Here is a 1,033,216-nt window from a genome sequence, read left to right on the forward strand (position 1 = left end):
GGAGGAGATGAAGCGGTGGTACGATCAGAATGCCACTCTGGTCGAGCTTCAGCCTGGACAGGAGGTGTATGTCCTGGCCCCAGTGGAGCCCTGTGCCCTTCAAGATAAGTGGACAGGACCATTTGAGGTTGTGGAGCGCAAGAGCCCCGTGACATACTTGGTGGACATGAAGACGCCCAGGAACCCTTTGCGGGTCCTACATGTCAACCGCCTCAAGCCCCACTTGCGAAGGTCCGAAGTGGGCATGTTGTTGGCAACCGATGACGGAATGGAGGAGGAGTCGGAGCCTCTTCCTGACCTCTTGGTGGCCTGTGAGAAGGATGGGTCAGTGGATGGAGTTAACCTCTCACCCTCCCTGACCGCCGAACAACAGGAGGACTGCCGCCAGTTGCTGGGGCAGTTTCCAGACCTGTTCTCCCTGGTTCCGAGTGTCACAGATTGGTGCGTCCATGATGTGGACACTGGAGACAGCTTACCGGTGAAGCATAAGGCTTACCGGGTAACTGACAGGGTACGGGCCTGCATCAAGGAGGAGGTCTCCAAGATGCTTGCCCTCGGGGTGGTTAAGTTTTCCAGCAGTCCTTGGTCCAGCCCCGTGGTCTTGGTTCCGAAGGCTGCTGCGCCGGGAGCCACACCCGAACTCCGGTTCTGTGTGGACTACAGAGGACTCAATTCAGTCACGAAGACTGACGCGCACCCCATCCCCAGAGCTGACGAGCTCATTGATCGGCTAGGGGCTGCCCGGTTTCTCAGCACGTTTGATTTAACGTCTGGGTACTGGCAGATCGCCTTGACCGATGGGGCAAAGGAGAGGTCGGCATTCTCTACACCAGATGGGCATTTCCAGTTCCGGGTTATGCCATTTGGAATGAAGAATGCCCCTGCCACCTTTCAGAGATTGGTCAACCAGGTGTTGGCTGGACTGGACGAGTTCAGTGCCGCCTACCTGGATGACATCGCGGTGTTCAGTGGCACCTGGCCCGAACACCTGCGGCACCTCTGGGAAGTGTTGATGGCCCTGCGCAGAGCAGGCCTCACAATCAAGGCAAGCAAGTGCCAGATTGGGCAGGGTTCAGTGGTGTACTTGGGACACCAAGTTGGGAGTGGCAAGGTAGCCCCCTTGCAGCCCAAAATCGAAACCATCCTGGCTTGGGAACCCCCCAAGACCCAGACTGCAGTGAGGGCCTTCCTGGGGCTCACTGGGTATTACAGGAGGTTTGTCAAGGGCTATGGCACGATCGTGACCCCCTTGACGGAGCTGACTTCGAAAAAGCAGCCCAGGAATGTGATTTGGACTGACACCTGTCAGAAAGCTTTCGACACCCTGAAGACTGCCATGTGCACGGCGCCCGTGCTCCTGGCCCCCGATTTCTCCAAGGAGTTCATTGTGCAAACAGACGCTTCAGAGCATGGTGTAGGGGCTGTTCTTTCACAGATGACTGAGGAGGGCTTTGACCAACCCGTAGCCTTCATAAGTCGGAGGTTACTTCCACAGGAAAGTAGGTGGAGTGCAATAGAGCGAGAAGCATTTGCTGTGGTCTGGGCGCTGAAGAAGCTAAGACCCTACTTGTTTGGGTCTCACTTCCGAGTTCAGACGGACCACAGGCCCCTCAGATGGTTGATGCAAATGAGGGGTGAGAACCCGAAACTGTTGAGGTGGTCCATTTCTCTACAGAGTATGGACTTTACGGTGGAACACCGCCCTGGCACCGATCACGCCAACGCTGACGGTCTGTCCAGATTTTTCCGCCTTAGTGATGTGGAACTCCCTGGGGAAGGGTAGTTCCCCCCACATTTCAGCTGGAGGGGACACATGTTAGACCTGGCACCTTGGCGTGAGTCTCCCTTCCACTTTTTGCTGATGTGCCTCCGATGTTTTGCTGGTTTTCCGATACTCAGGGCGCTGCGCCACGGCTGATCCGTGCCGCAGTGCAAGTGCTCCCTACTGTAAATTGTACATACGATTGGTATCCCTGATTGGTGCATTGGATTTACTGTTAGTCCCTAGTAAAGCGCACAAGAGAGTGCCGGGGCTTGTAGATGCCAATACTGCTGGTGGGCCTGCAGCGCTGATTGCGCCACCCACCGAAGCAGCCGTAAAGATGTGTCTGGGAACTGCGACCGCAGAACCCGCGTGCGGTCTCGTACTGTCACGCTAGCTGGGCAAGTGTCCCCACTTGCCAGCACCGACCCTTCCCTTGACTACATATTAGTCACCCCTATGGTAGGCCTGCGGGCAGGGTGCGTTGTAGGTATAAGGTAGGACAAGCCCTGATGTGCGTGGCATGTCCTAGTAGTGACTTACAACCAAGACCGTATTTCACTATTGGAGGCTACCTGCTCCATTAGGCCAGACTGAGCTGCGAGGATTATTACCCCCTATAATCCCCGCAGGCTCAAGGAGCATGGTAGCGAGTCATGTTTAGTATGCCTGAACTCAGGATGATAAGATATTTCTTGTAGTCAAGTTTATTTTAGTATCCTGGGTTTGCAAATGCTACTTTTAGAAAGTTAGCCTTTGCTTGCTTAACCATTTCAGCCGCCTCTGCTGGTATGTGTATCTGACTGTCTGGGATGTGTGAGTGACAGGGCTGGAGGGGTGACAAGGGGTGAATGCGCAGATTACACCTTAGTGGGAGGTAGGAGTGCCTCTTGACTCGAACTGTCACTGTGCTCGACCACCACAATGCTGGCTCCACCCTCCTGGGGAGCGGCGGATGACTCTGCCGGCACCTGGCCCAGGAAGGGCGAAGCCCCCATCAACAAGGTACTCTGGCCACCCCTGTCCGGACAATGCTGGCTCCACCTCCTGTGGGGCGTCTGATGCGCCTGCCCCTCACACTGAAAGCAGAAGCCGGAGTACACCCGCGGGGGTACTCCAGAACTGAGAGTGGCTATGCAAAGGCCCCCCTGGCCTGCGAGAACAAAGGAATTGGCCTATAAAAGAAGGAGCCCTGCTCCTTGAAAATTAGATCCGGTTTGGGCCACAGAAGGACTCTGCCCTACGAGAAGGACCGTGAGAGACAAGGAAGGGTGCTGACTCTTGCCTGTGTCTGGTGCCTTGCTGCTGAAGGAGAGGAAGACAAAAAGACTACGAAAAGACTTTTGCTCTACTTGTGCCAAACTCTGTGTAGGAGAGTAGGGTCTGCAATCCCATGATCACCCAGATTTTTCGCTTTTGTTTCACTGGTTTACGACTTTCTCTGGCTGTGGGCCTGCCAATCAGACCCACAGCCTGGCTGTTCTCTTTCTAAATTACGAGATGTACCCTAGGTGCATATACCAATTGGTACTGGGCCACCTTATCAGACCCTGTAACCCAGGGCGTAGGTGTATCCAGGGCCGCCAGGGGCTGCAGCATGTATTATGCCACCCCTGGCTGGCCTCCTAAATTTGACACAACTGGCTGCATGACAGCTGGGGCAAAGTCGTGTAATCACCCTTTGCTTTAGATATAGTAGCCCTATATCTAACCCTCCAATGGACACCCGAGTCCCTATCAGTCACTCCTATGGCAGGCCTTGACAATCCTGAAGGCAGAGTGCATGGGCTCGCGTGAACTAAGCTCTGGCCCGAGCCGAGCCCGGTTGCAGCTTGCGGAATCAAGACCCAATGGCTGTTCCATGATAACGCGTACCATATCGGTAACTTCGGTGTCGCGTTATCAAGACATGTCGAGTAAGGTGTCATACGAATCGGGATGCTGTCCTCTCACCAACTCTGGCGACAAGGTTAGCATTCCGCCCTTCTAGAGGGACACGACATGTACGTAACTGTGAACCCCGGTTAAAGTTAACGAAGGCCTCAGTTCCACAAAATGGATGCTGCCACCACAGACACAAGTCTGACCTCCTGCTGCTGGGAGTCCTTCCAGCGAGGAGCACTTGGACAAAGGGTTTCCTGTCGAGGGCGGTGTTCGCACCGTCCCAGACAGGGTTTGTGTATTCTGGGTAGGTAGGGCTTTTGCGAGAAGGTGACTGCGGAGTGGCACCCCGGTGCTCACTACGCATCTGCCGGTTAGAACCAGTTCCAGGGGCGACAGCCCTGGCCTGGGGAAAGTCCGGCAGGGGAGAGGGGTGTAACTACCCCCCTTCCTGGTCCCACCCTTAGGGCAGGACCTAGTCATGTACCCACCCCTTTCTTTAGGATAAAGGCCGGAGCGGGGACCCTTCCAAATTAGATCATCTTTGAATCAAGAATACTTTCTACGAAAGGACTTCAAGACTCTTCTTAAGATTTCTCCCTTGTGACTAAGGAGTAGTCACCCTGCATCAGCGGGCACCATCTAAGAACTCTGCGGTTTGCTGTAAGTCCTTCCTCAAGGAATCCGACGGCCCAGCTCGACGAGAACCGGCTTCCCTGGCACCTCTGACCTCTACCCACGTCATCAGCTCAGCTGTGATCTGTGGGTGCGACGAGACCTCGAGGGACCGGCCATCATCAGAACCTGCACGCTCTTAAAAACCAGCACGACCATCGAGATAACTCTCTGGTGAGTGCTCTGGGGTCCGAGAAGCCCCGACCCTGAGCCGCTCTAGCACCGAAGTGCAGCCTCCCAGCATCTCCACGATCTGCGTGGGGCCCTTCTGCTCGCTGCTCAGCACGTTGTCTGGTCACTAGCCGCTGGCTTGTGCCCTTCTGTGACGACGACCAAGAATCAACACTGCCGGTCTGGTTGCTCCAGACTGGCCCTTGCTTCCATCTTTTGAGAAGCACCCCGGACCCTCCTGGTCCACTCAAGACGCCGACAGCGACATCCGTCGTGGGACAGCTCGCACCTCCACCGTGGTCGCCGATAACGCCTCCTGGTCCGTGAGACTGCAGAGCCTAGCGTCGCCCACTCACCTGGTCGAGGTGACGGCCAACCGGTGCCTTCCTGGTACCCTCTAACTACTGGCTAGTAGTACGAACTTGGTCCCCTCTGCTTTCAGGTTCCATCAATCTCTACGAACTATTCAACACTGGTCGCCGGCCAGCAACTCCTTTTCTTCCGGCTCCTGGCTCGTCAGCGAAGACCCCGACGCCTGTAAGACTTGTGCAGCCGCAGCCCTCGTGGCTAGGTAACTCGGCATTTCGGTGCCTGCATAGCCTCCTTACTCTAGGGTCCCGAGTCCCTCGCTTCCGACTTGCCTTAACCTTTCCGTGTCCTCGGACACTTGTCTTTAAACTGTGCACTTGAAGTATTTGCTAAAGAGATTTGGTTTGTGCTTAGTACCCTGTCCTCATAAAGAGTACAGGGCTGTTGTGATTCTTAATAAATATACTGTTTATTTTCATAACACTTGTGTGGTGTCCTTTCACTGGGTGTTCAAGGGGTACATGTGTGGTAAACAGCTGGCTTAACGCGCCCTCTCGAGTCTTTAGCCTTAGACTGCTCGTATCCACGCTACTAGGATAGCTGGTCTATAGGTTGACTTACAACCAAACACCATAAGGGTCGTTGGAACGATACATAGCGGTCGCTAGAATAGCGAACGTTGCATATCGGGCCAACTTCTCACATTGGTGAGCAGCGGTTGGGATTTGAGCTTGCTGTTGTTTTACCACACGTATCCTAAGAATATCTTGTTGAAAGATCGCACAAGTACTGTTAGTACATATAACTAAAGCTTAGAATACTCTGAGTTCTACTGAACCAGCTGTTGTAGCTCCTCAAGGCTTAGCACACCTTGGCTACAGCTCTTAGCAAGGGAAAAGTAGGAAAACACGTAGTGTAGGTAGGTGCATCACTTACACCACACTAGAAACAGTATGTCGGGCCAAGGAGGAAACCCCGAGTCTCCCCTTGTGTCAGTTGACCCTCCACAGGTCATCCCTTCAGGATATACTGTGCTGAGCTTCAAGGAGTTAAGACGATTGTGTCACTCCCGGAAGATTCAGCAGGGGTCTAACCCCACAACGTCCTTTCTGATTGGTCTCTTGGAGACTTATGATGCCAGGCGAGCTGAGAAACTTCGTAGCTCTTCTAATCCAGAAGGAGACATGCCTCCCCTCGAGGGAACCCGGGACGATCCTGACCTCATTCACCTCGCAACCGAGAACGAGGATGTGGAGGAGGATGAGGATGAGGATCTCTCTGGGGACGAGGCAGATAAGGGACAGGTAGAAGTCGGCAGACTAAGCAGGTCCAACTTAAGCAAACATGATAGCGGTACTGGGGGACCCCTGGGGCCACTATCAGGTCAGCTTAACATGGGGAATGGACGAGCCAGATCTCTATCAAGAGGCTCTGGCAGATCCCTTCATACCAACGGCTCTCACAACTCTTCTCAAAGAGGGATGACGTCCCCTCAGAGGAGAGTGTACGAAGCGAAAGAAAGGGCAGCTAATCTGCGGATCGAAAGGGAAGAACTTGCCCTGGCCAAGGAAAAGCTTGCTTTCGCTAGAGAGCAACAGTTAAGTGGGACAGTCCCCACTGGTGGCAGCAATGTACCTAGTAATAGGGAGAAGAGTTTCGATACGAAACACCTTGGGAAGATAGTGCCCCCCTTTAAACAAGGGGACGACATCCACAAATGGATTACTGCTTTGGAGAGGGCCTGCACTGTGCAAGGCGTTCCCCAGAGTCAGTGGGCAGCTATCTTGTGGCTCTCCTTTGAAGGTAAAGGAAGAGACAAGCTCCTCACCACAAGGGTAGAGGACGCCAACAATTACCAAGTCTTGAAGAATACACTCGTTGAAGGGTTCGGCCTAACCACTGAGCAGTACAGGGTGCTGTTCAGGGATACCCAGAAAACGCAGTCTCAAGATTGGTCTGATTTTGTCGATTGTGCCACTAAGGCTTTTGAGGGCTGGTTGCTGGGCAGCAAGGTTACTGATTACAAAGGATTGTATAATTTGATGATGAGAGAACAAATTTTAAACAATTGTCAGAACCAGTTGTTGCATCAGCATCTTGTCGACTCGGATCTGACCTCTCCTCAAGAATTGGGGCAGAAGGCAGACAAATGGGTTCGTACGAGAGTTAAACAGAACCAGGGCCAGAATCAAGGTGGTCAGAAGAAAGCAGACCAGAAGGGTAAAGATTCTAAGGGGGAACAAAATGACCAGAAGTCTTCGACAGGTCCCCAACAACCCAAAGAGGGTGGGGGTCAGGCTCCCCAAAAGAAGAAAGAAGGCCAATCCAAACGATGGTGCCAGTACTGTAAAAGTAAGTCTCACTGGTTTAGTGAGTGCACCAAGAAAGGAGGAGGGCAGACTCCTGCCACTGCAGCCCCTAAGGCACCTGTGCCCCCTAGTACAGTCAGCAGTGGTAGTGCGCCTCCCAAGGGTTTAGTAGGGTTAACCCTGGGTTCTGAGGGGCGTGACAACTTAGTTGGCACACTCACTCAGGCTGTCCTTGTCAGTACCGGGGACGCGGACGTGTCCCCTGACGTAAGCCCCAATACGTTGGGCAAATACAGACAGACGCCTTTTATCAATGGAAAGATGGCTCAGGCCTATAGGGACACTTGTGCCAGCGTCACCATGGTGACGCCTAACTTCGTGGACCCTGGACAGATCATGCCAGGTACAGAATTCCTGGTGACCAATGCAAGCAATGTCACTACCAATCACAGTATGGCAATTGTAGCTTTCTCCTGGGGAGGGGTAACTGGCCAAAAGAAGGTTGTAGTTAGTCCAGACCTCCCAGTGGATTGTTTGTTGGGCAATGATTTGGAGTCGTCACAATGGTCAGAAGTGGAGCACCGGACTCACATGGAAATGTTAGGTTTGCCAGCACATGTGTTCGCTGTGACTAGGTCACAGGTCAGGAAATGCCCCACTGAACAGGTGCTGGATCCTGGAACAACGGACCAGACACCTCCCAAGAAAAAGAGCAGTAGGGTTAAGGCTGCGCCTTCCCCCTTGCCCCAGGTCGAGGATCAAGTCTCAGAGGAGGCTGACCTACAGGAATTGAGGGAAACTGAGCCGAGGGAGTTCGAACTTGATCAAGTTGAATTCTTGGGCTCAGGGGGACCCTCAAGGGAAGATCTGGGGAAGGACCAATTAGACTGCCCTTCTCTTGAACCCCTCAGACAGCAGGCTGCTGCTGAGGCTGCTGGGAACGCCACAGGTACCCACAAGGTATACTGGGAAGATGGACTCCTGTACACTGAGGCAAGAGACCCCAAGCCTGGCATGACCAGGAGGCTGGTCGTCCCCTTGTCTCAGCGTGGTTTCCTACTTACCTTGGCCCACGAGATTCCCTTAGCAGGTCACTTAGGCCAGACGAAAACGTGGGACAGGCTTGTCTCGCACTTTCACTGGCCGCACATGAACGAAGATACCAAGGAGTTTTGCCGCTCCTGTGTCACTTGCCAAGCCAGTGGTAAGTCAGGTGGCACGACAAAGGCCCCCCTTATACCACTGCCTGTGGTGGGGGTGCCCTTTGAACGGGTGGGGATCGACATCGTCGGTCCCATGGAACCACCGACAGCGTCAGGGCACAAGTTTATACTGGTGGTAGTGGATCATGCCACCAGGTATCCTGAAGCTATTCCCCTTAGGACCACTACAGCACCTGTTGTGGCAAGAGCCCTAGTTGGAGTATTCTCCAGAGTGGGCTTCCCTAAGGAGGTCGTCTCCGACAGGGGTGCAAACTTTATGTCGAGCTACTTAACTGCTATGTGGAAGGAATGTGGTGTCAACTACAAGTTCACTACACCCTATCATCCACAATGCAATGGGCTTGTTGAGAGATTCAACAGGACCCTAAAAGGGATGATTCATGGACTACCGGAAAAGCTTCGGCGTAGATGGGACGTCCTGATCCCCTGCCTCTTGTTCGCCTACAGAGAAGTCCCACAGAAGGGGGTTGGCTACAGCCCTTTTGAACTTTTGTACGGGCATCCTGTAAGAGGACCCCTGTGTTTGGTGAAGGAAGGATGGGAGAGACCTCTCAAAAAGCCTGCAGCCAACATAGTGGACTATGTGCTCGGCCTCCGCTCGCGGATGGCTGAATACATGGAGAAGGCATCCGAAAACCTTAAGGCCAGCCAAGAACTCCAAAAAGCTTGGCATGACCAAAAGGCTGTCTTGACTGTTTACCAGCCCGGGCAGAAGGTGTGGGTGTTGGAGCCAGTGGCCCCAGCAGCACTCAAGGACAAATGGTCCGGGCCCCACACCATCCTGGAGAAAAAGGGAGAGGTCACCTACCTGGTCGACCTAGGAACTCCCCGGAGCCCCCACAGGGTGCTTCATGTCAACAGGCTAAAAGCATATGTCGACAGGAAGGACATGAGTTTGCTCATGGCCATAGATGAGGGACAGGAGGAGGAGAGTGACCCTCTCCCCGACCTGCTCTCTCAGAATCCTGACGATGGCTCGGTAGATGGTGTTGTCTTTTGCGGCAGCCTCTCCGACCATCAACAGAGCGACTGTAAACAGGTTCTTCAGTCGTTCCGACATCTGTTTTCTCTGACACCCAGTCAGACCGATTGGTGCACCCATGAGGTCGACACTGGTGACAGCCTGCCCGTAAAGAGTAAAATCTACAGGCAGCCTGATCACGTCAGAGACTGCATCAAAAGTGAGGTGCAGAAAATGTTGGAGCTGGGAGTCATTGAACCCTCGGATAGCCCTTGGGCTAGTCCCGTAGTTCTAGTGCCGAAACCTCACACCCAGGGTGGTAAGAGAGAGATGAGGTTTTGCGTAGACTACAGGGGTCTCAATGCAGTCACTAAGACTGACGCCCACCCAATACCAAGGGCAGACGAGCTTATTGATAGGCTGGCTTCGGCCAACTACTTAAGTACGTTTGACCTGACAGCTGGGTATTGGCAAATCAGGTTAGCTGAGGACACCAAACCTAAGACAGCATTTTCAACCCCTGGTGGGCATTATCAGTTCGTGGTGATGCCCTTTGGTCTGAAAAATGCACCTGCCACCTTCCAACGGTTGGTGAATCATGTCCTTACTGGGCTGGATGACTTCTGTGCGGCGTATCTTGACGATATTGCTGTCTTTAGCTCCACCTGGGAGGATCACCTGGTCCACCTGCGGAAGACGTTAGAGGCACTGCAAGCAGCAGGTCTCACTATCAAGGCCACCAAGTGCCAGATAGGGCAGACACAGGTTGTGTACCTGGGCCACCTTGTCGGTGGAGGTCAGGTTCAGCCACTGGAGAGCAAGATACAGTCAATCAGGGACTGGGCTCCTCCAACCACCCAGACTCAGGTTCGAGCTTTCTTGGGCCTGACTGGATACTACAGGAAGTTTGTCAGGAACTATGGGTCCATCGTGACACCATTAAATGAACTGACAAGTAAGAAAATGCCAAAAAAGGTTCAGTGGACAGCGAGCTGTCAAAAAGCATTCGATGACCTAAAGCAGGCCATGTGCACGGCGCCTATCCTCAAGAGTCCGGACTACTCCAAACCATTCATTGTCCAAACAGATGCTTCTGAGTTGGGTGTGGGAGCTGTTCTTTCTCAACTGAATTTTGATGGTCAAGACCAGCCCATTGCTTTTATAAGTAGACGGCTGACCCCTAGAGAGAAGAATTGGTCAGCTATTGAGAGGGAGGCCTTTGCTGTGGTTTGGGCCCTGAAGAAGCTGAGGCCATACTTGTTTGGCACTCACTTCAAGATTCAGACCGACCATAAGCCCCTCTTGTGGCTAAATCAGATGAAGGGTGAAAACCCCAAACTGCTTAGGTGGTCCATTTCCCTACAGGGGATGGACTTCACAGTGGAACATAGACCTGGTACTGATCACGGCAATGCCGATGGGCTCTCCAGATATTTCCACTTAGAACAAGAAGACTTACCTGGTCAAGGTTAGTTAGTTGTTCCGACGTTTGGGGGGGGGTCATGTAGGAGAGTAGGGTCTGCAATCCCATGATCACCCAGATTTTTCGCTTTTGTTTCACTGGTTTACGACTTTCTCTGGCTGTGGGCCTGCCAATCAGACCCACAGCCTGGCTGTTCTCTTTCTAAATTACGAGATGTACCCTAGGTGCATATACCAATTGGTACTGGGCCACCTTATCAGACCCTGTAACCCAGGGCGTAGGTGTATCCAGGGCCGCCAGGGGCTGCAGCATGTATTATGCCACCCCTGGCTGGCCTCCTAAATTTGACACAACTGGCTGCATGACAGCTGGGGCAAAGTCGTGTAATCACCCTTTGCTTTAGATATAGTAGCCCTATATCTAACCCTCCAATGGACACCCGAGTCCCTATCAGTCACTCCTATGGCAGGCCTTGACAATCCTGAAGGCAGAGTGCATGGGCTCGCGTGAACTAAGCTCTGGCCCGAGCCGAGCCCGGTTGCAGCTTGCGGAATCAAGACCCAATGGCTGTTCCATGATAACGCGTACCATATCGGTAACTTCGGTGTCGCGTTATCAAGACATGTCGAGTAAGGTGTCATACGAATCGGGATGCTGTCCTCTCACCAACTCTGGCGACGAGGTTAGCATTCCGCCCTTCTAGAGGGACACGACATGTACGTAACTGTGAACCCCGGTTAAAGTTAACGAAGGCCTCAGTTCCACAAAATGGATGCTGCCACCACAGACACAAGTCTGACCTCCTGCTGCTGGGAGTCCTTCCAGCGAGGAGCACTTGGACAAAGGGTTTCCTGTCGAGGGCGGTGTTCGCACCGTCCCAGACAGGGTTTGTGTATTCTGGGTAGGTAGGGCTTTTGCGAGAAGGTGACTGCGGAGTGGCACCCCGGTGCTCACTACGCATCTGCCGGTTAGAACCAGTTCCAGGGACGACAGCCCTGGCCTGGGGAAAGTCCGGCAGGGGAGAGGGGTGTAACTACCCCCCTTCCTGGTCCCACCCTTAGGGCAGGACCTAGTCATGTACCCACCCCTTTCTTTAGGATAAAGGCCGGAGCGGGGACCCTTCCAAATTAGATCATCTTTGAATCAAGAATACTTTCTACGAAAGGACTTCAAGACTCTTCTTAAGATTTCTCCCTTGTGACTAAGGAGTAGTCACCCTGCATCAGCGGGCACCATCTAAGAACTCTGCGGTTTGCTGTAAGTCCTTCCTCAAGGAATCCGACGGCCCAGCTCGACGAGAACCGGCTTCCCTGGCACCTCTGACCTCTACCCACGTCATCAGCTCAGCTGTGATCTGTGGGTGCGACGAGACCTCGAGGGACCGGCCATCATCAGAACCTGCACGCTCTTAAAAACCAGCACGACCATCGAGATAACTCTCTGGTGAGTGCTCTGGGGTCCGAGAAGCCCCGACCCTGAGCCGCTCTAGCACCGAAGTGCAGCCTCCCAGCATCTCCACGATCTGCGTGGGGCCCTTCTGCTCGCTGCTCAGCACGTTGTCTGGTCACTAGCCGCTGGCTTGTGCCCTTCTGTGACGACGACCAAGAATCAACACTGCCGGTCTGGTTGCTCCAGACTGGCCCTTGCTTCCATCTTTTGAGAAGCACCCCGGACCCTCCTGGTCCACTCAAGACGCCGACAGCGACATCCGTCGTGGGACAGCTCGCACCTCCACCGTGGTCGCCGATAACGCCTCCTGGTCCGTGAGACTGCAGAGCCTAGCATCGCCCACTCACCTGGTCGAGGTGACGGCCAACCGGTGCCTTCCTGGTACCCTCTAACTACTGGCTAGTAGTACGAACTTGGTCCCCTCTGCTTTCAGGTTCCATCAATCTCTACGAACTATTCAACACTGGTCGCCGGCCAGCAACTCCTTTTCTTCCGGCTCCTGGCTCGTCAGCGAAGACCCCGACGCCTGTAAGACTTGTGCAGCCGCAGCCCTCGTGGCTAGGTAACTCGGCATTTCGGTGCCTGCATAGCCTCCTTACTCTAGGGTCCCGAGTCCCTCGCTTCCGACTTGCCTTAACCTTTCCGTGTCCTCGGACACTTGTCTTTAAACTGTGCACTTGAAGTATTTGCTAAAGAGATTTGGTTTGTGCTTAGTACCCTGTCCTCATAAAGAGTACAGGGCTGTTGTGATTCTTAATAAATATACTGTTTATTTTCATAACACTTGTGTGGTGTCCTTTCACTGGGTGTTCAAGGGGTACATGTGTGGTAAACAGCTGGCTTAACGCGCCCTCTCGAGTCTTTAGCCTTAGACTGCTCGTATCCACGCTACTAGGATAGCTGGTCTATAGGTTGACTTACAACCAAACACCATAAGGGTCGTTGGAACGATACATAGCGGTCGCTAGAATAGCGAACGTTGCATATCGGGCCAACTTCTCACATCTGCTAAAGAGATCTCCAAGGGCTTGCAACTGAACTTGCCCCCTGACCAGCGTCCCAGGACCAGTGGACGCTACCCCCTTGGAAGAAAGCGACTGCGGGTGCTGACCATCGCCGCAGCTCTGACGGAGGAATCTCCTCTAAGGCATCCACATCCTCCCGACCACCGTGACCGGGGCCCAAAGCAACAGCGGAAGCAAAGTGAGGACCAGCCGCCGCTGGTCCGAACACCGTGACCGCAACTGCACCGGGAGCCCGAGAGCAAAGCAAAGGAGGACCCGTCCGGTCCGAGCTCCCGAGGTGACTGCATAACGAGCAGCCACTCACCTGCAAAGACGGACAGTTGCCCTACGAGAATCCGCAAGGTCGGTAGCCTGCCCGACAGCCCAGCTGTGAGCCCACAGCTGCACCGGCACTTGGCTGGGTACGTCCTGCACTTGGGGACCGTACTGCCACGTGTCACCACCGCACAGCCGCCACCTCCAGGGTCGGAGCGGACGACGAGGAAAGGACCCTGCCGCCACAGAACACCGCTGCCCCGGACGACCAGTGACCTGCTCGGCCGAAGAGCCGCAACGATCAGCGACCCCGGGAAGGCAACGCGACGTGGGACAGATCCCTTGGAAGCCGCCGGCTCCACAAGAACTTTGAGTAACACCGGCCTACGGGCCTCAAGAGAACTGCGATAAGAACTGTGGTAACCCGAATTAAGTAACCTGCAACCGTCTTCATAAAGTTATTGACTGTATTCCCAATCCTGCCTAAAATCTATATAAAGATATATATTTTTACAAGAATACGGTCTGGTCTCGTTGTGTGGTGGGTTGGTTGTAAAGGTGTACTGTTGCAAGTGTTTAACCCTATGTGCCCCAAAGATTAGCCTACGACTGCTTAAGCCACACTACCTAGAGGGTAAGCAGAGGTTGTCTGGAAGGTAACCCTCAGCCCTGACGAGGAAGAGAGAGTCCCTGCTTGTCGCTAGTGTTGCACTGCGCCAACTAGAGTCTCCCCCTTCCTACAGGCCCATTTATATTACTGTCCACGGCGCAATCCATTGCTAATGACCGCATTGTATGAGCCTTTTGCTCATGGTGAGTTGGATCTTGGCTCTTGTTTGGCTGAACCTCCACTGGCTGTGGTCACTTCCTCGGTGGCTGGATGGGAACACATTTGCTCCATAACCTGCTAAAAGATGTGCCTCTGGGACCATTGTCTGCGGTTGCTGGGAACAGAAATGTTTTGTCTACCATTCAGAACACAAATATTTGGCTATTCCATTTGGTGGAAACTTTTAATTCGGCCTGTTTTTAACATCTTAAATTGTTTTAAATTGGATTTTATTTGCTTTATTATGTTTTTGTTTTTTTCTTATTTTATTTTCCCCACCAAGCAGCATCAATGTACATCATACATGCATTATCTTTTTTACATGCATGTCCTACTTGCTCTGTACTTACAATGATATATAGAGAGATGAATCGTATAATACAATCTGTGGCATGCAATACATAGTCTATATCTAAAGGGTTACAAACAATGCTCTCATCTCTTAATCTCCCATGCTATAGCTACGACCTGCCATGTCATTTACATTAGTTCCAAATTTGCAAAACGTCTCCAATTCAGCAAGTATCCTCCTCCCATCTAAATCGACACCTGAGTCCTGTAGTCAAGGTTCGTCTTGAGTCTGCTTCAGATAGTCCATTAGTGGTTGACAGAAGTCCTTGGGTCTGGAGGCCTGAGCTAAGTCCTCCGCATACACCCCTAGTGTTTCTTTACAGTATATCATGTCTGTTATCCAATCTTTGAATCTAGGTGGTCATTTGTTACCCCACTTCATAGCTATTCGTCTTTTTGCGAGTAAGAGTGTTACCACCAGGAATTTACGTCTTTTTGACTAGTTTGAGTTTGCGGATACCCAGCAGACATACCAGGGGTGTGTTTGGGATTTGTTATTTGCTTTATGTTTTTAATAGCTTTTTGGTGTTTTGGCTTTCAAACTGGAAGATTGCCTTTCTTAATTGTTTTTTAAAAAGATTAAAAAAAACATTTTTATATATATGCTGTTGCATTATTTGACATAGCTTTCTTCCTATTTAGTCGACATATGTTCGTGGAGTGGGTATCATGTGTTTCAATTAGGCCCAGTGGAAAACACTGCCATTTTACAAACACACGTTTTTCTCAAAGTGACTTCTCCTTCACACAATGACTTTTGACATATATTTACGTGAGTGACAGGATAGGATTAATTTCCATGAAACTACATTTGCTTACTAATTCCACTTTGCAAGAGCACTATCACGACACCTTGAACATCCCATACAAGGTCTGAACATACATTGTACAAATGTTATTGTTTGTTGTTCGTCCATGCGACGTTGCAGCTATCTATAGAACATAAACAATGGTTGCCTGACTAAAGTCTCGGCTCAGAGCAAGGATACTTTTTGTTATAAATAAACAAGCATTTCCAGATTGGGGCAGAGGAGCACTTGCTGTCATTGTGAAGAACTACATGCTGAAACCTCTGCCCAGCTGATTGTTGATTCCTCTGCAAGGAGGGATTTCTAACTGGCGACCAAGATGGGAACCAAGATGGGAGCCTACATACTTTCCTTTAGGTAACGGGGGTTGGGTCATCCAATAGGGGATTCCTGGCAGAACACACACGCACACCCTAGATACTTAGGTTAGGGAAAACATAGTTGGACTAAGCTATCTAGATATTCTTTAATATGCTTGCATATATACATTGTTTTAGCAAGATGGTGAAACTATTCATTCTGTTTACTGTCCTTATACTACTAATTACTCTAAACTGCTTCTGTCTATTGAGCATTGCGGATCATACATTATATACAAGAATCACAATAAATATTGAAAACGCACCTATGTGTATTCATTGTATATTTCTCTGAGAGAGAGCACAAGTGACTGAGCGAGATGTTACCATGATTCCTGGGGAGATCAGGGTTGTCATGTTCTGTGGTAGCCCAAGCCTTTTGCTACCTAACTAGGTTTAGGAGTGCTTATGGTGGCACTGTGAGTTAGTTGGCCTATATGACAACATATCCTGAGGGATACATGGAATCAGTCTGACACCATCCCAAAGTCTATGTTTCCCAAAAAACACACAGTTTCTACTGGAAAGTGGAAACTACACAACAACAGCACACAAACTGCCTTCCCAAGTCAAGACTATGATGAAAGCAACTGGGGACATGCAGAGTACACTTGACACATCACTTAAAGAGCTGGCGGATAAAAAGATTCGCAAGGCCGGTCAACACAGAAGTCATGCAGTTGGCAGCTCTAGGACAATGCTTAAGAGTAGATATAACGCCCTTCAATAACCAAATAAAAATTACGGGAAAAGAGTTACAGACCTTGAATCACGCATGAACTTCTGTCATGTGCCCGAGTTAGGCTCAATAGGAAATAGTGGCATTTTACATATACACCATTCTTTCCATTGATGCCTTCCCTTTTGTCACATCAACTTTTGACACACATTTGCATTTGTGACACTTGGGTTATTTCTAAGAAACACTGACCTTGCTGACACAGAGGTTTCATGTGAACACTATCATACTGCTTTGGCATTACGTGCATGATATAAATGTGTTAATTATTTCGTTCACATGGCGACACAACTATCTGTGGAATGCAAACAATAGCGGCCTAATCACAATCATGGCGCTAGGCAAGGATACAATTTTCAATATTTAACTTTTTGTTTCCAAATACAATCAGAGTAGACACTTCTGCTGATTTGAGGGGTCCCTGAATGCTGGAGCTTTTCACCTAACATCTGCCTGACATCTCCATGAGGGGTGTCCAGTTCATGACCAAGACGGGGTCCTATACTCTTACCCATCAGGTAAAGGGGTTAGATCATCCAGATGAGGGCTTTTGGCCAAAACATACATTCACACCCTAGACGCGTAGGTAGGATTTGCATCGTAGGAGTATGCTAGATTTTAAAAGTATTGTATATGTATATCTACATAAATTGTCTCAGCAAAATGGTGAAACTTTTTGTTCTATTTACTGTTTTGACACTTCTCATAACTATCTTCTCCTTCTGTCTATTGATCATTGCAGCACATATGTTCTATACAAGAATCACTTTGGTTTAATAAATATTGAAAACGCCACTTTGTGTATTCTTTGTATAATTCTCTGAGTGAAAGAGAGCATGAGTGACTGATTGAAAAGTTCTAGGTCTGTCACTACAATTACTGAGGAAACAGAGTTGTCGTGTTCAGTGGTTGCCAGAATTGGTACTCCCTGCCTCAGTTTAGGAGGGCTAACGGTGGCACTGCAAGCTCGCTGGTACAATGTGTAGGAGAGTAGGGTCTGCAATCCTATGATCACCCAGATTTTTTGCTTTTGTTTCACTGGTTTACGACTTTCTCTGGCTGTGGGCCTGCTAATCAGACCCACAGCCTGGCTGTTCTCTTTCTAAATTACGATATGTACCCTAGGTGCATTTACCAATTGGTACTGGGCCACCTTATCAGACCCCGTAACGCAGGGCATAGGTGTACCCAGGGCCGCCAGGGGCTGAAGCATGTATTATGCCACCCCTGGCTGGCCTCCTAAATTTGACACAACTGGCTGCACGACAGCTGGGGCGAAGACGTGTAACCACCCTTCGCTTTAGGTATAGTAGCTCTATATCTAACCATACAATGGACACCCGAGTTCCTATCAGTCAGTCCTATGGCAGGCCTTAACAATCCTGAAGGCAGAGTGCGTGGGCTCGTGTGAGCTAGGTTCAGGCCCGAGCCGAGCCCGGTTGCAGCTTGCGGAATCAAGACCCAATGGCTGTTCCATGATAACGCGTACCATATCGGTAACTCCGGTGTCGCGTTATCAAGGCATGTCGAGTAAGGTGTCATACGAATCGGGGTGCTACCCTCTCACCAATTCTGGCGATGAGGTTAGCATTCCACCCTTCTAGAGGGACACGACATGTACGTAACTGTGAACCCCGGTTAAAGTTAACTGAAGCCTCAGCTCCACAAAATGGATGCTGCCACCACAGACACGAGTCTGACCTCCTGCTGCTGGGAGTCCTTCCAGCGAGGAGCGCTCGGACAAAGGGTTTCCTGTCGAGGGCGGTGTTCGCACCGTCCCAGACAGGGTTTGTGTATTCTGGGTAGGTAGGGCTTTGGCGAGAAGGTGACTGCGGAGTGGCACCCCGGTGCTCACTACGCATCTGCCGGTTAGAACCAGTTCCAGGGGCGACAGCCCTGGCCTGGGGAAAGTCCGGCAGGGGAGAGGGGTGTAAATACCCCCCTTCCTGGTCCCACCCTTAGGGCAGGACCTAGTCATGTACCCACCCCTTTCTTTAGGATAAAGACCGGAGCGGGGACCCTTCCAAATTAGATCATCTTTGATTCAAGAACTACTTTCTACGAAAGGACATTCAAGACTCTTCTCAAGATTTCTCCCTTGTGACTAAGGAGTAGTCACCCTGCATCAGCGGGCACCATCTAAGAACTCTGCGGTTTGCTGTAAGTCCTTCCTCAAGGAATCCGACGGCCCAGCTCGACGAGAACCGGCTTCCCTGGCACCTCTGACCTCTACCCACGTCATCAGCTCAGCTGTGATCTGTGGGTGCGACGAGACCTCGAGGGACCGGCCATCATCAGAACCTGCACGCTCTTAAAACCAGCACGACCATCGAGGTAACTCTCTGGTGAGTGCTCTGGGGTCCGAGAAGCCCCGACCCTGAGCCGCTCCAGCACCGAAGTGCAGCCCCCCGGCATCTCCACGATCTGCGTGGGGCCCTTCTGCTCGCTGCTCAGCACGTTGTCTGGTCACTAGCCGTTGGCTGGTGCCCTTCCTTGACGACGACCGACAATCAACACTGCTGGTCTGGTTGCTCCAGACTGGCCCTTGCTTCCATCTTTGCGAGAAGCACCCCGGACCCTCCTGGTCCACTCAAGACGCCATCTTAGGTCCACCACGTGGCCCTGAGATTTGCCAAGGCTTGTTGCCCCATCCTGGGCCCAGCGACGCCGACAGCATCATCCTTCGTGGGACAGCTCGCACCTCCACCGTGGTCGCCGACAACGCCTCCTGGTCCGTGAGACTGCAGAGCCTAGCGTCGCCCACTCACCTGGTCGAGGTGACGGCCAACCGGTGCCCTCCTGGTACCCTCTGACTACTGGCTAGTAGTACGAACTTGGTCCCCTCTGCTTTCAGGTATGAACACCCTCTGATCCAAGCTTGGATCTCTACGAACTATTCAGCACTGGTCGCCGGCCAGCAACTCCTTTTCTTCCGGCTCCTGGCTCGTCAGCGAAGACCCCGACGCCTGTAAGACTTGTGCAGCCGCAGCCCTCGTGGCTAGGTAACTCGGCATTTCGGTGCCTGCATAGCCTCTTTACTCTAGGGTCCCGAGTCCCTCGCTTCCGACTTGCCTTATCGGGTCCGCCCGAGACCTTAAACTTTCCGTGTCCTCGGACACTTGTTTTAATTGTGCACTTGAAGTATTTGCTAAAGAGATTTGGTTTGTGCTTAGTACCCTGTCCTCATAAAGAGTACAGGGCTGTTGTGATTCTTAATAAATATACTGTTTATTTTCATAACACTTGTGTGGTGTCCTTTCACTGGGTGTTCAAGGGGTACATGTGTGGTAAACAGCTGGCTTAACACGCCCTCTCGAGTCTTTAGCCTTAGACTGCTCGTATCCACGCTACTAGGATAGCTGGTCTATAGGTTGACTTACAACCAAACACCATAAGGGTCGTTGGAACGATACATAGCGGTCGCTAGAATAGCGAACGTTGCATATCGGGCCAACTTCTCACATTGGTGAGCAGCGGTTGGGATTTGAGCTTGCTGTTGTTTTACCACACGTATCCTAAGAATATCTTGTTGAAAGATCGCACAAGTACTGTTAGTACATATAACTAAAGCTTAGAATACTCTGAGTTCTACTGAACCAGCTGTTGTAGCTCCTCAAGGCTTAGCACACCTTGGCTACAACTCTTAGCAAGGGAACAGTAGGTAAACACGTAGTGTAGGTAGGTGCATCACTTACACCACACTAGAAACAGTATGTCGGACAAAGGAGGAAACTCTGGGTCTCCCCTTGTGTCAGTTGACCCTCCACAGGTCATCCCTTCAGGATATACTGTGCTGAGCTTCAAGGAGTTAAGACGGCTATGTCACTCCAGGAAGATCAAGCAGGGGTCAAACCCCACAACGTCCTTTCTGATTGGTCTCTTGGAGACTTATGATGCCAGAAGGGCCGAGAAACTTCTTAGCTCTTCTAATCCAGAAGGAGACATGCCTCCCCTCGAGGGAACCAGGGACGATCCTGACCTCATCCACCTCGCAACTGAGAACGAAGATGTAGAGGATGATGAGGATGAGGATCTCTCTGGGGATGAGGCAGATAAGGGACAGGTAGAAGTCGTCAGACTAAGCAGGTCCAACTTAAGCAAACATGATAGTGGTACTGGGGGGCCCCCGGCGCTACTGTCAGGTCCGCTTAACATTGGGAAAGGACGAGCCCGATCTCTGTCAAGAGCCTCTGGCGGATCCCTTCGAACCAATGGCTCTCACAACTCTTCTCAGAGAGGGATGACGTCCCCTCAGAGGAGAGTGTACGAAGCTAAGGAAAGGGCAGCTAATCTGAGGATCGAAAGGGAAGAACTTGCCCTGGCCAAAGAGCGGCTCGCCTTTGCGAGAGAGCAACAGTTAAGTGGGGCAGTCCCCACTGGTGGCAGCAATGTACCTAGCAATAGGGAAAAGAGTTTCGATACGAAACACCTTGGTAAGATAGTGCCCCCCTTTAAACAAGGGGACGACATCCACAAATGGATTACTGCTTTGGAGAGGGCCTGCACGGTGCAAGGCGTTCCCCAGAGTCAGTGGGCAGCTATCTTGTGGCTCTCCTTTGAAGGAAAAGGAAGAGACAAGCTCCTCACCACAAGGGTGGAGGACGCTAACAATTACCAAGTCTTGAAGAATACACTCGTTGAAGGGTTCGGCCTAACCACTGAGCAGTACAGGGTGCTGTTCAGGGATACCCAGAAAACGCAGTCTCAAGATTGGTCTGATTTTGTCGATTGTGCCACTAAGGCTTTTGAGGGCTGGTTGCTGGGCAGTAAGGTTACTGATTATAAAGGATTGTATAATTTGATGATGAGAGAACAAATTTTAAACAATTGTCAGAACCAGTTGTTGCATCAGCATCTTGTCGACTCGGATCTGACCTCTCCCCAAGAATTGGGAAAGAAGGCAGACAGATGGGTTCGTACAAGAGTTAAACAGAACCAGGGCCAGAATCAAGGTGGTCAGAAGAAAGCAGACCAGAAGGGTAAAGATTCTAAAGGGGAACAAAATGACCAGAAGTCTTCGACAGGTCCCCAACAACCCAAAGAGGGTGGGGGTCAGGCTCCCCAAAAGAAGAAAGAAGGCCAATCCAAAAGATGGTGCCAGTACTGTAAAAGTAAATCTCACTGGTTTAGTGAGTGCACCAAGAAAGGAGGAGGGCAGACTCCTGCCACTGCAGCCCCTAAGGCGCCTGTGCCCCCTAGTACAGTCAGCAGTGGTAGTGCGCCTCCCAAGGGTTTAGTAGGGTTAACCCTGGGTTCTGAGGGGCGTGACAACTTAGTTGGCACACTCACTCAGGCTGTCCTTGTCAGTACAGGGGACGCGGACGTATACCCTGACGTAAGTCCCAATACCTTGGGCAAATACCGACAGACGCCTTTCATAAATGGAAAGATGGCTCAGGCCTATAGGGACACTTGTGCCAGCGTCGCCATGGTGACGGCTAACTTTGTGGACCCTGGACAGATCATGCCAGGTACAGAATTCCTGGTGACCAATGCAAGCAATGTCACTACCAATCAAAGTATGGCAATTGTAGCTTTCTCCTGGGGAGGGGTAACTGGCCAAAAGAAGGTTGTAGTTAGTCCAGACCTCCCAGTGGATTGTTTGTTGGGCAATGATTTGGAGTCGTCACAATGGTCAGAAGTGGAGCACCGGACTCACATGGAAATGTTAGGTTTGCCAGCACATGTGTTCGCTGTGACCAGGTCACAGGTCAGGAAATGCCCCACTGAACAGGTGCTGGATCCTGGAACAATGGACCAGACACCTCCCAAGAAAAAGAGCAGTAGGGTTAAGGCTGTGCCTTCCCCCTTGCCCCAGGTCGAGGATCAAGTCTCAGAGGAGGCTGACCTACAGGAATTGAGGGAAACTGAGCCTAGGGAATTCGAACTTGATCAAGTTGAATTCTTGGGTTCAGGGGGACCCTCACGGGAAGACCTGGGGAAGGACCAGTTAGACTGCCCTTCTCTTGAACCCCTCAGACAGCAGGCTGCTGCTGAGGCTGCTGGGAACGCCACAGGTACCCACAAGGTATACTGGGAAGATGGACTCCTGTACACTGAGTCAAGAGACCCCAAGCCTGGCATGACCAGGAGGCTGGTTGTACCCTTGTCTCAGCGTGGTTTCCTACTTACCTTGGCCCACGAGATTCCCTTAGCAGGTCACTTAGGCCAGACGAAAACGTGGGACAGGCTTGTCTCACACTTTCACTGGCCTCACATGAACCGAAGATACCAAGGAGTTTTGCCGCTCCTGTGTCACTTGCCAAGCCAGTGGTAAGTCAGGTGGCACGACAAAGGCCCCCCTTATACCAATGCCTGTGGTGGGGGTGCCCTTTGAACGGGTGGGGATCGACATCGTTGGTCCCATGGAACCACCTACAGCATCAGGGCACAAGTTTATACTGGTGGTAGTGGATCATGCCACCAGGTATCCTGAAGCTATTCCCCTTAGGACCACTACAGCACCTGTTGTGGCAAGAGCCCTAGTTGGAGTATTCTCCAGAGTGGGCTTCCCTAAGGAGGTCGTCTCCGACAGAGGTGCAAACTTTATGTCGAGCTACTTAACTGCTATGTGGAAGGAATGTGGTGTCAACTACAAGTTCACTACACCCTATCACCCACAATGCAATGGGCTTGTTGAGAGATTCAACAGGACCCTAAAAGGGATGATTCATGTACTACCGGAAAAGCTTCGGCGTAGATGGGATGTCCTGATCCCCTGCCTCTTGTTCGCCTACAGAGAAGTCCCACAGAAGGGGGTTGGCTACAGCCCTTTTGAACTTCTGTACGGGCATCCTGTAAGAGGACCCCTGTGTTTGGTGAAGGAAGGATGGGAGAGACCTCTCAAAAAGCCTGCAGCCAACATAGTGGACTATGTGCTTGGCCTCCGCTCGCGGATGGCTGAATACATGGAAAAGGCATCCGAAAACCTTAAGGCCAGCCAAGAACTCCAAAAAGCTTGGCATGACCAAAAGGCTGTCTTGACTGTTTACCAGCCCGGACAGAAGGTGTGGGTGTTGGAGCCAGTGGCCCCGGCAGCACTCAAGGACAAATGGTCCGGGCCCTACACCATCCTGGAGAAAAAGGGAGAGGTCACCTACCTGGTCGACCTGGGAACTCCCCGGAGCCCCCACAGGGTGCTTCATGTCAACAGGCTAAAAGCATATGTCGACAGGAAGGACATGAGTTTGCTCATGGCCCTAGATGAGGGACAGGAAGAGGAGAGTGACCCTCTCCCCGACCTGCTCACTCAGAATCCTGACGATGGATCGGTAGATGGTGTTGTCTTTTGTGGCAGCCTCTCCGAACATCAACAGAGCGACTGTAAACAGGTTCTTCAGTCGTTCAGGCATATGTTTTCTCTAACACCCAGTCAGACCGATTGGTGCACCCATGAGGTTGACACTGGTGACAGCCTGCCCGTCAAGAGTAAAATCTACAGGCAGCCTGATCACGTTAGAGACTGCATCAAGAGTGAAGTGCAGAAAATGTTGGAGCTGGGAGTCATTGAACCCTCGGATAGCCCTTGGGCTAGTCCCGTAGTTCTAGTGCCGAAACCTCACACCCAGGGTGGTAAGAGAGAGATGAGGTTTTGCGTAGACTACAGGGGTCTCAATGCAGTCACTAAGACTGACGCCCACCCAATACCAAGGGCAGACGAGCTTATCGATAGATTGGCTTCGGCCAACTACCTAAGTACGTTTGACCTGACAGCCGGGTATTGGCAAATCAGGTTAGCTGAGGACGCCAAGCCTAAAACCGCATTTTCAACCCCTGGTGGGCATTATCAGTTCGTGGTAATGCCCTTTGGTCTGAAAAATGCACCTGCCACCTTCCAAAGGTTGGTGAATCAAGTCCTTACTGGGCTGGAAGACTTCTGTGCGGCGTATCTTGACGATATTGCTGTCTTTAGCTCCACCTGGGAGGATCACCTGGTCCACCTGCGGAAGATGTTAGAGGCGCTGCAAGCAGCAGGTCTCACTATCAAGGCCACCAAGTGCCAGATAGGGCAGACACAGGTTGTATACCTGGGCCACCTTGTAGGTGGAGGTAAGGTTCAGCCACTGGAGAGCAAGATACAGTCGATCAGGGACTGGGCTCCTCCAACCACCCAGACTCAGGTTCGAGCTTTCTTGGGCCTGACTGGTTACTATAGGAAGTTTGTCAGGAACTATGGTTCAATTGTGACACCATTAAACGAACTGACAAGTAAGAAAATGCCAAAAAAGGTTCAGTGGACAGCGAGCTGTCAAAAAGCATTCGATGACCTAAAGCAGGCCATGTGCACGGCGCCTATCCTCAAGCGTCCGGACTACTCCAAACCATTCATTGTCCAAACAGATGCTTCTGAGTTGGGTGTGGGAGCTGTTCTTTCTCAACTGAATTTTGATGGTCAAGACCAGCCCATTGCTTTTATAAGCAGAAGGCTGACCCCCAGAGATAAGAATTGGTCAGCTATTGAGAGGGAGGCCTTTGCTGTGGTTTGGGCCCTGAAGAAGCTGAGGCCATACTTGTTTGGCACTCACTTCAAGATTCAGACCGACCATAAGCCCCTCTTGTGGCTAAATCAGATGAAGGGTGAAAACCCCAAACTGCTTAGGTGGTCCATTTCCCTACAGGGGATGGACTTTACAGTGGAACATAGACCTGGTACTGATCATGGCAATGCCGATGGGCTCTCCAGATATTTCCACTTAGAACAAGAAGACTCACCTGGTCAAGGTTAGCTTATTGTTCCAACGTTTGGGGGGGGGGGTCATGTAGGAGAGTAGGGTCTGCAATCCTATGATCACCCAGATTTTTTGCTTTTGTTTCACTGGTTTACGACTTTCTCTGGCTGTGGGCCTGCTAATCAGACCCACAGCCTGGCTGTTCTCTTTCTAAATTACGATATGTACCCTAGGTGCATTTACCAATTGGTACTGGGCCACCTTATCAGACCCCGTAACGCAGGGCATAGGTGTACCCAGGGCCGCCAGGGGCTGAAGCATGTATTATGCCACCCCTGGCTGGCCTCCTAAATTTGACACAACTGGCTGCACGACAGCTGGGGCGAAGACGTGTAACCACCCTTCGCTTTAGGTATAGTAGCTCTATATCTAACCATACAATGGACACCCGAGTTCCTATCAGTCACTCCTATGGCAGGCCTTAACAATCCTGAAGGCAGAGTGCGTGGGCTCGTGTGAGCTAGGTTCAGGCCCGAGCCGAGCCCGGTTGCAGCTTGCGGAATCAAGACCCAATGGCTGTTCCATGATAACGCGTACCATATCGGTAACTCCGGTGTCGCGTTATCAAGGCATGTCGAGTAAGGTGTCATACGAATCGGGGTGCTGCCCTCTCACCAATTCTGGCGATGAGGTTAGCATTCCACCCTTCTAGAGGGACACGACATGTACGTAACTGTGAACCCCGGTTAAAGTTAACTGAAGCCTCAGCTCCACAAAATGGATGCTGCCACCACAGACACGAGTCTGACCTCCTGCTGCTGGGAGTCCTTCCAGCGAGGAGCGCTCAGACAAAGGGTTTCCTGTCGAGGGCGGTGTTCGCACCGTCCCAGACAGGGTTTGTGTATTCTGGGTAGGTAGGGCTTTGGCGAGAAGGTGACTGCAGAGTGGCACCCCGGTGCTCACTACGCATCTGCCGGTTAGAACCAGTTCCAGGGGCGACAGCCCTGGCCTGGGGAAAGTCCGGCAGGGGAGAGGGGTGTAACTACCTCCCTTCCTGGTCCCACCCTTAGGGCAGGACCTAGTCATGTACCCACCCCTTTCTTTAGGATAAAGACCGGAGCGGGGACCCTTCCAAATTAGATCATCTTTGATTCAAGAACTACTTTCTACGAAAGGACATTCAAGACTCTTCTCAAGATTTCTCCCTTGTGACTAAGGAGTAGTCACCCTGCATCAGCGGGCACCATCTAAGAACTCTGCGGTTTGCTGTAAGTCCTTCCTCAAGGAATCCGACGGCCCAGCTCGACGAGAACCGGCTTCCCTGGCACCTCTGACCTCTACCCACGTCATCAGCTCAGCTGTGATCTGTGGGTGCGACGAGACCTCGAGGGACCGGCCATCATCAGAACCTGCACGCTCTTAAAACCAGCACGACCATCGAGGTAACTCTCTGGCGAGTGCTCTGGGGTCCGAGAAGCCCCGACCCTGAGCCGCTCCAGCACCGAAGTGCAGCCCCCCGGCATCTCCACGATCTGCGTGGGGCCCTTCTGCTCGCTGCTCAGCACGTTGTCTGGTCACTAGCCGCTGGCTGGTGCCCTTCCTTGACGACGACCGACAATCAACACTGCTGGTCTGGTTGCTCCAGACTGGCCCTTGCTTCCATCTTTGCGAGAAGCACCCCGGACCCTCCTGGTCCACTCAAGACGCCATCTTAGGTCCACCACGTGGCCCTGAGATTTGCCAAGGCTTGTTGCCCCATCCTGGGCCCAGCGACGCCGACAGCATCATCCTTCGTGGGACAGCTCGCACCTCCACCGTGGTCGCCGACAACGCCTCCTGGTCCGTGAGACTGCAGAGCCTAGCGTCGCCCACTCACCTGGTCGAGGTGACGGCCAACCGGTGCCCTCCTGGTACCCTCTGACTACTGGCTAGTAGTACGAACTTGGTCCCCTCTGCTTTCAGGTATCAACACCCTCTGATCCAAGCTTGGATCTCTACGAACTATTCAGCACTGGTCGCCGGCCAGCAACTCCTTTTCTTCCGGCTCCTGGCTCGTCAGCGAAGACCCCGACGCCTGTAAGACTTGTGCAGCCGCAGCCCTCGTGGCTAGGTAACTCGGCATTTCGGTGCCTGCATAGCCTCTTTACTCTAGGGTCCCGAGTCCCTCGCTTCCGACTTGCCTTATCGGGTCCGCCCGAGACCTTAAACTTTCCGTGTCCTCGGACACTTGTTTTAATTGTGCACTTGAAGTATTTGCTAAAGAGATTTGGTTTGTGCTTAGTACCCTGTCCTCATAAAGAGTACAGGGCTGTTGTGATTCTTAATAAATATACTGTTTATTTTCATAACACTTGTGTGGTGTCCTTTCACTGGGTGTTCAAGGGGTACATGTGTGGTAAACAGCTGGCTTAACACGCCCTCTCGAGTCTTTAGCCTTAGACTGCTCGTATCCACGCTACTAGGATAGCTGGTCTATAGGTTGACTTACAACCAAACACCATAAGGGTCGTTGGAACGATACATAGCGGTCGCTAGAATAGCGAACGTTGCATATCGGGCCAACTTCTCACACAATGGACAACATATCCTATGAGGGTGCACGGAATCAGTCTGGCACCATCCTAAGTTTAGGTCGTCCAAAAACACGCTGTTCCTACTGATCAGCGGAAACTATAAGACATGGATCAACCGAGTAGCTCACTTGTGCTTCCTCGGAGACCCCTACACACCTTTTAAACCGGAGAAATCTGTGGTGGTAGGGAATATCCTCCTCAGCTGAGTAGGTATACCCTATGTATTGGCTGTTGGAAAATTCAAGCTTGAAAGGATCTACTTCCCACTGTGTTAACCGAACTCTGAAATTTAATCTTTAAAAACCATGGCACAAAACATTTCTGAGAACTGCAGACATGCTTAAAAATTACTACAACATGGCCTCACATGAGAGGGTGGAGATGTTACCTTTGTGGTAGCGGCGCACAAGGCATAGAACAGTGGTATGGTACTCCTGTGTTAAATTCCCAGCCAGGGATGATGCTTCACTGGTATTTAATGAATATGCAGTAGGCAAAATACCAGAAGAATACACTCCATATGAGGAAACAGACATTCCTCTAACTTACCAAGAACATTCTAATTGGTGTAAAGGTGCCCTCCCCAATAGTTTACAAAATGTGAGACTGGGCCCACTCAGTAATGAGGGGCGACATGGCCAGTCCTAGCCTGTTATATGCTATATTCTGATATTGATCTTTTAACCACAGGCCAGCTGTAGGGATTACATAAAAAATGTAGTAACAGTATATTGAAGTCGAACACAATTTGTGATGTGAACATTTACTCTTACAACTACTGACTGTTTAAGCAATAACCCTACAACTGACTACACCAGGCATTATCCCACAAACACTAAATGCAATAATGGGAAAGGTTCAAACCACCAAAAGGGAAGAAATTCCATTTTGGACTGCCCAGAAAATAAACCAGCTTGAAGCAGTATTTCCCCATACAGGCCTGCAGGAAAAACACAGAATACTACCAATTTGCTTGCCGATGGGAATGGCTTCTCTGATAGAAGCCTGTACCACTTGGGGTATGATCTTTGCTGCAGTATATACCAGAACACATGGTACCCCTTCTTTGGCAGTTCTACCTGAAGTATTACAAAAAGGTACAGAATGAGCACGGCACAGAACCAGCCCTAGACTTAGGAATGAAACTAATGGGCAATTTTGGCTGCACTATCTGCCATAATGTTGAGAAACATTAAGGAGGTGGCAGCAGCATTAGTTATACTTCAGTGCCAGAGAGATTTAGCACATGCTCAACCCCAAATTATCAAAGAAACCTACGCTACGCTGGGTAGAGATAATTTGGGTGCCAGACCTGGGAAACCACAGTTAAAGAGTAATTCAGAAAAGGATAACTCTAATCAAACACCAACTCTACAACAATGAAGAAATGGGACAGTGGGAAAAAATAAGTATAAGACATAATCGTAGGATGGGTCTCCTACACAGGAATCTACCGAAAAACGTTACAATTTACATAACCAGGATAATGTTAAACAGCCTGATAGGTATCAGGATACTGATACATGTTCCTCTTGTTCCTTTCATAATTAATCTTACAAACGTTCATTAGAGAGAAGGAAAATCAGAGTGCAGATAAGAAGAGAATGAGAACGCAAGTAAGTACTTACATTGCATGTCTGTCCACATTATTAAACAGGAAGATAAGCCTAAAATATCAAAACCTCAATTTAAAAAGATGGAAGTAGCCGAACTAAATGTCAGGCATGCCCCAGATTTTGAGGAGTCTGCGTCGGAATGGGGAATGGACATTGACAATGCTGGACAGCGTGGCTAAAGTCACAATAGTTCTCCAGAACCTGATGGATTGTCTGCTGGTAGTAGCGCTGAGTGAGTAGATAACGATGAAAACACTGGATACCAGGGAAGGTGTTCCACATCGTTTAAACGAAATCCAACTAAGGTTGGAGGGGGACATACCTCGGTTCTTTATTGTTCTCTTTTGGGAGGAACTCACTCAAGGATACAATATTCTTTTGGCCGAAAAGGATTGGCCAACAGATTAAGTGATGGATCATTTAAAAGGAGAAACTGTAACTTTACCAGCTTTTTCCAACCTCGTTCCAGAATCAATTAAACACTCATACCACAGGGAGTGGGCCTTAGTTCTAACCCCTGCATTATAGCGCAACCATGTGGGGTGGGATGACGGTTTACCTTATCATGACATACCCTTAAACAACCCCACAACCTCAGAGACAATATCCCATAAAGAATTAATAAAAACAACAAGTTAGGGAAATCCTCAAACAACTTCAATATCAATGTGTGATTGAAAGTTGCACCTCTTCAATGAATAATCCTGTGTTTCCTGTAATAAAACCAGATCAATCATGTCATCTAGTATTAGATTACAGACACCTGGACACAGCTACTCGCACATTTGCAGTAAAATCACACAGTGCCACACTAATGAATAACATTGTGTGGAAAAAATACAAAACGACACTGGATATCTCAAACGGATTTTGCTGCCAAAATATAGCACATGGAAGCAGATATGTGACTGCCTTTACAGCGCTAGACTCTCAGAGACATTTCTGTTGTTTGTCCTTGGGGTATAAGAATTGGCCGGGCTCTTTTCAGTCAGAGTTAAAGAATTACTTGGAAAGTTTGACGACCAGGCATTGTCATATGTCGATGACATATACTTAACAGACGATAACCTGATGGAACGCTTGACTAGAGTAGACCGTATAATTTTGGGTTTTGATCACATTGGCTATAGATTCGATTTCAAAAAATCAAAAATTGCCCAACTCAGTGTCCTATTTTTCGGATATGAGCTGTCAAGTGAAGGTAAAAGCCTGGAAACTCATTTTTTTTTAAATGTGCATTTCTCCAACCTCCAACAACGTTGAGAAGATTACAATCCATTTTAGAATTTTTTAATTTTGGCAAAACATATATTCCTGATTACTCAGAATGGGTTAAACCATTCTACGACTTAAAACGTCCAAACTTTTCAAGTACACATTGGACACAAGAACATATGGAAACCTTAAAGTTCCAGCCAGGCTGACATGATTGCTTCCAAACATTTACACACACGTGTGAACACAACAAACCTGGTGATCCCTGAAGTCGCAGGTACATCAGGGTACAAATAATTCACGTTCAATAAATATGACACAGAATTAATTGCTAGATGGATACAATGGGCAAACTCCGTAACTGCTACAGATGTGAACTGTAGATTTGACACTACATTACACACACAAGCATTTCTCTTATGGATTCAGGGATTCAATTGGCTGCTCAAGTTGCTTTGGGAACAGGTGGCAAAGATGAAAGAATGCTTGCATGGCCTCATGTCATTCATATACTGAGTCATCAATGTGTTGGCATTCACGTTGCAGAGAATTCATTGGTGGATGAAGCTGAAAAAGCGACAGTTCGTGCTGCTGCGGTTGCTGCAATAATTCATTCTAGTGCAAGGATTGACAGAGACATCATGGCGTCCGTCACTGCTGCGCGCAATGCCACACGCCTGCCAAAAGGCTTTCCACTCAAGCACACCTACAAGGTAGATACACAAAACACACTGTATGTTCAGATGCCAGGAGGGGGGACAGAGTAATACCAAACAGTTATCGCTGTTTGGGATTAATTCTAGCTGCACGTCAGAGTCTGGCTTCTGCTCATGCAGGGGTGTCTTTTACAATTTCATTATTTTTACAACGCTTTTGGTGACCAGGTCTATACAAACAGACCAAGGACGTTGTCCTGAGATGCGACATCTGTCAACAGATAAAGGGCTCCACGTGGATCGTCCAGCCCAGACACCTCTTTTGAGTTCAAAGAAGAAATTGCCTGTGTTGACTTGGACCATTGCGGCCCCCTATTATCTGATGCTGCCTACAAGTATTTCTTGGTGGCAGTGGATTTCTGCTCTCAATTCCTGTGGGGATGGCCACAGCAATCGGCTGATGCCCAAACTGTTACAAAGGATCTGCAAGTCTTCATCTGGACACATGTAGTTGGCACATTACTTTCCAACCAGGGTCCAGTGTTTAGCTCTCGGGCTTACAAAGATGCCATGGAAGGTTTGGGTGTGACTCTGCATTTTTCATCTCCGTACCATCCCAAGAGAAATGCGATTGTGGAGAGGAAACCCTGGGACTTAAAGCAGTCTTGAACAACAAGGGTATTAGGCTACGCCGCAGTTCGGTTTGTCACCTATATGGGGTCCAGAGGGCTTTGAATAATATACCAAGAAAGTCCATGGGTGTCAGACTGCTTATGAGTTCCTGTTTGGGGTTAGGTTGTGGGTCCCAGACCTAGATGATTCCAGCACAGTGGCGGCGGAAACACTGTTTAATATCTATGAACAGTTGACAATTTTACGAGAACTGAATGATTTCCAGGATGAACAAAGCAACTTCTAAGTAAAATGTACCACCACTGAAGAAGTGATCTGATCAAACCACACTATGTGGCCGATTCTCAACAGTAATCCATGTGGATTCCTGGATAGCTACCAATTTCTTCTCACTGCCTACTACAATTGTGCAGTCGACAAGTACAGAAACACAGATTTCTATTCGGAATCCAGAAAATAATCAATTTTCAATTGGTCAATGTACCACAGATTGAAGCTGCATCAAGTTCAACACAACCTGCGGAGCTGCCAAAGACTGACCGGACTGCTTCTGGTTATTTAATCAAGTTTGATTACTTCTCCACTGACTCCTCGGAGCAGCCTCTGCCCCCACTGCCTCTGCTTTTCGAGTTAAAGGCGTGTGCTTTCTATCTTTGGCTGAAAAGAACATACTTGGTTTCTCCATGGCTACACTTTGGAATACAATTTCAATACTTTTCCTGATACTCTGGATTGGTTTGTGACTGTGTTCTTTCTCCTTCTCAATGGACACTTTGTCCCGGAAGGCTCTGCAGTACACATGGTTAACTTGGTTCTAGAATCCACACGCATCATCACACCATGAAGAGACTTGCCCCGGGTGAACATTTCAGTTGTTCCAGTTCAGGATGGGATTTTATGGGACATGGTATCATTTGATGTGTACGGTCCTACTGTACTATTACAGATTTCCCATTTGTTTAAAATTTCTTTGAATGATATCATCACCCCAGTACTATTTCTGATGATTGGGACAATAATACAGTATAAGAAATGTTAGAAGATCTAGAACATTGAACTGTGTTTTCTTCAGATGAGTTATATGATGGTACAGCTAATTGTGATGAGATGTTCTGTTTTTAACATTACTGTCATCATTTCCTACATAAAGCTAGTACACCTCATGAAGTTTTTAACTTTACACAATGGGAACATTGCTCCACACCACAATGGGGAGGTTCAAAAGCATATGCACAGAAGTTTGACTATTTTTCTAGTTATGACATATCTGACACAGCCTCGTTTTATTATAGGCTAGCACCAGCACCTGCAAAGAAAAGTATGTTAACTGATCCCAAGCTGTTATACTCTGCTTCTTTCCTTTCCCAACTCTCTGAACAAGGTTTTTACTTTTGGAGGGACACAATAGATTGGCAGGTTCAGGGAACTGTGGCTTTATTTAGAGCCTGTTTAATACCACAGTAGATTATTTTCCAGAATAAAACTGTGCAACAATGTGTCTTGGCATGGCCAAGATAAAAGATTTAAACACACCACAAGTTCGAACACTTACACAATTTCACAACTGGCAGCAGTTAACACCTTATGTTGAAAATACTATGAACATCATGCTGCGTAAGAGTAGACATAACTCATCAGATCCCAATTGGAAGGGATGGCTAGTATGGCCACTGGACACTAACAAATGTCGGGATAGGTTCCTGGGTAAAACTGAGGGCATTACAGCCCATAGACCTGGCATGAGGTATGTGCAGAGTGATCCTTCGTGGGGCAGGGGGCTAACAACTTACAGTGTTGGGAAGTTGTGCCTTGATTGGCTAAAAACCTCAACACTTTCTCAGGTGAAACAGCACTTGTCCCTTTTATCTGATGACTTGAAATTACAAGAGACTTCTAGTTGGGTCCTCAGAAACCACATCAAAAGTGCTTCGTATATGCTGTCTATAGCGAAATATGGAAAATATCTCAACAGCAAGCTGCTGAGAGGTTGAGCGAGATTGACAGGGCCAATTTAGAACAGGTTTTTAAAGTGGTGGACAATATCAATGCTTTATCATCTAAAATTAACCCTTTGGTTAACATTGTCTCATCTACTATAGATGTGTTTCAGAAAGACTTTTCTGCATTACAACATGTGCAGTCCCAGCTTAGATCAATTCTTCTGTTGAGCTAAACACTACAAACACGATGGTCTGGCCATGTGCTGTGGCGACACATAAACATCAAAAATGTGTTTCCACCTTACCATGTCTCTGAACAACAGATAGCTGTAGCATGTAAAGATGCTAAATACATGAAGTTACACACTGAGAGGCTTGAAAAGAATTACCTTTTATTGTTGCAGAGATAGCATCCTTGGATTGGGTAATCCATGGGTACATTGCACTGCCAATCTCGACTTTTCACTTTCTGCACTGTCTACAACACCATCAAAGCATTATGTGAAGGGTTCATACATGAGCAATGGGAGCTTCCTTTCAAATTCGGAATAAAGAGATGAGGTGTTTCCCAACAGCTCTGACTGCAGGAATACTTTAAGTGGGTCCCTACTGTGCAAGAATGTTTCATTGCATGGGACATGCAATGCGTCTGTAGTGAACCTGTCTTGCTACTTGAAAGGTTCTACAGCGGGCGTGATACATTAGACTTTCAGATTGCTCTTGAATAGGAGTTATCTGAAGTTGAATTTTCGAGGCTGCTGTAGAATGAAATCGGGTTTCGTATTTGGTGACTGTTTCTTCCATTGTTACATGTTCTGTTTCCGCTTGCCCGCGTAGTTAGGGAGGATAAGCTATGGCCTTCCATTAATCTAACAAACGTGTGCTTTGACGCCCTGAGCAAACTGAAAGTCATATTGTTTAAAAAAGATGCGGCCTTAACTTCGGCTAAGGAGACATTTGATCTTCAGTTGGCATGTTCCTTTTCTGAGGTACAGGCGCTTCTCTATACCAACTTCCGACGACATTTTGGCGAGTTGATCCATCATATTTTTAGAGCATGTAGTACGACTAGGGTTTTAGGGTATTTTAAAGCGCATAGGCTCTGGGTTGGTAAGCAGTTTCCAGATGCTGTTTGGGATTATTCCATCCTTTATCCACTCCATCTTCTGGAGCATCTTTGGAGGTATTCCGCTGGTCCCTATCCCAGTTGCAGGGATCTTACTTCTTATATTTCTGCTCCACAATGGATGTTCAAGTTCAAGATCAAATGGAGCTAGCACTGCTTCACGTTTTGTTGTGCCCTGAATGCATGGTAAACTTCTTTGGCGCACCTTTCCTTCGAGAACTGGATAAGCATAGGTCCTGTTGTTTCAGCCTATATGGCTTAATTGCGTACAGCCAGTGTTCCGCTGTCTCCTGTGCAATTACGGGTGTGCTCTGGATTTGTGCTTGGGTTTGCAATTGGTTGAACTTAAGGACATACACATACTGGTGGAAGCACTGAAGGCCCATTTGTGCTGCTGTCCCTTAAGGATACCTCTTCTCCTGGCCGTGTTCTATGAGCTTCCCTGGGTAACTTCCGTGCCTAGTGGTTTGGATGTAAGCTCTGTCCCTACAGAATATCAGGTGCCTGTATTCCCTCCCACAACAGCTGCTGTGGGGGTTGGATGAGAACATATTTGCTCTATCAGTTTGCTCTGAGGTGTGCCTCTATGAATGTCGTCTACTGACACTGGGAACAGCAATTTTTCACCCGCCTCTCGAAACATGTAAACATCTGGATCTCCTTGTGGTGGGAACTTTTATTAAGCCAGTAAAACATTGTTTTTAATCATTTGCCTTTAATTTTTACTGCTTTTATATTTGTATTTATGCGTTGGGCCTCCAATTAGCACAAGTGCCTGATTTTAATGCAATTTTATCATATACACATTGATATAATTTTCCTTTATATATGCTGATCCCATTTTTAGGTTTCGACCTGGCCGTAGCACCGCAGGTGCTACGCCCAGGGCGAAAGCTTTTGTTTACACTAGGGGGAATTGAACACTCCCCTTCTTCCATTGGCTAGCTCCATAAATGGAGGCTAGCCATTGGAAGACATCAGCGTCAATCCCTTTCTCCCGGTCAGAACGCGAATCGTGGGCGTTTCTGACTATTTTTTTAAATCCCGCCCCTTGATGTCGTGTGTCCCGGGCCGCGCTGTGATTGGCTGCCGGCCCGGGACACCCCAGTGACGTCATTTCCCGGGCCGCGCTGTGATTGGCTGCCGCCCGGGACACCCCCGTGACGTCAGCCAATCACAGCACGGCCCGGGACCTGACTTGTTATTTTGGCACTTAATTTTTTTTCTTACCACATGCAGCTATAGAAGCAAGAGTACAAAGCTGTGCGAGTTCAAAAACAAGTATTAAGCTAACTGAACATTTTGGAAAAAAGAGCCACCTGCAGACATCTTTTCATGACTCACCTCACCTAAAATAAAATATTATTAACTTGTCCTGCGTAAACTAAAACGGCTTCTTTCGCCACTCTAAAATATCCCTCGTGCTAACTGCATAGAAATAAGTACATTAAAAGGCAAACCTTTCTATTGCAAAGGATTTACTCATTTTGGCATGTTTTGCATTTAAGCTTATAGTAATTCACAATGATATATTCAAACACACAATAATAAAAATACAAATGTTATATGTTGTGTAGCTTGCTCTGTTCAGTTTTTGAATAGTTATCTTTAGTAAACAAGCTCCTTTTGTATTTACGAATCAAACACAAAAAAGTGTTAGTGTATTTAACTGTGTAGTAAAATCGCAGATATATCGCGCAGTTATATATAATTCAATATTTACAATTGTATACCTTATTGAAATCGCATGAAATGTGCCTTTGTTGCCCTTTCGATACGCCTGCACTTAGATTTTAACTATACTTTCTGCCAGCACATCTCACCCCTTAAAACGCATACGTCAAACTCAGTCCATTTGAATATGTTCTGCGAAAACACAAACGATTTGGATATTTCACGACACACCCACATACGAACGTGCGCCAATAGGCTGATATTACTCAATGTTGGGAGCGCGGTGAGCAACGTTTATTATGGTGATCTAAATATGCCGGTCATTTTGGAAAAATAGCGAGCCGGTGTTTTCGGTTGGAGCGAATAAGACACGACCCTCATTACATTACAGCGTTTGCAAAATATAGTTCTTAAATGATATGTGTAAAAAGCTTACAAAAAGTGCATAAATATAAAAACCGTACAGATGTAAAATATGTGTTTTGTGTGTTTTATGTGTTAATTAGCAATTTTTTCTCCGGAAATTGCAAACCTCGAAGCACAGGTCTATGCCAAACAAATACAAATGTTAAACTACGAAATCAGGTAAGACTAAGATGGCGACCGTTTTTTTCTCCCCTCTATCTTGAAGCGGCGCGGGTGGATGACGTTGTGCGACAGGGCAGCGCGAGCGGTACTGCTGCTGGTTCTCTTGCCGGGGAAGGAGAGGCTGGAGGTCGGAGCAGGGAGCCGAAAGGAACCGCGTGTTCCCTACAGCCGCTGGAAGCCCTGAAGCAGCCATGTCTTACTGCCGGCAGGAAGGTGCGGGCAAGGAGGGTTGGTGTGACCAGGGGGTCTGCTCTGAGAACTGACCACTTGGGGATAGGTGGCACGTTTTCAGGTCGTCTATGGGCGACGTTTCCATTTGTGGTTATGTATGATACTTAAGGCGACGCGATATTATCTGCGAAACCAAGCTGATGCCTCTGTGCAATGAGAAACATTTCGGAAATTATGAAGTTTTAGAATTACAATGTGAAGCTTTGGAAATACAAGGAAAGGTATGGCGTATAGAATGGAAGTCCTGGCCCCAGACAGCAGGTAACTTCCGTGCCACCCTCTAGAGAATCGGTATTTAATTAGAGACTTGCAGTAGAGTTAAAAGCATGCTACCTCTTCCATGTGATTAGATCGCAACAGGGGAAGGCGCTGCTGGCATACAGTGGAAGCAACTGAATTCTGGTCTTGTCAGTTCTTGGGCTGGAACCGGGTCGGCCACAGTGAATGACCTAGAGGTGGTCTGCTGCTGTGTGCTCTATGGAAGAAGGGTCCATACATCCGGATGTATATTAAGCAAGATGATTTATTAAGATGTTGAGTTCAAGAGATGTAATTAAGAGCCCCACCAGGAGCAACCTATCTGCTACTCAGCCCATCCTTCAACTGACTCCCACATTCTACAGCCTCATCACACACCAACATCCCAAACGAACCGTACAGCAAGGCTGCCCTCAACAGCAGATATACTTGTGACGCTCTATGACCACTTATTTTTAACAGGAATCCCGAGGCAAAACATGGTCGCCCTGTGTGCAATCCGTACAACATGTCCGCCGCCTGCGAGGCTTCGATCGTAAAGCGCTGCTGTTTTCTCGCTTTACGGTTTGTTGACGCAGTTGTCGTAAGCCGGTGAGTCTGACTGTACTCCCGGGCCGCCTCTGGTGCGCAAGTGATCGGTCTCTTGGCCTTTAGTCGCAATCTGTCTGAGGTCACAGGTCAGGAAGATTCCTGTCACCATGGACCCGAACCGGATCATCCAGGCTCTTAAGGGTACCATAGACCCCAAGTTACGGATAACCGCGGAGAATGAACTTAACCAGGTAGCGAACTGAGCGGAGAAAGCGGCAAACGCACAGGAACTAGCTGGGGGAAGAGAGGTCTGGGATTGTGTGTTGCTATCCAACTCATTGCCCATCACCACTTTAGCTCCTGCGCGCACCCTCTTTCCCCATCTCTTATAATGGCCCATTCTCTTGATTTTACCCCATTCCCTCCCTTCTGTCCTCCAATCCTCGCTTCATGCCCTATTGTCGCTCATCCATCCAATGCATGTGTATCATTGATCATTTTAAGGCACAGGATATCCCTCATCAAATGCAACAGGTACACAGTTCTGTTCATAGGAAAGTGCCCTCGGTAGCATATTGGCACCGCGAGCATAACTCGCTGGTACCATTAATGAGTCACCTCTTACTATTGTTCCTCCCCTCTTCCCCCGAGAGCGAGCTCCCTGTTGTGGAGCGAATTATACCAATTGCAATGTATGAACGTGAAGTGTAAATTGGAACAGCAGGATCTGAGTGTTTTGTCCAGAATATGATGAAGCTTAGGTACTTAAGGGTCAATACCACGTCTTAGCTGGTCGAAACATCAGTGCTTACACAACCACTTTTTAATTTTAACTTACAGTTTGGGAACGTAAAGCATCAGCGTTTAGTTTCAATTTCTCTAGTTCTGCGCTGGACCATAAGACGAGCCTTTGGAACAATGACCAGTGTACTAAGACAGAACATTTTAAATTAAAATGCTAGGAACCCGGAAAAAAGTGCAAGGCTGTATGGCCATAAGAGCTGGCCTAATGTCTCTCTTCTGCAGTTATTTCTCACTCTGTCATTCTGAGTTACTTTGAGATGATGGAGGGCAGTGGTTGCTTATATTGGTGAGGGGGTGTCGTTTAAAGTAATCGTTAAACATTATTTAATTTACAAATAGCAGTAAAATTAGTTTGTGTGCACTTACGGGCCTTATGGGACACTGACAATATTTGCTGAGTAAGGACCCTTACCTTTCTGATTATGAATGTTTTTTTTGCCAGTGATCCACTGAAAACAGGCAGGGGTCCGAGTATTCTGTGTTTCCAGAGGAAGTAAATTGCTTCAGAAGTAAATTACTTCAGTTTAAATTACTGGAATTTAAATTAGTTAAACTTAATCTAAGTTTAAATTATATTTAGAAAGTAAAACTTTAAAATGCTTCTGGATCACAAATGACTGGCAAATAATGTAAGCGCCTGTAGCAGTGCAAAGATGGTTCAGAATGATGTAGGAGAGTGGGGAGCGCTTGAAATCTCCGTGTTAAACTCAGCAGTTTCTGTCAAAACAAGTTTACTTTTCTGAAACCTGATGCTCAAAGCATCCGATCCATGATGCAGTTAGTGATATAGAACTGGTTTGAATACCCGGTCTAAAAGTATCCAGTAGTTTATGCTGCCGCTCATTACAAGAACCATTTAACCGTAGTGTTCTAATGGCTCACTATAAGTTAAGCAACATGTCGGTCGAAACCCACAGTAGTTCAGTCTCTGTTGTGTGCTAGTGTCTGAATCAAGACTGGGTGGGAAAAGACATTGAAATTGTTCTAGACATGTCCAAAATGAACAGTAAAACCTTCATGATTTGATGTATATGACTAATATGACTTCTAAGAACTACTGCTTTTTAAACCAACATTTTAATTTGTGTTTTTGGTTAGTGTGTCTCACTAATATTTAGACCCTGACTCCGACAGCACATGCACTGCATGCGTTCTCGCTTGCAAGAGATATTGTGTTTAACAAGGGGCATGCAGCCTGCTCAATACTTGGCATTCATTGGATTCATTGTCACTCTTATTTGCTGTCTTATAATTGGCCAGCGCATGTTGGCTTTACTTCTTCTTTCGGATGGGGCATGGACCAAGTTCTGATTGGTTCTGCTTGCTTGCTGTCCTTCAGCTGATCGTGCGGTAATTGAGGCTCTACTTTTATTATTTCTTCTTCATTATTTAGCCTCTTCCCATATGTCACATACACTTAAAGGAAGCAATTTTCTCCTTTGAATTTATGTTTATTGTGACAACAGTAGTTATCTGCTTTTATTGTGACAACAGATGATATCTGCTTCCAAATTAATTTTAATTAAGACATGGATGAAATTACTTTCTTTATGTGATAGATTTTTTTTGCCAAATTACATTTTTTTTCTTTTTCACACCCGGGGAGACTAACTGATTTACTCCAAATCACAGGGGTATTGTGGTGAAACCTAATAAGGCCCGATGATGAAGCATGCCACCAACTAGGTTGGTGGGTGAAGGCTTCATGAGCACACCTACCAGGTGCCACTACCCCCTGACGAAACATAACTGAGTCACTTAAATTTTAAAATTAAATTTTGTTAATCCTCCCCCCGTAACTTTAGCTAGTCTCTTTTTGATTAAACTCAATGTAAATGACAATGCCATTTATTTATCTGTGTTCAAAACCAACACATAAATACAAATTTTGTCATTTACAATGCCAATAGCGCAAACTTTTCCAAAGGCGAAACCGTTGCATTGTAAATGCTTGTTAATGGATGAGATTAGTTTACTTTAAATAGCTACTTAGCCGTATTGTGTATGTGGAGTGGGTGTCATGTGCCCGAATTAATCCTGGCAGGAAATAGTGCCATCTTACATATACACGGTTCTTTCCTTAAGTTGCCTTCACTTTTGTCACATTGATTTTAGACACACATTTGCATTCGTGTCACTTGAGTTAGTTCTAAGAAACATAGATCTTGCTGAGTGTAACGACCTGGCGGTCCCGGGATCGGAGACAGACACCTACAGAACACGGGACAACCAGATAAAATGCAGGGTATTTAATGGTGAGTTTAGGCAAAACAAAGAAAGCAACTTAAATAATGTAGCTGGAACCCCCAGTCAAATACGATACCAATCACAGCACCGGAGGCTCTCACCGTCCTCCGCATGTACATCGGTCCCAATGTACGCCAACGGAGGGCACTGTGCTAAATAGTGGCCGACAATGCCGCTCGACAGCTGTGATGGGTTGTTTAGTCTTGTTGGCAGTGTATGGGTCTTGAGGGACGTGGGAGTCACCCAGCCGGGCTCTCAACCACTGGTTTTGACGTGAAGACAGGGAGCAGCCGCTCCACCTGTTCCTCTCTAGAAGCTGGTCCCTCTGTAAAGGCCCAATGCACGTAGACGCTGCAATCACCTCCTTGGTGTGCATCTTCTGTGCCCTGACACCGAACTTTAAAGAAAACAATGCCGAAGAGTGGGGCCGAGAGCAGCCGCTCGATCGCACCTCCTATCTCTCCTGAACTTTCACTGAGACGCGGCAAACACCTCCCGGTGTGCGTCTCAGCGTATGGCATGTACTAGCAAAGTACGGGGGCTGGGAGCGTCCGCTCCCACCAGTCACCGTCTGACCCCTGCTCCACGCCGCGCTGACTCGTCCGAGTCGTAGCGCAACCCAGCAGTGATTTCCGGCTATTAGGATGGGTTTGAAGACACGGGGCGCAGAGCGGGTGCTCCTCGTCTTACTTCCGGTCTACGATAATACCTCAATAGCCGCCAAGATCCCGATGTGAAGCCCACAGCTGCTTGATACGTCGGTGTAGAATCCGAATATCCGACGCACTGTCCTTCCCGTCTCCTCCTTAAATAGGCGGTCCTACAGCGTTATGCAAGCATGTTACATAACCGCATTCCCCGCTAAGCCTTATGGGATCTGTAGTCCGCGCCACTTGCGGCGCGCTGGATACGGCGGATTTCCCTCTGGGGAGGAATTTCTTGACAGTACATCCTCCCTCCATCATCTCCTCACAACAGGGCCAGCACACGAAGGAAAACGGCGATATAAGGAAGACACCAAATGCGGCGCGTGAACCCCAGCAGCCGGTTCCCACGACTGCTCCTCCGGGCCATACCCTTTCCACTCCATGAGGTACCACAGTTTGCCCCGACGCCACTTGGAATACAGGATGCCCGCTACCTCGTACTCCACCTCCGAATCCACGCTCACCGGCACCGGTGGCACCGGTTTTGCAGAGGTCGAGGCTTTCAACAAAGAAACGTGGAAAACGGGATGGATCCGTAAGGACTGTGGCGAGCACACTTTCACATTCACTGGGCCGATGCACTTGGTGATCCGATAAGGGCCCATGAATCTGGGATGGAACAAGCTACGTTTTCTGAATCGCATGTTCCTCGTAGAGATCCAGACATAGTCTCCCACCTTGTATACCGGTCCAGGCCTTCTCTTCCTGTCTGCCATTGCTTTGTACCGTACCTTGGCCTCATTCAGAGAAGCACGGGAACGTATCAAGGTTTCCTTGATGTGAGCCACCCTCTCTGCGGTTGCGGGTAACTTGGCTTCCTTGACGGGGTGGATAAACGGCAAGAACCTGGGGTGGTGTCCGTAGTTGCTATAGAAGGGGGAAGCCTTGGTGGAACTGTGAGTGGCGTTGTTGTGGGCTATTTCCGCAATCCACAGCATGTCCACGCATTCATCCTTCCCCTGGTCGACAAAACAGCGCAAGTACTGTTTGAGTGACTGGTTCAGGCGTTCCGTTTGGCCGTCCGTCTGGGGATGATAGCTCGTGGATAGGGCTGACTTGACGTGTAACGCCGAACACCATGTCCTCCAGGACTGGGCGGTGAACTGTGGTCCCCTATCGGACACTATCACATTGGGCAGGCCGTGCAGTTTCACAACATTCTTCAACAACAATGACGCCAGCTCACCTGCCGAAGGGACCTGCTTGCAAGCGATGAAGTGCTCCATCTTGGTGAGGTAGTCCACCACCACCAGGATAGCCATTTTCCCTTGATCCGCTGGCAGACCCACAATGAAATCCAGAGAGATGTTCTCCCATGTTCTGCTGGGCGTGGGAAGGGGCTGAAGGAGCCCTTGCAAACGTCTGTGATTGGCTTTCATGGAGGCGCAGACGGAACAGTCCGAACCCCATTTCTGAACGTCCGCTCTCATGGATGGCCACCAGAACTGCCTTCCCAGGCTAGCCACCGTTTTCTCAAACCCCAGGTGACCCGCACATGGGGATACATGGCACCAATCGAAGGCCTGTCTCCGGAGTCTAGGCGTGGCTAACAGCATACAGCGGCCTTTCACAGGAATTCCATCCGTCAACCGCCATTCCCTGTGACTGAGGAGCCACCTCCTCCACGTGAACGAGCGGATCCCTCTCTGGATACCCCTGAGGAACATATCAGGTTGTATAACTCCCAAGACCACCTGGGGGGGAATGATGGAGTGTTCCGCGACAGACATTGGGTCCTTGGTGTCCGACTGCCTTGACAGCGCATCCGCTTTCCGGTTCTCCGATCCAGGCCGGTATGTAATGTGGAAGTTGAATCCAGAGAAAAAGATCATCCACCTCAACTGACGGGGAGAAAGGTGTCGGGTTGCCGTCATGAACTGTAGGTTCCTGTGGTCCGTATACACCGTGACCACGTGCTGGGCCCCCATCAGCAGATGCCGCCACTCAGTGAAGGCGTCTTTGATCGCTAGGAGTTCTTTCTCTGCGATATGGTAGTTGCGCTCCGCGTCGTTCAGTTTCCTGGACATATACGCCACGGGATGGAACAACCCCGTTCCTGGATTTCGTTGGGACAGTATGGCACCCAGTGCCACTTCAGACGCGTCCGCCTCCACCACGTAGGGAAGAACCGGATCTGGGTGAGCCAAAACCGGAGCTGTACCGAAAGCCTTCTTCAGGGCCACAAAGGTGTTTTGCGCATCCTGGTTCCACACGAACACCTGGGATTTCCTTAGGAGCTTCGTGATCGGGGCCACCAATCCTGAAAATCCCTCGATAAAACGCGTATAAAAGTTGGCGAAGCCCATGAAGCTCTGGACGTCCTTTACACCCCGTGGGACCGGCCATTCCTCCACCGCTCTGATCTTGCGCTCCGTCATCTCCTGTCTGTTTGGGCTCAGCATCACCCCAAGGAATTCCACTGATGTGACGTGGAAGTCGCATTTGCTGAGCTTGCAGTACAGCATGTTCTCCCTTAACTTCTGGAGCACCGATGAGACGTGTCGTACATGATCCTCTTCGGTGTCAGAGTAGATGAGGATATCATCGATGTATATGACTACGTATATGTCTAACACATCCCTGAATACCTCATTGAGGAAGTATTGGAAGGCCGCAGGGGCGTTGCAGAGCCCGAACGGCATGACGAGGTACTCAAAAAGGCCGAACCTGGTCTTGAAGGCGGTCTTCCACTCGTCGCCTTCCCTCATGCGTACAAGATGGTATGCCCCCTTGAGATCAAGCTTAGTGTAAACGCGGGATTTTTTCACCTGTTCCAGGAGAACGCTTATGAGCGGTAGGGGGTATCTGTTTTTTATGGTTATCGCGTTCAAGGCCCTAAAGTCTACACACGCCCTCAATTCTCCGTTGGCTTTTGGAATGAAAAAGAGGGGCGATGCGGCCGGGGACTTGGATGGTCTGATGAAGCCTAGCCCTATGAGCTTGTCCAGATACGAACGCAGATGTATGTTCTCGGGCTCTGTCAGGGCACATAGTCTGCCGCTGGGAACACTTGCCCCTGGTACTAAGTCAATCTGGCAATCGTATACCCTGTGTGGAGGGAGCACCTCCGCCCTTACTTCATCAAAGACATCCTCATAGCTGTGGTAGACGCTGGGAAGTGTGACGAATTTCTCGGCTGCTGTGGCAACAGTATGACTTCCATTCTGATGGGTGTCGTGGGGTTCCCGCCGCATACCTCACAGTTGTCTACAAAACGGTGAAGACATCTCGATGTTGTGTGTTGCCCAATCCACCAAAGGGTTATGCTTTTGGCGCCATGGCAGACCCAATATGACTCCATATTGTGGGGCTCCGATGATGCTAAAATCGATCGTCTCCTTATGCCATTTTCCGAACTTCACTGGTAGCTCTCCCGTGTGATGCCCGATAGGTCCGGTCACTAGACGTCTCCCGTCTACGGCATAAACGTCTTCAGGTCTTAGTTTGGGAAGGAGAGTGATTCCCAATCTCCGCGCTTCATTATGATCCATGAAGAGGCCTGTGGCCCCTGAATCCACCATGGCTACCACAGGGATCCATTGATCCTGGACCTCCACGTGCACCGTGATGAACAAATGACGTTGCCCCTTTCAGTCTGAGCTAGACAGGGAAGGAATGTAGGTGTGACTCCAAGAGGCCCCTTCCTTAGTCCTGGAGTCCTTCAGTTTTCCGCCGGCGCGTCCACTACGGCCGTCACAGACCTGTTGTTTCGATTCCGACTGTTCTTTGGCTTGGCAGGACACTCGCGGACGTAATGTCCCTTCTTCACGCAATACAGGCAAAGACCCTGTTTGCGGCATGATTCCTTTTCGGAGGCAGTCAGGCTAGCCCTATGGCTCCTATGTCCATGGGCTCTGTCTTGACGGCTGAGGTGGTTTCAGGGCTTCCCATCGAGACATATGAAGGCAGAGCCTTCCCTTTCTTCTTATGGTCTCCTTTTCTTTCGCTCAACCTGTGGTCCAAACGCAGCTCCAGACTGATGAGGCCTTCACAGGCTGGGGGTCTATTTGAGCCACTACGTCCTTGAGTTCGTCGCATAGCCCTTGGTGAAAGAGAGCAGTTTGTTTGGCGATAGGCCACTTGGTTTCAGCCACCAACCTTCGGAACGCATTGAGGTATTGTAACAAGTCATTGTTACCCTGTTTCAGCTCTAGCATCTCTCGGTCAGCAATATATATGAGTCCGCCCTATGGTCAAAGACTCGGAGGAATTCCTCGCGGAACGCCCCCCAGTCACACAAAAGGGGGTCATCCCTGCTCACCATAGGTACTGCCCATTGCGCCGCATCCCCGGCCAAATACGAAAGAAGAAAGGCCACCCTAGCTTGGCTGGTAGGAAAGGCCTTTGATTTGCATGAAAGATGCAGTGCTACCTGCGTGAGGAACACCTGCACCGTGTTGGGGTCTCCACTGTACCTCTCTGGTGTTGCCAACGGGATGGAGACAGGCATCTCTACCACCACCGCAGGGGCATGGGTCGTGGAGGTAGGACCAGGCATCAAAGGGTCTCTCGCATTGCGTCCAGCTTAGCCCTCACATCAGCGGTTTCCTGCCTAGAGGCAGTTAGCTCGATTTGTAGTGTAGCCAAAGCAGCCATCACCTCCTCCATTGTAGCTATGTCTGTCACCCGACCAGGGGATAGTTAAGGTATGTAAGGTCGGATATTCTGTAACGACCTGGCGGTCCCGGGATCGGGGACAGACACCCAAAGAACACGCGACAACCAGATAAAATGCAGGGTATTTAATGGTGAGTTTAGGCAAAACAAAGAAAGCAACTTAAATAATGTAGCTGGAACCTCCAGTCAAATACGATACCCAATCACAGCACCGGAGGCTCTCATCGTCCTCCGCATGTACACCGGTCCCGATGTATGCCAACGGAGGGCACTGTGCTAAATAGCGGCCAACAATGCCGCTCAACAGCTGTGATGGGTTGTTTAGTCTTGTTGGCAGTGTATGGGTCTTGAGGGACGTGGGAGTCACCCAGCCGGGCTCTCAACCACTGGTTCTGACGTGAAGACAGGGAGCAGCCGCTCCACCTGTTCCTCTCTAGAAGCTGGTCCCTCTGTAAAGCCCTAATGCACGTAGACGCTGCAATCACCTCCTTGGTGTGCGTCTTCTGTGCCCTGACAACGAATTTCAAAGAAAACAATGCGGAAGAGTGGGGCCGAGAGCAGCCGCTCGATCGCACCTCCTATCTCTCCTGAACTTTCGCTGAGACGCGGCAAACACCTCCCTGTGTGCGTCTCAGCGTATGGCAAGTACTAGCAAAGTACGGGGGCTGGGAGCGTCCGCTCCCACCAGTCACCGTCTGACCCCTGCTCCACGCCGCGCTGACTCGTCCGAGTCGTAGCGCAACCCAGCAGTGATTTCCGGCTATTAGGATGGGTTTGAAGACACGGGGCGCAGAGCGGGTGCTCCTCGTCTTACCTCCGTTCTACGATAATACCTCAATAGCCGCCAAGATCCCGATGTGAAGCCGACAGCTGCTTGATACGTCGGGTTAGAATCCGAATATCCGACGCAGCGTCCTTCCCGTCTCCTCCTTAAATAGGCGGTCCTACAGCATTAGGCAAGCATGTTACATAACCGCATTCCCCGCTAAGCCTTATGGGATCTGTAGTCCGCGCCACTTGCGGCGCTCTGGATACGGCGGTTTTCCCTCTGGGGAGGAATTTCTTAACACTGAGACAGAAGTTTCAAGTGAACACTATCGCATTGCCTTGACATTATGTGCAAGGTCCTCACGTGTGTGATACAAATGTGTTATTATTTTGTCCACATGGAGACACAGCTTTCTTGGAATAGAAAACAATAGTAGCCTGATCACAATGACGGCCCAAGGCAAGGATACCATTTTCAATATATAAACTTTTGTTTCCATATACAATCAGAGGAGACACATCTGCTGACTTTGAGGGGTCCCTGCATGTTGGCGTTTTTTTTGCCTAACAGCTGCAAGAAATCTCCATGAAGGCTGTCCAGTTTGTGACCAGGACAGGGTCCTACACTCTTACCCATCAGGTAAAAGGATTAGATCATCCAGAGGTGGGTTTCTTGGTAGAACATTCATTTGCACCCTAGACATGTAGGTAGGGTTTACATTGTAGGAAAACACTAGATTGTTGGTACTTTTTCTTCTAGTTACTGTTTTGACACTTCTCATAATTTTCTTCTAATTCTGTCTATTGAGAGCATATATGTTCTATACAAGAATCATTTTGGTTCAATAAATATTGAAAATGTTTCTTTGTGTATTCTCTGTAGAATTCTCTGAGTGAAAGACAGCACAAGTAACTGAACGAAAAGTTCTAGGTCTGTTACCATGATTCCTGAGGGAACAGTCATCATGTTAATGTTAATGTTATGGGTGTCTTGTATAGCGCTCGGCTACTCCGAGGAGTGTCGCGGCGATTTCTAACCCACAACAGACTACAGAGGGCAGGCAAAAAAAGAGAGAAAGGGAAAGCAAATTACTGTCCATAAAGCCACGTCTTCAGACCCTTTCTGAAGGCCAGCAGGTTCGAAGTACTGCGGAGTGACAGAGGAAGGGTATTCCATAGCTGGGGCGCCAAGCGTTTAAAGGAACCAGTGGTTGCCAGAACTGTTCACTCCTTGCATCTGTTTATGGGGCTAATGGTGGCACTGTGAGCTACCTAGTCTAAAGGACAACATATCCCGCAGGGTTGCACTGAATCAGTCTGGCACCATCCTAAGTTTATGTCGCCAAAAAACGTGCAGTTCCGACTGATCAGTGCAAGCTACACAACACTCCTTGCCAGAATAGGTCCAGATATGTGAAAACTGCACAATAAAGATGTAGACCTGGATAATTGAAGTGAGAGAGACAATGAAAGTGTTGCAAACGAAGATTTCTTCTTTGTAGGCATCTAGTTAAGTAGCCAAGTCAGGGTAGATTTATTGAAGATGATATCTCTTAGTTACAGGTTAGGTATAAATAGCCCCACCAGAAGCAGCATCCTCATTTCTCAGCCCACACTCTCCACATGACATTCGTACCAAACAGGCACTCATCCACATTCAATGACATCACACACACACACTGGCTGAGCAGCAGGAAAAGGGGAAACTGCGGAGAGTATGCATAGCAACAAAACAGGTTACAACACATCACGTCGCCTTAGAAAAAGAATTGAAAATACAAAGGGACGTAAGATTCAAATGAACAATCACTCAGTCCTAAATATTCAAACTCATAAATCATCAACACAGGTAAATACACTTTGAACAAATGAAGGACAGAGACAAACAACAGAGACTAAGCACTCAGCAATCCGGCAGAATCTGTCTCAAAGTGAACCACTAAGAGAGAAAACAAGAAACGGGGTCGGATGCTGGCCAAAAGGACTGTGAGAGAGAATAAAGCCAGGCACAGTGCACTTAAGTATGCTCTGTTCAGGTTAACACAGAAGTGGAGACTGTCACACTATGAAGTTCCCACCCCTGCTGTAGTTAGTGGTCTAATTGCCAAATTCGCGCCCTTTCCCTGTCTAAACTGGCTAATTTTTATGATTCCTGTGGGGAGTGATGGTGTGATGAATGGTTTTAGCACATGTCTTCAAGCGATTACCTCTTAAACCCCTTCCCTGATTGCATCTGTGCTCAAATCCTGACATCGTGATGTTTTTTTACAAAAACAGAGCAAGTATATCACCCTCACAAAGGGATTATTACTACAAAGATTTTCACTAAGCCTCATCTTAGAGGCACCTATCATTAGGTCAGAGTCAATGAAGGTGATGAGTGGAATACGCCTTCCATATTACGTTTGGTTTATTCCAATTCCAGTTCCTTTAGACTCTGTTAGGTCCCAGCAGCTTTTCACTTTTTTATTGATGAGGTGTCAAGAGGGTTTTTGGACATTGTGTACTTAGATATTTTGATTTACTTTTTTTCCTTCGAGACATATGAACAACATGCTCAGGCACTCCTGCAGAGGTTAAGAGAAGATCACCTTTTTGCCAAAGAAGATACGCGTGTGTTTCATACAACTTCTGTAGCGGACAGGGTTGGAGTGGGATCAAAATCAGCCCGGGCACACCCAAAAAATGTGGCCCACATTTGCATATTGCCTTTCTGCAAAATGACTGCTTCTGCGAAGTTTTATGAGTGCCCTCGTTATCAATCTGACACTGTTGAGGCTCTGGGTTACGTGATCAACCCACAAAGCATCCAAATCAGTGAGGAAAAAAGTGTCAGCAATAATGTAATGGCCTAGATCTACATCTGTTAGGGACATACAAAGGTTCATTCACCAATTTAAAAAAAAAACACGTTATTTTAGGTTTTATTACAGTAGTAGGTATTACATTTCAACAAGACCGGAGTACTGAGGAGGCAATTAACAAATACAGTGTACAGTTTACAAAGTGCAATGCCAGCCGGGGGATATGCTCAACACAGGAATAGATGCAGCAGGTCAAAGTTCTACCCTCCACAACTCCCAATTTTGCGATGACTGATTTATCAAGACATATCAGGCTCTTGTCCCTCAATGCTGCCTGTTGTTTGGGGATCTGAAAGTTTCATTAATATTTCTGCCCATTCTGCCCGATACTGTGTCACTTTGTCATCTAGGTGAGACTGTTTCATATGGTGTTCATGGGCCAGAGCCCATTCCATGAAGTCCCTTTTCCAGCGGTCTGTCCCCGGGGCTCCCGGAGGGACCGTGTGTAGCGATCCGTCTCTTTGCCAGGACAGTACCCAGGGCCCGCATTTGTAATCTCATTTTACAGTTTTGTTTCTGAGAACCTATAGTCAGCAAACATGTTTTAATAGATTTTGACATTAACTCGCTAGGTTGTTCCATTCGAAATCTTCACCAGCTCATTCCAAAACTCTGCGATTCTAGGGCACGCCCATGTCATGTGTAACAAATCAGCATCAGAAGCATCACACCTGCCACAGAGAGACGACCTACCTGAAAAGACCAAGGCCAGTTTGTGGCGTGTCAGGTATGTTCTATGTAAGTAATTCAATTGTATTAGATTAAAGCAGGCACTAGGGAATATACATTTGACTTGTTCACACACCTTTTTCCATTCAGACCATGTCTGATCTTGTGGGCAATTAGTTGTCCAGAAGTCCCTGGCTTTAATAGTAATTCTGTTATCATTCCCCCTGAAGTCATGCCAGCATGGAGTTGCGTTTCCCATAAAGGGGCGTCCTCCAGCCAATGCAGTACATGCTGTAATTGCACTGCAACATAGTACAGAAACAGATCCTGAAGACCCAGGTCTCCCTCCACCTATGGAAGTTTTAGTATGTCTAACTTCACTCAGCTAACTGTTCCTGCCCATACATATGTGCTCAGCAACTATCTAGCCTGCAGAATGTCGTCATCAAGATCTGGTACAGCGTATGCTGCAGGACATATAGACGCAAAAACAACAGTTGATGGACTGAATGCAGAACAATGTCATACATTCACCCCAGTACAGAGATCTGGGCCTCAATCCATCGGGGCAGATTTACAAGCCCCTTGTGACACTTTTACACCCCTGTTGCGTCACTTTTGTGAGGCAGCGGCGGTGTAAACAATGCGCAACGTTGCGACTTATTTACAGCGTGACGCATCTAGGCAGATGCTTCACGTTGTAAATCCCTGTGCCACATGAAACCTGCGTCAGGTTTCATTTGGGCGTTCTGTCGCAGGGCAGGCGTTCCCTCGCAGGAAAGCCCAGTAAAACTGACGCAGTGAAATCTACAAGATTTCACTGAGTCAGTTTTACGACGCTGCTGCATCAAATCCTGCTTGAAGCAGGCGTACGGAGTGACGCACGACGTTGAGTATGGGTGGCCCCTGTGCATTGCAGGAGTTGCGTCGCGCTTGCGACGCAACTCCAGCAATGCGCCGCCCGTACGCCACAAGATGCGTCACGCATCTTCCCTTCCTTGCACTATGGTGTGCCGCATTGTAAATGCTGCGCATCTGTGGTGGCGAAAGGAGGGGATTGCATGACGCATCTGTTCTGGCGCATCCCTGCTGATTTGCAGAGATGCGCCAGAACATGTAAATATGCCCCATCGTTTTTTGCTCACCATGCCATTCCAGTTTGAACCCAGCCATATGCAAATCAGTCTTGACCCTGTGCCCCATGGGAACAGTCCAGCACGACTGCCAAGCCAGGTCCTTCCTGGACTGGAAACAAGCATCCTAGGACCGCTTTCGGGCTTTCAGCCCTAATCAGCCAGGATAGCTTGATTCCAGTGGCATGGAGATATATAGACAGCAGGCAGAAACACCATTTTTGCCACAGCTATGCGGCCTACAATTGGGAGGAGGAGCATGTTGCAAAATGCTACGGAGTGCTCTAGTCTAGCCATCATTATGCCCATCCTGAGCGTATATTGGGCTAAGCGGGCAGCTTTTCACCCACACTCCTACATACCTAAAGGGGTTGCATTCCCAGTTCAATCCTACATGTTCGGGAAGATAGCCTTCAGCGCACCCTAAGCGACGCGAAGGAAACAGGAGAGATTTTTCATTTTTGGTACGTAGGCTCAATACTGCTGCAAAATTCTCCTGTTTGCCCAGTAAGATTGGGGTCAATCTTTCTGAATCTCTTCAATATACTAGTGCATCATCCACATGCATAGAAATCATGTGTCTCATTTCCCACTTGGATACCCCATGGGTGTCGTTTTGCCCACAGACCACTCAGTGAGGGCTCAACATTCCATTGCGAATAATAATGGTTATAATGAGCATTCTGTCTGGTTGCACCATTCCTTGAGCCATGATTCAGACTCAATGATTCCTGCGTACTCTGGCTCGAGGTTCCTTGCAAAGAAGTTGTACCCACCTTAGATAGTATGAGCCAAATCCCATACCTGCCAACACGGGCCAAAGGGACTGAAAGTTCACCGTGTCAAAGACACGTTCCAGATCCTGAGGCTTCTACTGCTTGCATCACATGCACTAGTCTACGCATGTTATATCCAGTATTCCTACCCAGAAGAAATCCTGTCTGACCAGGGAGAATCAGGGAACCAAGTATCCCATAAAAAGTCTATAGGCAAGGGCTTTACTCACATTTCTAGATCAGTATTGAACATCGATAGTGACCAGTAAGACATAAAGCTCCGAATCTTTGCCTTCCTTAGGGATAAGCACTATTATTGCCTCCCTCTACAAGTGAAGAAGATGGTCGCTCTTCCGTGCCTCGTTAAATACAGCCACTAACTTCTAAAACAGGATTGTAGGGCTCACCTGGTAAAACTCCACCAGGATGCCATTCCTTAGCTTTCTCCATTCCCTTTAAATTACTTTGCTTCTTCGTAAAAAGGCTGATGGGTTTTATTTTTAAGAAAACGTTTTCTAATGTCCTATTTTACAGTATCCAAATGCAGAACCTCCATTTGTTGTAGAAACTAGTGTATCATATTATAATGCCATGGAGGAGTGTTGTCATAGGAAAACAATGTAAGTGAACACAGACATTTACAGGTTCTAAAATCATTTAGGGTGATACTCCTATTCAGCTCATGAAGATATTGTTCTTTTCTGAGTATGATTTTGTGATTAACTAAAACTGATCCAAATAATGGGATGGCAGATGGCTTACACACAAAAGGCAACCTTAAATTGAAATTATTGCCAAATATACTTCAAAACATTTATTTCATAGCACTGATTTAATTTGGCTACCTTATTGGAGTTACAATCTATTTTTAAGAATGTATGTCTTATAGAAAAAGACAAAATACGTTAAAAAAAGGATTAATAACTGTATCAAGGAGAGACTTTGTGTTTGCCTTCTGCAAAGTCAAGACAATAGGCTATGAGTTAACTTCATGATTCTAAAACCACAGGTCAAACGGAAAATGTTAAACTTAGGTTGCCGTAAAAAAGTATTCCTGATGGCCACCTTTGTTTACTGATGTCAAACATTATGTGCATATGTGCTATTTGTACCCAGATAAAAAACTCCAACAAGAAGCTTGTGGGACTTTCAAAACACTTGTCTGTTCCACCTAAACCTTGGCATACAGTATCAATGGATTTTATTGTGCAATTACCCAAGTCTAAATTGCAGTGATACTGATTCTTTTGAATACTGGACAAAGATGGTACTTAATTGGGTTGCATTCCTCTAAGGACTTAACATAGACTTTTGTCAGTCATCTTATTTTTACATGGGATTCCATAGGTGTTGATAACTGACAAAGGTTCTCAGTTGACATGAAAATCATTCTGGGCTGCTTTGTGTAAAGAATTGGACCTGCACCCTTGTTTGGTAACTAGTTATCACTACGCTATTTACTGACAAGAGAATATGTGGTTGGTGAAAACATTTAGTTACTAAAAATGTACAATTAAAAAATATTTCTAAGTTGTAACCCACATTTGTGGGTCATTGTACCATTGAAAGTGTGGTGAATCATTTGACGGCCCCTTTCAAATTGCTAGTCTATGAAGAATCATCCGGTTTCTTGCTAAAACGCTGTTCTGCATGAATGAATCTTGCTTCAAATCCAGAAGCAATTTAGGTTAAGGCTGAAAAAAACACATGAAATACAGAATATTTGGGATGCAGGAAGTGCTAGGAAACCATTACAGTATTTGACTGATTGGAAGGGTTTGGCCTAGAGGAACAATCATGGGAACCAGCCTCTAATCTTCATGCATCTTGCCTTATAACAGAATTAACTGCATAAATCAGCCGCCTGGTTGCCAGCGAATGAGGGGGTGGGAGACACTGTCAGGATGCAATGTAAGATGCACTTACCATGGTGTGCTGGTTACACTAGACATGTTAATATGAGACTCTTAAGCATGCATGTTTTTAGGAGTGCAGGGGGACTGAGGGGTGGACAGGGTCTGGCTGACGCTTAACATAAACCTTGACGCTTAGAATGATGCATTTTCTGAAACACCCAAGTAAAGACAAGGACAACATGCCCCATGAGCCCATAGGGCTCTTGCAAGACTTGCCAAAGTTTCAGGTTACTTAGTCAATGAAGGGAAAACCAAGTTCATGGCATGGAATATACCATTAGACACAACCCTGAAAAAACAAAAGAAGAAAGAGATCAGGTTTTTAGGCATACAAGTGACGAAACAAATGGATATCATGGCTGAGACAAACTGGTCAAAAATCATTAAAACAACCAGAAAGCTCCTAAAACTTTGGTCCCACCTACCTTTATCGATCATTGGCAGAACCAACCTTATCAAAATGATGCTCCTCCCAAAATGTACTTTTCTGTTTAATGTGTTACCCGTGCATTTTGAGACTAAGTGGATTAGGAAGGTACAGGGTGAGCTGAGTAGTTTTATTTGGGCAAATAAAGCCGTCAGAATATCATGGAAAAAGCTGCATGAAAAAAAGTCGATGGTGGAGTGGCCTTGCCAGACCTCCAAATGTACGGTTGGGCCTTCCAATTAAAGCACTTTAAAACTTTGTTACCAAACAACTTCCAATTGAGGTGGCCCTGCTTTGGAGCTCTAACTAAAGACCTGGCAGAGGAGAGCGGCCACTTCCTATTAAAATGTGGTCATCCCAAATATTTTTAAAAAGTGCGACTTAGGGTTTTGATTGCGGCATGTAAGCTGTGGATACAGGTTAAGAGAATCCTTGGAATCCCCTACTATTGTCATCTGGCCCCAATTTGGAAGTCCCCGGGAACTCCGTTATGCCTACTGGATTCACTGGCTACCCCACATATCAAGACCGGAATAGAAAAACGGGGGCAGTTGTTGGGGGAAGAGAATGCAATTTCATGGGACTGTCTTTTTTTAAATCTATTTTATTGATTTTTAAGTTAGGGTACAGCAATTGGTATACAGGATCAAGCACTGTTTGGGGGGACACCCAGCATATTTGGTGCAGTGTATGCATACATTAGAGTAACAGTTTATGCCTAGTGTAGTAGGCGTAGTAATCAAGGACAGAGCTTACAAGTACTTCTGCGAGTTGACAGTAGCAACCAGGTGCACATAGGAAAAATTTAATAATTCAATTGGGTAAGTACACATTATGATCATATCTGCATCTTGTACATTAAGAGTCCTTCAAAGCAGGAGCACTGGGGAGCGTCTATTACCACATGTCTCTGCATGTATTGTCTCATAGGTCCTGCAGGAAAGCTGGTGTTCAACCATAAATGAATGTCCATCATAGATTCATAATTAGAGAACAGAAACTTGGAAACTGTGTGCATAACAGGGAATGGAAAAACAAATAATAAAGGAGAGGGAATACGCTACACATGTAACCAATTGAACAGCCCATATCTCCCCTCCTCATTTCTATGCGCAGAATTGCCTACAGCTCATTGAGCTAACAACATCCGGCTACCACCTCATACCCAGGATGTGCTCCTATTGAGTGTCACAGTTAATCTGTGCATATCTGCTAGAGAGTGTTGTGGCTCATACGCTACAGTCGCCCGCCAGGCCGCTCACTGTCCAAGGTTTGAGCGCCAGAGGGCCCGAGAGTGGTGTGTCGAGGCTGCGTTGCAGCACATTGTATATAGTGTCCCAATATGTGGCAAGATGGGTTTTCCGCAATCCCAGGGTCTCCTCACGTTTAATGGCTAAACCTTCCGCTTTGGCCCTTGCAAGCATAGAGTGTCGCCAAGCTTGTAGGCAGGGGGGGTTTGCTACCTTCCATCTTTTGCTGATCAGCCGCTTGGCCACTATCAAACCCAGATCTATGAATATGGAATCTGGATGTAACTTTTGTGTTGGGGGTTCTGCGACATTTATGCAGCAAATATGTGGGCCAAATGAAAGGCAGTTCCTGGTCAGTGCATTCTTGTTGCAGGGTGGCCACTTCCCTCCAATATGTACCCACCATTGGGCAAGCCCAAAACAAGTGTAGCAAATCATCCCCTGCCTCCTCACACCTCCGGCATGCAGCATCCTCTTGACGAAAGTATTTATTGATGTTTGCCGGCGTGAGGTATGCTCTGTGGATAATGTAGGTCTGTATCTGCCTAAAACGCATGTTCCGAGGGATGCCTGTGGGGCTTTCGAGTATTTGGGGGCCAATTCTTTGTCTGTGAGCTGGGCACCCAGATCTTGTTCCCACTTGTGGCGAAGAGGCGTGAGGCTGACTGCTGCATGAGCTCGGAGCGAGGCCACAAACCACTGTGTCAAATGTCTGCCCCGTCCCATGATGTGCAAGTACTGTATGGTGAGATGTGTCTTCAGTTCTGATGTGACATCCCCCCACCTGGCCGTGAGCGTTTCATGGGACCTCCTTGCTCAAAAAACAAACAATTGCTGTCAAGGTTCAAGTACTTGCATTTAACAAGTTGGGCTTGTGAACAACCAGATGCAGGCCGCTCCATGGACTTGGTGGAAAACATCTGTAATACTAACTGCAAAAGAAAGAAATCTCAGTCTGGTACTGGATACTGATCCATGGAGAAGAGATGGCCCTAACACCCTACCAGAAGAAAGATGAAAGGAAGATCTACCAGCAGCTGATATATCATCTCTGTGGCAAGGATCTATGGCCACTCTTTGGTCTATTGTTAGATATGCCCAATAAGAAAGAACCATCTGTTAACTTCCCATAGGGCATATTGGTCCCCCTTGAAATTGTCTAAAATAGGAGAGAAAATTGAGCACAGTCCGAAAATCGATGAGGAGAAAGGAGATGACGTTCATATGTTCTGGAAATGCCCATTAATGCAAACCTACTGGCAGGATGTTGGTAAGGTTTTGACTATCCTTATGGAAAGAATAATAGAGGTAAGCCTACCACTGATTATATTTGGGGTCTTATAAGATGATGATCTTGTGGGAAGGGCTAGGAGGCTGTAAGAACAACTTTTACTTACCTTGATAATCATTGTATGCAGGGAAATATGTATTAAGTGGGTCTCATGCATATCTCCCTCTTGCGCAGAATGGTTAACATCCGCTAAACGCATTTGTAGATTAGACTGCTTAAGTGGGTCACTGAAAAGAATCAAAACCTGGAAGAAATTAGTGGCATTAATGTCTGAACCAACCACATAGGAGCAAAATAAAGGTCCAAGGATTAAGAGCTCACCTCCAGAGAGAGCCTGGGCGGGAGATGCCATTACCTCTCGCAATGGAGTCGGAAGGTACATCAGGAGTAAAGTTGCCCGGCCACCTGCGGGCTTGGGAAGCCAGAATCATATAACACCTGATCATATACCTTTGCAAGTTGTCATATATGAGGACCAATACATTTTTTTTAAAAAAGACTTGCGAAAGGTGGTGGCCATCTTGAAGCACAGAGTATAAATTCATCTTGGCCCTTTGCATCCTTATTGGGTAATCATAATACATAGCTACTGCTGCTGGGACTTGTTGGAATCCTGTCAGCTGTTCTTTTGTGAAGTCAATAAAGACATTTGGGAACCAGAGAAGTATATAGTGAAGCAAGGTCCCTACTTCCCCCCACCACCAAGACTGACTAACAATATCAAAGCTAATCAAGGTGGAATGGGGAAGGGAAGAGAAAAAAACACAGGTCCCACGGAGTCTGTGCCAGGAGGTGTATTGTGCACAGAAAGTTGCTATGTGTCTCCTTCATACAAAGAAGATAAAGCCAGACACACAATACACACGCTAGCGGAAACAGACTGGATGGTCAGGCAAGAAAATACCATCTTTCTAAAAGGGGTATTTTCAAAGACAGAATGTTAAAATCACCTTTCCTAAAAAATGCATCTTATCATTCAGGCATACTAAACTTGCTTCTCTACCTGGTTCCCTGAGTCAGTTAGGATTATAGGATGCTGTAATCGAAACTAACCAGTCTGGATTACAATAGTGAAAACCGCGCTCAGGTGTAATTCACTACCAAGTCACGCCACACACTTCAGGGCATGACCTGCCTCCTACATACAACGCGCCCTGCCCGCAGGCCTTCTGCAGGGGTGACTAACATGTTGCAGAGGGAAGGTTCACAGACCGGCAAGTGGTGGCACTCGCCGAGTCACACAGCGCCACAGGCTGCGTACAGCGCTCTGCGATGGCAGGCCGGAGTCATACTTTATGAGCTACTCCGGCGGGTGACACAACCGGTGATGCAAGCCCACCAGTAGCTTTTGAATTACAAGCCCCAGGCACCCTTGTGCGCGATACAAGGGTCTGACAGTAAATCAAATACACCAATCATGGAATCACGAATTAAACATTACTTTACCCAGGGAGTACTTGCACTGTGCCCTGGATGGCAGTGGCGCAATGCCCAAATCATCTAATCCAGCAAACATAAAAAAAGAGGAGGCAATCCGTCAAAAAGAGGAAGGGAGACCCATGCCAATGGTACCAGGTCTAACACTTATCCCCTCCAGCTGAAATGTGGGGAGAACTACTCACCCCCTTGGGAGTTCTCTTCACTAAGGCAGTTAAAATCTGGACAGATCATCAGCATTTGCGTGTTCTGAACCAGGGCGGTTTTCCAACGTGAAGTCCATCCCCAGGAGGGAAATGGACCACCTCAACAACTTCGAATTCTCACCCCTCATCTGCATTAACCATCTGAGGGGCCTGTGGTCTGTCTGAACCCAGAAGTGAGTCCCAAACAGGTATGGTCTCAACTTCTTCAGCACCAAGACCACAGCAAATGCCTCACACTCTATTGCACTCCACCTCTGTTCCCGTGGAAGTAACCTCCGACTGATGAAGGCTTCAGGTTGATCTATGCCCTCCTCTTTCACAGCCCCCACCCCATGCTTTGAAGAGACTGTCTGGACAACAAATTATTTCAAGACGTTGGGCGCCTGAAGTACGGGTGCGGTGCACATGGCAGTCTTCAGGGCGTTAAAAGCCTTCTGACAGGTATCAGTCCAATTCACTTTTTTGGTCTGCTTCCGGGAAGTCAGCTCTGTCAAGGGAGCAATGATGTTGCCATACTCCTTGACAAACCTCCTGTAGTACCCCGTGAATGGTAAAAAGGCACTCACCTGCATCTGAGTCTTTGGGGGTTCCCATGCCAGGATGGTCTCGATCTTGGGTTGTAGGGATGCCACCTGGCTGCTCTCCACTTGGTGCCCCAAGTACACCACGGAACCCTGCCCGATCTGGCACTTGCTTGCCTTGATCGTGAGGCCTGTCTTTCGCAGAGCCATCAACACCTCCCAGAGGTGCTGCAAGTGTTCTTCCCAACTAGTCCTGAACACTGTGATGTCATCCAGGTAGGCGGCACTGAACTCTTCCAGTCCAGCCAACACCTGGTTGACCAACCTTTGAAAGTTGGCAGGGGCGTTCTTCATCCCAAAGGGCCTTACTCGGAACTGGTAGTGCCCATCTGGTGTGGAGAACGCTGACCCCTCTTTTGCCCCATCGGTCAAGGCGATCTGTCAATACCCAGATATTAGATCAAACGTACTGAGGTACTGGGCATCCCCTAGCCAATCCAAGAGCTCATCAGCTCGGGGATGGGGTGCGCGTCAGTCCTCGTGACTGAATTCAGTCCTCCGTAGTCCACACAGAACCGTAGTTTGGGTGTGGCACCTGCCGCTGCCGCCTTCGGGACCAAGACCACGGGGCTGGCCCACAGGCTGTGAGACGACTCAATCACCAAGGCAAACATCTTGGAGACCTTTTCCTTGATGTAAGCTCTGACCCTGTCAGTCACTCGGTAAGCCTTGTGCTTCACCGGAGGACTGTCACCAGTATCCACATCGTGGATACACCACTCAGTGACAACGGGAACCAGGGAGAGCAAGTCAGGAAATTGCCCCAACAAGTGGTGACATTCTTGCTGCTGCTCTGGGGTCATGGTGGTCGAGAGGTTTACCCCATCCACTGATCCATCCTGCTCTGTCGCCGACAGGAGGTCCGTAAGAGGCTCGATCTCCTCTTCCATCCTGTCATCCGTCACTAAGAGCATGCCCACTTCGGACCTCTCTAAGTGGGCCTTCAGGCGGTTAACGTGTAGGACCACAAAGGGTTCCTAGGAGTCCGCAAGTTCACCAGGTAGGTGAATTCACTCTTGCGTTCCACCACCTCGAAGGGTCCGGTCCACCTGTACTGGAGCGCACGGGGTTCGACAGGGGCCATGACCCAAACCTTCTGTCCAGGTTGAAGCTCGATCAGAGTGGCATTTTGATTGTACCACCGCTTCATTTCCTTCTGGCTGGCCTCTTGATTCGCCTGAGCGAGCTGTCTGAAGCGTCGAGTTTGGTTTCTGAAGGCCAGCATGTAACTGTACACATCCTGGGGAGGTTTCAGGGAAGACTGCTCCCAGCCTTCCTTGACCAAACTCAGAGGTCCTCGTACTGGGTGCCCGTACAGCAGTTCAAAGGGACTGAACCCCAGGGAATTCTGTGGCACCTCCCGGTACACAAACAACAGGCATGGCAGGAGGACGTCCCATTTACACCTCATGGGTTCCTCGAGACCCATAATCATGCCCTTGAGGGTCCAGTTGAACCTTTCAACCAGCTCGTTACCTTGGGGGTGGTAAGGAGTGGTGAACGTGTACGGTATCCCACACCCCTTCCACAGAGACTTCATATAGTTCAATATGAAGTTTGTACCTCGGTCAGACACTACCTCTCGAGGAAACCCCACACGGGGAAAAATCCCCATCAGTGCACGTCCCACCACGGGGTCGAAACTGTTCGGAGAGGTTAGGCTTCTGGGTACCGGGTGGCATGGTCCACCAAGACCAGGATGAACCTGTTGCCCATGGCTGCCTTGTGGTCCAGTGGCCCCACAATGTTCAATCCCCACCCGTTCAAAGGGGGTACTGACTACCAGGAAGGGCTGGAGAGGGGCCTTACGCTTCCTCCCGCTCTTCCTACTTGCCTGGCATGTTTGGCAGGTCCTACAATGAGTGTATGCACTCTTCCGCATGTGGGGCCAGTAAAAATGGGTGACAAGCCTTTGGAAGGTCTTGTCCTGTCCCAGATGTCCAGCTAAAGGAACATCATGATCCAACCCCAGTAGGAAGGCTCAGAAGCGCTTGGGTACCACCAGCACACGGGCTGACCTAGGCTCCGCAACCTTAGGCTCGCTATATAGGAGGTTGTCCTCCCAGTATATTCAATGTGAACCGGTCTGATCACCTGCTGCCTGGTTTGTGGCCTGTCGCCGCAAACCCACGAGAGAAGGGAATTTATTTTCCTCCGCGCAAAACTCTTCCCTGAAGGGCCCTCCTTCTTGCTGCCAAATGGTCAGCTCAGGTAGGTCCCCCAGTTCAGCCACTTGTTCCCCTGTCGGTACCAGGGCATCCCCCTCAAGGTCTGCCTCCTCCTGGACCGCAGGAACGGTGGGGGGTGGCTTCCTGCGCCACCGCCCTCTTCTCTTCAAGGCAGGTCTCTGGGCCATACTTTCAGGCTCCAGAGTCTCTTGAACACCCTTACCAGCTGCCATTGCTTGGGTGGTCACACAGGCCCACTCCAGCAAACCCAACATTTCTAAGTGTGCAGTACGCTCCACCTTTGCCCAAAGGGAGCTCTCCAAAACCTAGCCCAACAGACAGTCTACAGGCATGGCGCGCCTCACAGCTACTTGAAGAGCACCCGAGACCCCCCCTTCCCCAAAGGGAACCTGAGCCACCTCACACTGGCTCTGCGAGTTGTCCGCTGCAACTACTGGGTAGAATGCATGATGGATCACCTGCTCCTTGGACACCAGCCAACAACTGACGGCGGTCACACTTGCCCTGGTGTCTCGTAGAGCCTCCACCCTATGGCCATTGATGGTCACCCACTGCCTGTATTCCTTAGGGTTATCAGACAGTTGGATCCCTGGGACAATCTCACAGTCTCCTAGTTAGACAGGGGACATTTCTGCAGGACCCCACCCACCTTGGGCACCCATCTCCTCCTCTCCCAGAGCTACACTCACCATCTGACGGGGGTGCACGTGGCAGTGCCTTGGAGTCCTAGCCAGGACAGTCCGCACAACGGTGACCCACCTGGCCACACGTAAAGCACGTGAGGGGGCCCCTCTGAATATGTGTACCTGTCGGGGCCTCCGGTTTCTTTTCTTGTGAGGCTGGGGACCTTTCCCCTGGGAATTACTTTGGGGCCCTTTCTTGAACTCCCACTGTTTACCCCTGTACCCCCCACTCTTCTGCTGGGGACTGTGGCCATCTTTGGCGTAGTCTCCCACGTGACCCTTGTGTACCCTGGTGCTGACCTAGCGGTTCGCTTCCTCAGCAAGTTTCCTCTGGTTTTCCAACTTGCCATCGATCAAATGCTGGCGTAGCTCTGGAAAACAGTTGGCGGACAAGTGCTCCCATGCAAACAAGTTATAGAGCTATTCAAACATTTCCACTTTGCTACCTTTTACCCAACTATCCATCTCTCTGCAGAAAAATGACTGATACTCCACCCAGGTAGTTGCCTAGCTTCCTACAGTTCCTAAATCTCTGTCTATACATCTCTGGGGTCCAACCATACCTGGTCATCAGGGCACCTTTCATGTGGTCGTATGACATCCTATGCTCGCTGGGCAGGTCTAACAACGTATCCCTCCCATCACTCATAAAGCGACCCCACAACACCGCTCCCCAATCATTCTCAGGGACCCGGTGGGCCATAATTGTGATTTCGTAGGCTGCAAACCACTGCCCTATATCTGCCTGTCTGTGAAATTCCTTTATCACATCTTTTGGAATGTGGTCTCTGCCTTATGCAGGCATAGACAGTGCGCTGCCACCAGAGGGATTGAGCTCTAGACCCCTCGTCTTGATCTCTAACTCCCACAATATTCGCTCATGCTCCAATCGCATTCTCTCCCTTTCTAAGGCCACCCGGCTATTCTCTAGGTCTCTCTGACCTTCTATTGAGAGCTTGGCCACCTCCAATGTGTGCTTCCGATCTCTCTCCCTGTCCTTCAACTCAGCGTGGGACAGGCCCTTGGAGGAGACGCTACTGCCAGGCGGAGACTGTACCCCTGCCCTGTATGCAATCGACGGGCCATACGGTTGCCCTTCTCCGTCCCCGGCTGGTTCCACCACCAGCGCGGATGCATTTTGTGCTTCGATCCAGGCCCTCAGCGCCTTTTGGTACTCCTCCTTCCGGGAGATACCAGGGGTCGCATCCTTCAATGTCCCGCAGAATTGCTTCAGCTGTTTGATGTTGTAACATTCCAACCTCTCTTCTTCGAACTCGATATTCATGGATGCGTTTTGGTCTGCACTCACTAGTAGTGTTCATCAATCACTGTACATGCGTCACAAATACAAGTCTGAATCCCTACCGCTGACCACCAATGTTAGAACCCGGAGTCTCTAGTTGGCAACGGTATGCCCCTTTGTCAAATAGAGACCCTTCGTCTACGTCAGGGGAAGGGAGTTACACGCTATAGATAACCCCTGCTCACCCCCTTTGTAGCTTGGCACGAGCAGACAGGCTTATCTCAGAGGCAGTGTGTCAAGCATTTGTGGCCACAAAGTAATATAGATTAACCACTACAAACGGACACCACACCGGGATGTATCAAGAATAAATAAACTTTATATATTTAATACAAGACCTTAACTACAAAAATCCACAGTACAAATATGCTTTACGGTTACTCAAAAACAGGCTTTAGCTTTAAGTGTCTTTGGCAACGGATAACCACAACGGGAGTTATCGCTTCAATGCACAACAGGGTTCTTGGGGTACAGCCAACCTGCGAGGAGCGCAGCATCGGGCACGGAGTCACAACTAGACTCTAATGGGACAGTGCCTCTAGAAAAACAGACAATGGCTCTTCTCGATGTCAGGGAGCTGCGATGTTGTGTGGCACGTAGTAGCGTCGGTTCCTTGGTCCAGGTGAAAGCGATGCGGCGGGGCCCTAAATGTGGACGCAGACAGGGGGCGGCTTCAGTCCTTACCGGAGAGGAGGTTACAGCAGTGCCGGCATCACAGGTCGTTGCTGATGTCTTTGAGTCAATGAGTGCTTGGTCACTCTTGTCGATGATCGGCTTCGTCCAGATGACGATTTCGGGCTGGTTCCAGAGTTCCTCTGTAGCAGCTGAAACCGCAGTTCCAGTTCCACTCAGTCAGAAGAGGGCAAGTCGTTATTAGCCCTGCGTCTTCGAACAGGAGGCTAGCTCGACTCTAACCCTTGGAGAATATTCGGCAAGATGATGAAAGTTTCTTCCTTGGTCCTTTCCACCTCTCCTTGGCAGTGAGCAGTCTAAAAATCGAGAAAAAAAAATTCGACCTAAACTAATATCGATGTCACAATATCGACGGGAAAGAATATCGATGTTAGGAATATCGATGGACAGAATATCGACCCTAAGGTAAGTAACATCCATTTTTTTTATATAGATGTAATATCGAAGTTAGTAATATCAATATCAAATTCATCTATATTACTAATATCGATGTTACTAATATCGATATTTATATTATTGTTATGTATTTTATTATGTATTTAATATGTATGTGTTACATGTGCTTTGTTAAGTTTTCTACTTGTTTCAAAATATATGTATATAATTTTTATATGTTAATAATGTTTTTTTAAGTTATTTTTGTTGTTTAGTCCCGTAGCGGGTTGTGGGTTTATAGGGGCATAGGGTGGGAAGTAATTTAATTATACTAAATGACTTATTAATTTTTTGGAATTATAAATTAATTTTAATAAATTTTTGCGTTTAATTTCTGTAGCGGGTTGTGGGTTTATAGGGGAATAGGGTGGGAAGTAATTTAATTGTAATTAAGTAATAATTTATTTTAATTATGTGGTATTAATATTTATCTAATTGTTAAATAATTAATAATTGGTAATTAATTGTTTTTAATTGGTGACACATTTGTATTAATTGATTAATTGATAATTATGTTAAGTGCATGCATTTATTATTGGAGTGTGTTGTGTGTTTATAGGGTAATCGTTTTTGAAGAAATTTAAATGTAATTAAATAATTATTCATTTTTGGGGGGTATTGATGATTAATTTATTGGACATTAATTATTATTTGGTAATCATTATAATTTATGATTTTTTGGTTATGAAAATTAATGTATTGTTTAATCACTAATTGGCAATTAAATATTAAATATTATTTATTGATAAATGCAATTATTATATTAATAAGTAATTATTAATTGGTGGTTAATGTTTATTTTTTTTGATAATCAACTTTATTGGGTATATAAAACAGCAAAAAAGAATTCATTGGTTGCAGCTCATAAATCAACATATACAGCGGATCTGACTCAATAAGACATAAAGGCAGGGTCAGTCCATTCCAGTCCAGCACCTCATCCTGCATTACAGTAACGGTGGAGCATAAGACATTCAGTACAACAAGAATTATGGCGGGATCATTTTGAACCATTTCCCCCATATTTTGTGGAACAATTCTGGGGAGCCTCGGGATTCGAACAGGGCCTCCTCCTGGGTGCCACACCAGTCCACCCCCCTCCTCCACCCCCTCACAGTAGGTGCAGCGGCACGCAACCAGTACATGGCTATGTCCCTTTTGGCCACAGCCACCTCCGTCCCCAATAGGCGCTTGTCCATCTTGGAACCATCTAGGCCATCAAAGATCCCCAGCAGCATCTGCAGCGGGTCGTGAGGAACCTCCCATCCCAGGGCTTGTGTGAGCTCCCGCTCCACCCCCTTCCAGAACCTCTCCAGCACCGGGCAGAGCCACACCATGTGGTAAAAATCAGCGGGGGATGAGACGCAGTTCGGGCAGTCTGGAGAGGGTCGCAAGCGGGCACGGAAGAGTCGCTCTGGGGTGAGGTAAACCGCGTGTAGGTAGGATATCTGCACCAGGCGTAGCCTGGAGGATGTGGTTAGGGTTCTAGGGTCCATAAGGGCATCTCTCCAATCTGCCTCTTCTAGGGGGCCCACCCAACCCTCCCATCCAGCGCGCAGCTTATCTAAGGACGCAAGGCATTATTCACTAGGGAGCGATAGATGCGGGACACTCCTCCCTTGCCCAGGTTCCCCATCATCACCTGGGCCTCTAGCGGACTGAACTCTGGGAGGGCAACTGGTGAGGGGAGGTGTGCATGGATGGCATGGCGCAGCTGCAGATATCGAAAGTGTTGGGCGTGGGGAAGGGCATGGGGCTGCTGTAGGTCTGCAAAGGCACGGATATGGTCCCCCACCCAGACGTCTCCAAGGACCGAAATGCCAATTAGATCCCATTGGCGGAATCCGTTCAGGGCCGAAACCTTCCGAAGCCAGGTGCCATGCCAAAGCGGCGTCTGACGTGTGAGGCACCGGGCATCCGTATAGGAACGCCTGGATCCGCGGAAAGTCCGTAGTCTCAAGCTCCATGCGGTACGCTGGGCCGGACCAGCTGCCTGCATACCAGTCGTGGATGACTATCAGTTTAGTGGCAAGGTAGTAGAGGTAAAGGTGGGTCACCCCTAGGCCCCCTTCGAAGGAGGGGGTGCGGCTGTGCGCCAGGGACATCCGCGGCCGTCTGCCACCCCAGAGGAATCGAGACAGGGTCCCGTCAAGCTCACGGAACCAGGTGCAGGAGAGGGAGATGGGGATATTTTGTAAGATGTAGAGGAAGCGGGGGAGGACCATCATTTTGAAAGGAGCGCTTCTTGCTAAGGGGTTGAGGGGGAGGGTTTGCCATTTTTTTAGATCCGCCTTCATCCGGGCCACCAGGGGTGTGATGTTCAACGCCCACTCAAGTTCCGGCAGGAGGGCCACCCATATCCCAAGGTATTTAACCGAGTGGTGTCTGAGGGGAATAGACGACTGCCAGTCATAGCACTCCCCGGAGGGATGCAACGGGACCAGTATGGATTTGGCCGTGTTAAGCCGGAGCCCGGAAACCCTTTCGAAGTCAGCGAGGATTCGCAGGCACCTGGGGCCCGAACCTGCTGGGTCTGCCACGTATAGGAGCACGTCGTCAGCGTAGAGGGCTTTTTTGTCTACGTGGCTCTCGTTCCAGGTCCATCCCTGGATGAGGGGGTCCTGCCGGATGAGTTTTGCCAGGGGCTCCATCGCTAGCGCAAACAGGAGTGGGGAGAGGGGGCATCCCTGGTGCGTGCCTCTGCAGATCGGAAAGACCTCGGAGAGCGTCCCATTGACAAGCACCAGGGCCCTTGGGTTGGCATAGAGGAACCTGATGAGGTGGCGAAACAACGGGCCGAAGCCCATCGCCTCCAGTCCAAGCTCGTCGTGTCGAAGGCCTTCTTGAAGTCGAGAAAGAGGAGGGCCAGGTATGGGGACAGGCGGGCACGGTGGGCCAAGGCCAGGTAAAGGCGGCGGATGCAGTGACGGGTGCCCCTGGCCGGCATAAACCCGCATTGGTCGGGATGGACCAGATCCTGTAGGAGAGGCTTAAGCCTCTGGGCTAGTATTGTGGCGAAGAGCTTGATCTCGGTATTGATAAGTGAGATTGGGCGGTAGTCCGCACAGCTCATGGAGGGCGGTTGGGTCTTAGGGATGTGAATTACATAAGAAGTATCTAGGAGTCAAACAGTAAAAAAGGGGAACTCTATTCACCAACGAACCTTGACATGACAAAAGCAAGTATTGTGAGTTAAATCATTCGGTAACAACACGTGAATCGATATGACACAGTGCATGTGATTACTCTACTGGGAAAGACAAACCCAAGGATAGGTGAGAATTTTCCCATCAGTTTTCGATCTGTACCGCCACTTTTACATCATATGGGTTCTCCTTACCCAGGAGCTAGTGCAATCACAGTCACAAGAATGTAGAAGGACTGTGAGAGCCGAAGACCCTTTGTTAATATCTGGTGGGCGGTGTCAGTGGGAAAGGACAACTGAAAAAAGCAGTGCAAATATGTGATTAGGGATAGAGTGAAATTGGGTAAGACTGAGTAGAAGTGGAAATTGTAATAATTTCTCTCAGCTCCCCAAACGTAAAAACAATAGTGAATAAACAGATTTGACAGAATATCTGTTCAGCAAATAGTGGTCAACATGTGACTGCATAGATGGAAAGTACCAATGCATTCATCAGGACCTAGGTGTTGCTACTGCTGATGAATTAGTGAAAAATATAAAGGTAAAATGGAATCATTTCACCTGCTTTTCAGGTTCAGAAACTCCGCCACGATCTAAAATATCGTCATGTCAAGAGGGAAGAAAGTAAAAAGAGACACACATTTTTTGGAAAAATACGCTCATTAGTAGTTGTATTTCTTTAACGAATTTTCGTTAATCAGCTTTTAAATATATCAATATGTGTATATATCAACATATTGTCACTCACCCAATTTGTGTGGGGATAGCGCCTCACCTCGCCTGGCTGCAGCTCAGGTAATGAGGAGCACCGCTCTGTTTTAAAAAAATACATATATATTCGTAAGCATTCCACTGTTTATCCCACATAGAAGTGAAAAACAACCTTACTGAAAGGTATTTTGAATTAAATTCGAAAGACACTAGGGTAGTATTCGCTGTCTTTGATGCGTTATGATATGCCATGTGATGATCTAGTCATTTCTTATAAACAGACAGAATCTCACTGAAGTCTGACAACCAGGTTGCACCTTGCTAATTCTGCCTCTGAGATCAAACCAAGGCTAAGCAGAGAAACGGAAAGTGGTTCAAACAAATGTTTCTGAAACTTAAGTGCGCAGTTTACACGGATCGTATCATTGCAGTGACCCGTAATATTGAATAAATCCAAAGCTTATTACTCAGTATCGGGCGAGGTAGCTATATTTAGTGGAAAACTCCTGTTACTCCCGTTAGCCTCACTCAAGTCTGACACTCAGGTTAACCCATGTTTGTTAAGCCTCTGGGATCGGGACAATGCAGAGCAGAAAAACGGCAGATATTTCAAACAAATATTTCTGAAAACAGGATTGCCGTTACACAGATCGTATCATTGCCGCGACCAAAAGTCTTGGATGAGTCCAAAGCTATTACTCGTTGTCTGGCGGGGTAGTGGTATTAAGTAAAGAAAACCCGTTGTTCCCACTTACCTATCCGTCAGTGTCTCTAGGCGTTCCTCTGCGCTAACTGGGGAGGCACCGAACGGATGTAGAAAAGACTATTTGTTTGTTTGTCCACCCATGCGCTCACGTGATCGCGCTAGGGATGATGGACTATGTAGTTTGATACAAAAGTTGTTAACAGTGGTGTAAAAGAAGCTCTCGTGGAGTAGTTTGAAGTCTGTTATCGCGCATAGAGTTAAATTTAGTTTATGTGCGTACAGATCAGACATCAATCGGATGCATTTTTAGAAAAGGGAATAACTTTAATAGCATGTACTGGCGCGCTTAAATTACCACCCTCTATCCTGGGATAGGGCAAATGCATGCAACTTCAAATGTTTGTAACTCCCAGAAATTTCATTTGCACATTAATCGGAATTGCGGCACTAATGTTGGATATTATTAATGATAAATGGTCATTTTCACTATCCTAATATTGCGCCCACGTACCGAAATGCAAACACATGTGAGGACTGACCATTTATAAACGCATAAATACATGCGGAGAAGTATGGATGTGTTGTATGTTGAAACAACATTTTCAGATATTGCTGTTGATGTTTCCGTCAGTATATGCACTTCACTCTATTCCATTACAGCGACTTCCAGGGTATTGGTTCATTTAAACCCTCTTTGTCGCTGTTGAGCTTATAAACCCATTTTTGTTCTTTTTTGAATAAAAATTTACTCACATTGGGGCAATGCTCCGGAATGGTGGGCTGTTCCAACACAGTCCATGTTAAATCATTGGGACCATGTCCCACCTCTAGAAAGTGTGATGTTAAGCGCGTCGCTTGCTTCCGACACCGTACTGTACTCTTGTGTTCGCATATACGGGTTCTTATTTTTCTTGTCGTCATACCTACATATCTCTTTAGGCATGGACAAGTAATGAGATAGATGGTATTTTTACTATTGCAATTTGTGAATTTGCGCTGCTGCCAGGGTCGGCCTGTCCCAAGATCAACCGTGGTGGACTTAGTTGTTTGTGGACAGACAGAACAATTTCCACAGGGGTGATGTCCTTCTACAGGTGGGAGATCCCACAGGGTCCCCACCTGTCTGCTGATTTTGTTTTTGGGTCTGGTATGTACCAGCTGATCTTTTATGTTCTGGCCTCTTTTAAAAGCAAAAAGTGGTAAGGGTAGTTTGTCACCACTAGTGTTTAGAATAGACCAGTGTTTTTTCACTATCTTTTGGACCTGATTAGACTTAGTGTGGAAAGTGTTCACAAAAGTTATCCTGTCTGTCTTCTCTTTAGGTACTGTTATGTCTAAAAGGGCTTCACGGTTGTTGTTGGATGCCCTTTTCTTGGATTGTCATATGATTTTATTTGGGTAATTCTTCTCCCGTAGTTGTTCCGACAGTTTAGCCGAATGTGCCTCAAACGCCTCTTTAGTAGAACAGTTCCTTTTGAGCCTAAGGAACTGGCCAAAGGGCAAGTTGTTTCTGAGTGCTCTGGGGTGGCAACTCTCATAACTTAGGAGTGCATTCCTTGACATAGGCTTCCTGTACAGTTCTGAAGCCAGACCTTCTGCACTAGCCAAGATGGTGAGGTCTAGGAAAGGTAAATGGGTTTTGCTGGATTCAACCGTGAATTTAAGATAGATGTTGCGTGAGTTCAACCACTGGTGAAAATTCATGAGATCGGATTGCGAACCGCGCCATACCACAAAGATGTCATCTATGTATCGCTTCCAGGCTCGGAGCGATACATAGTAGGGGTTGTCATGGTTGAGGACCTTGGTCTGTTCAAATACATGAACGTAGAGTTTCGCTAAGCTGGGAGCAAAGACACTACCCATGCTGGTACCAGATGTTTGAAGGTAGGTAGTGTCTTCGAAATTAAAATAATTCTCCTTCATTGCTAGATCCGCTAGGGTCATGATGAATGGAACTGGTGTTACAGACTGCAAGTCTCTATCCTGTAAAAGAGTGTTGATGACCTCAAGAGTCTCTGTCTGGGGAATCGATGTATATAGTGATTCTACATCGAATGAGACGAGGAGGTCAGTTGCAATATCAAAATCGATCTCGGGAAGGATCCGCAGGATATCTTTCGTATCTTTAAGATAAGTAGAAATTTCTCTTACCATCGGATTCAAAAAGTGATCCACAAAAGTGGATAATGGTTCTAGCACTGAACCAATGCCGGAAATTATGGGTCTCCCAGGCGGTGGTCTCTGTTGTTTATGGACCTTTAGGAGACAGTAAAAATATGGAATCGACAGGTGGGAAGTACACAGATATTGGCCTTCCTGAGGAGTGATCCATCCTTCCGCTGTAGCCTCTTCCACTATTTGACAGATCCTAGTTTGTAGTTTCTCTGTGGGGTCTTTTTTCAATGGAAGATATGATTTGCGGTCATGGAGCTGCCTCAGACATTATGTTCGATAAGATTCAGTGTCCAAAATGACAATCGCACCGCCTTTGTCAGCGGGATTTATTGTGATAGTCTCATTAGATGTTAAAGAGCGCAGAGCTAGTTTTTCTCTTTTGGGTAAGTTCACTTAGGAACTGGGTGATGTGGTCTTGAAGAGCGTGTCAATATCATTCTCAACTGCCTCTTCTCAAGTCTGGACCCTTGCTGGTAGACCAATGGTCGAGGGATACAAGTAGATGTTTTTTTTAGGCCAGTGTTCATGTTTGACTGTTCAGTTTCTGTCGTGTCTTGTTTGGCAAAGAAATAATGCAGCCAAATCTTCCTAAAGAACTTGGCTAGTTCTACTTGTGCTGTGAAATGGTCTCCATTATTAGTGGCAACGAAACCGAGCCCTCGGTTTAGAAGACTCTCTTGATCTGCCGATAGAGAGTAGGAACTAAGATTAATCACGAGGCTGTCTAGTTTGTTCCGCTGCTCGTTCCTGCATTCTCCTGTGGTATCTTTTTCCCGTTCCTCAGGTCCATTGTTGGTTGTTGTACCAGTGTTGTCCAGCGGACCTGTGGTCCCTGCCCTTGTCTTCTCCTGCCTCTGTTCATCCTGGGGCCAAACCCTAAAAAAGGCGGGAACTCTTTCAATTTCAACCAAAACCATTTCCAACCGTTTTGGCAGCCGGGCCCATGGATGTATGGTCCTAATTTTCCTCCTCAAATGGGTGCTTCTTTCTTTCCCCAACAAATGCAACAAGCCTCAGGAGTCCTGCCTTTTTTAGGGTTTGGTCCCAGGATGAACAGAGGCAGGAGAAGACAAGGGGAGGGACCACAGGTCCGCTGGCCAACACCGGTACAACAACCAACAATGGACCTGAGGAATGGGAAAAAGATACCACAGGAGAATGCAGGAACGAGCAGCGGAACAAACCAGACAGCCTCGTGATTAATCTTAGTTCCTACTCTCTATCGGCAGATGAAGAGAGTCTTCTAAACCGAGGGCTAGGTTTCGTAGCCACTAATAATGGAGACCATTTCACAGCAGAAGTAGAACTAGCCAAGTTCTTTAGGACGATTTGGCTGCATTATTTCTTTGCCAAACAAGACACGACAGAAACTGAACAGTCAAACATGAACACTGGCCTAAAAAAAACATCTACTTTTAATCCCTCGAACATTGGTCTACCAGCAAGGGTCCAGACTTTTGAAGAGGCAGTTGAGAATGATATTGACACGCTCTTCAAGACCAAATCACCCAGTTCCTACGTGAACTTACCCAAAAGAGAAAAACTAGCTCTGCGCTCTTTAACATCTAATGAGACTATCACAATGAAGCCCGCTGACAAAGGCGGTGCAATTGCCATTTTGGACACTGAATCTTATCGAACAGAATGTCTGAGGCAGCTCCATGACCGCAAATCATATCTTCCATTGAAAGAAGACCCCACAGAGAAACTACAAACTAGGATCTGTCAAATAGTGGAAGAGGCTACAGCGGAAGGATGGATCACTCCTCAGGAAGGCCAATATCTGTGTACTTCCCACCCGTCGATTCCATATTTTTACTGTCTCCCAAAGGTCCATAAACAACAGATACCACCGCCTGGGAAACCCATAATTTCCGGCATTGGTTCAGTGCTAGAACCATTATCCACTTTTGTGGATCACTTTTTGAATCCGATGGTAAGAGAAATGTCTACTTATCTTAAAGATACGAAAGATATCCTGCGGATCTTTCCCGAGATCGATTTTGATATTGCAACTGACCTCCTCGTCTCATTCGATGTAGAATCACTATATACATCGATTCCCCAGACAGAGACTCTTGAGGTCATCAACACTCTTTTACAGGATAGAGACTTGCAGTCTGTAACACCAGTTCCATTCATCATGACCCTAGCGGAACTAGCAATGAAGGGGAATTATTTTAAATTCGAAGACACTACCTACCTTCAAACATATGGTACCAGTATGGGTAGTGTCTTCGCTCCCAGCTTAGCGAACCTCTACGTTCATGTATTTGAACAGACCAAGGTCCTCAACCATGACAACCCCTACTATGTATCGCTCCGAGTCTGAAAGCGATACATAGATGACATCTTTGTGGTATTGTGCGGTTCACAATCCGATCTCATGAATTTTCAACCAGTGGTTGAACTCACGCAACATCTATCTTAAATTCACGGGTGAATACAGCAAAACCCATTTACCTTTCCTAGACCTCACCATCTTGGCTAGTGCAGAAGGTCTGGCTTCAGAACTGTACAGGAAGCCTATGTCAAGGAATGCACTCCTAAGTTATGAGAGTTGCCACCCCAGAGCACTCAGAAACAACTTGCCCTTTGGCCACTTCCTTAGGCTCAAAAGGAACTGTTCTACTAAAGAGGCGTTCGAAGCACATTCGGCTAAACTTTCGGAACAACTACGGGAGAAGAATTACCCAAATAAAATCATACGGCAATCTAAGAAAAGGGCATCCAACAACAACTGTGAAGCCCTTTTAGACATAACAGTACCTCAAGAGAAGACAGACAGGATAACTTTTGTGAACACTTTCCACACTAAGTCTAATCAGGTCCAAAAGATAGTGAAAAAACACTGGTCTATTCTAAACACTAGTGGTGACAAACTACCCTCACCACTTTTTGCTTTTAAAAGAGGCCAGAACATAAAAGATCAGCTGGTACATACCAGACCCAAAAACAAAATCAGCAGACAGGTGGGGACCCTGTGGGATCTCCCACCTGTAGAAGGACATCACCCCTGTAGAAATTGTTCTGTCTGTTCACAAACAACTAAGTCCACCACGGTTGATATTGGGACAGGTCGACCCTGGCAGCAGCGCAAATTCACAAATGGCAATAGTGAAAATACCATCTATCTCATTACTTGCCCATGCCTAAAGAGGTATGTAGGCATGACGACAAGAAAAATAAGAACCTGTATATGCGAACACAAGAGTACAGTACGGTGTCGGAAGCAAGCGACGCACTTAACATCACACTTTCTAGAGGTGGGACATGGTCCCAATGATTTAACATGGACTGTGTTGGAACAGCCCACCATTCCAGAGCATTGCCCCAATGTGAGCAAATTTTTATTCAAAAAAGAACAAAAATGGGTTTATAAGCTCAACAGCAACAAAGAGGATTTAAATGAACCAATACCCTGGATGTCACTGTAATGGAATAGAGTGAAGTGTATATACTGACGGAAACATCAACATCAATATCTAAAATGTTGTTTCAACATACAACGCATCCATACTTCTCCGCATGTATTTATGCGTTTATAAATGGTCAGTCCTCACATGTGTTCGCATTTCGGTACGTGGGCGCAATATTAGGGAAGTGAAAATGACCATTTATCATTAATAATATCCAACATTAGTGCAACAATTCCGATTAATGTGCGAATGAAATTTCTGGGAGTTACAAACATTTGAAGTTGCATGCATTTGCCCTATCCCAGGATAGAGGGTGGTAATTTAAGCGCGCCAGTACATGCTATTAAAGTTATTCCCTTTTCTAAAATGCATCCGATTGATGTCTGATCTTTACGCACATAAACTAAATTGAACTCTATGCACGATAACAGACTTCAAACTACTCCACGAGAGCTTCTTTTACACCACTGTTAACAACTTTTGTACCAAACTACATAGTCCATCATCCCTTGCGCGATCACGTGAGCGCATGGGTGGACAAACAAACAAATAGTCTTTTCTACATCCATTCGGTGCCTCCCCAGTTACCGCAGAGGAACGCCGGGAGACACTGACGGATAGGTAAGCGGGAACAACGTTTTTTCTCTACTTAATACCACTACCCCGCCCGACACCGAGTAATAGCTTTGGATTCATCTAAGACTTTTGGTCGCGGCAATGATACGATCTGTGTAACGGCAATCCTGTTTTCAGAAATATTTGTTTGAAATATCTGCCGTTTTTCTGCTCTGCATTGTCCCGATCCCAGAGGCTTAACAAACATGGGTTAACCTGAGTGTCAGACTTGAGTGAGGCTAACGGGAGTAACGGGTGTTTTCCACTAAATATAGCTACCTCGCCCGATACTGAGTTATAAGCTTTGGATTTATTCAATATTACGGGTCACTGCAATGATACGATCCGTGTAAACGGTGCACTTAAGTTTCAGAAACATTTGTTTGAACCACTTTCCGTTTCTCTGCTTAGCCTTGGTTTGATCTCAGAGGCAGAATTAGCAGGGTGCAACCTGGTTGTCAGACTTCAGTGAGATTCTGTCTGTTTATAAGAAATGACTAGATCATCACATGGCATATCATAACGCATAAAAGACACCGAATGCTACCCTAGTGTCTTTCGAATTTAATTCAAAATACCTTTCAGTAAGGTTGTTTTTCACTTCTATGTGGGATAAACAGTGGCATGCTTGCGAATATATATGTATTTTTTTAAAACAGAGCGGTGCTCCTCATTACCTGAGCTGCAGCCAGGTGAGGTGAGGCGCTATCCCCACACAAATTGGGTGAGTGACAATATGTTGATATATGCACATATTGATATATTTAAAAGCTGATTAACGAAAATTCGTTAAATAAATACAACTACTAATGAGTGTATTTTTCAAAACAATGTGTGTCTCTATTTACTTTCTTTTCTCTTGACATGACGATATTTTAGATTGTGGCGGAGTTTATGAACCTGAAAAGCAGGTGATATGATTCCATTTTACATTTATATTTTTCACTAATTCATTAGCAGTAGCAACACCTAGGTCCTGATGAATGCATTGGTACTTTCCATCTATTCAGAAACATGTTGACCACTATTTGCTGAACAGATATTCTGCCAAATCTGTTTATTCACTATTGTTTTTACGTTTGGGGAGCTGAGAGAAATTATTAAAATTTCCACTTCTACTCAGTCTTACCCAATTTTACTCTATCACTAATCACATATTTACACTGCTTTTTCAGTTGTCCTTTCACACTGACACCGCCCACCAGATATTAACAAAGGGTCATTGGCTCTCACAGTCCTTCTACATTCTTGTGACTGTGATTGCACTAGCTCCTGGGTAAGGAGAACCCATATGATGTAAAAGTGGCGGTACAGATCGACAACTGATGGGAAAATTCTCACCTATCCTTGGGTTTGTCTTTCCCAGTAGAGTCATATCGAATCACGTGGTGTTACCGAATGATTTAACTCACAATACTTGCTTTTGTCATGTCAAGGTTCGTTGGTGAATAGAGTTCCCCTTTTTTACTGTTTGACTCCTAGATACTTCTTATGTAATACATGTCTTTATTAGGGGCGCGTATCTAGTGGTGAGTCTTTAAACCAGCCCTTGGACCCTCTTCTATGTAGTGTGTTTTATAGGGTCTTAGGGAGGACCACTATCGTGGCCAGGTCCGATTTAGGGAGGAAGGAGCCCCTCTCCGCCACATGCCGGAAGAGGACCATAGGTCGGGGAGCCAGGATATCCCGGAAGGTAGCGTAGTACTGCTGTGGATACCCGTCCGGGCCAGGCGTCTTGCCAGGGTGGATAAGGGGGATGGCATCCAGAACCTCGTCCAAGGTAAAGGCCCACTCCAGGGCTTCTGCGGACTCAGGAGGGAGAGAGGGGAGCCGAGCATTAGCCCCGTCTAGGAGGGTGGTCAGGGGCGCATTTGCTGGTCGCGCCGCGTAGAGGTGCGCATAAAAGTTTGCAAAGGTTCTGGCTATGGCCGTGGAGGTCACCTGAAGGGTACCGTCTTGTGCATGAACCTCCGGAATAATGCGATGAACTTTGGGATAGGAGACCATGGAGGAGTTTGCCATTTTTGTCCGCCCAGCCATACACCTGCGCCACCGACGATCGCCACAGCATTTGGGCCGAGTCCAATGAGATCTGGCGGATTTCTTCCCGAACCAGCGCTAACTGCTGGGTGGGGTCCGCGAGCCCAGTAGAAGTTTGCTCTGCCTACAGTCACGCAGCCTGGGACTCCAACTCCGCAAGCCCGGGCCAGTTGGTCTGCCCATTTGGCATGCACAAGCCCCCTCACCACCCCGTGAATCACAGCCTTGCCAGCCTCACACAGGGTCCCCGGCGAGGGAACTGAACCCTCGTTGGTAGAGAAGTAGTGGCTTAGCTCCTGTCCCAGCGCGTCTACCAGTGTATGGTCCTGCAGGAACCAAGCATTGAGACGCCAGACCGCCCACGGGCCCGTCTGGGAAGAGCCAAGTCGGAGGGAGACGGGGAAATGGTCGGACAGTCCCCTGGGCAAGATAAGCGCTCCAGAGACCAGGTGGCAGTCAGTGGCCGGAAGCAGGAGAAGGTCGATACGGGAGTTGGTATGGTGGGAGGCCAATGTGTGGGTATATTGTGCCTTGCGGGGATTCCAGACTCGCCATACATTACAGAGCCCCAGAGCCGAGGCCCAGCTCGATAGAGCAGCAGCAGAGGAAATCCAGATCATGGACGAAGTCCCGGTCATGTCACGTTGGGGCTGCATGACGGCGTTGAAGTAACCTCCAACCACCGTGAGGCCATGCGGAAGGGAAGAGGGAACTTGTGTAAGGCATTGAAGCGTTGGGGGCAGGAGGGCGGGCGGGATGTAGAGATTCAGGATATTTAGAGGGCAACCCTCCACCATGCCCGATATCATCACATAGCGCCCCTGTGGGTCAGTGTATGCCCTGGTCAGGGTAAAGGGAAGGCCTCTCCTGAGCAGGATTGCTACTCCTTGGGACCCGCGCATAAACCCAGAGTGCCAGACCGTCGCAAAGCCGTACCGGGCCAGGAAGTTGCATTGCGTGCCTAAGAGGTGGGTCTCTTGGAGAAGAAGGACATCTGCCGCATGGTGGTGGGCCGCCCGGATAATGGCTGCACGCTTAATACAGTCCAGGAGACCATTAACGTTCCAGGAGAGAACGTGGAGGGGTCTAATCAGCGTGTACGCCATCATGGGAGGAGAAGATGTAGGGGGACAGGAGATCGCCGGGGAGTGCACCCAGATAGAGAGGGCCAGGAGCACCGCGTAGAGGCAGGAGGAGTCGATCAAGATCACTCAGTGGAGCAGGAGCACTGGAGGCCCGAGCAGGGAGCAGGGGGGGAGCGACCGCCCACAGCCACCCCCCGTGGCGGCCCATAGGCGGCTGCAAATAACAAAGTATTGGGCAACAGGAGCCGCGTGTCAGGCGTGGACCCATCCACCACATTTCATCAAAAAGGAGAGCTGCAACCAACCACCTGCAGGCAGCACCAACAATGGTAGAGGAGCGGCTAAGAAGAGCTGAACCAAAAAGAAGCCCGTAGGTGGCTGAAAACAACAAACCAATGGGAGCCAACGGACTCCCCCCCCCGTACCCCTTAACTCCCCCCACCCTACACTTCGAAACAGGAAGCATCTGTCGCCCCAAATTCCAATCAACCAAGAAAACCCCTGCTAGGGGAAAGGTACTAAACTAAAACGGTTAGTGGGGAGCAGTAGCACCAGTCAAGAGTTTGCTAAGGAGGACCCACCTCCATATCACAGGATAAATGCCAACAGCTTTAAACACAAGAGCTTCAAAGATGAGTGTAAGTCAGGATATCAGCAACAGTCGCGCAAATGGCAGAAAGGATGTGGTACAAAGAGGAAGAGGAAGACAAGGCAGGAGCACAAACTAGGAGAAAGTAGACAGTTCGGGGCCCTTCCCCCTCAGGGAACCGCCATGGGCGGCCAGTTCTCCAGGCGGTGAGCAAGGCTCAGGCGGCTGGACCGAGCAGACCCGGCAGGTCGGACCCAGCCAGCAAGACCAGACACCAGGTGATGTTGGTTCAGACCTCCACAGCGTCCAGGCTGCCGGACAAGTCTGAGTCCGATCTTGCCTTCCGTAGGCCCGCACCCGACTCAGAGGCCCCATCGATGACTACCAAGGAGGAGGATACAGCAGAGGGGGGGCTTCCGGATCCGTGAGCGGGGACGGGGCCGCTGGGACCTCCCCCTGTTGAGTGAGAGACCCCCTCTTGACGGCGGCCTACAGGAACCGGTTCGGCGCTGCCGCAGCCTGGGCACTTCGTGGTTCAGGTGGATTGTAGGCCTCCGGACAGGGGATGGGGCCCGCCCAGGCAGGAGGGGGTGCTCTTCCGTAAGCCAAGTCCATGCCGCCTGCGGGCTGTCGAAGAAGAAGGTCTTGTCTTGGAAAAGGACCTTAAGGCGAGCCGGGAAAAGGAGACCATACCGCAGTCCCAGCACCCTGAGCTTTTGCTTGACCTCGTCGTAAGACCTACACTGGGATTGGACCTCTCTGGAGTAGTCCGGGAAAATCACTATTTTAGAGTTCTGAAAGAGCAGGGGGCCCAGGTCCCTGTCAGCCCCCAGGATGGCGTCCCTGTCCCGGAAGTTGAAGATACGAAGAATGATGGGCCGGGCCGGGGCCCCAGGAGGCGGTTTGTGCGCAAGCGAGCGCTGGGCTCGTTCTATCGCGAACCAGGGGGAAAGCTTCTCTGCAGGCATCCAGGAGCGGATCCATGTTTCGAGGAAGACGGCGGTGGATCCCTTCTCCACTCCCTCCGGAAATCCCAGGAGGCGCAAGTTGTTTCTGCGAGCCCGATTTTCGGCGTCCTGCGCCCTGTTATGGAGTTCCGACGTCAGCCTCTGAAGACGGGCCACCTGGGTTTTGAGGATGGTCAGGTCATTCTCCGCCGTGGAGATACGGGATTCCTCTGCTGTGATTCGTGCCGTGGCGTTTCGGAGTTCCTGTCGGATGAGGGCCACATCCACCCTCACCTCTCCAATCTTATTTTCCACGGAGGCCTGGGATGTACTGATCGCTTGGAGGATTGTGGACATATCCCCCTCCTCAGCCCCCTGCGGAGGCAGGGGGCCGGCACTGGATTCATGGTCTGGTTTAGTGAACTGGTCCATGCGCATCTGGGTCGGGGAACCGGAGTCTGTGTGGTCTTTCCCCTGTCCATGGTCGCAGCGAGCCGGATGACGGCGTGTAGGGGATGATTCTGTCCCAAGGGCCCACTCCAGAGGGTCAAGCCTCCCGGCTTCCCAGAGGATTCAGAGACTCCGGGGTCCGGTGGTGGCGCGACAGTCCTGCAGCAGGCCAACAGGCCTCCCCCCGCGGCACAGGCGGCAAGGTCCAGAGAGCAGGGAGACAGGAGGAAGGAAGGGGAGGTGTCGCTCCTCATACAGTGAAGGTCAGAGCGAGTGATCTCCCGGCGACCATGCAGGGTGGTGCGCCGGTCCCCAGTGGACTCCGCCGGCACCCAATTAGGCAAAGCGGGCCCCAGTGAGGTGGTTCACGGACCACGGTGTCCGCCGCGGTCCCCCACACCACCGAAGCCTCAGGCGTTGGGCAAAAAGTTACAATAACAGCAACGGTAGGAGGGCGCAGCACCCCGGGGCCTCCAAGCTCGTGGAAAGCAGGTCTGGAGGCAGGCGCCCAGTTGGTCCGATGTGCCCTCCGGCTCGACACCTCCAGGGCCCCAAAGGCACCGGGGGAGGCGCCGGGGGGCCGTCAATGGCCGGGCGGGAGGGCTGTCCCCGCCAGCAGTGAACCCGGGGCTCTCAGGCCTCCCAGCCTGCTCGAGCAGCACACGGGCGAGGCCAAAGGGGAGCCCCCTGCCCCATCCCACGCCTCTCCTCACCTCTGGGGGACTGCAGGAGGACTGCCTCAGGCCTCAGGCCACGGGGCAGGATCCACCGATGCGACAGTGCAGCGGCAGGTTCAGGGTCGGCCTCGCGGAATCCACACGCCGTCCCAGCGGCCCAAGCGGGATGTCAGTGGGGGGGCTGTCACTGCCGGTGGTGCGCCAGGGGCTCCCAGGCTGCCCAGCTCGCTCGAACAGCACACGCGCGAGGCCAAAGGGGAGCCCCCGCCCGTCCCAAGCTTCTCCTGACCTCTGGGGGGCCTGCAGCCGTCCCCAGTCACCGCAGGCCGCGGGGGCAGGGTCGGCTGATGCGGCGACACTGCGGCGGACGCAGGGCCGTTTTCGCGGGAGCCACTTGCCATCTCAGCAGCCCGGACAGGATGCTAATGGGAGGCCGTTGTAGGCGCTGCAGGCCACCAGTGCCGCGCCGCACCCTCAGCGCCAGGCAGGTCCGGCACAGCGGCTCCGGGGAGGACTTCGTTGTCTGATGGGGTGGGCGTCGGCGGGGAGCAGGTCACTTCAGCGGCTGCACCCGCCCGACGGGGACGGGGAGCCTGTCGGACAGCCGGGAATCGCCGATCGGTGCTCCCAGTGCCAGGTCACCTCGCTGGCTCAGATGGGGGCCGCCATGTTGCGTACCTCGCGGCCAGGAAGGATCGGGCCGGCCGAGGTGTTGCCAAGCCTCGGAGAGACACTCCGTGACACCGGGGAGTGCAGGGCAGCCAGGGGAATCCGGGAACACAGGGGCTGCACGCCGATGGCAGCTGCTGAGGGAGGATGATGGATGGGGGTCCGTAGCACTCTTAGAGTGCGACCGCCATCTTTACGCCTCAAGCCACACCCCCGGTTAATGTTTAATAATAATTATTTTTTGTTATTACAAATATTTTATTTCTCAATATTTATTATTTGGTAATGTGTATTTATTCATTAGTATTTATTAATATTTTATTGTAAATTCATTATTCATTGGTAATTATGTTTTATTAATTATTTATTGCTATTTGTAAATAGTTTAGAGTTATTTAATATTTAATTCATTAATTAATTTAAATAGGTATTTTATTTATAAGTATGTTATTTTTTACTTCTACGCTATCCAACACTTTTCCTGCTGTTGCACTCTCTGGAGTGGGAATAGTAATTTTTACCCTTACGCTATCCAACGCTTTTTCTACTGTTGCACTCACTGGTGTGGGAATAGTCATTTTTACCCTCCCGCTATCCAACGATTTCCCTACTGTTGCACTCTCTGTAGTGGAAATAGTAATTTATACCCCTATGCTATCCAACAATTTCCCTACTGTTGCACTCTCTGGAGTGGGAATAGTAATTTTTACCACTACGCTATCCAACTCTTTCCCTACTGCTGCACTCTCTGGAGTGGGAATAGTTATTTTAACCCCTACGCTGTCCAACATTTTCCCTACTGTTGCACTGTCTGGAGTGGGAATAGTAATTTATACCCCTACGCTATCCAACTCTTTCCCTACTGTTGCACTCCCTGGAGTGGAAATAGTAATTTTTACCCTGCCGCTATCCAATGCTTTCCCTACTGTTGCATTCTCTGTAGTGGGAATAATTATTTATATTCCTACTCTATCCAACACTTTCCCTACTGTTGCACTCTCTGGAGTGGGAATAGTAATGTTAACCTCTACTCTATCCAACACTTTCCCTAGTGTTGAACTTTCTGGAGTGGGAACAGTAATTTATACCCCTACGCTATCCAACGCTTTCCCTACTGTTGCACTCTCTGGAGTGGGAATAGTAATTTATACCCCTACGCTATCCAACACTTTCTCTACTGTTGCACTCTGGAGTGGGAATAGTAATTTTAACCTCTACGCTATCAACACTTTCCCTACTGTTGCACTCTCGGCAGTGGAAATAGTAATTATAACCTCTACGCTATCCAACACTTTCCCTACTGTTGCACTCTCTGGAGTGGAAATAGTAATTTATACCTCTATGCTATCCAACACTTTCCCTACTGTTGCTCTCCCTGGAGTGGGAATTGTATTTTTTTCCCCTATGCTATCCAACACTTTCTCTACTGTTGCACTCTCTGGAGTGGGAATAGTAATTTAGATCCATACAATATCCAACGCTTTCCTTACTGCTGCACTTCCTGGAGTGGGAATAGTAATTTTAAGCCCTACGCTATCCAACATTAGCTTTAGTGTTGTTTTTTTTTTTAGTTGAAATATTAGTTTATTCCCTCTGCTATTTAATATTTTTTGTATTATTTTAGTTAATGTAGTATAAAATTAATTTGAAAGTTTTGAAAAGTAAATTAACTTTTTTGAATTTGTTATACATAATTATTTAATTTTCATTTATGTTATTTTGTATGTGTATAGATGTATTTGTAATTTATAATATTTTTAAATAATGTATAAGCTATTAAAATAATTATTAAAACTGAATATTAAGTGTATATAATATTTATTATATGTATATGTTTAATTAATGTTTCATAAATGTTATATATTTATTAATTTTAAACATTATTAAATATTTTTAATTATGTTTATTTTATTTGTAAATATTATTTGGTTTATTTTACATATTATTTTTAACAAAAAAACCTTTATTTTTAATAGCGATATTTTTGACTTTGATATTTTTTTCTCGATATTTTTCTACTTACCATGTTGTAGATATGGTGTCGATATTCTTGATGTCGATATTTTTGCTTCGATATTTTTGTAGGTCGATTTTTTGACCTTCGATATTTTGTCAGTGATCTATCCTTGGCACGAGAGACACCACCACAGGCCAACTCACTACAGCGCTCTGGCAGAGGGGTAGTACAACTACTGCGGTCTCCGGGTGCTCTTCCTCGGCAGAGGGTCGTCTTGTTCATTCCCAAAGTGATCCTAAAGTTCAGTATCTATGCAGAACAAGATTTTGTCGCTTTTTCATCAAGGTCGTTTAGGTATGTCATCTATGAAATGTTTCATTAGAACACATTTTTGGTGTCCTGGACTTGATAAAATGGTGGACAGGACTGTTAGGGAATATCCTGAATGCATAAATAGTGATAAAATGCTACATATTTCCTCGGCACCACTCACACCAGTGCCTTGGCCAGATTTTCTGTGGCAGAAGGTGGCTTTTGATGTTTCAGGTCCTTTTAAACAGTTGCCTTTTAATGCTCGTTTTGCTTTGGTTATTGTGGACTACCACTCTAAATGGCCTGAAGTTAAATGTGTAGCTAGTGCATCATCTCAAGCAATTATCAATTTTTGTAAAGAAGTTTTCTCTCGTGATAGGTCCCCAGAAGTCATTGTTACTGATAATGGGATACAACTCATGTCTCATGAAATTAAAGATTTCTTACACACGTGTAATATCAAACAAATTACCACATCATTGTATGAACCAAGGGAAAATGGCCAGGCCGAACGATTTAATCGAGTTCTTAATGATTGTGTTTAATCAGTTATTTTATCTAGCGAACCTTGGGTGGATGTGGTTAGAAAGAAATTGTGGATGTATCGCATTACCCCACATTCAGTTACTGGAGTAAGTCCCTTTAGACTTCTGAAAGGTAGAGAACCTTCCTCTGAGATTTGTCCATGGTGGATAAAAAAAAATTAACAAAACTAATGATAATATTGATGTTGATCCTATTGCAAAACGTGTGGAAAACAAACAAAACAAAATGAAAAGATTATTTGATTCTAAAATGAATGTTAAGGTTCCTAGCTTTGTTGTGGAGGAATGGGTCAGGATCAAGAAACCTGGATTTTTAGCGAAAGACTATTCCAAATTCTACCATCCTATTAAGATTGTGAAAGTTTGTAAGAATAGTGTTATAATCCAAGACGGGAGAATATGGAATATAAGAAGAGTTGCTAAATGTAAAATGTCAAACAATGATGGATTTTTTTTTGCACAAGTTTGACAATATTTGTGATGATCTCCTTCCTCCTGCGCAATCTATAGCTAGCAGAGTCAAATGTAACGTTCGACCTATAAAATTACCTGGAAGGTACTTATCTTAATTTAAATTTTTTTGTGTGTTTTCTTTTCTTCTTTTTGTTAAGGGTAAGATGTGTTACATTTCCACTTTTGTTTTTCCCCTCAACATAATTTTATTCCTTCTTCTCCTGTAATATGCCTAGAACATGGAATGTTGTAATAGCGTGTTATGTATTGTTCTATGTTCCAGTACTGGCAGTTGTCATTATTTTCTGTTGCAGCCAGACGTGCTGTGCCTCGTGCTCAATAAATATTTTAATTTTACCTGCTTTTGGATTCCTGCATTTTACACCAGGGTTTGACAAATGAGACTTAATTGGCCTTTCGAAAGTGGGTGACCTATGGATAAAGGGGAGGTTATCCCGTTTGGTGACTTACAAATTCAATATCAACTTCAGGTGGGGGAAACTTTCCGATAACTCCAGGTACGAAGTGCTCTACATAAACCACTACCCAAAGGATCAGATATGCCAGCCTCCTCCCCATTAGAAGATAGGCTATTGGATGATTATCTCCCATAAAAAGAAGTTTCATAAATGAATTGCAAAATTCTGAATAACTTGCCTGATTCCCTGTGTAAAATATGTGCAAAATGGACTGATGAGGTGGGAGAGCTTGATGAAGAGGACTGGAGGGCTGCCTTGGAATCACCCCGGGAGGTGGCTATCTGTTTTCGCTTCAAGCTCATACAGCTCAAAATATTCCCCTAGCATATTACACCAGTTTGGCACTTGTTAAGATGGGCCTTTTAGCATCCCCGGCCTAGCCCCGTGGCTGTGGGCAAAAGAGAAATTGTTCACATCAATGGTGGGAATGCCGCAGCCTTCAGATATGTTGGGGACTTGTTGTGCCAGCCATGTCTCAAATAGGTCATAAAACGATTGAAGCCTCCCCACATCTTTGCCTATTAATTATTTGGGAGGCTACAGACTTAACATGGTTTGAACAGATCTGGGTCACATTACGTTGCATGGTAGCAAAACATAATATTGCCAGAACATGGAAGGGTGGTGTTGGATTGCGACATACCGATTGGGAATCAGACATGGATTGGTGTTTGCAAGCGGAGAGGGTGGTGTATGAAAGCAGGGGATGCCCTGGTAAATGGACTAAAATATTGGGACCCTGGAACCAGAGTAGAGGTTTTATGTGTACCCCATTTAATGATGCGCTTTCTGATTCTGTAGAGAATGAAACACCATATGTTTCTTATGTTGCATAGGCTGATGATACAATTGTCTTGACTTTGATCCAATGTATTGTTTTGCTTTGAATACAATTTCTGTTTTCCTCAGTAACTTTTCTACGTCTTGGAACTGCACCGTGTTTGTTTTTTGTTGTTTTATGTACATTTCTTTAATCAAAAGATTAAAAAAAATAATAATAAATAAATATTTACCATCGCGGTCGGTGGGAAAAGCAATGGAAGTGTATAGCTGTAATCGAGTTCAGTCGGCCGTCAACATGGTTACTGTTGTGGTCACTGGAAGCCAAGGGATTCGAACACTGCCAACCCAGCGTGTGGTTGCTGGAGGATGGTGTGGATTCTAGTAACAGAGGACCGCCAACTCAGTTACCGATGCGGTTACTTGAAGGAGGACTCCGCCAAGGAGTTTCGGATGACCACGATCCCTTGGAATGTAAGAGGTCATCTTCACCAGTGGGATGAAGGTCTTTGGGGGCCCAGGACAAGGTACAGAAAACAGTCTGGTTGCACCTTGAGCAGCTGGAGACCAGGTAGTAGCCAATGGGCTGACTTCCTGCAGGTTGTCCACATCCTCTTTTTGCACACCCCATGGGCCGGGTGGGCATATCCTGACTCCTAATAGGATACTATCCCCATACTCATGATAGCGGATAGTGAAAAGTGGGGTTTACCATGCCTGCCCAACCTGAGGGGGGGTACAGTGTGAAGGCAGACCCACCTCCTACTTTACCTCATTTTCTCACCAGTCATCTCGCCAAACGTTGAGCAGGACTGGAGGGTTGCTATCTGCTTCTAACATCAGTGGCTGGGGGCAGAGTTTAAAGGCGGCATGGCCTTTGAAGTTCCTGCTTCTGCCAAGGCAGATCCTGCAGGAGGGAAGGTGTGACCAAGCTTTGTTTCTGGATCCATAGAGCGCTGCTCTTTACCCAGGGGTCCAGAAACAGATCCGGTGATAGCAGGCTGGGTAAAACTAGACAGGGATCACACCAGTTCTTAGTAAGGTTTCAGGGAACCCCTCTGAAAGGGCCTCCTGTATGAAATTATTAATAAATCCGATACTGGAATCCGCAAGGATTCATTAAGACAAGATGTTTGATACCAAACATCTTAGAAATCAGTGAAGCTATCATGGTGCTAGGAAATTCCTGTGTACAAGTATCCAGCCCATGTATTCTCTATAGCTTCCCTGTTCACTTACAACACCCAGAATGGACTGAACATTGTAGGGGCATATCTGCTCATGCTGATATGCCCTCACATAGGATATAATGCGCCCTGCCTTATGGCTAAAAGGCCTTCCGTAGGGGTGGCTTACCTATATCTTATGCAGTGTAAGGGTAGCATGGTACACAGGGCTGTGTGTCATGTCGACTCTTCGGTTTATCCGGCACCTGGACACGCAGCCTGTGATAGCAGCACCACCTAGTCCGGGTGATGGGTCCCTAGGGGACCTTCTTCCATCATGAACACAACAGGGATTGGAGGGTCCAAGGGAATGTTTATTGACCACACACTGCTATAGCCCCCAGGAATACAGTAATAACAACAAATAATAGCAGTGGGTCAAGGCAATAGGGAGTGACTAACTATGCAACTGACAGACTGTGCTCTCAAACCATGTGGTGTGAACTAACAAAACTGGAATCAACGGGGTACTTCATTCAAGTTTGAAGAAAATACCCATCAGTATTCGACCTGTACCACCATTTTCATCATGTGGGTTCCTTCATACCACGAAGGAAGATAGTCTACAATGGTTGTTTTTTAGTGGTAGACTGAAATGTGACCCAGTGATGTATAGCCAAGTAGTTAGGGCGACAGGAGACTACTGTAAAGCAGTGCATGTGAAAAAGGTGTGATAATAGACAAAAAAATGTATTACAATTAGATAGACAGGAGGAAAAGAACTTTAATAAACACCTCGCTGCTTCTAAGTCAATAAAAAAGTAGTGCGAATCTAGTAGTTTTAACTAATAGCTACTAGTGTATTCTCAACTGGTCGACATGTTGAGAATACACTAGTAGCTATTAGTTAAAACTACTAGATTCGCACTACTTTTTTACATAGTTAGTCACTCCCTATTGCCTTGACCCACTGCTATTATTTGTTGTTATTACGACCTTCTTCCATCCCCATGCACTGGGTACCAGGCGTACCATTTTACTGGGGCTTACATGGGAAAGAGAAGTTACTCCAATCGTGGTACAATTTTACGGAAAGGACATATGGCACTAAGAACTTGGTTAGCAGAGACTCAGTGCACTTACAGTTAGAAATTACATCAGACATCAGGCAAAAAGTGGGGGGCTAACCATGTAAAAAGAGGAACTTTCCTACACCCTTGCAGAGGCATTCCAAATTGAAAATGCCTTTTCTACATTACTTTTGGCAACCACACTGAAGCAATGAGGTTGTTACTGCTGGTGACCACTAATGTAATCTTGTCTTATGTTGTCACTAAACCAATTCTAGTAATGTTAGTAGCTAGTGATGATGTTCATTGAATATAAGTCGCTCTTGTCACAGGAAAAGTTGGAGACGCTAGTCTAGACATGCCGTGGGATAAAATCTGTATGTAATAGTAATGATTTGCTTTCCATGAATTAAGGAAAATAATGTATGTTTATGACATAAAGACAGAGAATTTAAGATTCTGAAAACGCCTTGTTACAAAATAGCAGCCACACATCTGTGATACTTTCCACCTCATATCTCATCATACATTAACCACCCCCACTAGATGCTGCTTTCAAGGACTCCTTTTTGGACTCAATAGCAAACACTACTATTGATCACAATCTATGTATTCTGGGGAACCTCAACATCTGGATAAATAGGCCACCACACTAAAGCACGTTCCTTTCACAAATTTGTCACTTGCCCCACTCATTCAGCTAGGCACCCCCGTGATGCTATATTTGCTTCAATTTGTCTTAATCTTTGTCTTTTGTAAGGAACAAATTGAATGGCACGATCATCACACTGTCCATTTCTCACTGATATTTACCATGGTAATCAACCCTTCTAGAAGCTCTACAACTACCATAGCTACTACATTCTGGAAGACTCCCTTTGCTCCACCCTAGTCTGCATAGGATAGGTCTTCAAAACATTGACAGGGGTTTTTAACATAGTGGTCCCTCTGAAATGCTTCGAATCTAACACAAGGAGAGCTGGTTTGTTCTTCTTGGATGTTAAACTACAGAACAAACAGAAACCAGATCCCTAAAAAGACTCAGAAAGAAAATGCTCAGCAATGATGCAAGACAGTAGTCAACTCTATTGATCCTGCAGTCACACTTTCTCCTATAAAGACCTCCTAAGTCCTCCAATTATTTAATTAAACACATAGCCAATTATATCTCTCTCTTTTAAATGCATTCACCCAACCACATTCTGTTGGGACGACATTAATATACATTGGGGTAATATCAAATCTAAACTCTTCCAGGTTTTACATAACATTACAAAGATCTTCAATATGATGCACCTCTTCTCTCAAGCAACTCACACTAAAGGCAGAACCCTAAACTTGATCATGCACTCCTTTGACAGTATCACTCACTGGACTCCCTCAAAAGCTGACTGGTGCGATCACCTCCCTATTAATTTATCCAGTCCACTCAGTTCTACTTTGATCTCTCGACTTCTCCAGAGAGATAAATTCCATGTATGCAAATACAGAAACTTTACAGAGAAAGCACAAAGATTGATACATTGGACATTCACTTTGACATCAATATTTTAATACATTGCTTGAAAGTTGTAAAAATATTTGGTGACAAGCTGTGGGTTCCCAAAAGATGTAAATACCCCAGGAACATGCCCCACAATTAATGCAGGTGTTCGTCAGGAGCGGGCAACCTCAATTTACTTGTGAACTGCTGTTGGGCTGGAACTTTGAATCTCACAGGCGCAGACACGTCTTTTCAATATAGCAGGCAGGACAATAGAGATAGATATGGAAACCACTAGCAGGAGTCATAATGCGAGCCCCACAGAAACTTAAGGCTGACACTAATAATGGCCAGTGGAAGAAAATGAAACTAGCAATCTTAATATGGTGTAGTATGCATCATTGATAGTACAATCATTTGAAGTGAAAATCAATAAGCTTGTTCAAACTGTAAATTTGCAAATGCAGCAACTATAGAGAATAAACCATCTGCTTTCAGAAGATCGATTAAAGATGCCTGCTGTCCGGCCTTCTGGTGAAAGTTCTGGTGCCTCCAAAAGCTGGGTAACAACAAGGGGTATGCACTTCCTAAAGCACGAAGAACGAAAACACAAAAAGGTCGGTGCTTAAAACCGAGGACCCAGACAAAGGCATCTGAATGCTCAAGAACAAGAGCCCTCACACACCGAAACGGGTGTCATGCTTCATCATAGGACATTGCTCCTCATCTGGCCAGCCCAACGAGCACCCAAATAGGGGGCTGTTTGCTGGGATTTTGCCTTACGTGAAGCTAGGGTGTATGTGAAAGGGTTCTCAACTGTAGATTTGTCTGAGTGAGTTAAAATAGGGTAAGATGTACCCTAATAATATTTTTATTCAGTGGGTCTCCTTGTCTAGGTTAAAATCAGATGTGATGGCTGTAACCAGAAGTAGTGGTCTATATCAGCTCATAACAAAGTGTGTGAGTTGGTCGACATGTTTCTTGCAATAGTAGTCATAGTGATCACAGGCAATTCATCAGGACCTAGATTCCTAATCTACACAGTTTTTTTTGTCAACTCTGTTTATTGGCATTTGTTTTTTAAACAAAGAGAACAATTCAACATTGCAATAGGGACAGCATTATAGACAGTTTAGTTCTTCAGCCATGCCCGGCCTGAATTACCCAATCGCCGCAACATAACCATAATGCATTATGACTTTACACACAGGTAATATGCAGTGCCTCATTGGGCGCCGGAGAGTGTACACAGTATAAAGAAGTCAATGCTCCCTAGCCTCGTATAAAGTGACAAATCATATATATACATAGCAACTACAAAATATTGATTGTACCAGAACAGAAACGATAAACTGCGGCATCGCTACATAGGTGCATTACTGATCGTCCCCATGCCCAACCCCGGAGCCCCGCCCCCCCTCCCTCCCCTACCCAACCCCCTGTAGGCCCACTTTTCTCAGCTACTTTGCTTTCTCTACGTTTGTTCATGGCGTGCACCAGTCTGTGTGTCAGATGCGTTGTCCGCTTCGTGCCCACCCACAGCTCGCTGTGTCTGACTAGTCTCCTGCCCCCCTGCGCTCGGAGCGATGTCTGTTGTCTGTAAAGCGTTGAGCATGCGCTCCCATTGCTCTGCCATGGGTTCCCTGCGGAGGCCCACTGTTTCCTCTCTCCGGATGGCACTCCACTCCGCTCAGGCCCACGATTGTAGGGACAGAACCCATGCCCGCACATTTGGCGCAGGAGGTGAGGCGCTAGGATGTCCCTGTTCGCCTTATAGTATTCAGCTGGCAGGCCGTCAGGCCCTGGTATTTTCCCAGTCGCCAATGCTTGGATCCCGTCTCCCACCTCCTCCAACATAAGTGGGGCACCCAGGTCCGCCTTCTGACTCTCCGCGGTGGCGGGTAACGCGACCGACTCCAAAAAGTCAGCCAGCATGTGCGCAGGGCCTGTGCCTCTAGCACTGTAGGTCCTGGTAGTATCCTGTCATCGCCCGATGGATCTCACGCTGAGTGTATACCCCCGTTCCCTCCCCCACGCAAATGGCGCCGATCGGGGTGTTACGTTCTGCCTTCCTCACCAGCCAGGCCAGCAGGCGACCAGCTCTATCCGCCTTATCATGTGTCCTGGCGGTGTGTGCTTCATAGTTGTGGCACTACAGACGTTCGATGAGAACCGCGTGGTCGCCACGAAGGTCCCCGAGTTTGCTCGCATGCCTGCCAGTCCCCTCCCCTTCCCTCTCATATCTTAGAAGTTCGGACTCTATGCGGGCCAGGGAGGTTCACACCTGTGCGCGGATGTTCCATGTTGCACCTATGCAATGCCCCCGTATGGCCGCCTTATGGGAATCTCACTCCACTACTGGGTCGCTCGCGGAGTCCTCGTTCTCTCCAAAGTAAGCCAGTATGGCCGTACCCAGCGAGGACCTAAACTCGACGTCCTCCAGCGTTGCCGGCTGCAGCCGCCACGTGGGCACCGGAGGTCGGTCCGCCTCCCAGCTAAGTTGGAACCAAAGGGGATTGTGATCTGAGTGCGTTCTGCCTAGATACTCCGACTTGGTCAGGAGCGGGAGCAGGTATTGGGAGCCTACTATTCGGACCAGGCGAACATGAAGGTCGTGCACTGACGAGTAATATGAGTATGTTTTGTCTGTAGGGTGCTGCGCGCGCCAAAGGTCATGTATGTCCCAGTGCGATAACCAGTCCCTCATAGCCTGCGCCGTCGATGTCGCTGCTGCTGCGCATAGGGGTGGGAAGGAGCGGTCCAGGTGCGTGTCTAGGACCATGTTGAAGTCTCCGCCTAGTAGCCAGGGGAGGCCCATATACTGCTGGAGGACATGATTCAAGGACGCCAGGAAGACAGGCTGGTCCGTGTTGTGGGCGTAAATGGAACCTAACAATATCTCTTGCCCATTGAGCCTCCCCTTTGCAAAGGTGTATCTTCCCTCCGGGTCTACCTGGGTGTCAGTACATATAAACGGGACACCTACTCGTACCCAAATCAAGGTGCCGCCAGCATGCGCTGAGTAAGTTGTTCCATGTACCTGACCTCTCCAGCGTCTACGGAGGCGGTCCAATTCCACTGGGGACATATGGGTCTCCTGGAGGAGCGCTATCCCCACACTATGCTGCTGCATGTAAGCAAAGACAGAATACCGGTGCCACGGATGTTCCAGGTCATGATGTTGGTTCAAGCCATAGTCGGTGTTGAAGTGTGATCTCTTAGGGGGTCAGGGGGCCGGACTCCCGGGCGGGGGTGTGCGATTGCCGCCTCTGAAACATGTGAACTAGAAATAACAAGTTAACTTCATGGGCGAGTTCCCAACGGGGCATGCGTTCAACTAGATGGTGTATTAACCTTTTAGTGTAACCTGTCCGCAACTCAGGGGAGTGCGGTGGAGCGCGCAGCCAGCTGTTACCTCGGGATGTCCCTTGACCAAGGGCCCTTAGGTCTACTGCGAGATGTTTGAGGATAATTAAGCAGTGTAATGCCCCGAATTGGCGCGGGTTGTCCGCGAAAGGCCCCCTCGTGTGCGCCTGGTACCCAGCCTCCCGCTAATCAAGAGCGCTGCGGCGTGTCTGCGTCTCGCCAGCAGTACCTAGTGTCCGGCCCACACAGAACGCTAGAGCCGGCTTCCAGTGTTTAACAGCGCGCCGTGGCAGACACATAAAGGATACAACTGACAATATGCTGCATACATAGAGTCCATCAGTCAATCTCGGGGTCGTCCCCAGTCACATTATGAAGTCAGCTGTCTGGGGTGTCACCACCGGCAGGGTAGTGTCGTCTGACATCTCAGTGGAGGGCGAGGACGACCCGCTTGCGTCAGCGTCACTCTGTGGCCTGGAGCCCACACCTCCTTCAGCATTCTCTACCCCCAGTGTCGCAACCGCTTCAATTGCTTCCTGCCGTTCTTGCCGTATTTTCTCTGAGCTGGGCACTGCTTGTCCCGGGCCTGCAGCCTGCCGGGCCCTCCTCTTCCTCCTCCTCCTTCTGGAGCGTTGTTCGTGTCAGCCACTCTCCTCCGGTCCCGCTGGCCGTGCTCCCGACCATTGTCCAGTCTCTTCCAGCCAGTCCCAGACTTCCGATGGGTCTTCGAAGAAGCGGGTGCTCCCCTTGGCGACCACTCGCAGTCGGGAAGGGAACAACAGCGAGTACGGCAGTTCCATGTCCCGCAACTGTTTCTTCACTGCCAAGTACGAGCCGCGCCTCCTCTGGACTGTGGCAGTGTAATCGGGGAAGAACATTACGTGGCTGTTGCCCACTTTGAGGTCACTCATCTTCCGGGTCTCGGGGAGCACAGCATCCCGGTCCCGGTAATGGAGGAGTTTGAAAAGGAACTGGCGAGGACGGGCACCGGGTCTCTGTGCTTGCGCTGGCACTCAGTGCGCTCTTTTGACCACAAAATGCGAGGACAGCGTGCCCGCCGGCAGGAGCGTCTGCAGCCAGATCTCTATCTAGTGTTCAGGGTCCCTCCCTTACTCTCCCTCCGGCAGGCCACCACCCGGACATTGTTGCGTCGAGAACGCCCTTCCGCATACTCTGCTTGGTCCTCCAATGTGCGTACTCTGTCTATCAGGTCCTGTAGCGCTGAGGCATAGCTGTGTACTACCGGCTGGAGTTCCTGGACCAATTGGCGCTGCGCGGTGACTGATTCCGACAGTTTGCGGTCGTTCGCATGGAGCAGCATGAAGTCGGACGTGACTTTATCGATTCGTGCTTCCAGGGAGGTCTCGGTTTGCGTTAAGGTGGCTCCGAGTCGTTCCACTGCCGCCAAAACCGTGTCCATCTTGGCCGCCAGGGTGGCTGTGGGTTCCATGTCCGCTCGCTTCTGCTCCTGTATAAGGTCGGGCCACTTGCCTCATACTGTTTCGTCTGTGTCTTGTCCCGAAGCCTGCCCATTGCTAGTTGCTGCGCCGTGGGCATCAATGCGTCCGATTCCGTACCTGTCGACGGCCGCAGGGGGGATCTTCTGCCCCAGCAGTCAACTTTATGCGCGGGGTGCGGGGATCAGTAGTTGGGTCCAACCCCCCCTCTCGGCCTGCCACCATCTGGACGTTCAAGTGCAGTCAGTCGCCAATGTCAGCACTGCGGCGCACCTTCCCACCTAGGCTCGCGAGGAAGGAGAGTCGCTGTACCCTAGGTCCGCTCTGATTTCGTCAACTCAGGGGACCCACTCGTCACCCAGTCTGCCCGCAGTAACGGCAGGGAGGAGAGCGGTCCACGCAGTCTAGGAGCAAAGGCCGCGCGATGCCGGGACCAACAAAATGGTGCCTAGAGCAAGATGGCGCCCACTTGCTGCAGATCTCGTTTGGGGACGCTTTCCTCTCCTCCTTGGCCGCAGACACCTTTACCCCTCTGTCATCCCAGGGCCAGCGTCCAGCGCCCCCGCAGCTGTGCACAGACCGGCATGTGGTGGGTGAGCAGCTCCCCGCTGTCTAGCGACCCACTTAGTGGCGGCAAGCAGCTCCAGCCGCGCTACGCCTCAATTGTCCATGGCAAGCTATGGGTTCCCGACCAGGATCGCAGTGTGCGCCCCTAAGTGGCGTGGGAAGCGTTGCAGTGCTTCGCAGGGGTCTTGTCTGGCCGTTTCTGTGCCCCCTGTTGCTTCTCTGGTCCCGGGGCGCTCCGCCGCCAAAATGGCCGCCCTGCAGCCGGTGTTGCCGCTTCCCTCTTCTCTAGCAGCAGGGGGGGGGGGATCCGTCTATGGCAGGGGGCCCACCAGTGTCCGGGCCCTCGTCTTTGCCTCCCTTTGCTCTGCCGATGCAGTCCTGGGGATGCGCTTGGTGGGGCCCCCCTCCTTCCATGTTCCTCACCTTATCGCAAAAGGCAGAGGGAGACCACTCGAAGTTTGTCAGCAAGTGGCTCCTGCTGCATTTCTTTTGTTTAAAAGGACTCGGCTCTAGGGCACATTGTGTGCTTTTTTAACCCGTTGGCTGCTTCCGCTGCAGTGCGGCCGTTTTAAAAAACGGGCGGGGTCGCGTCAGCCATTGGCCGGCGGCAGCACCAGCGAGGTAGTGCTGCCGTCGGCGATTGCCCGACGTCAGCATGGAAGGGGTTAAAAAGTAATCATGTTAGGACAGAGGGACAGCCAGAAGGCCTCATATGAAAACCTGCAGCCTCACCCCGCTAGACTGCATAAAGACTGACTTCTGGGCCCCACCCTCAATCATGGGCAGATCTGCGATTTTCAATGGTGGACTCCCTGTCTTTAATTTTAACTGCAAAACTTTCTATAGCCCATACTTAAGATCTTCTTCACTACCCTAGATGCAGCTCTGCAACAGTTCTTATGGAAGGGGGGGACCAGCTAGAATCGCACTACCCAAATACTATAAAACAACTTTTGAGGGCGGCCTGGTCACACCAGACATACAGTCATATACAGAGCTGCACACCTGATGGTTCTTAGTGAGTGGTGGTCTGGTAGATTAGACACTCCAGCATACTCAGAGAGAAGGGCCATACAAACCACTTCAATTGCACACATCCTCTATTAAGGCGCCCCTCCCCCGGCGCGTCCCCCATCAATGACAGTGGTATTTTAGGTCAAGCTGGACACTCTCCAACTTACTTTTAGCGTGGAATAAATGCTTAACAAGACGAAACTGCACTGTGGGCGGGATGCTGGCTCCTGCAGGTAACGTTATGACAGAGACAACCATCAAATCGTTCCCCGACCTCCAAATAGAACATGACATCCACCAACCTCAAATTACCACTTTTTACAGCTAAAAGATGCACTCCAACCCTTGCATCTACGGCATGAATGAGCTTCTAGAGGTTAGCCCTCTGGAGGCGCTCACCATTCCTATCCCGCACAGTCTTTGCAGACCCTCAGAGCGTCATGGACACGAGACCTTGAACAGATTGACGACAACTGTCCATAGACCCTGAGCTCCCAGTGAGAGGCAGCTAGTGCAGCCCAATATTGGTGACACATTCTACATTGGGGGAGGTGGGGTGACTGCCTCCCTGGCGTGCCTACGTTGTTCTGCTCAGAAGGGTGACTTCCTCCACACAGTGTGGGGATGCCCAGTCCTCTTTTCTTTTTGGACTGGGGTCCTGGTCCATCTGGGAGAGGTTCTGGGTTGGCCCATTCCAAAGGATCCCAATTTGACTCCACTACACATTTCAGACAGTGTTGAGGGCAATAGATACAAAAAAAGTGTTACTGTGGATTGGACATAGAAAGATACTGGCAAAGGGAGATAGTCTGGTCCCTGGTGGAGAGGAAATAACACTTGCACAGATACATGGATCTGGAATAAACAATTTACACTGCCAGAGGTTGCTCACAGAAGCATGAAATGGTCTGGGGGGATTAATACCGATACCGGGGATCACACTCATACATCTCATCTCTCCCCTTGATGTCCTAGACTATGACAAACTGACATACAGGACTCAAGCAGAAGGGCCAACACACACTCCCGAGATGGAGAACCGGGGCATTCATCAATCTGTCGAGAAGAACTAGGGAGGATTTACGAAGCAGTCATTTTCTTTTTTTCATTGTGATTACTTTGGCTACTGGGATAGAAGTTATTATATTGACTTATCTGTACAATGTACTACAAATTTTATTATTATTGAAAAAACAATAAAATATATTATAAATAAATAAAAAAAGCCCTATCGAAAACAAACAGAGGCCAGAGTCAGACTGGCAGCATAGTGAGTGCAGCGATTTCCAGCTCCTCAACAGCTCCCAGCCTCGCTCACTGCCTGCAGTCACCATTTCAGGTCGTGACTCCATCCCTTCTTCTCCTTCTCACCACAACTCCCCTGCTCTCCTCAAAAGGTCCAGGTGGTGTGTAGTGCATGCACTCAGGGTAGGCAAGAAACAGAACGTGGTTCGCGTTCACTTCGTTCCAACGTGATCCTAACCAATCCTGGAGCTGATCTCAGCATGAAAGAAGCCCCAGGAATGGTTTGAGCAGGCTAACCTAGCGCTCCTTTTGAGCCTAGGTCCCTGTGCCTGCAATACCCGGCAGTTTAACAGCTGTGCGTTGTGAAGTGTGTATGTCTAGCTGGCCAATCTGACATGCGCACTGTTCTGCCAGCTTCAAAAATCACCCCGATCCTGCTGCTGCCAGCAGTTCTGTCCCGGCCTGAAACTCCGCCACTCACCACTAGAACAGTGCTTGCGTGCCTGACTGCCTATGATAATTATAAGATAGCAACAATGGTATGGTCTGAAAGGTGGGGCAGAGTCGCCGCAGGCGGGGCAACGTTCCTCCGTCTTTTATAAGGCACCGCCCCTGGGGGTCATAGTAGATACAGTGCCCTGGGGGCCCAACTGGCGCATGTGCCCAATTTCTTCACACAGCACCATTTCATTTTAGGCCAAGCTCCTGTTTGTTTTTAGGTCAAGCCTGGGCAGCGCATGTGCTGTTCTGCGAGGCATGCTGTATTGAGGTACGGCATAGAAGCTCTGTCCATTTCCCGCCCAACTTGGCTCCTGTTACGGTCCTTACAAAATCATTGCTTTTCATTCGTGAATAGGCTTAGTAGTCCCTCCTTGGTACCGCCTTGTCTGCATTTGTATTCTCCCATAACGACTGGACTTTTTACTTGTGTTGTTACACAGTCTGCTTTATCTAATGGATGAGCACTGTTTTCTTTAATGATCTTCCCTATTTCGCCTACGATGTTGCAGCACGCCGCCACCTTTTATTTCATGTCATTTACTCATGTATTTTTTCAATTTCAGTGCAGTCCGTTTTAACTACAGCGGCTGCGCTTATTTCTTTAAATTACGGCGCTGTCCACTTACACTTTAGCAGCTGTGCTTATTCATTTATTTAATTTACAACGCAGGCCGTTCACTTTGGCGGCCACGTTTATTTATTTATTTAATTCACAGCGTGACCACTTTCACCTCAGCGTCCGCGCTACAAAAGCTTTCTTTCTTTATTTATTTTTATTACACTTACCCCACAGGCATTTTCACTTTAATGTTGACCACACCCCTTTCTTTAGACGCTCGGTCTGGTTCCTGGCGCACATAGCCTTTGCTGCAGCGCATAAAGACCTTACAGTGTTGCACACAGAGGAAAAAAATTAGAGAGAACATTGGTTGTGAGTGCCATATTAAAGGAGACAAAGGTAGGGGTTGGCCGTAGTTGCAGTGGCCTCAAATCGGGGGTCATATGGGGAACTTGCTGAGCAAACAAGACAACAAGAATGAAGGGGCGGAGTATCCCTTTACTGGATGGATCAGTATACATCAATACATCAAGTGAAAACACACACATCATTGTGTACCAATGATTCTGGTTATTCTATGAATCCAGGCATTGATAACGGTGTCTGTATGGGAGGACAACCAACGGAAATCATAAGTACAGTGTACTGTACTTAGGTGTGCTGCACATTGATCGTTGGAGCAGGGGGTCAGTCATCCATTTCACTACATGGTATATCTTCATTGCAGGCGACCTTATGGGTCAAATGGCGGAATATCCAATTCTGCTCACTTCTGAACACTGTGCCTTTCATTAAGTGTTGGTGTGCTTCTAGTATGGTCCAGCGAGTGTCCTCAGTGGGTTTGATTTAGATCGATAAAGTATGTGCTAATTTAAGTGGTCAGTTTTTTGCAGCGGATGTTGCTGCAGTGTTCCATGATTTTCATCTTGACAGGTCTGGTCGACATCCCAATTTATTTTTTGTCACATGGCCAGGTAATTATGTATACACAATTTTTTAAATTACAGTTTGTGTGTCTTTTGGATCCAAGTTTGTGTTGCATCAAGCCTCATTTCTTTAGGGACTTCAGTGAGGGGACAGACTGCACATGACCCATAGGGAAAGTGACCCCTTACTGGGGGAAATCTCAAAGAGGGCGTTGAGCCGCCCTTGTGGTTTTGCGTGGTCATGTGTGGACAATCATGTCTTTTAAATTGCTTGTGTGTTTGTAGGTAAAACCTGGTCTAGGAAATGTCAGACTACCCAAGCGAATCTACATCACCCAGCACCTGGAAGACCTCCATTGGCTCCCAGTCCAGAAGAGATTCCCTTTCAATCTCCAGGCCCATGCCTACAACGCCCTCCACGACCAAGGACCGGCCTACTTGAACCAGTGCCTGTACTTCTAGAGACCCCCCTCCTCCCGCCACCTCTCAGGTACCTCTGCTCTGCACACCTCACTCTCTCACAGGTCCCTCACATATGCCACACCGGAGGATGCTCCTTCTCCCATCTCACCACCAAAGCATGGAACACCCTCCCTCTCCGACCCACTTCAGGAAGGAGCTCAAGACCGGATATCCTCTTGGGTGATAAGCTACGCTTTACAAGTACTACTTGATTGATACAATGGTCCAATGTTTTCTGATTTTTTTTTATATGTCATTGGAATTAGGTGTGAATGTGATGACACTTGTTATCACATCTTAGTGTATGCAGGTATGTGGTTCTAGCAGTGCTGCCATGTTGTTGGTTCTTGACCTCTGTGTGCTGTTTTTACACCATGGGGTGGATAGTCACGTGCCACCAGATTATTGGTCAGAGATTGTGCTTGTATATCTCAGTCTTGCGTGGTGCTGCAATTGCGGTGGAGCCACAGATATTGGCCAAATGGGACGTGGTTCCGGAGTGCTTTCGGGTGATGGCTTCTGTATAAAAGCAGACTGTCTGTGTGTTTTTGTATGTAGTGGTTGTCAATCTGGCCTCCGTGATGGTGATCAGAAGGTCTAAGATGTTCTTTGTGAACTTTATGTAGGGACTGAGCGTATTCACCCAGTTGCAAAAGTTTTCACACTCAATTCTGTCTTCTTTCCAGAAGATCAGAATATCATCTATATATCTGCGCCAAAGTAAAATATTCATTAGGTTGGTCTTCTTGCAACAGCTGAAGTGAATTTACATTTTCTTTGGCACCTTTTCTGGGATTGCTGAGTGTGCCAGGTGAAGTTCACAGGGTTTTAATATTTTTGGGGACAAGTTGACCCAGCATATTTTTGACACTGGGAATTTAGTTACGAGGGCACCTGAAGGACAACCATTTTCTGCGAGGCATAAAAATAGTCCCTCAATTTTTTTGGATGTCTCTCTTACGTGTAAGCGCAGTATCTCTTTGTCAAATAAAGCAGGCTTGGTATTTTTTTGACTGCGTTTTTATTACAAGGGCACGATAATTTTCTATTCGTTAATAGGCAGCGGGGAATAATATGGGACGGATTCTAGTTTTCTGTGATAAAAGACAAAAAAATGCACAGTTTGTGAGCCTCCCATTACATGAGGAAGGTTACTGTTTTCTATAACACCGGAATGGTTAAAATGATAGAATCCTAGCCTTTTTCCGTGACACGAATAATACAGTGCCTGCGTTTTCTTTAACCTTGCTGAAGGGGTTGGTATTCTCTGCGACACCTGCAACGGGGGAAGGCGGGTCACGGTGGTGTTCGGATCGTTTCCTTCTGGGGAAAGAAACTACAGCCGTCTGAATATTCTGTTGCCGGTATCGGCAGGCCCCTCCTTCCCGGTTTTCTCTGGCTTGGAAGGGAAACATGTAGGCTCCGGCCGCCGTACAAGCGCGCGCCGGTCCCGCCTCTGGGCAGTACACTGAGTCCGGCTGCAAGAGACCCCCTCCCCCGCCTGGCGCGCGCTTCAGTGCGTCTCGCGCGCGCCTTCCCCTCCAGTATTGCTTCTCTCGCGCGGCCTTGACGCTCATGGTGCCCGTATCGCCCCCGTGAGGCTGCGCTGCGAGACGGCGGCGCATGCCCCCCCACCAATCCAGTTCACACCTTTTCCAGTCACCACGTATCGTCTGCCCTGGAGCACCCCCCACTGCTTGCCCCTCCCCTGGGTAGGAAATGCCAGTGTGACCAGCAGTCTCCACGGAAGAAGCCGGACTAACGCTGGCGGGGCGCCGGGACCTAGGGGATGTGGCGGGTGGGGCGGAATCAGATGCCCCACCCGGGCCGGGAGGCGAAAGCGCGACCCCCGGTTGCAAGCCCCAGGTGAGTGTCAGATTACCCCTTCGCAAAGCACAGGTATTTATTATCAGGTTTCAAATCTGTCGCCATCTTGGTTTCTTTTCTGAAATAAATAGCCCCGCCCTTTCTCCCTGTTTTTGAATGGTGATTGGTGGATTTTAAAGCGGCGGAGACAACCTTCTTCCTGGATGCAATAGGCTTTCTTGGCCGCCTGTCACCCAGATGGGGGCAGAATGTTGTAATTGTCTATCATGCCTGTGCATCACTGAGAGTGGGCGGGATTCCTTAGGGCCACGAAGCTAATTGGTCGGCTGCTGTTCCTGTCTGCTCAGAGTAAGGGAGGAGCTTGGTTTAAAGAGACAGTGTTGATCTGGAACGTTCTTTAGGAACAAGTTAGAGCTATGGAAGGTGATAGGTTAACTAATTTTATGGGCGGGTCGTAACAGAGAAGGTTAGCATGGGAAGCATGTGATTTTAGAAGATCTTTTGGGACACAAGTCTGACTTATTTGGTGTGAGGTTTACACTTTGAAGCACAATCTAAATCGTGACCTTCCACATTGACTGACTTCATCGACTTCACTGTAAAATACTTATGGTATAATCAACATTTTATATAGTTCAGGTGCTTCCAATAAGTAAACGGGGTTAGGTTGATCCAGTAGAAGCCTACAGCATACCAGTGGCCTTGAAAGCCATCAGAATGTATGTGGTTAGTTTTTTTCTGGAGTTTGGCCCAGAGGAAATTTTCTCAGTTTAGAAGTACACTAGCTTGAAACCTTATTTGTTTTTGCAATAAGAAAAGAATAAACAATTCAATTTTCGATTAATTATATATAAAACTATTATTGATGCTGGCTATCCAGCAAACCCAACTAGTTGCCGCTCTCAACAACTGATTATGGTCTCTCTGAGAGTTCAATCATTTGTAATCATATGATAACATAGATTGCACTATGGTGTTTATTAGTGTTTCGTAACCTATTAAGATAACCTCGTGTTGTGGAAATCATAATTTCATACATTAGATTGTGGTATAGTTGTCTCAGTACCACAATCCATGATATGATTGAAAAGTAAGCTATTCAGGCATTAATAAAGACAACAGACCGAAAGCTGTTGGGAGACCCTGGATGTACCTTCAGTGGCCCTAATGTGTTTTTGAGACGCAAACATGGATCAGCAAAGTTACAAATAATTGTACTCACTCTAGCTGCCTGACGTCCGAAGCCTTTTGAAGGATTTGAAAGCAGTAAGTGATATGTAATAGTGTTCCTGCGTCCACATAACCCTTCAGAATATGTATGGTTTAGTTGTTGTGTCCTGACGTTTTCCAAGAGTTGGCCCAGAGCATTGTTGCTCTACCGGTTATGTTTTTACAATAACAAATGACTAAATTCAATTCACAATAAATTATTTATACATTTCTTCAAAATTTTACTGATGCTAGCTGTCCAGAAAATCCAAACATTTTGCAGCCCTGAAGAACAGATTACGGTCTCTCTGTGAGGTCAATCATTTGTAATAATATGGGAACACAGATCTCACAATTGTGTGTAATAGTGTTACAAATGCAATTATGATAACCTCTTGTGTTGTTTAAGTCCTAACTGTGGTGTTGCGCTCTAGTTTACCAACGTGTACGCGATGACGCGTCACGGGTAAACGAGAGCGTAGGACGCGCGCAGGCGCAGTGGAGGGAAAACTAAGAGCGCGAAGGCGAGAACGGAGTTGGCGACCGGAGCGGAGGCATAGTTATACGCTCAGCGCTCTATTAGCGTTTCACTTGTGTTAAAGCTGAATAAATATGTTATCATACTCCAGCTGACTCAGAGTGCTGTGTGTAGGACTTACTAATATCATCACAGTGGCGACGAGGACTGGGATCACCCCACTGTCCACACACAGCCAGCTGAGAGCAGAGCCTGAACTCGAGAGCCCATTCCAGGCCCAGAGAGCAGTGAATACAGCAGCACATCGTGGAAGCATAGAGCGTGGCAGCAGCACGACCACCTCCACCCGGCAGAGGCGCAGTCACAGATAATCCCCAGGTCAGTGCAGCCCCGCAAGAGGGAGGTTCCTCAGCCAGCACACTGGCAACCAAAAGCGACGACCAAGAGCCAGAGAAGGGCGAGCAATTGACCAATCCACAACGAGAGACAGGGGACAACACCCCGGGCAGTCCCCGAAACCAAGGAGACACCGCAAGTGTAGCGGAGACCCCCAGCGCGCCCAGCAGCCCCAGGGCCCAAGCAGAAGCACCCAGAGGCGAATCGAAGATGGCGAACCAGTCCTCAGCGTTGATGGCCCCTATCCCTTTCCTACCCCGACCAGGGGAACCACAAATGAAATGGGAAGACTGGAGGGAGTACTTCAGGAACTACATTGAGGCGTTAGAGGACGAGAATGGGGAACCATATGCTCCAGCAAGGAAGAAGAGGTTGTTGCTCCACAACCTAGGTCCCGAAGGGGTGAGAGTCTTTGCCAACATAGTGCCCAAGGAGCGGGAAGCAACAGAGGACAACGTTTTCAAGAACGCAGTAGAAGATCTAGACAACCACTTCCGACCAGCAGTGTGTGTGTCCATAGACCGCTACAATTTCCAGCAAAGGAAACAAGAGGCTGGTGAGTCGATAGATGATTATGTGGCCGCACTGCGACGTCTGGCCATCACGTGCAAGTACGGAACACTGCAAGATGAGTATATAAAGGATCAGATTGTCATGCATACTACCAACAAATCGGTCCAGGACAAACTTTGGGCACAGAGCGAAACATCACTCAAGGACGTCATAGCCATGGTGAAGAAAGCAGAGATGTCCAAACGCTGTGCGGATGCCGCCAAACGTGAAAGCACACAGAAGCAGATGGTCAACAAGATCGATGAGGCCCCGATCACGTACAAACCAAAGGGATCACAGGGTGACCAGAAGTATGATCAAAAAGGGGCAGCGAAGCAGACGGGACGGCAGGTTGCAGACAGCAAGTTCTCATGTTACAGGTGCGAGAGCACCGCTCACTCGGCCCAAGACAAACGTTGCCCGGCTTTTCGCGCCAGATGCGCGTTCTGCGGCCTGGTCGGCCATTTTGAAAAAGTATGCCGCAAAAAGGGAAAAAGGTCCACTGTAAAATGCGTGGAGTCGGCACCGTCAGAATATGGAGGAGAAGATGATCTGGAGGACGGCGACATGGTGCTGTGTATAGAAGGCCAGGTACTGGACGTCAATGGGAAACGCACGGACAAACCACGCACGGACATGTTCATAGGCGGAGTGAAGGTGCACGTGGCCGTCGACTCGGGGTCTCCCTGGACGATTGTGCAACGATCCATTTGGGATGGTGACTTCGTACCTGTAGTAGGGCCTGAACTACGCCCGCCGGACATCCGAGCCATATCATACACGGAAAACACGATTCCCATGATAGGCTATAGTCCACTAAAGTTCGAGTTCAGAGGGAGAACAGCGACCTGCAAACTATATGTGGCCGAAAGAGGACTCTCCGTACTGGGTTGGAGAGATGCAGGAGACCTAGGAATCAAATTGGATCCTGGCGGCAAAGAACAAATCCTCCTAAATGATGAACAACGCACCACCAACGGTGAGGAGTGGAAGTCAGCCTACCCCAAGGTGTTTGATGGAACAGTAGGGAAGCTGGACAAATTCGTCCACAAGATGATACTCAAGGAGGGGGCTACTCCAGTGTCCCACAAAGTTAGGAACATCCCACTATCCACCATTGAAGCGGTACAACAAGAACTCCAAAGGCTGGAAAGACAGGGCATCATAGAGCCCATAGACAGTTCCGAATGGTTGGCTCCCTTGGTCGTAGCCAAGAAGCCCAACGGCAAGGTCCGTCTATGTGTGGACTTACGCGAACTCAATAAGTGCCTCGTGGTGGAAAAGTTCCCCCTTCCTAGAATTGAGGAAATGCTGGCGAGAACAAAAGGTGTCACTCACTTCTCCACAATCGATCTCACGTCGGCGTACCACCAAATCGACCTGCATCCCAACAGTAGGAAGTACACCTCCTTCATCACGCCGTTCGGGTGCTACCAATTCCGCCGCATGCCATTTGGCCTGGCGTCGGCGGCCGCGGTCTTCCAAAAGTTGATGCACCGGTTGTTCAAGGAAATACCAGGTGTCCAGTATTTCCAGGACGACCTCATGGTGATGGGGTCCTCCCAAGAAGACCACGACGAAAAGCTAACCAAGGTCCTCACCGTACTGCAAGACAGGGGACTCACGGCGGAATGGGACAAATGCAAGATTGGGATGTCATCAGTCACCTACTTGGGACACGAGATCGGTACACGCGGCATATCCCCCAAGGAACGGAATGTGAAAGCCATCAAGGAAGCCCAAGCTCCGAAAACCAAAGAGGAGGTCCGGTCGTTCCTCGGCATGGCCGAGTATTATAGTAAATTCGTGAGACACTTTGCCACAAAAACGCACAGGATGCACCAGCTCATCCGAGACAAGTCCAGGTTTGACTGGGACTCAGAGGCACAGAGTGAATTTGAGGCCGTCAAGACAGACATCAGTGAAGCCATCCCCTTGCAGGGATACGACCCCTCGAGCAGCACGATCCTAACTACTGACGCCAGCGACAAAGGCCTGGGTGCGGTGCTCGCACAGGAGAGGGCGGATGGCTCTATAGAGACTATCAGCTTCGCCTCACGTGCTCTCTCTCACACGGAGCAAAGGTACAGTGTCATAGAGAAAGAGATGCTAGCGGTCACCTGGGCAATGTGCAAATTCCGACAATTCATTTGGGGCACCAGGTTCAAACTCCAAACCGACCACAAGCCTTTGGTCAAAGTCCTGACGTCCTCAGGCCATGACACCGCTACCCCGCGCATTGCAAAAATGACGCTCAAACTACTGGACTACACTTACGATGTTGAATACCTACCAGGTACCCAGAACAGGGTAGCCGACTACCTCAGTAGAGCCTCCGCCATGGAGGATGCTCCAGAAGTGGCACCGGGCATGGAGGAGATGGTAGCAATCATGGCCGACAACGAGATGACAATAAGCAGGCAAGACTGGGCAGCAGCGTACGAGCAGGACGTGGTGAAGTCAGAAGTCAAACATCACCTCACGTCAGGATGGCCTGACAAACGGAGACTCACAGAGGAGATACGGAAGTTCTATGAAATTCGGGAGGAACTGTTGTTGAGCGACACAAGAGTCTTCCTGTACAGAGGCGAGAGAGCCATTCCTCCGGAAACCCTGGTACCGACGTTATTAAACCAACTGCACGAGGGACACCTGGGCATCGTAAAAACAAAAGCCCGAGTGAAACAAATGTATTGGTGGCCAGGCATGGACCCCCAGATAGAAAGGCAGGTGAGAGAATGCGAACAATGCCAAGGAGCTGACAAGATACTTCGTCCCCTCAGGCCAGCGCTGGGGAAATTTGAGAACCCTCAGAACCCGTGGGAAGACTTGGCCATTGATCTCTTAGGACCAGTGTTGGACAACCGAGGAATAAATAAATACTTGTGTGTGGTCGTCGACAAATATTCGAAATGGCCGGAAGTTGATGTACAAGAGTCCATGGACACGGAAACAGTGTTGAAGTTCCTGACAGCCCTGTTCGTAAGGGAAGGAATACCAAAGACTATACTCAGTGACAATGGACCTCAGTTTGTGTCCGATAAATGGACATGGTTCATGAAGAGGAATGGTATCAAAACCAAACACACTGCCATTTATCACCCCGCATGCAACGGCCAAGTAGAACGGTTTAACCGTGTGCTCATGGGCTCGATACAAGCGGCGATCATGCAGGGCAAGGACTGGGAGACTGAAGTACAGAGTATGGTGTGGGCGTACAGGATCACGCCCACTGGGGTGGGGTACAGCCCCTTCCAAATTTTGAGAGGCCGTCTCCCGTACACCCGGGACAACGTGGTGTGGAGAGAGAAATCTGTGACCAGCAAATGGTCCCCAGCAGTGGTGCAGCACAACCTAGAGAAGGCACAGAAGGTGTATGCGGCCCATTACGATAGGCGGCGTAACACCAAAGAAACAGCGCTGGAGGAGGGAGAATGGGTCAGAGTCAAACTTCCCACCCTGCAGAAGAAGGGAGAGAGCAAGTATAGCCAACCCCTACAAGTCAAGGAAGTACGGGGCAGAGCCGCCCTACTCAGTGATGGCAAGGTGTGGTCCCAAGACCGCATGGCGAAAGTCAACAGGATCGTACGATGGCCCAAGTCCGAGGAAGAAGAGACACGCATAGGAGGAGAAGAAGGGAGGTTCACCGAAGGAGAGAATCCGAGAGAATCATCAGGAAACCGAGAAGAAGGAGAAGTAGGAGAGGCACAGACAGCTGAAATTGCGGGTAACCACTCGACCACAGCTACCGACGGAAGGGAAGAAAATCCAAAAGACAATGAGAACTGTTCCGGAGGGAGCGAGGGTGAGGAGAGCAACCTGGTAAGACGCACCCGTTCAGGCAGAGCTGTCACCTTGCCTTCTAGATATAGAGACTTTGAGATGAATGGACATTAGATAAGGACTAGAGCTCTACATAAAGTTTTGGTGTCAAAGGGGGGAGATATGTGGTGTTGCGCTCTAGTTTACCAACGTGTACGCGATGACGCGTCACGTGGTAAACGAGAGCGTAGGACGCGCGCAGGCGCAGTGGAGGGAAAACTAAGAGCGCGAAGGCGAGAACGGAGTTGGCGACCGGAGCGGAGGCATAGTTATACGCTTGGCGCTCTATTAGCGTTTCACTTGTGTTAAAGCTGAATAAATATGTTATCATACTCCAGCTGACTCAGAGTGCTGTGTGTAGGACTTACTAACATCATCACACTAACGTGCTGCATTACATTGTGCTACAGTTGTCTCATTACCACATTCATGATATGATTAAAAGAAGGCAATTAGGTCAGCCATTCATAGAGATAATAGACCAAAAGCTTCGGGAGACTGGAGGTAACCTTCAATGTCCGTAGTATTAATTGGGCTGCAAACATGGTCCTACAAAGTTACAAGTCACAAAGGATTGTACTCACTTTAGCTGCCAGACGTGCAGATTTTCCCCGCCGTAAGTGATACCTAAAAGTCCTTCAATTTGCAATTGCAAGGTTCCCCACCATAAAAAAAAGTTTTTTCACCTTTAGTAGCGGTTCTGATGGAAGTCCACTCACTACATAAAGGACATTGGATATTAAAAATTATCTGGTAGAGAAGTATAGACGCCCTTCAAGCACCATCATAACGTATGCCTTTGGAATCCAAGTTTCCAATTTTATAATTAACCAGTTTGATACTCTACCTATGACTGTCTATGAGACATGCTCAAGGTTTTGAACTTCATTGCATTTGGCAGCTTTCTCATTAAAACTGGCTGTTGTAAGGAGGTAAGAGAGCACAGTTGTTTTTTTCAGAAGGCTATAGAAGTAACTTTTGGGGCTCAACTTTTGTGTTGGTGTTTTCTCACAACACTAATGGACGTACAAGTGAGACTAAGCATAGTGCAATTGCTTGATGCAAGAATGTCCAGTAGAACTTCTTAGATCTATAGGGACTGATGGTCATTTGTACTGGGTCCTTGGTAGCAGAAGAGGAGATTCTTATTGCATGAAGGCAGAAGTAGGACCTTTAAGTAGACAAATTGACTGCTGGCGCTTTCCCCAGTAATGTCCTGTTAGTTTTACCACGTAAACTTAAGATGCTCAATATCTCTATTACCCTTTTTTGTCACATACTTTATCCAGCAGCTAATTTCTTCCAAAATGTTAATTGTTTTCTCCTGTTGTATTTCACCTCCAAGTCTGCTTCTAGGGCACAGTACATCACACAAGGCTCAGCTGTTTTCCAAGTCATACATTGTATGTGTTGCAGAAACGTAGCTCGCTCAATTTCTCCTTGAAAATTAGTAATGTGGAAAAAACAAACTGATTAGCTTGAAGATGGATTCCAATATTGGTGACTCATGTCATTCCTTTTTTCATCTACAGCAAATTATTGTTTGCATCAGTGACTCATCTACCCAGTGTATAAGTTTGAGGAATGAGTTTTATAGCTCTTTCAGTTGTCTAAGTTCCATGGGAGAACTTGTGATGCAATCTGGATCTTCTCTCCGGACACTAAAGCAGTTTTCTCTCCATAATGTAATTGTTCTTTCTACTCTTACATGGTCAAGCTTTAGTTTCTTCTCTTGCATGCAGAACTGAGTTCTGCAGTCTATTAAAGACCACAACCTAACTTTCTTTCCTCAGTAACATCAAGTTTTAAAGTACAGAACTTTTGGCATTTAATTTCCACATAGATTTTTAATCAATTCAGTACGGGATCACATAGATTTGTTTTCCTTGATTCCTTAAATCTGGCTACAGGTGTTTTTATTTGGGACATTTGAACCTAGTAGCATAGCTTATTAAAAACACTTTCTATAACTGCTTAGCCATGGCTAGGTTAGAGGCTTTAAAAAACCCAACCTGTTCTTCTGGTCTGGGTTATCTTCCCAATATGGATTTAAAAGTTAACCTTTTCAACTTGATCACCTAGCTTAGTTGTGTCACTGATCTGAGGCTGTACTAATGTTACGTTCTATTCCTGGTGGCTTGTATATTCGTCAGTGTAGTTACTAGCATGCAAACTCGGTGATTACGAGTATTTAATTTGTTATCACATATGAATTAAGACATCTTTGTCTACAGTCATGTTTTGTTTGCTTTCATAAATGTATGCCTCTTAGCTACTTTTTAAAATCTCTCCACCACCTACCCCATAGGACATAGTTAACTCATTTATAGTGCAAAAGTAATCTTGACCTTTGATTGCCAAAGACACTGACTTTAAAGGAAGAATGATTGAACAGTGATTATGTCTAGACTAGGCCCGCAGCACTTGATAATTTGTTGATTGAGTGCGTGGTCTTTATTTGCCTTATAAGTCACTAAATAAGTCCTTACGACATAGGTTGGGGCTGGACCCTGTTGCATGTTGTAAGTGTAGGAATATGAAGCTTGCTTGCTTGGATTTCAGAATGTTTCTATTGAAATAATTTGAAAAGAAGCGGAGTGAACCTTAGTTCAACCAGAGCTAGATTCTTCCATAATTTGTCTCGAAGACAGTTGCTAAAGTTCCTTAAGCTTTCTTTTAGTTTTACATCCTCCAGTGGACAGTCAACATGAACTGAGAGAGGCTGCCTTAAAGTGAAAGTGCCTTTTTATTTCTGTGTAGGTCCGCATACCTATAAAAGCAATTTCCTTAATTTTTTGTCTTTAAAAAAAGGGAAAACCAATATAGCTTGGGTTGCAAAACTGCTTCATATGCTTATAAACTTTAAAACATTTTTCATTTTCAAGTGGCTGTTCTTGGATATTGAGATAAAATATTACTTGAACAATAAAACATAAAAGGAACTGTTTCTTTCAGGTAGGCGTTTAGTATGTAATTAGAGGGTGTCTCTTTCAAAGTGTTCCAGGTTTTGGCACCCAGGTTGGAGATATTCAGTGCGTAGAAATTTAATGAAGAAAGCCATAGTGGAGAAATGGTATTACAGGAGAGTAACTTTTTCTTTTTTGGCATATGCATTTGCTTTCATTTTATAAATGTTTTGAAAGTTTAACATATACCATAGTTCTAAACAATGTGTCTTTGATCCTTTTGTAACATATTTGTACCCATTTAACCTGTATTTTCGTGCTGTGTTTTGCAGGCTCTTGCATTTGGAGCCATGAGGAAACCCAGGAAAAAGTCCAAACTCAACCCGGAGGGGAGGCGATCGCCCTCCCCTTACAGTCTAAAATGCTCACCTACACGGGAAACCTTGACATATGCCCAGGCGCAAAGGATTGTGGAGGTTGATATTGATGGACGCTTGCATCGTATTAGCATTTACGATCCTCTAAAGATCATAACCGAAGACGAGTTGATGGCCCAAGATATCACAGAATGTAACAGCAACAAGGAAAACAGTGAGCAGCCACTTTTCCCTTCTAAGTCCAAAAAAACACCTTCCAAGGGTAAAAAGAAGGAAACATGTTCTAAGCATGTTCCTGGAACCTCCTTTCAGTTACCTCAGCCTAGTTTCCGTGTAATCGACCCAACCTGTCCCTCTGAAGCGCCTCCACTCCCGGCAGCATATTATCGTTATATTGAGAGGCCAACTGAAGAGATCGAGGCAGAAGTGGAGTATGACATGGATGAGGAAGACCTAGCTTGGTTGGAGATGATAAATGAGAAAAGGCATGATGAAGGTTACAGCACAGTCTCCCCTGATCTCTTTGAGATGCTTTTGGATAGGCTAGAAAAGGAGTCATTTTTGGTAAGCCGCAGTAGTGGTAACCAGCAGTCTCCAATTGATGAAGATGCTTGCTGCTGTGTGTGTCTGGACGATGAATGTCACAACAGCAATGTCATCCTCTTTTGTGATATTTGCAATCTGGCTGTGCATCAGGAGTGCTATGGTGTGCCCTACATACCAGAGGGACAATGGCTGTGTCGGTGCTGTTTGCAGTCCCCCTCCCGCCCTGTTGACTGCATCCTATGCCCTAACAAAGGTGGGGCATTCAAACAGACTAGTGATGGCCACTGGGCACATGTGGTATGTGCCATCTGGATCCCTGAGATCTGTTTTGCCAACACTGTGTTCCTAGAGCCTGTTGAGGGCGTTGATAACATTCCACCTGCCCGATGGAAGTTGACATGCTATATCTGCAAGCAAAAAGGCATGGGTGCTTCTATCCAGTGCCACAAGGTGAATTGTTATACAGCATTCCATGTGACTTGTGCCCAGCGCGCTGGGCTTTTTATGAAGATTGAGCCTATGAGGGAAACTGGCATCAACGGTACGACATTCACTGTGCGCAAGACTGCATACTGTGATGCTCACTCTCCACCAGGGACTCTAAAGAAGGAAGTGACTAATGAAGAAAAAGAGCATATTACCGTAGAGACAATGGCAGAATTAACGGCACAAGTAAAAGCGGAGGTAGTTGAGGATGAGGAAGATGAGGTTAGGAAGAACGAAGAAGACGTGGAGTGTGATAAAGGTGCCAAAAAAGGAGCCCTGAAGAAGGGAAAAGTGAAGTTAAAACAAAAACTGAAGAAGGATGTTTGTGACACAGTTGAGGGCCATTCCTCTTTTCCAATGCTCACAGTTGCACAGATCCCATCGTGCAGGTGAGTTTCTGTGTAAAGTTCTTATTAATGGTGCTAGTGTTATAATGTGAACACTGGCTTCCTAGCCTCTGCCATACAGCGTTTCAATTTAAAACAGTGGCATTCAGCACTACTAACGTCTGTGGATTTGTGGTAACCAAACTTGTAAAGATGAGGGATGCTTTTAAGGAGGTCGAATTTGGTGGTGAGTGGCCAGTGTTGAATTAGTATAGACACTATTAAAGGTAGCAAAGATGTGTTCTACAGGCTTAATTTGAGTAAAAATGTGTGCAGGGTCCCAGCGTTTTTCTTAGTCGTCTTCCACCGGCACTGCCAAATGAAAGGTATTGCACATATGTAGGCCCCTTTTCTCGATTCTACTTCATCCTTTAACCACTCTACACTTCTTGTTTCTTTATTTAATTTTTATAAGTTCTTTTATCCCTTCTTTTCTCCTATGTTATTGTGTTTCTCTTCCTCCATTTTTATTTATTTAATATGTTTATTTGTATTTAACCCGTTCAGTGCTGCGAACGTTCAACGGTCGTCGCGTGCACTACCTCGCTAGTCCTGCGCACGACCGTTGAACGTCCGGATCCCGTTAGCGCAATCGAACGTCCGCACTGGGACGGAATTTGCGGCGCGCTTAACGGGTTAAAAAAAGAAGAGAAAAACATAAACAAAAAAGCAACCATCACAGGCATTATCAAAATACATATCATCAACAAAGTGCATGTTCTTTCTTACATTCCATCAGCAGCATTTGTTTTAGTGGTGTTTCATCTGTAACGCAGATTCTCTGGCGGCCTTCTTCTAATTGTGTGCAGACACATTTACCCATCACAGCCTCTAGTAAACACAGACCTTCCCGTGTATCCTACCATGAGTTTCCATGTGTGCCCGACCATCTTCAATTCAAGTCGCCTGACAGAGTATCTACAGGAATCGCTTCCGTAGCTGCTACGCTCTCAGTTTCTGCATCCCCCCCTTCGTCTCCAGAGTCATTCTGTGTCTGTCTACTCTCTATAAAGCAGGACCAGAAGTTTTTGAGTCTATTCCTGGGTGGTAACAATTCACTATAGAGTTCTGTCTGTGTACAACAATACATAAATTCCCTGGTCCAGTGTTGCAGTCTGGGGGGTGGGCCCTTTATCCACCTCATTGCAACGCACCTCTTCGCTAGCAAGAAGGCCATGTCAACCAACTGTCTATGGGCCGGGTGTAGGGGCTTGGAATATCCCAATATCGCTAATAAAGGGTCAGGTGTCAATGTTGTCAGCCCCACCGTACTATTTACCTCCCAATACACTGCCTGCCAAAAAGCCTGTACCTACGGGCAGCGCCACGCCACGTGCAGGAAACCCGCCACCAGCGACCCGCATCTCTCACAGGCAGGGGTGTCTCGCAGCTTGTATCTGTGGAGCCTTTCCTGCGTGTAATAGGTTCTGTTCAGGTATTTGAAATGGACTAACCTGTGTCTGCCATTTAGCGACATGAGCTTGGTGCTGGTACAGTAATATCGCCATACCTCCTCATCCAGGTCCCTTTGTAGATCAGCCTTCCACGCCAGCCTCGGCTTAGCGTATTCTGCCGTTCTTTCCGCTAATGTAATGGAATATAGTCTAGCTATTAATCTGACAGGTGACTTGGCAGCAACCACGTAGTCAAAGGCTATGACAGTTTGTGGCTCCTCCATCTCTTCTCCCAGTAGCGCCCTCAGCGCATGGCGTACTCTGTGGAACTGAGACTGCCCCAGCATCTGTCCGCCATCTTCGCCTACTTCCACCTGGTCCCAGGAGCGCGCCACCCCTCCCTCAAACATTTCCCCCATCGTGTGTATATTCAGGGCTTTTAGCTCTTTCCTTTCTGCCCGTTCCTTACATGGAGACAGCCAGTAGGCCCATTTGATTGCCGCTCCCGGTGCGTACAGTAGACTGCACGCCTGCGCCTCCATGATGTGGTGCCAAGCGTGTACAACTGCATTCAGGGAATCAAGAAAGCCGGTTCGCCGGTCTCGCGGAAGTGTCAGCAGCGTCGGTAACGGCGTGGGCTCAGCAACTATTGCCTCCACACGGACGTGGGGTATGTCCCTCGGGCCATGTATCCAATGATATGCAGGTGCAGCCTGCCCCGCTCTATAATATAACTCCAAGTACGGAGCATTCAGTCCTCTCGGGCCTTATGAGGATAGACCAGGCAACCCTAGGTTGCTTCCCCGCCCAAGCCAGGCTTACCATGAGAGCTCGCAGCTGTGCAAATAAGTTCATGGATAATACCATGGGTATGTTACAAAACAAAAACAGTAGTCATGGCAGTACTACCATCTTCATAAGGGCCACCCTCCCCAGAAGTGACAGTGGCAATGTTATCCATCTTTCAATATTGTCTTCTAATTTAGAAATTGCGGTGCCGTAATTTTCCCTCAATAGTATGTATCAATAGGATCTGTATGCAATCGGATCCCTAAATATCGCACTGAGTCAGTGGTCCACTGTATGGGGTATTCCGGGTCGAATCTCTTCGTAGCCGGAGTAAGTGGGAACATTAAGTATTTGTTCCAGTTTACGCATACACCAGATAGTGAGCCAAATAGCACCACTTCTCGTAAAACCGCTGGTAGATGGGTTTCTGGATCTCTAACATACAACGACGTTTCATCCGCGTATGTTGAAACTATCAACTCGTATGTGGGAAACCGTATGCCTCTATGTCTGTGATATTCGCGTAAGGCGCAGGCCAAAGGTTCTGCCACCAAGGCATATAAAATGGGGGATAGAGGGCATCCCTGCCTCATGCCCATCTCTATCCAAATAGCGCCAGTGACCAATGATCCAACTCACACCCGAGCCGTTGGAGTGGTATATAGTGTAGCCAGGAGGTGTAGGAAGAGTTGCCCCACTCCCATACGGCTCAGCACATGCTGAAGAAAAGGCCACTCAACTGAGTCGAAGGCCTTCTCCATGTCCAAAAAGACTGCTATCGCTGAGACTTCCGGGCGCATATGCTGAAAGGCTGCGAAAACCGTTCTCAGATTGTAGGTGAGGTTCCGCTCCGGAACAAAACCAGCCTGTTCCGGGACCACTAACTTGGTAACCATAGGGCGAAGTCGGTTAGCATTCAATTTGGCGAAGATCTTCGCATCGACATTCAATAACGAGAGTGGTCTGTATGATGCGCACTCACTCGGGTTCTTACCAGATTTCAGAATGGTCACTAATCTCGCCTCCCGCATTGTGGGTGGCATGGTGCCCGAATCTGCCATGTCCTCAAAGAGGGAAAGCAGCCTGGGGAGCAATAGATCCAGGAAGGCCTTCTAAAAGGCCACCGTGATGCCATCACTTCCTGGCGCTCTTCCGGACTTCATGGTAGATAGTGCCAATACTATCTCCTCTCTTTCTATGGGGCGTACTAGGAACCTCCGGTCCACGTCGTAAGCCCAGGCATCTTGATATGAGACAAGTAGTCGAGAATTATCTCTTCCGAGGCAGGGCCTCTGGAGGCATACAAGCCTGCATAATACTTCTCGAATCGTTCTGCCACCTGCGCATTTGTAAGCGGCTCCTCCGAATCTTCCGTTCTCATCTCAGGTACCCCTCCACCGTTCCTTCCCCGTTTCGCCAACTGTGCCAGCACCGCGCCTGGCCTCTCACTTTCCCCATACGCTCTAGCGGTAGCGTATTTCCCCAAGTGTTTAAACTCTAGATCTGCCTCCTCGTTGTAGTCTCGCAGTGTTTGTTAGTTCTCTGGTAAGGGTTTCGCTGGGATTGTGCAATTGGCTTCTCTCCAGTTCCCTGAGTTTGGTTTCCAGTATCTGTAGCCTGCTCATAATCGATTTCAGAACCCCAGAAGGCTTGGTTATGGTGACCCCTCTTTATGTAGAGTTTAAACGCCTCACAGACGGTTTGTACAGACTGCACTGACCCCTCATTAGCCTCAAAGAATGTGTCGATATCTGTAGCCAGTTCCTCCTTGAAGGAGGCGGAATAGGGGGGGAAATCGCCACGTAAATGGCGGGATCCTTCTCTCCGGCGTTGCTATAGATATCAGTACTGGCGAGTGGTCTGAGTACGTGTGAGGTAACACCTCACATCGTTGTATGGCCGAGGTCATATACTGCGTGGCCAACCAATAATCTATTTGGGTATGTATATTAAATTGCGCTGAGTAATGTATATACCCTCCCTGTGTGGGATATCTATATCGCCATATATCTCTCAGGCCCATGTGCTCCATGTGCGTTTCCAGTGCCCTAGCAGAGGCAGCGGGGCGTCTATTAGGGCCATCTGACCTGTCTATATGTGGGTGTCTGGTCATGTTGAAGTCCCCACCCCAGAGTATTTCCCCACCTGAATATGTCGCAATTTTAGCTGTTATTTCAGAATAAAACTCTGGATTATCATAATTGGGCACGTACATGTTAACTACACAGAACTCTAACCCTTTACCACAGCATCTGGTAATAGTGTACCTGCCATCTCTGTCTGTCGCTAAAGGTGTCCATGTCATACGCGCTTTCGGGTTGATCCATGTAAGGACTCCCATAGCATGCGATGTGAAACCTGCAGCGTGGGTATTGCCAAGTAGGCCCCTATATCTGTGTATGCGACTGTCTGGGCAAATGCTTCTCCTGTAAAAGAGCTATGTCTACTTCGTATCTAGCTAAGTACTGTAGAACTTTCCTTACTTTCCTGTGGTCATTAAGGCCTCGTATGTTCCACGTGACCAACGTCAGCGTATTCAAAACGGTCTCTAATCTGGTCGATTCAGATGTCATCCCCCATCCATCTCACTCAATAATGGAGTCTGCACATGATGTGGCCCTGAGCTATCTGCAACTGGCCTGCATGACAATGTGTAAACAAGAACCTCAAAAACCAAACTGTTGGTGGGCCGTCGTCCCCAATCCCATCCGGCACCACTCCCCACCCTCCCAGTGACTCCCGAACCTGCCCATCCCCAACTAGGCCGCGAACCCTCTACTGCAAGGGTCTCCCCGCTCTATGCAAACACATCTCCCTCCCCCTTAAGGGTTGTACCCTCGCCAACCAAAGTCTGTGGAATACACTTGGGGCAGAGGTAGCAAGCTGAAGTCTAGTTCTGTTAACAAAATAAGAAAACACTTGTGCTTATTGCCGCTTCCGCCTCCCCCGTCTCTGTCTTCCAGTTTCTTGAGCGTGCCTTTAGTCTATAAACAACAGCGCATGTCCTACCATATTCCGTGGGCAGTCCCCAATCTCTTCGGCAGTTCCTGCAAAATCTGTTCGTTCCCTGTAGCAACATGGCACCAATTACCGCAGCATAGTGGCAAGTGAGCAAAGTGTCATTCCTGCTCCTCGAGCGAGATTCCCGCTTCCTCAGAACCCCTGTGTGGGTAGCATCTCGACTCCTTCTTCCACTCCTTCAGCGCCCGCTGCAATTCTTTGGGGGCCGTGAAGTTGAGGGATTTCCCCTGTTGGTTGATCCTTCGCTTCGTCGGGTACAACATAGCATAGTCGGTTCCCATGTCACGCAATTGTCTCTTCATCGGGAGAAATTGGCGCCGTGCCTCTTGTACCTTTGCAGTAAAGTCTGGGAATAGCGAAATGGTGGAGCCCTCATATTGTAATGGTTGCTTCTCCCTTGGCAATCGGAGCGATGTGTCCCGTTCTCTATAGTTTAGCAATTTGGCGATTATTGGTCTTGGTGGGGCCCCAGGCTTGGGTCGTGGGCCCAGAGAGTGATGCACCCTCTCTACGACGAACATATCTGAAAAGACAGAGTCTCCAAGCAGAGTTTTGAGGAGTTTTTCAATGAATAGCTCCATGTTTCCCGTCTGTGTAGTCTCCTGAAGGCCCGTAAGGCGGAGGTTGCAGCGTCTAGAGCGGGCTTCTAGATCTTCCGTCTTATCCATCAATGCCTGCATGTCTCTAGCCATCGGTTTGTTATCCGAGTCCAGCGTGGTCTGCGCCTCCTCCACCTCCGTAATACGCCGCTCCGCCATGTCCACACGTTCCGCTTGTTTATCTAGTCTCTCCGCCATCCGGTCCATGCGGTAGGTTAATGCATCCATCTTAGTACCCAATGATGCTATGCCTCCCTGTAGGCCCTTTTCCATGGCGATCAGTAGTCCTCTGATACCTTGCGATGCAGCATCCTCCGTCAGTTCACTTTCTCCAGCACCCCTGCCCGTCGTGGTATCGGTAGCTTTGGTGCCTTTAGGATCAAATGACAGCTTTGGCTGGGATCTGTCCGTGCGCCCCATGTTGATGGCTCCAGGCACAGACCTGCCGCCAAGGAAACCCATCGCAATCCAGGTGTACTGCTGTGGGCCTTGTTGTTCCTGGTCTTATGTCCCGGGAAAGCCTTGGCCGGCGGAGGCAGTGGCTTCTTACGTAATGCTCTCTTGTATACACGCAGTCCCTCCTGGCCGTGCTGTCACCTCCCGTGAGCTAGTACCCATTCAGAGACACATAGGGGTGTGAGGGAGCCGTGGAGGGGGAGGTGGATTCCACCTGCAGTTCTTGTACTGACCGTCCAGCGCAGGTGTAGAGTGGCCCCCACCCCAAGACTCCGTGCAGCGGCGTCTCCCTCTTTGGCGAGTCTTGTGGCAAATATCACCTCCCTCCGGTAGCTAAGATGGCGGCCGCCTCCCGTCTTCCTGGGTGAGGTTGAGTGGATTGCTACTCCGGCTGTATCCGGGTAGACACCATCCCGAGCCAGCAATGCATCCCTATATCATGGGGATGTTCTGGGGAGTTCATAGGCTTCTCTGCAGAGGCAGCACGCAGGTCCCAACCTCCAGCGTGGGAGCGTGGATCCTCAATGCCTTCTCAAGGTATGTGGGGGCTTCGCGTATTCCGGAAGTACCAGGCTCTGTCCAGGGCTGCCACTGGCTTCTTCAGCAGGCCCTCACTCCCGGCACTGGGCCTCCACAGGACACAGCAGAACTCCTGCAGGGGTGCCGACTGTACTCGCGGCTTGGTCCGCCGGGGGAGGAACGCTCCCGTCCTTGTTCCCTCTCCGCCTCCGGCCCGTTCGTCTTCGGGCCTCTCTCACCCCGGGAGACAGTTCTGTACACTTGCTCAGAATCGCGCAGGGCTCCTCCTCCGGCTTCCGGGATACCACAGCCACAAACAGCAGGCCAAGCTCAATCGGACCTCGGCACTCCTCCCACTCGAGGTCGCGGCTTGCGCGCTCTCCCCTCCGCTCTGGGCCGCAGTTTCGGTGTCTGTTATTAAACGCTGAGCTTTTGGGGCAGAGTCGATCCCCATCATGCCCCGCTAGTCTCTGCCCTCGGGCACTGCCGTAATCTGCGACTTTTTGTCAGCTCTGCACAGGATATTTGTTCGGATATTTTTCGAGATGGGGAGCTCGCGTACTATGCGGCCATCTTTGTCGCCGGCTAGCTCCGCCCCCCTTCTCTTCCTCCTTTTTTTTCCTCCTTTTTCTGACTTTCTTTTCCTTGTGCTGGTTCAAAATATGATGATGAAAATCAAGTCTACGCCCGATATATCACAGTCGAATGCCCATCTCTTGCAATCAGTCATTCGGCAAATGAGCTGGTAAAATAAGTGTAACCAGTATTTTTTTCATTTTTACAATACAGCAATTAAATGCAGAATAAAGAATGAAAGGAAGTTGAAAAAATGGCTAGATAGTGGGGTGTTAAGTGGACGTTAGAAATGCAGATACAATTTACTCCACAGAGATTCATTCAGCTTTTAAAACTGTCCAATGATTCTGATGTCTGTGTTATTTAGTTGCACTTTGTAGGACAGACTAGTCCGGTATTTTGAAAACCTCCGCATGGTATTCCATTAGACTGCTTGTATCTAATTGTTTGACTGAACACAGAGGGAGTTAATAATATTAGATTGTTAACTTGAAGGTAAATGAAACCTGAGCTCATGTCCACACAGAAAACATTATTCAAAATGAACCTCATTGGAATAGGAGCCTAACGCTTTGTAAGTGACCGAGGTTATAGAAGGACCCCTCCTTGCTTCAACTGTGAAAGGCATTCATTCATAAGACACACCGAAAAGGAGTTCTTAGTTTGCATTTTCAAATATGACGCACAAAACTGTAATGACGAAGAAGAAACAAACATTTTGAGTCCACCAAATTAGGCTTTGTGTTAACTGTAAACAAGGGTGTGCTTGTGGAGCATGAAGATTTGTTTTTGTATAGTTTTTTTTAATGTTTTGTGGGTACATGGGTAGCACAATATGAATAAGTGTGTTTTTGTTTGCTCTTGTGTATTCGTTAAATCCGCGAAAGCAGCTAATTGTTGTACAGTCACAGTTTTTCTAATTTGCAGGGCCAGAGGAATAATCTGATTTTGCAGTCGGAACGTTTTCTGCATAATTATGGATTTGCCGTATCTACCACATAATCTCCCATTTGCTGCATCATCTGCAGACTTTAACAAAAATATTTTGTTTCTATTTCAAACAGATCAAAAGTTAATTAAAATGCATTAATACATGTTGCGCGCAGTGGAAGGCCCTTCCCAAAGGTTGACCGGTCACTTTTCTGATGTTTATTGCTTTTTGGTGGTAATAATGAGGTGAAACATTTGCCGAGACAGTGTTAACATGTGTAAACAAGCATTTATAATGCAATAGGTCTCGCAGCATTAAAGTTTGAGTTATTGGCATTGTGTATGACAATGCGTTGCATAAAATGTTTAGCAAACTTTGAATTGGTGAGCAGTGAGAGTGTGTGCAAGAGTATGCTGTTCTTGAAAGCAGTGTGGTAGAGAGTGCAGGAATTTGGATGACCTGAGCAATGTGGATGATGCACCTCACGCACGGGGCTGACGTAGTTATTATTCACACAGCTCTGATGATGCACCTCAGGCACGGGTTCACAGCTGTTATTCTTCACACAGCTCTGATGATGCACCTTAGGCACGGGCTCACAGCTGTTATTATTCTCACAGCTCTGATGATGCACCTCAGGCATGAGGCTGACGCAGTTATTATTCACACAGCTCTGATGATGCACCTCAGGTACGCGTTCACAGCTGTTATTATTCTCACAGCTCTGATGATGCACCTCAGGCATGAGGCTGATGCAGTTATTATTCACACAGCTCTGATGATGCACCTCACGCACGGGCTCACAGTTGTTGTTCACACAGCTCTGATGATGCACCTCACGCACGGGGCTGACGCAGTTATTATTCACACAGCTATGATGATGCACCGCAGGCGCGGGCTCACAGCTGTTATTATTCTCACAGCTCTGATGATGCACCTCAGGCACGGGGCTCACAGCTGTTATTATTCACACAGCTTTGATGATGCACCTCACGCATGGGCTCACAGCTGTTATTATTCACACATGTGCGTTGACACGGACCCAGCCCACTGGCATTTAAAAAACACAGACCTGTGTACTGTCAAAAAAGTGACCATTTCTTAAGGGCCTTAGGTTCTTCAGGGGCTATTAAAGATCTTGCCTGAGTCTGACATGGTGCTCACCCATCCGCACCAGGATTCTGAGGCACAGACCTCTCGGGATATATTAAGATGACCCATAAGGCAGACTCTCACCCACTCCCACTGCACTGTCGGAAATCCTCTGTCGGCCCCGTTTTGAAATGCGTCCCTGCACCCGGCCTGGCCTTTTATCCTGTGAGGTGGACTGGAGCTCTGGAAGTCTCAGGCCAAGTTTGAAAGCACGGGGATGCTGCTGGTACCTCTAGCAGCTCTTTCCGCAGCTCACCGAGATTAGTAGCAGCAGGCACACGAAGCTTCAAGAAACAGAGAGGGAACGGGGGGCTGCTTACGGTTGCGAGTACCCCCTGAAAGCTCCAACTGTTAAAGCTTGCAAAACAGTACTCCCGAAATTGCCTGGGATATCTGCAAATGTGTGAATCTATAACCAAGCAGGTAGTTGTTCCCCGTCATGCTCCTGGGAGGTCTCCAGCAGGAACCAAGGTGGGCGGGGAGAGAGAGGAACCCCGTCCAAAGGTCGCATAACTATTGGAACATCTGACTCCTCACAAAGGCAATTCATTCTACTGGGAGACCTTAACTTTCACCTGGAAAATAGCAATGACAGCAACGCCACCACCCTTCTGGACAATCTCGCCAACCTCGGACTCAAACAACTTGTCTCCTCATCGCTGCTTCAAAACCCCCTTGTCCACTCCTCAAACTCCGACCAAGCAGCCATTAACTTCACCCAATGGCTATCCAACAGCGCCGACCTCCTAGCACCGTTGAAAAAACGTCAAATCAAACTAGGCAGCAAAAACGCCTCCTGGTTCAACGATGATCTTAAGAAATCGAAGAAACTCTGTCGCTCCCTCGAGAAGGTCTGGAAAAAAGACCCTAACAACAGCACCAAGGACGCCTTAAAAAACGCCACCCGCATACACCACCAACTGGTCCGGACTGCAAAGAAAGCCGCATTCAAAGACCGACTAGACAACAACGCCCACAACAGCAAGGAATTATTCAACATCGTCAAAGAGTTTACCAACCCCTCAGCCAACTCCAACGATATCACCCCCTCTCAAGCCCTCTGCGACTCCCTAGCTTCGTTCTTCCACAACAAAATCGCAGACATCCACAACAGCTTCGACAACCAATCCGGAGACCAACCCACTCAACCTTCTGCCGCACCTGCACCCCCCTTGAACATCCTTAACAACTGGAACCCAATCTCCACTGAGGACACCATCCGCCTGATGAACTCCATCCACTCAGGATCCCCCACAGACCCATGCCCTCACCACATCTTCAACAAGGCAGATTCCATCATAGCACCACACCTCCGAGACGTCATCAACTGCTCCCTCAACTCCGCCACCTTCCCGGAAAGCTGGAAACACGCCGAACTCAGCGCCCTTCTGAAAAAACCCACAGCTGACCCCACCGAACTCAAAAACTACCGCCCCATCTCGCTCCTTCCATTCCCAGCCAAAGTCATCGAGAAAGTTGTCAACAACCAGCTCGCCGCCTTCCTCGAAACCAACAAATCCCTCGACTCCTCACAGTCCGGCTTCCGAGCCAAACACAGCAGGAAACCGCCCTCATCGCTGCAACAGACGACATTCGAACTCTACTGGACAATGGAGACACAGTCGCCCTCATCCTCCTCGACCTCTCCGCAGCCTTCGACACAGTCTGCCATAGCACCCTTCTACAGCGCCTCAGAAACATCGGAATCCAAGGAAAAGCACTGGAATGGATCACCTCGTTCCTCACCGGAAGAACCCAGAGAGTCCGCCTCCCACCATTCAAGTCAGAGGCCACTGAAGTCATCTGCGGCGTACCACAAGGATCCTCACTCAGCCCCACCCTCTTCAACGTATACATGAGCCCCCTCGCAGCCATCTCACGCCAACACAACCTCAACATCATCTCCTACGCTGATGACACCCAACTGATCCTCTCACTCACCAAAGACCCTAACACCGCCAAAACCAACCTACATGATGGAATGAAAGAAGTAGCCGAGTGGATGAAGCATAGCCGTCTGAAACTGAACTCAGACAAAACAGAAGTCCTTATCTTAGGAACCTCCCCCTCCGCCTGGGATGACTCTTGGTGGCCAGAGGCCCTTGGAAAAGCACCCATCCCGACGGACCACGCACGGAACCTGGGCGTCATCCTAGACTCCTCACTCTCGATGACCAGACAAGTCAACGCCGTTTCATCATCTTGCTTCAACATTCTTCGCATGCTCAAGAAAACATTTAGCTGGATCCCGACCGAAACCAGAAAAACGGTCACCCATGCACTGGTTACTAGCCGCCTGGACTACGGAAACACCCTATACGCCGGTACCACCGCAAAACTCCAGAAAAAACTCCAACGCATCCAGAACGCATCAGCCAGACTCATACTAGACATCCCGCGTAAAGACCACATCTCCAGCCACCTGAAAAAACTCCACTGGCTCCCCGTCAATAAGAGGATTACTTTCCGCCTCCTAACCCACGCACACAAAGCACTTTACGAACTTGGACCTGACTGCCTCAACACACGACTTTCCTTCTACACCCCCCCCCGCCAGCTACGATCCTCCAACCAAGCCCTTGCTACTGTACCTCGCATCAATAAAACCACCATGGGAGGTAGATCCTTCTCCTACCTGGCAGCTAAAACCTGGAACTCACTCCCCACTCACCTTCGTCTCACTCAGAACCACCTAGCATTCAGAAAGCAACTTAAAACTTGGATATTTGACAAGTAATCCCCCACCCTTCCTCAAGCGCCTTGAGACCCTCTGGGTATGTAGCGCCCTATATAAATCGACTTGACTTGACTTGACTTGACATCGCGAGGCCTAATACACCAAGGGAAGGAATAGGAGTGCACCACAGGAAGGACTATGCGGTCACCCCTGACGGAAACCAGCGAGAAAGGCCTGGAGGGTGCTCCCTGCCTCCCCCGTGAACGGGCCAGGTGAAGTCGGGGACTGTGCGGGTCGCTCTTTTCGGTTCCTTTCCGAGACTACAGAAATAGTAGCGCCCACTTTCCAAGCACAACTCCAAGCCCGAAATACCCTCTGCGCTTCCCTCGCGCACGACCCTCACCGGCACAAACAAGAACATTAAAACAAATTGTATTAGCTCCAGGACTCTGTCCAGGAATAGCCCGCGCCCATGTCCCTTTATCGGTCTTTCTTCTATGTCTTACAGAATCCAGCAGGCACTCGCTTCTGGCTCCTAGATGTGCTGCGATCTGGCCACATGTTTGCCCACAACAAAAGCAGTCAGCATGGTGAAGCTTGGCATCCGCAGCAGACAAACCTGACTTCTACGATAAGGCGCCTCGATCACAAGTTTAGTCGAGGCTCGGTCGCCACTGGAACAAAGCTGTGCACACACAAGAACCCTGCAGCTCAGTTTCCGACCTGCCGCTGCCAGTCCCAACAAGCATTGAAGAAAGCTGTTAAACGTGAGTGAAACCGAAACCTGTCGTGGGGCGGGACTTCCGTCTTCTGAAGCCCGCGCCCACGGAGTAGCTGCCCAGAGGAGGAGTGGTGACGCGGGGCTCCCATGCCAGAGGGAGAGCCCCGCGGAGGCTGAAGAAGCCAGGAGTGGCTGTAAGTGGCCCTTTAGTTGTAGGAGGGGGCGGCGGCGGCGGCGGAGGTGTCTCTGTATGTGTGCGTGCGTGTAAGGTTTTGGTGCGCTTGTGTGTGTGTGCGACGGCGGGGGGGTGTCTCTGTGCACATGCGTGTGGGGGGGGTTTCTCTGTATGTGTGCGTGCGTGTATGTGCGCTCGTGTGTGTTTCTCTGTGTGTGCGCATGCGTGTGTGTTGTAGCTTCCCAGGAGACAGGAGATGGCCACAGCGAGCGCGTTCGCGCGCACGTGGCCCGCTCCGATCGCCTTCTTCAAGAGGCGCGAGGCCAGCTCCTGTCTCCTGGAAAGCTGTGTCGCTGACAAAAGGTCTCTGGCGATACCGCGCGGTAAACGCCACGAGACCTAAAAATGACAAAAAAATTAAGTAATACTGTCACAAAATCTGACACATTACGCCGCATATTTTGTCTTTAGTCGCCACATAATTTAGTCAGCCCTGTCACATTATGTGGTGCTCACCTGCACATAATTCCAGTGGCCTTGCTAATACAATATAATAACTTTTGTCTGTTTTACAATCTTGCTGTCACTTCCTCACATTTCTTAATAAAGAATTTAATGACATTTAACATTAACAAAACGAAAGGTAAAAAGACTAACTAGCACTGTTATATCCATGAAAAGGAGCAAGTAAGGACACATTTCTTACATACTATATACATAATGCATAAAGGAAAGAAGTATACAGTTGTCTTCAAAAGGCTTAGTTTAGGAATTCATATTTATGTGATTATCGTGTCTCCCAAAGAAGTTTGCTGTAACAAGCGCTTCTGCAGGAGAAATGTATATTCTGAAAAACAGTTCAGAACCCCAAGTTTTAAATAGAAGATATTTAAAGTATTAGCATCAATAATATTATACTATTTTTTTTAACCATAATACAGCTAAACACATCCAATTATAGAGATTGTTAGTGACTAGACGAAAGTCGAACCATGTGCCTTCTTGGTAATAGCCAGTGACTCCATTATGAAACAAATACGTGGTCTGTTTTGTTAATCACCAAGAATTAACGTCGTACCCTCGCTTGTTAGTGTGAAATGCACTGGGAGACATAAAAAATCCCCCTTTCCACTCCTCATCAAAACATTTTCCTAACATAATGAAAGCGGTAAGAAACTAAACCTAGAAATTAGTAAACCAACCACAATGGTGATGTTTTTTCAAGTGTTTAGAAAACATCTGACATTTTTGAAGATAACAATTTTCGAAATTACTGCATTCCAGTGCTAATACATTGCACTGACCTACACAGCTGTAAATGGTACACATTTGATAAAATTCCCTCCCGCCCATTAACTTTGCTGCTACAGTGCTTTCTTTATAATTCTGGATTTTGTCAGCACAGCTATCAAACAGACTCATTGATTTCAATATACATAGTAGGCTTTGCGGTAGCCCCCTTCCATCCATCGTCTTACTTCAACCATCCTTTTTCAATCGTTTACTTGCCAATTTATCTATTTTTTTACTGAGATCTTTTGAGTAATCATATTTCACCATATACTGTTGACTGTTTGATTGCATCCTTCCACCTCCTCTTGAGTGCAAGAGAGAGACTACTTTACAACGGTAGACCTATCTGCTCCTGCTTATTTGCCTTGCTCTAATGTTGTAACGCACATTAAAATCGAATCTATTGACTTTGCCAGTGCTTGTTATCTGGAAGATGCAGGTCCTCATTTGTCGTATACAAGCAGCTGCTCAAGTGCTTGCTGAGAAATTTGAATTGTTACAGAAGTACTGAACTCCACCCTCTAGATATTCATCTAAAACACTAGCCTACAATCTTGATTACAATGATCGAACTATTCCCCTCTATCCTGAATGCCCTGAATGAAACATATTGTGTGGGCTTTTTAGGTCTTGCTTGAGGCAGCTCTCCTGCGATAATCGGTGTATGGTACTTTTTTATTGTAGTTTTTTAGGTCGAGCCTAGTGCAGCGCGCATGCGCTGCTTGGTGAGGCATGCTATAGCTGCTATGTGTGGTTGAAAAACCTCCCATCTTTCCTATTGGTTTTTGTTAGTGCCCTTCTTAAGTGCCTGCCATTCCTTGGTGGATATTGTAAATTAGTCCTGCCTTTTGCTGTTTTGGACCCTCCCAGGCGACTACCCCAGTTACTGGGGCATTGCTCTGTTTTTTGTATATGTTTGTTCCTGCACACTCTTTTTTTCCTTTCCCTTCTGCTCATCAGCAGGGCTTCACGGACGCACTTATGTTCCCTTCTGTCTGCCTGTTTGTTTGTGGCTTCACGGCAGAGAGACCTCGCACTGTGAATTCCTCCCCAACCCCACCCTACACTCCCCCGCAACCTACCTCTGTTTACTCAAGCAGCAGCGGCATATGTAGATGGTTAACCCTTTCTTCCCCCTTTTTAGGTCTCGGTATCGAGACCTATTGTCATCGAGTTTGCTCTCAAGGGAGATAGAGCGGTGCACGAGCCGACCAGTGTCTGTGGACACGCACACACACAGGCAGGCAGGCAGGCACGCGCCGCGAACACACAGACACACACACACAGACAGACACACACCCTCCCTGTCTGCCCACTCCCTCTCTGCCCCCCCCTCTCTACCCCCACTCACCGGGCTCTTTCCCTCCGCAGCGGGTCAGTCATGGCAGCAGGCTGACTCGGTGTCTTCTCCGGCGATCTTCAGCTGATGTGCACGCCCAAGCTGCGTCTCGTACGCGCCCACCGTGCACGCCCAAGCTGCGTCTCGAACGCGCCCACCATGCTGTTTCGCGCCAGTTGATCCTCAGCTTGTTCCTTACAGCTAGTTGGTTGGAACACAGAAATAAAGTTTGAAAGAAAAGTAAGTGCTAACTTTTTTTCTAATTATCTCCATAAGAGAATTTGACGGTTGTTGGTACAACCGTAAACTTGCCTGCTTTCTCAGTGTTTTGAAGTTCATTTGCCATCATAATATGACGCTGGCATTTTTTAAGACTCTTATCATTTTTCTTCTCGTCATGAAGTTAATTGGCGTGCGTGTGCGGAAGTCATGTGCTGTTGTGCTAGTTTTAAATGTGCTGTTGAGGAGGGCGAGAGTGAAGGAAATTATTCAAAGATGAATGGGGCATCACGCTAATAAAAGCATTAACATTGTTACTTATTAAAAATGTTCAGAATGTTTTGACAGCAAATATTTTTTAAGACTTGCAAAATAATGTCTATTGCATGCTGGTATTTTGTAATAGGAGCAGGGTTTGCTGCTATTAAGAGTAATTCCCCAGTCCCCCATTTCCTCAAAATTGTGGGCTTTCAACACAATAAGTGTACAGATATAGCTTCACACTTGCACGGTGCCCGATTTTGGCCTAACCTATCACCACTCTGCACCAATGACCTTCGATCTGGGGGACTTAGGAATTGTGTGGAAGTAGAGTAAGTTCCTTGGACGGAGTACCGAAGCTTTATCAGCCACATTAGTAATGACAATGGCATTTTTCTAAAACTAATGTACTCGACAAAATATCCTTATATAACTAAAAACTGAGCATCATCTTCATCTCACGTTTGTAAAGGTAACCATGAACACCAATTGTGTTAAAATATATTGAATACGATAGATCACCTTCCACTCGCCCATACATATACTTTAAATTCCTTATTCATGATTTATTAGAACAAAGCAACGCAGAAGATAATTTTTGGTTGTCTGTGGGTGGGGACATGGGGTTAGCACTCTTTGCCCTCTTTTCCTATCATTGACTCTTTGGCGCTTATAGGAAAAACCCAAGCTGCTTATACTTGAGAGGAATTCTGCATAAGGATTATTATAGTGTGAGTGCAGAGTGCGCAGAGTGCAGAGTGTGAAGTAGTGAGTGCAGAGTGAGTGTGCAGAGTGCAGAGTAGTGAGTGCAGAGTAGTGAGTGCGCAGAGTAGTGAGTGCGCAGAGTAGTGAGTGCGCAGAGTAGTGAGTGCGCAGAGTAGTGAGTGCGCAGAGTAGTGAGTGCGCAGAGTAGTGAGTGCGCAGACTAGTGAGTGCGCAGACTAGTGAGTGCGCAGACTAGTGAGTGCAGAGTAGTGAGTACAGAGTAGTGAGTGCAAAGTAGTGAGTGCAGAGTACAGAGTAGTGAGTGCGTAGAGTAGTGAGTGCGTAGAGTAGTGAGTGCGTAGAGTAGTGAGTGCGCAGAGTAGTGAGTGCGCAGAGTAGTGAGTGCGCAGAGTAGTGAGTGCGCAGAGTAGTGAGTGCGCAGAGTAGTGAGTGCGCAGAGTAGTGAGTGCGCAGAGTAGTGAGTGCGCAGAGTAGTGAGTGCGCAGAGTAGTGAGAGTGCAGAGTAGTGAGTGCAGAGTAGTGAGTGCAGAGTAGTGAGTGCAGAGTAGTGAGTGTGCAGAGTGGTGAGTGTGCAGAGTGGTGAGTGTGCAGAGTGGTGAGTGTGCAGAGTAGTGAGTGTGCAGAGTAGTGAGTGTGCAGAGTAGTGAGTGTGCAGAGTAGTGAGTGTGCAGAGTAGTGAGTGTGCAGAGTAGTGAGTGTGCAGAGTAGTGAGTGCAGAATACAGAGTAGTGAGTGCGTAGAGTAGTGAGTGCGTAGAGTAGTGAGTGCGTAGAGTAGTGAGTGCGTAGAGTAGTGAGTGCGTAGAGTAGTGAGTGCGTAGGGTAGTGAGTGCGTAGGGTAGTGAGTGCGCAGACCAGTGAGGGCGCAGAGTAGTGAGTGCAGAGTAGTGAGTGCAGAGTAGTGAGTGCCGAGTAGTGAGTGCAGAGTGCAGAGTAGTGAGTGCAGAGTAGTGAGTGCAGAGTAGTGAGTGCAGAGTAGTGAGTAGTGAGTGCAGAGTAGTGAGTAGTGAGTGCAGAGTAGTGAGTGCAGAGTAGTGAGTGCAGAGTAGTGAGTGCAGAGTAGTGAGTGCGTAGAGTAGTGAGTGCGTAGAGTAGTGAGTGCGTAGAGTAGTGAGTGCGTAGAGTAGTGAGTGCGTAGAGTAGTGAGTGCGTAGAGTAGTGAGTGCGTAGAGTAGTGAGTGCGTAGAGTGGTGAGTGCGTAGAGTGGTGAGTGCGTAGAGTGGTGAGTGCGTAGAGTGGTGAGTGCGTAGAGTGGTGAGTGCGTAGAGTGGTGAGTGCGTAGAGTGGTGAGTGCGTAGAGTGGTGAGTGCGTAGAGTAGTGAGTGCGTAGAGTAGTGAGTGCGTAGAGTAGTGAGTGCGTAGAGTAGTGAGTGCGTAGAGTAGTGAGTGCAGAGTAGTGAGTGTGCAGAGTAGTGAGTGTGCAGACTAGTGAGTGCCGAGTAGTGAGTGCCGAGTAGTGAGTGCCGAGTAGTGAGTGCCGAGTAGTGAGTGCCGAGTAGTGAGTGCAGAGTAGTGAGTGCAGAGTGGTGAGTGCTGTTGAGTGCAGAGCGGTGTGTGCTGTTGAGTGCAGAGTGGTGTGTGCTGTTGAGTGCAGAGTGGTGTGTGCTGTTGAGTGCAGAGTGGTGTGTGCTGTTGAGTGGAGAGTGCTGTGTATTGGCAATGTAAATGACAATGCCATTTATTTATGATTTAAAGAAAAAAAAGAAATGTCATGAGCAATGCCCATAGCTCCACCTTTAATGATGCCGAGACCATTGCATTGTAAATGCTTGTTATTAATGGATAACAGTGAACTAGGGCGGAGTCACTGCTCTGGTGAAGCAGACCATATAGTCGTAAATTGCCTAGGTGATGTCAGACTGCAATGCCTCCATCCTAGGAGTGTAGCCCTGGGAGCGGTGAAATCCTCCACTTCTGCTCTCTATTCCCAGTTAACCTGCACGCTCTACAAGGGTGCCCCTAAGGCATAACAGAGACTCTTGTGCACACCTGTGCCCCGACTCATGCCTAGCGCACTGCTGGATGCCCCTATGGCCACAGTCCTGGTGAAAGCAGTGGCTCTAAGTTTCTGCAGGACCTACAGCCCCTCGGAGAAGCCCCCTGGTAGGCAACACAACGCATTGCTTTCCATGTTCATTTAATGCAGCTGAAGTACCTGCTAAATTAAAAGGAGCAAATGTCACTGATCCTTGTTTGTAAAACTTCTTTTAAAATTGAAAGGGCATGTACTTTCATAGTCTGTGTTAGGTCTGCATTTTTCACAGCATAGCCAAATAACACCATGGTTGTCTTTAATGTGAAACCTAGTGCGTATTAAATGCTTTTTTTCTTGGCATTTTAAAAATGCGCTGCATGTAGGCTTGCGGGCATGTCGGTTCGCTAAGGTGTTGGAATAGGCACTTGGAGCCCAGTCTGATCTTCGTCGCTACCACCTACAATGCAAGTGATACGCAACACGTCAAAGTTAATTGGTAGTACATCTGTCCGCCTCTTCTGAGCATGTCGATAACTAAAATGGAGTTCACTTTAGTTTGGAGTAAAAAAAACCTGCCTCTCTCAAGAATGCTTAGAAGCAAATAAGTCATGCATTGTGTGCTGTACAAACAAATCAACACAAGCCTTTATCTCACGTTTCTTGTATAGACGTGAGTCCCATGCTCTCCACACCACTGGATTCAAGCAAGCCGGGCTTAAGACGGCTGGAATGCCAGAAACCGGTCCTCAGAAGCTTGTTTCCGGTCCAGGGGTCAGACTGATATGCATATGGCCATGTCTAAACTGGGGTGGTGTGGAGTGCAAAAAAACAATGGATTTAGGCCCAGATCTCTGTACTGGGGTGAATCTATGACCTTGTTCTGCATTCTGTCCAACTGTGGTTTTTGCATTTGTCACCCCGAGTGGGATGGGTATGCTCAGACGTGAGTCCCATGCTCTCCACACCACTGGATTCAAGGAAGCCGGGCTGAAGACGGCTGGAATGCCAGAAACCGGTCCTTGGAAGCTTGTTTCCAGTCCAGGGAAGGCATGGCTTGGCAGTTCGGGCTGGACTGTTTCCATGAGGCACAGGGTGAGACTGATTTGCATATGGCCATGTCTAAACTGGGGTGGTGTGGAGTGCAAAAAAACGATGGATTTAGGCCCAGATCTCTGTACTGGGGTGAATGTTTGACATTGTTCTGTATTCTGTCCATCAACTGTGGTTTTTACATGTGTGCAGATGTGGCACACATACATGCCCTAAGGGCATGTATGTCTGCCACATGGCACAGTTGAAAACGCACAGATTTGCATTTTCAAAGGTATTCCTTATTTACCACCAACTTATAGTTGGTGGTAAATAACGAATCCTAAAATGGGAAAAGCACTCATTTGAGTGCTCCCTACATTGCAAATTCGGTAATTTACCGATTCAGTATTTTTAGGAATCAGTAATTTACCAATTCCTTAAAATACCAAATCGGTAATTACCGAATTTGCAATTTAGGCCACCTACATCCCAAATGCCCAATACCGGTCGGTAACGGCCGAAATTCAGTAATTTCGGCCGTTACCGACCGGTATTGGGCCCCCTACATCTGGCCCATAATTGTTTTTTAACAACAACATTGTTATCCGTTTTTATAGGAACAATATGGGCATAGCCTGACAAGTACAATATATTTAATGAAGAAGACCTAGCGGGCCAAGATGTAGGTTTTGATATAAACTTGGCCTAGAGAACACCAGGCCAGGTAATTAACACACCGAACCCAGCTAACCGTTCATAATTGCAGGATCGTAAGATATATCAAATGAGAGCGATAAGAATTATCTGCCTCTGATGTACAACTGTATTGCATGGTGTCTCTTGAGGGCTTAAGGGGGTCCGTATCTGGCAAGGGGAGGGCAAGGTAATGCCTCAATATGTCACCCAGTGGGACCAAATCTTCCTATGCTTCTGTGGGCAACCCCATGCTTGAAAAATGACCATTTCGGCTCCCATACACCTGTCTAAGGCCCTTTTCCACTCTCCTAGCCCCGGTGGGGCAGACGCCTTCCGCTTCTGGGGGATGTCCCTTTTGGCCAGGGTAAGGTATAGGGAAAGGAGGTGCTGTTTGTAGCGATTACTCCAATCTCGTCTGTGCTGTGGAGGAGCAGTTGACTGGGATCAAATGCAATGGTCCCGGCCAGCACCTAGGTCAGGCAGGACGCCACCCTCTTCCAGAATGGTTATATTACCTCACCGCTTCTATTCTGTATGAAGAAATAAACCCTCCTCTTTTGTACAGCGGAGTCACTGGGGGGACAGGATATCCCCAATCTTCCACAATCGGTCTCGAAGAGACCACCGCATGTCGGGGGCTAGCTAGGGCCTCGGTCTAATCACCGTCGGTCAAGGTCGGCATGTCAATTTCCCAGGCAGCCCTGGTCTTATGTAATTTAGTATGGGTATGCGTGGTTAGAGTCTGATATATTTGCTTAATTTCATGCGCCCCTAGGTCCTCCATTATTAACCAGCCTTCTAGCGGGTTGAATTCTGGAAGGGACTTCAAGTGTTGAATGTGGGGATTACGAGCATGTCGCAACTGTAGATAACGGTGGAATTGGGATTTATGTAGGTGAAACTCGGTTTGTAGTTGCTGAAAGGATTTGAGGATACAACCTTGCATAAGATCACCTAAGGTGGATATTCCAATGAGATCCCATTTACGGAAACCCTCCAAGCCCGAGACGGAATGTATGCAGGTTCACAGCCAAAGGGGGGTTGTTTGCATAAGTTTCCCCATCCAGCTCATGGTCCTCACTGTGCGTCTCCATAGCTGTATGACGGTTTTGCTGTCCGGTGGCCCAATAAAGAAGATAAGGAACCTTTTACCCCAGCAGGAAGTCAGGGCACCCAGTCTGAATAGGACGGGCTAAAGGAGAAAAGTCGCGTCATGCCTGCCGCGGCCACAGACGCTAGGCCAGGAAAAGCTTCCCTACTCCCAGCTGTGGCCGCCAGTGCCCTCGATGCTGCCTCCTGTTTCCCAGACGGAGCCTGTTGGACAGGCCACGTGAAGGGCCGCTCCCCCTCTGCCCGACCAGGCCCGAGCCCGGTCCCTCAAGTGTCACACACCACCACTTCACGTTTTCCGTCCCCTCCGGGACCCTTGCCTCTAAACATATCGACCTCGTGGGCCCGATCCACTACCGGCCCGCGCGCCCAGCCTGGGCGCCATCTTGGACACTCCACCACGAGGCCGCGTGGCCCCCGATCGACCCCAACCCTGGGCCTGGCCAGGCCTCAGACATCCCGGCACCACCATCCACCCAGGAGGTGAGCGGACTACTTGGCAGGTCAATGGGAGAAAGAGGTGTCGATGGCTCTCCCCCGCCAGGTGCCGCTCGCCCACAACCTCCCCGGGCGCTGGCTCCACCCCCCTGCTGGGTGTCTGGACTCCTTCATCCCGGACCCCCCGACCTCCAAGTGCGAGGGTCCGGACATCAAAGGGCACCAGCCCTATAACTGGGGCAGCTCCAGAGCAGGAAGGCAGTTGTATCCTGGAGTCGAGAGACGCAGAGAAGAACTCATCCTTGACGGGCTACTGGCGCTGCCGTAGCTCTGCCTTGCGAACTATCGTCCTGCCTGCTGGCGCTGCCGCAACCTTCGTAACCTTCATCGTCGTCGGGACCTGCTGGCGTGGCTGCGGACCGTTTGTAACTACCATCTCCATCGGGACCTGCTGGCTCCGCCGCGGACCGTCGCTTCCTTCATCCATCTCGGGACCTGCTGGCTCCGCCGCGGCCCGATCATCTAGAACGCCGAGCTCGAGGATTGAGAGCTATTTTCATCTATTGGTAACAAGACTGTCCCGCTACCCTTTTCCCAATCCAGAGACCAGAATCGAGGGGACCCCTGAGTCCAGACCTCCTTGTATCATTTTACCGTACTTAAAGAATTGCTTATAAAGTCTCGTTAAACCTTATCCTGGTGTGGTGTCCGTCTGTGGGGGGGAAGTTACTTGTCTGTACGATCGCTGGAGACGGCTCTCCCCGGAGACCTCTCCCCTTATCCTCGGCCGACCCTCCCGGTCCGTCTAACATTGGTGGCCAGCGGCGCGATCCGAATCACCGCATAATCGTACAGAAAGTAGCTCACCCCACGACGAAATCACGATGACAACCAAAGAAAGCGGATCCACCGAGAAATTTCAGATGGAGAAATTGGACGAGTACAGCCATCGTGAATTAAAACAATTCTGCATCGAACTAGGTATCGCTACCACCGGTCTAAGTACCAAAGACGATTTCAAGCATGCCCTAGAGTCCTGGGCAGAAACCGGGGCCGTCGGAACCACCGACCAAAACATCGCAGCAGTAGAAAAAAACACCACGGCCCCCGAGGAGCGAAGAACGGGTCTCTCGCAAGACGAGATCCAGGAAAGAGAAAAAACACGACTACATGAACTAGAAATGGCCCGGCTCGAAATGGATGTTGAACTTAAGTTGGCCGAACAAAAACTGAGCTTAGAGCACCTGCGTCTCCGAGAAGAAAGAGAGGAAAAACAGAGACAAAGGGAGCTCGAGGAAAAGAGACTGGCATATGAACACGAGCGCAAATTAGCTGAGATAGACTTACGCAAGCAGAACAAAGAATTAGGGGTGCCCGAGCAACCCCACACCCAAGGGACAACAGATAAGAAGGTACACATCCCCAAGGATGTCGTTCGAGAATACTTCCGAGAGGACGACATCCAGCAATGGTTCAAGGCCTATGAAATCGCTATGACCGCCCACCGGATCGATCGAAGCGACTGGGGAGCCGGTCTATGGGGAAGATTCCTCAATGAGGGCCGCGATGCCCTGCTACAGCTCCCGGACCATCAGATGACCTCCTATGACCACATGAAAGCTGCCCTCCTCACCCGCTATGGGCTCACACCCGAGATGTACCGTCAGAGGTTCCGAGACTGCACCCGCATCCCGGGTACAACTTGGGTGGACTACGTGAACTATTTTAGCCGAGCCTTCGAGGGCTGGATCAAAGGAAGCAATGTCACAACTTACGAACAACTCTTCAATCTCATGGTGTGGGAGCATCTATCAAACAATTGCTTCATTGAGCTCCGGCAGCACCTCCTCGACAGCAAATTGACTGATCCACGGCAGCTCGCAGCCGAGGCTGACCGGTGGGAAATCACCAGAGTGGGCCGAAATGGATCCTATGAACAGAACCGGAACAACAACGGTCAGCACCGTCCCCGAGGAGGAGGAGGGGGCCAAGGACGAGGAAGAGACAACGCTCCGGTCGCCCCCGCTACCAGCACCACCCCCCCGGCCAACCGGGGCAGCACCCCGGCGCGACCGGGATACAGAGCCAATGTCACGTGTCACCGGTGCCAACGAGTCGGCCACTATGCAAACGACCCAAATTGCCCACAGTACCAGAGCCCAAGACCCCGCCAAGTGGCCGCTGCTGCCCTGGGGGAAGAACAGATCTCCGAGGAGCAGGAAGAATATGAGCAAGAGCATCAAGAATGGGAGACAGCCGCCATGGCTCTAGCATGCTTAGGGGGGAAAGACATGGTCCCGCGGGTCCCCCTACCCGCTAACACCCGGAAGTACAGCCAATGGGTAAGCATCAATGGACGCCAGGCCGAAGCCCTCCGTGACACCGGGGCCAGTGTAACAGCCGTCCGCTGTCACCTGGTGACCCCAGAACAGTTCCTACCAAACATTCTCTGCCCTGTCTGTTCAGCCGATAACTCGGAAAGTCTGTGTCGGATGGCCTGCGTCCCTTTCGAATGGGGAGGGGTCTCCGGCATGTTGAAAGTGACGGTCCGAGATGATGCCCCCGTAGACTGCCTCCTGGGAAATGTCCTTGAAAGCTCTCCGTGGGCAGCCGTAGAACGAAGAGAACACCTGGGGATGTTAGGCATCCCGGACTGGGCGTGCGTCACCACCCGGTCCATGGCCGCCCGTGCCAATCCCCGACCAGAGGAACCCGAATGGCCGGCGCCTCCTCCCCCGGTCGCCCCAGTCGAAGACACCGACCGTGCCGTCCCCCCAGAACCAGCTCAACCTCCGGACCTCGCTGGCCTCGACCAGTGGCATCAAGAGGGGGGGCCCACACAGGAGCAGTTTCGCCAAGAGCAGAAGACCTGTCCCTCCCTCGAGGGACTCCGCCAACAAGCCCTCGCCCAGAGCGCAGGGGATACCTCCGGAACACATTGGATCTACTGGGACAATGATCTGCTATACAGTGAACAAAGGATCGCGGAGCTGGGGGCCAGCCGAGTGCTAGTGGTGCCCCTCCGTTTTAGAGACTTCTTGCTAAACCTGGCCCACGATGTCCCCCTGGCTGGACACCTGGGTCAGGATAAAACCTACAGCCGCCTAGTGACCCACTTCTTCTGGCCCAAAATGAGGAATGATGTACTCCAGCATTGCCGATCTTGCCCCACGTGCCAAGCCAGTGGAAAGAGCGGCCGCAAACTAAAAGCCCCCCTGCAACCATTTCCCGTGGTCACCACCCCGTTCGAGAGGGTCGGGATAGACATTGTGGGGCCCCTGGACCCCCGTACAAAACAAGGACATCGGTTCATCCTGGTACTGGTGGACCACGCCACCCGCTACCCCGAGGCTGTTCCCCTGCGAACTGTGACAGCCCCGGTAGTCGGCCGGGCCCTGATGGGGATCTTCTCCCGTGTGGGCTTCCCCCGAGAAGTCGTCAGCGACAGAGGCACGAACTTTATTTCCAAATATATGAAGTCCCTCTGGCAACAGTGTGGGGTCACCTATCGATTCACGACCCCCTATCACCCTCAAGGAAACGGACTCGTTGAGCGGTTCAACCGCACGCTCAAAGGGATGATTGGGGGGTTGGAAGAGCCCCTCCGTCGCCAGTGGGATGTGCTGCTGCCGTGCCTCCTCTTCGCATATCGAGAGGTCCCCCAGAAGTCCCTCGGCTTCAGCCCGTTTGAATTATTGTATGGACATCCCGTACGGGGGCCTCTCAGTCTAGTCAAGGAAGGCTGGGAAATGCCCCCTCTAAAGAACCCTCCAGATGTCTTCAAATACCTCCTAACCCTCCGAAACCAGACCCGACGGTTCAGAGAGCTGGCAAAAGCAAACTTGGAGGCCAGTCAAGAGGACATGAAAAAGTGGTATGACCAAAATGCCTCCTCCATCGAATTTGAACCCGGACAACAGGTATGGGTGATGTCCCCCACCGAACCCTGCGCCCTGCAAGACAAGTGGACGGGGCCCTTCAAAGTAGTCGAGCGCAAGGGTCCTGTCACCTATCTCATCGACATGGAATCTTCACGGAACCCCCTCCGAGTCCTCCACGCTAATAGACTGAAACCCCACTTTGTCCGTTCAGAACTCAGCCTCCTGATGGCCACAGACAATGGAGCCGAAGAAGACTCCGAACCCCTCCCTGACCTCCTACGGACTCGGGAGAAAGATGGCTCCGTGGATGGGGTCCGACTCTCGGAGGCCCTCACCCTGGAACAACGCCAAGAATGTCGAGACCTTCTGTTGCAGTTCGCCGGCCTGTTTTCCCTCACCCCAGGTGTCACTTCCTGGTGTGTGCACGACGTGGACACGGGGGACAGCCCCCCTATCCGCCACCGGGCCTACCGCGTACCAGATCGGGTACGGGCCTGCATCCAGGAAGAAGTAACCAAAATGCTCACGCTCGGGGTCATTGAGCCCTCGGACAGCCCCTGGGCCAGCCCAGTAGTACTGGTCCCCAAAGCAGCCACTCCCAGCACCACACCGGAACTCCGGTTCTGCGTCGACTACCGGGGCTTGAATGCGGTCACCAGAACGGACGCACACCCCATCCCCCGAGCAGACGAGCTAATCGACCGCATGGGAGCTGCCCGCTACCTCAGTATTTTCGACCTGACGGCGGGCTACTGGCAGATCGGCCTCACACCCCGGGCCCAAGAACGATCTGCATTTTCCACTCCTGATGGCCATTATCATTTCAAGGTCATGCCCTTCGGCATGAAGAATGCTCCAGCAACATTTCAGCGGCTCGTCAATCAGGTCTTGGCCGGGCTCGAAGGATTCAGCGCCGCCTACCTAGACGACATCGCTGTGTACAGCCACCATTGGTCCGACCACCTCCACCACCTCCGAGCGGTGCTACAGGCCCTTCAGCGAGCTGGCCTCACGATCAAGGCCAGCAAATGCCAAATTGGTCAGGGGTCAGTAACCTACCTCGGACACCAGGTGGGAAGCGGCCTGGTGGCCCCTCTGCAGCTCAAGATTGCCGCCATCCAGTCCTGGCAGCCCCCCATCACCCAGACCGAGGTACGCGCCTTTCTGGGACTCACGGGCTATTACAGACGGTTCGTGAAAGACTATGGTACCATAGTGGGGCCCCTCACAGAACTCACGTCCAAAAATCAACCCAAGAAGGTCAACTGGACCCCAGATTGTCAAACAGCCTTCGAACAACTGAAGGCCGCCATGTGCTCCGCCCCTGTGCTCCAGGCCCCCGACTACAGCCGGGAATTCGTCGTCCAGACGGATGCCTCCGACCACGGCATTGGGGCGGTCCTGTCTCAATTGAACACCGAAGGCCTTGATGAGCCAGTGGCCTTCATCAGCAGGCGACTCCTACCTCGAGAACAACGCTGGAGCACCATCGAGAGGGAGGCCTTCGCCGTGGTATGGGCCCTCAAAAAGCTCCGGCCCTACCTCTTTGGCACACACTTCCGGGTGCAGACCGACCATCGACCCCTGCAGTGGCTGATGCAGATGCGGGGGGAGAACCCAAAACTACTACGTTGGTCCATCTCCCTACAAGGGATGGACTTCACTGTTGAACACCGGCCTGGGCCAGATCACGCCAACGCGGATGGCCTGTCCCGCTTTTTCCGCCTCGACGAGGAGAGTCCCCAAGAGGATGGGTGACTCTCCCCGCCTTCAGCTGGGGGGGACGCATGTTGGACAGGCCACGTGAAGGGCCGCTCCCCCTCTGCCCGACCAGGCCCGAGCCCGGTCCCTCAAGTGTCACACACCACCACTTCACGTTTTCCGTCCCCTCCGGGACCCTTGCCTCTGAACATATCGACCTCGTGGGCCCGATCCACTACCGGCCCGCGCGCCCAGCCTGGGCGCCATCTTGGACACTCCACCACGAGGCCGCGTGGCCCCCGATCGACCCCAACCCTGGGCCTGGCCAGGCCTCAGACATCCCGGCACCACCATCCACCCAGGAGGTGAGCGGACTACTTGGCAGGTCAATGGGAGAAAGAGGTGTCGATGGCTCTCCCCCGCCAGGTGCCGCTCGCCCACAACCTCCCCGGGCGCTGGCTCCACCCCCCTGCTGGGTGTCTGGACTCCTTCATCCCGGACCCCCCGACCTCCAAGTGCGAGGGTCCGGACATCAAAGGGCACCAGCCCTATAACTGGGGCAGCTCCAGAGCAGGAAGGCAGTTGTATCCTGGAGTCGAGAGACGCAGAGAAGAACTCATCCTTGACGGGCTACTGGCGCTGCCGTAGCTCTGCCTTGCGAACTATCGTCCTGCCTGCTGGCGCTGCCGCAACCTTCGTAACCTTCATCGTCGTCGGGACCTGCTGGCGTGGCCGCGGACCGTTTGTAACTACCATCTCCATCGGGACCTGCTGGCTCCGCCGCGGACCGTCGCTTCCTTCATCCATCTCGGGACCTGCTGGCTCCGCCGCGGCCCGATCATCTAGAAAGCCGAGCTCGAGGATTGAGAGCTATTTTCATCTATTGGTAACAAGACTGTCCCGCTACCCTTTTCCCAATCCAGAGACCAGAATCGAGGGGACCCCTGAGTCCAGACCTCCTTGTATCATTTTACCGTACTTAAAGAATTGCTTATAAAGTCTCGTTAAACCTTATCCTGGTGTGGTGTCCGTCTGTGGGGGGGAAGTTACTTGTCTGTACGATCGCTGGAGACGGCTCTCCCCGGAGACCTCTCCCCTTATCCTCGGCCGACCCTCCCGGTCCGTCTAACAGAGCCCGCCCTGGGTGGGGAGCGTTAGGGCGCCGCTGCCTGCTTCCCATGCACACAGCAGCAGCAGCATCCCCGAGCTGAGGCTGTGGGGGTGCATGCCGCTAGAGGATGTGCGGCTGAGAAGGGAGGACCCCCTCTCCTGTCCGTCCTTGGCTCTGCCCATGACTGTGCCTGGCTCCTAGCTGCCGAGGACGGCCGGACCCGACACCCCAACCCTGCTCCTCTCTGGGTGCCAGCGGGGGGAGAGCGCGACCCCCGCTACCCGTGCCAGCAGCAACCGAGGGGCAGCGAAGCCTTCAAAGTGGACGCAAGCAGGGAGTTCGTGGGGAGGCACCATGAGGAACACCGCGTCCTGCTGCGTGTCGTCCAGGCACAAGCTACGCAGAAATGCCCATTCCAGGCTGGAGTCCTACCAGCCCGAGACAGACCTGAGCCGGGAGGACACGGGCTGCAACCTGCAGCACATCAGCGACCGGGAGAACATGGATGGTAAGAGGAAGCGCCGGGCTCTGCTTCATGGAAAGAGCCCCTACTACCCACCCACAGCTATCCATTGTGCTAAACAAAGAACCCGTGTCATTCTGTCCCTGGTGTGTGTGTGTGTGTGTGTGTGATAGGTTGCAGGCATGTACTCCGACGTCAATGACAGGGTGCACAGTATGTTCCTGGGCAGCGCTTGAACTGCATCCCATGATGGAGGGATAGGCGACAAGGTCACGACTGGCATTTATTGCACTGCAGAGACCGGCGTGTTCACTGTGTGCCCTATGGTTCGATTTGCCCACCGAGCTAAAATTGATTACAGAATCACACAACATGTCCAAGTGGTCGCGCCGGGATTTAAACCCAGAATTTTCGGTCACAATTCAGTGGTCTCCTTTTTTCTCTAAAAACTGTCTCTCGGGAGCTAAAGCACTACCCTGTGACCATTAATACTGACTCGATGAATATAAATCGGATAACAGATCATCTTGACACTCATATTAAATATTACATCATATTTTCTCCTGGAGAGAGACCTGTGAAGCCCATCTTGCATGTAATCCCCAAACTTATTTTACCTTTCGCGTTCTGCTTTTATTTTGGACGATATTGGTGCAGCGAGCACACAACACAAATTTTAGATTTGATTTGTTGCCATACTCCGTTGAAGAATCACTTCGTCATTTAACACGAAGCAGTTTTTTTGTTGTAAAGAACTGCATTAGGGAGGGGCAAGGGAGGCCAGCACCCTAACCCGGTAATAGGCAGTAATCAATAGGTGCACAGAGCAGAGCGAGACACCTGCCTTAAGCCAGACCACACCTTCTCTCACTTCCCCACTTGTACCTTCTGCATGGGTGCAGTTTGCAGCCCCAGGAAATCTGGACACTGATTTATGAGGGCTCGTTTTGGTTGGCCTTCAGGTTAAGGCGAGGTGGAAAGGGTTGTAGGACAAAGCACAGACAGGAAGTGAACTTTGGCATTGCATCCTAATCCGCTACATCTGCACTTATTAGTTAATATCCGAAGGTGATACAAATGCATAGAAAAAGTAAAGGCTGCTTAATTCTGTACGCACTGTTAAATATTTGAAAACACTATAACTGCTGATAATAGGTAGTTGGTGTTTTTTTCCCTGTGTCGGGGGAGGGGCTCTGTGTGTGTGGGTCTGTGTGTGGCTCTGTGTGGCTCTGTGTGTGTGTGTGTGTGTGTGTGTGGCTCTGTGTGTGACTGTGTGTGGCTCTGTTTGTGTGTGTGAGGCTCTGTGTGTGTGTGGCTCTGTGTGTGTGGCTGTGTGTGTGTGTGTGTGTGTGGCTCTGTGTGTGTGTGTGTGTGGCTCTGTGTGTGTGGCTCTGAGTGTGTGTGGGTTCAAATGCAATAGGTCTTGCATGTGCGAGAGATTAAGCTATTGGCATTGTAAATGACAATGCCATTTATTTATCTGTTTTCAAAACCAACATATAATTAACAATTTTGTCATTTGCAATGCCAATAGCTCTAACTTTTGCAAAGGCGAGACCGTTGCATTGTAAATGCTTGTTTATTATTTTCACCAGTCCGTAATCAAAATACAAGCGAGATTTATTGGCTTTGCCAATGCTTGTAATAGATTTTTGCATTGATAGGACAATGTAGGTTTGAGACCCGGCTGTTGATTTGAACCGTCTCATGCTAACATTTCTCTTAGTTTCTAAAATGACAGCAGGCTATAAGATCTCCGTTCGGCTAGTGCTCGGAGACAAACATTGGTATTGTAAACCTTAGACTGTCACCATACATCTATACCAATATCGTGGGACACAAGGAGCTCTACCTGTGTATTGCAATCATAAACTGCCAATCGGGAAACATCTCATTCAAAATTTCTGTTTTTATTCTTGTCAGTTTCCTGAACAGCAGTACACTCCGAGATCTCCACTAGGCTAGTACTCGGAGACAAATATTGCTATTGTAAAACTTAGATTGCGACCATACGTCTCTGCCAATATTGTGTGACACAAGGAACTCTACTAGTGTATCTCAATCTTAAACTGCCAGGCGGGAAATTTCTCACAAAAGCATTTCTGTTTTTATGTCTGTTAGTTTCCAGAACGGCAACACACTCCAAGCTCTCTGCAAGGTTAGTACTCAAAGACAAACATTGATCTTGTAAATCATAGATTGCAACCATACATCTCTACCAGTATTATGGGACACAGGTGGATCTACTCGTATATATATATATAAATCCTAAAATGCTACAATGTCTAGTGTTCTAGTTTGTAGCTCTGTCACCCTGCGCTACTGAGGAACCTTAATTCAGATATGTAACCCTCTTGTAATTCCAACACTTCATGCCTCCATGTAGCCCTGCCAGTATACCTCACTACTGCAGCAGCCCTGCAGCAAAGTGGAAACAGTATTCCTTGCATCTCTACCAATTTACTTAATTGTGAGAAGTTGAACTGAATGTTATTCCAGTAGAGGAACATACACAGCCCAGTGCACACACCTGTTGTTTCTGTATGTACCGCAGCTCTACTACTTCTCCTCACGTGCAGAACTCTATTTACCAATATGCCACGATGAGTGGGTATCAGCGATAACGTCACTGATGACGTCGAGCATAAGTGGCAGATATGGGCTAGATTTAGTGCCATCGCAGAGTTGGAGTTCTCTATTGGGACAAGATGGCAGCGCTGGGCCCGTATGGTTGATCAAGATGAGACACAGCAACGAGTGAAATTGTAGGAGAGTATGCGCTTCGGTTGGCCCAGTCATTACATTGCAAGCACAGCTGCCAACTTTTCAGTTTAAGATTTCCAGGTTTTAGAGTTCTTATCTGTGACATTAAGAAAACTTACTTAACACACAAAAATGTTCACCTTAGTATATCTGATTATATCTCTGCATCAAGAAGTATTTGTTAAAAGTGTTAGTTTTAAAAAGGAATTGAGAAACATTCCTGCCTCTGCCTTGATGATAATGCTTTTAGTGGGCTAAAGTATTAAAAAGATACAGTGGTACCTCATCGAACCATAGCTGCAGTGAAAGAGTCTCCTCTAGCCTCTGAGACAGCCATTGTTCACTCCAGGTCTCTACACACATCGGTGACACATTAATTTGTTCTCACGTCATTCCCTGATGGTCTTCGACCACTTGGTTTAATCCTCAGTAACTTCCTCTTACCAGTGTGCAATTATTTCTCGGGCATGAATTGTTAATATCCTTATGATGATCCTAATATTTTGTAAGGATCGAAACGTCGTTGACTTCCGCACATTGACCCTACTGTAATGTATTTAGTAATGAACATAAGGGCAGAAGTGCTGTTCTGAATTGTGACTACTCTATTTTTTTTATTTCTGTCACATACCAGTACCCGAGTTTCCTTGTTAATTTAACTATTTGTCGTTTGTGTTGTCACCCACCTATTTCATGAAACCGTTTAATAAATGAGATTTTAATCTGTCCATTGGACACCGTTTATGGGCATACTGTTTTCCCTTTGCATTATCAACATGTGGCCTGATAAGGGAACACTTCCTTTAAAATACTATGTACCCCATGTCCCTTGATATCTATGGGTTTCCCTTGTTCTTTATATACATTAGTGAGCTAAAGGGCAGCCATTTGTAATAGTACCCAATATGTGATCTATATTCCTATTATACACAGATAAAAGACTCATTATGGTTTATTAAATCAAACACTTAGTGTCGGTTCTGGTGGTGACTGCTGCTGTCATTTTACATTATCTGGAGAACTCTGGCTCAGGAGGGCATCTAAGGTGTGAGGCTACAGGCAGCCCCCAACCTGGATACTTTGACAAAGAAGGCCAAATGGGCCCTTAAGTTCGACATTTGATATGGACCAGTTGTAGTCTCAAATAACAAAAAACCCATCCCCATCTACACATTGCTGCTCGGAAGGAAAGCAGATAACTTACACCGGGACGAGTACAGCATATTTTAGAGGGGGTCTTACCAAAAGGCATTCAAAATCACCGTCCAGGTTGCCAGGAGTGTTGCTGCTGGAGGCGGAGCCCCTGTGGGTGTACCGCGCCGGTCTCCCTCCGCCGTTGTTCGTGTAACAGCCGCCGAGAGGGTTGACAAACTACCCTTCCCAGCTGCCCCGTGACCAGGAAGAGAAGGCGAGACCTGAGAGCGCGCTGCTGGCGCATAAAACAGACGAGCCCCACCCGCGTCGCGGGAGCACCGGGCAAAGCCCGGGCAAAGGGCGGGCCCTCTACGGCCCTCCAAGGCCAGACAAGGCTGGGCTGGGCCACACTATTAACATCTGGCGGCCTGCATCGACCTGCTGCATTGAAGGTACAGTTGGGCCCATTGGGTGGCCCAGGACTTATATACTGTACCCTTTCTCGTCCTAACTCTACAAGCCACCATCAGACTCATACCACAAAGAGGACATCACGCTAAAATATGAAGAGAGGATCTAAAACAAGCAAAATGCCCACATTAAGATCAAATACCAGACAGAAAGGCGACAACTCACTGCCGCAGCCTCTCCCAACTTTAACAGCGATAGATAAAATGCTGCAACAGACAATTGGGGTCGTGGCAACAGCTATTGAGAACACAGAAAGGCGACTCTCATTAGCACCCACAGTAGCTATCCATGATACAGAGGAGGGCAAGGTGATATCCTTAATAGATAACCCAGACGTAAGTTTTTCATTAACCTCCTCGTATGTAGAGCTCCCCTGTGCACAGCCAATCCCAAATACTCCAAATAACACTGCTGGAGTCACAGATCCCATAAATTTAGAGCAGTCACCTCGGGCAACTACACAAATTAGCAATCCAGGCAAGCCTGCCCAAAAGTCTAGGAAGAAGAGTGCTTGCAAGCCGAATAGTAAAAAGGGGGGCAAAGAGCACCCAAAGGCCAACCATAATCTGATAACCCCGATGGCTAACACCGTATCTGGCATACCCTGTTGGGTAGCCAATATGGTTTCAGACTTAAAGGCAGAATTAGAAGAGACCATCAGGGTACAGATTAAGCCCTTAATGGCCAAACTGGATAGATTAACATCTGTCATAAACAACAGAGTGGTAGGACCAACTAGACAGGCGCCCCAAGCATCAACAATAGCCTTAGGTAACCCTAATAACTCTGGATCAGGGGTTGAAGAGCACACAAACAAGGGAAAGACAACCTCTTACACAAATACCGGCAAATGTATAAATAATACAGCTCCACAAAACAACACGCCGGTGAAAACCAATACTCACCCAACGACTAATATAAAGGGCGTAGTACCACAGGAAAATATAAACCAAGGGAAAAGCCCCACGCCATTCGCTAAGGCCAGTCAAAGTAATGCTAAAATAGGAAACTCCACCCAACCTAAAACTACCACCCCTACAGGCGCCCCCAGAGAAAAACCTGGAGTGTGGTTCCACTCCATTAACCTACCACCAGAAGCACTACCGTACGTAGTGGTGCTAACAGGAGTACCCTACTAAAGGAAGGGAAAAGAGAACATGAAGGGGAGCTAAGGAACAAATGCGTTCAATGGCTAAGGTCCAACAAACCATTGCCCTTATACATGTCCGGGGAAATATTATCTGTAAGAAGGGGGCAATGGATAGGAAATGGTGCAAAAACTGTGGCGGGGGACGTTATTGCAATTAACTTCAGGGACACCTCGCTAGTTACCCATATATGCAATTCCCCCTCGATGGGACCACAAACAAACATACACCCTCTACCTTTATCATACTTCTATCCCTTGCTTCCGAATCATGGACTACCATATACAAATAGGGCACGAGTGAATAGGGCCCCACAACCCATGCAGTTCCATAGAGTAGAAAATTGGCAGACCCCCTGGCTGGCACCCCCCTTCTATGATCCAATAGTCGTAATGCACGCACACTGGAATAGGTTCTGTACCTTGGACAATGTTGATTGACTCCAACAGAATAGGGTATGTAATCCCAGTCTAACGGAGGACAGCGCTATGAAAAGAAGGCGAAAATCAGGCCGCTCGCCTCTTACCATCCTAGCAGAGCTAAGCAGTCCTCCTATTGTACCTACTCATGAATCTCTAATAGTGAACACCAATGACAATCTAAAGTCTGGGCAGAAAACTGTGTCAAGGGGAGGTTCTTTACTAAACAAAATGGGCACCTCAGAGACATCGGGAGAGGCACCAGTCAACTGCCTCATGGCTGCTGGTAAACAAAAAACGGAGTTTGAGAAAGGCATAAGAATTTTATCATGGAACATTGCAGGGATAGCAGCCAAATATAACGTAAAGGAGTGGAGAGAGTTTGTAACCAATTTCCACATCATCTGTCTCCAGGAGACCTGGACTGTCGACCCCAGTCAATTTCCATTGGAGGGGTTTAAAAGCTTTGGGGTCCCTGCAGCAAAAGCACCATCTGGAAGAGCTATGGGCGGACTAATTACATATGTGGACCTTCGCATCCAGGGGCACTGGTAAAACCTAAACTGTGACTCTATAAATATGCAAGCGATTGGCTTCTCGCACAAAGGTCTAAAAATCATCCTGATAAACTGGTATAACTCAGTGGGCACACGGCATAGAAATAAAACCTTGAAAGAACTGGATGATTATTTCAAAAACTTATCCTCAGCTAATCATGCCAAGGGTTCACCATACACCATTCTAGCAGGGGATTTCAACTGCCACCTTTGTGAAAAACTAAGACCTATAAACAAGGATTGGTCACGGTGTACGGAGGGAAAGGGGCCCCACTTTGCCCACACCATCGAAGGAAAGGAGATGGAGAATTTCACTAAGAGGCATAATTTATTGCCCGTAATGGATCTTATAAAGATAGACAACAAGAAGGAACCCAACCCAACGTACAAAGGAAGAGGTTGTCACTCTTACATAGACTTTATTATGGTGTCCCCAACACTCAAAAAATGGATCACAAACTTTGACATCATTTTCAGCCCCTTCAGTGATCACAACCCACTGAAGTTGGATTTTAAATGCATGAATCTCAGAGTGGCAGTGGGTGTACCTGAGGCCATAGAACAGGCGACATTACAAGGGCGAAGGCTGAAATGGGCCAAGATAAATGGAGATAAATTCTATCTTGACCTAGTGACGAAGGGTCAAAAACAATTGCAAATATGCCTGGATGAAAACATGGTTAACAAAAAAACTCTGGACCCACGCAGCCAATATGTACTACGTGGCCAATGGAATTATATTCCAAGAGAATTTATTTTCATTTAAACTTAGATTTCATTGGTTTCAAAAACAACAGACATAAACGGAAGACTGTCAGTACAGGTAGTTCAGCAACATGCAATCGTGTATACAATATATACAAATATATACAAATATACAAATGTACAAACAATTAAGGTGAAGAATCAGACAAAAAACATATTATCATACCAAACAAGATAGAACGCATACTATTCCAAATCAATTGGAATTGATTTGGAATAGTATACGTTCTATCTTGTTTGGTATGATAATATGTTTTTTGTCTGATTCTTCACCTTAATTGTTTGTACATTTGTATATTTACAAAAGCTAATTGATGGGTTTGTAAATTTCATGAACTCATTGGACCTTTCAGCAAACCTGGAAAAGTCTTTTTTCATGACCACAGGCCGGAACCCAAAAAACACTTTCTCGTACAGCATAGGTAGACCTAAGTTGGGAATAGTTAAGTCATTTTTCTACCTAGGCGTTCTCTTGGACGAGAAATTGGAATTCAAGAATCTGGCGGAAAAACACTCATCCAAATTGGTGGCCTCAACGGGTGCTATAATGGCATTCGGAAGGAGGCTAGGCAGGTGGTCCCCGGAACAGATATTAAATCTATACAGAGCCGTATCCTGTGCTAAGGTGTCATATGGAGCAGAAGTGTGGGGCTGCAAAACCAACAATGTACAGCAGATACAAGCTGAGGAAAACAAATTTTTAAAAAAAATACTTAAGGTTCCTCAGAGCACCCCCGCACATATAACTCACTTGGAACTGGGCGAGCCCTATATCGAGGACAAAATTAAGATTCGACCTATCATGGCCTGGATCAGGATTTGGACAAACCCAGAGGCTTGCCTCAGCAGACAGATTATTATAGATTGCTTGAGCCGGGATAAAGGGGAACAAATCCCATGGCTCAAATATGTAAAGGACACCTTGGACTGTATTGACTGCAAACACCTGTTCTCTGATCCAGAGCTGATGACCGCACAGAATAAAGCACTGGTCAAAAACGTATTCAGTGCATGGTCATCAACAAGGAGGGCCCTCACTGAAAACAAAAAACCCTCGGTGGTGGCACATGGCTCAGTGGTATCTACAAATTTCAAAATGGAACCATACCTAGCGGTAATGCATAATGCGCAGGAAAGATTTTATATGACTAGGTTCTGTTTGAATCTACTTCACCATTTATTGGCAGTTCCTGCAGGTTTCACACTTACTGTAGAGGCGAAGGGTTCCTGCGGCTGCGACACTAGGTCTCCGCAGGATACCCTTCACTTTGTTTTATTATGCTCTTTTTACTCAGAGCCAAGAAAGCAGTTTTTAGTTAGGATTCTGAAAAATCAAAAACTGAAGCATGCCAAAGCAGCCCTCCTTTTTTTGCAAAAAGCATCAGACCCACACACTCTGTTATGTGTCATAAGCTTTATCAAAGTTGCTATAAGACTGAGGAACACCAGGGAAATAACTGTATACTCTGATCCGAACCCAGTTTGAGACCCCCACTGAATGAATGACGTACTCTTTTTATATATGAACTTTTTTATCTGAAAATTTTCTTACAAAATTCTTTTAACTGTTTTTTAAAACTGTATGTATGTATTTTTTATGCTCTTTAATGGTATCTTTTTAAGTACCGAATAAAGATAATTTGAATTTGAAATCAAACACAGAACAGGTTTTTGTAACTCGCACACCATGAACTCATGCTTTTGATGGTGCTCTGCTATGTAATAATGGACAAAAAGGAGAATGAGTGACAAAGCATTTGCCTATGATCACACAATTTGGTCACAGGGCCGCTCGCATAGATCCGAGATTGTCTAGTTTGATGCTGTGCAATTCAGCCACTAGATGGGAGGTTTTCAGTCACTCGCACATCTCTAGGCCATATGTACGACAGGATTTTGCATGCACAAACGGGTTTGCGACCAGTTATCCCTGAGGGCCATGTATTAACACTATTTAGTGTATATAGTGTTTAGCGACTCGCAATTAGGAAGGGGCGTTCCAAAGGAATCCCTTCCTAATTGCGACTCGCAGCCCTATGTATGAATGTTTTGTGACTACAATTGCGGTCGCAACACACTCTAAATTTACCGCCCTCTTCTATAGGGTAGTAATGCAGCCGCAGATGGGAAGGGGTCCCATGGGGACCCCTTTCCCTCTGTAAATACAGGGGAAAATGTTTTTTTGGGGCAGGCAGTGGTCCCAGGGACTTAAAAAATGGAAAAAACTTTGGGAGGGCCTGCTATTCTCAATGGGGTCGCAAATTGCGAGTGCCTCATTAATATTCATGAGGCATGCAATTTGCGATCTCATTGGAAGTTTCAAACAGTGTCTCAGACACTGTTGTACATTGGAAATTGCGACTTGCAATTTGCGACCCGCAATTGGGCGCAAATTCCGAGTCACAATTTCCAGTGGACGTACATCTGGCCGTAGGTATTATCAACGGCATCTCTGAGTATCAATCACTTTCCATTTTAGGAATATTTTAAAAAGCCAGCTGTTATTGAAGTGCTGAAGCCTGAGGTATTCCACACTTATTCCATGGGGAAACGGCCTTTTCAACGAAGCCGTTTCCACGAAATCTTTAACCACGCATGCAGTACAACGCATGCGTGGTTACCACTAAAGCCTTTACCACGCATACCTTTACTACGATGTTTGTAGTAAAGGCATATGTGGTAAAGGTAAAGAGTAAAAAAAGGGGGGTTTGGGGGGTCTCCCCCCAAATAAAAAAACTCACCAGAAGTCGCGAAGGAATCTGCACATAATCAGCGTCGTTTAAGAGAAATCGGGGAAAAAAATCCGTTTCCTCTTAACGACTTATGACGTCACCACGCAAATAGTCGAGGAAAAGGTTATGCGTGGTAAACGAATTCCGTTGTAACGCATGCGTGGTAAAGGCATGCGTTGCAACGGAATTCGTTGTAACGTCATACATTCATTCCATGCTAATTAAGACTACTTTTAATTACTTCCATGTAAAACTCGCATTTTAACTAGTTCTGTGTTCTTCAGTGTTTCCTTCTCTTTCAAGGCACAATTAATGCGCTTGAAAGCATAACCTTCAGTGCAGCCGAGATATGTAAGAAAACCGACAGAGTGAAAAGAAACTCGGCTTCTAGAAATCAGACTACAGGCCTCACGCCTCTTGTAGCTCACCGCCTACTGGAATAAATATTATTCAGCAGCGCCGGTGGGAGGAGACCGGGCCGAGGGACCTTCTAATGAACCGGATCATGCACAGATAGTAACAATTTTTACCTTCATTAATGTTTCTAACAGCCTAGTGCAGAGATCAAAACACACACACAGTGTGATGGACCTACGAGTGCCTTTGGAACTCTGAAGAAAATTGCAACACTGTGTTAAAGTTGTTACTAAAATTTTACGTTTCTACAAATTAAGTTCTTTGCTAAACGTTGAGGTGCAATAGTCCACTACATTGGGCTCCAAAATGTTTCTTCCCCAAACGCCTTGTTTGTGTTTTTTTTTTTGGAAGATGCCAAACAGCATCGGCAAAAACATCGTGCTTTAAATCAATCATGTTCAGGACTGCCAAAAAGTCATTGGCAAAGCCAATAGATCCCAAAGGCGAGACCTATTGGGGTTACCAATGATTGCTGAAATTCAGAATGCAATGTGTGGCAGATATTGCAGTTGAAGGTGTCTGGGTTAATGTTCCATTTGATGAGTGTCTGTCAGTCCTGTGGCAGAGGTCTTGAAACTTAGATTCCAATTTATCGTCCATGCCCTTATTTTCTGCCGTGTAATGAAGCACCACTGAAAATATCTTTTGAATTATTCAACTTTTGCTTGTTATGATGCATATTCTTTATTGAGGAGGGCTCCTGAAAATCACTCACTATCTAGATTATTTTTTATTGAAACTTCACAAAGTCAATACGTTTAGATTTTTATTATTTTTATGTACTGACATTTGGGCTGAATTAAAAAAATATTTACAGTTTTGTTTTTATGGAGTTACTATGTTTATTTTATGTGGACTTTATTTTGTAATTGATTTCATAGGGTTTTTAACCCCATCAATCAAAGTCAATAAAATGTAAACTACAGCCAGGAAGAGGCTGAAATTCATTAAGTGAATTCAGATTGTGTCTAGTTGTCACTTGACAATTTTGTCTGGTGTGCATTAATACATTTGGAAGTTTGGGAGCTTTGTAGATGGTTGTGAGAGTGACCAAGGTTTGGTGTTAGTTCAGGTTGGGATGGTTGCCTGAGCAGTAAATTATGTATTTTCTTGCATGGTGTACTCTACGAAATGGCAAACAAACTCTGGTACATGGGGCCTAAAGTGATTTGTCCCAGAACACACAACTTGAGTGGATAAGCTGGCATTCAAACTTAATCCTTGAAGTTCTGAAGGTAGCTCTTTACCCACTATATCACAAATCTTCAAATTTGAATGCTCCATTTGGAAAATAAAATTCACAGACCAATAGCGACATAAGCAGATTCTGCTACTTAACATACTTTAGTTGCAGAGGCGCAGCTTATCAATATTCCCAACAACGGGTCTCCATATACCTGATCTCTTGCTTCTCGCTGATCACCTGTTCCCGCAGTATTGCTGTATGGCATCTTTACAATATATTTCAGCAGCAAATGTTTACCTAACTACTTGAGGCAATAGTTAATGACTTTATCATGACCCAAATCTGACAGGGCACAGCAAAGGACATTACACCTTCTCACGCAGTATAGTGTTCAACATAGGACACCACAGAGTACAGTTTTCTTTTACTTGGTAAATACTGCATTTGTTTCTTTACACTGAAGTCTCAGTTAATTTTAGACAAAGTGCTTGTTTGGTGGATAGTATCCCTCATCTATAACTTGTTTTCTCTGGCATTCTCAGCAGCTGCCTCCTCATAGCTTAAGTAACTAGTAACTACTTTTATTAAGTGAAGTAGAATTGTGGAAGGAAAGTTAGACCAGTCACTTATATTAATTGTTGCATGATTCATCGACACCAAATACCGATTTGGTCTGTTCTTGGTTCGTAGTGTGCATCAAATGGTCACCTTGTGCTTTGTTGAGAGCAGTGTAATTATCGATCAACAAATAAACAAGCTCCTCTTGAGAGCACTTTTGCTTCTATGGGATTAGTCGTGTCGGGCCAGGATTAATTAAGTGAATGGTCACTGCCATTGTTGGGATACATACTGCATATGTATAACATTGTGATAAAAAAGTGTGTATACGTATTCCATGTATAATGTGGGGCGACGTGGATTCCTGCAGCATCAGTTGCAGCCTGGGCATGGTCACTGAGGGTAAAAAAACGCGTTACTGACTTACCTGAGAGTTGATCCTGCTGCTTCGTGTTGGATCCGTTGTGTGTTGTTCAGTGCAGTGTTAGAGGCGAAACCTTTTTGGGAGAATTATGCGGTATTGTTTGGTTTCGTTCTGGCAAAGTGGCAAGCTACGCAATCGCACAATTTCACTGTGCACCTACTTCTGATCCCAATTTCTTTTTTTGTAGCATTTGCATGCAATGTAAATTAACGTGGAGCTGCATGCTTAACTGTGGGTCGGACTGTGCTTGTTCATCAATACAAACCTAATCCTCTGTAGAGACCCAAGCAAAGTGGCATGTGTAAGAGTTTTGGAAGGTTGAGATGCAATATTGTAGAAACACCATATTAATGATGTTGCTAGTATCCATCTTTGAGAACTGAAAAATGTTTTAATTATTTATCATTGAAGTTATGTTAAAGCAAAGCATGGTCATCTTTTTAGGTCTCGCCTAGACAAAAGCAAAAGCGAAAGCTTTTGCTGTCTAGGGCGAGACAACTTATGTTATCACTTTTGGGGGAATGTGGACAGCAGACTGTTACGCGCTTCTCCTGCCGGAGATTTGACCTCGTGTGCGCGCTTTGGCGCCTTGGCTGCTTGTTGTGCTCGTGCGCGTGTCAGTTTCGCTTTCATTTATGTGCCATCAAAGGGGCTGGCGTCAACAACGCGGAAAAGGCTTGTTTTTATTCTACACAGACACGTATACAGTTACGGCAGGGACACACCAATTTAAAAGTGCCTTGAATTACTGGATGTTACGAATAACGTAAGAATGATGGTACACACAATGCACGCTGTAAACAGCCCTTCTATATGAGCTATGGCGCTCTACATAAATATGCGATATTAGGCAGCGTCGGTACAGGGGTTAACAAATCTACATACTCATTTCCAGAGAACAGTCGGGGCTGATTGTTTCCTTTCAAGGCAGCAAAATTGGACCTCCGGTCGCGGCAAATTGCTCAGCCCGCCTGCCCTCGAGCTCCCACCAGGAGATGGGATGCTGTGAAATGTCTCGAGTTGCTTCAGTGCCCCCCTCCCAAACACACACACTTCCTGCATACATTCCGCGGGTTAAACACCCAAGGAAACTGCGGTACTCAACTCAAGCTCCCACCAGGAGATGAGATGCTGTGAAATCTCTCGAGGACCTTCGATGCCCGTCCAAACATGCCCCCCCCTCTCCTCCGCCCCCCCCCACCCACACATGCATTTAGTCCGCAGGGTAAACACCCCAGGAAACTGCGGTACTCAACCTCCCACCAGGATAAGATGCAGTTAAATATCTCGAGGTCCTTCGATGCCCGTTCAACACCCCCCCCCCCACCCCCCCCACACACACACCACACCACACCACACACCACACACACACACGCAGGCACCCAGACGCAGGCACACACATACAGGCAACCCCCTCTCCCCTCCTTTCTCTTACCTAACCGGGCTTCGGGCTTCTCGGGAGCTTCGCAGAGCACTCGAGCTGCTCTGCCATGCCTGCAAGATGCGGGGCTCTCCCCTTAGGCTTGGGGGTCCTGCAGTCTCCCCGCTGGTCTTCACCCGGGCCCCCTCCTGGGTCCCGGGACTTCAGGTACGCACTTCGCTGTCGCTCCGGGGCCGGGCTCGCGCTCCGACCTCAAAACGAAACTTAAAAATGTTGCGCATGCGCAGGCAGCCCCCGCCCTCCCACTCCTCCCAGCCCGGATACTAAGCTTGTTTGCATTTGACATGTATGACTCCTTTAGGTCTAATGTATAGGGCAGCTGAATGCGTAATGCTAAATTTTTTCTATGAACTTTGCTTTTTGGGGCGTTAGTCCAAAGGACGTTGATTTTAAACTAAGTCATTCTTTGCATTATGGTGAATTGAAGCCTGGCCTGTAGTAGTGCTTTCACTACTGCCCTGCATTTTCTCTGTTTTGTTGTATTTTCCCAGTGGATAAGAACTGGTGCGAAGGGCACACAAATGACGTTTTAGCAAGTCTGATACCCATGGCAATGTTCACCCTTACTATCTAACAAACTCATTATCAGCTAAGTCTTGGTGTCAAATAAGTACTTTACATTCAAAGTTACTTGCAGCTCCTATTGTCGCTGCTTGTGTTAGGTAGAACATTCAAAGATTGGTACTTTCAATGAGAATTGCCCTACAGATCAGCTACTGCCTCGTGTACCACAACCAGTGCAAAGTGGCATAGTGTGGGGCCTGCGTGTGACCTCATGGTCACAGGATCAAGTCCCGGTGGGCTTACTCAGCTTTTCATCCTTCTAAGGTCGGAACAACCAGTACCAATGAGTTGTTTAACAATGAGCACCTGCTATTCTGTGCCAAAGTGCCCCCGGGTGAACGTGCTCTTTACAAGTACACGTGACGTGGTATGTTTGTTATGTTAGTCCACACACACAGAGCACTGCCACTTACAGACCCTGCAGCCCTCACTGCATGCAGCCCCCCCACATTGCACCCCCGCCCTCCGAACCGGGCATGCGGCAGAGGGCACCACTGCCCAGGGTGGGGCGTAACTACAGCAGCGCCATAGTGCACCCTCACTGCTACCAGGGAGAGTGAACATTCACACCCAACACATCCCACTCACCCCCCCCCCCCCCTCCACTCAGAACAGTGACATGCAATCTGTGGCGCAGTGCCCTGCACAGCTGGCACCGCATCATTCTGCCTCCCGCAGGGCCTGGCTGTCCGGGGCTTTGTTAGCACCAGAACAGCAGCGGTGGGACCAGTTACCCCTGGGAAACACCGGGCGGTGGGAGTCACGGTAAATTGAGCAGGAGTGCCCTCTATAGGACAGCGGGGTGAACTGCCCGCACCTGGTATTAACAACAGACCAGTTACCGCCAGTGGGACCAGTTACCGCACGGAAACACTGGGGAGTGTAAGTCACAGCAACTACGCGCGGTACAGTATACAACACATATCTGAAAATGTTTTTTAAGATAATATTTGCATGATACATAATAAAACATTACTTAAAATGTTAATATTAAAAATGTATTGCTAAAGAATTATAGTTAATTACCACCCCACCATTTATCCCTACAAATAAAACAACTCACACTAAACATATACATTAAACAAACATTTGCAATGCAATAGGTCTCACATTTACGCAAGTTTAAGCTATTGGCCTTAAAAATAACAATGCATTTTATTTAGGTTTTAAAAACGGAAGCAAAAATAAAAGGCATTGTCATTTGCAATGTCAATAGCTCAAACTCACATAAATGCGAGACCTATTGCATTGCAAATGCTTGTTCATTTTGCCTACATTATTGGTGACAGTCCCACCTGTATGAAAAACTGAAGTCTGCATTTCAAGCCTGCACTTGTGGCGACAGGCACACCACTTTAACAAACAAAGGCTGCATTTTAAGCCTGCACTTGTGGCGACAGGCACAGCTCTACAGAAAATAAAGTTTAAAACCTCATTAGATTGACTGGCCACCTCCAGTACTTGTGATATACGCAAACAAGGAGTGCTTTATATATTTTGTTCTAAGAAGGCAGCAACTCACCCACGCAGGGTCACCTTCATGGAGAAAATAGCACTTCTTCAACCATTGCTTCCTGTTTCAGGTACTTCACTGAATTGGCGGGGATCCTTTGAGGCTTATTTGGAGGCAATTGATGGAAACACTTACATTTCTAAAAAGGAAACAAAGCATGTTTAGTTTACAATCTGAGTCTGGAGGGTAGAAGCATTTGAAAAGACTGTTATGGGTGAGGATGGGGATGCTGTGGATGTTATGGATAGTTACTCATCTGTTATCAAAACTGAACAAAAAATGTAGTTCGCTGAAGAATACTGTTTCAGAGCAGCCCAGGTTTTTACAACATACTCTGCAACACTCTACGCGACTTCACACTATGCCTCTCCAATACACAACATTGCCTGCCACTCCTTTCTACAACACTTTACTCCACTCTTTGCCATTCCACTCTACGACTCTCGATGCCACTTTCCATCTGCACTACTAGATTTTAGTCATAAGCTTACAACATGGCTAAAACACATTGGCAAAGCCAATAGCTCTTGCATAGGCAAGACATATTGGCTCTGACAATGCTTGTTGTATATATACTACCACTAAGATGGTGCTCTATCATGCGACCGAGGTCGTGAGAATGGCCAAAACGCGTTATCGTGGTGATCACCAATAAATTAATTTTGTACGCTCCTAGCACCGTCGGATCTGTCTTTTGGGGGTTTGGCATTTGCATATATGGAATTGCTGGTACCAAATATTCTGAGGCGCCCCTCGTTCAGGCAGCACCGTGGCAGCCAGCAAAAGCATCAAAAGCCAGAGTGTGTGGGAGGAAAAAAAATATGCACACACATATATATATATCCGGTACACCGCGTCTCCACCCAGTGGTAAAGTTCCACCACCGCTGCAAAAACTGAACGGACACGGGCCAAGTAAGTGCTGAATACCTTTATTTGTGCAAATTCAGCCGCATGACGTTTCGGCTCCGAGGAGCCTTGCTCACATGACAACATTCAAATGTTGAGAACGCCCATTAAAAGTGCTTGTCCTAGGTTTGAATTGCGTCACATGATCAGGCTGATAGTTGACATGGACAAAATACTTAAGGCATATTAACAAGGCAGAAAAACAATTTCACTCGTTTACAGAGACAAATACATTGTAAACTTTCAATTGATCGGATATTATTGTCATTCTATCTGCCTGTTGAATAGTAATTATTATTGTGGATAATAACATATTAAGGCTCAATTTTGAACCCCAAAAAAAGAATCCCGGTAAAATACCTGTTTTCACCTAAAGAATCACGGTTAAATACCTGTGCTCAAATCAATCTTGTAACTACTTTTCAATGTATATGATTATTTGTCATCCTATTTCAATCGAGAATAAATCGGTGCAAATTTGTTGCTACATATTAAAGTACATGTGGAAATCACGCAATAATGCAAATCACGCAATAGTGCAAAATGTTTCAACTTCAGTTCATAATTAAGTCGGTTTCCTGTGCAAATTACGCAGTTGTGCAATAGGGTATACTATCCTAATTGATAGCGAATAAAGTGCAGATAACAATAAATATGTGCAAATGGTAGCAAACTCACTTGATCTATAATCTTAACTGTCTGACAAAGGAATACATAAAAGTAAAACTACGGAGTCATCGGAAATCTATTCAAATATTAAAACAATTAAATCATGTTTCAATATAAAAATAGAAAAAAGGCCCAAGTTAAAATCCACAATTCCATCGCATGATGTACCTCGTTGTATGTCCAAAAAAGTGCTTATTTCTCACAGTGTGATTAAAATAATTTGGTAAACTCATCTAAGACGGACCATTCGGGTTTGAGGACCCATCTGGTCTGTTAGATGAATTTAGCCCCTCATTAAAAGAAACCTAATTATTTTAGACAGCAGCAAATACAATGTTCAGTAGATCAGGTAAGTATTTAATTATCTAACTTCAAGTGCTTAAATAATGAATAGTTCAGAAGTCATCCGACTCCGAACCAGCAATATCATGTCCCAGCCGGGACACATCCCCATATTTTGTGCTCTATTCACTCATGAGGTTTTCTAGGTTTTGTGCAACACCAGAGGATATTGTAACTATGGGAGGCACGTATACAGATCTTCAGTCACATTTAATCCTCCAGGGGCCTTGGTATCGAGCAGGAGAATATAACAGGTCTCCAGTTTGCGCAACAGCGCTTCCCTGTCTCCACCCCTTCTAGTGGGCTTGACCGCATCAATGACATAATATTGTAAAGATGTATTAACACTTTGGTGATGTTCGCGGAAGTGCCGAGCTACCGGATACTTATTGTCTCCATTAGTAATCGCCCTCAGATGTTGGAGGATGCGCTTATGCACCGGTAGTTTGGTGCTTCCTACGTACCTGAGTGAGCAGGGACATTGCAATACATATATTGCAAATTCAGTTTTGCATGTTAAAACTTGTGATATGGGATGTAGTGAGCCACTGAATCCATCGGCATATGTCTTAACATTTATGCCGTGGGTGCACGCTTTGCAAGTCTTGCATCTATAGAATCCCTTATTATTCTGCCACCAAGATGTTTTTTCAATGGGCTCAGGGTTGGTATCAACTAGTTGATCTTTAAGAGAGGGTGCCTTGCTGAATGTTAATGATACTCTCTTCGGTAAACTAGCTCCAATAATTGGATCACTTTTTACAATAGACCAACTCTTGTTGACAATCCTGTAAATATCTTTATGCTGCTTGTTATAGCCTGTGATGATTCTGAAAGTTTTTTCTTTGTCAGTAGGCTCCTTCCCTTCAACATGCATAACCGTTGTTGTGGTCTTTCTATTTAAAAGCTCCTCTCTAGTTTTTGTCATAGATTTAGTTCTGGCTTTCTCAATACACTGTTCTGTATAGCCCCTGTCTAAGAAGCGATCTTTGCTCTCCTGTTGGGATTTATCTAGATCATATATATATATATACATATATATATATATATATATATATTTTTATATATCTATATATATATATATATCACACAAGAAGACCGGCTGAAAACCGGTAAGGAGGCACTCACTCAGGCAATTTTCAGTTTTAGACCAACTGCTTTATTTCCAGCATACTCGTCTTAACAGTGATCAAGCCTTCGGCTGAAGGCGAAACGCGTTGGGTTAAGACGAGTATGCTGGAAATAAAGCAGTTGGTCTAAAACTGAAAATTGCCTGAGTAAGTGCCTCCTTACCGGTTTTCAGCCAGTCTTCTTGTGTGAAATATTACGACTGGTTCTGTCATTGGAGGAGGGCACCACGCTACAATTAAGAGCGCCGGCGTTCTACATAGAACCAAACTTATGAAAAAAAAAAAAATATATATATATATATATATATATATATATATATATATATACTATTTTACTGCTTGAATTAATTTATTACACACTCCTCTGCTAAAACCCGTGTCGGCCATCTGATACGGCCTTGATCACATGATGACGCAGCACTATTTTTTGCTCCATAAGTAAAGTGCAAACATTAGATAGCGAAAGCATACTATCCTGTTGTATCGCCATGCTGTGCATCTATTTGGTTACAATAACATTTTTGAATTGCATCAATCTTGCCCAAGTGGGCTTTAAAAATCTGCACCACATGCATCACATCACCTTATGAAACATAATACAATATTTATTTCCCTACTTTTACTTCCTTTGTCTAATTAGAGTGGGAGGTTGTATTACAACTACCCTACCTATAGACAAGTGTACATCTCTTCCTCAGCATTGAGGCCATTCAGAATCTTACTGTCTACATTTATAATATATGTGGTTTCCAATTGCCTTAGCAATTGTTCTCTGTTACCACCTCTGTATTGTACTTGTATTGAATCTATCACTTAATATTGCAGCTGAGTCACATCAATATAATGTTGTTCATCGAAATGTCTGGCCACCGGATATGTGAAAATTTTATTTTTGATGGCCCTCCTATACTGTAAAATTCTCTTGTGTACCTGGAGTGTGGCGCTACCTACATATCTTAGTTTGCAACTGCATGCCAATCCATATACAGCATAGTCTGTTTTGCAGTTATATACTCCCTCTATTTCAGTGGGCTTACCATAGAATGGGATTACGTACTCTAAGATGTTAACTCCAGTTTGACAAGTGTTACATCTGCACTTTCGGAACCATTTCTTTTGTTGTAGCCAAGTACTCCGAACTGTCACTGGGCTGCTTTTGACTAAAGCATCTTGCATTGAGTATGCTCTTCTGTAATGGATTGAGGGGTTTCTTGGCATCAAGTGACCTATTACTGTTTCTCACTTAATTAGGTGCCAATACTTACGGATTAGCGTTCACATTGCCTTATCCTGGGTGTTATGTCATGATTAGTCTAATAACTGTTGTCTATGTTCTTCCTTTTATGTGAGAACAAAAGTGAATCTCTTTTTTTTTTGTTTATTGATTCCCTTGTAGTCTCCAAGAGTTCCCTGACATACCCTCGCTGTCTAAATCCGATTGTCATTTCATCTTGACATAATGACGCAAATTACTCACGGCTGCAATTTCGCCTGATACATAGCATCTCCCCAACTGGGATGCTAGTTTGAAATTTCTAAGATGAAAACTAGTTGCATGCAAGGTTTCATTCAATGTAGTCTCCTTCCTGAATAACGTAGTTTCCATTTTACCACCCTCTATGAAAACCTCGAAATCTAAAAACTTAACTCTGGTTTGACTTATCTGGCTTGTGAAGTGTACATTTACAACATTACTGCTAATCCTTTTTACAAATACATTTGTGCCCTCCACAGAGCCACATCAGATAAAAAATAAATTATCAATAACCCTGGTCCAAAGTATCACCTGCTCATCCCAGTCCACCTTGTGGTCACTGAGGAGCACCTGCTCCTCCCACCAGCTCATATGCAGATAGGCATAGCTTGGGGCAAAGCAGGTACCCATCACTGTTCCCCTTTACTGGGGGAATACTTCCCTATTAAATAAAAAAAGAACTGTTTTCAGAGTAACACTGGTTCATTGAGAATAACATTTTAGTATGTTTGCATAAACTTAAAAGTCGTCCCTTGAAAAAATGTTCCACTGCATGCAGTTCGTCTTAATGGTTAATGCTTGTATATAGCGTTGTCACTTCCATTGTTACGAACACATAATCATCTTGCCACAGAATGTCATAAATTCTCTTAAGGACATCCCAAGTGTCCTTTATATATGACGGTAGGCTGCTCACATTGTCTTGGATAAAAAAATCAATATACTTGGAAGTGTTATCAAACACGCTGCCACTTGCAGAAATAATGGTTCTCCCTGGTCGTTGTAGAGATTTGTTGTGCACTTTCTTAATTAGATTGAATACTGGGATCTTTAGGATGATCTTATCATCAAAACATATAATCATCCTGATTGAGCAGGCCTGCTTTTCTCCACGCAATCAATTCACTCTGATATAAGATCCTTGCTTTACCAACTTCCCTTCTATTTATTCTATCATAACATGCAGTATTGTTTATTTGTTTGTACTTTCCTTTTCCGAGTTCCTTATGACCAATTGTTTTTCTGCTTGCAGCTTCCTTATCAATTTATTATAATGTTTTTGACAAGAATTTTGTCTCATCTATGCTTTTTTTTTTTTTTTTTTTTTAAACCTTTATTTGGAGACAAGCAGGTACAAGGGAAGTGTACATTCAAAACATACAATCACATTCGGCCATTACAGTGGTACGTCAGTGCCTAGAAAGCATACAAAAAATAAACAAGGAGACACGAGGAAGTACAGGGCAGGGCATCAGTCAATACAAGGAGCAACAACGAAATGTGCAATAGATATTAAAATACAATGATCCAGCATGGGCAGGCGAGCCAATAAGACAATGCAGTATGAATACAGTACATTAGCGGAGAACACGTGAGCCAGGGGGGACACAAGTATGAGGAACACAGGAAATAAAGGTGCCGCATAGGGATACAATCTGGATTCCCAATAAAATACCAGTCCGAAGGGAGGCTCCCACCCCCCAATAGCTCGCAGGAAAAGGAGACAGTCAGCCCCCCCCCGATATCGGAAGAACAGCAGGTGTCGTGTAAAATCCCAGCCCATCACGTTGTCATCAACCTATCCCCTCACGGTCCTCAGGTTCAGAATCAGAGTCCCGCTCAGCCCTGGTCAGGAGGTACACCTGGAGCGGACTCCAAAAATCCTTTGGTCTGCATCGAACAGGCATCAAGTCAGAATAGATATTATACTGATCCTGACAGTAAATGAGGTCAGTCACCCAGTCTTGAAAGCGCGGCACCCTACCACGACCCCAGCAACAAGCAACCCTACGCTTAGCCAGCAACAGGGCCATGTCAACAAATCTACGGTGAAAGGCAGGTACGTCCTTAGAGAAGCCAAGTAACATCACTAAGGGGTCAAACGCCACCCCGTCCTCCGCCATAACCTGCAGGGCTTCATGAACCTGAGTCCAATATTCCAAAACCCCCGCACAGCTCCAAGCCAAATGCAAAAAGTCAGCGCCTTCCGCCCGACACCTAGCACACCTGTCATCCTCCGCCAAATGAAACCGCAGTTTCCTCGCCGGGGTATAGTAGTACCTCTGAACAAACTTGTAATGGATAATTTTAAGGCGACAACTAGAAGAGACATTGGCCGTGAGCCCGCAACAATATTTCCACTGCTCGTCTGTAATAGGAGCACCCAATTCGGCAACCCACTGCTCGCGCACCCGATTGGTCGGGACCGATCGCTGTCGGCGAATAGCCCCGTATAACTTCGACACCAGGTGTCGCCCATCTGAAACCAGCAGCACGTGGAGGGGGAGGGTAACCCCAGGCTCCGAAGGGTAGTCCGGTAGCAGAGCACGCATGCCCTGCCGCAGGCGGACAAAGTAGAACAGGTCTAGAGGGGAGCAAGCAGCCGAACCGAAGAAATGAGCCTGCGTACGGAAGGCACCTTCATGAAACAAGTCGCCCCACGTGAGGATACCTAGCCGCTTGCACATTCGCTGAAACCCCGTCTCCAACAACAGCGACAGGTCCGGATGATAAGACAGAGGCAAGGCCGGCGAGTAGAGAAAGGAAACGCCTAGCAAATGAGCCATCCGCTTCCAAGCATCCACCGTGCACGTCACCGTCGTGCGGGGCGTTTCCACATCTGACACCTTGCCCAAAACCATCCCCTCCAGTGGGAGGGGGTGGGCGACCCAATGCTCAGCAGCAATCTGGGGCATGAACGGCGTGGGGCGCATCCAGTGATAGGCATAATGCGCCTGAGCGCTGAGATAATAAAGTTCAAAGTCAGGGACGTCGAAACCGCCATCAGCATAAGGCAACGTAAGGGTAGCCCAGGCCACCCGTGGCTGCTTGCCCCCCCAGAACAATCGCAGAAGCTCGGAACGAAGTCTACGAAAGAAATAAGCACCAGGATGATATGGGAGGTTTTGAAAGAGATAAAGAAAGCGGGGCAGAACTACCATCTTGATAAGAGACGCCCTACCGGCCATGGAGAGAGGCAAAGACATCCACCTGGTGACATCATCCGCCAGTTTAGTAATGGCCACACCATAGTTGAGCCGAACCGCGTCTCCCCTGTCCAAGGATATGACAATACCGAGATATCGCAACTCCGAGTCACACCATTCCAGAGGAAAGTCAAGGGGAAACCTGGCCACCGCAGCTGTGAGGGGGAAAAATTGAGATTTCCGCCAGTTGATATGAACCCCGGAGACACCTCCAAAAGCGACCAGCTCCCGCAGGAGCGAATTAAGGTTGTTCTCAGGGTCCTTGACATAGAGTGTGACATCATCGGCGTATAAAGAAATGCCGACCTGCCGCTGAAGACAATTAAAGGCACTCTGCTGATGAAACTGACGTATCCTACAGGCTAGCGGCTCAATGGCGATAGCAAACAAGAGGGGTGAGAGGGGGCAACCCTGTCGGGTCCCTCTCGTGAGAGGGAACGAGGGGGACAGCACCCCATTCACTACTACCCTCGCCATCGGATCAGTATATAAAAGCTTAACCCAAGAGATGAAAATCCTGGGGAAACCCATCCGACAAAGAACATCAAGAAGGTAGCCCCACTCGACAGAGTCAAACGCCTTAGTGGCATCAAGAAAGATAGCGGCAACCGGGACAGTGGGAGCAATGGTCGACACAAGCGAAAACAAAGTGCGAAGATTGTGAGAGGTAGCGCGGCCGGGCACAAATCCCGACTGATCAGGCAACACGATAACGGGCATGAGTTCGGCTAATCTCACCGCCAAGACCTTCGCGAGAATTTTAACATCGCAGTTGAGCAATGAGAGGGGCCTGTAGGAGCCCACATCCAGTGGATCCTTACCCGGCTTGAGCAGCGACGTGATGGCGACCTCCCGCATGGAGCCCGGTAGGCGTCCCTCCTCCAGAGACTCCTCGAACACCTCACGAAGCACAGGGGCCATGATGTCAACATAACACTTATAAAATTCAGCAGGCAGGCCATCCAGCCCGGCGGCCTTCCCATTAGAAAGAGACATGATGGCATTCCTGACCTCCTCCACCTCTAGGGGCCTGCCTAAGAACTCCCGGTGACCATCCGATAGCCAACAAAGCGCCAACTCATCGAGGAAGCCACCGTATCGAGTCTCACCCGTCTGCTGTGTCGTGTAAAGGTGTGCATAGTGATCAATAAAAATGCGCTGAATCTCCGAAGTGTCTCGACAGCGAGTGCCATCCGGAGACACCAATTCCAACACGTCCGACCCATGCCTAGGATGTCTAGTAAGGGCAGCGAGGACCTTACCGGGTCGCTCCCCCTCGCAGTATCGCCTCGACGTCCAGTATTTCCCCCTATGCTTAGCCTCTCGAGCAGCCTCCTCCTCATACTCGGAGAGCTTAGTGCGGAACTGTGCCAAAAGAGCGGGGTCCGAATTCACCTGCATCCTGCGCTCCAAGTCTCGCAAATCAGCCTCCAACCTCTCGAGGGTCCGAACAATCAGACGGAGTACTCCACAACTTTTAGAAATAGTGACACCCCGGATCGTAACCTTGAATGCCTCCCAAATGACCTCAATGCTTTCCACAGAGCCCTTGTTTCTAGGGAAGAACGCCTCCACCTCCGCACCGAGTTCCTCCTTGAACACCGGGTCAAGCAAAGCAGTCGGAAACAAGCGCCAAGGCGGGCGCGGCCTGTGTAACCCGGGGACGGACAAATCAACCTTCACCGGACAGTGATCTGAATACGTCCGAGCCAAATGTGTAGCCCCCCTTAGGCCAGCCATCAACCCTCTAGAGAGAAATACATAGTCCAGTCTTGCCCATGAGCGAGCATGTGTGGTGTAATGAGTGCCCTCCCTAGTGGCAGGGTGGGTGTACCTCCAGCTGTCAACCATCCCAGCCTCCTCCACTATCCCCCGCAGCACATCCCTAGCCTGTACATTGTACTGAGGGCTACCCTCCGATCTGTCCAACTGGGCCTGAAATGCAAAATTAAAATCACCCCCCCACACAATGTGAGTAGCATCCACTGCAAGGACATGACCCCACAGAGTGACAAAAAAGATTGGCGTATCAACATTGGGAGCATAGCAATTAACAAACAGTATAGTGTTCTGCCCAAGCCGTCCCCACAGCAGCACATAGCGCCCCTCAGGGTCCCCCATAGATCCAAGTTCCTGAAATGCAAGCGACCTTTTAACAAGGATGACAACCCCACGAGCATAAGAAGAATATGAAGCAAACCCCCTGGCCACAGCCCACCTTCCGCCGGAAGTGGGGGAGGGAGCAGGGCGCAGATGCGTCTCCTGGAGAAAAGCAACATGAATAGCATGCCTGTCCAAATACTGGATCACACTGCGACACTTCCTGGCATCATTAAGGCCCCGTACATTCCAGGACAAAACCGAGATCTGATCGACAACAGCAGTCGACATCACATAGAGTAAGGGCCCCACGGGACCCTATAACCAAATACAGGGCATCCAACTACCAGCAACAGCCAACGATAGGTCCACGCCCCAGGGCACGGACAGACCCCCACATACACTCCACACATTTCCCAGTCATCTCCGAAACAACCAAACAAGAACACAACAACCCCCCCCCAACCGACCCATCCATGCAGCAAGCACTCAGGACATACTACGCGCCACGCGCCGCCAAGCCATCCCACACGGCCCACATCTCGCACACGTGCTACGCTCGCAGAGTGCGCCCCGGCACGTGGCAGCCTAAAATGGCGGCCGTCGCACTCGGGCCCAAAATGGACGGGAGCACGGATCCCAGAACCAGTCCCGTAAGATAGGAAAGTGGAACAACCTGGATAGCGGGCGCCACAACATTTCCGTGCACTCAAACAACAGTAGCAGCTATCAAAGCGAACCAGAAGTCCCAGGCAAACAGACATGGACAGCTTCATCCCCCCCCCATCCACCCACCTGACACCACCCCAACTATCAGGCCACGTACACCCCCCCCCCCATCCCTCAACACACATCCAGTCAACCAACAGAGGACTAGAATCCAAACAAAAGGTAAACATGGGGCACACCCTCCGGGGAACCTTCCAGAGGTGCACGACGCCACTCCCTCACGCCACGCCAGTGTCCGCGCCAACGAGTATCAGGCGGCCCCAGGCGCAGCGCGGGGGGGTGGGTGCCCAGAGCGCGACATCACATAACACCATCCTGCGGTGCCACCCCAACCCCACAAAAATAGCAAAATGCACTCACTCATCACAATACAGACACGACCCACGCATCAGCAAAAAAATCAAAAACGGACAATAGCTAGGCCGCAAATACTGAGAAGGAAGCCAGCAGGTCTCAATGCAAAAGATACACGTCCACAATACTCCAAAAACCGGGAAGAAGATAGACAAAGTCCAAAGTCACCAGAATCAGGCGACCTCCTCCTCAGCCGCCGAATGTTCACCCTCCGGATCTCGATCGTCACCACGATCCGCAGCAGCGCGCTCGCGCTGGAGGCGCTTCGCAAAGTCCTCAGCATGCTGTGGGTTGGTGAAAAAATGTTGTTTAGCCTGATGCGTCACTCTAAGTTAAGCCGGGTAAAGCAAGGCGTAGTCCACTTGAAGGTCCCGAAGCTTCCTTTTCACCCCCAAGAACTTCCGACGCTGGTCCTGCACCATCGGTGTGAAGTCGGGGTACATGGTGAAAGACACCCCTTCGAAGGAGAGAGCCCTGTTAGTGCGGGCAGCCTGAAGAGCAGCGTCTCGATCACGATAATTCAAGAGGCGCGCAATGATGGGACGCGGTGCAGCCCCAGAGGCCGGACGAGGTCCCAATGTCCGATGCGCTCTCTCGACGATGAACTGGGACGAGAAAACTTCCGTCCCAATGGCGCCCACCAGTAGCCTCTCCACATAAGTCTCCATTTTGCCCACATTCGTGGACTCCGGCACACCTACAATGCGCACGTTGTTGCGCCTACTCCTCGCTTCCAACTCTTCGTTCTTGGCGGCAATGACACGCACGATATTGTCCATTCTCGCCAGTTGGGTGGTATGGGTGGCCGCCGTGTCATCATGGTCCGAAATGCGCTGTTCTGCCGCCGTCAAGCGCTCCTCATGCACGTCCAATTTCTGAACGACCGCATCCATGCGCGACGATATCTTGTCCACTTTGTCCACTATAGTGGCGAACCCCTGCCTCATCTCCTGCATCATTTGGGCGAAGTCCGGTGGAGGTGGGTGCGGGACACTCTCAGCGACATTCGGGGGGGGGGACCGCGAAGTCCCAGCTTCCTGGAGCAAACGCGCCCCACGCTTGGCCCCTCCAGAGTCAAAGGACAATTTGGACTGTTTAGTGTCCGGCTTCCCCATAACGGTGGTACAGTAGGGGAACGAGGCAAATGGGAGTCAGGATACAGGTCGGACAAGGGACCCGGCCAAGCAGAAAGCAGCTCGAATCGTGGGGGCACGAGCAGGCCAGCACGCCCCGCCACTCCCAACGACGAGTAATGGCCGTCTTCGTTCCCAGCCCAAGGGGGCAAATCCTCAGAATCCAAGTAGAAAATCCGTTGCGCCTCCGTGGGCAATGGTATCTGGACAGGCAGATGGGAGAGCCGAGAGATAAGTCCGACGACAAGGAAGGGCCAAGCGTCTCGCCCGGCCAGCGATCGGGCCTGGAGGAGAAGGGCGGAGCTAGGCCTACACCCCACGTGCAGAGCCCCGGACTGGCATGAACAGTGACGCCGGGCAAGAGGGCATCAGACTTCCAGAGCGCGAGTCGGAGAAACTTGGGACCCTCGTAACTTCGGCCAGCAACCTTCGAATGGCTCAGGAGTTGGACCGTGGGTGGACAGCCGATATCCCAACCGAACCGTGGGGTCAGTTCAGGGCGCAGCGATGGTAATCAGGATACCTAGGCGGATAATAGCTCCGGGCAGCGGGAGCCTCACGACAGTGCGGCCATTCCGCAGTGCGCCCTCTAGCGCCCCCCTCGTCTCATCTATGCTTCACTTGTTTTACTCTGCAGTTTTTTAACCCCTTCAAAAATCAAGTAATTGAACACATCAATAGAGCAATAGAGTCTCGTAGTGTTATTGGTTTGAAGTGAGTGTAGGCTTCCCCAAATACTTTCAACGGCATCGATTCAATATTATATCTTGGTCAATAAAGGATTCCTACATTTTCAATTATTCATTTTCATACTCCTTTAACCCCTTTTCTGCTAGCTCCTCCCCTGTGCTAAGCCTTTTTTTGGGGCTATTTGGGGTAGTTCACACTTAGGCCACTTTAATGTTTTGTCCACAAAAGGTATCCAAGCTAAATTTGCGTCCTTTTCTTCGAACATCTTGAGGATTTTAAAGGTACCCAGAGTTTGTGGATTCCCCTGGAGTGACCGAGAAATTAGCCAAAATACAGCAAAATGTGTTTTTGGGGGGTGGAGGGGTTGCTGCAGAAGAAAGCTTATGTTTTTTTCCCTGTAAATGGTGATTTTAGCACCACAGGCCCTTCATTGATACCCTCTTCCCAGCTTTCAGGAACAGGCAGACTTTTTCTACTACTCTACCTATTTTTTCAGCTTTTTTCTACCTCCTTCCAGTTAATGGTAGAAATAGACAAGACACCAAAAAATGGATCCCGGAAAGCTGTAGCATTCTGAATAGTAGACAAAATTGTGAATTCAGCAAGGGATCATTTCTGTAGATCCTTCAAGATTTTCCTATAGAAAGTAACAGTTAAAAGGAAATTGAGTTGAAAAAAACAGTCATTTGTGCCTGGGTTTTCACCTGAAACTTCTTATAACTATGGTACATTTTTTTTTACAGCAATATACGTTTGTCTGCTGGACCCTTCTGGCTGCGGGGATATATAGGACTTGTGGGTTCACCAAAAACCCGAGGTACCCAGACCAAAAACTGAGCTGCACCTTGCAATTCATTTAGTAAAATATAAAAAGTGAAAAATAGATATCAAGGAAACCTATGTATTTCTGAGATGAGAACAACATATAGAGTTGAGAAGCAGTGGTTATTTTCTAATCTCTGAATTTGTGGGTACCCATTCTAGCACATGAATTGGAGGGTATTTTTCAAAATGACTTTTGTTTTACACACAGTCTTACTTTTGGAAGGCATAAATGCATAGAAATACAATTGGTAAGAACACTTGTTCTACTATTCTGTATTCCACTAAGTCTCCTGATAAAAATGGTACCTCACTTGTGTGGGCAGGCCTAGTACCTGCGACAGGAAACAGCCCAAACTGCAACATGGACACGTCACACTTTTCTACTGAAAAAAACACCATATTTTTGCAATGTGCCTAACTCTGGATTTTGGGCCATAGCTCAACCGGTGTGGCGCGATGGAGAAGGAGACAGCAAGACAGGGAATGGTTGCTAGAGTGTTTTATTAAAGGACTCCACACTCTAGGACAGTGTCTTTTAAACAACAGAAAAAATAGAGGTCGTCTTCACTCTCTCTTTCTTCAGAGAGCAGGATTCCTCCGGGTTCAGGCTCCCGAGTACAGGAGGGGTTGTTCACTCCATGTACTGGTGCCCAGGTCCGGGAATCCATAGTAAAGAAAAGAAAATGAAGGCAAGGACAGGGAAGCGTTTCTGTGTTTTAAAACCAGTAAGAGAGAGGGAGTGAGGGACTGTACACCCGACCACCACAGTGATTTGCGCTAGTTCTTTTTACCAGGGCTTTATACGCTGCAAGGCTTTGTTGGATTTCAGCGGGGTCAGCATACTCAGGAGCCCCGGTGCGTCTTCCCCTTACCCCCGCTCTTCCCATAACCCACACAGCCCCCAGCTGGCTTCGTACCTTGTGGAGCCACGACCCTCCTGGGCCGTGGCCACTTTCAGCGCGGTGCCGGGAAGGGTCCGGCTCCCTCTTTTCGTCGTCCTTTGTCCTCCCACTGGACTGGAGCTCTTCTCCCTTGTCTAGAAAGGTCAGTAGCTCTCCGAGTCCTGGTGCGATGTAAAAAGTCTGGACGTCCCGTTCTCCTATGAACTCGTCGGCTGTTCCTCTCCAGCGTCTCCCAAGCGAGCTCACCATTCCTCCAGTCTCTTCCTCTTTGAAGTGGAGTGGGATCATGTGACCAGGTCACATGGTCGGCAGAGGGAGCCTCTGGTGGAGAAGCCTTAAAGGGATAGTGTTCGACAGGACCAACAGCCGGGGCCTGAAAACAGAAGAGGGTACATGGAGACAGGTAAGGGGGCAGTTGTACGTGTAATAAGTCCGAGGAGGCAGGGTCATTATTCGGCATCTCGTCACAACCGGCAACTGGGGAAACCTTGAAAACCTATACATTTTTGAAAACCTGACACCCAGTTGAATCCAGGATGGCGTGACATGTGTGGCCCTCACCAGGTTCTGTTACCCAGAATCCCTAGCAAACCTCTAACTTAGTAAAAAAAAAAAAAGGCAATTTTTCCTTACATTTCTGTGATGGGAAGTTCTGGAATCTACAGGGAGCCACAAACATCCACCCACCCAGCATTCCCCCAAGTCTCCTGATAAAAATGGTACCTCACTTGTGTAGGTAGGCTTGGTGGCCCCAACATGAAACCACCCAAAACATACTGTGGAGACTTCAAAATTATCGATCCAAAAACGACCTGGTTTTGCAAGGGAGTCATCTCCCCTTTTGGCCCCGGGCTCGTGGATACCCCAACGTTTTGGTGCCAGAATCCCCTGCAAACCTCAAATTTAGCTAAAAAAATCCTGCTTTCCTCACATTTCTGTGTGGGAGAGTTATGGGATCACTGGGACGGCCCAAATTTTCTGCCACCCGGTGTTCCTCCAGGTCTCCCTATAAAAATGCTACCTCACTTGTGTAGGTGGGCCAAGTGGTCATGACAGGGAAGGGCACAAAAAGCATTGTGGAGTCATCAGAATGATCGATCACAAAACAACCTAGTTCTGCAAAGGGGGATGCACCTGTGTTTTTGGTCCCAGGCTCTGTGATCATCTAGGGAAACCTACCAAACCCAGACATTTCCGAAAACTAGATGCGGGGGCATTGGCATGCCCATTCTGAGCAACTCCACCCATACACAAAGTAAAAATAGTCCCTGGCGTCTTGTCAGCTTTCTCTCAGGGGAGCAGATCGGGTGCTGTTGTCCATATCTGCCCCCTGGGGGGGACAGAAAGGCTGTGACCCTTTTTTTTTTTGGGGGGGGTAGTGTTGGAGGCTTTGGCATGCCCCCACCCCTGCACAAGGAAAAACACATTGTCCCTGGTGCCCAGCGGACTTTCTGCTCCCCTGGGGAGGCTATTGCTGCAATACGCCCCGGGGGCCAGAAGTACTGTGCCCATTTTTAGGGCTCGCGCCCTGCGTTGCTGCGTTGCACTGTTCAGCGAGAGTCCTTTTGTCCGGGGTTCAGAAATGGACCCTGGAATTGTACACGCTCATGCGTGTGTTTTTTGTTTTGTGTTCTGTAATTGTAGCTATGTGCCAGCCGACCTGGCACAGTATAACATGTGACTGTAACCGCCCAGTTTCAGCGGTTCCTACCTACCGGTTCCTTGGTATGGATAGCTGTCTGCCAGCTCCAACACTGGTGAGGTGAACTATTTATGAATCGCAAAGCTCGCTAGCAGTATGCAGTTGCTTTCCCGGTTGAACCCACACACGAGGCTCGTTAGCTTCCGATACCGCACTGCCTACTAGAAAGTCAGCTCCTTTTTAGGTCGAGCAGCAGAGTCTGCTCGAGACCTACTGTTGCCCGTATCTGGGAATGTAGACACGAGTGTGCCGTGCGCTTTTCCATTCTCAGTTTTCACCGCGGGAGCGCGCCGCGCTTGCGCAGGCGCACACACAGCCTCTGCTTTCGCTTGGCTTGCATGCAAACACGGCGCGCACACACACAGGCGCGCGCACACATACACACGCTGCCGCCCCCCCACGCCCCCTGCACACACACATACAGACACGCACACACAGACACGCACTCATACACCCGCCGCAGCCCCCAACCCCCCCCTGCACACACACACACAGACACACACCCCGCCCCCCCTTACAACTAAGCCCTACTCACCGCATCGCCACCACTCCTAACTTCAGCCGCCACCGCGGGGCTCTCCCTCAGGCATGGGAGCCCCGCCCGCGTCACCAATGCTGCTCTCTGGCACTCCGTGGATGTGGACTTCATGCAGAAGGTGGAAGTCCCGCCCCACGACCGGCTTCACGCTGCCGAACTTCCGGTTGCTAGGTTTTGTAGAGCGCCTATCCTGTGGTCCATGTTTCGGTGCCTAGCCACAAAAGCGTAGGTAGTTTTATAGTTACTTCTTGTGTGTACATATAAATGTGTCTTGTTTTCGATTGTGCTTATCATGCATACATACATAAGCCTGCGTTGTCTTTAAAGACATGCTTGATCATGGCCAAAGAACTGGTTTGGAATTGGGTTAACAGGGCAATGCATGGAAGCTGCAGCATGTTTTAGGCATTTAATTAGGGATTGGTGCTATCATGACAATTTAGATATCACTTGTAGTCTGAGATAGTTTAAGGCTAACTGGAAAAAATAATTTAAATGCGCTTTCAAAAATACACTCCATACATGGCTCTTTAAACAGCATCCAAGGAGTTGCTTTGTAATATTTGTATTTCACACATGACGTCGGTGGAACCATTTTGATGGCTTTGTTTTCGGTGTTCTACTGTTAATAATCTCCCAAATATTTGTCAATTTTCAGCTGAGCTGCACTTCAAATATGTTTTTGATCCTATTCCTCGTGCGGAAGCCTAACTTTGCAAGTAGACCGGAAAGTGGATTGGTTAATCACCTTTTTTCAGCAAGTATTACCTACTTGTGCTATCCTATATCGGTCTGTGAAGTGGCGGATAAGGAACTAACAAAAAGCAGACTCATTACATTTTTCTGTCAGGCAGCAAATGCAGACACTAGTCCTATTCTGAGACCGTTAATTATCTGGCCGGTTGTTCACACTGGAACAGTGGATTTATATTTACCCACGGCCTGCTCCACCTCAGACATTTCGAGTTTTTGGTTTTATACAAACTGAAGCAAAGCATTTTCATTCCAAAAGGAAACAATTGTTATCAACTCCCAGACCAAGGTGCGTTTTTTGTTTAAAATGGGTATTACGGCTTACATAGTACTGTCTGTATCGGGGAGGCCTATTTCAATTGTTTTTGTTTTTTGGTACAGTTGGTTTTATTGCCAGCAAGCGTTTATGTATGGTAGTAGCATTTGTTGATCACTTGCTTTTTTTTCGTTCCTGCCATTAAGTGTTGGACTCAAAGCATTGCAGTTTGCTTCCTTTGGAGAAGGATTTTAATTTCAAGGTTGATTTTTAGTACCTCTTCTGAAACCCACAGTGAACCAGGACCCGATTTCTCCTTGGATTCTTTTTGTTTTTCCCACGTTCCTGCACGGCTGCTGCCTGGTTTGTACCACTGTGTATCAGAAGAGTGCCTCGACCAGCAATCTAGGTCAACAAAAAGCAGTACTGTGAAGCATTGAGCACCCGATTCCACTTTGGGATCATGACATATATCCTCACCACCTAGTCATCCGTGGTTGCTTATCCATGCTTGCTTAATCTTTAAAAAGAAGTCTGTGACCTGCGGTTCTAAAGCTTTTGACTGTTCTGAACCACCACTGAATCTTTAATAGTATCCAGAGCCTTTACTGAAAACGTGAGACCCTGACTGTCTCAATTGTGATGATTTCAAACACAAAACAACGTGCACAAATAAAGACACAAGCATTAATCAAGCAAAAAACAAATGGTAAAATATTTAATTAAATTCCCATCCGGAATTATAAATTTAAAGTTGAGCTTTAGAGTACTCACCCTACCTGCAAATGCCTTCATTAATGGCTGACTCACTCGCACTAACTATCACACTCTCGCAGACTCTCCCTCTCTCACACTCTCACTGACATTCTCACTAACTCTCTCTCACTCACACTGACTCTCTCACTCACACTGACTCTCTCACTCACACTGACTCTCTCACTCACATGTCTCTCTCACTCACACTGACTCTCTCACTCATACTGACTCTCACTCACACTGATTCTCTCACTCTCACTGACAGACTCTCCCACTCTCACTCACTGTCACTAACAGACTCTCACTGACTGACTCTCCCACTCACTGACTCTCCCACTCACTGACTCTCCCACTCACTGACTCTCCCACTCACTGACTCACTCACTCACTGTCCAGACTCTCACTGACCGACTCACTCACTCTCTCTCACTCACTGACTGACTCGCCCACTCGTTCTCACTCACTGACTCACTCTCAACACACATTGCATTACAAATGCAATAGGTGTCACATTTGCGAAAGTTTAAGATATTGACGTAAATGACAATGCTATTAATGTATCTATTTTCATAACCAACACGTAAATAAAAAAATTGTAATTTACAATGCCAATAGCTCAAACTTTCCTAATGCGAGACATATTGCATTGCAAATGCTTGTTAATGAAGGTAATGCTTTTTTGACTGAGTATGAGATCCATGATAGGGCATACTTGTCCGCCCTCATTTCACTTAGCAACTGTCTGTTTTCCGTAACCGCTCGCCCTGCTCACAGCCAGGGACATCTTCACTACTGCCGACTGCCTCCGATCGCTTTCAGTGCATAAAGTTGCACTTATCTTCTCCAATCCGAAGGCAGAAAGGTATTAACATTTCCAAGTTGAATTGTTATACCGACCCACCACCACCATTGCTGCCCACAATTACACACCAAAAATACAAATACAGAATATTTTGCTGGACAGGTGAAATCCCTATTTGTGCATAGAGGCTGAATCCTGGATTCAATGTGTGAGCTCCGCTTATTGGGCAATTTCTGGGTAGAGAAACTCAGCATGACTGTGGCAAGCCAGAGGTCTGTCTCATCTGATTGGGCCATTATAAGTTAGGCAAGATATCAAAACATAATGTTGTCTCTACAGTGCATACACGTTCGGAATCAAAGCACAGTAATTACTTTTGTTCTAACTGCCCAACTGAGGGTTGGGTAGCAGTCACCGCAAGCAGTGGGGTTCGGACACTGAGTTTTGCGCCCATCTCTACTGCACGTGCATAACCCACTCAGCTATCTCGCTTAGGTACATCAGCTCCTCCGATGATCCCTGACATTTTGCGGCCTGGGTGAGTTCCTCCCCAAGGACGCCTCCCGTGGTGCAAGCAGCAGCGACTCTACATAGGAAGTGAGGTGTTGATTACACTTGAACCTTGACCCCCGTTAGTGAGGTGGCGATAGTCCATGCAGTTCCATAGATTGACTTACACCCAGCGGCAGTGACACCCGCCAAACCATAGCATTACAGTCTCAGTGTCTCTAGGTAGACATACAAAGCACCCCAATACAGGACACAGCGGTGTATTTCAACTTCACAGGGCACGGTGCTGTCATTTATTCAGAAGCCTCTAGGCGCTCACAGACGGGGGCCAGGGAACACTGTGCTGCACTTAAATCACTTTAATTCACAGACAGTGGCCAGGCAGCCCTACTTTACCATTAATTCTAGCAGCCCTGGTGCCAGAGAGCACACTGCCGCCATTTCATTTAAGCGGTACAAAAGGGGGTGGTGATGGACGGAGCATCTGAATCAATCAAACACTCACACCCAGTCAAAAGATCTGGGTTTAATCCATCACCGTTCTTTAGCCCACTCTGCCACCCCAGTTCAGACATGGCTATATGCAAATCAGTCTGACCTTGTGCCTCATGGAAACAGTCCAGCCCGAACTGCCAAGCCATGTCTTCCCTGGACCGGAAACAAGCTTCCGAGGACCGGTTTCTGACATTCCAGCCGTCTTCAGCCCGGCTTGCTTGAATCCAGTGGCAAAGTGAGCAAGGGACTCACGTCTGAGCATACCCTGCCACACTTATGGCGGCCAAAAGCGGTACAAAAGGGGTGGTGATGGGCGGAGCATCTGAATCAATCAAACACTCACACCCAGTCAAAAGATCTGGGTTTAATCCATCATCGTTCTTTAGCCCACTCTGCCATCCAGTTCAGACATGGCTATATGCAAATCAGTCTGACCCTGTGCCTCATGGGAACAGTCCAGCTCGAACTGCCAAGCCATGTCTTCCCTGGACTGGAAACAAGCTTCCGAGTACCGGTTTCTGGCATTCCATTTAAGGCCTCTATAGGTTCCCAAGCATCTCCCCACATCGCGTTACTGATCACCACAACTGTAAAGTCAACACTTAGGTTACTACTGAGAATGGCCAATCAAACTAGAATCACATCACCATACAGGGTATAGTATTTAGGGGTTGTCCTTAAGTGTGGTACATACACGATCAAGTCCTTAAACAAGCATTTGCTATGCAAAAGGTCTCGAATTTGGGACAGTTTGATTGGTTCGCATTGTAATTCACAATGCATTTTATCTGCTTTAATAACACGTTCATCGGCTCGCTCCATGGGGAAAGCACGTGCGGGGCCCTTAACGGAGGCAATGAATTAATGTCTTTGCATCTGGTCACTGCTTTACTTAGTTTCCGCCATACGTGTCCTCGACCACGCTATATACCATTTTACTCTGTTGGGGCCCTCTAATTTCCGCCCGTCTCATATTTTGGATCGGCACATTACGTGTGATCATGGACTCATCACAAAGAGGGTGTAGATTGCTGCTAGACTAGTGAAAGGTCCCTTGCTGTGGAGATGGTGTCCACTCCAAGTAAACATCCGGTACTTGTTGATTCTGTCAGGTCGAACGCCGCCTTATTGGCAAATCTGTTTAGTGGGCAGTAGTCCATACAATGCGAAATACAAGTGTGAATTGGTAGACAATGGTCCAGCAATCTCTTCGCACACGGACTCCTAGACACTGATTGCTCTGCGAATCAACAGAGTCACACACAGGTGACCAGACAACAATGGAGAGGGTCCCTTTTTGTTTGGTGTTGGAGGCGGTGAATTTAAAGTGCCTCAGTCCCGGCACTGCCCCTCTTTAGGCAATGAACAAAAATGTATAAACTGGTAGGTCTGGGTCTCTGCAACCTGTATGCTGTATGATTAATGAGTGTACATTTGCTACGTAACCCTATGGATTTCAATGCAATAGGTCTCACATTATTAAAGTTTGAGCTATTAGTGTTGCATTATTAAGCAATGCCAATAGCTCAAACTTTAATAATGCGAGACCTATTGCATTGCAAATGCTTGTTTATGGAGGCATTGGCATACCAATTCTGGGCAGCCCCCACCCCTAAAATAGGAAGAAAAAAATGCCCCCCAGAAGAAGATCAGGGGCTATTGCCCCCCTGGAGGGCAGAAAGACTGGGCCCATTTTTTTAGGGGGTGGCGGTGTAGAACATAGAAACCTTCTCAGGGGTCCCACTGATACTTGGTCCTTTTAAACCAACAAAGAAGAAATTGGCACAGAAGCTGAAATATAAAAAGAATACATTTATTCACCTCAGATGAGGGAGACTACTTCACACAGAAGCCTTAGCAACTGAATGAGGAAGTCTAAGGAGTACAGAAAACAGGGGCCTTACATATGCTTAGGGTTACATAGTCAGCATAAGACCAAGGGGCAGTCCTGGCTCTTGTAAGCATGCAAAATGACTAATATGGGCATGCAAGATCTGCTTGCTCAACAAAGTGTGAGGAGAGTTACTTCTCCATACAGCAGCAAAAATAGCCTGACAGTTCTACAAGAAGAGCAGGTGCATTCTACTAGTTAGGCCTTTCTGAGCATGTGCGAAGGCGGAAAATGCTAAATTTAGTTTGTATCTAGGCAGATTAGAAGAGCAGTCAACACTGAGGGAGGACAGAGCACATGGTGAGCATGTGGCAGCACATGGCAAGCAAGATGGCTGCCAGAAATACAAAATGGCTTTCAGCTCATGCTAACAAATCCCTGCAATATTTAACAGATGGTCCTTTTAGCATGAGCTAAAGACATTCCTATGATCCAGTAGGAACATAGAAAATATTTGCTCATTAATTTTCATAAATTTATCAATATCCTAATACATTGCTAGGTGGGCATTTTCCATTCTAAACATTTCATTAAGCGGGAGTATATATAAAGTATAAGCAGGAATACAAAGGTAACTAAGCATTAGGTCATAATTAACATACAGACAGTAGGAGAGAGAGTAATGACCACTATTACAAACAGAATTATCATTTTTTTAGTCCTAAGCAAAAGCAAATCCTAAAACCATCTACTAAACATTTTCAGGGCTACGTGTCCATTTTCCTTTTATGAGGGCTAGAACATCAATCATATCTGGGACCAGGAGGACCACACAGGGCCATAAGAATTAAAACAAAGAGCTGCAAAGGGCTGCTCCTCCTCAAAAATGGGACGACTAAAGGAGTACATTATTAACAAGAAAAAGAAGAAGTCCTTGGGGAAATTGAAGCCACTGTACAACCAAGCCAGAGGGGAGTCTTCTCCCTGTGTCTGTTTGAGCCTCACAGGCAGGCTCTTGTTGTTTCCACAGTGGAGCTGCACAACTCGCAACTCAAGAATCACAGCCCAGTTTCAAGCCCAGCCCAGTTTCAGGTCCGTCCGCCGCTGATCCGCGGTGTGTTTTCCGCAATTTGGTGGCGGTGTCTGCAAGACACCGCCAGCCAAATTACAATATGTGTAGAAACATGCTTTTCCGCGGCGGATTGACCGCCGTGGAAAAACATGTGGAAAATTGCTTCTGGGGGGCCCTTGCGGGCCCCCCCAGGGTGTCGGGGGGGTGGGGGGTGCACATGGGGAATACCTATGGTACCCCCCAGCATTTACATGTACAAGGCGGCAGGCACCGCGCGACGCCTGCCGTTTTGTGCATGCAAATGGTAAGCATGCATATTTAACCTTGCGGCGGGTGCTGCTTCAAGCAGCACCGCCGCAATGTTAAATACCCAGGATGTGACCACCAGGGTGGCGGTCACATCCTAATTCGCACGGAGGAACCGCCGCTGCCCTGCGGACGGTCCCTCCACCTCGGGGGTGGCGGACGGACGCAGGTCCGTCCGCCATCCTAATGAGGCCCTAAGTCTCTCATTTCTATTTCACAGACAATTTAGACAGGCAAAAAAAAAATGAGAAAAGGAGAGAGCAACATACATTTTACCTAGCCTTAATTTGTAGAGGAGCTAGCCTCCTTCCCCCATTTTGACAGTAGGAAACCTGAAACAGGTTTCACTTCTGTCAACACTATCAACCCCTATTTGTAGCAACTAGGCATAAACAAAGTTATAGGAGGTAAATAGTACTTTTGAGGAGGTAAAGAAAATAAATACCCAAACCCCAATTCTTTTAGAATATGTACAAGTGAAACATGGGTGAATTAATTCAAACGAAATCCCATTTGCTCAGCCCTAGTAAGCACCAAACTAAAAGCATTAGTGCTGTATATATGGCCACGCTCACATATACAATTTTATTGTGGTATATTCATATGAGTGCATAAAAACTTGCTTTTGCCAACATAAAATAAGCACAACTCCTCCTTCTTTCCCTGCGCGGCCATCTTGTCTTTCAAAAAGTTTCAGATGTCAAAATGTCAAAGCAGACCTTGCTCAGGTAGCCCTGCCAGGCTTCTAAATATTGAACTGACTTTTAACTCTTCCCAGCTGTCCTATTCTGTGTGCGAATGCATCCCCATTCCCCTGTTTGTCAGTTTAATAACTTCTGCTGGTTTTTATACATATTTTCAATTGTAAGCAGTGTGCAATATACTTGTCTAACAATATAGAAGTCAGCTATTTGTATTATACCTAGATGTATGCATTTTCTGAAGCCTAAGACACTTTAAAAGCTGCTCAGAATGCCGAATTTTGTTTTTAAATTAGTGAATTTTGCCCAATTTCGACTTTGATATTTGGGGCACTTAAAAATGAATATCCTATCATTTCTTTGCATAATAGTCAGCCTCAGAATGTTCTCTACAAATCCCAGAGATTTGGGCATCAGAAATATCATTTTTACCCTTATAAAAATGAGTTTTTTACGCCTGCGCAGAGTGAAATTTCATATGCAAATATCCTCATTACGCGGTACAACACAACTTAAATTAAATTTTAATGCTAGGAGGTCACAGTATGAGTATCAAGCTTTATAAATATTAAAAAGCAAATTTAAAAGCACTTATTTTTTAGTAATTTTGTTCATCATTTTTTTTTTATAAAACCAATCATTTTTGATAATTCAACATATGAAAAGCAAGCTGCATCCGATGCCTATCATATTTAGATGCATTCATTCATAAGCCTAAGCACAGAAGCCTAACTTGAAACATGAAACATTTTGCGCCACTTTTTCTTAAAAGGACAGTCATTATTTAAAATCAGAACCACGGATATGCTTATGTAAAAAGGCTTTAGAAAAGGAAATCCTTACTTTAAATGTTTTCCTGTTATCCAAAATAATGAACCTGATTTTTGTAACTTTTTAAAACAGCAGTCTGAAATGCAGGGTTTTATACCATGTTCTGTAGTGACAAAATCCTGGCTGAGTCAACATTCCTGTCTCTCCGTGGCCTGCAATCAAAACAACAGCTCCTGCTCAGCAGTTAAAACACAGCTGTTGTGACAGTCTATTTAAAACTGAGGCATTTCTAGTTCTAAAATGTGTATAGTTCAGCAACATCCAATTTACTCAGATGATGTGTTTGCCTGTTTATATCTAACACAATGTATCTAAGGAAAATATATATAATTGTTTATTTATTGCAAAACACACAATTTCGTTTTAAGCCTATTTTATTCCTATTGAATGTGAATTCTAATTGTATTTTTTTAAGCATTAGCAGTTTGTACATGTGCATAGTTGCTTACTCATCAATTTAATAGTAACATGCAGTTATTTAGCATATCATATGGTTCATTTCTGGATTTTTATTTAATTTTTATTTAATATTAATTATAAATGACATTTTGCATAACAGACTGATGACAGCAAGAAAACACAAACAAACACATTGAGCTCATTCCAGACATATACAGAAGGGGGTATAACACTCAGAATCACATAATACAGCACGCTTAAGGCTAGCAATCCTTACACAAAGAGAGCAATCGCTATTTACTTATAGAAGTACCACTAATGTGAAACCACAAACCACATAGACATTTAAATACACATTTAACCTACAGATCAACACTTAAGACCAAAACAAAGGACAGTCTACAGACTGTTCTTAAACCAAACTATTTGTAAATACTAGTTGTAAGTCATATTTACAAGAAGAGCTTCTTAATAGAATTCCAAAAGACTGCAAAAAAAACAGCCCAACAAACTGTTTTATTTTCAAGAAGCCAAAATACACTCAATTCACTAGCTTTGTGTGGCAGAACACAAAAAATCGCTCTGCATATCTCCATTTATAAACGTGCGCAGAAAAGGATCCTTATTTGTATTATGTCCATATTTGAATTCCATGGGGATACGGAATCCCCAAGGAAGAAATATGTTTTTATACCTAAACCTATTTAGGTATTCCCTCAAAGGAGCCGGCTAATTCAATTCACATCTCACTATGGTACCTCCAAAAAGCAACACATTCTTTGATGTGTGCTTGAAACAGGCATGCCAGATATAGTGCAAAATATGCAGTATTGTAATCAAAGTAGCACTTATGGTACTCTTCGTACGTTCCGCCGTTCAAACAAATTCAAACAGAGAAAAATCTCCTCATTACCTGCCTACATAAATTGCAATTTACATATTACATATTACATACATACTAATCAAAAGTTGGCCAACGCAAATCTAAGCCACAGTAAGTGTAACTAAACTACCTTACCAATACAAGGCATCAATACCAACAGCAAGTGAGGCAGAACGACTCTTAATAAATCAAATGGTTGTCCAAGTTCTAACTGCCAAGTTCTGAATGACCCAATGGTCGTTTTTTAGAATACTCGCGCCAAAAAGGTTCTCAGTCAGGAGTGACATAATTTGGAGGATTAAAATCAGGAAGATCAGAAATATACTGGGCTGCAGAGACAGAGAATCCCCAGAATCTCCGTACACAGAGTACCTCCTTAGTAGAGTCCTGTCCTGTCCTCCACAGTAGATTTCTGTCTCCTAACAAGTTCACTCCTTAGATAGCCACTTCTCTGATGAGGTCCACGTTGGAGCGCCATTTGTAGAACATAGAGACCTTCTCAGGCGTTCCACTGATACTTGGTCCTTTTAAACCAAAACAGAAGAAATTGGCACAGAAGCTGAAATATAAAAAGAATACATTTATTCACCTCAGATGAGGGAGACTACGTCACACAGAAGCCTTAGCAACTGAATGAGGCAGTCTAAGGAGTACAGAAAACAGGGGCCTTACATATGCTTAGGGGTACATAGTCCGCATAAGACCAAGGGGCAGTCCTGGCCCATTTTCCTCCTTGGGGGAAAGGGGGGGGGCAGAAAGGCTAAATATGGCCATAACATTTTTAGGGGAGTAAAGGTCTTTGCCCAAGGGGCTGCTCTCCTGATGTTTAGTGGTGGATCCCTAATTGGGGATCGCCCTGGTAAGGGTACCATTAGAAAGGGTAAATTCTCCCCTTTCCAATGATAACTCTTCCGTCTGACTAGGTGCTTGGGAGGCTGAGATAGTCACTCGAGCTCATAGGCAGTGAAAGTTAAAGGAGACGATCGGCTCATTTCACTTTCCCTATCAATGCAATGACATCAGTGCTTCATGCGCGCCGATCGTCATTATATTTAATAAAATTGAAATGCTTACGGTCGCTCTTCCCCAGCTCCCGAGGCAGAAAAAGAAGACCGGAAATCCCTTTTCTGTAAACAGCAGAGGGATTTCCTGGTTGTGTGCAGAGGACGGAACTGTTCCATCCTCAGCACACGACCACCGTGGCTGAGGACAGAACCGTTCCATCCTCCGTACAGAACTGGTTAATTCTTTCATCAATTGAATATCAGAGATTTTTAGGTTTGATGATGAGCATCACATATTGTTTCTCATGTGTTAACAGGTTTTTTCTTTGACAAGTGAAATTTCATTAAACTGAGTTTACTTATAAATTTAAAGATGTAAATGCGTGTTTTAATAAATTTGAAAGAGCTTCGGGAAAAAATGATAGTCCCAATGACAAAAAGTGTTCTTCTGCCTTGCTTAAAGTAATATCCGAGAGGTTGATGATTGTTTTAGTACTTCTTCCTGTTACTTCTTCCAAACTTGCCTCTGCTTTGATTTTCCTACTGTTGATAAAGTTTCACTGCATTTGTCTTCTCAACCTCCTTTGCCGTTTTTGTGTTTTGGACTGCGTGGTCTTGGTTTTTGCCTCTGATCTATCTGTAAAAAAGCAATTTGTCAATTACTGATAGATTTATAGTTACTGGCATAACTCCACCTGATGCCGTTGCACTGCCCTCTGGGTTGTTCTAATTTCGGAGTGGAGTTCTAATCCTATTCCCCCAGTTTTGCTTCCTTGCAACGGCCTATTGTTTTCAAATAACATTTTCCTCTTGAGGTTATCAAAGCAGTATGCAAAGTTAAATATCTGCCCTCTTTCGTAGTCCAGTTTGCTTCTCATAAATGTTTGTGCTTCCGTTGTTTAATTACTTCCTCATGCTTCTTTAGAAGGTTGATAATGTCATCCAGAAATTTCTTTACCCGCTCTTGTTCTTTGTCCAGCTTGCCACATAATTTGTCTATTTGTTGTTGCACTGCTGCTCTCTGTTTCAGCGTACCTAATCAAGATTTTGCTTAATCAATTGAATGCTTCAATGTTGTTATCCACCCACTCCTTAATAATCTCAGGATTGAGATTCTCAAAGATAGGAGCTGTTAAAATCCTCAGGGCTTTCGACATGCTTCGCATACATAAATATTTCTGTAGGGATTTATGTCCCACCACTTTGTTAATTTCAAATATGTTTCTCCACATGCTTTAATTTATATTTAGTATCTCCTTCATGCAGTCTTACTGCGCATCCTTGGTTTTCTGCATTTAATAGCCTCCCTTTCACTCAGCTTTTTGGCAGACATGTCTAAATACTGAGCGTTAATACTTCAGAGACTGGCATGATTTGCTTTGCTTCTGTGCACAATTAGTCCAACAGGCTGATTCTCCTCACTCACATTGAGTCTCTTACCTCCTGTGTATGTGAATGTACAACACAAGTCTGCAGGGAGGTTTCAGCGACTGCTTTCCTCAGCACTTTGCCAGATTAGCTGCTTTGCCTCATGAAGGAGGGTCTTCAAACGGAGACAGCAATTTCCTCATTCTGCTTTTTCGCAACTCGAAAGAATTGGTTGCAGACACCAAAAATACTAATTTAATTAATTTATCATGTATATATTATGTGTGTCAATATATCTATCAGAAAAGCATGAGGCTGACAAGGCAAGAAAGACATCCTTAGGCCAAGCCTAAATTGAACATAGCAAAAGCGCTGCAGCACCTCAGCTCTTTCTGAATAAGGTATGGTGTCATGTTTTCTGGTATAAAGCATTGATGATCACCCTGATTGAGCTCATAGTTTTGTATATTAGTAGTGTACGTATTACTTTACCAACGGAGCATAAGTGAACTTTGGGATACCTTTTAAGAATCATTGTCTGAATGTTTTGTGCTCTTAAGTGATATTGAAAAAGTTGTTTTTCTCGTGAACGACACTGAATAAGTAACATTGAACACAGTACGGCGTCATCCAGTATGATTAAGTATATTTGTTTAATGGCATGCGTGTTCATGTTATGTAAAAGAAAACGGATGCTTTTATAATCTCTTGACTTCCAGTTTATTTATCTAATGTAAATGTGATAGTGTGCTGTTACTTTAGGATTGGTCATTTGTGTCTTAATGTATATTCTTCGGAGTGATCTACATTCATTGGTTCCGGTTTTGTTGGTTGGTTGTAAACTGCTTTATGCAGCCCCTAGGTTTCCTCAACATGCTGAGAAAAGAAGAGGAAAGGACGGATCAGGTCAGAGGGAATGAGGGTGGAGCTTTGTACTATGCTTGTACGACACCAGTTGGTGGAGTGTAGTATGCTATTGATAGCCAAAGTAGGGTTTGGTTGGCTCGATATGAACGTGGGAACAAAAGAGGCGAGAGAGGAGCACTTGTGTGTTTCCTGCATGGCCCATTCTCTTTTTCCCTATAGTGGCCTAGTTATGTACCTGTGGGCCTAATTTATTTTGCACACATTAGTACATAACCAAGCCTGTGTTTGTGCCACATTGCTATTTCACACAGAACCTGCATATGTTTTTGTGTTCTGTTCATCTCCTGGGATTTAATCTGAACACCATACACGTTACCAAACAACAGTGCCCCTTGTTGTTCTTTCTGGTGAGGCCCTTGCACTTAGACATAACACGGGAATGCAGCTGCTGTTTATGAGCAGACATGTCTTGTCATATAACTAAGGACGGAAGTTTTAAATAACGCTCACTGAGTGATGTTCCTCGGGCTAGATTGCAGTGTCAGCTGAGATGTAGAACGTCCATCTATGTATGCTAAGGTACAGTGTCTGCCACTAATGCCAGGGATCCTTGATATATAATCATTTAGCTTAAGTAAGAAAGGGGAAGGGGTTTAGGCTAATCTGTTTTATATCATGACAGGAATTTTCATATTATATAGTTTGTTAACCATGCTAGCAATATTCATGTTGTCCATTTGTGTTCTAATTGTGGCACAAATACTGCACAATAGTTTACATGAATAATCTAAACTTCCTCTTTGTCTCTTGTTTATCTTATTGTGGACAAGTACAAGTGAGAAAGTGTGTGCTGTTACCGTGATGTCTTAAATGATGATCAAGAGTGTTGTGTTCTGTGTTGCCAAGTAATTTCTTTCTCTGGAAGGTTTACGAGGGCAAGTGAGGCACTGCATAGCTAGTCGGACTCAGGCTCATGGATACCAGTATGGAGGTATGGTGACTCATTCCCTACATGCAAATGTTCCATGGTCCCAAACATAGTTTTGTTCCGGAGCAGAACCCCAGCAACACATGAAGGTGTGGGCCGGAGTGCCATGAAGTAGTCTGTAGGAGAGCGAATCAGCTACATGAGTTTGGGATATGGCAAATAGCCTGGCAGAGTGTACAAAGTTAGAGTAGTCAAGTTTCAAAAGTACACAAGAAAAAGCCTTGTAGAGATGAATGGAGAAAGATTCAGGATCCGGATGTGTGTGTGTTCTCTGTATCTTTCTGTTGATTGAATCACAGCCTCTCACATGGTAAACAATCAAGGTAAGTTTGAGGAATGCGTAACCCAAGAGAAACACAGGGGAAGAAAGACGTGCATTGTCACTTTAAAAAAAACAACTCTTTTGAAAAGCATAAGCTCCATAATCATAAAGTAGAGAGAAAGTCGACAATTGTTACACTTCAATAGATCTTTGGTGCGGTAAGTCAGGACAGTTATTTCTATCAGTGCAAAAGTAGCGCTTTTTCGTCCGATTAACATTTGGAATGCACACATTTCTCCTTGGTTGCTCTCTCTCTCAGCTGTTCCCTAGCCCCTCTTTTATTCTAACCCCCTGTACTCTTGCCAGGCCCCCCACACTTCCTCCCACTTTTTGGGACAATCTCTAGCTTTGTAGATCACTTGTTCTGCCCTTTGGCAGCAATCCAGGTCTGCGCTACAGTCTTCAATTCTTGGTGGGGGAGAGGGGTGGTCGCATCGCTGTACACCCTCACTATATTCCATTTGGGCACCCCCGCAGCCAGATCTAGCACGGTAATCACCAGGATCAACCATTTTGCATCTAAGGGCACCTCCACCGACATGATCCGGGAGATAATCTCTGTTGTGCTAGTCCAGTAGTTCTGTATAAGTGGGCACTCCCAAAGAAAGTGAAAAAAGTAACCTATTTTATGTAATAGCGTATTTGAGTAGTAGGACTTGTGTAATATTTTGAAGTGGACCAACCTGAAATAAGCACGTATGCTATGTCTTTCGGGCTCTGGAGAGCCTTCACCCAATCCTCATCATCAAGGTCTCCCAGGTCCCCTTCCCATGCCATCCTCAGTGGATCCAGTGGTTCGGGGGACTTATTGACCAGTTAACGATAGATCCCTGACATCCCCTTGTCTGGCAATGGTTCTGTGAGTATCCGGTCCTCCAGAGGGGAGGACTCAGGCAGTGATCTCTTTCCTGTATGTGGAACCAAAGGGTGTGTCCTAACTTTAAGTATCAAAAGCGCTCAAATTCTGCTAGGCTTAGGTCTTCAAATCAGATAACGGCTTGGTCCCTCCAGATATCACTCAAGTGTTCTATGCCCAGCAGCACTTCGTGAATCCCTTGAGTCTCCCACCTCGGTCAACAAGGGACTGTGCCAAAGCGGCGTCAAACCTGTGAGTCTCCCTGTCTAGCCCAGGAATCTTGAGGCTTCCCTCCAGACTCTAACCACTGTCAGTGTATGTCTCTGTCGCTCTTTGCCCGGTAGAGGAGTTCCCTCCCTCCTCCATCCCATAGCCTCTCTATCTACTTTGCTGGGTCTTGGCAGTCAACAAAGACTCACTTATTGATCACAAGGAGCTGTGGGGCCAGCAATATCTCAAGATGTTCAGAACTGGCAGCCCCCCCATCCTATACCTCTCTTTGCAATTTGATCAGCCCTATTCTTGGGGCTCCCTCCGCCACATTAACTGATGGACCTTCCGAAGTTTTTTTATAAAATACCTCCGGTGGGATTCTATAGGGCATATTTTGCATGAATTTTCAACAGTGGTAGGCTCATCATGTTATAAAGGGCAGCTTTGCCCATTAGCGGAAAACTGCCCCAATGTGTCACATCTCCCCCGAGCCTCTCTAATGGGGGAAGATGTTTCTTTGGAGTAACTCCCGAGGATCTAGTGTAACATATATCCCCAGGTAACAAAACACTTCCAAGGCAATCGGTGCCCGACAATCCAGAGGCAGCCGAGGGCTTGATCACGAGAGCAAGTAGATCACCGAAGTGGACCAATTTATCAAGTAGTCTGAATGTTCCCCAAAAATGCGGAACACTCTCATAATCCAAACTGTGGAGGAAAGTAGTTGCGTAACATAAAGAAGGACATTATCCGCGTAAAGGGGGATCCGTTTCTCCTAGCTCCCGGGTGCCTGAATCTCTTGTAGTAAGGAATCTTGGCAGACCCATGCTGCCAGTGGCTCGAGCACTATAGAAAATAACATGGGGGAGGGGAGAGAGGGCATCACTGGCGAGTACCTCTCTGCAGTTTAAAGCTACAAGATCTCACACCATTGGCTCACACCTTGGCCATGGGGGTCCGATTAAGTATTTAATTCAAGCACAAAACCGTGGCCAGACACCCAACTTCTCCAACATAGCAAACATGTAGTTCCACTTGACTGAGTCAAACCCCATTTTGGCATCTTGGGCCATTAGGACCGCCTGGTCCTCTGTCTGAGACTCCGTCAAGTAGAGTACTCCATCCAGGCGTCGAAGGTTGAGCCGAGTACTCCTACTGGGCATAAAACCTGACTGATCGGAATGCGTAATCGAGGAGGCAACCCCCTGCAACCTGGTTGCCTGGACCTTCGCCAGTGCTTTGGCCTCCACATTCAACAGGGAGATCGGTCTATAGAACCCACAGTCCGTTGGAGGATTGCCCTCTTTATGTATGACTACTTATTGTTTCTTTTCTTTGGTCCTCAGGTAGGTAGTCGTCTATCCGTAACTCCTAAAGCAACGCAAGCATAGTCTAGGCCCAATGTCAGCCAATCATTTGTACTGCCTAACCGATAAGTCGTTGGGGCCCGGGGGCTTCCCTGACTGAAGCTCCCGCAGCGCTCGCAGTTTGTCTTCCGTCAGACTGCCTCCAAGGTTTCACAATGGTCACCAGTTAACTCCTGAAGGGAGACATCCTTGAGGCCGGCACAGTCAGCAGCCATTATGGAATTCTTGAAGGTATATAGGACATCATTGTAGGAGGCAAAGGCCTCTGCTGTGGCTACGTGTGATGTGTTTGTGGTGCCCGATCTGTCTAGTACTGTCAGTACCTATGAATGTTCCTTATCATGCCTGTCCAGCCATTGTAGAAGCTTACGGGCTTTATCTCCCCCGTCATATCGGCAAAGCTGTGTCTCCAGTGCATGTTTAGGTGCTAGATTCTCCACCAAGACCCAGGTCCTGTTGGCATAGCTGCAATCGGCAGCAGTGCTCTGCCCCCCTTAACGAAGTCCACCTCCTCTAGTTCCTTTTCCATGGCCGAGCACTGCAGTCTTATCTCTTTTGTTCTCCCCCTCCCTTGAACACCTCAACACCCTCCTCTGACCACTATCTTGAATGCCTCCAATGACTTTCAAGTATAAGTCGGCACACTCACATGGTTTGTCCCGCGTTTTCCTATCCTGCAGGTACCAAGTGTCTAGTCTAGAGGGCAATTGAAACTCTACCGGGTCCAGCATCAGGACCTCCAATGAAGAATGGTCTGAAATATCTCTAGCATGATGTAATGGTAACCTGAACCTGGATACCTGGGTGCTTGGAGCATGAATATATGATCTAGCGGGGAGAAACTACAGTGCGAGGGGGAAAAGTACATGTAGTGTTTTTGCTGAAGATTATATTCCCTCAACCGGTCCGCCAGCCTTGTGCAGTTTCAAAGTGAGGCAATGGTCCACCCCCAAACAGCACCATCTGCTCTGTCATTCCCAGCATCCATATCTGCTCCCAAGACCAGGTTCCCAGATAGCAATGTCAGTAGCAACTCTCCCAAGTCAGGGGAAGGTCAACCCATGAAGCTGTGGTGGGACATATACTGAGCACAGGTTTAGTATGGCACCCTCTTAAGTCTCCAACAATGCCACAAAGCAGCCGGGAGCATCGTGCCACACCTGATGAAGTGTAAAAGGCAGCGATCGTTTAATAAAGATCACTAGTCATCTAAAGCCTGTAATGTTCCCGGCGTGGGCCTGCAATGTATATCCATACCTGTCTAAGGCTATGTACAGATTACCCCTCTGGTCTGTATCCTGTAACATCAATATGTCGGGCAATGCCCTCTCAGTTGTTGCAGGACCAGTGTACGTTTTATGTTGCTACTTAGACTGTTTTCCTTCCAGGACCAGCTGGTCAAATTACGTGTGGCATTGTTTGTCCAGACATGGTAACCATCTAGGAATTTACTCCTTTGCTGCTCTGGTTGGCGGCACCCGCCCTCTTGATGCACCAAGCGATCGTGAAGCCCCTGTCTCTCCCTCTATACTCGCTAAAGTGTGTGTTGTTTGAAGCTACAACTGCTTTGAACAATACCAGTAAATGAATCCCCAAAAGTCCGCCTTCCCAGCTACCCCGAATTGTGAGTTCCGAACCACCCTCTCTCCAAACTTGAAGAGTGCTTGTATCCCCTTAGTGAACACTTAGTAACTGGGTTAGGCCATAGCCACCTAGTTGGTGAAAGTTCAGATTATGCTGTAGCATTCCCTATGCAACAGAAAAGTACAAATACTACGCCAGTGCTGTCCTTCCCATATGTGTTGGGTTCGTGCTTGTCACTCCTCCCAGCTGCCCCTCCGTATGTGCACATCCAGGTAAGCATATTACTGTGCCTGCTCCCTGTTACTCACAGCTGTGCAAAGTGGGTCCCCCGCAAGTGCTATTTATGCGTCATGTGAAGAGAGAGGGCTTTGGTCTAGGTGTCCTGCCAAGGGGGAAGTACGTTTGCTCCCCTACCAGCCACTCTCCAACCCTGAAGCCAGTCCCACGCCTTCTCAGGTGTGGTAAAGTGCCAAGTCTTTCCCTCATCAATTACTTTCAGGTTGGCGGAGAAAAGCATCATGTACTTGACTTCTTTGGCCCAATCCGCACCCCACCACCCCGTGGCCATTCCGCTAACCGGCATCACAGACTTCAATCATGCAGTAAGTTGAACACACACAGCGCGCCAAGTCTTCTTTAGTATTAGTGCATATCCGCTAGTGCCTTTTGTGCAGGCAGTGTCCAGGTGGCAGCTCTGCGGGCAAGGCGTGCTTTTTAGTAGTGGCCAGAGAATGTTTTCTGAGGGGGCATCAGGAGTGTGGGTGAGCCCCACTACTTAAATAGCTGCTGGGGGGTGGGGGGTGGTTAGACCCCAGTGGGCAGAGCAAGAGCGCCACCCCACTCCAGACTCAATGGTCACCCCCAGTCTCTCCAAAAGAGGTAATGTGTCTCAGCGAGAGGCCACTCAATCGGCCCGCAGTCTATGAGAAAGAGAATAGGGGGCACCGGGCAGGTCTATCGTATCCTCCGGCCTCTGCTGTTGATTCAAAGACCCCCTCCTGTCATTGCACGTTGGCAGTGCTATAGTGATCAGCTCCAAGCTTGCCCGGTCAGTACTGTTAGGCCCCGGGGATACGCTGTCTCACTAATAAAAGCCTAACCCTCTTACCCGCACACCGAAGGCTAGGGACTCCACCATGCCCTTCACTAGGCCCCCGGCAGTCAGGATGGACAATCTCGTTCCGACGAGGGCTCTCTGCTGCACGACCCAGGGAAGGGCCTCCCTTCCTACTCCCTATCTCAGACATGGCAGGCAGATTACGGCCTGGCCACCAGCAGCTGGACAAGTCTCCCTCCAGCAGCGCAAATCAGTTTCTGTGCCCCCAGGTCTAAGGCCCGCTCATCGTAGCGGAGTTCCTTGAGCCATACCGTGGCTTATAGCACTCCTTCACCTCACTTCCCCACAGCAGCTCCTGAGGTTGTAGGTCTGTTGCGCCACCTCTCCTCCCTCAAGATGCGCTGCCTCCCACCCCCGGTCTGAATTGTCCGGCCACCATGCCCTCTCACTGGGCCTCTTGTGCCCCTTTCACCATCGTCCTCAGTCACGTGGAGCCAGGATCACACTCTGCTCCTTTCCAGTCGCACAGTTCTGGCAGGATTGTACACGGATGTCCAGGGTTTCTCCTGGGTGGCCTCGAAGCCTTTCTAGCTTGCGGCCATCTGCACCGGCTGCTAGCCACCCCCCCACATGCACAATCACTGACAGTCTCTGTACATAGACTAGCAGCATCTTCCTTATCAATACATTTACCTTCTGGGCCCTAAGGATGAATGGTGAGTTGATGGATGTAGGATCATTGTTGGTTGCCATGTTCATTGGTTAGAATAAATCTAAATTTTGTTGTTGTTCAAATGAATGTTCATTAGAGTGAATGTGCGTTAATTTAGGCTCAATTTTAGGTGTTCCAGATAGCTAATAAAGTATGCTTAGAACAGTCTCTTATAATGCCCATTTAATTCTTGCCAAGGAATGAACACACTTGCAGAACTTGCATTTATAATGGCTTTGTCAAGTATTGTTTATGTATGTTTCTCTAGATACTGACCAAATATGGGGTTGCTTTTTCCACGCACACCCAAATATAGATAATTCTTGAATATGCTTAAAGTGTGTTTTCCCAAACAGGTCATGGAGACCATAGTTTATATAGGTATCTCCAAAACTATAGCATTCAAGACGGACATTAGCACTTTTTACTAATGAACAATTGCCTCCCCTTGAAACTCCAACTCACTCTGCCTTTGCTTGTCCCTACTGTCCGAAAGACAATTCTTCACCCTATTATTTATTGGGCCCGCAACCGGAAACTATTGATCCATTCTTCGGTTGCCAAGTTGGAGTAATAAACTAGCCCTCTTAATATGTTGATGTCTCTCAGCCTTCAAACTTTTCTTCAATTGTCCCTTAAATGGTGTTTTAAATCTAGAATGTTAAGCACCCTGAGCCACCTAGTACACAAGCCATATACCTCAGATAACTAGCTTCAGGTTGTTGCCTATAGGCATCAGCTTAAGGCTGTTTCCAGTATTTTTTGGTTGAAAACATACAAAACTCATGTTTTGTAAGACTCCATTCATCTAGGCTGGGGCCTGCTGCTGCTGGGCCTGGCATCGCGAGGCGAGCAAATGGGCAGAAGGCAGGCAGGGCAGCTGAGGGGTGGTGGTGGGGGGGGGGGGAGCAGCGCTAGCCAGGTAGGGGCGAAGGGGGCGAGCAATTTAAATTATTGCAAATAAAGGCCCCACCGGTGATGGACTTCGGAGTCGAACAGTCCTGACCTGAGCGTGCGTCGCTTTCTTTGTCTTCTCTTCTCTGCTCTGCTGCGCGCCTCTGATGCTGCCACACCGTACACGCATTTTTTATTGCGTTTGCGTGATCATTGATGAGCTCATTGCGCAATGCGCATGTGTTGTCCCTGCTGTCCCCCGACAAATGTAATGAGGGGCCCACCAGCCAGCCCCCCTGCCCCCGCCCCCCACGGCGCGCATACGCATCCCAGAAGGCAGAAAGTGAAAGTTAGGAGCAGTTTGAGGAGTAAACAACACCCACCCTGTCCCACCGCCATTGATGTAGAGCCTATCAAGAGTCTCAGGAGGATCCCGGCCCGCGCCCAACCTCTATTTATAAGTGCCTTAGGGGGGCCCGGGCCGGGGTCCGTCCCCGCTGCCCGGCCGCCCCCGTCCATCCAAAATTTAATAAGTGCACCCGCACCATGATCAAGACTGTCCTGCACACACACCGTGTCACCCGCCCGTAATTTCAGCAGGGGCCCCGGCCGGCAGGACCCCGCACCCGCCACCATTCCCTGCTGCAGCCTGCCAGCTTCACGGGCCCCGGCCGGGGCCTGCACCATTCCTTCAGCTAAACTGCTGCCAGCCTCTTCCTCACGGGCCCCGGACGGGGCCTCGCACCATCCCTGCTGCCAGTGCTGCCAGCCTCGCACCATTCTTGCAGTCAGTGCTGCCAGCCTCACGGGCCCCTACCGGGGCCCCGTACCACTATTCCTGCAGTGCACCAATCAGAGCCGCTGCCAGCTCACGGGCCCCGGCCGGGGCCCCCGCCCCCCGCAACACCAGTCAAGAGCCTCAGGGCCCGGGCGGCCCGTCCGGGGCCCAGAATGATAATATACTAAAGAGTGAACTACAGTCTGACTGCCACTGCCTCACTCATCACGGGCCCCAACCCGCACCATTTCTAAGACTCCACTGGGGCCCTGGCCGGGCGGGGCCCTGGCCCTCACCATTTCTAAGACTCCAGGGGCCCCAGCCGGGGCCCCCGCATACTATTTCTAAGACTTGCAGGGGCCCCGGTTGGGGCCCGCGCAGTGCACTATTTTGGCGGACCGTCCATAATTAAAATGAATAATGAATGTCAATCAATGTGCATCATTACAGTGATGGGCCCGGCGGGGCCCCCTGGAGCGCGTGGCCCCCCGCAACGCGGGGGCTGCGGGGGCTTGTGTTACGCCCATGTGTAGGACGCTAACAGGATTGTCTGTGTTTCTAAACTGTTTACCTTAATTGTACTGCAGAACCGATAGTTTGCTGCTCCCAATCTTCTTTCTGTGGTAATGTCCCAATAATTTTGATAAAACAAATACGGGGTGGGTAGTTAGTTATGGGCCTAAGTTGTGAAGAACTGAAAATTCATCTATTCAGGACGAACTCTGTGCATTCACTTAAATTTAGTAGTGTACAGCCAACTTGACAGTGGTGGGCTGCATCTTTCAGGCAGAATCTACTCAAATGAGTTCTGCAAATATATGCATATGCCAACAAGTGTTCAAACCAACAAATGTTTTGATCAAGCTAAACACAGTTAAACAGAAACCATTTGAAGTCTGCTGAGAATTGCTGGTAGCATTTAGGGTGGCTGTGTTGTAAACTCTTGATGAACTCCTGTCTAATGTGAGCAGGCGAATACACGCTTTCATAAATGTTTGTGAAGAAATTCTAACTGGGAGCAACACTCCTCCAATGTTTCCAATGCACAATTAAAATGAGGATGCCAGTAAACTACATTATTGCACGATCCGGCTCATAATTTTCCTGCAAGCTTGACCAGAGTGATCACATATCTCAAAAATGCCAAACAGAAAATGCTTACTTCTCTTCTCTTTTTAAATGCTTGTGAATTCTTCCTTTAAGCAAACAGTCCTTCGTGGAAGCAGACATTCATCAGTTGATTCTTCCTGAAATCGAAGAATGATGCTGTAGGTTCTCCTGTTTAAAAGCGGCAGCGTCTATAATCACAGTATAAACCAAACATTTAGCTCCCAGTCGCACATGCTTGCTTTATTGAGTAGATTTTCTTCGCACAGCTTTCCAGGCTCTGGTAGTAATGAAGGGTATCCTAGGGGCAGATTTGAAAGTTCACCTTCCTCTGTCCTGTTGTGAATTGTGGCCAATCTGGTCTGTGGGGATGTCTAAAAATCCAGTATATGTTCTTATTCTTACAGCACAACAGCATTATGGGACATGTGGTGTATAAAATCTGATTAGTGGTAACAGATGAAAAAATTGAATAAAATGTCATTTCTGCGTGACTTATTAGTCAGAATGAAGTGGTCCGTTAACAGTCATTCTCCATGGAACAGTCTGTACTCTCTTAATATACGTGTGAAGGCTAAACATCATCAAAATTCCGAAACACTGCCCAAGACATAATCCTGATACCTAGATCAAACAGGATTTTTTTGAATCCTTGTGAATGTCTCATCAATTTTGGAGTTTGTTCATCACATTCAAACCTTCTATTAATTTATTAAACAACAATGTATGGTAAGCTTCTTTTCTCATCCGTTGCCTCTCCAAGTCTCCTCCTCTTGTGTCTGGTGGTACAACTAAGTGATGATTTTCCCAAAAATTGTCAACAAGTGGGGCAGTAATGACTTTGCGACTAATGCGCGACTTGTGTTTTGTATTTCTCTGTCTCATTTCTTAGTTGGTTTTCCCTACATAGTTTGTTGCGTGTGTAGTTGATTCCATATACTACATTCTTAGTTTTGGAGTTAGAGACCTCTGTATGTCTCCACTTAATACCTCTCTGTACCTTGGATGGTTTGGTTACAGCATGTGCATGTGCCACATTTATGATGGCCTTTTACTGGTGTCAAATTCTACATTTGTCTCAGACTACTTTTGAGTGTAGATGATGATGTGTATGCTCGTACTACCTGACTTCCTACACTACAATCTTTCTTCAAGGCAAATAAGGGCCTCTCAAAAGACTGATGCGATTTAGAAATCGGAGGCTAATTTTGTAGGACAATGTTCTGAAAATAATTCTTCTGTGGGCAAAACGTGACACACAAACCAGCCAGTCTGTGATCTTTTTGGGTCAACAACGTTTCTCGAGTTCATCCAGGTTCTTTTCCTTGAACTCTTCAACAGTCTTTTCAGGCAGCCATGAAACCAGTGAATGTATTAAAGAATCGTCAGCATTGGCAATTCAGTTTTTTATCTAATGATGGGCGTGTTCCACTTGACAAAAGTAGGGTTGCAGTGTGCAGAAAGTTTTCTTAGTGGATGTGGCATAGATGATGCACTTAATGAGGCTGAAATCTTTGGAAGCAAAACTGTCCAGTCAGTATTGAGCGGAACTCATTATGTTCGTTCATTACAAGGTATGCGCGTCATATCTGAGACTATAGAAACATTGCGTTGGAATGCTTTCTATTAGAAGAAAGCCACGTTAGGTTTTGCATATCTTATCTCAGAGGTTAACAAGGTACAGGGTGCACTTCATTGAAAAGACATAATGTAAAGCCAGGCAATGATCAATATACTCAGTTTAAAATCAGAAAACTGTGAGCCCGTTTCACAGAACTAACTTAAGACAAAATCCTAAACTTACTACCATTTTGGTTTTCACAGAAGGCACTTACTCATTTTGGTATTCACAGAAGGCACATACTCATTTTGGTATTCACAGAAGGCACTTACTCATTTCGGTATTCACAAATGTCATTTAGGAGTCCTAAAGTTAGGAGTCCTACTTTACTACTCCTAAACTGAGAACAATCCTAACTTTAAGACTTTCGGTATTTACAGAAGGCATTTAGGAGTCCTAAAGTTAGGATTAGGAACTAGCGTATCTAAAACTGAATTAATCCATTTATTAAAAGTCTCATAAGGGGTGAAAACATCACCTTCTAACCTAGAAGCAGACTTGTCCAGAGCTGCTTCACAGTTTATAATATCCAGTTTAGCCCATTGTCTGGTTGATTTGACTTGAGCTCTATTAGCTTTGGGCATTACTGAACTGGGAATATGAATGGAACCAACAGGTGATCTGACCAGGTGACTTGCAGAGGGCATTCACCGTCATGGTCGGATTTTTGTAAAGACCGGGTCCAGGATATAGCCCATAGAAAGAGTAGGCATCATAATCAATTGTGCAAGCTGAATTGCTAGTAAATCTGATCGAAAATAACTAGCCTGTATGCATGACTTATCATATATATGAATATTCAAATCCCCCAGCAGCGTAAAGTTGGCTGTTGGAAGGCCATGTGCTGCTACGATTTCTGGCATGGTATGTACAAACCCTGGTGGGCACTATAGGGGTAATCCAGAAAAGGTATATGTCTGTGAAAGTTTTATTGGAAAAAGATTATTTTCACAATCTGCAATGTTGAGAGGGGACAACTTGCACTCCAGATTATCTTTAAAAATGATGGCTAAACCACCTCCTTTCTTGCCTGATCTGTCATTTTTCACAGTTGCATAGCCAGGTGGTACAATATGTGGCCAGCTATCCTTATTCAGCCATGTGTTAAAAATAGAACTTTGACGACATGTTGCTCCACACTACACATTAATCCACGGGCACGTTACGTGACTTTTTGGGAGCAAGTTTTAAGTAGGGACATTTCAGACGGGGAATGGGCACATATCTGGAGAGATATCTCTAAGCACAATAAGTCCATGTCTCTCCGGGAAGCTCACTATAAAGCCTTACATGATTGGTTCCTATAACCTACTAAGCTACGGCGATTTTTTTTTTTCCAGACACCTCAGATCTCTGTTGGCGGGAATGTGGGCTACAAGGGGATTTCAGGCATATGTGGTGGGATTGCCCTAAGATTCGACCTTTTTGAGACGAGATTTTATCTCAAATCAAAGACCTATTGGGTTACCCAATTCCGGGTTCCATTGACTTTGCTCTCCTTGGTCTTAGAGACCCTATTCTGGTCAGGCAAACTAAGACTGATAAAGCGATTATGTGGATGTGTTTGGGGGCAGCCAAGCTCACTATAGCAGCAGCATGGAAGAAGACAGATGCCCCAGCAACATCGTTGTGGCATGCCCTACTGTGGAGGATACTTTCCATGAAACGTCTTGCGGACATCTTCTGGGACAATTACGAAGATTTTGTGCTCCGCTAGGGCCCTCTGGTGGCCTTTCTGTCTCAGGGTCTGCCTTCTACGGTCCGGGCCATGCACCTGTTGTGAATGTATCTAGGACCCTAATTAAATATTCCAGATTTATGCCCTTAAATGGTTATAATAAATCATGCCCCTATAAAGGCATAAGAGTCATACCCATATTTAGTCATAGCCCATGCAGCCCAAATACGGCAAGGCTACTTCCTTAGACTCCTAGAGAGCACAACAAGTTCTTTCAACAAGCCAAACCTCCTGCAACCTGGTAATTCCCCATGCCTTTGCTTTGATTTGTCATAGAAGTCCTGCGAGCACTAAAAGGACGTCTTCTGTCCAGCCTTACGTCAAACATGGTACCTTCCGGGTATAAATATACCAACACTTGCCTTAAGCAACACACAGTGGTGTGGAGCCGAGCGGCTATCTACTTATCCAGAGCCCAGCTGATGCGAGAGCCGAAGGAAGCCGTCCCTCCCCTTTGACACACCGGGAAAGAAGCTGCCTTTTCTCACCCCGAGAAATCCAGCTCCGGTGTTTCCAGTTACCCTTGCGGGTTACTGGGAGATCAAGTCCTGAGATCGAGATACAAGACCTCCTTCATTCTATAAACCAAGGTATGGAGCTGATTCAAACCTTAAAGAGAATTCTTGATTCAGATTCTTGGCAAAAACCCAACTTAACTTAAAACTGCAACTTACTTACTCCTTCCCACGTATTAGGCTTAGGTCAGGTACACCGGGGTAGGCGTATCTAAGAAGCACCAGTTGAGTTCGTTAGTCAATGTTTTTATGTATGTAAATAATCTATCCGTTTTAAAGTATCATATGGCTAAGAAACCATATCAATGCTTTTACAGTATTATTTCATAATACTTCTTTTACTGTACGCACTTTACATCATGATAAGTATTGCAATTTTGGCAATTCATTTCTCTTGCATGAGAAAGAAGACTGCTCAATAAAATAACACCTTTTATTGAAAACGCCAGTCTCTCTATTTCTCTGCACCCTGGTGAAATTAAGCATGTACGATTGACTGAGTGAAATAGCTGTCTATTGTTTTCACACGACTCTGGAGATTTACTCCTTATTCTGGGGGAGCAAAGTTGTCATGTTATATGGTTTTCAGAATCTAATCCCTTCTTGTCTAAATCAGGGAAGTTAACCCCTCCCTATTCATTCGAGAAAGTTTCTAGTGACCTCTGAGCTAGCTGGCAAAACTAATTAAGTCTAACATAGTCAGTAGAGACCTAGATGACCTCAGTCCTACGTCTACACTGCTGTTTGTTATTCCAATGCGCAGAGCCTATTGGGAATATAGGAACTACACTACACACCTCTTCCAACTATAGGTTTTACTTTTTGCCCCGTTGGACCCAGGGGACTCCTAGACTATTTTTTTTTGTCTGCCTTAATCTCTGCACTAGTCAATATGCCAATGTTAAAACTTGCCTTCATTGTATTATGCTTATATTCCTATATTGTTTTTAGTCACCACCAGGTGGGGAGGGGGGGAGGAGAATTTGTTTGTTATGGGGGAGGGGGGTTTTATGTTCTTTAATCCAGCAGCATTCATTCTGTGCAGGGATGTAGCAGGCCTGGGGATTTTGCGAAGCTGAACTCACCATAGCTATTTGTATTGCAACCCCGGACACTACAAGCCCTCTGGTGCCCTTGCGGTCACTATCCTCTATGTTATGCTTTGTTTGATGCTCAATAAAAATAAAAAATTTAAAAATAGAACTTTTGGACGATTGTCTTACAGTAGAGTGTACAGCTTGGGCTATGTTTAGGGAGTGATGTATAGTTTAGAAGGAACATTTGCCAGCCATTAACCAGCTGTTTAAAAGTTGTATTTGCTTTCCCTACAGCATTGGATTTTTCAGTAGCTCTGCATGCAAATTAACCAGACCAGTGCAATTTGCACACTTATTGGGCATGGTATCAGGGTCCAAGGAGTGAGGCCAGTCTTTACTTTGCATGTTATTAAACCTTTTCAGGGCCTCAGAGGTGTAATGTACATGATCTGAGCTTAAAGGGGCAGAGTTTCTGGCTCCTGGCCGTGGACGGGCACAGACTTTCTTGCCTTCTGCACGCCGGTGGTGCGCCCTCTGTGCACGTCTTTTGCGCTGCTGTGCATGGGCCTCATTAAGTAGTTATCAGGGGTAAAAGGAGCTGGACCGTCAACCAAGATTGCGCCCGCCGTTGTGCTAATGGAAGGTAACTGGTTCTCAACACGGCCATGAAGGACTTTGCTCCAAAATTCCCAGAGCACCAGCTTTGAGATGCAAAATCAGCTTCCGACTAACAAGGCAGTAAGTAAACTCCTTACAAGCCCCCCACCCACTCATCTCGTTCTAAATGAACCGAAAATAGCAGCTTAAGAAAATGTGTAAACATGTGTTTTGATACCAACAGTCCAGAGATAGGCAGTTAAGTACAGAACACATTTCGTTAAAAGAGCTTAAAAACATGTTAAAAAGAGCTTAAAAACAATGAGCCTCACTGTATATTGTGAACATGGCTTCTTCATTTTATGCAGCAGCAAGGAAACTCCTTTGAAACAACTGAGCCTGTGTGACTAAACAACTAAACAGTATGTGGCTAACGATATAAAGAAATGTATACTAGATGTCCTGGAACATGGACCAAAACGTTATGCAGAACTGAAGTTATAGAGATATGTATTGAAAGAGAAAAGGCTGTTTGACATAATCACTAAAGCTAAACTTCCACAGTTTAGTTGCCCTAGTAAGAGTTTCGGCCGGCCAACCAGCCACCACAAATCAAGTTAACAAAAAAACAACTTTCGGAAGCACATAGAGAGATGGATATAGCAAAAAAAACCAAAAGGGGTGAATTTATTAAGGACATTCTGTTGCGTTATCTTCTTCCAACAAACACATTATTTAATGGAGATGCTGCAACCAAACAAATGAAGCATAAACTCGAACAATAGCTCGAAAAAAAAACTTTCACCTGAAGAATTTCAATTCGAATAGGTGTCCTTATTGAAAATGGCTGTTGTTGTGGACTAAATGTCACAATTGCAAATGGTCAAGATTTCATCTGTGCCAAACTTCACAGAGATTGTTCAGACTGTTTTACAGATTTTGAAGTTGGTGTGTACCATGCAAGACCTGCACATTGTCTTTGACAGTTAACTTGAACTATCTATCGAAGGATGTGGGAGAATCAGATGTATGTCTACAAGTGGAACAATTGTCCTTGCAAGCATCCAAAATTCGACACCTATACCTGTGCAACTTGTTAAATTCTGTTCATCAACATCGAACAAGATGAACTTGGAGATGTTGACTCGCGAAAACATTACTGATGTTTCAGTGAACATGGAATTTCCAATTATTGCAAGTGAAATGATTGTCAATTAGGGGTTGGTTCCCTTAGCGATATATTCAAAAAGTATGAGCCATATTGTTCAAGAACCCTAACAGCAAATTTGAGGAAACTGATCTTCGTGTTGTGCCACATGTTGAATGGGCTAATCGAAATGGTTCCAATCGAGTCATTGTGCTGTCAAATGACACTAGGGTTATTATTGTGCTACTTAGATTTGTTGCAATGTTCATAAGTCAAGGATTGTCAAAGTTATGAATATGTTATGGGACAGGTGAGAAAAGACACTTAATCCAGATTCATGTTCTGTAAAAGAAACTTGACCTAGAGATGCCTAGTGTTCTTATCAAGGCGCATATTCTTACAGGTGATGACACTATGAGCAAAATTGTAACAAAGCTTGGAGCTTTAACTGCTGAACCTGTGTAGTTTCTAAATTGATTTGCTGAGACAGAAGAATGAGACTTTGAAGACTTAGAAAAATACCTTGTGTATGTGTGTAGAAAAAGTACACACATTTGACGATCTTTGGTACAGTGAGTTCAAGAGATCAGTATTGCTAAGTGATCTTCCACCGACGTCATATTCTGTGCGTGGACACATTAATATAGCGTTCTCCTTGATCAGAAGATGTGTAAATATTTTGGATCATGCATATGTAGAGAAAGACCCATATGAATTTGGTTGGGAAGATATTGATGGGGCGCTAAACCCTACGAAGGTTCTAAAGCCTCTACCCCCAGAAAGTACATGTACTTGCAAAACCTGTGCTACAAAAAGATGTCCCCGCCGATATGCTCTTCTCAAATGTTCAACATTCTGCAAATGTACCACGAGCGTTTGTCAAAAAGAATAAATAAAGTGAACTATGAAAATGTGTCTAAAGCAGGAGTGCTAAACATATATATTTTTTTATATTGAGATCATAAACATTGTTTGGTGTATACATAAAAGGATTAAAAACCCTTATTATTTGTTTCATTTCTATATATGCCTCTTCTTTCTTTATTATAGTCGCCATTTTGGAAAATGGCATAAAGGTTGATCTGTAGAGGTATTTCCTGTTTTTATAAGACTACTTGACCCCAAAACATGTGTTTTGATGTCAAAATGAAGTATATAGGTTTCATTGTTCCTGAAATATTACATCATCACTACAACACATCCACTATTTTTAAAATTGTCGTCCAGAAAAATTCGGCCCAGAACAGCTATGTTTACCCAAGCTAAATTACTTCTCTAATGATCCGAAAACACAAATCAAAAAGGAAAATCTCTGGACCACTTTAGAGATGCCTATTTTGTCGCAGTCTGTGAAACCCTTAGGAGTATTCATTGTCTTGCTTTAACCAGTTGCCTTACCAAAAGTAGCGTCTCTGATTTTACTTTTTTATTACATCTAATCCATTTTAATGCTTTGTCCCAGCAGTTGTACATGAACCTAGTGACTGTAGGCAGCCGACCCACACGTCCTCCTTATATATGGAGCTGCTGCTAGGACTTCAATTTACTGTGCTCAATAATAATAGCTGGATAGTCTCCTCAAAACATCCAGTTATTTATCACAGTTAGCTGGACCTCCGAATTGTATAGTTGGGCGCCCAATCTTTCCAGTCCCCGTAATACCATGACAACATGCATATTAAAAGTGTCACATTAGGTGTCTTATGTGCCCACAGAAATACCAGTTTCTTCCCTTATGTGTGTTTTTTAAATTATAAAGGAATTGGAAAGGGGTTATTTCCTATGAACCTTTCCTTTATTAAACTAAATCTGACTTCACTGAAGGAGTAAACCTACTCCTTTTAAAAGTAAAAAATAACAATTCATCTTATTACCTCACATAACTGATTGCAGGATTTCACATTCTAAATGTTTCACATAAAAAGTATGTTAAGATATTTTAAATGGCAGGATGGATTTTAGCTGCAGTTAATTTAACCACAGTGAAAGTAACCTTCTTTTTAACATTTGTTTAACATATTTATCAGAAAATTGTTTAAAAGGTAATTGAAAATCAGAATCGAAAATAAAGTCCTAGATAATTTCCAGGCTGAAGCAGTAACAATCTTTTGGCTGTGCTGTTCCAACCCTAATCCTAAACTTGAGTCTTTGACAGCTGTTTTTTAAACTGCTATATTGTTGGTGATGGGTTCTAGAACGTGATCACAGCTCTTCTGATATGATCTCTTTGCACTGGCTCCATTTCCATTTTCTTTCTGTGTTTAAAGTAGCCTGCATTAATTGAGGCTTTACTCCGGGAAAATTCAAACTCCAGCGTAATGTAGGTGCTAGGATAAAACACACTATATCATGTAATCCTACATTTTGCATTGCAGCACCAGGACTCTAGAACTCGTCGTTTTTCTATTTACAAGAAGTGCTCCAAATCTTCTTTTTAGGGCTCGCTGCGAAAGCGCGCGAAAGCGCTCTCTCGCTGAGAGCACTATAGCTCTCGGCTCAGCCGACAACGAGGGGAGACAGGAGCTGGCCACGCGCACCATTAACAAGCATGGCAGAGTCAGATTCCGACGCGCGCCTTGGGATTGGGTCGCGCGTGTGTGTTTCTGCCTAGAGAGTTTACGACGCGCGGCTTGTCTTTCCTTGCCCTCTCTCTCACCTCGCTCCTCCACCTGCTCTCTCTGCTGAACCCCTCCCCCCACCCTTCCAAACATTCATGAGGTGCGGCAGCCCCATATCGGCGGTCACGGGCAGCAATCACCGCCGAATCTCGCCAGAACCCCGCTCCCCGTTCCTCGCACGCGTTGCTTTATATTTAGCGGAGACGCACGCAGAGCTCACTCAGCTGTTGGCAGTGTGGGTGGCTGCAGTGCGGGGTGGTGCACAGATCCGATGATGGCGTTGTTGGGCTTGGGCACCCAGGAAAGATGCTGGAGTCAGAAGATGAACGACACAGTGGAATTCTACACTTGGAGCCTGACCATTGCAGGTAACGAGCTCGTTGATGGCCTGTGTGCAGGGAAAGCAGGGGTCATGTCATTAACACCTCCCCCCTTCTGACAGCAGCTGCTCATCAAAATGGCCTCACCGGCTGCTATAAGCACCGGAGTCGCGTGCCTCACCGCAATCCCCCACACAGCCCCCCGCCCCCCCTGCACTGGCTGTAGTAGCACGCCCTACACCAGCAAACAGCTTAATTGTAAGACTCCCAGGCATCTATAGGAGCGAGTGATGGGCAGAATAGGTTATAACAAATACAGTCTATGAATGAAACCTGCATGCGTGCCACGGGTGTAGGCGCCAGGAACAGGCTAACACTGCAAAACACATAGGCATTAGAATAACCTAAGTACTGTGCAAAGGACAGGTCTGTATACATACATTACTGACAAGCAAAGATGCATAATGACACGAATATGCAGGGATCATAGACACACACTAGCATGCAGAGCAGAGTTAATATACATACAGGCATCATAAGAGGCCTACACTAAAACATGACACAAATAAATATTAATTGAAACGTCCGACCATAAGAGCACTACGCACATTAGGACATGCTTACGGGTGTGTCTGTGTTACGATCATGTATGTGGATTATAAACATATAATCAAGTGACAGCCCGGGAACAAGCCTCGTCTGTGTTATGCAGCGCTATATACACTCATTCTGTAGTATAGTAAGCTGCAACGTAGCTGAGACGCACACGTGAAAGGCATGCACATGAACTACACAAGTGAAAGGGGTGGTGCAGATGGCCCCGAAAGTCTCCGGTGTCACTGCACCTGCCGCACCACTGACACCCACGCCTCCGAGGACCTCCTATGCGGCACTGCAGCACAGCACAGATCTGCAGGACACCTTCCCATTCATATGTATGGCTACAGGGGGCAGGGGGGTGCGTATAGGGCATAGTGTTGTATGGCTATTGGCCAGCCGGTTTGACATTCAGGGCGTATACAGACAAGATGAGTGCGCGGTCCCTTTGATAGGAGCTTGCTGCAGTCGTGACAGAAGCCAGACGAATGCTTACATCCTACGCAGGTATCAGAGCGCTTTAAATCAGCATGCTTATAACAAGCAAGACTAGCACTCTATATTATTGCCAACTTAGCTTAGCATAAGCAACAGCTAACCACTAACAAACAATGTTTATATACCAATTGCAAATTAAAAAAAAATTAATGCAAAGCATTGTCATTTACAATGTCAGTAACTCAAACTTTAATGCTGCGAGACCTATTGCATTGCAAATGCTTGTTATGTGTTGTGTTTGACACCCAATTTTACTTTGTATTTTCTTATTGCACATTACTATGTGTACTTGACAGCTTTTTGACATCTATTAGGAGTAAGAAGTGAATGCTCTATAAACATCATTATTATATGCTTAAGGTCCGTGTGTAGTAAAGAACCTACATTTATACTCCTGAAGCTAAAAGGATATTTTTTTCCCTAATGCTTTTCACTTTTCTGATCCACCAAAAAGAATTCCATAAAGAGAGATAACGTAGTTACTAAGTTTCACAATAGTCATAGTCGTATTTTGCTTTATTCTGTATCATGACAAAGAAACATATATAAGAGCAATTACAAAAAATGTAAACATCTCACGAATACATTTCATTTCAAGAATTAAGAACATAGCCAAAACATTGAAAACCATCACTTAAAGGTATAAAAATGATCTGCCAGTGATATATTCAATTTGTTAAATATGGTCCTTAATCTTTATGTATGCAAGTATACCATGTTTACCATCTTAAGTTCCAGTATCTAATTATTCTCAAGGTATGTACTAGCCGTGCTCCTAAGCTATGTGTGCCATTTGACTTGTTCTAGGTATTAGTTAAAATCATACTTTTTCTAACATTTCTAACATAGAAAGGGGCCATAAAAATAGGGACATTCTACAACATATTTCAAGGGAAGGCAAAGATTGTAATTACAAATAAGCAGGACGACATTCTGTATGTGTATGTATGTATGTATAGGCATTTTTATAGCGCACTACTTACCCGTAGGGTCCCAAGGCGCTTCGACCGCTGCGAAACCCTTCCTGGCTTCCCTGAGAGATGGTCCCTTAATGGGTATCTCCAGGGTGAGACCAGGCATCCCCGGCGGTCTGGTGGGGCCGTTAGTGAAGATGAGGCAAGCTAATGCCCAGAGTTGCCGAGTGTGATCGCTGATCAGAGTGGGCACCGAGGCGAGAGAATTATCGAGTCCGCTGACCCTGGTCCAGAAACCTGCCGCGCTGGGAATCGAACCCTGGTCCCGGGCCGTCCTCTGCTCTCGGGTCTGCCGCCTCTAACCAGTGAGCCACACTACTTCATTCTGTGAAGCCTAATTGGTTTAAAATGGGTAAAATGTGCTGCTTCCTTTGTGGAGAATAATAGTTACTCACTAAAGTTCAGAATTAGATGATTAAGGCGTTCCCTGGGGACAATGCAAACATGAGGTCCCGTTGTGAGTTGGAGGCAAAAACAAAATCCCAGACCACATCGGCACAGACATAAAGCAAAGCTACAAGTGAGAATTGGACCACGCTGTTGTATATAACATATTCCAGGTCTAAAGTCCTATTTTTTTTTTCTCCATCACAACGTAAGAAAACAAAAAATGCCAAACCTTGTATACTGATGCCTTCAGTGTATGAGCTGGAGCAAAGGATTTCTTGTTTATTTGATACCATCTGTAGGCCGGAAAAATCACGTAATTCCGGTGCAGTAAGATTCTCAGTGTCCCATTGTGGGCAAGACAGCTTTAGTGTTTGGACTTCATTAACCTGTCTGAAGACCAGTGTCAGTAGTTCTTTCATTACTGACCAGTAAGTCATTTGGGCAGGTACTGCACCACGATCCATCATATATGATTCAGTGAGATTAGGCCCTTAGTTCTAATGGAAGATTACATGGAGATGTTAAAATTAGCTTAGGCCACCTCTACAAGACGGAGCTACAGGAGAAAATGGAAGCAATTATTAATTTGGTTTAGCGCCAACAATCTACAGTTGACAGGATATGGCCTGACACTACAATTACAATTGCATAGAGCACAAAAGTTGTTCACGACTCCGTACTGGTATTAGCGAAAATTGAATCTTGAGTACAATCAAGAAAAGGATGGATCTTGCAATAGTTTTTGACTTTTTTCAGTTTATGACGTTGTGGGAATATGTGCCACAACCGAATTCCAAAAGCAGCTTTTGTCCCCTGTTGTAGAGAAGCAAAAGGCTAGAAGAAGACTCCAGCAACTGGTGGAGCTTAAGATGCAAGAGCACTGTAGGAGGTTGATGAGGGAGAACCAGCAACTCATCCGGTTACAATACAAATGCATCTGTGTAGAATGTGCCGTCCGACTGTCTTCCTTTTCAGGGGGATCTAAAAGAGGATGTAGTATATATCAAATAATTAGTACAAGAGCAGATATTGCTGATCTATCTGCTTAAAGGTATTGTACCATCTTCATGCACTACTTCTTGTGACTACATCTTTTTGGATTAAAACCTGCACACAATAGAAAGCATTGGTTCTTCCTTTTTCTGGCTTCAATCTCTAGAGTACACATTGGTTATGAAATTATAAGAATTACATATGAGTAGACACTCTAAAAACTAGATTTTAAAAATAAGAAGTAATATAGTATAGCCCAGCATGAGACCTCTTTAAGAGCATTCTCTTATTAGTGGGTTTCAGGCACCAAAAGAAAAACTAGTATCAACCTCAAAAAGTATAATTCCAGAACCTTTAGTGAAAGGTAAGATGGATCCAGCAACCACTAGCATCCTTTGGCAAACACTATGCTAATAAGCAGTGAATGTGAGCCTCTGCTGCCACTGACACAAATACCTGTGTGAGAGATGTTTTTTTCTATTTTCCAGCCTGTATAAAAAATAAGGGAACTACACACTGTACAGAAATAATTCACTCTGATTCTGAGCAGTTCCTATTAACATTGAATATTCAAACTCCTATCCTCTGCAATTGAACAAGCTGGTTCAAGAGTTATGCGCTTCTCACATAAGATTAGAGTTTCCAATTCAGGAAATAAATTAATGTTTCTACTACTGCAAGGGTCATGATAAAAAACTAAGAAACCTACCATATTAACTTGCCAAAATGTAGAACTGAAGTGTATTCAGATTAGGAGAAAGCACATGAAACCGCTAATTATGGGTTGAATAAAAATGTCTTGAGCTTTTTTTTATAATAGGGGGATGGGGGTACTGATTAGATGGACATCTAGAAGAAGAGAGTCCCAAGTTGTCATGAATGTAACTTTGGGAAGCCTGAGTGCCAACTCCAATTATTAAAGATTTATGGTAGGTACTACTTTGTCAAGAGTCTTTATTTTTCACAGTTGAAGTAGGCCATAACAGTTATTAACACAAATGAAAGCACAACCTTTACATTTAAAATCCACAATTAGCATTAGAATTACAAACAATAAATTTGCAAGTAATCCTGAAAAATCGACGATTTTGCGATTACAAATATTAATAAGGCCAAAAAGAACCTCTCTTCAGTTACAGGGAAAACAGTAACACACTAAATGCTGTCCAGACCATTACATTGTCACATGCAATGAATATTAATTTATTGTCTCACTGATAAAAATCATTACAATTAAAACACATTTAATAAAACCTGCATTTTAGCAACTGTGCATATATTGTAAAATAATCTTATACCAATCATAATCAAAAATCTGTGCAAGATAATACCAAAGTGCCTAGCTTTAAACCAATTCATTTCACAGAATGCAAAAAATTCCTATCTGATCATTGCAATCATTACAGTTATGACAAGTAAGTTAGGTAATTGTTTAAATAATCTTATATCAATAATGTACAACACATGTGAAAGGTAATACCAAAGTGCTTAAGTTTAAACCAATTAATTCTGCATAGTGCTAGAAATTATTATCTAGTTATTACAGTAATTGCAGTTAATAGGATGTTACGACCAAGAACATTTTCCTGTTGTCTGTTCTCATGCAGGACGCTATAGCTTCATTAAACTTTCTGATATTATATTTGATAAAAAGCAGGCCTAAATACATTTTCTGATTGCTTAACGTTTCCTAACAGAAAAACAAAAAATGGGTTATTGTTTCTAAAACCTCCCAAAGAGGTTCATCACAGTTCTGCTTCCTCGACTGCCTTTGATGACCACCTTTTGATTATTGAAGCTACTTTGCACAAAATGATTGTCATCTATGTTTGTGGGGTCATGGCCTGATGGTGGACGTGGTCTTGGATTCCTGCTTCTCCCCAGGTGGTATGAGCAGATCTATTGAATTTTCAGTAAGTAACATAATCGTCACTATACACATACAGATAACTTCTAACCAATGCATTGTGTGTAATGCTAAAATTATTTTTTGATGTCTACAATCAGTGCAATAAAGACAAATAATTAAAATGAATATTTAAACCAATATACATATACATTTTTTCAATGTTAATCATGTGAAAGATAGTACTAAAGTGCTTAACTTCCAACCATTACATTCTTAAAAGGGCTTTTGATACCACTCTATTAAGCATGTGCAAATCATTCCCAGCTATAAATACAACAAGCTATAGGTGTTTACCATTAACCCCTTGCGTGCGGCCGCGATTCTGCGCCTCTGCGGCACTTCTAAAGAGTGGGCGGGTTCATGACGGCCCCCAGCCGTCATCAGCACACGCCCACTGTGCTGCATGACGGACGGGCCGTCATCAGCATGCAAGGGGTTAAATTGTCATCTTTTGTTTCATTAGCTGTCCCTATTTTAGCATAGGTCATAAATGCACGTTTTATTTGAGATCAAGTAAAAGGAAGCCACATAAAAATGCTAGACATTTAAAATAAAGATGTAAACATTCTTTCTGCTTTGGTCAGAAAAGGTAATAAACCGGCAGATCAAGGGGATTGACATGCCCGTTAAACATAGCAAAAGAGCTTAGCAACATGTTCTTACTCCTGCTTTTAAAAACAATGGTTTAAAAGAATTTGATGTGCGTATAACAGGTTGGAACATGCACAAACTATATGCAATAACGTTTCTTGGGTATACCTGCAGAGTCTAAAGCAGCTAGTTACCAATTGTTGCAGCCATTCCATTTGGGAGTGCCGTCCCTAGTTGCGTATCTGCCAAATCTTACCTTAAGAAATGCATCCTTCATATGTGACAGGACGGATGTAGACATAGAAGGCTAAATTTCCAGTTTCTCGTAGCAAGTTTATGACTGTTCATGCGTGCTTCTTGGCTGCTAATGCATCCTTCGCAGCAATAAATGAAAGTTTTTTATAGCTTGGTTCAAAAAGTGCTTTAAGCAGACTCTATTAATTTCTGAAGGCCCAGATATCTGTAAATTAAACTTGTGATGGCACACTGATAAGTAGGATATCCAAACACCAGCATATTTAAAGTTGTTGATTTCTTGGCAGCACGTATTTGCTAGAGAACCAGGCTCAGATAAATATAAGGAGTGTAAACATTTTAGGAAAGTGGCCTGCTCACCAGAGCTTGGCTTTGGAGACCAAACTCCCATCGAATTTCTGCATGGCCAATTTTTTGGGAATCCTAAAAACAGACTTAAAAGGCTTGATATGAAACAGGTCCAGTAATTTGGCGTCCTTCCCTTGGAAAATGACTGAATCATAGGCTAGCGATGGGATCAATTTAGCTCCCATGATTTTCACCAAATGATCATATGTTGGGCACCTTAATTTGTCTCGTAATGATTTAAAAGCAAAGATGGAGGGTAGTTTTATGTACCTCTTTAAACAATAAAATAACCTTTAAATCATCAAATAAAAAGCCTAGGTATTTGTAGCTCCTAACCGATTCTGTAGGCATCCGTTCCCCTTTTTTTCCATTACCGAAATGTGGAAGTAGACAGCCCTATTAACATTATTTTGGGTTTCTTGATATTCAGTTCCAGATAATTAATTGTCATATATTCTTCAAAGGACGTGATTAATCGGTGTAAGCCTATAGGGGTCTGACTAAGTAATATGGTGTCATCGGCGTATTGTAGACCTTTTAAATGACAGTTTGTAAATTTAGGAGATGGAGCCTTAATATTAGCTAAAGGCTGATACAGATCCGCCATGAAAAAATGGAATAAACACAGTGCAAGTACATATCCTTGTTACAGGCCGTTGAAAATTTTAAATTCACTGTGTCAAACTAGTTCCATCTCCCAACTTGACCTGAACCCAGGTAATATTAAAAAGGAGGATAACCAAATCTAGTAATCTTCTAGGTACTCCCCATGCAGCTAATTGTTTCTATAGCAAGGTTTGTGGAACTGTGTCAAAGGCTTCTTTTTAGAACGACATAACAAATGTACACGTTTTGCTTATTAAGAATTGACCTCTCAGCCATCAGAGTTAGGGTCATTATGTTGGTAATTATTGACTGGCCCTTAAGTAATCCCAATTGATTGATTGGAGGTAAGTGCTGTGATATTGCCCATTCTTCCAGTTTCTCCTATAGTCAGGAGGCAAAAACCTTTGCCTCAACATCTGTCAAAGCTATTAGATGGTAATTTGTTGGATTTTCAGATGGGCCACTTTTATGAACAGGCTACAAAATGCTACCTTGCCATGAGTCTGGACTGATTTTATCCAAAGAATATCATTATATAGTGGAGTCAAGACCTCTTCCCACAGATCCCCATTGATCTAATCTGACTGAGAAAAGTTGATACTTTTTCTTTATTTAGTGACTCCGTACTTAATGATGTGGTTATATCATTCTAGTTACTTAAATTCTTGGGAGGTTGTATATTTCCATTGTCAACACTTCTCCATTGATCTCTAAATAATTCTGGGGAGAAGTTATCCCAGAGAAATCTATGTTCTGTAGGAGATGCAGCCTATGAGCCGTACAGGTTAGTGATGAAGTCTGCCCAGACATTTTCTGTGATATTATCACTACTAGCCTTGTTGCCACTATTCTCGAGGTTGTTAATTATTCCCCAAAAAGGCTTGGTACTATTTGACTTACTTGCACATAGCAGCTTATTCCACACCTCCTGATGGTAAGCAGTCTTTGCCTTCCATAATTCTTGCTTACATGAAAAATTTCAGCTTTTGTTTAAGGGGACAGTGTGTTAATGAATGTTTCTGACGAAAAACTGCCCATGTTGCTCTATTAAGAGCTTTCTTTTGTTGGCACAGCATAGGCATGACCCACTTATTATGAGTATGTATGAGTGAATTAGCCTTTCTTCTATTTTTTGCAGAACATTTTTTAATTAAGGATTTGCAAATGTAATTCCATTTATCCGCAATCAATCTTTGTTACTCCATCAGAGCAGCTGGATCTAATTAGTAATTCATTAAGGCCCATTATTTTGGCCTGTTTGTTAGACAATCTTTTCAAATTTTCGGAAGATGGTACTTGGTGAAGAACATTGGATTTCTGCATACGGCAAACAGGCTGATCCAAAATGAGCACTTGGGGATTGTGATCACTTTCTACTCTTGGTGTTACTGTATATCCAACAACATTTGCAGTCAACTCCTTTTTGATGATGGCATAGTTTATTATAGAGCTATGATTGGAGTATTTAAAAGTTGGTACTATAGTTGGTTTCCTTGGGGAGATTTCTTTAAGCATTACTAGGCCAAGTTGTCCTAGATGATCACAACAAAACTGAGCAATGTTACTTGTTGGCTTATTAGATGGTTTTATTGAAATTCGATGAATATTTAAATCATGGGAGGTGCTTATACTTCCAGTTGGCTGTTGATGCGCTTGTGTTTTAACAATTTCCCACAAAGTAATCTGCGGGTCATTTTGTTATTTCTCCACCTGCTCAAATAGATGTTCAATAAAATCATTGGCGAGGGAAAAGGTAATTTTACACAGTGCCGCCATGTCAGTTGTAAATTAATTGCCTAGACCTTGTCATCTAATTCTGTGACTATGTATATTGAAAGCCCTCATTTGGCACAGCCATGTTGTGATGTACGGCTGGCTGTAAGGGGAAATTTTTGGTAGCCAATAATTGAAGTACTTTGCTCTTTCCATGTTTCTTGAAACATCAGTATTTCAAAGTTTTGTAAAAAGGTTATAGTGTCTGGATCTTACAGCAGCCTTGCAAGACCATCCCCATTTCAGTAGCATAGTCTTGTGCGTGGACATTTGTGGCTTAGCGGAGTTGTTCAGACATCAGTCCTCACTGTCAGATTTTGTTTTAGATAAGATTGACGATAGCCAGGGCTAGTCTCCCAATATCTCCTCATAACAGGGGGAGGGGGGGGGGGGGTCAACTGTTTTGAACTATTAGTTATGGTTGTAGGCTGCCCTTCCCTCTTTGATGGCTCTGGGAGGATCAGTAATGTTGGGTAGTTTGAAAGAACAGATTTCTTGACTTCAATTCCCCATTCTGTTAAGAGTGATCAGCATTCAAATACTTAAGTTAAAATTACGGTATTTGACCATGTGGTAAAAGTAGATTTTGTGAGGGATTAAAGGGATCTTGTTGGAATTTACTAATTCAAGGTCGTCTGACGTAAGATATGATAGAACTGGAATTAAAGCTATCATTTTTAGTATAGTTCCTCGATTAAGAATATCATGCCGACCTCTGGATTCGTACCAAGGGTGAAGAATAATCTTGATATTAATAGCATGATTAATCTGATTTGCACTTTCATATGAACCATTGATGTGCTCCATACCTGGGCTCTGACCTTTGATCGTTGGGCTAATCAAAGTTCCCTGACAGGGGGAAGTTAGTAGTGAATCAGTGGAATTTCTTCCACTTTCAGACCAGTGAAGTTGCTCAGTTTTGTTTGTGTTCAAGGCAATAAAATGTAATAAATTCTTTTTCACAGTATTTTGGTTTGGAGCCATGGATATTTTTGTTTGGCAATCCTCATTATTTATCGGTGGTGGTAGGCCTTTTTTCCCTCTTATCATGGTTTGGCCATTCTGCTATTTGCTGCCCAGTTTGAGAGTTCATTACATTTTGTCTGATTATGATTTAGGGAGTCGTCTCCCATCTCTGCAGCTTTCGGCTGTAATTTCTGGTTAATCTGGGTAGTATATTTAAAAATAGAAAAGCAATCCTTTGGCTTCTCTTCTAACCTTACAGGAATTGCTGATTTCTTGGCTTTATTTCAACGCCTTTCTAAGCCTTTTTCTAGTCTTTCTTGTTGGGCATACTTGCGCATTTGAAGCTTTTAATACATGTATTACGTTGCTTTCTGACTCCTGCACTGAGGGTGCCATTTCAACCTTTTCCATCACAGAAACATTGAGCGTTAGATGTTTTGCTGTGTTGGGGTTTTTACTTCTCAGTACTGGTTGCTCAATTTCACATGGTGCAAATAACATATGGAAGAATGGCGAAGGATACTTAAAATGAATCACCGTATTACTGCTCTAAATTAGCAGCAAAGACGAAAAGCTTCTCTGTTGGAATATCTTGCTAAAATCGCACAATATGTTTTTGCAGCATGGGTTTAGGAGAAAGTTAATTTAGTTTAGAACAGTTGCTTGTTTGGGCCATTATAAAAGCTTTGGGACTCGCTAGTTTTAAGCGAAGGAGATCTTTAAAATAAATCGAGGCCCTTTATCCATCTGTGACTTTAAATTCAGGTAGTGCTTAAGGATTATAGGCAACGTTTTCCAGTCTCATACTTTTGTCTTCCAAGAAGCGTGAAAATAGGATGATACGACCAAAATATTCCTGTTGTCTCATGCAGAACTCTACAGCTTCGTTACACTTTCTGATGTTATATTTGAGAAAAAGCAGGCCTGAATAAAATTTCCGATTGCTGAAGGTCTGCTGACTTAACAACAACATAATGGGTAATTGTTTCTGAACCTCCTAAAGACGTTCAGCACAGATCTGCTTCCTCGACAGCCTTTGGTGACCATGTTTTGATTATTGAAGCTACCTACATTGCATAAAATGAATTCCATCTATGTTTGTGGGGACATGGTCTGAGGATATATGTACTCTAGGATTCCTGCCTCTGCCCTTGTAGCATGAGCAGACCTATTGCATTTTCATTCATGAGAGAGATGCAGTTCATGCTATGAGCGAGGATAACAGAGGACTGATTGATTATTATTTTGGATTTCTTCACCTCGGTAGTGTTGAGTTTGAAATGGTCTTTACAGTTTCATGTGAGGGAAGGTTTGTTGGCTATGAAGGATGCTTCCTTTTTCACTGATACCAAGGAATACAATGAGTCAGTTTGACAAAGGTGGTAGTGTATTTGATATCCTTTGGTTCGGTGTCATCAGGCTAGGCTGTTTTTTGGGGAGTAGCTATTGATTTCCACTGGTGTCCCTGGGCCTTTGGTATTGCGCAGTGGTATTGCATCTTGGGTCTTGATTTTGCAAAATGTAATTCAGTTAAAGGCTTATTCTACTAGTTGATTAATATTTTGATTTCAGGCTCTGCATGGCACAAATAACCCCATATAAAAAAAAGAAATTGTCCAGCCAGAGGTACACCTTTAAGAGTCTAGAACTTTATTTGCAGGAGAAAATTTTAAAAAAAGTAAAATGAGAAAAAACACCTATATAGCCTATCCCCTTCATCTGGATACAACCATAAATAATTTTACATCGTTTACACATTTAGGTGCTATAATTCAGTGTAAAATAGGGGTCAATTGAAGAGTGTTACACAACGTCAAGATTGAGATCCTCTGCAATCTTCTAATAGCTTAATTTGTCTGTTCTTTTCCACAGTCACTGCTACTAAATATCTGGGTGCCAGCACAAATGTTACACATGTATCCAATGTGCCATGATCCTTTGTCCTAATTTCAGCGCAGAAAGGGGGTTGATCATTAGATTTAAACTGAGTGATGGTCACTCAAGCAGATCTCAAATTCTAGAGTCTGAGTGTCCAGGTTAACAAAGTCATTACAGATGTAGGGGTTGGTGATTGTAGGAATTCATGATATGGTTCAAAGGTCGACAATACAATATTCATGCAAGGAGACTCTGAAGCTAGGAATGGACTTTGCACTGTCTGCAGATCCTACAGGGCTGTCAACCGTATAAGACCATATCTCTTACATGGTTGTTAAGTGCTCAAATATTCAGATTGTCAGGTTCACTATGTAATTTGGGGCACCTGTTGAATCTACTGTTGTCGCGTGTTACCGCAGTTTATGGTCAATTTCAAGTGGCACATTGAAATGCAATCTCTGGAAAAATACTTACATCAGAGATGGTTTACATGGGTTTAGAATCATGGTGACTAGTCCCTGTCAGTTGAACTCCCCCTAAGAAACTAGGGTGAAAGGGAATAACTGTGTCTTCCTCTGGATTGGAACAGGGTTACGTGCTCGCACAAAGTCAAGGGTTTGAATGAAAGGTTGAGGCACAATTCAGACTTTCCAGAGGGTAAGACGTTGAATGTCTTCTGCTAATCCACGAGTCTCTGGATGTTCAGACCCCTTTTAGTTTAGTCATTGCTAGCTGGTCTGCAATGTCCTCCTGGGTCCTTGGTGGCATCCTTACTGCATGCAGGAATTAGTTATGTCACACAGCATCCATTCATGGAGGGGAGTGAGGGGGTACCAGATATGCAAGACAGCACAGATTTACTGATAGTCAGCAGACCCCTCTTCATGGGGGGTGCAGATCACAAAGCATGTCAGTCAGATGTTAATGGTTGTCCCAGATAGGCTTGTGAGAGGACAGTAGTGGATCACAAATCCAGTCAGTGCTGCTACCTTTAGTCTAGCCAAGTTCAGCATTCTGCTGTGGAAGAAATATAACCATCGTCCCTGTTTCTCAAAAGTAGATGCGTCTGGGCGAATAGAATAGCAGGGTTGCCTACAAAGTCGAAGCAGAATGTTAATTACCTGTTTGAGGGAATTCAGTTCGGCAACATCTTGTAACAAATCTCACTGGTGCTGCTTCCTGATCTCAACCCTTGTAGAATTTGCTTCTTCCGCAGACTTTTGCTTTAATGCTCCACCTTAATGGTTTCTTGTGTTGTGAGGTGTTTGTACAGTACAAACTGGAGAAATATCCACAACCCTTAAACTCCGCAACCTTTAATATGCCGCAGGCTATTAAATGGCTTGTATTGTACAGTGCAGAGGGTTTTGTTTGGCTGTTGGATTCACCACAGCCATCACAGTTTGTAAATGGCTACATCCAATCTTTGCAGGTAATGTTCTTCGAGAAAGATTTCTCTGATAAAATCTGACCACCGTTGTCCTCACTTATCCATGATTTCCAATTGCTGTCTCTAGCATTATTAGGAATTAGTTCACACTGAATGATGGGCTTTGATTTTATCCTTTATTTCTGATGCTTTTCGATGTGTTTGGTGTGATAAGTTTGATTGGTATGGCTGTGCGGTTTTTACAGGCCCATACATTAAAGATTCAAAATCCTCCGTTTCATCTTTCTTTCATTAATTCTCACAACCTGTCATTCAGAAACTCCCATCCATGTGGAAAATATTTCAGCGTGGTTTTGGGTGATTAGGGATACGTGTATATTTTGAGTGTAACTTAGTTTCTATGGCTTTGTTCCCGAGCCCCTTCCTCTCCCTATTTCCACAAACTAATTCATTGACCATCCTTACCTCTTTACTTTTGTGGTGGAGATTGGAGGCTTCAGCTGTGGACTGTATGATTGTGTTTTAGTTTTTGAAGAAGGAGTAGGTATTACGTTCTAATACGTTTTCCAGTCCATATCTACTTAATCTCCCTTTTCAATGTCTTGATTTTGTTATTTTCCCAATCTGTTTATATTAAATACTTGGTAATGTCTTTCCCGATTATATTTATTTGTTTGTCTTCGCATTCCTAACTTTGGGATCCCCTTAACTGGTCCTTCCAGGTGAATGATGTAGTGACATGGCACGCGTGCATGCACTGAGTGGACATGGTATGAAATGTTGAGTATGGATGCTGAAAGAAAGTAATGATGTATAGAAGGTTGGGGAGTATTTGTGCTGTGGCAGCATTGCTGCTAATTACAATTGGAGCAAGCACGGAGCTCTGGCAGGAATTATGATGCTGTTACTAATGCCTAACTTGCTGTTACTAGGGCCTCCTTCCTCTGTTGTTCTAGACCATGGGTACTCACAAACCTTCTCTCGGGGGCCAAATTTACAGTGTGGTTTGTGTCCGAGGGCCGCACTGATGGGGGGCGGGATCAGGGGCGGGGCTAGAGCCAGAAAAACTGTGACCATGAGGTTGAACACAGGTCCCTGCAGCGGACGCCTTCATCCACCGAGCCACCAGACTCGACACACACACACACGCCTCTCTGACTCTCTCTCTCTCTCTCTCTCTCTCTCTCTCTCTCTCTCTCTCTCTCTCTTTCTCTGTCTCCCTCCCTCCCTCCCTCTCTCCCTCCATCTGTCTGTCTACCTCTGTCTGTCTCCCTTCCTCTGTCTCCCCCTCCCTCCCTCTGCCCTTCCCTCTGTCTATCTCCCCCTCCCTCCCTGTCTCCCTCCCTCTGTCCCCCTCCCTGTCTCCCTCTCCCTGTCTACCTTTGTCTCCTTCCCTCTGTCTGTCTCCGTCTGTCTCCCTCCCTCTCGTCTCCCTCCCTATGTCTGCCTCCCTCTCTCTGTCTCTCTCTCTCCCTCGGTCTGCCTCTCTCTCCCCTCTGTCTGCCTCTCTCTCCCCTCTGTCTCCCTCCCTCTGTCTCCTTCCCTCCCTCCGTCTCCTTCCCTCCCTCTGTTTCCCTCCCTCCCTCTGTCTCCCTCCCTCCCTCTGTTTCCCTCCGTCCCTCCCTCTGTCTCCCTCCCTCTGTCTCCCTCCCTCTGTCTCCCTCCCTCTGTCTCCCTCTCCTTCTGTCTCACTCTCCCTCTGTCTCAATCTCCCTCTGTCTCACTCTCCCTCTGTCTCACTCTCCCTCTGTCTCACTCTCCCTCTGTCTCACTCTCCCTCTGTCTCACTCTCCCTCTGTCTCACTCTCACTCTGTCTCTGTACCGACTGCACGTCTACACCCGAAAATTGATCTCACTAGTCTGCTTTAGTCTGATGTCCTGGAACTACTGGGTCACCCACCATAAAGTGTTGTGGTGTACAGGGGTAGTGTGATTCAGCAGGGGAAGACAGCGCTAAGATTCTGCATATTTCTGCAAGACCACTGGTCTGTTGTAGAAGTTTGGATCCAAGAAGGTACCAGAGGAACAAATCTGAGTGGGAAAAATCAGAGTATCAATACTCAACCGAAAGTCTGAGTGATCTTGATATTACTCATGGTTTTAAGTGAACAATGATACAACATGAGTAATGCAGAGGACTTCATTAAGCTTGAAGTTCACCAAACCTAAAAATATCTGCTTGTGTGCTGAGAAAAAATAACCGGGCGGTTTGCTGTTTGGGATATAGAAATGAAAAAATCGGTGCCCTAAATACATACCAAAAGTGTTAAGATGAAAACCTTTCACTATGAAATATTCTATTTTATAAACACAAAGGCACGGGTTTGTGTTAGGCTTAGGTTTAGCATTGGTTCAAGACATGTTTTAATGCATTTCATATTACTCTTTTAGAATTGTAGTAACAGAAATCGTTACTGTTGTTCAGGTATGGAAATGTAATTTTCAATAAAAATAAATTTACGTTTTTGTCCAGTTAATTAATGTGCATATCTAGCATTTGGGAAATATTAGCTTTCCTAACATCTTAAATTGTGTCAAGTTGAGACAGGAAGGCGGAAGAGCATTGTAAAGCACACTAATTCAATGTAATTGGTATTTTAAATAGTTGGATTATGAAGAGGAAATGCCAACCTATTGTAAAGCGCTCTGATATCCTTCGGGATCTTGTTCGCGCTATGTTAAACTTTGCAAATAAAAAAAAACAACCTAAAACCCCCGTTTACTTTCTGCTTTTTTACTTCTTGCCTTTGTCAGTCAGCAACAAATATGAGGTTATTGATGGAAAAAGGATTCAACAAGCAGGCAACCCTGTGTCTCCCTCCCTCTGTCTGCCTCCCTCTCTCTCTCCCTCCCTCTGTCACCTTACCTGGCGTGCGTGTGTGTGTCGGCCGGGGCTGAGACAAGACAGCTTCCAGGCCGCACCCGAGCACTTCACAGAGGTCTTTAAAAGACCACTTACTTGTTAATTAGGCTTTGATTTGTTTCACCTCTTGGCGCCCCTGCATCTCTGCTCTGACCTTCCCTGGATTCGCCCGGCCGCATAGAGCGCTGCTGCCACCGGCGGAGTTTGCGGACACAGGACACTTAAAAAAAAAAATTAAAAAAGACACAGGTAGGATGGCTGCAAGGTCCGCGGGCCGCCAACGAAGGCTTGCCGGGCCGCCAGAGGCCCGCGGCCCGTACTATGAGTACCCCTGTCTAGACCAAGCTTCTCCGTTGAGTAGTTTGTGAGCTACTGGTAGCTCTCCCGCTACCTATAGTTCTCCTATGTGCTTCTGAATCCGAATATTTTGCTTGGTTGAACTAATGTGTGTGCAAATACTATATATTCAATGCAGAAATGTGTATATTTACAGAACTCATAACCTGATGCTTGAAGAAAAATGGTTGCATTTCGAAAATATATTTAATGCTGATTTTTGGATGATTGATCTAGTCAGGAGACTTACTACTAATATTATTACTTTCGTGGCAGGGGCCCTGCTGTTGTGGCTGGCTTGTATTATCTTTAAACAAAAAAAAAGAGCAAGGAGTAAGAGAATTTACAGCATTCAAAAACAATATGTGTCCGCAAAACCTATAGGTTTTAAAAGAACCACCAACCTAGTTGGTGGCATGCTTCATCATTGAGTTCCTACCTAGGATGCCGAGTACATCCTAGGTGTGCTTCGACGCCTGATTACAGCGGAGCTGGTTTGAAGTAGTGACAGATTGTGCAGGTGGTGAGTTAAAATTGTCTACAAGATCCCCCTCCTTACCAGGAGTATTTTAATAATAGGGTCCTGTGGCAGGATTAAAAAAAGCAGAATGTTACACTGAGAATCAAGCAGTACCAATTATGTCCACCAGAGGGCTTGCTTGAGGCGATGCAACAATGTATTGTGAGTTATATATTGGGATAACCAAAAATCCATAAAATTTCCGAAACAGTCAATCAATCAATCAATCAATCAATCAATCAATCATCGAATTTATATAGCGCACTACTTACCCAGAGGGTCTCAAGGCGCTGGGGGGGGGGGTGGGGGGGGGTCTGTTACAGCTCGAACAGCCAGGTCTTGAGTTGCTTCCTGAAGGCGAGGTGGTCCTGGGTCAGGCGAAGGTGGGTGGGGAGGGAGTTCCCTCCCCACCCACAGTAATTGCGCAGTGAATGAGCTGTATTAAGATATTATCATAGGAATAATGATGGTTTACATTTACTGTCGAAAGGCTGCACTACATGTCCCACAATGCTCTGTGCTAGGAACAGGAAGTGATGTCATTGGTTGCACTTACTTTATTAATTCACTTGTAAAAAAACATTGTGGTTCCTTAACAGTCCTGTGAGCAAGTTCTCCGTAGAGACCAAAACGCTTATTGTTCTGTTGCTGGTTTGGCTGTTATTAAAAAGCAATTGAACTACATTATCTGGCTGGACATCGCTGAAGTACTCTGGGCACAAGGAAATGCCCAGCAGGGAAAGGAATGACAATGGATTTGCGGCTGTGCTCTGCCGTACGACTGTCGTACCGCCATAGAGCGCCCGGGAGCCTGAAAGGGGGCCACTTTAGAATATATATATATATATATATATATATATATATATCTATATATATATATCCAAAAACGCCAAGAAGCTTGAGGCCGCACAGCACTGCAGGTGAGTAACAACTCTATTTAAACCAAGCAGGCAGCTTAACATCCCTTTGAAGTCCATGGCCTGACGCGTTTCGATGCCGCTGTTTGCATCTCCTCAGAGGCCGTGTCATACATATATATATATTTTTTCCACTAAACGTCCCAGCGCTTCGAGAGAGCACTCCCCCGTGAATCTTCCATCCGGACTGAAATACAGACTCTCCTTCGTGCCCCTCATTTACATGTTTCCGCCTGACACATTTCGATGCTGAGATGCATCTTAATCATAGGCTTCTGGATTTCCATGTCCGTAGAAGGGCTCTCTTTTATTTCTATTTTTAATGCAGGTGTTGCCAATTACATTTCGTGCATTCTGGGAAAAGTAGTTCCTCTTGGAGCATAAATTATTACCTAAGTGGGTTTCTATCGGAATGGTAAGTTTAAAATCCACATTTATTCCTTAGTAGGATTCGGAGCACTTAGGAGAGTTTTCTTTAATTGTGATTCCGGTGCTGCACTGCCTCAGAGCAGTTCCGTGGTGCAGCCTCTCTGCATTGTCAAGATGGTGCACCTCCCCAGAGCAAGACTGCCCTGATCTGTATTGTCCACCAAACGTCCCAGCGCTTCGCTTTTTCATGTTGCAGCTCTCAATCTCATTGTGTAGTCCCGCAGGACCGACCAATCTGAATGCTTGTTTTAATGTTTCCATGGGACTCCTGCAGCAATATATCTTAACATTTTGAACCTGAAATTCTCTTAAACGGATGAACATAGTTAAACCAAATCCCAAAAAGCATGCATTCTGATGCAAGATCTGACTTTCTCCAAACTTGGGTGTAATTCTGTTTAGTTGTTTTTTATGTACTGTTCAATTCCTCCGATGAAAAATACATAGAGAAAAAGTGTTGTAGGACCTCCATTTTTCTTCACCCACCCCTCCCCCACTTGACAAATCACCCCAAAACGTACTGTTTTTTAGGTTTTGCCTACTTCATTCCGCAGGAATGAGTATGCAAGTCTAATGCAGCTAAACCACTACTTAAACCCAAGGCTCTCAAAAGGCTCCCAAAAAGCAGAATTTGAAAAATGCACGCCCTCGTGCACGAGCTTGCCCGAGCCTTCTGCCTATCAGCCTCCCTCCCACCTCCCCCGTAATTGCTTTAACTTTCACGGCCTCGAGGCCGTGAGCTACTTGAAAGATATCCGCTCCGCAGCTATGGTCCCTCTTTTAAGCTGTTGGCGCCACAGCTTTGGAACACTTTGCCCCTAGCATTGTGCAGTACCTCTAACTTGCTGAACTTCAGGAAGGGCCTTAAAACTTGGCTTTTTGCCCTTTAGAACGCTCTCTTTTCTTTCTGACTGGTCCGTTTTATTTTACTGTGTTGTGTTTTTCTCTGTTACAGGTTCGTCAATAAAAGCGCCGGGACACTCTATGGAGTAGCCGTGCGCTATAAAAGACTATATTAACATAACATAACATAACATAACAATCTGACATCAGCATCTCTCCCCCTCCCACCGCCGTCCTTTCTGCCCGCCTCGCACACCACATACGAGCTTGCCCCACCACATAATGTGCACCGTGGTTATTTTTTGACATTGTGCGATGCTTTGCACAATATTCCAGTGCATGTTTCTGTTTTTTTTAGCTAGAGATCCGCTCTGCAGCTAATCTGACATCAGCATCTCTCCCCCTCCCACCGCCGTCCTTTCTGCCCGCTTCACACACCACATACGAGCTTGCCCCACTACATAATGTGCACTGTGGTTATTTTTTGACAGTGTGCGATGCTTTGCACAATATTCCAGTGCATTTTCTGTTTGTTTTATCTCGCCAAAGCGCACGTTTTCTTCATCTGCCTACCTAGTAATGCTTCTCTTCCTCCCTGCCTTGTCTCGCCCGTGTGGCTCTCCCCTGCGCCCTTCCATGATGCACTCTCCCTAGTGTGCTCCCCCAACCCACGCTGCTTTCATGTCTGCGTCCTTCTCAAGCTCCACCTTGCTATTGCATGTTTGCTCTCTCTGCACCATCTATATTGTTCTCTAGCTTCTGGTACCCATTTACTTCTGCCCTCCAATGTTGCTTAAGCCACTCTCAGGCTCACCTCCTGCTCCCCGCCCACCCCTCCCATTTGTTCTCTATTCTTGCATTTGTTCACGGCCGCCAGGCCGTGACACCACATCAAAGGTCTTCTCCTCCCCTAATTATTCATGGCCGGCCGGCCAGCCATGCTCTGCGGCTTCTCCTCCCAAAATTATTCATGGCCGGCCGGCCGGCCGTACTTTCAGTTTCCCGGCCGCCCCCCACTTCCCATGCATGTCTTGTTTGACGAAATGTTACTCAATGACCTTGCTTTAAACAAGAATGCCCTTAAGACTTTCTAAACAGGCTTATTCTTCCACCCTTATTCTGCTGCTAAGTGCTGCTAGTTTAACTGGCACAAAGTCACATTACGTAAAGAGAAAGGCTATATCCAAGTGAGTGCTTTACCCATCTCCCACTGAAACTGCTTACCTGTTGCTCCGGCATGTACACAAGAGTGGCATACGCTACGCACTACGATCGCTGCATTGTATGCGGCCATATTGCTTGTGCTGTTCACTTCTGCTAGCACTCCATACTGTCACCAAGCTAGCTCTCAGAGAGTCTCTCGTGTGCTTTAGCCTGCAGTTTATCGATGTAAACATCCCACACATTCCGCTGGGGCGCCACCCCCTGCTGCACAGACAGTGTTCTCTACGTTACCGTTTTGACAGCCGCCACTGTAAGTAAAGCTCTTGAGGCGGAAAGCCGAGAGCAGGACTTTTTTAAAGATTACTTTTAAAAATTGTTTACTGTGATACTGTGTTTTTAAAAACAACTATAGTCTACCTCTTGGCTCCCCACGTGACTCCCTCCCCGCGCAGCCGAGTCAGGCGCTGCAGCGGGTCGCAGGTGAATCGCCGGGACACCAGGGCCACGCCCATTGAAACAGGCCACGCCCCCCTTCACTACAAAAGCGCGCCTTCCTCGCCTGCGCTTGTTGTAAGTAGAGCTCTTGAGGCGGAAAGCCGAGAGCAGGACTTTTTTAAAGATTACTTTTAAAAATTGTTTACTGTGATACTGTGTTTTTAAAAACAACTATAGTCTACCTCTTGGCTCCCCACGTGACTCCCTCCCCGCGCAGCCGAGTCAGGCGCTGCAGCGGGTCGCAGGTGAATCCCCGGGACACCAGGGCCACGCCCATTGAAACAGGCCACGCCCCCCTTCACTACAAAAGCGCGCCTTCCTCGCCTGCGCTTGTTGTAAGTAGAGCTCTTGAGGCGGAAAGCCGAGAGCAGGACTTTTTTAAAGATTACTTTTAAAAATTGTTTACTGTGATACTGTTGTGAGAAGTTGGCCCGATATGCAACGTTCGCTATTCTAGCGACCGCTATGTATCGTTCCAACGACCCTTATGGTGTTTGGTTGTAAGTCAACCTATAGACCAGCTATCCTAGTAGCGTGGATACGAGCAGTCTAAGGCTAAAGACTCGAGAGGGCGCGTTAAGCCAGCTGTTTACCACACATGTACCCCTTGAACACCCAGTGAAAGGACACCACACAAGTGTTATGAAAATAAACAGTATATTTATTAAGAATCACAACAGCCCTGTACTCTTTATGAGGACAGGGTACTAAGCACAAACCAAATCTCTTTAGCAAATACTTCAAGTGCACGTTTAAACAAGTGTCCGAGGACACGGAAAGGTTAAGGCAAGTCGGAAGCGAGGGACTCGGGACCCTAGAGTAAGGAGGCTATGCAGGCACCGAAATGCCGAGTTACCTAGCCACGAGGGCTGCGGCTGCACCAGTCTTACTGGCGTCGGGGTCTTCGCTGACGAGCCAGGAGCCGGAAGAAAAGGAGTTGCTGGCCGGCGACCAGTGATGAATAGTTCGTAGAGATCCAAGCCTGGATCGGAGATTGATGAAACCTGAAAGCAGAGGGGACCAAGTTCGTACTACTAGCCAGTAGTCAGAGGGTACCAGGAAGGCACCGGTTGGCCGTCACCTCGACTAGGTGAGTGGGCGACGCTAGGCTCTGCAGTCTCACGGACCAGGAGGCGTTGTCGGCGACCACGGTGGAGGTGCGAGCTGTCCCACGAAGGATGGCGCTGTCGGCGTCTTGAGTGGACCAGGAGGGTCCGGGGTGCTTCTCGAAAAGATGGAAGCAAGGGCCAGTCTGGAGCAACCAGACCGGCAGTGTTGATTCTCGGATGTCGTCACAGAAGGACACAAGCCTGCGGCTAGTGACCAGACAACGTGCTGAGCAGCGAGCAGAAGGGCCCCACGCAGATCGTGGAGATGCTGGGAGACTACACTTCGGTGCTGGAGCGGCTCAGGGTCGGGGCTTCTCGGACCCCAGAGCACTCACCAGAGAGTTACCTCGATGGTCGTGCTGGTTTTTAAGAGCGTGCAGGTTCTGATGATGGCCGGTCCCTCGAGGTCTCGTCGCACCCACAGATCACAGCTGAGCTGATGACGTGGGTAGAGGTCAGAGGTGCCAGGGAAGCCAGTTCTCGTCGAGCTGGGCCGTCGGATTCCTTGAGGAAGGACTTACAGCAAACCGCAGAGTTCTTAGATGGTGCCCGCTGATGCAGGGTGACTACTCCTTAGCCACAAGGGAGAAATCTTGAGAAGAGTCTTGAAGTCCTTTCGTAGAAAGTATTCTTGATTCAAAGATGATCTAATTTGGAAGGGTCCCCGCTCCGGCCTTTATCCTAAAGAAAGGGGTGGGTACATGACTAGGTCCTGCCCTAAGGGTGGGACCAGGAAGGGGGGTAGTTACACCCCTCTCCCCTGCCGGACTTTCCCCAGGCCAGGGCTGTCGCCCCTGGAACTGGTTCTAACCGGCAGATGCGTAGTGAGCACCGGGGTGCCACTCCGCAGTCACCTTCTCGCAAAAGCCCTACCTACCCAGAATACACAAACCCTGTCTGGGACGGTGCGAACACCGCCCTCGACAGGAAACCCTTTGTCCAAGTGCTCCTCGCTGGAAGGACTCCCAGCAGCAGGAGGTCAGACTCGTGTCTGTGGTGGCAGCATCCATTTTGTGGAGCTGAGGCTTTCGTTAACTTTAACCGGGGTTCACAGTTACGTACATGTCGTGTCCCTCTAGAAGGGCGGAATGCTAACCTCGTCGCCAGAGTTGGTGAGAGGGCAGCATCCCGATTCGTATGACACCTTACTCGACATGTCTTGATAACGCGACACCGAAGTTACCGATATGGTACGCGTTATCATGGAACAGCCATTGGGTCTTGATTCCGCAAGCTGCAACCGGGCTCGGCTCGGGCCAGAGCTTAGTTCACACGAGCCCATGCACTCTGCCTTCAGGATTGTCAAGGCCTGCCATAGGAGTGACTGATAGGAACTCGGGTGTCCATTGTAGGGTTAGATATAGAGCTACTATACCTAAAGCAAAGGGTGATTACACGACTTCGCCCCAGCTGTCATGCAGCCAGTTGTGTCAAATTTAGGAGGCCAGCCAGGGGTGGCATAATACATGCTGCAGCCCCTGGCGGCCCTGGGTACACCTATGCCCCGAGTTACAGGGTCTGATAAGGTGGCCCAGTACCAATTGGTATATGCACCTAGGGTACATCTCGTAATTTAGAAAGAGAACAGCCAGGCTGTGGGTCTGATTGGCAGGCCCGCAGCCAGAGAAAGTCGTAAACCAGTGAAGCAAAAAGCAAAAAATCTGGGTGATCATAGGATTGCAGACCCTACTCTCCTACAACTGTGTTTTTAAAAACAACTATAGTCTACCTCTTGGCTCCCCACGTGACTCCCTCCCCGCGCAGTCGAGTCAGGCGCTGCAGCGGGTCGCAGGCGAATCGCCGGGACACCAGGGCCACGCCCATTGAAACAGGCCACACCCCCCTTATTCCGTCACATAAGGATGTGCTGGTTTCGGAGGCGCAGCGGACGGGCGCAGCGGGCGCGCCGGTGGAGCCCGTCTGCGCCCGTCTGCGCCCGTCCGCGCCCAGACGGGACCAGGGGCCACAAACCCTGGTTCCCCCACTCTTCAGGGCAGGACATACAGCTCGGCAGCCATATACAGCATAGGTAGCACAGCTGCTGTCCAGTGCACTCACATTTATGCACCTACAGAGCTCCCCCCCCGCTGCCCAGACTGCAAACACTCCTTTCGCAACACCTCCCCGTTGGCCTCGTCACAGAAATACTGCATGTATGAGTTAAATTGCCGATCACTGCCGAAGCATAGCATACAAATTGCTATGCTGCTCGAGGAGCACAAGCCAGATGCGATTTTCTTGACAGGGACTTGGCTCACTGCTCAATCTGAGCCAGATATAGTCTCAGCCTTACCCGCTGGTTACCATATCTTTAGATTGGACAGACCGGAAGGGAGAGGCGGAGGTCTGGCTATCATACTAAAGGACCAGTATCGTTGCCGCACTACAGCAGAAACTATCCCTGAGTGCGAGAGTGTAGAATTTTGCATAGAGTTTAACGCTAATAGTTCATTCTCTGGCACTCCGATCTACCGCCCCCCTGAGCCAGCAAAATTGTTCCATAGGTCTCTCCCAGAGATCATAGCAAAAAGAATTCTGTCTTCTGCCAATCATACGGTCTTAGGGGACCTCAATTTCCATTTTAATTCCCCTTCAGACCACATCGCCAAGGAACTAATAGATGACCTTGGAGCTCTACAACTGTCCCAGCTGGTTACTGCCCCGACCCATGAAAAGGGTAATTTACTCGACCCAATTTTTAGCAATTGCATTGATCTGACTGTTGACCAACCCACCCCCCTCCCATGGTCGGACCATTTTTTGGTCCCGTTCACCTGGGTTACTCACAAAACCCCCCAGCTACCCCCCCAAGTCACAACTAGGAGGAACTGGACAAAACTCCCCTTGGAATCCTGGATGCACAACCTGGACTCCACTCGTCCGCCACCCTGCCCAGACCCCAATGTGGCAAACGAAAACTATGTAGGCTGGATCACGAACTCGCTAGATACGATCCTCCCTCTTCGCAGATCCTCCTCAAAGAGAATGCAGAAATCAGCTCCCTGGTTCTCCGACTCTCTAAGAGAGCTAAAACGCCTTTGTAGGCAACGAGAGAGAGCCTGGCAATTAAACTTCGTCCCGGAAAAAAAGGCATCCTACAAAGAGGCGATCAAAGCCTACAGAGAAGGGGTCAGGACGGCCCAGGCAACCTACTACTCTGACAAAATTTTGGAAGCCAAATCAAAGCCCAAGGAAATTTTCCACATAATAAAACAATGCACCAGTGTCAACACTGCTCCCCCCCCCGACCAAAACTCAGGACCAATGCAATGAGCTTGCAGAATTCTTCCACAATAAAGTGTTGAAAATCTACTCCACCTTCCCAACAGTAGCCACAATCCCTGATGCGACTGACCTACCCCCCCCCCCCCCTAGACTCCCTCTTTCCCCAGACCAGCCAACTCTTGAGCACTTCCCTCCTCTGGACCTTGACACCCTTGGCAAAGTGGCACGCCAAGTTAAGTCGGGCTCTCCACGCGACCCAGCTCCACCAGAAGTCCTGATGCAGGCATGCCAAGCCACCCTGCCTGTAATCGTGGAGCTTCTAAACTCATCCATATCCGCATGCTCAGTCCCCACAGCTTGGAAGCAAGCCATGGTGCGAGCGCTGTTGAAAAAACCCAACCTGGACCCTGACGATCACTCCAGTTACCGCCCCATCTCACTCCTCCCTTGGGCTAGCAAGGTGCTGGAGAAATATATAAATGCCCAGCTGGTCCAGTTCCTAGAGAACTACTCCCTATTACATACGTCCCAGACAGGCTTCAGACCGAAGCATGGCACTGAAACCGCCTTATTAGCGGTCACCGAAGAATCTCGAAGGGTACTGGATCAGGGAGGATCAGTGGCAGTGATCCTTCTTGATCTAAGTGCCGCCTTCGATACCGTCAGCTATGCCACCTTGCTGAACCGTCTCTATGACATCGGAATATCAGGTGACGCATTAAGGTGGTTCGACTCTTTCCTGTCCGATAGATCTTTTCAGATCTTCGACGGTGATACAGTGTCATCCAGCAAACCACTTAGCTGCGGAGTACCGCAGGGCTCTTCCCTGAGCCCTGCGCTATTTAATGTATATATGAGACCGCTGGCTGGGGTCGTCGAACCGTACGGCATTAAAATTGTGTCGTACGCCGACGACACTCAGCTAGTGGTTTCATTGGCCCAAGAGAACAACAGGCAATCCCCGGTAGGTCTGCTGAAATGCTTAGAGGACGTCAAGGAATGGATGACCAACTCCTCCCTCAAATTGAACGGAGAAAAAACAGAGCTCATGCTTCTAGGTCCAGCCTCGCCAGTACCTTTCACTTCCTTGTGGCCCCGCGGTCTGGGCTCTCCCCCACCCCTAAGGAAAATGTAAAGAGCCTAGGAGTGTGGCTGGACAAAAAGCTCTCCTTTTCCACCCAGGCCACCAAGTTGTCCGCCACATGCTTCGGCCTACTCAGAACCTTGAGGAAGGTCCTCCCGCTTTTACCTCTGGAAGCCAAAAAGGTAGCAGTACAAGGCCTCATCCAGTCCCGCCTGGACTCAAACAATGCCCTATACGTAGGGGCCCCTGAGATGACTCTCCGGAAGCTGCAGGTAGTACAAAACTGCGCAGCATGTACCCTGCTACAGATTCCGCGAACCCAGTCAGCCAGACCTGGACTGAAAAGTCTGCACTGGCTGCCAGTGAGGCAGAGAGTGGCATTTAAGGCGCTGTGCATTGCGCATCGGGCCTTCTGGAAGACAGGCCCAGCAATCGATGACAACCTTGTCATCCCCTACCACCCAAACAGGAACCTCCGGTCCACAGAGGCTTTCTTGGCAGTTGTTGCTAGAGTGAAGAGAGCCAGGACCGGGGGTAGGCTGTTCTCTCTGAACACCGCTAAGCTTTGGAATGCTCTCCCCCTCCCACTTTGGTCCAACCCAGATCTGCTCTCATTCCGAAAAAAGCTGAAAACACTACTGTTTGCCAAATCCTCCGAGTTCTAACTCCTCTGCTCCGTCACATCTCTGCTTCAACTCAGCGCTTGGACGCCCGTGGGCAGCAACCCCGCTTAACAAATTTATTTTCATTTCATTCACTCAGCCAGAGTCCTAATGTCGGGGCGGGAGTGGACATCCGGGGTATATCTTCACAGCGCTTCAATGGTGCAAACCCTAGTTTCTCTTGTGCAGCAATGTGCCAGAAGTGCGTCCCTGCCTCGTCTTCCCAGCGCCCACACCTACTCACGCCACTGAGCATCAGCGATGGGTGGTAATACGACCCAAAGGTGAGCAGAGGAAATTGCCAGTGCCCATCACACCCAGCAATCGTAGTGCGTAGATCGTAATGGCTTCTGGTAACACAAAGGCACCCAAGTGACTTACGACACACTTAATAGGGCCAACAGCAAATACATGCAAACAATACATTCTGCAGGACCGCTGCTGCACACTGCAACACATGCATTGATGTCAAGAAATGGAAAAAACACTGGTAAATGTAAGCATAATTGTATAATAGCTTTACTGTCTTTTTGGATTTTTAAATTACCTTACAATTGTGATGTTGGCGAATCGATTGTGGTGCATCCTACCACTGCCTGCCACTGTTATCATAGCATACCGATCATTAAAAATGCTGACTCTCAAAGGCCCCGATCTTTAACATTGGGTGAAAGTAGCTTGTATATATAGTCATCTTGTGCTCTCGTTATTCCTCATTACAGAAAACAAAAGAATGCTAGCTAATGGGACAGCAATTCCCCATTTTTTACGGGTTTCCTATTCTAGTTTACTTTTGTAGCTGAAGACTTAGATAGATATATTGTACACTTTGATACGCAAGACCCACAGCACTCACAGTGATTACACCATTCTCAAGGTGCCTTCCACAGGTGAGTGCCATTTAAATAGGTGATAACACGCATCATTCCCTGTTTGTCTCCACATCCACTAGTTTGAACACATTTCCTCGGACCTTGCTATTGGACAGCCGTGTTGTGTTGACGTTAATATAGAACTCTGTGACTGCCTGTGCCTTGCATTCAATACATTAATTAATGCGATCAAAGGCATGCTTGTTGATATTAGATATGTGACACCCTGCGTTGTTCAATATCTGACATGTGATACAGTTGTTATACAGAAAGGTGTTCTGCCTTGGAGCTGCTTACTTCTGAAAGCTAAAACGTCTTTATAAACACACACACAACCACACACACACACAACCACACACAACCACATACACAACCACACACACAACCACACCCAACCACACACACCCAGCCACACACACACAATCACACAACCACAAGCACAACACACACAACCACAACCACACACACACGCAACCACACGCACAACCACACACACAACCACTCACACAACCACTCACACAACCACACACACAACCATACACACAACCACACACACAAACACAACCACACATACAACCACACACACAACCACACCGTCAGTGCATGCTTTCACCGGGCACAAACACCACCAGCTGTCAGTGCACACTTTCACCGGGCACAAACAACACCAGCCGTCAGTGCACGCTCCACCAGGCACACACCACCAGCCGTCAGTGCACGCTTTCACAAGGCACACACACTACCACCAGCCATCAGTGCACGCTTTCACCAGCCACACACACCACCAGCCATCAGTGCACGCTTTCACCAGCCACACGCACACCACCAGCCATCAGTGCATGCTTTCGCCGGGCACAAACATCACCAGCTGTCAGTGCACACTTCCACCAGGCACACACCACCAGACGTCAGTGCACGCTTTCACCAGGCACACACACACCACCAGCCATCAGTGCACGCTTTCACCAATCACACACACACCACCAGCCGTCGGTGCAGGCTTTCACAAGGCACACACCACCAGCGTCAGTGCACGCTTTCGCCAGGCAAACACACCACCAGCCGTCAGTGCACGCTTTCACCAGGCACACACACCATCAGCTGGCAGTGCACACTTCCACCACAGCACCACTCAGCACCACCACAGCACCACTCAGCACCACTACAGCATCACTCAGGGGCACCACAACATCACTATGCGCTACAACAGCATCACTGAACGCCACAGCATCACTTGTCCCCAAAACAACATCACTCAGCGCCACCACAGCATCAATCTGTGCAACCATTCAACAACAACTGGTTCAAATATTTTCTGTCAATGTTTCAAGCTTTATTACAAATGTCATAAAAAGATGTTAAATGTTTTCACTTCTGTTCTTGTTAAATCATTGTGATTTGTCAGATCAATACATGTAAGACAGGGGAAAACTAAACATGTAGCTTTACTAATGCTATAGATGTAACATTTGCTAACTTTATAACTATTGGCATTTCTAATAACAAAATTAATAGTTTTATATTTCGAAAAACAAACAAAAATGTAATTTTTTTTATATTTTACACACCAAAAGCTCAAACTTTTTTCTATTGCGAGACCTATTGCACTGCAAATGCTTGTTTGTATTGGGGGAGTTTCATCAAGATTAGTCAAACAGCGCCAGTGTTATTAGTAAAACAAAAAACGGTCCTCCTCCTATGAAAACTCTGACTCTTGTATAAATACACTGTGGAGAGTGCCATTGTGTAATTTATATATATATATATATATATATATATATATATATATATATATATATATATATATATATATATATATATATATATTATATATCACTTACCTCCCTTTACTGCTACCTTCTCCTAAAACCTAAAATTAGTCTTGCCTCCCTTTACCTCTACTCTCAATTAAACCCTAAAATTAACCTTAAATCCCATTACCTCTACCCACCGCTGAATCCTAAAATTACTCTTTTGCCACTTTATTTCTTCTCTTCGCTAAACCCTGAAATTACCCTTACCACCCATTAGCTTTTCCCGCATCTAAATCCCCTTTTTAAATAACAAATTTTATACTAGGAAAAAAACGTTACCGCATTGTAAAGGATGCATGGTAAAGGTAAAATCCTAGAATATACACTTACTTGCATGATACCTGCGTGGGAAAGGCTGGGTAGTAAAGGCTGAGAGGTTGTACTCTTAACGGCTGGTGCCGTCGACCTCAAATCTGGGGAACCGGGTTCGAGTCTCGGCAATGACGCTCAACATCCTGTGTTTCTTGGCAAATCACTTAATCTCCCCATGCCTAACAAAAATGAATGTGTCCTTGTGTAACGCAACTGGTGCTCATGTAATGCCGTCTGATACCCGATACCTTCGGGTCAAGTTTGTGCTATATAAAGCTAAAAAAAGCTATTTGCGGCTGATACAGCCTCGCGTGCCATTAACACCAGCGTTTTTCTACGCCGACACTCTTGTCTGCGAATCCCAGGATTCTAACAAGAAGTACAGTCAGCACATCTTAATCAGCCATTTGATAAACAACACCTTTTTGTCCCCACAGTCGATTCTTCATTGGAGGAAATTAAGAAAGACTCAGAGACTGCTAAAGCCATGGGGGCATTACAACTACCCTCTAATAGAGGTTCTTTTCGTAGTTCCTTTTATAGGGGTGGCTCAAAGATGGCTGCATCAGAAAACACTTCCTCATCTTTTAAACGCCCCAATCAATCCTCCTCATCCAGAGGATATTTTCGGGGACGATACAGAGGGAATAACAATAGAGGAATGGGCAGGGGAAACTCCACCTGCACTTCCCCTACCACCAAAAAGTGATTTTGTTCCACTACCCCCGAACATTCCATTCTTGTCGGGGACGTCTATCACAGTTCCTACCTGTCTGGAATTCAATCACAACAGACAAGTGGGTCAGACAAATTATCCAGAATGGTTACTGCCTAGAACTCACACCTACCCCCCAAACATTCCTCCCAGACAACGTCCACGGAACATCTTACACTTCTCAAACAAGAGGCTCTCTCTCTCTTACAAAAACATGCAATAGAACCAGTCCCCTTGCTTTACCAAGGCACAGGGATTTACTCCCTCTATTTTCTAATCCCAAAAAAGGACGGCTCTCTCAGGCCCATATTGGACCTCAGACATACCTCTACATTTAGTCAAACCACTTCCTCATGGTCACTCTTCAACAGGTGCTTCCACTACTTCAACAAGGCGACTTTCTTTCCACACTGGATTTAAAGGATGCCTACTTTCATATTCCCATTCACCCCGCTCACAGGAAATATCTCGGGTTCATAGTAGATGGTCAATACTACCAGTTCAAGCGCCTCCCATTCAGGGTGACTACAGCACCCAGAGTCTTCACCAAGTGTCTCACAGTAGTTGCAGCCCACTTAAGAAGACAGCACATTCATGTTTTCCCTTCGCTAGGTGACTGGCTCATAAAAGCCAAGTCACACAGCAGCTGTGTGCAACACACACACAAAACGTTCCAACTGCTTCACCACTTGGGATTCACGGTAAACCTCACCAAATCCACCCTCCAACCGTCCAACATACAACAGTATCGAGGAGCTACACTAGGCACTTCAACAGCTCTAGCATGCCTCAACCTAGTCAGGATAAGTGCCATACAAGCTCTGAGACAAACATTTCAGCCTCAACACTCACTACCAGCGCGGTGTTCATGCAGTTAATCGGGATGATGGCCTCTTGCATTCTCATCGTCCCTTGTGCAAGACTCCTGATGTGTCCCTTACAGGAGTGTTTGGCACGTCAGCGGAACCAGGCTCAAGATCAGCTAACATATCTTGTGTTGGTAAACAACCGCACCCATCGCTCTCTGCAGTGGTGGAACTCACCAAACCTTTCCAAAGGGCGGCCGTTCCTCGACCCGGTTCCACAGGTAGTGCTAACAACGGACGCATTGCTCACCGGCTGGGAAGCTCATCTTCAAACCCACACCATTCAGGGCATATGGACCCCTCAACAAAAACAATTCCACATAAATTACCTGGAATTTTGTTAGCTATCTTCCGAGCATTAAAATCTTTTCAACTCCACTTCCTGAGCAAAAGCTGTCCTAGTCCGTACAGACAACATGACAGCAATGTATTATGTACAAAAACGGGGGGGGGGCACTCTCTGCGGCTTTCACACCTAGCTCAAAGCATATAGAGCTGGGCCATTCCTCAAAACTTATATCTCTTTGCAGAACACCTCCCAGGAGTACACAATCAAATTGCAGATGTACTCAGTCGCCAAAAACAGCAGATCCACGAATGGGAACTCAATCCTCAAGTTCTGCTTCCATTCTTTCAAATGTGGGGCCACCCAGAAATAGACCTGTTTGCCACACACCAAAACACAAAATGCCCAAGCTTCGCATCCAGGTATCCACAGCCATTGTCCAAAAGCAATGCGCTATGGATGAACTGCTCAGGCAAATTTGCTTACCCTTTTCCACCTCTCCCGCTTATTCCGCTAGTAGTTCGGAAGCTCAAACAGCATTCGCTCACAATGATCCTGATTCCTCCTACATGGGCCCGACAGCCATGGTTCACAGCCCTTTTGGAACTATCAGTAGTTCCTCATCACAAGCTACGCCCGTTACCCCAGCTTCTCACTCAGAACCATGGAGAGATAAGACTTCCAGATCCGAGTCAACTCAACCTTGCGATCTAGCACCTGAAATCTTAGAGTTTGGCTACCTCAATTTCCCGCCAGACTGCATGAACATCATTAAAGAGGCTATACGTCCTACCACTAGAGCTTGCTATGCCGCAAAGTGGAAAATATTTGTAATTTACTGTACAAACAACCAAATCAACCCACTAGATGCTGTACAAACAACCAAATCAACCCACTAGATGCTTCTTTTCAAAACATCATCTGTTACCTTTTGCATCTACAACAATGTAACCTAGCATATACATCCATTAGACTACATCTCATTGCCATAGCAGCCTATCTCCAAAATAGATAACACTTGTCTTTGTTTAGAGTACCAGCTATCAAAACTTTTATGGAAGGACTTAAAAGAATAATTCCACCTAGAGTACCACCGCTCCAGTATGGAACTTAAATGTGGTCCTTACCAGACTCATAGGTCCTCCATTTGAACCTATGCATTAATGCGAATTACAATTTTTCACCCAGAAAGTAGCTTTCCTGGTTGCCATCACCTCAAAGTGAACTCCAGGCATTAACCATACAAGAACCATTACTACAAATTCACCATAACGAAGTGGTTCTTAGGACTAACCCAAAATATCTACCTAAAGTCGTGTCTGCTTTCCACCTTAGCCAGCCAGGTGAACTCCCAGTGTTTTTCCCTCTACTAGACTCCGTAGCAGTACGAGCTCTTCACACGCTAGATGTGAAAAGAGCGATACTTTACTTCATTTAAAGAACAAAATCCTTTAGAAAGACTAAACAACTTTTTGTTGCTTTCTCCCCATCTTATAAGGGCAATCCTATCTCAAAAACAGGGATTGCAAGGTGGATTTTTAAATGCATCCAAATATGCTCTGCTAAAGCCAAATGCACATTAACCATTCCCCCTGGAGCTCTCACCACACGTAAACTAGGGACATCTCTGGCTGCCTTAGGGAACAGTCCCCTGGATGACATCTGCAAAGCAGCAACTTGGTCTACACCACACACCTTCACAAAACACTACTCTATAGACGTGCTGGCAAAACAACAAGCTAGTATGGGCCAGGCTGTATTAAGAACACTTTTTCCAACTACTGCAACAGATACAGGTAGCCACCGTTAAAGAGGTAACTAACTGCCTTATAGTCTATGCACAAGTATATGATCTACAGCTCATATGCCTCAAACGGAAAATGCTTCTTACCAGTATGCATCTGTTCTTGGCACGTAGAGTTGTAGATTTGTATACGCCCATCCGCCTCCCCGGATACCTCTATCTGTTCCAGTATTATCTTACTTAGAGACATTACACATGGACATCCTTTTCTATTTTTTACTAACTCCGTCATAACCCTCCATGGCAAAACAATCTGGAGATGGAATCGATGCCCATGCGCACTATCGTCCCAAGGAGAGTCACCTACCTCATGACAACAAAGACTTCTTCCAAGACAAAAACAAAACACAAACATCCAAGCCCAACACCAGTTGGCGATCTATGCACAAGTATACGAATCTACAGCTCTACATGCCAAGAACAGATGGATACTGATAAGTAGCATTTTTCTTACAAACCTTTACCTGAGTTTGAGTGCTTGAATTTCTCTGCCCCTTAGATATCTGAGAGATTACTCTGGTTTTAAATTCAAGGCCACATAGTGGAACATCCAGCTATAAGTTGTGAGGTTTTGTGACTTTGGAACAGTTTTTCTTCTTACCTGAGCCAGGTGGCAGACCTCTACAAATTTAAAAAGGCAATGAAAGGGGTTACTGTTCCTTAGAATTCCTTTAGGTTCTTGAGGCTTGCAGTTTCAGGTGTATTAATTTGATAAACAAATCAAGTTTGCAGTTGGTGCAAGGGAAATATGAAACTCTAAATGAAATTGGTCTGTGTCAACTTCACAAAATCACCTTTAACCAAAAAGCCCTAAAAACACAATTCCTACAATTCACAAAACATGACTAACAAAAAGTAACATGCTCCAGTAGGAAGTTTATTCTACAGTGTGTTGATTCCTAACATTTGCTGGTCTTTTTGGCTGAAAACAGTTGATAAATATTTTTAGTGGGATTTCTGAAATGCCATTTGGAAAATGTGATCAGGTGTAGTTTCATAGGTAGATTTAAGTTGACACCAAGATTTAGCTAATATCAGATGTTACAATGTGGATCTTTACCCTGTGGATATTAGAATGCATTTACCTTTACAACCTAGAGCTTTTCAACAAATTTCTTTATCCTGTATTTCATGATTTTAAGCCTGATATTCTTTAATACATAAAGAATTTATATATGTATCTTTTTGAAATAAGTTTAATAATATATATTTTGGAGAGTCCCCCCCTTCCCATGCACATTTTTCATTTTCAGGTCTCGCTGAACCAACGCGCATGCGTTGTTCTGCGAGATTATAGTGGGCAAAACAGCTCTTGAAACCAGCGAGGATTTGCCACAATGCATGTGAGTTACTCAAGCGCGACGCTTCCCCGGCCCGCGCTTGAGCTCACTTCTTAATCACACCCCATATGGTGTTCCCTCCCACTCGCTCACACATCGAAGGCTGCTGCTCCCCCGCCAATGCGCTCCCGCCCGCCCCCCCACAGCAATGCCAAGACAGCTTGCGACCACTGACAACAATAAACAATAGAGAAATGTGCACATACATACACACACACCAATCTCACAAACCATCCGTTCATCCACATATACTACACACATGCATTATATGCACACTATTTCACATACACAGCTACGCTCGTAATCACTCGCGTTTTTTGTTTTATTTTCATTTCGTGTACCATTTTAATTTTTTTTTTTGCGGCCACCAATGCTTGTTTGACTAGTTCTCCCGAGGGGAGGAGGCAATAAATCAGCGACTACGGTGGTTTGGGGCATTTCCGCTCCAATCTTTGCGTTGATTTTTTATTTTGGCACACCGTGTGTGCAGTGCATTCAACTAAAGTGTGTGGAAACTAAATACCTAGCTGTCTGTTTAGAACTGTCTCCCCTTATAGTGACAACCACTCTACCAAACCTGTGTGCGTCCTATCTGCAGGCATTCCACACAGACCATCCTGTACTCCAGCGATCCTGTATATTCGGGCGCATATGCAGTCACCACTTGCTACCTGGTCTCAAAGTATGTTAGTGTTCGGTTTACTTTATGTTTACATGTTGGGTACTTTGTTCCTTTATGGAACTCCTGTGGAACGTGGCATGGAGGGTCCCTCGTGGCGGTTCCAGCAGTTGTCGTTGGAGCAGCTGCGAGGGAGTGTCCTGTGCTGCCCTGACTACCGTACTAATAAACCTCCCTCTACTCAACATTTCCTGGCTGCGTGGTACCTTCACTCTCGTGGGAGTAAACCCCACAGTCGGCTTACAGCAATTAGCACCCGGCTGTTTCTCCCATACTCAAGCCACCGGCGGGTGTGCTTTGTATCCCCGCTTCTTCGATTCGTCTTGTCTTTAAGCCACGTCTGCACACCTTGCTGCACACCTTGCTGCCCTTGTTTGTATTCCCCAGTCACTAACATGCTGCCTCACACTCAGGCAAGCACGCCCCCACCCTCTTTCACTTTGTGCTGGACGCAATAGCAGCCTTCTGTAGGGTTCTGGCACTACACGCTTCTTGTATTTTATTATTTTTGATTCTCCACAGGTTCACTTACACCCTTCAAACCTGCTCAGAAGGCCACAGCTCTTCCTACCAGCCTAGAACAATAACCGAATACACGTTTGCAAGCAAAGCTTTCGTCCACCACTGAAAAATATACTCCTTAAAGCAAGCCCCGGGAGAATCCAACTCCCTTTTAAAACAAACCGGCACACAGACGCAGCCTTCGAAAGCCCAGTTCTGTTCCTGGTTCAAACCCGTAGAAATGCACAGATTTCCAACACATTGCATATATGAATACACAACCACTCGCCCACCCACGACTCCCCAAAACTAAACCGACCACTCAACTCCTTCTTGTGGTTTCTGCTATAAGGTTTGCAAAGGAATTAGTCACCCACTCAGTTTCCACCAGTAGAGCAATTTTGCAAGAATGAAAATCTATTTCTAAGCGGATGCAAATAGCGTGACTTGATAAACACCGGATGCATGGCATTAGTGCACTGCCAACCTCGCAACACGCAAATATTAGTATGTTAGACTCTCAGAACTTTTATAAACTGCACACACTATGCTGCATAAATCTAAAGCAACAGGACTTACAAACAACCCTCCATATAAATCACTCTGGTGGTTTGAGATAACTGTTGCCTGCCACATGTTAATAGGCAATCAAGACAGACTACACGTTGCCTGAATATAAAAGCAGAATGTGCTTGGCATATTTAACATTCGTACACCCGTTCCTCCTTTGAGATCACTGGGACTGGTGTTTTTTGGTGAAGGGAGTGATATAATACTGTTTTCCATCAAATATTTTAACATTATCATTGAAGTGTTTTACCTTTGCCTGACACAATCTTATTTTACAGGTATTTGGCCCCAGCAAATAGCTGAGTGTGCCTCAACGGCGACTGCCGTGAGTATACATAAGAATAATAATATTTTTACCTTTTTTTACACTAATATCCTCTCGGTCGGATGCACCTTAGCGCGTGCAGACCGCCGGAGGATCACACTACTGGTCCTGAAGAATGCGGAGCGACTCGGGCTCTTTAAGCAGAAACATGTTGACCAAATTCGATTAAATTTATTGAGGACTAGGGGTCTCCATTTAATGAGACTTAACTTATTAGTCCACTCATCACCTGTTTTTAACTAGTGCTGGTTGGACTATTAATAAAATAGTTGACAGTCACAACTTAGCATTTTTTAACTTTCCCCCTTTTTTTGCACTCATTTAGCACAATTGGGTTATTTTCACCACTCGAACACGCACAAAATAACCGGCTCCGCTGTAACCAGGCGTTGTAGCACACTGGGAGGACGCTAGGTCCTTCCAGTGGGAACCCAATGATGAAGCATGTCACCACTAGGTTGGTGAGTGAGGGTTCTTTTTAACTTTAATACTGTTGTTCTGTGTGGTCTTGCTTCACCATTTCCTTTTAGTCTGTCCCTCACATGACTCTTTTGAGGTTTTTTGCTCTTTTGTCGTCTCACTCTTTTGTTGTCTCACTCTTTTGTTGTTTATCAAAACTGAAAGAAGTGCGCCAAGCACAAACATGTTCCACATGTCCAGATCACTGGTGCCAGCACGCACTCCTCTACAAATGTGCTGTTACCTCAAGAAAACGACTTCTAAAGGCCGCCTCACATCTCACACAAGTCGCTTTTGAGGGCCTGATAAAAGCAGTATTCTTTTTCGTAAGTAGTTCAGCCTATGTTATTCGGGGCACTGTGGGTCCACTCAGAGGGGCGAGGGGGATGGACTCTGATATCTATTGAGCCCGTCTCTATGATTTAGAAATATGTGTAATATGTTACCGTCGCCAATCGCTGCCCGAGTTTTTTCTTGCTGCTTACATGTTTTGTGTGTTAATGACGCTCGCTCGCCAATGTCCCTCCCACCCTTCCTTTGATCTCGCTTTTCTTTGATCTTTCAGGCTCCTCTCCGCCCCCTTCCTTTAATGGCCCTCTCCCTCCCCCAGCAGAGAGCGCGCATCGCTTGTTAAACCCTGCCCTTGGAACTACGTATGTGCTCTCGCACACTGCCCCTGCAATTCCACTTAAGGAATTATAAGCAAGCTCACGGTCTGATATCACTTCCTTGGATTCATAAAGCATCTTAACATGACTTTCTCTTGTGGAACGACCTCTATCACTGTCAGTCATCGGCTACCCTATCCCAACAGCACTACTGCTTGTGTGCTTCTCGGCACTTTCGGCTCCCTGTCTCTGTGCCTTATGCTCCTCCTTGCACCCCCTTATGTTATCACCACGTGTACCGGACACTCCCCCTTCCACCTCTTCATTTACAGTAAGTTCTCCTGCCCATCCTTTTCCTGCGTGTCGACCCCTGACCCCGACGTGTACCCCCGGCTGCTCATGCACACATAACAACAAATGTGCTACGTGCACGTCGCTTCCATTTCTTCCTCTGGATCACTCACCTGTATGACCTTTGTCCCTTATGCAATTTGATCACCACTGTTTGACTCAGTGACCCATTAATTACATTTCGGTCTCCAAACATCCCTTTACGGTGTTTCGATTGTTTATCCACCCTTCTTATTTTCTTAGTTAATATAGCCCCCCTCATTCGCCACACTTGCCTCCAGTTAAGCAGTCAGCACCTCTAACTTGTCAGCAGGGTTGTCCCTGGAGCAGGGGCACCGCGATGTACACCAGGGTCGTGATGCTGTTTACGGTATTGCTGTCCCACCCATTTACGCTCGTCACTCTACTCCCCCCCCTTACTCTGGTGATCCGTGCGAAGCCTTATTTTGTGGAGTTCTGGAACTCTATTCCTATATGCATGGGTGTTGTTTATACTTCGTTACCGCTAGAAATTAACCTTTTTGAGTTTAATGCGACACACTGGGCCTCTAAAGACACTTGTTTAACTGTCTGTCACCCCACATCCAAGACAGTGGTGTGCCAGCCCCGTGTTTTCAAATTCAGGCCCCTCTGATCTTAAATATCTTTTGATCTCTAAGGGCATGTCATAGCTTCGTAGTTTCTAGCTAAATGGACAATGCTGTTGGGCACTGGGTGGTGTACGCAGGATGTGTATTCTAGTGAATATTATTCAGAGTATCCCGAACTTGTGGGACAGTATAAAGAGAATTTTTCTTGCAGCTCCAAGAGAATTATTTTATCTAAATGTTGCCTTGTCATATACATAAAAAATGTACTGAAAGTTCTAGAGTATAAGTTTCATACATAGTACACTTATTCGCTTTTGTTGCACAGAGTAAAATTAATTCCTAAAGAAAAGGTTTGTCAGTAAAGGGCCCTACTCGGCATTGCTTAGGAAAAGGCTGCTGTTCTTCTTGAATAGCCTGGCTCTGGACGTGAAGGATGGGATAGCTTCCGTAAAATTCTTTTGATTTGTTAGATTCAGGTCCTGCTCGCACTCCTGCTGTGACTTAGAAATCTTGCCTGCTTTGCTTAAACATTTTCTGATGGGAATACAGCCGCAGTAGGTAGAACTTATATTCTCTGACCCCATTTATGAGAAGAATGACAAATGGCACTTATTTTCAATTGATAATTTTGCTTTTGTGAAGTACTTTGCACTAGTGCTACAAACTAACAATGTTTTCATTTGGTGGCCCAAACTGACCATGTCCCGTACCGTCTTATAGTGCGCGGCTTTTTATAAAGTACAGCATCTGTTAACATTAGTTTCTTAGTAGCATATTTCTGATTTGCTCTCAGTGTCTCTTCTGCCTATTATGCGTTGGCCGATAGAGGAGCTTCCATAGAGAATCCCTTTCCAACAAACACCTGTGTGTATGTGAAGGGAGTATGGTTTGATTTAGTACATACATGTTAAATGCGGGACCGTGGACGTATTTTAAATGTTTGGGAGTTTGTTATTCTTCTGCCACATAGATCAGTTTGGTTGAATGTGCCATTGCCCCGCAGTGTATTCTTTCCTTCATAATGCCTTGGTCTTCTGGTCCATTGCCCATATCGCCTTTTCTTTTTCCACCCTGTCATGAATCTTTGTAGTCTGGTTGAACCTGCTTGCCATCTCTTCACCTTGTTTACAATGGTTTCTTTTGTTTGAAACTGCTGCTCCGATCCCATACCAATGAGATGTATGTTTGTTAAGGTTTTAATTAAAAGTACAATAAATTGTTACTTACTCAACAGTTATCCTCTGGAGGCACAGCACTTGAACCTCCAGAAGAAGTGACAAGCCGATACAGAGAACTAAATATCTATACAAGCCTCTAACAAAGGCGAAACATACTACAGAGGAGACCGGTTTGGCTCAAGATTACAGCCAGTAAATATTATAGTAAATGGAATGGAATAGAGAATAAGCATTTTTCACCTGATTCAAAAACCGAGAAGCATTTACTATTGGAAATGTAAGGCATGGAAACTAACATGGAAAATAAAATGTCCCTAGAAATTAAAGTGACTTGAATCTCTTTGTGCTGGCGAACCAGATAAAAACACTACCAAGAACAATCACATGTAAGAATACCTGATTTATACTGCCCTCCAATATAAAACAAGATGCAATACTGACCGAGAGGACATGTTACCTCAGGGAGCGTGACCGGGAGCGAGGAGCTTCCAGAAGTCCCACCGGCAGACTGGATTTCCCAAATTTAGATCCCAGATCTCAGGGTACACAGTGGTCAAATGGAAAAATAAGTTAAAATAAGCATTGGCAAATCCAATAGCTCTGAACACACCAAGCTACTGGGCTGGTCATTTTTTTTATTGTAATCATATGCCATAACATGAAAAGAAGAAAAGAAGTTGAATATGTAGCCGTCTAAAATATGGCGGCAATATCCATGCTATAAATAATCACGTTTTATATAAATTAACTATTGCAATTGATTATAATGGTACAGGACGGGTGCTTGATGAAAATATGATTTTGTGTTGGCAAATACAACAGGTATTATTGCCTTTCATTATTGTAACCTGAAGACATTTTTTTAAGCACACCAGGATGACTAAAAAAATAAAAATGTATGAAGAATTAAAAGAAAAAAAGTAAACTATTGACCTGCTAATCCTCGCACGAACTTCACTTTCTTTTTCGGGTGATGTGTTCAGGCAATCAGGCAAAACCATGTCCCTCACAAAGCAATGGCTGAAGTGGGGTGACCCATTGCTCATGCTGCGTGAATGTGAATGACAGGTGGATAAGGCAATCAACGAAGAGGGCTAATCTCAATCGCCATTCACACATATGTATCTGTAAGTATTTTTTCATGTAAGAATAGCTTTGATCACCTGCAGCTGAAGAGACAGCTTAAGCTATCTCCAGGCGAGACTTAAGCAGAGAATGGCAGTAAAAGTAATCACCAGGTGCTTGAGATACATAATCAGGGGTGGACTAGAACCTGGAGAAAACAAAATGACAATAAAACTCTTCAAAATGCAGCCACAATCATAGGGCTCAGCTGGCACATGAACGTGTTAAGAAACCGACACTGCCTACCTACCCCAGGAAAAAGACCCTGGCCACCTACCCCAGGAAACAAACTCTTCCCACCTACCCCAGGAAACAAACTCTTCCCACCTACCCCAGGAAACAGGCTCTTCCCACCTACCCCAGGAAACAGACTCCGCCCACCTACCCCAGGAAACAAACTCTTCCCACCTACCCCAGGAAACAGGCTCTTTCCAACTACCCCAGAAAACAGACTCTTCCCACCTACCCCAGGCAACAGACTCTTCCCACCTATCCCAGGGAACAGACTCGTCCCACCTACCCCAGGCAACAGACACTACCCACCTACCCCAGGTAACAGACACTTCCCACCTACCCCAGGCAACAGACTCTTTCCACCTACCCCAGGCAACAGACTCTTCCCACCTACCCCAGGAAAAAGACCCTGGCCACCTACCCCAGGACACAGACTCATCCCACCTACCCCAGGAAAAAGACCCTGGCCACCTATCCCAGGAAACAGGCTCTTCCCACCTACCCCAGGCAACAGACTCTTCCCACCTATCCGAGGAAACAGACTCGTCCCACCTACCCCAGGAAAACTACTCTGCCCACTTACCCCAGGAAACAGATATTGCCAACCTACCTCAGGAAACAGACTCTGCCCCCCCTACCCCGGAAACAGACTCTTCCCAACTACCCCAGAAAACAGACACTGCCTACCTACCTCTGGAAACAGACTCTTTCCACCTACCCAGGAAAAACAGAAAGTGCCCATCTACCCCATGAAAAAGACTGCCCACCTACCCCAGGAAACAGACACTGCCCACCTACCCCAGGAAAAAGATTCTGCCCACCTCCCCCAGGAAACAGCCACTGCCCACCTACCCCAGGAAACAGATACTGCCCACCTTCCGCATGAAACAGACTCTTTCGACATACCTCATGCAACAGACTGCCCACTTACCCAAGGAAACAGACTCTGCCCATCTACCCCAGGAAACAGACGGTGTCCAGCTTCCCCAGGAAACAGACTCTTCCCACCTACCCTGGAAACAGACGTTCCCCACCTACCCGGAAACAGACAGTGCCCACCCACCCCAGGAAACAGACACTGCCAACCTGGCTAGTAAGCCAAGAATGACTAACTTCAAAGCACCCTGGGAAATTTATGAATTTGAGAAGTTGAAGATTTCCCGGCACAAGGTAATGAAGCCAGATGGGAACAAGCATTTGCAATGCACTAGGTCTCGCATTTGCGACATTTTGAGCTATTGGCATTGTAAATGACAATCCCTTTTATTTGTGTTTAAAAAACCTGCATTAATAAAAGGCATTGTTATTTACAATACCAATAGGTCAAACTTTGTAAAATGCGAGAACTATTGCATTGCAAATGCTTGTTATATTTTTTTTTGGGGGGGGGGGCACTGAAACCTTACTTTTTTCCATCCCCTTACCTCCCATTACCTTTACCCACCCCTTAACCCTAAAATCACTCTTACCTTTCTTTACCTCTAACCACCTCTTACCCCTTAAATCACCTTTACCTCAACACCCCTGAACCTTAAAATCACCTATATCTTCCTTTACTGCTACCCACACATTGAACCTTTTAAAAAAAATATATATACAAATGTTATTAAAAAAAAAAATATATATATATATATATTCAAGTGGAGTAAATTACAGCATTGTAATGGATGCAGGATAAAAGTAAAAACCTTTTACATATACTTACATTGTGTTATACTTACCTGTGTGTTAAAGACTGTGGGGGGTAACGACCAGTGGGGAAAGCCTACTTACCAATATCAGCTCTTTCAAATTACATATGGCACAGGAAAGGAATTTTCAGGTCTTTGTGCTTCAAGAAATAAGTATATACATGGGAACATTATGAGAAACATGCATGGCACTGTGCAGTCAATCTGTTATCGGATGCTAGTTGCTTGTGATCTTGTGTCATGAGATTTGTAAGTTGCCCTAAGGCAGTTCTATTTAGCGATTTTTTTATGAACTGCCTAAGATTTGCGTGGTTTGATGCTTCCCATAGAGAATATATGTTCTTAGAGTGTTAAGGGATGACACAGTGTTCATAGAATTGTTCATCTCTCATCTTTGTGTTCTTTCTACTTATTTTAGGTTAAGTAAAATCTTCAGTGGCATTCCCCTCCAGAAGAAGAATCAGTTCATGCAGCGACTACACAGCTATTGGCTACTGAAGAGACAATCACGACACGGTGTCCCATTGATTCGGCGCCTGCATTCTCATCTGCAGTCCCAGAGAAATGCTGAACAGGTAGTGTTGCACTTCCAAGTAAGATAGTCTATGTCTTTGTGGACACATTGGTTGAATACATTGTGACATCTACGTTTGTTTTACACGTCGGTAGAAGTAAATTGTTATTTGTTCAAGAGTGTAGTAGCCTGGTATCTCTTACACTCTGGATTGAGTGGTGCATGGTTAAGCATCCACATTTTTCCAACAAAGGTTCTCCATTGTGGGATCTTTATTAGCAGTCAAAAGCATTTGAATAGTCCCAGTCATGTGCTGATTGAACGATCAAGTCCATGTGCAAGATCCCTGATCACTTCATAAATATAAATTTAAATATTTTGAATGGGTCTTACAGGCTAGATTTCATTTGTGTTTCCTTTTTAAAAAAATGCCTAACTTAGAATTACCACTGCTCTAAATTAAACATCTATTCAAAGTTAACTTCACTGTCCCCATTTCATTAAATATAAACAAGTAAATAAAGTGTCTGTGTCTTGTGTTTCAATCTCTTGATGAGCACAGGTAAATTATCACTTTACTAAAGAAGTCTTTCAGTGACTTCCACTTTTTTACCTAGCAACCAACAGTTGCTGAATTGTATTTAATGGAAGAGCCCAGTAGTAAATATGCACTGGAACCTCCAAAGCAGCTTTGAAAATTCACATGTTCTGCTATTTTTGGTTTATGACTAAACTATGGGCATCAGAATGATAAGCTTTTAGTGATGTTTCCATATTGCGTGCTTTGTGAATGTCATTACCTTTATCACCATCAAATTACTTCGTTCTAGTATAGGGAGCCATAGTCCCTACTGGTACCACAAGAGGCACACAGCCTATGGTAATTTATCGTCAAGATGCAGTCGCATGGTACAGCACGTATTTCAGTGGGAAATGACATTGTACACCCGTTATGTTGTCTCTACATATATTTGTATCAGTAGGAAATGGATATTGTTCCATTACACTTCGTTGACAAGTTTTCCACAATGAAGCCCAAAAATATTAGGCTTATGAATCTTGATACAAAAAGTGATCAGTGAAATGATCCCTACAACCTTAGGTTCAGGTTTTAGAACTTTCCACCGTTAATCCTGATACCTTAGATGCACAAGTCGTCCATTACAATGACACCAATAGCCTTGGTGCGTACAACAGGTAGATAATGGTCAGAGCCTTAAGGTCAAAACCAAACCCATCTGATCGTGTAAGTATTAAAATGAGGAAAAGTCACACGCACACACACAAACCTAAGCTTTGTGTATTTTGCGGTGTGGATCCTGAGGTTACAGGCATGCCTGTATATTGTAAGGTAAAAGTATGCCTTTCACAAGAACGGTTGCTTAACTTCTATCGAGGCACAGTGAATAATGCTCTTTAACAGGAGCGCATTTTATACAATTTCACAAGGATCAGTTCATGTCATAAAACATACACATCTGGCATTCATACCCAATGTGTCAATCAAGTATACATCACAGTAATAATTAAAACTAGAGCCTTAGTACATGAAACTGTTGTAGTACAAAAATATATTGTTTAGACTGGACAAAAAGACTTGGGTGGATAAAACAACAACTTCCTCAATACATCAACAAGAACATGGGATGTTCTAATTCAGATAAGATCCAGAAATTATTCTGCAAGAACATAAGCAGCTATAGTTCCCTTTGGTAAGCTAGATGAAGTCCAGTGTGTAATTTTACACCACATTACTTTGTACACAGAGGCAGGAAGACATTTTGAGGAGGAACGAGCATTCTTAAAGTACACCTTCAAACAAATCCACTTTCAATTTATGGTACTGCTTAAACAGTATAATATTGTTGCCATGTAGCTTTAATAGTTACAAATTCACATAATGTACCTGTGCTCATCAAGAGAGTGAAACAATTAACACAAGAAACAGACACATTGACCAGGTAACATAAATATAATGATAACAACAATGCACAAGGAATTGTCGAGCTCCTTAGTGCAGTTCTCTCCCGGCGCTGCTCATAACTTTCAAAAGTGTTTGACTGAAAACACACCACTACTGCAGCTTTTGAACAGTGCTTGCTAGAGGTCAGCATCGAGTAACTAACGAGTCGCTGAGTCGCGAGCTGCGGAAGAGCAGTGGAGCATGGACCGCGGAGCAGACCAGCGCTCTGGGACTGCAACGAGCCCAGTACCATAGTCCCCAACCGCGAGAACCGTGAGGACGTTGGCAATCAGCAAATGCGGTCCCGGTGAGTCGATTGGGGAGCTATCTTGAGACCGGGCGAGGGAAGCGGGAAGCGGGAAGTACGCTCTGGCTCCAGCTCTCGGTTGCCATTTGCGGTCCCCTGCTCCCGTATGTCCCGCCCCCCCCCACCCCCCGCTCCTGCATCCTAGGCTGCCAGAGTCTCGGGGTCTCGAACGCCACCGGAGCCTCACCCCGCACCCCTCACGCCTGTCTCACGCCCGTTTTGGAACCCGTCCTGCCAGGATGTGGGGAAGCTGAAGGTGATCAAGTCCCTACTACGGTTTGAGGAGAGTGGAGAGTGGAGAGCCCCGAGGCAAAGCGAGGCCATTAAATTGTTGAATTGAGTGCTGGGAACACTCAATTCAAACACTCAGAAGCACTAGAGCCGGAAGAGGAGCTGGGAAAGTGCTGGGATTACAGAGAGCTAGGGAGCTGGAGACGATTAGGAGCCCAGAGCCCAGAGCCCTGTGCCTTTGGACTAAGAGAAAGGACTAAGAGAAAGAGGACCGCACGATTGAGGACTGCCTGGGGAAGTCCTTACAAACACCTGAGCAGAGCTACAACCCGTAAATCCACCCACCAGTTTGTCTCCTGGATTCCAGTGTTAGTCCCTGGCGGCTGGTGTGCTGTAGGACCCATACGGCCAGGTTGCTGGACTCTCGGTATTCACGCTGTGGTTGATTGCTCGACCAGTACACTGTGGGGGCTGGTGGTGTACAGCGGTGAACAGTGCTCGGTGGTTCTTAGGCGGGGCAACATCACTATCGCCCCACCGATATTAGAGCAGCAGCACAACCAAGTGGAGGAAAGAAGCGCACACAGGCTGGAGAGCTGGATTTGTAAACAGCTGGTTTTGTAAACAGTTTGAGCAGTTTGAGCAACAGGGTGAAACTCTTCTAAGACTTGTGACCATCAACTACATCTAAAGGATAAAACAGGCACAAAGCCAATTTTGAGAATACACTCAGTCATAAGGACAGCATATTCTTGGAAGTATGCGATCAGGAAAGGTAAGGACTGCTGGCACAACAACAAAACGCACAAAAAGAATGCAACAATCCTCGGTATCCAAAAAGTTAAAAACAAACACACCAGGGTTGACCCAGTCTCTTATTTCGCCAATAGCACGGATGTTTGAGAAATCAGGTAAAATACTGGACACATTTCAATTTATGAAGGATCCAACCGGTAAAATACTGGACAAATTTCAATTTATGAAGGATCCAACCGGAGCTCTAATGTCAATGCAATCGGATCTGAACAAGGACAAATTACAGACTCCCATGAAACCTACTAGCAGTGAAATTCCCAATATCACACAACACAGCAAGCAATTTGTACAAATAGAACAAAATTCAGATGAATTCCAAATTACAGACCATGATATGATTGAAAAGCAGTCTCAAGGGGCAATAAACCAAGAAACTCCTAAAGAAAGGCAAAATTGTAATACATCACCTGGGATAGAGGTAAAGGCTAAGGATGCTCGCTCTCCTACAAATAAACCTCACTCAAACTCTCCAGAAATCAACCAACAACATTGTGGAGACAGGATGGAACTAACGCTACCAAGAATTCCTATTGAAATCAACGTTGAAATTAATAAAAGGTTGTGTTTAGGCCCTGACGAAACTGAAAATCATCTGATAATCATAGGGCTAAATACGAGAATGTCAACAACAATAAAGACAATAATGATATGGCCTATGGAACAACAAAAGAAGTCAAGTCACTAGGGGAATATGAGGATGGTTAAGAAGCAACTAACGATTCAGATATAAAAATTATGGATAATCATACGGTGGAATGCAAACTCATCCGGGATATCAAGCAATCCAACTGTAAGGCGGTCCAAAATACAGAATCGGGAATAAAACAGCAAGAAGCTGGGATAACATGGGATATCTTCTACCAAACTTCGACCCTCACGCTAGAAGCTCTTCAATACCAATCAAATAAAATGGATATACAAATCGACCTCCTAAAAATGATGGCAAATAGTGTTGTGGGAATTGATAACAAACTTGCCCAACTTAATGATTTGATAATTAGAGCACAGACAGAAAATGAAAAAAACTACTATGGAATGTATCTACTTACCCATAATGGATAAATTAGCAGCACCTCCTGAAGTTTTATCCACTATAATAGAAGATACTAAAAGAGACATCCAAAACAGTAAGGAGAAAGCTAATGCGGATAACACTACTACTAAGGAAAAGAATATAATCGAAATCAGGAAGGGGTCCGAAAGCTATACAGGCCCAGAAACCAAACAACTAACAAAGCAACACACAATACTAAAAGTACATGGTGAAAAAGTAAATCTACCAGTCCTGCAATCACCGGAACATCCTGGGGATGAAATAGTAAATCTAACGGCCCTGCAAATAGACGAATATTCTGGAGACGAAATTATAAGCAAAGAAATGCAAGATGATCAGTCCCACAACAATAACGATACAGACGGTTTTTCAGTGATGTCAAAACGCCAAAGGAAAAAACTACGCAAAGCAAGAAAAAATGGAAAATCGAAACTATGTGTCACAATAAAGAGAGAAGATGACCAGATTCCAACAACTACAGATGCTACACAGAATGATAGAAACAAGTATTTTTCAATTTCTGGTCAAAAACCAACAGCTGGACCAAGTCCAACAAAGTGCCCCAAACGAAATGAAATACAATTCCCAATAAGGAGCAATAGCGGAGTAGTAGAAGGGCGAGTGGCCATTAGGTCCCTAGATAACCCGCCACAGGTAGTAAAACAGGATCCAAAGCAGGAGGAAGAAGCAAGAGGATCAACTAACTCTAGCTTTAAAAAAACGAACGAAAGTAGCCCTACTTAATCAACCCAAATAACTATTCCCCCCAACAACAAAGTACTAACGAAAAAATAAAAAAAGACAGGGAAATGACAGCGAGCGAGGTGGGGAATGAGCCAACAAAAATGCCTGAATGGGATCATTTGCTGATTAAAACTAGGGAAGGGGTCAAAACAATTAGCTACAAACCCAAGCAAAGCGAGAAAAGTAAGGGCACCAATTACCAAATTCCTATGATTAATGAAAAACTTATATTTACACCGGAATTTGAGTCTAGAGGTAGGCACAACATATTAAACCGTGGGAATTTACTCAGATTATTAAAATCAATGGCATCATTAACTAACATTGAAAGTGAGGATATTATCTCAATTGAGTTTATGGAGGGGAATTATAGCAATCGGACTCCAAAACTAATAACACTGATATCACCAATAGTAGCAGAACAGATTATGAATGAGCAAATGACATTCAAAACCTGGGGTATAGCAATAACCAAACAAACCCCAGAGGTATACCCTACTCCTTTTATTGGGGATGAAACAAAACTAAAACAGGAAAAAAAAGATACACAGATCGTTTCAGTCATAAAAAACGCACTTGGTAGATCCCCTATGAAAAAAGAAAGGACCCCTCTGCAAAGTCGAGTAGAAAGCAACTTCGAAATAAATGAAAAATGGAAAAACATGGCATTACATAGCAACAACAAACAATGAGATGATAGACTGAAGCAAGTAGCTCTTAATAGCAATGAGAGGGAATTAATAAGAATGTGTTCATGGAACATTAATGGATTGGGTGGTAAGATCCAGAACGCACAAATAGATTCTATAGTGGGACCATGTCAGATTATTTTATTGCAAGAAACATGGGAAAAACCAATCCATTTCTGTTACATGGATACGCAGGCTACTACGAAAACACTAAGAAAAAGCAAAGGTTTGGCCGAGCAAGTGGGGGTCAGGCAATATTTATTTCGAACACCATACAGGCACACCATGAGCAAGTGGAAGTAAGTAGTACGAACATCCTAATAGTTAAACTGAACTACAAAATAAATGAAAAATCCAAAACTTTATATTTGATTAATGTATATATCCTGCCAACACAGAGTAGGGAGGCAACTTGTGCAACCTTGAACAATTTTTTAATCAATAAAATGTTGGAGGATCCGATAGCAGATTTCCTGATTACTGGGGACTTCAATCTTAACTTAATGTCTCCCCATACAAGAGATGACATAACGCAATCGCAAAACCACAATGGCTAATTCCCCAGCAGGACTCAGGGAAAGAGACTAATTCCACTACGACCAGAATGGGTATACAATTTGTCAATGACATCGAAGCAATGGGATTATGAGTCCTCAAAGGTAGATTAAAAACAGATGTGCCACCAGCATATAGTTATTTTGGGCATAACTCAAAATCCAGGATTGATTATACCATGACTTCATTATATATGTTTCATAACACATTACCTCGTATCAATTACAGAAAGTAAATGAGTGACCATGCCCAGCAGATAATTACAATGAATATCGGAACGAGTACAAATAAAGCATACCAGACTGTTCAGGGCTCCATTGGAACAACTAATTATAAAAAACTGTTCTGGAATGTTGGAAATAAAGAAGAAACAAATGAACAGGTGGAAAGTCTTTTTGAGGCATGCTTTAAAGACACAACACCGGAAACAGTGGTAGAGCAATGGGAAAACTTCACAGGGGGGGTGATCAAAACGCAAAATCAAAAACAAACAAGAAAGAGCCCAAAGTGGAAAGAAGAAAATAGGGAAAGAAAAACTACATAAACCTTCCATACACAATAATGAAACTAAAAAAGACCGAAATAGGATTATTAGGCTATCAAACAAACCTGGGGTAAAAGCTGAAACCCTGGGCAAGCTTAAAGTATTAAATCAAAACCTGAAGAAATTAATATGGAGTGAAAAAAATCAAGCAAAACAGGCAATTTGGGTAAAAGTATACCACGCTAGCAAGCAAAAGAATCCAAGAGAATTCTGGAAAATAATCAACGGACTTGCTAGACCAAATAAGCATGTGGTCTCAACACCATTAACCGAACAGGAATGGGAGACTTTTCTGAGGAAGCACCTAAACCAGGATAATACACAGCTATGGCAAGCGGAAATGCAACCCAGGTGCAAGAACGATAACACGGAAACTCCATCCCATGACAACAATATGATCCCATCGATACAAATTGAAAAAGAGGAGATAATAAAACTAATAAAAAAACAGAAGGACAGTGCTCCCATACCAAATGGGATACTGTTTGCACTTTATAAAGAAAATCCAGATCTATGGGCGACTTACTTAGAGAAACTATATAGAGAAGTCATCTTAAAAGAAGTTATACCCAAGTCATGGTGAGGATCCTTAATTACCCCAATCTTCAAAAAAGGAAACTGGGCACTTGCTGAAAACTCTAGGTTGATTACTCTGCAAGATACAGACGCCAAGTTGTTTGCCAGGATTGTGTTGACTAATCTAACGGAATTGGTCTGGGAAAACAAGTTACTGCCTTTGAATCAAACAGGCTTTAAACAGGCTTTATAAAAGGCTCGGGGACAACAACAAATATAATGGCTCTAGCTTTGCTTATGGATAAATCAATCAGAGCTAAGCAACCCCTGTACCCATGTTTTATTGATTTCAAATCAGCATTTGATTGTGTCAAAAGAAATGTACTATGGAAAAAACTTGAGAAAATGAAAATTCCAGTGGCCCTTTTGAAGTTGATTCGTCCCTTATATACTAAGAATTGGGTAAGGGTGAGGATGGGGGGATGGACAAACACTATCTAAGGAGATTCCAGCTAACGAAGGCCTAAAACAAGGATGTGTCTTAGCCCCCCTCCTTTTTAATCTGTTTCTGGCAGACCTAACCAGGATACTGGACGAGGTAAATGCTCACCCCCCGAAATTAGCTGATAAGCGTATCACTAATTTGTTGTTTGCGGATGATGTCATACTACTAAGCCACACTAAAGTTGGACTACCAGGCTTAATCACTAAAACTCATATGTACGCAAAGGACAACGGGATGGTGATAAATGAGACAAAAACTAATATCATGGTAGTCACAAGAAATAAAAATATCAAGAGAAGATACAAAAGTAAGTGGTTCATGGATAAGACACAACTAGAACAAGTAGAGGTATATAAATACTTGGGTGTGTTATCCAATGAGAAGGGTAATTACCGACTACAAAAAAAGGACGTACAAAGGAAGACTAATGCATTGACGGCAGCTTTCAGAGTTGTACAGAAGTCACTTTCAAGTTTAACTTATGGCTCTCTCCTGACTATCATAGGAGCAAGACTTCTACCAGCCATCACATATGATAGGGAAGTAGCAATGGGTAAGGATACTGAAACACTGAACAAAGCCATAACAAGAGCATATCGGGCCCTATTTCATCTCCCAGCAAATGCGTCACCTGCACAAATAAGGCTGGAGTTCGGACTAACTAATCAACAGTATGTAAGGCAAGGTCACTTTATAAAAATCTGGAACCGAATAAAAAATGACCATGACAATGAGATATCACAGCTATTATGGAGGGAAATAAACAATAACGCAAATTCAACCGCATGGCATTACCTTAAGGGTGCAATAAGGGAGTTTTCAGTCACGTCAATTTGGGAAAACAATACAATCAAGGCATTGTTTAATAAAATAATTAATAAAACTGCGAACCAACTATCCGTCGTAAATGATAAAGCTGTCCTTACAAAGAGAAAACATGCTTGGTCAATAATAAATGGGTATAAGAAAAAGGAAATACAGCAATATTTGGAAACACCCTGGACGGAAAGAAACAAACAGGTGCTCCTTAAAGCAAGATTTGGAATATTGCCTGGTCTGTGTCACCTACCACCGTGGGAGAAAGTGGAAACCCAAACGTTATGTAGATTGTGTAACAACGGTGCGGAGAACATTCTCCATCTATTATGTACTTGCCCGGAGCGCTTACAGGAGAGAAGAGAATTGCTTAAGCTACCTTTTAATGTACGTGGCATAAGGACATGCAGGCAGGCCCTGATTAGGTGCCTACATTCGAATGATATAATTTTGAATGCTACCTTTGTAAAGTTATTATTGATAGTTAAAAAGAAATTAGGAGAATAACTACTGTTTAATATGTAAATTATTACGAAACCTCAATGAATTTATATAGATGTAATGGCATTTTAAGTGTTTTTTAATTTGTACATAGCGTTTATCGTTTTCTTGTTTTAGATCTGTAATATTGTAAGATTTTAAATAATGAACACAATAAAGATTACTTGACTGAAAACTATATGTTTGATGGCATATGTGGCTGTAGATACACATGTTCTGCAGGCTCCTGCCATCTAGTGTTGGGTCAGGATGTGTACAACTTGATCTTCTTCAAAGACGTCTCTCAAAGTCAAATGACTCCTCCTTTTGGTCATATTGCACATGGGCATCGACCCCATTGTTAGATTGTTTTCTTTCAGTCATCGAGCTCGGATGTGTTATTCGCACTCCGGTTCGAGACCACTTTCGGTGCATTGTTAATCCCTGTCGGTATTTATTCAGTTTGTGTTACACCGGTGCCTTTCATAAACAGAAGCAACAGAAGCAATCCTTTGATCATCAATTTGAGATTCTCCAGTTGTGGCATTCACGCCTCGCCTATTCGGGCCTTCTCTATTCAGACCTTCTTTGTCTCATCGGCTTCCACCAATGATGCACTGCTAATGGGCCGACTCCGTTTCGATTCTGTCAAAACTGCCACTCAAAATATTCCATTTGTGTTACACCGGTGCCTTTCATAAACAGAAGCAACAGAAGCAATCCTTTGATCATCAATTTGACATTCTCCAGTTGTGGCATTCACGCCTCGCCTATTCGGGCCTTCTCCATTCAGACCTTGTTTGTCTCATCGGCTTCCACCAATGATGCACTGCTAATGGGCCAAACTCCGTTTCGATTCTGTCAAAACTGCCACTCAAAATACCCACATGCAGGCAGGCTACCATTAGGGTTGCAACCTGTCTGCCTCCTGACCACAACAAGGAAAACTGTGAGGCCTGCTGATCTTAGATTGAAGAAAATGCTGCAGAACTGTTGGGCGCATTGGAAAGAGATGCAGCGCCAAGATCTTGAAAAGAGATGCAACTTCTCTGGCCAACACAATGTCGAACAGACACAGGAGGAACTGCATGAGGCTCCGGCAGCAGAGGAAGAGACTTTTTCAATATCTGACTCAGTATCCGAACTTGGAATAGAGTTTGGCCTACAGATGAAGCACTTGCCTTCGGGACAGAGCACAGTGAGTACCCATGTCCCTGTCCAACTCACTAAGAGCCATTCAGTTTCAATCAAAATTTCGTCTTCCGGGCCACCACTGGTGACAGGCCATGGTAGGCACTGAATATCTGCTAAGAATGGACCTGCACAGAAAGCCAAGCTGACATTTTCTACATTGAGCTGACCAATCTCAGTGCTGAGCAGACTATTCGACACATCGGCACAGAGCACCCAGTCCTCCTCGGCGCCTAAACAAAACTCAAGTTCAGCACCATCCATTTCGGCAGCAGATCCAATCCTCGAAACTACGAAAGAGAGGCTCGATCCAAAGCAGAAGAATGATCGGATTTTGGCAAAGACAGTACAATCAGCGCCTACTTCATTGAAAATTCAGCTTTCCATTTGAGGAGGCTATTCATCTACCTGAACCTCCTAAGAAAAAGAGAAAGGACATTGCAACGTGTCTTATACAACCACCGTGGCCCGATTCTCCTCCACCTCCTCCTACAACCTGAACCTCCCTCACCACCACCACCTCTTCATGACATCACTCTCTTAGTGATACAGGAGACATTATTCCACAGGTTTCCCCTCAGTCTGATACTGGGAGATGACGATGGTCAACAGCCCACGGATTCATAGGCCAGCTACTTCATTGACCCTTCGGTAGATAATGATCCAGACGTTTACCCAGCTAAGCCATCACCACGGATGATGCAACTTCCTGCCAGGAACTTCTAGTTAAGGCAGCTATGTATCTCAAAGACCGCCTAGACAACAATGCACACAACAGCAAATAGCTCTTCAACATCGTGAAGGAACTCTCCAAACCCAGCTCCAACACCAATGACATCCCACCATCGCAGGATCTGTGCGACTCGCTGGCCACCTTCTTCCACCGCAAGATCACAGACATCCACGACAGCTTCAACGCCGCGACCACCCCGGCAACCCCTGAAACCCTCGCTCCCACGACCACCACCCGCACGATCTCCTGAACCAACATTAACGACGACAACACCATCAAAATCATGAACTCTGTCCACTTCGGATCCCCGTCAGACCCATGCCCACACCACATCTTCAATAAAGCCAGCCCCACCATCGCACCTCATTTCCTGAAAGCCATAAACCTCTCTTCGAGACAGCAACCTTCCCGGAGAGCTGGAAGCACCCTGAGATCAACACCCTACTCAAGAAACCCAAGGTGGACCCCAGAGACCTCAAGAACTTCCGACCCATCTCCCTGTTCCCGTTCCGGGCAAAGGTCATCGAGAAGGCAGTCAAAAAACAACTGACCAGATTCCTCGAGGAGAACAACATCCTGGAACTGTCCCAGTCCGGGTTCCGCAGCAACCACAGCACCGAAACTGCCCTCATCGCCGCCACCAATGACATCCGGACACTGCTAGACAACGGAGAAACCACGGCCCTCATCCTCCTGGACCTATCCGCCGCCTTGGACACGGTCTGCCACCGCACACTACGGACACGCCTCCACGATGCCGGGATCCTCACCAAAGACCCCCTGACCGCCAAAACCAACCTCCACGAAGGAATGAAGGCGGTCGCCGAATGGATGAGAAACAGCCGACTGAAGCTAAACTCGGACAAGACGGAGGTCCTCATCCTCGGATCCACACCTCGGCCTGGGATGACTCCTGGTGGCTGAGCGCACTAAGAACTGCTCCAACACCCATAGACCACACACGCAACCTAGGGGGTCATCTTTGACTCGACCCTCTCCATGACAAAGCAGGTCAACGCCATCTCTTCCTCCTGCTTCAACACCATCCGTATGCTCTGCCGGATTTACAAGTGGATCCCCACCGAAACGAGAAGGACAGTCACCCAGACCATGTAACACCTGTCTGGATGGCTACAACAGACCAGTGGGTGCTGGATGTAAACCAACATGGTTATTGTCTTGAGCTCATGAGAACAGCTCCAAACATCCCACCTTGCAGGCACATACTGTCCAAACAACACGAAACCTTGCTCAAACAAGAAGCACAGGCTCTCTTGCAGAAAGGATCCAAAGAGCTTGTTCCTCTGGGAGTACAAAGTTTAGGAGTATAGTCCCTATACTTCCTCATTCCAAAAAAAAAGACAGTAAATTTCCACCCATATTAGACCTCTGACCGTTGAATTAATATATCCTCTCAGAGCACTTCCACATGGTAACTCTTCAGGATGTGATTCCTCTACTACAACAAGGCGACTTTATGTCTGCACTAAACTTAAAGGACGCTTAATTTCACATACTTTCCAAACAACACCAAACCTTGCTCAAACAAGTTCAGGCTCTTTTGAAAAAAAGGAGCCATAGAACCTGTTCCTCTAGGATAACCAGGTACAGGATTGTAACTTTTCCGGATGTGATGCCTCTATTACAACAGGGCGACTTTATGTCTTCACTAAACGTAAAGAATGCTTACCTTCACAACAGGATACATCCAGCTCACCAAAAATGCCTCAGGTTCATCATATCAGGAACACATTATCAGTTCAAAGTGCTTCCATTCGGAGTCACTACATGTCTAGCGATAGTTGTATCACATCTACGCAGACAGAGCATTCATGCCTTCCCGTATCTGGACAATAGGCTCCTCAAAGCCAGTACTCTCATTTGAGAATTTCCAGTGTCTTTGGGGCATTCCAGTTGAAGGAGTATTTGCATGTCATCTGTATAGTTATTTCACGTGAGGTGAAATTGATTGATCAGTGCTGGTAATGACTTCATGTCGATGTTGAATAGCATGGGCGAGATGATAGAGCCTTATGGGACGCCTGCTTTTGTGGAGTACGGTTTGGATGAGAAAGGGGGTATGGATGACATTAATTCTGTTGCAAAGGTAGGATGTGATCCAGTCTTGAGCAGTCCCCTCTATGCCAACTTCGTAGAGTTTTTGTATCAGAGTGCCATGGTCAACTGTGTCAAAGGCAGCCGAGAGGACCAAGAGAAGTAGCGCAGCAGCCCTGTTGCGGCTAACTGCGTTCTTCAAGTAATCCCAAATGGCAAGAAGGGCAGATTCTGTGCCTCTTCCTGGACGGAATCCCGTTTGGAAGTTGAAAGTATGGCATTATCTTCAATGAATTATGGTTATTCTGTGGTATATAAATTAATTTTTACTATTTAATATATATTTCTTAAATTCTTGCACAGAAGGCATAAAAGTCATTTTATACTTCGTTCTGTATCTCATGTTGCTGCTTGTTGGAATTGTGTTAAATGATAGTTTTTTAGGTCGAAGGCCTAAAAGGCTGCGCTTGCGCAGTCTTAGGCCGGAGATTTAATGAATCTGAGTAGCGCCGAAGGTCCCGCCTCCGTGCCCCATTTCTCCTTCATTGGCTGGCTTCCTAAACGGAGGCCAGCCATTGGAGGAGAGATCAGTCGCTCCAATGTAGCCCCGTCCATTTCGGATTTGGGGGCGTCATTTTTGATGTTCTTTAGACAGTGACGTTGTCCGTCACTCAGAACATCAAAACCACGCCCCCAATTTCGAAAAATTTCAGGAGCGCCGGCCGCCATTAAGCTGTTTGTTGTACATGAGGTAGGTCGCATGCTCCCGCTGTCCTCGTTCCCGCCCCGAATCCGAAAGTCGTTGTGGCCGCCGTTTTGTTTTTGCCGTTTTATTTTTCTTTCCCCCCCCCCGCGAGAGTCTCTACCGTCCCCCGAGGCTCTCCCGTCCCCGAGGCTCTCCCGTCCCCCGAGGCTCTCCCGTCCCCCCCCCCCGCGAGTCTCTCCCGTCCCCCCCCCCAGCGAGTCTCTCCCGTCCCCCCCCTTGGCTGGGAAGAGCTGACTCCATTGGGCTCTCTGATTGGGTGTTGCCCTGTAGCTCTTTTCTTTACAGGGTCACAGTGCTCCTTGAAGACGGGTTGAGAATATTCAGCAGGCAAGATATTGAGCAGTCTCGATGAACTTTAAAGTTTAAATCTGCCGCTGCTTTCAATGCATTTCTGTAATCTGTTTTCCTACCCTTCTTTCTGATCAAGTCTAGAACCAATTTTACCCTTTAGTGGCCTTAAGCTTCTATTCAGCGTTAGCATATACCTGTTATATTGTCTAGTGCTTTCTTCTTCAGGACTCGTAATGTTTGTAGATAAAGGAAGAAAGGCAGTGGGAGATGAAGTGATTAAAGAAAGATCGCACAATTCGCCAAGTGGGTAAAGAAAATACACCAGGCGAAGGGCAGTTTGTTGGGGCAGAAACCAGTAACATGGCACCTAGACAACATATCTGCTAGTATTCTATGAATGTCAGTGCATCTCTTAAATGGGGTGAATGTACCCCAGTAGCTAAAATTCTGAAAGAAAATTATCCATTGGATTGTGGTTGAAATGTAGACTTTCAACAAGATGTCATTTGGGGACACCTGGGGGTATCTGTAAGTAAGTGGTGCCCCAGTGCTAAGTATACAAATAATTGAATCAGACCCTACTCATTTAAGAAACTTTTAAAGACTGCGGTAGCTCATTATGTTTTCATGAAAGATAATAGTAATTTCATTGTTTCCACTACAAGGAAGTTCCTGCTTTATTTAAAGCTGTTATACCTAATTGCACCTTTTTTTTGCGTTTTGATTTTTATGCTTTGTCTTATTGTTTTTTTTCTTTTTCATCTGTGAAATTCCCGCCACCTTGACTTTCCTTTGTAGTGTGTCCCCCCCCCCCTTTTTGTGTAACCCTTTTTGTTGGATTTTTCATATTCAACCAGGGTACATACATTTCTGCACCATTTACGTTGTTTTAGCTTTTAGTGCATTGCATTACCGTTGTATGATAATAAGGTGATGAATCTGGTCTCCCATGTGGTGAGGCCCATCAGCCCTGTGATTGTCAGTATCATGGTGTGTACTCCCGCCCAGTAAATCTGCAGTGTGGGGCATGTCCATAACATATGGACAAATGTGCCGTCGGGCATGTGGCAGCATGGTCATTCAAACTGTTGCAGGGAAGAAACACTTTAGTTGCTCCAGTGTGAGATATGCACAATGTAGTATGTTGAATGGGATGTTTTGAAGCAATGGTTACGCAACACTTATTTATGGTGCGCTAGGGCTGTGAGCCATTCATTATCGTGCAGTGCCTGACCGAATTCTTCCTCCCATTTTAATCGGAGCCTCGTTAGTGGCACGCACATGAGATCTATGGTAGATCTCCATAGCCATATGATGTGTTGCCCTGCGCCCATGTTTAGTATCGCATGTAGTGTGGGGTGCGTTTTGGGTTCTCTGTCCGGCAAATCCCATGTCTTCCTAAAGTCTGATATGAGCTGTCTGTGGAAAAGAAACTGACCTGCGAGGACCCCCGCTCTCATCTGCAACACTTCCTCCCCCCGCTCGAGTCTCTCTCCCCCCCCGCTCGAGTCTCTCTCCCCCCCGCTCGAGTCTCTCCCCCCGAGTCTCTCTCCGCCCCTCCCCCCCCTCCCCCTGAGTCTCTCTCCCCCCCTCCCCCCGAGTCTCTCTCCCCCCTCCCCCCGCAAGTCTCTACCCCCTCCCCCGCGAGTCACTCCCCCCCCGCGAGTCACTTTCCGCCCTCCCCCCCGCAAGTCACTCCCCCCTCCCCCCCGCAAGTCACTCCCCCCCCGTGAGTCTCCCCCCCGCGAGTCTCCCCCCCCCGCGAGAGTCTCCCCCCCCCCCCCCCCCGCGCGAGTCTCTCCCCCCCCCCGCGCTCTGGAGATGTTTCCCAGACTTTCTGATATTAAGTGAGTCAGTCCCATATGCCTCGGGAAATTTTCACAAGTGAAAGTGGAGTTGTATTTGACCACTTCTACCCTTAATGCTGTGCATGGGGAAAAAAGCAAAAGGTGGTAACAGACACAGTTTGTGGAGAAGGCGTCACGCCAGCCCCACTTTACATTAATTCTTAAGCCATGCTATTTGCTTCTCATCCCTGATGACCACCTCCACGCATTTCAATTCCGCACCCCTTAAAGTTTTCTTCATCAACATGCTACTCTTTATCATGACTGCTCTTTTAAATGGATTTGAGGCATGTGCAATTTGTGATTTATTCCTACATCCAAACAGCCCCTTGGCATTTGTCAATTGAGGGATCCTTAGGTTTGCGCACACAACCTGTAATTGTAACTAACATATAAAATCACTGAAATCTCTGAAACACCTAGTTGCCTAAAGCCTGCACCTCGTTTCAGCTCTTACAAAAAGTGGCAGGCGTGAGAAACAAACAAAACCAAGGTGGCAACTATACATCATCCGAACTGATTCCCTCATTGACACTTGTGCCACTGTGTATTTGATGTTGTGGATGGACTGTAGGACTCCAATCCAAACCAACACTCACCAAATTGTAAGCATATGGCAAGAAGTGGCTTCACATTGCTGACATCTTCAACACTATAAGACTGTCAGAGCTCCTTAGAATGGAAACTGCTTCCTCTTTGAAAGCAGGCGGTAAAGTTGTGAGTGCAGAGTTGTGAGTGCACAGAGTTGTGAGTGCACAGAGTTGTGAGTGCACAGAGTTGTGAGTGCACAGAGTTGTGAGTGCGCAGAGTTGTGAGTGCGCAGAGTTGTGAGTGCGCAGAGTTGTGAGTGCGCAGAGTTGTGAGTGCAGGTGCAGAGTAGTGAGTGCTGTTGGGTGCAGAGTGCTGTGTATTGGCAATGTAAATGACAATGCCATTTATTTATGATTTAAAGAAAAAAAAAGAAATGTCATGAGCAATGCTGTTAGACCTGACATCCTTGGCGTGGTTTTTCCCCCATCTTTTTGCCTCTGACTCATGTATTTTTGATGCTGTGCTGGATTTCGTTTTTGCTGGTTTAGATGCTTTGGACCCTCTGCCACTGCTGATCAGTGTCAGAGGGTAAGTGCTCCCTCTGTAAATTGTCATATTGATTGGGTATACCTGATTGGCATATTTGTGTCACCATGAAGTCCCTAGTAAAGTGCACTGTGTGTGCCAGGCCAATAGCTCTACCTTTAATGATGCCGAGACCATTGCATTGTAAATGCTTGTTAGTACCTTGGTTATCTTCTAGGATTGTCAGATCTCGTGTTTGGGTGGAATATTTTGCTATGAGTATTTAATTGTAAACTTGAATCTTATCTCATTTATAGGCATGTATTTTTGGGATATTATGTGTACCTCTTCAGAGTTCCGTAATCATAAATAAATAAACTTGACCCTTTTGATGTAACTATGCAAAACGTTATCTGCTGTCTACTGCATTTGCAGTGTTCTGGACAAGCATATCCTTCAATATGCTTGCATCTAGCTGCAGTAGCTGCTTACCTGCAAAACAGACAACATTGATCACTGTTCAAGATACCAGTTATTAAGGCATTCATGGAATGTCTTAAAAGATTAATTCCACCCAGGTTTCCCCCTGCACCTGCTTGGAATCTCATCATTGTACTCCTTAGACTTATGGACGACCCATTAGACTTTGAGCCCCTGCGCATATTTGCCCTCTCTAATTCCTTGTCTTGGAAGGTAGCCTTTTCAGTAGCCATCACTTCTCTTAATCATGTCAGTGAGCTCCAGGCACTGAACTTGAAAGAACCTTTCTTCTGACTACACAGAGATAGGTTAGTCCTTCGAACTACCCCATAATTCCTTCCAAAGGTAGTTTCTACTGTTCACCTAAATCAGTCAGTTGAATTACCTGTCTTCTTTCCTCAACTTGATTCAGTTGCAGAAAGAGCTCTTCATACACTAGTTGTTAAAAGAGCTTTAATGTACTAAAGTGACAGAACTTAAGAGTTTTGTAAAACCAAGCAACTCTTTGTGGTCTTTTCGCCCCCTGACATAGGAAAGCCTATATTAAAATCTGCTATTTCTAGATAGGATATGTTACTCCAAAGCAAAAAGAACTTTGCCCACACCTCCTAGAGCCCACTTTACCTGCAAAATAGGAGCTCCTTTGGCTTTCCTGGGTAATATACCAATATCTGAGATTTGTAAAGCAGTTACATGGTCAACCCCATGTGCTTCTCTAAACATATTGTGTGGCTGAATTATCATGCCAGCAAGCAAATTTAGGACAAACCATGTAGGACAAACCATGCTACTTACCCTTTTCCAAACAACTGCAACACCTGCAGGTTAGCCAACGCTTTCTAGAGGGCACTGCTTGATAGTCTTTGCAAAGCAGGTGTATCTACAGCCGCACATGCCATTGAGCGGATTATGTTGTTTACCCTGCAAGCATCTGTTTGAGGCATGCAGTGCTGTAGATTCACATGTGCCCACCCTCCTCTTCAAAATCATGTGGCCGTTGCAGTACCTTCCTACAATATAATATGCATGGTCATCTCGTAACTAACACACTCCTGCTCAGCTGACTGCAGTAAAACAATCTAACATTGGAGTTGATGCCCATGTGCAATATCACCGAGAGGAGGAGCCACTTTACCTCGTGACTTGAGACTTAGTTGAAGATAAACTACTTGAACACATCCAGACCCAGCACTAGATGACAGGACTATGAAGAGTATGTGAATTTACAGAACTGCAGGCGACACACAGATGCTTACAGGGTAACATAATCATTTTCTTACATTTTTCCCTCACTGTTGTATTCAGTTGTTCAGTCTTCTAAATTTATATGACCCACTTACTAACTCCTCTGCTACCTGTAGTCCCCATGTATCACTCATGTAGTTGGACAAAAAAAATGGAGGCTGAGAGCTTTTCCTTGGGCAAACAGTGTATACAGCTAGTAGGTCTTCAAATAATTTTATTATTTCAGTTTTAAATCTTTTTATTCACATTGAACAAAGATATAATGTGTAACAGTTGCCACAGTACTCAGCAGAAGTACAACGAGTTACCTCACCTTACTGCTGTTTAATCAATCAATATTTCTTTATTTTGGCTGCTCACTGCCATACAAGATCACAATAAACCAATCCATCTAACATTTGATACAGTCCAATAGGAAAATGTACAAAGATCGCAATTAAAGTGACAGAGTAAAATAAATAAAGATTGTCAGCATTAAAAGAATTAAAAAATGTTAAAGTAAAGAAAACAGGCCCAAATACAGATATCACCAAGTAATTCAGTCAATAATCAAATCATCATCATAACTAAGATCATTCCTACGAATACGAAACAACATCATCATGATTGTCTAGTGCCTAAAGACTCATTTTATTTAGTTAACATTTCTTGATTCTCATCTCATAGAAGAACATGTATCCACTGTTATCATATATCTTAAGCTTCAATCTACATGCAAATAATTAGCCTCAGCATTAGCTTATTTAAATAACTTCAATCCTCTCCTTGGGACAGTGGATCCACTAATCTTGTGTCTTAGTCTAAAGGCTACAACAAATATTTGGCCGCAGCAAATGTATATAGATCTATGCTATCTGTGTTAAGATTCTAAGGGCGTTTTCAAAACTTTTCTCTCCCAGTTTTCGACACGCAGGGACAAAGATTTCTTAAAGTCCATGTATGTGAGGCACAAAACCATGAATTGTGCTACTGTTTCAAGAAGAGATGTTCAGCACTGGCAATTTGGAGATATTCTCCGCAGCCCACTCCAAATAATTCTATGCTTGTTCACAGGTAAATTGCATATAAAAACTTCAACTGTAGGGATGTCGCCTCAGGGGCTTCTATTTTTTAAAGAACTTCTTTGAATTGAGGACCACATTTTATTTCTAGAAACCTTTCTGTTAAATTACCTGAGCAAACCCTCAGGTAATGTTGTTATCAACAAAAGCTCTACAGATGATCCACCATCCCCTTGTTGGATAAAGAAAGATTATACCAAAGCTCACTCAGATTAAGATTGGGGAGCTAAGTCTTCATAAATTTGAGCCAAGGTATTCTAGCATCAACATCCAGATCTTTAAATTTCTTAAGCGCTAGTTGATAATGTTTCAAGTCTTCAGATGACCACAGCCTCCACCTCAGGCTCAACCTCATCCTCAATATAGGAGACTAGGATTTACATGTGAGCAATATTCTGCTCTGACAAATCCAGCCTTAGAGGAATCAGAGGGGTACTTTATGGGAGGCCAGAAAGAGAGCGAATAAAGATTTTCTCTATAATTACCAATTCAGATACATTACTGACACCTCAGAACCAGATAGGGCTCCAATGACTGCTTTTGCACTGTATATCTGCAGTGCTGATGATAAGAGGCAAACTTTTAAAGATTTTTAGACCCTCAATACAGGCCCAGCACTGTGCTGCAGCAACACCTTATTTTTCAAGGTTTGTGCCGACCACAAAAGAGTGTTCGTTAGACTGACCCCAAGATAATCAAACTCCTTGACTCCCTCCAAGGGGACACCTTGAGTGTGTTTTATTTGTGTTTAGTTCTAGTCCAAACAAGTCACAGAAACTGGCAACTTTTCCCAGCAGAGTTTGCAGGCCCCTTGGAATTTTTTATAGAAAGAGAGTATCGTCCGCAAACAGGAAAGCTGGAATCTTCTCAACTCCGAATTTGGGGGTATCATTATTTTTTTTTTTTAACATCATTTTTATTGCATCACCAATATAAATGTACAGACAATATAATCATCAGTAAATATTCAGCATGTACAAGATTAGTATGGTCCAGTCCTTCTCCATCCGGGGGGTTCACCTCGTCCTCGTTGTGGGTGACCTCATCCCTGATCACTTCTCGTAACTCCTTACAACGTCTGACCGCTACATTAGGCAAATATCTCTGGGTTGCTATTGTGATTTTCACCCCTCCCCCTCCCCAAATTTCGGTACCCCAACACCTCTCCAAACCAGCCTCCTACCCACCCTCCCCCGTGGTCGCTCTGCGCTGGGTTAACAGTGTAAAAGTGTCCGGTGTGTTGCAGGAGGAAGTAGTCATTCGCTAAGGTGTGTTCTGCTGTGTAGTGATAGGGTCTGCCCGGTCCAGTTCGCTCTCGCCCTCCTGCCCCTCATCATCCATATCACGGAGCGCCTGCACCATCACTTCCCATGCAGTCGCCCTTTCCAGAGCTTTCTCGTCATTCAACCTCCAGGCCATCTGGTACCGCAGAGTACTTTCACACGCGGCCCATCTCAGACACTCCCCATACCACCTTTTATACGCGGGTCCTATTCTGGACTTCCAGTTTCTCGTGATCTGCCGCCTGGCCAGAATAAGCCCTAAATCTATAAATTTACTAGTCGTCTTGTTCCTAGGCGTGTGAGGGAACCAATGGAGGACGCCAACTAACGCTTTAGTGAACTGGATATCCCTATCTGTCGCGCCGTTAAGGGCCCGCCCAACTTCCTGCCAATAGTCTCCCAGAGAGGGGCAATCCCACAGCATATGACCCAAATCCGCCCCAATTGTGTTACATCTGGGGCAAGAAGCGTCGGCCACCCCAAAATACTGTTGGATTTTCCCGGGGGTGAGGTATGCCCTGTGAATGACATAGAAGTGAATTAATTGAAACCTGGCATTTCTCGAGCTCTTCCGTGCCCGCCTTAGCAACTGGCCCCAGGTCGTGTCAGGTATCTCCACTTGAAGGTCCAGCTCCCACTTAGCTTTCAGGGCTGCCAAAGGCTGCAAGGCCTCCCGCTGCATCCTAGAGTACAAGCACGTGACAGCCTTAAAAGTTCCCGCCGCCATCATTGTGTATTGGCAGGCCATCGAGGTGCCCGGTTCCTGCAGCCCTTCCCCCCAGTGGGCTTGCATAGCGCCCGTGACTGCTGCGTGCAGCAAGTAGTCGCCCCTCGGAAGGTCAAATCGCTCCTGCAGGTCCTGGAACGGCAGCAACACCCCATCTTCGTAGAGATCTCCCAGCATTTGTATTCCCGCCTCCTCCCATCCTAGCAAGCGCGACCAGTCGCCTCCATGTGGGAGGGCGGTGACCATCCCCAGCGGAATTTCGGGGGCATACATAAGGCGGACACCCGCCCGCTTACGGGCCCGGTCCCAGCAGAGCCGGAACGTCTGCTCCTCGACCGTCAGGTCTCCCACCCGGAGCTTCTGGTGCAGCGTGATGTACGCCAGAACGTGCCGCGGGGTGCCTTCCACTCTCGCGTCCTCGGGGCCTCTATATACTCTCGCTACCTCCTGAGTAAAAATCTGCAGCTGCGCGGCTAGGTAATACCCTTCAAAATCCGGCACCGCCATACCTCCTTCATCTTTGGGGCGCAACAGAGTGTCGAGCGCTATGCGCCTCCTTCCCGTGCCCCATAAGAAAGCTATGACCAACGACCTCAGGCGTTTGAAAACAGAGCTCGGGATCCATACCGGGAGTGTCCTAAAATAGTACAAAAGCCTGGGCAGGGCTATCATTTTAAGCAGGGAGATCCTACCAGCCAGGGATAGCGGCAGAGTCGCCCAGAAGTCCATGGATCCCCGCAGGGCATTAATACAGCGAGTGATGTTGCCGTCCAGTAAGTCGGTCGGGGTATGATAAACATAGACCCCCAAATAATGCAGACAACGCGGCTCCCACCGGAGTTCCTGTGCGGTGAGTGGGCACGGTTCTCCCGGCCTCAGGGGAAACAGGCAGGATTTAGGCCAGTTGACCCTCAGGCCCGACAACCGGCCGAACTGCCCCAGTAGCTGCCGCGCCCCCTGGAGCTCGGGGCCCGCATCGGCCAGAAACATCAGCAGGTCATCTGCATACAGGGAGATGAAGTGCGGCCTTCCCCTAAATGATAAACCTGCGTAGTGGCGGCCCAGTCTGGCCTCCGCAGCGAAGGGTTCCATCGCCAATGCGAATAGGAGCGGGGATAGGGAACAACCCTGTCTAGTGCCACGCCCGATCGGGTATTGTCCCGAGATCAGAGTGCCCACCCGAACCCTCGCTACCGCCTCGGTGTACAGGACCTTGGTCCATTTTATGTATCCGTCCCCCAGCCCGAAGCGGCGCATCACCTCATACAAGTATCCCCATTCAAGGCTGTCAAATGCCTTCTCAATATCAATGGAGAGGACAAATGGGGAGACGGCACCCGGCCAGTCCGCACCCATCAGTCTCGTAAGTCTTCGAATGTTATGAGTGGTGTCGGTATGAAACCACACTGGTCACCATGAACAAGGCTTGTCATGTGTACCAGCAGTCTGTTGGCCAGAATTGTACTGAGGATCTTGTAGTCCGTCGTCAACATAGACAACGGACGGTACGAGGACAGAGCCGCACCCTCTCTGCCCGGTTTCAAGAGCGGGATCATGAGGGCCTCGCACATGGAGCCCGGGAGTCGACCCCTCGCCTGTGCCTCATTGTACACCTCGCGCAGCCGTGGGGCAAGGTATTCTAGGTATTTACTATAAAATTCGATCGGTAGCCCATCAAGTCCCGGGGTCTTATTTCTGGCCATCTGCTTTACTGCACAACCTATTTCTCCAAGAGAGATGGGCCGACCTAGCTCTTCCGCCTCCGAGTCCTCCACTCGTGGTAACTGTAACCCGTCCAAGAACTCTTCAAGCTCCTCCGCCCCTCCCGATCCACCACTCTCATAGAGCCCCTCATAATAAGCACAAAACTTATTCAGGATCCCGGGTTGAGTGTGGCAGGGCTCCTCCCCTGTCTCCTGGATCCCCATGATCGGCACTCCCCTCCGAACTGGGTTAGCGAGCCAAGCCAGCATCGACCCCGCCTTATCACCCTCCGCATGCGCCCTCGTCATGTACGCCTTATGGTCGAAGCTACGCAGCCGCTCCAGCTCTACCGCCAGCCCCTCCCGTGCCCCGCTAAGCCCCTCCTGCAACTCAGGGTGATTCGGGCGCCTCTTCTCTAAGTCCCTCAGCCGTGCCTCAGCCTTATCTAAGTCATCCAACAGAGTTTTCCGAGCCCCAGCCGTGTGCCCAATACAGTGTCCCCGCACCACCACCTTAAACGCATCCCATTCTACCGCCCTCGTGGAGGCCGAGCCACTGTTCTCCTCAAAGTACCTCTCAATGCGCTCACCCAGGGCCTCCCTGAACAACAAGTCATCTAGGGTGTCGGGTTGCAGGCGCCATGTTGGCACGCAGTTAACAGCCACCATCCAGTCCAGAGATATCAACAAAGGGTTGTGGTCCGATAGCGTCCTGGCCAAGTATTCCGCCCCTCCCACCGCGGGGAGCACACACGCCGAACAAAGAAACGCATCCAGCCTCACATGCAGGTCATGTAGGTGCGAGTGAAAGGAGTAGTCCCTAGTAGTGGGGTGCAACGCCCTCCATGCATCCGTGAGGGCCCAGCTCTCCTGCCATTCCAACCTACGCTTGGCGACCCTATGCACTGGGGACGCGCGCAGCGGGGGATGGGACCTATCTAGTAACACATCCTCAACCGAGTTGAAGTCTCCCCCCAAGAGGACCGGCCCTGCCAAATAACCCGCCAATTTGCCCGAGATGGTAGACAAGAATGCGGGCAGGTCTACATTAGGAGCATACACATTACAGAGAGATATCACCCTGCCTCTCAGCCTCCCCTCCACCACCACATATCTGCCCTCCGGGTCCACCAATGACTTTGTGACCTGGAAGGGGACCCCCGCCCGTATCCAAATCAGTGTCCCCCTTGCAAAAGCTGAGAATGTCGTGTAAAATAGCTGCCCCCTCCAGCGCCTCTGCAGAGCAGCCCCTTCTTGCTTATTAAGATGTGTCTCTTGCAGGAACGCTATATGAACCCCCCTACGCTTGAGGTACGCCTGAACTTTATGTCTGCGCGTCATGGACTGCATACCCCGCACATTCCAGGTCACACATTTCAACGCCCCAGTACTAGCCATCCCCCCCTACACAACCGGACCAGACAACAAAGGACAATGTCCTTACAAGTCCCGCGACCACGGGCCCACCCACCCACCCTCTCCAAACAGGAAGCCGAACCCCTCCAACAACAACTACCCCCCGAGCAACCCCAACTGCTCGCAACTCCCACCCCCCAGGACAGGCCCCCCCGCAACTGGAAGTACCCCCATCCAAACCAACACTCCCGACCACCCCTCAAGGAAAGGTGGTAATGATCGCAGTCCCCACTGCGGTGACCTTAGGGGCCAGTAAGGCGTGGCTCGATGCGATAGAACCTCAAAGCAAATCAGCCCCGCGCACTCCACCCCGCAATCCCCACATTACAGCTCCCCAAAACCTCAAGCCATAGCATTCCACTGCCACGGGCCCAGTGCCCCGGTGTCCAACCAACGAGTTCACTCCACCAGTTCAGTTCAACACGCCTCTAGTATCTCCTCCGAAGTCTGCGGTGTCACAATAGGGCCCCGGGCTCCACCAAATTCCGATTGTCCCGTCTCCGAGCCCGTGCCCGGGTCCTCTGATTCCGTGCCCTTCCCGGACTGACTTCTGGTGGTCCTGGATAAGTCTGCTACCGCCTGGAGCGCCGCCTGCCTCTCCGCCTCCGTCTGCGACACCGATGGTTTGCCGGTCCTCCTGCGGTTCCTCCTGATCCGTTGGGATTGCCTGACCGGTTGCGCCACCTTAGCCTCCTCCTCCCTGGCCTTAGCACCGTCCGTTCCCGCTTTATAAGTGTCCCACCAGTCCCAAGCGTCCGCGGAGGTCGTGAAGAATAGTGATTGTTCATCCACCACCACTCTCAGCTTGGCGGGGAACAACAGGGAGTACTTGATGCCTTCCTTGCGGAGCTCCCGCTTGAGGGACAGAAAGTTTGCCCGAAGCCGCTGCGTCTCAAATGTATAATCCGGGAACATGGTGACTCTGCTGTTGTCCACTTGAAAGGGCCCTGCCTCTCTCGCCCTCTGTAAAAGCCAGTCTCTGTCCCGGTAATGGAGCAACTTGAACACCACTGGGCGAGGAGGAAGGCCCAAGGCTGGCGGGCGCGCTGGAACTCTATGTGCCCGTTCCAGGGAGAAGAAGGGGGACAACCCTTCCGGTGCCACCTCCGTCCGAAGCCAGTTATCAAGGTAGCCCACCATGTCGTCGCCTTCGATTTTTTCCGGCAGGCCCACTAGGCGTACGTTGTTGCGCCTGTTCCGGTTTTCCGCATCTTCGGCCCTCCGTTCCAGCACCTTCAAGCGGTCCATCACGTCCGTCATCTGGGCCTTCATCGTTGCTTGGCCCGGGGCTAATTCCTTAACCGTGGTCTCCACGGACTTCACCCTGTCCTTAAGTTTATCATGGTCGGCCTTCAGGAGGCCCAAGATCGTCGCCACCTGAGCTATATCTTGTTGTAGGGCGTCCTTTGTGGTGGCGATGGCCTCTAGGATACGATCTTGCATCCGCTGCAATGCCGCTTGGTCTCGCTCCGCTCCCTCCGCAGCCTCTGTATCGGTCGCACCATCTCCCTTCCCCTTCGTCTTCCCCATCTGGGCCGGCCCGAGCGGTGGCCTCCGAGTATGTTCCTGGTCGTTCTCCTAGCGTCGCCGGGTATCGCCCTCCGGTAGGGTCCCCGGATCCAAGGTTATCTCCAAGAAGCAGGAACTCCGAACGACCGTCAGCCCGGCTGGCGCCAGTCGTGCCAGGGGCCCGGGGCTTTCGTCACTGGGTCACTGCCGCACTATCGTCGCCACTACCAGGGGGCGGTCCCCCGCCACCGCCCGAGGGTGCGCCCAAGGTCCACTCCGGCACCTAGGGAGAGGCGCGATACAACCGCCAGCACCTCTGATTTGTCAGGGAGCAATCCTTAGTGGGTCTCCGGGCAGATGTCTCCGTCGTCTCCGAGTCTCATGCCACCGCCGCCATTTTAGGGTCTGCGACTTCTCGCCTGGGTCCAACTTTCAAAGTCGAAGTACTGCTGTGGAATGGCTCGGCGTCGTCCTCCGTGGGCACCGGACCCTCCGCAGTACCTTCCAGTACCGGATGATATCGATTACATCGGGGTCCGATCAGATTTTCAGGATATTTACCGGGATCGGGCACGGAGCTCCGAGCTCACGCTGCCTACCTCCTCGGCATCCAAGCCACGCCCCCTGGGGGTATCATTATCACAACTATACAAGTACTCAATCACCCCATGAATGTAGAGAGTAAATAAAGTTGGGGTAAGCTCACAGCCTTGGCAAACACCTCTTTGTTAGGATTTACTGCCGGATCCTCTTGACACCCATCTAACTTGTGCAAAGTTGTTACTATTCAGTCGTACAATCAGGCTTAACAGTGGATCTGAAAAGTCCACTTTTTTCAAGCCAGTCAAAGCAGGCCCCAGTGAACAAGGTCAAAGGCTGCTCTTAAATCAATAAATGCTACATAAAGGTGCTCACACCTCCACTTTATAGTCTTCCAGACCAGAAGGGAAAAGCAGAAAACTTGATCAATTGTATCAGTATTTTCCCCAACCTAGCCTGCAAGTGGGAGGAAACCTTTGCCTCATGCATCCATGTCTTGGACTCCTCCTAAAATCTGTCTACTAAAGATTTTTTGGGCAGTGTTAATAAGACGAATAGGTCGATCGCTAGCCTTATTTTCCCTAGAGCCCTGTGTTATTGCTTTGTTAATAAATTGAACTACTGACCCCAGACAGTCATTTCCGAGTGGTACAAATTGTTTGGTGTCTTGTCTAACCCAGCGGCTTTATCCCCTTCGTAGAATTAATTGCCTTCGCCGTTTCATCTAGCGTGAAGACAATATGGTGTGTGCGGCCTTCGTCTTTACCCATTAAGGACCTGCCAGTAGTATCAACAGTGTCGACGCCCTTATCAGTTAATGTATACAGATCCTTAAAGTGCTTAGACCTTACTTTGTGTTGGATAGAGACTTCATCTATCTTAATAGAGTCAGCACTGCCCTGTGAAAAAATGGCAGAATTCCCACCCCTATTGTATTTCAGGTTATCAGTTAAATCGTGCCATTTCCTTTCCTCCCACTTCCTCTTGTTGGTAATTTGTGTGAACGTATATTTTTTTCTGGTAGCTAAAATCACATCTCTCGTTTCCCCCTTTGATTTCTTTGGTTAGCTCAGGGATAGCCTTCCTGGATAAAGTGTTAAACCTGCCGGCTCCTCAACCACACTTTTTGGTTGTAAGACTAACTTGGTCTTTTAGGTGATCTAACATGAGACCATGGATAACTGTGATAGGATTCCCTCAGGAGAGGATTTTACCACATTTCCCAGGGGAGTTTTAATACATAGCCATGTAATAATCCTTCTGTTGTTAGAATGGAAGACAGGGGAAGTCTAAATGGAAATCTTCTCCCTAACCTTGGAATGGATGCCTGTTAACGAAAGTATGAGGGCATGATCATTAGTATCAGTCCTATCAATCACCATCAAGTCCCCCATATTTGTCCACATGCGTAGATCCAGTAAAATTTTGCTTTTACTCCTGGCCCTCTTAAAAGTATGCCTGGGAGTATGGTCGGAAGGTGATTGATAGTTACATGCTTGTAACCCATGGGCTAGAGCAACTAACCCTAACTGGGAGGCCACATGGGTTGTCTTTTCTATATAAAGGGTATCTAGCTCATGACTGTTCCAGGCCCTATCTTCTTTATCAGCTCATTTAGGGTTCTTTGTGGCTCAAAGGTTGTGTCAAATTCACCCGCAACTAATAAAAAGTGATTGTTAGTATCTTGATTAAGGTAGTCGGCCAGAACCTGTAAGTTCAAGGGACATTCTTGCCATTAGTACAGCGAATGTAAACATTACAACTTTTTACAGAGGGAAATCTCTTAGAAGAAATTAGTAACCCCAGGATATTTGGGGATCTTCTATACAGTACCTTGGTGTTTATAGCAAGCAAAATCTTTATTTCACTTGCCACGGACAATCCTTGAGAGGAGGGATGAATGAGATCACCTGCAACAACTTGATTGGCAAAATAGACAATCTTACAATCTCCCACAATCTCCTTTTCCAGGTGGCCCACCCATGCCACTATGTGAGTGAACAAATTACATAAAACATGAAAACAAATCTTGTTCATTAGTTGGCTAGTATTTTCGATGGCTTGAGGTTCAAGTTTGGGGATGTTGGCTAAAATCACCACATATGGTCAAACAGCTGGTGGTAGATGCAGCACTGAAGATGAATCACTGTCTTTCTTCAGAGCTGATGAAGTGGATGAAACCATTGAGGAAGCTTGAGGGGGAAATTTTTGCTGGTATTCTGCACAAAATACAGAACTATGCGCAGGAGTATGGAACCTTGATGTTTAGGGACTGGGTCTTCCTACCACCTTTGTACCCACAAACCCAGGACCGACTAGCTATAGTGTCTCACTTGCTCTCTTACTCACTTACAGAGAAACAAATGATTAGACACTCCAGAACACAACACTCCCAGATCTCTCAGGAATCCCGGTAACAAGACACACCCTTTCGTTCACACTGTTGTACTTGTCCACAATAAGATCTGACAGAGATACAAAACAGTTTAAAATATTTATTTTAACCAATGTGCCCGAACATGCAGTATAGGTGCCACAAGCAGGAAAAGGCATAGTACTAATATAGTCAGCATAGCAGCTAGTCCATATATCATGAAGGGAGATGTCATCATAAAAAGACAATGGCAATTTCTATAGTGCCTAACCTCCCTCTCCTTGCTAAGAAGAAGTATTAATATATAATAGAAGATCTACATCATAGGTGCTGTCTCGCTCTTCTCACTCGAAAGGTCCCTCTCGAAGTGTGTGCTACCTATTTGTGTATTCTAATAAAACACAAGTACATTTGTCCAAACAACAGCTGCATCAGTATGTTTTTTCTAAGGGCTAAGGTCTGGCCAGAACAGAATAACAAGGGGCATTGTCGTTTGACCTTGCACATAATGTTCAGTCAAAATCCCAGGAACATACAGAGAGTGAACATAGCAAGGAGTTCTCATGTGAAAGCAATCATTGAAATTTTGCAAAACTAAAAAAGTGTAATAACGTGCGCAAAAGCAGCAGTTGCAGCGTGCTCATGCTAAGTTAGTGAAACAATGTCCATATGGGCCACGTGACACCCTCCCCTTGGCCAGGTCGTTAGCCCTGTGCTAAGACAGAAATAAAAAGTAATCAGAGGTAAAGCGTCCCTGTGTTATTCTAATTATGAGAGCCAAGAAGTCACAATTTTTTTTTGCCAATTGGGCACTCAAAAACCCCATCCATCCGTGGTTATTCTTTGCAAAGAAAAATGTTACGTGAAAAGCGGAATGCCATGAACTCCAGAACGTTGTCTGTTCTTTCCATTGAAAAAAGGTATGCCATCCAGTTGAGTAGATCAAACGAGCATACATGCTCCTCATATCCAGAGCCTGTTAGGAGCATCAGGACAACCTGCGTCAAATTCGATGAAACTCTGAGCAATGAAGCGCTGTGCACGGGCACAGGTACTCAAGTCGGCCGTTGGCTCGAACAAAGGATCGCACAACAGGTGCCTATCCATGCCATATTCCTGGTCATGGGCCTTCAGCGGACCCATTAACGTATCGTAATCCTGGGTAGCGCATGTGTTTTCGGAGAGTCAGGCATCCTGGGCCCATTGAAACGGGCACCGGAGGCAGTGGAACACAGGTTGCATGCAGGTGAAGTAGGTATAACGGAAGGTCAGCCAGTAGTCGATGGTAAAGGACTTTGCTGCCATAAATCAAAAAAAAGCTGCCACATTCGATCATGGTACAGCTGCAATTGGGCTTGGTTTGGCTGCTCCACAGATCGAACATCCATTGCGAAGCAATAATAGAAGAACCAGCATGCCGCAAGTCAACAGGAGCACCAGGGGAAACCCTCCAAAGGCGCTGGAAAGAATAGAATGAATAAAGGCCGGTATTACTCCAAAACTAGTTTGAAAGGAAGAAACAAGGCCGGATTCCCACGAGTTTAAAAAAAGTGGGCAAGACCATCAGTATCAGAAGCATTAAATATTTGGTATGGTAATTCTCCAAAATGGAGTGGGAGATTGGTGTTTAGCAGCGAGTGTATCTCAATTGCAGGTCATTGATCTACAATCCTATTCGAGGTGGAAATAGGACATTGCTGCAACATGTAACGTGTTGTGAAACCATTATTATATACCGGACGCCTGCCCGTAAGCCACAGCAGTCGTGGTTATTCAAAATAAGATAACCACCGTTAGAAAGTAAAGTTAATGCAGGAATGAGAGCCGGGACTGGGGTACCTTTCAAAACACAAGCCAGATTAGGGGCCGAAACGTTACAGGCTCTGTGAAGATCAACTTGTTTACAGACTAGAGAATGTCATACTGTGGAATCACAGTCCTCCCTTGTAAGGATAGCTTCCTTCTCTGCGCGCTGACATCTGTAGGTGAAAGGTAACAACCATAATTCATGAATATAAATATTGCCTAGGGTCTCATATCTACCAACGGGATGATGCTTCATGCATGCTGTGAACTGACAAAGTGAGATAGGCAGGGAAATAACCCCATGCATTAATCACACGGCTGAATCAGTCTCGGCTAACGAAAACGGTAACTGTTCTTTCTGATGGATACTTCTGCCTGTGGATTCCTCACCTTTTGAATACCCCCTGCACCAGCATTCCGTGTGAAATTCTTCCCTAGCTCTCCCACGTCGACAAGGATGTCACAATAGACAAGCTCAGCTCGCGGCACCGGATGACATCATCAGAGCCATAAAAAAACCTCGTCGGCGTGCTGACGTCAGTTCCCGTTTTTTCTGAACCGTCGGCGCTTAACGGTTTTTCTAGGGTTCTCCATTTTCAACTTAGAAAACTTTGTATCTCTTGTTTGTTTGTTCCTGATGGCTACTTCTAGGAAGACAGGTTTTAAACCCTGCAGGGAGTGTGACGGGCATATGTCAATCACAGACCCGCACAATGCCTGCCTCTGGTGTTTATCTTCGGACCATGACGTCGAAGAGTGGAGAGCTGCAGGAAGATGAATCCCAAGGCGATTAAGGAACGTGAAGCCAAGCTGTTCATGGCCAAAGCCAAGGAGGAGAAGAGGGGTCGGAAGAGTGTGAAGTCTTCATCTTCTCACACTTCGAAGTCGAAGAAACATAAGAAATCTAAGAGAAGACATGGCTCTCTGCATCGTTCTTTGAAGGCCAGGGCTTCGAGGTCGAGGTCGTCGACTCCGGCTGAGTGACCTCGAAGGAAGGTCTTTATCTCTCCATCACCTTCTCCTCAGGTGACGCCGGTTCCATCTCCGGTTCCGGGGGCCCGGCTTCCTAAGGTTCTTGACAGCATGAAGATTCACAGGCTCCAGCGACGTCCATGGCACCTGGGGAGTCCTCTCCAGGGCGGGTGGCTTCACCTGTGCGGGCGACGTCCCCGGCTCCGCAGCCTCCGGAAGGTACGGATCCATATCCTCCTTATCCTACTCCTGGGTCAGATTCTTCGCATTTTCCCAATGCGATGTTTGGCATGTTTGCCAGGGCCTCTGCTCCATCCGGAGAGTCTACGGGCCCCGTGGATCTTTTGGGCTTTAACCTGGGTGTTCCTCAATTTTATCCAAAGGCATCCTTCATGCCATTCTTGCCGTCGACTCCGGCTTGGCATTTCCCGGCGTCGATATCCTCCACTCCGGCTCCTCGGACTCCTTCGGCTGTTGAATTGGCGCCGCATCAAGTTCGATCAGTGTCGTGGTTTGAAGCTGAGGCTTCTCCGGTGATGTCTTCACCGGCGCTGCGTGTGGCTCCACCGAAGCCTATACCTAAACAACGTTCTAGGAGAGAGGTTCAGAGGCTGCTTGAAGAGGAGAAATATGCACAGAATCAGAAGGAAGGGGAGATTGTTGACTCTATGGATGAGTTTGAAGGCCTTCATAAAGCTAGTGACCTTGATACTTCTTCTGAAAATAATCTTCCATCTGCAAGTGGAGGTGTTGTACAGGACATTGCTCCATATCATGTAGTCATAAGGAAGGCAGCTGATTTACTTGGTCTTCAGCTTCCCTCAGCTGAGGTAAAATCTTACAGAAGTTCTAAACACATCTTCGTCAAGTTCTGAGCTGTTGCTTACTTTTACAACTGAACCAATCCTGGAGGTGTGGCAGACGCCTTTATCTGCTCCTGCGGTTTCTCATTCCATCTCGAGAAGGTACAGGCCTGCCCCTGGTGATCAAGCTTTTTTATCATCACATCCTACGCCAGAAAGTTTGGTTGCCCAGGCTTCTTGTTCGAAGCAGTCTTCTGGTTCTTTCCCTACCATTCTGGGTGAACGGGATTCTAAAAAGAGGGAGCAAGCTGCAAAGAAGGTGTTTTCTTCTGCAAGTATGGCTCTTAAGTCCACTAATGCAACTTGCCTTCTTGGACGATATATCCATGCTTTGATGGACTCAGTTGTGCAATTAGCTCGATGTTGCCTGAGGAAGATCATGCCAATTTCTTAGAAGTCCTTTCGGATTCGAAGGCTGCAGCATGTCAGGTGATTCAGTCGGGCATGGACACTGCTGACTTTGTGGTTTGTGTGATGCGGTCTTCTGTGGCTGCAAGGAGACAGGCATGGCTTACATCATCTGGTTTCTCTGCTGATGTTCAGGCGACTTTACTGGATTTGCCCTTTGATCGGTCAAAGCTGTTTGGTTCAAAGGCGGATTCAGCCTTAGAGCGTTATAAAGACAGCAGGGCTACTGCAAGGTCTCTGGGTCTCCAGGTGCAGTCTAGAGGATACGGCTACAAGCGGTATCGTGGATTTGGGAGGTCTGCTTCTTTTCGTGGCCTCCTACAATATCAACAGAGTAAGCAACAGCAGAATCCCTTGTTCAAGTCGTAAAGAGGGAAGAATAAAAGAGTCCTCAGGGGTGCAGCTCGACAACAATCCTCCTCCTCCTACCTCTCCTCCCACCACCGTTGGTACAGCAGGAAAGCAGTTCTAGATCCCCCATCTTAGGACATGTTGGTCCGGTTGGAGGTTAGGTGTTCCACTTTCTACAAGATTGGAGACTGATCAAGTCTGATCGTTGGGTCTTGAATCTTGTAGACAATGGGTACGCCCTTCCCTTTTTGGAGTTTCCTCCTCCTTACCCTCCTTGCCAGGGTTGGTGTTCAGAGGACCACTTACTGCTTTTACAGCAGGAGGTTCTTACTTTGCTTCAGAAAGGTGCGATGGGGGTAATTCCGGAGCAGGAAAGGGGTCAGGGTTGCTACTCCCGGTATTTCCTGATCTCCAAAAAGGACGGTTGCTTGAGACCAATCTTGGACCTCAGGATTTTGAACCTTTACCTCAGGGAGGAGGAGTTCAAAATGTTGAACTTGGCTCAGGTTTTTCTTACGCTGCAACAGGAAGACTGGATGGTGTCCATCGATTTACAGGATGCGTGTTTTCATCTTCCCATCCTGAAGTCGCATCGGAAGGATCTCCTGTTCACGGTAGGGTCGCAACATTATCAGTTTGCGGTTCTCCCGTTCGATCTTACTTCTGCACCTCGAGTCTTTACAAAGGTGATGGCGGTGGTAGCGGCTCATCTCAGAAGGTTAGGGGTTTCTGTTTTTCCCTACCTGGACGACTGGCTGTTTAAAGCAGAGACTTCAGAGTTGGTTTCGCGCCACTTGCAAGTGACAACTCATCTGTTGTTCAAATTGGGTTTTTCGATAAATGTCCCCAAATCTCACCTGGTGCCTTCTCAGCGCAGCCTGTTCATAGGGGCAAAACTGGACACTTCTGTGTGTTGAGCATATCCTCCTCTGCAGAGGATTCTCGACATTCAGGAAATGATTCCTTTATTTCACGATGGAGAGGTTATTCCAGTCCTGAAGGTCCTTCGCCTGCTCGATCTGTTTGCTTCCTGCATACTGTTGGTCAACCATGCACGCTGGCACAAGAGGGCACTCCAGTGGCGCCTCAGCAGGCAGTGGTATCAGCACAACGGAGATCTCTGGGAGAAGATCAGAATCTCCAGAGAAGCTCACGCGTCAAAAAGGTACCATCAGCTATCAAGGGAATGTGCTCACGTTTTTTCCAGACTTTACAGCTACTGTTCAAGCGGCTAGGAAAACTTTTTTAGGGGGTAAAAAGCTGCTGATGCAAGAACACATCCCATACGCCATGTTTATCCTGCGCGACTGCGCATCGGAGAGGCTGATGCAGCGAAGATATTCACAAATCCCAAGCTGGCTATGGATCATGCCAAATCGCTTCTTCATCGCCGGAACTCCCCAACGCATATGTCCGATGTAGGAGACTGAGAGACCCGCCTATAAATCTGCTATGATTTTTTTCTATTTTCTCCTTTCCCCTCTTTATTCTTGTTACACGTTGTAACACTCACAAGTGTGCTAATTGACGGACTACGCCAATAACTGTTTATTTTTCATGTGTCTACTATGTACTGGGGAGGCAGTGGGAGATCTTTTTTCCTCCTTTCAGTGGTGTTCTGGGCTGGGACCTGCTCCACGCACTATGTGTCATGTAGCGTGGAGCCCTCTGGACCCCTGCCCTCTCTCCGTACTCCGACCGGTAATGGACTCTATCATACCGGCACTCACGCAGGTTTGCAATTCAATTCTCTTGTCAGGTAACTACCCGGATCCCCTCAAAAACACCTTATTAAAACCCTTGTTAAAAAAACCCTCCCTGGATAAAAGTGAGCTAAAAAACTACCGCCCCATCGCTAGCCTCCCCTTTATGGCGAAGGTGATTGAAAAAATCATGAACACCCAGATTTCCGAATTTATAGAAAAACATCAGCTCCTTGACAACACGCAGTTTGGGTTCAGGAAACACCATGGGACAGAGACAGCCCTGATCAAAGCCGCCGATGACATCAGGGTAATCAGGGACCAGGGTGGCACTGCCATCCTGGTTCTGCTAGATTTATCGGCGGCCTTCGACACGGTCGACCACAACACCTTGGTCGACCGTGTCCAGGGATTTGGCATCTGCCACACTGCCAAAGACTTAATTGCGTCCTTCCTCGCCAAAAGAACGCAGGCTGTCATTCTAGGACCCTTTCAATCGGCCCAACTCTCTGCTCCTTGTGGAGTACCTCAAGGCTCATCCCTGAGTCCGACACTTTTTAACATTTATGTGTCGGACCTTGCTAAGACCATCAAAGCACATGGGATGAGCCTAACCTCTTACGCCGACGACACCCAACTAGTGTTGGCAATCAAAGGGGATGGAGAGCAAGTAGCCGAAAAATTTAAGAAAGGGCTCCTAGATATAGGAGAATGGATGGCTACCAACTGCCTAAAGCTAAATTCGGGAAAAACCGAGGTACTCATCTTTGGACCACTCCTACCAGCCTGGCCAACTAGCTGGTGGCCAGAGACCTTTGGTACCCCTCCAACTCCTACCACCAAGGTTAGGAACCTCGGAGTCATCTTCGATGACGGTCTAATCTTCATGGACCACGCCAACAAAACTGTGTCCACGGCACACCTGAAATTAAAAATGATCAGGAAAATACGCCCTTTTCTCCCTGACTCTGCCATCAAGACACTTGTCACTGCCCTTGTCCTCTCATCCTTGGACTATTGTAATGGGCTATTCCTTAATGCTCAAACTAGAGTAACTACAAAACTCCAAACGGTACAAAATGCGGCGGCACGTCTGCTCTCCGGCAAGACAAAGTTTGAATCCATTTCCAAAAATATAAAGGAATTTCACTGGCTCACTGTACAAAAAAGAATTCACTTCAAATCCCTCTGCATTGTGTTCAAAGCACTTAACAATCAAGGACCACACTTCCTAAAAGATCAACTACAACACTACAAATCCACCAGAGCTTTACGATCAGCTACTCTCAATCAACTGGTCGTCCCCTGCACCAAAACAGTTACCTGGGGTGACCAACGCTTTCTGGTGGCGGCCCCCAGACTCTGGAACACCCTGCCTCTCAACATCAGGCAAAGTGCCACGCTCCTTCAGTTCCGTAAACTCCTGAAAACTTGGCTGTTCACTCAATAATCTTCCCCTCCTTCACTGTCCGTTTTAATTAACTGGTTCATAAGCTCACATTTCGTACTCAAATAAATGGTTTATCAGCGCCAAGACGCCCATGGGTATATGCAGCGCTCTATAAATGTTAAAAATAAATAAATAAATAGCGTTTGCTTGGCTCATTATAATATATACATCGCCTCATAATTCTGTGTCTAAGTACAGCTGATGCAGACTTTTAATGAAGCAATAATGCATCCAGGTGTCGTTATAGTGATCCTGTCCCTTACTTGCTGGCTTGATGGGATGATTGCAGGTTGGAGGTTATCATCCTGACCTTGCGGCTCCTCCCCACGAGGTAGGGAGGTATACTGCACCGCTTCGTCCCCTCATCGGTGTTCCCCATTCTTTGTGTTCCCTACTTTTACTTTGGTTAGGCACTTCCCAGTGGGTTCAAAATTGGTTGTGTGTTACTGGGTTGTTGCCCCGGAATGTTGGGACATGCAGGGGTGGAACCTTTGGCAAATTGGGGCAGCTGAAGTGGGTGGGGGGGGAAGAGACAGTTCGTATGTTCACTGCCGCAACTGTTGTCATTGGTACATCGATGACAAGTGTGCTCCTTCTGCCTTGTGACACATACATTTCTCGCTTCATTGATTGTTATTGCTTAGCCCACCATTGTCACAAATGAGGGGTAGCACGATTAAATGTATAACCTGGAATATCCGAGGTTTGAACACACCCAAAAAGACGAGGCAGGTACTTGCGTACTTAGACAGGCATTGACAGACCGAGTACTAGGTTCCTGAGGCGGAAGCTGGGAACACTGTGTTTAGCGAATATTTTAAAAATTGTATTTCGTATTTTGTATTTAAATTTACTCCCTGGACACTTACTTACCCACTTCCACACTCTCGCGCACGCCTGCATGGTAATTTGGGGCCAACAGCAGCCGATTAGGCGCTGCATCGGATACAGTCACTTTCGCTGCCATCTTGGGTGAGTCAGAGGGCGAGCAGACTACTTTCTCGGCCCTCCCACCCTCCCCAGCATAAAACCTCATTGTTCTCAGGCGCTTGTAGCATTGACAGACCGAGTACTAGGTTCCTGAGGCGGAAGCCGGGAACACTGTGTTTAGCAAAAATTTAAAACATTGGATTTTGTATTTTAAATTTACTCCCTGGGCACTTACTTACCCACTTCCACACTGTCGCCCACGCCTGCATGGTAATTTGGGGCCAACAGCAGCCGATTAGGCGCTGCATCGGATACAGTCAATTTCGCCGCCATCTTGGGTGAGTCAGAGGGCAAGCAGACTACTTGCTCGGCACTCCCACCCTCCCCAGCATAAAAGCCTCATTGTTCTCAGGCGCTTGCAGCATTGACAGACCGAGTACTAGGTTCCTGAGGCGGAAGCCAGGATCACTGTGTTAAGCGAAAATTTAAAAAATTGTTTTTCGGATTTTGTATTTTAAATTTACTCCCTGGGCACTTACTTACACACTTCCACACTGTCGTGCACGCCTGCATGGTAATTTGGGGCCAACAGCAGCCGATTAGGTGCTGCATCGGATACAGTCGCTTTTGCCGCCATCTTGGGTGAGTCAGAGGGCGAGCAGACTACTTGCTCGGCCCTCCCACTCTCCCCAGCATAAAATGACACCCCCTTCCCGGAGGCGCAGTGAACGGGCGCAGCGGGCGCGCCGGCGGCGCGCCAAAGGCAAACCCGTCTGCGCCGGTTCCGGGCCTAGGGCCAGCCCCCCTGGCCCGCCCACTTCACGCCCTTCTCCCCTTGAAATCCATTATGACGCTGCCTTTCTGAAAACGCTCAACACTACCAATACCACCTGTACCCCTACAGACTTGGGTCTTTAAAACTACTCTCCTTACACTTGTCCGTACTGTCCCTTCCAAATCATGGATAACCCTCACGCACTAGGCTCCGCCAACTCATCTCACAATAAGTCTACTAAAACCGTCAAAGTTGCACTTTTAAATGTTAGATCCCTCCCCAAGCACAGGTACGAAATTGCCAACTGCATTGAAAGTTGGAACTTAGATATCTTACTCCTTACCGAAACGGAGGGTGACCAGGCTTCTGACCCCGATTTCACCTCTGCCGCGCCGGAGGGCTTTACCAACATCAGACTTGACAGACCTCTAAAAAAAAGGTGGTGGCATAGCGATAATACACCGCGACACCTTCATCTTGCGAATGGAGCCTATAACTACCAACACATGTGAAGCCATGAACTTTACATTTGTTACTCCTTATTCCAGCTCCTTTAGAGGTGTTCTGCTCTGCCGCCCCCCCAGGCTCTCGCTCAGCATTTTTATCCTCTCTGAGTCACCTCCTGGAGCCCGTAGCCGGGGAAAACAACTTCACCATTATTGGTGATTTCAATTTCCACCTAGATCTTAATGGAGACCCCGATACGATTGCCCTCCTTACCGAAATGAATGCAGTAGGACTAAGTCAACTCGTCTACTCCCCTACGCACTCAGCAGGACACACATTAGATGGAATTTTCTCCAATCTCAAATCTCCCTTTATAGAGAAAATAATGCCCCCTACGTGGCGGACCACTCTGCCGTCTGTTTCAACATCTACACTCCTAGTCCTCCTCCCACAAAATCCTGCAACTCCAACACGTTCAAATCATGGAAAAATACCAATATCGATGATTTTAAGAACAAATTATACACGATGCAAGATATTAACACGTTTGATCCAGAAACCGCAGCCACCTCCTACACCAACTGCCTTGAAAGCCTAGTTGCGACCACTGTTCCCACTAAAAAATGTTCTACCAACAGATCATCTAACTCAGCCCCCTGGTTTAATGAGTCTCTCAGGCTAGAAAAACAAAGCTGTAGACGGCAAGAACACAAGTGGCGTAACAAATACGACCCCCATGAAAAAATCTGTAACAAAGAGAAACTAAAGAAATGCAAACATATGGTCATTACTCAGAAAAGTATTTTCTTTAACAACCAAATTGAATCAGCTCAAGACTCGGTTAAGCAACTCTACCAGGTTGTCTCTCACCTTACAGGTCAGGACAAATCAATCCCTAAAGAGGCGTCTCAATCTATATGCGATGCCTTGTCAACGTACTTTCAAGAAAAAGTTTGTGATATTTACTCCAAATTTAACAAGCTTACTGACGACACGACTATCTCCCACACCACACCGGACCCCTTTCCTACTAATCTACCCACTTTTTCTTTCGATCAAGTCTCACCAGATTTAGTCCATAAACTCATGATGACCATCAACTCTGGCTCACCCAATGATCCTTGTCCTCCCTCAATACTTAAATTGGCTCCCGCTACAATCTCTCAAATTCTTGCTGACATCTTAAACGCCATGCTTACTTCAGGCATTTACCCCTCGATATGGAAAAGAACAGTAATCAAACCTCTTCTCAAGAAAACCACCTTAGATACATCCAAGGTCACGAGTTATAGACCAATAGCATGTCTCCCTTTTCCATCTAAGATTATAGAAAAAATCATGAATAGCCAGATCTCCGAATTCATAGACAATAACAACTGTCTTGATGACTCGCAGTTTGGATTCAGAAAGGGTCCTGGCACGGAGACTGCACTAATAAAAGCTTCTGATGAGATCAGAATGATCCTGGACAGAGGAGGTGCAGCAGTGCTTATAATGCTCGACCTTTCCGCAGCATTCGACACGGTCGATCATTCCATCCTTATCGACCGTGTCAAAAAATCCGGAATCTCCACGAATGCTATTTCCCTTCTCTCTTCCTTTCTAGCAGACCGGGAACAATCGGTCTCTATGGGCGGTTTTTCCTCCTGCTCCTTCTCCCTGCCTTGTGGTGTCCCCCAGGGATCCTCGGTGAGTCCAACACTTTTCAACATCTATGTAGCAGACTTAGCGAGGATCATCAAAGCTCATTGCCTAGCAGTTAAATCTTATGCGGACGATACGCAGCTTGTCCTGGCGATCAATAACAACGGACTGGAAGTAGACACTAACTTCCAACGGGGAATGCACGCCATCAGCAACTGGATGAGCAAAAACTGTTTAAAGCTTAATTCGGACAAAACCGAGGTCATGGTCTTCGGAAAGCTCACTCCTAGTTGGTCCCCTACCTGGTGGCCCCAAGACCTAGGACCTCCACCTATCCCTGTCACTAAGGTCAGGAATCTGGGAGTGATTTTCGACAACAAACTCTCCTACATACATCAAGCCAACTCCATAGTCTCTGCTTCTTTCTTCACGTTAAAAATGATCATAAAATTGCAGCCTTATCTCCCCGCGAACACCATTAACACCTTGATTTCCACTCTTTTAATGTCCCTAGTTGATTATTGCAATGCTCTCCTGCTTAATGCTCAAGAACAGATGTTACACAAACTCCAGCTGGTTCAGAATGCAGCCGCCAGACTTGTCACTGGAACACCTAAGTTTAAACCCATTTCAAACATTATTCGTAAACTTCACTGGCTACCTGTGAGGCAAATAATCAAATTCAAGGCTCTGTGCATAGCCTTTAACACCTTGACTGCTAAGGCAATTCCCGCTGGGTGCTGAGCTTATATGAATACCATTGTTCATGACGAGCTGAGCTCGTCATAAGCACACGACCAGTGTACTGCATGACGAGCTGAGCTCGTCATGAGCAGGGAAGGGGTTAAAACAATCCATGAAAAAGGCCCACTCTTCCTAAAACACTCCCTTTGTCCTTACAGACCACTTCGCACTCTTAGATCTGCTAAAGCAAACCTTCTTGAGATAGCCAAAACAAGAAAAGCGACATGGGGAGACAGATCCTTTGTAATAGCTACTGCCAAACTATGGAAAACCCTCCCCATTCAACTCAAGAGCATTCCCACACTCATTCTGTTCAGGAAACAATTAAAAACTTGGTTATTCAATCAATAGACCCTGTGAAACACATATAAACCTAGCCTCTCGATTTCCTGTCTAGCGCCAAGACACCCTTGGGTATTCGTGCACTTAATAAGTTGTATAAAATAAATAAATAAATGTGAAAATTGCATTGTTACAGGAGACTCATCTTAATAAACACTCCGAGGGTAACATAGCTGGAAGATGGGCTGCTTATAAACTAGCTGCATCGTTCTCAACTTACGCAAGAGGGGTGCTCATTCTTATAAAGAAAGGGGTGCCTTTTCTAGCCCTCCACACCAGTGTAGACGCTGAGGGCCGATGGGCAGTTGTGAAAGGTAAGCTCTGAGAGTAGTTACCATTGTTAACATGTATGGCCCTGTTGTAGATGATGCTACAACCTTCCTTCGCATGCTGGATGTATTGCGCTTCTGGCCTTAATCTGTTATACTATGGGGGGCGATCTTAACACTCATTTAGACCCATCACTTGATAAATCTGATCCGACAGGTGCCCGCATGGTTAGAGTAGCCCACTGTGTCAGAGGGCCGATGACTGAATTAGGTCTGGTGGACTCTTGGAGGCTACCACATGCGGGGGTGCTAGCTGGTACACACATTGAGCCGGCATTTAATAGCTGGTCTCGCCTGGATTATTGGCTCCTTAGCGAAGAAGCGGACGCATGGGTGACAAAGGTCGACATCCTTCCGCGGAACCTTTCCGACCATAGCCCTGTAACACTTGAAATGACTGTTCGAGGCATGTGGGCTGCTGAATTCATATCTGTGCATAGATCGCCGCCTAGTGTTGGGTCCGGATGATTGCACATTGTTGTCCTGGAACAGTCTTCGAAGTATCACGAGATAGGTGGCTCCTCCCCTGATCTACAGTGCGCATGGGCATCCTTTCCATCCTTAGATTGTTTTTTTCCGCCATTGGGTTCGGATGTACTTTCTTTACTCAAGTTTGGAATCGATAGAAAAACTTTTCTACAAGGCCTAAAGGCCTTCGGGGTCGTCGGTATTGTCATTTCGATCGGTGCGGAGTACTTTGTTCCAGTTCTTTTCGAGCAGGACGTCGAGGAGGGCCGCGTGGCCTTTTCAACACCAGAGGCCCGATCGTCGATGGAACGGAGCCCGTTCAAACGATGCCCCCTTTGTAATTCTAAGTACCCACACATCGATGCACACCCGGTGTGCAACAAGTGCCTATCTCCGGAGCACAATGAGGCCAACTGTCTAGCTTGTGCTCAATTCAGGTAGAAGAAGACGCTTCGAGTTGGACGCGCAGTGAGGTAGACGATGACAAAGCCAGCGCACGACCCGGTAAATATCTTCCATGAGGAAGACGATGAGGTCGTCGAGACTGAGGATCCAGAACAGCAATCGGATCCTGGTTCGGAGCATTACTTCAACTATTATGAAGACGACGAACAAAATGCGAGGATGAAAACGTCGACGAGGTAGGGGACGACGCATTAGCCATCGGAGCCGTCGATGACGACTCGAGCGATGAACCAGAAACAGCCATGAGTACGGGGCCCGGTACAGACACTGAAAGACTTCCAGGGGCTTAAGTCGAGGCATCGCCGGAAGGCCTTAGCAAAGATCATGACGACCATTCTGTAGCCCCGCGTCTCAGCCCGGCTAAGAATATATCACATGAGCCATCGGTCGAACATTACCAGTCACTGGTTAAATCGAAACCGAAAGCCATGGAGTCGAAACCGAAACTGCTGGAGACAGCCTTCGGATCGAAGAGTTCGGATCCCTCGGATTCGACGAAAAAGAAGGGTGTCGAACTGAAGATCGGTACACTGAATTCCATGACTAAAGTCAAGCACGTCGAACCGACGAGGTCGACGTCGACGGACATCAACACAAATAAGGGACTCGAGTCTCGGAAGGTTCTCGATCCAAAGCAACGAGTCGACAGGTCACAGTTCGTCAAAGGCCTTGTGCCGAAGACCAAGAGCGGCTCAAAGGAGCACGTCGAGTCGAGGCAGAAGAGTGCGCCTCCAACGCAACAGGCGCCGAAGTCGACGCAAGTCCAACAACGTATTGGCGAAAAGACAAAGTTGGTCGGACCAATGACGATGCCGGCCCCGAAGAAGGTCAGTCAGTCTACAAAGACTATGCCACCGATAAAATTCGGACTGCCCCCGACTGCACGGCCTAAGGCTTTCGAACCAAAAACGGGGATCGAAACGTCCAAGAAGGTGTTGATGGGCAACAGGAGTCATTCTCTAGAAGAGGACATTGTGTACCAAGAGCCCTCCTATGATGAGCAGTTGAAGTTACATATCGACTCAAACTCTGGCAAACTTACTATTTATCAGAGGAAGATCAGGCCAGAAAATCCTCTTGAAACATATAAAATTCCACTCAAGAAGAAAAGGGATTCTTCTACATCACCTGTTCTTTTTGAGACTGTAAGGTCCCATAGCCAGGGCACTTTTGCATACTCACCCACACGCGCTGATGAGGATGTGGGGTATAACTACAATGAGGAATTTAATTATCCTGTGGACACGGATCAGGATGACCAGGCTCAAGCCTGGACAGACCCTGTAGACCCGGGGGAGTCACAGACGATTCCTGACACTCATTCTTATCCTGTCAAGACTTCGCCAACAGAGGATACAGCTGCGTTTAACGCATTAATAGAAAGGGCAGCAAACAATCATGATGTGGAGATGCATGCTGACCCAATTGAAGAAGACTTCCTATTTGACACTTTCTCTACTTCAGAGAAATCAGTCAAGACATTGCCAATGTTGAAAGGTGTCCTTAAACACGCATGAGACGTTTTCAAGGAAACCACAAGGGCAAGGGTTGTTAACCCTAGAATCGAAAGAAAATACAGACCGGCACCTGTGGACCCTACATATATAAAGGGACAGCTGCCATTGGACTCTTTGGTGGTATCTAATGCTCGTAAGCGTGCCAACTCCCAAACCACTGGTGATGCTCCTCCTCCAGACAAGGAGTCTAAGATATTAGAGGTTTCTGGAAAAAGGGTGGCTGCTCAAGCAGCTAATATATGGAAAATTTCTAATACGCAAGCCCTATTAGCCAGATATGATAGGGCTCACTATGACACACTAGAGCAACTGCTACAACATTTGCCTGATGTCTACAAGGAGGGAGCAGAAACACCGATACAAGAGTGAAATCTCATATCTAACGCGTCCATTAAATGTGCACTAGACGCAGCAGACACCGCAGCCAGGGCCATCAATACAAGTGTCATGCTCAGGAGACATGCGTGGTTACGCATCTCTGGGTTCAAACCTGAGATTCAAACCACATTAGTAAATCAGCCTGTGAACCCTGATTATTTATTTGGTCCTGATGTGGACACAATATTAGAAAAGATTAAAAAGGACACAGAGACAGCCAAGTCTATGGGTGCCTTGCAGTCACAACAATTCAGAGGAGGCTCCTTTCGTCGCTCCGGTAACAGAGGAGCTACACGAGGCCAGGCATCTCAGCAGACTCCATACAATAAAGAGAGCACGCAAACCACCTATAATAAAAACAATAGAGGTGGATACCGTGGCAACAGCAACAAAGGCAGAGGACGAGGGAATAACAACACCAGATCCTCCGCCAATACTAAACAGTGACGTCTTGTCACTGCCCCCAGAACATGTAACACCGGTCGGGGGACGCTTACAGCAGTTCCTGCCAGTCTGGGAAAGCATTTCCTCAGACAGGTGGTGGGGCAAATTATCCAGTGCGGCTACTGTCTAGAGCTAAGCTCCACTCCACCCAACATACCCCCAAGACACCGTCCTATGTCCGCAGATCACATACACTTATTGCAGCAAGAGGTCATCAGCATGCTGCAAAAAGGGGCCATAGAACTCGTACCTATAGAACAACAGGGTACAGGGGTATACTCGCTGTACTTCTTAATTCCCAAAAAAGACTGGGTTCTCAGGCCAATACTGGACCTCAGGCCCCTAAACCAATACATCTTGTCAGAACATTTTCACATGATCACATTACAGCAGGTTCTACCATTACTCAGTCAGGGAGATTTCCTCGCAACACTAGACCTAAAAGACGCATATTTCCACATACCGATACATCCGGCACACAGGAAATATCTCAGGTTTACCATACAGAATCAGCACTACCATTTCAAGCTCCTTCCTTTCGGGGTGACAACAGCCCCCAGGGTGTTTACCAAGTGCCTAGCGACAGTAGCTGCGCACCTAGGGAGACAGCATATTCACGTCTACCCCTATCTGGACGACTGGCTTATCCAAGCAAAGTCAGCCCAGCAATGTGCCAGCCACATGTCCCGCACTATTCACCTCCTACACAGCCTCGGATTCTCATGAAACTACCCAAAGTCTCATCTTCAACCCGCCCACGTACGACCGTGCCTGGGAGCGACAATAGACACTCTGGCTGCAAAGGCACAGCCAAACTCAGCAAGAATCAACAGCATTCAATTACTGATTCAGAAATTCAGACCTCAACACTCGCTCCCAGCACTGGTGTTTATGCAGTTGATAGGCATGATGGCCTCCTGCATCTTCATAGTCCCTCACGCAAGACTACACATGCGTCCGCTTCAGGAGTGCTTGGCACAACAGTGGACCCAAGCTCAAGGACAATTAAAAGACCTAGTGTTGGTGAACAGTCGTGCATACAACTCTCTGCATTGGTGGAACCCACAAAACCTTAGCAGGGGACGACCGTTCCAAGAGCCTGTAGCACAAATAGTGCTGATGACGGACGCATCTCTCCTAGGATGGGGAGCGCATGTCCTCCATTACACAGTGCAGGGACTATGGACGACACAGCAAAAGAAGATGCACATCAACCTGCTGGAACTGATGGCAATCTTTATGGCAATGAAGGCGTTCAAGGTACATTTATGCTACAAAGTAGTGTTGATCCGAACAGACAACATGATTGCCATGTACTACATACAGAAGCAGGGAGGAACACACTCTCCACAGTTGTCACATCTAGCGCACAGCATGTGGAAGTGGGCCATTCAGAGAAACATATTCCTCATGGCGGAACACCTCCCAGGCAGGAACAACCAGATGGCGGATTGCTCAGCAGACACAGCCACCAGATGCACGAGTGGGAGATACATCCCTCAGTGCTACAACCGTATTTCCAGCATTGGGGTCACCCAGAGATAGACCTGTTCGCCACAATTGAAAACGCAAAATGCCAAAGCTTCGCTGTCTCAGGGCAATGCGATATGGATGAACTGGTCAGGCAGATTTGCGTACGCTTTTCCACCAGCCCTGCTCATACCACTAGTGGCACGCAAACTGCGACAACACTCAATGACACTCATCCTAGTTGCTCCAACGTGGGCGAGGCAACCATGGTACACCACGTTCCTAGAACTTTCCGTGGTGCCTCATCAAAGGCTGCGAATAACACCCAGTCTTTTAACGCAGAGCCATGGAGACATTCAGCACCCAGATCCGCAACAGTTGAACCTTGCAATCTGGCTCCTGAAGTCATAGAGTTTGGTTACCTGAACTTGCCTCCTGACTGTATGAATATTATCAAGGAGGCAAGAAGACCTACCACCAGAGCATGCTATGCGGCAAAGTGGAAACGATTTGTCATTTATTGTAACAATAATGACATCAATCCACTAGATGCATCAACTCAAAACATCATATGTTATCTGTTAATTTACACAGATGCAATCTAGCCTACAGTTCCATACGTATACATTTAGCTGCGGTGGCAGCTTATCTTCAGAACAGGCAGCACCTTTCACTCTTCAGAGTGCCTGCTATTAAAGCTTTCATGGAGGGACTCAAACGAGTGATTCCTCCTAGACACCCACCTTCACCTGTCTGGAACCTAAACGTGGTTCTAACCAGACTAATGGGACCACCTTTTGAACCTCTACACTCGTATGAAATACAATTCCTAACATGGAAAGTGGCTTTTTTAGTGGCGATTACATCACTTAGAAGAGTTAGTGAGCTGCAAGTCCTAACTATTCAGGAGCCATTCATCCAAATTCACACAAATAGGGTAGTGCTACGTACAAACCCTAAATTTATGCCAAAGGTGGTATCCCAGTTTCACATCAATCAAACAATAGAACTGCCAGTGTTCTTCCCACAATCCAGATTCAGTGGCAGAAAGAGCTCTACACACACTAGACGTTAAGAGAGCTCTCCTGTACTATATAGACAGGACAAAACATTTCAGAAAAACTAAGCAACTGTTTGTTGCCTTTTCATCGCAGCACAAAGGCAAACCCATTTCTAAATCAGGTTTAGCCAGATGGATTGTTAAGTGCATACAGATTTGTTATCAGAAAGCTAAACGCACATTAACAGTTCCCCCAAGAGCGCGTTCAACACGCAAGCTAGGGGCATCCATGGCTTTCCTGGGAAACATTCCTCTAGAAGAAATATGCAGAGCAGCCACATGGTCTACCGTAAACACATTTGCCAAACACTACTGCGTAGATGTACACTTCAAACAGCAAGCAGCTGTAGGACAGGCTGTTCTCAAAACTCTTTTTCAGACTGCTGCAGCTGGCACGGCAACCACCGCTAAGGGGGAGACTGCTATACATTCTATGCACAGATATGAATTCAGCGGCCCACATGCCTCGAACGGAATGTGCTACTTACCAGTATGCATCTGTTCTTGGCATGTAGGGCTGCTGCTGCCTTTTTCTCTATCAGATCGTATGGCTCTTATTAAGATGATCGTCCTTCCGAAGTTTTTATATTTATTCTGCAACGTTCCTATTCGATTGACAAAACACTTCTTCTAACAACTTCGGTCTCAACTGGTGCAACTGGTATGGGGGAACAAACGGCCCAGACTCAGTTGGCATACTCTCACACAGGCATTCGACAGGGGGGGGTTCCAGGCCCCGAACTTCTACAGTTATTATCTGTGTAGCCAGGCACAATACACATACTTTTGGTTCAAACAGCATGATGTTTAGCCTCATGTAGCAATATAGGTGGGAGATGCATACCCCGTGCCAGTAAAGGGTATTCTCACTCATGTCCAACGTCATACGGCCAAACACGAGATTAACATTATCGGCGTCACGGTGAGGGCATGTTAGGAAAACCAATAGATTTCCACTGTATGCACCTGCTCTGCCGTTGCATGGACATGCTGCTATTTCGGTAGAGCAGGAACTGGGCCCAATGCTGACACTACGGTAAGTGGGTGTAACAATAGTGGGAGACCTCTACATAGACGGGAAATATGTAACTGATAACGACTTTGCTTATGTACAACATCCCACACCACTCTCTCATTTCACTTGCTTCCGCTTGCGTCACGCGATGAAGGCTCATTACTCTACATTCCCTAATGAACCACAAGTGTCCCAGGCATTACAGACGGTGATCTCCGCTCCTAATCGTAAGAAACTGATAACAAAATGATATACAGCTTGGCCCGCTCGAATTCGATACTGACATCTCCGATTACAGAGGCAATATGGGAACACATATGCACATTGACGGGAAGATTAACGTCTAATAACAACCTTCCCAACATTCACGTCAAATACATACATCAGGTCTATTACTCCCCACTAAAGTTGCATAAGCTGGGATTGCGCGACTTGGCCTTGCTGTAAAAGATGTGGATGGGATGAGGTTGACTTTCTGTATTTGGCATGGCAATGTGGGGCGGTATTCAGATACTGGGAGCAAGTCACTGCACTGTTACACAAGATGACGGGCCAGACACTGCCCTTAGAATGCTTACTGAACTACACCCCTCAATGTAAATCGTTAGTAGGTCGTTTTGTGCGAGTGGACTTGTTGCTAGCCAAAAGCCACGTCAGATAGTAAACTGAAACCAAATGTAAGTTGGTGGCTTAACCCCTTCGAAGCTGATGAAGAGCTCAGGTCGTCATCAGCCACGGGGGGCGTGTGCGGATGACGAGCTGAGCTCGTCATCTTACGCGGCTTTTAGAAAAAAGCCGCGTAGGGGAAAAATAACCGCCGCAGCGATGCGGTTAAAGATATGGCCTATTGTCAGGAACAATTAGAATTGTATTCTGAAGGACTGCCATCATCATCTAGGCCCCCTTCAGGGAATATCTATGGTCTCAAACGGAGCAAGCCTCTGAATGATTGCCTGTCGTGTCAATGATTTTGCCTTATGGGATAAACCTCGTTTTTTATTCTGCTATTACCTCAGAAGACTGGAGTATTGTATGTGGCGTTGTACCCAATCACTGATAATATGTGTTTTGAATGCGGCTAAAGTTTGTTACATTGTACAAACTAGTTACGTTCTCTATTTACAGCGATGTCATTGCTCTATACTTATATACTGTGAACATAGTATGTGCTTTTTGAGTGATGCTTCAATAAATAAAGTTTTAAAAAAAAATGTATTCACTAACGCAGAGCTCTGCGTGTTCTGTACCGCAAAGGTACAAACATGACTGTTCAAATGACCGTAATCCAAAACAATACGATATGAACCATCCGGTTTCGATGTCGGAAAAAGAGGATTGTTCATCGATAAAACACAGAGTTGAACCACACCCTAGATATTCCAATTAGGCCAAGAGTTCACTTAAAGACTCTTTCGCGTCTCGCTTAATTGTATGTTGGGGTTGGGGTTGGGGTTGTGGCATTGATCACAAGAGAATTTCATGTGCTGGTGAATCCTGATCCCAACCAACCTGATTAGGATACACAGTTGGAGCAAGGGCTAATGTCCACTCTGACGCGTAAGCTTGTTTAGCCTCCTCCGAGACAAAATGCAAAAAACTCAGGAGAATGACATCCTCCCCTCTGGGGGAAGCTAGAACAAACGGGGGTGCCAATCGACCTTTGCCAACAAAATATCATAGTAAGAAGTAAGGTTGTCCCAAAAGACCGCCTTGATTCTGTGTTTAATATCACCTTCAATTTGGAGGCCTATCTCATAAAGTCTATCAGGGGGTGCAGCTCTTGTGTCAGATGTTTCCACTGTAATGAATGTGCCAGTTGCTTTCCCCTTGAGACACTGGTGGAGTGCCTCCAGCATTCACTATGGTAACTTCTGCCGCGCTGTCAAGGAGTGTTCCCGCCCATCTCCAATCGAGGAGCAGGGTTCTCACTGTCTAAGGCATGCTTTACAGTCAAAGTGGCAACTTTTTTCTTCTGAAATGGGTCACGATTTGAGGTTTGTCCCTCTGGTTTGGCTTTTACGTCAAGCTGGCGCTGCAGGTCACTTTGTGGCTGCATGGACTCGCCTTGTCTGCGATCCTGACGCTCTCCCCCACCGAAATGTTGGTCCGATAATTCCTGAAAGGAACGAGGATCAGGGATCTGAAACCTCTCAAGAGGCGTAATTTTAGAGCGTTGCGCAATTCATATCTACGTTCAGAAGCGTCCGGTGCTGTCGAACCAGCACAAGAGCCTGGCTTCGGCTTTTGCTGCCGCTGATTTTTATTCCAAGCCTTTTTAGGAGAGACTGGACGATTCTCCTTTTCTGAAGGAGACTTATTTTGTACCTGAGTAAAAGGTCTTACTCCCAAACCATTGCGACCCAATGATGTGTACACAACTGCAACTGCTGCTGCAATAGGCGTTGATGCACTTGTAAGCTGACTGCCTCACCTTTGACATTGGCCAGAATCATATCCGAGACAATAGGGAACTTGCCCACTAATCTCATCCCAATTCCCGGGCTGGGCCAGCCCGTGTTCATCTTGAACCTTCTTCAGAACGCTCAGTAGAACGCTCATGGAGGGGGTGCCAAAGTATAATGTGTACACTGCAGCAAAAAACGTCCCCCTGGTGTTGCAATCAGCCAAAGCGGGAACAATACCAATCTGTAAACTAATTATCAGGATCCTGTGTTTCTCAACAGGTGTAATATGTGGAAAAACAGCCTTGAGGTGTTCACGTTTTTCTGCAAGCCAATATGGTAAATCGTCTCTATTTTGAGGACGTTTGCCCATTACCAAATTAATCATAAGGGGGTTAATTACAAGACCACCACCATGTCCAGGTGGCTGAGGAGCTGGTCCATCCGGAGCCACTTGAATATTACGTGACATAAATTGTATGACACTTCTGTGTATATAAATCGTATGAAACTGACATAGCTCTGCGAGTGTAACATGAAGATAATTTGGATGTGGCCCCATCAACCAATGAGGTGCTTAAACGGACCACTGAAAAAGGGTGAGGAAGGGTGCCAATAAACCAGATGGTATGCTCCCAGGCCGTTAACGGAACTTAAAGCAGGTTTAGATTTAGGGATTTGTAAAGTGCTAGGCTACCCATAGGCATCCCAGCGCTAGTATGAAACAAGACAGGGAAATATCCTGCACATTGGTTTAGGGGAACAGCCATGGTTTTTATTCTCTTTTTAAAGGTCACTTCGTTCTCAATCATTCTCAGCTCTCGGTCCATACTGTTCCCCAGCTTGGGTACCAGGCGTTTGAACGACCTTCCACCCCATCTAGATATCTTAATTCTGGTGGTGTTCATCAGAAAATCTGATCCTGATCTGAGATGACGACGAGGTGAGTACTGGGCGATCAAATCTCGTACCAACGCGGGGCCTTTTCCGTACATAGCTCTATGGGCCAAACAGAGGGACTTGAATTTGATCCTGGACTGGACCGGAAGCCAGTGTAGCTCGCTAAGGGAGGCTCTTACTGACTGATGCCTGGGTATCTTCAGTAGCATTCGGGCTGCTGCATTCTGTACTACCTGTAGTCTGTCTGTGACATATTTGGGGGTGCCCAGGTATAAGGCGTTGCCATAGTCAAACCTCGACACCACCAAGGCTTCAACCACCGTCTTCCTTGAGTTTTCTGGGAGCCGGCTAAGTATTTTCCTGAACATTCGGAATGTCCCAAAACAGATGCTCTAAAGTTTTTTTTCTTGGTCTCCATCGGTCGGTTCTGGACCAGCCACATCCCAGGTTTTTTATGGAAGTTGTAGGGGACAGGGGGGCGGACCCCATTTTGCTGGCCAGGGGATCTACGAGCGTGGGCTGAAGTTACTGCCCAGGATCATAAGTTCGGTTTTATTCCCATTCAGCTTAAGCCTACAGTCGGACATTCAAGAACCAATCTTTTCCAGGCAAGGGGCTAGTTGCCTATGGTCTGAATTGATGGAGTCAAAGATTGAAACCAATAGTTGTGTGTCATCAGCATATGACACAATGGAGAGACCGAACTCCTGTACTATGTGAGCTAGTGGGCTCAGGTAGATATTAAAGATGGGTGGGGTCAGGGAAGATCCCTGAGGAACCCCCATGGGGCTGAGAAGGAATCTGAAAAGATTCCGGCCTCCACACATTGGAAAGATCTACCTTTCAGGAAAGAGGCCAACCATTGGTTGGCAGTACCTCCGATTCCAATATCCTTGAACCTGTTGACCAACACAGCGTGGTCTACCGTTTTGATCCAGTAACATGATCACGGCGGCTCTTCCCTGGTCTAAGATGCTAGTTGTGTGCCATCGGCATATGACACAATGGAGAGACCGAACTCCTGTACTATGTGAGCTAGTGGACTAAGGTAGATATGAAAAAGGGTCTGGCTCAGGGAAGATCCCTGAGGAACCCCCCATTGGGCTGAGAAGGAATCTGAAAAGATTCCGGCCTCCACATATTGGAAATATCTACCATTCAGGAAAGAGGTTATACCTCTGATTCCAATATCCTTGAACCTGTTGACCAGTACAGCGTGGTCTACCGTATTGATCCAGTAACATAATTGCAGCGGCTCTTCCCTGGTCTACGATGCTTTTTAGTTTTTCGGTGACAAGTAAGGCTGATTCAGTTCTGTGTTTTTGTCAGAATCTGGTGTATGGACTCATTGTCTTCTAGAAATTGTGAGATAATGCTTTCCCGTGTTTCTCCCTGATCTTACCAAAGATGGGTAACAGTGAGATTTGGCGATAGTTCGCCAAAGAGTCTGGGTCGAGTTGGGGGTTTTTCTATAGAAGTTTTACAATGGCATGCTTCCACTCTTTGGGCCCTGTACCACTTTCGAGGAATAGGAAGATAAGGTAGGAGAGGTGAGTTAGGGCACATTTCCCCCTTGAGCGAGAATATGAGGTGGCGCCGGGTCTCGGGGGGACCCTGTTTTAATATTCTGTAACAGGGACCCAACCTGTTCCTCACTTAGTTTGGGGAAGGGGAGTAGAACAGGAGGGGAGGGTACTGACTGTTCTGTATTTTTGAGAGGTTCAGGAGAGGTGTTGGGGGCTTCGGTGGCTGCCGATGTTAAGCTTATGTTAGGGTGGAGTGAATTATAAATAATTTCCACCTTAGTGAAATGTAGAGAGGGACTTTACCATTTTAAACAGCTCCTTTGAAGAGTTGGAGGACTTCTCAATTTTTTCTTCGAAAAATGCTTTCCTGATATTCTTATGATATTGCTGGATAGCTAATTTGTAGGCTATTTTAAGCTCAGGGTCATACATTTTCCTCCAGCTTCGTTCTAGCGTTTTGCAGCTTTTCTTTTGAGCGACCAGCTCACGGCTGAACCAGGACGATCTATTGAAGTTTTTTACATTATTTGACCTGGCTTCCTGAAATTCCGATCTATCGATCCGTTTATCCAGGATAACCAATTTTATTGGCTTCTTCTAAATCTTTTGATTCTGGTGGGGTAGATGACTCAAGGTCTGTAATCTAGGCTTCGGGAGCCTGCCTTGTCCATTCTCTCCCAGTACAGGGCTTACATTTTTGGGCTCTGTAATGTGGGGTTTAAGAAACCAGATTGGAATGAAGAAGTGGTCTGTCCATGGCATACGTTTGGGGGCTAGTGGCTCCAGTCTGGGGTCATTTGAGAAAATGGGGTCCAGAGGGGGTCCAGAGTATGGCCCTTTTCGTGAGTGATAAGAACAAAGAGGAGCCCCTTAGAACCAAAGGAATAGTGCACTATACAGTGAAAAAAGGGCAATATCCCTTGGACCCTATGACACTCTCTAATATACCATCCATCTACACCTCGCATTCAACCTGGTATATACTCACCCTTAAACTACATACAAACTCAAGAGAATTATGTCATGTATCTCCCGCGAAGAATACTTAAATCAGGTTTACAAAAATATAAATCGATTTATTAATTAAAAAGCAAGAAATACTACAATAGAAGTTAAAACAAGGAAAAAACCCTCTACCTAATAGACACAAAATATCATATTACTGAATCAACAATATACACATGGGTCAAAAAAAAACAATCACAAGTTAATTCACGGTTCATAAAAAAACACAAACTGACACAAGAGAGTACATAGCACAGACAAACTCAATATGTCCTTTGCTTGTTACGCATCTGTATTTCAACAATGATTTAGGCGTGGATCTTGGTACCAAATACTCGTTGATCTTCGCTTTTCTCACAGATTGAGTACTGTAATGAGCGTTGACACGTTTCGATGGATGTATTGTTTCACCATCTTTATCAAGACAAAACGGTTTATACTCTCTAAAGTTAAAAAGCTATTTTTTGAGCAATGTAGATTTTATAAACACCTGTCTGAATGAAAAAACAAATATCAGTCAGGTCAGTTCCATTAAAAAAGCAACTTCTTTCTCAACAAATATGATGAGCTATAAACATTATGACTAATACTGGTACAGTAGGACAGACCTACACTTTTTTTCAAAACATCGTTTAGTCATACCCTGTCCCACACTTGTCAGTAATTACTTCTACAAAAATAGGTCCACATTGTTTACACCATACCATAGTTGAATCCAGAATAATCCTAAATCTATCTAGGTCGCAAAGGTAACCAAAAGGTTTGTTTTGTTAGGAATTATATGGCACACATCTCTTATTCTCAACTAAAACACTCTATTAATTCAAAATAATTCATTAGGATCATAAGAGCAATCATCTTCAGATAACAACATAAAATGCCCACACATACCGTTCTAGCCAATTCGCTGGTCCAAAACAAAAAACAGAAAAGAAGAGAAGAAAAATGTATTAACATTCCTCACCTCCTATGGGCAATATTCCTCGTTGCCGCGATACTGTTTAAATGATACGAAGTATGGTATCTCAACTCTATGTTCACTGTTATGTTTATTACGAATAAATCTGTGGAGGCATAGTAATATAATACTATTAATATCACCATATTATATACTTGGATAACTTTATGCAAGAGGAGATAATGGGAGAAAGACCTCACCTGAATGATAACAAAACGCATGCTATATAGACACCATATATTGTGGCCAAGAAATCTGTAGCATTTCCATTAATGTGCGAAATCTAAAACACACATTAAAGGTGGTTCAGTTTATTTGTAAACCTATGTGGAGCTTTATTAGCTGGATTCCAGGATTGATATCATGTTACTAATATTACCTCATAAATGTCCTCCGCACCAAACAATTTCTTTAAATTTTTAGTAGGGAAACAAAGCCTCCTTTCCGGATTGGAATGAAGAAGTGGTCTGTCCATGGCATACGTTTGGGGGCTAATGGCTCCAGTCTGGGGTCATTTGAGAAAATGGGGTCCAGAGTATGGCCCTTTTCGTGATTTGGCAGATGTATCCATTGTGTGAGTTGTAGGGCATTCAAGTCGGCTAGACATCTCATTGGTGAAGGATTATTTTTATGGTCCAAATGGATGTTGAAGTCTCATAGCACAGTAAAGGTGCTTTTCCCTATTATCATGCTGGCCAAAATGTTTGGTGCAGCTTCTAGGAATGGTGTACAGGTCCCTGGTGACCTGTAGATAAATCAGCCTGAAAAGGAGCATGCCAGGGTGGGGGATCGTCTAAAAGCAAAGGCCTCACACTTAGCAATATTGAGGGGGGGTGATGACACAGGCTAGATGTGATTTGCAAATAATAGCGATGCCCCTCCTATATTACCCGCTCTGTCAAGGTGATAAAGCCCTGTGGAAGGGTGTTTACAATATCTGGGATGGCGCTTTCTCTGAGCCAGGTTTCTGTCAGAAATAGAACCTCCAGCTCTTCCTCCTCTATTAGGAGCCTAATCTCGATTGCATGTTTTGGGAGGAATCTGCAGTTAATTAGTCCCATCTTCCAATAATTGATGTGGTCTGTCTTTTCCCCTGCGCCCTTTCCCTGTTGCCTCCCAGACTCAGCTATGAATCCGCATACAGAGCAGCTCAGGGGCTCGTTGGCGACCAGAGAGTGTAGGCAGGTGGGATGAGCGCCTGTATTCAATGCCCAGAGCTCTTTATTTGTATATTTTATAAGTTTTGGAGGAACCCAGGTGGTTTGGGCAGGGTTCCTTGTCCTGGACTGGCGCACTCCGGCACAGAGGGGCTTGCAGCGGCTTCATCCCGGTCTTAAATCCAGACCGGGAAGGGCCTTTGCATGAAAACTAGACCACCAACTCTCAAAATACCGTCTGTCTAGTGGCCTCCCGGAAGTGAGTGTTTCCGGCGTATACTTCTCCCTCCACATAATCGACTACAGGAGCTGCGGTGTACCAGGGAGAATCAGGTGCGAGAGAGTGTGGAGGTATTTACAGCAATTCCTTTTGAAAAACGAGTTATGTACAAAATGTTAAACTTTTAAAAGCGTGTCAAATTCAGCAAAGTGCAGAGTGCGCTAGCAGCGATGTAAAAACATCAAGTGACAGCTTAAAAACAGTTTAAGAGCAGCGTGAGTAAATCTTGCACCTTCCAGCATGCATTTATGCAGAACATTTTTGATCAACTGCGCATCTGTGCCATCACGGTCTTAAATCCAGACACGGGAAGTGCCTTTGTGTGAAAACTAGACCGCCAACTCTCAAAATGTCATCCGTCTAGTGGCCTCCCGGAAGTGAGTTTTTCCGGTGTATACTTCACCCTCCACACAATCAGCTACAGGAGCTGCGGTGGATCGCGGAGAATCAGGTGCAAGAGAGTGTGGAGGTATTTACAGCAATTCCTTTAAAAAAACGATTTATGTGCAAAATGTAAAACTTTTACAATCTTGCCAAATTCAGCAAAGTGCAGAGTGCGCTAGCTGCGATGTAAAAACATCATAAGGGCGATAATTCCACGGAACCGCACCTGCTGTATATTCATGAAAGAAATTTTCATTCCTATCCACCACGGGAAATGTAACTCAAGAGTAGAAAACTTTGAAGCGGTAAGCCGCATCCAACTAAACAACAAAGATAAAATCTACCCCCGCATTGGGGGCTCCACGCTGACTCAAGAATGCAGTAACTGCAGCGCGGTTAGGTGCCGCAATAGCGACTGGTTGTGCCATATTAGTAATGGGACAAAGAAACTGAGAAAACGTTTGTGCAAAATAGGGTAAAGAAAAACCTTTTAAAATCCAAGCTTGTAAAACCAATACATATACAAATATTGGAGGCTAAGCCTCCACACCAGGGACATCTCCGGAAACAGGTGTGAGGGGATTGTGGACAAGCACAAGTGCTACTCAGGGGTCTCGTGAATAAGTGCCCGACCAAACGTTGGTAACACAATGTTGCAGGGATTCTGCAAAAATACAGAACGATGTGCAGGAGTATGGGACCTTGGTGTATAGGGACTGGGTCTTCATACCACCTTAGTACCCACAAACCCAGGAGCAACAGGCCATAGTTTATTTATTTATTTATTTATTTTTAAGGTTTTATATAGCGGGGACAAGATCTTTGCAGATATCAGAGCGCTTTACAGAAACAGAAGGTAGGGTAGACAAACTCTTGAAAACAATATAATATTCGGTAGTGAGTGAGTTGCAAGGTAGGGTAGCAATCGCATAAGAGTATTCACACTATTAACAATCGGGAAACCAATAATATAGAAGCCGTACAATGTCTTTGCTCCAGTAGCAATCAAATAAGATTATAGCACCCCAGAAGGTGAGTAAACACACTGTTGAAAACAGTATAGTAGTCGGTAGTAAGTGGATTGCAAGTTAGTAGAGCAATCAAATCATAGTGTAAGCCCTAATAAACAATCTGGAAACCAATAATATAGAATCCGTGCAATGACTTTGATCCAGTAGCAATCAAACAAGAGTATAACACAGATAAACACTCAGGTAGCCTATAATATAGGAGCCGTGTAATGTCATTGTTCCAGTAACAATAGGGTTCAGGTGAACTTAGCCATAAGGATGGCTTTTACCTCTTTCTTGAAGAGTACAGTAGAGGGGGTAAGCCTAGTTTCTGGCGGGAGTGCATTCCAGATCCTAGGTTCCATTCCTGAGAAGGAGCGTTTGTATGTTTTTTCCTTCCGGAATCTACGAGGAGGAGGTTTTTTGTGCTTCTGTTGTATCTTGAGCCTCCTGACATAGTCAGCTTGTGAGTGAGGTAGTTGGGTGACTTGTGGTGTACGGCCGAGTGTGTCATACAGGCAATTTTTAGCTGAACTCTGGCTTCAAAAGGCAGCCAGTTCAGGGCTTTTAAGTCAGGGGATACATGCGAGTGTTTTCTTGAGCCAGTGATGAGTCTCGCGGCCGCGTTCAGAGAGGCTCTTAGTGGTGCCGTTGTTGTTAGGGGGAGCCCGCTGAGAGCCACAATTCTGTAGTCTATGCAAGGAATGACTAGGGCTTGTACAACAGTTTGGAAGTCCTTGGGTGGTAGGAAGGGTTTGAGTTTTCTCAGAGTGTTGATTTGGAAGTCGGCTCCTTTAGTTGCTTTGCTAATATGCTGCTGCATGTTGAGATTGGAGTCAAGTGTGATGCCAAGGGATTTCGCAGAGTCCACGATGGTGGGCTGGACATTGAGTGCGGTTAGATGATTGAGCCAGGTTTGGGTGATGGCCTTTTTCGCAGGAGGTGAGATCAGAAGGAACTCAGTTTTCAGAGCATTTAGTTTGAGGTGATTGTCAGCCAGCCATGCTTGGGTGTTTCTTAGTGTGGCGTTCAACATTTTGATGTCTTTCGGGGATTGTAGCTTGAGGTAGAGTTGAGTGTCATCGGCGTACATATGGAAGTGTACATTTGATGCTTGAAGCAAGGTAGTGAGTGGTTCCATGACGAGGTTGAACAATGTGGGGTATAGGGAGGAACCTTGAGGGACGCCTAGTGTTACGGGCACAGGTGAGGACAGTGCGTTGTTGATCTTGAACTTCTGAGACCGGTTGTGTAGAAAGGATGTGAACCATTTGAGAACAGTCCCGGATATGCCCATTCTGGTATTTAACAGCTCCAGTAGATTCTCATGTTTGACCGTATCAAATGCTGAGGAGAGATCAAGAAGGATGAGGAGGCAGGACTCATTGTGATCAAGGATTTGGAGGGTGTCATCAATTATGTGTGTCATAGCCGTTTCCGTGCTATGTTTTGCTCTGAATCCTGATTGGTGAGGGTTGAGGAGGTCAAACTGATCAATGTCTTTTGTCAATTGGAGTTGTACGCATTTTTCTAGCAATTTGGCCAGAGTGGGGATATTGGTGATAGGGCGATAATTGTTTAGGTCGGCCGGGTCAGCTGTAGGTTTCTTGAGTATAGGTGTGACTTGCCCTATCTTGAGGGAGTCTAGGATGAGTCCTTGTTGAAGGGAACCGTTGATGATTTTAGTCCAGAGGGGGAGGAGCAGGGGGGTGAGGGCTTTGACAGCATTGGCAGGTAGGGGGTCTGTGAGGTGATTAGCGGGCTTCAAGGTGCCGAGCAGTTTGTGAATTGATTCTTCAGAATAGGTGCCGAAGGACGTCCATGCAGCGTTGTTTTTAGGTTGAGTGTTAGTTATGGAGCAGGAGTATCGACTTACATCCTTGAAGAGATCACTTCTTATATTGTCGGTCTTTTGCTTGAAGAAAGCAGAAAAGTCTTCACAGCTTGGAATATCATTTGTTGAGCTGTTAGGTTGTAGAGGTTGCGTCTTGGTTTGGGTTTTGACTAACTCGAACAGTTTTCTTGGTCGGTTTTTTGCTTGGTCCAGCTGTTGGCTAAAGAAGACTGATTTCGAGCATTTGATTTTTCTGAAGTAGGCGTTTCTCTTATTCTTAAGCGTTTTAAGGTGCAGTGCTGAGGGGTCAGATCTCCTCGTGTGCTCTGCCATGCGCATAGCACGTCTGTCTTCATTGAGTCTACCATCATACCATGGGTTCGAGTTCTTGGTGGAGACTCTCTTCAGTTGCAGGGGTGCGGCTTCATTGATTATTGAAGTCATAGTGTCTAGGTAGAGGTCGGTCAGAGAATGAACATCAGAGACGCCCGTCGGGGGAAGTAGGAGACTGCCTGTGTGGGCAGGCAAGGAGTTTGGGTTAGGATTCTTCATGTCCCTCTTCCAGATCTTGGTTTTGGTAGGTTGAGCCGGGTTAAGTTTGACCTTTTCGTTGATGAAGAAGGTGATAATGGGGTGGTCTGACCAGTCACAGGGTTGGATTGCCTTCAGCTGGGTAGAGTCTTCTTTGGCGATGATAAGGTCGAGGATAGAGCCTTTTTCATGTGTCGGACGGTTGCAGATTTGGGTGAGGTCAAGCGCGTTGAGGAAAGTTTTAAGGCTATTCACTACAGCGTCTTTCTGGTCGTTCACACTTGCTCTCCTATTCACTCACAGAGAAACAAATGATTACACCAGAACACAACACTCCCAGATCTCTCAGGAATCCCGGTAGCAAGACCCACCCTTTCGCTCACACTGTTGTCCACAATAAGATCTGACCGAGACACGAAACAGATTAAAATATTTATTTTAACTAACTTACCATAACATCCATGTACGTGCCACAACAAGCAGGAAATGCATAGTACAAATATAGTCAGCATATCCACATACACCAACCAATGTAATATGTATCTTTTGTACCCTACTTTACGTTAAATATTATTATCCTTTTTGCATTATTGTACTGTCTCTATTGTTGTCCAAAGTATGTTTTATTTGCATTTTCATTGATACCGAAACACCCAATAAAAAATTATTTGAATTAACAAATATAGTCAGCATAGCAGCTAGTCCATATATAATGAAGGGAGATGTTGTCATAAAAAGACAATGGAGAAAATACTATAGCGCCTAACCTCCCTCCCGTTGCTAAGAAGAAGTATTATTTTAGAATGTAAGCGCTCTGGGCTTTGTCAGCAGACCCCGTACCTTAGCCTAAAGATGGTAGATCTACATCATAGGTGCTGTCTCGTTCTTCTCCCTGGAAAGGTACCTCTCCAAGTGTGTGTGACCTATTTGTGTATTCTCATAATACCCAAGTACATTTGTCCAAAAAACAGCTGCATCTGTATGTTTTGTCTAAGGGCTAAGGTATGGCCAGAACAAAATAACAAGGGGCATTGTTGTTCGACCTTGCACATAATGTTCAGTCAAAACCCCAGGAACAGGCAGAGAGTGAACACAGCGATGAGTTCTCATGTGAAAGAAATCATTGAAATATTGCAAAAATAAAAACGTCTAGTAATGTGCACAAAAGCAGCAGGCAAGCTGCAACGTGCTCATGCTAAGTTAGTGAAAAACGACAATGTCTCTATGGGCCACGTGACAAGATGGTACACGGGTCTATTGGCGGAGTAGAATTTAGAGCTGGGGAGGGTGCTATAAAGTTATATTGGCTACTTTGGCCCCTACTATAGATGAAATACAGGCAGCAGAAGGTCTACTGGCACTATTACATTGCTCCCTAGCAAGGGTTCCATGTCCAGGATCCGCTGTCATGGACAGTTTTCTTTCTGTTGCTGCCAGTCGTTTGAAGATAGGCAAAATCATAGATAGAATAAATAGAATGTCAAGCATGGAAAATAACAACAAAAAATAAACTGAAGCAAATATACCCTCGGTTGGAAGGATGAGAGTACTGCATCAATGGGGAAGGAATCTGTTCAATAGTAAAAGTCTTACTTCTTTTTTGAAGAGGGATGTTGAAGTGTTGGAACTGGTCTCAGGAAGAAGAGAGTTTCAGATTTTTGGGGCAATTCTGGAAAGGCTCACTTATAGCGTTTCTTTTTGTTGAATTTGTGAGTCTTCATTAGAAGGGAACTTGGGCTTTGAGAAGCTCTATTGCTGCAAAATAGGGTCAGTTTCTGGGCCAAGTAGGAAAGCATGTTGCGGTGAAAAGCTTTATGGCTCATGCAAGCAATTTTGAGAGGAATCCTAGCCTCATAAAGTAGCCAGTTCAGTGATTTGGAGGTCAGGGTTAGTATCGTCACTTTGTTTTGAGCCTATGATGAGCCGAGCTGATGCATTTAAGGTAGCCTTTAAAGGTGCTATTTTTTTTCATTGTCAGTAGGCCCATGAAGATAGGACTACCCACAGCATAGTTTAGAGATCACAAGTGATTGATCTGCATGTCTTGAAATTTGCATAGGGAAGGAAATGTCTTAGTTTCATTAATCCGTGCAATTGATGATCAGCCCCTCTGGCGGAGACGCTGATGTTCTGCATGGAGAGGTTACTGTCCAAGATTATTCCTAGAGATTTTTCTGATTCGATGATATGTGGGGTACAGTCCAGGTCTGTAAGATGTGGGAACCATTCTTTCATGTTTGGATTGACATTGGGCCGCAGGAAAAATAGGAATTCATTTTCGAGTGTGTTAAGTTTGAGGTGGTTACGAGTCAGCCAATTTTGTATTTTAGTCAGAGTATTATTAAGGACACTGATGTCTTTGGGTGAGGCAATTTTCATGCAGAGTTGAGTCTCATCATCATACATGTGCTAAGAGATGTTGGAGAGTTTGAGGATTGTGGTCAGGAACTTCATGGACAGGTTATACAGGATGGGGTAGAGAGTTGAGCTTTGGGGAATGCCAAGCGCGACGGGTGACTTATTGGATAGAGCGAGGTTGATCAAAACACATTGATATCTGTTGTGTAGGAATTAGGAAAAACATTTTAACACGGTACCGGTGAGACCCATCTTGCATTTCAAGAGGTTCATAAGGGTCTCATTTGAACCGTGGGTTGGATGTTTTGATCAGGACTCTTTAATTGGCTAAGGGTAGTGGCATCCATGATGTTGGACATGGAGTTGATATAGTGATCAGTGAGGTCTTGTGCATCATACATGTTGGGGGGGTGGGAACAGGCTATTGTCACTGATAACCAACAGCATGACTGGGTTAATATTACGTGTGTTTCTAATCCAATGTTTGGCTTTTGCAGGTTGATGTCTGGAGAGAAGTGCCCTTTCTGCTATAAAGAAGGGGATGCTATAGTGGTCAGTCTAGTCACATGGTAGGATAGATTCAAATTGTATGGCGTTCTCTTTTGGTATGATTAAGTCTAAAACGGCCCCTTTATCATTAATAGGGCTTTCGCAGGCTTGAGCCAAGTTGAGGTCATGGAGGAAGGATTTGAAGCTCTTCATTACTGGGTTCTTGGTATCGTTCCAGTGAAAGTTGAAAGCGTCGGGAAAAATCTGTTTGTTGTGTTCTCCGTTATTAGAAGAGATGATCTCCATGATTTGCTCGATGAATGTGTGGTTATCTCCCGGAGGATGGTAGATCTTGTGCAGTGTGCACGTTGAGTTGTCTTTGGTGGAAATGTTGATTCTCAGATATTTGCAAGAGGACATTGACAAAGTATGGGTTTGTTTTATAGCAAGATTGATCTGGTAGATGGAGGTGGTGCTTCCCATGGAGGGGCCTGAGCAGTTTAGTCGGATGATGTCATGACTGGAAGGGACAAAGATGTCTAGTATATGGGATAAGGATTCATTCAGATAAGTTTCAGTGTGTATTAGTAGGTCATGGTTAGGTTTAAGGTCAGCTATGTCAGCCGTGTATTTCATTGCTGAGTGACAATTGAGTACCAAACATTTTAGGTATGTTTTGGAAAGATTAGTAGATGAATGTGAATTATGGACTTGTTTGAGGTTTGTTTCATTAATGGACCTAGATCTAGGTTGTACTTTTGTGAGAGGGTGTGTGATAACTGTCCAATATTTTTTCTGTAGACACATCATAGTAGATCGAAGCGGGTTGTATGTGATTAGGGGGGAGAGCATATTGCTAATCGATAAGTGTCCAACCAGCCTATTGTGTCGGGAGGAATGGTCTGGATTTTGATAGCATCTCCAACTAGGTTCAAGAGCCTTAGTGCTGGCATGGGATAGCTGCAGTAGGGAAAGGGATTCTGTGGTTCCGGTGGTGAGTGATTTGAATCAACCAATTATGTTCCAAGGTAGAGGTGATATGCACTAGATTTAGGATGTCAGCCCTTACCATCTGTATATCTGATGTTATGGTATCGAGCATAGAGTAGAGTTGGGAGGTACTATTGAGACTGAAGGAACTGTTGAACTGATTGTGCAGGGGGTTTGTTCATGATTTTGGGAGTGAGAGGGGTTGTCCTCGGATTGAAGTAGTGGAAAGATGAAGATGGGTGAGTCTGGGGGAATGGTTATGGGATTCTGGTCGGAGTCATATTATGATGTATAGCTTGGGGGTTAGATGGAAGATGCTCATGGAGGTTATAGGTATTGATACTCCAGTTTAGCTCCTGACTTTTGGGGGCATTGTGATTTTCCGATCTTATTGAATCTAAAAAGATGGGGGGATGGTAGGATCCACTATCAGAGTCTTTACATTGGATGGCTGATTAGAAGTAATGTACATACTTTCCCAGTTGAGAGCACTGCTGACACAGGGTTCACTAGTAGGTTGGGAACAAGAGTTGTGGAGTGATGTTGTTTTAGGGCATGGTCGACACTCTAGAGTGAGAAAGGGGTATTTTGGTCTGCAGTTATACCATTGGTAGATGAGTGGATGCCTGCCAGGGGAAAGAAGTAGGATGAGATGAGGGGGAGTACAAGGGATGTTAAAATGAATAGGAAGGGAATCAGTGAGGTATTCGGATGATGGGGTGGGCTGTATAAGTGTCTCACTTGTTCTTGATGTAGGTACATAAGAGATTGTTGGAGACTTCCAGATTGTGATTGGATGATTGAATGAGCACGGTGCTATTGTTGTAGATGGATATAGTGGCTTCTGCATTGTAAAAAAAGAGAACGCGATAGTGAGTTTATAGCCGTGGGGTATTTTCTTGTGGAGGTGATGTTGAGTAAGGAGGATGGCATAGGAGTAAATGGGAGAGAGGAGCAAAAATATAACACTCAATAAAAATGGTGGGATCACTGTAATGCCAGCATCCGGGAGGGCCTTGATGAGTGATATGTGACTTCTAGATGGGTGTAGATATAGACAGTCATTGGGGGAAGAATACTTGCATTGCTCAGCAGTGCATTGAAGTATGCTACACTAGGATAGACTATGTTCTCTTAGACAAGAGGCTTTTATAGGGAACACTAGATGTAAGGCAATAACCCATTACGCTATCAGATCATAGACCAGTACAATGAACTTTGTATCAAACAGACTGAGTAAGGAAAAAGTGGATTGGGACAGGGCACCTAAATGAAACCCTGTTGAAGGACCTAGTAGTGATAGATAATGTCAAAGAAAGTATTAGCCACTATATAAAAGAAAACCAAAATAATGATACAAGTACGGTCGCAACATGAGATGCCCTGAAGGCTTTGCTGCAGGGGCCAATTCACAGCAGAGGTGGCCTGCTATAAAAGGATGAAAGTAGCTCTCTTGCATCAGTTGAGGGAGGAATGAAAACTGCAGAAGATGACCACAAGCAATCACAGCCGCAGAAACCTTAGAAAAAATCATGCTATCAGAGGCAAAATCAGGACTATAGAATTAGAGAGAGGTGATTATTTAGTAGCGAAGATAGATAAAAATATTGCGCATTGGGCAATAAACCTGGTAGGTTGATTTCTGATCTCTTGAGAGCTAAATACACACGTAGTTCTATCAGTGAGGTGTGAAACACTAAAGGGGGTTTATGTAGGTTACATTAGGAGAAAGCTAAGTGTTTCTTTGGTACTATTCAACACTATGCCAAAGACTGGACCAAACCCCTGGATCGGCAGGCATTTAAATGGAGGCAGGTTTGCCGAAGATTTCGCCAACAGATAAAAAGGAAGTTAAAAGGTCACTGGATAAAGAGGAAATATCAAAACCATAAGTAGTCTGAATTGTTAAAAGCGCTGGGGTCCAATGGCTTTCCAGCAATATTTTATTAACTGTTTACAAATCAACTGGTGCCATTAATGCACTAAGTATACTTTGAAATGTTCGAAAAGGGGCAAGTAGCTTGAACAATGTCTTGAGTCTGTAATGTCACTAAAATTGAAGCATGATAAGCCTAGTCATATTTGTAACTCATATCTGATAGAGACTTCTAGCTGCAGATTCCTTACTTTTGAATTTCCCTAGTGTCAAGCTGGATCCGGAAACCTTTGCTGAGCAATACCCCTTATACACGACATCGGGAGGCTCTATCCAGCTCCGCGTGACGTCAGCAGCGCCGTTAACGTCGGTTATGATGTTGCGGTGCCTATATAGGCGCCACCCAGGCACGCAGCTGCTTCAGTTAAGCACTGATCCGGGAAGAGCTACCCCTCTGCCGCTTTTGTCAGGCGTTTTCTCTAAATTTTGTGATTTTCCGACTTTGTGTGCCAGGGATGTCTTCGAGGAAGACCGGTTTCAAGCCATGTGGGACTTGTTGATGTCGCTCACCGATCTCCACTGCGTATGTCTGTGGTGTCTAGAGCGCGCCTACGATAGAAAGTTGTGTTCGGACTGTCGAACGATGGCTCCGAAGACCTTGAGGGAGCAGGCAATGAAGTTACTCGCGGCCGACAGTCAACAACATCAAGGAAGACTCGGAGGAGGTCACGTCCGGATCAAAAAAAGAGGAGGTCGCAGGACTGCTCAAGGAGCCCAAAGTCCTCTTCCTCCCATTCGAGGTCCTCGGAACACTCAGAGAAAAGGCATAAGAAGAAGTAGTAGTCCAAGCGGACTTCGTCTTCACCTCAACTGTTGTCCATTGTCTAGAGAGATAGGGAGCACCTCCGCTCTAGGCATGGTTCAGCGGAGCCGGAGCCAGAGTTTACTTCGCGTCTCCCACCCTTCCTGGGAGCCGGGGCAACTCTTGTTCAAATAAAAACATTTTTACAACGCTATGCTCCGCGTATATTAGTGGAACAACGCCTCTGGTGAGCCTTCTGGCCACGCAGAGTAGGGAGGGCCCCTTTGGTTTCGACGCCGTCAGCTCCAGCCACGACACCGTTGGGGCCCAAGGGATCCGATCCCATATCTGGTTTGACACCGGTCATACCAACACGACGCGATGCAGAATCCAAACTCGGTGTCTACAACGTCACCGATGCCCATTTTGGTGCAAGCTCCATCCTCATAACAGACACACAGCGCCAGAACGGCGTCAATCTGATGTCGACAGAACCCGGAGGTTCTATGTTGTCGTCTGAGCATTTTTAGGATGCATTACTCTCAGGAGTGAAATGGGAGGGTCTGGGGAACCTCTTAAACCCCAGGAAGTCTCTGAGGAGAATCTGGACTGGTATGGGGAACTTGGGGAGGCCAGTGGACTGGATACTTCTCCAGATAGTGGCATGCTGTTTCTGCCATCAGTGGCTATGGAGGAGGGGTCATCCTATGCCATTGTGGTTAAGAGGGCAGCCAAGGTCCTTGGACTGGAGCTGCCCTCAGTGCAGGTCAGGACTAATCTCCTGACTGAGGTGCTTCAACCTGAGGCTTCCACTTCATAACTCTTGTTGCTCTTTAAGGAGGCACTTACGGACGTCCTTCTAGGAACATGGTCCAAACCTGGCACGGGACTACTGTCACGTGGCCGATGGAGACATTGTCGACATCACTAAGTTAGCATGGGCACGACAACAATGTTGCAGATCTTGCGCACGTTACTACATGGCTTTATTTTTACAAGATTCTGTTTATGCCTTTCACATGAGTACTGTTTGCTGTGTTCGTTCTCTGCCTGTTCGTGGAGTTTAGTCTGAACATTGTGAGCAAGGTCGATAAACAATGGCCCTTGTTATTCTGTTCTGGTCAGGCCCTAGCACCAAGACAAAACACAATAACGCTGCTGCTGGAAGCTCGTACTTTGGTATTGCGGGGATACATGTTTAGGTAACACACACTTGGAGAGGGACCTTTCCAGGGAGAAAAGCAACACGCACCTGCGATGTAGAAATACCAACTATATTCTAAGGTATGGGGTCTGCTGACAAAGCCCAGAGATAATTTATTATATAATAATACTACTTCTTACCAAGGGGAGGGAGGTTAGGCACTATAGTCCTTTCTCCATTGTCCTTATATGATATCTCCCTTTATGATGTATGGCCTAGCTGCAATGCTAACTATATTCATGTTATGCATTTTTCGGCTTGTTGTGGCACGTATACTGCATGTTAGAGCACAATAGTTAAACATTTTAAACTATGTGTGTCTCGGTCGGATCTTATTGTGGACAGGTAAGAGAATGTGAGCGAAAAGGTGTACCTTGTTACCGCGATTCCTGAGAGATCCCGGAGTTTTGTGTTCTGGGGTGTCTAATTTTTTTCTTCTCCGTGAGAGTGTAGGAGAGCGAATTAGACACTACAGCTAGTCGGTCGTGGGCTCGTGGGTACTAAGGCAGTAGGAAGGCACAGTCCCTATATACAGAGGTCGCATAGTTCTGTGTATGTGCAGAATCCCTGCAACACTCCTGTGAATAGGACGATTGCAGGCCGCCATCGCCCAGCACTGGGCAACCCAAAGTTCCTCAGCCAACACCCCACCCCAGAGAGTTTGGTTGTACAGGCTTCTACGTCCCAAAGCGCATTCCCTTCCGCCTATCTGGATAGGGAATCCAAGAGGCTGGATTCATTCAGAAAAAAGTTGTTTTCTTCCTCCAGTCTGGCATTGCGGTCGGTGAATACTGCATGATTATTGGGCGTTTCTCCCATTCCCTTTGGGAGGCGGTTGCTCAACGTTCTGCTACAAGTCCCGGAGGAGGCCCGGTCTGTGCTCTCCCAAGCTGTCAAGGATGGGAGAGAGGCAGCAAAATTAACCATACGGTGTGGCCAAGATATGACTGATTCGCTGGGTAGATTGATTTAAACAATGGTGGCCTTGAGGCGCCAAGCCCGGCATTGAGCAACTGGCTTCTCTGACGATGTCCAAGACAATGTTATGGAAACGCCTTTTGATGGAACACAGCCCTGGTCAGGTTCAAGGACAATCTAGCTACGGCCAGTGCCTTGGGCTTCTCCTCCATCCCCCGTGGCCAGGCTTCTTTTCGCCCCTTTCGTGGCAATGGAAATGGTTTAATGCCGCGCCAACCCTATCCCAGCCACTGTCCCGCACAGACTGCCCAAGCCTTGCGAGGATGTGGATGCTGTGTTTTCCGAGCTCTGAATGGAGGCCAGAAGTTGTCGACCACACTGCCCCCAGCAGTCGCAGTCGCAGTCTCCAAACACTTCTAGGCTGATTCTTCAGGACCACACTACTCCAGTTGGTGGTAGAATTCGTCATCATCTCCCCCACTGGAGACCCATAACATCAGACAAGTGGGTTTTTCAGATGGTCCAGGAGGGCTATTCTCTACCTTTTTTCCTTTTCTTCCTCCTATTCTGTCAAATCAGGAAGACCATTTAAAGTTGCTTCAAGAGGAAGTTACGGCTCTCTTGCCCAAGGGAGCTATAGAAAGGGTACCGGTTTCAGAAGTAGGCAGTGGCTGTTATTCCCACTACTTTCTGATTCCGAAGAAGAACAAAGGGCTACAGCCCATTTGAGATCTTCACGTCGTCAATTTCTTCCTCAAAAAGGAGAAGTTCAAAATCATTACTCTGTCTCAGGTCTTGTCTGCCCTAGACCAGGAAGACTGGATGGTAGCGTTGGACCTGCAGAACGCATATTTTCACATTACCATCCTGCCGGGCCACAGGCGTTACCTGCGGTTCAAGGTAGGCCACAAGCATTTCAGTTTACCATGCTCCCCTTCGGCCTTACCAGTGCCCCTCGGGTGTTCACCAGGGTGATGGCGGTGGTTGCAGTTCATCTGCGCAGGTTAGGGGTTTCAGTCTTCCCCTATCTCAACAACTGGCTGTTGTAGGTGTCTTCACTCAGGCAGTCGCCTCCCACTTTCAGACTATGGCGAACCTTCTGCGTTCGCTGGGGTTCTCTATAAACGTACCAAAGTCACACCTGAATCCTTCTCGGACGCTCCCTTTCAGCAGAGCTGTTCTGGACACCGTATAGTTTCAGGCGTATCCTCCTGACCAGCAAGTCTATGATCTTCAGGCTATGATTTTGATATTTTAGCCTCTTTCCTGGATTTTGGTGATACTGACACTGGGGCTGTTGGTCCTCATGGCCTCCTGCATCCTGTTCGTGAGACATGCCAAATGGCGTATGCGGGCTCTGCAGTGGGACTTAAAGGTCAGATGGGCACAGCATCGGGGAAATCTCACCTACGTGGTTCAGATATCGGAAGGAACTGCAAAGGATCTGCAGTGGTGGTTAACGAACCACGATTGGGTCAGCTGCAGATCTCTCTCCCTTCCACAACCAGATCTCACAGTTGTGACAGATGTGTCACTTCTGGGTTGGGGCGGCCATCTGGGAGAGGTGGAGATCAAGGGACACTGGTCTTCGCTCTGAAATGCCTTTCATCGCGAGTACAGCACAGGCCTGTTGTACGCCTTTCCGCCCATACCACTCCTGCCCAAGGTTTTGAAGAAGATCAGGAACGAGTGGGCCCAAGTCATTCTTGTGACTCCGGACTGGGCGAGGAGAGTCTGGTATCCAGAGCTTCTAAGAATGAACCGATCCTCCGATCAGGCTGCCTTTTCGGGAGGATCTTCTGTCGCAGCAGCAGGGGAGGGTTCTCCACCCGAACCGGTCAACTCTGTGCCTCCATGCGTGGAGATTAAACAATGACAGTTGATCGCTTTTAACCTTCCTCCCGAAGTCTCTAACGTTATTCTGGCAGCCAGGCAGCCCTCCAATACGACAATATACGCCTGCCATTGGCAGACATTTTTATTATACTGTATGGAAAGGTCCATTGACCCTCTTTCGGCATCTCTTTCTACTGTCCTTTTATTCATTCTAACCCTTGCCTAGCAGGGCTTTGCTTTGGGAGCTTTCCAGGGTTACCTTTCTGCTCTGTCTTCTTATTTGCAGCTGCCAGACCAGCCATCTCTGTTCAAGTCTCCAATTGTAAATAGATTTCTCAAAGGGCTGGCTAACTTAATTCCACCCACGGCCTTTGGTATTGGCTATTGCCTTGGCACTGAGTGTGTCTCAGCCCAAGACATCTGTGAGGCAGCCACGTGGGCTTCTTTGTATACATTTGCAAAACATTACTGCCTTGATGGTCAGGTGCGCAGGTAACTTCTTAGTTTAGGATGCGAGTCTTCAACCCACCGCTAGCATAGTATGGCTCGGGTATCTAATTCAAAGGTAAGGAAACTGCAGCTAGAAGTCACTATCAGATGAACAAGTTACTTACCATTGGTAACGCATTATCTGGTAGAGACTGTATGTAGCTGCAGATTCCTTACAGCCCCACCCATGCCGCCCCGCTTTTGCGGACATATATTGTAGGACTTGAGTTGAAGGCCCCCCCTCCCCTTTCAGGACCCTAGTTTCGCACACGACTGCATCAGTTACTTCGTGGCTCTGTGCTTCTGGCGTGGAAAAATCGAAAAGTACTGACATCCGCGCCCCTGGGTGGCACCTATATAGGCACCGCAACATCATAAACGACTTTAACGCCGACCTCACACAGAGCCAATTGGAGCCACACAACATTGTGCACAAGGGGTATTGCACAGCAAAGTTTCTGAATCCAGCCTTACGTATGGGAAATTCAAAGTTAAGGAATATGTATCTAGATAGAGTCTCTACCAGGTAATGCGTTACCGAAGGTAAGTAACTTGTTCATCAGCCTTTTTTGTTACTTAGCTGGAATGGTAATATATTAAACAAGACAGCCATACACCTGTTTCAGGTGATTCTGAGGAGGATCATAGTCCTTGACCAGACTGGTTTTCTTTTTGGGAACAGGTAAGCAGCCCAGCTTTCCTTTGACACTCAACAGACATTTGGCGGGGTCGGCTGGGTCTTCATGTAGGATGTTTTACAGGAGGTGGGTCTAGGAGAGAACATGTTTAAATCACTAGTGGTGTGATATTGCAAGCCCACAGTGAGCGTGTTGGTACATAACACTTTTACAGAACAATCCCAATAAGTAGAATAACTTAGAGGATAGGATGTGGCTTAACGGCTAGAGCTACCAACTTTGAAGCTGGTGAACCAGGTTCTAGACTGGAGGTAGGCTCAAGCATCCTGTGATTCTGGGCAAATCACATATTCTCCCCATGCCTAAAAATGTATGTGTCTGTCTGTAATTCCACGGGTGCTCATGTAAAGTGCTATGATACCTTTGGGTTAAGTTTGCGCTATATAAAACTGAAAAACAAAAAAAAACTTGACCGTGGTGTTCCCTGTCACTGCTTCTGTTTGCTCCTACCTTGGAACCCGTCACACAACAGATTAGGAACAATATCCATATAAAGGAGGTCAAAATGGGTGGCATACGACCAAGCTCAGCATGCTTTTAAAAAATTATATTTTGGTCTTTCTAACAGACCACAAAACGTGACTTAACTGAGGTGATGGAAGAACTCTGGGAATATCCAGTTTTAAGGTTAATCTGAACAATTTGCAAGGGGTGACAGTCTCAATTTCGAAAACAGCTGTTTATGAGCAGGGCAAAACTGGGTCCCCTAAAATGAGCAGAAACGTTAATTAGGTATTTGGGGATAGACTTAGTTGAAACAATAGCTTTAAATAAAGACACCAGTTTATAAGGACTGACTAAAGTGTTTAAGATCGAGTTAGAAAAATAAAACTCACTTAAAATTATTGTATTGCCAAAAATCTGATAAATGTTCCAAACACTGGAACTCTGTAGTAAAAGGGACTATATTGCACACATACAGATTATGTGCATGGATGTCATTTAACAAGGACAATGGCCCAGGCTTGGCAAAGAGTCCTGCATTACCCATTAAGCAAGGGGGCTTAGAGTTCCCAATTTGCATAGATATTACCTGGCAGCCCACTTAAGATATCCTTTAGAAAGGTTAAAGAAAGAAATGGAAAAAGGCTGGTGCTTGATAGATCACACACTTGGTAGAGGCAATCTGTGGAAAATACTGTATATAAAAAACACTGCTGTATAGTTCATCTATTACAAGTGCCATCTTGTGATATGCAGTGATTTTCAATTGGGCTCGGCATCGCACCCTTTGCCTTTCACTCCATTGTGAGGGAACAAAGAGCTTGCACCGAGGATGGGACAGACAGTGCTTCCAGAGCTGAGTGGAACAGGATGCATTGCACTGCAGGATGTCTTTAGTGCTGCAGAGGTCAAACCCTTCAAGCAGATGCAAGAGGAATTTAGGCTCTCAGAGTTGAAGTGTTACAGTTGTGCCCAAATATGACATTGAGTTGTAAGCCTTCTCATCAGATAAGGAACTGGGAAGTGATTGATGCTGATCAGTAGGGCAATATACAAATAAGAGCTACCTATGTTGCTACACATGCAAGGGACAAAAAGCACTCTATAAAATCCTCTGTAGTTGGTACTACTCCCCAGCTTAACTAGGCCAAATAGGACATCGAGGAAGTGGTTGGGGGTACGGAAGAAGAGGGTTTTCACTGTGTTGGATGGGGTGTGGAGAAATCGGTACGCTGACTCATGTATTGTAGTTATGAAAAAAACTGTGTTCCTTTTGGGAATGTGTGCTTAACCCGGCTGAAGAAGTTCCTGGTTTCCAAACAAGCAATATTGGGGTATGGGGGTAATGCAGATGTAAACTATGTGGATGGCTAAGTTGTGGTGGGTGTTGTCTATGGAGAAGATGACACACACAGTCCTGGGGAGGAAGAAGAATGTGTTTTGAAACCAGTGGAGTATTCTATTGCACCATTTGAGCAGAAACGTTGACTAATTGCGCACATGGCACGCGCCGTATCTTCAGGATTCTGAATGGGCCCTATGTCTCTTGGACATTCGACAGGTTTTAGATTCTGTTGAGTGGGATTATTTGTGGATGGTGCTCACCCTAGATGGGATTTGGGGACGACTTTATAAGGTGATTGAAATTGCTTTACTGTAGACCAAAGGCTATGATCCGCCTCCGGAATCAGGTTTCAGAAGATCTAGAGCTCCAGCGGGGTACTCGTCAGGGTTGCTCCCTATCACCACTTCTTTTCGCCCTAGGATGGAGCCTCTGGTGTTGTTCTTAGATGTCGGTTGAAGCCATGGGTTATCCGGTTGGGGACAATGGTTCGCGTGGTGTCCATGTATGCAGATGACACTATGGTATACCTCCCACACCTCCCACACCCTGAGGCGGCCGTTCCAGAGCTCCTTAGGGAGCTAAACACCTTCGGGGAAATCTCGGGACTCTGTCTTAACCCTGGGAAATCAAAACTTTTCCCTATGGGAAGCGTGCATGACTCAGCGGACAGTGAACTACCTGAGGTGGGAATGAGCTGGGTCGTAGACACGATCCGATACCTAGGGGTAAGGCTGGCCCACAAATTGGTAAACTATCTACAACGCAATGTGGGGAGATGTGCGACGGGGATTCAAAACTCCATTGAGTTCTGGGTTGCCTCCCCCTGTCATTGATGGGGTGGGTCGCCTTAATAAAAATGGTGATTCTTCCATGCTGCTTATACACTATACAAAATTCTCTCTATTGTGTCCCTTGGAAGTATTTTCAATGGCTGGATCGCTTGCTGGTTGACCTCTTATGGGGTTCTAAACAAAGAGGGGTGAAATTGTATACATTACAGAGGACTTGGAAACGAGGGGGGTGGAGGTCCCTAGATTGAGCCTTTACGATATGGCGACACAGTTACAACATGCAGTACAGTGGCTGGACGACAATGATAATTGGTAGAAGCGGCTGCTGGACGGAACATATGGTGGGACTCCTTTACCAGATCTCCTTATGAAAGGATCAAGGGTAGCGGACCAATTTCCCTATCTTATTAGACACGTGGCTGCCAATTGTGAGATGGCGGTGACGACAATAATGAAACGAGCGCCATATGATCTTGAGGCCCTTTTATGGGCAGTGGTACTGTTTAAACGAATATGTCAAACTATTATTAATAAATGGAAGGAGAGAGGCTGCTGTTGGATCGGAGATTTGTACTCAGGACAGCGGTTCCTTACAAGGGAAGAAGCAGAATCCATGTTTGATTTGGGCAGGGGCCAGTATCTTCAATATGCGAAGATCTCCGCTGAGGCATGTGAGGTGAGCTCTGGCCAATGTTCCTGGAGGAACCACCTGTGACTGTCACTATTCAGGTTCTTACGTCTCTGGGAGGCAGATATTATATATATATATATATATATATATATATATATATATATATATATATATATATATATATATATATATATATATATATATATATATATATATATATATATATATATATTCACTGAAAAAACCATAGGTTTCAGACCAGTTATAGTTAGGAATTAGCATTTAAAAAAACAATGAAATCCACTGAAAAAACCATAGGTTTCACACCAGTTATAGTTAGGATTTAGCATTTAAAAAAACCAATGAAATTCACTGAAAAAACCTTAGGTTTCACACCAGTTATAGTTAGGAATTAGCATTTAAAAAACCTATTAAATTCACTAAAAAAACCATAGGTTTCACATCAGTTATAGTTAGCTGGAAATTTTACTGACATAAAACCAATGAAATTCCACGTTATAGTTAGTTGGACTCACTATAACTTGCGCGCCTGCAATGCACTGCTGATGACGTCAAATATTACATCACTCATGACATGAAGTAATTTTTTGGGTTTTTTGTTTTTTTGCTCCAGTTGAGCCAGTTTCAATTCCCTTTTTTGTTTCTCCCCCTAAAAAAATACAAAAAAAATATAAAACTGTTTTGAAAAGCCAAAAAAAGTACAAAATGTTCAAAAAACACAAAAAAAACATAAAACAACAAAAAGAAGAAAAAAAAGTTCTTTTTAGAACTACCTCCAATTTCTAAAAAAGGCTTCATTTTTTAAAAATTCTGTCATCTTTTTTCCTCATAGTACGCTCCCCGGTCCGCTCCCAGGTGCGCGTACCGGGCGCTCCACCCGCGCAAAACGAAAAAAAAAAATATTTTAAATGCCCCGCGGGGCCTTTTTATAGCCCCCACATCAAACCTAGGGGGTCAAAGGGGGTCTATCCCTGACGCCTTATGGTCATTTCCCCCTTTGTTTTAGCCACCTCTTGTGTCTCGATTTGACCGAGACACAAGATGGCGGCCGCTCCGGACTGTTTCGAATGTTAACAGACACCCGAGAGCCAATCAGCTTTCCGTGCGCACCTCGCGTGGCGCGCCCGGAGCGCTCCCCGGGGCGCGTACCGGGGCGCTGCTATAGATATATATATTTTTTTTAACCTAAATTACTCAAAATCCACTGGAGCACATATCTTGAGACATAGCAAAGGCACATCGGGTTACCAGTCCCTACAATTTTTCCAAATTTGGTGGAAATCCATTCAGCCGTTCGGGCTAAAAGTGAAATCGACCGCCCTATGGAAATTAACATGGGGAAAATGCGTTTTGGGACCCCCCTTTTATCTCTGCCCCCGCTTGACGAATCCCCCCCAAACTTTCAGGGAAGGACCGGAACGCCGCAAGGCCATTTTGAGGAAATTTTCTGTTAGATTCGTCAACCGGCACCAAAGTTATTCCAAATAGGATTTTTTTCAATGTTAAATCTCAAAATTCTAACTATAAGTACCTACTGGCGACCGCCAGTAGGATATATATATATATATATATATATATATATATATATATATATATATATATATATATATATATATGTATATATCCTACTGGCGGTCGCCAGTAGGTATATATCGTTAGGATTTTTTCTCTATGGAACTTTTGAAAATTCTATGTCTAATAACTTTGGCGTTTGTGGACGGAATCGGCTGAAATTTTCTGGAAAATGGCACATTTTATTTCTGAGCAGCCCCTGAAAATTTGGGGGGGTTCCGTCAAGGGGGGGCCGAGAAAAAAGGGGGGTCCCAAAACGCGTTTTTCCCATTCATTTTTCCATAGGGCCTTTGGCCTCACTTTTAGCTCGAACGGCTGAATGGATTTGCACGAAACTTGGCAAAATTGTAGGAACTGTTAGCCCGATGTGCCTTTGCTGGGTCTCAATATATGTGCTCCAGTGGATTTTGAGAAATTAACGTTTAAAAGAACAGATATATCTGTGACAGCGTACCCAATAGCGTACCAGTACGCGTACTTTTCGCGTAACGGAGCTTTGCGAAGCGAAGCTGATTGGCTCTCCGGTGTCTGTCAACATTCTAAACAGTCCGGAGCGGCCGCCATCTTGTCTCTCGGTAGGATCGAGAGACAAGAGGAGGCCAAAACGAAGGGGGAAATGAAGGAAAGGGGCAAGGTAGACCTCTTCTGACCCCCTAGGATTGATGAGGGGGATATTAAAGTGCCCCGCGGGGCCCAAAAAAAAAAAAAGCGATTTTTTTGTCGTAGAGGCGCAAATCGGTACGTGAACCGGGCAGCTAACCGGCAGCATAACGGGAGTCTGAGGAGAAGCTGATTGGCTGTCAACATTGTAAACAGTCTGGAGCGGCCGCCATCTTGTCTCTCGGTAGGATCGAGAGACAAGAGGTGGTGAAAAACGAAGGGGGAAATGAAGGAAAGGGGGCAAGGTAGACCCCTCCTGACCCCCTAGGATTGATGAGGGGGATATTAAAGTGGCCCGCGGGGCAAAAAAAACCAAACCAAAAAAAAATTGCGATTTTTCGCCGTAGAGGCGCGTCCCGGTACGCAAACCGGGCAGCTAACTGGGCAGCTAACCGGCAGCGTAACGGGAGTCTGAGGAGAAGCTGATTGGCTGTCAACATTGTAAACAGTCTGGAGCGGCCGCCATCTTGTCTCTCGGTAGGATCGAGTGACAAGAGGTGGTGAAAAACGAAGGGGGAAATGAAGGAAAGGGGGCAAGGTAGACCCCTCCTGACCCCCTAGGATTGATGATGGGGTTATTAAAGTGCCCCGCGGGGCAAAAGAAAAAAAAAGAAAATTGCGATTTTTCGCGGTAGAGGCGCTTCCCAGTACGCCAACCGGGCAGCTAACCGGCAGCGTAACGGGAGTCCGACATCTTGTGTTTTTGGAGCGTCCGGTTTGCGTACCGGGTAGCGGTCCGGTAAACGTAACAAGGGGAAAACCAAGAGAAACAGTAAAATAAAATTTAAAGGAATAGATTTCCACCAAACTTGGCAAAATTGTAGGGACTGTTTGTTTGTTGTGCCTTTGCAAGGCCTCAAGATATGTGCACGTGTGGATTTTGTCTAATTAAGGTTAAAAAAATATATATATATCTGTAAGCGTGCTCTGGCGCGCTTATGTTACGGGTTTTGTTTGCGCTGCAGAGACGATACGTCACGTTTATGCGACGCGTCATGAGGCGTCTCACGTGGCTACGTGATACGTCACGTAATAAAGAATATATTTTACAGCTATAGATATTAGCTTTTAAAAAACCAATGAAATTCACTGAAAAAACCATAGGTTATAGACCATATATAGTTAGGAATTTGCATTTACAAAACCATGAAAATTCACTGAAAAAACCATTGGTTATAGACCATATATAGTTAGGGATTAGCATTTACAAAACCTTAATTTACTCGCACAAAACCATAGAAATTCGCATATATAGTTAGTTGCAATAACTATATATCGCGCACCCGCAATCCACTGCTGATGATGTCACATATTACATCATTCATGACATGGTCAGTGACATTACTGATGACATCACTGATGATATCTCAAATAACATCACTGATGACATCACTGATGACATCTCAAATGACATCACTGATGACATCACTGATGACATCTCATTTGACATCATTGATCACATCACTGATGGCATCATTCTTGTGCTAATGTGATGAACCTCTTCAGACTCTAATATAACCTTAGATACACTCAGTGTATACAGACACTCACACACTGTCACTCATCCATGGAGTTACTCAAACACCTAGTCATTCATGCAAAGAATCACTCACCTCCATTTCCTCAACTATACAGTTATACACACCTTACTTATTCAAACATATACTAGCACATATTTACTCTCCTATACAATCCCTGATACAAGTTCACAATGATCCATACAGCCACTCACACATTCACTGGCTCTCATGCACAGTTACATAGGTTTGAGGCCCTATATATAGTTAGAAATTAGCATTTAAAAAACCTATGAAATTCACTGAAAAAACCATAGGTTTCACACCAGTTATAGTTAGGAATTAGCATTTAAAAAACCTGTTAAATTCACTGAAAAAACCATAGGTTTCACACCAGTTATAGTTACCTGGAAATTTTACTGACCTAAAACCATTGAAATTTCCACGTTATAGTTAGTTGGACTCACTATAACTTGCGCGTGTAATGCACTGCTGATGACATCACATATTACATATTAATAGGTTTTTTTAAATGCTAATTCCTAACTATAACTGGTGTGAAACCTATGGTTTTTTCAGTGAATATATATATATATATATATATATATATATATATATATATATATATATATATATATATATATATATATATTCACTGAAAAAACCATAGGTTTCACACCAGTTGTAGTTAACTGGACATTTTACTCATACAAAAGCATTGAAATTCCCATGTTATAGTTAGTTGGACTCACTATAACTTGTGTGCCCGCAATCCACTGCTGATGATGTCACATATTACATCATTCATGACATGGTCAGTGACATCACTGATGACATCACTGATGACATGGTCAGTGGACGCCGTTGTGTCAAAATCTTGGGCCTGCCTCACAGCAGGCGTAAGACTGATGCAGGCCCTTTCACATAGGACTTGCCCCATGTGAAAGTATATATATATATATATATATATATATATATATATATATATATATATATATATATATATCCCAGAGACGTAAGAACCTGAATAGCATTTAACATTAATTTGTTTTGTGCTTTAATCAGAGCCGATTGTTAATACCGTTTTTTTAGAGGATAACGAACATATTTTAAAATGGCGCCCTCATTATAATCAGCTAAAGGCCCTTATGTAGTAACACAGTCCTATGTTTGTGTTTTTGCAAGACTCTGACAATTGGCGCGTGTTTTGAATGCACAGTTTGTATATAATGGCGGCTGCCCGTATTTTCCCCATCAGTGAGCAAGGACGTCATGTCCGAAACGCGTCTGATGGCTTGCACCACAGCGGATTAAATTATCTTTAAAAACTGAAGACTGGCTTTTGGCGTTATTTTGAAGTCACAAACCTGTCAGTGCAACGAAGCACTATCAAGACGAGTTGGAGAATTATATATATATATATATATATATATATATATATATATATCATTAAGGGAGGATTTAACAGCAGAACCACTTCCAGTTCAGGCAACCTTCTAGTAAGACCCACTTGACTTGAAAGCTTGAAAGGAAACTTAATATGTGCTGCTTGGATAATTTGTAAATCAACTAGAAACATGTAAACTCTGTGCTGCAATGGTTGTGTTTATGTGTAATATCTTGAAAACAAAATCTATTTAGTGAGAAATGGAGATACGTCGATTTTGATGGCAGTCCAAATTCTAATTGCACATATTCAGAATTATGCTTTGTCGTAAATGTATCAATGAGTATGTTGTAATAACTTGCTTTCTTTATTGGTTCTTCTGCAGAAGGAATATGATGAGAAGACAAGTGCAGTGAAGGAAGAGCTGATGTACTGGCAGAAGTTGCGACATGATCTTGAGAGAGCAAGGCTGCTTATTGAACTGATCCGCAAACGAGAGAAACTCAAGCGGGAGCAGGTAAGTCCAAATAATTATACCTCCCATGAACATCAATAACACTGGTTGAGTTCAGACCGCCATGTGCTCAAATATTGCTGATAATAGTACACTGAAGTCTGCCGTGCACTGCTCAGACAGCTTTCTGTATTGACTTTGCATGGGATGCGTTGTGTAGCCTGCTAACTTATGCCTGCAGGTCTCTACAACCTCTTGCTGTTCAGTAAGGCAAAGTTTTCCATCACTAGATCTTTTTTGTAAAGAGTAAAGAATGCAGAATATGACAGCCTATGTCTGGGATCCGAGGGCTCTTTTAGAATAGATATAATCTTTTTCATAAACTTAGATACAAACACATTTTTACAGCTCGTCTGTAGGCTACTGTGACTTAATTTTAACTTTACAGATGCCAACAGAACTTTAAATGACATTAGAGGAAAGCTGGGGCTTGAATTTGAGTTTGGTGGATCAATTTTACTTTAGTGATGGCAGAGAATGATACATCTGCCTTACCGAGGAACTTCCGTCCATTAAATTTAGAGTTGTCTGGTGACTGTACAAACAGCGCACTGCATTTACAGGAACTGCTGTCGTGGCAGTGCCTGTCAACATAGGAAACGTTTGTCGGATAGTACCATCATCCATGACAGCCGGTTGTCAAAATTTTCAACGTTTTTGGTTTGTCAGAAACAATCTCTGAAACTGGAGCTTTCTCCCACAGTTTGGGATCATTATTATATTTTTCTTTCTCCTTACCCGCAGGGTTTTCCTGGTGGGAACAGACCGGAAGACATAAACATTACGGTATTGATGGTAAATAGGACAGTCGAGAGTCCCTTTTTAGGTTTCGCCTGCCCGTAGCACTGCGCAGCAGTGCTCGCGCAGGCGAAATCTTTTGATCTACAGTATGGGGCTTTGTCCCGCCTCTCTCTTCCATTGGCTAGCTCCATAAATGGAGGCTAGCCATTGGAAGAGATTGGTTGTCAATCTTTTTTTCCCGTCACGACGTGATTCGGGGGCATTTCTGGGTCTTTTTTTAAGTCCCGCCCTCTCCTCTTCCCATTGGCTGGAATTTTACCATCCAGCCAATGGGAAGGGGAGAGAACGAAAAACACGCCCCTGAAGTTTCCCTTTCGTTTTGTCAATTGTGTGGTGAAGTCCTGGCAGTGCTCGAGTGATTATGGGCAGTTGTGTTATTTTCATTATTCGTATGTCTTATTGTAAGCGTTTTATCTTGTCCGCAAGATGTGAGGAAAGTCTCGTGAATGCACAGTCGATTGGGTTTCTCCGTTAAGAAATGTCAGCTTTTTTTGTTCGTGTTTACCCCCCTGTGACGTCGTTGGTCAATGGCCGAGGGTTAAAGACTTTTTTTTTTGGTAAGCGAAGTTGTGTGTGTGTTTTCTTTAGTGCGTTGTGATTGGTGTAGTATGGGATTAATCCTGCACCCTGTGTGGCGTCATTTGACACTCCTCGTCGATGGAAGGCAAGCCCGTTATTTTTTTTTAAAGACCTTTATTGAATGTAATCTCAGAGGTGATAGATACATGTCAGGGCCTACAACCCACCGGGCCGGCCGCCTCAGATATACTCATCATTAAAACTGTTCGTTAGTACACAGCCGTAAGGCCGACAACCCTGGGGTCCGGCGGCGTACCATAGAGTCATCTCCTACCTCTCATCCTCCAATTCATGTTTATCAGTTGTAAGGTCTTGTCATTTTATTAAATTTTTTGTCTGTGTCATCAACCATAACTCAAAACTGCGGCCAAGATAAATACTCGCACTCGGCGGCTATTGCCATGTCTGCTTCTGTCCACTGATTAATGCCTTCGTATACAGTGATGTAATCAAGAGCTATGTCAAAATAACGGTGTTACACTTAGTTCCTCTTTTGAGCTGTACCACCCACCGCGCCCTCTAGATACCCTCCTCGTCATCATCTGAGTTTACTTTGTCATCCTCTGGTAAGGGTTCACACAACTCTCCTCTGTAAACATTCCATGTGGACCACACTTTGTTCCATTTACGGGGGCAGGCCCTAAGCACATACACCGCTCTCTCCGTGAACATTAATAAGTCCATGTTTCTACTCCACTTGGATACTATGGTAAGGTCTGAAGCTCCCCATTTTTGTGCAATGTCTCTTTTGGCCACCATGAAAGCTAATGTGGCCCATATGAGTCCATATCTAGTCAGATCGTTCGGTTCCCAAATATTTAATAGGCACTTGCGTGGTTCAGGGATGAGGGAAACTTGAAGTGTTTGTGAGATAGTACCCATGACTTGTCGCCAAAATTCTACTATATGGGGGCAGTCCCAAAGCGTATGGAACAGTGTATCCTCTTTCCCCCAGCCGCGAAGACAATGGGGGTGTGGCGCTCTGTGTATCTTGTGTAGCATGCACCCTGTGTAATAGATGCAATGTAGGATTTTGAGTTGCACTAATCTAAATTTTGCCGAGATGGCCACTTCTTTCGGGGAGGCTAGCGCCTCATTCCACTCTGAGTCGTCAATATCGCCTACGTCTCCTACCCATTTCTCTCGTAACACCAATGTGGGGTCTTTCAGATTATTGATCAATTTCTTGTAAGTGAGTGAGGTAGCTCCCTGCTGCATGTAGTCAGTAAGTAACCTGTCTTCCAGTGGTGAGGAATCTGGCACTTCGGTGCCCAACGGTATCGCCTGCAATAGCGAGTGCCTGATTTGAATGTACCTATAGATTTCATTCGGGCCTAATCCATATTGTTGCTGTAGTTGTGCGAACGTGATCACAGTGTCTTTCTCCCACAAATCTCCCACCGTGGAGATACCAATGCTATCCCACTGCGCAAATCCCTTACTGTGCCTCAGGCGCCCCAGAGCCTTCGTGTCTCAGAGAGGGGTTAGTTTGGTGATTTTCCCCTTCCATCCCAGCTTCGCCTGTGCTGCGTGCCATAGAGTGACCGTGTGTTTTGCGGGCCCTACCAGTCGCGAGACCTGTTGTTTATTGTACAGCGGTGACAGCATGCAGTCCGTTCCCAGCTGCACCCGATCGGCTCTATATGCAGGGTCATCTCTCAGCGCGTGTACCCACTGGTTCACAATTTAGAGTTGCGCCGCCCAATAGTATAAATGTATGTCTGGTAAGGCGATACCTCCCTCGTACCAACTTCTCGTCAATTTGTCATGTGCGATGGGCGCCGGACCATTACTCCACAGCAAGGTGGAGACCAACGCCTTTACTTGTTTGAAATAACGCGGCGCGACCAGGTACGGTGTATTCTCCAGGGCGTACAAAAATCTTGGGAGATCTATCATCTTGTACAGGGCCGCGCGTCCAAGGAGGGTCAGCGGCAGGGCGGCCCAGTGCCTGACGTCTGCTCGGAGACGTTCCAAGGGGGGCTTCAGATTTTTGTCGAAGAAGACTGGGGCGTTATCTGTGATATGGATGCCCAGATACTTAAAGGAGCCCGATGTCAGAGCAAGCGGGCAGTCCAGCGACAGCACAGGCTAAATCACTGACTTTGCCCAGTTCAGTGTATAACCCGCCGCCCTCTGTGTGTGTCACATAGTGCTAAAAGCGCCGGGATGCTCCTTTCGGGATTCGTTAAGTAAATCAGCATTTCATCTGCATAGAGGGACACACAGTCCTCCCAGCCTTCCGCCCATCCTATCCCCCTCAGTAATGGTGTTGTTCTGATCAGTAATGCCAGTGGCTCCAATACTAAGGCAAAGAGCAAGGGGGACAGGGGGCAGCCCTGTCGAGTTCCCCGTGCCAGCTGGAATGTTTGCGAGATGTGACCGTTGACGGTAACCTGAGCAACAGGATTGGTATAGAGGAGTCGGATCCAGGAAATGTATTTAGGGCCAAAGCCCATACGGGCCAGGACAGAAAATAAGTATTCCCATTCCACCAAATCAAACGCCATCTTGGCATCTAGAGAAAGGATCACTGTCGCCTCCGACAGGGAGTGGGCTCGCGCCATCACCCCGTGTACCCGCCTAAGATTAAGGGCTGTGCTCCTATGAGGCATGAAGCCTGATTGATCCGGGTGGATCAACAGTTGCAGGTGGTTTCTCAGTCTGTTGGCCAGTAGCTTTGCTACTATTTTTGCTTCTACGTTAAGAAGGGATATGGGGCAATATGTGGAGCATTCCGCCGGTGGCATTCCCGGTTTCGATATAGCCACGATCGTCGCGGTACGTTGGTCTAATGGAAGTTCCGCCCTCTCCAGGCTGTCCACGTACATTGCCAATAGGGGCTCACTAAGGGTCTCTGACATGATTTTATACCATTCTATGGGTATCCCGTTGGGGCCCAGCGCCTTTCCGGATTGGATCGCCTGGATTGCTCGTTGTATTTCATCTCCTGTCAGATCTGCCTCAAGCTCTTGTACCGCCTCCAGCGGAAGTGTGGGGATGTCTATGTTATTGAGGGAAGCCATTGCTGCCTGTGCCGTGACTTCCTGTTCTGGAGTATACACATCCTGAAAATGTTCCGCCAGGGTGCGCACTATATCCTCTGGGTGTGTCTCTAGCTGCCTCTCATGAGTAGGTAGGTGTTGTATGCCTCTGCTACCCCCTCTTCTCTTGTCCAGCCATGCCAGCATTTTCCCCGCCTTGTCCCCGATGTCATAGATCCTATGTGCAGTGTTAGATATGCTGTCCATGACTTGCGACTTGAGGTGGTCTCGGTATTGCTGCTGGCACAATTTCAGCGTGTGTGCAGTTTCCGTCGTGGGATCAGCCATGTGTGCTGTGTCAGCCTCTTGGAGCGCCAGCTCCAGCTCCGAGAGTTCTTGCCGGTATGTTTGTTTGTGTCCCAGGACTGATGCGATCGCTCGCCCCCGCAGGACTGTCTTATTTGCCTCCCACAGAATCGAGGGGGAGGACACCGACGTTGTGTTTTCTGCAAAGTAGTATTTGGTCGCAGATTTAAGGCCTTTTTTGATCTGGGGGATCATGAGATAATTGGGATATATGGGGTAAATTCTCGGGCGTTTTTTCTCCTTAGTGGAGAGGGATAGCAACACAGGAGAGTGGTCAGAAATTCCTCTTGGCAGTATGTCTATGGTGTCCACGTCCCTCATCCCATCACCAAGGAGCAGAAAGTAGTCTAAACGGGACAGACTATTGTGCATCGGAGAGTGATATGTTTATTGCTTTGCTGTGGGGTGGATATGGCGCCAGGCATCTTTCAGTCCCAATGCCTCCATGAAACCCGGGAAGGCAGAGGTGCCCAACGCGCGTGTCCTGACGGGAAACGTGTCCAGGGCTGGGTCTGCGATAGCGTTGAAGTCCCCCCCCTATGATCGTGTCTCCCGTCTGGAGATTCAAAAGAAACTCTCCTAGTGCCGGCAATGTTATGGAGTGTAGTGCTGGAGGAATATATACGGACACCACATTCAAGAGTTTACCCTCCCACTGCCCATGAACAGCTGCGAAGCGGCCTTGATCGTCCACCTTGTGTTGTAATACAATGAAGGGGGAGGTGTTTTTCACCAGGATACCTGTCCCCCGTGACCCCTCTGTAAACTCCGCGTGCGCCGCCATTTTGTAGCCTCGTCTATCGAGTGCACGACATGCTGTCCCCGTGAGGTGAGTCTCCTGTAATAACACTAGCGCGGGGCCCTGGCGTTTGATTGCTTGTAGGACCAACCCTCTCTTTATTTTGTCCCCTAATCCCCTAACACTCATGTGAGTAGTCAAAGGGGGGCCAGCGCCGTGGAGCGCGGCATGTCCTCAGTGGCTGCTGTGTGGGACTGGCGAGCCATTATGTGGTCTTAGGAGCGTGTCTAGTTGTCGCATCAATTGCGGTATCATGTGTCTGTTGCCATCCGTGGATCTGCATGTGTAGGATGTGACATGGTGTGCCATAGCGTGTGAATCTTGAACCAAAACCAACATAACTAAAACTCCCCCGCCCCCCCCCCCCCGCTTCACGGACATAACACCGCCCGCTTCCCCAACTTTGCAGTGTGATTAATTCCACCCCAAACCACCTTACTTGCTCGTGGGGGTAAAGAGTCCCGGAGCACCAATGGCTCAGTCCACCTTACTCGCCTTCACCCAACCGTGAGTCCAGGGGGCATAACATCTGGTTGCCGAAATGTGCCACGTCTATTTTACGTTGTCGCGGAGAGTTAGGAGTCGGGTGGTTGCCCACCATCCTCTGATCTCGCCTCTGATGTCCTCTCTTGAGGTGCCGGTCCCTCCGAACGCGGCTCCTCTCCTGTCCCGGCCTGCTGGTTTCGATGTCCTCTGTTGGAACGGCGAGGCCCCTCCACTTGTCTCCAGCCATCGATCCAGTCCTGTGCAACCTCTGGTGTGTCGAAGAACCACGTCTTCCCATCTGCCACGACTCGCAACTTCGCTGGAAACAGCATGGAGTAGGGCAGCTCCTGCGCCCGCAGTGCCTTTTTGAACTCAAAGAAGGTTTTCCGGCGTAGGGCCATCTCCGCCGTGTAGTCTGGGAAGAAGGCCAGTGTGGAGTTCTGAAGTTTGATGGGTGGTGAGACTCTTGCAGCCTGCAGTATTGCGTCCCTGTCTCTAAAATTGAATAAACGGGCTAGGACTGGTCGTGGTGTGGCGCCTGGCCTCGGTGCTCCACCAGGCACTCTGTGTGCTCGTTCCACCGAGAAGAAGTGGGAAAGGCCTGTAGGCTGCAGTTTAGTTTTTATGAGTTCTTCGACGTATAGATCCATGGCTCTTTAACCCTCTGTTTCTGGAATGCCTAGGATTCGAACATTATTCCGTCGGGAACGCCCTTCTTGTTCATCCAGCTTCGCTTGTAGCTGTTTGGTGACCGTCTTCATGTGTTCCATTGCGATCTGCAGTTCTGAAGTGTCCTCCACCAGCGACTTCGCCACTACCTCCACCTGTGCCACCCGTTCTGACATTTTATGGAAATCAGCACACAGTAAATTGACATCAGTGAAGATAGTCCCCACCGTTGTTTGAACACGGGAGAGGGTTTTCATAATGTCTTCCAGCGTCACCTTTTTGCTTCCTTCTGTGTCCTGACCATTGCCCGTGGATGCACGGCCTTCATTCGACGATTGGTTATTTTTCTCGTATGCATATGTACGGGATTGGGAGCGGGAGAGGTGGAAGGGACCGAGTCTGACACGTTGAATAAAGTTTTCAAAGAAGGCTTTATTTTTAAGTAAGCTTTTCGCCTTCTAGCAGTTTGTTTAACATGAGCAAATTCGTTGGGATCCGTCCTGACTCCTTTCGGAAACGTTGACAGTTCTAGGGCGTTTCTTCCACGCAGCTGCTGGTAGTTCTCCAGACCGGAAGTGGGGAAGGGTCTTCGGGGCCTGGGTCCTCAACTCCAAGCATGAAACGTAAGATAAGAAACAACAGGGAATCAGGCTGACGTCCTCACCGGACAGAAAGGGACCAGGGGTGAGGGACACCGAGTGAAGGAGTGCCAATAAACGTAAATACTAGTGCCTATCCGTGCTCGTGAGGGAGGGGGACAAAGAGGCTACGTTTTAGCAGCATTCACTCGCTTACTACGTTACTACGGTTCACCCAGCCCGCCACTTTGCCCCGTACCTTAGCAAGCCACACTCCTCCCGCGGGAGTGTGGCGGGGCGATTCGCAGAACCGTTGGCCTCCTGGCTTGTTGTCCACTGCTGGGCTCATCACGGCTTCTTCTCTGCAGGGCTCCGGTTCCGTAGTTCGTCTCCAGCCTCCGTCTTCTTCTGGAAGAACGATGTCCGCCGCTTCACCGATTCCGCCTTCTTTTGAGCGTGTGACGTCCCAAGTGGGTGGAGCTTCGGTGGAAGAGTTAAAGGGACCGTAGGCAATTCCAGTCTCGTGCCCCCAGGTGGCTTCTGCGCTTGCGTTAGTCCATTCGTCGAAGCAAGCTGAGTCCGGCTGTTTGTCAGAAACAGAAAGGGGAACATCTGACCACCAGTTCTTTGGGTTATCGTGACTGTATGTTCCGGACACGAGTCCCACCCCGTCACAGCATATTTATCGAGTTTTGCTTGCGTTGACATGTTTTTCGGCCCTCTACCCGCCATGGCGACCGACTGCACCTGGCTGTGGTTATGTACGTGGGGCACTGTAGCAAAAGGCGGCAGCGTAAGAGCTCCATACTGTAGTCCCCGGCGTGCAGTGCCTCTGGCGGTGGCCCAACACGGGGGAAACTGCCACGTTGTCGTGTGCCCACTATGGCTGGAGTTCTGTACTTCTAGAGTGTGTCAGTCCGTTAGTACTCGGACACCGCGGCGTGCTCCTGCGCACTGTGAGTTGTTCCTGTTATCAAGACGGCGGCTCCCAGGACGCCACCACGTCCTTTTCTTGTCTAGTGATGGTGTGGCCTTGTTTCTATTGTCCTATATTGCTGTGTCCCAGCACATCCTTTAATTGTTTCAGGGCTATCGTGCTGTCACGGCCCCCAGTCCATGCATGCAGTGTGCTTTTGTGTCAGGCTGCTCGCTCACCTGGATATTATGGGTAAAGGCCTCCGGTCGTATGTTGCCCGCTCCTCAATGTGCGCACGGCGCCCCCTAGTGGAATCGCCTTGCAAAGAGTGTGGATCTCTGATAGCTGTGCACTTGGGGTTGTAACAGTATTTAGTCCCGGTTGTTATCCCGGTTGCTATCTCAGGTCCTCCAATTAGTGCTCCGTCGACCACTTCCCTCCTCCCCTGTGGTCAAAAGACCTAGAAATCAAGCAAAGTCAGTCTTGGGGCATGTGAGGTGAAGATGCAACTTTGTCGCAGCGCTTCAGCTGCGTCCTGTGTCTCGGCTGCGGTACTGCCGACCTGCTTTCCTTCGCCTCAGGGCACCGCTCGCTACAGGATCTTGTTAGGGGGCAAGCACTTCCACTTCCCGGCCTCCGGTGTCCCCGTCCAGTTTCCGACGTTGCTTCCAGCGTCCCTCCGCCTCCGGTCAATTGCCCAGCCATGCACCGCTCACGGCGCAGGTATTGCAGTCTGTTGGAGGATGGAGCATGCAGGCGTTTCTATCTCTCCCGTAATGGCCCTTTCAAGGTCGCTGTATGTGTTTCGCCGCCGGCGGTGGACCTCAGCTTGGGCTCGTCCCCCCAGGGCGCGCTGGCTGCTTCTCTTCACTGGGGGAGTTCTGCACCCCAGTAGGCCGCACCTCGCCCCTGCTGGTCAGGATGAATATCGCGGGGTCTGTTCCTTAAGTCCTGCTCTCGCTCCCCTTCAGAGCAGCGAGAGCAGGACTCACCCACCGGTTGACCGGTCAGTTGCCGACTCTTTCCTCCGTTCAGCCTTCACTTCCGCCCGGCTCTCAGTCATTCAGGCTGGTGCTGCATTGATGGTAGCAGGCCCCACTTCTTCTCTCTGCTTCCGGACCTGTTCCCGACGCCAGATTTTGATCGGGATCGTATCCGCTGATGCCGGCTGTTCCCAGGTCTTGGGTTCTGCCTCTTCAGGTGGTAATGTATCGGATGAATTGGCCGGATTTATTAAATAAGCCTCAGTGCTCCGGGAGCTCTTTTATCACGCAGCCGCCATGCTTGGCCGCTAGCCACGCCCCCCGGCCCGCCTGGTTTTTAATGCGAAGGCGTCAATGTTGTCTGGGTAACTGCAACGAATGTGTGTATATTTCTTATAGCGCGCACCTCTGTTGTTTTTGTATATTGGTGTTACCGCGCTGTATGTGTGAATTTAAATTCATTGAAAGCGCATTTCCGCTGTATGTGTTGGGATTTGCAAATGTTTGTTAGAAATGTATTGAAAGCGCATTTTCGCTCTATGTCTGCATATTTTGCGTTCTAAATTTATTGAAATCGCATTTCCGCTCTATGTGTGCATATGTAAGTGTGTTGTGAAGTCGCTTGTTCTAAATTGAAAGAAGCCTCTAAGGAGCTCTCAGGCGAGGCCACCTCCATGTGGGAATGTAATGAAAGGGGCGTTTTCTTAAGAAATTGTGATACTCAGGTGAAGTATGTCCATTCTCGCTTTCCGTCCTCCTCGAGCAGAGAGAGGATGAGAGAGAGAGGGGAATGCCAACCCCCAGCTGCACTTGCACGCTTCTCCCAGAGTCAACACCTGCGCCTTCTCTTTGCAGGCATCACAGGTCCGCTGCGTCCCATGAAGAATTTCCACAGATGTCTCTTTACTGCTCATGCAGACATTGCCCAGTCTGCTGCTCATGCAGACATCGCCCAGTCTGCATCTGCACACATTCTAGCCCCGGGGGCATAGGCACGCATCTCTCCAATTCTCTCGTTATGCCCATAACCCCCTTCCCCTCCTCCCGAGGAAACATTTCGCGCGTAAATTGCATCTGCACGAGCACAGTCCCCCAAGGTTGCATAGACACAGGCCTCCCGCAGTATGGTCATTCATCGATCACAGGACTCGATCCTGTTGCACAAAAGCCCAGATCTCACCCAAGCTGCACGAGCACGCGTATCTCCCCTGGGTGTGGGAGCGGAGGGGGAGCTGCACATGACATACCACCTCTCCTCCCCCTCCCCTCAGCTCCGGTGCTGTCAGGAAGCAGGTGTCTTTGAGAGCTGGCCCGGCCTCCCCTCCCTCCCATCAGTATGCCGCATGAGGTGTTGTTCTCCATGGCAACCTCTTCCTTCCACCCCTGTGAAAGCATTAAAAGCCTCTCCTCTGCCTCCCCAGCAACAGCAGCCGTGGCCCCGAGGAGACAGCTCACCTCCTGGCACCCACAGGTAGCTGACCTTGCAGCGCCTTCAAAGACTGCTTTTAATCAGAGGCCTTCCTCGGATCTACCCCTCCAGCTCGCGGGCCTGGGCGGAGGCCTCCCCTGCACCGCATCCGGCCCCAGCGCACCATCAAGGGCAAGAGTGGTGGAAATATCAACCCAGGGACACGGAAAGCAAGCCACGAGGCAGATAGAACCTAGACAGAAAACACAGTCCCAAACCAGAAGCAACTCCACCCTACTTTCGGAAATGTAATGCTAATTAGTTGGTTTTTTTGTGTAGTGCTTTAATACTGCATGCCTGCTAATGCCAGATGCTGCTATAATTGACGATGGAAGACCGAGTCAATCAATTGGTAGATTTGTAGAGTGCTACTTGTCACCCGTGAGGGTATCCAGGAGCTGGCAGGGTCCAGTTGGTTAGCCGAATGGCCAGGTCTTTAGGGACTTTCGGAACTCTGGAAGAGATGGGATGTCTGCAGATGAAAGGGTAGCTCATTTTGTCTTCGCTGCTAGGTAGGAGAAGCAGCAACCTCTGCATCTGCTACATCGGATGCAGGGTGAGGATCAGAGAAAGGGACATGGAGTGGAGGAACTCTGGTGGGCTGATGTAAGTTCAAGTGGTGGTTGGATTCAACAGTGCCTGGATTTAAACTTGTGGCCTGCAGATTATCACATAGGTCAGCAACAGCCGTTTAACTCACTGAACCACCCCATTCCGAACCACAAACGTCCCGGAGAACAGAGGTAAGCATTGCAGGAAAAACACGTAGTATGGCAGCCACAAGTCTTACTCGAATAGAAGCTGCTACAGAACACATCTAACCCAAGGGCTCTGGGTGTGTGTGTGTGTGGCTCTGGGTGTGTGTGTGTGGCTCTGGATGGGTGTGTGTGGCTCTGGATGGGTGTGTGTGGCTCTGGATGGGTGTGTGTGGCTCTGGATGGGTGTGTGTGGCTCTGGGTTGGGTGTTTGTGGCTCTGGGTGTGTGTGTGTGTGTGTGTGTGTCTGTGTGTGTGTGGCTCTGGGTGTGTGTGTGTGTGGCTCTAGGTGTGTGTGTGTGTGTGTGGCTCTGGGTGTGTGTGTGTGTGGCTCTGGGTGTGTGTGTGTGGCTCTGGGTGTATGTGTGGCTCTGGGTGTGTGTGGCTCTGGGTGTGTGTGTGTGTGTGGCTCTGTGTGCATGTGTGTGTGTGTGTGTGTGTGGTAGTAATTGCTGTCTGCTGAGCTCGTCCGTAGGGTACAATAGGTCTCACATTTGCGAGAGATTAAGCTAATGGCAATGTAAATGACAATGCCATTTATTTTTCTGTTTTGAAAACCAACACATAAATACAAATTTTGTCATTTACAATGCCAATAGCTCTAACTTTTCCAAAGGCGAAACCATTGCATTGTAAATGCTTGTTTTGGTCCAGTCTCCGTCAAGCTGTCAGAAGATGTATTCAGTCGACAGAGCCAACGGGAGCTCTGTTGACAGAATGCTTACATTTCGTCTGACTTTAAATGAGGCAGGCGAACTGAGGGTTTAGTTTTAGTCCACAGGATTCTCTGTTGTGTTTGCAACGGAGTACTGTTCTGGCCAAATTCTAAATTGGACCGTAAGCTACTATTTATATCTTTCATGAACCTTTTCAAAGGAAAATGAAAGAAAACCATGTAATTGAGATAGCCAGCCCTCACCAATCTGAAATCAGCCACTGCTCTTGTAAGAGGTTCAGCAGCTCCACAATCTCATCATGTGTTGAACTGGTAGTTCACTTCTATTTCCTAGCTCCTGTAATCAGGATCTCAGTCCATAGATTTGCATTAATGTCTTTCCAAAAAACACATTTTTATTTTACCCGAATGTCTAGGGGATAGAAACCTTCTTTTCCAGCAATTGGTGACTGGAATGTGTCTTTCCTTTCTTGTTCTCTCACGAATGTCTTCTCTGTTTGTGAAATAAAGCTAAGACTGAGCCCCACACATTGTGCTTAGTCTGTCAGGCAGAGCACTGAAGGATAGAGTGGAGATGTATCTTTGTTGCAGATGAGAAGAATTCAGAAGATGCTTGGAAGCATACAAACCATCGCAATGGGGAGGGGGGGTGGGGGTCTAAACGCCATGCTGGACAGAGCGGGCTGAAAGTCCTTGGCCCCGAGAAATCAGCTTTTGTCGGCTGCCTTGGTGCCCATCCTGCCTACTAGGGAGTCGGTGCTTGACCCAGGCCACCTCTGGATTCTACAGAGGGGTCTCAAAGAGACCAAAAGCTGCCATGGTAACTGACGATGACTCTGGCTGCACCGACTAGCGTAGACCAATTTTGGCGGTCACGCAGAGAACTCAGCTAGTAAGTGCATCCCTTTAAGTCAGGCCTGAGCTTGGATGCCACCTGAGCTGTAGACTGCCCCTCGTAAACGGCTCCTAGGGCCGCTATATTCTGTTGCCCTGAACGCCCGACAGCCTGCTTCCCTCATCTGCCTATTGCTTCCCATGCGAGTGGGGTCGCCAGTGTGGAGGAGAGCACTGGGAGACTTGTGGATTCCCCAAGCTGTTTAACCTTCTTGATTGGGACTGGCGCGCAGCACCTCCAGCAGCCTGTGACCCTGCTCTGTTGCCCCACTTAGGGGAGACATCCACTGGGAGCAAACTCCATAAAACCAGTCTCTTTACTGTACAAATCATTACAGTGTTTGTCCCTGCGACCTGTCAACCAGACCAAATCATTGTAGCGAAGCAAGCTCTGCCACACTCTATTTTCTCTTCCCCCTTCCCCGTTGTGCATGCACTATCAGTGATGGGAGGACTGTACACTCCGGACCTGTGATACAAGGAGATACCTTGGTGCCTAGCCTCAGAACACCTACTTGCAGCCAAGAGGAATTCCTCCCAAACATCCCCAAATGGGTGTTCCCAATGAGAGAGGCACTGCAGCAATAGGAATAAAACAGACTGAATCCTTCAGTTGAGTCTGAACTTTTTGTTCTGGGACCCACATCTTAAACTCACACAGCCGAACTGAGTGCACCTATGCGTAGGATAGAGAAATTCGAGACACGCATCGACAACCAGAAGGGGAGGGCCAGACAGAAAGTGGACCTGCCAGAGCAGAAAGTGATAATCTATACTCACATGTTTGGAACACTGGCTACAAGAGGTGGTAGCCCCAGAGGGCCTGGCCCAGCATTATGCCTTCAAATGAGTGCACTCGGTGCCGGCTCACCCCGTGCCGGGCCGTCCCCACAACTGGTGGGGGCACACCTCATTCAGTACAGAGATCGAGACTTCCTGTTACGACAGGCATGAAGTATCAGCCCCTTCAGGGTTGATAACGCACAAGTCTCAGTCTTCCCTGATTTCACTTCTTCAGTTTAAAAACAGATGGCTTCCTTCAGGCCGCGAAATCTACTCGCCTACTCGCTATGGCAAATACGTTTTTATCAAGGTGAGCTCATTTTAGGGCTCACTGGCCCATTTTGGCGAGCTGATGTTTATTACAAGGGTTCTGTTAGTTCAGAAATTGAATAAGCAATAAAGAAGTCTTTACAACTTGTTTTTATGTTGTTACATTTGCTCTGCGTTGAGAGATCGAGGTGAAGTGTCAGCTTATCTCTTACAATTTGCAGTCAGAGAAAGAAAAGTAAACGCAACCTCCAGGATAAAATAAGCAGCAAAGTTAGATGGTTTTGTAAAGTGAACTGTCTACTAATAGTACAAAGAGTAGGATGTCTATTTTTTTCTAACACACATTTAAATAGTTTGTAAATAAACTATACAAACCCATCAAAATATATCTTTATAGTTATGAAAGTACTTTTTCGAAATTCTGTGTGATGAATAACGTTTTTTACAGGATGAAAGCCAATCAAAACACTTTACTTGGTCATGTGCACATGATAAACATTTGAGCTGAAACCCAATTTCCACAGACTATTGTTTATACGCTATATAGGTTTTTCAATAAAACTGAATGTTAATGGGAAAGTATGTGGCCATTTCAATTTAATATCTTTAATTGTCAATGCGCTACTAAATCATGTTTTAGTAATACATTTATTAAAAGTGAATTTTTAAAAATGAGCTGAGTAACGCTCTTGCCACCGTCCTGATGACAATGCTATTAGTGAACTAAGAAGCAGGCCAGGAGTTATGTGTGCCCTAGAGGTGGGCTATGTTCTAATTATACATGGATCACACAATTTGAAACCAGGTAGGTCGAGTAGATTATTCAAGTCACTAGATCTGCAGTTCTAGTAGGGATAGACACTACAGCCAGCTAATTCCCACGCCAGAGGGGGCAGCCTGTGACACCCCCTTGCGGTCTGTGATACTGAGGGAGACCCATCCCCTGAGGGGTGTGCCCCAGGATCCTGCGACCCTGCACTGCTCTGGGCCCACAAGACGGGCTACCTGCCCCACCAGCGCCCCAAGTGACCCCCGAATAAGTGGCAGAGGCGACGTGGACAACAAAGTTCAGCCGAGCGGAGCCTCGCGTAGCAGCCGGAAAAAGACACTACACGGACCTGAGGCGCTCAGCGGCTGCTCTCCAAGCGCGGTCAAGCAAGATGGCGGCTACCGGGTAGAGCTGCTGCCGCACTCGAGCGCCGTACATCCCCGTGAAGAAGCGGCTGGGGGGTCTTGGAGGATTGCCTACTGTCACATAGCGGGTGAGGGGGCAGAGCGGTTGGGGCGATTAGCACATTCCATCGGTGGGGCCTGCAGAGCCTGACTGAATCGCGCGACTGGCTGTAACCCATCCCCTACAGAGCGGTCCCATCGCCCCTTGTGTCACCAGGTACCCTGGACACTACTGGAGCGGGCCGCGTGTCACCCTGGAGATACCTGATGCCCAGGTCGCTGCCCTGTGGTGACAGCAGCCACGACCCTCTCCCCGCGAGACCCTGGCGACGCCCCCGTCAAGGACTTTACCCCCGACGAGACGCCAGCCGAGGTACCGGACCATCATTGAGGAGAGCCAGACAAGAGACTCCACGATTCAGGGTGGTTGGAGGGCCGAAGACCATAGCCCACCCCGATGGCGACTCGGAAGCAGGCCCAGCATAGCAGCCACCGGCCTACCCGCCGTCACGCCAGGATGACATCAACGGCCCGGACTACGGGACACGGAGCGCCTTTGACACCGGGGGCGCCCCCCCATCCAGACCCTTGCAGCATCAGAGTCAGTGGCAAACACGAGAGAGGAGGCAAACCTCTGCGGCGCCAAGCGGGACCACAGAGTCCGGCGGCTCGAGACGCGCTGCCCGCCGCCATCCCTGCAACATCCAACGGCGACCTCATTGCCACCCACGATGGGCCGCAGAAAGGCGGGAACTGCGTCGGGCACAGACCCACAGAAACTGCAAAGCCAAGTTCCGCCTCCGTCCACGCAAAGAGACGAGCAGGACAAATCGGATACCATGTCCAGAAAATTAAACCAAGTGCTCGCAGCAATAGAGCACTCCAGAGTGGCGATGGAACACAAATTCGACTCCTTAGCTACAGACCTCAATCTTCTCCGTGACGACCACAGGAAATTGTCGGATAAAGTTACCCAAGAAGCACAAAAGCTACAAACACTCAGCCCACAGGTCCAACAACACCATCGCGACATCACTGACCTCCAATCCAGACTCAAAGCCTTTGAATACAAAACGGACGATTTAGAAGGGTGCTCCCGTAGGAGTAATATCTGCGTCATGAATCTACCGGAGGGGGTGGAAGGGGCTGACCCCGTCCACTACATCACGGACTGGATAAAAACCTTCATGACAGACGTGGACCTGACCCCCTACTTCTCAGTGGAAAGAGCGCACCGAGTCCCTGCGCGCAAGTCCAAGCCGGGCCTACCCACACGACTGTTCCTACTGAAACTCCTCCACTTCAGAGACCGGGACGCAATTCTCCGGGCAGCCAGAACACACGGGCGGATTCAAGTGAAAGACAAACAAGTCATGCTCTTCCCCGACTACTCCCGGGCTGTACAACAACAGAGAGCTACCCTCCAAGCCATAAAGCGGACACTCCGGCAAAAGAATATCCAATATAACTTCTTGTTCCTGACCAAGCTCAAGATCATCCATGGAGGCACTACGCACTTCTTTACCGATCCGAAAGACGCAGACACCTGGGTGGAGCGACACACCCCGCGTCACCCCGCGCCGGCGGGCTCGCAGAATGATCTGCCGGAGCGAAGGCCGCGGCGACAGCACCGTAAGATGACCCTGACACAACTCAGCTCCCGATCCACACCGACGGTGAGCGGCTCCCCAAATCTCACTCAAATTAACGCAGACGAGCGCTGGCGGCAGTGAGGGCGCTCGGCCCCACAGAGGAAGGATCGGACATGGACAAAGGTCCGCATCTGTTTAGCTGGGAGGAAGAAACCAGTGATACCCGGGCCTCCCGAAAAGGGTCCCAGTCACCCCCAACGATGACACCCCAAACCTCAGACTTGCTGATGTGAAACGGATAGACACACTGAGGTCACCCCGCAGTTACTCAACCTACATTGTGCGGCCCCACCGGCACCTGACGGCTCAGACCGTTGTCAGAAGGGTAGGATCAATCAACGGAATCCCGGATGCAGCTGGGGAGTTGTCGTTTCACCCTACACATAACTTACAGAGCTAGACAGGCTGGCAGAACCACTTCCACAGTCAATCTCCCTTGATAGCGGAGCCGGCGGCGCATGGGAGAAGGCCCGGCCACTACCCCACAGCAACAAACTAACAAACTGTCATGTTCCATTTTTTGGACGTGTTGCCCAGTGCCATAGGTCCCCCTAGTTGGGAATGTTTCACGGAGTTCAGTTTGACCCCCTGGTACAATATAATTTTCCTGGACAATGTGAAAACGGGTGGGCAAGGAGGGACGGAGCTGAGGTGTGGGTCGTTGGGGGGGCGGGGGGTGGGGGGCCGGGGGTGGACTGGGGGCAGGGGCAGGGACGGGTGGCTTACGGGACCCTCACGCAACACATCTACTCATGGAATCCACTACGCCACACTCGGATCTTAAATTGATGACATTAAACGTCGAAGGGATGCACACAGCCACAAAACGTTACTCAGTCTACGCCTACATTAAACGACAACAGGCGCATGTGGCCCTCCTCCAGGAGAACCACTGAACAGATCAAGAGGTAGGCCGACTTCACCGGAAATGGCGGGGGGAGTATATGCACCACGAAATACTCCGCCTTCACGCGGGGCGCCCTCATATGGATACGACCGGGTATGCCCTTTAGAGAACAAAGCAGACTGGTGGACAGTAGTGGGAGGTACGCCCTTATCAGCGGTCTCATAGAGGGCCAGCCAATACTATTCAGTAGTATCTATGCACCGAACACAGAGCAGGACAAATTTTGGGAGGAACTGACAGGGGTCCTGGCCCGCTTCACTGCGATTCCATGGCTTTTGGGAGGGGACTACAACTGCACACTTGACCTACTCCTAGAAAGATCGCATCCCCCCGCAGCGCTCCCCGGCGCACAAACAAACAGAATGTTTCCCCAATTGGGCGGAACGCTGGGCACTGACAGATGTCTGGAGAGTGCAGAACCCCACGGCCCGACTATACTCCTTTCATTCCATCCCACATGATCTAAGGGTGCGCCTGGATAGATTCTTATGCTCCACAACACTCCTGCAGAAAATACAACACACTGATTATCTTGGCCGGATAGTATCGGATCATGACGCGCACGTAGTGACCCTGTGCTGGCGACCACCCCACCCCCGGTCCCCACATGGCGGCTCCCCCAGGAGTGCCTCACGATCAGGCCTTTTGCCACTCACATAGTGATTTCATCAGTGCACACTTTCAGCGCAATGCAGGCTCTGCCTCCTCTAGAGGCTTAGAATGGGACGCATACAAGGTCACTGCGCGCGGACATTGTATCCAACAGGTGGTGGGGGTACGGAGGACTCTGAAGCGGGCATTGGGTGAGGCGGAGGGGACGTTGGCGGAACTATCCCGCGCTTTGGGCCAGGGAGGGGCCACCCCGGAGCAAATTGAGGAGGCAAAACTGACCCATGCGGAGACGCTCCGGGACCTACGGAAATATAATTTCCGACTGTACGCAACCCGGGTACACAGGCAAGGTAATCAGGCTGGTGCCCTCCTAGCATGGATGGCCAAGCAGGACACGACCGCGCAACCGATCACGGAGTTGCTAGACGAAACAGGCATGCTTCGCTACTCGCAAATCGACATCCTCAACATATTCCGCGTCTACTACACCAATATATACCGGAACCCCGACCGACGCCACACGCCACGCTCCAACTATTCTTGGGCGTACACCAACTCCCCACCATATCCCCAGAAGGTAAACGAGATTTAGATAGCAAAATCACAGCTTCAGAAATTAAACACGCCATCGGGTCCCTAGTGCGCAAGAAATCACCAGGGATGGATGGGTTCCCACTGGAATACTATAGCACATTCAAGGCCCAGATAGTACCCCATCTCGGGCTCATATACGAGGAGGCCCTGTCCACAGGGATTCTACCCGCATCGTTTAGGGAATTTGTCATGGTGACGTTTTTAAAACCCCACAGGGACCCCGTGCACCCCTCGTCGTACAGACCCATTACGCTCCTTAATGCGGATTGCAAAATCCTGGGGAAAATACTGGCCGATCGATATAACCAACTCATACCCACTCTAATCCACCCCGATCAGTGTGGCTTTGTGCCTGGGCGCAACACCTCCCACAATCTGACACGGCTATTTCATATCCAGGACAGGTTGCAAGGCAGGTTCCCCCGTGTAGAATGCCTGATATTCGACCTCGAAAATGCGTTTGACACACTGCTGTGGTCGCACCTGTTTGCGGTCCTCCAGGCACTGAATTATGGCCGGCTCCTGATAGCGTATACGCGACTCCTCTATAAGGGGCTCACCTCCAGAGTCCGACTCGGCAAGCTCATATCGGATCCCTTCCCAATTGAGAGAGGCACTAGGCAGGGGTGTCCTCTCTCCCCCCTCCTGTTCGCGTTAGCGGTTGAACCTTTGGCCGTACATCTACGGCAGGAGGGCGATGCCTGGGGGATTCCGATAGCAGGGACGATGCACTGCGTATCCTCATACGCTGATGACCTGCTGATCTACGTCCGAGACGTGACGGGAGATCTGACTCCAATTCGGTATACTTTGCAAGCCTGCGGCGCTCTTTCTGAGCTCAAGATAAATTGGGAGAAGTCCACTGTATACCCACTCGGTCCCCATCTGGCGCCACACACAGTGACACTTGGCACCCAGTTGCTACAATGGAGCTAAGCGGCCCCCCGATACCTGGGGGTGCGCCTGTCCCAATCTCCGGCTGACTTGTACGATGGTAATCACCGCAAGGCCTTAGCTGGTCTACGGTCGGCGGTGGCCTTCTGGAAAACTCTGCCCTTGGCACCCTTTGGCCGAGTGGCCCTAGCAAAAATGATAATGGTACCCAGACTCCTCTATTACTTTACCAATCTCCCGGTGATCCCACCCAGGTCCTTTTTCCGGGAACTAGATACCTTGCTCACCACTCTTATATGGGGAAAGGGTCGGCACAGAGTAGCGCTTAGTAAATTAAAGTTACCCACTACGCAGGGAGGCCTCGTAGCTCCATCATTTGAGTCATACGTCCTGGCAGCACAACTCCAATGGTAGTCCCATTGGACAGCGGAGCGCCATTTAGTGGAAACTACAACAGAAATGGGCAGGACACCTCTCCTGGTCATCAGATGTCTGCTCCTCCCGGGCACCAAGCCGTCCCGATCCTACCTGCTCCAGGTCTCCACAGCACGCAAATGTATGATGAGAATTCACCGACTGTCCAGGGGCGAGCCACTGTAGTCCCCGCTGTTGCCGTTAGTGGTACAAAAGGGGGTGGTGATGGACGGAGCATCTGAACCAATCAAACCCTCACACCCAGTCAAAAGATCTGGGTTTGATCCATCACCGTTCTTTAGCCCACTCTGCCACCTCAGACGTGAGTCCCTTGCTCACTTTGCCACTGGATTCAAGCAAGCCGGGCTGAAGACAGCTGAACTGGGGTGGCAGAGTGGGCTAAAGAACGGTGATGGATTAAACCCAGATCTTTTGACTGGCTGTGAGTGTTTGATTGATTCAGATGCTCCGTCCATCACCACCTCCTTTTGTACCGCTTTTGGCCACCATAAGTGTGGCAGGGTATGCTCAGACGTGAGTCCCTTGCTCACTTTGCCACTGGATTCAAGCAAGCCGGGCTGAAGACGGCTGGAATGCCAGAAACCGGTCCTCGGAAGCTTGTTTCCGGTCCAGGAAAGACATGGCTTGGCAGTTCGGGCTGGACTGTTCCCATGAGGCACAGGGTCAGACTGATTTGCATATAGCCATGTCTGAACTGGGGTGGCAGAGTGGGCTAAAGAACGGTGATGGATTAAACCCAGATCTTTTGACTGGCTGTGAGTGTTTGATTGATTCAGATGCTCCGTCCATCACCACCCCCTTTTGTTGCCGTTAGTGGGTCTCCCACGGGGAGATCGCCTCTACACCACCAGGAGATTACAAATCTGGAATGATCACGATGTGACAGAGGTGGAGGCGTTGTTCCAGGATGGAAAACTGCTCACCTACGAGCAGTTGGTCGATTGGTATGACCTCCCACGCGGCTAATTCTTTACGCACAGACAGCTCCTGGAGCATGTACGACCGTTCTGGGACCTCAGAGAAGGGGAACCGCCCACACACCTGGTACTTCACACAGTACTAAGCATGGGAGCCGGTAAACACCTAATAATGTGGCACTACAAGGCCATCAGGGAACTGACTAACGTCTCCTTGGACACCCTACGCCACTCTTGGGAGGACGATATAGGCAGAGTGTTCCACGACGCTGAATGGAAACGCGCCCTGGAATACACCAAAAAAGTGTCCAGGAATGCGGGATTTAAGAACATACAATTTAATATTATCCGCCGGGCCTACCTTACGCCAGACAAACTCCAACGTTATTATCCGGACACGCACTTTCGCTGCCCGCGTTGCAGCCTACCGGCTGCAACCTTCAAGCATATGCTCTGGGACTGCCCCTACCTACTCCAATACTGGCCCACAATCCACCGAATCCTCCTGGAGTTGGTTAACCTGCCGTTGATAGACTCCTGGGAAGCTTGCGCGCTGGGGACATAACCAGAAAGAAATCGGAGAAACTACAATGGAAGTTCGCTTCCTTCGTCCTACTGTTGGCGAAAAGAGCTATCACCATGCATTGGAGGGCCCCCACGGGTTCCCCGGAGGCGGCCTGGACAGGAGCGGTAAACAAAATGGGGAGCAGCAGAGGAGGAACTTTTACGGGACGAGGAAGTGAAGGCAATGCGTAAGAACCCCATATCCCTAGAATGGGCGCAGATACTCATACGCTTTAAGCAAGAAACAACCCCGTAAGACACTGCGGATCCGTCCCCTCCGCGCCCGGGCCTCTCCGCGCCGTCCCACCCGGCCACCTGATACACAGGCCCCCCTCACGCAGAGCGAACCAGATTGATGGGTGGCCTCTCTGGGGCTCGGCGCCCACTGCCCTTGACGGGTCGCCCCTCCGCCCGGGCCCCCCTGGCGGGCCCCCTCCCCCCTTTTTTCTTTTTTTCTTATTTTGCTCTGATCTTTAGCCCACTGGCTACGAAGCCCTCCACAAATAAAGCACCGTCATCCTGTCCAACCCGTTACACACACTTCGAACCACTCCCCACACCAGGAAAAATTTCCCTTACGGTTTCAAGTTTTTAGTTACAAGCCGGAAGTTCCGAACCGGCACACATTCCCTTGTTGGTAGCTATCACGAGGTTACAAGTATACACTAACTCACACGGGGACGACATTTACAGACACCTCCACCAGCACACAATTCCACGACATTGGAACCGAGCACCCTGCAATCGTGCTCCCCCCCCCCCTGGTTTCCACGTCAGCGGGCCATTGGATACCACGCAGCTGACTGAGGTCCAGACTGAATGATACAGAGGAACACTGTTTGTACTTCCATTGATTTCTATGTAATCTTAGACTGTGCGGAAAATTGGTATTCATGTATTGTATCACCCCCTCTGGGGGCTTGTTTTGCAAAACCTCATTAAGAAAATATAATAAAAAAATCAGCAGTTCTAGTAAACGTTTAATGGTTTTTCAAGGCCTGGAGCATAACCCTATGCTCAGGGAACATTCTTATTACTCAGTAATGCATAACCTCTTTGTCCGTCTAGACAACTTGCTTAGTAATCGACTATTATGTGACAGGTAAACACACTCTTCAGTACCTCCCCAAGAACCATTCGGGGCACAACCCCTTCCTCTCGACGCTTCGCTGGGATTCCCCTAGATCACCAATCTCGGCCTGAGAACTCAATACGGATACCCTGGAAGACTGTGTCATTCAGAACTCCTTAGCGACTACCCTCTTATTATTGGATGGAAAAGAGGGCACTGCATCCTCATTCCTGGCTGAATGGGAAGCACTCAAAGTGGGTGTTCGGGACACAGTATATCTACAGGGATCCACACTCAACTACACCGCAAGATCACACAACACGAACAACTGCTTAATGCATATGACAGGCAAGGACCCCTTGAATCCTCTGAGAACCAACTGGCAGGCTCTGTCGAGGAGAACTTACTATCGTAAATAAAGAAGCTGAGGAACATGACTGTTGTTAATACATTACTAACACCCATTGCAAACAAGTTAGGACTGGGTGACTATTCCATGGCTCGCTAACTCCCTCACCTCAGACATCAAGTCCAAATATGATCTTTTTATTTTTTTGTAAAATTTTTATTTTGAGTTAAACAGTGTAATAAACAGGGTAAGGGCCTCCGAGGTGCCACACATTTCCACGCGCAGGGGGCACATTTATAAATCGGCAGTGTTGATATCACGTAGTGACAGAAGTACGTCAAGTTCAGGCCGATGTAAGCAGGCTCAAAGTTCTTAGATCAGCAGTCCGATTAGCTCTGTGATGGTATTGTGAAAGTAAAAACTACTTAGCGACATGCAAGCCTAAGTTCCTGTGCAGCTAAAGTAGAGGGCAGTAAGCCCTGCAATATGCACCCCAGAAGGCCCAAGAGTAAAAGAACAAAAAGCATGCCCCCCCTCCCATTCCTCCCCCTCCCTTCCCATGGTGGTGATTCCATACGCCCCAACTGACATTCCATCATTCACGCTAGACTTGAAAGAGGTGCAGTGATCTTATGGATGCGGGACAAACAGCTGAGGGCAACCCCTTAGAGAGAAAGGCAACCAATGGACCCCACTGAAATTGAAAGTTCTTGAAGTTACCCAGGAAGATGTCCGCCATTCTTTCCATACTCAAAAGCTTCCATAGCCTTGCGTGCCACAGGGAAATTGCCGGTGCCCCCTTCTGTTTCCAAGCGGCAGCCAACGTGAGCTTGGCAGCCCCTAGGCAGAGCCACAAGATCTTCTTGTCCGCCCGAGTCTGATATTCCAGACCGGGTTCCCGCAGGCCCAACAGGACAGAGGCAATGGAGTTCTCGACAGGGTAGTGAAGAATGTCCTTGATATGCGAGAGAATTTCCTCCCAGTAAGGCCGAATCACTGGGCAGTCCCACCATATATGGCGGAAGTCACCAAGGAGCCCACAACCCCTCCAGCATTTGTCGTACGTGGCCGGATATATGCGATGGAGCCTAGTTGGGCAAAGATACCATAGCATAAGTGTCTTAAGGTGTGCTTCCCTTAGATGCAGTGAGTGATTAAACGCAGTTAGATCCCGCCATAGTGCAGACCACTCGTTATCAGAAATATCTCTCCCCACCATTTCCTTCCACTGTTCCATGTAACGAGACCTAGGCGCCACAGCAGATTGAAGCAGGAGCCGGTACAAGAAGGAGATAGTTCCCTTCATGGTAGATGTCCGCAGTAAGAAGGCCTCAAATGGTGATGGAGGTCTTGTAGCTGCCTCCAGTATTCCAGGCGACGTGGCCCAGTGGAGCAACTGCACGTGGTGATACCGTTCAGTCTTGGGGATCCCATAGTCCCTCATACAGTTAGTAAAGGAGAGAGGATCTTGCCCATGAAACAAATGGGTCAACGCTCTACAGCCTCCCTCCCTCCAAGCATCAAAGGCTCCCTCTCGGAGCGCCGATGAGAAGGCTGGGTTGAAATGTATGGGTGTGAAGGGTGAGGGAAATGTAGTCCACCGCTCATCTGTGGCAAGTGTGTCCCAGACCTTCAATGTCGTACCTGTAGGGGTGCTGATGTAAGCGTTAAGAGGGCGGTCTTTCTTTGGTTTCCACGCCAGGTCCCATACTGATCTGCCAGATACGCTCCGGTCCATGTGGAGCCAGTGCCTGTCCGACGTTTGCTGCGACCACTCCACTAACACCCTCAATTGTGCCGCTTTATAATAGAGCTGCAGGTCCGGAAGTTCTACTCCTCCCTCAGACTTTGGCCGACGCAAGACCGTAATGGGAAGACGCGCCCGCCCCCTCTGCCATACAAATCGCAATATCTGAGTCCTGAGGCGTCGAAAGAAATCGCTATCCAATGGAATGGGCAGCGCCTGAAATAAATATAGATATTTAGGAAGGAGAACCATCTTTACAGAATGGATTCTGCCCATTCAGGACAAGAATTTAGGTTTCCACCTATCCAATTCAGCTCGTGTTTTCGCTAATAGAGGGGGGAAGTTGGCTGAGAACAATTTGCCCGCCGTCGGAGTCAAATGGGCCCCCAAGTAGACTATCGAACTAGTGGCCCACGCTAAGGGCGTCAAGAGACGGACCCGCTCCACCTCTGCCTGCGATAGGGTGAGATTCAGGATATATGACTTACTATAGTTGACCTTGAAGCCGGCCACTGCTTCAAATTGCAACAGGGCCTCCCTGATGCAGGGTAAAGAGTGTTCCGGGTCCGTCACCGAAAACAAAATGTCATCCGCGAATAGCGTGATTTTATGTTGTTCTCCCGTGAATGGAATGCCCCGAATCCCCTCGTGTTCCCGTACCGCCAATGCTAAGGGTTCAATGCTCAGTGCAAACGGGAGGGGTGAAAGAGGGCAAACCTGCCTGGTACCCCTGGAGTGTGGAAAGAACGCCGATAAATGTCCATTCACCGTCACCCGCGATCTGGGACTGCAAAAATTGGCCCTCACCATAGTAATAAATTTATCCGAAAAGCCAAATGCCGACATAGTGTTAAACAGGAAGCCCCAGTCCACACGATTGAAAGCCTTTTCGGCATCCAACCCAACAAGGACCGCCGGGATGCGGAACCTATCTGCCTTTTCAATGAGATGCACCACCCTCCGCGTGTTATCGTGAGTCTGGCGCCCCTTGATGAATCCGGACTGGTCAGGATGAATAATTGCCGGCATCAGGTCTTGTAACCTGCGCGCCAGAATCGCTGAATATAGCTTAGCGTCTTTGTTAAGCAGCGCTAGTGGGCGGAAGGAAGCACACTGGGTAAGATCCTTCACCGGTTTCGGCAAAACTGTAATTACCGCCTCCGCCAGAGATCAGGCCGAGGAACCAGAGGTGGCCATGTCATTAAAGAGGGACACTAAGAAGTCGCAAAGTTCGGTGGCGTATGTCTTGTAGAAGACGGCTGTATAGCCATCCGGCCCGGGTGCTTTGTGTAGTTTCAGATTTTTGATGACCTCAAGTACCTCTTCCCTGGTGACTGGGGCCTCCAACAGTTCATTCCACTCCCTCGAGATCTGGGGGAGTGGCAGGCGCCGCAGGTACTCCCTTTGTGCTTCCGTATCGAGACCGTCCCCTGCGTAAAGGTCCGCATAGAAGCGGCTAAAAATGCCCGCCTTCAATTCGTCCCTATGTTGTAGCACGCCCGCGTCATCCTTAATCCCGCCGATATATTCACGCTCCCTCCTGTCACGCAGCTGACGCGCTAGGTGTCTACCCACCTTATTCCCAGAGGAGTAAGATTGTCGCCCCAGCCTCAACATCGTGAGTTCAGCCCTGTTATTGTAGTGGGCTCTCAGTTTCCCTCGAACCGCCGTAAGCGGTCGTAGGGTCGCCCTCGACGGATTGAGCTTGTGCGCCTGTTCGAGTCCGGCCACCTCGGCCTCCAAGTCCTCCCGGTCTTTCCGCCGCAACCTATTAAGATTGGCATTAAGGCCTAGACATGTGCCCCTGATGGATGCCTTAAAGGCGTCCCAAGTATTACCTACCGAGGTATCTGTTGTGGGGTTGACGTCAAAAAACTCCCTAATGGCTTCCCGCAGTGCCTTATTTGATGCGTCATCCCTGACCACCGAGGCTGGGAAGTACCATTTCCGCTGTCCGTTACCGGACATTGTCCAGCGAAGGGTGAGCACCAGCAAACTGTGGTCGGAGACTGAAAGCGGGAGGATGGTGGAATCCAGGACATCTCCCCCTAAGGGCCTGACTGAGGAAAACATAATCTAGTCGGGAGTAGGAGTGGTGTACATGGGAGAAGAATGTGTAGTCTCGGGAAGTAGGGTGATAAAACCGCAATCCATCAATCAGCCCCAATTCTCCCACCAACTGTTGTGTTGTGCCCGAAAACACACCCGTGTCAGCCCTGTGAGTCCTAGAGCTATCCACAACCTTATCCCACACCAAATTAAAATCCCCCACGAGGAACAAGTGCCCATCAGCGAAATCCCCCACCTTCTGCAGCAAGTCCTGTAGGAACTTATTTTGGCCAGCATTAGGGAGATACAACACTACAAAGGTACACAATCGTCCCTGAACAACCCCTTTCACCATCAACCAGCGGCCATCCTTGTCATTGCGTACCTCCACAGGTTGGAAGTGCAGCGCAGCGCGGAAGAGGAGAGCCACCCCTCTGTGTTTCGTAGTAGCAGAAGACCTGTAAATAAGAGGGTAAGCCTTATGCCTAAGGCGCAGCTCGTCTTTGCGTGCTAGATGAGTCTCCTGGAGACCCACCACATCCAGCTAATGATCAATCACATATTTCCATACTTTCTGTCGTTTCTGCGGCAAATTAAGCCCTTTAACATTCCAGGTCCCTATACTAACAGGCATCACACAATAGCATCCCAGCACCCGCTAATACCAGCTCGTGAGTTCCCCCTCCCAAAGGCCTAAACTCACCCGCCACATGTAGTGCCGAGGGACTACGCGCCGCCCCCCTCCCTACGCCGGGCAACAGGTCATCTTGAACCTTGGGTACACCCCCTCCGCCCCAACCCACCGTAGTATCAACACGCATCTCAGCCATACACACCACATAGCATCCTTGTCACCACCATGGACCCTCCCCTACCCCCTCCCCCTCTCCCCAACTCACCCCACAACAAAAGGAACAAGAAGAAGAAATAACTCAAATGACTGAACCTGAACCAATCACCAAACAGTTCCAGTAGGCCATAGTTCGACAGGTCCTTCCTGGACTGGAAGCGGGGCAGGGGGACCAACTCGGTGACCCCAGGGCCACGGTCCGAGGCGTCTTCTCCAAAAGTACAACCAAAGCCCCGGTACCTTACGGCCATAGCCCCTCCAGCGCCAGACCCTAGTAAACAAAAAATCAGGCCGCTCCAGAGCTTTGCTGGGAATCTGCTAGCGTCGCTGAAGCCACCGAAGCCACTGCATCTCCCCTTTCCTGCAGGCTAGCAGCACGATCCGGCCGCCGACGTCCGGGAGACGAGCCCACTCTATGCCATGAGGACGAGCGATGGCGCCTCCTCGATGGCGACGTGGTAGCCTCCTGGGAGGGTGCGACGTCATCCAGACCTAGGAGATCCTTTGCCACCTGAAGGGAGCGAATTTGCGCCAGTCTGTTCTGCCAGCGAAAGATGATACAAAAAGGATGACCCCAGGAGTAGGAGATGTCACGTTCCCGCCGAAAGGAGGTCACGGGGCGAAATTCCCGTCTCTTCCGAAGAGTTGAGGCAGCGAGATTCTGGTAGAGCTGCGGGCGGTGGTCCCTAAACTGCAAAGACGAGAGGGCTCTGGCCTTCCGCAGGATGCGCTCCTTCACTTGAAAGTCGTGAACACATACGAGGATGTCCGGAGGGGGCCCCCCAGCCGGGGCAGCCCTACTCTGTGCACTCTGTCCATTCTTATGTCCTGCACATCCTCCTCATCCAAGATCTGCAAGGACAGGGCCTGCACGTAACCTCGCAGGTCCCCCGCCTCCCCGTCCCATGGCACCGCCCGAATGCGAATGTTGTTCCTTCGGGAACGATTTTCCAAATCCTCTATGTGGGTTTGCAGATCCAAGTTCTGTTCTGTGAGGCGGATGATGTCTTGTTGTAGTAGATGCACATCGTTCGCCACACTCAGGTCGTGATCCTCCAGTGTTGCCACTCGCTCTCCGATGCCATCCACGTCTCTCCGCACCTCCCTCAAATCGGACGCCAATTGCGCACGCAATTCTGAAATGTCCTCTTTAATGGAGGCGAAGAGCTCTGTCATAAAGGCCTTAGTGGCAGGTGCCTCGTCATCCGATTGCTTCGACGAGCTACTGGCTCCTGGAGAGGCTGGTTGCTGCGAAGATTTAGGGTCTCCGTCTTTCCCCGGCCTTCCCTTGCGTAGCGTGGTAGCCATCCTGTAGCCGCAGTTGTGGCACGAGGCAAGGTGTTCCACACTCTCCAGCTAAGTCCGGCAAGGGCGTACAAAGGCAGCGCAGGCCCACCCCCTCAGCCGATCCAGACCCAGGGCAAGCGACACAGGCAGGTCGGCCGCCAGGCCCAGCGATCAGAATCAGGCCTGATAGTGCGACAAGCGTGCCCCGCCAGAGATATTGTCGCGACTAGACAGTACTACACCCTTGCGCAGGCCAATCGAGCCTAGTCCAAGCTTGGGTTCCAGGGTCCGTGCCGGTGCACCAGTATTTGTGCAGGTAGGTCGCTCCCAGCTTAGCTTGCCTCCGCAGCACCAGTCTAATCGGCAATAGGCAGGGGAAGCGTCAGTATGAAACACGCAGAGTCTGTGACTGACTGACCCCGATGGCCCACCATCCGTGCAGGCTCCTCGCTGTCCGGTTCCCCACCCACGGTTGTCCACTCTGTACCACCTCGTGCTCCCAATGTTCAATGCCGGTGCACCATCCAGTGTGCTGCCCCCGCTCCAGGGGGGGAGGGGGAAGGGTCAAGCCCTCGTTAGAAATCTCCGTCCCGCTGCCAATGGTGTTCCCCCCAGGCCGGCCACCATGCCTCGTGGTCTGCACTGACCCTTCAGTGTCCGCAACAGAGGTCGTGCTCCTCCGTGATCTTCAACCAGGACCCCGATTGGGGATCCAGCCACCAGCGCTGTCCCTCGCCTCAGTGCCCGGCACCAGCCACCCAGGGGGCCAACTAAGCTCTTTCTGGACCCCACCGGGGGCCGCTGCACTCACCGTCGCCCCCAGGAATCACTCTCTCCGCTCGCGCCGATCCACCGCTCCAGGGGCCAATCCCACGCCAGGGGACCAAGCAGTCGTGTGAGGTCGGGGGGCGTCTCCTTCGCTCTCCGTGGTAGGCCACAGTCCTCGGCCTCGAGTAGCCGGCCGGTCACGTTGCGGCGGTAGAATTGCCCGGCCGTCAGGCTCCTCCTCCTCCCGGGACGTCGAGGTCCGGGTAGTGATTGGGCACTACCGGAGGTCCAGCGGCCTCCGCGACACCGGACACGTCGCCCAGAGCGGCTCCGCCAGCCTCCGCTCTTCTGCCTCCACAGGCCTTGTGACGCCGCGGCCTTGCGTAGCAGCCCGACCAGCCGCGAATGCCGCCGTCAGCTGCAAGCGGCGCGATCCAGCTCCGACGCCCCGGGAAGTTCCCTGCTGGCAGCCGCCGCCTCTCGGGTCACTCCGGAGCAGCCCGCAGCCCAAGGGAGACCCCGGGGCCGATGCTATTAGCTGTGTAGGGCCTGGCTCCGGAGGGGACTAACAACACGTCCTACTCCGCCGCCATCTTGGCCCAAATATGATATTTTATCGACCCCACAGGACACAGAGTGTTTACAGAAGCAAAAAAAGTGCCATGTTCTGGTTGTATTACTCTCTCCTGGTCACTGCCTGACCTGGTCCTACACCACAAGACTTGCACTCATGTTATAGACTCTGCGACTCATCGGTTGAGGCATGACATAGCCATCCTACTGGGGGAAGACATTCAGGTTCAGGAGGTGAGGGATGCTATCAAGGCATCGACCAGGGGTAAGTAGTGGGGACCGATGGATTACTTGCCGAATTTTATTCGACTTACATGGATATCTTAGCACCCATACGACCAAACTTTACAACACCGCAAAAGAGCGCAGTGCCATCTTCTCACCATGTGTGAAGCTGTGATCGTCCTGCTTCTAGAGCGATGCAAAGAAAAGGATTGTGTCTCTTCTTACAGGCCATTATCTATGTTTTTTATTTTTATTTTGCAACTTGCAGCATGGTCCTTAAAATCAGAAGACTTGTTCATGTTTTACATTTTTTTCTTTCAGAGTACACCAAGGCTTTAACACTGGCAGTTGACATAGAGAAATCTTTTAACTCCATATATTAGGACTTCCTATACATCGCTAAGCCCGTCATGGGCCTGAGTAGCAGTTTCCTTACATGGACGAAATTTCTATACAGAGCTCCATCTGCACACGTAAACACTTGTGTGTTCATTTTGTACCTTTGTACCATTGAAGGAGGCATCAGACAGGGCCGCCTGCTGTCTCCGGTGCTGTTTCCATGGCAGTGGAGCCCAGTATGTTGACAGACAGGGCCACTCTTTCTGCGGTCTGTGCCTTGGTGAAACTTCCATATACATGTCTCTTTATGTGGATGATGTGCTGCTCTATCTCTGTGGGGAGAGATTGGATGTAGAGAGCATTTGCACAGCACTCTCCAAGTTTTCTGAAATATCCGTCCTGCAGGTGAATTGGGGAAAATCCACCGTCTACTCCATACATGCTCAGCAATCAGAGGCTAGACTTGGAGAGCTCGGGGAGGAGATACATTGGAAATTGTGTACCTTTTGCTATTTGGGAGTACAAATCTATCACTGAATCCCAATTAATTGAAGGTACTACAACGGCAGCCCTGGCTTCTCTGTGTCAATCTGTTTCCTTCTGGGACACATTACCCCTGTCTGTTATGGGTCGAGCAGCTCTGGCGAAAATGGTAGTTCTTCCACAGTTATTATACTTATCCAGTATTGGGTCCTTCATAGATTTACATGCTTGGAACATTCCCCATCGTTGAAGTGGGAGTCCAAATGGTGGGATTCCCACTTTGATGACCGGAGATTGATTCCAGCATGTGAATCTATGAAATCTACCAATACCGAATAACTGCAGTTAGAGGTAAGTAACATATATATTTTTTTGCATCTCTTTCCATCAGTGAACCTTGGGCTGTCTTTTGAGCATTTTTGCTGTGGGGCACAAACCGACGTAGGATCTTACTGGCCATACCCGACTCCCTGCACCTGAGGGCAGACTATTGGTCCCAGACTTTGTAATTTGTAATTTGTAACTGTGTTTTGTATGGCGCCAACTCACCTACAGGTCTCAAAGCGCTACTGAACAAGTACAGCAACAAAGGAGAAGAGAATATAGGGGTGTCTGATCTGGTAGCCGACTATTGAGGTGGGAATGCGTCTTTGAAGAGTAAGGTTTTCAGGGACTTCCTGAAAAGGAGGAGATTAGGTTCTTTGCGAAGCGCTTCCGGTAGCTTATTCCAAATAGTCGGAGCCTGAACTGAAAAGGATCTGCCACCTTTTGTTGTTAACTTGAAACGTGGACAGGATAGCAGAAAGGATCCGGATGATCGCAAGGCGCGCTTAGGTTCGTATATCTCAAGCCTTTCTTTTATGTAGGCTGGCGCCTGTCCGTGGATTGCTTTGTGGCAGATACACATGCTCTTAAATTCTACTCTCTGCGTCATAGGCAGCCAATGTAGCCTATAGAGCAGGGGGGAGGCATGAGTCCTCCTCGGCAGTCCAAAGATCAAACGTGCTGCGTCGTTCAGGATAACCTGAAGACGGTTGATGGAGTTTTTTGGAAGGCCGAGGTACAGCGCGTTGCCATAGTCTATTCGAGACACTATGGTGGCGGAGACAATAGTTCGCAGCATGTTTCTCGAGAGCAGAGGGGCGAGTTTGCGTAGTTGCCTGATCAGGTTAGTACAGGAACCAACTACAGCGGATACTTGGTTGACCATCGAGAGTTCCTGGTCAATTTTCATCCCAAGACTCTTGACACTAGGGCACGGTTTTGGGGTGGGTCCTAGTTCTTGAGGCCAAAATAAATCATTCCAGGGGGAAGTAGAGGTTGAGACTACGAGCACTTCCGTTTTATCTGGATTGATTTTCAGCAAATTGGACGACATCCAATTCACTGTAAATCGTAGTATGTCTTGGGCCAAAGACTGAGCCGATGGTGTATTATCGATACTCAGCAGCAGCTACGTATCGTCGGCATAATTAAAGACTTTACAATTCATGTTTGCCAGGGACTCTATCAATGGTTGTAAGTACAGGTTGAATAAGAGCGGAGAGAGTGCTGATCCCTGCGGGACTCCACAGGCTAAAATGCCCACGTCTGAGACCTGGTCTGCCAACTGGATCTTCTCCGTCCTTCCTGTCAGGAAAGCTGTTAACCATTTGAGGGCTTGCTCTCCTATCCCAAACCTAGCCAGTCTGTCCAGGAGCAGTGCATGGCTGACGTATCAAACGCCACTGAAAGATCTAGTAAAATCAGGGCGCTTGGCTTTTTACCGTCAGCCATGCATCTTAGCTCATCTAGTACTGACAGCATTACTAGTTCCGTGCTATGGTGGGCACGGAAACCAGCTTGCCGCTCCTGGAGGAGGTGGTGAGATTCCAGGAGGGATGACAGAGATTTTAATACATGCTGTTCTAGTACCTTTGACAGAAATGGCAGCTGGGAGATTGGCCTATAGTTCTTCAGGCTAGTTGGATCTGCTCCAGGCTTTTTTATCAGGGGTCTGACGCGTGCCTCTTTAAAGGTAGATGGTAGTGTTCCAGTGGCTAATGAGGTGTTTAGAAGATCTAGAATTTGGTCTTCTAGAATCGGCATTGCTAGCCGAAGGATGTCGGGCGGGCAGGGATCAGCAGGGGAGCCTGATTTAGTGGATGATACAAGTTGTCTCAGAATGGTGGAGTCAATTTCAGGAAAGCTGGTGAAGACAGGGATTAAAGAACATGGAGGAGGTGGTTGATCGATATAAGAGACTGGGTTGTCCTTCTTGATATCGGATAAGATGGTCGCTACTTTTTCGAGAAAGTAACCTTGAAAGGTATCGCAGTCGATCTGGATATCTGCCTTTTCCTCCTTCTTACTCAGCTCTTTCAGTATTTGAAAGGTCTCTCTCTGGATGTTGGTAGCATTGTTAATGCGTGTCTCATAGTAATCCTTTTTAGCTGAAGTAATAAGCTTTTTATATGATTGAAACAATGATCTATATGATTCCCTGTCAGTATCCATTTTAGATTTCCTCCAGCATCTTTCGAGGTGGCGGAGTTTTCTTTTTTGTTCACGTAAACCTTCGGTGAACCAGGGGGCTCCTTTCTCTGCGCCCTTTACTTTTTGTATTTTTTCAGGAGCTAGCTCATCGATTGATTGCCTAAGGGTGGTTATTATCGCATCATACTTTGAGTCTAGGTCTGTGCTATCAGAGAAGGTAGTAAGATCCTGTTTGTATTTGGGCAAGACTTTGGTTAGGGTTTCTGAATTCACTTTCTTCCATTGGCGCACTTTTTTTGTTTTTAGCGGTAATTTGGCCAGATAGATATTTTGCGGTAGGTCGTATAAAATAAGGTGGTGATCCGACCAGATACAAGGTGAAATACTTGTGATGACCGCTTTTGGTGTCGAGGACCAAATAAGATCTAAAATATGGCCTTTTATGTGAGTTGGAGCTTCCACAAGTTGTGTCAGTCCAAGTGCGGTCATGGTGGTCTGTAAAGTCTGGACGGAAGAGTTTAGATCCCTTTTATCCCAATGGACATTAAAGTCACCCGTTACCAGAATGTTTTTATAACGTGTGCATAGATCTGATATGATGGGAGAGAAGAGATCATTGAACATGGGGGTACTTTGAGGTGGGCAGTATACTGTTAGGATAATAAGACAAGAGTTGTTCGAGGTAATTTTTATCCCCAGTAGGTCAACGGTGTTTATGGTCTCTGCTAAGATTTTGGTTGCCATAAGTTGCCTTTTAAAGATCGTTGCTACACCCCCACCTCGGGCCCCCTCTGGTCGATTATGCCAGATCATATCATACCCGCTGGGAAGGGCGGCGATGATATCCGGAGAAGAGGCATCACTCAACCACGTCTCGGTGAGTGTTAGGATATCGATAGTCTCGTCCTGTAAGAGGGTGAAGATTTCCAAGTGGTGTTTCTGCAATGACCTGGTGTTGAGGGTGGCTAGCTTTATGGGGGTTGAGCGGCTTAAGTTCTTACGGCTAGGGGTGTGCAAGATATGATTTTCCTTAAGAGTGGCATATATAGCTGGAGATATAATATACCTGTCAGATTTCAGTGTTAGGAGGTCTGCTGAGGAATAGCAGGTGCGCGTGCCAGAGTCCCTAAGCCCTAGGCCTGGTCGTGGGCGGACGGGCGCAGACGGGCAGGACTCTGACACGACTCCGGCGCAGGTCCGGCGCGTCCGCTGGTCGCGTCCGCTGCGCGGAGCCATTATTGCCTGTTTTTATAGTGCTTGTCTATGGCCTCCCCAACCCAGCCCGACCCAAGATGGCCGCCAAAAACCGGCGCCCAGCCCTCGGCGTCAACACTCAGCCGAGGGTGGGACCGGAGCTACAGGGAGGGGGTGAAGGATGATTTTAAAGCGCTGCTAAGCGCTGGGGGGTCTCTACACAATGCTCTTAGCCTAGATAATAAAATTAGCGATCACGAATGTCCGGCGAGTAAAATCACAAAATTACAATTTAAAAATCAGAAAGGCAAGAGACCTCCCGGCTTCCGCCTCAGGAGGGGAAAGGTGTGTACAAGTTTCAGAATTACCGCTTTCCTGGTGACTGGCGCCTTTTATAGCGCTTGTCTATGGCCTCCCCAACCCAGCCCGACCCAAGATGGCCGCCAAAAACCGGCGCCCAGCCCTCGGCGTCAACACTCAGCCGAGGGTGGGACCGGAGCTACAGGGAGGGGGTGAAGGATGATTTTAAAGCGCTGCTAAGCGCTGGGGGGTCTCTACACAATGCTCTTAGCCTAGATAATAAAATTAGCGATCACGAATGTCCGGCGAGTAAAATCACAAAATTACAATTTAAAAATCAGAAAGGCAAGAGACCTCCCGGCTTCCGCCTCAGGAGGGGAAAGGTGTGTACAAGTTTCAGAATTACCGCTTTCCTGGTGACTGGCGCCTTTTATAGCGCTTGTCTATGGCCTCCCCAACCCAGCCCGACCCAAGATGGCCGCCAAAAACCGGCGCCCAGCCCTCGGCGTCAACACTCAGCCGAGGGTGGGACCGGAGCTACAGGGAGGGGGTGAAGGATGATTTTAAAGCGCTGCTAAGCGCTGGGGGGTCTCTACACAATGCTCTTAGCCTAGATAATAAAATTAGCAATCACGAATGTCCGGCGAGTAAAATCACAAAATTACAATTTAAAAATCAGAAAGGCAAGAGACCTCCCGGCTTTGAGCTATATACTTGGCAGCGAGGCTCACCTGGGTATAAGGGAGGGTCCGGAGGGCACCCCTGGGGCAGGGGAAAGCTGGCCCTCCCCCCTTGTATCACATTGTTCTCTTCCAGGGGATCCTCATCAAAGTCATAAGCATTAGAATATTCCTGCCCATGCGCGTGACCCCGGAAACACTATATTATATGTGCCCCACATATAAATAACTATATATATATATATCAGTCCAGGTTCCGGAAAGATATCCCGACCAACGGTCGGGACCTCAAAGAACCTCGTAACCAGCAGTTGACTTGAGCCTCAACAAAGTAAATCCACCAGTGGAAAACAGGGAAGACGTTGTTTATTAAGGATGACGCGTTTCACTCTACAGGAGAGCTTGATCACAACAATATGTATATGTATATATATATATGTATAAAAATAAGCAATTACAACCTAATAAACACCAGAGCTGAATCATGCTGTAAAGAATTTCCACCATACATCAATAACATGCATTACAAACATGAGAAACAACAACAAAGTTTGTTTAGAAACTGTTTTAATGCTTAGAAAGCAGTAAAAATTCTCATAATAACACTGAAAGCATAGAAAGCTCCCAGGCTGCATTGCAAATACACATCCTAAAAAGAATGACAAGCTAACCCGTAGCTGTATAGCAATAAACTAACACCGTGCCTTTAAGGCACTCATGACCCCCAGCTTCCCATAATGCCTTAGGGGTGACAATTAGGTCAGTTGTTCTTTCCGGCTCCTTCAGGAAGGATCCTGGCAACACAGCTCAACTCTTTTTCTGATTTCTTCAGAAAATCTTTTCACTTTTGACAAATTTTATTCCTTACTTAGACGTTTTTCATCTGAAGAAGTAAGAGGCTGTCTTTTTTTGACAGGTTTGGGCATTTTTAACATCTTAAAATGCCATCTCTTTTTGACTCTTGCCCTTCTTGTGGTAAAAAGAAGGCCAAAACAGACTCTCATGAAGTCTGTATCCTTTGTCTCCCTGAAGATCATGATCCGAAGACCTGCCCTCACTGCCAGAACCTTTCCAGAAGAAGAACTTTGAAGGACAGGGAGAGAATTTGCATTTATGGCCGAGCAGAGAAGTCTAGAGGAAGGTCTCCAGTAAGGAAGGGCTCCAAGAGGTCTAGAACGTCTTCTAGAAGTAAGTCCTCGCATCCGTCTGCTTCAGCTTCGGGCTCGGCGCTGAAAGAAGATCTTCAGGTGGGTCATTTATCAAAGAAAAGACCCTCGACAGCGGGCTCGCCGTCGAGAAAAGGTATGCCGCGACGTCGAAGATTCGAGTTCCTCTGCCGTCGTCAACCGGCGGCGATCAGCGTCGAGAGACAAGACTTTTCCGCCGTCGTCAACCCGGCAACGATCTGCATCGAGGAGCAGAGACCCTCCGCCGTCGTCAACCCAGCTACGATCGGCGTCGAGGAGCAGAGACCCTCCGCCGTCGTCATCTCGATGACGATGGGCGTCGAGGAGTGTCACCCCTCCGCTGTCGTCAACCTGGCGACGATAGGCGTCGAGGAGCAAAACCCCTCCGCCGTCGTCAACTCGGCGACGATCAGCGGCGAGGTGCAAAGACCCTCCGCCGGCGCCGGCAAGACGTTCGGCGTCGAGGGCAGGCTCTCTTCTGTCATGGCAGTCCCATCAGCGATCGACGTCGAGAACAAGGACCCCTCCGCCGTCGTCAACTGGGCAACAATCCGCGTCGAAGATGAGGTCTCCGTCTTTGTCTCGGCGGCATTTGGCGTCGAGGGCGAGGAAAACCCCTCCGCCGTCGTCTCGCAGACCTTCGACGTCGAGATTGGATGCAGCTCCGCCGTCGTCTAGAAGACACTCGGCGTCGAGTGAGAGACATCCGTTGTCGGCTTCTCATCGCCTTTTGACGTCGAGACAGCACTCACCTGTTTCTCATCGGCAGGTCGAGCAGATAGCAGGAGCCTAGATCGACGTCTGGAGTGCGTGCTGGTTCGACGTCGAGGCAGGCCTCGGTGAGGTCTGGAGATGGATCGGTGGTCCTGGTGACGGTGTCAGCCTCACGCCATTCATCCTCTAATTCTTCCAGGAGGGCTGCTTCAAGGTCGGCCACTCCTGAACCTAATACCCACGTCCGCAAGTCTCCTTCAAGACGAAAAGAGACTCCTGCTGCATTTCAGTTGTCCCCAAGATGGCAGCTGCCTTTAAGTCACTGACAGGACACTAGGGCAGCAAGGAGGATGCAGGAGTATGCCAGTTATGTGCATAGGTCACCTCTTCAAAGACTGGTGGACGAAGCGGACAGAGTCAGCCCTCCTAGACACATGCATGAGAGGTCTCTGGAAAGTAGGCACTACAGATCGCGTTCTCAGAGACGTGAGGAACGCAGTCATATCCCGAGAAAGGAGGTGTAGTGCACGCCGACGAAGTAGGAGAACACCGTCTACTTCCTCGACTTCCTCTACCCGGTCCTCCAGGAGGTATTACTCCCCCACACTATCGGACAGCCCGATTTCCAGGGTCTCTCCCATAGATGACATTAACACCTACCATGAGGTTCTGCAGAGAGGTGCGCAGAAGCTCAATATTGAGATGTCTGTCCCGCAAGTCACGACAACAGTGATTTTCGAGACTCTCCATCAGAAGACAGGGGTCTCGACCTTTGCTTCCATTGGTTCCTGGGATCCTTGACCCGGTCATGGACACTTTTTTAACTCCAGCAACCATTAAAGCGGTGCTGGCTCGCCTCTTGAAGAAATATAAGCCGGCTACCTCGGATCCGGTCTTCGTCAAGACGGATCCTCCAGCAGACTCTGTCATTGTGGCGGCAGCAAAGAAGACGCATGCTGTTTCGGCCACTTCTGTTCCACCAGACAAAGAGAGCAGGTCCCAGGACTCGTGGGGTCGCAGGGCCTGCACTTTTGCTGCTGCATCCCTTAAAGTCTCCAGCGTGGCTGCGTTGCTTGGCAGGTATGACAGAGCTCTCTGGGACTCCTTGGAGCGTTTCAAGACCAAGCTCCCAAAGGAAGACCAGAAGGATTTCGCTGAAGTAGTCACAGAGGGATCTTTGGTGGCTAACCAAGTGAAAAGCATAGCGGCAGATGGTGCGGTGCTATCAGCGCACTCTTACGCGCATGGAATATGCGCCAGGAGATCGTCCTGGTTGCGATTGACAGGACTGAAGCCAGATGCACAACAAAGAATCCCGAACCTCCCGTTCTCTGGCTCTTCTCTTTTCGGCACTCATGCTGACGAAGAGATGAATAGGATGAAAACCGAGTTGGACACGGTCAAGGCGGTTGGGTTGGAGAAGAAGAAAGAGTTTAAGCGCCGCTACAAATCCAACCAGCGCAAGGGTCCTCAACAGAGGGTTCAAACCCCTAAGTGGTCCCAAAACAAGAACCAGGGGAAGACCCAGTTTCGAGGAGGAAAGTCCAACAGAGGTAGAGGTAGAGGTGGTCACCAACAGCAGTCCTCTACCACGGCGAGAGGCGGAAAGTCATGAGCAGTGGCTTCCTCCGCCGCCGTTGCCCACTCCAGTGGGAGGTAGTGCTTTTCAACATCTAGCAGAGTGGGCCAGTATCACAGGAGATCGCTGGGTGCTGACTATACTACGCAATGGATATGCGCTACGTTTCCGTGCGCTTCCAAAGGACATTTCACCAAAAAAGTCTCGTCCTCATCAGTTAAAGCTGCTTCGAAAAGAGGTGAGAGCTCTTCTCCAAAAAACTGGCGATAGAGGAGGTTCCACCCTCTCAAAGAGGAAAAGGAGTTTACTCCAGATACTTTCTTGTCCCCAAAAAAGATCAGGAGGACAAGTTTCGACCAATCCTGGACCTTCGACTTCTGAACAAGGTCATAGTGAAGGAGAAGTTTCGCATGTTGACCCTTCACCAAATATGTCCACACCTGCAAGTAGGGGATTGGATGTGTTCGGTGGACCTCCAAGATGCGTACTTCCACATCTCCATCGCAAAACGTCATCGGAAGTACCTGCGGTTTGTGGTCGGCCACAAACATTATCAATACAAGGTCCTGCCCTTTGGTCTGAAGTCGGTTCCGCAGGTCTTCACCAAATGCATGGCAGTGGTGGCAGCCTTTCTTCACAGAAAAGATCTCTTCGTCTATCCATACTTGGACGACTGGCTGCTGAAAGGTCCATCCCCACGGCAAGTGGAACACGACTTCCAGTTCTGTCTGCAGCAGCTGCACGACCTCGGGCTGCATGTCAACATGCAGAAGTCGGTGCAGCAACCCACCCAGTCCATCCACTACCTCGGCTCCATTCTGGACACAAGTGTGGGAAGAGCGTATCCTTCGTAGGAGACACTGTCTTCCATGAGACAGAGGTGCAGGCTTCTGCTCCAGGTGCAGAATCCGACAGTCCGGCAGGTGGCATCCCTGCTAGGATCCATGGCGTCTTGCATCTTTCTCAATCCCAACGCCAGGCTGAGGATGCGTCCTTTGCAGCAGACTTGGAGGACCAGTAGGATCAGTCCACAGGTTGCTGGGAGGATCAGATCTCTCTCTCCCAGGCAGGTGAGGTCCTCCCTCTCATGGTGGACGCAGAAGCGGAATCTGATGGTGGGAGTCCCTTTTCACCAGCCACTACCGGTACAATCGGTGGTGACAGACGCGTCCCTGCAAGGCTGGGGGGGCACACATGGGGTGCCTTCAGATACAAGGACGGTGGTCGACAAAAGAACAGACCTACCACATCAACATGCTGGAGCTTCGAACAGTCCATCTGGCTCTGAAAGCTTTCCTGCCTGCAATCGAGTCTGATTCAGTCCTGGTTCAGACCGACAACACGACAACCATGTTCTACCTGGACAAGCAGTGTGGAACTCGGTCACGTCCTCTCTCCCTGGAGTCACAAACTATCTGGCACTGGCTGCTCGCCCGGAACCTCTCGTGGTGGCAGTGCATCTTCCAGGAGAGCGAGGTGGTGGCGGACCTTTTCCATCGTTGGGGTCATCCGGAAAAAGATCTATTCGCGGACGAAGAAAACACAAAATGCCACACCTTTGCGTCCAGATTCCTCTGTCCATGGACAAGGGGGAATGCTCTTTTGGTGGACTGGTCAGGGACCTTTGCCTACACCTTTCCTCCGCTGCCCCTGATCCCGAAGGTGGTGTCCAAGCTACTCAGATCCAGCATGACCATGATTCTGATAGCTCCAGACTGGCCACGGCAGTGGTGGTACCCGGACTTTCTACATCTGTCGGTACTTCCACACAGGAGACTACCTTGCAGGCCCGACCTGCTGACCAAGATGGGAGGGAGGATTCTTCATCCCAACCTTCCCTCACTGAACTTGACAGCATGGCTCCTGAGGTCCTGCAATACGGACATTTAAAACTGCCTCCTGATTGCATGCATATTTTAAAAGAAGCAAAAAGACCCTCCACAAGAACGTCATACGCGTTTAAGTGGAAGAGGTTTTTTCTGTGGTGTAGAGAACATCACTTTGATCCTACGAAGGGGCAGGAGGATTTCATTCTCCCTTACCTTCTGTACTTAGCAAGATTGGGTCTGAAGTATGCTTCTATCAGAGTGCATTGATCTGCCATTACGGCGTACAGGAAGTCGCCTAGTCAGCCCTCTTTTTTCAAGATGCAGGTGGTCAAGGACTTCTTACAGAGGTTGAAGAAAGTGTATCCCCCTGTTTGAAACCCTTCTCCTCCGTCGGGAGTTGAACCTGGTTTTATCAAAGTTGATGGGCCCTCCTTTTGAGCCAATCCACAGACCTTCCTTGCAGCATTTGTCTTGGAAGGCCGCTTTTCTGGTAGCCATTACATCAGGGCGCAGAGTAAGCGAGATCCAAGCACTGTGTACCAATGAGCCTTGCACTGTTTTCCACCATAACAGAGTAGTCTTGAGGGTGCATCCTTCTTTTCTCCCTAAGGTGGTGTCTGATTCAAATATCAATCAGTCCATTTCACTGGCATCTGTTTTTTCCCTAATCCAGGGACCCCGGCTGAGCGGTCGCTTCATTCCTTAGACCTTAGGAGGGTGCTTAAGTTCTACCTAGAAAGTACCAAGGGCATAAGGAAGACAGATCAATTATTTGTCAATTATGGCGCCATGAGAACAGGCTTCCCAGCCGCTAAGAGATCCATTTCGAGATGGATTGTGTCCTGCATTAACTTAGCTTACCAGCTTGCGAAAAGACCCTTGCCGTTACCTCATAAGGCACAATGCACCAGGGGGAAAGCGGCCACTGTGGCTTTCTTACATGATGTCCCTATGTCAGAGATTTGCAAGGCCGCAAACTGGAAATCAGTTCATACTTTTACAATTCACTACTGCCTAGAATCTGATTCCAGGGCTGATGCTCAAGTAGGCCAGGCCTCCTTGAGGAATCTTTTCGGATAGTGGTTTGCTCTATCCAATCTTGGTTTTTTCTAAGCTTACTGATCACGTTTTTCTGTGTTCTCCTTTGCCCACAGGGAGATGAGGTGAGGCTCGCTATTCTATTCTAATGCTTATGACTATTGATGAGGATCCCCCGGAAGAGAAGGATTAGTTACTTACCTGTAATCCTAGTTCTCTTCCAGGGGTATCCTCATCAAAGTCGTAAGCAACCCTCCCGCCTCCCCGGGCAAAGGACTATTTTAATTTAGAGATATTGATAACCTCCTTGTTCAATGGTTTTTTCAGTCTCCGCAAAGAACAACTGACCTAACTGTCACCCCTGAGGCATGATGGGAAGCTGGGGGTCAGGGGTGCCTTAAAGGCACAGTGTCAGTTTATTGCTATACAACTACAGGTTAGCTTTTCAGTCTTTTTAGACTTTGTATTTGCAATGCAGCTTGACAGCCAAACACTCTATGCTTTCAGTGTTATTATGAGAATTTCTACTGCTTTCTAAGCATTAGAACAGTTTATAAACAAACTTTGTTGTTGTTTCTCATGTTTCAAATACATGTTATTCATGTATGGTGGAAATTCTTTACAGCATGATTCAGCTCTGGTGTTTATTAGGCTGATATATATGGCTTGGTAGTTTGGTCTGCCCTGTTCCCATGATGCACTGGGCCAGGGTCAGACTAATTTGCATATAGCCAAGTTCTGAGCTTGGATGGTGCAGTGAGCTAAAAAACGGTGATGGATCAAGCCCTGATCTTTGGACTGGGTAAGAGTGGTCTGTTTAATTCAGACACTCTGTTCATCACCACCCCCTTTTCTGAATCATTTTTGTCCACCATAAGCGTGGAAGGGTATACTCAGATGTGAGTCCCTAGCTCATTGCACCATCAGGATTCAAGCAAGCCGGGCCGAAGACGGCTGAAATGCCAGAAACCGGTCCCCGGTAGCTTGTTTCCTTCCCAGTATAAGAATTGGCTTGGTAGTTTGGTCTGCCCTGTTCCCATGATGCTCTGGGCCAGGGTCAGACTAATTTGCATATAGCCAAGTTCTGAGCTGGGATGGTGCAGTGAGCTAAAAAACGGTGATCGATCAAGCCCTGATCTTTGGACTGGGTAAGAGTGGACTGTTTAATTCAGACACTCTGTTCATCACCACCCCCTTTTCTGAATCATTTTTGTCCACCATAAGCGTGGAAGGGTATACTCAGATGTGAGTCCCTAGCTCATTGCACCATCAGGATTCAAGCAAGCCGGGCCAAAGACGGCTGAAATGCCAGAAACCGGTCCCTGGTAGCTTGTTTCCTTCCCAGTATAAGAATTGGCTTGGCAGTTTGGTCTGCCCTGTTCCCATGATGCACTGGGCCAGGGTCAGACTAATTTGCATATAGCCAAGTTCTGAGCTGGGATGGTGCAGTGAGCTAAAAAACGGTGATGGATCAAGCCCTGATCTTTGGACTGGGTAAGAGTGGTCTGTTTAATTCAGACACTCTGTTTATCACCACCCCCTTTTCTAAACCTGAATCACAGCAGCGAATCCTGAATCTTCAGTTTTCAGGTACAACTCTTTTCGGCACTCACGAGGATGAGGAAATGGCCAGGATAAAGGCAGAAATTGAGATGCTAAAAATTGTTGGCTTGGAAAGACCTAAGGAGCAGCGTAAATATTTTCGACCTTTTCAACGCGGCTATTCTGCACGGCGGGTTCAAACCCCTCAGTAGAATCAGGGCCACCAGACAGGTATGCAACAGCAGTACCAGGGCTCCTACCAGCCTTATCAGAAACAACAAGCAAGAGGAAGATCAGGACAACAATCTGCTCAAGGAGGCAAGATGTCAGCACGGTCAAAACCCTGAATCCTGTCTTCCTCCTCTTCCTCTACCCGCTCCGGTAGGGGAAAGCATCCAACATTACTTGGCAGAGTGGTAAAAAATCACGCAAGACAATTGGGTGCTGAATATTGTTTGCAATGGATACTCTCTCTGATTCATCAGCCCTCCACCGTCAATACCGCCGAAACAATCCAGATTCCAACTGCACCAATTACAATTGAAGGTGAACATTCTCTTACAGAAACAAGTGGTGGAACCTGTTCCTCCTCTACAACGAGGCACGGGGCTATACTCAATATACTTTCTTTTCAAGAAGAAATACAAGCACGAGTTCAGGCCCATTCTTGATATAAGGACGGCCAATTGGTATTCGCAGAGAAAGGTTCTGGATGCTAACATTGCATCAAATTTACCCTTGGCTACATAAAGGGGATTGTTTATGCGCAGTCGACCTTCAAGACGCATACTTACACATTCCCATCATAAGGAAGCATTGCATGTGCTTGAGGTTTGCAGTGGGGAACAACCACTATCAGTACTGTGTACTTTCATTTGGGCTGAGATCAGCACCCAGGACTTTCTCTAAATGCATGGCAGTGGTAGCAGCCCATCTGAGGAAACACAAAATGTTCATTTATCCCTAACTCGACGATTGGCTAATTAAGGCATCCATGTCTCAGGAGGCTCAGCTGCACTTCAATTGCACCACCGATCTTCTCCTTCGGTTGGGACTTCATGTCAAACTTGATCCCTGTACAGTGCCTGCAATATCTGGGAGCATCCATCAATACTTTCACAGCAAACGTGTGTCCTTTAGAGGGGGGACGCTTATCGATCCTTCGGAAGGCTCAGGCTCTCATGGCAATGTCTCACCCAACCGTGAGAAAGTCTCCTCGCTCCTGGGCTCGATGGAAAGCTGTAGATTTCTCACACTGAATGCACTCTTCCACATGAGGCCCCTGCAGTAATGCCTGGAAGACCAGTGGGACCAGCGAACAGGAGATTGGGATGACCAGACTTGATTGTCTCAGCCTGCCCTTCGGTCCATCGAATGGTGGTGCTATCCTACCAATCTACGAAGAGGGATCCTTTCCGCAAGGAGATACCTGTCCAAACCATAGTCACAGATGCCTCTCTCCAAGGATGGGGAGCCCACACAGGCCAACTTTAAATTCTGAGCAAATGGTCATGCAGAGAATCCACTTACCACATCAATCTGCTACAGTTATGAGCACTTCATCTGGCGCTGAAAGCCTTTCAGCCATCACTCTGCTCCAACTCCCTGCTTGTCCAGACGGGCAATACAACAACAATGTACTACCTTCTAAGTGTTGAGTTTTGCAAGTTTAAAATATTCACTAAAAAGCAGCCGAACAACGAATTCTGAATTACTCACCTGTTATCAGGAGAGATCCCAGTGCTGTATCTTTCAGCCCAGCACTGAATCTGAAAAGTAATTATAACCGTGATTTACTGTTAACTCAATTTTCCTCCTTTGGAATACATTGCCTGGTTTTTACCAGAAAATCTTCCAAGTGTCAGCTTTTCAAACTTACAAATCGGAGTTAGAAAAACATATGTAAAGTAATACTACTGCATTTACTTAAAAACCTCCATTGAGCTCAATGCTATTTTGTGTTTAAACTTGTGTTGCATAGTGCAACAACTGTAACTATTGCATTCAAAAGTCAGCTGCTATTTAAAAGTATTCTATTGCAACATCTCATTCTGAGGAAGTATTTATGATACCTACTGTGGTTCTAAAATAAAGTAACTATATATTTTTATATACAAAACAATTGGCCTAGAGTTCAGTTCTTGAGTGTGTGAGTCCATTTGCTGACTGTGTACAACAAATGCTTTACCCTGTCCTCTGATACTGCCTTACTGCTCGACCAAGCTACCACTTTAGAGAGTACTGTTATATCTCACTTTATCCTCTGCCATACCTTTGGGGACTGTGGACTATGTGCACACTGTCCAGTATATACAGAGCCACTTTCTTACACATGCCACAAGAGAAGAGGCATTACTAACAGAGTTAAAGTCCCACAATGGCAGAAAAGCACTGATAACAAAACCAACCCTTTCCTCTGCAAAGACAAACTAGAGAAAGAATGGGTGGTCACCAACATCATCCTCATCATAAAGTTTATTTTGGTTAAAATAAAAAAACTTAAAAACAACAAATAAATTCATATCTCAGAAACAGAGGTAAAATATCATCAATAGTTAAAACAATTAAAAGTTTCAAAATAGCTCCTAAGGAACATCTACGCATTTAGTCAGGACAATGACTGTTAGCTTTAATTACGAAGAGGAAAAAGCTACTCACAACAAACAAAGGAGTAGACATTAGCTGCATATATGACAGAGCTAGACTACAGTTAACAAAACCACATCTCATCATGGTGTAAGATTTCTCTACCTATTTAAGATGTAGAGAAGAAAAAAGTGCATCAGTGTCTTAATCAAGGAATGGTCACTAAGGTATATATTATAGCAGTAGCAAGCACACATCATTTCAGTAAAGATGTCATAAAGTGAATGATACCCGTCCTGAGACTGGTTAGTAAAAAGCTTTCATGAGCTTCTGAAATCTGTTGCATCGTCCCTGAAGTTTGCAATATTAAATGAGATCTAAAAGGGGGCTTGCATGGTTCAACAGAATCTCTATAAATGCACCTCCATTGTAAAAATGTATTCCTTACCTTAAGATTATCTTTCTTCTAATGTGACCCAGATGACATAAGCTATTTGGGCCGGCCTAGTTCGGAGCATACATGACTCATCAACTCGAGCCAAGGAATTTTGAGAAAAATATCCAAGTTCATACAATCCTTTTTATTTTCACAGTTCAGCTGTGTAGCTCTGCTTAGAAATACTGAGACCCACAGAAGTAAAGATGCCTATTTAATTCTGTCCTCAAAATAAGCACCAGCCCAGTTTCTAAGTGCATGGGAGAATTTCAGTGCTATGAAACCTAGAATCTGTCTGCAAAGCCTATTTTCTTCCATCTGGCGACTGTCCATATTGGTGAACTCCAAATGCCAGCACCATAACGCACAGCTGAAATACATTGCTTCTATAGATATCCATCATGTAATTTATTGCATTATCACTTAGCCCTGCTGCAGAATTAAACATAGTCCTGAGGGGTGTACAAACCTTAATCTTATTTACACAAGTTCTTACCAAAAACGGGAACTTCTGTGCTGTAAGCACAACAGCAGCTTCCTATTGAATCCAGAGCTCAGTTCACATTAGTTTGCCATATCACCCACAACTCCCTCCAAACAGCGACATCCAGCTTTGTGGCTGAAACTCTCCAGTGAATAGCGTCTTTGTCTTAATCATTTTCTGGTAGTGCGAACAGACTTTTGAACTTAGAACGTCCTGTCTTGCACACTCTTGTCTCAGAGACATTTACCCTTCTGATGCTGCAGACTCAACTACCCTGTTCCTGTCTGTCATCTTTAACTTGCATATTTATCTGTGTTTGTTTTAACCTTCCGCAATACTTGACTCTCTTTAGTTTGTTTAGTTCAATTCGACGAGCTTTATTCGGTATGTACAACAACCACAAAAGCAATTACAAGTTTAAAATAGATTCTAAGAACAGTGTCGACCATACATAAGACGATCCAATTAGTTACATGTAAATCAGTTAAGAGTCACAATGCTTTTTCTTTCATCACTTGCTTTTTGAATATCTGACGCAACATAAATTATGTTTAATAAAAAATGGTTTCAAATAAAAATTGCAAAAAAGCACAAAGTTCATTGTTTAGATTTCTCATCACAAGGGCACGGGTAGTGGGACGCATTTTCATTGTGGGGAAAGCGACTAAGTATTGTGCTATTCCTAATCTCAGCTTAATCAAAACAAAGCAATGTGAGGGCTTGGTAGTTATAGACCGATAATCTTGAAAACCTGTTCTGCGTTCGATTGTTTGGTAAAATATCAATGTGGATTGCTTACCTACTACTCTCATGCAGATCTCTTTTTTATGGGCCAAAAACATATCCTTTATCTCCTGTTTTGCTAGAGTTATCACTTGTCCTGGATTTAAATAAATCTGAAACTTAAATAATTTACTATATGAGTCAATAATGTATTTTAACCAGGGGATACGTGAACTTTTATCCAGGAGTAGACAATCCTTGATAATGGTTTGAGTACATTTAATTTCATCTTGGGCCCAAATAGATCTCCATAACAGTAGTGACCGCACAGCACTCAGATCTGATACATAATTTAATCATACTTCTTGATGAATTATTTCAATTGTGCCACCCCCCCACACATCTGGCTATATATATATATATATATATATATATATATATATATATATATATATATATATATATATATATATATATATATATAATATCTACCATATCCTTTGTATGGCGGTCGTCTAGCTTTGATGCAAATCTGAAAATCCCATGTGCACTCTTTATCATCTTTAAACGGACGTTGGTTAATTCATGCTTTCAGTTCCTATTGCCTGTGTAAGTTACTCCCAGGTGGCAAAAATCTCACTGGGGTGCTATCAATGTAACTTTTTTATCGCATTTCTTGCGTTTAGGATCACACACCATAGTAAAAGTTTTTGCTTTATCGATTTGCAATTTCCTACTTGTAATAAAAGTCCTAAACTTGTCCATTAATCGTTGTAGGCCAACCAGTGTTCTAGAGAGCAACACAGCATCATCTGCATACATCAGGACTGGTAAGGGACTGCCAGCAATTTGCAGTGCATCCGCCTGCACCGATCGAAGGGCTTTGTCGACCTCGTTTATAAATAGTGAAAAAAGCTGTGGTGTTAAGACGGAGCCCTGGCGAATACCACATTTGACTTCAAAATTTGGTGTGCACTCACCACGCTGCCCATATTGAACTTTGCATGACAGTTTCCCATATAACCTTGCAATAAAAAAGATTTAATGTTTGGGAGCTCCAGGGTTAAGCAAAATTGGCCACAAGATGGTATGATCAACAAGATCAAAGGCACTACTTAGATCTGAAAAGCATAAATATAATCTCCCCTGCTTTGCACACATATATTAACCTATTAAAAGTTCTAAATTAATGCATTTCTCTATCGTTCCTAGCCCTTTTCTAAAACCATATTGTACTGGGGAGAGTATCTCATTCTCATGGGCCCACTCTCTAGTTTCACCAGTAATACTTTGTTCATCACCTTAACTGATGAGTCTAGGAGCAAAATGGGGCGAGTTTTTATCTTTCGATTTGTTGCCTTTTTTAAAATAGGAATAATAACTGATTGACCTCATGTCAATGGTTTATACTCTATCACTGCTAAATTGAAAACTCTAGTAAGGATGGGTCCCTCTAAATCTATTACTGCTTTATAAACATCTACTGGGACCCCATCTGGGGGGTGCTTTCCCGCCCCTGGTTCCAGTCAATCCTACCTTTACCTCATCAATTGTAATATTTAAAGGTAAAACTGGCCACTTACTCTGTGTTGGACTTCGGGCCCTAGATGCTTCATGGTCTAGAGGATTAAAAAGACTTGAGAAATGTATCACCCATGCTTCGTAATTAACATGGGATAGTAATTCCGGGAATGAGTCGCACTTTAAAAACGGCAAATTCACAGTTTCTTATTGTTAGCTGTGTCAGCTGCCATGAATAACTTGTCCCATTCTAATTCCTGTAACTCTCTTTTCCTTGCTTTAAGGACAGATTTGTAATTAAGACATACATTTTTAATTAATTTGTTATTCCTAAGTTTATTATGTAAAGCCTGCTTCAGTTGCTTTCAGGCCTGGGTACAAGTGTGATCAAACTATCCTCTACCTTGTTTACTTTTTTACCTAAAGGGAGCAGTCAATATCCCTTCAATGACAGTATTAATTTTACTAAAATTGTCTAATAACATGGGAAGGCTAACATCCTTATTAAGGCAGTAGGAAATCTCTGCACCATATTTTGTGATAATGTCATACAATACTTTTGTCGGAACCACATCCGCCCCTTTTGGTTTGTGTCTCGTTCGATTTAGTAGGGGCGATGTTAATAGTAGTATTTTGGTGTAATACAACTTTTGAGCCCCAGACAAGTGCTGACATTATAATGCAATTATGGTCACTAAATACTAACTGGGTAATCCTTGGGGTGCAAGACATATGATTAATACTTGTTGAAATTAACACATGGTCAATAACGGATGCAGCATTCCTGCCTATAAATGTTGGTATTAAACCACCACTACTGTCACGAGCACGCTGTAACAATTCGAGGTTGTATTTGGCCATCATGGAGTTTAAGGCTCCACCATAATCATTGTGTGGAAAATGTATACAAGCCATCCTAGTGAATCCTTTTTGCTCATTAGGCCGGCGATGTTCCAAGTTGCAATTGTATATCCGTTTTCTATTATCTTCCCTGGGTTGACATTAAGGCACTCTCATTTACTTGCCGTATATACACTTATATGTGGGGGTCTCTACATGTATGCTGTCTGTTAGTGACAGCAATTAGTTCATTTTCTGGTAGGTTAATAGCAACTGGTGCTCCAGATTCATAACCAACTATAGATTCTCCAGTACAAAGGAGCTCCATGCTAGAGGAACGGGCACTTCTTTGTCAATCATTATCTTGTAGAGGCGGAGTCACGCCAGAGTCCAGCCCGTCTGCGCCCGTCCGCGCTAAGGACGGGCTAAAGGGTGGGATACTCCGGTCCCTGGGTGTACTCGGTATGTCTCCCTTGGCAGATCCTCTATATTCTTATCAGGATTTCGCCCGTTTGAGACCTGCATGGCTTCCATGCCATTTCTCCTGCTCGCCGGACACTCTCCAAGACGCCTTTTACTGTACCTGTTTTAGCACCTGTGGTAAGTCATCAGCAGCTTGCCCTTATAGGGCCCCTCCCCTTTTCTGCCACCTCCCCTATGTTGCCTCCTCTGAAGGAATCGGGCTTCCTGATTAACACTAGATCCCTAGTGAAAAACAATATCGTTTTTCGCGATTTTGTTACAGCAAGAAAGCCCACATGGGTGTTCCTTACCGAAACCTGGGCCACTGAGTCCTCGGGACCTGACTTGGTCGAGGCTGTGCCGGATGGGTACTCCTTAGCTAGACTGGATAGAGTGGGGCGTAGAGGAGGCGGCCCTGGAATCCTCTATAAGACCTCCCACACCTGTCACACTACTCAACTCTCCAGGCCCTCCGAGCTCTTTCAAGCCCTGCACTTTCTTATAAAATCTCCCGATGCCGCTCCTTTCGTGGGTACCCTGGTGTACAGACCCCCCGGGTCCAGGACAGACTTTAGTCAATCTCTTCTTAATATTCTAGAGCCCTACTTCGGAGCTACCAATTTGACAGTTCTGGGTGACTTAAACTTTCATTTAGATAACCCCGATTCTAAAGACTCCTTAGACCTTTTGGACTCACTATCTGCATGTGATCTCGTGCAACTGGTCAAACACCCTACTCATCAGGCGGGTCATATACTAGATGCGGTTTTCTCTAATGACGATAGGCTCAAAATAGACGATCCCATCCCACTGGCTTGGTCTGACCACTTTGCTGTTCCTTTGGAGCTTTTGGTCGCCTTGACGCCTGCAAAGACTGGTGTCCCTAGTCAAACCAAATTCAGGAGGAACCTTAAGAAAATCACGAGCACCTCGTTGGCCCCACTGATGCAAAATTACAAAGCTGACCTCTTTGAGGATATCAATCTAGCCGCTTCGGAATTGTCCAAAGCCATTAGTGCAGCAGTTGATGTGTTGGCTCCTCTCTCTTTTTGCTATTCTGCGAGAAAGAAACCCTCTGCAACCTGGCTCATGAGACAAGGGTGCAGGAAGCAAGAAAGGGAAAAACACAAGAAACTCCTCAGGGAGTACAAGTTGGAGATCCTCAGAGTTAAGCAAGAGTACTTTGCTAACCTGACAATGGCTCTCTCCTCTCCCAGGAATCTTTTCAAAATAGTGGACTCGCTCTGCACGTTACAGATGCAGGACCCTGTAGTAAGCACCCAGGAATTCTGTGATAAAATCGCAGGATTCTTCCACTCGAAGATTGCGGACATCTATTTGAATCTTGAATCACAAAGATCTGTCACCCCTCCTCCGCCCGTCCCCTCTTCTCCGCTCTCGAAGGAGGTCTCTCCCACCACGTCTAAGAGTCTGTCAGAGTTTCCGCCTCTATCCTATCAGGAGCTTGACCTGCTCTTAAATAAGACAAGGTCGGGGTCCCCATTGGACCCTTGTCCCCTTAAAGTCCTGAAGGAGTGCAGAGACCCCTTACTCCCCTTTTTGCTTGACATCATGAATAGGGCTATGAGAGAGGGCACTTTTCCATCTCAATGGAAGAGTGCGGTGGTCAAGCCCCTCCTAAAGAAGTCTACACTAGATCCCGAGGTGCTTAAGAATTATCGCCCCATTTCTTTGCTCCCAGCGCCGGCAAAGATGCTGGAGACTCATCTCAATCAACATCTGGCGGCATTTCTTGACTCCTCGGGTCTCTTAGATCAATCCCAACACGGCTTCAGGAGACACCATAGTACCGAGTCAGCCCTTACGGTCGTACTGAATAACATCCGCATGGAGGTAGACCAGGGACATACCACCGTCCTGGTCCTTTTGGACCTCACAGCCGCCTTCGATACCCTATCCCCTCGGTCTTAACATCTCGCCTGAGGGAGATAGGGGTGGAAGGGGCGGCTCTGAGTCTGCTGGCCTCCTTTCTGGACCAGAGGGTACAGAGGGTTAAGCTGGGAGAGTTCCTATCTCCATCCCTACCTGTGCAATGTGGGGTCCCACAGGGGTCGGCATTAAGTCCGACCCTGTTTAACATCTACGTGACCCCGCTTGCCAGGTTGGTTAGATATTTTGGGATGGAGTTAGTCTCTTATGCTGATGACACACAGATCCTGGTGTCCCTCTCCCATTTGGGTGGCTCGTCCCCGTTCAACTTTAGGAACTGCATGGAAGCAGTGTCCCAGTGGATGATCTACAATTCACTAAAGTTGAACGGGGAGAAGACTGAGATCTTGGTGTTTGGCCCTAACAATAACATCTGGTCACCTGAATGGTGGCCGCCTTCGCTGGAGACCTGTCCCACTCCCACAAAGTCAGCACGGAACTTGGGAGTATTGATTGAACCCGCCCTCTCCATGACCTTGCAGGTTAACAGAACTGTTGCTACCTGCTGGGGCATCATTAAAATACTCTGAAAAATAAAACATTACCTGTCCCCTCAGGCGCGGAAGCAAGTGGTGGTAGCACTTGTCGCTTCGCGACTTGATTATTGTAACGCCTTATACATCGGCATGAATAAGAGCTTGATACAGCGTCTACAGACTGCTCAAAATGCGTCAGCCAAATTTGTTCTGGACGCCCCCAGATTAGCATCATCAACGGCAGCCAGGAAGGCCTTACATTGGCTTCCTATTGAAGCGAGGATTATCTTTAAAACACTCTGCCTGACCCACAGTGCACTCTCTGGTAAGGGTGCGGGGGGGGGGGGTCAAGAAACTGCTGCTTCCCTATGTATCGGGCAGACTCTTACGCTCCTCCTCGAAGAACCTGCTGATGGTACCTCGTTTTCGTAAGAGTAAATGTGAAATTAAATCTCAGTCCTCCGTTTTGCTTTTTCGCAAAGCATGGCTGTTTGCAAGGGCGTACCCGTAGTTACTCTTCATTTTTCCAATGTTTTTTTTCTGTTAGGCGCCTTGATGCCTTCGGGCTTAGTTGCGCGATACAAGATTCTCTTCATTTCATTTTATTTCATTTCATTTTAGAGTACTCAAGGCTTGGTATCTATTCGACACTGATAATGTGTGTTGGGGTGTGTTGTCAGATCGGGTATTGTGCGAAAATGACCTCCATCGACCGCCCTATATTGTGTCAGCCTTAGATGTTGAAAATGCAATAGGTCTCGCCTTTCATTAAGTTAAAGCCATTTGCTTTGCTATACAATACCATTAGCAAAGCAAATGGCTTTAACTTAATCAAAGGCGAGACCCATTGCATTTTCAATGCTTGTTCTTGTATGTGCATTGTCTGTGCAGGGTCGGACAGGGACAGAGAAACAGGTCTGGATACCAAAATAAAAGTATCCGCCAACAGTGAATCAGTAACTTGAAATAAATGGGTCTCAATCTGCAGAATGGAACACCTTTGATCTTGGAAAGGCACGCTGTTTCCAAGGTGTGGGAGACTGCACGCATTTGTGCTTGCTGCAGGCAATGTTTGTGATAACATCGGGAAAACAACAGTAAAAACTAACCCCACACACCATATAACGATCCTACGAACAGCCCAAAAACTGGCCTCGACCATGACCTGTCAGTCCAGCACTTCTAACACTGCCAGATTGCTCCATGGGCCAGTCCGTCCTGTCCTATGATGGGCCTCTGTACATATAGATGGGCACAATCATGCTTTCTGCCTGTTGGTATGTGCCCTCCAGCACGTTTGATTGCATACCTTTATGCCCGTTGACCTGTGTTCGTAGGTGCCTTTGCACCTTCTGGACTGTGGTTAACGAGTGATGGTCCGTGTGTTGGCCGATGTGAATCGGAACACAAATCTTTGTCTAATGCGTTGCATGTATGATTGTAAGTCTGTGGACAGGCGTGTACGGCACAGACCAGCACAGTTCCGTCCCTCACCCATCTCTCTAGCCTTCTGTCAGCCCATCTTCTCCTCAGTCCATGTGTCTGTATGTGTGTGCCAGTAAGTGTGTTGTCTGTGCATGAGTGCTGTTTATGTGTAAATGTGCCTCTGTGTGTTGTTTGTGTACATATATGCATGTTGAATTGTGTTTATGCATCTGGATATGTGTTGAATTGTGCATATGTGTGATTGTAGGTTCGTTGGTTCATGTGCATGTATGTGTAAGTGCCCATGTCTGTCAGTCTGCGTCCTGAGTGGCTGTAGGTGTGTGATCTTCATCTAAAAGCACGCATCTTTGTTGTGACTGTGAGTATAGCAGAATATACAGAGGGGGCCCTGCTGACTTTAGGGAGACGTCTGCTGAGGGGCACATCGGCCTCAGCTCCTCTTAAAGAACTGAGCAGTTGGGTAAGCATCATATGTGTGTGACACTGTGAGCAGACATTTTTCAATGGTTTTGTGCTGACTGCTCAAATGAAAGCCAAAGCTGCGCCACTACAGGGGCGCCCCGGGCTCAGAGAGGAGATGCAGCGTGCACGTGACCCACATACATGGAAAGAAGCTACAAACCGTTTCATGCCAGCCAACTCTGTCACAGTTTGCAGCAGGACCCCGAATTATCTGCTTTTCAAATGTGTGTATTTTTTTGCCTCCTGCACGTCCATATTGAGAGATCTCTGTGACACCCTGCCACACCCCCACCAGAGCAGAACTCACGTGCACGTAAATACAAACCTCACTGCACAAAGGCAAAGGCTGCTGACGCACGAGTACTAGGTAGGGCACATGCACCTATTCCTGCGGAGGGGTGCGTGCAGCCGGTCTCTGGGCGTGAGAGCATACAAACGGCAATTAATAAACTGTCATTTGTAGAGGGTCCCAACAACGTCTTTAGGTAGGCTCGTAATAAATAACATCTACTAATATTTATTTGTGTTTGAAGCGCTTATTACAGCGAGCTGACTTTTTTCTCTCAATTATTGTTAATGCATCCATCTCGCTCCTCGGTGCAGTCTACTGGGCTAAAAGCATAAAACCTAACAAAGTGCGTTAAATGCATGTGTTTACATTCTCACAGTCTGCCTTAAAGCAACCACATGCGTGAAACACATCCCTCTCTCTTACCTTGGTACGTCGGGAGCGCCTCGAAGACTGGCGTTAACTGCAGCAGAAACTGCAATAGGAAGCACAGGGCCGCCTTCCGGGAAAACATCTTCTCTTCAGACCAGAGCTCCAGTCAGGATAAAGGGAGGCCGGCCGGGCTGGCGCGCAGTGCACGCACACATGGCAGTGTGCTTTCACTTTAAACAGTGTGTAAAGTGAAAGCACGCAGTGTTTAAAGTGAAAGCACGTGTGTTACTGAAATAATAAGCAAGCGCAGCGCAATGATGCTTCTTTCTCTCTGCTTTGGGCGAGCAGGGTAAGCGCTGTCCCGAAAGAGAAAGAGGATCGCGCCGGCGCTTGTCTTTATGGGGCCATGTGTTTGAAACACATGGCCCCATAAAGATAAGAAAACTTTGCGACGGGAGGAAAGCAGGCAAGCCCGTCCAAATGGGCCGTCTGAAAAAGCCAAAGGGAGGCCACATGGAAAGCTCTATTCCAATGGCTGGCCACCGTTTAGCATAAACGGTGATGCCAGACAATGGAAAAGAGGGGCGGGCTTAAAGCCCTTTACTGAAGCTCCTCAAAAACAATAAATCTCGCCAAGCGAGCTGCGCATGTTTGCAGCAACGCTAGCCGAGACCTAAAAACAAAAGGGGTTGTAATGACATGTTCTGGTCAAATTGCAATGGGGGGATTGCTCTATCCAGGGTATTTCTAGCCCAGCTAGGGTTTCTAAAAGTAATGATTATGCAATCTCCTTTAAGACTCTTTCGTAAGGGGCCGATCCAACTGACTCTTCTCGTTAAGAGTATCTGACTTGCTCCTGCCACTGGGTAACCACAGTTATTATCTAGCCAATGCACCACTTTGTTTTTTAGTGTATCATGTGTCTCCGGTTGGCCTGGCTGCAAGAGGGGCACATTAACCATGACAAGAACAAATGAATAACATTCAGGTGGTAAGTTTATGGATACATCAGCTCTTCCCTCATAAGCCATGTTGTCTCTTAGCTTAGTATATTTTATTGTTGATTGATCCAACTCAGACCCCTCACCTCTGATTTGGTGGAATTGGTTGATCAGTGCCTGTTGTCTTAGGGGAATAGAGTATACTAACTCACTTCTTCCGTTTGTACTCCCTGCAGTTACTGAATCATGGGATCCCCCAGCTAGGACTCTGCCTATCTCCTTGATTGTTTCCTTATCTGTGGTGGCTGTTACCTGGAGCGGGCAATCAGTTGACCCTTCATTTACTGCATCCCTCTTTGTCCCTAGGTTGGTGCTTGTATTTCTTACCAGGCCACCAATCTTGGTTACTTTGCTGGTCAGTTTGTCAAGTTTATCGCAAAGTGGTTTAAGCAATGCCTCTACCTTCGTTGCTATAAGAGCAACAATTTGTGTGGCTTGTGTTTTTAGTAGGGTGCCTTGATCAATTAAGCTATTACACCCTTGATCTGTTGGGTTCTGCGTGGGTCCTTTCCTAGATTTGTTACTCTCCACCATTGCTTTATTTTCTCTTCTTGCACCCTCTCTTTCTTTTTGGGGTTGGTGATCCTTCAGGTGTATACATGTGTGGGCGGTCAGTTTGTATATGGGATTCTGGCTCAGGTTCTTTTGTAATTTCAGAAGTTCTAAGAGTTCCTTGTTGCTCAATGTGAGTTATTTCCCTTAATTGTGCACTCCCTTCCTGTTCTAAACCGCTATCATCACCTGCCAGCACTTCTACCACCATGCCTGTCCCAGGAATAGACGGCGTTCTGTTCTATCTATTTCATCGGTAATCACACTAAACGATCGTGGGTTGTCAGTTAAAGATTTTTGTATCTTGCGCTTAACCATTTCCGTCCCTTAGCTGGTGTATAATGTCTTACCCGAAAAAACCTTAGGGTAGGAGGCAACCAGCTAAGTTCTTTAAAAAGGAAATTAGAAGGGATGGGAGTACAAAGTGCCAGGTGCCAGGTGCAAAGTGCAAAGCCTTAGGATTAAAGTGCAAAGGGCTAGGTTCACAGTGCAAAGTACAAAGGCTAGTCTAAAAAAATGCAAAGCGCTAGTAAACTCTAATGAAAGGAAGTGTAATACAATAATACAGTTGTTAAAAACCAAGCCGAGATAGTTGAACCCTGAAAAATGTTTACATAACTAGTATTTGCAATGCAATAGGTCTCGCATTAGGAAAGTTTGAGCTATTGGTATTGTAAATGACAAATATTTTATTTATGTTTTGGTTTTGAAAGTAGCAAAATTAATAGCTTTGTCATTTACAATGCCAATAGTTTTAACTTTCGCAAATGTGACACCTATAGCATTTGTAATGCAATATGTGTTGTATTTACGTGACTTAGATGCATTGATATTACAAATAACAATGACTTAACATTTTTTAAAATAATTAATACTTAAATAAAAGTGATAGTAATTTATAATGGCAATAGCTTAAACTTTTGTAAATAACTTTTGTGAAGATTATGTTCAATGTATTTTATTGTGACGAAAATCCAAGAACAGAAGTGAAATATTAACATCTTTTTGTGACATTTGTAATAAAGGTTGAAACATTGAGAGAACATATTTGAACCAGTGATGCTGTGGTGGTGCTGAGTGATGCTGTGGTTGCACTGAGTGATGCTGTGGTTGCGCTGAGTGATGCTGTGGTTGCGCTGAGTAATGCTGTGTTTGCGCTGAGTGATGCTGTGGTTGCGTTGAGTGATGCTGTGGTTGCGCTGAGTGATGCTGTGGTTGCGCTGAGTGATGCTGTGGTTGCGCTGAGTGATGCTGTGGTTGCGCTGAGTGATGCTGTTGTTGCGCTGAGTGATGCTGTGGTTGCGCTGAGTGATGCTGTGGTTACGCTGAGTGATGCTGTGGTTACGCTGAGTGATGCTGTGGTTATGCTGAGTGATGCTGTGGTTGCGCCGAGCGGTGCTGTGGTTGCGCTGAGTGGTGCTGTGGTTGCGCTGAGTGGTGCTGTGGTTGCGCTGAGTGGTGCTGTGGTTGCGCTGAGTGGTGCTGTGGTTGCGCTGAGTGGTGCTGTGGTTGCGCTGAGTGGTGCTGTGGTGGTGCTGGGGTGGAGCAGGAGTACACGTACAGGCTGGGGTGTAGCTGGAGTGCACGGACAGCACACAGACAGGCTGGATTAGAAGCGAGGGCAAACGGACAGGCTGGTTGAGAAGGTGGTCACACGGGCAAGTTGGATGAGGATGTGGTACACATGGACATGCTTGGTGAGAAAGTGAGGCACACGGAAAGGCTTGGTGATGAGTGACACTTGTACATTTAAATGTGGGTCACACAGACAGGCTTGGCTTAGCTAAAGTCATAGCTAAGACGTCAGGAAAAAGAAGGGGCACTGAGGTTGGATGAGGAGCTATAGCACACAGACTGTCTGGGGTGGAGCTGGAGTAGACAGACAGGCTGGGGTGGAGCTGGTGTACACGGACAGGCTGTGGTGGAGCTGGAGTACACGGACAGGCTGAGGTGGAGCTGGAGTACACGGACAGGCTAAGGTGGAGCTGGAGTACACGGACAGGCTGAGGTGGAGCTGGAGTAGACGGACAGGCTGAGGTGGAGCAGGAGCACACGGACAGGCTGGGGTGGAGCTGGAGTACACGGACAGGCTGGGGTGGTGCTGGAGTACACGGACAGGCTAAGGTGTAGCTGGAGCACACTGACAGGCTGTGGTGGAGCTGGAGTACACGGACAGGCTAAGGTGGAGCTGGAGTACACAGACAGGCTGAGGTGGAGCTGGAGTAGACAGACAGGCTGAAGTGGAGCAGAAGTACACGGACAGGCTAAGGTGGAGCTGGAGTACACTGACAGGTTGAGGTGGAGCTGGAATAGACGGACAGGCTGAGGTGGAGCAGGAGTACACGGACAGGCTGGGGTGGAGCAGGAGTACACGTACAGGCTGGGGTGGTGCTGGAGTACACGGACAGGCTAAGGTGTAGCTGGAGTACACGGACAGGCTGTGGTGGAGCAGGAGTACACGGACAGGCTAAGGTGGAGCTGGAGTACACGGACAGGCTGAGTTTGAGCTGGAGTAGATGGACAGGCTGAGGTGGAGCAGGAGTACACGGACAACCTGAGTTGGAGCTGGAGTAGATGGACAGGCTGAGGTGGAGCAGGAGTACACGGACAGGCTGAGGTGGAGCTGGAGTACACGGACAGGCTGAGGTGGAGCTGGAGCTGGAGTACACGGACAGGCTGAGGTGGAGCAGGAGTACACGGACAGGCTGTGGTGGAGCTGGAGTAGACGGACAGGCTGAGGTGGAGCAGGAGTACACGGACAGGCTGGGGTGGAGCAGGAGTACACGGACAGGCTGGGGTGGTGCTGGAGTACACGGACAGGCTAAGGTGTAGCTGGAGTACACGGACAGGCTGTGGTGGAGCTGGAGTACACGGACAGGCTAAGGTGGAGCTGGAGTACACGAACAGGCTGAGGTGGAGCAGGAGTACACGGACAGGCTGGGGTGGTGCTGGAGTACACAGACAGGCTAAGGTGTAGCTGGAGTACACGGACAGGCTGTGGCGGAGGTGGAGTACACGGACAGGCTAAGGGGGAGCTGGAGTACACGGACAGGCTGAGGTAGAGCTGGAGTAGACGGACAGGCTGAGGTGGAGCAGGAGTACACGGACAGGCTGGGGTGGAGCTGGAGTAGACGGACAGGCTGGGGTGGTGCTGGAGTACACGGACAGGCTAAGGTTGCGCTGGGAAACACGGACAGGCTGAGGTGGAGCTGGAGTAGACGGACAGGCTGAGGTGTAGCAGGAGTATACGGACAGGCTGGGTTTGAGCTGGAGTACACGGACAGGCTAGGGTGGAGCTGGAGTACACGGACAGGCTAGGGTGGAGCTGGAGTACACGGACAGGCTAAGGTGGAGCTGGAGTACCGGACAGGCTGGGGTGGAGCTGGAGTACACGGACACGCTAAGGTGGAGCTGGAGTACACGGACAGGCTGAGGTGGAGCAAGAGTAGACGGACAGGCTGGGGTGGAGCTGGAGTACACGGACAGCCTGAGGTGGAGCTGGCACTGAGGTTGAATGAGGAGCTATAGCACACAGACAGGCTGGATTTGAAGTGAGGGCAAATGGACAGGCTGGTTGAGAAGGTGGACACACGGGCAAGCTGGGTGAGGAGGTGGGACACACGGACATGCTGGATGAGAAAGTGAGGCACTTGCACAGGCTTGGTGAGGAGTGACACGTGGACATTTAAATGTGGGGCACACGGACAGGCTTGCCTTAGCTAAAGTCTTATGTAAGACGTCAAGGAAACGAAGGGGCGCTGAGGTTGGATGAGGAGCTATAGCACACGGACAGGCTGGGTTAGAAGTGAGGGCAAATGGACAGGCTGTTTGAGGAGGTGGGCACACGGGCAAGCTTGGTGAGGAGGTGGGACACACGGACATGCTGGGTGAGAAAGTGGGGCACACAGACTACTTGTATTATATTAAAATAATAGCACGCAAGTAATGGCAGCCTGGTTGGGGAGTGCAGGCGGGGGGCGGGGAGGGAAGCCTGTGGGAGGCTGATGCCTTTGATGTGTGCCTTCAAGGCAGGAGGTGTCTACATGGGCTGGGGGGAGTAGAAATGCGAGTCACGGCCTGCAGCCGTAAAAAGTGAAGTGAATAATTAGGGGAGGAGAACTGGCAGAGGCCGGCCGAGCGCACGCTGGAGAAGCCTGTGGGAGAGAGGCTGATGCCTTTCACACGGGCAAGCTTGGTGAGGAGGTGGGACACACGGACATGCTGGGTGAGAAAGTGGGGCACACGGACAACTTGTATTATATTAAAATAATAGCACGGAAGTAATGGCAGCCTGGTTGGGGAGAGCAGGCGGGGGGCGGGGAGGGAAGCCTGTGGGAGGCACACAGACAACTTGTATTATATTAAAATAATAGCACGCAAGTAATGACAGCCTGGTTGGGGAGTGCAGGCGGGGGGCGGGGAGGGAAGCCTGTGGGAGGGACGCCTGAAAAAAATGACAAATGGTAGGATTCCATCGTTCGATACAGTTTCGAAGCACAGCACCAGAACAAGCAGCAATATCGAGAGGTGGTGGGGGCAGGGTTAAGGGTTAAGGGGTAGGGGGAGACAGCACAGACTGGGCAGGCTGTGATGGGCTGGTGGGAGGAGAAATGCGAGTGAGTCACAGCCTGGCGGCCGTGAAAAGTGAAGTGAATAGTTAGGGGAGGAGAAATGCCAGAGGCCGGCCGAGCGCACGCTGGGGGAGCCTTTGAAGTCATGCGAGGCTTAGACAACAAGGCAGGAGGCAGGCAGAAGGCTTGGGGATGTGCTTGTGCATGAGCAATACAAAATAGTAATACACCAAAAAGTAGCTGAACAAAACAAAATGCCCATGACAGAACACACAATGAATACACTAACAACATAAAACATAACAATGGAGTGGAGTGAGATCTCTGCGTGGAATTCGAGGAAGCCCCCACTTGAGATTGTAACACAGCCCTGTGCGGTTTCCATGTTTGCAGTACATTTCCAGCAATGAAGGACTCTGTATAAGCGCTGCGTGTTTGGCTGCTGCTCTGTAGCCACCCCCATTTCCCGCCAGCCTCTAAGGTGCCGACCGGGAGAGGATAAGGCGCACACCGCTGAGCTTCCGGCTTTGGAATTGGGAAGCTGCATTTGGAAACTCCATTGAACGTCCTGTGATTCTGCGCAAGTCACTTACTGTCTCCGTGCCTACAAAAATGAACGTGTCCTTGTGTGATGTAACTTTTGCTCTATGAAGCGCTCCAATGCCTTTGGGTCAGGTTCGGGCTATGAACGTGTCCTTGTGTGATGTAACTGTTGCTCTATAAAGCGCTCCAATGCCTTTGGGTCGGGTTTGGGCTATGAGTGGAAGAGGGGAAGTGAGTAAACCTGTAAGCCTGTGGGAGGGAAGCCTGTGGGAGGCTGAATCCTTTGATGCGAGACCAGGGGGGTGTAGAAATGCGAGTCACGTTCTGCGGCCGTGAAAAGTGAAGTGAATAATTAGGGGTGGAGAACTGGCAGAGGCCGACCGAGCGCACGCTGGGGAAGCCTGTGGGAGGGAGGCTGATGCCTTTCATGTGGGGAAATGCGCGTGCTTGTGGTCACGTGATTCACGTGAACTGTTGGAAATCCGCTTTTGGGGAGCCTTGGGTTTAAGTATTGGTTTGACGGCATTAGACTTGCATATTCATTCCTGCGGAATGGAATAGGCGAGACCTAAAAAGGTACTATTATAGGGCAAATCTAAATAAAATCTGTTAAAATTTGCGGACGACACCTCTAAGGTACAATCCTCATTACAGGTGCAATAGTATATATTCCGACAAACATTAAATCCTTCTCAATTTTGCTTCCTTCTTTTACTCTTGATACACCATTAACTTGCACCAATATTTTAGGGTTGTCGAACATTAAACAGTCTGTGAATTAAAAGGTCTCACACATTTTCCGTTAGTTTTCAGGACTAGCGGTCCTCACCATGCTCTTGTCCACAATATCCTCATTACGTGTTGCCAGGACCCGGAGCATTAATATTGCAGGAGGAAAAGGATGTATAGATAGAACCTGGATCACAAAACAATGGAGGGTGGCCCAGCAGGGCCGCGGACAGGCACAAACAGGCTCACCCTTGGCCCGGACGCGGCCCGGGGTGGCCAGGTTGCTTCTGCTCTGCCCTTTAAAAAAAAATTCTTTGTATTAAAAAAGCATCAGTAAAAAACACATTACAGAGGGTCCGTCATGTCCGCCGAGCACACAGTAGGGGGGCGCAGGAAACACAAAAAGAATTGTGAAGGAACTTCACGGGGAGGGGGAATCGCAAATAACAGCAATCGGGGGTGGTGTACAAATATCCCCTCTATAACTGTTCCAGAGCCCCCACACCAAGGACCATTTGCAAAGGCTTCCCCTCAATAGTTATGTAGTCTTTTCCCTAAACATACACCAATCTAAATTCTTTTCCCACACTTCCAGAGTGGGAGATTGCGCAGCTCCCCACATTTGGGCTATATTTCGTTTGGCAATCGTAAAACCCAGAGTAGCCCATTGGGTCTGTGAGGTCTTGAGGTCAGTAGGCTCCCAAATGTTGAGCAAGCACCTCCTCGCCTCCGGAAGTAGGGAGATCCCCAGTACTCTATGCATTACATCATGTATGCTGCGCCAATATGTGGTGATGTTTTCACATTCCCAGATAATATGAATAAAAGCACCAACAAGACCACACTGTCGTTTGCATAATCCCATATCTGAGAGCCCCATGATTACTAGTCTGGGACCAGTGAGGTAGACCCTATGTTGGATTTTAAGTTGAACTAGTCTCAAGCGAGCTGGAATCGCAACTTCTTTGAGGGAAGACCTTGATATCTGCCAATCCTCTTCATCCAGCTCTATACTATCCTCCCTCCATTTATCCCTTAACGCCTCAAGAGGATCTGAACTATGATTAACCAGCTTTTTATATATCAGGGAGATTGTTTTGTCAGGAAGGTATCCATCTAATATCCTGTCTTCAAGGGGTGAGGCCTCTGGGGGCACTGTTTCCTGGGGCAGAGCTGAGAGAAGGGAGTGACTAACCTGCCCATAACGAAAGTATTCTGAATTTGCCAGTTTATATTCCGTTTGCATTTCCTCAAATGAATTGATTTTCCCCTTACCCCAAATATCTTTGATCGTAGAGATCTCTATTAGGTCCCATTTGTCAAAACCTTTTGTCTTCCAGAGATTACCAAGTTTTTCGGAATCCCACAGTGGGGTGGCCATAGTCAGTTTGTTTTTCTAGCCCAGTGAACTCGTGGCATCAGGCGAAATCTGAACCGAATGCTTCGTTGGCCCAGTTAATGCTACTCTAGTCGGCCGAGAGTACAATGCTCTGCTATATCTGCCCCCCGTAAGGAGCCATTTATCCATAGTCTATCTAGGGTCATGAACCCGGCCATATGTGCCATGGTTAATAGCCGCTAGTTGGAAGGCCCAGTAATATTTTTTGATGTCTGGGAAAGTGTTAATATGTGTAAAGCAATGCGGAGACTGCCATCTCACAGTAAGCTCCGCTGCAGGCTCTCGATCTCACGGAAGTATCTCAAAGGCACTACATCCATGGTATTTTGCAAAGCATAAAGAAATCAAGGAAGAACCATCATTTTAAAAAGGGCTGCTCTACCCAACAAAGAAAGGGGAAGCTTCCTCCAGTTAGAAACATCACTTTTGAGCCTCTGCAAAGGTGAGAGGAGATTTCGGGAATATCGAATCGAGGGATCTAAAGAGACAAAGATTCCTAAGTATTTGAACCCTTCTGTGTTGAGCTGTATAGGACAATGCCGCGTAGGCACTGGAGGGTCTCCCCTCAATAAGAACAACAAGGATTTCTCCCAGTTAATTGAAAGTCCTAAATTTCTCCCGAAGGAGGCCAGGACTTCGAATACAACAATGAGGGATTTCTGGGGAGAGCCCAAATAGAGTAGTATGTGATCCGCATACAGGGATATACGGTCCTCCCATTCAGGGGACCCCCGTAAACCCTTAATCGAGGGTTCCCAGCGTATCTAAGCGGCGAGAGGCTCCAGAGCCAGCGCAAAAAGAAGGGGGGACAGCGAGCAACCTTGACGGGTGTCCCGCCCCAGCAAAAAGGGAGCGAAGCTCTGTTGTTTACAAAATCTTGAGCGAGCGGTTCTGAGTACAGCAGACGTATCCATCCGATGTATTCGGGACTAAATCCGAACCTGGCCAGAACTGCCCATAAATAGGACCATTCGATTGTGTCAAAGGCCATTGTTGCTTCAAGTGACGCAATTATGGCTGGTTCCCGCAGCGTATGAGCTCTGGCCAGCACCCCATGCAGTCTACGCATGTTTAAGCCTGTGTTCCTATGGGGCATAAAGCCCGATTGATCAGGGTGGACTAAATCACAGATAACTTTTCTCAGTCTGTTCGCCAGAAGCTTGGCCAGAATTTTCGGCTCAGCGTTTAATAGAGAAATAGGCCTGTACGAAGAACAGGCTGTTTTGATCTTACCCTCCTTATGAATCACCGCTATTGTGGCTTTCCTCTGATCCCTAGGGAGAACACCCCTGTCTCTGGATTCAACAAACATTTCCTTCATGTAAAGTGCTAGTTTATCTGGTCTAAGTTTATAAAGCTCAATGGGGAGCCCATTGGGACCCAGCGCCTTTCCAGAGTTTAGGGAATGATGGCCAGGGCAATTTCATCAGTTGTTAGTGCACTATCCAAGAACTTCCGGTCTTCAGGGGAAAGACAAGGGAGCCTAATGTCTCGGAGTAACTGATGAGAGTCAGCCTCTGAAAGAGGGGAAACCAATGCATAGACTTCCCGGTAGTGGTCAGCGAATTTATCAACTATATCCTGAGGTGCGGTAAGTCGTGTACCTTCTCCTGTTAGAAGCTCTGGGACAAGGCGCGAAGCCCAGTCTCTTTTTATCAAGCCAAGCGATGAGCTTCCCTACCTTGTCCTCCAAGTCGCAAAGCCTGCCCTGCTGCTCCCTACCAAGTGCCTTAGTCCTCCCAGTGACCAAAGCTTTGTAATCGTGTTGTTTCATGCAGAGCCAGCTATCAGAGACAGGGCCTGACCCCTGATAACAGTTTTAAAGGCCTCCCATAGAGACCCGGAAGAGGACAAAGATCCCACATTGTTAGCAAAGTAGTCCTCCAACGCTGCGATGAGATCTTTGCGAATTTTAGGGTTGCACAAATACCACGGATTTATTGGGGCCACCTTACCCGCTGTACCCCGAGCTACAACTACATGGATCCACAGTGGAGAATGGTCCGAAATGCCCCTAGCTAAGTGTGAAGCCTCTGTGATGTAGGATGCTTGCGCAGCAGGAACCAGACAATAGTCCAGTCGCAAGAGAATATTATGAGCTCCAGAGTGGAATGTATACTGCTTTTTATCTGGGTGGTTTACAAAAAGGGGGGTGCTCATTGCACCATCAGGATTCAAGCAAACCGGGCCGAAGACGGCTGTAATGCCAGAAACCGGTCCCCGGGAGCTTGTTTCCTTCCCAGTGTAAGAATTGTCTTTTGTAGTTTGGTTTGCCCTGTTCCCATCATGCACTGGGACAGGAACAGATTAATTTGCATACAGCCAGGTTCTGAAACTGGGATGGTGCAGTGAGCTAAAAAACGGTGTTGGATCTAGCCCTGATCTCTTGACTGGGTGAGAGCTTTCTGCTTAATTCAGAGACTCTGTCCCTCACCACCCCTTGTTGTAAATATTTTATCTGGGTGGAGCAACCTCCAAGTGTGTAGCGTGGGTTGGGGGTCAGGAATAGACCGGAGACCTTTTCTGGGTAAACTGGGTTTTATTTTTAACAATGTTCTTCTGCTGCGTGAGGTCAGTCTTTCCCGGGCATATCCGGATTGGTCCGTGGCCGCGGTGGATGAAGCCTGTTACGGCTTGGGGAACCCTTGCTGGCCGTAGGCGGTTTTCGGGAGTCTTCTCCTCACCTCCCCTCGTTAGCCAGCCAAAAGAGAACCAACAAGAGGGACCGCCGTTAGTTCAGCTGTTTAATACTGAATTCCCTGGGGGAGGGAACCGGAGTGACAGGGACACCGCTGATATGTGCTTTACAAGCTGTCTACAGTGACGGGGCAGCGTGAGGTAGGAGTGAAGGTAAAGTCAAGGGAAGGATGGCAGGTATGGTAGGGTAGGAACGCGGGAAGGAAGGAACACAGGAATGGGAAGCTAGAAGAATATCTACACTATTTACACACAGGAGGGCCGCCTCTCTTCCCCACCCAGGCTGACAAACGCCTCCGTACCTGCTGAAGCCACACTCCTCCCTCGGGAGTGTGGCACGGTGATTCGAGGGGACGTTGGCCTCCTGGCTGTCTCTCGCCGTCTTCGCCTTCCCTCCTCTGCTCAAGGGTCTCCTCGTCTCTCCACACAATTTCCGGACTCCGAACTCCTCTCTCCCCTTTCCGACCGTCTTCTTTCTCCGGGGTGACGTTGCACACCGCGTAGAGGACTTACTCACTCTTCTCCACTCCGGACTCCGGCACGTCATCAGTGGGCGTGTTCTCGTCTTCGTCGGTGAACGCCCAATTAAAGGCTCCTTCCTCCTTTTCGGTGTCGGTGTCTCTCTGCCAGGGCTCCCAGTCTCTCTGGAGGGAAGGAGGGGATTCACCATCAGCGACTCACCAGTCCTCAGGGGTCGGCCCCCCCCCCACCTCGCTACAAAGTGTCAATTAGGCCCATTGCTTCTATAAAGTCTGGCAGCCACCTCATTGCCCTTCCCGATTCCCGCGGGGGATGTCTGCCTACCATACCAGAGACGACTGCATTAAATTCGCCCCCTAAAAGTAAAAGCCCATCAGGAAGTGATAGGAGGACCGTCCCCAAATCTGCCAGCGTTGTGCCCTGTAATCCCGGGGGAACGTAGATGGACTGTGAGGACATGGACTCTGTGGATGCCCGCTCGGGGCACTTTTCCCCTCACTGTTCTCCCATTCTATGTTCACAGAACGTCCCCGGAGAATTCAGCCCCTTTAATTCCTCTGCCTGGGCTGATCAGCTGATGGGGTCACGTGGTGCAGGCATTCTGAAAAAGGAAGACGCCGAGGGAGACCGTCTTTCTTTAGGACCTGCCTGTGAGGAACAGACGCTGGTGACGACCTTTGAAGTGCTGCCGTGGAGCAACGCGTCGCAGGAGGAGCCGGAACCAGCTGTTGCCGAGGAGTCTTCAGTACGGGACGAGAGAGCGGACGAACGAAGAGAAGGGCAGCCAGACCCTAGCTGGCAACACGCTGAAGCCTGCCACGGCCCAGGAGAAGGGTCGTGGCTTAACAAGGTATGGGGACGTCTCGGACTGTTACCGGGAGGGACCTGGGTTTAGGGAAGGCTGGGGGCAGTACGGGTGAGAAAGCCTAGGAAGCCCGTTATTTGCCGTAAGAGCGCTACATGTTGGTGACGGTGGTGACTTCCCTTCACTTCCCCTGCATCCCGCGACCTAGGAAGGAAGGAGAAAACCCTTCCTGACATTTCTTTTCTTTCTCTTCTCTTCTTTTTGGCCCGGCGCAACGTGGAGCACCAACGAGCCCCGAACCGGGAGACGCTTCCACAGGACCCAGAGCTGTTCCTCCCCCGAACTGTGAAAGAAAACAGCGGACTACAGCTCCCATAACTCCCTGGGATAAAAAGACAACCTGTAGATTATAGAAATCCCAGACTCTGTGAGAACAATTTCTTTCCGTATCCTGTTTGAAGTCCGAATAAACAGCCCTCTATTTAAAAACCACCACATTTAGTCGTGGTCTACTTCTCACTCACGTTACATGGACAGAAAGGTTATACACTGGCCCTCCCATGTGCCTGTGACACCAACATATCTGCCACTCCCATCTTCCCATGTGGTAGTGATTGCCAATGGGAATGTCTTACGAATCAGAATGCCGACACCTCTGGAGCCCGACGTAAACCCTGAGTGTGCAATCAAGGTGTATCCCAGTCTGTGTAATGCTTTGCATGAATTTCCAACAAGATGTGTCTCTTGAAGCAGGACCACGTCTGGTGCCTGCCTCTTGTGAAACTGAAGGACTACATTCTGTTTAATTTTATCCCCCAGCCCGTTAATGTTCCAACTCAGCACCTTTATTTCTCTACCCCCCATCATCTACCCGGTACAGTCGGCAAACCCCTGCAGTTCGTCTATAGAACCAAATTATTGATCTGATGCTACCAACAAACCAACCAACAAATAAACTAAACATTTCCCCGCAACATCCCCCCACCCCGCTGCCCTGCCCAATGGGCTCCAACCTCCCCACTGAAAAAGCAGAGTGCCTGTCGTTCCAAAAATTAAAGAAAGAAAAAATGCAGAAGGTTCGGCCCCACCTTCCCCACCCTCGATCCCTATCTGAACAACTGGATCCCCCCCGAGCCCCCCATCTCGGCACCTGGTCAATCCTACAGAGAGTCATTCGGCAGCCTGGAGGCTTCACAGTCACTGACATCCCCCAAACCTCAGTCAAACCAGGGGGCAAAAGATAATCCTATTCCTGTTCCGCCATCGCCTGCTCATCCATCCTGTCCGGTGTTTCTGGGCCATCTCGAGGAAGAGTGTCCATCCAGTCGGCCACTGTATCTGGGGTGTCAAAAAACCAGGCTCGCCCGTTGGCTTCCACTCGCAAACGTGCTGGGAACATCATGGCGATTTTCAGCCCCCTGTTTCTCTGTTTCTTCTTGACAGCCAAAGAGTTGCGGCGCTGCTTCTGGACCGCCTGAGTAAAAGCAGGGAAAAAGGAGAGGGCAGCATTCTCATATTGTAGGGGGCCCCCGGTCCTCGCCGCCTGCAGGATTGCGTCTCTGTCTCTAAAATTCAGGACTCTGGCGATCATGGGGCGTGGAGGGGCCCCAGGCTTCGGCCTCCCCCCGAGACTCTGTGGGCCCTTTCAATCGTGAAAAAGTTACTCAGGCCTTTAGGTTGGAGATACTTGAGGACGAGATTCTCCACAAATAAGTCCGAGACGGGGCCCTCCGACCTCCATATTCGTCCAGTTTGCATTCCGCCAGTTCGTGTGAGGATTGAAGAGCACGCATATCTTGTTGCAGTTGGGACACTTCATCTACCAAGCTGGCCGTCTTAATGTCAAGTGACTTGACCTTCTCGTTAACCCTGGTAAGGTCCACTCTTATTAAATTGACTTCAATAGACACTCTGTCCAGCTTGGAGTCCAAAGAAACCATCTGTTGTCCCAGGGTGGACTTAGTACTGTCTATTGCCGCCATGACATCTTGTAGTGTGATTTCCGCCACCGGATCCGGGGGCACCCCAGCGGAACCAGCCGAGGACCCCAAGCCAGAAGGCGAACCCTTCGTCGATGTATACTGGTCCAATTTATTAGATTGCACTGTCTTCGAGCCCTTCAGTCCCCTGTAAGAATGGCGCTCTCCCTCTGGCTTGGACGCCATCATCTGTGGCAATCACTAGACAAACTGGCCACCAGTCTGACCACTCAGAGCCGGAGATTGCGACACTGTAAGTAATCCGTCACTGCCTCCTCCCCGTCAGGGTCTCCAAGCAATCCCTTCACCAGTGGGGGACCTCTGTCATCAAATACTGACTGATTTAGTTGGCAGTCACTGGCTCCGAGACACCTCCCCTGCCATCACTCTTTCCCAGGGTCACCGCTAGTATCAGCTCCTAATAGTCTCATAGTCCCGCTTGGTCCCATTCACTAGTTGGCTGGCGACTGCTCACCGGGGGATAGTCCGGGTGGGGCCCACCATGCGGCCCCGATCCACACCCACCCCCGACAAGGCCAGGACCCTCCTGTTTGAAGGGGGGGCAGGAGCAACACAGTGCCACTGATACAATCTGCGGGGGGACACAGTGTGACCCCGATCTATATCCACCCTCAGCCAAGGCCAAGCAGCACTGCAACAGTCTCCTTGGGTATTTGGTGTTTCGCTGATTTCCAATCCTCCCCGATGTCACAATGCACAGTCCGGAAGGGGGGGCAGGGGTCCCACAGCACCGCTAGTGTTTTCCACGGTCGCCGTTGCCCTCAGTGCTCTCACCCCAGGGGACCCGACCGGGGACTTCCGGTGTGGGTCCCGGCTGTTGTTGGCTTCGGGAGCGGCCTACCCGCTACCCAAGCTCCCGGCTGTTGTTGGCTTCGGGAGCGGCTGACTCGCTACCCGAGCTCCTGGTTCCATCCCTGAAACAAGCCCAGAAACGAGACGGGTCTATCTCCGGCTCTATGTCACGCAGGATCTCCGGGGGCAGCTCCAAACAGTCCGCAAGGCCTCCGGTGTCGGTCCCGGGGCCCGGAGGTCAGGATAAGCCACAGGATGTCCTGTCCGGCCCTGCGGGCGGACTCAGCTGAGCCGAGAGCTCACGCGGCCATTTTCTGCAGGCGCTTAGCTCCTCCTCCCTGCTCTGCCCTTTTTAAGTGCTTCCTTGCGCGGCAGGAAGTTGTTGGAGGCACTTGTGCTGCAGGGACTGCTGGGATATGTGGTCCCCGATCCCATTCTATCTCCCTTCTCTCCCCCATGCTGCGGGAGCCTCAGGCCCTTTTTGAGCGCCTCCGGGCGCAGCAGGAAGTCGGTGGCGGTACTCGTGCCGCAGGGAATGCCGGGATATGTTGTTCCCTATCCTTTCTCTCTCCCCCTCTGCGGGAGCCTCGGCCCCTTTTTAAGCGCCTCCATGCGCTGCAGGAAGTCGTTGGCGGCCCTCACGCTGCATGGAATGCTGGGATATGTGGTCCCCGGTCCCGGTCTCTCTCCTTTCTCTCTCCTCTTCTGTGGGAGCCTCGAATAGGAATGGCAGTTTAATATGTTCTAAATAGTCTAGGATTTCATCGTCCATCTCCGAGGAGCAGGAGGCGTACAATTCCGAATAATATTGTTTGAACCTGTTCGCAATGTCTACCTCTTCGGTCAGCATTTCGCCCTGTTCCGATCGGATCTCAGTAATCAGAGTTTTACTGCGTTTAGCTTTCAAAATGTGTGCTAGCACAGATCCAGGCCTATCTCCCTCAACATAGGCACGCGCTGTGGCATATTTGCCCAGGTGTCTTACTTCACTGTCTGCCGCTTCCTGATAGTCAGCTAGCAAATCCTTCATTACTCCTGCGACTTCATCACATTCTCCAGCCGACTGACGCACTTCCAGCTCCCTTCACCTTTGCTCCAGGGTCGCCAACCTCTGACGTATGGAGCGAAGAACCCTTGAGTGATTAGCCATGGCCACCCCACGAATGTACACTTTGAAAGCCTCCCATACCGTTTGAAAGCGGTCTACCGATCCAATGTTAGTAGCGAAAAATGTATCTGTAGCATCTGCCAGCTCCACTTTGAAGAGAGGGTCTAGCAAATGAGTAAGGGGAAAACGGCATGTAAATGATTGTATTGTTTTCTTAGGTTTTGCCAGGACCAGCAAAAGTGGTGAGTGATCGGACAGAGTACGCAGTACAACCTGACAGGTACGGATGTGGGACATGAGAGAAGTCGAAGCCAACCAGTAGTCTATGCTAGTTTGTAGATTATAGAAGGCGGAATAGTGTGTGAAACCTCCATTATTCAGATGCAGCTCTCTCCATACATCTCTAAGGACCTTACTAATCATAACGCTTTCTATAGTTCTAGCTGCAGCAGCTGGTCTCCTCATCGGGCCTCCGGATCTATCTAATTCAGGGTTTCTAACCAAATTGAAGTCCCTGCCCCAGAGAGTTTGTGCTGTCGCACAACTGCTTATTGTGTTAGCCAATGTTGTAAAGAACTCTGGGCCGTAGACATTTACTATGATGAGATCCAATCCCCTACCCTGGCATTTGGAAATCACAAATCGACCTTCCACAGCCGCCAACAACTGGTATATCGTGTAATCAGATCTGGGGTTGACCCAGGTTAATACCCCTCGAGCGTGAGTTGTGAAGCCTGAGGCGTTGACATTACCCAAAAGTCCCCTGCTGCGCAGCATTGAACTATTTAGTGGAAGATGAGTCTCCTGGAGTAAGGCAATATCTATATTATGTCCTGTTAGATAATTCAGCACTTTACGTAATTTAGGATAATCGTTAAGTCCTCTAACGTTCCACAACAGTGCGCGGAGGGAATCAATTGCTCTCGGAGCAGTAGCTCTGCTAGTTGTTGCCATCTACATTTCAAATCTAGTAGTGCATTCTGACATATGTAGCGTGCATGTATTATATATACAGTGCAAAAACCGAACTAACATCTCTAACATCAAAAATATTACCCCTACCTTTCCTCCCCTCCCCCCTCCCACAGCAGACCACCCACAACTCGGTCGCGCAGCATCCCCTAAAACACCCACCCGGTCCCCCCTGCCTCCCGTGGGCAGAGGTCACTCTATGCGCAGTAAACTGTCAAATGAAGTCGTTATCTTGTTCCAACCTCCGCACGCCGACTTGTAGTTTAGCAGCCCCCACTATAGAGAACTCCGAGTCTGAGTAGACTGGAGCTATGTAACGTGATCTATCCTATTTCCCTGGCCAGTACCCTGTGGCCTGAAGGGAGGTCCCTGTACCGCTCGTTGTGACTGAGATAGTACCACTATTTCTAGAACCAGTCTAAGTTACGCTCTTCTGTTGCAGTCATCAGCATCTCAGTCGTATATATGTAGCAGTCCGCAGGGTACACGCTCGTCTGTGTAATATATGGAGTCCCAGCACACCCCAAAAAAGTGCCTCCAGCATAGTCTACCTGCTCTGTAGCAGTCAAGTAATTAGCAGTCCATTGGCTTTTCGCCCCCAACACTACTTCCTCCTCCCCACACCCGCCACACTCCCATAATACTTATCAGCTGAAAGTAAGTAAGTTAGTGTCAGTCTTGCTCCTCAAGCGATCCTCCAGCCTCTTCGTCCAGTAGGTGTTGTTCCGAGCTCTGTCGCTGTTCTCTGGACCAGCCTTTTAGTGCCTTCTGTAAGACCTTCGGGTCCGTAAAGCTGTGGGAGCGACCTTGTTTGTTCACCCATAGGTTAGCAGGATACAGCATGGCATAATCCAGGCCCAGGTCGCGCAGCTGCTTTTTCATGGGTACAAATTGTCTATGTGCCTTCTGCACTCCAGCAGTGAAATCCAGGAAAAGCGAAATGGTCGATCCTTCGTATACCAATGTTTGTTTTTCCCGCGCCAATCGCAAGGCGGCATCTCTGTCCCGGTAATTGAGCAGATTTGCTATGATTGGACGCGGCGGGGCACCCGGTGGCGGACGAGGTCCCAGGGAACGATGACCTCTCACCACCACAAACATATTGGAGAAGACACCTTCCCCCAGAAGGCTTACCAATAGCTTCTCTACAAAGTGTTCCATGTTACCAGTTGGTGTCGTCTCCAGAAGACCAGTAATTTGTAGATTGCAGCATCTCGAGCGAGCCTCCAAATCCTCTGTCTTGTCTTGCAGGACTTGTATGACCCTCCCAAGCTGTTTGTGGTCCGAGTCAACTGTAGTGTGCGCCTCTTCTACCTCCGTGAGTCTCCGCTCTGACATATCCAACCGCTCCGCATGCTTATCCAGACGTTCCACCATTCTGTCCATCCGGTATGAAAGGGCGTCCCATTTTTGTGCCTAGGGAGGTTATGCCATTCTGCAAACTTGTTTCCATCGATAGGAGCATACTCCGGATATCTGGGTCGTCCTCCGCAGGGGCTAGAGTCCTAGTGGCCTCCTCAGTCATGGCGTCGTGTGACTTAGTGCGTTTCTGCTCAAAAGTGAACTTGGGTTGCGTTCTATCCGTTCTGCCCATTATCCCATTATCTCGACTGGGTTAGTCTGTTTTGCTAGGGATGAGTTGCTGTTACCCCTAAGTCCTGACCAGGTAGAGGCCAGGCAGAGGCTATTAACTTTAGTTGTTCATAGCCCTGTTGTCGATGGTGATCAGGTAAGATGCCCCTTCTAGCTAGTTCGTTCAGTTGTTCTGGGGACTAGTTACCTCGTCTCCTGCTAGTCTTGTCGTCACTGACCTCCAGAATGCGAAAGTGCCAATACCCGTCCAGCCGTGCTGTGTTGCCTCCAGTCGCTCATCCGGACTCCGACTCCTCTCAGGAATTCGCCTCCAGTGCTACACTCCGCTCGCTCTCCACAGCACAGCTCTGACTCTGCGCTTCTTTATGCCAAGTCAGGCCTGGTATCTCTGTGACCGTAGTCTCTCTGTGAGTGTGAGCCCCTGTTCAGTGTTGCCTTAATACAGCCAGCATGGTACTCCTGTGCGGTGCTCCTGGGGACTCAATATTGCAGGATAGGAGCCACTCACCGGGGTGCAGATGTGCTCCACGCTGCGCACTTCACTCTGTTTGGTGCATTGTCAAGCCCCAGCTGCAGGCACCCCCTGCGCGCCTACTACAGACCGTTGGGATCCCAAGGCTAGTGCCACTTTGTAAAATGGCAGTTCCCCGTAGTGGCAAAGCCCTACCCGTCTCCTCAGCTTGAGGCTCCTTCAGTTGTTTCCCCAGGTCCTCTCTTCAGGAACTCCCAGAGCCTGTCGCAGCGTTCTGTTTCTGCTGCCTGGCCACAGACTACTCAGCCCTAGCGACCACTCATATGCTGGGGGTCACCGATCCGTCACCAGTGCTGGGTTTCATAGCGCCATTATCACTCTGTGCTGCATGTGCTTTGGCCCGGCGTGCTCCCCAGCATAGCTGGAGTCCCCTAGGTCCGATGTTTGTCGCTGGTGGAACGGGAACCCCAGAGTTGAGAGGTTCGGTCGGAACCAGCAATCGTTCGCGTCACGTACACTGACGCTGCTCCGCCCCCTGGGCTACTCGGGACGGGGATTACAGGCCTTGTTAAATCTCCGTATCGTGGGTGTGCTCCGGTGACTGAATTTGAGCCGGGAGAATGTTGAGCAGCAGCAGGCTGTCGGATATAGCCAGGATATTGTGTCAGCGTTACAGAGCCCGAGACCCAAGCAGCCATCTTGGTCGCGAGCTATCCCCCCCTGCAGTGTAGTTTGAAACTGGATTGGTAGTGCTGTAGAAGATTATTCTGCTGAGGCGTTCTTGTACCTCAGTAGTAACTGCATTTTTGATAATTTTTCCTACGAATTTATAGGGCTGAATTTGGTGAGGTATAAGGTTGGTTATATTAGTAGGGATACGATGTGTCCTGTGTTAAGTGCATCCAGAATTGCCCTTTTGACTGAGGGCGGAATTGATGATGCCGAAGAAGGGTGTGTTTGTATCTCCTTCAGCAAATTTGACCATTGAAGATGTTAAAATGTCATCATGTGTTGGCCTGGAGAGAGTTCTGGATGTTGGAGAGTTCAGTCTTTGGGATGGGTTAAACTCAGATCTTTTTTTACAGATATAGTGATGGAAGAAAAGTGAAAGACTATTCTTCCCCTGGTCTGGACAGACCATTACGCTATCATATTTAATATTATTACTGACAGAAAATCAATATCGAACACCGCTCCAATTTCCCTTATACCCACTAAAGCTTGGAAGAGTATGGAACCTGAACTACTCAAAGCACATCTAACTCTTACCCATCCGGAACCCTGCCCAGATCCTGATTTAGCAGCATCAAACTACTCTAAGTGGCTGAATAATGCATTTGATTTATTGGTGTGGAAAAAGACATTCTCGAAAAACCGCTGCTCCCCATCAGCCCCCTGGTTTTCTGAAATCCTGAGAGCACAGAAGAAAGTTTGCAGAAATCACGAAAGGCAGTGGCGTAAAAACTACAATAATCAAGAGAAAACTCGTTATAAAGAGTCGCTCAACAAATATAAACTGTTAATTGCTCAGGAGAAAAGCAAATATTACATCACTCAGATTGAGACCGCCCAAAACTCCAGTAAACAGCTTTATCAGGTAGTTGCTAAATTATCTGGACAAGTCTCAAACTGTAATCCAGCTCCTTCTCAGTCACTGTGCGACTCCCTTGCTGATTACTTCTTTGAAAAGGTTAACGACATCTATACCAATTGCTCATCTCAAACTCAAAGAGATAACCAGCCACTGAATCAAGAACCCCCGGAATGCGAACACTCTTTAGCAATATTCGAAAACACCACAACTGAGCAGATTTCAAACCTAATCACTATTATTAAATCTGGCTCTGCCATTGACCCCTGTCCCCCATCAATACTTAAGCCACTAGCTGACTTAGTTGCATCAACACTCTCTAACATCTGCAATGTAATGTTTGCATCTGGCACATACACAAAGATAAGGAAAAAAAACATTATTAAACCACTACTAAAAAAATCTAATCTAGGCATCAACGAACCTAAGAATTATAGACCAATAGCAAGTCTTCCTTTCTCTGCCAAAATTTTTGAAAAAGTGATTAACACCCAGCTCTCCAAATATATCGAAGATCACCAACTCTTGGATGATACTCAGTTTGGCTTTCGTAAAGGCCACGGCACAGAGACTGCGCTAATTAAAGCAGCAGAGGATTTAAGAATCATCCTCGATCAGGGAGGAACTGCTGTTCTTATATTGCTGGATCTTTCAGCAGCTTTTGACACGGTCGATCACACCATCTTGATCGACCGTGTCTCACATATGGGCATTTATCAGACAGCCAAAGTCTTACTATTCTCCTTTCTTACCGACAGTACTCAATCTGTAAACATTGGCCCCTTTAACTCCTCTCAATTGGCCCTCCCATGTGGTGTCCCCCAAGGATCATCCTTAAGTCCGACACTCTTTAATATCTATGTGTCGGTCTTAGCTAAAGTCATCAAATCACACGGGATGGGACTCACATCCTATGCGATGACACCCAATTGGTGCTCAATGTACACAATGACGGTGACATAGTAGCAGCTAAATTTCAGAAGGACATGCTTGCCATCAGTAGTTGGATGACCACAAACTGTCTCAAACTGAACTCTGAGAAAACAGAGGTTATGATACCAGTCACCAAGCTCAGAAACCTGGGTGTCATATTTAATGACAGGTTGTCCTTTGTACCCCACGCAAATACTGTGGTATCATCATCATTCTACAAGCTACGAATAATATAAAAAAACTACTGCCATACCTACCCTAAATGCAGGGAAAACATTGGTTAGCACTTTAGTAATGTCTACCATCGACTACTGTAATGCTCTTCTTATGAATGCTCAAAATAAAGTCATTAGCAAACTTCAACTTGTTCAAAACTCCTCAGCCAGAATGCTATCTGGAACCCCAAAACAAAAATCTCTCTCTGACGTTATTCAACGTTATCATTGGCTTCCTGTGAGAAACCGCATAAAGTTTAAGGCTCTGTGTATTGCTTATAAGGCATCTCGCAAATCTTGACCTCTCTTCCTCGACAATGCTTTAGAAGCCTATGCTCCCTCTAGAGACCTCCGGTCCTCTACGGCTAATCTCCTCATGGTCCCCCGCACAAGAACGGTTTCCTGGGGAGATAGGCGTTTTACCGTGGCCACGGCAAAACTCTGGAACACCCTCCCAGCTGAGATTAGATCCAGCCAGTCTCTATTGGTCTTTAGAAGAAAGACAAAAACCTGGTTATTTAACCAGTAGCTCCCTGCTATATAGCACAAGTCCATGGTCCTTCAGCGCCGAGACACCCATGGGTATTTGCACGATTTATAAATCTTAAAATAAATGAATAAATAAAGAGTGGACATTGTTGTTGTCTTTTCAGTTTTGGAGTGGGTTATTTTGATGTGTTGCATGATTTCCAGAGTGATGATTGTGTAGAAGGAGTCCTTCATCGATTTAGTATGGTAGTCTAGTATGTTGAAGTCTCCATCCAATGTAGGGTCTTAGGAGGCTGACATGTTTAGTTCTGAAATTTCGGCTTACATTTCTAGGCTCTGTGGTGGTCTCTAGAACAGATAAACAGGAGGCAGACAAGGTTGCTGTGAAAGTGAAGTGGCAGGTGAGAAGTTCAAATGACTTGGGTGCTTTAATTCTTGGTCTGCTGAAGCCAGGTACACTTATATATGACAGTGAGTCCCGTCTTATTTAGTGCGGGTGGTGTATATGTTGGGTGCTGCGGCCTGTAGGGATAAGAAAGTCTAGAATGTTTGTGGCTAGGAGTGTGAACCAGTGTCTGAGATATATTTCTAACCATATGTAGCTACACTCCATCACTTCCAGAGCAGAATGTAGCCTTCACAGAGCTGCACACTGGCGCAAGGGAGCACTGTTATGAAATGTTTTCAGAGCCAGTGTGGCACCCGTCGAATATTGTAAGGGTGAGGAATGTGCTTTAAGATAGTATATCTCCAGAAAGAGCATTACAATCAATCAATCAATCAATCAAGACATCTATACCGCGCACTACTCACCCGGAGGGTCTCAAGGCGCATGGGGGGGGGGGGTCTGCTACTGCTCGAACAGCCAGGTCTTGAGCTTCTTCCTGAAGGAGAGGTGGTCTTGGGTCAGGCGCAGGTCGGTCGGGAGGGAGTTCCAGGTCTTGGTGGCCAGGTAGGAGAAGAACCTTCCTCCTGTTGTCGCTCTTCGGATGCGGGGGACGGCGGCGAGGGCGTGACTGGTCGATCGGAGATGGCGTTTTGGAGCGTAGAAGTTGACGCGGCTGTTGAGGTAACTCGGGCCTTGATCGTGTAGGGCTTTGTGTGCGTGGGTGAGGAGACGGAAGGTGATTCTCTTGTTGACGGGGAGCCAGTGCAGGTCTCTCAGATGTCCGGAGATGTGGCTGCGTTGGAGGATGTCGAGGATGAGTCTGGCTGAGGCGTTCTGGATCCGCTGGAGTCTTTTCTGGAGCTTGGTGGTGGTTCCGGCGTAGAGGGCGTTGCCGTAGTCCAGTCGGCTGGTGACGAGGGCCTGGGTGACCGTCTTCCTGGTCTCGGTGGGGATCCACCGGAAGATCTTACGTAGCATGCGCAGGATATTGAAGCAGGACGAGGAGACGGCGTTGACTTGTCTGGTCATGGAGAGGGAGGAGTCTAGGATGAAGCCCAGGTTGCGTGCGTGGTCAGTCGGTTTGGGTGCGGTGCCCAGGGCGGGGGGCCACCAGGAGTCGTCCCAGGCGGAGGGCGAGGAGCCCAGGATGAGGACTTCCGTCTTGTCTGAGTTCAGTTTCAGGCGGCTGGTCGTCATCCACTCGGCTACGTCTTTCATCCCTTCGTGTAGGTTGGCTCTGGCGGCGGCAGGGTCGTTGGTCCGGGAGAGGATCAGCTGGGTGTCGTCGGCGTAGGAGATAATGTTGAGGTTGTGTTGGCGTGCGATGGCCGCAAGGGGGCTCATGTAGACGTTGAAGAGGGTGGGGCTGAGCGAGGATCCTTGGGGGACGCCACAGATGACTTCGGTGGCCTCTGACTTGAACGGTGGTAGGCGAACTCTCTGTGTCCTTCTGTCGAGGAAGGAGATGATCCATTCCAGTTCCTTCTCCTGGATTCCGACGTTGCTGAGGCGCTGCACTAGAGTGCGGTGGCAGACAGTGTCGAATGCTGCGGAGAGGTCTAGGAGGATGAGGGCCGCTATTTCTCCGTTGTCGAGCAGGGTTCGGATGTCATCGGTGGCAGCGATGAGGGCGGTCTCGGTGCTGTGGTTGGCTCGGAGGCCAGACTGCGAGGGGTCGAGGGATCCGTTCGTCTCTAGGAAGGTGGCCAGCTGTTTGTTGACAGTCTTCTCGATGACTTTGGCTGGAAACGGGAGAAGCGAGATGGAAACGGGAGGAGCGAGATTACCAAAGGTAAGTAACCTGTTCTTCAGCTCCTTATCAATTATGCAACTGATCACACAGGTTTAGATTGGTCCAAACAGCCAAACAGTAGGTGAACCATTTTATGTTGTTATCAAAAAGTGAATAAGTCAGTTTTTGGTAGGCCAAAAGCTCACACAATAAAGGGAAAAAGAGGCTACCACAATCCAGCAAAATGTTATGATTGAAGGCATTTGTAAGACATCTACCCAGAGACCTACGTATGGTTACCACGTCGGTAATTTGCAGAGCAAATACCTATGTGGGTCAGATCTCCTATGAAGTCTCTCTTATTAACAAATTTCCCTATTATTGTTTATGATCTTGTTGTTTTCTTCCTCTCCCCTTTTTCGAGGAATGGCTTGTTACTCAATATAGTTTTATGACTATTAATTTATAACCCATGAAGGAGGGAGATTTACTTTTAATCCTAGCTCCTTGGACATTTATATTGAAGTCCTAAACAACCCAGTTTTCTCTCCAGAAGAAACATAAGGATGAGGTCATGGTATTAAGGTCCCATGAAAGTGAAATTAAGTCGCTGCTATAGTGGGGCATGATGGGGTAGAGGTGCTGCTGATGTACTTAAAGGATCAATCACAGATTTCTGTATTGTTTAGGCTGATGTCTAGCTAGCTCTATTACCATCGCTTTCATTTATTTCTTTGTCAAAAGTGCAAGGAAGATAATAATAATTACTTAGTTTTTTGCTAGTGACATTTTAAGAATAGTTGCCTTCTTTTGTTCAATATTTTTTTTAAAAAAGTGCAGTTTCGTTAATGTAGCTCTTATGCAAGTGTTAATGATATATTTTATACCAACACTGACTTTTTACATATAAGTTGAAATCTAGATAACAAGTGACTAATTTTCTATCTTTATTTACCCTTTCACTGTTCTATTCAGGTGAAGGTGCAGCAGGCTGCTTTGGAACTCCAGCTAACTCCATTTAATGTGCTGTTGCGTACAACATTGGATTTACTGCAGGAGAAGGATCCGGCCCGCATTTTTGCAGATCCTGTCAACCTGAAAGAGGTGAGTAGCCTTGCCTGCAGAGTATGGCCTCTTTTCTGTATTAAGCCATTTTGGGGTGTGTTTGTGGGAACCATCCTACTACTAGAGTACTAAACATGGACTTTTGTTTTACTCACATTTACATTGGGTGCTGAATATGAGCTTGTGCACTGTGATTGATTACTCTTGAGTGAATTAATTGTTGAGGGAGGTTTTGAAGAGACAAATGGCTATCGCAGCCTTTGAAAGAAGATGATCTTTCTTCTCCAGTGTATGTGATGTTATTTGAAATGTATCTTCCTGTCTGTTTCTGATTTGTAGTGGTTATGTTTGGGAGGAAGTTCAAGGCTATATTTCCCTATTTCCCATAGCCTTCTATTTCCCCCGGTCAGGTTGAGTTTTTCACCTACTTGTGCGTAAATCGAATGAAAACATCTCTTATTAGATTGCACAGCCATTCCTATTTGTAGTGTGTTCCCTTCTATTCTTGTGGATAGAGCAGCGGTAGTTACGGGATTGTCTAGTATGTGGCATGGCAGAAATATATTCTCTAACACTAACAGCCCACATTTGGTGAGCGCATTTAGGAATATAAAGGTGTTGTTTATAGCTTGAAGAACTTTTCAGTGATAATGGATGGGTGTGAGTGAGATAAATGTTAAAAGAAGCTAATTGGCCATCTTAGTTTCTCTTTTTCTTCCTGCCTTCACATGACCCTCACTTGTTTTCAGGCATATGTGTGCACAAAATGTTTCTTTAAGATAATGGTTAGGCCTGGGCGTAGTTCACGGAGTTCCGCTACACAGAACTCTGCAATGTGACAAAAAAACTCAGTTGAGTTCCGCAAGTGGCAAAGTGCAGTGCGAACTGCGGTTCACACGGTATTCCTGCCGCTCGGGTAGATTTTCTACCAGAGTGGGAGCTTGCTCTCGCCAATTCACCATTGGCGATCATGAGCAGGGTACTTACAATTGGTGATTGCGAGTGGAGAAAAAACTACAAAAACTCCACGAACAGAGCGTAGTTCACCGCCCAGGGTTAGTAAGGGTGACTATTTTTATTCCCTGTCAAATTCGGTTACAGTAGCATCCATGGTGATTGAATTTACAGATCTTATTTTTTCCGATGAATAATATTTTGCTGGTAGATTACAAGTTTTCAAGTTTGTTCTCTATGTCTTTCTTTTTATATGTCATTCCAGTTTTTTATTTTTTACTTTGGGACGCTTGGGACACTATATTTCAATTCCGGCAGTTTTCTTAACTAGATGATGATGGTCACAGGTGAACACCATGAATGAGTCCATTAATCTGATAAGAAACATGAAATAAAGTAATATAAACATTACCAAGTACTCAAACTAGCACGTTATAGAAAGCTGCATATTACTAATAGTTTTCATTCAGTGAGAAAAGCCCAGTTAGAAACATACAATTATTTTACTGGACATAGTGAATGTATTTCTAATTAGTTGATTCCAGTTCACCCCTGAGCCGGCAAATAAGAGAACATCGCTAATGAAATTGAATTCAGCTTATGTAAAGTTTAGCTTTACTAGTCTAGTAATTTCTAATACAGTCCTATTGACAACCACAATATGTGCAACAGATATTTTGTATCTAGGCTTCCAGGCCAACTTTAGATCATGTAAAGAGTGCGAAACAGGATAGGTGGTACTAGGAGTACAATTATCTTAATAGCTGCTGTGTTAACGAGGCAGGTATGAATATCAATCTGTTAGATTGTTTTTTTCTGCCTTTGGGTTCGGACGTGTGCGCCTCTGCTCTGGTTCGATACAGTTGTCAGGCTCTTCTCGGATACAGTCGGTATTGTTTTCGATCGCTGTTCGATCACTGCTTTTCTCCTTATACTATCAATGTCGAATTTGTCTTTCCACCACGGCCCCCTTAGGCTTTTGCACTTGTGGGTGGATTTTCTCTTCAAGGTTCACTCCAACGGACGTCCAATTGGTGATCGAAGGACACCTTTCGATTTTTTTCCTTTTTGTCACGACAAATTTCCACGCACTGACCTACACCTAGTGTGTAACGGGCGTATCTCCTGAACACGAGGAAGCAACCTGTGAGGCCTGCGGGTCTTTTTAAGATTGAAAAAAAAATGCCGAGAGAAGGATGTCCACTCCGAGCTCCGTGTTAATCACAGAGAAGATGCGGCAAGACTGATGCGATCCACAGCGACGCACCGCCGCTCGGCCCACCTTGTTTAGAAACGTTACAAGACGGGGATTTGGATATTGTTCGCCCGCACGGCCTGTATAGAGACATTCCAATGGCTACATAATTTCCCGCCAAACACAGAATCTGCAAGATTAAAGTGATCTTGAGCGACGGCCCATTTGATTAGACAAGATTACGTTTGGAGTTAGCCCTCACGGGCATATAGATATCACCTCATGGACACACGGGGCTGATCTGGATACAGTCCTGTCCCTTGCTCGCTCTGAGCATATACTGTAGTGCACCCTTGTTGTTTACCCTGTCCTGATGAAGACCCCGATGTAAGGCTTTTAATACGCCTACCATTGTAGCGTGGGGTCGAAACGTCGACGGCTACCTCATTATCTTCCTTCAGTTGACACGCCCTCATTAATTTGAATACCTCTGTGTCAACAGAAATTATTTAAAGCATTGGGGAGATGTTATGATCCCCTATTTCGGCTCAGGGATCTGAAGCCTTGAAAATGTATTGTATTTTGAATTAATTTCGATAAAAATAAGTTGTCACCAACTTTACTTCCTCACTGTCCTTCTCCTTCACAGCATCACGCTATCCCACTCCCTTTTCTTTTTCTGGGGCACTCTATGTACCAAATTATATGGTTTATTCATTGTGATCAATTGACAGTGATTTTGTATTTTTACCACTTTGAATTTTTGTAATAAATAAGCAAATTTATATACTTCTACAGGGACCCTTCTTTTATACACCGAGAGAATGATGGGCTCGGAGACTACAAATGTTTCAACAGGGCGTCGATTATACGCAGGAGTTCTTTGGTTTGGAAGATCCAGAACTCGAGGTAGAGGCATATCCATCGGCTGCACATGAATGCAACATCTCCCAGAGGAACATAAAAGCAGGGCATACCAGATTACATCGGAGGGCCAAGTCGTATCTAACACAACTATACCTTGTGCACTTGACGCAACTGATACAGCTGCTAGAGGCATTAATTCAATCCTCTTTCTAAGGTGACATGCCTGGTAATGTGGATCAGGTTTTAAACCTGAAGTTCTACAGTACTTGTTAGTCCTCCCCTTTGACAGTAAATGTCTTTTTGGGTCGCAGAGTGATACCCTTTGAGAAAAGATAAAAAAAGATAATGAGACGGCAAAAGTGAGGGTAGCATTGCAAACACCAGCACAACGTGGCTCCTTTTGCCGCTCATCCTATTGTGGACGGTCCAGAACAACCTTCCCTGAGGCATCCACCTCTAATAATAAGACACACACTCAGACATACTCCCCAAAATGATACTATAGGGGTTCATATAAGGAAACAGTTCTTAAGGTGGAGGAGGTTTTACCAAACCTTCCACCTCCACCACCAAGACTTGATTTGCCCACCATTCCACCCCGATTACACTGCACCTGTCGGGTGAAGACCCAAACAATGGGTGTAGGATATTATCAAACATGATTATTGCCTGAAGCTCACTTCCACACCTCCAAACATTCCACCTCTTACCTGCAGACTGTCAACAGACCATCAAGAACTCCTCAAAAAAAGTTATTCAAGCTCTTTTACAAAAGGGAGCAATAGAACTTGTGCCATCATACCAACAAGGCATGTGTCTATTCACTTTACTTCCTTATCCCCAAAAGGACTGGCCTTGAATTCTAATCTTCCACCTCAGACCCCTAAACAATACATTCTATCAGAGCACTTCTACATGGTCACTCTTCATGCTGTCATCCCGCTTCTACAACTAGGCAACTTCATTGCCACACTGGACTTAAAGGACGCCTAATTCCACATTCCAATTCGCCCAGCAGATCGTCAGTACCTTGCATTTTTAGCTCAATGTGCTTCGATTCGGGGTCACCACAGCCCCCAGGGTGTCACCTCAGCTATCTCATCTTTTTTAAACTATCTGGAGTTATGCTCTCCAACACAATATATACCTCTTAGCAGAGGACGTACCGGGGATGGGCAACGACTTTGCGGATCTCCTCAGGAGGAGACAACCAAGTCCACGAGTGGGAGCTTAACCCACAAGGCCTCCACCCATTCGTCCAGCAATAGGGTCACCCAGACATAGACCTATTCACCACAGCAGACAACGCCAAATGCCCAAACTTCGCCTCCAGGTTCCCACAGTCCAAGGGCAACACACTATAGATGAGGTGGTCAGGGATATTTTCTTACACTTTTCCACCTCTCCCACTGCCTCCGTTTGTGATTCTCAATCTTCGATAGACGTCTCTGGCACTTGTTCTGTTGGCTCCCACATGTGCCAGACAACCGTGGTTCACCACACTACTAGACCTCTCAGTATTTCGCCGGGAGGTTTCTCTCAATCTTGCAACCTGGCTCCTGAGGTCTTAGAATTTGGATTCTTAAATCTCCCTCAACAGAATATGGATATTCTTCAAGAAGATCCACTACCAGAGCCGGATGTGTGGCAAAGTGGAAGCGCTTTGTTCACTGTTGTCACTCAAAGGATTTAACACCTTAACAGCAAAGCGTCAAAGCGCCAAGACATTGTCTCTTACCTTCTGCATTTACAAACTCTTGGATAGCCTACACTTCCATAAGACTACACCTAACAGCATTCACAGCATATCCCCAAAACAGGAAACAAACTATATTCAGGATTCCTGTCATTAATGCTTTCTAGAGGGCCCCAATAGAGTTATCCTGCGTAGGGTTCCTCCAACACCAGCTTGAACCTCAATGTTGTATTAAAAAGGTAAATGGGTCCCGCATTTGAACTTTTGTACTCATGCCGTCTCCAGTTTCCAGCCCAGAAAGTTAATTTTCTCATTGCAGTCCCTTCACTCAGACGTGTCCGTGAGCTTCAGGCATTAACTGTAGGAGAATAATTCTTCCAACTTCATATGGACAAATTGGTACAACATACCAACCCTAATTTCCTACCAAAAGTGATCTCACAGTTGCACTGGACAGGTGTGTGGAGGAAGAGGAGTTGGAGGCAAATAACCTCCCCACTGCTTATAATATAGATACTCTTCTCTGCTCAAAATGTCCATGTCTTTTTATGTCCCCTGAAGAGGATATCCCTCTTCTTTCAGGTCCTCACTTTGATGAGGTGTGTGTATTTGTGGCACTTGTCCATAAAGCAATCTGGGCATTGGAGTTGTTGATTCCGTCTGCCGACCCCAAATTCAGCATGCTTGTGGAAATCCTCAGCTATCCTCCTCAGTTCCAGAACCTCTTCTACCTTTTAACAAGCTCTCCTAAAACACGGGCTGGCTGCCTGGAAAAAGTCCTTTTGGGCTAGGCACTTTACAAGTAAATTGCTTGGTGCATTATGCCCACTTCGGCTGAACCAAAATTCATGTTGACCCAACCATCTGCAGGGAATTTGGTGGTTCAAGCATCTTTAGCAAAACTGAACCCCACGCTTTAACTAGGACATCACCAGATCATGGTGTCAAGTCATAATGACTTGATTCCATGGAACACAAAGTTTTACTTCAGGCAGTTTTACTTTGTGCACTGCTAAAGCCTTGTGTCTCTAAGGACGATACATTCACATCCGGTGCAAACTGGCAAAGGTAACTTTAATAAGCCTCCCCGAATATGTAAAAGGTCTGTTTTCCGAGTTGGTAAGATGGTCAACGGCCTTCATGCCACAATGCAAATTCTCGCACTGTGGCCTGTTCTCTGGTTCTAGTTTTTACTCCACACAGGAGGGATGCGTAGAAGCTCTTAAATGCATTTACTGGGGGTGTTCTGTCTCCGCTAAAGGATATACCTTTTGATATGAGGAGACTCTTTGGTGGGTTCCTCCACCCAATATCCTCTTTGATTTGCCTCAGTCACTCATTTTCCTGTTAATAAAGAACCTTCACAATGATTCACTGGGTGATCCTGCTTATTCACAAGGGGTATGTCCTCCCCGTTCAATCTCAGAATCATGCTCCTTCTGCCAGAAAGTGCAGTTTATCCAATGACTTTATCTTGGAGGTAGAACTTCTTGCTTTCCTGTAAAAATGGACCATTGAGGAGGGTGCAATGGACTCAAACCCATTTTGGGCCTGAAGTCCCAGAACCTCTTTGTTCACCATGACAAAATCAAAACAATATTTCTGAGTTAGGGTATTGTTGAGCACAAATGCTTAGGATTAGATGGTGTATTTGGAACTCCATGACACCTATTTCCATCCCTCAACCCTCAAATCTCACAGGCATAACATCCACCTCATGGTTGGGGTCCCAACAGTGGCAATTTTAGTATCTACCCTATAGTCATATGACTGTTTTTCCAAGTCTCCATTGAAGTGCTGGCTTTGGCGGCCTCACTCATGAAATCACACGCCTATGTATTTGTATACTTTCACAGTCAGCAGCTGCAGGCAGAGTTTTGCTGCATTTTTGTTTGAGCACCTTGAGCGCACCATGACCCTGCATCATCAGCGGAACTCCCACTTTGTTCCGACGCAGAGAATAGCATTAATTAGAATTGTTCTGTACATCGTCTGCATGATCTAATGTTGTTTTCTTTCTTGTAAACATATTTTTATTGGATTTTCAAGGTACATAATAGGGGATTGCAGGCAGTAAACATGTGAAACATCGGATATATCCATGGTAAGTTTGTGAAAAACTGGAACCCATGCATAACATTGAAACCCCACAAAATAGATTAAGTTGGGATATATTCGACCACCAGTAACAATTTAATAGTGTCTGATCAATTCAGGGACCGGAATCCTATGAGGGAGCAATTCTATACAAGGTCTGTGTTCGATAGAGGCGGTAAATCAATACCACAATAATTCGCCCATCTGGACCATATTTTCCTGTGTTTCTGGGGGCACCCCGAGCCTGAAAGACTGCTATCTCTGCCCCCATGCAACAGTCTAGGGTCTTCTTCCAACCACCAATTGTCGGGGGGATGTATTCTTCCACTGCTGTGCGATGTCACTTTTGGCCAGGGTGAGGGCCAGGAAGAGTAAGTGCTCTTTATATTTGTTCCCACCAATCCTGTCAGTATACTATGTGATAAAAATAGTCTTGGGTCAAATGGAAGGTTCCATGATACGACATGATCTAAGCAGGACTGGCCAGGGCTTCTGTCCAGTCATCATCCGTCATGTCTGATAAATCTCTTAACCATCCCACCCGTGTCTTATGGAAAGTAGTCTTGTATATCTGACGTATTTTGTGTGCCCCGATGTCCCCCGCAAGCAATCTCCCTTCAAGGAGGTGAAATTCAGGCAGAGTTTCAAGCGAGTGCAGTAGGGGGTTGAGTGCGTGTCACAGTTGGAGATACTTATTAAACTGTGTCTTGTGCAATTGAAACTCTGTCTGCAGCTGTTGGAAAGATGTGAGTGTAGTTCCCTGCATGACATCTCCCAATGTAGATATACCCAGTAGATCCCACTTCTGGAACCCCTCCAGCACCGTAACAGTGCGCAGATATGTGCCGTGCCATAGAGGCGTCATACCTGTTATGCGGCCTTGCCAGCCCATATGTCGAACCACAAATCTCCATATTTGAATCACTGCCCTGCCGGCAGCTGGCATAAAATCTACGTTTGTGTGGTTGTATAGGAGCTGGAGAAAGGGGTTATGCTCCATTGCCCTAGGCTCCAGTGTATATGCCGGATCCGAGGGTGAGTTGTGCCACCATTCGTTAACAACAAGCAAGTGGGATGCTGCATAATAAGCATAGACGTCCGCAGCCGCGATGCTGCCGCAGTTTGAGGACTGCGTGCAGGTGCTCAGTGCTAACCTAGTCGCCCCTCCATTCCACAAGAATTTATTGTGGATGGCGTTAATTTGTGAGAACCAAACGTGTGGTATGTCATAAGGAAAGTTCTGAACCCTATATAGAATATGAGATAGAGAGACCATTTTAAAAATCGCCGACCGCCCATACAATGATAGCGGAAGGTAAGACCAAATCGCCATCTCGTCCCGCAGGCCGGCCATGAGGGGGGTGATGTTACGGGCCCACGAGATTTTCGGGCTGGGTGAGGCAAAAATATTATCACAACAGAAAACACCTGGGGGTCAAAAATAAGAGGTGGATCATAAAGCCAATGCAACACAAAAGACACCAGTGAGTGAGCTTCGATAGTGACCTGGTTGGTCGGTAAACTCGCCCTTAGACCCTACTCTAATTGTTTGTTGTGTATGAGGCAAAAATACCCAGATATTTGAAGCCTGCAGTTGCATGTGACAGCTGTGCTGTCCAGGTGTTGTGGGCCTGGTCCCTGCACACTGGGAAAATAACTGATTTGGTGGGATTAGTATGGAGGCCAGATGTTTCTCCAAATACTCATAGAATTTGCAGGATACAAGGGCCTAAGAACCAAGGGTCTGTCATGAAGAACAGCATATCGTCGTCATAAAGTGCGATACGATTAGCGCAAGACCTCGACCACTCAAATCCCCGGATCACGGGGTTACTCCGTACCCATGCCGCCAGGGGCTCCACTGCTAGGGTGAAGAATAACGGTGACAAGGGGCAGCCTTGTCTTGTACCTTGGCCGATCGTAAAAGGGGCCGACCTGTGACCCGCCACCCTGACTGCGGCGGTTAGATCTGTATATAGCAATCGTACATAGGCCTGAAAGCACGGGCCAAAATTCCCTGCTTCTAAGAGTGGGAATAAACATGTCCAATTGAGAGAATCAAAAGCTTTTTCAATATCAGTGAGCAGAGTCGTCGCAGGGTGACTTAGCTCCTGGGCCTTTGCCAGAGCATTATGGACCCGCCGTATGTTGTCTGGTGGAGCAATGTGGCATAAAGCCGGATTGGTCAGGATGAATCAAGTCCTAGATGCATGCACGAAGGCAGTCAGCTAGGACTTACCCAGAAGCTTGGGTTCAAAATTTATGAGAGAAATGGGGCGATATGACGATGAGTCTTCTGGTGGGAGTCCGGGTTATAAAAACAGAACGATCTCTGCATGTCGCCCCAGTCCAAGGGCCACACTTGTCCGTCGTATGCCTCATCTAATGTCACCCGGAGATGTAGGCCAAGAGCACCCATGTGTGACTTAAGGAATTCAGCGGGAAACCCACTGGGTACAGGATCTGATATTTTAGTTTTTAAATCTGATCTTCATTTTTCCGTTTTTTATTTAATCTTTTGGGCTTGACTCCTTCCTGTTTGTATTGCATGCCAGATGGCTGATAATATCCCATCAGTGGTGTCTCTGGAGTGAGTGGCTTCAGCATCAAAGGTGTCTCTCCACTTGTGTATTTCTTTCACTTGTTCTGTCGGGTTTGTATAGTAGATGTGCCCCTCGAATTTCAGAGTCGAGCATTCCTTCAGTGCAGCGCATTCATAGCTGCAGTTGTTACAGGCATGCTTTTGTTGGGTTGGTGCTTTCATCTGAGGGAGATGTCAGTTCAAGGCCCTTAGTGCCCATGTGATCACTAAATGCAAATCTGTGGGCTGGAGTTGTGAGCCATTCGCCATATTCTGAAGACATTTTTTCCCCTCCATCTTGGGTTGTCTTGTGCATACCCTTTTGGACAACATTACTGCCATCCCGTATATCAGCTGGTTGGGCATAGTGGGTTCATTCACTCTGTGCTAGAAGGATTTCTGCCTGTGACTTTGGACACTTCCACTGGTTATCTTTTGAGTGACAGCAAATCTTGCAAGCATGAAGGCAAATACTGTGAGTAGTCTATCTCACAAATGGGAATGCTAACCTAATGTGACCATGTTCTCACAGCTAGGGCTTCCCTTCATCAACCTCTTGGCAAAGGATCTGTACCGATAATGCCCTATCCGTAGCTTATGTGGCTGCAGATACACATGCTGTGCACACTCCTGCCTTCTAGTGTTCAACTGGGACTTTAAGAAGTTGTTTTTTCAAGAGAGTCTTTTTATTGTTGGTGTGACGTCGAGTCTCCACTTCCTCGAGGGAAAGTGTATGTCCAATGCTCCTTTGTTAGATTCATAATTTCCATCCTCAAGTTCAAACAGATTGCATTGGAGCACTGTGCAGCTTCGACGCCTAGGCAGTCTACGGATGTCTAACAGCTTGGGGACCGCATCTACTCCTCGGATACGAGTACTACGAATAATCGGCGACTAGTGAAGCCGAGTTCTTCAGACGATGCAAAATTTCTACAGTTGACTTCTCAAAATTGCCTTCAAGGATCCATCGAGAATGTTGAGCTCCAGGTGATGAAGTGAAAAAAAGACAGGCTCTTCCATAAATGCTCTCAATGTGGGGCTAAATAAGCTTACTCAGACACACACTAAGCCTGTAATCTCTACGTGTTGCCTGAACACATGGAACTGGACTACGCAGCCTGTTCAAAAACAAAAAGACACTTGATGAGATGAGACCCACCATTAGCCCTTAATAGGGAGATGTCAGTTTAAGCAGAATTTTCACAAGAAGAAGAGGAACAACAACTTCAATCCTCCGGAGACGAAGGAGGTGGTGATGCAACAGAAGGTGCCATTGTTGCCAGTCCACACCATTTTCAAAGTCTCTCCAAAGGCTACAACAGTTATTAAATGATTTCAAATGTTTTGGTGACAAGCGTGGTCTGGAGCTCAATAACTTAAAAACAAAGTATATGGTATTTTCAAAAGGCACCACGACGATAATCAAGAGATGCATGTACGTTGAGGGCCACACTATTGAATTAGTCCCTGTACTTGATTATTTGGGGATTCGGGTAACTCCAAATTTGTTTTGGACCCCCCCAATATAGAGACAACACGTGTCCCTAATTCAGCAGACTGCCCATATAACTAAGATCCATAGAAGTACAATGTCTAGGGAAGTGGCCTCAGCGTTAGCAATATTTAACACAAAAATCCTAGGAGCGATGTGTGGTGCAGAAATTTGTGGGAGTGGAAATACTTATTGTCTCTTTGTGACTGAACATCGTTTTGTAAGATCACTCCTCAACCTGCCAGTTAGATCCCATTGACCCCTATCCTTTGACTTGGCCCAAAGAAAAATTGTACTGTAAGCACTTACTGTTCTGGCACAACCTGTGAACGACTGTTGATCTTGCTCCCTATCGAGTTGTTGTCAGGGACCTTATGATACAAACCAGGATAAGTAAAATGCAATGGTTTCATTCCCTTAGTGAACTATTGAGGGAATTGGGGCTGGAGGAATATTTGATAAATCCGGAGGAGTTGAATACGATTTCAAATAGTAGGGTAAAGGCCACTTCTCTTCCAGGGGATATTCATCAATAGTCATAAGCACTGAAAAGTCACGGCCACGTGAGGGGACCCCGGAGCAATAGCCAATAATATGCATATATCTACATATATATATATATATATATATATATATATATATATATATATATATATATATATATATATATATATATATATATAGATATATAGATATATAGATATATATATATATATATATATACACATACATACATACATCCCATATTTATAGATAATATGCATAAACTTGTACATTAGCAGCCTGAAAACATTACTAGGCTCAGAACTGGCCTCATTGCATTTAAATCTTTTACATTTGAAAAAATAAAGACATACAAGTCATAATATACATATGATATATATAAAGAAAACTGCCCTGAGTTTGCTTTGAAACACACAACCTTTATTTTCAAAGGTAAAAAGGCAAGATCATAGAGGCAGATTAGCCTAGAAAGGCTGCATAGAAAACAATTGGAAAATTGGTGCCCTGACTTTAAGACCTCAAGGAACCCCCAGTCTCCCATCATGCACCACAGGTGACAGGTCAGTTCTTTTTTCCGGCTCCTTCTGTAAGGATCCTGGAGCATTGAGCTCGCCAGTTAGTGATTTTATATCACTTGTTTCTGTTTTTTTAGTTTCACTCGACGTCTTTAGTACTTAGCTTACTAATACTACTATTTTTTCTGACTTTTGGCTATTTTTTCCTGTCAAAATGCCGGCCTTATTTAATAAGTGCCCGGCCTGTGGAAAAAACATGGCTAAGTCAGACCCTCACTCGGTCTGTATTGCTTGTCTACCTTCATCTCACAAGCCAGACCAGTGTTACCACTGCAGCAAGTTTTCTAAAAGAACCCTTAGGGAAAGGGAGAAGATTAAGCTGCACTCCATGCAGGAGAGAGGAAAAGAAACAGTCAGTGGGTGAGAATAACATCCCACAAGGAAGCCCTCCTCTCAATCAAGGTTGGAGCGCAAAGAAAAAGGTGAGAAAAGGAGACATCGGTCTCATACCCCGTCGAGGGACAGATCGGCATCAAAAATACCTTTGTGCTCTGAGTCGGTGTCGAAATCGACATCGAGACGTCCTTCGCCGTCGAGACAAAATGAGAAGACCCATAAGACATCAACGTGTAGGCGGTCCAAGTCTGGCTTGCCTATGATGTCAAGAGGCCGGGGCTCGACGTCAACACATCAACGTCGAAGCCCGCCGCCGAGAGGGACCGTGGCAACGTCAAGATTGCCTCAGACGTCGAGAGGTCCAACTTGCATCGACGTCGAGCCAAACACCTAGGGCTTCGATGCCGGATAGACACAAGCATTCAACGTCAAGACACATGATTTCGACACATTCGTCGCCGAGGAGGTCGACGTTGAGAAGGTCACCGTCTAGGAGACAGACGTTGAGATCTCAAGACACCCCCTGTGTCTAGGAGAAGATCTAGGTCAACGTCGAGGAGGTTGACGTCTAGGAAATCACACTCAAATCATGGGTCTCTGCCTTCAAAGAGACCTAGGACGGCGTTGAGAGATTGTTCGATGCGAGACGCCCAGGTGGTGACAGCAAGGAGGGCTTCTTCATCCCCAGGACTTCAGATAGTGCAAGTCACTCCTGAAGTGTCTCCAGCCCCGCCAACTAATATCTCGCCGATTTGGCTAGGGGACATAAGAAAGTGGAAGATACGCAGGATTACAAGACTTCCACATTCCCCTACAAGATCCAGATCACCTTCTGAAAGACATGAGCGACATGCCACTCTACAAAGATCCCCATCTTTATGAAGGAAGTTATGGCGTTCTCCTAGGAGTGGGCATCAAGATCTCAACACCGCTCTCCTAGAAGACGGAGCCATAGATCTTCTTCATGGATTAGACTCCAAGGCTGATTATTCTCCTACTCTGTCTTCCTCTCCTCCGAGTAGAATATCGCCCATTGATGATATCCTGACCTTTAATGAGGTTCTCTGTCGAGGGGCTGCGAAACTTCACATTGAAATGCATGTCTTCACCACTAAGACATCAGTCATTTTTGAAACACTACACCAAAGGTCTTCCTGTAGACCATTGCTTCCCCTAGTGCCTGGCTTGCTGGAGCCTGCTCAGCAAAAATTCCTTACTCCAGCATCGGTGGGGGCAGCCCCATCTCGAATCACTAAAAAGTATAAGGCTCCTAAGAACGACCCCTTCTTTCTGTGGGCTGACCCTCCACCTGACTCCGTTATTGTTTCAGCGGCACTTAAGAATCAGACAGGGGCAGCATTGTCTGCGGTACCCCAGATAGAGACAGTAAGGCCATGTATTCTGTCGCCAAGAGAATGTGTACTACCTCAGCCTCTTACATGAAGGTAGCCAGCGCCTCGGCCTTACTGGGTCGGTATGACGTTCTCTGTAGGACACTCTTTCACGCTTCACTGAGAAGCTCCCAAAAGAAGACCAGCAAGATTTCCTGGAAATCCTGCATGAAGATGGCTTGGTAGCCAATCAAGTTATTAGTGCAGCGACTGAGGCTTCTGATCTCGCGGCCCACGGTTACGCACATGTGCCCATCGCTCTGCCTGGCTAAGATTGACAGGTTTGAAGCCAGAGGCGCAACGTCGCATTCTCAATCCCCCTTCAATGGCACATTGCTCGTCGGCTCTCATGCTGATGATGAAATGTCCAGGATGAAGACCGAACTGAACACGGTAAAGGCGGTTGGGCTCGAGAGGAGGAAGACTTGACGCGTCTGTACCGCCCTTACGATCGACGACAATACCAGCAGAGGGTTCAAACCCCTCAGTGGTCCTCCCAGCAAAATCAAGGAAGATCACAATCCTACCACCGTCATCCTGGTAGAGGAAGAGGAGGGAACTCCAGACAGTCTACGCCTGCTGCCAAGCAACAACAGAAGCAGTGAGTGCTTGCTTCCCCTAACTCCGTTACCCACTCCGGTGGGGGGGAATGGTCCGTTTCTACCTGGAAGAGTGGACCAAAATCACACTAGACAAGTGGGTGCTGAATATGTTAAGAATGGGTATTCCATCAGGTTTAAATCCCATCCACCTTCTATTCCTCCTCAAAAGACTGTCATCCATCGCATAAATCTTCTAAGAGAAGAGGTGTCCGCCCTACTCCTAAAGGAGGCCATCGAGGAGGTCCCAAGGCATCAACTTCGGCAGGGGATCTACTCCCAATATTTTTTGGTCCCAAAGAAAGGTCCAAACAAGGAGTTCAGGCCTATACTAGATCTCAGGCGTCTCAACAAGTTCATTCTGATAGAGAGGTTCAGAATGCTGGCATTACATCAAATAATCCTGCATCTCAATCAAGGGGACTGGATGTGTTCCATAGATCTTCAAGATGCCTATTTCCACATCCCAATCTCTCCAAAGCATCGGCAGTTCTAAGGTTTTGCAACCAGTCAGACCACCTCCAGTTTACCGTCCTTCCCTTCGGTCTGAAGTCGGCTCCTCGCACATTCTCAAAGTGCATGGCAGTAGTAGCTGCTTTATTGAGGAAAACGCAAATTTTCGTCTACCCTTACCTAGACAACTGGCTTTTCAAGAGTGCGTCTGCAACTCTTCTACAGCAGCACCTCACATTCTGAATTCAACAACTACATCGGCTCAGTCTACAGGTAAATTTAAAAAAATCCATCCTCAATCCAACACAGTGGATACACTACCTGGGCGCAACTTTGGACACAGTAAACTCAAGAGTGTTTCCTTCGGAGGAAGGACTATCATCCATTCTCCACAAGTGTCATATTCTCCTGAAGATACTTCAGCCCACAGCCAGGCAGATCTCATCTCTGCTGGGTTCGATGGCCTCGTGCATTTTTCTGGTTACAAACGCCAGACTTCTTATGAGACCTCTACAGCAGACTCAGGAGGATCAGTGGTCCCAAATCTCCAATGGTTAGGAGGACACTTTACCTCTGTCTGTCCGGCTCTCCATCAAATGGTGGATTTGATGGATTCATCTCCTCGTAGGAGTCCCTTTTCAACAGGAACTGCCCAAGCAGACTCTGGTGATGGATGCGTCCCTTCAGGGATGGGGCGCTCATATGGGACAACTACAGATCCGAGGACTGTACTCAGAGAAAGAGCAACTATACAACATAAACATGCTGGAACTCAGAGCGGTACATCTAGCGCTCAAGGCGTTTTTTCCTTCTATCAAATCAGCTACTCTGCTTGTTCAGACGGACAATACAACAACGATGTACTACCTGGACAAGCAGGGGGCACCAGGTCTAGACCCCTGTCGCTGGAAGCACAGGCAATTTGGAAGTGGCTTCTGGCACGAGACATGAAAACCTCTGCAATTCACTTACCAGGAGTCCTCAACGTCCAAGCGGACGGCCTAAGCAGGCATTTCGCAGAAGCACACGACTGGGTGCTACAACAGGAGGTGGCGCAAGACATCTTCCGCAGCTGGGGAACGCCAGACTTCGATCTCTTCCGATATGCAGAAAGCGCAAAATGCCACAACTTCGCCTCCAGGTACCCGCAACCAGGTTTCAAGGGGAATGTTCTGTTGGTAAACTGGTCAGAGATGTTACTCTAGGTCTTTCCACCAATTCCCCTCATTCCCATGGTGATCAGGAAACTGTACAATAACAAAACAGAGATGATCCTGGTTGCTCCAGAGTGACCTTGCCAGTGGTGGTACCCTGACCCTCTTCATCTGTCCAAGGTACCGCACAGGAGGTTGCCATGTCATCCGGATCTGCTGACCAGGGCGGGCGGCAAGGTGTTCCATCCCAAACTGCCGTCCCTGAGGTTAGCAGTATGGCTCCTGAGTTCATCCAATATGGACATTTAGGTCTCTCTCAAGAATGCATGCAGATCTTGAAGGAGGCTAGGAAACCTTCTACGAGGAACTCTTACGCTTTTAAGTAGAAGCGTTTTTACTTGTGGTGTACTGCTGAAGGTCATTACCCTATTTGTGGTCAGGAACAGGTACTGTTACCATACTTACTGCATTTGGCCAAAACAGGTTTGCAATTCTCCTCCATAAAGGTTCACCTGGCAGCGATAACCGCATATAGAAAGTCTCCCACTCAGGCTTCGTTCTTTCAAATGCCAGTTGTTAAGGATTTCCTGGAGGGTCTCAAGAAAGTCTATCCTCACATTAGGGCTCCATCTCCTCCCCGGAAGCTGAATGTAGTCCTCTCTAAACTAATGGGTTCTCCATTCGAACCCATTCACAAAGCTTCCCTTCAGCATCTTTCGTGGAAGACTGCTTTTCCTGTGTCTATCACATTTGCTCAGAGGGTAAGCGAGATACAAGTCTTATGCTCCACAGACCCTTATCTCGTTTTTCACGCGAACAGAGTGGTGTTACGTACTCACCCGAGGTTCCTTCCTAAGGTGGTCTCGGATTTTCACATCAACCAGTCAGTTATACTTCCTACTTTCTTTGCAAACCCTGTCACTCCTGCTGAGAGCTCTGCACTCTCTAGATCTGAAAAAGTGTTAAAATTCTATCTTGATAAAACAAAAAGTATACGAAAGTCTGACCAACTGTTTGTGAATTATGCTCCGCTAAACACTGGTTTCCCTGCCTCTAAAAGGTCCATTTCTAGATGGATAGTGTAATGTATCATGTTATCTTATCAACTGGCACATAAGCAGCTCCTGGGCAAGCCGAGAGGTCATTCTAAAAGAGGTAAAGCTGCTACGATAGCGAATGTACCTATTCAAGAAATTTGTGAATCAGCCACATGGCGTTCAGTTCATACTTTCGCATGCAATTACTTCCTTGATTTTGACACTGAAGCGGATGCTCAGTTGGCCAAGCATCTTGTTTGGTAAAATGGTTTTGATATGTTGGTATTTGTCCACAGGGTACGGGGATGGGCTTGCTGCTCTATTCAGTGCATAGGACTATTGATGAGTATCCCCTGGAAGAGAAGGATAAGTTACTTACCTGTAATCCTAGTTCTCTTCCAGGGGCATACTCATCAATAGTCATAAGCAACCCTCCCTCCTCCCCGGACGAATACCCTGTCCATATTTATGTACCTGTTACCCATACTGTGATTACACTGTTATGCGCAGTCCAAAAAACTTACCTAACTGTCACCTGTGGTGCATGATGGGAGCCTGGGGGTCTTAAAGATACGGCGCCAATTTTCCAATTGTTTTCTAAGCAGCCTTTTTAGGCTAATCTGCCTTTATGATCTTGCCTTTTTGCCTTTGAAAATACAGGTTGTGTGTTTCAAAGCAAACTCAGGGCAGTTTTCGTTATATATCATAAGTATATTATGACTTGTATGACTTTATTTTTTCAAATGTAAAAGATTTACATGCAATGATGGCAGGTTTGAGCCTACTAATATGTTTTCAGGCTGCAAAGGTATATGTTTATGGGTGGAGACGAGCTTGCCGGTGGCAGAGGCAGGCCCCATTCGCACGTGCACGCTGTGAAGGATATTGCTTGGCGCTGATTCAAGAGCGTGGTTGCTAAAGCCATTACTGCTGTTTTAATTTCACTGCTTTAGCGATTACTGCTAGCTTTTTAAAAAATCACTGTGCTCTATTTTTAAATTCTAAACTCACGCTATTGACTGTACATCATAGGGGCTGATTTGAGAGCCCAGTGGGGTCACTTACCTGCTGCACCCCCGCCCTGTTCCGCCGCGTCCATTGTGGGCGTTTGATGCGGAGGGTGAGGAGGAGCCCAGCACTTCCGGGCTCACTGCAGACAGTTCAGCGCTCTAGTTGCGCTGGGGTACCCCCTACTTAGAGTGGGGAGGTGCACGGCCACTCTGTGAAGACGAGCTTGCCGGTGGCAGAGGCAGGCTTCATCCGCTTGTGCACGCTGTGAATGATATTGCTTGGCGCTGATTTAAGAGCGTGGTTGCTAAAGCCATTACTGCTGTTTTAATTTCCCTGCGTTAGTGATTACTGCTAGCTTTTTAAAAAATCACTATGCTCTAATTTTAAATTCTAAACTCACGCTATTGACTGTACATCATCGGGGCTGATTTGAGAGCCCTGTGGGGTCACTTACCTGCTGCACTCCCGCCCCGTTCCGCCGCGTCCATTGTGGGCGTTGGATGCGGAGGGTGAGGAGGAGCCCAGCACTTCGGGCTCACTGCAGACAGGTCAGCGCTCTAGTTGACCCTCTACGCTCCCTACTTAATGAGGGTGGGTCAGTGGCCGCGTGCGGCGGGCGCGTCAAAGGCAAGCCCGTCTGTGCCCGTCCGCGGCCGACCGGGGGCCGGGGCCAAAACCCCTGCTCAAACCAAGCAAGATCGCACTTACTACGGGATAGATGAACTGTTACAACTTTGTCCACTGGTAATTAAGGAATGCAAACACTCCATGGGGGCATTGCAGCTGAGAAGCTGCATACACTGCCCCTTTAGGGGAAGTAAAGAGCCGGACTGTGGGATTGGCAATAAGACGCTCCTGGTGGTCTATTGAACTGCAGGTCCCTAAGCAGGCATAGTATCCAGATTTGGGAGCTATTGACAGACGAAAGGCTCGATGTACTGTTCCTGACAGAGACATGGCTGGGATCTAACTCAGACCCGGACATTGTAGAGGCCCTCCCCCCTGGCTACACTATAGCCAGGATAGACAGAGCAACGGGAAGGGGAGGCGGGATCGCAATTATTAGCAAGATACCCTATGAATGCAGCTTAGAAGCACTAGCGGTAAATAATTGCGAGGCAGGTCTTTTTGGGTTGAAGATAGGCCCTAAGTCCTCCATTACTGGGATCCTTATCTACCGTCCTCCTGGAGGGCTTGGCAATTTTAGTACGAGTCTTCAAGAAGGGATTACCCACCTGGCGGTTAGGCGGAGTAGGCTTCTTGTACTGGGTGATCTGAATCTTCATCTGGAGGACTCCTTGCACAAGGAGGTTGCAGAGCTGAGACAGGATCTACAGACTATGCAGCTGGAACTCAAATCCTGTGCCCCCACTCATAAGCTTGGTCATCTGTTCGATCCGGTATTTGCCAGTTGGGAGGGGGTGGTGGTGGGCACGCCGCTTCCAGTCCCATGGTCGGACCACTTCATGATACCTTTTAATATTAACATAATTTCAGAAGAATAGCAGAAGTAGGGACATAGGAATTATCCCTGTAGGAAATGGAAGACCTTCTCGCAGGACGCCTTTAGTAGGGTGCTGAGGGAAGGAGGCCCTCCAGGAGGGGCTGATAGTGAGAGTGCCAATGAAAAATTAGATGAGCGCATTCTGAAGGCTCTCAATGAGGTGGCTCCCCCACGGCTGATGAGACCTGACATTAGACCTAGGAAATCGGCTCCTTGGTTCACCCCCGACTTGCAGACAGCTAAGACTGAATGCAAGAGATTAGAAAGGAGCTGGAGGAAGGGACTGGGCAGTCAGGAAAAGGAATTGTTTCGAATAGCCCATAGGAAACATCAAGTGCTATTGAGAGGGGCCAAGGCTTCTCACTATAAAAACAGAATAGGGGAGGCTGAGAACTCCGCCAAGGAACTCTTCAGAATCTTTAAAGAGATATCTACGGTGGCCAGCTCCAATGCACCTGGCAACGATTCAGTAGCCGAGTGCAACAGAGTAGCGGATTATTTTGCGCAGAAAGTTAGGAACATCTATGCCTCGTTTTCGAGCTGTCCTGAGAGCGGTCTGGTCTTTGAGGAAGTGATGGGAGACAGTAAAAAGGGTTTGAGACTAGAACAGTTTACATTCCCCCCTCCAGAAACGCTGAAAAACATTGCCTCAGCATTAAATCTGGGTCCCCAAAAGACCCAGCTCCGCCCAAGGTGCTAGAAGGTAGCCTGGTGGTTCTGGAGCCTTATATTAGATATGTCCTGGAGACCTCTTTCGAATCCCAGACACTGCCAAGGGCCTGGAAGAGAGCGGTAGTCCTACCAATTAGGAAAAAACCCAACATCAGTCATGACGTCCTAGAAAATCTTAGACCTATCTCACTGATGCCATATATAGCCAATGTAGCTGAGAAGGTGGTGAATACCCAGCTGATGTCGTTTTTGGAGGGGGGCTAATCTCCTGCACCCCTCTCAATCGGGCTTTCGGGCTGGTTATTCCACGGAAACGGCCCTGCTAAGAGCCACGGAGACCATCAGGCAAGGAGTGGACGCCGGACACACCATGGCACTGATTATGCTTGATCTCAGTGCGGCGTTCGACACTGTGGCACATTTCACCTCTGAACAAGGGGGGGTGTCGGGCCCAGCTTTGGGCTGGCTGAAATCCTTCCTGACGGGCCGGAGTTTCCAGGTCCGGCGGGATTCCTTTCAATCCACAGAGGTTGCTCTAGAGCAGGGGGTGCCACAGGGCTCTGCCCTGAGCCCCACTCTGTTTAGTCTGTATATGGCCCCCCTGGCTGAGGTGGTGCAGGCATATGGAGGTGGTGCAGGCATATGGAGTGGAGTTAGTCTCTTACGCTGATGACACCCAGTTGTTGATATCACTATCCCAGGCTCCCTCGGCCGAGGCCTCCAACTTTAGGGCATGCATGCAGGAGCTTGCCTCCGGAGCTTGCCTCCTGGATGAATAAAAACTGCTTAAAGTTAAATGGAGGAAAGACCGAGGTGATGGTGGTAGGCGGGAACACACTCAGCTGGACAGATAACTGGTGGCCTCAATGCCTAGGCACCACACCCACTCCTTTTAAGGAGGCTAAGAATTTAGGGATATGGATGGATCCCACCCTTTCCTATGAAGCTCATATTCGGCGGCTGGTAGGAAAATGCTTTGGTGTCTTAAAAACTTTAAATGAAACACTGGATTTTCTCCCACTAGGGGCCAGAAAAAAATTGACACAAGCGCTTATCACGTCCCGCCTGGATTACGGGAACGTGCTATACTTGGGAGCGTCTGAAAAGAATCTTGGTCGCCTACAAGTTTTACAAAATGCAGCAGCTAGGTTGGTAATGAGATTACCTAGAAGAGCGGCCTCCAAGCCTACCCTGGCAGCCCTTCAGTGGCTTCCTATCAAGAAATGGATCTTGTTCAAATCCCTGCTCGTATGTCATCGTATCCTCTGGCACAAGGCTCCCTCCTATCTAGGAGATCTGGTTCTGTAGTAGGGGATCTCTGTGTATAGTCATAATCTAGTGAATAGTCCCGCCCATGTGCGTGGACCCCGGCAATCAAAAATAATCTCTTAAGTTGTCAAAATAAGGCAGAAACTGCAAAGACACTTAAGAGAGAATTTAAAGACAAATAATGCAGCCTATATCCACAGGCTACACTGTCCAGTACTTCAACTAGAATTTCCACCAAAAAAACACCACACACAACACAGCCTGCAGTTTCTACCATAGAGAAACTTGCCTCCCCCAGTCAAAGACTCTGGAATGATAGAGAGGAAGGTAGGGACAGACAAGCCCCATAGGCTGCCATTATGTGGCTTAAATAGGATACTGTGCCTTTAAGAGAACTTTCCAGAACTTCTCCCAGTATCCCAGAATGCATAGCAGGTCCCTCTTACTTCAGTTCTTTTTTCCGGCTCCTGCTTACAGGACCCTGGCATTGAGCTCTCCCTTTTACAAGGGTTTATTGAATTCGTTTTTGCACTTTTAACTTTTAAAAGTGTTGCTGTTACTGCTTGGTGTTCTCTTCTCACTTTTGTGCTGTTTTTAGGCGTTTTGGGGCTCCGAAATGCCTGGCCTTTTTGTCAAGTGCCCAGCATGTGAGAGGAAGAAGGCCAAAAGCGACCCCCATGATGTCTGCATCGTGTGCCTTCCAGACGATCATGGCCCTGAGGAGTGTGTTATCTGCCAGCAACTTTCTGCTAGGACACTCAGGGACAGATTGAAGATCAGGCTGGCTGGCCTGGACAGGACAGTTAGTTATTCCCAGGTTTCAGAAAGCGAGTATGGGCAGCCGCTCTTTCAGATTCCTAGCCGCACAAAGCTGGAACAAACTCCCGAAATGCCTTAGGCTGGAAAGCTCTGAGTCCAGGTTTAGGAGTCTTCTCAAAACTCACCTATTCACTACATAGTGCCGAGCAGGAATCGGGGTCCGCTCCTTGACTTCTGGTAGGTCTCCCCTCTCCACAGCGCGGGGACACGCCGGGAAGGCGTTACCAGGCGCTCTATAAGCTCCTTTATTATTATTATTATTAGCTATATATATGGGATTATGTGTGTGTGTGTATATATATATATATATATATATATATATATATATATATGTATGTATGTATATGTGTATATATATGTATATATATATATGTATGTATTAGTATATATATGTATGTATGTATATGTATGTATATATATATGTATGTATATATATGTATGTGTATATATATATATATATATATATATATATATGTATATATATGCATATATATGCATATTATTGACTATTGCTCCGGGGTTCCCGCACGTGGGCGGGACTATTCAGTGCTTATGACGAATGACTGAGTACACCCCTGCAAGAGAACTAGATTTACAGGTAAGTAACTTATTCTATTTGGGAATCAGTCCTGGTGAAGCATGTGTTAAATCCCCTTGGGCTCACTCACTCGAGAATTTGTGGATTTTAAACCTTTCCCGCTCTTTGAGGCCACTATTGATGAAATTGTTCCCCCACTTGCAAGGAAGTGTTCCCCCAATTTATATATAAGACTCTTCCCACTTAATTGTTTTGCAGCTAGTGGCGTTGCAATGTACTTTCTGATGCTTTATGCCTGTCTTGCAAGGGAAGCCCCGAATCGTTAGTCCATCTGCTGTCTTTTTGCCTACATTATAAGAATTTGTGGGCCAAATCGATTATTCCCTTGCACAAGCTTACTGGACCGGGACATTATGTAGAAGTGCTTAGAATCCTTAGCAGAGACACTACCAGAGTAGTGGTTTTTGGCCTAGCTAGATTCTTGTTGGCTCTATGGATTAGACTATCAAGGTGCCTGGTCTAATATATCTAGATTCTAGTTTTTATAAACATATATTCTATATTAATGATATGTATTTTTTATATGGTTTTAATATTTATATGGTATTTTTAAGTGTCCTTTTTATAGACTGATTTACGTTTTGTCATTTTATAACCACCCTGGCATATGAAATATATGTATTTGATTGCGATGTACTTTTTAAGAACTTTATGATTGAAATAAAGTTATGATGATGTATTCCAATACCTAGACGATTGGCTGATCAAGAGTTCAAGCAAACAGAGGTGCTTGGAAGACACACAGGCCACCTTCAATCTGCTACACAAACTGGGATTCACAATAAATGCCACAAAATCTCTCTTATAACCTCTACAGATACAACCATATTTGGGAGCGCTACTGACACTTTTTTAGCCACATTGTCACCTAACTACCAGGGCAGTGATGCACCTTCTTATCACAGTAGCCTCTTGTATAGCAATAGTCCCACATGCCAGACTACAAATGTGCTAATTATAGGAGTGTGTAGCATCTCAGTGGTCACAAGCATAGGGTCATTTGGAGGATCTAGTGCTGGATTTGTACTTAGCCGAACCTTGTCTGAGAAAGAATAGGACATTTTACCCCACATGCTTTACTCTGCAGTGCCACTACCCCTCAGTTTTTACACTACAAAATCTTTTACAACAAAGGGCTTAATACAGCAAAATCTTTTTCAACGCAGGGCTTTATACCGCAAACTATTACAACGCATTCCCCAAAGTAACGCCGGTAAATTGAGATGTAGGTAGCATGTCTAACAGTGCTACAGGGCATTAAGAATTCGGTATTTACCATGCAATACAATTGCATGGTAAATTACGAATTCATGTGTACATGCACATCTGTGCATGTACACCTGTGCCATGTGGCACACAGACATGCCCTAAGGGCATGTCTGTGTGCCACATGGCGCAAAAGCCAGTTACAGGGGTGCAACAGGGTGTCAAAGTGACACCCTGTCCCCCTTAGCAATTCGGTATTTTTACCGATTCGGTAAATACCGAATCGGTATTTGCTATTGAATCCTATGGGCTTCAAGGCCCATAGGATTCAACAGCAAATACCGATTCGGTATTTACCGAATCGGTAAATACCGAATCTTACCGATTCGGTAAAAAATACCGAATTTTTCCCTACATGTCATTTACCGATTTTTGAATACCGAATCGGTAAAATTCGGTATTTAAAAATCGGTAAATGACATTTACCTACATCTGGCCCTTGGTCTTCATTACATAGGATTGGCAAATTTTATTGTCCGGTGGCTTAGCCGTGTGATGGATACTTCACTAGAGCTAGGTTACTAATTTTCTTGGTTAAATCAACACTACACGTTTTGATTTTGGACTCATTTATAGGGTCAGGAATATGAGGGAAGAAGTATTCATCAGAAGAAAAAGTTTCTTACCTTCAGTAATGATATTTTCATAGCATGTGTGGCTGTAGGTGCACATGCTCTGCATACTCCTGCAATCTAGTGTTGGGCTCTGGCATTCGCAAGCTGTTTTTGTTTCAATAACTCTGTGGTATTCCGTTGTGCTGTCCCCTCCTAGCCCATATTGTACTAGGTCAAAGACTCAACCTTAAGATTGTTCTTCACACCATCTGATTAGGACATTTTTCTCAAACTCTGGGACCGTCAATGATTTTCCGTTCCTTTCGACTTCAGTTGTCAATGCAATTGGTCATCCTCAAAAGAAGCATCACCATTCAACATCAGTAACTTCTGTTTTTAATTTCAAACTGCCTTGAGGTTGCTGTGTACTCGGGTTGTATTTAAAATGACTGTTCAGAGGATGAAAAAAACACCACACCGGTTTTGTCCAAGGTGCAATACAAAATAGCTGTGGTCCAATTCACATGATCTGTGCAACCTCTGCTAGTCTCTGGAGTACAAGGAGGCCTCCTTTACTGCTTGCCAGGCAGTTAAAAAAGAAGACCCTTTGGTACTTATGCATTAGCTGCTGGGTCCATCACAGCATACTGCACCAGGACTCCACCAATGTATTGGCCATCTTCAGCTCTGGAGGTTGAACAAGAAAGCAGGGGCCAAGGCAGAGAGATACACAAGTACTTCGACATTGAGGAAAAAACGCCACAGCCTATCAAGGAACCTAGGACAAGGGCTACCCCAAAAAGCCACTATTCTGCTACCCCAATCTAAAGAACGACCATGGGGAATCCGCCTCTAAAAAGGTTTCCCCTGGATGTAGTCTAGCAGCAATCTCAGAGACTGGAAACAAAAGGCTCCAAACTTTGGGCTGATTTTCTAGCTTTAAGACCTCTCTACCTCAAGAGGCCCCCTTGGTTCCAGGAAAGCTTTTGTCAAAGGGCACCACACCTCTGTGCCAGCCCACACTTGTTTGGCCCCGAGTCGCTGAAAACTCACCCTTGAAGTTTAAGTTGGCACCAAAGTTTACTATGAAAGACACTACCAAGTCTACTCCGAAAAAACCTTGACACGAAGCTTGCGTACACCACTTCAGGAAGTCACACATACGCCACAGTCTACATCGACTAGGAAATTAAAGTTCACTTTTGAGGAACAAATATCAGGATAAAATGAGCTCCAAAAAGAGACAAAGCCGGTAGCCCTCCACTAGTGTCCTCCTCTCACTCCCCAGCCTCCGCTTCCCACCTTGCACTCAATTTGTTTCCTTGCCTCATGAATCTGTCCACTCATGTCACACAGAGTTGAATTCATGGAGTCCCTATGACACACAGGACCCTTATCTAGAGGGACCGAAACCTGGAGGGAGGGTGGGGGGGGGGGGGGGGGGGGGGTGGAAGATCTGGAAAGATTACCATGTTGACCCACATGATGGCACAGGTTTAGAGCCATACCTCATCAAAGCTTCTCCTCTTTCAGAAAAACTAAACAACTGTTTGTTGCCTTTTCACCACAACATAAAGGCAACCCCATTTCAAAATCAGGTATAGCCAGATGGATTGTTAAGTGCATACAAATTTGTTATCAAAAAGCTAAACGCACGTTAACAGTTCCCCCAAGAGCGCATTCCAGACGCAAGTTAGGGGCATCCATGGCTTTCCTGGGAAACATTCCTCTAGAAGACATATGTAGAGCAGCCACATGGACTACCATACATACATTTACCAAACACTACTGCGTAGATGTACACTCCAAACAGCAAGCAGCTGTTGGACAGGCTGTACTCAGGACTCTTTTTCAGGCTTCTGCAGCTGGCACGGGCAACCACCGCTAAGGGGGAGACTGCTATACATTCTATGCACAGATATGAATTCAGCAGCCCACATGCCTCGAACGGAATATGCTACTTACCAGTATGCATCTGTTCTTGGCATGTATGGCTGCTGACATTCATATCGCCCTCCCTCCTCCCCAGTGCCTGTCGCAGCTGTAGCACTCAGAATTATTCTTAGCATGGTCATCACGTACTGTATCATACTCCATCCCTGCCACAATGGCGAAAAACAATCTGAGGATGCCCATGCGCACTGTAGTCCGGGGGAGGAGCCACCTATCTCGTGATACTTCGAAGACTCTTCCAGGACAACAATGTGCAATCATCCGGACCCAACACTAGGCGGCGATCTATGCACAGATATGAATGTCAGCAGCCCTACATGCCAAGAACAGATGCATACTGGTAAGTAGCATATTCCTTCTCCCACCGGCATTTGGAAAATATCCACCCCATCCAATCCTCCCTGAACATCTTTCCCTCTTGTCTTCGATAATCACCCTCGCCTCTTGATGATTGGCATAGCTGCGTGCCTCTGGCTGTCCATCAATCCTGCTAGCACTCTGACAACAAATAATCTCTCACCTTTGAAGAGTTCTTTCTGGCCTCTTCAGGGTCACCGTTCCCTAACCCTCTCAATAGCCCATTTTAGTCTATGTATCCAGGGGCACCACCACATCACTCCGGGGCACCACCACATCACTCAGGGGCACCACCACATCACTCATGGGCACCACCACATTTTCAGGGGCACCACCACATCACTCAGGGGCACCACCACATCACTCAGGGACATCACCACATCACTCAGGGACATCACCACATCACTCAGGAACACCACCACATCACGCAGGGACACCACCATATCACTCAGGGACAACACCACATCACTCAGGGACACCACCACATCACTCAGGGACACCACCACATCACTCAGGGGCACCACCACATCACTCAGGGGCACCACCACATCACTCAGGGACACCACCACATCACTCAGGAACACCACCACATCACGCAGGGACACCACCACATCACTGGGTCAAAACGTAAACGCACCGTAGAGGACAAACTGTGAAGAAAATGTAGTCAAAGGGAACGACAGGCTCTGGAAAAAAAACACTTTCTTGATGCTTGACTGCAAACAAGGGTGCTTGACATAGAGAAGAAAAAATGTTGACTTAAGGCTGAAATGACAGCCCTAATCCAGAAAAAGGAGTTTGATGAATCTTTCCAGGGGTTTAGGATCCGTGCTAGAACACTGAAGAGTTGCACTGGAGATGAAGACAGGTTTTTTCAGAACCCTAGCAACCCCCAAACCTTAAGAAGAGAGGAAAAGCACTTCTAGAATGAGTAGAAACAGAACCATTAACCAATACAAGGCACATTAGACTACAGCAGATACATTGATCATAAGCTAAATCAAACCAGCACCAAAAGAATATGACTGAAAAGTTGAAGACAATCAAGTTGAATGACAGAATGGTAGGCATTCATCATAGTTACGTTTGAAAGCAGCCAACAGGTTTCCCAGTTGCGCAGCAATTGCCAGTGGTGGAACTTAGATCTGCACACTTAATCTTGGCCACCATCACACTTAAACACAGAACCACAACATCCCAAAACTCAAGAATGATCACAGTTGAAAAGGGCATTGGAGGTAGCAACCAGCCTCTTAGTGACGTCAGAAAATTTCAAACTCTTGAAATTGATTTCATTGTGTTCGAGGCATGTGGGCTGCTAAATTCATATCTGTGCATAGATCCCCGCCTAGTGTTGGGTCCGGATGATTGCACATTGTTGTCCTGGAAGAGTCTTCGAAGTATCACGAGATAGGTGGCTCCTCCCCTGGACTACAGTGCGCATGGGCATCGCCTCCATCCCCAGATTGTTTTTTTCCGCCATTGGGTTCGGATGTGTTTCGGTTCCCTCTGTCGGAATCGATAGTTGTAAAACTTTTCTGACTCGAGACCAAAAGGTCTTTAGGCTGGGCGTCGGTATCGTTTCGTTCGGGTTTTGTCTGTTCTCAGCTCCGAACTCTTGCTACCCATCCGCGTGCTCTCGGCGCGGACGGGCCTACTCGACGCTCCAGACATGGAACGAACTCCGTTCAAAAGGTGCCCGGTGTGCACCTCCAAGTATTCACACCTCGATGTGCACCCTGTGTGCAACAAATGTTTGTCACCGGACCATGATGAGGCCAGGTGTATGGCCTGCTCGAAGTTCCGGTGTAAGAAGACTCTCAAGATTCGTCGGGCCGCTAGACTCCAGGCCCAGTTATCGGCACCCCCGGCGCCCCCGCCGGACGACATCTTCGAAGAATTTGTTGAAGACGACTATGTCCTACAGGTTTCAGACTCTAGCCCCGCGTCTGAAGGGGATGCCTACGACGCGGGAGACGAGGACTTTGACGAAGCCGGCGACGAGGTAGGGGACGACGATGGGGCCATTGCCACCGTGGGGGATAGCTCGGAGGAAGAGCATCCCCAGACTGACTCAGGGGTCGACCCCCTTCAACCGGCCCAGGTCGAGGGATCGCCTTCGGGCCTTACCCAAGACCTCGTTACTAGTCCAGCAGCCCCGCCTCCGGGCCCGGTCACGGACATTTCTGATGCGCCACTCCCGTTAACAAAAACGAAAGTGAAGCCATTGGGATCCACTCCTCCGGTTTCGAAACCGAAAGTGAAAGCTGCACTGGTGCAGAAGGCGCTGGAGGCATCGACTTCCAAGAAATTCAAAATGGCCGACTTGAAGAGCCGTGCCAAGATGGCCGACCCGAGGGCCTCGGGGTCGACGCCGAAGGCGAAGTCGACCGACACGGCCGCGTCGGCGCCGAAGATGGTCGAGGTCGATGACCCGAAGAAAGCTTCGAAGAAGCGTCAAGGCGATTCCACGGCTCCGCCTGTCGGGGACAAGGAACGTGAACTGTCGGCTCCGAAGACGACCCGACTCCCGACTCGGGGAGATCGCTCGGGCCGGTCAAGCCCTCTCCAGCCTTGACGAAAAAGGTCGCGGAGTCCCTGCAACGGATTCGGAAGGACGCTGTGGTTCCCGAACCAGGGGATGTGGTGCTGAAGCACACAACGAAGCCCACAAAGGCGCAGACGCCTATCCGCTTTACCCTGCCGCCGAAGTCGACGCCAAAGGCTTTCGCTCCGAAGCATGGGGCAGGCGTGCCCTCGAAGGAGGTGTCGACGCCCAAAGCGGCATCGGTGGTGTCGAAGCCTCGGCTCCAGCCACTTGCAGAGGAAGAGCGTCGCGAGGTCATCATCGACGCCAATACCGGAAAACTGTCTCTCCTCAAGAGGAAAATCACCACGGAGCCGGTGTTGGAACATTTTCGTATTCCTCTCAAAAACAAGAAGGATTCTGCGGGTGCTTCGGCCCCGATAGAGCCTGCATCTCCACAAGCCTTAGAACATTCGCCAACGCGTTCCAACGCAGGGGATGGTGCCGATGACTAGGTCGAGTACAACTATCCGGCGTACTCGGATCCGGAGGAGGAACATGAACCTTGGTCTGCCGGGGGCGACCCAGAGGACCCGCAATCGGGTCAGGAACCGCAGCTCTTTGCAGCAAAGACCTCACCGACGGAGGACTCGGCAGCCTTCAACGCTTTGATTGAGAGAGCTGCAGCTAACCATGATGTCGAGCTGCATTCGGATCCTGTGGATGTGGACTTTTTGTTTGACACTTTCTCAGTGGCTGAAAAGTCAGTCAAGACATTGCCAATGCTCAAGGGAGTGCTAAAGCACGCGACTGAGGTCTTCAAAGAGCCCACTCGGGCGCGTGTCATCAATCCTCGCATTGACAAAAAATATAAGGCAGCGCCCTCGGATCCAACATACATCAAGGGATACTTGCCACTGGACTCTTTGGTTGTATCCAACGCACGCAAGAGGGCGAACTCGCAGACCACTGGTGACGCTCCTCCCCCAGACAAAGAGTCAAAAATATTTGAGGCCTCAGGGAAACGGATTGTTGCGCAGGCAGCTAATATTTGGCGAATCTCAAACACGCAGGCCCTACTTGCACGCTACGATAGGGCTCATTATGACACCCTAGAAACACTGCTGCAACACTTGCCTGACCAGTACAAGGAGGCAGGGGAAATGTTAATTCAGGAGGGAAAGCTCATCACAAACGCTTCCATCAAATGTGCGCTGGACGTGGCTGATACAGCCTCCAGGGCAATCAACACTAGTGTGTTGCTAAGAAGACATGCATGGCTTAGAATATCAGGTTTTAAACCGGATATACAGACAACCATCCTGAACCTAACAGTTAATCCTGACCACCTGTTCGGCCCTGAGGTGGATGCGACACTGGAAAAAATGAAGAAAGACACAGACACTGCTAAGTCTATGGGGGCCCTCCAGTCTCAGCAGTTTCGGGGTGGTTCCTTTCGCCGCTCCAATACCAGAGGCACCTCAAGGGGTCAGGCATCGCAGTCCACACAGTATTATAAAAGTAATACCCAGACCTCATACACCAACAAGGGTAGAGGTGGCTACAGAGGCAACAACATCAAAGGCAGGGGACGTGGAAACAACAGCTCCAGGTCCACCACCGCAAACAAGCAGTGACGTCTTGTCACTGCCCCCCGACCACACAACACCGGTCGGGGGGAGACTCCAGCAGTTCCTGCCCGCGTGGAAATCCATCACCACGGACAGGTGGGTCAAGTCTCTTATCCAGTACGGTTACTGTCTGGAACTTACTTCCACTCCACCAAACATACCTCCAAGAAGCCGTCCTATGTCCGGCGAGCACTTGCACTTGTTGCAGCAGGAAGTTCAGGTCATGCTGCAAAAAGGGGCAATAGAGCTCGTCCCACTGCAAGAAAGGGGAACAGGGGTCTACTCTCTGTATTTTCTAATCCCCAAAAAGGACGGATCCCTCAGGCCCATCCTGGACCTCAGGCCCCTCAACTGGTACATTCTCTCGGAGCACTTCCATATGCTCACGTTACAGCAGGTACTCCCTCTGCTTCAACAGGGGGACTTCCTGGCTACGTTGGATCTAAAAGATGCATACTTTCATATCCCCCTGCATCCTTCCCACGGAAAGTATCTCAGATTCACGATTCAGGACCAGCACTACCAGTTCAGGGTTCTGCCGTTCGGGGTCACCACAGCGCCAAGGGTCTTTACAAAGTGCCTGGCGACTGTGGCGGCGCATCTACGACGCCAAAACGTCCACGTCTACCCTTATCTGGACGACTGGCTCATTCAGGCAAGAACAGAACAGCAGTGCGCCGACCACGTGTCCCGCACCATTCATCTCCTGCACGATCTGGGATTCTTTCTGAACTACCCAAAATCCCATCTCCAGCCCGCCCATGTACGACAGTATCTGGGCGCGACGATAAACACTCTGGCATCCACCGCGCAGCCAAATTCAGTGAGAATCGCCAGTATCCAAACACTGATCCAACGATTCAGACCTCAACACTCGCTTCCAGCGAAAGTGTTCATGCAGTTGATAGGCATGATGGCCTCCTGCATCTCCATTGTCCCGCACGCGAGACTACATATGCGTCCGCTTCAGGAGTGCCTAGCACGTCAGTGGACTCAGGCTCATGGGCAACTGACAGACCTAGTGTTGGTGAGCGGTCGGGCATACAACTCTCTGCATTGGTGGAATCCACAAAACCTTTGCAAGGGCCGACCATTCCAAGAGCCTGTGCCCCAGATTATCCTGACAACGGACGCTTCTCTCCAGGGATGGGGAGCGCATGTACTCCACTACACAGTGCAGGGACTATGGACACTACAGCAAAGGAAGATGCACATCAATGTGTTGGAACTGATGGCAATCTTCATGGCCTTGAAGGCGTTCAAAGTACATCTGTGCAACAAGGTCGTGTTGATCCGGACGGACAACATGACAGCCATGTACTACATTCAGAAGCAGGGAGGCACACACTCTCTGCAGCTGTCTCATCTGGCTCAGAGCATGTGGAAGTGGGCCATTCAGAGGAACATCTTCCTCATGGCAGAGCATCTCCCGGGCAAGGACAACCAGATGGCGGACCTGCTCAGCAGGCACAGCCATCAAATGCACGAGTGGGAGATACATCCATCAGTACTCCAGCCGTACTTCCAAAAGTGGGGTCATCCAGAGATAGACCTGTTCGCCACAAAGGAGAACGCAAAATGCCAAAGCTTCGCCGCCAGGTTCCCACACCCGCAATCACAGGGCAATGCGATGTGGATGAACTGGTCAGGCAGATTTGCGTACGCTTTTCCCCCAGCACCTCTGATAACGCTGGTGGCACGCAAGCTCAGGCAGCACTCGATGACTCTCATCCTGGTTGCTCCAACGTGGGCTCGCCAACCATGGTACACCACGTTTCTGGAACTCTCCGTGGTACCGCATCAAAGGCTTCATCTCACTCCCAGCCTTCTGACGCAGAGCCATGGCGACATTCAGCACCCAGATCCGCAACAGCTCAACCTGGCGATCTGGCTCCTGAAGTCCTAGAGTTCGGCTACCTCAATCTTCCCCCCGATTGCATGGACATCATTCGGGAGGCAAGGAAGCCCACTACTAGAGCTTGTTATGCGGCTAAATGGAAGCCTTTTGTCGTTTACTGTGTAAACCACGATATTGACCCGTTAGATGCTTCCATTCAGAACATCATTTGTTACCTGTTCCACCTGTACCAATGTAACTTGGCGTATTCTTCCATACGCATTCACTTGTCTGCAATGGCAGCATACCTCCAGAATAGGCAACACCTATCACTTTTTAAGGTCCCTGCTATTAAGGCTTTTCTGGAAGGACTCAAAAGGGTTGTTCCACCACGGACACCACCAGCTCCGGAATGGAACCTCAACGTGGTTCTTACTAGGCTGATGGATCCTCCCTTTGAGCCACTGCACTCTTGTGAGCTTCAGTTTCTGACTTGGAAGGTGGCTTTCTTAGTAGCAATCACATCGCTACGGAGGGTTAGCGAGTTGCAGGCGCTCACCATCCAAGAACCTTTCTTCCGAGTACACGCTAACAGGGTGGTGCTCCGCACTAACCCCAAATTCTTACCCAAGGTTGTATCTCAATTCCATATGAATCAAACAATTGAGTTGCCAGTGTTCTTTCAGAACCCAGAGTCGCTGACGGAGCGGATGCTCCACACCCTTGACGTTAAAAGAGCCTTAATGTACTACATTGACAGGACCAAAGATTTTCGTAAGACCAAGCAACTTTTTGTTGCTTTTGCCTCACACCACAAGGGAAACGCTATCTCCAAAGCTGGGATCGCTAGGTGGATTGTAAAATGCATTCAGATCTGTTACGCTAAGGCCAAGCGCACTCTCACAATTCCACCAAGAGCCCACTCCACCAGGAAGCTGGGGGCCTCTATGGCTTTCTTAGGTAATATTCCCTTAGAATATATCTGTAGAGCAGCCACATGGTCTACCACACATACTTTCACTAAACATTACTGTGTAGACGTGCATTCCAAACAGCAAGCAGCTGTTGGTCAGGCTGTTCTCAGGACACTTTTTCAGACTGCTGCAGCTGGCACGGGCTGCCGCCAATAATGGGAGGACTGCTATGTATTCTATGCACAGATATGAATTCAGCAGCCCACATGCCTCGAACTGCAAATGCTACTTACCAGTATGCATCTGTTCTTGGCATGTAGGGCTGCTGACATTCATATCGCCCACCCTCCTCCCCGGCGCCTGTAGCAGCTGCAGTCTTCATACATATATATATGTTCATATATCTGCTCATAGCATGGTCATCACTCACATACTTCACTCCATCTCTGCCAATGGCTAAAAACAATCTGGGGATGGAGGCGATGCCCATGCGCACTGTAGTCCAGGGGAGGAGCCACCTATCTCGTGATACTTCGAAGACTCTTCCAGGACAACAATGTGCAATCATCCGGACCCAACACTAGGCGGCGATCTATGCACAGATATGAATGTCAGCAGCCCTACATGCCAAGAACAGATGCATACTGGTAAGTAGCATTTGCATTACCTTCATGATCCCTTTGAGCAGACTGAAAATGTGTGCTTCTAGACTAGCTACAAAATCCAATGGACTCCAACCAGTGAGAGGAAACAGTGTGCATAACTGACTGTGTCAAGGAAGCCTTGACGCGGTGTACTAAAAAGACCAAATTCTCTAGAGGGATAATTACAACATTAATATATGAAAATAACTTTCTTCAGTCAGATTCGTAGTCTTATTTCAGAGAATTTTCAAATAAACACGTGAATCTAGGAAATATGCTACTGATAGAGAACAATAGGCTTCTCCATTTGCTGTTCGTTTTGTACACTTGGTTGCAGTAAAATTAATTGTTTTGTACAATTGGTTGCAGTGCAGTTAAATGTTTTGGGAGAAGAGTTGTTGGCTCTGCTGCAATCGTCTCTTTTCTCTTCTCTTCTCTTCATTTTATTTAATTTTAGTTTTGTCTCCTGCTGAGTTTTCTTTTTATACCCTGGATGCAAATGGTGTTAATTTTTAGAGGCAATATATAATTGACTCTTCTTGCATAACGTACTAATTAATGGCCACTCATCATCTTTAACATCACATTTGCACCATCATAACGAGATCAGTTTTCTTTATTGACCATCCTCCCTAGTACATAAAAACTTCAGTTGAAATTGGTAGAGAAGAAATGTCAGATCCAACACTGTGCTACTGTTTCGCTAGTTTTCAACAACGGTTGCTTCTTTCACACTCAACTTGTACATAAAATGATGTTGGGTTGGGGATCTGCTCTCCCACTCATTCCTTTGCACAAGAAGAAAAGGATAGGCACTCATAGTTGTGAGCTATTTCAGAGGACTCCTCTGTGGGCACTGGTATCTTGTATTTGAAAGCACAGAAATCAAAACAAATAATCCTTCAGAGGATGTCTGGGACATCCAAAGCAAATCTTAAAAAGAGGTATGTGGGTAGATAAACAGGAGGGGCTAACATGTTGACATTTAATACAGTAATATAATGTGTTTATCATGAGCATTATTGTGAAAAACTAACTTTGTTTTCAGTATTATTGTCTTATAGAAGGATACTACAATACAAAGAGTTTTAAAACAAAAGTTTGATTATCCCTTTTAAACACGGTGTACAAAGGATAACGTTTGTAAGTGCAGCTATTGGATTGGCATGGTTTGTTTGTATACTCTAATGTGACTGCTGCCTGTTTTTGCAGAAACCCATTGTGCTGAAGCAGCATTTTGAGAGCCCTTATGACTTTGAAATATAATGGTGTGTTTTTTCAATATGTTGTAAACTCAAGATGAATCAATTTACCTATCCATCACAATCTTTCTTCAGCGTTAGGTGTCTTCTGTAATTCCTAATCACACCTTTCCGTCCTGGTGTGTTCCATACCATACTGTTCATGCTGTATATGAAAATTTAAATTGTGACAGGTGAGGGGGAAGCAATACACGTGGAAGCAGAATGATGTGTAAGGCAATTCAGAGATGAAGGTTTCACATAGGGTTTAAATATCATCCCTTTTCTAAACCTATTGATTATTTTAAAGATACTACTACGGGAGAACGTAATTCAATTCTAGGTAAATACTACTTTTTAGGTCTCGCCTGAGCCAATGGGATTGTGCATTGCGCTGGCGATATTATAGTAAGCTGAAAAGAAAAGTCTACCAAAACGGCTGCGGATCGCATACAGTTCATGTGATCTGTGCGTGTGCACACCATCATTTGTCTGTGCCCCCCTCGTGCACATCGCGCACCACCATTTGTCTGTGCCTCGGCATCAGACTTCAAAGTCTGCCGCACCCCCCCTACCCCCCAGCAATGCCGAGAGCTTGTTTTTTTTATCTCTGTCCTTCTCAAACTTACCAGTCTCCCATTCCCAATCTCTTTACGCCCGCTCTTTTTACCCCCCTTTCCCTGTATGTTCTGATTTTGTCCTACTTTCCTCCCCTCCCACTTCTGAACTTTCCCCATCTCTCACAATCTCATATAGTTTGACCGGCTCTTCTCCCCTCCACTTCTCTCACTTCAATCTCTTGATTGCTCCCCCATTTCTTCCACCCTGCTTTGTCAATCTCTCACACTTTTCTTCCCTTCCATGTATTCCAGTCACTTCTTCCAATACAATTATTCTCTTTCTTTCACGTTTCGCTTATGTCTTTCTCTCCGTTTTCTCTGATCTTTTTCTTTATCGAAACCCTCACCCCCGTCCATTGCATCTGTTTTTATTTATTATCAAAATAATTATGGGTCTTGGGGTGCTCGGGAGCCATGTTAGCACACACATTCCAGCAATCCAGCGAGGTGATGGAGCCCCCGAGCCCTACTCTGCACCGCTTCCCATCCAACCCCTCCTTCCACTCGGCAGCCTCATATACTCCACTCTCCGTCCAGTCTGATGTTTGTAAACTGTTCAGTGCATCTCTTCCATGGACCCTCCCCTTCTACAATTTACACCCTGCTGTCTTCCTGTGCTCCTGCCCTCATTTGCTGCGTTTTTGCTCAATCGTCTCCCTTTAAGCAAATAACCCTCTTTTAACTTGTGTCCTTCGAACCCCCTTGCACCTGTCTAATCCACTTTTCTGCATAATCATAGCACAAGACTACAGGTCACCAAGTACTCTTTCTCTCTTCAATGCTGAATTTTCATTAGCAACCTAAAGCATTCTGGGAAGTGTAGTACTAGTCCGCTTCAGTTGCTCTATCCCTAAAATGATGATTGGTAAAAGAAAAGGCCACCAACAGCTGGAGCACTGCTACTTGTTTAGTTTGCAAGGCTCATTGCTTAATAGAGTGTTCCTCTATAAACGCTTTCAAAGAGAGTGACGAGCGCATTTGACTGCACGTCTATGGCACGATTACACAACATTCATTTGGCACAACATTCATTTGGCTTTTAGTGGGGATAGCGGTTCTTTCTTGCACGACTGTGTGTTTGCGAGGATGGTGGCCTCTGGCTGCAGCCTTACGGCCCTCCCTTTTTCCCAACAAGGATGGCCGTGGAGGGGATCAATTGACAAGGCCTTATTCCCCTTCCAAGAATCAATGCTTGCGACCCTTGTCGCCAGATGGAAGCCACGTCTGTTGCAATGTTGACACAACTGGCCATTAATTAAAGAGTCTGGCCAAACCACAGGACGATACGAGAGGTACATTTCCCACTTCCCCCGCTCGTTATTAAACACTAATATACACTGGTAACCGAAAGACACTTTCAATTTGTTTCTTCGGATGAATTTTTATTTATCCATCATATTCCTGGAGGATTCTAAGCTCATGAGCTACTAAGGCAACAAACAATCCTTCGGCACTGCTGGCATCCGTGTTGAAAGACTTTATGGGGACTTCAAAGCGGCGTGCTGGTCCTCCTTTCACCCACCGCTCTCCCTCCCCCCTCCATTTCAATCAGTCACGGACTCCAGCTACACACCCACTCACAAACACACGCACTCGCAAAGAGACGCAATCGCAAAGACACGCACTCGCAAGCACATGCACTCGCAAAGACACACACTCACAAAGACACGCACTCACAAAGACACGCACTCACAAACAGGCTAGCACTTAGATGGCCCACTTGTTTGACAGCTTCATTGGAAGAGACTGATTATTTATGGCGAAGATGTGGTGTCATGGCAGAGCTAAATATACAAACAATATCTGGGCAACCTCCTCATCAGCAGTTAATCAGCAAAGCTTCTCCCATTTAACATCGGAGCACTATATTCTCACAGAAAGAGCTGGTCTTGTGGTCTTTCTGAAACTCTAAAGGTGGTTGTAAACCTGCAGGCTTTGCTTGAGCTCACGTGCCCACATTTCCACATTTATTGCAGAGCTTAGACGATAAAGGCGGCAGGTTGGAGTGCTCCTTTCAGCAAGGCTTTAAGTGTGATGAACGGGGAGGGTCTCGGAAAGTGGCCTGGTCAATGTAATTAGGGGCGTGGCTTAAAACAAATCTGGCCTTACACATATCTAGCGCCCTCACTCTATCTATCGCCCTCACTGTATCATCATCCTCACTCTATCTATCGCCCTCACTCTAGCGCCCTCACTCCATCTATCGCCCTCACTCCATCACCCTCACTCTATCTATCTATGTATCTATCTATCACCCTCACTCTATCTATCGCCCTCACTCTATCTATCTGTCGCCCTCACTCTATCTGTCGCCCTCACTCTGTCGCCCTCACTCTATCTTTCTATATGTCGTCCTCACTCTATCTATCTATCGCCCTCACTCTATCTGTCGCCCTCACTCTATCACCCTCTCTCTATCACCCTCTCTCTTTCTATCGCCCTCACTCTATCGTCCTCACTCTATCTATCCCCCTCACTCTATCTATCGGCCTCACTCTATCTATCGGCCTCACTCTATCTGTCGCCCTCACTCTATCTGTCTCCCTCACTCTATCTGTCGCCCTCCCTCTATCTATCGCCCTCACTGTTCTTTTCTCCCGCGCTGATCTGCTATTCTCTTCCACCCGCCTCCTTCTTTAACTCCCTGTTCTCTTGTGCTGATCTACTGCTCTCTTCCACCCGCATCCTTCTTTAAATCCCGGTTCTCTTCTCCTGTGCTAATCTGCTGCTCTCTTCCTCCCGCCGCCTCCTTTAACTCCCTGTTCTGTTCTCCCGTGTTGATCTGCTGCTCTCTTCCACCTTGCCATCTTCTCTAACTCCCTGTTCTATTCTCTTCTCCTGTGCTGATCTGCTGCTCTCTTCCAACCCACCTCCTTCTTTAACTCCCTGTTCTCTTCTGCTGTGCTGATCTGCTCCTCTATTCCACCCAACTCCTTCTCTAACTCCCTGTTCTCTTCTCCTTTCTTGTGCTGATCAGCTGCTCTCTTGCACCCCGCCTCCTTCTTTATCTCCCTGTTCTCTTCTCCTGTGCTAATCTGCTGTTCTCTTCCACCCCCCCTCCTTTTTAACTCCCTGTTCTCTTCTCCTGTGCTGATCTGCTGCTCTCTTCCACCCACCTCCTTCTTTAACTCCCTGTTCTCTTCTCCTGTTCTGATCTGCTGCTCTCTTCGACCCGACTACTTCTTGAACTCCATGTTCTCTTCTGCTGTGCTGTTATGCTGCTCTCTTTCACCCGCCTCCTTCTCTAACTCCCTGTTCTCTTCTCCAGAGCTGATCTGCTGCTCTCTTCCACCGCCTCCTTCTCTACCTCCCTGTTCTCTTCTCCTGTGCTAATCTGCTGCTCTTTCCACCCCACCTCTTCTTTACCTCCCTGTTGTCTTCTGCTGTGCTGATCTGCTTCTCTCTTCCACCCACCTCCTTCTCTAACTCCCTGTTCTCTTCTTTTCTCCCTCTGCTGATCTGCTGCTCTCTTCCACCCGCCTCCTTCTTTAACTCCCTGTTCTCTTCTGCTGATCTGCCTTCCCTGCCACCGCCTCCTTCTCTAACTCCCTATTTTCTGCTCCTGTGCTGATCTGTTGTTCTCTTCCACCCACCTCTTTCATTAACTCCCTGTTCTCTTCTCATGTGCTGATCGGCTGCTCTCTTCCACCCGCCTCCTTCTTTAACTCCCTGTTCTCTTCTGCTGTGCTGATCTGCTGCTCTCTTCCACATACATCCTTCTCTAACCGCACACACACATACAACCACACACAAACACACATACAACCACACAAACAACCACACAAACACACACACAACCACACACACAACCACACACAACCACACACACAACCACACATACAACCACACCCACACACACAACCACACATACAACCACACCCACACACAGAACCACACACACCCACTCACACACCCACACACACAACCACACGCACAATCACACACAGCCACACACAACCACACACACAACCACAAACACACAACAACACTCCCAACCACACACACACCCACACCCAACCACACACACAACCACAAACACAGCCACACATACAACCACACACAACCACACACAAGCACACACACAACCACACATACAACCACACACAAGCACACACACAATCACACACCCAACCACACACACAACCACACCCAACCACACAAACATACAACCACACACAACCACACAAACACACACAACCACACACATCTATCTATCGCCCTCACTCTATCTATTTATCTATCGCCCTCACTCTATCTGTCTGTCGCCCTCACTCTATCAATATATCTATCTGTCGCCCTCACTCTATCTATATTTCTGTCTATCTATCTTTCTATCTATCTATCTATCTATCTGTCTATCGGCCTCACTCTATCTATCGATCTATTTATCTCCCTCACTCTTTCTATCTATCGCCCTCACTCTATCTATCTATCTATCTATTGCCCTCACTCTATCTATCTCCCTCTATCTATCTATCACCCTCTATCTATCTATCGCCCTCTATCTATTGCCCTCACTCTATCTATTGCCATCTATCTATCTATAGCCCTCTATCTATCGCCCTCACTCTATTTATCTATATATCTATCTATCACCCTCACTCTATCTATCTATCGCCCTCTATCGATCTATCGCCCTCTAGCTATCTATCGCTCTCACTCTATCTATCGCCCTCACTCTATCGCCCTCACTCTATCTATCGCCCTCACTCTATCGCCCTCACTCTAGCTATCTGTGTATCTATCGCCCTCACTATATCTATCGCCATCACTCTATATATTCCATCGCCCTCACTCTGTCTATCTATCTATCGCCCTCACTCTAGCTATCGCCCTCCCTCTATCTATTGCCCTCCCTCTACCTGTTTATCGCACCATCACTGCATCACTCAGGGGCACCACAGCATCACTCAGGGGCACCACAACATCACTATGTGCTACCACAGCATCACTGAACGTCACAGCATCACTCGTCGCTACAACATCACTCAGCGCCACCACAGCATCAATCTGTGCAACCATTCAACAACAACTGGTTCAAATATGTTCTCTCAATGTTTCAAGCTTTATTACAAATGTCACAAAAATATTTAACTTTTGTTCTTGGATTTTCCTCACAATAAAATACTCTGAACATCATCTTCACAAAAGTTATTTACAAAAGTTTAAGCTATTGCCATTATAAATTACAGTAACTTTTATTTAAGTATTAATAATTTAAAAAAATTAAAAGCCATTGTTATTTGTAATATCAATACATCTAAGTCACGTAAATACAAAACATGTTGCATTGCAAATGCTATAGGTGTCACATTTGCAAAAGTTAAAAGTATTGGCATTGTAAAAGACAAAGCTATTAATTTCGCTATTTTCAAAACCAACACATAAATAAAACAATTGTCATTTACAAAACCAAAAGCTCAAACTTTCCTAATGCGAGACCTATTGCATTGCAAATGCTTGTTATCTTTCTATATGGTTGGCAAACTTTGTGCATAATTTTTAAATACTGTGGATTACTTTATATGCAAGTGATTTTAATGTCCCCATATGTTTGTGTAAACAAGGAAAGAAGTGTGTGGTTGGTGCACATGTGTGAAGGCCTCATCTGAACACACTGTTGTGTTTTTTTTTATAAATGTTTGTAATCTTTTACGTGTATGGCTGTTAAGTCATCAACCTCTTTATTTGAGGTGAATATATAGTGCAAATTACAAAGCAAAAATACAACGGTAATCGAAAGCAAATCACATGGGGACACTAAACATTGTAGAGGGCGTAATGGAGAACAAAGCAATTTTACAATTGAAACTTTTCTGGTTGCTTAGTTAGAAAGTTTTGGAAAATATAATATCATACATTAAAATATCAATTGCACAGGTTTCCATGGTGAATTTTTGACCAACTGTGAAAGGCATGGTTGTTAGATGCAGAAAAGATCCTGAAGTTTAATCCCTTTGCTTGTCTGTAGGCCAGCCTCCGGTTTTTGCCTATGTTCCATCTTTTTATTTGAGATTGTCTGTCTGTGGTTGTATGTGGTATCCCCGATGCGTGGTTCCTTTATTTCTGTGCAGGTGTGAGCTCGGGGTGAATTCTGGTTGCCTAGTAAATGGTTTTTGTAATTGTACAGGTTTTATATGTTTAGGTTCCAGATTACCTGGAATTCATTTCACGCCCAATGGATTTTGCAACAATGAGGCAGAAAGTGGAGTTGCATCTCTATCAAAACCTGGACGACTTTGAGGAGGATTTTAACCTTTTGGTTACCAACTGCATGAGGTATAACTCAAAAGACACTGTTTTCCACCGGGCTGCAATGAGAATGAGAGATGTGGGAGGAGCAATTCTTCGGCATACACGGCGTCAGGCTGAAAACATAGGCTATGAAACAGAACTGGGAATCCATCTTCCGGAGTCACCGAAAAATGAAGATTACTACAAATTCTCGTGGGAAGATGGTGAATTTAAATCTTTAATTTGCCTCACCTTTATAGAGTCATTCTGAAACCTTCCCATCCTAACTGTTCATTCTATGTTTTTTTTTTCCTATCGTCTTGCAGTGGACAACATTCTTATGCCTGAGAACCGGGCCCACCTATCACTGGAGGCTCAGTTAAAAGAGCTTCTGGAGAAACTGGATCTTGTGAGTAGTATGCGGTCCAGTGGAGCCAGGACCCGGCGTATGCGATTATTGCGGCGTGAGATCAACTCGCTACGACTAAAGACATCGCAGCAGCAAAGCCGGACACAACCCAGTGGAGAATCACCAATGTGCCTTGAAAGAGGCACTCAGGATGAAGAAAGAAATGTGACTGTAGAACGTGATGGAGAAGCTGATAAAGGTGAGGTGCTGTAAGGAAGAAAGAGTTGTGGGACACAATTTATTATTACGGTTGTAAAAATGTGTTCTGTTTCTTTTTTACATTTAGGACTGCAATTCAGTATGATGAATAGAAAGTGATTGAGGTTAGAGCATGGACTTCCTGAACTGTTTGTTCCCAGTGTTAAATATGGAGTGGAAGTTGGTTGTTTCTTGTATATGCATCCTCACAATTTCGGTAGCTACTGGGTAGTGTAGGAGATACAAATAAACAACAATTTTACGTTTCAAAGATTTCATTAGTTTTTTTTAAGGTTTAAAGCTCTCATCCTTTTCCACCCCATGAGCCAAGCTGTTTCAGTACAAAGTGTACATTACATATGTAACTACTCGTTATCTGATTAGTGGCAGCTTCTTTAATCTTGAGTTTCACTCATGTCTTGTAAATAGACTATCGGGGAGACGAAGCCTTTCCACTAAGTGCCCATGCACAGGTTTGCTGGTAATCCCACCCAAGCTAAAAACTTCAAAATGGAATTACAGATAATGGTTCTACCACACTTACAGCCATATTCATGAACATGAATTGCGCTCACAAATGGCCAGATTCTGAGAATCTGGCCGTTTGCGAGTGCGATTTTTGCATTTGGGATTCATCATCCCAAATGCAAAAATCGCTATTACCGAAATCGCATATTTGCGAGGAATTGGATTTAAGGAATCTCTAATAGAGATTCCTTAAATCCAATTCATCACCCATTTTGAAATTGCGAATTCGCAATATTTGGTCGCAATTTACCACGAAATCTGACTTTGTGGTAAATTGCGAAAAAAGAGTAAAAAGCACTTTAGTGCATTTTTTTCTTTTGCATGTTACACACACACATGTCCTCTGGACATGTGTGTGCGCAACACCTGTTCAAATGTGCATTTGAGGGGTGCTACAGGGTGTCCTTTGGACACCCCTGGCACCCTTCAAATCGCAATCTTATTTGCGATTAGCAAATTGCTAATCGCAAATAAGGAATACTCCCCATTCATTCCTATGGGCCTTTTGGCCCATAGGAATGAATGGGGAGTTTTTCCTTATTTGCGATTAGCAATTTGCTAATCGCAAATAAGGAATCAGTAGGAATCGCAATAATTTTTCCTAATCCTACATGAATCCCGTTTTGCGAGTCCTTAATAGCGAATCGCTATAATTCGCTATTAGGGCCTCGCAAAAAGGGAGATTGATGAATATGGCTGTTAGTTGCACAAAACCCAATCACAGTTCCACCTGCCAAAATAAGATCAAATATATGATGAGTAACAAGCCAGTCATGGAGGAAAACATGCAGAAACTGGTGCAGTAATTTCACACCCCACATTCTAGACCAAACAACTTGGCATGTTAATAGTGGGATAATAGTGCACTGAAATAGTGATTTTAATGTGGATTTACCTACCCAGCATTTACCAGGAAACTTGTTAGTGGGCACTAACAGTCTAAACAGTGGCAGTCATCAAATTCTCCTTGGGTGTGTCTAGTAAGTTAGATTTATTGTTGTAAACAATAAATGAACTCCATGCTGTACAGAGCTTGACAAACTGTTTCTATATAGATGTGGTTATTAATGTAGCTCATGCCTAGCTAGAAGCAACGAATAAGTGAATTATTTACTGGTCATAATTGTTCGAAGTCTAGAATATCTTCTATCATTCATTGAAATAGGTTTAGAATTCCACTGGCTTGTAATAGTCTGTTTCTCAACAAGACATAATTCGCTAATGAGACTGCATCTTTGATTTTGGGGGTAGGCAATATGCCTACAGTTCACCGAATAAAATAATTAGGTGATCTATTGAGAGTGTCACCTGTAATATACTCTGACTAGCTTATCCATTCATAACTCTTTCAAGAAATTCCAGATACTAGAATACCAAAACCAAATATGAAGTGTCGTCTTTTGATCACGTCCTTTTTGTGTTTCTCCACGAGCCTTGCTTTCACTGTGCAGATTCTTGAAGTCCTGTAGAACCCATTCATGACAAAATAGGCCTTCTAATCATGAGAAGAGTTTCTAGCCTTTGATTAGATCATTTGTCTCCCAATTAGACATGAGAGAGCCACTTACAAGGCACCTTTTCAGGATAACCGGTGACTATGTAATGCTTTTCATACAGTCATTGCATTTAAATGTATCTTGTGTGGCTGTCTTAAATGCTTGGCATGATTTTATTGAACATACGCTAGACACCCTGGGGCTACGTACTCTTCTATCGGTTCTATTTGACGTCATTACAGGTTCCCAGGACCTCCCTTCAACTCAGAGCTGCACTCAGAACTATACCTGTGGAAGTTGAACTTGTAGCAATTGGTTATTAGACACCTGGGCGTTTAGCCTTTTATCACATAATGTTGCTGCATAACAATTAAATGTAAATGTAACTGTACATGTATTTATATAGCGCAAATCACTGACCGAGGTCGCTATCTAAGCGCTTGCTTAGGGAACCCGTCCTGGTATTCCCTTGTTAGATAACCCCGGCAGGGTATCCACAAGGTGAAAGCCAGGCATCCCGCCGCGAGGGGCCGTTGTGTAGATTAAGCAAGCTATTGCCCAGAGTCGCAGAGTGTGAACCCGTGAGTCGAGAAGGCACCGGAGCGAGAATTATCGAGTCCGTGGAATTTTTTAGCCCAAGACCCGCCGAGGCGGGGAATTGAACCCTGGTCCAGGGCCGATCTCAGCTTCCGGGTCTGCCGCCTCTAACCCCTGAGCCACACTTCTCCACTAACAATATATGTATTATTTCTAAACACTTCATACTCTTCCCAAAAACTCCTTAAAATCATCAAGAGGACTAACTGTTTTTGGAAGCTAGGGAGTACTGTTTCTCCATGCTCCAAAATCATATCTCCATTAGGCTTGGGTGAAGTCTTTACACAATTGAAGAGAGTTTACTAAAGAGGAATATATGTTGTAAACTTCTATTTCACTGCTACTATGTCTTCATTTGTCATGATGATCTTAGTAATCAGTGAGGCATTCAGAAAGCTATAACTGTTTTCACATACCCACAGTATTCTTCAAAGTGACTTTGTTGTGACTATTAGGTACCTGTCGATTGCATGTTTGTGTGTGTAGTTGCATACAAAATTTAGTTGATCTGCTTGATAATACTTGTTGGTGTCTGGGTGCTGAAAGAGAGTCCTCACCTCGCTTTGGGAACCCTCTAGGCATCTTAGGCCTTTGGCAATTCCATATATCGATAGACAATTTTACCGGTATTTGTCTAAGCCCTTCTTGCTCCAGAACCACCATGGTGAGCACAAAAAACCTATAAGAAGTATTGCATTATGCTTATCTTCATCAAGTCAGCATAAATATATTTATCTGGACTTGCATAATATGCTATTCCATTATTGCAAAATATGTACCCATATGTTTTGACCATTTGACGGGTAGGTGAGGATTACATTCAGAATATGCTTCCTTGACATTCAAGTTAAGTCAAAATAACTTTATTTGGTACCAAGACCATAAAAGTTTGACAAACACATTACAGGTTAAAAATGTATAAATCCTTATTAATAAAATCAGATAAATAAAAAATAGCACCACCCATAAAATTTCAGAATACTTATAATTACACTGTAAAAGATTTTCCTCATCCTATTCGTTTGCTATTGTTCATAACGCTTTCTAATTGCCATTGCAACTTTGATATAATTTGAGACCGCAACAGAGAAAACTGGAGTAACAAATGTTTGCAAATAGTGGAACCCATAAACGTATGTACAGGGCCGGATATCCATTAAAAGTGATGCTAAAAATGTTCCCCTTGCTTCTTTGTAGAGTGTTGGACCCGGCCTCATGGCGTGGTCCTCGCTGATCCCCATAACCCCAGAACGACGGTTGGAACCGATTCCCGTCCACCCAGAACTATACATGAGACTCTTACACCGGACCTGAGACGACCTCCAGACCGCGTGCCTGCACCCGTGCACGTGACCATCAGACTCCATGTTTGGCCACCCCGGCCAGCCGGCCGCCTTCTTCCCTTTCGGCAGCCTCCGGCCGCTCCTTGCTGCAGCTAGGCGTGCGCGTCCGGCGCGCCCAGACCCGCCCGGGGGGTGAACGACTCACCAAGTACCCGAAACCAAGACTTCCATCACACCTCCGGCCCCCTCCCGAGGAACTGGTTTCCCTCACACCTCTGAACCATCCCTGGGGGCTGGTTTCGATCGCACCCTTGGCCTCCTAGCGAGCTGGCTCCAGATCTTGATGAGCGTCTGGGATCCCCTGGACGCATGGTCCAAAAGCATCAAAGACCCAGCCGCCCATACAATCGGCTGCCTGGCCCTCGGACCTTCGGCCTCCTGCCTCTGAGAGTCCGGACATCTAAGGGCTCCTGGACTATAAGACAGCCTGCCTCCCATCTAGCCGGCAGTTGTATCTTGGACAAGAAAGCCCTGCTGATCTGATCGCGGCTGACCTTGAGGAGAACAGACTCTGACCCACCGAGCCCTGCTGATGTCGTCGCGGCTCATCCTCGAAGCTACGGAACTGAACCACCGAGCCCTGCTGACGCTGTCGCGGGTCCCTTGTGAAGAGTAAGACCTGAACCATCGGAGCCCTGCTGACCTCGTCGCGGCCCACTCTTGAGAACGAGAGACTCTTGCTACCATCCTGAGCCCTGCGGACGCTGTCGCGGCTCCACCTGCCTACGAGTACTACGGAGTACTCCTGATCAAGCCCTGCTGACCTCGTCGCGGCTTAAAGAACCCTCTGGTCCGGCTGGACCATTGACGCTACCCTCACGACAATCTTGAACAGTAGTGAGTCGGACAGAAAGTACCATCGCCAGCCCCCGTACCCCCCAGTTCGAGGATTGAGAACTGTGCGCAGGGTGCGTGGCGTGCCTACTGGCCCTCTAAGACTGTCCCGCTTCCCCGTTCCCTGGTTACGAGACTTTCGCGATCCCTCGATCGCTGTGTATTGCTTCTTACTTTTACTTTGATAAAGTTCATACTTGATAAAGATTCACGGTGTGGTGTCCGTTCGTAAGTGTGGTGTGTCGACAGTGTGTACGATCAGTCCTCCCCGGCTAGGACTTCCCCTCGATAAGACTCGGCAGGAATTGTGGGAGAGGAGGGTCTCGGGTGGTTAAGAGAGCAATCTTGACCCCTGGGGTCACCGCCTTCCAACATTGGTGGCAGTGACGAGATACGAACCTACGTCTGGAGATCGTACCACTGACACACTACCTGAACCCACACGCAGCAAATCACAAGAAAGGAAGAGTAATAATGTCGTCCACAGAATCCGGTGAGAAGACGACATTCGATAAAGACCTATTGGAAGACTACACCCATAGAGAGCTAAAGCAGTTCTGCAAAGAACTAAGTATCGCGAGTACCGGACTAAGTACTAAAGAGGATTTCCAGAAAGCGCTAACCGCTTGGGTAGAGTCTGGAGCATTCCTTCCCCCGACCGAAGACAACGAGGGAGGGAGACCACAGACCGAACCCAGTACACCGGCCGGTGAAAGAAACCAGCAACCAACCCGGAGCCCAGCAACCGGGAGGGATCGGTCGTCGGAAGAGATGGCCGACCGAGAACGTGACCGAAGCCATGAACTAGAACTGGTGCGCCTCAAATTGGAGGGCAAACTCAAACTGGCAGAGAAAAAGTTGGCAGTCGAGCAATTGCGGCTCCAGGGAGAGCTGGAAGAGAAGAAGCTCCAGAGGGAGCACGAAGGCCGGAAACTCCAGCACGAGCACGAGCGCAGCCTCCAAGAACTAGAGTTGAAAGCCAGAGCAGAGGCACCCGGACCACCGGGACTCGGAGAGCAGGTGGTCCCCCGAGAAACGAAGGTGCACATCCCCAAAGACGTCGTGAAGGAGTTTTACAAAGGAGACGACATCCAGCAGTGGTTTAAGGCCTACGAGGTCGCCATGTCGGCCCACCGGGTCCCGGAGAAGGACTGGGGGGGCCGCCTGTGGAGCCGCTTCCTCAGCGAGGGAAGAGACACCCTGCTGGACCTACCGACCGCACACATGAACGCCTACCCCCACATGAAAGACGCTCTCCTATTCCGCTACGGCCTAACGCCAGAAATGTATCGCCAGCGGTTTAGGGAGTGCAAGAAGATTCCTGGCACCACATGGGTGGACTATGTGAACTACTACACCCGGGCCTTAGATGGATGGATCAAGGGCAGCAATGTGACCACCTTCGAAGGCCTAGTCGACCTAGTCGCTTACGAGCACCTGTCGGCGAATTGCTTTGTGGAACTGAGACAGCATCTCCCGGACAGCAAGCTCGCCAATCCACGAAAACTAGCTGTTGAAGTCAACCGCTGGGTGGCCACCCGAGTCCAGAAGGGGCCCGGGGGAGACCCCCCACGGAACGACCAAGGATCTTCCCGCCAGCGGGGTGGGGGAGGTCGAGGTAAACAGCAAGGATCTCAGTCAGGGCCCCAGCGTAGCCCCCCCAGAAAACAGGCCCCCCGTTCTCCTCCCTCCACACGAGCAGCCCCGAGCGTAGGTCCCCCGGGGCTCCGCCCCAGCACAGCGTGCTTCAAGTGTCAGCAGCCTGGGCACTATGCCGGTGATCCCTGATGCCCCATGTCCCAGAAATCCACTCCCATAGGCCCCTCCACCAGACAGATATCCTCGGTAGCCCTAGAAGAGGAAGAAATAGAAGAGCAGGGGGAGTGGGAGCCCGCAGCCATGGTCTTAGCCTCCCTGGGGAATAGCGAGATGGTCCCGGGAGATTACCTGCCCGACAACACAGAAAGGTATCGTCAGACAGTTAAGGTTAACAGGCGCAGCATAGGAGCCCTTAGAGACACAGGAGCCAGCATCACGTCCGTTAGATACACGCTAGTCCCTGAATCCATGATCATCCCCCACACCTCTTGCAGAGTGATAGCAGCTGACAATTCCGTCCGCACCTGCAGGATAGCACAGGTCCCGTTTGAGTGGGAGGGAGTTTTGGGCGATCTACGGGTAGCAGTCCGCACGGACATGCCTGTAGACTGCCTCCTGGGGAATGTCCTAGAGAGTTCGAAGTGGAAAGATGTAGAAAAAAGAACCCATCTAGAGATGTTGGGTCTGCCCCATTGGGCCTGTGTGAGCACCCGAGCCATGACCGCCAGAATGACCAACCCCGGGAACGAAGAGTCCGAGTTCCCCAGTGCAGGCTCTGATGCCCCAGAGGGAGGCGAGCGCCCCACGGTCCTCGACCAGCCCTCCAATGAAGGAAGCGAATCCGACAAAGGTCCCCTCGGACCCGCCGTCGAGCCGGTCCCCACCCTAACAGATATCCCCGAGTTGGCCCAGGGGCGCCTAGAAGGAGGACGGTCCCGAGAAGAGTTCTGCCAGGAGCAGACCTCCTGCCCAGCCCTTGAGGGGCTTCGGCAACAGGCCGCAGCCCAGGCTGCCGGAGACCAGTCCGGCTCCCACTACCTTTACTGGGAAAACGGCCTACTTTACAGCGAACAGAAAACCGCGGAACTAGGGTCAGCCCGAGTGCTGGTGGTACCCCTACGTTTCCGCGGCCTCCGCCTCAACTTGGCCCACGATGTGCCCCTGGTAGGACACTTGGGCCAAAATAAAACCTACCAACGACTAGTGACCCATTTCTACTGGCCCCGCAGGCGGGCCGATGTGGAAAACCACTGTAAGTCCTGCCCCACGTGTCAGGCTAGCGGCAAAAGCGGAGGTAAGCCCAAGGCTCCCCTCCAGCCCTTTCCAGTTGTCAGTACCCCCTTTGAGAGGGTGGGAATCAACATTGTCGGACCTCTGGTTCCCCGGACCTCCTTAGGTCACAGGTTCATTCTTTTTCTTGGTCGATCACACCACCCGATACCCCGAAGCCATCCCCCTCCGGACAGTGACGGCCCCGGTCGTGGGCCGGGCCCTCATGGGGATCTTCTCCCGGGTGGGATTCCCGCGGGAAGTGGTGAGCGACCGAGGCACAAACTTTATTTCCCGGTACATGAAGTCTCTTTGGCAACAGTGTGGGGTGTCGTACAGGTTCACCACCCCATACCATCCCCAGGGTAACGGCCTGGTTGAGCGGTTCAACCCCACCCTGAAAGGAATGATCATGGGTCTCGAGGAGCCCTTGCGACGCAAGTGGGACGTCCTCCTGCCCTGCCTCCTGTTCGCATACCGGGAAGTTCCCCAGAAATCCTTGGGGTTCAGCCCTTTCGAGCTGCTCTATGGGCACCCCGTCCGGGGTCCCCTCAGCCTGGTCAAGGAAGGCTGGGAGACAGCCCCCCCGAGCACACCCCCCGATGTGTTCCCCTACGTCCTGTCGCTCCGGAACCAGACGCGGAAATTTCGCGAGCTGGCCGAGACCAACCTGGAGACCAGCCAGGAGGAGATGAAACGCTGGTACGACCAGAATGCCACTCTGGTCGAGTTTCAGCCCGGCCAACAGGTTTGGGTCATGTCCCCAGTAGAACCTTGTGCCCTTCAGGACAAGTGGACTGGACCCTTTAAGGTGATAGAGCGCAAGAGCCAGGTCACATACCTCGTCGATACGAAATCGGCCAGGAATGCCCTGAAGGTTCTACACGTGAACCTGCTCAAACCCCACTTTGTGCGGTCTGAGTTGGGATTACTCCTTGCCACCGACGACAGAGAGGAAGAGGAAACGGACCATCTACCGGATCTCCTGTGTGCGAAGGACCAAGATGGCTCCGTAGAGGGAGTGAGTCTATCCTCCTCCCTCACCCCCGTGTAGCATGAAGAGTGTCACCAGTTGTTGGGACAATTCTCAGACCTCTTCTCCCTCACCCCCGGCGTCACCAGTTGGTGCGTCCACGACGTGGACACCGGGGACAGCCCTCCTGTACGGCACAGAGCCTACCGAGTCCCTGACCGAGTTCGGGCCTGCATCAAGGCCGAAGTTGACAAGATGTTGGCCCTGGGAGTAGTAGAAGCCTCCGACAGCCCATGGGCTAGCCCCGTGGTCCTGGTTCCGAAGGCGGCTGCTCCCGGTACCGTTCCGGAGCTGAGGTTCTACGTAGACTACCGCGGACTCAACGCAGTCACCCGAACCGACGAACACACCATCCCCCGAGCCGACAAACTTATTGACCGCCTAGGGTCGGCTCAGTACCTTCGATCTCACCAGTGGCTACTGGCAGATCGGCCTCACGGAGAGGGCCCGAGAAAGGTCTGCTTTCTCCACTCCTTTCGGCCACTTCCACTTCAGAGTAATGCCCTTCGGCATGAAAAACGCCCCCGCCACCTTCCAGCGACTGGTCAACCAGGTCCTCGCCGGGTTGGAAAGTTTCAGCGCGGCGTATCTCGACGACATTGCCGTGTTCCGTGCCCACTGGCCCGAGCACCTGCACCACCTCTGGGAGGTGTTGGACGCCCTGCGCCGCGCCCGGCTCACCATTAAAGCTAGCAAGTGCCAGATAGGACAAAGCTCCGTGGTATACCTCGGGCACCAGGTCGGAAGCGGCCTCGTAGCCCCCCTCCAACCCAAGATAGACGCTATCAATGCCTGGGAGACCCCCACGACCCAGACCGAGGTGCGGGCCTTCCTAGGACTCACAGGGTACTACCGTAGATTCATCAAGGGTTACGGGAGTATTGTAGGCCCCCTCACAGAGTTAATCACACAAGATTCAACTCCTGAAGGGGGAGAGAAAGGGGGTCACAGGGAGAATATTTAAAGACCATCCAGTTTTAATCCTCAATTCTACTAATAAACAACACAAGAAAACTGCTGGTCTAACAAGGGAAGAAGGAAGAAGAAAATGTCACAGAACACGAGTAAGAGAAAGACCCCAAGCAAATCATTTGCCTATATGACAGCTAGTAGTAGTAAGAAGGTTCTGACACAGGTGCGACTCTGTGACAGAAGAAACCCTGAGAAGGGGAGAGAAAAATAGTGAGGATTTCCATCAACTGCCCTTTGTGGCTAGTGTCATCATTTGGAACTCCAAAAGTACCCCTGCCAACTCAGCTCTTCTGGCAACAAGCCAAACGCTGGTGGACTAGGCGTGATGTGAGGCCAATGATACCAAGATGAAAAATGACAGACTGAGTATCTCAAACAAGTATACTGACCAGGCTAGTCAAAAAATGCAGTGCAAAGGCAAAATTGTGAATGTAAGTGAGTTAAAAAAGATACAACAGTGGTCCAGGACACATTTATTAGTGACCACTGGTGAGCCTATTAAAAAACACAGTGTCGGCTTCGAGTTTATCTACCGAAAGAGATGGTCTACTAGTTTCAGCCGTAATGGGCTCAGGGACCCCGGCTTTCTTCAGGACCTAGTTGTTAAAACTACTGCATTAAGTGCAATTTTGAAACAGTGAAAACAAAAAAGCATCAGAAATATCACAGTGTAATTACACGTGACCAATCACAGTACCTCTATGCAGGATGGAAGATTATTCATACCTGTAGAGATAAAGCAAACATCAAACTACAAAAAAAGGGGCATTTACATGCACTTTCACTTAAACAGTTCTGTGACAAAAAATAAATAAAATACAGAAGTCAGCGTTCACTCACCTATCCTGTGTGAGGTAACAGGCCTCACCTCACCTGGCTCTGACTCAGGTCAAGGGAGGCACCGCCCTGCAAAGTAGAAGAAAAAAACAAAAAAACACAAAACAGCCCTATGAGCCACCTGTCCTGTCATGGATGTATGTGGACAGAGTGATGTTACGTGTGCGGGCTGATTTCTAAAAATAAAATTACATGGGTCCTCAATAATAAACTTATAAAATCATGGCAAGAGGCCTGTTACCTCACACAGGATAGGTGAGTGAACGCTGACTTCTGTATTTTATTTATTTTTTGTCACAGAACTGTTTAAGTGAAAGTGCATGTAAATGCCCCTTTTTTTGTAGTTTGATGTTTGCTTTATCTCTACAGGTATGAATAATCTTCCATCCTGCATAGAGGCACTGTGATTGGTCACGTGTAATTACACTGTGATATTTCTGATGCTTTTTTGTTTTCCCTGTTTCAAAATTGCACTTAATGCAGTAGTTTTAACAACTAGGTCCTGAAGAAAGCCGGGGTCCCTGAGCCCATTACGGCTGAAACTAGTAGACCATCTCTTTCGGTAGATAAACTCGAAGCCGACACTGTGTTTTTTAATAAGCTCACCAGTGGTCACTAATAAATGTGTCCTGGACCACTGTTGTATCTTTTTTAACTCACTTACATTCACAATTTTGCCTTTGCACTGCATTTTTTGACTAGCCTGGTCAGTATACTTGTTTGAGATACTCAGTCTGTCATTTTTCATCTTGGTATCATTGGCCTCACATCACGCCTAGTCCACCAGCGTTTGGCTTGTTGCCAGAAGAGCTGGGTTGGCAGGGGTACTTTTGGAGTTCCAAATGATGACACTGGCCACGAAGGGCAGTTGATGGAAATCCTCACTATTTTTCTCTCCCCTTCTCAGGGTTTCTTCTGTCACAGAGTTGCACCTGTGTCAGAACCTTCTTACTACTACTAGCTGTCATATAGGCAAATGATTTGCTTGGGGTCTTTCTCTTACTCGTGTTCTGTGACGTTTTCTTCCCCTCACAGAGTTAACAGCCAAGGCAAACCCCAAGAAGGTTAGTTGGACCCCCGCCTGTCAAAAGGCGTTTGAGGAACTGAAAAAGGCCATGTGCACCGCTCCAGTACTACAGGCCCCTGATTACTCCAGAGAGTTCGTGGTCCAGACCGACGCCTCCGAACATGGCATTGGAGCCGTGCTCTCCCAGGTGGACGACCAGGGGATTGATCACCCAGTAGCCTTTATTAGCCGGAGGCTACTACCCCGGGAGCAGAGATGGAGCACCATCGAGCGAGAGGCCTTCGCAGTAGTCTGGGCCTTGAAGAAGCTGCGGCCCTACCTGTTCGGTACCCACTTCCGGGTCCAGACCGATCACCGTCCTCTCCGGTGGCTCATGCAGATGAGATGAGAGAACCCTAAACTGCTACGCTGGTCCATCTCTCTCCAAGGGATGGATTTTACTGTGGAACACAGGCCTGGTGCCGACCACGCCAACGCCGACGGCCTGTCCCGCTTCTTCCGCCTCAGTGAAGAGAACCCCCAAGAGGATGGGTAGTTCACCTCATCTTTCAGCTGGAGGGGACGCATGTTGGACCCGGCCTCGTGGCGTGGCCCTCGCTGATCCCCATAACCCCAGAACGACAGTTGGAACTGATTCCCGTCCACCCAGAACTATACATGAGACTCTTACACAAGACCTGAGACGACCTCCAGACCGCGTGCCTGCACCCGTGCACGTGACCATCAGATTCCATGTTTGGCCACCCCGGCCAGCCGGCCGCCTTCTTCCCTTTCGGCAGCCTCCGGCCGCTCCTGGCTGCAGCTAGGCGTGCGCGTCCGGCGCGCCCAGACCCGCCCGGGGGGTGAACGACTCACCAAGTACCCGAAACCAAGACTTCCATCACACCTCCGGCCCCCTCCCGAGGAACTGCTTTCCCTCACACCTTTGAACCATCCCTGGGGGCTGGTTTTGATCCCACCCTTGGCCTCCTAGCGAGCTGGCTCCAGACCTTGATAAGCATCTGGGATCCCCTGGACGCATGGTCCAAAAGCATCAAAGACCCAGCCGCCCAGACAATCGGCCGCCTGGCCCTCGGACCTCCGGCCTCCTGCCTCTGAGAGTCCGGACATCTAAGGGCTCCTGGACTATGACAGCCTGCCTCCCATCTAGCTGGCAGTTGTATCTTGGACAAGAAAGCCCTGCTGATCTGATCGCGGCTGACCTTGAGGAGAACAGACTCTGACCCACAGAGCCCTGCTGACGTCGTCGCGGCTCATCCTCGAAGCTACGGAACTGAACCACCGAGCCCTGCTGACGCTGTCATGGCTCCCTCTCGAAGAGTAAGACCTGAACCATCGGAGCCCTGCTGACCTCGTCGCGGCCCACTCTTGAGAACGAGAGACTCTTGCTACCATCCTGAGCCCTGCGGACGCTGTCGCGGCTCCACCTGCCTACGAGTACTACGGAGTACTCCTGATCAAGCCCTGCTGACCTCGTCGCGGCTTAAAGAACCCTCTGGTCCGGCTGGACCATCGACGCTACCCTCACGACAATCTTGAACAGTAGTGAGTCGGACAGCAAGTACCATCGCCAGCCCCCGTACCCTCCAGTTCGAGGATTGAGAACTGTGCGCAGGGTGCGTGGCGTGCCTACTGGCCCTCTAAGACTGTCCCGCTTCCCCGTTCCCTGGTTACGAGACTTTCGCGATCCCTCGATCGCTGTGTATTGCTTCTTACTTTTACTTTGATAAAGTTCATACTTGATAAAGATTCATGGTGTGGTGTCCGTTCGTAAGTGTGGTGTGTCGACAGTGTGTACGATCAGTCCTCTCCGGCGAGGACTTCCCCTCGATAAGACTCGGCAAGAATTGTGGGCGAGGAGGGTCTCGGGTGGTTAAGAGAGCAATCTTGACCCCTGGGGTCACCGCCTTCCAACATAGAGCGAGCAAAGTAACAAAGTGCAGCTTGCTCTGGGTTGCCACATTGTTGGAAGGACAAGGAATGAATTTGTCAGCACACCCAGATTGTCTAGGAAATGCCACTAGAAAGTGCAATGTGCCTCAACGCAATCTGGTTAGAAAAAATTGTGTCTGTACATTAATAGTAAAAGTTAAATAAAATTGCAGATTGGCAGTGAACGTGCAACTGGGACCTGTCGCCTCCGATTGCATGTGGCGCGCAGTTTCCCAGAAATGATGCGCCTCTTTTATGATGGCCTTGGCGTTTGTATGAATACTCGACAGATTGTCAAAGTACTCTCCCAGGCCTATCTCAAATAACCTTTCCCTCACAAATCGAAGCCAGGGCATCGACAGTGCTCTGTCCAAATTGGTACAATCTTTAATCACCTCCCTAGAGAACAATAAGACCTCCTCCGACCAGATTTTGGCCCATAAGAGCAAAGGGGCGACGTCAATGCGATTTTCTACATATTCTATCCCCAATTCTCGATTACAAAAAAGTGTGTGAGCACTATTTGGGGGTCATCAGTAGCCTTTTTATAAACTTATTTTCCATAACTTGTAGAGGGTGACTTTTATGGTGCTCCCAAACCCCTGCTCCGTTAGACGTAACAGATAAACATTTTGTTTTATATAAGGTGACCAGCTCAGTCATCCGCTTATGGCCTAGCTTGCGGGCAAAGCGGAAAAACCACTTCACTACCCTGCTTGTCTGCTGAGCTCTTACAGTGGCAAGTGGTTCCTACTTCATCTCGTTGTTAAACATGTTCCGTAAATAAGTAAACATTTTTAGCTTCCCAATACTCTTGCCCCTTACAATTACATTTGTTTTTTGTCCTTTTAGGGCCACACAACATGACATAAGATTTTGTAAAGTTAACCTTTGGGCCAAGAGCCAACATAAAATCCGTGAAGGCATTCAGTGATTTTTGTAGCCGTTTGCCGTCAAGGCCATAAGCATGGTGTCATCCACATATGAAAGTAGCGGGACTGATTTCCCCCAGTACTGGGGAAATCAATATTCTTTCCTAATAAAAATGCCTCTAAACCATTAGTATAAATCAAGAAAAGAAAAGGAGCTAAAATGCACCCCTGCCGCACACCCTCTGTGGAGACAATGGGCCTAGTCTTTTCCTGCTGTGTACCATATCTTGTGGCCACAGTGGTGTTAGCATGAAGTCTTCTCAGAAGGGAAATCAGTGCTTCCTCTATGCTCATTTCCCCCATTAGCGCACCTAATTTTACCCTGTTATGGTATCAAAAGCACTGGACTAGTCCATGAAGGCCAGGTTGATAGAACCTCTCCTGGCCCTCATGTACTTGCCCATGATCAGGGACAAATTGAGGTACTGCTCAGTGATACCCATCCCCCTCCGGAAACCGTATTGGGATTTTGAAATGACCCCCTTGGGGCTTGCCTAAGCCTCAAGTCGAGCAAGGACAACCTTCCACAGCACCTAGACAGTAGCGTAGATGAGAGAAATTGGCCTATAAAAGGCAGAGTCTTTCCTATTGCCCTTTTTATACACAGGTATGACAATGGCCTCCTTCAAAGAGGCGGGGTAGGGGGCAATCACAACTGATTTAAAAACATTAGTCAACAGGTGTGCCCAGAGGTTGATATTCCTTTTAAACAGATCTAGTGGGATCCCATCTGGACCTGGGTCTTTCATACAAATTCCTTTTGCTAAGGCTTCTTCAACCTCTGCCACTATGAGAGAGGCACTAAAATGGGAGGCCAAGGTTAAATCCACGGGCAAATCCTCACTACTCCCAGTTAGCTGCAAGCAGTTTGCGTTAACTGTGGCCGAGAAGTGCGATTCCCAGGTATCGCCCAAAATCAATGAACCCATTTTTTTCACCTCCTTCGTAAATTGTGTCCGGTAAATAATATCCCAAAAACTTTTACTGTCTTTAAGGGCACTTTCAGGGAGGTGGGAGCGCACCAGACACGCCCCAACGAAATTACCTTTTGCATGATGGTTCATGTAGTTCATTATTTTTCGCTCAGTTCAATTCAAAGTGTTCATAGCCAGTGCTGTATTATTAGTTTCAATTCGTATCCCTAGACACGTGTTTCAAGATTCCTCAATCGTCAGTAGGGAAAAAAAAGCAAAGTTCATAGGTTGCAGGGCATGCTGCCTTATCTCTCAGGACCAGTTCCACTCACAGCATGAAGGTGCAGGCTCCCGAGCTCGTCAGCTCACAGGAATTTGATACTTTCAGGGAGCCTGCACCTTCATGCTGTGAGTGGAACTGGTCTTGAGAGACGAGGCAGCACGCCCTGCAACCTATGAACTTTGCCTTTTTTCCCTACTGATGATTGAGGAATCATGAAACACGTGTCTGGGGATACGAATTGAAACTAATAATACAGCACTGGCTATGAACACTTAGAAATGAATTGAGCGAGAAATAATGAACTACATGAACCATCATGCTTGAGGTAATTACGTTGGGACGTGTCTGGTGCTTTCCCACCCCTTGAACTGTTTAAATGTCTTAAAGGGCACTTGCTTTCTCCAAGTCCTTCCAGGCTAAACACCTCAAATCCTCTTTTCTTTTGTTAATGTTACTTTATTAATCGTCTAGCACATTTAATTTGGGTCCTTTTACGAGGGTAGGCCTGAAACGCAATTTTTACATTATTGTGGGCATTAGAGCATTCAGCGTTAAACCACAGTGCCTCTTGAGCTCTTGAGACTCCTTTAACCTAACAGGGCGAGTTAGTCTATTAGCTACGTCTGGACAGATCCTTTTAAAATCGCTAACAATCTCGGCTTAGGGGGAACCTTGTTTGAGGCACCACATTATCAGATCATAATTTATTTTGACTGTTTCAGCCTCAAATTGGGTAGGGTTTATCTTGTCCCAATTTAATCTTACCCATTTATTGTGGTTGTAAGGAATCAGGCGACCATCGGCCATCCCTGCCTGAGCTAGTATGTGGGTTGTGGTCACTAGAATAATTGGGTACCACCTTGAAGTCACTGACAAACAATGAGAACTCCCTAGGAAATAAACATAAAATCAATAAAACTTTTCCTGCCACCACCAACAAAAATGGGATACTGGATTGAAGAGCTGCTAATCAAACTATCTAGGTCGTTCTCAATGATAATAAATGTAATGCCTGCGGTGTATGGATAAAATGCGCCAGAGATTGGCCCTCTGTAGCCAAGAGGCCACAAACTCGATTATTGCTATGCACACAAGATGTACAATTAAAATCCCCCACCCAAAAGATACATAATGGCTGCCACTTTCCAGAAGCATTATTAATTTATCTCTGTAAATCTTCTATAACATGACAGCTATTTGAATCAAAAATATTACAGTACTAATTAACCAATAATACCCTGACCTGCGTCTGGTTTGAAATCATAATCAGTTGAAACCAAGGTGACAAACTTACACAGAGGGCTTTTTATGGAACCGTATTTGACTGTAATTAGTGTCACAAACCCTCCTTTGGGCCTCCTAGCCGACAAAGGGGTGGCAAGAACAATAAAAGCATGATATCCGTCCAACACAATGCCCTCTTTAAGCCATGTTTCCTGCAAGCAGATGATGTCAAATCCTCAAATATACTTCAACCAAACCTCATCTGATAATGTAGGGCGAATACCTGCAATATTCCAGTATATTAATTTAAAAGGAAGGGTGAGGTGACCCTCATTAATATCCACTGATGTAGAAGTAATAACGGGCATATTAACTAGAGCTATTTGGCCTAACCCCTCACCTTCATAGTTATCCTCAGTAATTAAGTTTGGGAGTTGGGAATGGTTTGCAGGGTTGTTCATATTCTCATTTACAGAAGTAAAATCATACAAATATGTGCCAGAGGATTTTGGGAGTTTTATATGGCCTGGTGCATCTTCATTAAACACTTTCCCTGAGTCAGAATACTGGAAACCACTACTTCTGTTGTCGGCTGGCTGTCCAGATCGTATAGTCAGTCCGTCGATCTCAGTCAAACCTGAGAGGGCATCTAAACTTTTGGGATGGGTGAAGAGGGGCTGGGTGGGGGGTATGTACTCTGTCTTAGCTGTACATGCCGCTGACGTATTGAAGAAACCTGGTTGGGGGGATAGAAAAAACCCAATGGGCGCACCTTTATCAATTCGCCAGGTGAATTCCTGAGATGTTTTTGAGCAAAATGCACACACCTCGGGTCACTAAAATTCAGCACAACCCACTCCCCTTGTATACTTTAGGTTGGGCAACCCACCTAACTCACCCGCCTGGCCATGATGATATATTCAAACCAGTTTAAATGAGAGGGAGTTTTCTTGGAACACCAGTGTACTGATTTGTTTATGAGGCTTTGACAGCATTCTTGTTGACTGGTAGATAATGACGGGACCCCCGTCAGAATCAAAGTGTATGGTGTACTTTCTGGGGGCAGGTTTAATGTTTTTGAGCCCCCATCCACTTGCTGAACCTTGTGGTCGATTGTTTATAATTGTAGCTCCAGGGAGGGGTCTAACTCCGCCCACCAGGTCAGATCTTATTTGGTACGGGGGCCCATGTCCCAAGTTTAGACTATTTCCAGTGGCGTCCCCTGGGATGCAAAATCCCTTGGTATCATAGCCGGGGGTTAATATTTGTGGTATTGGGGATAGGATCTTGGAAAGGGGCCATATTATTTGAAGTCTGCGCCCTGGTTGTAAGGTTGCTGAGCGGGCCTGGCGCCTCCAATATAATGCGGAGGCTAAACTCGCCTATAGGTCAGCGGTTAAGGCCTATCACCGAGATATTCTTGGTGCCAAGCGGGACTATCTAGCCAGGAGGATTGAGGCGTCGGCGAACTCCTGCAAGGAGATCTTCACGATAGTGAAGGAGTTCACGTCCCCTACCTCCTATTCACCCCCGCCTGTATCATCTGATGCGTGGGCGTGTGATCTTGCCACTTTTTTCACCAACAAGATTAAGGCAATTCAGGTCTCCTTCTCGGAGAGCTTGATGGAGGATTGCTGTGGTCCTGGGGCAGGACTTGGTACATCGTCCGTGCCCACGGCAGTACTGGCTGACTTTCCACCTGTCTCCAGTGACATGTCCCGGACTCTGTTGGCCAGTCTTAAATCTGGCTCGCCACTTGACCACTGCCCCGCCAAATTTTTGGCGGGGATGGCGGCAGTGGTGGATCCTTTGGTCAACCCGATCCTCAACGCTTCCTTGAGGGAGGGGATTGTCCCACGCACCTGGAAAAGGGCGATGGTGATCCCCCTCCTGAAAAAGCCTGGTCTTGATGCCGAGGTTTTGGCCAATTACAGGCCAATTTCACTTCTCCCGGCTCTGGCGAAGATCACGGAGAAACATGTCCATGGCGTCTTGTCGAGCTTTCTCGAATCTAACAATTTGCTCCATCCATCCCAATCCGGTTTCCGTCCGAATTTTAGTACGGAAACGGCGTTGGTGGAGGTCTCAGAGATCATCAGGGAGACCTTGGATGTGGGTGGCAAGGCCATGTTAGTCATGTTGGACCTGTCGGCGGCCTTCGACACCGTCCCCCATGAGGCGCTTCTCGCCAGGCTTTATGACATCGGCCTGAGGGGGACGGTGTTCAGATGGTTTACATCTTTTCTGGAGGGCCGCCGCCAGACGGTCTGGGTTTCCCAGAGCTCCGCCGAGATGCCGCCACTGGGAGTCGGGGTTCCACAGGGATCTATGTTGAGCCCGACATTGTTCAACATCTTCATGTCCCCTTTGGCGGCTGCGGTGGAGGCCTACGGAGCCCAGATCGTGTCCTACGCCGATGACACGCAACTCCTCTTCACTTGTGGCAAAGATCAGCCATTTGATGGGGAGAGAATTCGGGACTGTCTGGACATGGTCTTCGGCTGGTTCCAGCGTAATAGTCTGAAGGCCAACACCTTATTTTTCGGCTGTGCTACCGATCCCGAATGGCGGCAGTGGTGGCCGGCTGCTATGTGCCCCCCGGCACAATCCTCCCTGGTTGCCAAGAATCTCGGTGTCAAGCTTGATAACAAGCTCTCTTTGAGAGCGCACGTTCTTGGCCTGTCCGGCACCTGCTTCGGCATTCTGAAAATGCTCCGCAAGTTTCTTCCTTTACTATCTGCGGAGCACAGACGGATTACGGTGCAGGCGCTTATCGGATCCAGGCTAGATTAGGCCAATGCCCTCTTCCTAGGCCTACCGGACTATCTGGTCCAGCGCTTGCAGGTGGCACAGAATTCTGCAGCCCGTGCGATTTTTGGTCTGCATAGACGAGCACGGGCTTCCGGGCTGCTGCAGACGCTCCATTGGCTGCCGATCCGGAAGCGGATTATGTTCTAATCCCTGACGCTGGTGCACAAAGCTCTGTTCGGCTCAGGCGTGGGATATTTGCAGAAGAGATTGGCTTTTTATCGCCCTGCCCGCTCTCTGCGCTCTGAATCCCTTTTTACTGCTGTGGTTCCACGTGTGAGGAAGGCCCGCATGGGGGGGCGTTCTTTTAGCCTTAAGGCCTCCCAGTTATGGAACTCGCTTCCATTGGCTCTTCGCAGCACTCCCAATTTGCTTCAATTCAGAAAGAATCTGAAGACTTGGCTTTTTAATCTTTCTGTTTAGGTGGGTTTTTCTTTTTCTTTCTTCTGGGATTCATTCTTCTTGTTATGTTGTTCTACATTGTAGCGGACTGTGGAAAGCGCCGGGACACTCTTCTAGAGTAGCCGAGCGCTATATAAACGCATTTTAACATAACACATAACATAACAAGTAGATGTGGCTCTTATGGGGGCCATCCCAGTCGAGGAGACACCAGAAATAACAACACCCTGCCCTTCGGCTATGCTGTTTAATTGAATTACCCTTTCAGCCTTTTTTTTTGTTGGCAAATTTTCCGCTAGCTCCTGAAGAACTCAAGTTAGTTGCTCATCTACACTGACCAATCTAGTTAGAATAGGAGCCCAGTCCTTCTGAACTATTTTACTAAATTTTCCAATTGAGATATCAAGCCCATCCTGTACATACCTTTTTCCCCCTCCTGTACGAGATTTACACACATTTCCTAGTGTATGCGTTTGTTTAGTTCTCTTAGCCCTTGACGACTGGCCATTTAAATTATGGGCGACCCCTGCCATCTAAGTTCGTTTTCTCTTTCCTCCTGGTGCTGTCTGTGGTCCAGTCTGCTCCACAGTTGAGCAGATGGTAGACTCAACTTCGTCCTGTGTAGCACACAGCTCACCCTTGCTCAAAACTATAGCAGTGGGCGAGATTGGAGGTTGAGGCCTTTGGTCAGTGACTATTTCAGGGATGTTCCGACTGGAGATCATTGTCAACAAGAACAGAGGGAAGTGAATCGGGGCTTGGGGCTAATGAAAGTCTCTGCTCTGCACGTTTAATTTCTTTGCTAATAGCCCCTACCGCCTTTTGAAGGAAACCATCAAGAGTAGTGTCACAGGTTTTTGGGGCAGGTTTAGGCTTCTGTTTCCTCATAGTTCAAATTACCTTGTGTCTGCTCAAAATAGGGGGAAATGGTATGGTTACCTTATACCGTCACATGGCTTCAGGAGCAGGATATCACCAACACAGGCCAAAAATCAGAGTCTGAATTTAGCAGGGCCAAGAGAATGGGCCCAGCCTCCTCCAGCCTCTGACGGGCGCAGATGGGCCCGCCTGGCGAGTCCCGCGCCTCCGGAGCTCGAGGATGCCTTTATGCGCTTCCAGCGCGTAGGTAAACCTGTTGGCGCCTCCTGGCGCTAAGGATGGCGGGGGATGTGGTCCCCATAATAAAGTGCTGGTGCTGGTACTGGCCGGTGGCGTGCTCCCTTGACATTCACTTCAAAGCCTAGGTCTTTATATGCCAAGATTATCTTTACTGGTTAAAGGAGAGAAGGTTTCAGATTACACAAGACATAGTGTCTGTAAACCTAGAAGGTTTAAAAGATGTATTTTCCCAAAGCACACCCGTGTATTGTACTTTGTAAAGGAGGCCATTGCGAGGTAAATAACGCTCAGGAGTGTAGACAACCCTACCTGTTCCCCATCTGCAGGAGGATATTTTCTGGCCCACATCCAATCATAGATACTTGGCTGCTGTTCTTGCACAGTTGGTAAAATGCCTCTACATAAGCTCTAGCTCAGATCTCATCCATGACGGACCCTGTCAAATGCATTCTGTGCATTCAGTCAACCAAGCAAAATGGTCTTGTTTTTTAGCCTTCTCTCCTAAATATCTGATCGTACAAGTATTGACAAAACCTCGTCTTTTAAACATATATCTAGCCTTGTCCAGGTCCACTACAATTGCCTTAAGCAGCATACTGTAGATCAATACTGCTCTTATTGAGTGCAGTAGGCCTAGGAAAGGAGTTCTCTACCATGGCTTTGTAACTAATGGGATTATAGTTTCTGACTGGATTTCATATACACTACCGTGCAACAAATCTAGTTTTTTTGTGCGCTGTGGGGAGGTTAACACAGATCTGTTTCAAGCATCTTAAAATATCTGGGTACTCCCATTAGAATTTGGGAACTGTTACATTCAGTGATTTGCATTGCATGGACTCCCTAATACCGAACATTTCCTGTAGCACTCTTAATCATCAAACCACTGTGAATAATTACCCTGCTTTACCGGCCAATGTAATCCGATGTATAAAATATTTATGAAATCCTTCAATTTCTCCTCCCCTGGATTTTGATATCTTTATTGAAATATCTTACTCTTGGGCCAATGTGGTTTCAACCTTTCCACCAGGAATCAACTAGCTTTTCTCTTTTTGCCCGACTCATAAAATTCCCATTTCCTCTGAAGAACAGCACAATGTGTGCTGTCCGACCAGGGTAAATTTAGATGATTTATTAAGTGTGATCCTTTTAATGCTGATTTGTAAGATGTCATATTGACATTGTAATGTTGACGAAAGGTTTGTTTTTAGCAGGACATATACTCAATATACAAATTGATGTAGTATGCCGTGCATGTTACTTGTTCTTGAAAGCATTCTAAACGCTTTCTGATGCAATATTGGGAGTTGCAGTGTTTGATAAACAATAGTAGTTTAGTGATGGGCCAAAATATAATGGAAACTTTTCTGTATCCTGTAAACCATTACATCAGCTGACACCCTATTATTTGCTTGCTTTTCTAAAATGCTTTCTATTCCCCACTTTAGCTGGCGATACAAAGCCTCCCATGCCTCCAATGCTTGAGCCAACAGGGCCAGCTCCCACTCTGTCAGATGTGGATTCTCATCAAGATCCCCCTACATTAAAACCTATCAGTGAAAGCCGCCCACTAAACCGCTTGCAGAAACGACTTAAGTCAGACAGCCAGCTTTGCAAAAAGAAAACAATGCAGCGGGGGAGTGCGAATTTTCAACGCCTGCTAAGTGATAACGGCATAAACGGTCTAGCTCTCCAGGCAGAGGATGCATTTTCTGGCTCCCCTTTCTGTGGGGTCGGACGGAGGACGTCTGTCCTTTTTAAAAAAGGCAAAAATGGTGTCAAGCAGCAGAGGAGCATGGACTGTGCACTAGAAAATGGAGAAGACTTTAGCCAAATGGAACAGTTGTCCCCTAGCAGTATGGAGGAAGGTGAGCACCACTGCCGTAAACATCCTGAGAGCAGGAGCTGTAGCGAGAGTGATGAAGAGACTTCAGCCTTGTTGTCCCCAGACTCTGGTGAGTTTCCTTTGTATTGCTCTTGAAAGTATTGCAGAAGTTTTAGTGGTGGAAGACAATGTGTGGAAATATACACATGTTTTTCGTCTCGGCTTCTAAACAGTTAAAAAAAAATGTGTATATATATAATACACTAACTGGCTGACATTGAAATCTAGCTAGAAACGTTGTATGCCTTTGCCCTTTATGAGAATGCTTGATATTGGCATAATTTCTCTGTCTATGCAGTTTAATTGTTTTCGATGGCATAATGCGGTCCTGCTCATTTATAAATATATTTTAAAAATGTAGATGTACAGTACTGAGATGCAACATTTTTTAAAGATTTTATTAGCATTTTCAATTCCTGCATCATAGGATCTTAATTGATAACGGTTGAATAATTGTGCGGTGCATGCTTCTACCCTAAAGCAATTTTCCATAGATATGTTGTCCATTAAATATAAACACAGGGTGCTAGTGTCTATATGACGAGCAGCACCTTTTAGGAGCCAATCAGATAATTCTTCTCATTCGCGCAAGGAGACCGCTAGTAATTATGCGCTATACAAACATGACATAACATGACATGACATAACAGATAACACATTTCAAGCCTGCATTGCAACATCTTAAGTACAAAGAGGTTTGAAAGTGCATAATAACAAAGAAAAAAAAAATAAACCTGATAGACCTACATTGAAAAAACTGAGAAAAGGGAATCCTGTCTCTTTGAGATTCCAAGAACTTTCCCTATCCATGATGCATTGTACTGGCAGTTGCATCACAGAGCAAGTTCTTTTTTCTGGCTCCTGTAATTAGGATCTCAGAAGACAGAACACACCTCATATTTTTTGACATGATTTTCAATTGGCTCTACTATTTTTTTTCACACAACACCTTTTAAATCCAGCTACAGAGTGAAATTATTGTTCGAGGCATATGGGTGGCACACCACACACTGTTGCATTAGATCACCATCTGGTGGTGGGCCCGGATGATTACACTTTGTTGTTGTCTTGGAAGAGTCTTTGTCTGCTGGATGACTCCTCCCTTAGACTGTAGTGGGCATGGGCATTGACTCCATCTTCAGTTTGTTTTTTTCCGCTATCAGCGCGGATGTGTTTATCGTTCGGTCCCGTTACGGGTCTCTTTTCAAATCCATAAATCAATCTACAACATCAACATTGTCTTCGACACTGATTCCGGTTGCACGCGTCGAAGAAAGGCTCCACTTCTCGATTCCAGCGCTCGTCTGGGCCGTCGGGCCCAACTGCGCCATTGGGCCTTTGGCTCATGAAAAGAACACCGTTCAAGAAGTGCCCTCTGTGTGGACACAAGTATCCCCCACACCGACCTTCATGAGGTTTGCAACCTGTGCTTGTCTCCAGAGCACAAGAGTCGAGACTGTGAGGCCTGTGCTTCGTTCCGGTCCAAGAAAACAATCAGGGACCTCCAAGCTCGAAGAGCTATGGCACAGTCATCGTCGTCGACACCCAAGAACAGCAAGACGTCGCTTCCAAAGCAGAGGAGTCAGCTTCCGGAGACGACGATCGATCCGAAGATGACGATCTTCTTCCAGCTGGTCAACAGGTCGTGAGTAAGAGCGTCGACCCTGTTCACCCCCCCACACTGGGACAGGCTTCGGTTCCACCTCCGGAGGAGCACACTGATCAAAACATTCCGACGCCCCGCCTTCAGGCTCGGCAGCGAAGGGCACTAAAAAGCCTCCAGTCGACTCGGGCTCAAGTCAGTCTGTCGGTCCCGAAAATCAAAAAGTGCTTAAGCCGAAGTCAACACCGGCACCAAAACATCCATCGGTACCGAAGGTAACCGAACAGAAACCAAGTTCGACCCCGAAAGACGTTCCCAAAGTTACTGAACCGAAAACGACCCCTGCAACGAAAAAAAGCGGACCCGAAAGCAGTTCCGATACCGAAACATACTTCGGCTCTGTTGGACCTGGCACCATTGGCTTGGGTCTCCCTTCCATTTTTGCTGTTGCCTCATGTGTTTTTCAGGTGTTAGATGCTTTAGGCACTGTGCCACTGCTGTCCAGTGCCACAGTGTGAGTGCTACCTACTGTAAATTGATGTATTGATTAGTGGTTCCATGATTGGATATTTGATTTACTTGTCAGACCCTAGTACAGTGCACTGAGTGTGCCCAGGGCGTGTAAATCCAAATGCTGCTAGTGGGCTTGCAGCACTGGTTGTGCCACCCACAGAAACGGCCTTGTAAAACGTGTCTAAGGTCTGCCATTGCAGAGCCTGCGTGCAGTCTGGTACTGTCATGCTGACAGGGCAAGTGCACCCATTTGCCAGTCCCTAAACCTTCCCTTTTCTTTATATTAGTTACCCCTGTGGTAGGCCCAAGGGCAGGGTGCATTGTAAGTATAAGGTAGGACAAGCCCTGATGTGTGTGGCATGTCCTAATAGTGAATTACAGCCATTTTCGTTTTTCACTATTGCAAGGCTACCTGTTCTACTTAGGCTAGAATGGGCTGCTGGATTGTTACATGTTTATAATCCTAGCAGACTCAGAGAACATGGTAGAAATTCGAGTTTAGTATGCCTGGACTCAGAATAATAAAATACATCTTTTAGTAAAGTTTATTTTAATATTCTGTGTTCGCAAATACCACTTTTAGAAAGTAGGTATTTGCTTGCCTAACCATTTGAGCCCGCCTCTGCTAGGTTGTGTATTCCTTGTCTGGGTTTCTGTGTGACAGGACTGGGGAATTCCAGGAGACAGGCTGGGGCAGCCCGGTGGTGAATAGGGAGATCTGCAACCAGATGGGAGGGAGGAGTTGCACCTGGGACCTGAATAGGACTGTGCCCGCCCCCCACAGTGCTGGCTCCACCCCCTGTGGTGCGTCTGATGTCTCTGCCCTGCACACTGAAAGAAGAGAAGGAAGACTGTCAACAAAGTGCTCCTGGACTGTACTTGCCTTCCACAATGCTGGCTCCACCTCCTGTGGGGCGTCTGATGTGCCTGCCCTGTGCTGTGAAAGGGAAGGAGAAATCTGGTAAACAGAGTGCTTCAGAACTGGCTTGAACTGAGCGCAGGCCCCTCTCCCCTCAGAGAACAAAGGATGAGGAGAAGGAACCTGAAGAAAGTGAGGAGAGACTATTCCCAAGCTGAAGTGCTGCTTGGGGGATTGGCCTGCAGTGGTTGCCTGGCTGCCTAGAGAGGAGAAAGGACTTTGTGGATTTTAACTTTGCTTTTCAACTTGTGCTAAAAAGATCTCCAAGGACTTGGAAGAGAGCTTGCCCCCTGACCGAAGTCCCAGGACCAGTGGACTTCACCAGCCTTTTCTGAATTGCTACTATTCCAGTGGCTACAGAGGCAGGGAGGTGTGACCGACTCTCACGACCGGCCGGTGTCCTGTTGGCACTGCACTGAGCAATGTCCGCCTCGAACAACGCAAGCTCTACGCTCCCCGACTCCGTCTCAACGCCGTCAACGAGCCGTAGTCCTGCACCGTGACTGCACTTACATACGGATCCAATAGAAGAAGACTTTCTAATGGGCACACTGTTAACATCACATAAGACCACAACCACACTTCCAATACTTAGTGGAGTGGTAAGACACACACCAGAAATATATAAAGACTCAGTCAGGGCCTGTGTAAATAACCCCAGACTGGAAAAGAAATACAAAGCAGCTCCATCTGATCCTGCATATATTAAAGGACAGTTGCCACTAGACTCACAGGTAGTGTCAAATGCGTGAAAGAGAGCCAACTCGCAGACAACAGGAGATGCTCCACCCCCTGACAAAGAGTCTAAACTTTTGGATGCTTCAGGAAAACGCACCCTCTCACAAGCAGCCAATATATGGAGGATTGCTCTGTTAGCAAAATATGACAGAGCTCATTATGATGAGTTAGAGTCACTCATGCAACACTTGCCAGAACAATATAAGGCTAGGGCTTCTGATTTAATACAAGAAGTCAAAGTTCTGTAGTAGGGGATCTCTGTTTATAGTCATAATCTAGTGAATAGTCCCGCCCATGTGCGTGGACCCCGGCAATCAAAAATAATCTCTTAAGTTGTCAAAAAATGCAGAACTGCAAAGACACTTAAGAGAGAATTTAAAGACAATTAATGCAGCCTATATCCACAGGCTACACAGTACTTCAACTAGAAATTCCACCAAAAAAACACACACACTGCACAGCCTGCCCAGTTTCCTCCATAGAGAAACTTGCCTCTACCAGTAAAAGCCTCTGGAATGATAGAGAGGAAGGCATGGACAGACAAGCCCCATAGGCTGCCATTATGTGGCTTAAATAGGATACTGTGCCTTTAAGAGAACTTTCCAGAACTTCTCCCAGTATCCCAGAATGCACAGTAGGTCCCTTTACTTTCAGTTCTTTTTTCCGGCTCCTGCTAACAGGACCCTGGCATTGAGCTCTCCCTTTTTCAAGGGTTTATTGGATCTTTTGTGCACTTTTTGGATAAAAGTGTTTTCAGTTGTTATAACTTGGTGTTTCCATTCACTCCTGTGTGTTTGTTCAGGCTTTTTAGGGCTCTAAAATGCCTGCTCTTTTCGACAAGTGCCCAGCATGTGGCAGGAAGAAGTCCAAGACTGATCCACACAAAGTCTGCATTATCTGTCTCCTTGAAGCAAATGTCCCTGAAGACTGTGACATCTGCCAGAACCTTTCAGCAAGGACCCTGAGGGAAAGGCTGAAGATTAGGCTTCAAGGCCTGGAGGAGAGACGACTGCAAGCTGCAGGTGGGTCTGGGCAGGATGGGAAGGTTCCCTCTGCCTCTGCTGAGGCCTCTGGGGGGCTCCCCAGAGGCAGGAAGACCAGCAAACGGTCCCGGTCTCCTTCGGCGTCGATTGCATCGACGACGACGTCGAGAGGGATGACGACGGTGTGTTCCCCATCTCCCTGGCGCTCCGGGTCGAGACGGCGTGAAGGATCGACGTCGAAGGGCCTGGGTAGGCCGCCGTCGAGACCACCATCGACGGCGTCTTCGTCGTTGTCGTCGACGTCAGCGACAAGCTATCGGCGTCGAAGAAGGAGCGACAGCCATCAAGGCGACACCGCCTGTCGCCGTCGAGAAGACAGTCGGCGTCGAGGACCTCAAGAAAGCGGTCAGCGTCAAGAAGGAGTCGACGCTCATCGTCGAAGACTGAACGTTCGACGTCGCGGAGGCGGCGTTCGGCGTCGAGGAAGAAGCGATCGACGTCGCGGAGGCGGCGTTCGACGCCGGAGTCGCGGAGGCGGCGTTTGACGCCGGAAAAGCGACGCTCAGCGTCGAGAAGGAAGAGGTCGGCGTCTCGGAGTTGTTCCAACTCTCCTAAGCGGCGCAGAAGGAGTTCTGGCGCCAGAAGTCACGCTGGGTCTGGTGGAGGGCGCCGGAGACGGCGATCACCTACTAGAGGGGCTGGTTCGCAGTCCCCTCCCCCGAAGAAGTCACCGGGCTCGGTGTACTCGGTGGTATATACACCACCTCGGCCGAAGACGCCCCCTCCTCCTGTACCTAAGGAGGATCCTCCCATCAACCCTCCGCTCCCACCACTTCCGCCCTCAGGACAACCACCACCACCGCTTCCGCCGCATGGGCCCGCTCCTCGGTCGGAGATACCTCCTGTTCCTCCGCCAAGGTCGGTGTCACTGCCCCCACTTCCTACACCGCCTAAGGGGACGCCTAGACCGAAACCCCAGGATAGGCCACGTAAGACGCCTCCACGGAAACCTGCGGAACGCCCACAAACTGGGAGGTCACGCTCTTGTTCCAGGAGGAGGGAACGATCGTGCAACAGGTCATCCACGCGGTCGAGACTACGCCACAGGAGGCGCAGGTCTCGTTCCCATACGAAGTCCTCCGGGACCAGGGACTACTCCCCGACTTTGTCGGGGTCACCGGAGACAAGGGTGTCACTGGTTGATGATCTGGTGGCTTTTCACAATGTCCTGTTAAGAGGTGCAGCAAAATTTGGCATCTCGTTGACGGTGCCCACGCCCAAGACATCGGTAATCTTTGAGACACTGCACCTGAAACATCTGTCTCGTCCTTTATTGCCACTGGTACCGGGCCTGGAGGATCCGGCCATGGACCTTTTTCTCACCCCGGCGGTTACTAAGGCGGCCCCCTCGAGACTACAGAAAAAATACTGGGCTCCCGATTCTGATCCGGCTTTTCTAAGAGTGGAACCCCCTCCAGACTCTGTGATAGTGACGGCGGCTCGTAAACAGCATGCCACCACTCCGTCATCCACAGTCCCTCCAGACAAAGAGTCTAGATGGCTGGATTCAGCTGGGAGGGAGGTGTGTGGGACGTCGGCGACCTCCATGAAGGCTGCGAGTGCCACGGGCTTGTTGGGACGCTATGACCGTGCCCTCTGGGAATCCCTCCAGCAGTTTGCGGAACACCTGCCTCGTGAGAAGAGAGAAGATTTCCAGGAGGTGTTAAATGAGGGGATGTTGGTGGCGAATCAGGTCATCAGCGCTGCAGCCGATTCTTCCCTCTTGGCGGCGCATGGCTTCTGCCATGGGATTAACCAGCGACGGCACGCCTGGCTCCGCCTCACGTCACTAAAACCTGACGCACAACAAAGGGTTGCCAATCTACCATTCTCTGGCGAAACCCTATTTGGTAAACATGCGGATGACGAAATGGCCCGCATGAAGGCGGAGGCCGAAACACTCACGGCTGTGGGTCTGGAAAAGCCCAAGGAGACAAAGAAATCGTACCGCCCGTTCCAGAGACAGTTCGTTGGACAGGGCAGAGGGCGTGGCCAAGCTTCGGGACAGCAGCAGCAACAACAGCAGCAGTTCTGAAGGCCGTTCCAGAAGCGCCAGAAAGGCAAAGGCGGCCAACAGTCGGCACCAGCGACCAAAGGTCCGGCCGGGTCTAGGCCCTGAGCGCTTACTTCCCCTGCATCCGTTACCCACTACGGTGGGGGGGGGGAGCGTTCAATTTTTTCTGGCAGAGTGGAGCAAAATTACTCAGGACAAGTGGGTGCTGAATATTGTTTGCAATGGATACAGTCTTCGGTTCACCAGCCCGCCTCCAGCAATTCTGCTGGTCAGCTCGCAGTTTCAGCTGCGCGAGCTCCAGGCGGAGGCCGATATCCTGTTAAGGAAAAGGGCGATAGAAGACGTACCTCTGTCTCAGAGAGGAAGAGGTCTGTACTCCCGGTTCTTCCTGGTTCGCAAGAAGGACAAGAACGAGTTCAGGCCCATTCTGGACTTGCGACAGGCAAACAAGTGGATTCGCAGAGAGAAGTTTCGCATGCTGTCGCTGCATCAGATTTATCCTCAGTTGCAACAGGGAGACTGGCTATGTGCTATAGACCTACAGGATGCGTACTTCCATGTGCCCATTGCACACTAACACAGGAAGTTCCTGCGATTCCAAGTCGGCGCCAATCATTATCAATACACAGTACTCCCATTCGGACTAAAGTCTGCGCCGAGAACATTCCCGAAGTGCGAGAAGTGTGGCTCAGGGGTTAGAGGCGGCAGACCTGGAGCTTGAGTTCGGCCCTGGACCAGGGTTCAATTCCCCGCCTCGGCGGGTCTTGGGCTCAACAATTCCACGGACTCGATAATTCTCGCTCCGGTGCCTTCTCGACTCACGGGTTCACACTCTGCGACTCTGGGCAATAGCTTGCTTAATCTCCACAACGGCCCCTCGCGGTGGGATGCCTGGCTTTCACCTTGTGGATACCCTGCCAGGGTTATCCCACAGGGGAATACCAGGACGGGTTCCCTAAGCAAGCGCGGAGATGCCCCAGGGTAAGTCGTGCGCTATATAAGTTTCATTCATTTCATTTCATTTCATGGCGGTGGTACCAGCACACCTGAGGAAGAACAAGGTGTTAGTCTACCCGTACCTGGACGATTGGTTGATCAAGGCCTCCTCCTTCTAGGAAGCTCGAGCACACTTCCAGAAGACGTGCGTTCTCTTGAACAAGCTGGGGTTGCACATCAACATGTCCAAGTCTGTCCCGACTCCGGTCCAATGCATACAGTACTTGGGAGCCTCCATCAATACGCTGTCAGCAAGCGTGTCTCCTTCGGAGGAGCGACGATTATCACTCATTCGGAAGGCTCATGCTCTTATGATCACTCCATCTACAAAAGTGAGGACGGTGTCTTCTCTACTGGGATCGATGGCCTCTTGTATCATCCTAACGCCACACGCACGACTGCACATGAGACCGTTGCAAGAGTGCTTGGAGGACCAGTGGGATCAGAGGAAAGGATCTTGGGACGACAAGATACGACTGGTTCTGCATGCTCTTCAGTCTCTGAAGTGGTGGTGTTCAGCGGAGAATCTCCTCAGAGGGGTTCCATTCCACAAGGACCTTCCCACGCAGACTGTCGTGACGGATGCTTCTCTCCAAGGTTGGGGGGCGCACTACGGAGACTTACAGATTCAAGGAACGTGGTCCCCGATGGAGGCCACGTATCACATCAATTTCCTGGAACTCAGAGCTGTTCACTTGGCACTGAAGGCTTTTCATCCGTCCTTTCAGACCAACTCTCTGCTTGTACAGACAGACAATACGACCACGATGTATTACCTCAACAAGCAGGGGGGCTCGAGATCACGCAATCTGTCGCAGGAGGCGCAGGCGATCTTGCACTGGATTCTGGCCAGAGGACTGACGATAACGGCTACCCATTTGCCAGGTGTGCAGAATGTTCAGGTGGACGCACTGAGCAGACTCGTTCAGGAAAACCACGAATGGGTCATAAACTACGAAGTACTAGAAGTCTTTGCAAGGTGGGGGACTCCAGACGTATATCTGTTCGCCACCGCCAAAAATAGCAAATGCCGAGACTTCGCCTCCAGGTACTACCAGCAGGGGACGCTGGGGAATGCGCTATGGATCAACTGGTCGAAAAGCTTTCTGTACGCTTTTCCACCCATTCCCCTGATTCCAGCGGTACTCATCAAGCTGGCCCGGTCCAGGGCGCGGATGATACTCATTGCTCCGGAATGGCCCAGGCAGTGGTGGTTCACGGGCCTGCTTCACCGGTCTCTCCTTCCTCACATACGGCTGCCGTGCAGGCCGGACATTCTCACGAAGTTCGGGGGGCAGATGTTGCACCCCAACCTCTCGTCTTTGAGTTTGGCAGCATGGCTCCTGAGATAGTGCAATATGGCCATTTAAATCTGTCCGAAGATTGCATGGACATACTGAAGGAGTCTAAGAGACCTTCCACTCGGACTTCCTATACTTACAAGTGAAAAAGGTTCTGTATCTGGTGTAAGTCCAAGAACTATGACCCGACGACGTGCAAGGAAGATGTCATCCTTCCTTACCTTCTATATTTGGCGCAGTCTGGCCTTAATGTTCATTCCATTAAGGTTCATCTCGCTGCATTGACTGCCTACAGGAAATGCCCTTCACAGACTCCCTTCTTCCAGATCCCTGTGATCAAAGATTTTCTGGAAGGCTTGAAGAAAGTATTCCCTCCTTTCAGGCTCCCTACGCCTTCATGGGAATTGAATGTGGTGCTGTCCAGGTTGATGAAGGAGCCTTTTGAACCTATTCATAAGGCTTCTTTGCAGCACCTGTCCTGGAAGGCAGCGTTCCTCGTGGCCATTACATCGGCCCGCAGGGTGAGTGAAATTCAGGTGTTGTGTTGCCAAGAACCTTATACTGTATTTCATGCTGCTAAGGTTGTTATGCGTACTCACCCTAAACTTCTTCCCAAGGTTATTTCGGATTTTCATGTCAACCAGACCATAACTTTGCCTACGTTTTTTCAGAATCCTTCATCTCCAGTTGAAAGGTCTCTACATTCCCTGGATGTTAGGAGGGTGTTGAAATTTTATCTGGATAAAACCAAAGATATTCGTAGGTCAGACCAATTGTTTATAAATTATGGATCGGTCAGGACGGGTCTTGCTACCTCTAAGCAGTCCATCTCTAGGTGGATTGTGTCCTGCATACAGTTGTGTTACCAAAAAGCTAATAAGACCTTAGGGGGTAAACCTAAGGCTCATTCCACCAGGGGCAAAGCGGCCACGACTGCTTTGCTCCGTAACGTTCCAATTGCAGAAATCTGCAAGGCGGCCACTTGGAAGTCGGTCCATACCTTTGCTAAGCATTACTGCCTGGACACTGACGCCAGGGCGGACGCTCAAGTTAGGCAGGCTTCGCTGCGAAATTTGTTCGCACAGTAGTGGTGTTAATTTTCTTCTCTCCACCGCCACTTTGGTGTGGGGATGGGCTTGCCATTCTATTCACTAGATTATGACTATACACAGAGATCCCCTACTACTAAAAGGAGTAGTTTCTGTCCTGTAACTCCAGTTCTGTACTAGGGGTATCTCTGTTATAGTCATAAGCGCCCGCCCTCCTCCCCGGTGGAGAAAGATATTCATGTAAGGAATGCTACAGGTCTGGCGTGATACGCCTTCAAAAAGAACTTAAAGTAAAGGGACCCGCTGTGCATTCTGGGATAAGTTCTGGAAAGTTCTCTTAAAGGCACAGTATCCTATTTAAGCCACATAATGGCAGCCTATGGGGCTCGTCTGTCCATGCCTTCCTCTCTATCATTCCAGAGGCTTTTACTGGTAGAGGCAATGTTTCTCTATGGAGGAAACTGGGCAGGCTGTGCTGTGTGTTTGGCTTTTTTGGTGGAATTTCTAGTTGAAGTACTGGACAGTGTAGCCTGTGAATATAGGCTGCATTATTTGTCTTTAAATTCTCTCTTAAGTGTCTTTGCGGTTGTGCAGTTTTTGACAACTTAAGAGATTATTTTTGATTGCCGGGGTCCACGCACATGGGCGGGACTATTCACTAGATTATGACTATAACAGAGATACCCCTACTACAGAACTGGAGTTACAGGACAGAAACTACTCCTTATAACAAATACCTCCATAACATGTGCACTAGACACTGCAGACACAGCATCTAGAGCAGTAAATACAGGGGTACTGTTGCACAGACATGCATGGCTGCGCATCTCTGGGTTCAAACCAGAAGTACAAGCAAGTATCTTAAACCCAGAATTTGACCAACTACATCTTTTCGGTCCAAATGTAGACAGTTCAATGGAAAAAATGTAAAAAGATACTGACACGGCAAAATCAATGGGAGCTTTACAAACTCAAGCCCATAGACCTTCCTTTCTTCGCTCCTCACATAGGGGCGCCTCTAAGAGTTTCCAGACTGACAACACCTCCTCTACTTACAAAGCGCCCAACCAAACCTCGCCCAGTAACGGATATTAATGAGGAGGGTATAGAGGAAACAACAATAAGGGTAGAGGAAGAGGCAACAACAATCGCAATGTCTCTACTCCCAAACAGAGACTTCCCTTCCATTCCCCCAGACCATTCCACTCCAGTCGGGGGGAGGTTACAACAGTTCCTATCTGTCTGGAACTCCATCACCACAGACAGGTGGGTGAGACAAATAATTCAGTCAGGTTATTGCCTGGAGCTCACTTCCACTCCTCCAACAATACCACCCAGACAGCGTCCCATGTCACATGAACACCTCATACTACTAAGACAAGAGGTAGAATCTCTACTGCAAAAGAATGCAATAGAACCAGTACCGAAAGAGCATCAGAACATAGGGGTATACTCTCTTTATTTTCTCATACCCAAAAAGGTTGGATCTCTCAGACCTATTCTAGATCTAAGACCCCTAAACCTGTACATACATTCAGACCATTTTCATATGGTCACACTACAACAGGTTCTACCGTTACTAGAGAAAGGCGACTTCCTTGCCACATTAGACCTCAAGGGCGCATACTTCCACATTCCCATTCATCAATCTCACAGAAAGTACCTACGGTTTGTACTAGAAGTTCAGCACTACCAATTCAAAGTACTCCCCTTCGGAGGAACAACAGCACCTCGAGTGTTCACAAAGTGTTTAGCAGTAGTAGCAGCACACTTAAGAAGGGACAACATTCATTTCTTCCCATATCTCGACGACTGGTTAATAAAATCCAAGTCATACAACCAATGTGTACAGGACACGCATCAGACAATCTGCCTGCTACACAAGTTTGAGTTTACAGTGAATCAAAAGAAGTCACAATTACAACCGTCCCTGTCTCAGCAGTATCTAGGTGCCACAATAGATACCTCCAAGGCAATAACGTACCACAACCTAACAAGAATACAAACTATGCAAAATCTTATGAAATGATTCCAGCCACAAAACTCACTACAAGCTCGAGTGTTCATGCAACTAATAGGAATGATGGCATCTTGCATTTTCATAGTACCATACGCAAGACTACAAATGCGCCCCATACAAGAATGCTTAGCAAGTCAGTGTAATCGGGCTCAGCAAGAAATAACAGATCTGGTGGTGGTAGACGACCGGACATATCGCTCTCTGCAATGGTGGAAAACCAAAAACCTTTCCAAGGGCCGGCCGTTATAGAAGCTGTTCCACAAATCATACTAACTACAGACGCATCTCTCACGGAATGGGGAGCGCATTTACAAAGCCACACAGTGCAAGGTACATGGACACTGCAACAAAAAGTACTCCACATAAATCATTTGGAGTTACTAGCGATTTTTCAAGCTCTAAAATCGTGTCAACACTACCTGTCAAACAAGGCTGTACTAGTCCGGAAGGACAATATGACAGCAATGTACTATATTCAAAAGCAAGGAGGGACACACTCCCTACAGCTCTCCCGGCTGGCGCAGAGCATTTGGAGGTGGGCCTTTCCTCGAAATATTTTTCTGTTAGCAGAACATCTACCAGGAGTTCACAATCAATTGGCAGATCTATTAAGTCGTCAGAGACAACAGATACACGAATGGGAGCTTCATCCTCAAGTTCTTCAGCCATTTTTTCAAAGGTGGAGCCAACAAGAGAGAGATCTGTTTGCTACACACTGCAACTCCAAATGTCCAAGCTTCTCGCCGCCAGATACCAACACCCATTATCCAAAGGCAATGCGGTATGGATGAACTGGTCAAACAAATTTGTGTACGCTTTTCCTCCTCTCCCACTAATTCCATTAGTGGTACGCAAGCTTCGGCAACATTCTCTCACATTGATTCTCATAGCAACAACGTGGGCGAGACAACCATGGTACACCATGCTACTACAGCTCTCAGTAGTACCACATCACAAACTAAAACTCTCCCCACATCTACTAACACAGAACCATGGAGAGATTATGCATCCAGATTCAATGCAGCTCAATCTGGCGATCTGGCTCCTGAAGTCTTAGAGTTTGGATATCTAAATTTATGAATGTCATTAAAGAACCAAAACGTCCTACAACTAGAGCATGTTAGGCAGCAAAGTGGAAAAGGTTTGTTGTATGTTGCACAAATAACAACATCAACCCCTTAGATGTTTCCATACAAAACATCATATGTTACCTGTTACATCTACAAAGATCTAACTTAGCGTACTCCTCAATCAGGTTACATATTGCTGCTATAGCTGCAAATCTCCAAAACAAGCAACATTTGTCATTGTTTAGAGTACCTGCAATCAAAGCGTTTATGGAAGGACTTAAAGGGATAATTCCTCCCAGAATACCACCCTCTCCAGTGTGGAATTTAAATATTGTTCTCACAAGACTTATGGGTCCTCCTTTTGAACCATTGCATAAGTGTGAATTACAGTTTCTTACATGGAAAGCTACTTTTCTAGTAGCAGTTACCTCACTAAGAAGAGTAAGTGAGATCCAGGCATTAACAATCCAAGAACCATTTATACAACTTCATCACGATAAAGTGGTTCTTAAAACAAATCCAAAGTTTCTGCCAAAGGTCATTTTACCGTTCCATCTCAACCAATCAATTGAGTTGCCAGTATTTTTTCCACAACCACAAACAGTTGCAGAACGAGCGCTACACACACTAGATGTAAAAAGAGCGCTTCTCTACTACATTGATAGGACAAAACCTTTTTGTAAAACTAAACAAATGTTTGTGTCCTTTTCACTTCCACATAAAGGCAATCCCATTTCTAAATCAGGCATTGCCAGATGGATTGTTAAGTGTATTCAAATATGCTGCCAAAAAGCAAAACACACTTTTTCCATTCCTCCTAGGGCTCATTCTACCCGTAAATTAGGAGCATCTATGGCATTCTTAGGAAACATACCATTATATGATATCTGTAAAGCAGCTGCATGGTCTACTACGCACACATTTACAAAACACTACTGTGTAGATGTGCAGGCAAAACGACAAGCAAGTGTGGGCCAGGCTGTACTGAAAACATTATTTCAAACTACTGCAACAGATGCGGGTGGTCGTTGCTGATGGTGAAACTGCTGTGTAATGTATGCAACAGTGTGTGGTCTGAAGCCCATATGCCTTGAACGGAAAATGCTACTTACCAGTATGCATCTGTTCTTGGCATGTAGGGCTGCAGAACCACAAATGCCCACCCTCCTCCCCAGCTACCTGTGTCTGTTCCCGTAGTATCGTATTTAGATACACAACACATGGTCATCTTTATCTATACTCATGCAACTCCATAATTTGCCCAATGGCGAAAACAATCTGAAGATGGAGTAGATGCCCATGCGCACTATAGTCTAAAGGAGGAGTCATCCAGCAGACAAAGACTCTTCCAAGGCAACAACAATTTGTAATCATCCGGGCCCACCACCAGATGGTGATCTAATGCAACAGTGTGTGGTTATGCAGCCCTACATGCCAAGAACAGATGTATACTGGTAAGTAGCATTTTCCTTCTCCTGGATCAGTAATTGCTTTCCATCAGAATTCCTCTTGAAGAAAAAAAGGCAGTCTCAGACCCACACGTGTTCTGTGTGGTATTCACACAGTGATGGAAAAAGACTCGGAGGGATGCTTTGAGACATAGGGAAAGGATTAAGCTTCCTCTTACGCTCCCTCTAGAAGTAAGAGAGCTACTGATAAGGACTCCTTTTGGAGGAGTTCAAAGGACAGAAGGGCAGACTTGTAAAAAGTATCACTGACATCACCACTATTGATGTCGCTCAAGACCGACATCAAAGCTCAGGGCATTGATGCTGAGCGTGTTTGTGTGATCTTCTCAGTCTAAAGTGGGTTCGATCAGTACATTTCTGCCATTTAGACTAAAGACAACATTCACACAGAGATTGGACAATGACAAAATATAAGGCATATTGATCTGCTTTGACGGAATCTCTATCCGTGTTGAGGAAGACCCAACTGTCATTGTCAACAGTTACATCATCACTGTTGAAGAGGAAACAACCCTTAATATCAAGGTAGACTTCGTACCTCTTGACATATTAGAGACAACAGTGAACAGATTTGCCTCATTCACTTTCACTTTCGATGTCAAGAACATCCAGAATGGAGACATCTCCCTCTCCATCTCGGTCCATGGCAGTGTCGGGCACTCTTTCATTATTATCTGAAATCTCAGTAGCCTCCTTGAAATCTCTACATTCTACAAGGGTTACCTCATCAGACCACACATCTATGGTTCTCTACTTCTTCTCTCCCTCCAACACAAAAGAAAAGAAAACTTTCAGACCATACAGGACACTACCCTTCAAAAACATTTTTAAAAGTAAGCATTTCAACTCCTCAGGTCTTCTCACTTTGGATCCTCATCCTAAACCATTAAGACCTTTGTGACACACTATTCAATTTGGGGACCCACTTCAAGAACCTTTGCAATTCTCGCCATCAAGAATGTCCAAGACCACGTTAAGGTCTCTAATGGAAAGAGTTGCGAGATCTCCATCTTTTTCTTCTAGACTTCCATCATCGTTAAGGGATATATTGTTTACTCCACAGAAAGAAGAAAACAGATCCCTGACAAGTTCTGGTTCTCTCGTAGGGATTTCCATGTATTGCCATAAGCATACATTAGATATAGCTTCTTAAGTGGGTATTTTTCACCTTTCTTCTGGAAGGCCTGCAAAGACACTTAATAGATAGAGAGACAATAATGCAGCCTAAATAAATAGGCTACACTGGCCGTATCTTCATCTTGAAGTGAAAAAAGGTAGCCAGTATACTATATTTTGTGCAATTTTTGGGGTGTTTAAATCACAGAAGAATCCCCTTAACTAAACTCCTTTTTTCATGATAGACATGGAAGAAGAGGACAGAATAGCCCCATAGGCTGCCATTATATGTCTTAAAAATAGAAGTTGTGCCTTTAAGAATCCAGAGACCACCAGTATCCGTTCATTCAGAGCCAGTGGCATGGGTATTGCCACAGTGTTGCACTTTGCCGGCACTCATGACTGCGCCTGACATTGCTTAATCCTGAATCACAGCAGCGCATCCCGAATCTCCGGTTTTCAGGTACAATCCTTTTCGGCGCTCACACAGACGAGGAGATGGCTAGGATGAAGGCTGAAATGGAAATGTTAAAAGCTGTTAGCCTGGGAAGACCTAAAGAACAGCATAAATCTTTCGTACCATGTCAACGCTGCTATTCTACACAGAGGGTTCAAAGTCCTTGGTGGTATCAGGGCCGAACAGTCGGGTACGCAACAACCGTACTAACGCTCCTACCAGCCTTATCAAAAACGTAAACCAAGAGGAAGGTCAAGACTGCAACCTGCTCAAGGAGACAAGATGCCAGCAGGGTCAAAGCTCTAAACCCTGTCTTCCTCCTCTTCCGTTACCTGCTCCGATAGGGGGAAGCATCCAACATTACTTGGCAAAAAATCAGGCAAGACAGTTGGGTGCTGAATATTGTCAGATTCATCAGCCCTCCACCGTCAATGCCTCCGAAGCAATCCAAATCTCAACAGCACCAATTACAATTGGAGGTGAACATACTCTTACAGAAACAGGCATTGGAACCCGTTGCTCATTCCCAACGAGGATCGGGCTAAACTCAAGATTTTTTTTCTTGTCAAGAAAGAGAGACAAGAACGAGTTCTGGTCCATTCTCGACCTAAGGACAGCCAACAAAGGGATTCCGAGAGAGACATTTGTGATGCCAGCTTTGCACCAAATCTACCCTCCGCTATATTGAGGAGATTGGTTATGCGCAATCGACCTTCAAGACGCATACTGCCACATTCACACAAAGTGTTTGTCTACCCCTATTTAGATGATTGACTAGTCAAGGCTCCCATGTATCAGGAGGCCCAGCTACACTTCAATTGGACCTCCTATCAGCTCCTTCTGTTGGGTCTTCATGTCAGCCAGGCGAAGTCATGCTCTTTTCTTGTGCAGTGCCTGCAATATCTGGGAGCATGCCTGCAATATCTGGGAGCATCAATTGATACTCACACAGCAAACGTGTGTACTTTGGAGGAGAGACGCTTATTGTTTTTTTTTTACAGAGTTTAATATAGCGCGAACTTGACCCAAATCGGGTATCAGAGCACTTTACATAGCATCAGTTGCATTACATGAGGACACATTCATTTTTGTTAGGCACGGGGGGAATAAGTGATTTGTCCAGAAACACAGGATGTTCAGTGTCATTGCTGAGACTTGAACCCAGTTCCCCAGATTCGAGGTCGACTGCCCTAGCCCTTAGGCCAACACCTCTCCCCAATCCCCGGGGAGGAGAGCCCGATAGTGTAGGAGAATATGTTCCTGTACTCAAAGAGGAAGTGTCCTTCGGAATGCTCAGGCTCTCATGGCAGTGCCTCACCCAACTGTGAGGAAGGTCTCCTCGCTCCTGGCCTCAATGGCATCTTGTATATTCCTCACACTGGATGCACGTCTCCACATGAGACCCCTTCAGGAATGCCTGGAAGACCAATGGGACCAGCCAACAGGATATTGAAAAGACCGGATTCAATTGTCTCCGCATGCCCTCTGGTCAACCAAATGGTGGTGTTATCCCACCAGTCTTCTACTAGGGATCCTTTGCCACAAGGAGATACCGTTCAAACCATAGACACGGATGCCTCTCTCCTGGGATCGGGAGCCCATACAGGTCAACTTCAAATCCAGGGCAAATGGTCACACAGAGAATCCACTTACCACATCAATCTGCTAGATCTACGAGCAGGTTATGTGGCGCTGAAAGCCTTTCGGCCATCACTCTACTCCAACTCCCTGCTTGTCCAGATGGACAATACAACAACAATGTACTACCTTAACAAGCAGGGCGGCTCGAGGTCCAGAACATCATCTCGGGAAGCCTAGACGATCTGAAAGTGGCTCTGGCCAGAAACTTGACCATAACAGCAACTCACCTCCCAGGTGTTCAGAATTCTCAGGCCGACTCTCTCAGCAGACTCCTTCAGGAAAACCACGAGTGGGTCTTAAATAACAACGTGGTCCACGATATCTTCCAAAGATGGGACTCTCAGGAGGTCGCCTTGTCACCGCAGAAAACAGCAAATGCCAAAGGCTTGCGTCGGGGTGCTACCACCGGGAACCCTGGGGAATGCACTATGGATCAACTGGTCAGGCAGATTTTTCTATGGCTTTCCTCCAGCTCCCCATATCCCGGCAGTCCTCATCAAATTGTCGCAGTCACAGGCCAAAATCATACTCATAGCCCCGGAGTGGCCACTTCAGTGGTGGTGCACGGATCTCCTTCACCTGTCTATCCGTCCACATCTCAGGCTTCCATGCAGATCAGACCTACTAACGAAGATCAGGGGCCAGATGGGGCACCCCAACATCTCCTCTTTGAATTTGGCAGCATGGCTCCTGAGCTATTACAGTATGGACCCTTGAACTTACCTCAGACCTGCATGGACATCCTCAAGGAAGCAAAGCAGCCATCCACACATTCCGATTATGCTCATAAATGGAAGAGATTCTGTATTTGGTGCTCTTCAAGAATGAGGATCCTACCTCTTGCCAGGAAGATGTCATCCTTCCATATCTGCTCCTTCTGGCACAATCTGGCCTTCAATATTCGTCCATTAAGTTTCACTTGGCTGCACGAACTGTCTACGGGAAATGCCCTTCACAAACAGAATTCCTGTCATCCAATATTTCCTGCAGGGTTTGAAGGAGGTTTTCCTCCCATTAAAAGTCCTTCTCCCCTTGGGAGCTTAATGTGGTCCTCTCGCTGCGTATGCAAGAACCTTTGGAACCCATACATAAGGCGTCTCTTCAGCATCTGTCTTAGAAGTCAGCTTTCCTTGTGGGTATTTCTTCCGCCCACAGGCTTAGTGAAATCCAGGGACTTTGCTGTCAAGAGCCCTACACAGTTTTTCATTCATCTAAAGTAGTTATGAGGACTCATCCGAAATTCCTTCCTGAGTTTCAAGTGAACTAGAAGATTTCCTTACCTACGTTTTTCCAGCTTCCATCTACTTCAGCGGAGAGCTGGATGTTAGAAGGATTTCAACATTCCACCTGGATAAAACTAAGGATCTACGGAGATCTGACCAGTTATTTGTAAACTATGGCTCTCTCCGTACTGGTCTAGCGACTTCCAAGCAGCCCATCTCCAGATGGATTGTTTCCTGCATCTTACTCTGTTACCAAAAAGCTAATAAATCGCTTTCCAGTAAGGCTAAAGTTCACTCAACTAGAGGGAAGGCAGCTACTGCGGCCTTGCTTCGTAATATACCCATTGCAGAGATATAAAAGGCTGCCACCTGGAAATCTGTTCATAAATTCAATAAACAATACTGCCTGAACTCGGATGCAAGGCAGATGCTCAAGTAGGGCAGGCTTCCCTTTGGAACCTATTTGCTTAAATCTGGATATCACTTTTCTCTGTCTCTCCCACCGCGTTATTTAGGGATGGGCTTGCTAGTCTATTCAAGTGCATATATACTTTTATACACGGAAATCCCCTACAAGAGAAGGAACAGTTTCTTACCTGTAACTCCAGTTCTTACGGAGAGGTATATTTCCATAAGTCATAAGCAACCATCCCACCTCCCTTGCGGAATAGACAGAGGGATCCATAACATAGAAAATGCATTCACTTCTCATCGCCCTGAGAAAGAACTGAAGTTACATCCACTGGCTGTGCATGATGATACACTGGTGGACTCTGGATTCTTAAAGGCAAAGCTTCTATTATTAAGACATAAAATTGGCTGGCTATGGGGCTATTCGGTCCTCTCCTTTTGTCTCTATCATGAAAAAAATAGTTTTGTGAAGGGGATTCTTCTGTGTGTTAAACACCACAAAAAATGCACTAAATATAGTATACTGGCTACCTTTTTTCCCTTCAAGATGAAGATGCGGCCAGTATAGCCTATTTTTTTAGACTGCATTAGTGTCTCTCTATCTCTTAAGGCTCTTTGCAGGCCTGCCTCAAAAAAGACGAAAAATACCCAGTTAATAAGATATATCTAAAGAAGTGCTCAGGGGTCTCCGTACGTGGGCGCTATACTATTCAAGTGCTTATGTCTTATCATGGAAATACCCCTACAAGACAACTGAAGTTAGAGGTAAGAATCTGTTCCATCACTCCATGTGGACTCAAATTAATCTCATTCCTCCTACACTCCTATTTCACCATTGGCATCCCTCTCTTGAGGCTCACCCAGAGATGATAAAACTACCTTCCATCTGATCTTGGCGATAGTAACTTTGAAGCTTAATATCCCTCTAGAGCTTTCTCAGCATACTGTGTCAATTACCTTAAAGAGTCATTGCACCTGAGAGCAGCTACCGATCCTCTTTTTCTATTGGTAGCTGCTTTATTGGCTATATCAGAAATTCCTGACACCTGGTTCAGTCGAAACAGCAATCCTCCTCTGCTTAAAAAGTACAGAACTCCTCAGCATGATTATGATTTTCTGAAGTTTCAAGCAAAATCAGACTCTATAATAATCACACCATTTAGGCGTAAACACATCTCATATCCAGAAACCATCCTACCCCAGAGAGAGTGAGTAAACGATCGGATGCTAGATACAGGAAAATTTGAAGGATGGCTGTAACATATCTTAAAATCATCAGTGCAATGACTCTCCTGAAGAGATAACTGTGAGAAAATATGGATAGCCTTAGCTCTTTCATAGATGATTAGTCAAGGCATTGCCAACAAGATGTTTAAAAGGGGGTCAGTGAGAGTTTGGTCAATTTAGGAATCTGAGTGGGTCCAAACAAACTCCGCAAGACCATTTTCATGGCTTTGAAGGTGGATGAAACATGTAGACCAGACCAAAGATGCTTGAGTGAGTGTAACTCGAAAGCATCACCACTTATTTTTAATCTTGCCCTACAGACCCATATTAAAGCTAAAGACCATGGTACTGTGTAGGCAGTTTAATATTTTAGATCGACATCCATTACACTAGTGCTCCCTGAAAGAGTGATGTTAGAAGCACACTCCAATGCTGTCTACTTCAATAAGCACTCTATGATGAAACATGTCACTGTAATTATCAGTGGGTGAGAGTTCATTTACATAAAGTAAGGTATTTTCTTGGGTGGATTTAGGGAGTTCTCATTGCCTAAACTAGTGGGCTCTCTCATGATTTCTCATTGACTCTGATCCCTCGTATTGATACCTCTTGATGCCTTGGTCATATTTTCGGTGTACTTTTCCTCTAGGCAAGATGATTTTAATAGAGCCAGACTGTGCAAGACAATGGTGATACCCGAACCTTATAACCATAGCTGCCTTAGATCATACAGGACACTACCATTGAAGTCCAATCTGTTGAAAACACTTAAGGGACAGGTTCAACACCCGAAGTTAGATTCATTGAGTTTGACTGCATGGCTCTGAGATCAGACAAAATGAATGTCAGAACAATAGACATGACCTTATTGCTTGTCAAGGGGACGTTATAATACTTAACCCTTTGCATTAAGCACAACTCAAACTACGATTCCCCTTTATAAAAGTGCATTTGGCAGCAATCAATCCCTACAGGAAAGTACAAAATCAGATTTCCTTTCTCAAATATTCTGTAAGTACGAATTCTTAGAAGACTCAAAAATGTATTCCCATCAAACTGAAGACCGTCTCCTATGTGGGACCTGCATCTTGTTCTATTAAAAATAATTGGACCTCGTTTTGATCTGATTCACATGCATGCATTGCTGCATCTTTCCTGTTCAGCAGCCTTTTAGTAGCCATCACATTTGCTTGGAGCGTGAGTGAGATGCAAGCTTTGTTATCTATAGAGTCCTACACGGTCTTCAGCGTTAACAGGGGAGCGATGAGGACACTTCCTTCCTTTCAGAGGTTGTTACTTTCATGTTATTCATTACACTATCCACTTTCTTCCCTAATCCCTTGACACCAGCTGAACAGCCCCTTCTCTCAACAGACATACCAAGAGTGCTTCGAATCTACCTTGAGACTTAAGACCGGAGAAATCCCAGTCAGCTATTCGTTAATTATGTCCATCTTAAACACGTTTTCACAACCTCAAAGCAGTGTATTGCAAGATGGATAGTGGCTTGCATTACCACATACTCTCAGTAGGGAGCCAGGCCCCTACTAGTCTAACCTAAATCACACACTATTAGAGCTAAAGAAGCCACAACAGCATTGCTCCGAAACATTGCAATTGTTGATATCAGCAAAGCAGCAACTTAGAAATTAGTACATACACTTAACTTGAAATTATTGAATAAACAGAGACACTCAATGCAGTGCAAGGATAGTTCAGAAAGTTCTTTGGAACCCATTCAAAAGACATCTAAGGATAGCCTTTGATTACACATATTCATGTTCCTTTCTTGGTGCCCAGCAGTGGTTCTCTATAACTAGCTGACTGTTCGAGCATTTTTGACTATCAATAAAGACCCTGTGTTGCAGAAGAGGCAAACACAGTGCAGTGCATCATGGGCAGGGGAAGCTTCTGGAATCATAAATGGACATGTTTGTCAACCCAGGCCTGTGAGGCTGCATTTCCTTCTTCCTAAGATGCTGCACTAGGAAACCGTTTCCTCTGTAAGGGCTCCAAATGGGTGCTGTTTATCATATGGACATTAGCACCCTTTGTTTATATTCAGTGGACAATATACCTGTGGAAAAGTGTTCTGGGGTCAATGCATGCAGCGTGGAATTATTCAGACGTTTGACTTCAGTGCATATTTCTACAATGCAGAACTAGGATCACTAGTAAGTAATATTTGCATGCAACGTGGGTCAATGCATGTGGCGTGGAATTATTCAGACGTTTGACTTCAGTGCATATTTCTACAATGCAGAACTAGGATTACTAGTAAGTAACATTTTCTCATAGGGGGCACTTTACGTACTTTACATATCCCTGAATTTAACATCTTGAACTAATTGTGGAATTAGATGCTATATAGCCCATTGCACACATTTTGTTGTTGGAAAAAACACCTTGACCATTTTAATTAATAGAATTGGAATCTCTAATATCAGATTTTCTTGATCCAGAATGTTCCTGTCATCTGGTTGACTAGAATAGTTCGAATGGTTTAGATAGCCCAGTTGCGTTATTTATAGGTCTGTCTATTTTGTGTTGATACAAACCTATTTAGTCTGTCTCCAGCAGTCATACTACACTTTTTTCTTCAGGGTGAAGGTTTTTCGGAACTATGTTCAATCTATGTAGGAAGCTTACCTTTGTTTTTGAGTGCAAATATATTTAGTTTCATGCAGTTGTGATTTTAAGTCGGTGCACTTTCTTTAAATTGTATGTTTGCTGCTTGACTTAAATACATTTTTGTTTGCCATTATTATCTGCATTTTTTCAGATTTTTGTCACCTTTTTAAAAACTGTTGCATGTATTTTGTAAACTATTTCAGACAGTTTAAACTAGGGAAAATATTGACAACCCTTTACCTGTACATTAGGAGCATAACATTTTCTTCCTGCAGCAGGGATTTTTCCTGAGCTAATATAATCTCAAGCCTCTCTACCTAAAACGAAATTCTATGACTCCTTATGTTCTCCTTAATAAGCCTGACACTCCATAACAGGAATCAAAGGCTAGGCATTACAGTCAAGTCCTGGTGCAGTTCATAGGCACAATTTCATATATACAGTGTACCATTCGTCTTACTATGTTTCTATAGTGAGTATTGGCACTGTATGATTATCTGCACGTAATCCAACATTGTGCTTCTGTACTGTGCCTCAGGCAACATTATTTGCATATCCCTCTCCCTCGCCATTGTATTTCGACTCATCTATTCCTAAAAAACATTCTGTATATTCCTTCCGCTTATCGTGCTGCAGACCACCCTCTTTTGTGCAGATGCCCATGCTAGTGTGTTCGAGGCATGTGGGCTGCTAAATTCATATCTTGTGCATAGATCGCCGCCTAGTGTTGGGTCCGGATGATTGCACCTTGTTGTACTGGAAGAGTCTTTGAAGTATCATGAGATAGGTGGCTCCTCCCCTGGACTACAGTGCACATGGGCATCCTCTCCATCCTCAGATTGTTTTTTTCCGCCATTGGGTTCGGATGTGTTCCGTGACTCTCGTTCGGAACCTATAGGAAAAACTTGTTTTCTTCAGGCCAAAAGGCCTCTTTAAGTGTCGGTATTGTACTTCGTTCGGTTCTGAGTTACCTTATCTGGTTTCCCGGATACTTGAGCACGCGTGCTCCCAGCTTTTTAGGCCCGATCGAAGATTGACATCGGCGATGGAATTCCAGGCCCCGTTTAAGCGTTGCCCGGTCTGTAACGCAAAGTTTTCTCTCTCAGACGTGCACCCTGTGTGCAACAGGTGTCTGTCTCCAGACCACGACGAGGAGAGTTGCTTGGCCTGTTCGAAATTCAGGTCGGAAGAGGCGCTCGCTCTTCGACGTGAGGCGAGACTCCCGGCGCGGAGAGCGTCGGATGTGGAGGATATCTTCGAGGCTGGGGACGACGAGGGCGTCCAAGAGGAGGAACCAGAGCACTTCTCCGACCCGGCCTCCTGTCAAGAATCTTACTACGGAGAAGAGGTAGACGATGAGAACATCGAGGACGATGAAGCCGTCGAGGTAAGAGACGACGGTATGGCCATTGGAGCCGCAGAGGGCGGCTCCAGCGATGAGCAAGACCCAAACGAACCTTCGGGGGTCGACAGTGACACTGTGTTGTCAAAGGCTCAGGTCGAAGCATCGCCAGAAGGCCTTAGCCAGGATCTTTATACTCATTCTACAGCCCCGCAATCTGGCCCGGCTATGAATATTTCAGAGCCTTCGGTGGGTACGCCTTTGAAAACGAAAACGAAACTGACTAAAGACAAATCGAAACGGAAACTGAAACTGGTCAAACCAGTATTCGTTTCGCAAAGCCTCGTTCCATCGGATACTAAGAAGGCTCAGAGTGTCATTGCCCCTTCGGGGTCACAGAAGGGTGCCAACCCGAAGATCGGTACATCCAAGAAGGTGCCAAAGGCCCAAAGTGACGGAGCGACGTCATCTAAGGCTGCCCTCGGGGGCGTGGACACTGAAGACGGACTTGAGTCGCAGCCGCCCCTCAGTCCGAATGCATACAAGTTGATGCTGGTGAAGGTTCTCGAAGACAAGCACAAAATGGCCACGTTGGAAGGTGACGCATCAAGCCGCTGCCATTTTGGGAATCCCAGCGCAACACCTGGCTCGAAGTTGGCGATGGCCGTGAAAAAAGTCAAACAGCCATCGGGGCCTCCACCTATAGTTTTTGGACTGCCTCCGACTGCAAGACCTAAAACGTCTAAGCCGGCACAGGGCACCGACCCTGGTAAAATGATGTCAAAACTTAAGGGAACGACCGCCACTCCTGAAGGCGTCGGTTCCACTCCACCTACTTCTGAAAGCTCAAAGAAGTTGTACATTGACTCTGCAACCGGAAGACTCACCCTTTTCAAACGGAAGATCTTGCCGGAGAAGCCAATGGAATCCTATCAAATTCCACTCAAAAGGAAAAGAGACTCTGCTTCCTCGCCAGTTCTTTTCGAGTCCGTAAGGCCTTATGGACAAGCCTTTACTCATTCCCCCACACACACTGAGGATGGTGGGGGTGATGACAAGAATGACGAGCAATTCAACTATCCTGATGAATCCAATCAGGATGACTCGCAGGATGTGCTCGACGATCAAGGCACGGCGGACACCCAGTCTTACCAAGTAAAGACGGCCCCCGCAGAGGATACTGCGGCGTTCAATGCTCTAATTGAAAGGGCAGCGTTGAACCATGATGTGGTCATGCATGCAGACCCAGTTGAGGAGGACTTTCTGTTTGATACCTTCTCTACGTCGGACAGATCAGTGAAGACGCTGCCGATGCTGAAGGGTGTCCTTAAGCATGCCAATGACATTTTCAAGGACACAACCAGAGCGAGGGTGGTGAACCCACGTATTGAAAAGAAATACAGGCCTGCTCCTGTGGACCCTACATATATCAGGGGTCAATTGCCATTGGACTCTTTGGTGGTCTCCAATGCCCGGAAGAGGGCGAACTCACAAACAAGTGGTGATGCTCCTCCCCCAGACAAAGAATCTAAAGTATTAGAAGCCTCTGGGAAGCGGGTTGCTGCGCATGCGGCGAATATTTGGAGAATAGCCAATACACAAGCTCTACTGGCTAGATACGATAGGGCTCACTATGATACCCTAGAGCAATTGTTGCAGCACTTGCCTGATGCATATAGAGAGGGGGTGGAAATCTTGAATCAGGAAGGGAAACTGATATCAAACGCTTCTATCAAGTGTGCCCTAGATTCAGCAGACACTGCAGCCAGGGCCATTAACACTAGTGTAATGCTAAGGAGGCAGGCATGGTTACGAATTTCAGGGTTTAAGCCAGAAATACAAACAAGTTTGCTCAATCACCCTGTTAACCCAGATTTCTTGTTTGGGCCTGACGTTGACACGATTCTTGAAAAGATCAAGAAGGACACCGAGACGGCTAAGTCTATGGGGGCCTTGCAGTCTCAACAGTTCAGAGGGGGTTCTTTTCGTCGCTCAGGTAGTAGAGGGCCGTCAAGGGGGCAAACATCTCAGCAAATACAATAAAGGTGGTGCACAGACCACCTTTAACAAGAACAATAGAGGTGGATACCGTGGTAACAGCACCAAAGGCAGAGGACGTGGAAATAATAACACCAGGTCCTCAGCAAATACCAAACAGTGACGTCTTGTCACTGCCGCCGGACCATATAACACAGGTCGGAGGACGACTCCAGCAGTTCCTGCCAGTCTGGGAAGGCATTACCACAGACAGGTGGGTGAGGCAACTTATCCAGTACGGGTATTGTTTAGAACTGACATCCACTCCACCCGACATACCACCAAGACACCATCCTATGTCCGCAGAGCACTTAACCTTATTACAGCAAGAAGTGGCCAGTATGCTGCAAAAAGAGGCCATAGAACTGGTGCCACTAGAGGAGCACGGAACAGGGGTGTACTCTCTCTATTTCTTAGTCCCAAAGAAGGACGGGTCTCTCAGACCCATTCTGGATCTGAGGCCCTTGAGCCTATACATCCTTTCAGAACATTTCCACATGCTGACTCTTCCGTAGGTCCTGCCATTGCTCAGTCAGGGGGATTTCCTGGCAACTCTGGATCTGAAGGATGCATATTTCCATATACCCATACATCAGGCACACAGGAAATACCTCGGGTTCACTATTCAGAACAAGCATTACCAGTTCAAGGTGCTACCCTTTGGAGTGACCACTGCTCCCAGAGTGTTCACCAAGTGCTTGGCGACAGTGGCGGCACACCTTCGGAGACAACACATTCATGTCTACCCTTACCTGGACGACTGGCTTGTGCAAGCGAAGTCGGCCCAGCAGTGCGCCAGCCACGTGTCCCGCACAATTAATCTTCTGCACAGTTTGGGATTTTCTCGGAACTATCCCAAGTCGCATCTTCAACCCGCTCAAGTACAGCAATACTTGGGAGCGACGGATACTGTGACAGCTACAGCCCAGCCGAACTCAGTGCGAATCGACAGCATGCAGCTGCTGATTCGCAAATTCAGACCACAACACTCACTACAGGCGCGAGTGTTTCTGCAGTTGATAGGCTTGATGGCCTCCTGCATCTTCATAGTCCCACACGCGAGACTTCATATGCGTCCGCTCCAAGAGTATTTAGCACGACAATGGAATCAGGCTCAAGGACAATTGAAAGACCTAGTGTTGGTGACCGGTCGTGCGTACAACTCTCTGCATTGGTGGAATCCACACAACCTTTGCAAGGGACGACCATTCCAAGAGCCTGTACCAATAGTAGTGCTCACGACGGACGCATCCCTCCTGGGGTAGGGGGCGCATCTCCTTCATTATACAGTGCAGGGACTATGGTCGGATCAACAGAAGAGGATGCACATCAATCTGCTAGAATTGATGGCAATCTTCATGGCACTCAAGGCTTTCAAGATACATCTGTGCAATAAGGTCGTGTTGATCCGGACGGACAACATGACGGCCATGTATTACATTCAGAAGCAGGGAGGTACTCACTCTCCACAGTTGTCACACTTGGCTCCGAGCATGTGGAAGTGGGCCATTCAGAGGAACATTTTCCTCATGGCAGAGCACCTCCCGGGCCAGGACAACCAGATGGCGGATCTGCTCAGCAGACACAGCCATCAGGTGCACAAGTGGGAGATTCATCCCTCGGTGCTGCAACCATACTTCCAGCAGTGGGGACATCCAGACATCGACCTGTTCGCCACAAACGAGAACGCAAAATGCCCAAACTTCGCCGCCAGGTTCCCACACCCGCGGTCTCAGGGCAATGCGATATGGATGAACTGGTCAGGCAGATTTGCGTACGCTTTTCTGCCGGCCCGCTCATACCTCTGGTGGCACGGAAACTCAGACAGCACTCGATGACTCTCATCCTGGTTGCTCCAACGTGGGCGAGGCAAGCATGGTACACCACGTTCCTAGATCTTTCCGTGGTGCCTCATCAAAGACTGCGTCTTACACCCAGTCTTCTCACCCAGAGCCATGGCGAAGTTCAGCAACCAGATCCGCAACAGTTGAACCTTGCGATATGGCTCCTGAAGTCATAGAATTTGGGTATCTGAATCTGCCCCCTGATTGTATGGACATCTTCAAGGAGGCAAGACGGCCTACCACTAGGGCCTGCTATGCTGCCAAATGGAAACGTTTTGTCATTTACTGTTCCAACCATGACATAAACCCGCTGGATGCATCAACACAGAACATTATTTGTTACCTGTTACATTTATACAGATGCAATCTGGCATACAGTTCTATACGTATTCATTTGGCGGCAATAGCGGCTTACTTGCAGAACAGGCAACACATTTCACTGTTCCGAGTGCCAGCCATAAAGGCTTTTATGGAGGGGCTCAAACGAGTAATTCCACCCAGAAGGCCACCTTCACCGGTCTGGAATCTTAATATAGTTTTGACCAGACTGATGGGACCTCCTTTCGAACCTCTCCACTCTTGTGAGATACAGTTCCTAACTTGGAAGGTTGCCTTCTTAGTAGCGATCACGTCGCTGAGACGGGTTAGCGAGCTGCAAGCCCTAACCATTCAAGAACCTTTTATACAGGTTCACGCAAATAGGGTGGTGCTACGCACTAACCCTAAATTCATGCCCAAGGTGATTACTCAGTTCCACATTAATCAAACTATTGAACTGCCAGTTTTCTTCCCTAATCCAGACTCAGTAGCAGAAAGATCACTGCAAACACTAGACGTCAAACGAGCTCTCCTGTACTATATAGACAGGACGAAGGATTTCAGGAAGACTAAACTACTTTTTGTTGCTTTTTCACCACAGCACAAGGGCAAACCCATTTCCAAATCAGGTATAGCCAGATGAATTGTTAGGTGTATTCAGATTTGTTATCAGAAGGCTAAACGCACACTAACAGTCCCCCCAAGAGCGCATTCCGACCGCAAGCTAGGGGCATCCATGGCTTTCCTGGGTAACATTCCATTAGAGGACATATGTAGGGCGGCCACATGGAATAAGATACATACATTCACCAAACACTACTGTGTTGATGTACATTCCAAGCAGCAAGCTGCTGTAGGACAGGCTGTTCTTAAGTCCCTCTTTAAGGCTGCTGCAGCTGGCTCGGGCAACCACCGCTAAGGGAGAAACTGCTATTTATTCTATGCACAAGATATGAATTTAGCGGCCCACATGCCTCGAACGGAATATGCTACTTACCAGTATGCATCTGTTCTTGGCATGTAGGGCCGCTAACATTCATATCGCCCTTCCATCCTCCCCGGTGCCTGTCGCAGCTGTAGTAGTCAGAAATATTTGTAAGCATGGTCATCTTGTATTGTATTGGACTCCATCTCTGCCACAATGGCGAAAAACAATCTGAGGATGGAGAGGATGCCCATGCGCACTGTAGTCCAGGGGAGGAGCCACCTATCTGGTGATACTTCAAAGACTCTTCCAGGACAACAAGGTGCAATCATCCGGACCCAACACTAGGCGGCGATCTATGCACAAGATATGAATGTTAGCGGCCCTACATGCCAAGAACAGATGCATACTGGTAAGTAGCATATTCCTTTCCTTGACTGCATATTCCCATAGCTCCTGTAACAAGTTTCTGATAGAGACGTCTAGCTGCAGATTCCCCACCTTTTGAACATTCCCCCAGGCGTCAGACTGGATCGGGAAGCTTTTCAGTAGTACCTCTGCATGCTGGAAGGTGGAGCCAAGCGTCTCCACACTGACGCCAATCCACTCCAGAAGTGACGTGTGGGGCCTATATAGGTGTAACCCTTGCTCCCTGTCAGTTCCTTTCTTCCCATGCCTCTCGATGTGGATCCAGAGCTTCTCTTGTCTCAAGAGTACCGATTTGTTTTTCACAAATGTTTCACTGTGAAAGGGATGTCACCTCCCTAAAACGATTTCTAAGCCCTGTGAAGACTATCGCAAACAGATGTCTGTGACAGATCCTCACCAGGTTTGCCTTTGTTGACTGAGATCGAGCCACAACACCAAGACCCGTGGGCACTGCGCGTCAGTGAACCATAAGGCCATTGGGGAACACAAGGCGAAACTTTACGTCATCAAGCACAGGAAGACGCAGCGCGGGGACCACTCCAAGTCCTTCTCCAAATCAAAAATGTGTTCCTGGTACCACTCCTAGAGCCAATAAAGCTGCTCTTGTTGCAGTCAGAATCCTCAGGTAAACATTAAAAGCATAAGAACTTATTCTTCTTCCCACTTATTTCTCAAAGCACATGGGTGAGTCCTCTGGTCCAATTCCCGATCCCAAAGTCAGCCGACTTCAGAGCCAACTCCACAACTGATGCCGGCCCAACCCTAGTTTCCAGGGCCTTCAGCATTGCCGCGCCAAATGGAAGAGTTAAGCTCAGTTATGCTACAGACCTTCGGTTCTCTGCCTACTCCCTCTGGCGGTCCTTTGGGTCCTCTGGTCCAATTCCAGATCCCAAAGTCAGCCGACTTCAGAGCCAACTCCACAACTGATGCCGGCCCAACCCTAGTTTCCAGGGCCTTCAGCATTGCCGCGCCAAATGGAAGAGTTAAGCTCAGTTATGCTGCAGACCTTCGGTCCTCTGCCTACTCCCTCTGGCGCTCCTTTGGGCCCCAAGGAGCCTTTTTGGTGTGAAAGGATGTCCCCAAAGTAACCAGCTGTTTTCAAACCATGTGGTGGTAGTCACAGGCACATGTCTATGGCAGACCCACACTTGGTGTATTTATGGTGCTTGGAGAGGAATCACAACTCCAAGACCTGCGCACACTGCCGTACCATGCATCAGAAAGAGCGATCCCTCAAACTCTACCCTGACGACCTTGTGACGCTCAAGATCCCGGTTGCGCACAGAACAATTAGCGGAGCTGCACCCCGCGATCGTCGTCTCACTCAAAGTAGTCAGTTAAGTCTCACAAGCAAAAGAAGTCAAAGAGGCCCTCTACTTGGACGGTCGCGTCGAAGTCTCCTAATGAGGCTTGGGATCATTGGCAACCCAGACTCTGCACTTTGGCGGAGCCTGAGTCAGGGTCTGTTCTTGCCTGACTTTCTCTGATTTTCCCGAAGCGGGCATCAGACACTCTCCCCGTCCCCCCCCCCCACCCCCACCCCACCACCCCCTTCCTTTGAAATTGACAGACCTGGAGACTGAGACAAATGGGAGGGGTGTGAGGACACTTTGAATATCATCCTGCCCTAGATGAGAATGAGGACAAATGGTATGAGGAGCTAACAGTGCCAGTTAGTTACATACCCTCACCTGATACTGGCCTGGTCTCTTCTCTCTGTTAGAGGAGGGAGCCATTTCACTATGGTGGTGTGTAGCGCGGCTGAGATTTTGGGCCTTCAGCTACCCACTCGGACAGTCAAGATGAAAGTTTTGACAGGGGTGCACCAGCCGGGAATTGCTCCCTCTGAACCAATACTCCACTTTAATGAAGCTCATATCGACATCCTACTTGGGGCCAAGCCCAAGCCCTGTACAGTGGCTCCTGTGCTTAGGGCAATTGCCCGCCACCTGCAGACCCCAGTTTCCTTACCCAGTACCCCACCCTGGAGAGTTTAGTGGTCCAAGTGTCCAACTCTAGGATCAGCACCGGTGCGTTCCCCACCGCTCAACTGGATAGGGAAACCAAACGGCTGGATACCTTTGGCAAAAGAATGTTCTCTTCAGCCAGCCTTGCACTGTGGTCCGTGAGCATGTGTGCCTTTTGGGCCTTTTGGGCCAATATTCCCATATTATGTGCGATTCGATTTTATTGTCGGTGGCCTTGCGGCACCAAGCCTGACAGAGAACTGCTGGCTTTTCAGGGAATGTCCAAGCATCGCTTATCGACATGCCCTTTGATGGCCCTTGTCTTTATGTATAGAAGGCGGACCCAGGTCCTTGGGCTTGTGTATGGCCCCTTGTCTCTCCCAGTCCACCCACAACCCCTTTAGTGGCCACAGAAGGGGTTCCCAACCATTTACACACATTCCCAACCTCCACAGCCAACAGGCTTCCAAGTGGTTTTGTGACCGAGAACACAGGTCCCTTAGACCACGTGGAATAGGTAGCAGAGGTCGGGCCAGTCCACCATCCCCCAGCAGCGGCATCCTCCAAAACACTTTAATTTGCGCTCTGACCATCATAGGCATCCAGTGGGGTGGTGGCAGGATATGCCATCACCTGCACAAATGATGGTTTCTAACATCGGATACTTGGGTTTGCAAATCCTCCAAATTGGCTACTCACTTCTTTTTGTGACTACCCATGCCACCCACCTACATCCGGCTGACAGAGGCTCACCTCTCTTTGCTCCGTCAGGAAGTATTGGCACTCTTGGCGAAGGGGGCCGTAGAGAGGGTGCTGGTATCAGTAGTAGGTCATGGTTGCTATTCCTTCTATTTTCTAGTGCCCAAGAAGGATGAAGGCCTCTGTCCTATCCTGGAGCTGCAGCTACTGCTTAATCTTTTCCTGAAAAAGGAGAAGTTCAAGATACTTAAGCTTGCACTGGTTCTGTCTGCCATAGATCCGGGAGACTGATTGGTAGCGTTAGACTTGCAGTACTCACATATCAACATTCCCATCCTGCCTGCCCAGCCGTTACCTGTTGTTCACAGTGAGGGAAGAGCCCTTTCAGTTTGCTGTCCTCCCCTTCATCCTTATTAGCGCCACTTGAGTGTTCATGAAAGGTTGTGACTCATCTGCGGAGGTCAGGGTTTTCAGTCTTTCCCTACCTCGACGATTGGCTGTTGAAGTTGGACTCGCTCCAGGCAGTCGTCTTCCACCAGCAGACTACAGCGAACCTTTTGTACTCCCTGGGTTTCACTAACAAAGTACCAAAGTCACACCTAACTCCCTCTCAGATGCTTCCTTTCATCAGAGCCATTCAGGATATAATGCAGTTTCTACCCTATCGTCCCGAGCAGCGAGTCGAAGATATTCAACCTCTGTCCTGGATTCCCGTGTCAATGGCAGATCTTCACCCGTTTTTAATAAATATCATATCATCAATACCAAAAGTTAAAGGCTCCACATTACCCTCACTCTTGAATGCAGATTAGGCTGTCTTGATGGCACATACACCAAGGGCCCGGAGCCTTTTAGTTCAAGATTTTGTGGATTTTATTGCTCAATTGACCTGCAGGCCAGTTTTACAAAGTCATACATTATGGCCTCTGGCCCTAAGAAACTTGGTTTGTCTACCCTCTTAATAGGCAATGGCGCTCTGAACTGCACTAGTACTTTTTAGGTCGAGCCTTGGCAGTGCACGCTGCGAGGAATGCTGTATTCAGGTATGGAATACAAGCTCCGCCCATTTCTTCAATTGGCTCCTGTTACTGTCCTTTCAAAATAGTTGCTTTTGATTGATACATAGGCTTAGTAGTACCTCCTAGATACCGCATTGTCTGCATTTGTAACCTCACATGAGGACTGAACTTTTTACTTGTGTTGTTACACAGTCTGCTTTATCGAACTTGTGAGCACTTTTTTCTTTAATGCTCCACCCACGATGTGCTTTCCTACAAGGCAGCACGGCGCCCACTTTTAACTTTTTAATAGTAATATATTTATTTAATTTACTGCGCAATGAGCTTCAACTATAGCGGCCACACTTATTTATTTATTTCATTTACGACACTGTCCACTTTAACTACAGCGGCCACACCTATTTATTTAATTTAAAGCGCATTCCACTTTCACTATAGTGGCCCCGCTTATTTATTTATTTAATTTGCAGTGCAGTCCGCTTTCATTTTAGCAGCCACGCTACAGAAACTTTCTTTATTTCTTTTTGCGTGAAAGGGCTCCATACCGTGCTTTCACTTTAATGTTGGCCTTGCCCCTTTGTTTAGGCGCTGCTCACTGTCCTGAACACAGTAAGCAGCGTTTAAAGAAAGGGGCGTGGCCACCATTAAAGGGTTCTAGCATTTGCAAGAGTTTGAGCTTTTGGCATTCAAAATAACAATGCCTTTAATGTGTGTGTTGCTTTTAAAAACACCGTAAATGAAAGGCATTATCATTTACAATGCCAGTAGCTTAAACTCTCGCAAATGCGAGACCTATCACATTGAAAATGCTTGTTCTTAACTAGACATTATATTCAATGCTATCTGCTCTTGGACACTGCACATTGCACAAAGCAGAACAAAACTTAGTAAGCATTTGACCCTTTACTTAGTCTTCCACAGCCTACGGGTGAGGGCTCTAAAGTGCCTCTACTACATATTTATAAAACTCATAATGTGTAATCACTGCAACGTATGGGGCTGCAGTTTGGTGTATTCATATATGCAACACAATCCAGACTGAAGAAAATATGTTCATCAGGAAGGTTTTAATGGCACCCATTTCGTACTACCATTTAATTTCCACAGCGAATTGGGTTTTCCGCATATAGAAGACTATATGAGAGCTCCCCCACTGTTATTATGGTTGGCCGTCTGTAAAAACAAGGAGGTGACTTTCACTAGAGGCATCATTAAAGACTGCCTCAGCTGTGATAAAGGTCATAAGATCCCTTAGCTTGCTAGCATGGAATCTAGCCTGCGCTCAGTTAATCTGCAGCAGGCATTCTCTGAATCTTTACAATTCTAAACAGTTATGCCAGGCTTTATATGATCTAGCAACCAAAGAGCGATTGCTCATTGAGAGACGGAAAAAAAGTGTTGCTTTCTACACTGATTTTGTATCGTTGGGCCAGATTGCAGGATATATGACCAGAACAATAGGGCTTTGGTAACGGAGCTTATTGTTTTGTTATAGGGCTACAAAATATTTATTATGTTTTCTATTGAGTCCCAACACTATCTTAATTTCTTGCCATGCCCTTATGATGGGAATCCTGCCCAAACAATGTTGCATTTCACATAATTTTGTGGATTTTATGTTATGAATGCTAGGACTTTTTTGATTCCCATTATGAGAAAATAATGCATTAATGCACAAGTTACTTACCTTCGTAATAATATATCGTGTACGCAATATTAGTAGTTATAGATTCCTTACCTTAGAATTACCCCTAGGTGTCGGACTGGAACCAGTTTTGCAGCGCAAATCTTTCTGGATTCACTATGCTGTGCATTATTCCGTGGTCTATTGGTTGGGTCCGGAATCGTAGTCTTTTTCTCTTTTTTTTTTGTAGCCCAGGTGGGCGCCGACATCCCACTTTTGGTGTCTTTCCTGTGACGTCGGCACGCTTCCTTTGGAAGCTCCCACCTTTGGGCACCATCTTCAGATTCTTTTTTCCGCCGTTGGGTCTGGATCGTCACCAAGAGGCTCCAGAATTTCTGGAGAAAAGAAGAAGGAAAAGACTGAAATCTACCGAAAAAGATTGGAGATTTCATCCAGAAACAAGACCACTGAGCTGGGACGATGAAGAAGTAGGAGAACATCGAAGACTTCGACGTCCAACAGAGAATGCGCACACAGGGGGCCCCCTGAGTGCCAGAATGGACAAAACTCTGTTCAAATTCTGCCACAATTGCCACCACAAGTACGCGCAGAAGGACCAGCACCCGGTTTGCAACCTCTGCCTGCCGGTCGACCACAAGAGCAAGGATTGCAACGCCTGCTCGTCTTCACCCCGAAGACTATCAGGGTTAGAGAGAGACAGAGGAGAGCCAACTACAACATGCAAGGCCAAGATCAACCTCCGTCGCTTCAGGACTTGGGCCTCTCCGGTGAGGAAGAGGACAACAACGCCGAGGAAGCAGATGACTACACTGTCGTAGAGACCGATAAGAAAACATCAAAAGAGGTAGGAGAGACGTCGACCCCTAAAACCCCGACAGACTCTCGAAAGCCTGAGTCAGACTCTCGAAAAACAGAGTCTAAGTTCACGAAAGGAGCACTGGCGCCGAAAATTTCGACGGCCGCAGCTGCATCCATGGACAAAGAGCCCAGCTGATCCTTCGAAAAGGACTCCCTGAAGGCGAAAATACAAGTAAAGCCTAGGTCACCGAAGCACGTCCCCGAACAGGCACGCTCGACGCTGAACGAAAAGGACCTGAAGGCTACTTCGACGTCTACGTCGAAGAGACTGTCTGAATCCCTCAACGCCGAACAGGCCTCCGAGATGGAAAGGAAAAAGAGAAGGCTCGAGGCCAAAATGGATAACATCCTGCAAAGGAAAAGAGAATTTGACAAGCGGATGAAAAGGTTCAGATCCCGTCGAAGCCGGCGACGACGATCGTAGAGGTCGAGGATGAAGAGGAGTACGACGCCGGAGAGCCGCCGAAAACTCCCGAGCCCCATGAACACCAAGAGGAAGAGGGCCTATACTATGACGAAGAAGGCAAGGAAAACCAGCACACAAGTTTGGGCTCGGCATCCTCAGTGGCGCAGGACCTGGATTGGCAGGACCTCGACGCCGAAAGCCCAGAAGAGGCCGTAGAGACGTATCCTTCGAGGCCTTCGCTGTCAGATGACATTGGTATCTACAACATGGTCATCAGGAACGCAGCAGCAGCTTATGGAGTGAAACTGGAGGAAGAAAAACCAAAATCCTGCTTCCTCTTAGAGACCCTGCTCCCCACTCAAACCAGGAGTCAATTCCTCCCCATTCTACCAAGTGTACTGGACCAGGGTGGAGAGGCATTCAAGGAACCAGCAAGCTTCAGGTCTGTCACACATAGGACAGAGAAGAAATACAAACACTCCTCTAAAGATCCTCCCTACATCCAGGGATCCGTCACGGCTGACTCAATCATTGCAGCCAAAGCCAGGAAAAGGGCCAACGTTCCCACAAACTCAGGCCCACCACCAGACAAAGAAAGTAAGAGGATAGACCTCACTGGAAGGAAAATAGAGAGGAATGCAGCAGTACACTGGCGCATTTCCAACTCTAATGCCCTACTCAACGGACATACGTACCAGCATTGGGACGAGGTCGGACAGCTGCTCAAACACCTCCCTGAGCAATACCAACAGAGAGCAACACACCTGGTGGAGGAAGGCAAGAATATAGCAAACTCATGCATGAAATCTGCCCTGGATGCGGCAGACACATCCAGCAGGCTCATGATGATCGGGGTCACAGAAAGAAGGCATGCCTGGTTGAGGATCTCCGGCTTCAAGCCGGAAGTACAGAATAACACCTCCTTCAATGGTGAAACCATGTTCGGAGCACCAGTGGATGAGAAACTCACCCAACTCAGAAAAGAAAATGAAACTGCAAGGTCCATGGGGGTCTTGCAATTCAGAGGAATGATAAGAGGCACCCTGACACAGAGGCCAAACGGAAGAGGGGGAAACTAGCCGGGAACGTCACATCAAACATTCCAGCAGAACTACCAGGGCGACAATCAAGCGCGGCAGGGCCAAGAAAAAGAAACCTGGCAATACCAGCCTCGGGGCCAGTCCTTTCGCAGGAGGACGAATGGACGAAGGCAAACAGGAAGAGGGAGCCAGCAAGCCACCTCAAAGTGACTACGCACCACCAAGCGTGCACACCCACACAACACAATAAAGTGGCACAATAAAGTCAACAAAAAAGGGTACACAGACTAAAGATCAACGAACATGTAACACCAGTAGGAGGAAGACTAAAACATTTCTTACAGGAATGGAAAAAAATAACAACAGACAAATGGATACTGAATATCATACGGTTCGGATTCTGCATAGAACTGGAAAAGAAACCACCAAACAGGAAGCCAAAAAGAAAAGTGCGCTCAGCAAAAGAACTAGTGCTACTCATAGAGGAAGCACAAGAACTGCACCGGAAAGAGGTCATAGAAACAGTACAATTCAAAGAAAGAAACAAAGGAGTGTACTCAAACTACTTCCTCGTACCAAAGGTGGACGAAACGTTAAGACCCATCCTGGACCTACGGTTCCTAAACCAATACATAAAAACACAAACATTCAAAATGACATCCCTACAAGAAGTCATTCCTCAGATAAGGGACGGAGACTTTATGTCCACCATAGACCTAAAAGACGCCTACCTACACATTTCCATGAACAGGCAGCACAAACATCTACTGAGATTTGCCATCGACAAAGCACACTACCAGTTCACTGCCCTGGCCTTCGTACAAAAATCCGCACCAAGGGTCTTCAGCAAGTGCCTCGCAGTCTTGGCAGTGCACCTACGGAGGGAAGGGATTCATGTATACCCCTACCTCGACGACTGGCTAATAAAAGCAAATTCCTACAAACAATGCAAAGAACAGGCACAGCGGGTCAGACAAACGCTAACAGAACTGGGATTCTCGATACACTGGGGGACATCCTCAATGGAACAAGAACAAGTGAAGATCTTCCTAGGCGCACAGATCAACACCATACAGAGCAAAGTGTTCTGTAGTAGGGGATCTCTGTGTATAGTCATAATCTAGTGAATAGTCCCGCCCATGTGCGTGGACCACATACTGTGCCTTTAAGAGACCTTTCCAGAACTTTCTCCCAGTGTCCCAGAATGCATAGCAGGTCCCTCTTACTTTCAGTTCTTTTTTCTGGCTCCTGCTAACAGGACCCTGGCATTTAGCTCTCCCTTGTTTCAAGGGTTTATTGGATTTTTGTCACTTTTGTGTTTAAAAGTGTTTGAGTTTAGCTTTCTTGGTGCTTTTCTTCTCTCCTGTGTGTTGGTTTAGGCGTTTTAGGGCTCTAAAATGCCTGGTCTTTTTGACAAGTGCCCAGCATGTTGAAGGAAGAAGGCCAAGAGTGATCCACACGACGTCTGCATCGTCTGTCTCCCTGAAGAACATGTCCCTGAAGACTGTGACATCTGCCAGCAGTTTTCAGCAAGGACCCTGAGGGACAGGCTGAAGATTAGGCTTTCAGGCCTTGAAGAGAGACGTCTGCAGGCTGAAGGTGGGTCTGGGCAGGCTGGGAAGGTTCCCTCTGCCTCTGGGGGGCTCGCCAGAGGCAGGAAGACCAAAAAACGGTCCTGGTCTCCGTCGGCGACGATTGCATCGACGACGACGTCAAGAGGGATGACGACGGTGTGTTCCCCGGGGCTCCGGGTCGAGACGGCGTGACGACTCGACGTCGAAGGGCCTGGAGAGGCCGCCGTCAAAGCCACCGTCGATGGCATCGTCGACGTCGGAGTCGACCTATCGACGTCGGAGACGAAGCGACAAGCATCGGCACTCGCCGTCGCACCGCCGATCGCGACAACGGTAGACGTCGAGGGGCTCCTTGACGTCAAGGACCTCAAGAAGGAGGAATCGACGCTCGTCGTCGAGAACGGAACGTTCGACGTCGCGGAGGCGGCGTACGGCGTCACGAAGGAAGAGGTCGACGCCGCGGAGGCGGCGTTCGACGTCGTGGAAGAAGAGATCGACGTCGCGGAAGCGGCGTTCGATGCCGGAGTCACGTAGGCGACGTTCGACGCCGGAAAAGCGACGCTCAGCGTTGAGAAAGAAGAGATCAGCGTCTAGGAGTCGCTCCACCTCATCTAAACGGCGCAAGAGGGATTCTGGCCCCAGAAGTCAGACTGGATCTAGTGGAGGACGCAAGAGGAAGCGATCACCTGCTGAAGGGGCTGGATCTCAGCCCCCTTCGCCTAAGGGGTCACCGGGCTCGGTGTACTCGGTAGTATACACACCATCTCGGCCTAGGTCGTCACCTCCGCCTGTACCTAAGGAGGACCCTCCCACCAACCCTCCACTTCCGCCAGGCAGACCACTTCCACACATGGGCCTGCCCCTCGGTCGGTGATACCTCCGGTCCCTCCGCCGAGGTCCACGTCGTTACCACCTCTGCCTACACCTCCTAAGGGGACACCGAAACCTAGACCCCAGGAGGAACCGAGGAAGACTCCCCCACGGAAACATGTGGAGCGGCCACGGGATGGCAGATCTCGCTCTCGCTCTAGGAGGAAGGAGCGATCGTGCCACAGATCGTCCACGCGGTCGAGACACCGCCATAGGAGGCACAGATCTCGCTCTCACACTAGGTCCTCCGGGACCAGGGACTACTCTCCGACCTTGTCGGGGTCACCGGACACGAGGGTGTCTCCGATTGATGACCTGGTGGCGTTCCATGATGTCCTTTTAAGGGGCGCTGCAAAGTTGGGCATATCCTTGACAGTGCCTCCACCTAAGACTTCAGTCATTTTTGAGACATTGCATCAGAAACACCTGTCTCGTCCACTGCTACCTCTGGTGCAGGGCCTGGAGGAACCGGCCATGGCCCTTTTTCTCACCCCTGCGGTGACAAAGGCGGCTCCATCAAGATTGCTGAAAAAGTACCAGGCTCCCGATTCGGACCCGGCCTTTCTAAGGGCGGAACCTCCTCCGGATTCTGTGATTGTGACGGCGGCCCGCAAACAACATGCCACCACCCCGTCATCCACGGTTCCCCCGGATAAGGAGTCTAGATGGATGGATTCAGCAGGGAGGAAAGTATGTGGAACATCGGCGACCTCTATGAAGGCTGCGAGTGCCACGGCGTTGTTGGGACGCTACGACCACGCCCTCTGGGACTCCCTCCAGCAGTTTGCGGAACACTTACCTCGCGAGAAGCGGGAGGACTTCCAGGAAGTGTTGAATGAAAGGATGCTGGTGGCGAACCAGATTATCAGCGCTGCAGCAGACTCATCCCTGTTAGCGGCACATGGGTTTTGCCATGGAGTTAACCAGCGACGTCACGCCTGGCTCCGTCTTACGTCCCTGAAACCAGACGCACAGCAGAGGGTAGCCAACCTGCCATTTTCTGGCGAGACCCTCTTTGGGAAACATGCGGATGACGAGATGGCCCGCATGAAGGCGGAGGCCGAAACACTCACGGCTGTGGGCCTGGAGAAGCCTAAAGACACAAAGAAATCGTACCGCCCATTCCAACGGCGGTTCGGTGGGCAAGGCAGAGGACGTGGCCAAGCTTCGGGACAGTCGCAACAACAACAACAGTTCCGTAAGCCGTTACAGAAACGCCAGAAGGGCAGAGGAGGCCAGCAGTCGGCTCCGGCGACCAAGGGCCAGGCTGGGTCTAGGCCCTTGGAACCTACTTCCCCCGGATCTGTTACCCACTCCGGTAGGGGGAAGCATTCAATTTTTTCTGGCAGAGTGGAGAAAAATTACTCAGGACAAGTGGGTGCTGAATATTGTTTGCAATGGATACAGTCTTCGGTTCACAAGCCCGCCTCCAGCGATTCCACCGGTCAGCTCGCAGTTTCAGCTGCGCGAGCTTCAGGCGGAAGCGGATATCCTGTTAAGGAAAAGGGCGATAGAAGACGTACCTCTGTCCCAGAGAGGAAGAGGTCTGTACTCCCGGTTCTTCCTGGTTCGCAAGAAGGACAAGAACGAGTTCAGGCCCATTCTGGACTTGCGACAGGCAAACAAATGGATTCGCAGGGAAAAGTTTCGCATGCTGTCGTTGCATCAGATTTATCCTCAGTTGCAACAGGGAGACTGGCTATGTGCTATGGACCTACAGGATGCTTGCTTCCATGTGCCCATTGCACACAAACACAGGAAGTTCCTGCAGTTCCAAGTCGGCGCCAATCATTATCAATACACAGTACTCCCATTCGGACTAAAGTCTGCTCCGAGAACATTCTCGAAGTGCATGGCGGTGGTAGCAGCACACCTACGGAAGAACAAGGTGTTTGTCTACCCGTACCTGGACGATTGGTTGATCAAGGCATCCTCCTTCTCGGAAGCGCGAGCACACTTCCAGAAGACGTGCGTTCTCTTGAACAAGCTGGGGTTGCACATCAACATGTCCAAGTCTGTCCCGACTCCGGTCCAATGCATACAGTACTTGGGAGCCTCCATCAATACGCTGTCAGCAAGCGTGTCTCCTTCGGAAGAGCGACGATTATCTCTCCTTCGGACGGCTCAGGCTCTTATGACAACTCCATCTACAACAGTGGGGACGATGTCTTCTCTACTGGGATCGATGGCCTCTTGTATCTTCCTGACGCCACACGCACGGCTGCACATGAGACTGCTGCACGAGTGCTTGGAAGACCAGTGGGATCAGAGGAAAGGATCTTGGGACGACAAGATACGACTGTCGCTGCATGCTCTTCAGTCACTGAAGTGGTGGTGTTCAGCTGAGAATCTCCTCAGAGGGATTCCCTTTCACAAGGACATTCCCACGCAGACTGTCGTGACGGATGCTTCTCTCCTGGGATGGGGAGCGCACTCCGGGAACCTACAGATTCAAGGAACGTGGTCACCGATGGAGGCCACGTATCACATCAATTTCCTGGAACTCAGAGCTGTTCACTTGGCACTGAAGGCCTTTCTTCCGTCCTTCCAGACCAACTCTCTGCTTGTACAGATGGACAATACCACCACAATGTATTACCTCAACAAGCAGGGGGGCTCGAGATCACGCACTCTGTCGCAGGAGGCGCAAGCGATCTGGCACTGGCTCCTAGCCAGAGGACTGACGATAACGGCTACCCATCTGCCAGGTGTGCAGAATGTTCAGGCAGACGCACTGAGCAGACTGGTTCAGGAAAACCACGAATGGGTCATAAACAACGAAGTACTAGGAGAAGTCTTCGCAAGGTGGGGAACCCCAGACGTAGATTTGTTCGCCACCGCCGAAAACAGCAAATGCAGGGACTTCGCCTCCAGGTACTACCAGCGGGGGACGCTGGGGAATGCGTTATAGATCAACTGGTCGAACAGCTTTCTGTACGCTTTTCCTCCCATTCCGCTGATTCCTGCAGTGCTCATCAAGCTGGCCCGGTCCAGGGCTCTGATGATATTCATTGCCCCGGGGTGGCCCAGGCAGTGGTGGTTCACGGACCTGATTCACCGGTCTCTCCTTTCTCACATTCGGCTGCCGTGCAGGCCGGACCTTCTCACGAAGTTCGGGGGACGGATGTTACACCCCAACCTCTCGTCTTTGAGTTTGGCGGCATGGCTCCTGAGATAGTGCAATATGGCCATCTGAATCTGCCTGCAGATTGCATGGACATACTGAAGGAGTCTAAGAGACCTTCCACTCGGACTTCCTATGCTTACAAGTGGAAGAGGTTTTGTATCTGGTGCCAGTCTAAGAACCATGACCCGACGACGTGTAAGGAAGATGTCATCCTTCCTTACCTTCTACATTTGGCGCAGTCTGGACTTAATGTTCATTCCATTAAGGTTCATCTCGCCGCATTGACTGCCTACAGGAAATGCCATTCAGACTTCCTTTTTCCAGATCCCTGTGATCAAAGATTTTCTGGAAGGATTGAAGAAAGTATTCCCTCCTGTCAGGCTTCCTTCGCCTTCTAGGGAACTGAATGTGGTGCTGTCCAGGTTGATGAAGGAGCCTTTTGAACCTATTCATAAGGCTTCGTTGCAGCACCTGTCCTGGAAGGCGGCGTTCCTCGTGGCCATTACATCGGCCCGCAGGGTGAGTGAAATTCAGGCGTTGTGTTGTCAAGAACCTTATACTGTATTTCATGCTGCCAAGGTTGTTATGCGTACTCACCCTAAATTTCTTCCCAAGGTTATTTTTGATTTTCATGTCAACCAGACCATAACTTTGCCTACGTTTTTTCAGAATCCTTCATCTCCAGCGGAAAGGTCTCTCCATTCCCTGGATGTTAGGAGGGTGTTGAAATTTTATCTGGATAAAACCAAAGATATTCGTAGGTCTGACCAGTTGTTTATTAATTATGGATCAGTCAGGACGGGTCTTGCTACCTCTAAGCAGTCCATTTCTAGGTGGATTGTGTCCTGCATACAATTGTGTTACCAAAAAGCTAATAAGACCTTAGGAGGTAAGCCTAAGGCTCATTCCACCAGGGGCAAAGCTGCCCCGACAGCCTTGCTCCGTAACGTGCCGATAGCTGAAATCTGCAAAGCAGCCACTTGGAAGTCGGTTCATACCTTTGCTAAGCATTACTGTCTGTACACTGATGCCAGGGCAGATGCTCAGGTTGGGCAGGCTTCGCTGCAGAATTTGTTCGCACAATAGTGGCGTTAATTTCTTTCTCCACCGCCGCTTTGATGTACGGATGGGCTTGTCATTCTATTCATTAGATTATGACTATACACAGAGATCCCCTACTACAGAAGGAGTAGTTTCTGTCCTGTAAATCCAGTTCTGTAATAGGGGTATCTCTGTTATAGTCATAAGCGCCCGCCCTCCTCCCCGGTGGAGATAATTCTTCATGTAAGGAATGCTACAGGTCTGGCGTGCTACGCCTTCAAAAAGAACTGAAAGTAAGAGGGACCTGCTATGCATTCTGGGATACTGGGAGAAAGTTCTTGAAAGTTCTCTTAAAGGCACAGTATGGGGTCCACGCACATGGGTGGGACTATTCACTAGATTATGACTATAACAGAGATACCCCTACTACAGAACTGGAGTTACAGGACAGAAACTACTCCTTCCCCAGCGACAAGAGAACACTTGCCCTGCTGAAGGAGACCCGTCAGTACCAGAAGGGGCGAGCTCTGACAGTGAGGAAAGCGAGCAAAATCATGGGGATGATGGCGTCCTGCATACACCTAGTCCCCAATTTACAGCTCCACATGAGACCATTACAGAAATGGCTGCAACAACAATGGTCACAAGCTACAGGGAGTTGGGAAGATCTAGTGGTTGTAACGCGCGCAGTGCAAGAGGAGATAGAGTGGTGGAACAATGAGAAGAACATAACAAAGGGGAAGCCTTTGACACCACGAAACCCAACCGTGACCATCACCACAGACACATCCCAGAAGGGATGGGGAGCACACATGAACCAACTCAAGGTGCGGGGCCTGTGGACTCCAACAGATGCGATCAAGCACATCAACTACCTGGAACTGAAGACTGTGTTTCTTGCCGTAAAAGTCTTCCAGAATTAACTGTACGGGTAAAGAGTGTTGATACAAACCGACAACACCACAGCGATGTTCTACATCAACAAACAGGGAGGAACACAATCAGTCGCACTATCCAACCTAGCACAGGACATATGGAGATGGGCCATCCCACTCAAGATAGACCTCCCAGCTTTACACCTACCAGGATAGGACTACGTGGAGGCAGACTGGCTCAGCAGACAGACATCGGCATCCCACGAGTGGGAGCTCAAGGCACAAGAAACACAAAGGCCATTCAAGAAGTGGGGGACACCAACAATAGACCTATTTGCAACACACCTGAATGCAAAATGCCGATACTTCGCATCCAGGCAACCAGGGGAACAATCCCAGGGGAATACCCTTTGGATAAGCTGGTCAAAAAAATGTGCCTACGCTTTTACCCCGATACCACTGATACACAGGGTACTCAGCAAATGCAGAACCAGCAACATGACGCTGATTTTGGTGGCACCACAGTGGGCCAGGCAGTCATGGTTTTCACAAATAGTGGAGATGGTGCAGGGACCACCTCACCTCAGAGCTTATGAAGGCGCCTTTTGAACCCATCCATAAGGCCTCACTGCAAATGCTCACGCTGAAGACAGCCTTTCTAGTGGCAATCACCTCACTACGCAGGGTAAGCGAACTACAACACTAACGCTACAAGAACCTTACATCCAAATACACAATGACAGGGTGGTGATGAGAACAGACTCACACTTTATGCCAAAGGTGGTGTCAAGGTTTCACATTAACCAGACAATACAGATACCATGCTTCTTTCAGAAACCATCCCAAGCGCAGAGAGGGCACTGCACACTCTGGATGCTAGAAGGGCAGTAATGCATTACATGGAAAGAACTAAAGAGCACAGGAACACAAAGCAGTTCTTTGTGTCCTTCGCAAGCAGTTTCCTGGGTAGACCAGTAACTAAGGCCACCAATGCACGATGGATCGCACAAACGATACAATTCTGCCACAAACAGGCAGGTCAAGAACTAACAGAGGGGGCACAATCCCACTCTACCAGGAAAAAGGGAGCAACAATAGCCTTCCTGGCTAACACACCCATTCAAGACATATGTCTGGGGGCAACATGGGCTTCAGTGCACACGTTCACTAAGCACTACTGCGTAGATATACAAATGAACATGGAAGCACAAGTAGGACAGAAAGTGCTTCAACATTTATTCAACAACCAACGCTCATCTTCCACCCAGCTGCCACAAACATAACAAACCGCTACAAAATCTATGCACAGCATAGTGAATCCAGAAAAACGAATAGTTTCTTACCTGTCGGTGTCGTTTTGCAGCTTTAAGACCTTTCTGGATTCACTAGTGAACCCACCCACCTCCGCCAGAAATATGAGGCAGGAGAAGAAGGTGGAAATACAAGGGCTATATACAAACAGACACGTTAAGAGACAAAGTGGAAATTCATTTACTTTAACCCCTTCGAAGCTAATGACGAGCTGGGCTCGTCATGGCGCTTACCTGCCGTGCGCGGATGACAAGGCCAGCTCGTCATGAAATAATGTAAAACAATAATTTGCAGCACAGGACGGGAAAACGCCTAGCAGCCATGTGGTTAAGAAAGAACTTGAAAACATTGCAAAAGAATTCACGAACATAACACCTGGGCTACGAAAAAAAAAGAGAGAAAAGACTACGATTCCGGACCCAACCACTAGATCGCGGAATAATGCACAGCATAGTGAATCCAGAAAGATCTTCAAGCTGCAAAACTACACCGACAGGTAAGAAACTATTAGTTTTTCAGCAGCAGTACCCCTGCTCGTCGATAGGCGTCGTCGTGCGGCTCATCACGCGTCGTTGGAGCCCGGATGACGTCGCTGGAGCTAGTTAGACACGCCCACGCACGCTGACATCAGTTCTGTACATGACTTTCCGCGCCAGGAAGGCAGAGCCATGCAAGAAATTGACCACTGGTGCCATGAAACTAGGGCCCTGAAAGGGATGACTTTCACCCTAGAAATCAGTTCGCAGAATGGGGAGGATGGGTGGGGCAGTAAGGAATCTATCTGAAAGAGACATGTTAGTGATAGATTACTTACCTTAGAATAGTACCAGGCGTCAGACTGGATCCGGAATTGTTTTCTGCTTAGCAGTACGTCTGCTTGCCAGTAGGTGGCGTCCTGCGGCTCTGCGTCCGTCACTGTCATCGTAGACGCCGAAATGACGTTATGGAGAGTACTTAGGTGCCACCCATGCGCACTGACGTCGGTTCTTTATCTTTTTTTCCGCGCCGAAAGCGCAGATCCAGATTGAGCACGTATCTCGGTTATTTTTTGCCCACTTTTTGAGACTTTTTTGTCTCCTCAAATTGTCCCCTGGCGCACGTAGGGTTGCCCGGCTTTAAAGTCTTGTGGGTCGTGTCACCGTAGTATGTCGGTGGCGGACCCCCATGGTGTCTGCCCGTACTGCCTGGAGACCGACCATGACTCCCGGGATTGTCGAGACTGTCGAACCATGGCCCGAAGGCCTTGCGAGAGTGGCGCTGGCAGTTGCTGGAGGACCGGCACTCCTCCCGCTGCCGCTCAGGGTCTAGAGGCCGTTCGTGGGACCGCTCCTGGGACCGGAACCGTTGCTCCTCGGGCTCATAGTCTTCGCCTTCAGATTCTGGTAAGCGATGCTATAAGAAGAAGTCAAAGAAGTGTGCTCGCTCTCTGACATCCCCCCGTCGCTCCTTGGAGGCGGACGAGCGGCTCCTCCGGAGCCTCAGAGTGCCACGGCCTACCCGCCATACCCGGGTCGTCGGCGACTCCCAAACAGAGGCAAGAATTTCTTGCTGCCATGGACAGCCTTTTTAGGCCTCGGGCTCCCGCCGGCGCACCTGCGGGCCCGCGGTCCTGTGTCCAGATCCTGTTGGCCTGGCAGCACCGCCTCTGGCGCCGGCCCTTGAGCCACTGGATCCAGCGCCCTTGGCTCTGGCCACGGCGCCACAAGGTGCAGCCCGCTGGCTCCGGCTCCAGCCCCGGCGTTGCCCTTGGCTCTGGCCCCTGTGCCGCCCCAGGCTCTGCCACAGGCGTCTCAGTGGGTGCCGTTTATCCTGCCCCTGCCTCGGTTCCCGGACCATTTTGTTCCGGCCTGGGATCCACATTGGGATGCGGTTCCGGTGCGGCCCCGGCTGGCTCCATTGCCGGCGCCGCTTCCGGCGCCGCTGACCCCCTCTCCAGCTACGGTCCTGCCGCCACGGCCTGCTCCTTCTACCCCGGAGCCAGACGAGGACTGGGATGGCTCCGAGGAGCCCTTGCGCGGCAGTGTGATTCCGAGCAGGATTGGGTGGATGACCTTCAAGATGCGTGGGAATTTGATGTGTCTTCTGACCCGGGGTTTGCCTCCCCTCCGCCTACTATGGAGGAGGGCGCTTCCTACACTATGGTGTTACGTCGGGCTGCAGAGGCTCTCCATCTCTACCTCCCTACGGTGGACCTTAAGACCAACCTCTTCACGGAGGTGCTCCAGACAGCATCTACGTCGTCTGAGCTGCTGCTCCCTTTCAATGAGGCCCTCACGAAGTCCTCTTGGGCACTTGGTTGCGGCCGGCCTCTGGAGCGCCGGCGGATAAGAACGTCGCTAGGCATCATCGCCCAGCGCCTTTTGATCCTGCCTTCTTGACCACTCACCCCACGCCTGAGAGCCCGGTCATTCAGGCCTCGACTTCGCAGAGTGCCTTTCCCACGGCTCCGCCAGATAAGGACTCTAAGAGGCTGGACCAATATGGCAAGAGGTTGTTCTCCTCGGCCAGCTTGAGGTTGCGGTCGGTTAACACTGCCTGCTTGTTCGGCCGCTACTCTCAAGCGGTGTGGGATTTGGTAGCCGAGGTCTTGCTTCAGTGTTCGGATGAGGTCCAGGCTGTCCTTTCCCGAGCGGTTGCAGTTGGCAAGGATGCGGTGAAGTTTGCTATCAGGTGTGGTCTGGACACCGCTGATTCGTTTGGCAGGGCGATTTCCACAACTGTGGCGTTGGGGCCCCATACCTGGTTGCGATCTACCGAGTTTTTGCCCAATAGCTTGCTCATGGACATGCCCTTTGATGGCTCCCGCCTCTTTGGTGACAAGGCTGACAATGCCCTGGAGCTCTTTAAAGACTCACGGGCCACAGCCAAGTCTTTGGGTCTTTCCACGAAGAGCCCTGCCACGTCTTGGTTTCGTTCCCTTTGTGGACACAGTGAGAACACCCTAGCACGCTCCTCCACTAATCCGAGCTTCACGGGGCACCCCACGCAGGTGGGTGGCAGGGTACGTCTCCACCTCCACCACTGGCGTGAAATTACCTCAGACAAGTGGGTGCTGCAGATAATCTGACACGGTTACTCGCTCATATAAACAACAGACTATCTCCTCGGGTCTTAATGCAAAAAGGCCTTTGCTGGGCTCAACAATGCGGTCTATATCTAGTCTCTCTCAACAAACATCAACCAAAAAATTTTGTTTCACAAACAAATTTGCGGAAAGGCAGTAAGGGGAATTTTTTCCTTAAGGACTAGAACCCTCACTCACCCGTAGGTGACATGCTTCATCATATGCGTTCCTCCTTACCAGTAGGAAAACCCAGTCCTACTGGGAGCTACGACTTCATCACTGTGATGAAAGATCTCAAAGATGTTTTCTTATAGTTATTACTATGGGGGAGGGATACTAAATCCCATATGTGAGCTTCAAGGAGTAGCGAGGGTGCAGCACAAAAAGAAAAAATTAAAATGATGTGATAAACTGAAATAAGAGCGAAAAGGTTAAAACTGCCTAGGTTGATGCACAACCACAAATTTATTCACATGCTCTCCCTGACAGGATTAAAACGCAGTACGAATCAGTGGTATACATTTGAAACCACTATTAGAACAAGGTCAACATGTTTCAGCCATGTGATCAGTTTCCTGTATTTGTGGCTTTCTTCAGGACCAACAAGAATGAATAATTATATTTGCTGCTGCTGATATATACAGTGTAAATAAAGAGAGAAATAGTGATACAAAACCAGTATACCTGCGTCGTTATATCAGGTAATACTTGGAATATCTGGAAAATAAATGAGAGAGAGAAGAAAAAAAACACCAATCATTTTAAGGTGCTTTGCTACTGACATGATCATGTCTTGTCACATTGTCAATGGCCTTAGATATCAATAGTAGATGATACTTCACTTACCCTCTATAGTAGGATATTCAAACCTCACCTCAACCTGGCAGGCAGCTCAGGGAAGGAGGCCCAGCTCTGTGGGAAATAAATTTAAAAACTATAGGTCACACAAAAACAGTCTTATTTGGGTGACTCTAATGCTCCAGTGTACTCAGATGTGACAGACTACCACATGTCAATGAACAAATCTATTGTTTAAAAAATAAAGAAGCCGAATTATCCAATGTACACATCTAACTCCCTCATAAAGATAGTGTGTGTAGCTTATTAGCAGAGAGAGGTTGGCTGTATCCCACCATTCTGTATTATTAAAAGCCAAAGTTAAAGAATATCTGTACCCAGTTGCCTTTAACATTGCTAAATATCACACAGTTAAAAAACCAGTTGGGTTGAGGTTTTTGCTGGTTTCTCTTGGGGTCCCCAGAGTGAGTCACTATGAAGGGGCACTGAGTCGGTGCCCCAAACCATGGCACTGTCGCTAGTGCTAATGCATCCTTTTAACTTTTTATCTTCCATTTAAATCCTTTGTATTTCATTATTTCTTTACTTCAACCAACAGTTATTCAGATTCATCCACGGGCAAGGAAATGCCAATTTACTTAGATTTCTCATATCCTTGGTGGGCCATCCGAGCCTCTTCATTCAAAAATACGTACTGGAGGCGTGTTTCATCATAAGCAGTTTAATAAAAAAGTGAGTGCCTAAGGTCTCTAAAAAGCAAGAAAAGGGCCAACGCCCGTCGGGAACAAGGTCACTCTTCCTTCCAAAACCAAGAGCTAACTGTAAAGCGTCCTTTCAATCTAGATGACTATCCAGCAAAAAGGGGGATTCCTGACGCAATTTTATCACTAAACAGTTTATCTGGGAAGCGAGGCACTTACCTGTCCGTCGGTGCCTCTTGGCAAAACAGAGCTTGCCCCGGGAGGTACCGACCTGACAGGGGTGCCCGATTTTATAGTGTCTCTAAGTTACCACGGCACAAAATTCTGTCGGGTCCACAGGTAGCTATATCAGTGCGTGTAGGACCTTGAACACATTGCGCGTGTGCTACGATAGTGCGTTTTGATGTATGAGCATGCGCTATGGAATAGTGTTTGTTCGGACCAATGACGCGCATGCGCAATGTTTAGTCCACAAAACGGCAATTCTGTAGTAGGGATCTCTGTGTATAGTCATAATCTAGTGAATAGTCCCGCCCATGTGCGCGGACCCCGGAGCAATCAAAATAATCTCTTAAGTTGTCAAAACATGCAGAACTGCACAGACACTTAAGAGATAATTTAAAGACAGATAATGCAGCCTATATCCACAGGCTACACTGTCCAGTACTTCAACTAGAAATTCCACCAAAATCCACAAACAGCACAGCCTGTCCAGGGTTTTCCACAGAGAAAACCTTGCCTTTAACAGCAAAACCCTCTGGAATGATAGAGAGGAAGAAGTGGACAGACAAGCCCCATAGGCTGCCATTATGTGGCTCAAAACAGGATACTGTGCCTCACAGTATCCCAGAATGCAGTGCAGGTCCCTTTTACCTTCAGTTCTTTTTTCCGGCTTCTGCTAGCAGGACCCTGGAGCATTAGCTCTTCTTTTTTGAGTTTTTTCTATACAATTTTTGTGATAATTTTGGATTTTTGTAGCTTCATTCGACGTCTTTGGCCTTTATATACATTCTGCTGTGGTTTTTTTGGCAGAATTTCTGTAGTTTTCTTGTCTTTAGACTGTTTCTAGTCTGACAAGTGCTTTGTCTGCAGCTGAACTAAAGACCAAAGCTGAAGCTCACAGGGTTTGTATTCTGTGCTTGCCTGGGTCTTTTGACACCTGTCTTCTCTGTACCTTCTTTTCTAGGAGGCTTTGGCTTCCAGGTTTCAAACAGAGGAGTTTAAAGGCATCTTCAGCCTCTAGGTAAGGAGAGGGTAGGTCCTCTACCGAGTCCCATGCTGTGATCTCTGGGGTTCTCCCCAGTAGGGCACGTCTGAGCTATGACGCGGTTCCGGTCAGCGTCGGGCCGTCATGGAGGGCCTCGACGTCATGGAGGGCCTCGACGTCATGGAGGGCCTCAACGTCATGGAGGGCCTCGACGGCATGGGGTGCCTAAACGTCCTGGAGTGCCTCGACGTCCTGGAGTGCCTCGACGTCCTGGAGTGCCTCGACGTCCTGGAGTGCCTCGACGTCATGGAGTGCCTCGACGTCATGGAGTGCCTCGACGTCATGGAGTGCCTCGACGTCATGGAGTGCCTCGACGTCATGGAGTGCCTCGACGTCATGGAGTGCCTCGACGCCATGGAGTGCCTCGACGTCATGGAGTGCCTCGACGTCATGGAGCAGTAATGCTCGACGTCATGGAGCAGTGATGCTCGACGTCATGGAGCAATGATGCTCGACGTCATGGAGCAGTGATGCTCGATGTCATGGAGCAGGGATGCTCGACGTCATGGGGCAGCGATGCTCGACATCATGGGACAGTGAGGCTCGACGTCATGGGACAGTGAGGCTCTACGTCGTGGAGCAGTGATGCTCCTTTTGGGGTGGTCGCTCGGGTCTCTCTCTCTTCCGTTGGGTCCAGACGTCACAGTTAGGGAAAGCTCGGCTTGTCCGTGTTTGACACCGTAGTGTCATTTTGACGTCTGAGTGTTGGTTGTCGTAGAGACAGTCACTGTCTTAGTGATGGTGACGTCGTAGTGAGGTCAACATCATGGGTTACAGCCGCAGAATACTGCCGGCTCTTGACGCCTGGGTCTTGTTCCAGGCCTCGTTCCGTGGTGAGCCCCTCTTCGTAGGAAGGGACCGTCCACTCACGACGCAGAGCAGTTGATCAGCGTCGAGGAACCCTTCTGATGGGGAGTTTGTGGCTAATCACCACGTGTAAGCGAGGGACGTTGGTCCTTTTGCTTAGTTTTGAGTATTTGCATACCTACTCATCGGCTAGGTCGCCTCCTGCTCAACCTCCACTGGTGAGACCACCGGGGATGTTTCGGAATTCTCTCGGTTCCCTCTCCCGCCCACCACCCCAGGGGCCTTTGGCCCCTCAGTCTGCTCCCCCGTGCCTTGATGCCAGGGATGTGTCTTCCATGAGTACAGGGAGTCTCTCTCCGACTCTTACCTGGTTGGCGGGACTTTACTTTCATCCACTATCACCTGACAGGAGGTTCTGGCTGCGACCGTGCTCCTGACTTGGTCGCAGGGGTGGCGGCATGTAGACATCATGCTGTGGCCCGCTGTTACTGGACCGTTGTGGAAAGATCTCTCTGTGGGGGTGTTTTCTTCACCGATTTGTGGTTCCCCTGCCGAGAGACAGGAGGGAAGCCTTACATGATAGTTTAGGATCTATGCATCGGTGTCGGAGCTGAGTTTTCTCTCCTGCCGACCCCCAGGTTTTGTGGGTTTGCCCTACGTTGCCAGACTTTTATTCGTCTGACTTCTCTGCAGCCTGCGGCTCAGCAGTGTGCTCCTACTCTCCCGTTCTTTGGGCAACCCTTGGGCTGCCATGAGAGTAGTGAGTGGCTCGCGTGAAGTCTGAATCGGTGACTTTTGGACGGCTGCAGGTTTGGGGTGTGGAGAACGGCTTTATGCCTTCTGCCCTTTCGAGCGGCGTTTTTCCTCCCAGGAATTGTCTGTGGTCCCGGGCCGCCATTTAATGCTTTACAAGTATATTGTGCGCATACGCGGGAGAGCTTGTTGCTCCTCGGCGAACAAAGGCCGGCCGGGTCTAAGTCAGTCTTCGGTTCATCGGCCCTCCTCCAGCAATTCCTCCGGTCAGCTCGCGGTTTCAGATGCGCGAGCTCCAAGCAGAGGCCGATATCCTGTTAAGGAAAAGGGCGATAGAGGACGTACCTTTGTCTCAAAGGGGAAGAGGTCTGTGCCCCCGGTTCTTTCTGGTTCGCAAGAAGGACAAGTATGAGTTCAGGCCCATTCTGGATTTGCGACAAGCAAACAAGTGGATTCGCAGAGAGGAATTTCGCATGATGTCATTGCATCAGGTTTATACTCAGATGCAACAGGGAGATTGGCTCTGTGCCATAGATCTACAGGATGCGTACTTCCATGTGCTCTTTGCACACAAACACAGGAAGTTCCTGCGATTCCAAGTCAGCGCCCATCATTATCAGTACACAGTACTGCCAGTCGGGCTGAAGTCTGCGCCCAGAACATTCTCGAAGTGCATGTCAGTGGTAGCTGCACGCCTGAGGAAAAACGAGGTGTTTTCTCTACCCGTACCTGAACGATTGGTTGATCAAGGCCTCCTCCTTCTCGGAAGCCCAAGCACACTTCCAGAGGACGTGCGTTCGCTTGAACAAGCTGGGGTTGCACATCAACATGTCCAAGTCTGTCCCGATTCCGGTCCAGTGCATACAGTACTTGGGAGCCTCCATCAATACGCTGTCAGCAAGCGTGTCTCCTTCGGAGGAGATATGATTATCACTCCTTAGGTAGGCTCAGGCTCTTGTGACCGCTCTATCTACAACAGTGAGAACGGTGTCTTCTCTACTGGGGTCGATGGCCTCTTGTATCTTCCTCACGCCACACGCACGGCTGCTCATGAGACTGCTGCAGGAGTGCTTGGAGGATCAGTGGGATTAGAGGAAAGGATCTTGGGACGACAAGATACGACTGTCTCTGTGTGCTCTTCAGTTTCTGAAGTGGTAGTGTTCAGCGGAGAATCTCCTCAGAGGGGTTCCCTTTCACAAGGACATTTCCACACAGACTATCGTGAAGGATGCGTCTCCCCACGGCTGGGGGGCGCTTTCCGGAGACTTGCAGATACAAGGAACGTGGTCCCTGATGGAGTCCACGTATCACATCATTTTCCTGGAACTCAGGGCTGTTCACTGGGCACTGAAGGCGTTTCTTCCATCCTTCCAGACCAACTCTCTGCTTGTACAGATGGACAATATGACCACGATGTATTACCTCAACAAGCAGAGGGGTTCGAGATCACGCACTCGGTCACAGGAGGCGCAGGCGATCTGGCACTGGCTTCTGGCCAGAGGACTGACGATAACGGCTACCCATCTGCAGGTGTGCAGAATGTTCAGGCGGACGCACTGAGCAGGCTGATTCAGGAAAACCACGAATGGGTCATAAACGACGAAGTACTAGGAGAAGTCTTCGCAAGGTGGGGGACTCCAGACGTAGATCTGTTTGCCCCCGCCGAACACAGCAAATGCCGAGAATTTGCCTCCAGGTACTACCAGCAGGGGACACTGGGGAATGCGTTATGAATCAGCTGGTCGAACAGCTTTCTGTACGCTTTTCCTCCCATTCCCCTGATTCCGGCGGTACTCATCAAGCTGGCCCGGTCCAGGGCTCGGATGATACTCATTGCCCCGGAATTGCCCAGACAGTGGTGGTTCATGGACCTGCTTCACCGGTCTCTCCTTCCTCACATACGGCTGCCGTGCAGGCCGGACCTTCTCACGAAGTTCGGGGGGCAGATGTTGCACCCCAACCTCTCGTCTTTAAGTTTGGCTGCATGGCTCCTGCATTTGAATCTACCAGAAGTTTGTATGGACATACTGCAGGAGGCTACGCAACCTTCCACTAGGACTTCTTATGCTTACAAGTGGAGGAGGTTTTGCATCTGGTGCAAGTCCAAGGACCATGACCTGACGACGTGTAAGGAAGATGTCTTCCTTCCGTATCTTCTACACCTGGCGCAGTCTGGCCTTAATGTCCAATCCATTTAGGTTCTTCTTGCTGCGCTGACTGCCTACAGGAACTACTCCTTCGCAGACTTCCTTCTTTCAGATCCCTGTGATCAAAGGTTTTTTTGGAAGGCTCACAGAAAGTGTTCCCTCCTGTTCAGCTTCCTTCGCCTTCATGGGAGTTGAACGTGGTGCTGTCCGGATTGATGAAGGAGCCTTATGAACCTTTTCATAAGGCTTCGTTGCAGCGCCTGTCCTGGAAGGCGGCGTTCCTCGTGGTCATTACATCGGCCCGCAGCGTGAGGGACATTCAGGCGTTGTGTTGCCAAGAACCTTATACTGTATTTCATGCTGCTACAGTTGTTATGCATACTCTCCATATATTTCGTCCAAAGGTTATGTCTGATTTCCATGGTAACCAGACTATAACTTTACCTACGTTTTTTTTCGGAATCCTTCATCTCCAGCGGAAAGGTCTCTGCATTCCCTGGATGTTAGGAGGGTGTTGAAATTTTATCTGGATAAAACCAAAGATATTCGTAGGTCAGACCAATTGTTTATCAATTGTGGATCAGTCGGGACTGGTCTTGCTACCTCTAAACAGTCCATTTCGAGGTGGATTGTGTCCTGTATACAATTGTGTTGTCAAAAGGCTGATAAGACCTTAGGGGGTAAACCTAAGGCTCATTCCACCAGGGGCAAAGCTGCAGCGACTGCTTTGCTCCGTACTGTTCCAATTGTAGAAATCTGCAAGGCGACCACTTGAAAGTCGGTCCATACCTTTGTTAAGCTTTACTGTCTGGACACTGATGCCAGGGCAGATGCTCAGGTTGGGCAGGCTTCGTTGCAAAATCTGTTCGCACAGTAGTGGTGTTATTTCTCGGTTCTCCACCGCCGCTTTGGTGTGGGGATGGGCTTGCCATTCTATTCACTAGATTATGACTATACATAGAGATCCCCTACTACAGAAGGAGTAGTTTCTGTCCTGTAACTCCAGTTCTGTAGTAGGGGTATCTCTGTTATAGTCATAAGCGCCCGCCCTCCTCCCCGGTGGAGGGAGATATTCATGTAAGAAATGCTACAGGTCTGGTGTGTTACGCCTTCAAAAAGAACTGAAGGTAAAAGGGACCTGCACTGCATTCTGGGATACTGTGAGGCTTCTGGAAAGTTCTCTTAAAGGCACAGTATCCTGTTTTGAGCCACATAATGGCAGCCTATGGGGCTTGTCTGTCCACTTCTTCCTCTCTATCATTCCAGAGGGTTTTGCTGTTAAAGTCAAGGTTTTCTCCCTTGGAAAACCCTGGACAGGCTGTGCTGTTTGTGGATTTTGTTAGAATTTCTAGTTGAAGTACTGGACAGTGTAGCCTGTGGATATAGGCTGCATTATCTGTCTTTAAATTCTCTCTTAAGTGTCTGTGCAGTTCTGCATGTTTTGACAACTTAAGAGATTATTTTTGATTGCTCCGGGGTCCGCGCACATGGGCGGGACTATTCACTAGATTATGACTATAACAGAGATACCCCTACTACAGAACTGGAGTTACAGGACAGAAACTACTCCTATTCACTTGTCAAAAAAAAAATTTCATCGGCAATATTACAATACAGACAACCTGCTATTTACCATGATAATCAGGCGTCTTTTAGTTATAATGATGGTACCTATAGCCCGAAGAATTATAATGGAGCCTTGTGACGGCCTCATTATATGCAATCCAAGTACTAAGCATGCGCGAGGGAGCAGTGTCGTCAACATGGAATCGTGCATGCTCGGTGTGTCAAGAAATGCATTATCCATCAAAGAATGAATACTAAATCCTGCCTCACTAGCACATCGAGTCCCATATCGCGAATAGCGATATAACTTGATTTATCAAATAAATAATGATTCTGTATCCAAATTGTGTGTTCTATCTGTTATGGTTATTTTACTTCCCATACTATAATTTCATATAAGCTGTAAAGATTTCTCTTAGTTTGAACCAAGGATCAATTATCGATAGTACCAGCAACTACAATCTCCCATTGCCAATGCAAAATGCATGCATATAGGATCTCCCAAGAATCTTTGTTTAACTGCATGTTACTTGGTAAATTATATGCAAAGAGTCATCTGAACTGAGTATTCTCTAGTACCCCTCCGGGACCGTAGCAGTTGTATACGTGTGTCCCTACTCAAAAGCAGAGTGTTGCAGCACCTGCATTACTAAGGCACTTACCTTATCTTTTATGAGTTGGTATCTTGTTTCTAGAGTCAGTAGTATTCTACACGCTTTACTAGGGATAACAGATCAAAGCTAAGGGGTGTGAGAGTATATCTTCTTGAGCCATAGTTGAAAGGTGTATATGAATAAAGGCATGTTCTTTCTAGATGTAGGGTCCTTACAGGGCTAACCACGGTATTTCGTCGTTTAGGCCTTCAACATCAGTTTTCAATTTGAACACCCACTGTTGTTCTCTTCTTAGTAAGAATTTTGAAACATCTGTAATATGAGAAGGAATCCAAGGTTGTTCCAAGACAACCCAACGCAGATCAGTTTCTGAGTGGTGTTTGTCAACAAAGTGATTTGTCAATTTGGTTGATCTTTTACTGCACCGAATAGTTATGTTCTTGTATTTTGGTCTTTATTTTTCTTGTCGTCATCCCGACATAATGAAGTTTACACAAACACCAAATCAGATAGATGAATTTCTCACTGTTGGTATGTTTCATAATTTGCCACGGTCTCTCTGCGCCGATGTCAATTTGTTTTGTCTTCTCTGTCTGTGGACACACTGCACATGTTCCACAGGGAAAATGGCGTGTTACCGGAGGAAGGTTCCATAAAGAAGTTTGTACCTCCTTAATCTTGTTCCCTTTTGGCCGAGTATGAACCAGCTTATCCCCAGTGTTGGCACTTCGCTTATACGCAAACATCCGGACCGGAAGTTTATTATTCCCTATATTTGGTGGAGAAGTGTGGCTCAGGGGTTAGAGGCGGCAGACCCGGAAGCTGAGATCGGTCCTGGACCAGGGTTCAATTCCCCGACTCGGCGGTTCTTGGGCTCAATAAATTCCACTGACTTGATAATTCTCGTTCCGGTGCCTACTCGACTCACGGGTTCACACTCTGCGACTCTGGGCAATAGCTTTCTTAATCTCCACTACGGCCCCTCGCGGCGGTATGCCTGGCTTTCACCTTGTGGATACCCTGCTGGGGTTATCCCACAGGGGAATACCAGGACGGGTTCCCAAGGCAAGCGCCTTGATGCCTTCGGGTGATACGTGCGCTATATAAATCGCAATACATCTTCCAATGGTGGATAAAACTCTTCTTTATCTGGTTTGAGTAGCCCTAGAATATATTGACGAAGGTCAGTCTGGGATCATTTTCTTTTTCTTTTTCCAAAGGGATCTCCAATAGCGCTTCTCTATTGTTGTTAGCTGCTCTTTTTCGTGACCTGCGAATTGTAGGTGCTGGATAATTCTTCACCTTCATGTCTCTGACAAGAGCATCAGCGTGTTCGTTATACTTTTCCATGGAGGAGCAATTACGCCTCATCCTAAGGAATTGCCTTAAGGGCAGATTTTCACGAAGCGCTTTCGGATGATAGCTTTGGTAGGGAAGCAAAGAGTTACAAGACATTGGTTTCTTGTATAGCTCTGTTGCCAAACCACCATCTTTAGGCAAGATCTTAACGTCCAAAAAGGACAAATTTTCTTTAGAAAGCTCCTGAGTGAATCTTAGGAACGCACTCCTCTTATTTAGCCAAACATGAAAGGCTTTTATAGTGTTTTTATCTCCTCTCCATATGACAAAAATGTCATCATTATATCTTTTCCAGACACGAATGTGCCTAAAGAAAGGATTACTCTCTTGCAAAACCATAGTCTGTTTGAATTCGTGGACATAAAGATTCGCCAAACTTGGGGCACACACACTCCCCATTGATGTGCCTGATATCTGTAGGTACATAATTTCTTCAAATTTGAAAACGTTTACTTGTAAGAACATGCAGGCACACAACATAATGAATGATACAGGTGTTACACTCTCCCAGGATCATGCTACCAGCATTTGTTCTATGGTCAGTAGAGTTTATTCCTGTGGTATGCACGTGTATAAGGACTCAACGTCAAACAAGACCAAGAAATCTTGGCCTCTGTCGAACGTAATCTCTAGAAGGAGTCGCAACAAATCTTTCATGTCTTGCAAAAAGGTAGGCATCTCCGATACCAAAGGTCTGAGAAAAAAGTCGACAAATGTTGATAACGGTTTAAATATTGAACCAATCCCCGAAGTGATGAGTCTGCCCAGTGGAGGATGTTTCTCTTTATGTATTTTGGATAATACATAAAAGTCGGGGTGGTAGGAGATACTGTCACCAAGTATGATGCTTCGTGTTCAGTGATCCAGGATTTTTCTTTCGCCTCATCTACCATTCTTTTTATCTCAGCTGTAAGGCGTTTTAAGGGGTCCATTTTAAGTAACCTATATGATTTCCGGTCACAAAGTTGTCGTAGGCATTCAGATCTGTAGGTTTCCATGTCCATTATTACTATGGCTCCCCCTTTGTCTGCGGGTTTTAGTATCACATTCTCGTTCTGAGACAATTGTTAGATTCTGATACTGACTGATATTTTTGTCCATCATAAAGTACTGCTTCTTCAAAAGCAATGATCTGTGCAGAATCTAGATGCGCTGGAGGGTTAAACGTTGAGCGAGTTCTCAGGCCCGTATTATTACTGATTGCTTCTTCCATATCAACACATGCTTTGTCTTTAAAAAAAGAGTTTAAGCGAATTTTTCTAAAGAAACCAACCAGTTTTTGACTCAATGTGCTATTGAGGCACGATTGAGTATTCATACTGTGATGGATAATGCATTTCTTGACACACCGAGCATACGCGATTCCATCTTGACGACACTGCTCCCTCGCTCATGCTCAGTACTTGGATTGCATATAATGAGGCCGTCACACGGCTCCATTATTATTCTTCTGGCTATACATATCATCATTATAACTAAAAGAAGCCTGATTATCATGATAAATAGCAGGTTGTCTTTAATGTAATATTGGCGATTAAAAAGTTTTGTTTGCCGAGTGAATATTGCCGTTTCGTAGACTAAACATTGCGCATGCGCGTCATTGGTCTGAACAAACACTATGCCATAGCGCATGCTCATACATCAAAACGCACTATCGTCGCACATGCGCAATGTGTTCAAGGTCCTACAGGCACTGATATAGCTGCCTGTGGACCTGACAGAATTTCGCGCTGTGGTAACTTAGAGACACTATAAAATCAGGCAGCCCTGTCAGGTCGGTACCTTCCGGGGCAAGCTCTGTTTTGCCAAGAGGTACCGACGGACAGGTAAGTGCCTCGCTTCCCAGATAAACTGTTTAGTGATAAAATAGTGTCAGGAATCCCCCTTTTGGCTAGATAGACATCTAGATTGAAAGGACGCTTCACAGTTAGCTCTTGATTTTGAAAGGAAGAGTGACCTTGTTCCCCACGTCTCTTGGACCTTTTCTCGCTTTTTATAGACCTTAGGCACTCACTCTGGGGACCCCAAGAGAAACCAGCAAAAACCTCAGCCCAACTGTTTTTTTTAACTGTGTGAAATTTAGCAATGTTAAGGGCAACTGGGTACAGCTATGCTTTAACTTTGGCTTTTAATAATACAGAATGGTAGGATATAGCCAACCTCTCACTGCTAATAAGCTACACACACTATCTTTGAGTGAGTTAGATGTGTGCATTGGATAATTCAGCTTCCTTTTTTTAAAATGATGTGTGTTTTTTCTTCTCTCTCATTTATTTTCCAGATATTCCAAGTATTACCTGATATAACGACGCAGGAATACTGGTTTTGTATCACTATTTCTCTCTTTATTTACACTGTATATATCAGCAGCAACAAATATAATTATTCATTCTTGTTGGTCCTGAAGAAAGTCCCCGATACAGGAAACTGATCACATGGCTGAAACATGTTGACCTTGTTCTAATAGTAGTTTTAAATCTATACTACTGATTCATTCTGCGTTTTAATCCTGTCAGGGAGAGCACGTGAATAGATTTGTGGTTGTGCATCAACCTAGGCAGTTTTAACCTTTTCACTCTTATTTCAGTTTATCACATCATTTTCATTTTTTCTTTTTGTGCTGCACCCTCACTACTCCTTGAAGCTCACATATGGGATTTAGTATTCTTCCCCCATAGTAATAACTATAAGAAAACATCTCTGAGCTCCTTCATCACAGTGAAGAAGTCATAGCTCCCAGTAGGACTAGGTTTTCCTACTGGTAAGGAGGAACGCATATGATGAAGCATGTCACCTACGGGTGAGTGAGGGTTCTAGTCCTTAAGGGATAAATTCTCCTTACTGCCTTTCCGCAAATTTGTTTGTGAAACACAATTTTTTGGTTGATGTTTGTTGAGAGAGTCTAGATATAGACCGCATTGTTGAGCCCAGCAAAGGCCTTGGTGCATTGATAAGACCCGAGGAGATAGTCTGTTGTTTATTCTGTCTAAAGGGGAAATCTCTTATTGCAGGTCTGTAAACCTGATTCCCTGGGACCCCAACCCCACGTTTTGTTGTTACACGGTTACTCGCTCCCCTTTCTGTCCCCCCTGCAGCCATGCCACCTGTAACGACCGGATTCTCAGGACAGGCAGCTCACCAACCGTGGCTAACCCAGTTGTCACGTAACAACACTCTTCTCAGGCCACTATTTACAATACATCTAGAATACTCACCTGAGAAAGTGAAAAGAAGCTATTTACATGCCTGTATAATCAAACATACCACTAACACCTAATGGATTCCATATCTTATCCTATACTTACCTCATTTTATATTCTTTAACGTCTCCCGACGATATCTTCTATATTTATAGTCCCGTAAGACTGTCTCTATCTTTATAGTCCCGTAAGACTGTCTCTATCCTTATAGTCCCGTAAGACTGTATCTATCTTTATAGTCCCGTAAGACTGTATCTTTAACGTCACCCGACGATCTACACTAATGGGGATAACTAATGGGGATTCACCTTTAAGAGTTATTTCCCAAATGAAGTTCACACTCTCCCCCAATCGTCAGTTACCTTTGCAGAAGGGCATATCCCTTCCTTCTGCGTGTCAGCACCTGGTTAAAAGGAAAGGTTAATCCCATTCATGAAAACAACATTCAAAGATATTGGTCATTAAATCTTTATTCTACAATCAAACATGACAGAATGAGCAAAAGACAAATGAATTAAGTTAGTCGCTACCTATAACCTAAAAGGGGAATAAAGATGAATAGTTAAATGCATTCTACACTAAGCTCAGAACGCCTCACCTTAGACATGTGTCTTTCCATCTCAGCAGCGGAGCTGATCCCTCTCTCTCTCTCGTTCTCTTCTATGCGCTTGGGACTCTGCTCTCCCTCTATGGCTCACGAATACACGTCTGCACCGCTATGCCTCATCTACGCTGCCATGGTTCTAGGATACTCGAACCCTCTTCTGGACTTAGTCTCTGCCACTCCTGTATGATGTCACTACAGGACTTTCAATCACTCTCCTTCTTCACTTCAGGATTTCAATTAGCTGATGGTATCAATCTCTATGCACCAGCCTTCGGACCAACTTCTTCGGTCTTCTGCACACGTTGCTCTTTCTCTCTTCCCTACTCGCTCCTTGATAATATAGAGCTCACTTTCTCTATGGAAAATTCCGGTATTAGGCCGACTTCCACCGAATTCCTGTACCATTCCCCGGCTCCCTTCGCCATCCACAGTGGCCACCTGCATATTGCGTCTAGAGCTGGGGAGACAAACACATTCCTTCGATAAGGGCCAGTCTTGACCGGTTTCTCTCTAGCGAACAACAGGATGAACTCTAAACATTACCTTTACCCTGCAAGCGCCTCGGACAGTCGAGGCAGATATACAAAATGGCTTCTCTCTAGCTTTCGGGCCTGTAGCCCGAGAAAACTATAAAAGGCACTAAACCCTGTCAAAGCACATGGTTAAGCCCTACAAATGAACGCAAATGCAATTAGGACTGAAATGGTAGTAGATTATAGTCACCACCAGCCTGAAAATAGACTAGAATTACCCTGTCGCTACACCACCTCGGTTCCACCAGCTGTCGGGGGATCATTTGGCTCTTCTCCATCAGGAACTCCAGGCCCTCCTGGCCAAGAGGGCCATCAAGTGCTTTCCCGATCAAGAAGTAGGGAGTGGTTGTTATTACCACTACTTCCTGGTACCTAAGAAGGACAAGGGGGACCTGCGCCCCATCTTGGATCTCCGGGACATAAATCGCTTCCTCCGGAAGGAGAAGTTCAAGATGCTGACTCTGGCTCAGGTCCTGGGTGCCCTGGATTCTGGAGGCTGGATGGTAGCTTTGGACTTGCAGGACGCTTATTTTCACGTCCCAGTCCTGCCGGCCCACCAGCGCTACCTGTGGTTCACAGTAGGCCAGGAGCATTTTCAGTTTGCTGTGCTCCCCTTCGGCCTTACCAGTGCCCCCTCGGTGTTAACGAAGGTGATGGTGGTGGTCGCAGCTCATCTGCGCAGGTTGGGGTGTCAGTCTTCCCCTACCTAGACGAATGGCTGTTGAAGGCGGGCTTCCCCAGGCCGTCGTCACCCACCTCCAGACTATGGCCGACCTTCTGTATTTGCCGGGGTTCTCCATCAATGTGCCGAAGTTGCACCTGAGCCCCTCTCAGAAGCTCCCTTTCATTCGGGCTGTTCTGGATCCGACACTGTTTCGGGTCTATCCTCCCGAGCAGCGAGTGCAAGATATTCAGGCTATGATTCCATTCTTTCGACCTCTATCCCGGGTTTCAGTCAGGATGACCCTCTGGCTTCTGGGCCTGATGGCCTCCTGTATCCTGCTGGTGACACATGCAAGGTGGAATATGCGGGCTCTGCAGTGGGACCTGAAGTTCCAGTGGGCACAGCATCAGGGCAAACTTGCCTATCACGTCCAGATCTCGGAGGGCGCTGCTCGACTGTTGCAGTGGTGGCTCACGAATCGCGATTGGGTTAGTGGCAGATCTCTATCCCTTCCCCAACCGGAGCACACAGGGGTGACAGATGCGTCCCTCCTGGGATGGGGAGGCCGCATGGGAGAGGCGGAGATCAGAGGCCTCTGGTCTGTCCCGGCTTTATATCAACCTTCTTGAGCTACGGGCGATTCGGCTTGAACTGAAGGCATTCCTTCCCTCTTTCCAGGGAAGTGTAGTGCAGGTGTTCACGGACAACACCACTGCCATGTGGTACAGCAACATACAGGGCGGGGTGGGGTCCTGGACCCTATGTCAGGAGGCTCTGCGCCTCTGGACATTGCTGGAACATCAAGGCATTACCTTGGTGGTTCAAGACCTGGCAGGTTCTCTAAACGCCAGGGCGGATGAACTCAGCCGCAGGTGCTTGATGGATCACAAATGGCGTCTGTACTCGGGCGTGGTGCAAGGTCTCTTTCAGCAGTGGGGAGAGCCTTGGTTAGATCTATTCGCCACCGAAGAGAACGTGCAATGTCATCAGTTCTGCGCGTTGGAATTTCCAAGGCGGCCCTTGCTCAGTGACGTTTTTCGTCTCGAATGGAGCTGCATTCTGTTGTACGCCTTTCCGCCTATACCACTTCTGCCCAGAGTACTGAAGAAGATCAGGCGCAACCGGGCCCAAGTCATTCTTGTGGCTCCGGACTGGGCTCAAAGAGTTTGGTATCCAGAGCTACTCAGCATGGCGATCGATCCCCTGCTCCGCCTGCCCCTTCGGGAGAATCTTCTTTCGCAGCAGCAGGGGACCGTCCTCAACCCGAACCTGTTCAGCCTCCACTTCCATGCTTGAAGATTGAGCGGCGACAGTTGACACCTTTAGATCTTCCTCCCAAAGTCTGTGATGTCATTCTGGCACCCAGGCGTTCCTCCACCAAAACAGTGTACAACTGTAGGTGGAACAGATTTGTGGCATGGTGCAAAGCTAAGACTGTGGATCCCCTTTCTGCCCCTCTTTCTGAGGTTCTTCTGTTCCTTCTCTCTTTGGCCCAGCAGGGCTCTGCTCTGGGCACTATCAAAGGTTATCTTTCTGTCATCTCTGACTTTCTACGGCTTCCAGATCAGCCTTCTCTTTTTAAGTCCCCGTTTGTTAACTGTTTTCTTAAAGGCATTACGCATACATTCCCACCTTTGCCCTTCATCATGCCTCAGTGGGACTTGAATCTTGTCTTGACTTTTCTGATGTGCACACCCTTTGAGCCCCTTCATAACTGTCCCTTTCGTCTTCTTATTCTCAAGATAGCTTTCCTGGTAGCTATCACCTCTGCCAGGAGAGTGAGTGAGCTCCAGGCTCTTTCTTCCAAACCTCCTTTCCTTTCTGTTCATCCGGACAAGGTGGTTTTAAGGACCCGTCCTTCTTTCTTGCCAAAGGTTGTCCCGCCTTTCCACATCAGGCAGACCATCACTTTGCCCACCTTTTTTCCGCCTCCGCATCCTTCCAGGGAAGAGGAGAGGCTCCACCATCTGGACCAGAAACATGCTCTCACATTCTATCTGCAGTGTACACAGCAGTTCCTGGTGGATGATTAACTCTTAGTTGGCTACGTGGGCACCAAAAGAGGTTGGGCGGTGCACAAACTGACTATCTCCCGGTGGGTCGTTCTGTGCATCAAAGCATGTTACTCCTTGGCCAAGAAGGAGCCTCCTGTGGGGCTGCGTACCCATTCGACCTGGGGAACTGCAGCCACTACTGCCATGGGACGCGGCGTTCCTTGGAGGACATTTGTCAGGCCGCTACGTGGGCCTCGCTGTGCACATTTACCAAGCACTACTGCCTTGACAGTCAGGTCCGGAGAGACGGCTTCTTGCCCATTTTGTGCTCTTTGACTTTCTGTTGTAATCTTGTTCGGAGACCCACCGCCGGGATTGGTATTGCTGGGGTATCTATTCTTAGGTAAGGAGTCTATCACTAACGTGTCTCTCTCAGATGCACAAGTTACTTACTTGTGTAAAGATATATCTGTAAGAGACATTAGTTAGTGATAGATTCCTTACCGCCCCACCCATCCTCCCCGTTCTGCGAACTGATTACTGGGGTTAAGGTCATCCCCTTTTAGAGCCCTAGTTTTATGCCCTTCTTGTCAGTATCTTGCATGGCTTTGCGTTTCGGCGCAGAATAGTTGTGCACAGAACTGGCGTCAGCGCCCATGGGTGGTGCCTAAGTACTCTCTGTGACATCATCTCGGCGCCTACGACGCCAGTGACGGACGCGGAGCCGCAGGACGCCACCTACTGGTGCGCAGAGGTACTGCTAAGCAGGAAAACTTTCCGGATCTAGTCTGACGCCTGGGGATATTCTAAGGTAAGGAATCTATCACTAACTAATGTCTCTTACAGATATATTGTACACAAGTAAGTATCTTGTGCATCTCTACTAATATTACTTACAGATATACTGTTACCGAAGGTAAGTAACTTGTGCATCTGAAAGAAATACTTAGTGATAGATTCCTTACCTTAGAATAGATACCCCTGCAATACCAACCCTGGTGGTGAGACTGCGAACCAAGATCACACCAGAAAAGTCCTGGAGAACAGAACGGCCAAAGAAGCCCTCTCTCTGGACTTGGCTGTCTAGGCAGTAATGCTTGGTAAACGTGTGCAGTGAAGCCCACGTAGCTGCCTGACAAATGTCATGCAAGGGAACTCCCCGTACCAAGGCAGTAGTGGCTGCCGTCGCCCTGGTAGAATGGGCGCGTAGCCCCACTGGAGGATCCTTTTTAATGCAAGGGAACTCCCCGTACCAAGGCAGTAATGGCTGCCGTCGCCCTGGTAGAATGGGCGCGTAGCCCCACCGGAGGATCCTTTTTAGCGAAAGAATAAAAAGCCTTATTGCACAGAACGACCCACCGAGAGATGGTTCGCTTGTGCACGGCCCAACCTTTCTTGGCGCCCACGTAGCCAACAAAGAGCTGGTCATCCACCCGAACTGTTGTGTGGGGTTCTGGTAAAAGCAGAGGGCACATTTTGTGTCCAGACGGTGGAGCCTCTCTTCCTCATTTGAGGGATGCGGAAAGAAGTTGGGCAAAGTGATGGTCTGACCGATGTGAATGGCAGTGACAACCTTTGGTAGAAAAGATGGACGAGTCCGCAGAAAAACTTTGTCTGGAAGGACTGAGAGAAATGGAGGCTTAGAAGAAAGAGCCTGGAGCTCACTCACTCTTCTGGCAGAGGTGATGGCCACCAGGAAAGCAGTCTTTAAAGTAAGAAGACGAAGAGGACAGTTAAGAAGTGGCTCAATGGGAGCACACGTCAGAAGAGTTAGAACGAGGTTCAAGCCCCACTATGAAAGGAACAGGAGGGAAATGATGAGAAATGCCTTTTAAGAATCTATCTACAACAGGGGACTGGAAAAGGTAAGGCTGATCTGGAAATGTCTGCGAGATAGCCCTTGATAGTGCCTAGAGCAGAGCCCAGCTGGGCCAAAGAAAGTAGAAAGAGGAGGACCTCTGAAAGAGGGCAGTAAGGGGATTCATAGCCTTTGCTGTGCACCATGCCACAAATGTATTCTACCTGCAGGCATATACAGTTTTAGTGGGGGACGCCTGGCTGCCAAGATTTCATCACAAACTTAAGGAGGCAGGTCAAAAGACGTCAACTGCCGCTGCTCAATCTCCACGCAAAGGGGTGGAAGCTGGACAGGTTCGGGTGGAGGACCCTCCCCTGCTGCTGCGATAGAAGAGCCTCCGGAAGAGGCAGACGGAGCGGGGGATCGATCGCCATGCTGAGTAGCTCAGGATACGATACTCTTCGAGCCCAGTCCGGAGCCACAAGTTTGACTTGGGCCCGGTCGCACTCTGGGTAGAAGTGGTATAGGCGGAAAGGCGTATAGCAGACCGCAACTCCACTCACAACGAAAAGCGTCGCCTAGCAAGTGCCGCCTTGGAAATTCCCACCCGCAGAACTGATGAAACTGCGCATTCTCTTCGGTGGCGAATAGATCTAACCAAGGCTATCCCCACTGCTGAAAGATACCTTGCGCCGCATCAGAGTTCAGACGCAATTCGTGATCCATCATGCACCGGCGGCTGAGTTCGTCCGCCCTGGCGTTCAGAGAACCTGCCAGATGTTGACCCACCAGGGAAATTACCTGATGTTCCAGCCATGTCCAGAGGTGCAGAGCCTCTTGACATAGGGTCCACGACCCCACCCCGTTTGTTACCGTACCACATGGCAGTGGTGTTGTCTGTGAACACCTGCACTACTGTTCCCACGACAGAGGGAAGGAATGCCTTCAATGCAAGTCAGATCGCCTGAAGCTCCAGAAGGTTGATATGGAGTCAGGACTCCGCCCGAGACCAGAGGCTTCTGATCTCCGCCTCTCACATGTGGCTGCCCCATCCCCAGGAGGGACGCGTCCGTCACCACTGTGTGGTCCTGTTGGGGAAGGGAGAGGGATCTGCCATTGACCCAATCGAGATTCGTGAACCACCACTGCAATTGTCGTGCAGTGCCCTCTGGACGTGATCGGACAGGTTGCCCTGATGCTGTGCCCACTGGAACTTCAGGTCCCACTGCAGAGCCCGCATAGGCCATCTGGCATCATCTTGTATGATCCACTAGCAGGATGCAGGAGGCCATCAGGCCCAGTAGCCGAAGGGTCATCCTGGCCGAAACTCAGGATAGAGGCTGAAAGATCGGAATCATAGCCTGAATATCCCAGACTCGCTACTCGGGAGGATAAACACCGAATTGCGCAGAGTCCAGAACCGCTCTAATGAAGAGGAAATGTCGACAGCACATCTTATCCCTATCTTTGCTTTATTCAATGTGGTGTGGGATAGGTGTTTTTTAGGTTCTGTTGAGTCACGTAGTAATTTACTTCTGTGTGTACCCACAGTCCTAAACTTTATTTGTTTATTTATCTGTATATGAAGTCACTTATCTCAATTAATTTTGACAAAACAATTTTTCTTATACACCTTGTGTCTTTGTTTGTATGTTGTGTTTTGATGAAACGAAGTTTCTATATTGAATGTTGAGTTAAATAGTATTGGATTGGTTTGCAATAAGGATTATTGATTCATCCTTCTATAACTAATTTGAATTACTAAATACATAGAAAATAAATTCCCTTGAAGGCACCATTACCTTTCCAGTACTGTCTGGGCCTCTTCCGGACAGTTGGGCAGCACCTGCGCAACCATGTCCCACACTGAGTGGGAGTAATGGCCCAAGAGGCATGCAGTGTTCACCGACCTCAGCCCTAAGCTGGCAGTTTAAAACAGCTTCTTGCCAAGCTGCTCCAGCTTCTTGGATTCCCTATCCAGGGGTGAGGAAGGGAATGCGCTCTGGGATGCAGAGGCTTGGGCAACGAAGCTCTCAGGGGTGGGGTGTTGGGAGAGAAAGAGGGGGTCGATGGCGTCAGGCCACACTCTTGTCCACAGGAGCCCCTGTGTTGGGCCTGGACCAGGTGCCCAAAAGAACGTCAGACAGTGTATCATTAAAAGGCAGCACGGGCTCCAAAGAGTTTGACGCCGGTTGAAGCACTTCGGTCAGGAGGTTAGTCCTGACAGTCACTGTAGGGAGTTCGAGGTAGAGAGCCGTGGCCGCCCTACGCAACACCACTGCGTAACTTGCTCCCTCCTCCGTAGCCAAGGAAGGAGGAGACAGCATGCCAAGGTCAGGCGAGGTGTCTAGACCACAGGCATCCCCCAAATCCTCTTTCCAGTCCGGGTCATCACTGCACTGTTGTGCGAGAGGGTCCTCAGACCCCTCCCAGGCCTCCCCTTCCTCTGAAGTCTGTGAAACAGGCTGAAAATAAGGAGGACGTACGTAGGGTTAGAAAGGCCCATGGGCGTCGGAATCAGCGTTGATTCAATGCCGTTCTTACGCTGCGTCCGTGTCTGGGCTGAAACCGGGGGAGACTTCAACGGTGGTACCGGTCGATGTCGGAGGTGATGCCGGGGGTGGGGTTGACACCAGTGGAGCTGTGATCAGGTCAACCGGTGTCTATCCGAGCCCGATACATGGAGGTGCTCCGGGGTCTAAACCGCCATCGTCGGAAGGTCAGGACCTCCAGTCGGGCCCAAAGGCGCGCCGGCGGGGCCAGACAGCCCAAAGAGTCGGGCCATGGCAGCAAGAAACACTTGCACCTGTGCCGGCGTCACCGGCGGACCCGGAAAAGGTGGGTAGGTCGCAGCGACAACGCAAGCTCCGCCGGAGCAGCAGGGGTGGCACCACCCACACCCTCACGTACCCGGACCTTCAGTGGTGCGGAGCCGACTGCCAGACTTCCAGCCAGGCCCGGACTGGCCGTTGCGGGCACCGGGCAATCCCCCGGTGCACCGCATGGGTAGGGGCCGGTTTTGAGCCCTGGGGGCCGTTTTTGTTACAGGGCCGTTTTTGCAGCATAGCTGCAAAATCGGCCGAAAATCAGCCCTACCAAAGAGCTCGGTCGCACCCCGACCCCCGGGGGCCGGCCGAGCACTTTGCCAGGGCTGGTTTTAGTTCTCAGTCTGGCCCTGCTTCCAGCAACTTTCCAGACCGCTACCACAAAGTTTTCGGTGCCATGGCCTGGCAGTCGGGGCACGACTTGGAGTCCTGGTCACACCCCAGGCAGTAGACACACGCGGTATGGGTCCATCACCGATATCATGCAGTGACAGTTCCCACAGTTCTTGAAGCCAGGCATCCCTACGACACCGGGAGTCGATCGACTCGAAGAAATAAGGTAAAAAGGCTTGAAAAAGCTCAGTCAAAAAACGACTGGGCGTACTTGCTCTTCCCGGATCTGCGCTTGCTGGCACGGAAAAAGAAAGAACTGACGTCAGCACGCGTGGGCGCATCTAAGTAACTCCAGTGACGTCATCCTGACTCCAACGACGCACGCCGGGCCGCACGCCGATGCGTAATGTCGCGCAGGGGTACTGCTGATGAAAACCTTTCCGGATGCAGTCTGACGCCTGGGGGTAATTCTAAGGTAAGGAATCTATCACTACGTGTTTCTTTCAGATAATATATTGAAGCCTCGAATGTCCTTTGCCAACTAACGGACGATGCAGTCATAATCCATGTAGGTGCTTTTCTGAGAGCGCCGGTCAGAGATCGTGGCTCCATGAACACTGATTAGATTTGTTGGAATTATTGGAAGTACTATTGTGAATTTGGTTGTAGAGGAGTTGAACTTTTAACTGTTTCATTGTGTTTTTTTACTTATTTTACCGTACCTATTATATTGTATTTGTCTGTACTTTTATTGATACCTCCGGTATTAGAATAAAGTTTTTGAATTGAATTGACCTTGAGGTTATTGGGCCTCATGGCCTCCTGCAGCCTGCTTTTAGCTCATGCCCATTACGATATGTGGGCCCTACAGTGGAACCTGAAGTCCTGATCTCAGAGGGACCTCTGAAAGTTGTGGCTGATGAACTGCAATTGTGTCAGTGGCGGACGCCTCTCCCTTCCCCAACCAGAGCAGACTGTGGTGACAGATGTGTCACTTTTGGGATGGGGTAACCAATTGGGAGAGGGGGACATCAGAGAACTCTCGTCTCTGCCAGAGAACAAGATCCACATCAACCTGTTGGAGCTTAGCTTCTAGTTATTAGCTTTGCATTAAAAGCGTTTCTTCCTTCGATCAAGGGAAGGTTGGCAGAAGTGTTCATGCACAACACCACCACCATGTGGTACTGCAACAAACAAGGAAGGGTGTGTTTGTGAACCCTTTGTAAAGAGGATCTGCGTCTCTGGACATGGCTGGAAGTCCAGGGCATGTCCTTGGTGGGTCAACACCTGGAAAACTCTCAAATCACCAATACGGACAAACTCATGCCGAAAATGCCTAGTAGATCAAGAATGCCGTCACCACCCGGAGATGGTTCAAGACTGCTTTCTGCAGTGGAGAGAACCTTAGTGAGATTTGTTTGCCACCGCTGAGAAAGCGCAATGCCTGTCGTTTTGTACAGCAACGTTTCCAAGGCGACTCTTGTTCAGAGACGCTTTTCGTCTCGAGTGGCCTACTGTACATTTTTTGACCAGTACCACTCCTGACCAGATTTCTCAAGAAAATCAGGAATGACCGGGCCCAAGTTATTCTTGTGGCTCCAGATTGGACACAGAGCATCTGGTAGCCCAAGCTGTTGAGCATGACAATCGGTCCTCCGATCAGAGTGCCTTTCAAAACGTTGTTCCGTCTCAGCAATAGGGGAGGGTTCTCTAACCGAAACTGCGCACCCTTCACCTTCCTGTGTGAACAGTTGACTGCTTTTGACCTTCCTCTCATAGTCTTCAATGTTATTCTGGCAGCTAGGCGGCCCTTCACCAAGTGGGTATACGCCTGGAATGGGGATAATGTAGTGATATGGTGTGATTCACACATCCTTATTCAGCATCTCTTTCTAAGGTTTTTCTGTTTGCTCTATTGTTGGCCCAGTAGGTCTATGCTCTGGGCACAGTATAAGGTTATCTATCAGTCATTTTGGCATTTTTGTGGTTGCCTGACCAGCCTTGTTTATTTAAGTCACCTGCTTTGATTAGTGTTCTTAAAGGCTTGCAGCACATGTTTCCCCCCCCGGCCATTCATCATGCCCCAATGGTATCTAAATCTGGTTCTCACTTTCTTTCTTTTTTTTAAATAAACTTTATTAGTCAATTTGCACAATAGGCGTATGACTATGTACTCCGGAGTCCACTGCAGTATCACATTACATAGGCATATGTCAGCAATTGACTTTTCAAAAAAACAAGATAAGCAGCACAGTCAACAGCGAGAATTACTTAGAATAACAGCCCCCTGCCCCAACTATTCCCCTCCTCCCCCAACCCCTCAGAGTTGCGCAACCACTACCGAAACCCACCCACCCGAGCACACACACACACCAGACTACCTCCCACCCTGCGCCAGGCCCAACCACCCCGTCCCTGTCCACATTCCATCGAGATATCATCTGTTTCAGCCGGAGGCTCCAGCCACAAGCCCCTATAGTCAGCCCAGCGCTCCCAAAGTTTGAAGTGCTTACGCGGGCACGCCTGGGCCACAAAGATCGGCTGCTCCAACCCCATGCAGAGCTCTAATCCATTTTTCCAGGCAGCCGCCGAGGGCGCCCACGCATCCTTCCACATCTGGGGGATATCACGTTTCGCCAATGTGCGGCCCAACAGTAACAAATGCAGCTTATAGATATTGCCCCCGATCCCTTCCACCACATGCAATAGGGCAAACTGTGGTGTACGTGGAAGGGACCACCCCAGGACCTCCGATAGGCAGGCGAATATCCCTCTCCAAAAACGGTCCAGCGACAAGCATTGCCAGACGGTATGTAGAAATGTGCCTTCCGTCCCACTGCACCGGAGGAATTCCAGGGAAGCCACCAGCCCCGCCCACCACAATTGCACCCTTGTAAAACAAACTCGGTGGAGATATTTAAATTGGATGAGGCAGAGACGCATTGCTATGGCTGCCCGCCGAGGTGCGGCTAAGGCCTCCCTCCAGTCTTCTTCCTCCAAGACCCCCACATCCTCTTCCCATGCCCCCGTAATTTCTCCATTTGGGACGCACTGTGGGTGACCAGGGTCTGATATATTTGCGATATCTTTTTGGTCTCTAGGTCTCCCATAAAAACTTTGGCTTCCAGCAGACTAAACACAGGTATAGGGTCAAGGCCCTCCAGGCTAGGGGTGAGCGCGTGCCGGAGCTGGAGGTACCTGAAGAATTGCAACTGGGGCATGCTAAACTTCACCTGCAGATCTCGAAATGATTTGAGGGAGCCATTATGCACAATGTCGGCCAAGGTGGAAATGCCAATGGCGTCCCAACCCTGTAAGCCCCAAAGGGCCGCCAAGTCGGGCAGGCGCCCATTGTGCCACAGGGGGGTTTCCTCCGTAAGTGTGTTCCACAACCCCGTACGCTTCAGAGATTGTCGTCAAATCTGGAAGACTATTTTCGTAGCCGGAGGCAATGTACCACGAAGTGCTGGTGAATAAAGTATCGTATGGAGAGTGGACTGCCCCATCAGGTATTGCTCCAAAGCATTGGCAGGGTCCCCCCTGTCTCCATACCAACACTCGTTGAGGACCAACAGGTGCGAGGCCTGGTAATATGAAAGGATATCCGATGTCGCAAGACCTCCACAGTACGTGGAGAGAAAGCACTACGCAATGCAAAGCGCACCGCTCCTTCTCCCCAGAGAAACTGCCCCAGAGCCGAGTTTACCAGCCGGAACCATCTGGGCGCGATCGGGTGCGGAAGGCTCTGCAATTGGTACAGCAAGCGTGGGAGTGCGACCATTTTAAATATCGTTAGTGGCATTCGAGCCCATGTATTGATATCCGCCTGTACGCGCTCCCAAACTGGCACCACATTCAGCTCCCAGGACACCGCTGGCACGTCAGATAGGAAAACGCCCAGATATTTAAGGCCCCCCCCCACTGCCACCTGTAGCGTAGACCCCCACGTACCCACTCCATCCCGAGCCCCCAGCACCGGGATGGAGTGTGTCCACGCAGCATAGGTGCCACGCCGTGATCCACCGTCCTCTCCTGTAGCCGCGCCGCTGTTCTGCTCCTACTAAAGTCACAGGGCACCCCGGGGGGGCAGACACCAGGCCCGGCCAACCTCTTCTCAGGCCCTAGAGCCCCCACTGCGGGAGCACCACAGGGTCCACTCGCCGCCTCCACTACCAGGCCTCAAGGATCACAAAAAAGTCCAGGCAGCTCCTTGGAGGCCTCTCTCTAGCCCCCCCAGCGCAGCCCGATATAGCCGCTGGTCCCCCGACACCAGCGCCAGTCCCCCAAACACCTGAGGGAAGGGCTGTTATTTATGGGAGATACCTCCTAGGGTACCAGTCCTTCCTTCGCCTGGAACACTGGTACTCATAGTACGGCCAGCGGGCCGCCAGTGGCCCGGTAAGGCTTTCTTTGCGGCCCCCAGACCTTGCAGATATCGTACCCGTGTTTTTGAGAAAAAAAATTTGAGTGTATGCAAACACTGAGGGTTTCAGCAGCGCAACTCTGAGAGACTCTGCTGCGGGGCTGGGGCGATTCCAGTGATAGCGTGGAGCTGCAGGGGCCTAAGAAGAGGTGAAATGCAGCAAAGCCCCATTAACAAGCAAATGGTCTTTTAAAGACCTGTGAAGTGCTCGTGTGTGGCTGTGTGTGTGTGCCCCAGAAGCTATCTCAGCCAGGGCACACACAGGCAGGGCGGCCGAAAACGGACTGGGCGGAGCTGCTGCAATTGCGGAAGGCAATGCCAGGCATGCACTCAGGGTCATGCGGAGCCCAGTGGGAGCCCGACCCAGGAGCGGCTGGTAGGAGGGGTCCTTCCGGAGAAGATCGCCCCGAGAAGTCTGGCGGCTGTACGATGCAGATCCAGGCCCCCTGCTTGCTGGTGAGGTGGCCCAGTCCTTTGTGATGCTGTCTACGAAGCGAGGGTCGGGTGAGAATATGGAGCTCTAAGGGTGCCCCCCGCCAAGACCAGTGAGCGCGGAGGAAAGTGTGGACCCACTGGGGAGGAGGGTGGTTCCGGAGCTCGCGGCTGCACTCCGTGGATCTGTACGGCACAGTGTGATCTGTGCGAGCACAGCGGGATCACCCCACGTCGTGCAACAGAAGAAGGCATAAAATACGCGGGATGTCCCAGCCCGAAGGAAGTGCTCCCTGCATCTGAGTGGCGTGTCCTCCTGTAAAGCACCATTGACCATATACAGTGGGCCAAGCTAAGTCCTACAAAAGACCACAGGAACCGCTCAATCATTACCGTGAACTAGGAGATAACGCTTCCTTGCACGCAAAAGGCCAAGGGGGTCTGGAGAGACTTCAACACATCGCAACCTTACCAATTCTCGTCCAGCTGCACATCGTCAAGATAGCAATAGCCTGAGACTAGGCGGCCGGGGGCATAAAGGCAGTGATTCATCGTTGCTTGTACCTGTGAAGCATGGGAGGGAGAGACACCAGGAACCTGAGGAGTGAGGAGGAGAGGGTTGCTACCTACCCCCATTTGACCAACAAGCTAACAGGTGGGACCAGGGTGCGCAGTGAACACAACCCCATTCAGCTGAGACCCAGAGCCGCGCAACCCCCGCCTGATGCTCAGTGACATCTCAACCCTTGGGACCAACATAGAACACCGGAGGACGACAGAGAAGGCATTTTGAGGCGGCGTGTCTCAGTCGGAGGGAGAGGGAGGGAGACAGAGGAAGGGAGACACAAGGACGGAGATGGAGAGAGGGAGACAGAGGGACGGAGACGGAGGGAGGGAGACAGAGGGTACGGAGACAGAGGGAGACAGAGGGAGGGCGATAGACAGAGTGAGAAAGACAGAGGGAGGAGGGTGACAGAGGGAGGGTGACAGGGAGGGTGCCAGAGAGAGGGAGACAGAGGGAGGGAGACATGGAGACGGAGGAAGGGAGAAAGAGGGAAGGAGGGAGGGAGACAGGGGGAAGGAGACAGACAGAGGGAGGCGACAGACAGACGGAGGGAGACAGACAGAGGGAGGAGGGCGACAGAGAGTGGGAGACGGAGGGAGACAGAGGGAGAGAGACAGACAGACAGAGGGAGACAGACCGAGGGGGACAGAGTGAGGGAGAGGTAAGGAGATGGAGGGAGACAGGGAGAGAGAGGGAGTGAGACAGAGGGAGACAGGGAGAGAGGGAGGGAGACAGAGAGAGAGATAGAGAGACAAAGAAAGAAAGAGAAGGAGAGATGAGTGTATGCCGGGTCTGGTGGTTCAGTGGACGAAGGTGTCCGCTGCAGGGACATGTGTTTAACCTCATGGTCACATTTTTTTTTCTTTAGCCCTGCCCCCTTCCCCACTGACCCCGCCCCCACTTGTGCGGCCCTTGGACACAGACCACACTGTATATTTGGCCCCCGAGAGAAAGTTTGTGAGTACCCATGGCCTAGAAGGTGCATGCCCCCTTTCTGAAAGCCTTAGGCTGCTGTCCGGTCCCGCTCACTCCAATGACTGCAAACTCGCGGTGTGATCTTAGCTAAGATGCCTGGGAGGCAGGTCTCGAGTCGGGGTACCACGCGGGTGGACGGCGTCAACCCACTTATTTTACCAGGGGGACGCCATCCCCCTTGCCAAACAGCTGGACTTCACTCTTTGGCCTCTCTGGGACGAGGAGCTCGGCACCTTTCGTGCCGTCACTTCCTGTTGTGACGTCACTTCCGGTGACGGAGTCCCCCCACTTCTTTTTTCACAACTTGTGCCCTGCTGGGAGGGCTCTAACATTCACTTTATATGTACACCGCTGTGCATAGCCACGTATTCTTTGTTATTGATGTCCACGCTTGAGGGGAGGCATACAAGCAAACTGCTTGTTTATGTGGATATACAATAAAACGTACGCTAGGGTGACCAACCGTCCGTAAATTTCACGGACCGTCCGTAATTGGGACCTCACGTCCGTTGTCCGTGAGGATCCCTTTTGCAGACGCCCTTTGTCCGTAATTTTGGCCATCACAGGGAGCAGCGCTGCTCTCCTGTGAGAGATCCCATCCCCCTGATGTGCCACCTCGTACTCCTCCTCGAGCACAAGAGCAGCCCCACCCGCCCGTTGTCATTCTGTACGCTGGGTAATTGCCACATACAGAATGACAATGGGGCAGTCTGGGGTGTTAAATCATGTGGTGGCTTTCTCCTGCCTCAGTGTACAGCAGGGCATTCTGTTAGATAAAAGGTAAAACGCCCATGCTGCAACGTTCGAGAACAGTTCATTTAAAGAAGCCTGTAAAACAAGTTAAAAAGAAGGGGTTATCCTTCTTTCTGTGTCTCGTCATTTTTCAACTGAAGTGTTTTCAATATTATATTCAACAAAGCCATGGTTGCTGCTTTTTATTTTAAGGAACTAGCAACCATTGACAAAGTCAATATTCAATTCAAATTCAAATGATCTTTATTCGGATTTAGTACATCCATAAAAGTACATACAGAGTGAAAATACATTTAAAAAACATTTTAAAAACACGCATTTTAAAAAGTTAAAAACAAATAGTCCAATTAGGTTAAGCAGCATATATGGCTTAAAGTGCATAATATATAAAGTGCAAAATGCATAATACATAATACTAAAGGAGTATTAGTCCGTTGATGTCCACAGTTACCAAATATAGTTGTATGCTCCTACGCATGTGCAATGGAATCACTATTTAGTAGCCAGTACAATGGTAAAGTACACAAGTACATAGGATAGCATAGTACTATTGTCCATTATCCGTGCTCCATACTTGCCCTCGATTTCACACAGGCCTTTATGAAACAACTAACAGAATAAACGACATCATCAGTATGCAACTTTTGCAAAAATTGCAGAGCGAGAATGGAGTCTCGTAAATTGTATTTACGTAGGATTGGTCTTAAATATTGACAGGTATACAATTTATAATGGCCACAAAAGAAGAAATAGTGTAATAGATTTTGTCGTCCACCTTGAGAACAGGGGCAATCCAGCTCTTCTAATTTTTTATTGTAGCCAATAGGAAAGCTAAGCAAATAAACTATGCTTCCCTTCCGGAACCTGAATAAGAGACTCCGATTCCATCTACCTATAGGCATTGTCAAGTATCTTATAGAGTTATTTGGATTATCAACACCTAAATCAATAGTACGCAGGTATCTACTGACCACTGGTTTAGTAGATTCAGATCTCTTCCTTTCCTCAGTATATAGGTCCATAAGTGCCCGTTTAATGCTGTTCTTGTGAGCGGGTACAATAGAATCAGGGGAGCTAAATAAAGATCCTTGTCCCACATGCTGCAAACTGTTTTTAACTGCATTTAGCCAAGGTATAAGGTGAGATCTATCACTAGACAAGCAGTCAGTTATAATACTGCGCGTTAATGTTGCTGCTGGGTTTAGCCATATTTTAATCCAAAAAAGGGCAGGCCTCGACTTAATAAAATCAACAATATATGGCAGCCTTAGTTCATTGTGACAAATCAGAGTGGGAGCACAAGGAACTCCCCCTAGCACCCTCCTACAAAATCTATTTTCCTCCACCTGGAGGGCCAAGCTGTTACAATAGCCCCATACTTCTGCACCATAAGTCCCAGTTGGTCGACATTGGGTACGGTAGATGGTAAGAAGGGGGGTGACAACGTCAGCCAATTTTGGTTGACGAAGGGATAAAATCGAATTAATTGACTTGCCAATTTTGTTACTCGCAAGGGCTGCATGTTGCTGCCATGAGCCTGAGTTAGAAAATAACAACCCTAGGTAAGGAAAAGTGCTAGTGCAATTTAAAATGTTATTACCGGATTTAATGGATGTGATGTTATACTTCTTTGGTCCGCAATTCATTATAAAAGATTTTTTTAAATTAGTATTTAGACCAAGGTCGGACATGAAGGTAACAAATCCAGAAATTAAAATGCGTAAAGCATTCGGTGTGCGCCCCATTAATACAGCGTCATCCGCATAAAGTAGGGTAGTAATGGGGGAAACGTTTATTATTGGAACATCCTTAATAATCTCACTCAAAGTATTACTTAACCTATTAATATATAAAATAAAAAGCAGTGGGGCGAGTACGCAGCCCTGTCCAACCCCTCTGCTGATAGGGATATCGTCAGATAAGTCGCCATCATTATTAATTCGTACTCGCGCTTTTAAATCCCTATGTAAATAAGAAAGAAAATACACCAGTGAGTCGTCTAAACCATAATCGAGCAAAAGTGACCACAACCTAGAACGGTTTACAAAATCAAACGCAGAACTCAAATCCATAAAACCTAAATAAAGAGGGGATTTTTTGACAATGATATATTTAGCCATAATCAGGTTTAAATTTAAGCATTGTTCAATAGTGCCCACCTTACTTCTGAATCCCAGTTGGCTACAGTGGAGAACGTTGTTATCTTCAGCCCAATCCCTTATCCGTCTAAAGATTACTCTTCCCAGGACTTTTAACGTGTTATCGATCAGTGAGATCGGACGGTAACAGGCGGGATCCGACCTGTCACCTTTCTTGAATATAGGAACGATGACACTGTTCGACCAGGATTCGGGAATTGAGCTGTCGTTTAGGTTATTAAATAGGTTGCATAAAAGAGGGGCCCAGAAATTAATTTCTGATTTTATCTGGTCAATAGAAAGACCATCAGGGCCTGGGGCTTTATTACTGGCACTGTCAATAATAGCATCCTCGACCTCAAGTAGTGAAAAAGTCAAGGGTTCAGCGCTATAGGGTAGAGAGACAGTATCTAGAGGGGTAGCTGATATGGCGTAGACTTGGGAGAAGTGCTCTACCCACGCCTCGCCTGTTATATTGCTATTAATTGGATTGATGTTAGAACCAAAAGATCTTAAGGACTTAACTTCTTTCCAGAAACCCATTGTGTCCTTTAGTTTGGCGGTGCGCGTAAGAGATTCCCAGTGATTAATTACTAGGGCTTCAGATCTAATTCGTAAGACACTTTTATATTGTGATCTTAATACTCTTACGAGTTGAGGGTCCCTTGGGTTGGTATTAAGTGCGGCCCTCAAATCCCTATTGGCCCTGGAGCAAGAAAAATCAAACCAGCGGGGTCCCTGGGAGATGTTCTGCCTAGCAGGTTTGGAAGATTCAATTTTGATTGCCCTGCATAAGTCACCAAAAGCGCCAACCACCTCATTGCTTGGACTTATATAAGACAGGCAAATCTCGACTGTCTCGGGATGTTTTTTAATTACTCTGGAGAGAATTCCTTTATTGTCAGCTCCCTTCCATACTAGTCTCAATCTATCCGTTGATAATGCTAGATTTTGAGGCCCTACCTCTTGCTTCACTGCAACCCTTGAGGTCTGGGGATTGTGTAAATTAATTCTAAGCGGATAGTGGTCGCTATACGCGGAACAGACAACTTCTGCTTTTAAAATTATTTCACCTAATTCAGGGCATGTAAAGATATAGTCTATCGTAGAAGCACAGCCCTGACCTATGAAAGTGGGGGTTGTTATATTGCTTGCACTTGTACCTGCGATTTCCATAGCATTAACTAGGTCACGGGAAGCTATATAATTTTTCAATTCTTCCCCATTTTTACATATTGGGCTATGGCGATACATGTGTGCATTAAAATCCCCTCTGATGCAGATGCCATCAAAAGGTCCGTACTTTTGCCCCCCCATAATTTCATCTATAAAATTAAACAATAATATAAAATTACCATTTGGACGACTAACAAAATCATTATTATAAAAATTAATAATACATAATTTCAATCTGTTAATGTACTTCATAGCCATAAAACAGCAAATACCCGGTGTAGGGATCAACTTAGTTTGCACCCCACATTTTATTTTGGACCAAATAGATAAACCCCCACTAGGTCGTCCCATGGGAGACGGGGAAGCCTTGAGATTATAACAGCAGAAACCCTCAATTGTTGGTGACGTTGTACTCCACGTTTCTTGTAGCAACAATATATCACAATTATTATCGACCCAATTGAACCACTCTATGATTTTCAGTTTAGAATTTAAGCCTGCTATATTCCAGCTAACAAGAGATAGTTCTGAGTCCAAAGGCAAATGAGTAAGGTTCTGAGGTGGTTCACTCAGGGTGCTTTGAGGCAAGGATTCTGAAACAATCAGGGGTTCGGATGCCGGTGGTGGTTCGGCAGAAGTAGTCGAAGGTGGTCAATCTTGCATGTCCAGATCCGAAAGGGGTGCAAATCTATTATACGTTTGAAATGGGAAATAAGGTTGATGAAATTGCATAGGTGGCGGACGAAAATGCATAGGTGGTGGTTGAAAATGCATAGGTGGTGGTTGGAAATGCATTGATGGCACTGGGAATTGCATGAAAGGTGGGCGAGGTTGTGTAGCCATTTGTCTATAGAAATAACTCAAGGGTAACATAGTTGCAACAGTAGAAATGGTTGAATAGTTGCAATTTCTGTTAAGGAGGTTTCTCACTGTTCCAGGGTTTTTAAAGTTAAGAACTATGCAGTCACCTTCCTTGTCCTTGAGTAAAGGGCCAACCCACGATACCCTACGTGCAGATATAATCTCTCTTGAGATGTCAAAGCCAACACCTTTGTGTTTGGTTAGCCAGTCTATGCTCTTATTTCGCAATTGCACCCATGATTCCCCCTGGTCCTCCCTCAATGGCGGGACACCTGCTAGAACCAAAACAAAAGGACAAGCATCCGGTGGCAAATGTAGGGCTGGTCCTTGATGTTTAAAAGATTTAATAGTCCCTTGAGAGCCAGTACCCACGTTGTTGTTTGCAGCAGTCGGTTTTGGAGCTGCAGTTGGTTTAGTTGGGCCAATATTGCTGTTTGGAACAGGAATGTTAGAAGTGGCTGGATTAACAACTTTCCTAGGAGCAGGTATGGGAGTCGGTTTTGTGGATAAATTAGCCTTATTCATAGTTGGCCCTCTTTTAGTAGTTGTGGGTTTGATTATTGTTGGTACAGTGGGTGGAGATGAGGATACAGAATTGCTCAATACCCCACCCAAAGTACTGGTGATGTCCTGTTTCTTTGATGACAGTATATTGTTTGCAGTTTCCAATTCCTTCAAAAGGCGATCTGCTCTGACTTGGTCCAAAATAATTGACCCCTTCCTTTTTATTTCACCAGTCTTAACCAGGTTGTCCAATCTATCCAGTCTTTTAAAAACGTTATTAAACTGACTGATCATTTGTTTTTCAATCCGGTTAAAAATAGTATCGACTATAAAAGTCAATAGTCCTGGCTTGCTGTTGGTGTAATGATACTTGCTGTATTATATATCTGGTTGCAATGACAGAAATTACATAATACAAGTCGAGCGCAACACTATGCTGAGCGCAGATTTTTTGCCTAAATGTTTTAAACCACGCTCTTAATTACATCAAACACCCTCTTTGAAGAGACCCCCAGTTTTTTTTACACCACTTAAAGCCCTGGAAACAACACCATGTCACAGTCACCTCACATCCTGGCACTGTGCATCATACATGACTCATGACTTCTATGTTTTCAGTCTGTCTATGTGCAGGGGCATAGTGAACTCTCCCCCACCGCACCCCACCCCTTGCTTTAGGAACTACAGCAAGGCGAAGTTCTTGATGGGCCTCTTCTGTCTGCAACTCTGCAGACAAAGGCTCAGCTCCTAATGTGAAAAGGTGGGTGAGTAAATAAGTGAAGGAATGTGTGAATGGCTGGATGGATTACTGAAAGGAAGAATGGATGAATGAAAGGGGGAATGGATAGATAATGCAAGAATGGATGGATGCATGAATGAGTGGAAGTATGGATGAGAGAAAATGTAAGTAGATGGATGTATGGGTGGAAGGGTAGATGGATGGGTAAAAGGGTGGATGAGTGTGTAAAAGAATGGATGAGTGAACAGGTAGATGATGGGCGAGTGAATGGGTGGATGGACGAATTGATAAGTGAAGGGGTGAATGGATGGTTGAGTGAAAGGGTGGATGTAAGTATTGATGAGTAAGTGAAAGGGGTAGATGGACAAAAGGATGGATAGATGAGTGAAGTGAAAGGGTGGATGGATTAGAGAACGGATGGCTGGATGAGTGAAAGGATGGATGTGTAATAGGATCAATGGATGGATTCATGAATGTATGAGTAGATGGGTGGGTGGATGGATGGATAAGTGAAAGGGGATGGAGAGAGAAAGGGAGGATGAATGACTGAAATAGTGAATGGGTGGAAGGATACGTGGCTGGATGGATGGATGAGTAAGTGAATTGGTGGATGGATGAGTAAGTGAATGGATGGCTGGATGGGTAAAAGGGCAAATGGCTGGATGGGTGGAAGAGTGGATGGATGACTGTACGGATGGATGGGGTGAAAGTGTGGGTAGATGAATAATGGATGAATGAGTGAAAGGGTGGCTGGAGGGATGGATGAGTGAAATGATGGATGGAAGGATATATGGTGGATGGGTTTGCAAATAGTTTAATATGTTTGGATATAGATTGGCACACAGATGGCAGGACAGAATGAATAGTGAAAGACTGAATGATGGATGAAAGAATGATTGCACCTTGGAGCACCCATTATCTTAAGTAACATTTCCTATACATTGACTTTCATGTTAATATGAGTATTGTCTATGTAATGTGTGTGTGATGTAACGCACTCCGACATCCTGCCTTACATACTTGGGATGAGTAACACTATAAAAGAAATGTAATACACATGAGAGACCGTCTAAGTGAAGATGAGGGGCACCATTGGAGGGTGGTAGCAAGGCTGGATTGGCTGGACCTGGCATCGGATGTTTCCCTGGGAGGCTGGAAAGGGGGGGGGGGTTGTTACTGGGGGCTGGCACTGCAAAGTTCCTTGTATATCAAGTAGTTTTCAGTCAACAATAAAAGCGGCCTCACTTTTATTCAGGTGTGGTTCACCATTGTCTGGTGACTGATGTACCTGCTGGAGCGAGATGCGAATTTTGAATCGTCTCAGGTAGCAAGCTGCGGCCATACTGAAAAAAACGTGAAGTGCATGATTGTCTCAACCTAATATAAACGTATTTAGACTTGTACTTAGGTGGTTGTTTATTTACTTACTTATATACTATTGCACGACCACCTCTGACATGTCTGTAAAACGAACCTTTTGTCCTGAATTTTAACCTTTTGTCCTGAATTTAGTCCCTTTGTCCTGAATTTGTACACTCACCGCCCTGAATTTGCACCAATGCCAGTTGGTCACCCTAACGTACGCCTCTTTAGAGTCACGACATGTTTTGCTCAGAACAAGACGCATGTCGCCACTTTGATAAATTAACCAGCACTGCAGGTTGTTTATTGGTGCATGCGTGTCATGTAGTGGAGGCGCACAGCCGCCTGACCGAGGGGCCCGGAGGCACATAATACAGAAGGGCCCCAGCGTGGTACTAACATAGCCTTGAGAGTTAGCGCGTCAGTGGTCGAATCTGATTGGGTAATAAATAAATATAACACGCAAGACTTTAAGTGAAATCACTATACAAGCACCAGGCTGTTGTTAGTAATCCTGCGCACGCACCCCAGGTTGGGTCAGCAGCGCAACGCCTCGAGTAGAATAAAGTCTTGGACAGCATCTCTCTCACCCCTCCCCCCCCCCCCCCCCCTCCACCCAATCTCCGCAGAATGTGATAAGGGACTGTTATGTTTATTAAGCTATTGCTTTGGTCTAATGTATACACGCGCGCTATGTTCCCAGCACGCGCTACCTGCCGGTGCATTGTGACGTCAGGGTGTTCTACCTGACCACCGGCAGGTTGACAGTTAGAATGACAGTTACTCGTTAGTGGCGATTGCAAGCAGACGTACTTTGGTGTCAGGTGTTTACTTGAATAAAGACTTTACCACTTACCTGCATCCTGGTCATCTTTACAAGGGACCCCGTAGTTTGTCATGTTTGGTAGATATCCAGTGGTTTGGGACTGAACATAGAACTCTAACCCCCCCCCCCCCCCCCCCCCCCTCCCCTCCTGAGGTTTGGGTGCCCCTTAAAGCCACCCCCTGCGTCTCAGGGGCCTACTTTAATCCCCTGTCTTGTAGCGCCTCGATGTATCCCACTGGAGTAGTGGAAATGGCAGTGATGGAACGCGATTGGCAAGAGCAAAGCTCAGAACTGTTAAAAAAAAAAAAAAAACTTGCAAGGTGTTGTAGGGGTTTTTTGGTATGTGGCAAAACAGTGCTTAGCTGACAATAATGAATACATCCGAAAACATTGCAGAAATGGCGTTTCCGGTGCTAACATTACCGGTAGCTATTTTTCCAACATTTTAAGCATGTTTGCAGATTATGGGAGTATGAACGGAGCAAGCAGTGTTTCATCTGGTTATCACAATTCTCCCCAGTAAAATCCTGTTTGTTTTCTTTTCTTCCTACAGTCCTGAACCCCTGCACGCTGTCAGGTTTCACACATATACAAGTTAACAAAGTATCAGAAAACAGGCACTCGCTTTTAACATTTCAGAACTTGTCCTCGAAAACCATCGAGAACCCATTCTAAATACGTCATAGAAAAAGAGATCCCAGAACCTTTTAATCAATGAGCCCCTCTTGTGCAGCCTGTCAATTAGGAGCATGCTGGTGTCTGCACACTGTGAATGTGCAATCAGTGGCCATCCATTAGTTACCTCGATTAACTCAAGTGTGAAATCCAAAGGGAGCTTCACTTGGGTCGGAGTGTGGAGACTTTGAGGATATTCAAGAACAGGGCCTAGTCCTATCTCCACAAAGACAGTAGTAATGCAAACACGTGTTGCTGTTGTATATCCCAAACCAACTAGTCTGCAATGGATGCAATATATTGGATGTAATCTGAGAAAGACTAAACTTCTGCCTGCCTCTTCCTGGCGCACGCCTCATTCCCTAAGAATGAATACATGGTATAGGGACTACAAGTGACCTTTTCATATGGGAGTACTTCACCTACTCATATTGCCGCAGATAAATATTAGGGTAAACATTTATATTGACAGCCCTATTTTTTTTGTTGCTCTCTTCACTTTATTGGGCCACACAGCCTACTGCAGTTTGGCATGTCTTTGCACCCACTTTTGCTCAGTGAAAATGGCCACAGGTTCACCACAGTGAAATAGAAATAACTGGCAATGAATGTGGCTGAGTGTGGAGAGGGCCTGACCACCAGCCTTGAAAGCGACATAACTCTCCAGTTAAGCCAGACAGCCAAATAATAAAGTCATCATTCATTCTGATGAACATCATTTTTTTGTCGTTTTCTACAGCACAAACTCGACCCTAATATATCAGAGCGGTTTCATGAGCACCAGGCACATTACAGATGGACATATTCATTTTTAGGTCGAGCTTGGGCAGCGCATTGTGCTGCACTGAGAGGCATGATGTGTTCAGGTAAGGACTTGAAGCTCTGCCACTCTCCGCCTATATTTTTCATTGGCTTGTGTCATTGTCCACTGTAAACTGGCTTTTCATTGGTCAATAGGCTTAGTAGTCCCTCCTAAGTACAGTTTTTTCTCATTTTGTAACCACCCATGGCGACACCCCCTGGTACGTGTTTTGTTACTCAGTAGGCTTGAATTACAGCCTGCTTGCTGTTTCAGGCAGGACAAGCTCTCCCAACGCTTTTTTTATTTTATTTTTATAGCACGGGCGCTAAATGCATTTGCAATGCAATAGGTTTTGCATTTGCAAGGGTTTAAGCTACTGGCATTGTCTAAATGACAATGCCCTTTATTTAGCTGTTTTTAAAACAACACATAAATTAAAGGCATTGTCATTTACAATGCCAATAGATGAAACTCTCGTAAATGCGCGACCTATTGCATTGCAAATGCTTGTTTGAGAGGGTCGGCTGAAAAGGGTTGGTGGTATTTTTTATGTTTCGCAAAGCAGGGATAGCAGCTGTTATAGGAAAGCAATTTAATTAATATGCATGCAACTGGCTTAAAAAATGGCATTTCCTATATTTTCTTACCGCCTTTTCTGTAATTTTCTGCTGAGGAGCTCTGTCATTCTGTGCACATTGTTGAAGTAAAATTGTAGTCCTTCTATTTTTTGGAAATGTCCCGGTTTTTTGCTTTAAAATTCTGGTCACCCTACCCATGGGGAAACCAAGGACAGGCAAACATAACAAGGGATCGTAGGGTGTCCATGCATGTAATGCAGGCTTTACAGCCTGGACAGATCCTCATAAACAAGGGCATCACTTTCCAGGGGCAGGCAGAGGCCCTGGCATGCGGCGCGCTATTCTTGAGCCTGACAGGAATTCCAAAACTATGCATCACAAACCAAAGTGAATTCGGGCTACAACAGCGCCACCTATGGACCAGAGGGCAACACTGCACTCTGCCTACTCAAACCAGGGAAAAAATGTCAAAGTCACTTAGGAGCGCAAGTTTGGTGCTCGACTCGTACCGCATGCATACCGAAGCAGGCATACAGTCAATAATCATCCATCATTAAGTGAGAAGGAAAACAACACTTATCTTTGGCTGCGAGCAGCGAAGAAAGAGGATTACCAGGACCGAGACAAGGGACTATATGGTGGATCCTGACTCCTGATTGGATCATGGGACTTGATTAATTATGTTGTCTGTTCTTCGTGTTGACCAATTTCCTTGTGGTTTCTAGAAATGTGGTTTGGTTTACTACTTTAAAAATGGCTGCTGTGAAATTAAAGTGAAGAAAGTAAAGCATAATCCGAGCCTCCGGTCCTGACATAGCGTCCGGTACCGCTCACAGGACCCTTTGTTTTTATGTTTAACAAAAGGTCCCACTTAATAAAACTTTCAGGGTCTCGCTTCGTTTTTTATACCACACTTAAACCAATCTACATCACACAGCACCTCCACTTACCCTTCATCACAGTCTTATTTTAAAAGATCCTCTTCAAGGGGCTCGTTTGGCATTGCAGGGCAAGCCCAATGAGGAGCTTCCCGATGATGAAGCATGACACCCATCTCGGTGCGTGAGGGCTCTCCCCATCCCGACTCACTACGTTTTCTGTCACTTCTTCTGATTCTTTTAGGAGCTGCATGTTCGAGGCATGTGGGCTGCTAAATTCATATCTTTGCATTAGATCGCCACCTAGTGTTGGGTCCGGATGATCGCACATTGTTGTCCTGGAAGAGTCTTCGAAGTATCCTGAGATGGGTGGCTCCTCCCCTGGACTACAGTGCGCATGGGCATCGGCTCCATCCCCAGATTGTTTTTTTCCGCCATTGGGTTCGGATGCGGTCTCGACGTCTCTCCGTCGGAACCGAATAAACATTTTTTTTTCACGGCCTAAAGGCTGGGTTCTTAACGTCGGTATTGTTTGCGTACGGTCTCGAGTTTCTTCCGTCTCCCGGAGCCGGAATCACCGGAGTTTCTTACAACTCTTCGGACATCGAGGCCTTCTCATCGCGACTCGACACTAAGTTCCCAACATGGAGCGGAGTCCGTTTAAACTCTGCCCGCTCTGTGGGTCCAAATACCCACATATAGACGTACACCCGGTATGTAATAAGTGCCTTTCGCCAGACCATGACGAAGGAAGTTGCCGGGCCTGTGCGAAGTTCAGGTCGAAGAAGACTCTCACGATTCGGCGCGCGGTGCGCCTTGTGGCCAAGCAAACGGCCCCGGATCCAGATAACATCTTCGATGAACAAGAAGAAGAGGACCAGAGCCATCATCTTCAAATCTCCCCGCCTGAGACGGAGGTCGAGGCCGATCCGGAATATGACGACGACGGAGTCGTGGGTCAGGGCCTTGAATACGTCGACGAGGTAGGGGACGACGCCATGGTTTATGGGGCCGAGGAAGATAGCTCAGAGGACGAGCTATGCCCCGAAGTTGAAGAACATCACGAGGGGGTCGCGGGATCGCCTGTCGGCCTTACCCAAGACCCTGTAGCGCAAGCCACGGCCCCGCCTGTCGGCCCGGCCACGGACAAACTTGCTGCGCCTAGGGTTTCGAAACCGAAACTGAAAGCAACGGTCTCGACTACACCTAAAATGGCCGACCCGAAACCGAAACCGAAAGTGAAGGACTCGAACGTCCCTAAGATGGCGGTCGCTACGGCGAAAACAAGTAAGACGACGGCCTCATCGACTCCGTCGACCTCCGGTCCACAGAAGTCGAAGAAACACGGCGATTCCACAGGGTCGAAATCAGCGCCAGAGGAGAGATCCTCTAAGAAAAGTGGCACGCACAAGACAAGCTCGCCGGCGCCGGCGAAGCCTGCTAAAGCAACCGTCACAGCACCGGCTCCAGCGGGGACATCTGCGCTTCGCTCCAAGGACTCGGGGTCGGCGCCGTCCATCCCTCATAAAGACCTCCGGAACGTCGCATCCGAGGGCAAGGTCACCACGTCGGTGCCAAAGTCATCGGTCACCGACGCATCTCTCGTGGCCGCTTCGCTACAAAGAATTAAGGACAAGGTTCTTTCCTCGTCGACGCCAACGCCATCGACGCAGAAGGCGGCAGATGTCCCGGACAAGCCGGCAAGCAAGCTCCTCTTCCTTCTGCCTCCTAAGGTGGTGCCAAAGGCTTTTTCCTCTAAATCGACGCCAAAGAAGTCGGATTCTTCTACGGTGGGAACGTCTTCAGGTCAAGGGATCGACCCCGAAGAGGATTCGGAGTGTTTTATAGATGCGGACACGGGGAAGTTGACGCTTTACAAAAGAAAGATCACTTCGCAGCCGGTGGAATCCTACGTCATTCCTCTGAAGAAGAAGAAGTTTCCACAGGACGCCCCTGTCCTCATGGAACCTATTCTACCTCCTCAGGGAAGGAGCCCAACACCGTCTCCAGACCACTCTGACAGTGGGGACTATGGGGAAGATGAACAATACACGTTCCCAGTAAATGAACCTGATTCACAGCCAGATTCTTACTATGGCATTGGGGACCAGGGCAACCAAGACGTGGGGCAAGAGCCACAGTCCTTCGGTACACGTGCATCCCCTACGGAGGATTCTGCAGGTTTTCACGCACTAATGGAGAGGGCAGCTGCCAATCATGATGTGGACATGCATGCTGACCCAGTTGAGGAAGACTTTCTATTCGACACTTTTGCAGTGTCGGAAAGAAATGTAAAGACACTGCCTATGCTCAAAGGGGTCCTCAAGCACGCTGCGGACATCTTTAAAGAGCCTACCAGGGCGAGGGTGGTCAACCAACGTATTGAAAAAAAGTACAGACCAGCGCCTGCAGACCCTGCATACATTCGTGGACAGTTGCCGCTTGACTCCTTGGTGGTAGCAAACGCACGCAAGAGGGCCAACTCCCAAACAACGGGTGAAGCTCCTCCCCCGGATAAGGAGTCCAAGGTGCTAGAGGCAGGAGGCAAAAGAGTGGCTGCACAGGCTGCCACCTTCTGGCGTATTGCTAATACACAGGCACTACTGGCACGTTATGATCGTTCACATTACGACACACTAGAGCAGATTGTAGAACACCTGCCTCAGCAGTTTCAAGAGGGCACCAAAATGCTTATACAAGAGGGACAACTGATCTCCAACGCGGCCATTAAGTGCGCACTTGATGTCGCGGACACAGCTGCTAGGGCAGTTAACACCAGTGTCATGCTCAGAAGACAGGCTTGGCTCCGCATATCGGGGTTCAAACCTGACATTCAAACAACCATACTTAATCAACCAGTCAATCCGGATAGACTGTTTGGTCCAGATGTTGACACCACCCTGGAAAAGATTAAAAAGGACACTGAAACTGCTAAATCGATGGGGGCCCTACAATCTCAGCAGTTTCGGGGCAATACTTTTCGTCGCTCAGGTGCCCGTGGAGTCACCAGAGGACAGATGGGTCAACAGTCGCAGTTCCCTAGAGGTGGAGCACAGTCCTCGTACCCCAAACAAAACAAGAGGGGCTACAGGGGAAACAGCAACAAAGGACGTGGCAAAGGAGGCAACAACTCACGCTCCTCTGCCCCAAGCAACCAGTGACTCTCTGTCACTGCCCCCCGACCATTTAACACCTGTCGGGGGGAGAATACAGCAGTTCCTGCCCGTCTGGACCAACATCACCACAGACAGGTGGGTGCGACAGCTTATCCAGTACGGTTATTGTCTAGAGTTAAAGTCCACTCCACCCAACATTCCACCAAGGCAAAGACCTATGTCCGCAGAGCACTTGCACTTATTGCAGCAAGAAGTGTTGGTAATGCTGCAAAAAGGGGCAATCGAGCTCGTGCCGGTGGGGGAAGAAGGCACAGGGGTTTATTCCCTGTACTTCCTCATTCCAAAGAAGGATGGATCTCTGCGGCCAATTCTGGATCTCCGTCCCCTCAATCTGTACATACTGTCAGAGCATTTCCACATGCTTACACTGCAACAGATTCTTCCTATGTTAAACAAAGGAGACTTCTTAGCAACCTTAGATCTCAAGGATGCTTATTTCCACATTCCGTTACATCCGTCCCACAGGAAGTACCTCAGGTTCACTATCCAGGGCACGCATTATCAGTTCAAAGTCCTACCCTTCGGAGTCACAACTGCCCCGAGGGTCTTTACCAAGTGTCTGGCGACTGTAGCAGCGCACCTCAGGAGGCAGAACATCCATGTCTACCCCTACCTCGACGACTGGCTCGTTCAAGCCAGATCGGAACAGCAGTGCGCCGCGGACATGTCGACTACCATTCACCTCCTTCACGACCTGGGTTTCTCGTTGAATTACCCGAAGTCACACCTTCAGCCGGCTCACGTCCGGCAGTTTCTGGGAGCGACAATAAATACCCTGACGGCCTCGGCACAACCGAACCAGGTCAGGATAGACGGCATACAGACTTTAATCCAGAAGTTCAGACCGGGACACTCACTTCCAGCAAGAGTGTTCATGCAGTTGATAGGCATGATGGCCTCCTGCATCTTCATAGTCCCTCACGCACGGTTGCATATGCGCCCGCTCCAGGAGTGCTTAGCAAATCAGTGGACACAGGCTCAGGGACAATTAACAGACCTAGTGTTGGTTACCAGTCGGGCATACAACTCTCTGCATTGGTGGACTCCACACAACCTTTGCAAGGGCCGACTGTTCCAGGAGCCAGTGCCACAGGTTATCCTGACAACGGACGCATCTCTCCAGGGATGGGGAGCACACCTGCTAACTTACACAGTGCAGGGACTATGGACGACGCAGCAACAGAAGATGCACATCAACTATCTGGAACTGATGGCGATCTTCATGGCGCTCAAGTCCTTCATTGTACATCTGTGCAACAAGGTGGTGTTAGTCCGGACGGACAACATGACCGCGATGTACTACATCCAAAAACAGGGGGGCACCCACTCACCACAGCTGTCTCACCTGGCTCAGAGCATGTGGAAGTGGGCCATTCAGAGGAACATCTTCCTCATGGCAGAACACCTCCCGGGGAAGGACAATCAGATGGCGGATCTGCTCAGCAGATACAGTCATCAAATGCACGAGTGGGAGATACATCCATCGGTACTCCAGCCGTACTTCCAAAGGTGGGGGCGTCCAGACATAGACCTGTTCGCCACAAGGGAGAACGCAAAATGCCAAAGCTTCGCCGCCAGGTTCCCACACCCCCAATCGCAGGGCAATGCGATATGGATGAACTGGTCAGGCAAATTTGCTTACGCTTTTCCCCCGACACCCCTGATACCACTGGTGGCGAGGAAACTACGGCAACACTCCATGACACTCATCCTAGTTGCTCCAACGTGGGCGCGCCAGGCATGGTACACCACGTTCCTCGAGCTCTCAGTGGTCCCGCATCAAAGACTGCGCCTCACGCCCAGACTTCTGACGCAGAACCATGGAGAAATTCAGCATCCAGATCCGCAACAGCTCAACCTAGCGATCTGGCTCCTGAAGTCTTAGAGTTTGGATACCTGAACCTACCTCCTGAATGCATGAACATCATCAAGGAGGCAAGGAAGCCGTCAACCAGAGCATGCTATGCCGCAAAATGGAAGCGTTTTGTCATTTACTGTGCAAACAATGACATAAACCCGCTAGATGCATCTATCCCTAACATCATTTGCTATCTGTTACACCTTTACAAGTCCAAACTAGCGTACACTTCTATTCGGATACATCTATCCGCCATCGCAGCTTACCTTCAAAATAGGCAGCATCTCTCAGTCTTCAGGGTGCCAGCCATTAAAGCGTTTCTTGAAGGACTGAAACGAGTCATTCCCCCAAGAACACCGCCAGCTCCCGTGTGGAACCTCAATGTGGTCCTCACCAGGCTGATGGGACCACCGTTTGAGCCAATGCACTCGTGCGAACTGCAATTCCTAACGTGGAAAGTTGCTTTCCTAATTGCCATTACGTCACTAAGACGCGTAAGTGAGTTGCAAGCACTCACGATACAGGAGCCTTTCATCCAGATTCATCCAAATAGGGTGGTACTACGTACTAACCCCAAATTCCTTCCAAAGGTGGTGTCACATTTTCATCTCAACCAAACTATCGATTTGCCTGCATTCTTCCAAAACCCACAAACAGTGGCGGAAAGGATGCTCCATACCTTGGACGTACGGAGGGCATTGATGTACTACATAGACAGGACACAACACTTTAGGAAGACAAAACAACTCTTTGTTGCCTTCTCACCACAACACAAAGGCAACCCAATTTCCAAAGCAGGAATAGCCAGATGGATTGTTAAGTGCATCCAAATCTGTTATCATAAAGCCAAGCGCACTTTAACAATACCCCCAAAGGCACACTCCACACGCAAGTTGGGGGCATCCATGGCTTTCCTGGGAAACATTCCTCTAGAGGATATTTGCAGAGCAGCCACGTGGGTTACACCACATACCTTTACAAAACACTACTGTGTTGATGTACATTCCAAACAGCAAGCGGCTGTAGGGCAGGCTGTTCTCAAGACACTTTTTCAGGTTTCTGCAGCTGGCACGGGCAACCGCCGCTGATGGAGGGACTGCTATGTATTCTATGCAAAGATATGAATTTAGCAGCCCACATGCCTCGAACTGAATATGCTACTTACCAGTATGCATCTGTTCTTGGCATGTAGGGCTGCTAACATTCATATCGCCCACCCTCCTCCCCGGTGCCTGTCGCAGCTGCAGATATACTATTGTATTCAATCATTAGCATGGACATCCTTTACACTTGCCACTCCATCCTCTGCCACAATGGCTAAAAACAATCTGGGGATGGAGCCGATGCCCATGCGCACTGTAGTCCAGGGGAGGAGCCACCCATCTCAGGATACTTCGAAGACTCTTCCAGGACAACAATGTGCGATCATCCGGACCCAACACTAGGTGGCGATCTAATGCAAAGATATGAATGTTAGCAGCCCTACATGCCAAGAACAGATGCATACTGGTAAGTAGCATATTCAACTCCACTTGCATACAGGCTATTGTTGGTACAATCCGTGAGAGCTGCTGTTTGTACCTCAGGCACACACACACATTTTATTTTAATTGGGGTTTCAGCCATTCTTTTGACATGTTCTCCTGACCAATTTAGTGTGTGCTTTTTTGTGTATTTTTGATAGTTCTATTGACAAGAGATGCTAGCTGGTATGAATGCGCTTCTCATAGACCTGGCTAGTTTGTCAGTGAGGCACTCTCTTTTCTTTAGTGTTATGGTTTGGTAATCTTTGCTTGCACACAACAGTAGTGACTTGAATGGGTGGATAGAAGTGAGGGCGGTGATAGTAAGGTCATAATTTCTATTGCCAATTATGGAGTAAGCCTTTGAGGACAGTTTCGAGAAAAATGAGGGTGACTCTGGTAAGGCGACAGACAGTAGTCTGTTGCTCCCATGAATGACGGAGAGTCTTAATTCACACACACATTTTTTTCCCATTACAGGAGTTAAAATAAAGTAGCACAGTTAATATAGAATCATTGTAGTTTTCCATAAGGCATGAGCAAATATACTCTTATGTTACATGTTATCGAGACAAATTGGTTGCCAGAGTTGGCGATCCTAAACCTACTACAATCAATGAATTTCATCTTGGTAAGATTGAGTTTAAAATATATGTATGACATTCATGTCTGGATTCAAGAAAGCTTGAGGACTGCTGACAATACACTGATATGTAGTTGTGTATTATCAAATTATTTGTGGAGTGAGACCTTTTGGTTTGCAAGCAGGACACATAGGGACTCCACCTAGATATAAGGACCCTGCTGGATAAGAGGGCATTATTTTGCGAACTAGAAGTATCAGGGAAGACCTAGTATATTGAGGATTACATGTTGATGAACTGGTGAGAGGTCTAAGGGAAGGGGCAGTTCAGGACTTCGAATCTAGATCAGAGTCTTGCAGTGAGTTGCTTTAAATACGACTGACCAGTCTCATTTGTTCTAAATCCAAGATCTGAAGTGCATCATCAATTAGAAGGTAGGGGTACAAACATCAATCCTTGATTTTTGGAGACAAGTATTAGCTAGTGCTAAAAACATTATGGCTCTGTCCTGAATTTGAACACAACGGTGGAAACTCACACTGGTAATGCTTATAGTTACCCATGGAACAAAGATGCTTCCTGTGTTTTATTTCTTATCAGAGAGTGCAAGTAGGTATCGTTGAGGTCTATGGGACTCAGCAAGGTTATGACATTTTAATGTACCTGTTGATTATTCATCGTTACAAATTTGTTGTTTGTTCTTCACGTTCTAGTCTAATACTACATTCTTTAAAGAAGTGCTACGACGTTTTTCTGTGCAAACGTCTTGAGAGTGATAATACAAAAGCTATATACATTTTTAGGTCTCGTAGCGTTACAGCACGTAAGCGCTGTCTCGCCGAGATCTATTGTCACTGGGTGTGCTTCACAGGAGACAGCACCTGGCCGCGCGCATTGCCTCTTCACGGAGGCGATTTGAGCCGGACACGCGCTGGCGAACGCGCTCAGCTGCTGTCTCCTGGGAAGCACCAACACCACACACGCATGCGCATAAACAGAGACAGACACACACCCACACACACACACACAAGCGCCCATGCACGCACGCACCCACACATACAGAGAACCCCCCCCGCCGTCGCATACACACACAAGTGCACCGAGCGCCCGCCCACTTACCGCCACTCCGGACTTCAGCCGCCACCGCGGGGCTCTCTCTAGGGCATGGGAGCCCCGCGTCACCAGCACTGCTTCTCTCCGTGGGCGCGGCTTCTCTCCGTGGGCTCGTGCGCGGGCTTCCGAAGCCGGAAGTCCCGCCCCACGGAAAGTTTCAATTTGTTTTTAGCTGAAGTGTGACACACTGCACCGAACTGCAAGTATAAAAGTATTTAAGGGAAATAAGTAACTGGGGTCCCGAAGATAAAGTAGTTAAGTGGGCGAAGCATAGACATGAGATGAAGCCAAGAAACTTGGCTTATGCAGTTTTCCAGATCTCTTTAAGCTTAATAATTTTATCGTCATTATTTTTGGATGACCGTAAACAAGATGATTTGTTTGCATTCTTTGGAACCCTTTATTTTGACTTTGATGGAGCATGGGAGCCGTTCAATTTGAACTATTTTCGTCCTCTAATTCCAGGCACTTTGCACCTTTTTACATCGTACGCTGAAAAAGATTGGCCTCACTAAATCGTACTCTCACCGAATCGTACTCTCACCATTGTTCCTGTACTATAATCTTCACTGCTTAAATACTTTTCTATTAGACAGTGGGGCTACGTAACCGTTTCTACCAATTCAACTGTTCATTTGACAGGAGACCGACAACAAACAATAAGTGTGTAAATCACAGTAAATAATTTTGAAAACATTAAGATCCGTCTTTTATTTTTTCCTTGTATTGTACAATTTTTATTTTTATGTTTCGTTTCACGGATCTAGAGATATATTAGTGTTTGTTTTCTGACTCTAGCGCAAGCTGTGATGGCGGACCCATTACCGTGCGCTGTCTCTGTGCCCCTGTTCCATCCTCCCTGTACGTATATCAGGGTGTCTTTGCGTCTGCCAGAGCATGTCGGTATATCAACACGAGTGTCCGTTAGCGTCTCCTGTGTCGCTATCTACCGTTTCTGAATGAGCCTATCTCTTCCTGCCCCAGTACAATTTCAGTGTTGCCTGTTAATACTTTGTCACACTGTTCTGTGCTCGTGCCTGTTAAACGCCCTGTGACAGTGTCTCCTTCAGACAGTGCTGTCCTTGATACCCGTCATTGCACTGTCAGTGTCTCATTGCCCAGTTTCAGCTCGTTAGGACAAAAAGCGTGAAATAGTCACAGCACGGTCTCCCTATAGTGTGATGTCTCCCGACTCCCTGTAGTGTGCTGTCTCCCTGTAGTGTGCTGTCTCCCTGTAGTGTGCTGTCTCCCTATAGTGTGCTGTCTCCTCTCCTAGAGTGTAGTCAGTCTTCCGTGCCCAAGTGTAAGTGAATGTCGGCCACTTGACTCAATGCCTTGCAATCCTAATGCACATAAGTGTCTCCCTAATTGAACATGTCAGTGTCTCATCTCCATTCTGTCCGTTTCCAATGTCCCAGTGTACTGCATGCGACTCCTGTCCTAGCGGTCACCGCCTCTTGTTCCAGTGTACAATGGTGTCTTATTCTCCAATGCTGCATAAGCAACAGCTAACCATTCACAAACAATGTTTATATACCAATTGCAAATTAAAGAAAAAAAAATGATTCAAAGCATTGTCATTTACAATGCCAGTAACTCAAACTTTAATGCTGCGAGACCTATTGCATTGCAAATGCTTGTTTAAGGTTACATACACAGTGGAGAAGTCAGGCATGTTTTGCAGCAGTGGTGATCTAGAATAAGAGGTCATGAGTGGAAGTATCTGAGGATAATATAATGGCGACTTAAAGATACCAATACTTATAGTGGAGCAAGCATGTATATTCCGACGTGGTTGTTGTACGATTAATGGGTTGGGTTAGACTAACACATGGAAACAATGACTGGCCCATGTAAGGTGCCGGTTTGTAGCAACAGTAGTGAAACAAAGCCCAATTTGAAGGACAGAAAAGTTCTTGGGTTGAGGAAATAAAGTATAGTAAGTATAATGTGTCCAAAGACATTAATAGATGCCTTACAGGGCCACAGTGTACTATTTTTGCAATTAGTGTGTATTCCTTGGGGCAGTAAGGAAATGTTAGAACTAGGTACTGAGGCTTAGGCCTTTTTATGTGATGTGCATGTGGGACTTCATTACAGTAACAAGAAAATACATATACCTGTTGTAGTTTGATGGGAAATGTTTTAATGATAACTAGGTAAATTTAAACAATTGCAGCGTCACTCGTGTGATCATTAACTAGTAGTGCTCAGACCTTTGTTTGTGTATTCTCAGCAGGTGTGCCCAATGGCTTTGGAAACCATGCAGAGAGTGGGTCAGAATCTGAGTGCAGCTCCATCCTTGGCAGTGGCCTCACCTTTGAGACCTGTAGGTAAGAGGCTGCACAGATTGTCTAAACATCCATTTATTGAATCCCTATTTTTTAGGTCTGGCAAAGCCAACCCATAGAGTTCAATACACAGAGAGTGGGGTTTTTGTTACCCCTTCCTTTCAGACACCGACTTGAGACTTTGCTAGTCACGTCTTGGATCAGCCCAAATGAATATTTTTGTAGCACTGCCATTCCATTTGCTGTGTGGGTGTATCCTTCTACCTGCTAGAAGGCGTGGTGCGTCCATTGGGGCGTTGCCCGCCCGCGCCCGCAGCTCCCTTGGCGTCTCTGAACTTATGTATACTAACTCAGTTTACTTAAGTTCAGCGATACCGAGGGAGAACTGACAATCATGTCAGTCAGAATGACGTCGGACCGCCCACCCCCTTCGGAGTCTGAAGGGGGTGGGCGGTCCGGCATCATGTTGACTGAACTGCATTGTCAGACCATTCAGGGACAGGCAGCAGCACAAGTGCGCATGAGTGGGGAAGGTCAGAAAATGTTTCGCCCGTGCCAAGTCATGCACACTTTTTTTTTTGCACTGGCTTGCGCATGCCCATTAGGAGCCCCTTGGTCTCCTAATGGGCAGGTGGCGGGCGAAGAGTAATCAATCCCTAAGCCAATCCTGGCGCTGCTAGCTGAGGGGTTGCCACTTCAGTGCTGTTCCTGTTTGAAGAGGCGCCAACACGGACCCGGCCGAGAAGCGGCGGGGACCCCGGACAGGTCAGGTAAGTTTTCTTATTTTATTTTAAATTCCCCCGGTAGCAGCGTCTGGATTGTCGGTGTGCCGTTTGTTTTCCATTACTTTCAGTTTTTGGCACTTTGTGGAACCTCTTTGGACATGGGTGGCATCGCTGTGTGGCTGTATGCAAGTTAGAACGTCTTTCACGATACTGCCCCTTGTGAGGGAGCGCACTAGTCAGAAGAGGAGAATGGGTTTGGGGTGCTTACAACATCGAGTATTACTACATCTGCCTGAAAAAGTGAGCAACGCATTATATTGTGATTCATTATTATTGACTGTAATCTTAAATCATAAACTGTCAAAACTGGTTAAGGCAGTGAAAACCACCCAGACAGTACTTTTTAGACAGGAATACGAGCGGGTTTATTAATATTATGCTTGTGGAAGGGGCTGTTACCACTTTGACGTGACGGCCTTTTTTGTTAGAGCAATTAAATGTATCCTGGCATTCGTGTGAATCCTTCAGTGTATTACAATGAGAAGGAGCCATTCTTCACTTCTGGGGAGAGAGACAGGATGCAAGGTGTGAAGGGTTGAGGGCTGCGTGGGGGCAAGGGTGAACAAAACCTTTAGATTTCGAATCAATATGGCAAAACTTGTTTTTTTTAATGTAAAATGCTGCACGCAGCACTTTTTATTTTTATTTGTTACTACAAGGAGTGTGAAGACAACACAGATCTTTGTCAGTTTTAAGACAAAGTTCAAACATGTCTTTCGTCTTATGAGGCCCTGTCTACTGCTAAGCAAAGAAGGGTCATATGAAAAACATAAAATGAACGTAAATTCAAGTGAAATATCTGGTGGACGTTTGAGTGCGGTCTATTGGGGGGTATGTGATGAATATTCCCATGTGTATAAAATGTTCGCCCTCTGACTCGCACGTTTTAAGTTTTTTTTAATGGCTGTGTTCCTTAGTAAAATTGCAAAAAATCGTGATAATATAGGACTGTAAAAATTGGATTTTTTTTAGCTTTGAAATTGTTTTGGTCCATAATTAGTAATGTGGATTTTTCAAATGTTAAGAGACGCGTAGGATTTATAGTGAAGCAACAAGGCCAACGATAAGTAAAGCAGACATTTCTTCAGGGTATGGGTACATGTCAGTTTGTGTTGTGCCTGTGTTAGCAGTACACACATACGCACATGTTCGTCAGTAGATTGACGTTGAAAAGTGAATGGCAGCAGCGTGAATGCCACCGATGTCTGTGAGACGTGAGCATGCGCTGAGACCGTTGCTTTGCTCTTGGTGGTGTTTAATGGTGGAGGTGGAAATACACTTTGGGGGGTATTCTGGTTGCTGAACGTCTGGGGGACTGATGGGGTGGGGGAGGAAAATTGTGCAGGTGATGCGTGCTTCACATTTGCAGCCCCCTGGGGGTGCCAGTTTTGAATGAGAGCCAGATTTGCTGCGAGTCGGTCGGTCCCTTGTACCAGAGTTGCACAGCGGTATGCTTTTGGCAGTGTGGTTGTCTAGTCTATTAATGTAATAACTGGACTGTTCGAGGCATATGGGCTGCAGATGGTACATTATGAATAGATCGCCATCTGGTGTTGGGCTCGGGTGATTGCACTTTGTTTTTCTCTTGGAGAGTCTTTTGTATCTTGGTGACTCCTCCCTTGGTTGGTAGTGCGCATGGGCATCGGCTCCATCCTTAGATTGTTTTTTTCCGCCATCGGGTTCGGATGAGGATCGAGACGCTCCAGATCAACTTCAGGGGAAAGTGATTTATCGGCGCGTATTCCCTTTCCAATTCGACGGTATTGTTATCAAACGCGTTTCATTTCCATTCCGACGCGTTGCGAATTCAAAATCGAAGAAAAAACTTTGATCTACATCGACGAACAGGAGGCCTTTCTCGACAGTCAAGCCCGGAGTCCATGGAAAGGACTCCATTCAAAAAATGTCCAACGTGTGGTGCTAAGTTCCCACACAAGGACCTACACGAGGTGTGCAACCTCTGTCTATCGCCTGAACACGAATCCAGGGACTGCAAAGCCTGCGCAGCATTCTCCTCCAAGCTAACGATTAGAAATCGTCGAGCTCGAAGACACGAGGTTTCCAGAATGCGGTCGGAGGCGATCCCGGAGCTGTTCGGAGACGAGCAAATTGAGGAAGAAGAGGATCAGTCGGGGTCGGAAGGGGACCAGTCGGATGTTGAAGAACTCGACGTGCAACAAACCGTGAGTGACGACGTCCCCTTACCGAAAAACCGACCCCGTGCGGTAACGACCCCGCCTTCGAGCCCGGTCAAACCGCAGAAAGAAGTTTCCGACGCCCCGCCCTCGGGCCCGGCAACGAAACCGAAACTGAAACCGAAACACTCGGCCTCCCACCATGTCGGATCCGAGAAAAGGTCGACACCGACTTCGACACCGAAGCTCCATACAAGGGAAAGCTCGGTATCGAAACATTCCATGTCGAAACAGAAACATGATTCGTCGTCCAAGACTCACTCGATACCCAGGAAGTCGGAATCGAGTAGACACTCGGTGCCGAAAACACCGAACACTGACGATCGAAAACATAAGCACCTTTCGGAACCAGGGCCTTCGGTACCGATTCAGGAGCAACAGACAGATCCCAAACAAAAGATTTTGTTTATCGATCCGCAAACTGGCAAAGTAGTGACGAAGAAGAGAATGAATGAACAGACAGAAGATAAATCGCTTCCTTCAAAAAAGAGAACACTGGGGACAAATACAACTCCTCCTGCTTCTCCTCGACCTAAAGTCACACCCTCTTCTCCTATTCCTCACACTATGCCAAATATTCCTACACCTTCCACACCAAGACCATCTACACCTCAGTCTGATGTAGACAGTGATCCAGGGGAGGGAGAACCTCAAGGGGATGATGAAACCATCCCAGATGAGGATGACCCATGGGAAAATTATGACGTAGGGTCAGATGAGGACAACGACCCAGAGTTATATCCCTCAAAGCCTTCACCACCTGATGATAACACAGGGTTTGTACAGCTTATTAATAGGGCAGCAAAATATCATAAAGTAGATATACATACAGAACCTCAAATAGAGGATTTCCTGTTAGAGACGCTACCTAATGCACAAAGAACATCAGGTACTCTTCCTATGTTGAAGGGTCTTCTCAGTCACACAGAAGAAATATTCAAAGACCCAGTGAGGGCTAGGGTGTTAAACTCAAGAATTGATAAAAAATATAAGGCGGCTCCAAAGGATCCAATATTTATCAAAGGGCATGTACCTCTGGACTCGCTTGTAGTCTCAAACGCTCGTAAAAGAGCAAACTCATTATCTACAGGAGAGGCTCCTCCACCTGATAAAGAGTCAAAATTAATAGATGCATCAGGCAAGAGAGTAGCATCACAAGCGGCAAATAGCTGGCGTATAGCCAATACACAGGCACTACTTGCACGTTATGACAGGGCACATTATGATGAATTAGAAAAACTCATCACACATCTCCCCAAAGAACATCAGAAAAAGGCAGATCAGTTAATACAGGAAGGTAAAATAATAACTAATACTTCCATTAAGTGCGCCCTAGACGCAGCAGACACTGCCAGTGTCATGTTAAGGAGACATGCATGGCTTAGAATCTCAGGATTCAAACAGGAAGTACAAACGTCCTTACTGAACCAACCATTTGATCAAAAGACACTTTTTGGTTCAAGCACAGATGAGACCTTAGAAAAAATGAAAAAAGATACAGAAACGGCGAAGTCAATGGGAGCATTGCAACAGCCAACACAAAGAGGTTCCTTTCGTAGATCCACCTATAGAGGGGGCTCAAAAAATACAGGAACAAATCAGCAATCCACCTCTTTCACACCTACATCACCCAAAGGCAATTCAAGAGGAAATTACAGGGGTAACAACAACAAAGGTAGAGGCCGCGGAAATAACAACCGCAACGCCTCAACCCCAAAACAGTGACTTCATAGAACTCCCCCCAGACCACATAACACCGGTCGGGGGACGTCTATCACAGTTCCTACCTGTCTGGGAAAACATCACATCAGACAAGTGGGTGAGACAGATTATCCAACATGGTTATTGCCTGGAACTCACAGCTACCCCACCAAACATCCCCCCCAAACAGCGTCCAATGAGTCAGGATCATCTGACATTATTAAAAGAAGAAGTACTAACACTTCTACAAAAGCATGCAATAGAGAAGGTCCCACAAAATCAACAAGGGACAGGAGTATACTCTCTATACTTCCTAATCCCCAAAAAAGACGGGTCCCTAAGACCAATATTGGACCTCAGACCTCTCAATGCTTACATAAATTCGGAGCATTTCCACATGGTCACGCTCCAACAAGTACTCCCTTTACTGAAGAAAGGGGACTTTCTTTCTACACTGGATCTAAAAGACGCGTACTTTCATATCCCAATTCACAAAGCCCACAGAAAATACCTAAGGTTTGTAGTAGAAGGACAACACTATCAGTTCAAAGTCCTTCCGTTCGGTGTCACAACAGCACCGAGAGTTTTCACAAAATGCCTAGCTGTGGTGGCAGCACACCTAAGAAGACAACAAATACATGTCTTCCCATACTTGGACGATTGGCTAATAAAGGCCAAGTCACAAGAAGAATGTCTTCACAACACACAGAAGACAATTCAATTGCTGCACCACCTAGGGTTTACGGTGAACTACAAAAAGTCACACCTGCAACCAAACCAGATTCAGCAATACCTGGGGGCTACGATAGACACAGAAAAGGCAATAGCATACCCCAACCCAATCAGGATACAGACAATGGTCGGGTTAATACAAAGATTTCAACCACAACACTCACTACCAGCACGAGTGTTTATGCAACTGTTAGGCATCATGTCCTCCTGCATACTGCTAATACCACATGCCAGGCTACAAATGCGTCCACTACAGGAGTGTCTAGCGACACAGTGGAATCAGGCTCAAGGTCAGATTACAGATCTGGTGTTGGTAAACGACCGGACGTATCGCTCTCTGAAGTGGTGGAACACAGAAAACATTTCCAAGGGACGGTCGTTCCTAGAGCCAATTCCACAAGTAATAATAACAGCGGACGCATCGCTCTCCGGATGGGGAGCGCATATGGACAAGTACACAGTGCAGGGGAAGTGGAGTGTGCAGCAAAAGAAACTGCACATCAACTACCTGGAACTATTAGCAGTATTTCTAGCACTAAAGGCTTTCCAATTGCAAATAACAAGCAAGGCAGTCCTGATCAGAACAGACAACATGACTGCAATGTATTATATTCAAAAACAGGGGGGGACACACTCGCTCCAACTATCCAAACTAGCACAGGACATTTGGAGATGGGCCATTCCTCAAAAGATCTATCTGTTAGCAGAACACCTACCAGGAGTTCAAAATCAGATAGCAGACATCCTAAGCAGACAGTCAGAACAAGTACACGAATGGGAGCTGCACGACCAAATACTGCAGCCATTCTTCCAGAGATGGGGGCAACCAGAGATAGATCTGTTTGCCAATCATCAGAACGCAAAATGCAAAAACTTCGCATCCAGGTACCCACACCAACGGTCCCAGGGCAATGCACTATGGATAAATTGGTCCAACAAATTTGCTTACGCGTTCCCTCCTCTCCCACTAATTCCGTTACTGGTTCGGAAACTGCAGCAACACTCAATGACAATGATACTAGTGAAACCCACGTGGGCAAGACAGCCGTGGTTCACCACGCTACTACAACTCTCACAAGTGTCACATCAAAAACTAAGATTATTACCCATGCATCTTACACAGAACCATGGAGAAATAATGCACCCAGATCCCAAACAACTGAACCTAGCGATCTGGCTCCTGAGGTCATAGAGTTTGGATATTTAGATTTACCACCAGAATGTATGGAAATCATTAAACAAGCAAGACGTCCTACCACCAGAGCATGCTATGCAGCAAAATGGAAGAGGTTTGCTATACACTGTAACAGTAAGCACATCAACCCTCTGGACGCATCCACTAAACAAATCATTTGCTATTTACTACACTTGCAGCAATGTAACTTAGCATATACCTCTATCAGAGTTCATCTCGCAGCCATAGCAGCGTACCTACAAAACAGGCAACATCTTTCCCTGTTTAAAGTACCAGCAATTAAAGCTTTCATGGAGGGACTCAAAAGAGTCATTCCACCAAGACGACCACCTTCCCCAGTCTGGAATCTCAACATAGTACTTACCAGACTAATGGAGCCACCCTTTGAACCTATGCATAGGTGTGAAATACAATTCCTCACATGGAAGGTGGCCTTCCTCATAGCTATCACGTCACTTAGAAGAGTAAGTGAGTTGCAGGCTTTTACGATTCAAGAACCATTCATGCAGTTACACCAAAATAAAGTGGTTCTTAGAACAAACCCAAAATTCTTACCCAAGGTAATTTCGGCATTCCACATCAATCAGTCAGTGGAATTACCGGTTTTCTTTCCAAAACCACAAACAGTAGCAGAAAGAGCCCTACATACATTGGATGTTAGAAGGGCAATATTGTACTATATAGAAAGAACACAAACTTTCAGAAAGACAAAACAGCTATTTGTTGCGTTTTCTCCTACACATAAAGGAAATCCCATCTCTAAAGCGGGCATTGCCAGATGGATTGTAAAATGCATTCAAATATGCTACTTAAAAGCAAAGAGAACATTAACTGTTCCTCCTAGAGCTCACTCTACACGTAAACTAGGAGCATCTATGGCATTTTTGGGAAACATTCCACTAGATGACATATGCAAAGCAGCTACCTGGGTTACACCGCACACCTTCACAAAACACTATTGTGTAGATGTGCACACAACACAACAAGCTAGAGTGGGACAAGCAGTATTAAAAACTCTATTTCAGACAGTTGCAACAGACACGGGCAACCACCGCTAGGGAGAGAACTGCTGTATAGTCTATTCATAATGTACCATCTGCAGCCCATATGCCTCGAACGGAATATGCTACTTACCAGTATGCATCTGTTCTTGGCATAGAGGGCTGCAGAGTGGTACATGCCCTCCCAGCCTCCCCGGAAACCTGTGTCTGTTCCAACATTATCTTATTTAGATACACTTACATGGGCATTCTTATCTGTATTCTATCATACTACTCCATCTAACCCTACTATGGCAAAACAATCTAAGGATGGAGCCGATGCCCATGCGCACTACCAACCAAGAGAGGAGTCACCAAGATACAAAAGACTCCAAGAGAAAAACAAAGTGCAATCATCCGAGCCCAACACCAGATGGCGATCTATTCATAATGTACCACTCTGCAGCCCTCTATGCCAAGAACAGATGCATACTGGTAAGTAGCATATTCCTTCACAATTGCTTCATTAACCTTGCTTCTCAAATTTACTTGAAAATGCACCATTTACCCACTCTTTTTTTCAGAATTTTCAAGAGGGGGAACCCCAGAACCCCCCTTAAGATGTTCGGGCTCGCTCGCTCGCCACAGTGCACTCCAACACAAAGTTTACGGCGCACCACTTCCAAATGTCACAAGCTGCCCCTGCCTGCTAGGAAATGCTTCCAGAATAATGCATGAGGCATTTTAAACCTGAAAACTATCCTCAGTGATTACACTTTTTGACACAATCAGTTCTTTATCTCATACCTGCATTCTATACAAAAAATATTTGTTCAAGGCTTTTGAGCTGCAGATTACACAGTATGCAAAGATGGCCACCTAGTGTTGGGCCTGGATGTTTGCAGTTTGCTTTGTTGTAGAAAAGTCTTTCGGAGTCACGGGATAGGTGAATCCTCCTTAGGATGATACTGCGCATGGGCATCGGCTCCATCCCCAGATTGTTTTTTTCCGCCATTGAGCTCGGATGTGTTTCCAGCGCTCCGTATTGGAACTGATTTCCTGTGGCGCGCAATCCTCACCAAACTACAAAACTAAGTTTCGAACGCTAATCTTCAAACATCGAGGATCTCGATTCCGGTCGTCGTCGACAGCCTTCGGGCCTACCTAGGCCTCAACTCCAGCTCATGGAAAGGACGCCATTTAAGAAGTGTCCTCAATGTGGATTGAAGTTTCCCCACACCGACCTACATGAGGTGTGTAACCTCTGTGTCTCTCCGGAGCACGAGGCGAAAGACTGTTCAGCTTGTGCCTCTTTCCGCTCCAAAAAGACTATCCTGGACAGAAGAGCGAGGAGAACAATGGCTCAAAGATCTTCAGCTCCGATTCCGGACGGCATCTTCGAGGAAGGCGTCAGCGTCCCTGAACAGCACAACGTCGACAGCAGCTCCAAAGCAGACGATTGCGAAGTCGAGGACATCACTTCAGCGCAGCTTGTCGTAAGTAAGACCGTCGACCCAACCCCTCCTCGACACAGAAGGCCCCGGTCACACCCTCGCCCTCCAGCTCGGGTGCACACCGTCAAACTGCTTCTACTGCCCCACCTTCGGGCCCGGCTAAGAAGCAAACCAAGCCTTCAGGCAATTCAAGTTCGAGTCGACCTTCACACGGTGCCGGCGCACACACACCGGCACCGAAAAAGACATCGGCCCGACATCCAAGCCATCGGCACCGAAGCCCACCACTACTCCTTCAGCACCGAAACCCAGACTGGAACCAAGCAAGCCCGCTTCGGATTCCAAGACACCACCGGAACCGGAAAACATTATCGGATCTGAAAAGGTAATCGGATCCAAAAACCGTACCGTAACTGAAAAAACACACGGAAACGAAAAAAGCTACAGAGCCGAAAAAGACGGCTGCCTCCCCAGTGAAAGACATTGCCAAGAAACCAAAACAGGCCATCTCGGTGCACAAGACTTCCTCCGCACCAAAAGATCAATCCCCTGCAGTGGATGTATCCTACCCAGACCCTGCTCAAAAGACTTTGGCTAAGACCCAGTCACTGGACACACCAGCTCTAGCTCCGCATTCAAAGAAGGACATGGCTACCTCTCCCTTAAGACTTCCTTCCCCTTCTCTCTCGCCTATACCATCACCACCAACACAGCATTCTCCAGCATCCCCTATCACACCACACAGGGATGATAGCTCTGACGATATGAGGGGTAACACACCTGATCCAACAACGCCGACAGGATCCCCAGAACCGTGGGACAATTATACCACCCCAGATGTCCAAAATGTCCCTCAGGATGACATATACCCCTCAAGGCCTTCCCCACCAGAAGACACTATAGGGTTTAATTTATTAATTCACAGTGCTGCACATTATCATGGGGTAGATATTTATACAGACCCTGTTGAGGAAGACTTCCTGATGGATACATTCGATAATGCACAAAGGTCTTCATCCATCTTGCCCATGCTCAAACGAGTGATCAAGCATGCTCCTGAAGTCTTCAAAGACCCAGTCAGAACTCTCGTCATTAACCCTCGGATAGAGAAAAAATATAAAGCTGCCCCATCAGACCCAGATATAATCCACATTATATGCCACTGCAAATCACTGACCCAGGAGCGAACACTTTTTCTAAAGAACATTTTTAAGGCCAAAGGTCTACGCACCTGTAGATCTGCCATTATTGGTGCCTTAGACTCAACAGACCCAATAATTAATTGCAAATTTATAAAATTCTTGATAGCCTTTGAAAAGCGGCTGAAATCTCTTGATATTTTAAAATAAGATGTTCATTATTATTAACTATTTTAATGACAAACAATCGGATAAAGCTCCTACCAGTATCATCTTAAATTTTGCGTTTTAAACTGTACGATGCAGAAATTTTATTGATTTTATAGTAATGTTAAAATCTCTTCCATGTTCGTTTTGTTATGGTATTAATTAACTAAACAATAAAGTTTTTTTTTTATGCATCAGACCCAGCATATATTAAAGGCCCAGGACCACCAGACTCACTTGTAGTTTCCAACGCACGCAAGAGAGCAAACTCACAAATATCCGGTGAGGCTGCACCACCAGATAAAGAGTCTAAGCTACTTAACGCATCTCTAGCAGCAAACATGTGGCATATCGCCAGTACACAGGCACTGCTAGCCAGATATGACCTGGCACATTACGATGAGCTAGAGTCACTAATGAGGCACCTCCCTGACAATTACAAGGATAGAGCAAACAAGCTCATCCAGGAGGGGAAAAACATCACAAACACCTCTATTAGGTGTGCCCTTGATGCAGCAGACACAGCCTCTAGGGCAGTTAACACAAGCGTCTTTCTACGCAGACTCGCCTGGCTGCGCATATCAGGGTTCAAACCCGACGTACAAAGCGCCATTCTTAACCAACCCTTTGACGAACAAAACCTGTTTGGACCCAAGGTAGATGTATCATTAGAGAAAATGAATAAAAATACAGAGAACACCAAATCTATGGGAGCCCTGCAGTCGCAAGCTCCCAAACGTTCATTTCGTCGCTCAAACTATCGAGGTGCCACCAGGGGATATATTTCAGACACAGCTGTTACCTTGTACAAAGCCCCTACACAGTCTATCTACAGTAAAGGCTACCAAAGGATGGGTACAGGGGTAACAATAACAAAGCCAGAGGCAAAAATAACAACTCCCGCTCTGCCTCTACCCCTGCCCAATGACTCCCTTCCCCTTCCCCGCCTAATCCACTCCGGTCGGGGGAAGACTTCAACAGTACCTGCCAGCCTGGGAAAACATCACATCAGACAGGTGGGTGCTCCAAATAATTCAATCAGGTTATTGTCTGGAACTAACATCTACCCCCCCAAACATACCACACAAGCAAAGTCCAATGTCACAGGAACATTTAACATTGCTCAGACATGCGGTAATATCCCTCCTGCAGAAAAATGCAATAGAAATAGTTCCAGAGCATCAGAAAAACAAAGGAGTATATTCCCTATATTTCCTAATACCAGGATCCAAGACCCATCCTAGACCTCAGACCTCTAAACATTTACATACAGTCGGATCATTTTCATATGGTCACACTACAACAGGACCTCCCATTACTGGTACTAAACGACTTCCTTGTCACTCTAAATCTCAAGGATACCTACTTCCATATTCCCATCCACGCAGCACACATAAAATAGTTCAGATTTGTGCTAGACGGACAACACTACCAGTTCAAAGTGCTCCCATTCGGAGTCACAACAGCGCCATGGGTGTTTACCAAATGCCTAGCAGTAGTAGCAGCACACTTAAGAAGACAGCACATTCACATCTTCCCATATCTGGACGACTGGCTCATAAAATCCAGCTCATACAAACAGTGTTTGCAAGACACTCAAGCTACTATTCAACTGCTTCACAACTTAGGATTCACTGTAAATCACGTCAAATCGCCCCTGCACCCCTCACACATACAATAATATCTCAGAGCTACAATAAACACCCAATTAACACTAGCCTATCCCTCTCCAGCCAGGATAACAAGTGTACAAACTCTCCTAACAAAATTCAAACCACAACACTGGCTAACAGCTCAAGTGTTCATGCAACTCATAGGAATGATGGAATCTTGTATATCTGTAGTACCTCACACAAGATTGCAAATGCGTCCACTTCAAGAGTGCTTAGCACGCCAATGGAACCAGGCTCAAGGTCACTTAACAGACCTAGTATTGGTAGACGGTCGGACTCACCGTTCTCTGCAATGGTGGAACACCAAAAACCTTTCCAAGGGACGACCGTTTCTAGAGCCAGTTCCCCAAGTAGTCATGACAGTAGACGCATCGCTCTCCGGCTTGGGAGCCCATCTACTGCATCACACCATGCAGGGCAGGTGGACACCGCAACAAAAATTACTCCATATAAATCATTTGGAGTTGCTAGCCTTGTTTCTAGCTCTAAAAGCATTTCAAACTCAAGTGTCAGGCAAAGCTGTCTTAGTCCGCACAGACAATATGACAGCTATGTACTACATAAACAAACAAGGAGGGACACACTCTCTGCAGCTCTCAGTTAGCACGGCAGATATGGAGATGGGCTATACCGCTAAAAATCTTCCTCTTAGCCCATCACGTCCCAGGAGTACAAAACACTATCGCAGATCTGCTAAGTTGACAAACGCAGCAGATCCACGAGTGGGAACTTCACCCACAAGTTCTTCATCCGTTCTTCCAAATGTGGGGACAACCTCAGATAGACCTCTTTGCCACCCACGAAAACGCAAAATGCCCAAACTTTGCCGCCAGATACCCACACCCATTGTCCAAGGGCAATGCGATATGGATGAACTGGTCAAAACTATTTGCGTACGCTTTTTCTCCTCTCCCACTACTTCCGTTAGTGGTGGGCAAACTGCAACAACATTCCCTGACACTCATTCTAGTCACTCCAACTTGGGCCGGACAACCGTGGTATACCACGCTGCTGCAAATGTCTGTGGTGCCACATCAAAATCGAAATCTATCTCCACGCCTATTAACGCAGAACCATGGATAGATCAGACATCCGGACCCAGTTCAGCTCAACCTAGCGATCTGGCTCCTGAGGTCATAGAGTTTGGTTACCTCAACCTTCCTCCAGAATGCTTGAACATCACTAAAGAAGCTAGACGTTCTACTACCAGAGCATGTTATGCTGCTAAGTGGAAACGCTTTGTCAAATACTGCCAAAACAACCAAATAGATCCCTTAGACGTGTCTATACAACGCATCATGGGATATTTATTACACCTTCAAAAGTGTAACTTAGCCTATACGTCTATCAGACTGCACCTTGCTGCCATTGCAGCATACTTACAAAACAGACAACATCTGTCTCTTTTCAGAGTACCAGCTATTAAAGCTTTCCTGGAAGGACTCAAAAGAATAATTCCTCCCAGAACGCCACCAGCACCAGTGTGGAACCTGAACCTTGTTCTTACAAGGTTAATGGGTCCTCCCTTTGAACCATTACATAAATGTGAATTGCAATTCCTTACTTGGAAAGTAGCTTTCCTAGTAGCAATTACTTCTCTTAGAAGAGTTAGTGAACTACAAGCATTTACCATTCAAGAACCCTTTTTGCAAATGCATCATAACAAAGTGGTTCTTCGTACTAATCCAAAATTCCTGCCTAAAGTCATTTCACCATTCCATCTAAATCAATCCGTTGAGCTGCCCGTATTGTTCTCGCAGCCTCAAACAGTCACAGAAAGGGCTCTACACACTTTAGACGTTAAAAGACCTATGCTGTACTATATCGAAAGAACACAATTGTTCCGTAAAACAAAACAACTTTTTGTGTCTTTTTCGCCGCCACATAAAGGCAACCCTATATCAAAATCAGGGATCGCCAGATGGATAGTTAAATGCATACAAATTTGTTACCAAAAAGCAAAACACACGTTAACAATTCCTCCAAAAGCCCACTCAACAAGAAAGTTAGGGGCTTCAATGGCATTCTTAGGGAACATCCCCTTAGATGACATATGTGGAGCAGCTACATGGCTCACACAGCACACATTCACAAAGCATTATTGTGTAGATGTGCAAACTAAACAACAAGCCACTGTGGGCAAGGCTGTCTTTAAAACATTGTTTCAAACAACAGCAACAGATACGGATAGTCGCCGCTGGGTGTGGCTACTGCTATACAATCTATGCATAGTGTGTAATCTGCAGCTCATATGCCTCGAACGGAAAATGCTACTTACCAGTATGCATCTGTTCTTGGCATGTAGACCTGCAGAGTTACACACGCCCACCCGCCTCCCCGGCTGCCTTTATCTGTTCCAGTATTATCATAATTAGATACAAATCATATGAACATCACTACTTATTGTACAGCTTCATCACTTCCCTAATGGCGAAAAACAATCTGGGGATGGATCCGATGCCCATGCGCAGTATCATCCTAAGGAGGGGTCACCTATCCCGTGACTCCGAAAGACTTTTCTACAACAAAACAAACTGCAAATATCCGGGCTCAACACTAGGTGGCCATCTATGCATAGTGTGTAACTCTGCAGCTCTACATGCCAAGAACAGATGCATACTGGTAAGTAGCATTTTCCTTTTGTCCTTTTTTTCACTGCTAGACACATTACTTCACAGGGGAGTGGCATTCCCTTTGCCTCACCCCCAGGACAAGGTTCTGAATGGCACATTTTCATGTTTATGTAGTCCACTGGACACATAGGCTGAGCTCTTTGTTGCCTAAAATCTTTGGTAGGCAGTTTACAATTCAGCAGTAGGGTTGTGGGAAAGAAGACTGTTGCTAAGGAACGATATATAAATTAAATTAGGAGTAACCCGATATTCCTAGGTAACTGGGGTACTGTAAAATAGCTAAAAATGCACATTGATTCCTTTTGACTTAATCAGAGGGGATCAATTTATAAATCACCCAAAGACATAAAGAATAAATGACTACTGAAATAGTTACGAGCAAATCAAGTAATATTTATCTAGTCATACTTTTAACTCCTCAAGTAGGAATCACAGGTGCTACAAAAAGAAAGGGGTTGGCTCATTTCTAATATGTTGTGTCTGTGATTATTTATCGAGGAGATTAAAGTAGGGCTATATAAATGTTACTTTACATATTTATGTACACATTTATTCTCTCATTTTGCTCTCACATTTATATCTTACTAGCAGCCCGCCCCAGCGTTGCCTGGGGCTGGGGGCAGTACACCCGCTCCCGCCCGACCCCCTCCCGCACCGACTCCCTCCCGCCCCGACTCGCTCGCGCCCCCCTCCCGCCCGACTCACTCTCGCCCCCTCCCGCCCGACTCACTCGCGCCCCCCCCTCCCTCCCCGACTCACTCGCGCTCCGACATTTGCATTTGCATCACACAGTCTCACTTTCCCTTTCCTTACCTGTGCCGCTGCTCCTCACTGCACAGCCGCTCGTCACTGCACCGCCCTCCTCCTTCGTCATCACGCACGTCGTGTAGCGGCCAGCGCTAGGTCCCGGCCGGCGCTACTTTCAGGGGACTACTTTGTTTACAAACTTAATTTTTCTAATTTACTTTTTTATTTTTATTTATATAGCCTATGTCCATCTACACACCCTGACATTTTCATAGATGTATAGGGTGTGTAGATTGGCGCTGTGGTTCCCGAGTTTACCTGGACAAAAGGTGCAAGTTCTCTCTTTATAATAGTAGTATAGATTATGACTTTTGGGTGAATCATTAATTGGCCCAATAAAAATGTTTGGTTATCTATGAATAAGTCCTAAGGAACCATGGTGCACCTTTAGCTAAGTGAGATATGCCTCCACATGAACAAAATATTTGAAATTGTATGTGTGGTTCCTTATCGTGGAGTCTTCACTATTAGGGTGAGTGTTTGAGGGAACTACAGTGAGCCTTAGGCTCATCTTGCATTTCTGACTGTGGCGCCAATATAAAAAACCTATTTACAGAATTTAAGTTGTGTATATTGTAATACTCCAAGAATGCTTCTTCCTTATATGTGAATAAATGCATTATTATGGAAACAGTATTGGGGGTAATTAAAATTTACCCAAATATAACTAGCTACTTGAAGAAAATATTAGATCTGAAAGAAACACGTTAGTGATAGATTCCTTACCTTAAAATTCCCCCACGGCGTCAGACTGGATCAGGGAAGTTTTCGTCAGCAGTACCCCAACGTGTCGTAGGCGTCGTCGTATGGCTTCGCGTTCGTCGAATGTCAGCTCCGCGCCGATCAAGGTCCCGGTCCCGTGGAAGGTCGAGGTACCGGCCGCTGAGCCACCACCACTATCGTGCGGCGAAGTCTTCGCACTCAACTTCAGGTAAGGAGAAGCAGAAGAAGTCGAAGAAGCGTTGTCGCTCGTCGCCTTCTTCTCGCCTGTCGCGTGACATGGCTGAGGGGCAGGTGGTGCCACCCCCACAGCTCCAGCTGAGCCTTCGCAGTTGCCGATGGCCTACACACCCTTCCCGGGTCAGTCTGCGACTCTGGCCTAGCTACAGGACTTCCTGTCAGCCATGGCCTGACCTTCACTTCCAGATCCATATCGACCCCAAAACCACACTCCGAGGCACTCTCCTCTACAGACCACCAGGACCCCGCGCAAAATTCAGTGAAGACATCACGGACTTCATCACCCCACACGCGCTCCCCTCCAAAGACTACATCCTTCTGGGAGACCTCAACTTCCACCTTGAAAAGATCAACAACCGCAACACCGCCACCCTCTTGGACAACCTCGCCAACCTCGGACTTAAACAACTGGTCACTTCCCCCACCCACATCGCAGGTCACACACTCGACCCCATCTTCACCTCCAGCAACCATGTCTCCTTCAGCCACACTACGAATCTCCTCTGGACTGACCACAGCTGCGTTCACTTCACCTACAACAAGCCGAAACCCATCATCCACCTCCAACCAACTCTACAAAGAAACTGGAACAAAATCACCACGGATCAGATCTCCACATCGCTCCTTCGAACCTCCCCAGCCCTCTCTTCTAACGCCAACGAAGCCGCATCCAACCTCACCCTTTGGCTATCCAACACCGCCGACACCTTAGCACCACTGAAAAAACGTCAACACAAACTTGGCAACAAGAAGGCCTCATGGTTCAACGATGATCTCAAGAAGTCCAAGAAACTGTGCCGCTCCCTTGAAAAGGCCTGGAAAAAAGACCCATCCACCAGCAACAAGGACGCCTTCAAAAGTGCCACCCGCACTCACCACCAACTGATCCGAAAAGCCAAGAAAACAGCATTCAAGGATCGACTTGACAACAACGCCCACAACAGCAAGGAACTTTTCAACATCGTCAAGGAATTTTCCAACCCCTCGGCCAACTCCAACGACATCACCCCCTCTCAAACCCTCTGCGATTCCCTAGCCTCTTTTTTCCACAACAAGATTGCTGACATCCACAACAGCTTTGACAACCAACCCGGAAGCCAACCCACCCTACCATCAGCTGACCATCTTCCCCTCGTTAACACCCTTAACGCCTGGAACCCAATCTCCACTGAGGACACCATCCGCCTGATGAATTCCATCCATTCTGGATCCCCCACAGACCCATGCCCTCACCACATCTTCAACAAAGCAGACTCCATCATAGCACCGCACCTCCGAGACGTCATCAACTGCTCCTTCAACTCCGCTACCTTCCCAGAAGACTGGAAACACGCTGAACTCACCGCCCTTCTGAAAAAACCAACAGCAGACCCCACCGAACTCAAAAACTACCGCCCCATCTCGCTACTTCAGTTCCCGGCCAAAGTCATCGAGAAAGCTGTCAACAACCAGCTCGCCGCCTTCCTCGAAGCCAACAAATCACTCGACCCCTCACAATCTGGCTTCCGAGCCAAACACAGCACTGAGACCGCCCTCATCGCAGCAACAGACGACATTCGAACTCTACTGGACAATGGAGACACAGTCGCCCTCATCCTCCTCGACCTCTCTGCAGCCTTCGTCACAGTCTGCCACAGCACCCTTTTACAACGCCTCAGAAACATCGGAATCCAAGGAAAGGCACTGGAATGGATCACCTCGTTCCTCACCGGAAGAACCCAGAGAGTCCGCCTCCCACCATTCAAGTCCGAGGCCTCTGAAATCATCTGCGGCGTACCACAAGGATCCTCACTCAGTCCCACCCTCTTCAACGTATACATGAGCCCCCTCGCGGCCATCGCCCGCCAACACAACCTCAACATCATCTCTTACGCGGATGACACTCAACTGATCCTATCTCTCACCAAGGACCCCAGCACCGCCAAAACTAACCTACACGAAGGAATGAAAGAAGTCGCCGAATGGATGAAACAAAGCCGTCTGAAACTGAACTCAGACAAAACAGAAGTCCTCATCTTAGGTAAATCCCCCTCTGCATGGGACGACTCCTGGTGGCCGGAAGCCCTCGGAAATGCACCCACCCCGACAGACCACGCACGGAACCTTGGCGTCATCCTGGATTCTTCACTCTCAATGAACAGACAAGTCAGCGCCGTATCCTCTTCCTGCTTTAACATTCTTCGCATGCTCAGAAAAACATTTCGCTGGATCCCCACCGAAACAAGGAAAACAGTCACCCATGCCCTGGTCACGAGCCGACTGGACTACGGAAACACCCTCTACGCAGGTACCACCGCTAAACTCCAGACGAAACTACAACGAATCCAAAACGCCTCAGCCAGGCTCATATTAGACATCCCACGCAACAAACACATCTCTGGTCACCTTAAAGACCTCCACTGGCTACCCGTCAATAAGAGGATTACTTTCCGTCTGCTTAACCACGCACACAAATCACTCTACGACATCGGACCAGATTGCCTCAATTCTCGACTGTCCTTCTACACCCCCTCCCGCCAACTTCGCTCTTCCAGCCAAGCCCTCGCCACTGTACCTCGCATCAACAAGACCACCATGGGAGGCAGATCCTTTTCATACCTGGCTGCCAAAACATGGAACTCACTCCCCGCTTACCTTCGCCTCACCCAGAATCACCTAGCGTTCAGAAAACAGCTTAAAACGTGGATTTTTGACAAATAACCCTCCTCCCCTTCCTAAGCGCCTTGAAACCCTCTGGGTATGTAGTGCGCTATATAAATTTTATGACTTGACTTGACTGGGGTCCTCTCTCTTCTTAGTCGCCGGACTCAACGTCGTCGACAACTCAGGTCTTTACGCCGCGGGACCCCCATGGATCCATGCATGGATCTCAGCTGATGTTGGGTGGCCTCGTACGACCTCCACCCACATCGACATCTGTGGCACCACCACCGGCATCACCCGGCTCCATAGCTGACGCCGTCCCCTGCTTCCACGCCGACGTGGAGACAGCGCGAGACCGCTGAGTGGGAATTTCTATCATTTTCTCCATCCACCTCCCTCTTTCCTGCCTGCTCGGCAGGTAGGGGAGGACTGGGAGGGGTCTGAGGACCCTCTCGAAGCCCAGTGCGAGTTAGACCCGGACTGGGAAGAGGATTTGGAGGATGCAGGTGACATGGATTTTACTCCAGAACCTGGCACATTGTCTCCTTCTACCGTGTCTACAGAGGAGGGTGGTACGTATTCTGTGGTGTTGCGTAGAGCAGCCGAGGTGCTCCACCTCGAGCTCCCTACGGTGACCGTCAGGACAAACCTCCTGATAGAAGTACTCCGGCCAGCGTCTTCCTCTACGGAGCCGCTGCTGCCCTTTACTGACGCACTTTCAGACGACGGTCTTTTGGGCACTTGGTCCAGGCCCAAAGTAGGGGCACCTGTGGATAAGAACGTGGCCCGACGCCATCGCCCGGGCCTGGGTGACCCCATTTTCACCAAACCCCTGAGAGCTTGGTTGTCCAAGCCTCTGCGTCCCCAAGCGCATTCCCTTCCGCACCTCCTGACGGGGAATCCAAGAAACTGAGAAGAATCTGTTTACTTTGGCCAGTTCAGGGCTGCCTTCTGTGAACACTGCATGCCTCTTGGGCTGTTATTCCCATTCTGTGTGGGACACCGTTGCCCAGGTGCTGCCTTAGTGTCCGGAGGCGGCCCGGACGGTGCTCTCCCAAGCTATTGCTTAGGGAGAGGCGCAGCCAAGTTCACAATTCGTTGTGGCCTTGATACTGCCGACTCGCTGGGCAGGGCGATTTCCACGACAGTGGCACTATGTCGCCGCGCCTGGCTGAGGACAAATGGCTTTTCCCGGGGATGCCCGGAACACTCTGGACATGCCCTTTGATGGCACTCGCCTTTTTGGTGACCGTGCAGTGCTTTGGAGCATTTTAAGGACTCACGGGCTACGGCCAAGTCCTTAGGCCTTTCTGCCACGTGTACTCCTTCCGTTTCTGCTTTTTGCTCCTTTCGTGGCCAAGGTAGGACCGTCCAAACACGTTCGTTTCAGAGGCACAGGCCTGTGCAGCAACAGTCTCAGTGCCAGCGGGCGGGTCAGTCCACCACCGCCACTGCCTCCAAACCGTCCTAGTCCAGTGTTTCAGGCCCATCAAACGCCAGTGGGTGGGTGGATTCGCCATCACCTCCCCCACTGGCGCACCATCACTTCAGACAGGTGGGTTTTACAGATAGTCCCTAAGGGGCTACTCCCTCCCCTTAGGGACTACCCCTCCAACCATGCCGCCTCAGTACCACGGCATGTCAGGGATCACTTGGTACTTCTCCAACAGGAAGTTGCGGCCCTCTTGGCCAAGGGGGCCATTGAGCGCGTTCTGATGCCAGAAGTAGGTTGTGGTTGTTACTCCCACTACTTCCGTGTTCCACAGAAGGACAAGGGCGTGCGTCCTATCTTAGACCTTCGGAACGTCAATTGCTTACTCCGGATGGAGAAGTTAAAGGTGCTCGCACTTGCTCAGGTCTTCTCTGCCCTAGACCCGCAGGACTGGATGGTAGCGTTGGACTTGCAGGACGCTTATTTTCATATTCCCATCCTGCCGGCACACCAGCGTTACCTGTGGTTAACGGTACGCCACGAGCACTTTCAGTTCACCATGCTCCCTTTCGGACTTACCAGCGCCCATCGGGTGTTCATGAAAGTGATGACGATGGTCACAGCTGATCTGCGCAGATCAGGGGTTTCAGTCTTCCCCTATCTCGATGAGGCAGTCGTCTCCCACCTCCAGACTACGGCCGACCTCCTGCATTTGCTGGGGTTCTCCATCAACGTGCCTAAGTCGCACCTGGTTACCTCTCAGAAGCTCCTCTTTATCGGAGCGGTTTTGGACACAGCGCAGTTTCTGGTTAATCCTCCCGAACAGCGAGTCCGGGACATTCAGGCTATGATACCGATCTTTCGGCCCTTGTCCTGGGGTTCGGTCCAGATGACCTTGAGGCTGCTGGGCCTCATGGCCTCCTGCATCCTGCTGGCCAATCATGCCAGATGGCATATGCGGGCTCTGTAGTGGGCACAGCACATCCAGATCTCGGCGCACACTGCAGAGCAGTTGCAGTGGTGGCTCACAAACCAACATTAGGTAAGCGGCAGAACCCTCTCCCTTCCCCAACCAGAGCACACAGTGGTGACGGATGCGTCCCTCCTGGGACTGGGTGGCCATATGGGAGAGGCGGAGATCAGAGCCCTCTGGTCTCCGGCGGAGTCCAGGCTCCATATCAGCTTTCTGGAGCTCCGGGCGATCCTACTTGCACTGAAGGCATTCCTTCTCTCTGTCAAGGGGAGAGTAGTGCAGGTGTTCACAGACAACACCACCGCCATGTGGTATTGCAACAAGCAAGGCTGGGTGGGTTCGTGGACCCTATGACAGAGGGCTCTGCACCTCTGAACATGGCTGGAACGTCAAGGCATTTCCTTGACTGTTCAACATTTGTCAGGTTCCTTGAACGCCAGGGCGGACAAACTCAGCCGCAGGTGCATGATGGACCACGAATGGCATCTTTACTCAGAGGTAGCGCAAGGTCTCTTTCAACAGTGGGGAGAGCCTTGGTTAGATCTATTCGCCACCGAAGAGAACGCACAATGTCATCTCTTTTGCACTTTGGAATTTCCAAGGCGGCATTCGCTCGGCGACGATTTTTGTCAGGAGTGGAACTGGGGTCTATTGTATGCCACCGCACAGACCCCCTGTGCGCCGCTGCTTCTCCTGACTGCCTCGTTGCTCCTTGTGTGCCTTTGATTGCTCACTGTTATTTCATTTTGTGATTCATTTCTTTCCCTTCGTTTTTCACTCCTGGTGTGCCCCTGTGTGCCCTTCTCTGCCTGCCTGCACTGTTATTTCATTTTGTGAATCTTTTTTTCCCTTCGTTTTCGCTCCTTGTGTGCCCCTTCTCTGCCTGCTTGCACTGCTAATTCGTTTTTTTGACTCCTCAGTGTGTCTTTAGCCTTCTCCACTGCCCTCTCCCCCCCAGCCCCCTCTTGCCTTCTGTATCACCTGCTTCCCGCCGCTCGTGCTCCCTGCTACCCCGCCCCCCGCGTCCCATTGGCCGCCCCGCGCCCGCCTCCCAGCTCCTCCTCCCTCCCTCTCTCCCTCTTATGGAGGCTGTGCAGCGGCCGCACGCAGCGGGCGCGCCACCGGCGCGCCTTTGGCAAGCCCGTCCTCACCCAGTCCGCGCCCGGACCGCGCCCAGCGCCAGAACCCCTGGCCCCCGTCGAGGACAGCCCACCAGACGAATCTATGATACCACCACCCTCTACGCACTCAACACGGGCCGGACCACTGCCTGCCACCGAGCAACCCCGAAACGCACCCACGGACCCTTCACCTGCCAAGCCTGCAAATTCACCTGCCTCCGCACCTCCCCACCACCCGCCGGACCAAGCATCAACAACAACCACCTCAAGTGCATCCTCCTCAACACCCGCTCCGTCCACAAACACGCCGTCGAACTATGGAACCTCATCGACACAACAGCACCGGACGTTGCCTTTCTCACAGAAACCTGGATGAACACCTGCTCAGCCCCCGACATCGCCATAGCCATTCCTGATGGCTACAACATCACTCGGAGAGATTGCACCAACCAAACCGGAGGAGGCATCTGCATCGTCCACAAAAACACCATCCGCATCACGAGCAACTCCGACGACACCCTCACCACGTCCGAGCACCTTCACTTCCAGATACACACCGACCACAAGACCACCCTCAGAGGCACCCTCATCTACAGACCCCGGGACCACGCACACAATTCAGAGAAGCCATTGCAGACTTCATCAGGCCACTTGCCCTCACCTCCTCAGACTACATCCTCCTAGGGGACCTCAACTTCCACCTGGAAAACAACAATGACAACAACACCACCACCCTACTGGACAACCTCGCCAACCTCGGACTCAAGCAACTGATGGACACCCCCACCCACCACGCCGGGCACACACTTGACCCAATTTTCTCCTCCAGCAACCACATCTCCTTCAGCCACACAACCAGACTACACTGGACAGACCACAACTGCGTCCACTTCAGCTTCAGGAAAACCATGACTCACCACCACCCGCCTCAGGCCCCCCGAAGATGCTGGGGTAAGATCACCACCGACTAGCTCACCGCCTCCCTGAGCCAGAACCCCCCCAGCAACACAACGGACTCCAACGAAGCAGCCCGCAAGCTCACACAGTGGCTCACCAACTGCGCCGATGCCCCTGCACCAAATAAGAATGCCCTCAGCAGACCAGGCAGCAACAAAGCCTTGTGGTTCACCAACGACCTCAAAATATCCAAGAAATCCTGCTGTACCCTCGAGAAAGCCTGTCGCAACAACCAATCAGCAGAAAACATGACAGCCCTCAAGAACGCCACCCGCAAACACCACCAGCTGATCCGCATCACCAAAAAGACGTCATTCAAGGAACGCTGGATAACAACACCCACAACAGCAAGGAACTCTTCAGCATCGTTAAAGAACTCTCCAACCCAAGAGACAGCAACAACAACATCACGCCCTCATAAGACCTCTGCGACTCACTCGCCTCATTCTTCCACCGCAAGATCGCCGACATACACAACAGCTTCGGCGCCCGCACCACGCTCCCATCCACCGAACCAACACCCCCTACCACCACCCTCCGCACCTGGACCCCCCGTCGGCACTGAAGACACCTCCCACGTGATGGACACCATCCACTCCGACTCCCCAGCCGACCCCTGTCCACACCACATCTATAACCAAGCCAACTCCATCATCGCACCCCAACTCCGGAACATCATTAACTCCTCCTTCGCATTTGTATTGTTTCAAGTCTGGAGAAAATTAAACATCTTGCAGAGACAAGAAGAATAACATCAAAGAACCTGCTTCCGCGTTTCCTTTGAACTTTGGGTCATTGTACCTTGCTTATATGTACTTAAATGTAGTTGCGAGAGCTTGGCTTTGCATCATTGTTTGGTCTTGTTGACTTACCTAGACGGTTAAGGGTGTTTTTCCGTCTGCTCTTCACGCACTACATACAAATACTATCTTGCCTCTCAAACACTTTTTAACGTCTCAACCCAGGCAGTGCGCCCCTCTAGTCCTATTTTCTAAAAAACCCTACATCTTACGAAATTTCCTCCTTCGCACCCGCCACCTTCCCAGAAAGTTGGAAAGATGCGGAGATCAGCGCCCTCCTGAAGAAGCCCACCGCGGACCCCACGGACCTCAAGAACTTCCGCCCCATCTCGCTCCTCCCGTTCCCCGCCAAAGTCATCGAGAAGATCGTCAACAAACAACTAATCGCCTTCCTTGCGACAAACAACTCCCTCGACCCATCAAAGTCAGGTTCCTGAGCAAACCACAGCACCGAGACTGCCCCCATCGCAGCTACTGACGACATCAGGTCAATGCTCAACAACGGGGAAACGGCTGCACTCATCCTCCTCGACCTCTTGGCCGCCTTTGACACTGTCTGCCACCGCACCCTAACTACACGCCTCCACCACGCCGGTATCCAAAGAAAAGCCCTGGAATGGATCACCTCCTTCCTCGCCGACAGATCCCATCGAGTCCGCCTTCCTCCCTTCCACTGGAGAAGTGTGGCTCAGTGGTTAGAGGCGGCAGACCCGGATGCTGGGATCGACCGTGGACCAGGGTTCGATTCCCCGCATCAGCGGGTCTCGGGCTCAAAATTCCACGGCCTCGACAATTCTCGCTCCGGTGCCTACTCGACTCACGGGGTCTCACTCTGCAACTCTGGGCAATAGCTTGCTTAATCTCCACAACGGCCCCTCGCGGCGGGATGCCTGGCTTTCACCTTGTGGACCCTGCCGGGGCCTCTCACAGGGGAATACCAGGACGGGTTCCCTAAGCAAGCGCCAGGATGCCCTTTGGGCGACAGGTTGCGCTATATAAGTACACCTACATTTACATTTACATTACACTCAGCAGCCACCAAGCTCATCTGCGGCGTCCCTCAAGGCTCCTCACTCAGCCCCACCCTCTTCAACGTCTACATGAGCCCCTTCGCTGCCATCGCACGCCAACACAACCTCAACATCATCTCCTACACCGACGACACCCAGCTGATCCTCTCCCTCACCAACGACCCCGCCACTGCCAGAGCCAGCCTCCAGGAAGGAATGAAAGACGTTGCTTAATGGATGAAGCTCAGCCGTCTGAAGCTGAACTCGGACAAGACGGAAGTCCTCATCCTCGGACCATCCCCCTCCGCCTGGGACGACTCCTGGTGGCCCCCTGCTCTGGGCACCGCCCCTAAGCCCATGGACCACGCACGCAACCTGGGCTTCATCCTGGACTCCTCCCTCACGATGACCAAGCGTGTCAACGCCGTCTCATCATCCTGCTTCAACACCCTGCACTGGCTCCCCGTCAGCAAGAGGATCACGTTCAGGCTCCTCACCCACGCACACAAAGCCCTCCACGACATGGGCCCCAAATACCTCAACAACCACCTCACGATCTACACACCCACCTGCCAGCTCCGATCCGCCAGCCTCGCCCTCGCCACTGTCCCACAGATTCGCAGAACCACCACCGGGGGAAGATCCTTCTCCTACCTAGCAGCCAAGACATGGAACTCCCTCCCCACCCACCTACGGCTGACCCAGGACCATCTCTCCTTCAGGAAGCAACTCAAGACCTGGCTCTTCGAGCAGTAGCAGCACCCCTCTCCTAGCGCCTTGAGACCCTAACGGGTGAGCAGCGCGCTTTACAAATTAATTGATTGATTGATTGATACCACTTCTACCCACAGAGTGCTGAAGAAGATCAGGCGCGACCGGGCCCAAGTCATTCTTGTGGCCCTGGACTGGGTTCGAACAATTTGATATCCCAACCTACTCAATATGAGCATGGATCCCTGATCCGACTGCCTCTTCGGGAGGATCTTCTGTCGCAGCAGCAGGGTACTGTAATCCACCCGAACCTGTCCAGCCTCCTCCAACATGTGTGGAGATTGAGCGGCAGTTGATTCCTTTTGACTTGCCTCCTGAAGTCTGTGATATCATTCTGACAGCCAGGCGTCCCTCCACTAAATCGGTGTACACCTGCAGGTGGAACAAATTTGAGGCATGGGCACAGCAAAGGCTGTGGATCCCCTTTCTGCCCCTCTTTCAGAAGTCCTTTTGTTCCTTCTTTCTCTGGCGCAGCAGGGCTCTGCTCTGGGCACTATTAAGGGCTATCTTTCGCAATTTCGGCCTTTCTCAGGCTCCCTGATCAGCCCTCTCTTATCAAGTCCCCTGTTGTGAATAGATTTCTCAAACTCATTACTCACCTTTTCCCTCCTATTCCGTTTGTGATGCAGCAGTGGGACTTGAATCTGGGTTTTACCTATTTGATGTGCGCTCCCTTTGAGCCTCTTCACAACTGTCCTCTTTGTTTTTAGGTTTTGACTGGCGATGCGTACTTCAGTACGCATGCGCCAAAAAACCTTTTGATGTGTGTGTGTGTGGGGTCGGGAATACGCCCTCTCCTCCCATTGGCTAGCTCCATAAATGGAGGCTAGCCAATGGGAGGAGAGGGGGGGGGTGTAACAGAGAACATCACAAAAAGTACGGGGAGGGGCCTATGGGAAGACATTAAACTGGGTTACGTTTTAATCGGCAGGCTCAAATATGGCATCTGTCACATGGCACAGTCAGGAGACTAACACGAATTAAGGAAAGGGCAAGCAATATGGGGGAACACATGTGTGTGGTGGTGGTGGGGGGGCTGGGGGTCACTGAAGGGGAACACTGTCCTCTGGTCCTGGGGTCGTCACTTGAGAATCCCAGCTGACAGACATGATGGGGGCAGCGTGAGCCCGGGTACCAAACGCATCACATGTAACAGGCAAGGAGGCAATGCTGTGGCAACGAGGCGCACAAAAGACCCCGGGAGGCGGTAGGCGCTTAACAAATTGTGTCACATTCTCAAGATAGGTTCTGGACTCAAGCGAGACTCCGCCCCCCGTAGGAGAGAGAGCTCAGAAAGTTTAATACAAGGCCTGCGATGTTCAGCCCGCCCTGCCTGATATCCCAGCGCTGGCGGAGGGGAAGGGGTGGGGGGTAGACCTTTAAGTGTTGAAATTTCCACCCCACTTTGCCCAGGGTCGGGCAGTGCCGTAAAACCGCCCTGACGGGGATTTCCCCAATATTGAAATAAATAGGACCGGTTTTAGGGCAGTACGACTGGTGGTCGGGGGAGGGATTGAGAGGGGGCACAGAAGTTCTTTTCGTTCTACAAGGAGAGATTTGTATATGTTTGCTTTATGTTTCTCTATGTTTATTAGTTCTCACAGGTTGCAGAGATCTCCAAGGCCTGTTCAAATCTGTCCCATGGAGCCGTGGTTTAAGGCTCCCATCATCGTTTGTCAGCAGTCGACTGGCAACCCAGTGAGTTTATTGGGGGGGGGAGGGTCCTCCTCTATTGGTTGGGGTGATCCTGCTAGGCACCAGAGTCTAGGCGCTACTGTTGAATGTCCGAACGGAAAGGTGGAGCTCTGTAACCCAAACCCCGTGGCGGGAAAAATAAATTGAGCAAAAGTAACGTGAGGCGGAGTAAGAGTACAGCTTTCCTACAAGGTGCTAGAGCTGATGTCAGCTGGGAGCGAGAAAGGGGTCAGGAAAGGGAATGAAGGGGCAGGAACGCGACATGGAGAAGGAGGAGGTAGGTAGGGGGGGGTAGCAGAGAACAGCACAAAAAGTACGGGGAGGGGCCTATGGGAAGACATTAAACTGGGTTACGTTTTAATCGGCGGGCTCAAATATGGCATCTGTCACATGGCACAGTCAGGAGACTAACACGAATTAAGGAAAGGGCAAGCAATATGGGGGAACACGTGTGTGTGGTGGTGGTGGGGGGTCTGGGGGTCACTGAAGGGGAACACTGTCCTCTGGTCCTGGGGTCGTCACTCGAGAATCCCAGCTGACAGACATGATGGGGGCAGCGTGAGCCCGGGTACCAAACGCATCACATGTAACAGGCAAGGAGGCAATGCTGTGGCAACGAGGCGCACAAAAGACCCCGGGAGGCGGTAGAACATTGTCACACACTACACCTGCTCTACCCTCTCCACGCTTGCACTACCACCATTCCTCCTTCCTTTCAGTTGTAGATTTACCCCATCGGAACCTGTGATTTATGAAAATTCCATCATGTGACAGTTACTGCAATGTAACTAGCTGGAATAAGATGCTGTATGCTATTCTGAAGAAATTAAAGATGCTAGACTATAATCTAAGTTCACGCCTGCTTCGTTGCAGTCACTGATTCATGTACCCCAATTGCACCCTGTCATAGCACTGAACTGCCAGTGCCTGTAACCCTGCAACCAAACACGTCAGTACCCACTCCACCACCACTGCACAACATCCCATCAAAGCCAAGTACCCATTCCATCACTGTGAACCACAACAGCTTCCCATTGCAGCAAACTAACAAACTCCCACACAATTACCATTCTCACCCAAGACCATATTATAGTTACTTGATTTCACCCATACACCATCGTGTTTCATCAGTGCACTTTGAATATGCCATTGTAATACCAGTAAACATTAGCGCAATGCCACCAACAATCCTCGCTTTGCCAAACCCACCACTCTTTGTCTGGGACATGCAGCTCTGTATAAATGCAACTGCAGAACAATAGAACCAAAACTTTTATAATACCACCCCCATGAAAGCATTGTCACCTTAACAGTGCCCCATTATCACCCTCCATCAACAGAATATGCCCAGCACCGCCATAACCTGCCTCTGCTTTACCACCCTTAAAAACCACACTATATCTTCAACACTGCAGACAAACTGCAATTGAGATACAGAGTGACATAACACTAAACAGCATGATAAAATAACACAATAAAAACCTTCATAAGTACCACACAACATAGTAAAATTATAAGTTCCAGTTTCTTATTCACTCATCTGATTTCTTCTGGGAGAGGTGTAAAGTAAGGGCTAGAATGTTCATGCTTGAATTACCAAGACTCCAGATTGTGATACAGAGCCCTTCACAGTGCTTAGCTGTGTGCACTGAGCCTAAAGTAGCACAGTACAACCAATCCACCACACATTTTTTCTTAACAACAATAAAGTAGTTTTTTTGTGCGAAAACAAAGGAAAAAAAGTCCAAACAATGTAACAACATTGGAAAGCATTTCAGCACAAGGAACCCACAAACACTTGAAAATTACAGGTCTTCACAGCACAAATCCTGTTAACGCTTGGGTTTGTGAAACTATTGACCTTTGGGTCATACCTGACTGCCTTTATCACTATTATTTACTTTGGTGGTGGGCACACTTGTCTCTTCACATTAGTTTGGTTGTAGACTCCAGCTCCACCGAGGCACCCACCACACAGCTCCACCGATGCACCCACCACACAGCTCTGCGGATGCACCCACCACACAGCTCTGCGGATGCACCCACCACACAGCTCTGCGGATGCACCCACCACCCAGCTCCACCGATGCACCCACCACCCAGCTCCACCGATGCACCCACCACCCAGCTCCACCGATGCACCCAGCTCCACCGATACACCCACCACACAGCTCCACCGATGCACCCACCACACAGCTCCACCAATGCACCCACCACACAGCTCCACCGATGCACCCACCACACAGCTCCACCGACACAGCTCCACCGATGCACCCACCACACAGCTCCACCGACACAGCTCCACCAATGCACCCACCACACAGCTCCACCTGAGTGTGAAAAAATGTGCGTGCAGTTGGGCGGGCACACATTGCACAAGGGCTGTCGTGACGCCGTCGTGCCCCGAGAGGAGTGCACTATCCCAGGACACATTCTGTGTGTGTGGGGCTCGCAGTGTGTGGGGGGGCTCGCAGTGTGTGGTGGCTCTGTGTGGGTGAGTGGGGGGGGGGCGCTGTGTGTGTGGGGGGCTCTGTGTGGGTGTGTCTGTGGGTGTTTGTGTGTGGCATTTGCGAGAGATTAAGCTATTGGCATTGTAAATGACAATGCCATTTATTTATGTTAAAAAAAACATAAATAAAAATAATGTCAAGAGCAATGCCAATAGCTCTAACTTTAACAAAGGCAAAACCATTGCATTGTAAATGCTTGTTTGACTTTGAAGACTGCTTCCCTGGTTGCCTTCACCTCCGCTAGGCGCGTGAGTGAGCTCCCGGCTCTTTCCTGTAAGCTTCCTTTTCTGTCGGTCCATCCAGACAAGGTTGTGCTTCGCACTCGTCCTTCCTTCTTGCAAAAGGTTGTCACTGCCTTCCACATTGGGCAAACTATCACCTTGCCCACCTTCTTTCCGCCTTCGCACCCTTCCAGAGAGGAAGAGAGGCTACACCATCTGGACCCAAAACGTGAGCTTTCATTTTATTTGAATCACACACAACAGTTCCGGGTGGATGACCAGCTCTTTGTTTGCTACGTGGGCGCCAAGAAAGGCTGGGCTGTACACAAGAGGACTTTCTACCGCTGGGTCGTCTTGTGTATCAAAGCCTGGCTAAAAAGGAACCTCCGGTGGGGTTGTGCGCCCATTCTACCAGGGCGACAGCAGCTACTACTGCATTGGGATGTGGTGTCCACCTGCAAGACATCTGTCAGGCAGCCACGTGGGCCTCGCTGCACACTTTTATTAAGCATTATTGCCTTGACAGTCAAGTTCAGAGAGACAGCTTCTTTGGCTGTTCTGTTCTCCGTGACTGTCTGGTGTGATCTTTGTTCGCACACCCACCGCTGTGGTTGGTTTTGCTGGAGTATCTATTCTAAGGTAAGGAATCTAACTCCAACGATGTACGCGGAGCCGCACGACTACGCCTACCGACGCACAGGGGTACTGCTGACGAAAAAACTTTCCGGATCCAGTCTGACGCCTGGGGGTAAGTCTAGGGTAAGGAACCTATCATTAACTAATGTTTCTTACAGATATATCGTTACCGAAGGTCAGTAACTTGTTCATCAAGGTTATAGGTATTCAATTACAATGTTGTGCAATTTTTTTATTTTGATTGCCATTTCTCTGTTGCATCGTTTAATAAAAGGTGTTTGAATGGCTGCATTTAAAAAATATGTATTAGAAGAGAATCATTGTAAAACCACCAAGGTCTACATTATGGACAGCATGTAAAAGATATTAAAGTAATAGCTCCATTCGTAAAGAAAGTCACAGAAGTGCTCTTGCATTTCTATAAACTTGCATTTGTGTAGAGTCACAGCTTTAAAGAATTCACAAGAATTTACAAAAGTAGTTCTAGAAACCATTCTCCTAAACAATTTTGCGTGAATTCCATTTCCATATGAGCAAATAGACAACCTTTTGCTCATGCGAAAACCTGCTGAAAAAGTGCTGACTTTTTACACTTTCCCTGCAGGGGGAAAGTATTATCCCTCACTGACTCAAAAGCCCCCGTCCCTTGCGATAAACTAATTTTCCATCACCACTAGTTCTGGGTTTTCTTGTTTTGTTTAGTAGGGTTGTGTTCCCTCCACATATGTGCACCCCCACCAGTCTGTTTATTTGCTTACCATGTGGTAGGTTGGAAACTTAATAAAGCACTTAATAATACAATGAATTGTTCAGTATTTACTGTGAACAACTTAATCCTGATGTCCTAAAAAGCAACCCATGTGCATCCAGATAGCCTTACTTGAGTTGAAACTAAAATTGCCAAAATTCATGAGTCAGTCTTCAGCACCTTAGAACTTTATCTCTTCCCGCGCATTTTCCCACCACTGTTATACTCTTTCTTGTCATAAAGACCTCTAGAAATCACAGAGTTGATAAGCGAGGCTTCCAAAACAAGAGTCTAAACTAGCCACAGATGACTACTTTTAGCAATTCTCCCTTCTCTCACACATACAAAAAAAACATGAAATGCCTCTGTGCTCTGGAGTAGTGCCAAGCCCTCTAAAACATGCTGTCCTCACCAATTCCTAAAAGAATAACAGTTGGCCCAAATATCTTGTCAAACTCTTGGCCAGTCTCATACCTCCCACCCGTTTTCTGTCAAGCCATTTACTATCAATTGATCAGTTAATGTATAGAATAAGAGTATATTGAGCTAAATTGATTCCTCCTTGACAGTTATACTCTATAAGTTGCACCAGATGAGCCCTAACTAACATAAGGGAGTAACTCTTCGTTTCCATGGACAAAGACAAGAAAACAGTCCTTGTACTCCTCTAACTCTCTGTGGCCAACAATACTGTCGACCATCCAATACTGGTGGAAAGGCAAAGGAGATGCAGCTTAGCACATAGTGCTGCTAACGGACTAGAACAGCTGTAGCTGACTTCATAACTGGTAAACCAGGTTCGAATTCTGGCCCTTGAATTCTGTTATTCTGCAACGTCTCCGCACCTCATAATAAATGTGTAATTTTTTTTTTTTTAAATAATTTTTTATCCTCATATGCCACCTAGGTTCTGATTGTGCATCTTGCCGATATACAAACACCATGCTGGCTCAGTTCTTTCGACTGGTGGGGAGTATAAAGACGGAACGGGGCCTTCATCCCACAGCAATAGTGTATAGACCAGCTTTGCACACACAGAAAACCGTATGGAGATCCCAGGAGTGCAGCCAAGAAAAATGCTAGGGTAGCAATAGTGTCCGGCTATGCCCAGTGATGCGGTTGATGGCTTAATCATTGGACCTTGGGAAAGAAGAAAAATAAAAAAAACCCAGGCTGTCAATGGTCCCACCTCAGAAGATACCAAAATGATCTTTTGTCGCTGTTCCCAGCTCTAGCCAAGTCTAACCTGGAGACCTGTAGTACAGAAGTGTACCAATCATTAACTGATCGAGGAAGAGAGTCTTTCCACTTCTTACAAATCTCTCTTCTAGCAAGCAGAATAGTGTAGAAAATCAACTTCCTTGCCGCTGCCGGAACACTGTCCACAATGCCAAAGGTTACAGAGGTGAAGTCTAGAACAATGTTAGTGCCAAGTGATATTGAGAGGGTCTTACTTATGTCTTCCCAGAACAAAGAAAGATGAGGACACTCGAAAAACATATGTATGTCCGCTGTGGCTAACAACCCACATCTCGCACAAGTCACTATTTCCCTGATTACATTTGGAAAGTCGTTCGGGCGAATAATAAGCTCGATGGATGGTGAAGATATGGTTTCTACGTAGCCATGCTGGTTTGACAATGTCCCACATCATACCGCATGATGTAGTCCAAAGGTCTTGGAGGTTGGGGGTAGTTAAGTGCGGTAACCAAAGCTTTTCCGGAAGCGAGAATTCACCATCCAGTTCTTCCAGGATTAGTTTATACCAAAATGAAACATCCTTCTTAGTGGGAGATTTGTCAACTAGAAGAGTGATAAGATTACTATGTCTACCCAGTAGAAACATAGTTCCTAGAGATTGTGAAGCTTTATATGCACTGGACCAACTTGATATTTGCGTGTATTTAAATCTGGAAAAGTTTGGGCCAATTTTGTTTCTTAAACAGTCCCATGGTAGCAGAGTGCCATCATCGAATAATTCTCCCCATACCAGAAGTCCAGCATCTCCACCACGCCGGACATTCTGGAAGACCCCACAGAGGCGTTCTACTACCATAGTACCCTATTTTGATACATTTTGTTAACTGGCCCCAAATTCTTGCCATACCCCGTAAAACTTTCAGTTTGACTTTTTTTAAAAACTTAGGATCTCCAAATTTAAAAAGAAAACCTGACAGGCTCACCCCCTCTGCCTCCAATAAAGTAGTAAAAATAGAACCAACTCCATGATCTGATGGATTCTTTAATAAACTCTAGCATGAGACAGCTGGAAAGCCCAAGCATAGGTCCGGGGCTACCAGCCCACCCTTATCCCTGCGTCTCCTGATTTTCTTCCAAGAAATTCTCACAAGGTGATTATTCCAAATGAAAGTATTAATATCAGCCTGTAATTTTTTAATAGGAAGAGTTTCAAAGAATACAGGAATAATATTAAATAAGAAAGTAATCTTCGGTAGAATAGACATCTTAACAAGATTAATTCTACCTAACAAAGACCGCGGGAGATGGGACCAATAAATGTGTAATGTCTTGTTCTCAAGTAAAGCAGTCTAATGTCCTTGGGCAAAGTTAACTCTGAATACAAGTTAAAAAAATGAAGTTAGATCTGTATACAAGTTAAAAAATTAAAAAAAGGGCTTGACCAATTGTGAAGAATAGCTAGATCGGCTCTGTCATTGTTTTATTTATATCTGCAGTAAAGAAAAGTTAGGATCAGGTCAATTAAGTCCTGGTAACCTGCTGCCATCCCCCTCTTGCTTGATGTTCTTCTACTTGCCTGCTCAGCTACTAAACTTGCACCAAGTCGACTACCAAATTAATCTGGATGGTACACAATTTCCCTTGACAGCCTTTCAGACAATCCCACAATTATCATCTCTTGAACCATGTACTCCACAGGATTTGGAAGAATGTCCTTTTTTATTTTTATTTATGCGTTTTATATAGAGCAAACTTTACTCGAAGGTTATCAGAGCGCTTTACAATTGAACCAGTTACATAAGGACTTCAGAATACATGAATAATATAAAAGATACAAAAAGATAAAGTCTAAACTCCCAAAAGAATGGTAGTAAGTACAAAAATCTACTACAAATATTAGTGGTTAGAGTTAAATATGTACAAGTTGAAAATTCACTCAAGATTACGTTTTAAGAAGCGATAAGGTTGGACAATTATATATTACATATTTATAGAGCATGATCGCCTCGCCGTCCGTTCAGCCAGGTCTTCGGGGTTCTGTTGCACACACGGGCTGTGAACTTGGGCCTGGAGGGTTTCCTGAGCTGGTGATGAGCGTAAGGGTAGAAGGCCGCGTGGTGGTGGGCATAGACGGCATGCAAAATCCTGGGGCTGACCTTTGGCTTGTGCTGGGCTCCGGATGTGGGAAGGGGGAGGGCACTCAGAGCAGGCGGATCTGTGCCATGAAGTCCAGTCTCTCGCTGGGCTCAAGCACCCACAGCGCCACTGTTTCCTGACCTCCACGCCGTATAAAACATAGATGCTATTTTTGGGCTTTCTATGTTTCCATTTTTCTCATGGTCTAGGAATCCTCTACCTGTGGCCTCCTTGCCTTCCAAAAATAAAATCATAAATATTGGGATACATTGACTTTCCTTTCCTGGCTGTTGTAGCAGCACATCCTTCTAGTCGGTGTATTTATATCTAACCTTTAGCTGAACTTTTGGTTATTTAAGGAGAGAACAATAAGATATGTCAAGCTCACAGGCAAGAGAAGGCGCATTTGCTGCACAACTTTCAGTTCACAACCAGTATCTCATCTACAGCTTCTCCAAATACAAACTTTTTTGGGATTTACTCCTAGTTTAGAGGTGCCAAAAGCTTACCCAACAAAAGAGACTGCACATCCTCCAAGAGTGATAAGCTAACCAGCAGTCTTGATCAACTTTGGCCTGATAGGCCTAGTGGCACTGTTGACGTGGGAGCAACACAGACAACAACAATGGAACAAACACACTATTGCAGAGCATACTTTATATAGATCCTCAGGCCCAACTGACCATCACGACGGAGCCGTGCTTAATAGGGTGGTATGTACACATACCAGACTTGATAAATCAGGGCAAGTGGGCAGCAAATGATGCCCAAGACCATATAAGGAAACTGAGCTTCACTAGAATGGCACTAGCAGATTTCCCAAAAAGTATGTAGTGTTATTACTTTGCATGACAATGGTGTATTACATTCAGAAACATGGAAGCCCACACTCTTCAGTTATCCAGAATGGCACAACTGATTTGGCATTGGGCACACACTCATCAGGTTTACCTTCTAGCAAATCTAACCGGGGTGGATAACAACTTTTCAGACCTGTTGAGTAGACCCATAAATGAGAGATGCATAAATACCTAAACAAAAATGTAGACAGGTTGGGAATCCCAGACATAGACCTGTTCTCAACAAATGAAAACAAGGAATGACCGAGGTACATCTGGAGATGTCTGAACTCCAGCCACTGATAAATGAATATTCTGTGTGTAGTAACTTACACTTGTCCTCTTTTACCTCAGCTATCATGTGCCATAATAAAGATACTTGAAGCCCCTGTGATGATGGTCCTCATTTCTCTGTGGGCTCAATTTTTTTTCTCCTTTTGAAAGAAAACGTAAATAAATCCATTTTGCAGGACACCGAGCTTGACAAACTTGTTTTGCCAGGAAGGAGGACAGCTATTAAATCTATCGCCTGTCATCCTAGAGCTTATAATTTGGCTATTTAAATATTCAGAAGGAGCGTATAGACATCTGAATTACAACACCTGAACACTAGAATATATTGTACAGGAATATGGAAACGGTTTGCAAACTACTGTGTCAAGTTACACACTTGTCCCACTTCAGAACAAGACATTATCAAATACCTTTAAAAGTTACGGGGCTGGCTTACTTGCTGATATGTATTCAATTAGGAGCCGCTGCAGCGTATTGCAGAATGGATAAGATGAACCCATTTCCAAATATTTTATATTAAAGCCTTCATGAAAGGTCTTAAGAAATCGTCCAACCTAAAATGGGGATTTATATATTCTTGCAATACTTGTGTGTGTCAACATTCCAAACTGGCACTCTCCTGCACATTACAGCAGTTCATGTGGAAGACAATAATTTTATTTTCATTAACATCATTGCTTACATAGTCAGTGAGTACAAGTGTTAACAGTTGACAAATCATATTTACAGCTATGTAAAGAAACGTTTTTTTTAAGTATCTCCCCACCGTTTGTACCTAACGTGGGGTCATATCAACCTGTTGAATTGTCTTTATTTTGTAATAATCCATAAATTGGGGTAAAAAGTTTGACTTCAATGGATCTCCATTGAAGTAATAAGAAGTGAATAGCTCTGATCACATGCGGGATCCTGGAGTACTTTAAAAAATAACAATATGCACTTTTCTATAGGAATGACATTTTACCCCTTATAAAATTAAAACAATTTTGACAGTCTGTTGTTGGCAATTTCGGTCTGTTTTCATTATTTTTCTTTAAAAATAAAAGATTACCAATCTAAATTCATAACAGGCCACCAAATAAAGAATGACAATAAAAACCCTTTCACAAAACGTTTCTAAAGTAAAGTGAGAGAAAAGAAGTGCAATATACCTGGATAGGCTGCAGGCTAAAGAGGCTGAAAATACATCACTGCTCCTTTAACAGCAATATCTTGTTATACCCCATCAGGGACTGTTGCTACAGTTCATTTTTCCAGGGCTTCCGGATACAGGATCCTGGAGCACTGAGCTCAGCCTATTTGGCTTTTGTGTTGAAAAATCTTTCCCGACCTTTGCATAAAGCATTTTGTTCAACACCTTTCATCATCCGGAGTATGTATTTTTTGTTTGTGACAAAAAATATTATTATTCTTCATAGAAAATGCCATCTTTATTTGTAAAATGCCCTTCCTGTGGTAGAAAGAAGGTGCAGACTGATCCTTATGACGTCTGCGTAACTTGTGTCCTTGATGCCCATTGTCCTGAGAAGTGTTCCAACCTCAGAGGAAACCAAGAAAAACCCTCCAAGACAATGGAAGATTTACCTACATGGTCTTGAAGGGGGATCAGTGATGTAGGCAAGTCAACCTCTTGGAGGCATGAGGGACATGGTGAGGTTGCTCCCATTGTCATAGCTCTCTTCTTTTTGTAAGGACTCCACCGGAGGTGGATCTAGAGAAATATCCAGGCATGAAAAATATTGTTCCCAGTTGATGTTGACAATAGACTGTTGCCGCCTTCTTGCCCTAGAGGGCAGGATCGATATCTGGGCGTTCTAGGTTCTGGAAGTCACCTCGACTATCAATGTCGGAGTCAGCCTCATCATCGAGACATTCAACACCAACTGTGACGCCGAGCAGGTGGCACTTATTTACGCATCGGTTAAGGAAGCTTAAGATAAAGGATATTCCCACAGCTTCTTATTCCAAGTATTCTTTTGCGTACTTTCTTTCCTTGGAGGTATCTCCAGTAAATATTTTATTCTCACCATTGCCTCCTAACTCACCCCCAAAAAACATCAGTGCCAACTTCCGTGCCTTCTGCACCTATTCCATCTACTTTTGTAGCATCTGTAGTATTTCCATTTCCATTTTCAATAGTGCCACCACCCACACTTCCATCAGTGGAGCACCCACAACTTTTAGCATCTTCTTATCAAGCTGAATATTCCTCTGCCCACAGTGTCAACCTCATCTGTCATTTTTGAGGCCCTGCATTTCCTCTGGTTTTACAGATTTTACAACCTGCTGTGGACCTCTTGCTGACAGTAGCTTCCACTGAGGTTCCGTGAATTCTGAACCCGTTTCATAAATGTCATGGTTTCCTTACGAATTTGATAGTAGCGAACCGTAACTAGCAAGTACAAGTGATTTTGCTATGTTTGACCGATGGAATCACTGTGTATTTAGGGATTTTGTTCCGAACCCTGGGTTCCATTTTGTGTATGGCAGCCATTTTGTGGTTGCCCTCACATAGGCCGATGACTACGGCCGAACGAGTCTTTAGTACACGTACACGTTAGCTGACTTCTGGATGACCCGAGTGAACTGACCTTGTTGCCTTAAGCTGACCTTGCTAAGCCAGTTCCTTGCCCGGTAGTTGATCAAGATTGAGAATTAAAGCACAGGACATTGTAGAGTTTATTACACACACACACACCCCTTATCCTGCTTCTTATCTGTTTCTTCTTTTATGGTCTATTTATGATATGGGTTGTGGTCTTTTATTATGGGTTTGTTCGGCTTGTGCAAGAAGGAATGTTGGGCTTTCCCGTATAATTAATGGTGGGCCGGACAACTGAAAAGTGGGTTTGTCGTCATGCGATACCTTTTGTAATGTTACCTATGATTGGACAAATTGTAAATAGTGGGTGTCTGTCCAGAATGTGATTTTTGGCATAAAAGAGGATGATTCGCCTTACGAATTTGAGCAGTCTCCTACGAATATACCTGTGTTGTACTTCGTGGACTTCTGTTTCTGGTTGCAGCTAATAAATTCGATCTTTGACGCCACCGAGAAGTATCCCGTGTTTATGTATTCTAAGACAGGTGAACCCAAAGACTTTGGGCACCTGGCGCCGCTGGGTTCTAAAACCCGGTTCTTCACCACCAAGAAAACTAGAGCTAGGCTGAAAAAGAAACACAAGGTCTTAGATCTGCTTTTCTAAGAGCAGACCCTCAACAGATTCAACAATTGTGTTGGCAGCAAGTAATTACCACTCAATTGCACTAACTTCTTCTATAAAAGGAAAATAAGCACTTACTGTGAGAAGTTGGCCTGGTATATGATGTTCTCTATTCTAGTGAGCACCTTGCACCAGTCCAAACAACCATTATGGTGATGGTTGTAAAGTCAACCTTATGGACCAGCTATCCTAGGGGTAGCATGGACAAAGCAGTCTTAGGCTAAACTCAAGAGGGCATGTTAAGCCAGCTGTTTTACCATATGCAAACCTTTTAATACCAAATGAAAGGACACCACACAGTTTATATATCCAAAATATATATGTATTCATTTCTAAATCAATCCCCGGAACTCTTTATGAGCACAGAAGCACAAGCGCATAACAAGTAACTTAATATAACATACAAAAGTTGCACAAATATGGATAGGCCTGGGTGGCCCACTAAACCATATACTAAAATAGTGGTATAAGAAACACGTCACGAACAATGGTTAGGCCTAGGGCCTTGGGAATCGCTGGGGCTACACTGGGCTAACAATAGTTAGGGAGCAGGAGGCCCACGGGATGCGGGTACAGTGTCTAAATGCACATGCGTGCACACATAGAAGTCAATGGGTGTGTAAAGTTAGAAAGTTAAAGATTTGGGAGTCTTCCGACTGGACTAGAATTTACCACTTGAAACTAGGACATTAGGAGAGTTACTCTTCACAGGAGCACCGCAGTACTCGCGTTACCTCTCCCACAGGAAGCGGGTGCGTAGGTCCCAAAGTGTGTCGGGTTTCGTCGTGGAGTTCTATGGAGCATTGGAGAAAAGATGCTGCAGGCGGCCAGAAGAGAAGAGTCCGGGTGGATCCAAGGGTGGATGGAAGGTCGGCGGTGTCGGCTTCAGGATTGGAGTCAACAAGCCTTGGCAAAGGCAACCCACGCAGGATACGAAGTAGGCTTCTTACTCAGACCAGCAAGGTCTGAGGGGCTGCTTCTTTTGAGGAAAGCAAGGTCCAGTCTGGAGCAACCAGACCTGTGGTGTAAATTCAAAGGATCGTCGCCAAGTTGGCCACTAGCCAACGGGCAAGTGACCGGGCAGACGAGCCGAGCAGGAAAATGCAAAAGGGCCCCACGCAGAACTTGTGTAGGGTGCAGGGCTGATCTTTGGTGCAGAGGCTGCTCGGGGCTGGGGCTTCTCAATCCCCAATGCACAGCTTCGAGGAGGCCTCGGGGGCTGCACAGTTAGCAAGTCGCAGACTTTTCAAGATGGCCGGTCCCACGTCTCTCGTCGCCTCCACGGGTCTCAGCTTTGCAGGGACTGTGAATCGGGCTGTTGGATGTCTGGGAATCCGGTTCCTGTCAGGCTCTGTGCTCGGGCTCCGGCGGGAGGCGGCGACAAAGCAAGCTGTTGATCGCTGGATGGTGCCTGCTTGTGCAGGGTGGTCACTCCTTGACCACAAGGGAGATTCTTCAGTCGTCTTCTTCAAGTAGATCGTCGAAGGTCCAGAGTTTCGTTTCAGAGTTTCAGTCAGAATTAATCTAAAGTCTTGGGACTCAGCTCCGACCTATATACCAAACTTAGGGGCTGGATTACCTGCTAGGTACCTCCTGTGGGTGGGACCAGGGAAGGGGGTGGTTACACCCCTTTCCCATTTTCCAGTATTGCGCCAGAGCTGGGGCTGGAGTGCCCCAGCACCGGTTTGAACTGGACAATGCATGGGACACCTTGTGTGCCCCAGGCAGTGTCTCATTCCTTTCAGCCCTCACTGTCCCAATACACAAAATCCTGTCTGGGGTGGTGCTAGCACCTCCCAAAGCAGGAAACCTATTGTCCAAGCCTCCCTCGCTGGAAGGACTCCCAGCAGCAGGTCAGACTTGTGTCTGTGGCAGCAGCATCCATTTTATGATGCTGAGGCTCTGGTTAACTTCAACCGGGAATAGTAGGAACAACATGTCTTCTCCCTCTAGAAGGGTGGAGTGCTACCCCCTGTCGCCAGGGCTGGCGAGGGGGTAGTATTCCAAATCGTATGACACCTTTCTCGACATGTTTTGATAAAGCCAAACCAGAGTTAGCATCTGACCGCGAGGTTCATAATGCACTTAAAAGTATATGGTATGGTACGGCAATATCCAAGAACAGCTAAAAGGACATGGTTCTGAAAGATGCAGACAGGCTCAGCTCATGCTAGAGCACCATCTCACATAAAACCAAGCACTCTGCCTCCAGGATTGTTAAGGCCTGCCATAGGAGTGACTTATAGGTGTATATGTGTCTAGATATAAGGTTAGATATAGGTATACTATATCTAAAGAAAAGGGTGATTACACCACCTTGCCCCAGCTGAGTGGTCAGCCAGTTGTGTCAATTTGGGTGGCCAGCCAAGGGTGGCATAATACATGCTGCAGCCCCTGGTAGACCTTGGATGCACCTATGCCCTGGGTTCCTATAGTACACTGTACAGGGGCTCATAAGGTGACCAAGTATCCAATTGGAGATGTACCTAGGGTACATGGAGTCCATTTTAAAGAGAGAGCAGATAGCCTGGGGCCCTGGTTAGCAGGATCCCAGGCCAACTAAGTCGAAAACCAGCTAAACACTAGGCAAAAATCTGGGGTACCCATAGTCAGGTATCCATCTTCCTACACTTACTTAGATCCTTTAGGACAAAAATGTGTGGGACTTCTGCTACTGCCATTAAAACGGCCAGTACAACAGCTTGACCTGGCAGATATGAGAATGCACGTCCTCTTGCTTGCACACCTTCCGCATGCTATGTAGAAACATCAGGTGGCTCCCTGTCAACACCAGAAAGGCCGTCACCCAGGCCCTTGTCATCAGCCTGCTAGACTACGGGAACGCTCATTACTCCAGCATCTACGGTCAGATTGTCAATAGACTCCAGACCATACAGAACCCAGCAACCAGACTCATAATCGACTTTCCCAAATGAACCCACATTACCCCCCACCTCAAAATTTCCACCGGCTCCCCATCTAGAAGAAATGGCAGTTTAAGCTTCTGAGACATGCCTACAAAGCTTATCTGATAGAGATGTCTAGCCACAGATTCCTTAACTTTGAATATCCCAAAGCGTCAGACTGGATCCGGAACATTTTCCGCAGCAGCACCTCGGGTGGTGGCTCCCCCCTAACAAGTACCCTACCCCCTCCCCAGGCTCCACCCATGCGCCTGGCTCCGCCCTGACGTCGTCTACGGACATGACTTCAACGGAGCCATATATGCCCCTCCCGGAGCGCTAACGTCAGTTTTCCTCTTTTCCGCGTCCGAGAGCGGATCCTGGAAAACCAGCAGTTCCTTGGCCTGGTTTTTGGGCCTTCTACAACACCTTTGGTGTCGTGGGAACAGTGTGTAATGCCTTCCGGATTTAAGGCTTGTGAAGCTTGTGCGCGTCAGACGCCTGTCAGAGGATGAAACCAAAGTACTTGAGGGCGCATCACATGAAGTTGCTGGCCGCATGGGTGTCTGGTCTGGCTCCCTTCTGTGCCGCTCTTCTTCTTGGGAGTGGTATTGTTCCCGAGGTCGCTCCTGCAACTGCTGTGTAACAACAGGTGAGCGTAAACACAGGTGTCGCTTACGGAGATCTTCATCCACTGTCCCTGCCGCCCATTCCTCTCGCACTGCGCCAGGTGAGGGCGCACAGCAGCCTCATTCTCCGTACCCACCCTTTCCGGGTGTTGGGGCAACGCGTGCCCACTTGGAGACTTATTCAAAGGCACTCCAGGCTTGTTTTGAGTCGTCCCCTCTCCCTGGTGCGCCTTCGGGTCCCACAGAGGTAGCTGGCACTCATGCCGTGTCTTCGTCTGTGGATGTTTCCCCGGCACCGGCTGTGTGTGTCGACTCCGATTCCGGAGTCGATACGATGCCAGGGCCCAGAGCACAGCCCACCCACTCAGTTAGCGCATAGCCCTGTGCGGCTTCCTGCGCCGACCTCGGAGACTGCGCCGGCGAGGCCCAGGTTGACTCCAGGTATTACACCAGGCTCGATGTCAGTTCTGGCACCTTGTGGTCCCTCCAGGCAGGTTGCTGTGGGCTCTGCGTCAGTCGCTGTCCAAGTCGAGTCCTCTGTGGAGGTCGTCGACGTCCAGGGAACTCTGATGCCGGCATTGAGTCTGCTTCCCTTGGGGATTGCTCCCCCGACTCCTCGGGCAGCAATGGGTTTCCACCGCAGCGTCCGCTGACGCTGGTGCTACTATTTACGCCTCCACGCTTGGAACCTGATGTTTCCTGGACTCCCCCGATCAAGGTGCCCAGGTTCAAGTACATGGTGTCGCCTGGCCTTCGGGTCAGTCTCTGGCTCCTCCACTGCTCATGTCCAGTAGAATTAGCCTTCAACGGCCTACCACTGACAATTTGTTATCTCCTACTCGGATGACAACTGAGTCTAGTGCTGCCTTTGCGCGCGCTATTCATGGGGTTTCCGCTGTGTTTGACTTTCAGCCTCCTATGGTGCCTCTCCTCTCTGATCCTTTGTTGGATCTGCTCCATTTGGAGCCTATCGAAGTAGAACCTTTGCTGCCCTTTGGAGACTCTTTACTTGATATCCTGCATGGCACACGGTCCAGACCCTCTTCAGGTGACCCTGTTGATCGGGCTATTGCTTGTAGACACCGCCCTGCTCCAGGTGAACTTCTTTGTCTGTCTCTTCACCCAACAGCTCAGGGACTGGTTGTTCAGGTAGCTTTTAATTTACAGTCTTCACCCTCTTTGCCCCTGTTACCTCCCACCAGGGAGTCTAGGTGGCTCGATGATTTTGGTCACCAGCTTTTCGCCTCTGCCAGCGCAGGCGTCCGGGCTTTAAATACAGCCTGTGTGTTTGCACGCGCATCCTCCGCTCTTTGGGACTCATTGCTCACCTCCTCCCTTCTATACCAGAAGGTCCACAGACAGAATTGCTTAGTCTACTGTTGCATGGTAGAAGCATGGCACAATTCTTCGTTTGGTCATCCCTGGGGTGCAGCTGACTTTGTGGGAAAGGTCCGTGCTCGCGCTGTGGCTTTACGCCACCATGCTTGGCTGCGAGACAGTTGCTTCCCAGATCATATCCGGGATGCACTCAGAGATCTTTCATTCAATGGAGTGGATATTTTTGACCGCCACGCAGATTCTGCGGTCTCCCGTCTCTTGTCAGGGCTGCCATAAATCTGGTTGCCATATTCGCTGCTTTATTTTCAAGAGCCCAACCTAATGCTCAGGTTGGTTTTTATTGTCCGGTTATTGTTCATGCCTGGGTTGCCATCTCTATGTTCGTTTGGCGCAGCCGTTTGGCTGATTCTATTCAGACCTCTGAATGCGTGCTTAACCCAAGATTACGTCCCTTCTGGGGATTAGCCTTACCCTATGTGGGGTATTTCATAGTATTGGGTTCTGCTTTTGCCTTGGTTCGCTCCTACGGAGTCTACAAGCAGACGTCCTGCTGGAAGTCTCTTGTCTCTTCCTACGAGTTCTTCGTATAACTTGCTCTATTGCACCTTGTGTTGGTCTGTCTGTACTGCATTGGAACCTGGCTTGGGTTCCGTGCTGTGTGGTGTCTATCTCACACACCTAGTACGTCACCTTGTTGTGGCAATTCGTTCACAAATGACACCCTATTTGCCGCTGTACGGCCTGCTTCTTGTTTTTATTGGTGAAACTTGAACGTACAGCCCCTTTGGGTTTGTCCCCCAAAATGGTGGATTAGCAGCTGTTCTCTGTTCCCGTACGAGTGTTTCCACGCTATTGCTTGGATTCATTCTGTGCATTCTCAGAGGGGCGTGTTTTCCCTGGATGCTCGCTCCTTGAGGTCCTGGTCCTTTACATTTGTCCTCACTTTTGCCACTGTAGTGACTATTTCTTTTTCCTCCTCTGTCTTGCAGGGGACTGTGGTTCCTCTCAGGCAAGGGGCAGGCATTTCTTACTGCTCTAGACATTGCCCTACCCAATTTCCGCATGTCTGTAAGTATGTGGAGCGTCCTCTGGACTCTTGTTGGGTCACGCTTCATTGTTTCAAAGTTTTTCCTCATGCTCTGTATCTGCTCTGTGTTCTTACAGAAATGATTTATGCAGGCGCTTTCGTTCATACAGTGTCCGTGGTTCCTGGCCTGGTCCACTTGTACCAGCAGCTCTTTTGGTGTCTGGCTTGATGGTGCTCTTCTTGGGCCATAGCCCTCTAGCCTTCTTACGGTTGTGGGCCTCTGAGCCACTATGCTACCCTACGGGTAGTCTTTGCTTACGGTGTATGGTTCCAGTGTCCACAGGGCATGCTTAGGTCCCTTCCGGTCTTCGCTCCTATTAGTTATCGCTCAACTGCTTGTTATCAGCCCTTCACATATTTTGACAACACCGCCTAGTCCGGCGTGTCTTGTGCTTTTGTACTACTGGCATCTTGTGCCCATGAATTGGCATTCTGCCACTGCTGTCACTTGTGTCTTCTGGTACAGGTTTCAACAGGGTTCTTTTTCGCTGTTGTACATATCAGGCCGATGTTCCATGTCTCTCATACCAGTTGCCGTCTCTCGAGACTTTGCTGCATCTGGCATCCGGCGGTTCTCTCACCCGCTCGGGTTAGCTCTACTTCTTACGAAGTCATAACCTTCGTCTTTACCTCCAGTTTATCTGGTATATGGTTTCTTCTCCATGCTGGCACTTGCTGGGTAAGGGTCAGCCTATTGCCACTGCTGCCCCACGTGCCTTTACAGGTACAGTTTCCATAGTGCGTTTTACCACTGTTTTTCTTGGTCGACCAGTAATGGGTTTTGCTTTCTGTCAAAACCTCGGATACTGTGGATTCTTCAAACCCAGGATTGGTTCATCTCCTTTTTTGAAATTATGAACTCACTTCGCCCTGAGTATTCTGGCTGTGTGTTTTCCATCTCTAAACCCGGTATACACAAAGGTTTTTTTTCGTGCTGTTCTTGACGGCTTCTAGTGCCTCTGCCTACCATGGCTTTCCGCTCTCTCTAGAGCTTTATGGTCTGGTGGTTAACTGCGCTAACATTATTGTCCTCATTGTGATTCGTCTCCAAGGTTAACAGTGCTGTTAAGTTACCTTAAGGACGACTAAGTTCTTTCGGGAACTTGGTGACTTGGCGGGGTTCAGTCGCAGACCTGCCTCTTCTATGGGTATGGCTTTGGTATCTATTCGAAGTTAAGGAATCTGCGGCATGATGTCGCTATCAGATGAACGAGTTACCTTCGGTAACGATGTATCTGGTAGAGACTTAGTCTAGCTGTGGATTCCTTAATGCCTGCCGGTCCTCCCCGTTCTGCTAGGACCTTTTCAGGTTGAGGCTTTCTATACTCGCCTCCTTTAGGATGGCTTGCCCTTTGGCAGGGTGATATATTCTCTCACTCCAACACAGACTGCTTTGTTGTGTTTCTCTGCTACTTTCTGGCAATTCTGTAAAATTAGGCGGTATGTTAATAGATCATGTGTTCCTTCCAGCCCCTGGCCTGGTTTGTAGGGTATGAAATCTATTCATGCTTTTTCCCACCATCCCGCTTTCCCCTTCTACAATGCCTTATGGTATTTGCCACCTCTGCGGCCTTTTCCTTTAGGTCCATTGACAATGTACATTTATGGATATTTAATTGGGATTGAGACGTCTCTTTTTGTTGACGTCTTGTGGTAAACTCTTCCTAATCTAGTGTTCCGGACCTGTTCTCCTTTATGGGTTTACTTTCAGGATGTGGACTTTCTATTCTCTGCCAGGCTGTTTTTCCACATCCTTGTCTCCTTTTAATGTTGATTGAGCCTTCGCTCTTGTGGGGTGGCTTCTTTTCAGAGCAATGCTCGGTCTCACCTGTCGATTTCTTCTATTTTTTCATCATTTTTGCACACTTCCCGTATTCTCACAAGTTTCTCAGACGAAAACGGACGTCAGCGCGCCGGGAGGGGCATGTATGGCTCCGCTGACATCATGTCCGTGGATGACGTCAGGACGGAACCGGGCATGGCCCCCCCGGTATGCAGAGGTACTGCTGCAGATAATTTTCTGGATCCAGTCTGATGCCTGGGGATATTCTAAGTTAAGGAATCTGCGACTAGACTATGTCTCTACCAGATACATTGTTATCGAAGGAAACTACCTTGTTCTGCACGACAGACTTACCACAACCACCACGTAAATTTGCATAAACCCACCAAAGAACTGCGCTACTCCACCCTGAGCCTCGCACACTTGCATCTATCGCAGCCTCAGTGGGGGTCAGTCCTCCTCCTATGTCACCGCTAATATATGGACCTACTTGCTTCTTCGCCTACGATCAGCTCCCTCCCTGGCGGACTTCAGAAGCAGACTCAAGACCTGGCTGTTCGACTGAGACCTGCGAAACTTTAGCTCCAGGATGCCCTCAGGAGTGATAGAGCTGCTCTATACCAATACTGATTGATTGATTGATAGGACAGATTCCAATGGGTTTCATTACAAACTTTCTCTGACGAACTCCCTTGAGAAGTCAGAGAGGGGTCTCACTTTTTATTAGAGTGACTGATGGTCTCAAATTGGATCATGCAGTTGTGCAGTCTTCTGTCCTTGCTGCTTATGGATTGTTTCATGGTTTATTTTGATTATGTGAAAATACAGCAGAATTATGCAAGATTATGGGAGAAGCATAACCCAGCATTTAATGCTGCCTTAGAAGCACAAAATTAACCCTTGCGTTCAAAATGGACCTGAGAATGCATTTCCCGGTTAGAAAATATTGCTAGAAACAGCAGAAGACAAACAGCGGCAGCCGCTTGCGTTTGCTAAGCTCGCTGTTCCAGTAGTAGGATTTGTTTGCCAACTTAGTCATAATTACATGAATGAGTCTCACAAATTTGCTTCAAAAGAGTAACACAAAATTGATTCAATTAATTTGGTGAAATTAAAATTTCATCCAGCTCCTCTAATCCTAAACTTCTTTCTGCAATTACCCTTCGTGATTCTCAAGCTGGTGAGGGAATCAATCAAATAACCGGGATGAGGACCTTGAAGGCTGTATATCTAGAAAGAAGACAGGATACCAGAACAATTACTGTCCTTATGATTGCTGATACTTGCCTCATAGGGTTCAAACTCATTAATAGTTTCAACATTAGAAAGCACAGTACTTAACATCATACTAACCTAAGATGTTGTAAAGAGTCAGCAGTGGCATCCCTGACTTCTCCCACCTCCCTCTTCCATGCACCACTACTCTCTGAAAAGCATCATATAACATCTATAAGAGTAGCAAAACATCACAAAAGAAATATGAATGCTGAATATTGTAATACTATGGAGATTCTCTGAGGTTCAGATTGTCTCCTCCAGACATTTTTCCAAAGAAGTCTTCCAACTGGATGGACGTTCACCCTGCTAGAGAAAGAAGCTATAGAATTGGCCCCATCTTCCCAAAAAGGAAATGAGCCAAAACAACAATTCAAACCTATTCTTGATTTGAAATTGCCCAACAAATGGATTAAGAGGGAAAGTTTGTGGTGCTGACTTCTTAAATCTACCATTAACTCAGACAAGGAAAAGTGGGCTATACACTTTCAAGAGTCTTACTTTCGCATTACTGTGATATAGAAACATCTAATGTTCCTGACGTTTTTTCGTCAAAATCATCACTACCTATATGTGGTTGTTTGATTCGGAGTCAACTTTGTCCCAATCTCATTCTCAAAATCTATGGCAGTAGTAGCTGTCCACCTGAGAAGACAAAGATTTTTAGCTACCCATACTAAAACCACTGGGTGATAAAAGTTTCAAAATCCCAAGAAGTGTTGTCTCATTTCCAAACAACTCTAGACATTCTAAACAGTTGGGGATGTGAGTCAATTACCCATGTACATTTGAAGCCAGTCCATCCATTCACTACCTAGTAGCAGTTCTGGATACTGAGGTGAAAAACCTTTGGAGGAGAGACTTCTCTATCTGTCTGGAGTGTTGAAATCTGAAGACATCCCAAGTAATGGCTCATCAGATCCAGCATTTTTCTAGTACGTCTCTCTCATGTTCAGTTGAAGCCATTCCAGCAGTGTCAGGACAATTGGAAATGCCAGTAATCCAGACAGTTGGGAATTTAATTTTCGAGGCATGTGTGCTGTGGATACACATGCTTTGCATACTCCTGCCATTTAGTGTTGGGTCCGGATGTTTGCAAGTTGTGTTTTTTCCGAAGAAGTCTTTCCTAGTCACAAGATAAGGTGACTCCATTGTTAGATTGGTTTTTAACTCCCATTGGGTTCGGGCATGTATTGTGGCGCTTCGGTTCACCTCGATGTGCAGTCCCCTTTACACTCAATGATATTGTTTTCGTATGCGTTTCCCACCTCTCCGCGTATCGTTTCGGAATGTACTTTTCTATCGGAAAGCTTCATGGATGACCTTTGGGCCTATGTCAGCTCTCCGTCGATTCAACGGACACAGTTTAAATTCTGCCCTCAATACCACACAAGATATCTGTCAGTGACTCCCGTCTTGTGCTCGTCTCCGGACAGAAGAAACCTGCTACGCTTGCAGATCGCTTTGATCGAAGAAAACTCTTCGTGAGCGTCAGACTCGATGTCGGGAGATTCAGCGTCAAATCATCGAAGAGACGCCGGACATCGTCCGTGAAGAATCTGGTCAGGAAGATGTTGGTGCATCAGTGACAGAGGAGGAAGAAGCCTTTTCCGTGCAAGACTCTGAGTCTGAGCTAGAGATAGACCTCGATGCTGAAGAACTGTCACAGGGACAAGGTGACCTGAGTACGGAAGACCCCTTGCCCCACCAACTAACCCACAAAAAACATAAGGCTTCGTCACCACCTTTGTCTTCTGGCCAAGATCGGCACCAAGATGACCTTTCCGATGCCCCGCCTCCAGAAACACCCAGTCAAGCTTTCCAGCTCTGTACAGAGTCACCAAAAATCCTCCTCGGAACCAAAGCCTTCCGGCTCTAAACACAAATCCGGCTTGGAGCCGAAGCCCTTGCCTAAAACAAAACAGTCTTCAGAGCTGAAATCTCTGAAACCGAAAGGCCAGCCTATGCTGGCACCGAAAACGCCAGCGCCGAAAACAAGGGATGCCCCTTAGAATCCTGATCTAGATATTGTTCCACCGAAAAATGATCCTAAACAAAAGAGACTGTATATTAACCCTGAAACAGGCCGAATTCATACTAAACTACCTCAGAAACACAAGCTTCCTGTTGAAAACATTCATTAGCAGATTACTTTAAAAATGCCGTCCCCTCCACCACCCAATCCCCACCCTCAAATCCTTTGGAAATCACACCTCCGGATTCTCCACATTCTCACCATGATGATATTGATGATGGGGGTACACATTTACCATTGGATCAATGGACAGATTACACAATTGATCCTCCAGCAGATAATGACCCAGATCTTTACCCTTCCAAGCCATCTGCTCCAGATGACAATGTTTCCTATCGAGGGGTGGCCTTGCACAAAAAATCATTAGAAGAGGATTTTCTGTTCGAGACTTTAGGATCCACATATAGGTCGTCACAAACATTTCCTATGCTTAAGGGGATGATGAGGCACGCTGACAACATTTTTAACACCTTGGCTGCTAGAGGTTTCCCCCCCCCCCCCCCCCCCCCCCCCCCCCCCCCCCCCCCGGTGCTGGAATCACAGAGTTACCTTTATTCTTGACGAGCTCAGCTCGTCATAAGCACAGCTCAACCGTGCCTCATGACGAGCTGAGCTCTTCATGAGCAGCGAAGGGGTTAAAGACCCTCTTCGTGCACGCATGTTGGCTCCTAGAGTTGACAAAAAGTAAAAAGCCTCTCCAACAGATCTAGTATCTATCAAAGGCCAGTTGCCATTAGATTCCCTAGTAGTGTCTAATGCTCGTAAGCGAGCTAATTCTCAAATATCAGAGGACGCTCCTCCACAAGATAAAGAGTCCCAAGTTATTAGACGCTTCTGACAAGCGCATAGCTGCTCAGGCTGCCAATCACTAGTGCATTGCAAATACGCAGGGACTTTTAGCCAGGTATGCCAGAGCACACTAGGATGAAATGGAGCAATTGCTCCAATATCTCCCAGATGAGCATAAAACAAGGGCACCCAATTGGGTAAATAAGGGAAAACTAATTTCCAATTCTTCCATAAGGTGTGCTCTAAATGCTGCTGATACTTCCGCTAGAGAAATCAACACTAGCATTTTGCTTAGGAGACATGCGTGGTTAAGGATCTCCGGGTTTAAACCCGAGTTCCAACAATTCATTCTAAACACGCCATTTGATAACAACAATCTTTTTGGCCCTGAGGTCGATCGGGCACTATAAAAAATGAAAAACGACACTGAAGTGGCCAAATCCATGGGAGCCCTTCAGTCCCCTTCAAACAGAGGAACCTTCTGTTGCTACTTTTATAGAGTGGGGTCCAAAACCACATCCTCAGGCCAAAATACCTCCACCTACAAGGGTAATAATCAGTTCTCACTTCCAAGAGGCTTTTTTCAAGGAGGTTATAGAGGGGACATCTCTAAAGGTAGGGGTAAGGGTAACACACCCTGAAACACCCCTTCCCCTAATAGGCAGTGACTTACCCATGCTACCCCCCGACCATACCACACCTGTCGGGGGAAGACTTCAACAATTTCTCCCCATTTGGCAATCTATAACAACCAACAAATGGGTGATTGGAATGATCCAACATGGTTATTGCCTGGAGCTTACCAAAAATCCTCCAAACATTCCAACTCGCTTTCACAAATTGTCTCCACAACATGTGCAATTGCTTGAACAGGAAGTGCAATCTCTCTTACTAAAATGAGCTATAGAACCCGTTCAAGTACAATACCAAGGTTCAGGGGTTTATTCTCTGTATTTTCGGATTCCCAAAAATGACTGTTCCCTTAGACCTATTCTGGATCTCAGAGAATTAAACCGATATATACTGTCGGAACACTTTTACATGATGAGCCTTCAACACATACTTTCACTTTTACAAAAAGCAGATTTTATGTCTACTCTAGACTTAAGACACATATTTTCATGTTCCAATTCACCCAGCTCATCGCAAATACCTCTGATTTGAAAGCAGGCAAGCATTATCAATTCAAAGTACTTCCCTTTGTAGTGACTACAGCACCCAGGGTATTTACCAAATGTCTGGCAGTAGTCACAGCTCATCTCAGGAGGCAACATGTTCACATCTTCCCTTACTTAGATGACTGGCTCATCAAAGCGAGCACTTGCCAAAACTGTCTGCGACATACTCAAATGATAATAGACCTACTCCTTTAACTGGGTTTTATAGTCAATGCTCAAAAATCTCACCTGCATCCTTAACAGATGCAATCTTACTACCTGCTGCCTGTCTTATTTGGGCACCCGTATTTATCACACACAGTCTGATCTCTTGGAAGGTAACGTCCACAAGGCGATAAGGGGCCTTAGGGGTAGCATGGAATTTTGGAGCACCCTCCCTCTATCGGTTGCTGGCCGGGTGGCACTTTAAAGATGGTGGCGCTGCCGCGCTTGCTTTACTTCTTCTGCACATTGCCTGTATGGATTCCGACCTCGGTCTTCCGGACGCTCAGGGCTCTGACCGCGGGTTTTCTTTGGGGCTCGGGTAGGCGACGAGTTGCGCTGACCACTCTAATGCGACCAAGGGCTGAAAGGGGATTGGCGGTGCCTGACTTCAAATGGTATTATTTGGGAGCACAGCTTCAGTGGCTTACGCTGGCGGTGGCTCAGGAGTTCCGGGGACCGGAGGGACACTGTGGCAGAGTGATTCCTCGGCACGTCTTATCTTTCATAGTCCTTCAACAGAAGGTCGACCTTACCCAGCTCACTTTTGAAGAACGCACTGTCCATTTGTGCTGGAATCGGAGTCAGAAACGAGTAGATTGCTCCTGCCCGTATGCCCCGGAGATACCGTTGGGCATGTGTACGGCCCTTCCCCACAGGGGTAACTGGTCCGCACTGGAGGTTTGGGAGAAGCTCGGCCTCCACATGGTGGGAGATCTGTATAGAGATGGCACATTGTTGTCCTTTCAAGAATTACAAGACGTGTTTGAGTTACCACGGGGAGACTATTTATTGCACGCTGCATTGGTGGTGGGGTTGCAGCGCCGCTAGAAGCCTGCGCTGCAGGAACCTCAGACTTCGCTGGGTTGTCAGTATGTTACCATGGCGGCGGGTACGTTTAAAGCTGTTACTCTATCAACGCCTATCGCACGAACAGCTTCCGTCCCTAGATACCCTGAAAGGTAAATGGGAGGCAGACATTGGCAGAGCCATACCGGAGACGGCGTGGCCCCACTTGTTGCGGCGGGCATGGAAGGGTACGCGTAATGCCCGGTTCCAGCTGGTACAGTTTTTTACGCTACATAGGGCGTATTTGACCCCGCCCAAGATTCTGCGGTACTTTGGTGTTTCCCACTCAACATGCCCGAGATGTAATGCAGACAGTGCTGATTTCCTGCACATGTTCTGATCCTGCACAGGGTTGGGATCCTACTGGGAAGAGGTGGTGATGTGCCTGAACCACGTGACAGGGCGGACATTAGAGGCTGAGATAGCGACTTGTCTGTTGCTCTGGTTTCCGCATACCCCCAACACTAAAGTCACTAGTAAATTATATGACTTGGGGCTGATAATGGCAAAAAGGGAACTCACCATGCATTGGAAATCTAGAACGGGCCCTAGCTATCCGAGATGGCGCGCAAATTTCTTGACTTGGGCGAGTAGCGAGGAGACGCTCCGCCTATGACAAGGCCCTAGAAACAGCGAGAGCGTGGGAGGCGCTGGTGGCCGAACTGCAAACCCCGTCTGCAGATACCGAGGAGGAGGATAGAGAGGAGAACGCTGAGTCTACTCAGGGGGACCAAACGCCAGTACCAGACAGATAGAGAATGCACTGAGTGAAGATGAGGTGTGTGGGTGAACAGGAGGGAAACTCGGCCGCGATTCAGGGCTGGTGATGTTAGTGGATTCGGCTGTGGTCGTAGGGCCCTGTCTGTCTTCACGAAGACGTTTTAATTTGATTCCGCATCTGTTTTCTCTATGTTTAACTGACTATGCATCTGGATAGTCGGTTGGTGTCCCTGTGACCTACTTAAGTGAGGCACACTGACGGGGGGGAGGAGGAGGGAGGGGGTGTTTGGGTTCTTTGGGGGAGGGATAATTATTTGATATTTGCTTCCTATCCTGTGGCAGCATGCGCCATCTGTGAAATGGTGGCCTTTGTACTGTGGTTCTCAACGGTTTTCTATGCACAAACTAATAAAAATTTGTTTAAAAAAAAAACAAACAGATGCAATCTTACTAGGAGCCACTATAAACGCAGTCAAAGCTCTAGCCTCTCCTAATGTAGCCAGAATTCACAACATTCAGTCTATAATACTACAGTTTGAATCCAACCTAGCCTTACCAGCCAGAGTGTTTATGCTACTGCTGGGAATGATGGCATCTTGCACCGCTATTGTACCCCATGCAAGACTTCACATGTATCCCCTACAAGAGTGTTTGGCACGCCAGTGGAATCATTTACAGGGTCAAATAACCGATCTAGTGTTATTAGACCGCCGTACCCCTCGCTCTTGCAGTGGTGGAACCCACAAAATGTATCAAAAGTACGGGCTTTCATCGACCCTTTTCCACAAACCGTGCTCACAGCAGACGCATCTCTAACAGTTTGGAGTGCCCATCTCCAAGATTACAATACAAGGCAAGGCCTGTGCAACAAGCACAAAAGCCTCCACATCAACTATATAGAGATTCTAGCATTCTTTCTAGCGCTCAAAGCTTTTCAAACACACCTGATACGCAAAGTTGTCCTAGTCCGAACTGACAACATGACAGCAATGTACTATATACAAAAACCGGGGGGGGGGACACACACTCTCAAACTGCCATGCCTCTCTCAAGTCATTTGGAATTGGGAAAGCCATAACAGGATTTATCTTCTGGCAGAACAACTTCCAGGGGTGAACAATCAGATTGCCAACCTCCTCAGCAGACAGACACCAAATTCAGGAGTTGAAAATGCATTTCCAAGTTCTCCTTCCATATTTTCAATAATGGGGATTCCCACAAATAGACTTGTTTGCCACAGCTGAAAACGCAAAATGCCCAAACTTCGGCTCCAGGTTCCCACACCACTCTCAAAGGGCAATGCCCTATGTTTGAACTGGTCAGGGATATTTGCCTACACTTTGCCACCTTTCCTTTCTCTCTCATTCCATATTTGGTTCGTACTCTCAGACAAACATCCCTCACACTAATTCTAGTAGGTCCCACATGGACCTGTCAATCAATCAATCAGCAGAATTTGTATAGCGCGCTACTCACCCGTTAGGGCCTCAAGGCGCTGAGGGGGGGGGGTCGCTACTGCTCGAACAGCCAGGTCTTGAGTTGTTTCCTTTAGGAGAGATGGTCCAGGGTCAGCCGTAGGTGAGTAGGGAGTGAGTTCCATGTCTTGGCTGCCAGGTAGGAGAAGGATCTACCTCCGACGGTGGATTTGCGGATTCGTGGGACGGAGGCGAGGGCGAGGCTGGCGGATCGGAGCTGGCGGGTGGGTGCTCCATGGTACACTACCCTGTTGGAGCTATCTGGTTCCTCATCAAAAGCTGACCCTCGCCTCCAGCCTCTTCACACAGACCCATGTAGAAATCAGATATCCAAATCCCAAGGAAAAGAATTTAGCAATCTGGCGCCTGAAGTCATAGATTTTGGTTATTTAAATCTACCACCAAACTGTATGAATATTATAAAAGAAGCGAGAAAGCCTACCCCTGGTGCTTGCTACGCAGCTAACGGGAAAGGTTTGATGTCTACTGCAATAACAAAATAAACCTGCTAGATACTTCTGAACAAAACATTATTTGTTACCGGTTACACTTACAGCAAACTGGACTAGCTTATACATCAATTTGTTTGCACCTTGCAGCAGTTGCTGCGTATTTGCAGAACAGGCAACATTTATCACTATTCAGAGTTCCAGTGATCAAAGCCTTCATGAAACGCTTGAAAAGGGTAATACCACCAAGGATTCCTCCTGCCCCAGTATGGAATCTCAACATTGTTCTTAGAAGGCTCATGGGTCCACCTTTCGAACAATTGCACAAATGCCCGTTGCAGTTTATCTCATGGAAAGTTGCTTTCCTCATTGCAATCACCTCATTTAGGAGAGTTGGTGAGCTACAGGCATTAATATTGGAAGAAGCCTTCTTTCAGGTACACAAAGACAGGGTAGTTCTCTGCCCCAACCCGAAATTTCTCCCCAAAGTTGTTTCTGCTTTTCATATAAGCCAATCGGTTGAGTTACCCATGTTTTTTCCTCAACCTGATTCTGTTGGAGAACGCGCTCTGCAAATGCTGGACGTAAAAAGAGCTTTATTGTACTACATAGATAGGACAAAAGGCTTACGCAAAACAAAACAACTGTTTGTTGCATTTGCTCCACCTCACAAAGGCAATCCCATTTCTGAATCTGGTATTGCAAGATAGATTGTTAAATGCATTCAAAGATGCTACGCTAAAGCTAAAAGGACTTTAGCCATACCCCCTAAAGCGCATTTCACTCGCAAAATAGGGGCTTCTGTGGAATTTTTTTAGGTAAAATTCCTGTTGCTGACATATGTAAAGCAGCTACAGGGTCTACTCCACACACATTTACTAAACACTATTGTGTAGTTGTGTTAGCACATTAACTACATTCATACCATTGACAACTCTGTACTACACTTACTTACTCCACTCTCACTTTCTTGCGGGAAACAATCTAACAATGGAGTCGATGACCATGCACACTATCACCGAAAGGAGGAGTCACCTTACCTCATGACTAGGAAATACTTTTTTCGAAGAAAAACAACTTGCAAACATCTGGACCCAACACTAGATGGCAGGAGTATGCAAAGCATTTGAATTTACAGCACTACATGCCAAGAAGAGATGCTTACTGGGTAAGTAACATTATCCTTACTCTTACTCCAGTGGTAATTCAATCACTTCCATAGTGGTGCATGTTGAAAAATCTGCTCGAAGAAATTCCATTTAATCAAGACATTCCGACTCTGATAATCAAAAGGGACACCTCTTTAATTGGGAGGGCGCTCATATGCAAAGGCCACTGGAAGTATGTGATTCTGCGGCTGCGCTGTTTTCCACATAACTTTGGATTTGCCATGTTTGCTACATATTCCATCATCTGCTGTATAATATGCTGGTTGTAATAAAAAAAAAGTTTCATGTTCAGATGGATCGAAAGTTACCAAAATTGTATCCCCGTAGACTGGATAGCCATTCGCAAAGGTCATTTTCCAATTGTATATTGCTGTATTTGTATGTTAAACTGGTACTAACAAGGTAAAATCTTTGCCCAGACAGTGTTACCATGTATAAAAATGACAAATTAATTAACATGATCACAAAATGTGCCGCATTACGCCACATAATTTGCCTTTTCTAGCCACATAATTTAGTAAACCGTGTTGCATAATTTGGTCCTCCCTGCCGCATATTTTCATTGGCCCTACTCATGAGTTTGAAGCACATGGTCCCACAGAGACCTTATCAGCTTGCTGAAGTTGAGAACAGTCCATCTGGTGCTCAAATCCTTTAATCCTGCTTAAAGACCAACTTCTTGCTGGATAAAATGAACTTGTTAAAATGGACAATATGACAGGCATGCTCAACAAGGAGGGAGGGCCCATATATATGAAATATGCCTTTTCTAAGTGGTACCCTAGATTTTTCACCTTTTGCTAGACCTTTTATTTTTGCTGATGTTAGACCTTTGTGCACTTAAACCCTGTTAACCAGCGAAATGTGCCTATGCTCTGCCAGTATAGTATTTAGAAGTAGGACATATAAAAATGTAATATTGACATATCCTTCCTTACAGTAACTAGCACCCAAAAGCTATTTTTCACTGTGCCAGGCTTAGCTGTCCTGTGTAGAAAACATGGTTACACAATAAAATCCTAATACTGTATCTCTGGAATGGGACTAGCTAGAAACATAATTAAAAATAATTTTAATGGTTAATAGATTCAATTCAATGGTGAAGTCCGATTTAAAATTCATATTAAGGAAAGCTAATTTCTGGAACGTTACCTTTTCCTTGCTTCAAGTTATTGAAAGCTAAATTTGTATTTGCTCTCCCACTTCTGCCAACCAGTAATTAGAATTCGAATAGGTGTAGAAAAGGTGCGAAGAGCACTCCAGAACCACACAATAGGCAGAATTTTGTGAATCTCATCATGTCCCTATACTCACCAGTAATTTTGAATGTGGTAAGTGAGATACAGCTGTAAGGAGAAAGCACATAGTCTATCAATCAGTATAAATTGAGTAACAAAATGGTGCTGCACTGAACAAAAACCTACTAACTTTAATTTACGGCCCCACCATGTACTGCTTATGACCTCACATATATCACTCTTGATATGCTCTATGGCATGACTCATGACATCATTCAATGAGTGTGTTAATATGTTTTATAGTTTACATAGTGGCAGGTAAGTAACATATTACTTCTCTGCCTAATTTTGTACAGCTTGAGTCCAGCTAATCGGTGTACGTGTTTATAAAACAAGTGTGCTCCAATGCACCATAGGTGAGTAGAATTGACCACTTTATAAATCTTTGTACTCTAGAGAACTCTGTGCAAGGTGACAGTTGACTTACATTTATTATCTTCCACACAAGTTTTTTAGTTCTGCAGAAAAAGTTTCCAACAGGAGAAAGATTCTGTGTAGTAGATATTAACTTCTATTAGCAGCCCGGAGTTATTAGAGAGAATTGTGTCAGCATGGCACTTTCTACTTAAAATAGAAGGCTGTGAGCACCAAGTACTAACCTATGTACATGGGCTTGTCTTGCTTCAGAAGATGGTCTGTTTTCACCACAGTATACAGGCTGCAGGTGGTATGATCTTTAGCACCTTACAAATCATGTTTTTTTTGTTGTAAATAGTATCTTTTTGACAACTGTTGCATTGAGTGTACACTGTTCTCAATAGATTCTTTTTAATACTCAGTGGTGTATTTCTCATGAGAGTTTCACTGATTTGCAATCAGTGTGGTATAGAATATACTCTCCATAGAGTAAACACAGTTTACAGTACCCGGGACCAGATGTACGACCGCAAATTGCGCTCAATTGCAAGTCTCAATTTGCGAGTCGTTAATTGCCATGTACAACAGTGTCAGAGACACTGTTTGCAATTCCCAATGTGGTCGCAAATTGCATTCCTCATCAATATTCGTGAGGTACTCGCAATTTGTGACCCCATTGGGAATGGTTGGCCCTCCCAGGTATGGTGGCCTGCAGGGCCCAGAAGGCCTGCATGACTGGGACTGCTTTTAAATAAAGCAGTGTTTATTAGGTCTTGGCCTGCGTAGGCTGCGCTTGCGCAGTCTCGCTGGCGAGAAATTTTGTTTTTCAGTATGGGGGCTTGAACCCGCCCCTCTTCTACATTGGCTGGATTCCTAAACGGAGGCCAGCCATTGGAGGAGAGGGGCGTCACTCCGTTCGAGCCCGGATTCGGGGGGTGTTTTTTAGGTTCTTTCACTCCTCTTCCCATTGGCTGGAATTTTACCTTCCAGCCAATGGGAAAAGGACAGAACGAAAACCACGCCCCCCAATCACAAAATGACGCTGCGTTTCTCCAAGGCATTTCGGCTTAGCCTCGGAGAAACATGGTGGTCCTACCCCCCCCCCCCCCCCCCCCCTCCTTGTGCTGTTCTTGGGCTCTCTGAGTGTCTGTCCCTCGGGGCCAGGCTGGCTATGTTAACATTTTCTACCTTGACCTTCTACCTATTGATAGAATGAGGGAAGGAGACAATGTATAGATAGAATGAAGGGTGAGTCCTTGCAGAGAGGGAGGGAGACGAGATGTACAAGAGAGGTGGTGACAGAGGCTACAGACGGGCGACTACAGGCTGGAAGTGAATCACTGCGCACTGGCGAGAGAACACGCTGTCCTGATGGCGGCGGCCTTCGCCGAGCACGGCCCGCGCCGCGGTGAGCATTAACAGAGCTCGGGCGCTGCAGGCTGTTAACTGCGCGGTGCTAAGCGGAGCGTGACGCCTCCGTAGCGGCCTGTGCTCTGCCGAGCCCGTGCTGGGTGCGTGATGGTTAAGGAGAGGCCCACGGCCCTGACAGCCGCACCAGACCGAGGGCCCCAGCACTGGGGCTCAGTACGTCCATGCGGGAGCTTTCCAGTCACTCAGGGGGCTCTGCTGGGGTCTCGGACGCCTACCTGCCCCGCTCCAGTGCTTTAAGTATTTCCTCGCTCCTTGGAATGTAAGGGAAGAGATACTACTGCAGCTCACTGAAGCGCCAAGAACCTGCTCCTTAACCTTTGACTCTGAGCGGCTACGGAAGCCGAACAGACACCACTTGCTCTTGAAGGGGTGGGGGCGGTTTTGAAAATGTCTGTCTCAACCAGCACACGCATCACTGAAAATTGATCATTAAATGTTCTAGCAGTGCTCTGTTTTTGGTATAACATATATTACAGAGGTTTTGGGTGAGAGCTGCGGCCCTGTCTACTGTATGCAGCATTCCCTTTCCATGTAATGCGGGTAACTTGTGCTGTAAGAGGTATATTGTTGAGGGAGAGCACGCTGTGTGTGTGTTTGTCAGGCCACGCCCCTTTTTGGTCTGTGTATGCTCCGGGATTCCTTGCTTTAGTTAAAGCTAGAGCTGCATACACAAAACTACGGAAGCCCGCATGCACTTGCCTTCACATGAACTACGCGTAGCAGAGATTGCAGCGCGCGCCCCAGTCTCATTAAAATGAAGTGCTTCAGTGTATCTGTGTGATGGGTGTGGAAGTGCTTGTGAGTCAACGTGTAGAGGGCGCCTCACCTTGAGATTACAGTTTCTCACACCCCTGTGCTCCCAGCAGCCACAGATCTCTCACAATAATTTTTTCAACTGAAACCGACTTTCCCCATAAAAGGAAGTGGAGGTGGAGAACGGGGCTGCCTGGGAAGAACCTGTTTACCCCGGTCCACCCCAGGAATGTGGGCGCTGCCTCCCGTAGAGCAGCATTATTATGCATTCATTTGCATCGGGCAGCTTTCATCTTTGAGTGGAACTCGCTGTTCCACGTGTGCTGTCTGAAGAGAATAATTAATGTAGAGGCATTTAAATGAGTCTACACTCCCTGTGTCTGCATGCCTGGCTGAGGTGCATTGGTTGCGCCTAGCAGCATTCCACTACAATCACGGTGTTTGTATGCCTGGATGTGGTGCACTGGAGGCGCATAGGAGCCTTCCACTACACTCAGTGTCTGCATGAATGGAGTTAAATTGTGTTTGTTCCCTTTTCTGTGAGGTAGTATGCTGCATGTCATGTTCGAGGTGCACTGGAGGTGCCTAGCAGCATTGCACTACACTACGGTGTCTGCATGCACAGTGTTAGGTTGTGACACTTCACTGTGCTGAGAAGACGCATACAGCGACGTTCCAGTTGGGGTTGATTGCAGGTGACGCTTCTAGTACATTACCTGTTGAGAGCAAGGCACATTGACTCTGCTTCTCAGCGCTGATGTACAGTGGCCTACTCCCTGCACGCGGACGATGCGCACTGCATGGCATTATTGAGATTCATGGGGCCTTTCAGTGCACTAGGGGACGGCTAACAGTTGAGGGTGGGGTTGTGGTGCACTAGATCTTGACTAGTGAGCTTCCATGACGAAAGCGCTTTGAAGCCGCCCTTTACACATGAAATGCTCCAGCATATCGAGAGTGATTGAATGAATGAATCAAGGAGGAAGTTTAAATATAGGGCTGCTCCGAAGAACTGCTTCCAGGCTGCGCCACTAGCGCTCTGAGAGTCTTAGCAGATTATCTTCCGGTAAATTCCCAGCCTCTGTGCACCTCTTTGTAGCCAATGATATGGGAGCTTACAAAACGCATGCAGCTCTTGCAACAAGTCCAGCCTGTAAAACTGGGTATAACTGGTGAGCCTGGGTGCACCAAGAGGCCGCTAACCTTCAGGCCTCTGTCTCCCGGTGCCACTGCACCACCTGCACCGATGGATGCTACGCCCCTGCAAGGGTGAAACTTTTCTGATAGTGCCAGTAATTTATGTTTCGTAATTGAAACTAGTAACTCTGTGTGTATGTGTGGCTCTGTGTATGTATGTGTGGCTCTGTGTGTGTGTGGCTCTGTGTGTGTGTGGCTCTGTGTGTGTGTGTGGCTCTGTGTGTGTGTGTGGCTCTGTGTGTGTGTGGTTCTGTGTGTGTGTGGCTCTGTGTGTGTGTGTGGCTCTGTGTGGGTGCAAATGCAATAGGTCTCGCATTTTCTGGTTGTACTCGTTTTTTTCTTGCGCCTGTTCCCTGGTTGTGCTCGCTTTTCCTGCCTCTGCCCCCTGGTTGTGTGTTGCTCTGTGTGTGTGTGTGTAGCTGTGTGTGTGTGTGTGTGTGTGTGTGTGTGTGTGTGTGTGTGTGTGTGTGTGTGTGTGTGTGTGTGGCTCTGTGTGTGTGTGGGGGGCTCTGTGTGTGTGTGTGTGGGTGCAAATGCAATAGGTCTCGCATTTTCTGGTTGTACTAGTTTTTTTCTTGCGCCTGTTGCCTGGTTGTGCTCGCTTTTCTTGCCTTTGCCCCCTGGTTGTGTGTAGCTCTCTGTGTGTGTGTGTAGCTCTGTGTGTGTGTGGGGGGCTCTGTGTGTGTGTGTGTGGGTGCAAATGCAATAGGTCTCGCATTTTCTGGTTGTACTAGTTTTTTTCTTGCGCCTGTTGCCTGGTTGTGCTCGCTTTTCTTGCCTTTGCCCCCTGGTTGTGTGTAGCTCTCTGTGTGTGTGTGTAGCTCTGTGTGTGTGTGTGGCTCTGTGTGTGTGTGTGTGGGTGTGGGTCTGTGTGTGTGTGTGGGGGGCTCTGTGTGTGAGGGGGGCTCTGTGTGTGTTTGTGACTCTGTGTGTGGGGTTCTGTGTGTGTGTGTGTGTAGGTACAAATGCAATAGGTGTCGCATTTGCGAGAGATTAAGCTATTGGCATTGTAAATGACAATGCCATTTTGTTATCTGTTTTCAAAACCAACACTTAAATAAGAATGTTGTCATTTACAGTGCCAATAGCTCTAACTTTTGCGAAGGCGAGACCATTGCATTGTAAATGCTTGGTTTTAAATACAGCCCGTTTTCCTTAAAGGAAGACGCCAATGCATTTAAAAAAGAAAAATGAAACATTTTCGTTTCATTTTTTAAGTTCGTGTAGTCGTCCCTGGGACCACTACCTGCAAAGGAAAACCGGATGCATTGAATAATTAAATGCTTTTGTTTAATTTTTAAGGGCTTGTAGGGGTTCCTGGGACCACTGCTTGCCTCTAAAAAAATATTTTCCCCTTCATTCACATAGGGAAAGGGGTCCCCTGGGAACCCCTTCCCATTTGCGACTGCTTTACCACCCTCTTGAAGAGGGTGGTAAATTGCGAGTGTTTTGCGACTGCAATTGCGGTCAAAAAACATTCTTACATAGGCCTCTGACTCGCTATTAGGAAGCAACGCCCTTGGAACGCCCCTTCCTAAAAGCGACTCGCAATTCCTATTTAGCGAGTCGGAAAAAAATTGCGACTCACTTAATAGGGATTGTGCATGGCCCTATTAGATTTTGCATGCGCAAACTGGTCGCAAACCCGTTTGCGATTGCAAATTAGGGTCGTACATCTGTCCCCCAGGTCCTTACTGATATCAACTTTATCTCTCAGTGTAAGTTTGGTTAGTTGCAGGGGATTGATACAGATAAAAGCTGTCCGTAGTAGGGCATTTGTTTTGGAACTGGCATTCCTTATTTTTAGGAACTTGTCTTTCTATGGACAATTGTATACATATTAAACACCATACTCAGAAGGTTTCCCATATATATGTGGTTGATTGCTAAGCCTAAGAGAGTTGTATCGGTGATGGCACTAATGATTCCTAATATTCTCCTCAGCTATTTTGTGCTTGACCTGTCAGACCTCTAATGTCATAGTTATTTATAGAGCAATATGTCATATATGATGTCATAGAACATGTCATGTGTGAGGTCTTAAGAAGTACATGGGGGCGCAAGTTATAATTAGTGCTGGTAACTATAACTAGGGAATTTCTGTGTTTGTTTAGTTTTAACCGTTAATGTTGTCATTGAAAAATTCACCTGCCAATAGCATTACTTTAAACTTTGCTTGTTCAGTGAATCCCCCCCCCCCCCCCCCCCCCCAATTTCTTTTTTTTTCATGCAAGTTGATCTTTTTATCGCACCTAACTATAATGTTACTTTAACCTTTGTTTTTTGGGTACATTTCTAGAGTTTTGTTTAAAGTAAATAAAAAATGTTTTGGGTGTATATATGATAGAATAACTGAAGAATATATCCTGTTTGCAAAACAAAAACATCTTTAACGGGTTACGTGAATGACACACACTTGGTGTGAACCCCCTGGGTTTTCTTCTGGTATGAAATATGTCAAAAAGGAGTTGAGAATTCAATATCAAATCCCTGTTTTGAGAATCTGCCTAGTTCAATACTGGACAGAAACGAGCAAATACAACTGGCAACACGAAGTTGCTTTAGACACTAGTGATGTTTCTTTCTTTGCCATAATAAATATAGTTGGTTTAAAACAATATGCAAACATACAATATATTTTAAATACCATGGTACAAAATAGCATTTACAATTATGGATTATAAAATAATTAATTGAAAAATAATAGATCAGCTTGTATAGAGCACAGAATATCTAAATGTTTTAGAAAACTCAAATGCACCACCACAACAACCATTATATTGCTATCTACAATCCCACTATGATGAGAGCATGGGCTCACCAAAAAGAAGCAGAACTGGGACAAGAGTGTGTTCAGGAATCTCAACCTCTTCCCTTTGCTCAAAGGTAGCTAGTATTCAAATGTCCTTAAAAATCTTCCAAACATGCCTTTTTTGAGTGGCTGGTGTAAGTTAAAGTTACAAGGGAAGAGGAACCAATGGCCAATTGAGGTTGTGCACACTTTAGAAAGTATTCATGATGTAACTATTCATTTCACTTTGTTACAGTGGTCTGTCTCCTCCTAAGCGCAGTAAAGGAAAGCCTGCACTTTCTCGGGTCCCATACCTGGAGTCTGTTAATGGGGACGTGGATTACAGTTGCACAGGTGAGACCAATTTCGTATACCAATGATAAGGTGGAGGGTACGAAATGGAGATGGCCGGACTTTGATTGTTGAGCCCGCTGAGCTGCTGTTAATGAAAAGACATTGAACTTGCTATTAGATTTGCATTGATAGTAAGGCGTTGGACTAATATTTATGGGGCATGTTGTGCCAAAGGATGCTTGGCTTAAATCCTGTAGTATTGGCTCCTAGTTTGTAAGGAATGGGGAAAGTGTTTTGCTGAAACTGACTGATTTGGATGGATGTAGGGTGGTGATAAGCAAGCACAGGTGAATGGTTTTGGGTGGTGCTTAATGTATAAAAACTAAATAAGTGCAAGGGCCCTTGTCAGGAGGTCACTGCAGCATACACCACCCATTGCCACTACTGACAATGATAGTACCTACACAACTACTAACCATGACACTCCTACAAGTGTGATAAATCAGACCAATCCAGACCCCAAAGCTGTAAGAAAGGCTTAGGCGGCAGGTATTAGTTTTTTGAATTTATATTGGATTAATAAACAACTGTTGTTCTACTCATCTCTGAATTAAACAGACAGCGCCTCATTGTGGCAGATGTCATAAGACCTGGGGATAACAATGAAGTGCTGGTGCCTAGCACCGGAAACCACTGGCTCAAATTAAGCACTGGTTTTGGGTGATTTAGGGTGATGTGTGCCAAGCAGATGCCAGGATACTTTGTTTGGGTCATTCAGGGGAATGTGCTCAGTCAATACATAAAGAGGGTATTTGGCCAAAGCAAGGGGGTGAGTTAGATTGTTTAACAAACAATATCTAGGGTGTTAACTGTCTTTTAAATAACCAGGTTTGGGAGATTTGTTTATTAGAAATAACTCCACATGATGAACGAATTACACTGCTCATAGTGTATCAGTGATTCTTGTTTCTTGCTTCTGTCTAGGTAAGGCATGTTAGGCACTGTCCATGCCTGAAATGTGTTTATCATTGATTTACTGAGAAGAGCATAGAGAGAGCTAAGTATTTTGACAGATACTATTCTTTCTGGAAATTTGTATCAGTTTAAAAAATCCACCTCCAGTCTAGTTCCTGGGGGCATCGTGGAAATGTAGGAGGTGGGTGTACTGGGCCCCCCTCCTGAGGCTATTCAAAGCCCCGGGGACCGCCACCTCCCCAGGGCAGTGTCATTAATAAATGCGGGGGAGCCTCGTGGCTGCACCGGGGACCGCCACCTCCCCAGGGCAGTGTCATTTTATATGCGGGGGAGCCTCGTGGCTGCCCCGGGGACCGCCACCTTCCCAGAACACACATGCAATAATGAATGTCACGCCCCCTTTCTCCACAACTCTGCAAACGCACCTCCTGGTGCGCTTCTTGTTGGAGAATGAATTCCATTTTACTCCTGGGTAGGACTACATCCCCCAAACAGTAGTGCGCCAGGAGGCGTGTTTGCAGTGTGGTGAGAGAAAGGGGGCTTGGCCTCTGACAACTTGGCAGCAATCCAGCTTGAGGGTCTTACAGGAGGGCGGCAGGAGAGATAGTTGTCCCAGGGGATCCTCACGAGCCAAGGGAACTTAATCCCCCTACTAGTAGTGCCCCAGGAGGCGTGTTTGCAGAGTGGTGAAGACCGGGGGCGTGGCCTCTGACAACCTCTCAGCAATCCCTGGGACTTACTGGAGGTAACAGGAGTGGTAGTTGGCTCCAAAGGCCGTCCTAGGGGGCCAACTACCCCTCCTGTAAGTCCCACACAGCGGGATTGCAAAGAGGTCGTGGGAGGCCCCTTCCCTTTTCTCCACCACTCTGCAAACACGGCTCATGGTGAACTACTGGTTGGGGGATGAAGTCCACTTTACTCCTGAGGGACCTTGAGGGCCAAGAAGCCCTCCTGGTACCTCCGGTAAGTCCAACACAGTGGGACTCCTGAGAGGTGGTCGGAGGCCCAGGCTCCATGCTCCAGTACCCTGCAAACGCAACTACTAGTTTGCAAACCAAAAAAATTCCCTGAAAAGCAAAGGTTACATGGACGTTACAGTTCGGAAACGGGAAAAAAAAGCCTTAGAAATTCACTGAAAAATCACAGGTCACAGAGACGTTATAGTTAGGCTCAGATGTCACTCGTACGAAACCAGAAAAATCCAGCCATTATAGTTAGTGAGCTAACTATAACTCGCACCCCGCAATGCACTGCTTATGACCTCACATATATACAATATATATATATATATATATATATATATATATATATATATATATATATATATATATATATATATATATATCACAATCCTATCTTCCAAAATGCCCATGCATTAAGAGGCGCACTCCTGCACTCCTCCAGCCGGTGAGTAACAACTCTTTATTATCACAAAGCCGAAATACAACTCTAGCCATTTCCGTCCATCAGCCTTACGCGTTTCAGAGCAAACGTGCTCTTTCATCAGAGGCAGTTTTTAAAAGGCACCATTGTTTCTGGATTTCTCAACAGTTCCTTGCATTTCATTGATTTATAGGCTTCAGGTGTGCCTTTTCCGGTTAATCCGGTAACTTCATTTGCATGCATGCTGGGACTTGTGGTATTTCACATCCTGCTCTTTCCCTTCGGTGGTTGTGTGCTTTTTAAAACATGGCATGGACCAATTATCACCCTCCAGTGGGCCCCAGAGTTGCAGTTCTGTCTTGAAATGAAGAGCCAGCTGCGCCTTCCATTCCCGAAATTTTCAGAAATAAGGGCCCCATTCTGCTTTCACTGGGGTGGTGCGATCTCCAATGGCTTGGACGTGCCGTTCGTAAATCTTCCAAAATGCTCGTGCATTAAGAGGCGCACTCCTCCAGCCGGTGAGTAACAACCCTTTATTATCACAAAGCCGAAATACAACTCTGGCCATTTCCGTCCATCCGCCTTATGCGTTTCAGAGCAAACGTGCTCTTTCATCAGAGGCAGTTTTTAGGGCTCGCCTGCTGATGCGCTTGCGCATAGCTGGCGAAGCTCTCTAGTGGCTTATCCAGAGTTTAATTACTGGCGATTCCCTGCAGTGCATGTGCTTTTTAGGTCATTGCGCAAGCGCAAGCCCTAAAAAGCGCATGCACAATGCCACCAGCCGCCTGCCTGCCTGCCTCGTATTACCACATCAAAGGCAGCCCAGCTTCCCTCCCACATCCCCTAATTATTCACGGCCGGCTGGCCGTACTTTTAGTTTCACTGCCGCGTCTCCTTTTATTCACCTTTCTTAGTCACACAGCTGCACAAATGTTGCCATATATTTAAACTAGCAAAGATATCTCTGTCCTGGTGTTAGACGGTCGTAAACTAGCCGCCTGGACTTTAAACTGTATTAGGACTGTATTTTCTGGTTACTGTTTTAAACCAGGCAAAAACACATAACAAATGAGGCTCGTGTTTCCTGGATCAAGAGAGTCTTAAAACGTCTTCGAGCCAGCGATAAAACATTCTAAATTGTGTAAGTGTGAGCATCCTTTGGAAGGTTGCATTTTGTAGGTTTTCATGCGCAGGGTCAGGATGATTTTTTAATGAAAACAAAAAAGACGAGTTTTGCGAAATAATTGGGTTAATGCCACTCCTTCCTTTGCGTACTTGGGCATACAGTTTCGAATAGACTTGTTAAATTGGGCCACTTTAATTGTTATGCACCATCTCAAAAGAATGAAAGAATGCGTGCACCCGGCCAGACTCGAAGCAGACACTGCAGTGTGCCAGAGACACAGGAACCCACTAGGTATATTGCTGGCATTGATCGTAACCAAAGTCACGAACAAGCAGCCGAGAAGAGAATCAACCCGCTTGTCCCTGCTGACACAGGGAGACATGGCGAGTATGTATGTTTTTAATGAAACCTTTTCATAGCACGGTCCGCCCGTGACTTTACAATAACCGCTAGGTTAGCACCTGCTGCCAATTTGCTAATACCGCAAAACCAAGGCGCACCTTCTAACATTTAGCAGGGGACTTTAAATCCCACCACCCGCGGCGTGAGACAGCTCTACATCGGGAGTGTAAGAAACACAACATTTCTGGGGGACAGGGGCAGCCTTGGGGACTTTCAAATTACCCTCTACAAATCACCCTTTGACTGACAACCACAGGCTCCATTAAATGTATACAATCGCATAGTTCTGAAGTGAAACAGTGAGAAAGGCAGGCATGTATTCACAGTTTGAAATTATACTTTATTGTTATTTACATTCACAAAGTAAATAGACCAAATGTGAAAAAACACATTGATGAACCTTGGATTTACTGGATGTGCAATTTGAGCTCTGACTGGATACAGACTGGGTCTGCTTTTTGAGATATGTTCCTTAGTAGGGAACCTTTACCAACTGTACTCAGTTCTGTAGTAGGGGATTTCTGTGTATAGTCATAATGTAGTGAATAGTCCCGCCCATGTGCGTGGACCCCGGCAATCAAAAATAATCTCTTAAGTTGTCAAAAAATGCAGAACTGCAAAGACACTTAAGAGAGAATTTAAAGACAAATAATGCAGCCTATATCCACAGGCTACATTGTCCAGTACTTCAACTAGAAATTCCACCAAAAAAACCACACACACAGCACAGCCTGCCCAGTTTCCTCCATAGAGAAACTTGCCTCTACCAGTAAAAGCCTCTGGAATGATAGAGAGGAAGGCATGGACAGACAAGCCCCATAGGCTGCCATTATGTGACTTAAATAGAATACTGTGCCTTTAAGAGAACTTTCCAGAACTTCTCCCAGTATCCCAGAATGCACAGCAGGTCCCTTTTACTTTCAGTTTTTTTTGAAGGCGTAACACGCCAGACCTGTAGCATTCCTTACATGAATATCTTTCTCCACCTGGGAGGAGGGCGGGCGCTTATGACTATAACAGAGATACCCCTACTACAGAACTGGAGTTATAGGACAGAAACTACTCCTTCTGTAGTAGGGTATCTCTGTGTATAGTCATAATCTAGTGAATAGAATGGCAAGCCCATCCCCACACCAAAGCGGCGGTGGAGAGAAGAAAATTAACACCACTACTGTGCGAACAAATTTCGCAGCGAAGCCTGCCCAACCTGAGCGTCTGCCCTGGCGTCAGTGTCCAGGCAGTAATGCTTAGCAAAGGTATGGACCGACTTCCAAGTGGCCGCCTTGCAGATTTCTGCAATTGGAACGTTACGGAGCAAAGCAGTCGTGGCCGCTTTGCCCCTGGTGGAATGAGCCTTAGGTTTACCCCCTAAGGTCTTATTAGCTTTTTGGTAACACAACTGTATGCAGGACACAATCCACCTAGAGATGGACTGCTTAGAGGTAGCAAGACCCGTCCAGACCGATCCATAATTTATAAACAATTGGTCTGACCTACGAATATCTTTGGTTTTATCCAGATAAAATTTCAACACCCTCCTAACATCCAGGGAATGCAGAGACCTTTCCGCTGGAGATGAAGGATTCCGAAAAAAAACGTAGGTAAAGTTATAGTCTGGTTACCATGGAAATCAGACATAACCTTTGGACGAAATATATGGAGAGTATGCATAACAACCGTAGCAGCATGAAATACAGTATAAGGTTCTTGGCAACACAACGCCTGAATGTCCCTCACCCTGCGGGCCGATGTAATGACCACGAGGAACGCCGCCTTCCAGGACAGGCGCTGCAACGAAGCCTTATGAAAAGGTTCATAAGGCTCCTTCATCAATCCGGACAGCACCACGTTCAACTCCCATGAAGGCGAAGGAAGCTGAACAGGAGGGAACACTTTCTGTGAGCCTTCCAAAAAAACCTTTGATCACAGGGATCTGGAAGAAGGAAGTCTGTGAAGGGCATTTCCTGTAGGCAGTCAATGCAGCGAGATGAACCTTAATAGAATGAACATTAAGGCCAGACTGCGCCAAATGTAGAAGGTAAGGAAGGATGACGTCTTCCTTGCACGTCGTCGGGTCATAGTTCTTGGACTTGCACCAGATACAGAACCTCTTCCACTTGTAAGCATAGGAAGTCCGAGTGGAAGGTCTCTTAGACTCCTTCAGTATGTCCATGCAATCTTCGGGCAGATTCAAATGGCCATATTGCATTATCTCAGGAGCCATGCCGCCAAACTCAAAGACGAGAGGTTGGGGTGCAACATCTGCCCCCCGAACTTCGTGTAAAGGTCCGGCCTGCACGGCAGCCGTATTTGAGGAAGGAGAGACCGGTGAAGCAGGTCTGTGAACCACCACTGCCTGGGCCATTCCGGAGCAATGAGTATCATCCGCGCCCTGGACCGGGCCAGCTTGATGAGTACCGCTGGAATCAGGGGAATGGGTGGAAAAGCGTACAGAAAGCTGTTCGACCAGTTGATCCATAGCGCATTCCCCAGCGTCCCCTGCTGGTAGTACCTGGAGGCGAAGTCTCGGCATTTGCTGATTTCGGCGGTGGCGAACAGATCTACGTCTGGAGTCCCCCACCTTGCGAAGACTTCTCCTAGTACTTCGTCGTTTATGACCCGTTCGTGGTTTTCCTGAATCAGTCTGCTCAGTGCGTCCGCCTGAACATTCTGCACATCTGGCAGATGGGTAGCCGTTATCGTCAGTCCTCTGGCCAGAAGCCAGTGCCAGATCGCCTGCGCCTCCTGCGACAGAGTGCGTGATCTCGAGCCCCCCTGCTTGTTGAGGTAATACATCGTGGTAGTATTGTCCGTCTGTACAAGCAGAGAGTTGGTCTGAAAGGACAGATGAAAAGCCTTCAGTGCCAAGTGAACAGCTCTGAGTTCCAGGAAATTGATGTGATACGTGGCCTCCATCGGGGGCCACGTTCCTTGAATCTGTAAGTCTCTGGAGTGCGCCCACCAACCTTGGAGAGAAGCATCCATCACGACAGTCTGCGTGGGAATGTCCTTGTGGAATGGAACCCCTCTGAGGAGAATCTCCTCTGAACACCACCACTTCAGAGACTGAAGAGCATGCAGAGACAGTCGTATCTTGTCGTACTTAGATCCTTTCCTCTGATCCCACTGGTCCTCCAAGCACTCTTGCAACGGTCTCATGTGCAGTCGTGCGTGTGTCGTTAGGAAGATGCAAGAGGCCATCAATCCCAGTAGAGAAGACACCGTCCTCACTGTTGTAGATGGAGTGGTCATAAGAGCCTGACCCTTCCGAAGGAGTGATAATCGTCGCTCCTCCGAAGGAGACACGCTTGCTGACAGCGTATTGATGGAGGCTCCCAAGTACTGTATGCATTGGACCAGAATCGGGACAGACTTGGACATGTTGATGTGCAACCCCAGCTTGTTCAAGAGAACGCATGTCTTCTTGAAGTGTGCTCAAGCTGCCGAGAAGGAGGAGGCCTTAATCAACCAATCGTCCAGGTACGGGTAGACGAACACCTTGTTCTTCCTCAGGTGTGCTGCTACCACCGCCATGCACTTCGAGAATGTTCTCGGCGCAGACTTTAGTCCGAATGGGAGTACTGTGTATTGATAATGATTGGCGCCGACTTGGAATCGCTGGAACTTCCTGTGTTTGTGTGCAATTGGCACATGGAAGTACGCATCCTGTAGGTCTGTAGCACATAGCCAGTCTCCCTGTTGCAACTGAGGATAAATCTGATGCAACGACAGCATGTGAAACTTCTCTCTGCGAATCCACTTGTTTGCCTGTCGCAAGTCCAGAATGGGCCTGAACTCGTTCTTGTCCTTCTTGCAAACCAGGAAGAACCGGGAGTACAGACCTCTTCCTCTCTGAGACAGAGGTACGTCTTCTATCGCCCTTTTCCTTAACAGGATATCGGCCTCCGCCTGGAGCTCGCGCAGCTGAAACTGCGAGCTGACCGGCGGAATTGCTGGAGGCGGGCTGGTGAACCGAAGACTGTATCCATTGCAAACAATATTCAGCAGCCACTTGTCCTGAGTAATTTTTCTCCACTCTGCAAGAAAAAATTGAACGCTTCCCCCCACCGGAGTGGGTAACGGATGCAGGGGAAGTAAGCGCTCAGGGCCTAGACCCGGCCGGGCCTTTGGTCGCTGGTGCCGACTGTTGGCCACCTCTGCCTTTCTGGTGCTTCTGGAACGGGCTTCGGAACTGCTGCTGTTGTTGCTGCTGCTGTCCAGAAGCTTGGCCACCCCCTCCGCCCTGTCCACCGAACCGTCTCTGGAACGGGCAGTACGATTTCTTTGTCTCCTTGGGCTTTTCCAGACCCACAGCCGTGAGTGTTTCGGCCTCCGCCTTCATGCGGGCCATTTCGTCATCCGCATGTTTCCCAAATAGGGTTTCGCCAGAGAATGGTAGATTGGCAACCCTTTGTTGTGCGTCAGGTTTTAGTGACGTGAGACGGAGCCAGGCGTGTCGTCGCTGGTTAATCCCATGGCAGAAGCCATGCTCCGCCAAGAGGGAAGAATCGGCTGCAGTGCTGATGACCTGATTCGCCACCAACATCCCCTCATTTAACACCTCCTGGAAATCTTCTCTCTTCTCACGAGGCAGGTGTTCCGCAAACTGCTGGAGGGATTCCCAGAGGACACGGTCATAGCGTCCCAACAAGGCCGTGGTACTCGCAGCCTTCATGGAGGTCGCCGACGTCCCACACACCTTCGTCCCAGCCAAATCCAGCCATCTAGACTCTTTATCTGGAGGGACTGTGGATGACGGAGTGGTGGCATGCTGTTTACGAGCCGCCGTCACTGTCACCGAGTCTGGAGGGGGTTCCACTCTTAGAAAAGCCGGATCAGAATCGGGAGCCCGGTATTTTTTCTGTAGTTTTGAGGGGGCCGCCTTAGTCACCGCCAGGGTGAGAAAAAGGTCCATGGCCGGATCCTCCAGGCCCGGTACCAGTGGCAATAAAGGTGAGACAGATGTTTCTGGTGCAGTGTCTCGAAGATTACCGATGTCTTGGGCGTGGGCACCGTCAACGAGATGCCCAATTTTGCTGCACCTCTTAACAGGACATCGTGAAAAGCCACCAGATCGTCAACCGGTGACACCCTTGTCTCCGGTGACCCCAACAAAGTCGGAGAGTAGTCCCTGGTCCCTGAGGACCTCGTATGGAAATGAGACCGCCGCCTCCTGTGGCATCGTCTCGACCGCGTGGATGACCTGTTGTGCGATCGTTCCCTCCTCCTGGAACGAGAGTGCGACCTCCCAGTTCGTGGGCGTTCCGCAGGTTTCCGTGGAGGCGTCTTCCGTGGCCTATCCTGAGGTTTCGGTCTAGGCGTCCCCTTAGGCGGTGTAGGAAGTGGGGGCAGTGGCACCGACCTTCGCGGAGGAACAGGAGGTATCTCCGACCGAGGAGCGGGCCCATGCAGTGGTGGTGGTTGTCCTGAGGGCGGAAGTGGTGGAAGCGGAAGGTTGATGGGAGGATCCTCCTTTGGTACAGGAGAAGGGGGCGACTTCGGGGGAGGGGACTGCGAACCAGCCCCTCCAGTAGGTGATCGCCGTCTCCGGCGCCCTCCACCAGACCCAGCGTGGCTTCTGGCGCCAGAACTCCTTCTGCGCCGCTTAGGAGAGTTGGAACAACTCCGAGACGCCGACCTCTTCTTTCTCGACGCTGAGCGTCGCTTTTCCGGCGTCGAACGCCGCCTCCGTGGCGTCGATCGCTTCTTCCTCAACGCCACCTCCGTGACGTCGAAAGTTCAGTCTCCGACGATGAGTGTCGACTCCTCCTTGACGCCGACCGCTTTCTTGAGGTCCTTGACGTCAAGGATCCCCTCGGCGCCGACCGTCTTCTCGACGGCGACCGGCGGTGTCGCCTCAACGGCGAGCACCGATGCCTGTCGCCCCTTCTTCGACGCCGATAGCTCGATGCTGACGTCGACGAAGACGCCGTCGACGGTGGTCTCGACGGCGGCCTACCCAGGCCCTTCGACGTCGATCCTTCTCGACCCGGAGCCCCGGGGAGATGGGGAACACACCGTCGTCATCCCTCTCGATGCAATCGACGCCGACGGAGACCGGGACCGTTTGCTGGTCTTCCTGCCTCTGGGGAGCTCAGCAGAGGCAGAGGGAACCTTCCCAGCCTGCCCAGACCCACCTGCAGCTTGCAGTCGTCTCTCCTCCAGGCCTTGAAGCCTAATCTTCAGCCTTTCCCTCAGGGTCCTTGCTGAAAGATTCTGGCAGATGTCACAGTCTTCAGGGACATGTGCTTCAGGGAGACCGATAATGCAGACGTCATGTGGATCAGTCTTGGACTTCTTCCTTCCAAATGCTGGGCACTTGTCGAAAAGAGCAAGCATTTTAGAGCCCTAAAAAGCCTGAACAAAGACACAGGAGTGAAGGGAAACACCAAGATATAACAACTGGAAACACTTTTGTCCAAAAAGTGCACAAAAGATCCAATAAACCCTTGAAAAAGGGAGAGCTGAATGCCAGGGTCCTGTTAGCAGGAGCCGGAAAAAAGAACTGAAAATACCCCTACTACCGAACTGGAGTTACAGGACAGAAACTACTCCATCCCTTCAAAAGAGTTTGTACAAGGCTGCCAGCTTTTGGTCAAGTTATCTCCCTGCCAGAATACCCAGCTTTTAAAGCAACCATACCCAATTTGATTGGGCATGGTGGCTCGATCAAAAAAAAATAATTCTTTTATAGGTATTTAGCTAACAGTTGCTTATAAGGACCAGATTATGTTTATTCCATCACTTTCAGTTTCCTTTGTGTAGAAGAAAGCTCAAACAATTATATCAGAAGATTCTACGTTGGAATCCTGCATGCCAACATTTCTCAGAACACGTCCCAAAAATATATAACATATTTTGAATTGGATACGGATGCTGGACACAGTTAAATCCCATCTAGCCTGCACGCTGCAGCACTGACTGTACTTTGCATATCAAGTGAGAATTCTGTTGGGAGGAGTCCTTGATGTTGCCAAACTGGTGCCAGGCAAGGGGGATGGACCATTGCTTCGAAGAGGGGCAGGCATACCGTCTTTCTTATTGTTTGTGGTGATGGAGCCAGTGTAAAACAAATTTTCGCGTTTTGTACCATACTGTGTGCTTGGCTTAGGGGAAGTTTTGCTTTTTTTCCTGCGTGCACTAGGGAGGAATGGGGTCGGGTTAGCTTGCCCAGATGTGTGGCGTTGCCAGTTGTAAAAAATAAACAGCTTCTGGAAATGCATGTGAAGTTCAGGATAACCGCTTAGACTAATGGCGAAGCTTTATAGCAACGCTTTCAACACTTTGCAGCCCAGAGGCCAAATGCTGACCTCTCTAGCTAAGAGGTGGGGATGTTTGTCTTTTGTTCCCCCAAACACAGGAGACTGAATTAGAAAGTCGCCTTTTGAAGGTCAAAGAAGGTGGTGTCTTTGAACGCATTTCATCAGTGGCACTTTAAACACATGCAGAATTAAACATATGCAGGATTTCAGTTACAATCTTGTAGTAAAACTAGCAAATATGCTTCTTGCCAGGAAAAATCAAGCTAAAATTTCGAGCATCCATGTTAAACACACCATTTTATTTTTCTAATTAAACGTTCTCCGCAGCCATATGCACATCTGTATTGGTCCTGCTTCAGTATGAACAGCCCCTTCAAGCACTGTTATCTTAACATTTGTGTTTCTCTCTGTCTTATGATGTCTGCCCTGCCACCATTTACTTCGGATCCTCACCCTCACACCTCACCCTCACAGACTCACACCCTCTCACTCTTACACACCCTCACACACCCTCACACCCACCCTCACACACCCTCACTCACCCTCACACCCTCACACCCCCTCACCCTCACACCCGCTCACCCTCACACACCCTCAACCTTGTCACCCTCACCCCGTCACCCTCACACCCCCTCACGCTCACAACCTCACCCCCCACCCTCACAACCCCACACCCTCCCCCTCACAGACCCTCACCCACCCTCAGCCTCACACCCCCACACACCCCCTCATCCTCACACACACACACCCTCATCCTCACACACACCCTCACCCTCACACACACCCTCACCCTTACACAACCTCACCCTCACACAACCTCTCACCCTCACGCCCCCTCACCCCCCTTCACCCTCACATCCCCTCACCCTCCCTCACACCCTCACCCTCACCCCCCTCACCCTCACACACCCTCACCCTCACACACCCTCACCCCCACACACCCTCACCCTCGGACACCCTCACCCACCCTTTCACCTTCACACACCCCCACACCCTCACACCCCCTCACACACCCCCACACCCTCACACACACCCTCATCCTCACACACCCCCTCATCCTCACACACACCCTCACCCTCACACACCCTCACCCTCACACACCCTCACCCTTACACAACCTCACCCTCACACAACCTCTCACCCACCCTCTCACCCTCATGCCCCCTCACCCTCACCCCCTTCACCCTCACATCCCCTCACCCTCGATCACACCCTCACCGTCACACCCCCTCACCCTCACACACCCTCATCCTCATCACCCTCACCCCGTCACCCTCACCCTCACACCCTCTCCCCCTTATACCCTCTCACCCTCACACCCCCTCGCAACCCCACACCTTCCCCCTCACAACCCCACACCCTCCCCCTCACACACCCTCACACCCCCACACCCTCACACACCGCCTCACCCTCACACACACCCTCACCCTCACACACACCCTCACCCTCACACACCCCCTCACCCTCACACCCCCTCACCCTCACTCACCTCACCCTCACTCACCCTCACACACCCTCACCCTCACACACCCTCACCCTCACACCCCCCACCCCTCACACCCCTCACTCTCACACACCCTCACCCTCACACCCCCACACACCCTCACCCTCACCCTCGGACACCCTCACCCACCCTTTCACCTTCACACACCCTCTCACCCTCACACACCATCTCCCTAACACCCCCTCACAACCCCTCACACACCCTCACCCTCACACCCTCTCCCTCACACCCCCTCACCCTCACTCACCCTCACACCCTCACAGACACTCACAAGCAGAGCATACCAAAACATAGCATAGCATAGCATAACAAAACACAGCATAGCATAACAAAAAAGCATAGGTTAGCAAAACATAGCATACCATAACAAAACAAAGCATAGGAATGCAAAACAAAAAAAAAGACACAACAACAAAGCAGGGCATTGCATAACAAAACACAACAAAACATAGCATAGCATAACAAAACATAGCATCGGCTGGAGGAGTGCGCCTCTTAATGCATGGGCATTTTGGAAGATTTACGAACGGCACGTCCAAGCCTTTGGAGATCGCACCACCCCAGTGAAAGCAGAATGGGGCCCTTATTTCCGAAAATTTTGGGAATGGAAGGCGCAGCTGGCTCTTCATTTCAAGGCAGAAGTGCAACTCTGGGGCCCACTGTAGGGTGATAATTGGTCCATGCCATGTTTTAAAAAGCACACAACCACCGAAGGGAAAGAGCAGGATGTGAAATACCACGAGTCCCAGCATGTATGCAAATGAAGTTACCGGATTAACCGGAAAAGGCACACCTGAAGCCTATAAATCAATGCAATGCAAGGAACTGTGGAGAAATCCAGAAACGATGATGCCTTTTAAAAACTGCCTCTGGTGAAAGAGCACGTTTGCTCTGAAACGCGTAAGGCGGATGGACGGAAATGGCCAGAGTTGTATTTCGCCTTTGTGATAATAAAGGGTTGTTACTTCTTCTTCTTCAGAGGAAATATTTCTGCCTTCCACAGAGGAAGCCCCCCCTATCCATGGTGTAGGGAGGAATTGTGTACCCTTACCTACCATTGCGCAAGTAGAGTGCCAGGTCCCTGATGATGGATCCTCTCCCCACCCCAGCCTCTCATCAAAAAACATGATGCCATAGCCACTATCAGAAAGTCCTGCAAAAGAAGATAGTCTAGGAGCAAGAGGTTGAGGGTCCATTTTTTAGCCTTTCCATAGAATATCAGATTGATACCAGGTCTTTTTTAGACATCTTGGTGACTCAGACATCCATCTGAAACGTCCTCAGAAATTTTCCTCTGATTTCTTAGGAGATCTTATGAATCTGTTCCTTCTAGTCTGGTCCCTTGTAAAATTTGAACCATGTTTCTTTGGATTAATGCTTGGCCCTTCAAGCCCATGGACTCCTGCAGCTTGATGATTCTTTCTCCTAGACGCCTCTAAACCATACACTGCATTCCATAGGACAAAGTGTTCCAGATGATTCACCCCAGTTTTGTCCTCAAGATTTACTCTTTAAGTTACATCTGAATGAGCATAATATTCTTCCAGGTGAAAAGAGCTGGTTGTTTTGTTTGTTGCACCAGGAGTCATTAAAATTGGTGAACTGATTGACTCAAGAGTGTCACTCAGTTCGTAATTGAGATGTGGCAGGAGTGGTTTACCTAAGAAGCAGGCACCACACAGTTGGCTGAGCGTTTTAGTAATTTTGGAACTGTCTCTGCAGAGATAGAATTTACACTGCTGCAGCCGCCTGACACCAGACGAAAAGGAACAGAGAGGCATGTCCTTGTTCAAGTCCTGGAGCAAAGTTGCCAGAAAGCATCCCCGGACTAGGAAGAATCTTAGAATAAATGTATATCTTTGTGAATTAAGTGTCACTTTGGATTGTGTATGAAAGTGCATACATTCAACAATCTGACATGACTATAAAGTGACAATTGAGTCAATGCCTGAATATCTGCTATACAGTACAGTAAATTGGAAAACACACAGAGGGAGAGATCACAGGCAGTCAATGATTTATTTGATGAAGAAGTGCTGTCACAAAGAGATACACGTGTTGCAGCATTGGTAACTCACAACAAAAGCTCGAGCTTGTTATTAAAAAAATAAAACAATTGAAAAAGATTAAGATTAAAAATGAAATTAACAAGTGGTGGAAATTACATCTTTAGAAAGGTATCTAGAGGTCAACAAGGTCACTGAGGCATAACAATTTGTTTTGATGCCTAACCATAATGATGTGTCTGCATGAAAAGGCCAGGAATGGGGAAACAACCGCATGACATGCTCCTAACACAAATTTGAGATCTTAATTAAATATGACCAGATTGATCTTGATAAATTGGAAAAAGAAATCAATGATTTAAAGCAAGATATTAAAAAAGGGTAAACAGGAATGTTAGAAATATTGTTTCTGGTTGGCTAGAGTATACACCTAAGCCAGGCAGAACCCAACACTGCAGTCAGGGTAAGGGAGTTACATACCTAAGAGCTTGGCAGAGCAATCACGCTTATCCCAGAGGCGTTGTATAAAGCGTTTGCCCAACACACACACATACCAGTGACACACTAGGCAAACCACAAAAAGAGACTGCACACAAGGATATATAAAAATGGCCTTTGTATTATATAGAAAAACCAAAGGTGGTGATGGACGAAGCGTTGACAATACAAACACTCACCCCCAGTCAACTGATCTGGGTTTAATCCATCACCGTTCTTTAGCTCACTCCGCCACCCCAGTTCAGACATGGCCATATGCAAATCAGTCTGACCCTGTGCCTCATGGGAACAGTCCAGCCCGAACTGCCAAGCCATGTCTTCCCTGGACCGGAATCAAGCTTCCCAGGACCGGTTTCTGGCATTACAGCCGTCTTGCATCTAAGGTAAGGATATTCTTTTCGTACAAACGCTCATTGACCAAGCCTTAAGCAGATACCAGGCGTCATTTTTGCAAAAATACTGGTTTTACACTGCGGAAGGACGAGTATTCAAATCAATTTGACATTTTTGCCCACTCTTAATAATAAGAGTCCGTCGTTTCTCAGATGGCCTGAAAGAGGCCTACCCCAGCTCACATAACGTACAGATTGCCACATGTGGTCGCCGGCCTGGGCTCTCAGGTTTCATTTCTTTTACAGTAAACGCCTGGGTACTGGCTTGTTCCAGTCAATAGCTCTTCACTAACCATGAAGCCATGATCCCAGAAGCAGTTTCTACAATAACCCAGCTTGATTATCTGTGTGTGAAACCAGGATGCAGAGTGAGAGCCGGGGATAGACCTTCACAAGATGGACATGACGTAAAAACCATGCTTTACTAAATATTTACTAATTTACATTCGACTGACTCAGTACTGACCTTGTTGTTCAAAACTGCAGAGCAAAAAGCTCAACGTCACAGCTTGCTCCCAATAAAGCAGCCTTTTGCGCACAGGACAGAATGGTGACATAACGTTTCCCCTTCCAAAATAGATGGAATTTGACACCAGCGCCTTGTCTCCACTTTTGCCTATTTGTACAGTAGTTGTATTCCACCAGAATGAACATTTAACCAAATGCGACGAGGGAGACTGATCCGAAACAAAAGAGACACACGCAAGATGCACTCTGCACGCCGAAGCCCTGAGCATCCAAACAATATCCTAATAGCTCCTTTCATTTCCCGACACCCAGAGACTACTCCGCACTTCTCACCCGATCCAGCAGCACCTCCCTGTTCCTCAAGTGCCTAGAACTGGTCCCTCATCTACAACTCTTCCAGCAACATTCCTCACATAACGGGATCTGTCTGGTGGCAAACTACTCACAATTAGTCATGGACGGTTTTAACAGGGACCTGTAATGGTCGGAGCACAGACGTCGGCATTGCACCACAACAGCAAAGCAATTCTATTATCATCAAAGTCTCAGCTGCTCTGCAAATAAGTTTGCAGTGAAAGCCACAGTGTTTTATTTAAAACATAAAGTGCAACGACAGACCTTGTAAGCCAACACGCCGTAATAATACGCAGCCACAGCACCGCCACCTGCACACTCTAATCAGGTCAGAATTTGCTTGGTGGCCCAAGTCACTTAAGTGTTGCTTAGCTTTTCGAAGGAAATTTTCATTAATAGGCTGTCCGTGTAATATGCACTCAGTGCAACAAAGTGACACTTGTTTGTCGTTTGTGGTATAAAGCGCTCTGCCTCGACGAAAACCTGAGTGAAGGGTTTGCTTCAACAAGGTGTGGACTAGCCAGCGACTGCGATGTTTTGCTGCTAACTGCCCGTCTCATTCAAAAACGTGGCATGGGTGTCAGGGGCCTGGCCTGGAAATGTCATCTTAAAACCATTTACGGGATCCTCGCAGTCGCTGCTCGCGGGGGGGCGGGGGGGGGATGTAGGTGGGGGGGGGGGTGTCGCACAGGGTAAAATAAAATTTTAAAATCCTTCCTGAGCAGGTCTTCGTCGCCCCGGGCCCGTTGGCGCCTACAGCCCCTTGCTCTCTGCCAATCCTAGCTTAGGGCATGCCATATAGCCATGATAGGTGATTGGCCATGCAGTGCGGTAATCATCAATGCAACCCAACACCCACGCGCGGCACCATCCTGCTGCAGCAGCCAATCCTGGTGCAGTGTTAACAGCGCCACTGCGCCAGGATTGGCTACGAGCAGGATACGATTCTGCCCATATTGAGACTGGGGCCCCGAGTCCCTGCCTTTGTCGCTGAGGAGGGAGGGAGGGGGGGGTTTCTACCACACTACGCATGCGCGAACCAGTCTAAGTAGTGAGTACTCCTGGCTTTCACATGCGCAGTATGTACCCTGCTTCTCTCTCTCTATTCTGCCTGTGCGCACTGTGTGCCTGCCACTCTCTGCCGCAGCCCCGCCCCGCACGGCCCACTTCCTAATGCGTTGCCCGATTCTGTCGGGCTTTTCCCGCCGGGGCCGGTAGTGCGCAGTTTAAGTGTGCGCGCTGCTCAGATTTATTTAAAAGCATACTTTAACTTTAATAATGTTGGCAGTGCCGTGCGGTCGCGTCCATGGCTAGTGGGGCAACGCCCCAACGCCCCCAATGGACGCACCGCCACTGATTATGGGGCTGGATTCAACAGTGCAATTAACAACATAGTATCAGCTCTCCCTCTGATCTGGGAGAGCCGCAGGGGCTTTAGGAATGGGTTCCTCTGGGTCTAGTGGAGGTGCCCATCCCACCGGGCACCTCAGCAGTGGTCTCTGGTGGAGGGCAGCTCGCGGAGCCAAGCCCCGGATGTCCTCGCCAGCTCCCTGCCCCAGCAGCACCCCCGCATGCTGCCGCAGGAGCCGGCATAAGGTATAGCGGTTTGCCGCTGGCAAACGGCAGCCATCCGCTGTCGCCTCCCTCTCCCCACAAGCAGAGGGAGCAGGGAGAGCGGGCCACGCGGGCAAGGCAGTGGCCCTCCTCTGTCCTTACTCTCTGGGAAGCGCAACGCCCCCACCTCAGAAAGAACACGGGGGCCCGAAAATGGGGTCCCAGGCCCCTTTACCATATGTCAGCCCGGGGGATGGGGTCCCTGTGTGAGATGGAAGCATGGGGAGGGGAGACACATGCACGCCTCCTCTCCCAACGTAACACGTTAGCACAGCAGCTCTCCCCTGGCCCACCCTGGGGGAATCCGATAGAATGGCAGTGGAGCTCCACGCTCTCCTGCTGAGGAAAGATCAAAGGACTCCAAACTTTAAAAGGGCATACCTTGGACCCTGTTGGGCCGATTTGGACGATCTGGGGCTCATTTTACTCCTTGCAAGGTATCAAAATAATTTAAGGGAAATTGGTGCAACGTATTTTGGCATGAGACACTTTCTCAAGCCATGAAGTGATGTCACTTACACCACTTCCTTAAAGGTTATGAAAATAAACAAAAGACTTTGTACAAATTAAAAAAATCTTTACAATTCTTACATGTCACTCTGTGGTCTTGGGTAGATTTGAAGGTTTCAATAGCACCTCCCAGAACCCGTTCGCAAGAGGGAGTGGAAGGAAATGTTTGTCAGTGGAAACATTTGCTGTGCTCTTGAGTCAGTAGATACCACATCACAGAAGATGAATACTAGCATCCTTCTCTGTTGCGATGCATTGCTTAGGGTGTCCAGGTACAGCCCAGAGGTTCAACACCACCTCATTAATGTTCCCTTCGATGGAGAAGATTTGACCCCAGTTAGATAACATTCTTGAAAAAAATAAAAAAGGACACGGAATCACCTAAAGCCATGGGGACCCTATAGACACCAATGCCTAAAGCTACTTTTCATAAGGAGGGGGAGAAAAGTCATCAGCCTTGTTTATTAAATGGATAGCAAAAAGAACAATTAATGGACAGAATGCAGAACAATGTCATACATTCACCCCATTACAGAGATCTGGACCTAAATCCATCGTTTTTTTGCTCACCATGCCATTCCAGTTTGGACCCAACCATATGCAAATCTGTCTTGACCCTGCACCCAAAGAGAACCGTCCAGACTGAACTGCCAGGCCAGGTCCTCCCTGTCATGGAAACAAGCATCCTAGGACCGGTTTCAGATGCATACCAGCAGCAACCACCCTTCTAGAAAGCCAGTTGTCCAAGGCCTTTGTAAGAGGTGACTACCTTGGTAACAATTGAGGGAAAGGTTAAGGTGGCTGCAGCTGGGTTGCCTCCACTTCAAAGCAATGTTTTGCCTCTCATTCCCCAATCACACAATACCTGTCTGCGGAAGGTTGCAATTATTCTTTTGTCAGTGGGAGAAAATACCCTAGACCAATAGTTCTCAAGGTAGTACGCCAAGAGTACTGCTTTCAGTCCCACCAACAACCACCAAACATACCAACTCCTTGCTGTGCATTGTATCAAGACCATCTTGCAGTGCTGCAGGAGAAAATAAGGCCCTTCTTATGAAAGATGCAATCAAGCCAATGCCCCCACACAATTCAACCCCCTGTACTTCTTCATACCCAAAAAGGCTAGAACCCTGTGGACTGCGCGAGATCGCAAGCCTCTCGAGAGTTACACCCTGTTGGAACCTTCCAAAATAACCATCCTGCAGAGCATGATTCCACTGCTGTGCAAAGGGGAGCACATAGGGATCCTTAACCTGAAGGATGCTACTTCAACATCCCCATCCGTCTTGCATTCACCAATACCTGTGCTCTCTGGTGAGTGGACAACACTTCCAGTTGAAAGTTCTTCCCTTCAGGTTCACAACAAACCCAAGGGTATTTACCGAATGTCTATCGAGATCACTGCACATCTGTGGAGAAAAGCCATTAAAGTGTTTCCTTACCTGGATGATTGACTAATAAGGAGCAGCAGCCAAGAGCAGTGCCTAGCACATGCTCAGACAACAGTGACCCTATTGCACAAGTTAGTATTCACAGCCAGTTCTAAAAGCCATTACTCGTACCACAGGAGAGCCAGCTTTTTCTGTAGGCTGTGTTCAATTCAGTCACAGTAAAAGCCTCCCCCAACTAAGGAAGGGTGATGGTACTACCCAGACTGCTACCTCACTTTCAGACACCATGTCCTCTTACGGTGAGGATAGCAGTGAAACTGCTGGGGTGTTGGTTTCATGCATATCAATCATGCTGCACAAAAGACTGCACATGTGTCTACTGCAAGACGGTCTACCAAGGCAATAGTCAGGCCTGGGATGATGCGAAGATTATCTCGACTTCGCAGATTGGCTGACTTGACCGGTTTCTGTCACAGGCACTAGGCCAAGCTACATAAGTAGGGTACCGTTTTTATAGGGAGCAGTGTGGAAACGGAGGGTGGTAGGAATTTTGTGGAACCTGCAAATGTCGGATTTTATCCCCTCAGAAATATGACGAAGATGTGCAATTTTAATAGGGGTGGCGGAATTTGCTTAGTCGCGCTACGCAAAGCTCCAGGAAATGGTAAAAAATCTCCGTGAGTACGCGGATATTCCGCGAACACGTGGAATTGATGGTTCGCAATGCTTTTTCCCTGTTCGCGAACGCTGTTTGCGAGCTTGGGTGGAAATATCTTGCAAACGCGCATTTTGAGAACGCGAACAAGCAAAAAATTCTGCAAACCCGCGGAACGCAGAATTTTGGGCAATTCTGCGTTCTCCGCGGAACGCGAACTTACCCAAGTTCCGTGAACGGAACGGAATTTAACGCCCAGGCCTAAATTTTAACCGATGTTTGATGTTTACATGGCATTGTGGGTAAGAAAACGTTTTGGGATTCACGCAAGTCTCACCACCCTGGACTTGCCTGAGTGTTGAATTTTTAAAAAATGTCTTCCTTTGGTTGGTTTCCCTTGATGGTGGCTGAGCTCTGGCCCAAATATCCAGCTACCAACACCCATGAAAGTAGGTCAATTTTGATAAGGAAAATTTGATGTCTCCATATTGCGTTTTGGAGCCATTAGTGGGGTACCGTTATTATTAGAAGTGAGAGATCAGTGGGTGATTGTAATTTAGTGCACAGCCACAGATTCTGGAAGCTTCCCTGACAGAAAATTGAGGAAAATATGTGATTTTAGCCAAAGTTTGAGGTTCCCATATCATTATGGGTAAGAAAACGTAGTGGGATTGATGCAAGCCACACCATCCTGGTCTCCCCTGGGTATCTAGTTTTCGGAAATGCCTGAGTTTAGTAGAGTTTCTTGGGTGCCAACAGACCCTGAGCTCAAAAAGAAATTGTGATTCCCCTCCTTTTTAAATTTCTTCACAGCCCACGTTACCAAAAGGACCGACCTAAACACTGGTTCGTTCAAGCCAGCTCATATTGCAGTGCCAGAGTGCCCAGCGGGCCAATCCAAAACTGCTGCTACCAGATGCAAACCTTTGTTATGGTCTCGAATTTTCTTTTACAAACACTGCAGGTTACCAATTTCTTTATAATAGGTTTTCTGTCTGGAGGAAACTTTGTCTTTTGATTGGTGTGTGACAGTGTGGGTTATGGATTTTCATAGAAGTGTAGTTCTCTGTTAAAGCCTTTGTATGAGGGTGGGGAGAGGGGAAGTCTTTTGTGGCACTTGAGGATTATTGTGGGGGATTCCAAGGGTGACCTGGGGGTTAACAGTGACACTGTTGGTGTCTAAAAAACATAATGTGATGTTTTATGTTTCTTGGAGACCATGGTGTATGCTGGTGACACATGGGTATAGAGGGTGTGGAAAATGGTTAGGATTTTTTATCGACAGTACATGAATTTAATGGTGGGTTATGAGAGTCCATACACGTGGTAGTATGTGACATTTCAGTGGGGATTTATTGACAATGCAGGTCAATGGTGTAGCACTGGATGTTCCAACAGTACCTAGAGATTGTGGTGATGTTTCTAATCTATTTCTTTAAGTCTTTCTTTGTGTCTTTCAGGAAGAAACCTTTTGATGCCGTTTGAGAGGGGTATTGAACTAGAACCCTTGGAACTTGTTTGGGCAAAGTGTCGAGGATACCCTTCATATCCTGCTTTGGTAAGCATTCCCAGTCTTTCTATTTTTTTCCAGGCTGCCATACTTGGGAGGTACTGTTGTGTGAATAAAACATTTAGGAAATGAATAACTGAGTGGACATAAATATACATGCAAAAAGACCACATTTGAGGAGTAAATTATTAGAAAAATATATATATTTCTAATAATTTAGTCCTCAAATTTGATCATTTTGCATGTATATTTATGTCCACTCAGTTGTTCATTTCCTAAATGTTTTATTCACACAACATTACACTCTTACTTACTATTCCCTTCACCTTTTCTCTGCTTAGTTTTACTGTATTTTTTCCTTAGAACCTACTTCAAGCATGTTATATTTATTTTTCCCTTATGCATAGCTTTTCCTTGTTCTTTTATTCTCCCATAACAAGCCCTTGGTCAAATTAATTCATAGAAGTTTGGCTGCAAGGTCTTCTGGTTCTGCCAAGTTACATTTCTTACTTCTGATCTGCACAAATGTTGCAAAAGATGGTGTAGGACTCCACACCTAACCATGATTGCAGGGTTTCTGATTCTTCTTCAGAAGGCTTATGAGACTTATTAGACAGTTCTTTTCCCAGGGACTTTGTCTTCAAACCTAAAGATGTAATATTTCAGGTGTCCATTCGTGATGACCTGTTTTTCTCAGAATCTAGTTAATGGTTTAGAAAATGTGTTCAGTTTCTGCACAAATTCTCTGAAAAGCCTTCTGCAGCCGATACCTAGGGGCTGTAGCCTACTTCTTTGGCATCCAGATGTAGACCACATCCTAATAAAGACTAAACCCCCCCAGTACCTCCTACCCTAAACCCTGTCACTGTCTACCCCCCACACAACCGCCTACCCCTCCAAAGAAAAACACACAAAAAACATTCCAGACAATACTACAACTTATCGCAGGCAATATAACGAGCGACTGCCTATCACAAGGTAGATATGCATGTTATTCCTGAGGGGGAAGACTTTCTGTTTGAAACACACTCAAAATCGGAGTGCTCAGTGTAATTCCTCTCTATGTTCAAGGGAATGCTTAAGGCTGCCCCTGACATCTTTAGTCAATCGGTCATAGTCCTACTCCCCACCTAGTGGCAAAATGTAAGCCTTCTCCATCCAATCGCTTACACATCAGGTTCATGTTCTCCCTAACTCTCTGGTAGTTCATACTATATATTATCGAGCCACTGGGGATTCACCACCACCAGATAAGGAGAGTTCATTGATGGAGCAGTGAAGAGTGTAGCTATTGGGCAGACACTTACTGGCACATTGCTAATTCCATTGACCTCCTCCCTCGCTATGAAAGGGTTCAAGATGGAGGTATTCATTCAACAGCTCCCTGAAATAGTGGCAGAAGAGAAAATCATTTCCAATGCCACTATAAACTGCTCCCTTAACTCCGCTGTCACTCCTGGCTTCGTGTATCTGGCTTTAAACCAGAGGTCGGGCAACATCTCATTAACCTGACATTCGATGGAGAGCATCCCTAGTGTGGCTCACTGGTTAGAGGCGGCAGACCCGAGAGCAGAGGATGGCCCGGGACCAGGGTTCGATTCCCGGCGCGGCAGGTTTCTGGACCAGGGTCAGCGGACTCGATAATTCTCTCGCCTCGGTGCCCACTCTGATCAGCGATCACACTCGGCAACTCTGGGCATTAGCTTGCCTCATCTTCACTAACGGCCCCACCAGACCACCGGGGATGCCTGGTCTCACCCTGGAGATACCCATTAAGGGACCATCTCTCAGGGAAGCCAGGAAGGGTTTCGCAGCGGTCGAAGCGCCTTGGGACCCTACGGGTAAGTAGTGCGCTATATAAATGCCAATACATTTGGTCTCGGGTTGATGAGGTCCTATAAAAAATCAATAAGGATACCAATACTACAAAGTCTTTTGTGTGACCTGCAAATCCCAGCTGTCAAGGAGTCCTTTTATGAGCAGCAGTATAGGGCAGTAGCCGAGGCCACCTACCCTGAGCAGACACACTCATACCAGAAGAAGCAGCAGTCTTACTACCAGGGTGGTAGGGATATGGGCTTGGGCTTTCAAGGGTAACAGCTCCCTACAAAGGTTGGGGTAGTAGGGTCTCCACTAAGGGAGCTTCTATCTCTAAACATTCACCCACTCACCCCGCCATGCCCTACCCCGAGGTCACACAACACCTGTCTGGGAGGCTGGAATATGTCCTTCTATGCTGGGACTGAATTCTTGCAATCCTCCCCAATGGGTATTACCTAGAACTTCTTACAGTCCCACCAAACATCCCCCCCACCCACGTACCATGACCTAAGAACACCTTTGCCTTCTACATGAGGAGTTCCAAGCCCTTTTACCGAAAGGATCAATAGAGCCATCCTCACCGGGGCCAGGGAGGTTACTCCTGATATTTCCTTATCCCCAAAAAGGATGACTCCCTCAACTCAAGCCCCTCAACAAGTACATGCTGTCCACATGACCACTCACAGGATGTCTACTGCAGCAAGGTGACCTCATGATGGCACTAGAGATAAAGAATGCCTACTTTCACATCCCTATCCACCCTGCTCATTGGTGCTATCTCTGCTTGATGGTATAGTGGCCCACACTACCAATTCAAAATGGTACCTCTTGGGGTCAAAACTGTCCCAGCGTTTTTTACAAAATGTCTTGCAGTCGTAGCCGCCCACCTCAGAAAGGTGTGGCGGGGGCACACATGTTTCCTTACCTATACAATTGGCTGAATAAGAGTCAATGCAGTCAGAAGTGCCTAGCCAACACCTAAGCTGCCATCTCTGTCCTCCACATCTTGGGGATTACCATGAACTCCACCAACTCCTATCGTCAACCCCTGCAAATGCAACCTTTTCTCGTTCCATCCTAAATGCATACCCAAACCATCAAAGATTGTCAGCTTTTCAGCAGCCCCTGCCTCTTTTTCAGCCAATTTGTCAACTCTCAATCACAACAGTAATGCACCTCCTGGGCATGCTGGCCTCTTGTATAGCCATTGTTTCCCATGCCAGGCTCTGCATACTGTCAATTTAGGAGTGGGGTACCTCTTAGCACATTGTTAACAGTCAAAGAATTACTGGGAAGATCTAGTATTGATAAGTACCAGTAGCCATTGCTCTCTGCAGTGGTCGAACAGCAACAACTTCATAGACCCCATTCAGCGAGTGACCATCATCACGGATGCCTACCTGTTGGGTGAGAGGCATGTTTACAAAGCATGACAATACGTGGTTTGTAGTCTCCATGCCAAAGAGGTCTCCACATCAGTCATCTATCTCTCAAAGCCTTCTTTCAGGAAATATAGAGCATGGTAGTCCTTATCACCCACTCTAAGCAGCTCTCAGCATTAGCACAGCGAATAAGGCACTGGACCATACACCTTCTAGCTGTTTATCTTCCAGGTGTGAACAATTACTTTGCAGACCTGCTCAGCAGGCTTCATCAACAAGTCAATGAATGGTAGCCCCACCCACAAGTTCTACTCCCATACTACTTTTGCTGAGGCCTATTTCCTCAAGTAGACCTCTTCATTACTCACAAAAACACAAACTTAACAAATTCAAAACTCCAGGCTTCCACACCTGCAGCTCCAGGGCAGTGCACTGTGCATGAATTTGTCGCCCCCTCTCCCACTTCTGCCCCACTACCATATGTAGTCATGAAGCTCAGACAAACATCCCTCATGCTCATTCTGGTAGCTCCCACCTGGACCAGACAACCATGTTTTTCAACATTTCACTAGGTGTCTGACGATCACCATGAGAGTCTCCCTAACAGGCCAGACCCTCTCACACAAAACCAAGTTAGGATCAGGTCCCCATATCCCAGATAGCTCAACCTAGCTATCTTAGAATTTGGTTATATCAGTTTGCCACAAGATTGCCCGGACATCCTTAAAGCAGCTTGCAAACCTATCACATATTCTTGCTATGCTGTTCAGTAGAAAGGGTTTTCCATCACTGTATTAAAAAACAAACTGATCTCCTTGAACCCACTGTCCAGGATATTATCTGCTATCTACTTCACCTTCAGAAGTCAGGGTTAGCTTACACCTCCATATGCCTTTACTAAGAGGCAGTGGCCACTTATGTGCAAAAACAGGGGACATTCCTCACTATTTAGAATTCCTATCATGAAGGCTTTTGTGGAAACCTAAAAGACTTATGCCAATCAGGTTCCCACCTGTGTGAAACCTCCATTTCCTTCTGCAAACCTAATGGGGCCTCCTTTTTACCCATTAATTAACGATTAAAGTCTTCTCCTTAACAGATCCTCACTTGGAAAGTGGCTTATTTAGTAATTATCACATCTTTAAGGCGTATTGGGGAGCTACAAGTTTTTACCTTGCAAGAGCCTTTGTTTCAGGTGCATAATGATATACCCGTCCATATGACTAATACTAACTTCCTTCCCAATGTCATATCTCATTTTCACCTAAACCAAACACTTGAGCTCCCTACCGTTTTCCCTCACCCAGACCCTGTTGCCGGAAGAGCTCTTCATACATTATATGTTAAACGCATTCAAATGTATTACATTGAGAGAACCAAAGCTTTTCGTAAAACTCAGCTACAATTTATCGTTTTTGCTAATCCCCATCAAAGCAGGCATATCTAGATGGATTGTCAAATGCACCCAAATCTGCCACCACAAAGCTAAACGACCATGCCTGTTTATCATAGACCACTCTCTACCCATAAGAAAGATGCAAGAGTTGCTTTCCTAGTAAATATGCCCAAAGCTGGTATTTGCAAGGCAGCGACTCCACATATTTTATCTAAACAATATTTTGTTGATGTCTTAGGCTACTAGCAGGCTACAATTGGCAAAACAGTCTAGAGAACCTTACATCAGACATTTGCATCCTCCTCTGGCTAACTACCACTTACAGGTACTACTTTACAGTCTATGCAGAACTTCTGTATGTACAGCCACACCACACTTGCTAAAAAAGGAAAATGTTACTTAACATCTATGCATATGTTTGTTGAGTGTAGTGCTGTAGATTGACATTCATCCATCCACCTCCCCGGGAGTCAGTGGAGGTTGCACATGTCCTCATCCTTACCATTTAATCCTCATACATATAATATGCATGGCCATCATACTATCCTCACTTTCCTGGCGATATGTATGCTCACCCCCTATACGATAAACAATCTAACAATTTAATCAGTGTCCATGCTGTATACTTTCATAGGGAGGAGACACTTCTCACCCAGTGATTCAAAAGACATCTTCGAGCAAAAACAACTTGCAACATCCAAGCCCAACACTAGATAGCATGAGTATGCAGAGCATGTGAATCTACAGCACTGCACACTACGAACAGATGCTTACATGGTATGTAACATTTTCCTTCTGTTGAATTTCCCTTATACGCCATCAGCAGCTTATATATTCATGATGTCTTATATGGGTTTATTGGTATATGTGTATTACAGCCTTCAGACATGGCTGCCATTAGATGGCCCAGTGACCAGATGTGGAGACTTGATAAGCAATCTAGAAGTGACAGAGAAAGAGGAATCTAAGTGACAATTGATGAAGGCCTGGAGTCTGACAATGATAGGCCAAAAAAGGAGATACCTCAACTGAGATGTAATAGAAAACTGTTGGAGGTTGACAGGAGCAGTTGTGTGCCCTAGAAAGTAGGGTAATGCTGGTCTGAACATTTGTTGATGGCCATTCAAGTCACAAAAGTGCCCGTATGTGATAGCCAAGAAAATCAGGTGCAAACCTGTACACCTCTGCCATCGTGGGGTGTCAACTCTTCAAATATAAGGGAGTGTGTGCTGTAAATCGGATACAGCAGGTTCACTTGTTGGCAACCTTCATGACTTTTATGAAATATTTTTTTAATTGATCTGTTCTTTTACAGTTTTTCAAGATAATGGTGAAACATCCACCTTCCTTTTTTGCTTATCCTTCTCCACAAATATGGAGCTCTTAGTGGAGAGTGCAGAGTTATTCCCACCATTTCATTTTTCATAGATGAATTGCTGTGTTTGGCCTGGCTGTACACTGAGCAGAGAATCCCCGGCTGTGTGTAAAAGGGCCAGAGCCTGGAAACAGGTTATTACTGAGTGCTGGAACCCAGGTGTGGCGCGGTGGAGAAGCAGACCAGGACAACTAGGTTTCTTTTAAGGGTTTTTAATACTAAAGTGTTTAAGGTTCACTTTGGGAGACAGTCTTTGGGGGGGAAATCACATAAATAATGAGTCAGGAATTCGAACAACAGTCTTTGCTGAAAAGGATTCTGGGGGTTGTAGTTTGGTCCGGTGACGTCCTGGTCTCTGGGTGCGTATATATATACATACATATATATCCGCTTCTCCCCTCCTGCCCCACTACATACGATCCATGCTGGCCGCCTCTAATTCTCTTCCGTATTTGAATTTCAGTAGCAAGGCAGAAGAGGGTGAGATTCTCCTCCAAGGAATCCTCATCAATAGTAATTAGTATGACTTATCCTACAAATGAGGTCACTTTTCAAATATAGAGGAGTGTTTTTCGAGGTGCAGAGCATGGGGGCTTTCTGGTGCGCTCTCTGCCCGCTGTGCCCTTTTAGCCCCCATCATGAGTGAACAGCAGCTCCTGGGATGTAATGAGACCGGGAGGAGAAGCTGAGTGATGAGCGGAGCAGGGAGATTGAAGCTAGGGTCACCAATAGTCAGTGCTCTCTGTGCAGAGGCTGTAGCCATATTGCGACCCGGTGGAGAAACGAGGAACAAAGCAAGGCTAGTCTTTATTAGATTGGCAGTCCATGATAAGACTCTGCCTTCTGCCTGTGTCAATGATGTGAGCAATCAAAGTTAATAATAAACGGAAGCCCCACCTTTTTTCTAGATATAGAAGAGCCACACTGAAAGGAAGGGTGCCCCGTCCCTGAAACAAGTAAAAGCTATGAGTGTAAACAAGAATATGGCAGTACTTCAGATTGGTACCCCCCTATCAGCTGATGCCAGTTCCAGACGGCACAGTGTTTTTCCTTAGAAGCAGAGATCCTACATTTTTAATAGGTATCTGAAACCTGGTTGAGGGAAAGCATCTGAGGGTATTTCCTGAGAGCCACAGCCCTTCACTTACCTAGTGCAGCGTCTAGAGCATAGGTTGTTAAGGCCACCTTCGCATGGTTCCTGGGGCTCGACTTGGTGGGTGCTGTGGAGTTAATAACAAAAAGACCTACAGAGCTGCCTCTGTAACCTGCATGATAAAAGTTACAATATGGTCATCACAGAAAATGCAAGCACTGAAATCCAACATGGATTGCCTCTCTCTGACTTGATAAAGGTTTTGAGGCACATGGTAAACAGGAAGTCTCAAGATTTGTAGGAGGTGGAGGAACTTAAGGCATTGTGGAACAAATGCAAAGACTTCACAGACTGCTCCCAGAGAGACAATATAAGAATTCGAAATGTAAGTGAAAATGAACGGTCAGACAAAGTCTAGTATTGCAAACAATTGTTCCGCTCTATCTTTAAAGAGGATCATTCCTTTGAAATTACCATCATAGGTGTCCATAGGGTGGGAACCCCAGATATACTCCTGGAGCTCGCTGCGGAGGTATTGTCCGTAAACTATTGGTTCAAGGCTTATGAGCTGCAGATTACACACTATGCATAGATGGCCACCTAGTGTTGGGCCCGGATGTTTGCAGTTTGTTTTGTTGTAGAAAAGTCTTTGGAAGTCACGGGATAGGTGACTCCTCCTTTGGATGATACTGCACATGGGCATCGGCTCCATCCCCAGATTGTTTTTTTCCGCCATCGGGCTCGGATGTGTTTCCAGTGCTTCGTGTTGGAACCGATTTCCTTCGGCCCGCAATCCTCACCAACTTATAGAAATTAAGTTTCGAACGTTTTTTCAGTCGACGCTACTCTTCAATACGAAGACTTCGATTCCGATCGCCGTCGACGGCCTTCGGGCCTAACTAGGCCTCCACTTCAGCTCATGGAAAGGACGCCATTTAAAAAGTGTCCTCAATGTGGGTCAAAGTTTTCCCACACCGACCTTCATGAAGTGTGTAACCTTTGCCTCTTCCCGGAGCACGAGGCCAAAGACTGTTCGGCTTGTGCCTCTTTCCGCTCCAAAAAGACTATCCGGGACCAAAGACCGAGGAGAACAATGGCTCAATCTTCATCTTCGATTCCGGACGACATCTTTGAAGAAGGCGTCAACGTTCCAGAACAACACGTTGTCGACAGCAATTCCGAGGCAGAAGACTCCGAAGTCGAGGACATCACTCCAGCACAGCGGGTCGTAAGAAAGACCGTCGACCCCGACCCTTCCTCGACACACCCAAAGAAGGCCCCGGTCACACCCTCGGGCTCGGGTGCACACCGACACACTGCTTCTACTGCCCCACCTTTGGGCCCGGCTAAGAAACTAATTAAGCCTTCAGGCGACTCGGGCTTGAATACAGCCTTTGCACGGTGCGGGCGCACACTTACCGGCACCGAAAAAGATAACTTCACCTGCTACGCCAACATCCAAACTATCGGCGCCGAAACATACCACTATTCCTTCGGCACAGAAACCCAGGTCGGAACCAAGCAAACTCGCTTCGGATTCGAAAAAAACACTGGAACCGAAAGAACCATCAGATCCCAAAAATATACCGGAGCCGAAAAAATCCTCGGAACCGAAAAAAGTTTCGGAGCTGAAAAAGACTCCTGCTTCTCCTGTTAAAGACATTGCCAAAAAACCGAACAAACCACTTCGGTGCCGAAACCTTCCTCTGCACCAAAAGATCGGCCTCCTGCAGAGGACTTACTTTATCCAGACCCTGCTCAGAAGACTCTAGCTAAAGATCCAATCACTGGACAGCTAATTTTCGCATCAAAAAAGCGACCACTGGACACACCATCTCCAGCTCCGCATTCAAAGAAGGAGGACATGGCTACCTCTCCCTTAAGACTGCCTTCCCCTTCTCTTTCACCTGTACCATCAACACATCCTCCCATATCACAACATTCCCCAGCATCCTAATATCATACCAGACGATGACAACAGGGATGATAGCTCTGACGATATGGGAGTAACATACCTGATCCAGCTACTCCTACAGGATCATCTGACCCCTGGGATGATTATAACACCCCAGATGTCCCAAATGTCTCTCAGGATGACATATACCCCTCTAGGCCTTCCCCACCAGAAGACACTATGGGTTTCAATCAATTAATTCACAGAGCTGCGCAATATCATGGGGTAGACATGCATACTGACCCTGTAGATGAAGACTTCCTAATGGATACCTTTGATAATGCACAAGGTCCTCATCCATTTTACCAATGCTTAAAGGAGTGATTAAGCATGCCCCTGAAGTCTCAAGGACCCAGTCAGAACTCGGGTCATTAACCCTCGTATAGAGAAAAAATATAAAGTTGCCCCCTCAGACCCAGCATACATTAAAGGCCCAGTACCACTAGACTCACTTGAATTTTCCAATGCACGCAAGAAAGCAAACTCCCAAACATCAGGTTAAGCTCCACCACCAGATAAAGAGTCTAAGCTACTTGACGCATCAGGGAAAAGTTATCGCCAATACACAGGCATTATTAGCCAGATACGACAGGGCACATTATGACTAATTAGAATCATTAAGAGGCACCTCCCTGATAAGTACGAGAATAGAGCAAATGAGCTTATCTAAGAGGGGAAAAGTATTACAAACACCTCTATTCGATATGCACTTGATACAGCAGATACTGCCTCTAGGGTAGTTAACACCAGCATTTTATTACGTAGACATGCCTGACTACGTATATCAGGATTCAAACCTGAAGTACAAAGTGCCATTCTTAATCAACCCTTTGATGAGCAACACCTATTCGAACCTAACGTAGATGTATCACTTGAAAAAATTAAATAGGATACAGATACCGCCAAATCTATGGGAGCCCTGCAGTCGCAGGCTCCCAGACGTTCATTTCGTCGCTCATCCTATCGAGGGGCCACCAGGGATACTCTTCAGACACAGCTTCTACCTCGTAAAAAACCCTTACACAGTCCACTTACAGCAAGGGCTACCAAAGGGGTGGTTACAGGGGTAACAATAACAAAGGCAGAGGTAAAAATAACAACTCCCACTCTGCCTCTACCCCTGCCCAATGACTCCCTTCCCTTTCCCCTGTCCCATTCCACTCCTGTCGGGGGAAAACTTTAACAGTACCTGCCAGCTTGGGAAAACATCCCATCAGACAGGTGGGTGCTCCAAATAATTCAGTCAGGTTACTGTCTAGAACTAACATCCACTCACCCAAACATACCACCCAAGCAGCGTCCAATGTCACAAGAACATTTAACACTGCTCAGACAGGAGGTAATATCCCTCCTGCAGAAACATGCAATAGAAATAGTTCCAGAGCATCAGAAAAACAAAGGAGTATACTCCCTATATTTCCGAATACCAAAGAAGGACGGATCTCTAAGACCCATCCTAGACCTCAGACCGCTAAACATTTACATACAATCGGATAATTTTCATGTGGTCACACTCCAACAAGTCCTTCCACTTCTGGTACTAAAAGACTTCCTTGTCACTCTAGATCTCAAGGACGCCTACTTCCATATTCCCATCCACACAGTGCACAGAAAATATCTCAGATTTGTGCTAGCACTACCAGTTCAAAGTTCTCCCATTCGGAGTCAAAACAGCGCCAAGGGTGTTTACCAAATGCCTTGCGGTAGTAGAAGCACACTTAAGAAGACAACATATTCATGTCTTCCCATATCTAGACGACTGACTCATAAAAGGCAGCTCATACAGCCAGTGTGTACAACACACTCACGCTACAATTCAACTGCTTCACGACTTGGGATTCACAGTAAATCACACCAAATCGCATCTGCAACCCTCGCACATACAACAGTATCTCAGCGCTACAATAAACACCCAACTAACACTAGCTTATCCCTCTTCAGCCAGGATAACAAGTGTACAAACTCTCCTAACAAAATTCAAACCGCAACACTCGCTACCAGCTCGAGTGTTCATGCAGCTCATAGGAATGATGGCATCTTGCAACTTTGTAGTACCTCATGCAAGACTGCAAATGCGTCAACTTCAAGAGTGCCTAGCACGCCAATGGAACCAGACTCAAGGTCAACTAACAGACCTAGTGTTGGTAGACGGTTGGACTCATCGTTCTCTGCAATGGTGGAACACCAAAAACCAAAGGGTAACCGTTTCTAGAGCCAGTTCCTCAAATAGTCATGACAGCGGACGCATCGCTCTCCGACTGGGGAGCTCACCTACTGCATCACACCATGCAAGGCAGGTGGACACCGCAACAGAAGTTACTCCACATTAACCATTTGGAGTTGCTAGCTGTGTTTCTAGCCCTAAAAGCATTTCAAATTCAAGTGTCAGGCAATGCTGTCTTAGTCCGGACAGACAATATGATAGCTATGTACTACATAAACAAACAAGGGGGGACACACTCTCTGCAGCTCTCTCAGCACAGCAGATATGGAGATGGGCTATACCACTAAAGATCTTCCTCTTAGCCCAACATGTCCCAGGAGTACAAAACACTATGACAGATCTGCTAAGTCGACAAACACAGCAGATCCACAAGTAGGAACTTCATCCGCAAGTTCTTCATCCGTTCTTTCAAATGTGGGAACAAATGTGGGGACAACCTCAGATAGACCTCTTTGCCACCCACGAAAACTCAAAATTCCCAAACTTTGCAGCTAGATACCCGCACCCATTGTCCAAAGGCAATGCGATATGGATGAACTGGTCAAAACTATTTGCGTACGCTTTTCCTTCTCTCCCACTACTTGCGTTAGTGGTACGCAAACTACAACAACATTCCCTGGCGCTCATTCTAGTCGCTCCAACTTGGGCCAGACAACTGTGGTACATCACGATCTTGCGATGTCTGTAGTACCACATCAAAAACTAAACCTATTTCCACGCCTATTAACACAGAACCATGGCGAGATCAGACACCCGGACACAGCTCAGCTCAACCTAGCGATCTGGCTCCTGAGGTCATAGATTTTGGTTACCTCAACCTTCCTCCAGAATGTAGAACGTTATCAAAGAAGCTAGACGTCCCACTACTAGAGCATGTTATGCTGCTACGTGGAAACGGTTTGTCATTTACTGCCAAAACAACCAAATAAATCCTTTAGACGTGTCTATTCAGCACATCATAGGATATCTAATACACCTTCAGAAGTGAAATTTAGCCTATTCATCTATCAGACTACACCTCGCTGCCATTGCAGCATACTTGCAAAATAGACAACATATATCTCTTCTTAGAGTACCAGCTATAAAAGCTTTCATGGAAGGACTCAAAAGAATAATTCCTCCCAGAACGCCACCTGCAACAGTGTGGAACTTAAACATTCTTCTCGCAAGGTTAATGGGACCTCCCTTTGAACCATTACATAAATGTGAATTGCAATTCTTAACCTGGAAAGTAGCTTTCCTAGTAGCAATTACTTCTCTCAGAAAGGTTAGTGAACTACAAGAACTTTTTCTGTAAATGCATCATAACAAAGTGGTTCTTCTTACTAATCCTAAATTCCTTCCTAAAGTCATTTCACCATTCATCTAAATCAATCAATTGAGCTGCCCGTATTTTTCTCGCAGCCTCAAACAGTCGGAGAAAGAGCTCTACACACCTTAGATGTCAAAAGAGCATTACTGTACTATATCGAAAGGACACAAACTTTTCGTAAAACAAAACAACTTTTTGAGTCTTTTTCAACGCCACATAAAGGCAACCCCATATCAAAATTAGGGATCGCTAGGTGGATTGTTAAATGCCTACAAATATGCTACCACAAAGCCAAACGTACATTAACAATTCTTCCAAAAGCCCATTCTACAAGGAAAATAGAGGCTTCAATGGCATTCTTAGGGAACATTCCCCTATATGATATATGCAAAACAGCTACATGGCTTACACCGCATACATTCACAAAGCATTACTGTGTAGATGTGCAAACTAAACAACAAGCCACTGTGGGCCAGGCTGTACTAAAACACTGTTTCAAACAACTGCAACAGATAATGGTGGTCGCCGCTAGGTGTGGGTACTGCTATACAATCTATGCTTAGTGTGTAATCTGCAGCTCATATGCCTTGAACGGAAAATGCTACTTACCAGTATGCATCTGTTCTTGGCATGTAGCACTGCAGAGTTACACACGCCCACCCGCCTCCCCGGCTACCTTTATCTGTTCCAGTATTATCTTAATTAGATACAAATCATATGGACACTACCTCCTGTACAGCTCCATCACTTCTTTAATGGCGAAAAACAATCTGGGGATGGAGCCGATGCCCATGCGCAGTATCATCCAAAGGAGGAGTCACCCATCCCGTGACTTCCAAAACAAACTGCAAACATCCGGGCCCAACACTAGGTGGCCATCTATGCATAGTGTGTAACTTTGCAGCTCTACATGCCAAGAACAGATGCATACTGGTAAGGAGCATTTTCCTTATTGCCACTTAAAGATAGGGTTTTGAGATACGTCAGAAAGCTCGACCCTGTCAGTTTCCAGGATCAGACCGTTGCTTTCTTCAAGACAGATTGCAGAGTGCTTTGATCAAACCCTGAATAACCACTGAACTATGAAGGAGGCAGATTAGTTACAGAGGGACCTTCCCATTCACTATATAGATCCAGATGGACTCTAAACTCCCCTTACTCTTAACTTAGATACGAGCAGGTGATCGTAGGTCCAGCTAAAGAGAGTCAATGCGTGGGGACGAGCGAGGAGGAAAGTAGTATGACGAAGCCTAAAGAAAATTGGAAAAAGACATGAGCCTCAGGAAGAGCAACTCACAAATGAGAACGGGAAATCAAAGTACTTGGTGGGGTAGGTGTAATATAGCTGCAAGTTGTGAACTGCTAAAGGGGGTTAAAAGTTACTTTTCCTTGGGGACAAAAGAGGGGCAAAGAGGAGAAATGTACAAGTAGACCATGAACACTATAATTGACTCCTACTATCAGTTAATGTTGGTGCTATGGGTTTGTGAAAGAAGGAGCAGTATGAAGCGGTTGGGGGAGTTGGGAAGGAAAGTAGCAGATTATCATGTGCTTCACCACCATGTGGGGGAGGCATATATCCCGTTCCTGCTAAGAGAAGTGGTGGGTGTGGGAGGGGAGAGTGGGATTTGGGAGGTTGCTTGAGGGGGGCAGTTGTGGATACAGAATCAGAGAATTTTAGGTTGAATGTCCATAGAGGCCAGTATGAAACAAGGCCACTACACTATGGCCCTGTTAGCGTTCCCTGACAGCTTATCCTTAGAATCATGGTGAGAGTCCTGTCATGGAATATGCGAGGTCTGAATTCCCCTATTATGCAGCATATTTGGTAGGAGGTTTTTCCCAGATGTGGTGTGCTTACAAGCGACCCATTCGTGATCATTGAATGTGCACCACATACAGAACAATGTCAATCGCATGCAGTTTTTTTCAGCTACAAATAAGAAAGGGGTGTGCGGGGCTTATGATATCGATACATACATATTTTCTATTGGAAAATGTGAAAATAGTAAAGGATATGAAAGAGGGTCATTTCATCTACCTGCCCCAAGCAGCCCTTTCATATTCTTAATATATTGGTCTCAAAACGGCTTAAGAAACCTTTGTCTCAGCGATCATAACTAAAATAAACGCATTCAGTCAGAACTTATCCCCCACCTTGTTGAAACATTTTACTCCTTCCCCCTCTCAGCTTCGGGTTTCAACCATTATGACTGAGGGCCAAATAACACAAGGCGAACTGGTACACTGGTGTGAAGCGTACCATCTTATTGCTCTTTTAAATGCGGATGCCAAAATCTTTACAAAGATGTAATCAAACAGATTGATGTCGAATCTGCTATATTTAGTACATCCGGGTCAATCAGGGTCTACCCCTACTGGACAGACTGCAGATGTTATCCAATAGGTACTTCATTATCAAGGAGATGAACTATAGGAATGTCCCTCTCGCTGTCCTCTCATTATATACTGAAAAAGCATTCAGCAACAAGTTGGCCTTTTCCTCAACAGATTTGTGAGAATGTAGGATTGGGTCAACATTAATTGACATGGGTATAGGTCAACTATAAAAACACACAGGCATATTATGAGTCTCTATGCTCTGCTCTTGTGCAAGTGCGACACAAATTAGAAATGGGCTGTGTAAATCCACACAAGGCCATCTTGCTTGGTCTTGAGTGGCTTTATAAATCCTGAATATTGCAGCTCAAATCACTGTTGTGTTACTCTGCCCCAGGGAGGCGTTTCCATGGGTGTTGCGTGGGTTTTCCCATGCAACATTCATGGATTTTGTTGCAGTTCCAGATTTAACAGGATTGGTAGACCTGAAAATGCGCCAACAACCTAAGCCTCCCAGGTAAGGCGTAACTAGGAGAAATATGTTTATAGTACTAACCTGACACGAAAATTATTTTTCTCACAAAATGCCTTCACTGTTTGTGAAATGCCCTTCTTGTGGTGACAAGGTGGCCAAGTCAGAACCTCAAAACCTCTGTATTCTATGCGTTCCAGAAGAACATCATTCTGATGACTACTGCCATGGTCAGATGATGTCCTGGAAGACTTTATAAGATCAATCTGTGAATTTGTAAAGCGCGCTACTTACCCGCGAGGATCTCCAGCTCCAGGCGGGAGGCGGACTCTCTGGGTTCTGCCAGAGAGGAAGGATGTGTTCCAGTCCAGGGCCTTCTTCTGGATTCCTGCTTCTTGGAGGCGTGTTCTTAGTGTGCGGTGGCAGACCTTGTCGAAAGCGGCTGACAGGTCTAGGAGGATGAGGGCTGAGGTTTCGCCGTTGTCTAGCTGGCGCCTGATGTCGTCAGTGGCGGCGATATGGGCAGTCTCGGTGCTGTGGTTGCGTCTGAATCTGGATGGGATGGGTCTAGGATGCTGTTGTCCTCGAGGCGGCGGGTCAGCTGCATGTTGGCGATTTTCTCAATGACCTTCGCCGGGAAGGGGAGCAGAGAGATGGGCCGGAAGTTCTTGAGGTCTTTGGGGTCCTCCTTGGGTTTCTTGAGGAATGCGTTGATTTCAGCGTTCTTCCAGCTTTCCGGGAATGTTGCTGTGTCGAAGGAGATGTTGATGATCTTTCGCAGATGGGGTGCGATGGTTGCGTCAGCTTTGATGAAAACGTGGTGTGGGCAGGGGTCTGATGGAGATCCTGAGTGGATGGAGTTCATGACCTTGTGTGTCTCTTCGTCGTTGACATGGAACCAGGAGGTCAGCTGGTTGGTGCAGGTGGCGTTCCGGGTGTGGTCTGTTGCAGTCGGGCGGATGAGGAGTTGAAGCTGTCGTGAATGTCGGCGATCTTGCGATGGAAGAAGGTGGCCAGTGGGTCGCCAGCTCCTGCGAGGGCGGGATGTCTTTCGTGTTGGTGTTGGTGTTGGCGCTGAGGTTGGAGAGTTCCTTCACTATGTTGAAAAGTTCTTTGCTGTCGTGTGCGTTGTTATCCAGCTGGGCTTTGAAGGACGATCTCTTGGTTGTTCTGATGAGGTGGTGAAGTCTGCGGATGGCGTCCTTGTGGGCTGCGTGGCTGTCTGGTGCGCGGTCGTGGAGCCATTTCTTCTCCAGCTTACGGCATGTTCGTTTGGAGATCTGGAATTCTTTGGTGAACCAGGCGGCTTTCTTGCTGGGGTGGTTGATGGAGGGTTTCTTGATCGGGGCGAGAATGTTGGCGCAGTCGTTGATCCACTGTCTGAAGTTTCGGGCGGCGGCGTCTTTGTCGGTGGGTGGGTTCTGGGTGAGGGTGGAGGTCAGCTGGTCTTCTGTAACTTTGCTCCAGCAACGGCGAGGCAGCTGTTGGGTGCAGTGGTGCGTGGTTAGTTTCTTGAAGGTGAAGTGGATGCATCGGTGGTCAGTCCAGTGGAGTTCGGTGGTGTGGTTGAAGGTGACATGGGTGCTTGTGGAGAAGACTGGGTCGAGCGTATGGCCGGCGGTGTGGGTCGGTTCGGTGATGAGTTGTCGGAGGCCGAGGTTGGCGATCAGGGCGGTGGAGTTGGCGTCGTTGTTGCTCTCGAGGTGGAATTTCAGGTCCCCGAGGAGGATGTAGTTTGTGGAGGCGAGTGCGTGGGTGATGGCGAGGTCGGCGGTGGACTCACTGAACTGAGCCTGGGGTCCGGGGGGTCTGTAGATGAGTGTTCCTCTGAGGGTGGTGTTGGGGTCAGTGTGGATCCGGAAGTGAAGGTGTTCGGCAGAGTTGAGGGAGTCGTCTGCGAGGGTGTGGACCTGGAGAGTGGACTTGTGGACGATGGGTATTCCTCCTCCCAACCCATTGGTGTGGTCTCTGCGGGAGATCTTGTACCCGTCCGGGATGGCTATGGCGATGTCAGGTGCCGAGGAGTCGTTCCACCAGGTCTCGGTCAGGAAGGCAACATCTGGGGCGGTGGTGTTGAGCAGGTCCCAGAGCTCGACGGCGTGCTTTCGTGCGGAGCGGGTGTTGAGGAGTATGCAATGAAGGTGGTTGGGTCCATTCCTTGGTGTTTTGGTGGTTGTGTCGCAAGTGAAGTTGTAGGTGTGGCAGGGAAGGGTCTGTGGGTGCGTTTCGGGCGGCCTGAAAGCAGCGGTGGTCTCGGCCGGTGTTGAGAGCGTGGAGAGAGTTGGTGTCGTATCGGATTCTGGCGTTGTGCCGTGTGCGGGGTCCAGGGGTTCTGGTGCTGGGCGCGATCCAGGTGCGGACGGGCGCAGACGGGATTGCCTTTGGCGAGCAAGTGGCGCGTCCGGGCAGCGGCCGCCATATAAGCCGTTGAGGGAGGAGCAGCTGGGAGGCGAGAGCGGGGCGGCGAGGGGGCGTGGCTACAGGGGACAGCAGTGGGAAACAACAGGTCACAGAGAGCAAAAGTGGAGGTGGGGGGGCAGAAGAACAGGCTTCATAGCCTATTCCAGGGTCTACATCTTTCACTTCAATGAGGTCTGGGGAGCAAGGAGAAGGCAGATCCTTTTACTCTCTGCATGGACTGTGAGCCAGAGGGAGACAACCTCACAGAAAATGGTGCTGCTTCCTCTTGATGTCAAGGTCCATGATGTCGAAGACAGGTACAGTAGCAATATGCTCGCTGTCAAGACATTAGACGGCAAAACACTCATCTAAAGCAACTGCACATTCAACATCTGGTTCACTTTCAACATTGAAACATTCATGGACGTCGAGCCCTACAGGATATTTCTCATTTAGACCACTGTTGTCGTTGTGTACCCCTGGTCTTTAACCTTCTGGATTGGGTCTGAGACATCTACGGCGAGAAGATCACTGCATTTAATTGCTGAGTGGGTGCAAGAATTACAAAAAAGTAGAAGCTTCTTCCCACTCCCTACAGGTCCTGTCTCCTCTAGCTTCAGGTGAAGTCTCATACGCTCCTATAGCCGGACCACAGAGGCATGGGAGCTATGAGAAGGCCAGTTTGCTGGTTCTTTACTAGGATTGCTTCCAGTCAATCTCTCTGTGCCCAAAATGTGTGTAGAATGTAATCCCCCCTTGATGTACACAATGTTGGAGAGGATCTCACAACCCCTCACGTAATGTACAGCACTCCGTAGCTTCACAGCTAGCTTGTATTAAATATGTACCATTACATACATCCTTGTGAAATGTGAACATATGTGATACATTTATATATAGACTCACACTTTCTCTTAACACCTCCAATATTACTGCCCCAACGTTTAGTTCTAAATAAAGATTAAAAGAGTCTCAGCACGAAAATATCACTAGGTAATCAGTGGTACATGCAAGATGAAAGAGTGGTACTTTATTTTTAACAAAATAAACATATATATTTTTAAATAATGATTTATTGTAGTAGTGACAAGTTTTTTCTGGACTTTAAGCTAGGAATCAAACATCAATATGAAAACAATCTCTGAGTAAGGTAATTGCTTAAATTCTGCATTTCTCATATATTGCTCCTTGTTCTGATGTCTAGATTATTGATAGCAACATGCCACGTGAAGGACTCTTGCACAATGGAATCCCCATCCCAGTTCCACCACTCGATGTGCTGAAGCTGGGAGAGCAGCGGCAAGCAGAGGCCGGAGATAAGCTCTTCTTGGTCCTTTTCTTTGACAATAAAAGAACCTGGTGAGGAATACTCCTTTGTTAACTACTCAAAGTATAGTCCTACTCTCTGACCAGTTCCTGCTAGCCTCATGATGCCATCTCTTATGGTTAACTGTCTTTTTTCCGTTTTTGTAGGCAGTGGCTTCCTCGTGATAAGGTGCAGCCACTCGGTGTGGACGACACAGTAGACAAGCTGAAGATGTTGGAGGGTCGTAAAACCAGCATTCGCAAGTCTGTGCAGGTGGCATACGACAGGGCCCTGATCCATCTAAGCCGCGTGCGAGGAGACCATTCCTTTGTCACTTCCAGCTATCTGTAGAGACTATTGAAGTCTGGTTTGCTGCTTATAACTCGCCACCTGCAGGCAAAAAGGAATCCTACGTTCCTAGAAAAAAGATCCTGGTGTGGTCCTTCATTGAGGGTGGGAATCACTGTGTGGTACTGAAGCTCCAACAGGAGACCATGGAATGTACAAAACATTTTACTGACTAGTGGTGGGAAAGCAAATCTTCCTTAAATTTCCCCATGAAGAACCACTGCCAACCAAAGGAGGAATAGAAGCATGAAGATGACTTTAGGGTCATTGTTGCATGCGGGAGTTGCATTGCAGTTTTTTACCTCCTGCACTGTACTTCATGCCATTTACAGTTGTGGGTCTCAACCTCCGGCACTGAAGAATTCTTATGAGGATGTTTGTAATTAAATCTTTAGACTTGTGCCAAAATTGCAGAACTTACAACAGGCTGTAGCTGGCCTTTTCTATCTACCACACTTCCCAAAATTACTGCTTTTAACTTGTTCCCCTGTATTTTGTCATGCTCAGGTAGCACATGCTTAACTATTGGTTGGGTTAGGTTTTGTCACATTCAGCAATGTGGCCTGGGTTTTGTCACTTTTATCTAGGCATAAACGTATTTGTCAACATGTTTATCAACCATGCAAGTCTGTGCAAGGTCTTGACATTTAGAACCATTCCTATTGCAGTGAAGACCTGCCTATGTGTTAGACCTACCACTAAATAAGTCTCAATAAGACTACCTGGTCCTGGACCTTCGAGCTATGCCTGCTAGGACGTGGGCTTCAGTCTGAGCCACATATGCTGCTGTATGAGCCTGGCTTTTGGGGGCATGTTTGCTGTTGTGTGGGTGGGCTCTTGAGCCAAACATTTTACCAGGAGCCTGGACTCTTAAGAACATATGTTGCCATGTTGACCCGGATATTCCTGCTTTGATCCCCCGAGCATGACTGCTGGCATATGGGCCCACAAGTTGGTGTGGAGCCCAGCTCTTGTGGACAGGCTACTACCTAGGATTTGTTTGCTGAGCTTTTAGATTTGTCCAAGAGTAGGGCAAGGCCATTAGGCGTGGCCCATGGTTGGCTTGCCTGCATATTAATGCTGTTCATATGTGACTTTTAGAACAAATACACAATCCAAGGGAGAGATGGACACAGTTATATGGGCATCATCCACTTCCTTCCACTGAAGCAAGCTAAAGCTATTGCCAGATCCACAAATCCAAACCTCCGACACCTCATCGTCATTTTTAACCTTATCTCAGATATATATATATATATATATATATATACACACATATTTTATTTCCTTCTTTTAATTAATTTATTTTAATAACCGTTTTTATTGCCCAAGATGGGATACATTTAGAATACATTGTATTTAGTCACTGCATAGCTGACTAGAATTCTTAGTGGCCCCACTGACGATGGGAGTAGATCCAAATTTCTACTGGTTTTCAGGCATTTACACAGGCATGTCCAACCAGGCATATTTGATGTAATAGACTCTGGGGAAGTTAGGTTGAGAGTTTTCACTTGTTCAACACTGATGTGTATGAGAAATGTGCTGACAGCAGTGTTTGATGTCTATTACCAAAGATGCAATTTTGGGAGTTGTGATGTTGAAATTAAGGAATGGTTAGTAGTGGGTCGCTGATGCGAGACTGTTGCTTTCTTACATCCTGATTTCAGTCTTAGGCATATTTGAAAACAAAAGGCGTTCAACATTTTTATTATTTTGAGTATTCTACATCAATTTTAGTCTTAAAATGGCTAAGGTGAGAACAAATTGCTTAATGGTGTCCTGGAGACTGAGAAAGGCAGATGTCCGACTTCGTGGTTCAAATTTGGCTCAGATGTCTGCAAGTGTTAGCTAAATGTATGTCAGTATCTATGTGGATGACATTTTGAGTGGATGGAGATGTATGTGGGAGTGTTTACGTATTTGTTTAGAGATTGCTTTTTCAGATATGTAGGAGTGAGAGATGTTTTGTCTTTAAATCAAGTTGCATACTCTTTCATTCTTCCATACATTCGCCAGGCAGTGTAAGAATCTTCTTTAAATAATATATCTGTGGTACAGTAAGATCAAATGGAAATACATTATTTTTACAGCCCACATCATCAACCATACATAAAGCACTTAGTGAACGGAGGCCCAATCTGCAGTTTGGAACTTAACTGAAGAAGTGTATTCTGGCCTCTTCAACTCTCTGGAAACTTTTTGGATTGGTTATTTGGTCAGCCTAATCCTATTTCATTAGTCACATTTTTTTACTTTTCATTTTAAAGACATTAGAATATGAAATGGAGGGAATGTAATCACTGCCATATGTGCTCTGCTGACGTTTTTACAATCCGCAAAAGTCTTAACGTTGCAGCACGAGCCTGCAACCTGGAAAGAAAATCAATCTGCAAGGAATATCTTTAGGTGCAAGGACTTTGGTACACCTTTCTGATGCAATGGAGGGTATCAGAAATTGCCCGGGAGGGAGAATGGGACTTGGGGAGGGCACTGTAACATGTAAATAGGTGTAAAATATTATTATAATTTATTGCTGCCTGTTGTTCCCATTCTTGCAGTCCTCCGTTATGTGGCAGGGTGCGTGATCTTGTGCCCCATTTAACAGAGAATGACACTTTTCTAGGTAGTAGCTCAACTGTGGACTTTGTGACATGTGTCTATCACTGTTTTAGACCTTTTTTCAATCCCCTTTTAGACTTTGTGTTGGTGGCCATGCACCAGAATTTTAAGTGTTGCTGTCAATCTGTTGTAAAGCACAGAGCATTCTATTTATTGCAGAAAGTGAGTCTTTTTGCTTTCTAGAAATTTATATCAGAGGAGTTCTAAATGTATGCTTGTAAAGAGAAAAATGCAAATTTTACCTACTATAGCCTCACCGTCTGAAACTCTATTTTCTCTTCTATTAAAATAAATGTTCTATTGTTAATCTGTAACTGCATAGGCCTGAAACTTTGCTTTTCCTTTTCTGCACCTGTGTCTCTAAACCAATGTTACACTCGATAAAATATAAATCTTTTGTAACCAGTGTAATAATTGGCCATGAAACACAACTTATTGTCTCAGTGTTATGTCGTCACATCGAAATTAAAGTCACTCTTACTAAGGAATACAATAAGATATTTTCTGGGTCAAAAAAACAAAGCTGAGCGGAAAGAAAGCATATAGAAACGGCATGACCATACTTCATAGATGATTGGATTCAAGCTAGGGAGAGCCACAGATCGACTTAGTAAAGGGTATTATGACCCACTCAATAAGTGTGTCAAAGACAAAGTAAAATGGTCGGGGTGTAACACAGGGCTTCGACTCAACTTCAAAATATAATTAAGTTTTGATAAATAGTCTGCTACTCATCTTTGAAAGAGGAGTGCTCGTAAAAGATTACCTCAAATCAACCTCCAAGCAAAAATCTAAACCCACAGAACTACTAGCTGTAGGAAACTAGGTCTTTATATAGTGGACCAAAAAGAGGTACACTGTGTAAAGAGTCCAGGCAAACCTCAAAGGAATTACAGAGGCACAAATGGCAATCCAAATGCTGTCTTTTGTGTTAGTGTAGGCGAGCAATTAGGCATATCATATGGTAGTGCTAAGCATTTATTGCATACACGAAGGCAGTAAATACGACACACATTCAATAAAGAAATCCCACACCAGTTTATAAAAAAATAACACATATTTGTATATGAATTTAGATACCAAGATCATTGGAATCAGGTAAGTACTTTTTAAGTTAATAATTTTTACAGTTTTCAAAAGTTGACTGCAATTTTTGGGAGCAGTAATGTTATCATATTGAGGGTAAAACATAGGACCAAAGCCACATCAACAGGTCAACTCGGGAGGCTCTGGGACGTCTGGGTTCAGAGGTGTCACAGCGAAGGGTGTCCCATTCACTTCAGTGGGGAACGGTCCACGGTCTGGGGGAGCCACAGGGGAGCTCGACCCTTTAAACGCTCAGGCACGTGGGTACAACTTTGTTCCACTTCTCCTCTGGCTGTGGGTCTCAGGTGTAGTGGTGTTTCAGGTCCGGTGCTAGAGTCTCTCTCGGTTGGAGGGGGCCGCACAAAGAAGCTGCAGGGAGCAACTGAAAGTCCAGTCTGGCCAGACCCAAGGATGGGCTCGACGCTTGTGGGTCTAGGGATCCCATTGATATAGTCACCTCCCTTGGACTCGGGCTCTGAGGCGCAGGTGTAGAGGTACTTTGAGACATCGGGTGGCAGCAGTCGCAGACTCACTTTCCTTGTTTCTGCTGCAAAGGGGAAACAGGACAGCTGGGCCACTCTCGATGTGCATCTCACTGTCCCTGACGTGCAGGTCGTTCTTCCTCATCATTAGTGTCCAGACTGGACACAACAAGCCTTGGTTGCTGCATGGTCTCCATTACTCCAGGTATAGGTGTTGTGCGGCTCCGGTCAGTCCTGGCAGAGGACAGATCTGACCTGTAGGAGCACTGCTAGCTCTTCCTGGGTGGCAGCTGAATGCGGTAGGTCTGTGTACCGGGCGTTGCTTCTTTAGTGCCTGGGCTGCCGGGGAGTAGCTCCTCTGCTCCAAGGGAGTTTCTTTGGCGCTTGACAAAGCACTGGCATGTATCTGGGGTTCTTGGAGTCTCCACAGCAGCACGACGAGTTGGATGCTCTACGAGGGTCAGTTGCAGCAACAGGCTGGCAGGGTTGGCACCAAGTCAGTCGTGCTCCTCAGTTCCTAGGTCAGCAGTCTTATTCCTTGTCCACATCATCTCTATGTCTGTCGAAATCTGAAGACCTGTTATCAGGGGGTCTCCTAAATACTCTATTTAGGGGCGTTAAGGAGAATGAGGGTTAGTAGCCAATGGCTTACTTACCCCTGGGGCACTACACCCCTTAGATGACCACTTCCTTTGGTGAGTGGGCATCACCCTGTCCCAGAATTCCTAATTCCACTGCGCACAAGATGGGGGGGATTCCTAATTTCATGTTCACTTAAAGTTGGACACCCTAGTGGTGTGTACAGCCTGGCAGCGCAAGACGCCTCCTGCATAGCTACTTTTTCCACCTGTCCTGGTGCCAGATGGGCCTAGGGCAGGGGTAGCATTTCACCAGTCTGGGGAAGCCTTAGGTCTCATATCAAAGGCGGCAGAGGCCTTTGAAGCCTCCAAATTTGATATGCTGATTTACCAGCCTTCCTGGAGGAGGAGGTGATAACTCCTTTCTCCAGAGCAGGTATTGTTCCTGACCTCCTGAGAGCAAGGGCTCTCACCCCTGGAGATCAGAAACTCGTCTGTGGTGGCAGGCTGGGCTGGACTAGTGAGACCGCACACTAGAGTGCTGGTAGGTTTCAGGGGGTACTCCTAAGGTACCCTCGGGGTACATGTAGTAATAAATCCATCACTGGAATCAATGTGGGTTTATTATTATGAGGTACCAAACACCATAGGTTTCAATGAAGCCATTATGTAGCTGGGAAACATTTTTTGACCAGTGCACAGTACTTACCTAAGATGGCTTCGCTGTTCAGTTGTACTGTCTGTAATTGAACTGGCCAGCATAGGGGCATATCTGCTCATGCAGATATGCCCTCATATTTAATATAATGCATCCTGCCTTAGGACTTTAAGGCCTGCTGTACAGGTGGCCTACAAACATTACATGCAGTGTTAGGGGACATGTCACACAATTGTGTCCCATGTCGTGTATTCAGTTTTTGAAGCACCTTGTCACACTACCTGCAGTGGCAGTCTGTGTGAGTTTTGTGCTGGGTCCCTTAGAGGTACACAATATATGCTGAGCTCTTTTTGGTACCTATGCCCTAGGTACCCGTTGTACCACTTACTAGGGACTTGAAGGTGTACTAAAGGCCTGGTCACTTGGGGCTCAAGTAGCCAGTTGTCTTCTTGTGGGGAATGAACACTGGCTCTGGGGACCTGGTTAGCAGGAACCCAATGCACTTCAGTCAAAGTTGCACCAAATACCAGGCAAAACGCTTGGGGACTAGTGCAGCAAAACCCCAAATCAACTTCCAAAGAGGATCAAGTTCAAAGATTTTATCAAAAAAACGATTTTTCACTCACATTACTCACAAAAAGTGAATTAGCTCATGTACAGGGTGCAGGAAGCTGTCTCTCTATATACTGTACCAAAGTAAGGTACAGTGTGCAAAGAGTCCATTGGATAACTAGAGGCTTTACAGAGGCTACAGTAGATAATACTAATGCTCTCTTTCGTGGAAGTTTGGGCGAGCAGTTAGTCTTATCAGAGGACAGTACTAAGTATTTGTTGTACACACACAGGCAAGAAATTAAACACACTCAATGACTAAGTCCGAGACCAATGGTATTTAAAAATATTACTTTTAGTGTATTTATTTTATAGAATCAAAGATACTTTGTTGCAGTAAAATACTTTTTGCAATGTCACAGTATAATGTTATCCTATGGGAGGAAACACAATCAGCAACATATAGGTAAGTGAACGATTTACGATATTGAGCTTTTGGATAAAAAATCAGTACCAGGTGAGTGACCTCACTGCACCACCAGCGGCACAGGGGCAGCTGGGTGTAGAGGTCAAATTCGGGATCTGGGTGCCAATGTTTTACAATGGAGAAAGGGCATTAGAATGGGTACTACTTACAGGTAAGTAGAACGGTTTGGTAACCCAGTCTTGAGGGGTTAAGGTAAGCTCAGGGGGACTACAAGGACGCTGCCAACGTACACTCTCAGCGGCACAGGGACGGCCGGGTGCAGGGTGCCAACACAGCGTTGGGCGACTAATGCAAACAAGTGGAGGCTCTTGAAGTCGGAAAAAGGCTGCAGGCTCAGTCCAGGAGGCTTGACGAGAGAAACCTACACCTGAACAGGTAAGTTGGGGTGGGCTAAAGCGTCTGAACACAATTGGGACATCTCCCCAAGGCCGTTGAGGGGGGGGTCTTCGGGTAGAGGCTGCAGGCGTCAATGTGGAGTCCGGCAGGGGTCAATCCACAAGGGACTTTTGCTCAGGATCGCTATGGAACCTTTTCTGAACCGGTGGGCCACTTGGACTCAGGCCGTGGTCATCGGGTGCAGAGGTGGTTGGTTTTGTAGTTCCACTGGCCTAGCACTTTGTTTTTAAAGTTGTTTTTCTTCTGGACAGGTCTACTGTCAACAAGATATTAGTAGTCTTTTTAAAAGCAGACAGTCCTTCCACGGTTCTGGAGTTCGTTGGACTGCGCAATGAGTCGTGCTTCTTTAGCAGGGTCTTTGAGGGCTGCAGGCAGGCCGGTAGGCCAGGGGCCAGATCAGTTGACGTCTTCAGTCTTCGCTGCTGCATGACTCTTCTTTGTCCTTTGTAGGTCATCAGTAATATGAGGATTAAGGTTCAATGGTGCCCCTGAATAATCAATTTAGGGGCACTACAGGGGTTAAAAGGGAATTGTCAATGGGCTACCTCTATTTATGGTGTCTACACCGTTTGTATGTCCACACCTTCTGGGTAGGGGGTATATCCCTAATCCTCTTGGCTAGAATCCTCTAAAACAATGTGTGAGGATTTTGGAAGGAGGGTGTCACTCAGCTCAGTGCACCTTAGGGGTGGCCATGGCTGAGAAGGGACACACTTCTCCTGCTTAATAATTTTCCCGCCAACCTTGCTGCCAAACGTGGGGCTCGGTCGGGGGGCGGGCATCGCCACTAGCTGGAGAGGCCCTGGTCAGCATGACAAAGGACAGGAAGCCTTTGAGTCTCACCGCCTTTCACTGCTGTTCCTGCTTGGGGGTAGATTGGAGGCACCTCCACACAGAGCAGGATTTGTTTCTGACCCATGAGAGCAAAAGACTCCCACCTCAAGGAGTCAGAAACATGTTTAGAAGTGACAGGCTGGTGCTGACCAGTTAGGCACACACTAGTGGGTTGCTAGGTTTTCAGGTGCATTTATTAACAAATCCAGCACTAGCATCAGTGTGGGGTCATTAATCTCAGATGTTAGGTACCAAACATCTTGGAATTCGGTGAAGCCATCATGGAGCTGTGGAACTCGTAGTGACAAGCTCCCAACCCATTTACTTGGTATGGCTTCACTGTGCACTTATAATATCTAAGATTGGACTTGGACACTATAGGGGCATATCTGCTTATGCAGTTATGCCCTCACATGAGGTATAGTGCACCCTCCCTTAGAGCTATAGGGCCTACTGTAGGGGTGACTTACCCATGCCTCTAGCAGTGCTGGTAGGCCTGGCACACAAGGATGTGTGCCAGATCAAACACAGGGATTTGTGCCAGGTCGGCTCTTCACTTTTCTCTGTACCAAAACACGAAGGCTGCAATGGCAGTGTGCATGTGTTTGGTGAGGGGGTCTCTTAGGGTAACACAATACATTCTGCAGCCCTTAGAGACACTCTCTGGTCACAATGCATTTGATACCTGGGGTACCATTTACAAGAGACGTATATGTGGTCACAGTTTTGGGAAAGAACGCAGGCACTGGGAACCTGTTTAGCAGGAACTTAGTGCACATTCAGTCAAAGATGCATCAGCAAAGCAAGGCAGACTACTCATAACAGAGAAAGAGCAGTAAGCACCCTAGGCTGAGTACTTCAAAGAAGTCTTAAACAGATTGGTACCAACAAGTGAAGTGAAGATCGAAGATGCAGGGATGGAATTGGATGTCAACACCGCTCCATCACAGAAAGAAGACAAGAAAAAAATCACTGCCATCTGATCTGTGAAGAACAGAAAAGTTCCTGGCCAAGACCATCTAAATGCAGAAATGTTCAAGGCAGACCCTGAAGAACAAGTAACTTACCTTCGGTAACAATGTATCTGGTAGAGACATGTTTCAGTTGTAAATTCTTTACCTTAGAATTTACCCTAGGCGTCAGTCTGGATCTGGAGAATTTTCAACAGCAGTACCCTTGCCCATGGGTAGGTGGCTTCGGTCGGCTACGTTTCCGTTGTCGGCATCGTGGGTAAGCATGGGCGAATTTTGCGAATCTGGCGTTCGCGAATTTGCGTATTTGCGAAATCGCAATCCGCGAATTCTCGCGAATTTTCGGATTTTTTTGTTTTTATAGTGTTCGCAAGGGTTTCTGCCAGTTCGCGAGGATTTTGTACCAGTTCACAATTGCGAACTTTCTTGTCGGCACGCAACGGTCGCGACTATGTTGTTTCTACGTCTGGTTCATCATCACAGGTTTACAGCACCCTCTGTTTCAACACTGCCACCCTCTGTTTCACCCATACCACCCTCTGGTACATCAATGCCACCCTCTGGTTCATCATCATCACTGTAGATTATGGGGGGAAAAAGCAAGCACACCTGCCCTGCTTCAACTGACATGAATTAATTTGGGGTTGATTTATTAATGTGTCACTGTTTTAAAATTCCAGTCTGGCACCTGCTTCCTTATCTGTAATTTGCTTTCTGTTGCAGTGCAATTTTTTTTCCAGGACCTTTGTGGCCTACTTGTAGCTATTCTATGATGGCTGTGAGGGTCAGAGCAGGGTCATACAATTGTTGCAACTAGCAACTGAACTCTGGAGGGGCCCCAGTCAGGAAGCACTACAGGGAATGGTTACTAATGATGAATTTGAACTTTTGCACCTGCTGAGTACTTTCAGTTTAGCAAAACTCTTTTTTCTGCAGAACAGCAAATATAATGCCCCAAACAAACTTACTTGTGAAAGTTGATTTCTAATCCAAAAGTGATCCAAAGAAAGTCAAAAGGCCTCAAATCCAAAAAAGGGCAGGCAAATGTCAACCTGAGGAGTTATTCTGATAAAAATCATTATTTTCAGAAGGTATATGCTGCTTGCTAGTGGATTTCTTGTGCAGAATTGCAAATTTTGTAATTTCGCGAGTGCGAGATTGTTGCTGCCCGCCGCACCTACATGTTCGCAATTGCGAACTGACGCCGCACGCCGCAAAATTGTATCACCAAGAAAAAAAAATCCGCTGCGTGCGGATTTTCAGTAAATTCGCGAGCGTTCGCGGATCGCGAATTTACCGAAAATCCGCAAAATCCGCGAGCGGAACGGATTTTCCGCCCATGCTTAATCATGGGTGCCGGGATGACATTGCAGGATCTAAATAGATGTGTCCATGCGCGCTGATGTCAGTTCTTAACACGACTTTCCGTGCCAGAAGCGCAGAGCCATGAAATACACTAACCACTATTACGTCAAAACTAGGGCCCTTTAGGTGAGTCCCTATCCCTAGAAATCCGTTCGCAGAGCGGGGAGGATGGGTGGCCGGTAAGGAATCTACAACTAATGTGTCTCTACGAGATACATTGTTAATAACAGTAAGTAACTGTTAGAAATGGGGGTCTCTAGTTGGCAATGGCTGGCCACTGTCCAAGTAGGGACCCTTCTTCCTAAGTCAGAGTAAGGGGCTACACCCTTTGATAACCCCTGCTCAATCCTTTGGTAACTTAGCACGAGCAGCTAGGCTTATCTCAGATGCAGTGTGTAAAGCATTTATGATCATACACAGTAACACAGTGAGGAACACTACAAAGGGACACCACTCAAGTAGTTATAAAAAATAAGTATCTTTATATATAGACTTAACCCAAGACCAATAATGGTAAAAAGCCACAATACTGTAAAGTAGGATTATTCTTGAAATGCTGTAAAAATAGTTCAGAGTGTGCAAATAGGAGTTCAGTTCAAGGCAGTGGTCTCGGCGACCCTTTTACTTACAAAGTACCTGGATTTCGTAGCAAAACCAACAAAATGTCGCAAACGAGCTGTAGAGATGATTTTCCTCACGCGAGGCCGGTGATGCGTTGAATCCTTGCCGCAAGGGAGGATGATGCGCCGATCTGCCGATGCGTGTGGGACAAAGTGACAAACTTCTTCACGCTAGGCCAGCGATGCACTGAATCCTTGCCGCAAGGGGGGATGATGCGCTGGGCCTGTCGCGTGTGCGATCCTGTAGTGAGGAAAGAAAATGGCGCTCCGTGAGGGAGCACGCTCCGGGCATGATGAAAGGAAAATGGCAGACGCACGGCGCCCGCACTGCGATGCGATGATCTCGATGCAATGATCCGGGGTGAGCGAGCACTCAAAAAGCCCGCAAACGTGCAATGCAATGATCTTCGGGTGTTAGCGAGCACTTCGTGGCCCGCAAGCATGCGATGCGATGGTTTCAGGTTTGTGAGTGCTCGGCGGCTGCAGTGCGGTGATTTTTCTGACACTCTTCAGCTGCGGCGGCTCGCAAACGGGCGTTAGCGGCGATTTCAGCACTCTCTTCTCTGGAGTAGAAATAGAGGCCCTGGAACTCACAGGGACCTCACCTTCCGATAGAAATCCTCGCAGGGAGGAATTAGGAGGCTGGTGGGGGAGTCAGATGTGCCTGTGACTCCAGTAGGAGGCTAGCTCTCTTCTATCCCTTGGGTGATTGCTTAAGCAAAATACAAGACTCTCAAAAGTCCTTTTCCCTCTTCTTCCAAGTCCTGGGGAAACTACTGCAGGCCAATCCAAGAAATAGCACACAAGCACAAGGACAGTCCTCTCCTGCAGAGTCCTTCAGTGAAACGGACAGAGGTTCTTCTTGACATCCAGGAGCAATCTAAATATCAGGGGTTTGGGCACAGATATTTATACCCCAAAAGTCTTTGTTCTCAAAAATCTCTAGTCACTGAATCCAGCCAGAACCAGTTCTGCTCAGGCCTGGAGCACTTTGTTTACCAGGCTGCATCCTTCCTTTCAGAAAGAGGGGGTCTGCCATCAGACACACAGTAGGAGGTGGAGCCAGCATTCACCTTGCCAGGCACAGCCATATTCAGGTCAAGGAGCTACCCCTCCCCAGTACTCAATGCAGATCTCTCTATTCAACCCAGGTCTGACTCGGCCTGGCTTGCCCCTCTAAACCCAGACAGTCAATACACATAACAGTAGAGCCCACTGGAAGGCTTAGGCAAGAAAATACCTACTTTCTAAAAAAGGGTATTTTCAAACACAGAATATTAAAACCAGCATTGCTAAAAGATATATTGTATTATTCTGAGCTTAGGCATACTAAACTCGTATTTCTACCATGTTCCCTGAGTCAGTTAGGACTATAAGATGTAATAGTCAGACTGCCCATTCTAGCCTATGGAGAACAGGTAGCCCTGCAGCAGTGAAAAACAAAACGGAGGGTAATTCACTACCAGGACATGCTACACATATCAAGCCATGTCTTACCTTACATACACAATGCACCTACCATAGGGGTGACTAACATGATGCCAAGGTTCAGGGGCTGGGAAGTGTGGGCACTTCACAACCAAGATGGCAGTTCTGGACTGCACACAGACACTGCAGTGGCAGGTCTGAGGTACCATTTACAAGCTGCTTCTGTGGGTGGCGCAAACCAGCGCTGCAGGCCCACCAGCAACATTAGGGTTACCAGCCCTAGGCACACACAGGCCACAAAACTAGGGGCTAACAGGTAAACCATATAAGCCAATCCGGGATATACCAATTCACGGTCATATCATATTTACACAGGGAGAGCATATGCACTTTAGCACTGATAAGTAGTGGTAGTGCAGAGAGTCATAAAACCAACAACAACAGGTCAGAAGAATGCAAGAGGAAGGGAAAAAGTTTAGGGATGACCCTGCAAAAAGGTCCATTTCCAACAGTAATTTGTTCATCTGATAGACTATTAGTTGTAGATTCCTTACCTTAGAATAGATACCCCAGCAATACCAACCCCGGAGAAGGGTCTGCAAACCAAGATTATACCAGAAAGTCCTGGAGGACCGAACGGGCAAAGTTCCCGTCCCTCTAGACTTGGCTATCCAGGCAGAAGTATCTGGTAAACGTGTGCAGGGATGCCCACGTCACTGCCTGACAGATATCAAGAACTAGGACTCTGCATGCTAACGCAATTGTTGCAGCTGTTGGTCTAGTAGAGTGAGCACGCAACCCCACAGGAGGTTCCTTTTTCGCTAATGCATAGTATATATTTAATGCAAAGGACAAGCCATTCGGAGATGGTCTGTTTTTGCACAGCCCAACCTCTTTTTTGGTGCCCAAATAGCCAATGAAGAGTTGATCATCCATCCGGAAGTCTTTGGTATGATCAAGATAAAAAGACAACACACTTTTGAGGTCCAGATGGTGGAGTCTCTCCTCTGCCCTGTAGGGATGCGGGGTGGGCAGAGTGATGAATTGTCCCACATGAAAGGGCGTAACCACTTTAGGGAGGACACAGTCTTTGTTCGAAGCACCATTTTAGCTGCATGGACAGACAGATAAGGGGGCTTGGAAGACACAGCCTGAAGCTCACTAACTGCAAGCAGAGGTGATGGCAATAAGGAAAGCAGTTTTAAGACTGAGAAGTCTGAGAGGGCAATTATGGAGAGGCTCAAAGGGAGCACACTTAGGAAAGGTCAAAACCAGACTTAAATCCTATTAGGAGATGAAGGAAACAAGTGAGTAAGGCCCTTAAAGAACTGATTTACAATGGGAGACTTGAATAAGGAAGGCTGATCTGGAAGTCTCAGAAAGGCAGAGTTTAGTTGCAAGATACATTTTAAGGGTGCCCAAGGCATAGCCCTGCTTAGCCAAAGAAAGTATGTACAAGAGAAACTGTGGAAAGGGCATCAACAGCCTTTGCTGTTCACCGTGCCACAAACTTGTTCCATCTATAGGCTTATACCGGTTTATGGAGGTACACCTGGCTGCCAAGGTGACATCATAGACTTCGGGTGAGGGTCGGCAGCTGTCATTTGCCGACGCTCAATCTCCACACAATGAGGTGGAGGCTGGACAGGTTCCAGTGAAGAACCGTCCCCTGCTGCTGGAACAGAAGATCTTCTTGAATGGGCATTCGGATTGGAGGATCAATGGCCATACTCAGAAGGTCAGAATACCAGACTCTTCATTCCTATTTGGAGCCACAAGAATGACTTGAGCCCGGTTGTGCTTGATCTTTTTGAGCACTCTGGGCAGAAATGGTGTAGGCAGAATGGCATAGAGGAGGCCGAAGCTTCATTTACGACTAAAACTGTTGCTGAGCGAGCGCCGCCTTGGAAACTCGAACGTGCGATACATTGCGGGTTCTCTTTGGTGACGAACAATCTACCCAAGTCTCTCCCCATTGCTGAAAGTGGCCTTGTACCACCTCTGTATGGAGACCCATTCGTGATCGACCAGGCACCGACGGCTGAGTTTGTCCGCTCAGACGTTCAGAGAACCCGCCAAGTGGTTAGCCAGAGTTACGCCCTGATGTTCCAGCCATGTCCAGAGGCAGAGAGCCTCCTGACAAAAGGTCCACCACCCCACCTGCCCTGTTTGTTACAGTACCACATGGCGGTGGTGTTGTCCGTGAACACCTGCACCACTTTCTCTTTCAGATAGGGAAATAATGCCTTTAGTCTCAGTCTGATCCCCCAGAACTCCAGAAGGTTGATATGGAGAGTGGACTCCGCCGGAGACCAGGCGCCTCTGATCTCTGCCTCTCCCCGGTGGCCTCCCCATTCCAGGAGTGACGCATCTGTCACCACTGTTAGATCTGGTTGGGAAATGGAGAGAGATCTGCCTCTGACCCAATCTTGGTTTGTTAGCCACCAATGCAGTTCCTTCTGCAAACTGGACGCAGTCAGAAAGATTCCCCTGTTGCTGCGCCCTCTGGAACTTCAGGTCCCACTGCAGAGCCTACACATGCCACCTGGCATGATCCACTAGCAGGATATAGGAGACCTTGAGGTACAGCTACTCAGAATCATTCTCACAGAAATTGGTTATAGAGACTGAAACATCGGTATCATAGCCCGAATATCCCAGACACGCTGTTCGGGAGGATAGGCCCGAAAATGCACAGAGTCCAGAACTGCACCCATAAAAGGGAGTGTCTGAGAGGGAGTCAGGTGTGACTTTAGCACGTTGAAAGTAAACCCCAGCGAGTATAGGAGGTCCGCCATAGTCTGAAGGTGGGAGACGACAGTCTAGGGCGAGCTCACCTTCAACGGCCAACCGTCAGGTTAAGGGAAGACTAGTGCCTATGACCTGCGCGAATGAGCTGTGACCACAGCATGACCTGGTAAGGCCAAAGGGGAGCTCTGTAAACTGAAAGCGTTTGTGGCTCACCGTGAGCCATAAGTAACATCTGTGGGCAGGCAGGACAGGGATATGGAAGTAAGCTTCCTGCAAGCCCAAAGCTACCATCCAGTCTCCTGGGTCGAGGGCAGGAAGGACCTGGGCCAAAGTGAGCATCTTTAATTTCTCCTTCCGGAGGAAGAAGTTGAGGGTCCAGAGTTCTAAGATAGGACTCAGGCCTTTTTTTTTTTCTTTAGCACCAGAACGTAGCTGGAATAACAACTGAGTCCTACGTGCACAGGATCCCTCTTTATGAACCCTTTGGACAAGAGATACGCAACGTCCTCGCGCAGAGGCTCCAAATGATCTTCCGACATTCAGACGTAGAAGGGTGGCATGGCGGGAGGGTTAGTCTTGAAAAGGAGGAAATAGACCCTTCAGATGACCTGCAGAACCCACCTGTCCAACGCAAAGGATTGCCAGTGATGGTGAGTCCTGCGAAACTGGGCGTTGATGGGCCTAAAACTTCAGACTAGGAAAGTGTGGAGGCGGTGGCAAGGGAGGGGGGTTGACTAGCCACCTGCTGGCTCCTTAACCCACGAGAACGCGAGGTCCCACGTCCGCTGCCACGCAGACTCTAGACAGCTTGCATGACTCTGGCTGGCCTGGGCAGAACGTGGCTGAGTGCCCCTTCTGTAGCCACAAAAGGCCGACTGAGGTTGCTGGAAGGTAGCCGTGAGGCCCGAAGATCTGTCCATAGCTCGGAAATCCTTGATTTACTCAAACGATGAGTCTGCCTTGTTGCCAGAAAGGTGAGTGCCATCAAAGGGCATGTCCATCAAAGTAGACTGGACATCCCCCCGAGAAGCCGGAAGTCCTCAAACAGTCGTATCGTCTGAGTGCTATCGACGAGGCAACAGTTCTGCCCAGTGAGTCGATGGTGTCCAGTTCGCAATTTAGCTGCATCTCTCCCATCTGCAACTACCTAGGAGAGAACGGCCCGGGCCTCCTCCAGGCTCTGAGGCACCACCTGCTCATCCATATCCCAGATGGTATGAGAGTATCGGGCCAAGAGGCATGTGGTATTCACCGACCGCAATGCCTAACTAGAGGAAGAAAATATCCTCTTCCCAAGGTGGTCCAGCTTCTTGGATTCCCTATCTGGGGGTGCAGACTGGAATGGATCCTTTGAGGATAAGGCTTGGACAACCAAACTCTCAGGGGAGGGATGTTGTGTGAGGAACGCTGGGTCCCCCAGAACAGGCGGTGACAGTAGGCAATTTTCCTATCCACAGAAGCAACTGTGCTGGGCTTGGACCAAGTGACCAGAAGGACATCGGTGAGGGCTTCATTGAAAAGGGGCTCTGAATTTGTAACCGCAGGCTGAAGCACCTTTGTCAGGAGGTTAGTCCTGACTGCCACCGAAGGGAGCTCGAGGCGAAGGACCTCGGCTGCCCTTTTCACCACCAGGGCATAAGAAGCTCCCTCCTCCGTAGCCACGGTACCCCGGTAGGGGGAGAAAGCAAGCCAGTATACGGGGAGGTATCCAAATCACTGGCCTCACCCAGGTCTGTCCACCAGTCCATATATTCTTCAAGCTGGTCAATTAAAAGATCTGACTGCCCCTCCCAGTCCTCTTTCCCACCTCCTGGCACAAAATCCACACCAGGTATGAACACATGGACAAAAGTCCTTCCAGCATCAGAATCTACGCGGAGCGATGTCGGTCCAGCCCCGTTCCCACGTCTGGGACGAGGATAGGGTCGACGCCGATCGAGGGCACTGTTGATGTCCGAGAAGGTCGAGTAAGATTGACTGGCATCGCTCCAGATCCGAGAACGGCTCCATGGTGGCACTGCGGCCTCAGGGCCGAAGCCGCATATGTGGAAGGCCTAGGGCCCCCAATGGACTCTTAGGGGCTTGATGGCACACCAGCAGAGCTGGGCTATCCATAAATGAGGTAGAGGGCCTCATAGAACTTTTGAATTTGGGCAGGAGACGCCCTGGCTCCCGGAAAAGCAGGGAGGCGCTGATTTGTCTCAGAAGGAGGCTTCAGGGACGAAGCTTTCGGGCAGCAACGCTCAGAGTCCCACGTTGTATCAGCCGACTGTGCTTCTTCAACCTCTTGGGCTTACCTGACATCCCCAATAACTTGGAATGCGACGAAGAGTGCGGGCTCTGTGACCGTTCTCAGGACCTTCCTCTCGAACGAAAATGGGAACGACGTGGAGCTGAGCTGGACCTCCAACAACTTTCGGGACTGCTCCTGCAAAGCCTTCAGATTCATGGCCCAGCACGTGGAGCACAACTTCGGGTCATGGTCGAGCTCCATGCACCAGAGGCACACGAGGTGTGCATCCGTCACAGACATCATCCAGTGGCAGGAGCCTCCGGGCTTGAAACCTGTCCTACAAGAAGCCAACAAGAAGCCGAAAGAAGCTAGCTAAAAATGGCTAAGGGGTAGCTCTCTCTGGATATATGCTCAGACTGGCGTGGAAAAAGAACTGACAGCGTGCATGGGCGGCATCTAGATAGGTCCCATGATGGTATTCCAGCACCCACGATGGATGCAGAGCGGACTTTTCCCACTGATTTACATGGTGGGGTACTGCTGTTCAAAATTCGAAGGTAAGGAATCTGCAACTAATAGTCTCTATTAGATACATCAGCCAGGATCCTCCAACCACTGTTTAAGTTTTATTAGGTGATTATTTAACTAGAAATAATAAAACAAAATACATTTGGTAAAAACATTAAAGTGCTAGAAAAAGCTGATGCAAAATAAAGGTGACTTAAGTGTCCATTACGCTGAGCATAAAAACAATAAAATACAGAGAGGCTGATTATTACAAAGTTAGTTATAAAATTTCACCACATGAAGCTCCAGGCCTGATTAATATTTTTGCCGGCTGATAGACCATTATAACAAGAAGACAATGGTTCCTGTGGAATAGTATATATCTATATATAAATATACTAGTGCACAATCGCGATAGAAGGGTTATAATGATGTCATAGAGAGAGGGACCAGACACACTAAGGGTTTTGTTATACACATATGTTTGTATTAGTCACATCATATACAAAAATTATACAAAAAGGAAAGCATTTGTGAAGAGGTGTCCCAAGTGTAGCATGAACCTAACAGTTAAGTGACACAATGTGACAATATTTACAAGGTTTCACGTATGTTTTCTACCGAAAACGACCATATCTGAAATTTTCACCACATATGCAGTAACTTTATACAATAATAAGTGTTGTGTCAGTGGTTCGTTTTCATCAAAATTGTCGACGGCGTTTCGACCCTCTCTAGAACGTGGGGTCTAATCAGGACTTATGATACTGGGGACACCCATAGAGGGGGTAAACTGGCGATCAAGATGACGAAGAGGAGATGTAGGTCAAATTTCTGACGCATCTGTCAATCCTTGCACCACGGTGCGCTGTATTGTAAATACGGCGCATCCATAGTGGCGCAAGGGTTTCTTAGCGTGGCGCATGGAAAGTGACGCATGTTTACAGATGCGTCACTTTGTTGTAAATCTGTCCCAAAGTCTGAGAAGAAATGGTGCTGTTCCGGCATTCTTGGGCCAATTCATGCTGAAGTCCAGGAGCCAGAGAGTGATGGACCAGGTACTCGTGGGGCCTTACTATGATGGCCTTCATAATTTTGTTTGGTGCATTCTTGATGCACTGCTATAGATTAAAGGGGGCTTTTAATGCAGTTATGTAGTTTTGAAAAAAACAACTGTGTGACTTCATCAATAACACTTCTTTTAAATTTTGCAGCTTACAGCGTGATGGATCGGGTGAATTTGTTTTGGTCCCAGTGCCGGCTCTTGCTTCTGTGGAAGTTGGCTGGTTGAGGGAAGATCCCCCTATGTCTGTAGCTGTTTGTGCTTCCGGCTGGTTACCTGCACAGGAAGAGCTGCCTTTTTGAGCTTCATCTGCCATAGGTTTCATAGTGCCGATGATTCCTATCATAGTTGAATTTTGGTTAACTACCAAACCCTCTGTCATTTGTATGTTGGATTGTGTTAGTCTATGTAATGCTATTTCTGCGTAGATGTGGGTTAGAAGTTTTGACACCACTGTTTACATTGATCTGTGAACAGATGACTGGAACCAAGGCAAACGAAGGGAGCATTAACCAATTGTAACAACTGGCTTGGAACCACACTTCTGTCAGAGTAAAATCCTGGCCAATATCATCATTCAGCACATTTCTGATGCTGTGAACAAGCAGTTAAGGAAAAAACAGGATGGATTCCAAAAACGGTAGAGGGTGTGTTGGTCAGTTTCTTACTCTGCCATTTCGTACCCTGCTCTATGATGTGTAGAGACAACTATACATCAACTTAATTGATTTTGAGAAAGCCTTTGACTATATTCACAGTGACAGCCTTAGCGTATGCCATACCACAGCAGATAGTTCTACTGATAAATAACTTTTATTATACTTTTACCTGCAAGATGCGAGATAGTAAGTATAGCTTCTCGGTCAAGACCAGTGTGAGACAGGGATGCGTGATGTCAGCGCTGCTCTTTAACCTAGAAATCAACTGGGTGGTGCGACGCACAACTGAAGATCAATCCAGAGGCATCAGATGGACCTTTTTCTCTACAATAGAGGACCTTGACTAAGCTCTCTCTCCCCTACCAGCATATGTAGGGAAAGATCTCACCTCAAGATCTTTGCACAGCAAGTGGGCCTGAAGATCAACACAAAGAAATCAGAAGTCCTGCCACTTAATATCCCAAATTCATATCCCAAATTATTCACCAATCAAGGTGGATAAAGAATTCGCCTATCTAGGCAGTAGTATCAGACACGGTTGAGGGGCAGGTAGTGACATTAAGAGCAGATTGAACAAGGACAGGAATACCTTCAGGATACTGAACAATGTGTGGAGGTCATCTCAGTACAGCACTAATACCAGAGCTGCATTCTGTCCACATTCTTGTATATGTCAGAGTGCTGGCAGATGATAAAAGGGACCTCACCAAACTGTACCTTTCACACCGTAACCTGAGAACAATTTTGTACATTTTCTGGCTGCGAACCATCTCTAGCTGCTCACCAGACGCAATGACAAGAACTGGACATCATCATAATGAGAAAATATGAAGCTGGATAGGACACACTATCAGAAGAGAACAGCTCTCCATCACAAGAACATCTCTCCACTGGAACCCCGAAGGCAAACATAAGAGAGGCAGGCCAAAGAAACCTGGAGACAAATAGTGGAAACAGAAATGAAGACCCTGAACCACAGTTAGGGCACAATACAGAAACTAGCGCAAGACAGACAGAAGTGGAGTTCCTTCCCTACAGGCCATTTGGCATAACAAGCAGTGAGAAATATGGAACTCCCAGACAGGGAAAGGGAATGTACCAACTAACACTCATGCAGGATACGATGGCTGAGGCAGTTCCCAGGAAGAGTGAACAATCACAGTAAGATATTGGGTCCAGTCAATCCCTAGATTTATTAATCAGTGTAAGTCACACATTGTGCTCAGTTAACTACCAAAATGGTAAATCTCAGCCTCCAGATGGGTCAAGTAAAGGCAGGGACAAGTGTTTTCAACTTTACTAAATATGAGGATACACATTAACTAGAGATACCTTTACACTGGGCATAGAAATAACATATTAAAATAAACTTGTTCTAAACAAAGTATGTGATTCAAACCTTCTAGGGCTATCACATCTTCAAAATTAGGGTCCCAAGTGCTTTTGCGAACAGCACTGTCTAAGTATAGTCTTGAAGATACTGACAGTGCCACTACAATGTGTATGCACACATAAGAGTTAACAAATCTCCCAACTCCTACGCAGGCTGAAATAATACCTATTCTATAAAGTGATCTAAAAGAATAGATTCACTTTCAAAATGATACAAAAAATGTAGGGCCTCATTTACAAGGACTGCACCATGCTGCATCACTTTCAAAGCACAGGGATGCGTCAGATCTACAAGAATATGACTGATCCCTTTGCTCTCCCCTGCGCTGGCGCACAATTAGCTGCCATGCTCAGATGCAGGCACCCTTGCACCATAGTGCAAGGATGCCTGTGTCACGGTGATGATTGTTTATGTGGAGGAAAGTGTCCCTTCCTGCACATAACAAATCTGAAATGGTGTTTTTCAAATTCTATGTTTGCATATAGAACTTGTAAAATATTTTTTTTAATGATTGTTTATGTGCAGGAAGGGAGACCTTCCTGCACATAAACAATCATAAGAGGTGATATCCTCGTTCTATGTGTGCTGCAGGATGCAGCACGCATAGAAAGAGTAAAAAAAAGAGACTACATTGCTCCTTGTTGCGCTTCCCTATGCCTCCCCTGGGGAGACGTAGCATTCAGACGCATTTCCAGGTTTATGATTTCCCGGAAATCTGGAAATGTGTCATGTTCCATTGGTTTGCCTAGGAACAGCATCATGAAAATAACATAAAGGGAGAGAGAGAAAAAGGGTGTGGATTCGTTCTCCCTATCCAGAGTTTTATACACAAATTAGATCCACTGGTGGGTGTGGGTGGTCCCTACAATGGTGGGGAGCACATGGTGTTCTTTAAATATCCCTCACACACCAAAAGGACCCTTGGTGTCATGCTTCATCATTGGGGTCTTCACACCCTTATGGGATGCGGCGTGCTGCTACCTACGTCTACGTGGGAGTACTTTTTACACAGACTATGTGAGGTGTGTGTGAGGTTGTTTGTGATAATAAGTGAGTGGTGGGGTTGAAGTGTGTAGGAACTGGGGTCCCCAGTTCCCCGGGGGTAGCCTGGCACAAGCAGGTAGGCACCCGAAAGCTTAGGTGTTAAGTGACTACACAGCACACACCCACTGAGACAATAAAAGGCACGCAATGACTAATGCCACTCCAGTGAGTTTGATTAAAAATCAAATAACTTTTATGTAAGATTAAGGTTCAGGAGTGGAAAATCACAATATCATTTACTCAAAGCATTTCATCAGAGGGGAGTAAAGGGAGCAGTTCAATATCCAATTTAACATGTTGCAATAACATTCCATGAAAGAATTAGCATTTCATCAATTAACAGTGAACATTTCATGAAAGACTTAGCTTGGTCAACCAGCTCTCAGGCAAGGATGAGCATGTCCTGTAGCAAATGTGGACAGGTTGTCAGATAAGTAACCCGTTCAGTAGGTAACGCAATTAACCTCTCACCCAACAAGGGTGAACATTACCTAAAACTCCTTAGCAGGAATAACCAGTGCATTTAATGAGGATAAAATCTTGCATTAGATGTAAGACATTTTATCAGCAGCAGGAAAAACTTCATTAGCCAGGTTACACCATGAATAAACAGTTCCTTAAGTAGGAATCAACATTTCACTAGAAATCAGGCAGGAATAATAACATTTCATTAATCCTAAATAACCATTTCCTTTACCATATGTGGGGAATTTCAGCAGGCAGGAACAAGCAGTGCCTAAGGTAAAAGGAGCATAGATACACTAGGCATCAAGAGTCAACGTTTCATTAAGGTAAAACATGTTGTTAGCCCCACATTAGGTTGGAATACCTCTTTTCCTGTACCAGGAGTAAAACATTTCATGCAGAATAAACCTGTCATCAGGCCACATAATTCATGGCATTAGGCAGGAATAAACAACCCTGTCATCTGGTAAAGGCGGATACTTCCTTACGTCAGAATATCCTTTTTACGTGCACTCTGGAAGACCCAAGACATTAGATGTCAGGCAACATCACATTAGGTAGGAATAACCTTCCATTAAATAAAGCCCAGGAAATTAGCAGAGGTAAAACCTTTCAGTGGGTAAGGATAATCATTTCATTGGCCACCTGTAGGTATTCGGGGATTGCAGCACTAACCAGGAGCTTCACCTGTTCATTAAAGGTAAAACATTCAATTAGCAGAAGTAGACATTTTGTTAGTTAATGGTAGGTACTCCTAAACCATTGCATTAAATAAGCAATGAGCCCTTCACCCCACAATAAGCGTTTCCTTACGTCAGAAATCAGCATAACCTTAAACAAGAGCAAAGCATTAATCCCACCTGCAATAACCCATTCTATGCGTCAGTCATTGCGTGCCTTTTATTGTCTCAGTGGGTGTGTGCTGTGTAGTCACTTAACACCTAAGCTTTCGGGTGCCTACCTGCTTGTGCCAGGCTACCCCCGGGGAACTGGTGACCCCAGTTCCTACAAAGTGTTAGTGATGGTTAAAAAGTACCTGACTCGTGGGGTGTACACAAAAATGTTAATGGGCCTCCGGCCTGTTACTGTTAAAATAGTGTGTTTCAAGGTTCTTATGTAATGCAATTTACATCACCTCATGTGTGTGTCAACATGTTTCGAAGTGGAACTCCTTCTTCAGGACGGGGTACACAAATCCCCACCTTACTCATGTTTACTTACACAAAATCTGTATTCTACAGAAAAGTGAACGATAAAAATAATGGCTATTTTGTACCTAAATCAATATATCAAGGAGGTATCTGCGAATAGCGAACCTACGACAAAAACACATGGAAAGCAACAATATATTTCATTCACATAGCCAGTAGTTGGTTGTATTACTCCAGGTTCAGTGACCTAAGAAAAAGTGTGTGGGCAGCAGCTAATAGACAAATTCTGTCATCCTAACAGTGAAGGTGCGCCCTGTAAAAAATGGGGGACAAGGACATGACATACATAACACAAAACATAAATCACACGCTCTACTTGTTTTAACCAATATGGTTCAGGTGACCAGGTACCATGAGGAGGAGAATGAAGTTGTTTTAAAGTTGTTGTTAAATGCATACTTATTGTCATAGTATGTTGAGCCTCATGAGCCTCTTAACGTGGGGGGATATCGAGCCAATATGCATCCTGTAAGATAAAGTACAACTCAGATGGCTTACTTACAGGTTTGGAATTTCAGTTGCATGTTACCCGTTATGGTACTCACGATTGCGAGGAAGAGTCTCTGCCTTGCTGCCCCCAACGCGGCTCCGCTGTAAATGAGGGCTAGGCGTGGTTAGCGCTTATATACCCGAGTTTTGTGCCAATTAAGCGCTAATTGCCTTCTAAAACTGGAACTGAAAATTATGCCCAAAAAAGGTTAATCCGGTCCAGGTTGCCGCAACAGACATACTTCAGGTGGTGTGTGAGTAGCGCCATGTCTACGCGCATGTACAGGCCACTTAAGGTAGTGTCCGTACCAGTGCGCATGCGCCGAAGCGAGGACATGTGTCCTGCGTTCTGCACATGCGCGTGTGCCGGACGGGCTGCATGCAGCCTTAGTGAATGGCCCCGTTTTTCATATGGTTATGATAAGGTGATATTGGTGCTCAATATTGTCCTTGGTGATACTCATTAATCGCTGCTAGCTACTCCAATCGTATAATATTCAATGTTTACGTGGGCTTGGATTAGGAAGTTTACAGTTAGATGCTTATGCCTGCGGGCACACAATGATCATAGTTACCCCGCAGGGCTCCCTTGGGTATTCACAAGGAATTATAAACAGATCTCCCCGAGCACTCAAATGAATATTATTAACATGTGTCCAAAATTCAAAGTATGAAAAAGTGTAAATTGACACAGTCACAGAAGTCCGTAATCCATATAATGATCAATAACTCAGATCCTTTTCATCAGAGCTGATTTAATTCTCAGTAGTTCCTGTCTTCAGAAATTAGTGTCCGCAAACAGCAGCCATCAAAATACAGCAGCCAACACGTGTTTCGTCGTGTCTGGTAGCACACATTGACTTCATCAGGGTGGTATCTCAATATCCACCGCCGGATTCTCTTTCCATCAGAGACGAAATATACATTCAATATCACATAAGGACCCCCACAATTTCAAATTATTCAGAGTGGGAGTCTTCCTTAATTGTAAAACGTGAACCAAAATCTCCACACATTACGATCAGTATCTCCTCGCGGGTCCGTGTATCTACAGTACCGCTCCGTAGTCAGCCGCTGACTACGGAGCGGTACTGTAGATTCACAAGGAATTGGTTTTAGGACATCAGTTGCATGCTTAAGCCTGAGGGCACTCGATGATCGTAGTCGCCCCGCAGTGGCCCGATGTGTATTCAAGGGGAATTGGTTGGAGGACATCAGTCAGATGTTAGTCCCCAAGTTGGAAATAAACCGGGGATGATTGCATGCGTCCTGGGTGCCCATAAATGAGGGGTCGAAGTGGCATACGGGGACTACAAGGGTGTAGCTGGTGCTACTCCATACTCTAGATTATGTGGGTTTATCTTGGATATCGAAAATAGGAGTTCATTGTGACGTAACCCCCATTGCGTAATCGGAGTTTAGAGATGCCTAAGGGAGGGTTGTCCCTTTGTCAATGCAGTTGCCCCAAGGGATATCATCATTAAGACCCATGATATGTGTACCCAGACGGAACACCCAGCGCTGTTCCTTTTCAAACAGACCATTTTCTGACTGCAGTTGTTCAATTACAGTCCAGTTTAAATCATTCACACAGTGTTGTTCATTCAGAAAATGGTTGGCCATTTTGGTAGTGCTTTTCTTGCATCTCACATTACTCTTGTGCTCATTGATTCCAATTTTTACTGCTCTGGTGGTCATCCTGACGTACTCGAGGCCGCAGAGACAGGTGATCAGGTACACCACGTGTTTGCTGTTACAGTTCGTGAATTTCCTTTGGTCCCATTTTTAAGTTAGATGTTTGCTTTTTTGGTCAAATGGCAACTACTGCAATTATCACAGGGGTGGTGCCCTTGTATGCCATGTAATGTTAGTAGTTCTGGCTGTTTCTTTTGCAGACGGGTGTGAACTAGAATGTCCTTCAGGTTCTTCCCTCGCCTGTGTGCAAAGAGGGTTTTTTTAAACTCTAGTTCGCCACAGACCAATGTGCGCCAGTGCTTATTGATAATTTTGGAGACCTCATTAGAGAACTAACATTACATGGCATACAAGGGCACCACCCCTGTGGTAATTGCAGTAGCTGCCATTTGACAAAAAAAAGCAAACATCTAACTTTTAGAAATGGGACCAAAGGAAATTCACGAACTGTAACTGCAAACACGTGGTGTACCTGATCACCTGTCCCTGCGGCCTCGAGTACGTCGGGATGACCACCAGAGCAGTTAAAATCATAATCAATGAGCACAAGAGTAATGTGAGATGCAAGAAAAGCACTACCAAAGTGACCACCCATTTTCTGAATGAACAACGCTGTGTGAATGATTTAAACTGGACTGTAATAGAACAACTGCAGTCAGAAAATGGTCTGTTTGAAAAAGAACAGCGCTGGGTGTTCCGTCTGGGTACACATATCATGGGTTTTAATGATGATATCCCTTGGGGGCAACTGCATTGACAAAGGGACAACCCTCCCTTAAACATCTCTAAACTCCGATAACGCAATGGGGGTTACGTCACAATGAACTCTTATTTTCGACGTCCAAGATAAACCCACAAAATCTAGAGTATGGAGTAGCACCACCTACACCCTTGTAGTCCCCTTATGCCACTTCAACCCCTCATTTATGGGCCCCCAGGATGCATGCAATCATCCCCAGTTTATTTTTAACTTGGGGACTAACATCTGACTGATGTCCTCCAACCAATTCGCTTGAATACACATCGGGGCACTGCGGGGCGACTACGATCATCGAGTGCCCTCAGGCTTAAGCATGCAACTGATGTCCTCCAACCAATTCCTATTCAATACCCAAGGGGGCACTGCGGGGTAACTATGAACATTGTGTGCCCGCAGGCATAAGCATCTAACTGTAGACTTCCTAATCCAAGCCCACGTAAACATTGAATTATATTATACGATTGGTGTAGCTAGTAGCGATTAATGAGTATCACCAAGGACAATATTGAGCACCAATATCACCTTATCATAACCATATGAAAAACGGGGCCATTCACTAAGGCTGCATGCAGCCCATCCGGCACACACGCATGTGCAGAACGCGGGACACATGTCCTCGCATCAGCGCACTGGCACGGACCCTACCTTAAGGGGCCTGCACATGCACGTAGACATGGGGCTACTCACACACCACCTGAAGTATGTCGGTTGGTTAAACTTGGACCAGATTAACCTTTTTTGGGCATAATTTTTCTTTTATTAGAAGGCAATTATCGCTTAATTGGCACAACACTCGGGTATATAAGGGTTAATCACGGCCTAGCCCTCATTTACAGCGGAGCTGCTTTGGGGGCAGCAAGACAGAGACTCTTCCTCGCAATCGTGTGTTCCATAACAGGTAACAAGCAACTGAAACTCCAAACCTGTAAGTAAGCCATCTGAGTTGTACTTTATCTTACAGGATGCATATTGGCTCGATATCCCCCCACGTTAAGAGGCTCATAAGGCTCAACATACTATGACAATAAGTATGCATTTTACAACAACTTTAAAACAACTTCATTCTCCTCCTCATAGTACCTGGTCACCTGAACCATATTGGTTAAAACAAATAGAGCGTGTGATTTATGTTTTGTGTTATGTATGTCATGTCCTTGTCCCCCATTTTTACAGGGCGCACCTTGACTATTAGGATGACAGAATTTGTCTAGTAGCTGCTGCCCACACACTTTTTCTTAGGTCACTGAACCTGGAGTAATACAACCAACTACTGGCTATGTGAATGAAATATATTGTTTCTTTCGATGTGTTTTTTTGCTAGGTTCGCTATTCGCAGATACCTCCTTGATAAATTGATTTAGGTACAAAATAGCCTTTATTTATATCGTTCACTTTTCTGTAGAATACTGATTTTGTATAAGAAAACGTGAGTAAGGTGGGGATTTGTGCACCCCGTTCTAAAGAAGAAGTTCAACTCCGAAACATGTTGACGCACACATGAGGTGATGTACATTGCATTACATAAGAACCTCGAAACACACTATTTTAACAGTACCAGCCCGGGAGCCCATTTAACATTTTTTGTGTACACCCCACGAGCCAGGTACTTTTAAACTATCACTAACTAACACTTCAAACCTCACCACTCACTTATTATCACAAACAACCTCACATAGTCTGTGAAAAAAGTGCTCCCATGTAGACATAGGTAGCAGCACGCCTCATCCCGTAGAGGGGTGCGAAGACCCCAATGGTGAAGCATGACACCAAGGGTCCCTTTGGTGTGTGAGGGGTATTTAAAGAACACTATGTGCTCCCACCATTGTAGGGACCACCCACACCCTGGTCCCACTGCCGGAAGCCCACTGCCGGAAGCCTGTAAGGGTCGTCGCCTCTCGTAACCATGTGCCCTGCCAGAGAGGTGTGTGTGTTGAGTGATTCACTTGTCCCAGCGCGTGTGTCGCTGGGCGGAGCGACAGGCCACCAGGACTGCCCTGGTGATTGGTGGTATCGCCTGTGGTATGGGAGCCCTGTACAAGTATGCTTGAATATGCGGGAAGTCCATGTCTCTAAGTTCAGTCCGGTAGGCCGGGTCAGACCACCCCCACAGTGAACCAGTCATGGACCATGAGGAGTCTGGTAGCCAGGTAGTAGAGGTGGAGATCCACCATACCCATGCCTCCATCAAAGGGCGGAATCCTGCAGCGGGCCAAGGCGACACATGGCATCCCACCCGCTCCCCCACAGAAACCTCTTAATCACCCCATCAAATTCTTGGAACCAGCGTGTTTTCCTGAGGCGGAAAGCCGGGAAACTTTGACGTCTCCATATGTTGTTAATTTGTGTATTTTAATCCCCTGATTTTAACTTTGCTATTTTGCACATTTTCACATTGTTTCCGCTTCCCACCTCGGACCGCACAGCCGATTTAACGCTGTCGCGGCTGGAGCCGGGGGTCAGCCGCCATCTTAGGGAGGTGCAGGGATCGCGGTCTAGGCTTTCAGACCCTCCCGCCCTCCCGGGTATTTAAACTGCATCCTAACACTGCTCGGTGATTGATACCAGCGAGTTTTCCTGAGGCGGAAAGCCGGGAAATTTTGACGTCTCCATATGTTGTGTTAATTTGTGTATTTTAATCCCCCGATTTTAACTTTGCTATTTTGCACATTTTCACATTGTTTCCGCTTCCCACCTCGGACCGCACAGCCGATTTAACGCTGTCGCGGCTCGAGCCGGGGGTCAGCCGCCATCTTAGGGAGGTGCAGGGATCGCGGTCTAGGCTTTCAGACCCTCCCGCCCTCCCGGGTATTTAAACTGCATCCTAACACTGCTCGGTGATTGATACCCGCGTGTTTTCCTGAGGCGGAAAGCCGGGAAATTTTGACGTCTCCATATGTTGTGTTAATTTGTGTATTTTAATCCCCTGATTTTAACTTTGCTATTTTGCACATTTTCACATTGTTTCCGCTTCCCACGTCGGACCGCACAGCCGATTTAACGCTGTCGCGGCTCGAGCCGGGGGTCAGCCGCCATCTTAGGGAGGTGCAGGGATCGCGGTCTAGGCTTTCAGACCCTCCCACCCTCCTCCTGTATAAATGTGTGTCATTTCCCATCCGCGCAGCGGGTGGGCGCAGCGGGCGCGCCAAAGGCGTTCCCGTCTGCGCCCGTCTGCGCCCAACCGGGCCCCGGGGCCAGAACCCCTGGTCCTTCTCCTATGGTTCTTCGCCCATATACTAGCAAACAATTACTTGATTTAAGACCTCCCAGTACGCATGCAATGCATTCTCTTGACATGCTCGACCGTTTTCCACAGCACTGCCCTGACTGCCCATTTCTGTTAAATACTCCTCTTTTATGCAACAGTCAACAACAAATAACTACTACTCCTTCTCTTCCTGGATTCGCATTTATTAGTCACAATTGTCGTTCTTTGCCCAAACATAAACGCAACATCTTTGACTTGCTTATTGATGAAGCGCCGGATGAGCTATTCATCACAGAATCCTGGCTTCACGATAGCTCCGGCCCTGACATCGCCGAAGCGTTGCCTACTGATTATGCCATTGTCCGAAATGACCGTCCTAGAAGGACGGGGGGTGGTGTGGCGATTATTTTTAATAAAAAATATCAGTGTCACTCAGACCCTATCACCTTGAGCGGATGTGATGCACTGCACTTCAAGCTTACTCTAAATCCTAATAATACTCTTACAGGGCTCCTAATGTACTGTCCCCCGGGCACTGTAAATTCTTGGTATACCCAATTCTTGGATTATATTGCATCGGTGCTCATTTCTTCCAGCAATTTCTTTATCATTGGTGACCTAAATTTACACTTGGACAACCCTAATGATAACTCAGCAGGAAACTGCATTACTGATCTTGCCGCTATGAACTTAATTTTACACAACAAGGGTCCTACCCACAAGGGTGGGCATCTTTTAGATCCTATTTTTTCTAACTCTTCACAAATAACATGTTTTCCTGCCTTGCCTGTTTCCTGGTCTGATCATTATCTTGTTAAATTTACTGCAACAAATAATAAAACACAGACCATATCCAATCCTTCTATGAATTTCAAGAAGAGAGTCTGGAAAAATGTGGACATTGCAGCTTTTAATAAAAACTTGTGTGATCTTATGCCTAAATACCCACTCAACCTAGACAACATGAATGCAGCTGCCAACTCGGTGAATTCCTGGCTCTTCGAGGCTATAAATACTTGCCTCCCTTTCACAAATAAGAAAAATAATGTCCATAATTCTCCTGCCCCTTGGTACAATGAAACCCTCCGTGTACATAAATCCCAATGCAAAAGACTAGAGCGTACCTGGAGGAAAGACTACTCCATCGCTGCTGGGCTTACGTACAAAGCAGAATTGAAACTTTACCACAAGGCCTGTGTTCACACCAGAGCCACTTATGTCAATAACCTGATCACAGAAGCCATGAATAAGTCCAATGTCTTATTTAAGGTGGGAAAAGATCTTGCTGGCTCACAGACAGTTGCTATACCCCCTCCTCTTTCCAGCAAGAAATGTGATGAACTTGCCCAGTACTTCACGTCCAAAATTGATAAAATTTACAAAGACATAGCAGCCCATGAGGAATCCAATGCCAGTCCTTGTCCATCCCCCACTACTTCTTGCCCTCCTTTGGCTTCATTGAAGACTTGGCCTGACCTCGTACCCGCCACCCTCTTGGAAATTTTAAACAATATTAAATCCGGTTCACCCATGGACCCCCTACCTATTTCAGTTCTACGTAAACTTGAGTTTTCTCAACTCAATGTGATCTGTACTTTACTAAATGCTTCTCTTGACTCAGCCACGGTCCCCCACAGCTGGAAGCATGCAATAGTGACCCCGCTCCTTAAGAAACCCACTGCAGATCCAAATGTTGCCGCCAACTTCCGTCCCATTTCACTGTTGCCGGCTTTTTCGAAAATTTTGGAAAGGCACATTCATTTACATCTATCACGCTTTGTCACCACTAACAATCTCCTTCACCCCTCCCAGTCAGGCTTTCGTCAAGGCTTCTCCACTGAAACCACTCTATTAGGAGTAACTGAGAATATTCGCCAACTACTCGACCGAGGTGAAACGGCTGCACTGATATTGCTTGACCTCAGACCAGCCTACGATACTGTCTCGTACAGTATCCTTCTCAGTAGCCTTGCCTCTTTTGGCATATGTGACAAAGCCTTGCACTGGCTCTCGTCTTTTCTCACTGACCGGACTTTTCAAATCTTTTCCAACACTTCCACTTCCAACACTTATCTTTCTCCACATGGTGTCCCCCAGGGTTCTATCCTTAGTCCTCTTCTTTTCAATCTTTATGTTGTTCCTCTTGCACATGTTGCACATCACTCTGGTCTTAATCTCTTTACTTACGCTGATGATTCTCAGATTGTGTTTTCCCTATCCCAAGCCGACCCTTCCTCACCTTCTTCTTTGCAATCAGGTCTTAGTGACATCTCCCGCTGGATGAGCCGTAATTTTCTCAAGCTCAACAGCGACAAGACGGAGGTGCTTGTCTTTGGTAACAAGCCTGATCTATGGAGTTCGAGACACTGGCCGTCGACCATGGGCGACTTACCCATTCCATCGGAACGAGCTAGAAATCTTGGGGTTCTTATCTATAGGGATCTATCGATGAAAGACCAGGCCAGTAAAGTCGCAGCCACCTGCTTTACTATTCTAAGATGGCTGAGAAAAATCTTCTGGATTCTGCCTTCCGACACCCAGAGATCTGTCGTGACGGCCCTGGTGACCTCTAGATTGGACTACAGTAACGTGCTCTATCTGGGGGCTACCAGGGCGGTCATGCGCCGTCTCCAACTAGTCCAGAACGCCGCTGCACGGCTTCTGTGTGGATGCCGGAAATATGATCCAATTACTGAACGCATCAAGCAACTCCATTGGCTTAATCTTGACAACCGGGTAAAATTTAAGGCACTTTGCTTTATGCATCAGATTAAAATTGAAGCCGCCCCCACTTATCTCCAATCACTCGTCAAACCTTATGTACCCGCACGCTCTCTCCGCTCTTCTTCCCAACACCTGTTCTGTGTGCCTAAGTTCAGGCTTTCCAGAGTGGGTGGTCGTTCCTTTGCTGTACTAGGACCCAAACTCTGGAATTCTCTTCCCCTGGACCTACGAATGGAACATTGTCATCTTCGCTTCCGCAAAGCCGTAAAGACCTGTCTTTTTGCCCAATAACTCTTTTTCTGGATTTACTATGCTATCACTGTCAATCAGCGCCGGGAAACCCTTACGGGTAGCTGTCGCGCTCTATAAGATTAATAATAAATAAAACTTCCCGTGAAAGGGGGTATTCTGAATGATATATAGGAAACTGGGGCGGATCATCATTTTAAAAAGCGCCCCTCTTCCAAGGGGGTTAAGTGGTAAGGTTTGCCAGCGCTTAAGGTCATTTTTAGGTCTCGCGTCAGCGAAAGACCTAATCTTGCCGGGAATGTGGGACAGGGGATGTGCGCGCGCTTTCCCTCGCCGATTTCACCTCGTGGGCGCGCACGCCCAGCCCGGGGCCGTGCACATCCCCTTTCCCTTCATTCACCGCAAGTCATCCTCTCGCCTCTCGCCTCTCTCAATCACGCGCACAATGCCCTGCTCTTCGTCAAGTGATAATACCACCAGCCGTCATTGCATGCTTCCACTACGCACACACCACTAGCCGTCAGTGCACGCTTTCACCAAGCACATACACACCACCAGCCGTCAGTGCACACTTTCACCAGGCACACACACACCACCAGCCATCAGTGCACGCTTTCACCAGGCACACACACACACCACCAGCCGTCAGTGCACGCTTTCACCAGGCACAGACACCAGCAGCCATCAGTGCACACTTTCACCAGGCACACACACACACCACCAGCCGTCAGTGCACGCTTTCACCAGGCACAGACACCACCAGCCGTCAGTGCACGCTTTCACCAGGCACACACACACCACCAGCCATCAGTGCACGCTTTCACCAGGCACACACACATCACTAGCCATCAGTGCACGCTTTCACCAGGCACAGACACCACCAGCCGTCAGTGCACGCTTTCACCGGGCACACAGACACCACCAGCCATCAGTGCACGCTTTCACCAGGCACACACCACCAGCCGTCAGTGAACGCTTTCACCAGGCACACACACCACCAGCCGTCAGTGCACGCTTTCACCAGGCACACACACCACCAGCCATCAGTGCACACATCAATTGTTAATGCATACACAATTAACTATTGTAGCAATCGCAGTATGGCGCACTTTACTTTTAAACATATTCATCTAAAGCGCAGCATGCCACCATTGCTACAAAAATAAATACACATTTTTTTGGCCTACAATTAATAGACTTTTGTTGCAATTGGTGTTGCAATATTTAGCAATGCCAATAGCTCAAACTTAATTAATGCGAGACCTATTACATTGGAAATGCTTGTTCGCTTTTGTGACCAGGAGGGTAATGTTGAGCGTCCATTCCAGCTACGGGAGCCGAGCCACCCAAATCCCAAGGTACTTGAACGACTGTCTCCTGATGGGGATATACGATTGCCAGTCAAAGCAAGCCCTTAACAGATGGAGGGGGATCAGTGTTGATTTGGCCGGGTTGAGTCACAGGCCTGAGACGGTCTCAAAGGCCTGGAGCACCTCCAGGCAGCGGGTACCAGAGCTCTCTGGATCCGCCAAGTAGAGCAGGACATTGTCCGCATAGAGAGTGATTTTGTTCACGTGGTAGGAATCCAAGGACCAGCCCCGAACTCAGGGATCATTTTGTATGAGCAAGGCCAGGGGCTCCATCGCCAGTCCAAACAGGAGGGGTGAGTGGTGGCACCGCTGGCGCGTGCCTCTCTGGATTGGAAATGCCTCTGAGGTGGCACCGTTGGTAAGAACCCTGGCTTTGGGATTGGAATACAGGACGTGGACGAGGAGTTGGAAATGGGGGCCAAATCCCATTGCCACAAGGACGTCCACCAGATACCCCCAGTTTACCGTGTCAAAGGCCTTTTTGAAATCTATAAAAGTGCTAGGTATGGTGTTAAACAGTGGCGGTGGGCCGTAGCGAGGTGGAGGCACCGTATGCAGTGTCTGATGAAGTGTCTGGTGCAGCGTGTTAGCATGTAGCCGCACTGATCCGGATGGACCAGCTTGTGCAAGAGGGGACGGAGATGCTGGGCCAGGGCTGTGGCGAAGATTTTCATTTTAGTGTTGATTAAAGAGATCGGACGGTAGTCTGCACAAGTGGCAGAGGGTGGTTGGGTCTTTGGGATTACAACTATGGTGGGCACGTCAGTCTCGGGGAGGGGGGGGAAGAGCCCATTTTGGCAACATATTGAAAGAGGTCCACCAGTTTGGGCACCAACAAGACTGTTAAGCCGCAAAGTATTCCGGCGGGAAGACGTCCAGTCCCAGCGTCCTCCCTGGGTTCAACAAAGAAATGGCCCCCTGTATCTCCTCCCAGGTAAATGGGAGATTTAGATTTGTTAACTCTGCCTTGGTGAAGCAGGGAAGTTGGACATCGCTCGTACCAGCAAATCCACAAGAGTAGCCTCAGGGGGCGAGCAGAATATAGCTGGGCATAATAATCCACAAAATCCTGTGTAATGGCCCTAGAGGTGTGATGGTGGGTTCCAGCCACGTCCCGTATTACACGGATTATCCTGTTGGCCATGGGGTAAGGAACCAAGTTATGCAGCAACTTCCTGTTTTTGTCTCCCCAGCAATAAATACGGGCACGGAGGAGCGCCACAGCATCTTGGCAGAATCAAGGGAGATCTGTTGGATTTCCTCTTAAATCATTGCCAGATGCCTAACAGGTTGGGCTTCAGCAGTGTCAGAGAGGGTCAGTTCCAGCCACGTGACCTGAGCTGAGCCAGGCGAGCGCAATGCGCCGCTCGCTTCACGTGCACCAGGCCCCAGGCCACGTCTTGGATGGTGGCCTTACCGGCCTCCCAGAGTGTGCCCGGAGAGGGGACCGATCCCTGATTAGTAAGAAAATAGTGGCGCTACTCCAACTCTATCGCGTTCCTGACCTCCTTATCCTGCAAAACCACGCGTTCAGTCGCCAGACCGTCCGCAGCACCCCCTTAGTGTAGTGACATAGCCGAGTGATCAGAGATCCCCTTGGGAGAATAGAAATATTGGAGACGCTTTGACAGTCGGTGGTGGGTAGGAGGAACAAATCGATGCAAGAGTGTGTGTGGTGGGCCGCCAAGGAATGAGTGTATTGTGTCCCTCGGGGGCTCCAAACCTTCCAGACGTCACATAAACCGAGAGCAGCCAACCATCTGATAGCTTCCTAGCGTGGGCCAATCGTACTGGGGAGGGCGTACCGGTTGCGTCAAGTGACAGTTGCATAACTGCGATGAAGTCGCCCCCAATTATTGTCTGACCCAGGGGCAAAGCGAAGATTATGAGTGTGAGGTGATGGAGAGTGGAAGGGATAGTCGTGGGCTGGACATACACAGAGACTAGGGCCTGCCCCTCTAGCCTCCCAAACACGGTTAACGTAGCGGCCCTGTGAGTTGGTCGATACATGTTCTGGGGTGATGGGGAGCCCCCTTTGTACTAGTACGGCCACCCCCGAGAGCCCCGTGTGAAGCCGGAGTACCACACCCTTTCAAACCCTCATCTCACTAGAAAGGGGCACCGGGTTCCCAGGAGGTGCGTCTCTTGAAGGAGAAGAACGTCGGGCGCGTGGCGCTATTTAAGGACCACTGTGCTTTTGATGCGGTCTAGAAATCCGTTCACATTCCAGGACAGAATGTCGAGGGGCCTACTGCTGGCAGACATCCGGACAGCAGACGATGCGTGGACGGAGTGGGGCGAAGGGGCCTGGGTACCGGGCCGCAAGGGCAACAATGCTCTGCCGCCAGGACGCAGAGGTGTGGTTCACGCAATATGGTGTGCTGTCTGTCGGTGGCAGTGTAGTGTGTAAATGTCAAGGTGATGAAAACAACATAAGGCAATAGCTCAAACAGAGCCGGGTCAAGAACACCCTTGGGACAATGGTTCTACTCCTCCTACCCTAAACGTCTGGAACCGAAGCATCTGTCGCCCTGAAACGAAAGATAAGTTAACAATAACAAATGGCTAAGCTAAAATGCCTAGCAGAGCAGTTTGTGGCAATGGTGGACCCCTCCACAGTGACGGATATGGTGGTGTCGTCAGCGTGCCGTTAAGTGAGCTGTGTTTGTGGGATTTCTACTCCTATACCTGTCCGGTGGGGCTCCTGCTAGTCAGACTTCAGCCTCCCCACCAAGGCCCTGAAGCGTGGGGCTTCTAGAAAGATCCGCATCTGATGAGGCGGGGCGAATGGCTCCAGATGGATCTGCACCACAGTGCAGATTGTCCATAAAGCTGGCATGGCTCCGGTCACAGAGAGTTGGGGGGGCCCGCTAGTGTCCGACATATCGGTCCCAGAGCCCGGTGACCTCGATGCCTTTCCCCGCCGGCCCCCTCTCCTACAGGACCGGGTGTGCCTCCGTTGCTGCTTAGGAGGAGGCCAATCCGTGTGCTGAGAGTGGATCACTGACAGAATATCGAGGAGCAAAATATCGACCTGCCAAAATATCGTGGAGAAAATATAGAATGCCAGAATATCGAATTCCTATCTTCAAACAGGCAAGTACAAAGATATCGACTCCAAAATATTGTTGTAAAAAATATAGACAGTCAAAATATCGAATTTTTTAAATGTCTTTTTTTTGTCCTCATTTGCCTGACCCTCACTCTAAGAAGTGCCAACCACCTTACATGTCCTAGCCAGAGAGAAAGTCATGTTCCTCTCCCACATCCAGACACAAGTACCATATTGGCGAGAGACAGATGCAAGGAGTGTTTGAAGAGGGGGGGGGGGGGGGGGCATCGACCCACACTACTCACTCGAGGCATTTTTCAGCCTGTCGGACCAACTACAATATCATTTGGGGCCACCAGAGGTCCGCGGAGTATAATAGGCATAATCATCGGACCTGGAGGAAAAAAAAACACCCCCGGAAGTCCTAACTCCACTGAACCAACGGATTCCAAAAATATAGATTACGCTTACTACCGGATCTGCCAGAGTCCACCTTAGATGTTTCATATACTGACGTAAGCCAGCCTGCATGCGATTGTGCCTTAGTGTCGACCCAGAATTTACAGATCTGCGTCTCGCCAGAAGGATTGCATAAAACAGGAAGGTCCTAGCTGGGCCAGTGACGCTCTCGTCTAACCCAAAAATTATTAATGGCAGCGTCATACGTAATGTGGTATTAAGAATGGAGTCCAATGAAACCTTTACTTATTCCCAAAAAGGACTAATGAAGGGGCAGTCCATCAGCATATGAACATCAGAGGCTGCGGGGAGGTTACACTTATTACAGCACTTTCCTGGCTGGAATTTAGAAAGCCTTAGAGGTGAGAGGTAGGCGCGATGTAACGTGAACAGGTGATTTCGCCTCAACCAAGCTGGTTTAACCGTTTTGTACAGGAGAGTAACAGATCTTATCCATAAGTCCTCGCATTGAAGGCCCATGCCATTACCCCACTGCTCATCAGGGTAAGTGAACTCCCTGTCCACCTCCTCCAGAATGGACCAATACCAAATGGCTACCTCCTTACCCCCCGCTCGCCTCTCTACCAGCTGTTGTTCCAAGATACTGATCTTCCCCAGTTGCACCCTTTTCCTGCTCATCGCCCGGGCCCAGCTACCAAGCTGTACGTATTTAAATCTAGATAGAGCTCGGCCTACCCTGTCCTAGAGCTCCTCCCAAGAAACCAGTGACCCTCCTGCTAACAGCTCACCCCATCTTGCAATCCCTGCAGCTTTCACGGGACTTGCCAGACTGTCCTTCAAACATGGCGGAAGCCCAGGGGAGTCCCAAATAGGAGCATAGTTTGAGAAATAGGCCAACCCTATTCTAATTTTTAGCTGCGCCCAGGCTTTTGCCAACGATTGTAAAATCTTTAATCTCACCTTCTTGAAAAACTTCTGGCCCCCAAACTTAAATAGGAATCCTTCAGTTGGCAACTCCGCACCAATTAACATGGCCCTGAACATTGCCCCATTAGATGAGCTCAATGGAGTTTCAACAACATCCTAGAATATGATAATAGAAACGCCCAAGCGTAATACTGCAAGTCTGGTAGTGCTAACCCTCCCTTTTCCCTCCTCCTTCTCAGTTTCTTCCAGGCCAACCTAGTTGCCTTGTAATTCCAGACAAACAAGTTAATTTCCCGCTGGCATTTATCAAGTTGTTTAGGATCAAAAGCAGTGGAATGGTGTTAAATATAAATGTAAATTTGGGAAGGATGGACATTTTGACTAAGCTTTTTCTCCCTAGTATGGTCAGTGGAAGAAAGGTCCAAGATTTTAGTAGCTTCCGACATTCTTTAAAAACCGGATCTAAATTGGTCTGTGCGATATTACCAACTTCCTGGGTGATCCGTATCCCCCAGATAGCGCATAGAAGGGGTCACTGGTAGCTGTGTATTGGAGATGTTCCAGGTCATTATCTCGGTTTTATCAGCGTTCATTTCGTACCCCGAAATCCGCCCAAATTCCTCTGCCCTTTTGACAACAATGTGGAAAGATTGAAGAGGATCCGATATGTAGATTAGAATGTCGTCCGCGTAGAGGGCTACCCGCTTTACCCAACCTCCAAACTCAAAAGAAGGGATGTTATACTCTCCTCTCAGGGTTTGCGCAAAAGGCTCAATATACAAGTTGAATAGGAGGGGGGAAAGCGGGCAGCCCTGCCTCGTACCCCTCGTGATTTTAGAGGACTGGTTCAGGGCACCATTGACCAACAATCTAGCCCTGGGGTCCCTGTACAAGAGGACAATAACTCGACAGAATTTGGCCCCGAATTTGAACCTTCTCATTACCGCGGCCAGATAGGGCCAATTGACCCTATCAAATGCTTTTGTAGCATCTAGGGTGAGAGTAGCCAGAGGGAGCGAAAAGGTGGAAGCGATGTCAATAGCCCCCACCAGGTCGTGGGTAAGATCTGCCAACTGACGCCCCTTTATAAATCCTTTTTGGTCTTGGTGGATAATTGAACCGATCTCGCTCCCCAATCGAGCTGACAAGATAGCTGCGAAGATCTTATAATCGTTGTTGAGGAGCGAGATTGGCCGATAGGACCCGCAGTCAATCGGATCCTTGCCAGGTTTGGGGGTCAAAACAAAAGTTGCGTCATTCCACGACTCTGGTGGTGCCTCACCATTCAACAAAATTTTGTTAAAGAGGACAGTCAGTGTTGGAACTATGGCTGTACTCAATACACAATACAACTCCCCTGGTAGGCCGTCCGGGCCGGCCGCCTTCCCCCGCTTTAGGTGTCCTATAGCTTCATTGACCTCTACTTCAGATATTTCCCTGTCCAGATGTTACTCTGTGCTGTTGAAAGCATTGACAGGAGGACCCTGTCTAACCAAGACGCTCTGGCCATAGAATCATTTAGGATTACCTCCTTATAGATGGTCCGAAAAAACTCCAGAAATGCACTCCCAATTTCCGAGTTCGAGGTCCTAGATGTGGCTTCCCCTTCCAGTTTTATTTCCCTAATGTATGATCTGATTTTATTTTCCAGGCCAAGACTTTACCTGCAGCTTCCCCATACTCGAAATGGAAGATCTTACTCGCCTCACTTCTCTTGGCCACCCTCTCTTGTAATATGCACTCAAGATGTTCTTTCAGCTTGGTCCGCTTCTCTTGGTCTTCTACAGACCCGATGGAGGTACCTCACTTCTGATCTAAAAGATACATTTCCTGCTCCAGATTTGTAATTACCTCTCTGTAGACCTTCCCTCTGTATGAAGCTCTATTGGTTATGCAACCTCTTAGGTAGGCTTTAAAACCTTCCCACACCGTCACTGTGGCAGCTGAATTTAGGTTAATTTCTAAAAATGACGTTGCCTCAGCGACCAAAAAACTGGTCTCCTCTTCATCCAGCAGAATCGTCCGATCAAAAGACCAGGAAGGATGTCTACGCTGCTGACCCTGTTCTAGGGAAAAGAGAATAGCCGAGTGGTCAGAGAAATGGGAGAGAAGGTATACCAGCTCCATCAATTCATCTTTTAGATTATAACTGAAAAGTGCATAGTCGACCCTCGACTTATGTTTGTATTTAAAATTCAGGAAGGAGACACCCGGTTTTTTACCCGCCATCTCCCTCCATAAATCTGCTAAGCCCAGAGTTGACATTATCGATATCAAGGTTTGTCTCGATTTGGAAGGTGTCAATGCTTTGGAGTTGGGTGACTTATCGAGTTAGGGATTTAAAACTATATTGAAGTCTCCAACCCAGATAACCGGATCTTGGGATGTTATCAGATGATTCTGTATCTTGTTCAAGTACGATGGATCGTCTTGATTCGGGCCGTAATAGCCCACTAAAATGTAAGCCCGACCATCTGCAGTGATTTTTGTTAAAAGCCTTCTTCCACTAGGGTCCTCCTTATGATCCAAAATCTGAACTTTGGCCTGTTTTTTAAAGATGATAAGGATCCCTCTTATGTTGGCGCTATGATTAGTGCATAAAAATGTGCACCTCCCTTAATAACTGGGCGGCAGCGGAAAGCGCAACCCTACACAGGGAGGAGACGGTGGGACTGAGAGCCATACCAATAGCACTACCCTGGGATGACATTTTAAAATCATTCCACCAGGCGTGTCTTGACCAGGGAGTTACATAGACGACAAATAGGTAGAATGTCATTGAAATACCAGATGAGAAGGGGGGTAGCACACCTGGGGGAGGCGACCGGGTCCCAGTAAAGTACAGCGTGTCACGCACACGACACAAGGTAACGATCGCGCACCACCTAAGCAACTCTAGCCCGCCCCTCGTATGTAACACTAGACGCTGATGCCCCACTGTGACCACGCTGCAGGAAAGGCCACCCACCTCAACACCACATTCCCCATACCTGAGAGCAATGACATGCATACATCTGCACAAGCGACCACGTTGCCTGCATATACGCCTTCCTAGCCTTACCCCAGTATAGTGCTTCTTGTATTCCTTTTCCCTGTTATTATCGACCCCACCTTTCCTTTTTCTTCATTATTTCACCTGCATATTCGTTCTTCCCCCCAGTTCGCCAAGTTGGCAATGTCCCTAAGAATTCATTAATGGACGCAATAGTCAAACTGATCAAAACCCACCGTGACACATGACATACGGTTGTTCCTTTAATGGTTCGCAACACGCACGCCTTTAACTGAAGACACACTTCGCATAACGGGTCTACTCGGCATGATACGAGACGAGACGAGCCGTCACGTATGAATGACGCTGGGTCCTAACCCGCGCACATAAGTGAAATGCACCACATTTACAACAGATCCAAACGACGACCTGCCCTTACGACACCCCATTGGGCACACACTTGCTGCACACGATGGGCCACAACCACATGACATGTACCATCGACTCAGTTACCAAGCGCCATCTACATTCTAGCTGATGGTCCGTGGCACTGTGGAGACAGGCAACACTCTCCAGTATGAAGTACCACGAGGAACTGTTATTTGATTCATTTATTGTTTTTCCTTTTCAGCATCGACAGCTAGGAAATGAGAAGACTGTAATGTATAATACTGTTGCTGTACATGCTCATTGATATGCCTCGCAAAGATAACCTTTATTTTACCCTCCTCAACCTATTGCTCTGTATTGTTACTATACGTTGAACTCTCAATAAAAATATTAAAACAAAAAAAAATGATCAGTGCATAAAAACGTATCTACCCACTTCTGCTTTTTCAACATGTCGTTAACTTCACTTTTGATTAGGTGCGTCTCCTGGATGACAATGACCTGCGCGGGAGAGTCTCTCAGATATTGTAAAATTCTATATCTTCTACCCCTCACACGCAGGCCATTGACATTCCAGGATAAAATCCGCAGCAAGGTCATATCAGTTGCATACCCCGTCCCTCACTCGGATCGCCAACAGCCCTTAAGTGTAACTGCTGACCCCTCTTGACCTGGAGGTTTCCACTGGTGAGATGTTTAAAGAACTTACTGGACATGACAAACTTGACGGGAACAGACTTATGAGGACCTTTTAACTTTTTTTCCCTACCACCACCTGTGGTGGTTTTAGACAGATCGGACCGGACTTCAAAAGAGAAGTCTGGGGCCTTTAGTGACTTGGCCTTCAATGCAAGGTTCAGGATTTTTTCTTTCAAAGTGTAAGTGAGGAAGTTAACTAGAATCTTTCTTGGTTTTATCCTCCCAGGGTTGAGTCAGAAGGGATCTCGATGTATCCTCTGGATGTCTCTCTCTAATACTTTCGTGGTCTCGTCCAGATTTAGGGCATTTTTTAGTAGTGACACCACAAACGTCTTAATGTCTCCACCTTCTTTCCCCTCAGGGATTTTCAAAAGTCTCAGATTATTTCTTCGTGAGTAGTTTTCCAGCGACTCAACCCTTTCCCTCATGGCATCCCCCTCTCTAACCCTTAGCATTGAATCTTGGTCTCAGATGACTCCAAACTTGCTTTTAACACCCCCACTGAGCCTTCCAAGGTCTCAGTTCTTTCATAGAGACCATCTACCTTTTTTTCGAGCGTTTCACATGCTGCCCTGATTTCATTTTGATGAATTTTTGAGACCATAAAACCGCTCCTTATCTCTTCCCTCATAGCAGTTAGAAGCACCTCAATCGGACCACCTGCCCCTTTCTCTCAATCAATTGATACTGGACATATTGGCCCCCCAGGGTCACCGGCATCCCTGAAATTAATTACAGGCTGCAAGGCCTCTGTTTTGTCAACCGGTATGATGGAATCATTCTCCTGGTCGGGGCTAGTCTCACTGTTGCCACCCCAGTCTGAACTGGGGTGGCAACAGTGCAACAGTAGGGAAAGCGTTGGATAGCGTAGGGATAAAAATTACTATTCCCACTCCAATGAGAGCAACAGTAGGGAAAGTGTTGGATAGCGTAGGGGTAAAAATTACTATTACCACTCCAGTGAGTGCAACAGTAGGGAAAGCGCTGGATAGCGTAAGGGTAAAAATTACTATTCCCACTTCAGAGAGTGCAACAGTAGGGAATGCATTGGATAGCGTCGGGGTAAAAATTAGACCGTAAAACCGCTCCTTGTCTCTTCCCTCATAGCAGTTAGAAGCACCTCAATCGGACCATCTGCCCCTTTCTCTCAATCAATTGACACTGCACATATTGGCCCCCCATGGTCACCGGTATCCCTGAAATTAATTACAGGCCGCAAGGCCTCTGTTTTGTCAACTGGTATGATGGAATCATTCTCCTGGTCAGGGCTAGTCTCATTTAAGGATGGAAAGGGAGACTCAGCCATATTGTCTTTAAAGGTGCCACTAACGGGCACTGTAACAGGCACTGTAACTGGAAGAATGTCCAATACCTGAGGTAGTGCTTTAAAGTAGGAATGCAAAGAGGGTGTAATCTGGGCTGCACTGCCGAAAGGGCACTTGTTTTTACCAATGCCTCTTTTCTGGGAGCTGCTATTTACTTAGGTACAAAAGGGGGTCGTGGTGATGGTCCTCGGAAGCTTGTTTCTGGTCCAGGGAAGACATGGCTTGGCAGTTCGGGCTGGACTGTTCCCATGAGGCACAGGGTCAGACTGATTTGCATATAGCCATGTCTGAACTGGGGTGGCAGAGTGGGCTAAAGAACGGTGATGGATTAAACCCAGATCTTTTGACTGGGTGCGAGTGTTTGATTGATTCAGATGCTCCGTCCATCACCACCCCCTTTTGTACCGCTATTTACTTTGGAGCGTTTGTTCCCCCCCCTCCCTTTGGACCCCTGACTCGCTCCAGCTTTATCCCTTGCTCTGTCTACCTCTGCAGCCTCCTCATATGTCTCGAAAGAATCACCCTCAACCTCAGCCTCCACTTCACTTTCCTTTTCTGGGGGATGAATTACTTCCTCTGTGGAAATGTGACTTCTGGGGCCCTTCCCCTGCCTTTTGTTTGAAGCTCCCCACTTTTTATTGAGACGGTTTTTTGGGGATACACACTCGGCGCCCTTCGTAGCCTCAACCTGAGCTCCCACCTTACTTTCACTTCTTGCTACTGCTACTGCTACTGCTGCTCCCTTGTCCCTCTCTTTTTCCTGCTCCTCCACGCTTCCTTTGATGTCACCTTCGGGCTCCGTGGGTCGAAAGATCAGAAAAACTGGATGGGCCACCACCCCCCCCTCCTCTCCACGAACACTCCCTCTGAAGAGCCCGCGAGCCGCCGCCTTGCGACCTTGCCTTAGTTCCACGGCTGCCTGCTTCCACCGCAGGAGAGAGGCAGAGGGGAGGGGTCCCAAGCCCACTCCAAAGCACATCAGCTCCGCAGTAGTACAGGGTAGAAGGGTAGAAACCTGTAAGTTACGCAGCGGTTTAGCTCCAGGGGAACATAGTTCGCTCTCCGCAATCCTACACCATTCCTGCGCCTCTAAACATCCAGGAACGCCGGCAACATGAAACTTGCAGCGGGCCGGGAGAGATCTGCATGAGACGCGCACGCCGCCCTAACCAGTGGCCGCCATGTTTTCCTCCGAATTTTTAAAATGTCTTAAAAGTCATTTAAAATTAATATAATAATAAATATAATTAATTTAAACATACTTAAATAAACTTAAAATAAATAAATAATTAATGTTACTATTCCCACTCCAGAGAGTGCAACAGTAGGGAAAGCGTTGGATAGCATAGGGGTAAAAATTACTATTCCCACTCCAGTGAGTGCAACAGTAGGGAAAGCGCTGGATAGCGTAAGGGTAGAAATTACTATTCCAACTCCAGAGAGTGCAAAAGTAGGGAAAGCGTTTGATAGCGTAGGAGTTAAAATTACTATTCCCACACCAATGAATGCTACAGTAGGGAAAGCGTTGGATAGCGGGAGGGTAAAAATTACTATTCCCACTCCAATGAGTGCAACAGTAGGGAAAACGTTGATAGCGTAATGGTAAAAATTACTATTCCCACTCCAGAAACTGCAACAGTAGGGAAAGCATTGGATAGCGTAGGGGTAAAAATTACTATTCCCACTCCAGTGTGTGCAACAGTAGGGAAAGCGTTGGATAGCGTAGGGGTAAAAATTACTATTCCCACTCCAGAGAGTGCAACAGTAGGGAAAGCGTTGGATAGCGTAGGGATACAAATTACTATTCCCACTCCAATGAGTGCAACAGTAGGGAAAGCATTGGATAGCGTAGGGGTAAAAATTACTATTCCCACTACAGTGGGTGCAACAGTAGGGAAAGCGTTGGATAGCGTAGGGGTAAAAATTACTATTCCCACTCCAGAGAGTGCAACAGTAGGGAAAGCGTTGGATAGCGTAGGGATACAAATTACTATTCCCACTCCAATGAGTGCAACAGTAGGGAAAGTGTTGGATAGCGTAGACGTAAAAATTACTATTACCACTCCAGTGAGTGCAACAGTAGGGAACGCGCTGGATAGCGTAAGGGTAAAAATTACTATTCCCACTTCAGAGAGTGCAACAGTAGGGAAAGCATAGGATAGCGTCGGGGTAAAAATTACTATTCCCACTCCAGTGAGTGCAACAGTAGGGAAAGCGCTGGATAGCTTAAGGGTAAAAATTACTATTCCCACTCCAGAGAGTGCAACAGTAGGGAAAGTGTTGGATAGCGTAGGGGTAACAATTACTATTCCCACTCCAGTGAGTGCAACAGTAGGGAAAGCGTTGGATAGCGTAGGGGTAAAAAATACTATTCCCACTCCAGAGAGTGCAAAAGTTGGGAAAGTTAATACTTCATATGTGAATGAAAATGAATTAAATATAAATACCAATAAATATTTTTTTAAATAATTAATACTTTTTTTATAATAAATTAATTAATCAATTAAAAATACAAATAAAAAATAATTATTTTAAAGAATTACCTACTAACACAAAGTATTTAATTAAAAATATATTAATTAACAATTACAAAATAATAAAAAATTAATACAAAAATAACCAATAACTAAATTAAAAAATGTTATTATTTAAAATTAAATTACTTCCCAACCTATTCCCCTATAAACCCACAACTCACTACTGAAAACAAATTAAAATAATTAACATAATTAACATTTAATAAATTGATTAAAATTAATTACCATTTATATTTTATTTACTTACCAATTATAAATTAATTAACAATGAATTACCAATTATATTTTAATTAATTACCAAATAATCAATTAATTTAAAATAATTACCAATTAAATTTGAATTAATTTCCAAATAATAATTAATGAAACATTATTTATAAATAAATGCCAATAAATAAATTAACATATTTAATTAATTATAATTAAATTACTTCCCACCCTATTCCCCTATAAACCCACAACCCGCAACAGCAAATAAATTAAAATAATTAACATAATTATCAATTAATTAAAATGAATTACCAATTAAATGTAATTAATTACCAATTAATTAATTAATTAATTAAAAATAAATACCAATAAATAAATTAACATATTTAATTAATTATATTTAAATTACTTTGCACCCTATTCCCCTATAAACCCCAACCCGCTACTAATTTATATTACGCAAAAATAAAATACCATAAAATGAATTAATTATAAAATAAATATACACTTTTCACACATGTAGTAACATAAAAAACACTTAAAAAAATTTATATTACCTTACTTACCTAAAATTCGATATTTTTATTGTCTATATTCTGTCCATTCGATATTTTGTCCATTCTATATTTTGGAATCGATATTAATGCTGTTCTAGTCGATATTTTTGTAGTCTATATTCTGTCAATTCGATATTGTGTCCATTCTATATTTTGGAATCGATATTAGTGTAATTCGATATAAAAAACTCGATATTTTGACTGTACACCGCTGAGAGTCTGACAGGAAAGCGGGGGAGCAGGGTGGACCTGTAGTGGTCATTCCTCAGTGAGCCAGGTCCAGGCGGCTTGTGGGGTGTCGAAGAAAATTGCCTTGCCCTGCAAGACAACTCGGCGGCGGGCCGGGAAGAAAAGACCATACCTCAGTCCCAGGTTGCAAAGCTTTTGCTTGACATCAGCAAAGGAGCGGCGCTGGGCCTGCACCTCCCATTTGTAGTCCGGGAAGAGCATGATGATGGTGGTGTTTTGGTACTTCAGGGGACCCTGGGCCCGGGCCGCGCGGAGGATGTCACCCCTGCCCCGGAAGTTGAGGATCCTCACGATGATAAGGCAGTGTGGAGCACCAGGAGGCAGCTTAGGCGCCAGGGATCGGTGAGGGCGCTCAATCGCAAACCAAACTGAGAATGCATCTTTGGGCATCCAGGATTTCAGCTATGCCTCCACGAAATTATCCAAGTGGCCCTGCTCCGCCCCTCCGGGTAACCCACCAGGCAAAGGTTGTTTCGTTAGAGCGGTTTTTGGCATCTTCTGCTCTACAGTGGAGCTCCGAGTGCAGGTCTGCAGGTGTGCCACCTGGGTCTTCAACTGCCCAAGTCCGTCCTAGACTGTGGATAGGCGGGACGCGACCTCAGAGATTCGCATGGTGGCGTTACGAAGGTCCTGACGTATAAGGGCCATGTTCACCCGGACCTCACCGATCTTGCTCTCCACCGAGGTCTGGGAGGCGCCAATAGATCCGGTCGCTGCAGTTACTCCCGCTCAGGATCGTCGGTGATGGAGGGCCGACTCAAGCAGCGCCGGACGTTCAGCCCCTGCCGCCCGAGATGACGGCCGGTCCGCCTCCTCCCCGGATGTTCCGAAGGAGCTGAAGGGCAGGTCTCGCCTGGTCCAACCCGGCACCGCCAGGGCTTGGTCCAGGGCGCAAGGAGGGCGTAACCACGGGACAGAGGAGGGCCACCGGCAGTCCCACAAGAGGAGGCATGAGGTGGATGAGATTGTGGACTCTGGAGTGGACTTTGAAGGGTGTCCAGGGCAGGCCATGTCCATGAGGAGCCACAGGCAGTAATGGGGTGGAGGGAGCAAGCAGCAGAGTCAAGGTGGCCAATCCACCGCAGGAAGCCCGGGGAATGGGAATGTAAACGTAAATGTAGTGTACTTGTATAGCACACAAATCAACCCCAACTGGGGTATCTCGGCGCTTGTACGAATACCGCTGTGGAACCCTTCCTGGCTTTTTCCTAAGAAGTGCCCACTCCTGGCCACCCCCAAGGTGAAGCAAGGCATCCTAGCGTTGTTGGGGCCCAGGCCCAGTAATGATCAGGGCTGTGGGGTGGATTCGAAGGTGGGCAGCCGGGGACGTCCCGAGTGCAGAGCCACCCAGGAGGGGTGACTGCTCCTAATTCCAAGCAGGGGAAGGCAGACCCCGCCGATTCGAGGAGCTAAGCAGTCAGCAGTAGAGCTAGAGTAGTGCTGGGGTGGTCCCCGGATGGCAACTGAGGTCGTTGTTCCCTCCCCGAGGGAACCAGGCGATGGGCCCCAACCTCCAATTCGGCCAGGGCAGCAATTTGGACCACTGATTCCTGCTAGCACCGCAGCATGTACCTGGTGACCCCCCAGGGGCATGAGGGGTTTTCCCAGCGTGGTTTGCCCAGGTCAGGGGTGCCGACCAACAACGAAGGCCAAGCAGTTGCCGTCCCCGCCCACAAATCCATGTGTCCGAGGCTTACACCCATGGCACGCTCTAGTCAGTTCTTCAGTCTCCCTGCATGTTCCACCTGCCATCGCAGTCCCGGCAGGTACTCCCCCAGGAGGGTCCGGTGCTCAGTCAGGGTAGGCACATTGTGCGGAGGAGGGAGGGACCGCCCGCCCCAATAGCGAGACCGGCCGGTCCCCAGCTCGTCTTCCCCAGGGTCAGCGCTTGGCGGGAACGGGCCTCCCCTCTTGGGATCGATGGATCTTCCCTGCCACAGGCTAGCTGCACCAGAAGACAGGGGGGCCCCACCCTGCTCCACTGCACGAACAGCAGCCGGTGGCCCGACCTCCAACACGGCCAGGTGCAGCTCCGCAGGCACCAGTCCGCGCCCGGGACCCAGAGAGGCAGTTGTTGGGCAGGTTAAGGGTTCACTGGCCGTCTCTAGGCCCAGGTCATGGCCCAGGGAGCGCAGCATTGCGGCACGCAGGCATCCCAGGGACCGGGGTTGGCTTCGTTGCTGCGGCAGGCCCCGTCACTGCCCGCAGATCTGGTGTCTCGTGGGCTCCCAGCCGGATTGGCGCCTTCTGGGCTCGGTCCCAATCAACCACCATCTATCTGCAGGTAGCTTGGGAGGCGGGAGTAGCAACGTGGCTGCCGCGATGGTCTCCCCTGCAGTTCCACAGCACTGGCAGGTAGGCAGGATGGTTCCCAGGCACTGGCAGCTAGCAAAATGGGGAAATGTAGTCACAGATGGTGCTGGATACTGGAGGGGTTGACGGAGGGGTCCAACGCACTCTTGGAGTGCGACCACCATCTTGATGCTCCAAGCCACGCCCCCCCCCCCCATTTTTGTTTTACATATATTGAATGTCAGCATTTATATATGTGAGAAATCTGGGGTTCGACGTTCCAAGGCAATCAGAAGTCAATTCACCAAAATTGTGTTACCTTAATCTTTCAGATCTGGTGTCCTGGTGCACTTAATGCGGATCCTCAAGCTTGGAACCAAGTACCCCCTATTGGTAAATACTCTTGCATGGCAGGGTAGCCCATGGTTTATTCCGGGAGGTCCTGTGAGCTAGAAACTCAGAAATAACACATGATAAATCAATGTCTGAAAGGAAAAGTATTTTAATACAGACAACTAAATACAGACTAAATTACAAATATGTAGATGGAAAAACTAATTAAAATACACCCTAAAGGCCTCACAAACTACATGGGCTATACGCTAATAGATGGTCATAGAGGTCAACTAATCCCCTAAATCCAGAGTAGACCACGTAACTCAAAGGCACCTTTGAGGGCCTGTGAGGCAGAACATCCCAACTCCTACAATCGCAATAGGTCTAGAATGTAGATGCATATTGCAACTCATATGTGGATGATCTTTATAAAATACCTGCTGGCTAGTCATAGGATGGACCCTAATATTTCAGCAAGGAAAAGACTGACTTTTTTGTATGCATTATCAAGTCAGTGCTGCTGTGACCGACATTTTCAGTGGTACTAGCTTCAGCAGGAAGCAGACAGTGCAACCATGAACAATGGACGGCTACTTTGGTGAATTGGCAAAGACCTGACATATCCTCAGCTACACTTTTTCTCCATTTGAGCAGAAGGCTTTTTTACACTATTTCTCCAAGGGCATTCCAAACACATGGAGGAGATTCAAAGATCAGGTTTCCAGAAGAGTTTCCTCTATGTCCCTATGTTGTGGCAGAGATCTCCATACCATCTGCACATGAAGTAACATCACTGACTTCCCATCTTCCAACTGCACAGGAAGTGATGTTACTACACTTATCATCTGCACCGGAAGTGATATACTTCTTTTATGTACAATCATGTGGGACCTTTCTATTACATGGCACTTGCATGATTTTATTTTATAAAATCGAATAATGTAAATATAGATTGACATCACTGGATTTTGCATCATCCAAATGCACAGTAAGTGACATCACTGATTTCCTGCCCAAATTTTATTTTTAAGTAGAAGCTAAGCAGGAGGACTCATTTTCATTAACCATCCGCACAAGAAGTGAGATCACTGGATTTCTCATCATCCATCTGCACAGGAAGTGACCACTACATTTAGCATCATCTATTTGCACAGGAAGTGACATCACTCACCCACAGCACTTCACTCACCAAACCAACAGCACCCAACACCATACTCTCTCACAAACTCAGTCCTGCAACCACCCACACAACACTGCCCTCACACGCATGCTCATCAACACCCGCATGCTCACTAAACACACCACAGAGATCTGGGATCTGCTGAACGACAACACCCAGACCTAGTTTTCCCTCACAGAAATCTGGCTGTACCCAGCATTAGCACCCGACATCGTCACAGTATCCCCCACCCCACCTGTTTACAAGATCGTCAGGCAAGACATATTTCACAAGCCTTAAGGCAGAATGGTGGCCATCAGCTGCACCACCTCCATGATTATCTCATCTTCCAAAATGGAACACCTGTCGTTCAAGCTCCAAATTCACAGCCAACTTCAGCCTAAGTGGCACTCTAATCTACAGACAACCAAACCCATACACCAAAATCTGATAGTGACTTCTGGCCAGAGATTCCATATACTAGAATTATTCCCAGGCGTCAGACTGGATCCAGAATTTTTCTCATGGGCAGTACCCTTGCACACTGGTAGCTGGCACCATGCAGCTCTGTGTGGCGTAACCCCAGCGAGCATACGTCCGTTTTTTTCATGAATTTCCACAACAGGAGCACAGAGCCATGAAGAATGCACCACCGATGTGTGAAACTTGTGTCCAGAGAAGGAAATAGCCCTGTTCCTATAAATCCATTCACAAAGTGGGGAGGATTGGTGGGTCAGTAAGTAATCTTCAGCCAGTTAGTCTCTACCAGATAAGCTGTTACCAAAGGTAAATAACTTGTTTATCTAATACAGACTTCTAGCTGCAGATTTCTTGCGTTAGAATAGATACCCCAGTAATACATCTCGGTAGGAGGGTCAGCGAACTTGATTAGGTTAGGAAGTCCTGCAGGACTGAATGGGCGAAGGGCCCATCGCAAAGGGCCTGACTGTGAAGGTAGTAGTGCTTAGTGAACCTGTGCAGTGAGGCTCACTTTGCTGCCTGCAGATATCCAGGACCAGAACTCTGCATGCTAATGCTGTGGTTGCAGCCTTTGCAGACCCTCTGGGGGTTACTTCTTGTCCAATGCATAGCAGATATTAATGCAGAGGTTCTTGAGGAGCCTTTAGTACCCACTACTTGGAAACATACAAATAAAATGACTCCCCAGAAGCATTATTTTATTTCAAGTTCCTTAGCAAGTAAGGGTAGCTAGCTCTTGAGACAGAGTCCATAAAATTACTCGGACGAGTTCACTGTCCACACGCTCTAGACGGGTGCCTCAGCCGTGCTGGCTTGTCCTCGTCTGATCCCATTCTTCCATGATCAAAACAAAGAGAGCAACCCCTCAAACCAAGGGAACAGGGTCGTCGAGGCAGGGTTATCTAGACCAAATCTGTAAGGAAATACCTCTTTTTGTATGGTCACCCCAAGGTTTTTCAACTGATGCAGTTGTTTTTTCAACTGAAAGTGCACTGAGGCCTGCTAATCAGACCTCATTGCCAGTGCCCTGATATCCAACTTAACTGTAAGTCCCTAGCATATGGTACCCTGGTACACAAGGCATGTAAGTTAGAGAGGTACCCCAGGGCTGCAGCACTGGTTGTGCCACCCTGAAGGTCCCCCCACTGTAGACTCGTAGAGCAGCTATATACTGCTAGACCGACTACTTCCCCTGTACATCTGTCACCCCTCTGGCACGCTTACCGAGATCTAAGACTGGGTGCAATATATGTATTTTACATGTCCTGACAGTAAACATGCAAAACTACCGTCTTTATTGGGGAAAGACATGGTCGCTTAATTGGTGATCATACAGCTGTGCTAACTTCTGAACAGTGCAACCAAAGTGGGCACTTCGAGGTACTTGTTACAGTACACCCGACGTATTTCAAGTCAAAGTGAATGTAACTTGTTGCAGGGTGCAGCTTTCACAAAGCTGCCACTTTATTGCTTTTAAAACTACTGCGCCTTCCCGAGCAGACATGGAGGCTGTTCCACAAGACAAATTTCTGCTCTCCTGGAGGGACATGCCAACAGCTCTCAGGAAAGGGAACAGGGAGGGGCTGCAGGTCAGGGAGGTATTACCTCCCTCCTGCAGGAGCCTCTTAGGTGTCAGCCCCAAAAGGCATGCTTCAAAGGAGAAACCTCCTTTGAAGGGCAGATGTGTAACACTAGTGGGAGGGCTTCTCCCTTGTTTAAGCTGTCATGCTGGCATGGGGAGCAGAGAAGGGAAACCTGTAGCCAAATCGGTTTTCCCATGGTGTGTAGCTCCGAGGCAGCCACACCCCAGGGGTATACTAGTGAGGTCTGAACACTGAGAGAGGGGTCTCGCCATCTTGGGAGTGGGCAGAATGGTGCATCCTGGGATAGCCAGATACTGCACATCACAGAAAGTGGTCACCAGGTGAGATGGAACCAGGCAGTCCATTCCCTAACAACTGCATCCTGCCTTGAGGGCCCTTTCCAAGCATAACGGGGACATCTCTGGCACCCAGACCTCAGATCTCAACCGACCTGGAAGAAGGACTGCCCTGCTGCACCAAAGGACCAGCAAATAGAGGCTGCACCATCAAAGAATGCATCTGCTGAGAAAGATCGGCTGTACCTGCTGTGTCCTGCTCAAGGAGAAGCTGGCTCCTGGACTCAGTCAAGAGACCCCTCAAGAGCCAGCCGACTGCCCTTCTGTTCGCACCACAGGGACACAACATTAGAAGTTGCTTTCTGGTGCAAATTGGTAGTCTAAAGTTTTGAAGCCACTACCACTCCTGTTGTGTAGCACCAAGGACCACAACCCGATGTACAGTCATGCGCCCGAGTTCGCTGAGCCCAGGGGTGCTTTCAGAGAGTTGCTGGGACCCTCAAAAGGTGAGTTATTGGCCCAGAGAGGATTGGCCTGTGACCTCGACTCAAGCGACTGGTAGTCCAGTCGCGACTGAACTTTGGCCAGGCCGGAGAGGACCTCGTGGGATGTCAACCCTGCAACCAGCACCCCGCACAATCTTCATGGACCTAGGTGTGCCTGCAAGAAGTCCCCTGTTGACTGCGTCGGAACCACAGCATCCTTTGGGCGTCTTCAAAATATTCCTACATCCCTTGCATGAGGACCACTCCATAGGAATCCATTTAAGTGGGAATAACATGCCTGGAACTTCTTGAGGACTGCTTCTTCTATGGAGGTAACTGAGCTTGTTGGTCCCACTGACCAGTTAATAATTCTGCCCGACCACATTGACACTTGCCCAAGTTTTCTTTGAAAAAGTTTCTGAATGTCATATTCATTGAATTTGCCAAGGCTTGTTCACAGTTGAGTGAAAATGCTTTAATTTTTTATTTCTTGTAAAATCCGTATCTCCAGAACCCTGTGTGGACCTTTTTCGCGGAGATGTCTAAATTCTTATAAAAATAGTCTATTTTTCGGTTTCGCCTGGCGAACAGCTGCGCAACAGCGTTTCGCGCAGGCGAAATCTTTTGTTAGAACAGTATGGCCTTAGTTCCGCCTCTCTCTTCCATTGGCTAGCTCCATAAATGGAGGCTAGCCATTGGAAAAGAGATCTGTCCGTCATTCACCGAGGCGATTCGTGGGCGTTCCGGCGATTTTTTTCCCTCTCCGCCCCTTGTAGAACGTCATTGCGGCGGTGGGCATTTACTTTTTTTTTTTTGGCAGCCTTTTATTTTGTCATTTGCCCCGACCTTTGGTGAGTGCTTGCTGCTGTCTTGCCTTCCCCCGCCCCCCCTCCCGCTGCCATTCCGCTGCGGAGATTGCTTTATACTATAGGGAACTATTATTTGTGCTGTTGATTTCAGTTGATGTTGGTTAACCTGTGGAGTTATGTCTTATTTTTTATTGTATTTCTTTGCGATGTTAAAAATGTATCAATTATAAACGAACGGCATCTGTCAACTTGAATTCCCACCTAGGATTACGGGCACTTGAGCGAACTGTCACTCAGTGCACACGATTGAGCGAGATCAACTCTGCCGACCTTTCTGCGGTCTCGCAAATGGGTGTTGTTATGTAATAGGGACATTTGTAACATACAGCACTTTGAAGCACCGGCCATGTGGCAGGAGGCACAATATTAGGCACCATTCTCTGGTCATGCTGAGATGGCGCAGGGCGATGGGGTGCCTTTTTGGGCCTCGCAGATTTGCGGTGCTTGGGCATGTGTCCAACCTTTGACCTCACCCCCCAGGACAGGAAAGAACCTTTCAAACATGTGCCACCCGCCGGCTCTGTGGTTTCAAGTTTTACAGGGAGGTCACGTCAGCCGAGGGCACTTACCCCTCGCCCTGTCCAGCGCCTTGGGGCGGATTTGCAGAATCTAGCTCCCAGGCCACGCTCAGCCATTCACTCCTACCAGCACAGTGTGAACTCACAGGTCTGTGTGTGTGGGGAGGGGGGAGGTTTTATCCCTCCTAAGGCTGTGATTTCTAGATTTCCTCCGAATGAGGCTGTTTTATGGGCCTCATTTAACTCTGCAAAACCTGACACCATCTGCGGGCGCAGCTGCAACGCGTCCTGGTTGGTGAGTTCAAGGCAAGATCACACCGTCACCAACCTACCACCCAAGTGACATGAAGAGAAGCAAAGGCTACTACCAAAAAACGCAACTGGATGGTGAACAAAAAAAAAACACGTTCTGCAACGACCAAGCACAAATAATTGTGTGTTTCATGTTTTTTAACTGCTACATTCAGAGAACTGTGTTGGAGGGTTGTTCTTTTTTGTGTTTTCGAAATAGTCTCCCTATAAAAAATCTGATCTTTTTACCAGCCGTGTAGAAATCGAATCAATCCCAGCTGCGCCACCAACGCTCTATTGTCTTCAGAGAATTTCCCAGCCTTTGAGCACTTGCCTGTCAATGATGTGAGCTTACAAACAAAACCAGTGGAGCTCTTGCACATAAAAGGGTGCCACTTTAAGCATCCTAAAGTGTTAACCAACACTCCCTTTAATGTGGGTGGCATTGCGAAATCTCCTAAGTAGGGGGAAGTTCAGCGAGGGAAGGAACCACAGCTATAATTACCAGTTTCACTTACGAAAGCATAAATTACTGTCGCTATCAGAAAAGTTTCACCCTCGCAGGGGCGTTTGTCCCATCCATCGATGCAGATGGTGCAGTGGCACTGGGAGATAGAGGCCTGAAGGTTAGCATCCTCTTGGTGCACCCAGGCTCACCAGTTATGCCCAGTTTTACAGGCTGGCATTGTTGCAAGAGCTGCACGCGTTTTGTAAGCTCACATATCATTGGCCAAAAAGAGGTGCCCGAAGGCTGGGAAATTACCGGAATATAATGTGCTCAGACTCAGGGGCAGATTTACAAGTCCCTTGCGCCGCCGGTGCGTCACTTTTAGAACGGGAAAAAGTGACGTACCGACGCCGCTAGGATGAGTTGCACTGAACTATTTGCGTGATAGAGTAAACAACCTTTACCCTTTGAAGGTACAAACGTTGATGCACCAATTGTGAGGTAATTGTGGGGCACGAGTAGGCGACTGTTTAGAAAGGGTAAACCTGTTAAACTGTCCATTGGCCTCTAAATAAATAAAAAAAAAGATATTGGTGTGTGTTTTTTTAAAACATAATGTAGTGGTGGTGTTGGTACTTTTATCAACATGTGACGCATGAAATGCTGAGTCAGAACGTCTTGGAGGGGAGTCACTCAACTGCAGAGCACTGTCACCCTCTCCCTCTCTGTCAACTGGCGTTTTCACCTTCTGAACTCTGTGTTATTTCAAGTATGCAACTCGCCTTCAACTTCGCGCAAATATGCGACCTATTGCATTGCAAATGCAATAGGTCTCGCAGTTGCGAGAAATTAAGCTATTGGCATTGTAAATGACAATGCCATTAATTTATCTGTTTTCAAAACCAACACAAAAATAAAAATTTTGTCATTTACAATGCCAATAGCTCTAACTTTTGCAAAGGCGAGACCGTTGCATTGTAAATGCTTGTTGTAAATTGGTGTTGGATCTTTTGAGTGGTGCTATACTTTACACTTGTTCTTCTGTGTAAGCCTTGCTGCTCAGTGCCACAGCTAACCCGGGTTGAGCTGAGGGTTTAACAGATGAAACCTACAGGACCTAAAGGTGGTTGGTAAGTGTATTGCACGGTGAGGTCATACAAACACACCATATCATGCACCCCAATTCCTCACAAAATAAATAAATGCTCCTCTTATTAAACATTAATACATACCGTGATTTGTACTCCAGAAACATTCAATCTCACGCCATTCACATGTATAACCTCATACTGGAAAATATAGCAAAATTGAATACCAAGATTTGGAAAAATCAACATGGATTTTTTAATCAAACAATATATCAACAAATGCTTAGAATCACATACAGACGGTAGAAGCCAAATAGCCAACATTGAGCCTAATATATAGCTGCATCAAGGAAAATCAAGAAGAAACTTGTTTGGATGGTCGCAAAACCAGACTAGCCACAAACAAATTACAGGGAGCTGTGGTTGAAAATCGCATCATTGTCCTGGAGACAGATCTATGCAGTTAAAAGACCAAACAGAAGCTCATGTTTCACAAATCTCAGACATAAAATGGAAACTTTAGTATTTTGAGAACAAGCAGAGGCTAAATATCCTGCAGGTTTTGAGCCTGGAAGAGGGAATACAAGGCAATGACATAAGGGTGTTTGTGGTTAATTGATTAAAAGACCCTTTCCTGAGCTAATACCCTGCAATCAAGAAGTTCAAAGCATTCATTAATTTCGTCTTAAAAAAAAGCAAAATCAACTACAGGGAGATAGAGTGGCCAGGCGTAGAGCCATTATAATTTATTTAATTAAATTTGTGTTCTTGCAGGCCCTCTTGGAGAAAGCGTCCTCTGACACTAGAAAAAGCTTCGAAGGACATTCCTTCTTCACCAGGCCAGATTTATGACATTTAACAGTAGAAAGAAGGTGGAGACTGAGACAACTGATTAAGCCATGCTATAAAAAGGTGGCTGAAGCATATTTGATCAAACTGGCTCACCTCAAGATTGTTTTAAGACTCTGGTATTCAGATCAGAGATCAAAGCTAAAAATTCCATTGATGAATTTGTAGGCTCAACTTGAATGGCAAGAGACACAACTGGATACTAATTAGTTTATTTTTTTCCTTCTTTTTTTTCTCTGGCATAAAGTTTTACCTCTTTTTTTCCAGCTCTTTCATGTTTATTACTAGTGGGTCTTTGGTGATGTTATTCTTTATCTTTGTTCTTCGCTCTTTTTAAGTATGTCTTAATTTAGGACTAGCTATGTATATATGTATCTGGCTAAGTTATGAGGGGGTTTCTTTTGACATAAAGGCGTAACTGAAACTTAGTTAATTTTCGTAGTCTCATGCCTTGATAAGGATAACAGTTTGTTTATTTGTTGCAAGTTGGTGGAAGGACGAGCACAGGGATCCATCACTCAGACCAGGTTGGCCCGGATTGCTTCTTGGTGTAGGAAACGGGGGGTGGGGGGGATTGGTCAGAGTATAGAGGGGTTTTTTTTGAGGGGCGGGTCACGGGGTTGATTTCGGGGGAGGGAGGGTGATTGCTGAATGCCCAGAGGCCAGCAGAAAAACTACATTTTGCTCTGTTTATGGACCAAATTTAGACAACCCTTATTTATTTAAGTTTTTGGAACGCTGAATTGGCCTTCTGGCCAACGCTAACTAGGGGCTAGATGTAGGTAATCCAAAAATACAGATTCTAAATTACCGAATTTTACCGAATCGGTATGTTAGAATTGGTATTCTGGAAGTAGGTAAAAATTCGGTAATTTTTAGCGATTCGGTAAAATTCGGTATCTGTCAATCGGAATTTACCGAATCGGTATTTAACAAATCGGTATTTCCTATTCATTCCTATGGGCCTTTTGGCCCATAGAAATGAATGGGAAATACCGATTCGGTAATTACCGAATCGGTAAACACCGATTCGGTAAATACCGAATCGGAAAGGGAAAAAGTGAAACCAGTAGTCAGCCAATCAGCTGCTACCACCCACCCCCTCCCAACCAGGAACTGCCCAAATCCACACAGGTGGAAGTAATCAGAAGCTGCTGGAGAGGGAGAGCAAGCAGAGCAGAGTCACAGGAAAACTTTATATGTGCTTTTAAAGTGTTAAAATTCGCAAGCTGCAGTGAAAAAGAAGCTACAGAGAGGAAGAGAAAATTTCAATTTAGCACCATGGAGCTGCAAGTCCTTGTGGAGGAGGTGGTAAAAGAACACCAGAAATTGTTTGGCAAGCTGTCCCTGTCTGTGGCTGAATCTGCAAAAAGAAAGATTTGGTTGGAAAAACAGACTAAGGTGAATGCTGTAGGAGTGACCCCAAGGGATATAGACGACCTGAAAAAGAGGTGGTATGACCTCAGGAGCATTACCAAGAAGAAAATAGCAGAGCTTCACAAAGACGCAAACAAAACTGGAGGAGGGAAGAACCGTGCACCACCCCTGACTGAGCTGGAGGAGTTGGTGGGGTCCACCATTGAACCAGAGAGAGTCTGTGGACTGGGAGATGCAGGCAGCTCAGCCAGAGCTGCCACAAGAAAAGGTAAAATGCATGCACAGCAATGACCCCCACACCATCACCTTCCCTTTTCCCTAAGTGGCAAACTTAACCCGACTGCAGTAGAGGCAGTATTAGACAGGAGCAATGCATCATGGGACATGTAGTATTTTAAAAACCTACCATGTCATACAGCACAGCAATGAAGAAGTTAGGCAACACATATCTGTCTTAATGAGGCTGAGGCAATATGTACAGTGTTTGAGGGAAAAAAATGTAATTGTAGAAGCTGTGACATAGGAGCACAGAGTTAATGTACGCTTTTATATCTACAGGCGAGACATCTCGCAGGCGTACCAGGGAGGAGGAAGGCACAGCATCACAGAGGGATTGTTATAAATAGGATGGTGATAGATGACAGAATACTTCTAGTTGATTACATGTAGATTTATTCCGAGACACACCTGAGTACAAACCTCGCCAGCTGACCAGACCACCAACTGACACAGGTAGAACACTCTGGTACAGGTTAGAACACTCACAGGTATTCTGGGAGTCTGAGAAGGTGAAAACACTAAGGAAGGGCTAATGACTACTGTCAGCCATATTACAAGAAGAATCAATATACAACATGGATGACAGCCAGGAGGCCGGCCCAAGTGCAGATAATGTCACAGAGGACAGTGATGCACAAACACAACTGCCACCATCCCAAGACCTTGAAATGTCTCCACATCTGCAGGCGTCCCCAGAACGTGCAGGATCCCCTCTGCTACTGTCCTCACCTGAACTGTCTGCGTCACTGCCGCAAACAACACCTGCACCTCAAAAGAGCAGGAGGCATGCAGTTGCTCCACTGGTACAAATGGAAACTTCAGTTGGTGAAATGGAGGGTGAAGACACTCAAACCTTGGCTGGGGAAGGAAGCACTGCAACACAGCAGTCCAGTGCAGAGGCTGGCTGTATAGGTATCACATGCCACAGGGCCAGAGATAGCAGTGGTGCACAACATGTGGAGCGTCCCAGGGCCTCATTTACGAGAAATGACGCATTGCTGCGTGAAAGCAGCGATGCGTCACTTCTCAATGCACACTCCTTGCGACATTCCAGATGCATCATATTTAATGTATGACGCATCATGTCGCAAGGAGTTACAGATACGTCAGAATTTCTGACGTATCTGTAAGCGCAAAAGTGACGCATTGCTGGAGTGCGTCACAAAAGTGACGCAACTCCAGCAATGCGTCCTTTCACATGGGGCAAGCCCCGTGTGAAAGGGCCTGCGTCAGTCAGAAGCCTGCTGTGAGGCAGGCGCAAGATTTTGACGCAACTGCATCCTAAAAGTGACGCAGTGAAATCTCATAGATTTCACTGCGTCACTTCTACGACCCTTCCTTGCGTCAATACACCCCCCTTGCATACATTATACCTGGTGCAGGTATAATGTGGCGCAGGGGTTTACAAAGTGACGCATCTACCTGGATGCGTCACTCTGTAAATATGGCACAACAAGGCGCATTTTTTACGCCACTGGTGCGTCACAAAAAGTGACGCACCAGCGGCGTAAAAGTGACGCACAGCCTCATAAATGAGGCCCCCAGTGTCTTTCGTGGACTGGAGGGCACCATGGTAAAGATCCAAAGAATGCAGGGGGAAGGCCATCCAGTCTGTGCAACGCCAGATGAGGACCCTGAATGCACATATGGGAAACATAGGGAAGGGCATCAGTGCACTGGTAGAAGAGAATAAAACCATGGCATCCGGTATGAGGGAGATGGCCACAGGTGTGCGGGACATGACACACTCAGTGCAACTCCTGTGCAGGAAACTGGACCAGGACAGGTTAGCAAGGCGCAAGGACAGACAACATGCGCAGCAACAAAGTAAGGCTATGAACCGCCTGGCCACAGCCGCATCCCTTCTCTGCTGACGCTGCATCAACATGCAAGAGAGACCATCACACAGCAGCAGTGAGGTGTCTAGGGGCCTTGCAAGGGTGACCAGTGCTGCAGAGGTGCCGCTTCATGCACACACAGCACAAACTTCTGCTCGGGATGTACCGAAAAGTGAGGAAAGCAGCAGTAGGAGCAGCATGACAAGCCCCCTGTAGTTGAGACACGGAGGAGCAGCAGGCGCCATGGTGAGACAACACCCCAAACACCCAGTGAGGACAGCCAGCCACTTTCATCTGGAACTGGTAGGTGTGCCAGTAAATTACTTGTACAGACTAATCTCCATGAACTTAAATGGGGAAGTGAGACAGGACTACCATTATTACATGGCTGACATTGTTGTAGGAAATCTTTGAATTTGAGTACCTGCGTAGTGCCAAATATTAAACTACGTTGGGTGCATGCTCCACCTGTCTGTGTGTGTTTACTTACTCAAAAGTAGCTCCATATGATCTGTGCTCTTCTCTGTCTGCCGTCTGTTGGTGGGGCAACTCCTGCTGTGTTTGGGTCAGGCAGTGCATGTTCATCATCGTGGTCCTCATAGTCACTCAATTCCACTTCTGTGACTTTCTTAATTGCAAGGTTGTGTAGCATTGCGCAGGTTGAAATTATCTTACAGCAGATTATAGGTGAATATTGCCGTGCACCTCCACTTTTGTGAAGGCAGCGGAACCTGCTTTGCAATAGCCCAAAGGTGCGCTCCACGACGTTCCTTGTGGATTTGTGTGCCTAGTTGTAACCTCTCTGGCTGCGGGTTGAAGGGTTGAGGTAGGGTGTCAGGATGAATGAGCGGACGGCATATGCCACTATCCCCTGTTTGAGAAGAAGAAAGCCATTACTCACATGCACATGCATTGCCAATATCTATCAGGGTGTGTCACAGTGTTTTACCTAGCAGGTATCCTTCGCCAAATTCCCCCGCTGTCAACTGTGTGTAGATCCCACTGTTGTGAAAGATGTAGGAGTCGTGGGTACTTCCTGGGAACTTGGCCACAATGTCTGTGATGATGTTGTTGGCATCACAGATTATCTGTACATTGATGGAGTGGGTTGACTTCCTGTTCCTGTAAATGTACTCTGTGGCAGCAGGTGGGCATATGGGGATGTGGGTGCCATCGATACAGCCAATCACATGTGGTAAATGTGCTATTTGATAAAAGTCAGTCTTGGTTTTGAGTAGTTCCACGTGTATGTCTGGGAAGCTGATGTAATGATGCATCCTCTGCATCAAGGCGTCTAGGAAAATTCCTGAAAAAACGGGACAGGCAGCTCTGAGATACCCCACCTGCCACAGCAATCCCAGATGCAAGCAGGTGTAGGCTACAGAGCACCTGCACATGAGGTGGGATGGCATGGGCCCTTGGGGTGGGGTGCTCCAAAAGTGGGTGCAGGTCCCTGATCAAGTCCAGGATGGTTTGGGGGTGTAGCCTGTAACTTTGCAGGATCTCTGGTTCTGTGAGCTGAAATAGTGTTATCCTCTGCCTGTACACTTGCTCCTCCCTTAGCCAGACCCTCTCTTCTGCTTCTTGTTGCCGTAGCCGCCTTGCTATCACGTAGAATGCCGCCATTCTGGTCACACTGTTGCATTTTGGGTCCATATTTATAGCCTGCACCTGGTTACCACCTGCTTTCAATCCATGGTAAAAACAGACTCTTAAATACCGAATTTCATGAAATTCTGTATTTTAGAAGTCTCCTACATCTCAAAACCCATTTTTTTCCATTCCTTATTTACCGATTCGGTAAATACCGAATCGGAATATTCCGAATCAGTAAATTCAGAGTCGGTAAATTCGCAATTCGGTAAATTCCCAATCGGTAAATTCCAACTCATATTTACCGATTCGGAATTTTTTTAACACCTACATCTCATTATCCAAATACCGGTCGGTAACGGCCGAAAATCGGTATTTTCGGCCGTTACCGTCCGGTATTTGGATACCTACATCTGGCCCAATATTCTGTGGAGACTTAAACATCAGCTTGGCTGGGGTGTGACTGAGTCAATAGACAAGCACTATCTAGGTTGGAAGACTACGGGGCAGATTTACAAGTCCCTTGCGCCTCTTTTGCGCCGATGTTGCGTCACTTTTGTGACGCAGCGGCGGCGCAAAAGATGCGCCATGGTGCGGGCTATTTACAACGTGACCCATCTGGGAGACGCGTCACGTTGTAAAGCCCTGTGCCTTAAGGAGGCGTTCTGGTGCAGGGGGGGCGTTCCGGTGCAGGAATGCCTCCTAAAAGTGGCTGAGTGAAATCTACAAGATTTCACTCAGTCACTTTTAGGCCAATGCAACGTCAAAGCCTTACGCTTGAAGCAGGCGTAAGGCTTGACGCAGCATTAGTAGATTTGGCCACCCAGATGATTGCTGGAGCTGCACGCGCATGCGACGCAACTCCAGCAATGCGATACCTTTACGGCACAGATGCGCGACGCATCTGTGCTGTTTTTGCCCCATGGTGCGCCGCATTGTAAATGCGGCGCATCATGGGTGGCGGAGGCATGGCGCACAATTACTGGCACATCCCTGCTAATTTGCAGGGATGCGCCAGTAATTGTAAATATGCCCCAAAGTTTTTTTGCGCACTGCAACACCTCAAGTATAACCACGGTCTAGATGATATTTGGTATAAAACTAAGGCACCAGATCCTGGTTACACTTTTTTTTTACAACCCCCATCATAGAAAACATGCTTGTTTAGGGCTTAGTAACCATTAAGGAATATATCGCCCACATGAACAAATGGATCCCCGAATTCCTAGACTGCAACAGAGGCAGTGCCTCAGCTGGTATAGTTAGTGATACACTAAAAAGGGGGGAAACTCTTAGCTTTAGTTTAAGTCGTCAAAAGACCCAATCCTGGCTTTTGAAAAATAAGTATCGAGAATTATAGGAGATGGAGGCTCAATTGATAGTGGCTGTTTCAGACGGGGCTAAGCTACCAGAAATTCAATATAGGATTGCGATAGTTAAATCTGCCATCAAGAATATTTCAGCAAAGAAGTCAGTGGAAAAGTAAAGAGCATGCAAAAGGGAATGCTACAGATATAGTACAGTGTGCGTCATCTGCTGGCCGTGCCGACTAGACAGAAATCAGTGTATGGAGAAATTGCCGAAATTAGGAATAGATCAGGCAAATTTGTTACCAACCCTGAGGAAATTTGTGGAGTATTTCGGGATTTTTATGAATAACTGTATCATGTTGGTGGGGTAGTGATGAGAATAAAATAAAGAAATACTTGCATTTAATTTAAGGAAGTAAAACTAACGCAGAGGATTGTGAATATTTGGACGTCTTATTTGGTAAAGATGAAATCAAAGATGCTTTTAAGGCCCTACCCTCTGGTAAGGCTGTTGGTGTGTAGACAAAATTCCAGAGGAATTTTATACGTTTTTCTTTCCCAATCTTGGAAGCCAATTTCATTTAAACCTTTTTGAAGGTACAAAAGGGCAACATGCACCCGATTCTTGGGCCTGACCAACATAGTGGTGTTCAAAAAGAAAGGGAAACCCCCTCAAGATCCCTGGTCATCCAGACCTATCGCATTAATAAACAGTGGGGCATATTCTCAAGGAGCTATCGCCGAGTTAACAGCACTTTATCACAGCCAAAGTTGCGATAAAACGAACACCCCATTCACAAGCTGGTGCTAACAGCCCATAGCACCAGTTTACTTGCGAGCGCAGCCGCAAAAAACATCGCCATAGATGACCCCCGCAACTGTCGCTAATGAGATGCAGAGTAGGCGTTCCCGAGCAAAAAGCCGTGACAACACCACTCCGCAACATTCTCAATGATCAGCCAGATCAGCGATAAGATCACTAAACATACGATAAGGCACGTTAGCAGCAGGAAACTAACACCTGCTCTGACCTGATGTAAAGTCGGACCACAGGCTGCACCACAAACGGGAGCCAAAGCCAGAGTCACACCTGAAGAACAACGAATGCCATGGAGCCACCGAACATGTGGGACGGACACCCAAGAGGGCCACAACACCCACCCCCAGAACCCTCCCCACCTCCCCGGGACCCCACCGCCACCCCCCCTGATCCCCACACACACCCCCCTCGGACCAACACTGAGGCAGCGCAGACAAAGACAGCGACCCCAGAAAATGCACCAACCTCACAGATCCAACACCAGAGAATGTCATTGCCCACTAGAGGCTCAAAGGGAGAAACCACATCTGCTTCCTGACCACCATTGGCCACTGGCTGACGGTACCAACACAGATGACAACCAACATCCCACCTCAGACAAAGATGCTGGCCGTGATGCACCTGTTGGCCTCTGGTACCCACCAACCAACAACCGCCCGAGTTGGCGGAGTCACACAGCCAGGCCAATCCAAGTCTCTCACAACGGTCATGGATGACACCATCAGCTTGTAACCCCACTATCTATACATCCCACACACTGCGCAGGAACATCGGAGACCAAGCAAGGCGTCTATGCCACAGCTGGCTACCCGCACGTATCAGGGGCCAATTGACTGAACACATGTTCCACTTGTGCCCCCTGGCAACACTGCACACAATACGCGCTATTGGCATCCCACCAATGTGCAGGCACTAGTGGACCACCGTGGAATGTCCGCCAACATCGCCACCAACCACCCAAGCAGTGTGCATGATTCATACACCTCCAACAGTCCATCATCAACCTGCGCCACCAGGATGGCACCCACGATAAGGCACTGCCCATTGGCCAATACCAAATGCACACACCACACACCTCAAGTCCACAATCATGCAACTCACAACACAGGAAATGCACACGTCACAGGCTCACATACAACATGCACAGCCACCAGACATGACAGCACAACTCACTGTGAGAACCTGGGCCAGCCATGTGCATGGCACCTCAGCCACACAATAGCAAGATGTCGGAAGAGGTGGGGACCATGCATGTGCGAAGGAGGCAAGTGACCCATGAATGAGATTGTACATAATGCCAAGTGTGGTGTGGATGTGATGGGCAGACTGCGGTATGCAGACCATCCACATATCCATGTCGACAGTCCCTGCTGGTGTATGGAGTGTAGTGGACAGTGGACGCAACCATGTCACTCCAGCCAGTGGGGAAGATCGCTGGACTGTAGCTTGTTGCGTTCCCCCCGTAAGCATGAGCGGAGTGAACTTGCCCGGTGTATGCCGGGACAGCGTAGGGGTGTGAATAAAAGGCACGTAACCCTGGGCATGGTCCTCTTCCGGAATGCCCAACGTCTCTGGCATGGCAGCGCCTCTCACCCCGCCACGAGGCCGATGCCGTCGTCGTGAACGAAGTTGCCTGCCATCCTGTGCGCCTGCTGTACCCTGGGTCGCTGGTCCCCGAACCAGTCCTGCCCGCCCCTGCGCACCCAGGCCTCAATGCCCACCTGCTAACACCGGCGTGTGTTGAAGAGGGCCCACCACATGCCGGTGCTTGCTCCAAGCCCAAGGCCCGCGACCCTGGCAACCTGCAACGATGTCATGGCCTCCGCTAGCGAAGGACTCCTTTTTTGTTAACGTACTCTACCGGCTGATACAGCGGACTAGTAGGTCACACATTTGTGACAGTCTCAATTTGAGACAACTAGTGCAATCTCCCACTCATGAGGGGGGCCATATTCTTGACCTCCTATATGCTAATCAGGCAGAAACAAGAGTGATAGACGTTCTGCCACAATACTGGACAGATCACTCACTCATACTCTTTCACACAGTGGTACCTAGTTCTAGCATGATTGGGAGGCAGGCGTCAACGTGCCGGAAAGATAGAGACTGGTCTAAACTGAAACAAGGCAAGATAACCCAGATATTTTCTAGGGCAAATCGTTTCGACCCTTCCATCTCGGTAGAGAGTAACTACCAACAATATTATGATCTAGTAACCGAGACGTTAGACTCTCTAGCCCCAGTGAAACAACGTAAAGGGAAGAAGAGACCTTCGGCTCCTTGGTATAGCGAGGATCTGAGGTTGCTTCACTTGAAATGTAGGAGGGCGGAACGGATTTGGAGGAAACGCTATTCCGACACAGACAAAACGACCTCAAAATTACTATGGGCGGAATATAAAGAAGGCATTGCTAAGGCCAAAGCCGAGTTTTATGCTGCCTCTATTTTACAATCCTCCAATGGCACCAAGGCCCTCTTTGACATTGTCAAGAAACTTTCTAATCCGCAGTGTTTGAGTAATAAGGTGACTGCTACGCAGAAGCTCTGCGACGAGATAGCGGTATATTTTGATAAGAAGATTGCCAGAATTATAGGTAACCTCCAAAAGTCAACTACAGTCAATGACGAGATTGTGTTTCCGGAGTATGTAGAAGAGCGGGGGTGAAACCTTCCCTTAGTCTATTTACTGAGCTGACTGAGGAAGAGTTCAGCAATCTAGTATGTAAGGTCTCTTCAGGTTCCCCCCTTGATCCCTTTCCTCCTAGTTTATGGAAGGAAGTGGGACAAGTAACCTTACCCTGGTTACATCAGATCTGCAACCAATCGTTGGAGGCAGGGGTGGTGCCGGATGCTTGGAAACAGGCTATGGTCACCCCCCTGCTCAAAAAGCCCTCGCTGGACCCTGGTGTCCGTGCTAACTTCAGGCCTATATCCCTCTTACCCTTTCCAGTTAAGGTCTTGGAAAAACTGGTTAGCAGGGATCTTTCAGTTTTTTTGGAGGAAAACTGTTTGTTGGATGAGGACCAATTTGGATTCCGTCCAAATTATGGCACCGAGTCAGCATTAATAACGGTTTTGGATAGCCTTCAAAGGCACGTGAACAATGGAGAGCCTACTGTATTGATATTATTGGATATGTCAGCCGCCTTCGATACGGTGAATCATTGTATCTTGTTGGAGAGGCTAACAGAGATTGGGGTGAACGGGATGGTTTTTCAATGGTTATAATCCTACCTGTTGGGCAGACAACAGACAGTATTTCTAACACCATTTACGTCAAATAAATTACCAGTCCCCCACGGCATGCCTCAGGGCTCGTCAATCAGCCCTATCCTTTTCAATATTTACTTACGTCCTCTATTCCCCCTGATTAGATCTTTTGGGATTGAGCTGGCTAATTATGCCGACGACACCCAACTGGTGTTCTCCCTGGAGGGGGAACAAGCGGTGCTGTTGAGTACCCTTCAGGACTGCATGCGCCATACCTCCGTTTGGCTTAGGGAAAACTACCTTCAATTTAATGGAAGTAAAACGGAGGTAATGTTTTGCCCGGGTAACACCCTACCTCGCCACCTACCACTGGAGTTTAGACTTAGACCAGAGGAAGTACCCCTGACTCCAGTTAGGGTGGTACGGAATTAGTGGTTATGGTAGAGGATAACCTTCAGATGGAGGCCCAATCCAACAAGACAATTGGTGTCTGTATGGTTCTCCTACGAATGCTACAACAGGTGCTACCTTTTCTCCCGAAGGAGACTCGCCCTCTGGTGGTCAGAAGTCTGATACTTAGTAGACTGGACTATTGTAATGCTCTGTACTTGGGTGCCCCGCAGTACATCATTCAGAGCCTGCAAAGAGTCCAGTCTACCGCAGCCAAACTAGCCTTGAGCTGGGAGCGTCGCACTTCTGCTTGTTTGGCCTTGAAAGAGCTACACTGGTTGCCAATCTGTGAAATAATTCGCTTTAAATCCTTGTGCACAGTGTTCAATGGACTCCACAACTCAGGCCCAAGACCGCTATCTAACAGGTTTAATTGGTACCAGCCGAAGAGGATGCTTCGCTCCTCCTCGTTAAACCTAGCGGTGACATCCAGATTTAAGCGATCTAGGATGGGAGGCCGGGCTTTTAGTGTGTCAGCAGCCCGACTCTGGAATGAGCTACCACTTCGAATTAGACAGTCCGACACGTTGACCTCGTTCAGGAAAAGCTTCAAAACCTGGCTGTTTCCTAGAGGCAGTTAAGTTCCAGCTCCTTCCCTTCTCTCTGACCATGCTACTGCAAGGGGGGCCTTGTGCAATAATCTGAGCGCCAAGATACCCGTAGGGTGAAAGGTTGCGCTATATAAGAAATAAATACATACATACATACATACACTTGGAACTGAGTCTTGATTACACCATGGCAGAGGACGAAGTTTATGGCTGACTGGTAATCACTATACTCCCTTCGATGTGGTGCCAGCAAGTCTCTGATCTGCATATGGCCATGTCTGAACTGGGGGGGTGTGGAGTGCAAAAAAACGATGGATTTAGGCCCAGATCTCTGTACTGGGGTGAATGTATGACATTGTTCTGCATTCTGTCCATCAACTGTGGTTTTTGCACCAAGTCTCTGATCAGCATCACAACCACACGTGCACGAGGGCCTACACGGACTACTGCCCACAGGCCTACGCTGCGCTCGAGTAGGTCACAGATTTAGAACTGGACATTGATGATTCAAAGGCAGAATACATACCAATGCACGCAAGGAGAGGCGTAAGAGGATGAAGCGTTGCATATGCGAGGAGAAAAGGATCATTGTTAGGGAGGTGATCGAACACTACCGACAACTGCCCTGATGTCACTAACTGTGCATGGCGAGCCAACGAAACGTGGCTGTGGGCCACGGCTGACCTCTGCCTCCCGCCTACATTGCGGTCCAGTAGGTCACAGAGTCCTGATTTAGCAATGGCGGAGTTCATATCAGTGTACCGGCATCAACGCATACTGCATACCCTCAGCCCCGGTGCCACAAAGTCTGTTCCCGGACAATCATGGACGCTCTCTGGTTGAACTTTGGTGGCGTCTGAGTCTATGGACTAGGGGGTAGTTTTCATCCTCATGTATCTGATACCGAATTGTTGGTGGCAACAAGGCTGTAGCTTTCCACTAACCACATTTGTTTTTTACGGATGAGATAAAACCTTTGCATCATGCCCTGCAGGACCCCTTACATTGTCACTCGCTACCCTCTGTCACATTCACCTTGGATCCACTCAGTCCGCGTGGCCCTAACTCAGTGGACTGCAAGTCACGTCCCATGGTGCGGTGCCTTTGCTGGCAGCTGTGCATCCTGGGCCACTAACTCTGTGCTGGTCAGGTCCGGGACCCCTTCTTCTGAGATGTTGGATGGCCTCCGAGGCGATGGTTTTGGGGTCATCAACGCCATGTGTCTGTAGGCCTGCGCTGTCCTCTGCCTCCGGTCACAAATGCGCCCCTCCAGGGCTCACACATCACATCGAGCCCAGACAGGCCCGGACGTGGCTTCACCGCAGGAGGCACAAGAAACTATCGCCAGGACCACCTCCTTCCGCCATCTGCCAGAGTCCAAATAGTGGTACTGACAGATTAACGGAGTTGCTCGCACCTGTCGTGGATGCCATCCTCTGCCTGTTACCCTGCTCAGCACTCCAGTTGCCACTAACTTAGTGCACTGCAACCCATGGACCGTCACTGATTGAGTGTTGTGCTGTGGAGATGTTGCCCAGCAATGTCACCTCAGGTAGTGCGGGTGACCTGGGACGATGATGTGGAAGATGATGCAGGTTTAACACACCCCACTGAGTCTGCATCAGGAATATCCCAACGGGAAACACCAGAGATTTCCTTCACGAGTGCGCTCCGCTCTAGTGCCCCTACCTCAGTGCACTGCATCTCACAGCATCACTGTACATGTGGCCCTGCCAATAAAGGGGCCGGGCACACGTGCCCGTAGCCAATTCAACATGATATCTGCATGTGTCCCTTTGGTCTTGTGTGCATGAGGGCCCCGGACACCTACCACGTTATTATGTGCTGTGTACAGCGGATGCAACCATGTCACAGCAGGCAGCAGGTTGGAGCTTCGGGATGTAGTTTTGTTGATAACCACTTAAGTCGTCAGGGGAGTGGACTGGGGCGTCGTACGCAGGGCCAATGTGGGTGTGTGACTGATGTTTGTGTGCCCATGGGCGTGGTTATGTACTGGATATGTGCATCTGCATCTGTCAATGGCAGTGTGGGTCCCCTGTGTAGGTGGGTGTACTGGATATGTGCATCTGCATGTGTCAATGGCAGTGTAGGTCTCCGGTGTAGGTGGGCCCTGAAGGATGATGGACACCCACGTCTGTGATCTAGTTCGCCTTCCATGGTTTCGGACCCCCCCACACCTGTTCGGCCACCTCCTTTTGGCGTTCTGACACCTGGCATCGGGTTGCCATGTGTGGCTCAGTGAAGTGTTGTGACCCAGCATGCTTGCGGGTGCTTCCTGCTGTGTGGTCTGTTGCAGGGTCTGTGTTTTCCTCTGCGTAGCTTGGCTGCCCTGGTGGTGGGTTGAGTGGGATATCCATGGCTTGTTGTTGGGCGTCTGTGCCGAAGGTGTGGTGGTCCTCTCCGACATCACTGATGTGTGGTCTTCTCTGCCCTGCTGGAGGTATTGTGTGTCTATCTGCAATTTGAATGGGAGATGCATGGTGACATTGTATTGACATGTATGTTGGTGCATTGTTCTTGTTTACATGCAGATTGTCAGACAATGTACATTGTGACTGTTTGGGAGGTGCAGGATTTGGATGCTGGACCGTGTATATTTGGACTACATGACGGATGTGTGGTTGTATACGTACATTTCCATTTCACAGTTTCCAGCGCTGTCAGATGTAATAGGCCTGTTTCTTCACGTGTGCAGACCCAGTTGTGTCCTCTGTTATGCAGAGTCGTGTTTGCTCGTTGAACCACATTGTGGTCACTGTGGGTGTGTTGTTCTTGCTATGTGTGTGTGCTACGGGGTACATGGCCATGATCCTGGGTCATTGTGGGTGTGCAGTGTGCTACACATCGTTGTGTATGTGTGTCATTGTGCCCATCTCCCCCCGTCCCCCCAGACCCTGGTGGTTACTCACCCTGTTGATGTTGTGTCAGGTCCTTCCGAACGGTGTCCAGACTCCCGACTCCTTGCATCGTCTCCACACTGATGACTGTGGCCTCCTTTCCCTCCAGCTCCTCCTGTGGCGCAAGACTCTTGCCTCCTGTCCCCGTAGCTGCCTTCCTGATGGCAACAGCTTTGTTCCGGTTTCTGATTTTCACATCATGCCAGCGCCTCTTGGCCTCCTCGATTGGCCTCCTCGACACTCTGACTGCATTCCCAGTAGTCTAATTGGGGGTCAGTTGATGGTAGTGTTCTCTCACCTCTGTGACGCTGATCTGCTATGCCTGTGGACTGCACCCCGTCTTCCTCTCCCTCTTCTCCCTGGCCTTCCCCGACCCCGTTTTCCCTTGCTGGTGGTCTGTGGGGGTTGTGGTGCTTGCGTCGACCTCTGCGCTCGGTCAGGGTGCATCCATGTTGCTAAGCACTTTGGATTGTGTCTGGTGTGTTGTATTTTTAGCTTTTTTTAGTGCATTTTCTCACCAGACGCCTGGGATTTGCAGGCCTGTCGCTGGTTTTTGCTGCTTTTTGTACCGCGATTGGCCTCATCGCAGCCTTTTTTGTGTTAGTGTTTCGCATTTTTGCGGCGTGGCGTTGATTTTGACGCGGTCATTTGACGCGTTATCTGGAGACTATCGCATGGTACTGCCATGTTGAGAATTATTGGTTAACACGGCGTAATTTTCCTGCAATAGACTGAGACGTTGGAAGTTGCGTTAAGTAACTTTTGCGATGGTTATCACACATTCTTGAGAATATGCCCTAGTGATACTAAGCTTTACTCTAAAGTCTTAGCAGCAAGATTAAGCCATCATTGGTGAGTTGGTCTCACCTAGACAGCATGGTCTTATACCAGGGAGAGGAACCATGACCATATCCATCGGGTTTTAGCACTATTTGACAGGGCAAATGTAACTGAAGTTCCTATGGTAATTGCCATGCTGGATGCAGAAAAGGCAATTGATAGCGTAGCCTGGGACTACATGTGGGTGGTTTTGAAGTGGTATAAAAATTGCCCCGGGCTTCATCAGGGCCATTCAAGCAGTCTATCAAAATCCTGTAGCTAGTCTACAAATCATGGGAGGGCAATCCGATTCTATATAACTTATGAAAGATACGTGACAGGGTTGTCCTTGCTCACCTTTATTGTTTGCCCTTTATATTGATCCTATGAAACTGGAAGCTAATGATCAAATTTGACCAATGAGATTTCATGGTAATAGTACTAAAATTCTGGCATGTGTGGATGACATTGCAATTGTGACGCCAGGTCCCGCGGTAATAATGCTGAATGTTGAAAGGGAAGCGTTAGACTTTGGGAAATTATCTGGCTACTCTCTTAACTAGAATAAGACCTAGTTGGTTATCAGCAATCGGATACAATTCATTGATGATCGCATAGTGGAACAGGCACTCTATGTGGGGGTAACATTGCATCTGATGCAGACCAGACAGTGGAATGAAATCTAGTCCCACGAATTTACAAAGCAAGAAAGGAGGAGGATGGATAATCTTTATCTTTCCACTATTGGGCACTGCAATGTGGTTAAGATGCTATTCTTCCCTAAGGTCTTATATTTCTTTTGGGCAGTCCCACTATAATTTGCGTACAGATAGTTCAAAATAGTGGGGGAAATGGCTAGTAGCTTTATCTGGTGTTATGCCAAGGCCAGAAGAGCTCTCCGATATTTGATCTTACCTAGGGTGAGAGCTGGATGGGCTGTCCTTCATTTTAAATATTATAAGTGGGCTGCCACCTTGCAATTCATGAACTCCATCATTGGGGGTGGTTTGGATGATCACCAGTCAGGAGAGAGGGTATTCCCATTAAATATAAACTATTAATAGGGGACGATGCTAAAAGTAGTTTCGTAAAGAATGTCGAGCCAATTTATTAGAAGAAAGTCAAATTTAAGACCATTCAGACAGCTTTTAAGATCTGGGCAGTTATAAGAAGGAAGATCAGTATTGGATGATACAGCTATCATACCCTCCTATCCAGGAGGTTCTACTTCTTCCTTTGATATTAAAAGATCCATGCTGTTTTAGGTGGGGGGCAATAGGGCTTGAGAAATTAAGAGACATGTTGGGAACAAAATAGCAACATTCGAGGAGCTGCAGTTGATTATGGGATTGACAAGAGGGAATTTTTTTAATATCTTCAGGTCTGCGATTTTCTCTCTTAAAAAAAAAAGAGATGGGGGCAATCGGGTTCACTAAACAAAAACTAAAGGAGCTTATCTGTAAAAATCCCAGTTGTATGATAAGCCAAGTTTATGACTTTTTGGGCAGCTGTCTGTATGACGATCTCGAGAAACATCTGGGGAAGTGACAGAGGAGGTTTGATACTACAGATTGTAGCTACCTCGAATCACTTGAGCTGGGTCATATTTTACTGTCTGATGGGCTACAGGCGCAACATTATAAGACGCCATTGGATCTGTAGTACACTCCAGCAAAAATTGCTAAGTGTGGGGAGGGGGTTTCAGGGGAATGCTGGTATCTGCTGTCCACGTTCTTAAAGTCAGGCAGCAGACTTTAGATCATATGTTTATCACTTGCCCAGCATTGGATTTGCTTACGCAGGTTTTTGAAAACGGTACTTCAGCCAGATGTTACCCTAACCTCTCAACTAATATTATTGGGAATGCTCATCAATATGGGTTTTATCTCGGGGCAGTTTTTTGTTTTTGTAGCCATGGCAGTAGTCCACATTTGTATAGCGGCAGCATGGCTCTACCTGGCTCCTCCTACATTACACCAATGGCTAGCAAGGCTACTCTCTATATATAATCAGGAAAGTAAGTTATACAGTTGAAAAGGCAAGAATGTTAGAAAAAGGTGGAAATAGACCTGGGCCTCCTTCCAGGACTGGGTAGGTGTGTGATGTCTTGAACACGCGGCCTTAAGTATCAGTCTCTGAGAGTTGTCTCATACATGTTTGAAATTAAATTGGATTGATTTGGTCTCTTCCATAACATGTGATACACCATATGCACTTTATTATTAGGGTTTGTTATTGTTTATATCTATATTGTTTATGCCGTGATATGGAAAAATGATTGATGGATCATGGAAATTTGATGTGTTTGATTGTGGTCATATTTAATTTTTCTCCTCTTGTGGTTATAAATAAAACTATAAATTAAAAATATGAAAAAAAAGATTCACATAGAAGTTCCATACATATATCACAAACAAGGCAGATTCATCTAAGACAAATTAATCGGTCTTAAAACATATACACCTCCTCTGTTTCATATATCACTCATCGTGCATGATTTCTAATTAATTTCATATAGGATATCCAGTGTCTGTAGATTGTGTATTAATATTCTGTCAACAGGTTTTAGTGGAGTTGACGAATATATATCTTCCATGAATACAAATGAACAATTTCTTACAACATCCAGTGTAGTTTAAATCATATATAGCAAACCGGCATCTGGGAATTTACTGCATCCCGCACATACATCAGCCGAACAATCAAGGGTCCACTTCATCATGCATCAAGGATAGCTGCCTTTATGTATTTCTCCTCCAAGTGTTAACAACGTGATACAATAAAGCTCTGCATGGACTGGAATCAGGCTCACTTTTCTGTATTTTGTTTGTTTTTTGCATTATGAGAACCTCAAGTTCACTCAGGTTAAAACCTTCAAAGTCGTTACCTTTCGGGGGGTTCACTCCATCCAGTCACCCCATGCTTGTCCGGCTTCACTTATTGAATAGAAGATTGTGAATAAACCAAGGAACATATTTCAAACATTTACCAGCCTTCAGAAGGAAGAAAGAGGCAACTTCCTCAGCAACAACAGTAGCCAAATTAACATAGTCAATGTAGCAGGAAGAGAAAAAGGCTGAGAGGAAAACCTAACCTATCTCTTTCGGCTGTGTGTCAGTGGTTTGTCAGAGTTTGAAGCAAAGTCGACAGTGAGGTCAGGATCAAGAGGATATTGTACATCAAATGCATAATCTTCAGCATATTTGTCCCTAATGGGATTCTCCCAGTTCCCACCTCTTCGCCTATAGCTAGTGGCTCTATACACAGGTATAGCGAAATATGGGCAGCCTGATCTTGTGTCCCACTATACGGAAAAGGAGTGTGATAATTTCCCATTCAGTCTTATCCTGGAAAAAGGTTTAGTATAGCCATAAGGGAATTCAATTGTAATCAAATCTTGTACTGCAGGCACCCTCAAATCTTCTCGAGTAACCAAACGGTTAGGGTGACGACCGGAGTTCAAATAAAACGGAGAGTAACCAGTAGAGGTACTCCTCGCGTTATTACAAGCAAACTCCGCTATCCACAACTTCTCTGCCCACTCTCCACCCTGATCAATAAGGAACAGACGGAGATACTGTTCTAATTCCTGATTTATTCTTTCTATCTGACCGTCCGACTCAGGATGGTAGCTGGTAGACAGTCTACTCTCAATTCCTAACCCTTTAAGGTAAGCCTGCCAAAAATGAGAAATAAACTGAGGGACTCGATCAGATACTACTACCTTGGGTACCCCATGAAGTTTCACTATGTTTTCTCCAAATACTCAAGCTAACTCGGGGGCTGTGGGAGTTCCAGTCATAGGAATAAAATGACTCATTTTGGTGAAAGTATCCACAACCACCAAATGGTGTCAAAACCCTTACTCAAAGGTAGATCCACAGTTAGATCCATCGAGATAGTGTGCCATGGATGGTTGGGTGTTGGTAGTGGCTGTAATAATCCCTGAGGGGCTTGTATGGTAGGTTTTCCCCTAGCACATAATTCACAGGATTGCACATATTGATTGACATGAGAGGACAACCCAGGCCACCAGAAATAACGCTGTACCAGATCCAAAGTTTTGGAGATTCCCTTATGTCCAGCCAGAGGATGATCATGACAACTCTGTAAGGCCTTCTGCTGGAGTACAGGTGTAGGAAGATACAACGCTTCCTTGAAATAAGGCAATTGCTGATGTTCACGTCTTTCTTCGCCTTGAAGGACCCATTGCTGGATTTCCTCTCTTGATAGACTCTTTGTGACTTCCTCCTGAAAGTTATCTAACGAGATGGCACATACAATCTTTTCTTCAGGGATGATTGGTTGAGGTACCACTGGATGTTCAACTTCTTCAGTGTTCAGACGGGATAATGCATCTGCTTTGCCATTCTTGATGCCAGGGCGATATGTGATTACAAAATCAAAATCTGCGAAGTAAAGAGACCAGCGTAGTTGCCGAGGAGTAAGGGTCTTGGCTGACTTGAGAAACTGGAGATTATTGTGGTCCGTGAATACTGTGACTGTGTTTTTAGCACCCAACAGATAATGCCTCCAATCCTCGAAGGCATCTTTTACAGCTAGAAGTTCCTTTTCCGCGATAGTGTTATTCAGTTCTGCTGCATTCAACTTTCTGGAGCGATATGCTACCGGATGGAGCTGGCCAGTCTTGCGATGACGCTGCGAGAGAATCCCTCCAATGGCCTGATCAGAAGCGTCCGCTTCTACAAAGAAAGGTTCTTCTGGATCTGCATGTAACAGGATGGGAGCCGTCACAAATTGTCCCTTAAGGTCCGTAAACGCTTGCTCTGCCTCAGCGGACCACTCAAACTTGACCCCTTTTTTCAGCAAACGAGTAATTGATGCAATCAACTGAGAAAACCCCTGGATAAAGCGCCGATAAAAATTGGCGAATCCCAAGAACCTCTGAATTTCTTTAATATTCCGAGGAGATGGCCAGGTTTTAACTGCAAGCACCTTTCCTGGATCCATTGTAATTCCAAGTGGGGAAAGGACAAATCCCAAAAATTCAACCTTGGTGGCATGAAAGACGCACTTTTCCAGCTTCACAAATAAACGATGAGTCTGCAATCTCTCCAAAACCGCTCTGACATGCTTGGAATGATCCTGTACGTTCTTAGAGTAAATCAAAATGTCATCCAAGTAAATAATTGCTATCTTGTCAATTAGATCTCCCATCACGTCGTTGATAAAGTGTTGGAACACTGCAGGCGCGTTACACAGCCCAAAGGGCATTACACAGTATTCGAAGAGTCCAAATTTGGTGCGAAAGGCGGTTTTCCATTCGTGCCCTTCTTTCATACGGATGAGGTGGTAAGCGCCCCCCAAATCGAGTTTAGTGAACACTTGAGCTTCCTTAATTTGGTCCAACAATACTGAGATCAAAGGTAAAGGATAGCGGTTCTTTATGGTCGCTTGATTTAATGCTCGATAATCGATGCAAGTCCTTAAACTCCCTTCTTGTTTCTTAGGTATAAAAAAAAAGCGGGGAGGATACTGGGGACTGCGATGGTCGGATGAACCCATTAGCCAAATAGCGATCCAAATATTCTTTTAAATGAGCATTCTCCGCCTCAGTCAAGGCATAAATACCACTGCATGGAAGACTATCTCCAGGCTCCTAATCAATAGTACAGTCGTATACCCGATGAGGTGGCAATACTTCAGCCTCTTGTTCACTAAACACGGTCTCAAAATCTTGATATTCTTTCGGAATCTCCCCACAATGGATGACTCCAATGGATTGTCCCCCAAAGGACAACAATGACGCTATTGAGGGTTCTGGTTTGCTGCTTTCAGAATGGTAGCAATGATCTTGACAATACTCGGACAGCATACTCACTGTCTGATTCTCCCAATCCACCGTGGGGTTATGTGTTGCAAGCCAAGGCAGTCCCAGAATTAACTGGAACTGTGGGGCATCAATCAAGTTGAATTGTAACACCTCCCGGTGACCATCTACTTGAACCAATTCCAATTCCTCAGTGTGACTTGTGATGGGGCCTGAAGACAAGTTGGTACCGTCTACCGCACGTACTGGTTCTTTTTTCTCTTTCCGGATAACTTGTATTCCCATTCTGCGTGCATATTTAATGTCACAAAAATTGCCAGTCGCTCCAGAATCTAGCATGATGGCGACTCCAGTAATTTGATGTTGCCGGAACTTTATTGTCATGTGTAATATCACATGCGGAGTCATAGTCTGTAAAGTGTTCAAGATTAAATGAGGTTCAGGAGCCGTCTTCTCGTCCTTGGCCACTAGAGCGACTCCGCCTACTGATGACTCGACCCGTTTCCTTTCATCGGGGTCTTAGGGCGTTTGGGGCATTCTTTCACAAAATGACCAGAGCCCCCACAATATAAACACAATTTCTTCTGACGTCGCTGCTCCTTTTCTTCTTGACTCAAGGGACCTCTTACGGCTCCAATTTGCATAGGTTCACTGTCATTACCAGCTCCAGTTCCTTTCTCACTTCTCATCCGATCAAATCGGGGAAAATTCACCCTCCAATCCTTCTTCTTTTCTCCTTTACGTTACGAGTTTCTAAAGTCTAACTCCAACACAAGATCCACCAACGCAGTTAACTCCGTAGGACGATTCAGGACTTGTGCTAAAACATCCTTGATCTCATCTCTTAATCCCCGATAGAACAGGGCTGTTCTTTTCTCCTCTGGCCAGTTAGTTTCCAAAACTACTGCCCAATCTCCCAGCTCCCATTTACAGTGAAGATACTGGAAAAGATCATCAACAATCAACTCATGACACACCTGGAACAGAACCACCTACTCAACGCCTCCCAATCAGGTTTTCGCAGCAATCACAGCACCAAAGCATTCCTGATCACAGCAACTAACAACGTCCGAACTCTCCTCGACCGAGGACAAACAGCAGCTTTGATCCTGCTTGACCTCTCGGCAGCCTTCGACACATCGTATCCCACCACATCCCACCGCACTCTGATCGAAATTGGGTAAGATAGGTGATTAAGTCCTTTGAACCTTGGCGCAATTCTAGTAACTCATTATTGGTAGCCTGGGAAATCCTTCTCCTGTCAAAAATTCTAAGGAATTCACTCTTGAATTTAGAAAAGTAACAGAGTAAAGGATCATCACTACTGACCAAAGGCATAGCCCAATTAGCTGCATCCCCACTCAAATAAGATAGAATAAAGGCCACTCTAGACTGTGCATCTGGAAAAAGGGTGGGACGACACATGAAATGTAAAGAGCACTGTGACAAAAAGATCTGCACTTTCTGGGGGTCTCCTGAAAACCTTTCAGGAGCAGCCAAAGGAATTAATGGAGAGACCGAATGAATAACCTGTGCTACCGCCTTGGGGTCTGTGTGTGGAAGATTAAAACTGGGGTTTGAAGAACTCTGAACAGGATTCCCCAATGTCAAATCCTCAACCTTCTGCGCTAACACTCTTGTCTCTTGGCGAGAGGCCACTAATTCTTGTTTTAAATTTTTATTTTCATCCCTGACTGCAGTGATTTCCCTTTGAATCCCTTCCAAAATATTTCCTAAGGCCTTTAAATCCATCTCTTCGGCAATACCACCCAGGCGAATAAGTTAACGTGGGCACTTCAAACTGTCAGAAGTTCCAGGACCTTCGCAGGAGTGGTATGATGCTGGTCCCAATGCCCACCCCCCAGTGCCTCCGCTTAAGAAGCAGATTCGCTAGCAAGGGGGAAAGGGGAAGTGGACAGAGAAGAGAAACACCTTGACAACTTCTGGTACCCTCTCGGTCGTCTCAGGTAGGAATGAAACCTCTACAACCGATCTTCTGAAGTACCTAATGCACAGAACAGGGAAACATAAGACCACACTCTTCTCTATACTTAAACTCTATTAAATAACTGAAGCTGATCCTACCAGGAGTTCTCTAGGCATTGCTTCTCTTCTATTGATAGCTTTTCCTACAGGGAGCGTAAGCTGGAACAAAAAGGAATTGGATAAGGATTTATCGTATAACCTTTCTTCCTAATACTACTTTTATACTGCTTTTCTTATACCTGTAACTCTCCTGTAGACGCTGTACTTCTGGGGGTCTGCTGGTTCAACTGCTCAATGCAAGCAATGTAAGGTCTTGACTCCAAGAGGTCCTCTGGTAACGTGCAAAAAGGTACAAGGGAGGAAAGAAGGAAAGGAAAGAACTAGGGCAAGCGCATTAAGGACACAGTACAGGAGCCGGGGAATATTCTTAAGCTCAGGTGCGAATTTCTTACTGTCTTATTAGAAGTTCTGTTCTTGCTCACCAAATCCAAATGAGCTGAAGACCTTTCTTCTGGAGCTCTCTATTTTCCCTCTCTCTCTCTCTACGAAAATTTCCGTTACCTCCTGTCATTAACTATTGACACGGAGCAACGGGAAAACGTGACTAACTCTAAAGAAACGTTGTTGAAGTGCGCAGTTAGTAGCGCGCGAACGTTCCAGGAACACTAGCCTGCACTAGACCTTCTGGGGAACAAGACGGCACTTGCGGCGGCCATCTTGAGAGGAAGTCGTGATCGGGGAGTAAGGAAACCAAACTCCTACACAGTTAGGTTTGGACAAAGGACGTGCCCTCACATTTGATTTGGAAGCACTAATGACAGCAATTCTGAGGTTCCTGACATCATGTCACCGAACTCACATGAACTAATCACTCCATCTTCCACTTTGGCATCCCCAGCCACCACACTGCCACCTCCAAGATGACCAACACGGCTGACCAGAAGTGGAATAACAATTGGCTAACACCCTCTACACCTCCAGTCCTGCTATTCTACCAACTTCAAGCAGGAAGTGAAAAACGTCAACACCTGGATCTCCAATTGTGCAGACAGCATTGTCCCCATCAAAAGCAACATCCAAAGAAAATCCTCTAAAAAGGAACTGGTACACCCAAGAACACAGAACAGTGAAACGAGACAGCAAACAGTTGGAGAAGAGATGGTGCACCATCAAGAACACCTCTGACAGGGCTGCCTTCGAGACCTCCCTCAACCTCTACCATGGCCGGCTGAGGGCAACAAAGATGACAGCTATTGCCACACGCATCAAAACCAGTGCAAACAACACCAAGGAAATTTTCAACAACGTTAAGTAATTCTCCAACCTGGCTGCCAGCGAAAACAATATCACACCCTCAAGGGAGCTGTGCAACAACCTCACCCACTTCTTACATAACAAGATCACAACCATATACAGAGACTTTGAACCCTAACCCACACCTATGGATTTCCTCGACAGATATGCCACCACCGTAACCAACACGAACCACACACTGACCACCTGGAACATCCACTCCACTCAGGACACCACCTGCAGCATGAAATCCACCCACTCGGGAGCTCCCACGGATCTATGCCCGCACCACATCTTCAACCACAGAAACCAAAGGATCAGCCAAGAACTCACCACCTTATTTAACACCTCTATCAACCCCTCAAAATTTTCCGATGCATGGAAACACGCCAAAGTCAGACCACTAATCAAAAAATCTCTGCTGACCCCAGTGCACTGAAAAACTACTGCCCAATCTCCCAGCTCCCATTTACAGTGAAGATACTGGAAAAGATCATCAACAATCAACTCATGACACACCTGGAACAGAACCACCTACTCAACGCCTCCCAATCAGGTTTTCGCAGCAATCACAGCACCAAAGCATTCCTGATCACAGCAACTAACAACGTCCGAACTCTCCTCGACCGAGGACAAACAGCAGCTTTGATCCTGCTTGACCTCTCGGCAGCCTTCGACACACCGTATCCCACCACATCCCACCGCACTCTGATCGAAACTCTTCCACATTAGCATTCAAGGAGATACACTGAGATGGATCACCTCCTTCCTCACCGGAAGAACCCTGAGTATCCACCACCCACCTTTTACCTCTGAACTCAAGGAGATCACCTGTGGTGTCCCCCAGAGTACATTCCTCAACCCTATGGTCTTCAAAGTATATATGAGCCCGCTGGCCAACATACTCCGATCCTACGGTCTCAACATATTTTCCTACACATACGACACCCAACTCAATCTCTCACTCACGGACGACCCCACCACCACCAGAACCAACCTCCACAGATGCATGACCAACTTTGCTGACTAGATGAAGAACAACTTCCTGCAGCTGAACACAGACAAGAAAGAAGTACTGATCTTTGGCAACAGCAGCAACACATGGAATGTCTCTTGGTGGCCAACAGAACGATGACCCGCACCCACTCCCTCCAGCCGTGCCAGACACTTGGCAATCATCATTGACAACAATCTCACCATGAAATCACAAATCTACTCTGTCTCCTCCGCAAGCTTCCTCACTCTGCACATGCTACATAAGATCTTCAAGTGGCTACCTCTACACACAAGATGCACCGTGACGCAAGCCGTAGAGTGACGTAGAGAAGTGTGGCTCAATGGTTAGAGCGGCAGACCCTGATGCAGTAGTCTGGCCAGGACCAGGGTTCAATTCCCGCCTCGGCGGGTCTCAGGCTCAATTTCCTCGGACCTGATCATTCTCGCCTCGGTGCCTATTCTGATCATGAGCCCCACTCTGCACCTCTGGGCAATAGCTTGCTTAATCTCTACAACGGCCCCAACAACGCTGAGGATGCCTGACTTCACCTTGGGGGTGCCAATGAGTGGGCTCCTCACAGGGAAAGACCAGGAAGGGTTCCTCGGCGGTATTCGCACAAGCGCTGAGATGCCTCCGGGTAGTCGTGCGCTATATAAGTGCGTAATTATCATTTTATCATTATCACCAGCCGACTGGACTATGGCAATGCCCACTACACATGAATCGACATACACCTTCTACAGAGACTACAGACCATACAGAGCCCCACAGCCAGACTCATCCTGAGCCTTGGACACCAATCCCACAGCACATGCCACCTCAGGAACCTTCACAGGCTATCCGTACAGAAGAGAAGGCAATACAAGCTGCTGACCCACGCCTACAAGGCTCTACACAACCAAGGTCCCGCTTACATTAACCACGGCCTGAACTTCCACTAACCATCGAGAAGACTATGCTCTACCTCCCTTTCACTTGCCCATACTTATGTCATCTATCAAAGCAGAAGTGGAGGAATCTCCTACTCCCACATCGCAGCAAAGACCAAGAACAGCCTCCGCATGCACCTCTGGACAATCATCCCACTTCTGGAATTCCGAATAGCCCTCAAAACCTGGCTGTTCTAATAAGCCTCCGGGGCATACAAGCGCATGGATACCCTATCGGGTGATTAGCCACGCTTTATAAATCCTGATTGATAAACAAGCACTGGAAAAGCCAATAGGTCTTGCCTATGCAAGAGCTACTGGCGTTGCCAATATATTTTAGTCATGTTGCACATCAATGTGACTGCTGTTTAGCATGGCTAAAGGATAGTAGTGTAAATTAGAGTGGCATGGAGTGGAGTGTTGTAAAGTAGAGTAGAGTAGACCAGAGTGTTATGGAGTGGTGTGGAGTGGCATAGAGTTGAGTGGGGTGAAGTGCAGTGCAGTGTCATGAAGTGGCGTGGAGGGAGTAGAGTCATAGAGTCGAAGGGTGTGGAGTAGAGTACAGTTGAGTGGGGCAGAGTGAGTAGAGTGGAGTGGCATAGAGTGTTGTGGAGTGGCATAGTGCGTCGTGGAGTGGTGTGGAGTGGCGTAGACGGTGTTGCATAGAGTGGAGTAGATTGTGGAAGAGTGGAGTGGGATACAGTGAAGTAGTGTATGAGAGTGGAATGGTACAGAGTGGAGTACAGTGTTGTAGAGTTAAGTGGTGTAGAGTGGATTAGTGTGTCGTAGAAAAGAGTGGAGTAAAGTGGCTTGAGCAGCATAGAGGGAGCTGCGTAGAGCATGGTAGAGTGGAGTAGTGTTGTAGAATGGCATAGAGTGGAGTAGAGCATCAGAGTACAGCTTCATAGAGTGGAGTGTCGCAGAGTGGAATAGAGTGAAGTGGCTTAAAGTACAGTGATGCAGAGTAGATTTGTGTGGAGTGCATTGACATAGTGCAGTGGCGTAGAGTAGACTGTTTCAAAGTAGAGTGAGGTGACGTGGAGTAATTCCAAGTACAGTGGAGTGGTGCAGGATAGAGTGTAGAGGTGTAAAGTAGAGTGGTCTAGGGTGCAGTGGTGAGGAGTAAAGTGTTGAAGAATAGATTAGAGTGGCTTGGAGTGATAGAGTGTAGTGGCATAGAGTGCAGTAAAGTGGACTGGAGCAGAGAAGAGTGCTGTGGCGTAAATTGTAGTGGGATAGGCTAGAGTTGTGCCGAGAACAGAGGCATAGAGTAGAGTGGTGCAGAGTAGAATAGAGTGGTGTAGAGTGCAGTGACGTAGAGCGCAATGGTGTAGAGTGGCATAGCAGACAGTGGCGTAGAGTGCAGTGGTGCAGATTAGAGTGTATTGAGTTCAGTGGCGGAGAATGCAGTCTTGCAGAGTAGAGTAAAGTGAAAGAGTAGAGTGGCGCAGAGAGTGCAGTGGTGCAGAGTAGATCAGAGTGGCGTAGAGTACAGTGACAGAGAGCAATGGTGTAGAGCAGCGTAGTTTGCAGTGGTGTAGCATGCAGTGGCGTAGAGTACAGTGATGTAGAGTGCCATCGAGTTAAGTGGCCGAGAGTGCAGTCTTGCAGAGTAGTGTGGCATACAGTACAATGGCTTAGAGTAGAGTGGCTCAGAGTAGAAGAGAGTGGTGTAGAGTGCAGAGTGTTGCATAGTAGAGTATAGTGGCGTAAAGTGCAGTGGTGTAGAGTAGTTGCCGTAGAGTGCATTGATTTTGAGGAAAGTGGTGTTGCGTTCATTTGTGTAGAGTGCAGTAGTTTATAGTACAGTGAAGTAGCGTGGAGTGGTGCAGGGTAGAGTACAGTAGCATAGAGTAGTGGCATAGGACGTAGTAGTATAGGGTGCAGTGGCACAGAATAGATTGTTTCATAGTAGACTGACGTGGAGTGGTGCAGGATAGAGTGCAGTAGTATAGAATAGTGGCATAGAGTGGAGTAGAGTGCCGAAGAGCGCAGTAGCACAGCCTGTAGTAGAGTGCCGTAGAGTGGATTGTTTCAGAGTGAAGTGGCGTAGAGTGGAGTTGTGCACGGTAGAGTGGAGTGGCATAGTAGAGTAGTAGTGTAGAGTGCAGTGGCACAGAGGGCAGTGTTGCAGAGTAGAGTGGCATAGAGTGGTGTGGTGCAGAGGAGTTTGGATTGGCCTAGACTAGACTGGTGTATAGGGCAGTGGCTAAGAGTTCAGTGGTGCATAGTAGAGTGGGGTAGAGTGCACTGGAATAGAGTAGAGTGATGCAGAGTAGAGAGGCATGTAGTGAAATAGTGTAGAGTGTCGCACCAGATGCCTGCAGTGCTAAAGCCAGCACTGGTGGAAGGCCATTGGTGTTTCAGTGGAACATGCTCGCCTATTTTATTGTTGACAACACAAGTATCCGCCAAATGGTATAAAAACTATGTTTTGATATAAGCAGGACGTTTAAGGCTGTAGTTTAAATAATGTAGTGAGTTTCTGGGTTCCTGTTTGATGTTTTCAGGAAAATCAGTAATCTGTGTTGTGTAGGTTTTTATGGCACCATGCCACTATATGTGTTGCACATACTGAGGCTATTGGTCATTAAGTGCAGTTGTGTAGGCTACACCTTTTGACTTGCTCATGCGTTTTACTATTGAAAGGGTTTAGAACTCTGATTTGCTGACTGTAAACAGAAAGATCATTAACCCCTCCCATGCTCATGACGGAGCCGCTCCGTCATGAGCATCGGCTGAGCTGTGCTCATGACGGAGCGGTTCCGTCATGGCCCTGATTTTGCGCCTGCGCGGCGCGTTCTATTGAGCGGGCGGGGCCATGACGGAACCCCTCCGTCACGAGCACAGCTCAACCGCGGCTCGTGACGGCGCGGCTCCGTCCTGAGCATGCGAGCGCCGCTCGCCCCCCCCCCCCCCTAGCGCTGCGGCGGAATTGCCCCACAGCGAAGGGGTTAAAGGGTCACTTTAAGCAAAAGCCATCAGTGTTTTGATAGAGGAACCTCAACATGAATATTTGTTTAGCACCTATGCTACAATCTTGTAAATTGAAGCATAGGAGGGGCACGATGGAGCAAGATCCATGGGGAGAGTAATCTGCATTCCTCTTGCTTTCCTATAAATGCTCACACTTTGAAGTCACAGAAAGAAAAGTAAATACCAAGCTCCCTCGGAATAGGAGCCTGACACTTGAGCTTTGTGTTTAAATGCAAAGCAAATGTGATATGATAAAAACAAGATTTAAAGGCCTGTTTACAGAAAGTGAGATCTCGTAAGGATACAGTAAACAAGGCTTGGGCAAGAGAAGGGCAAGCTTAAGCTAGACAGACTAAATCAAATAGAGCCCGCAAGTAGAAAGCAAGGAAATGTGAGTTACAAACTACAAATCCAGTGGTAAGCAATGGCCAGAATGCACTCTCAGAGAAGCTTTCTGAATGTCCCCAAGACGATTTAAGCAAACCAGACACATAGGCTTCGACCTAAAAATTGGCTACAGCCCTTGGAACGTTTAATATGACAATAATAAATGGTGTTTGTATTGTCTTGTTGGCAAAATGTCCAACAAATAAACAAATGGCAAATGACACAGCAAGTATAAATTCTCCTCTCCGTTCCCCCCCCAAATAAAACGTGTGAAAGGAGTAGATCTTTAACGAGAAGAAACAACAGCTGAAAATATATTTAAGCTTGCATGCTCTTGACCGACAATAGGCACTCTAGAAAGGGCTCATCACTTTATACTCTGAATATATTCCATTTCATTTGACTATGTTTTAATCAATGATCAAGTTCAGGGTATTTATTCAAGCTGGCCAGAATACCACAGGAATGTCCCACAATAGGTAATCTTTTAGGAGGCCCCCTAGATGCCACAAAGCTTTTGTGAGCTTGTGGTACTATATATTGCCGGTGTGTTCCATAACTTAGAACACCATAGTGATAAAGATGGCATTTCTTTTTTCATGTAGTAAGCTGCTAATGTGTTTTTACTACTCCCAAACAGGTCCACATCAGTAGAGATCTAGCTTTGAGTGAGGTTTTAATTCAGGTGATCGAAGTCCTAGGATAACAAATGCTAAATAATGCAGTATAGGATAACCCAGGAAAGTTTACATTGCAGAGAGAATGTTAGCTCAGGTTACTTTGACCTGTGTGCAGTTCCACCAGAGGTTCTTAAAATCTCCCAACAACCAGTATCCTCTCCAGCATACCTAGCAGGTATATGTGGGTGACATTTAGCCAGAACAGAATGGGAAGAGTATCAATCAAATGTCACTTTGTAAAGTCTCTTCCCTACAAGTTATGCTGTGGGAGAATTTATGAACTTCCTGTCCTAGGGTCTTCCATTGGTCATCACTTACTATAATCCACAGCATATTACCGAGAATCTTGTAGGAGTAGGGGGCCAGTAGGAGAGCAGTCAACAGCATATTGTATAAAGTGGTAATTCAACCCGTGGCATCCCTGTCCATTTTTTCAACATTTCCATTTGTTCAATTGGCTAGAGTTCCCTAGTGGTGAACCTTTTGACGTGTGGGTACGTGACCCAGGGCCGAATTTTGGTATAGTGATATTGTTCAGATTCATTTTGTTTGAAAAGTTGGTTACAGGGTGCATGTGTTAATAAATCCCTCACTGGAATCAGTGTCAGTTTATTAATACAAAGTGTTTGATATCAAATATCTTTAGTTTCAGTGAAGCCATACTGTAGCTGGGGAACTCATAATCACCTGTGCCCAGGACATGTACTCAAGATGGCTTCTCTGTTCAATAACCAGTAATCGACTTGGAAATCACAGGGGCATATCTGCTCATGCAGATATGTCCTCACTTGTAATATAATGCACCATGCCTTTGGAGTGAAAGACATGCTGTAGGGGTGACTTACATATTTTGCACGCAGTGTCTGCAGGCATGGCACACAGGACATGTGCCATGTTGTGTCTTCACTTTTGTCTGCACCACATCACGCAGCCTGCAATGGCAGTTTGTACAAGTGTGGTGAGGGGTCTCTTAAGAGGGCACAATATGTGCTGCAGCCCTTAGGGACCCTCTTTAGCATTCATGCCCTATGTTTCCTGAGTACCATTTACTAGGGTCTTACAGAGGTGCTATTGGTATTGCCAATTGGGGGAACAATTGTACAGGTTTAGGGAAAGGGATCTGGCACCCGGGGACCTGGATAGCAGGAATCCAGTGCACTTTTGTCAAAATTGTGTCATTTACCATTCAACTTCTTCATGGACCAAACCACAGACAAGGCTACCCTGCCAATGGCACTCCAATGCTTCTGTCTGGGGAGTACCCTTCTGCTAATGAAAGCAGCAGGCTTGTCAAGGCCATCGTAGATCCCGGGTATCCCGACATCACGAACGAGTCCCCAGATGATGCCATCCCGCGTCTTGGATGAGATCCCCCCGGATGTTCCTCACCGACCTAAAGACAGTCTAAGATGCTTCCTGTGACGATTTTCGTGTCTCACCTCCATCTTTACATGGCAGCCTAAACTTCATTACCTTCAGCCCCTATCTAACCGGCCTAATAGATATCCGAAGACGGTTCTAATTTCGGCTCCCCTGCACTGCCAGTATCCAGACACGGTAGTCTACGCGCTATTACCACCAGCTTTCACCCATAAATGGAAGCCCCCAGATCGACAACCCTGCCTAAATTGACCGGTAATTTTCGCTGGTGATCTTCCATCCACCAGTCTACCAGCGTGACCCCTCTACTTCCTGTACCTGGAATTCTCGCTATTGATTCCCTCGATCCTTCAGAAAGGACCTCGCCACCTAGACTCACGACCTCCGTTTACCTCAGCCAGTGTGTTCCCCACCCCCCTCATCCCTGCCAGCCCTGACGAGGGTGCCTCACACCGAAACGCGCGTTGGCGTTATTACGGCGTTACTATCAGGAACGGCAACAACACTTCATCTTCTTGCCTTCCCCAAGCTGCACCCGCGTCCATGCAACCATAACTCCATCTTTTTTTGTTGCAGGCCAAATGTGAATTACCCGTATGAAGTTACTGAATATGTTAGAGTATGAATGATTCTTGTCAGATGTGAGTGCCTGTTGAGCCCCCAGTCTTACCCCCCAGAGTGAGTGGGACACTGTATTTTTCAATGAATTTACTTCCCCCTATGAAATGATGAACAGTACTGATGATTTTATGAATTTTTGTACCTGCTATCTCCTGATTATTTTGTAAATTTGACTAATCGCACCAAAACAAATAAAATAAAAAATAAATATGTTCTATAAAGAATGATTTGACTGCGATCCATCCGGTCTTGGTCCTGGGTATTCATTGGATTCTGCTACCCCCTAACCAGAACTGGATCCCACTTGGGACCATTGATTATCTTCCTTGGCAGAGTGATCTTTTCTATTTGCCCAAGGCCATCGTAGTTGGTCTGGGATAGGATTGCTTCTAACCCATGTTCAGAGGTATGTGTCTGCACTATGAACTACTTTGAATAATATAGAGCTTTTAGAATGGGTGCTGAGTGCATTGCTTCCTTCAGAGTGTCAAGAGCCTTTTAACCGGTGACTGTCCAGTTTACTTTCTTTGGCATCTTCTTGGAGGTCAATTTTGTGAGGGGTGCCACATTGGCGCCATACCCCTTCACAAACCTCCTGTAGTACCCAGTCAAGCCAAGGAATGCCCTGACTTGAGTCTGGGTGGTTGGAGCTACCCAGTCCACAATTGTCTGGGTCTTGGGCTATGCGGATTAAACTTGGCCTCCACCTAGAAGGTGGCCCAAGTATACAACAGAGCGTGCCCTCGCTGGCATTTGCTTGCCTTGATAGATTGCACTCTGCAGAGCCTCAAGGATCTTTCAAAGGTGGACCAGGTGATCCGGCCAAGTTGCACTATAGACAGCACTGCCATCTAGATCTGCTGTACTAAAAGCTTACAACCCAGCAAGGACTTTATTCATCAACCTTGAAGATGTCCGGGGCATTCTTTAGTCCAAATGGCATTACTGTTAATTGGTAATGTCAACCTGGGGTAGAGAATGCTGACTTTTCTTTTACTCCAGGGGTCAGACCAATCGGCCAGTACCCTGATGTTAAATCAAAAGTACTGAGAAACTTGGCTACCCCTTGCCTGTCATGAAGTTCATCTGCTCTTGGGATAGGGTAGAGTGTGTATCTGTCTTAGTGACAGCATTGAGACCTCTATAGTCACCACAAACCCCCCAGCTCTATTTTACCACCTTTAGAACAAGGTTTGGGGACCAAGACCACTGGGATAGCTAAGGGAATTTCAGAAGGTTCAATCCTCCCTAACTCCAGCATCTTGCTGACTTCAGCCCTGGTGCTTTCCTTTACTTGGGCAGACTGTCTGTATATCTATTTTAGACAGGTATACGGTCAGCAGTGTTCACAACATGGGTACACCAGCTAGTCTGACCAGGGGTGAGGGAAAAGAGCCCAACATACTGCTCCAGGACATGCCTGTAGTCAGCTTGCTGTTGGGCAAAGAGGGTGTCTGAGAAGACCACGCCATCAACTGACCCATCTGTAGGTCTGTGGAAGTTGAGCTCAGTGAGAGGTTCACTCTCTTCTTCCAGATCCTCAATGACCATCAGCATGGTCACAGCAGCCCTGTCATTGATAGGTTTCATAGGTACGTGTATGATGGTCAGGTTCTATAGATTCTAGTCAAGAGTTAATCATGAATAAAGTTTCAAAGGAATTATTTAACGAGAATTTTCAATATGTAGTATACAAAAGCATTTATTTCAACATTTCTGTGACATTGTGATTCACACTAATGAAATGGAAACCACAAGCAATAAAGAAAGAAAAAATACCAATTACTTCATTGGATCAAGTGAGGATATCAGGACATAAGTCTCAGTTATTTTCTTATGAAGCAATGTTCTTGTGGAAACAATTCTTAAGTTTATAATACACGTTAAATATTTACAAAATGCGCTCGAAGTGACAAGGAAAGGGAGACAGTTGAGTGGGTTGGGTGTGGTTGGGTAGAGGTGAGGACTGGGTAAAGGGTGTTGTGACCTTATTACAATCACAGTGGTTTCAAGTGCAACCTTTACAGACTAATATAGTTCATTAGTTCCGTTATATTCTTTAGCATAGGATCAGTATTACTCGATGGGTTGCTTCCTATGTTAAGAAAGTACTAAACAATCCGGTCTACGTTTCGACCCCCTGGGTTAAGGGTTGATTGAAGCCTCAAGCTGGGGTCTTCTTCAGGACAAAGATGTGCAGGAGCGCTTCATATAGGGCCGTCCAGTGGCCTATTAGGGATGGACCTGCGTCGGTTCCATGTTGTTGTAAGAAAGCTAGGGCATCATAGGTTTTCCAATCAACAGGTTTCACAGGATCACTCGCGATCGGGCAGCGCTGAGACAAGCACGGAGGAGAATTGAGTCCTGAGGACCCGATGTGCTTTACTCCTAAACAAGATTGATTCATAATATCCAGACGCGCCCAGACTTGAGACCACTGAATCTGTTGATTGGAAAACCTATGATGCCCTAGCTTTCTTACAACAACATGGAACCGACGCAGGTCCATCCCTAATAGGCCACTGGACGGCCCTATATGAAGCGCTCCTGCACATCTTTGTCCTGAAGAAGACCCCAGCTTGAGGCTTCAATCAACCCTTAACCCAGGGGGTCGAAACGTAGATCGGATTGTTTAGTACTTTCTTAACATAGGAAGCAACCCATCGAGTAATACTGATCCTATGCTAAAGAATATAACGGAACTAATGAACTATATTAGTCTGTAAAGGTTGCACTTGAAACCACTGTGATTGTAATAAGGTCACAACACCCTTTACCCAGTCCTCACCTCTACCCAACCACACCCAACCCACTCAACTGTCTCCCTTTCCTTGTCACTTCGAGCGCATTTTGTAAATATTTAACGTGTATTATAAACTTAAGAATTGTTTCCACAAGAACATTGCTTCATAAGAAAATAACTGAGACTTATGTCCTGATATCCTCACTTGATCCAATGAAGTAATTGGTATTTTTTCTTTCTTTATTGCTTGTGGTTTCCATTTCATTAGTGTGAATCACAATGTCACAGAAATGTTGAAATAAATGCTTTTGTATACTACATATTGAAGATTCTCGTTAAATAATTCCTTTGAAACTTTATTCATGATTAACTCTTGACTAGAATCTATAGAACCTGACCATCATACACGTACCTATGTTAACTGACCCAGGTCAGAGAGTTCTTAGGGTATACCCCATTGTAAACTCACTATTGATAGGTTTCAGGCGGGTCACATGGATGCACTGTGAGGACTCCTGCTAATGCCTAGGACAACTAAGTAGGTGACCTCACCTTTTCTTTCAATAATAGGGTAAAGACTACTTCATTTGTCCTCGAGTGCCCTTGGTGCTACAGGCTCTAGTACCCACACTGTCTGCCCTGGTTGGAACTCCACCCATGCAGCCTTTTGGGCATACTGGAGCTTTTGGAGCTCTTGGCAGGTCTCCAAGTTTTTGGATGTTTTCTCCTTGTACTCAGCCATCCTTGAACATAAGCCAAGTACATAGTCCACAATGTCTAGCTTAGGCTCTTTGAGAGGTCTCTCCCAGCCTTCCTTCACCTGACAAAATGGTCCCCTTACAGAATGACCAAACAGAAGTTCAAAGGGACTAAAGCCCACTCCTTTCTGTGACACTTCTCTTTAGGTAAAATTCAGACGTTGCAAAAGGACATTCCATTCCCTTCTGAGTTTTTAGGTCTCGCCTATTAATCCCGCAAGGGATAATAGGACTAGAGTATAGAGGCCAAACCAAGGTCTGAAACCATCACGGATTTCCTATAGTTCGTGTTGTGCACTGGAGCGGAAAGCGCGTCCACATCAAAGCCATCAGCCTCCCTCCCACAGGCATCTGAAGTTTCCCCCAGCGTGCGCTCGGCCTCAGGCATTTCTTCTCCCCCCTAATTATTCACCCCTGCTGTTGCTGCCCACGGCTGGCCGTACTTTCACTTTCACGGCCGCCAGTCCGTGTCTCTTTCAACATCCTCCCCCCTCCCAGTGTACTGCTTTGTCTAATCTCACGCTGCGGGCTCTTTTTATTATTACATTTGATCACAGCTTTTCTCACCACTTTGGAAGCTATCAAAAACCGTTGACAGCATGCCTTTCCCTTTTTCAGAAATGTTTAATTCCTTTTAATAGTAGCTTCTTCTCTTCCTTCTTTCTTCGTGACTTTTGTAATTGTCGTGTTCTATTAATTGGGAGCAAATGTCAACCATGAACCAGGTCTCAATTTGAAGATCCGTCAATTTCAGTTTTAAATAACAAGTCATTTACTCACAGGCACATCCGCAGAGAGAGTCGGCGCACATGCTGTCTGCTCTGCAATTACGCAAAAACCGGCTTCAAAGGCAATAAAACAAACACAAGTGGCGTCTACATCATAAAACAACATAACCTTCGTGTCGCACACTTGCAACCTTCAGGAGGCTTATAATAAAACTTCTCTCGTGCACAGCGCACTCTCCCGTGGTCTCCACCAGCAGAGCAACAAGGCAGGCTGCAGCGCAAACTGTACATACGCTTCCTGTAAGTTTCTTTAGTTCTTGACTGCATGTGTTAGTCTTTTCACTGCCGGCGCAGCTGGACAGCTCGGGGGGCTCATGTGACGGAAGTGAAGACAGAGCACATTTCATGTTTTATTATTTTTGGCTAAATTTAGCACAGACACTGAACTGCTCCCTTCAACTTGTTTCATTTTGCAGAAACCTCAAATCGTAATGAGAAAACTAGCAGATTATAGAAGAAGAGCATGCATTATTTGCCTTCTGATTAGCGCCTGTCTTAATTGTTTGCCACTTTCCACATGACGAGCCCCTGTCTCCCGCGCCCCGTGAGTCCTCCCGGCTCCGGCATTTCCTTATAAAAGCCTGGCTTACTTCGCGCAGAATGCGGCCTCAGATGTTGGTCCTCTGGAGTTACACATCTCACAGCGTGAGCAGTGTTGCGGCTTCGTAAAATATTTTCTTTAAGACTTTCTAAGGCAATGATTACAAGTAAAGTTATCCCGCATTAAAGTCAGAGGGGAGAAACAGGCGATATTAGGCTTGTATTGTGTTACAACCAAAACAGACAAATGAAGACAAAAAAACTGTTTCAAAAGCTTCCCTTGTTAACCCATTTGAACTGGGTGTAAATTAATATTGTCCACCTAGTCAAACACACCGTCATCGCACAGCACCACTCAGCACCACCACAGCACCACTCAGCACCACCACAGCATCACTCAGCGCAAACCCAGCATCACTCAGCACCACCACAGCGTCACTCAACACCAGCACAGCATCACTCAGCACCACCACAGCATCACTCAGCACCACCACAGCACCACTCAGTACCACCACAGCACCACCACCACTGCACCACCACCACAGCACCACTCAGCACCACCACAGCACCACTAAACACAATCACAGCACCACTCAGCACTACCACAACACCACTCAGCACCACCACAGCACCACTCAGTACCACCACAGCACCACCACCACTGCACCACCACCACAGCACCACTCAGCACCACCACAGCACCACTCAGCACCACTAAGCACAATCACAGCACCACTCAGCACTACCACAATACCACTCAGCACCACCACAGCACCAATCAGCACCACCACAGCACCACTCAGCACCACCACAGCATCACTCAGCACCACCACAGCACCACTAAGCACCACCACAGCACCACTCAGCACCACCACAGCATCACTCAGCACCACCACAGCATCACTCAGCACCACCACAGCATCACTCAGCACCACCACAGCATCACTCAGCACCACCACAGCGTCACTCAGCACCACCACATCATCACTCAGCACCACCACAGCACCACTCAGCACAACCACAGCACCACTCAGCACAACCACAGCACCACTCAGCACAACCACAGCATCACTCAGCACCACCACAGCGTCACTCAGCACCACCACAGCACCACTCAGCACAACCACAGCACCACTCAGCACAACCACAGCACCACTCAGCACCACCACAGCACCACTCAGCACCACCACAGCATAACTCAGCACCACCACATTATCACTCAGCACCACTGAGCACCACCACAGTGCCACTCAGCACCACCACATTATCACTCAACACAACCACAGCACCACTCAACACAACCACAGCACCACTCAACACCACCACAGCATCATTCAGCACCACCACATTATCACACAGCACCACTCAGCACCACCACATCACTCGGCACCACCACAGCACCACTCAGCACCACCACATTATCACTCAGCACCACCACATTATCACTCAACACCACCTCAACACCACCACAGCACCACTCAGCACCACCACAGCACCAATCAGCACCACCACATTATCACTCAGCACCACCACATTATCACTCAGCACCACCACATTATCACTCAGCACAACCACAGCATCGCTCAGGACCACCACAGCATCATTTAGCACCACCAAAACACCACTCAGCACCACCACAGCACCACTCAGCACCACCACAGCACCACTCAGCACCACCACAGCACCACTCATCACCACCACAGCATAACTCAGCACCACCACATTATCACTGAGCACCACCACAGTGCCACTCAGCACCACCACATTATCACTCAGCACCACCACATTATCACTCAACACCACCACAGCACCACTCAACACCACCACAGCATCATTCAGCACCACCACATTATCACACAGTACCACTCAGCACCACCACATCACTCGACACCACCACAGCACCACTCAGCACCACCACATTATCACTCAGCACCACCACAGCATCACTCAGCACCACCACAGCGTCACTCAGCACCACCACATCATCACTCAGCACCACCACAGCACCACTCAGCACAACCACAGCACCACTCAGCACCACCACAGCTTCACTCAGCACAACCACAGCACCACTCAGCATAACCACAGCATCACTCAGCACCACCACAGCGTCACTCAGCACCACCACATCATCACTCAGCACCACCACAGCACCCCTCAGCACAACCACAGCACCACCAAGCACCACCAAGCACCACCACAGCACCACTCAGCACCACTCAGCACCACCACAGCATAACTCAGCACCACCACATTATCACTCAGCACCACTGAGCACCACCACAGTGCCACTCAGCACCACCACATTATCACTCAACACAACCACAGCACCACTCAACACCACCACAGCATCATTCAGCACCACCACATTATCACACAGCACCACTCAGCACCACCACATCACTCGGCACCACCACAGCACCACTCAGCACCACCACATTATCACTCAGCACCACCACATTATCACTCAGCACCACCACAGCACCACTCAGCACCACCACAGCACCAATCAGCACCACCACATTATCACTCAGCACCACCACATTATCACTCAGCACCACCACATTATCACTCAGCACAACCACAGCATCGCTCAGGACCACCACAGCATCATTTAGCACCACCAAAACACCACTCAGCACCACCACAGCACCACTCAGCACCACCACAGCACCACTCAGCACCACCACAGCACCACTCATCACCACCACAGCATAACTCAGCACCACCACATTATCACTCAGCACCACCACAGTACCACTCAGCACCACTGAGCACCACCACAGTGCCACTCAGCACCACCACATTATCACTCAGCACCACCACATTATCACTCAACACCACCACAGCAGCACCACAGCATCATTCAGCACCACCACATTATCACACAGCACCACTCAGCACCACCACATCACTCGGCACCACCACAGCACCACTCAGCACCACCACATTATCACTCAGCACCACCACATTATCACTCAACACCACCACAGCACCACTCAGCACCACACAGCACCAATCAGCACCACCACATTATCACTCAGCACAACCACAGCATGACTCAGGACCACCACAGCATCATTCAACACCACCAAAACACCACTCAGCACCACACAGCACCACTCAGCACCACCACATTATCACTCAGCACCACCACAGCACCACTCAACACCACCACAGCATCACTCAGAACCACCACAGTACCACTCAGCAACGCCACAGCATCACTCAGCACCACCACAGCACCCCCACAGCACCACCGCAGCACCACTCTGAACCACCACAGCATCACTCAGCACCACCACAGCACCACTCAGCACCACCACATTATCACTCAGCACCACCACAGCACCACTCAGCACCACCACAGCATCACTCAGCACCACCACAGCACCACCCAGCACCACTCAGCACCACTCAGCACCACTCAGCACCACCACAGCACCACTCTGCACTACCACAGCAGCACTCAGCACCACCACAGCAGCACTCAGCACCACCACAGCACCACTCAGCACCTACACATTATCACTCAGCACAACCACAGCATGACTCAGGACCACCACAGCATCATTCAACACCACCAAAACACCACTCAGCACCACACAGCACCACTCAGCACCACCACATTATCACTCAGCACCACCACAGCACCACTCAACACCACCACAGCATCACTCAGAACCACCACAGTACCACTCAGCAACGCCACAGCATCACTCAGCACCACCACTGCACCCCCACAGCACCACCGCAGCACCACTCTGAACCACCACAGCATCACTCAGCACCACCACAGCACCACTCAGCACCACCACATTATCACTCAGCACCACCACAGCACCACTCAGCACCACCACAGCATCACTCAGCACCACCACAGCACCACCCAGCACCACTCAGCACCACTCAGCAACACTCAGCACCACCACAGCACCACCCAGCACCACTCAGCACTACTCAGCACCACTCAGCACCACCACAGCACCACTCTGCACTACCACAGCAGCACTCAGCACCACCACAGCAGCACTCAGCACCACCACAGCACCACTCAGCACCTACACATTATCACTCAGCACCACCACATTATCACTCAGCACCACCACATTATCACTCAGCACCACCAAAGCACCACTCAGCACCACCACAGCATCACCCAGCACTGCCACAGCAATACTGGTTCAAATATGTTTTCTCAATGTTTCAAGCTTTATTACAAACTAGCAGCCCGCCCCGACGTTGTCCGGGGCAGAAGGGGGCTGGGGGCAGGTCCGCTGCAGGAGAGTGTGTTATCTCTTTATAATAGTAGTATAGATTGGGCGACCTCCACTGATGTGTCTGTAAAACGTACCTTTTGTCCCGAAGTGTTGTACTGCATTTTGTCCTCCTGTCTGGAATTTTTGTCCAGAATTCTGACCCTCGGTCTGAATTTTTGCACTCACCGTCCTGATTTTGCACCCATGCCTTTTGGCCACCCTAATACATGCACACTACAACCCGTATTAAACTATAAATGGTTAAAAAGGCAAGAACGTGGCAGTGCAAAAAAAACAACTATCTTACTTAGCTCCTAAGAAGGCGACTGGAATATTGCACAAAGCAGTGACCCAAGAACCTCCATGCCGTGCAAAAGTAATAGTAGGTACAAACACGTTTAATGAAGAACTGGCCCGCTGTTGATTATGCTTCTGCAACGTCATTTTATGATGCTCTTCTGCCATCTAGTGGGATGAGCATATAAAGACGGTACACGGATTCCTGAATATCCAATAAAGACAATTCTTAAACCAAAAAGTCATTAAAACAGTGCCATTGAAAATTGTTTATTTTCTACCGAACCATTGTGGTGAGAAACTCAAGTAGAGTCCTGCAAATGCATACGATTCTTATAAAGTTTTAGCCCCCTGACCTGTTTATGCTTGTGCCAAATCGAGGCTCGACGTTGTCGGGGGCAGAAGGGGGCTGGGGGCAGCTCCGCTGCAGGAGACACGCAGCAGAGCGGCCAGCAGCGGGAGCAGCAGAGCGTGCTCACCAGCATCACGTGCGCAGGGTGTTGTTTCCTTGCCCCCGTTTCCTTGCTCCAGGCCGCTTCTGCCCACGTTCATTTTGTTGCACCTGGCTGCTTCTGCTCACGCTCCTCTCCTGACTCCGGAGGCTGTTGGTTTGGCGCTCCTACCCGCTACTGCCCACGCTCCTGTCCGCTTTTGGCATGTAGAACTCCGTAGTCTGTCGGTTCGGCGCTCCTGTCCTGCCCGCTTCTGGCCACGCTCCTGTCCGCTCTCCGAGCACTTTACTACTTTACTAACATGGCGGACCCGTGATTGTGATGTCAGCACGCATTAAACGCACACGCCCACCTCAGACATGGCGCTACTTCCAAGGGACTACTTTCTGAAAGAACGTACTTTTCCCATCTAAGGTATATTTTTTTATGGTATATCGCCTATGTCCATCTGCTTACCCTGACGTTTCCTATGATGTATTGGGTGTTTTGATTGGTGCTGTGGTTCCCGAGTTTACCTGGCTCAAAGGTGTGTGTTCTCTCTTTATATTAGTAGTATAGATGTCACAAAAAGATGTTAATATTTCACTTCTGTTCTTGGATTTCCGTCACAATAAAATACACTGAACATAATTTTCACAAAAGTTATTTACAAAAGTTTAAGCTATTGCCATTAGAAATTACTATAACTTGTATTTAAGTATTAATTATTTAAAAAAAAAAAGCCATTGGTATTTGTAATAGCAATACATGTAAGTCACGTAAATACAACATATATTGCATTACAAATGCTATAGGTGTCACATTTGCAAAAGTTATAACTATTGGCATTGTAAATGACAAAGCTATTTTCAAAACCAACACATAAATAAAAAATGTGAAATTTTTTAGGGAGTTCCATTATCATGCCTTTCATGGTTTTGTTGAATCTGTCAACTAAACAATTGATTTGTGGATGATATGGGGTAGTGCACTTGTAAGTCACACAACTTTCATTCCACGGGCCTTTAGGTGGCCATGCATGAAGTTACTACCTCTGTTTGACACCATCTCTTTAGGAAAACCCACTCTTGTAAAGATATTAAAGAGGGCCCTGGCAACTGCAGGATCAGTGACAGTCCTTTGTGGAATAGCTTCAGATTACCTGGTGGAATGATCCACTACCACCAGTATAAATCTGTTACCTGATGCTGTTGGAAGGTAAAGGGGGCCAACGACGGCAACCCCTAAGCTTTCAAAAGGAACCCCAACAACTGGATGTGAAATTAAGGGGGCCTTTGGGTGGTTACCTGCCTTGCCATTGGCTTAACAGGAAACACAAGAGTTGCAAAACTCCCTCACCTTCTGGGACATACCTGGCCAGTAGAAATGGGTGACTCACCTTCTTCCAGTTTTGATCTGGCCAAGATGCCCAGCTAAGGGGATGTTATGAGCTAAAAAGAGTAGGAACTCTCTGTACTCCTGCGGCACTACCACTCTCCTAGTGGCACAAGGTTTGGGGTTTCTGGCCTCAGTGTACAGAAGTCTCTCCTCCCAAAAGGTTTGGTGGGAGCCACTGACATCTCCCTTTTCCTGGTCAGCAGCTTGCTGTCTCAGACTCTCAAGATTGGGACGGGTCTCTGTCCCTGACGCATATCTTCTCTAGAGGGCTCCCCTTGGCCTAGTAGCTTTGTTCTGTAAGGCCAGAGTTCCTGGGGCACATTTCTCTCTGGGGCTGCCTAGTCTTCTCCCTTAGCAGATGGTACTGGACCTTGTGCCTGAACTGAAGCTGGTTTTCCAGACTTCCTGCCTTTTCTCTTGGGGAATTGGGCCATTATTCCAGGCTCCAACTCCTCTTTTTCACCCTTGGTTTTACGTTGTGCTCTGGTTTTCACACACACACCCATTCAGGTATTCACAGCAAGACTGCAGGGTTTTACAGCTCTACCTCAGCCCTAGCAGACAGGCTATAGGAATAACAGAGGATACAACCACCTTCTTTTAACCACTGACCGTTCTCCATTCTAAGGACCATTGACATGGGATGGACCTTAGTTTGGTTGCCACCGTTAGTGACGACTTATGCCGTTAGTGACTGAACAGACACACAGATGCAGTACTGCTAGGGGACTGCAAATGTGGGATTGCCAATGAGCAATTACTGACGGGACCACCAGAGAAGCAGATAGCAGCACTGTCTAGAGAGCTTAAAATGAGGAATTGCTGGCAGGACCAAAAAAGCAGCTGCATCACTGCATAGAGGACTTAAAAATTGGGAATTACCGATGGGACCAGAGAAGCAGCCGCAGCACTATTTAGAGGACTATGAATGAGGAATTACCGATGACCATAGAAGCAGTTAGCAGTACTGTCTAGAGGACTTAAAATGACGAATTACTGACGGGACTAAAGAAATAGCTAGCAGCACTGTCTAGGGGACTTAGAATGAGTAATTACTGGCAGGACCAAAGAAGCAGCTGCATCACTCCCTGGAGGACTAAAATGTGGGAATTACAGAAGAGACCAGAGAAGCAGCTATACTGTCTAGAGAACTTAGAATGAGGAATTACCACTGAGACCATAGAAGCAACTGCAGCACCGTCTAGAGGACTTAGAATGAGGAGTTACCACTGGGACTAGATAGGCAGCTGCAGCACTGTCTGGAGGACTAAGAATGAGGAAGTACAACTGGGAAGAGAGAAGTAGCTAGCAGCACTGTCTAGAGGACTAAGAATGAGGAGTTACAACTAGGAACAGAGACGCAGATGCAGCACTGCCTAGAGGACTAATAATGGGGAAGTGCCACTGGGAACAGAGACACAGCTGCAGCGCTGCCTAGAAGACTTATTATGAAGAGTTACTGACGGTAGTAGAGAAGCAGCTATCAGCACAATCTAGAGGACTAAGAATGAGGAATTACCACTGAGACCAGAGACAAACCTGCAGCACTGTCTAGAGGACTAATAATGGGGAATTATCACTGGGAACGGAGACATAGCTGTAGCACTGCCTAGAGGACTTAGAAAAAGGAATTACCGATGAGACCAGAGAAGCAGGTAGCAGCACTGTCTGGAGAACGTAGACTGAGGAACTACCACTGGGAACAGAGACACCACTGCAGCGATGCCTAGGGGACATAGAATGGGGCAGTTACTGAGAGGACCAGAAAAGCAGATAGCTGCACTGTATGGAGGACTTAAAATGAGGAATTACTGGCAGGACCAAAGAAGCAGCTGCATCACTGCTTAGAGGACTTAAAATGTAGGAATTAACGATGGGACCAGAGAAGCAGCTGCAGCACTGTCTGGAAGACTGAGGATGAGGAAGTACCGACAGGACCAGCGTAGACGCTAGTAGGACTGACTAGAGGACTTAAAATGTGGGAATTACCGACGAGACCAGAGAAGCAGCTGCAGCACTGTCTAGAAGAATGAGAAATTACCAATAGAACCAGAGTCGCAGCTAACAGCACTGTTATGTTCCATAAACATACCTCAGTATATGCTCAGGTAGTCACCTAACCTTTCACCTATATTGTTCCCTATCATTACACTACATAACGGATCTTGGGATTGACCTTTTACCTAGTTACGGTACTGCTTACAAGACGTAGGGTTTTCCCTGAAAACTAGCCTCATCTATTATGCATGAGGATTCTTGGAAACTCAACAGGACTACCATCGCCTGCATAATAACTATGTACAAGGGTCATTCCTTCCGTCATCCTAGGTCCGACATGACACAGCAAAGTAGAACCTCTGAGGGTACCACTTTGGGTATATAAACACCATATTTTGCTGAGGTTGTCAGAGGAAAAAAGACTTCCATGCCGACACACTGACACGAGATGCTGAGGTTCCTGCACGCAGACACACCAGCTCGCAGTGGTCTAACATCCCTTGCGGGGTGTCCATCTCGAGACCAAGACGGGGTCCCACAGTCTCACACTTCAGGTAATGGGGTTGACTTTATCCTAGACGGATTTTTGGCTTTACACCCACATACATGCTAGGTACACTTAGGTACATCTAGTTAGGAGTACGCATTTATTACTGTCATGTATTTTATATACTTGCCTGTATTCATTGTTTAGCACAATGGTAGAAATGTACCATCCTTTTACTCTGTTAGTGCTTATAATCATTTATATCTGTTACTGTCTAATGGTTGTTTCAGCACACCTATTTTACACTAGAATGACGCTGGTTCAACAAATGCTTCCCCACCGTTTATTCTGTGCATCTCTCGGGGGCTAAGTGAGCACGAGTGACTTAGCGAAAAGTATTGCACTCTTTCCACGATCCTGAAGGATCAGGGTTGTCATGTTCGATAGTTGCCAAGAACAATTCTCTCCTTGTTAAGAGGGGTTTCTAGTGGCACTGTGAGCTAGCTGTATACAGGCTAACATACCCGATGTGGGAGTCTAGAATCAGTCTGGACACCAATCCTACAGTGTATGTTGTCTAACTGCGCAGATCCTATATACGTATATAGGAAGTACACAACACTGGACTTATAATGAGAAATTACCGACGGGACCAGAGTAACAGCTGCAGCACTGTCTATAGGACTTAGAATGAGGAATTACCACTGAGATCAGAGAAGCAACTGCAGCACTGTCTGGAGGACTTAGAATGAGGAATTACCACTGGGACTAGAGATGCAGCTGCAGCACTGTCTGGAGGATTAGGAATGCGGAATTACCACTGGGAAGAGAAAAGTAGCTTGCAGCACTGCCTACAGGGCTAAGAATGAGGAGTTACCACTGAGAACAGAGACACAGATGCAGCACTGCCTAGAGGACTAAGAATGGGGAATTGCCACTGGAAACAGAGACACAGCTGCAGCACGGCTTAGAGACCTTAGAATTAGGAATTACGGATGAGACCAGAGAAGCAGCACTGTCTAGAGGACTTAGAGTGAGGCATTAACTGTGACACCAGAGAAGCAGCTAGCAGCACTGTGTAGAGGACTGAGAATGCAGAATTACCACTGGGAACAGAGACACAGCTGCAGCGCTGCCTAGATGACTTGGCATGAATGGAATGGAATGGAATGGATGTGGATTTATAAAGCGCGAATTGCTGCCCGAAGGCGTCCAAGCGCTAGAATAACCAGGGACCTGCAGAGGGGCCTAACTGGGATTAGTGGGGCAGATTAAAAAGAAAAGTTTTTAACTGTTTCCGGAATGTGGGCAGATTGCAATTGGCTCTCAGGTGCAGGGGGAGGTTGTTCCATGCCATGGAAGCGTTGTAGGCGAACGTCCTGCCGCCAGATCTGGATCTTTTTATTCTTGGGATCGTGGCCAACAAAGTCTGGCTGGAGCGGAGGTTTCTGCTGGGGAGGTAGTGGGTAATTAGGTCCCAGGTGATCCTGGGACCCGTATCCCAGAAGGCCTGATGTCCAATGCACATGGCCTTAAACAGAATCCTCTGGCGCACCGGTAGCCAATGAAGGCTAGCCAGCCCGGCCCTCACCGATTGTCTGCGCGGGATGTTAAGCAGCAGGCGTGCTGCGCAGTTCTGCACTATCTGGAGTCTGCTTATGGTATATTCTGGGGCACCGAGATAAAGCACATTGTTGAAGTCCAGGCGTGATTGTATTAGACCCTGTACAGCCACCTGTTTTGCCTCCATGGGAAGGAGAGGGAAGATTTTTTTTAACATTGCATGAGGAATTACCACTGGAATTAGAGAAGCAGCTCTAGCACTGGCTAGAGGACTTAGAATGAGGAACTACCAATGAGACCAGAGAAGCATTTAGCAGCACTGTGTAGAGGACTTAGAATGAGGAATTTTCTACGGGACCAGAGAATCAGCTAGCAGCACTGCCTAAAGGATTAAAAATGAGGTGTTACCACTTGGAACAAAGACAGCTGCAGCATGGGCCAGAGGACTTAAAATGTTGAAATTACCGATGAGACCAGAGAAGTAACTGCAGTACTGTGTAGAGGACTTAGAAGGATGAATTGCCAATGAGACCAGAGAAGCAGTACTGTCTTGATGACTTAGAATGCGGTATTAACTATGAGACCAGAGAAGCAGCTGGCAGAACTGTGCGAAGGACTTATAATGAGAAATTACAGACGGTACCAGAGAAGCATCTAGCAGCATTGTCTAGTGGACTTAAAATGAGGAATTACCACTGAGAAAAGAGACACTGCTGCAACATTGCCTAGAGCACTTAGAATGGTAGAGTTACTGACGGGACCAGAGAAGCAGCTAGCACCACTATCTAGAGGACTAAGAACGAGGAATTACCACTGGGAAAAGAGCCACCGCTGCAACACTGCCTAGAGTACCTAGAATGGTAGAGTTACTGACGGTACCAGAGAAGCAGATAGCAGCACTGTCTAGGGGACTAAGAATGAGGAATTACCACTGGAACAAAGACACAGCTGTAGCACTGCCTACAGCACTTAGAATGAGGAATTACCAATGAGGCCAGAGAAGCAGGTAGCACCACTGTTTAGAGGACTTAGATTGAGAAACTATTGAGAGGACCATAGAAGCAGCTGTAGCACTGCCTAGGGAACTAACATGTGACAATTACCGATGGGACCAGAGTAGCTGCTAGCAGCACTGTTTAGAGGACTTAGAATGAGTAATTATCGACGGGACTAGAGAAGCAGCTAGCAGCACTACCTAGAGGACTAAGAATGAGGAATTACCACTGCAGAACAGACAGTTGCAGCACTGTCTTAACCGGATACCCCAGACGACGCGCAGCGTGCATGCCGAAGGCGCGCCTAAGGCAAGCTCGTCTGAGCCCGTCCGCACCTGGACGTCGCCAGGAGCCAAAGACCCTTTACTTTTAAGCAGGGCCCTACTCCCCTTCGGTTCTATTCTAGGAGCTGCTGAATCTAAGGACGGACTCCACACTCATGCCAGACTGAGACCTGGCCAATGCCAGAAGGCCCCTTCTCTTGCCGCGCCTGTCAGTTTCCGGGTAACTCTGTTGAGACTGTGCCGAGTCACGAGGTACCTCATTGCTTTCGCCCCAGTGTTGATTCCCCTACCCTTGAACCCGCCACCTTCTTTGGCCATGATATAGACAAAGCCCACGATAAGCCACAGAAGGGATGGAAAAGTTTGCTATGTAATATCTGATCCCTGCCCAAGCATTCTATTGAGGTTTGGGATCTACTGTCCTCAGAGCAGCCCGAGCTGGGGTTTCTGACCGAAACCTGGCTTAAGCCTCATTCCGTTCCTTCCATTGTGTTAGCCATACCCAAAGGCTACAAACTTATTAGGATGGACAGACAATCAAAGGTGTGGGGTGGAATTGCTATTGTGCACAAAGATAGCATTAAAGTCACTGCACTGGACCAGCGTTGCAATGCCATTACGGAAGTACTAGTTTTCCAGATAGATTTCTCCTCCTAAACTAGCTGGAAGGTGGCTTTAGTCTATCGACCCCCAGGCGCCTTAGCTGAATTCTCATTACAACTCACCGAATTATTAGCCTCCCACCTGATTTTGTGCAGCAACTTTTTACTACTAGGTGATTTTAACATTCACAGTGAATGCACCTCCAACGCTGACTCACAGACACTTTTGGCAGACCTAGCCCTCGTGGGCTTATTTAAGCTCACCAAAGGCCCCACTCACATAGCAAGCCACACACTGGACATTATCTCTTCCAGTATTCAGTGTGAACCCCCCCCCCCCCAACAATTAACTTGGTCTGACCATGCGTCAATTGATTTTTTTATCCAGGGCCCTAGGGAGTTGAAGGGACCTAACGCTGTCACCTACTACACCCGCAGACAATGGCAGAAAGTCACCCCGGACAGCTTTCAAACCTCTTTCTTAATGCCACGGAATATTGCATCGGACAATATAGAGGAAGCTCTGGCCAAATAGAATTCCGCTGTTTCCATGGCTAATGACTACCTTGCACCATTGAAATCACTTCCTAATCACTCTAAACGCCCTGAGACTGCCTGGTTCTCTCCTCAGTTGCGAGTAAAGAAACAACTCAGCAGGGAATATGAAAGACGTTGGCGCACTAACCACAATGAGAGGGATAAAGATCGGTTTCTGGCCACCCTGTCCAGCTACCATAAAAGTATAAAAACTGTGCGTAAAGCCCATATTGCATCTCAATTAGCCCAGGCTGGTAGAGCCTCTAAAATCTTACATCACATCCTCCAGTCTTTTATCAACCCCAAGGCCTGTGAGAACCATGAGGCACCCACACAAACGCTATGCAATGATATTGCATAATACTCTTCGCAGAAAATAGAGCTCATCTACGAAAAAATATTCCTGTCAGGAAGCCAGTCCCTGGCCTCAATGTCATCGGATCAACCAGAACAGGCAACCTCTCAGATGCTAGAGGGCTTCCCTCCATTGACCTCGACAGATGTAGAAACACTGATTCACACAGTAAAACCAGGGTCCCTCCTCGACATCATCCTGGCCAAAGTTGTCACCTCCCTGGCCCATCAACTATCTCCTTCTATTAAATATCTCCTCAATCTCTCACTGAGAGAGGGCCACGTTCCGTCAGAATGGAAAGCAGCATAGGTTAGGCCTATTCGTAAGAACACCAAGGTCCCTTTGACGCATCTTTCCAATCTCCACCCCATCTCGCTTCTTCCCTTCCTGAGCAAACTATTGGATAAGCATATCAACAAACATCTCTCCAACCATTTCAAACTCACTGGTTGCTTAGACTCCTCCCAGCAGGCTTTAGGCCCAAATACAGCACTGAATCAGCTCTGCTAGTGGTCACGGATAACATCAGGATGACACTAGACAAGGCCCACTCTACGATACTGGTGCTGTTGGATCTATCTGCCGCGTTCAACACGGTCAGATATTGCTCAGGAGATTGGACTAGGAAACTCTGCCTTTCAGTGGATGACAAGCTTTTATCTGCTCACTCCCAGACCGTTAACCTGGGCCTGTATCGCTCGGCACCCATGGAGTTGTCCAAGAGAGTACCTCAGGGCTCATGCTTGAGCCCCACATTGTTTAATATCTATGTTGCCACCTTGGCCAGTCTCCTGAGGATAAATGGGTTCACCCCCATATCCTACGCCGATGCACAGCTGCTTTTTCATTTTGACAAATTTACTCCATCTGTACAGTTGGCCTTCTCTTCTGGTATGAGAACTATTTCACACTGGATGAAGAGTAATCTCCTCCAGTGTAATGTTGGGAAAACGGATATCTTGCTCTTCGGAGAGGCCTTCTTATTATGGACTCCTGAATAGTGGCTGGTTGATCTGGGTGCTCTGCCTGCTCCTAAATCCCTTGTTAAGAATGTAGGCATCCGCCTGGATCAAGCCCTTACTCTGAAGGAGCATGCTGCTCAGACAGCTGGTTCCTGTTTCCATACATTGGGCATAATCCACCGAGTCTTTCCTTTGCTCCCCGATTCAACTCGAAAGACTCTGACTCAAGCACTTATATTAAGCTGTCTGGACTACTGCAATGGTCTGCTGATCTCCGCTAATGAGACCTCGCTTAGCAGACTGCAGGTAGTCCAGAACACGGCTACGCAATTGGTCCTCACGCCCCCCGGCCCCAGGACTGCTTCCCGCCTTCTTCTCTTGCAGCTTCACTGGCTTCCAATACGCCAACGGGTAAAATTTAAAGTCTGCTGCACCATCCATAAGGCCTTATCCAATCTTGGTCCAACCTATCTTTCTGTTGGAAGGGGAGGGGTCGCCGGGGGGACGAAGATAAGTGCTCCGGGCCACCCGGGGACCCCCCTCCTCTTGGAACGGTACCGAGCACTAGAGTCAGGCCTCCCTGAGGGGAGGATTACACATTTATGGTCATGCACACAGTGACACCTGCACACTACAAAGGGACACCACACCAAGAGAAGTATATGCACAAGTTCTTTATATATGGCTTTGAATCAGGTCAGGATATGTATACATTGGAGTTCGGGGGTAGCTGGCTGTCTTCGAGGATCGGGGCTTGTGGGAGGTATAAGGGGCTCCTCTCGAGGTACTCTCAGTCTTCTTGGGGCAGTCCTTTCACGCGGGTCTCTATCCTCGAGCACCAGGGGAGATGATGGTAGAGTTGAAGAGGCGGAAGAGTCCACGCGTAGGGCTCGCAATCCTCGAGCTGCGCTTGCGTGGATCACTCCCAGGAGTAACTTGCAAGGTCTCAACTGTTCTCTGGCCTGAGTGTGGACTCCGCGGGTCCGACGTGTGCTCTTCGCCCCGCAGGTCTCAGTCGGGGAGCAGAGCCAATTACTCCATCTGATGGCACTCCTGGTAATGTGGAGCGAGTCACACTGCGGGCGCCTGATAGTCCGTTGTGCTGTGGGACCCTCGCCACTTGCGTTCCCCGTACTACGGGGCGTACCCTGGAGAGCGGGCACTCTTTGCGCCTTCCGGTCCAAGGCGCACGGTGGTAGTTGCTGTACGTACCCTGGAGCGCGGCATCCTTCAAGCGCTCCCAGGGAAGATGCGGACTGTTGGAGCTACGGTGCGTACCCTGGAGCGCGTCGTCCTTCAAGCGCTCTAAGGGACGAGGTGCACAGGTGGAGCTACGGTGTGTACCCTGGAGCGCGTCGTCCTTCAAGCGCTCCCAGGGACGAGGTGCACAGGTGGAGCTACGGTGCGTACCCTGGAGCGTGGCATCCTCCAAACGCCCCCAGGGACGAGGTGCACAGGTGGAGCTATGGTGAGTGCCCTGGAGCGCGACGTCCACCAAACGCTCCCAGGGACGAGGTGCACAGGTGGAGCTACTGTGCGTACCCTGGAGCGCGGCGTCCTCCAAACTCTCCCAGGGTCGAGGTGCACAGCTGTCGGTACAGTGCGAGGCTCGAGCCGCGACCAAGTCAGTAGAGCTCGAGTCGGGGGTACCAGGGGGTCCTCACGGGGACAGGAGAATCCAAGAGGGCCGCGATTCAGTCAGCAGGGCTCCTCGGGTCTCCTTGGGTGGGCACGACGTTGCCTTCCAGGATGGCCGCAACTATATCAGCAGGGCCTTTGTTCTTGGATCCAACTGCCTTTCCCTCCTCTTCGGACGCAGTTATATCTTCTCTTTTTTTCTCTCTTGCCAAGTTTCCGCCCCTTCCAGATGGCTCCTTGGGGTCTGGGGGCTAAGTGGCTGGGAATACGGCCATCTGGCAATCATCTTCTTTGAAGTCCTGTGGTGGGGGGGGGGGTTCTCCGCTGCCCGGCAGGGATCGGGCCGGCCTGGCAGGAGGTGTTATCGAAACTCCTCCGCCCCATCCTGCTGGTCAAAGGATCGCTTCCCACAGCTGGCCAGGGGGTGATGAGGACTCTGGTTTCTCTGTGGTTGGGGCTCTGGGGGGCAGTGCGCTGACTGGCCTTACTTTCTATCTGTGGCCCTGAGCCCTAGGCTTTCTGCTCTTGGGGAAAAGGGTGGGGGCTGCGCTGGGGTGGTTTCCACTATTTGGGGACATAGGACAGAGTTACACTGGTGGGGGGCCCCTCTCAGGTGTACGCAGGGTAATGCCGAGGAGGTCAGGTCTAACATTCTCGGAGAAATTTACACCTTACCTATTCTCCAGGCCTCTCTGTTCAGGCTCCAAACATCTTCTAGTGGTTTCCCGAGTCAGGAAGGCTAGATTAGGGGGGAAAGGCCCTTTCTCATCTAGGCCTCCGCTATCGGAACAAGCTCCCCCTGCACTTTAGACAATGCCTTGACCACCTACAATTTAGGAAGTTGCTCAAGACCACTCTTTTCTGTCTCTGATTCAGCTGTTGTAGCACTATGCCCATGTTGCCCGTCTGAAGCGCAGAGAAACCCCTTGGGGGTCGATGCAGGGGCTGTATAAATAAATAAACCAATTGTTCCGGAAGAAAAAATGGCAGCATTATACTATCAGGGTTTGACAGATGAGATCAAGGACCTCTTGGCCCAGATAGACCCCTGACCTGATAGTTGTGAAGAATTAATAGCCCTTACCTTACACTCAGATCATAGGTTAGCAGACCGCAAGGGCAATCAAAAACAGGGAGACTTACGTCCACCTACCAGATCCAAAGAGAAAAGCACACCTAGTTTACCCAACACTAGTAAGCCTATAGAAATAGGGGGTGTTAGAAAGCTCCTCATTCAAGAAGAAAAGAACCTCAGACGACAAAGTGGTCAATGCTTATATTGTGGAGAGTAGGGCCACTTCGTACGGGAATGCCTAACTCGTCCCAAGACGCCAGGACAAAAACTGCTTCAAGGTGCCAACACTCAGGGAAACTAAGGAGCTCAGGGGACAAACAGGAGAACCCCTTGAGCAAAAATTATGTGGCTACTGAACAATCCATAGCAAATACAATGCAAGTCTCATCCCCACACCTGGCATTCCATGCGCACCCATCAGTGGGCCCCCTCCAGGAAAAGGTAATGGTGATGATGGACTCCAGAGCAACTAGCAAATTTTTAGACACAAAGTGCTTTTCACAATCCCTATGTCATTACTGGCAGGAGGAGGCAAGAGGGAGCCATGACACCTGTATTACAGGTTGAAGAGTTTGGACACTGGGCATCAAGTAAGATGTCAGCAAATGCATGTACGGACACCTAAGAACAATCAAGTTAGCCATTTTATCCTTCCTCACTGCAGTACTGACAGCATAACCATTATGATTTACTCAAGACAATGTACTTTAGATTGTGCGAAGAAGCCAGGATATTTAATGAAGGTTGGCTCTCGAATACAATGTGCAAGTTGATCCTCAACATTCATCAGTCATCTAGGACAACTTAGCAGATGCCCGTTATCGAGATATTCAGTGCTGTCACAAATAGCACATGCACGACTTCCCGCTGAATAGGAATTTTGAGTTATGAGGTAAGCCAGCAAAAACCTCTTTGCAACCAGTGCCAACTTCAAATGCTAAAGCCTTCCCTCAGGTGACATCAACACAAGTAGACACATGTTTCTGATATCCCTGGTGCAAAGAATATCTGAATTATTTTCCTCCCGGGGTCTCGGATATCTCACCTGATACCAAGACACAGTTGTACCATTCTCAAGTACGTTTGATAGTGCCAGCCAGTCCCAGACTTATCAGGAGTGCAGGACTTCACTAAATATTAGTCCAACTGTCAAGGGCTTTCAAAACCTCCTTGCTTACTGGCCAGAGGCAACACCCACTGCAAACTAGCAACTTGACAAATTGTCTTCTGAGATATTGGGTTAGATATCATGTAAGCCTGTATGATGGTGCCAAAACAACCATCTTTTTCTACAAGATGGCTATCCCATAGCGAATGTGATGCTGAACACAACCCATCTAGAGACAGTTGACTTTTCTACCACTTTGCCTTAAACTAAAGAAAAGTTTTTTTTTAATTTAAACTTTTCATTTTCTGACATATACAAATCAATGCCATTTCCACAGTTGTTCCTTCACAATCATGTTAATAATTCAAACGTTTAGTTTTTCATGTTATACACAAAAAACACATGACAGAGCGACACAAAATTACACAGTGTCTAACTAGGCCATATTAGTCTGCTTGTGATTCAGATTCAGATTCAAGATAGCTTTATTCGGTGTTTGACAAAAAACCATAAAAGCATTACATACAAAAACACAATTAATCTATACATCTCCTTCTCATATAAAAATTTCGTATAAAACATCATCTGGGTAAAAATGAATAAAATACAACAAGTTCATTTAAAATTCATTTACAAGACTCTTGGTATTCATACAGTCTGCTGCTGTATACGTATTATGCGGTGTTTATAAGGAACATTATAATACGAGTTTTTCAGTTTTATACATTATTCAAGAAGTCCTATACATTTCCCATAGACCCCCTGCATTTTACGATGAACGTGAGGAATTTTATCATTGTCACTATAGTAATTTCTTCTTGCAGCATATATAATCTAAACAGTGCAGTCTTGCAGGTTCTCACCCCCCATGACTTTAGCAGTGGTATTAAGTATCTTTTTCTCCCCCATTCATAGTACTTACAAAAAAGTATACAATGTAAGTTTGACTGTCTGGATGTATCATCACATGGACACTTTTCCATATTTGCCGACCAAATGTTTATGTTGGGAAAAGATACAAGCCTATAGAATGACTCCGTCCTCATTCGGGTCAGGAGCATTCTATGAAAGCACGAATAAATTGGTGCTAAATAGGCATGGATTCCCGGGCCATGTAAGATATTGTGGTGGGCTACTATGGTGGATTTGTGCCCATCCAAATACCATCTTCGTTCCGCCAGTAAATCTAAACACGCCGTTTTTAGAGATTTTTTTGATATTTGTGTGCATGTTATGGGGTTTATGTAAAGATCTGGTTTGCCGATGGAAAAAAGAAACTTTTTCACATAAGCCAGCCATGGTTGTGTGGTGGAAGCCGAATAGTTTAAACAATCAGTAATTACTTCCCTGTTGAACCCTGTGTCCTCACATGTCCAAATCTTGAACCACAGCATTACTGGTGCTACTTTTATCAGGTCTATGATATGGATTCTATCCAGTTCACTATGGCACACAGTGGTAGACGTGGAGCGGGGAACTGAGAGTAAATATCTAAGGAAGGCGTTTTCCACTGTTTGGATCTGGCTGCTATCTGCTATGCCCCATATGCCTGCCCCATAAACGGCAGTGGACACGCATTTGGCAGCATATATCTTAAGTAGTATATGCACGGGTTTCCTGCCCAATCTCTTAGCAAAGTGTTTAAGGGCGCCTATTGTGCGGGCAAAAGCTAAATTCCTGGAGGTTATGGCTGGTGCCCATGTTCCCTTATTATTGAATATAATTCCTAAATAGGAGAAGGTTTTAGTCATTGCTATCTTGCTGCTGTTTATAAAGATTTTACAATTTGGTGTGTTTTTTCGCAAGGAGCATGACATTGTAAATGTTTTTCCTTCATTTATTTTTAGGCCTCTTGTGGGCATAAATGATGAGAAACCTGTTATGGCTTGCTGGAGGCCTAGCTGCGTGCGAGCCATGATCACAGCATCGTCAGCATACAATAATAAAGAAACTGAGGTGCCATTTATTTTGGGATAGTCGACTCTAAGATTATTTAAAACGTTTGCTATCTCATTGATATATAAGTTAAAAAGGAAAGGCGCGAGGATGCAACCCTGGCGAACACCCTTTGCTATAGGGAATTTTTTTGTTCGCTCTCCATTTTTGCCGTACCTAACCGCTGCGCCCGCATCCCTGTACAATTCCTGTATAAAATGTAAGATATTATTATCTATTCCCAGCTTTGACAAGGTTTTCCACAGCACAGCGTGGTCAAGGCAGTCAAATGCCGAGGATAAGTCGACAAAAGTGAGGTAGAGGTTCCCTTGCTTCTTGCTAACATACTTGTTTATTATTAAATTCAAATTGAGACCCTGCTCTACAGTACCAACTCCAGTTTTAAAGCCGTACTGCAATTTAGAGAGGACCCCATTTTCCTTAGACCATGTTTGCAGTTTAGTTAGTAAAATTCTACCTGCCACCTTCATTAATGTATCCAGCAGGGAAATAGGGCGGTAGCATTTTGGGTCCTGTCTATTCCCCTTTTTGAATATTGGGATGATTATGGCCTCATGCCATGAATCAGGGAATCCCACTATGCTATACGCATTTAAAACATTTGCTAGTAATGGAGCCCACATTTCTGCATTGACTTTGAATAAGTCGATGGGGACTCCATCTGGGCCTGGGGCTTTTAAATTTGCGCTTTGCGAGATTGCTAATTCAACCTCAGCAGGGGAAAAAACAGTGTTTAGAGGGAAGCTATCTTGGTTGCTATTAAAGATGTTATTTCCTAGGGTCATATTTAATGCCTCTTTTTTATATAGGGAGGTAAAATAGTCAACCCAAGAATCTTCCGCTATTGCTACTTCCATCGAATCTGTCCTGTTGTCCTGGGAGAAAAAAGGAGCATTAATTTCCTTCCAGAAAGAGACATTGTCCCTTATGGAGCTTGCCTTTACTAAAGCTTCCCAAGCCTGGTTTTTAAGTTCATCTTGTCTTGCACGTAACGTGTGCTTATAGACACGTCTAGCTTGCCTAATCACATTATTATCCTTGGGAAGTGTCTTTAGAGCCTGTAATAGGTCTTTGTGAGTTTTAGAACAGGCGGAGTTAAACCAGCCATGTTCTCTCTTTACTATATCTCTCTTTGCCTTTTTTGTAAGTTTATCGTTTATGGTGGCGACAATATTCCCATATGCCGCTATAATTTGCTGGGGAGTGGTATTAGATTCTAGGCAGACCATAAATTGGTTCATTTCTTTCTGCACTAGGTCTTTTAGAAAAGTTGTACTATCAATTTTCCCCCACTTTATAGCGTAGCCATTCTTTCTTGCCAGCGAGACCGAGTGGCCATGAAGGATGCTCGGTATGCTTAACTCAGAGGACTCATCTTTGTCAATCGAGATTGTGGTACTTATTGGGAAGTGGTCACTTAATGCCAAATCATCCCTATTGAAGCCCACCAGGCAACCCTGGTTCTTGTTGGTCACTAGGATGTAGTCAATTGTGGTGCCTGGCCCCCGCCCAAAGAATGTAGTCTGGAAAGCTACATAAGGCTCACAGAGTTCATTTGCGAACCCCATGTCCCAGTCATGCATTAATTGATTAAGCATGTTCCCAATAATCGAATGTTCGAAGTGTGTGGTGGGATCCCCTCTTAAATTGTAAATTCCACAATTTTTTGTAGCACTATAGGGGCACAGGTGGCAGTTAAAGTCCCCTGCTATCATAATGCAGTCTGCGTTCTGGTCACCCATCACAAGCATTGCATTCAGCTCCGCTATTAAGGCTTTGGGCTCGGTTTTGGGCACATTTATATATATGTTTACCAGAAAGAGGGACCACCCCCTTGCTTTAACTACAAGTCCTTGCAAGGATCTGGCTACCTCTACACTGGAACCATTCGCCAAATATGTGGATAGTTTTATATTACACAGATTGGAAGTAAAGATGCAAAGGCCTCCCGACCCTCTGCCTCGATTACCCTGTGTCGCCGGGATATAATGGGTACTGAAGCCCTCAATATGAGTTTCCTCCCGGTCCCAGCATTCCTGCAAACATATTATATCTTGATTTGCCATGAATGATGAGAACGGGTGGGCCCCTATTTTATTGCTCAGCCCTGCTATATTCCAAGATGTAATTTTCAAGTTTAGTTTGTGTTTGGTGGGTTCTATTTCCGCTACCTGGAGGATTGGGCTCTCTATACCCTCCAGATTTAATCCTTTCTCCCTATGTGGTTTAATGGGAGTCTGTGGGCTTGTGGGGGTACAAAGTGTATTCTGTGGAGGAGGATCAGGCGTGTACCCTACTGATAATCTATTAACAGTGACGGTCTGCTCTTCACTGATTAGGATATCTACCGGAGTGCCTAGATTTATGGGTTTGGGGTTTGTTGTCATTGTTGGTCAATCGACCATATCCAAGCATTCATACCTGTTCCTCGTGGGAAACCCCCTCCAGTAATCAGGGTGTGCATTCTCTCTTCTTATTGGCCAGGGATGATTGTCCCACCCACCATTCCAGTTGTTCTTATTGTTCCTGAACCTATTTCTGTTCCCATTACAGTGCCCCACCTGCGTCCAGGTCCAATCCTGTGGTTCCTCCCAACTATTTGGATCACCATAATTAGGAATATTTAGAGGGGGGTAAAAAAAGGAAAGACGTTGTACGTCGACGCCCCCCCTTTTTTCTAAAGCTGGCCATGAGGAGATGTAATCAGCTGTATCGGGGTCCTCACAATTGAGTACAATGCAATCACCTTTTAAAGATTTTTTAGTTTCCCCAATCCAGGCCACTCTCCTCATGGAAACAATTCTGCCATGATTGTATGGGTGGAGGGGTCTGTTTTGGCTTAACCACTGTAGTACCTTGTTTCGCAGGGACCATGGGGGTTCGTCCGTACCATCAGCCAGCTCTGTGACCCCTGTGAGTATAACAGTATACGGGGTAGCTTCAGGCGGGAGATGTATCGGGCGTCTATACCTTGGGGCCTTCCTCTCATTTGCTTGTAGTTGGGGTGGTTGGGTTTTTTGGGATAATGGTATGGTCTCCTTTTGTTTCGCTGTTTGGATGGTGGACTCCGCCGAGGCCGGAGTTTTTTGGGAGTTCTCGCTGGGGCCTTTTTGTTTTCCCGGCCCTTCTGTTGTCACAGGATGTGGGGTAAGTTGTGTATTATGGTTATCAGATTTTTGTGCTTCTGGGTTTACAGCTTTTTTGGGAGGTTGAGGCTTAGGCTGAATGCCTGTTGTAGTTGGACGTTGGGCCTTCAAATTTGTGCTATTTACAGTTCCAGGACCCTTCACAAGCGTGCCTAGTGTGTTTTGCTTAAATGCTGGAGCATTTAATTTAGCTAGTTGTTTCTCTATAACCATAATGCTCTTCTCTAGGGGTTGCAGGTGATGTTTTAGCAATCGCCCCAGACTGCTTGTAATAAAGTCGTGTAATGTTATACAAGCAGAGCATGGTTTCTGTGTGTCCGCACCCAGTGTTTGTGTTCCTAGAGGCTCTCTAGAGCAAGAGACATGGGGCAATGCTGTGCAATTAGCGCCAATATTAATAGAAATTGGTTGACCAGGCGCAATGATGTTAGTGGTAGGTTTAAGAGAGGTCTTGGTGTTTTGCGCAGCTGATGCTGCCTCATGTGGGGCATTGTCTATGTATGTAGTTGGCTTCTTTGCTATGGCCCCCTCCCCGTTACCTGTGGGGTCAAGATCTACAATATCTACAATATCCTGTGTATTTTGGGAGAACTGTAGGTCCGGTGTTGATTCCAAATCCTCAGAGGAGTTGGACCCCAGAGAGAGTTGGGTAGCGGATAAGTCAACACTATTTGGTACTGTGTGAATTTGTACATTCATATTGTCGACCTGTTTAAGCAGGGGGGCGGTTGGACCCTTTTGGGGGGTTTGTGCAGAGGCCAGAGGCCCCATGGACGACCTTCTTGCGACCTCCAATTCATGTGATACCCTGCGTTGTAGTATCTGTATACTATTATCTATGACCTCATGAGTCTTTGTGATAAATAAGTCTAGTGGGCCGGTGATGTCAGTTAGGCTAGAGGTCTTTTTGCTTCTGGTCCGTTTATTCATTGTTGGATGGAATCTAGTACTGCGAGAGTTCAGATGTGTATAGGGCTAATGCAGAAGTAATGTTCAACAGTATAGTACTTAAGCAGTAATATGTAACAATGAAAGGAAATACCGTGGCCCAGTCCAGTCCTGCACAGTCTGGAACGGGCTGAAACGGGCCCGCCCTTGGCCCGGGCTTCGCCCGGCGTCCCGCGAGACGGGGGTGGCCTCAGCTTTAAGCGCCGCCTGGCGCGTGAATGACGCGGACTGCGTCTCCAGGGATTCTGGGTCTTGTAGTCTTCTGACCCCACAGCCGCGCTCCACACAGCGGCCGGACCCGGTGATGGTGCTGGGGTCTGGCGGCGGGAGGCGGGCGGTCAGGCAAACAAAGGATTACGGCTGCAGGAACAGAGAGTGCTCTCTCCGCAAAGGCTCTCAGCAAAGGGCGACGTTTGGTAAGTTCCCCCCTTCGACCGGGGTGGCCTCAGCTTTAAGCGCCGCCTGGCGCGTGAATGACGCGGACTGCGTCTCCAGGGATTCTGGGTCTTGTAGTCTTCTGACCCCACAGCCGCGCTCCACACAGCGGCCGGACCCGGTGATGGTGCTGGGGTCTGGCGGCGGGAGGCGGGCGGTCAGGCAAACAAAGGATTACGGCTGCAGGAACAGAGAGTGCTCTCTCCGCAAAGGCTCTCAGCAAAGGGCGACGTTTGGTAAGTTCCCCCCTTCGACCGGGGTGGCCTCAGCTTTAAGCGCCGCCTGGCGCGTGAATGACGCGGACTGCGTCTCCAGGGATTCTGGGTCTTGTAGTCTTCTGACCCCACAGCCGCGCTCCACACAGCGGCCGGACCCGGTGATGGTGCTGGGGTCTGGCGGCGGGAGGCGGGCGGTCAGGCAAACAAAGGATTACGGCTGCAGGAACAGAGAGTGCTCTCTCCGCAAAGGCTCTCAGCAAAGGGCGACGTTTGGTAAGTTCCCCCCTTCGACCGGGGTGGCCTCAGCTTTAAGCGCCGCCTGGCGCGTGAATGACGCGGACTGCGTCTCCAGGGATTCTGGGTCTTGTAGTCTTCTGACCCCACAGCCGCGCTCCACACAGCGGCCGGACCCGGTGATGGTGCTGGGGTCTGGCGGCGGGAGGCGGGCGGTCAGGCAAACAAAGGATTACGGCTGCAGGAACAGAGAGTGCTCTCTCCGCAAAGGCTCTCAGCAAAGGGCGACGTTTGGTAAGTTCCCAGAGTGCAGATGCATCCATCCCCAGAAAGCACCTGAAAACATATAAACAATGTGGTCTAACCGCTAACCTTTCAACCCACGCCAGTTGGAACTATGCCGTCGAGAGTATGACTAGGGGCAACAGGCTCCAGGTTCTGTAAATATGTCTTAAGATGATCCCTCTTTTGGTCGAGACTTAGGTGGGAGCAATGTGGTATACAGTTTGCAGTTTGTGTTGCAAAATATGAGACTAGCAAGCCATGCACATGTTGTAGGAAGCAGTTTGCCACTTCATCTAAGAGCTATCTCGTGCTTAGCCAAAAGCAGCACCAGTGCGATAAATTTGCGATGTTATCACACATAAGCTTCCCTGCTACCAAAGTGAAACGACCTGCTCTATCAGTATGCACGTTATATAGTTGGAAGGGCAGTCGTTTGTGGATAAGTATGGCAGTTTAACTGAAATAAGTGCTGTAGTTCGCAAAGTAGCTGTGAACCCCCAGCTAGAGGTAAACGTTGTAGAGGCAGTGGGGGATAAATGTGTCCCCTCTAAAAAAACAATGGCAGCCTTATGGCGCTGTAAATAGTTTAACACGTTTCCCCTTCCTGGTATTGTTCAAACCCTGCACATTCCATGTAAGGAAGTTAATATCAGAGACAGTGGAGAGCCTGCCCGCCATCATCACAATTGGTCAGAGCTACAAAGAACATGATTTTGTCATTATTAGCACGTGGAACGCGGAACGTCATGGCAAACAAGTTGTGTCAGGAACAAATGATACCATGTAACTAAAGAAAGACCAGCCCACCCATCCCCTTATTCTCGAGCTAGGGGAAATCCCATGCCCTATAACAGTTCAAAGCAAATATTACTATTATCAAGTATAAACATAGCAAGAATGTGCAAACGCACAGGGGGAGAAAAAACGCCTCGCCTCATCCCCGGAAACCTTTAAACATGCTATAAAAAGAGTTCAGTTTAGCCAGAGCCCAGAGTCCAATTCCTGAACTATCTTGAAGAGGACAAATAGGAGAAAGAGAAAACTAATACACTCAATACTTATCAACGTTCTGCAATGATACAGTTTTTCGGCTCGCTGAAAACAGTTCCATACTGGAGCCAGTGTTCTGCATCGAGGGCGAACGTTCTGGTGTAGGCGATTTCTTTGGCGGCCCAGCGTTTGCTCGGATTCTGAGGAATTCGTGGGCCTCCGCAGGGGTTTCAAAGATCCTTGACCTGCCCTCCATATCTACTTTCAGTTGCACAGGGTACAGCATTCCGTATTTTAGTCCTAGCTTGCGTAGCGTGGCCTTGATCAGTGCACATTTTTGGCGGGCCTCCTGAACCATTGTGGTTAAGTCTGGGTACAAGGAGATGGAAGAGCCATGCCGGTCCGGTGACCCACGTTCCTGCGCCAACCGCAATGCATTGTCCCTTTTTTTAAAGTTCAGAGGCATGCCATGATAGGGCGAGGTGGATAGCCAGAGTTAGGCCATGGACCAAGGGATCTGTGCGCCCGTTCGACACAAAGGTAGCAGTAAAGGACTCCCGACCAAATAAGTTAACTAGAAGGCCTTCAAAAAACCCATCCAATCGCCCCGTATTTGTGGATTCAGGCACCACTCACATTATACAAACGTTGTTGCTTCTCCCCCTGGCTTCAAGGTCCACAATCTTAATGGCACTATTCTTCAATAGGCCTTCCATCCTCTCCAATTGTTTAGTAGCCTGGGCCGAGCCATCCTCCAAGTCTGAAATTCTGCCCTCAGCAGTGTCAAGTCTCTTGTCATGATGATCTAGTCTAACCCCATATTGTCGAGCCGTTTGTCAAGTGCATTAAATGAGTGCCTCCGCCTGCCTTTTCAAAAGTGAGTTTCCGCGGTTTCGGTTCTCCCTTGCCCATGGCCTTGGGAAGGGGACTGCAAGGACTAGTGTTCCAAAGGACCTGAAACAGCTCGATCTAGTTGTCCTGCAATTGCTATGTCGAGGATCAGTCCGTTACAAAGAAATCTTTCCACCTGATGCACCTCCCGCCTCCTTCATACGCAGTAGCCCCCAATGTGGGCATCTGGCCGTTGCCAGCATAGACCACTTGGCTGTCTCTACAATAAGTCGGGGATCACTCTGCAGTTGTGGCCTCACAGAGCAGGGGATCGTCCCCAAGCAGTCATATAAATGTGGGTAATTAGGCACACAGTCAATATGAGCACAATAAGCACCTCCGAGATTTCCCACGCTGTCCAGTTATAGCGGGAAGGGACGCTGAGGCAAATGAGGCAATGGTGGTAGCCAAGTCTAGCAGGCAGGGGACTCTCCTCAGTCTGGCCCACTTGGAGTGTTTAAAGCCTCTATTAGGGGGCGCAATATGTCCTGGGGCGTGGGAAGATATGCGGGCTTACCCTCTGCCAATCGGGGAGCCCGTGATGTTCAGGAATGCCCTGTGGTGTCCGCAGTAGTAGAGGCGCAACAAGCCCGCATTGTGCGCCTCATTCCGCTCCTCACTGCCAGGTTGCGGACCCGTTAGAGTCATAGGGGGCACCGCCCTCTGTTCCTGACGGTGCGCAAGCCGTAATTGAGGCAGTGGCTCGCTGGCAGCATGCAGAACACAGCACCTACCACAAAGGCGCAGTGGCTCCCGACCCTCGATTGGCGGCAGTTGCGATCTGGGTGCCGTGCAGAGCTCAGTCGCACCGACGCCGTGCTGTATTTTGGCGTGTGGAATTCGGGATGGCCATTGGTTCCAGGGAGTATGGCGGAGCTCCGAAACTACACGGCCATCTTGGTACGCGGTCCGGCCACGCCCCGACACTGATGAAAAGTTGATCATGTTATCTGCAGTCTCTGGTTCAGCCTACATTGAAAATATGCACCGTCTTAGGATAAAGTTAAGGGAAGGTACCAGCAAGGGATTTATTTTAGGTATCAAAGTATACAGTATGATAGTGTCTTTCTTACTAAGACTTATCAACTGAAACAATCAGTCACCGTTATGATTATTCATACTTGCTTGAGTCCTCATAAAAGCTACCACACTAGCCCTGAGTACTGACGAATTTGTACGTCCGTTTCCTTCAGATCAAAAACGAATCTGGACCCTGAAAGAAAGAATTTTTTCTAATATCTGGATCCACATGTGGAACGCAAACAAAGGGATAAGTTGCTAAAATCCCAGAGGGTATTAATTCATACGTTGAACTGCACTTCTGAACATCCATAGTGCCTTCTGTGTTTTAACATAAGGGTCATCCGTACTGCATTTAAACTTTCCGTCCTGATGATGGTCTTTGGATAAAACATTGGAGACCGAAACGTCGATACACCAGTCCATGTTCACACCCTACATCTGACTTTCTGTTTATTTTAAAAGGAGTCAATTTTCTATTTGATTTACAGACTGGACTGATTCTCTTATGTATTGATGGATTGATTTTGTCGTTTCCTCATAATTAAGATTTTATGCAACTATTTTGATCATGAACCCTTGCAAAATTTGAATTTGATTTGAAGATACAAATAATAAGTTTCTTTAAAAACATCTTTTTGTGTTGCTTTTCATTATTCTCTAAACTGCATTTATTGAACAAGAATTATTATTTTGAATTGTTGTATTTCCTCAGGGCTAGTGTGATAGCTTTTATGAGGACTTAAGCAAGTATAAATAATCATAACGGTGATTTATTGTTTCAGTTGATAAGTCTCAGTAAGGAAGACACTATCATACTTGTTGGACCCGGCCCTTTGGGCAGGTTCACCCCTAGACTTTTTGCTTTTTCCTAGCCTGTTTCTGGAACCTGGTGTTGGTGATTCTAGGCCTCTGCGCACTTTTTTTCACTGTGGTACAGTGTAAAGTGCTGGAGCTCTCTGTATGAAGAGTGAGTGACCTGCCCTCCCATAGGAATGAATGGGGAATATGTATGCCCATGGTAGTTCCTGTTGTGTGGGGAGTGCAGGGGTCGAGTTTGGTATGTATAAACTCGTGAGAATGAATGCTGCAAAATGATGTATGCAGCATGACTGTGTCTAGTCTAGAAGTACCACTTTTGGAAGTTGGCATAATTGTGTAAGTTGGTGCTAGCGTGTGATTGGCTGGTGAGTCTGCCCAGGAGTGCCTGGACCTGCTGGTGGATGGACTGTCCGGTTTGAGTAGGACAGGGTCTGCAGGGTCTGCAAGGCCCCAGAGGAGGGGGTCTGAGTCAGCCGTGGATGAAAGGCCCCTCTGCTGTCAGGGATGGGAGGAAAGAGCGTCTGGTGGTGCCGGGCTGTGCCTGCCGCCCACCCTGCTGGCTCTCCATCCTGACGGCTCACTGTCACCTCTGGCCCTGAAGCTGTCAGGAAGACGAAAACCAGAAACATTCCAGCACTCAGGGTCCCTTGCACGAAGTACTTCAAAGGCATTTCTGGGTATAAGAAGGGGATGAGTCTCCTTCCAAGTTGTTCTTGTCCTTGCTCTTGTGGCTGACTTGGATCTACCAGGGGTGGGCGCTGCCCATCCCCTGGATGCCTGGATTCCTGGACTCCTGGGGGACCCTCTGCCCTGCCTGGGCTGATGTGGGGGACTTTGTTTAGCCCTCCTGGGACTCTCTGGGACCTTTGTGCAGCATGGTGGAGCTGCATTGCTGGAAGGACCTTGGGACTTTGTGATCTAGCGCCTTGGGAGCGCTCTGCCTGCTGTGTAGCGCTTGGGAGCGCTGGCTTTGTCCTTCTTAGCGCAGGGAGCGCTTTAAATTTCCTCTAGCGCTTACGAGCGCTTTAGTCCTGCTCCTGGGAGCGCTGTGGTTCGTCATTTAGCGCTGGGAGCGCTTTATTTACTTTGCGAGTGCCCACCTCGCTTATTTTGAATTTTATTCCACCTTCGGCTGCCCACGCCGATATTCTTCTTGCCTGCCCGCCTGCTTGTCTGAACACGGGCCGCCGCGCTGCCCGCGGTGACCCGGAAGTACCTGGCCGGCCGGCCAATCCCAGCGCGGCCGGCCGGAAGTCCCGCCCCGCAGCCTGTGAGGCGGGAGGAAGAGGAGGAAGGTGCGGAGAGATGGCGGCCGGTTAACAGGGCTCCCGTGTGCCGAGGGAGCCCTGCAGCGAGAGGAGAGCGTCTGAGCGGCCCGGCGGGGCTCCGTGGTGGAAGAGGAGCCCCGCGCTGGCCAGAAGAAGAGAGCCGTGCCCGGAGGAGCCGCCCCTGAGGCCCGGTGAGTTGAAGGGCTGGAGGGCTCCGTGTGGACCGGGTGAGACGGGGGCAGTGCTGTTGCTGCTCCGTGAGGGAGCAGATGGGTTCTCGTGGTGCCGGTCGAGGCACCAAGGAAGGGCGGCCACGAATGGCAGCGGGTCGCCCCACCGTGAGCACAGAGCCCGCGAGGGGCTCTTGAGGGCCCGCATTTCTTCGTGTTGGTGCCGGGTTGGAGGCACTGCTGCAGGGCGGCCCCGGATGGCAGCGGGCCGCCCCAACGGTGTGTAGAGCCCGTTTGGCTCCAGAGAGGGCCATATCCGAGAGGGGGGACTTCGGGGCATACTTTCGGTGCTCGTCCCTTCCTGCCCCCGAGTGTGAGGGCTAGAGTCCGGTGAGGCTCATGGGGGCATCATTGTTTTAAGAGCCTGTATGGCTCCAACGGTTGGCATCATTGTTTAAGAGCCTCTGTGGCTCCAACGTCTGGGGCATGTGCAATGCCCAGAGCCTGTGTGGCTCCAGCAGTGGCGCAGTTGGCGTCTAAGGGCCAGTGAGGGCCCTGGCGCAGTTTTATTGTTCTCCAGGTGCCCAGCACTTAGTGGGCACCTGCTACGTTTAGGCTTTTTGTACTGAGACTGGCGCTGCATGGCAGCGCACCCCTGACACTGAGACTCAGGGCGTCTGAGCCCCAACAAGGCCGTTGGCCTAGGGACTGCCACAGGTAGTGGCTTATGTGAGTTTGCGGAATGGTATGGTTATTGCACCTCTGAATGTGATCTTTTGCATCATGTGTTATTCCTGCACCTCTGAAGGTTTTTAGGCCTCATGTGATATTTGCGCTATGGTATACTCTTGACACCTCTGAATGTTTTATGCATTATGTGTCTTTCTTTTCCTGCGCTGCACCTCTGAATGTTTAGTCATCATGTGTCTTCTTGCGCTGCACCCCTGAATGTATTTTATTGCATCATGTGCTCTGTTCCTTAACACCGCTGAATGTGTAGGTCTATACATCATGTGTTTTCTTTCTTTACTACTCCTCTGAATGTATATTCATGCATCATGGGTAATGTGTTCTGATTTATACCCCTAAGTGGATTTTATCCTTAGGTGGTTGTTCTTTCTAATACAGGGGGTCCTAGTGAGGTCCTGGTTCCCTGCGTGACATGCTCCTAAGGTGTTTAGGGTTGCGTAGTGTGTACTTACCTGTTCCCAGTAGTTACTGGATGTGATTCATAACTGTTACTTTGTGCTACAGTGATGTTATATACTTATTCTAATTTCTGACAAGTATTTCTATTTCGGAAAGTGTTGAATATGACAGTGGCCCTGTCTTGTGAATGATCCCATGTGAATATTGCCCGTGCCAGTTGGCACCATGTATATGTGTGATTTTATCTGATATGTTTTTACAATACAAAAGTTATTTTTATAATAACCTTGTGTGGAGTCTCTTTTGTGGTGTACCTAGTATGTTGTTGCTATTGTGCGCTGACGCAAATGCTTTACACATTGCCTCCGAGTTTAGCCTAGACTGCTCGTGCCAAGCTACCAAGGGGGTGAGCAGGGGTTATCTTTGCGTGTGACTTCCTTGCCCTGACTAGATTGGTGGTTTCTGCCTGGCTTTGGCATCCGCCTTAGCCTACCAGAAATAGCCAGTTCTAACAATACTGCATACTTTGATACCTAAAATAAATCCCTTGCTGGTACCTTTCCTTAACTATATACTGTTTGCCCAAGCCCGCAAGGGTATATTGGGTTACCCACTTCTTTAACCAGTCTTAGGATAAAGGCGGTGAATTTGGTCTTCCTCCATTGAAGGATGAGGCAGTGCATTGAAAGCTGTCAATGGTCATAGATTGCCCTATGGGCGAGATAAAATTGAACACGCATGACGCATTTATCAGCAGGACTAATTTATCAGAGGAAAAAAGATGTATAAGGTGGAATCACTGACATAGCCTGAAGTTCACTGACTCGCCAGCCAATGTTATGGCAAAGAAAAATGCCTTCTTGATAGTGCAGGAAGCGAAGAGGACATCTGTACATGGGCTGGAAGGGTATGCACTTGAGGCAAGGAAATTGAGGTCCCACTACAGCGTTACAAATGGTGTTGGCAGTAACATGTGGATGAATTCCTTCAGAAAACATATCTCAAGAGGTAACTTGAAACAACAAGGCTCATCAGGGAAACTTAGGAAAGCCGAAAGGTAAACTTTTTAAAAAAAATATATTTTTCAATCCTCAATATAACAACAACATATAGCTTCCTTACCACATTGCCCTCTCGTCCTCACCATCACCAAACATATAATGGCACATTACAGACTTACAATGTAAAGCAACTGCACATTCATGTAAGCATCCAACTTCCCCATCTAGTACAGAATTATCTATCGGTCTTAAATATTCTGTGAGCGGCCCCCAGATATATCTGGGCCGCGAAGCTTCTGCATATAGTTCCAAGTTCTGCGCGCAGTATACCAAGTACTTTATCCAATGCTCTAGTTTGGGAGCTGCGCTAACCCTGCAGTTCATTGTCACCTGTCTCTTGGCCAATAACAAATCTATGCTTACGAACTTGCCCACTCTACCTTTCAAGTGTCAAGTCAAGCCTAACAGGCAAACATGCGGGCTACAGTGCACAAAGGTGGCTGTTATGGGCTGTATTTTTTGCATCACCATATTCCAAAATGTGTCTATCTGCCGACACTCCCACTCCAGGTGCATGAAATCCGCTCCCTGCATCCTGCATCTCTTACATACATCGTTATCACTAATGCCGTACTTGTGCAACCTAACTGGTGTGGGATACATTTGATGTAAATATTTGATGTGAATGATGTCCAGGTTGCAGTTCGATGTTAACGACTGTCAGTCTGCAGCTGTGCTCCCATTCCTCCTGTGCAAGCGGAGGCTGGAGCTTCGCACTCCAGCGAACCAAACTTCGATTCAGGTCAGTCGTGGTCTCATCCCTGGCCTCTCGATTAATTTGTGGCAGGTGGGGCTAACTAATAGCACCTGCAATATGTGTAGTGTAGTCGGTTCTTCTGGGAGTGTGGGATAAAGTGCCTTCACAGCCCGCCAAAGTCTGTGATACATGAACGTGAACAGTGGCATCTTGTTTTTTATGTATTGTAGATCATCACTCGTAAGGAATTTGCCATTCGGATAGATATCATGTTTTTTCCTATGCCTGCCTTTTTTAAAGTATCCATAGCTCCTGCTTTCTACGTAACCGATAAGGCTGGGTGATGCGCTAGTGGGAGCAATGGGGTGTATAGTGGGAGTTTAGCGGCCTTACTACCTAGGGCCTGCCATGCAGCAACAGTGAAGCCTATTGTATTGATTTCAGTTCTGGGTACCCCACATTTGCAATGTGATAGAATACTTCGTAATGGGATTGGCTGTGCATCTCCGTCTTCCACCGCTAGACGTGGGATATTTATATATGCAGGAGGGTTGTACCAGTAAATTGCGAATTATGCTTGAGCACATGGATAATATAGGTACAGATCTGGAGCATTATATCCCCTGTTCTTGTAGTCCAAAGTGAGTATTTCTCACCCTACTCGAGGCTGCTTTCCCAACCCCAAAAGCCTTACCAGTTGAAAGAAAAGGTACTTATAGAGCGCGTACCTACCCTGAGGCATCCCAGAGCTAATCGCAGCAGCGGATAGAGAAGCCAGCTTAGTTAGGCGGGATTTTGGACAAGCCAAGTTTTGAGGAGTTTCCAGAAGGACAGAAGGTTGGGCTCCCAACGTAAGTGAAGAGAATTGGCAGCGATGTAAGAAAAAGTTGAGACTGTATGTTTTTAAAGAGCTGGCTGGGCAATATAATGGGTATATTACTGAACAGATACAAAAACCTTGGTAGTATTATCATTTTGATAAATGCAATCCGATCTGCCATCGACAGCGGCAACCTTATCCAGCTAGTTACTTATTGTTCCACCTTGTTTCAGATTTCAGAGTTGTGCTCCTGAGGCGGAAAGCCGGGAGGAGGCATCCTTTTTAAAACTTTGAGTGTCACAGATTGAATTGTGTTTTTAAACTTTAAACTGTCACAGAATACTTGTGTAGCTTTTAAAATTTCACTCACTTGTTGCTAGCAAGCAGTCACAGCGTAGCAGCGCTCCCTCGCGCCCTTGCCACGAGCGGAGGCCACGCCCCCTGCTTAGGCCACGCCCCCAAGCCGACCACTACAAAGGCGTCGATTTTGGGCTCCAGGCAGATTTCAGAGTTGTGCTCCTGAGGCGGAAAGCCGGGAGCGAGGCATCCTTTTCAAAACTTTGAGTGTCACAGATTGAATTGTGTTTTTAAACTTTAAACTGTCACAGAACACTTGTGTAGTTTTTTAAAATTTCACTCACTTGTTGCTAGCAAGCAGTCACAGCGTAGCAGCGCTCCCTCGCGCCCTCGCCACGAGCGGAGGCCACGCCCCCTGTTTAGGCCACACCCCCAAGCCGCTTAGGCCACGCCCCCAAGCCGACCACTACAAAGGCGTCGATTTTGGGCGCCAGGCAGATTTCAGAGTTGTGCTCCTGAGGCGGAAAGCCGGGAGCGAGGCATCCTTTTTAAAACTTTGAGTGTCACAGATTGAATTGTGTTTTTAAACTTTGAACTGTCACAGAACACTTGTGTAGTTTTTAAAATTTCACTCACTTGTTGCTAGCAAGCAGTCACAGCGTAGCAGCGCTCCCTCGCGCCCTCACCACGAGCGGAGGCCACGCCCCCTGCTTAGGCCACGCCCCCAAGCCGCTTAGGCCATGCCCCCAAGCCGACCCCTCCCCCACCTGCAATGGTACAAATTATGTGCATATCTCGGTCGTGCAGCGGGCGAGCGCAGTGGGCGCGCCGTTTGGGCGCCGAAGGCGCGCCTAAGGCAAGCCCGTCTGCGCCCTTCCGCGTCCAGAACGAAGCCAGGGCCGGACACGCTGACGGTGAGAGCGCTCAAATAGATAGAATTGTCTGGTCGAGGGATAACCTATGGTCTCTCAATACTTTGGCGGAAACCTGTGCACACAGCATCGATCTTGGGTCCTCCACTCTCCCTTATACCTGTAGGACATGTGGGCTACAACTAGGCTTACCGGCCAGTACTAATGGTGGAGGATCTACTAAATCCAAGCCACCAATTAGTAAAAACATTAGCGCAGGACTTGTGAACTGTAGATCCCTTGCAAAGCATGCAGATGATATATGGCTGCTGTTGGAAGGTCACCAATGGGACATATTGTTTCTAACAGAAACCTGGCTTAACAATGATAACATGACTGCCATTGCACTGGCTATCCCCTCTGGATATAAAATGTGTTTCTCCAGTCGACCAGGTGATAAAAGAGGGGGGGAGTGGCAGTTATATTTAAAGAACAGCTCACACTCACCTCCTCCGCCCCCATATACACCCAGGGTCTAGAGGGACTACATTTCTGCTTCCAGGTGGGATCTCAGCTATCCCTAGCAGGACTAGCTATCTACAGGCCTCCGGGGGGGGGGGGGGGGGGGGGGGGAAAGAATCCAACCTCACTACTCTGATGGATATGATCATACAAAGCTCCCTCCTTCACCCTCAGTTTCTTGTTGTCGGTGACTTCAACGTTCACATGGACAGGGCAGATTGTCCTTCAGCAAATTTATTGAGATCTACATTGATCTCAGCTAACCTCAGACTCGTTAATAAGGCCCCCATACACAGAGCGGGCCACACGCTTGACCTAATAATAACCAACATTCCAAACGTGTCGGCAAATATACCGCTACCCCTTATTTGGTCAGATCATTTTCTGATACCATTCCTAATCAAAGTAACAGTTGATAAACCGGCGCAAAGCAAGTGCTCTTTTATGAAAAGACAGTGGAGCAAACTAGTCCCCGATATCATGGGTCCAGTTCTTGCCCAGAACCCTCCGACCCTCACCTCCAATGTGGAGACGGATGCCCGACTACTCAATGACTGGATTGGCAATATGGTAACAGATATTGCCCCGGCGACGGCCGCTATATCTAAACAAGACTCCATCTGCTCCCTGGTTCTCTCAGGAGCTTAGACTACAAAAATCAGATTGCAAAAAACTGGAACGCTTATGGAGGAAAAACTACGAACCTCTACAGAAGACTTACTATAAGGAAGCATCCAAAAAATTGCATAGAGCTATTTGAAAAGCAAAAAAACTCTTCTATGCGAACTCTATTCAGCAAGCTGAACACCCAAGTAGGGAAACTTTCAAAATAGTACAGTCTTTCTTTAAACCTATGAGTGTTGAGAGGGATGTCCTCCCATCGGTCTCATTCTGTAACAGCATCTCTTACTTCTTTGATTATAAAATAAAGAAAGTCTATGAGTCCTTTGGCCCAGAGAAGATCACGGAAAAAAACGATCTAGCTGGCACTACATCGGACCGCGTTATCTTGACACAATTTGCTCCGATAGACCTGAGTACAGTTAAGTTAGAACTCAGCCGATGCAAATCGGGCTCGCCAGACGACCCATGCCCTCCCAAACTTAGGAGTCGCATAGCCGACTTCGTGGCCCCCACTATTCAGCATATATGGAATTCATCCATCTCTTCGGGGACATTCCCGAATATCTGGAAACATGCTACTTTACTCCCCCTAAAGAAAAAACCAAATGGGGACCCCAAGGACCTCAACAATCTCCGCCCGATCTCCCTCCTGGCAGCGCCAGGCAAAATGCTTGAGAAAATTATCCAGCGCCAATTGAATCAATTTATTGAGCAAAACAATATATTACACGAGACACAATCAGGCTTTAGACCCGGTTTTAGCACTGAAACAACACTAATTGAGGTGGCGGAGTCAGTGAGGTGGTCGATGGATTTGGGAGACACAGCTATATTGGTGCTCCTGGATCTGTCGGCCGCCTTTGATACGGTCGACCACAATATTCTGCTGTTGCGACTGGCGAAGCTAGGCATCCAGAGCCAGGCTTTGGAGTGGATACAATCATACCTGACTCAAAGGACTCAGAAGGTGGCTCTAAAGAATGTCTCCTCTTCTCCAAAAGCCCTCAGCTGTGGTGTCCCCCAGGGTTCGGCCCTGAGCCCACTCCTATTTAATGTTTACCTTGCTCCACTCTTCACGCTAATTGCCAACTGGGGGATCAAGGCAATTTCATACGCCGATGACACCCAGCTGGTGTTTCCATATTCAGAGGTGTCAGAGACATCCTTTCTGAGTCTGAAGGGGTGCCTACAAGACGTGGCCTGCTGGATGAACACCAATAAACTAAAACTCAATGCCAGCAAGACAGAGGTGATCTTTTTCGGAAAAAGCCCCCCTCCACCATCTGAACTATGGTGGCCGGCAGAGATGGGACACGCCCCCTTTCCCAGCCACTCAGCAAGAAACCTTGGAGTCCAGTGGGACGACAAGCTGTCCTTTGCTTCACACATCCAGCAAGTGGCAGGTTGCTGCATGAGCAAATTGAGAAATCTTCGCAAGATTCTCCGACTTTTACCAACTAGCTGCTGAAAAACTGTAATCCATGCCACAGTTACTTCAAGGCTGGATTACGCCAATGGCTTATATCTGGGCTTACCAAAGTATCTTATACGACAACTCCAAATGGTCCAAAATGCGGCTGCGAGACTTTTAATGAGGATTCCTTACAAACACTCTATCTCTCCGCATCTCCTTTCCCTTCACTGGTTACCAGTGGCAAGCAGTATAAAATTAAAAGCACTCACCCTGGCTTTTAGATCTCTGTTCGGCAACTGCCCAAATTACCTGAAAGCTAGACTACCAAGATACACCCAAGCCCGGTCCCTTAGATCCAACAACAGTGTTCGCATTACAGCCCCTAGAGCAAAAAGAGCCAGGTTAGGTGGACGCACCTTCTCGGCCAATGTGGCAGTACTATGGAATTCGCTACCCCCTGCTCTCCAACAGGCTCCATCCGAAGCATGTTTTAAGCGATTACTGAAAACCTGGCTGTTTGCCCAACCACGCTAGGCACCACGTTAGACTTCAGCTCTTCTACCTAAACGGGCACAACACTGTTGCTATAGCGCCGGGACACTTCCTCGTGAGGTAGCTGTTCGCGCTTTATAAAACTCTGTATTATTATTATTATTATTATTGTTCTATGCCTTGCCGTAGTTTTTCCTCACTACCAGTTCTGGGTCCCTATGAACCCATACCCCTAGGTACTTTCCAGGTTCTGTGGTCCATTCAAGGGGATATCCAAGTTCATGCGGGGTGGTGCACCCAGTTAGAGTGACTATAGTGGATTTATTCCAATTTATACTAATTCCAGAGAATCGCCCAAATCTAGTGAATTCATGGAGAATTGGTGTGAGATGCTTCTGTGGCTCCCTAATGAACAGCACCATGTTATCAGCATACAGCAATATATTAATGGGCCGCAGCGTGAATCGCAATGCTAACGCCCTATGGCGCCTTCTAATGATACATGCCAAAGGCTCCAGCATCAGAGAGAACAGCAATGGGAAGAGAGAGGACACCCCTGCCTCGTTCGACTGCAGATCTGTATGGGATCAGATGTCACCCCGTCTATCTGGACTCTCCACAGCATCAGTATACAACAGCTACACCCATTACAGTAGAACTCAGGCAACCCCATTCATTGCAAAATCCTGAACATATAACTCCAGTCAATGGAGTCAAATGCTTTGGCAGCATCTAACATGACCGCTGCAGCTTGGAGGTCTGGGTTCAGTTGGTGGTACAAGGCAAAAATGAAATCAAATGCAAGTTATGCGATGTAGATGCACAAGTTACTTACCTTCAGTAACAATATATCTGTAAGAAACATTAGTAGTGATTGATTCCTTACCTTAGAATTACCCCCAGATGTCAGGCTGAATCCGGAAAGTTTTCGTCAGCAGTACCCCTTCACTTTGATAAGAGTCATCGTGCGGCTCTGCTTTCGTTGTTGACGTCATTTGCCCGGATGACGTCGCTGGAGCTACTTAGACGCGCCCACGCAAAATGACGTCAGTTCTGTAAGGGCTTTCCGCGCCAGGAACATGGAGCCATGCAAGCAACTGACCACTTGTGCCATGAAATTAGGGCCCTGAAAGGGATGACCTTAACCCTAGAAATCAGTTTGCAGAACGGGGAGGATGGGTGGGGCGGTAAGGAATCTATCACTACTAATGTTTCTTACAGATATATTGTTACCGAAGGTAAGTAACTTGTGCATCTGAAAGAAACACATAGTGATAGATTCCTTACCTTAAAATAAATACCCCAGCATATCAACCCCGGTGGTGGGTCTGCAAACCAAGATCACACCAGAAAATCCTGGAGAACAGAACGGCCAAAGAAGCCGTCTCTCCGGACTTGGCTGTCCAGGCAGTAATGCTTGGTAAACGTGTGCAGCGTGGCCCACGTAGCTGCCTGACAGATGTCATGCAAGGGAACTCCCCGTCCCAAAGAAATAGTGGCTGCCATCGCCCTGGTACAATGGGCACATAGCCCCACGGAAGCTTCTTTTTAGCCAAAGAACAACAAGCCTTAATGCACATCGAGAGATGGTCCGCTTGTGCACGGCCCAACCTTTCCTGGCGCCCGCATAGCCAACAAAGAGCTGGTAATCCACCCAGACTGTTGTGTGCGTTTAAGGTAGAAGGAGAGCGCACGTTTTGGGTCCAGACGGTGGAGCCTCTCTTCCTCTTTAGAAGGATGCGGAGGCAGAAAGGAGATGGGCAAAATGATGGTCTGCCCGATGTGAAAGGCAGTGACAACCTTTGGCAGAAAAGATGGACGAGTCCGTAGAACAACTTTGTCCGGATGAACAGAGAGAAAAGGAGGTGTAGAAGAAAGAGCCTGGAGCTCACTCACTCTTCTGGCAGAGGTGATGGCAACCAGGAAAGCAGTCTTTAGAGTGAGAAGACGAAGAGGACAGTTGTGAAGTGGCTCAAAAGGAGCACACATCAGGTAAGTCAGAACTAGGTTCAACTACCACTGAGGAATCACAAAAAGGACAGGAGGGAACATATGCGTAATGCCTTTCAAGAATCTTTTTACAACAGGGGACTTGAAAAGGGAAGGCTGATCTGGAAGCCGTAAAAAGGCAGAAATGGCCGAGAGATAGCCCTTGATAGTGCCCAGAGCAAAGCCATGCTGGGCCAAAGATAGGAGAAATAGAAGGACCTCTGAAAGAGGGGCAGAAAGGGGATCTACAGACTTTGATGTGTATTATGCCACAAATGTATTCCACCTGCAGGCGTATACTGTTTTAGTGGAGGGACGCCTGGGAGGCAGGTCCAAAGACGTCAACTGCTGCCGCTCAATCTCCATGCAAGGAGGTGGAGGCTGGACAGGTTCGGGTGGAAAGAAGATGTTCCTGAAGAGGCAGGCGGAGCAGGGGATTGATCGCAATGCTGAGTACCTCGGAATGTCATACTCTACGAGCCCAGTCCGGAGCCACAAGAATAACTTGGGCCCGGTCGCACTTGATCTTCTTCAGCACTCTGGGTATAAGTGGTATAGACGGAAAGGCGTATAGTAGACTGCAACTCCACTTGCGACGAAAAGTGTTGCCTAGCGAGTGCCGCCTTGGAAATTCCAATGCACAGAACTGAGGACGTTGCACGTTCTCTTCGGTCGTGAATTGATATAATCAAGTCTCTCCCCACTGCTGAAAGAGACCTTGTGCCACGTCCGAGTGCTGACGCTATTCGTGATCCATTATGCACCGACGGCTGAGTTCGTCCGCCCTGGCGTTCAGAGAACCTGCCAGGTGTTGAACCACCAGGGACATGCCCTGATGTTCCAGCCATGTCCAGAGGCGCAGAGCCTCCTGACGTAGGGTCCACAACCTCATCCCACCCTGTTTGTTTCAGTACCACATGGCAGTGGCGTTGTCTGTGGATTATTCAAAATTTCCTAGGCAACACGTTACCTAAAAATATCTAGGTTAGATAAAGAATTGCGGATATAATGGAGACTCAATTCACTGACCACAACCAATTACTTGATAAAATATATATATATATATTTATTCAGAATTATAACATGTACATCAAAAGCAATATATCAAAAATTATTTTAAAAAGGAGCAAACCTATAATAAGACACATTAGCAAAAATGTCACTCATTAGGTATTAAAAAGCAATTAGAATATACACAATAACATAAGAAGAACACAATGCAGATTTATATTTGTTGAAAAATGTTCCTATAGTTAAAAACACAAGTTTTCATATCTATACAGTCCATTTAATGTCGTCATCAGTCTCTACGCGCGTTTCGGCGAGTAACTGCCTTCTGCAGGAGAATAGCTTGTTCTAGAAGATAAAGAACAATGTATATTGCACATTTATAGGGACAACAGTGCATTGAGGCTCAAAGGCTTGATACAAGATATATCTAGGTACACATTTTGCTCTCCTACTTTAGAATAATATTAGATCAACCGAAGAAGATTAAAGAGTAACACCTGTGCTCAGAAAGGAAACTGAACAAGTGATGTACCATAAATAGGTATGACCCATTTATAGTATAGAGAAGATTAGATTATGTGGTAGAGAACCAGATAAGAGTGATAAGGTATAATAAAACAAGTGTGAACCAGCATGGCTGAAAGATAGTTATTAGCAAGGACAAACCACACTCCAATAAGTTTATTATTGTAGACAGTAATGATAGTCTTGATAAAGGGCCCTGCTAGTAAGAGGCCCTTAGATACCTAAACTGTTCTTACCAATCTGGAATTTGTTGATGCCTTTCGCTTGAAGTGATATATTTCTGCGATATGTAGAATATCTATTAATGATATTAAAACACGAGAGCATGATATAGCATAACTTATCTCCAGAGCTGTGTGAGTAAAGTGAGCATATGATTAACTCAAGGCTACTGCATACCTGTTCGTCTGTTATTACTTGACCTAAAATAATCTGTTGGTCATATATGGACAAAATAGCGAAGGAATCCTCAACTATGGTCGATTCTAGATAGAGTGCTTCAACTTGCTTCAAAGTGGTGTTGTCTGTGAACACCTGCACTACCCTCCCCACGACAGAGGGAAGAAATGCCTTCGGTGCAAGTTGGATCGCCCGAAGCTCCAGAAAGTTGATATGGAGCCAGGCTTCCACCGGAGACCAGAGGCCTCCGATCTCCACCTCTCCCATGTGGCCGCTCCATCTTAGAAGGGACACTTATGTAACCAATGTGTGCTCCGGTTGGGGAAGGGAGAGGGATCTGCCATTGACTCAATCGCGATTCGTGAGCCACCACTGCAATTGTCGTGCAGTGTCCTCCGAGATCTGGTCGTGATCAGACAGGCTGCTCCGATGCTGTGCCCACTGGAACTTCAGATTCCACTGCAGAGCCCGCATATGCCATCTGGCATGATCCATTAACAGGATGCAGGGGGCCATCAGACCCAGTAGCCGGAGGGTCATCCTGACCGAAACCCGGGATAGAGACTGAAAGATCGGAATCATAGCCTGAATATCCCGGACTCGCTGTTCGGGAGAATAAACCAGAAACTGTACCAGTCCAGAACCGCTCCGATGAAGAGGAGCTTCTGGGAGGAAATCATGTGTGACTTCGGCACGTTGATGAAAAACTCCAGCAAATGCAGGAGGTCGGCCGTTGTCTGGAGGTGGGAGATGACTGTCTGGGGCGAGCCCACCTTCAACAACCAGTCGTCGAGATAGGGGAAGACTGAAACCCCTGATATGCGCAGATGAGCTGCGACCACCGCCATCACCTTCGTGTACAACCGAGGGGCGCTGGTAAGGAGAGCACGGTCAACTGAAAGTGCTCGTGGCCTACCGTGAACCGCAGGTAACGCCGGTGGGCCGGTGGGCCGGCAGGACGGGGATGTGGAAAGAAGCGTCCTGCAAGTCCAATGCTACCATCCAGTCTTTCGGGTCTAGGGCAGACAAGACCTGAGGAAGTGTGAGCATTTTGAACTTCCGGAGGAAGCAATTGATGTTCCGAAGGTCTAAGATAAGGACGCAGGCCCTTGTCCTTCTTTGGAACCAGAAAGTATTGGGAGTAACAACCACAACCTACTTCTGGGGTCAGAACGCGCTTGATGGCCCCCTTGGCCAAGATGGCTGCAACTTCCTGCTGGAGAAGTGGCAAGTGATCCCCCACATGCGGTGGTACTGAGGTGGCATGGCTGGAGGGGTTGTCTTTTAGGGGAGGGAGTAGCCCCTTCGGACAATTTGCAGCACCCACTTGTCCAGTGTGTTGTTGCGCCAGTGGGGGAGATGATGGTGAACTCTGCCACCCACTGGCGCTTGGTGGGCCTGAAATAATGGACCAGGAAGGCTTTGCAGTGGATGCTGCGGGGGTGGAGTTGGACTGACCCGCCCGCTGGCCCCCTGAACTGCTTTGACGGTTCCCACAGCCACGCTGAAGTTGTTGCTGTGGTGGCCTGTGGCCCTGCTAACCTGGTGCGGTACCCCTTCGGTGGCCAAGAAAAGAGCGAAAAGCAGAAGGGGGAGCAGGCCGAGTGGCCGTAAGGCCCAAGGACTTAGCCATTGCCCGGGAGTCCTTGAAGCGCTCCAACGCTTTATTGCCAAAGAGGCGAATACCGTCAATGGGCATGTCCATCAGAGTGTTCTGGACATCCCCTGAGAAGCCAGTTGTTCTCAGCCAGGCATGGCGCCTAAGCGCCACCTTCGCGGAAATCGATCTGCCCAGTGAGTCAGCGGTGTCCAGCCCACAAAGTATGGTGAATTTAGCTGCGTCTCTCCCAGCAGCAATAGCCTGGGAAAGGACTTCCTGGGCCTCTTCCGGGCAGTTCGGCAGCAGCTGCTCAACCGTGTCCCACAGAGAGTGAGAATAGCGGCTCAGGAGGCATGCAGTGTTCACCGACCACAGCCCTAAGCTGGCAGATGAAAACAGCTTCTTGCCAAGCTGCTCCAGCTTCTTGGATTCCCTATCCGGAGGGGCGGAAGGGAACAGGCTCTAGGAAGTTGAGGCTTGGAGAACCAAGATCTCAGGGGTGGGGTGTTGGGAGAGGAAGAGGGGGTCGCCCGGAGCCCGGCGATGGCGTTGGGCCACGTTCCTGTCCACAGGAGCCCCTGTGTTGGGCGCCTGGACAAGGTGACCAAAAGACTGTCAGACAGTGCTTCATTAAAGGGCAAGAAGGGCTCCGAAGAGGTTGCCGCCGCACTTCTGTCAGGAGGTTAGTCCTGACTGCCATTGTAGGGGTGCCAGATGGAGGGCCTCGGCCGCCCTACGCAATACCACTGCGTAACTGGCTCCCTCCTCCTGTAGTGTAGTTCCTATATTCCCAATAGGGTCTGCACATTGGAATAATATACACTATAGATTTGACATAGGACCGAGGTCAGTATGTCTCTATCGAGTACACTAAACCTAAGTGTGAGTGCCAGCTAACTCAGAGGTCACTAGAAACTTTCTCGAAAAAACAAGAAGGGATTAGTTTCTGACAACTGCATAAACATGACAACTTTGTTTCCCCAAGAATCGAAACATATCTTAAGAGTCATGGAAACAATAGATAACTATTTAACTCAGTCAATCGTGCATGCTTCGTTTCTATAGATTTGCACAGAAATAGAGAGACCGGCGTTTCTATAAAAAGGGGTTTATTGAACAGTCTTCTTTCTCATGCAAGAGAGGTTAACTGCTTCAATCGTTAGACAGAATGCAAAGTAGAATGCGTACAGGGTAAAAAGTAATATAAATTAATACTGTAATAGCATTGTTTGTTGCTATGACATGTAAAAATACATACATAAATAATACAAGCTAAAATACTCCACTGGTGAACTCCTAAGGAATAGATGTTCAAGCATAATAACTGAGTTCTAAAATACGCCTACCCCAGTGTACCTAACCTAGGTCTAGTACGAGGGAGAAGTAAGTGTTTGTCTTTAGCATAGGTTTAGTTTTGACAAGAATTGCCTAAGGTTTCTCTAGGTTCTATTCAGCTCCATACCTTAGAATGAGAGAGGTTGGTATCTCTTTTCCAGACTCGATTTCCCAACACCCCTCAAGGGGTGTCAGAAACACTGGAGCTGGATTTCTCGGCAGAGGATGACAGCTTCTGATCAGTGCGTCAGCTGGAGAGTTGGCTTCCTTCGGCACTTGCTGTAGCAAGCTGCGTCGGGCAAGTAGGTAGTCGAACTGCAACGAACCACACCATGCTTTGCTATAGCAAGTGAAGTTATATTTATACCTTGAAGGTGTTTAGGAATGCCAGCTTTGATGTAAATTCGGGCATATGAACGTCTTGAATTAACCCCTAAGGAATAGATGTTCAAGCATAATAACTGAGTTCTTGGAGAAATCAATATTCAAGCAAGGGGAAGTCCCTAACGGCTTAAGAGTGTTTTTCCAAGAAATCATTGTGACGTAGATGAACGGATAGAAGTAGCCATGTCTGTATTTGGGCAGCATGGGCTATGCCTAAATAAGGGCTTGATTTCGATGCCTATATATGGACAACTCGAATTGTACCCATATAAGGGCATGAATCGGGACATTCATACTGAATCTAAATCGACATACAACACCCACTCCACTTTCTTATGTACAACTCTTACTAAATACTAAGTTCTAAATACGTATAAACGTATCTAAAAACTATCTATACAACAAGTGTCTTAAAACCCACCCAAAATACATAAAAAATGCAATAGTACTGGTTGTACACAAAAGAGCATTGGCGCTGTGGGCATTCAAGCAATATTTCATTCTAAGCATATAGTTGACATTTGTGATACTAACTGAATGAATCACAAAAATATACATTTATGAAATGGCTCGTAAATACAGAAGTAAAAGGTGCCGAAACCATTTCATGTCAGATTTACACAAAACTGTTTGTATGTGGACAAGGTCAAATATTGTCTATGGAGTTATTCTTAGAATTCTTGTCCTCTATGAATAGTTCTAATATAAGCAGATTACTTGTGCCAAAAAGGAAAAATACAAATTTGGAGAAAAAAAATTAATCATAGGAAAAAGAGTCCCAAAGTTAGTACCTTGTTTTGAAAAATGAAGGTCAAATTCAAAGTCTCTCAGAACACTGTGTGCCAAAATCAAAAGTCAGTGTTAGGGCTAGGAGAAAACATGAAATCTTTTAAGTCTGTTGACAAAAAATAGTCTACCATCGTTGGTGAAAGTTGGATTACCTTGTTTAGAAGATTAACCGCACATAGATGTGAAGAATCGCCGTCAGCATTGGTCGTATTAGCAATGTTCGTAATGGATGGTACCTGAGCGCCCGTTTCCTCTCGTACCTCAGCAGTTGCATTTTACGTCTGTGAGATCTCAATGAATGCCTTCATCAGAATTGGTAGCCGCTGGGGACAACACAGAGCATGGACTGTTATCAGTTCAAGCAAAGTATCAACATCCGTTGGCATTCTTCTCCGCATGGCAGGCAGTGTAGAACAGGTAAGATGCAATCTTGCCAAATTGGTCTGAATGACAGAAACCATCTGGTATTTAATTCTCGTAGATGAGGTAGTCCCAAAATTTGGACGATGCGCTCACAACACTTCATCGCTAGTAGAGTTGTCTCCATCGAGAATTGGGTGTCGCTGGTGAATTGGCTTGCCATATCGCAGCAGTAGGAGCAAAAATAGTATCCTGCAACGATTCCCAAAAGGAGGGGCAGTCCGCCAAACACAGAGTGCACGAAGCTTGGAAATATTCCTAGGATTGCTTCAAAAGGTGCTAACAGTCCAGAAAATACAGTCTTAAATACATGTACAATACCGCTCGTATCAGAAATGTTTAAGATATGACTTAACCTTTCTGAGAAATGTATAGGGAAGTTTGTAGTTAAGAGGGCATGTATCTCAGCAGAAGTCCTTGCGACTTGCAGATCATAGGTCTCTTTGGCCGAGGTCAGTGACACAGTTTTTTGCAAAAGAATGGCTTTCATTCTGCTTAAAGTATCAATTTGTATAGAAGAGATGTTCAGTGAAGGCCATAAAGGCGACTCCCTGTCTGTCTTAGTTTTAGGAAACAATACTTGCATACAGCAAGTGACACTGGCTGACACAGTTACTAGATATGGTATGCCTGGCAAAATGCCACAGCAGCCATGATCATTCAACATGAGGTAACTCCCATTCGAGAGCTGTCCAAAAATTGGATCAATCACTGCAGCTGGTGAATCTTGCAGGTGGCAGGATAAATTGTTCGAGGAACCATCGCAGGCCCGTGTAAGTTTATACCCTGACAATGGAGAGAACCGCTTAGTGCGTTTTCAAATTTTTTCCAGCTAAGAAACACTTCACGTCCCCCGCTCCAACATCTATGTGTGTACGATAATTCCCAGGATGCCTTAATGTATTCTTTACCCAACCTTTTATATGTACCTGCTGGTATATGTTTTAGGCAATATTGAAAATGGAAAATTGTAACAGGCAGAGTGATTGTTCCATGTATAATCCATTCAATAGCTGATTTTTCTGCTACCGTAAATGGCAATCTTTCCAGTTTTTCAATGCTTAGCACCGTATAGTCTGCTCCCCTTTGTGCCAATTTGATGTGTTTATCAGTGAGATTGAATTCTGAAAACAGTGACGTAGTATTGATTAAACGCCAAGGAACATAGCCTGAACGAAGGTTTTGCAACGTCCAGCCTAATAGCATGATAGAACGTAGTTGCGACTGACCATGTTGCAGCAAGATCAAGGCCTGTTCCATGATGTCTATGGCAGAAGACACTATGGTGTCCAATGAATATATCTTGGACGACAGAGTTGTTAACCCATTGTCAACCACAGAGAGAGTTTTCTCTAAATTAATACGATCAATTTCTCGTATTCTTTCTGCTGTCTCTGCTTGCATAATCTTCTATGTTTCATTATAAGCAGCATAGATACCGGCATATGTAAAACATTTATGACACGGTTTTCTTGATCCTAGCAAGAATTTCCTAGGATCAGCGCCATCTTTAAGTAAAGATAAGTGTTGTTTTACATCCTTAAGTGTAGATCTGTGTTGCCAATCAAAGTACAGCTTCCCTACACTGTATGCTGTTACTATTCCAGGATGCTGTCTTTGAACATATCTTGGGTCTGGCCTATTGAATGTGAAACCCTGTGTTTTGTTCAGGAATCTATCTTGACAGTTGTTTGTGTCTGTGGGCCAGATCAACAATTTTTTCCAATCTGGATATGTTTTGTTGTGAAGCAAAATAGTATGTAGGTCGACCTTCCCCTCTAAAGTGTTACTGCTATCAGGTGTAGGTGTAGGTATGGACGGATTGTTCAGGTCTTTTATCTTGGCTAACCCAAGACAAGACGTCTGTTGGACAGTGTAATTCAAAAACATAATTTGCTCAGGGACGATACAGGCTCTAAACATAGCTTCTATATCCTGGACCTGCCAATCTTTTGTGCACCAGACAGTTTTCGTCTCAATGTTGTCTTTCCAAAAGTCAAAACCTAGTTTAGACAGTTGGGCATAAAAGGCTGCAGATTAAATCTGTTTGGTTTTTGCCAACATACTTTTCATGCCTTTTTTGTTTATATTTTTAAAGTAAAATGATTCAGCATTGGATACATTGTACCCTGAAAAGTACGGGAATTTCATAGCAAATGTTTTTGAGCTACCCTCTGGTGGCGTAGGACAATGTTCCCATTGGTTATACATTAAAACATTTCTAGGATTTGTGGATTTGTGCAAGAAATGATGACCATAATGATTATAACAATACATTTGTTCATAGTCTGGTGAACCTTCTAAGTAATCATGATTTGTAAATACTGCAGACATTTCTAGGTCTGACATCAGATTATTAACAGTCTCGAAGTCCCAATCATCAGAAAAGGTACTAGATGAAACAAAGTCACTTAAAGAAATCTTGAAAAAGTGTGGAATCTTCAACAGCTCAGACGGGCCAAAAATGTCATAATCCGTTTGGTCCCATGCTATACCACCAGATATAGGAACGGCTGTGATGTTCACTGATGACAAGTATCTTTGTTCACGATGGGATGATTTGTGTGGCTTGAGGAGTAAGTTGACGTTCTTACTTGCTGTGTCCATTTTGACATATCTTCCATTTATCAGCATTCCCAGAGTTATTATCAGAGTCAACCAAAGTAGAAGAAAAAGTACACCCAACACAATCCAAAGCTCAATCCATTGTGAAACCAGATAAGTATTTTCCAGGTGATGAAAAAGGTCTGTTGCTTGTTCTTTCAAAGTTCTTTTTACTGGCGTAGTTTCAGGCTCGCTTCGATCCTCGGAAAACGTATCAAAGTTAATGTAATAGCCAGAGGCAATTCTGTCAATTGTTGGGATTGCATCAGGAGTCGTTGAAATCGCTGGAACCTCAGGATCACGTGTTACATTTGTGTAGTCAGATGCTACTTCATTGTAGACAGGTGTTTCTTGACGAACTGTTATTTGGGTTTCAAGAGGTACAAGAACCATAGCTTTGTTGCTTAGTCCTTTATTTTGCACTGTAGATTCTTCAAAGGTGATGAGTCTCTCAGTTTGAACCTCTTGGATAGTAGCTAGAGCTGGGCGTCTGCTACATTGGCGGAGTACACTTGGCCTACTGCTTATTATTGCCTCAGGATGTGGTTTGACCAGTCGATGGACACAAACCTGTTCTCCTTTTTACCAGCAAGGGGCGGCAGTAATACTGTTCTTGATCCGTGGATTGCTAGGACAGGGACTGGTTGTCTGTAAGAAGGCCCAAATTCCTTCTTGTCAGCGATCTTTTCTCTAACTAGATCACCAAGCTTTTGGATCCAGACACGCCTTGCTGGGACGGTCGGTTTTACCTCAGTGGTGGTGGGTTTCAGTAGCACGTTGCTTCGTTTCATTCTTATTTCTTTTAAGTCCTGTAAAACACCCAAACGATCTTTGATATCAAAATCTTTTTGGTCCACCATTGACAATCAAGGTCCGCAACCAGCATCCTAGTCCCAAAAAGGACCTCATATGGAGTGATACCCCCTAGAGAACTTCTTGGCAAGTTGTTAAGACTACGTTGGACACTTATTAAATGTGTGATCCACCCGTCACCCGAACCTACTACCCTGGCTGTTATAGATTGCTTTATGTCCCGGTTTTTCTCTCCACAACCAAATTTCCCTCAGGATGGAATGGACTAGAGTACCGCAATCAATGCCCAATTTGGCCATGGCCTCCTTGTAAGCTCTAGAGCTAAACGCAGGACTCTGGTCAGAATGTAGTGTGCCGACTGCGTATGTGCCGATAAAGACTCGCAAATCTTTTATAACAGTTCGAGCGTTAGCCGAGCGCTGAGGGCACATCTAAATGAACCTTGAACACGAATCCACTGCAACCATGATATATTTATAGTTACCATCCCTTTTTTAAGGGACGGCAGTGGTCCAGGTAAACGCAAGCTAATGGTTTATCTGAAATTAACAGGGGCGTCTGCTCAGTACGCTTCACAGTAGAGACTTTCATCTTTTGGCATTATTTCACATTTCAAAACGTAGTTTCTGGTTTGTTTCCTCATGCGTGGCCATCAGTATCTCTGTTTTAATAACAATACTGTGGCAGAAACACCTGCATGAGCGGAGGCGAGCCCTTCATGTGCTGCTAAGATTAGTTCTAATCTATGTTACATTTTGGAATGACCCTATCCCCCACTCCAGGGATTCAAACACACGGAACATTGTTCGCATCAGTTATATACGAGTATTTGAGTGGAAACCCGTTAGGTAATATTTTACCACTGTCTTTGCTTGAAACATTGACAGCCAGCATTATTTCACTGTCTAGGGTTGAGCTCACCCATCAGTATAAATTATACAATCATACTGTTCTAGAGTCAGAATTTCAGTAAGCAGAGAACATTTTTGTTCTTATTGTAAAAATGCCTGCGTTTCCAAATAAGGGTCAAACACGTATTCAACATCAGTTGCAGCAAGAAAATTAACCCGTTGTACCCATCTTGGATGTAAAGCTTTAGCATTTGGAATGCTTGCTTTCGTCACTGCCTCTAAGGCAAGTACAGGTGTAATGACCATAATGTGCTTACCCTGTGCGAGGGCTCTCTCTTTTGCTACAGTAGTTTGAACAGCTGTCAGAATTTTTTCTGTAGAAGTGAATTTCATTTCTGCTCATGTGTACAAGTGTGATTTGTAAGCTATTGGTACTTTTTCACCTTCGTTAAAAGTTAAGTACGTGAATCCGCATTGTCCTGGACTGATTCGGATCACTAAGTTGCATACGTTTACGCATGTTTGTAAATGTTTAGTTGCTAACATTCTGTTTGCAATGAACACAAAATTTCAGTGTCTTTTTCTTTCCAATTCACTGTTTTGAAATCAGGTTTGATTAATTCGTGGAGAGGTTTAACCCTTTCTGCATAGTTTACTGATAATTCATATACTAGAAAAAGGACGTTGAGGTGGGCAATTCTTGATTTCTTAAAATTTAATTTGTACCCTTCAGAGGCGAACCCCAGTATAATTGTGTTCACCCCATTCAAGTGCTTATCCAAGTCATCGTCTGTCAGATAGATGTCGTCGACATATTACAATGCCTCATCATCATAAGTTTGTAGCAACTCGGTTACCCTTTCTAAGAATAACCTAGGACTATTCTAGAATCCTTGAGGGAGACGACAGAAGTGATGCTGTGTCCCCATAACTGAGAAAGCGGTCAAATACCTATTTTCTGGTGCAATGTTTTGACAGACGAACCCATTGGAAATATCTAATGTGGTTTTATATTTTTAGGCACAATGTTATTAATTAATGCTGTACTGTGTGCGTTTTGCACTGAAAATGTTTTGCAACAGGAGTTTAAATGTCTGTAGTAAAATAATAGACGATAAGCATTGTCTGGTATGGAGACAGGAAACAAAAGATTTTTCATTGATGAGGTGCATCTTTCAATCACCCCCTGGTATTCAAGTTGATCTAAGATCTCCATGACCTGTTTTTTAGCTTCTTGCTTGACTGGATACTGCCTTTGTGCAGATGGTTGATTTTTTAACTGGATTTTATGGTGAGGGGAATCCTTATCCCATCCTACATGATTTGTATATAATGCTGGAGCTTGGGCTACTGCCCATTTCCTGGCATAGGTATATTTTAAATGTATTGGAATGTGGTTGGAGAAGGCTGGCATAATGATGTCCTCGCCATGGGGGCACTCCCTGACAAATTCTGGTGGCCAGTCTTGTTCAGCTAGAAGAATTTCATACCCCTTAGAAAGCTGCTCCCAAAAAAGTGCTTTTATTTTTCTTGGTATGTCTCCCTGCATCCTGAGTGTTATTTCATATAACTTATGTGGAGAACTAACCCTGGTATCTGTAGCTTCAACTTAAATTTATTCATTCAAGTCCACTGTCTCCAGATGATCCTTCAGGTTTTGGCAAGGTATGGTGACTTCTGCTGCGCTGTCCAACATTGTCTGAGCCCATTATCCGTTCTTGAGTTGTGTCCTCAAGATCCTCGGCATGTCTGATTTTTAGACCTGCTACCTTCTATTTGGTGAATTGAGGTTTCTTGTTTTTCTGAACGTGTTGGTCGTCTATGGACTTCACGCATTCTTCCTTGTGTTTTGACCGTCCTCTTCTTTCAGATTTCTGTGACGAAGTCTGAAAGGTACGAGAGGAACATGCATCAGTATCTTGGATTCTATCAGGTTATTTCACATTTTCCCTGTTCCCGAGGTTATACCTCCTTTCAGAGGCCTCCTTTTGAGGAGAACTGCCTCTGGAATGAGAACGCTTCTCTTTAGAAGTTTCTTTGCTGTTTTCCCACTTCTTTTTGGAAGAAGTACAAGTGTTTTAAGTTAAGACCTTTTCAGGACTTTCAGACAGTTGGGGTTTCACTGGGTTCCCACCCAGGCTGTCTCTACCTAATTCTTCATAGTATTTTTCAATTATTCTGGCTAATTCTTGCGGTTGCTCAGTTATATCACATTCCCTTAACTTCTGGCGGATCACCACTGATGCTGCTTCACCTTTGATATTAGCTAATATTATTGCTGAGACCGGTTTGAAATCTTTCAGTAGTTTCATATCCAAATTTAAAGCAGGCTCTGCCCCATATTCATTTTGAATCTTTTTCCGAATGTCTGGTATTACCGCCATGGACGGAACACCATGTGTTTTAGTGTAAATAGCAGCAAAGACTGTACCCCAAGTGGTGCAGTCCTCCAGATGTGGTGTGATCCCCATTGGTAAACAGATTGTTAAAATTCTGTGTTTCTTATGAGGGCTAGTATTAGGAAATACTGCTTCAACCTGAGTAATTTTCTGAGCTATCCAGAACGGAATAAGTTCCCGCTTTGAAGGTAACTTACCAATGACTGAGTGTAAAGTCTGTGGTGTCAGTTTTAGTGTATTCCCCTGGTTAGATGTATGTTGCGGAATCACTATTGCAGGTTAGACTGTGAGAGTCCGCATGACATATTGAACCAATGGTCTATAGATTTTGATTAACTCTTTGAGTTGAACTAGTAAGTTCACATCTGACATTTCATCAATTTCAGGATGTGGTGTATAGCTGGCTAAAACCGGCCATGTTGCTCCTGGTCTACCTAGTGGACCGAGCCTAGTAATGTGATTTAAATGTTTTAGGGTGCCTTTAACCAGAGCTCATGCTCCTGGTATGTGAGTGTAATTTCAATATCCTCGAACGGAATGTATTCCTCTAGTGGATCATCTTCTTTGTAGAAGTGAAACACATGTGTTATTGGATTTGCTTCTGGGAAGACTATCCACGAATAGAATACCTCTGTCTGGTGATATTCATGTGCCTCTATCACAAAAACTATCCTACCACCTCTTGATGTTAGGCCATGTTTAATATGTTTTATAGTGATGGCTTTCCTTAAGTTAAGAGGAATGGATATAGCATCCTCGTTGGTTTCTTGGAAACCTGTTATGTTAAAAGCTGCTGGATCAGCCGCAGCTCCACCGTTCTCTGTGTTGTTGCCGTTATTCAACATTGTTTAATGAAAATGGCAGAGCAAGTTTCAAGGAAACAAAGATAAGGTGCACAATATTTTGGAACACTGTATCCTTCAAAGTTGAACAAACCAAGAAGCTAATACATAGGATTTTTCGTCCTACTCAGCTATGGCTGATATTATCCTTTTACCCACTCCAGACGTCTTTGGAGTATTACAGAAAAAGGGGTTTCTGAGAAAAGCATAACTGAGTTACTTTAGTATCTAGCGTTAAATTAGAGCCTTATCAAACCGTTGGGCACCATGTAGTGTAGTTCCTATATTCCAAATAGGCTCTGCGCATTGGAGTACTATACACTATAGATTTGACATAGGACTGAAGTCATTATGTCTCAGTTGAGTATACTAAACTTAATTGTGAGTGCCAGCTAACTCAGAGGTCACTAGAAACTTTCTCGAAAAAACAAGAAGGGATTTGTTTCTGACAACCGCATAAACAGGACATCCTTGTTTCCCCAAGAATCGAAACATATCTTCAGAGTCGTGGAAACAATAGATAACTATTTTACTCAGTCAATCGTGCATGCTTCGTTTCTATAGATTTGCACAGAAATAGAGAGACCGGCGTTTCTATAAAAAGGGGTTTATTGAACAGTCTTCTTTCTCATGCAAGAGAGGTTAACTGCTTCAATCGTTAGACAGAATGCAAAGTAGAATGCGTACAGGGTAAAAAGTAATATAAATTAATACTGTAATAGCATTGTTTGTTGCTATGACATGTAAAAATACATACATAAATAATTCAAGCTAAAATACTCCACTGGTGAACTCCTAAGGAATAGATGTTCAAGCATAATAACTGAGTTCTTGGAGAAAACAATATTCAAGCTATTCAAGCAAGGGGAAGTCCCTAACGGCTTAAGAGTCTGGCTTTCCAAGAAATCGTTGTGACGGTGATGAACGGATGAAGTAGCCATGCCTGTATTTGGGCTTGATTTCGATGCCTATATATGGACAACGCAAATTGTACCCATATAGGGGCATGAATCGGGACATTCATACGGAATCGAAATCCACATACAACACTGCGTAGCCTTGGTAGAAGGAGGCAGCATGCCAAGATCAGGTGGGGTGTCGAAACCACTGGCTTCCCCCAAATCCTCTACCCTGTCTGGATCATAAGCACACTCCTGTGCTAGAGGGTCCTCAGACCCCTCCCAGTCCTCCCCTTCCACCGAAGTCTGAGGAACAGGCTGAAAATAAGGAGTAGGGACATAGGGCAAAAAGGGTCCCATCGGAGTTGGAATCGGCGCTGGGCGAGTGCGATCCGGCACATGTCCGGGTCAGGGCTGAACCTGGTGATGTCGTCCCGAGGAGCGGGCGAGGACGGCGCCGGTGGAGGTGTTATTAGGACAGGCGGCATCGACTGGGGTTCGATCTCAGATCCCAGGGGATCCTGCAGCATCGGGACTGGAGCCCCCGGCAACACCGGGGCAGGAGGCGCCAGTGATGGAAGGACAGGACCCTGAGCAGGCGTCGCTGGAGCCGCGGGGGGGCACCACCCGCACCCTCAGCCGTTTCACGCAAGGGAAAGGCGAAGAGCGACAACGCTTCTTTTACTTCATTTTGGAATGCTTCGACTTACCTGACCCCAAGAGCGAAGACTTATATCCAGAAGAATGATGGTGACGGCTCTGCGACCGGTCCCTCGATCTCCCGCGGGACCTCGAGCGGTGCAGAGCCGACTGCCGGACTTGCAGCAACCTTCGGGACCACTCCTGCAAAGTCTTCGGCGCTATGGCTCGGCAGTCGGGGCACGACTTGGGGTCGTGGTCGCACCCCAGGCAGTAGAGACACATGCGGTGTGGGTCCGTCACTGACATCATGCGGTGACAGTCGCCACAGTTCTTGAAGCTGGGCATCCCTATGACACCAGGAGTCGGTCGACTCAAAAAGATGAGACAAACTGTCTTGAAAAACTCAGTCAAAAAGTGACTGGGGGGTACTAGCTCTTCAAGGATCTGCGCTTGCTGGAGCGGAAAAAGAAAGAACTGACGTCAGTGCATGTGGGCGCTTCTAAGTAGGTCCCGCGACGTCATCCCGGTGCCAACGACACACGCGGAGCCGCACGGCGACGCCTACCGACGTGTATGGGTACTGCTGACGAAAACTTTCTGGATTCAGCCTGGGGGTAATTCTAAGGTAAGGAATCTATCACTACATGTTTCTTTCAGATCTGTTCGGTATGAATCCAGATTGGTCCGGTAGGACCAAATTTTGCAGCAAGAGTTGGAGTCTTGTGGCCAGTATCTCTGCCAGTATTTTGGCAACTATATTTATGAGTGACAATGGCCTATAGAATTCACATCTCAATGGTGACTTATCGTGCTTGAGGAGGGTAATTATTAGGGCTTCCCGGAGTGTGGTTTGCAGCCTTCCTTTCTCGTATGCTTCTGTATACATATTAAACATGTGTGGTATTTACACATCTGCAAACTCTTCATAGAACTCGCTTGTGAGCCTGTCCGCCCCAGAGCCTTTCTGTTTGGCAGGTCCTGTATTGCTGCACGAACCTCCTCAATTGGTTGACTCATGAATTCTCATTGCCCTTTGGATAACCAAGCGAGCTCAATGTCTGCCAAGCAATCATCTAATTAGCAAGGATCCATCTGCCCCTTCAAAGTATAGAGGTCCACGTAAAACCTCTGAAATTGTGTTAGTATTTCCCGCGGATCATAGTGATTTTGTCTGTGAGTTTTGCTATGGTGTGTTGATCGCTTCTCATCTTTATTCTAGCTGCTAGATTGTGGCCTGGTCTCCCGCCCTCCCAATACGCTCTTGAAACATGCCTCTTCGACAGGTATTGCATCTCTCCCACAGCCAGCTCATTATATTCCGTCACTAAGGGCCTGATGTAGCTATCCAAATACCGGCCGGGAACTGCCCAAAATACCGAATTTCGGCCGTTACCGACCGGGATTTGGATATTGAGATGTAGGGGTCAAATTAAATGTACCGAATCGGTAAATTTACCGAATCGGAAAATTTACAGAATCGGTAAATTTACAGATGTGGCTAATTTACCGAGAGTCGGTATTTACCATGGATTGAAAGCAGGTGGTAATCAGGTGCAGGCTATAAAAAAGGGCCCAAAATGCAACAGTTTGACCAGAATGGTGGCATTCTACGTGATCGCGAGGCGGCTACGGCTACAGGCAGAAGGAGAGAGTATCTGGAGAAGGGAGGATCAGGTCTACAGGCAGAGGATCACCCTATTCCAACTAACTGAGGCAGAGATCCTACAAAGGTACAGGCTACACCCCCAAACCATCCTGGACTTGATCAGGGACCTGTACCCACTTTTGGAGCACCCAACCCCAAGGGCGCACGCCATCCCACCCCATGTGCAGGTGCTGTTTAGCCTACACCTGCTTGCCTCTGGGAGATACCAGAGTGTGATTGCTGCGGTAGGTGGGGTGTCCCAGAGCTGCCAGTCCCGTTTCTTTAGGAAGTTCCTAGAGGCCATGATGCAGAGAATGCATCATTACATCAGCTTCCCTGAAAGGCACGCAGAACTGCTCAGGACCAAGACAGACTTCTATCAAATAGCACATTTCCCCAACATCATTGGCTATATTGATGGCACCCACATCCCAATTTGCCCACCTGCTGCCACAGAGTACATTTACAGAAACAGGAAGTCAACCCACACAATAAATGTACAGGTAATCTGTGATGCAAACTATATTATCACTGACATAGTGGCCAAGTTCCCAGGAAGTACCCACGACTCCTACATCTTCCAGGACAGTGGGATCTACCCACGCCTGACAGCGGGGGGATTTGGTGAAGGATACCTGCTAGGTGACACTCTGTGTGACACTCCCTTGATACATATTGCAGATGTATGTGTATGTGTGCATGTGAGTAATGATATTTTCATTTTCAAATAGGGGATAGTGCATATGCCGTCCGCTCCTTCATCCTGACACCCTACCTCAACCCTTCAACCCCCAGCCAGAGGCGATACAACAGGGCACACAAATCAACCAGGAACATTGTGGAGCGCACCTTTGGGCTGTTGAAAAGCAGGTTCCGCTGACTCCACAAAAGTGGAGAGGCACGCCAGTATACACCATTAACCTGCTGTACGATGATTGCAACTTGTGCAATGTTGCACGACCTTGCGACTAAGAAGGGCACCGAGGTGGATTTGAGCGACTATGAGGACCATGATGATGAACATGCACTGCCTGAACCCAACAGAGCAGGAGTTGCTACACCAACAGATGGCGGGCACAGACGGGCAGAGATCACACGCAACTACTTTTAAGTAAGTAAAGAGACACAGACAGGTGGAGTATGCACCCAACGTAGTTTAACATTTGGCACTACGCAGGTATTCAAAAGCACAAATGTGCAACACAAATGTCATCCATGTAATAATGGTAGTCCTGGTTTACTTCACCATTAACTGAAAAAGTCATTTCCGCCCACGCCTACCAGTGCCAGATGTAAGTGGCTGGCTTTCTTCACTGTGCGTTTGGGCTGTTGGCTCACCATGGCGCCTGCTGCTCCTCCGTGTCTCCACAACAAGGGGGCTTGTCATGCTGCTCCTACTGGTGCTTTCCTCACTTTCTGGGACGTCCAGGGCAGCAGTTTGTGCTGTCTGTGCATTCATCATCAGCTCTACAGCACTGGTCAAACTAGCAATGCCCCTAGACACCTCATTGCTGTTGTGGGTGAGTCACACCTCATTGCTGTTGTGGGTGAGTCCCTCTTGCATGTTAATACATTGTCTGCATAGCAGGGAAGTGGCTGTGGCCAGGCGGTTTATTGCTTTGCTTTGCTGCTGCGCACGCTGCCTCTCCTTGCGCCTTGCTAACATGTCCTGGTCCAGTTTGCTGCACTGATTGTGTCATGTCCCGCATCCCTGCAGCCATCTCCTTGTTAACATCGACCAGTTCTCTAATGCCCTTCCCTAAATCTTCCACATTTGTGTTCAGGTTCCTCATCTGGCTTTGCACAGACAGGATGGCCTTCCCCTGCATCCTTTAGATTTTCACCATGCTATCCCTCAAGCCCACGGAAGACGCTGGAACCCTCCACATGAGCTGCTACAATGCTTTCTCTGTGCCTGCGGCGTCTTCTACCTGTACGGACAACCTCTGCACTCCAGGCAAGGTTGGTGTTGCATCCCCCTCCATGTCACCCACTGATGACTCCATTTGGACAAATGGGGCAACTACATGCCTCCTGCTCTTTTGTGATGCAGGAGTTGTCAGAGGCAGTGATGCAGGCAGTTCAGGTGAGGACAGTAGCAGAGGGGAACCTGAACGTTCTAGGGACACCTGAAGATGGAGACATTTCTGGGTCTTGGGATGGTGGCTGTGTAGTTGGTGCACCTGTGTCCTCTGTGACATTCTATGCACTTGGCCCTGGCTCCTGGCGGTCACCCCTCTCTGGTGCCATGCCTTCCGTCCCCCTGGTACGCCTGCGAGATGTCTCGCCTGTGGACATATAAGCGTACATTAGCTTGGTGCAACTGCCTCACAGCCACTACAATTGAATACATTTCACTTGTAAAATGTACATGTTGCCTGCGCGGGAAACATCCTTTACATCACAACTTTTACCACGCAGTGCCTTTACGACGCAAGTTTTACAACGCAAACCATTACAACGCATTGCGCTGGGGGCTCTCTAGGATAGGGAATAAGTTCAATTTACTATACAACACCTTCCCTACTATCCACGGGGACTGGAGTTGGAATAGTAAATTAAACTATTCACTATCCAGCACCCCACAACACTATGCGTTGTAAAGGTTTTCATTGTAAAAACCGCGTTGTAAAGGCATGCTTGGTAAAAGCATGCGTTGTAATGTCATACATCCTGCCTGCGCTTCACTATGTCTGAAATGATTTGCCTAATTTGTTGCTTGCTGTGCTGTATGACATGGTCCTTCATTTACGGACTACATGTCCAATAATGCATTGCTCCTGTATAGTGCTACCTGTATTGGACTGTGGTTAACTTTGCCACATAGGGTAAAGGAAAGGCTGATGGGGTGAGGCTGATTGCTGTGCATGCTTCTTACCTTTTCTGGTGGCAGCTCTGGCTGAGCTGTCTGCATCTGCCAGTCCACAGATGCTCTCTGGTTCAATGGTGGACCCCACCAGCTCCTCCAGGTCAGTCAGGGTGGGTGCACTGTTCTTCCCTCCTCCAGTTTTGTTTGCCTGTTTGTGGAGCTCAGCAATTTTTTTCTTTGTCAGGCTCCTGAGGTCATACCACCTCTTTTTCAGGTCGTCTATGTCTCTTGGAGTCACTCCTACAGCATTCACCTTTGCTTAAATGTCCAGACAAATCTTCTTTTTGGCAGATTTAGCCACAGTCAGGGTCAGCTTGCCAAACAATTTCTGGTGTTCCTTCACCACCTCCTCCACAAGGACCTGCAGCTCCATATTGCTAAATTTTATTTTCCTCTTCCTCTCTGGTTGTTCCTTTTCACTGCTGCTTGCCATTTTCACAGTTTAAAAGTGCAAAACTTTTTCTGAGGCTCAGGGACTCAGCTCAGCTCCAACTGCCTCTCCAGAAGCTTCTAATTACTTGCAGCTGCCTTTGTAGCCACTTCATGGTAGGGAGGAGGGGGGGTGGAGGGGGGAGGGAGTGGTAGCACCTGATTGGCTGCCGGATTCAGTTTCACTTTTATTTGCTTTACTGAATCAGTATTTCCCATTCATTCCTATGGGCCGGCCCATAGGAATGAATGGTAAATACCGATTCGATAAATACCAATTCGGTAATTACCGAATCACAGATTTCGATTTTTACCGATTCGGTAAAAAATACCGAATTTTTACCTACATTGCATTTACCGCTTCTAAAATACCGAATCGGTAAAATTCAGTATTTTAGAGTCGGTAAATTCAATTTACCTACATCTAGCCGTAGGTCTCTGGTTTTAGCCAGTGTGTCTGCGCAGGGGCTGGCCTCCTGCTGCAGTTTCTTTAGCGCGACCTCCAACTGCTGGAGTTGTCCCCGGATATCCCTCAGTATGTCCTCATTTGTGCTTATGCATTTTCCTCTGATGGTGGCCTTAAAGGCTTCCCAGAGCATGGCAGCCTCACTTACCAAAACCCTTTTTTATTGTAAAGTTCTGTGTGATCAGCTCTCTAATCGTGGCCTTGTAAACCGGGTCTAGCAGCGCATCAGCCCCAAATCTTCACATGAATTAGTGGGGCGTGCTCACCAGGACATGCAGTCTAAACTTGACCGGATTGTGGTCTGATAGTTTTCTGGCTAACTGTCCTATGTCTGTTACCCATGCACTCACCCTACCACTCAGTAACCAATAATCTAATCTCGACCAGCTTCCGTGTGCAGTGGATGTGTGTGTACCCTCCAGTCTGTCAGAGTTGTGGACACTCCAAGCATCAATTAGGCCCAGCTTTTCCATTCCTTCTCAGATAATATGGGACCCCTTGGGAGAATGCCCCGCCTGCTGACTAGATTTATCTTTGCAGGGAACCAGGTGTGTGTTCAGGTCTTCCCCCCAGCACACTCAGTATTCCTGTATAAAAATCTGTCTCATCTGTGTTCGGCCCATAGACATTCACTATTGTAAAGAGTTTCCCATGCATTCTGCCTTGCAATATGGCATACCTCCCATTGTCATCTGTTATAGATTGAATTACCGTAAACGGTGTGCCTATTTTTATTAGTGTGAGCACTCCCCTTGCATAAGACTAGTAGGATGACGCAAGCTTATACCCAGCCCTGTTTGTCGCCCACCCTAGATTCTGTGTGCCTCCTCAGATGTGTCCCCTGGAGCAGAGCCACCTGAATATTGCGTCTACTGAGGTAGGCTAATACTTGTGAGAAGTTGGCCCGATATGCAGTGTTCACTATTCTAGCGACCACTATGCATCGGTCCAAACAACCCTTATGGTGATTGGTTGTAAGTCAACCTTGGACCAGCTATCCTAGTAGCGTGGATACGAGCAGTGTTCGGGCTAAACTCTAGAGGGCGTGTTAAGCCAGCTGTTATACCATCACATACCCCTTGAACACCAAGTGAAAGGACACCACACAAGTGTTATGAAAATAAACAGTATATTTATTAGAATCACAACAGCCCTGTACTCTTTATGAGGACAGGGTACTAAGCACAGAACAAAACTCTTAGGAAAATACTTCAAGTGCACAATCAATACAAGTGCAGAGGGCACGGAAAGTTTAGTGGTCTCGGGCGGACCCGATAAGGCAAGACCGGAGCGAGGGACTCGGGACCCTTAAGTAAGGAGGCTATGCGGGCACCGAAATGCCGAAGTTACCTAGCCACAAGGGCTGCGGCTGCACAAGTCTTACAGGCGTCAGGGGTCTTCACTGACGAGCCGGGAGCCGGAAGGAAGAAGTTGCGGGCCGGCGACCAGTGGAGAATAGTTCGTAGAGATCCAAGCCTGGATCAGAGATCGATGACACCTGAAAGCAGAGGGGACCAAGTTCGTACTACTAGCCAGTAGTCAGAGGGTACCAAGAGGGCACCGGATGATCGTCACCTCGACCAGGTGAGTGGGCGACGCTAGGCTCTGCAGTCTCACGGACCAGCAGGCGTTGTCAGCGACCCGGATGGAGGTGCAAGCTGTCCCACGAAGGTTGATGCTGTCTGCGTCGCTGGGCCCAGGATTGGGGCAACAAGCCTTGGCAGATTTCAGGGCCACGTGGTGGGCCTAAAATGGCGTCTTGAGTGGACCAGGAGGGTCCGGGGTGCTCCTCTCGCAGAAGGGAGCACAGGCCAGTCTGGAGCAACCAGACCAGCAACGTTGGTTGTCGTTCGTCATCAAAGAGTCACAAGCCTGCGGCTAGTGATCGGACAACGGGCTGAACAGCGAAGCAGAAGGGCCCCACGCAGATCGTGGAGATGCTGGGAGGCTGCACTTCGGTGCTGGAGCTGCTCAGGGTCGGGGCTTCTCTGACCCCAGAGCACTCACCAGAGGATTCCTTCGATGATCGTGCTGGTTAAGAAAGCGTGCAGTTTTTGATGATGACCGGTCCCTCGAGGTCTCGTCGCACCCACAGATCTCAGCTGAGCTGACGATGTGGGTAGAGGTCGGAGGTGCCAGGGAAGCCGGTTCTCGTCGAGCTGGGCAGTCGGATTCCTGAGGAAGGACTTGCAGCAAACCGCAGAGTTCTTAGATGGTGCCTGCGGACGCAGGGTGACTACTCCTTAGCCACAAGGGAGAAATCTTAAGAAGAGTCTCGAATGTCCTTTCGTAGAAAGTAGTTTTTGATTCAAAGATGATCTAATTTGGAAGGGTCCCCGCTCCTGCCTTTATCCTAAAGAAAGGGGTGGGTACATGACTAGGTCCTGCCCTAGGGGTGGGACCAGGAAGGGGGGTAGTTACACCCCTCTCCCCTGCCGGACTTTCCCCAGGTCAGACACCTTACTCGACATGTCTTGATAATGCGATACCGAAGTTAGTGATATGGTATGCGTTATCATGGAACAGCCATTGGGTCTTGGTTCCGCAAGCTGCAACCGGGCTCGGCTCCTGCCAGATCCCAAGTCACACGATTCCATGCACTCTGCCTTCAGGATTGTTAAGGCCTGCCATAGGAGTGACTGATAGGAACTCGGGTGTCCATTTTTGGGTTAGATATAGGGATACTATACCTAAAGCAACGGGCGAGTACGCCACGTTGCCCCAGCTGTCGCGCAGCCAGTTGTGTCAGATTTAGATGGCCATCCAGGGGTGGCATAATACATGCTTCAGCCCCTGGTAGGCCCTGGGTACACCGATGCCCTGAGTTACAGGGTCTGACAAGGTGGCCCAGTTCCAATTGGGTAATGCACCTAAGGTACACATCAATTTAGCGAGAGAACATCTAGGCTGTGGGTCTGATTGGCAGGCCCACAGCCCGAGAAAGTCGTAAACCAGTGAAACAAAAGCAAAAAATCTGGGTGATCATAGGATTGCAGACCCTACTCTCCTACATGACCCCCCCCAAACGTTGGGACAATAAACTAACCTTGACCAGGTGAGTCTTCTTGTTCTAAGTGGAAATACCTGGAGAGCCCATCTGCATTGCCATGATCAGTGCCAGGTCTATGCTCCACTGTGAAGTTCATCCCCTGTAGGGAAATGGACCACCTAAGCAGTTTGGGGTTTTCACCCTTCATCTGATTTAGCCATAAGAGGGGCTTATGGTCGGTCTGAATCTTGAAGTGAGTGCCAAACAAGTATGGCCTCAGTTTCTTCAGGGCCCAAACCACAGCAAAGGCCTCCCTCTCAATAGCTGACCAGTTTTTCTCTCTGGGGGTCAGCCGTCTGCTTATAAAAGCAATGGGCTGGTCATTACCATCAAAATTCAGTTGAGATAGAACAGCTCCCACACCCAACTCAGAAGCATCTGTTTGGACAATGAATGGTTTGGAGTAGTCTGGACTCTTGAGGATAGGTGCCGTGCACATGGCCTGTTTTAGGTCATCGAATGCTTTTTGACAGCTCGCTGTCCACTGAACCTTTTTTGGCATTTTCTTACTTGTCAGTTCATTAAGCGGAGTCACAATCGATCCGTAATTTCTGACAAACTTTCGGTAGTAACCAGTCAGGCCTAAGAAAGCTCGAACCTGAGTCTGGGTGGTTGGAGGAGCCCAGTCCCTGATTGACTGTATCTTGCTCTCCAGTGGTTGAACTTGGCCTCCACCGACAAGGTGGCCCAAGTATACAACCTGTGTCTGCCCTATCTGGCACTTGGTAGCCTTGATAGTGAGACCTGCTGCTTGTAGAGCCTCTAACACTTTCCGCAGGTGGACCAGGTGATCCTCCCAGGTGGAGCTAAAGCAATATCATCAAGATACGCCGCACAGAAGTCATCCAGCCCAGTGAGAACGTGATTCACCAACCGTTGGAAGGTGGCAGGTGCATTTTTCAAACCAAAGGGCATTACCACAAATTGATAATGCCCACCAGGGGTAGAAAATGCTGTTTTAGGCTTGGCGTCCTCAGCTAACCTGATTTGCCAATACCCAGCTGTCAGGTCAAACGTACTTAAGTAGTTGGCCGAAGCCAATCTATCGATAAGCTCGTCTGCCCTTGGTATTGGGTGGGCATCAGTCTTAGTGACTGCATTGAGACCCCTGTAGTCCACACAGAACCTCATCTCTTTCTTACCACCCGGGGTGTGAGGTTTCGGCACTAGAACTACGGGACTAGCCCAAGGGCTATCCGAGGGTTCAATGACTTCCAACTCAAACATTTTCTGCACTTCAGTCTTGATGCAGTCTCTAACGTGATCGGGCTGCCTGTAGATTTTACTCTTGACGGGCAAGCTGTCACCAGTGTCAACCTCATGGGTACACCAATTGGTCTGACTGGGTGTTAGAGAGAACATATGCCGGAAGGATTGAAGAACCTGTTTACAATCCTCCTGTTGATGTTCGGAGAGGCTGCCACAAAAGACAACACCGTCTACCGATCCATCGTCAGGATTCTGAGTGAGCAGGTCTGGGAGAGGGTCACTCTCTTCCTCCTGTCCCTCATCTATGGCCATGAGCAAGCTCATGTCCTTCCTGTCGACATATGCCTTGAGCCTGTTGACATGGAGCACCCTGTGGGGGCTCCGGGGAGTTCCAAGGTCCACCAGGTAGGTGAACTCTCCCTTTTTCTCCAGGATGGTGTAGGGCCCGGACCATTTGTCCTTGAGTGCTGCTGGGGCCACTGGCTCCAACACCCACACCTTCTGTCCGGGCTGATAAACAGTCAAGACAGCCTTTTGGTCATGCCAAGCTTTTTGGAGTTCTTGGCTGGCCTTAAGGTTTTCAGACGCCTTCTCCATGTATTCAGCCATCCGGGAGCGGAGGCCAAGCACATAGTCCACTATGCTGGTTGCAGGCTTTTTGAGAGGTCTCTCCATCCTTCCTGCTCCAAACACAGGGGTCCTCTTACAGGATGCCCGTACAAAAGTTCAAAAGGGCTGTAGCCAACCCCCTTCTGTGGGACTTCTCTATAAGCGAACAAAAGGCAGGGAATCAGGACGTCCCATCTACGCCGGAGCTTTTCAGGTAGTCCATGAATCATCCCTTTCAGGGTCCTGTTGAACCGCTCAACAAGCCCATTGCATTGTGGATGATAGGGTGTAGTGAACTTGTAGTTGACACCACATTCCTTCCACATAGCAGTCAAGTAGCTCGACATGAAGTTTGCACCTCTGTCAGAGACGACCTCCTTAGGGAAGCCCACTCTGGAGAATACTCCAACTAGGGCTCTTGCCACCACAGGGGCTGTAGTGGTCCTAAGGGGAATAGCTTCAGGATACCTGGTGGCATGATCCACTACCACCAGTATAAACTTGTGCCCTGATGCTGTTGGGGGTTCCATTGGACTGACAATGTCAATCCCCACACGTTCAAAGGGCACCCCCACCACAGGCATTGGTATAAGGGGGGCCTTTGTAGTGCCACCTGACTTACCACTGGCTTCGCAAGTGACACAAGAGCGACAAAACTCCTTGGTATCTTCGTTCATGTGAGGCCAGTGAAAGTGCGAGACAAGCCTGTCCCACGTTTTCGTCTGGCCTAAGTGTCCTGCTAAGGGAATCTTGTGGGCCAAGGTAAGAAGGAAACCACGCTGAGACAAGGGGATAACCAGCCTCCTGGTCATGCCAGGCTTGGGGTCTCTTGCCTCAGTGTACAGGAGTCCATCCTCCCAGTATACCTTGTGGGTACCTGTGGCGTTCCCAGCAGCCTCAGCAGCAGCCTGCTGTCTGAGGGGTTCAAGGGAAGGGCAGTCTAACTGGTCCTTCCCCAGGTCTTCTCGTGTGGGTCCCCCTGAGCCCAGAAACTCAACTTGATCAAGTTCGAGTTCTTTAGGTTCAGTTTCCCGCAATTCCTGGAGGTCAGCCTCCTCTGAGACTTGATCCTCGACCTGGGGCAAGGGGGAAGGCGCTGCCTTAACCCGACTGCTCTTCTTCTTGGGAGGTGTCTGGTCCGTTGTTCCAGGATCCAGCACCTTTTCAGTGGGGCATCGTCTGACCTGTGACCTAGTCACAGCAAGCACATGCGCTGGCAAGCCTAACATCTCCATGTGAGTCCGGTGCTCCACTTCTGACCATTGTGATGACTCCAAATCATTGCCCAACAAACAATCCACTGGGAGGTCTGAACTAAAAACAACCTTTTTCTGGCCATTTACCCCTCCCCAGGAGAAAGCAACAATCGCCATACTATGACTGGTAGTGACGTTGCTGGCATTGGTCACCAGGAAATCTGTACCTGGCATGATCTGTCCAGGGTCCACAAAGTTAGGCGTCACCATGGTGACACTGGCACAAGTGTCCCTATAGGCCTGAGCCATTCTTCCATTAATTAAAGGCGTCTGTCGGTATTTGCCCAAGGTATTGGGACTGACGTCAGGGGACATATCCACATCCCCCGTACAGACAAGGACAGCCTGAGTGAGTGTACCAACTAGGTTGTCACACCCCTCAGAACCCAAGGTTAACCCAACTAGTCCCTTGGGAGGCGCACTACTACTGCTGGCTGTACTAGGGGGCACAGGTGTCTTAGGGGCTGCAGTAGCAGGAGTCTGCCCTCCTTTCTTGGTGCACTCACTAAACCAGTGAGTTTTACTTTTACAGTATTGGCACCACCTTTTCGATTGGCCTTCTTGATTCTTCTTTTTCTGGGAAGCCTGACCCCCCCTCCTCTTTGGGTTGTTGGGGACCTGTCGAAGACTTCTGGTCATTTTGTTCCCCTTTCGAATCTTTACCCTTCTGGTCTGCTTTCTTCTGACCACCCTGGTTCTGGCCCTGGTTTTGCTTAACCCTTGTTCTGACCCATCTGTCTGCCTTCTTTCCCAATTCTTGGGGAGAGGTCAGATCCGAGTCGACAAGGTGCTAATGCAACAACTGGTTCTGACAATTGTTTAAAATCTGTTCTCGCATGATCAAATTATACAATCCTGTGTAATCAGTAACCTTACTGCCCAGCAACCAGCCCTCCAAAGCCTTAGTGGCACAATCAACGAAATCAGACCAGTCCTGAGACTGAGTTTTCTGGGTATCCCTGAACAGCAACCTGTACTGCTCAGTGGTTAGGCCGAACCCATCAATCAGTGTGTTCTTCAGGACCTGGTAATTGTTAGCATCCTCGACTCTAGTAGTGAGGAGATTGTCTCTACCTTTACCCTCAAAGGAGAGCCACAAGATAGCTGCCCACTGACTCTGGGGGACGCACTGGACAGTGCAGGCCCGCTCCATAGCAGTAATCCATTTGTGGATGTCGTCCCCTTGCTTAAAGGGGGGCACTATCTTACTCAGGTGTCTAGTGTCTAAACTCCTGTTTTCCCGTGGGGGAATGCTGCCACCAGTGGGAAGGGTCCCACTCAATTCTTGCTCCCTAGCGAAGGCGAGTCTCTCTTTGGCTAGGGCAAGTTCTTCCCTTTCGATCCGCAGATTGACTTCCCGCTCCTTAGCTTCGTACACTCTCCTCTGAGGGGATGTCATCCCTCTTCGAGCAGAGCCTCGAGAGCCATTGGTTCGAGCGGATCTGTTAGAGCCTCTCGACAGAGACCTAACTCGTCCACTCCCAATGTTAAGCTGGCCTGAGAGAGGCCCCAGGGGTCTCCTAGTACCATTCTCGTGCCGGCCTAAGTTGTCCTGAGTTAGCTGGCTAACTATGACTGGACCTTTGTCTGCCTCGTCCTCAGATGTCTCTAGCTCCTCATCCTCCTCTTCGCCTTCTGCGGAGAGATGGATAAGGTCAGGGTCACCTGCGGTTCCCTCGAGGGGGGGCATACTCTCTTCTGGATGAGAAGGGTCGGTGTTACCCGCCCTCCTAGCATCATAAGTCTCCAAGAGACCAATCAGAAACGGAGTTGTAGGGTTTGAACCCTGTTTTAACTTCCGAGATGTACAGAGTTGTCGCATCTCTTGGAAGCTAAGTGCAGCATATCTGAACGTGACCTGTGGAGGGTCGACTGACAGAAGGGGAGACTCAGAGTTTCCTCCTTTGTCTGACATGCTGCTTCTAGTGTGGTGTAAGTGATGCACCTACCTACACTATATGTTTACCTACTGATCCCTTGCTAAGAGTTGTAGCCAAGGTGTGCTAAGCCTTGAGGAGCTACAACAGCTGGTTCAGTAGAACTCAGAGTATTCTAAGCTAAGTTATATGTACCTGGAGTACTTATGCGATCTTTCACAAGATATTCTTAGGATACGCGTGGTAGAACAACAGCAAGCTCAAATCCCAACCGCTGCTCACCAATGTGAGAAGTTGGCCCGATATGCAGTGTTCACTATTCTAGCGACCACTATGCATCGGTCCAAACGACCCTTATGGTGATTGGTTGTAAGTCAACCTTAGACCAGCTATCCTAGTAGCGTGGATATGAGAAGTCTTCGGGCTAAACTCTAGAGGGCGTGTTAAGCCAGCTGTTATACCATCACATACCCCTTGAACACCAAGTGAAAGGACACCACACAAGTGTTATGAAAATAAACAGTATATTTATTAGAATCACAACAGCCCTGTACTCTTTATGAGGACAGGGTACTAAGCACAGAACAAAACTCTTAGGAAAATACTTCAAGTGCACAATCAATACAAGTGCCCGAGGGCACGGAAAGTTTAGTGGTCTCGGGCGGACCCGATAAGGCAAGTCGGGAGCGAGGGACTCGGGACCCTTAAGTAAGGAGGCTATGCGGGCACTGAAATGCCGAAGTTACCTAGCCACAAGGGCTGCGGCTGCACAAGTCTTACAGGCGTCGGGGGTCTTCGCTGACGAGCCGGGAGCCGGAAGGAAGAAGTTGCTGGCCGGCGACCAGTGGAGAACAGTTCGTAGAGATCCAAGCCTGGATCAGAGATCGATGACACCTGAAAGCAGAGGGGACCAAGTTCGTACTACTAGCCAGTAGTCAGAGGGTACCAGGAGGGCACCGGATGATCGTCACCTCGACCGGGTGAGTGGGCGACGCTAGGCTCTGCAGTCTCACGGACCGGGAGGCGTTGTTGCGACCCGAATGGAGGTGCGAGCTATCCCACGAAGGTTGATGCTGTCGGCATCGCTGGGCCCAGGATTGGGGCAACAAGCCTTGGCAGATTTCAGGGCCACGTGGTGGGCCTAAAATGGCGTCTTGAGTGGACCAGGAGGGTCCGGGGTGCTCCTCTCGCAGAAGGGAGCACAGGCCAGTCTGGAGCAACCAGACCAGCAACGTTGGTTGTCGTTCGTCGTCAAAGAGTCACAAGCCTGCGGCTAGTGATCGGACAACGGGCTGAACAGCGAAGCAGAAGGGCCCCACGCAGATCGTGGAGATGCTGGGAGGCTGCACTTCGGTGCTGGAGCTGCTCAGGGTCGGGGCTTCTCGGACCCCAGAGCACTCACCAGAGGATTCCTTCGATGATCGTGCTGGTTAAGAAAGCGTACAGGTTTTGATGATGGCCGGTCCCTGGAGGTCTCGTCGCACCCACAGATCTCAGCTGAGATGACGATGTGGGTAGAGGTCGGAGGTGCCAGGGAAGCCGGTTCTCGTCGAGCTGGGCAGTCGGATTCCTGAGGAAGGACTTGCAGCAAACCGCAGAGTTCTTAGATGGTGCCTGCGGACGCAGGGTGACTACTCCTTAGCCACAAGGGAGAAATCTTAAGAAGAGTCTCGAATGTCCTTTCGTAGAAAGTAGTTCTTGATTCAAAGATGATCTAATTTGGAAGGGTCCCCGCTCCTGCCTTTATCCTAAAGAAAGGGGTGGGTACATGACTAGGTCCTGCCCTAGGGCTGGGACCAGGAAGGGGGGTAGTTACACCCCTCTCCCCTGCCGGACTTTCCCAAGGTCAGGGGCTACGCGCCCCTGGAACTGGTTCTAACCGGCAGATGCGTAGTGAGCACCGGGGTGCCACTCCGCAGTCACCTTCTTGCAAAGCCCTGCCTACCCAAGATACACAAAACCCTGTCTGGGATGGTGCGAAAACACCGCCCCGGACAGGAAACCCTTTGTCCGAGCTCTCCTCGCTGGAAGGACTCCCAGCAGCAGGAGGTCAGACTCGTGTCTGTGGTGGCAGCATCCATTTTGTGGAGCTGAGGCTTCAGTTAACTTTAACTGGGGTTCACAGTTACGTACATTTCGTGTCCCTCTAGAAGGGCGGAATGCTAACCTCGTCGCCAGCATTGGTGAGGGGTCAGCATCCCAATTCGTATGACACCTTACTCGACATGTCTTAATAACGCGATACCGAAGTTAGTGATATGGTATGCGTTATCATGGAACAGCCATTGGGTCTTGGTTCCGCAAGCTGCAACCGGGCTCGGCTCCTGCCAGAGCCCAATTCACACGATTCCATGCACTCTGCCTTCAGGATTGTTAAGGCCTGCCATAGAAGTGACTGATAAGAACTCGGGTGTCCATTTTTGGGTTAGATATAGGGATACTATACCTAAAGCAACGGGCGAGTACGCCACGTTGCCCCAGCTGTCGCGCAGCCAGTTGTGTCAGATTTAGATGGCCATCCAGGGGTGGCATAATACATGCTTCAGCCCCTGGTAGGCCCTGGGTACACCGATGCCCTGAGTTACAAGGTCTGACAAGGTGGCCCAGTTCCAATTGGGTAATGCACCTAAGGTACACATCAATTTAGCGAGAGAACAGCTAGGCTGTGGGTCTGATTGGCAGGCCCACAGCCCGAGAAAGTCGTAAACCAGTGAAACAAAAGCAAAAAATCTGGGTGATCATAGGATTGCAGACCCTACTCTCCTACAATACTGGTCTGATTTTCTTGGGGGAATTCAACCCTTGTGCGTTCCATGTCATACATGAGAGCGTCACATTATTGACTGTGTCCCTTACGGTCATTTAGGCCATAACACATATTTCCTTAAGTGTGAGTGTGCTACAATGGGAGCAGATGTCTTGATTGTCTGCAAGATATAGTGAACAATCCTGTGTCCCCTACCCACCCCCTACCTCCCACATCATGCTGAAGACAAGGTCCCCCAGGTCCTGCAACACCCAACAGTAAACAGTGCTTATCATTTCAGATAGGTTTCTCTCACTAGGGGGTCGTCAGGAGCCCAAACAGCCTCCATGCCGGAGGTGGCCAGGGGAATCAAACCCCAATCATCCTCATACTCTTCATATATAAGCCGATAGTGGTTCCTTCTCAGTTCCACGCAGTCTATACATGCAGTTGCATCCCGTACCCAGTTGATTAGTCTGAATTGTCTACATTCTGCGATATTTGAGCGCGTTTGGTCTTCGCAATTTTTTTCAGAAATTTCTGCACCGCCCTTGGAGGATTGTATATTTTGTGCTGTTCATCGTACTCGATCGTAATGACCGGGTATAACATGGCGTAAGTTATGTTCGATTTCTGCAGTTGTTTCTTTACCGCTTGGTACTTTCTCCTCACCGCTTGAACATTAGCCATGAAACCTGATAGAAAGCAACTTGGTAGCATTGGTAACTCAGTTCCTTCTTCTCTCAAGCCAGGCGCAGTACGGTGTCACAATCACAGTAATTTAACATTTTAGTTATGACAGGACACGGGGCCGCCACGGGGTGGTTTTGCCATCAGTGACCTATTTGCTCGCTCCACAACCATAATGTGCAAAAGGCTCTCCCAGCCGAACAGATCTATGAGCATCTGCTCCACATAGAGCTCCATCCTGCCGGTGTACGTAGTTTCTGGAATGCCAATTATGCACATGTTACTGCGCCCTGAGCGTCCCTCTAAGTCTTCATTTTTGGTTTGTATAATGCTCAGAAGCTTTTCCATTTCTGTGCATTTGCTGGTCGTGGCGTATATGTCATCCTCCGCTGTTGACAGCCTTGTCCATGTGTTGGTTTGAACCAACACATGGACTCCATCTCATCCAAATTAAACAGAGTGTCCATTTTGTTTTAATAGAAAGAAGGCTTTGCTGCATGGCCTGTAGTGTTGCCTCAAGCAGTGAAGTCCCTTGAGATTCCAATTTGTGCTTAGTCTCTCTCTGGTCTTCTTGCACAGATTTTGCAGTTCTCTTTGTCTTAAAGGTGAGACAGGACTGACCCATCTCTGTTTTGTCCATGTTCATCAACCACTCTGCTCCAGCCTTTCGCGTCCCAGATGACTGATGGTTAATTACCTGGTCAATGTCTGGTGTCTTTATGGCCACTGGACAGTGTTCTGGCCCCCTCCTTTGTAGCAACCGGGGGGGGCTGACTTAGAAGCGGCTATGAGCTAGCTGCCCAATGTGCCACCCTGAATCTTTGCCGCTACACCAGCCGTCACAACTCCACCAGGCTCACACCGTCAGTCTCACATGTGCAGAGTTTGCAGGGTCTGGTCCTCGAAAGCCTCCCCCGTGCGCCTTTTGTTACTTCACAAGGGCTCATATGTGCTTGCAGCAGCCGCTCTCCATCATATCCCCTGGGGGTTCTGACGCAGTGTGCGCACCTCTCGGGCAGCTGCAGGATATCTTCTCTGCCCCGGGATGCAGGTGGGGGCCCCTCCACCGGGGGCTGTTTCAATGTGGTGCTGCAGCTGCTCTCACGCTGGGCCCGCTACTTCTCCCTTAGCCAGTGCAGCTTCTGTTTTTCTACGCTGAGGCCAAGCGCATAGCTTATACTTTGCAGATCGGCCGTCCGCTTACCCCGTATTTCTTGCGCTTCAGGTTCGATTATGGCCCAGGACCCCCCGGCCTGTCCTTGGCATGTGCGCACTCTGTGAGGGAGCGAATGACCTGGCACTCGGCACAACTCACTTCTGCGGCCTCACATCTGCAGGGCTCCTGGCACACTGTTGACCTGTGTCACTTTCCCGAGGGAGAGCTCTGTGTATGTGCACTGCCACACAGCACCAGCTTGTGTGGCCTTGTAGCCCTTGTCCAGTCTCCGCCAGGCAGCTTCTCAGACTCTGGGTCAGCTAGCGCTAGGTTCAATACTCGCCGAGAACACCCAAGTGTAAGGCACCAGCCCCACAACCAGGACCTAGGCTCCGTCGCACTCAGGACGCCTCTGCTGAGTCTTCTCAAGGGCCAGGCCTAGCACGATGTGCCTCGCATTCCACACGGCCCGATCCAGCCATTGCAATTACGGAGTTGTCAGCAAATTGAGTCTCCGGTACACGCTGGGTCACAACCGCGTACAGGGGAGTCACTTTTAGGGATTGAGAGTGCTGGATGGGCGGATTTTGAACAGATTGCTGTCGCACAGCCGGCGGAGCTGCACTAATGTGTGGCCATCTTGCTTCGGGCTTTCAAGCGCCCGTGCCGAAAGTTAAACTTTAACTATTGCCACAGCAAGGCCTTGCTCAGCTAAGGAGAAACAAAACAAAAGAACATCCGATAAATGAGTATTCAAGGGTTGGATATGTCAAGAGGAAAACCAAGCAACAAACTTCTGCCAGGGTCCTACATAAACAGATTTTGTTGATGGATGCCTGGCTGCTAAGAAAACACCAACAACTTTGGGAGGACAATCAAAAGCCATCAGCTGTTGCCGCTCAATCTCCACCCACAGAGGTGGACTCAAACCTACTCCTGTGAGAAAATATCCTCCCGAAGGAGCTGCCTGGATCGTTGGACAAATGCCCGTGGCTAGAAGTTCCTGGTAGTACCCTTACCTCGACCTGTCCAGGGATGTTAGGTTGGCCTGGGTCCATCTTGCGTGATCATCAGAGAGAGGGAGGGCAGGAAAGGTGTACAGGAGTCCTGACCCCCAATTTTGACAGGAGTATTAGAGCGAGGACTGCCTTGGGAACTCCAACACGCAAATGTTTGACACTGCACATTCTCGACAGTGGTGAACAGATAGAGCCAGAATTCTCCTCCCCCTTTGCCACCTTTGAGTAGAACTGTCATTTGTGATCTACTAGGCAACATTGGCTGAGTTCACCCGCTAATGAGGGGATTTGGGGTTTCTTGGCCAACTTTGGGTTGCTTCCATTGGTACTCGGTCTGCCTTAAGGTGTGTTGTTTGATGCTTTATATCTCTTGTCCAGTCTGGGTATCACTGCTGTCACTGTTGCAGGGTCTGCATTAATTTTATGACCTCTTGCCACAAATTGCTTTGCCAGCTCTTCTAGGTGGCTTGCTGAAGTCATACAAAATGCAATTTGTTTTATCAGTTGTCACTGGGAGGTCAAAGCTTTTGATGTCCTGTCCATTAGAGTTGAACAACAAGAGAAAATGCGAGTACTGATATCTTCTTTTAAACCAGAATTTCCCGGAATGCAAAGACAACTGTACAATGCAACCAAGTGCTATTTAATAGCTGTTTATTTAGACGATTGTTCTTTAGAAAATCATTTGAAATTCAGACAAAGATCACAATTGGATTATATACCAACAACAGGAGTGAACACTAAACATGAACACAAATCACACGTAGCTTCATTCATCACTGATCAAGCATTTCACTATCATACCTCACACATACACTCAAACAAGTACTCACTCAAGTGGGGAATAAATGCACCAAAGGAGAAGTAATAAGTCTGCCAACAACAATAACTACATCAAAAATAGTTTAAAATACACCATATTTACGCGTTCCGAATCCCTTCAACTTGAGGGATTCTCCTCAGGACCAACACAAGCCTGTGAAAGATAAAAGGAAAAAATCTCTCTTAACTATTCTGGCATCAAGGTAACTAAAAGCCCTACTACACCAGAAGAATACTGCAGCTTGCCAGTGTGAAATGGTAGAATGTCATCAATTTTATGCCACCATATCTAGTCCTCCTATATACACTTTGAAGAAGAAGAGGAACAGAAAAAGATAAAGGAACCATGAGTGTACCCACTAAAAAGCGCTTGAATGTTTGTAAAATGAAAGCAAAAAGTGTGGGGGGGGGGGTTTACCTAACTAAAGTCCAACCAAAGTATTTAGTCCAACAAGTATTCAAGGGACTGGTTTGATGGCGCACAAGACCCACTCGACCCACACGGATGTAGTGGATGCCTATAAATGAACGAAGTGAGAAGCGAGAGTGAACACAAAGCTATGGGGTAGGCGGAAAAGATTCAATAACTACTCGCACCAAACCTCCTTAGCTTACCACAATTCGCCATGCGGTGCTGGGTAATAACGTTTTTTTCTTTGCACAAGGGACAGGGGTGCTTGGGTGTCTTGCTAGCTGGGTACTCGATAATAGAGCCAGGCAGTTCTAAAAATGGAAGAATTGCAAATTGAATAAAAACCTTGACAACTAGGCGGTGGTATTTTTTAAACTATGGTAGGAATCCAAGAAGTCTTACCGGTAATAATGGTTAATGCCGAGAAGAGATGTAGCGATATGAATCACTAACGCCAACAACAAACGCTGGGATCGGTTGCGCTGGCGTTTCCGGGTTAGATGGGTAATGTACTTTTCAAGGCGCGCGTGCGCAGATGTGCATTGAGTGTCCCGTGTAAGACGGGCACTCCAACGGACTGTTATATCATAACGAGCCAAATAGGTCGTGAGATGTTTTTTATAAAAAGAACTGGGAGGAAAGCATACATGATTAAAAAAGCCATGTAGAAAAGTAACATCTTCCGAAATAGAACGGGAACTCCATCGGGAGCCTGGCCGTGGCATGCAGGGAAATGTAGTAAATGACATCGTGTAGGCCCAATGTCCAAATGAGTAAAGCACGGACCAGCAGACAGATGTTATACAGAGGTAATGATATGAAATGAACAATAATAAACAAAATAGGAGGTTGGGATTCCGTTAGTGGTAAGACTCTAGTGGCATTGCAAGTTGTCCTCAACCATTTGACTTGGCAGGTGCCAAAGGGAGTCAACGATGCTAAAACGTGGGTTGGTGGAATAGAATTAAAGACCTAGTGTGGATAGGCATAAAAAAGCCTGTGGCCAAAGGGGTAAATCCCAACGGGTAAGTCCCATGGAGGGTGTTATTCGGTTGACAAGAAAAATGGTGGCCAGAACGGTATCGTGAAAAATTGTTAAAAGTGCGCTACAAGGACCAGAACAGGGTGCATGGGTGATGACTAGTCGGGATTATACATTTCTGACATCTCATTGAGACCCGACACAGCCGTGTCGAATTTAACAATTAGATGGGCCTCTCTTTGGGATAGTCCTAACTCCAAATCGCCGCCCCTGGGATCACGTTCGACCTTTGACAAAACTGTCCATTTGAGGTTGTTTACCAAATGATTATTTCTCGTTCAGTGGAATCTTTTCCGCCTACCCCATAGCTTGGTGTTCACTCTCGCTTCACACTTCATTTATTTATAGGCATCCTATATACACGTTGTATCCCGAGCAGATTGAGCAGTGTATTATACAAATTATGTGTAATTACGTGCTGGCTAGGACTCATATGGATGCTGTTTTGAACATTAAAGAAGAAGATAAACACTCATGTGGACTGTAATGTCTCTTTTGGACTCATAATTTGTATAATTACACTGCTCAATCTGCTCGGGGTACAACGTGTATATATTTGTTGATGTGGATCTCTACATCTAATGGTGACAGTTTGATAGAAGTCATCCTTATCCCTAGAAGCAGCCTTATATGTTCCGAAATTACATATGACAAATTGAGCGCAAGCTTCTAACCTACTATCTACAGTTGTTTTTGTTGTATTTATAGGCATCCACTAAACCCGTGTGGGTCGAGTGGGTCTTGTATGCCATCAAACCAGTCCCTTGAATACTTGTTGGACTAAATACTTTGGTTGGACTTTCATTAGGTAAGCCCCCCCCGCTTTTGGCTTTCAATTTACAAAACATTAAAGCGCTTTTTAGTGAGTACACTCATGGTTCCTTTATATTTTTCTGTACCTCTTCTTCTTCAAAGTGTATATAGGAGGACTAGATATGATGGCATAAAATTAATGACATTCTACCATTTCACACTGGTGAGCTGCAGTATTCTTCTGGTGTAGTAGTGCTTTTAGTTTCCTTGATGCCAGAATTAGTTAAGAGATATGTTTTCCTTTTATCTTTCACAGGCTTGTGTTGGTGCTTAGGAGAATCCCTCAAGTTGAAGGGATTCGAAACGCGTAAATATGGTGTATTTTAAACTATTTTTGATGTAGATATTGTTGTTGGCAGACTTCTTACTCCTCCTTTGGGGCATTTATTCCCCACTTGAGTGAGTACTTGTTTGAGTGTATGTGTGAGGTATGATTGTGAAATGCTTGATCAGTGATGAATGAAGCTAGGTGTGATTTTTGTTCATGTTTAGTGTTCACTCCTATTGTTGGTATATAATATAATTGTGATCTTTGTCTGAGTTTCAAATGATTTTCTAAAGAACAATCGTCTAAATAAACAGCTATTAAATAGCACTTGGTTGCATTGTACAGTTGTCTTTGCATTCCGGGAAATTCTGGTTTAAAAGAAGATATCAGTACTGGCATTTTCTCTTGTTGTTCAACTTTATTGGGCTCAGCCTTACTGATTAGAGCTTCGCCCCTTTTGTTATTAGTCCTGTCCATTAGGGCATAGAAACTTGAGATGTCAACCTGTGATGCAGTCGACAGTAGTACAGTTAACAGAATGACAGATGTGGATTACTTTATTTTAGGAGATGGTGCGTTGGCAGAGTTGGTGATGCTTTCCTATTCGTCTCTCTCTCAGGTGATGGAGATTATGTTCTCATTCTTTTTGTATTTTTTATCCGGTTCTTTTTGTGAAAATGGAGCTCCCTCACTTGCTAAATTACTGCTTTCATTCTTAGTTGTTTCCATGTTGAGTTTTAACACATTTTCTCCATTGAGACCTTGAAACTTGAGCCTGATTGACCCCTAAGGCAGGAGCTTCATTGCCCTAGCTCTTTGGATCCACTTCTAAACTCTTCCCTCATGGTAATTAAGATTCTTGGCTGAAAATGTCTTGCAAATCTTGCATCCCTTGCTACATGGTCAATGTGAGACCAATAAATACACTTATATAGGGGTATCAAAGAGCACCCATATTTTCCAACAAGTCACATTGTTTGAGCCGTTTAAAAAAAAAAATTAAATAGATATCTTTCCATGTTTCAATTCTGATCATTGCCTATGCCAGAAGTAGAAGTGGGGAATCCCAACATAAACCACCTAACGATAGGGTAGATGCTAAATATCTAAAAAAAAAACTAGTTTTACCTGTCGGAAGATATTGAAGAGCTCTGTAACTGTTTTTCCACACAACACTTGTTGAAAATGCTAAGTGTAAAAGCTCTGGGAGTGAGGAGTCTAGGATCACTAGCACCCCAATGGCCGAAGTTTGGTTATTTTCCAAAGAGGTGAGAGTGATTCTACAGTGCTTCTGCTTTGAACTACTCCAAAGTTACAGAGGGGCATACTTTTGAAGATGGGGAATAATTCACGAATGTGAACCTAGGAAAGGTCCAATGCACGAGAACGAGTATAAATCGAACCACCTCTTAGACATAATGCCTAAGAGGCAGGTGGATAGAAATCATACCAGATTCTCAGAGCTCAGCTCACCACAAATGTACGGACATAAGTGAGAGTCTTGTAGTCCATCAAACATTCCATTCTGTCCAGGTGCGAAGCTAAAGTCTTCCTCTTCTCAAAGGACTTTTCCCACTATAAATTGAGTGGGGTGGCCAGCAAAGAAGGAGGAGGAGTTGAGCGTGGGGAATATACTTGCTGGATGGAGACTGAGTTTACAGGCTTCAAACATGGGTTGTACCCCAACCCCTATGCACACCTAACAATCTAGGGTTTTATCTAGTGCATAGGCTTTTGTGGGAGAGAAATCAGACCAACAGGTCATCATTAACAATAACCCTTCAAGTGTCACCTGGAGTGCTTAATATCTCCTTGTGGGATGAAGGTCCTAGAGGTCATCAGTATCCGATTCAGTCAACATTCCCAAATAGCACAGAAGAGCGCAGACAACCAAAGGTCGCAGAGTGTGAACACAAAAAGTCACTGGCAAAGTCGGTTCCAGTAGTGTCCACGTTTGAAGAGACTATACCCTTACTTGTATGGCTTAGGCAGGCCTCGAGAAATCTAGTCAATCACCCACTATAGAAGTAAGATTTTATCAAGGGCGAGCTATATTTAGAAGCTACTCGGCCCTTCTGGAGAGGAGACAAAGAACAGGTATTCTTTTCACTCAAAGTAAAGCAGCAATAAAGATGACTTCAAGTCTTGTTTTTATCTTGTCACAATTACTCTGTGTTCAGAGACAGGTCAGAAGTCAGTTTATGTCTTCTTACAATTACTTTTATATCTCTGACTGCAGAGTTCCAGCATTTTGTAGAGAACTATCTGACGAGCTGTACAGAGTGTGAAATGAAAAGATGCAGGGTCAGGTTTTCTTCTAATGCAAACATTTAAATAGCTAATACATTAACTGTACAAACATTTCAAAATATATTTCAGTATTTATGAAAGCCCACCTTTTGTAATTGTGTGATGAAAAAAATTATCTGAATTTTTTAATTTCTGATGTTCAAATGATAAATATGTTTTTTTTTTCTTGTTTTTTTTTAATCCTCATATTGCGAAAGTTCTATGTATTCGGGTTTTGTTACCAACACTGCCCCTTGGTCTTTCGAGGTTGGGGAGTTTGCCATCTATACGAGGTTTTCAGAGGAGTACCCTTATTCCTTACATAGTACCAACTCTGGCTTGGAGATGCGGGGATGAGCTAGCCTTCAAGCTACTCGACAAGTATCATACTTGTCTACCAGATGTTGTTTTCGCGTTAATCATGGGACCGTAAGTACTGACCCTGTGTTGGAAATTATATGGTTTTCGAAAATTTCCCAATATTTAAATCTTTTTCTGATGTTTCCCTTTCTGTCTAATTTGTTGGTCTTTATGACAGAATTCATGCAATCACTATGTGTAGGTGGTAATGGGCCAACCCATTTTAAACAAATCTCCCTTCTGGCTAGAACAACTAGTACAAAGAGAAGGTTTTCCTGACATTTTGTTAGTCCCCCCTACCCATTGTGTCTTCAATCCCAAAAAGAGTATAGGTTGTACTTAGTTAGCTGTCTCTGTATGATTATGCTCATGGTCTTACCCACTTCTTTCCAAAATTCTTCCAATAGGGGGCAGTTTCTGAACATGTGGAAGTCGTCTGCATTTTCTTCCCCACACTTCGGGCACTTTTTTACGCCTGCATTTTTAAATTTGGACAATTTTTTTGGGGTCCAGTATGCGCGGTGTATTGTATAAAGATGATTTATTTTTAATGCAGCAGACTTTAGAGTCGACCAACATTTTTCCACAGATCTTTCCCAGATTATATCTAGGTCATCCAATTGTATTTCTCTCCCCCAGATTTGGTCTTCCATCCTCTTATCTCCCTCTCCTGCAATTATAAACGCCCAACACCACTTTGCCACCTCCTTAGTTATTGTTGGGAGTTCTACCATTTCTTTTTCCAGCTTTTCGTCCTCTTGATTGTTAGTAGGGATGGTTTTCGCCCAGCTTGATATTTGGTAATATTTAAATTTGGACACTGATCCCTTGGTGACAGATTGGAGTTTTTCCCATGTGATCAAAGTTGATTCTTTTAATAGTTGTCCCCAGTAATTGATATTGGCTTGTTTTAGGGGAATTGCCATTGCATCTTTTAGGCATTCTGGTGTTCCCGGTGAGTCCCATATTGGGGTCATTACACTATAGTATTGAATTCTCAAATTTGATCTAATTTGTACCCACAATTTTGCTGCCTCTCTTAAGGTCTTTAATTTATCTTTTTTAAAGTACTTAGGATGACCAAATTTGAATAAAAAGTGATCTTCTCTGTCTGCCATTGCTTGCAGGTATTTCGGATAGTGTTGATGACTTTTTAATAGGGTCCGTATGTTTTTAAACTGAAACGCCTTATAATACTCCACCAGTTCTGAGCTTGATAGTCCTCCATCTTGTTTTCATCTCCTGAGTTTCTTCCAAGAGATCCTGATTCCCTTTGAGGCCCATATAAAGTTAGTAATATCTCCCTGAGATTTTTTTAAAAGGGATTTCCCAAATTCTAGAGGGATGGTATTAAAAAGGAAAGTGTACTTTGGTAATATTGACATTTTAATGATATTCGACCTACCTATCAGGCTTAATGGTAAACTGGACCATACTTCGAGCAATTTTTTTTACCTCTCCTGTTACTTTGTTCAGGTTATGTTGTGTTATTTTATCCAGTTCTTGATTCACTAGGATCCCTAAGTATTTTATTTCCTTTTTGATATTTGGACTTTGGAATTGTGGTTTCCATATCATGATCTCGGTCTTTGAATGGTTTACCAAATAACCTGAAACTTTCCCAAACTCGCTTATAATTTCTTCTATAGATGTCTTTGAATTGGTGTAATCGTCCGTGAAAATCGTTAGATCGTCTGCGTATAATGCGATTTTTTTTCCCACCTCTGATATTTAAAGGGAGTAATCTCTTTAGTGTTTCTTAGTTTGTTCGCCAGCGGTTCAATATATAGATTGAAAAGCAGAGGGAGAGGGGACACCCCTGCCTTGTTCCTCTTTCTATATTCACATTTTCAGTAAGACTGCCGTTTACTAGGATTTTTTGACCTTGATGTTTTATAGATCTGTTTCACAACATGCATAAAAGATTGCCCTATGTTGTTTTTGGTCATGTCTTTTTCTAGGAAGGTCCAATTTACTCTATCGAACGCCTTAGCGGCGTCGATAGTAAGTATAGTAAGAGGGACTTTTTTTTGCGTAGCTATGTCAATGGAGCTCACAAGCTCATGTGTAACTTCATGCAGTTGTCTTCCTTTAATGAATCCCTTTTGATCTGTGTGTATAAGTTGATTTATTACGTTCCCCAGTCGAAATGCCATGATTTTTGTGAATATTTTGTAATCTGCATTAAGCAGTGATATAGGACGATATGATTCACATCTAGTGGGATCATTGCCAGGTTTTAGTATAATTGTAATTATTGCATCATTCCAGGAGTCTGGTATTTTATTTTGTTGTTTAAAAATCAGGTTTATCAGCTCCGTAATATGTGGTAATAGGGTATCCTTTTATGCAATGTATATCTCGTTTGGTAAGGCATCTGGCCCTGCTGTTTTTCCCTTTTTTAAACTTCTGATAATCTCATCTACTTCGCTTATTGAGATCTCTTTCTGTAGTTCTTCCTTTTCTTCTTCCGTGAGGGCCAATGATGAGATGCCTTCTAACTATGAGTCTATCTGGCTTTCTTGTGGGCTTGTATGTTCGGTATATAATTCTGTAAAGAATTTCATAAACTCTTGTCTAATTATGTTCTCTTCTGTGCTTTGGTTTGTTTGTCCTTCTTGGTGAATTCTTTTTACTTTATTCCTGGTTTTGTCTGTTTTCAATTTCCAAGAAAGCCACTTACCACATCCTTCCCCATATTCGTGTTTTGCGAGTTTACTTGATTACACCTTTGTGCGTATTCTGTCTTCAAGTATGTCTTCCAATTTTTCTTTCTGATTTTTCCTTTCTAGTTCTTTTTTCTTTTGTGTTTCTTGTTCTGCTATTTGGGTGTCGATGAAGTTAATGCTTTTCTCCAGGTCTGTTATTTCTTGTCGGATTTTTTTGTTTTTATATGCTTCTAAGCTTAACAGCTTTCCTCTTAATACAGCTTTATTTGTGTCCCAAGATACCTGTTTTGTAGTTCCATTTTTATTGTTTTCGAAAAAGTTTGTTGTTTCCAGTTCAATTTCTTTCATAATTTGTTGGTCAAGTAGGATTGCTCTTTCTACCGGGAATCTTCTTTGTATTTCTACAAATTTTATTTGAAGTGTTAGTTGGACCGCAGAATGATCTGATAAATGGGCTGGAAGGTGAATTAGATTTTGTACACTACATGATAGATTTTGATCAATTAGAAAATAATCAATTCTTGCTCTATGCCCCAATTTTTTATTATGAAGCGTGAATGGATTCTTTTTTTCTCCTCTTTCTATCCAAATGTCTATTAGTTCTAGATCTCTTTTAAAAATACCGACCCATTTTCTCATTTTCTGTAAATTTGCATGTCTCCCTGGTGGGGATCTATCGATGCTTGGGTCCATTATGAGATTAAAGTCCCCCCCCAAAATTATTGGAGAGGTGGCTTGTATTCATTGCGAGTAGAGTTTCCGTAACGGGTCTTCATCGTCTAGATTGGGTCCATAATATCCCGCTATTGTGAGTGGTTATTTCCTATCAAGACATTTGCTATTGCCCATCTTCCCTTGTTATCTACTTCTGCTGAGTCCAGATTAGCTTTGAGTGATTTTTTGATGATTATTGCTACTCCTTTGATATTGCATTCTTGTTTGGTACATACGAAAAAATCTACCCAGTTTAGGGTTTTTATTACTTGATCCCATTCCACTTTTAGTAAGTGTGTTTCTTGTAATATTATGATTTCGCTTTCTGATGTTCTGAGATATTCCAGGATTTTGTTTCTTCTGCTTTTTGTTCTCATCCCATTTACATTCCAGGAGAGTATTTTAAAATCTTTATTTGTTTTCCTCATATATCCAGTTTTCCATTATCGTGTTCCCCATTAGACAACCATTTGTTTTACTGTTTATGTAGAAACGCTGTTTGGTGTTTACCCGTCTTCTTCTACTTTTGAGGATTTTTTTTCTTGTTTTCTTTCCCCTATTTTGCACCCCACCCAATTTCGTGTAATTTTTATGATTTCTTTTTTGTGTTTTACCTTTACCCACCCTGGGGAAGCCTCCATCATCTTTTCTTTGGGTTAATTCCATAACCCTTAGTAGCTCCGACTTCTAACTCTAAATGTATGTGAAATGTGTTTGTTCGAGTTTCTGCACCATTATTTATACATGTGCTCAACTATATATTTTTTTTTTTGGAAAAACTTTATTGATAAATTGGCTTACAGGTTAGTTTCGACAATATCATTTTACATAACTGATACATGTTGCTTCACTACAGGCATGGTGGTGTTCATTTTACCGGATAGAAAGGCGTACAGTGTTAATGTTCACAATGCACATAATGAAAAAGATACATCGATTTCTTGATAAAGACCTACAATCAACTGTCCGGAGTCTGTTCCATTTCGCATTTTGCCCACCTGTTGTACACTACAGTTAGTTTCCATCAACTTTCGCTCATGGAAGGAGATTGTTTTTCTTGTTCATTGCTTCCCTTTTTATAAACAAAAAAACAAAACCATAACAAACGTCGTCTTCACGGCATATAATTGTGTTCTGTCATGGATCGATGTCCACCACTGCATAAGGCCCGCACATTGATGCATAGCATATAACCATTGTTCCCCTCCCTCTCACATAACTCAGATATCCCACATCAGTTCGACCCTCTAGTCATCCTCCTCGTCTGATTCTAGTTCCTCATCCTCCGGCAATAGTTCACACGGTTCCCCCCTATATTTATTCCAAGGTGACCACACTTTATTCCATTTACGCGGACATGCCCGCAACATATAAACCGCCCGTTCCTTCACCATGAGGAGATCCATATTTCTCACCCAGCCCGACACTGTCGGCAATTCCGGAGCCCCCCATTTTTGTGCTATGTCCCTTTTTGCCACTGTCATAGCTAATGTAGCCCATAACTGTTCATACTTGTTCAAATCAGTGGGATCCCAAACGTTTAGCAGACATTTGCGGGGCTCGGGCAGGAGTGATATTTCAAGGGCCTGGGAGATGGTTCGCATAATTTGTTTCCATACCTCTTGAAGCAACGGACAGTCCCATAGTGTGTGAAGTAGGGACCCTTCCTCCCCGCAGCCCCTTAGACAGAAAGGGTGTGGCGTTTTCTGTATCTTATGTAAAAGTGTTCTGGTATAATAGGTGCGGTGTAGGACCTTGAGTTGTACCAGCCTAAACCGTGCTGAGATGCCCACCTCCCTCGGGGAGGCCAACGCCTCGTTCCATTCTGTGTCGTCCATGTCCCCGAGCTCCCCGGCCCATCGCTCTCGGAGTTTCTGTGTGGGGTCCGGTAGGTTATTAACTAGTTTTTTGTATGTAAGGGAGGTTGCCTTTTGTTCCATGAAGTCAGTCAGCAGCCTGTCCTCCAGTGGAGAGGATTCCGGGAGTACTGTGCCGGGAGGGATTGCGTGCAGTAGGGCGTGTCTGATTTGCACATACCTGTAGGTTTCAGTGGGCCCCATGTCATACTGTTGCCGCAATTGTGAGAATGTGATCATTGAGTCCTTATCCCAAAGGTCACCTACAACCGAAATTCCTATTTGGTCCCATTGCGTGAATCCCTTACTGGCTCTCAAGTTCCCTAGCGACTTCGTGTCCCACAACGGTGTCATTTTCGTAAGTTTCCCCTGCCACCCTAGTCGGGACTGCGCTGCATGCCACAGGGATACCGTGTGCAGTGTCGGACCTATCAGTTTACGGGCCCTCGTGCGATTGTAGAGTACTGCGAGCATGCCATCTGTCCCTAACTGCGACCAGTCCGCTTGGTACGCTGGGTCCCCCCGCGGGGCGTGCATCCATTGATTTATTATCTTAAGCTGGGAGGCCCAGTAATACAATTGAAGGTTAGGTAGCGCAATACCTCCCTCGTACCAGCTTTTAACTAGTTTATCGTGAGCTATACGAGCTGGGCCATTGTTCCATAGGAGTGCAGACACAAGTGCAGCGACCTGTCGGAAGTAGCGCGGGGCAACCATATAGGGGGTATTCTCCAACACGTAAAGGAATCTAGGGAGAGCCATCATTTTGTATAGGGCTGCTCTTCCAAGGAGGGTCAATGGCAGGGTGGCCCAGTACTTAACGTCTGCACGGAGACGCGTTAGAGGTGGCACCAGATTTGTGTCATAAAAGTCCTTCGCATTGGCGGTGATGATAATGCCTAGGTATTTAAATGAGCCTGTAGCCAATTGTAGGGGGCAGTCATCCCGCAGTGTCGGTTCCGGGCCCTTGAGTATGTAGACGATAGATTTGGACCAGTTAAGGGTGTAGCCAGATGCCCTCCCATGCTCGTCGCAAATGGCCAGTAATACAGGGATACCTTCGTTGGGTTTGGTCATATAGATCAGCATGTCATCGGCATATAGTGACACTTTGTCTTCCCACCCATCCGCCCACGTGAGTCCCCGAAACAGTGGTGTTGCCCTAAGCAGGATGGCCAGCGGCTCAAGCACCAGCGCAAAAAGCAGGGGTGATAGCGGGCATCCTTGTCTTGTCCCGCGGCCTAATGGAATGGGCTGTGAGATGTGACCATTCACGACTATCTGTGCCATTGGCGACTTGTACAGCAACCGGACCCATGCTATGTATTTCGGTCCGAAGCCCATACGGGCCAGGACTGCAAACAAGTACTCCCACTCCACAAGATCAAACGCCATTTTGGCGTCCAGGGATAGGATGACTGCCTGCTCAGAGAGGAGATGCGCCCTCGCCAGGACTCCATGCACCCTTCGCAAATTCAGTGCTGTGCTCCTATGGGGCATGAAGCCCGATTGGTCTGGATGTATCAGGGAATGCAAGTGCGCCGTTAGGCGGCTAGCCAGGAGCTTCGCCAGTATCTTTGCTTCAACATTGAGCAGGGAGATAGGTCGGTATGAGGAGCATAGAGTCGGCGGTTTGTCAGGTTTGGGGATAGCCACTATGGTGGCCGTGCGCTGATCCAGAGGGAGTGCGGCCGTGACCAGACTTTCTGTATACATCTCCAGTAAGGGTTTGCTCAATAGGGGGGCTGCCATTTTATACCACTCTATGGGTATCCCATTCGGACCAAGTGCTTTGCCAGATTGCAAAGACTGTATTGCCAACTGGATTTCAGTTTCGGTCAGGTCAGTGTCCAATTCGAGTTGCGCTTCTTGGGAAAGTGTGGGGACCGTGATGTGGTCAAGTGATGCTAACGCTTCCCGTTCAGTGACCGCCCTGGTCGGTGTGTAGATTTCCTGAAAATGTTGTGCCATGGTATGTACGATTTGTTCAGGGTGCGTCAGCAGCTGGCCCTCCCGATTGTACAGCCTCTGAATGCCTCTGCCGCTACCACCCCGCCTGTCTAGCCACGCCAGCATTTTTCCGGCCTTGTCCCCTACATCATAGATCCTGCTGGCAGTGCTCGCCAGATGTCCCTTAGTCACGGTTGTGAGGTGTGCCAAGTGTTGTTGCTGTTTGAGAAGGAGCGCGTGAGCGGTGTCAGGGGAGGGATTTGACATGTGGGCTACATTCGCGTTGTGAAGCGCCAGTTCCAGTTGAGCGAGCTCTTTTCTAGAGTCGCGTTTGTGCCCTGTGATAGTCGCTATCGCAGCGCCGCGTAGGACTGTTTTGTAGGCCTCCCAAAGTATAGACGGTGAAGAGACCGTTCCCGTATTCTCTGTAAAGTATTGCGAGGAGGCCCGTTTAAGCTTCTTTCGGACACCCGGGACCTGTAAGTAGTTGGGGTATATTGGATACAGCCTGGCCCGCTTGCGCTCTTTGGACGTGATGTGGAGGGACACAGGAGAGTGATCAGAAATACCCCTAGGTAGGATCTCCAGTTTGTCCACGGAGCCCAGTCCCACCCCCAAGAAGAAAAGATAGTCAATGCGCGAAAGACTGTTATGTGCAGAGGAATAGTGCGTGTATTGTTTAGCCGTCGGGTTCAAGTGTCGCCAAACATCCGTCAGGCCCAATGCGGACAGGAAACCAGGAAGCACGGCGGCTCCTCGCTGCCGGTCTCGCAAGGGGAAGGTGTCTAGTAGCGGGTCTGTTATGGCGTTAAAGTCCCCTCCAATGATCATGTCACCCTCTGGGAGGTCGATGAGAAATTGACCCAGTGCAGGCAGTGCCGTGGAGTGTAGTGCTGGGGGAATGTATACTGACACCACTGTGAGGGACTTCCCCTCCCATTGGCCATGCAGCGCCGCAAATCTGCCCTGGTCATCTGTTTTGTGGCTATGAACCATAAAGGAGGAGTTTTTCTTGAGAAGTATCCCAGTGCCCCTGGACCCCGTGGTGAACTCTGCATGCGCTATCATGGTATATCCGCGCCTGTCAAGAGCTTTGCAGGTGGACCCAGCCAGGTGCGTCTCCTGTAGCATCACCAAGTCTGGCCCATGACGTTTGATAGTTTGGAGAACCAATCCCCTCTTAATTTTGTCCCCCAGTCCCCTGACATTCCAGGTGAGCAATTTCAAAGGGGATACCGCTGTGAGGTGCGCGTCTCCTACAGCAGGTGTGTCGCTATGTCGTCGGGCCATGAGTAGGTATGACTAGTGTGACCAAAGCGTGAAGGCGGAGCATAGTGCCTGTGGGGAGATCTGTGATAGAAAACCAGGAGTGTGCGGCTTGCAGTGTGCCCATGATTCGTGTAATAGCAGTGAAGACTAAGAACATTATCTATTAAAACATTACAACTTTCCCCCCCCCTCCCCCTCCCTGCTCCCCTGCGCCACGGACGAAAACCCGCCCGCAACCCCAACTTGGCAGAGTGCTTAAACCCATCCCCGTCCATCTTACTTACTCGTGGGGTTGGTGATACCCCCACAGGCACCGGCCGGTGCCCGCCCTACTCGGCTCCAGCATTTTCAAGGTCCCAAGTGTTCACAAACAAGTTGCCCCCAATGCTGAACAGTCTGATTAGCCCCTGACCGGTTGTCCAGAGTCGAAAGGGTCTCTTTCAAGATCCGAGTCCAGTGCCGTTGCACCCCCTCCGTTCGCAGGCGCCCCTGATGACTGTGATGACTGTCCTTCGGTGCGAGGGTGGTTTCGATCTCTGTGCTGGCGTTGTGGTTGTCCCACCTGCCTCCATCCATCAAGCCACTCCCGAGCCACCTCCGGTGTATCGAAGAACCACGTCTTGCCCTCGGCCACAATGCGCAATTTGGCGGGGAAAAGCATGGAGTACGGCAGGCCTCTGTCCCGCAGTGTTTTTTTAACGTCCATGAAAGATTTTCTGCGTCTGGCTACCTCCGCCGTGTAGTCTGGAAAGAAGGCCAGCGTTGAGTTTTGAATTTTCACTGGCGGGGAGTTCCGTGCCGCTTGCAGGATAGCGTCTCTGTCCCTAAAATTGAAGAGTCTGGCCAGCACTGGCCGTGGGTTGGCACCCGGTTTGGCTGCACCACCTGGGACTCGGTGCGCCCTCTCAACAGAAAAGAAGTGGGACAGGCCTTTAGGTTTTAGCTGGGTCTTGATCAGCTCTTCAACGTATAAGTCCATTGCAGCCTTCCCCTCCGACTCCGGCAGACCCAGGATGCGGACGTTGTTCCGTCTTGAGCGCCCTTCCTGATCGTCGAGCTTTTCCTGCAACTGCTTCGTGACTCTTTCCATGCGTTCCATGGCTACCTGCAGGTCTGAGGTGTCTTCGACAAGAGACTTCGTGACTACCTCCACTTGCGAGACCCTTTCCGCCATTTTGTGAAAGTCGGCACGGAGGAGCGTGACTTCGGAGGAGATGGAGCCCACCGTCGTCCGGACTTCGTTTAGTGTCTTCATTACGTCTTCAAGGGTCACTTTTGGATTGCCTCCCGTGTCCGGAGGAGTACCAGAGGAGTGACGGCCGCCACTCTGGGAATGTCCACTTTGGCCGTATGCGAATTTGTCGAGCTTCGCTTGTGTCGACGTACTCCGCAAACCCTTTCCAGCCATGATGTCGCGTTGCTGGCGGAGGTGGTATTACTGAGCGCCTGGTTTCACTGTTGTTCTTTGGGTCCCGCAAGGCCTGCGGGTGCACGGCTGATAAAGCTACGTCCTGTTGTGTCGAAGGGGTACCTCAGTGGCACTCAGGGCCCGGGGTGGTAGGCAGGTCGCCGCTCCTCAGAGAGTGGTTGTGCGGTTTACAGCGGGGTTGTGTGGGAGGGGCAGTGCGTCGCCATCCAGCGCGGCGGTGTTCCTGAGGATGTCCCCCTGGTTTGTGCTTCAGCCTCCTTCGTTCGCTGGTACAATGGCCACCTCGGGGAGCCGGCGGCACTTAACAGGTGCCCACGCCGGGCCGATCGAGCTGCAATTGGTCTTGCCCCATGCCGGCTCCGCGGCAGGTCGCCGGTGTCCCTATGGGCCTGCCCGTGGAGGTAGGATAAGTCCCGGATCGGTGGCCGTGGAGGGAGGTGGACAGGTCTCAGCGCGGTCCCCCTCACCCCCGTGCGTTATCGGCGGCCCAGGCGCCCGGCTCCACAAGGTATGGTGCAGTCTCTGGCCTCCGCCGCGCTGACCCCCCTCACCTTGGGATGTCTGTCTCCTTCTCTGGCCCCTCCGGACCCCTCGGCATGTTCAGGTGTGGGCGCTGTGGAGGCAACTCGAGTGTGTGTCCTCCGCTGTAATGCGGAGTAGCCGCCGGCTGTGGTCAGGGCGCCCGGGCCGGGGAGGGCGCACTTCCGCCCGGGTCCGTCGTTCACTTGAGGCCGGTGCTTTCAGGCTGGTGCAGGCCCCGTCACTGCGTTACCTGCAGGAGCTGTTCCCGGCGGCCGTTTCGCACCGGGGTTTCAGTAATCAGCGTCGCTTGGGTTCCTGAGCCGCTGCAGCCCCTTCGGGCGGGCGAGGAAACGGATCAGAGATCGGATAGTTAGCGAGGCCGGTGATCCTGTCGGAGCTCCCGCTTCAAGCTGCCGCCATGCTCGGCAGTTGGCCACGCCCCCTCAACTATATATTTTTAAAAAAAAATATTCTAAGGATTTGTTTGTTAACTTATTGGTTCTTCAGCTCGGATTTGGTCTTTTATTAATTCAATGAGTGCTTTGACTTCTTCTGGGTCTCTTATGTTCCTCATTTTATTTCGCAAATGATAAATATGGTTGCTGAAACCCAATTTTCACAGATTATTGCTTATATACTAAATTGTTTTAAAAATAAAACTGCATGTTAGTGGAAAAGTTGTTGGCATTTCAATGGAAAGTTCGCCGTCTGTAAAGGACACTGCACTACCACATCATGCTTTAGTAGGAATATGTTACTTATCCTGTAAGCATCTGTTTGTGATGAGTAGTGCTATAGATTCACATGCTTTGCATACTCCTGCCCTCTAGTGCTGGTTCTGGATGTGTGAAAGTTGTTTTTCTTTGAAGAAGTCTTTGGAGTCATGAAGTAGAGTGACTCCTACTCTTGGTAATAATACGCATGGGCATCAACTCCATTGTTATATTCTTTCACCATAGGCGGATGAAATGCAGTGTAAAAGTAAGTAGTAATGTGAGAAAGCCCCTCTTATGAGATTGTTAGCCCCCACTTTTTGCCTGATTTTGATGTGGTTTCAATTGTAATGCACCGGTTCCCTGCCAACCAGGTCCCTTGTGCCAGTGTTCCTTCCCTAAAACATACCCACAATTGGTACTTCTGCCCTCCTGTAAGTCCCTAGTAAATCGTACCCTGAGTACCTAAGGCCTGGGAGCTGAACAGAGTCTCTGGGGACCCCCTCACGAGGATCATGCCACTGCCCTTGCAGCATGCATGCCCTGTGAGGTGAAAACCGAAAAAGTCGACATGGCACCCTCACTGGGTGCAATGCCAGCCAGCATACCTGGAGGTATAGGTAAGTCACCCCTCTAGAAGGCCTTCCAGCCCTAAGGCAGGATGCAGTATACCACATGTGAGGGCAAATCTGCATGAGTAGATATGCCCCTACAATACTTAAGTCCATTTTTAAATACTAAAAGTGTCAGGAAAGCAATTAGGAGTACTTAGGTTGGAAACTCGACAACTCAAGTTCCACAGCACAGTGATGGCTTCACTGAAACCAGGAGGGTATGGTACCAAACAACTCCTTTGAATAAATCCACACTGATGCCAGTGTGAAATTGATTGCACCATGTACACAGACTTGCTTTAGGCTGCCTGCCACACACATACATGTTTCTGGACTCTTTGGTGGTGAGCCTCTGCTCTCTGGGACCAGAAACAATGCACATCCTGGGCAAAGGTGCCACATCTCCTCCCCCAGGGTGGGCCAGTGCTCACAAGGGAAGCTTCAAAGGCCTGCCATCTTTTTAATGCGACCCCCATGACAGCCCCCGGTTTACACCCCCACTTTGGGTGGACAAACTGGAAGGAAAACCTAGAATAGGAGGTGTGCCCACCTCTGCCATCTCTACCCCTAAGGTGGGGGAGGCAAGGGAAAGCACATCTTTCAGTCCCCGCCATCTTAAAGATGGGCAAACCCCTCCAAATCAGGGCTCGGGCTATGCTCCCTCCCACAGAATGGTGGCAGAATTGAGGGTGTAGTCACCCCAGGTATGGTGCCCATTGGCCCTACATGCTAATCCCCTAAAACACCCTTAAATTTAGTGGTTAGATGGTTCCCCCCAGACCTGAAAACTAGCTGGGAGACAACCTAAGAAGAAAAAAGACATCCCTGCAGACAACACTGAAGACTGCTGCCTTGGCCCCAACCCTACCGTCCAGTCTCCAGCTTCGTCGAACCTGCGACCTGTCTTGCAGTCAGTGACCTCTGAAAACCCTTGGAGGACTGCTGCTTTCGAAAAACACTGCCCAGAAGAAACAAACTACAAGGACTACAGACCCAGGCAGATCCGCGTCTCGTGCCCACTCTGGACCCGGTGCCCACGGTCCAAGTCTTTGTGGCTCACCTGTGTGTGAAGTCTCCCCAGTGATCCTGACCTCGAATCTGGTGTTGGCTGACCTCTCCTGGCCTCCACGGTGGTGCCTGCAGTGTAAATCCAGAGGCACCCCCTGACCACGACCGGCTCTGGTAAGAAGACTCTGATGTCAAAAGGTGCCCCTACACCTGAAGCCCCTGGGCCTTGGTGAGCTGAACCGAATGTGCCCCCTACAACTCTCTACATCTCTACTTACCTCTGCTGTCGTTGGTTTCCTTCTTGCAACCTCCGTTGCAACCCCTGCAGCCTGTCTGTCGACAACAAAATCCTCATTGAAAAGAATTGGGTGCCTATGCTGAAATTGCACCCTGCTCCCAGTCGCACTTATGCTGCTGGTGGTGTAGGTTTGGTGGTGCTTTGTGGCCCTGTGCTGGTCCTAACCCCCAAAGCTTGGCCTCTGCAACCAATCTACTTACCTGCAAGCAGTTGGGCTCAAAGCACCCCCAGTTTCCATTAAAACGTACTGGGACGAACTCAGTCTTTGACCTCTGCAACCAGCCGCCCCTGTGCCGCTTGTGATGCAGTTTTGGTACTCACCTGACCCTTGCTCCTTGCTGACCTTTGGTTAATCATTCTGTGCCATGGACGTAATGGTTACTTTCATGGCTGCAGCGCTGGTGTGTCATGGACTTAACCGTTATGTGCTAGGCACACCACTGCATAATCCCTCTGCTGTTTTTAGCAGAGGGATGTCCTTTCTATTTTTTGGGCCTCTGGAGATAGGGAAGAGCCTCCCAAATCTTCTGAGGCATTTTTTCCCATGTGTAATGACTATCACGCTCATGGCGCATTGACGTCATTACATATGAAACTGAAATGAGCCTATCGGCTTATTTCACTTTTAGTGCTTTGATGCTTGTGGGGCTATCTCAGCCCCGAGCACCAAATCACAAGGGGAAGGTACCATTGGAAAGGGGAGAATCCCCCATTTAAATGGTACCCCTCTCTAGTGGATCCCTGTTGGGGTCCCTGCCTGGTATCGCCCTCCTGGGGTAGGGATCCATCCACTAGGCACCTGGGAGGGGCAGCAGCCCCTTGGACAAAGGCTTTTGCTCCTCCTATTGTAACTTGGGCATAGTGAGTCTTCCCCCCCCACCCCAGGAGAAAGATGGGGCAGTAGCCCCAATTTGGCCCCTCCGGGGGGGATATGGAACACTATACACCAGGGATATATTTTTTTTAAATGAAAGAGGGTTGGGGGCTGCCCACAAAGGGCATACCAATGCCCCCAAAAAACAAAAGAGGGTCCCTGTATACATAGGTAACCAGGAGAAGGAGGCAGGGAAAACACTAGAACAAGAACAAACCTCTCCAAGGCATCAATTCAATATCTAGGTAATATATCCATTATACAGTCACTATATCAACATTGTACCAACACAAAAATTATTTAGAAAACATTTTCTTATTTATTCATTGCATGTCCACAAAATTCATAACACAAAACGTCATCAACATAATATCCAGTACAGTCAATTATATACATACAGCCTGATTCATGTACGGGCCGTTTTGCGTGTCCCTAATAGCGAATAATAGCGACTCGCTATTGAGAAAACGCAAAACGGCATTCATGTATTTTTCTGGGAAAAAATAGCGACTCGCACGCGGGCACAAAAGCCGTTAGCGACCTACAAAAAACGCAGAAAAATCGCAATTTCCGCCCACCAGCGATCGGGATTGCGACACGCAATCCCGATCGCACGGGATTGCGACTCGCAATCCCGTGCGATCGGGATTGCGTGTCGCATTATCGCAGGATCCGGAAATACGGGATTACGCATTACGAGCACCGTGATGACATCACAACCAGGAAGCTGCCAAATCCCACCTGCAAACACCACAGTGACGCCATCATCCGACTCGACACGACGGAAAGCAGCCGCCAAACCGCCGATAGCGACGCCCGACCCGGCAGAAATTGCGCCCGCCATGGCTGAAGAACCACTGCCCGGCCCCAGCAACAGCGCTAGCCGAAAGCGCAAGCTGAAATTCTCTGAGTCGGAGTTGGAGAACCTCATTGAAGGGGTGGTGGCCCACCACGCCCAGCTGTTTGGTGCAAACTCAAGGAGGGTCCCCGAACAAGAGAAGAGGAGGATCTGGGTTGGGATTGCCTCCAGCGTGAACGCAGTTGGCGTTGCGGCAAGGTCGGTGGAAGAGATCAAGAAGCGCTGGTACGACCTCCGAGGGCGTGCCAAGGAGAAGGTGGCGGCGCGTCTCGGAGAGTCATCAGGCACCGGAGGTGGTGGACCGACTGTCCCACCCAACACCCCCCTGGAGGACAGGATTGAGGACACCCTGGAGACGGAGGCGTGTGTTGGTGTGACCACCCTGGACTCCTCCCGCCCAACCCACAACACCCAAGGTAAGTGGCATGCGACTGCGACCCTGTCCCTTATGACCGTCCCTGCCCAAATAGGCTCACTCATTGGCCCTTAATCATGCCTATGTTGTGCATTGTGGGAGACGTAGTATGTCCACAATGTAGTTGTACCACTATGCGGCCTGAAAGGTTCCTAAGCGCACATATCCACAGCCATCCAGGGAATGTCACCCAGCATGCATGTAACATCTGCACGTCTGACAGTCACATGCACCTAATGAGTATCCACTTACCCTCACAGGTGCAGACGATAGCAGTGACAGTGAGAGGCTGGTGATCGTCGAGGAGGCCCAGGAGGAGGTATCCCTACCCGCCACCCTGCCACCATCCCCTGCCGCTGCGGCAACACCAGCAGCCAGGCCCACCACCTTACCTGCAGCAAAATCTGCAGGACCACCGCCAGCCAAGTTCAGGCCCCCCACCAATGTGCCTCCAGTGCCTGCCGCACCTGCGACGCCAGCTGCCACAACACCTGCAGCTCGTCCTCCAAGATCTGGCCCAGCCACATCCGCAGCACAGCGGCAAAAGAGCAGGAGGGGCAAAGGGCATCTCCATGCCTGCATGTCCGTGGAGCGGCGAATGCTCCGTCTCCACCAGAGGCAGTCGCAGCAGCAAGGAGCCATCCAGCTCCAGCTGCAGAAGATCGGCCGCAATGTGGCAGGAGTGGGCCAGCGGGTGGACCGCATGACGGCGGCCATTGAGCGCATGGCGGTGGCTATGGAGGCCAACACTGCTGCGCTGGGGAAGCAGCGCAGTGCTGCACGCAGGCGCCACCACCATCTGGTGAGCCAGATGGCAACCTATAGTCGCTCCAATTATGTGGCAGCAAATGCCACCACCCAGCTCTCCCGACGCTCAATGACCCAGCAGCACCAGCTGGTCCAGTGCTGCGAGGAGATCACCCGAGTGCTGGAGCACCTGACCACCGCCGTGGTCCCACTGCTCCAACCTGTGGTACCGGCCGTCGTTGGGGGAGACGATGGGAGTGAGGCTGCCTCCAGCGTGAGCAGCAACTCTGCCACGCAGGCCCCCCCACCTAGGCGCAGCACTCGGGCTACGCCTGGTCCATCTGCCCAGGATGAGGATGAGGAGCCTCAAAGGCGGCTGGGAAATGTGCGCAGGAAGCAGCATTGACATTGTGTCAGGGACACAGGCACAGGCTGAGGATAAGCCTGCCAAGCAAAATAACATGCAGTATGCTGGAATACTGTACTTTTTTTTGTAAATAGTTCTTTCCATGTCCCTTTTCTGTTGTGAATCAAAGAAATACATTTATTTTGAAGCATACATTTGCCTTGTGTTATCATTATATTTAGCATGCAATTGTGATATGTGGGGTGGGGGAAGGGGGTGGGCTAGAAATAGTTATCTGTGATGTGGTTGCGACGTCTGTGGCCTTCAGCTGGGTTCTCCCCGCGTGCATGGTGCGCATTTGCTGGTGGCCGGTCGTCCCCCTCAGATTCACTGCCTGAGATGTCAACTGGTATCCGCCGCTTGGTAGCAATGTTATGAAGCATTGCACAGACAGCCACAATGCGGCAGCACGCTGCAGGACTGTAATACATGGCCCCACCTGTCTTGTGCAGTATACGGAACCTGCTCTTGAGCAGGCCAAATGTCCTTTCAATACAGTTCCTTGTCCGGATGTGCGCAACATTGTAGCGCCGTTGCTGAGGTGTGGCAGGGTTGAGGTAAGGGGTCAGGAGGTATTCCCGTAGGGCGTAGCCACTGTCACCTGAATGAGAGGAGCAGATGTTGATTGCCTGTGCAGCGCAGTTACTTCATAGCAATGTGACATTGTCGGCAAAGTGTACTTACCAAGTAGGTGTCCTTCCCCAAACTCTCCCCTGATCAGTCGTGTGTGGAGTCCGCTGTGCCTGAAGATGAAGGAGTCATGGGTACTCCCTGGGTACTGGGCCACAATGTCAGTGATGATGCTCTTGGCATTGCAGACCATCTGTATGTTGAGGGAGTGGTAGCACTTTCTGTTGCGGTACATATACTCCGTGCCAGCTGGTGGGCAGATGGCGACGTGGGTACAGTCTATGCAGCCGAGGACATGGGGAAAATGGGCAACATTATAAAATTGTAGTTTAGTGAGGTCCAATTCCTGTTGGCTCGTGGGAAATGTGATGTACCGGTGGAGCTGGCTGAGCATGGCGTCAACAAAAGTGTGGAGGCAGCGTGACATGGTGGGCTGGGATATCCCCCCAGCAGCGGCTACTATGCCCTGGAAACTGCCGGAGGCCAGGAGGTGCAGGCTGCACAATACCTGCACATGTGTGGGCACAGAATTGTTTCGCCTTGTTGGGTGCTGCATGATGGGGTCGAGTTCTTGTATCAGCCAGGTGATCATTTCCCCATTCAGCCTGTATTTAGCATAAATCTGTTCTCTGGTTTGGCCCAGCAAGGTGACCCGCAGCCGGTAAATCCTTGCCTGCCTCATGCGTCTCCTCCGTGCTGCTCGCTGTAGCCTTCGCCGCCTCACCACCATGTACATCCCTGGCATTGTGGAAAGCCTAATGCTGCTGCTGAATGTCCTTATGTGTGATTGGTCAGGCCTGGCCCTGTTGGTGATAGGTCAACGGTTTTTTGAAAAAAAATTTCAATGCCTTTCATGGTTACCACCTGCTTTGAGTTGTCCTTATTTTGCGCCGTGCAAATAGCGATTTTTGGGTTTTTCGCACATTGCGATTGTTCTTGAATGCCGATAGCGATTTTCTATTGCGAATTCGCTATTATTTTCGCAGATTCCGTGGTGTGTCGCAATTTCCGAATCGCTAATGCTCAGCAGCAGGGATTCTGCGATTATATTAGCGACTTCGCAAATATGTGTTAGCGAATTCGCTATTTTGTTGTTGAATGCCGATTACGGAAATTGCGCCCGCATTTGCGTTTTCGCAGCGATTGCGGGCGCAATTTCACTTCATGAATCAGGCTGTTAGTTATTTACAAAAAAAACCCCAAAGAAATAAATGCCATATGTAATGGATACATTCAATCACGTGAAAGGACAACAGGAGTAAAACCCATAAACCACGTCGGGATGGGTGTAGGATGTGTATAAGAAACAATTCCCAACAGGTATCAATTTAAGGCAGTTCAATGATGTATGCAGTCAGCATAACATAAGAAAGAAACAAGGAGACTCATGCGGTTTAACTCCTTGGACGCTCATGACGAGCTCAGCTCGTCATGGTGTACACCTCCAGACACTCATGACGAGCTGAGCTCGTCATGAACAATGGGAAAACCAAGAGGTCAGCACAGGAGGAAAATAACACTAGCATCAATGTGGTTAAGAGCTTGTTATTCACCAATTCAAAAAAGGGCGTTTCACATGGAAATACAGTTAGGCAGCACTGTACAGAGGAAATCATGTGACAACCCGAAGGCACTTGGTGAGTGGTGATATATACAGTTGGTGAAAAGTGATGATGCAAGTGCTGAACGTGAACAGCATGAACAGCGCAAGGTGACAAAGAAATATACAGTGTTGGCTCAGCAGGACTTAGTTTTAGTCACTTAGGTCATGGTTTCAACATTTTTCAAGAGCCAAAGACGTTAGATGCGCCATAGAGTTGCGCTGTGATGTCGACGGCGTTTCGATCCCCGTGAGTCGGGATCGTCTTCAGGACAGGGTTGTCGGGTTCAGGAAGTGCTGCAAACTGTTTAGCGAAGGTGGGGGCAGGTTGGGAAGGACAGCGTCTGAATGAATCAAAGCGGCTGGGGGTAACGAAGGCTCGAAATGATCAGAAGGCTCGCAATGAAAGGGAGCTGCAGCTCCCTTTCACTGCGAGCCTTGCTGAGCCAACACTGTATTATTATTATTATTAACGAATTTTGTACCGCGTACGGTTACCCAGGGGCATCCCAGCGCTTATAGAGACCTAGAGCGAGCTGCACATGCAGAGCAAAAGAGCTCAAGTTATACCGGGAATAAATAGGTTTTTAAATGTTTCCGGAACCTGAGAAGATTTGGTTCAGAACGTAGTGAGAGTGGGAGGGAGTTCCAGGCCCGCGCTGTATGGATGGAAAAGCTCCTGCCACCTGAACGAGCTCTCCTAACTCTCTTCGTCTGAAGGAGGTGTTTGTTGTCAGAGCGTAGAGTTCTTGTAGGCTTGTAAGGCCGGATCATATCCTTCAGGATGGCTGGTCCTGTCCCCTGTATGCTCTTATGGGCAATACAGAGGGCCTTAAAGGTGATTCTCTCTCGGATAGGGAGCCAGTGGAGTGCTTTTAAAGCAGGCCTGGCTGACTGCCTGGCCGGAACGTTCAGCAGCAGCCTTGCTGCCGCAGTCTGCACTTGTTGCAGGATCTTGAACGTTGACTCCGGCGCTCCGAGAAAGAGCGCATTACTGTAGTCCAGGCGCGAGATGATTAGACCTTGGACTAACAGCTTCCGAGAGAGTTCTGGTAACAGGGGAAGAACCTTACGGGCCGACCGGAGCATTCCATAACACACGCCAGCGGTCTTCTTGGCGTGTGTCCTAAAGGACAAATCCGGCTCCAGCCAGACCCCCGGGCTCTTGATCTCCTTCTTTGGGTCAGGCGGGGTGCCCATGCAGTTGGGCCAGCTGCTCGGCGAGAGGGCGAAACTTGACTGGCCCAAGATCATCAGCTCTGTTTTTGAGCCATTCAGTTTGAGCGATGACCTGGACATCCAATCAAACACCTCTCCCAAGCATGAGTGGAGCATCTCAGGCTGTTTCTCCAGCTGTGTCAGACCCACCACTAGCTGGGTGTCATCGGCATAGCTTATGGTCTTGAAGCCAAACGGAGACACCACACCCTCCAGGGGTGCCATATACACGTTGAATAACGTGGGGCTCAGGGATGAGCCCTGGGGCACCCCGCAGTGAAGTGGGAGGGGAGGAGATTTTGCGTTTCCTTCCCAAACCTCGAAGGTACGCCCCTCCAGAAAGGAGGCCAACCATTCCAGGGCCACTCCTGTGACACCTGACTCTGCTAGACGTTGTATCAGCACTCCATGATTGACCGTATCGAAGGCCGCACTAAGGTCCAGGAGGATCACTGCCACTGACCCCCCTGCGTCCAAAGTGCTTCTGGCCTCCTCTACCACTGCTAGCAGAGCCGTGTCTGTTCCATGACCCGGTCGGAATCCCGCCTGGGAGTCCCTCAACCGGCCATTCTCCTCGAGAAAGTTGGATAGCTGTCGGTTTGCCAACCTCTCTGCAACCTTACTAACCCCTGGTAGCAAGGAAATGGGCCTGAAGTTGGCCAGGTTCAGCGGGTCCAAGCCGGGCTTCTTCAGAAGCGCTTTGACGACCGCACTTTTCCAGTCAGGCGGCACAGTCCCGTGGGAGAAGGAGAGATTGACCAAATCGGTCAAGGGCTCTCCTATCGACAAGGCGGCCTGCTTTAAATACCGCATTGGGACGGGGTCCCGGGGTGAGCCACTTTTCAGGCACCCGAGGACCTTCAGTACTTCGCCTGAGGTTACAGGGCCAAATGACGTAAGTCGCTTTTCCGAGATGCTCGAGTCCCCAAAAGAGGCCGGAGTCCCCATAACCGGGGGAAGAGAGCTTACAATGGTGTCAATTTTATTCTTAAAATAAAGAGCGAGGGGGGGCATAGCTGATATACCCGCCATATTCGCGAAGAAAGGGTCCAGAAGGTGACCCTTAACATGTGTGGCCCCAGTGTTCATTAATTTAATCTGCAGGGCGCTCAGCTCGCTCATCAGATTAGTTGCCATTGGGTCAGTTGCTTCATCAAAGTGGCAATTGAGGTCTCCCAACAGGATGAAGTTGGACGAGGCCGAAGCCAGGAGCGTGGTAGTTTCCATTAGTGAAGATATAAAATCACCGCACTCCCAGATGGCCAGTAGATTAGGAGGCCTGTCAGCGTGCTGTATATTTCTTTGTCACCTTGCGCCGTTCACGCTGTTCACGTTCAGCACTTGCATCATCACCTTTCACCAATTGCATATATCACCACTCACCAAGTACTTTCGGGTTGTCACATGATTTCCTCTGTACAGTGCTGCCTAACTGTATTTCCATGTGAAACGCCCTTTTTTGAATTGGTGAATAACAAGCTCTTAAACCGCATGAGTCTCCTTGTTTCTTTCTTACATTCAATCACAGCAGGTATCCAATTATTTATTCAACCTTGATCAACCACATCTCAACTCGCATAACATAAGAAAAATGAGAAAAAGACATCAGATCATACACATAACAAAACAGTAAAGGAAAGAGTGTAGGAGGTGCCGACGCGCGTTTCGGAAAAGGACCCGTGTCCACAGTTCCTTCGTCAGGGCGCAGTTGAAACAATTCTTAAAAATTTAAATTCTTGGAAAACATATTATATCTTCTTTTATCTCAATTATGTAATTTCAATCCGTTAATGGATATAAAAGGAAGGGGCTTTAATTTTGAAGTAACATCCAATGTCAACCTATCACCTGTTGGGAACAATGGGACAGTAAAACACATATAAACAATTCAAGTATTAGTAGATGTATTATTTCTTTAACTGGAACCTAAAGGTTGCTGGAAAATCCTTCACCAAAAATAAACGAAAAATAAAACCTAACACCGTGTCCTGAAAACTCAATAAGCTAAACACATAATAGAGAGGTAAATAGATAGAAACATAGATACCCGGGTGAAAATAGACAGAAGAAAACATATCACCATGTGCAGTGCCAGTGCGGAGATAAAGACAATGAAATGTATCCACAGTGCAGACCACGCACACCCATCAAGTTTGCCACACATATTAGAGAACATGCCTCTCATTCCTAAGTGCACCTATAGATGTCACAGACACATACCATATAATTCTCAGGTTCCCAGATGTTTAAACCGTCAGAAATCTTCCAATTCTAGAGATATTCTATTGGCATACTCCTGTTCCAAGAATAAAAGCATGTTTTAACGCCTCATATATCACCAGTATCGAAACAACTGCCTATTCATAGCGGGGAGCAGACCGATCTATACATTCACATGCCTAATAGCGAAAACGAAACCTGGACAGATCTCAGAAAAATATATAATACATTCTGATCCAGTTTAAGGGGAAATGGTCACAAGGAGCGCCCACCCCCAGACAATACCGAGTATAGTGCCTCTCCACTACTTACACTTCTAAGTAGCGAGCCCACATTCATATGCGAAATATCCACGGAACATGCATGGCAGGATACCAGGCTTCAGCGCAAAAGAGCGATAGTACAAATTCCGATGAACTATATGTGGAAAAAAGGTAAAGCGGATGGGGTAATTAACCCAATGTGTCAAGATTTTTGTACATCCGAGACTACTGAGGACATAGTTAAAATGCCCCCATACCTACATATGTCAGCTAACTCACTGTATGAGGAAATCTCTCCAGGTGTAATGAACTCGATCTCGAAGTAAACCCCGATAATTCCTAGGACAGGAACACCTCCGTAGGATGCACCAACACTGTATGGGGGAACAAACAAGGGCTCACTATAATCGCTCGGGGGTAGTCGGGTGCATTCAATAGAAAAACCAGGGGCCTGGGCCCTCACGAGACTCTGTCTGCGTGACGCTTAAAACAGACAAAAAAAACACCCCCGCCTTTACGCTCCTTATTACCAAAAAACTTCTTACCTTAACTAACTTTAGCTACTCTTCAAACGGCAAAACATCTTCACTATGACAGAAAAATGCAAGCAAGGGCATCGTACCAATCTCCTTTATATCATCGTTGATGGCACTAATCACACACACCTGAACTCACAACGGCTGTCATCGACCCAGAAAGCGGACTAACGTATACCGCGATAGTAAACAAGGGGCCATATTGGACAAATAAAGGGAGTAGTATGCCAGGCTGCCCCGGGCCACCCGAATGGGGCCACCTAAGTGGGCAGCCACCCTTAGTGCCACAGGATGGCACAGACCCCCAAACAGCGGTCTAGTGTTTTGGGACCCAGAGGGTCTCCAATGATGTCACTTCCGGCGGGGGAGGGGCAGAGCCGAAGGTATATGGCCTGGGGTTGTGTAATGTTGTACTTTCTTCCCCAATAACTCTCGGAGGCAAGCTTCAGGTTTACTCTATTTATTCAAGTAATATCATACAAGGAGCGCTAAGCAGGTCTTCTCTCCAGCCAGCTCACGCGCTAATGCCCGCACTGCGCACGCCGCTTCCCTACGTCACCGCACGTCACGTAGCCACGTGACGTGCACGTTAACACGCTCACTACATATCTCCCTTTTTTCCCAATCATATGTACAAGTCCTGGCTCATGTCATAGTCTCTGAACCTCGCAGGCTAAACCACCGCCCTGCCCCTTCTCGTCAGTCTTACCGGGGACGTGGCAGTTGTCGCTGCATTATCGTTACCACTTCCTAGCGCAGCCGCACTAGGCTCACTTCTGTTTCTATCCTCTTCAATTATCTGCTCCCCACTCGTTCCTTGATCTTCTTGCCTTGTCTCCCCAATGTCCAAATCCTCTCCCCCATACTCATTGGGGTCATCGCTGCTGTTCTCACCATCTTCTTCACTTCTGTTGCCTCTCCAGCAGAGTATTCTGTTGCATCTAGCCATGCGGTCCTGCGACCACACATTTCCATCGCTCAACAAAGCTGCTCTGCCTCTGACTTCCACTACCTGTAGTGGCTTGCTGTACTTGCTTTCTCCCTTCTTCTGCAATGTGGCCTGTCTTACTCTCACCCATTCACCTTTTTCTAAAACAGTGTCTTTCACATTCCTCCGCGCATCGTAGTGTTTGGTATACACCGCTTGGGCTCTCTCCAGATTGGCCTGCACCACCGCCGGTGACCACTCGCTCTTGACAACTCTTTCCTTCCATATTCTGTTGTCCTGAGTGAAAGGCTCACGACCTCTGAGGATCTGGAAGGGACTATAGCCGGTGCTCGTGGGTGTTATTCTGTATGCCCATACCATGTGCCAGATCTCTGCTTCCCAGTCTTTGTTATCTGAGATCGCTGCCTGTATCGAACCCATCACTACTCTATTAAAACGTTCCACCAGGCCATTACCTGCGGGATGGTATATTGATGTGTGTTTTGCCGTGATACCATTTCTCTGCATGAACTGGGACCATTTCTCAGAACGGAATTGGGGCCCATTGTCACTGAGGACTCATTTTGGGATGCCCTCTCTCACAAAAGTTTCAGCCATGAAGCTCACTATCCTCTCCGTGTCCATGGTTTCTTCAATCCTCAATTCTGGCCATTTGGAATATCTATCTACCATTACGCAGATGTACTTCTGTATTCCCTGGGCATTTAATATTGGACCCAAAATGTCTATGGACAGTTCCTCCCATGGATTCTTCGGGGGATCAAATTTTCCTAAGGCTGGACGCAACGGTTTGAGTGTTTTATCCGCGCCCTGGCACCTCGGGCATTCTCTCACGTGTCTTTCCGCTCTTATGTCCATCCCCGGCCACCAATAATTCTGCTTGGCCCTTAGTTTCAACTTCCCTGCTCCCAGATGGCCCTCGTGCAGCGTTTCCAGCAGCCTGGGAATCATCCCTGCTGGAGGTATGACTCTCTCTCCTCTGTATACGAAGATGCCTTGGTCATCGATTGATAGTTCCTCTTTAACTTCGAAATATGGAATGAGGCCTCGCCCTGTCTTGCTTTTGTCTGGCCACCCCTTCACTATATGGGCCTTCACTTCTTCCAGGACAGGGTCTTCTTCATACGCTAGTTTCCATTCCTGCTTGCTTATGATCACTTCCAGGTCTTCAGTAAGAGCGACCCATTCTTCCGCCGCTTCACTGCGTTCCGTGCTGGGCTCCATTGCTGCCGCCCTGCTCAGATAATCAGCCACTTTGTTCTTACTCCCTGGGATGTGCTCCACGTCGTATCGAAACTCCATTAATTTGAGTGACATTTTTGAGATCCTCAGCGTTGCGTCAGCATGCCCACTGGATGTGAGTACCTTGAGTAGTGGCTTGTGGTCCGTCCTCAACCGGAACCTGGTGCCCCATAGAAATTGCCTGAACCGTGACATGGCCCACACCACCGCCAACATTTCTTTTTCGATCACACTGTACTTTTTTTCAGTGTCGTTCAGGGTGCGGGACGCAAAGCATATGGTTTCCACTTTCCCTTGGCCTCGGTCTTGCATGAGGACTGCTCCCAGTCCTTTGTCGCTGGCATCCGTTGTCAGTATAGTATTTCCTTGGGGGTCGAATCCTTTTAGTGGGACAGCCCCTGCCACCTCTCTTTTCACCTTCTCGAATTCTTGCTGGGCTTCTTCCGACCACCGGAATTCGTTGTTTTCTCTGGTCAGCAGTCTCATATGGTGGGTCTTGGAGGCAAAGTGTTCTATGAACTTCCCATAGTATTCTGCCATCCCCAGGAAGGATCGGACTTCCTCCTTGCTGGCCGGTGGGGGTGCGTCGCAGATCGCTTTCACATTTTCCCTTTTGGGGGTTACTCCTCGTGCGCTTATCTCATGGCCCAAGTACGTCACCTTCTCCATTCCTATGCGGCACTTAGCCCACTCTGCCGTGAGGCCCTTCCTTTCCAGGATTCCCAATACCACATCCAGTTTCTCGTCATGGTCAGCTCTGTCGCGACCCATCACTAATATATCGTCCTGGAAGTATTGGACCCCTTGGATGTCCTTGAACAACTGGTGCATGAGTTTCTGAAATACCGCAGCCGCCGAGGCTAGCCCAAACGGCATGCGGCGGAATTGATAGCACCCGAAGGGGGTTATGAACGAGGTCAATCTGCGGCTTTCCGGGTGTAATGCAATATGGTGATAAGCCGACGTTAAGTCTATGGTGGAGTACCATCGAACGCCCCTTGTGCTGGCCAACATCTCTTCTATCCGGGGAAGGGGGAACTTCTCTACCACTATGTTTTTGTTCAATTCACGCAGGTCCACGCATAGGCGGACCTTTCCATTGGGTTTGTTCACCACCACCAACGGCGCCAACCATTCTGCGCAAGTAATCGGCTCGATGATCCCTCTTTTCTCCAGTTGCCGTAGTTCCTCCTTTACCTCGTCCCTCACGGCCATCGGGATATTTCTCACCTTGTGGGCCACCGGTGTTGCGCCCTCTCTGAGTATGATTCTGTGCGCAAACTTGTCGAGCCTTCCTACTGTGCCCCCAAAGACTGTTGGGAACTCCTTCTTCCATCTGGGTGTGTCCAGCCCGTCTTCTTGCTCCGTCAGCAGTATTTGCTCCTTGCCCCCTGGATCCAACTTGATCCCCAAGTCTCCTTGGTCGAGCCACCCCAGGACCGATGGGCCTTTCTCAGAGACGTACAGCTTGCACTTGGCCGACCTGCCCCTGAACTCGAAGTTCAACTTCCTGCATCCCGCCATGGGGATCCGGTCTCCATTGTATGTAACGGGGCGTATGTCCAGCTTGTCCAATTCAGGGCCCAATTTCGGGGCAAATTTCTCCTCCCATACGCTTCTCGGAATTATGGTGTATGGTGATCCTGTGTCTGCCACTACTTGGATTTCCACGCCTCCTATCATCATGTCCATTACCGGTTTCATCGTTCGCCTTCCGTCCTTTCCACGAGTGCGGTCATCCACGCTCAAGATCTCGTCGTAGATGCAGAGGACCGTGACCACCTCTTCTTCGGCCACCTCGTCTGGTTCTTCCGCTTCTTGATCGACGTACTTCACTGCGTTTTTGGAAGCCTTCTTCCTGCACACTTTTTCAAAATGGCCGACAATTCCACAAAACAAGCATTTGGCGCGAAGCGCGGGGCACTTCCGGTCATGCGCCTCGTGCGCCCAACTTCCGCATCTATAGCAAGAGCGTTTATTACTTCCGGCCGGTTTGCCGGAGGGGCCTGGGTTGCCTTGTCCTTTGCTCGGGCCTTTTTCTGGTGGTTTCCGCACTTGATGTTCCTTGTGGTGCTCTTCGTTGTCTACCTTATTCACTACCCCGCTGGGCACATTCTCTTTCTTCGTGGCCGCCGCACACCTTCGCGCCAGTTCGGCCCTCTTGACTATCACCAGTACGTCCTTGAGTGAGGTGTCTCCCGCTGCCCATAGCTTGTCCTGTACGTTCGTGCACGTGGTGTGCATCACCACTTGGTCTTTTATGAATTCACTTTCCCAGTTGGCGTACTTGCACGAGGCAGCCAGCTTCCTCAACGCCGCCACATACTCTTCCACGGTTTCTCCTGGTCGTTGTTTCCTTTGTTGGAAGTTAAACCGGTCCACTAAGACACACACCGATGGTTTGAAGTGTTCCTCCAGGTCTTCCATTGCGTGTGCGTACACGTCGTCGTCATCCGTCTCTCTCTTCTTAGGAACCAAGCTTTTGTAGATCCTCAGGCCTTCCGGGCCCAGGTTTAGCAGTAGGATACGTTTCTTTCTCGGTGGCTTGAATTTCTCCTCACTCTCGTCTTCCAGTACTTCTATGAAGTTATCTATGTACTCCTTCCAGTCCTCCCATTTCATAAGGGGTTCCCCAGATCTGGGAAGGAACTGGACAGGTGCTATCGCAAACCCCGCTTGCGCGCTCATCTTCTCGCCCCTGGATGTGGGCGGCGCACCTCCCTGGCTTCTCGGGCTCCCCGGCGCGCCGTTTCGTTCCTCCTCGCTGAGTAAGAGTGGAGGGCTGCTCCTTTCAGCCCCTTCCCGCTCAGGTGGGGTAGCCAGTGCGGTACCTGTGGGCCTATATCGTAACTGGTTTTCTACTTTGGTTTGTGATGCAGTTCCCCACAGGTTGCTCGCCGCACACCTGCAGTGTTCGGTCCCACGTGCTGTCGACTGCGTTGCGCTCCTTGTGGTGCCCGGTCAAGGTGTGGTCGCTGCACGTTCCCTCGGGCCCTCCTTGCTCTCCGCTCCGCGACTCCGCTCCGTTCCTCCGTTCTTCACGTAGTCGGCGTTGTGGGGGTCGTGGGTCGCTGATCCCATCCTCGTCGCCACTGTAATGTTGTACTTTCTTCCCCAATAACTCTCGGAGGCAAGCTTCAGGTTTACTCTATTTATTCAAGTAATATCATACAAGGAGCGCTAAGCATGTCTTCTCTCCAGCCAGCTCACGCGCTAATGCCCGCGCTGCACACGCCGCTTCCCTACGTCACCGCACGTCACGTAGCCACGTGACGTGCACGTTAACACGCTCACTACAGGTTGCGGGCCTGGCACCCTCTTTGACCCCTGATTGGCCGTTTGGACGGTCCCTTTGCCCCCTTGTCCTGGACGAGCGGTGCTGCCTGGACTCTGTTTTTCCCTGGTGAGTGGTTTCCCTCCTGTCTCTCCGACCCCCTCCCTGCTCCTCTCCCCGTTTTGGGTCCCCCCTCTGGGTCCTCGGTTTAGTTTCCTGCCCGTTTGGTTTGGGAGGTGGGTTGCCACTTCGGCTAGCCGGGTGCTGCTCGTTTTAGTTGGGAGGTGAGTGGCGGTCGTGGGGGCTGGGGTCCGGGGTGCCGTTGCGGCCTTGCTTCGTGTCGCGGCCTCTACTCGTCTTGCGGGTCCCTGGGAAGGGGAAGGGGGTTGATCCCCAGTATTGAATTTTGCGGGACGCTTAGGGGGGCTTGTATTGGCGCGGCTTGGGTCCGGCGCTGCCCTCTTGCTGCCTGCGGGTCGCGGGGAGGGGGGGTACGTGCGGTCGGGGTTTGCCCAATCTTTTCGAGTGCTTTTCGGCGTTGTGTCCTTATGCCCAGCGACTTTCTTTGCTGGTTTGGAGGGCTGACGGCCCCCCCTTCGGGTCTATGCAGGCGCTTAACGCTGGGTATGGTGCGAGTTGCACGGATCCCTCCAACTCGCACCGCACTTTCACTATGCCCCACACGCGCCTTCTACGAGCCTTTTGGTGTGCCCTGGGAGCTGTGCGAGTCGCACTGTGGCCTGCGACTCGCACCGCACTTCCAGTGTTGCCCCGACTACAATCCGTTTGGTGCGACCCGCACCGCACCTTCCTTATTGACCCTACTACACGCTTTTGGTGTGTGCCGGGAGCGGTACGAGTCGATCTGTCTGGACCTGGTTCTGCGGGCGCTCGGGGGCGACGTGAGGGGTGCTGATCGCGGCGTGGGTGGCCGCGCGGCCGTCCCTCTGCCTGTGGGTCTCTGGGGGGGGAAGGGGGGGGGGGGGTGTCGCGATCTTGTGCGGCCCAGTTTGCCGCTGTTTTGCTGTTCCACCGTACTGGTGCTGTGCCCCCCTGCCCAGCCTCCTCTCTTGCCTGGTTGTCCTGGGGCTGGTGCGCGCGCGGCTGCTCCTTTGTCCGTGCCTCCTGCCAGTACCCTTTGTTGCCGGTCTCCCGGGGCGCGCTTTCCCGGTCCCGTGTTGAGGGGGGGGGGGGGGGGGCCTACATGTATGTTGCTTGTAAACGGAGTCTTAGTTTACTGGGGTTAGGGCTTCAGGGAGTCTAGGGCCCGCAGCCGGATTGTGCCAGGACTAGGAGGCTGGATGCTAGGGGGCACACACAATGCGGTGCGGTTCGGCACAGCTTTTGTGTGTGACTATGTACAGCACTGTTAAGTGGGAATGTGAGGTGTGTGTATGAGAGCCTCTGCTGTTGGCTGAGTGCGCCACTACGATTTGAGAAGTGTCAATGTGTGGGGTGTGTGGATTTGTGTGACAGCAATGTGCCATGGGGAGTGATTGGTATCTCTTGAGCACGTCTCCCTGTGCGCAATGCGCAGCATTTGTGTGTCAGAGGTGTGTTTATATACCATCTTGTATACCTTCTCTGCAAGTGTGTGCAGGGTCACAACCTTTTCAGTCCCTGGGGGCTCTAATGGTGTAGGTGTTAAGCTACCCCCAGGATTAGGCTACATCTTAAACAACAGTGCGGGTAGAGAGCTTGGTGTGGGACTTTCTGTCCAATTACCGGTGACTGTATAGAGCTTTTCCTACATTTGACAGTTGTTAGAGTATTGGCTCGCCCATGGACGAGCACCCTGGATAATTTGGCTCGGATCAAACAATACAAGTGGTAGCAAAAGGTGCGTCATGGGAGGTAAGGTGACATATGTGCAAGTTACTAAGGCGTCTAAGTACAAAGAGAGAAGAATAGTAAGGGGACGAGTTAAGACGAGACTCTAAATCACACACTCCAAAGTGCTATGGTCATTAGCAGATTTAGCATGTGAATAATTGACTTAGTTTCAAGACTCTATATTGCTGCATCTGGCAAACTAGTTATTGTAACTGACAAACAAGCTTGGCCTTGGTGGCGTTGGGGGGGCATGCCACCTCTCTCTCTCATTGCAGAGAATCCATATTGCTATTCGGAGGGGGGGCAGGGCTTCTAATGGATGTTTTTATGTCTCAAATGCAGAACCCGCGTTGGAGAACCGCCCTACTCACATGGGGGTCCATCGGAACTATCAACAGGTAGAAGGGTAATAGCACGCGGGGGCAGTGTGCTAGGGTCTGGGACACCAAGGTCCTCCCCAGGTGTCAGGACTGTCCCTGTTGTGGGGCACACAGGTTACAACCCTGGGGAGTATTACATTCGTAGTCATATGGTGAATCTGAACTTAGCAGATAGCTCTGTTACAATATTTGGAGGTTTTTCTCTTGTAAAACATCGAATGAACCTGGGCAATTTGTTGACTTAATGGGCAATAATTGGGGTTTTCTGTCGGTAAGTAGGGGGAGACTGGGCAAACCATGCATGCACTGGGAAAAAATTGAAATGCGTTTCTTCAACACATGTGATGCGTCAGGCATATCTTTATTTTAAGCAAAATGATGCCTCGGACTCAACTTAGCACACTATTATTCAAGAATGGGACCACTTAATTATCTCATCCTATACCTGATATATTGTATTTAGATGAACCAAATTCTTATATTTCATTTCTTAAGGTCACCCAACCCTAAATAGAGAATGATCACAACATTTTTCATTATGCATTCGATTTTCAATTTAATTGAAATGCAACTCAAGATTAGACTTCTTATTTTTTTTAGCCTATTTTTACCACATTTAGACAAACAAATATATATATATATACACACCACTTTTTACATATACATACACAATACATACAAATGATAAACTGATATTGCGTTATACCACGATAGCCCAATTTTTTACACAGGATGCTTGCTACTAGTACAGCCTCAGCATTCCTTAAACAGTAAGTTCCTCCAGCCCTGTAAACAAAGAGTATACCAGATCGTTTTTTGATTTTTAGATCTGTCTAATGTCCTTTTTACTCCTTGTCAAATCAATTATTTCATTTGTAGTTTTCCAAAGTTTTGGCTGGGGTCTTCTCTAAAAAAAAATGGTGTTGACGCGTTTCAGCCCTCTCACTATGGGCCTCATCAGGACTTGGGCTAATTGCAATAGTCCGTCTATGGAATCATACAAACATCACCAATTACTGAACGCGTTCGTTACTATGTTAATTCAATGTCAGGGTTCTATGTACACTATATACAACTATATACACCTTCACAACTATATTCACAACCTCGGAGTGGTCAGGCTAACAGGCATATCACCCCTTTTGTGGCTACCAAAAAACCAAATGTGACTATAATAAAGCGCGGTGACCCGTCAAACTGGCTCTTTTTGCATGCCTCAAAAGAAACCAAGTGCAGAAAATACACCCTGTGTGTAGCTGTAGTGTTAGCCAAATACATATACTATGTTTCCTTGTTAAATCAGTGTACTTACTCTCCTCGCACTTCTCTGGGGATTCCCAGAGGCAGTTAAAAGTGGGTTTTGGCCCTCTAAAAGTATCCAGCGTCCAATTGTTTATAGGGACCTTAAAGGATAATACAACAGCGTGTTTGAAAAAACGACTCACATTGCAAAATCTAGAGCATCTTTTTTTATGTTATGGTATGTCTCGCCCCCAGCCTGTGACACTTACTTTACGAGTATTAACTTGCACTTGTACTCGCTTTCCTCAATTCTCAGCGGCTTCCCAGAAGAAGTTCAAAGTGGGTAATCGCTCTCTACCGGTATCTGGCGTCCGAATTAGTCAGTGGACCTTAAAAGATAATGTGAACAGCGTGTTCAATTACAGGCTAGCGCTGTTCCATTAGACGCCAAAAATGCTCGAATACAACTTCCAATCGCCACCCGACTATAACCACTTACTTGCCGAGTATATCCCAGCGTGCGCACACGATTTTCTAAGCTCAGGGCGGCTCCAAATGCCTGTCTTTCCTCCCGACACGACTTCCATCGACCGGATCCTGTTCCCAAGCCGGTCACGTGATCAGGAACCCTTGATGTCCCTGAGACACTAAAAAGGGACTAAGTTGTGAAGGTGTATATAGTTGTATATAGTGTACATAGAACCCTGACATTGAATTAACATAGTAACGAATGCATTCAGTAATTGGTGATGTTTGTATGATTCCATAGACGGACTATTGCAATTAGCCCAAGTCCTGATGAGGCCCATAGTGAGAGGGCTGAAACGCGTCGCCACCATTTTTTTTGAGAGAAGACCCCAGCCAAAACTTTGGAAAACTACAAATGAAATCATTGATTTGACAAGGAGTAAAAAGGACATTAGACAGATCTAAAAATCAAAAAACGATCTGGTATACTCTTTGTTTACAGGGCTGGAGGAACTTACTGTTTAAGGAATGCTGAGGCTGTACTAGTAGCAAGCATCCTGTATAAAAAATTGGGCTATCGTGGTATAACGCAATATCAGTTTATAATTTGTATGTATTGTGTATGTATATGTAAAAAGTGATGTGTATATATATATATATATATATTTGTTTGTCTAAATGTGGTAAAAATAGGCTCAAAAAAATAAGAAGTCTAATCTTGAGTTGCATTTCAATTACATTGAAAATCGAATACATAATGAAAAATGTTGTGATCATTCTCTATTTAGCGTTGGGTGACCTTAACAAATGAAATATAAGAATTTGGTTCATCTAAATACAATATATCAGGTATAGAATGAGATAATTAAGTGGTCCCATTCTTGAATAATAGTGTGCTAAGTTGAGTCCGAGGCATCATTTTGCTTAAAATAAAGTCTTTATTTACCCAGATGCCATAGGTTTACCGGGTTACCCCTATTCTTTGAAGGAGTAGTTTTTTTGCACTTAGTTAACTGTGAGGTTTTTTCTGTTGAGTTATCTCAACTGGAGTCAGATTAGACTCTTTAAACCAGAAAAAAGAGACTCTGGTCATTAGGTTCCCCTGTTCTATAAATAGAGAACTCACAAAGAGAATTCACGTACAAGACCAATTGAGGTGTTTTGTTACATATGTGTTGAGTCAGGGATATATATATAGGGTTTGTGAATAGAGTAATTTTGAAATATTTTATTTTTTAAAAACCATCACATACAGATATAACCTTTATCTAGTGGTATGTCAGAACCAGTAACAGTCAGTTATAGTAGCGAAGAAATTGATGCTTTACTTCTAGGACACCTACATTATTGAGTGGTAATCAAGCGGTTGCACAAACCGCCAATTTGGATAAGATTGAAAAACTGAAACAATTGAAAAAGAAAAATATCAGAACCCAGTTGCATGCCAAAGTGTTGTCTTAACACCTCAGGAGTAAAACAATCCCAGTGGGACTCCAGGTAAAAAATATATCTGTGATCTTTATAGCAAACAAAACATATCTAAATAGATTTGGCGGGGTAGGAACAAAATGTTCCATTGATTGGATGGTTTTGTCAATAGAAACTGCACTACGATTGAACGAAGAAGAATTGGAAGAGATTGCAGCTTTAGAAAAAGAAATCTCGGAAGATACTACAATCACAGATGCCAAAGAATTGTTGGAGGCATTAGATAAAACACTCGCTGAATTTACAGAACATAATACCAACTTAAAAATCAGCAAAGTAGGGAAAGATATTAAAAACTTTAAATTGGATGAGGTATACCCCTATCTCAAAGAAGATTTCTTTACAAATAATAACCCCAGTGCCCTTAATTTACAGTACAGAGGGCGATCAAGAAATAAATGTATTACTTTTTCGGAAAGTTCTTCAGATTCGGATCAAGGACAACAGGGAGGATATTACCAGTACCCCCAATACCCCAGAGCCTACCCACCTTTTCTAAACAGAGGCAGATTTTGACCAAGGGGAGGAGGGTCGAGATGGAGAGGGTACAACCCCCAGATAGGGCAATTCCTGCCCCCAGGTCAGTTCCCACAATCTGACACATATCAGACACAGGAGAACGAACCATTCAGAACACGCAAGAAAACATACAGAAATTAAGTGAGATAAGGGGTAGTAATGAAGTAAACACCATACCAATATACAACCTTTCGAATCAAAATCCTACAAAAGCAGAAATTTCTATCCTGTCTAAAGGCTTGTCCTTCGTTCCATCAGCCTTACAAAATCGAATAGAGACCAAAAAAGAAGTCTTAACATTTCTCAGGAAGATTAGACTTAAAGCCTTCTTCCTAGAGAAAGATATAAATGAGTCCAATAATATCAGTGGCTTGAGGAATAAGTCAACATTTATCCCAGAAAGCATACTATTACCACCAGAGATACTCATTTTTGAGGATATGGTCCTGAGGGAAAATGATGAGTTACAATCCATCCAAAAGAATGTTTTTCAACTCAAATTGCGAAAAAGAGGAACGAATAGCCTTAAAAAATCTGGCAGAGAACCCGACGTTGGTGATTAAACCGGCGGATAAAGGCGGGGGAATTGTTCTGTGGGACAGTGAGAAATATGATTTAGAGGTAAATAGACAACTATCCAATATTAATCATTATAGGAAACTGGCTCAGGATCCAACAGTGAAGCTAAAAGAAAAAATCTTCAATGTAACAACAGAAGGTTTAGAACAAGGTTGGCTGTGTCAAAAAGAATTTGATTTTCTTAATTTTGAGAATAATAATAAAATACCAAACATATATGTGTTGCCAAAAGTGCACAAATCCACCACTGACCCCCCAGGGAGGCCTATAGTTTCGGCCTGTGGCTCAATGTTAGAACCCTTAGCAAAATACATTGATGTTTTCCTTATCCCTTTAGTTAAAGAGACTAAATCCTATATAAGAGATACTATGGACTTCATTACTAAGACTGAGGGACGCCCTTTCGATTGCGATAACCAACTGTTGGTGTCATTTGACATAGAGTCTTTGCACACTAATATTCCGCAAGACGAAGCAATTGCAGTGATAAAACATGTACTAGATCAGAGGCCACGACCCCATCAGGTACCCACGGATTTCCTAGTTACATTAGCAACCATTTGTCTAAAAAACAATTTCTTCGATTTCAAAGGTCAATTGTATTTACAAGTCTCAGGGGTGGCAATGGAATGTAGCTTTTCCCCAGAAATTGCTAATCTAGTGATGGCAGAATATGAAAAAAAGTGGATATATAGCGACACCAATCCTTTTAAGATCAAGGTAAATTTTTGGTGTCGCTATATTGATGATATCTTCATGATATGGCAAGGCGACACGACATCATTAAAAGACTTCCATGATTGGTTGAACACAAGAACCTCAGAAATGAACTTTACTATGTCTAATGATAGAAAAAAATTAAATTTTCTAGATGTGAATATTGAAGAGGATAATGGCCACTTAGAAGTCAGCCTATACACTAAGAGCACTGACCGTAACACATTGTTACACTTTACGAGCTGCCACCCTCGTACACTTAAAGAGAACTTGCCCTATGGCCAATTTCTCCGAGTCAGGAGAAATTGTAGCAAGAAGGATGAATACTTCCAAAATGCCGAACACCTGAAGAACAAATTAATAGCTAGAGGCTACCCGAAACGGTTAGTTAAAATAGCCCTAAAGAGAGCTTGGTTTACCCCAAGAGAGGTTCTTTTAGTACCAAAGATTAAAGAAAAGGATGTTCCTTTGACATGTGTTCTCACTTATGACCCAAAGGCCAATAAGGTCAAAAAAGTTATTCAAAAAAACTGGAAGGTCATTGAACATCTTGGAATAAAAAAGCCCCTTTTTGCGTTCAAAAAAGGCAAGAACCTAAGACCGAGCCTGGTAAGAGCAAGTAGAAAAGAAAAGTCTGGGCCACCTCGGTCACAAGATTTACGAGGACTACTAAATTTGCCACCAACGATAGGACACTATAGGTGCCTCAATTGTGTAGCGTGTGATCATACAGCAGACACAAAACACATTGATATGAACGGGCAGAGGCATTATCAAAAGAGTTTTTCAAACTGCAACACAAAGAATACTATATACTGCATTAAGTGCCCATGTAATAGATTTTATATTGGCCAGACAACACAAGCGATAAAGAAGCGCATTCTACAACACAAATCGAGGGTGAAATGCAAAGTACATGGAGCTCCACTGGTACAGCATTATGAAACGCACCAACACACAGAAAATGACATTACATGGACTGTCCTATGTGTCATAGGAAAAACGAAACAGGGGGACATAAAAATGAAATTGGACAGATTGGAGGCAAGGTTGATTGAGAAGTACAAGACGGCCAACACTGGGCTCAATGATAGAGATGAACTTTGGGCTCTAATCTGACTGAAAGAGAGAATTAAAAATTTCAGGTACAGATTTGAGCAATTGAACTGTTTAATTCCTGAAAATATTTTCGAATGTTATAGGTCTGCACACTAGATAAAGTTAGAACTCTATAAGCTTTATGAGAGAAAACACCATGCAGTATGTGATGAAAGTATATAAAAATATTTTTACTTGTATAAAAAAACATATGGATTTGTATAAAGGTTATGTAGTTAGGCAGTATTGTAAATATAAAGATTGTACGGAGTGGCAGACTGGGGGCTATATCTCCTCCACCTTAGAGCAGATGGTTGTACCGACAGGATGATTTCACATGTCATATCTCCAATTGGGACTCTTTAGAATATTCTGAGTATTTTCAGCCTATAGGGGCATGTTAAGATTTATTCTAAAAGGAGTACATTGTCGCTATCCCGGGTTCATATTTATATATGTCCCCGCAAGAATAATGAGGGCAGCAGCATATTTCTACCATTTCTATTATTGAAATGGTCAGTTAGTCCCTTTTTAGTGTCTCAGGGACATCAAGGGTTCCTGATCACGTGACCGGCTTGGGAACAGGATCCGGTCGATGGAAGTCGTGTCAAGAGGAAAGACAGGCATTTGGAGCCGCCCCGAGCTTAGAAAATCGTGTGCGCACGCTGGGATATACTCGGCAAGTAAGTGGTTATAGTCGGGTGGCGCTTTGAAGTTGTATTCGAGCATTTTTGGCGTCTAATGGAACAGCGCTAGCCGGTAATTGAACACGCTGTTCACATTATCTTTTAAGGTCCACTGACTAATTCGGACGCCAGATACCGGTAGAGGGCGATTACCCGCTTTGAACTTCTTCTGGGAAGCCGCCGAGAATTGAGGAAAGCGAGTACAAGCGCAAGTTAATACTCGTAAAGTAAGTGTCACAGGCTGGGGGCGAGACATACCATAACATAAAAAAAGATGCTCTAGATTTTGCAATGTGAGTCGTTATTTCAAACACGCTGTTGTATTATCCTTTAAGGTCCCTATAAACAATTGGACGCTGGATACTTTTAGAGGGCCAATACCCACGTTTAACTACCTCTGGGAATCCCCAGAGAAGTGCGAAGAGAGTAAGTACACTGATTTAACAAGGAAACATAGTATATGTATTTGGCTAACACTACAGCTACACACAGGGTGTATTTTCTGCACTCGGTTTCTATTGAGGCATGCAAAAAGAGCCAGTTTGACGGGTCACAGCGCTTTATTATAGTCACATTTGGTTTTTTGGTAGCCACAAAAGGGGTGATATGCCTGTTAGCCTGACCACTCCGAGGTTGTGAATATAGTTGTGAAGGTGTATATAGTTGTATATAGTGTACATAGAACCCTGACATTGAATTAACATAGTAACAAATGCATTCAGTATTTGGTGATGTTTGTATGATTCCATAGACGGACTATTGCAATTAGCCGAAGTCCTGATGAGGCCCATAGTGAGAGGGCTGAAACGCGTCGACACCATTTTTTTTGAGAGAAGACCCCAGCCAAAACCTTGGAAAACTACAAATGAAATAATTGATTTGACAAGGAATAAAAAAGACATTAGACAGATCTAAAAATCAAAAAACGATCTGGTATACTCTTTATTTACAAGGCTGGAGGAACTTACTGTTTAAGGAATGCTGAGGCTGTACTAGTAGCAAGCATCCTGTGTAAAAAATTGGGCTATCGTGTTATAACGCAATATCAGTTTATCATTTGTATGTATTGTGTATGTATATGGAAAAAGTGATGTGTATATATATATTTGTTTGTCTAAATGTGGTAAAAATAGGCTCAAAAAAATAAGAAGTCTAATCTTGAGTTGCATTTCAATTAAATTGAAAATCGAATACATAATGAAAAATGTTGTGATCATTCTCTATTTAGGGTTGGGTGACCTTAAGAAATGAAATATAAGAATTTGGTTCATCTAAATACAATATATCAGGTATAGGATGAGATAATTAAGTGGTCCCATTCTTGAATAATAGTGTGGCTTGGCCTCAGTAGCGTGGGGGGGCAATGATGACCCCTGTCTCCTTGCAGAGAATCCATTTGGTAGAGGAGGGGGGCATGGCTTCTAATGGATGTTTTATGTCTCAATTGCAGGAACCGAGCGGGTGACCACCCTACTCAAATGGGGGGGCCACCTGAATTATCAACAGGTACTAGGGTCATAACACACTAGGGGCAGTGTGCTAGGGTCTGGGTTTTTCCAGGTTCTCCCCAGGTGTCATTACTGTCCCAGTTGTGGGGCACTCAAGTTACACCCCATGGAGGTAATACATTGGTAGGTAACTGGTGAGTCTGTGCATATAGGTAGCCCCTGTGCAATAATTGGATGGTATATTTTAAAAACAACTGATGCGGCTGCGTAATTTGTTGTTTTACTGGGTAATAATTGGGGTGTTCTCTCTAAAGCAGTGGCAGAGTGTGGCCAAATCATGCATTCCCTGTGACTTTGCTTTTACACAACTGGCATATCACGCATCCCATGTGCAATAAGGGAATATGTTCGTTTGTACAGCAACTGGTGCATAAGTAAGGGGCTCTGATCTTGGCAATCGAGCGAGCAATAGGCTCACCTCTCAATGATGGTTAGGGGCTGTTGTCATGGACAGAAACGCACGGGTTTTGTTCTATAATGATCAAAACACACCTAGTAAGCTGGCCTGCCAGGGCTCAGAGCAGGAACAGGGGAAGAACACACTGGGTCCAGTGTGTGGGTTTCTGGGTCAGAAAGACAAGTGAGGAAGAGCACAGTGCACTACTGAAGTTGTGGTGTAGTTTCCAGAGGTAGGGTAATTAAAGTGATGGGTTTCAAGGTGCACCAACAGGTGATGCAACTGTTCCGGTGCGTCTATGAAGTATCAGAAGAGGTGAGTGCACTACAGGAGTGTAAGCGCATCCCTGTGGTGGGCACACTTATTCTGGTTCGGTTGTGTGGGTGACACAATCGATTCCTGAAGGTTTCAATAAAAGAGTTCCAATGGTGAAGTTATGAAATTTATTGAAAGTTTTTCATTTCATTTCGACTTCAAAGGTTTGCTTTATCATTTCACATGTAATCATAAGGTAATCGTTTCATTCAACGTTAAATTGGCTCCGATGCATTTCGGACTAACCAAGTCCTTTTTCAAGGAGCACTGCAACAGAAAATATAAAATGACCCGGATCAATAAGGTGGAGTACCTTGCATAAGTGAAAAACATAGGTGAATGGATAGTACAACCACATGCTTCCCTCTGTAATCTCTTAGTGAGAAAGTATGATGATACCGAAATTTGTGTGCAGTGGGTGCACAGGTAGAAATGGAGGTGAAAAGAATGGAAAAACGAGTGGCATTGAAAAACGGGTGAAATGAAGAGAATGGGAATCGATGCTCAAACGGGACTGTAGAGCGGTGTGGGATGACAGAGGCTAAAAGTGGAAGGAGCTGGGAGGAAAGTAACTGTAGAAATGAAGATGAACAAATCCTCGGGACGCGAGGCTTACTTGCAATGTTGCGCGATAAACGTGCAGGCTGAAAAAGGAAAAAATCGCATTAGCTCAATGCGGGTTTAACGAAGCAGGATTAAAGACCCGGTGGAAACCGGAGTTCAACTTACATTGGCAGACGTTAGCGTTTCTCGTCTGGTTAGCGGGTTCAGCAGTCTGGAACTACGCGGAGCCAACGCGGAGTTCACAGATTCAAAGGGGGAGTGAATGAAAGGGATGAGGGACTAACGAAAAGAAAGTAAAATGACGCGGCCATCTTGGAACGGGGACAAATGAGTGGTGGGCATAAGAAAAAGTGAAAGGATGAAGTAAAGTGACATTAGGCATGCATTCAAATACAATCAGCAAAAGTGAAGAAAAATGACATCAATACTGTGCCACAAGGGCATCATAAATAGCAGCTGAATTCAGTCCGGTCGTTAAGACCCCACGGTTTCTGTGCTTGAAGTCTATAAATCCAAGTGGTTTCCCTCTGTAGGAGAAACTTATTGTTGTCTCTTCCTTCAATTTTCGGAACAGTCTCTAGGACCATAAATTTCAATTGGGCCACGTTGTGATTTGCTTCATTGAAGTGGGTAGCTACGTTGGACTTGGTGTTCTTGGTACGGATGTTGGATTTATGTTCATTTAATCTGAGCTTGATTTTCCTGCTGGTTTTACCTACATAAATTTTGCCGCAAGGGCACTTCAGAAGGTAAATGACGTTCGAAGAGTCGCAGGTGGCATCTACACTAAGTTTGATGTTGTGGCCTCTCATGGGGTGGTTAATGCTGTTGCCTTTGATGATATTATTGCAATTGTTGCAATGGTGACAAGGACGTGTGCCGGTGTGTTTAACAGAGGTGATGCTGAGATTGGTTCCAGATAAGATCTCTTTGATGTTTCTCGGTCTAGTATATGCGAAAATAGGAGGTTCTTTAAATAAGTTACCAAAGTCAGGTTCAGAAGCCAAAATACGCCAATGTTTCAGTATGATGCTTTTATAGCTGTTACTTGCCGTGGAGTATTTAGATACTAGGACCATCCTCTGTTGATCTGTTTTCTGATTGCTCCGTAGAGCCTCATGTCGGGGGGTGGTAGTGGTCCTTTCAATGGCTTCCTTCAATAGTTCTTCGGGATATCCTCTTGTTTGGAATCTAGATGCCATCATTTTGATCTGGTTTAATCTAGTGCCTGGATCAGAGACGATCCTGGTGACTCTCAACATCTGGCTGTATGGTAAATGTTTTTTGAGAGAGTGCCGATGGAAGCTGCTGTAAAGTAGTGTGTTGTTCCGATCGGTTGGTTTTCGGAATAGATCAGTCTGGATTCCCTGAGGGGTGTTTTTTACCAAAACGTCTAAGAATGCGATCTCTTGATTGTCAATGTTCCATGTGAACTCTATGCGGTCGTCTTTAGAGTTGAGTTCCGTTAAAGCAAGTTCCAAGCTTTCTTGTGAGTTCTTCCAGATGAAGAATAAATCATCGATATACCGTACGTATAGGATGAGGTTGTCAGTCCAAATTTGGTTTCCATAGATGTGCTGGGATTCAAAGTTGCCCATGTACAGATTAGCATAGGTGGGGGCCGCACAATTTCCCATGGCCATCCCGGACATTTGTAAGTACCATTTTTGTTCGTGTGCAAAATAACTGTGGTATAAGGTGTAAATCATAAGTTCTAGAATGAAAGCTTTCAGAGGGTCGTCAATGTCTGATAGTAATAGAGCCTGTTCCACTGCAGCAATCCCACCCTCATGTGGGATGGAAGTGTAGAGACTTTTGACGTCTGCTATGCACAATATTAAGTTGTCATTCTCATTGATTTGTAAGGAAGACAGTCTATTGATGAACTCCGTGGTATCCTTGATGTAACTGGAAAGGTTTGAAACCATGGGTTGTAAATAACGGTCAATAAATTTGCCTGTAGGTTCATGGATTGAACCTCTGGTCGAGACGATAGGTCGAAACGGAGGATCCATAAGATTCTTATGGATCTTGGGTAGCAAGGTGATGGTAGGGCTTCTGGGATGTTCCACAGTCAAGTATTTTTTTGTTCTGTCATCTATGATGTCATCAGATGTTGCTTTGTTGATGATTTTTAACAGTTCCGTTTTAAATTCACTCGTGGGGTTACCTTCAAGAGGTAGGTAGACGTTAGGATCCGAGATGTGTTCAATGATGCGTTGATCGTATAGTTGCGTGTTTAAAATGACGAGGGCGCCCCCCTTGTCTGGTTTCACGCATTTGATAGATGGATTTCTGGCAATGTTCTTTAAAGTGTCTAGATCTTTGTTGGTAATGTTTCTCTGAGTTTTCTTACGGTAGTTAATTTTAGCTATATCCTGTTTCACCAAGGTCTCGAAAGTGTCGATGCTCTTATGGCTTGCTGGTGGTATGAAAGTGCTCGATGGTCTTAAACCCAAAAGTTGGTCTGGTTTGGGATCTTTGGGCGGTTCTAATACGATTTCAAAGAAATGTTTTAACCTTAGCTTCCTTGTAAGTTTGAAAGTGCTAACTTCCAGTTCCAGTAAGTTGGTGTTGCTGGTGGGTACAAATGACATTCCTTTCTGGAGGATCTTGGTTTCATAGTTGGTTAAAGTGGTATCAGAAATGTTAATTACTAACGATTCCTCTTTTTCGGTTTGGTTTTTGATGGTGGTTGCGTGGCTTCGGTGTCTTTGTCCTGCCCTTTTGCCCCGTCTGGGTCGTCGGTTCTGTCTGGGCTTACCTCTAAAAAAGGCTCCGTGGTTGTTGGGTCAATCCTGGTTTGAGGTGTTTCATTGGATGAGGTTGGTGCTCCGGCTGGAGTTTTTTTAGGTGGGCGATTGGAGGTGTCGCTTCCAGAAGAGGAAGTATCAGTATTTGGGTTAAATGGGTTATTTCTGCGACGTTGAGCATAAACGTCTGCCCACGTGTACACCTCACCTAGATTGTAATCCAAGGTGTCCCGGCGGAATTTTCGGATTTTGCGGTCGTTGATGTCCTTGGTGTGTCTGTCTAGTTGCTTATTGATATCCTCCAGAGTAGCGGTGAGTTCTTCAGGTGAAATGGAGTCTTTGAGTTCGTTTTCAATGATGGAAATTTCTTGGGATAATTCCACTAAAATTCCAGACAACTCCTCAACGATAAATAGTATAAGGTCCAGACTGCATTTGTTGAGGATTGCATTCCATCTCTCAACAAATGCTTTAGAGTTTTTGCATAGGGACGGTTTCAAGGCGATCCGTAGGCCACGGGGAATGCGGAGAACTTTATGGTACTTAATTAGAGTGTTAGCATGCAGTTTTTGATTGATGCGTCGTTTAGATAAATAAATAAGTTGTTTGATGCATTGTTCTTTGGATCTGCTGGTTGTAGTTTGGGTCAAATCTTCATTGATGAGGGGATAAATTCTTTCTGTTGCTTCAGTGTCGAATGCTCGTGTTTCAGCATGGGCTTCCGTTGATTTTGAGATCTTCGAACCTCTTCGACTCTTCGAACGTCATTTACCTTCTGAAGTGCCCTTGCGGCAAAATTTATGTAGGTAAAACCAGCAGGAAAATCAAGCTCAGATTAAATGAACATAAATCCAACATCCGTACCAAGAACACCAAGTCCAACTTAGCTACCCACTTCAATGAAGCAAATCACAACGTGGCCCAATTGAAATTTATGGTCCTAGAGACTGTTCCGAAAATTGAAGGAAGAGACAACAATAAGTTTCTCCTACAGAGGGAAACCACTTGGATTTATAGACTTCAAGCACAGAAACCGTGGGGTCTTAACGACCGGACTGAATTCAGCTGCTATTTATGATGCCCTTGTGGCACAGTATTGATGTCATTTTTCTTCACTTTTGCTGTTTGTATTTGAATGCATGCCTAATGTCACTTTACTTCATCCTTTCACTTTTTCTTATGCCCACCACTCATTTGTCCCCGTTCCAAGATGGCCGTGCCATTTTACTTTCTTTTCGTTAGTCCCTCATCCCTTTCATTCACTCCCCCTTTGAATCTGTGAACTCCGCGTTGGCTCCGCGTAGTTCCAGACTGCTGAACCCGCTAACCAGACGAGAAACGCTAACGTCTGCCAATGTAAGTTGAACTCCGGTTTCCACCGGGTCTTTAATCCTGCTTCGTTAAACCCGCATTGAGCTAATGCGATTTTTTCCTTTTTCAGCCTGCACGTTTATCGCGCAACATTGCAAGTAAGCCTCGCGTCCCGAGGATTTGTTCATCTTCATTTCTACAGTTACTTTCCCCCCAGCTCCTTCCACTTTTAGCCTCTGTCATCCCACACCGCTCTACAGTCCCGTTTGAGCATCGATTCCCATTCTCTTCATTTCACCCGTTTTTCAATGCCACTCGTTTTTCCATTCTTTTCACCTCCATTTCTACCTGTGCACCCACTGCACACAAATTTCGGTATCATCATGCTTTCTCACTAAGAGATTACAGAGGGCAGCATGTGGTTGTACTATCCATTCACCTATGTTTTTCACTTATGCAAGGTACTCCACCTTATTGATCCGGGTCATTTTATATTTTCTGTTGCAAGGTTCTGGGTCAGCAAATCCAGGATGGGAGTGTAACCTGTTTACTAATTTCAGTACAATCGGATCAAGTACACAGGCACCACTCTGAGAAGGACAGGGGGGCACGGAGCAGGAATGGACAAGGGAGCTCCGGTCTCGGAGTCTGAATGCTGTTCCTGGTGAAGTGCTCTTGGGTGGCAAGGTGACAACTCAGTTCTGACTTCTTGTAGGGGAGAGTAGAAGCAGTGTTAAGTGTAGCGGTTGTGCTATTAACATGACCTTTGTACACATCAGCCCCAGTTGTGCTCAAGTACCTTAAGCAAATATTGGCCTCAGCTCTTAGTTCACAGGAAGGGGTAACCACAAGGGTAGTTGGGCAGAAGACTGGTATGGTATCCTTAGGTGGGTGCTCAAGGGTCTTTTCCAGAAGTTTTCTGAAGGTCAGTACTTGTGACACACTATGGGGTTTGCACACATCAGGGAGAGGGGACGTACGCTCCGTGGGGTGGAGCTCCTTAGAGTAAGGCGGGTGCAGCATGGACCTGGGGTAGCCGCTCAGGCTCGCTCCTGGGTTTGTAAAGTTGATGTGTCGGGCCAAGGGTGCTGCACCATGTGTAAGTGATATAGTACAGCACTGAGTTTACCAGTTATGTATAGGACCATCATTAGCAACATCATCTGCTTATGGTTAGCAGTATAACCTCTTTTAGTTCGCCCAGGGTTGGGGCGGGCAAGGTCAGCAGTTTGGCAGCCGGATACGGAGTAGAGGAAAATTCATTCCGGGACAGAGCAATGTGCACTTGGCAGTCAAGCAAACTATGTTTCAACAGAACCCTGATACACTGTCTGGGATAAATGCAAGGTTATGGGATACACATAGATTGGCCTTGCTTTCTGCAGGGGGCACGAGTGAGCCATTCCCAGGAGGGTGCGATTGGCCTTGACAGTGCTGAAATGGAGGGGATGGAACAGTAATAGGCACATTTCCATAGCATAGCAGAGTTTGCAGTGATAGTTAGAGGTTCAGGGACATTACTGATACAGCTCACAGTCCTGTGGAGCGGCAGAACTGATAGGGTATTTTGCTTGCTGCAGGGCCGGCCCAAGGCATGTGCAAACTGTGCACCTGCACAGGGCCGCCAAACCCCAGGGGCCGCCACGACAAGGATCAGATCAGAAGGATCACTGGCGGCCCCCTGGCAGGATTTGGCGGCCCCCGGGCAATGTGTGAGCATTGTTGTTTTCACTGACTCAGTTTCACTTGCCGGCCCCATCAGCACAGAGACAAACACTTCTCAGATGTACTTTCATAAAATATCGATCCCTCTCACAGCCTCACAGAAAGATCTATTTAAATCGAGGTATACAGTTTACAAGCAGCAGTCACAAAAGAACACTGTTATTAGTTTAATTACTCGTGTAGATAATTCATCTAGCATTCAGACAGTGGATGTGAAGCTCTTACATTCAGGGATTGGAAAATTCAAAACCTGCCTTCAGTCATCTTTTAAGGACTTGTGTTACCTGCACACATGTCACTTTTTCCTCCTGTAAAGCTCCGTGTGCAACCTCATGTATTGTGTTTGTTCACAATTGTCACTTTTGCCAATTGTAACTTAACGTTTGCTTTTGTAATTTCTTCACTTGTAATTTTCTCCTCATGTTTCACCACTGTTCCTAGCAGCGCGCGTTCCATCATTTTCGCTTTTTTTTCCAAACAGGAAGGCTTTTTATCAAGGGCCAACAACAATTAAAAGAATGATTTGAGCGGAAAGCTAGGGCTTATGGCAAGTATAACAATGTGTGTGAATTATATGAGTGCACAAACCATAGATTGCTTAAAAACAACAAGAAAATGGCACCTTGTCCCCGTTCCAAGATGGCCGTGCCATTTTACTTTCTTTTCGTTAGTCCCTCATCCCTTTCATTCACTCCCCCTTTGAATCTGTGAACTCCGCGTTGGCTCCGCGTAGTTCCAGACTGCTGAACCCGCTAACCAGACGAGAAACGCTAACGTCTGCCAATGTAAGTTGAACTCCGGTTTCCACCGGGTCTTTAATCCTGCTTCGTTAAACCCGCATTGAGCTAATGCGATTTTTTCCTTTTTCAGCCTGCACGTTTATCGCGCAACATTGCAAGTAAGCCTCGCGTCCCGAGGATTTGTTCATCTTCATTTCTACAGTTACTTTCCCCCCAGCTCCTTCCACTTTTAGCCTCTGTCATCCCACACCGCTCTACAGTCCCGTTTGAGCATCGATTCCCATTCTCTTCATTTCACCCGTTTTTCAATGCCACTCGTTTTTCCATTCTTTTCACCTCCATTTCTACCTGTGCACCCACTGCACACAAATTTCGGTATCATCATGCTTTCTCACTAAGAGATTACAGAGGGCAGCATGTGGTTGTACTATCCATTCACCTATGTTTTTCACTTATGCAAGGTACTCCACCTTATTGATCCGGGTCATTTTATATTTTCTGTTGCAAGGTTCTGGGTCAGCAAATCCAGGATGGGAGTGTAACCTGTTTACTAATTTCAGTACAATCGGATCAAGTACACAGGCACCACTCTGAGAAGGACAGGGGGGCACGGAGCAGGAATGGACAAGGGAGCTCCGGTCTCGGAGTCTGAATGCTGTTCCTGGTGAAGTGCTCTTGGGTGGCAAGGTGACAACTCAGTTCTGACTTCTTGTAGGGGAGAGTAGAGCAGTGTTAAGTGTAGCGGTTGTGCTATTAACATGACCTTTGTACACATCAGCCCCAGTTGTGCTCAAGTACCTTAAGCAAATATTGGCCTCAGCTCTTAGTTCACAGGAAGGGGTAACCACAAGGGTAGTTGGGCAGAAGACTGGTATGGTATCCTTAGGTGGGTGCTCAAGGGTCTTTTCCAGAAGTTTTCTGAAGGTCAGTACTTGTGACACACTATGGGGTTTGCACACATCAGGGAGAGGGGACGTACGCTCCGTGGGGTGGAGCTCCTTAGAGTAAGGCGGGTGCAGCATGGACCTGGGGTAGCCGCTCAGGCTCGCTCCTGGGTTTGTAAAGTTGATGTGTCGGGCCAAGGGTGCTGCACCATGTGTAAGTGATATAGTACAGCACTGAGTTTACCAGTTATGTATAGGACCATCATTAGCAACATCATCTGCTTATGGTTAGCAGTATAACCTCTTTTAGTTCGCCCAGGGTTGGGGCGGGCAAGGTCAGCAGTTTGGCAGCCGGATACGGAGTAGAGGAAAATTCATTCCGGGACAGAGCAATGTGCACTTGGCAGTCAAGCAAACTATGTTTCAACAGAACCCTGATACACTGTCTGGGATAAATGCAAGGTTATGGGATACACATAGATTGGCCTTGCTTTCTGCAGGGGGCACGAGTGAGCCATTCCCAGGAGGGTGCGATTGGCCTTGACAGTGCTGAAATGGAGGGGATGGAACAGTAATAGGCACATTTCCATAGCATAGCAGAGTTTGCAGTGATAGTTAGAGGTTCAGGGACATTACTGATACAGCTCACAGTCCTGTGGAGCGGCAGAACTGATAGGGTATTTTGCTTGCTGCAGGGCCGGCCCAAGGCATGTGCAAACTGTGCACCTGCACAGGGCCGCCAAACCCCAGGGGCCGCCACGACAAGGATCAGATCAGAAGGATCACTGGCGGCCCCCTGGCAGGATTTGGCGGCCCCCGGGCAATGTGTGAGCATTGTTGTTTTCACTGACTCAGTTTCACTTGCCGGCCCCATCAGCACAGAGACAAACACTTCTCAGATGTACTTTCATAAAATATCGATCCCTCTCACAGCCTCACAGAAAGATCTATTTAAATCGAGGTATACAGTTTACAAGCAGCAGTCACAAAAGAACACTGTTATTAGTTTAATTACTCGTGTAGATAATTCATCTAGCATTCAGACAGTGGATGTGAAGCTCTTACATTCAGGGATTGGAAAATTCAAAACCTGCCTTCAGTCATCTTTTAAGGACTTGTGTTACCTGCACACATGTCACTTTTTCCTCCTGTAAAGCTCCGTGTGCAACCTCATGTATTGTGTTTGTTCACAATTGTCACTTTTGCCAATTGTAACTTAACGTTTGCTTTTGTAATTTCTTCACTTGTAATTTTCTCCTCATGTTTCACCACTGTTCCTAGCAGCGCGCGTTCCATCATTTTCGCTTTTTTTTCCAAACAGGAAGGCTTTTTATCAAGGGCCAACAACAATTAAAAGAATGATTTGAGCGGAAAGCTAGGGCTTATGGCAAGTATAACAATGTGTGTGAATTATATGAGTGCACAAACCATAGATTGCTTAAAAACAACAAGAAAATGGCACCTTGTCCCCGTTCCAAGATGGCCGTGCCATTTTACTTTCTTTTCGTTAGTCCCTCATCCCTTTCATTCACTCCCCCTTTGAATCTGTGAACTCCGCGTTGGCTCCGCGTAGTTCCAGACTGCTGAACCCGCTAACCAGACGAGAAACGCTAACGTCTGCCAATGTAAGTTGAACTCCGGTTTCCACCGGGTCTTTAATCCTGCTTCGTTAAACCCGCATTGAGCTAATGCGATTTTTTCCTTTTTCAGCCTGCACGTTTATCGCGCAACATTGCAAGTAAGCCTCGCGTCCCGAGGATTTGTTCATCTTCATTTCTACAGTTACTTTCCCCCCAGCTCCTTCCACTTTTAGCCTCTGTCATCCCACACCGCTCTACAGTCCCGTTTGAGCATCGATTCCCATTCTCTTCATTTCACCCGTTTTTCAATGCCACTCGTTTTTCCATTCTTTTCACCTCCATTTCTACCTGTGCACCCACTGCACACAAATTTCGGTATCATCATGCTTTCTCACTAAGAGATTACAGAGGGCAGCATGTGGTTGTACTATCCATTCACCTATGTTTTTCACTTATGCAAGGTACTCCACCTTATTGATCCGGGTCATTTTATATTTTCTGTTGCAAGGTTCTGGGTCAGCAAATCCAGGATGGGAGTGTAACCTGTTTACTAATTTCAGTACAATCGGATCAAGTACACAGGCACCACTCTGAGAAGGACAGGGGGGCACGGAGCAGGAATGGACAAGGGAGCTCCGGTCTCGGAGTCTGAATGCTGTTCCTGGTGAAGTGCTCTTGGGTGGCAAGGTGACAACTCAGTTCTGACTTCTTGTAGGGGAGAGTAGAAGCAGTGTTAAGTGTAGCGGTTGTGCTATTAACATGACCTTTGTACACATCAGCCCCAGTTGTGCTCAAGTACCTTAAGCAAATATTGGCCTCAGCTCTTAGTTCACAGGAAGGGGTAACCACAAGGGTAGTTGGGCAGAAGACTGGTATGGTATCCTTAGGTGGGTGCTCAAGGGTCTTTTCCAGAAGTTTTCTGAAGGTCAGTACTTGTGACACACTATGGGGTTTGCACACATCAGGGAGAGGGGACGTACGCTCCGTGGGGTGGAGCTCCTTAGAGTAAGGCGGGTGCAGCATGGACCTGGGGTAGCCGCTCAGGCTCGCTCCTGGGTTTGTAAAGTTGATGTGTCGGGCCAAGGGTGCTGCACCATGTGTAAGTGATATAGTACAGCACTGAGTTTACCAGTTATGTATAGGACCATCATTAGCAACATCATCTGCTTATGGTTAGCAGTATAACCTCTTTTAGTTCGCCCAGGGTTGGGGCGGGCAAGGTCAGCAGTTTGGCAGCCGGATACGGAGTAGAGGAAAATTCATTCCGGGACAGAGCAATGTGCACTTGGCAGTCAAGCAAACTATGTTTCAACAGAACCCTGATACACTGTCTGGGATAAATGCAAGGTTATGGGATACACATAGATTGGCCTTGCTTTCTGCAGGGGGCACGAGTGAGCCATTCCCAGGAGGGTGCGATTGGCCTTGACAGTGCTGAAATGGAGGGGATGGAACAGTAATAGGCACATTTCCATAGCATAGCAGAGTTTGCAGTGATAGTTAGAGGTTCAGGGACATTACTGATACAGCTCACAGTCCTGTGGAGCGGCAGAACTGATAGGGTATTTTGCTTGCTGCAGGGCCGGCCCAAGGCATGTGCAAACTGTGCACCTGCACAGGGCCGCCAAACCCCAGGGGCCGCCACGACAAGGATCAGATCAGAAGGATCACTGGCGGCCCCCTGGCAGGATTTGGCGGCCCCCGGGCAATGTGTGAGCATTGTTGTTTTCACTGACTCAGTTTCACTTGCCGGCCCCATCAGCACAGAGACAAACACTTCTCAGATGTACTTTCATAAAATATCGATCCCTCTCACAGCCTCACAGAAAGATCTATTTAAATCGAGGTATACAGTTTACAAGCAGCAGTCACAAAAGAACACTGTTATTAGTTTAATTACTCGTGTAGATAATTCATCTAGCATTCAGACAGTGGATGTGAAGCTCTTACATTCAGGGATTGGAAAATTCAAAACCTGCCTTCAGTCATCTTTTAAGGACTTGTGTTACCTGCACACATGTCACTTTTTCCTCCTGTAAAGCTCCGTGTGCAACCTCATGTATTGTGTTTGTTCACAATTGTCACTTTTGCCAATTGTAACTTAACGTTTGCTTTTGTAATTTCTTCACTTGTAATTTTCTCCTCATGTTTCACCACTGTTCCTAGCAGCGCGCGTTCCATCATTTTCGCTTTTTTTTCCAAACAGGAAGGCTTTTTATCAAGGGCCAACAACAATTAAAAGAATGATTTGAGCGGAAAGCTAGGGCTTATGGCAAGTATAACAATGTGTGTGAATTATATGAGTGCACAAACCATAGATTGCTTAAAAACAACAAGAAAATGGCACCTTGTTAGAACACCGCTGCTGGCATACAGCCTGATTCATGATCGGGCCGTTTTGCGACGCTCAAATAGCGAATCATAAGGAATCGCCATTTGAGACTCGCAAAACGGTAATCATGTAGGAATCGCAATATTAATTGCGATTCCCACTGATTCCTTATTTGCGATTAGCTAATTGCTAATCGCAAATAAGGAATAACTCCCCAAGCATTCCTATGGGCCAAAAGGCCCATAGGAATGCATGGGGAGTATTCCTTATTTGCGATTAGCAATTTGCTACTCGCAAATAAGATAGCGATTTAAAGGGTGCCAGGGGTGTCCAAAGGACACCCTGTAGCACCCCTTAAATGCAAATTGAAACAGGTGTTGCGCACACACATGTCCAAAGGACATGTGTGTGTGCAACATGCAACTTAGAAAAATGCTTTTAAAAGCATTTTTCTAAGTTTTTGCTATTTACCGAGAGGTCTGACCTCTCGGTAAATAGCGGCCCAAAATTGCATTTTCGCAATTTTCTAATGCTTCATGAATTGCATTTAAGGAATCTCAAATAGAGATTCCTTAAATGTAATTCCTCGCAATTTAGCGATTTAGCAATTACCGATTTTTGCATTTGGGATGCTGAATCCCAAATGCAAAAATCGCACTCGCAAAGGGCCGGATTCTCAGAATCCGGCCCTTTGCGAGCCGATTTAGCCTTCATGAATAAGGCTGATAGTTCCTTCGCTAAAACACATAACATTTCAGAGCCAACTGGATTAGGTCTTTTTTTGGCGGGGAAGGCAGAGCAGATTTTTTGTAATGACGAAAGGCTTCCTATCTTGGATCTCACTGGACGTGCTCCTTGTTGTTTTTGAAGCCCGCTGGGAGATTGGTACAGTGCCCTCTCACCAGTCTAAGGGAGACAGGCAGCTAGCTGGTGGCAGCTATGACTATTGAGTGGAACAGGGGGGCTTTTTTACAAGCCCCTTGCCCAACCAGTGCGTCACTTTTAATATGGGAAAAAGTGGCGCACCGGCGGCGCAAGGGGCTTGTAAATAAAATAAGCCCCAGGGTTTTTACTGGTATCCTTGGTCCATGCGGTAAGTCATGAGGGGGTGACACCATGAGTTACCCGCACCAGGTGACACCAACCCTAGTGACCCCACTGCATATAGGCATATAAATCATAACCATATTTAGACTTGGCTCCACCCCGTCCGGACCCCCTCTTCCGGGGCCTCCTCCTACGCTCCCTGCTCAGGGCCACCATGAGCCTAGAGCCGGCCCTGCTTGCTGGACAGCACTGCTGTCCAGAGGAGGAAAGGACATGTCCTTGCTTTTGCCGAGGGAGGCCTCTGAATGAACAGGCTGTAGGTAACTAGGTCTTGGCGGTGGGGTGCCCTGGGGGACGGCGGCCACACCCAGTACTGTGGCAGAATTACAGGGGGATCCATAGGCTGTAAGGTACAGTAAGGGTACCCTCTACAGGAGCACAGTAAGGGTGCGAAAGCCGAATATCCACAGGGAGGTCCTCACGTTGGAACATGGAAGAGCAACGGGGCCTTGAGGTTGATGGGATTCACCTGCCCAAAGTAAGAATAGCCTTATGTCTGCTAGAATAAGGCCAAGCAGCAGCAGGTTGGAAGTGAAGGGTCAGTGGCTGGGAACTCCCGACATGCACTGGAATAGACTGAAGCAGAAAATTCTTCAGAGACTGGGCGGGGTGGGATTCACCACCCGTTTTATTGGTAATACACCTAGGAGTTAATGAGTTTGTTCACCTGGGGCGCAGGGGCCTGCTGCACATGATAAGGAGCCTTTGGGCGAATTGAGCAACTTGCTGGGGACTTGTGAGAGAAGGTGGTCCGAAATTACCCTGAGGCTATCTTGGCGGGGCGCAAGGTCAGGGGAGGCATTGGAGGCCTCGCGCAGGCGGGTCAACAGCGCATTGCACAATTCACCGAGCAAAGAGGATTTGGTTTTGTCAGGCTGTGGGTTGCTACATGCAAAATACACAGGGTGCTTGAAGAAAATGGCATACACCTATCCGAAGTGGGGATGGACCTGGAAGTGGGGGGGCTCTAGGGCGGCGGCGGCCACACCCAGAGCCATGGCGGAGTTACAGGGCGATCCAACGCTGGAAGATACAGAAGGGTACCCTCTACAGGAGCACAGTAAGGGTGCGAGAGCCAATTATCCCCAGCGAGATCCTTGGTGGGATCCTGGAGGAGTGACAGCGCCCCGTTAGTCCTTCGGGCGGTTGTGGACCTGAGCAACCGGGGGTTGCCTTCAACGATCAGCCCCCCGTAGTGGGGAGGGGCGTGGGTAAGGGGTGGACTGGAGGTCCGCCGGGGGGAGGGGCTAGCCCTACCCCCAAAATTGACAACACCCCCGCGGTTAACACCACAAGTGGTTTATGGCTCTTCAGGTGGGCAGGTGGCGAGAGGCGGCCTGACCCTGGATCGCCCGTAAGATAACCCAACATGTTGGCATAATGTTTATGCAAATAAAGCTGCAACAATTTTCTCCAACAAAGCATTGTGTGGTGTCTGTTATTATGGGGAATTGTTGTGAGCGGTTTGGGGTATGGGCCGATGTTGGCCCCAAAGGCTTATACGGGGCAGTAACATATAGTAGCAAACAAATAGTACACAAGCTGCCACAGCAACAATAAGTAGCGGCCAAATAGAGCAAGCAGAGAGAACCCGACTAGAGAAACCAGAGTGACTCCTAGATCTAAAGTACCATAAAGGTCAACTGCATTCCATTTAAACTCCTTATTCAAGGAAAAAGATGAAAATGAAGGAATATCTGCTCTTAAGAGAAAGTATAAAAAGGTAGAGCAACAACTACATAGTGAAGCAAACTCAAAAGATCAATCCATCTACGTACCAGTTTAAAAACAAAAAACTTCTCATTAAGAGATAGCGGCTGTCAGACTGTACAAGTCACCTAGATGTGTATAAACGGAATGGTTAAAAGCCATCAGAAACACAGAATTCCACAGTATAAACGCCCAGCAAGGACAAAGGATCAGAGGCTTGGGTAGCCGTGTAGGGAACCTCTATAACAGGTCACCCTGTCCCTGAAATGAAGGCTAAATCCCAAGTCCAAATAAAGTCATAACAGGGCATTAGACCAGGGTATAAATTCATTCAAACCGGTTACTGCGGTTTGGAGAGTATAGATCCAGTAAACTTCTCTCTTCCCCCTCAAACCATTGATGTTACTGTCATTAGGATTATGTACCTTTTCCAATATAATCCATTTGATGTCCGTTAGTTCATGCCTCATTTCCGACCAATGTGCCACTAGAGGAGCCCCTCTCTTGTTATTTCTTATGGCAGATTTGTGTTCAGTAAGTCTCACCCTAAAGTCACGGCTCGTCTCACCTACATACCCTTTGGCACATGGGCATAAGATGAGATAGATGACGTTAGCAGATCTACAGTTACTCATTTCTTTGAAGCACAACTTCCTTTTGCCCCATATAAGTTCAGCAGAGACAATCGCCGAACTGCAAGCATGGCAGTTACCACATCTATGCGTCCCATAGTTCGGATTATTGCCAATGATAGACTTCAGTACCGTACGACAACCATTGTCGAATTTGGAATGTACTAGATGATTACGCAGATTTTTATTCCGACGGAAGGCAAACACTGGTTGAAGCATAGATGTTTCTTGCGTGGCTGCATTAAGAATATGCCACAGCGAAGAGATAATCTGCCGAAGCACATTGTTGATGTTCGAATGGCGGGTGACACACACCAGTTTGGAATCTTTGTTATCGTTTTTATTCTGAAGAAGGGCATCTCTATTATAGTATTTGGCCCTCTTATAGGACTCTTTGACGATAACCTCGTGACAAGAGTTTACTCCTCAGTTGTTCCTCATGGAGTTCGAAATTGCTCATGTTAGTGCAATTGCGTCGCAACCTTAAAAATTGGCTGAACGGAATGCCATCTTTTTGGCTCCGCAGTAGAAAACTTTGATATTGGAGGAGGGTGTTCCGTGCAGTAGGTTTAGTGTATAATGACACCTCAATAACTCCATCTACAGCTTGAATCCAGATATTCAAGAAATCTATTCAATTTCTACTGCTGTTGCTGCTAAATTTGAGGTTGGGGTCACACAAATTAAGTAAAGACTATCAACTTGATGATTAAGTCCTAACAGCCCACCTGATGGCTGTACAGGGCCAACATGTTTCTGCCTTATTGTGAAATATCACTGGCATTCGTCAGGGCCAAGCTAAAATCTGCTACTGCAAGGGCACTATCATATGTGCTCAACTAAGAAATAAGAAAATAAACATACTAGTGATATAGATCTTTGTCTTGAATTCCACCAAGCAAGTTAGACAGTGATTATTTCACACTGTCAGTCCACTATTTTTAATCTGACATCGAGGTGAACACTATTAAAGGTCTTTGTTTGCCTCGATAGCCATTTTAATCCACTTCACTTTTTCCTTTTTTGCACTGCACATATCAGTCCCACTATCTAGACTTACAACTTTGGTAACCATACCTCGGTTTTGTGATGCGTTGCTAATATCTAACTGGGCGATCGCACACAACCTGGTTTTGGAAGTCCTAGATGATGAGGCTCCGCCATCAGGTGGGCTGATAGGACTTAATCATCAAGTTGATAGTCTTTACTTGAATCAATTGTTGTGCAACTTCACCAGTGTTAATTGTTATATCTCAGCACCACGTGACCAACGGGCTTTGTTGTTATTTAGGTAGTTACACAGGGGGTATTAGCCTGTTTGGTCGTTAAACACTTCCCTCGGACCCTCTCTTAAGAGATGTTATGATAGTCACACAAATTAAGCCACAACGTGAACTTAGTAAGTTGTTCTTCAGGTCCACTCCAAATAAAAAAAATATCATCAATAAATCGAAGCGAGTGGCTGATATTCTCAAAAAAGGGGGCAATCTCGTTAAAAATAAACCAGTCCTCAAACTCACCCATGTAGATATTCGCTACTTTGGGGGAGCAGGCCGCGCCCATACTTACTCTATCAATCAATCAATCAATCAAAGCATTTATATAGTGCGCTACTCACCCAGAGGGTCTCAAGGCGCTTGGGGAGGGGGGTCCGCTACTGCTCGAACAGCCAGGTCTTGAGCTGCTTCCTGAAGGGAGGTGGTCTTGGGTCAGGCGGAGGTGGGTCGGGAGGGAGTTCCACGTCTTGGCGGCCAGGTAGGAGAAGGACCTCCCTCCTGTGGTGGCTCTTTGGATGCGGGGTACGGCGGCGAGGGCGTGGCTGGTCGATCGAAGCTGGCGTGTGGGAGTGTAGAGGTTGAGGCGGTTGTTGAGGTATCTTGGGCCTTGGTTGTGTAGGGGTTTGTGTGCGTGGGTGAGGAGTCGGAACGTGATTCTCTTGTTGACCGGGAGCCAGTGCAGGTCTCTCAGGTGTCCGGATATGTGGCTGTGCCGGGGGATGTCCAGGATGAGTCTTGCTGAGGCATTCTGGATCCGCTGGAGTCTCTTCTGGAGTTTGGCAGTGGTTCCGGCGTAGAGGGAGTTGCCGTAGTCCAGTTGGCTGGTGACGAGGACCTGGGTGACCGTCTTCCTGGTCTCGGTGGGGATCCACCGGAAGATCTTACGTAGCATGCGCAGGATGTTGAAGCACGACGAGGAGACGGCGTTGTCTTGGTCTGGTCATGGAGAGGGAGGAGTCCAGGATGAAGCCCAGGTTGCGTGCGTGTTCAGTTGGTTTGGGTGCGCTGCCCAGGGCAGGGGGCCACCAGGAGTCGTCCCAGGCGGAGGGCGAAGAACCCAGGATGAGGACTTCCGTCTTGTCTGAGTTCAGTTTCAGGCGGCTGTTCATCATCCACTCGGCTACGTCTTTCATCCCTTCGTGTAGGTTGGCTCTGGCGGTGGCGGGGTCGTTGGTGAGGGAGAGGATCAGCTGGGTGTCGTCGGCGTAAGAGATGATGTTGAGGTTGTGTTGGCGTGCGATGGCCGCAAGGGGGCTCATGTAGACATTGAAGAGGGTTGGGCTGAGCGAGGAGCCTTGAGGAACGCCGCAGATGACTTCGGTGGCTTCTGATCTGAACGGAGGGAGGCGGACTCTCTGTGTCCTTCCGGCGAGGAAGGAGATGATCCATTCTAGTGCCTTCTCTTGGATTCCGACGTTGCTGAGTCGCTGCACTAGGGTGCGGTGGCAGACAGTGTCGCGGAGAGGTCTAGGAGGATGAGGGCCGCTGTTTCCCCGTTGTCGAGCAGGGCTCGGATGTCGTCAGTGGCTGCAATGAGGGCGGTCTCGTGCTGTGGTTGGCCCGGAAGCCAGACTGCGAGAGGTCGAGGGATCCGTTTGTCTCGAGGAAGGCGGCCAGCTGCTTGTTGACGGTCTTCTCGATGACTTTGGCCGGAAACGGGAGGAGCGAGATGGGGCGGTAGTTTTTGAGTTTGGTGGGGTCCGCGGATGGTTTCTTCAGTAGAGCGCTGAGTTCGGCGTGCTTCCAACTCTCCGGGAAGGTGGCGGTGTCGAAGGAGGTGTTGATGATGTCCCGCAGGTGGGGCGCGATGACAGCGTCGGCCTTGTTGAAGACGTGGTGAGGGCAGGGGTCGGTTGGAGATCCGGAGTGGATGGAGTTCATCATGGGTAGGGTTTCTTCGGTGTTGATCTGGGTCCAGGCTCGGAGGGTGGTTGTGGGGGGTGCAGGTGCGGTCGTGGGGTGCGTCGGCTGTGTGCTGAAGCTGTTGTGTATGTCTGCGATCTTGTTGTGGAAGTAGGAGGCGAGGAAGTTGCAGAGGTCTTGTGATGGGGTGATGTCGTTGTTTCCGGCGCTGGGGTTGGAGAGCTCTTTGAAGATGTTGAAGAGTTCCTTGCTGTTGCGGGCGTTGTTGTCCAGTCGTTCCTTGAATGCGGTTTTCTTGGTGGCGTGGATCAGTTGGTGGTGTTTTCGAGTGGCGAGCTTTAGGGTGGTCATGTTGTCTGGTGTCGGGTGTCTGCGCCAGGCTCTCTCGAGGGTTCGGCAGTTCTTCTTGGAGCTCTTGAGTTCGTCGGTGAACCATGGTGCTTTCTTACTACCGGGTCTGCTGGGCGGGGTCCTCAGTGGGGCGAGGTCGTCTGCGCAGTTGCTGATCCTCTTCGTGAGGTTGTTGGCGGCCTGGCTGGGGTTCGCTGAGCTGGCGGGGGGGTCCCGGCTCAGAGATGCGGCGAGCTGGTCGGCAGTAATCTTGTTCCAGCTTCTGCGTGCAATCTGTTGCTGGTGGATCGTGTTCTTTCTGAAGCTGAAGTGGACGCAGTGAATGGATTTGCTTAAAAACGGACTTATTAACTCAAAATAATTTTCTTGTAAAACAGTACTCCGGCATTCCAGAATGAAAAGATTGTCAGAATGGTTGCTATTACTTTTTAGAGCCTTTGTAACTGCTTCTAACCCCCCCCCCCCCGCTGGGGGACGTTAGTATACAATGCCTCTATATCCATAGAGACCAAGATGTCAGTATGCTGATTGAACATACCAATGCCCTCAACACAAAAGGGACGGTCCATCTGCACCCCTAGGAGGCAGATGGGGGTTAGTACCCCCGATCTGCCCCCAGTGGGGATAGAAAGCCCACTAGACACCAGGGATTTTTTTTATACTAAAGGGGTGTGCGGCACTATAATGCCCCAACCCTCCCAAAAAGTATTTCTGCCCCTCCTGGTGTGCAGATGGGGGCAATAGCCCCCGATCTGACCCCCCCCCCCGCCGGACCGGGGGGGGGCAGAAAGCCCACTAGGCAACAGGGATTTTTTTTCTTTTTAACCCCTTCCATGCTCATGACGAGCTCAGCTCGTCATGAGGCACAGTGGAGCTGTGCTTATGACGAGCTGAGCTCGTCATGAACAATGGTAAATCATGGAATGCAGCACAGGGGGGGAAAAGTCAAAGCAGCCAAGGTGTTAAATAAAAGAGGGGTGTGGCAGCCAACAATAGGCATGCCAATGCCCCCAACACAAAGGGAACAGTCTTTCTGCCACCAAGGAAACAGACAAAGGTTATCACCTCTGACCTGCACCCCGGGGGCAGAAATCCCACTATACACCAGGGATTTTTTGTTTCAAAACATAGGGGTGGGGGCTGCCCTTAATGGGCATTATAATGCCTCCACCTGCCCAAAAATTGGCAGTCTTTCTGCCTCCCGGGGGGGTAGAAAGCACACAAGCCACCAGGGATGATTTTATTTTCCTTTATAAAAGAGGGGTGGGGGCTGCCCACAATGGGCATACCAATGCCCCCAACTCAAAATGGACCATCTTACTGGACCCCCCGGGAGGCAGGTGGGGGTTATCACTCAGATCTGCCCCCGTCCCCCCTCCCCGGGAAGCAGAAAACCCACTAGACACCAGGGATTTTTGTGTGTTGGCACAGTCTTTCTGCCCCCCAGGGCGCAGAAAGCCCACTAAGAAAAAGAGATATATTTATGGGCATGTCAAGGAGCGTCTCCTTAGGCAAGGGTATCTCCTCTTTTTTTGTTAACACATTTGGCTGCTGCTGCTGCCTCTCCCCATGGAGCAGAGCAGCGATATTTTTATTCACACCTGCTCCCAAGGGGAGGCAGAAAGACACTAGAGAACGTTTGTGTGTGTGTGAACTGGATTTTAGCCGACGGTCTGTGTTTACTGGCATTTGGCTGGCTGTGTGTGAAACTGCATTTTACTGGCGGTGTGTGTGGACTTGTGCTTAGCTGGCCATTTGTGTGGTGTAGCGCTTGGCTAGCAATGTGCGTGGATTGTCGCTTGGCTAATGATATGTGTGGATGGCACATGTCTGGCGGTGTACATGGATGGTGGTATTCATGGATGGCACTTTGCTGGTGTCGAGCCTCCTGTGTTTTATTACCCAGAATCACCGGCAAACCTCAAATTAACTAACAGTTAAAATATTCCTCTCATTTCGGTGTGGAAAACTTGTCAGACCACTGTGCCGGCACAAAATTTCCCACCACCCAGCGTTTTCCTCAGTCTCCTGAAAAAATGACACCTCACTTGTGTGGGTGCCCAAAGCAGAGAACCTAAAAGTATACAATGAAAAACTGAGGGAGGGAACCAAAGTGGGTCAGAAGGACAGGTTTTTTTTCATACTTTTTTAGGCTGACTGCTTTGGGCACCCAAACGAGTGAGGCATCATTTTTATCGAGACTGAGGGGAACATTGGATGGTGGTAAATCTGTGCCGGCACAGTGATCTCACAACCTTTCCACACAGAAATGTGAGGAAAATGTACCTTTTTTGCTAAATTTGAGGTTTGCAGGAGATTCCGGGTAAGAAAACAGTGGGGGAGCCACACATCAGGGACTCGCCTAGGTGTCTAGTTTTCAGAAATGTCTAGGTTTTACAGATTTCCCTAGATAGCTGCCTAACCCGGGACAAAAACCGCAGGTGCCTGCATTGAAAAACCACATCATTTTGTGATGCATAATTTTTATGTCTCCACAATAAGTTTTGAGCCATACATATTGGGTCCTTCCCTGTGGGGTTACTTGGCCCACCCACGCAAGTAAGGTACTATTTTTATCAGGAGACCTGGGGGAATGCTGGGTGAGAGGCAATTTGTGTGTCGACCAGGTGATCCCACAACATTAAAACACAAAAATGTGAGGAAAATGTGATTTTTTTAAAGCTAAATTTGAGGTTGCAGGAGATTCATGTTAAGAAAACATTGAGAGATCCACGCATGAAACACCTCCCTGGATTTCCGCAGGTGTCTAGTTTTCAGAAATGTCTGGGTTTGGAATGGTTTCCCTAGATATCCGTCGAGCCCAGGACCAAAAACGTGGATGGCTCCTTTGCAAATCCAGGTTGCATCGCAATACATAATTTTGATGTCTCCACAATAAGTTTTGAGATAATTTTCTGTTGCAGGCACTATATCTACCAACAAAAGTAAGGTACCTTTTTTTTATTGGCAGACTTGGAGGAATGCTGGGTGGGTAGAAGTTAGAAGCTCCCCGCAGATTCCAGAACTTTCCATCACAGAAATGTGAGGAAAATTAATTTTGTTTTTTTCTTACAGATTTTGAGGTTTGCAAAGGATTCTGGGTAACAGAACCTGGTGAGAACCACACAAGTCATCCCATCCTGGATTGCCCTAGGTGTCTAGTTTTTAGAAAATGTACTGGTTTGCTAGATTTCCCTAGTTGCCGGTTTAGCTCAGGCCCAAAATCCACAGATATGCACATTCTAAAAAAGGGTCAGTTTCCACTAGCAAAATGTGATATGTCCACATTGCGTTTTGAACCTTTTCCTGTTGGAGACACTAGGCCTAACCACACAAGTGAGGTACCATTTTTATCTGCAGATTTGAGGGAATGCTGGGCGGGTGCCAGTTTGTGGCTCCCCACAGATTCCAGAACTTTCCATCACAGAAATGTGAGGAAAATATGTTTTTTTTAAATTTTTTTTTATTGTTTTCATTGTTAGCTTTGGTAAAAATTCAGGTTGTACACAATCACATTTTACTGCCAATGTACATTCACATAGCAGCAATACAATCACTACATATCTGCATATTATTATCTCATACTGTTCCCCAGGCAGTCTCTCTAGGCGTCACCCGCCGCTCTCCCTACTGCTCCCCCTCTGAACTGTCTCCACTGCGATCCGGTGTTAGCTCACATATGTTTTCCCATGAACCCATTCCACGCTCCCCATATCTTGTTCCATGTCATCTGCCCACCATGGCCATGGCTGTACACCATGCTGTCAATGACGATACTTCCACCGCCCCCCCCCTATTTTTGAGCTATATTTCGCTTAGCCATCATTAACCCCAGCGTGGCCCACGTTTGCACCTGATGAGAAGGTCAATCGGTTCCCACACATTTAGCAGACACCTCCATGGCTCTGGAACCAACAATACTCCAGCAGTTCTAAATATTTTTTCCCAATAATCCACTATCTTGGGGCAATGCCATACTGTATGGTAGAAGGACCCCTCCTCCCCGCAACCTCTAAGGCAATATGGATGCGGTGTTCTTTCCATCTTGCATAGAGTGTATCAAATGTGGTAGGTGCGCTGCAAGATTTTAAGCTGTATTAGCCTAAGTTGCGCGGGTATACCCACCTCCCTCGGCGAAGCCAACGCCTCCTGCCACTCCATATCGTCCAGGTCACCTACGTCATCGCTCCATTTATCCCTAAGGTGTTTTGGGATCCGGTAGATTATTAATTAATTTACGATAGGTGAAGGACATAGCTCGCTTTTGCATGTAGTCCGTAAGCAGCCTGTCCTCCAAGGGGGAGGCCTCGGGCACCTCCGTACCACGTGGTATAGCCGCAAGCAATGCGTGTTTAATCTGTGTGTAACAAAAGACTTCTGTCGGTGAAAGCTCATAGTGTTGCTGGAGCTGCTCAAACGTGATCACATTCCCTTTGGCCCACATGTCACCTATCATGGAGATGACTATGGTGTCCCATTACGCAAATCCCTTGCTGTTTCTGGGTCGCCCCAGCCGTTTAATATCCCAGAGCGGAGTAAGTTGGGTAAAAAACCCCTGCCAACCCAGCCGTGTCTGTGCTGCATGCCATATTGTAACTGTGTGCTTTGTGGGCCCTATTAGCTTTGAGATGTGTCCCTTATTATAGAGTGCAGATAGCATATTTCCTGGCCCCAAGAGGAACCTGTCTAAACTGTATGCAGGTCTGCCTGTGGAGCATTAATCCACTGATTAATGACCTTTAATTGAGCCGCCCAAGAAAATGTTTTTTTGCATTTTTTGTTTTTTATAAAGTTTGAGGTATGGAAGGGATTCTTGGTTACAGGACCTGGTGAGAGCCACACAAGTCACACTATCCTGGATTCCTCTGGGTGTCTAGTTTTCAACAAGCATTGGAAATGCAATAGGTCTCGCATTTGTATGAGTTAGAGCTATTTGCATTATAAATGGTAATTGTTTTACATCTACTTCACAGGAGCCGCCGCATCAAAATTACCCGGTAACTACTAGGTGCTTGGTGTGATCCTATCTCCCCAGCTTCACAAAATAGCTGGAAAGGTAATGAGGAAGCACTGTAACAAAACAACATTTTAAATTTACACAGACTATAGGTGGAAACCTACTGTGTGTATATTTCTGACTTTTGCCTGCATATTAACATTAATACACACATAAGAATATATGCCCATTTTTAATGGACGAAAAGACAGTTCTCTCAATATACACGTCAATGAACTAGCCGGAGGTGCAGCAGGACCAGTCATCTTCGACATACAACCACACATCATGAACACACATACACAACAACCACCAATCAAGTTTAGGTGATTTTTTGGGCCACACAAATGTACACTGTGTACACAAGGCATCTAAAGATGAGTGAGTAACAACGAAGGGGAATTAAACCAAGTAACGGTTGTCCCGGTAAAATCTAGAGTTATAAAAGGATTTAAAACACAGTAACTTCACACATTAGTTGATGTAAAGCGTATACTCTAGCACCATCACTTTCCCCATTCTGTGAACAGAAATCATATACAATTCTTCCAGTCAGGTGGTTTATTACAAAGATTAACATGTGAGAGAGGTGCATATAAGCTGCCACCACACTGCTCTTATCCGGAGAAAGAGGCCCGGGCATCGGGGCATGAATAAGTCGGGCTCCTTTAATGAATATTCAGCAGTACATTATGTTCTCCTACCACCAGTTAAACAGATGTGAAACCTAAGCATTTGTACAGTCCGAAGAAGTATTTCCTGCCTGGAAGCATCACAGCTTGCACAACCGTGCTCTGCAGTAACCCCAGACCCGCCTGAGACCTTTGTACTCACTACCATTCCTATGTGATTCTTAGAGTTTATCCATTTGTATCTCTTCCCTGTGTGACTTTACAACTTGTACATTTGCAATTTTTTTCCCTGTTTGTATCTTTTATGTAACTCATGTAATCCTAAATCCTTATGTATCGCAACTGGTTCTTTTGTAAAACGCTCTGACACCTTCGGGTAATGTTCGCGCTATACAAAATCGCATTAAATAAAAATACATTTTAAAAAAAAATGACGAATGCCTGCTTATGCACACACGTAAAAGGTCCTGTCCTGATGGAAGGTTACAGAAGAAGACAGGGAGGTACTAATAAGTCTATTAACAAATCAAAAGCCAACATTTACAAAAGACAGCCAGAGCAGCCAATTGAAAAGATGAGTCGGGGTGTGGGCGGAGCAACCATACCTGAATGCAGCTTGCCTTGCAGAGACCGCATGCGCTGCCCAGGCTCGACCTTAATATGTACAGGTTTGCTAGGTTTCCCTAGGTGCCGACTGAGCTAGGTCCCAAAGTCCACAGCTAGGCACAATGCGAAAAAAGGTTGTTTTCTGTGGAAAAATGCTGTGTGTCCACATTGTGTTTTGGGCCGTTTAATGTCGACGGCACTTGCCCTACCCACACAAGTGAGGTACCATTTAAAAAAAATATATATATTTTTATTGAACTGAAATTCAGGGCAAAATTACATTCATCAAATAGTCATTACAGGCTGCAGTCACATCGATATAGTAAGGCAACGCTACACATTGTCATTACAACATGCATGACCTCCGTCCTCGATCTCCCGTGATCATACTGCCCCATTACAGGGAAATACCCTCTGTTTCCATTTCTGGGGGATCACAAATGCCTCCCCTAAATCTGTTCCATGCCCCCCACACCTTTTCCCACTTCCGAGGACACCCCCGATGGATAAAAACCGCCTTTTCAGCCACCATTGCCTCGTCCATATCCCTGCACCATTTTTGGAGCGTAGGCAGTACTTCCTACCCCCATAGTGTAGTGTAGTTCCTATATTCCCAATAGGCTCTGCGCATTGGAATAACAAACAGCAGTGTAGACGTAGGACTGAGGTCATCTAGGTCTCTACTGACTGTTAGACTTAATTAGTTTTGCCAGCTAGCTCAGAGGTCACTAGAAACTTTCTCGAATGTTCAGGAAAGGGTTAACCGTCCTGATTTAGACAAGAAGGGATTAGTTTCTGACAACCGCATAAACATGACAACTTTGCTCCCCCAGAATAAAGAGTGTATCTCTAGAGTCGTGTGAAAACAATAGACAGCTATTTCACTCAGTCAATCGTGCATGCTTAGTTCCACCAGAATGCAGAGAAATAGAGAGACGGGCGTTTTCAATAAAAAGGTGTAATTTTATTGAGCAGTCTTCTTTCTCATGCAAGAGAAATGAATTGCCACAATTGCAATTCTTAGGATAAAGTAAAGTGCGTACAGTAAAAGTAGTATTATGAAATAATACTGTAAAAACATTGATATGGTTTCTTAGCCATAGGATACTTTAAAATGGATAAAATATATACATACATAAAAACATTGACTAACAAACTCAACTGGTGCTTCTAAGATATGCCTACCCCGGTGTACCTGACCTAAGTCTAAAACGTGGGAATGAGTAAGTGAATTGCAGTGTTAAGTTAAGTTAGGTTTTTGCCAAGTATCTGAATCAAGAATTCTCTCTAAGGTTTTAATCAGCTCCGTACCTTGGTTATAGAATGAAGGAGGTCTTGTATCTCGTTTCTCAGGACTCGATCTCCCACCAACCCGCGAGGGTGACTTGGGAACACCAGAGCTGGATTTTCTCGACTGGTGAAAAAGGCAGCGTCTCTCTCAGTGCCACAGGAGGGGCAGTTTCCGTCGGCTCTCATAACAGCTGGGCTCCGGGGCAAGTAGAACGTCGCTCTGCTCCCAACCACTGTGTGTTTGCTTAAGGCAACGTTGGTATATTTATACCTGAAAGGTGCCGGGTTTGACGTAAGGTTGGACATAAGACGTCACTAAGAACTAACAGTTCTTTCTGGACTCCAGGAGTTCTTGTGCAAATCAAAACAAAAGCAGGGGGTTTTCCCATGCTGCTGGAGGCTTGGTTTGTTTAAATAACGTGTTGTGCTTTCTAGGAGTCTATGGGAGTAGCCTTGCTGTGCTTTGGACTGCATGGGCTATTACTAAATATGGATATGATTCTTATGCCTTTATAAGGATACTATTTATTATAACCACATAAGGGCATGAATCGGGAATATCGAATTAGGGTCCTAGATAGAAATACAACAATAGCATAGCAATGCTTTGTTTCGCCATCGTCATACCTAACATAGCCCAGTCTTGTTCTTGGTGATTGAGGTAATTTTAGTTCCCACACATTCAGCAGGCAGCGTCTTGGTTCCGGCAGGATTGAAATTTCTATTGTCTGGGAGATGGTGCGCATTATTTTGACCCTAAAACGCCGCAATATGTGGACAGTCCCAGATTGTATGGTAAAATGTACCCTCCTCCCCACATTTGCGTAAGCAGTATTGGTGTTGGGCTGTTCCAATTACGAAGAGTGTTGTTCTAGTGTGGTAAGTGCGATGCAGCACCTTGAGTTGGACCAGTCGGAGCCTAAAGGGTATGGCCGTTTCACGTGGCGATGAGGGCTTCCTATCATTCTGACTCGTCAAAGTCGCCCACATCCCGGGACCAGGTCTGCCTCAGCTTGGATGTCGGGTCTAGTAAATTATTGACTAACTTGCGGTAAGTAAAGGAGGTCGCTCTACTTGTCATGTGTTCCGTCAGGGGTCTATCCTCCAATGGCGTGGCCTTCGTAAGATAGTGCCAGGTTGTATGGCTGCCTGAAGTGCGTGTCGGATTTGAAGATATCTAAACTTTTCTGTCTGCGCCATACCGTATTGAACTTGAAAATGTCTAAACTCGACCACCGCACCCTTTTTCCAAAGATCACCCACTAGGGAAATGCCAATATTGTCCCAATTTTGAAACCCCTAAATATTGCGAAGGCAGCCCAACTCGTGTGTCCCACAGCTGTGTCATTTGTGTGATAGTGCCTATGCATTTTAAACGGGCCTGCGCTTGGTACCATATATGGATCATGTGCGCTGTAGGGCCAATCAGTCCCGGGGGCTTACGCTTTCTAAACAGTGTGGTCATCAGTCCGTCCCCATTTAGGTTCTGCCTGTCCGCCTGGTACGCCGGCTCATCCTCTCGGGCATGTAACCAATAGTTGATTATCTTAAGATGTGCCGCCCAATAATATAGCTGCACGTTTGGAAGTGCTATCCCCCCCATCGTACCAGCTGCGCACTAATTTATCCTGGGCAATCTGTGCCAGCTTGGTCCCCCATAATAAACTGGAAACTTTGGCCGCTATGGCTTTGAAATAAGCCTGCGGGACTAGAAACGATGTGTTTTTGAGGACATATAAAAAACGTGGGAGCGTCTTCATTTTGTAGAGAGCCGCCGTACCCAGCAGCGTGAGGAGAAGGTTACGCCACACCACCACATCACGCTTGAAGCAGTCTATTTGTGGCTTTAGATTCTTCACAAAGAATTAGTTGGGGTCAGGCATTGCGTAAATGCCCAGATATTTAAAGGCCTCGTCTGTAATCCGCAACAGACAATAAGCAAGCAGCAACGGCGGCGGACCGACCAGTACATAGAGGACGGACTTTGACCAATTAATAGTATACCCTGACACCCTACCAAATTTCTCGCACACGTTCAGGAACACCAGGATGGATTTTCTGGGGGAGGTGAAATATAACAATACGTCATCTGCATACAATGAGATGTAATCTTCCCAAGTGGCCGTCCACCAAAGCCCACGAATAGAGGGCTCCCATCTAATCCACGCCGCCAGCGGCTCTAGAACCAACGCAAACAACAAGGGGGATAGTGGGCATCCCTGCCGTGTTCCTCGAGATAGCAGGAAATCCCTTGAGATGTGCCCATTCATTGCCACAAGTGCCAAGGGATTATTATATAACAGACAAATCCAGGCACAGAACTTCGGGCCGAAGCCCAAGTGCCGAAACGCAGCGAATAAATACGGCCATTTAACAGTATCAAAAGCCATACTGGAGTCGAGCGAGATAATGACTGCCGGCTCCTGAATATAAGACCTCCGAGCTAACACCGCATGTAGCCGCCGTAGGATTAGTGCTGTGCTTCGCTGGGGCATGAACCCTGACTGGTTTGGATTTTTTAGAGACGAGAGGTGGGGTGTCAATCGCAGTGCCAGTAGCTTGGCCAGTATCTTAGGCTCAGCGTTGATCTTAGAGATTGGACGGTAGAAACCGCAATCCGCCAGGGGTTTGCCCGGTTTATGGATCGTTATAATTGTGGGCAGCAGCTGATTGCGTGGAGGTTCAATAGGAAGGGAGCCGTCAACTGTGCATTCAGCTTATAAAACTCGATTGGGAACCCATCTGGTCCCACTGCTTTACCGGATGCTAGAGAATCAATAGCCGTCTGCAATTCTTCGACTGTGAGGTCGGCTTCTAAAAGTAGTGCCGCCTCCGGAGTGAGCCGCGGCATGGCAATATGTTTAATGTACCCGTACGCTTCCTCAATCGTGAATGTTGAACGGGAGGCATATACCTGTTCAAAATGGTCAGTCAGTGTGGTGACTATATCACTGGGAGCTGTTATCAAAGAGCCTGCAGGCGTGCGCAGCTGCGCAATCATCCTACCTGCTTTTTCATTTTTATCTAACCAGGCTAACATTTTGCCCGCCTTATCCCCTAGTTCGAACACCCTAAGGCGTGTTGCTTGAAGACTGGCAGTAATCATTTCCTTCTGATACGCCACATATTTGCTTTCTTAAAAGGCACACCACCCTCTGCGCGGTAAGGGGCATCGGGTGTTCCGCATGCTGAAGTGATGCAGTATCTAGGTCTAGTTCTATACCATCCAGCTCAGCCAGTTTCTCCCTTTTATATCCAGTAATAGACGCTATAGCTTGTCCACACGCAACCGTTTTATAGGCCTCCCATAGGATGCTGGGTGAGTCCACCGATCCTGCATTTTCTTGAAAGAAATTGTTAGTGGTGTCTGTAAGCCCCTTTAGTATCTCTGGTATGAGCAAATAGCCGGGATGAATGAGGGAGGCGCGGCCCCCGACAGTCCGATGACGTGAGTATGACAGCATTATCAGTGAGTGATCCGATATATCCCTAGGGCGAATGTCCACCTCCACCACCCCCCCAGTCTGTCCGCCGAGACCAGAAAGTAGTCAATACGTGTGAGGCAGTTATGGACCCCTGAGTGGAATGTGTATTGGTACGCGTTTGGGTGCCTATACCGCCATGCGTCTGTGAGTCCTAAGGCCTCTATTAGCCCCTTCAGACTGTGACCACTCGGTGCATTCGGTTTAGTGAGGTGCCTATCTATAGTACCATCCACTATATCATTAAAGTCGCCTCCAATCACCATTGTCGCGTCTGGCAGAGCAAGCAGAAATGCAGTAAGCGCTGAGAGTGCCATTGCATGTAAGGATGGTGGGATGTAGACTGAGACTAAATTAAACAGTTTCCCTTCCCATTGGCAAGTAACCGCCGCAAAGCGACCCTGATAGTCAATTCTTGTCTGTTGTGTCATGAGCAGGAAGTGCTTCTTTATAAGTATGCCCACCCCTCTGGACCCCGAAGAGAATTCAGAATGCGCCCCCATTTTATAACCCCAACTGTCTATGGCCTTGCAGGTTGAGCCCACTAAGTGGATCTCCTGTAAGAGAGCCACCGCAGGCGCGCAACGTTTCAGGTATTGCAATACCAGACCCCATTTAACCTTGTCTCCCAACCCCCGCACATTCCAAGTCAGCACAGACAATGGGGTCCCCGGGGCTAGCTGAGTCAGCTGCTGTTTAGTGTTGCGTTGGCTTTGTGTAGACATGTGTAAGGAAAATCATTTGCAGCGTTGTAAGATGCAGCCTGACAATACAATTCTTTTGCGCTGACAGCCATTTGTGTCAGCATGTGTGCCCTTGTGAACTGCAACAACAAACCAAAACAAACCCCTAGGAACAATACCTTCTTCCCCATCCCTCCTACCTGCCTGACGGATTTAAAACTATCCGCCTCCCCAACCGAGCAGAGTGCTTAATCCCCTTCCCAATTCCCAATGGACGGGTATGAAAGATAGCAACCGGTGCCCCAACCCCTCACAACACAGGAGCATCACCTCTCCCTCCCCCACCCCTCCGACCCAGGCCACAGGGCCACCTCATGGAGGAAAACATCAATTACAGTGTTTAGCAACAATAACCGGTCAGTCAATCTGAAGGCCGTGAGGCCATTTTAAGCAGATCAAAACCATAAACCCTGATAAAAACGTCATTATTGTTCGTGCTCATTAAGGATAGTCTTGAGAATGTCTTGTATCTGAGTTTGGTCCACACATGAGGATACCCGCCGTCAGGGCCTTATCATGGTGCGCAAGATCCAAAAGAACAGTCTATACCTTAAGTCACTCACGTTCCGCACTCAGTTCTCGATCTCTGCGCCAGCTGCCATCTTCGCCGCTCCAGGGCGTCAATCCTTCCGCCAACCCTCCAGCCATTCCTGCGCTTCGTCTGGGGAGTCAAAGAACAACGCCTTGCCCTCGGCCTCAACCCTTAATTTGGCTGGAAAGAGCATAGAATATTTAATGCCTCTGTCACGAAGCGTCTTTTTTATCTCCAGGAAACTCCGCCGTTGTTTCGTTACCGCTGCGGTATAGTCCGGAAAGATTGTCACAGTCGCATTGTCAATCTTCAATGGCCTGTAGTATCATGTCCCTGTCCCGAAAGTAAAAAATACGGGCCAGAATAGGCCACGGCGGCTCCCCAGGCCTCTGTCTTCCTCCAGGAACCCGATGTGCGCGCTCCACTGAAAAGTAATTGGATAAACCTCGGGCTGCAACTGGTTGGTGATCAAGTCCTCCACAAAGAGGTCAAGGGCCGGCCCCCCGGTTGGCTCCGGCACACCAATAAGGCGTATGTTGTTCCGCCGGGATCGTCCCTCCTGTTCCTCGAGTTTATTTTATTCTATTCTATTGTTTTGGTAGAGCGCAAACAGCTGCCCCAGCAATGAGGCGTCCCGGCGCTAAAGAAACCGCAAACCCAGGCCTGAGCGAAATAAGATGAAAGGGAATTAGGGAAGAGGGAATAGATGCGTCTTAATTGCTTTCCGGAACGCCGGAAGACTTTCTATGGAGCGGATGTATTGCGGCAGACTGTTCCATAGTTTGGCTCCAAGGACCCTAAAGGAGCGGCCGCCCATGCGGCAGAGTTTTATACGCGGAACGCACAGGAGGTTTTGGTTGGAGGATCGCAGGTTACGTGTCGGGGCGTAGGGGGTGTGGAGTGGTCGAAGCAGTGGAGGGGTATCCAGTTTGATGATTTTAAAGGTCATAATGAGGGTTTTGAATTTAATTCTGGAGTCAACAGGTAGCCAGTGTAGTTTTTGGATGGTCGCTCTGGCTGAACATCTGCGGGGGAGGCCGACTAGCATTCTAGCCGCAGAGTTTTGCACGCGTTGGAGTCGTGATATCTCTCCTTTGTTGGCGCCAAGGAGGAGTACATTGGCGTAGTCAAGACGCGAAAGGATGGTAGCCTGAATAATAAGTTGGCGAGTCTTGGCGTTAAAGAAGCCTAGTATGTGGCTGAGACTCCTCAACAGGCCGATACAGGTGCCAGCAACTTTTTTGGTGTGGGCCTGAAAGTTGAGTGAGGCATTCATCCAAACTCCTAGATTTTTAACTAGGGATTTGGGAGGTGGGATGGTGCCTAGGGAGGACGGCCACCAGTGCTCATTCCAGAGGCTGGTGTTTTTGCCAAGGAGTAGCACTTCTGTTTTACCAGCATTGAGCTGTAAACAGTTGTCTGTCATCCATTGGGCTACTGCGGAGAGACCGTTTTTAAAGCTGGAGGAGGCGATGGAAGGGTCTTCTGTTAGGGCTATGGCCAGTTGTGTGTCGTCGGCGTACGACACCAATGTCAGTCCCCATTCTTTGGCCACTGCTGCTAGAGGTTGCACGTAAAGATTAAAAAGGGATGGGCTCAACGCAGAGCCCTGCGGAACTCCCTGTGCAATGGGATGGGGTTTAGATAGAAAGGGGGGTGCTGAGACCCGAAAGGATCTGTCTTTAAGAAAAGATCGGAACCACTCCAATGCGTGGCCAGATACTCCAAATGTCTCCAGACGATTTAGAAGGATATCATGGGATACCGTATCAAAGGCCGCGCTGAGGTCAAGAAGAATCAGCGCAGCACTTTGACCGGCATCTAAAATCGTCCGGAGGTGCTCTGTGGTGGCCAGGAGAGCAGACTCAGTACTATGGCCTGGTCTGAACCCATTTTGAGATGGGTCCAGTATGATGTTTTGGACCATGTGCTGGGATAGAGCACTGTTCACATGTGCTTCAGCAAGTTTGGACAGCCATGGGAGCAGGGAGATTGGTTGGAAATTCTCCGGTTTAGATGGGTCTAAGGTGGGTTTCTTGATAATGGGTGAAACCCACGCTTGCTTCCAGGCAGATGGTACACTCGCTGAGGTGAAGGAGAGGTTCAGAATAGAGGTAAGTGAAGGTAGAAAAAAGTTGAGTGACTCTAAAAATTGAGCCGGGCGCATGGGGTCTGCCGGCGAACCAGATTTAACTTTCCGGCATAGTTTGGTGAGATTGTCAATGGAAATTTCCGGGATGTGAGTCAGGGTGGTATGGCTGGGGGAAGGAGTAGGGTTTTTGGAAGGGCTGTGGGAGTGCTGAGGAAAAGAAGTATAGATTTTCTGTACCTTGTCGACAAAGAACATAGCAAGATCTTCGCATTGTTGTGCAGAGGAGATACTAGAGAGGGGAGATTTGCCGCTCTGAAGTTCTTGAACGAGTTTAAAGACTTCTTTGTCAGGGGTGGGGCTAGATTCGATTTTGTCTGCATAGAAGGCAGTTCGCGCAGTGCGGATGGCTTTATGGTACGTTTTTAGTTTTAGTAGATAGTTGGATTTTTCTTCGTTGTTATATTCCCTTCTCCATAAGCGCTCAGCTTTTTTACAGTCTTTCCACATGGTTTTGAGGGTGTCATTATACCATGGATTGGACGGTGAGTTGCGTCCTTTCGTCCATTTTGCTGGGATGAGGGCGTCGAGTCCTCCCGTGATCCAGTCATGAAACGCGCTATAGGTTGCGTTGATATCAGAATTGGTGTCATGGTGGAATTCCCCAAGGGTGGTGTGAAGATCGCTGATGGAAAGTTTGTGCCATGGTCTTTTTAGACGACGAGTTGGTGCCGTTTTGTGCCTAGTTTTGTTGACTAGAATGGACAGTTTGATAAGGTAATGGCCTGTCCATCCCATCGGTAAGGGTGTCTCTGATTTAAGTTCTTCAATGTTTGTGAATACTGGGTCTAGAATGTGACCAGCTAGATGCGTTGGAGTTAGAATGAGAGAATTAAATTGCAAGGCAGAGAGATCAGCGAGAAGATTTTTGATCGTGGCGTCATTTAGCAGGTCAAAGTGAAGGTTGAGATCGCCTAGGATGGTAAAGTTAGAGTTTTTTGTTACTAGAGAGTTTGCTGTCTCGAGGAGAGCCTCAATGAATTTTGAAGCAGGGCCAGGGGGGCGATAGATGTAGAGGCCCGACACAGTGAAGTTGGGGTTTATTGTGATTTTAAAATATGCACTTTCACAGTCTGGCAGTTCTTCCTTGGCGAATGAACATGAGAACTGTTTCTTATAAATGATGGCGATACCTCCTCCTCTTCCATCCCTATTAATGGTCGACATAAGGTAGTCGTCTGGTAGTGTGAGGTTCGGTATGGCAGAGGTGCCATCCCGTAACCAGGTTTCACAGAGGAAGAGGACGTCAGGGTTTTCGTTCTGTATGAGGGTATTGACCTCAAGGTGGTGTTTGGATAGTGACCTGACGTTAAGATGGAGAATCGTGAAGGGGGTAGTATCGGCAGGTTGTAGTAGCTGTTGAATAGTGTGGGGATTGGCCGTAGTAAAGTCACAAGTTTGACATTGAAGGCAGGTGAGACCAAGCGTACCTGTAATGTTTAGCCGCAAGTACTTTATTTTCAGCTAGGAGGTGATTCACCTGTGTCTTGAGCGTGGAGGTATCAGTTGCTAATGTTTCGGTGGCAGACTCAACTGCAGACATTCTCGTTGACATTTTACTGAAGTCGGCCCGGATTAAGGACAGATCCACCGCCAGTCTCAATGTGGGAGTCCACTTTGTTCAATGTCGCCATAATGTCACGCAGTGTCACCTCCTGCTCAGCACCTGCAGTCTCGCCCTGCGATGGTGCAGTTCCCGCTTCTGGTAGCGCCGTCTGCGTCTTGTAGTAGACAAACTTGTCTAGCTTCACTAGGTTTGAGCCCTTGGAGTTCCTGCCACTCATTGTATTCAGCAAATTTGCGCCCGCGCCGAGTCTGACGTTGTAGGCACTAGTCGCGCCTCCAGCAGCTTCCCTGTCCCCAATGAAGCGGAGTCTGTAGCGCGGGTAGGGTGTTCAAGCACTTGATCAGGCAATGTGACTCACCAGCACTCTGGGCAGTGGGACCAGACACAACACAGAGTGCGATATGTATGCGCCATCTGCAAGTGTTGCACCCCGCACAGGTAAGGTCTCAAATCCCTGGCGCCAGCAGGGGAAAACAGGGTCTCACTATTTGGAAGCAAGGGTATCACTGGGTCTCCCTGGCCAGCACCTCCGTAATACAAACTGTGGCCTCATCAAGTCAGGGCCAGGCCGTCACTCTCCCCTTCTGCTCCTCCAGATCAATGGGTGTCGCCAAACTCGAGGTCCCTGCTCCCCACGCATCTCCCAAGCCTTACCGGTACCCTCGCAGGCACAAATCTCAGGAGCCGCCCCGCTCCACACCAGTCTATTGTGTCTCTGTGCACGTGGTGACAGATACTTTAGGCGCACTCAGCAGTAAATTAGCAGGCTGCAGGGCACCCCAATCCAGCTGAGTCTGTAGCGCGGGTAGGGTGTTCAAGCACTTGATCAGGCAATGTGACTCACCAGCACTCTGGGCAGTGGGACCAGACACAGCACAGAGTGCACAGAGTGCGATATGTATGCACCATCTGCAAGTGTTGCACCCCGCACAGGTAAGGTCTCAAATCCCTGACGCCAGCAGGGGAAAACAGGGTCTCGCTATTTGGAAGCAAGGGTATCACTGGGTCTCCCTGGCCAGCACCTCCGTAATACAAACTGTGACCTCATCAAGTCAGGGCCAGGCCGTCACTCTCCCCCTTCTGCTCCTCCAGATCAATGGGTGTCGCCAAACTCGAGGTCCCAGCTCACCACGCATCTCCCAAGCCTTACCAGTACCCTCGCAGGCACAAATCTCAGGAGCCGCCCCGGTCCACACCAGTCTATTGTGTCTCTGTGCGCGTGGTGACAGATGCTTTAGGCACACTAAGCTGTAAATTAGCAGGCTGCGGGGTACCGATCTGCTCACCTATGCAACTCCTCAGCCCCTCACAGATGAGGCTCCATGGCACAGGACGCGGCGGCAATCACCACATATACCGGCAGGCTTTATCCGTGCAACACAGCACTTCGGGAAGGGCTGGTCGGTCCGCGCTGTAGCGAGTACAGACCGTCAGCTGCCCCCGCCTTTCCCCGGTGGTCAGCCCTTCACAAGTAGGAGGGTCCCGGTCTGTCGCCAAAATTGAGGCCCCGGCTTCTCTGGTCGCACCAGGCCTCAAAGTCGCAGATACTGCCGCCGGCCCGGAAACCTCTCTGTACACCCCGGGAGCAGTTTGTTTCGATCTCCGGTGTTTCCGCCACAGCAGCTCTGGGCCAGGGGCAAGCGGGTCGCCGGATCAATGTGCGGATCGACTGGGATCACGGAGCCTCCCTAAGCAGCGGCCATCTTCGTCGGCTGCTAGCCACGCCCCCATGAGGTACTGTTTTTATCAGCAGAATTGCGGGAATGCTGGGTGGGTGGAAGTTTGCGGCTCCCCACAGATTCCAGACCTTTCCATTACAGAAATGTGGGAACATTTTTTTTTTCTTTTCAAGTTTGAGGTTTACAAGGGATTCTGAGAGCCACACAAGTCACTTAATCCTGGATTGCCCTGGGTGTCTAGTTTTCAAGCATGTACAGGTTTGCTAGGTTTTCCTAGGTGCCAGCTGACCTAGGGCCCACATCCACAGCTAGGTGCATTGCAAACAAAGGGTCAGTTTTCCGTAGAAATATGTGGTGTGTCCAGGTTGCTTTTTGGACCGTTTTCTGACACGGATACTAGGTCTAACCATAGAAGTGAGGTATCATTTGTATCAGCAGACTTGGGGGAATGCTGAGTGGGTGCCAGTTTGTGGCTCCCCACAGATTCCAGAACTTTCCATCACAGAAATGTGAGGACATTTTTTTTTCTTTTTGCCTTACAAAGTTTGAGGTTTGAAAGGGACTCTGGGTAACATAACCTGATGAGAGCAACACGTGTCACCCCATCCTGGATTCCCCTGGGTTTCTAATTTTACAAAATGTACAGGTTTGCTAGGTTTTCCTTGGTGTTGGCTGAGCTAGGGCCCAAAATCCAGTTTAATGAATGGCTCCTGACAGAGGCCGACTGTTTTGCACCCGAAAAACTAGTGGCGATAAAGAGATCTAAGACATTGCCACCTTGGTATAGCCCTGAGCTTAAATGTCTAAAAGTAAACTGCAGGAGAGCTGAACGTCTTTGGAGATAAGAAAGCAATCTATAATCTTGCCCTCCAACAGTATAAGGAAGCAATTATTGCTGCCAAAAACTAATTTTTTACAGCCAGGATTGAAGACGCTGGAAATTCCACTAAGGAACTTTTTTTTAAACCGTTAAACTGCTGGCTAAACCACAGCAGGATAACGCATTCAAACCAGATAAAGCCATGTGCAATAAATTGGCTCTATACTTCCAGAACAAGGTGCAAGTGATTTATAACGACCTCTTGAACACTTGGATGTTTCCGGATAATTAATGCCAACTGCTTGGTGAAGTTGGATCAACCCGCTGCGGATTATCATGCTTCCAGACAATCACAAATGATGAGGTACACAAACTTCTCCTCTCTATAAAATCCGGTTCACCTAAAGACCCTGCCCTCCTTCTATAATGCACCTGGCTGCCAAGAAAATCTGTGACAAGCTTACCCCACTTGTTAACCAAGTTTTGGAATCGGGTAGCTATCCAGCATGCTGGAAAAAAGTAACGATTAGGCCAACTCTCAGAAAGCCAACCCTGTACCCTACTGAACCAAAGAACTATTGTTCAATCGCTGGCCTACCAATAGTAGCTAAAATTCTGGAGAAGTCAGTTAACAAGGTGCTGACTATCTATGTGCCAACAATCTGCTCGACTCTACACAGCATGGTTTTCAGTCTTGTCACTCTACCGAATCAGCCCTGATCACTGCAACGGAAGAGATCCGGAGAATAGTAGACGGAGGGGGTAGAGCAGTCCTTGTACTTCTAGACCTATCAGCAGCATTTGAGACCGTGAATCACATGGTGTTAGTGCAGCGGCTGAGGACATAGCCCTGACTCCCCTCTCATCCTTTTTGGAGGGGAGGGAGCAGTGTCTGTATTGGGATGGTCTGCAATCGGATAGTTTTCATCTTCTATGTGGGATCCCACCGGGATCAGCTTTATCCCCGACAATGTTTAACATCTATGTTACTACTCTGGCCAGACTCATCAGGAGGCATGGATTTGCCCTGGTCTCTTATGCTGAAGACTCAGCTTGTGATCTCGATATCTAAGCAACCTGGAGTCACAGCTGCCAGATTTCACACATGTCTCACTGGGATCATGACCTGGATGAACCATAGCTTCCTGAAAATGAACACAGATAGAACAGAGGTTATAGAGTTTGGCCAGGGCCGACCTCTGTAGAATGATTCCTGGTGGCCGGTTAGAGCGGGGGAATGCCTGTGCCCGGTACCTAAGGTTAGGCACCTCGGAGTCATCTTCGATGACCAGTTGAACTTTTCTGCCCAGGTAAATAGCCTGACCTACTTTTGCTTCTATTAAAAATTTTTAGAAAAATCTTCCCTTTAATCTCACAGGAATTGCAAAAGACGGTGGAGGTGGCTCTTTTGCTCTCCAAACTGGACTATTGCAAAGCCCTGTTTCTGGGCATTGATAAGACCCAGATGAGAAATTTGCAGTCCTTACAGAATGTGGCAGCAAGGTCGCTTCTAAATATACCTAAACTACCAGCCCGTCCCGACCTTGTCCGGGAGCAATCAGGCTTCCCCGACCCCCGCCTGCCCCGACATTGGCCATCAGGCCGGGCCCGCGTCCGCCCGTCCCCCGGCTGCCCGGACCCCCGCCTGCCCTGACATTGTCCTCCGGAGGCTTACCTCACACAATTATGCCAGAGGCCCAGTGTTGCAGTGGTGGCCAGCAGCAGCGCCTGAGGCACTGGGGAGCTTTCTGGGTAGGTGGGGCTCTGGCGCTCTGTTTGCAGGGTGGTGAGGATGAGCAGAGGTTGCAGGGATAAGAGTAGGAGTTCACATAGTATGGAGCGGCCGGGGGGAGTCGGGAGCTTGAGCACAATTATGCCAGAGGGTCCCCAGCCTGTCCCGGCCCCCCGCATGTCCTGACATTGTCCCCCGGAGCCTGTTTGTTGTAACTCCCCGTCCCCCGCGTAGCACGACCCCCACCTGCCCCGACATTGACCCCTGGAGCCTTACCTCAGCCGCCGCTCCTCAGTTCAGTGCTCCTCGCCGCTCCGCCGGTCTGCTGCTGCTCACCGCCTGTGTGCCGCTCGTCAGTGCTCCTCCCCCGCGCCATGTCCACCGCTCCTCCTCGCGCTCCTGGACGACGTCAGCACGCAGGTCGCGGCCGGCGCTACTTTTAGGGGACTACTTTTTTTTAAATGTAAATTTTTCAAATATAACGTATTGTTTACATTTATATAGCCTATGTCCATCTGCACACCCTGAGGATTCCAACGATGTATCGGGTGTGTGGATTGGCGCTGTGGTTCCTGAGTTTACCCGCCTCTAAGTTCTTCCTTTATAATAGTAGTATAGATGACAATCATCCTCGGTAGGAATTAAGTCACTGCTAAGCATGGGCGAATTTTGCGAATCTGGCGTTCGCAAATTTGGGAATTTGCGAACTCGCAATATGCAAAATCCGTGAATTCTCGCGAATTTGCGGAATTTTTTTTGCGTTTGCAAGGGTTTCTGCCAGTTCGCGAGGGTTTGGTACCAGTTCGCAATCGCGAACTTACTTGTCGGCTCGCAACGGTCGCGACTATGTTGTTTCTACGTCTGGTTCATCATCACAGGTTCCCAGCACCCTCTGTTTCACCACTGCCACCCTCTGTTTCACCCATGCCACCCTCTGTTACATCAATGCCACCCTCTGGTTCATCATCACTGTAGATTATGGGGGGGAAAAGCAAGCACACCTGCCCTGCTTCAACTGACATGAATTAATTTGGGGTTAGTTTATTAATGTGTCACTGTTTTAAAATTCCAGGTCTGGCACCTGCTTCCTTATCAGTAATTTGCTTTCTGTTGCAGTGCAATTTTTTTTCCAGGACCTTTGTGGCCTACTTGTAGCTATTCTATGAGCCTGCTGTGAGGGTCAGAGCAGGGTCATACAATTGTTTCAACTAGCAACTGAACTCTGGAGGGGCCCCAGTCAGGAAGCACTACAGGGAATGGTTACTAATGATGAGTTTGAACTCTTGCACCTGCCGAGTGCTTTCAGTTTTGCAAAACTCGTTTTTCTGCAATTTCGCGGGATTCGCGGGGCGCGAAGACGCGCGAGATCGGGTTCGGAAGCCGCGAATTCGTGCGAATATGCGATTTGTTTTTTTGCGGCGTGTTAGTTCGCAAGGTTTTGTGCGTTTTCGCGAGCCGCTTGTAGCGCAAGACGCGAAGTTACAGTCGCGGTCATTCAAGGGCACGGCCATCTTGTTTGCATGACGTATTTCCGTTTCCGGGCGCGAAGTGTAATCTCGCAAAGTGTGCGGCTCGCCAGTACAATTTCGCGAGTGTTCGCGAGGAAAATCTTGCGCGAACTTACCCGCGCGGTCGTGAACGGGCGTGGCCATCTTGTTTCTCATTCATTGCTATGGTTCTGGGCATGCTTTTTGTATCATCTCTAAATCTCTGCCATCCTTTGCTTGTTTGAAGTTTTTTTAAAATCTATTTTACTTATTATCTATCCCTCTATTTTTCTAGCCCTATATTTTTGTGTTTACTGCTACTTTTGGTTAATTTTAAACTACTTTTTTAAACTTTTCACTTTTTTTCTCTTCCCTATTCTATTTTCTTTATTCCTTTCCGCCCAGACCATGGTGAAGGGAGCCGGGAAGCATCCCGAGAAGGGGAAGGGTCCTGCACCCCTTGCCCGGCTCCCGTGCGGGCGTTTGAGGGGGGAGCAGGTCATACCCCGGGAGATCTTTAGCCCGGAGGAGGTGGCCACACTCATTTTTTATGTTCAGCGCCGCCTCCCCAGGACCATCATGGCAGGCGGCAGGATCGGTGTCGGGTACGGAATCCGGGAGCACCGGAAGCGGTGGGAGAAGGTGTGCCGGGCCATGTACCACCATTCTCGGGTCCGGCGCACCTACAACCAGGCCACCCACCGCTGGACGGATGTCCTGGACCGTGAACGAGATCTGCTCGACCTGCTTGGCCTTGAGATCCCCGGGCTTGGTGAGTAGTAGTAGCTATTTCTTTACTACTCTGTTTTCTCCTGCTGTGTGTTATTATATTGCAAATTCTTGTTTTTTACCAAGAGCAATAATGCTGCTCATTACATTGTAGGTAAATTATATTTCAAAATCTTCTGTGCATTTCAGGTGCACTGCTCTCCTTCTCAGTAGTGTTGCTACTATGCTTATTTGTTTTCGATTTTGTGTTAATTTCATTGGCCTGTGAAATTATGTATGAGTGTAGTTTAAAGAACTGCGTAATGCTACACACTAAGGTTCAGATTTTTAATTACCGGCGCATCCCTGCAAAGTAGCAGGGATGCGCCAGTAATTGTGCGCCACGCTACCATCACCCATGGTGCGCCGTATTTACAATGCGGCGCACCATGGGCCCAAAACGTCACCAAAGCGTTACGCATCTGTGCCGTAAAGGCGGCGCACTGCTGGAGTTGCGTCGCAACGATGGCGCAGCTCCATCAATGCTCTGGGGTGCCCTATCTCCCCAATGCTGCGTCAAGCCGTACCTCTGCTTCAAGCAGGCGCAGGGTTTGAGTCACGCATCATTGTCGTTAAAGTGAGTGATTGAAATCTTGTAGATTTCCCTCAGCCACTTTTAGGATGCGTTCCTGCGCATGAACGCCCTCCCTTGCGCCGGAACGCCCCCTGATGGCGCAGGGCTTTACAACGTGATGCATCTCCCATATGCGTCACGTTGTTAATATACGCCGCACCATTGCGCCTCTTTTGTGCTGCCGCTGCGTCACAAAAGTCACGCAACAATGGAGCAAAAGAGCCGCAAGGGGCTTCTAAATCAGCCCCTACAGACTCAAGTCCAGTCCTTCCTTTGTACACATGGCGATAAGAAGAAATAGTGGTGGTGGATTGATAGTTTGAGTATTTTAATGACTGGTTAATGTAGTAGGAAACTTTAGTGTTGTCGCTGACCTGCAATCACGATGGACTTTGTCTGTCACTTTGCGTGCTGCGGACTGCTGCCTGCCAATCCTAGGCAAACCTTTTTAGTACTTTGTTTAGTGAGTAACATAAGAAGTTTCCAATTCGACGGTCCGCAAATCAAGCAATACTAATAACGTAGTAGACCACATGAGATTGGTCAATAATATATCCTGTGGAATAGTTGTCTATTTGCTATTTCGCCAAAATATTTTGTTAGTTCTTTTGAAATGTTTGATTTGGTTGACAAATATCATCCATGTTTTCTGTTTTTCTTTCTTTCATGTTGTACAGCAGCTCCCCCCAGGGGCAAGAGGAGGACACAGGAGGAGGAGGAGGGTGCCGTTCAGGATGCAGGCCAGGATCGGGCAGGCGAGGGCTCCTTTGCTGCCCCCAGTAAGTTTTAATTTTAATATAGAGTGCTTATTTTTTCTAGCGTTCCTCGTTCGATTTTTTCTAAATCGTCTTTGATCTTCTTGTAGACTGGATCTAAATTCTTATCCTGCCTCGACTATGACTCCGTGTGGTATTACTAGATTATTCTTATTAGTCTGTCTGTGTAGCTAACTAAGATTGCACATTTGGCAATTCCATTGGACTCCCATTCTAGTCAGCAATAGCTCTATGCACTGAGTGCAGTCCTCTGGGATTGTCCATAATGTCTTTTCAAGTCTTCTAAATGTTTATGCTTTGACAATTGCCAACAATAAAAAGGTGAATGACCACCAAGAAAGAATAAGATACTACTTTACTTTTGTTTTGGATAGGAGGACAATCCATTCTACTACTGTTGCAGGGACAAATCTGCACAAACAGAACTATAGACACTAAATAATGCATTGCTTAGCTTATCAATTATAATAGGTGCTGATAGACTTTCCACATACCTCAGTGATAACAGACTTTGTAGTTGAACCCCCAATCTCCTTACTGACTAGATAGTGTGGCAGAGTCATTTAGCTCCCAAAGTCACCGATGATTGATCCCCAATGATGTCAGAGGCACGGACTCATGCTTGCAAAAATTCCAAAACCTTTAGCTCATCCACTCTAGTCTGGAGGACCAAAAACCACAGAGTCTATTTAAGTTTAAAAGCTTTATTAAAATTAAACACATTTATTAAAATCAAGTTTGTCATAAAAGTAAACGTTTAACTGAAAATGGAAAAGTGCTTAGTGCTGACGATTAATTGGACACATTTCTTGTGGTCGAGCCGAGCTCTCACCTGGTTTGAACTTGAACTTGATCCTGCTCGTGTTCTTAGAAGTCAAGCTTCTGTCTGTTAGGAGAAAAAGTGGTGCGTGTTAAAAATAAAAAGCAAGCATTCATCAGTTGTGCCAAAAAGTGCAGCAAGACAACAGCCTTCCCTGGAAAAAGGGACATTTTTACTTTAGAGTAGACAGTCACAAATTATTAAATTGTATTCTGTTTTTTTCACATTTCTTTCTTCCTCCTAGACCAAATATTATATAGTAGTGAGTGGTGTATTCTAACATTATTAAATGTACTTTGTAGGTGGAACATCTGGAGGCGGGGCCAGCGCGGAGGTGGTGGTGGCATTGGACGAGGACAACTCTGGGGAGGAGGCGGTGGAAGTGCCGGACAATTCTGTGAGGGATAACACGGTGGTGGCGGGCAGAGGTAAGCTATATATTCCTTACTTATTGAGATTGAAGACTGCAGAGTGTGCTTTCTGCACGGGTGTATTATAAATCAACCAGGTAGTAGCCTCCTCTAAATGTACTTCGACTTAGCTATGAAGTTTTTGGCGAGAAGAATCCCAATCAGATCTGAGATGAGCTTGATGGATGGGATGAACGAAAAGCGAAAGAAGGGTGTAAGTAAGTGTGGAAGGACGAGAAATGTAATGATGACTGGCAAAGAAGAATGATATGTGTTTGCTTGGTCCCCGAGGTGGCTGGGAAGGAAAGAATATGGTATGGTGCATGGCTGGGTGAATGATGAAGCAAGGATGGGTGGAAGGAGAACAGCCTGGGTGGGTGAAACAGAAACTGTATGTGTGCATATACTTTGAATGGATGGATGCCTGGATCATGGTACTCTTAGATAGCATATGTGTATCTAGAGAGAGTAGACGGTCACTGGATGAACTAAGTGTTACTTTGAAGAGCATGTAACACCGCACCCGCACATCCATTCCAGTGTAGGAAAGGCAAGGAAAAAAAGTTGTAATTTTGTCCAAATACTACCATGAATAGTAGCAGTACTTTGTATTGCAACTGCAAGCACAGCATATATCCGGTTATTAAGGTGGACACTACCTACCTCTCTTAATAACTTTAGTTTAGTAGTAGTACGTCATTCATGTGTGGGTGTTCTGTTCACTCAATAATAAGCAAAGCACCTAAAGTCATCCCATATGTCATCAAATACATCCCATGTGAAGTGATAGATAATCAGATTGTTTAGCTTCTTCATTTTCCTTTTCTAATACTCATTTGCACTATAGGGTGAAAGCTAAATTAATTAAGCAGTAGCCCTTTTAACAGAGTATTCTCAGTGCCACCCGTAATAGAAAAGTAAGAGCTTCACCACCTGCATGTACTGGACCGGTACAGTAACGCAAGTCTGTCTCACTCATCATGGTGTGCGTCTGTATTTCTCGGGTGCAAGATCACTGCGCTGGCATTATGCCGGCTTGCATAAGATAACGTACCAATTTTCCTAAACAAGAGAGAAGAAGAAGAATAAGACTGGTGTACTGTCATAGTCGACTGTAATGGAAGTCCATAGTGCTCGTAGAATTTGTTCCTTAAACTCCCACTAATGTTAGAGCAAGGATGAAGAAGTCGGAGGTTACATAGATACTGTAATCAATAGTTATGTACTGTGCTTTCAATTTGCTACTTGTACTGTGACACAACTTTCTGCTCAATCATTTTGTGTTAATCTTAAGGAGCATTGGTTACAGACTATGTCTTTCTTTCTTCATATAGGTGCTCCTTCCAAATCCAACAGACCATCAAGGAGGAGGGAGCTGGCTCGAATGGCCCGGCAACAGAGGCTGGATGCCACTGTCGCTGAATATCGGCAGCTGGTGGCCCTGGAGGAGGAGGAGACGCAGTCTGGTACTACAACAACATCCACTGGGACAGCTGCATCCTCCTCCGTGCCCCTACCGGCTGCCAGTCAGCGCAGTGCTCCAGCGGTACGGAGCCGGGCTACCAAAGCCAAACGCCACCGCCGAGCAGCAAAGACAGCAGCTGCCCCCCACAGGATTTGCAAGGCACGCCGGCGCCGCTTATGCCTCGGAGTATCCTACCGGGAGCAGGAGGTCCTAAGCTATAAGAACTTGGTGGAGGGCCTCCGCTTCGACCATGCCACCCTCCGCAAGGAGCATGATGCCCTGGCCGCTAAAGTCAACAGCACCCTGCCGTAGTGTCCCTTGCCCCTTTTTTAGAGACTTTTGGGGGGTGGGAATTGGGAGTTGGGTTTTTTGGGGACTTTTGAAGGACAATTGTTGGGGTTAGGGAGATCTTGCGGGAGATTATTTTGTTAGGGCTATAAAAATATACTTTTTGAAACTTTATCTGACCATACCTGTTTTTTACTGCTTTTGAGTCTGGTGGGGGTTTAACAGTAAGTTTGTTTTCCTGAATAGTCCTAGGACTTTAGTAGTACTACTGTCAATCTCTCATCTCTCCTAATACTCCATTATACTACCTCAAACCAAACGCTTATCTTACCTGTAATTTGTGTTTGAAAGTAGGGCTAGGCCCAGGGCTGGCTCCACGGGAAATGGCGATTAATGTTGGCAATCCAGGGCGGATGAAATTTCCTCCTCATTGCGGTGGTACTAGTGGCGTGACACAGTGGCAGTTGCATGGCTATGGAAAAAAAGAAAATGAAACCTGGTTTGTCCTTACTGTAGCATTACAGTATAGCAGGTGACAGTACACTAGACTAGAACAGTGCCACAATGTAGCCTAACAAATGGTAAAGTATTGATAGTATAACTTGTACTTGTATAGGATTTCTTTGACATTGGCTACTACTACAAGAAATAGTACTGAAGCTGAGTAAGTCTAGAATATATCCTTGGATTCCTTCACCAGCCTGTTGCTATGACCTTATCCTCCCCAGCAAGTGTGTGGAATTATTGATGTCATTTAGTCACACATCAAGCAAAACCACACAGCCCGGGGGAAGAGGGTTAGGGTTTGTAAAATGGATGGGAATGGGGGCTTCTTTTTGGGTAGGTTTTGTTGAGAGAAAAAAAAAAAGCAGAGCATGCACAAACAATAATTGAACATAAAGAAATTTTGGGGTACAAAGCTAACCATAAATCTTTTACGTGACATAAAGGAAGTGCATGCACTACTGAATGCATTGTTACTGAAAAGTAAGTAGTACTTTCGACAACCGTGAATGACAGAATGCGACAGTACAGGGCTACATTAAATTAGGTTTAAAAAATAGCCGAAGTAAAACCTATAGAATGGCTGTAGGGATCAATTTAGAAGCAGAGAGAGATCCAAGAAATGCAGTCACACTCATAGAAGAAAAGACTGGATACTGTATCTGTCTGTATGTTGTTGTAGTTGTCCTCCTGTTAAATTTGGTAAGTAAGTTGCATGCAGCAAACAATTCCTCTTATTAGCGGCACTCCGCCATTCCAGCTGACGCTTCGTCCATCAATGTTGGTGACCAGAAGACACCCTGTCCACTGCCTGCCTGGCGGATGCTGAATTGCGGCTCGCTAATGTGAAGCCTGACTCCATCCTTTTTTCCCCATTGCACAGACTGAAACCCGGCCTGTAATTATTTAACGAAAAACAGCACTGATAAATAAATATAAGGTATGTACGCTGTGTAGTGCAAAAAGTCACACTTTGATTTTCCTAATAGACAGTACAACATTTTTGAAAGTGCGTACTCTGTCTGAGTCACCTTTTGAAGGATAAATAAGTATGGGCAAATTAATTTAGCGGATCTTTCCCCTCAAGCTAGGTGTACTGTAAACTGTGTTTAGAACAAAATTAGACCTTCCCAGCAGTGCTCCCACCCAGACCCTTACTAAAGCCAGTCGCAAAAATGTAGAAGACCCCCAATCAGATCTCAAAAAACGAGGCCTAGCAGAAAACTGGTGACAAAACGTACTTCGAAAGTAAAAGTAGGCCCAAATACCCCCTTACCCACCGTGGATTGTATTCAAACCACTTGCAAGCAAGCAAAAGTATCCATAGCCAGCATCGCTCCAAGACTCGAAAACCCCCCCACCCAAACACATGCAATAGAAATACTGCTAACCCTAACGAGCCCTAAGTTAAGAATAGTGGCAGAGGCTTTCTTTAACTATGTCAAATCCCCCCTTTCCCACCATGGATTTTCTTCAAATGACTTGCAACCAAAATTACACATTCTCACGAGTGCTCTAAGACCCCAGAACTCAGTTGCAAAAATCTAGAACATCTCGAAACACATGCAATCCTGCTGCTAGGGCTAACCCTAACGAACCCTAAGTTACAAAAAGTGCCAAAAGGCTTTTCCTTATGGATTTTGTCCCAACCACTTCTATCTGGTATTAGACCTTCCCAGGAATGCCCCAAGACCCGCCAACCCACCCGCCAAAAAGCACAACACCCCCAAACAGCCCAAAAGGAAAATCTCATACTTTCAATATTTCTCGGCCTTCGGTCCAAACGCGCTGGGCAGCTAGGCCATAACTCCAGTTTTCCACCACGGATTTCTTGAAAAGCAAATGCAATCAAGATTAGAGTGTCCCAGCAGTGCTCCCAGACCCCAAAACTCACCCACAAACACCCGGAACCCCCCCCAAAGAGTTCCTCAAAGGCAAGCAAGTCAGCAAAAACACAAAAAATTTCCACCTCCGATTTGGTCCAAACCACTTTTATCCGGTATTAGAGCTTCCCAGCAATGGCCCCAGAGCCGTCAACCCAGGAGAAAACGAGTAGAAGACCCCCAAACAGCCAAAAAGCAAAAGTACAAAAATTGGGACTTAGTCATTTTTTTGCCAATTTCCCAAATCACTCCGCACGCGCTCTGCAGCTAGGCCCTAACTCCCCTCTGCCACCATGGATTTGCTTCAAACCTCTTGCAAACTAAAGTATCCATAGCCAGCAGTGCTCCCAGACCCCGAAACCCACCCAGAAACACCAGAAAGCCCCCCAAACAGGCCCCCGAAAACGCTACATTGAGCAAAATGTCAGAAATAGCAAAAAAACATTCAGCGTGGATTTTGTCCCAACCACTTCTATCCGGTATTAGACCTTCCCAGGAATGCCCCAAGACCCGCCAACCCACCCCCCAAAAAGCACAACACCCCCAAACAGCCCAAAAGGAAAATCTCATACTTACAATATTTCTCAGCCTTCGGTCCAAACGCGCTGTGCAGCTAGGCCATAACTCCAGTTTTCCACCACGGATTTCCTGAAAAGCAAATGCAATCAAGATTAGAGTGTCCCAGCAGTGCTCCCAGACCCCAAAACTCACCCACAAACACCCGGAACCCCCCCAAAGAGCTCCTCAAAGGCAAGCAAGTCAGCAAAAACACAAAAAAAATTCCGCCTCCGATTTGGTCCAAACCACTTTTATCCGGTATTAGAGCTTCCCAGCAATGGCCCCAGAGCCGTCAACTCACCCGCAAAGAAGTAGAACACCCCCACAAGTGCTGAGTCTTTCGTCATTGGGCGTAATCCAGCCCTCTGCTTTGATGGAAATAGGAGTCTGGAGGAGGAGGATAGAGGAGCATGTTCTTCTGAACTTGTGAACCTGAGGAATGCAGTCTGCGGCACCTTCAAATCAATAAGCAAACAAGTGAAGACAGTTCTGCTGATGGGCTTGTTTTTGTGATTAGGTGATTAAAGTTTGAATTATATTAACTGTGCACAACAAAGAAAGACAGACACACAGGAATAAAAGTGAATAAGGATGAAAAAGAAAGTTATTGATTCACTGTCCCATTTTCAGGGCTCGGTGTCAGGGTCCAGGAATAAGAATAAGGCTTCGTCATCATACTCTGCGAATTCAGGCAGGGTGAGCTCAGTGTCACCTGACAGAGAAGAAATCCCCTCATCTACGTTGCTGTCCACCTCGTCTTCATCCGGCGTGCTTTCTCGTACTCTGTAATCTGGTGGTATGAGGTGCTGATTCATCTTGATCATTGTTAACCTCTCCACATTTTTGGGCGAGAGGCGGCTCCGTTTGGGAGTTACGATGCCACCAGCAGCACTGAAAACACGTTCAGAAGACACGCTTGCGAGTGGGCAAGACAAGTAGTTTAAAGCCAGGTTGGAGAGCTGTGGCCACAATTCTTTTTTCCCATGCCAATACGCCAATGGGTCAGCATTAACATAGACCTCTGTTGAGTCATTCAGATAGTCCTGCACCATCGACTCAAGGTCCTCCAAGGTTCCTCCACTTTGCTTAGCTTTTGCTGTGACCTTTTGAGAACCAAACCCAAGCCGATTTAGCCAATCCTCTTCAGCATCCAATGTTACTGTTGTGTTTGGTGCAGATGATCCGGTTGCCGGGGTCTTTAACGGCTGAGAGGTCACTTGTGCCAAAGCCACAGGTGCAGAAGTGGATTGTTTTGACTCGGGATGGCCTGCTGATGCTGATGCTGATGTACTGCCTTTTCCATACATTTTCTGCCGTTCTCTTTCAAACCTCTTGGCTGACAAGGCTAGCCAACGTTTGTACTTTGTAACATCTTCATGAGCAAAAGGAAAGAATGCTCGGCCTGCCAGCGCCTTTTGGTAGCGTAGATCCAGAATAGTAGCACAAATGTAATGCTGGTCTGAGTGGATCATTTTAAGACGTTCATCACCTTGTATGCGCTCTAATAATTTCTCCGCCAAAACAAAAGGGTCTTTGTTTTTTTCATCTTTTTGAAACACAGAAGACACCTCCTTCAGTTGGTGCTCCAGCATGTACAACAATGGGATAGCTTTTCCCAAATTACAGTCCTCCTTGCTGACTGCACGCGTGAAGACCTCAAAAGGACGAAGCATGCGTGTCAGGCTTTTAACTATGTCCCATTGCGCTGCACCCATCCTCAGGTCCTTCTGAGCTGTACCCTGTTTTAAGAAATAGTGATCGAGTACCGTATACTGCTCATACAGACGCTCAAGCATGTAGAAGGTTGAGTTCCAACGTGTTGCCACCTCCTGGATGAGTGCTTTCACTGGCATTCGACGTTCATGTAGCAGGCTCCTCAGATGCTTCCGGGCCTTAAAAGAATGGCTGAAATGGTTGCACATTTTTCGGCAGGTGTCCACTACCTCGTACGCTGAACTGTCTTTATCACTCAAGAATTTTTTGACAACCAGGTTTATACAGTGCGCCAAACACGGCACTCTGAAATACTGACCCAGCTCCATGGTCTTAACTACATTGACGCCATTATCCGTGGAAACATAACCAATCTGGCGTTTTTTTGGGGACAGCCAGTCAAGGACCTTTGTGTTAAACTCATCCAAAATGTTTTGTGCTGTGTGACGTTTCTCCAAGCCAAACATGGCTAGTGTTGCATGTTTCCGAGCAGCTTTAAAAACTTGGTCCGGGTCAACACCTGCGTTTAGCTTTGCTTTAACCCCTGAAAAAGAGACCCAGTGTGCAGTGATGCACATGTAATCAGCGCCTGCGCCACTGGTCCACATGTCTGTTGTCAGATGTATAGTGTGAACAGCACTCTTCTGCAAAGCTGCCCCAATCACCTCCAGCACATCTTCATGTAGTGCTGGAACCGCAACTCTGGCAAAATAGAACCGGCTAGGAACCTTCCATTTAGGGCAGAGCGCTGCCACTAATTCTAGAAAACCAACCCCTTCTACAAAAGAAAAAGGGAGAAGGTCCAGAGCTAGCATTTTAGCCAGCTTAGTGTTATACAGACGCGTCAGTGGGTGGTTGCGTTCCTATTGCGCTTCTGTAAACAACATCTTTTTAATGTTGCCCTGGACCAAGCATTTACGGGATGATGATGATATCTTCGACCCAGTTACGCTCGCTGATGAACTTTTTCGCATTGGTGTCTCACTCTCTCCCACACTCTTAGTGTGGCTCACATGGGGTGTGCTGCTGACAGGGGTACTGGGTGTAAGTGAAGTGTTTGACACGTCTTCTTCCTCCTCGTCATCATCAGATGAAAAATCAACCTTTTCATTACGTGCAATTCGGGCTTCCTTGATCGCCTGTTGGTGCGCAAACCATTGGACAGTGTGCTGTCTCTTAAGATGACCTCTCTGGCCTCCGGTACCATAGTTGGTACCAAACTTACCACGACTAACTGCAACCTTACAAATGCTACAAATGGCGAAGTTTTCCCTTTTTGGGCAAACACTAAAGAAGTCCCAAGCTGGGGACTTGAATTGTCTGTGGGGGCCGGAGGAGGCGGCGATACTGGTGGCGGTGGTCTTGCTGCTAATGCCAGATGAAGTGGAGGATGTGGATTGCCGAACTTTAGTCGTGTGACGTTATGCTGCACACACACACCGCTGCAGGACTTCTTCCTGGCACTGGTGGTTCTCTTGAGTCTTGTGCACCTAAAAGCAATGGAAGACAGAGGAACATCAGTTCAGTTGTACACCCCGAAAAAAATCAAAAAAACACAGAAAAATCAGCACAATCCCATGCCCTCCATGATGTTTAAATTCAAGACACCCCACAGAAAGACTAGGCCCATGCAACACTCACTACCCCTGGTGAAAAGGCCACAACAACAGGCCAAAAAAACAAAAATCACAGAAAAATCAGCACAATCCCAAACCATCCAGGCCCTCCATGATGTTTAAATTCAAGACACCCCACAGAAAGACTAGGCCCATGCAACACTCACTACCCCTGGTGAAAAGGCCAAAACAACAGGCCAAAAAAACGAAAATCACAGAAAAATCAGCACAATCCCAAACCATCCAGGCCCTCCATGATGTTTAAATTCAAGACACCCCACAGAAAGACTAGGCCCATGCAACACTCACTACCCCTGGGCATAAAGGTTGAAAACTAGGCAAAATGGTTGCAGGCCTAACAACACTGCCTGCATTCAAAATGGCCACTTGCCTCCCAGCACATGGCCTGCCTGTACCAGCACTCAAAATGGCCACCACCCACATGGCCTGTCCCCATGAACACCCCCAAAAAATCGAAAAACACAGAAAAATCAGCACAATCCCAAACCATCCAGGGCCTTCATGATGTTTAGATTCAAGACACCCCACAGAAAGACTAGCCCATGCAACACTCACTACCCCTGGTGAAAAGGCCACAACAACAGGCCAAAAAAACGAAAATCACAGACAAATCAGCACAATCCCAAACCATTCAAGCCCTCCATGATGTTTAAATTCAAGACACCCCACAGAAAGACTAGGCCCATGCAACACTCACTACCCCTGGTGAAAAGGCCACAACAACAGGCCAAAAAAACAAAAATCACAGAAAAATCAGCACAATCCCAAACCATCCAGGCCCTCCATGATGTTTAAATTCAAGACACCACACAGAAAGACTAGGCCCATGCAACACTCACTACCCCTGGTGAAAAGGCCACAACAGGCCAAAAAAACGAAAATCACAGAAAAATCAGCACAATCCCAAGCCATCCAGCCCTTCCATGATGTTTAAATTCAAAACACCCCACAGAAAGACTCAGTCCACCCACCACTGAGTACCCCTGGGCAAAAGGCCCCAAAACAGCCCAAATATCGAAAATTCCAAAATTGTAGTTGCAGCAACTGTAATGCCCCAAACAAACTTACTTGTGAAATTTCTAATCCAAAAGTGATCCAAAGAAAGTCAAAAAGGCCTCAAATCCAAATATCCAGCAGCATCCACAAAAAGTAATCCTTCCAGCTCCAGATCCAAATGAAAAGTGACCAGGAGATGGACAAAGCACTGGGAAGAGCCTGCTGGACAGGAACAGGAAGTTGAAGACTGTGGGGCACTTCCTTCCTCCCACCCCCCTCCCCTCCCCAAAATGGACTCCTCGCAAAAAAAGTGCAGGCAAATGTCAACCTGTGGAGTTATTCAGATAAAAATCATCATTTCCAGAAGGTTTATGCTGCTTGCTGGTGGATTTCTTTTTTTTTTTTTTTAATTTTTTGAAAACCTTTATTGTGCATGAAATAAAGAACAAATACGGGCCCACAACCATCCGGCCGGCCACGAACTCTCATGTAGCACTAAAGTATGCAATACGGTGACATAGTAATACAGCTGCACATCGGTTATTAAGCAAAAATCAGACTGGAGAATGCTGCAAGACCATGACACAGGAGTAATTAAGGTTAAGTTTTTAAATTTTTTCTTGCAACTATTTAGTTCAGGTCATATTGGTCCGTACTCACAAAATAATAAAATAGGAACAAGGTCCATGCAGGTGGGACACGACAGTAGCTACATTGTCCGGTCAATCCACATCTCAACAAGCAGTCCCGACCAGGCAGGATGGCAACACAGTATCCGTGCTACAGGGTAGCAATCTCAACCTCCCACTTACATCTACGCCGCTACCCCTCGCCCAGTATGCCTGAACACGGGCCAAGAAAAAGGAAAAAATATAAAGAAGGCAAAAACAGGTCCCATAGAAACTAACAAAAAATGAAATATAACCCCCCACCCTACACACATGCAGAGGCTATGGCCTACCCCCCCCCCCCCCCCCCCCTAGCAGAGTGTCTGTCGCCCCATAAACCCGAAATATAGCAAGAGAGAAGAAGAAGAAAAAGGGCGAGAGAAAGCAAGAAAATATAGAAAAAGGAAAGAATGATAATAACGAAGAATTTCAACCCTGGAATATAGGGAGGAAGAAAAGAACAAGCTGATCTACCACTCCCAAAAAGAAGAGCGCAAAAGTGGGGAGGAGCCCACCTCACATCAGGTCCCCCGGACACCCCGGCCATAAATTACTGTCCACCCTTTAGTCAATAACAGAACAAATCTTAGCAAATTCAGGATAATAGGGCGAGATATTCCATCAGTCATGGCACGCGTTGAGAAAGCATCTTATATACAGTCCACAGCCGCCACTCAATCACAACAGACAGAAGAAGGACTCCTAGCCCTGACCCGAGCGTATGCGTCTCCCCGAAGACAGCCACCAAGGAGGACCCGCCCCGTACAGAACAAAGGGATAAGATGGCCGCCCTCGGCACTGAGAAAAAGCCCCACTGCAAGATAAAGAATGCCAAGCACATAAAGTACCAAATGTCCAAAAGAACGGTGCCCTCACGAGTCTCAGATGTTGTATGGCGCTAATAAGCAGGAGCGCATCTTGCAGTTCATAGGCAATATGTAGTTCCAAGCGCCGTGCCGTCGGCACCACGGGCAGAGACGCTGAAGCTGCAAGCGAAGGCGAAGGATCAGGCAGGGATGGCAACACTGTAGCCTCATTGACATAGATGGGTAACGAGCCGCCAACGTCGTCACCGGCTGATAGCTGTTCCGTCGTTCGCCCGTGTAGCAACAATGTATCTCGGCCCTGGCACTGCACGGGCCGAGAGAAGCAGTGCGAAGGATCAGCAGACACCATACACCTCAAGTCGAGTGCGGCTCCGTCCAGCCGGTCACTCAGTGCCGCAGCTCCCACACGCCATTCTGCACTCAAGTCGGCGAGTGCGGCAAGGATGGAGGCATGGGAGTAAACAGGTTGCAAATCGCTCACATCTACCAGCTGAAGGGTCTCATGATGAACAACCATGTTCTCTGATCCAGGAAGGGCAAAACAGTCAGGCTTAGGGGCACGATCCACAATCGCTCCGCAGGAGCCGGGCGCCATGTTAGGTTCACCAGTGGCACACACGTATGAGGAGGCAAGGTACACTGTGGAAATCTGGGGACTGACCCCCGCAGTAGTCAGGGCCCTCCGACAGTGGGCAGCATCATGTAAATTACCCTCCCCGTGCGACTTCCAACAGGAGGCAATCGCGATGGAGAGTCACGGTAGCCAAATCGCCTCCGAGAGCAAGTGGGGGAAGCGGAGCGGCTCACCGTAGCGGCACACGGGGGAGAGATCACAGGAGTAGCCTCCAAACAGCCGTCATCGCAGACCACCAAGAGCCATGTAGGATGTATCTTCAGCGAGCTGTCGGGCGCCAGACGTCTGCTTCGTTTCAGATCAGCAGCCCACAGAGCTACGGCCGTCCCCGGCGGCGCACCACGACTCGGGTCCGGTTTCCAGGGCAGGACAAAGCCGAAAGCTCCGTCCGTCAATAGCGCCGGTTTGCAGGCAGGCAGGGACCCAGGAGAAACACCCTCGGCAACAGCGCGCTACCGTCCACCTCCCGCGGTAGCGGTATGCAGGAGAAGGGACAGGATAATGCTGCGGGGAAACAAAGGCTCGGGGAGCCGGGAGACTACACGTCCATCTCCGCGGCCATCTTGGCTCCTGCCTGCTGGAGGATTTCTTGTGCAGAATTGCAAATTTTGTATTTTCGCGAGTACGAGATTGTTGCTGCTCGCCGCATCTACAAGGTCGCAATTGCTTTCCACAGGCAACTTACAGTGTAAAATCAACATAACAAGTAAAAGCGGAACCCGAAAGAGAAGGAAAAAGAAAACCACCTAAGCAGAGTGATTAAAAAGCCACGTCTTCAAATTCTTCCTAAATTGAAGCAGGTTGGGGGTGCTACGCAGTGCCAATGGAAGCGAATTCCACAACTGGGAGGCCTTGAGGCTGAAAGAGCGCCCCCCAGTCAATGACAAACTCTCGCTGTGCAAGTTGGCAAGCCGCGATGACGTAATCGCGCTCGCCAAATTCCCGCGGGATCCCGCAGCAAGGTCCAAAATGGCGCAGCACTCTCAAAATATCGAGAAAAACTACTCGGCAAACACTGAATGAGAAAAACTACTCGGCAAACACTGAATGACGGTAAGTAAACGCCGTGCGCCGCAAAATTGTATCACCAAGAAAAAAAAATCTGCTGCGTGCGAATTTGCGGATTTTTGGTAAATTCGCGAGCGTTCGCGGATTGCGAATTTACCGGAAATCCGCAAAATCCGCGAGCGTAACGGATTTTCCGCCCATGCTTAGTCACTGCACTGGTTCCCCGTCCAGCAAAGCGTGGAATTTAAGGCCTTATGCCTGGAACACAAAGCACTCTACGGTGGAGGTGCCAAGGAAATTCAAAAAATTTTTTTACCCGATACCCCCTCTTGTGCCCTTAGATCTGCAATTTAGGCCTTTGCCAGACTGCTAGGATTAGGCGGGCAAGATGGGTGGCAGAACTTTATCAAATTGTGCGGCAATGTTATGGAATAAAATACTAATGACCATGAGATTTCAATCAAATCAACAGTCCTTTAGGAAGGAACTGAAAACGTGGCTGTTCACCTCTATTTAGTTCCCTGGTAACACAGGCCGTACTTCCTCTCACATACACTAGCGCCAAGACGCCGTGGCAATCGAGCGCTATACAAACATATATCCTATCCTATCCTAGTTAGGCGCATTGCAAACAAGTATTTGCAATGCAATAGGTTTCGCATTAGGAAAGTTTGAGGTATTGGTATTGTAAATGACACATTTTTTATTTATGTTTTGGTTTTGAAAATAGCAAAATTAATAGCTTTGTCATTTACAATGGCATTAGTTTTAACTTTCGCAAACGTGACACCTATAGCATTTGTAATGCAATATGTGTTGTATTTACATGACTTAGATGTATTAATATTACAAATAACAATGGCTTTTATTTTTTTAATAATTAATACTTCAATAAAAGTTATTGTAATTTATAATGGCAATAGCTTAAACTTTTGTAAATAACTTTTTGGAATATTATGTTCAGTGTATTTTATTGTGATGAAAATCCAATAACAGAAGTGAAATATTAACATCTTTTTGTGACATTTGTAATAAAGCTTGAAACATTGAGAGAACATTAGGACCAGCTGTTGTTGAATAGTTGCACAGTGTGATGCTGTGGCCTTCAGTGGTGCTGAGTGATGCTGTGGCCTTCAGTTGTGCTGAGTGATGCTGTGGCCTTCAGTGATGCTGAGTGATGCTGTGGCATTCAGTGGTGCTGAGTGATGCTGTTGCATTCCGTGGTGCTGAGTGATGCTGTGGCATTCCGTGGTGCTGAGTGATGCTGTGGCATTCCGTGGTGCTGAGTGATGCTGTGGCATTCAGTGGTGCTGTGGCGTTGAGTGGTGCCAAGTGATGCTGTGGTATTGAGTGATGCTGTGGTATTGAGTGATGCTGTGGCATTCAGTGGTGCTGTGGCATTGAGTGGTGCTGTGGCATGGAGTGGTGCTGTGGCATGGAGTGGTGCTGTGGCATTCAGTGGTGCTGTGACGTTGAGTGATGCTGTGATGTTGATTGATGCTGTGCACTGAGTGGTGCTGTGGCGTTCAGTGGTGCTGTGCACTGAGTGGTGCTGTGCTGTGGCATTGAGTGGTGCTGTGGCGTTGAGGGGAGCTGAGTGATTCTGTGGCACTGAGTGATGCTGTGGCGCTGAGTGGTGCTGTGGCGTTGAGTGGTGCTGTGGTGTTGAGTGGTGCTGTGGTGTTGAGTGGTGCTGTGGTGTTGAGTGGTGCTGTGGAGTTGAGTGGTGCTGTGGCGTTGAGTGGTGCTGTGGCGTTGAGTGGCGCTGAGGGATGCTGTGGCATTGAGTGATGCTATGCACTGAGTGGTGCTGTGTCGTTGAGTGGTGTTGTGGCATTGAGTGGTGCTGTGGCGTTGAGGGGTGCTGAGTGATTCTGTGGCACTGAGTGATGCTGTGGCGCTGAGTGATGCTGTGGCCGGAGTGATGCTGTGGCCCGAGTGGTGCTGTGGCACTGAGTGGTGCTGAGTGGTGCAGAGTGGTGCTGAGTGGTGCAGAGTGGTGCTGTGGTGTTGAGTGGTGCTGTAGCATTGAGTGGTGCTGTAGCATTAAGTGGTGCTGTGGCATTGAGTGGTGCTGTGGCGTTGAGTGGTGCTGTGGCGTTGAGTGGTGCTGTGGCGTTGAGTGATGCTGTGGCACTGAGTGGTGCTGTGGCATTGAGTGGTGCTGTAGCGTTGAGTGGTGCTGTGGTGGTGCAGAGTGATGCTGTGGTGGTGCAGAGTGAAGCTGTGGTTGCGCTGAGTGAAGCTGTGATTGCGCTGAGTGAAGCTGTGATTGCACTGAGTGAAACTGTGGTTGCGCTGAGTGAAACTGTGGTTGTGCTGAGTGAAACTGTGGTTGCGCTGAGTGAAGCTGCGGTTGCACTGAGTGAAGCTGCGGTTGCTCTGAGTGGAGCTGTGGCTGCATTGAGAGATGCTGTGGTAGCCCTGAGTGATGCTGTGGTGGCCCCGAGGGATGCTGTGGTGGCCCCGAACGATGCTGTGGTGGCCCTGAGTGATGCTGTGGTGGCCCTGAGTGATGCTGTGGTGGTGCTGAGTGATGCTGTGGTGGTGCAGAGTGATGCTGTGATGGTGCAGAGTGATGCTGTGATGGTGCAGAGTGATGCTGTGATGGTGCAGAGTGATGCTGTGGTGGTGCAGAGTGATGCTGTGGTGGTGCAGAGTGATGCTATGGTGGTGCAGAGTGATGCTGTGGTTGCGCTGAGGAAAGCTGTGGTGGTGGTGAGTGTTGCATTGTTTGTGGCAAGTGATATTGTTGTGGTACTGAGTGATGCTTTGTTGCTGCTGTGGTGGCGCTCAGTGATGCTGTGCTGGTGCTGAGTGATGTTTTTGATGGGCCCGAGTAATACTGTTGTGACCCTGAGTGGTGCAGTTTTTGGCCCCGAGTGATGCTGTTTTTGGCCTTTAGTGATGCTGTGGTGTCACCGAGCAATTTTGTTGTGACACTGAGTGATGCTGTGGTGGCCCTGAGTGATGCTGTGGTGGCCCTGAGTGATGCTGTGGTGGCCCTGAGTAATGCTGTGGGGGCCCTGAGTAATGCTGTGGTGGCCATGATTAATGCTGTGGTGCTGAGTAATGCTGTGATTAAGGAGAGTGCTATTGTTGTGGAAGGCTTTGAATCCAAAGTGGGAGCACACTGCTAATATTACCTTGGACTTTTATCTGAATACAAGCAATCAAAACCAGGTTGCGTGTGGAGAGCGCTTTGAAATATTACCATTTCGATTCACTCATGCACGTCTATGTTTGGAATTTGTCTTAGTTACAAGCATTTGTCTTTGCCTGTGCATCAACAAATAAAGCAAATAAAAAAGCAGACCCAATAGCGATACATTTATAGATAATTAGGCTGTAAAGAACAATATAACACAAATAGCAATAAAAGCTGAAAAAAAAAACGAGGCAATAATACGAACAATCCAAAAACACCAGAGAGAGCACAAGGTAATAATAAAAAAAAATGCTTTTTTTTTAACCAGCTGGACTAGTATTTCAGATAAAGTAATAGAACAGACACACCGGACAACATGCCCGTAGTAGAATCATGATGTCCTAACAGAAGTTGAAGTTGAAGTTGAAATTATTTGTAAAGCGCACTGTGGCCAAGCGGCTTCCTGGCGCTAGAAGATTGACAGTGACAGATGGAAGGGGGCGCCAGTGAATTACTGGGTTGAGAAGGCTTGGGCAAACAGGTGGGTTTTAAGTCCTTACAAAGTGCAGATAAACGGTGATGGACCTGATGGTAGGTGGGAGACTGTTCCCGAAGCGGGGGGCGAGAGTGGAGAACCTGGTGCCACCAACTCTGGACTTGCGGAAGCGGGGGACATTAAGAAGTGCCTGGCTGGAGGAGCGGAGATTGCGACAGGGGAGGTAGTGGGTAATCATAGAATTAATGAAGATAGGGGCGGTACGGGTACGGGCCATAAAAACTAAACATCCCATCTTGAAGAGGGTGCGCTGGAGAATGGGAAGCCAGTGAAGGGACTTGAGAAGGGGGGTGATATGGTGGGACTTAGGAAGCCGATGGATAAGGCGGGCAGCCTGGTTCTGGATGGTCTGAAGGCGCCACAGCGCGTAGGCAGGGATGCCCACGTACAAGCAATTCCCATAGTCCAGCCGTGAGAGAATCATAGCCAAAACAATAATTTTGAGGGCATCAGAGGAGAAGAAACGAGAAATCTTACGGATAATCCTAAGGGACAGAAAGCAGGATGATGCAACAGAGCTAACCTGGGGACGCATGGAGAGGTCCTGACTGATTTTGATGTCCAGGGTTTTAGCTGATACGGAGGGAACCGGGGGGCGAAGGTGGAAGGCAAAAAGGCAGAGGTCCAAGGACTATTGGCCCCGCCAGTCAGGACTAACTCCGTTTTGTCCGTATTGAGCTTAAGGTGGTTTTGGTTCAACCATTCAGAAATAAAAATAAGTGTGGATTGAAATTTAATAAGAGAATCAGGAGCGGGGGAAAGATCAAAAACGAGCTGAAGGTCATCGGCGTAATTGTACACTGAGACCTTCATGCTAAGCAGAGAAATAATGAGGGAATAGATGTAAAGATTAAAGAGAAGAGGGGAAAGGGAGGAACCTTGGGGGACCCCGCAGGGTACCACACGGGGAGGGGCAGAGAAACCAGAAAGACGGACGGGCTGCGTCCTGTCTTGGAGGAAAGAGGAGAGCCAGGAAAGGGCGGTGCCCTGAATGCCCGCTGCCCTGACACAGTCGAGAAGGATGGAATTGTCGACCGTGTCAAACGCAGCGGACAAGTCAAGGAGCACCAAGGCTTGAGGAGAGTTAGAGTCTGCCTTGCTCTTCAGCTCGTCAAGAACAGACAGGACCACAGATTCGGTCGAGTGAACCGGGCGAAAGCCCGCTTGATGAGAGGCCAAGAGATGGTTGTCCTCAATGTAGGCCGATAGGCACGTAGTAATATGGCTCTCCAGGATCTTGCTTAGGTAGGGGAGCAGGGAGATGGGCCTAAAGTTAGCAAGGAGAGTAGGGTCAGAGCCAGGTTTTTTTAGAATAGGAATGACTATGGCTGATTTGAACAGGGACGGAACTATGCCCTGAGAGATGGATGCATTAAGAAGGGATAGAGGAGGGTCGGGACAACCAGAAAGTAGCTCTCTTAATATGCAAGTCGGTCCACAGTCAGCATAGAGTAAGTCGCAAGCAAGGTAGCAACCCTAGATTTTATTTATAGGCAAGTTGTTTTTGCGATGCGTCCTGTTCACATTTTTAGTTACTCAAGAGCACTTTATTAACCCCCTCTCTTCACTCGCGTTGTAGACATTGAAGGAAAGGACTGAAGGCCACCAGTAGACCCATCGTTGGTTTTTGCGATACACAACATTTATAGAATGGGGCCTTTGCGGGAGCTATCTTGGTAATGTTTTAAGTGAGCTCATGAAGTGTTAGCGTCCCAGTGCGCCCCCTAAGCATGAGGCCTAAGGCTCAGTATGATTTCACTGTGACTCAGTTGTAAGTTGAGCACAAGTGCGGCATGTGCAGAGCTGTTTTGTAGGTCCCCAGCCTCTTTAAGAAGGTAGCAAGACAGAGTGCAAGGCAGAGGGACACGCAGAGTGAGTGTAGAAAATAAGTGTAACTGTGAGGATAGAGGACAAAGCAGTAACTGTGAGGATAGAGGACGAAGCAGAGTAACAGCCACGGGGAGTGAAAAGCATGAGGAAAAGTGGTAGGAGAGAGTGCAGGACACGGGACAGGGACGCTAATTGAAAAAAGTAAGAACAACTGTTACGACAGAGTGCGAAGCAGATGAAAAGTATGGCGAGTGAAGAACCTAACATAAGGATAGGTGGCAAGATAGAGTGCAGGGCAGAGGAACAGGAACAATGAGGGAATAACATGAGGTTAGGTGGCAGGACAGAGTGCTTGGCACAGGAACAGGCAGATTGAGTCAAAAACATAAGGATAAGTGGCAGGGCAAACTGCAGGGTAAAGAGACGGGGACGGCTAGGCTGGAGGAGGGGAGGGTGAAGCGAGGCTAGAAGCATCAGGCGAACTATAATTTGAGTAGTATGTGTTATAAATGTTCCTGGAAATTAGTGTTAAAAGTGCTTAAAACAGGTGTTTACCTTGTGCAAAGGGTTGAAGAAATAACCAGTATTTAAAGGCAAAATAACAGATACATTTGCGTATTAGCATAAGGCTTGTGCTTCTGTGTAGGGTAATGGCGACTGAAAAAATTGTAATTGTAACTTTGTGACTTTAATAGAATGCATTGTAATATTATTTGTTGATATTTGTGGCATTGATGTTCAAAGTTCCACAAGTGTTGTGATATTGTCAAACAGGAAATGTCACTGCTAGATGCGCTAAAGGCGCCTTTTAGTCTGGCTGTTTGTAATTGTCATTGAAGCTTTAAGGAAGGGATAAAGGTGCAGCTTGAGGTATCGAAACCAAAAGAAGCGTGTTTTAGCGACCAATTTAGAACACACAATAGATGGTGTGATAGATTAGAAAAGAAATGTTTCTTGCAGACGTAAACAGCGCTGCATGGCATGAGTTTGTTATATGGGAACTAGAGGCAGATCGCGTCCATATGTTTTGCCCTATGTGCCCGCCGACACAAAAGGAAAGACATTAGTGAGAACATAAGGAAAGGTATCGGGATAGAGTGCAGTGGCCGATAGAAAAGTACAGCTAATAAAGAAAAAAAAAATCAGGCAAAGGCGGCAGGACAGAATGTGAAGCGAACGGTGCGAAAAAGGGACAGGCACGTAGAGCCCAAAACATGAGGATAGATGGCAGTACATATTGCGTGATAATAAGAAAGCCACGGGGAGGCAATAACATGAGATAGGTGGCAGGATAGAGTGAAGGCAGAGGGAAGGGCATGGGCTGTTCAGAATATATGGCTAGGTAGCAGCAAATAGTGCAGGACAAAGGGACAGGTAGGGCGAGCTTAAAAACATGAGGATAAGTGGCACAAGAAAGCGCTAGGTAGAGAGGCAGGGGAGATGTTTAAAGTTTGAGGCTAAGTGGCAAGGATAGTGCGTGGCAAAGGGAACAGAATACGCACAGTTGTGGCAACAAAAGCGTAAAAAGCCTATAATACATTGGCAACGCCACTGGGAGAGCGACCGAGGAGGGGGGCAGCAGAAGAGTGTAGTGCTGCTGTGATGAACCTAAAAATAAGTCGCCCCCAATTCAATGCCAAATCAGCAATGAACTCTGCTAAACCTTAAAATTGTTCAAATTGTTTTCAGTTATAATATAAAAACGAATTAGTCCACAAGGCAAATCTGATTGTTACTGTTCTCTTGTAGTAAAGGAAGTAAGGTGTTCAAAAGAGTAACAATATGCCACCGAAAAACTCAAACTCCGTCAGAGGGACTCTTTGCTCTGTTTCGTTAGTACATCTTTTTATGACCTAGGTTTTTGACTGACAACTTTATACGTTCTGGGAGTTGTCATGTGTTTTTTTTATTGTACCAGCTGGACTAGCATGCCGGATATAGTAATTGAACTGACACAACGGATAACAAGCCCCATACTAGAAACCTGATATCCTAACAACATGGAGCAACGCGCAAGCAAGGTAGCAACCCTAGACTATATTTATAAGAGAGTAGTCCTTGCGCTGCATTCTGTTAAGAGCTCTAGTTAATCACGAGCACTTATATTAGAATAAATGTAAGGACAAAGTACGGGGCAGATGATAGGCAGAAAGTGAAAAACATAAGGGTAACAGTTAGGACAGAGTGTGGGATAAACAAATAGGCACGATGAGCGAAGAACATAAGGGTAAGTGGCAAAGCAAAGTGTGAAGCACAGGGACTGGGCACAAGAGAGAACAAGCAAAGTATGTGAACTGAAGAAAGGAAAGTGGGCTTGAGGGTAGGGGGAGAGACGGGACATCGCCAAGTGATTGGACTCTTGGGGCTAGAGTACGAGCTTGGAATGTGATCCGAGAGACCCTATGGTGCCAGCTAATACCTCATGTCAGGATGACGGGAGGCGGGTGTGCTATCGAGAAATTACCCCCGAAACTGAAGCCAGCTATGCTCTTGCGCCTTGCTGACAGCCTCACTCAATCCAGGCGCTCTGAAGATGACGCGGGTCAAGTTGACACTCTAACCCAGCTTTTTGTGGACTAGTTTGACAGCTCCTCCACACAAAAGAAACGCAGATAGATCTTTCACCGAGGCCTTACACCCCTCTGTAAAGCAAATTTTGTAGCAACGCTTCCAGGTAGCGAGTCAAGCGCTTACTGCTATCACTGACAGGGCTAATCTGCGTTTCATCCTTGGGAGGTCGATTACAAAGTGTAATTTAATTGACTGATTGAAAGTCGTTCTTTAAAGGGCACTTCACAACAAGCGCTGTGTAGGTCGCTGAACAGTGTGGTGGGGGAGGGGGAACGGCACCTCCGATCAGTACAGCACAAATGGTCCAATCTTGAAGCGAATAAGCAGGACCTCGGCTGGACTTCTGGGGCTGGCAACGGGCTAAAGGGGGGGGGGGTGTGGAGAAACAGTTGCGTAGGCAGACAGCCAGAAACACACCAGTGTCTAAACAAGATTTGAGTAAGATGGCAGGGTGCTGGCATTTTTTTATGGAAGAGTGGCATGGACTGAAAATAAAGAATACAAAAATACGTGCTCTTTGGTGAGGGAGGGAGAGGGAGTTAAAGCACGGCAGGACTGTTCATGCACAAAAAAAGACGGTGCTCAAAGTAGGAATAACAAGCGGCTCAGGGAAAAAAAGTGATTGGGAAAGGTAGGCTGACAGTGGGAGGGAAAATGCAAGTGTATTCACAGGAAGTGTCAACATCCCAAATAGCTGCCTCCAGCCCCTATGAACAGATTCATTCAGCCCCTCCTTCAAGGGGACACACGCGCATTTGGACTGTTGGATGATGACTGCCCATGTGTTCTTGATAGAAAACAACAACATTAAGTAATGTGCAAAGATGCGCAAAACTGCATTTTTGGAACGAACTTGCTGTGTAAAAACCAAAAAAAAGAAAAAAACTGAGGATTGTTGTGCATGATGTGAGCTTTCTTTGGGAATATTGCCATTATGTGGTTAAAGGTGCAAGTTTTCAGGAGCAGCGAAAGAAGAATGAAGGTTAAAAAAAACAAGCCCTCGGCATTGCGTGCTGGGGAAAATTCACGCTTGAATGCCGAGAGAGCTTCACACTTCAAAGGTGGGAAGGAACCTTTGAAGTGTGAAGCTCTCTCGGCATTGCTGTGGCGGGTCTGAAGCGCGTGCACGGGCACATGAACTGCATGTAATCCGAATCCGCACTTGGTTTAAAGACTGTTTCAGCTACAATAGATCGACATCTGCAATGCACAAGCGCATTGGCAGAGGTCGACCTAAAAAAGGGTCCATTTTCACTGGAAAAATGTGATGTGTCCACATTGTGTTTGGAGCAGTTTCCTGTCGCGGTCACTACTAGGCCTACCCACACAAGTGAGGTACCATGTTTATCGGGAGACTTCAGGAAACGCAATAGTAGAAAAAGTGTTATTACTATTTGTCTTTCTATGCATTTCTGCCTTCCAAATGTATGACGGCATGTAAAGAAAAGTCATTTTGAACAATACCCTCTAATTCACGTGCTAATATGGGTGCTCACAAATTCAGAGATGCACAAATAAACACGTCTTCTAAACTCCATATCTTGTTCCAATTTCAGAACAACATATGTTTCCTTCATAGCGTTTTTTCACTCTTTATATTTTACCCAATGAATTTCTGGATACCTGGAACCCAATGAAAAAACATTGCAAGGTGCAACTCAGTTATTGGCTCTGGGTACCTCAGGTTTTTGGCGAACCTACAAGCCTCATATAGCTTTCAAAAATCTACCATAGATTGAAGAAGTTACAGGTGAAAATGGAGGCACAAATGGCTTTTTTCAATGAAATTTCAATATTCTCCGGTCCAGGCCAGCACAGTCCCCAGCAGCTCCGCCTCACTGCCACAGCCTAGAGTCCTCAAGCTGCACAGGGTTCGCGACTGCAGCCCGCCAGTCTCGTAATTTTGACTACACTCGTAACTTTTCATTTTACTGTGCCTGCTCCCAGATTATTCTCCTGTTGTTTTTTCCTCCCTCTTGTTCATTACTGTGCCCTCTTAATTACTGTGCTACAAAAAACAGGGGTCCCTACTCGTGGACACAATGGTATACTGAGCTAATAATCACACACCTGATAAGTGTTATGTCTTTTGTCCAGCCGGACAAGGAATTTATTTAACAATTTTCTTAATAAAACTGAATGAACATATTAATAACAAGTGGGCACAGCCGTGACCCACAACATTCAGGCAAAACAACGAACAGAATGGTTAAAGGAGCAAAGAAAAAATATGTCTGTGTACTTGTAGTCAGTGTTACAGATAGAGATTGTTATAACCACACCATTGCATTTCACAATATTTTAAATGTCATATTGCATAAGGGGGTTTTTTGGTCGACGACGTTTCGATGCCTAAGTTAAATGAGGGGCATCATCATCAGGACAAAAATATAGTCATTGTTGACTTTAAATATTACACTGCCTTTTAAAGCAATTCTATACATTTATACATTACATGGGAAAAAGGAGGAGAAAAGGGGAGAGAAGAAATACATGAAATTAGGCATGTTGTATTGGAAATTTGCAACCTTATCTCTTCCATTAAAACAGAGTTTATTCATGTGCTCGTGGTGGAGAAAAACGGCGCATAGTGGAACTCAGTGTCCAGGATTGCGAAAGACAACAGGGAAATGACTTCATCGTGTAAGAGGGGTGTATTTGAGTGCCAGTGATGACAAAATAACGGCGCATTGAGGAGCAAATTATCAAGTACCGCGAGGGCAGACTATTTAGGCGCAGTGATGGAGACAAGTGTTCCAAATTTCGATGTGACACAGTGACTGGAGTGAGATCGGTCGGAAATATTGGCAGTGAAGGTCTAATAAACCATAAAACACAAATATAGACGGAGGCTGAACTGGGTTCCATGGGGCAGTCATGTAGTTTAGGGCACAACCGTTATGAGTGCAGGTGAACATAAATACGGAGCATGCGACTGGCAAAAATAGAGACTAAAACCTACGCATATTACAACAGGCAAATCATCGGATCAGCAGATACCATGAACATAGGAGGAATCTGGAAAAGAGATGGTTGAGCATTAAAAAGGGTCGAGTGCGACAAGGGGGGGAGCGGCATGGCTTGCTACTGGTAGAATAATTACCGGTACTGCCTTGTCCAGCGTGGAGAGACGTCTGGATCGGGAGCGTAATAGCTCGTCTGGGGAGAAAGTTCAGTGGAGTCAATTACCCAGCGGGACATGGTGGGACTGGAGTGAAAGGAAACGGCGCGTGCAGGTTACTTACATGCAGAAGTCGGCGGCACTGTGGCGGATGGTGGGGTTCTGGTGTTAGAGAACTGGCGTGTGGCAAGTTATTTAAAAGGACCATGTGGTCTGCAGAAAGCGATGATGGACTGCAGAAGTAAGAGTTGGTTAGGCTGTGAACAGTGAAAAAGGACTGGGGAAGTGAAACCTCTAGTCATGGTGTGCAGACGCGGCGGCCATCTTAAGGTGATGAATATTGTGAAAAGAGTAAACATTGTTCAAGTTAATCAGGCGCATTGCAGTACATAGAATAACATTTAGAGGGTTATTTCATGTAAGCTTTGTTTACAGTAGGGAGGTCCAATCTTCGAGACGATTCAGGCCATTCCTGATGCTGTTGGTTTTAACGATCCAATGGAGTTCCTCCTTGTTGAGCAAAAGGGACATGTCTGCTCCTCTAGGAGGGTGTTTGATGATTGTTATCACAGTCCATACCAAGTCTTTTTCACTGTGACCTTTCTCTGAAAAATGTTCAACAAGCGGTGCATTAGCTGTCTTGCACCTTATCTTGCTTCTGTGTTGGCCAATCCGTAGTTTCACTTTCTGGCTCGTTTGGCCTATGTAAATGAGCAAGCATGGACATAAAATAGCATATACAAGATTTGCGGAGTTGCAGTTATAAAAGTATTTAAGGTCAAATTTTATATTTCCATACTCAAAAGTTTTGCCTTCAATGGTTGAGTCGCAACATGCACAATTTCAACATTTTGAATGGCCCAAGAGTGGCGGCAGACCCCATGCATCATTTATTGTGGTTTTGAGGGGTTGCTGTGGAAGGGATGCTCTCACTAGATGGTCCTTTATATTCTTGGCTCTTTTAAAAGCAAACATGGGGCGGTCCAGAGTCAGTTGACCTGCATTGAGAACCGGCCAGTGTTTCAACACACTTTTTCTGACTGCATTGGAAACAGTTAAAAGGTGGTCACACAGATTAGCCTATCTTGTTCTCTCTTTTGTTTGGGTTCCAAGAGGGCTTCTCTTGGGCAATACCAAGCCCTTTTGAGGGAGCGACGTACCAATTTTCTGGGATAGCCACGGTTTCTGAGTTTCTTACTGAGTGTTTTGGCCTCTGTGAAGTAATCTTCTTTAAAATAACAGTTACGCCTGATGCGCAAAAACTGGGAAAAGGGGAGTGAGTTCGTAAGGCCCTGGGGTGGTGGCTGCTGTATTCTAGCAGAGTGTTTCGCTCTGTAGGCTTACGGTGTAGACAAGTGGTAAGACGGCCATCAGTGTGTCTTATCTCTAAGTCTAGAAATGCGATGGATTCAGTACTGGTGGACAGGGTGTATTTTAAACCTCCGCTATTGTTGTTCAACCAATGTTGGAACAGTAAGAGATTGCCAGAGGATTCGGTCCATAACATAAATATGTCATCTATATAGAGTTTCCACAAGGCAATGCCATTGTGGAAAGGATTAGATATATGTAAGATGTTATTGGTCTCCAAGTGGTCCATATACAGAATGGCCAAGTTAGGGGCAAAAATTACTCCCATGGAAGTACCCCTGACCTGGCCATAAAACTGCCCCTCGAAAAGAAAAAAGTTTTTCGTAAGGCAGATTTCAAGTAATTGTAGGATGAACAAGGATGGAACATTGTGAGGCCGTGTCCTTGAATCAAGTACCTTTTCGATCACACGTAAAGAGTCATACTGTGGGATGTTGGTGTATAGTGACTCCACATACAGCGTGCACATGGTGCTGGATGTGGGGTCAAAAGGATGTTCTTCTATCATGTTAATCATGTTCATGCTATCCTTGATATAGCAGAGAGTTTCGGGTACAAAGGGTTTAATGAAATAGTCAATATAGTGGCCCAGTGGCTCTAAGACAGACCCGCAACCAGAAACTATGGGGCGTCCTGGAGGGGATAGAGGGTTTTTGTGGATTTTGGGTAAGCAATATATGACAGGAATGCGGGGAGACTTGGTATTGAGGAAATCAAATTATTTTTTTGGCAAAAAACCTGATCAAGTCCTTCTGTGGTAACCTTACTAATCATTTCTTGAATCTCTGTTGTGGGATTTCGAGGGAGTTTGCAATAGTGCTAAGGTTTGCTCAGTTGGCGTAATATTTCCTGTTTATAGAGTTCTGGATCTTGGATCACAATACCTCCTCCCTTGTCTGCAGGTTTTATTATGAGAGACTGGTTGTTTTTGAGGGAGGAGATTGCTTTTTTTTCTACATGGTCTCACAATGTTCCATCCTTGTTCATCCTACAATTACTTGAAATCTGCCTTACGAAAAACTTTTTTCTTTTCGAGGGGCAGTTTTATGGCCAGGTCAGGGGTACTTCCATGGGAGCAATTTTTTCCCCTAACGTGGCCATTCTGTATATGGACCACTTGGAGACCAATAACATCTTACATACATCTAATCCTTTCCACAATGGCATTGCCTTGTGGAAACGCTATATAGATGACATATTTATGTTATGGACCGAATCCTCTGACAATCTCTTACTGTTCCAACATTGGTTGAACAACAATAGCGGAAATTTAAAATACACCCTGTCCACCAGTACTGAATCCATTGCATTTATAGACTTGGAGATAAGACACACTGATGGTCGTCCTACCACTTGTCTACACCGTAAGCCTACAGAGCGAAACACTCTGCTAGAATACAGCAGCCACCGCCCCAGGGCCTTACGGGACTCACTTCCCTTTTCCCAGTTTTTGCGCATCAGGCGTAACTGTTATTTTAAAAAAGATTACTTCACAGAGGCCAAAACACTCAGTAAGAAACTCAGAAACTGTGGCTATCCCAGAAAATTGGTACGTCGCTCCCTCAAAAGGGCTTGGTATTGCCCAAGAGAAGCCCTCTTGGAACTCAAACAAAAGAGAGAACAAGATAGGCTAATCTGTGTGACCACCTTTTCCCCTGTTTCCAATGCAGTCAGAAAAAGTGTGTTGAAACACTGCCCGGTTCTCAATGCAGGTCAACTGACTCTGGACCGCCCCATGTTTGCTTTTAAAAGAGCCAAGAATATAAAGGACCATCTAGTGAGAGCATCCCTACCACAGCAACCCCTCAAAACCACAATAAATGATGCATGGGGTCTGCCGCCACTCTTGGGCCATTCAAAATGTGGAAACTGTGTATGTTGCGACTCAACCATTGAAGACAAAACTTTTGAGTATGGAAATATAAAATTTGACCGTAAATACTTTTCTAACTGCAACTCCGCAAATCTTGTATATGCTATTTTATGTCCATGCATGCTCATTTACATAGGCCAAACGAGCCAGAAAGTGAAACTACGGATTGGCCAACACAGAAGCAGGATAAGGTGCAAGACAGCTAATGCACCGCTTGCTGAACATTTTTCAGAAAAAGGTCACAGTGACAAAGACTTGGTATGAACTGTGAATACAATCATCAAACCCCCTCCTAGAGGAGCAGACATGTCCCTTTTGCTCAACAAGGAGGAACTCCATTGGATCGTTTAAACCAACAGCATCAGGAATGGCCTGAATCGTCTCGAAGATTGGACCTCCCTACTGTAAACAAAGCTTACATGAAATAACCCTCTAAATGTTATTCTATGTACTGCAATGCGCCTGATTAACTTGAACAATGTTTACTCTTTTCACAATATTCACCACCTTAAGATGGCCGCCGCGTCTGCACACCAATTTCTAGAGGTTTCACTTCCCCAGTCCTTTTTCACTGTTCACAGCCTAACCGGCTTGCACTTCTGCAGTCCATCATTGCTTTCTGCAGACCACATGGTCCTTTTAAATAACTTGCCACACGCCAGTTCTCTAACACCAGAACCCCACCATCCGCCACAGCGCCGCCGACTTCTGCATGTAAGTAACCCGCATGCGCCGTTTCCTTTCACTCCAGTCCCACCATGCCCCGCTGGGTAATTGACTCCAGTGAACTTTCTCCCCAGACCGAGCTATTACGCTCCCGATCCAGACAACTCTCCACGCTGGACAAGGCAGTACCAGTAATTATTCTACCAGTAGCACGCCATGCCGCTCACAACCCCTGGTCGCACTCGACCCTTTTTAATGCTCAACCATTACTTTTCCAGATTCCTCCTATGTTCATGGTATCTGCTGATCCGATGATTTGCCTGTTGTAATACGCGTAGGTTTTAGTCTCTATTTTTGCCAGTCGCATGCTCCGTATTTATGTTCACCTGCACTCATAACGGTTGTGCCCTTCACTACATGACTGCCCCACGGAACCCGGTTCAGCCTCCGTCTATATTTATGTTTTATGGTTTATTAGACCTTCACTGCCAACATTTCCGACCGATCTCACTCCGGTCACGGTGTCACATCGAAATTTGGAACACTTGTCTCCATCACTGCGCCTAAATAGTCTGCCCTCACGGTACTTGATAATTTGCTCCTCAATGCGCCGTTATTTTGTCATCACTGGCACTTAAATACACCCCTCTTACACGATGAAGTCATTTCCCTGTTGTCTTTCGCAATCCTGGACACTGAGTTCCACCATGCGCCGTTTTTCACCACCATGAGCACATGAATATACTCTGTTTTAATGGAAGAGATGAGGTTGCAAATTTCCAATACAACATGCCTAATTTCATCTATTTCTTCTCTCCCCTTTTCTCCTCCTTTTTCCCATGTAATGTATAAATGTATAGAATTGCGTTAAAAGGCAGTGTAATATTTAAAGACAACAATGACTATATTTTTGTCCTGATGATGCTGCCCCTCATTTAACTTAGGCATCGAAATGTCGTCGACCAAAAAACCCCCTTATGCAATATGACATTTAAAATATTGTGAAATGCAATGGTGTGGTTATAACAATCTCTGTCTGTAACACTGACTACAAGTACACAGACATATTTTTGCTTTGCTCCTTTTACCATTCTGTTCGTTGTTTTGTCTGAATGTTGTGGGTCACGGCTGTGCCCACTTGTTATTAATATGTTCATTCAGTTTCAATAAGAAAATTGTTAAATAAATTCCTTGTCCGGCTGGACAAAAGACATAACACTTATCAGGTGTGTGATTATTAGCTCAGTATACCATTGTGTCCACGAGTAGGGACCACTGTTTTTTGTAGCATGATACTGCCCAAGGTCCCTATGGCATACCTTTTGGGTTCCCTTGTCTTTCCTAAACACTCTTAATTACTGTGCCAGTTTCCTCCGCCTGGTTTTCCCACTGCTGCTGCCCCTGCGGCCCATCCCACCCCATCACATCCCCCCCTCCTGTCTCCCACCTCGGATCCTGCCCCCCTCCCCTACTTATGGCGACTGCTGTACGGTTGCGCAGCGGGCGTGTCTAAGGTAAGCCCATCTGCGCCCGTCCACGACCCGCGCCAGGAACCCTGGTTCTCCTAGACCCCACTGTTACGACTCATCCACACTCCATGCACTCCATCTCAGAAGACAAGACAAATGCGCAAGATCCTCAACGAACACCACCCATAGACAGTTCTTTTGCAGATCCTGCCACAGATCCATCACCATCGACAAAGCTCACACAACCGCCGAAGGCCCACCTGATGTACTCACTGCAGAAGCCCGGACTTGCATCCTCCTCAACGTACGCTCCATGCATCAACATGCCATACAAATCTGGGACCTGATCGACACTCTCTCGTCCGACGTCGCTTTCTTCACGCAAACCTGGCCCAACGCCTCCTCCGGCCCAGACATCGCCACTGCCATCCGCGACGGCTACAAGATTCAGAGAAGGGACCGCCCCCACCGCCCAGGAGGAGGGCCTCAATCGCACAAAAGACTCCCCTCCGACTCTACACACCACCATTTGCAGATCCGGACCAGCCCCCGAACCATGCAACGAGGCACCCTCATCTACAGACCACCAGGGCCCCACGCACAGCCCACAACTACCATCCCGCAGGTTGTCGCACCCCACACCATAACCTCCACGGACTACATTCTACTCGGAGACCTGAACGTCCGCCGCGACAACGGCAATGACCCAGACTCTACAACTCTCCTCGACAACCTCACCAACCTCGGACTGAAGCAGCTGGTCAACACGCCCACCCTCAGAGCTGGACACACACTCAACCCCATCTTCGCAGGAGGGACAAACATCCACTTCAGCCACACCACCGAGCTACCATCATGACCCGGGATCCCGCCACCGTCGAACACATCACCGCGACCATCAAGAAAACTCACTCAGGAGCCCTTTCTGACCCCTGCCCACCTTACATATTCCACAGGGCCTCCGCCGCCATCGCACCCAAACTAGGACGGATCATAAACGTCTCCTTCAGATCTGGAATCTGCCTGGAAGCGCGCGGAGTTTCAACTCCCCAAGAAACCAATAGCCGACCCTACGGACCTGAAGAACTACCGGCCCATCTCTCTCCTCCCCTTCGCGGCGAAAGTCACCAAGAGACTCGTAAACGCCAAGCTGAACGCCTTCATCAAAGAAAACTCCATCCTAGATGCACCCCAGTCTGGATTCCGCAGCAACCACAGCACCGAGACTGCACTTCTCGCTGCCACTGACGACAGCCGCATTCTACTCAACCAGGGGCACACCGCGGCCTTCATCCTTCTAGACCTCTCCACAGCCTTCGACATGTCTTACATCGCACACTTGCAGCCAGACTTCACAACGCGAGGGTACAAGGAACCGTTCTTGGCTGGATCCAATCCTTCCTCACTGGTAGAACCCAGAGGATCAGACTCCCTCCCTTCCTCTCCAAACCCACCGATATCAACTGCGAAATACAGAAAGGATCATCACTCAGCCCCACGCTTTTCAACATCTACATGGCGCCCCTCACCGCCATCGTCAGACAGCAAGGGCTCAGCATTGTATCGTAGGCCGACGACACCCAGCTCATCCTCTCACTCACAAAGAACCCCGAAGACACCAGACTCTGCTTCCAGGAGGGAATGAAGAACGTGGCAGCCTGGATGAAAGACAGCTGCTTGAAGCTCAACCCAGAGAAGACTGAGGTACTAACCCGCGGATCCTGCACCTCTGCCTGGGACAACACCTGGCGGCCCCCGCCCTTGGGAACCCACCCACCCCCACGGACCACACAGAAAACCTCAGCATCATCCTTGACTCCTCCCTCTCCATGAACTGCCAGATCAAAGCTCTGGCCTCCAATAGCATCAACTACCTGTGCATCCTCGGCAAGACCTTCAAATGGATCCCCCCCAATTGCAGAAGGACCGTCAACCACACGCTCATAACCAGCAGACTGGACTACGGAAACGCCCTCTACACCGGAATCAACAGAACTCTTCTACTCAAACTCCAAAATCATCCAGAACGCCACAGCAAGCCTCATCCTTCGGAACCCAGCGTGACTAACACATGACGCTGAATTAAGCTAAGTGAGTGCAAAAAAAGGAAGGAAAATTAAAAAGTGCAGATTCGTGACTTTAAACTATTTTATTAATAGTCCGATTTGCACTGGTTAAAAACAGATATAAATGGACCCATAGGTATGGTCTCAGTTATTAAAGACCCCTAGTCCATAGTGAGAAAATTGGTCAACATGTTTCTGCTTGTTTGGAGCCAGAGTCGCTCAGCTTTCATCAGGACCATATAATGTGATCCTCCGGTGGTGTACACGCCCTAAGGTGCACCCTGCCGCAAGGAGTTCGTGTGAAAAAGAAAAGAAAAAAGTTTTTTTCTCAAAGGTATATATTATACTTACGGCTAAAAAGCCGTTCAAGACCCACGCAGCAGTTTTGCTGGAGTCGTGTACCTGTAGGGAAAGAAGGTTTCAGTGGTTAGGATGAAACAATCCCAACAATATAGTGCAGTACCAAATAATACTACTACGTCCCATCACCCGGACAGAAAAAGTACCCATATGGTGACTTAATCAAAGTGTTTTTTTAGCAGTGTTCCCATTGTCATGACATGCATAAATTATCATAATAGTCTATTCGGAATTCAGTGGGTCACAAGATTGTGTATTTCCTCAAATTTCATGAGGGTTCAAAATGCTGCCCGACTGTTAATTAAGTGATAGAATGGAAATGATAAAAACGATAACAAAAAGCTATCAAGTGCACTTGAGTGTTCAATCACACAAATTGAAGTCCTCGGAGGCTCCATGAGTAGGAAGAATAAAAATAAAAGGAACACATGGAAGACAAAAGAGTCCTTCTTTCAACTCACAGGAGGCGAATCAATGCGTATCCTCGTGGGCAAACGCGGTGTGGGGTAATCTTCACGACGCAATTCTGTGCAACCAAGGGGTCAAGAGTGGAAAAGACTCAGATTACAATATATCCATTAAAATGACGATTTCGTAACGGCCCCGAAAGCCTGGCTGTACAGGTATTGTTACTCCGTACTTACATCGCTGCAGGCGACTCCCCACCAAGTACCTATCCGTACACTGCCGCGGCCCGGACTGAACGCTGAGATACCGGCGGAGTTGGTAATCGTTCTTCCTGACGTTACCACGTGACCGTGAATGCGATCACGTGATGTGTGACGAAGAACCAAAATGTTAAAGGGGACGTATTTGTTATTGTTCCGACGTTGTTGGAAGTCGGAATACAAGTTAGATTATCGAGTCGCATAAATATGCAGAGTATACTTGAAAACAAGTTTAATTAAATCATGGGCAATGGCCCCGATTGTCAGAAAAATTATTGTAGCGTGTGTAAAGTGCAGTATGCCTTTATCTTGGGCAAAGATTATAATAACAACACCCGGCAACCCTCATCAGGGACAGGGGTTTATTTAAGTGTGGTCATACCCACCTTGCAAGTAGAGTGAAAACATTAAACCGGCCTCACCCAATATCTCAGACAGAAGAACATAGGAACTGGTCATGTAAATAGCAATTTCCATGTAAATGGGGGTATTTTTGAAAAGGTAGATCTTATATCCCACGCTGGGTACAGTGTATCTGAACAATAAAGTTTTTTGAAGAAATCCCAAAGGACATTGTAGTCAGTGTGAGCTCAACGAGTTTTTTAGAAAACTGAGACTCAAGAGTTTCTTTGAAAAGAATAAGGACAATGAACTCACTGAAGTAACCAAAAATGATACCCCGTTCAGACTCAAATCACTGTCCGGGTGATGGGACGAAGTAGTATTATTTGGTACTGCACTATATTGTTGGTATTGTTACATCCTAACCACTGAAACATTCTTTCCCTACAGGTACACGACTCCAGCAAAATTGCTGCGTGGGTCTTGAACGGCTTTTTAGCCGTAAGTATAATATATACCTTCGAGAAAAAAACTTTTTTCTTTTCTTTTTCACACGAACTCCTCACGGCAGGGTGCACCTTAGGGCGTGTACACCACCGGAGGATCACATCATATGGTCCTGATGAAAGCTGAGCGACTCGGGCTCCAAACAAGCAGAAACATGTTGACCAATTTTCTCACTATGGACTAGGGGTCTTTAATAACTGAGACCATACCTATGGGTCCATTTATATCTGTTTTTAACCAGTGCAAATCGGACTATTAATAAAATAGTTGAAAGTCACGAATCTGCACTTTTTAATTTTCCTTCCTTTTTTTGCACTCACTTAGCTCAATTTGGCTTTAATCACACCCTCAACACTCACAAGATCCAGCTCCGCTGTAAACAGGCGTTGAAGCACACTGGAAAGACATTAGGTCTTTCCAGTGGGAACCCAGTGATGAAGCATGTCACCACCAGATTAAAATCACTTTGTATTGTCCCATCTCTCTATGTACATATAACAAAATCTTTTTCCTTTCCTCTGAACCTCGGACATTATTACGAGGTTGCTCTTTACTTATTGATTCACTCTTCTGTTGGTTTATGACACTAAGATAAGGGGTGTAAGAGTGAATATTCATACCCTTTCTCTCTAGTTGTTCTTGGTTAACACATGACGCAACACCTAGGAGGCCTGCACTGGCTCCCCGTCCCCTACTTATGGCGACCGTTGTGCGGTTGCCCAGCGTGCGCACCTAAGGTAAGCCCATCTGCGCCCATCCGCGACCCGCGCCAGGAACTCTGGTTCTCCTAGACCCTACCGTTACAACTCATCCACACTCCATGCACTCCATCTCAGAAGACAAGACGAATGGGCGAGATCCTCACCGAACACCACCCACAGACAGTTCTTTTGCAGACTCTGCCACAGATCCTTCACCATCGACAAAGCTCCCACAACAGCTGAAGGCCCACCTGATGCATGCACCACAGAAACACTGACTTGCATCCTCCTCAAGGTGTGCTCCCTGCATCGACATGCCATACAAATCTGTGACCTGATCAACACTCTCTCGCCAGATGTCGCTTTTTTCACGCAAACCTGGACCAAAGCCTCCTCTTGCCCAGACATCACCACTGCCATCCCAACGGCAACAAGTTCCAGAGAAGTGGGTCGCCCCCACCGCACAGGAGTCGCAGCAATCGCACACAAACCCCCCTCCGACTCTACACACCCAGCACGAGTGACCCCGACTACAACCCAGAGCACCTCCATTTCCAGATCCGGACCAGCCCCAGGACCACGCTACGAGGCACCCTTATCTACAGACCACCAGGGCCTCACGCACAGCCTGCAACTACCATCCTGGAGCTCGTCGCACCCCACACCATCAACTCCACGGACTACATTCTACTCAGAGACCTGAACTTCCACCTCGACAACGGCAACAACCCAGACTCCACCACTCCCCTCAACAACCTCACCAACCTCGGACTTGAAGCAGCTGGTCAACACGCCCACCCACAGAGCTGAACACACACACAACCCCATCTTCGCAGGAGGGCCAAACATCCGCTTCAGCCACACCACCGAGCCCATCTGGATGGACCACCACTGCATCCATTTCACCTTCAACACCACCACTGCACCCAAGCCCGCCCGCGCCCGCCACGACGGAACTGGAGCAAGGTCACAGAGGAACACCTCAACACCACACTCCTCCGAAACTCCCTCGGCGCCACCACCGACACCAATGCTGCAGCCATAGGATTTCACAGCTGGATCTCCTGCTGTGCCGAAAAGCTCGCTTCCCTCTACCACCGCGCCGAACACCCTCTAAAGGCCGCCTGGTTCACCATGTAGTGTAGTTCCTATTTTCCCAAGAAGCTCTGTGCATTGGAATAACATAAACAGCAGTGTAGACGTAGGACTGAGGTCATCTAGGTCTCTACTGACTAGGTTCGACTTAATTTAGGTTTGCGCCAGCTAACTCAGAGGTCACTAGAAACTTTCTTGAATGAATAGGGAGGGATAAACTTCCCTGATTGAGACGAGAAGGGATTCAGTTTCTGACAACGGCATAAACATGACAACTTTGCTCCCTCAGAATAAGAGTGTATCTCTAGAGTCGTGTGAAAACAATAGGCAGCTATTTCACTCAGTCAACCGTGCATACTTAGTTTCACCAGAGTGCAGAGAAATAGAGAGACAGGCGTTTTCAATAAAAGGTGCTATTTATTGAGCAGTCTTCTTTCTCATGCAAGAGAAATGAATTGCCACAATTGCAATACTTATCATAAAGTAAAGTGCGTACAGTAAAAGTAGTATTATGAAATAATACTGTAAAAGCATTGATATGGTTTCTTAGCCATATGGTACTTTAAAATGGATAAAATACATACATACATAAATACATTGACTAACGTACTCAACTGGTGCTTCTAACTAAACTACCCCAGTGTACCTGACCTAAGCCTAATGCTTGGGAAGGAGTAAGTAAGTAGCAGTTTAAGTTAAGTTGGTTAAGTTGGTTAAGATTGTTTTGCCAAGAATCTGCATCTAGAATTCTCTTAAGGGTTTAGTCAGCTCCATACCTTGTTAAGAGAATGTGGGAGGTCTGGTATCTCTTTCTTCAGGACTCTATCTCCCAGCAACCCGCAAGGGTAGGCTGGAAACACTGGAGCTGGATTTTCTCGGCTGGAGAAAAAGACAGCGTCTCTCTCAGTGCGTCAAACAGGAGGGGCGGCTTCCGTGGGCTCTCGCATCAGCTGGGCTCTCGGGCAAGTAGATAGCCACTCTGCTCCAAACCACCGTGTGTTTGCTTAAGGCAACTGTTGGTATATTTATACCTGAAAGGTGCTGAGTTTGACGTAAGGTTGGACATAAGACGTCACTAAGAACTAATACTTCTTTCTGGACTCCAGGAGTTCTTGTTCAAATCAAAACAAAAGCAGGGGGGATTTCCCGGGCTGCTGGAGGCTTTGTTTGTTTAAAGAACGCGTTGTGCTTTCTAGGAGTCGATAGGAGTAGCCGTGCTGTCCTTTGGACTGCATGGGCTATTACTGAATATGGATATGATTCTTATGCCTTTATAAGGATATTATTGATTATATGACGCAGCCATACTAATTGTAACACTACCAATGTTGTCTATTTAATAACTTGTCGATGTAGCCTACAGTACATAGGCATGACTACCAGACACATAAAAACTAGGATATGCCAACATCGAAGCAACATTCGTGTAAGAGAACAGCAACTAAGTTGACGGCACATTTTTTGGAAAAGAACCACACTCCGAATGATCTGAATTGGACTGTCCTTGAACATCTGGAAACAGGCTCAGAAGCCGCGCTGTTCGAGAAAGAACAGCGCTGGGTTTATCGCCTAGGCACCAACAAAACAGGACTGAACGATGACATACCATGGGGAAGTGTATTAAGATAGTAACCATGGCTCTATCATTATCTGAAATACATTTTTTACGCCACTGGGGTCTTTTACATCTTGAGCATCAATACTGACACTCATGCTATATATTTTTGGAATCAGACATCCTGGCATTTACTAAACCCCAGACTGAGATGACCTACTGTATTTATATCGAGGAGTACCCGACTGTGCTGATACCAGTCCCATACATCCACGAGCTCACGCATCAAACAGGTTCTACTGCAGGATTAGTGTATTTAATTGCAGTTTGTGATGAAATATTCCATCTCACTTGTACCACATAATGAACTCTGTTTCCTCGCGAAGTATGACCCACACAGAGGTCCTTAGCCACGTGAGGGGTAGTTTCATGTTGACCCACGCTTTTTGCGTGAGGGACAGCCGAGCGCTCTATACATATGAGAGTCCCCTTTGTTTTGGCTGATTGCTATCAAACACGGAATACGAGTCCAGTGACAATTTGGGTGTACAAATCACAAATATTTAGGAGAGACTTCTTTGATCCCCTGACCTTTTGGGATACATCACGGTATCGAACCATAAACATAAGCACAATAGAAGGAACTGTTCCTTTAAGAGATAAGGCTAAGCGTAAACTACGCAACGTCACGTGACCCACATGACTAAGCCACGCTCGTGATTGCGGGATAAATATGTTCCCGTTCCCTTCACCTTCACTTCCGGGGAGACAGCAGCCTAGAGTGCAGGTACAAGGCGGAGAGTCGCGTGTGCTAAAGTAAATTACGGCCATTGATTCTAGGCGTTGGCATTACGTGTAGTCACTTACTCTTCGAGGGGTAACCGTATCTTTCCTCCTTCAAGATAGACACCGCGTGAAGGATCCCGCGCTGTCTTTACCCAAGGGGATAGTCTTTTGCCCTCGTCAAGTGAGTCTACGTACTTGTACGCCTCTTTGTTTATGCGCCATCAACCTCTTGGTGAAGGGGGCATGTTCTGGTTTTCCTACTGTTATGATATAAACATACCACCACTCCTAACGAATATCTACAACTATTTAATTTTTTCTTTCTATCACAATCGGCAATAACGAGTTGAGCAAAGTTTGCTCGTTTTTATAAGCATTTAGAATATAGCGCTTTAAGTGTGGTTTGAGGTGAACGATTCTCTCATTCTGCCTGACACAAAACCTAGAAGTCACTCAGTGAATAATGGTTGGCTTTACCTTGGTCACTTCAAATGGGACAATAGCTTTGATACCATTCTGACAATGGGCATGTAATTTGGCGATGCAGCATAAGGCGATTACCATTGCCACTTCTATGTCAATATGTGTCAAGTAGTGTTATTGTCATTCTCCTTCTCTCCACAGGTTTTTTCTGTTCCTGCAAATCGCAGCGAGCAACCACGGATATTAACCGTGAGTTACACTATATTGATTATCTTTAAAAGAATTTTTCACATTTAGAGCCTCTCGGGAGGGTGCGCCTTAGCGCGCGCATACCACCGGAGGACTTTGTGTAGGTCCTGACGAATGCTGAGCGATTTTGCAGTCAAACAGCAGAAACATGTTGACCATTTGTTCATTTTCAAGGATCCAGGTTTCGTAATATAAAACCTTGGCAGTATGTCCACCTTGTTTTTAATTCAATACGGGTTGGTCGATATTAAAGATTTTTGTAGAGGCTACAACCTTGTATTTTTTTAATTTGCATCCACAGTTATACTCACTTCTTAATTTGAGCACTGTTGCACTCACCACATCCTGCTCCGCTGTAAATCAGGCGTCGTAGCACGCTGGGGGGGCATTCGGCTACCCCAGCGGGGACCCAATGATGAAGCATGCCACCAATTAGTGGTGAGTGAGGGTCCTTCTTAAAAAGGGTATTTTTCCCCTTTTTTTATATTCACGCGGCGTTTAGGCTCCCTTTGGAGGTATCCTGCCTCAGAGGGTTGCTCTGTTCCTAAAGGGGGAAGAGTAAGACACTAGAAATATACATGTACATGTATGTGTGTATAGTTTGCTAATATACACATATATATGTACAAATGTAGACAAAAAAGGCACCAAAATACTGTTGCTTATTTTTATTTCTATTTTGTTTTTTCACTTTAGTCACTCCTTTGTTGTTGTTCATATATTGACTGGGGTACAGGAGTGCCTGCTCATGCCCTTTCTCTCTAGTTGGTATTGGTAATATTATTGATTATAACCACATAGGGGCATGAATCGGGAATATCGAATTAGGGTCCTAGATAGAAACACAACACCCACTCCACGGATTAATGTCCATCATTACTATAAAACTAAGCAATAGTAAAAATATAACGATGCATGTGTGTTTTCCAACCCACCCCAAAATACATATTTCGCATTTGAAATGGTATATGGTAAATACACGAAAATTAGTGTTTGTACTGTACGCTTTTCAAGCAGTGTCATCATTCAGATAAATGCATATATATATCAGCTGAATGAATTGCGAAAATTACACATGAAATGGCTCTGAATACAGAAAAGAAGGTCGAGACCATTCCATCACATATTTATACAAAATGCTGTATATGTGCTGGAGGCTGAGGTAAAATATTGTCTCTTGTATCCCAAAAATAGAAGCTCTGTTCTCTAAGAATAGTTCTACTTTAAGCAGAGTACCATGTGCCACAAAAAACAAAAAGATAAATATTTTGGAAAATGGACAAAAATAATTTCGCTTTCAGGGGAAAAATAGTTCAAAATATTTTCTGTAGCTTTGTTTATCAAAACTGAAGGCCGAATTCAGAGTTCAGGGAACGCTGTGTGCTCATTGTTTTTTTTTTTTAAAGAGTTATTCTCGTTGACTGGAGAGAACATCATTTCAGACAGACTCGCAAAAAATTGGTCTACAACATCAGGTGAAAGTTCGACCAAGTTCGAAAATACTGCACCTGTGCAGTTCTCTGCGTGATTGCTATCATTGATGTTAGGATCAGCAATGCTCACAGAAGGTTGTACCTGTTTGGTGCTGCTTTCCTCTCGTACCTCACCACCACCTACTCGTAGTGGTGAAGTCTCAACGAATGCCATCATCAGAATGGGTAGCCAGTGGGGACAACACAATGCATGAGTCGTTACAGGACCTAGCAAAATATCGATATCCATTGGTACTACTGATGGTAGTGTAAGACAGACGTCCAACACGCATTCTTCTCCGCATAGCAGACATCGAAGCACAGGTAAGATGCAATCCTGCCAGATCGGTCTGAATGAAAGAAACCAGGTTGTACTCAGATCTCTTAGCCGGGCCAACCTGAGGACCTTAGTGATACGGTCTCGGTATCGTATTGCTAGGATCGTCTCTTCCATCGTTGCTGGAGTCTTGTCTGTGGATTGACTTGCCATATCGGAGCAGAAGGAACAAAAATAAAATTCCTGCCACGAGTCCCAAGATTAAGGGTAGGCCGCCAAAGACTGAATGGACAAAATTAGGGAAGATGCCCAGAACTGTTTCAAAGGGTGCTAACAGTCCCGAAAAAACTGTCTTAAATACATGTGTGATGCCACTGGTATCAGACCTGTTTAAGATTTGGCTTAAAATTTCTACGAAATGCACGGGGCAATTTGTCGATAAAAGGGAATTTATCTCTGCCGATGTCCTTGCCACTTGCAGATCAAACATTTCTTTGGACGACGTTAAAGGCACAGTTGTCTGTAAAAGAATAGACTTCATTCTGCTTAAAGTATCAATTCGAATAGAAGAGATATTCAAGGAAGGCCATAACGCAGCCCCCATATCTGGATTGCTGTGTGGATACAATTCTTGCATACAGCAAATGGCCCTGGAAGTTACGGTCGTCAGATAGGTTTTTCCTGGCAGCATGCCACAACAGCTGTGGTCACTTATTAAAACGTAACTACCGTTAGAGAGTTGTCTAAAAAATGGCTCTATCTGTTTTGCAGGCGTGCCATGCAGGTGACATGAAAAGTTATTCGAAGACCCTTCGCAGGCTCCATGCAGATTAATACCTTGACACAGAAGTGTACCGCTTAGTGATTTTTTACAATTGTTACCACTAAGGAATTCCTCCTTTTTCCCTTCACTATAACATCTGTGTGTATAAGGTAAATCCCAGGTTGATTTGATGTATCCTTTACCCAACCTTTCATACTGGCCTGCAGGTATATACTCTAGATGTTATCGGAATTGTTATCGTTCCGTTTATTACCCATTCAATGACAGGTCTCTCTGACATTGTCAATGGTAATCTCTCAAGTTTTTCAATGCTCAGAATTGTAGTCTGCTCCTTTTTGTGCCAAACTGATTTGTTTATCAGTAAGGTTAAAGATACTGAATAATGACGATGTGTTGATTAAACGCCATGGTACATAGCCTGAACACAGATTTTGCAACATCCAACCAAGCTGTACAATAGAACATAATTGAGACTGACCATGTTGTAACATTAGTAAGTCCTGCTCTATTATATCAAAAGCAGATGATACAATGCTGTCCAGTGAATATATTCTGGAGGACAGAGTCGTTAACCCATTGTCCACTACAGAAAGTGATTTTTCCAAATTTATACGATCAATTTCTCGAATTTTTTCTGCTGTTTCAATGTGCATTACTTTCCAAGCTTCGTTGTACGCAGCGTATATACCGGCCACTATGAAACCTTTTTGACGCTGTTTGCGTGGTCCCAATATGAAATCCCGCAAGTCAGCACCGTCTTTAAGTAAAGTCAAGTGTTGCTTAATTTCAGCCAGTGTGGATTTCTGTAGCCACTCAAGGCATAGTTTCCCTACACTGTATGTTGTAACTATCCCTGGATGTTGTCTCTGGGAGTATCTCGGGTCTGGCCTGGTCATTTTGAACCCCTGTATTTTGTTCAGGAATCTATCTGGACAGTTATTCGTGTCTGTTGGCCAGATCGACCACTTTTTCCAATCAGGATGTGTTCTGTTTTGGTGTAAAATATGGGATACGTCTATCTCCATATCTGTAGTGCTATCACTATCAGTTATGGGTTTCGGAATAGACGGTGTATTTAAGTCTTTTATCTTAGCTAGGCCAAGACAAGTAGTTTGTTGAATTGTGTCATTCAAGAATATTATTTGTTCTGGGATCATGCAGGCCCTAAATAATGCTTCTAGGCCTTATACTTGCCAATCTTTGGTACCCCAGATCGTTTTTGTTTCAATAGTGTTTTTCCAAAATTCGAAACCAAATGTAGACATTTTGTCATAAAAATTTTCAGAATAAATCAATTTAGTATTTGTCAACATTGTTTTCATTCCTGTCCTAAATAACATTTTAAAATAAAACGTTTCTGGATCACTTTTATTAAACCCTGAGAAGTACTGGAATTTCTCATAAAATGTTTTCGAGCTGCCTTTTGGCGGAGTTGAACAGTGTTCCCATTGGTTATAAGATAAAACATTTCTAGGCTGAGCAGTTTTATTCAAATAGTGATCACCATGAACCCTGTAAGTAATCAAGTTCTGTAAATTTGGCTGACATTACTAAATCTGACATCATATTATTAATGTTTTCAAAGTCCCAATCATCAGAGAAGGTACTTGGTGTCACAAAGTCACTTAATGAAACCTTAAACTGGTGTGGATATTTCAAGAGCTCAACCGGGCCAAAAATGTCCTGATCAGTTCTGTCCCATGCTACCCCACCGGGTATTGGATTGGCTGAGATGTTTACTGATGACAGTTCTCTTTTCTCGATGTGGGAGGATGTGTGAGGCTTTAGGACCCAGTTGATGTTCAGACTTGCTGTGTCCATTGTACTATATTTTCCATCTATGAATTTTCCCAAACATAGAACCATGATCAGCCAAAGCAGGAGAGGAAGTACACCTAACACAATCCAAAATTAAATCCATGGTGAAATCAGATATGTTTCTTTCAGTTGGGGAAAAAGTTCAATTACTTTGTCTTTGAAAGTTTTTGTTGGAGGCATTTCTTCATGCTCGCTTGGATCTTCAGAGAAGTCGTCGAAGTTGATGAAGTAGCCAGAAGCAGTTCTGTCAATTGTTGGAATTTTTTCCGGATTTTCATTTGCTTTTGCATTTTTCTTTGTTTCATTAGCATAGTCAGAGGCTAACTCATTGAAGACTGGTGTTTCTTGAATAACTGTTGCAATTTGGGTTTCAAGAGGCACAAGTTCCATGGCATTATTGCATAGTCCTTTGTTATTCACTGCAGATTTATCAAATGTGATTAGTCGCTCAGTATGAGCCTCTTGGATTGTAGCAAATTTCGGTTTTCTGCTATTTCTTGGGAGTCCACTGGGCCTACTACTTATTATTGGCCACATGATTGTGGTTTTACCAGGTCGATGGATACAACTCTGTTCTCCTTTTTACCAGCAAGGGGCGGTAGTACAACTGATCTTGTTCCGCTGATAGCTAAGACAGGTACTGCTTTTCTGTAAGAAGGCCCAAATTCCTACTTCACCGCGATCTTCTCTCTGACCAGATCCCCAATCTTTGGAATCCAGACAGGTCTTGCTGGGACAGGTGGTTTTTCTTCAGTGGCTGTCGTTTCAACTTTATGTTACTCAGGTTTTTTCTTGTTTCATTTAAATCCTGTAAAACAGCCAAACAGTCTTTGATATCAAAGGATTTTTCTTCTACCACAGAAGTGTGACAATCAAGATCCTGAATGTGCATTCTAGTGCCGAACAATAGTTCGTATGGAGTCAGACCTTTTAGAGAATTTCTTGGCAGATTATTAAGACTACGTTGGACACTTGTTAAATGTTTGACCCACCAATCCCCCGAACCTAATACCCTCGCCGTTATAGATTGCTTTATGTCACGGTTTTTTCTTTCCACTACTGCATTTCCCTCAGGATGGAAGGGAGAAGAGTACCGCAATGCAATGCCCATGCTGTTCATGGCCTCTTTGTAAGCTCGAGAGCTAAACGCAGGACCCTGATCAGAATGTAGCATGCCAATTGCGTATGTGCCGATAAAGACTCGCAAATCTTTTATAACAGTTCTGGCGTCAGCCGAGTGCTGGGGGTCTATATTTCTAAGTGAATTCAGTCTTAATAATCATGGGGACGCATTTCTCCGGCTGGATTTCTGCGCTATAGATAGCCTGATGCTCTCTAATAGTGGTATCTGGGCTGTTGGCTGGTCCGGTTCACAACTGCGTTCTCTGTTGCAGTCCTCACAATTTCTTGCAAAATAGTAGATATCTACGCTCATTCCCGGCCACCAGTAATTTGATTGTAATTCTATCAGAGATTTCAGGATCTCTTGGTGCCTCAGACCCAATCCCATGTGTGCTTCTTGTATCAAGAAGATTCTCTGGTTCGTGTTTGGAATTACTCTATCCCCCACTCCAGGGATTTGAGCAAAAGGAACGTAGTTTGCATCAATTATGTATGTATTACTGAGTGGATAGTTGAGAGGTAATGCTGCATAATCACCTTTTAATGAGGCTTTTACTGCCAGCATGGTTTCCCCATCTATGTGTTTTTCTGAACGCTTTTCAGTGGCTACGGAAGCCGGTTGAACCGCTTCCGGGGTGGCTGTGTTAGCCAATGAATTTCCTGCAACGTGAACGCTATCACGTTGATGACTCAGTGCGTGTATCACGTGAGTCTTGTTGTAGTTCTTTCCTTAAAAGAACTACTTGTTCCCAAAGCGTTTATGCTTTATTGTGGCACCTGCGTCATCTTTGAAACCGTTTTTACTCCATGTCTGCTTGTCACTGTTGTATGACTTGACGCAGAAATACGAATCACACACTATTAGTGTGGGAAATTCGCAATCGGCATTTTCAAGCGCCATCTTTAAAGATCTTATTTCAGCTCGCTGAGCTGAACAGTTTCTGAGTGATTCAGTTTTGGTGATCATCGTTTTGAATTTCCCAGAGTGCCAGCGACCTTTAACAATCGCGCACGCTGCATTGTAGGATTTTTTATCTACATCGTAGTGTTGTGCGAATCTGTCCATATCGATTACGCAGGTGTATTGTTCCAGAGGCAGAATTTCGATTGGCAGAGGATATTCTTGTTCTTGTTCATATTCTAGATCATCTAGTTTTTTCAGTTTCGGGTCAAAATAGTATTTCACGTCTTCTGTAGCAAAAGAATTTTCCCATTCTATCCATTTTGGCATCTAAGGCCACTGTAATCAGATTACGTGGACTTGTTAATGCCTCAAGGGCTGATTCTGCTGTATAAACAGATATTATTTTTGCCTTGGGCTAGGGCTCTTTCTTTTGCTACAGCAGTTTGAACCACTGTCAGAATTTTTTCTGTAGAGCTGAATTTCATTTCAGCTTGAGTGTACAAATGTGATTTGTAAGCTATAGGTACCGTTTCTCCCTCATTAGAGGTCAGGTATGTGAATCCGCATCTTCCTGGGATGACTCGGATTCCAAGATTGCGTATGATTTCGCGAGTTTGTAATTTTGTTTTAGTTAACATGTCTGTTTGCAATGATCTCAAAATCTCTGTGTGTTTCTGAGTCCAATTAATTTGTTTGAAATCTGGTGTTATCAATTCATAGAGAGGTTTAACCCTCTCTGCATAATTTTGAATGTATGTTCTTCCGAAATTCAGGAAACCTAGTATTGATTGTAAATTCTTCAGCGTTTTTGGTGCTTGGAGTACAGCACATTTCTCTAAGAAATTGTCTGCCAGGCTTTTGCCTTCATTTGATAATTCATATCCTAAAAATAGGACAGTTAGATGGGTAATTCGTGACTTTTTAAAGTTGAATTTGTAACCCTCTGATACGAACCCAAGTATTATGGTGTTCACTCTTTTTAAGTGAGTCTCCAGGTCATCATCTGTGAGATAGATGTCATCGACATAGGATAATGCCTCATCTTCATATATTTGTAGTAACTCTGTTACTCTTGCTGAGAATAATCCTGGGCTATTCTTGAATCCCTGTGGGAGTCGGCAAAATTGTTTTTGCGATCCCATTATTGAGAAAGCGGTCAAATACCTGCTTTCAGGTGCTATGTTTTGACAGAAAAATCCATTAGAGATATCTAATGTCGTTTTATATTTTTTGCGCACAATGTTATTCATTAGTGCTGCACTATGTGAGTTTTGTACTGCAAATGTTTTACAACAGGAGTTAAGGTGTCTGTAGTCCAAAACTAGACAATATGAATCATCTGGCTTGGAGACAGGAAACAAAGGATTGTTCATTTGTGAGGTGCATGTTTCAATCACCCCTTGATATTCAAGTTGATCTAAGATCTCCCTGACTTGCTTTTTAGCTTCTTGTTTAACTGGGTACTGCCTTTGTGCAGTGGGCTGATTTTTTAACTGGATTTTGTGGTGAGGAGAGTCCTCATCCCATCCTACATGATTTTTATATAAAGCAGGAGCTTGAGCCACTGCCCATTTTTCTTGCCAATGTGTATTTTTTATGAATCGGAATATGATTTGAGAAGGCAGGCATAATCATTTCTTCGCCATGAGGGCACTCCCTGACAAACTCTGGTGGGCAGTCTTTTTCAGCTAACAGGATGTCATAGCCTTTAGAAAGTTTCTCCCAAAAGAGACCTTTTATTTTCCTAGTTTTATCTCCCTCTATACGTAATGTTATTTCATATAGTTTATGGGGCACACTAACTTGTGTGTCTGCAGTTTCCACCTGAATGTATTCATTCGTGTCCACTGTCTCCAGAAGATTCATCAGGATCTTCCGAGCTATTGTCACTTCTGCTGCGCTGTCTAGCATTGTCTGGGCCCACTCTCCGTTTTTCAGTTGTGTCCTCAGAATTCTCGGCATGTTTAATTTTTTTTTAATATATTTTTATTGAAAGAAGAAAAACAAGAGGAAATAATACACATATCAGGTGTCATACAGTAAATACATTGCAACAGTGAGTAGGCGAATAAGCCAATATGGTCCAATCAATGCACAGGAGAGAGGGACGTCAACATGAAAATGTATATGAATAAGAAGCAACAATACGATCCACAACCCCGTTAAGCTGACGCCAGCTGAGTACGTCCACCCCACGATTCTGGATAATTGAGACTAGAGCAGACACCCAGATTATGCAAGAAGATCAACTCAGGATAAGCAACCCACCTCTCGTGAAAAGGGGAAAAGAAAAAAAAAATGCCATAGAACTACAACAAGGACAAAAGAAAAAAAAACCTTCCCCGTTTCCCCCACCCTGCACCCCTGCAATGGCTACGGCCTAACCCCACTAGCAGCATGCCTGTCGCCCCACAACTAGACCTAAAAGAAGGTAAAGAATGGAGGAGGAGATGTCATACAGGCTCCCGGCCCCCCTCACTCCCCGCCAGAAGCAAACCACTCCGAAATACAGTCAAAACACTATGAAACAGCAATTACTAAACAACCGGGGGGGTTCGTAAAAACCGCCCGACTCCCGCATCATTGTAGGCTACAAGTCCTGAATCAAATAAAGCTGTGTTATCCAACCCATACAATCAAACTCAACCCTGGCCACTCCGATTTTTCGTACGAGCTCTCTCCACACGAACCACCATCCCGACAGGAAAATAAAGACATTCAAGAAAGTCAAAGTCAGTATGGTACGATCGGATCCAAAGTGTTAGCACTCGTAGTCCACAAGTCGGATGGAGATAACAGTCTACCAACAGTAAGGCATTAGAACGTAGTCGAGCCAGTTGGGAGGAAAAGGATGATAAGGTAATCCGATAGTTACTGGGGAAATTATCTTGAAATATAAAATCAGCTGTGTCCATCTTGGGCGGTATCGGCATTAAGTATGATGAGTTATCAATAGTTACCGGCTCGCAAGCTGTTGTTCGGAAGCCGACAGAAAACACCAGATCTAGGTTCCACTCGGGGTCCTCTGTCTCAGGCATGCCCTGATTCACGGATAACACAACGTGTTTCAAATCTATTGAAGGGTCGTAGTCTGGTCCCAGATGCATATTTTCGGCAGTTACGACCATTTTATGGATGATGGCGGTGATCTGCGAGTGAAGCGCCCCAATGGCGGCCATTACGGTCTGCAACAACGGCGTACATTCCACCCGCTCCATATCCTCTCTCGCCAAGCAACGGATCAGATCTTTGACCCCAGAGGTCGACTACTCTGGGGTAACAGGCACAAGCGGGTCCGACGTTTACGGGGGCCACCCGTCTTTCTCTCGGTCTAGACACCGTCGCCACCAGCGAGGATACACGCCCGTCGACCCCGGGGGCTCAGTAGGGCCTTCGGGCAACTGACCCCCAGCCACAACAACCGGTGCGTCCCACCGCTGTATCCTTAAAATCAACCTGGCCACCGTACCACCATCCAAACCGGTCAGGATATTCTCCACCTCGGGAGACCGGACGCCGCCAAAGTCCCACGGCCGATGTTGTTCACCTCCAGATGGGTTAGAAATCGAGGCCCCGGCTTCCACGCTGAATTAGGCCGAGAATGAAAACACGGCGTAACTTCATCATTCGAGAAGATGGAAATCTCGGGAGTACACCTTTAAGCTCAGCAACACTTCAGCTACATGGGAGTCTGGTGCGAATTCAGGATAAATATCAGGATTTATAAGCTGCTGGCGGAGGTCGTCGGAGCCGGGAGCTTACGCGCCCATCTTGGTTACTAGCGTAGCTCCTCCCCTTTGGCATCTTTAATTTTAATACTTGCTACCTTCTTTCTGGGAAATTGTAATTTTTTACTTTGATGAGCAGGTTCCTTGTCTTTGGACTTGACGTGCTCTTCTCTGTGTTCTGACCGTCCTCTTCTTTCCGATTTCTGTGAGGAAGTCTGAAAAGATCGAGAGGGACGTGCATCAACATCTTGATATCTATCAGGTTTTTTCAAATTATCTCTATTTCTAAGGTTGTATCTTTTTTCAGAGGGCTCCCTTTGGGGAGACTTGTCTCCTCGGCCTGGAAACGTTTTTCCCTGGGAGTGGATTGTTTATTACCATCCCAACTCTTTTTTGGAGTATTTAGATTATTTTTAATAAATGTTTTTTCAGGATTTTCAGTTAGTTGGGGTTTTACCGGTTTCCCACCCAAACTATCTCTTCCTAGTTCTTCATAGGATTTTTCTATGATACTGGCAAGTTCAAATGGTTGGTCTGCTATATCTGTTTCCTTCAATTTCTGGAGGTACTTTATATCATCCCTTGCCAATTGAACTAATTCTCTATATGCCTTTCTAATTCTTTTAGTTTAACTAGGAGTTCTTCGCTTCACATTGTTTCAATGTCTGGGTGTGTTGCGTAACTGGCTAGAACCGGCCCCATTGATCCTGGTCTACCCAGTGGACCGAGCCTGGTGATGTGATTTTGATGTTTTAGGGCGCCTTTAAACCAGAGTAGGTGCTCTTGGTACTTTAGTGGGATTTCAATGTCCTCGAAAGGAGTGTATTCATCCGGAGGTTCCTCTATTTTGTAATAGTGGAAATCTTTTGTCACAGCATTTGCTGCTGGAAAATGTATCCATGAATAGAATACCTCTGTCTGCCGACATTCATGTGCCTCTACCACAAATATGACTGTACCACCTCGTGATGTCAGTCAATTTTTTATAAGTTTAAGAGTTATAGTTCTTCTTATATTGACCGGAATGATTATAACACTCGGGTCATTTTCTTGGAGACTTGTGTCTTCCTCTAAGAGTCGAGTTGCTAAGGCTTCTCTTTCTCTTTCTTCTTCACTTTCTGACATTTTACTGACTGAAAGTTTTTTGTTGCAGATCGAGTTTCAAGGAAACAAAGATTAGGTGCACAATATTTTGGAACACTGTATCCTTCAACGTTGACTAAACCAAAAACTAATACATAGGATTCTCATCCTACTAAGTTCCGGCGTATATTAACCTTTCACCCACTCCAGACGTCTTTTGGAGTTTTTACAGGAAAAAGGGTTCTGTGTGAAAAAGCACGACTGAGTTACTCTAGTGTCTTGCTTTAGATTATCGCCTTACCAAACGTTGGGCGCCATGTAGTGTAGTTCCTATTTTCCCAATAGGCTCTGTGCATTGGAATAACAAACAGCAGTGTAGACGTAGGACTGAGGTCATCTAGGTCTCTACTGACTATGTTAGACTTAATTAAGGTTTGCGCCAGCTAGCTCAGAGCTCACTAGAAACTTTCTTGAATGAATAGGGAGGGATGAACTTCCCTGATTCAGACGAGAAGGGATTCAGTTTCTGACAACCGCATCAACATGACAACTTTGCTCCCTCAGAATAAGAGTGTATCTCTAGAGTCGTGTGAAAACAATAGGCAGCTATTTCACTCAGTCAACCGTGCATACTTAGTTTCACCAGAGTGCAGAGAAATAGAGAGACAGGCGTTTTCAATAAAAGGTGTTATTTATTGAGCAGTCTTCTTTCTCATGCAAGAGAAATGAATTGCCACAATTGCAATACTTATCATAAAGAAAAGTGCGTACAGTAAAAGTAGTATTATGAAATAATACGGTAAAGCATTGATATGGTTTCTTAGCCATATGGTACTTTTAAAATGGATAAAATATATACATACATAAATACATTGACTAACGTACTCAACTGGTGCTTCTAACTAAGCCTACCCCAGTGTACCTGACCTAAGCCTAATACTTGGGAAGGAGTAAGTAAGTAGCAGTTTAAGTTAAGTTGGTTAAGATTGTTTTGCCAAGAATCTGCATCAAGAATTCTCTTAAGGGTTTAGTCCGCTACGTACCTTGGTAATAGAATGTGGGAGGTCTGGTATCTCTTTCTTCAGGACTCTATCTCCCAGCAACCCGCAAGGGTAGGCTGGAAACACCGGAGCTGGATTTTCTCGGCTGGAGAAAAAGACAGCGTCTCTCTCAGAGCATCACACAGGAGGGGCGGCTTCCGTGGGCTTTCGCATCAGCTGGGCTCTCAGGCAAGTAGACAGCCGCTCTGCTCCAAACCACCGTGTGTTTGCTTAAGGCAACTGTTGGTATATTTATACCTGAAAGGTGCAGAGTTTGACGTAAGGTTGGACATAAGAAGTCACTAAGAACTAACACTTCTTTCTGGACTCCAGGAGTTCTTGTTCAAATCAAAACAAAAGCAGGGGGGGCATTTCCCGGGCTGCCGGAGGCTTGGTTTGTTTAAAGAACGCGTTGTGCTTTCTAGGAGTTGATGGGAGTAGCCGTGCTGTGCTTTGAACTGCATGGGCTATTACTGAATATGGATATGATTCTTATGCCTTTATAAGGATATTATTGATTATAACCACATAAGGGCATGAATCGGGAATATCGAATTAGGGTCCTAGATAGAAACACAACAACCACAGAACTACAAGAAGCCAGACGCACCTGCAGATGCCTAGAGAGAACATGGCGAAATCAGAAAACCTCGGAAGCACAGAACAACCACAGAAGGGCCCTGAAGAAATACCACCAGCGCATAAGAGACACCAAACGGTCCTTCACAAGAGACAAAGTCCAGACCAACGCAGCCAACGCCAAGGAACTGTTCAACATCATACATCAGTTTGCAAAGCCGCTGGAGATGCCACGGACAATGCACCTTCCCAGGAACTCTGCGACAAACTCAGCTCCTACTTCCATCTGAAGGTCAAGGTCGTCTACGACAACTTCAGCGAACCAGCACTGGACGCCACTTCCCCACCCACTGCCGCCGATAAGCCTACCATCATGACCCGGGATCCCACCACCGTCGAACACATCACAGCGAATATCAAGAAAACTCACTAAGGAGCCCCTTCGGACCCCTGCCCACCTCACATATTCCACAGGGCCTCCGCCGCCATCGCACCTGAACTAGGACGGACCATCAACGCCTCCTTCAGATTCAGAATCTGCCCAGACGACTGGAAGCGCGCGGAGGTTAAACCCCTCCTCAAGAAACCAACAGCCGACCCTACGGACCTGAAGAACTGCCGGCCCATCTCTCTCCTCCCCTTCGCGGTGAAAGTCACTGAGAGACTCAAACGCCAAGCTGACCGTCTTCATTGAAGAAAACTCCATCCTAGATGCTTCCCAGCCTGGATTCCGCAGCATCCACAGCACCGAGGCCGCACTCCTCGCTGCCACTGACGACATCCACATTCTACTCGACCAGGGGCACACCGCGGCCCTCATCCTTCTAGACCTCTCCGCAGCCTTGGACATGTTTCACATCACACACTCGCAGCCAGACTTCACGACGCGGGGGTACAAGGAACCGCCCTCGACCGGATCCAATCCTTCCTCACTGGTAGAACCCAGAGGATCAGACTCCCTCCCTTCCTCTCCAAACCCACCGCTATCAACTGCGGAGTACCCCAAGGATCATCACTCATCACTCAGCCCTAAGCTTTTGAACATCTACATGGCTCCACTCGCCGCCATCGACAGACAGCATGGGATCAGCATTGTATTGTACGCTGACGACACCCAGCTCATCCTCTCACTCACAAAGAACCCTGAAGACACCAGACTCTGCTTCCAGGAGGGAATGAAGAACGTGGCAGCCTGGATGAAAGACAGCTGCTTGAAGCTCAACCCAGAGAAGACGGATGTTCTCATCGCGGATCCTGCACCTCCGCCTGGAACAACACCTGGTGGCCTCCGCCCTCGGGAACCCACCCACCCTAGCGGACCACGCACCAGACCTCGGCATCATCCTGGACTCCTCCCTCTCCATAAACCACCAGATCAACACTGTGGCCTCCACTAGCTTCAACTACCTGCGCATCCTCAGTCAGACCTTCAAATGGATCCCCCCAACTGCAGAAGGACCATCACCCACACGCTCATAACCAGCAGACTGGACTACGCAACGCCCTCTATGCTGGAATCAACAGAACTCTTCTACTCAAACTCCAAACAATCCAGAACGCCGCAGCTAGACTCTTCCTCGGAACCCTGCATGACTAACACATGACCCAACACCTACGACGCCTCCACTGGCTCCCTGTAAAGAGGGTCACCTTCAAGCTGCTCACCCACGCCTACAAATCCCTATACAACATCGGACCCAAGTGCCTCAACGAGAGAGTATCTTTACACGTACCCAAGAAGAATCTGTGCTCCGCCAACCTCGCCCTGGCGGATGTTCCCCCCCCCCCCCCATCCGCAGAAACAGAACAGGCGGGAGAGCCTTCTCCTACTTCGCAGTCAAGACCTGGAACGAGCTCCCGCTGAACCTCAGGCGCTCCCTAACCCTGTACGAATTCAGAAGGGATCTCAAGACCTGGCTCTTCAACTGATCCAGAGCCGACCTTCCCTCCCTAGTGCCTTGAGACCTTCATGGGTGAGTAGCGCGCTATACAAAACCGATTGATTGAATGAAAAACCTTGAAGGATGTAGAAAAATGACCCCTTGCTGAAGTCAGAATTTGGTCTACTTTTCCGAATAGTGTAGCTTTCTGGGATCCAATATTGGTTTCTCACCCATTTCTACCACTAACTGGAAGGAGGTTGAATGCACAAAAATAGGAAAAATAAGTATGTCCCAGTAAAATGCCAAAACTGTGTAGAAAATGTTGATTTTCTGACAAAAGTCTGACTGTTGCCAGTTACTGATTTTAACACCACCATCTCTTCGTTGATACCATTTGCAGGGGAGAAACCAGACACTTACTTCTGCAGCATGTTTATGCCTTTTTTCCCCCCCAAACCCCCACATTTTGCTGTATTTTGCCTAATTTCTCATTTCCCTCCAGGGGAATCCACACACCCCTGGTATCTTTAGAATCCTCAGGATGTTGGAAGAATAGGACGGAGATTTGGCATGGTTATCTTATGTGGACAAACCATTACGGGGGACTAAGCGCTAACTACTCTAAATAGTCAAATAGGGGCATGGCATAATGAGGGGTAGAGGCCTGGCAGCGAAGGAGTTAAACCACATTATTGTTTTCCTCCATAGGATAACACTGAACCGTTCAGAAATTGCACTAAGTGTTGACTTTTTAAAGTGAAAAGTATTTTTAGTTAAAAACATACTTACATTATTGCGAATATCTTGGTCTTAAAATAAAATACAAACAAAGCTTATTTATCTAAAATTGGTGTGGATCTCCTGTTTGAGTTGTGTGTCCATTATTGGTCAATCTTGTGCAATAGACGTCTTACTCATCCACTGTGTTAGGCCTAAGGCTGGTCTCCCACACTACCACTAATAGAGCACTTTGGGTTTTACACTAGGCCCTGTACACTTTTGGGTAACCCCTTGGCTCTGTGCAGGGTATAACCATATACAGAAGTAGCTTCCTACAGGCAAGTCAAGAAATGTCCATGTACATAAATAGAGAAAAGAATTTGCCATATCAACAAGCGTCCGAGGAGGAGGGTGGGTGCATGTGAATCTACAGCACTACATGCCAGGAACAGATGCTTGCAGGGTAAGTGACATATTCCATTTGAGGCATGTGTGGCTGTAGATACACATGCTTTGCATAGACTGTAAAGCAATCCCCTTCAGAAGCAGTAGCTAACCAGTGGGTGTTGCAGTCATTTGATTAAGTGTACATAACACTGCCTGACCTACATTAGCGTGTTGGCGTCCACATACAATAATGTTTAGTGAAACTGTGGTGTAGAACAAGAAGCTGCTTTACATACGTCTGCTATCGTTTTTCAGGAAAACCACAGATGCTCCTTTCTTTCGAGTAGAGTGTGCTCCATTAGGTGTAGGTATAGGTCAGTTTGCTATTTCGTAACATGTTTGAATGAACTTAACTATCCATCTGGAAATATCAGATTTGGATATAGGCTTTCCTTTATGAGGCGGTGAGAAAGTAACAAATAGTTATGTAGTGTTTTTAAACATTTTAGTACTATGAATGTGGTAGGTGAGAGCTCTTTTGACTCTAATGTATGGCTAGCCCTCTCCGCAAAGGAGGCTGGTTGAGGGGAAAAAAGGTACCTCAATTGATTAAGGTGGAAAAGAGAGACGACCGTTGGAAGGAATGTGGTGTTGGTGCGGAGGACCACCCAGTCTCTGTTCTTCCTAGGCTAATGCCTGGAGCTCACTAACACGTCTGAGTGAGGTAATAGCAATGAAAAATGCCACCTTCCGAGACAGAAATTAAAGGGGGAGGAATGCAGGGGCTCAAACAGAGGGCTCATAAGTTGTGTAAGAACAATGTTAAGATTTGAGGAGGGTGCAGGTGGAACCCGTGGTAGAATTACTCTTTTAAGACCTTTCATAAAGGCTTTAAAGATGTGTTTTGAATAAAGAAACAAGTTGCCTATTTGGAAGATAAGCAGCAATTGCGGCGAGATGTAACCATATGGAGGTGAATGACAGTTGTAAATGAAGCAAGCAACATACAATATTGTGTATTGCGGAATTAAAAGGATCAATTTGTTTTGAATGACATCATACAAATCATTTCCATTAACCATGTAGCATGCATGAGTAGTAGGTCTATGGGCTTCTTTAAGAACAGTCATACATTCCGGATTGAGGTAACTCAATTCTATGATCTCAGGCACCAGATCGCCAGGTTGAAAGACTTGGGATCTGGGTGCCTGATTTCTCCACGGTTCTGAGTGAGGTCGGCCAGTTGGGGAGCTTCTCATTGAAGGAACTATAGAGAGGTCCAATATTGTTGTGAACCAGGGCCCATGTGGGAGCTACTAGTATTACAGCAAGAGATCTTTGCCTGAGCTTCTGAACCAGAAATGAAAGGAAAGAGAGAGGAGAAAAGGTGTAGGCAAATGCCCCTGACCAATTCTTCCACAGTGCGTTGCCGCTGGATAGAGGGTGTGGGAACCTGGAAGAGAAGTTTGGCATTGTCCACGGCTGCGAACAGATCTATTTAAGGAAATCCCTATCTGTGGAAGTATAGGACGACGACTAGCGGGTAGAGTTCCCACTGTTGAAATTGTTCCCAGTTCCCAGAAGGTACTCCGCTCACAGATAAATGTTGCGATGTACAGCCCAGCGCCAAATGTTCTAAGATAGGTTAGATAATTGAGGAGAACATGTCCCCCCCCTTAATTCCGTAGGTATTACAGGGCTGTCATATTTTCCGTCTGGACTAGGACAACCTAGCAGATCAGGTGAGGTAGGATTGCTTTCAATGCTAGGTGAAGAGGTAGACCTAGTGATGCGGAGACCCAGGTGTTTGGTCTCCCAAACACCCTGTACTGTGAAATCCTGCAAGAGTGCACCCCATCCCATGCGTAAAGGGTCTATTTGTAACAGTGATGGTGGAACAGGGTCAAGGAAAGGCCGCTCCTGTAATTGGTTTTGGGAGCTACACCACTGCAGAGTGATGAGTGAGGCGGTCTATAAACACTAGATCTTCCAAATAACCCTACGACTGAGACCACTGTTGAGCTAAGCATTCCTACAATGGTCGCATGTGCAGTCGAGCATCAGGTACTATGGCAATGCAAGAGGACATCATCCCTAAGAGAACCAGGACTGCTTTGACTGTGTTGATTGAAATTGGGGTATTAACGCTCAGAAAGACTGGATTTACATTTTTGGGATAGGCTAGCCCTTAGATAAGGTTGAACCTGTAGGAGTTGAAGGTGAGACTTGATGAAATTGATGGTAAACCCTAAGAGATGGAGCAGATTTATTGTGACGTGAGTGTGGTGGGGAACCTGCTGGTGAGTGTTGGCTTTGATAAGCCAATCGTCCAGATATGAAAAAATTTGGATTTTCTTGTCAACATAGGTGTGCTGCTAAACTGCAAGGCACTTGGTGAATACCTGAGGTGTGGTAGTCACCCCAAAAGGGAGGACTTTGAACTGATAATGTTTGCTGCCCACATCAAACCTGAAATATCGGTGATGTGCTTGGTGTATTGGTATGTGAAAAGAGGAGTCCTTTAGGTCTAGTGTAACCACAAAGTCCACTAGGAGAAGTGGGATCACATCTTGCAAGGTTAGCATGTGGAAGAGCTCTGATGGGATGTATTTGTTTAAGGGCCCAAAGTGTAGAGTTGGTCATAGAGAGCAGTCTTTTTGGGGGTTTAGGAAGTATAGAGTGTGTACTCTTGAACCCTGGTGACTTATAGGGACAGGCTCTGTGGCTACTCTGAGAAGGAGAAGCTGAACCTCCTGTTTGAGCAATGTTTGATATTCCTGTGATAGCCTTTGATTGCTAGGTGGAATGTTGGGAGGACAATAGCCATGTTGGATAATATCCAGCATCCATGGGTCTGATGTAACTGTTTGCCATGTGAGTTGGAAATGTTGTAAGCGACCTCCAACTGATGCTATGTGGTCGGGAGATAGGAGATGGAAGTCATTGTTTGGTTTTGGGTATTGTTCAGAGTGGGGAAGCACCCCTGCCTGTAACTCTGAGATTGTTACTTTTATAGGCCCCTCAGAAATAACCCCAAGGGGAGGTATGCTGACCCTGAGTGCGCTGGTATGAGGTGGAGGTGTCAGAAAAGGTTGCTGAGACCTCCATGTTAGTTGGGGCAGTGATGGGGAGCAGGTGTTTGGAGAGCCCCCACCGATTTTGCCTTCTTTTTGTCATTTTGATTATTTCGAATGTTTGGTCCACCTGAGGACCAAACAGATGTTCTTTATTGAAGGGCATGTTGAGCACATTCTGTTGATCTTCTGTTCTAAACCAGAAATGCAGAGCCATGCATGCCATTGTAGCAGGATACTATTATTAATACCTCTAGGTGCCATGTCAACTGGGTCCAAGGCATAGCGGATTGAGGTGCTGGATGTAAGCTAGCCTTTAGAGACAAGTTCTTGGCCTGTTTCTTGTGCCTATCTGGGAGGTATTAGAGAAGGTCCTCCATCTCATCCTGAACATATTGCGCAAGAAGGCCCATAGAACTGGAGATACGCCAATGGTTGGCGGATTGTGCTGCAACGTTTTCACCGCTGCATCTATACATTTGCTTTATCGGGGCAGGGCATCTCAGCTGGCTTGAGAGTTTGCTCACTTGCGTGATGGTGGCGATGACCAGGGAGACTGGTGGAAGTTAGCCTGGATGTAAATGGGATCAGATGGAGAGGCCTTGTACTTATCCATCCGGGGTATTATAACTCCAGCATTAAAAGGATCTTTAAAGATGTTGTCCTTATGCCTAAGCATGGCCTTTAGCATTAGGAGATATTGTGTAGCCCAGTGAGTGGAGGAAATCTTCTTCCAAGGGCTCTTTATGGAGTTCCACTTGATGGAAAGAAGGAGCTCTCACTATAAGCTCCTGATAAGATGTTGATTCATCAATAGGGGAAGGTAGGCCGGATAGAGATCTGGGTCTGTGTCCCCTGGTGGATTGATATTATAAGTATTCCAGGAGTCAATATGTGGTGGTGTACCAAAATTGTCCTATCCCCTACCATGCCCCGCTGTGCCGAATTGTGGAAACCCCAGAGGTGAAATATGCTGTGGGTCCCCTGTAGAATGTGTTGGAGGTGAATGTACTGCAAGAGGTAAAGGACTAGTGGCCTTGTCTGCCTTCTTGCGGCGTTTCGCAGGAACCAATACATCCAGAGCCTCCTGGAAAGACAACTGTCTTTTGGGTGGTGGAGGAATCGATGCCGAAGATCTTGTAGGTATGGAGCTGGATGAGAATCGGTTTCTGCCTAGCATCCAGTTGCTCTTGAAGTATATGGAGGATTGGCTCCATAAGTCAGCCAGAATCAGGCTTCGATGTCGACTTTGAAGGTTTCAGACACAACACAGGTTTCGGCACTGAAGATCCGCTTGGCGTCAAAGTGGTAGATGTAGACGGTGGTATTCATTCCAAGACTGAAATGCTTGATGCCAAAGGTTTTCGCGTAGGTTATTTTTTCAGCGCCAAGCTCGAAGACAGGATGTCCGAAACAGTTGCCCAGGGCCGCTAATGACAGTAGTGAACAGATTGCCTCTGTATGATGTTCCAGGGGAGCTGAATGTCTTTTGGACTTATCGAAACGGTGTTGAGGGACAGGGGGTACTGTACTCACAGACTGCTGAGCCGTCATTACGTCCTCCATCTCCAGGTCGGATTCCGAACTGCCCTTGACCGAGAACACCTCTTCCTTTACAACCGATGGTTAAGGGTGTTCTTCCTGCTTGATGTCGTCATGACCAAAAAGATCTGGAGTGTCCTATATGCTCTTCTGCAACATTTTTGTCAAAAAACTTTTTATTTAGCAACATCAGTAAAAACACAGAGTACAGCAGGGCGCACATGTCCCAGAGTCGAATCCGCCAGCTAATGAGAGTTCAGTTGCTCATAGCTCCAGGTCTGAGATAGCCACCCAGTGATATTCAAAGCTGAGAATTATTTTGTATCGGGCCAACATTGCCAAAAAGGAACCACATATGCAATGAAGAAATTACCAAGAAAAAACACTAAGAAAAAAGAGAAAAAAAGCCAGAAACCTCCCCAGCCCTCCACTCCTCCCATACCCTGGTGGTGGTAAGAACCGTACAGCTGTAGAGTCAGGTGCACAGGTGGATTGAGTGTGCGTGGATGCAGTAGCAAAGACATAACTGTGCGTGGATTAGCGAGCGCAGAAGGCAGTTCGTGACAAGGGGATTACAATTGGAATAAGTGCATGGACCTTAAGGAGGGGATGCAAACAGCCGAGGGCAGACCTCTGGAAAGGTAAGACACCAATGGACCCCACCTAGCATTGAAAGACTTAAAGTCATACCGGAAGAAATCCGCCAGGCGCTTCATAGAGAGAAGTCTCCACAGCCAAGCATGCCATAGTGAAATCTCCGGCGCGGTCTTCTTTTTCCAAGCAAATGCTATTTTGAGTTTCGCCGCCCCTAAACATGCCCACAAGATAGATTTATCGGACCTTGTTTGGTGCAACAAAGTAGGATCCCTAAGGCCAAGTAGAACCCTTTCCACAGAAGTCGGGATGAGATATCCCAGGATGTCCTTAATATGAGAGAGGATTTCTTTCCAAAAAGGCCGGATATTTGGGCAATCCCATCAAATGTGGCGAAAGTCCCCTGCAACCCGCAGCCCTGCCAGCAGAGATCGGAGTGGTCAGGAAAGATTTGTTTGAGTTTGGTGGGGTAAAGGTACCAGTCCAGTAGTGCCTTATAGTGTGCTTCCCAAAGAGCAACCAAATGGTTATGTTTAGTAATGTCGCCACATAGGTGTTTCCATTCTTCGTCGGTGACCCCCGCCCCTGTACCTGCTCCCAGAAGGACATGTAGCATGCTTGGGGTGTGTGTAGAGCGTTGAGGAGCAAGGCATATAGAGAAGAGATCGACCCCTTCATGTGAAATGCCTTAAGTACCAGGCGCTCCATGGCCGTGAACTCTCTGATAGCAATATCCCTTGTGTGAGGGAGGGTGACCCAGTGCTTGAGCTGCAGGTGGTGATAGTGTTCTTTGTGTGAGATCTGGAATTCTCATTTGCATGTGTCAAAGGTCCGCACATCGCAGTTATGGAATAGGTCTGCCAATTTCAGGCAGCCCCCCTCCCGCCAACTATCAAAGGGTCCCGGATTCATTGCTGGTGGGAAAGCTGGATTAAAATGGAGTGGTGCGTAAGGAGAGGGGAAAGTGGTCCAGCCCCGCTCTTCGTGACCTGGTCCCATACCATAAGACTAGTGCAAGTGGGTGTGCTAAGGTATGCATTTGCCAGTCTGTCGGATTTTGGTTTCCATAGGACATCCCAGATGGTTTGTCCCACAATCGCCCGATGCGTACGGAGCCAGTGTTTCTCCGATTCCCTCACAGTCCACTCTAGTGCAACACCTCCGTTGTTCTTGGGGTGTCGCATAACTTGGAAGGGAAGGCGTGCTCTCCCTCCCTGCCAAATAAACTTGATGACCGTGGATCGTAGGCGCAGCAGAGAGTCAAGCTCCAAAGGTATAGGGAGTGCCTGGAAGAGATACAAAAGTTTCAGCAACCCTACCATCTTAACGGCATTGATTCGCCCCAACCAGGAAATATATAGTGGTTTCCACCTTTTAAAATCTCGATTTAGTTGTGATTCCAGGGGAAGGGGGGGGGGGGGGAGATGAGGGGGGAAGGGAGGGGGCGGGGGGGAGTTCGCCTTATAGAGGTCACCAATTTTAGGAGTGAGATGTATTCCTATGTAAAGCAGGGATTGTTTGACCTATTGGTGTGCAGTTTGGCCTCGCAGATTTGCCGCAGCTGTATCCAAGAGTGTAAGGTTTAGTATGGAAGATTTGGAGAGATTCACTTTGAAACCAGAGACCCACTCGAAGTCACAAAGATCCTCCTGAGGGAGGTGGACGGTTCTAGTAGCGTCAGTAAGATGTCATCGGAAAAGAAGGAGGCCTTATGATCCATTCCACAAAAGCGTATGCCTCGTATCGCCTCATTGTCTCGGAACCGCGTGGCAAGCGGTTCAATGCGAAGAGGAAATAGAAGGGGGGAGAGCGGGCAGCCCGGACACGTGCATCTATTAAGAGTAAAGGGAAGAGACTGGTGACCATTAACTAGAACCTGCAAGTGCGATAGGTGAAAGTTGGCCCGGACCATATTGAGAATCCCCTCTCCAAAGCTGAATCTCTGTAAAGTGAGGGAAAGAAATTACCAATCCACTGTATCGAAAGCCTTTGACGTCGAGCCCTACCAGAATAGCAGGGATCTTAAACTTAAGAGACTTTTTCCATAAGGTGGATGGTACGGTGAAAAATATCATGTGTTTGCTGCCCCTTTATAAAGCCAGACTGGTCCGGGTGAATGAGAAAGGGCATCAGGTCCTCAAGTCTGGTAGCCATCTAGGTTAAGAAGAGCTATGGGTCAAATTTTATTTATTTTATTTTATGCGATTTATTGAGCGCACGATTACCCAAGGATGTCTTGGCGCTTTGATAGACAGAAATCGAAGGTTGGGCCCGGGAGTCAGGGAGATTAATAATTGAACAACCACGTCTTCAGTTGCTTCCTGAATGATAGTAATGTAGGAGCATTTTTTAGATGTCTTGGCATGGAGTTCCATAATTTAGCTGTAGCTACTGCAAAAGATCTATCTCCCCAAGTAGCTTTCCTAGTTTTGATTACTTCCAGGAGATTAGCATCAGCAGATCTAAGATTGCGTGAAGGTCGGTAGGGATGGAGAGCGTCTTTAAGAAAGGCAGGTGATTTTTCATAAATGCTCTTGAAGGCAATGCAGAGGGCCTTGAATTTAATACGTTGTCTAACTGGCAACCAGTGGAGATTACGGATGGTATTGGAAATTGGCTTAAATTTTGGTGTACCTGTGACAAGTCGAGCGGCTGCATTTTGAACTAGTTGAAGTTTGTTGACTACTTGTTCTTGGGCATTAAGCATGAGAGCATTGCAGTAGTCAACTCGGGACATTAATAAGGTAGAGATCAAGGTATTTATGGTGTTTAATGGAAGATAGGGCTGAATTTTTTTTATCATTTTAAGTATGAAAAATGAAGCCGAAACTATAGAGTTGGCATGCTGATTAAATGAGAGTTTGTTATCAAAGATAACGCCAAGATTTCTAACCTTAGTAACCGGATTGGGCGGGGGCCAAGATCTTGTGGCCACCATATAGAAGACCATGCAGGAGTGAGTTTCCCAAACACCATTACCTCGGTTTTGTCCGAGTTGAGTTTCAGACAATTCAAGTGCATCCAATTACATATGGCACTCATTCCTTTTTGGAAGTTATTGGCAACCTCCATACCATTGTTATTAATGGCCAGGACAAGTTGTGTATCGTCTGCATACGATGTAACTGCTAGACGATGAGCTTTGATGATTCTCGCTAAGTCTGTCACATAAATGGGGGGCGCTAGAGGGCGCACTGCGGTATGGCTGGCTGAACTGTCGGCTCCGCCGGACAGACGCAACCATAACGGCCCTTTCACCTTTTTAAACCGCCGACCCAGCTAAACAAAAGGCAGCACCGGGTGTCGGAAGGTAAAGTCGACAAGATGCTGTGACTTTGGAAGCGATCTACGAGCCACACAGCAAGTAAACAGCCGAAAAACGGGACACCGCTGGAGCGCTTTCAAGATGGCCGCGCGTGGCGGCTGCCGGCTTGGAGCGAACAACTGGCCTGCGGAGCGCTGAGGATTGCCACACGGCGGTGCCAAGTAGCGCCGGCGCGGCTGTAGGGGCAGCGAGGCAGCGGGAAAGCGGAGACCGATAGCTGCGGCGGGATACGGAGACATCCGAGGTGCGTTCCACCGAATCAAAGATGGCGGCGGCGCTGGAACGCATGAGACCGGCGATGTCGGCTGCCCCCGGGACAGGCGTAATGAGACCTCAGCATGAGAAGAACTAGCAGCGCACGTCGGATTGAGAAATAACGAGGTGAGCCGGCCCGGCGCTAGGCACTGTATGACCAGACCAGCTGGCCCCCTGATCGGCGAACTCACTGATCTGCGTGCTCGGAGGAGGTGCATGGGGTCTCAGAAGCACATGGCGATTCTCCTGAAGCCACGTAGACCAGCTCCTCATACCACAACTAGTGAGCTCACGGCTATAACGCGCCACTGAACGCTCCTGCTACGGACACTGCCACCAGTCCACTAACGAAAAGCAGACTCTACCACGTCCCTTTCTTGCCGCACCTGGGGTAGATGAGCAGACGCACCCAGAGGTGGGGGGCCCAGGCACCAGCGGGAAGAAGCACGCAGACGGCCGGTAGCCCAAAAACGGCCGAGCACACCTCACCTCTACCACTGCGGACTATGGGGAAGCCGGACAAACAAAAGTCTAAGCTCCCCTTCGAAACAAGGAAGCAGCCCAAAAATGTGACGACCACCCCTGAAACCGAGGGTGACGGTGAAATGGCTGAGGGGTCTGCCATGGAATCGGTGCTTCGCGCAATCCAACAGAGTTTGCAGGAAATGAACGGGAAGCTAGACAGTGTGGTGCAGAGGGTGGACAATATGGCGGCTAAAATAGAGAAACACGACGAGCGCCTGGATGAAGCAGAACAGAGGATCTCCAAAGTAGAAGACGAACATAAGACCACGTCGAAGGTATGCGGGGGATTGGAGAAAACTGTGGAGACCCTTCGCGCGAAGGTGGAGGATCAGGAAGCTAGGTCCAGGCGGAACAACATCCGAATTTCCGGCCTGCCGGAATCCACCAACACGGGGAGGATGGAAACGTATGTCGAAACTCTCCTGACAGACATATTTGGCGCCGACAAACTATCCTCGGTGTTCCTGATCGAGAGAGAGCACCGCTCCCTGGCGCCAGTTCCGAAACCAGGGGCTGCCCCACGAATGATCATAGCGCGTACGCTTAACTACAGGGACAGAGACACCGTCCTCCGACTCGCCAGAGACATGGGAAAAATCACGCATCAGGGTAACACGCTAGAATTCTACCCTGATCATACTATGGCGGTGCAGCAGGCGCGGAAGGAATTTGCGCCGGTGAAGAAGAAACTACGGGACCTTGGTCTTGAATATGCCATGCTGTACCCTGCTAAACTCAAAATCACGAACCTGGGCAAGCCGGTCATTTTGCAGTCAGTACAGGCGGCACATGACTTCATCAAGCAACAGGGGAAGCGACGGAAAGAGCAGAACAGAGCGGAATCGACAAGCGATGTAGAATGAACAGAGGGGCAGGAATGGAGCTTCGTTGCACGTGGCACGGCCCAGGTACCTCGCTGGGCTCCAGAAACATATGATTGGCAACCATTGACCCACCCTGAGACACTCGGCCTGACATTGCGGGACCACAGCAACATATATTCTGGACATTGCAGCGGCGGACCGGAGATGACTGTCCTCGCAGTGAGTATTTGGGGAACGTGAGACCTCCGGAAGGCACACGAAGAGACATCATGGCCAGGGGGCTGAGAGGCTCCCCTGATAGTTGTGTATATAGCGGGGGTACAGACACTAGTCCTAGGACCAGCACTCATTGCTAGCACCGCATTGAACTACTACCACCGAGTGACCCTGGGGTATATTGAATCTGTGAAGTCTGGAATTATTCGATGTCATACTCTTACTTTCTGATGGTGGTTGGTGGGTGGAGGGTGAAAGACTACACACACGACATAAAAGTCGGAATAGGCGTCTGTCCACGTCCACTACGTGGATGGAGATGTGTGAACCTGGTGACACCCCCAAGCGGGTGCGCCCCACACGGAGTTTTCAAGTTCGGATACAGTTAGTTCAGGGATGGCTTTGGCAAAGTTCGGGTGCTAAAGTGGGTGGGGGGAATGAGGGGGAACTGGGGTTGTTTGATTCACTAACTCTGTGTCTGAGAAGCATGGCGAACTTCATGACCATACATATCCATGTATATTGTATTAACGGTTTCACCGATCTGGCGTGGATCACGCACCACACACTCCAATGTTTACTGTCTGTTCAGAACTGTACACAGCAGTCACACCTAGTAAGATATGACAGGATGAGCACATGTGACAATGTCAAGACCTGATACGTTAACCCTGCTCACGTGGAATGTAAGAGGGCTAGGCAACCCGAAAAAGATCAGGCAGATGTTTGCTTACTTTGACAGATTACATGCAGACATAGTGTATTTACAGGAAACGCACCAAGCCGCTACGCACACATCTACACTGGGGGCTAGATGGGCTGAATCAGTCACAAGCTCTAATTACTCGACGTACTCCAGAGGGGTTAGTATCCTAATACGTAAAGGGACACACTTTGAAATTACGAATGTGACCAGAGACTCGGAGGGCAGAAGTGTAATGGTAGAGGGGAAGGTCAGAGGGCAGAGGATCCTGTTACTAAACACATATGGCCCTAATGTAGATGACCCGGGGTTTTACAGGAAAATGTGGCAGACACTCGCAGACAACCATATAGACCACATCCTATGGGGAGGTGACTTTAATGTTACGCTGCAAGACCAGTTAGACCGAGCTGCACATACCACGGAACACCATAGCAATGCAAGACACATGTTGCAGGACGTGATAGAGGACCTCCAACTGACTGACATTTGGAGGAATAGTAACGCTGGGGTCACCGCTGCGACACACATTAATGCTGCGAACAACAGCTGGGCGCGACTAGACTATTGGCTAGGTACCCAAGAGATACTAACTTGGGTTCAACACATCTCACATCTGCCCAGGACACTATCAGATCACAACCCAGTTTTGCTAAAAATAGGGGTCCCGAAATATGAACCGCCGCCCTTCACTTGGCGTTTCAACGCGACCGCTCTGAAGGACCCGCTATATGTCACAGCTATACATGCGGCAATAGTAGACTACTTCGCCATAAACGGTCCGACGACGGATGACCCATGTCTCCTGTGGGAAGCGTTTAAGGTCACAATCAGGGGGGTATGCATTGGCACGTCCTCGGGTATACTGAAGGACATCAGGCAACAACTACGCACACGCGAAGAAGCAATACAGGAGCTGGAACACATATACACGCACACAGGGGACACTAAGGTACTAGGGGACATACAAACCCTTCTGACGGAACACAGACAGTTTGCCTCAGACGAACTCAAGTATGTAACTAAACGGGCGACGGCCAGGCGCTACGGGGAAGGTGGCAGACCGGGTAGGGCTCTGGCAGATAAGATATGCTCAGGGAGGGCCCCTCAGAACATAACAGCCATCTGTAAGGCCACGGGTGAAACGGTGAACGACATTAAGGGGATTATAACGGAATTTGTGGCACACTACGGCGCCTTATACCAAGCACGCCCCTTGCCCACGCAGGAAGACTTGCTAGCATATATGGAAGATGTGGAATTAGCATGGCTGTCAGACGGTCACAGAGCATACCTAGCGCGACCTGTCACGGTAGAGGAGGTAACGGACACTATCAAGCGATTGCCAAACAACAAAGCTCCGGGGCCGGACGGGTACGTGACAGAATTCTACAAGGAATATGCAGATCTGCTCGCGCCCCACTTGGTGAGGCTCTATGGGGCGGCACACGAAGCCCAAACCCTGCCAGGCTCCATGAGAGAAGCCTTACTCATTGCGCTCTTAAAGCCGGGCAAGGAGGAGGATAAATGTGACTCGTATCGCCCCTTGTCCCTATTAAACGTAGACACAAAAATAATCGCCAGTCTACTGGCAGACAGGCTAAAACCACTCATGCCTCTTTTAATTAGACCAGACCAATCTGGATTCATACCTGACAGAGCTACCACACATAATACCCGCACACTCTTTGCCCTGGCCCATTACCTGTCCCCAGACACGAAAGCAGTGGCGGTGCTACTCGACGCTGCCAAGGCGTTTGACACCATAGGATGGTCCTTCATTCAGGCGGTCCTGGTGCGCATGGGATTTCCCCTGATGTTCCTGGGCTGGATCTCTATGCTATATACCAATCTGTCAGCACGCATCAGAATAAACAAACATATTTCAGAACCCATTCCGATATGCAGAGGGACGAGACAGGGCTGCCCGCTTTCGCCGATGCTCTTTGCATTGATTCTGGAGCCACTGGCCTGTAAAATTAGACAGCACCATCACTATTCAGCCATACAGATGCCGTCACGCCCCATCCACATATCATTATACGCTGATGACATGGTGCTTTATGTCAAAAACCCGGCACAAAACCTGAATCCGCTGATGCGGGAGTACATCAAGTTTGGGAGCCACTCCGGATTACAAATTAACTGGGACAAATCACTCGTCCTGGCACTGACAGATAGCACACACCCTATACCCCTAGACTACCCACTCGAATGGCAGGAGGAATCTACGAAACATTTAGGAGTATGGTTTCACAGGGACCCAGAAATAGTTATACGTACCAACTATGGGCGAGCAATAGCGGCCTTGGAGGATAAAATAAAAAGATGGAATAAGCTCCCATTGTCTCTGGCAGACCGGACTGCGATTGTAAAGATGGTGCTACTGCCCAAGTTTCTGTACTTATTCAACAACATCCCAATAAAGCCGCCAGCGGCAGTGTTCCTCAGTATAAACTCCTTAGTGATTAGTCTGATATGGGCCGGAAAGCAAGCACGAATGGAACTACACACCTTGACACTTCCTTATGCCCGGGGGGGCTTCAAGGTGCCGGACTTCTATCTTTATTACTTGTGCGCTCAAGCGCAATTCGCGCATTACTGGCACCACGAAGTACCCTTCTTGACCCATGTGGCGGTAGAAGCGGGGGACGCGGACCCGATTCCGCTGGCGAACATACTGCTACATAAACGCCCCAGGCTACATGAAAGAGACATAAACACTGTGGACACCACCACGGAAGCATGGCGATTAATGGGTAAAGCGGCTAACGCACTGCCACTGTATGCTCCAGCTCTCCCTTTGGCCCATAACCCACATATCTCAGTAACACAAGAACAGATTGGCATGGATCAGCTGAGATGGGCAGGCATAGATAAAATGGGTGACTTGTATCTGAATGGGGTCTTCCAAACGTTAAACACAATGCAATACATTAGCAACCCGTCCCTCCTATTCACATTTAACTACTATAGGCTGCAGAGGGCACTCAAGGAACATTACCCGACACACCCGGAGGAACCAACGCCGCTGGCACCCCTGCAACTCCTTCTCACGACACCTACGGCATCTCACCTGGTGTCTAAATTATACACTAGTTTACAGGGAGCGATAGGGGGAGGCACTGACAAAGCTAGGGATAGGTGGAGCGAGGGACTAGTGACACCCCTCACTGAGAAGGAATGGGCATCTGCATGCATGCTAACCGACATGCTGACGCCAAACGGTAACCTACGAATCATACACTACAAATACCTACATCAAGTGTACTACACACCTCAGAGATTACAGAGATATGGGTTACAAGAGGACTCAAAGTGCAAGAGGTGTAAACAGGAGGGAGCGGACTTCATGCACCTGGCTTGGCACTGCCGCAGGGTGGCGGGATATTGGGAACAGGTGGTGCAAACGCTGAATGAAATGTTGGGATCCTCTTTGATATGCGATGCCAAACTGTGTCTCTTGGGTATTGAACCAAACTTGAGGGCGACGAAGCGAAAGTTCTGCGCAGTGGCGCTGTTACTGGCTAAGAGGAGGGTCTCCCTACACTGGAACGGTACAAGAGGGCCAGAGGTTAAGAGATGGTTGGAAGATATGGTGTACTGTCGTGACACTCTGAACACCTATGAGGAGGAACTGCCAGCTCGATCAAGGCCCAAAGACTATTGGGAATACCTCAGAACCTACTTATTGGAACATGGGACGGATGAGGAGGTAAATGCAAACGACTAGGACAGATACATGGAGGGTGGACAGCAGCTGTACGCTGATAACGTGGTATGGAAAGGGAGGGAGGATGCTGTGACACAGAGAATTCGTTTCTGATAGACACACCAAGTTAAATTTAGGGATGAGTCCATCCAGTTAAAGTTGGGAGAAAATGTAACCAAAAAAGTAAGAACACTGGCATGAATATACATGGCTATAGCACTCAATTTTATAACTATGAATCCGATGTAAAGCGCCGCCGGTCCTATGGATGTCGGCTGATGGGCTGTGTACATGACCAAACGAGCCCGGTCGGGCACGCACAACTGAAGCCGGCCAATAATGGTTGTAGGCGAATCACATGTAACGTATTTTCTTATGTGGTAAGTGCAAATAAACTTCTTACACCAAAAAAAAAAAAAAAAAAAGTCTGTCACATCAATGTTAAAAAGCGTTGGGCTTAGCGAGGATCCCTGGGGGACTCCACAAGGTAGTGTAAAGGAGTCAGAAGAAAATGAGCCCATAGAGACTGATTGCTCTCGGTCTGTCAGGAAGGATGCCAGGAGCGAGAGAGCATCAGATGATATTCCAGCTTTTCCGACACGGTCGATCAAAATAGCGTGATCGACCGTGTCGAAAGCCGCGGACAGATCCAGTAGTATGAGCACCGCGGCGCCTCCTTTGTCAAGGATCATTCGTATCTCATCTGAGGCTTTTATTAATGCGGTCTCGGTCCCGTGTCCCCTCCTGAAGCCAAATTGGGAGGCATCTAGACAGTTGTTGGAGGCACAAAGTTGAGGGTCCTTCCCCAGTTTCGGGATAACAGAGATGACGGCTCTGGCCATCGAGGGAGACTCCCTGGCATCCAGCGCAATGGCATTAAACAGGAAGGTCAAATGTGGGATCAGGTCTGAGGCATAGCACTTATAAAAGTGCACCATGAGGCCATCAGGGCCCTGAGCCTTGTGTAATTTAAGTTTAGAGATAGCCTGCCTGCCTGACCTCCTTGGACGTGATGGGGCGTCTAACAATTCCGCCATCGCTGGTGTGAGGCTGGGGAGCTCCAATGAGTCCAAATATTGCTGTTGCAGGATATGATCAGGGGGAGCTCCTCTGTAGATGTCTCCATAGAAAGCTCCAAATATGATGGTTTTGCTGGTGTCATCTTGAGTGAGGTGACCGTCTGTGTCCAGTATGCCCCCTATATACTCGCATTCTCATTTTTCCCGTAGCTGACGTGCTAGGTGGGTCCCCACTTTATCCCCTTGTGCGTACGAAGTCTGCCACAGTTTGAGTAAGATGTATTCGACCCTATTATTGTAGATAGCCCGGAGCTTGCCCCTCAGGGACGCAAGTTGCCTCTGTAACGCCCGTGTGACCTGCTTCGATGGCCGCTAGTACCGCCTCTAAGGCCAGGCGTTCTGACACTCTCTGTTTGTTAAGGGCAGCATTAAGTTTGATGCATTTACCCCGCTGGTGCCTGCTCCTACACCTCCAGCACCGTGGAGCCCACCGCGTCCACATCTTGTCGTAGGAAGGTCAACTTCTTGGTGAGGTCGGTTTTAAATTGATCTACGGTAGTGTGCAGATCTTTCTTCATCTCTTGGCAGAGGTCTTTTTTGAAGTCTTTCAATGTGGCTGCCAGGTCTTCCCTAGTGAGAGCCATGGCCCCTGCCTGGTCCAAGGCAGCTGGAGGATGAGTCTTAGCCGCGGCAGAAAAATAACTGGAGACCTTGTTTGAAGACTTCTTAGGTGGCATAGGGGTTGTGTGGTGTAGGTCTCTGAAGAAGGGACCAGGTCCGATCGCAGGAAGGAGCTCTGGGAAGTCCCCTAGACTCTTCTTGCACTCTGCGTAGTCACAGATCTAACAGTGATTAAGGGGAGCCCGCAGGCATCTTAAGGTCAGGCAGCATGAGGGAGCATCACCCAGTCTTGGAGCAGCCAGCGGCAGCGAAGCCCACCATGGAGGGGGAGTAGGACAGAGGGTGTACTGCCTACCTTCACTCCTGCGGTTGAGTGGTGTAGCCCAGAGAACCTCTGGGGCCAGATCAGGAACCCGGCTCCATCTTGGAGTCAGGCAAGGCACCTGTGTAGACCTCACAGCACTAAAATCAGCCAAATGCTTAAAAAGTCACAGGCTTCCAGCGATGATAGTCTATAGTCGTGTACGACCCCCACGCTCTGCGTTGTCTCCTAGGAGGTGAGCAACCCTCCGGGCGTACTTCCAGCTCTCACATCCAGTCTCGGGCCGCCGCTCGGTCCGCGCCAGATCTGCCAGAGATAAGGCGGCATCGTAGGCAAGCAGCGGTACATCTAAGCTGTCCTCATGAAACCGGAACTCCTGCGGCGATCAACCTCCTCTGCAATGGTATCGCTCGTAAGATGGAGGCCGCATGCAGGTAAAGATTTGCGCCCCGACTGTCTCCCGCCGCTCACACTCTAAAGATGGCGGATGCTCCGGCCCTGCGTCTCGCTGATGGACTATAATCCTTTCATAAGGGCATCGGCAAACTCCCCACCACGCTCCGTGTCGCCACATCTCTTAGCACAGCAGCTCCGATTGTGTCCAGCTCTCCATTTGGCCCTAAAACCACTTAGTGCAGCCATTGGGGTCGGGCGCTGAAGCGGCATGATTTAAGGGTTTTCTTGGAGTGGAAGAAAGAGAAGGTGTCACAATCAGTTTCTCGATGTTCCGGCAAAAGGCAAAGACTGCAGACCGGTTATAAGTCGGTCCGCGGGTACTTACCCTGGCAGAGAGGACAAACGAAGGGAGTCAGTTCCATCACTAGCAAGGCATTCTTAGAAAATGATGGACACTGTAGAAGGCCCACAAGGGTGAAGCAATATTTGGAAACACAATAAAAAACAATACAGACGAAGGTGAAGGTAGTGAGCGAACCGAAAAGTTCACTGTGACTATGTTGAACCAAAGCGCAGGCACATGCGTCCAAACCAGACTGTGGAAAGAAAATAATCTAACAATGGAGCCGATGTTATAGTTTCGGTGATGGGTTTAGATTAATGCACAGGAAGAAATGGCGCTCAATCAGAACGTCAAAGGATGTAGCAATGAGAACTAAGGTGTACGGTGCTAACAGGTCAGGGGAGAAGAAACCCAAAGCAAAACAACCCCTGCGTGTGTGTGGCTGTGAAACCACGCGTACAAATGCAAAGAAGTCCTGTGCACACGAGTCAGTCAAGTGATTTACAGTGAAACCAACTTATAGTATAACAAAGAGAAAAAGGTTTGAATTACGTGAGATGAGACCTCGAAGTTTAGGCAGAAGAATTTATAATTCAATCAGGATCAGTACAACATACATATGGCCGAGATACCCGCCACCCCCTCTCAACACAAATCCCCAAGGATGGGAAGACGGAAACGGTTCTGAGTTTTTGGAAGGCGGGAAGGGAGTTACCCTTCCCGGCCGTATTTATTAAAAATATGAAACAAAATTAAACATTAAAATAACAGTTTCATATCATGTACAATTTCAGTTATACAGTACGATGTTCTTGGCTGACCTTAACACATCTCTAATACAAAGGTTCTCCTAGCCGATACTAAACATCCTGCAAATGCATTTCTGAACATTGAAATTGTACATCCTAACGTTACGGGCCAACGGCAAGGTCGTAACCGGTGTCAGATCCCCACTACCAATTCCCCCCTCACTTGTGAGGGGCGGGCGCACAGAGGACTGTACCTCTGTGCCAACTTCCAATTTCCCCTGCCTTAGCGGGGGCCCCCTGTTAACTCGACGCCATCTTAGTGGTCGTCCGAGGACTCGTGTGAGGTGTCTAGAAGGTAGCGTAGACCCCCCTCCAACCCCACACAACTTACCACACCTGCCGTCGCAGATGTCCGGGCCCCGGGAAATTCCAAGGAGGGGTCCGTATCCCCTCCTACCCAGTGAAGGGGCCTATGGCCGCCTTCCCTTTCGGCGTCCCATCCTTAGATGGGACCGCCTCCTGTTTGAGGGGCCAATGGCCGCCTCCCCCCGGGCGCTCCCATCCGTAATGGGTGACGCCCAAACCTCTAGGGATCTTCTAATTACTGCTCACCGATCATGACCTTACCGCCCGACCAAAAAATAAATACGACATTTTTAAACTAAGCTAACGAAAAGGAAATTACATTCAAACGATCTCACTACTGAGCATCACCATTAAACTTATTCGTAAACATTTCAGCTAAGAAAACATGTTTAACGAAAATCATCATTTATTATACAGACATTACTAACTTCATTCGAAGACAACCTGTAAAGGAAACCAACTCTACTGAGCATCATCATTAAACTTATCCGCAAACATTTCAGCTAATGGGAACATGTTGGAAACAAAATTATTCTTTATTATACACACATTATCAACTTTATTCCAAGGCAACCTGTAAACGAAACCAATTCACGTCAATCAATTTTTTATTCCAACAAATCGCTGTCAACAGGGGCTGGTGGGTGGGTCAAAATTGGCTCTTCGTTCCGTCTCGAGCTCACGTGTGACGCGTGGGTGCAGCTTCAGAGCACAGGAACAAGAGGATGCTTCCTTGGCTTGTCGCTCCTTTTATCCTTCGTCGGGCGGGCGTAGACCCTCCTCCAAACCGCCCCCCGGGCGTGGCTGGCGGTGTTGGTGTCTAGGACAACCCCTTCTTGGGCGGGAAAAGGCACGCCCCGGCTACGCCGCTTCGGGCATACCAGCCGTGACACGCCTCCCGCCCAAAATGGTTTCCCGGGGAGATCGGGGTACTCCACCATACGTTCGGGGGGACCGAGTGGTCGCCCCTTTCCATATGGCCGAGATACCCGCCACCCCCTCTCAACACAAATCCCCAAGGATGGGAAGACGGAAACGGTTCTGAGTTTTTGGAAGGCGGGAAGGCGGGAAGGGAGGTAACCTTCCCGGCCGTATTTATTAAAAATATGAAACAAAATTAAACATTAAAATAACAGTTTCATATCATGTACAATTTCAGTTATACAGTACGATGTTCTTGGCTGACCTTAACACATCTCTAATACAAAGGTTCTCCTAGCCGATACTAAACATCCTGCAAATGCATTTCTGAACATTGAAATTGTACATCCTAACGTTACGGGCCAACGGCAAGGTCGTAACCGGTGTCAGATCCCCACTACCAATTCCCCCCTCACTGGTCTCCGGATGGGAGGACTGACCACACCCTGAACATTCGTGCCTGAATTTACAAGAACCCTGGGGCCTAGTACATTTGCCCCTGTTAAAGCTCCAGCAGACCCCTTTCTTCCCTGTGCTGCCACTAGTCTTCGAGTTCCGGTCATTGCTGGAACCTGCTCGAAAGGGCGTCCCTGACGAATGGCGGGAATACCCGGCCATCTCACTCCCCACTACTGGTGACTTCCCCACTTCCATATTTTGCCATGAAATGGAGTCAAAACAGTCCCACGTCAAGGATGCATCATGTTCCTTAGATTTACGAAATATATTATCATAGGCAAACCATTGATTCCCTCCATACGTTTCATAAAAACCCATGATACGTGTCTGATACACAGCCAATTCTCCCAACAAATCGGGCCTACGTTCCCCCATAATTGCAATGAACATTCCGAACGCTCTGCCCCAATTGCCTATCGATTCATCAACTCTAAAACCGGCCATCTTGGCTCGCCATACACTTGGATGCAAGAACTCTTTCTGGTTTTTTACATGTTCAATTTCGTAGTGATCGGACAACAAGGAGAATATGTTTACATATTTATCAGCCCATATCCTCTCCTTCACCTCCTTCGGGATATGTTGTACAATTTTCTCCCTCCTTGAAGGTACCGATCCCTCCCCAACCATCGGTAATGGCTTACCTGGAGCTACCGCTGCAACTGCCGACCCCGCCGTACCAACGCCTGATCCTGGGTGACCGACGGGCGCCTGCGGGGAAACAAAAGGACAAGGTGGTTTTGCGGCCTCCCGTGATTGCCGCATCTGCCTCATTAATTGCTTAGCCTCCTCGGCCGTGTCCCTTGGAGCAGTGGAACCCACGCTGCTACTACCCAACCATGCCGCCAGCTGGGCGGCCAACTCCGGGGGCATGTCCCCCTCGTTCACCGGGGTAACCACCACAGGGATCGGTTGCCCCTCAACGGGAGCCGGCGCCGGAGCCTCCACTGGACTGGGAGGGCTCGCCGGGGGAGCCTCCGGAACTGGGACCTCGTCATTTGCCCCGTTCCTGGCCCTCTTCCGTCTCCCGGCAGGGACCTCCACTGGGATGGTTCTTTTTGGCCGTCCTGTACCATCCCTGGCCGCCATTTTCTTCTTCATCTCCGCCATGTCTTTCACCAGCATCCGGAGCATTTGGTCGGTGCTAACCTTCTTTGCGACCCTTTTGCCCGGCATTCTCCTCACGTAGATGGAAGGTCCTGGACAAGACTTGCAGCGCTAGAAGAGAAAAAAGAGAAATTACAAATTTCAAAATTGGCTCTTCGTTCCGTCTCGAGCTCACGTGTGACGCGTGGGTGCAGCTTCAGAGCACAGGAACAAGAGGATGCTTCTTTGGCTTGTCGCTCCTTTTATCCTTCGTCGGGCGGGCGTAGACCCTCCTCCAAACCGCCCCCCGGGCGTGGCTGGCGGTGTTGGTGTCTAGGACAACCCCTTCTTGGGCGGGAAAAGGCGCGCCCCGGCTACGCCGCTTCGGGCATACCAGCCGTGACACGCCTCCCGCCCAAAATGGTTTCCGGGGAGATCGGGGTACTCCACCATACGTTCGGGGGGACCGAGGGGTCGCCCCTTTCCATTCTACCAGCCGACATGTGTTTCGTCACAACATGTACAATTGTGACTTTTCAGGGCTGTAGTAAAATGGTGCCACAGTAAAGGGTAGACACTGGGCGGGAAGGAGGTGGTGAAAAGGATGTCGAGGGATGTGGTGTGAACATCACCTCGGTAGCGGCGCAAAAGCACAAAGGACGGCTCTGTCCTGGTACGAGTTATATGGGCTGCGGAAAGACGTCAGTCTCCTCGCTAGTTCCGTTGGAGCCGATGTTCATGCACATTAATACCAAGTGGAGGAGTCACTACCTCGTGACTCAAAAGACTTCTCCAAAGAAAAAACTTGCACACATCTAGACCAAACACTAGATGGAAGGAGTATGGAAATCATGTGTATCTATACATGCCTCAAACATATATTTATTAAAAGTGAGTTTTTAAACATGAACTGAGAAACACTCTTGCCCCAGCTCTGATGACAATGCTGTTATTGAACTTAACAGGCAAGTCAGGGTTCATGGGTACCCTATATGTGGGCTGGATTCTTATTATACATGGAGCAAATGTTTAGTTCATTTAATATAAAAAAAAAGAAGTTTGTTTTGTATAGTAGAAATGCTGAACTCCCATATTTGAAGGTGCTCTCAAATGTGACAATGAAGCAAAAGGTGGTTTGTAAAGTAAAATATTTGCCTAGGATCACCCAATTCTAGATCAGTTTACAGGTCAAGTACATTACAGTTGGGTCAGGTAGATTATTAAAGTTACTAGAGGGGCATGGCCAAGATGGCGGCTCGGTAGGACGCAGGACTCTGCTCCTCCGGCCCGTCAATCCATAAGCTTTGTAATTGCTCCATTCCCCGCACTGCAACAAGCGGGAAACAGTACGACACAGGCTCCTGATCCCTCCGATGTACCGGAGAGCCAGAATCCAGGTCGCCTGAGCGCTCCGGCGAGACTTCGCTGCGGACTGCGCTGGCGTTCCCACGGCCAGGACGGATGCCGTGGGATCGTGGTCTGGCAGACTTCCGCCCCCAGCACCACAAGCCCAGAAGGAGCCGGTGCTCCCGCTCCACGTCGGCAGCTGTCAGTGCGAAAGGCGGGGGGTTCCAGAAGCCTGGGCCTTCCACCACACGGAGAGGGGAGCTGGGCCTTGAACGCCCTTTTGTTATCGTCCAGGCTGCAGCGCTGATAGCCCTCATCAACCCGGCATTGGTCGCCCCCAACCAGTGAGAAGACCGAAGATGGCCGCGCCTGGCAGGGGCCCATAAAGACCCGGGGACCCGGCGCAGGCGGAGAGTGGGCCCTTGGACCGCCATTTTGACTCGTTGTGGCCTGCGGCTTATGGGGACACAGGGACGGAGCCTCCCCTATGCAGAAAAAAGGTGAGGGACCAGCATCAGGACCACCCTAGCTGAAGCAGGACAAGCCGCCTACAGACAGATTGCCTCGCGGTCCGGGGTGCTGTGCAGCGTCCGGCATGGGGAGTCAGCCCTTCAGTTGCATCCACCCGGCTCTTAGATGGTGTCCCGGGGCTCATTTAGCAGTGGTCTGTGAGGATCCTGGAGCAGGGCACAGGCTGCCCTGGCTGAAGCACGACCTAGTCGCCCAGCCGCAACGGAGAGCTTGACCAGGTGCTGGCACCTGATAGACACCCGGAGAGTAGCACGCTTCCCAAGCACTAGACTCTTTGCCTCTAAAGCACCCACGCAGCACTTCCTGGAGCAACCCCAGGGATGAACCACCATGCGAAGCAACTGCGATTTTCTCACTCCTTGAGCAGTCCGAGGGCGATATTTGGATGCTCCAGGAGACCCATTTGCTTGATAAAGACATTCCACGTACACGTTCCCGCTGCTTCCTGTGCCAATTTTAGTCCTCTGGAGGGGCGAAAAATAATGTGGTGGCCATTTTATTGGGGGCTAAATTTGTGGGAAAAATCTTATCTACCTTCTATGAGTCCAAGGGGAGGGTTTTAGCTCTTAGGATTCAATGAGGCTCGACAGTCTTCACCCTACTCAACATATACGCTCCCAATTCACAGCAGGAGGCATTCCTTCACAGACCTTTAACGGAAGGGTTGGCGTCGTCGGACTCGGCGTTAGTGGTAGGTGGGGACTTCAATCTGGTGATGGATAACGACTGGGTCAGGTCAGGGCAGCGCTACATGCAGATAGGAGCCCTTTTGCCTGAAGGGAAACACTAGCTAGCGGAGAATGGCCTCCATGATGTCTGGCACTTGCAACATGTCGATACACGCGACTACACATACTACTCTGCAGCATATACAACATATGCAAGACTAGACATGCTACTGGTTTCTGATACACTCCTCCCCAGGGTTCATGACGCATCAATAGCTGTACGCTCCCTTTCGGATCATGCACATGTATCCCTCTCCCTGAGAATGAATTGGAATAGGGACCCCCTCCAAATATACTTAAAGGTCAGATAGTAGAGGGGAAAGATAACCAGAAGCAAAAAAAGAACTCCCTCTTGACCTATAACCACTTTGCTATTGGGAAAAACCTCTAATGGCACAGGCATACATAAACCACATATCCATCTTTTTTTTGTTTATTTATTCATTTTTATTTTTAAGGTCTTTTTGTCATTCCTTATGTCATTTTTTTTCTTGAAAACAGGTAATTATTTACTGTGTTTCATATAATTTTCTTTGAATACATATACAAAAATTCATTTTATAATTCCATTATCTAAACAGATTTCTCTTTAAAAAACAAGACAGTTTTTAGAACCCAGGTCGAGAACTACAGCCACATACACTCCCTCACACATCCTAATCATGCATAGCTCCACTACAACCAAAAGCACACCATGTTGTTTTACACCAGTTGTCCACTACAACCAAAAGGTTGGATCTAAGTAAAGGAATAGCCGACGCGTTTCGGTGGAAGAACTGCAATGAAGACCACCTTCATCAGGACCAGCCAGGGGCAATTTCAACAGAGTGTCTCGCAACCTGGAGTTAGTGTCTCTTTGTTAAAATATACTGTATATGAGCCTTCTTCAGACCTCGACTACCAGCCAGAAGTTTAAGTAAATTCAATTTGATGATCGGGGATAAAAAATTACTATTATCCACCGTCCTCCGCAATCTCAGTCAGAAAAGGAACCAGTCAGGAGAATTCGCAATTCCTGTTAAATGTCGCTTTTTGAAGATTTTGACAAAATCAACTTACTCAGTTATCCAGAATGAACTTCATAAAAGCCTTTAGGTAGATCCCGGTTTCCTTCTTTACTTCTGGTCCCCCAATTTTGTATTGTTCTGCATGGATCCTACAATTATCTAGTTCTCCTCTTCATACGCGGTAACTCTGGTAAGAATTTTTATGGTGTGTTCATCTGATGGGATGCTGGGTTCCAAAGGTCTGCATACGTCCCAGAGCTCCGCCAGCATCACAGCTGTACTCAATTACCTGCGGCCTGAAGGAATTGGGTATGCACCTTCTCGTTGGCGGCTCCCCGTGGGTCTCCTGCAATCCCCTGAAGTGGTAGAGGAGGTGCGCTCCAAAATCAAGGAGTATTTATCTCTTAACGACAACGGCGAAGCCTCCCTGGCCGTGGTATGGGACGCACTCAAAGCGGTTCTGCGCAGGGCATTCATGGCCATCTTCTCGGCTGAGACACGTAGGCGTAGAGGTTTACTCCGCTCTTGAGCAGGAGGGGACAGAACTAGAGGCAACACACAAACGCACAGGGGCTCCTCAGGTGTGGCGTGCAACGGAGAAGAAACAAACCCTCCTTAAACGTCTCGACTTAGACAGGGACGAACACGCCCTAATCCGCCTACGGCACACGCTCTACTTGGGAGAGGACAAATGCGGGAAGGTGCTAGCACAGAAGATGCGCTCCAGGGTGGTTGCAGGGGCCATTCTTTTTCTCTGAAGCTCTATGGGAGAGAAACTTCATTTGGTTTCCCAGATTGTCGAAGAATTTCGCTGTTTTTATCACACCCTTTATAGCCTCAATCATTAGAATGTACCTGACGCCCGGGATTATCTAGCGGCAAGCCAATTCACCCGCCTCCCGAAGGCGGAAGGGGACCCTCTCAAGAACCCTATCCGACTAGATGAGGTTATCGCTGCCATTGCTAGATTGAAGTTAGACAAATCGCCTGGCCCTGAATGGTACCCAGCTTTACAAAACGTTTTGTCACAAACTGCCCCCCTCCTCACTCGTCTATTCAATTCCTTTCAAAATAGTGGGGCGATGATATACTCGATGGGAGAGGCAGCGACCTCTGTGCTCCTTAAACTTAATAAAGAACCGAACCATTGCAGCTTATACCGCCTAATTTCGCTGCTCAACATAGACACAAAATTGTTTACATGCATACTTGCTGCGCGGTTAAATCCCCTCATGGCTGGCCATATCAACCCGGACCAAGCAGGATTCATTCCCCCTCGGCAAGGAAGTGCTAACACCAAGCGCCTCCTGCACATCATCAACAGTGTTCATCGCTCTCAGGTTAGCACAGTGCTCCTCTTGGTCGACGCGGAGAAGGCATTCAACAGTGTGTGCTGGCCATACCCGTTTGACGTCCTCCGTAGTTTTGGGTTCGGTCCCAGTTTTCTCACTTGGATACAGTGCATTTATCAGTTCCCTCAGGCGTTTGTTCGGGTCAATGGGGTCTCCTCAGCGCCTTTTAAAATTGGTCGGGCACAGGCAAGGGTGCCCCCTTTCTTCCCTTTTATTCGCCCTCTATATGGAACCTCTTGCACAGAAGATCCAAGACCATGCCGATATTCAAGGCCTAAAATTCGGGGGCGATTACCACAAGGTAAGCCTATATGGCGATGATATCATCTCTCCCTCGTGCAGCCACTTACCTCACTTCCTGCACTGGTGGTTGAACTCGAGGCCTTTGGCTGAATTTTGGGCTTTAAAGTGAATCTCACCAAATTCCAGGTACTTAACCTGTCCCTACCACAAGCACAGATGTAGGCACTCCAACGATCTCTCCCTTTGCACTGGTCACATGATCCTGTTCCATATCTGGGCATCCTCCTGACTCCCTTGATTCCACGCACGCTGGTAGTGAACTATAAGGCTCTAGTGGCGCAGACGCAAAAAGACCTAGACAGATAGGCTGAACACTCACTATCGTGGTTCGGTCGCATTGCAGCGGTCAAGATGACACTATTGCCTCGTACTTTGTATTCATTGCAGACCCTCCTATTAACTCCGCCGTCAGGTACGGTGCGGACACTACAGCTGGCTTTAAATAATTTCATCTGGGGCAAGAAGAAGGCGCGCCTTTCATTGGTGCAACTTTCATGCTCCAGCTACGATGGAGGGGTACGGTTACCTCTCATTTATAGATATTTACAGGCTGCACATCTGCGCTATGTGCTGGAATGGAATCGCCCGTTGTCGGAGAAGCACTGGACCTTCATGGACCAGGCGGTAGCTGGCGCGAATGTCTGGCGAGAAATTTGGTTTGCCCGTCGCCTCAGGTCTTGGGTCCTTTATTCATTCCCTGTTAACGCGGCCACCATGAAGGTGTGAGACAAAACTAGCAATCGCAAAAGGCCTCACTACAATTTCCCTTCCCTATGACGCCCCTAGTAGATAACCCAGACGTCCTTCCGGGTGTGAAATCCGCGGTGGCACAGAGGTGGAGAGAAGCGGGCTGTAAGAGACTGGGCCGCCTTTTCGATCTTCAGGACATTATTCCGTTTAGCCGGGTGCGCTCCATTCTTGACCTCCCCTGCTCTGATGAATACTATTATTTACAACTGCGACACTGGGCCGCCTCTAGGACATGCCTTTCGCAGGCCTCGTGCAAGCTTACCTCTTTTGAACAATGGGAAGCAAAGATAGAAAATGATTAACACCTCATAATGGAACTTTATTTGCTCCTCCAGGTCAGAAAGGGACTTGAACTCGCAGACAACTTAGGTGGGAGGCAGAATTAGTCAGGCCCTCACAGACAAGGAATGGTGTAACATACATTATAGAGCGCACCAAACAGCATATAGCACAGCTGGGACGGAATCAGTGTTTAAAGTAACAACCTATTGGTATCTCACCCCTGCTAGGATCCACCAATGGAACAAAAATCCCACTGAGGAATGCTGGAGTGGATGTGGGATGTCGGGCTCCATAGTGCACCTCTCATGGCACTGTCCACGACTAGAGCGATTCTGGGAATTGGTTCTCAATGATATTGATGCGGCATTCGACACAGATACCTCGCTTCCCAGCTGACACCCTTTTAGGGCTCTCCAATCCCCTTACCTTCCCTCTGCGGTTGCTTCGCAGCAGACAAATGGCATTGGCTCTCCTTGCGGTGCGACAGGTGATCCTAATACAATGGGGGGCTTCAACGGTGCCACAACACTCTGCATGGTTACATAGGTTGTGGATGACCTTGACAATGGAACGGCTCTCCCTAATCCAAACTCAGAAGGGCGAGAAATATACTGAGCTCTGGGCACCATTCATTGCCTTGCTGTCGAAGGATCTCCGTGAGGTCACCTGCCCCAAACGTCTACAAGTTCTGCACTTGATACCTTCCCCATCAACTGCACAGACCACTGCAATAGCGTGAAAGGGAACGGGTGGGTTGTTGGAGCGCAGCTCCTCTATAGCACCCGTCACTTAGAAGCGGAGTCCTCCTTATTTTCCTTTTCTTTTGGCTTCTTGTTATGTGGGCGGGGATGGGTGGCTGGGAGGGGTCTCCTTTTTCTCTTTTTTGTTGTTTCCACCTCTAGTTGACTCTTGGTTTGGGCCACACTGATTCTGAAGATGCATGCCACATGGTGGTCGTAGTCTTGATTCTATTGGACGCCTACTTCCGGGATGTTGGCTCTATTACAGCGCCTCCAGTACGCCCTTGATAGCACCGTTGGTAGCCGCCGGCCCATGTGGTTGTAGGCAGAAGGCTGTGTACAACATATGACTCACCTTTCAAATGTCTAATAAAACAGTTTTGTTCCATAAAGTCACTAGACCAGCACGTCTAGTAACAGTTTAATGATTTTTCGAGGCCAAAATCAGAAAGGAAGACAGAGTTTGCATAGCCACTAATAACACTGGATCATGTCTTTCCTGTTCAGTTTCAAGCTCTGGATGATGCAGAGTGTTTTGTCCAATCAGAGACTCCAGATATTAAAGATGATCAGGAAACGGAGACCCCAGGTCCAATAAAATCTGAAAAAGGCAAAGTACTTGTATCAATAAGATTCAGGAGAGTTCTCACTGCAGAAAGTAGACTAAGGAACAATCTCTGTCCTCAAGGGGTTTTTTTTGGGGTGGAGGAAAACAGTTGTGTCAAATATTCCTGTGAATGTGCGTAAAAAGTATGACAGAAAATGTACATGGAGATGTGCCCATGGCTGTTTGCTATTGCATTAATGTTTGAGCACCTGTACATAACCAGAAATTGCTCCCCTTAAAAGGATGATGTTATGAGAGGAGTTGGCCTAGCGGCTAGGGCAGTCGATCCCGAATCTGGGGAACTAGGTTCGAGTCTCGGCAATGACGCTGAACATCCTGTGATTCTGGGCAAATCACATAATTTCCCTGTGCCGAACAAAACCAAAAATGAATGTGTCCTCTGTAATGCAACTGATGCTATGTAAAGCACTCGGATACCCGATTCGGTTCAATTTAGCACTATATAAAACTCTGTAAAATTAAATTAAAAATTAAATTAAAATTACTTAACTTGTAAGCATCTGTTCTTGGCATGAAGAGTTGTAGAATCACATGCTTTGCATACTCCTGCCATCTAGTGTTGGGTCCAGATGTTTGCAAGTTGTTTTTCTTTGAAAAAAGTATTTTCCAGTAATGATGTAAGGTGACTGCTCCTTTCCATGATAATGCGCATTGGCATGGGCTCTGTTGTTAGATTGTTTCCACACAAGAGGGTGAGAATGGAATAAGTGAAGTATAGAGATGTCCATGCATATGTAATGTAAATAAGAAGAACTGCACCAACAACAGGTATCCATGGAGGACGGAGGGCGCATGTGACTCTACATGCCAAGAACAGATGCTTACAGGGTAAGTAACATAATCTGTTTGAGGCATGTATGTTGTAGATCCACATGCTTTGCATAGACTATATAGCAGTACTCTCCCAAAGCGGTGGACAATGAGTAGGTGTTGCAGTTGTTTGAAAAAGTGTTTTTAGCACTGCCTATCCTACATTAGCTTGTTGACGTGCTAATACATGCATACAATAATGTTTGGTAAATGTGTGTGGTGTAGACCCTGTTGCTGCCTTACGTATGTCAGCTATGGGAACGTTACCTAAAAAGGCCATAGATGCTCCTATTTTTGAAGTGGAATGTGTTCTAGGAGGCATCGATAAAGTCCTTTTAGTTTTAACATAGCAAGTATAAATACATTTAACAATCCATCTATAAATACCAGATTTAGAGATATGATTGCCTTTATGAGGTGGAGCAAATGCAACAAAAAGTTACTTTGTTTTACGAGAATCTTTTGTCCTCTCAATATAGTATAATAGTGCTCTTCTGTCAAGTGTGGGAAGAGCCCTTTCTGCTACTGAATCAGGTTGAGGAAAGAACACAGGTAACTCAACTGATAGGTAAATATGAAAAGCAGAAACTAATTTTGGAAGGAATTTTGGGTTTGTACGAAGAACTACTCTATCTTTATGAAGTTGAAAGAAGGGTTCTTCTAAGGTTAATGACTGTAGCTCACTAACTCTCCGTAATGAAGTGATAGCAATAAGAAAAGCAACCTCCCATGAAAGAAATTGTAATGAACAATTGTGTAATGGCTCAAAAAGTGAACCCATGAGTCTTGCTAAAGGATGTCAAGGTTCCAAACTGGCGCAGGTGAGACGGCTGATAGCCAGAAACCGGTCCTAGGATGCTTGATTCCGGTCCAGGAAAGACATGGCTTGGCAGTTCCAGCTGGACTGTTCCCATGAGGCACAGGGTCAAGGCTGATTTGCATATGGCCATGTCTGAACTGGGGGGGTGTGGAGTGCAAAAACACAATGGATTTAGGCCCAGATCTCTGTACTGGGGTGAATGTAGGAAATTGTTCTGCATTCTGTCCATCAACTGTTTTGCATTTTGTCACCCCGAGTGGGAAGGGTATGCTGAGAGGTGAGTCCCATGCTCTCCACACCACTGGAGTCAAGCTATCCTGGCTGAAGACGGCTGATAGCCAGAAACCGGCCCTAGGATGCTTGATTACGGTCCAGGAAAGACATGGCTTGCAGTTCGGGCTGGACTGTTCCCATGATGCACAGGGTCAAGGCTGATTTGCATATGGCCATGTCTGAACTGGGGTGGGGTGTGGAGTGCAAAAAAACGATGGATTTAGGCCCAGATCTCTGTACTGTGGTGAATGTATGACATTGTTCTGCATTCTGTCCATCAACTGTTGTTTTGCATTTTATCATCCCTATTAGCTGCATGAAAGTCCTGATTGTTAGGTATTGGTTGGTTTGAAATTGTACTAACAAACGGAGTGAACATTTTTTATCCTGGCTGCATTGGGAGAGGCTAGAGCTGTGTGTGTTTACTGTAGCTCCCAGGTAGGTCTGCATTTGTGAGGGTTGAAGCGGAGACTTTTGCGTATTGACACTAAATCCCAATTGATGGAGTAGGTATATTGTAGTCTGAGTGTGTCAAGTCAAGTCAAAATGTATGTTTATTATGACCATAGTCTTTAAACAAATGCAGTGTGTTGTGAACACTGTTGCTGTGTGCTGGCTTTGATGAGCCAATCGTCCAGATATGGGAAGACATGTATTTGCTGTCTTCGGAGACGAGCTGCTACTTCTGTTAGACATTTTGTGAACACTCTGGGTGCAGTAGCAACTCCGATTGGGAGTATTTTGAACGGATAGTGGTTTCCTGCTATCACAAATCTAAGATATTTGCGATGTGCCGGATGAACAGGGATGTGGAAGTATGCGTCATTTAAGTCTAGAATCGACAAAGTTGCCTTGTAGAAGTGGAAGCACTTGCTGAAGCGTAACTATATGGAAAGGTTCTGACAGTATGTATAGGTTTAACATTCTGAGGTCTAATATTGGTCTTAGGGACCCAACCTATTTTGGGATTAGGAAGTACAGTGAGTAAACCCCTGACCCTTGGTGTTGTAATGGAACTGGTTCCGTAGTTTTTTGTTAAAAGAGCTTGTACTTTTTGTTTGAGGAGCTATTGGTGCTGTAACAAAAGTTCGTGTGAGGTGGACTATTGGGAGGATTGCTGTAAAGGTCCAGGCAATACCCATGTTGGATAATGTCTAATACCCATTTGTCTGATGTTATTGATTGTCAAATGTGAAAAAATTGTCTTCCTTCGACAGGTGTAACACGATTGGGGGGAATTGTAGGCAAGTCACTGC

General features: G+C 47.3%; 1 protein-coding gene across 2 annotated transcripts; it reads left to right on the top strand.

Annotated features, from left to right (window-relative positions):
- The first annotated feature begins 102,151 nt into the window (after nucleotides 1-102,151).
- Nucleotides 102,152-691,848, top strand: BRPF3 (bromodomain and PHD finger containing 3). 2 transcript variants are annotated; one of them, XM_086923268.1, is made up of 13 exons: nucleotides 102,152-102,675; nucleotides 112,332-113,797; nucleotides 251,483-251,639; nucleotides 333,057-333,188; nucleotides 415,305-415,433; nucleotides 457,888-458,200; nucleotides 458,303-458,584; nucleotides 481,184-481,690; nucleotides 581,596-581,692; nucleotides 647,285-647,382; nucleotides 669,323-669,420; nucleotides 688,346-688,500; nucleotides 688,615-691,848. In XM_086923268.1, exons 2-13 carry the CDS (start codon nucleotides 112,350-112,352, stop codon nucleotides 688,796-688,798), a joined length of 3,600 nt encoding a protein of 1,199 aa, XP_086779394.1. In that variant the 5' UTR covers nucleotides 102,152-102,675; nucleotides 112,332-112,349; the 3' UTR covers nucleotides 688,799-691,848. The 2 variants fall into 2 exon arrangements, with proteins under 2 accessions (XP_086779394.1, XP_086779395.1); XM_086923269.1 differs by having other exon boundaries at nucleotides 581,599-581,692.
- The last annotated feature ends 341,368 nt before the right edge of the window (nucleotides 691,849-1,033,216 follow it).

The sequence above is a fragment of the Lissotriton vulgaris genome, chromosome 5, assembly GCF_964263255.1.
Source record: "Lissotriton vulgaris chromosome 5, aLisVul1.2, whole genome shotgun sequence".
Taxonomy (NCBI): Eukaryota; Metazoa; Chordata; class Amphibia; order Caudata; family Salamandridae; genus Lissotriton; species Lissotriton vulgaris.

Excerpts from the sequence above, each read along its gene's own strand:
- BRPF3 (XM_086923268.1), top strand. The coding sequence starts at position 112,350 with ATGAGGAAACCCAGGAAAAAGTCCAAACTCAACCCGGAGGGGAGGCGA. Across the intron at positions 333,189-415,304 it reads AGAAACTCAAGCGGGAGCAG|GTGAAGGTGCAGCAGGCTGC; the intron begins GTAAGTCCAAAT and ends TGTTCTATTCAG. Across the intron at positions 481,691-581,595 it reads CTTGTTGTCCCCAGACTCTG|CAGGTGTGCCCAATGGCTTT; the intron begins GTGAGTTTCCTT and ends GTGTATTCTCAG.